The 1,072,861-nt window shown below is 57.2% G+C and overlaps 81 protein-coding genes, 4 long non-coding RNA genes and 4 other non-coding genes across 173 annotated transcripts in view; 37 read left to right on the top strand and 52 right to left on the bottom strand.

The window, feature by feature from the left end:
• Positions 1-4,647, top strand: part of JAK3 (Janus kinase 3) — a 16,999-nt gene extending 12,352 nt beyond the window's left edge. The window contains exons 17-25 of the mRNA XM_032092422.1: positions 5-156; positions 755-905; positions 976-1,115; positions 1,316-1,505; positions 2,079-2,203; positions 3,695-3,867; positions 3,944-4,061; positions 4,160-4,270; positions 4,362-4,647. Coding sequence (XP_031948313.1) covers positions 5-156; positions 755-905; positions 976-1,115; positions 1,316-1,505; positions 2,079-2,203; positions 3,695-3,867; positions 3,944-4,061; positions 4,160-4,270; positions 4,362-4,478 — 1,277 coding nt within the window. The 3' untranslated portion in view covers positions 4,479-4,647. The remainder of the gene's footprint in view (positions 1-4; positions 157-754; positions 906-975; positions 1,116-1,315; positions 1,506-2,078; positions 2,204-3,694; positions 3,868-3,943; positions 4,062-4,159; positions 4,271-4,361) is intronic.
• A 1,508-nt stretch (positions 4,648-6,155) lies between these two features.
• On the bottom strand, positions 6,156-25,753 carry FCHO1 (FCH and mu domain containing endocytic adaptor 1). The gene is given in 29 exon segments (XM_032092440.1): positions 6,156-6,425; positions 7,687-7,851; positions 7,947-8,011; positions 8,910-9,109; positions 9,194-9,326; positions 10,127-10,282; positions 10,388-10,499; positions 10,578-10,683; positions 11,954-12,072; positions 13,676-14,087; positions 14,089-14,273; positions 14,359-14,450; positions 14,551-14,593; positions 14,690-14,752; positions 19,465-19,489; positions 19,562-19,740; positions 19,831-19,885; positions 19,969-19,990; positions 21,083-21,155; positions 21,232-21,276; positions 21,370-21,466; positions 21,551-21,649; positions 22,617-22,721; positions 23,587-23,739; positions 23,819-23,960; positions 24,051-24,125; positions 24,222-24,313; positions 24,962-25,036; positions 25,697-25,753. Coding segments are annotated over 28 exon segments (3,063 nt in total). The 5' UTR covers positions 24,989-25,036; positions 25,697-25,753; the 3' UTR covers positions 6,156-6,402.
• A 3,473-nt stretch (positions 25,754-29,226) lies between these two features.
• On the bottom strand, positions 29,227-38,849 carry MAP1S (microtubule associated protein 1S). Its single transcript, XM_032092423.1, has 7 exons — positions 38,689-38,849; positions 37,042-37,143; positions 36,371-36,453; positions 36,125-36,265; positions 31,284-34,467; positions 30,985-31,202; positions 29,227-30,362 (listed from the first exon to the last, which is right to left on the bottom strand). The coding sequence occupies exons 1-7, from the start codon at positions 38,834-38,836 to the stop codon at positions 30,207-30,209; spliced, it is 4,032 nt and encodes a 1,343-aa protein (XP_031948314.1). The 5' UTR covers positions 38,837-38,849; the 3' UTR covers positions 29,227-30,206.
• Positions 38,850-40,142: 1,293 nt separating this feature from the next.
• Positions 40,143-41,336, bottom strand: LOC116435892 (cocaine- and amphetamine-regulated transcript protein-like). Its single transcript, XM_032092551.1, has 3 exons — positions 41,186-41,336; positions 40,570-40,653; positions 40,143-40,462 (listed from the first exon to the last, which is right to left on the bottom strand). Exons 1-3 carry the CDS (start codon positions 41,309-41,311, stop codon positions 40,355-40,357), a joined length of 318 nt encoding a protein of 105 aa, XP_031948442.1. The 5' UTR covers positions 41,312-41,336; the 3' UTR covers positions 40,143-40,354.
• Positions 41,337-43,978: 2,642 nt separating this feature from the next.
• On the top strand, positions 43,979-45,734 carry GADD45B (growth arrest and DNA damage inducible beta). Its single transcript, XM_032093033.1, has 4 exons — positions 43,979-44,174; positions 44,271-44,372; positions 44,666-44,879; positions 45,018-45,734. The coding sequence occupies exons 1-4, from the start codon at positions 44,137-44,139 to the stop codon at positions 45,129-45,131; spliced, it is 468 nt and encodes a 155-aa protein (XP_031948924.1). The 5' UTR covers positions 43,979-44,136; the 3' UTR covers positions 45,132-45,734.
• Positions 45,735-53,505: 7,771 nt separating this feature from the next.
• Positions 53,506-104,882, bottom strand: GNG7 (G protein subunit gamma 7). Its single transcript, XM_032092626.1, has 5 exons — positions 104,777-104,882; positions 91,435-91,496; positions 82,277-82,337; positions 54,529-54,647; positions 53,506-53,739 (listed from the first exon to the last, which is right to left on the bottom strand). Exons 4-5 carry the CDS (start codon positions 54,607-54,609, stop codon positions 53,614-53,616), a joined length of 207 nt encoding a protein of 68 aa, XP_031948517.1. The 5' UTR covers positions 54,610-54,647; positions 82,277-82,337; positions 91,435-91,496; positions 104,777-104,882; the 3' UTR covers positions 53,506-53,613.
• A 4,547-nt stretch (positions 104,883-109,429) lies between these two features.
• DIRAS1 (DIRAS family GTPase 1) lies at positions 109,430-112,836 on the bottom strand. Its single transcript, XM_032093059.1, has 2 exons — positions 112,755-112,836; positions 109,430-110,587 (listed from the first exon to the last, which is right to left on the bottom strand). Exon 2 carries the CDS (start codon positions 110,564-110,566, stop codon positions 109,970-109,972), a length of 597 nt encoding a protein of 198 aa, XP_031948950.1. The 5' UTR covers positions 110,567-110,587; positions 112,755-112,836; the 3' UTR covers positions 109,430-109,969.
• A 1,875-nt stretch (positions 112,837-114,711) lies between these two features.
• SLC39A3 (solute carrier family 39 member 3) lies at positions 114,712-119,458 on the bottom strand. Its single transcript, XM_032092397.1, has 4 exons — positions 119,375-119,458; positions 118,647-118,795; positions 117,714-118,021; positions 114,712-117,319 (listed from the first exon to the last, which is right to left on the bottom strand). Exons 3-4 carry the CDS (start codon positions 117,918-117,920, stop codon positions 116,585-116,587), a joined length of 942 nt encoding a protein of 313 aa, XP_031948288.1. The 5' UTR covers positions 117,921-118,021; positions 118,647-118,795; positions 119,375-119,458; the 3' UTR covers positions 114,712-116,584.
• A 951-nt stretch (positions 119,459-120,409) lies between these two features.
• On the bottom strand, positions 120,410-135,874 carry SGTA (small glutamine rich tetratricopeptide repeat containing alpha). The gene is given in 13 exon segments (XM_032092395.1): positions 120,410-121,735; positions 125,201-125,319; positions 127,761-127,850; positions 128,730-128,767; positions 129,788-129,850; positions 131,023-131,161; positions 131,386-131,490; positions 132,558-132,657; positions 133,144-133,189; positions 133,191-133,229; positions 133,413-133,516; positions 134,495-134,652; positions 135,802-135,874. Coding segments are annotated over 12 exon segments (1,038 nt in total). The 5' UTR covers positions 135,843-135,874; the 3' UTR covers positions 120,410-121,735; positions 125,201-125,204.
• A 220-nt stretch (positions 135,875-136,094) lies between these two features.
• On the top strand, positions 136,095-145,027 carry THOP1 (thimet oligopeptidase 1). The gene is made up of 13 exons (XM_032092394.1): positions 136,095-136,285; positions 136,793-136,996; positions 138,631-138,779; positions 139,269-139,376; positions 140,244-140,346; positions 140,455-140,615; positions 140,725-140,860; positions 140,945-141,311; positions 141,571-141,772; positions 141,858-142,044; positions 142,329-142,457; positions 142,701-142,837; positions 142,924-145,027. The coding sequence occupies exons 1-13, from the start codon at positions 136,270-136,272 to the stop codon at positions 143,077-143,079; spliced, it is 2,055 nt and encodes a 684-aa protein (XP_031948285.1). The 5' UTR covers positions 136,095-136,269; the 3' UTR covers positions 143,080-145,027.
• Positions 144,912-148,920, bottom strand: LOC116435816 (inactive serine/threonine-protein kinase PLK5-like). The gene is made up of 8 exons (XM_032092396.1): positions 148,738-148,920; positions 148,315-148,422; positions 148,010-148,126; positions 147,010-147,139; positions 146,843-146,930; positions 146,663-146,758; positions 145,279-145,477; positions 144,912-145,201 (listed from the first exon to the last, which is right to left on the bottom strand). The coding sequence occupies exons 1-8, from the start codon at positions 148,834-148,836 to the stop codon at positions 145,037-145,039; spliced, it is 1,002 nt and encodes a 333-aa protein (XP_031948287.1). The 5' UTR covers positions 148,837-148,920; the 3' UTR covers positions 144,912-145,036.
• A 428-nt stretch (positions 148,921-149,348) lies between these two features.
• On the top strand, positions 149,349-154,420 carry ADAMTSL5 (ADAMTS like 5). Of its 2 annotated transcripts, none has more exons than XM_032093063.1 (12): positions 149,349-149,531; positions 150,481-150,541; positions 150,634-150,779; positions 151,111-151,171; positions 151,257-151,365; positions 151,452-151,579; positions 151,669-151,792; positions 152,245-152,328; positions 152,925-153,088; positions 153,175-153,418; positions 153,664-153,735; positions 154,022-154,420. In XM_032093063.1, the coding sequence occupies exons 1-12, from the start codon at positions 149,473-149,475 to the stop codon at positions 154,333-154,335; spliced, it is 1,566 nt and encodes a 521-aa protein (XP_031948954.1). In that variant the 5' UTR covers positions 149,349-149,472; the 3' UTR covers positions 154,336-154,420. The 2 variants fall into 2 exon arrangements, with proteins under 2 accessions (XP_031948954.1, XP_031948955.1); XM_032093064.1 differs by having other exon boundaries at positions 153,650-153,735; positions 154,022-154,182.
• Positions 154,421-155,381: 961 nt separating this feature from the next.
• LOC116435787 (CTD small phosphatase-like protein 2) lies at positions 155,382-157,456 on the top strand. The gene is made up of 9 exons (XM_032092352.1): positions 155,382-155,613; positions 155,697-155,799; positions 155,911-155,995; positions 156,068-156,160; positions 156,423-156,485; positions 156,581-156,660; positions 156,740-156,866; positions 156,952-157,047; positions 157,127-157,456. The coding sequence occupies exons 1-9, from the start codon at positions 155,382-155,384 to the stop codon at positions 157,187-157,189; spliced, it is 942 nt and encodes a 313-aa protein (XP_031948243.1). The 3' UTR covers positions 157,190-157,456.
• A 614-nt stretch (positions 157,457-158,070) lies between these two features.
• On the bottom strand, positions 158,071-164,454 carry PCSK4 (proprotein convertase subtilisin/kexin type 4). Its single transcript, XM_032093069.1, has 15 exons — positions 164,234-164,454; positions 163,698-163,802; positions 163,522-163,617; positions 162,789-162,917; positions 161,704-161,780; positions 161,509-161,597; positions 160,837-161,009; positions 160,549-160,761; positions 160,227-160,327; positions 159,827-159,930; positions 159,604-159,721; positions 159,283-159,453; positions 158,985-159,109; positions 158,615-158,734; positions 158,071-158,542 (listed from the first exon to the last, which is right to left on the bottom strand). The coding sequence occupies exons 1-15, from the start codon at positions 164,429-164,431 to the stop codon at positions 158,154-158,156; spliced, it is 2,208 nt and encodes a 735-aa protein (XP_031948960.1). The 5' UTR covers positions 164,432-164,454; the 3' UTR covers positions 158,071-158,153.
• A 151-nt stretch (positions 164,455-164,605) lies between these two features.
• On the top strand, positions 164,606-168,952 carry REEP6 (receptor accessory protein 6). Of its 3 annotated transcripts, none has more exons than XM_032092761.1 (6): positions 164,606-164,825; positions 166,957-167,050; positions 167,294-167,432; positions 167,624-167,792; positions 167,982-168,049; positions 168,527-168,952. In XM_032092761.1, the coding sequence occupies exons 1-6, from the start codon at positions 164,711-164,713 to the stop codon at positions 168,542-168,544; spliced, it is 603 nt and encodes a 200-aa protein (XP_031948652.1). In that variant the 5' UTR covers positions 164,606-164,710; the 3' UTR covers positions 168,545-168,952. The 3 variants fall into 3 exon arrangements, with proteins under 3 accessions (XP_031948652.1, XP_031948653.1, XP_031948654.1); XM_032092763.1 differs by lacking the exon at positions 164,606-164,825 and adding an exon at positions 166,172-166,648; XM_032092762.1 differs by lacking the exon at positions 167,982-168,049.
• Positions 168,953-169,030: 78 nt separating this feature from the next.
• On the top strand, positions 169,031-170,799 carry C28H19orf25 (chromosome 28 C19orf25 homolog). Of its 5 annotated transcripts, none has more exons than XM_032092766.1 (3): positions 169,031-169,109; positions 169,601-169,774; positions 169,850-170,799. In XM_032092766.1, exons 2-3 carry the CDS (start codon positions 169,627-169,629, stop codon positions 170,029-170,031), a joined length of 330 nt encoding a protein of 109 aa, XP_031948657.1. In that variant the 5' UTR covers positions 169,031-169,109; positions 169,601-169,626; the 3' UTR covers positions 170,032-170,799. The 5 variants fall into 5 exon arrangements, with proteins under 5 accessions (XP_031948657.1, XP_031948661.1, XP_031948658.1 ...); XM_032092770.1 differs by having other exon boundaries at positions 169,036-169,097; XM_032092767.1 differs by having other exon boundaries at positions 169,045-169,120.
• Positions 170,800-170,940: 141 nt separating this feature from the next.
• On the top strand, positions 170,941-173,796 carry LOC116435985 (granzyme M-like). Of its 3 annotated transcripts, XM_032092757.1 has the most exons (5): positions 170,944-171,364; positions 171,465-171,609; positions 172,019-172,279; positions 172,456-172,653; positions 173,535-173,796. In XM_032092757.1, exons 1-4 carry the CDS (start codon positions 171,057-171,059, stop codon positions 172,624-172,626), a joined length of 885 nt encoding a protein of 294 aa, XP_031948648.1. In that variant the 5' UTR covers positions 170,944-171,056; the 3' UTR covers positions 172,627-172,653; positions 173,535-173,796. The 3 variants fall into 3 exon arrangements, with proteins under 3 accessions (XP_031948649.1, XP_031948647.1, XP_031948648.1); XM_032092758.1 differs by having other exon boundaries at positions 170,941-171,364; positions 172,160-172,279; positions 172,456-173,796; XM_032092756.1 differs by having other exon boundaries at positions 170,942-171,364; positions 172,456-173,796.
• On the bottom strand, positions 172,639-188,504 carry APC2 (APC regulator of WNT signaling pathway 2). 3 transcript variants are annotated; one of them, XM_032092751.1, is made up of 15 exons: positions 188,403-188,504; positions 184,468-184,626; positions 184,278-184,368; positions 184,033-184,201; positions 183,850-183,958; positions 183,644-183,757; positions 183,311-183,388; positions 182,194-182,274; positions 181,727-182,108; positions 181,552-181,647; positions 181,317-181,456; positions 181,159-181,236; positions 180,959-181,075; positions 179,985-180,199; positions 172,639-179,604 (listed from the first exon to the last, which is right to left on the bottom strand). In XM_032092751.1, exons 2-15 carry the CDS (start codon positions 184,606-184,608, stop codon positions 174,216-174,218), a joined length of 7,200 nt encoding a protein of 2,399 aa, XP_031948642.1. In that variant the 5' UTR covers positions 184,609-184,626; positions 188,403-188,504; the 3' UTR covers positions 172,639-174,215. The 3 variants fall into 3 exon arrangements, with proteins under 3 accessions (XP_031948642.1, XP_031948641.1, XP_031948640.1); XM_032092750.1 differs by lacking the exon at positions 188,403-188,504 and adding an exon at positions 186,472-187,442; XM_032092749.1 differs by lacking the exon at positions 188,403-188,504 and adding an exon at positions 185,110-185,560.
• A 1,483-nt stretch (positions 188,505-189,987) lies between these two features.
• On the bottom strand, positions 189,988-192,881 carry RPS15 (ribosomal protein S15). The gene is made up of 4 exons (XM_032092765.1): positions 192,781-192,881; positions 192,386-192,471; positions 190,980-191,214; positions 189,988-190,149 (listed from the first exon to the last, which is right to left on the bottom strand). Exons 1-4 carry the CDS (start codon positions 192,781-192,783, stop codon positions 190,036-190,038), a joined length of 438 nt encoding a protein of 145 aa, XP_031948656.1. The 5' UTR covers positions 192,784-192,881; the 3' UTR covers positions 189,988-190,035.
• A 1,710-nt stretch (positions 192,882-194,591) lies between these two features.
• DAZAP1 (DAZ associated protein 1) lies at positions 194,592-219,328 on the bottom strand. Of its 3 annotated transcripts, none has more exons than XM_032092752.1 (12): positions 219,118-219,261; positions 213,364-213,404; positions 212,771-212,937; positions 212,451-212,516; positions 211,790-211,900; positions 209,493-209,541; positions 205,150-205,232; positions 201,705-201,858; positions 200,272-200,301; positions 199,699-199,839; positions 198,773-198,955; positions 194,592-195,592 (listed from the first exon to the last, which is right to left on the bottom strand). In XM_032092752.1, the coding sequence occupies exons 1-12, from the start codon at positions 219,147-219,149 to the stop codon at positions 195,420-195,422; spliced, it is 1,230 nt and encodes a 409-aa protein (XP_031948643.1). In that variant the 5' UTR covers positions 219,150-219,261; the 3' UTR covers positions 194,592-195,419. The 3 variants fall into 3 exon arrangements, with proteins under 3 accessions (XP_031948643.1, XP_031948644.1, XP_031948645.1); XM_032092753.1 differs by having other exon boundaries at positions 211,790-211,897; XM_032092754.1 differs by lacking the exon at positions 205,150-205,232 and having other exon boundaries at positions 219,118-219,328.
• GAMT (guanidinoacetate N-methyltransferase) lies at positions 218,901-223,106 on the top strand. The gene is made up of 7 exons (XM_032092759.1): positions 218,901-219,060; positions 220,508-220,693; positions 221,128-221,273; positions 221,356-221,419; positions 221,818-221,885; positions 222,045-222,155; positions 222,381-223,106. The coding sequence occupies exons 1-7, from the start codon at positions 218,907-218,909 to the stop codon at positions 222,519-222,521; spliced, it is 870 nt and encodes a 289-aa protein (XP_031948650.1). The 5' UTR covers positions 218,901-218,906; the 3' UTR covers positions 222,522-223,106.
• Positions 223,107-223,626: 520 nt separating this feature from the next.
• NDUFS7 (NADH:ubiquinone oxidoreductase core subunit S7) lies at positions 223,627-227,187 on the bottom strand. The gene is made up of 8 exons (XM_032092760.1): positions 227,115-227,187; positions 226,853-226,889; positions 226,535-226,603; positions 226,064-226,178; positions 225,117-225,296; positions 224,997-225,043; positions 224,240-224,328; positions 223,627-223,827 (listed from the first exon to the last, which is right to left on the bottom strand). The coding sequence occupies exons 1-8, from the start codon at positions 227,128-227,130 to the stop codon at positions 223,730-223,732; spliced, it is 651 nt and encodes a 216-aa protein (XP_031948651.1). The 5' UTR covers positions 227,131-227,187; the 3' UTR covers positions 223,627-223,729.
• A 192-nt stretch (positions 227,188-227,379) lies between these two features.
• On the bottom strand, positions 227,380-227,453 carry TRNAN-GUU. The gene has a single exon. It is a non-coding gene; the product is annotated as a tRNA-Asn (tRNA).
• A 547-nt stretch (positions 227,454-228,000) lies between these two features.
• TRNAF-GAA lies at positions 228,001-228,073 on the top strand. Its single transcript has one exon. It is a non-coding gene; the product is annotated as a tRNA-Phe (tRNA).
• A 375-nt stretch (positions 228,074-228,448) lies between these two features.
• PWWP3A (PWWP domain containing 3A, DNA repair factor) lies at positions 228,449-238,691 on the bottom strand. The gene is made up of 15 exons (XM_032092855.1): positions 238,631-238,691; positions 237,991-238,033; positions 237,236-237,331; positions 236,600-236,691; positions 236,272-236,342; positions 234,917-235,882; positions 234,218-234,331; positions 233,798-233,868; positions 233,291-233,367; positions 232,775-232,835; positions 232,452-232,527; positions 232,124-232,174; positions 231,267-231,697; positions 230,489-230,577; positions 228,449-230,252 (listed from the first exon to the last, which is right to left on the bottom strand). Exons 3-15 carry the CDS (start codon positions 237,290-237,292, stop codon positions 230,177-230,179), a joined length of 2,232 nt encoding a protein of 743 aa, XP_031948746.1. The 5' UTR covers positions 237,293-237,331; positions 237,991-238,033; positions 238,631-238,691; the 3' UTR covers positions 228,449-230,176.
• A 590-nt stretch (positions 238,692-239,281) lies between these two features.
• LOC116436080 (calcium/calmodulin-dependent protein kinase type IV-like) lies at positions 239,282-251,764 on the bottom strand. Of its 6 annotated transcripts, none has more exons than XM_032092983.1 (12): positions 251,303-251,764; positions 250,750-250,880; positions 247,631-247,709; positions 247,279-247,341; positions 244,871-244,953; positions 244,710-244,782; positions 243,960-244,050; positions 243,790-243,864; positions 243,455-243,530; positions 243,206-243,332; positions 241,988-242,140; positions 239,282-241,628 (listed from the first exon to the last, which is right to left on the bottom strand). In XM_032092983.1, the coding sequence occupies exons 2-12, from the start codon at positions 250,845-250,847 to the stop codon at positions 241,401-241,403; spliced, it is 1,146 nt and encodes a 381-aa protein (XP_031948874.1). In that variant the 5' UTR covers positions 250,848-250,880; positions 251,303-251,764; the 3' UTR covers positions 239,282-241,400. The 6 variants fall into 6 exon arrangements, with proteins under 6 accessions (XP_031948874.1, XP_031948873.1, XP_031948875.1 ...); XM_032092982.1 differs by having other exon boundaries at positions 250,750-250,877; XM_032092984.1 differs by having other exon boundaries at positions 251,309-251,764.
• A 7,227-nt stretch (positions 251,765-258,991) lies between these two features.
• Positions 258,992-261,394, bottom strand: LOC116436035. The gene is made up of 2 exons (XR_004236909.1): positions 261,283-261,394; positions 258,992-259,416 (listed from the first exon to the last, which is right to left on the bottom strand). It is a non-coding gene; the product is annotated as an uncharacterized LOC116436035 (long non-coding RNA).
• Positions 261,395-267,249: 5,855 nt separating this feature from the next.
• Positions 267,250-308,044, bottom strand: EFNA2 (ephrin A2). Of its 2 annotated transcripts, XM_032092920.1 has the most exons (4): positions 307,880-308,044; positions 273,598-273,887; positions 270,932-270,997; positions 267,250-269,703 (listed from the first exon to the last, which is right to left on the bottom strand). In XM_032092920.1, exons 1-4 carry the CDS (start codon positions 307,999-308,001, stop codon positions 269,582-269,584), a joined length of 600 nt encoding a protein of 199 aa, XP_031948811.1. In that variant the 5' UTR covers positions 308,002-308,044; the 3' UTR covers positions 267,250-269,581. The 2 variants fall into 2 exon arrangements, with proteins under 2 accessions (XP_031948811.1, XP_031948812.1); XM_032092921.1 differs by lacking the exons at positions 267,250-269,703; positions 270,932-270,997 and adding an exon at positions 272,156-272,420 and having other exon boundaries at positions 307,880-308,030.
• Positions 308,045-327,262: 19,218 nt separating this feature from the next.
• On the bottom strand, positions 327,263-332,347 carry FAM174C (family with sequence similarity 174 member C). The gene is made up of 3 exons (XM_032092565.1): positions 331,847-332,347; positions 331,057-331,218; positions 327,263-330,393 (listed from the first exon to the last, which is right to left on the bottom strand). The coding sequence occupies exons 1-3, from the start codon at positions 332,110-332,112 to the stop codon at positions 330,390-330,392; spliced, it is 432 nt and encodes a 143-aa protein (XP_031948456.1). The 5' UTR covers positions 332,113-332,347; the 3' UTR covers positions 327,263-330,389.
• A 1,488-nt stretch (positions 332,348-333,835) lies between these two features.
• Positions 333,836-338,565, bottom strand: CIRBP (cold inducible RNA binding protein). 3 transcript variants are annotated; one of them, XM_032092563.1, is made up of 8 exons: positions 338,323-338,565; positions 337,565-337,673; positions 337,362-337,468; positions 336,826-336,964; positions 336,635-336,719; positions 336,465-336,529; positions 334,128-334,220; positions 333,836-333,992 (listed from the first exon to the last, which is right to left on the bottom strand). In XM_032092563.1, exons 2-7 carry the CDS (start codon positions 337,665-337,667, stop codon positions 334,216-334,218), a joined length of 504 nt encoding a protein of 167 aa, XP_031948454.1. In that variant the 5' UTR covers positions 337,668-337,673; positions 338,323-338,565; the 3' UTR covers positions 333,836-333,992; positions 334,128-334,215. The 3 variants fall into 3 exon arrangements, with proteins under 3 accessions (XP_031948454.1, XP_031948453.1, XP_031948452.1); XM_032092562.1 differs by lacking the exons at positions 333,836-333,992; positions 334,128-334,220 and adding an exon at positions 335,359-336,122; XM_032092561.1 differs by lacking the exons at positions 333,836-333,992; positions 334,128-334,220 and having other exon boundaries at positions 335,359-336,529.
• A 17,994-nt stretch (positions 338,566-356,559) lies between these two features.
• Positions 356,560-368,186, bottom strand: MIDN (midnolin). Its single transcript, XM_032092697.1, has 8 exons — positions 368,106-368,186; positions 365,953-366,178; positions 364,864-364,951; positions 364,504-364,566; positions 359,520-359,906; positions 358,911-359,043; positions 358,496-358,801; positions 356,560-357,349 (listed from the first exon to the last, which is right to left on the bottom strand). Exons 2-8 carry the CDS (start codon positions 366,168-366,170, stop codon positions 357,087-357,089), a joined length of 1,458 nt encoding a protein of 485 aa, XP_031948588.1. The 5' UTR covers positions 366,171-366,178; positions 368,106-368,186; the 3' UTR covers positions 356,560-357,086.
• A 12,113-nt stretch (positions 368,187-380,299) lies between these two features.
• Positions 380,300-383,441, bottom strand: ATP5F1D (ATP synthase F1 subunit delta). Its single transcript, XM_032092710.1, has 5 exons — positions 383,274-383,441; positions 382,332-382,485; positions 381,888-381,976; positions 381,302-381,430; positions 380,300-380,427 (listed from the first exon to the last, which is right to left on the bottom strand). The coding sequence occupies exons 1-4, from the start codon at positions 383,406-383,408 to the stop codon at positions 381,308-381,310; spliced, it is 501 nt and encodes a 166-aa protein (XP_031948601.1). The 5' UTR covers positions 383,409-383,441; the 3' UTR covers positions 380,300-380,427; positions 381,302-381,307.
• Positions 383,442-384,011: 570 nt separating this feature from the next.
• Positions 384,012-391,775, top strand: CBARP (CACN subunit beta associated regulatory protein). Its single transcript, XM_032092680.1, has 10 exons — positions 384,012-384,164; positions 386,293-386,364; positions 386,920-387,065; positions 387,164-387,225; positions 387,539-387,704; positions 387,774-387,948; positions 388,144-388,296; positions 388,617-388,824; positions 388,938-389,121; positions 389,445-391,775. The coding sequence occupies exons 2-10, from the start codon at positions 386,317-386,319 to the stop codon at positions 390,634-390,636; spliced, it is 2,334 nt and encodes a 777-aa protein (XP_031948571.1). The 5' UTR covers positions 384,012-384,164; positions 386,293-386,316; the 3' UTR covers positions 390,637-391,775.
• A 488-nt stretch (positions 391,776-392,263) lies between these two features.
• STK11 (serine/threonine kinase 11) lies at positions 392,264-426,129 on the bottom strand. Of its 3 annotated transcripts, none has more exons than XM_032092702.1 (11): positions 425,133-426,129; positions 424,645-425,023; positions 419,460-419,543; positions 416,142-416,231; positions 415,250-415,382; positions 414,644-414,780; positions 414,023-414,150; positions 406,636-406,693; positions 399,322-399,515; positions 394,089-394,308; positions 392,264-392,813 (listed from the first exon to the last, which is right to left on the bottom strand). In XM_032092702.1, exons 2-10 carry the CDS (start codon positions 424,932-424,934, stop codon positions 394,100-394,102), a joined length of 1,323 nt encoding a protein of 440 aa, XP_031948593.1. In that variant the 5' UTR covers positions 424,935-425,023; positions 425,133-426,129; the 3' UTR covers positions 392,264-392,813; positions 394,089-394,099. The 3 variants fall into 3 exon arrangements, with proteins under 3 accessions (XP_031948593.1, XP_031948592.1, XP_031948590.1); XM_032092701.1 differs by having other exon boundaries at positions 424,645-425,020; XM_032092699.1 differs by having other exon boundaries at positions 424,645-426,129.
• Positions 426,130-426,751: 622 nt separating this feature from the next.
• SBNO2 (strawberry notch homolog 2) lies at positions 426,752-477,386 on the top strand. Of its 5 annotated transcripts, none has more exons than XM_032092670.1 (32): positions 426,752-426,909; positions 436,790-437,016; positions 438,321-438,400; positions 443,111-443,234; positions 454,361-454,525; positions 458,208-458,300; positions 458,849-458,945; positions 459,139-459,299; positions 459,704-459,837; positions 460,430-460,520; positions 461,665-461,808; positions 462,306-462,423; positions 462,808-462,913; positions 463,161-463,314; positions 463,680-463,856; positions 464,578-464,675; positions 466,791-466,873; positions 467,766-467,966; positions 468,333-468,505; positions 468,885-469,016; positions 469,275-469,410; positions 469,727-469,839; positions 470,349-470,420; positions 471,137-471,245; positions 471,489-471,563; positions 471,858-472,001; positions 472,156-472,250; positions 472,367-472,459; positions 472,637-472,768; positions 472,973-473,049; positions 473,468-473,658; positions 474,581-477,386. In XM_032092670.1, exons 2-32 carry the CDS (start codon positions 436,897-436,899, stop codon positions 475,216-475,218), a joined length of 4,326 nt encoding a protein of 1,441 aa, XP_031948561.1. In that variant the 5' UTR covers positions 426,752-426,909; positions 436,790-436,896; the 3' UTR covers positions 475,219-477,386. The 5 variants fall into 5 exon arrangements, with proteins under 5 accessions (XP_031948561.1, XP_031948558.1, XP_031948559.1 ...); XM_032092667.1 differs by lacking the exon at positions 426,752-426,909 and adding an exon at positions 430,168-430,223; XM_032092668.1 differs by lacking the exon at positions 426,752-426,909 and adding an exon at positions 434,059-434,297.
• LOC116435969 lies at positions 470,092-471,137 on the bottom strand. The gene is made up of 2 exons (XR_004236906.1): positions 471,037-471,137; positions 470,092-470,843 (listed from the first exon to the last, which is right to left on the bottom strand). It is a non-coding gene; the product is annotated as an uncharacterized LOC116435969 (long non-coding RNA).
• A 1,121-nt stretch (positions 477,387-478,507) lies between the features above and the next one.
• Positions 478,508-480,303, bottom strand: GPX4 (glutathione peroxidase 4). The gene is made up of 7 exons (XM_032092709.1): positions 480,190-480,303; positions 479,829-479,923; positions 479,554-479,698; positions 479,322-479,473; positions 479,158-479,182; positions 478,839-478,898; positions 478,508-478,764 (listed from the first exon to the last, which is right to left on the bottom strand). The coding sequence occupies exons 1-7, from the start codon at positions 480,286-480,288 to the stop codon at positions 478,732-478,734; spliced, it is 609 nt and encodes a 202-aa protein (XP_031948600.1). The 5' UTR covers positions 480,289-480,303; the 3' UTR covers positions 478,508-478,731.
• Positions 480,304-480,673: 370 nt separating this feature from the next.
• Positions 480,674-483,129, top strand: POLR2E (RNA polymerase II subunit E). Of its 2 annotated transcripts, none has more exons than XM_032092706.1 (8): positions 480,674-480,782; positions 480,940-481,114; positions 481,307-481,422; positions 481,827-481,907; positions 482,073-482,131; positions 482,300-482,378; positions 482,511-482,584; positions 482,853-483,129. In XM_032092706.1, the coding sequence occupies exons 1-7, from the start codon at positions 480,726-480,728 to the stop codon at positions 482,574-482,576; spliced, it is 633 nt and encodes a 210-aa protein (XP_031948597.1). In that variant the 5' UTR covers positions 480,674-480,725; the 3' UTR covers positions 482,577-482,584; positions 482,853-483,129. The 2 variants fall into 2 exon arrangements, with proteins under 2 accessions (XP_031948597.1, XP_031948598.1); XM_032092707.1 differs by lacking the exon at positions 482,853-483,129 and adding an exon at positions 482,670-482,718.
• A 393-nt stretch (positions 483,130-483,522) lies between these two features.
• On the bottom strand, positions 483,523-499,308 carry ARHGAP45 (Rho GTPase activating protein 45). 2 transcript variants are annotated; one of them, XM_032092674.1, is made up of 23 exons: positions 498,092-499,308; positions 496,056-496,383; positions 494,810-494,953; positions 493,731-493,815; positions 493,573-493,645; positions 493,241-493,319; positions 492,913-493,050; positions 492,667-492,731; positions 492,293-492,403; positions 491,947-492,027; positions 491,582-491,761; positions 491,276-491,413; positions 490,830-491,020; positions 490,397-490,536; positions 489,964-490,041; positions 489,627-489,728; positions 489,249-489,412; positions 488,850-489,038; positions 488,377-488,514; positions 486,470-486,708; positions 485,982-486,243; positions 485,757-485,859; positions 483,523-485,602 (listed from the first exon to the last, which is right to left on the bottom strand). In XM_032092674.1, the coding sequence occupies exons 1-23, from the start codon at positions 498,179-498,181 to the stop codon at positions 485,274-485,276; spliced, it is 3,447 nt and encodes a 1,148-aa protein (XP_031948565.1). In that variant the 5' UTR covers positions 498,182-499,308; the 3' UTR covers positions 483,523-485,273. The 2 variants fall into 2 exon arrangements, with proteins under 2 accessions (XP_031948565.1, XP_031948564.1); XM_032092673.1 differs by lacking the exon at positions 498,092-499,308 and adding an exon at positions 497,350-497,608.
• A 109-nt stretch (positions 499,309-499,417) lies between these two features.
• CNN2 (calponin 2) lies at positions 499,418-503,570 on the top strand. The gene is made up of 7 exons (XM_032092698.1): positions 499,418-499,557; positions 501,666-501,787; positions 502,092-502,158; positions 502,238-502,375; positions 502,530-502,646; positions 502,922-503,068; positions 503,146-503,570. Exons 1-7 carry the CDS (start codon positions 499,495-499,497, stop codon positions 503,410-503,412), a joined length of 921 nt encoding a protein of 306 aa, XP_031948589.1. The 5' UTR covers positions 499,418-499,494; the 3' UTR covers positions 503,413-503,570.
• Positions 503,571-504,714: 1,144 nt separating this feature from the next.
• Positions 504,715-520,508, top strand: ABCA7 (ATP binding cassette subfamily A member 7). 7 transcript variants are annotated; one of them, XM_032092664.1, is made up of 51 exons: positions 504,715-504,812; positions 506,210-506,479; positions 506,596-506,689; positions 506,892-507,033; positions 507,116-507,243; positions 507,308-507,429; positions 507,504-507,698; positions 507,796-507,885; positions 507,985-508,219; positions 508,314-508,453; positions 508,530-508,646; positions 508,795-508,974; positions 509,051-509,259; positions 509,358-509,534; positions 509,734-509,956; positions 510,060-510,281; positions 511,027-511,231; positions 511,300-511,416; positions 511,590-511,761; positions 511,912-512,043; positions 512,138-512,277; positions 512,354-512,491; positions 512,634-512,845; positions 512,971-513,043; positions 513,298-513,500; positions 513,611-513,659; positions 513,875-513,937; positions 514,358-514,369; positions 514,523-514,677; positions 514,771-514,895; positions 514,971-515,069; positions 515,263-515,458; positions 515,580-515,674; positions 515,852-515,884; positions 516,220-516,325; positions 516,408-516,482; positions 516,704-516,873; positions 516,941-517,118; positions 517,210-517,325; positions 517,481-517,625; positions 517,713-517,836; positions 517,925-518,057; positions 518,140-518,260; positions 518,369-518,431; positions 518,508-518,614; positions 518,853-518,994; positions 519,064-519,198; positions 519,275-519,378; positions 519,531-519,623; positions 519,705-519,942; positions 520,018-520,158. In XM_032092664.1, the coding sequence occupies exons 2-51, from the start codon at positions 506,414-506,416 to the stop codon at positions 520,156-520,158; spliced, it is 6,750 nt and encodes a 2,249-aa protein (XP_031948555.1). In that variant the 5' UTR covers positions 504,715-504,812; positions 506,210-506,413. The 7 variants fall into 7 exon arrangements, with proteins under 7 accessions (XP_031948555.1, XP_031948551.1, XP_031948556.1 ...); XM_032092660.1 differs by having other exon boundaries at positions 514,352-514,369; XM_032092662.1 differs by having other exon boundaries at positions 504,732-504,812; positions 506,404-506,479; positions 514,352-514,369.
• A 213-nt stretch (positions 520,509-520,721) lies between these two features.
• Positions 520,722-520,828, bottom strand: LOC116436148. Its single transcript, XR_004236964.1, has one exon. It is a non-coding gene; the product is annotated as a U6 spliceosomal RNA (small nuclear RNA).
• A 315-nt stretch (positions 520,829-521,143) lies between these two features.
• Positions 521,144-533,533, top strand: TMEM259 (transmembrane protein 259). 2 transcript variants are annotated; one of them, XM_032092682.1, is made up of 11 exons: positions 521,144-521,771; positions 523,626-523,892; positions 524,186-524,297; positions 526,469-526,579; positions 527,475-527,597; positions 527,918-528,018; positions 528,891-528,948; positions 529,284-529,367; positions 529,862-529,994; positions 530,355-530,454; positions 531,114-533,533. In XM_032092682.1, exons 1-11 carry the CDS (start codon positions 521,547-521,549, stop codon positions 531,903-531,905), a joined length of 2,106 nt encoding a protein of 701 aa, XP_031948573.1. In that variant the 5' UTR covers positions 521,144-521,546; the 3' UTR covers positions 531,906-533,533. The 2 variants fall into 2 exon arrangements, with proteins under 2 accessions (XP_031948573.1, XP_031948572.1); XM_032092681.1 differs by having other exon boundaries at positions 521,547-521,771; positions 524,186-524,351.
• GRIN3B (glutamate ionotropic receptor NMDA type subunit 3B) lies at positions 533,467-539,996 on the bottom strand. Of its 2 annotated transcripts, none has more exons than XM_032092676.1 (10): positions 539,541-539,996; positions 538,158-538,756; positions 536,672-537,716; positions 536,115-536,260; positions 535,798-535,913; positions 535,477-535,628; positions 535,232-535,396; positions 534,937-535,004; positions 534,470-534,807; positions 533,467-534,069 (listed from the first exon to the last, which is right to left on the bottom strand). In XM_032092676.1, exons 1-9 carry the CDS (start codon positions 539,994-539,996, stop codon positions 534,471-534,473), a joined length of 3,084 nt encoding a protein of 1,027 aa, XP_031948567.1. In that variant the 3' UTR covers positions 533,467-534,069; position 534,470. The 2 variants fall into 2 exon arrangements, with proteins under 2 accessions (XP_031948567.1, XP_031948566.1); XM_032092675.1 differs by having other exon boundaries at positions 534,475-534,807.
• Positions 539,997-541,654: 1,658 nt separating this feature from the next.
• Positions 541,655-550,540, bottom strand: WDR18 (WD repeat domain 18). The gene is made up of 10 exons (XM_032092703.1): positions 550,291-550,540; positions 549,707-549,817; positions 548,187-548,320; positions 547,665-547,806; positions 546,975-547,118; positions 546,703-546,767; positions 546,477-546,601; positions 543,512-543,678; positions 542,933-543,001; positions 541,655-542,663 (listed from the first exon to the last, which is right to left on the bottom strand). The coding sequence occupies exons 1-10, from the start codon at positions 550,498-550,500 to the stop codon at positions 542,532-542,534; spliced, it is 1,299 nt and encodes a 432-aa protein (XP_031948594.1). The 5' UTR covers positions 550,501-550,540; the 3' UTR covers positions 541,655-542,531.
• Positions 550,541-552,979: 2,439 nt separating this feature from the next.
• On the bottom strand, positions 552,980-572,037 carry ARID3A (AT-rich interaction domain 3A). 3 transcript variants are annotated; one of them, XM_032092694.1, is made up of 9 exons: positions 571,954-572,037; positions 568,559-569,503; positions 567,703-568,018; positions 556,387-556,459; positions 555,078-555,261; positions 554,644-554,891; positions 554,033-554,329; positions 553,868-553,954; positions 552,980-553,739 (listed from the first exon to the last, which is right to left on the bottom strand). In XM_032092694.1, exons 2-9 carry the CDS (start codon positions 568,981-568,983, stop codon positions 553,534-553,536), a joined length of 1,836 nt encoding a protein of 611 aa, XP_031948585.1. In that variant the 5' UTR covers positions 568,984-569,503; positions 571,954-572,037; the 3' UTR covers positions 552,980-553,533. The 3 variants fall into 3 exon arrangements, with proteins under 3 accessions (XP_031948585.1, XP_031948583.1, XP_031948584.1); XM_032092692.1 differs by having other exon boundaries at positions 553,868-554,329; XM_032092693.1 differs by lacking the exon at positions 571,954-572,037 and adding an exon at positions 570,743-570,962 and having other exon boundaries at positions 553,868-554,329.
• A 546-nt stretch (positions 572,038-572,583) lies between these two features.
• Positions 572,584-579,604, top strand: R3HDM4 (R3H domain containing 4). Its single transcript, XM_032092705.1, has 8 exons — positions 572,584-572,765; positions 575,009-575,163; positions 575,301-575,419; positions 575,921-576,044; positions 576,469-576,554; positions 577,485-577,570; positions 577,869-577,924; positions 578,606-579,604. The coding sequence occupies exons 1-8, from the start codon at positions 572,722-572,724 to the stop codon at positions 578,707-578,709; spliced, it is 774 nt and encodes a 257-aa protein (XP_031948596.1). The 5' UTR covers positions 572,584-572,721; the 3' UTR covers positions 578,710-579,604.
• Positions 579,605-579,720: 116 nt separating this feature from the next.
• On the bottom strand, positions 579,721-579,825 carry LOC116436150. The gene has a single exon (XR_004236965.1). It is a non-coding gene; the product is annotated as a U6 spliceosomal RNA (small nuclear RNA).
• A 331-nt stretch (positions 579,826-580,156) lies between these two features.
• Positions 580,157-588,444, top strand: MED16 (mediator complex subunit 16). 2 transcript variants are annotated; one of them, XM_032092677.1, is made up of 15 exons: positions 580,157-580,342; positions 580,520-580,702; positions 581,075-581,182; positions 581,311-581,480; positions 582,020-582,451; positions 582,721-582,826; positions 583,489-583,644; positions 583,944-584,155; positions 584,398-584,604; positions 585,025-585,235; positions 585,420-585,553; positions 585,924-586,116; positions 586,336-586,552; positions 586,907-586,990; positions 587,747-588,444. In XM_032092677.1, the coding sequence occupies exons 2-15, from the start codon at positions 580,567-580,569 to the stop codon at positions 587,871-587,873; spliced, it is 2,493 nt and encodes an 830-aa protein (XP_031948568.1). In that variant the 5' UTR covers positions 580,157-580,342; positions 580,520-580,566; the 3' UTR covers positions 587,874-588,444. The 2 variants fall into 2 exon arrangements, with proteins under 2 accessions (XP_031948568.1, XP_031948570.1); XM_032092679.1 differs by having other exon boundaries at positions 580,162-580,180; positions 587,747-587,873.
• A 1,374-nt stretch (positions 588,445-589,818) lies between these two features.
• On the bottom strand, positions 589,819-592,104 carry LOC116435964 (complement factor D-like). Its single transcript, XM_032092704.1, has 5 exons — positions 591,932-592,104; positions 591,592-591,745; positions 591,199-591,343; positions 590,563-590,820; positions 589,819-590,309 (listed from the first exon to the last, which is right to left on the bottom strand). Exons 1-5 carry the CDS (start codon positions 591,996-591,998, stop codon positions 590,136-590,138), a joined length of 798 nt encoding a protein of 265 aa, XP_031948595.1. The 5' UTR covers positions 591,999-592,104; the 3' UTR covers positions 589,819-590,135.
• A 2,086-nt stretch (positions 592,105-594,190) lies between these two features.
• Positions 594,191-598,878, top strand: PLPPR3 (phospholipid phosphatase related 3). Of its 2 annotated transcripts, none has more exons than XM_032092683.1 (8): positions 594,191-594,325; positions 594,974-595,092; positions 595,237-595,422; positions 595,561-595,690; positions 595,893-596,088; positions 596,164-596,221; positions 596,419-596,592; positions 596,848-598,878. In XM_032092683.1, exons 2-8 carry the CDS (start codon positions 595,018-595,020, stop codon positions 598,108-598,110), a joined length of 2,082 nt encoding a protein of 693 aa, XP_031948574.1. In that variant the 5' UTR covers positions 594,191-594,325; positions 594,974-595,017; the 3' UTR covers positions 598,111-598,878. The 2 variants fall into 2 exon arrangements, with proteins under 2 accessions (XP_031948574.1, XP_031948575.1); XM_032092684.1 differs by lacking the exon at positions 594,191-594,325 and adding an exon at positions 594,516-594,788.
• Positions 598,879-601,381: 2,503 nt separating this feature from the next.
• On the bottom strand, positions 601,382-629,090 carry PTBP1 (polypyrimidine tract binding protein 1). 2 transcript variants are annotated; one of them, XM_032092695.1, is made up of 15 exons: positions 628,925-629,090; positions 625,084-625,114; positions 615,338-615,416; positions 614,668-614,840; positions 613,576-613,722; positions 612,471-612,641; positions 611,646-611,756; positions 611,179-611,353; positions 609,864-609,938; positions 608,433-608,578; positions 605,889-605,922; positions 605,297-605,389; positions 604,778-604,994; positions 604,454-604,531; positions 601,382-604,125 (listed from the first exon to the last, which is right to left on the bottom strand). In XM_032092695.1, exons 1-15 carry the CDS (start codon positions 628,930-628,932, stop codon positions 603,993-603,995), a joined length of 1,671 nt encoding a protein of 556 aa, XP_031948586.1. In that variant the 5' UTR covers positions 628,933-629,090; the 3' UTR covers positions 601,382-603,992. The 2 variants fall into 2 exon arrangements, with proteins under 2 accessions (XP_031948586.1, XP_031948587.1); XM_032092696.1 differs by lacking the exon at positions 625,084-625,114 and having other exon boundaries at positions 628,925-629,048.
• Positions 629,091-629,396: 306 nt separating this feature from the next.
• Positions 629,397-648,340, top strand: LOC116435955 (uncharacterized protein KIAA1958 homolog). 7 transcript variants are annotated; one of them, XM_032092690.1, is made up of 6 exons: positions 629,397-629,581; positions 637,984-638,064; positions 643,806-643,890; positions 644,082-644,975; positions 645,090-645,240; positions 646,747-648,340. In XM_032092690.1, exons 3-6 carry the CDS (start codon positions 643,888-643,890, stop codon positions 647,610-647,612), a joined length of 1,914 nt encoding a protein of 637 aa, XP_031948581.1. In that variant the 5' UTR covers positions 629,397-629,581; positions 637,984-638,064; positions 643,806-643,887; the 3' UTR covers positions 647,613-648,340. The 7 variants fall into 7 exon arrangements, with proteins under 7 accessions (XP_031948581.1, XP_031948579.1, XP_031948576.1 ...); XM_032092688.1 differs by having other exon boundaries at positions 645,078-645,240; XM_032092689.1 differs by having other exon boundaries at positions 629,398-629,581; positions 645,081-645,240.
• Positions 648,341-650,009: 1,669 nt separating this feature from the next.
• Positions 650,010-656,279, bottom strand: MISP (mitotic spindle positioning). 2 transcript variants are annotated; one of them, XM_032093029.1, is made up of 5 exons: positions 656,179-656,279; positions 651,950-654,078; positions 651,342-651,553; positions 650,898-650,936; positions 650,010-650,643 (listed from the first exon to the last, which is right to left on the bottom strand). In XM_032093029.1, the coding sequence occupies exons 2-5, from the start codon at positions 653,958-653,960 to the stop codon at positions 650,557-650,559; spliced, it is 2,349 nt and encodes a 782-aa protein (XP_031948920.1). In that variant the 5' UTR covers positions 653,961-654,078; positions 656,179-656,279; the 3' UTR covers positions 650,010-650,556. The 2 variants fall into 2 exon arrangements, with proteins under 2 accessions (XP_031948920.1, XP_031948921.1); XM_032093030.1 differs by lacking the exon at positions 656,179-656,279 and adding an exon at positions 655,538-655,682.
• Positions 656,280-657,771: 1,492 nt separating this feature from the next.
• PALM (paralemmin) lies at positions 657,772-673,587 on the bottom strand. 5 transcript variants are annotated; one of them, XM_032092834.1, is made up of 9 exons: positions 673,169-673,587; positions 666,244-666,292; positions 665,156-665,236; positions 664,935-665,065; positions 663,648-663,765; positions 663,478-663,499; positions 663,152-663,241; positions 661,980-662,111; positions 657,772-660,638 (listed from the first exon to the last, which is right to left on the bottom strand). In XM_032092834.1, the coding sequence occupies exons 1-9, from the start codon at positions 673,171-673,173 to the stop codon at positions 660,073-660,075; spliced, it is 1,194 nt and encodes a 397-aa protein (XP_031948725.1). In that variant the 5' UTR covers positions 673,174-673,587; the 3' UTR covers positions 657,772-660,072. The 5 variants fall into 5 exon arrangements, with proteins under 5 accessions (XP_031948725.1, XP_031948722.1, XP_031948723.1 ...); XM_032092831.1 differs by having other exon boundaries at positions 663,152-663,214; positions 673,169-673,272; XM_032092832.1 differs by lacking the exon at positions 661,980-662,111 and having other exon boundaries at positions 673,169-673,272.
• PRSS57 (serine protease 57) lies at positions 673,287-676,259 on the top strand. Its single transcript, XM_032092351.1, has 6 exons — positions 673,287-673,535; positions 673,858-674,386; positions 674,493-674,646; positions 674,827-674,971; positions 675,475-675,735; positions 675,819-676,259. Exons 1-6 carry the CDS (start codon positions 673,287-673,289, stop codon positions 675,996-675,998), a joined length of 1,518 nt encoding a protein of 505 aa, XP_031948242.1. The 3' UTR covers positions 675,999-676,259.
• A 1,686-nt stretch (positions 676,260-677,945) lies between these two features.
• On the bottom strand, positions 677,946-685,683 carry FSTL3 (follistatin like 3). Its single transcript, XM_032093031.1, has 5 exons — positions 685,568-685,683; positions 683,452-683,637; positions 680,441-680,656; positions 679,200-679,427; positions 677,946-679,109 (listed from the first exon to the last, which is right to left on the bottom strand). Exons 1-5 carry the CDS (start codon positions 685,623-685,625, stop codon positions 679,057-679,059), a joined length of 741 nt encoding a protein of 246 aa, XP_031948922.1. The 5' UTR covers positions 685,626-685,683; the 3' UTR covers positions 677,946-679,056.
• An 8,261-nt stretch (positions 685,684-693,944) lies between these two features.
• Positions 693,945-702,049, top strand: RNF126 (ring finger protein 126). Its single transcript, XM_032092942.1, has 9 exons — positions 693,945-694,060; positions 696,818-696,876; positions 698,169-698,232; positions 698,733-698,974; positions 699,515-699,583; positions 699,667-699,736; positions 699,952-700,045; positions 700,472-700,587; positions 700,812-702,049. The coding sequence occupies exons 1-9, from the start codon at positions 693,986-693,988 to the stop codon at positions 700,962-700,964; spliced, it is 942 nt and encodes a 313-aa protein (XP_031948833.1). The 5' UTR covers positions 693,945-693,985; the 3' UTR covers positions 700,965-702,049.
• A 1,877-nt stretch (positions 702,050-703,926) lies between these two features.
• Positions 703,927-707,633, bottom strand: FGF22 (fibroblast growth factor 22). The gene is made up of 3 exons (XM_032092350.1): positions 707,339-707,633; positions 704,442-704,545; positions 703,927-704,201 (listed from the first exon to the last, which is right to left on the bottom strand). The coding sequence occupies exons 1-3, from the start codon at positions 707,631-707,633 to the stop codon at positions 704,007-704,009; spliced, it is 594 nt and encodes a 197-aa protein (XP_031948241.1). The 3' UTR covers positions 703,927-704,006.
• Positions 707,634-708,201: 568 nt separating this feature from the next.
• Positions 708,202-722,162, top strand: POLRMT (RNA polymerase mitochondrial). 3 transcript variants are annotated; one of them, XM_032092940.1, is made up of 21 exons: positions 708,202-708,289; positions 708,907-709,002; positions 709,823-709,933; positions 710,235-710,365; positions 711,410-711,596; positions 712,024-712,173; positions 712,298-712,465; positions 712,798-712,968; positions 713,419-713,658; positions 713,893-714,672; positions 714,963-715,085; positions 716,757-716,879; positions 717,769-717,948; positions 718,051-718,137; positions 718,415-718,528; positions 719,103-719,152; positions 719,420-719,518; positions 719,848-719,920; positions 720,380-720,462; positions 720,808-720,887; positions 721,453-722,162. In XM_032092940.1, exons 2-21 carry the CDS (start codon positions 708,970-708,972, stop codon positions 721,500-721,502), a joined length of 3,033 nt encoding a protein of 1,010 aa, XP_031948831.1. In that variant the 5' UTR covers positions 708,202-708,289; positions 708,907-708,969; the 3' UTR covers positions 721,503-722,162. The 3 variants fall into 3 exon arrangements, with proteins under 3 accessions (XP_031948831.1, XP_031948830.1, XP_031948832.1); XM_032092939.1 differs by having other exon boundaries at positions 708,208-708,289; positions 709,302-709,933; XM_032092941.1 differs by lacking the exon at positions 708,202-708,289 and adding an exon at positions 708,412-708,533.
• A 1,478-nt stretch (positions 722,163-723,640) lies between these two features.
• On the bottom strand, positions 723,641-733,843 carry HCN2 (hyperpolarization activated cyclic nucleotide gated potassium and sodium channel 2). The gene is made up of 8 exons (XM_032093018.1): positions 733,380-733,843; positions 727,671-728,094; positions 726,791-726,952; positions 725,964-726,182; positions 725,650-725,796; positions 725,131-725,371; positions 724,817-724,981; positions 723,641-724,681 (listed from the first exon to the last, which is right to left on the bottom strand). The coding sequence occupies exons 1-8, from the start codon at positions 733,826-733,828 to the stop codon at positions 723,729-723,731; spliced, it is 2,760 nt and encodes a 919-aa protein (XP_031948909.1). The 5' UTR covers positions 733,829-733,843; the 3' UTR covers positions 723,641-723,728.
• Positions 733,844-736,118: 2,275 nt separating this feature from the next.
• Positions 736,119-747,936, bottom strand: BSG (basigin (Ok blood group)). Of its 3 annotated transcripts, none has more exons than XM_032092801.1 (9): positions 747,811-747,911; positions 743,479-743,826; positions 741,776-741,932; positions 740,422-740,510; positions 739,843-739,970; positions 739,409-739,682; positions 737,495-737,507; positions 737,098-737,167; positions 736,119-736,927 (listed from the first exon to the last, which is right to left on the bottom strand). In XM_032092801.1, exons 1-8 carry the CDS (start codon positions 747,890-747,892, stop codon positions 737,110-737,112), a joined length of 1,149 nt encoding a protein of 382 aa, XP_031948692.1. In that variant the 5' UTR covers positions 747,893-747,911; the 3' UTR covers positions 736,119-736,927; positions 737,098-737,109. The 3 variants fall into 3 exon arrangements, with proteins under 3 accessions (XP_031948692.1, XP_031948691.1, XP_031948693.1); XM_032092800.1 differs by having other exon boundaries at positions 737,495-737,519; positions 747,811-747,910; XM_032092802.1 differs by lacking the exon at positions 743,479-743,826 and having other exon boundaries at positions 737,495-737,519; positions 747,811-747,936.
• Positions 747,937-750,235: 2,299 nt separating this feature from the next.
• Positions 750,236-754,876, bottom strand: CDC34 (cell division cycle 34). The gene is made up of 5 exons (XM_032092990.1): positions 754,660-754,876; positions 752,331-752,417; positions 751,734-751,831; positions 751,251-751,385; positions 750,236-751,135 (listed from the first exon to the last, which is right to left on the bottom strand). The coding sequence occupies exons 1-5, from the start codon at positions 754,834-754,836 to the stop codon at positions 750,925-750,927; spliced, it is 708 nt and encodes a 235-aa protein (XP_031948881.1). The 5' UTR covers positions 754,837-754,876; the 3' UTR covers positions 750,236-750,924.
• A 648-nt stretch (positions 754,877-755,524) lies between these two features.
• On the bottom strand, positions 755,525-757,008 carry TPGS1 (tubulin polyglutamylase complex subunit 1). 2 transcript variants are annotated; one of them, XM_032092989.1, is made up of 3 exons: positions 756,668-757,007; positions 756,077-756,587; positions 755,525-755,813 (listed from the first exon to the last, which is right to left on the bottom strand). In XM_032092989.1, exons 1-3 carry the CDS (start codon positions 756,991-756,993, stop codon positions 755,691-755,693), a joined length of 960 nt encoding a protein of 319 aa, XP_031948880.1. In that variant the 5' UTR covers positions 756,994-757,007; the 3' UTR covers positions 755,525-755,690. The 2 variants fall into 2 exon arrangements, with proteins under 2 accessions (XP_031948880.1, XP_031948879.1); XM_032092988.1 differs by having other exon boundaries at positions 755,721-756,587; positions 756,668-757,008.
• Positions 757,009-757,391: 383 nt separating this feature from the next.
• Positions 757,392-761,787, bottom strand: MADCAM1 (mucosal vascular addressin cell adhesion molecule 1). The gene is made up of 5 exons (XM_032092643.1): positions 759,713-761,787; positions 759,208-759,474; positions 758,770-759,081; positions 757,946-758,527; positions 757,392-757,780 (listed from the first exon to the last, which is right to left on the bottom strand). Exons 1-5 carry the CDS (start codon positions 759,762-759,764, stop codon positions 757,668-757,670), a joined length of 1,326 nt encoding a protein of 441 aa, XP_031948534.1. The 5' UTR covers positions 759,765-761,787; the 3' UTR covers positions 757,392-757,667.
• Positions 761,788-762,448: 661 nt separating this feature from the next.
• On the bottom strand, positions 762,449-772,188 carry LOC116435936 (hippocampus abundant transcript 1 protein-like). Its single transcript, XM_032092642.1, is given in 14 exon segments — positions 762,449-766,098; positions 766,181-766,347; positions 766,896-766,993; positions 767,102-767,214; positions 767,451-767,522; positions 767,992-768,105; positions 768,284-768,502; positions 768,989-769,103; positions 769,513-769,640; positions 770,677-770,739; positions 771,227-771,322; positions 771,829-771,999; positions 772,001-772,126; positions 772,129-772,188. Coding segments are annotated over 14 exon segments (1,752 nt in total). The 3' UTR covers positions 762,449-765,888.
• Positions 772,189-774,649: 2,461 nt separating this feature from the next.
• SHC2 (SHC adaptor protein 2) lies at positions 774,650-780,115 on the top strand. Its single transcript, XM_032093015.1, has 12 exons — positions 774,650-775,179; positions 775,634-775,704; positions 776,090-776,150; positions 776,322-776,441; positions 776,536-776,589; positions 776,787-776,838; positions 777,009-777,135; positions 777,279-777,459; positions 777,543-777,609; positions 777,699-777,863; positions 778,093-778,394; positions 778,574-780,115. Exons 1-12 carry the CDS (start codon positions 774,709-774,711, stop codon positions 778,700-778,702), a joined length of 1,800 nt encoding a protein of 599 aa, XP_031948906.1. The 5' UTR covers positions 774,650-774,708; the 3' UTR covers positions 778,703-780,115.
• Positions 780,116-782,051: 1,936 nt separating this feature from the next.
• Positions 782,052-786,083, top strand: C2CD4C (C2 calcium dependent domain containing 4C). The gene is made up of 2 exons (XM_032093051.1): positions 782,052-782,086; positions 782,418-786,083. The coding sequence occupies exon 2, from the start codon at positions 782,437-782,439 to the stop codon at positions 783,697-783,699; it is 1,263 nt and encodes a 420-aa protein (XP_031948942.1). The 5' UTR covers positions 782,052-782,086; positions 782,418-782,436; the 3' UTR covers positions 783,700-786,083.
• A 14,447-nt stretch (positions 786,084-800,530) lies between these two features.
• Positions 800,531-815,602, top strand: MIER2 (MIER family member 2). Of its 9 annotated transcripts, none has more exons than XR_004236907.1 (13): positions 800,531-800,575; positions 804,689-804,776; positions 805,310-805,458; positions 806,150-806,275; positions 806,927-807,050; positions 807,703-807,812; positions 808,401-808,470; positions 809,254-809,420; positions 809,855-810,124; positions 810,906-811,033; positions 812,060-812,196; positions 812,851-814,209; positions 814,431-815,602. XR_004236907.1 is itself a non-coding variant. In XM_032092848.1 (13 exons), the coding sequence occupies exons 1-13, from the start codon at positions 800,567-800,569 to the stop codon at positions 813,324-813,326; spliced, it is 1,746 nt and encodes a 581-aa protein (XP_031948739.1). In that variant the 5' UTR covers positions 800,531-800,566; the 3' UTR covers positions 813,327-815,602. The 9 variants fall into 9 exon arrangements, 8 of the variants coding, with proteins under 8 accessions (XP_031948739.1, XP_031948740.1, XP_031948738.1 ...); XM_032092848.1 differs by having other exon boundaries at positions 809,269-809,420; positions 809,855-809,936; positions 810,030-810,124; positions 812,851-815,602; XM_032092849.1 differs by having other exon boundaries at positions 809,855-809,936; positions 810,030-810,124; positions 810,906-811,009; positions 812,851-815,602.
• Positions 815,603-817,879: 2,277 nt separating this feature from the next.
• On the top strand, positions 817,880-822,222 carry PLPP2 (phospholipid phosphatase 2). The gene is made up of 6 exons (XM_032093000.1): positions 817,880-818,027; positions 819,780-819,931; positions 820,266-820,543; positions 820,728-820,785; positions 820,897-821,073; positions 821,169-822,222. Exons 1-6 carry the CDS (start codon positions 817,976-817,978, stop codon positions 821,304-821,306), a joined length of 855 nt encoding a protein of 284 aa, XP_031948891.1. The 5' UTR covers positions 817,880-817,975; the 3' UTR covers positions 821,307-822,222.
• Positions 822,223-825,507: 3,285 nt separating this feature from the next.
• LOC116436058 lies at positions 825,508-828,013 on the top strand. Its single transcript, XR_004236914.1, has 2 exons — positions 825,508-825,671; positions 827,251-828,013. It is a non-coding gene; the product is annotated as an uncharacterized LOC116436058 (long non-coding RNA).
• Positions 828,014-828,665: 652 nt separating this feature from the next.
• On the top strand, positions 828,666-840,334 carry LOC116436057 (transducin-like enhancer protein 1). Of its 3 annotated transcripts, none has more exons than XR_004236913.1 (21): positions 828,666-828,745; positions 829,113-829,233; positions 829,750-829,898; positions 830,561-830,624; positions 831,091-831,135; positions 834,391-834,453; positions 834,555-834,629; positions 835,184-835,379; positions 835,821-835,843; positions 836,023-836,127; positions 836,272-836,316; positions 836,585-836,740; positions 837,006-837,132; positions 837,219-837,403; positions 837,476-837,552; positions 837,845-838,094; positions 838,301-838,548; positions 838,779-838,922; positions 839,005-839,155; positions 839,491-839,567; positions 839,760-839,845. XR_004236913.1 is itself a non-coding variant. In XM_032092944.1 (21 exons), the coding sequence occupies exons 2-21, from the start codon at positions 829,210-829,212 to the stop codon at positions 839,865-839,867; spliced, it is 2,316 nt and encodes a 771-aa protein (XP_031948835.1). In that variant the 5' UTR covers positions 828,666-828,745; positions 829,113-829,209; the 3' UTR covers positions 839,868-840,334. The 3 variants fall into 3 exon arrangements, 2 of the variants coding, with proteins under 2 accessions (XP_031948835.1, XP_031948836.1); XM_032092944.1 differs by having other exon boundaries at positions 838,775-838,922; positions 839,760-840,334; XM_032092945.1 differs by having other exon boundaries at positions 834,555-834,596; positions 838,775-838,922; positions 839,760-839,867.
• Positions 840,335-840,946: 612 nt separating this feature from the next.
• TLE2 (TLE family member 2, transcriptional corepressor) lies at positions 840,947-855,342 on the bottom strand. 6 transcript variants are annotated; one of them, XR_004236901.1, is made up of 20 exons: positions 855,227-855,340; positions 855,045-855,142; positions 854,477-854,540; positions 853,249-853,293; positions 851,365-851,427; positions 851,066-851,140; positions 850,360-850,552; positions 848,283-848,299; positions 847,160-847,252; positions 846,845-846,889; positions 845,586-845,726; positions 844,436-844,577; positions 843,870-844,030; positions 843,417-843,493; positions 842,716-842,965; positions 842,262-842,509; positions 842,002-842,145; positions 841,769-841,919; positions 841,563-841,639; positions 840,947-841,479 (listed from the first exon to the last, which is right to left on the bottom strand). XR_004236901.1 is itself a non-coding variant. In XM_032092598.1 (20 exons), exons 1-20 carry the CDS (start codon positions 855,248-855,250, stop codon positions 841,372-841,374), a joined length of 2,220 nt encoding a protein of 739 aa, XP_031948489.1. In that variant the 5' UTR covers positions 855,251-855,342; the 3' UTR covers positions 840,947-841,371. The 6 variants fall into 6 exon arrangements, 5 of the variants coding, with proteins under 5 accessions (XP_031948489.1, XP_031948491.1, XP_031948488.1 ...); XM_032092598.1 differs by having other exon boundaries at positions 841,765-841,919; positions 855,227-855,342; XM_032092600.1 differs by having other exon boundaries at positions 841,765-841,919; positions 842,002-842,149.
• A 6,164-nt stretch (positions 855,343-861,506) lies between these two features.
• TLE5 (TLE family member 5, transcriptional modulator) lies at positions 861,507-870,312 on the bottom strand. 2 transcript variants are annotated; one of them, XM_032092604.1, is made up of 7 exons: positions 870,193-870,312; positions 869,757-869,854; positions 868,259-868,322; positions 866,014-866,058; positions 864,708-864,770; positions 863,358-863,432; positions 861,507-862,725 (listed from the first exon to the last, which is right to left on the bottom strand). In XM_032092604.1, exons 1-7 carry the CDS (start codon positions 870,217-870,219, stop codon positions 862,507-862,509), a joined length of 591 nt encoding a protein of 196 aa, XP_031948495.1. In that variant the 5' UTR covers positions 870,220-870,312; the 3' UTR covers positions 861,507-862,506. The 2 variants fall into 2 exon arrangements, with proteins under 2 accessions (XP_031948495.1, XP_031948494.1); XM_032092603.1 differs by having other exon boundaries at positions 861,507-862,728; positions 870,193-870,310.
• An 8,012-nt stretch (positions 870,313-878,324) lies between these two features.
• On the top strand, positions 878,325-893,125 carry LOC116435939 (guanine nucleotide-binding protein subunit alpha-11). The gene is made up of 7 exons (XM_032092645.1): positions 878,325-878,514; positions 882,692-882,876; positions 883,917-884,071; positions 884,812-884,940; positions 886,181-886,310; positions 887,083-887,236; positions 888,826-893,125. The coding sequence occupies exons 1-7, from the start codon at positions 878,379-878,381 to the stop codon at positions 889,014-889,016; spliced, it is 1,080 nt and encodes a 359-aa protein (XP_031948536.1). The 5' UTR covers positions 878,325-878,378; the 3' UTR covers positions 889,017-893,125.
• A 3,785-nt stretch (positions 893,126-896,910) lies between these two features.
• LOC116436147 (granzyme E-like) lies at positions 896,911-899,925 on the bottom strand. Its single transcript, XM_032093082.1, has 5 exons — positions 899,739-899,925; positions 899,476-899,635; positions 898,322-898,463; positions 897,969-898,202; positions 896,911-897,571 (listed from the first exon to the last, which is right to left on the bottom strand). The coding sequence occupies exons 1-5, from the start codon at positions 899,923-899,925 to the stop codon at positions 897,434-897,436; spliced, it is 861 nt and encodes a 286-aa protein (XP_031948973.1). The 3' UTR covers positions 896,911-897,433.
• A 2,323-nt stretch (positions 899,926-902,248) lies between these two features.
• On the bottom strand, positions 902,249-904,286 carry LOC116435979 (mast cell protease 1A-like). Its single transcript, XM_032092742.1, has 5 exons — positions 904,118-904,286; positions 903,880-904,027; positions 903,561-903,696; positions 903,042-903,293; positions 902,249-902,735 (listed from the first exon to the last, which is right to left on the bottom strand). Exons 1-5 carry the CDS (start codon positions 904,179-904,181, stop codon positions 902,601-902,603), a joined length of 735 nt encoding a protein of 244 aa, XP_031948633.1. The 5' UTR covers positions 904,182-904,286; the 3' UTR covers positions 902,249-902,600.
• A 2,685-nt stretch (positions 904,287-906,971) lies between these two features.
• On the top strand, positions 906,972-910,410 carry S1PR4 (sphingosine-1-phosphate receptor 4). The gene is made up of 2 exons (XM_032093080.1): positions 906,972-907,079; positions 907,992-910,410. The coding sequence occupies exon 2, from the start codon at positions 908,164-908,166 to the stop codon at positions 909,388-909,390; it is 1,227 nt and encodes a 408-aa protein (XP_031948971.1). The 5' UTR covers positions 906,972-907,079; positions 907,992-908,163; the 3' UTR covers positions 909,391-910,410.
• Positions 910,411-911,409: 999 nt separating this feature from the next.
• NCLN (nicalin) lies at positions 911,410-934,320 on the top strand. 2 transcript variants are annotated; one of them, XM_032092373.1, is made up of 16 exons: positions 911,410-911,644; positions 914,470-914,660; positions 914,865-915,009; positions 915,629-915,723; positions 915,952-916,032; positions 916,222-916,325; positions 916,602-916,690; positions 916,838-916,977; positions 917,340-917,518; positions 917,739-917,826; positions 917,926-917,964; positions 918,076-918,239; positions 918,840-918,893; positions 918,985-919,063; positions 920,283-920,382; positions 934,238-934,320. In XM_032092373.1, exons 1-15 carry the CDS (start codon positions 911,464-911,466, stop codon positions 920,340-920,342), a joined length of 1,689 nt encoding a protein of 562 aa, XP_031948264.1. In that variant the 5' UTR covers positions 911,410-911,463; the 3' UTR covers positions 920,343-920,382; positions 934,238-934,320. The 2 variants fall into 2 exon arrangements, with proteins under 2 accessions (XP_031948264.1, XP_031948263.1); XM_032092372.1 differs by lacking the exon at positions 934,238-934,320 and adding an exon at positions 921,715-924,208.
• CELF5 (CUGBP Elav-like family member 5) lies at positions 927,416-964,785 on the top strand. 2 transcript variants are annotated; one of them, XM_032092375.1, is made up of 13 exons: positions 927,416-927,717; positions 934,238-934,320; positions 945,725-945,773; positions 952,308-952,436; positions 953,001-953,080; positions 954,055-954,201; positions 958,893-959,037; positions 959,658-959,804; positions 960,037-960,099; positions 960,187-960,270; positions 961,324-961,467; positions 961,567-961,731; positions 962,647-964,785. In XM_032092375.1, exons 1-12 carry the CDS (start codon positions 927,435-927,437, stop codon positions 961,692-961,694), a joined length of 1,482 nt encoding a protein of 493 aa, XP_031948266.1. In that variant the 5' UTR covers positions 927,416-927,434; the 3' UTR covers positions 961,695-961,731; positions 962,647-964,785. The 2 variants fall into 2 exon arrangements, with proteins under 2 accessions (XP_031948266.1, XP_031948265.1); XM_032092374.1 differs by having other exon boundaries at positions 945,725-945,776.
• Positions 964,416-971,093, bottom strand: HSD11B1L (hydroxysteroid 11-beta dehydrogenase 1 like). Of its 3 annotated transcripts, none has more exons than XM_032092376.1 (8): positions 970,627-971,093; positions 969,734-970,069; positions 969,185-969,315; positions 967,899-968,010; positions 967,432-967,523; positions 966,341-966,434; positions 965,851-966,016; positions 964,416-965,582 (listed from the first exon to the last, which is right to left on the bottom strand). In XM_032092376.1, exons 2-8 carry the CDS (start codon positions 969,816-969,818, stop codon positions 965,396-965,398), a joined length of 867 nt encoding a protein of 288 aa, XP_031948267.1. In that variant the 5' UTR covers positions 969,819-970,069; positions 970,627-971,093; the 3' UTR covers positions 964,416-965,395. The 3 variants fall into 3 exon arrangements, with proteins under 3 accessions (XP_031948267.1, XP_031948268.1, XP_031948269.1); XM_032092377.1 differs by having other exon boundaries at positions 969,734-969,912; XM_032092378.1 differs by lacking the exons at positions 967,899-968,010; positions 969,185-969,315; positions 969,734-970,069; positions 970,627-971,093 and adding an exon at positions 966,921-967,006 and having other exon boundaries at positions 967,432-967,514.
• Positions 970,406-973,321, top strand: MICOS13 (mitochondrial contact site and cristae organizing system subunit 13). Its single transcript, XM_032092379.1, has 4 exons — positions 970,406-970,460; positions 971,655-971,811; positions 972,585-972,636; positions 973,130-973,321. The coding sequence occupies exons 1-4, from the start codon at positions 970,432-970,434 to the stop codon at positions 973,225-973,227; spliced, it is 336 nt and encodes a 111-aa protein (XP_031948270.1). The 5' UTR covers positions 970,406-970,431; the 3' UTR covers positions 973,228-973,321.
• A 2,009-nt stretch (positions 973,322-975,330) lies between these two features.
• LOC116435801 (scaffold attachment factor B1-like) lies at positions 975,331-994,705 on the bottom strand. Its single transcript, XM_032092370.1, has 21 exons — positions 994,381-994,705; positions 992,672-992,759; positions 991,659-991,723; positions 991,367-991,573; positions 989,249-989,311; positions 988,633-988,660; positions 987,232-987,733; positions 986,754-986,803; positions 983,682-983,782; positions 981,814-981,963; positions 981,642-981,718; positions 980,596-980,735; positions 980,187-980,278; positions 979,709-979,815; positions 978,614-978,907; positions 978,231-978,368; positions 977,695-977,737; positions 976,693-976,814; positions 976,125-976,237; positions 975,956-976,007; positions 975,331-975,694 (listed from the first exon to the last, which is right to left on the bottom strand). The coding sequence occupies exons 1-21, from the start codon at positions 994,567-994,569 to the stop codon at positions 975,565-975,567; spliced, it is 2,751 nt and encodes a 916-aa protein (XP_031948261.1). The 5' UTR covers positions 994,570-994,705; the 3' UTR covers positions 975,331-975,564.
• Positions 994,706-994,899: 194 nt separating this feature from the next.
• Positions 994,900-1,010,516, top strand: LOC116435799 (scaffold attachment factor B1-like). 5 transcript variants are annotated; one of them, XM_032092368.1, is made up of 21 exons: positions 994,900-995,253; positions 996,047-996,131; positions 997,533-997,597; positions 997,686-997,964; positions 999,106-999,168; positions 999,959-999,986; positions 1,000,946-1,001,447; positions 1,001,878-1,001,924; positions 1,002,413-1,002,513; positions 1,003,331-1,003,480; positions 1,003,579-1,003,679; positions 1,004,145-1,004,281; positions 1,004,811-1,004,899; positions 1,005,433-1,005,569; positions 1,006,172-1,006,465; positions 1,006,932-1,007,069; positions 1,007,815-1,007,854; positions 1,008,613-1,008,725; positions 1,009,511-1,009,623; positions 1,009,819-1,009,885; positions 1,010,112-1,010,516. In XM_032092368.1, exons 1-21 carry the CDS (start codon positions 995,059-995,061, stop codon positions 1,010,236-1,010,238), a joined length of 2,871 nt encoding a protein of 956 aa, XP_031948259.1. In that variant the 5' UTR covers positions 994,900-995,058; the 3' UTR covers positions 1,010,239-1,010,516. The 5 variants fall into 5 exon arrangements, 2 of the variants coding, with proteins under 2 accessions (XP_031948259.1, XP_031948260.1); XM_032092369.1 differs by lacking the exon at positions 997,686-997,964; XR_004236861.1 differs by lacking the exon at positions 1,009,511-1,009,623 and having other exon boundaries at positions 994,902-995,253.
• A 4,189-nt stretch (positions 1,010,517-1,014,705) lies between these two features.
• On the bottom strand, positions 1,014,706-1,021,480 carry SLC35E1 (solute carrier family 35 member E1). The gene is made up of 6 exons (XM_032092923.1): positions 1,021,063-1,021,480; positions 1,020,526-1,020,596; positions 1,020,017-1,020,154; positions 1,019,291-1,019,416; positions 1,018,573-1,018,818; positions 1,014,706-1,017,951 (listed from the first exon to the last, which is right to left on the bottom strand). The coding sequence occupies exons 1-6, from the start codon at positions 1,021,454-1,021,456 to the stop codon at positions 1,017,715-1,017,717; spliced, it is 1,212 nt and encodes a 403-aa protein (XP_031948814.1). The 5' UTR covers positions 1,021,457-1,021,480; the 3' UTR covers positions 1,014,706-1,017,714.
• A 665-nt stretch (positions 1,021,481-1,022,145) lies between these two features.
• MED26 (mediator complex subunit 26) lies at positions 1,022,146-1,044,894 on the bottom strand. Of its 2 annotated transcripts, none has more exons than XM_032092807.1 (3): positions 1,044,760-1,044,894; positions 1,027,685-1,027,759; positions 1,022,146-1,026,401 (listed from the first exon to the last, which is right to left on the bottom strand). In XM_032092807.1, the coding sequence occupies exons 1-3, from the start codon at positions 1,044,832-1,044,834 to the stop codon at positions 1,024,713-1,024,715; spliced, it is 1,839 nt and encodes a 612-aa protein (XP_031948698.1). In that variant the 5' UTR covers positions 1,044,835-1,044,894; the 3' UTR covers positions 1,022,146-1,024,712. The 2 variants fall into 2 exon arrangements, with proteins under 2 accessions (XP_031948698.1, XP_031948699.1); XM_032092808.1 differs by lacking the exon at positions 1,044,760-1,044,894 and adding an exon at positions 1,037,929-1,039,829.
• Positions 1,044,895-1,046,610: 1,716 nt separating this feature from the next.
• SMIM7 (small integral membrane protein 7) lies at positions 1,046,611-1,049,028 on the bottom strand. The gene is made up of 5 exons (XM_032093028.1): positions 1,048,960-1,049,028; positions 1,048,545-1,048,586; positions 1,048,408-1,048,460; positions 1,047,708-1,047,798; positions 1,046,611-1,047,292 (listed from the first exon to the last, which is right to left on the bottom strand). The coding sequence occupies exons 1-5, from the start codon at positions 1,048,983-1,048,985 to the stop codon at positions 1,047,277-1,047,279; spliced, it is 228 nt and encodes a 75-aa protein (XP_031948919.1). The 5' UTR covers positions 1,048,986-1,049,028; the 3' UTR covers positions 1,046,611-1,047,276.
• Positions 1,049,029-1,049,121: 93 nt separating this feature from the next.
• Positions 1,049,122-1,055,802, top strand: TMEM38A (transmembrane protein 38A). The gene is made up of 6 exons (XM_032092922.1): positions 1,049,122-1,049,372; positions 1,051,369-1,051,525; positions 1,052,481-1,052,665; positions 1,053,150-1,053,237; positions 1,053,344-1,053,461; positions 1,053,717-1,055,802. The coding sequence occupies exons 1-6, from the start codon at positions 1,049,249-1,049,251 to the stop codon at positions 1,053,942-1,053,944; spliced, it is 900 nt and encodes a 299-aa protein (XP_031948813.1). The 5' UTR covers positions 1,049,122-1,049,248; the 3' UTR covers positions 1,053,945-1,055,802.
• Positions 1,055,803-1,061,453: 5,651 nt separating this feature from the next.
• Positions 1,061,454-1,069,467, top strand: LOC116436132. Of its 2 annotated transcripts, XR_004236960.1 has the most exons (4): positions 1,061,454-1,061,679; positions 1,064,020-1,064,100; positions 1,068,270-1,068,355; positions 1,069,381-1,069,467. It is a non-coding gene; the product is annotated as an uncharacterized LOC116436132 (long non-coding RNA). The 2 variants fall into 2 exon arrangements; XR_004236962.1 differs by lacking the exons at positions 1,068,270-1,068,355; positions 1,069,381-1,069,467 and adding an exon at positions 1,068,163-1,068,246 and having other exon boundaries at positions 1,061,462-1,061,679.
• Positions 1,069,468-1,072,861: the final 3,394 nt, after the last annotated feature.

The raw sequence follows: 1,072,861 nt of genomic DNA, 5'->3' as shown, positions 1-1,072,861 counted from the left end.
CCAGTGCTGGTGGAGCGGATCCCGTGGGTGGCCCCCGAGTGCGTCAGCGATCCCGGGAGCCTGGCGCTGCCGGCCGACAAGTGGGGCTTCGGAGCCACCCTCTGGGAGATCTTCAGCGGGGGGAACATGCCCCTGAGCCTGCTGGAGCCCCAGAGGGTGAGGCTGCCCCATCCCACTGGATCCCGATCCTCCTGTTCCATCCTGCTGGATCCCAATCCTCCTCCATCCCACTGTATCCCAACCCTCCGGGATACATACCCTTCCCGCTGTATCCTAGCCCTTCGTCCCTGCCCGATTCCATCCTGATCCTCCTATCCCAGCCCTCCTGCCCTGTTCTGCTGCATCCTGACCCTCCAGCCCCATCCTGACCCTCTTGTCCCATCCCACTGTATCCCAACCCTCCTGTCCCTTCCCGCTGTATCCCAGCCCTTCTTCCCTTCCCATACTCCATCCCGATCCTCCCATCCCATCCCAACCCTCCTGCTCCATCCCGCTGCATCTTGATCCTGCTGCCCCATCCCACTGCATCCCATCCCTCTTGTCCCTTCCCACTGTATCCCAGCCCTTCTTCCCTGCCCAGTCCCATCCCATCCCATCCCATCCCGTCCCATCCCATCCCATCCCATCCCATCCCATCCCATCCCATCCCTCCTGCCCTACCCTGCTGCTCCCAGACCCCGCTCTTTTCCCCAGCCTGGAGCCATTCAGGGGCTCTTTGGGGGTCCCACATCCCACGATTCCCCCTCTCCCGCAGAAGCTGGAATTCTACCAGAGCCACCAGCAGCTCCCAGCTCCCAAGTGGCCGGAGCTGGCCACGCTCGTGGCCCAGTGCATGGAATACGAGCCCCAGCGCCGGCCCTGCTTCCGCGCCCTCATCCGTGACCTCAACAGCCTCATCACCTCCGGTGGGCACCGGGACGGGCTGGGGGGACACAGGGGGGACCCCACAGTGGCCTCACCGCCCTCCTGCCCCAGACTACGAGCTGCTCTCCGACCTGTCCCCCACGGATGTGACGCTCCGGGATGGCTTCTGGGGCCACGATTCCCTCGCCATGAGCCAGGATCCCGAGCTCTTCCAGGAGCGGCACCTCAAGTACATCTCGCTGCTGGGCAAGGTGGGGGCACAGGAAGGACCCCAAACCCCAAAATTCAGCTCAGCCGCTCTTCCCTTCCCTGATTTGGGGTGCAGGACACCCTGGCTGTGCTGAGAAACAAATCCTGAGATTCCTCCACCATGCGTGGGATTTTGGGAGGGATGAGGCACTGGGAATGTTGAGGGGCACCCCAATATCCAGCCCCGGTTCCCCACATCCAGGGGAATTTTGGGAGCGTGGAGCTGTGCCGCTATGACCCCCTGGGCGACAGCACGGGCGAGCTGGTGGCGGTGAAGAAGCTGCAGCAGGATTCAGCCAAGGAAATTCGGGATTTCGAGCGGGAGATCCAAATCCTGCACTCGCTGCAGCACGACTTCATCGTCCAGTACCGGGGGGTTTGCTACAGCCGGGGTGAGCCGGGAACGGGCCAGGGAATGGGGCAGGGGATGGACAGGGAATGGGGCACAGAATGGGGCAGGGAGAGGGGCAGGGAGAGAGGCAGGGAATGGGGCAGGGAATGGGGCAGGGAATGGGGCAGGGAGAGGGGCAGGGAGAGGGGCAGGGAGAGGGGCAGGGAATGGGGCAGGGAATGGGGCAGGGAGAGGGGCAGGGAGAGGGGCAGGGAATGGGGCCGGGAATGGGCAGGGGATGGGGCAGGGAATGGGGCACGGAATGGGCAGGGAATGGGGCAGGGGATGGGGCAGGGAATGGGCACGGAATGGGCAGGGGATGGGCAGGGAATGGGGTAGGGAATGGGGCAGGGAATGGGCAGGGAATGAGCAGGGAATGGGCAGGGAATGGGGCAGGGGATGGGGCACGGAATGGGGCAGGGGAATGGGGTACGGAATGAGCAGGGAATGGGCAGGGAATGGGGCAGGGAATGGGGCAGGGAACGGGGCAGGGAACGGGGCACGGAACGGGGCAGGGAGCGCGCAGGGATCGCCGATCCTATCCCGGCCATGGCGGTGATGGATTTGGCCCCAGGAATGCGCGGGCTGCGGCTGGTGATGGAATTCCTGCCCAACGGCTGCCTGCGGGATTACCTGCAGAAGAACCAGCCCCGCCTGGAGCACTGCACGCTGCTCCTCTACGCCTGGCAGATCTGCAAGGTGGGACCAGGGCGGGCACGGGCAGAACGGGCACCCTGCGGTCCCGGGATGGGGCTGGAACGGTGCCAGGGGTCAGCCAAGGGTCCTGGTGCAGCCCCTGGGGACGCTGCTGGGTCCTGGCCCTGCCAGCAGCTGCATCCTGGCTGGAGCAATGCCACGGCACACCCAAGGGTCATTTGTCCAGCCGGGATGAGCCCCCAGGGGTGCTCAGCCAAGGGTCATTTGTCCAGCCGGGACGAGCCCCCAGGGGTGCTCAGCCACGGGTCATTTGTCCAGCCAGGATCATCCAGCCCCTGGGGACGCTGCTGGCTCCTGGCCCTGCCGGCTGGAGCAATGCCATGGCTCAGCCAAGGGTCATTTGTCCAGCCGGGATCCGGTCCCACCCCTGGGGACGCTGCTGGATCCTGCCCCTGCCAGCAGCTGCATCCCAGCTGGAATAATGCCATGGCCCACCCAAGGGTCATTTGTCCAGCCGGGATGAACCCCCAGGGGCGCTCACCCAGGAGGTTGTGGTCCAGCCAGGATCATCCAGCCCCTGGGGATGCTGCTGGGTCCTGGCCCTGCCAGCAGCTGCATCCTGGCTGGAGCAACGGCACGGCTCACCCAAGGGTCATTTGTCCAGCCGGGATGAGCCCCCAGGGGTGCTCAGCCAAGGGTCATTTGTCCAGCCGGGACGAGCCCCCAGGGGTGCTCAGCCAAGGGTCATTTGTCCAGCCAGGATCATCCAGCCCCTGGGGACGCTGCTGGCTCCTGGCCCTGCCGGCTGGAGCAATGCCATGGCTCACCCAAGGGTCATTTGTCCAGCCGGGACGAGCCCCCAGGGGTGCTCAGCCAAGGGTCATTTGTCCAGCCGGGACGAGCCCCCAGGGGTGCTCAGCCACGGGTCATTTGTCCAGCCGGGATCCGGTCCCACCCCTGGGGACGCTGCTGGATCCTGGCCCTGCCGGCTGGAGCCATGCCATGGCTCAGCCAAGGGTCATTTGTCCAGCCGGGATCCGGTCCCACCCCTGGGGACGCTGCTGGATCCTGCCCCTGCCAGCAGCTGCATCCCAGCTGGAATAATGCCATGGCTCAGCCAAGGGTCATTTGTCCAGCCGGGATGAACCCCCAGGGGCGCTCACCCAGGAGGTTGTGGTCCAGCCAGGATCATCCAGCCCCTGGGGATGCTGCTGGGTCCTGGCCCTGCCAGCAGCTGCATCCTGGCTGGAGCAACGGCACGGCTCACCCAAGGGTCATTTGTCCAGCCGGGATGAGCCCCCAGGGGTGCTCACCCACGGGTCATTTGTCCAGCCGGGATCCGGTCCCACCCCTGGGGATGCTCCTGGATCCTGCCCCTGCCAGCAGCTGCATCCCGGCCGGGGCAATCCCACCCTCACCCGGCGGGCCGCGATCCAGCCGGGCTGAGCCGCCAGGGCCGCTCCTCCCGGGGGTTCTCCAGCCCCGGGGACGCTGCCGTGTCCCCGCTGCCCTCGAGCAGCCGCCTCCCGGCAGGGCATGGAGTACCTGGGGGCGCAGCGCTGCGTGCACCGGGACCTGGCGAGCAGGAACATCCTGGTGGAGAGCGACAGCCACGTCAAGATCGGCGACTTCGGGCTGGCCAAGCTGCTGCCGCAGGACAAGGATTACTACGTGGTGCGGGAGCCCGGACAGAGCCCCGTTTTTTGGTGAGGGGAGGACACACGGGGGGAGCGCTGGAATTCCAGCGGGATCCGGAGCTCAGTATCCCGCTTTTCCCGGCAGGTACGCGCCGGAATCCCTGGCTGACAACATTTTCTCCTGCGCCTCCGACACCTGGAGCTTCGGGGTGCTGCTCTACGAGCTCTTCACCTACAGCTCCAAGAGCAAGAGCCCCTCGGAGGTGGGATTTCCCCTGGATGCGGGGATCATTCCCTTTGGGACCACCTCCCCCCCCCCCTCCACCCCCTTGACGCTCACGGATGTGCCCCGTGCCCGCAGGAATTCCTGCGGATGATGGGCACCGGGAAGCCGGCGCAGATCATCTGTCACCTGCTGGAGCTCCTCAAGGACAACCGGCGACTCCCGGCCCCCGCCGGCTGCCCCGCGGAGGTGACACCGCTGCCCCGGGGCTGGTGGCAGGGGGGTCCCCGGGGTCGCCCCGCTCCTCCCCTGATGGCCTCGCTGTGTCCCTTGTCGCCAGGTGTACGCGCTGATGATGAGCTGCTGGGCCTTCGCCCCCAGCGCCAGGCCCACTTTCGGGCAGCTGGCCCCCAAAATCGAGGCGCTGCGGGATGGGAGGAGCAAAACGCGGGGGTAGCGGCCCCCCCCCGAATCCCGCCGGGATCCCCAATCCAGGATGACGCTTCCCTGGGCTTTGAGGGGCGCAGCGTGGGGGGGACACGGCCCACGCCCCCTTTTCCCACAGCACAAACCCCCCCTCCCCCAAATCCCTTCGGCTTTCCCCCCCTTTTTTCCCTCCTTTCCCCCCCTTTTTTCCCTCCTTCCCCCCCCCCCCCCCCCCCCCCATCCCCCATGGCAGAATTCAGCCTTATTTTATTAAAGTTTGGTACATTTTCCTGCTGGGATGAGGCGAGGGGGGACACGTGGGGACGGGAGGGGAGCGGGATTGAGCACCTGGAATTCCCAGACCCTCGGAATCCACACCCAGAGCAGGGAACGGCCTCATTCCCTGGGGAACCAGACCCTGCAGCTGCCGGCACGGGGAAGGGAGCGGGATTGGGATTTGCAACCGGTTATCCCCAAACCATCCCGGACCCCTCTGCTCTGCCAAGAGCCAGAAATCCCCCCCTGGAAAGCCCCCCAACCACAGAGTCTAGTGGGACAGGGATGGATCCACGGATCTTGGGTCCCCATCCGAGGTGGTGGCACCATCCCAGAGCCAAGAATTCCCCTGGAGAGCCTCCCTGGACTCCTCGCTGCAGAGCCCGGGGGGACAGCGACAGATCCAGGTGGTGGCACCATCCCAGACCCCTCGATGTCACCAAGAGCCACCAAACCTCCCCGGAGACACCCCCTTGGTGCAGAGCCAGTGCCACCCTCACAGCCGGGGACATCCCAGGGACCCCAGGATCCCACGGGAATCCTCCCAGTGGGACAGGGACACATCCAGGCGGTCCCTACCCGAGGTGGTGGCACCATCCCAGATCCCTCGATGCCACCAAGAGCCACCAACCTCCCTGAAGACACCTCCAAGGTGCCCAGAATCCCCAATCCCTTGGTGCCAATCTCACACCGGAGCCAGGGACACCCCGGTGACACCCAGGATCCCGTGGGAATCTCCCCCCTGGAGGTGCCACCCGCCCCCCACCCCTTTGCCCACCCGCCCAGGGCACCTCGGCACAGCCCTGCCAGCCCTCCCTGCCTCAGTTTCCCCGCGGGGAGGAGCCGCCGGCGCCGTTTCCAAGGAGCTCCAGGAGGGCTGGAGATGGGATGGGATTGGATGGGATCCATGGGATGGGATGGGATCCATGGGATGGATGGGATGGGATCAATGGGATCCATGGGATGGGATGGGATGGGATTGATGGGATGGGATGGGATCCATGGGATGGGATGGGATTGATGGGATGGGATCGATGGGGTGGGATCGATGGGGTGGGATGGGATTGATGGGATGGGATTGATGGGATGGGATCGATGGGGTGGGATCGATGGGGTGGGATCGATGGGGTGGGATGGGATGGGATGGGATGGGATGCGATCCATGGGATGGGGTGGGATGGGATTGATGGGATTGATGGGATTGATGGGATAGGATAGGATGGGATGGGATCCATGGGATGGGAAGGGATCCATACGATGGGATGGATGGGATTGGATGGGATGGGATGGGATAGGATCCATGGGATGGATGGGATGGGATGTGATTTATGGGATGGGATCCATGGGATGGGATTGACGGGACGGGATTGACGGGACGGGATTGACGGGATGGGCTCCGTGGCAGGAGGGAGGCGGGAGCCGGCGGGGGCAGTTTATTAGAAAATAAAATGTTTAATAAAAGAGCAGCTCCTGCTCCCTTCACAGCACAGGGGAAGGCGGCGGGGGGGAGCAGGAGACAACGTGGGGACAGCGACAGAGCGGGGACGGGGACAGGAGGAGGAGGAGGAGGAGGAGAAGGAGGAAGAGCCCCCTCCCCAGCCTCCCTCCATCCAGTGTTTTCCAGTTCACACAACCACAGGAGAAGCCCGGGGGGGCTCGGGGGGGCGCTGGGAGGCGGCTCAGGACCCCGCCAGGTAAATCCCTGCGGAGGAAAGGTGGGCAGGGAGGAGGGAACGGCCCCACCAAAGGACGGGCACTGCCCAGCGGCCGGAGCACGGTGCCAGCACCGAACTGGGTGACCTCAGGCGTTGGCCGGTGAGGGGGGGAAAGGAGTTTGGGGGGGGGGGTGGGGAGGGGACCCACGCCCCCTCAGGATCGTGGAGAGCATGGAAGGGACCCTCTGGAAAGGGATCTCAGCACCCCGGGGTCATGGGGAGCAGGGAGAGAGCCCTGGGGATGGGACCCCCGAGCAGCCCAAGGGGAAGGAAAGGGACCCCTGTGTGCTCCTGGGAAGGGACCCCGAGCAGGAAAGCGACCCCCGAGCACCCCAAAGAGCAGGGGAAGGACCCTCAGTACCCCAGAGAAGGGAATATGAGCACCCCAAGGGGCAGGGAAAGGACCCTCAGTACCCCAGAGAAGGGACTCCAAGCACCCCAAGGGGCAGGGAAGGGACCCCCGACCAGGAAAGGGACCCCTGAGCATCCCAAGGGGCAGGGAAGGGACCCCTGAGCACCTCAAGGGGCAGGGAAAGGACCCTCAGTACCCCAGGGAAGGGAATCCGAGCACCCCAAGGGGCAGAAAAGGGACCCCAGAGCACCCCAAAGAGCACGGAAAGGACCCTCAGTACCCCAGAGAAGGGAATCTAAGCACCCCAAGGAGCAGGGAAGGGACTCCCGAGCAGAAAAGGGACCCCAGAGCACCCCAAAGAGCAGGGAAAGGACCCTCAGTACCCCAGGGAAGGGACCCCGAGCACCCCAAGGGGCAGAAAAGGGACCCCAGAGCACCCCAAAGAGCAGGGAAAGGACCCTCAGTACCCCAGGGAAGGGACTCCGAGCACCCCAAGGGGCAGGGAAAGGACCCTCAGTACCCCAGAGAAGGGAATCTGAGCACCCCAAGGGGCAGGGAAGGGACCCCCGAGCACCCCAAGGGGCAGGGAAAGGACTCTGAGTACCCCAGAGAAGGGAATCTGAGCACCCCAAAGGGCAGAAAAGGGACCCCCGAGCACCCCAAAGAGCACGGAAAGGACCCTCAGTACCCCAGAGAAGGGACTCCGAGCACTCCAAAGAGCACGGAAAGGACCCTCAGTACCCCAGGGAAGGGACTCCGAGCACCCCAAAGAGCACGGAAAGGACCCTCAGAACCCCAGGGAAGGGACCCTCTGTTCCCCCAGGACCCAGGCGATGGGGAGAGGACCCCGCACCCCCCAAGGCCGTGGGGACGGGACCCCCCTTCCCGGGCCGTACCTGTCGCAAACCTCTTCTTGACCAGCGACATGCGGTACCCGGCGCCCGCCAGCTCCACCTCCACCCCCGACAAGGTGCTGCCCTCGCTGCTGAACTGGGCGGCCACGGGACTGGGCTTACTGGGCCCCCCCAGGGGCTCCCAGCTGGCCGACAGCCGGCCACAGCCTGGGGGGACAGCGCAGGGGTCGGGGGGCGGGGGTCGGTCGGGACTCGGAGCCCCCCGACCCCGTGTCCGCCGAGCAGGGCGGGCCCGGCCTCACCTCCCTGCCCCGGGGCACCGGGCACGTCCAGCAGCTTCCAGAGGAGCCGCTTCTCCTCCAGGTTCCTGCCGGGATAAGGGGGTGTCCTCAAGCCCCCCACGCCCCCAAAATCCACCCCTTTCCAGCCAGCCGCACCTCTCTGCCTTCCTTACCCCAGCAGCGTCCCCGGTTCCCGGCTCAAGGTTCCCTTTTCCAAGCTCAGCATTCCCATTTCCCACCCCAGGGTCCCCTTCTCCCACCCTGGGGGGATTTAGGACCCCCCTCCTGTGTTTCCCATGCTAGGGAAAGTTTGGGATCCCCCTGGGGGTGTCCAGGATCCCAGATCCTGCGTTTCCCACCCTGGGCAGGTTTGGGATGCGTTTCCCATCCTGGGAGGGCTCAGGACCCCCAGCCCTGTGTCCCCTCCCTCTGGGGGATTTTGGGACCCCAGATCCTGTGGCCCCCCCACCCTGCGAAGGTTCAGGACCCCAGACGCTCCATCTCCCACCCTGTCCAGGTTCAGGATCCCAGATCCTGCATCTCCCACCCTGGAAGTGCTGGGGACCCCCAGCCCCGTGTCCCCTCACTCTGGGGAGGGAGTCTGGGACCCCCAGCCCCGTGGCACGCACCCTGCGAAGGTTCTGGACCCCAGACCCTGCATCTCCCACCCTTGGGGGGTGTTCAGGACCCCAGACCCTGCATCTCCCACCCTTGGGGGGTGTTCAGGACCCCAGACCCTGCATCTCCCACCCTTGGGGGGTGTTCAGGACCCCAGACCCTCCATCTCCCACCCTTGGGGGGTGTTCAGGACCCCAGACCCTCCATCTCCCACCCTTGGGGGGTGTTCAGGACCCCAGACTCTCCATCTCCCACCCTTGGGGGGTGTTCAGGACCCCAGACCCTGCATCTCCCACCCCATTCAGGCTCAGACCCTCCCACCCCGATGCGGTTCAAGCCCCCCACTCTTCCTCCCTTCCCCGTTACCAGCTGGCCGCGGGCTGCAGCCGCAGGTTGGTCAGGGGCTCCTCCACGGGCAGCAGCACGTGGACGTTGGCGAGGGGCACGGGCAGTGCCAGGGCGGCCGCGTTGTAGCCGTACTCCACGCTGACCCGCGTGGCACCGGGCGCGCAGTCCCAGCGCACGCAGAGCCGCAGCGGCGCCGAGCCGGGGCCCAGCCGCGAGAACTGGGGCACATCGGGGGCCAAGAGGGGGTTTAGGGGGGCACTGAGACCCTCCCGTGCCCAGGAGGGGTCCCCCGAAGGGCTCACCTGGTACTTGAGCAGAGCCACGTTGTAGTAGGAGGCGGCCGGGCTCTGCTCCGCCTGTTTCTGCAGGTGCCCGGTCAGCGCTGCCATGTTCAGCCAGAAGTCCTTGGTGCTGGGGTCACTCTGGGAGGGGTCGCTGGGGGCACGGGGGAAGAGGGGCAGCAGGGTCTGGGTACCCCCAAAACTCAGCAGCCCGGTACCCAGCTCCAAAGCAGCTCCACAGGATGCCCAGACCGCTGGGATCCCAAAAACTCAGCTCCCCATCTCTGCACCCCCCAGCTCCCAGGATGCCCAAAAACCCCAAGAACCCCAAAAACTCAGCTCCCCATTGCTGCATCCCCCGGCTCCCAGGATGCCCAGAACCCCAAGAACCCCAAAAACTCAGCTCCCCATTGCTGCATCCCCCTGGCTCCCAGGATGCCCAAAAACCCCAAGAACCCCAAAAACTCAGCTCCCCATTGCTGCATCCCCCGGCTCCCAGGATGCCCAGAACCCCAAGAACCCCAAAAACTCAGCTCCCCATCTCTGCACCCCCCCGGCTCCCAGGATGCCCAAAAACCCCAAGAACCCCAAAACTCAGCTCCCCATCTCTGCATCCCTCAGCTCCTGGGGGCATCCCCAGGAAAACAGGGACACTCTGGACCCCAAAACCCAAAACCCATCACTTCACCCACCCCTTCCCAAAGTCCCTGCATCCCCCAGACACCCCAAAACCCAAAACCCATCACTGCACCCACCACTTCCCAAGGTCCCTGCATCCCCCAGACACCCCAAAACCCACCCTGTGTCTCTCCTGTACCCCAAAACCCATCTCCATCACTTCACCCACCACTTCCCAAGGTCCCTGCATCCCCCAGACACCCCAACACCGCGCCCCCCCCAGGTTCCCCACCCTCTCCCGGGCTGTCCCCGCGGGCTGTGGCCGTGTCCCCGCACCTGTAGAGCAGCTCGGCGTTGGGCAGGAACTGCTCGATGGCGCCGGCGTTGAGGAGGCGGAAGCTGAGCACGGGAGGGGCCGCGGTGCCGCTGAAGACGCGCACGATGCCGGCGGGGAAGGACATGGTCAGCTCCCCCGTCACCTTCACCAGGCAGCTGCCGGGGACACGCCGGCGGTCAGCGGATGACCCAGGCAGGACACGGCAGCCGGGGGGACCCCCGGGATCCCTCCTCGCCCCTCCCGGTCCCCCCCCCCCGTACCTGTCGGCGTCGCGCCCCTTGAAATAGGCGTGCACGTACTCGGTGAAGGCGGTGGCCACGGGCAGCGCGTCCTGCGAGCCCAGCACCACGGGGCTGGGACCGCGCGATAGCCCTGGGGAGGGGGCAGGGGGGTCAAAGAGCGGCTGGGGCTCCCCCATCCCAACCCCTCCAACATCCCCCCGGCACCCACCGAGCGCCGGCGGGGCCACGGCGAAGAAGCCGCGCTCGCCCAGGCTGGCGGGCGCCGAGTGCGAGGGGCCGCAGCTCCAGGAGGGCGAGGGGCTCAGCGAGCGCGACTGCGGAGGGAAGGCGGGGGGCGCGTGGGTGCGTGTGCACCCCCGGATTCCCAAATCCCGCATCCCTGAATTCCCAAATCCCGCATCCTCTGCACCCCCGGATTCCCAAATTCTGCATCCCCAAATTCCCAAATCCCGCACCCCTGAATTCCCAAATCCCGCACCCCTGAATTCCCAAATCCCGCATCCCCTGCACCCCTGGATTCCCAAATCCTGCACCCCCAGATTCCCAAATCCTGCATCCCTGAATTCCCAAATCCTGCATCCCCGAATTCCCAAATCCTGCATCCCCTGCACCCCCGGATTCCCAAATTCTGCATCCCCAAATTCCCAAATCCTGCATCCTCTGCACCCCTGGATTCCCAAATCCTGCACCCCTGGACTCCTAAATTCTGCATCCCCAAATTCCCAAATCCTGCATCCCCGAATTCCTAAATCCTGCACCCCTGGACTCCCAAATCCTGCATCCCCAGATTCCCAAATCCTGCATCCCCAGATTCCACATACGAGCATCCCTGCATCCCCGGATTCCCAAATCCTGCATCCCCAAATTCCCAAATCCTGTGTCCCCAAATTCCACATACGAGCATCCCTGCATCCCCCGAATTCCACATATGAGCATCCCTGCATCCCCAAATTCCCAAATCCTGCATCCCCGGAATCCCAAATCCGGCATCCCCGAATTCCCAAATCCTGCACCCCCGAATTCCACATACGAGCATCCCTGCACCCCTGAATTCCCAAATCCTACATCCCCAAATTCCCAAATCCTGCGTCCCTGCACCCCCGAATTCCCAAATTCCTGCGTCCCTGGCTACCCCTGCATTCCCAAATCCTGCGTCCCCGAATTCCCAAATCCTGCGTCCCCGCATCTCCGAATTCCACATCCCTCCGTCCCTGGCTACCCCTGCATTCCCAAATCCTGCATTCCCAAAATCCCTGAATTCCACATCCCGGCACCCCTGCATTCCCAAATCCTGCACCCCTCACCCCTGAATTCCCACACCCTATATCCCTGCATTCCCAAATCCCGCATCCCCAAACTCTATATCCCTGCCCCCGCCATTCCCGAAGTCCCGAATCCCTGAATTCCCACACCATCACCCCCCCTCTCCCCTTGCCATTCCCCAGGGAATCTTCCTCCCACTGCCCCCTCCCCGGCGCTGCCATTCCCATACTGGGAGCACTGGGAAGCCGGAGCCTGTCTGACCGCCCCTCCCGGGGGTCCCCCAGCCCGGGGGTCCCCGCGCCCCCCGGCCCAGCCCCGCACCAGGTCGCTGTTGCTGCCCGCGGCCGGCCCGGCCGGCGGCCGCTTCGTGCGGGAGCGGCGCGGGGGGGCCACGAGAGGAACGTCCCGAGGGGCTGCGCTGGGCCAGGGGGGGGCAGAATCTGGGGGGCACAAAGGGGAGGGGGTGAGGAGAGAGCCCCGACACGGCAGGACCGCCGCCCCCCCCCAGGGATGCGGGACCCCCGCCCCGCCCGGGATCCGGGACCCCCGCCCCGCCCGGGATCCGGCAGGGTCAGAGGTGCCGTGAGTTGGGCAGGGCTCAGCGCGGCTCGGGTGGGGCGGAGTTGGGGGTGATGGGGGGCAGAGTTTGGGGAAATTGGGGGGCAGAGTTTGGGGAAATTGGGGGCAGAGTTGGGGGTCACTGGGGGCAGAGTTGGGGGTCATTCGGGGCAGAATTCGGGGTCATTGGGGGGCAGAGTTTGGGGTAATAGAAGGGCAGAGTTTGGGGTCATGGGGGGCAGAGTTGGGGGGTAATGGGGGGCAGAGTTGGGGGTTATTGGGGGGCAGAGTTGGGGGTCATTGGGGGAAGAGTTTGGGGGTAATTGGGGGCAGAGTTGGGGGGTAATGGGGGGCAGAGTTGGGGGGTAATGGGGGGCAGAATTCGGGGTCATTCGGGGGACAGAGTTGGGGGTCATTGGGGGGCAGAGTTTGGGGTTATTGGGGGGCAGAGTTTGGGGTAATAGAGGGGCAGAGTTTGGGGTCATTGGGGGCAGAGTTTGGGGAAATTGCGGGGCAGAGTTGGGGGTCATTCGGGGGGCAGAGTTGGGGGGTAATGGGGGGCAGGGTTAGGGGTTATGGGGGGGCAGAGTTTGGGGTCATTGGGGGAAGAGTTTGGGGGTAATTGGGGGCAGACTTGGGGGTTATTGGGGGGCAGAGTTGGGGGTCATTGGGGGAAGAGTTTGGGGGTAATTGGGGGCAGAGTTGGGGGGTAATGGGGGGCAGAATTGGGGGGTAATGGGGGGCAGAATTCGGGGTCATTCGGGGGACAGAGTTGGGGGTCATTGGGGGCAGAGTTTGGGGTTATTGGGGGGCAGAGTTTGGGGTAATAGAGGGGCAGAGTTTGGGGTCATTGGGGGCAGAGTTTGGGGAAATTGGGGGGCAGAGTTGGGGGTCATTCGGGGGGCAGAGTTTGGGGTCATTGGGGGCAGGGTTAAGGGTTATGGGGGGCAGAGTTTGGGGTAATGGGGGGAAGAGTTGGGGGGTAATTGGGGGCAGAGTTGGGGGTCATTGGGGGGCAGAGTTTGGTGAAATTGGGGGGCAGAGTTTGGGGTCATGAGGGGCAGAGTTGGGGGTAATTGGGGCAGAGTTTGGGGTCATGAGGGGCAGAGTTGGGGGTAATTAGGGGCAGAGTTTGGGAGTAATTGGGGGCAGAATTGGGGGTCATGGGGGGGCAGAGTTACGGGTTATGGGGGGCAGAGTTTGGGGTCATTGGGGGGCAGAGTTTGGGGTAACTGGGGGAAGAGTCTGGGGTCATTGGGGGCAAAATTCGGGGTAATGGGGGGCAGAGTTCGGGGGTCATTGGGGGGCAGAGTTTGGGGTCACTGGGGGGCAGAATTCGGGGCAATGCAGCGCAGGGTTAGGGGTTATGTGGGGCACATTTAGGGATAATAGGGGGCAGATTTAGGGGCAATGGGGGGGCAGATTTAGGGGTCATGGGGGGGCAGATTTAGGGGCAATGGGGGGGCAGCTCCCCCTGCCACTCACCCAGCTCCGACAGCAACGGGGGTGTCCTCGCCGTGCCCCCCTCGCTCAGCCTCACCCCCGGCCCTTGGCAGGTCCAGGGAGAGGGGCTGGAGGACTCCCCCCCGCTCGGGGGGGCCGGCGACGAGGACGAGGAGGAGGCCGAGTTGGAGGAAGGACGCGTCGGGGGGGGCTGCTCCCCCCCGGGGCTGCGGGGTCTGCCCCAGGCCGGGGGCTCCCCAAAAGGGTCTGGCGAGGGGGCTTCTCGCGGGATGGGGCCGCTGAGGCAGCGGCTGCGGCCCCGGGGCGCGGCCCCCCCGTCCCCCCAGAGCCCCTCGGTGCCGGGGCCGCTGAAGACGGCGAAGTTGGGGGGCTCGGGGAGGCGGCCGGAGGGGCTGCGGGGCCGGGGGGCCCAGGCGCTGCTGGCGGGGGGGGGGCAGCGGCGGGTCCGGTTTGGGGAGGGGGCTCTGCGGCGTCCCCGGCTGCGGGGTCCAGGGCCGGGAGTCCGGGGAGGGTCCGGGCGCGGGGTGTGAGGGCGAGTCCAGCCCCGAGTCCTCCACGTTCTCCGGGGACGAGGACGAGAAGGGCGACGAGGACGAGGTGAGGACGTAGGCGCGGGGGGCTGCGGGACAGCCCCGGTCAGAGCGTGGCCCCCCACCCCACCCCACCCCAAAGGGGGGTCCCCGTCCCGCACCCCAAATCCTCACCCGGGAATTCCTCCGCTTCGAACGCCGACTCCAAGGGGGGCCCGAAGAGAGCGGCCGAGGGCAGCGTGTCCTGGGGGGGCTTCCCGGGGCCGCTGGCACAGGGGCAGAGGGGGTGGCTCAGAGCCTGCCCGGGATCCCCCAGGGATGGGGGGTGACCACCCCATGGCACCCCAAACCCCCCCTGCCCCGTACCTGTTCACCGGCGCTGCCGGGAGACCCCTCCCCACGCTGTCACCTGCGGGGAGAGGGGACACCGCGCTGCATCCTTGGGGACAATGCCAGCACCCCTCGTGTTCCCCCCACATCCCCAGGACCCCCGGCCCAGCCTCACCCGCCGGCAGTGTCCCCTCGGGGTCCGTGTCACCCGAGGCCGGGGTCAGGGATGCCGCGTGTCCTGCGGAGGGATGTCACCATGAGGGAGCCACGGGGAAGCTCTGGGGTGGCTCGGGAAGGGTGGGGTGTCCCCAGGGGTCGGCAAGTGGACAGGGAATGGGGCTTAGGAAGGGTGGGATGTCCCGAAGGATTGGGTTTAAGGAAGGGCGGGACTGTCCTCAAGGAAGGGGGGGTCAGGAAGGATCGGACGTCCCCAAGGAACGGGTGTTGGGAAAGGGTGGGATGTCCCCAAGGAGTGGGTTTAAGGAAGGGTGGGATGTCCCCAAAAATGGGGTTCAGCAAGGATGGGATATCGCCAAGGAATGGGTGGCAGGAAGGGTGGCATTGTCCCCAAGGAAAGGGAGTCAGGAAGGATTAAAGGTCCCCAAGGAATGGGGCTCAGGAAGGACGGGATATCCCCGGGGAGAGGGGCTCAGGAAGGACGGGATATCCCCAAGGAATGGGGCTCAGGAAGGACGGGATATCCCCAAGGATTTGGGCTCAGGAAGGACGGGATATCCCCAGGGATTGGGGCTCAGGAAGGACGGGATGTCCCCAAGGAATGGGGCTCAGGAAGGACGGGATATCCCCAGGGAATGGGGCTCAGGAAGGACGGGATGTCCCCAAGGAATGGGGCTCAGGAAGGATGGGATATCCCCAGGGAGAGGGGCTCAGGAAGGACGGGATATCCCCAAGGATTTGGGCTCAGGAAGGACGGGATATCCCCAAGGAATGGGGCTCAGGAAGGACGGGATATCCCCAGGGATTGGGGCTCAGGAAGGATGGGAGATCCCCAGGGATTTGGGCTCAGGAAGGACGGGATATCCCCAAGGAATGGGGCTCAGGAAGGACGGGATATCCCCAGGGAATGGGGCTCAGGAAGGACGGGATATCCCCAAGGAACGGGGCTCAGGAAGGACGGGATATCCCCAGGGAGAGGGGCTCAGGAAGGACGGGATATCCCCGAGGAATGGGGCTCAGGAAGGACGGGATATCCCCAGGGAGAGGGGCTCAGGAAGGACGGGATATCCCCAAGGAATGGGGCTCAGGAAGGACGGGATATCCCCAGGGAATGGGGCTCAGGAAGGACGGGATGTCCCCAAGGAATGGGGCTCAGGAAGGACGGGATATCCCCGGGGAGAGGGGCTCAGGAAGGACGGGATATCCCCAGGGATTGGGGCTCAGGAAGGACGGGATATCCCCAGGGAATGGGGCTAAGGAAGGACGGCATTGTCCCCAAGGATTGGGGCTCAGGAAGGACGGGATATCCCCGAGGAATGGGGCTCAGGAAGGACGGGATATCCCCAGGGAATGGGGCTCAGGAAGGACGGGATATCCCCAGGGAGAGGGGCTCAGGAAGGACGGGATATCCCCAGGGATTGGGGCTCAGGAAGGACGGGATATCCCCAGGGAATGGGGCTCAGGAAGGACGGGATGTCCCCAAGGAATGGGGCTCAGGAAGGACGGGATATCCCCAGGGATTGGGGCTCAGGAAGGACGGGATATCCCCGAGGAATGGGGCTCAGGAAGGACGGGATATCCCCAGGGAATGGGGCTAAGGAAGGACGGCATTGTCCCCAAGGATTGGGGCTCAGGAAGGACGGGATATCCCCAGGGAATGGGGCTCAGGAAGGACGGGATATCCCCAAGGATTTGGGCTCAGGAAGGACGGGATATCCCCGGGGAGAGGGGCTAAGGAAGGACGGGATATCCCAGGGATTGGGGCTCAGGAAGGACGGGATATCCCCAGGGATTGGGGCTCAGGAAGGACGGGATATCCCCAGGGATTGGGGCTCAGGAAGGATGGGAGATCCCCAGGGAATGGGGCTCAGGAAGGACGGGATATCCCCAGGGATTGGGGCTCAGGAAGGATGGGAGATCCCCAGGGAATGGGGCTCAGGAAGGACGGGATATCCCCAGGGATTGGGGCTCAGGAAGGATGGGATATCCCCAGGGATTGGGGCTCAGGAAGGACGGGATATCCCCGAGGAATGGGGCTCAGGAAGGACGGGATATCCCCAGGGATTGGGGCTCAGGAAGGATGGGATATCCCCAAGGATTGGGGCTCAGGAAGGACGGGATATCCCCAGGGATTGGGGCTCAGGAAGGACGGGATATCCCCAAGGAATGGGGCTCAGGAAGGACGGGATATCCCCAGGGATTGGGGCTCAGGAAGGACGGGATATCCCCAAGGAATGGGGCTAAGGAAGGACAGGATGTCCCCAGGGATTGGGGCTCAGGAAGGATGGGAGATCCCCAGGGATTTGGGCTCAGGAAGGACGGGATATCCCCAATGATTTGGGCTCAGGAAGGACGGGATATCCCCGAGGAATGGGGCTCAGGAAGGACGGGATATCCCCAAGGAACGGGGCTCAGGAAGGATGGGATGTCCCCAGGGACTGGGGCTCAGGAAGGACGGGATATCCCCAAGGATTGGGGCTCAGGAAGGACGGGATATCCCCAGGGAGAGGGGCTCAGGAAGGACGGGATATCCCCGAGGAATGGGGCTCAGGAAGGACGGGATATCCCCAGGGAGAGGGGCTCAGGAAGGACGGGATATCCCCAAGGAATGGGGCTCAGGAAGGACGGGATATCCCCAGGGAATGGGGCTCAGGAAGGACGGGATGTCCCCAAGGAATGGGGCTCAGGAAGGACGGGATATCCCCGGGGAGAGGGGCTCAGGAAGGACGGGATATCCCCAGGGATTGGGGCTCAGGAAGGACGGGAGATCCCCAGGGATTGGGGCTCAGGAAGGACGGGATATCCCCAGGGAATGGGGCTCAGGAAGGACGGGATGTCCCCAAGGAATGGGGCTCAGGAAGGACGGGATATCCCCAGGGATTGGGGCTCAGGAAGGACGGGATATCCCCGAGGAATGGGGCTCAGGAAGGACGGGATATCCCCAGGGAATGGGGCTAAGGAAGGACGGCATTGTCCCCAAGGATTGGGGCTCAGGAAGGACGGGATATCCCCAGGGAATGGGGCTCAGGAAGGACGGGATATCCCCAAGGATTTGGGCTCAGGAAGGACGGGATATCCCCGGGGAGAGGGGCTCAGGAAGGACGGGATATCCCAGGGATTGGGGCTCAGGAAGGACGGGATATCCCCAGGGATTGGGGCTCAGGAAGGATGGGAGATCCCCAGGGAATGGGGCTCAGGAAGGACGGGATATCCCCAGGGATTGGGGCTCAGGAAGGATGGGAGATCCCCAGGGAATGGGGCTCAGGAAGGACGGGATATCCCCAGGGATTGGGGCTCAGGAAGGATGGGATATCCCCAGGGATTGGGGCTCAGGAAGGACGGGATATCCCCGAGGAATGGGGCTCAGGAAGGACGGGATATCCCCAGGGATTGGGGCTCAGGAAGGATGGGATATCCCCAAGGATTGGGGCTCAGGAAGGACGGGATATCCCCAGGGATTGGGGCTCAGGAAGGACGGGATATCCCCAAGGAATGGGGCTCAGGAAGGACGGGATATCCCCAGGGATTGGGGCTCAGGAAGGACGGGATATCCCCAAGGATTTGGGCTCAGGAAGGACGGGAGATCCCCAGGGAGAGGGGCTCAGGAAGGACGGGATATCCCCAAGGAGAGGGGCTCAGGAAGGACGGGATATCCCCAAGGATTTGGGCTCAGGAAGGACGGGAGATCCCCAGGGAGAGGGGCTCAGGAAGGACGGGATATCCCCAGGGAATGGGGCTCAGGAAGGACGGGATATCCCCAGGGATTGGGGCTAAGGAAGGACAGGATGTCCCCAAGGAATGGGGCTCAGGAAGGACGGGATATCCCCAGGGAATGGGGCTCAGGAAGGACGGGATATCCCCAAGGATTGGGGCTCAGGAAGGACGGGATATCCCCAAGGATTTGGGCTCAGGAAGGACGGGATATCCCCAGGGATTTGGGCTCAGGAAGGACGGGATATCCCCAGGGAATGGGGCTCAGGAAGGACGGGATATCCCCAGGGATTTGGGCTCAGGAAGGACGGGATATCCCCAGGGATTGGGGCTCAGGAAGGACGGGATGTCCCCAAGGAATGGGGCTCAGGAAGGACGGGATATCCCCAGGGAATGGGGCTCAGGAAGGACGGGATATCCCCAAGGAATGGGGCTCAGGAAGGACGGGATGTCCCCAAGGAATGGGGCTCAGGAAGGACGGGATATCCCCGGGGAGAGGGGCTCAGGAAGGACGGGATATCCCCAGGGACTGGGGCTCAGGAAGGACGGGATATCCCCAGGGAATGGGGCTAAGGAAGGACGGGATATCCCCAGGGAGAGGGGCTCAGGAAGGACGGGATATCCCCAAGGAATGGGGCTCAGGAAGGACGGGATATCCCCAATGATTTGGGCTCAGGAAGGACGGGATATCCCCAGGGATTTGGGCTCAGGAAGGACGGGATATCCCCAGGGAATGGGGCTAAGGAAGGACGGGATATCCCCAGGGAATGGGGCTCAGGAAGGACGGGAGATCCCCAGGGATTGGGGCTCAGGAAGGACGGGATATCCCCAGGGAATGGGGCTCAGGAAGGACGGGATATCCCCAGGGATTGGGGCTCAGGAAGGACGGGATATCCCCGAGGAATGGGGCTCAGGAAGGACGGGATATCCCAAGGATTTGGGCTCAGGAAGGACGGGATATCCCCAGGGAATGGGGCTCAGGAAGGACGGGATATCCCCAGGGATTGGCTCTCAGCCTCGATGCCACCCCCCAGGCTGCCACGCGCCCGCGGTGCCGCTTACGGGACGCCTGCCTCCTGACGGTGCCCTGCAAGGGAAGGCGACAGGGCTGAGGTGATCCCGGGAATCCCGGGAATCCCCGCGGCCCCGCCAGGCTCACCCCGACGCCGGGGGCCAGGATGAGATTTCCCACGGTGGCCTTGAGCTGCTCCACGGTGGCCTCGGCGCTGCCGGACGCTTCCCGCGGCTGCACCGGTTTGATGTGGACGTAAAACTTGCGGGGCTCGTCCTCATCGTAGTCGGAATCGCTGGAGGAACAGCCGGGATTCTCCGCCTCGCCTGAGCCCCCCCGTCAAGGCAATTCCCGGTTGGAATTTCCCCTTGGATCCCCCAAAAAGCCCCACTTTTCCCACGGCATCCCAAGGATACTGCGGGCGATGTCCGGGCGCACGGTGAATCCGTCCTCGTCCACCTCCGGGCAGCCCTGCGGGGACACGCTCGGACATTCCCAGTGCTCCCAGTTTGGGAATGGTGGCGCTGGGGTAGGGGGGGCACTGGGACACTCACGAGGTCGTTATCCGGAGATTCCCTGGGGAATGACGGGGGAGAGTCAGGTGCTGGAGCGGGGGAGGGGTGTGGGATGTGGGGATGCGGGAATTGGGGGATGTGGGAATTGGGGGATGCGGGGATGCGGGAATTGGGGGATGTGGGAATTTGGGGATGCGGGGATTCAGGGATGCAGGGATGTGGGAATTCGGGAATGCGGGGATTCGGGGATGCGGGAATTTGGGGATGCGGGAATTCGGGGATGCGGGGATGCGGGAATTGGGGGATGTGGGAATTGGCGGATGCGGGAATTCGGGGATGCCAGATGCAGGGATATAGGATTCAGGGATGTAGGATGCAGGACTTAGGAGTGCAGGGATGCCTGGATCCGAGGACAAAGGGATGCAGGAATTCTGGATGCAGGAATGTTGGATTGAAGGAATGCCAGGATGCAGGAATGCAGGGATGCCGGCATGCCGGGATGCAGGGATCTAAGGATGCTGGGATGCAGGATATGGGATGCAGGGATGCAGGGATCTAAGGATGCCAGGATGCAGGATATGGGATTCCGGGATGCCAGGATGCCCCGATGCAGGAATGCCAGGATGCAGGGATCTAAGGATGCTGGGATGCAGGGATGCCGGAATGCAGCAATGCCGGGATGCAGGATATGGGATGCTGGGATGCAGGAATGCCGGGATCCAGGGATGCAGAGATGCAGAGACGTAGGGATGCAGGGATGCCAGGGATGCAGGGATGCCAGGGATGCAGGAATGCAGGATATGGGATGCTGGGATGCCGGGATGCAGGGATGCAGGGATGCAGGGATTCAGGATATGGGATGCTGGGATGCAGGGATGCCGGGATGCAGGGATGCCAGGGATGCAGGGATGCCAGGGATCCAGGGATGCCAGGGATCCAGGGATGCTGGGATGCAGGAATGCTGGGATGCAGGAATGCTGGGATGCAGAGACGCAGAGACGTAGGGATGCAGGGATGCCAGGGATGCAGGAATGCAGGATATGGGATGCTGGGATGCCGGGATGCAGGGATGCAGGGATGCAGGGATTCAGGATATGGGATGCTGGGATGCAGGAATGCCGGGATGCAGGGATGCTGGGATGCAGGCTCTTACACAGCATCACGCTCCCGCTCCTTACGGCTCAAGCCCGGGATCCGGAACGCTTTGCTCCGGCTCCTCTTGGGTCCTGGGAAAAGCGGGAACAGGGTGAGGAAGAGCCCCCCCAGCCCCCGGAATTCCCAGCTGGATGCGGACGTACTTGCCTTCCTGCGCTGGAGCCAGCCGGTACTCGTCGAAATCCAACGCTCCTGCCATGGAGAGCGGCATGATCCGGGATCATCCGGGATCATCCGGGATCATTTGGGATCCATCCCTGCCCAGGTGCGACCCCCCAGCCTCACCTGGCCGCTCTCTCCCCGTCCCCTTGCTCTCGGCAAACCTCCGGAGCAGCATCTCCGTGCCGATGTTCTCCACGTTCTGCTTGAATTCCTCGTGGACCTGGGGTGGGGGAAATAGGGAAGGGGACATGAAATAAAGAGGGAAAACGGGAATAGGGAGGGGGTCACCCAGCTGGAGACTCACCTGGCCGATCTGGACGTGGGTGTCCTCCACGGAGTGGGAGTAGGAGCCGATGAGCCCCTTCATGTGCCGCAGGTGGGCTTCTTCCACCTCCTGGAAGTGCTGGAGTGGGGAAAAACGGGGGGTCAGGAAGTGGGGGATGGCCCCAGGGATCGGGAGGTAGGCAGGGAAGGGGGTTTGGGATGGGTGGGATGTCCCCAGGTGGAGAGGGAAGGGGGTTTGGGATGGGTGGGATGTTCCCAGGTGGGCAGGGAAGGGGTTTGGGATGGGTGGGATGGCCCCAGGTGGGCAGGGAAGGGGGTTTAGGATGGGTGGGAGGGCCCCAGGTGGGCAGGGAAGGGGTTTGGGGTGGGTGGGATGGCCCCAGGTGGGCAGGGAAGGGGTTTGGGATGGGTGGGATGGCCCCAGGTGGGCAGGGAAGGGGGTTTGGGATGGGTGGGATGGCCCCAGGTGGGCAGGGAAGGGGTTTGGGATGGGTGGGATGGCCCCAGGTGGGCAGGGAAGGGGGTTTGGGATGGGTGGGATGGCCCCAGGTGGGCAGGGAAGGGGTTTGGGATGGGTGGGATGGCCCCAGGTGGGCAGGGAAGGGGTTTGGGATGGGTGGGATGGCCCCAGATGGACAGGGAAGGGGGTTTGGGATGGGTGGGATGGCCCCAGATGGACAGGGAAGGGGGTTTGGGATGGGTGGGATGGCCCCAGGGATCACCATGCGGACAGGGAAGGGGTTCAGGAAGAGTGGCAGTGTCCCCAAGGCTTGGCACAGCCAGGGTGGCACATTCCCAAGGGACAGCATCCCCAAGGAATGGCGCTCAGCCAGGCTGGCATGTCCCCAAGGAGGGTGGCACGTCCCCAAGTGCCCACCCCTTCCCAAATCCCCTCAGTGCCCACCCCTTCCCAAATCCCCTCAGTGCCCACTCCCTTCCCAAATCCCCTCAGTGCCCATCCCCGCCCCGCCCAGCGGTGCCCAAATCCCAGCGGTGCCCATCCCTGCCCTGCCCAGCGGTGCCCAAATCCCCTCAGTGCCCATCCCTGCCCCGCCCAGCGGTGCCCAAATCCCAGCGGTGCCCACCATGGCCGAGTCCAGCATGCGCTGCTCGAAGTCGGCGCGGGCAGCGTTGTATTTGTCCACCGCCCTCCGCAGCGCCTCGCCCGCCTTCCGGGACTTCAGCTCCGCCTGTGCCACCGGCCGGGGACAGGGCACAGCCAGGAGAATGACAGGGATCGTCAGGGAGGGGACAGGGAGCACCCAGAGGGGACAGGGAGCACCCAGAGGGGACATGGAGCACCCAAGGAGGGGACAGGGAGCACGCAGAGGGGACAGAGACCATCCAGAGGGGACATGGAGCACCCAGAGGGGACAGGGGCCATCCAGAGAGGGGACAGGGGCCATCCAGAGGGGACAGGGAGCACCCAAGGAGGGGACAGGGAGCATCCAGAGGGGACAGGGACCACCCAGAGAGGGGACAGGGACCACCCAGAGAGGGGACAGGGGCCATCTGTGAGGAAGACAGGAGCCATCAGGGAGGGGACAGGGATCATCAGGGAGGGGACAGGGACCATTCAGAGGGGACAGGGATCACCAGGGAGGGGACAGGGACCATCAAGGAAGGGATTAGGGACCACCCAGGGGGACAGGGACCACAGGGAGGGGACAGGGATCATCCACAAGAATGATAAGGACCATCCAGAGGGGACAGGGATCACCAGGGACAGGACACGGACCATTCAGAGGGGACAGGGATCACCAGGGAGGGGACAGGGACCTCCTGGGGGGGACAAGGATCACCAGGGAGGGGACAGGGATCACTGTGGGACAACAGGACCATCAAGGGAGGCTCAAGACTCACCAGGGAAGGGACAAGGACCACTAAGGGGAGGGGGGGTGGTGAGAGGGACCACAGGGAGGAAGAACAAGAACCAGTGCGAGGGGACAGGGACCGCTGAAGGGGACTCGGGAACGGAAGGGACAGGAAGACAGACACCACCTGAGGGGACACAGGGACCACCTGAGGGGACACAGGGACACTCGGGGCTGTCACCTTGTCGATCTCCTTCTGGCTGGTGCCCTCCTTGCGCAGCCGCTCGTACTCCTGGCACTTGCTGTGGTAGCTCTCCTTGGACTTGGGCAGCAGCTGGGCCACCCCGTGCAGCAGCTGCACGGCTTCCAGCGTCCCCGACACCTCCTCCTTGGACTGGGAGGGGACAGCGGGCTGGGCTGGCGTGTCCCGGGACATCGGGGAGGGGACAGGATGGAGGAGGGGACCGCGGTACCTTCTTGTGCACCCGGCCTTGCTCCTCGCCGTAGCGCGAGATCTCCTTGATGAGGTCGTGCAGCTTCTTCATCAGCTCCAGGTGGCACAGGGCCAGCTTGTCCGAGGAGATGCGGAAAACCTCCCAGAGCGGCGCAAAAGTCCTGCATGGAGGCCACGGCAAGGGTCACCGGGGTCCCCAAAGCCACCTCGAGGTGCCCCGGACCCCTCCCTGATGAGACCCCGCCCCGTACCCCAGCTGGGTCCCGTTCGTGGCCATCTTCGACAGCTTCACCATGGCCTTGGCGTAGTTCTCCTCGATGGCAGCCCTGGGGGGGGTGCGGAGGGGGCTTTGGGATGGAGCCGGGGTTCTGGGGACACCCGCAGGGGTTCTGGGGACCCAGGTTGTCCCCAAGCCCGGGTACCTCTCCCGGACGAAGTCGGCGAGCTCCTTGGTGGAGATCTGCCCGTGCTTCATGTTGTGGTAGAGGACGTCGAAGCCGTGGTTCTTCTCGCCCTGCCGGGGGTCGTCCCCACCCTCAGATCCCAAATCCCAAGGGACCCACACCCCCTTTTCCCTGGGACCACCGGGAGCACCACGAGCAGCGTTTGGAGTGACCCAACCCCCCCCCCCCCCCCAAATTGGGGCGCTCAGCCCCCCCCAACCCCACCCAGAACCAGCCCCGGGGGCTCCCTGGGGTGCAGGGGGCAGGAAGGGCTGGGCTGAACCCCAAACGCCCCCGGGGTTATTTTGGGTGCTGTCCCCCCCCACCCACAAAGAGGTTTCCCCTCAGCCCCACCCCCCCTCCCGCACCCGCCGGGCTGGGGGTGCAGGTGAAGCCGCAGGGGAAACTGAGGCAGGAGGAAGAGGAAGGTGGTGGCAGCTGCCAGACGAACCGGGAAGCCCCGACCACGCGACTTCCGTCCCCCCCCTCCCCAACCTGGGGACCCCCATGGAGGGGGGGGGGAGGGGGACAGCGATGTCACCGCAGCTGGGAGACCCCCGGACACCCCCCAATTAATTAATGAACAACATTAATGAAGATGCCAGGCCTTGAAAATTCACCTCCCCCAAGGGTGGGGGGGGGGGAGGGAGGGGAGGAGGGGTCTCTGCGGTGAGCCCAGAGGGGTGGGGGGCACCCAAGGGTGGGGGGTCCGGGCTTACCCAGAAGTGCTCGGTGAAATAGGACATCTTGGATGGGGAGGGGGGTGAGGACCCCGCAGCTCAACTCCCGCCGCCCTGGGGGGACACCGGGACCTTACCGGGGGGTGGGGGGGGGCTCAGCGGGGTCCCCACCCCCACCGGCACCCACCCGTCTTTATCAATTTTCCCGGGAAAACGCAGGCCCGTGACTATGGAAACCGCGGGACATCCCCCCCCCCCACCCACCACAGACCCCTCCCCAAGGTGAGTGCGGCACCCCGGGGTGCCGGTGGGAGATGGGGGGGCCACCAGGGGGGCCCCCGGGGCGGCGCTGGGCCCGACACCAGATACGCAGATAAATAATAAATGAGCGGCTGCTGCGTGCGGCGGCTGCTCCCACACCCGGCCGTGCCCGTGCCCCCCCCAGGCCCCCCCAAAAAAATCCCCCCAAAACACCCCCGCACCACCCGGGGAACCCCCGCCCTACACAAGAAAGGATCCCAGTGTCCCGACCACCCCAAATGTGCCGTGCTGGGTGGGGGTCCCCAAGCAGAGCAGCCCCCCCCCCCCACCCACCCCAGCACTCAGTGGGGTGACCCCCAGATGTGCCCCCCACCCCGGGTTGTGCCCCCCAGCCCTGGCTGTGCCCTCCCCCGGCCCCGCTGCCCATCATGCACCGGAGAAAAACAGGAAACCCCAAAAATTCGCGCCCGGTTGGCGCCACCGGGGGAGGCCCCCCCCGGCTCCCCGACTCACCCTGGGCTGTTGCGGGGCTCGCGGGGCCCCCCCGAGCATCCTCGGCGTGCCGGGGGTCTGGGGGGGATTAAAGGGGGGGTCAGAGCCCGCTGCAGCCCCCCTAAAACCCGCTCCGAGCCCCCCCCCGGGCTCCCCGGTCCCTCCGCACGGGCTCAGCCACCTGTGTCACGAGCGGGGCGGGCTCAGCGCGGCCCCCCCATTTCCCTCCTGTCGAAGTTGGGGGAGGGGGTGGGGGAAGCTGGGAGGGGTCGGGGGGTGCTCAGGGCCCGCAGGACCCCCCCCACCCCACCCCCGCCGGTGCCGAGCGGCCGCAAACGCCACGAACGCGCCGCCGGCCAAAGTCCCCGCTGGTGGCCGCGGCCACCGAGTCCCCGAGCGGGACGGGGGGTGCGGGGTGGGGGGGGCTGCGGCAGGGTCACCCCAAGGACCCCTCCCCCCCCCCGCGCCCCGAAACCCGGCGGCTCTGGCCACACGCAGCCGTGACCTTCAGCGGGGCGCGGGGGGCGCGGGGACCCCCCCGGAGGATGCGGGGGCAACGGGGAGGGGGCCCGGTTCGGGAAGCGGGGGGGGGCTGCGCTCCCCCAAACCCCCGGGGAACGGGAGGCACCGCGGGGGGGTCGGGGTGTGCACCCCTAAAATTAAAAAGGAGGGAAAGCGCCAAACCGAGCCCTGCACCTGCAGCGGGGGGAGGTGGCGGGGGGGCCGCCCGCAGCACCGGGAGCGGGATCGTGGCCAGCGGGGGCTGCACCGGAGCACCGGGGCTTTATTAACGGGGGGCGCCGGGGCGCGGTGCGGTGCAGCGGAGCGCGGTGCACAGCAAGGAGGGGATCTCCGGTACGGCGGGGTAGGGGGCGGGGGGGAAGGCACGGGGCTGCACCCCCGCCCCGGTGAGGGCGATGCTGCGGGGGCGGCGGGGGGGGACCCGCGCGGGAACGGCGGGGCCGGGGGGCTGCGCGGCGGGGCGGGGGCTTAGGGGACTCGGAGGCGGGACCCCTGTGCGGGGCGCGGGGCCGGGGGTCGGTGCCCGCTCCGGGGAGGACGCGGGACTCACCTGCGGGGCCGCCGCCGCCCCCGCCCCGCTCCGCTGCCGCCGCCGCCGCCCCGGGACCGCGCCGGGACCGCGCCGGGACCGCGCCGGGGGCGGTGCTGGCCACGCCCCCTCCCGCCGAGCCGCGTCGCTATTGGTCAGCGCGCCCGGCAGCGGTGACCGCAGCCAGCGGCCGCCGCTTCCCATTGGCCGAGGCGCCGCCGTGCCGCGCGCGGGGAGGGGGCTGATTTGCATTTTTAAAGAGGCCGCCGCCCCGAAAGCGCGGCGGGAGCGGCGCGGGGGGGAGATGCGGGAGCGGAGCCGCTTGTACCGGAGAGCTGGCGCTGGAGCTGTCGCGGTCTCCCGGCTGTCACCGATCCCAAGCTGTCACGCCCTTCCCAGGACTGCCACCGCCGCGCACGCCGCCATCCTCCCGAGCTCGCAGTGCTGATCCCGGTGCAGCGGCTCCCACCCGACCCCGCCGGTTGTCACCGCACCCGCGGTCCCGGGCTGTCCCCCCCACACCCCCACCACCGCCGCCGGTACCAGCCGGTGCCTCGCACCCCGCTGAGCTCATGCCCCGGCTCCAGCTGTCACCGGCGCAGCTGCGGGAGCGGGCACGGAGGGCAGGGACCCGAGGCGGGGGGGGGGGGGGGGTGGGGGGACATTCCCGTCGGGAATTAACCAAACATCCCGCCGGGATGGGGAACGCGCCAGCCCGCGGTGCCACCGGAGCTGGGACGGCGGGGACGTCACGCGACAGCTTCGGTTACGCTGCCTTTTGTCCCGGTGACACCTGGCAGGTGTCACCGCGCCGGGGTGGCAGTGCCAGGCCCAGCCGGTGGCACCGCCGGTGGGCTCGGGGGGGCGGGGGGTTGCAGACCCCTCCCCAGCTCCACGCGGGGCTCAGCCAGGATCAGGCTCTGCTGGCGCTGCCGCCACGGGCATTGTCACCTCCGTGACCCCGCGGTGTCCCCGCCCGTGTTGGCAGCCCCCAGTCGGGTGGCAGTGGCGGAGAAGCCCCCGCTGGGACCCCTCCCCACGGCCATGAGGCTCCCAAAGCCACTGGGACCAGTCACAGCACTGGGAAATCACCGGAGCGGGGGGGCTCAGACCGGCCTGGGGGGGACAGGGACAGCCCCGGCGACAGCCCCGACCCCGGGGGTCACCCCTGGGCTCCAAGGGACCGAACCCCCCCAGGAGCGCCCGAGGAGCCCCTTCCCCAAAACACCCCCGATGGAGCAAGGGTCTGGGAACGAGGAGATTTTGGGGAAGGGGAGGTTTGGGATTGGCGGGGGGGGGGTGGAAAGGGGAATTTGGGGGGAGGGGTCGGGGGGGATTTCAAGCGTTTTTGTCCCCTGGTCGTGCCAGGCTCGCGCACCGAGCAGCACCCCCACCCCCCCGCAGCACCGAGGAGGCTCCAAACCCCCCCCAAAATCCCACCCTCCCCCCCAAAAGCTGCGGGGGCCGAAGGCAGCGGCTGCAGCCCCCTCCTCCTCCTCCTCCTCCTCGGGGGGCCGGGGGCGGCGGGGCTGGGGCTGCCAGGGATGGGGATGGGGATGGGGATGCAGTTGTCATGGCAACCCCGCATCCAGCCTCAGCCTCGGCGCTGCCGCGCCGCAGCGCATCCACACCCCCCCGACCCCTCTCCAACCCCCCCCCGCCGCGTGACACCCTGGACCCCCCCCTAAAACCCCCCAACCCCTCTCCCACCACCACCAGCAACCCCAGAACTCCCTCCCACCCCCTCAAAAAAAAAAAAAACCAAAACCCCTTTCCCACCTCAAGCTACAACCCCAAACTCCCCCTTCCTTCCCTGCCCAACCCATCCTTTTCCCACCCCCTCCCCAAATCCATCGGGGACTCCCCCCCCCCCCAAAAAAAAAAAAAAACCACCCCAGGAGACACAATTCCACTGGGAATGATCCTCTTTAATGCTCGTTTTCCACACATTTGCCAAACGGGAACGTGGCGTGCAAGACGGGGAGCGTGTGCCGCTGGCCACGGGCAGGGGCTGGGTTTTTGGGGTGGGGGGAGAGGTCACAGTCACCCCACCCACCCACCAAAAAAACGCCCCCCCAACTTTCAAACCTTCCAGCTGAGGAGAAAAAAAAGATTCAAAGCACTAAAGGTGAAACATTCAGTGCCCCCCTCCCCGAACACGTAGGACGATACAATCGAAGGTAAAAGCCCCCACGGGCATTTATGGGAGGGGGGGGGGAAGGGTGTAAAGATAAATAAATTCCCTCTCCCCCCTCCCCCCCCCCCAAAAAAAAGGTTTGGTTTCTTCAGTTTTCACGATTTTTGTCGGTTTTTCTTTTTTTTTTTTCTTTTTTTTTTTTTTTGTTGGCTTTTTTTTTATCTTAAAAAGTCATTACAAAAAAAGAGCCATTGAGGAGCCTCCTACAAAACGGGTTAGTGTTTGTCCCGAGGGGGAGAATTTGGGGAGGGGGGATTTTGGGGGGGGAGGGCCGGGAGGGTCACATCCTGTGTCCCCCCCCCTCCCCCACCAGCCCCACCCTGACCCCCCCCCTTTTTCGAGCTCTCCGCTCCTAAAAACCCCTTAAAAATTGCACGTGACGTTTGGTTTTGAACAGCTTCCAGCAACTCACGGGGGTGGGGGTGGATGGGGAGGGGGCTGCTTTCCACTCCCTCCTCCCCACCCCCCCCCCAAAAAAATGAGGGGCTGCAGGGGGGGGGTGGTGCCTTCCTTCAGCCCCCTCACCCCAAAATTTAGGGAGAGGGAGGGGCCATCAGTGCAGCGAGCTGGGCAGGTCTCAGCCTGGGGGGGGAGGATGCTGCACGTGAGGGGGGGAGGGGGGTACAATCAATTGGGGGGGGGGGGCTACAACCGTTTTGGGGGGGCTTTTTGGGGAGGGAGGGGTCAAAACACCAAGGACAACCCCAGAGCAGCAGCAGCCCCCCCCAATCCCACCCCCCTCAGGGATGGGACCCCCGAGGTTGTCCAAGCTTTGTTTCCCCCCCCCCCTCTAAAAAGAGACCCAGCCCCTCCCCCCCCCCCCCCAACTTTGAGCACTGTGGTTATTTGGGGTGGAGGGGAAAAATTTGGGCTCGTCCAGGGAATGGTGGGGAGAGGGGAGAAAAAAAAAAAAACAACCACAAAACACCAAAATTTACCCTGTTCCATCGAGCTGCCCGTGGGGGGACGGCTCAGCACCGCCGCTGGCTGGGGTGGGGGCCACATTCTGCCACCCCCTCCCATGCCCAGCTGGTCCCTCGTCCCCCTCCCCGGGCTGGCAGCGGGTGCAGAGCGTGGCTGGCGTGGGCATGCAGGGGGGTGGCGGTGGAGGTGGCGTGGAGTGGGCAGCGGGACACGACCCCACCTTCCCCCCGCTGCCGTCCCCCCGTCCCTCCCCTCCGAGCTCCGTGGGGAGGGGGCTCAGAGAGGGGTGGTGAGTGGTGGTGGGGGGCTCGGGGAGGAGGGTGGGGGTGGCAACCACGCCGTGTGCCCCCCGTGCCAGCTCAGAACTCCACCTTGCAGGCGGGGAAGGTCTCGTCCTGCATGGCCACGGTGCTGTTGCTGCCCAGCACGGTGATGCCCAGCTCCTGCTGCCGCTCGTGCGTCTCCTGGTACCACTCGTGCATCACCAGCGAGTCGAAAGTCGGGATCAAAGTCACCTGAGGGGACGGCAGGGACATTCTGTCACCACCCCTGGGCGCTGGGAGAGGGCACCCAGGACACTTTGTCACCCCCCCAGCACCAGGAAGGGACACCCAGGACACTTTGTCACCCCCCCAGCACCAGGAAGGGACACCCAGGACACTTTGTCACCCCTCCAGGACAAGGAAGGGACACCCAGGACACTTTGTCACCCCTCCAGGACAAGGAAGGGACACCCAGGACACTTTGTCACCCCCCCAGCACCAGGAAGGGACACCCAGGACACTTTGTCACCCCTCCAGGACAAGGAAGGGACACCCAGGACACTTTGTCACCCCCTAGCACCAGGAAGGGACACCCAGGATACTTTGCCACCCCCCAGCACCAGGGAGGGACACCCAGGACACTTTGTCACCCCCCAGGACAAGGAAGGGACACCCAGGACACTTTGTCACCCCCCAGCACCAGGGAGGGACACCCAGGACATCCTATCACCCCCAGGACCAAGAAGGGACACCCAGGACACTTTGTCACCCCCCCCAGGTCTGGGAAGTGACACCCAGGACATCCTATCACCCCCCCCCAGCATCGTGAGGGTGCCAATCCCACCCCTTCACAGCCCCAGGAGTGGGGCCTCACCTGGATGTCAATGCCCCACTGGTGCTTGCCCGTGAGGAGGGCGTCGAGCAGCGGCCGCAGGACCCCCTCCTTCAGGTGGTCATCGCCGCTGACCACGTAGCAGAGGGAGCGGATCCGCCGGAAGAACTCCTCGTCCACCGTGCGGGCGCTCCAGGAGCCGGGCAGATACGCCAGGTCCACGTAGACAGGGGGTCCCTGGGGGGCTGCAGCCCTTGTGCCTGCCAGGACAGGGTGACCACGGTCACAGCAGCCCCCACAGCCCCCACAGTGCCACCCCCCCGCTGGCCCCCCGCCCGTACCTGCCGGTGATGCCCGGCCCGCTCCGGCCACCGGCCGGGCTCCAGCGCCGCGGGCGCTGCCGGGGGCACGGGGGTCCCCGCTGGACGGGCCCTTCTTGTCCCCAAGGGGCAGCCTGGCCTTGTCCTTGTCCCCGGCGGCGCTGGCGGGAGGCCTGGCCTTGGTGGCCGAGGCGGGGGCGCGCGGGGGCTCGGCCTTGGGGGCGGCGGGCGCCGAGCCCACGCGGGATGGGGTCCTCTTCACCCTGGCACCGGGGGGCTCCTTCCGGCCGGGGGGCAGCGCCTCGGGGTCCACCATGCAGATTCCGGGCTGGGCGGGGAGGGGACAGGGGTCCTTCCGGGGGGCTGGCAGCGGGTCACACGCTCTGGCCACGCCGCGGGGCGGCCGCTCCGAGTCCTCGTCCGACTCCAGCCCGTCGGCCAGGATGGACGGGCAGTCCTCGGTGGCCGGAGGGACGTCAGAGTCGGAGAGGGTGGGCAGCGACTCGCTGACCGACGTGGGGGGGGTCTCGCCCGGCCGGCCCCGGGGTGGCACCAGCTCCTGTGATGGGTCGCTGTCCGACAGCTCCCGCGGGCTGGCGGCGGCCGAGGGCGACCGCTCGGACTTGGGGTGCTCGAACTCGCAGGGGGACACCAGGCACAGGTCCACGTCGTGGGGTGAGTCCGAGCGGCGGCCAGGCCGCGGCGCGGCGTCCCCGTCGGCCCAGGGCGGGTGGTGGCACGGCCGCAGCGGCAGCGACAGCCCCCCTTTGGTGGCCTCGGGCTCGGGCGCGTCCCCGGAGCCGCGGGAGCGCCGGCCCTCGTCCGGCGGGGACTCGCTGACCGGCGGCAGCACCTGCTCGAAGGACACCGAGAGCGACTCGTCCACCTCGGTGGAGTGCGGGGAGCCCACCTCGGCCGGCAGCGAGGGCGTGGTGATGGTGGGGGACACGTCGGGGACGTCATCCTTGAAGGGGCTGAGGGACAGGCACCCCGCCTGCTTGTCCGGCACGGAGCCGTCCTGCGCGGCCTTGCCCCCTCCGGCCGCTGGCCACGCGTTCTGCTGCCGGCCAGCGCCGCTGCCCGGCTCCTCTGCGCCGTCCTCCACCGGCGACTGGTGGAAAGGTGTGTGGCCAGCACTGGCCGGCCCCGAGCTGGCCGGAGACATCATCTCCAGGGTCTTCTCCTCGGAGCTGCCGCAGGGATCCTCGGCGCCCTCGGGGCCGTGGTTGAGCAGCCCGGTGGGCGTCAGGTCGAAGTTGACGCTGCGGTCGCTCTTGGGGGTCTTGGCCATGGGCGACGGGGGGCACACGGCTCGCAGGGGGCTGCTCTCCACGTAGCGCAGCCGCTGGGGGCTGTCGGGCTCTTCCAGGCCGTTCTCCAGGCAGGACGGATCCCCCGGGACCCCCGGACGCCGGTTCCCCCCGTTCTCCAGGGATAAAGGCTCCAGCTCGCTGTCGGCCGTGGCGATGCCTTCATCCGTGGATTCTTCCTTCCTCCTCGTCCCGCCCTCCCGCTCGGCCTCCGGCAGCATCTCCTCGGGGGAGGAGGATTTGGAGCCGTCCGACGTCCCCGCTTCCTTCCGGGGGGTTTTAGCCTTGGTTTTCTCCGGCTCCTTCTTGAGCGGGGTCTTCTTGATGCTGCCGGCCTTGGCCGGGGCTTTGCGGCTCTCCGGAACCGGCGTTTTCCGGGCCGGAGCCTTGGCCGGAGCCTTGGCCTCGGCCTTGCTGTCCTTTGAGTCCTTCCGCAGCGTCTCGGCCTTCGCCTCCTTCTTCACCACCTTCACCTCCTTCTTGGGCTCCGCCTTCGCCTCGGCCCCCTCGTCCTTCTTCGGTGGCTTCTTCTCCTCCTTCCTGGCAGTCGGCTCCTTCTTGGGCGCCGCCTTCTCCTTGCTCAGCTTCAGCTTCACGTCCCCCTTCGCCTTCTCGGCCGCCGAGTCCGGCTTCGCTCGGCCATCCTTGGCTTTCTCCTCTTCCGACCCCGTTCTGGCCACATCCCCCAGGGATTTCGGCTTCTCCTTGGTCCCACCAGGCTTCACCTCCTTCTTCTCCACCTTCAGAGCCTTCTCCTTCGGCGCCGGCGCCCCGGCCTCCACCAAGCTGAGCTTAGAGCCCGACTTGAGGCTCTCCTTGCTCTCCGCCCTCCTCTGCTTCAGCAGCTTCTCCACCTGCGCCGTCCCCTTCAGGTCATTCTTGGTGACCACGGGGTACTTGAGGAACTCCAGGTGCTTCACCTTCTCCAACCCTTCCAGGATCCGAGCCTGGGGCGTGCAGCCGGGGAACAGCACCCGGATGATCTTCTCGGAGCGGCTCACGGGGTGCCACACGAGCAGGACGCACACCGAGGTCAGGCACTGCAGGGGCAGCTCCTGCTCCTTGGGGAAGCCGTTCCCCGACCACTGCTGCAGGAGGAACTCCAGCTCCTTGGTGCCCTTCACGGGGTTGAGCACGTACATGTCCAGCCGGCCCACGCCCATCTTCTGGAAGAGCACGGTGGGCTCGGCGCGGGGGCCGCTATCCCGGGCCAGCAGGTTGGGCCGGATGCCCAACTTCTCCAGGTAGTGCAGGGTCAGCGCGGCCTCGTCGCAGCTCTTCAGCACCCGCGAGTCGCCCTCGATGTCCTTCAGCTTCTCGGAGGCGTTGAGGAAGACGACGCCCAGCTCCGGCGAGATGAGGTTCTTGGCCCAGTCGCCGTTGCCCTGGGAGCTCTGGGAAGGGTCCTCCTCCAGCTCGGCCAGCTTCCTCTGGAGCAGGCTGTTGATGCCAGGCAGGCTGTCCGTGCCCACGTGCGTCACCAGGATGGAGTCGATGCGGTCCAGGTGCCGCACCAGCTTCCAGAAAGAGGATTTGGGGTTGGAGCCGCCGTTGACCAAAACGTTGAAGCCGTTGACGGCGAAGAAAGCCGAGTCCCCTCTCCCGCCCGGGAAGATGTAGCAGCAAGGCTTGGAGAGCTTCAGGAATCCCACCATGGTGGGGGGCTCCAGGAGGTCGAAGGGGGACTGGGGTTCCAGAGACTCCGACAGGTACTCCATGAACTCCTCCAGCCCCTCCATCTCCGGCAGGACGCAGCCGGGGTTGTAGCGCAGCTCGATGAAGTCCTGCAGGTTGTGGTGCTCCAAGCCCGAGTCCCGCCACTCCCCGAAATCCGGGCAGCTGATGGTCAGCCTGGCCTTGGCCGAGGGGTCCGCAGAGCTCAGGATGTCCCCCACCTGCACAGAGGGGGAGCTTCGGGTGGGAGGGGGCACCGGGGACAGCGGCCGGACCTCAGCCCCCATCCCACACTGGGATGGGCATGGATGACCCGTGGGGGGTGGGAGGTGTCCAGGGACACATTAAACCATTGGATCCATGCCCGCTGCCTGCTTTTTGGGGGATTTTGGGGTGCCAGCCCCCCCTGCCACTGAGCTTTCCTTGATTCCCCCCAGCCCGGTTGAGGCAGTGCCCCGCCAGCCTGGCAGTAGAGGATCTGCACCCCTAAATCCCCGGGATCTGCTCCCCTGAATTCCCAGGATCCACTCCTCTAAATCCCCGGGATCTGCCCTCCTAAACTCCCAGTATCTGCAACCCTAAATCTCCAGGATCTGCTGCCCTAAACTTCCAGGATGCACCCCCCTAAATCCCCAGGATCCACCCCCCTAAACTCCCAGTATCTGCACCCCTAAATCCCTGGGATCTGCCCATTTTCCTGCCCCTCAACCCCCTAGGATCTTCCCCCCATTGCCCCCAGGATATGCTCCCCAAACTCCCAGCATCTGTCCCCGAGCATTCCCAGGATTTCCTCTCCCCGATCCCCAGCATCTACCCCCTAAATCCCTGGGATCTGCACCCCTAAACTCCCAGGATCTGCCCCCCTAAATCCCTGGGATCTGCACCCCTAAACTCCCAGGATCTGCACCCCTAAATCCCCAGGATTCGCACCCCTAAATCCCCGGGATCTGCCCCCCTAAACTCCCAGGATCTGTCCCCCTAAATCCCCAGGATCTTTCCCCCTAAATCCCTGGGATCTGCACCCCTAAACTCCCAGGATCTGCCCCCCTAAACTCCCAGGATCTGCCTCCCAAAATCCCTGGGATCTGCCCCCCTAAACCCCCAGGATCTTTCCCCCTAAATCCCCAGGATCTGCATCCCTAAACTCCCATGATCTGCTCCCCTAAATCCCCATGATCTGCTCCCCTAAATCCCTGGGATCTGCACCCCTAAACTCCCAGGATCTGCACCCCTAAACTCCCAGGATCTGTCCCCCTAAATCCCTGGGATCTGTCCTCCTAAATCCCCAGGATCTTTCCCCCTAAATCCCCAGGATCCGCCCCCCTAAATCCCCAGGATCTGCCCCCCTAAACTCCCAGGATCTGCCCCCCTAAACTCCCAGGATCTGCACCCCTAAATCCCTGGGATCTGCACCCCTAAATCCCCAGGATCTGCACCCCTAAACTCCCAGGATCTGCCCCCCTAAACTCCCAGGATCTGCCCCCCTAAACTCCCAGGATCTGCACCCCTAAATCCCTGGGATCTGCACCCCTAAATCCCCAGGATCTGCACCCCTAAATCCCCAGGATCTGCTCCCCTAAACTCCCAGGATCTGTCCCCCTAAATCCCCAGGATCCGCCCCCCTAAATCCCCAGGATCTGCCCCCCTAAACTCCCATGATCTGCATCCCTAAACTCCCAGGATCCGCCCCTTTCCCAGCCGCAGACCCCCAGGATTTTCCCCACACGTTGCAAGGACGCCGCTGAGAGGAGAGGGACGATGTGGCAGCATTCCCACAGATCCACCGGCCCCTCCAGGCTCCCGCTGCCATCCTCACACAGCAACTCCCACTCCAAAAACCCCATCCCCTTTACCCAGCTCCTTCCCGCAGCTCCGCACCTCCTTATCCGTGAAGATCTGGATGAAATCCCGCAGGGAGAAGCAGCCGGTCTGCAGCATCAGCTCCCCGGTGTCCTCCACGCAGGGCCCCGCGAACACCAGCAGCTTGTGCTGCGACACGTCCGTGATCAGGTTCCGCAGCTGGGGACGGAGGGGGACGTCAGGACACAGGAGGGGACGTCAGGACACGGGGGGGGACACGGGGATGGCACCCGGATTCATCCCGTGGGAGCATTCCCAGCTCACCTCGTCGCACAGGGATTTGTCGGAAGGGTTGAGCAGCACCAGGGTCTCCAGCACATCCCCGCGGTGGTGGAGGGTCCGCTGACCTGTGGGCACCGACGGGGTGACCACCACCCTCCCCCGTGGGGGGGTTTGGCCCCGTGGGGGTGGCACGGCCGGGTCCTGCCCGGTTTTCCGGCGGAAGAGGGACGGGCACCGTCGCGGCTGCCGGACACCGCGGGGGTCAAGGGACACATTTCCCGTGTCCTTCCTGCCACAGGAGGGGAGGGGGGACAGGTGGGGACCCCCCCTAAACGCTCGGGGTGCTCCTAGGGTGGGGTTTTGGGGGTTCACCCTCTCTTTCAAAGCAGGGAAAGACACAACCGGGGGTGGGATGTGGGAAGGGGTGGGGGGAAAAAGGCACCGGAGCGGCCCCAGCTCCATCTTCCCCGTTCCATTCCTCCATGGAAAATCTCATCCCGCCCCGGGGTGGGAGAAGGAAGCGGCTCCTCACGTGGAGGGATCACGGGGTTTGGATGTGGGGGGGTGGGCACAAAGCCAGGCCTGTTCCCACAAAAGCCAGGAATGGGGGGGGGGGAGTCCCTTATCACCAACCCCCCCCTCCTTTCCCACCATTTCCCAGCTCCTGGGAGGGGTTTCCCTCCCTATTTTCCCTGGTTTATCCCATATTTTACCTTTCACGATGCTGGAAAACGTGGCAGAATGCCGGGACACGAAGAGCTTCAGCTGCTCGTCCAGGTTGCAGGAGGTGAGGTCGATGTCCCACGAGCGGATCCCTGCGGAGAAAAACACGGAATAAAAATTTGGGAAAGGGGGCTCAGCACCCACCGGCACCCTCCCCAAAACCCACACGGTGCCGGGGGGGACTGACCCCATAAAACCCACCCTAAAATCCACCCCCCCTAACCCCACCCTGAGGTGTTTTTGGGGTATCCCTGAGCCCACCTGTGCCAACACCTGCCCGGCAGGTGAGCTCCTCGTGCCGTGACTCAGGGCAGCTCCGGCTCTGCCAATCCCAACAATCCCAAATCCCGAGCCCTCGGGGCACGGAACAGCTCTGCCAGCACCTCCTCCGAGGTGGTAATTAAGGAATTAAAAAGATTTGGCGCACGCCAGGGCTACCTGTCAGCACCGGGACAGGTGCTGCACCTTCAGCATTTCCCAGGAGGGATTTTGGGAGCCTGTTCCCAAAAAATTTGGGTGGCTCTGAGTGCTCCCGGTAACGGCCAGAGAATCGGTGGGGGATGGCGTAACTGCCCGCGGGTTGCACAAGGGTTTGGGGCCGTTTTGGGGTGGTTTTGGTGAGGTTTGGGACAGTCCCGCCGTGAGGGGAAAATGGGTCAGGCCTGGAAATGTCCCTCCCATCGTGATTTTGGGATCTGGTCCCGGCTCAGGGAGGGGCAGGAATGGGGTGTGAGGGCTGGAGGGGGATCCCTGCAATATGGGGGGTAAATCCTGGGGGTCTGCAGCAGGAAAAGGGGCAAATCCTGGGAATTTAGGGCAGCAGATCCTGGAGATCTGGGAGGACGAATCCTGAGAATCCTGAGGGGCAGATGCTGGGATTGGGGAGCAGATCCTGGGGGGACGGGGGGAAGATCCTGGGGGGTTGAGGGGCAGGGAAAGGGGCAGATCCTGGGAGTTTAGGAGGAAAGATCCTGGGGATTTAGGGGGGAAGGATCCTGGGGATTTAGGGGTGCAGATCCTGGGGATTTAGGAGGAAAGATCCTGGGGATTTAGGGATGCAGATCCTGGGGATTTAGGGGTGCAGATCCTGGGGATTTAGGGGTGCAGATCCCGGGGATTTAGGGGGGAAAGATCCTGGGGATTTAGGGGAGCAGATCCTGGAGATTTAGGAGGAAAGATCCTGGGATTTTAGGGGTGCAGATCCTGGGGATTTAGGGGGCAGGGAAAGGGGCAGATCCTGGCGGGGCAGATCCAGGGGGAGCAAATCCTGGGGGCCTGGGAAGGAAGCAGAGCTTGAGGACCCAGACCCTTGAGGATTTTGGGGCAGGAAAAAGGAGCAGATCGTGGGATTTTAGAAGGGCAAACGCAGAGGTTGAGGGGCAGGAGAGGCCGCAAATCCAGGCGGGCGGAGGCAGGAAATGGGGCAAATCCTGGGAATTTCGAGGCGCAAATCCTGGGAACCCAAAGGGGCAGGAGAGAGGCAGATCCCGGGGGGCTGGGGCAGGAAGGGGCAGCCCGATGGGGGCGATCCCAGCCCGGCGCTGCGCGGCCGAACGGGGCATCCTCAGGGGGGGCTCCTCCGGTGGAGGCGGGCGGGCGGGTCCGGGAGGATCCCCCGGAGCATCACGCGGTCTCACCTCGCTCCAGCTGCTGCAGGGCGGCGGCCCTGAGGCCGGGCCGGTGGCAGCCGCCGCCCACGATGGCGAGCAGCGAGAAGCGGCGCGGCCCCGCGGCCGGAGCGGCCGGAGCGGCCGGAGGGGCCGGAGCCACCGGAGCCGCCGCCATCTTCGGCGCCCCCCGCCCGCCGCCGCTGGCCACGCCCCCTGCGTCACTGCCGGGCGGGCCACGCCCACTGATGTCACCGCCAGCCAATGGGATGCGCCGGAGGGGAAGCGGGTGGGCGGAGCGGAGGTGGGAGAGAGGGCTCTTAAAGGGGCAACGCGCGGGGTGGGGCCGCGGGTGGGGCCCGCTCGGGCGATGAGGGGTCATGGGTGGGGGATGCGGGATGGGGATGCGGGATTCGGGATGGGGATGCGGGATTCGGGATGGGAGATCCGGGATTCTGGATGGGAGATCCGGGATTCGGGATGGGGATGCGGGATTCGGGATAGGAGATCCGGGATTCGGGATGGGGATCCGGGATTCGGGATGGGGGATGCGGGATTCTGGAGGGGGATGCGGGATTCGGGATGGGAGATCCGGGATTCGGGATGGGGATGCGGGATTCTGGATGGGAGATCCGGGATTCGGGATGGGGATCCGGGATTCTGGATGGGGGACCTGGGATTCTGGATGGGAGATTCGGGATGGGGGATCCGGGATTCTGGATGGGAGATGCGGGATTCGGGATGGGGATGCGGGATTCGGGATGAGGCATCCGGGATTCTGGATGGGAGATCCGGGATTCGGGATGGGGGATGCGGGATTCTGGATGGGGGATCCGGGATTCGGGATGGGGGATCCAGAATTCTGGATGGGGGATCCGGGATTCGGGATGGGAGATCCGGGATTCGGGATGGGGATGCGGGAGTCGTGATGGGAATCCGAGATTCGTGATGGGGGACCCGGGATTCTGGATGGGGGACCTGGGATTCTGGATGGGGATCCGGGATTCTGGATGAGGACCCGGGAGTCGTGATGGGAATCCGGGATTCTGGATGGGGGGACCCGGGATTCTGGATGGGGGACCCGGGATTCTGGATGGAGGACCCGGGATTCTGGATGGGGGATCCGGGATTCTGGATGCGGGATGCGGCCGAGCCGGGCCGTATGAGCCCTCCGCATCCCGCTGCCTCCGGATGGATCCTCCATCCTCCTCCAGCGGCTCGGGAATCACCGGTGCCGTGACCACGGAAGGATTCCGGACTCAGCTCTCTGCCCGTCCCGCAACGTTCCCATTCCTGCTGCCCCTCTCCCGCACCCCAGCCCAGCCGCAGCTGGACCCACAGCGGGCTGAGATTCCCATTCCCTGCCCCTCATCCCTGCCCCAGCCTCAGATCCCCGACTTGGACCCACAACAGAATGGAGCCCTCCCCTCCCAGGACCCTGCCCAGCGGCAGAGGGTGCTGGCACCCCAAAAAAGCAGGCGGCAGGCGTGGACCCAACGGTTTAATGTGCCCCTGGATCCCGCCAGCCCCACGGGCCAGGCCACCGAGGGTGCTGTGCGGCTCCCTCCCGGTGCGGGGAGGGGGCTGGGGGTCCGCGGCTCGCCCTCCCTCCCCTGCCCGGGGCGCAGGCGGGGGGCAGCTGGTGTCCCCCGTTGTCCGCCGGTGTCCCCCGTTGTCCGCCGGTGTCCCCGGTCCCTCAGGAGCACTTGAGGATGAAGAGGTTGCAGGAGGTGCCGCGGGGGCAGCTGCAGAGCTTCCCGATGCGCGCCCCGCGCCGCACCGCGCACGGCTCCCCGGGCTCGCACTGCGGGACGGCACCGTCAGCACCGGGGCTGCACCCCCACCACGGGGGGTTTGGGGTCCCCCTGAGCCCCCAGGGCGAGCGCCCACCGCCCCCCAGCCCCGCCCTACCCAGGGCACCCAGCTCAGCCTCTTCTCCAGCGCCGGCGGCTCCCGGGTCTCCAACTTGTCCAGTACCTCCTGGAGCACCTCCACCTGCCACGGAGAGCAGCGGGACACCCCGAATTCCCGGGACATCCAGGAGCTCTGGATCCGTGTCACCCCGAGTGTTCCAAGCTCCTGTCCCATCCCCACCCCGTGTCTGGCTCATCCCGGCCCGGAATCGGGGCTGGGGCAGCATCGGGGGGCTCAGGATCTGTCCTTAGGGTGCATCCCACCCTCACATCCCTCCCTCCAGTACCCACCACCCTCCCTGCAGCTGAGCCAGAGCACGTTGGGATGCAACAGGGAAGGCAAACCCAACCGAAATTCCCCAAAGCAGCAATTCCCGCGTGCTGCGGGATGTCCCCGGTGTCGCTGCTGCGAGGAGCCCCCCGAGGACCCCACAGCGGCAGCACAAAAACAGCGGAGGGGTCTCGGCCTCCCCCTCCCCAATTCCACAAGGACCTCCCCGGCACGGCCAGAACCGGCTCCAAACCGGGGTGGGGGGAACAGGAACATCCCGAAATGCCCCAAAACCGCACGGAGGATGCTGGGGACTCCCTTCCCCGCTCCCCCAGCCCCTTACCAGCTCTGTCTCCTCCCGGCTCTGCCCGGGCAGGCTCAGGGTGGGCGCCGGTACCGGCTCCGGTGTGCCGAGCAGGATGAAGCCGGAGCCCACCAGGCAGAGCAGGCAGAGCCGAGCGTTTTCCATGTTCGCGGCTGCGTCGCTGGATGCTCAGGGATGTGCCAGGCTCAGCTTTATACCCCCTGAGCCGCCCCCGGCCTGGGCAAACACGCGGTGACGCAGACGGGCCGCCTGTGTCCCCCCGAACCCCGACGCCGTCACCGAGCTGGAGGGGGGACACATCCCCGGGAAACGCATCCCTGGGGACACGGGTGCCACCGGCCAGCGGCCGGCAGCGGGCGGGATGGACGTCAGCAGCGAGGCCACGGAGGGACCCCCAGGGTGACCCCCCCGGCCCGCAGGCGGGCGGAGGCCGCCGCCAATTCCCTGAGCAAACACGGGGCTCGTCCCGCCAGCCGCATCCCGGCGCGTCCCGGCGGACTCGGCACAGACGGGGAGGGGCACGAGGGGCTCACGAACGGATTTATTGCACAGCTGGCGGCAGCCGGGGGGACAGACAGGACGGACGGACAGACAGGGGGACACGGGGGAGCTGCAGCTCTGCTGTCCCACAGCCCTGCCAGGCTCTCCAGTGTCCCCAGAGCGGTTCTCCGGTCCCGTTACATCCCGGTCTGGTCCCTCTGTGTCCCACAACCCTTCGGGGGGTCCCCAAACCCCACAGGCAGCCCCCGACCCCCTCTGTGCCCAGAGGGTCCTCCAGTCCCTCATCATTCCTGTGGGGTCCCCCTGTCCCGCCGTCCTGTCCCAGCCATCAGCACCACAGCCGAGCATCCTCCTCCTGCCCCCCTCCTCCTCCTCCTCGCTGGGGGTTTGGGGGTCCCCGCCCGGAGAGTCCAGGGGGAGCGGGAGCCCCCCCTCGGAAACCGGGATGGGGTGGGGGCACCGCCGAACACCGGCAGGACCGAACCGTGGAGATAGATCCCCGAGTCCGGTCTCCCCGATCCGGACCAGTCCCAGCCTTCCATCCCGGTCCGGTCGCCCCCAGACCAGTCCGGTTCCGTCGCTCCCAAACCCGGTCCAGCTCAGTCCCCGCTACTCCTGCCCGGTCCCAGCCCAGTCCGGTCCCGGTTTGGTGGCTCCCAGACCCGGTACGGTGGCCTCCAATCCTGTCCCCATTCGGCCCGGTCCCAGTTCGGTTGCCCCCAGCCCAGTTCGGTGACCCCCAGCCCGGCCCCAGTCGGGTCCCAGCCCGGTCGCCGTGGCCTCCGGCCCCATTCCAGCTCAGCCCCAGCTCCCCGGTCCCGGTCCCGGTCCCGAGGCCCCGCCCACACACAGAAGCTCCGCCCATCGAGGAACGCGAAGCCTTGTGGGTAATGTAGTCCCCGTTTCATGGCGCTGGAAGGGCGGGACGCGGAGAGACTACACTTCCCAGCAGGCTCTGCGGCGGGGGCAGCGAGAGGGCGGACACAGCGCCGCCTGTTGGGCCGGAGGACTCAGAGCGGAAGCGCGGCCATCGGTGTGATGAGTTGCGGCGGTGCTCGGTGACGAGGCGGGGGGACACGGGGGAGCTCAGCGGGGACAGCGAGAGGGGACAGGGGACAGCGGGGACAGAGCGCCAGCACCGCCGCGGGCAGGTGGCAGCGTGGGAAATACGGCTCAGGCGGGCGCGGCCGAGGGAAACTGAGGCAGAGCGTGGGGCACCTCCCGCCACCCCACGGCCCCGGGGGTGCACGCACCGGTCCGGCCCCGCCGCAGCGGGACCCGGGGGCCAAGACGAGGCGACTACGGTGTGCAAAGCCCCGGCACAAGCGCGGGCGGGCGGGAGCGCGTCCCCGGGAGCGCGTCCCCGGCGGGCCCGGGCCGTGTTCCCGGCAGGTGGCGGCCGCCGCCCGCCCGCAGCACCGAGGGCCCCGCGTGTCCCCGTTTCCCCCCGCTCTGAGCGCACCGACCCCTCCCGCTGCCGGTGCGTGAATTGCCGCCCCCCGGCGCAGCCTCCGCTCCATCGGCACAGCCCCGGTGCAGCCCCCGGTGTACGGACCGTCCCTCGGTCCACGAACCGACCCCCGCTGCCGTCCCCGATCCACGGACCGACCCCTCTGCGCGGCCGCCGGTGCACGGACTGACCCCCGGTGCACCGACCGACTCCTGCAGGCGGACCCCGACCCACGAACCCAGCCCCGGAGCAGCTCCCGGTGCACGGACCGACCCCCCTGTGCAGACCCCCCTGTGCAGACCCCGGTGCCCAGGACGACCCTCAGTACAGCCCCCACTCCACGCACAAAACCCCCGCTGCAGCCCGTGACCCCCGGTGCAGCTCCGGTCCCAGGGACCGACCCCCCTGCGCAGCTCCCGGTGCACGGACCGACCCCTGGTGCAGACCCCTGTCCCACGCACCGACCTCCAGGTTCACCGACCGACCCCCGGTGCGACCGCCGGTGCACGGAGCGGCCCCCGGAGCGGACCCCGATACCCCGGTGCACGGAGCGACCCCCGACCCACGGACCGACCCCTCCCGTGCAGACCCCGGCCCCACAGACCGACCCCGACCCCCGGCCCGCCCCCGGTGCCGCCGCCCCCCCCCGGTCCCGCTCAAGTCCCGGCGCGGGGGGGGCGCAGTTTCAGGGCGGGGGTTTCCCCCGCGCTCCCCCCCGCGTTTCACCCCCACGTGGGCCCCGCCGGCGGCGCCCAATCAGCGCCGCGTCCGCGGGCGGCTCCGCGCGGCGGCAGCCAATGGACGGGGCGGGGGCGCCGAGCGAGGCCACGCCCCCCGGTGGGAGCCTATAAAAGGCAGCGCAGTGCTCGACCGAGCCTCAGAGCGATCGCGCTGGAGCTGCGGTAGGAGCGGAGCGGGAGCGGTGATCGCGATAGCGCCGCGATATCTGCGCGATAGCCGCTGTCAGGATTATTGCTCTTGGAATTTGCCTTCTTTTCTTTGGGATTACAATTGCACCATGACCCTGGAGGAGCTGGTGCCTTGCGATAGCAGCAAGTAAGTCGCGGGCAGCTCGGCGTGTTGCGGCGGGGGGCGGGGTGTCCGTGGTTGTCGCCGTCGCTGCTCACCGGCTCTGTCGTTCCTCCGTGACAGGATGCAGGCGGTGAGCGAGGCGGTGGAGCGGGTGCTGGTGGCGGCGCAGCGGCAGGATCGGCTCACGGTGGGGGTCTACGAGTCGGCCAAGCTCATGAATGTGTGAGTATCGCGATAGGGCTGTGTCGCGGGGTCTGTCGGGGAGGGGGGGGGTCCGGGCAGCACCAGCGCGGCTCGCTTGGCCGGCGTCTATTTCGGAGCCGTTAACGCAGAGCTGGCTCTTGGCAGGAGCGTTTTACCGGGGGGGGCGGGGGGGGGGGAGAGGGTGACCAGGCAGCATTTGGGGGGGGGTCTGTCCCCCGTTCCGAGTGCGACAGGGGGGTGACAGCTCCGCGGGAGGGGGTTCCACCATCCAGAGCTGTCCCAGGCGCCCCTAACCCGCCGTGCCCCCGCAGGGACCCCGACAGCGTGGTGCTGTGCGTGCTGGCCACCGACGAGGAGGACGAAGGTGACATCGCCCTGCAGATCCACTTCACCCTCATCCAGGCGTTCTGCTGCGACAACGACATCCACATCCTGCGCGTGTCGGGGATGCAGCGCCTGGCTGCCATCCTGGGCGAGCCCGAGCCGGGCTCCGAGCCCCGCGACCTGCACTGTCTCCTGGTCACGGTGAGCGGGGCGGTGACGCGCTGGTGGCCCCGTGATTCCGCCGGGCGCCGCGCCAGGGGTCGGGGAGGGTGACGGCGTGGCTCGGGGACACGTGTCGGGGCGCTGGTGGCACTAAACCTCGTGCTCTTGCTCCTCCAGAACCCGCACACGGACGCCTGGAAGAGCCAAGGGCTGGCGGAGGTGGCGAGTTACTGCGCCGAGAGTCGCGACAGGAACCAGTGGGTGCCTTACGTGTGTCTGCAGGAGCGCTGAGCCCTTCCTGGCCCCTTCCCGGCCTGGACTTGAAGGATTAAAAACCTAAAAAAAAAAAAATCACCAACGTAAAACAGCAGGAAAAAAAAAGAAGGAGAAACAGCCAGTTCCAACCCACAATCCCCAAAACCCACCGATTTTATTTTTCTTTTTAACCGGAGAGGAGGAAGGGGGAGCGCGGCCGCTGCGGTGGGAATGGAGGGAGCCGTGCCAAGCCCGGAGGGACGCTGGCCGGAGCCCGGATGGACACTGGCCGGAGCTGCCGGCCGAGGAGTCGTGCTGGACCGTGGGCCGGAGCTGGGGAGCCCCGGGCGGGCGCTGCGGAGCGCGGGGGGGTGACCCCGGAGCTGGACACTGTCGCGATTTTTGGCAGCTGGGACCCGATGGAGGCGAGGACTGCAGAGGGCTGGATTTTTTTTTTTTTGTTTTGTTTTTCGTTGCAAAAGCTGCTTTTTCCAAGGAATTATCGACGTCTGCACGGGTGGACCTGTGCCCCCCGGGTGCTGCTTTTGCACTTGGAGACCCTGAGCTGAACCTTTTCCAGAGTTTATTCTTATACCGAGCGAGGAGCTAAATTTATTTGCAATAAAATGTCTGACGTGACTCGTGTTTGCTCTTCCCTCGGCTCTGCTGGAGCCGTTCCCAAGGGAGAGGGATCGCCTCCTCCTGGGTGGATTTTGGGGTGGGCTCCACCTCCCCTGGGGCCTCTGTTGGGGGGGGTTTTGGTAGGGCCGGGGGTTCCCAGCCGCGTGTGGCCCCGCTGCTGCTGGAGGAGGAGAAATTTCCGCCGCACCCTTCTCTGAAAAAGGCTCTTTCCAAGAAAAACACCCACGAGGTGCCCTGAGCTCCGTGGGAAACTGAGGCAGGGCCCCCTCGGGGGGGTGGGGGCTGGCCCGGGTTATGGGATGGAGCTTCCCCCACCCCCCACAGCCCCCGCGGCTTCCGCGGTCGTAGGAACCGGGCCGGGGGCTGCCCGCGGGTGGGGGGAGCCCGGGCAGCCCCCACGCCCCCATCCCCTCCCCCGGCCGCGGGCTGGGAATTCCCTCCCTCCTCCGCAGGGCACCTGGGGCGCCCCTCAGCATCCCCCGGGGGTGGCCGGAGTTGGGGACAAGGAGAGAGAGAAGCCCGAGGGCTCCGGGGAAAGTGAGGCGGGGATTGCGGGTGGGGTTCCCCCCTCTGTGGGCAACGGGGACCCCCGGGGGTTCCCCAGGACCTGTCCTGGAGGTGGCGTGGGCTCGGGGGAGCGTGTCCGGTGCATCTCGGGCACCGGAGCGGGAGCTCAGCGCTGTCCTCCTCCACACGGGCGGTGTCACCCCGGGGTGGCCCCGGGACCCCGGGAGCGCTGCCAGCCCCGGCACGGAGCCAGGACGCTCCTGCTCGCCTGGGACACGGTGTCCGCCTGGGCAGGGACACAGTGACCATCCAGCCCCGGCTGGGGACGCGGTGGCCATCCCAGAGTGTCCCGTGGCTTTGGGGACGTGCCCTGGGCCCTCCCTTGGGGTTTTGATTGTGGGGGGGGGGGGGAACTGAGGCACGGAGGGACCGCGGTGAGTGACAGCCCCGGCTGAGGCCACCGCAGCCCTCACGCCGTGTCCTGGGGACAAAGTGGTGGCAGCACCCCCTGGGTGGCCCAACTGCGACCCCCGCCCTGCAAAGGACCCCCGGCCTGGTCCCCGCCCCGGCTCTGCCCGGCCACACCTGACACGAGCTGTGGGGTCTCAGCTCGGGGTGGGGGGCGATAAGGCCTCGCTGCTCCCTGCGATCCCCCTGGGAAAATCCCAAGGGAAAGGGCCCGAGGGCGGCTGAGGCTGCCGAAACTCGTTTCACTGATGAGGCAGCGGGGTCACGAGGCCATTCCTGTCGCCGCTGTCACCGCGGCGGCCGCTCGTGTGACCGGTGTGTCAGGCCGCGGCTCTGTCACGGGGGCGGCAGGGGTGACAGCCCCCCCAGACCCTCCATCGCCCCCTCCCACCCGCAGGACACCCACGGAGCAGCCCCGAGCGCCGCCCACCCCGGAGCTCGAGGGGAGCCGCCCCCCCGGGACCGGGTCACGCACATCCCACCCAGCCCCGGTGTCCCCGTGTCCCGCCCAGGGACCCCTCAAACAGCAGCTGGGGCACCCCAGGAACCCCCGAAGAACCCCCAGCAGGAGGGGGGACAATGGGACCCCCCCCCCCGGAGCCACCTCTCGCCCCTCCCAGCACCCAGACAGGGTTTCCTTTGCCCCCTCCCGGCCCCAGCCGGGTGTGGGGGCGGTGGAACCCCGGCCGGACACTGACCCACACTGACCCACACTGACCCACACTGACCCACACTTTCCACCCCTCCAGAGCCGCCCAGACACCGCGGGGGGGGGGAGGGGCGGCTGCGGGGTTTGGGGGTTTGGGGAGGGGTCCCTGATTCACCCCCACACCCTTCACCCCCCCCCCCCGCCCGGCACCCGAAAGGAAAGGAAATCCGAAAAGGAATCCCAGGGCTGGGAATGGGGGTCGTGGGGAGACCCCCCCAACACCACCGTGACTCCCCGGGGGAGAACAAAACACGGAGCGATAATTAGGAAATGAATCAATAATTAGGAGGTCGCAGGCAGCCCTGGGGGGGCAGGGTGGGTGTTGGGCACCCCCCCAAACCCGACACGCAGGGGGGGAGGGGTTTCGGGGCGTGCAGCCGCCCCCCCGAGCGGGCCCGCGGGGGTGACCCCGCACCCGCCGTGTCCCCGGGGCGGTGAAAACGGGGCCGGTTCGGTTCGGGGGGGGGCCCCGAGCCCCTTCCTGGCTGTGGGGCGGCTGCAGCCAGACAGGGCAGGGCCGGCTCCCGCTGATTTATGAGTCTGGCCTGGGTGGCTCCGGTGGCTCCAGCGGCTCCTGGCCCCGGCCCCGCGCTCCGTCTCCACCCTGGCAGCGACACCGGCGACAAAAACCGGAGGGGCACCGCCCGCCCCTTCCCCCCTCCCCGGCGGCTCGGCCCATCCCGACATCCCCCAGCTCTGGAAATTGGGGGAAACTGAGGCACGGAGCTGCTCCCCACCCCCGCCGCTGACGGCCGGAGCAGGAAGTCCCTCCGTGATGTCACCGTGGTGGCTCCACTGCGTCACGGGTGTCCCCGTGTCACCCGCGGGGGGACATCGTGGGAGGCTCCACGGAGGGACGCGGAATCCCCGCGGTCAGGGGGGTCCCCGGGAACGGGGCGGGGGTGGGCGGGGGTGGCTCCGCTGCTGTCGCCGCCCCGGCGGCACCGGGGGGACCCGCGGCCGTGGCAGGGCCAGCCGGTGCCATCCCGGCAGCGCCGGTGCCCGCGGTTCCGAGGGGCAAGGAGTTAATTACGGCGGCAGGGAGTTAATTAGAGCGGCAGGCAGGCTAAAAATAGCCCGGCGGAGGACGGAGGGTTATTTTTAGCCGCTCCCAGCCCGGTGCCACCCGGCCGGTGTCGCTTGGCGCTGGCACCGCCACCCGCTGCCACCTCCGGCGCTCGGGAGCGAATTCCAGGGAGAGGAGCCGCTCCCGGTGTCGCGGAGTTTTTAAGGGAATTCGGGGCGGTTTTGGGATCCTGTGCCGGGGACCTGCTGCCACCCCATTGTTGTCCCCCTGTCCCTGTGCCCATCCCGCCCTTCCCAGCGGCGTTTTGGGGCCGACACTGAAAAATCCCAACAATTCCCGGCTCCAGCGGGAGCAGCGCGTTCCTGCCGGACTCCTGCAGGATTCCGGCGTGGATCCCCGCGGCCTTTCCAGGAAAGCGGCTCCGGAGCTGCCGGGAAGCTGGGGCGGGCCGGGATCCCTTTTCTCCGAACAGGGAAGGACGCAGCGCTGGGTTTCGTTTTCCGGCGGCCCCGTGGGATAGGAGGGCTCCGATGATTCCCGGGAAAAAGGAGATTCCCGAGGGATCCGGTGGAGGAGCCACCAGGGATGGGGTGGGAAAAGAGGATCCCTGAGATTGAGAGGATTCCCAAGAGTGGGATAAGCGGATTTCTGAGGGTCTGTGATCCCTGAGGGGCTGCAATTCCTGGGGATCAGCATTCCCGATCCCACTGGATCATCCAGGGATGGGGACGGGAGATCCCTGAGGGGCTGCAATTCCTGGGGATCGGCATTCCTGATCCCATCCGAGCATCCAGGGATAGGGAGGGGAGATCCAGGGGGGTCAGAGCGGCTCCCAAGGGTGGCAGAAGGTGATCCCGGAGAGCGGGGGGATTCCCAAGGGTGGGATAAGGGTATTTCGGAGGCACTGGGATCCCTGAGGGATCCACATAAGGAATCGGCATTCCCGATCCCACCCGAGCATCCAGGGAAGGGGAGGGGAGCTCCAGAGGGGCGGGAGCAGCTCCAAAGGGTGGGAGAAAGGGGACAGGGGATTCCCAAGGGGTTTCGATCCTTGAGGGGCCGCGATCCCAGAGAATCCTCAATCCCAGAGGGATCGCGGAGGATCCGGAATTCCCGATCCCCTGAGAGCAGGAGAGGCAGGCGAGGGAACCTTGGCAAAATGCAAAGTGAGCCTTTTTATTGTGTTATCCATTCACTTGGGAACAACAATTCCACGAAATACTCAACACGGTGCGAGGAGGGATCGGGGCTATGGCACACGAGAAAGGAAAAAACCGAACCGAACCGAACCAAAAAACCGGGAATTCGGGAATTGCAGACGGATGAGGAGCCTACGGCACAGACACCGACCACTTCCTAAGGACAGTCCGGAAAAACCTGGATTGGCGTTCGGCAACGAGCTCAGAGTTTGGCAAATAAGAAGAATCATCCTAATTAATGAGGATTTGAATGTTAGACCAGAGAGAAGAAGGAAACGAGGAGCGCCGAGGATCCCACGTGGGCTCGGAGTAAATGAATTCTTGGGATTTTGTTAAATAAATTGGATTTTTAAGTACTTTGGGAAGGGGGGGGGGGGAAATAAAGAGGGATTTGGGAAGATCCAGAGGCTCCGGGGTGTCCGGGCAGCTCCCGGCTCCGTCCCCCGGGACAGGGAGGGGAGGGCGAGGCAAAGGGAGGAAAACTGGAATGGGAGCGATGTTTCCCTGTCCCTTTTCTTTCCCAGTTTTCTATTTTTGGCACTGGCTTCACCACACGCCAGAAAGAAAAGCCGGACAGATCTGGGCATGTGGTTATTCCCAAAAAAAAAGGGCTTTTGTGGAGCTGGGCTCCGGCTCCTCCCGCTCCCCCTTCCCCCTTCCAGCACTTAAAAAAGTCCTGAAAAGTCTTTTTTTTTTTTTTTTTTGTGGATTTTTTCCCTCATTTTTCCTTTTTTTTTTAATTTTTTCCTCCTTTTTCCCTTTTTTTTGGTGGATTTTTTTCCTCCTTTTTCCCTTTTTTTGGTGGATTTTTTCCCTCCTTTTTCCCTTTTTTTGTGTTTTTTTTTTTGTTTGTTTTTTTTTAAAATAAATTTATTTGGCAAATGCACTAAACAAAGTACAAGCAGCTACTGGGAATCTGCACTTCTATTTCTGCCATACAAAAACACCTACGGGATGAGCACGGATTTTACTCGGACGAGGAAAAAATTCCGAGGGGGAAAAAAAACAAAAAAAAAAACAAAAAAAAAAACCAAACAAAAAAAAGGAAAAAAAACCAAACAAAAAAAAGGAAAAAAAAAAAAGAAAATTAAGGATTTTTTTCCCCCCACCAAAAACGAGTCACCCATGGAGACACCAGCACCTGCCAGCAGCTCCCACCCCCCGCTCCCGGCAGGACCCTGGGCCGCCGGCATTCCGGGATCCCTGGGAGATGCTCCATGGCCTTTCTCCCGGCTTCCTGCCCCTTTTCCCGGCTCCTTTTCCCTCCTCCCAACCCCTTTTCCCAGCTCTTTTTCCCTTCTCCCTGCCCCTTTTCCTGGCTCCTTTTCCCAGCTCTTTTTTCCTTTTCCCAACCCCTTTTCCGGGCTCTTTTTCCCTTTTTTTTAACCCCTTTTCCTGGCTCCTTTTCCCGGCTCTTTTCCCCTTTTTTCAACCCCTTTTCCTGGCTCCTTTTCCCTTCTCCTTGCCCGTTTTCCCCCCAGCTCCTCGCTCCTTCTCCCAACCCCTTTTCCCTTCTCCCAGCCCCTTTTCCCGGCTCCCTGCCCCTTTTCTCCCGGCTCGGGGCGGAAGGACGAGGATGGGGGAAGCAGAGCGACCCCAAAACGCTGCACCCCAAAATCGTCTGAGCGGATTCGCCGGCCGAGCATCCCTTGGGATTCACATCCCACGGGATTCTCCCGCCGAGCGGGGCTGGAAAGGGCGGGATCCCTGCCCGGGATGGGGATTTGGAGCCCCTGAGGAGGAGGAGGAGGAGGAAGAGGAAGAATTCCCGGCTCCAGCCCCCGCTCCGGGATAGCACCAAGCTCTGGTCTCGAACACAGAGGAAGAATCAGATCTGGAGTAGAAAAATAAGGCTGGAACTGGACGAGAGATTAAGGACGGAGGGAATTCCCTCCTGGAGAAGGAATCCCAGGCTGGACTCGGGAGTGTCCACGCAATTCCCGGCGGGCGGGAGCTTGGAGCGGGCTGGGATGAAGGATTTGGGATAAAACTCTCCAGAAAAGGCTTTGCTGGGCCGGGGCTGGGGGGGGGGACAGGGAGGGGAATGATCCCGTTTTCCCTGCTCTGACATTCCCGAGCCTTGGAATTCCGGGACACAGCGAGGGAGGTTTCCCAGGGAAAGCCGCATGGGTTTTAGTGTTAAAAAACGTGGGATTTTCCCCGATTTTGTTGAAAAGGCAAATGACGGCGGACTGAAAACAAGGAATAGCGACATTCCTGCAACCGAGGAGGGGACATGGAGCGGCTCTGCCCATCCCGGCCCCCCTGGGAATTCCATCGGCCTCTGGAAAGCGGCCGGAGCAGCTCCCAGTGTCCAGCCCGCACCAGTGACCCCGACCAGCAGCACCAGTTTGGGCCGCAGGGATTCTCCCTCCCGCTGGAGCGGGACGGGCAGGGCGGGATCAGGCGAATCCAGGGAATTGCAAATCCTTTCCCATGGGAATTGCTCCCTGTCTCGTGACAGGACCCCTGGCATTCCAACGCAATTTTCTGGGGAATAGGGGGAATCCCAGGATTTCACTTCAGATGTGGCCGGATTGTTTTTATCCCTTCTCTTCCCAAAAAAACCTGCGCTCGGGATAACCGGGAATGGCCTCTCCTTACTGCGAGTTCGGGAAGGCTTTTCCAACCTCGTGGATTCTGGGAATGTCACCCAGGAGGCTGCTGAGCCCCGGGATGGGCCCTGGGGACATGGATTGGGCTCGGACGCTGCACCCAAATCCCGGGATCTGTCCCCTTCCCGACAGATCCGGTGGCCAAAAGGTGCCCATGGGAATTCCCGGAGCTCTCCCGAGCATCCAACCACCCCCAGCACATTCCAAGGGCTCCATGGAAGTGTCTCCTGCTCCCCCCTTTTCCTGGATCCCCCTTTTCCTGCTCCCCCAGGTTCCTCCCTCCGTGCCGGGTTATCCCCAAGTGCTCCCGGGTAAATCCCAGTCCCGGATTCCCAAGGGATGGGAACAGAGCTGGTCCTTCCCCTCCCCACCTGCCCTAAACTTCCCTGGACATCTCCCAGGCCCTGGGTTTAGCGGGAAGAATTCCACCCGCTGCTCCCAGTGCAGAAAACCGAGATGGGAAACGCCGGGAATTTGCCGATTTGGGCTGAAGTTCCCATTTTTTCCAAGATTTTGGATGCACCTGGAAGCCCCTTCCCTCCCCAAAATTGGGGACAGCACAGAGAGCCCACCCCAGAGTGACCGGGGGGGGGGGGGCTGGATCCCGGCTTCCCCCATCCCTGGAGCTCCCTAAAATTCCTCCTGGGATCTCTCCCGGCTGAGAGTTCCCCCGCAGGGCCATCCCCTGATCCCAGCGGAGCCGTGGGATTCAGGGAAAAGCCCCCCCCAGCCTCCCTTTGCCCATTCCCAACAGGGATTTTTTGGGGGATTTTTTTGTTGGGTTTTTGATTTTTTTGGGGGGGGGGGGGAGGGTTTTTTTGGTGCTGATTTTCTACAAAATCGCTCCCACCTCGTCCCTTCTCCAGAGGAAATTCCTGCTGGTCGGAGATTGAGTGGATCAGAGCACTCGGAGCTGGGTCCAGCTCTCACATCCCACTGGGAATGACCCCCTCCCCCACCTCCACCCCTTTTCCAAATCCAAATATCCCGGTGAAAACCCCCCCCTCCTCCCCACCCCCCTTTTCCTCCCTCAACCCTGATAACTCCGAAAATCCTGCTCCCAATTTTTAACCCCTCTCCCACCTTCCTTCCCGGCAAAGCAGCCGCCCCTTCCCTAAAACCCCCGCTCCCCAATTTTTTATTTATTTAATTTTTTTCCCCCTCTGGATTGTTTTTGGGGTTGGTTTTTGGGGTTTTTTTTTGTTTGTTTGTTTGTTTTTCTCGGGAATTTTTGTTAAGTTCCTTTTGAAGCCAGCGTTGAGGTTTTTTTTACCCCCTGGGTGCAGGTGGAGCTATGGAGGAGCCTGGATCCAGAGGCTGGAGGAGGATTCCCTTCCGGAGGGATCCGGAGCTATAGGATGATACAGGGCTTTTTGTCCTTAAAGGGATTCTCGGAAGCGGGAACTCCCACCAGGAGCGGATCATTCCGGGCATGCTGCTCACAGTAATTCATCAGCTCCGAGGATGCTTTCGAGACCTGGATATTGGGGGAGGAAAAAAAGCAGAGATTTGGGGGATATTCCCAGCTCGGCACTTCCAGGATCTGTGGGGATTCACATCCAGCTTTTCCCAATGGGAATTTTGTGGAGATGAGGAGGGAAAACCCCTTTTTTTCCTGATTGGATGTGGAAAATCCGTGTTTTTATGGGAATAAACAGGGAGGAGTGCAGGGAAATAACCCCACAGAGAGATTTGAAAGGAACGTTGTTGTATCCGTGTTTTTCAGGGATTTGGGATAAGCTCCAAAGATGCTTTTGAGACCTGGATATTGGGGGAGGAAAAAAGCAGGGATTTGGGGGATATTCCCAGCTTGGCACTTCCAGGATCTGTGGGGATTCACATCCAGCTTTTCCCAACAGGAATTTTGTGGAGATGAGAAGGAAAAATGGGAACTGGACATGGAAAATCTGAGTTTTTATGGGAATAAATAGCGAGGAGTGTGGGGAAATAACCCAGCAGGGAGATTTGAGAGGAACGTTGTTGTATCCATGTTTTTCAGGGATTTGGGATGGAAAAGCTTCCCTGAGTGCAGCCTCTTGTTCAGGTTTGGAAACCTTTAGGATCCACGACTTAAGGCTCTGCTTGGTTTATCCCAAAGCTGTTTTTTGGGAAGGGCAAACCTGGGGGGATACGAGGAGGCTCCAAATCCAGAGGGATCCTTGGAGGCCGCTCCAGATCCTGGAGGGAACGCTGGAATGCTGCCATTCCGAGCTGGGAACATCCCACTGGGGGAAAACCCGGGATCTTTTCCCGCTCCAATGCTCACCTTGATCCTCTCGATCCCGGCCTCGATGCGGAGCTGCTCCACGAGCTTCCGGGCCTGTGCTATGTTGTTAGTCGTGGACATTCTCTGCCATCGGCTCCGGGCCCCAGCACAGGAGAATCCTGCAGAAAAACCATGGAAAAAGCGGGGTTGGTGTCGCGTGTGAAGCTGCTCCGGCCGCGTGCTCTGGGTGGGATCACGGAACGGGTCGGAAGGGACCCCAAAGCTCGTCCTGTTCCACCTCGGGAAGGTGTCCCCACGGCCACGTGCAGAGGAGGAGCTCTGCTGGCCCCACTGGCGCTTCCTGAGGTGGTTTCGAGTTCCCCTTTCCCCGAAGGAGCGCTCGGGATCCCCGTTCTGGGAGTTCCGGTAAAAACTCTGCTGAGCAGAGCGGAAAAAGGAGCCTGGTTGTGGGGAAGGGAAGCTCTGCCCGAGCTCCACCCTGGGCTGGGCACCGAGGGGGGGCTCTGAGGGGCTCCTGCACCCATCCCTGGTGGCTTTGGTGTCCCTGGCACCTGGGCAGGTGACACCTCCAGGTGGGTCATGTCCACCTGCCCATGGGATTTGTGTCGGACCTTCCTATGGGACCATATCCAACCTCCCCATGGGATCACGTCCATCCTGCCCATGGGACCATGTCCAACCTCCCCATGGGATCATGTCCAACCTCCCCATGGGACCATATCCAACCTCCCCATGGGATCATGTCCAAACTCCCCATGGGACCATATCCAAACTCCCCATGGGATCATGTCCAACCTCCCCATGGGATCATGTCCAAACTCCCCATGGGATCATGTCCAACCTCCCCATGGGACCATATCCAACCTCCCCATGGGATCATGTCCAAACTCCCCATGGGACCATGTCCAACCTCCCCATGGGATCATGTCCAAACTCCCCATGGGACCATGTCCAAACTCCCCATGGGATCATGTCCAACCTCCCCATGGGACCATATCCAAACTCCCCATGGGATCATGTCCAAACTCCCCATGGGACCATATCCAACCTCCCCATGGGACCATGTCCAACCTCCCCATGGGATCATGTCCAAACTCCCCATGGGATTATGTCCAACCTCTCCATGGGGCCGTGTCCAAACTCCCCATGGGATTATGTCCAACCTCTCCATGGGGCCGTGTCCAAACTCCCCATGGGATCACGTCCAACCTTCCCATGGGGCCATGTCCATCCTGCCCATGAGGTCCTATCTCTGTGGGGTCATGTCCAACCTCTCCATGGGCCATGTCCAACCTTCCCATGGGGCCGTGTCCATCCTGCCCATGGGACCATGTCCATCCTGCCCATGGGATCATGTCCATCCTGCCCATGGGATCATGTCCAACCTTCCCATGGGGCCATGTCCATCCTGCCCATGGGATCACGTCCAACCTCTCCATGGGATCATGTCCAACCTCTCCATGGGGCCGTGTCCCTGCACCCCCGCAAAGCCCCGACAGGGCTTGAACCGCCTTCCTCAGAGTTTCACAGCAGGAACTGAAGGATTTTGTCCACGAGACCGAAATAATCCCCCCTGTCCCGGGGCTGGGCGCTCCGGGGGCAGCTCCGGCCGCGCCAAATCCCTTGGCCAGACGCCGTTCCCAGGCCGTTCCCTTTGTGCCACCCCCGTGGAGGTGTCACGGCTGTCACCTCCCGCCTGTGACTCAGCCGCTGACCGCTCACTCCCAGGGGCGCAGGGGGCAGCTCCCACCCCCCCACCAGACCTGGAGATGATTCCAGGAGGAGAAGGAGCCAAAGCAAACACGGAGTCGGATCCCGCCGGCGCTCCCAGCCCCGCCAGCCGCCCACTGCAGCCCTTCCATGCCTTAATTAGAGGCTCCTCCAACCTTCTCCCCAGGCCTGGCAGCTTCAAAGCCGAGCATTCCCGGCGGGAACGCCTGTCCCATCCCAAATCCTCGCCGTCTCGCCTATGTTTAGACATTTAGGGAGTTTATTCCAGACCACGACGGCACTCTCAGGGATTATTTTGCTTGGCAGCCGCATCCAGCGTGCTCTCAGCTCCTCAATCCCTGAGCAGCACTTGGCTGAGTTCGGAGCAGGGAATGCTGCGGGGGAAAACAAGCAGCGCTTCAGCGCCGGCGTTCCCGACTCCGGTGCGGGATGATTCCCTGAATTAGCCGGGTTTTTGGACATCTCCGCCTCTCCCGTCCTGGAAGTTAAGTCAAGCCAACACGGGAAGCTGCCAGGGTGAAATGAGGTCTGGTTCTGTGGCAAATGGGAGGAGGAAGGCGGCTGTTCCCGGTGGGAAGAGCCTCCTGCTCCGGTTTGAGGCGCTCCAAAGCAGTGCGGGTGGGATTAGGAGCAGGGAAAAGCTCCGTGTCAAAGTCGAGCTCCTTCTGAATCTGTGCCATGAACTCCAGAGCCCTTCCTGCCCCAGACACTGCCAAACAGTGTTCACCTGGATAAGGAGTTACCCAGCTGGGCTGAAAAAATCCAAGGAATTTGTGTTTCCAAGCGGTTTGCAGCAGCACAGGATCACCTGCCTGCACTTTCCCGGCTTCCTGTTTATGGAGCGAGGCTGATGAATCAGAGAACTTCTGGGAGTCGTTCCCACCCCCATCCCTGTCCCTGCAGCATCCTGGGAAGCCCAGCCTGGCTGAAGGAAGGACGGTGCAGAGAGGGCACGGCAGGAATTGTTAAATGAGCATCCTAAAAATCTTTGGCAAGGGGGAGAAGTTTTACTCCCTGGTTTCTGGTTTCATGGAGTTTCAGCTGCTCTGCAGCTCCCCAGTGAATCCCTGTTTCCCTTTTCCCAGAGGTGCCTTTTCCCTCTCCCAGGAGTAAAAGAGAAGCAGCAGTTGATGCTGAGTCCCACAGTGGGATCTGCAACGCTCCCAATCCCAAATTCCATTCGTCCCACAGTGGGATCTGCAACGCTCCCAATCCCAAATTCCATTAGTCCCACAGTGGGATCTGCAACACTCACAATCCCAAATTTCATTTGTCCCACAGTGGGATCTGCAACGCTCCCAATCCCAAATTCCACAGCAGGACCCGCACCAGTCCCAGATTCCACAGTGGGATCTGAATCCCTCCCAATCCCAGGTCCTGCAGCAGAACCTGCATCGCTCCCAGTCCCAAATTCCACTGGTCCCACAGTGGGATCTGAATCTCTCCCAGTCCCAAATTCCACTGGTCCCACAGTGGGATCTGAATCCCTCCCAATCCCAGGTCCTGCAGCAGAACCTGCATTGCTCCCAGTCCCAAATTCCACTGGTCCCACAGTGGGATCTGAATCTCTCCCAGTCCCAGTTCCCACTGGTTCCACATCGGGGCCTGCATCGCTCCCAGTCCCAGATCCTGCAGCAGGACCTGAATCCCTCCCACTCCCAGTTCCCACTGGTTCCACAGCAGGCCCTGCACTGGGTCAGGTTCCCCGGCCACGCTCCGGGGCTGCTCCCACCCCTGGGTGACCAATTAAGAACCGCGGCCATCGATCCCCGGAGCCATCCCGGCACAATCGGAGCCGATCCCCATGGCTCCATCCTCGGGAGCTGGAAAAGCCAAAACAAACTCTGGAGATGTCCCTCGGCACTCGGAGGGTGTGGAAAGAGCCCGTGAGGTAACGGGATTTGGGAAAGAGCCACAGGAGAGGAGCGAGGTGTGTGTGATTCAGATCGGGTTACACCAGCACTGCCCTGGTTTTGGATTCAGCTCCATCGTCCCTTTGCCCATTTTTTTAAGGAAAACACTTGTTTGGGAAAGGACCGGGATGTGATGTCTGCAGCAGGGCAGTGGGGACACCCAGGTCTCCTGCACATCCTCTGACCCCCACCACAGAGCCAGAACTCCTTCCTGCCAGGGGGGCAGAGCTCCGGGGTTTGGCCTGGAGCCACCTCCCGCTGCTGCTGGAGCCGGGCCAGCGCTGACTTCTCCCTTCCCGGGATCTGCTCCGTGACTCAGCACGAGGCTGAGCCACCCCCGGCCCTCACTCAGCAGAAAGAAACCTTCCCCGATTTCTGCCGCAGCACCTCCTGCCTTCCCGGCTGAGCCACCGATCCCGGCAGCCAGCAGCAGCATTCCCGGGCTGCCCTGAGGGACAGCGAGATTTTCGGGAATGGCTCTGGTGGCGTCGCTGCTCACGCTGTGTCAGGGAGCGATTCCAGCAGGGATGAAGTCACCCGGCCTTGCAGCTCTCCGGGCTGTTCTCCCTGTTCCTCCAGCAGCACCGTGATCCGGCACATCCCAGGCCAGGGAACATTTACGGTGCTTGGGGCTGGAGGAAGATTTCCCAGCAGATGGAAAACGCTGCAGCGCTAAAAAACACGGGAAATCGATAAAAATTCGGGGAACGCAAGAGCAGGGGCAGGGAGGGATCATCCAGGGGTGTCCCGAGGTCACGGCCGGCACAAAGAGCTGGGAGGGAGGTTGTGAAATCCGGAGTGCAGGTGAGGGGTTTGGGAATGACGCAAACACATCCCAGGGAAGGTCTGGCTGCGGCACAACCCCCCCGGGAGCACTCCTGCCTGTTTTAGGGAAAGCAGTTAAGCCAGGATAAAGCCTGGGATGATCAAGATTTGCTGTTTTAAACCGGCTTGGGTATTCTGGACTTTTAGGATGCTCAGAGCCCCGTCCTGCACCAGCTCTGTCTGACTCAGGAACGGCCCCAAATCTCCTCTCCTGGGTTCCACCCCTAAATTTCCAGGCTTCCACTGTCACAAAATCAGATGTTTCATGCTCGCATCCTTCATGCACATTCCCAAAAATGCTGCTCGGCGTTTCCCGGCGGGTGGGACCGCGGGGAGCCGCGGCTGTGCCACCCTCCCGGTGTCCTGCACAGCCCCGACGTCACGGCAGCACCGAGTGACGGCCGGAGCGGCCCCTCCGCGTCCCCACGGGAGCCGCTTTGTTCCCGAGCGAGCTCTTTGTGTACCCGGCAGCCTGCGAAAGTCCCGATTTGGGCTGTTTTCTTGGGAAAAAAGCAGAGCAAACCCGCGCAGCTCCTGAGTCAGCCGCGGGCAGCGGCGGTGACAGAGCGGTGACAGAGCGGTGACAGCAGCGCTGGCTCTGCCGAGCCGTGACTCAGCAGCGGCTCCGTGCCGGAGGAGCCGCCTCCTCCTCCTCTCCCATCACGGATCTCCGAGCAGCCTCTGCCCTTTCATCCATTTATTTATTTATTCGTTTATTTCGCTATTCATTTATTTCGCTATTCATTTATTTCGCTATTCATTTATTTCGCTATTCATTTGTTACTCATCCCCGGTGCTTCCCGGCTCTGCTGGATCCCCGGCGGGATCAGCCAGATCTTTTCCCTGCCTCTACCCTCGGCTTTTCCAACCGAAACGTGGCCTCGGGATGCCGGTCACGAGGGTGAAACCGGCACCGCGGCGTGCCGGGAAGCCGGGCCTGTCCCAGCCTGACGGCCGAGCCGGGAATCAGCCTTGGCACAAATCCCTCTCGCTCTTTTTATCCCACGGGTGCCACCACCTGCCCGCCGCAGGAAGAGGTGACGGCAGGGCAGAAATATGCGCTGATCCCTCGCTCGTTTGGGAATTCTTCCCATTCTTCTCATAGCTGGGAGCTGCCACTCCTCGCCAGGGTGAATAAACACCGAAATTCTCAGTAACTGCTCGAGTTATGCCGCTTTTGCCTTCCTTTCCTCCCCCCCCCCCCACCCTGCCCCGCCCCGAAAAATGTGGGATCGGTGCTCATGGATGTGTCTGTGCCCGGTGGGAAGCACTGGGAGAGCTGCATCCTCCTTCTCCCTGTGGGATTTGGGATTCCCTCTGCGCTGGGGATGGGATTTGGGGGGGATGGTTCAGGATGGAGGACGCACTCCTGGATCTCTGCCTTAATCAAATCGTGCTTTGAATCAATTAATTCATTAATTAACCGAAGAGCAACCTCCCATCCCAAAATGGAGCTGCAAAAAGCCACCTCCACCTCCTCCAGCAACCCGAGAGTTCTCCAAAGCCCGCGCGTTTGAGGATTCAGGGATGGAGCAGCTCCTCCCAGGAGCCAGCAGCGATCGCGGAGCCAGGAAAAGCAGCACGGGGAGGGGAGGGGAGGGAGGGAGGGGAGCAGCAGCGGGATCGGTATCCCAGTGTCGGTTCCTGCTTTTCGGGATGACCTCATGCTTTTCGGGAACAGAGCGCGGCTGTCGGGGCCGCGGCATTTGCTCCTTGTCTGGGCAGAACAAAGCCGGCTCCATTTTCCCTTCACGCTTCCTGCAGCAGCAGCTCGGCGCCTCAAAGAGCCATTGAATTTTTCCCTGACTGCAGCAATTTTTTATTCCCTTTTTCCTATTTTTTTTTTTTTTTCCTTTCCTCACCTCCTTTAAGACCTCCAGGTTTCTGTGGCGTGGGACAATCTTCGGGAGAATTCAGCCCAGGAGGCATCCAAGGGTGGGAAAAGTCCCTAAAAAAGTCCTAAAAAAAGGACTGGGCTCTGCTCAGCCATTCCACGTCTCATGGATGGACCCTTTGGAGCTGCTCCATCCCACTTCAATCCATTAAAACCTTAAAATCCCATCATTATTAGCCCAAGAGAAATCTCTTCAATCCCAGCTCCACAATCTATTCTTGGGGGTTGGTTTTTCCCCAGCTCCAACTTCTTGGGATTGCCCTTTCCAGGAAAAAAAACTCAATCCCACAGCTCAGCTTTGGGGCTTTTTCTTTTGTGAGGGACGGAATAAATTTGCTTTTTGCACAGCCTGGGTGGGAAAACAGAGTTTGTGTTGCTCCGAGTGGAGTTTTCCTGAGGGAAGGCAGAATTCCAGCAGGAACATGGAGCAACGGGATCCAGGGCATGGATTTGGTGCCCCAAAAAGCTCCTGCCTGAATTCCACAGGAGAGTTTGCAAGCAGGAGGTGGCGAGATCCAGGAGATCCCATAATTGCTGGAATATTTTATCCCTCGAGCTGCTCCACTTTCCAAGCAGCCAAGGATTCCGGAAGGAGAGAGCATCCCTAGGGATGTGCAGCTCCGTTTCCTTCTCGTTCAAGGCCGGGCTTAACCTGGCTGGGAGAGCCTGGAATCCTGCTTGGATCCAGGTCACACCTGCCAGGGGTGCTGTGGGATATTCCAGAGCCTTTGTTTTCTGGGAACTCCTCTCCAGGAACTCACCCCTTGATCCAGGGTAGCCTGAAACCCCCCAGGGAATTCATCCCTTGATCCAGGGAAAATGGAAGCATTCCCAAGGAATTCACCCCTTTTTTCCAGGGAAGATTGAAGCCCACCAGGAATTCATCCCTTGTTTTCCTGGGAAGCCTGAAGCTTTCCCAAGGAACTCATTCCTGGTTTTCTGGGAAGCTTGAAGGCTCCAGGAGTTCATCCCTTTTTTCCAGGGAAGCCTGAAGCCCCCATGAACTCATTCCTGGTTTTCTGGGAAGCCTGAAGCCCCCAGGGAATTCTCCACCTTTTTCCAGGGAAGCCTGAAGTCCCCCAGGGAATTCACCCCTTTTTTTATGGGAAGCCTGAAGCTTCCCCCCCTTCCCCCCCCAGGAACTCATTCCTGGTTTTCTGGGAAGCCTGAAGCCCCCAGGGAATTCTCCACCTTTTTCCAGAGAAGCCTGAAGCCCCCATGAACTCATTCCTGGTTTTCTGGGAAGCCTGAAGGCCTCCAGGAGTTCATCCCTTTTTTCCTGTGAAGCCTGAAGCATTCCCAAGGAATTCACCCCTTTTCCCTCTCCTCCCACTCCAGGGCTGGCACTTCCCTTCTCCCCGATTTCCCTGGAGCAGGTGTGGTGCCAGCTGGGTGGAGATCCCTGGCAGCGCTGCCAGGGCGATTCCACTCCCTTCCCCATGCCCTGAGTCACCGGAGCACATTCCAGACTTTATTTTTAGATCTCCTATTAAAAACAAATAAAGTTTTTTAAAACCCCAAAAAACCCAACCAGACAACAACAACAACAAAAAAAAACAACCCAGCGCAAGGGCAGAACATTTGCCAGCCCCCCAAAATCCCAAAATCCCCCAAATCCCCAAATCCCACGGTGTGATGAGAGCCTGTGGGATGGTGCTGGTATCCCAGCATCCTTCATTTCCTTCCCTGCAGCCCAATCCCAAATTTTCCAGCTCGGTTTTGCACAATCCTTCACTTTTTGGGAGCCCCAAAGCCAGGAGAGGTTGGGAACGGTTTAAGGGAAAAGGACAAAATGAGTGGAGAGAGCAGCAGGGAATTCCCACTTTTTTAGGATGAAATCCATGACACAGCAGCACCTCCCAAGTTTCCCAAATTCCCAGCTCAAATCCCATCCTTTAGAAGTGATCTCATCCCAGGAATAAATGTCTTTTCCTTGCCAACATCCAACACCCTCCCGTGGCACGTGGGGATCCAGGGGAATTCCCAGCCCCCTGCACGAAACTTTGGGAGTTTTTATCATCCCAAATTTCTTCTGCCTCTCCCCAAACCGGGATCCCGTGCTCGGAGCAACGTGAGTCACCGGAAATTTCAGGGAGATGATGAGAAAACCCTAAAATAAGAACTCAAAGGCCCAACCTGTGCGGAGCAGCCTTTAGGAGGAGCTTTGTGCCACTTCCAGACCCCCCAGACTCCGAAATCCCGGGATTTTGGGGGGATTCCAGAGGGTTTATGGAGCTTCTCGGGCTTGGGGAGGGAAGGGATGTGGAGTTTGGGGATTTCGTTGTGGGAAGGGATTTTTGGTGCCATCGGAAGCACAGGGCACAATCCGGGCACTGCGCGGCTCGCTGGGGGCAGCCGGGGAACTGGGAGTTACTGGGATGGAACTGGGAGGGACCTTGAGGGAGTTATGGGAAAAGAGAGGGGGGGATCGGCCTCGGACCCGCAGCAATCCCAGCTCAACCAGCTCCAGCTGCTGAGCCCCGCACCAGTTACACCATTAACCCGCACCAGTTACCCCATTAACCCCACACCAGTTCCCCCAGTAACCAGCACCTCCAGCACAAAGCGTCCCTGCAGGACCCGGCCTCTGCTCCAGCATCGCTCAGGGCCCTCTGGAGCAGAATTCCAGGTTTTGGTCTGGAATCCACGGATTTTGGGGGGAATTCTCCCCCTCCACCCCACCTTCCCCAGGCTCCGGAATCCGAGTGCCAACCACCACGTGCACCCTGGAAAACTTTGGGAATTCCATCCCCCCTCCCCTTCCCTACCATGGGATGAATCCTCCCTGTGGATCATTTCCTGCCCGGATCCGGTTTCATCCCCGTGCCTGCACGAGGCTTTGGAAAACAACAACATCCATGGGAAAAAAAACCCCAAAAACCACCAAAAACCCATCCCAAAAAGCTGGAGGTTGTGACAAAAATATTGACTTCAAATGAAATCCCTCCCGTGGAAAACAGGGAGATAAGGAATTCTCTCCCGGGAAGCAGCTGACGCTGAGCAAACAGCAGAAGTGCTGACTGGCTCTCCGTGATGATCCATGGAGAAACCTCCCGGGAATGGGAGCCAGGAGCATTTCCAGCCTCTTTCCTGAGGCAGCTCCAAGGAAAACATCCATCTCCAATCCCTGGGGGTTTTTTTTTTTGGTTGGAAAATCATGTTTTCCAAGCTGGAATTCCCAATGCCTGCCTCCTGCGGGGTGTGTTTGACCACGGCTGAGTCAGGTAAAATCCAGTTCAAATTAAATTGCAAATTTCTGTGCTGAATTCTTTGTCCAAGCATCTCCCAGTGACCCCTCAGAGGCTTTTAAATCCCGTTTTTTAGTGGGATTTTTATCCCATTTCGACTCCCAGAGCTCGGAACATCGACTGGCACTTGCTCTCACAAAAATCCCATCTTCCAGCTCCGTGGGGGAGATTTTCCAAGGGGAGCTGCTCATTAGGATTTTTCCCCGTGCTTTAAATCCCATTTTCCACCCAGGAATCTCTTCCCTGGGTCGCACCTGCTTGGCTTCACCACCAGAACCGGCTTTGGAAAAGCTTTTCCAAAGGGATGAGTGGGAGCGAGGCCGCCCACAGCCACCACTCTTTGGGGTGAATTCAGGATTCAAAAATCCCGAATTTAGCCGGAATCAGGGAAGGAATGAGCTCTTCCAGCTTTTCCAACCCCCTGGAAGCTCAGGTGTGCGACGCCCACCTGCCACTTTCCCAACAGAGCCATCCAGGAGATGCCAAGAGAGCTTGGAGCGGCTCCAAGGGGAAGAGGAAAAGCAGGAAAAAAAAAACAACCTCTCCAGACATTGTGGTGCCAGCCCTGACTCGACGCCCCAAAATGCCAGCGCCCAGACGGGCTCTTCCCAAAGAAAATTCCACGTTGCAACAGGGCCGGAGTGCGGGATCGGCTCCGGAGGCGCCCGGACACGGGCAGGGATTGGGAGCGGCTCCAGCTCTGGATGGGACCTTGGAGAGGCACAAACGCTGTCCCTGTCCCGGCTCACGGGAGGGAGGGATCCAGGTGGGAATGGAGCAATGCTGGGATTGTGTAAGTGCCGGGATTTGGAGCAGGCTGGGATGGAGGAACGGGTTCCACGGCGTCAGCCCGGTGTGGAATGAAACAGAATTCTAGAATTGTTTCGGTTGGAAAAGCCCTCCAGGATCATCAAATCCAAGCTGCTTCTGATTCCCACCCAGTGCCACGTCCAGTTCCTTGGACACCTCCGGGGATGGCGACTCCAAACCTCCCCAGGCAGCTCCTTCCAATGCTTGACCCCCCCTTTCCATGAGGAAATTCCTCCTGGAACATCCCAACATCTGCCCAGCACCAGGCCACAGCTGGACACAACCCCACGGACACTCCAAGCTCAGAGCTGCTCCTGGCAGGGAATGGGCTGCGCTGAATTCAGGGATTTTTGCCAACACAAACCCCAAATGCTCTGATCCCACACATTCCTCATCCCTGGAAGTGCTCAAGGCCAGGCTGGATGGGGCTCGGAGCAACCTGGGATAGGGGAAGGTGTCCCTGGCCACGGGAAGGGGTGGAACGGGATGGGCTTTGAGGTCCTTCCAGCCCAAACCATTCCAGGATACTGTAATTACCATCCCTTTGCCAACCAAACCTCAGGAATTCACCTGGAGCGGGAGAGTTCAGCCCTGCTGGGAAGCAAAACCCCAAAATCTGAACCCCACACTTTGGGATGAACACCCAGCTCCAATCCCGGGTTGGGATGGGGACACTGAGCTGCACTTTGGGATGAACACCCAGCTCCAATCCCTGAGCTGCACTTTGGGATGAACACCCAGCTCCAATCCCGGGTTGGGATGGGGACACTGAGCTGCACTTTGGGATGAACACCCAGCTCCAATCCCGGGTTGGGATGGGGACACTGAGCTGCACTTTGGGATGAACACCCAGCTCCAATCCCGGGTTGGGATGGGGACACTGAGCTGCTCTGGAATGCTCATTCCCTACAAAAGGGACCTGCTGGCACTGGCGCCCGGCTCATTCCCGTTGCCCCGGCCACGTGAGTGACCTTCGGCAGCGCGGACATCACATGAGTGAAACGCTGCTGCTTCTCCTCCTCCGCCCATCCCCACAGTCCTGTGACTTTCCCTCTTTCCCTCCCCAGCTCTGTTTTTATCCCTGCTGGAGCTCCAGAGGGTGACAATGATGACACAGCCAACCCCCCCCCCCCAATCCAAAATCATCCCCAAAACCCCAGAGGCCTCATCCACAGCAGGACCCATGGATTCAGGAGCCTGATGACTCCTCTGCACTTGTTTCATCACCCAAACAACCCCAGCCGAGGCCGCTCTCGCCGCGTGACCGCGGCCGTTTTCCCGCAAAACCGCGGCTTTTTGGGAAAAGCCGATGACTGCAGCATCATGTGAGGGTTTGCAACTCCCAGCTCGGGGCTGGATGTGTGGGGAGGGAGGAAGCTGAAGGTCCTTTTCTTTTGTGCCTCTTGCAGGAAGCGCGGTCACGCTGGGCTGGCGGCGCTCCAGGGCTGAGCTCAGGGCTGGAGCTGCTGCCAGAGGGGCCGGCGAGGCTAAAAAAGGAATTTTCCCCTCTGTGTGAAAGGGTTGGGGAGGGAGGCACGTGAGGGAGCTGCTCTGGGGTCACGGGCAAGCTTTGGGGGTTTATATTTAGAAAATGATCTGGGAAAAAAACCAGAAATTGGCAAAGCTGAACTTGCCCCGGAGGAGAAGAGGGTTTGGAGAGATCGAATTATGGCCTGGCAGGAGCTGAAGGAGCTGGCAGGGAGGGGGAGAGGGGTTGTTTACAGGGCCAGCGTAAAGGGAGTGGCTTCCAAACTGGCAGAGGGAAGGCTTAGGTGGGATTTGGGAAGGAATTCCTCCCTGTCAGGGTTGGGATGGGATGGAATTCCCAGAGAAGCCGTGGTTGCCCCATCCCTGGAAGTGTCCAAAGTCAGGCTGGAGCAACCTGGGATAGTGGGAGGTGTCCCTGTCCGTGGCAGAATGATCTTTAAGGTCCTTCCAATCCAGGGAATTCCACGATTCCATAAATCCATGCAGTTCCCGATGGTGCCACGATGATTTTTTGCCTTCTCTTTTTATATCCCTTTATATATTCCCAGCATCCTTAACACACATCGTTACAATCCTTTAAACCCGCTATCTTAACATAATCCTAAACCAAAAAACCCCAAACACCCTAAAAGCCTCACAAGGAAAACCCGAAAACCCTGAAATTATCTTGGAAAACCAAGATTCTCCCTAGAAAAAGAGAGGGAAAATCCTTGGTGCTGCACAGGATTCCTGCTTTGCCTCGAGTCCCTCGTTCTGAGATTCAGCAGTGCTGCTCCTACCTGGAGTCTCCCAGGCTAAAAATAAAGGGAAGACAGGCAGGATTTAGCATCCTGTGAAAAATTCCAGTTTGGGAATGCCAGGAAAAGCTGCCGGGAGCTCGGTGCTACTATGGCTAAAAAAAAAAAGGCTGCAGCAGGAGGAGTGAAATCCTTGGCACCGTGCGGTTCCTCCTCCTCCTTTTCTACCTTCTCCTCCTCCTCTTCCCAAGCTTTCCCTGGCACATGAGTCACGGTCCCACCTCCCCGAGCCCTGAGGAACCCACTCATCCCACTTTTCCTCTTTCGGTGTGCAAAGGGCAGGAAAAATATCCTTGAATTCCGAGGAAGGGCGAGCTGAACCCGCCCGAGCCGCATCCCAAGCAGCGCACGATCCCACGGCGCTTCCCGCTTTTCCAAAGCGCCGCTCCGCCCATCTCAGAGCCGCCTCTGAAGGCGTTTTGTCCCCCACGTGTGAGCAGCACATCCCTGCAGACAAACACGGCCCCGTTCCCGGTGATTCAGCCCCGCGGCTGGGACACATTCCCAACTTTCCCAAATGTCACAGCGGGAGCGTGCGCTCGGCAGGGATGAGGGGATGCAGGGTGGGAACGTGCCTGGAGGAATGCAATAAGGACAGTCCTGAATTTAGGGATGGATGGATGGATGGATGGATGGGTGGGTGGGTGGGAAGCGCCTTAAATAAAGGGGTTGGAAAGCGTTAAAAATAACGGGATTGTTTGGATCCGGCTGCGGGCACGTGGGATGGGCTGGACCAGGCAGAGCTCTGCTGCCATGTGAGGAGCCTCTGGAATGACTTGGATGAGTTTTCCAGAGGCAGGAGCAATGGAAAAGCAGGGGGATTGGCACTCTGGGAATGGGCGTTCCCAAGGAGCCGGCAGTGCTGGGAAGGGACAGGCTGGGACCGGAATTCTGGGTCCCACCAGGGGTTCTGGATTCCCGATGTTTGATCATTTATCTGCCAGTCCTGACTCCTGGGACCGGAAAGGAGATTCCCAGCCTGGAATCCTGCAAAACTCCCGTCACTCCATCAACTCCAGCCCAAACCACTCCTCCACATCCCTGGAAGAGTCCAAATCCAGGAATATGGAGCAACCTGGGATAGGGGAAGGTGTCCCTGGTGGAAGTGGATGAGTTTTAGGGTCTTTCCCTATCCTGGGATTTCCCATCCTGGGATTCTGTGGGATCAGGATGGATGTGAACAACACCTGAAAAGCCACCCTGGGCTGACATTCCCAGGGTAATGCCAGTCCCTCCCTGCTCCGAGGCCATCCCGGCTCCTCCTCACTCCCACCAGGATCACGTTTGGATCTGGCTGCCGACCCCAAATCCTCGGCAGGAAGAAGAGGATGAAACGAGTCCCGGAATGCCGGAGCTGGATGGACCCTGAGCGGTGCCACGGGGCCGGGATGAGGAGTGGGAATCTGCGGTCCAGGCTGTGCCAAAGGCAGCAGATTCCAGGGAATATCTCCCTGAGGGAATCAATCAATCGATCAATCAATCAATCAATCAATCCGGGTCAGCAGATGGATGGGAATGGAGGGAGTGGATCTGAATAGAATTATGGAATCCCAGAGGTTGGAAAAGATCTGGATCATCGAGTCCAAGCCGCGCCTGGATCTCGTCACCCAGCCCGGAGCACGGAGTGCCATGTCCAGGAATTCCTTGGACACCTCCAGGGATGGGAATTCCAAAGCTCCCTGGAGATCATCCCATTCCAGCATCCAGGAATTCCTTGGACACCTCCAGGGATGGGAATTCCAAAGCTCCCTGGAGATCATCCCATTCCACAGGCAGAGACACCTCCCGCTATCCCAGGGTGCTCCAGCCTGGCCTTGGACACTTCCATGGATCCAGGGGCAGCCACAGCTGCTCTGGGAATTCCATCCCATTCCCTCACCACTCTCACAGGGAGGAATTCCTTCCCAATATCCCACCCAAATCTCTCCTTTTCCAGTTCAAAGCCATTCCCTGTGTCCTGTCCCTCCAGCCCTTGTCCCAAATCCCTCTCCAGCTCTCCTGGAGCCCCTTTAGGCCCTGCAAGGGGCTCTGAGCTCTCCCTGGATCCTTCCCTTCTCCAGGTGAACATTCCCAGCTCTCCCAGCTCGGCTCCAGACGGAAGAGCTCCACTCCTTTATCTGCTCCAGCAGATCCTCCCTGGGCAGAATTCCCCCTCCTCCCGCTGCCCACAATTCCCTGGATGCAGCCCAGGACTCGGGGGTGGTTCCAGGTGCCAGCACACGTGGCTGGGACACTTTGGGAAGCAGCGGGAACTGAGGGCAGAATTCCAACCCCTGGCGTTCCTTGGGCGCTGTCATTTCAATCTCGGGATTCAGATATCCCGTTCCAAAGGTTCCAAAGGTTCCAAAGGTTCCAAAGGTTCCTCGGGACAGCAGCTGGCCCCGTTTGTTGTTTGTAAACAAATCCTCCTGCTCCAGACAAACCCCGGGGCAATCCAATTCCCAGATAAACTCCAACTTTCTCCTGAGGTTCTGCAGAACCGCCCTGGACTCCCGGAAAAGCAGCAGGAACGGGAAGCAGGGTGTGCTCCTCGATCCGGCCGCCAGCACATCACGGAATTCTGGAATGGTTTGGCTTGGGAAGCAACTTAAGGAGGATCTTGCTCCCAACCCTCCTCCTCCAGGAGGAATTTGGGAATCTGAAGCACAAACTGCTCTCTGCGCTCATCCCGCAATCCCCTCCCTTGGATGTGCTGCTGGAATTCTCCTCCAGGATGGGAATTAAGGGAAGGGTGATCCCAGAATTCCAGCTTGAATTGAAGCCCTGGTGCAGCTCGGTGCTGTTCAACAGCACCTGGGCAGCGGGAGCTGATCCTTCCCAGAGCAGGCGACTCCTGGGATTTTTGGGATCAGTGGATCCCATCCAGCTCCCTCCAGGTGCTCCAGGAGACCTGAATCCAACCCAAAGCCCCAAAGGAGGAATCCCAGAACTTTGGGATAGCTCAAAACCAGAGGGAACCTGGAGCCCTGCTATGTCTACAGCTAAAATCCCACTGTCTGTAAAAAAAACCACAGGAAAAGATTTGGGATGGTTCCACGTGCCTGGAATCTTTCCTGGCCCCGAACCCTCGGATTCCCACAGGGAATGAGCACGGAGCCCATCAAAGCCCAGAGATTTCACCCCCCCCCCTTTAATTCCTGTTCAAGCCACGAACGCTCCCAAATATTTATCTCCAAGAATCCCAGCTCTGATCCCATCGAGCTTTTCAAGTTTAGGGATCAAAGTTATCCGGGGTTTTTGAAGGCTCCGCTCCAGTTCCTACGGAGTTGTTTCTTTTAGGGAAAAAAAAAATCCATTTTTCATGGGGGAAATGGAGAGAAAACAGCTCCGTTTTGGCGCAAAAAAGGAACATCAAAGGCAGCTGAATCCCTAAAAAGGACGGCTGGAGGCAATTCCCTCTCAACAGCTGCCGGAATTAAGGCTCCTCTTTCCCAGAAAAGCTTTGGAAGCGCTGTCTGTGTCCCACCCACCCTGGCAGCCACCAGAGCTGTGGGGACACTGCCCCACGTGTCCCAAACATCCCGAAAACCACCTCGGGATCCACCAGGGAATGCCAGATCCTTCCAGCTCATCCCATCCCACCCCATCCACGGGCACGGACAGCTCCCACCATCCCAGGCTGCTCCGAGCTGCCCGGGGACACTTCCAGGGATCCAGGGGCAGCCACGGCTTCTCTGGGAATCTGTGACATCCAAAGTCCAGGATCTCCAAAATCCTTAAATTGGGGCTGGGAACTCCAAGCTGGAGCCGTTCCCACCCGGTGATGCCTTTCCCAGATGGAATGGCACCCGGATCAAAACATTCCAAGGCCTTTTCCCAGGGGCTGGATTCCCCCCTCTGTGGGAAAGCCGAGCTCATTTGCCCCAAAACCTGGGAAAACAAAGAGGTGTCAGCTCGTCTGAGGAAGGAAAATCAACATCCAAGAGGGAGAGAGCCGAGAAGGATCAGGTGTGGGAACGGTGGGAAGAGATTCCAGCGGCACAAATGAATTCCCACCGCAGTGAGGCCCCTCAGCCACATCCAGGGCACGGATTTGGGGTCATTCCAAGGGAAAACGGAGCAGATTTCGGGTCTCCGAAGCCCTGCAGCAGCTCCTCCCTCTCCTATCCCCAAATCCAAGGTCTTGGAATGTGGGAAAACGGGAGCAGAATATTCCAGAGCGCCTCCATCCCTCCTCCCCATCTCCCTCCAAGGGCTGCGGCCTCGGGAGAAGGGAAAAGGTTCCTCAGAGACCCCCCAAAATTCCCATTTTTCGGGGTTTTATCCACTTTCCCCACAGAGCTCCGGAGGAAGGAAGAGCAGCAGGACAGGTTTGGGAAGCAGAGGTTTGGAAAAGCAGCTCAGGTGACTCAGGGAATTTTCTTCCCACCTTGAAACCCGGGAGAAGGGGCAGCCGAGGGAATTTTTTCCCCTCTACTCTGTGGGATTCACACCAGGGCCGGGCAGGAATTCCAGGCGTGAATTCCATGTGTTTGGCAACCCCCAGGGAAGGCCAGGAATTCCCAGGAATTCCCAGCAGCAGGGCTTTACTCAGAAGGGAATTTCTGGGATCAATCTGCCTGTCCTCACCTTCCTGACGGTTTTGGGGGGGGGTTTTATCCCGTTGTGGGTGCTCCACAATTCCGGGTATCCCAAAAGCTGGGAATATCTGCAGGAACGCCCAGAGCCAGGCTGGAGATCTGCTCTGGGAATAAAATCCCCAAATGGGATGGAAATAGGGTGAAAAGGATCTTAAAGCTCACCCACTTCCAGCTCCCCAAGCTCCACCCCAAAACCCAGCATTCCTTACTCTGTGAGCTGCTGAACAATTTGGGAAGAGGAAAGAATTCCCAAGGGATTCAGGCCTGGGAAGCACCAGCAGAGATGATGTGGCACAATTAAATCAGCAAAAACGGGTGTATAGGGTCAGAGATTTTCTGGGATTCATCCAGAATTCATCTGGGATTCATCCGGCTGCCCCAAATCCATCCCATTCCGTCACCGAGGGATGGGAATTTTCAACCAGGAGATTCCAGGGAGATTTCAAGTCCTTGGTTGGTTTGTGCTGGGGGTGCCTGGTCCTTCCCATCCAGCATTTCCTGCTCCTGGCAGCTGCTGGCCCCGAGGCCACCGGCATTCCTCAAAATTCCCTGGAATTGGGAAGGTTTCAAAAGAGAAAGAATTGAAAAAGAAAACCAATTCCAGCCGTGTCCGAGTCCAGCTCAGGCTCAGAGGTTGGATAGGATGGATTGGGCTATTTTTGGAGGTTTTTTCCCCCAAAATCCCCCCAAAAAAGAGGGATGTGGATTGTCCCTTTCCACCAAATAATTCCTGGTGAGCGATCCAGCTTCGGGATGGGGCAGAGCAGCACCACACCCAAATCGATCCGGGCCTGATTTGCCTCTTCCTCTTTTATTTGGCTCCTTTTCCCTGCAGATCTGGAGCTGGCCTGGCAGGAAAAGCTGAATTCCAAGGAAAAAGCAGCTCAGGGATGAGCCCAGAGCACAGGAGAATCCCAAAGCAGAGATTTCTCCGCTCCAGACTTTCCAAAAAAAACCCCAAAAAACCCCCAATTTTCCTGTCGGGTTTTCCAGTGAAAAGCGAGCGGAATCAGCAACTGCGACGCTTTTGCTCCATCCCGTGGAATTTGGGGATTCCTGAGGAATTCCAGCGAGCTCCAGCAAGAACCAGCTCCAAAATCCAGCTGGTTTTAGCCAAGGTTGGAATCTGCAGAGGGTGAGGCTGGAGCTGGGATCCCAAATGGAACCAAATCCCAGGGAAAGGAGCGGGGCAGCTGAGGGATGCTGGGCTCGGGAATGTGGGAGAGCAGGGAAGGGGGAAAAGCGACGGTTCAGGGAGTTGGATGGGAATTTATAGGAGTTTTCTATCAATATAGAGAGGTTTTCTATAAATTTATAGGAATTTTAGATAAATTTAAAGGGGTTTTATATAAATTTATAGGAGTTTTCTATGGATTTTAAGGGGTTTTGTATAAATTTATAGGAATTTTAGATAAATTTAAAGGAGTTTTCTATACGTTAAAAGGAGTTTTATATAAATTTTAGGAAGTTGTCTATGAATTTAAAGGAGTTTTCTATAAATTTTAATGAGTTGATAGGAATTTAAAGCTCAGTTTTTAGATTTCAGGTTTCAGGTTTAAGTTTAAAAAAGCAGGAATTTAAAGCTCGGTTTTTGAATTTCAGGTCTCAGTTTTAGGCTTAGAAAAGCAGGAATTTAAAGCTCAGTTTTTGAATTTCAGGTCTCAGTTTTAGGCTTAGAAAAGCAGGAATTTAAAGCTCCATTTTTAAGCTCCAGGTCTCAGTTTTAGGCTTAGAAAAGCAGGAATTTAAAGCCCCATTTTTAAACTCCAGGTTTCAGGTTTAGGCTTAGAAAAGCTGGGATTTAAAGCTCAGTTTTTAAACTCCAGGTTTCAGGTTTAAGTTTTAAAAAGCAGGAATTTAAAGCTCAGTTTTTAAATTTCAAATTTCAAGTTTAGGCTTAGAAAAGCAGGAATTTAAAGCTCAGTTTTTAAATCTCAGGTCTCAGTTTTAGGCCTGGAAAAGCAGGAATTTAAAGCTCCATTTTTGAATTTCAGGTCTCAGTTTTAGGCCTGGAAAAGCAGGAATTTAAAGCTCAGTTTTTGAATTTCAGGTTTCAGTTTTAGGCTTAGAAAAGCAGGAATTTAAAGCTCCGTTTTTAAATCTCAGGTCTCAGTTTTAGGCTTAGAAAAGCAGGAATTTAAAGCTTCGTTTTTAAGCTCCAGGTTTCAGTTTTAGGCTTAGAAAAGCAGGAATTTAAAGCTCCATTTTTAAGCTCCAGGTCTCAGTTTTAGGCTTAGAAAAGCAGGAATTTAAAGCCCCATTTTTAAACTCCAGGTTTCAGGTTTAGGCTTAGAAAAGCTGGAATTTAAAGCTCAGTTTTTAAACTCCAGGTTTCTGGTTTAAGTTTAATAAAGCAGGAATTTAAAGCTCAGTTTTTAAATTTCAGGACTCAGTTTTAGGCCTAGAAAAGCAGGAATTTAAAGCTCAGTTTTTAAATCTCAGGTTTCAGTTTTAGGCTTAGAAAAGCAGGAATTTAAAGCTCAGTTTTTAAATTTCAGGTCTCAGTTTTAGGCTTAGAAAAGCAGGAATTTAAAGCTCCGTTTTTAAGCTCCAGGTCTCAGTTTTAGGCTTAGAAAAGCAGGGATTTAAAGCTCCATTTTAAGCTCCAGGTCTCAGTTTTAGGCTTAGAAAAGCAGGAATTTAAAGCTCCATTTTTAAACTCCAGGTTTCAGGTTTAGGCTTAGAAAAGCTGGGATTTAAAGCTCAGTTTTTAAACTCCAGGTTTCAGGTTTAAGTTTTAAAAAGCAGGAATTTAAAGCTCAGTTTTTAAATCTCAGGTCTCAGTTTTAGGCCTGGAAAAGCAGGAATTTAAAGCTCCATTTTTGAATTTCAGGTTTCAGTTTTAGACCTGTAAAAGCAGGAATTTAAAGCTCAGTTTTTGAATTTCAGGTTTCAGTTTTAGGCTTAGAAAAGCAGGAATTTAAAGCTCAGTTTTTAAATTTCAGGTCTCAGTTTTAGGCTTAGAAAAGCAGGAATTTAAAGCTTCATTTTTAAGCTCCAGGTTTCAGTTTTAGGCTTAGAAAAGCAGGAATTTAAAGCTCCGTTTTTAAATCTCAGGTCTCAGTTTTAGGCTTAGAAAAGCAGGAATTTAAAGCTCCATTTTTAAGCTCCAGGTCTCAGTTTTAGGCTTAGAAAAGCAGGAATTTAAAGCCCCATTTTTAAACTCCAGGTTTCAGGTTTAGGCTTAGAAAAGCTGGGATTTAAAGCTCAGTTTTTAAACTCCAGGTTTCTGGTTTAAGTTTAATAAAGCAGGAATTTAAAGCTCAGTTTTTAAATTTCAGGACTCAGTTTTAGGCCTAGAAAAGCAGGAATTTAAAGCTCAGTTTTTAAACTCCAGGTTTCAGGTTTAGGCCTAGAAAAGCAGGAATTTAAAGCTCAGTTTTTAAATTTCAAATTTCAAGTTTAGGCTTAGAAAAGCAGGAATTTAAAGCTCCATTTTTAAGCTCCAGGTTTCAGATTTAAGCCTAGAAAAGCAGGAATTTAAAGCTCAGTTTTTAAATCTCAGGTTTCAGTTTTAGGCTTAGAAAAGCAGGAATTTAAAGCTCAGTTTTTAAATTTCAGGTTTCAGTTTTAGGCTTAGAAAAGCAGGAATTTAAAGCTCAGTTTTTAAATTTCAGGTCTCAGTTTTAGGCTTAGAAAAGCAGGAATTTAAAGCTCCGTTTTTAAGCTCCAGGTTTCAGTTTTAGGCTTAGAAAAGCAGGAATTTAAAGCTCCATTTTTAAACTCCAGATTTCAGGTTTAGGCTTAGAAAAGCAGGGATTTAAAGCTCCGTTTTTAAACTCCAGGTTTCAGGTTTAAGTTTTAAAAAGCAGGAATTTAAAGCTCAGTTTTTAAATTTCAAATTTCAAGTTTAGGCTTAGAAAAGCAGGAATTTAAAGCTCAGTTTTAAAGCTCCAGTTCTCAGTTTTAGGCCTAGAAAAGCAGGAATTTAAAGCTCAGTTTTTAAATCTCAGGTCTCAGTTTTAGGCCTGGAAAAGCAGGAATTTAAAGCTCCATTTTTGAATTTCAGGTCTCAGTTTTAGGCCTGGAAAAGCAGGAATTTAAAGCTCAGTTTTTAAATTTCAGGTTTCAGTTTTAGGCTTAGAAAAGCAGGAATTTAAAGCTTCGTTTTTAAGCTCCAGGTTTCAGTTTTAGGCTTAGAAAAGCAGGAATTTAAAGCTCCATTTTTAAGCTCCAGGTCTCAGTTTTAGGCTTAGAAAAGCAGGAATTTAAAGCCCCATTTTTAAACTCCAGGTTTCAGGTTTAGGCTTAGAAAAGCTGGGATTTAAAGCTCAGTTTTTAAACTCCAGGTTTCTGGTTTAAGTTTAATAAAGCAGGAATTTAAAGCTCAGTTTTTAAATTTCAGGACTCAGTTTTAGGCCTAGAAAAGCAGGAATTTAAAGCTCCATTTTTAAGCTCCAGGTTTCAGATTTAAGCCTAGAAAAGCAGGAATTTAAAGCTCAGTTTTTAAATCTCAGGTTTCAGGTTTAGGCTTAGAAAAGCAGGAATTTAAAGCTCAGTTTTTAAATTTCAGGTCTCAGTTTTAGGCTTAGAAAAGCAGGAATTTAAAGCTCCGTTTTTAAATTTCAGGTCTCAGTTTTAGGCTTAGAAAAGCAGGAATTTAAAGCTCCATTTTTAAGCTCCAGGTTTCAGTTTTAAATTTAATAAAGCAGGAATTTAAAGCTCAGTTTTTAAATTTCAGGTCTCAGTTTTAGGCTTAGAAAAGCAGGAATTTAGAGCTCCATTTTTAAACTCCAGGTTTCAGGTTTAGGCTTAGAAAAGCAGGGATTTAAAGCTCAGTTTTTAAATTTCCAATTTCAGGTTTAAGTTTAGAAAAGCAGGGATTTAAAGCTCCGCTTTCCGCCGGCGAGCTCAGGAAGGAAAGGCAAACTCTCCTTACAAACCAGGGCTGCTTTTGCTGCTGCCCCAAACCCCCTCTGGCTTTGCTGGGTTTTTGAACCCCTTTCCCTGGAAACATTTGGGATTTTCACCCTCCCCACAGAAATCCTTCACCCCACAGTTCACTCCCAACCAGACGGAATCTCCCGGGAGCACGGAGCCTTTCCCAGATTTCCCACAGCTTCACCCGGCTCTTCACCTGAAAAACCTCGGCTGAGCAATCCCACAAAAACACCAAAATCCCAAAAAACCTCTGCAACAGCTCCAAATTCACGGAATTTCTCACCAAACAGCCCCACGTGACCCCGCCAGCACCGCGGCTTTGCTGGAAAACAACCCCAATTCCAGGATTGGGGTGTTTTTTTTTTTTTAGGGCTGGCTCCCCCAGCAGAGGTGGGGAATGTTTTGTGTGGATTTGGGAGGATTTGGGGAGGATTTGGGAGGATTTGCTCCTCGGTTCTGGGGTGCTGGAATGGGATATGTGGGTGTTTCTAGGGATAATCCCGGTGTTTCTCCAGGGAACGGTTGGATGATCCGGGCTGGGCTGGCAAAGGCAGCACCCAGCAAACCCCAGCAGAGGTGACCCGTTCCCTCAGCTGTCCCAACAAACTCCAGGGGGGTTTTGGAGCAGCGGGGAAGGGAATTTTGGGGAGGAAAAGCACCGGGGGTGGGGGCTGGGGGCTGTGGGGGGGAAGGTTTTGGGGTGTGGGAGGGCGGGAAGGGCAAAGCCCCGAGCAGAAGCGAACCCGCAGCGCTCGGCTGCTCCCTTCCCACGGATCTCGGAGCAGAATGAATCCCCCGCGGGTTTTGGGGTTTGGAATGAATCCCTCAGCAGGTTTGGGGGGCTGGAATGAATCCCCCGCGGGTTTGGGGGGCTGGAATGAATCCCCAGCAGGTTTTGGGGGTTTGGAATGAATCCCCCGCGGGTTTTAGGGTTTGGAATGAATCCCCAGCAGGTTTTGGGGGGCTGGAATGAATCCCCAGCGGGTTTGGGGGGCTGGAATGAATCCCCAGCAGGTTTTGGGGTCTGGAATGAATCCCCAGCGGGTTTAGGGGTCTGGAATGAATCCCCAGCGGGTTTGGGGGGCTGGAATGAATCCCCAGCAGGTTTTGGGGTCTGGAATGAATCCCCAGCGGGTTTAGGGGTCTGGAATGAATCCCCAGCGGGTTTAGGGGTCTGGAATGAGTTCCCAGCAGGTTTTGGGGTTTGGAATGAGTTCCCAGCAGGTTTTGGGGTCTGGAATGAATCCCCAGCAGGTTTTGGGGGGCTGAAATGAATCCCCAGCAGGTTTTGGGGTCTGGAATCATCTCCCAGCAGATTTGGGATGGTTGGAATGAATCCCCAGCAGGTTTTTGGGGTCTGGAATGAGTTCCTAGCAGGTTTTGGGGTCTGGAACAAATCCCCAGCAGGTTTTGGGGGTCTGGAATGAATCCCCAGCAGGTTTGGGGGGCTGGAATGAATCCCCAGCGGGTTTTGGGGTCTGGAATGAATCCCCAGCGGGTTTGGGGGGCTGAAATGAATCCCCAGCAGATTTTGGGGTCTGGATCGAGTCCCCAGCAGATTTGGGATGGTTGGAATGAATCCCCAGCAGGTTTTTGGGGTCTGGAATGAGTTCCCAGCAGGTTTTGGGGCCTGGAATCATCTCCCAGCAGATTTTGGGGTCTGGAATGAATCCCCAGCAGGTTTTGGGGGCTGGAATGAATCCCCAGCAGGTTTTGGGGTCTGGAATGAGTCCCCAGCAGATTTGGGATGGTTGGAATGAGTCCCCAGCAGGTTTTTGGGGTCTGGAATGAGTTCCCAGCAGGTTTTGGGGCCTGGAATGAATCCCCAGCAGGTTTTGGGGTCTGGAATGAATCCCCAGCAGGTTTTGGGGTCTGAATGAATCCCCAGCAGGTTTTGGGGTCTGGAATGAGTCCCCAGCAGATTTGGGATGGTTGGAATGAATCCCCAGCAGGTTTTTGGGGTCTGGAATGAGTTCCCAGCAGGTTTTGGGGCCTGGAATAATCTCCCAGCAGATTTTGGGGTCTGGAATGAATCCCCAGCAGGTTTTGCAGGGCCATCCGTCCCCGTGGATGGTAACGGGGGCTGCAGCTCACCCCAAAGTGCAGGAGACACCCAAGGACAGAATTCCCAGCTAGGAAAACACGGACTCACAGCCCCCACGGCAGGAAGGGAAGGTCCCACCCAGCTCCAAATCTCCCTCGAGGCTGTCGAAGGCAGGGTGAACATCCCACCCTTTCCCCTGCTGGGCTGCAAGAATCCCTTGAAAATCCCTGCCAGCAGCCCTTAAAGGATTAACCGTGCCCCAAAACAAAAAAAAAGCTCAGGAAAACAGCAGGGATGTCGCAATTTTTGTATAAAAAACCCGGATTTTTTTCTGTCCTTTCTTAGGCAGGGAGCAGAGGAGCAGAGCTGGCAGCGCCAGGCTCAGAGGCCACCACGAAGAAAGGGCTCATCCCAGCTTTTCCCTGAGCCAACACCACCCCATGCAGGGATTTCTGAACCACCCCGAAGCGCTTTCAAAACGAATTCCCAGAAAATCACGTGCCTGGGCAATGGATTCGGGATTGGGAAGCTTTCCAATGTTTTCCTGAGCGGGGCTAAGTTGGGAAGCGGCCAATTCCCAACTCCTGGAGCAGCTCAGGAGCTGCCACTGCACTCCTGGCCAGCTCTTTGTGTGCTCTGAGGAGCCTCCAAGAGCTCCAGGCTGGGGCTGGGAACAGATTTTTAGGGATAGAAGCACGTCGGAGCGGTCAGAAATGTGGGATTCATGGAAAGGATCCATGAGAGGGCTGCACAAACAACTCTGCAGTCACGGGGGTTTTGAAAGGCTCTTTGAATTTCTGCGTGCAAAAAGGACAGAGTGCAAATGCCACAGACGTCTCCGAGGCCTTTGGATCATCGGTGATGATCCATTCCCACCTCCTCCAGCCTCGGGAATGAGTCAGGCAGGCTCTGAGCAGGGCAACACCTCCGTGCAAAGCTGGGTCACTGCACCCTCCAAACTTTCCCTTCGCCGCTAAAATGTGATTTTTGCAGCTCACAGAGCAAAAAAAACCGCCGTGGGTTCTGTGCAATCCTAATAAAATACAGCTCCAAACCAGACAGAACAGCACCCACAAGCAGCAGCGACAGGCACAGGAGCCTGGAAGTTTTTTATCTGCCCCATTTTCTCTCCTTGCTGCACATCTGGGCAGCTGTGGAGGCCGAAAGCTGAGTGGGAAGGGGAATAAAAAAAAAAAAATATCCCACCTCCAGCTGGAAGGCACCCAAAATCCTGGCTCCAGTTGGGGCTGAAACAGCACCTTATTTAGACAATCCCAGGAATGTTTCAGAGGCCACGCCGGCTGGGGATTTGCATAATGGGTGTCTGTATCTTGCTTACCTAACAGCGCAAGAATCCCGTCTGTCAGTAAGTCTAGACTGTGGTGTTGAATCCAGGGAATCTCCCAGCCAGGAATAACACACAGGCAGCAGGGCAGGGTGCTGCCATCTGCTGATCTGCGCCCCTGGCAGGGATTGGGATTTTTTGGGGTCATTCCGGGGGTGCGGAGTTTGGCTCGGGGTTAAGAGTGAGGGGGAACATCCATCCTCATCCTCACCCTCCTCCTCATCCTCCTGGGAAAGCCAGCTGGCAATTCCCAGTGCTCCCAGTGGCCCTGCAGAGCCTCACCCCGCTGTGCTGGCTGGCTCCGGTTGTAATGAAAGCGCTGGGAGCCCTTTGATGAAGGAATCTCGATAATAATAATAATAATTAATACTAAATCCGAATAATTAATAATATTCAAATCAAAGCCCAACAACGGCGGCCCGAGCGCGCCCTCTGCCGCCCGCAGCGCGGAACTGCAGGTAAAGAAATCCAGGGATTTCCCCGCCGCCAACAAAAATGGGATTTTAAGGGATTTGACACCCGAAATGCACAAAATCTGCCACAATTTCCACCTCCGAAAGCCTGGACGCGACACGCAGGGAAACACGGAGCTCTGGAGCCACGCGGATCTCAGCTCTTTGGGGCGACTCAGGAGCAGCACCCGTTCCTCCCCATCATCCTCATCATCCTCATCACCCGAATTTCCTCCTGTCCCAAAGCAGCACCAGCCTCGAACACCTCCCAAATCCAGGGAACGCGGGCTCAGCCTCCTCTTTCATTCCCGAGGGTGTTCCCAAGGATCCAGCACCGCTGGAAACCCAGCCCTGGGATAACACCACCTCAATTCCCAGCTCTGGCTCCGTCACCTCAGCAATCCCGAGCTCCTGGACCTCCACCCAGGGCAGGAAATGTGGGATCCCACAAAAGAGGCTCCACGGAAGGTGCTGGAGGTGGAAAGGAGAGGCCAACCCCCAAATTCCTGCTGTGGAATTCCCAGCTCTTGAGCATTCCCAGCAGCAATAAATCGGATTTCTGTAAAGCCTGACAAAGGATTTTGAAGCGTTTCATTCCGAATCCATCTCACAGTGAGGTCAGAGAACAACCCCTACAGGCAGCATCCCACTTAAATCCAACTGAAATAGGGAATTTGGGGGTGCAAAATAAGGGAAATATCTGGAAAATGGGAAAAGGAGCAGAAGGTTTCAGAGCAGAGCAGTTTATTCCGCCCTCTGAGACCACCCAAAGCTCCGGAGTAATTTTTGGTGTTTCTGATGGAAAAGTCAGGAGGTTTGGTCGCTGTGTTGGTTCGTTAGCTGGACATCACTAATTACAGCATGTCAGGCAATATTCCAGTGGGATTGTTGGTGTAGGGAAGGCTGGAAGGGAGGATTTAACGATTTTAATGGGATACAAGGCAGTGGGGAAGAGCTGAGCTCAGCAGGATGGACACGGAGCCACACAATTCCAGAAGGGAGCAGGGTCAGGGATCGGGAAGCCAAGGATGAGACGGGGACAGGAGGCACCTCCACGAGGGGACATGGGCAGCATTTCATGTTCCAGCACGGAGCAAAACCAGGATCGTGGAATTTGAGGTTGGAAAAGAGCTCTGGGATCAGCGAGTCCCAGCTGTGCCCGATGCCCACCTTGTGCCCAGCCCAGAGTGCCACATCCAGGGATTCCTTGGGCACCTCCAGGGGTGGGGATTCCAAACCTCCCTGGGCAGTTCCAACCCCTGAGCACCTTTTCCAGGAGGAAATTCCCGCTGATGGGAACAGCTTGGGGCCGTTCCCTCCTGTCCTGGTGTCCCCTGGGATCCCCCCCCGGCTGTGCCCTCCTGGCAGGGACTGGTGGAGATTGGGAATGTCCCCCCCGATCCCGCTTTTCTCCAGGCTGAGCCCCTTCCCAGCTCCCTCAGGAATTCTCCAGCCCCTTTCCCAGCTCCCTCAGGAATTCTCCAGCCCCTTCCCAGCTCCAGCCCCTCCACATCCTCGTTGTGAGCACCCAGACATGGACACAGCAGTGTCCAGCACCGCTGACCCTTCCCACGGGATAAAATCCCACCCCCAGCAGCCTCAGCTGCTCCACACATCCAGAGGCTCCGGCAAAACCCGAAGACGACGGAAACAACCCCAAACAACACAGTGAGCACCTCCAAATCCACCTCCAAACCCATTCCAGACCCTTCATCCCGACCATATTCCAGGTAAAACGAACCCAATCCATGGGAGATTAATCACGAGGTCTTTGCTCACCTTCCTACTGCAGAGCAGTCTCGGCCACCGTCCTGGATCCGGGGGGATTCCTCGATTCCTCCTGCCAAGAAAAATGGGAATTCAGCAGCTCCATCACGGACACCCCAAGCAGACAGCGCTGCCTTATCAATGGAGTTAAAATTCGGGATCTCTCCTCCACTGATTGCAATAATCCGTGATTATTGCTGAGGCACATCCCTGCTTTGCCCGATATCCAATTATTTACTGGAAAATCAGGGCTGACATTCATTTATCCCGAAGAATACCAGGGAAGCCGTGGGAGCAGGGTTTCCTCTGGTTTTTTATAAATTCCAGCCACGACCTGCAGGTTACTTGCCCCATTTTTGAGGGGGGATATGAAGAAGAGAAGGAGTTTCCCCCATTTTTGGGGGGAAATGTGAAGAATAGGAGATGTTTGTCCCATTTTTGGGGGGAAATGTGAAGAATAGGAGGAGTTTGTCCCATTTTTGGGGGAGAAATGTGAAGAATAGGAGGAGTTTGTCCCGTTTTTGGGGGGAAATGTGAAGAATAGGAGATGTTTGCCCCATTTTTGGGGGGGAATATGAAGAATAGGAGGAGTTTCCCCCGTTTTTGGGGGGAAATGTGAAGAATAGGAGATGTTTGTCCCATTTTTGGGGGAGAAATGTGAAGAATAGGAGGAGTTTGTCCCATTTTGGGGGAGAAATGTGAAGAATAGAAGGAGTTTGTCCCATTTTTGGGGGGAAATGTGAAGAATAGGAGATGTTTGCCCCATTTTTGGGGGGAAATGTGAAGAATAGAAGGAGTTTGTCCCGTTTTTGGGGGAGAAATGTGAAGAATAGAAGGAGTTTGTCCCATTTTTGGGGGAGAAATGTGAAGAACAGGAGGAGTTTCTCCCGTTTTTGGGGGGAAATGTGAAGAACAGGAGATGTTTGCATCATTTTTGGGGGGGAATGCAAAGGAGAGGAAGTGTTTGCCCCATTTTTGGGGGGGATCAGACAGCGAGAAGCGTTTGCCCCATTTTTGGGGGGAATCAGACAGCGAGAAGCGTTTGCCCCGTTTTTGGGGGGAAATATGAAGAAGAGGAAGAGTTTGCATCATTTTTGGGGGAGCAATGTGAAGAACAGGAGGGATTTCCCCCATTTTTGGGGGAGAAATGTGAAGAATAGAAGGAGTTTGTCCCGTTTTTGGGGGGAAATGTGAAGGAGATGTTTGCCCCATTTTTGAGGGGGAATATGAAGAATAGGAGGAGTTTCCCCCATTTTTGGGGAGAAATGCGAAGAACAGGGGGAGTTTCTCCCGTTTTTGGGGGGAAATGTGAAGAATAGGAGATGTTTGCATCATTTTTGGGGGGGAATGTAAAGGAGAGGAAGTGTTTGCCCCATTTTTGGGGGGGAATCAGACAGCGAGAAGCGTTTGCCCCATTTTTGGGGGGAAATATGAAGAAGAGGAAGAGTTTGCATCATTTTTGGGGGAGCAATGTGAAGAACAGGAGGAATTTCCCCCGTTTTTGGGAGGGAATCAGGAGAGGAAGAGGTGCTTATCCCATTTTGGGGGAGAAACGTGAAGAATAGGAGCCGTTTGCCCCATTTTAGGAGGGAATGAGGAGAAGGAGAAGCATTTCCCCCATTTTTGGGGGAGGAAATACGAAGAACAGGAGCAGTTTGCATCACTCCAGAGGGGATTACAGAGCATTTCCCCACACACACTCCCCTGGCTGAACACATCCTGGCAGGTTTCAATTCCAAGAAAACCCCGAGTGCTGGGCTGGAGGAACGAGGTGACCTTTGGAGAGTTCCCAACCCTGCTGAGAACCCCTCGTGCCACACGTTGGAGCTGCCCTGGCCCCTTCCTGCTTCCCATTGCTCAACCCCTGCTGAAGTCAGAGCCGGGAGGCAGCGAGGGATGAATTCCAAGAATCCATCGGAGCTGAAATCCAAGCCCGCTTGTTTTCCCCGCTCGCTGGCTGAACACAAACAAGGTTTGGGTTTGGGTTTTTTTTTTTTTTTCCTGCCTTGCTTTTCTAAAGGAGTCAAACCCACGTCAGTGATTCCAGCCTGGGGTTCAGGCCAGGGCTCGCCTGGCTTCTTTCACCTCCTTTTCCTGCAGATTGCAGGGAATTCAGGGATGAGGAACAGCCAAAACAAGCTTTTTTTTTTTTAAAAAAAAAAACCCAGGGTTTTTTTACAAATGCCACATTGCAGGGCCAGAAATGGGAAGGTGAGGGCAGGAAAAAAGCTGGAATTGGGGCAGGTCAGGAGAGGAAAAAGGAGTGGGGGGTAAAGGCACAAACACTTCAGACAGCTCCAGGTTTGGGATTGGCCTTGGAATGGCTGCCAGGGGATCCCTGAGGATCACAGAATCATGGAATGCTTAAAGCCCACCCAGTTCCACACCTTTCACCATCCCAGGTTGCTCCAAACCTCTGGAATTGGATGTTTCCAGCCATTCCCTCTGCTCCAGGGAGGTTTTCCACAGCTCCATCCAGGAGTCCCTGGAGCCTGGGGAGGCTTTAGCTGGATTTGGGAAGGGGAGATGGAAAAGAGCTCCTCATTCCTACTGGAGCAGCCCTGATTCCCTGCAGAATCCTGTGATTTACCCAAAATGACCGAAATTCCTGGGAATTCATCACCAAAATCCAGCTGATCGAGGAACAGGGGGCATGAGCAGGAGTGTGGGGCTGACAGAAGTGCAGCAGCACCCGGAAGGTCCCGAGGGCAGGAAAGGCCCCCAGGAATTTTTGGGAAAAGAGCCAACCTTCAGCTGTAATCCCACCCCGACCTTGGAGGGCTTTTCCAACCCAAACCATTCCCTGGATGTGGAGCTGCTGCAGGAATGAGCCACCAGCTCCACACTGCAGGAGGGCTCGACACAAAGCACCCCAAACCCAGCACACCCTCGGACTAAGGGAAATCTTGGAGCTGGAGCTGAGCTGGAAACCTGCAGTGACAACACAGCGCATTCCTTATTTCCCTCGGTTTTCCTTGGAATTTGTCAGTGCTGGTTTGGATTGCTCCTCCTTTGCCTTCCTTTCAAAGCAATGCACTAAAAAATGGGATAAGCACCTCTCCCTCTCCTGATTCCCTCCCAAAAACGGGGGAAATTCCTCCTCTTCTTCACAAATCTCTCCCAAAAATGATGCAAACTCTTCCTTTTCTTCAGATTTCCCCCCAAAAATGGGGCAAACGCTTCTCCCTGTCTGATTCCCCCCCAAAAATGGAGCAAACGCTTCCTCTTCTTTACATTCCCCCCCAAAATGATGCAAGCATCTCCTATTCTTCCCATTTTAGGTTTAGAGCTGCACTCCGGGCCCTGCAGAGCCCCCTCAATCCTGCCCCATTCCCACCACTCCCATTCCCAGCATTCCCTCAGATCTGGCAGCGCCTACAGCAGAACCAAAGGGGAAAAACAACCCCGCAGCTTCCCAGAGGGACAAATCCCATGTTTGGCTTTCCGCAGGAACCGGCCCCTTGTTTACAGCCCGGCAGGATCCCGCTGCAGGATCTGCTCCAAGAGGGAAAACAAGGCTGACCTCAGGCTGCTGGAATCAACTCAGCCCCCTCCCTCCTTCCTTCCTTCCTTCCAGCTGTGTCCCGGTGCAGAGGCGAGGAACGCGATATCCCACAGGCTCCTGAGCCACACAGCTCCTGCTGCCATCCTGAGCGAGGACACCGAGCTGGGGACATCCCAGGGACACAGAGGCTGTGATTCCCTCCAGGAAACATCCTCTGGATGTTGTGGAGCAGCAGCAGCAGCAGCTCCAGGTCTGGAAGTGGCCATGGAGGGCCTGGAGAGGCTCTGCCTTCTCGCCACAAACAGCAATTCCTCCTGGGAATGTGGCACACTTGACAAATTGGGCAAAAAATTTGGCTGCATGCAGGTTTTCCTGGCCTTCCTTCCTTCTGTGCCAAGCCAGAATTATTCCTTTTCAGGGATGCCTTGGAGCGGGTGTGGGCAGCAGGAAGGGGAATTCCTTTGCCAGTTCCCTGGGAGCACCAACAGTTGGGCATGCAGAGCATCCTGGAGGGCCGGAGCCGGGAAGGAAAGCGGATCCTCCAGCCCAGCCCACCAGAATTCCCCACCCTGGAGCCAGGAATCCCGGGGGAAGGAGCAGGAGCCTTTCCATGAGAAGCTCCCAGCTCAGCAGCAGGAATTCTGTGCTGCTGGGATCCCTGTGCTTCCCTCAGCCTCCCCAGGATCCAGCAGGATCCACTGTTCCAACTGAGATGAATGAAAAGCTGTAGGAAAAGGTCAGTGAGCGCTCAGGAATACGAAAGCCAGGCTCATCCTGGATGAGGCAGCAGGTCCAGCTCTTCAGATTGTCAAAGAATGGGTTAATACATGAAAAAACCACAAAAATCAAAGGTTCTGTGCTCCTAAAAGAGTCCAGCATTCCCACCTGGACAAGGCAGGGATGATATCCACTGTTCCTGGAAAACCAACCTGGGGGGTTTAAAGTGAGAACTACAAAAAAAATCTGCATTTGCAGAGGATCTAAAAAGCGAGTCCTGCCTGCAGTGCTCAGTTTGCTGTCGGAGTTCAAAGATCCATCAGCAAAGATCCAAGGATTTCAGCAGAGCCAGCTTGTGCAGGACAGCCTGGGCATTCCCATTCCTGGCTCCCCTGGCTGGAGCGGAGCTCTGCCCTCCCTGTCCCAGGGATGACCTCCAGAATGGCTGGTGGCACCTGGAGCTGTCCCAGAGCCACAGGCTCCTCCTGGGATGGCTGCTGGATCCCTGATCCCAAAACCACAGGATGTGGAGGGTTTGCTGAGCCACGGGAAATGATCCCATGGGATGTGGCAGTGCCAGGCCACGGCTCAGAGCAGCTGCGATCCCGAGGGAAGGAGCTGCCAGGAGCTCACCTGGAGCCCAGGTTCCCAAGGGGACAGAGGAGTTAAATGGCTGAAGGCGAATTTATCCCAGAATCATGGAGTCCCTGAGGTTGGAAAAGACCTCCAGGATCACCCCAGGATGCTCTGCATGCCCAACTCTTGGTGCTTCCAGGGAATCGGCAAAGGAATTCCCCTTCCTGCTGCCCACGCCCTGCGCCCGATGCCCACCCTGTCACCCACGCCACATCCAGGGATTCCTTGGGCACCTCCAGGGATGGGGATTCCAAACCTCCCTGGGCAGTTCCAAGGCCTTTCCAGGAGGAAATTCCCGCTGATGTCCCACCTGGCACAGCTTGGGGCCGTTCCCTCCTGTCCTGGGGTCCCCTGGGATCCCCCCCCGGCTGTGCCCTCCTGGCAGGGACTGGTGGAGATTGGGAATGTCCCCCCTGATCCCGCTTTGCTCCAGGCTGAGCCCCTTCCCAGCTCCCTCAGGGATTCTCCAGCCCCTTCCCAGCTGGGAATTCTCCAGCCCCTTCCCAGCTCCCTCAGGAATTCTCCAGCCCCTTCCCAGCTCCCTCAGCTTTTCCTGGTGCTCCAGACCTTTCTCTGGACGCGCTCCAATCCCTCAATGTCCCTCCTGATGCTCAGCTCCCCCCTCAGAATTAAATCAACGAGCACCACGGGTTTCATTCTGTCACTTCATGCTCCATGAATAGCACCAGATCCAGGTCCAGAGCCGGACTTGTCACATCCCTAAAAATATCCTAAAAATATCCCCCTATAAATAGCAAATTATCCAACAATTGCACCGGAGCAACCACCACAAAACATCCACGGCAGAGCTTTACATTTGAACTCTTCCCCATGAGCAGATCCTTTTTTCCCCTGTGTCCTTTTCCAGCCCACAGCTCCAGGTTTTTGGGGGTTTTTTTGGGGGAACATTTGCTGTTGGAAGCTCATTGGGAAGTTGCTGTGGAAGTCTGCGTTGGCAACTGGCTCTGGAATATTTTTTAAGTCCTAAAAAAGGAAGGATTGGAGGAGAGGGGAAGCAAAAAGGGTCTGCAGGGATTCCCATCCTCAGGGATCTGAGCTTCAGGCTCAGGAAATTCTTTGACAGGACCTAAGTGACCACACTTGACATTTTCAAATCCTTCCAAAGGCAAATGCTGTCCCTGGAAAGGCTCAGGAATTTTGGGATGCAAGGGGAAGGACTGCTGGCAGCCAGGGAACAGCCCAGCACCCCAATTTCACACATCTGGTGGATTCACGTGGGGGAAAAAGTGACATTCCAGACCACGGGAAATAAACCAGAGTAACTCAGAAGCGGAATTTAAGCATGGAATGCCTCGTGGATCCAAGGATGCAACAACACATTTCCCCCACCTGGGATATTCCAAGGGATTTTTCCAACCCACTCATGCATTCCTGCCCAGGATTTGCTTTTCCTCGAAGCAAAAGAGGGAAGAAAGTTTAAAATAAACCCTGCAGACAGCAGCATTCCACCAGCAGGAGCTCATTCCTTCCAGGAACCCATTCCCCAGGAAAGATTTGGGGCTCCAGCTCTGCTCAGCAGCAGCTCCTTCACCACTTCCCGAGTTTCCTCGGGACGAGGGGCTGTGGAAACAACAGGACTCGTTTCAGTGGGAACAGAGCTATTTTTAAAAGGATTTTTGCTTCTGGGATGCCAATTTCCAGGAGTTGTTTGGAAAATGAGATTTTCAAAATGTACCAAGGCTAAAGGAACAAAGTGTGCAGCAGCAGCAGCTCCCTCTGCTCGGGATACACCAGGGATGGGTTTGACTTTCCAGCTTCCTTTGATCCAAAAATAAAAAAAAAAAATCACCTTTTCCTCTTTTTAGAGGGCAAAATAGCAACCAAAAAGAAAAAAAAAGGAAAGAAAAAAGTTTATTCTTCAAATCCTCCAGTTTTAGCAAATGCCTGCAGCTGTTCCAAGCAGATCAAACCAGGAATAAACAATCCTGGACAATCCTTCCCTACTCCTGAGGTTTAATGGAATTATTCCAGCCCAAAGCCTCTGCCAGGCACACACACGAGGGGATCTTTTATATCACTGACAGCATCCCAAAAATGGCAGGAATTTTAAAATTCACAGCAACTGCTTGGAAGAGGAAGAGGAGGTGAAAGAGGATCCAGCTGAGGGAGAATTCCTGACACTGTAAATACCAGAGGGGATGCTGAGGTTTGGGATTCCTGCAGTGCCACTGGGCAAGCGAGCAGGAATTGGCTTTGCAGTGCTCTCCAAAGGGTTATTCCATAGGTTGCTCCAACAATTTGGGAATTTCTCCAGTAAAACCACTAAAAACACCACACAAAAATAACCCTGATAAACCATCCCCACTCCCAAATCAATCAAACGCTTCCTGGGGAAGGGATCTTCCCCCTTTTCCTTCCAGCTGGGAAAAGATCACCACAGCAAACAGGGATAGGAGGAAAAGGATTTGGAAGCAAGGTTAATAACTTGGGTTTAATTGTGGCTGCTTCTCCCAGGAGAGGTTTTCACCTCAGAGCAGCTCCTGAGGTTGTTTCAATGTGGTTCACGTTACACAAGTGCCCTCAATCTTCCAGGGAGGATCAGCAACGTTAGACAGGCAATTAATTCAATAATTAAATGCCTTAATGACCCCTGGAGGGTCTTGATCTAGCTGTGATTCCTGGGTCGGGGCGGCACCGTTACTGCAGGATATAAATCCCCCCCCCAAAAAAGGGGATTTGTGTCACTTTAGGAATGGGGGGAGAATTGACAGCATGAAAAGCTGCTCCTAAAAAATCAGAGAAGAGCATGAGAGTCCTGACTGGCACCACAAAGAGATTAAAAAGGGGGAAAAAAAATCAGGATCATGGGATCACTGAGGATGGAAAAGAGCTCTGGGATCACCGAGTCCCAGCTGTGCCCGATGCCCACCTTGTGCCCAGCCCGGAGTGCCACATCCAGGGATTCCTTGGGCACCTCCAGGGGTGGGGATTCCAAACCTCCCTGGGCAGTTCCAACCCCTGAGCACCTTTTCCAGGAGGAAATTCCCGCTGATGGCCCACCTGGCACAGCTTGGGGCCGTTCCCTCCTGTCCTGGTGTTCCCTGGCTGTCCCCTCCTGCTCCATTCTCCTGTCAGGTCCCTCCTTGAGCACCCAGAGCTGGAAAAATCCCCCTTTCCACACTTCCACAAAAACTCAGTGAACAAAGATTTGCTGGGAGCTGGAGCACAAACATTTCCCACTCGGTGCCCTCAGGCCAAACATTCCAACAAGAACAACCTCCCGGAGTTTTTCCCTTTCTTTCTTTGATTTTTTCCCCTTTTTCCTCCTGCTTTGCATTAAACCTCTGACTCACAGCGAGGCTCCCAAGGATCCCACATCCATCCTGTCTCCGAGGACACCCCAAGTGCACAAATTAGGGCAAAGCAACACAAGTGGGACAGAGAAGGGCCTGATTTTTTTTTTTTTTTTTTTTTGAGGAAAAACAAGGCAAGAGGAAGTGCTGCCGAATCCCTGGGATTTAGGGAAAGGACCAATGGTCACATGATGATGTCCAGCCCCAAATGCAGCTGCTAATGAGTTGCCCAGTTTATTACTCAGCTCCCGGGGATGAGGAGCTCGGGGCTGGTGCTGCTGCTCTCAGCTGACAGGGCTGGCAGCTCATCCACGGCTCCGGCTGCCAGGGACACAGTGCCCTCTCTTGGAGACTCCAAATCCAGCCCCACGCCAGGATTGAGGACAAATCACCGCTGGAATATCCTAAAAAAAATGATTCCTGCCCAAGAAGCCACTCTGCCCTGGCTGGTTATTCCTTGGAGGAACAGGGGAACACCTTTGGAGCTGCTCCCGAGGCAGGTCAGTGACCTTGAATAACCTCTGCATCCTCTGATCAGAACTTGAATCTTGTTGCAGATTAAGAATTTTGAAGCCTGAGAATATTTAAACTCCCAAAGAGTTGGTGATATTGTGGTGTCCCAGAGGGGTTTGGGATGGAAGGCACCTTAAAGATCAGCCAGTTCCAGGAGAAATGATGGAATTCAGCAGAAGAACCATTCCAGTTTCGAGGCAGCTTTCTCTGTGACCTCAGGGCAGTTTGAGGCACTCGTCACCTTGCCTTGGCCACCATCTCTCAGGGGAGGGCCAGTCCCCACTGCCCACCTGGCACAGGTGACCACGGCAAGCGTGGCTGCCCCATCCCGAGGCCAGGCTGGATGGGGCTGGGAGCACCCTGGGATGGTGGAAGGTGGGACTGGCTGGGCTTTAGGGTCCTTCCAACCCAAATTCTGGGTGGGGAATACTCTGATTTGGGGCTCAGGAGGTGTTGGGGTGTCTGTGGGTGCTGCTGTCACATACCTGGGCAGGTGTCCCCACCTCCTGTGGCACACAGGCACTCGCTGCTGGGGGAAAAGGATCTCCTTAAAAAAAAAAAAAGGAAATGGAGAAAGTTTTCAGCAATTGAAAGGTTCGTGCAGGGAATTCCAACTCCCTTTTCCCCCATTCCCACCAGCCCCTTTTTTCCCTGTTTTTTTTTTTTCCCTGCTGGAATCCAGACCAGGCCATTCCAGAACTATTTAAAGCCACCCAGCAGCACGAGGGGACCCATCCACGAGGAGCCTGGCAGCTCCCAGGCTGCCACCTGTGCAATTCCATATCCGAGTCTGAAGATGGCTCCATTGGAACGAGGGATGCCATCCATCCCCCACCTCCAAAAACCACCAGGAATGGAGAAATAATTCCCTCCATCAATCACAGGTGATTTGTCACAGGCTAAAGGAAGCAGCCCCATCCATGATATTCCTGAGGCTGGGAGAGGGGAGCTACAACAAAAGAAAGCAGGGGAAAAATAACCTGAGCGACTCATGGAAGCGAGAGACAAGAAGAGTGACAAAGATTTGAGGAAAGAAAGGGAAGAGGAAGGCAGAGCTGCAGCATTTCATCTTCTGTTCCTCCCCACAACGAGCCAATTAAAAAGCCCACACACTAAATTAATTCCAGTTCCAGGGGAGCTGGAAATACAGAGCCACTATTTAGGTTAGGAAAATTGCTGCATTCTGTTCTTTTGTCAGGTGGCAGAGAATGACATCTGCAAAAAGGGGGGGAAAAAAAGAGCAGAGTTTGAGCCCCCAGCACAGCAGAACCAAAAGAAACTGAGGGAATTCAGGGAAGGCTTGGCCAGGCTGGATCTGAGGATCCCCCTCATCCCCCCAAGGGCACAGGGACAGGACACAGGCGGCTCTGCAAAGATCCCGACGTTTTCCCCACATCCCAACTTTTACACCTCATCAGCTCCTTCTTTTGTTTTAAACCAGGGGCTCGGATGTGGTTACAGAGCTCTGCTTCCCTAAAAAAAAACCCCTTCCTTCAGGAACCTGCCCGATGTTTGATTTATCCCTTGGAAAACACCTCTGATAAAACCCAGCCCCAGCGACGTCATCGACTCGAGGGTAAATATCCCAGCCAGGTTTGTGCTCCCATCGTGTCCCAGGCTCCAGATGGGACTCTGGGATTTAATTCCTCAGCACTTCCAGCAGCAAAACCCTGGAGAAGCCCCCTCGTTCTTGGCAGAGAAACCCCCGATTCACGCCGGAATTTTAAGGGAATGAATCCCACGGGGAGCAGAGAATAGGAATTATTATCCCAGCTTTTTTTTAAGGATAACAAAAACCAACCAGGTTAAGCAGGGCTGGTGCTACACGAGGCCACAGGGCAGTGCCAGGGCAGTGCCAGCCTGTTTTCATGGCAACAGCACCAAACCAGCTGCTGCCAGCTCAGCCAGGAGCTGCAGAGCCTCTTTCCAGAGGGAACTGCTCCCTGGGTAACCATTAACAGCAAATCCCAGCCCTGATAAAAGCCTGGAGCAGGGATGGAGCCAGCAGAGATGCTCCAGTCACCAGGAAGCTGGGGATGTTTGCTTGTTCCTGTGGTTCCCCTGCCGAGGGGACAGCAGGAAGCAGCAGCGATGGGAATTGGGAACGCTCATCCATTTGTTCCTCCTGCAGCTCACACATCGGGGCTTTCAGCTGCTGCGTGGCCGTTCCACTTCCCAGTTTTGCAATTCCCAACTGGAAATGCGGTCCCTCCTCTGTTCCCTGCAAGGTCAGGCTGTGAGGGCACCTGGAGGGGCCTTTGCTGTGACAAAGCCACACAGCTGGGAGCCCTGGGATGGACCAGAGGTGACACATCTGCCTTGGGAAGGGATTCTGGGTGTCCTGGGATGCACCTGGATGGGGGTGACAGGCTGCAGGCACAGGGATGGCACGGCTGGGAGACAGCAGCAGTCCTGGGGGACGGGGAAGGGTCTGGAGGGGCCACACGAGGAGCGGCTGAGGACATTTGTCCAGCTGGAGCCTGAGGGGAGATCCCTTGGGATCTGCAGCTCCGATCTCTGCACTCTGGGAGCAGGGACAGGACCCAGGAATGGCTGGAGCTGTGCCAGGGGGGTTTGGGATGGATCTCAGGGAAAGGTTCTTCCCCAGAGGGTGGTGGGCACTGAACAGGGAATGGTCCCGGCCCCAAGGCTGCCAGAGCAGAGCAGAGTTTGGACACCACTCCCAGGGACAGGACGGGATTTTGGGGTGTCCAGGGCTTGGATCAATGATCCTGTGGATCCCTTCCAGCTCAGGAGATTCCAAGACTCCATGATTCTATTCCATGGTTGTACCTGCAGCTCCTGAGCATCCTCAGCTGCTCCCACCCCAAACACGGACACCACCAGGACAACGTGGAACACCTCCAGTCCTCTCACCCTTCCCAAGGAACCTGCATTAGGACACCCCCTAAACTCCCTCATTCCCAAAGCCTCAATGCCCCCCAGTCCTGGAACAGTTCCCCTTCCTCCCAACCCTCTGTCCAGGTTGGAATCCAGGGATAACTGCCGAGAGCAAAACCCCTCAGCTGCCAGCAGGACCGAGATTCCCAGAGCCTCCTCCTAGGAGCGGTGTCCACCTCCACCCTTTCCCTGGAATCTCTGCAGCTGCAACGGGCACAGGGGAGCTGCTGCAGCTGAGGAAAATGAAACACAACCAAGCCAGACTGCTCTAAGTTGATAGAAATTGGGATTTTTGATCCCAGAATCCATGGGTGAGCACGGAGAAAGCCTCCTCGAGTGCCACCTGCCTCATCCTCACTAAACTTCTCCTTTGAGTACTTTTAGGATTCACCCCCCCCGCCAAAAAAAAAAAAAATAAAAAAAAATCTCTGTGGTCAAAGGCAGGTCCTGAACAGAGTGAAGTGTAAATCAACAACCCCAAAGGCTGTGACAGCCCTGGCTGCAGCATCCCAGCCCCAGGCCCTGGACCCAGCTGGGAGCGGGAGCTCTGTGCCAGGAGAGGCCTCTGCAGAGCCCAGCGGTGCCCACAGGACTCGCTGAGCACAAGGACAAAACCCCCCAGGACGTGGCACAGCTGAGCTGTGGCAGAGGGCAGGGAAGGGCAGAGCTGCCCCCACACAGCTCCATGTGGGGATAATTCAGGAAAATGAGCTGGGATCGAGGACGGCACCACAAAACCCACTGCGAGCTCACTGGTGTCTAACGGAGCCTCCTTCTGGCTGGTCTGAATTCCCACACCCCAGGATTTACACCAAAAGCCCAGGATTTACACCAAACCCCCTCACACGACACGATGCTGCGCTTGAGAGAATCCCAGATGTGGGACTTTTAGAAAAATCGTGTTTAGGATCATGGAATCTCTGGATGGTTTGGGTGGGAAGGGGCCTTAAATCCCATTCCAACCCCCCTCCAGGGGCAGGGACACCTTCCACTATCCCAGGGTGCTCCAGCCTGGCTTTAGACACTTGCAGGGATCCAGGGACAGCCACAGCTGCTCTGGGAATTCCATCCCATTCCCTCCTCACCCTCACAGGGAGGAGGAATTCCTTCCCAATATCCCATCCTTCCCAATATCCCATCTAACCCTGCCCTCCCTGGAGCTGGCAAAGCAGCAAAATCTGCATCCCTCAGGATGGACCAACTCAGGAGCTCAGAGTGAAGCTCCTTCCACCCCTGGAACACCGAGCGTGGTTCCCATCCCACAGAGCAGGAAATATCCCAAGATCCTGGCAGGAATGAGATTCCAGCTCTCCTCGTGTCATCCTCACTCCGAGCTCCTGATGAAGGCTCAGAGGCACCAACAAACCTTCAAAAGAGCACAGCAGCAACCACTGCAAAGCCTTAGAATTCCACAAAAACCCGCTCCTAACGAGATCCCTGTCGGAGCCACGTCAGCCAGGAAAGCAAACTGGGAGTATTTATAGCCCTGGATTAGAGCAGGATCTGCTGGGAATCTGCTCATGCGGAGAATGGAGCAAATTCCCGTTCCCGGAGAGGCGTGAGGGTGACAGAGGTGAAAGATTTATGGCCTCTCACTTCCCAATCCATCTCTTTTTCCAGCACATTTATCCAGCTCACAGAGTTTATGCAGCTTTATCCAGCTGTGCTCCTGGAATTCTTTGTCATTCCCACTTCCTCCGGGCTAATGGGAATGCACACACAGGCATTAGGGACAGGAATTAATTAAATCCTGCAACGGCTTCACCTGCTCCTCCACTTCCTACTCCAACCAGCAGCTCCACAACAACCCTTTAAATCGGGATAACGGCGTTATCCTGGAAGGAATGGATAAGGAGCACTTGCCAGCCCTCAGCATCCCCTCTTTTATTCAGACAAATCCAACCACTGCTGGCAAAAATGGCTTTTCCCTCGGATAATCCCACGGAAATTCGGTTACGCAGCGATCCGGGCAAAACTCAAACCCAACCAATTCTGCGAAGTTCTGGAATTTACAAACACCCAGGAGGAGAAAAATATCCCTGCTTGGATGAAACCCGGGAGAACATTCAGGAAAATAGGGATGTGGACAAAAGCCTTTCAGACTCTGTTCTGGGCTAAAATGGAACGTGGCCAAGCCCACCCCTCTCCCCACCCAGCTGTTATATTTTATTTTCATCACCAGCTCCCAACCCGATCCATGGGCACCAGCACTTGGATCAGCTCGATACAATCAGTCCCAGCAGGAATCCAAACCCGTAATTACAGCAGCCTGCACATGGGAAATAGGAAGGAGGGAGGGTTTATTTATGCAGGGGACAGGAGTTTCGAGGATGAGACGAATAAATCAGGGGGAAAACGGTTAAAAGCGTGAAGGGAACGGATTGGGGAAGTTCGAGGAAGAAAAACAGCTGCACCAGAGGCTCTGTAGCTTCTGGAATGGAAGGAAAAAGGCCTGGGCATGGAGAAGTTTGTACCTGGAATGCCTCGGGAGCGCTGGAATTCAGGGAAGCAGCGCAGCCCCCCTGCCTTGGCTGTGAATCCATTTCCTACCCGGCTTTGTTCGGCCTCCCATAAAAACTTCCTGCCCCTCCAGCGACCTTCCCCGAGTGCTTTTGCTGACCCTGGAGACATTCCCACCTTCCCCGGGCTGGCAAAGCTTCCCTCTGACAATTGCTTTGGAATCACAGGGAGGTGTTTTCCTGGATTTAACCTCCAAACCATCACATTTTAGCCAAAAAGGCAGCAGGAAGTCGGGACTCTCCCAAGCTTTCTGAACCACTGGAAATCGTGGATTTGATGATTTTTATTTTAATTTTTTTTTTCTTTTTTTTTTTTCCCACCAGGGATGCACACAATGCATCTCCTCTGGTGGTTGACAACCCCTCTTCTATTTCGGGAATGCTCATCCGCAGGTGGAATTGGATTTCTGTTCCCATGACTGACAACACAACTCCATCCCGGCCTATGGCAGCTGCTGCTATTTTCAGCACTCTGCCTCTCTCCAGTATTATTCCAAAGGTGAGAACTATTTCCAGAGAACACCAGAACAGCGTTTTTCACACCTTAACAGGGAAAAAAAAAAATTTAAAACTTAAAAAAAAAAAAAATCACGGAATTTTGAAAGTTTTGCCACAGGGCGAAGAACTCTCTGCAGCAAAGGCAGGGTCTGCCTGCATTAATGAGCTCATGGAGTGGCTGGGAGAGTTAAATTGGAATTAAAGTCTCTTTTGGAATGGGAAAAATAGTCTTAAACTGGGCTGCTATGAAGATATTCCTCACCAGCAAGCAGGGAAGCGCTGATTCCCTGGGAACCGTCCTAAATCCAAAGAAACAGCAAAATGGGATGGAACACGGAGTTGGTGTCAGAGGTGTCCCTAAAAAGGGGTGAATGTGGAGGGTGGAATTTGGGTTTCACACACAAATGGTGCTCCCAAACAGGCGCTTCTGAAGTCAGTGCAAGAGTTAATGCTCCTCTGGAGCCTCTGGAAGTGTCAGCCCAGCTCCAAGGAAGAAAAGCCGAGGGTGGGATAATAAGGCAGGGAATGTTAACCAGCTAATTAGCAATCAGAGAGAGAGAGACAGAGACAGAGAGAGAGAGGAGTGCTGGGATCAGGGAGAGGCACCGACTCCTCCCGCTCCACACTGACCCTCTCCAGGCAGCTCATCCCAACTCATCCCGACATTCCCAAGGCTCCGCTGCCGCCCTGCCCACCCCTCTGCAATCCCCCAAAAAGCTGTTCCTGGCTCAGCCACCGTGTCCTCCCCGCTGCCTGGGCCTGACAATGCCGGGATAAATTCAATTCCGGTCAAGTCGTGGCCAGCTGTGGCTCACCCGCAATTCCCAACAACATTCCGGAGCGAGCCCTTCCTTGTCCTCCACCAGCTCGTGCCCCACAGGGCAGGAGGGAAAGAATTATTCCTCTAAACCCACGGGCCACTCTCCCAAAGTAGGTGTTGCCCCGTGACTAATCCCTGGCAGCCAACCAGTGCCGTCGGCTGCCGCTTCCAGCGGCTCCTGTTGGATCCTAAAAAAAACGCGGAATCCTTTCTTAAAAGGCTGTGGATGATCCCGGCCGTGTCCCCACAAAGTGACAGGTCAGAGTTAAAGCTCTGGATAGTGCTGGTAAAGGGACTTGGATTGCACCTCTGCGGTGTAAATCCCCCAAATCCCGGGATTTTTGCTGCCTTTCCCAGGAATGTATTTGCAGCAAGCCCCTGTGGAGCAGTAACAGGCAAGGAATGGGCTGCGGACTCACCAAACTGGGATCCAAAGGAATTTGGTTGGAAAAGAGCTCTGGGATCACCGAGTCCCAGCTGTGCCCGATGCCCACCTTGTTCTGAGTGCCGCCTCCAGGAATTCCTTGGGCACCTCCAGGGATGGGGATTCCAAACCTCCCTGGGCAGCCCCTTTGCAACCCCTGAGCACCCTTTCCATGAGGAAATTCCCACTGATGTCCCACCTGGCACAGCTTGGGGCTGTTCCCTCTAATCCTGTTGTTCCCTGGGAGCAGAGCCCGACCTCCCTCTGCTCCAACCTCCTGGCAGGGACTGGTGGAGATTGGGAATGTCCCCCCTGATCCCGCTTTGCTCCAGGCTGAGCCCCTTCCCATCTCCCTCAGGAATTCTCCAGCCCTTTCCCAGCTCTCTCAGGAATTCTCCGGCACCTTCCCAGCTCCCTCAGGAATTCAGCCCTTTCCCAACTGGGAATTCTCCAGCCCCTTCCCAGCTCCCTCAGGAATTCTCCAGCCCCTTCTCATCTCCCTCAGGGATTCTCCAGCCCTTTCCCAGCTCTCTCAGGAATTCAGCCCTTTCCCAACTGGGAATTCTCCAGCCCCTTCCCAGCTCCCTCAGGAATTCTCCAGCCCCTTCCCATCTCCCTCAGGGATTCTCCAGCCCTTTCCCAGCTCTCTCAGGAATTCTCCAGCCCTTTCCCAACCTGGAATTCTCCAGCCCCTTCCCATCTCCCTCAGGAATTCTCCAGCCCTTTCCCAACCTGGAATTCTCCAGCCCCTTCCCCAGCTCCCTCAGGAATTCTCCAGCCCCTTCCCAGCTCCCTCAGGAATTCTCCAGCCCCTTCCCAGCTCCTTTTCCTCTTTTTTAAGCAAAACCAGGGAACAGGGATTCACTCAGGCGAGCAGGGAACGCTCAGCACGGGGATGCCGGAGCACGAGGAGCCAACTCATCTCAGTAAAACAGGATAAACTTCGGAGAGATAAAGACATATCCGTGATCACGCTGCTGCCTGTGCCAGAATGTCTGCTGAGAATGTCTGGATCGCGGATTTGTTTCCCAAAAAAACCCCAGCGCGCCGCAAAGTTCCAACCTGATCCGAGCAGATCCCCACGGTCTGGAAAACCATGGAATGGTTTGAGTTGGAAAAGTCCATCCAGTGCCACCACCTGCCATGGCAGGGACTGCTTTCTCTATCCCAGGGTGCTGCAACCTGGCCTGGGAAACTTCCAGGGAACACCTGGCTTTTGTAGGGAAAGCAGCACTGGGATTTAAATGGGAAGGAAAGGCACAGAGAGAGGCCAGATCATCCTAAAGAAGCCAAGGGATCAGGATTCCAGGATAACCCAAACGATGGGAATGTCAACGTTTCATTGGGATTGGCACAATGAAACCTGCGGAATTCCATCGGATGCTCTCCCAACGCTCATGGATTACAGGAAAAATGGTTCCCAAGACTTCATCCCAAGAGCGTGAAGCTCCTTGGAAATGCTGCCAGCTCCTGTGGATCCCTGGAAATGCAGCACCTGGAGCTTCCTGCACCATCCAGAACTGCTGAGATCCCACTCAGGGATAGAATTCCCAAGTTGGAAGCACAACCAGCAATTCTCAGCCTCAACAAAAGGTGTTGCTTTAATAAAAAAAGGAAATAAAGAGCCCCTCAGGCCTTGCTTTCCTTCCTAATAAGAAAGTTTTCTGAAATTCCCGACATTTGTTTGGGAATTGCATCACGGCGAGCGCTCGGAGGAGCAGCTGGGACACGTCAGGATTTATGGAGCATAAACACTGAGCCCCTGCCAGCAACAAAAAAAGAGAAATCACTCTTGGAGTGGAGGAAATGAACAAAAAACCACAAAAAACCTCCCAAAAGCAGCTCCTGCAGGACATCCAGAGAAATCCTCCTGCAGCTCCCAAGCTCGGGATGGGATCTGGAGGGGTTAAACCACGCCAGGAACGTTTAAATCTTGTGCATTTTTCTAACAGCAGATGAGGCAGAAATGGACAAAATGCCTGCAGGGCTCAAAAAAAAAAACCCCTCCAAACTATTCTATAGATCTAAAAATAGATTTCTGTTTTATTTCCAGAGGGGACAAGTTGGAAATAAAACAGAAAAGCTTTTTTTTGGGGGGGAATGGTAGAAAATGTCCATCCCTGGTTGTCACCTCTTCCCTGCTGCCACTTGAGCAGGAATTGGGAAGTGTCAAGAGGGGGAATCTCCTTCCCTCTGGAATCAGGGCCCATTTTCCAGCTCCTCTGTTCCCATTAGGAGTGAGATTATTTTTTAAAGAACTCCCTTTTCCAGTTTTCTTCCTGAAATATGAAAATACAGCAGGAGCTGCTGAGGTTTCTCAGCTTTTACAGCTTCTGAAAAGCCCATTAAAAATCCATCTCGAAGTGGGAATTTGGGAGTGTTTTCAGTCGTACAGACCCAACCCAGGCTGAAGTACTTTAAAACTCCTTCTCCTCTGTCAGAAGGGGGAAAAAACACACGATAAATTACGAAAAAGCACAACCCTTAACTAAATTTCCTGTTTTGTGTCTCGGTATTTAACAGCGTGCCCGAATTTCCTCTTTTCTTTTTTTTTTCCTTGTCTTTAACGTTACAGCCAATCCCTACCCACCCATTCCACAAAAACCTAACCCTGAACTACTGCAGATTCCGAGCCCGTCGGAATCGGAACGAGCAGCTGAATCCAGAGCTCATTCCCGGGAAAAATCCAGCTCCCTGCACCCCTTAGAACCTTAAAACAAAGATTAAACCTCCCTCAGAGCCGCTCCCCTCACACCCACCGGCGAGAACTCCCTGAATTAAACAAATTTATCACCGGGACCGCTTTTGGTTGGGGATTTTTTTGTTGTTTTTTTTAAATGAATTGGTGGTTGTTCAGGTATTTTGGAGGAGGGAAACACCAGGATTGTGCAAGACACAACATTTCAGAAGTGGTTTTGGTGGGGGTGGGAAGATTTAAACTCGAGAGAGAGCAGTTGTGAGCGAGTTTCACTTTCAGAAACTCAGAATGCCACCGTGGTTTGGGGCACAATGGCTCGTTTGTCCCAGGGTTTTCATCAAGGGCCTTTTTGGCACAACCCAGCAGCAGCAGATGATAACAGGGGGGACCAAAAGCAAGGCCTGGGCTCTGCCAGTTCTCTGAATCCCAGCAATTCATTGTCAAGTACAAATTAAGTGGGTAAATCTCAGACTAATTAATATTTAAGACAAAGCTCTCTCCCAGCTTTGCTTTTGTTCTTGTTTTTGTCTCAATATGACAATGGGCAGGCAGGGAACTGGATTTTTATGTGTTGGTTTTAGTTCTGTTCCCTTCCCAGCTTCTCTCCTTCTGCTGGGAAAGCCAGAGGAGAGGAGGATAAAGCAAAAAAAAAGAAATCACCTGGCAACAGGTGAGGAAGACTGAGAGAAACACCCTGAGCAGAGACCTCGGAGATGCTGCGGCTGGGGAATCTGGAATCCGGCTCTACACAGATTTCTGTGGCTAAACCACTTCAGGAATTTCAGGATATTGAAGCAATTAGAGGTTTCCACCTCAAAGTGCAACTGTGAGATCTTTACATCAAGGCCAGGTTGGAATTGTGGGGCTTGGAGCAACGTGGATGAGCAGGAGGTGTCCCTGCCCATGGCAGGGGGTGGCACTGGATGGGCTTTAAGGTCCCTCCAACCCAAACCATTCCAAGATTTTTGATGATCTCATTTCCTCTGATTTCTCATAAAAATGAGGAAAACAGCACTGGATCTACCACCTCAAGCAGGTCCCTCACTTCTTCTCACATCAGCAGAGACACCATGTTTCACAAACCCCTTTTTCCCCCTCATTTTCCCCTTCCAAGCACAAGAATCCCCAAGGAATCACAAACTTCCCCCCTGCTTTTCCAGGTTTTTGGGTCACCCACCCTTTTATTCCACCCCTCTCCCAGCTCTGCTGCTCCCCACAGCCTCTGGAAACTCTTCCAGAGCTGCACTGGGGGCTACAAATCCAAACTGACCAAACCACCCCGAGCTCATTTTCAGGGCTGAAAAGGCGAGGAAACGATTTTTTTGAAGCGCCAGCTCCAGCTCTGTGCTCGCCACCTCCTCCTGAGGGTGTCCAAACAGCTTCCCCCATCCACTGGCCACTGCACAAGTGGCTACTTGGAGCCCTCCACAAGCCAGAGCGTTCCCAGGGCGATTATTCCGGAGCTGGAGCTCATCCAGCCCTGGCTCTAACGGGGCAGGGACTGCCACGAGTCCCCGACACCGACAGCAAGGAAACCGCCATGAAATCGGCGTTTTCCAAAGGCCGGAGCGTCCGGTTCCTCCGGAGCCAAGCCCAGGGATAGGCAGCGGGTCCGGGAGCCTGGCACTGCCCTCGTTAGGCTAACGAGCTCCAGGGCGCGATGACAACCCCGGCAGGGCACGAGGCAGGGCCGTTATCTCGGCGGGCAGATAAGGAAACCGGGCAGGAAGGCGCAGGGAAGGGTGATGAGCAGGGGACAAAGCTCCGTGTCCCCTGTCACCCGCTCCTCTGCCGGCCACGGAACGCTTCCCGCGGGGCTCGGATCCCTGCCGTGCCCGCCGCTCTTCTTCCCCTCCTTCAAAGCGCCATCAACCTCCCCAGGGCAACTCTGGCGTCAAAACACCACACCCAAGGATAAGATGGAAACAGCAGGAAAACGGGAATGGGCACCAAAACTGTGTCAAACAGCGCAACCCCCTCCCCGCCCCCAGCAGCCACACAAAAGAGACATTTCCATCGTGTCACAGCCACAGATGGCAGGAGAAAACCTCTGGGACAAGCAACTCTGGTTAACCGTATTGATCCAGGGGGTTTTTTTGAGGGAAGGGGAGTTTTTCCCCATTTTCCCCCCACAAAAGAATGGGATAAACGGTGGCTACAGAGTCGCAAATTTCCCTGAGTTTGTTTTAGGGTCATGGAGCTGAACCCTCAGGGATCTGCTCACCTGCCTGTGGCTATCCCACACAGCAGGGAGACAAAGACCTGCGGAACCTCCCGAGGATGGAGGGCTGAGCTCAGCTCCGAGAAGCAGCAGCACCTGAAGAAAACCAAGCAACCCCCTAAAAGGCCTCGAGTTTACTTGGATTAAATACCGAGTTGCTGACTCCTGTGGTCTGTCGCACGCCAGGTTTTCTCCTGGTAGGAATCACCACCATTGGGTGTCCAGAGCAGCATCACAAGAAGCTCACAAAGCTGGAAGGTGCCAGTTTTCCCAAAAAAAACCCCCTTAAATACCACAATAACTTCCTACAAGCAGCAGCAGAGGTGTCTCAGAGCAGACACGGCTCCAGCCCAGCCCGTTTGGCTTTGGTTTAAGGCCACACCTGATGGCCACGGCCCAGGACGGAAGGCAAATCCCACATCAGATACCCACAGCTCCAATTCCTGCTTCCCTCCACTTCCCCAACTCCTAAAGGACGCCCAGCTTCCCATTCCACACCTCTAATTGGAAGTGAGGAGCAGGAGACAGCTTTCTCTCTCTCTCTCTTTGTCTGCGGCACCCACTTACCTCCTCTACACCTCAATAACACAAAATCCCGATACTGCAGCCACCCCTCCTTTATGTAACCCACACCATTCCCTGATGCCTCCCAAATCCTGCCTGGATCAGGCGGGATCCCCCACCGCTGTCCTTCGCCAGCCACCGGCTCCTCTCTACTCCAACCCACCCTCAACTCGCACGCAGGAAACAAACAAGTAAATTATGTGCTGTTGGACCTTCTGCCGAGCTCCCAGCCTCCTTTTTCACCCCAAAACAGGGGCTGGACTGCTCACCATGAAGTCCCCCAACTTCCCAAGCAGCTGGCACTGAACCATGCCCCTCATCAATTCCAGAGAGCAAAAACCTGTCCCTTGTCACCTCATCCACCCAAAAGATGTCCCTCACCATCCCACCCCACCCTCAGCGCCAGCCACCCCCCTCTGCCCCCCACTTCCAGCCCCATCCACTCAATTCCTTCATCCGAAGCCCTGGCGACACCCCAAAAATCCACCACAGCCCCTCTCTGTGCCCCTCCCCCCCCCCCCAAACATCCTCACGTCAGCTCCTTGCCCTGAGCCTTGTGCCACAATCACCCCCCAGTGCTGTAACCCCCATGGGGACCCTCTGAGCGGCCCATCCCAATCCTCCACCCTGTGCCAGCCTCCAGCACCCCCAGGACCGCCCTTTCTCCCCCCAGCACCCCCAAACCCCCACCCCAGCCTCCCCCCAGACCTGCCCAGGGGTTCCCTTTCCCCCAGCACCCCAACACGTCTCACCCCCCCCTCCTGCTCAGCTCCCCCCTCGCCACCCAGGTACCCCCAGCCCCCCCCTCCACCTGCCCAAGCCCCCCCCGCACCCCCAGCCCTCCCTGAGCCCCCCCGACCCCAGCCCCCTTTCAGCCCTGCCCGGGGCCCCCCGCGCCCCCCTCTCCTTCCCAGACCCCCCCTGCCCCTCACCTCCATCCCTCCCGCCTTCCTCGGGCCCCCCGCCTCTCTCCCCTTGCCCAGACCCCCCTCACTGCCCTCCGGAGCCCCCTCGAGCCTCCCCGGGAGCCCCCGGCCCAGCCCCGCCGCTCCCCCCAGGGAGAGAGGGGCCCCGGGCAGGGCCGCGCCGAGGCGGGGGCTCTGCCAAGCCGCGGCCTGAAGCAGCCGGGCGTCCCCCCCCGCTGTCCCCGGCCGTCCCGCCCCGTTCCCGGCGGCTCCTCACCGGTACCGGCGGGAGAGGGCGCGGCGGGCGCGGAGCGGAGCCGCCGCCTCAGACACCGCGCGGCGCAACGCACCCTGCTGCCCCGCGGGCGGTGCCGGCCCCGCCCCCCGCGCCTGATGGACAGCGCCAACAGCCAATGGGAACCCGCGGAGGCAGGCGCGCGGGGGGCGGTCCGGCCAGGGGGCGGGTCCGGGAGCGGCCGCCAAGTTCGGTTGCGGCGGCGGCGCGGAGGGAGGGCGGGAAGGGGGCGGGGCCGGCGGAGGAGCGGCGGGAGGAGCGGCCAATCAGCGCGGGGGGCGGGAAATGGGGCGGGGCTAAATAAGTGTCTCATTAATATTAATAAGGTGGGAGGGGGCACGTGGCGGCCGAGGCGCGAGGCACCGAGAGGGGACACCCCGGGACCCCCGGGGATCCCCCGGTGTGTGGCGTCCCCTGGGACCCCCTGGTGCCCCCCAGGCCTCCCCGGGCTGCCCCAGTCTGTGCCCCTCCGCAGCCCTCGGTGCAGCCGGACCGGAGCCCTGTGAGCCCCCCGGCACTGCCCTGTGAGACCCCCAAAATATGGGGGTGCTGTGCTGCCCCCCGTCCCCTCTTGCCCTTCCCAGTCCCGGGGGGACAAGCGGCGGGGGAGGTGCTCCCGGGACACCCCCTGTGTGTCGTGCCCGTGCCCCACAGCAGTGGACAGGTGAGGGGTGCAGGATGTGGGGGGATGCGGGACCCCATCTCCTGGAGGGACCCCGTGTGCGAGTCCGCCCCGTGCCCACCCGGGACCCCCGAGGGCTGCGTGGCTGCTGCCCCCACGGGAAAGGCCACGGGTCCCACAGACCCCCTCTGTGACCCCGTTACAGGACTTGGAGCACCCCAACCCCCCCAAACCATCCCCGGGCGCAGCCCTTCCCAGCCGGGCGCTGCCGAGCCCTGCGTGCCGCGGGTCGCAGCCTCGGTCTCCCCCCACCTTGGGGAGCTGCTGCCCCCGAGAACCGAGGGGAAAATCCATGGGGATGAATCAGCAGCGGGCGGGAGTCACGCTGGCGGCGCGGGGGGAGCGGGAAATCACGCCCTGAATCGAGGCTTTGATTCCCCCCCCAGCTGCCACCGGCACCGGGAGAGAGCGGCCGGCGGGTCCCGGTGGTGCCTGGTCCCGGCGGGGCGAAGGGGGCCCGGTGTCCCCTCGGGAGTCACCGTGGGGGGACACAGCCACGTCCCCCGGGAAGGAGCCAGCGCTCCCCGGCAGCTTCCCAGCGCATCCCAGTCTGCGCTGGCCCGCGGCAGGGCCACACCAGCACGCACCAGTTGCAGCTGCGATCCCAGCGGGAATTGAGGTGGAGAAATGCCAAGCCCGGGCTGTCCCCACCTCGGGGGGGGACGTGGCCCCGCTGCCGGGCACACACGGCACAGCCCTCGCCGGCGGCTGCGCTGGAATTGGGCTGAAAACTCCATAATCCTGTTAGTGCGAAGAAGGCTGATTTTTCCCTTAATCCAGTTTGCTCCCATATGTCCCAGCCCGCCGTGCCCTAATCCGCTTTTCCTGCAGATGGGCAGCACCGGGCGTGGGGGAACCCCCCGAGGGGTGCCAGGGTCCCCGCGGGGAGGCACACGAGTGACAATACTCCACGCAGCACCGATGCCAATGAGAGACACGGTGCCAGGAGCTGGTTTGGGTCCCAAAAACTGAATTTGTGTGAAATTTATGGCCGCGGGATGCAGCCACGGCTCCTGATGGCGAGAGGAGCGACGGGGACGGGCTGCAGCACGGCTCATCCCACTGCTCATCCCATGGCTCATCCCGCTAATTAACGCTCCGGAGCAGCTCGTTTAAAGCCTGGACCCGGGGGAGGTTCCGGGCGCCCTGCGAGGATCCTCCCCCCCGCTCCTGCGCTGATTTTCGGGGGCTCCGGATGGGGTTCTGGGGGGCTGCAGGGACCCAGCGCTTCCCAGGAACCTCCGATGAGAGCGAGAGCGTCCCGAGGGCCATCCCTGGCAGCATCCCGAGGGACACCCGGGGCTGCCGCAGGACCGGGGTGTCCCCTGGCATGGCGGGCACAGGTCCCCATCAAGTGGGGAGCAGTGGGGGGGGAACAGAGGGGGCAGAGATGGGGAGCAGGAGACCCGGGAATGGGGGGAAGCAGAGATTTTCTGCCCCCAAGGTGTTGTGGAGCCACTGGAAGAGCTCTGAGTTTTGGTGTGATGGTGCCCAGGGAGCTGCCACCCCAAATACCTGAGCCCTCCAAAGAGTCCCGAGGGGTCCCAGCAGGTGGGGACTGGCACCAAGTGTCCCCACGCCCGCGTGTGCCTGTCCCGCTGCCCTGCTCTGGCACCCACAGAGGGCCCCGAATCCCCCCAGGCCGCAGAAGGGACAAAGGGACAGGCAGGAGTGGTTCCCATGGGCAGTGCCAGGGAGCTGTGACATCCCTGCAGAGCTGCGACTGTCCCCATGGAGCTCAGAGCATCCCCACGGATCCGTGACCATCCCACAGAGCTGTGGCTGTCCCCATGGAGCTCAGAGCATCCCCACGGATCCGTGACCATCCCACAGAGCTGTGGCTGTCCCTACGGACCTGTCTGTGGCTGTCCACACCGAGCCCTGCCATTCCCGTGGAGCTGTGACTGTTCCCCCAGATCCACAATATCCCCAGGGATCCACGCCATCCCCACAGATCCATGGCCATCCCCCCATCCCCATGGATCCATCACCATCCCCACAGATCTGTGCCATCCCCGTGGATCCACGACCATCCCCATGGATCCATCACCGTCCCCACTGATCTGTGCCATCCCCATGGATCCACGACCATCCCCATGGATCCACGACCATCCCCACTGATCTGTGCCATCCCCATGGATCCACAACCCTCCCTACGGATCCATCACCATCCACATGGATCTCTGCCATCCCCATGGATCCACAACCCTCCCTATGGATCCACAACCATCCCCATGGCTCCACGACCATCCCCATGGATCCATCACCATCCCCACTGATCTGTGCCATCCCTGTGGATCCACAACCATCCCCATGGATCCACAACCATCCCCATGGATCTCTGCCATCCCCATGGATCCACAACCATCCCTATGGATCCATCACCATCCCCACAGATCTCTGCCATCCCCGTGGATCCACACCCGTCCCCACAGATCCATAACAATCCCCACGGATCCACACCATCCCCACGCATCCACGACAATCCCCTGGGATCTATGACCGTATCCATGGATCCCTGCCATCCCCACAGATCCATGACCATCCCCACGGGGCCGTGCCCTCCGCCAGGCCCTCGGTGCCCGCGGCAGCCCCACCCCCGCCCCCCCCCGCCCCCCCTTCCCCCGCCGGCTCCCGGAGCCCACGCGGCTCCCGCGCCCGGGGAGCAGCGATGGTTTCCATGGCAACGGGCGTGATGACGCACACGCCGCTCTCCCGCCCCCTCCCCACGGGCACGGGCGGGGGGCGCCCGGCGGGGACGGCGGCGCGCGGGAACGGGCGTCCCACGCGTGTCACACACGTCACACGCATGCACACACACGCACACACACGCGCACACACGCACCGCGCGTGCACGCGGCCCCGCACACACGCGCGCGTGCACACGCGTCACGGCTGTCCCGCACGCGCGTCACACGCACACGTCACACGTGTCACACACCTTTGCGCACACGTCACACGTGTCACACACCTTTGTGCACACGCGTGTCTGCGGCCAGCCCGCAGAGCCGTGAGTGTGCCCACGGCCCCGTGTGCGCGCACAACACACGCACCGCACGCGCACCGCATCGCGCTCACACCACACCCGTGCACCCCACCCCTCCTCGCCCCCCTTCCCGTGCCCCTCGCGACCCCCGCCCCCCGTGGCCTCCCGCCCCGGCCGGGGGCGGCTCCGGGGGACGCGGGAGCGTTTCTCGTCTCTTTATTGAAGGAAGACTATTTCTAGAATAAAGGCTACATCGTCACGTCACCTTGTCCCCTGGGCGCTCGGGTCCTCGTGTAAAAAGCCGGGGGGGGGTGCGGGGAGCTGGGGGGGCTCGGCCTGCCCGGGGACACCCCCTCGGGGACACCCCGGTGGCGGCGGGGGAAGGAGCGGGGCCGGAGCGAGGGGACAAACCTCGAGGGGACGAGGGGCTGGTGACAGCGCGGGGACCCCGCTCCGGCCAGGGGGGAACAAGCGGGGCTGCGCCAGAGCTGGAGGGTGTCGGGGGGGTCCCGAGGGTGTGGGGCCAGGCCACCCGGCGGGGGGGACTCTGAGGACGGGGTGGCACCGGCCGCCAGCGGGGCACCGCGGCAGCGCCCGGCACGGCGGCATCGGACGCGTCCTGCGTGGGGAGGGGGCAGCGGGGGGGCGCGGGGGCCCGGCTGGCTGTGGGGCCGGGGGTCTCCCGCCGGAGCTCACCAGGATTGTGCTGGGTCAGGACCTCCCGCGGACCCGATGCTTTGTGCTTGGGCTGGCGGCTCCGGCTGCGGCACCGGGACGGGGCTGGGGGGGTCACGGGGGGGCCCGCGGCGCCAGGGTGGGGTTGGGGACTTTGGGGGTGGGTGAAGGGGGTCATGGCACCACGATGGGGCCGGGGGTCAAGGGGGCCGCGGTGCCGGGATGGGGGCTCGGGGGGGCTGCAGTGGCAGGCGGGGCTGGGGGGGGCCGTGGCACCAGGACGGGGCTGGGGGCTCGGGGGGGGGGGGGGGGGTCATGGCACCACGATGAGGCTGTGGGGCGCGGGGGTCAGGGGGGCACGGGCACCGCGCAGGGGCTGCCCCCGCCCCGGGTCTCTGCCCGCAGGAGCAGAGCACTATGGCGTGGGGACGGGGGCGCGGGGGAGTGCCCGGGACGCGTGTGACTGTCCCCAAGGGTGACACCGCCACCCCTACGTGGCACCGTCCTTCCCTCGCGCGAGGACCGACGGGGGCCGGGCCCGATGCCACCGGTTGTGCTGTGAGTGCGGGGAGTGTGGTGCGGGCGTCCCGGCGGCGCGTCCCCGGTCCTGCCCCGGTCCTGCCGTGCCCAGCGGGGGTGGCCGCGTGTCCCTCGGCTCGGCCCCGTCTTCACCCCCGGCCCCGGGGCGAGCGCAGGCGTCCCCGCACAGTCACAGTGATGGCACACGGAGGACGAGGGGACGGTCCCGCTGCGATGCCACTGCCACGTCCAGCCGTGGGGGGAAGGAGGGAGGGGGGTATCCGGGAGGGGGGGCGCGGGCCAGTCCGGGGCTCTACATGATGCTGCACTTCCCCTTGATTTTGTCTGTCCTCTTCTGCTTGCTGGAGCGCTTCCCGTCGATGGTGAGGCTGACGTTCCTCCTCTTCTCCAGGTTCAGCAGCTCCTGGAAGAGCTCCTTGACGTTGTAGTTCATCTTGGCCGAGGTCTCCATGAAGGCGCATTTCCACTCCTTGGCCATGGCCTCCCCCTCCCTGCTCTCCACCTCGCGCTGCGTCTCGTCGCACTTGTTGCCCACCAGCATGATGGGGATGCTCTCCACGCTGCCCTTGATCTGCACGATCTGCTGGTAGATGGGCTTCAGCTCCTCCAGCGACTGCTTGCTGGTGACGGAGAAGACCAGGATGAAGGCATGGCCCTTGGAGATGGACAGGCGCTGCATGGCCGGGAACTGGTGGCTGCCGGTGGTGTCGGTGATCTGCAGGGTGCACACGCTCTTGTCGCAGCTGATCACCTGCCGGTACGTGTCCTCGATGGTGGGGATGTAGGTGTCGCGGAAGGTCCCCTTGACGAAGCGCAGCACCAGCGAGCTCTTGCCCACGCCGCCGGCGCCGAACACCACCACCCGGTAGTCATTGCTCTGCTCCGGCATCTTGCCCTGCAGTCGCCGCCGCTGCGGGGGGACAGGGAGGCGGCGTCACCCCCCGAACCCAGCGGATGGCCCCCCTGAGATGCAGCTCCTGCCAGGAGCTGGGGTCGCTGCCCTTGGGATGCCCTTGCCAGCTGGCCCGGGGTGCAGCCGCCTTGGCTATTTTTACCAGCCGCCCGCTGTGGCCATATGGCTGAGCGCGGCCACCGGCGCCACAGCTGCTACCGAGGCTGCCGGGGGGGGGGGGCACGCTGGGCAGGGACCCCCTGGGCCCAGCTGGGCAGCAGGAGCAGCTCTGCGGGGCAGTCGCTGGCCTGGTGAGGATGTGGTGGCACCTGGAGTGCCCAGCTGGGTGCCCTGGCCAGGGACAGAGGTGGCCTTACACACGCAGGCCATGCTGCTGGTGTCCTGTCACCCGTGTGACTCCCTGCCACCCTGCCCTGCCCTGTGCCATCCCTCTGCTCTGCTCCCACCCCAGGAATGCGTAGGGGAGTGGGGGGAAGGAGCGTGGCATGGCCGTGGGTGGTGGGCAGTGGGTCAGAGACCCCTCCCGGCCACTCTTATGCTGCCACACCTCGGTGCCCACCCACAGGGGACACCGGGGACCTGGGCAGGGTCCCCAGTGCCCCCTGAGCGATGCAGAAGGGGTGTGAAATGAGGGGGCACAGAGTCACCGATGCTGAGCCCCGGGCTGGGCCCTGCTCCGGTTCCCCGAGTGCAGCACAGGGGTGGCAGCACCAGCTCTGCCCCAGGAGGGCCCCCAGAGTGTGCAGGACCCTCACGGAGCCTTGGGGACATTAAACCCACCATGGCACAGGGTTTCCAAAGGTGTCCAGTCCCAGGAGGAGTGGAAAGAAGGGGAGGGAAGGGGGTCTGGGCACTGCTTTAGGACTGTCCCCAGTCGGCTCCACTCCTGCCACCCCAATTCAGGGAAGGGGGACAGCAAAGTGCCCCAGACACCCCCGTGCCAGTGGCTGCCTTGGGCATGGCAGCTCCTGCATCCCTGAGCATCTCCAGAGGAGCCAACCCCTTCCCGCAGCATCCCCATCCCACAGCACCGGGGGGTCCAGACCCTGCAAAGCAGCCCCAAAACCCCAGCGTGTCCCCAAACACCAGAGTCAGGTGAGGCTGGGAGCTGGAGGAGCCCCTCACTGCGGCCTTGGGCAGCCAAGGAGCTCATCCCACCGTGGGCTCCTTGGATCCCACCACGCTGGAAGCGTCACCAGCACACGGGGGCTGGGGCTGGAGCGGGGGCCGGGGCTGAGTTGGCGCGTGGGAACGTCCAACCTTGGGTGGGGCTGGCAACGGTCCTGCCCTGTCCCACCTGTGCCATCCCACCTGTGCCACCTGCCTGTCCCGCCTGTCCCATCCCCCCCGTCCCATTCCACTTGTTCCACCTGTCCGTCCCACCTGTCCATGGCACAGCTGAAGGTGCTCCCGGCCTCACAGCCCCGCCATGGGGCACTGGGGTGAGGGGCTGGGCTGGACAGACCCTCACGGACCCTGGGGGGGCTCTTTGGGGTGACCCCATGGCCTGTGCCCAGAAGCGCCCCGATCCCAACAGTCCCCGGTGCCTGAGGGTCCGGAGCACGGCCCCCCCTCAGCTTGTGGGCAGGGACCACCGGCCAGCCGGGGCCTGATCCTGCCGGGGGGCTCTGCACCCCCCGGGACCCCCCAGCACCCTTCCACTCGGGTCCCCAGCACTGGGGGTGACAAACGGCTGGTGGGGGGGCCTGGGGGTCAGGATGGAGGGCAGGGACAGGGCAGGGGTGGGATGGAGGAGCAGGGGAAGGGCAGGGTGAAGATGGAGGGGCAGGGAAGGGCAGGATGCAGGGATGAAGGGGCAGGAGAAGGGGCTGGATGGAGGTCGGAGCGGCAGAGGAAGAGCAGGATGGGCGAGCATCCCGCTCGGGATGGAGATGGAGAGGCAGGGGAAGAGCAGGATCCAGATGGAGAGGCAGGAGAAGGGGCTGGATGGAGGGGCAGGATGGAGATGGAGAAAAGGGAGAAGGGGCGGGACGGGCGAGCATCCCGCTCAGGATGGAGATGGAGAAGCAGGAGAAGGGCACGGAGAGATGGCGGGGCAGGGTCGCGGGTCCCCGCCCTTGCCGGGAGCACCCCCGGTCCCCGCGCCGGCCGCGCTCCCCCGGCCCCCGCCGCGCCGGTCGCATTGCGGTGCCCGCCGCCTCACCGTGTCCTGCCCGGGATCCGCCCTTGGCTGCGGGCGGCGCGGCGGCCTCAGCGCATGGCCCGGCCCGGGGCGGCCCCGGCGCGGCGGCTCCGCTCCGCCCGGCGCGGCTCGGCTCGGTACGGCGGGGCTCGGCGGGGCTCGGCGGGGCTGCGGCCGGTGCGGCGGGGCCGGCTCGGCTCGGCGGGCTTGGCTCGGCTCGGCTCGGTGCGGTGCGGCCGCCGCAGAGTCGATCCCGCCCCGCCGCCGGCCCCGCCCGCCGCGCCCGCCCCGCCCGGGGCCCCGGACCCCCGGCCCTGGCCCCGAGCGGCTCCGGGACGCGGCGGGACGGGGATGGGGACAGACGGACAGGGATGCACACGGACAGGGATGGGGACAGATGGACAGGGATGCACACGGACAGGGACACACGGACAGGGATGGGGACAGACGGACAGGGATGCACACGGACAGGGGCACACGGACAGGGATGGGGACAGACGGACTGGGATGCACACGGACAGGGACACACGGACAGGGATGGGGACAGACGGACAGGGATGCACACGGACAGGGGCACACGGACAGGGATGGGGACAGACGGACAGGGATGCACACGGACAGGGACACACGGACAGGGATGGGGACAGACGGACAGGAACGGGATGGGGACACACGGAGAAGAGACACAAACAGGGTCACACGAACAGGGACATGCGGGGATGGGGACAGGGACACATGGATGGGAACACATGGAGAGAGATGGGGACACATGGGGGTGAGGATGGACAGTCAGACAGGGAGACACAGGGTGGGGACACACGGACAGGGACACACGGACAGGGACACTTGGGGGTGAGGACACACAGACAGGGACCCCACATGGACACGGGCACAGGTGGGGACACGGAGCCACCTGAAGAGGGACAGCCCAGGGACTTGTGGATGGGGACAGAGCCCCACAGGTGGTGACAGGGGACACACGGACAGGACAGACAGATGCCAACATCCCAACCAGGCAGGGCATGGGTGGCAGAGGGTGCCCTGAGCCCCTGTGGCAGTTGGGGTGGCCTGAGCAGTGATGCCAGGCTTTGGGGACGCAGTGGCCACGGTGCCACGCCAGCGCAGGACCAGGAGCTTGTGCTCACACCACAGGGCCTTTGTCACCAGCTGGTGTCACCTGCTCATGGCAGAGCCCCAAAACCCCTGAGGGGCCCTTGAGGGGACACACCGGGGGTCCTTGTGGGGCCGTGGGACACTCAAGTGCTGGCTGAGCCCCTCCCAGCGCCTGAGTGGGACCAGAACAGCTCCAGGGTGACCGTCCCCAGCTCTGTGCCCCACCACAGGCACTGGGCACTGGAGGTGACCGGTGCCCCCGGGGGATCCGACGGTCTCTGTCACAGCCGGGGTCTGCTCCTGCCTCCCCCCCACCCCACTCGCGAGTGGCAGCAATTAAAATCCGCAGCCTCTATTAATAGCAGCCGGCGGGCACCGGGCCACGGTGGCACCCACGCGCTGGCACCGCGTCCCAGCGAGGGCGGGGGGCACGGGGACCTCGGGCCGCCCCGTGAGGTTACAAGAGCCGGGGGGTGGCAACCTCAGCCCCCCCCGTGGCGCGCTCGGAGCCGGCCGGATACTCCTCGATAGAGGGAATGAATGAGTTTTCCTTGATCCTTTTCCTGCGGCTCCTCCTCGTTCCATTGAGCCGCAGCTCCCCGCCGGGCCTGACGCAACGGGGCGGCCGCTCACGCAGGGCTGAATCACGGCGCTGCCGAGCGGGGCGTGCTGGGGGGGTCCTGTCCCCCCTCCCCCCCCGAGCTCAGCAGGGCTCTGGGGAGGGGTCCGGCCGGAGGGGTTTGGCTGCCCAGGAGGGGCTCAGCCCACGCCGGGGCCGGGCACGTGCGGCCGCCGCGTGAGCCGGACGTGGAGCAGCCATGGTGGACACGGGGGAAAAAAAAAAAAAAAAGCGAGTGACAGCGAGGGGAGAAGGGCAGGGAATTTATTGGGAGCAGCAGGGCCTCCTCCTCCTCCATCCTGGAGCACGGGATGATCCTGTGGATGAACCCCTCCAGGGCGGCGGGATGAGGATGGGGGAGCTCAGCACCCCCCGGCACTTCACAGCCCCCCCTTCCCCCGATCCCAAACTCCAGCAGGAGGAGGGTGTGAAACGCAGGCGACAGCCCAGCAAGGGACACTCAGCACGGTGTCACCTCTCCCTCCTCGTCCCCCGCAGCACAGAGAACCCCCCCAGGCGCGAGGTCACCCCCCAGGAGAGGTGAAAGAGCCCCGCAGCTTTACCACGCCGAGGCAAATCACGCTCTCCTCATCCTGCTGGTTTGTGTCATGCCAGGCCCAAAATAACCTCCCTCCACACCCCCCCCTCCACTCCAGGTTTTCAAAGGAAGATTAATTGACTCGGGGATGTTGCAGCAATTAAACTAACGAGCCCCAGGATCTGTCAGATGATGCTCAGCTGCCTCCATATGCTGCAGCTGGGCCACCGCGGAGGCTCCGAGCCTCCTTCCCGCTGCCGGCACTGCGCCATCCTTATGATTCCATCAGCGCTTCCAGGAGCCCGGCGGAAGCTGCTGCAGGAGCGAAGGCTCCGGGTAATTAAAATGCAGCCCCTGCCTGAGCCAGGCTGTGTCACACGGCTGGGGGGGGAGCACATTCCCAGCTCCAGCCTCTGATCCCGGCTCCTCGTTCCGAAGGGCAAATCCAACGGGATCAGCAGCACACGGAGCTTCCCGGGGGCCCCGCTCTGCAGCCACTGCGATCTGCGTGTGGCTCTCAGCAGCCTTTCCACCACCTCCACTCTCCTCAAGGGAGGTGATTTCATTCCTTTGGAAACCTGGAAAAGCCTTGGAGCAGCCCCTGATGGGAACTACTCAACCCCTCTGACTGCAGAGCACTGAAAACGCAAGGGTTTGCCCCAAAATATCCGTGCTGGAAATGGTTACTGCCCGTTTCCTGCAAGCTCATGGATCCCAGGCTCTGGATAATGTGAGGATCTGCTCCCTCCATCCCTGGAAGTGTCCAAGGCCAGGCTGGACACGGCTTGGAGCACCCTGGGCTAGTGGAAGGTGTCCCTGCCCATGGCAGGGGGTGCCACTGGATGGGCTTTAAGGTCCCTCCCAACCCCAACCATCCTGGGCTTCATCCTCTGATTCCCAAACCACGCTGCTGGAGGTTTTCCTTAGGGAGTGCTCAGCCTATGGATCCAATGCTGAGGAGGAAGCAGGGTAGAGGGGCCCGGCCTCATTTCTTCCATGAATCCCTGGGAAAGCCGAGCTCCCCGAGCCCCAGATGGAGCACTGGAAGCTGTGCCGGAGGGAGTGGGGCCCCGGAAGGCCGGAGTCCCACAGGGATGTTATTTTTGGCAGCTCTTACAACCAGGTTTTGCTCCCAACTAAGCCAGCGAAAGCAGCTTAGTGCAGCCCAGCAATCCCTGCTCCCACCTGCTCTGCCTCCTTTCCTGTTTGTTTCTCACCTCCTCGGAGCCTCCGGAGCAGGCTCCCGGCCCGTTCCGGAGCGTGCGAGGGGAAGGAGGGAGAGTGGGCTGTGGGCAGTGCAGGAAGCCACTCACACTCAAAAAGCAGCGTTTACCCAGATCCTTAATGTTTGTTTCCGCTAATCCCTGCAGCCCCTCAGGCAGGGACAATCCCTCGGGATATTCCTCACTCATCTCCCTCTGAGCACAGGGGAGGAGATTCTCCTCTTTCAGGTAATCGTGGAAACACCTCCCGGGCAGGGCTGCTCCAGCTGCCCGCGGCGGTGGAAGGGGCGGCTCCTCCCGGTGCCGGTGGGAGGGGAGAGGTGAGGTTTTGCTCCCTTGGCTTCCCGAGGCTCCCGGCTCACCACGGGATGAGCACCAGCCCGGCCAGCGCGGCGTAGCCCAGCACCAGGCACAGCACCTTGAGCAGCCGGTGGCTCTTGTCCTCCAGCTCCTTGGCCAGGATCTCGAAGAAGGTGATGAAGAGGAAGGTGCCGCCGGCGATGCCCTGCAGCAGCAGCGACGCGATGCTGCCGGCGGCGTTCTGGCTGCTCTCGATGCCCATCCCGATGCCAATTCCCAGCGGGATCATCAGGCACACGGCCACCGCCAGCTTGGCCGCGTCCCTCAGCGGCAGCGAGGCCTTGGCCATGCTGATGCCCAAGGCTACGGCCACCAGCGTCTCGTGCACGGCCACTCCCAGGAACAAGCTGACCACTCTGCTGCCGTCCTCCTGCAAGCCCAGGGCCAGGCCCTCGAAGATGGAGTGAGTGCACAGGGCAAACACCAGCCCCAGCAGGCGCCGGGGGCCACAGCGGGACAGTTCTGGGATGTTGAGGCTGTGGGAATGGGCTCCGTGCTCCCCGTACAGGGCGCGCCCGCGGGACGAGGCGATGAAGGGACTCTCGTACTCCGAGTCGCTGCCCACGTCCGAGCCGGCGTTGAAGGTCTCCAGGTCGATGAAGGAGGGTTTTTCCTTCTGGAAGGTCAGGAAGAGCTGGTCCACGAAGACCGTCAGGAAGAAGCCGACCATCATGATGGTCTCGGCCACCGGGTAGTCCGTGGTCACGTTGCCTTGCCTGAGGACCTCATCGAGCTGGAAGGGAGCAAGAGATGCACAGGGAAGCCATCCCCTTTATCCCTCTGAAGGGAGACATTCCCACATGGACACTGAGTCCATGATGCTGCCACACCCTCGGATACCGGCCTTGGCAGGGGGCAGGGAACCTCTCTGCCTTGCTGTTCCAAACACGGCGAGTTTGGATCCTCCCACCCCACAGCCTCCTCTGTACCCCAAAAACCCCCCCTTGTTCCACAGAGAGCAACAGGAGCCGGGCACAGCTCCCCCTCATGAGGCACCGGCCACAGCAGAGATGTTCCAGGGAGCTCCAGAGGCCACTCCAGCAGGACACACCCCATTCCCACAAGGAATGAGGGCTGGGATCCTGCAGGCTCAGGCGTCCCTCACACAGGAATTAATCAGCACTCACCTTCCCTCTCACGGCGGGCAGGAGGGCGTTGAAGCAGGTGGCCAGGAAGACGCCTCCTCCGAAGGAATTCCAGAGGGCCAGGACTTTCCGGGAACGCTGAGCCTTCTCGTAGTCGGCCTCGATGACCCTGACGGGGAGCAGGGCCCCGGCCAGCACCAGGACACAGATTCCCAGCAGACACAGCACCTTGGCCACCACAATCCTCATCCTGCCGAGGATTCCAGGCCCTGGAGGGGCCCCTCTGGATGTGCTCAGAGCCGGGACATCAGTGGGTGACAGCCTGGACAGGCCTCAGGGAAAGGAGCTCCCTGGAGATGGGAAGAACACCGAGATTTTTCTAGGGAAAAGCTGAACTGTATTCAAAAGGGATTTTAAAGCCCTGGGATTGTTGTGGTCACTGCAAACCACCCTTCCCTGAAGGTCCTTGGACACTTCCAGGGATGAGGCAGCCACTGGGAAATCCTTGCCAGGGCCTCCCCAAGGTCACAGGGAGGAATTCCTTCCCAGTATCCCACCTATCCCTGCCCTCTGGCACCGGGAAGCCATTCCCCCTCGTCCTGTCACCCCAGGCCCTGTGACAAGTCCCTCTCCAAGGGACAAAGAAAGGAATTCAGAACCCATCAGGTGACATTGATTCACTCCAGGTCTGGACACGTCCAAAATCTTTGACCAGGCACCTGTGCCAGGGCAGAGGGAAAGGATAAAATCCTCCTTTTCCAGACCTCACACCTCTGGAACACCTTTGGCTCCCCCCCAGAAACCCTTTAACCACAGTTTTTTCCCTTTCTTTCCCGTTTTTAACCCAAACCAGCCCCCACTAAAGCCTCAGCCTCCCGAGTTCAGGTGGGACAGCCACATCCAGCGTCCCTGAGCGGGGCTGGGAGCAGCTCGGAGGGAAAGGAAGCGCCAGGAATTCCTGGTGGTTCTCCTCACCTGCTCCTCCTGCAGCAGCACCGACACCTGGGCTGTGTCCCCAGCCTGCAAACTGCTGGAACAAAGGATTAACTCCGGTCCTGCTCGGCTTAGTGGCTCATAATGAAGCATCCAAGCGATGAAAAATATTATATAAACCAGGCAGGGCTCTGTGTGAGGAAAAACAAAGGAGTTCCTGATCCGTTAAAAACCGGCACTTCTAAGCCCTGAAACCGCTTGAGATGGTCCCAGCCACTTTTAAAAGGGGGTGACGAGGAGGGGGCTCCTCCCAGGCCACCAGCACCCCTGAGCACCCCAAAAAGGAGCAGAGATGAGGGGAAGGGTTTCAGAGTTACTGGGAGCGGGGTGAGCAGCTCAAGTGCGGAGTGTTCAGCTGGGGAGACCCTCACAGGGGGTCGGGGTCCACCCTGAGCCCTCCAAGGTGGGGAGGGGGCCCAGCTCCAGCCCCTCACAAACAGAGGGGCCTCACAGGAGGTTGGGGTCCGCCCTGAGCCCCTCACAGCGAGAGGCGCCCCAGCCCCAACCCCTCAAGATGAGCTTGGGGTCCCTCACACAGGGAGGGGGCCCAGCCCCGCTCTCCTGCCCCTGTCCCCCCGCACCCCCGGCTCCCCCAGCCCCGCTGTGACCCCCGGGCCCCCTCCTCGGCCCCGCCATCCCCTCACGACCCCCGGCCCCCCCCTTCGCCCCCCGTTACCCCGGTAACCGCCCCCCCCCCCCCGTCCACTCACGGCCGGCCCCGCTCGCTCCCGGCCAGGCCGCCCCACACGCGCCCGCCCACGGCGCCCTCCTATTGGCTGGGGCGGGAGCGCCTATTTCTGATTGGCTGCGGCAGCTGTCAATCAATCCGCTCACGCCCAGCACGGGGGAAGCGGCGATTGAGGTCCGCGGGAAACGCGTCCCGCAGCGCTGCGTTCCGGGGCAGCGCCGGCCGCGCTGCGCTGTCCGGTGCTGACCGGGATCACCGGGAACCGGGAGCACCGGGAATGGGAAAAACGGCCCTGGAACAGCGTCCCCCGCACCGACAGCCCCTGCTCCTGCCGCTTCGCAGCTCCTTGTGGTTCAACTGCAGAAATGGCAGCTGCGGGAGGCTCCAGGGAGAGATGAGGCGAACCTGAAAATTCCACAAAATTCCATAAAATTCCCCAAAATTCCATAAAATTCCCTTTTTTTTGTGCTATCAGGTCCCAGAGGAGTCGGGAATTGCAGGGAGAGTGAAAAAGGAGGCTGTCAGCGCTGTTTGGAGTTCAGGGGCAGCCAAATCCAGGGGCTGCTCGTTCCTTTGGCAGCGAGGAGCAGCTCCAGGCAGGCAGGGCAGGAGAAATTCCCGCTTGGAAAAGCGCACCGGGAGCTCAGGGATGGGAAAACACAGCCGGGAGAGGTGGAGAAATCCAGAAGAACGACTCAGAAGAGAACGAGGAGGGTGAGAGGGAAGGAAAAAGCACAAACCGAGTTGAAAACAGAGGGAAATGCATCCATGGGTTTGGTCCTTTTGGATAATTCCCGAATATTTTCTTCCCGTGCTGTGCTCCAGCTCCAAATTCCTTTTGTGAGGCTCCATAAAAACAGCTGGAGAGAACTTAAAGGGAATATAGGGAAGCAGAAATGGTGGGGAAAAGGAAAAGTTTTCCTCTTTCTGCGCTGGAGGAAGGCACAGGAGGAGAATTCCCGCAGGGAAAGCCGAAAAAAAACCGGGAAAAAGGGGGATAAAAAGTGCCCTGAGCCCACGGAAACCTCTGGAAAATCACCCGAGCACGAAGGGATACCAACGAAAGTGTCCAAATGTTTTATTCCTCACGAGTGACATGAACCACGTTTATTCCATGGAGCGTTTACAAAAAAAGAAATTTTAGAAAAAAAAAAAAAATCACTTTTGTTCTCTCTTTTTCCATGATTTTTTTTTTTTTTCCTTTTTTTTTCTCCAATCTCCCAAAAGTTCCTGCTCACTCCAGTGGGGCTCCTCCTCCTCCCCTCCCCCCCCCAGCCAAAAATCAGCTTTAAAATCAGGTTGGAGGCACCCCAAAAAACCAAAAAGAAACCAAAAAAAAGCCTCTGGTCTCACGCAGGAGCTGAGCTGGGATTTGAGGCGGCTCCAGGAGTTTTTCCCTCCCCGAATCCGCCGGATCCAAAGGGGAATTTTGCATTCCCTCTGCTCCATCCTGGCATCCTCCACCCCCTCCCCCAGCCAGGCTGAGCACTGACATGCACGGAAGATTTAAAAAAAAAAAAAAAATTAATAATTAATAATAATAATAATTAATAATAATACCAAGGAAAAAACTCCTTTTAAACACACTAAAAACACCTTCGCTCCCTCCTCGCTGCTCGCCTTCCATGGGAAAAAAATTCCCACTTTTCCAGAGCTCAGGGGGTTTGTCCCGGGATTTTCTGGGAAGGAAAAACCCCAAAAACGCCTCGGGGTGCGTGGGGAGGGTGCAGTCCCAGCTCCTCCCCACCCCTGTGCTGACCTCGGAGAAGGGAAGCACCGAAATTCCCGGGAATCCCAGAGCTGGATGGCAGCTGAAGGACCAAAAATCCCCATTCCCAGAGGGTAGAAAATCCCGGGATTTCCAGAGAGGTTGGGCAGGGTAAGGGAATGAGGGGGGGGGGGGGACTCCAACACTTCTTGGAAGTGGCCCTTCCCCAGGGGGGAATATTGAGGAAAAAAGAAAAAAAAACCCCAGAAGGATTCCTGTGAAATCCTCCAAAAAAAACCCCAAAAAATCTGGGAATAAAAAATTCCCCGGGGGAAAAATCCCGTGGGAATTTCAGAGCAGAGTCCTGGCAGAGCTGGGGGAAAGTTCTGTGCTCGGCTCTGCTGGGGCTTCCAGGAGAAAACCACAAAAATCCCAACAAAAAAACCTGGGAAAGGTGGAAAAAACGGGAGGAGCAGGGCTGGAAAATCGGGAATCTGTCGGTGACATGCAGGGCACGGAAAGGATTTGGGAATTGTTTTGGGTTTTGGGTTTTTTTTTGTGTTTTTTTTCCATTCTGTTTCTTTTTTTCCCCCCTTCTTGGACACTTCCAACTCAAGAAATGGCAACACGCACGAGGCTTCCCGTTGGAAAAGCAACCAGCGGAATTCCCGGGGGCTGCGGAGACAGGGAGAGAGGAAAAACAGGGAATTCAGCTGGGAAAACAAGGGAGTTTCATCGTTTGATTGAAATTTAAAATCTTTTCATTTGAATTTTTTTTTAAAAAAGAGTTTCGCCATTTTGAGTTAAATTTAAAATATTTTAATTTAATTTTTTTAAATAAAGTGTTTCATCATTTGATTTAAATTTAAAATATTTTAAATTTTTTTAAAAGAGTTTCGTCATTTTGAGTTAAATTTAAAATATTTTAATTTAAATTTTTTTAATAAAGCGTTTCATCATTTGATTTAAATTTAAAATATTTTAATTTAAATTTTTTTTAAATAAAGTTTTGTCATTTTGATTTAAATTTAAAATATTTTAATTTAATTTTTTTTAATAAAGCGTTTCATCATTTGATTTAAATTTAAAATATTTTAATTTGAATTTTTTTAAATAGTTTCGTCATTTTGATTTGAATTTAAAATATTTTAAACTTTTTTTTTAAATAGTTTCGTCATTTTGAGTTAAATTTAAAATATTTTAATTAAATTTTTTTAAAATAAAGCATTTCATCATTTGATTTAAATTTAAAATATTTTAATTTAAATTTTTTTTAAATAAATAGTGCCGTCAATTTAAAATATTTTAATTTAAACAAAAAAGTTTCACCATTTTAATTTAAATTTAAAATATTTTAATTTGAATTTTTTTAAAAAAATAGTTTTGCCATTTTGATTTAAATTTAAAATATTTTAATTTAATTTTTTAAAATAAAGTGTTTCATCATTTGATTTAAATTTAAAATATTTTAATTTAAATTTTTTTAAAATAAAGAGTTTTGTCATTTTGATTTAAATTCAAAATATTTTAATTGGAATTTTTTTAAATAAAGAGTTTCGTCATTTTGATTTAAATTTAAAATATTTTAATTTAAATTTTTTTAAAAGAAATAGTTTCGTCAATTTAAAATATTTTAATTTAAACAAGAAAGTTTCATCATTTTAATTTAAATTCAAAATCTTTTAATTTGGTTTTTTTTAAAAAGTTTCGTCATTTTGATTTAAATTTAAAATCTTTTAATTTGAATTTTTTAAAAAAAGTTTTGCCATTTTGATTTAAATTTAAAATATTTTAATTTAATTTTTTTAAATAGTCTCATCATTTTGATTTAAATTAAAATATTTTAATTTATTTTTTTTAAATAAAGAGTTTCATCATTTGATTTAAATTTAAAATATTTTAGTTTAAATTTTTTTAAAAGAAATAGTTCCGTCAATTCAAAATATTTTAATTTAAACAAAAAAGTTTCATCATTTTAATTTAAATCTAAAATCTTTTAATTTGATTTTTTTTAATAGTTTTGTCATTTTGATTTAAATTTAAAATATTTTAATTTAAATTTTTTTAAAAATAGTTTTGTCATTTTGATTTAAATTTGAAATATTTTAATTTAAATTAAAAAGTTTCATCATTTAAAATTAAATTAAAAATATTTTAACTTAAATAAAAAAGTTTCATCATTTTACATTAAATTTAAGAAATTTTAATCTAAATTTTTAAAAAGTTTTCATCATTTTGATTTTAATTTAAAATATTTTAATTTAAATTTTTAAAAGTTTCATCATTTTGTTTTAAGATTTGAGTTTTAAAAAGGAGTTTTGTCAATTTAAATTTAAAATATTTTAATTTAAAATTTTTTAAAAGTTTCATTTTAATTTAAAATACTTAAATTTAAAAAGTTTCATCATTTTAAATTAAATTTAAAATATTTTCATTTTAATTTTAAAAAAGTTTCACTTTATTTTAAAATATTTGAGTTTTTAAAAAAGAGTTTTGTCATTTTAATTTAAACATAAAAATTTAAATTAATTTTTTTTTAAGCATCATCATTTTAATTTAAAATATTTACATTTAAATCATTTCATCATTGACATTTCAATTTAAACCACTTCAATTTAACTTTAAAAATTGAAAAAAATTTAAATTCAAAACCTCATTTGAATGAAGTTTTGGTACAAAAGAATGGCCAAAAATCGCTTTCATGATTTTTTTTTTAATTTGTAATAAATTGAGGATTTTTAATAATTTCAATAAAGTTGAATTTAAAGATTTTAATGACGTTTGACCGTTCAGCATTTGGAATCATTTTTGAAATTTTTGAGTATTTTGAATCCTTTTTCAATTTTTTCCCATTTTTCATCCTTTAACCCTTTGGAATTTGAAAGATTTTTTAATTTTCAATCACCTTTACCCATTGAGCATCGTTAACATCATTTAATTGGGAATCAAACGGAAGCATTTCGAATGTGAATCCTTTTTTTTATTTTTAATGGTCTGAGCATTCAGCATTTTTAAGCCATTTAAAAATAATTTATTCAAAGTTGAACCATTTTGCATCTTTAATGCATTTAAAAAATCCCTTCATGCCTTGACCACCTCGCATTTTGAAGGAATATTTTCTTTTCATTCAGAATAAAGCTGCACCATTTCGCACTTTTATTCCTTTTTAAACTTTTTCAACTCCACCATTTCTCATTTTTAATATTTTTTTTCAAGATTTTGAATAAATTCTCTTCAAATTTTTTCTCTTTAAATTTTTAATAATGTTTGACCCTTTGGCATTTTTTTATCACTCCAAGATATTTTGAATTAACGTTGAATTTAACATTTGCAACCACGACATTAAATAACGTTTTTAATTGGATGTTTGAAATAATATTTTAAAAATTTAACAATTCCACCGTTTCATATTTTTAAAAATTTAACAATTCGACAAATGAATAAAAATTTAACAATTCATATTTTTAAGAATTTTGGGATGAAATTTCCGCGTTTTCAATGAAATTTAATTTTAAAAATTTTTGGGTTTAATTTAAAAATTAAAAAAAATTTAAAAATTAAAAAAATTAAAATTAAAAAAATTAAAATTAAAAAAATTTAAATTAAAAAAATTTAAATTAAAAAAATAAAATTAAAAAATTTAAAAATTAAAAAATTTAAAAATTAAAAAAATAAAAAATAAAAAATTTAAAATTAAAAAGATTTAAGAACTAAAAAATTTAAAATTAAAAAAATTAAAATAAAATGTTAAAATTTAAAAAATTTAAAATTTTAAAAATTAAAAAATTAAAATTAAAAATTAAAAAAATTAAAATAATTTAAAATTTAAATTTAAAATTAAAAAACATTTAAATTAATAAAAATTTAAAATTAAAAAATAAAATTTAAAAAAATTAAATAAAAAAATTTTAAATAAAAAAATTTTTAAAAAATGAAATTAAAAAAATTAATAAAAAAATTGAAATTAAAAAAATTTTAAATTAAAAAAATTTAAATTAAAAAAAAATTAAATAAATAAAAAGTAAAATTTAAAAAAAAAAAATTAAAAAAAAATTCCCGAAGGAATTTCTGTAATAAATCCGTTTATTTCCAATCTCCAATCCCCCGCGGGCGCTCCCGGCCGCAACCCCGGCCTCTCACCGGCTCATTCCTGCTGCTCCTCGTTGCTGGCGCTCGGGGTCCGGCTCCGGATTTGGCTGCGGAGCTGCTCGATGAGCTCGGGGTTCTGCTGCTGCATCTGCTGCGCAAACTGCTGGCCCCTGGGGACACACGGGGACACCGCTGACACCGGGGACACCGGGGACACCGGGGGGACAGCGGGGACACACGGGGACAGCGGGGACACAGGGGGACACCGCTGACACCAGGGACAGCGGGGACACAGGGGGACACCGCTGACACCGGGGGACACCGGGGACACCGGGGGGACAGCGGGGACACAGGGGGACACCGCTGACACCGGGGACACCGGGGGGACAGCGGGGACACAGGGGGACAGCGGGGGGACACCAGGGACACAGGGGACACTGGGGGGACAGCGGGGACACAGGGGGACACCGCTGACACCGGGGACAGTGGGGACACAGGGGGACAGCAGGGACACAGCGGGGACAGCGGGGACACACGGGGACAGCAGGGACACACGGGGACACTGGGGGGACACCAGGGACACACGGGGACACCGCTGACACCGGGGACAGCAGGGATACACGGGGACACCGGGGACAGCGGGGACACATGGGGACAACAGGGACACATGGAGACATGGGGGACAGCGGGGACACATGGGGACATGGGGGACACAGGGGACAGGGGGACATGGAGGACAGCAGGGACAGTGGGGACACAGGGGACACACGGGGACAGCGGGGAAACGGAGGACATAGGGGACACCGGGACACACGGGACAGCAGGGACACATGGGGACACGGGGGACAGCAGGGACACACGGGGACAGCGGGGACATGGGGGACAGCAGGGACACACAGCACAGTGGGGACACATGGGGACACACAGGGACACAGGGGACAGTGGGGACACCAAGGACACATGGGGACACCGCTGAGACCGGGAACACCAGGGACAGCAGGGACACAGGGGACACACAGAGACACAGGGGGACACCACTAAGACCGGGGACAGCAGGGACAGCAGGGACAGTGGGGACACACGGGGGACACAGGGACATGGGGGACACTGGGGACAGCAGGGACACAGGGGACACACAGGGACAGTGGGGACACAGGGGGACACCGGGGACATACGGGGACATGGAGGACAGCAGGGACACAGGGGACAATGGGGACACACAGGGACAGCAGGGACACATGGGGACACATAGGGACATGGAGAACAGCAGGGACACAGGGGACAGTGGGGACACACGGGACAGGACACAGGGACACATGGGGAGACATGGGGACACCGCTGAGACTGGGGACACCAGGGACAGTAGGGAGATATGGGACAGTGGGGACAGTGGGGACACTGGGGACAGTGGGGACACGGAGATATAGGGACACCAGGGACACGGGGGACACCGGGGATACAGGGACAGGGGGCACTGAACACAGGCTAGAGGACACAGGGGACATCAGGGACACAGGACGGGGGACACCGAGGATACAGGGACACCAGGGATGGGGACACAGGTGACACAGGGACACCAGGAGACAGCAGGGACACAGGGAACATTGGTGACACAGAGACACAGGACCAGACACACTGGTGACACAGGACTGGGGACACTGGGGACACTGGATACCGGGGACACAGGAGACACTGGGGACACTGGACAGGGGACACTGGTGACACAGGGACATGGGGCACTGGTGACACAGGGACACCAGCTGTCAGGTGACACTGGTGACACAGGGGACACGGTGACACAGAGACAGGAGACACAGGGGACAAGGGACATTGGTGACAAGACAGGGAACACAGGACAGGTGACACTGGTGACACGGGAGAGGGGACACAGGCAACACCCTGGGACATTCCCAGCTCCAGGATTGTCCCCCATTCCCACTCTGGGACATTCCCAGCTCCACATCCAGGACTGTCCCCCAGGATTGTCCCTCTGGTGCCACCCTGGGTCATTCCCAGCCCTGGATCCAGGACTGTCCCCCGGGACATTCCCAGCTCTGGGATTGTCCTCCATTCCCACCCTGGGACATTCCCAGCCCTGGATCCCAGATTTTCCCCCAGGATTGTCTCTCCTGGCCTCACCCTGGGCATTTCCCAGCCCTGGATCCCGGATTTTCCCTCGGGATTGTCTCTCTGGTGCCACCCTGGGCATTTCCCAGCCTTGGATCCCAAATTATGCCTCTGGCCCCACTCAGGGACATTCCCAGGCCCAGGATTGTCCTCCATTCCCACCTTGGGGCATTCCCAGCCCTGGATCCCAGATTTTCCCCAGGATTGTCTCTCCTGGCCTCACTCCAGGCATTTCCCAGCCCTGGATCCCAGATTTTCCCCAGGATTGTCTCTCCTAGCCACACCCCGGGCATTTCCCAGCCCTGGATCCCGGATTTTCCCCCAGGATTGTCTCTCTGGTGCCACCCCGGGCATTTCCCAGCCCTGGATCCCAGATTTTCCCCCGGGATTGTCTCTCCTGTCCTCACCCCGGGCATTTCCCAGCCCTGGATCCCGGATTTTCCCCGGGATTGTCCCCCAGGATCGTCCCTGTCCCCGCACTCACGCCTGGATCAGGCTGGCCAGGTCGTTGGTGGAGGGGCTGCTCCCGGCTGCTCCCATGGCGTTGTGGCCTCCCGAAATCATCCCGGACATTCTGTGAGGGGGAGGAAAAAAGTGTCAGAACTGGGGGGAAAAGAATAATAATAAAAAAAAATCCCTAAAAACCCCAGTGTTTTCCACTTGGGAATGGGAGCACCTTCCCATCCCAGGGATTATGGAATTCCCTGCACCAGCTTTCTCTTGGTCAGCTGCAAATAAGGAATTCGGCTGAACAAGAAATAAAAATAACGATAAAAACATCACAATTCCCAGATTCCCGGATTTATGGATTAAAACCCTGCCCTTCCTCACACCAGCTTGTTCCCTGCTCTGCATCCAAGACTGGATTCCCTGGATTCCCTCATGGGGAACAGCCCAGGGCTCCCAGCCCCATCCTCGGGCTGTATCCAGGTGGGAATTCCAGCTGGCACCAGGCACAGGAGCAGGGAGAAGCCAATGGGAGCCGAGTGGTCTCATCCCAAAATCCTTGGATTTTGGGGCTCCCGAGGGTCTCTCCATCCTCCCGTGCTTCAAAGGGATGAGTGGGAATGGGCTGGGCCTCGCTGGGTTTATGAATTTATCCATTTTCCCCCAAATATTGCGAACTGATCCTCAGAACCATCCAGGAATGGGAATATTCCCGTTCCAAGCAAGCTGGGAAATGCTGAAATCCCATAAAACCGCAGCAAAGCCAATTCCAGGGCTATGATCCATCCCATCCCACTTCCCTCTGGAATCATTTTATTAAAATCCCACCCAAAACTCAGCCCAGAGCACCCAAACCCCACCCCCAGCTCAGGGAACTGGGCTGGTTCTGAGCCCCCCTCCACATTCCTGGCCCAAATTCCTGCCTGCTCCCACCAGGAAAGGCCAAACACAGAGAGAGACTGGAATGAGCAATTCCAAGAGGGAATAAAAGCAGGATCCGACTCACAGCTGTTGCACTTGGGGGTTGTTCATGAGGTTTGATGCCTGTGGGGAATAAAAACAACACCTGAGTGAGGCAGCGAGGATGGGGGTGGGATCAACCCCAAAGGGAAGGCAGGGGAAGCTTGGAAAGCCAGGAAAAGAGGGAAAAATAAGGGGGGGAAAGGGGGGAAAAGAAAAGGGGGGGGAAAAGAAAGGGGGGGGGAAAGAAAAGGGGGGGGAAAAGAAAAGGGGGGGAAAAGAAAAGGGGGGGAAAAGAAAAGGGGGGGAAAAGAAAAGGGGGGGAAAAGAAAAGGGGGGGAAAAGAAAAGGGGGGGAAAAGAAAAGGGGGGGAAAGAAAAGGGGGGGAAAAGAAAAGGGGGGGGAAAGAAAAGGGGGGGGAAAGAAAAGGGGGGGGAAAGAAAAGGGGGGGGAAAGAAAAGGGGGGGAAAAGAAAAGGGGGGAAAAGAAAAGGGGGGGAAAGAAAAGGGGGAAAAAAAAAGGGGGGAAAAAAAAAGGGGGGAAAAAAAAGGGGGGAAAAAAAAGGGGGGAAAAAAAGGGGGGAAAAAAAGGGGGGAAAAAAAAGGGGGGAAAGAAAAGGGGGGAAAGAAAAGGGGGGAAAGAAAAGGGGGGAAAGAAAAGGGGGGAAAGAAAAGGGGGGAAAGAAAAGGGGGGAAAGAAAAGGGGGGAAAGAAAAGGGGGGAAAAGGGGAGGGAAAAAAAAGGGGAGGGAAAAAAAAGGGGAGGGAAAAAAAGGGGAGGGAAAAAAAGGGGAGGGGAAAAAAAGGGGGGCAAGAAAGAAGAGCAAAGCCCAACCCAAAAGGGGGAGGAAAGGAGGGGGAAAGGGGGGGAGAAAAGAGGGAAAAAGGGGGGGAAAAAGGGAGGCAAAGAAGAGCAAAGCCCAAGCCCAGAGCAGAACAGGCCCTTCCACAGCCTCGGCAAAGCCTGTGGAGGAAATCCCTGGATTTCCTTGGAGCTGAAGGGAACAACTGCAACTCCCAGAGAGCTCCAGGGATTGGGAAAACCCATTTGGGGAGACACTGGAGAGGCTCCATGCCAAGGAATCCCGGCTGGGATTGGGAATTACCATGCTCATGAAGCCGGGGTTGTTCAGCAATCCGGCCAAGTCGAAGCCTCCGGGGCCGCCGGTCTGCAGGAGAAACCAGAGCTCACTCACTGCCAGCCCTCATTCCCAGAGTTACCAGAGCCAGGGAATCCCATCAGGAATGGTTTGGGATGAAGGGATCCAGTGCCACCCCCTCGAACCCCCACACCTCCCACGAAGCCGGGGTGCTCCGAGCTGGCCTTGGACACTTCCAGGGATCCAGGGGCAGCCATGGCTTCTCTGGGAATTCCATCCCACTCCCTCAATTCCTTCCCAATATCCCATCCAATCCTCTGCCCTCTGGCAGTGGGAAGCCATTCCTTGTGTCCTGTCCCTCCATCCTTTATCCCAAATCCCTCTGCAGCTCTCCTGGAGTCCCTTTAGACTCTCGAAGTGCCTCCCTGGAGCTTCCCTTCTCCAGCCTTTCCTTGCACACTTCCAGCTTCTCTGAGAATTCCATCCCAACCCCTCACATCCAAGGATTCCTTCCCATTATCCCACCTAACCCTTCCCAAGAACCCCTTTGTCCTATCTCTCCAGGCTCTTGGAAAAACCCTTTCCCCATTCTTTGCAGGCTCCCTTCCTTCCTCCCAGAAGGATCCCAAATCCCTTAAACCCTGACAATGGGAAGAGGTTCTGTCCCAACCCTCTGGAAAACCCCGGCCTGGCGGGGATTGGGCTCACAGAGACTCCTTGTGCTCACTCCCCCTGGAATCCCAATCTGGAAACCCAAATTCAACCCCTCCCTCCCTCACCTCTGCCCTGGAAAAGCCCTTGGAAAATTAAAATCCCCTTCAAAATGATGCCCAAGGACATTCCTGCCTGGAGCAGTGCAGCCAGCAGCTCCCTGCCTGGAAAACCTCCAGGTTTCTCTGCGAGAAAACAACTTTTTGTATTAAAAAAAAAAACCTAAAAACACCTTTGGTGTCGCTAAAAGGGCACGGGGAAAATAAAAAAAGGTCGATTTTGGAGAGATTTAATCCCCAAAGTGCAAATTGCTGTCGTAAAACCCTCATCAGGCTCCTTCTCCAGCTGCTTCCAACCTTCCCAAAGTGACCGTGAGGAGGAATTTTGCCCTCTGGATTTCAGTGGGATGCTCACAGCACAATCCTCCACCACCTCCAGCCCAAATTTCACATTTTTAACACCCCCCAGGCAGCACCTGTTGGATTTTCACCTCCTCTAACCTTAACAAACTCCTAAATCCCACGACTCACCGGACTGGGAGTCTCCTTCATTTTCTGTTCAGCTATTTTGAGGTTGGATTTGTAGGTCTCGTTGTCTGGATCGAGCTCCAGAGCTTTTTTGTAGTAAACAACAGCTTCTGTGTGTTTGTTTAAGCTGGACAGGGCCAAGCTGGGGAAAGAAAACCAAAATCCAAGTCACAGAGGGGATTTTTCGGGTCGCTTTTTAAAATCCAACTGTTAACTTTCAAGCGCTCCTTGAAGTTGAGAAATCGGGAATTTGGTTTTTTTCTCCACCCTAAATAACCTGAAACAGCAGGAGTTTTTTCACGGTGGAACACACGGATAAAAGCCCTGTTCCAAGGTGTCCAGGCATCCAAAATTCCAGCTGCTCACCCCATCCTGCCGTAGGCTTTGCTGTAGTTGGGGTCGATGCCGATGGCTCGCTCGCAGTCCCGCACTGCTCCCGCGTAATTCCCCAGTTTGCTGTAGGCAGCAGCTCTGGAAGAAAGGGGGGAAAAAATAGGAAGCAGGGAATGCTGAGCAGCTGGAATATCCTGAGGGATGTCATCCCTGTCCCCTCCAGCAGAGCCAAGTGTGGGTTTGAGCTAAATTTGAGCTGAATTTGAGCTAAATCTGTATCCAGGTGAGCGATTCCAAGCCTGGCTCCGTGCAGATCCCGGCTCTCATTTCTCCCGGTGACATTCCAGGATCGCTTCCTAGCTCAGAAAATTCCTTTGGTTTCCCCTCATCTCTCAATTTCTCAACGTTTCCCCACATTCCAAAGAGGGAAAGCTTTCTTTTAAAGCCTGGACACTTCCATGGATCCAGGGGCAGCCATGGCTTCTCTGGGAATTCCATCCCATTCCCTCCCAGGGAACAATTCCTTCCCAATATCCCATCCAATCCACCCCTCTGGCAGTGGGAAGCCATTCCCTGTGTCCTGTCCCTCCAGCCCTTGTCCCAAATCCCTCTCCAGCTCTCCTGGAGCCCCTTTAGCACTGGAAGTGGCTCAACTTCCCTAACTCTGAGACGCACCAGTCCCAAACCCTCCCACAGAGCTCAAAGCACCAATTTCCAGCCCCAAAATCCCCCTTCCCACCATGTCCAGGTGGATTTGAGCTCCCACCACAACCAGGTGATTAAATGAAATTAAGGTTCCAACTCTGCTTTATCCAACATTTGCCTTCCAAACACTTCTCAGAACCGAGAAACACAAAAATCCCCCTTCCACAGCCGATTTCGCACAGAGCTCCCCGAATTCTCAGTGAGGAGCCTCCAGCTCCTCGTTTCATCCCTTAATTCCTCTCCATCCCACTCTGCATGGAAGCAGACACCATTTCCTGGCATTCCTTATCCCCTCCAGTGCCTAATAAAGGTCATTTCCACACCCACACCCCATCCCGAGATGCCAGGAGGCACCAACAGATCGGCTCCAACCACACAAGCGAGGAGCTGATCCAAGAGTCCCCAAAAAAATCCTTTAAAAGAAAAAAAAAAAGGGATTTTTTGGAGCATTCAGGGATCTTGGATCCGAATGAGGAGGAGCTGGGGAAGCTGCCCAGTACCTGTTGCAGAAATAAACGGCGTTGGCTGGGTTTAACTCGATGGCTTTTCCATAAAAAGACACGGCAGCCTCGAAATTTTCTGCCTTCATTTGGTCGTTTCCTAAAAGGAGGGTGGGAAAGGCTCGTGAGGGAAGGGGGAAAAAAGCAGGGATAAATCCGAGCACCAGGCCCAGATCCATGGAAATAGCACAGAGCTCTGCCAGCGGGAGGCTGGAGAGCTGTCCTGGGAATTGCAGCATTCCTGATCCTCAGCACAGCACCCCAAAAATCGCCCCAGGTGCTGGCTCAGGTGGGAGGGAGTTGTTCACACTCATCCCACTTTTTCCCAGGAAAAGATCATGCACGGAGCAGGAAGGATGGGTGCTCTGCTGCACACCTCACGGGTTTTTTGGGATAAAAAATCCCACTGATCCAGCATTCCTGGTGGCAAAATCTCCCCAAGCAGAGCAAGAGGAAGAAATGGAAAAACTTCCCTTTCCCCGCCTCCCCCTGCCCCATTCCAAGCATTCCCCAGGTGCCTGGGAATTAAAATTCCCTCCCAATTCCCACCAAACCCTCCTTATCCAGCAGCTCCAGGGGTTGGTACCTTCAGTCTTGAGTCTTTCAGCTTCAGCCACGTCATCTTCCGAGGGGGGTGACGGGCTCGGAATTCGTTCTGGAGTGTTCCAGCTCCTTCCAAGGAGAGGGAGAAGCTGAGATAAGGATTCCTACTGAGCTGTCCCACACTTCCCACTTTTCCAGCCCAAAACATTCCCCTCCCACAGGGCTCTGAGGGGAGCAGCAGCCTCCTGGAAATCCAGCAGAACTCAGGGAAACAACAAAAAAAAAAGGGAACATTTCAGGGCACTCTCTCACCTTCCCTGCCACAGCTTCAAATATTTCGGGAAGGGTCTGGGACACAGCCAGGCTTTGGTCTTCCATGGAGACTCCAAACGCTGTCTCCAGGCACTGGATGGCCACTGGAAAGGGAGAGTCAGGTCATTAATTGATAAATATTCATCCCTCTCCCTTATCTCTTGAAAAAACTGGGGAAAAACCACCCCAAACCACCCATTTTCCCCACACCAGAGTGGATTTTTGGGCCGTAGCCTCAGACTTTGGCAAAGCTCTTCCCTCTGGATATCCTGGATGGAGCCAATCCCAATTCTCACCCCCTTAAGGGATTCCTGGGGTTTAGGAGTGAATGAGGCTGGGGCTGCAGCAGCTGGGAAGGTGGGAATGCCCCGGCATTCCAAGGACAGATCCACACATTCCCCTTGCTCCGGGAAGTGTGGGGACTCCGAGCCGCCTCCTTCCCTGCTTGGGAAGCTGCTCCCGGGGAAAAGAGAGCTTCACAGAGCTCTCCTGCCACACTGTACATCCCAAAATATCCCATTCCTGGCACTCATCCCTCAGGAATGTTCCCCCCCCCCCCACCCCCCACCCCACAGTCGTGCTCCTTTCACCAGGACAAGCCAAGGACTAAACCCTGAGCTCCTTCAGGAGACCTTTTAAGATCCGTGTGCTCTCCTTGCCCTCTGGAAGAGCCTGGAAAAACCACTGTGGGACAGCGTTTTGGGGAGCAGAAGAGGAAAAACAACTCCAGGAGCACAGAGCGCTTCCCTGGAGCCAGGGAATTCCCACCTTGTGCCCCACAGAACCCTCCCGACTCTGCCTCGTCCTGGATAAACCCTCTAAGTCTCCAAGCTGGGATCAGGGAGGTTTTTGACCCCAGGTACATCCCTGCCTCGAGTTAATCTGCTCTTGGAAGAGATCAGAAGCCACACAAGTCGCCAGCACTCCTGGATACCTCCCAGAAGGAAAAATTAACTCCAAAATTCCAGCCAGGTTCGGCGCCGCTGAACAGCCCAGCCAAGGCAGGGGCAGAAAACAGAGAAAAAAACACCCAAATTCTCCCGAATTTTGGCCTGGGACAAGACCCAGATGCACCCACTCACCTTCCAAACTCTCCTGAGCATCTGGAGACATGCTCCCGTTCTGGAGCTGGGTGTGGAGGAACTGGATGATGGAGTAGGCGAGACGCTTCTGGTCTGCCATGCTGGGAGAGAGGCTGCGAGGGGCCGGGCTCCACCGCTCCTGGCTTCCAGAAAAAAACCTGGAGAGACAGAGAAGTTGTGGATTGAGAGAGTAGAAGGCAAAGGGTTTTGCTGCTGCTGTCCCTCGGGAGGAGTTCTGGGGGATAAGGGAGGTGTTGAGGAGCTCAGGATGGATTTGGGGGCATGAGGGAGTTGTTCAAAGCTCCAAAACCTTCTTTACATTCTGCTTTAGGAATTCTTCAGGCCTGGATTCACCAGTCCTGCCAAGGGAAGCACACCAGAGGTGCTGCAGGTATTTAGGGTACGGAACACTTGGAGCACTGAGGAGCTCAGCACAACAAAATTCCCACTTTTCTGTTCTCAAAGCACAGCTTGGTCCTGAAACCAACGCCAAGAGCAGAAGGAACGTGCCCCAGAGCTGCCAAACCTCCTCCCAGCCTGTCCTGACAGGGAAAGGGGAGGGAGATCCCAAAGCAAAGAGAGATCCCAAAAAGCACATCCCGGGGCTGGGAATTCCCAGCGATCCCACGGCAGCTCCTGCGGGAAGCGGATCCAGCTCCGCTGCTCCCGAGCATTAACTGGGTTTGTAGCACATCCAGGCTCATTTAATTGAGAAACGAGACCGATTTAATAAGAGGTCCACAGAGCTGAGCCCAGAGGCACCGGAACAGCACCGGGCCCGGTTGCGGCTCCCGTTCCCCGGCCCCGAGAGCCCCCAGACCCCGCCGGGCCCCGGGGCGGGCGGACAGGGCAAGGCACCGCTCCCCCGGTGCCCCCTCCCCGCTTCCCCAAGCGCCGGGAGCACCGCCCGGACCTTCCCTGGGAGGAGGCAACCGGGGAGCCCCGGCCCGGCCCCGGCCGGGGAAACCGCCGGGTCCCGCCGCCACCCCCGGTGCCCTCACCGGGACTGGGGCGGGCGATTCCCAGCGGGCAGCAGAGCCCGGCAGCAGCAGGACCGGAGACAGAGCAGTCCCGGCGGGGGGGCACAGCCTGCTCCCGTCCCGTCCCGTCCCGTCCCGTCCCGTCCCGCCCCCTCAGGCCCCGGTGCACCCGGTACTCCCCGGTGCCGCTGCCTCCACCCGGACCGGAGCCGCGGCTGCCGGCGGGCAGCACGGCCCGGCACCGGTCGGCCCGGAGGCGGAGGGGTCCCCGGCGTGAGCCCGGTCCCGGTCCCCGGTGCCGGTGTTCCCCGGTCCCCCCGCGCTCACCGGACACTCGCCTGGGCCGGGCGCGCTCCCGCACTGCGCATGCGCCGCGCCCACCGCGCGCCTGCGCCGCTCTGGCCCCGCCCCTCCCTTATAGGCCCAAAGGGGCGGGGCCTACGGCGGAAGCCCCGCCCCGCCGGTACCATAGAGATGCGGCGTTGTCACGGCAACGCGCGGGGGCGTTGCCATGGGAACGGGCGGGCGGGACGGACCCCGGGGATGCTCCGCGCCCGCCCCGGGGCCGCTCCCGGCCGGCTCTGAGGGTCGCGGCGGGGATGCGCCGCCCCCCTTCCCCGGCCCCGGTGCGGTGCGGCCGAGGCGGGAGCGGCCCGGTCCTCCACGCTCCCAGCATGCCCCGCTCTCCCGCCCGCCTCTACGGTCGGGGCACATGCTCGGTGCGTGGGGCCGGCCCGGTCTTCTCCCGGCCTCGTCAGCAGCGCGGGGCCTCCCGGCACCCCCGGCACCCCCGACATGGCCCCTCCGACAGGTACGGGCGGGCGGCGGCGGGATGGGGGCACACGGAGAGCGGGGGGAGACGGGGCGAGGGGCTGGCGCGGCGTGGGGAGAGGGGGTGAGGGGAGAGGGAAGGGGCGGCAGGACGGGGCCGGGGGCGGCAGGACGAGGCCGGGGGCGGCAGGACGAGGCCGGGGGCGGCCCTTCAGGGCGATCGCGGTCTCCTCTGTCCCCCAAGTCACCTCTGTGCCCCGCGGGGCAGCGCACGGCCGTGTCCTCGAGCAGGGCACAGCCCTCTGCCCGTCCCCTTGGCAGAGGCACCTGCCGGGGCACGGCCGGCCGGAGTCGGGTTTCCGTGAAGGATTTATCGTGACCGGGAGGGTGAACAGCGCCCGGGAGATGATCCGCCCGCAAATTCCCAACGGCCGGGCTCCTCCGGAGCGCGGCTCCCATCGCCTCGCTGGCTGCAGGGCCCTCGCTGGAATGCTTTCCCCGAGCTTTTCCCGTCGCAAGGCGCCGTCTCACCGGGCCTTTCCCGCAGGGAATGTCGTGGACAGCCAGGCCCCGCGGCTCGTGGCCAACCAGCTGCGCTGGGACCTGACGGCCGAGCAGATCGAGGCCATGGCCGCCGAGCTCACCGAGAGCACCAAGCTCGTGTACGACCGCGTGGGAGCTCAGGAACGGGGAGAGGTGTCCTACGAGAACACCCTCAAGGCGCTGGCGGACGTGGAGGTGGAATACACAGGTGGGAACGGCCACGGCGAGTCGGGGCTTTGCGGGAATCGGGCACACGGGAATGCGCTCCTGCTGGCGGAGGATGGGATATTGGGGAGGAATTCTCCTCTGGGAAGGTGGGGAGGCCCTGGGCTTGCCCAGAGAAGCTGTGGCTGCTCCATCGCTGGAAGTGTCCTGTGTCCTGTCCCTCCAGCCCTTGTCCCAAATCCCTCTCCAGCTCTCCTGGAGCCCCTTTAACCACTGGAAGTGGCTCAACCTCCCTAACTCTGAGACGCACCAGCCCCAAACCCTCCCACAGAGCTTGGAGATGGGGCTTGGAGCCACCTGGGATAGTGGAAGATGTCCCTGCCCATGGCAGGGGCTGGCGCTGGCTGAGCTTCGAGGTCACTTCCAACCCATTCCACGACTTTTAAATTTTTTTTATTATTATTTTTGGTGCTTTTTTTTAGCTCTGTGCTGTCACCTGCTTTTCTCTCCCCTCGGCTGCCAGCTGAGTGTTGGTTTTTTTCCCAGTTCATGTTTATACAGCCAGGAACCAGCACAAAGAACAGATTTGGAAGAGCAAATTAACCCAAGGACAACCCTTTGGCAGCAGCAGCAGCAGCAGCCGCGTTCCCAAGGCTGTCCCGGCTTTCATGTGTCACCAATGGGAACAAACAGCAGAAAAGATCCAAGAAACTCTCACCTCCTTCCTAATTTTTCCCTGGGGCAGTGGACAAATGTCTCTCCATGGGCCTTGTTTCCTGCTGGGATTTTTTTGGGGAGAGTAAATCCTGCTGGGATTTTTTTGAGGAGAGTGAATCCTGCTGGGATTTTTTTTTTTTTTGGGAGAGTAACACGACGTGATGGCTCCAAAACGATGCATTTTTGGCGTCTTTCTGGATAATTATTTGCAGCAGAGTGGCAATTTAGGCAGCCCCTCCTCATGACTGGTGTCCCACCTGTCTGGGGCAGGGCCCAGCCTCATCTTCCTTCTCCCCCTGTTCTTTTCCCTAAAATAACAGGGAAAAAACCTCTTGCTCAGCAGGAGGAATGTTTGCTTCAGCACAACTGTCAGCACTTCCCTGGCTAAGCTGCCTGTTCACCTTCTCCTGGGGGGAGAATCCAGGTGCCTGGAGAGCACCTGGAGCTCTGTTCTCGGAGCTTTTGCAGGGATAGCAGCAGGGAATGTTTGTTCTCCCTGTTTTCCCAGCTGGGATTGCATCAGGACAGGGCACACCTGGGGTGTGGTGGCTTTTGGGAAAGGATCGTCCCACTTTTAGCTTTAAAGGAGACACAGGGAATGCTGCTGCCAGCGTGGAATCTATGGAATACCTTGGGTTGGAAGGGACCCGCACAGAGCATCGAGTCCAACTCCGGGCCCTGCACAGGACACCCCAAAACTCCTGTGGTGCCACAGCTGGGGCAGAAGTGCTGAGAGCTCACAGGCACGGAATTCCTGTGGGTTTTGGGACAAGGATTGTGGTGGGAATCCGGCGCATGGATGTGCTGGGCAGCGGGGAAGGGACAAAAAGGAGCCAGAGCCGCTTCTCACCTCTCCCTTCCCGTGTGTGCGCAGTGGGAAGGGCGCTGGGGCTGCCAGATGGGCTCTGGGTGTGCACTGGGACGTGGATCCATCGTCTCTGTTCCCTTTTGTCCTCCCAGTCCGTAGGAACATGCTGGACTTCCCCCAGCACGTGTCCCCCTGCAAGGCCATCCGCGCCGCCAGCACCGAGGCCGACAAGAAGCTCTCGGAGTTCGACGTGGAGATGAGCATGAGGCAGGACGTGTACCAGAGGATTGTGTGGCTCCAGGTGCGTCCCCTGCCACCTGGGCAGGGCACTGAAACCCCCTGGAATTGCAGCAAATCCTTTTCCCCTCATGCCAGAGCTGGGAAGGGAAGGATGGCGGGGCAGGGGTGGAGCGGGAGCGCGGTGTGGTCACGGCAGAGCGATCCAGCTGTCAGTGAGGGGTGGGAAATGGGGGTTTGAGGGCTCTGCCACCACTCAGGGCCTTGCTCACCGCTTTGCTGAGGGGCTGTTGGTAAATCCAACCCACCTCAGTGGTGATGGCCCTGAAAATGCCCCCCCAAAAATGCTGGTACGGCACAAAGGTGACGCGTTTAAAGCAGGCTGGGAGGAACCCGTGCCCCGAGGTGGCACAGGAACCAATGCACCAAACCAGAGCCTGCCCGGGGCGGGTTCCCATCTGCTGCTGGTGTTCCCCGAACTCCCACTGAAGGGAAGCAGCTTCCTGCAGCACCTGATCCTGCAGCTCCCTGAGCTCCCACTGTGGTTTTCCAGGAGAAAGCGGAGAGCGCTTCCCTGAAGCCTGAGGCCAAGAGGTACCTGGAGAGGCTGATCAAGCTGGGAAAGAGGAATGGGCTCCATCTCCCTGAGGAGACACAGGAGGTGAGAGCACAGAATCCCAAGATGGTTTGGGTTGAAGGGAACTTAAAGCTCATCCCATTCCACCCCTACCAAGGGCAGGGACACCTTCCACTATCCCAAGGTGCTCCAGCCTGGCCTTGGACACTTCCAGGGATGGGGCAGCCACAGATTTTCTGGGAAACCTATGCCAGGGCCTCCCTACCCTCCCAGGGAGGGATTTTTTCCTAATATCCCATCTAATCCTACTTCCTGTCAGTTTGAATCCATTCCCCCTTGTCCTGTCTCTGAGTGAATTAAACACAGGGAGAGGAACCCTGGCAGGGCTCAGGGCAGGGTCTGAGGCTCAGGGTTGGGTTTTGCCCCTGATTCCAGTGATTTTGGGTGATATTTCCAGCCCCTCTTTTTCCTTTCTATTAAAAGGGTGACATTAACAAAGTGGGGTCAATGCTGGGAGTCAGAGAATTCCTGGGAAGCTGAAATTGGGGAACCAGCACCAGATCCCCCCCCCCATGCCAAGGGCTGGAGTTGAGGTGAGGGGGCTGAGCTGCTCAGGGGCCTCCCTCTCTTACCATGCACCAGCAAAGGAGCTCAAAACTGGGTTTAAAAATAGAAGAAAAGGTAAAACGAGGAGAGAGGATGTTGTTACTGCAACACCTGCAGCTCCTGAGCCGGCAGGGGATGGGCAGGACCTTGCTGAGGTGGCTGATTCCCTGCCAGGTGTGATCCCAGGGAGTCTGTTCCGGGCTCAGGGCTCGCTGCTTGCTCACAATCATTGATTCTGCACCGTTGGGCTGGCTCAGAGCCAAGTGCAGCCTCAGTGCTGGGCAGGTCACAGCCTGAGTGTCCCCCCTGGCTCTGATTTCACTCTGATTTCTCTGCATTTTGAAGAAAATCAAAGCTATCAAGAAGAAGCTGAGCGTGCTGTGCATAGACTTCAACAAGAACCTCAACGAAGACACCACCTTCCTGCCCTTCTCCAGGGAGGAATTAGGTACGGAGTGCTCTGCTGGGGTGGCCCTGAGCACCTGCATTGGATGATCCCAGAGCATTCCTGGAGAATCCTGGGCTCTCCTTCAACCCCTGCCTGCTCTTTTCCCAGGGGGGCTCCCTGAGGATTTCCTGAACTCCCTGGAGAAGACAGAGGGTGGGAAGCTGAAAGTCACCCTCAAGTACCCCCACTACTTCCCGCTGCTGAAGAAGTGCTACGTGCCCGAGACCAGGAGGAAGGTGGAGGAGATGTTCAACTCCAGGTGCAAAGAGGTCGGTGGGACTGAGCAGAGCACCGAGGGGATCTCCCCTGGGATTTGTGTTTCTTTCCACAGCGCTTCCCTTCTCCCCTGCCTACCCCACTTCACTCCCTGCCTTGCAGGAGAACTGCCTGATCCTGAAGGAGCTGGTGGACCTGAGGGCTCAGAAGGCCAATCTGCTGGGCTTCAGCACCCACGCCGACTTCGTGCTGGAGATGAACATGGCCAAAAGCAGCCGGACAGTGGCCACGTTCCTGGGTACGTCCTGGGGCCAAGCAGGGACATCCCAGGCCGGGTGTGCTGCTCTGATCCCACATCCCAACCCTGCCTGGCTTTCTCCAGATGAGCTGGCCCAGAAGCTGAAGCCACTGGGGGAGAAGGAGCGGGCTGTGATCCTGGACCTGAAGAAGAAGGAGTGCGAGAAGCGCGGGCTGGAGTTCGACAACCGCATCAACGCCTGGGACATGCGCTACTACATGAACCAGGTGGAGGAGACCAAGTACAGCGTGGACCAGAACCTGCTCAAGGAGTATTTCCCCATGCAGGTGGTCACCACGGGCCTCCTGGCCATCTACCAGGAGCTGCTGGGCCTCACCTTCCACCTGGAGGAGAAGGCTCAGGTGTGGCACGAGGACGTGCAGCTCTACACGGTGAAGGACACGTCCTCCGGGGAGACCATCGGGAAGTTCTACCTGGACCTGTACCCACGGTGAGGCCTGGGGTGAGGGGAAATCTGGGAGCTGGGCTGGGACAGGGGGAGCAGGGCCTGAGGAAGAGGAGATTCCTGCTTCCAGGCGGGAGCGTGGAGGGAGCGCTGTGTGCTCGGTCAGGGATGTCACCGAGGGGGTCACTGAGGGGGTCACCGAGGGGGTCACCGAGGGCTCCTGCTCTGAGGACCACAATGGGGGAGGCTGTGGCCGTGTCTGGCTGTTGGAAGGATCCCTGTGAGCCTCCTCTTGCTGTCCCAGGGAAGGGAAGTACGGACACGCTGCCTGCTTCGGCCTCCAGCCCGGCTGCCTCTTGCCGGACTCCAGCCGGCAAATCTCGGTGGCCGCCATGGTGGCCAATTTCACCAAGCCCACACCGGACGCCCCTTCCCTGCTGCAGCACGACGAGGTGGAGACCTATTTCCACGAATTTGGGCACGTCATGCACCAGCTGTGCTCTCAGGTGAGGCCTCCCTGCGCTGGCACAGGTCGGTGTTTTCCCCCCATCCCGCTTTCCCGTGGAATTCCGAGCCGGCCGTGTCTCCCAGGCGGAGTTTGCCATGTTCAGCGGGACACACGTGGAGCGGGACTTCGTGGAGGCCCCGTCCCAGATGTTGGAGAACTGGGTGTGGGAGAAGGAGCCGCTGCTGCGCATGTCCAGGCACTACAAAACTGGGAGCCCCATCCCGGATGAGCTCCTGGAGAAGCTCATTAAATCCCGGCAGGCAAACACAGGTGGGTCCCTGCAGAGGGAATCGGAGTTCCCTGGCTGTAGGGATGGGAAGGGGACACTCAGTGACCTGGCTGGGGACAGGAAAGGCTTTTCCTTGCTCCCCGTGGTGCTGGGAATTATAAAGGGATGCAGGGAAGGCACCCACACATCTGGGAAGAGAAAAGGTGATGTGGCACGGTGACAGAGAGGTGCCAGCCAGCCTGCCCTGTTGCCACCAGCCTCGGTGACACTCCTGCAGGCAACATTCCAGTCTCAGTCTGGCTTCTCCTCCTCCTTTTGGGAACAGGGCTCTTCAACCTGCGCCAGATCGTCCTGGCCAAGGTGGACCAGGCGCTGCACACCCAGACCAAGGCTGACCCCGTGGAGGTGTTTGCCCGGCTCTGTGAAGAGGTGCTGGGTGTCCCTGCCACCCCAGGTATGGGTGCCACCCTCCTGTCCCTCTAGGCCTGCCCTGCACACGTGGCTGTGCAGGTTCCTCTCGGCTGGGGACACTTTCTGCTGGCTCCGGGAAAAGCAGGGCTGAAAAAGCCTGGAAAGTTCTTCCCTTTGTCCCCCCGGGGTTGTGAACAGCTGAGCCAGCGCCCGCTGGGAATCACTGCCAGCACTGGGCGAGGTTTTTCCATACTGGGAGTCCCCCATGACCCCTCTGTCCCCTCAGGTACAAACATGCCGGCCACCTTCGGCCACCTGGCCGGGGGCTACGACGCCCAGTACTACGGCTACCTCTGGAGCGAGGTGTATTCCATGGATATGTTCCACACCCGCTTCAAGCAGGAGGGAATCATGAACTGCAAGGTAGGGAGAGGGTCTGGGGAGAGAGGGACAGCCGGGATGTGGGATCGAGGGCGGCGTCCCACCCCTGCCCCGGTCTGTGCCCGCAGGTGGGCATGGATTACAGGAATTGCATCCTGCATCCCGGTGGCTCCGTGGACGCTTCTGACATGCTGAGGAAGTTCCTGGGCCGGGAGCCCAAGCAGGACGCCTTCCTGGCCAGCAAGGGACTGAAGGTGGAGAGCAACTCGGTGCCTTCGGCCTGAGGCGCTGCTCCCGCCCACGCCCCTGCCCTCGCCTGGTTCCTGTCACCAAACACCCCCCGGGCCACCCCTGCCTGGAGCTGCCCTTCCAGGGTCCCGCTCCGAGCCACTCCTGGGCTTTGGGAGCCGGGCTCAGCCCCGAGCCGGGGCTCTGCGGTGACACGGAGGTGACCTGCCCTTGTCACCCCCGCCGGGGCCGGGGCTGCGGGTCACCCACCCCAATTGGCTGAACTTTGAACCTGATTTCTGCACCAGGGTGAGTTTCGGCCTCATTCGGAGCCGGGGAGGAGGGCGAGAGGAGTTCCCAAACTTGAATCTTTGTTTTTAAATCCCTTCTCTTAAAGAAACGTTGTTGTTGTTCCCACCTTGGCTTGGTGCCCCGGGTCAGCCACAACTGTCCCGAGCCCCAAACGAGGGCAGGCCCAATCCCGCTCTCCCCATCTTTGAGCAGCTCTTGGCTGTGCAATAAAGATGGGGAGATCCCAGAGCTTAAAACCCACAGGGAATGAACTGGAACAGCCTGCCCTGAGCTCCTCAGGGACCTTCCTGCCTGGGAGGGGGGACAGAGGTGGCCGGTGCAGGCGTTCCCAGAACAGCGGGTTTGGGGACGTGGCCTCTGTGTGCTGCCAGATGTCCCAGGGCCAGCTTGGGGTCATCCCGGGGCCACCCCAGCGCCATCCCAGGGCAGCCAGGGGCTCAGGCTGTGACAGCTGAGGGTGTTGCTGTCGCTGTCAGCTCTGAGCCAGGGTGGGGCAGGGGAGGGTTGTGTTTATGAGCAAAAACACGGAGCCGACAGCTTCAAACAACACAAATGCCAGGATAAAAATATCCCGTGGGCTCCGTGCCAGGCCTTGAGCTGCCGGCCAGGCTGTGGCTGCCGTGCCACGGGGAGGGCCAGCAACCAGCTTGGGCTGTGCCACCTGCCCCGGGCTGTCCCCAGTGTGCCCCAGTGGCACAGGGGGTTGTGGCACCAGGTTCCTGTCGAGAGCGCTGGGTTTGCTCCCGGGAGAAAGGTTTGGAGCCGCTTGGAGCTGCGGAGCTCCAAGGGGGTTGAGGAGCTTCGGGGCAGCTGGGATTTGTGTCCCACCCCGTTTCCAGCTTCGGGTGCATTTTGTGAGGCAGCTTGAGGGCTGTGGGATCCATCCCTGCCACTCTGCTGTGGTTTGGGGACACGAGTGACAGCCCGGGTGACCCCCGCCATCCCAGCCACTGCAGGCTGTTCCCTGGTCCCTCTCCTTTGTCACCAGCACGGCTCTGGCGCTGGGAGAAGCCCCTGCCCAGTGCAGACAAAGTCGTTGCTGTCACCTCGCTCCCCCAGACCCCGCTGGTGACACGGGAGGGTTGGTGACAACCCCTGGCCCATCCCCTCTGGCGCTGACACGCGGAGGGCTCCGGAAGCGGCTCCTTGGTGCTTGCTGGGGCCACCTCGAGCGTTTTGTCCTTGTCCCGTCCTCCCCTCCGTGTTTTAGGCATGGCCGGGAGGTGCCGGCCCGCGCTGCCCCGTGGGTGTTTTTAGTGTCCTGTTTTACTGAGCTTTCATCGTTTTTTCCGAGACTCTTCTCTCCAGAGAGAGAGAGAAGTGAAGCTGAACAGGGAAACCACGCACTTTCCTCCCTCCTTCCCAGCCTACAGCTCCCTCTGTCCCCCCCTCCAGTGTCCCCACTGCCCAGTGGGGGTGACCTGACACCTCTCCGGTCCCAGGAGCAGCACCGGGATGCGGCTCCTCGGAGCTGCACCTCCCCGTTCCCATCCCATCCCAGGCTGGCAGGGAAGAGAGCTCCTTTTATTTGGGGTTTGGACTTTGGGGTTGGTTGGGGGTTTTTTTCTGTCTACGGTTTTAAGGGCAAACTGGTGTGTGTGTGCCGTTCGTACTGGTCACGTCCCACCCTGCTTGTTTCCATGCCTGGATTTTAGACGGTTCCCAACACTAATAAAGGTTTTCCTCCGCGGATCTTTGGGCTCAGGTCCTTTGGGGAGGGGCACGGCCACCCCCCGGGGTGACAGGGACACAGCCACAGCCCTGCCAGCACCGCAGCCCCCGCAGGATCCGGCACAGGGGGTCCTGTCCCACGAAGATGGGCACGGAGTGGCAGGCGCGGGGCGGCAGCTTGTGGGGTGTGAAACCCTGGGGAGCGACAGGCAGTGACACCTCCGGGTGTCCCCCGTGTCCCCTCGTGCCCCCCGTGTCCCCCAGCCCCGCACCTGGGTGAGGAAGGGGTGGCCCAGCACCCCTGCCAGGCTGGGCCGTGCTGCGGGGTCGGGGTCCAGCATGTGGGCGATGAGGGCGCGGGCACGGGGGGAGAGCTGGGGGGGCAGCGGGTACCGAGCCCCCCGGATGCTCCGGTACAGCTCCGGCCGGTGACGCGCCTCGAACGGGGCGTGGCCGGTCAGCGCCGTGTACCTGGGGGGGAGCGGATGGGAGGCAGGGCCGGGAGCGTCCCTGTCCCCCCTCCAGCACCCCTGTCCCCCTTTCAGCGTCCCTGTCCCACCTCCAGCATCCCTGTCCCCCCTCCAGCGTCCCTGTCCCCCCTCCAGCGTCCCTGTCCTCCCTCCAGCATCCCTGTCACCCCTCCAGCGTCCCTGTCCCACCTCCAGCGTCCCTGTCCCACCTCCAGCGTCCCTGTCTCCCCTCCAGCATCCCTGTCCCACCTTCAGCGTCCCTGTCCCCCCTCCAGCGTCCCTGTCCCACCTCCAGCGTCCCTGTCCTCCCTCCAGCATCCCTGTCACCCCTCCAGCGTCCCTGTCCCACCTCCAGCGTCCCTGTCCCACCTCCAGCGTCCCTGTCCTCCCTCCAGCATCCCTGTCACCCCTCCAGCATCCCTGTCACCCCTCCAGCGTCCCTGTCTCCCCTCCAGCGTCCCTGTCCTCCCTCCAGCATCCCTGTCACCCCTCCAGCGTCCCTGTCCTCCCTCCAGCGTCCCTGTCCCACCTCCAGCGTCCCTGTCCTCCCTCCAGCATCCCTGTCACCCCTCCAGCGTCCCTGTCCCACCTCCAGCATCCCTGTCCCCCCTCCAGCGTCCCTGTCCCCCCTCCAGCGTCCCTGTCCCACCTCCAGCGTCCCTGTCCTCCCTCCAGCATCCCTGTCACCCCTCCAGCGTCCCTGTCCCCCCTCCAGCATCCCTGTCCTCCCTCCAGCGTCCCTGTCCTCCCTCCAGCGTCCCTGTCCCACCTCCAGCATCCCTGTCCCCCCTCCAGCGTCCCTGTCCCCCCTCCAGCACCCCGTCCTCCCTCCAGCACCCCTGTCCTCCCTCCAGCACCCCTGTCCTCCCTTCAGCGTCCCTGTCCTCCTTTCAGTGTCCCTGTCCCCCCTCCAGCACCCCTGTCCCCCTTCCAGTGTCCCTGTCGCCCCTCCAGCATCCCTATCTTATCCCTGTCCTCCCTCTAGCATCCCTGTCCTGCCTCCAACCCATTTGTCCTCCCTCCAGTCCTATTCTCCCTCCAGCCTCTCCATCCTCCTTCCACCCCTCCGTCCTCCCTCCAGCTGCCCCCACTCTCCTTCCATCTCCCCTCATCCTCCCTCCATCTCCCTTCGCCCTCTGTCCAGCCCCCTCATCCTCCCTGCAGCCCCCCCGCCGCCCCCGCTCACACCGCACAGCCCAGGGCCCAGATGTCCGAGGGCACCGCGTGTCCCCTGCGGTCCAGCACCTCCGGGGCCAGGTAATTGGGTGTCCCACAGAGTGCCCTGAGGCGGGGACAGGAGAGGTGACCCCCGGGGACACGGGCAGAGTGAAACCCCCTCTCTGCAGCCACCCCTATCCCCGCTCACCCCCAGCGCCGCCCGGCCGGTGCCGCCCGCTGTGCCAGCCCCAGGTCCCCGATCTTCACCCGCATCCGCTCCGTCACCAAGAAGTTGCCTGTGGAGGGAGGGACACGAATCGTGTCACCCTCAGCCACCCTCGGGTCACCCCCGGGTCACCTCCGAGCCCCACGCACTCAGTTTGAGGTCCCGGTGCACGAGGCCGTGTCCGTGCAGGTACCGCAGCCCCGAGAGGAGCTGCCGCAGGTAGTACCGGACCTCCGGCTCCGTGAGGCGGCCCCGCGCCCGCAGGATGTCGGCGAGGGACTGGGGACAGAGCGACAGCGGCTGGGGACAGAGTGACAGGGACTGGGGACAGTGAGGAGAGGCTGGGGACAGAGTGACAGGGACTGGGACAGAGCGACAGGGCCTGGGAATGGAGTGACAGGGACTGGGACAGAGCGAGGTGGGACTGGGGACAATGAAGAACGACTCGAAACGATGACAATGAAGGGGGGCTGTGGACAGAGCGAGGGGGGCCTGGGACCCCAGCCTGGAGGTGCTCGGTTTCGGGGTGTAGGGGCTCAGTTTCGGGGTGTTGGGGCTCGGTTTCGGGGTGTAGGGGCTCAGTTTCGGGGTTCAGTGGCTCAGTTTTGGGGTGCGGGATTTTCAGGGTTTAGGAGTTCAGTTTCGGGGTTCAAGGGCTCATTTTAGGGTTGCAGAGGCTCAGTTTCGGGGTTCGGGAGCTCGGTTTCGGGGTGTAGGGGCTCAGTTTCGGGGTTCAGTGGCTCAGTTTTGGGGTGCGGGATTTTCAGGGTTTAGGAGTTCAGTTTCGGGGTTCAAGGGCTCATTTTAGGGTTGCAGAGGCTCAGTTTCGGGGTTCGGGAGCTCGGTTTCGGGGTGTAGGGGCTCAGTTTCGGGGTTCAGTGGCTCAGTTTTGGGGTGCGGGATTTTCAGGGTTTAGGAGTTCAGTTTCGGGGTTCAAGGGCTCATTTTAGGGTTGCAGAGGCTCAGTTTCGGGGTTCGGGAGCTCGGTTTCGGGGTGTAGGGGCTCAGTTTCGGGGTTCAGTGGCTCAGTTTTGGGGTGCGGGATTTTCAGGGTTTAGGAGTTCAGTTTCGGGGTTCAAGGGCTCATTTTAGGGTTGCAGAGGCTCAGTTTCGGGGTTCGGGAGCTCGGTTTCGGGGTGCAGCTCTCACCCCCCGGCTGCAGAGCTCCAGCAGCAGGTAGAGGTGGCCGCGGTCGGTGAAGTGCCCGTGCAGGCGCACGATGTGCCGGTGGCGCAGGTGACACTGCAGCTCCCGCTCCCGCTCCACCTGCACCGACAGGAGCCCGCCAGCCCCCGGGGGACCCTCGGGATCCGGGGACCACCGAGCACGCACCCCACGGGGATGGGAACCCACCCAGAGACCCGGGGAGAGGCACGGGCAGGGTTGTGGGGCTCCGCGGTGACCCCATGGGTGTTGTCCCCCCCGTCCCTGGGGGGTGTCCCCCGCGGACTCACCCTGTCCCCGATGCCCAGAGTGGCGAGCCGGGCTCGCGGGATGACCTTGGCCGCGTAGACCCGGCCACTGGTCACCTCTGTCACCTGGTAGCAGCGCCCGAAGGTGCCCTGCGACGATGACCCCGTGGGAATGGGCAGCCCGGCACAGCCAGGGGAGACAGGAGAGGGTCCCAGGGCTGGGGTGCTCACCCAGGTGCCCGCACCCCCGTGGGGCGAGGAGTCCCAGGGACCGCATCTGCTGGGGCTCAGTCCTCTGCCTCAGTTTCCCCTTCCCCTGAGGGGATGGGGTGGGTCCCCCTTGGAGCGGGACACCTCGGGGACCCCCCTGGGGGGTGCGGGGTGTGACCCCCCCGGGGTGCCCCGCGGCGAGGGGGTGCTGGCTGGGGCGAGGGGCAGTTCAGGGGGGCAGGGAGGGGGATTTACCTGTCCTAGGAGCCGTCCCCTCTTGTAGAGCATCCCGCTGCCCTCGTCCCGGATGTACCAGCCGGGGGGCGGCTCGGCCCCTGCGCGCCCCGGGACCATCCTGCCCGCTCTGCTCCTCACCAGGGACACCCCAAGGGACACCCGCACCCCCACACTGTAACCCCTTCAGCTCCGGGCTGGGGGTGCCCGTGGGGCCCAAGAGTGCTGGGTGCCCCCCCCTCCCCGCAGCCAGCACCCACCGCTCCGGCCCCCGAAGCCCCCCCAGAAGACGTCGATCACGAAGCCGGGACCCCCTCGGTGCTCCCCACGCTCGGGGATGCCCAGCACCGGGGGGTCCCGGATCGGGATACGGCCGTGCGGGGGGGTCCTGGTGCCTCTTCCCTTCCGCAGCTGGGGCTGGGGGGTCCCGGGGGGGGCGCTGATGTTGCTTTGCAGCACCTGCACCCCCCCCGAAACGCCACCATTCCCCCCCCCCCCCCTCCCCCGACCGCCGGAGCTCCGGGCCCCCAAGGGTTAACGGGCGGCCGGGGAGGGCTGGGCGCACCTTTGGGGCTGGATATTAATAACGCGGCGGGGAGGGACGGGAGGCGAACGGGGAGGGTGGGGGGGGAAGCCTCGCCCGGCCCCCCCGGAGCTGCGCAGGCGATGCCCGCTCGTCCCGGGTCCCCCCCGCTCCCCGCCGCCGGGACGCCGAGCCGGGACTGAGCCGCCGGGACGCCGCGGACGAGGGGCGGCATGGCCGGGGGGGGCCGCGGGGGCGGCTCGGACCCCCGCGGGGGACCCCACGGTGCTGGGTAAGCTCCTGATTTCTGCTTTAACCCTCGCGGACCCCCCCCGTCCCGCAGCCCCGCGCACGCCCGGAGCTCCTGCGGGGAAACTGAGGCACGCGGTGCCCCCCGCGCTGCCGGCGGGGTCTGGGCATCACCCAGCCGGCATCACCCGAGCCTCGGCGGGGTTCGGATGCTCCCAACACCCCCCCGGAGCGGCGGCACCGCGACCCCCCGGCCCTTCCCCTGTTCTACTGGGGGGTCCCAGTGTCGGGGGCTGCCGGTGGCCACCCGCGACCCCCCGGTCCCCGCGGGAGCTGCGTGGCGGGACGGAACCGCCTCTGCCGGGGGATTCCCCGACACGGGGATGGGACCCCGGCACCTCCCCCGCACCACCCGCACCCCCCCGCGCCCCGCGGACCCCCCCCGGCACCTCCCACATCCCCGAGATGGGCGCTTTGGGGTGCTCCAGGATGGGGCGCTTTGGGCCGTGGGGGGCCCCCCGCTGCCCCCCGCCCTGCTCGCCCCACGGCGGGGCCGGATCCGGATCGGGGAGAGACGCGGAGCCCCAGCGTGCAGGTCTGGTCCTGCCCCGGCAGGCAGCGATCCCGGCCCGGCGCCCGCCGCGGGGCCCTGGGGGCGGCGGGGCCGTCGCCCGTCCCGGGGCAGCGTGGGCACGTGTGGGGGACACGGCGTCACCCACCCGGGGTCGCCCACCCGGGGTCGCCCACCCAGCATCACCCATTCGGTGTCCCCCACCCGCGTGCCCCCGCCGGTGGCACCAGGCCCCGCATCCCCTCCCTGGGGACCCTCGCGCTGGCTCTGGGCTGCCCCCACCTCACCCCCTTCCCCCTCGCTGGGGTCCCCGGGGGGCTCGGCGGTGGCCCCACCTCGGCGGGGGTGCTGGGCCGGGGGACACCCCAGTGCCACCCCCCTGTCTCTGGGGACAGTGGGCTCAGGGCTCTCTGCTCCGCAGGTGCCGGCGGCTGTGGTGGCTGCTGCTGCTGGCCTGGCTCAGCCTGGTGGGCACGGCACAGGTGAGGGGGTTGGGGGGCACAGGTGAGGGGTTGCTTCACCCCCGGGCTGCTTCACCCCGCCCCCATTGCTGACCGTCACCTTTCTCGCGCAGGACCCAGCCCTGGGGACACCAGCGAGAGTCCCTGAGCCCCCAGCCCCTGCTCGGCCCCGGGGGACCTGGGGGTCCTGGGGACCCTGGAGCTCCTGCTCCAGCTCGTGTGGGGACGGCGTCGCCCTGCGCAGCCGGAGGTGCCTGCGGTGAGTGGGGCACGGGGCAGTACAGACCCCCCCGGGATGTCCCCGGGCCCACGGCAGCTCCCAAACCCCGCGTGGCTCCCAAATCCCACGGCACCGCTCTGCCACCACCTCGCACGCGTCCCCCTGGGCCCTCGGCACCACCCAGAGCCTGGCGACCCCACCCTGGGCTGCAGAGGGACCCTGTGGGACATGGAGGTCCCCACTCCTCTTCTGCTGCCCTGTGGGGACGTGTCCCTCCCAGCCCTGGGCTGGCTCGGTGGCATCGTGGCCCTGGGGTGGGGGGTCCCTGTGGGGGACACGGGGGGGACACGTGCTGTCACTGTGACCCCAGGACCAGCGAGGAGCAGCCGTGCTCGGGGGACCCGCGGCAGTACCGGCTCTGCCAGCTCCAGGTGAGCGCCGGGAGCGCCACGGCACCGACGTGGCTGTCCCCGGTCCCCGTGCTGGCCCCTGGGCTCCATCCTGGTGCTCCCGCAGGGCTGCCCCAGCGGCTCCGTGCCCTTCCGGGCCATGCAGTGCTCCCTCTACGACAACCGGCCCGTCCTGGGCACGTCTGCCCGCTACCGCTGGGTGCCCTTCCACGGAGGTGAGTCCCGGGGTGGTGACGGCGTCACCGGGGCTCCGCGGTTGTCCCCGGCATCACCCCAATCCCCTCCCACCCTGCTCTGGCAGCCCCCAACCTCTGCGACCTCAACTGCCTGGCCGAGGGGCACAACTTCTACTACAGCTTCGGCCGGGTGCTGGACGGCACCCGCTGCAGCCCCGGCTCCCCGGACCTGTGCGTCGGCGGGCGCTGCCTGGTGGGTGCACACGGGGCCGGGACCCCCGGGACCCTCGGGACCCCCAGCCTCGAGCCCCAGCGCTGAGGGGGTGTCTGGGCTCCCCGCAGAGCGTGGGCTGTGATGGGATCCTGGGCTCGGGCGTTCGCCCTGACACCTGCGGCCACTGCGGCAGCGGCCACGGCTCGTGCGTCCTCGTGCACCGGCTGTTCCAGGGCACGGACCCCTCCTCCGGTGAATGAACCATTGCCCCGGCCCCCTCCATGGGTGAATGCTTTGGCTCTTGGCTCCCCTGTCCTCCTGTCCGTGTCCCCAAGGCATCATCTGGGCCCCTCATCGTCCCATCCCTTCTCCGACTCCCGCATCCAGAGAGTCATTGTCCCCAGTCTCTCCCCGTCCCCAACACGCAGGGACAGCCCCATCACTTGGGGGGATTTACCTCATTGCAGAGGGTGTCACTCCTGGGGTGGGTGGGGCGGTCTCTTGTGTCCCCACGGGTGTTCAGGGACACTGGGGGCACTCAGAGTCCCTGTGCCCACATGTCCCTGATGTCCCAGCACGTGGGGCCCAGCTGGGTTAATGCCCAGACCCAGATCCCCTCTGTGCCCGTCCCCTCCCGCCCCGTCCCCCGTGGTGTCCCCTCAGACCCTGCCCAGGCTCTGCCCTGACTCTGCCCCACCCCCCAGGATATTTGGGATACGTGAATGTGACCAAGATCCCGGCCGGGGCCACCCACATCAAGGTGACGGACAAGAGCCGCAACTACCTGGGTAGGACATGAACTGCCCCCCTCCCAGTCAGTCCCAGTCCGTCCCAGTCTATCCCAGCTGGCCCAGGCTGGTGCCAGCTGTGTGTGAGGGCAGGGCAGGGCAGGGCAGGGCAGGGGTGGCCGTGTCATGCCGTGTTGTCCCATGTCTGTCCCATGTCGTGCCGTGCCGCTCCTCCCTCGGATGCTGTTTTGAGCATCGCGGGGTCAGTGAACTCGCAAGCGCTCGGGGCAATTTTCCAGAGGCCGCGGCCGCGCGTTTTGGGAAGGGCTGAGCTGGATCGGGGCCAGACCGGCCACTGCAGCACCAGGACAGGGATCTCCGTCCCCATCCCCCCGTCCCCTTCCTGACGCAGCTGGAGCCGCTTCCCCCATCCCAGCCAGCATTTGGGGGCTCGGGGGTGGGTTTGCACACCAGGGTTTGGCTGCGGCTCGGGCCCGAAGCCAAGATCCTGCAGGAACACAGATTCCCGGAGCCCCGTGCGCGGCTCCCCGGCCCACGCTGCCCTCCCACGCTGGGAGAGGCCTCCGGTGGGGACCCGGGCGGGGGTCCCGGGGGCCATGTGGGGCTGGGTTTGCCAGAGCCGCTCCCTCCCGCAGCGCTGATGGCGAGTGATGGGCGCTACGTCCTCAACGGGGACTGGGCCATCACCTGGCCGGGGCCCTACGAGGCCGCGGGCACCCTCCTGACCTACAGCCGGGCCCCCGACGGCACCGAGAGCCTGGAGGCGCCCGGACCCACCCACGAGGACCTGCACGTGATGGTGAGGGCAGGGGGGACACGGGGGTCGGGACAGCCACCCCCGGCCCCCATCACTCCCCTCAGCCCTGCCCCGTGTCCCCCTCCCAGGTGCTGCTGCAGGAGCCCAACCCTGGCATCGAGTACCAGTTCTGGCTGCCCCGCGGGCACCCGCAGCTCGGCCGCAGTGACACGAGCCCCCTGCGGCAGCCCCAGCCCCGAGGGGCCGGCAGCCCCCCGCCCCCGGAGCCCCCGCTCACCCCGGCCCCCGCGCCGCCCCCACAGCCCGGGGCTTTTGCCACGGAGCCACCACTGAGAAGCCCCCCTGGCTGGAGCCAGGACGGGGCTGCCACAGGTACCTTCTCGGGGGTCCCCACAGCCCCCCAAACCCCTGCTGGGATGATCCTGGGCTGCCCAGAGGGAGGAATGAGATGGGGACCCTAAAAAGGGCCCTAAAAGCCCTCGCCAGGACTCTCCGGAGCTGCTGTGACCCTCTCTGGGGTCTGGACCCGCAATCCCCCCTCCCAAAGTTGCATGAGGGGGTTTGGGGGGTCAGGAGTCTCCTGTGCGCCCTAAATTGCTGCAGCTTTATCCCCGCAGGGCGCTGCGGGAGGTGCCGCCCGCCCAAGGGACGCTCCCAGCGCATCCGGCACTTCTGCCAGAGCGACTTCGGTGAGCGCCGGGGCGGGAGGGGCTCAAGAGGATGCCGGGGCTTGGACAGGGCTGAGGACACAGCCAGGGACAATGGCAGGAGCGGGAAGGGGCTCAGGGTGATGCCAGGGGCGGTGCTGGGGACGGGAACGTGCTCACGATGATGCCAGAGGCAATGGAAAGGGGCGCAGAATGATGCCAGGGGTGATGTCAGGGATGGGAAGGGGCTTAGGGTGATCTTGGTGATGAGAAGCGCCTCAGGGAGCTGCCGGAGGGGCTCAGGGTGCCCGATCTTCACCCTCCGCAGTATTCCACGGCCGGATCCTGGCGCGGCGCGTGGTGGGGCAGGAGACGCGCTACGAGGTGGAGGTGAAGGAGCCGTACCGGCGCCGCTTCCCGCTGGTGTCCCGGGAGTACCTGTGGGTGCCCAACACCTGCGGGTGCCCCCCGCTGCGGGAGGGCGGCGAGTACCTGCTGATGGCGCGTCGCCACGTGAACCGCGAGCACACCCTGAACCGCATCCTGCTGCAGGACGACGGCTACGCCCGGCCCTGGACGCCCCGCGAGGCCCGGCTGGTGCGGGAGGCAGCCCGGCACTGCCCCCATCCCCGGCCACCCTGAGCCCTCCCCGGTGCCACCGCCCCCAGGACGGGACCCCGAGGGCGAACCGGGTGCTGCTGCCGGGCACCGAACCCTTCCCGTGGCCCCCCCCCGCCATGGACCCCCATCCATCTCTCCGTCCTTGGGGTCCACGCGGCAGCGGGGGGTGGAGGGGGGTGGTAATTTATTATTTTTGCAGAAAATAAATTGTTTATCCCCTCGCTGGCCGCGTGTCCCTTCCTGGCTGGCGACGGCCCAGGGGGTCCTCCCACCTCGGGAGGGGAGGACATGGGCAGGGGGGTCTCCTCCTTGTCCCTCCGCTTCAGGGGGTCCCCTCTGTGTCCCCATGGCCAGGGGGGTCTCCTCCGTGTCCCTCCGCTTCAGGGGGTCCCCTCTGTGTCCCCATGGCCAGGGGGTCTCCTCCGTGTCCCCGCGCTGAGCCCCAGGAGCAGCTCCCATCCGGTGGCGTGTCCCCGTCCCCGATGGCCGCGTGCCAGGCTCTGCCTGCCGGGGTCGGGGACCTCCCGCTTATCTCCCTTCCGGCGGAGCCGAGCGTGTCCCCCGCCTCTGACAGAGCCCCTCCGCCCGTAACCCAACCCTGGGGCTGCTGGGGGCCACCGCGGGGCCCCTGTGGGGACAGGATGTGGCCGGGGGGCACTGGGGCACCCTGGGGGGCTTCGCCCGCTCGGGGCTCCCTTGGGGTGGGTTTGGAGCTGGTGCCAGAGGAGGCTGAGACCTCTCAGCTCGTGTGGCTGGGGACTGTCCCCAAACTGGGGTCCCGATGGAGGTTCAGGGGTGGGTGCCCTGGGGTGCCCCGAGTGGCAGCTGCCAGCCCAGGAGGGTCCTTGTCACATCGGGTGACACCGCCAGGGGCCAGAGCTGAGCCCTGGGACCAGCTGGGGAGCCCAGAACTGAGCCCCAGCTGGTCCCAGTAAAGTCTAAGTGATTCCCAGTGCTCCGGCGTGATTGGGGCTGGAAAGGTGCCTCCACCCTATAAAAGCGCTCCCTCCCATCCCACGGTTAATTTGGGGTTGCTGGGGGGGGGCAGGGTAGACGGGATCCCAGCCATGGCGGGTTTGGGGGCCACCCCACGCACGAAGAAACCCTCCAGGGAGGACCAGGGGCTCTCGACCCCCGGGGCTGGGGCTCGCGGCCGGGCCAAGAGCCGGCAGAGAGAGGGGGAGCAGGGGGAGAACGTCCCGCAGGGGTGGGCGCGGGTCCCCTGCTCCCCCACCACCCCCGGGAAGGGGCGGCTGGTCCGGCGGGGACCCGAGGAGTGTCACAGCCCCGGGGGAAGGGGTGAGCGCGTCCCTACCCGGGAAATCCCAGCTTGGGGCAGGGCTCTGCCCTGGCTGTGCTGACAGGACCCCTCTGCCCCACAGAACCTGCGAGCCCCACATCCCTGCCCTGCCCCGGGGGCTCCTATTTCTCGGGGCTCCCCGAAGTTGAGCATCAGGACCCTGCTGTGCCCTCAGCCCCCAGCCTGTGAGTGTGAGGGGGGGTCTCCAGAGCCCCCCAGTATGTCTGGGGGGGGGGGGGGGGGGTGGTCCAAACAGCCTCCCAGCAGTGCTGACCCTCTGCCTTCCCCCCTGCCAGGCCAATCCCTGGGACCGTGACCCCTGGCAGGGGTGGTTCCCGGAAGATCCGGAGCAAGCTGGAGCACACCCTGGTCCTGGAGCTGGTGAGCTGGGGGGGGGTCTGGGGGGGCTCTGCAGCCCCTGGGGCTGGGGGCTGACCCTGTCCCTGTCCACAGGATGGGACCCTGCTCTACTCCTCTCTACTCGCCCGTGGGCAGCGTGACGCCACGGCCACCTTCACCACGGACTTCCAGGCAGGTTCCTACAAGGTGGGTGCCTTGGGGTGGGGACAGTGGGGCTGGGGGGTGCTGGTGAACTGTGGTTTGGGGCCGTGGATGATGTGGCTCTTCACTGCCATCCCATGGGGCCTCTGTGCCAATGTCCCTTGTAGCTGAAGGGGAAGGGGCCCTAAAATCCCGGTGGTGAGGGTGGCTGAGGGATCCTGCTGAGGGCACTGAACCCCCCTTGGGGCTCACCTTGGTGCCAGGATGAGGGTTACTGGTGGTTTTCCAAGAGGCTGTTTCCTCCCAGGTCCACGTGAAGCTGCGTCCACACGTGCAGGAGTTCTTGGAGAGCCTTTCCAAGACCTACGAGGTACCCGGAGCCCCTGGGGTCTGGGGGGTGACACTGCCTGGGGGTTGGGGGGGACCTGGGCAGCCATGCAGAGACCTTCACCCTCTCTCTGCCAGATCTTCATCTACACCACTGCGAAGCAGGACTACGCCAAGAAGCTCGTGGAGGTGCTGGACCCCAAGAAGAAGCTGATCAGGTGATGGTGCTGGTGGTGCCCTGCTGGGGACCCCCTGTGTGACAGGGCGGGGTTCCCATGGCTCTGTCTCTCCCCCCAGGCACTGCCTCTCCCAGTCAGACTGTGTCTGCTCCCAGGGCTGCTACTGGAAAGACCTGACCTGCCTGGGCAGGGACCTGGCAAAGACGGTGGCCCTGGACCACACCATGCAGGGTTTCCCTGCCCAGGTATGGCTCCAGGGGGGGAATTTGTGTCCCAATCCCTGGGAGCTCCGTGGCTGTGCGGGATCCAACCTTCTCCCTGTCCCCCCAGGCTGCCAACTGGATCTCGGTGCCACGGTGGTCTGGGGACCCTCAGGACGAGGAGTTGCTGCGCCTCATCCCAGTGCTGGCACAGCTGGGCCAGGCGGTAGGATGTGGGCATGGGGACAGGGAGGGGACAGCAGCTCTGGGCACAGCCATCCCCTACCCCATCTCTCCCTGTGCAGGAGGACGTGCGCCCCGAGATCCAGCGGCACTTCCAGCCCTGCCAGCTGCCCACTGATGATTAGGCCAGCCTGGAGGAGCAGGATGGGGAAAACCACCCAGAGAGGCCGTGGGGAAGCTGAGCTCAGGTGCATCCAGCATCTCATCCCATGGAACTGGGCTGGATGGTTGTCCCAGGACTCTCCTGTGGTGTTTGCAGGGATCCCAGCTCATCCTTGGGGGCTGGGGGTCCCTCTAAGGAGAGCCCCTGCCTTTGGAGACGAGGCTCCATCCTGGCTCCCTCCTGTCCCTGCTCTGTAAGGTCCAGCCAAGGTTTTTCACGGGTCATTATAAGCTTGGAGAAAGCTCTGGCTCTCTGCCTTAATTCCCAAAACCCTTCAGCTGAGCAAACACACTGTGCTGGGGATGGCATATCCGGGGCGGGGGGGACACAAACCACCTCCCCCGTGTCCCAGGGCAGTCCAGTGTCCTGGCACGGGGCCGGTGCCCCCGGGAGGGCCCCAGCTGGCAGCTCTCCCTGTCCCATCCCTGCCCGGTGCCACGGGTGCCACGTGCCGGGGTGCAGCTGCCACTGTGCCTCTGCCAGTGCTCGTGGGACACAGAGTGGCCGGGGGTGCAGCCACCTTGGGACCCTTTTTTTTAAGGCCTGAAGCTGCTGGTGAACAGGAACTGGGGACTTTGGAGGGGGTCTGGGTTGGCCTCTGCTGCTCCCGCTCTGCTGGAAGCCACACGGGCTTGTGGCCGAGCTCCTGTTGTGGCCACACGGGTGCAGCTTTTTGGGGACACGTCACATCCCGTCCCTCTGCGCCTGGGAAAGGGCACAGGGCTCCCGGCCCCTCTGGGAATGTCTCTGTGCCCAGGGGCTGTGGGAGGGCCACAGCTGGACACGGGGTGGGACCATCCCAGGCACCGCTGGAAAGGGGAATCACCCTTCGGAGAGAGCGGCTGGAAAGGCAACAACCGGTTTATTTGGGAAGCCAGGCACGATCCCCGCTCAGTGCCGGGCTGTCCGTGCAGCCCAGGCTGGTGTCACTCTGCCCTCCTGGCCTGGGGACAGCACAAAGCTCCCTTGCCAGTGCGAAGGACCATGCGGTACGTGGGGTACAGCACCCCTGCCAGCACCAGGCTGCTGCAGGCCAGGACAGTGACAACCACGAGGTCCCTGCGCATCCCCACCGGCTTGGGGGAGCCCTGAGCGGGGTGGGGGCAGGTGTGTGTGGTGTCCTGGAAGGTGCGGCCGGAGGGACAGGATGTGCAGTTGTTCGCCGAGGCGCCCTGGCAGGTGTAGCAGGAGGGGTGGCAGCGGGCACAGACACGGGTGGTGTCCCTGGGGGTGGCACTCCGGGCCCGGCCGTAGTAGCGTGGGGGGCAGTAGGACAGGCAGGAGCCCTGGTGGGTGTACAGGGAGCTGCCACAGTCTGTGGAGAGAGGCTGGGGTGAGACCCTGGGGACCAGAGCGGTGTCACTGTCCCCCCCAAAGCCTCGCTCACCCTCACAGTCTCCCAGCTCGTCCCTCCTGAGGCACTCGTCCGTGGCAGTGGCTGCGGAGCGCCGGGCTGGCATGTCCTCATCCGTGCCATGCAGGTGCAGGATGAAGCTGCTCAGCTGGCCTGGGGACAGGAAGGGACAGGGGGCTGCCAGGTGAGGGATATGGGGCTGGAAGCTTTGGGGTTGTGTCCTGCTCCCGGCCCTGTGCTGGCCAGGGACACCCTCAGAGCCAACACAGGGTCCTGTGGAAAAGGAGGGCTCACAGCCAGGAGGGAGAAGCCAACAAATTGCTCATCCAAGTGGGGGAAGGAAGAATGACCAGGCACAGGGTGACCCCAGTAAAAATGGGGTTCACCCCCATGGGGCACCCACCTGTGTTACGGTCATCACCCCTGTTCTCCAGCCGGAGCGTCCAGATCCCCTTGGGATTCTCGTCCCAGAAGTGTGTGGACATGAAGGTCCAGTCCTTGTAGCCCTCCTGGCTGGTGTCGTAGGGGCTGGAGGAGGAGAGCAGAGCTGGGAGTGCCAGCCCAGGGGGCTGGAGGGGCAGGATGTGACCTGAAGGGTCACCCTGTTCTTGCTCTGAGCGGGCACTCCCACGTGGCAGAGGTCCAGAGGAGTTTTGGGTACAGTGAGCCCCTTTTTGGGAATCTCCTGGCCCCGTCCTTACCGCACGGTCACCAGAGTGGACGTGGTCCCCATGGGGCTGCTCAGAGCCACCACCAGGTCCCCCCTGCGGCTGTAGCTCAGGGACAGCTGGACCTGGACGTGCTCCAGGGAGTGGATGCTCTGGGAGCAGGAGGAGGCATCCGTGGAGATGGTGAGCCTGGAGCCGATGTCCCTGTCGGGGACAAGCTGGAGGTGAGGCCATGCCATGGGCATCCTGCCCTCCTCTGTGGCCTCCAAGACGCTGTGCAGCACAGATCACTTTTTGGTTCCCTGTGCCTGTAGTGGGCACAGCAAGTCCTGACCTGGGGTCCCTGTCCCTTACCTGGGGACCTGAACGGCCTGGACTGAACACTTCTCCTGAGGCCGAGTCCCTGCCCACGTCGTGGCCACCTGCACCAGCAGCCCCGCATCCAGCAGCCCGTAGCCGTAGTAGTGGCTCACTGGGACACAGGTGCCACCCAAGAGAGGGACCCGTGAGCCCCTCAGTGCCACCAGGGCATGGAGGGCTGCTGCAAGGTGTTTGAGGGGCTGAGCCCTGCACTCACCCCTGCGCCCGACGCCGTTCTCAGCCCAGTCCTCTGCCTGCAGGTGAGCGGGTTTGGAGGCCCTGATGATGAGGTGCTGCAGGTCACGCCAGGTCAGGGCTGGGCTGCAAGCAAGGAGGAGGTGGGGACAGAGGTCTGGCATGGTTTTTAAGGGTGAGATTTGGCTTCTCTGGGGTGGGTAGAGCAACTGTCTGAGTCCAAGCTGGTCCCCCCATGACCTTCAGAGCCAAAATAGGAGCAAAAAGGCCTCCAGAGGACAACCCTCCTCCTGCTCTCCCCTGGCCCTGGGGGAAGACCACAGCTCTGCACCCCCAACCTCCCTGCTGTCCCCCCCCTTCCTCATCCCTGGTGGGGCACCAGCTCTCCCTGGGGACGGTCCCTGTGTCTCAGTGTCACCTACTTGGCCTCCAGTGCCAGGGCCACCATCCCCGCGGCCAGCGGGGCTGAGGCAGAGGTGCCGGTGTGTTTGTCCGTGCAGCGGTGGTGCAGGTCAGTGGTCACCTGGGGGGACAGAGGGGTCTCAGCACTGTTCCCAAGAAAGCTGCCAGGAGCTGGGTACCTTCAGGAAATGCTCCTTTCAGGTTCCTTTGGGCTTCTTGGGCTCTACACAGACACTTTATTACTTACTTTATTATATTAAGGAGAGCTGGGACGAGCCCAGCCCGTGCTGGGATGTGTCTGCCCCGGAGCTGCTGCTCTGGCAGGGCTGTTGGGACACTCACAATCTGCACCTTGCTGGTGGTCCTGCTGCTGTAGGTGGTGGTGAGGATGGCGGGGCAGCTCTCGCTGTAGCGGGGCCGGTGCCCGTCCCCCAGGACGCTGCCCACCGACACCGTGTAGATGCTGTTGGTGTACCCATCGCAGTTGCAGTTGTCATAGTTGGTGCCACCGTTGCCCGAGGCCCAGATGAAGATGGAGCCAAGCCCACCCCGTCCCTGTTGAAGAGCAGAGGGGGGGTGAGCAGGGTGTCCTGGTGTCCCTGTGGTCCCCGAGGCCAGGGCTGGGCTTACTTGGCTGACCCCTCTCTGGAAAGCGGCCGCAGCCAGGACGCCCGGCCCGTCCACTGTCCGGCCATCGTCCTCGGGGCCCCAGCTGGCGCTGTAGATGTGGATGTACTGGGGCTGCAGGCTCAGGGCCTGAGCCTCCACTATGTCCATGATGGAACCGTCCAGCATCCGCACGCCTGAGGGCCGGCACCGGGAGCAGCCGTGGCCGAGAGGCGGCAGCACCCGGGAGAGGCCGCGGTGGCTCCGAGGGGACGAGAGCCACCCACGTGCCACACCAAGGGAAGGGCCTGGGGGCACCTTGCCAGGCCCCCCTGGCCCCCCACAGCCTCGAGCAGTTTTCACATGACCCTGCCCTAAGGAGATCAGGCCCCCGTGGGCCTGTGCTGCTGCCATGAGCTGGTTCCCAAAGCTCCTCGTTAAGCCTTTTGTAATTAAGCCCAGGGAGTGCTCCCAGCTTTTAAGCGCCTTTGCCACCCTCACTTCCACAGCGGAGCCTGAACTGGCCCTGCTGGGTGTTGGGGTGAGCATTAAACCCCTGGGGAGCACCAAGACTGATGTGGGATAACACTGCAGCACCCTGAACCCCCCCAGAGCAGCCCCAGCTGGGCTCCTGTGTTTCCCCCAGGGGTGCTGGAGCTGATTTCCAGCTTCCCTCCCACGGGAGCAAAGTCTCACCTCCGATTTTGGCGTTGTAGGCGACGCCTGCGCCACAGATTCTGTTGTTGGCCACAGCTGCCACTTCCCCTGCGCAGCGTGTCCCGTGCCTGGTGGGGGGACAGAGTGACCCTGTGAGGGGTGTGGGGGCCTGGGACAGCCTTGGCTCCCCCAGGAGATGAACCCCCCCAGCGCGGGGAGCTGGGCAGAACCCACCAGTTCTTGTCCCCGTCTCCATATCGGGGCTGGGGATCGGGGTCGTTGCTGTTGAAGTCGTAACTTGCCAGCGGGTCCTGTTACAGAGTGAGGCACCGGCGTGAGCCAAAGGGCCTGGGCAGGGCTGTGACAGCTTGGCACAGGCGCCTGGCACTGAGCCCGGCGCTGGCACCACCGAGGGCCCCGCCTGCCAGCCCCAGGGGGGACAGCGGGGCCCCTTCGTGCCCAACTGCACTGGGAGCTGGAGCTAAATCGAGTCCTGAGAGGGAAAGGAGCAGCAGGAGCGGCTGGGGGAGCTGGGGAAGGGGCTCAGCCTGGAGAAAAGGAGGCTCAGGGGGGACAGTCCCAATATCCACAAATCCCTGACAGGAGGGGACAGCGGGGGGGGGTTGGGCTCTGCTCCCAGGGAACAACAGGATTAGAGGGAACAGCCCCAAGCTGTGCCAGGTGGGACATCAGTGGGAATTTCCTCATGGAAAGGGTGCTCAGGGGTTGCAAAGGGGCTGCCCAGGGAGGTCTGGAGTCCCCATCCCTGGAGGTGCCCAAGGAATTCCTGGAGGTGGCACTCAGAACAAGGTGGGCATCGGGCACAGCTGGGACTCGGTGATCCCAGAGCTCTTTTCCAACCTCAGTGACTCTGAGCTTCTGCAAAAAGGGCTGAAAGCAGCACAACTTTGCTGTTTCCCCTGACACAGCCCAGCGTGGCGAGTCACCTGAGGGTGACCCTCGCTGGCCACGCAGCCAGGAGAGAGGAACCACAACCCACAGAAACGGTGGTGTCATAAACACCCAGGATTTGCCTTTCCTTCCCCGTGGAGCACAGGAAGGGTTTACCAGCTTTACTGGCTTTGCAGCTTGCTGTAATTACACCTATTCGGGGGGCTCCAGCACGTGCACAAGTTCTAACATTTCCTCAGGGTGAGATTTCACTGCGGGAGACTCCAAACCTTGGGTCCAGCCCTGGAGAGGCTGAGCTCCCACCACACAGTCCCGGGGCTGGGGTGAAGGCGTTGATTCCCACCCTCCCTCGGACCCTGCCCACCCACCCTGAAGGAGCTGGTTCCTGGACACCCCCCTATAGTTACGTAGTTGGCAGCCAGGTCGGGATGATCCTTCTCCAGCCCATCATCCAGGACAGTCAGCACCACCCCCAGCCCTGTGTAGCCTCTGCTCCAAGCCGTCAGGATGTTCAGGTCGGGATGGATGTCGTTGTTCTGGAAAACAGATTAAATTCGATCGGCAGCCCGAGGTGACCTTCGAGGACTTCTGCTGCCTCATCACTGCCAGCATTAGCCTGGTTTATCCATTGGGGAGGCACTGGGAAGAGCATTGCCAGCGGGTCAGGGAGGGATCCTGCCCCTCTGCTCAGCCCTGGGAGGCACATCTGGGCTGCTGTGCCCGGCTCTGGGCTCCTCAGGATGTGGAGAGTGACAAAGTTGAGGAAGGGATTGGAGCATCCCCCTGACAAGGAGAGGCTGAGGGAGCTGGGGCTGTTCAGCCTCGAGAGGGGCCCTCAGCCCTGGGTGTCCCTGTGTGCAGGGACGGCTCTGAGGAACAGGCAGGGACTGATCCCAGGGAAATCCACCTGGACAGGAGGAAGAACTTCTCTGCTCTGCAGTGCCCGAGCCCTGAACAGAGAGCAGAGAGGCTGTGCAGTCTCCCTCCTGGGGATATCCCAGAACTATCCAGACACAATCCTGTGCCACGTACTCTGGGCTAGCCCTGCTAGAGCAGGGAGGTGGCACCAGATGGCCCACTGTGGTCCCTTCCATCCCGTGATTTGGGTGAGGATTAGAAGGGGAAGCAGCCCGGTCTCACCATGTACCACTGCTTGGGGAACCAGGGGTCCGTGGGCACCACGCTGATGCCTCTCTTCGAGCGCCTCTTCACCGTCTGCTGCTCAAACCACAGGACCTGGGCGAGGAGCAGCTCTGTGGGTGCCAGGCAGCGCCTGCCCACAGCTGTCCCACAGCTCCCTGTGCCCTCCTGCCTACCTGGGGGTCCCTGGTGAGCCGCATGTGCCACCCCCAGTGCCTGCTCAGGGCTCTCTGCCTGGTGCCGCGGTGTCTGAAGTGATAATAGGGCTCTCCCTCCATCACCTGCGGGCACAAAGAGCTGCTGTGAGTCTTTCTAGGGGACACCAGTGCCAGCCCCACGCGGGCTGTGGAGGTCGGAAGGGTGAATTTGATGTGAGCTGTAGTGCAGGACAAGCAGAAAGTGTCACTTGGAGACAGAATGGAGCCCTGACATGGGGGTGTGTTCCCTTGGGGGTCCCTTGCTCACCCCTGCATGTTCAGAAGCAGAGTGCTGTGAGGGTGGGGGAACACTGGCACAGATTCCCAGATTCCCAGGAAATGTTCGAGGCCGGGTTGGCCGGGGCTTGGAGCAACCTGGTCTAGTGGAAGGTGTCCCTGCCCACTGGACAAGTGAAGGGGACAAACAATGGCGACACAGGGCAGGTACGAGCAAAAAGGTCGGACCCGGGGCACACGAGGTGGGCTGGGCCCGCCTTCCCCCGCCCAGGCCGCACCTGGCCTAGATAGAGCAGCCCGTGCCGGCGGGCCAGGGCCCGGGCGTCCCGCAGCCCCGCCGCCACCCGCACGGCCCAGCTGCTCAGGTAGACGCGGGGCTTGGCGGGGCTCGAGGAAGCGGTGGCAGCCACCACGAGCAGCGCGAACAGCACCGGGAACAGCGACGGCACCGGGCGGGGCCTGGGCCAAGCCGCCATGAGGCCGCGCCGCCGCTGCGCGCGTTGCCATGGCAACGGCGTCGGCCCCGCCCCTCCGCACGGCCTCGCCTGATTGGCCTGCCTTGATCCCCCCGCCTTCTCATTGGCCACGCCCCAGCGTTAACCCCGCCCCTCCGCCCTGCCGGCCCCGCCCCCGCCTGGCCCCGCCCCGCCCTCTCGTTGGCCACGCCCCCACCGGCCGCCTCTGACCGGGGCGCGGGGTCGGTCCGGGGCCGCTCCGGGGCCACCGCTGCCGCCTTCATCATCGCCACCGCCGCCATGGGCTCGATGCAGCAGCGCCTGCAGCGCTTCCTCCACAGCCCCGGCCCGATCGGCGACCTGCTGGGTCAATTAGAAGCCCGTACCGGCGTTCAACGGCTCTACCTGGCCACAGGTGCGACCGGTACCGCGGGGCCTCCCCGGTCCTCCCGTTCTGTCCCCTTCTCTCCTGTATCCTGAGGCGCCTTGGCAGCCCCTCACCGTGGCTCTGGGCTCAGCACGGGGGCACGGGGAGGGCAGGCAGGGCAGGGGAGGTTGGGGGTGCGGAGCGGGGCCGTGCTGGGAGGGGGCTGGGGGTGCCGGGGGTGACACCGCTGTCACCGCACCGTCCTCACCTTCGGCAGGTGCGAAATCCCGAAACCCCAAAACCTGCAGGATTCGAGGGTCAGAGGTGTTAGACAGACCCTCGAGACCCCTGGCCCCTGACAGAGGGGGGTGCCCGTTCTGGGTGAGCCCCCAGGTCGTGGTGTGTCAGACCCGCACTGGGGATGGGAGCTCGCCCCTGTGTTCCACAGGTGGGACTGTGGGGATCCGGCCTTTAACCGGATCCCAGTTGTTCATTAATGAGGAACCAGCCGGATTCTTCCCAGGGATCCTCCTCCTGGCACGCCGTGCCCCCTCTCCTCTGACCCTCAGCCTTGTGCCCTCTCTGCCAACTTAAACGGGCCTTGTCTGCATGTTCCAATTTGAGATTTCGTATCGAACCTCCCAGGAGGGGCTTCCCTGTTTCCTGTGTCCCTCCAGGCCTTTGGCCTCCACGTGTGGTTTCCTGGCCCTTCACCTGCCAGCAGGGCTGGTTTTCCCACTCTGAGGGGGAAAAGTGTCGGTGAAGGAGCACGTGCTGCTGTGCAGGATGTGGTGCCACTCAGGTGTCTTCCAAGCAAAATAATCCTGGGGATTTGGTCAGGCTTGGCCGTGATGGACTTTCGGAGTAGGACAGGAGTGGATGCACCAAAAAGTGATGGTTCCACCTTCTGGATCTCTGTCCTGGAAAGGAGAAGCTGCTGCTAACTAAAAATTCCCAATTGCTCCCTCCCAAGGCTCTGGAGCAATCCTTAATTTGTGTTTGAACCCATGGGCTGGGGTTTGGAGCAACCTCTGTGGCCTCTGGGCAGCACCACGCTCCCTCAGCGGAGCCTTTCCCTCGGTTTTTGCTGTTACATAAATTTCTCTGGGGTTAAAATCCTGTGAAATCCCTTCTAAGGCTCTTGGGGAATGAAACCCAGCACTGCCTGGGCCCGCCTGCCCTCCTTGGAGGGACGTTTGGGATTGCTCCAAAGCCACGTTGCTCCTGCCCGTCTCCCGGGAAAGACCCGGAGCTGTGGGTGCCCCGGATCGGGGCCGGAGCTCAGCCCAGGAATGCTGCAGTGAGCAGAGCAGGGATAATCCCCAGCAAGGACTTTCCTCTAATTCATCAGCACAGACAGGTTAATTCCCAGCTTTCCTGCTGCTGATGGAGGAGTTGTTCCAGGGCTGGGGAGAAGCTGCTGGGCTGGACAAATTGCTCCATGCTGTGTATCCCTGAGGTTTTCCTGCCCTCTGAGCCCCGCTGCGAGCGAGGCTCTGCCGTGGTTTCCACCCCAAGATCTCCCTGTGCCACCTTCCCCATCCGGGCTCTCTCCCAGCTCTGCTGCTCCAACCTCCCGCGAGTGTCCGAGCGCTGGGCAGGCTCCAGGCCACCAAACCCTCTGGCTCACATTTAATTTAACGATCCAATTGAGTAGCAGGGAAACTGGATTGGATTGCCGCTCCCAGGGGAGCCAACCCTTCCTCCGCCGGCGGCTGCTCAGCCACGGGGAGCGCCCGCGGGAGGAGCCGCGATCCCGGGCGGCTGATCCGGGAGCAGGGCTCGTCCTTGAGCGGGAGATCTGGGAATGCCGAGAGGCTCCGGGCCCCGCGCGCGGGGGAGACGAGCGGGGCCTTGACTTTGGACCATGGGTGCGTTGTCAGCGTCTCCCGTTCCTGCCGCCCTGGCCCCGCTCCAGGGGCAAAAGTGCTGCGAGATTGGGGTGGTAAAGTCCCATCCGGGGCCAGGGGAGGGGACGAACGGTGGCAGGAGCAGGTCACGGGTCCCTCGGGAGAGCGGGACTCTGCCACGTGCCTCGTTACACCGAGCGGTGTCGGTGTCGTGGAATTAATTGGGGGGTGGTTGTTATCTCCTGGCAACGTGCCCGTGGCCACTCTGGGATGAGAATCCCGCTCTCCCAGGTGACAGCAGGTACGAGCCCGTCCTCTGTCCCCCGCAGGTTCCGTGGCTTTCCTGGGGCTGTACCTCATGTTCGGCTATGGCGCTTCCCTGATCTGCAACATCATCGGCTTCGTCTACCCCGCCTACGTCTCGTAAGTACCTGTCCCGGCACCAGGAGAGCGTTCCCTGCCCTTAGCTGAGGGTCTCCCTGCTCCGTGAAGAGGCAATCATGGCTGGGAAGCTCTTGAGACTTTTCCTGGAAAGGCTGGGATTGTGCCAGCTCGGGGGCAGGAGTGCCCAGCGGGCAGGTTCCCTCCAGGGTTTTGGAGGATTTGGGAAGGTGGAGCCCATCCCAGGGACTGCAGCAGCCATGTCCTTCCCCTCTCCTGCCGCAGCATCAAAGCCATCGAGAGCAGCAGCAAGGAGGATGACACCCTGTGGCTTACGTACTGGGTGGTCTACGGCGTCTTCAGCGTCGCGGAGTTCTTCTCCGACCTTTTCCTCTACTGGTTCCCCTTCTACTACGTCGGGAAGGTAACGGCTGTGCCGGGCTCCTCTCACCCCATGGCTGAACAGGGAGGAGCTGATTGTGGTGGGCTCTGACCCGTTAGCAGGGCGCTGATGGGGCTGCAACCGGCTCAGATCCTGTGAGCTCCAGCACTGGGCGCTGCTGTTGGACCAGGCTGGGGGGCACTGGAGCAGCTGAGCCCCTCCTGTCCCCGCAGTGCCTGTTCCTGGTGTGGTGCATGGCCCCCGTGCCCTGGAACGGCTCCCTCATCATCTACCACAGCTTCATCCGGCCCTGCTTCCTCAAGCACCACCAGACCGTGGACTACATGATGGGTGACATCGGCGCCAAGGCCCTGGACGCGGCCTCCGTTGTCACCCGAGAAGGTAACTCAGGTCCCCCTGTTGTCCGGGTTTTCCCAGCGCAGGGGCGTGAGCAGCTCGGTTTCATTACCAGCAAGTGATTATTTCTCCGTGCCCATGGGCCGTGCTGCCGCAGCCCCGTGCCAGGAGCCCCGGGGGAGGGTCACAGTCCCCTCTCTAACCTCTCTCTCCTCTCTGCGCCGCACGGTCCAGTCCTGCAGTCTTTGGCCAACAGCAGAGCCCGGCTGGCAGCCGGGGTGGCCCCGCAGCCCAGCCTGTCCGTATGTAACGAGCCGCGGCTCCCGGTGCCGCCTCGGGGGGACGGGGCCGGGCCGTGCCAGGCGCCCGCCGCGTCTTTCGTGTCCGCCGTGGCACCGCTCCCGCAGCCACCGGCGCGGCTCCCGCACAACCGGCCCTTTCTCCCGTGGCGTGGGTAGAGCAGGCGCTTCCCTCCCGCTTCTCCGTAGCCAGACCCCATCCGTGTGTCTATCCATTGTCCATCCATTGTCCATCCGTGTGTCCATCCATTGTCCATCCCTGTGTCCATCCCTGGGTCCACGTGCTCCTCAGCGCTGCTGCAGACCTGGGGCTCCCCTCCGGAGCCCCCCACGTGCGGGGAGGGCAGGGCCGGCTGTCACCCCCGTGCTCAGCGGGACAGGGAGGGAACGGGACGCTGACGCGGGGCCGGGCCGGGCAGTGCCCCAGGACACCGGTCACTGCCCCGGGGACGGGCACTAACGCCATCCGTGTCTCCGCAGGCGCCAGAGCAACCCTGACCCTGGCAGAGTTAGTGGAGAAGGCGAAGTAAGAGGCGCATCGGTGCCTCTGGCTGATACCGGCACTACAGCCCCGGTACTGGGACCGGTACCGGTACCCGCGGCCCCAGTACCGGCACTACGCTCCCAATACTGGTACCGGCAACCCTCGTTCTGGCACCGAATTCCCCCATACCGGCACTACAGACGCCAGTACCGGCACCATGGCCCGGTACTGGTACCGGCATCCCCCGTTCTGGCACCGTTTCCCCATACAGACGCCGGTACCGGCACCGTGCTCCCAGTACCGGCACCGTGGCCCTGTTACCGGTACCGGCCACCCCGGGCTGTACCCGTCCGGGATCCCGAGTTTCTCCAGCCCCAGTCTGTTGTTCCCCCGTTCCCGCAATAAACCCCGGTGCCCACGAAGCGCCGCTCCCGCGTGTTCCGTGACACCGCGCGGCGCCTTTAAGAGCGGCGTGGGGGCGGAGCTTCGGGGAATGGGTGGGGCTCCCGCCGATGACGTAAATGGGCGTGGCGGAAGTGCGGCCGGACGGTGGCCGGAACGGGGAGGGTCGGTCCGTCGGTCCGTCTGCGGTACCGGGGGGTCGGTCTGTCCGGTGGGAGGGATCGGGGGCTCCGTCTGTGTGTCCGGGGGGCGGAGGGAGCCGGTTGGTCTGTGCGGGGGTGGGGCTGTGTCTGTCTGTCCAGCGGCGGGAGGGGGGGAAAGGAGAGGTCTGTCCGTCTATCTGTCTGTCCAAAGGGCGGGAGGAGGGTGTCTGTTAGTCTGGGGGAAGGGAGTCGGTCTGTCTGGGGGGGGAATCTGTGTGTCTGTTTGGGGGGAGGGCAGGTGTCTGTCTGTCTGTCTGTCTGTCCGGCGGGGAAGGTGGCGGGGGGGGGGCTTTGTTTGTTTGTCCATCCGGGGGGACAGTGAGAGGACTCTGCTTGCTGCGGGAGGTCCGTCTGTCTGTCCAAATGGCAGCACAGAGGGTCTGAGAGAGCAAAAGGGGGGAGTGTCCGTCTGTCTGTCCGGGGTGGGGGCAGCGCAGCGCCTTCACACCCCGCCCCCATCCTCAGCCCCTCCCGCATGAGCCTCCCCCGTGATGAGCTCCAAGGCCAAGCGGGTGCTGCCCACCCGCCCTGAGCCCCCCAGCGTGGAGCAGATCCTGGCCGACGTGCAGGGCGCTCCCCCGACCGACCCCGTCTTCGTCCTCCCCCCCGAGCCCCCCCAGGACCACGGCCCCGCTCCAGGTGAGCCCGCGGTGGGGAGAGAGGGGGGGCGTGGGGACACCCCCAGCCCCGCTGAGCCCCCGCTCTGCCCGCCAGGCTGCCCCGAGCCCGCGGCCGAGGAGCGGGAGCGGCTGTACCAGCAGGTCCGCTCCTACGTGGGCATGAACCAGCGGCTGCAGGAAGCCCGGGAGCAGCTGCGGGAGCGGCGCCGGGAGCTGGAGAGGGTCGGAGAGGCGCTGGATCGTCGGATCACGGAAATGAAGCAGAAGGTGTTCTGAGGGACTGCGGTGGGCGCCTCGGGACACCTCACGCTGTGGTTTCACCTTCCCAGAACCGTTTGCACTGGGAGGATCCGGATTTGCCAGGACAGCCCCGGCTGTGCCACCCCAGTGACCTTCTCCCAAGGAACGCTGGGATCCGCCAGTCCAGCACAGCGGCACCTTCCCGGTGCTGGAACAAAGGCTTGCCCCCCTGAACTGGCTGCCATGTCCCCCGCGGGTGGCACGTCCTCTGTCCCCTACGACTTTTCCCTCTGGTACTTCCCTGAGGATGACCACGTCGCCGCCCGCATCGCGGAGCGCCTGAGGGAAGAGGGATTTCGGGGCTTCACCGAGCACCAGGACCAAGTGGCCGGGACGTCCGTCATCTCAACGGCCGTGGAGGCCATTGAGGCTAGCCGGGTGGCCATCCTGCTCCTCTCAGCCAAGTCCGTGGGCGACCGGTGGTGCCAGCGCGTGTCCCAGTGGAGCCTGTTCCGCAATATCCACCAGCGCGGCACCAAGGTGGTCCCCGTGTGCGTGGGGGTGACCAGAGCCGAGGTGCCCCCGTTCCTGCAGCACCTCATCCCGCTGGAATACCAGAATGAGTTCTTCTTCCAGCGGCTCCTGGCCAGCCTGAGGTCCCACCCAGGGAGCAGGGCCAGGCGGGTCCCACCCAAGGGGACGAACTGAGGGACCACTGAGGGGGCTGGGTTGGGGGCCAGCATGGCCCCATGGTGTGACAACTGCCCTGTTTTGCTAATAAAGGTGGTGGGAATGGGTCACCCAGCACTGTGGGTTGTCATAAATCTCATAAACCCCCGTTTTCTGGCGAGCTGAAAGTGCCGCTTTCTGTCTGCAAAGAAGGGGCCGTGGGTGTTTCCCACCCCCACAGGTGTTACCTTGTGGGTGCTGCTTCCCCTTCCTGCCCCCCTGAGCGCGATCTGTGCCCCGCTGCTGCCCTGCTCCGCTGTCACACGTGACCTGGGGCTCCTCCAGCACCGCTCCAGCTCGGGACCAGCACCAGGAGACGCGGAGCAGGCAGGATGGGGGCGAGGGGCTGCCTGGGGCCACTGCTGCTGCTGCTGCTGCTGCTGCCGCCCCTCCCTTGGGGTGAGCACCGGGGCCATGGGTCCAGCGTGGCCAGCGGGGGCTCGGAGTCACTTGCCGGGGCGGTGGCAGGTGCTGGTGGGGACGGGACCTGGCTCCAGTCGTCCATCATCGGGGGACGCGAGGCCAAACCCCACTCCCGGCCCTATATGGCATCCCTCCAGTTCAGGAGGGTTCACATCTGCGGGGCAGCGCTGCTGCACCGGCGCTGGGCGCTGACGGCCGCGCACTGCCTGCGTCGGGGGTGAGTCCGGCATGGGTGTCCTGCCCGGGGAAGAGACCGGGCTCTGGGTGGGGCTCCGAGTGACCGGCACCGGGCTGACACCACTACCGGTGCGGAGCAGGTCGTGGGATAAGCTGGAGCTGGTGGTGGGGCTGCACAAATTGCGGGATAGCGGGGAGGACGTGCAGAGATTCCCCATCCGGGCTGCCTGTCCCCACCCCGGCTACGACGGAGATACGATGGAGAACGACCTGCTCCTGCTCCAGGTGGGGCTCGGGCCGGCCGCGGGGAAGGCTCCGAGGCGGGGCTGGAGCGGCGGCGGTGCCGGGAAGCGCTGCGGGGAAGGGGCGGGGGGTTCGCACGGTGTCGGCGCAGCTGCGCTCGCAGCCAGGGCGGCTCGGTGACATTTCCGCTTCTCACCCCCAAGAACTTTCACACCTGGGTGTCATCTCCCCGCTCCCACAGGCGCTGCACCGCCTCGGTGCTCCGCCTTCGATCCGCGGCCTTGGGGGGCTCGTCCTCCGCCCCCTCACCTGCGGCATGGGGATGCTCCCTCTCGACCCCTCCCCTGCGCGATTGGGGGCTCCCCTTTAGCCCGCCACCCACGGCATTGGGGTGCTCCCCGCCAACCCCTCCGCCTGTGGGGGGAGATCTGACACGGCCCCCCGTCCGCAGCTGGAGGGGACGGTGACACTGAGCAGGACACGGGGTCTCATCTCGCTGCCGAGCCGGGAGCCAGCGCTGGGAGCGCGGTGCAGCCTGGCGGGCTGGGGGGTCCTGGACAGCGAGCGCCAGAAGCTGTCGCCCACCCTGCAGGAGCTGGAGGTGAAGGTGATGGACGCGCAGATGTGCAACAACAGCCGCTTCTGGAACGGCCACATCGCCCGCACCATGATCTGCTTCCAGGGAGAGCACCGCGGCTCGGCACCCTCCAAGGTGAGGGTTTGGGGGTCCAAGGGCTATAAAGCTCTGCCCACCCCGAGCCCCGGTGCGGGTTGCGGGGGGCTGCGGGGAGGGCGTTCACCCTGAGCAGGTGAGATGTCCCCCTGGCCATGGTGGGGGTCCCTGTCCCCTGCTCGGGGTTCACTTTCCGGTGTCCCCCCCGCCCTCAGGGTGACTCGGGGGGCCCGTTGGTGTGCGGGAAGCGGCCGGCAGTGGCCGGCGTCATGTCCTTCAGCAGCCGGGACGCCACTAACCTTTTCAAGCCGCCAGTGGCCACCTCGACCGTGAAGTACAAGAAATGGATCCAGAAAACTCTGCGGAGGGGCTGCCCCCAGGGATAGACAGAACACCCCTTCCTATTTACACAGGTTGGCTTTTAATTGGGAATACTGTCCAGAGTCTGGTAAAATAACATCCTTAGTACATAGATACAGTGACGGGGAGCGGAGCTCGGCAGGATTGTCCATGGAGGAGGGGGAGGGCAGTGGCTCGGACCCCGGGAGGTGATGCTGGCCCTCCTGCCACCCCTGTGCTCCCTTACAGCACTTGGGAGTGCTGCTCCTGGGATTTTCCACCTTTTCCTTCAGTGCCGGCCACTGCCAGGGCAGGGGGGCTCCAGTGGGCACTGGGGTGTGCCCGTCCCCACAACCCCAGTGAACATCCTTGGGGACACCCTGCATTTCCCCACGGTCCTGGTGTCTCCCTGTCCCCACTGTATGTCCCCAGTGCAACAACCCAGAGCCCCTCACTGTGTCCCCACAGCCGCCCAGGTGTGTCCCCTGCACATGTCCCCATAGCCCTGTGTCTGTCCCTGCACCCCCCAGCACTGGGATGGGGGGGCACAAAGGTGGCCCCACCCGAAGCAGGTAGTGATGGCGGGAGGACGGGGAGGTATCCATGGGGTCTGGGACCACCCGGATTGGGGGTCCCTCTGAAGCCCATCCCGCTCCCAGGGGCCGAGGCACTTCCCACACACCCCAGTCTCAGCACCTGGGCCCGGCTGGCAGCAGAAGTGGGGGTGTCCCCGGGGTTTTGCGGCCGGGAGGCCCCGTGCTCGTGGGCGTAATCCAGTCCTGGATGGATTCGTGTCCACATCCACAAGGACACACCGGCATCCTGGCTGTGAGCCGAGGCTCTTCTGCCCCAGGGGTGGGAGGCTGGGGGGTTGCGGATGAAGGTGAAGGACCCCAGACCCTTTCCTGGGGGTTGGGGCATCCCGGTGCTGGCTTAGCACCCTGTCCCCTCCCAGGGCAGCCCCCCAGCCTGGTGACAGCACCCTGTGAGCAGCCCCCGGGATGAGCCCATCGGGACCCCGGCCACCCCTGTGAGCCCCTGCCCAGCTCCTCCTGCACCATTTCCACCTGCCACCACCTCGGACCGGCACAGGTCACCCAGCAGCAATCAGGAGCCTCCAGCAGCACAAACGGGGGTCCTGGCCCCCATCTCCCCCTCCAAAGCTTCTCCCCTGAGTCCCTTCCGCTGTTAATAAATGAGCTGTGATCGCTGGCAGAGCCAGAGTTGGTGCCAGACAAGCTGGAGAGTGTGGGGTTTTCCCGGTACCAGGGTGGGCTGTGTCAGCTTCCCGGCATGTGGGATCAGGCTCTGGTTCAACCCCTGGGTGAGCGGGATGGGAGCACGCGGGGACACGGCCCCACCTCAGCTTGTCCCTGGATGTCCATCAGCACCAGGAGATGGTCCATGAGAATCGCCCCAGCTTGGGGTGTCAGACCCGGCACGTTCCCAGTTCTGTCCAGTCCTTGCCACTGGCAATCGTGATGCTTCAGCACAGCAAGACCCCAGCCGGGGCCAGCAGCGGGTTGGGGTGACTCATTGGTCCCCAGCTGTCCCAAATCCCCATGTGTGCCCCCAGCACAGTCCTGGCCAGCTCCCGTGGGGCTGGAGGTGTCGCAGGACCCTCACTGGGGCATCATCAAGCTTGGATTTTCTCCACCGCCTTGTCGGCCACCGCCGTCACCGCCATGGGGCTGGGGACGTAGTTGAAGGGGGTGACACGGGCGGCTTTGCTGGGGGAGCCGTGCCGGCTGGCGGGGAAGGTCCCGGCGGGCGCATCGTGGCCGAAGGAGATGGGCAGGGCGGCCTTGGCGGGCGCGGGGGCTTCGCCATCACCGGTGACGCGGGGGTGCGGGGGTCCGTCGCGGGTCTCCAGCGTGGGAGAGGTGCTGGAGTTGGTCTTGGAGGTGGCGAAGTCCTCGGTCTGCACCACGGCGTCGCTGGTCTTCCTGGGCGTGCCGGGGGTACCGGGGGTGCCGGGGGACTCCTCGTCACCGGAGCCCGCCAGCGGCAGCGCGGAGGAGGGCAGCGTGCTCTTGAGGATGTGCGGGATGTCCTCGTCCCGGATCCTCCGCCACGTGCCCTTCATCATCGCCACCGGCGGCTTCCCCGGCGGCCCCCCGGGAGCCGGCTCGTTCTGCCGCCGCCGCGCCGCCGCCTCGGAGCGCACGGAGGACGGGCTGGCCGCCCGCCGCGCCACGCTGATGTTGGGCGAGGACGAGTAGCGCTTGAAGGGCTCGGCCGCGGGCGCGCTGGTCTTCACCGGCAGCCGGGACGGGCTCTCGGAGCTGGTCCGGCGCGGCGGCTTGACCCCGGCCGTGGCTTTGCCGCCGGGCTGGGCTCTGGGGATGAGCGGCCGCTGGCCTGGGCTCGCCGGTTTGGCCGCCTTGAGCTCGTCGCAGCGGGAGGAGCAGAGGAACACGGCCGGGAGCGCGGCTCCGTGGCTGCGCTGGGGGGAGCCCCGGCGGGGCAGCGAGGTGGCCGGTGGCGCCGGGGACAGGTCGGAGCGGTGCCGCAGCAGCAGGCTCGAGGATTCCTTGATGAAGGTGAGCTGGCGCAGGAAGCCGGAGCGGTCCGAGTCGCTCCCGCTGGAACGGGCAGATGACATCCGCACCAGGTTGAGCCGGCTGCCCCCCGGCCCCCCGGGCCGAGCCTTGGAGCCATCGACCTGCTCCTCCAGCACCGGCATGGCCCCCCGGCCCGGCAGCACCTTCCTGCTGGGCTTCTGCATGAAGGGAATGCGCACGGGCGATTTCTGCGTCTTGGACTGCCTGGGAGCCGGGGATTTGGGGGCCGGGGCTCTGGCCGGGGGTCCCGGCGGGGAGGAGGAGCCGCCCGCCTTGCCCGCGGCCGGGCCGCCCATTTTGTTGACCTGGGAGGGCGACGGCAGCTTCTTGGGGGCGTGCTGGGAGGGCGTGGAGGTGCGGGACGAGCCCGAGGAGGGGGGGCCTTTTCCGATGCGGGCGGGCGGGGTCGTGCTCCTCTTGGGCAGCGCCAGGTCCCCGGTCTCGGGGGGTTTGCCCAGCCGGTGTAGGCTCCGCGAGCGCTGCTGGCTCAGAGAGAGGTTCTTGGCCGGCCGTGCCTCGGGCTTGGCCGCGGGGGTCTTCTTCGGGGTGGCCCGTGGGCTGGGGGCATCTTTGGCCAGGCTGGGCATGTAGATGACGGTCCTGCCGCGGAACACCACGGGCAGGTTGGGCACCGGCTTGGCGGGCGCCGGGCTCCGCTCCGGCCTGGCGCTGGCACGGCCGGCGGGACGGGCACCGGCCGCCTCCTTCCGCTCCGGCCGGCCCTTGCTGTGCTCCCTCCTCGCCGTGTCCCGGCCGGAAGCGCTGCCGGGCCGCTGCTTCTCCTGCCTGCCCAGGGAGAGCTGCAGCGTGGAGCCCACCGAGAGCCCCGACATGAAGGACAGGATGGAGTCGGACTCGGAGGAAGGCTCCCGTGACAGGGAGGCGGCAGCCTGGTGCAGCCAGGTGACGATGGAGTTGGCTCCCTCCTGGATGGCTTGCCACTCCACGCTGTCCAGGTCGGAGCCGCGGTCGGAGCCGGCCTCCTCCTCGGGGTGATGCCTGGCCTCGGCTTTCCGCTCCCTCCCGCCAGGGCCCGGCGGCTTCTGCTTTCTCTCCACTAGCCTGCGGCGAGCCGTGGGCCGCCGGCGTTTGGGCATGGCCGAGCCGATGCATTTCTGCAGCAGATCATCCTCCGAATTGAGGCTGGGGGAGCTGGGCGAGCCCCCCTGCGCCTGCCCCACCGCGGCCGACCGCGGCCAGGTGGCTTTGCCGCAGGGCTGGCCCCGCTCCTCGCCCTCGGAGAGGTTGGCGTCGCTCAGGGAGCTCATGGAGGAGCTCAGGGAGTAGCACGGTGGCGTCTCGTCGGCGATGAGGTTGTTTTGAGGCTTCGTCTTTGCCGGACGGGGACCGGGCTCGGGGTCCTTGTGGGGGACGGAGCCTCCCCAGCGCTCCCTGCGCGGCGCCCGGCCGGGCTGGGCTTTGCTGCTGGAACCATCCCTGCCTGCCTCGGGCAGCTCGTCCAAATCCGGATCGTAGAAGCAGTAGACGGCTTCCTCCGTCGGCGTGGTGTGGCACAGCGACTGGAACACCACCCCGTCCTCCAGGGCGTCATCCTTCCTCCCGGGGGCACCGCTGGCCCTGCCCACCCCCAGCTCCAGGCTGGCTGTGCCCTTCGGGAGGGTCTGGCCCCGCTTCCCCTCGCTGCGGCCCGGCCCCGCTTTGCCCTTTCCGGCAGAGCTGAGCCGGGCGGGCGCCGAGCTGCCGGAGGCGGCCCTGCGGGCCGGGATGGTGCCAGGCTCGCGGCGCCGCTCGGGCAGGGGGTGTTCGGCCTCCTCGCCCGCCGGGTACCGCAGGGTCTCGTCGCTCAGCGAGGCGGCGCTGGAGAAGTTCACGGGGGTCCCGTCGGCCGAGTCGGTGAAGGAGTCGTCGTCCTTGAAGAGGTCGCGAGCGGTGGCTCGCAGGTGCTTGGGCACACCGGGGTGGGCGTGGGCCGGCACCAGCATGTACACGGGGACGTGCACCGGCTTCTTGGTCTGCGGGTGCAGCACCTGGCCGGACAGCAGCGAGGTCTTGACCTTGCGGAAGCGGGAGGGCATGGCCGAGCTGATGCACTCCTTGAGGATCTCGATGTCGTCGTCGTCGGGGGGCTCGGGGCACTCGGCCCTTCGCCGGCCGTCCAGGTACCGCTCCTCCCGCCGCTCCTCCCGCTTCTCGTGGGCTGCGAAGTTCAGGCTGTTCTTCTCTGGGAAGGTGGGGATCAGCTTGAGCTCCACGTCCTTCTGGACGTAGTGCTCGTGGAGGGGCAGGGCGCTCAGGCTGGAGGCGCACGAGAAGTTCTCGTTGGGTTTCTCCACCGTGAAGTAGACCATGGAGTCCAGGTCCTGGGGCAGCTGGAAGCGTTCCTTGAAGTCGGTGATCTCCATGAACTTCTTGACGTTGTTCTCCCACTGGATGTTGAACTGGCTGGTCTCCTTCTCTGGCTGGCAGCCCAGCTCGAAGAGGGGAGTCTTGCTGCGGCTGGGGGGCATGGTCTGCCCAGGGCTGTCGGGCAGCTCGCTGGGGCTGATGGTGCCGCTGATCATTTCACTGCACGGGTCGCTCTGGATGGAGCTGGCGATGGAGGGGCTCTCGAAGCTGCCCAGGGAGCTGACGGAGCTGCAGCGGCTCATCACCAGCGGCGTCTCCTGGATGTAGTTCTCCGAGGAGCTGGAGGGTGTCAGGTCCTCCTGGCGCGAGGGCGAGGCCTCCCGCAGGAAAACCTTGTCACGCTTCGGGAAGGGGATGGAGATGGGCTGGGAGATCCCCACCGGCGTGGTGGGACCAGGATCCACCACCTTCTCCTTCTCCTGCCTCCCGCCCTTCCCTTCTGCGTCCCCTTCCTCCATCTCCAGGATCTCCAGGGAGGAGTCACTATCCAGGTCATTCTCGCTGTGGCTCTGCCCATCCAGCACGTTGTCTGCTGAGGAGAGGGAGGACAGGGAGCTGCACCGGGAGAAGCAGATCGGGGTGTCCTCCACTGAGTACTTCTGCACCGACTCCTGCTCCGCTGAGGCTGGTGGCTGGGCCGGCAGCTTCTCTGGGATCTTGCTCAGGGGCTCGGCCGCCTGCAGCAGCGCCGGGGAAAGCCAGGCTTGCTTCCTGCCCAGGAGGGAGGGCTGGTGGCCGGCGGCCGCGCTGCTCTTGGCCAGGGTCTCGAGCATGGGGACGTGCTGGTAGGACGGAGAGAGCTTGATGGTGCGAACATGGGGGTCGGTGGGTGGCTTGGTGCCCACCTCCTTCTTCCACTCCGTCTCCTTCTCTGGCATCTTGGGGCTGGGGAAAGTCACAGTCTTCTTGGCCCGTTCGGGCAGGTCCCGCTGCTCCGGTTTGTCTGGCTCGGCCGGATCCCGCGCGGGGGGCTCGACCCGCTCCGGTTTGCCCAGGATGCTCTTGAGGTCGAGCCGGCTGGGCCGCTTCTGGTAACGCTGCAGCTCGTCACGATAGTCCAGGAAGGCGGCCCTGGGGCAGGGCTTCATGTGCTCCTTGGTGCAGTAGCCGTCGCTGGTGCTGCCGCTGTTGAGGCTGTCGGTGGACAGGCTGGTGTAGGCCGTCTTCAGCCGCAGCAGGGTGTGTGCCCGGCTCAGGCTCTCCCGCTTGGCGAAGCCACCGGCATCCGACAGCCGGCACGGTGAGCAGGACTGGGCGCGCGCCTCGTGCCCCTCCTCGGGGCCATACTGCCAGTCCAGGCAGTGGTCCTCGGAGCTGAGGCTGAAGCTGTCGTCCGAGGAGTTGTGCATGGTGGAGATGTCCTCCACCAGCTTGTCAATCTTGGCCACCGTGCTGGAGATCTTGTTGGCCAACTTCTCGGCGGCCAGCGAGACGTCGTCCTCCGGCAGCGGTGGCTTCTTGGGCTCGGCCGTCTTCCCGCTGCCGTCCTTCTCCGGCTCCGGGCAGTGCCGCTGCGCCAGCGCCCGCGGCAGCGCCTGGCCCTGCAGGAAGGAGGAGTTGAGGAACATGGAGAGGACGGAGGCGCTGGCCGTCTCCACGCCGGTGGAGACGTTGGGCACCTCATCGTCGTCGAAGCAGCCGGAGTCGGAGGCGTAGTCCTTCACCAGGCTCTCCATGTGCCGCATCGGCTTCTTGGCGCTCTGGCCCTTCAGGCTCTGCTTCTCCATGGTGTCAAAGGTCTCCGCCAGGTGTTTGGCGTCCAGCTCGGCCTCCAGTGCCTTCTGCTTGCGCATGTAGAGCGAGGGCATGCAGGAGCCTGGCGACACCACGGCCGCATCCTTGTACTTGGGAGGCCGGTTGGTGAGGAGGTTGCGCAGTGCGGCTGCGCTGCCCATGGCGATCATCTTGTGCTTGGAGTGGATGAGGTTGCGGAGCATGCTGACCGCCCCCAGGTCCCACAGCAGCTCCTGGTCGCGGGGGCTGCGGGCGGACAGGTTCCAGAGGGTGCCGCAGGCGTTGCTGACGATGGTCAGGCTGTGCGAGCGCAGGTGCTGCAGCAGCGTCTGCAGGCAGTTGTGGTCCCGGAGCACCTGCCTGCGGGACAGAGGGGATCCCACAGCCATCAGGATGGTCCTGGACACCTCCCCAACCCCTTTGTGGGGTCTGCAGTGCCCCCACAGCTGCCCAGCTGTGACATTGCCCCAGTGCTCCCTTGGGGTCAGCAGTGCCCCCTGATCCTGCAGCACCCCCAGCCATGGTATCCCCCCAACACCATCCATGGTGCCCAGGGTCCCCCATCTCCATCCCCATCCTACCCACAGCCATGGCATCCCATAACACTATCCCTGGGGTCCGTGGAGCCTAGGGTCCCCCCTTTCCATCCTACCCCCAGCCCTGGCATCCCCCAATGCCATCCTGGGGTCCATGAAGCCCTGGGTCCCCCAGGTGCATCCCCACCCCACCATGCTCCTCACCTGTAATCCTCTCGTGTGGCAACAAGGCTGGAGACGTTCCTGAGGATGCCGCCGCCGCTCTCGATGATGGCCAGGGAGTTGCTCTGGCACTTGTATGTGAGGGTGCTGACCAGGAAGCCCAGGGCCCCCTCCACCCCGCAGATGGCCGCCTTGTTCTCCGTGCTGTGCGCTGAGAGGTTCCACAGCGCGCTCAGGACGCTCTTCAGCGTCGACTCCTGTGCCAGGAGGGGACACACAGCCCCGTCAGCCCTGTCCAGCCACCCTGTGCCCACTGTCACCCACCCCAGGGTGGACACACAGCCCCGTCAGCCCTGTCCGGTCACACTGTGCCCACTGCCACCCACCCCAGGGTGGACACACAGCCCCGTCAGCCCTGTCCGGTCACACTGTGCCCACTGCCACCCACCCCAGGGTGGACACACAGCCCCGTCAGCCCTGTCCAGCCACCCTGTGCCCACTGTCACCCACCCCAGGGTGGACACACAGCCCTATCAGCCCTGTCCAGCCACCCTGTGCCCACTGTCACCCACCCCAGGGTGGACACACAGCCCCGTCAGCCCTGTCCAGCCACCCTGTGCCCACTGTCACCCACCCCAGGGTGGACACACAGCCCTATCAGCCCTGTCCAGCCACCCTGTGCCCACTGCCACCCACCCCAGGGTGGACACACAGCCCTGTCAGCCCTGTCCGGTCACCCTGTGCCTGCTGTCACCCACCCCAGGGTGGACACACAGCCCCGTCAGCCCTGTCCGGTCACCCTGTGCCCACTGTCACCCACCCCAGGGTGGACACACAGCTCTGTCAGCCCTGTCCGGCCACCCTGTGCCCACTGCCACCCACCCCAGGGTGGACACACAGCTCTGTCAGCCCTGTCCAGCCACCCTGTGCCCACTGTCACCCACCCCAGGGTGGACACACAGCCCCGTCAGCCCTGTCCGGTCACCCTGTGCCTGCTGTCACCCATCCGGGCTCACCTTGCCGGCGTGCAGGGCACAGCGTGTCAGCCCAGTGACGCTGCCCACCTCCCTCAGCACCTTCTTGCTGTTGATGTCAGCGCGCCAGGAGAGGTTCCTCAGAATGCTGGAGACCACCTGGAGGGGCAGAGCGGGGTGAGTGACCACTGGGGCTGTCCCCCTGCCTGTCCCCCACCCCAGGGAGCCCCACCAGCACCCACCTGGTGCAGCTCCTCGCTGTCGGAGCCCAGCTGAGCCACGATGGCCTCCATGCAGCCCCGGCGGGAGCACAGCGTGGCCTGCAGGGAGGACAAGGGTGGTGAGGGTGACGCCGTGACCCCCAGACCCGGCTGACCCCCCCCAAACCTCTGCCCCCCACCTTGTTGACGACGTCGCCGAAGGTGAGGTTGGTGAGGGCCATCCCCGCGTAGCGTCGCAGCGCCAGGTTCAGGGGGTCGTTGGTCATCTTGTGCATCTCATAGTCCACCTGCAGCAGCTCGGCCACAGCCTGCAGCCCACCTGTGGGACGGGACAGCGGTCATTTGGGGTTCCCCCACCTCCAGCACGCCGTGTGGCTGCGGTGCAGAGGGAAGGAGCCCCCTCCCCGCGCTCACCCAGCTCGTTCATGGCCCGCCGGTACTCCTCGTCGAAGGACAGCTTCATGATGGCACAGGTGGCCTGGCAGATCTGGGGCTCGATGGGCACTGGCACTGCGGGGGGATGAGGGTCAGTCCCCTTTGTCACACTCCCAGCCCCTCCCAGCCCCGCCCAGCCCCGGCCCGGCCGTACCCGCGCCCTCGGGGCCCCGTCCCCCGTCCCGGCTCTGCATCTGCAGCCAGTCCCAGCAGGTCTCCGAGTAGGAGCGGATCTGCTCCAGCACGTGCAGCACCCGCATCTCCTTCTTGGCCTGGCCCTCGTCGGGCTGGGAGAAGACGATGTTGTGCAGGGCGGCGTTGGCTCGCATCCGGGCGTCCTTGGCGCCCGTGGGGCTCTCGGGGGGCCCCGGCTCCCCGTCGGAGTCGTGCAAGATTTGGATGAGCAGGGGCAGGCAGCCCGACTTGCGCATGGCCTGGCAGCTCTCCTGCGAGCTGGACATGGCCAGCAGCGTGCGGGACATGTCCTCCTTGTCCCGTGTGGCCAGCATGGACAGCAGCCAGAACACCACCTCCACCTGCGGGGGGACACGCGGGGGGGTCACACTCAGCCCTACCGCGGGCTCAGCCCGCCCCAGCCGGGCTCCGGCTGCTGCCCCTCACCTTGGTGTTGCCCCCCTCCTCGGGGTGGGTCGGGGGGTCCAGGCTGCCGTCCCCCTCCATGCCCGGGACCTTCCCGCAGAGCTGCAGAGGAGGGGGCAGGTGGGGGGGGGCTGCACTGCAGCGCCCTCGCCCCCATGCCCAGCCCCTCCCCACTTTCCTGCCACCCCCCGCGACTCCCAGGCGTTGCTTCCGTCAGTGCCAGGGGTGTATTTTAAGCTAAAATCAGGGATGGGGGGGCTGCTACAGTCGCGGGCTCAGGGAAGGGAGAGCGTGGGCGAGCGAGCAGGTGGGCAGCGCGGAGGGGGCTGAGCCTGCGGAGCTGATGGAAGGGTTGGAAATGGGGGGGCTGTGCGGATCTGGGGGTGTCTGGGGGTGTTGGAGGGGCTGGGGGTGATGGGGGGCTGTCGGTGTTGCCACGTGAGGCTGTGGGTGATGGTGGGAGGGGGGTGGTGATGGGACCGTGTCGATGGAAGGGCTGTGGGTGACGGTGGGGCTGTGGTGATGGCAGCCTGGGACAGTGGCGGTGGCAGGGCTGTGGGTGACAGTGACGATGGCCATGGTGTCAGGGGAGGAGCTGTGGGTGACAGTGGGGCCATGACGAACGTGGGGCTGTGGGTGACAGTGACGATGGTGATGGCAGCCCACGATGATGATGGTGATGGGGCTGTGGGTGACAGTGGCGATGGCCATGGCAGCCTGTGATGGTGACAATGGCAGGGCTGTGGGTGACAGTGGGTCCGTGGCCATGGTGGGGCTGTGAGTGACAGTGACGATGATGATGGCAGCCCACGACGATGATGGTGGTGGGGCTGTGGGTGACACTGGGACCATGGCGATGCCAGCCTGTGACGATGACGATGATGATGGCAGGCTGCCCACCCTGGCGTCTCGGTCGGCGGCAGATGCCGCGGGAGCCCCCGCGCCTGCCCGCCCGCCATGGCCTACTTCTGGTCTCCATGGCAACTGCCCATTTCACGGTGCCCGAGCCACACAAAGCCCGGGCTGTGCCGATGGGGACAGCGCGGGGACAATGGCGGGGGGGGCCGTGCTGGCCCCCTCCTCCACCCTCCCTGGCTCCATCGCCCCGCGGGGACCAGGGACACCCCGGCCCCGCTACCTGCGGCTCCGGCTGCTGCGCCTTGTCCTGCACCTCCATCAGCTCCTTGTCGATCTGCTCCAGCCGGGATGCCCGGATCTGGGGGAGGGGGGGCAGAGAGGGAGTTGGAGAGGTCTGGGACACCCCCAGAACCACAAAAAGATGGGAGGGAGGAGTTTCAGTGTGCAAGGAACGGGGTGTGAGGAGCTGGTGTAGGGTGTGAGCAGCTGGTGTAGGATGCAAAGAGCTGGTGTAGGGTGCCTGGAGCTGCTTGGAGGGTGCCCAGAGTTGAGCCCATCAGTCTGGGGCCCCCCAGGGGAGGGACAGGGGGAGTTTGGGGGTGCAGAACCCGACCTGTGCCCGCTGCACCATCTCATCGGCCGTCCCGAAGCGCTCCTCCATCAGCGAGCGGATGTGCTGCGCCTCGAACTGCAGCTGCTGCCGGATCAGATCCATCTGCATGGAGAACTGGAGGGGCACAGGGGGTGGCATGAGCGGGGCAGGGTCCGGGCGGTGCCCCGTGGCCTGGGAGGGGGGGACAGGGGCTGTCCCCCACTCACCGTCTCCACGTGGGGCAGCTCGTCCAGGCGAGTGGCCAGGCTCTGCAGCTGCGCGTAGTACCAGACCTTCTCCTTCTCCTCCTTCTCGATCTCCCCCAGCAGAAAGCACCTGGGGAGAGGGGAGGACCCCATCAGCACAGCCCCCGGCCGCCCGCCAGCCCCCGTTATCCCCCAGCCCCTCACCTCTCTCGGTCCAGCTCCTCCAGCATGCGGAAGGTGGCCCTGCCCAGCTCCCCGGGGCCGTCCCGGTGGGAGGCGGGGGCCGGCGGGCTCTCCTCGGCGCCGCGCCCGGCGCTCGTCACCTCCGGGGCGAACTTGAGGTTGTAGAGGCTGGTGATGTCCATCTGCAAGGCTGGGGACGGGGATGGTGGTGTCAGGGTGGGCTTGGCAGGGTCCCTCCCCCCCCCCCCACCCTGCCCAGTACCCACCTTTGAGCTGGTCCAGCACCTCCGTCTGCCCCGAGGACACCATGACTCGGGCCTCCTGCTCCAGCTTGCCCTGGAGGTGCTTCAGGACCTCCTAAAACAGGGATGGAGCCGTTGAGAAGGGGGAGATGTGGATGGAAACCCCCCCTAGCTGGAGGTCTGTGCCCCCCCCACCCACCGGGCCTGTCCCCACCTTCATGTCCGAGGTCTCATTTTCCAGCTTGGAGAGGTGGTTGGAGTTGTCCTCCAGCTCCCGCCGGAGGTGGCTGTTCTCCTTCTTCAGCGCCTCCACCTGCCGCACCAGCTGGTCGTACGAGGCGATGGAGCCGGACATCTTCACCTCCTCCAGCGCCTGCGGGGGGGCGTGGGGGTGGGCAGCACCCCGGGGGGCTCCCCAGCACCCTCGCAGCCCCCCAGCACCCACCACCCGCCCAGGACCACGGCACAGCGCCGGGCACCCCACCGCCCGCACCCCCCGAGCCCTGGAAGAGCCGGTGCCCCCCCAATCCCCCCAGAGGGGCGTCCCCGGCTCGGGGGGGGGGGGTCCAGCGCCGCCCCCGCCAGTCAGGGCCCCCCCAGCCCCCGCCAGCCCCCGCCTGGTTCCCACCCTCCGCACAGCTCCGCTCTGCGCTCCCTTTGTCTCGCTTTTGTCTTCTCTCGCTCCCGACCTTCTCCCGCTCCTCTCCCTCCAGCACCGGGGGCAGCCCCGGCCCCTCCGCGGCCCCCCGCCCCTCTCTGTCCCCCGCCAGACCCTCTCAGGCCCCCTGTGCCCCCCAGCCAACCCCAGCCCCCCCAAACCTCCTCTTGCCGCAACGCCCGCGGCCGCCCCTCGCACCTGCCCGGGTGGGGGGGACACACACGACGCTGTCACACGCGGGGAGGGGGGGCCGGGGCCGGGGACCCCTCGCCACCCCCCCAGAGGGTCGGGCCGACAGCGGGAGCGCGACGGCCCCACGGTGCCTTCGTCAGCACCACGTGTGAGCGGGGGGAGCCGGCAATGGGGGGGCTGGGGGGTCCCCTCCTCCCCTCTGCTGCTCCCACCCCACACCCCCCCCACCACAGCGGGCTCAGGGGCGGCAGCGATCGAACCACCCCCCCCCCCCCAAGGTTCTGACACCCCCAAAACTGCCCCACGGCGGCTCCCTGGGGCCCCTCTGCTTCTGCAAATCCTTTTGGGGGTGCCAGCACCCCCTGCTAAGCACAGAGGCCCCACCAGGCAGTGGTGGGACCCAGCAACCCCCCAAGGCCCCATCGATGTCCTTTGCACCCCCAGGAGCCATCCTGGCCCCCCCAAGCTGCTCCTTCACCTCTGCACCCCACAGCGGTGGGGGATCCCCCCTCCTGCCCTATGGGTCCTGCTGTGGGGTCCCCCCTTGAAGCACCTAGATCTGCCCGTGATTCCCAAGGGACACAAAGCCCCCGGTGCCAACCCCCCCAGCTGCTAAAAATTCCCCCCGGGAGAGAAAAAACCCCGGGAGGATGGGACAGGAGAGGGTGGGGAGTAGAGGAAGGGTGAAGGTGTGGGATGAGGGATGAGGGATGCAGGATTGGGGATTCAGGGTGGACAGTGAGGGATGCGGGAGGATGGGTGAGGGATGAGGGAAGGTGGAATGCAGGATGATGGATGCGGGATGACGGAGGCAGGGTGAGGGATGATCAGGATCCGGAATGTGGGATGCAGGGTGAGGGATGCAGAATGGGGGATATGGAACGCAGGGTGCCAGGTGAGGCAGATGCGATGATGGATGCGGGATATAGGATGCAGGATAATGGATGCCGGATGCGGGATATGGGATGCGGGATGAGCACGGCCTGTTGTTGCCATGGCGACAGTGATGGGGGAGCACAGGCGGTTCCCGGCCCTTCCTGAGGACTCAGACGTGGAGGGTGGGGGTGTTCAGCCCTATAGGGGAAAATGGGAGCCAGGAGCTTCCACTGCTCCAGGGGAACATGTTCCCCCCTCCCCAGCACCCCAAACCTGTGGGTACCCACCCAACAGCTCAGTCAGGGGGCCCCACCCTGTAAGACTCTGGGGTGCTCCAGCTCTCTCCTGGTGGGGTCAGGGCTGGGATATTCGGGGGGTTGATGGAGGTGGGGGCTGAGCTCTCGCCCTCCAAATTCCTGGCAGGGCCGGCTGAGCGCAGCGGCCGCAGCAGCGCCGGGATCTGCAGCCTGCGGGGAGGGGCTGGGGCTTCACCTGCATCCACGAAGCGGCGAGACACAACGGGAAAGGGGGGCCGGGGCTGCGGGAAAGGGGGGCAGAGCTGTGGGCCAGGGCTGCAGCTACGCTCCAGCATCCTGATGGTCAACGTCCCACAGGACCCAGTGTCCCCCCATGGGCTGGATCCCAGGCAGAGTCGTGGGCTGACCATGGGGGGATGTGATGCCTCGGGGTCCTGGGTGTGTCTCTTCTGATCCCCAAAAGCTGCCCCTCTCTGCTGGGGGCACCCCAGGACTAGCTGAGGCCACTGGTGGGGCCTGGATGCATCCAGCAATTTCCTGGCAGGGCAGATGCTGCAGCAGAGGAAGCAGCAGCTGCGCTGCCCAGCACACCCCACTGTGAACCATGCTGCCCATTCCACAATGCCCGCAGCGCCCACTGCCAACCCTCACTGCCCACTGCACTGCCCACAGTGCCCACTGCCCACCACCCCACCGTCCTCTGCATTGTCCATCACTGCATTGTCCTGCCCACAGCACCCACTGGCCACTGCTCACCATAGCTGATGCCACCTTGGCCTGGGCAGAGCAGGGCAGGGCCTGGGGGGGCCTTGGGGATACCCCAAGCTCCCCGCACCCCTCGGCTCACTGCAGCCTGGCAGCAGCTCTGGGGACAGGGACCGCTGCCATCAGCCGAGCGCAGCCACGTCCAAAGCCACAGCTGAGCCCCCGGCCGGCTGCGGCTCCCGGAGCCCCCGGGGACATTAAACAAACAGCGTGTTGTCACCAGCTCGGGCTGATCGACCCGGCCCCGGGGACCCCCGGCCACAGCAAACCCCCCCCTGGGGAGCACAGGCCCCCCACCTCGACCCTGCACGCGTGTGGGGGCACACGCAGGGACACCGGGACTTGGGATCCATCGCCGTCCCCTTGCACAGCACCGACCCCCCTCCCGCAGCCCCCTACACACACACACACACATCACGGCCTGGGGATGGATGTGGGACCCTGGTGGGGCGAGCATTGGGGTCCCCAACACCCCCAGCACAGCCCCCTCCACAATGCAGGGCCCCCCCACGCCCCAGGGCGCCCATGGGAGCCAGCAGGGTGGAACGTGCTCAGGCCAGCAGCCACCTCCCCACCCCCATCCAGGGGTGACTGGGGACACCCCTGCCCGGGGACACGGCGCTGGGACCCTTGGGGTGCCCCCTGGGTGGGGCTGACGTGCTGGTTTAGAGGTCGAGGTTTTTCAGGGACCGGTTTGGGAGGTGGATTTAGGGTGCGGGTTTGTGGGGAAGGTTCGGGGTGCGGTTTTGGGTGAGGTTTTGGGGCTCCAAGTCTGGGGCTCAGCCCCAATCCCCGACCCAGCCGCGCTGGGAGAGCATCGGGAGGGGGGGTCTGCGGGGAGCCGAGCTCGCATCGAGGTGGGGGGAGCTGCTGTCACCCCAGGGAGGACCCCCCCGCCTCGCCCGCAGGATGGGAATGAGATGAGGATGGGATGGGGATGAAGGTGAGGATGGGGACGGGGGGTTCTGCTCCGTCTTCCCCCCCCGCCCGGCGACTCCTCGCCGAGCCCCGGCATTGTCCGGCTTTTGTCCCTGCAGGATGCGGGGGATAAACGCTGCCCGACCCTCTCGATTCGCCCTGAACCCCCTGATCCGCCCTGAACCCTCCTGTCCCCCAATATCCCCCCGATGCCCCTGATCCCCCGGGATGGAGCCGCGCCCGCCGCAGGATCCAGCGCAGCCAGGGCCGGGGGCACCTCCGCCGCGGGGAGGGGGCGCAGATCGGGGCCCCCCCGGTGCATCCAACCCCCCGCAAGCCGAGACCGCACCCCGATCCCCGCCGGCCCCACCGCGCAGCCCCCCCGCTTCCCCCCATCCCTGGCGGCTTCAGCGGCCGGAGCCGCCGCGACCCCCGGGGGGCTCGGGGGGTGCGCGGGGGTGCGGGGGGCAGGTGCGGCCGTACCTCATCCCCGGCGGTGCGGAGCGGTGCGGGGCGGTGCAGAGCGGTGCGGAGCTGGGCGAGGCTCCGGCGCGGCCCCGAGCAGCCGCATCCCGCCCCCGCCCCCCCGCTCCCGGTCGGGATTTTCCAGCGGCGCCGCCGCCGTTAGAGGGCGGCACCGGGGGCTCCCCGCGCTCCCCCCGCGCCCCCCCGGGCTGTGCCGGGCGTGGGGAGACGAGACCCCCAAGGAGGGCTCCGTTCGCCTTCATCCGCCTCTTTTCCAGCCTCCGCAAAAACGCCGGGATCTGCCCGGTCCCCGTGTCCCGGAACGCACCTGCCGCTCCCGACCGGACCGGTCCCTCCAGACCGAACCGGTCTCTACAGACCGAACCTGCTTCCTCAGACCGAACCGGTCTCTACAGACCGAACCTGTCCCCCCGGAGCCGCCCGGTGCCGTCGCCGTGTCCTTGGGGAGCCGCCCAGGGTGCGGCAGCACCGGCTGAGCCCCGGTGTCCCCCCGGGATGAGCGGGACCCTCACGACGACCCCTCCGCAGCCGATGCCGACCGTGACCGTGGCTTCTGCCGTGTGCCCAGGCCACTGTCACCCACCGAGGCCACTGTCACCCACCGAGGCCACTGTCACCCACCTCCCGGCTAGGGCATCCTGGCCCTCCGGGCATCGACCCCCGGGGCTGAGGGTCCCCACACGGCCCCAGTGACCCCAGCCCGGTCCCCCCAGAGGCCACCAGCGAGGGTGGGACGAGGACTCTCAAGGTCACGTTGCTTTAACAAAAAGGGACCCAGTGCCAGGGGACCTCCCCCAGAGGACAAACGGCCCTGGCACCACCGGGAATGGGATGCAGGGGGTGTGAGACTCAAAGGGCTGGAGCTGGGCCCCGAGGGACCCCCGAGGGATCCCCAAGGGACCCCGGCCAGCAGCAGGGACAAGCCAAGACCACCCTGGGGACAAATGGTCCGGCTTCACCGCAGGACTTGGCTCTGGTGATGAGCATCGGGTTTCTTGCACTCAGTCCAGGATCATCCACCTGGGATCAACCCCTCTTGGATCACCTCCCTTCCCATCACCCCCTCATCCCTGAGAGCAGTTTCTCCCCTAAAACACCTCCCTCCCTCCCAGCCTGAGCTGCAAACCCCCAGTTCACCCCCCACCTGCTGCCACTCTGTGATCCCAGTCACCAAAATCCTTGGGGATCCCAAATTAGGGACGAGAAAATGGTTTGGGGTTTCGACATCCCCTGATGGGCCTTGGCAGCTCCTCCTGAGACCAAGGCTGGTTCTGAGCCCTGGGAATCTCCCTACCTCCCAATTCCACATTTCTGCATTCCCAGTGTTTATATTAACAAATAAAGTTAAATAGATGGAAATACTGTAAATATAAAAGTGCCATTCCCCACTTCCCAGCAAAGAGCAAGGAATTTCACTCATTCACTAAACCACACGAAGATGAGCTGTTTGCCGCAGGTGCCGATGGAAAGCAGTGCCAAAAAACCTGGGAATACTCAGGAAAACACCCAATCACGGTGGAGTGATGAGTTTAGCACACCCCAGCCCCCTGCCCTGGGAAGGGAGAGGCAGGAGACAGATGGATCCAGGCGGAATTTCTTTATTTACACTGGCCGAGGCTCCCTCCTGGTGTTACTTGAGCGGGATGAAGCGGGAGGAGTGGGTGGCACCGATGCCGGGCCGGCCGTGCTTCACTGGCTTGTACGTGATGGAAAACTCGCCCAGGTAGTGGCCGATCATCTCGGGCTGCAAGAGGAGAGACCCATGCTAGGGACAGCGCTGGGGGCACAGGGACATCCCCTCCCATCCCCATCCCAGCGCTGGCACAGCTGGTTATTCCAGCTGGGATCCTCCCACAGTGCTTTGATGTGGAGCCAGAGGGGCTCCCCCAGTTCAGCCCCTCCCGGGAGAGGTGACACAGAAACCACAGGGGCATTTGTGCCCTTCCAGGTGGGATTTAATGCCAGGTAGGAGCAGGAAATGGCATTTAATCCCACTGCTGGTATCAAGTGACACAACCCTGGGGGTTATTCCACTCTGGGGAAAGCTCAGGGATCTGTTTCATCCAGAAGTGCTGCCGGCAGGCTGGGAGCCAGGGCTGAGCACATGGATCACTCCACAGCTATTTCAGTGCTTCAGAGCCACACTGAGACCCCTGTGGGAGCTGCCCCTGCCTGGGATGTCACCTCCAGGTATCCCTCTGAGCCAGCCCTGCTCCAAGGAGCATCCTGGAGCCCCAGGATGTCACCTCCAGGTGTCCCTCTGAGCCAGCCCTGCTCCAAGGAGCATCCTGGAGCCCCAGGATGTCACCTCCAGGTGTCCCTCTGAGCCAGCCCTGCTCCAAGGAGCATCCTGGAGCCCCAGGATGTCACCTCCAGGTGTCCCTCTGAGCCAGCCCTGCTCCAAGGAGCATCCTGGAGCCCCAGGATGTCACCTCCAGGTGTCCCTCTGAGCCAACCCCACTCCAAGGAGGAGCCTGGACCCCTCCCAGGCACAGGGAACGAGTAAGATTTTACGAAGAGAGTTGGAAGTGAACACCCCGAACGCCGAGCACGGATGGCCAGGCCCCAGCTCACCTTGATCTCCACCTGGTTGAAGGTCTTGCCATTGTAGACGCCCACCATGCTGCCCACCATCTCGGGCAGGATGATCATGTCCCTCAGGTGGGTCTTCACCACCTCGGGCTTCTCCATGGGCGGCGCCTCCTTCTTGGCCTTGCGCAGGCGCTTGAGCAGCGAGTGCTGCTTGCGGCGCAGGCCCCGGTTCAGGCGCCGCCGCTGCCGCGCGCTGTACAGCTGCATCAGCTGCTCGCTGCCAAAAGGGGACAGGGATGGCTCAGGGGGACACCCCAGAGATCCCAAACCCAGCTTGGGGAGAGCTCGGAGACCCCCCAGGCACAGAGTTACCCAGACAGAGCCGGGGGTACAGCCCCAGGACACAGTCAGGGATCGCAAACTGAGTGTGGGGGACCCCAGTGCAAGGACTTCCCCCCCACCAGGGACCCCAAAATGAACCTGGGGGCATTCCCAGGGACCCCCAACTGAGCCTGGGGAATGGCCTGGGGCGACCCCTCAGGGCCCCACAGCCACGGTGTTACCCTGATGCAGGCTGGGGTACAGCCCCAAGAGACCCCCAGGCATCCCGAACTGAGCCTGGGGAGCAGCCCAGGGACACCCCCAGAGACCCCACATTCACAGAGTTACCCACACTGAGCCTGGGGTATAGCCTCGGGAGACCCCCAGGCACCCCAAACTGAGCCTGGGGAACTCTCAAAGACCCCACAGCCAGAGAGTTACCCAGACAGAGCCTGGGGTACAGCCCCAGGACACAGTCAGGGATCCCAAACTGAGCCTGGGGAACTCCCAGAGACCCCACAGCCAGAGAGTTACCCAGACAGAGCCTGGGGTACAGCCCCAGGACACAGTCAGGGATCCCAAACTGAGCCTGGGGAACTCCCAGAGACCCCACAGAGTTACCCAGACAGAGCCTGGGGTACAGTCCCCAGAGACCCCCCCAGGGCCCCACACCCAGTGTTAGCCAGACTGAGCCTGGGGTACGGCCTGGGGACACCCCCAGGGACCCTAAACTGAGCTTGGGGTATGTCCCGGAAAGACCCCCAAGGGTCAAGTTAAGCCAGGGGAGTGGTCTGGGGTGACCTCGGAGATCCCAAATTCAGCCTGGGGTACAGTCCCGGAGAGACCCCAAACTAACAGCGGTACCCGAACTGAGCCCGGAGCGCGGCCTCGAGGAGCTCCAGGGACCCTACACCCACAGCATCACCCGAACTGAGTCTGGAGCAGGGCCCCGGGACCCCACACTGACGCTGTCACCCACTGCGGGACTTTAAACAGCGCAAAGAGCAGGTGCTGAACACCTAAACCCCCCGTTATTGCCGGTATTTGAACACAACCTGAGTATGGGGCAGGAACAGCCCCCCGAGCCCCAAACCCCAGCCCGGGGGGCTCCCGGTGCCAGCCCTTACTAGGACATGTCGAGCAGCTGGTCCAGGTCCACCCCGCGGTAGGTGAATTTCCGGAAGGTTCGCTTCTTCTTCTGCTCTACCTCCGCCTGCAGCGGGAGAGGGGGGTCAGGGGATTCAAGGCCGCCCGGCCCCGCGTTCCCCACCCCGCACACGGGAAGGCCGCGGCCCCACCGAGCTCCGCGGGGCGCCCAGGCCGCTCCCTCCCCTCAGCCCCGTTCCCGCCGCGCTGGGCCCGGTCCGGCCGAGGTACCCACGGTCCCCGCAGCGCCCCGGGGAAGCCCATTCCCCGCCCCCCAGGGAAGCCCCGAGCCCCGGGCGGCGCCGCGGCGGCGGGTGGGACTCGGATGGCGGCGGATGGGGCCCGATGGCGCCGGCGGGGCCTCCCCCGCACCCACCATCTTGGCCGGGGCTGCTCGGAAAGGCCGCGCTCGCGCCGGAAGCGGCGGATCTCGCGAGAGCGGCGGGGGCGGGACGGGCGGGGAAGCAGCGCTTCCGCCCTCACTCCCTTAAAGGGGCCGCGCCCGGGGACAGCCCGGGGACTCCGCAGGGACCTGTGCGAGGACGGAGCCTCCTCTTCCCCCCTGAACCTGCTCCTCGCCATCCGGGGAAATCTCAGGTTCCAATGTAAACCGCTCCTTCCCGCTGGCCCAAGGTGGGACCCGGCAGTGACGGGTCAGAGTCCCCTGGATGGCACAGCCACGCGGACAGCCTGGACCTCGCAGCCGCTCCGGGCCAGCTCTGAGCATCCCTCATCCTCTTGGAAGCCACCTTCGTCTTTCACTCGTGGACCTTCAACTTCTCACGGGAGCCAGCGGCTCTTGCGGCTCGGGCTGCGGGTTGAAGTGAGGACACAGAGCAGAACCGGCTCGTTCGGCACCGGCCGATCCGGTCTGGCCCCCGCGGCAGGAGGTTCCAGCACATCGAACGGCCCACACGGACCTTGAAGAGCTGGTTCTGTGCAGAAGGGATCCAAATCCAAACGCTTTTATCCCAGAAGAAGGGTAAAGATGTTGGGTGTCCTCCATTGCACGCATCCCTGAGGCTCCAGGGTGGTGCTGTACCATTGCCACGGGGTTTCACACACGCTGAGAGAGGCGAGGCGGTCTCAGAAGTGACACCTGCACAAACATCGCTGGAGCAGCGCCTGTTCCAGCAGGAATTTTGAGCTCATGGATGTAACAGAGCAAGGAGCAGAACCACAAGGATTCGAGCACAGAGGATTCACAGCAAGCAGAGCCACACAAAACACAAAATACCCTCTGAACTGATCCAAGTCCTGCCAGGAGCGACTCAGTGACTTCCACATCACAGACACATCCCAACCTCCCCAGTTCCACCTTCATTAACAGTGATTAATTACACCAGAGAGGGCTAACGAGCACAGACACAATCCCCGGGGAAGGATCTGTGGGCAGGATTGGGGGATGCCCTTGAGCCAAGGGACACTTCCACCTCAGACAGTTCCTTTCTCACGGCTCAACCCCCACATTTCAGAGCCAAACCCTGGGGTGATTGTCCAGAAGACCCAAGGCAAAGTTACAGACACTGATATCCACTGAAGATGCTGATAAATCCATAAATTACCCGGTTTTCTGCAGTGCCTTGAGGGGAAGGGTGAAGAGCAGCATTTGTGTCACTGCCACCATCATGTGTGACCCAACACGGGGACAGGCCAAGGCCTTTAGGGGCCCTTCATCAGGTCAGATGTGATGGAGGCTGGAGCCCTTCACGAGGACACCTCCTCCACCTCAGGTTGGAACCCCTCACAGCTCAGATGTGATCCAGATCAGAGCCCTTCATCAGGTCAGATCTGATCCAAGTCAGAGCTCCCTCACCCACATCAGATCAGATCCAAGCCAGAGCAAAGCCCCTTCACCAGGACAGCTCCAATCCAGGCTGGAAGATCCTTCACCTGGTTGGATCCACTCCAAGTCTGAGCCCTTCACTGGGATGGATCTAATTCAGGTTGGAGCCCTTCACCAGGCTGGATCCATTCCAGGTTGGAGGATCCTTCCCAGGTGAGATCCCATTCCAGGCAGGAGTGGCTCCCTGGCTGTGCCACCCGCTGGGGTGGGACACACACAGTGGCACCACAGAGACACAGCAAAGCTGCCCCTGAGGGAAGGGGACTCCCAGGACTGCCAAGGGACTTCTCTGGAAAACCCACACTCACAAAAGCAAAAAAAACAGAAAAATGGAGACAGGCTGGTGTTTCTAATCCAAAGGTTCTTGTCTTTATTCAAACCAGGGCTCAGCACTGCTCAGTGCCAAACGCACCAAAACCTTTTTGCCTGAGGGAAATCTACATCTCGACAAGGCCTCCGGAGCCCCGCGGCATTCCGAGGGGTGGGAAGCACGGAGCCCAGAGCCAGCGCTCCCCAAGTGCCTCTGTGCGTCCGCAGCTCCTGCGCCTGCCCTGGCCCAGCTCTGCCCCCCCAGAACAAACAGCAAAATACACTCAGTAGGTTTCTGTCAACTCCCAGAGTTTCGGAACCCTCCGCCCCAGCGCTGCCGTGGGGAGGGAGGGAGGGAGGGGCTGCAGCTCTTCCCCCACCTCCGACAGCGCTCACGGAAACCCTGTTTTAAATTAAAAAATAAGCCAGCATACATAGTAGAAAATTTCTCTTAAAAATTTCACAATCTGTAAATGTATATATTTTTTTTTTCTTTTAAACATAAAAGTTTACAATATACGGTAAAACAAAGGCTCAGGAAAAATAATTTCAAAAAAAAGAAACCTGAAGTTTTGAATTAAAGCTGAAGACATTTTTAAAACCCTGTAATTTGAACCAGTGACATTTTCTTTATTTGTGCTGATGGGTTAGAGAAAGGAAAATCTTTAAAAACTGCAGTCCAAACACCCACAGCTCTGCCTTCAGAAGCCATCTGCCCCCACCCCCCCCCGAAAAAAATTGTTGTTAGGTTTTTCTTCCATCAAGTAATGTGATTGTCACAAGTTCAGAAGTCTGGGATCCCGGGGTTCAGCTGGTCCCAGAAATCCCTGTGGACAGCACTCCCTGATTGCCAGCCCAGGCTAGCGCCGGTAGGGATGGAATCCTTGCACGTTGTGGTTCTGTCCCCGGCCGAAGCCGCTGCCTCCGGCCGGGGGGCCGCTGGATGGCTGCACCGAGGGGCCTCCGTAGGGAGGGGGCTGCTGGCTGGGATCAGAGAAACCTTGTCCAAACCCACTCAAGTCTTGTCCATACCCTGGGGAGAAGGGAAAGGCACAGGATGAGCTTCCAGGAGCAGCCACAGGCGTGAATCCCATGCCCGGACGCCGCTCCCTGGCGGGAACACACCCCAGAACAACATCCGGCAGAAGCGGCAGCTCTGGGTTCCCGCAGGGATTCACCTTCCTCGCAGAGGAAAGGGGCAAAAGGCAGAAGGGAACCGGTGTGCAGGAAGGGGAGGCTGTGTTTGGGGTAGTTCAACCATCTGCTCACAGCTTTGGGGTGGCTCACAGGGGGTGCTTGGGAGCAGTTTCATTTTGGGTTGGGTTTTTTATTGGCTAAAAGCTGTCAGATTCAGCACAGGTAAGAGATGTAGGTAGGAAGTTTTCTCTGAAATATCCCAGTGCCTCGGACTGAGGGTGCAGTTGTAAGATTTTGGCTTTGCCCACTCAGCTCCATCACCTGGACACTCAAAAACCTTCCTGCACTGAACAGACAACCCTAAAATTCCCTTTCAAATCGCACATAAATATTGGGACCCGCACCACAGACCACTCTGGAGTGAGCAGAATTTAGGGATGGGGGAAAAAAAAACGGTTTTCTTTCCAAGAGAAAATACTGGCTGGAATTCCTGCTACCAACACAAAATTTACAACTTGATGTAAATTAAGACAACTGAGGAATTGAGAAATTTAATTCAAATTCCCGTAATTAAATATGACTCTTAATCCTGGCATCAGTGCCAGCCTCTGCTCTGAAAGATGCTATTAAGGCTCCTAATTACCAAGAGCATTTCTGCAGTGCTGCCTCTCTCTGTGCAGGCTTAGAGCAGGTTTAACTCTCTTAATCCCAAACAAAGTCTCTTAGCACATCTTCAGCAGTTCAATTTCAAGCTCTGCCTGTCCCTCAGGACTTGCTGGCACTAATGAGCACTAAAACACAGCAAGCTCAGGCTCTGGGAGCTCCAAATGCTCCTCCTGGCATTTGTTCAGACACAGATAAGCAGGCGCCCAAAACTACAATGGAATTGTTTGCCAAGGAGTGAGGCAGGGAGTGGAAAAACACAAACCTCGAGTTGCTCTCCCTGCACACGGTGCTGCAAACCACAGCTCATCACAGGGCTCGAGTTGTTTGTGACAAAGGGAACCCACAGCTCACACCTGCACAGCCACTCAGGACTCTCTGCCTTCCCTGCTTGCCACCCCTGGGTTGGCTCCAGCCCCTCTGCTCCCCCTGGGGCTGTGCCAGTTGTACGGTTTGAGTGTCTGGCTCCAGAATCTGAGCCCGCATCCGTTACCGGGATAAAGCCTGGCCAGGCTTTGGGGTGAACGGTGGCAGGCACAGCTCAGCTGTGGGGTTTCACCCAGCTAGCTGGCACAGCTGAAGAGCTGCACTGCCCTGACACAAAACCCCAACATCTGAGCCCCATTCCTGCCTCTCACCCTCCCCAACAGCCTCAGAACACCGGTGAATTTTCCCAGGAGCTGCCTGAGGCTCCTCCTCCCTGCTCAACCTGACCTCAGGAGTGGAGGCAAAGCTTTGGGGTGTGGCCTGAAGGGTCTGGAGCAGAGAAACCCAGTCTAGAGAGCCGAGGGGACTGCAAGGACAAGCCTCAAGAGCGCCCTGCAGGGAGATAATTAATTTTTAATTATTTTAAATTAATGTAATTAATTAATTTAATTTTGCAGGGTGAGTGCTAGTGCTGACACTCATCCCAGGTGCACACACAGCAGCATTGGGTAAACCTTACAGTGCCTTACACTGACCAGGGAACTCCATGGCTCTTTAAAGCCCACAAAACTTTACATATTTACATAAATATATGCAAATCAGGGACACTTCCAGGGATGAGGCAGCCACAGGTTCTCTGTAAAACCTGTGCCAGGGCATCACCAGTCTCACAGTGAAGAATTTTTTCCTAATATCCAATCTAAACCTGCTCTTTTCCAGTTTGAAGCCATTCCCCTTGTCCTGCCACTACAGCTCCACATGAAGAGTCCTTCTCCACAAAATTCTTCTCCATCAGATTCTTCCTAAACTTCCAACACATCACAAACCCTAGCTCCCCACTGCCTGTGCAGGATTTGTACTTTATTTAGTAGGGTTCAACCCCCTTCAAAAAGAATCTGCAAAGAGCCAAGTTCTGGCAGAACAAGAAAAACTTCCTCGAGTCACAAGGGCAAAAACTATCCATGAAATCAACTGTGTTTGTAAGAAACAAATGAAAAAACATTTCAAACTCATCAACATCAGAACCTGCTGCTTTACAAATATATCTCAAAAGCTCATCTTTCTTCAGAGGCTGCTTTACATTGCTGGAACTATGAATATTATCTATTTAAATAAATTTTGTGTTCATCTCACAGCAGTTTCTGCAGGAACTTGAGGCAGCACTACCACATGGAGAACGTGTTCCAGCAGTAAACAGCCTGCATCCATGGGGCTGCTGCATGAAAAATCCCCTTCAGAAGTAAAAACTGACCAATCACAATCCCTAAAAAAAAACCCCAGTAGTCCAGAGCTCTTTGGAGAGATCTCTGCAGAGATCTTCAGAGAGCAGTGCTCAGAAACAGGGCTGAGAAGAGCAAGATGAGAATGAGAATTCCCTCTGAGCTCCCACAGGGAGCAGCAGCAGCAATTTTACTCTGGAGCACAGGCACTTGTTTAGCAATTTGAAGAAGAATTTATTTTTTGTAGTATTGTCTACCTGGTTTAAAACTTGTTACCTCAGTGCCTTCTACCTCAAAGTTACCTACAGAACACAACAAAGCTTTGCACAGAACTACACCTCCAGAGAGACGGGGAAGGAATGGGAAAAGGGAGGAAAAGGCACCACTTTGGATCCTTACACGTGCACTGCCTGTCTCCATGCTGCTCTTCCTCTTAAAGTCTGTTCTCCAAAGTCTGGAGACACAAAAAAAGTTCACTACAAGCTCAGTGAAGCTCTTGGAGTGGGAAGTTTTAGATAGAGGTTCAGGGAGAGTGGAAACCAGGAATTCATCCTGGCAGCGCAGAAGCCCCTGAAGGTTATTTTACAGCACAAAAGCAACACTTTGGAGCTAAGAAAATTCCCTCTGGCTAGAATATTGCACGATTTAAGGATGGCTTGAGCTGGTGGGAGCATTCCCATCCTGGAGAAGTGCCTGTAGCAAACTGTGTCCAACACTCTGTACCCAAGAATGAAGGGAAAGGGGATAAAGTTCTAGCAGTTACTCACCAAACTGACTGTAAGGGAATTCTGGCTGAGCAGTCGGGGGTTTGCTCATGTCCTGAGTTGCCTGAGATGGTGGTGGTGGTGGAGGAAAAGCGAGTGGTGCTGCCCCTGGAGTGGCAGGTGGAGGGGGGACTCCAGGGGGGGCAAACTGGTCAGGTGGAGGAGGCGGAGCACCATAACCAAAACCTGAAAGGACAGAACAGGTGAACACCAACGTCCTGCTTGGTTTAAATGTTTAAAAATATTTCTAAGTCTATTAAACCCCAGGTGTTTGTGCACGTTTACACATTGGTCACCCCTACAGCTCAAAAACCTCAGCAACTCACCTTGCACAGGTAGGAGGAATGTCCCCCAAAGGCAGCAGCAGCCAGCACAGGGAAAGGGATAAAGCAGAACTGGGGACCAAACTCTGTGCTCACACTAATGTGAGAAATAAGGAAGCTGTATTATCCAAGATTTTAGGAGGAAAAAGTATCTCGAGATAACTGGGTGCTATTTTCCACCTTCTTCTTTAAACCAGGCTTGTTACAGACTTTTGAAAAGTGGCCTGAGAGGCAGGTGCTAAAATCCAATTTATATTTCCAGTCCCAGTTATGACCTTAATTCCTTAAGCTCCTCCAAAAAACCCTGCCTGTGTTTGGCCCAGGTCTCCAGCACTGAGCTCTAAGTTTTCTCTCAGATGCCCTAACAAGGGTGCACAATGTATCTGAATTTATTTAGCAATACAGATTTGAACTAGAGAATAGAAATGATTACTGCATCCAAGAAAAGAATACTACTGTCGTTAATTATAGCTCAGAATATATCATCAGGGAAAAATAATTAAGGATAGGTGAAACACGGGGAAAATCCAAGTTCAGCAAATGATGAGGAAAAGGTGAAAGCTGAATTTGGAACTGGATGTGCTCCAGCTCCTGGGGGTCACTTACTAAATGGTGGAGGGGTGCCATAGCCCTGTGGAAATCCTTGTGGAGGCGGGAATCCGCCGGGAGGTGTGGAGACAATGTATGAGGTAAATGGTGGTGGTGGGGGAGGAGCTCCTCTGCCCGGAGGAGGGGGTCCATATCCACCTGGAAAAGGAAGAGAAACCGAAAAACTGAAGCAGATGAATACCAAGGAGCTGCTGCTGGAGTCAGCTTCCTCTAGGACGGGGTAAGGCTTTTGGGTGGATTTCAAACGCAGGCTCAGCCTTCTCTGAATCCTCACTTTGGGAACTATTTGTCCTCCAAGTATCCCCACTGTAAATAATTGCAGTTCAGCATGTAATCCCTTGATAACAAATTAATGTGGCTGGAACAGCAGGATGTGTGTCAGCTCCCATTACTGAGCTGCTAAGAATCCACTGTCTTCCCCTTCATTCTTCCAGGACAAATTCAATCAAGCTTTTAAATGTAGGCTAAATCCTACAGAAATCCAGAAATCACTGTGAATGCTTAAAGAAGCTGTGCCTGTGCTCGGGAGGATTTTTTCCTTGCAGAATTGGTCCCATATAATGTACTTACCAATTGCCTGTCCAGCTGGCACCCACATCCCTACAACAGAACAAAAAAAGAGCCTTAGACATCACTGAAAGCTGCGCACTCCGGAGCAGGGATGATGCAAGAGGAAGGATTTGGCTCTGGGATAGACTGGGTATCCTCCCCGTGTCCCTTACAGAGCTATTTTTATGGCCCAAGCAACATTGTGGGACTATTTCTGAATGTGCAATTCTGGAAAGACTCTGAATCATTCAGCAAATGACACTCAGAAGAGACAGCAGTTCCCAAACCCAAATCAGATGGAGCATTTGAGAGCTGCCACATCCCAAGTACAAGAAACTATAGTAGTAGAGCGAACAAAACCCTGGAGAATCCCAGCAGACTACACATCCAAGAGATTCTTAATTTACTACCAAGTTTATCTGAGTTATTTTTGCAGTTTTTGAAGCATAAAAAAGCCTTTCCCACCCGTTGTGCAGCGCTGAGATTGAAGGATAAATGTGCTCGTGTCTGACATTAATCTTTCCAGGAGATCAGGTATCATTTTCCCTACTAATCACTGCATGGAAAATAATGGGAGTTTCTCCGTTTGCAGATTAGCACATCTGTGCACAATGTCAACCCTCAGCTGCAGCTTTCAAGTTAATCAGCACCGTGGGGAAATGAGCAATCCCTGTGCTGCACTTCCATCCATCCAAGCAGGGATGGAGCAGCCACGCTCTCTCCAGCCCCCCAGGTGAACATTTCTCATCTCTCAGTCACAGCAACTCAATTATCCCGCTGTATTTCTCCAGAAGTTATCAAAATTGTCTTTGGATGAACTCAGTGTATTTATCCTGCCTTTGGACTCTCGGGGGGGTTGCAGCCATCAAACCCAGGCACGTGGCTGCTCCCGAGCCCCGCAGGGCTCCTGGTGTGCACTGCACCAGAGCTGCCTGGTGCTTTCCCAAGCTACATTAAGCAGTAAAATCCAAAGGCAAGGCCATCCATTTTCCCCCTCATCCCTTTCAGATTTTCCTGATAACTTCCTTTGAAACTGTCTCATCCTTGAAAAGTCATATTTCAACCAAATTTATCATCGGGGCCTCGCTCCATAGCTGGAGTCACACCTGGAGTGTTCCCAACACCTTCTCTGAGTTCCCCCAGCCCATGGAGATTCCATGTGGGGAGAGGCAGATCCAAAGGGAACAGGTGAAACACAGCTGGGACATGTGCCAGACCCAGCACAACCCGTTGCCTTCTGCCACTGAAACGGATTTTTGGGAAAAACAGTGAAAAAACCTTAGGAAGGACTGAGCAGGGGGTGGAAATTTCCTCCTGCTGACAGTATCCAGCAGGGAGATAAACCTGGGAATACCATCTAGGCCAGAAAACCAAAGTGCAGCGAGCTGAAGAGGCCGGAGAGGTGACAGCAGAGGCTGGAGAGGTGGCAGCACCCTGGGCAGGGTGGGCAGTACCTTGGGGGCCGTATCCCTGCTGCCAGGTCGGAGGGGGCTGCCCTGCCCAGCCGTTGGCAGCGCTTGGCATGATCCTGCTTCCCCACTGGCTGGCCCCCGGCGGCCCCGGAGTTTGGCTCTTGCTATCCCGAGGCTCGGCGCGTTTCACCTCCACCTAAACAAACAGAGGCAGCGCTCAGGGGGGCTGGGGGGGCCCCTGCACCTCCCGTCCCCTCACACACACCCGCAGTTACACTTAAGACTACACTTAGCATCTTATGACTTATGTCTAAGTACTTAATTATTAAAACTTAAGGCCAGTAATTTACAATGTTTCTCAGGTACAGTGTAGGTGATGGTAAGACATTACAAGTCCTACTGTCGAGGGATTCCGAGAAAAGCATCCTACAAATCACTTCAGTCTCGTTGGCTTTAATCTTAAAACAGCAGTACCCTCTTACAGCAGCTCTGCACTTAAAACAGCTGAATTTGTACATTAATGACAGACTGATTTCATGTTCAAGGCAGGAGATACAAAGATGATGTTTTCAGTTAAAAAAAACCAGAATTTTGAGTGAAGAGGCTGCTCTGAAAAAGGGTACTAATGCTTTAACCAAATGTTTGGGGTCCATTTGGAAGTGACAGTTTAACCCACCCCAACTAACTGCAATTTCAGCTCTGCTCATACCTGAGAAACACACATTTTTTGATATTTTTTTTGGTATTGTTTTCTTTTTTTTTTTTTTTTTTAAACTTAAGATTTTATTTAAATGTCTAATGGAAGATAAAGACTTACCTTCCCCAGGCTAACGCTTAAAGAATCTCAATTAACTCAAACAATGTCAGAGGGAATGGATGTGATAAGAGAATCTTACATTACATCTAACAAAAAAGTAAACAAACATGCAAGTAATAAAAATGGACAGTTGAGTCAATAAGAAGCAAATCTTCATACTGTGTTAAGTCAGTGACAAAACCCCTCCTGTTTTAAAAATTAGTAAGCCACAGTGCTTAACTTATTTCATTCCAAGATAAAACGTCCTAGTGTTCCCAGCCATGGAATAAGTGCATTTGACCTACTTAAAATAAGCTGCACATTCAACATAAACCTCGCAAAAAAAAAAAAAAAAAAAAAAAAAATCCAGTACTGATTTAATGAAACCCTCTCAGCACTTGCTGAATTCGAGGCTTTTTTTTTTTTTCCATGATTAATTTTAATGGGTGCCAGAGTACAAAGAAAATAAATCTCAATCATCAATGGGCCTGAGTAGTATGGAAAATAAAGTATTCAGAATTCTTCCTGCCATGTCTTAAAAGCCATTCATGTCAGAGAACAAACAGGAAACAGGCACAAGGCAAGGACAAAGCCCCCCATGCCCCCCCCGCCGATGCCCCAAGGACATGAGACATGACAGTAACCAAATCTCTGTCAGCTCAAGGCCCTTCCAGAGAGGAACCAAGGGAATTTTTCAAAGGACTCAAATTAATGAGTCTTAACACATTTGCCTTGAGGGAATTTGGTTATTGCTTACAAAAGCAGAGGCCTTCTTGTAATTTTAATTCCCCCCCCCCCCCAACAACATATGGATTCATTTCAGCAATACCTTTTTAATTACCAAAAAGACAGATACCATTTTTAAAGCAGGCATGATTAGGCAGTGAAGGAGAGAGCAGGGGATCTGGAGCTCATTAATCCTTGTGGAAGAATCCCATTAATTTTTCAGTGCACACTTGGAAGCGGGGAACTGCCAAACTGAGGACTGAAAATTCCCTGTGCAATAGGGAGGTTCAAATTCCACACCTGCCTAAAGTCCAGCTTACCCCAAGAACTGAGGGTAGCTCTATTACTCTAAGCTAAAAATCCCTGAATCCTGGTTTGTTTTTTCTTTTTGTCACTGAAACTGGGGAGAAAAAAAGGGCAAAAATAGATGATTTCAGTTTCGAATTGGGTTTGTTTGGGGAATGCTGAGAACTCCGAGTCTCAGTGCTGTGTTCCAAAGCCAGCAGCAATGAGGTGACATCTGGAGGCTCACACTGGGCTCTCCACCCTCTCCCAGCACCTCTTGGATGTTTATCCTTTGTTCCCATTTAGATCTGCTGCTCTGTGGGATCAGCTCCCACTTCAGTGGCTTGCTGAAGGCAATTCCAAGGGCAGATCAGGGAATACTGGTGGGATACAGGTGATCCATACACACCCCCATGTGATTTACTGCATCTGCTCACACCTGGCAGCGTCACCAGGAACCAAGCACTGATGTTCTGGATCCCCACAAGCACCTTCCTTTGTTTCCATGATCAGGAAATCACCCAGCCCTCCACCCCAAAACAAGTTCACAGGAATTAAAGGCATTCTATAGCGTAAAATGAACCAGAACTCCACTGATATGCAGAACGTGTCCCCTGCTAGCTAAGGGAAGGCTTATGAACTATCAGCACATAAAAGACTTTAAAGACAATTAAAAACTCATACAATGCAATAATTAAAGGAATGTGAGAATCTTCTGTGTCTCCCTGAACCCCCTCACTCCAGGTTCAGCAGTTTTAACAATTTCCTTTAAAAACTGGATATACCATAAAGCTGCAAGGACTTAAATTTACCACAATTTCCTGTGGTTCATGTTTCTTTAAATTATTCTTTTCTCTCTACATAAAACTTGGGTCTCCTGCAACAATTTATTTTGCTTTTAGGTTGTTTGGTTTTTTTGGGTTTTTTTTTTCCCCCCCCCACAGGTAGAAGCATGTTCCTTGCTGAGTAACATCAAAAGGAGCCTAAAAACTTCCTCCCTATCCAACACCCGTTTGCTGACAACACAGTATGAAGATGAAACAACCAGAGGTCACTTAACTGCATTGTGGTTAAATACTATATAGAGTATGTGGGTTGGTATCAAAGTTTCACAGTAAGTGACCCAATTTTTTAAAAAACCAATCCTTCAGGATGTTTTTTTTTTCCCTTTTTCTTTTAAAGTTTAAGAATATATAAAGCAGATTGTCTCACACCACCTTGAGATTTGAGTATCGAGTACACATCTGAAGGAGTGGTATCTTAAACCAAGCCTTGAACAACTCGGATTTCACTGGGATTCTGCTTTTCCAACAGCTGGAAATCACTGGTTTCTCTCCTTGCATCACAGCAGTGCTCAAAGCAGACACAGTGAGCACCAGTTCATCCCAGTGCGAGCTCTGCTCAGCCAGAGCAGCCCCCAGGTCTGTAAACACAAGGCCTCACCCCAAGCAGAGCCCACAGCCTGAATCCTCAGGCTTCCAAGCCCTCCCTTCCTCAGGCTGCCTCCATCCTACCTGCCCTCCTCCAGCAAACTCAGACTTTCCCCACCTTCATGGATAAAGCCTTGAATTTGGACTGCTGTGCTCTCCCATCAACGATTAAGTTGGATTCCCCAGTGAAATCGCTCGTTGCCCAAGACTTGGTTCTTTCTTAAGGTAAAATAAAACTACAACTACACACTTTTTTGCCCATGATGTCGTGAAAATGCATGTTGACAGCCTGGTCCACTGATTGTTCGTCCTCGAAAGTAATAAATCCAAAACCTAGCCAACGACGAAGAGTGAATCAAGGTAGCAGGGTGTTGTGACACAAAACAGGATGATGAACAGTATTAGGGGCAGACCAAGGGTTCAAGCAGGGGTTTCAGATAACGACACTTGTGTTCAATTGGCAAAAACTCTGAGGAAATTGCAATGGATACTTCCTGTGGTGAGGCTTTAGTGCCTCGTCTCGATTGCGCACATGCAGCTTCAAACTGAGCTCGTTAACCGGCTTTTAATTTGATTTTATTCCTCATCCACCTACCAGGAAATGGAAAAAAACTGCTAAAATCAAAATACTTGTGGGACAGCAGATTAAAGTCAAGCAACTTTGCTGCTCCTCCCTTTGATTCAGCCTAATTTCCCAAGGAAAACCTATCATATATCCCTGTTCCCCAAAGCTGCAAAGCAACTTCCTCCCAATCCCTTAGCCCAGCTTCAGGTTAGGGAATATTTTCCGTGGAAAATAAGAAAGTTGGTTTTGAAATGTAGCTGTTAAAGCATGAGAAATTTTACCACTCCATGGATGAATGAGAAGCTTCAGAAACTAACAACCTACATCAGAGGTTCTCAAGTTTTCCACACCTTGGAGAAAAATCGTGGAACAGGTGTTACTCCTTCCCAACACAGCAACCCCTGTGAGGTGTTGCTCACACAGACCGTGGTATTGCTGCCACGTTCTCAATCTCATTTATTTCTTGTATTTCCTGCTGGTTTTCTTTTGAAAATCTACACGACTTCCCAGCCCTTTTTGTCCCCAACTGCTCCAGCTCACCACGGGTGGCTCATTCCCTTCCACCTGACCACAGCCCTGGCTGGTGGCAGCTCAGCTGGATCCAGCAGCTTTTGATGCTTGCAGAAAACTCTGGAAAAGGAGGCAAAGCTTCCCTTTTGGAGGTCACTCTGAGAACCACTGCACATAGGTTGTAGCTGCTGATACAGCCGAGAGAGTGGCAAAATAGTGGTTAATCCCCCAGGACACGGCGGCTGCTTCATGCCATCACCCACTGGCTGCTGGTGGGGACAACCCAGGGCAGGGAGGGACACATGCAGTACAGGAATTGTGCCATTCTTTGGATTAGCTACGGGGGGGAAGGGGGGAGAGCAATAAAAATTAGAAAAGAAACCCGAGGTGCGGCGTGGGAAGCGTTTATGGAACATGGATGCGGTTCTGCTTTTCTGAAACCCAAGATTTCCCCCTTGGTTTGCGTTTTGCTTTGCAGCTAGTGCTGACAGCAGCCAAATCTTGCTCTAAAGCGTTACAGAATACAGGATCTAGCACAGGAATGTCTCTCCACGCTTATCCAACTGCGTTGGGTAAGCCCAAAGAGGCCTAGTGTAGAGAAAGTTTATATATATATATATATAAAAATACACAAAGATACAGGCCAAAATAGATTCCAGCAGGTCAAATTCTGCTGTCAGCAACAAGAGCAAAAGACATCACTAAAATAAACTGAAAATAAAAAGGAAAAAACTTGGCATTTCCCACACACAAGAGACTGGCAGTATAAACGAAGTTTTGTGGAGCTGTGATGAAAGCAGCCTCGAAGCTGAGAGCAGCATTTCATCACAATATATTTGTCTGAGTTAACCAGAAATCCAAGTGTTGGAGCCAAAGGAAAAGTGTTTGTATTTAAATCACGTTTAGTGTTCCAGCCTTTGTCTAAAAAGAGATGGGAAAGAAAAACAATGGATTCCATCTGTATGTGAAGGTTGTTGTTCAATTCAATTCCAAAGCCAAAGGAGGGGAATAGATTGTGGGATGGGGTTGAGGGGTGGAAGAAGGAGAGCAAGAGGTCACTGAGGAAAGCAGCAAATAAATTTTAAAAAGGGGATTTAAAAGGGCCAGACATCACAAGATAAGGAAGAGTGAAGAAATCAGAGTAACACAGCAAAACTCCAAGGTGAAGTTTTGAGCAGAAGTGATGAAACCCACCACCCACAGCTTTAGTTTTTGAAGGGCAGGACTCTTTTCAAGACTGGAGAAAGGAACTGCATCCAGCAGGAATCCAAGAGAACCAGACCAGAGTGATGGGGCTGGTCTGCAGCCAAGGGAGGAGGAGAACAGACACAGCAAGAAGCTGGAAATCCCTTCCCAGATGTTGGCTTGGCCAAGAACAGGAATTAGGAGAAGCCGAGACTGCATCAAAGCCACTTTGTTCCTTCAGAGATGTAACACGGCTGCTGCTTGGGGCTGTGGCAAGAGTTGGGATGAGGCAGAGCTGGCAGGAACAGGCAGGACTGGGAGGAAGCAAAGATCACGTGGATACCTGACACCAAGCAGCTCCTCAAGGACATCACCTGAGAATCTGGTGCCCAGGGCTCTCCTGAGGAGCTGGAGGTAAATGGATACTACAGGGATTAGGAATAGGGCTCATTTTCACTTTTCCTACCAATAAATTGATGTGCACCTCCAAAGAAAGGGTGGTAAAGAGAGAAGGCAAAATTCAGAAGGGTCAGAGGAGAGATGGCACAGAAGTGGCCTCTGGAATTTTATCAAAAGTCATTAAAAGGATAAGAGGACAGAGCAGCAAGAGAACACAGAGAGAGAAGGCAAGAGAAAATGTGTTCTGGGATGCACAACCAGGAGTACCCAATACAAACTCGAGCAATTTTTCCTAGCACCCCCCAGGGACTGCCAAGGCCATTCTGGGAGATGGCTGTTAGTCACCACACTAAAAAAAGACTGGAACAGCACAGAAACAAAAGGCAGAGAGACAGAATTCAAGAAGTGCTTAACAAGTCTGATGAATTAGGGGAGAAGTTTTCTGTGGATGGAGACAAGACCTTTCCCCCACCTGGCACTTGTGCTTTTCACCCCAAGCCCTCCCTTCCCTGTTTTGTTTTTAGTAGAGCTTGAAGCAGAGAAGCCATTAATTAAGACAGGATTAATCCAGACCAGGCATGATGTTTTAGTACCTTTTGCTCAGAGGCTGCAAGGCTGGGATTAAATATTACAAAGATAGAGATGATACAATAATTACTGAAATACTTCAGAACTTCAGCCCCAAATCACATTCGGGTGCCAGTGCCTTTGTCTCCTCTATCCAAAACCAGCTGCTCTAGGAGCATTGAAACAGATGAATTTATGTGCTGCTTAAATCAAAGGTATCTGTTGGAAGAAGATTAGGATAGCTAAAGCAAGAAAACAAAAAAAAACAAAAAAACAAATATATTGAAACTTCGTTTACACTCCAATAAAAGACAAAGCCCGTCCCTCCTCTGACTGCGGAACTGGCCTGTACCTCTGTGATAAATTATCACCTAGAGAGAAGAAATCTAAAGAGATATCGTTAATCACAGTCAAACAATTCACAGAGAGAAAAGAAACAAAAAGAGAACTTACTTAACATTACCATACTTTACTATGAAACACTTAAATATGTCACTAAGGATGTATGTCTAAATTAAAAATAAAACTAAGACTTAACAGCTTAATAAATATGAAGTGAAGGATATATTTCTTAATAATGAGGCAGAAGAGAAATGAAAGTTCAGATGGCAAACTATTCTCTAGCATGTCCAACATGCTACAGGGTGGGAGCACAGCTAAGCTTCACGTGCTAAAATATTGCCTCTTCCTTGGCAAACAGATGGTGGATGCAAAGGGACGTGGGTGACATGGAACTTGCTTTATATTTTGACCAAAGGTTCCCAGTTTGGTTCAATATCTAGTAAATCTTCCAGGTTTTTGGGTTTTTTTCCCCCCCTCTTAAAAAGCAGGTATACAGGGATTGTATATCCCAAGTAAAAATATACAGATATATATTTCAGAATTATTTTGTGCTGTTTAAGAAGAGTTTTTCCTTAATTTGAGGTGAAGCCATTTAACCAAAACAAAAAGCAGGTGATGGATGGATTCTGCCCTGTCTCGTGCTCCGGCTGGAGCACCCCCCATGCACTTACAGACCCAACGTACCTTTCATGTAAAACAGGAGGAAAATCTGCTGATTTTTTCCCCCCTCAAAAGTACCTTAAGCCACAGGAGTGGCTTGAGAATCAAATTTCATTCAACTATAAAAAAAACCCAACCCATAAACGAGCATGAAACATCTGAGTCGAAATGCACAGACCCAAGTGAAGCTGGAGATGAAGAGTCTAGACTTGAAGTGATGTTTGCCCAGTGAGTTATTCTTTTTCCTGAGGCAACGTAGGGAAAAAAAAAAATAAATCTACCTTTTCTGATGGTGTGAAATAGTTTGCCATCTGACTATAGGAGAGTATGAAGAAATTTCAAGGACAAACTAGATCAGCCTTTACCTCGGGGCCTCTGTTTCTCTGCATCATAGATCATTACAACTTCAGTGACCTGGAAGAGAGAAGGGAAATTCTACTCACTGTGCTACCAGGGGAGGGCTGGAACAGTCACCACCGGCTGGTTCCTGCTCTCTACCCACAAAGCACAATTCAACTGCAGCCATCATCCCAGCAACAGCACAAAACCAGGGAATATTGCTCTTCCTGGGAGCTTAGAAAGCCTGAGTTCATCTCTGTTGTCTCATTACACTTCACATTTTAATTTAACATTGAGGTTTTGCACTGTTTGTACCCACACTGTGGCCTATTACACACCCCGAAGGTTTGTCTTCCAACAACTCATCAGTGTAGCTTTTTAAAAGATGAACTTCCCCATTTTTAACCATTTTCACTTGCACCATGAAAAGCAGCTTGAGCTGCAGGCACCTTTACAAACGTGCAGGGCTCCTCTGATTGAATTACTGGAGCACCAGAGTGAGGCCCAGAGCACCAGTTAAACCAATCCTTTAAACAGCTTTACAAAACCCCTCTAAGTTCTGGATGGGCAGTATCAGTGTGATTTTAACTTAAAAAAAGAAAAAATGGAAATTGCAAGCTGTTCAAAGGCTTCAAGATTATTCTTCTAAGAAAAAACACCACTGTGAGCTACAATTCAAACAAAACCTGAGGTGTAATGTTTATGTCAACATTAAAACGGCTGAAAGCAACTGCTCTGAATTCTCTTAGATGAAGAAAAGTGGTCACAAAATGGGTGTGATTTTGTGGAATCACATTTTCAAGACAATCTTAGGATACTTTTTACTCGTGAGTAAAAATGATAAAATTGTGTCAGATTTTAAACTCTTTACTTACAGCTGGAAAACAATTGGGTTTGAGTTACTGCACTCACTTGAGCACATCCTACTGGATGCTACCAGCTGGGGCTTGGGGATCAATGTGGGGATTATGCCATGGGACAGTGCCAGCTCTGTCCCTCCACTGGTCCATTTGGATCCCCTTCTTCACCCTGGCCTTAACGACCCAGCAATTACCAGGGCTAAAAATCAGTGCCTGCCTTGGTCTCCTCACTCTCGTAGCCACAAAACATTTGTGAGACTCCACTGCTCCAAAGGACTCATTACAACTCCAAGAAGACTTTCTGATTTCTATACTATGAGTAAAGTGCTACTACTTACTTTTAAGGGCACTTACAGTTGTGGCTGGTGCCTTCTACACTTGCAGGACATACCCTGTATCTCCCCAGCATCCAGGGCACAGCTGGAAAGCCAAGTCTGTGAGGAAGAGCCTTTAGAAACTACATTCCACAGCTGTGGAACGTGCTCCCTGTTTTTATTATTAGTCTACTGCAGCCTTTCAAGCTAAAGAAACAGTTGTTAGCTGTTGCTTTTTGCGTTTTAAATAAATTATCTTAATGGAATTTTAAACACTGATTTAACTGTTGATAAACTTAAGAATTTGTTTCTCTATAAATCCTTCGCTGCCACTAAGAAATGTTAGGGAAAGGTTATTGAAAGAAGTATCAGAAACCACACTAAATGCCAATCAAGTTTATTTTTACCAGCACAGTCCTGAAATTAATTCAGGCAATTTTTAAGTTCCTCAAACTTATTCACAGCTGAGTTACTTAATTCAGTAGTTTACCATTGTAAAGGGGCAGTGAGAGCTGGGATAAATGGGAATTAAAAGTAAATAAAAAAAAAAAAATCAGAAGATACAGTCATTTCAGTCCAAGGTTATAAAGTGAATTTAAAAAGGTGCATGAGGAGCAGTTTGTCTCAGAATGGAGGTTCTAGGGACACCAGAACTGAGATTCCAGATGGTTTGAAGGCAGGTACTGCTCCCAAAATAATGGCAGGAGACACAAATTTAACCTATCTGTACACATAGACAAAGACCAGGATCTTAAAATTCAGCCCATTGAGGGACTTGCTGTTCCCAAAAAATAATCAGCAGACATTTTTAATTGCCCAGCTGTAAGGTATCAAGAGAAGTGGGGGAGAGGGAAATAATAATAATAAAAAGAATCATTCTTAAGCCACCTCAAGAGTTTTTGGAAGAAGGGACAGAATAATGCACCAAGTGGACTTAAACATGAGGAGACAGAAGGAGCAAAGTAAATTCCACACGAGCAGTAGGCTCTGCCAAGAGACATTTCCAGATGATGAATGTTCATCAGTTTCTCACAAAATGCTTCATGTGCCCCTCCAGCAGTTTGTCCAAATTACCCCCAAATGTGACAGCTTGAGGAAATATGAGAGGAGGCAGCAGGGAGGGGAGGCACCTTCCCCCCCAGGACTCACCACTCCGAACTTCTTGAAGTATTCCCTGAGCTCTGTCTCGCCACAGTTATGAGGAATCCCACCAACAAAAATTTTATTGGATTTATTGTTATCGCTCCTGGATCCTTTCTGCTAAATCAAGGAGGAGAAAATTCAGTCAGAAGGACAGTAAGGTTGGCTGCTTCTATCACTTTACACTGAACCATGAACAGCAGGCTCTGGCAGGCTCAGGGGGAGAGCTCTAGCCTTGAAGTCTCCCAGCCATGAAAGGGAACCACATTCCAAGCTCAGAGGTTCAGTGTTCCCTGTTCTTCAGAGGGCCAGGCATGCAGGGCCTGTGTTCTGAGGCCCTTGACTCATTTTACACTGAAATCTGATGAAGCTGCAGGGTGTGGAGTAGGGCTGGAACAGCATCAGCCCTGCCAGTGCCCGTCCAGACACCGCTCTCAAATCTGAAGAACTCCACTAAAAGCACCACTAAGAGCTTAAGAAACACCACACCCAAACTGACGCTGCTCTGCACAGAGCCTGCCCATGGAAATCTAAGTAAAAGACAATTTTTAGAAATACAATTTACACTCGAGGTCTGCATACTGACTTCTGCCCTTAAAACATGGATATAATCCAAAGGAATTCAAGAGAACTCGGACAACAGGCAGGATACACAGGGATCTTTCCTTACCCATCCTTCCTTCGGTCGTGTCCGCTCTGGCTGCATCCCCCGAGGTGTACATGGCTTTGGATCAATCTGGAAGAAGTTCCAGTTTGGTCAGACCTCAGCATGCAGAATTCTGCTCTAAAAGTTACATTTGTGGCAGCTGAACCCACATGCAGCTCCTCAGAGCAAAGCAACACAAGCCACGGAGTCAGAGCTGCCTTACAATAAATCTTTTAAACCAACAACCAGGTTAACTCTGACACTCTGCAAATAAGGAGCCAGAATTTAAAGCAGATCTTTGAATCTGGTGCAGGAAAAAAAATAACAACACAAAAGCAACTTACATTTCGGCCATCTAACGTATGAGGTCTGCTGGCCAGCACTGTTCCCACACAGTTGGGATCTTTAAATTTGACAAATCCAAATCCTCGAGATTGATTTGTTGTTTTGTCTTTCATTATTACACAGTCTACAACTTCTCCATACTGGGAGAAGTAGCTACGAAGAGTTTCTGTCAGAGAAAAAAAAGCAAGTATTAAACAGAACCAGATATTAACAACACCAGACTGTGTTTGCAATTATGAGACAACAGATCAGCAAACATGGAAAACAACTTCAAACTCATCTTTTAAAAATGATCACATTTTACTTCCTGTAAACAAATGGTAGACAACAGTTTATTTCCACTCATACAAATGGAAAATAGCAGGAAAGTCATTATAAAAAGGGTTGTCTGTTGAGCTGACAAAAACTTCAGCACCAAACAGTATAAACCTAAAAATATTAACATATATCTGAGCTGTCTCTACAGGAAGTTTTATTAATTAGCAGAGGAGCAGGAGACTCTCAGCCCAATCTCCCCACCACAGCAGTGCCTGTTAGGAGCTCCTGGCTGGGTTTTCACAATGACCCAGTGCCTGCAGCACACGTTGCTCACCTTGTGTCGTGCTCCAGTCCAGGCCACCCACGAACAGCTTTCTGCAAATGAAGCACAGGGCAGATTTAGGGGCTACAGCAGATGCTTCATCTTATTTAAGGCACGACTCAGCTCTTCTGGACAGGTTTGGGGGTCTGTGGCCTCCAACACACTCTACAAAGCTGGCACCGCACTCAAAGCTGCTGATTAAACCAAACCCTTCCTCCATCTCTGCTCTCTGCTCCTCCCTCACTCACCACGAAACACTCACTTGGCTGCCAACACCTTCTCGTGGGGTGAAAGCAAAAGTAGAACTGCCGAGTTCAGGCCTGAGACAGAAGTCAAACCTGTGCAGCAGGTACTAAATAACAGAGCAGCACTAATCCAGCATCAGTTGTGAAACCATTGTACAGCCCGGTTTCGAGATAGCGCCGAGCAGATGAGAAAGTCATGGCTAAGCCCCAAACTAAACTGCCTAAAACTGATTCAACTCTTCCTTTGCAAAGAGCACCCAAATCTGCAGGGTTTCGTGTCCCAGCATGCCCAAGGACCTGGGTTGGTCTAGAGGAGCTCCGTTCCAGGCCGCCGGCTCTGCAGCTCTTTATCAACTCTTGGGTGTGACAAAACTTCTAGCAGTCATTTACTCAGTAATTAAAGGTTGGTTATAGCCACCTCAACACCTGGCCCTTGTCAGTACCAAGAATCAACCCAAAAAAACCCCTCATAGCTGTCTCCTGAGGAGCAGCATCAAGCTCTGCTCTCTGGGACCAGGAGGAGGACTCAGGGAAGGGCTGGAGCTGCACCTGGGGAGAGTCAGGCTGGGTATCAGGAAAAGGTTCTTCCCCCCGAGGGTGCTGGGGCAATGCCCAGGCTCCCCAGAGCTCCAGGAGCATTTGGCCAACGCTCTCAGGGACAGGGTGGGATTGTTGGGCTGTCCTGTACAGGGGCTTTGATGATCCTTGGGGATCCCTTCCAGCTCAGGAGATTGTGTGATTCTGTGAAAAACTCTGCTGTTAATGGCTCTGCACTGGCAAATAAACTGGGATAGTTTATTTTTGGGGGATGCCCTCTAGTTCTCCATCAGACCTCAGAGAGAAAAAACATCTTCTACTTTGTCTTCTACTCGCCTTCACCTATACCAGGGTACAGCTGAGGGTGATGGGAATTCCTGCATCCTCACTTACATGGGCAAAGTTGAGTTTCTCCTGAAAAAAAAATATTGAACTTCCTCTCACGTGCATTTTTCAGGAGCAGATAACGGCAGGGAGAGCCCGGTCAGCCCCAGTAAGAGCTGCAGGTGCAATGGGAGCATCAGGGAAGTGAAAGCCTTGCAACTGGAAGTTCCTGTGGAGCAGGGCAGCTCACTGACAAAACCAGCTTGTCCCTTTCCACTTTGATTCACTTCTCTGTGATATGACATCATGTCACGACCCTTCTGCACCAGCCAAAGTGACAAAATTCAGTACTACACAGCACCTACAGGCCTTGTTCCATTGAGGCAAACTCCGTTCCTAAGTTACAAGCTGAGACGTGACACGAGTCTTGTTTTTCACAAAAACAGACCAACTGTTAAGCGTTGATCAAAGCGTCTCCTTGAGCAGCCAGAAAACAACTGAGCTGGTGACATGCAAGGCAAAGACAGCCTCAGTGTCACAGCAGACAGCGGCCGCATCTGCTGCTGCATTATCGTAATGCAAAAAGACGTGCCACCCCTCCTCCGCCCTCCCCGAGAGCGGGGACAGGACATGGCACCCCTGCCCTGCCCGCTCTCAAAGCAGGCCTGTTTTCTGTGGGCATGTTCGGGATGACGAAGTTTTCCTCAAGGACTGGAAAAGTGCCCCCAGCTCCCTCTGGCAGCGTGCTGGCTCCTGGCACAGGCTCAGGGCCTTGCTCGACAGCAGCCAGTTCGCAGCAACAGGTCGTGTTCTGGGACCAGCCAGACTTCGCCCAGGTGGCCCTGCCATCCTGGTGGCTACCACAACTGTCCCTTCACCACCTTCCCTCTCCACACACAGGGCACAAATCCCTCTGCTCCCTGTGCCATTGTTTTTGGGGAAAAAAAGTACTTCTATTTCCTAACAGCAAAGTAAAACCAGCTGATCTACTGCTATATTCACAATAAAGTTTTGACATGTGTTAATGACATTTTCTTGACCAACCACATTTGGGCTTACGGTTTGTTTTGGGGTATTTTTAACTAAATTTGATAGCTTGGTATACAAGATTAATCTACTTTACATCCTTGTAAAAGTACCAGCTGTGTTCTGAAAGAACACCAAGCTGTTTGCAGGGAGGGAGGTCACTGAAACCTTCCAATTCCACCATTAATTATTTGTAGTCACCCTACATGGACTGAAACAGCAAAGCTGAGTTGCTCAAGGCCAGCTCCAGCAGCTGTATGGAAATACACAGCCCTGGTTCATACACACGCTATGGAATACCAAAAGCCAGGAATCCTCTGCCTTGGGATCCTCCGTGGTTTGAAGACACTGAGCAGGGCCAGAGTTTATAAAAATCCAGATGTGGTATCGTACAGGACAGCAGCGAGGCAGGGTGGTTGTGTGAGTGCTCCTGCCTCCACGCTCAGCTGCATCTTTCCAAAGGTATTACCCAAGCTCCATCCCAGAAAACTTTTGGTCCTAACAGTTTATGGGCTGGCACTTATTAAATTCATAGAAACATTAAAAGTTCATAGAATATCCAGAGTTGGAAGGGACCCACAAACATACGAGTCCACCTCCCAGCCCTGCACAGACACCCCAACAATCCCACCCTGTCCATCCCTGAGAGCGTTGGCCAAACGCTCCTGCAGCTCTGGCAGCCTCGGGGCTGGGCCCATTCCCTGGGGAGCCTGGGCAGTGCCCAGCACCCTCGGGGGGAAGAACCTTTTCCCTTTTCGTGGTATCCAGCCTAAACCTCCCCAGGCACAGCTCCAGCTGTTCCCTCAGGTTCTGCCCCAGGTCCCAGAGAGCAGAGCTTGGTGCTGCCTCTTGGGAAGAAGCTGCAGACCGTGGTGAGTCTCCCCTCAGGCACCTCTATGTTTTTAGTTCACACACCCCCATAAAGCTCCAAATTTATAGACTGGAGGACACTACAGTCCATCCCCACTGGAATGCAAAGCCACTCCCAGCACAGCCAGGTGACAACACAAACCACCAGCCTGTTTTTTGGGCAGGTGCGTCTGTCCACCATGAGCAGTGAGATCCCAACAGGTGCAGCACCCCTGAAGCAGCACAATTCCCACAGGGATCACTTCAGGAGCAGAAAGTGGGATAATGACTCCTCAGAAGCTGCAGCTGTATAATAAGTTTTAACCAAGTGTTCCACCTCACTGCTTCCTGTGAGAATTTTAATTGCTAATTTATTCTTTGTTGCTATAAACGTACTTGCTGCTGGAGCAAATCATCCCAGAATTAGTAAAAAAAGCATGCACAGGTATTTGAAAACCACCAAAACTCAACAGAAGCACAAACTCTTTGCCTACATAAATAATACGGGGTTTGATTAACATCTCAGCACAGCCCCCATCAGCTGCAGGACAGAAGGACCAGGATCAGCACTTTTCTTCATCCAAACCAGCCCCAAGTACTAATTAATTACAACAAATAACACCCAAAAGGCCCCTCCCTACCCATGCCAACACACCTGCAAGGCTTACAGCCTCCCTAAGTGTTTTTTCTTAAAACCTCTGCCTAGAAAAGCAGTTGAATTCATAACTTCCCATCCAGACTTGCCTCTCACAGCAGCTTTAAACCAGAGCTTCCTTCCCAGGGCTGGAGCAGCTGCCGTTTGTTCTACACTCTCACCTTTCCCTCTGAGCACTCTTGGGGGAGAAGAATAAATAAAATTTCCCTCTCTGATTAACCCCCAATCCTTCCCAATCTAATTACAGCTCCAAAGGATCACAGCCTGTGACTGGGAACAAACTCTGGGACAGCCGAGCCTGCTCAGGAGGGGAGTTGATGATATTCCACAGAATAACCTGGAGCCTGGCGCTCACCTACAGCTGGAGAAGTGAGACCTGATCAGGTCTCTCATAAGGCATCAGACAGTGATTAAGGCCCAGGAGCAAATAAAAACACTTTCAGAGCAAAACCTACATATTTAAACAGGCCTCATGCAGTAGGTGTTAGAACTAGATGATCTCTAAGGTTCTTTCCAACCCAAACCATTCCAACATGATATTCCAATCACTTATCCTGCCTCCTGTATTTTTAGGATTTACAAATTAAGAACATGCAGTAAATAAGCAGCTTACAAAGCAGCACGGGACAAGTGGTTTATGTTTCCAGTTTCAAGCAAGGTGACCAGTTCTGATGGGCAAATTTTGTGCCAAAACTTGCAGCGGAAGAACCAGTCAAGGATTTTTTAATTTGGTTTTTGCTACTTCGAGTTCTACCCTGCCCAAGTCTGCAGTCTGATAATTTCAATGTCACCAGGGTACAGCTCTCAAACAGAGTAACACTGCGTGGAACTGGATGATCTCTAAGGTCCCTTCCAACCCAAGCCTTTCTATGACTCTAAAAGCACTTCAGAAGAACCAGACTTGTGTCAGGTTTCCGGTTTGAAGCCACAAAAAGCCCCGGGAACGATTAAAACCGGGATTCTCCTGCCTGGAACGCATCCCGAGCAGAGGACAGCAGAGGGGAGCTCCGGAGGGCAGCCCCGCGGGGGGACACGGAGGGTGAGGGGAGGCTGCCTTTGTCCCACCGTCTTTCCCCTCCTCCACCCCAGGCCCCTCGGGGCGGCCCTGATGAGTCACCAGAACAAAGTCTCCAGCGGGTTCACAGAATCACAGAACGGACCCTCAAGCACCACCGAATCCAACTCCTGGCCCGGCACAGAACTCTTCAACAATCCCGCCCTGTGCCTGAGAGCGTTGTCCAAACGCTCCTGGAGCTCGGGCAACCTTGGGGCCGGGACCATTCCCTGGGGAGCCTGGGCAGTGCCCAGCACCCTCTGGGAAAAAAACCCTTTCCCTGATATCCAGCCTAAACCTCCCCGGACACAGCTCCAGCCTTTCCCTCGGGTTCTGCCCCAGGTCCCAGAGAGCAGAGATCAGAGCTGCCCCTCTGCTTCCCCTCACGAGTAAGTTTCAGACTGCGATAAGGTCTCTTCTCAGTCTCCTCCAGGCTGAACACACCAAGTAACCTCAGCCACTCCTCCTAAGGCTTCCCCTCAAGGCCCTTCACCATGTCCGCTGCCCTCCTTTGGACGCTCTCTAACACCTCAGTATCCTCCTTACATCGTGGCGCCTAAAACTGCACGCAGGACTCAAGGTGAGGCCGTACCAGCAGAGCGGGACAATCCCCTCCCTCGACCGGCGTGTTGTCCCCCCGCCCCGCGTCTCCGCGTTAGTTGACAGGGGAGGCGGACACGAGGGGACACGAAGGGACACGAAGGGACACGAAGGGACACGAAGTCGGACGCGGGTGGGATCCGGTGCGGGCGGGCGCGGGAAGCGCCGCGGGCGGGTGACCTTGGGCGCGCGCACCTGCCGCAGCCCCGCGCGCGCGCCGGTCACGTGACGGGAGGGGGGGTGTGTGCGCCCTCACGGCCCCAACATGGCGGGACCGGCCCCCCCCTCAGCACTCCCGGCCCGGGACCGGCCCCCCCCCCCCCCCCCTCAGCCCCCCCAGCCCGGTACCAGTCCCCCCCCTCAGCCCTCCCGGCTCGGGGGAGCCCCGGCGGGACCCTCTCCTGAGGTTGCGGGAAAAGGTGACCGAACCGCTCCCCCCGCCCCGTCCCAGCGCGTCGCCCTCCTCTTCCCCTCACCCGATCTCATCGGCGCCTCCCACGCTGTTCATGGCGGCGGCTCCTCCGGGGCCGCGCCCGGCTCTTCCCTCCGGTGGCGGCGGTGCCAGCGGCGGGTCGCGGGGCCGCGGGCGGGCGCTCCCGGCCGTGTCCCGGTTCCCGTGTCCCGGTTCCCCCCCCGCCGCCCCCGGCCCGGCCCGGCCCCCCCCGCCGCGCGCTCGCGCTCCCTCAGCGCCGCCGCTGCGCGCGCACCCGCCCCTCGCTACGGGGTCTCCGGGGCCGCGCCCTGGGAGGGGCGGGAGGGGCGTGGCCGCGCGCGCGCGGGGGCCGGCGGGAAGGGCAGTCCGCGCGCGGGGGGGGGGGCGGGGCGTGTGTGGGGTCCGCGGGGTCCCACTGCCCATCCCCGGGGTCCCACTGCCCGTCCCCGGGATCAGCGGGGTCCCACAGCCCATCCCCGGGGTCCCACTGCCCGTCCCCGGGGTCCGCGGGGTCCCACTGCCCATCCCCGGGCTCCGTGGGGTCCACACCGCTCACCCGCAGGGTCCTATCGTCCACCCCCGGGATCCCACTGCCCATCCCCGGGGGTCCCATTGCTCATCCCCGGGGTCCCACTGCCCGTCCCCGGGGTCCGCGGGGTCCCACTGCCCATCCCCGGGCTCCGTGGGGTCCACACCGCTCACCCGCAGGGTCCTATCGTCCACCCCCGGGATCCCACTGCCCATCCCCGGGGGTCCCATTGCTCATCCCCGGGGTCCCACCGCTCGCTCGCGGGGTCCCGTTGCCCACCTGGAGGATCCCCCCCCACCCCTCGCTGGGCTCAGCACCGCCTGCAGCCCCCCGGGACCCTCCCTCCGGCCCTTACGGTCCAGCCCGGCTCTGTGCGGGTCATCCCTGTCACCCTGCCCGGGTGTGGTGTGAAGCGGGGCTGGCAGCATGCGTGGTCCTGCTGCGTGGGGTAGTGCGGGGACACCGCGGCACAGCCCCGGAGTGTGGCACAGCATGGGGCACAGCGTGGGACACAGCACCATGCACAGGGAAAACCCCTTCCTCCATGTCCGCCCTGATCCAGCCCGGCTCCGCCACGGAGTGCTGGTCATTCCCCCTCCGGCCATGCACAGCACGGTGCCACCGGGAGCAGGGACATCCTCTGCACCCCCCAGATCACCCCAGTGACCCCCAGGCCATGTGTGACCACTCCGGCCTGGCAGTCTCAGCCTGCCCCGTGGTGCCCCGTTCCTGATAAGGGCTCCCATTCCCGATAAGGGCTCCCGATCCCTGGAGGGGCCCCAGCCGGTTGTGCACACTCAGCACTTTCCAGCAGGGCTATTTAAAGCCGGCCAAGAGCCCAGTGGCCCTTTCTTTCCCTCCCCTGGCACGTCTCGGCCCATCCAGCTGGACTTTCCTCCTGCAGCCATGAGCTCCGGAGCAGCAGCGGGGCCGATCTTCGCTGAGGGCGAGGACTGCAGGGCAGCCTGGAGGGAAGCCACGGCGGGCTACGATGAGCCCGATGCCCACCTGGAGATCCTGGGCAAGCCGGTGATGGAGCGCTGGGAGACTCCCTACATGCACTCGCTGGCCACCGTGGCCGCCTCGAAGGGTAACGGAGCAGCAGGGCCATGGGGGCACTTGTGTGCTTGTCTCAGGGTGACGTATTTTTGAAAGGGGATGGGGACGTGCGGAGGGGATGCAGCCACCTCCCATCCAGGCCCTGCTGTTTTTGGGGCTGTTCCCCCTCCCAGGACCTGTCGCTTTTGGGGCTGTTTCCCCGACACAGGGAGGGTTGGACATTGTTTGTTTCCACTGGGATCAACTGGGGGGGTTTGGTGGGGGTAAAGGGTCACTGTGTGGGGGGCAGCAGGTGACAGGGACACGGGGCTGCTCTTGACTTCTCCCTTCAGTGCTGGCAGCACCACGTGCTCCCAACCCGCATAGAAAAAGCCTTTCTTTGGGGAAGAATGGGTCAGAATTCAGGGCTGGGGGGTTTTGAGGCAGAGAAAACCCAGAGCTGTGAGTGCCGGGTTCCATCTGCAGGCGGCCGCGTGCTCGAGGTGGGGTTCGGGATGGCCATCGCAGCCTCCAAGGTGCAGGAATTCAACATCGAGGAGCACTGGATCATCGAGTGCAACGAGGGCGTTTTCCGGCGCCTGGAGCAGTGGGCCAAGGCACAGCCACACAAGGTCAGGGGCAGGGTGGGCTGTGCCAGGGTTGGGGGGTGCCTGTGACCCCCTCAGCTCATCCCCCTGCCCCCCCCGCCCGCAGGTGGTGCCCCTGAAGGGGCTGTGGGAGGACGTGGTGCCAACGCTGCCGGACGGGCACTTCAGTGGTGAGACATCAACAGCGGGACGGGGAGGGCTTGGGGTGGGGTCCCCACGGCAGAGTGGGGGTGCAGCAAAGCCCAGGGCATCCCAGGACATCCCTGAACCATGGAAAGGGGGAGCAATTTCACCAGGGTGGGGGTGGAGCCCGCATCCTCCCATGGGCATGGGGACAGGGCACAGCTGTGTCCCTGGGGTCCTTGTCCTGGGGAGCACATCCTTGTCCTGGGGGTGGATCCTTATCTTGGGGACCATCAAATCGCTGCCTTCCAGGGGTCAGAGACAAGGGGGGGCAAATTGAAATAGGAAAATAACAATACCAGGCCATGAAGGGGGATTTTCCCGGGACACACGAGCCACTCAGGGTCTCTCCCAGCTAACGGGTGGCCCCGGTGTTCCCGGGCAGGGATCCTGTACGACACCTACCCGCTGTCGGAGGACACCTGGCACACGCATCAGTTCAACTTCATCAAGGTAACACCGCGGGGAGCAGCAGCTCTGCGAGGAGGAGCTGGGGCTCGGAGGGGGAATTGGGGCCGGGTGCTGAGCGGCAGGAGCTGGGGCTCGGAGGGGGAACTGGGGCCGGGTGCTGAGCGGGAGGAGCTGACCCGGCTCCCGGGATTGCCGGGGCAGGGCCACGCTTTCCGCCTGCTGCGGCCCGGAGGGGTCCTCACCTACTGCAACCTGACCTCGTGGGGGGAGCTGCTCAAGACCAGCTACAGCGACATCGAGAAGATGTTTGAGGTGAGTTGTTCCCCTCCCCAAAGCTGTGCCCGGGATGAGCCAGAGCACTCGATGGCTGTGGAACTCCTCCGTGGTGCTGCGGAGGGGCAGGGAACGTCGGAGGGGAGCTCGGAGGGTTTTTCCCTCGGCTGCCGGCGCTGTCTCGTGTCCCTGCAGCGTCTCCTCTCGCATCCAGACACCCCAACCCACGGCTGCTCCTCCCACTCCTCCTCTCCTCTCCCGCAGGAGACGCAGGTGGGGCCGCTGGTGCAGGCGGGGTTCAAGCGGGAGAACATCAGCACGAGGGTGATGGAGCTGCAGCCGCCCCGCGAGTGCCGCTACTACTCCCACCCCAGGATGATCACCCCCACCGTCCTCAAACACTGAGGGGCCAGCGCCGGGGAGCAGGGGTTGGGCATGTGCTGATGAGGAGGAGAAAAGCTCTGATCTCCTTTGATGCCCCTGAGAGATCCGAGCGGATTCATCTGGAGGTGGGGGGAGATTTGGGATGGAAGTGCTGGATTCCAGGGGACAAAAGGACAGGAAACTCCCTGCCCCAGGAGCCCCGTGCCCTGGAGGGGTCTTGTGGGCTCTGTGGAAGAAGATCCCACCCTGCTCTGTCCCCTCAAGACTTGAAATTCTCAATTAAGCTGGAATTTCAGAGTGGGGTTCGGAGCCTTTGGCCAAAGGGGTTCCAGAACCAGCCATTTCCTCTAAAAATGGGATCATTTTGAGAAATCACAGGTTGGCTTCCCACAAGAGCCAAATAATCCAAACCAGGTGGGAGAAATAGGGCATTTTGAGGCATTTCAGCTCCTCCTGAAGCAACTCCCCAGGGAAGCTTCCCAACATCTTTGGCCAAAGCCCACGGCAGCAAATCCCGGCCCCAGCACTCCCCCACAGCTCCATTAATGTTTCCTCTCTTCCTGGAAGGGATAACGTCCATTAAAAGGAATTAAATACCCAAACTGCTGTTCCTGAGCGATTTATTTGTCTTTCCAAAGTGTGTTCGTCCCTCAGGCACGGCCATTCCTCATCCCAGGCTCCTGGGGTGCATCCAGGACAAGCTGCTTTATCCCTACCCTGCTAAGGAGCTCTACATTCAGTTTTATTCATCACCTTTTGATTTTAAGCATTGGTATTTTACTTGTTCTGGAAACTGAATTAATTTCTGGCCCCTGTGCACACAAATATTATGGATTTATTCGATCCTGTGTAGGAATTACCAACAAGGAGCAGGTGGTGAGTAAGGGATGCGCTCAGGGAGGGCTCAGGGATCAGCTGGACATGTGTTGGTCTCAAAACTTCCCAACAAAGCTAAAAAACAAGGTCTGGCAAGGCCATTATGTCACGATATGACACCATTCACCTTTCCTGCCAGGTTGTTCAGACCAGAAACCAACTCAGCAGTGTTCTCAAATTCAGCTCCTGCTTTTTTAGCCCAGTTTTTCAACACCTCAGGTCAGAGGGATTTATTAAAGACAGGAAAGCACCTGGACCAGGTAGAGTTTTATTGGAAGGCGCGTGAGGAGCCGGATTTGTGCGTAAAAGTGAGCGGTGCCCGGGGGGGCAGTGAGTGGGGACATAAATAAAGGCTATTTCCTGTACCAGATCTGCATCCTCCTCTCCCTCTTGATTTTCCTCTGCAGCTGCAGGATCCCGTACAGCAAAGCCTCAGCTGTGGGTGGGCAACCTGAGAGAGAGAAAAAGGAAAGAGGGGAGGAAGGGAGGAAGGTCACAGGGCTGGGACCTGCACGGAGCTGGAGCCAGCAGATGAGGTGACAGCCCCGGGACTTATCCCAAAGCTGACTTCCCTCTGGCTTCGTGGCTGGCACAGGCAGGAGTGTAAAGAAACTAAATTGATGGTGTTTATCAAGATCTTTTATCAAACATAACAATTCTTTGATTTCAGCCCAGGTCTATCCAAACCCACCTCCCACCCCACTGCTGGGGCCACCACTGGCACAAGCCTCCCCTCCCCACAACCCCTGCAGCTGCTGCAGCTTCCCCACTGCTCTGAGACAGGAAAACCTTTCAAACCTACACCCAAACGCAGAGAATTCCCCTCTCCCTGCCCTGCTCCCAGGCAGAGCTGCCCCTTGTACCTGGCACGTAGATGTCCACGGGCACGATGCGGTCGCAGCCCCTCACCACGGAGTAGGAGTAGTGGTAGTAGCCCCCGCCGTTGGCACAGCTGCAGGACAGGGACAGTGTCAGCCCAGGAAGGTGAGCAGGAGGCCAAGGGAAGGTGGCCCCGGGCAGGTGGGCACTGCCAGGCTCAGAGCCACCAGCTGAGAGCTCACAGGGAGGGGCTCGCAGGTGACACCATCCCACCACGAGCCCTGCCTGGTGTGTTTTCAGCTGAATCCAACCCAACGGAACTGTTCCCATCACCCTCACAAAGCAGATTTCACTGTCCTTCCTCTCTGCTGCAAAACCTTCTGTTTTGCCTCAGAGCTTTCCCAGAATTTGTCCTGTTCCAGACTGGACCGGCCACCCTCAGCCCCAGTGTGGGGGACAAAAGAGCTGTGAGAATCGTGGAATTACTCAGGTTGGAAAAGACCTCTGAGACCATGGAGTCAACTGAGTCCCCTATGGAGCAGATTCCAGCTGAGTCCCTTCATGAAGCAGATTCCACACTGCACAGCAGAAGCATTTTGAAAGCCAAAAGCAAACTCTGGGATTCCGGATATACACAAGTCTGGCAGCTGCAAACCCCCCGGATCTATCCCTGGGAGGATTCACACACATCATTCCCAGAAGGAGCCTTTCTGCTCTGCTCTACAAGACCTCTTCAAGAACTTGAAAACACAAACAAGCAAAGAATTCCCCCCACAGCACCAGGAATATCCCAGCACTCACCTCCCCATGGACACCACGTAGCGAGGCTCCGGCATCTGGTCATAGACCTGCGGAACAGGGATATTTGGGATGATTCCCACCTCCCCCCGCCGTGCCCGAGGTCCCTGTGGTCCCTGGTACCTTGCGCAGAGCCGGGGCCATTTTGTTGGTCAGGGTCCCTGCCACGATCATGACGTCGGCCTGGCGGGGGCTGGCCCGGAACACGACCCCGAAGCGATCCATGTCGTAGCGAGGGGCTGCCATGTGCATCATCTCCACGGCACAGCAGGCCAGCCCGAAGGTCATCGGCCACAGGGAGCTCTGTGGGGACACAGGGGACAGGCAGGAGCTCAGGGACACTGTGGGTGACACACGGGAAGTTCAAGGTGTGGCGAGCAAAACCCACGGAGGAATAGATTCAGGGAGAGCTGGGTGTGCAGCCTGAACGGGTCCAGAGCTGCTCCCCTGAGCCTCTGACACTGCTAAAACCACCTCAGAGTCACACAGGGACAGAGGAGAAGGGACAGATCGGGGCCTGGAGAAGGGACAGTGAAGGAGGAACAGCTCAGGAGCCCACAGGGACAGTGGTGGCCAGAGAAGGGACAGCTCAGAGCCCTGGAGAAGGGACAGTGGAGAAGGGACACCTCAGGGCCCCACAGGGACAGTGGTGGCCAGAGAAGGGACAGCTCAGAGCCCTGGAGAAGGGACAGTGGAGAAGGAACAGCTCAGGAGCCCACAGGGACAGTGGTGGCCAGAGAAGGACCAGCCCAGCAGAGAAGGCAGAGCACAGCAGACCCAGGGCAGTGTCACTCGTGTCACCTTCCCCACAGGCAGAGCAGCTGCTTGGGGCAGGGACAACTCCAGCAAGTGCCTTTTGCTGGTGACCAAAGGGCAGTTCCAGACCCCACACATGCCCTCAGCGCCTTCAGCCTCTCTCCCGCTCTGTCACTGGACCCCAAATGTCACCCTCTGGCCACAGAACTCGGCCACGGGAGCTCTGAGCCTATTTTTATCCTTAGCAGGAGGTGCCTCCCATCTGTCACCCTCTGTCCCTCGATCCCAGGGGAGCACAGTGGCTCTGCACTCACCCGCCGTGCCCAGTTGACCAGGTCATCGAGCTTGGCAATGACGTACTCGCCACGGCTGCTGGGGACGTAGGATTTCCTCTGGACGACAGCAGAGCTCTTCTGGACCTGGACAGAGCTGAAAGGACCAGCCCAGAACCATCACTCTCCAGTTACTTCCCTGCACAATCAGTCTTTATCCCACGGGGCTGTGATTCCCTGAGGAATGACAATCCCACCCCCTCTGTTTGTAGCAGAGGATTCTCCCCCAGTGTGGGATCTGTGGGTTTGGTGCTCAGGCAGAGCCCCTTGGCCATACCCCGGCTACAGAGAGCCCCCAGCTGCTCATCCCCAGGGCTCGCAGAGCTGCCGGTTCTCCCTGGATTTTAGCAAGGAACTGAGGAGACGCCTGACAGGAGGTGCCGCTGGGACGCCCTGCCCGCGGGAGCGGGGACACCGCCTGCTGTTCCCTGTCCCCAGGGCAGGAGCTGTTACCTGTCAGCGTGATCGGCCACCGGCGTCTGATGGAGCAGCTGAGCGTGAACGGGACCCACAGCACCGGGCCTGGAGGACAGAAAGGCCCCGCACAAGGTGCCAGGGTGACACTAAAGCCCTCCCGGGAGCCCGTGCTTCACAAACCCCAGTGGGGAAGGAGACCCCCACTGACGCCCCAGCCCACCCCCAGCTCGGGGAGCCCTTCAGCCGCGGCTCTCTGGTCCCCTCACCCCCAGCCCCGGGGTCAGCGCTGTCACTGCCCCGGCCTCCCCAGCCCCCGGGTCCCACCGCCCCGCTCTTCCCAGCCCCAGCGCTCACCGCCAGCCCAGCACACCGTGCGCGGGGAGCCGGAGACCTGCAACAGAGGACGGGAGAGCTCAGCCCGGCCGGGGGCCACGGCCGAGGGCCGGGAACGGCCCGGTGTCCCCTCAGGGCTCCCTCCCGGTCAGTCACTCCGCGGAGGGCAGAGGGCTTATCCCGGTCCCCGAACTGGTCCCTGTCCCCGAACCGGTCCCTGTCCCGTGCCTCTCCCCACCCCGTCCCTATCCCCGCTCCCGGCCCCGCTCCCGGCCCCGCTCACGGCCCAGCGCCGCCATCTCTCCGCAGCCCTTCACGCAACCTCTGGGCGCGGTGCACCCGCTAAAGGGCCCGGCACAGCACCGCCTCAGCGCTCCGGCGGGAAACGCGGCCCGCGCGGGGGGTTCCGGAGGCACCCGCCGGCCCCGCCCCGACCCGCGGCAAAAACGATTCCGGGCGAGCGGGGTCGCGCCGGGGCCATCCCGGCGGGAAGGGCGCGTCCCGGAGCTGCGGTGGAGCCGCCGTCGCGCAGGAAAATGAGGAGCGACCGTCCCTGGATGGGCTCGAACCACCAACCTTTCGGTTAACAGCCGAATGCGCTAACCGATTGCGCCACAGAGACCGCGGTGCCCAACGCCCCGCCTGTCCCCATCTCGGGCCTGTCCCGTGGTGCGCCTGTCCCTGTGGCCCGCCTGTCCGCTGTCCTGTGCCCCGTGTCCCATATCCCGTCCCCGTGGCCCGCCTGTCCGCTGTCCTGTGCCCGTGTCCCATATCCCGTCCCCGTGGCCCGCCTGTCCGCTGTCCTGTGCCCGTGTCCCATATCCCGTCCCCGTGGCCCGCCTGTCCGCTGTCCTGTGCCCCGTGTCCCATATCCCGTCCCCGTGGCCCGCCTGTCCGCTGTCCTGTGCCCGTGTCCCATATCCCGTCCCCGTGGCCCGCCTGTCCGCTGTCCTGTGCCCGTGTCCCATATCCCGTCCCCGTGGCCCGCCTGTCCGCTGTCCTGTGCCCCGTGTCCCATATCCCGCCCCCGTGGCCCGCCTGTTCGCTGTCCTGTGCCCGTGTCCCATATCCTACCCCCCCCAGTGTCCCGTGTCCCCCCCGTGTCCCCCCGCCCGGCGCGGCGCTACCGACGGTGACGGGCGGGGGGGGGGGGGGAGCGCGGTCGTGCAGCCGAAATAGCTCAGTTGGGAGAGCGTTAGACTGAAGATCTAAAGGTCCCTGGTTCGATCCCGGGTTTCGGCAAGAGCTTCTTTTCCTGCCGGGACTCCGTTTGCAAAAGCGCTGTTTTCACCCCAAAACACCCCCCCTCTGCGGCTTCAGGAATCGTCATTCCCTCCCCCACCTCTGCACCTGGTCGTTTTAATATCCTGGAAACACACGCACACAGGCAGGGAGGGGTGGAGCACTGTGGGATGTAACGCTGGATTAATGATAAATATTATTAAAGAGATTAAATAAATATAAATTATGAATTAATAATAAATATGAGTTCATGATCTAACACCGAGCATTGAGGAGGCAGCTGAGGGAATGTGGATTAATTAACACTGAAAAATCACAAGCAGAGTGTGTGCACCAGGCCCTTTTAAATAAAGCACAACAACAGAAACCAGCGAGTTCATTTTCCAATGATTATTAATGTGAAACCGAGACAGAGACAGGATATTACAGCTTTATCTGATGTATAAAACCAATCTTCACCTGCTGTAAAACCGGGGTGGAAGCACCAGCCTGAGCACCACCCACCACAGATTAAAATAATTAAACAAAAGCAGCAAATCTTTGATGATTCACATCATCCCACTTTATTAGGTCCACGTGATTTGTACATGGTGAGGCTGAGCCTGGTGTCCAGTACCAGTGAGTGACTGGTTGGGCAGCACTGGATGGGGGTGGTACAAGGTCAGGGTTACCCCTGGAAGTGTCCAATGCCAGGCTGGATGGGGCTTGGAGCAACCTGGGATAGGGGAAGGTGTCCCTGCCCATGGATGGGCTTTAAGGTCCCTTCCAACCCAAACCATTCTAGCATTCCACAGCTGCAGTGAAGACGAGGTGAGGTGGTTCTGCTTCTGTGCACTGGTGTGGAGCAGGATCTTAACAGCAGTTGAGGAATTTTGATTGAGAAGGGAACACAGGGTTAATGTAAAGAGGGGGAAGTCGATCCCCCATCTCCAAATTACCTCACAGCACCAGGATGAGGGGCAGGAAATCCCTCCCCAGCCTCTCAGCTCTAAAGGGAAAGTGCCACTCACAGCTCTGAGTTAAGCCTGTCGGTAATTTTTTATACTATCCCATAAAACTCATTATCCCTCCTCACAAGTTTTAATAAAACCCTCACTTCCTGGCCTGTCCCTAGCATTGAGGTACTTGAGATAATGGGAATAAGGATTCCGTGGTGAAACTCATTAGAGAGCACAGAGCAATTAGAAGTGTAATTAAAATGTATTCAGATAATTGCTACAGCCAGGATAGACATCTGGATCCCAATTTGAAACTTCTTCATTTCAAATCATCCTGGGTTTTACTGGACAAGCAAGGAGATCGCATTTCATTATCACAGAGAAACCCTAATCAAGGGGGTTTATGTATCATTTATCATTATTCATCATTAATTAGTTCTTGGTGACACTGCTTCCATGTGCCACGGCTCCAGCAAACGTGGGCAGGGAGCTGGGCAGGATTAAATTGGGAATTTAGATGAGAAAAAGACAATTAAAGCCTCCCTAAATTCACAGCCTCAAAAGAGGCAATAAACCAGCATCCAGTGGTTCACTGTGCTAGGAAAAGGGAATGTTTTTGTTTAAGCAAACCTGGATTCCCTCCCCATGGAATTTTACTTGTCATAACAACAAAAGCCCAACGCTTTGTGATGCAGGTATGGATCCAGGCACCAGTCTGACTTCCCACACTTGGAGACACTTGCAGCAGGAAGGGTGAACCCCCCCCGGGAGTGTTTCCTGCAGGAACCCCCTGGTTTTATATCGAGAGCAGCGAGGCCACCAGGCACCACTGGCCACAAACCAGGACAAGAGCCCTTCCCATGCCGGGTATTTGGCTAAAAGAATCCCGATGGAAGTTGGTGTAGCAGCAGGCAGCTCTGCACAGCACTGGGGAGCTCTGCCAGCCCCCCAGGAGGGCACTGATGGATGAGGATCCAGGTGGATCCAACAGATCACAGGCAGCTGAACACGGCGAGGCCACGGGAAGCAGCAAGGGCTGAGAGCCAGCTGGGTCTGGGAGCAGAATATTTGGGAATATACACACAGACTTTACAAAGAATGCCACGTTTTATACAAATCACCACTGGTTATTTACACCTGGCCCCGGGGCAGCCCCGGCCACTCCTCAGCTCTCCGCAGGCTCCAGCTCTGTCTTGAGCTTTTTGCTTCCCAGGATCTGCTCATCAAACAACTCTCTCTCTCTGGGAAGAAAAATACAGATGCTTTAAAATAAATTTGACAAAAGATATCATTGTCCAGATTAAATAATCTGGACTCATTAAAGTTTGCAGTTTGGAGTAGCTCAGCTGGGACATTTTCCACGTTTTGTCCCTCACAGGAGGAGGAGCCTGAGCTCTCCTGCCCTCACCTCAAACCTTTTCTGTATCCAACAAAAAAGGAGCAAAAAACCTTGGAAAAGTACTGCAAACAAATCTACCTTTTGCTCACAGGTGGTCCTTTAATGTACTTCTCTTCTGCCTTCTCATAATCGATGTCATCCACAGCAGCAATGGCACAGATGATGGCCTAGAAAAGCATTGAATAATTAATAATAATAATAATCAATAAACAAACCTAAATTACAGCAAGGGATTTGAAACTGCCTCAGCTGAGCATATTTTGAGAAAAGGGTTCCTCAATCACTTGGAAAATTTGGATGAAACCACTCGTTGTGTGCCTGAAATTCTTAAATAAATAATATGAACTTGTTCTGTGCCATCCCCAGGGGAGTGTTTTTATCCTCAGATTAATATATTCTTCACAGTAATTTTGTTTCTACAGGAGTTGATGTTCTCCTGGGAAAATTCCTGGGAAGAATACAAGGTATCTCCAACAACTGCAAAAGCAGCCAACACACCACCCCCCACCTCGACACACACAAAGGACCAAGAAAACCCTAAGAAGTTGCCAAATTAAAACAAAAACCCCCAAACAAAGCTATGAAGCATTTCAGAAGTAATTAAAATCCATCAGAAAACGATCAGTCTGCCTTTAAAAACAACAAACTGCCTAAAGCTTCTCCCTTCTGTGCTTAAAAATCAGCATTTGAGTGACTCAGGCTGTGGGCAGGGGTGAGTATTTCTGCCTGGCTCAGTTCTGGGAACTTTCCCCACGTCATTCCACAGGAACCACGTCACACCAAAGGAATAAAGAATGATAATTCGTGTTATTTCTCTCTTCACACTTAATTTCCCCTCCTTTTCATGCTCCCTCACCTCAGGTAAAAGCACATCTGAGATGAACCTGATGCCATCCCCCAGGATCTGGTGCAGGTTCTTGGTGTCCATCTCCCTGTACACCTCCTTCAGGTACCCAACCACCAGGTCCAGCTGCTCCTCATCCTCCAAATACGTCTCCACACAGGTCATGTAGCGGCTGGAATTCAGGAATTTCTTCAGCCAGCGGGATTGTTTCCCACTTTTCAAGATCCCTAAGAGATGTTCTTCAGCCCCTTTTGTCTTTACTATGAACTCCACCAGCTTCTTGTTCTCCCTGTCCCTGGCAGCTCTGGTCCTGTCAGGGAGGAGCTTCCTCGGGGGTTTCTGAGGGGAAGTGTCTGAGGAAGACCCTCCAGCCCCTTCCTCCTCTGTGTTTGGGAATGCCATCTGCACCACACTCTGGTACCCCTCTTTCCTGACTGGGTAGCCTGAAAGAGACACCACAAGAATTTATATTTAGGTGTGCAAAGAGTTTTCATATCCCTATCAATAGAAAATAAGGAATTTTATCGGTGAGAGAAGTTTTTCTTCCTTCCCTACCAAAGAGGTAAAAAACCCATCACCGAAACATTTATTTGCCTTAAAAATAAATAAATAAATATTAGGGAGTTGACATGGACTCTGCAACATAAGGAACCAGTCACAGCTCCAACTGTTCTCTGATTCCATGACCTGATTGCCTTGAACCCTTGGTATTTACTTAATTTATTAAACCCTTAATTGCAATAATGGGGTGTTGTGAATTTATCAGCAGCCCCTCTCTGGGTCTGGTGCCAAAGTCACTTGTGCGTAAATGTTGGATCTACATTTACCCAGCCAAGAGAAAAAATCCAAAAGGGAACGGATTCACTTACTGATATCAGCAGCAAAATACTCCAGGAAGGACCCGGTGAAAGAATGACAACCTAAAAACCCAAAACAGGTTCAGTGATCAGTTCCATTCAGCCCAGGAATCAAAGCTTGAGGTTCCCTTTTCCTGATGGATCTCAGGATGAGATCCCAGAGAAGCTGCCCCATCCCTGGAAGTGCCCAAGGCCAGGCTGGATGGGACTTGGAGCACCCTGGGGCATTGGAAGGTGTCCCTGCCCATGGCAGGGGGTGGCACTGGATGGGCTTTAAGGTCCCTTCCAACCCAAACCATCCTGGGATTTGGTGATTCCACGGTCAGCTGCTCCTCCTTACCCACTCGGATCCGATAGTCCAGGATCAGCTGGAGGCACCACTCGATCTCCCGGGAATAGTTCTCCTTAGCTCGTTCCTACAAAACAAGGAGGATATTCCAGTCCCAAATCCAGCAGCTCTGGAAGAGCTCCAGCCCAAGACACCAAGCAGGGGACAGAAAATTCAAGTTTCCTCAGAGTAAAACAACTCCTGCTGTGGCTGCCACAGGAATGAGAGTGGCTTTGAGGGGGTCAAGGCCCACATTCCTCCCCTGGCCATTTATATCCTGGATTTCCCACTGTGTTTTCCCAACCCCTGCAGTTCCATGTCTCTGGGATACTCACTATGAGCTCCTGCTTCTCCTCACAGTCAAAGTGCTTCAGGCTCTTCAGAGACACTGAGAAACTTTGAAAGAAACACAGTCAGAGGTGCCCTATTTCCCTGGTTATTTACTGCAGCTCTGCTTCTCCCTGAAAATCCCATTTCCCAAGGAATTCAGGAGCACAAATTTTACCTGGTTTTGCTTCCAGAGTAAATTCAAAGTATGGAATCTTCAAACAAATGAGAAATACCTGGTTTGGAGCAAAGCTAAAGGCAGCCCAGTGCTTCCAGAAAGTTTGGGCAGCACAAGTAAAACGTTGGCTGCATTCCAGGGCTTTTTTTTTTTGGTTTTGTTTTCGATTCCTCAGGAGCTGCCTCAACCTGCAGCATGACAAAGCACCTGCAACCCTCACCTGACCCAGCCCCTCCCTCCCAGATCAACCTGGAGGGGACTGTCCTCACCCTGCGCCAGGAAATGGGTGCAGAACATGGAATAACAGAGACTGGAAGTTCAGGAAGGGATGAAAATCCACATTTACCCTTTTTTCTTCTCATTCGTGGTGCCATCTATGAAGAGCACACAGGCCCTCCGGTGCTTCCTCTTCACTGCCTTCACCTGGAGAGAGGATAAAAGCTCAAAAATCCTAATCCTGATAAAGCAGGGAGTTTTTTTCCGTGGATACAACCCACCCACTTAAATTTTTCCTATTGTTGCAACTTTATTACACAAATATGAAAAATTCAAGTGGAAGGAACAACCAGGTACCTCAAAGGGGGCATTTTTAGTGCACAAAGAGCCTCCCCTTTCTTTTACAAACTGGGAACAAAGTCCTGCTCCATGACAAAAGAATTGGGATAACCCTGTGCTCCGGTACAAACAGCTGTGAATAGCACATTTTATGTGCTTTTGTCCCAAATTTACTTCTATCAGTTTTGAAATGCTTCTACTGGAAGGTCTTTAACATTTCCAGGGAGGGCAAAAGTCACTCCAGAACTGGGAATTGCTCCTTATCAGCAGGATATGAGAAGTCAGGAGCTGCTCTTACCACAGCTGGCCAGTACGGATAGCGTCGCAGCTTGCACCACACCAACATCCCTTCCTCAAAGAATTTGGGTTCTGGCATGAAAAAGAAGGGAAATTTTCCTTAAAAACAATAAAACAAGACAGATGCTGCCCCTCTCTTCTCCTCCTCCAGGAGAAACTCCAGGAGTTTCTCTTCAGTGCTTTTACAGCGATCCCAAAATGCAGCACAGGCAGTTCTGAACTGAAACCCAGCAATTTCAACCCCAGGCCCTTGCCCAGTTTCAGGGATTTGCATTTCGTTCTGCAGCAAAAAGCCTGATGGATCCAGGAACTGCATTTTATCCCGAGCCTGGACACAGCTGGGTTCTGGAATGCCCATGGATTGCAGGCAAACTGAAGCTCATGGAGGGGGAAGAGCCTCAGCCATGTGCTGATGTCTCACCTCGATGGGACAGAACACTGGGGAAATTCTCCTCCTCTTCATCCACCAGAGGTGAGAGTGGAGGGAGGCTCTCCGAGGAAACCCTCCTTGAAGACATCCCAGAAGGTTCCAGCCCTGCCAACAGCAGCAAGATCCAGGGATTAGGACAGGATCAGCTTCAGGGCAGGTGAGACACACCCGAGTGGGACCCCAGAGGGGACACGGGGTCTGACACACCCGAGTGTGACCCCAGAGGGGACACGGGGTCTGGCACACCCGAGTGTGACCCCAGAGGGTCTGTCCCACCTGCACACTCCTAATTAGGGAATCCTAATTCTTAATTGATCATGTGGATAAAAGAGAAAAAAGGGGAAGGAATGGGGCTGGCTGGTTTAAAGATCCTGCACCTGCTCATTTAAAAACATTTAATCTCAACTTATCAGAGAGGAGCAAGGGAAAACAACTGTGAGCTCAAAGGGCAGGAATATAGCTTTCCATGGAAAACCCTAAGGAATTCCAGACAGCCCAGGCACCACCCAAACCTTTCCCCAGCACTGAAGGGATCAGCATTTCTGCTTCTCCACAGAATAGAAACCAAAAGGAATTAAATCAGCAACCCAAGAGCCACTTCCCCAAAAGCAAAGCAGCATTCCGAGATGAGTGACAGTGCTCAACACCCACATGGGATGAAGCTTTCCTTTCCCCATGGGATTTGCCCACCTTCATCCTCCTCAGAGTCAGGGGCTTTATTCCCAGGCAGGTGTGAGGGATCCTGGTTTTCCTCCTCCTGAGGCTGAGGGGAGGCACCAGAAGGCCCAGGTGAGGATCCAGAGTGGTTCCTGCATTTCCTGTCTGTGCCTGAGGCCACACCTGCCCCATCCAGGTGTTTTCCACCCTCTGCCTCTCTCCTTCCATCCAGCTGCTTTGCCAGGCTTTCACTCTCACTGCTGATGCTTTTCTCCAGCTCATCTGAGGCACTTTGACAGGAGAAATCCAGGGAAGTTCTCCCAGGCTGAGTTCCTGTCTTTCTGGGAGGTTCCACGGTGACAGATTTAGAGGGGACAGGTAGAGACCCCTCCTCAGGCGCCAGCTGTGCTTGATCCCGGGGGGAATCATCCCTACATCCTCTTTTCCTTCCTTGCTGACTTCTTCCAACCTTCAGCTTACAGGAGACTCCACTCCTCGTTTTGGGCTGGATTTTCCTCTGTCTGGGTAATGGCTCTGGCTTTTTGCAGTTGTGACTGTCAGGGGCTGGTGCCACACACGAGTCCCTGGCACCACACCTGGAAGGGTTTGTTCCACCCCCACGTGCTCTGGCTCCACTTCCATGTGCTTTGGAAGGGTTTGCCCCCTTTCCACGTGCTTTTCCACTCCCCTCTGGAGCCACAGAACCTCCCTGGCTCTGTGCTTTGGGATCATCCTTCAGCCCACAGTTATTTTGGGGTTTTCTTTCCCTCTTGGCAGCCTCAGGTTCCAACTTTTTAGAGCGAGAGCGCAACAAGGAGCTGCGGGAGGGGGTGGGTGGGGCAGATCCCACGCCGTTCTCCCGGGAAAATTCGGGATCTGGTCCTTCTGCAGGTGGCACTTGAGCATCTGAGTCAGTTTGATGCAGAATATCCAGGGCAATTTTAAGGGAACAGCGATATTGCAGCTCCTCCACGGCCTCCCTCATGTTTTTCTTTTGCTCTGATGAAGAAGAACATTCAATAAATGAAATGATCCTCGTTATCCTACCACACACAAAATGTATTATTAAAGAAATAATAGATGTTACTTGTAGTGTTTCTTTTAACACTTAAATTATCTATGACTCCCAAGGCAAAGGGTAGAGACACGCAGAGACCAAGCTGGAAGTGCCTCATTTTGAGGGAAACACACATTCCTTCAGCATCCCTCCAACAAACCACCCCAGGGAAGAGGAAAATGATCCTTTTTAACCAATTTTCCAACTTGACGGAAAACGGGAAAAGAAAATAAGTGAAATACAGAAGTTGTATCCCCCAGGCTGAGTTTCTGCAGGGATTTTACCCCCAGAAAAGACCCAAAGCAGCACATTTGGGCCCCTCCCTCCTCACCCAGGGTGGAGGCGATGGCCTTGATCCGCTCCTCTGTCAGGGGAAAGGCATTTGCAGAGCTCACACTGACCCTGGAACACAACAAAGGGGACTAGAATGAGCACCCAAAACACTCCCAGCACCACAACTCTGCTCTCAGCCAGCAAAAAACCCCAAATATTCCCTCCCCCAAGCTGTCCTTGTTAGGGTTAAACACCTAAACCTTCTGCAAGTCCAGGATCCTGTCTCACAGGCACCTTCAGATAAAAGGATTCCTTTCTTTCCCTTTTTTTTTTTTTTTTTAAACCTCTAAGAATGCAAACAAGTGACAGGAACAAGGATACTTAACTGCTTCTGCAAGCCAAGGATTTCAGCTTTAAATCCCATCCTTTTCGTGGCAGCAACAGGACCACTCCCAGCAACTCCAGGCTTGCACAGAACCTATGTTAAACGTGAAAAATCTTCATTTAAAATCCTTGACCAACAGCAAAATGATTTTGTAAGAAGAGCTTAACAGTGCCTGGGGGCAGCCTGAGGATCACAGAATGATAAAATCCCAGGATGGACTGGGTGGGAAGGGACCTTAATGCCCATCTCATCCCACCCCCTGCCACGGGCAGGAACACCTTCCACTGTCCCAGGCTGCTCCAAGCCCTGTCCAGCCTGGCCTTGGACACTTCCAGGGATGGGGCAGCCACAGCTTCTCTGGGAAATCCATTCCAGGGCATCCCCACCCTCACAGGGAACAATTCCTCCCCCAGTATCCCATCCAACCCCACCCTCTGGCAGTGGGGAGTTATTCCCCCCTTGTCCCATCACTCCAGGCCCTCTCCATTTTTCCTGCTGGCTCCTCCAGCATTGGAGGCATCTCCACAGATCAGCTCAGACAAGTTCAGACACGTTTGCTGGGACCTCTCCCTTCCCTCTTGCTCCGTTTCAGCCCTTTCCAAGCAACAGCCACAAACATTTCCTCATTCCTCGTTACCTTGGCTGGCCACAAACGCCTCTTCCACTTGCAGAGAACAAACTCTTGGTCGGTCATGGCTGAGCTTCACGTGGAAAAGGGCAATTCCAGGGTGTTCTGAGGAAAAAAGAAAAGGGAATAAAGGTGTCACCCACCGTGGTCCATTTTGGTCTTCATTTTTTGAAGGAAATACAAGATTTAATCAAACTTGTTATTATTATTTAGCTTTGGGATCACTGCACTTATATCACCCTACAGCATTCTCCAAAATTATACCTTAAATTCCATTTTTCTGTAGAAGCTGTGGCTGCCCCATCCCTGGAAGTGCCCAAGGCCAGGTTGGACAAGGCTTGGAGCAACCTGGGATAGGGGAAGGTGTCCCTGGGGATGGGACTGGATGGGCTTTAAGGTCCTTTCAACCCAAACCATCCCAGGATTCAAGAATTCCATAATTCCAGGAGCATAAGTGGGTCTCACTGAGTGTGTTGGGTGAGGAAAATACTATCAGGAATTTAACAATGCAGCCATGGGCCTGCCCCATCCGCAGCTTCCTGTGACCAAACCCTGAAAATAGGGAACTACGCCCTAAAGATAGCGCAACGAGATAGATAACGAGCTGGATACTTTTTACACGCAATTTGATCCCAATTTTTACACATGATTTGCAACAGAAACCTGAGCGGCCTCAGAGCCCTCAGGGGTTCCTCAAGCGCTTGGGGGGAAAAAGAAACAAAAAAACCAACAACATATTAAAGACAAGATCTTCCTGTACTTACAAGGTCCGGGTGCTGGGATCGCCGGGGCTCCAGGATCGCGGCCCTGCGGCGGCGGACGGAGGGACGAGGGGCCGTTAGTGCCGCCCGGAACGGCGGGGCCGGGGCGGGACCCCCGTGAGGCGGTGCGGGGACAGCGGGAACCGCCCAAACACCCACCTGAGGGGAGGGACGGGACGCCCAAACCCCCCCACAGCGAGGGGAGGGACGGGACCCTCCCCCAAACCTCCTCCGGTGAGGGGAGTGACCTCCCCCCCCCCCCCCCAGTCCCACACTCGGTGAGGGACGGGACGGGAGGGGACGGGACGGGGCCCCCAAACCCGAGCCGGTGATCCCCCCCCAGATCCCCCTCCATGAGGGATGGGACTCCCAAGCCCCCCTCTGTGAGGGATGGACCCCTCCAAGCGCCTCGGTTAGGGGAGGAACGAACGGGACCCCTGCAAACCCTCCCCTCACGGGGGACGCCACCCCAAACCCTCCCCGGTGAGGGGAGGGAAGGAACCTTCGCTTCGCCCGGTCAGAGGACGGACGGGACTCCCAAACCCAACCCCGGTCCCAGTGATGGCCCCCAGACCCTCGTGTGCCCCCCAGACCCCGCTCTGAGGGGGGGGGAAGGGGGGGACGGGGGAGGGGGCACCATTACCGTGCGCGCTCCCGACAACGCCGCCCCCCGCGCGCGCCGCCGCCCTCCACGTGAGGGTCTGCGCATGCGCCGCGCGCCGCCCGGCACCGCCCCCTCGGGCCAATCAGCGAGCGCCGCCTGGCGCCCCGCCCTCCCCGCCGCGGCCAAAACACCCGGCTCAGCCAATCGGAGAGCCCGCTGCGACCGTAGCCACGCCTACCTCGTCTTCTATTGGAGGGTTGGGCGGAAGTCGTTCCCACTCTGGGTAGGGCGGCATGGCAACGGGGTGAGTGACGTCATCGCCGCGAAGAGTGACGTCATTTAACAATTTGGGGTGGACGGAGCTTGAAGCCCATCCAGTGGGCAGGGATCTCTTCCATGGGCCGGGTGGCTCCAAGCACCCGTGGGGCAGGGCCCGGCCGCACCCCCTGCAGGCTCAATCCAAGGCGGTTCTAATCCAAACTCTTGGAATGCGATTCCCAGAGAAACTACGGCTGCCCCACCCTGGAAATGTCCAAGGCCAGGTTGGATGCAGCTTGGAGCAACCTGGGACAGTGGAATGTGTCCCTGCCCGTGGCAGGAGGTGGGACGAGCTGATCCTTCAATTCCCTTCCAACCCAAACCGTTCCACGCCGATCTGAGGAAAACGGAGAAAACGCAGCCCACACTCACTCTCGAGATTTGATGCTTTATTCTGTCTCTACTTGGTTATAAACACCTGGCTATCAGAACTGTCACCGCTACACTGAAGTCGTTACTCAAAACACACGCTGCAAACAGCAACAGACCGGAATGCGCCTCCGCGGGCTTCCCTCCCAGGAGTGCATTTTTCCAATCTTTCAGTACGGATACCTTTGGAATGATACTGTTAACATAAGACACAAACTCCTCTTCTGGCTTTGCTCGCAGCCCCCTCCCTCCTCCCAGTGCCTTCTGCCACTGGAGATACTTTGTGTAATTGATTTGCCAACTGTAATTCCTGTTCTCCTGCAGGATTGGGAATGCGGCTGTTAACTCAGCCTTTCCCAGCACCAGTCCCTGCTTCGCGGGCTCTGGGGGTGCCCAGGCTGGTCCTGGAAGGGGCTTTAATCAGCATTTCATGTCGAAGGATAGAAAATAGTCTTTAAAACCTGGGTTAGGGAGCAACGAGGTGGAGTTCAGGTCCCGCCGGAGACACGACACGGAGTTGGGAGGACACACTGAGGATAGGATGGACGCCGGAGCTGAGCACCCTGCAAGGTTCAGCCCTCAGGGTTAAAAAAAAGGAGAGGGAAAAACTGCCCCTCCTGCCAGAAATGCAAAGAAAAAGGGATAATTTCCCTGTGCTGCAGCATCCCGTGGGATCAGCGGCTTCATTTCCCCCCTGGGACACCTCCCTGGGCAGCTGCTTCCCCATAAAAGAGCAACTCAGTTGAAAACATTGCAGCTCTGGTCAAGCCCTGATATTTTGCCAATTAAAACCCCTCTTGAACACCCAATTTCTCTGCTGTCTTCAACTCCCCCAACCCCACCGAGCTCCAGGGTGGATTAGGACACGGAGCTGTTTTCATTTCTGCTCGTGCTGGAGATAAACCCAAAATCCTCGTGTCACATTTTCCTTCCCCTGCTCCGGCCTCAACCTCCTGACCCTGCTCTGTCACCCTCAGGTCCGGCACCGCTGTGTCACCTTCAGCAAAACATCCGATTTTGGGGGGTTTTTTTTTGCCCTTCCTGTCCCAGCTGCTCAATTCTGCGCCCCCATCCTGGGGGGAATGAACTTCCTGGACATATTTATTCTCCTCCAGGTGGGATTTTTACCCAGAACACACCATTCTAAGCCCAAAATGTAGGGGTGCAGGTCATGGTTGCTGCCTTGGGTGTCAAACCTGGCAGGATCCCACCAACTCTCCCTAATTCCCACATGGAATATGGCTTTTCCTGTCTGGTCACTTGCTCTGTATTAAATTCTGTAAGTGCTTGTCCTGTTTCCTGCCTTTAAAAAAGAAAAAAAATTCCTTTCAAGAAGTTTGTCTGGTGATTCCATTAAAAAATAAGAATAAAAACGGTATAAACTCATTGTCCTCTGTCAGGGAACAGCAGTTACGTGGTAGAGGCTCACAAAGTACAAACAATTGTGTTGTTCTTACTCAAGAATTGTGTAAATTCCTGTGTTAAAATGGTGTCAATCCTGACCTGGAATGCCAAGGGGAGGCCGGACCGGCATTCCCAGTCCGTGACCACCCTACCACCACCAGCAGCAGGGATCCACAGCAGGCTGAAGGTGGGGAACACACCCAAAAAAACACAACCCAGGGCTCGGCTACTGCCTGGGAGTGACAAGGGAACCACTGGCATGGGCTGTTGTCCGGAGAGGATCGAACATGTGGGGTCAGAGGCTCCTAAAACCCCGCCTAACACAGCAGAGACCCCACAGCTGGGCTGGTGACAGCGCTGGAGGTGTCACAGCTACGGCAGCACAATTCGAAGAAATGAAACCTCCAGAACTGTCTAGAGGAACCCCTTAAAGACAACTCTCTGCCTTTGCAGGGGAAAGTGGGAGAAATCCTTAGTTCTGCTGTTTGCTCCTCGTTTTTCGGGATCTTTCCAAGCCACAGCGGCCCAGACTGCTGGAGAGTGGGAAGACAAAGTCACCTCCTCGTCCCCTCAGCCGGGCGGGCACAGACACAGGGACAGCAACCAGGGGGTGACAGGACATGACACGAGGATGTTCCAGAGCCCAGACCACGGGCTCGGGGCTCTCCAGGCCCCCCGGCAGCGGCCAAGGCTGGGTGGTGTCGCTGCTCCGGGCCCGTTAACTGTCACAGCCGGCGCCTGGCACGGCCACCGGGGCCACGGCCACCGGGGCCACGGCGGGGTGGTCACTCTGGAACACAGCGAGCTCCGTGGTGGCCTCGGGGCTGCCGGTCCCCGCGGGCTGGGGCAGGCCCCGGGGTCCCCGCTGGCCGCGGCCGCTGCGGGAGCAGTCGTGGTGGCCGTGGTTGCCCAAGCGGCTGGAGGCCACCACGGCTTTCATGGCGGCCTGGAGCAAAGGCAGAGAATTAGGGAATTGTGCAATGTTCCCACCTCCAGGCCCAGCCCAGGACACCCCAACAATCCCACCCTGTCCACCCCTGGGAGCATTGTCCAAACCCTCCTGGAGCTCTGGCAGCCTCGGGGCCGGGCCCATTCCCTGGGGGAACTCAGCACCCTCTGGGGGAGGAACCTTTCCCTAAAATCCAAAATCCATCCCAAGCCCCCTGGCACAGCTCCACACCTTCCCTTGGCACCCCAAGAGGGTGTTTGGCAGAATTCTGCCCTTGGAAGCCACTCTCTGGGCCCTGTAGGCCGTGGCCGGGGATGTGGCAGTGTCCCCCAAGGTGCCAGATGTCCCCTCCTCACCTTCAGTTTCCTCCTGGCGTTGAATTCCTGCAGTTTCTTCTGCGTGCTGTCCATGTGAGCGAATTTCGCCGCTTTCCCGGTGACCCAGGGGTGCTCCAGGGCCTGATAAACCGTCAGCCTCTTCTGCGGGTCCAAAACGATCAATTTTCTGACCTGAAAGCACCGAAACCATGCCGAGTTTTTGTTATTTTGAAATAACTCACGGTAAAGTAAGAAGGAATTATCGTGGATGCGTAGTATATATGGTAATGAATCAGAAAATCAGTCAGAAAAAGAAGGAATAAATAAAAGAAGTTAGAGGAAGCAAGAGTGTGTACTAAATAAATAAATAATAAATTCGCATGAGAAATGAAATAATTCCTAGAAATGTGTGATAAATAAATAAATGTAATGAAATAAATATAGGCAGTAAATAAATAAATAAATAAATAAAAATGAAATAATGAAAGACATGAAATCAAGAATAAAAATATGTGATTAATAAATAAATGAATAAATGTAATAAATAAAAATAAAATCACAAAATAAATGGAATCAATAATGAAAAGAGTGATAAATAAATAAATGGAAATTTGTCATAAATAAATAAAACAAAAAATGTAATAAACACATAAAAATAAAACCATGAATCAATCAATCAATAATAAAAATGTGTGAGAAATAAATGAAATTAAAGAAATTAGTAAATAGATACAAATGAAATAATCAAATAAGCAATCAAAATGTTATAAATTAATAAAGTAATTAATAAATAAAGGGATAAAAATGAAATCTTAAAAGAAATAATAACAATACACAACAAATAAATAAAACGGAAAAAATAAATAAAATCGAATCAATAAATAAAAATAATGTAAAATAAAATAAAATAATAAAATAAAATGAAGTAAAACGAAGTAAAATGAAATAAAATGAAATAAAATAAAGTAAAATGAAGTAAAATGAAATAAAACGAAGTCAAATAAAGTAAAATAAAATAAAATAAAATAAAGTAAAATAAAATAATAAAAAAATAAAAATAAAATAAAATAAAATGAAGTAAAATGAATTAAAATAAAGTCAAATAAAGTCAAAGGAAGTAAAATAAAGTAAAGTAAAGTAAAATAAAATAAAATAAAGTAAAATAAAATAAAATAAAATAAAATTAAATTAAATTAAATTAAATTTTAAAATAAAAATAATTTTTAGTTTCACAAGCCCCAGCACTGCCTCGCTCACCAAATCCTTGGCGTTGGGGGACACTTCATCCCACCAGGGGGACACGAACTCGTAGTCGCAGGTGAGGATGCGGCTGTACATGTACTGATCCCCCCGCGGGTCGAAGAAGGGCTCGAAGCCACAGAGCCTGGAGAGGGGACAGGAGCCGTGGGACACGGTGGGACAAACCCAGCCCCCCCCGTGGCACCGGTGCTGTGGGACAGAGGGGACAAACCCATCCCCGCCGTGTCCCACGGCTGTGGCACTCACAGGATGTAGGTGATGACGCCCACGCTCCACATGTCCACCTCCGGCCCGTAGGGACACCCGTGCAGGATTTCGGGGGCTGGAAGCAAAGTTTGGGGGTCAAACACGCTCACAGGCAGAGAAAACCCCGCTGGGCACCGGCAGCATCTCCCAGGTGTGGAGAAAAAAGGGATAAATGTGGCTCTGTGCCAGCCAGATGTGGCACAGCGCCAGCCATCCCTGCACCGAGCTGTGCCCGGCCTCAGGCAGGGAAACCTGCTCGGAATGTCCCTCCTGTCCCCAGCTTTCCTCTCCCCCAGATTGTCCCTCCCACCCCCGGTTCCCCCCTCCCCGCTCACCGCAGTACCCCGGCGTCCCACACACGGTTTTCATGGTGTCCTGTTCGTCCACGATCTTGGAGAGCCCGAAGTCACCTTGCGGGGACACGAGGGAGTGGCATTGCCATCAGGGAGGGGCACCGGGATCCCCTCTCGTGCCACAGCCCCCCCAGCCAGGGCCCCCAACCCACCGATTTTGAGGGGCGCGTCAGGGGACAGGTCTGCGTAGAGCAGATTCTCCGGCTTCAGGTCCCGGTGGACGACTCCGTTCTCGTGCAAATACTGCAAAAAGAGGAACAGTGGGATGTGAGAAGGAAGGGACGGAATTTGGGAGGTGGCAGCAGCACCTGGGGACCTGTCACAAACTCAGGACCAGCTCGGGAACAGCCACCGCTGTGGCAGTGCTGTTTCCAGTTAGGAGTTCCCGTTTTTAAAGCCTCCCGTTGCCATGGAAACTATGGGATGCAGAGCAGCCTTGACCTTCCTCCTTCCTCTCCTTCAGCCCCCCTAAAAGCTGACCCATCTTCTCCCAGCAGTGCCTTTGGAAGGCCAAAGGAGAGAGGATAAAGGAGGTATTTGGAATGGGGACAGCTCTGCCTCGCCCCAGGGATATTTGGGATCAGTGCAACTCTGGATGCCTCTTCCCCCCCCAGGGGTATTTGGGATGGGGCAACTCCAGGCACTTCTCCTCAGGGATATTTGGGCTGGGGGCAGTTCTGAGTCCCTCTCCTCAGGGATATTTGGGATCAGTGCAGCTCCGGGTGCCTCCCCCCAGGGATATTTGTGATGGCTGCAGCTCCAGGCCCTTGTCTGTCAGGATATTTGGGATGGGGGCAGCTCTGGGTGCCTTTCCCCAGGGATATTTGGGTGCAGCCCCCCCAGTGCCACCCCCAAACCACCCCCGGGACCCCCTCACTGGGCCATCCCCAGGGTCACCTTACCGAAACGGCCTCCAGGATCTGCTTGACCACGTGAGCCGCATCCCGCTCGCTGTAGAACCCCCTCTCCACAATCCTGTGGGCACACAGAGCCTTCAGCCCCCTCCATCCTCATCCTCCTCCCACATCCCACTGGGATCCATCCCCCGGAGCGGAATCCGTACCTGTCGAAGAGCTCTCCTCCCGTCACCAGCTCCAGCACCAGCGCGATCTCCGAGGGCGTCTCGAAAATCTCCTTCAGCTTGATCTGGAAAGAGCAACAGGAGGGATTTCGGGATGTGGGATGTGGGAACACATCCTGGCTGTGCCGGGAGGAGGCTCTGATTGCCAGGGAGGGGCAAAGGGTTGGTTCAGGGCAAACCAGCGCATTTCCCTCCTCGAGGGTTTTTCCCCACTCTTGATTTGTTTCCACCTGAATTTTTTTAACAGTTCGCAGCAGCCCCGCTCACTTAACACAGAATAAGGATGGATCTGGGAATGGGAAGAGCTGGTGCCTTTATCCTCTTCTCATCTCTGAGCTCGTTTGTCAGAGGAGCTCCTTGAGCGCATTTTAATTTCGCAGCTCCGTCGGCACCTCGGAGCCTCTGTTGCTCCTGCAGTGTGAGAGTGACCCCGGCTGCATCCCCCGGGATGGATCCTGCACTCCTGCCCTGGCTGGGATGAGGGAGAGCCGGACACAGCCCTGCGAGGTCATGGCCACTCTGGGATCAAGGCTCTGGGAATGTCCCTTGGACTGTTCTGCAGCAGAGGAGGCACCAAACCTGTGTTTTCCTCCCGATTTTTGCAGTTTAGCTCCCACAGGAGCCCTTTGTGCCTGCACAGCCCATCTGGAATTAACAATTCTCTCTTAAAGCCACGTCCAAACGCAATTCTTCCTTTTTTTTTTTTTTTTTTTTGGAAAAAATGGAAACCCAAGAATTTCACGCTTCTTAAGACTTTTGTGACACCGCGAATTTCATGGGGCTTTAATCATTCCCCTTCCCAGGCTGGGTGACAAGCCGTGATCCCCCGCGGGGTGAGAGACACTATGTGGCAGCTTATTGCATTATAATAATACACGGAGCCCTATAATTTTCCTATTAACTTCAAAAGTTTACAATCCTATTATCAGCCGCCACCGAGGTCGGTGCTGCACGATAGCGGCGCCGGCGTCAATAATGGAGCAGAGCAGCTCCTCTTCAAACATCACTTGAAACTTGGGATGAGCAGAACCCCACGGAAACCTTGGGGATTTAAATATTCAAACGGGCTGGATCCTCCTCCACGGGCTCCGGGGAGCCGCTGGCTGGAGAGGAGAGGGAGGAAATTGGATTTTCTGTGGTGTTCCTGATAACACATCAGAGAGGAGCCTCTTGCCACCCACGGCTGGTATCACCTGGGCTGCTCCGAGTGCGTGATTCCCATCCTGGTTGTTATCCTGCGTCTGCCCAAGTGTCCTGGGTTGGGGGAAATGTCTCCTTGGAAAAGGCTGAAGCACCAAATTGCCCCAAAACATTGAAACACCCCAAGATGGGCCCAAGCCAAGCTGGCTGAGAGGTTTAGGGACACCCCGTCCCCAGTGCTTTGCCCCTGTTATCCCTGGTTTTGGGGTGGTTTGGATTTTTCGTGGCTTCATCTCTTTGTGTGAAGGTTTTGGGGCTTCTCCAGAGGGCAAAGTTCCGAGGATGTTTGATGTGGCTGGGCTGGAAGCAGCTGTGCCTGGGGTTTGAGGGATGCTGCAGCTTGGGCAGCAGCAGCCAGGGGCAAGACGATGTCCCAGCGATGTCCCAGCGATGTCCCAGCGATGTCCCAGCGGTGTCCCAGCAATGTCCTGATCACAATCCCAACAGCAGCAGGGCCTGTCCCGGCCCCACAGCAGCTCCCAGGTGCCTTTTTTGTGTCATTTCCTTAACCCAGCTGTTCTCCAAGGTGCTTTTGCAATTTCCCAGTGCAACCACACAGTCGGGATTGAGCCTTTTTTGGGAGGTAGGGGGCACGGAGCCCCCCAGCCCCTGCCATTCCAGAGGGGCTCTGCTGGCCCAGGCCGGATTAGATCCACTCTGGGCATTGTGAATCGCTCCAGCCGAGCTCCCGTTATCCCCGGAGCACTGAGCAAGGGAATGGCGATGGGCAGGACACGGCCCCAGCCCCCATGGCCTCGGCCTCCCCTTTTATCTCCCCTGGCAGGATTCATTACAGATGGGCAATTTTCTGTGGGATTCGTTTGATCTCCTCGATGGAAATTGCTTACCCGGTGGAAATCTCAAGCCAGGGCATGGGGAGGGGGAGGACGGGGGGTCGTTGGCCTTGCATATCAGAGCTGGGAGCTCAAAGGAGCTGCAACGAGCAGGAATTTCATGTGGCAGCAAGTGAGGAGTCACCTGGACTCTGTCTGTGAGGCAGGGAGGGGACACGGGGTGCAGGGAGGGTTTTCCATGGGGTGCTGGGTTCATCCTGCACCGAGATGGGATGAGCACGAGGACATTCCAGCCCTTCCCTCGGCACTGGGCTGAGTTAAGGGCAAACCCACCCCCAGAAGCCGTGGGCCCGACCCAAGGGGAGGTGGCAGCTGTGTCACGAGGGTCCTACTCACGATGTTGGGATGCGAGAGCCGCAGCAGGACCCCGATCTCTGTCCTCACGATCTTTTTGTCGATCTGGGAAGCAGAGCCCACACAGAGGTTGTGTCACTTGCACTACCTGGCTCCGGCTCCCCACCACACAGAGACCCCCCCATCACTCCCAGCACGTTTCCATGTCTGCCCCAGGGCCCACCCCCATCCCAAATCCCAGCGCTTGTGTCCGTCTGGGACCCCCAGATCGTGGGAACGATGCCCAGTGCCAGGCCTGTGCCCATCCTGGTGCTGAGAGTCAGGGGAGGAGAGACACCACCACCCCTCCCAAGCACCCCCTGCCCCTCCCCAGCCCCTTTCCTGCCTCACTCACCGTTTTCTTCAGGATCTTGGCAGCGTAGGGAGCTCCCGTGCCCTTCTCCTGGCAGCTGAACACCACCGAGGTGGCTCCCCTGGGAGGGCATGGGGGACATGAGGCTGGCACAGAGCTGGGGGTCCCGCTCCCCCTGTGCCCCCCACCAGCACCTTTGGCGGTGCCAGGCCCTGGGAGCTCAGCGTGGATCCCACTCTTCATGGATCCCACTTTTCATGGATCCTCCTCCTCCTACATCCCCCTCCTCTTGGATCTCACTCTTCATGGATCCCCCCACTCCTGCATCCCCTTCCTGTACCCCTCTCTTTCATCCCCACCCCGCATCCCCTTCCTGCACGCCCCTCCTGACGCGTACCTCTCCTGCATCCCCCTGCTCCCGCATCCCCTCCCGCATCCTTCCCGGCTCAGGCTACTTTAATTAAACCCGACTTCTACAGGGGATTTAAATCCTTAAGCGGCTTTCACGACAGGACGGAGCCGTCGTGTCCCCACTCGCAGCCCCTCGGCGACAGCGGCGACACTGCCGGGGCCCCATCCCAGCCGCGTCCCCCGGGGCCACGGCACACGGGACGGTCCCTGTCCCCAGACACCTCCCTGCCGGGTGAAACCGCTCCGGGTGACACGGGGCCCGTCGCCATCGCCTCCCCGCCGCGCCCCTCAGCCGATGGCGATCTCAGCTCGAGTTAATCGCGTTTCCTGAGCGCTGGACGGTGAAATCAGCGCATCGCTCCGGGCCATGCCGGGGCTCATTTGCAATTTCATCTCCTTGCCTGGCTCCTGGAGCAGATTAATTCCTGCCCCCGAGTCATCGGCCGCGTTTTACCGCACTTTGGCTTCGCCGCCTTCTGGGACGGAGCTCAGGCTCTGCCTGGAGGCGCCCGGCAAGAGCAGACCCCCAAAACCACCGACTTTCACACCAAAACAATCCCCTGAGCCCACCAACCTCCCCCCCGCTGCAGCTCCCGGGTGCTCTCCTGAAAGGAGGGATTTGTCTTCAAACCCAGAGCAGATTTTGCAACTCATCCAGCTGAATTTGGGAACGGCGTTCCCATGGCAACGGCAGCCCCGGGTACCGGCTTCCACCGGGATGCTGCGGGATCCACCTGGGATCGGCGAACCCCAACCTGGCCCAGCTCCAAAACATTTCCTCCCTTTGGCCAAACATTCCCCATGAAACTTTAGTTTACAAATAAAAACCGACTTGGGAACGAATTGTTCCAGCTGAGAGGGGAGAGGCGGCCACCAGCTTAGCAAAATGGGCAAAAGCTGCAATTTGACCCCAAAATGACATCGCTGCTGCTGCTGCGAGCACCACAACAACGCTGTTCCAGCGGGAGAAGCCACGAGGTTATTCTTGGAAGCTCCCAGCTGGGCTGGACACGGGGGCAGGACCCTCCACCCCCTCTCCACAGCTGAATCCCAGCCAGGATCTGTCGCCTCTCGCCCTCCCTCTGCATTTTTCCGCACGGACAATTCCCAGCCTGATTCCCTTCGCTAACAAGATCATTTAGGAGCGCTCGGCTCGGCGTTTAGGAGGACTCGGGGTGGCTCCTGTGCCCGCTGTGCCCGTGGCGCTGCCCCTCACGCGTCCCCAATTAGGGCAGCGCTTGGATCCGCGCCGGAATTCGCCACACCTCGGCCCCCGGCCCCGCCGGCCCCCGCAGCCGCCGCTCAAGGCCTCAAATAAATATCCCCAATCAGCCTTGCCTGCGACGGGAGATAATTGCATTTGCTTTCCAGATGAACTGGAAAATGCCGAACAATGGGATTTGCCAAGAGCCCGGAACGTGCGGCCGCCGCGAGGGCCGGAAGCAGCCCCGGGCTGGGTCCTCCTCGCTGCCCCCACATCCCTGCCCTGCTCCCTCCATCCCTGCCCGGCTCCCTGGGGCTTCCTGGCCAGAGCTGGATCCAGCCTTGCCAGGAGAAGCTCTAAGGGAGAGCTGTGCATGGCGTGTGAGCTCCCACCAGCCCAAATCCCACCCAGATCCCAACATGCTGTGAGTGGGTGGCTCCAGGACTGAGACCAGTTTGATTTAAACCTGGGTGCTGAAACTGGATGGGTGGATGGATGGATTCCAGGGGCTCCAGGCCTGTCCCTCTGTCCTACATCCTTCTGTGCAGGGCTGGGTGCTGCCAAGCCCTGGGCTGACATGGCCACACCTCGATACAAACACTTAAATTCCTGCTTTTACCAAAATTGCTGTTTTTCAGGATTCTCTGAGGATGGAAACCCAGTGGCAGCTGGGTCTGGCCCAGCCTGAACCACCAAATCCACCTGTTCCAGACCCAGGGCTCTGAGGCAGCACTGCCTCCCCCGCTCTGGCACAGCCCAGAGACCCCACAAGTGGGACCATCAACCTTCCCACCACGGGCTCCCGGCACCCCCTGGCACCCCCCTGCCTGGGGGGCACTGGGACACCTCACCCAGGATCACAGCCCCCAGATGGGCTCTCCAAGCCAAATCCAGACCCTTTGTGGAGCTGGCACTGCCTGGCCTTTGCAGGGGGCTGCTGCAGGCAGGACCCTCATCGCCCACCCCCAAAGCCTTGGGGTGCTCGGAGGGGAGATGAGTCTCCCCATGATCCCACTCCCTGCCATGGACATGAGGAGTATCCAGCTCCACATGCCCAGGGACTTCTGGCCCATCCTGCAAACCCCCAGTGAGCGCTCCCAGACCGTGGCGGCAGTCCAAGTGCCAGGTTACACGAGAGGGGAGGGTCTGTCACCATCCATCCCCTTTATCCATCCCCCCATCCCTCCTTCCATGGCCCTTCCACATCCATCCGTCTTCCCTGCATGTCCATCCCCTCCTGTACCCCTCCATTCTTCCACCCCTCCTCATCCATTCCTCCCACACCCGTCCATCCCCTTCGTATCTGTCCCTCCCTTCCTGCATCCTTTCCTGCATCCCTTCATCCCTCCATTCCCCTTCATCCATCCCCCCCATCCATCCCCTCCGTATTCCTCCACCCCTCCCCACATCCCTGCATCCCCTCTGCTCCCCTTCATCCCTCCCTGCCTCCCTCCAGCCCTCTCCCCACCCCAACCAGGACCCGCTCCCACCCCGGGGGTCTCCTGCCCCTCCCAGGCCCTCCCAGTTCGCTCTCCCCGTCCGGTACCGTCCCAGCTCGGAGCCCACGACGTAGAAATCTTCCAGTGCCGCCTCTCGGTGGGATCCATCGATCCAGAACTCGCTCCCGCTCTTGGACGACGGCATGGTGGGCTGGGGGCTGCGAGCTCCCGCCAGCTGCTGGGAAGGGGAGACCCCGGCATCGATAGCCGCGGCCCCCTCCTCACCCCCACCCAATCCCCCCGCGCTTCCGCGAGTGCCCAGATGGCTCGGGAAAAACCAGCGCTCGGGATTATTGAGCGCCATGGAATCACGGCCACAAATCCCCTTCCCACCCCGCACGTACGCTGCCTTTTCCGAGATAATTCCCCCCGCTGTGGGATCTGTCCCCCCTCCAGCTTTATCCGCCACCCTCATCCCCCTTTTCCCACCCCATTCCCACCTTTCTGTGGATCACCCCCCGGCTTTGCAGAGCCCGGCAGGCCGGGCTCCCACGGACTGGTTTGCACCCCGATTCCCGCAGCCTCCCCCAACCCCCCCGGCCCTCCGCACGCCCCCGCGGGCCCGGTAATTTTGGGGTGGGGTCGGGGCCCGGCACGTACCGTTACCTGCGGCGCCGCTCGTGTCCGCCCCGGCTCTGCCTCATCCCCGGCGCGGGGTGGCCGTGCCGAGGGTGGGCACGGGGGGTCCTGAGCCCCCGGGGCCGGTGCTGAGCCTGACCGCGGCCCCCCGGGCCCGGGCGGGCCCCCCCCGCTGCTCCCCAAACCGGCGCGTCACGGCTCAGCTCCTCGGCGGGGCTTCACGGGGCGCTGAGCGGCGCTGGGATGGGAGGACGCAGGGATGGGAAGATGGAGGGATGCAGGGATACAGGGATGGGAGGATTCAGGAATGGAGGGATGCAGGGATGGGAGGATGCCGGGATGCGGGAGCGCTGGGATGCCGGGATACCGGGCAGCACCGGGAGGCAGGGATGGGAGGCTGCCGGGCTGCGGGAGCGCAGCGCTGCAGGGAGAGAGGAAGGTGGGGATGCGGGGCCGGGGCTGCGGAGCACCGGGACCCTCCCAGGCAGCATCACCGGCTCCGCCGCGCTCCCGCCCGGCTCGGCCGTGCCACCCCCCGGCCCGACGCCGCCACTGCACCGCCCCCGCCGCCCCCCGCCCTCCCGGGGCTGCGGGACCGGCCCGGTGCTTGGGGGGGGTCCGGGCGGCCCCGACCCCACTCCCCGCAGCGGCAGGACCCGGCCCCGCAGCGGCACCAGGGCGGGGGCACCGCGGCCGCTCCCCGGGACGACCCGGAATCCCCCCGGTGCCGCGCCGCCCCATCCCGCCCCGCAGCCTGGGGAGCACCCGCGGCCCCGCACCCACCGGGGCCGGGCCGTGCCCCCCCGAGCAGCCAGAACCGGGAACCCCCCGGTGCCGGGGGTCTCGTCCCGGGGGGGGCGCGGGCGCTGCCCGGAGCGGCCGCACGGTGACGCCGTCGCCCACCGGATGGGAACGGGGGGGGCGGGGGGGAAATGGGGAGGTGGGAGGGGACGGGGCGGGGCTGGAGTGGGATTGGGGAGGGTTTGGGTTACGGGGCTGGAGTGGGAATGGGCTGGGAAGGGTGGGAATGGGACTGGGAATGGTGGCGCCCGGCTGGAGCAGGGGGATGGGCAGGGGAGGTGGGACCAGGGATGGGTGGGGTTGGGGTGGGATTGGGGATGGGGTGGGGCCAGGAACGGGGCGGGAATGGAGATGGGATTGGAGATGGGATGAGATAGGGCAGGGCTGGGACTGAGGATGGGATGAGGGTGGGGGTTGGGTTGGGATAGGGTCAGGGATGAGATGGGAATGGGGATGGGATGGGAGGGGAATAGGGCCGGGGTGAGACTTGGATTGGGAATGGGGTGATCTGGGCCTGGCAGGAACAGAATCAGAGTGGACATGGAATTAGAGAAGGAGATGGGACGGGGCCAGGGATAGGATTGGGCTGGGACTGTGGATGGTGTTTGGATGGGGCCAGGGTTGGGATGGGAGTGGGGATGAGATGGGAATGAGGATGGAATAGGTCCAGGAATGGGGTGGGAGTGAAGATAGGGCTGTGATTTGTCTGGGAAAAGGATAGGAATGAGGCTGGAATGGGGCCAGGAACAGGGTGGGAGTGGGGATAGGGCTGGGGTGCCGTTGTCCCCGTGTCTGGGGCCACCCACGCTGTCGGGGAGCCCCACGGGGTGTGGTGTTCCCCACAGCAAAGGGAGGAGAAAATCCCTCCTGAACATCCAAGGTGAGGAAACAGCAGATTTTTATGTTTTTCTATTAAAAATTCGAAATCCTGAGGGCATCCAGCGGGACCGAAGGGTAGACGGGCCCTGAGGATGCTGCAGAACCCCCCAAATCCCTCAACACAAACAGAAGACCCCCACAAAAGGCCCCACCACGAGGATCTCGCCAGCCTGAAACGTTCTCCTTGTCACGGGCTTCCAGAGTATTTATTAGAATATTTTATCATATCTGAGGGAGGCAAACTCAGCCCTGCTTGATCTCCTCCAGTTGCAACTCCCTTTTGAAAGGGATGTTCGTACAGGGAGTGACCTGCTCCATGAATAAATTGACTCTGCCTCCGTCTCTCCCCCGTCCTGGAATGTTGTGGAGACAAGGGTGGGCTGGAGAGGCTGCTTTGCATAATTAATATTGATCACTCGATCCCGAACAAGCACAATCCCCCCGTTCATCCCCAAAGAGTGGAGGGCTGTGTTGGCAGCGGGGAGGCAGCTCCTTCCCTTTGGAAATCCCATAATTGGGCTCCTGGCGAGGGCTGCAACCCCCCCACGGCACCCACAGACACCCGCGGGTGGGCACGGGATGGGGCACGGTGCTGGGCAGCGGGAAATGGGGATTTTGGGATGGGGCAGCTCCGGTCCCCTGCACGCTGCAGCACCCCAAAATCCCCAAGAGGCGCGGGGTCCCCTTTGCAGCACCGGGACACATTCCCAAGGTGCAGATCCAGCCGCTGGCAGCAGGAATTGTCTCATCCCCCGCCGGTTTGGTGGGACGGTGGGGCTGGATCGGAGCCTCCGGCCTTTTGTCTGCGGGAGAGGAATTAATTATTTTGTTCTCTCATTACCCTGGACTAAAATCCATTTCAGAGCAGCATAAATTTAGGTGCCTGAAGTGGCTATTTTAACATCCCGGGAAACATTTCTCTCCCTCTCTCGCCCTTTCCCCAATCATTTCTGTCTCATTGGCAGCCATCGACGTTCCGGATGAAGCACAAGATGGAGGGACATTATCCAAACACAGTGAAAGGGCCCCTCCAGGATGGAAAATGGGATGGTGAGGACGAAGTGGGACCCCCCCAAACCCCCCAAGCCCCCAACACTGGGCTGGGGGTCTCGGACAAATCCCAGAGCGGAGTCTGGGAACGGCCCCGCGAGGCACCGGCTGCCGCCGTGTGCTGCTCAATTGTTTGGAACATAAAATGGAAATTAATACATGGGGTGACCCCCCCACGGCATCCCCCCCTCCCCCCAGCGCCGCTCGCCTCGTTAATTGAACGGCGCGAAGCAAATGAGGTCAGAGCTCACTTGAGCCAGACAAGGACACGGGAACACGCGCGGCTGCCGGCGAGGCAGGGCTGTACCTGCCCGTGTTTAGCATTCCTGCCGGGATCCGCTCATTAAAAACCTAAAAGGCGGCTTAAGCATCCCATTAGAGCCTCTCCCGGCTCTGGATCCTTCCCTCGCCGACGTGGTTGCGGGGGAGAGCGAGATTGCAGCCGGGCTCTGGGAGGGGGTTTGCAGTTCCTGCCCCATCGCCGGCTCTTCGGGGGGCTTTGGGGCTCTTCTGAGGGTGCCTCGAGATGCCAGAAGCAGGGGGTGAGAGAGAGGTGGGAGGGATGCTGAGGGTGAGAGGGGCAGGAGAGGTGCTGGAGGCCGGGATGCTGCTGGAGCATCCCAAACCCCATGCCTGGGACAGGGTCCAGTGGCTGAGGAAGCCCAGGATGCCCCCTGCCCCAGAATCGCCTCTCTTTCCAAGGAGATCCCCCCTCAGCCGGGCTTTGGGAACAGTTCCCACACCGTGCCTCAGTTTCCCCAGCTCTGGCAGGGCCTTGGGTGTGGTCGCTGACTCTTCCCATTTTCCAGACGTCCCCAGGGATGTTCCCAGCTCTGGCAGCGATTCCTGCTCTGAGGTCAGACCCTGCTGCTGTGGGAGCTCCACAGGTGCTGCTCCAACCCTGCCTGGCCATGGATCACCAGGACTTAGGGAAGAGCTGGCACACGAGGACCCCTGTGGGACCCCTCCCAGTCTTCCCTCACCCAGAGGAACCCAAGGGTCTCCGTGCCGGGGCTGCGGGCATCCATCCCATGGAATACACCGCTCCTGTGGCACTGGATGCTGGCACTGCTCGAGGGACCGGTTGGGGACCCCACTCCTCGTGTCCCACCCCAAACAAGACCCCAGCAAGTGGGGGGCACTCAGAGCCATCCCAGGGCTGCTCAGCTCCCCAGCCAGGAGCACCCACACTTGGAGGCCTCGCTCCGGTGGCACCTGAGAGCCACCTTGTGCCACCTCCTTGGGGCTTCATCTTCCTCGGCCGCTCCATCCTCATCCCAGCGACCTTAAGGAGCCATCCCAGAGCCCACCCAGCATCTCCCCTCTCCAGAGGAGGCTCAGGCATCCAGCATTCCCTCTTTCCCAGCGTCTGCCTGCGTCCTCCTCCACTTCCTCCCTCTTCCCTTTCTCTCTCTCTTCCTTCTTCTTTTTTTTTTTTAGACAAGAAATGAGTTGTCTTCCTGCAGATGTGACTAAAAGCACTCTGGAAATGTCAGCCACTGCTGGAAAGGGACCCAGATAACATTTAGCTTTAGGTAAGAGAGTAGATTTTCTCTGCACTAATTCATATTTATAAGCTCTCGTGTTCCCGGGGAGAGTGCGGCGCTGATGGCACTCGCTGATTGCCAGCGCGCGGAGCAGGGAATTGTTTTCATATCCGAGATTAAAGAGTGGTTTCTGCTCCCAGTGGCACCTGTGTATTTACACTGGTCATTCTCAATTCATTCTTATAAGATTAAGACTGGAAATGGGAAATGGTTATACAGTGCCGAGCCCGGAGGGGTCGGGGGACGGGGCGGGGATGGGGCAGAGCCCGGATCCTGCGCTGGGAACAGCCTGGTCCGAGGAGGGGTCGGGGGCTCTGATCCCTTTGGGTGGGAAAGCTTCGTCCAGAGGGAAACTCCTCATCCAGATCCTATGGGATGGTCACTCTGCATGACCCCTGCGGGGATGGATGGAGAGGGATGAGGGTGGATGGACGGGGATGGACAGGGATGGATGGGGATGGATGGGGATGGATGGGGATGGATGGCCGGAGCGGCGCGGGCAGCGGGATGGACACAAGCTCGCCACAGATTAGCTGAGAGCTTTATTTCTACTAAGATTAGGTAAAAGATTTATTTCTATTAAGATTAGGTGAAAGATTTATTTCTATTACGACTCGGCGAAAGATTTATTTCTACTATTATTATTTTTCAACACATCCCGGGGTTTGTGTCAGCTGATTAAAAGCAAACAAGTAAAGCTCCTCTTCTCCGTGGTGGATCAAGGATTTGGGAACTTTTAGAGCTTTATTTAGTTTTTCTCTGGGTTTTTTTTTTTTGGTTGTTGGTTTTTTTTTTTTTAAATCGTGTTTGCAAAGTGGCTGAGCAGCTCCGGGGAGAGTCGGAGCGTAAACATGGGGGGAAAGGGGAAAAAAACCCTGGGTTATGTCAGGGATTGAGGGGTTGGAATTAGGGGGAGGAAGGGGCAAAAAAAAGGGGGAGGAGGCGGTGGGGGATGCAGGAGGGGATCGGGGTGGAAAGGGAAAAAGGCGAAAGGAGAAACAAGACAATGGCAGAAGGCACCCCGGGGACTTCCTGAGAGGTTTTAGAAATTCAAAATACGCCTTAGAGCCTCAAAGCTGTGTCAGTCACAGCCCCGGCGCAGGGATCACTAAGGCTGCGGCCAAACAATACCAGATTGTGTGAGGAAGGTGGGAAAATCGGGGGTCTCAGCGGCTCCCGCTCACACCAGCGGTTCCGCCCGTCAAGCACGCGTTCCACATGAATCAATTCTGGACAGAGCCGCGGCATAATCCCCGCCAGCCTCGCTATGACAACTTGAAGGAGAATTCGGCGGCTGAGTGACAGCAGACGGAGAACTGACAAGGCAAAAGGCCGCAGGACTTTCCTGCCCTTTTTCCCCGTTTTTTTCTTTTTTTTTTCCCCCCCTCTTTCATTCTCTCTTCCCCCCCCCGCCCCCGCTCCCCATCCCAGTAACTTTTCCCGGGCGGCTCCTCGGGCCGCACACGCGTCCCTGTGCTGCTGCTGGGGGCAGAGGGGCTTTGCTCGCTCCCTGCAGCCCCTCTGCCCTTTCCCCACTCCCAGGGACCCTTCCCACAGCGGGATGCTCGGGGCTCCGGCTGCCTCTGCCACCCAGACGGTCACAGGGGGGACACGGCTGGCCCAGCTCAGGGGCTGTGACCTCCAGCCGGGGTGTTGGTGACAGAGGACACGTGGCGCTGGCACCTCGCTGCAGCTTCAACCCAGCGGTTCTGGCTTTTTTCTTGCCCCCGAAACCGGGGGCTCACAGGGGATGGAGGGGCAAGGGGAGCGTGGCAGAGCAGAGGGGCTCCCCCAGCCCAGCCAGTGATGCTTTAATTACTCCAGGCTCGTTATCAGAGGGGTGTAAAGAGCCCTGTGGGTTTTCCAGTTAATTCTGGGCTGGGGTCACCCACGTGGGAGTGTTGGGGGTCACCTTCAAGGGGCTCCTGACAAATTCCCCCCTCAACCCAGGGGACACTGGCAGCACCTGCCACGTCATGCTGGCAAAGCCACCAGCGGAGCCAGGGCTGGGCTGGGGACCCGGGGGTGTTTGTGGGGAGGGGACCAGCAGCCCTGAGCTGCTCCAAGCCAATATTTAAAGATCCCAGTGGTTAAAGCTGCTCCTCCATCCACGCAGCTGAAAGAAGCACTCATCACCTCCCTGCTCCCCCCACCCTGCGCGCTCCCGCCTCATTAGGTAAACGAGTGTATTATTAATAATCATATCAAGGATAAAAAGTGCTTTTGTCACCTCTGGATCCTGCTCCTTTCCGGGCTGCCCTGTTCCGGTTCCACATGCCTGCTCGGAGAGGCAGGAGGGAGAAAGGAAACTAATTAAAAATTGCCAGTGTCTTATGTCGGAGCGTTTGGGTGCGTAGGGTGGTGAAAGACGAGCGGCTTGTTGCAAGAAAATCAATTTTACAGTTACAGGAGCAGAATAAATAGAGGTGGTGCGTTAAGGCAGGAGGATGAGCAGCCTCTGAGGGCTCCAGCTCCGCAGGGATACGGGATGAGCCATCCCGGGATGCTCCGGGTATCCCCGTGTCCCCACCCCATCCCAGCTCCATCACCCAGCAGAAGGCTTTGCTCAGAACTTGGTCAAAAACCACCCAAAAGAGCTCCTCAATTCAGGCTGAGGGCCGCAGCCGGGATAGAAACGAGGGGTTTTATTTCCAGGAAACGCAGAATTGGGCCCCAAAAGCCACCCAGAGCGTGGCTGTGAGGTGCACGTGGAACTGGGGGGGTCACCTCATCCCGACCCCGGGCAGCGCCGGCACGTCCCAGCTCCCGCTCGGAATCCATTCCCATCCCCGCCGCACGAGGCTCCATCTGTATTTTATTCCTCTCGCCTCTCCGCAGGCCTGTGGCTAAAATCTATTGGTTTCGTGCACGATTTCATTGTCTTTTTGGGGTCAGGGAAACGGTGAAGCAGCCAATTCCCCTTGGCGGGGGGGTTAAACGCTGCTCGCCCCGCGCAGCGATCCCGCGGGGGCCCCGATGCCTGGGAATGAGGGAGCAGCAGCCGGGGGTCCCCGACAAAAATGACTTTTATGCTAAACGGGATGCAGGGAGGCGGGAGCCAGTGGGAGAGCGGCGGGAGCGGCGCAGGAGGTCCCGCTTTGGGATCTCGCTGCTGCTTCCGGAGCCGTCGGCCGGGACCCCTCCTGCTCCGCTGGATGCAGCATCCCCTCCCCGGCTCTAGAGTCCTCTTCCCAGCCCTCTATCCCCTTTTTCCTCTTCCTGGCCTGGCTGGACTCGGTGTCCCTTCCCCAGCCTGATCCCAACCCCATCAGGATTGTCTTTTCTTTGCCCATCGCACCAGGACACGCCGGTCCTTAATCCTCAAATCGTCCCTCGCCAGTTTTACATCCATCTCTAAGCTTGTCATAATACATTAATTAAAAAAAAAAAAAAATTAAAAAGAGGAAGGAAATAAAAAGCCCTCTGTGGGTTATTAGGGGATATTTTGGTTTTAATTGAAAGCTACCCCGAGCAGAGGGGCCAGACCCGGATCCTCCCCAGTGGGAGGGATGGGACCAGTTTACCCCAGATGTCAGGAACATCCCATTCCTGGGAAACAGAGGAGGGAGGGACCCTGTGAGGGACTCCCTGGTGGGGTCAGGGAGTCCCCAGGTGGGGACAGGGTGTGCAGGGGCCACAGCCCGCTCCGTGCCGTGGGTCCCTGGATCCCAGGGATGGTGTTTGCCGGAGCCGGAGCAGCTGCTCGGCTCCCAAGATATTCCTGGAGTTTGCTGGGCTGGGATTTTCTGACCAGGAGCTGCCTCGAGCAGGCTCTGGCCTGAGAAAAGGGAGGTCTCTGGGTGAATCAGCATTTCCGAGCTGTGCCAGGCATCCCAAATCCCCGCTCTCCATTAGCACCTAATAAAAACGGAGCTAATTATGAATTAGCACGGGATGGAAATGTTTTGGTTTCTGTTCCGCGGGAGCTGCTCAAACCCCTCGGCCAATTTGGAGCGAAGGATGAACGGGGACCCTCGGCCCCAGGGCCAGCGAGGGGCTGCTGGGCCACCTGGGGGGACAGAGCTGGGGACACCCAGAGCTGGGAGAATGCAGAGCCGGGGGCACCCAGAACCCAGGGCAGAGCCGGGGGCGGGCAGAGCCGGGGACACCCAGAATTTGGGGAGCCACGAGGGCTCAACTGCACGAGGGATCCTTGCAGGAGGGATCCCTGCACGAGGCGTGTTGGGATCTGCAGCATCCCCAGGACGAGCAGCTGCTGCCCACGCATCCCTGGTCGGCCGTGAGGGGCACAGCGGCTGCCCCGGCGCCCAGAGCCCCTGCCCAGCGTGGCCCTTTTGGGGTCCAGAAGTCCCCTGGGCCACCAGGAGCAGTCAGGGCTGGCCGCGGGCAGCACCGTGCGGGCAGCCCCAGGCTGGCACCCGGCTCAGCTCGGCCGGGCGAGGAGCTCGTTGTGGATTCACGGCACTCCCCGGCACAAATGGGTTTAAACTACCTTAAGTGTTTCAGCAGGGAATTGGCGCTGGCGGTGTAACACTGTATTACCACAGCATTAGGAGTGAAGTATTGATCCTAATCCCCTGGTTCAAAAATAGGATTATCAGAAGGGGAGGGGAGGGAGGGAGGGAGGGGGTGCGGGAGGATGCCCCGTCCCTGTCCCCAGCCCCGTCCCCAGCCCCCAGAAATCCGGGCCCTGCGGTGGAGGGAGAGGTCGGGGCACCCACGGTGGCACCTGGGCGGTCACAGCGGTATCCAGGTGTCCCTCGCCCCTGGAACGGCTCTGTCCCTCCGGATCCAGCACCAGCCCCGCAGGAATTTGCCCACCCCGAGTTCTTCGGGAAGGGGCACCGGGTGAGGGGGAGCTGCCACCGCAGGGATTCTCCTGCTGCAAACCGCCTCGGGTGGCAGTGACCGTGGCAAGAGCGGGTCCGTCTGACTGTCTCCAGACGCACATTCCCAGTCCCATGAAAAGCCATCTCCCCGACTGATCGATTCCCACGCCGCTGCTCCTTATGGATTGATTGATTAATTGATTGATTGATAGACCGATGGAGCGAACCCAGCCCGGGGGCTTCAAGAATTCCCCTTGCTACTCCTTCTTTTGCTCCTTTGCCCTCTGGAGCTCGGCAAGGGGAGAGCAGCTGCTGCCTTGGGGCACAGAGGGGTGGGGAGGGGTGCTGCGAGAAGTGGGGTTACAACAGGGTTACACCGAGGATTAGGGAGGCACAAGGAGCAGGTGACACCGAGGAGCCGCCACCGTGCCCCAACCCCCCCCGTGCCCCCAGACCCCCGAAGCCCCAGGGCTGATGGCGCTGGTCAGTCAGGGATGGAGGGGGGCTGGATTCCCTGGATTCCCTGGGGTGTGTCCCGCTTCCCGGGGCACCCAGCTGGATCGGTCTCGTTACTACAGACGAATGTATGCGGCAGAGGCTGGGCAGGGATTTGGGGCTCTTCTGTGCAGGAGAAAAGGGAGGGTCTGTGCAGCCCCCACCCCATCCTGCCTCGTCTCTCCCAGCCCCGCTTCTTTCTTGAGCCTCCCGGCACCGGAGCCGGTCCAAGGGTGACCCCCCCGTCCCTCCCGGCCGTCCCCTCCCCGGCCATCGCCTCTCCCCGCCTGGCTGACTCTCCATACAGTTCCCATTTTACTCCTAATCTCCTCTCTTAGTTTTTAATCCCCTCTCTCCTCCCAGGCTGCCTTTCCCTGTCCTCCCTCGCCTCCTCTCCTTCCCTCTCCCTTCGCCTCCCCCTCCCCGCAAGACAAATTACCCTTAATGATATGCTGAAGGCCATGACACCCATGTTGTCTCTTTGTCATCCTTCGCGGTGCAGCGTGAAAAGATAATACAAACCGCGGCACTTATCTACAATTGAGCGCCAAGACAACCTGCTAATCCCTTAATAACGCGGCGCCGGCCCCACGGCTGCGCTCCCGCCGCTGAATGCCAAATCGGCCAAATCGCCGCCGCTGCCAGCGCCCGCGGCCCGGCTCGGGGTCCTCCGGATCCCGGAGGGGACGTGGTGCCATGGAATGGGGGGGGGGGAAACTCGGTACCTGGAGCCAAAGGATGGGGGGAGAGGGTGGGCGGTGGGCGCGTCGGGTGGCAGAGGGTGTGGGGACAATCGTGGATCAGTGGGTGCAAAAGGGTGGGGAGATAGGATCACTGAGTGGCAGAATCTGGGGGAGAATCCTCAATAAATGGGTGCAAAAAGGTGGGGAGATGGGATCATTGAGTAGCAGAATCTGGGGGAAATCCTCAATAAATGGGTGCAAAAAGGTGGGGAGATGGGGAAAAATCCTTAATAAATGGACCCAAAAGGATGCAGTGATTGGATCATCGAGTGGCAGAGGATGGGAGGAAAATCATCGATCAGTGGGTGCAAAAGGTTGGGGAGATGGGGGGAAAAGCCTCGATAAATGGGTGAAAAAGGATGTGGAGATTACATCATCAAGTGGCAGAGGATGGGGGGATAATCATCAATAAAGGGGTGCAAAAGGTTTAGGAGATGGAGGAAAATCCTTAATAAATGGACCCAAAAGGATGCGGTGAGTGGATCATCGAGCGGCAGAGGATGGGGGAAAACTCCCCATAAATGGCCCTAAAAGGCTGGAGAGATGGGGGGAAAAATCTCAATTAATGGACCCGAAAGGATGAACTGATGGGGTCATGAAGTGGTGGAGGATGGGGAGGAAATCCTTAATAAATGAATCCAAAGGATGCAGTGATGGGAGAACCGAGTGGGAGCACGGGGTGGGTACCAGCTCCGAGGGGGAAGAGGCCGGATCTCTGTGGGCCGCATCCTGATTCTGCTGGTGCCCGTGAAAATCCCCACCCCAGATGGCTGACCCCTATCCAGCTGCAACCTGCAGGACATCTGGGCACGTCTGGGCATCCCAGAGCGGTTTGTGCCCGGTGTCCACCCCCCAGGATCCCAAGTGTCGAGTGGAAACGTGGGCGCAACGACAGCCCCGAGGGGAAAGTGGTGACATCCCTGCAGGTCCCACCCTGCCTCCGCTGGGGTCCCACCGCAGAGGGCTGATCCCAGCACCGAGCACGACACAGACTCGACCTGCGCCAACATCTGGGCACATCTGGGCATCGCAGCGGGGTTACACTCAATGCCCACCCCAGAAATCCCACCGGAGAACGAGCGTCGCTGCACCCAGCAGGTGACAGCCACCGTGGGGACACCGGGTGACACCGGGATGCTCCGTGTCCGGCATCCCCCAGCCCACAGTGCCCTGACGGACAGGAATTGCTGCTTAATTTCCGGCTCCCTTTCCCCTTCCCACCCCCGCCGTGATTTACGTCTCCCCAGAGGAGCCCAAAAGCTGTAAACACACTTTTATTTGTCAGTCGTGTCCCCGCAGCCGCGCGGCTGTTGGGAAGGTAATAAATGATTCCGGTCCTCTTGGCTTGATGATGTCGGGATTAGGAGCCCTACATATTTTATGGAAACCTCTACATGATCTTCCTTGATAAATCATTTAAATAGGAGTGTCTTTTCTTGGTGTGGGATATAAAATATTTACTGGAGCGGGTGAAGGCTGTTCATCCGTGTTTACCCTCCCACTTCCCAGCCCGACGCTGGTGACAAACAGCTCAGCCCTTCACCGGCTCAATGGCACCTCGGCTGTGACACCGGGACGGGCTCCTTGGGGTTGAAAGCTGGGAATTTTGGGGATTTATGTGTTCCTCCAGCTGCGTTTTGTTGCGAAAAGAAGTGATTTTGGTACAGGGTCAGAGCATCCTCCCCGTAGCCCCCGCCAGCCCCGTGCCAGGGCGTGTTTGCCACTGCGTGACCAGCTCCAGTCATCAAAACTGGGGTCCCCACCGGGATGGGAGATCCCTCAAGGGGAATTTTGGGGATCGCTGTGTTCCCTCAGCTGCTTTTCGTTGCAAAAAGAAGTGATTTTGGTGCAGCATCAGAGCATCCTCCCCATAGCACCCACCAGCCCCATGCCAGGGTGTGTTTGCCATGCCATGACCAGCTCCAGCCAGCAAAACCGGGATCACCACAAGGGTAGAAGCTCACCGAGGCGAATTTTTGGGACCAACGCATTCCCTCGGCTTCATTTTGTTGCAAAATGAAGTGATTTTGGTCCAGCACCCCAGAGCATCCTCCCTGCAGCACCCACCAGCCCCCTGCCAGGGAACGCTTCCCACCAGCTCCAACCTGCAAACCGGGCATTCCCCAGCAGCTCCCACATTCCCGGGGCTGGATCGCCCCATCCCTGCCCACCTCATCCCCACCTCCAGCCCCGGCAGCCTCCGCAGCGTCCTGCTCCCCTCTCCATTAGCATTCATCGCAATTCTTTTCATTTGTTACCTGGCAGGGGAATGAAAACACGTTGTTCCCCGCAGCGGGGGGTTTCCTACGGCGAGCCCCAACTTTTCAATCATTCCTTGGCAGCGCCGTGGCGGAGCGCGGCCCCTCCGCCCCCCGGGCAGGAGCCGGCGCTATTAAAAGGCTCACCCAGGGGCATGTATTTTCCATAAGACGCCGTGTACATGCTGTGCAACATTCAGGAGGATCATGCTGGAGCAATTGGTCCGGATATAATGCCGGTTACCTTGCGAGAGAGGAGCTCCGAGGGGAATGGATGCTCGCTCCGTGCCTGGGGGAGAAATCGCTCCCCGGCAAAGCTCGGGGGCTGCGAGGCGGATGCTCGGCACCGGGTCCGCGTCTGCCGCCAGCCAGACCGGGCTTGGGATGGCGGCAAAGGCGCAGGGGAGGTGGCCTGGGGGTGGGTGGGATGCAGTGACCTCCCGAGGTGCGCTCACCCATCGCATCCATGGGATATTGGGAAGAAATCCTTCCCTGTGAGGGAAGGGCGAGGCACTGGAATGGATTTCCCAAAGAAGCTGTGGCTGCCCCATCCCTGGAAGTGACCAAAGCCAGGTTGGACAGGGCTTGGAGCAACCTGGGACAGTGGAAGGTGTCCCTGCCCATGGCGGGGCATGGAATGAGATGGGCTTTAAGGTCCCTTCCCACCCAAACCATTCTGGCATTAGCTGATTCGATGATTCCCAGGAATCCTCCACGGACGGGGGGGCTGCAGCAGCCCCCTCCCATCCCTCCACCACCCTCCCTCCGCCCCCCGCGCCCCCTCCTCTCCCCGGGGTGCGGGGGGAATTAACAGCTGAACAAAACTAAATGTCCAGTGGCCTGAAAAGTTCCATTTCCTGCGCGCGGGGCCCCGCGGACGGCGCGGAGCGAGCGGCCAGGGCTGAGCACAATTACACACCCGGCTGGGCCGGCTCCTGCAAATCGATGGCCACAAAGGGCTGGGGGTCTGTCACCTGCCTCCCCTGGCACCCCCACCCGCCTGCCAGGGCCAGGCACTGCCCCGCATCCCGGTCCGCCGCGAGGGAGCGGCCCCGCATCCCGATCCGCCGGGAGGGAGCGGCGGTGCCGGCTGGGAGCCGCTGTTGTCTCCTCGCCTCCCCGCTCTCCTCTCCCGCGCTGTTTCCATAAATCATCCCCCGCTCTGGGATTCTCCAGGTGCTCCGCAGCTGGCAGCTTGTTACAGGAGCGTTCCCGCTTGTATCGCTTGTACCTATCAGGAGATAAGGATGGGAGGAGAGGCACGGCCGGGGCAGGCGGGGAGGGGGCGGCGGTGACAGCTGGAGCGGACACAGCGGCAGGAGGGACATCCTGCATCCCCCTGCGAGCTGGACCCGGGGCAGGAGCCCCCGCCGGAGTTGCTGCAGGGACGTGACGGAGCCCGGGAGGTGCCGGTGAGCCCGCGGTGAGCACAGAGGGCTGCGGGGTGTCGTGGTGGTCCCTGCGTGGGACGGGACAGGGGGACACGGGGGTGAAACCTCCCAGCCCTGCTGCAGCTGAGTCTGAGCTCGAAGGGGACCGGTGGCCACTGTGCCAGCCTCGGTGGCCACTGTGCCAATCTCAGCGGCCTCTTTGCCAGCTCCATCCGGGAGCCCGAGCCTTGCAGCACCCCACAACGCCACGAGGGACCCAGGGTGGCCAGGGGACAGGCTGGCCACTGGGAATTTGTTTCAATGGAGCAAACTGAAGCTGGATGCAGGGAAAAAGGGTCATTTTTAGCCCAGGATGCTCCCTGATCTGCCTGGAGCAGCCACGGGGAGGGCTCGGCCTCCTGGTGAACAGTTCCCTTGGCACGTGGTGGCCATGGTTGCCCCACGCCACACTAGCATCCCTGCTGGAACAGGCACCTTCGAGGCACAAACTGGAAAAATCCCTCTGGAAAGCCCGGCAGGGATGGGAGCTGTGTGGCTGAACGTTCCTGGAGCGAGGACCAGGGGAGGAAGGGAACTGGGGATCATCCTGAGACTCCCCACGGTGCAAACCTGGACCACAACACCGGGACTGGGGGGGCTGCACACCCTGCGCTCTCCACAGCCGGAATCTCGCAGCAGGTGGGATATTCCACGGGCCAGTGGAGCACGGAGCACCCGCTGCCTCCAGGGGATTAAATGAAAAAAAAAACGATTAATGCCGAAATGCTGAAAGGGAGCGAGGAGCAGCGGGAGCGGAGATCTCGGAACGGTGAACTCCGGGATCCCCACCGGAGGATCAGGATCCCTGGGAGTCCTGGAGCAGGTGGGGAGCAGGCTGGCACCTCCCAGCCTTGCTCCATGGAATCAGCCCCAATTATCAGCTGGAACGACCCAGCTCTGCTCATATCCCGATATTGGTGGGATGGGGATCCCGCAGGCCAACAGGATCCAGCACACGGAGCATCCAGGCCCGGCCCAGCTCTCCATCACCACCACTCCCCACATCAAACCTCGATGCCTCTGCACGAGCGACGGGCTCTAAATGATCCCATTCAGGCCCTAAAGCCCCACGACTCCATTAATTAATTACTAACGATGATCCGTCTCAGCCTCGCGCCTGCCCGTTCGCTATTTTTACCTATTTCCAACCCCCAGCGTTAAAAAAATCATGAGCCCGGTCTCAGAAAACCTCCTGAGCCGGTCTAAAAATTCCCTCTTTGGTCAATCCCTGCCGGGCTCTTTCACTGGTGGTTCCCAGTGCCGGCGGTGACGGCGGAGCTGGAGGTGGCACCCACGTCCCCGGCGGTGGGTGGCATCGCTCCCGCTCCTGGCACACATATGGCCCTTATTAAAAAGCAAAATTAGTCTCTCACCCTCTGGTGGCAAAACTTCAGAGCTCGGATCAGCTGTGGGAGCCTCTATTAATTACCAGCGGGTTGTTCCTATTGCTGCTAATTACGCTGGAATAGGCATAAAACGCAGGGAAGGAGCGTGGGCCGCTCTGAAAAAGTTTAGGATTTAAGGAAAAAAAGAGCAGAGGATGCTCGTGATGCCACCTCAGAGCAGCCTGTCCTGGCTTTGGTGGCCTGCCAGGATGTCACCTGTAGGGGTCTCGTTCCTGGGGAAACTGAGGCAGCAGCAGGTGAGGAGCCAGGGCTGCGGGAGTTGCCAGCCCGGAGCGCCCACCCGCCAGGCAGCCTCGCCTCCTATAATTAAGTACTATCAACAACCGCATATTAATTAATTTAATATCCATTATTATTAATTAACAGGGTAATTAAATCCTTCCCGTAATTAACACACCACCCAGCAGAGAGGTCTGGCTGCAGAGCCCTGGTGTACCGAGGGAAAGGGGCTGCACGGGGAGCGAGGATGGACTCCCTGGAGCCAGAGCCCTCCGGGGGGACAATCCCAGACCCTCCCCCCCTTCAGGGGGACACGGAGCCGCACAGAGAGGGAGAAGTGATTCCTCAAAGCAAGGGCCTCACACGACATTTATTTGTATTTTATTATAAAAAAATACAGAATCCAAATGGGGGGGGGGGGGTGAGAGATCCGGTTACCATCAGCACGACGTCGAGGACGAAAGCGGAAATGTCGAAGGACGGAGCGAGGCGCGACGGGGACCAGCACGGGGCGGGGTGGGGACAGCACCGAGGGCAGGGGGGGCTGCTCTAGGGAACCCCCAGCCCTCCCCCACCGCTGGCCCCGCCGCCGCCTCCGTCCTTCCACTCTCCCACAGTCGCTGTACACAATATAGATATTTATATATATAATCTATATATATATAAAACACAGACCGAAGGCCAGGCGGGTGCTGCCGGCTCCGCGTCGGAGCCCGGTGGGTGCCCCCCGCGTCCCCCCCTCCCCCCATAAACACAATGCTTTTGTCACCTTCGGGAACCACGACCTGGTCTGGACACACGGGACAGGGACAGGGACGGCAGGGAATGCGATTTTTTTTTTTTTTAATTACGGGGTTTTTTTCTTTTTTTTGTCATTTTCCTTTTTTTTGTAATTTTTTCCCCCCTTTTTTTTTTTTTTTTGGATGGTCGAGATGAGCTTATTGCGAGATTCCAGCTTCCTAGTCTAAAAAATAAAAATAAAATAAAAATAAGATAAACCCTTCCATAAAATCCATTCTCAACAATACATAAAAAAAACCGCTCACAGTATAGCGCTGTATGTACAGGGATGGAGCCCCCCGGTCGGGGGAAGGACCGGGATCCACTTGGAATTAGGGGGCTCCAGCCGGGTCTGAGCCCATCTCCGGCATCCCCCAGGACCACCGAACCCCCTGGGAATAGGGGGGTTCTGCGGGATGGGCACAGGACCCCCCCAAGGTGGGACAGCCCCAGATTTAAGGCGAGGAGGGGTCAGACCCCGGGGCTGTGGGGTGACCCCTCCCTGGGGACCTGCCACCCCTGGGGTCAGGGCCAACCTCGGCGAGGGGGAATTGGGGGGGAGGGGGGCTTCACTTATTAATGCAAAGGAAAAGGGAAAAATCCCCAAGCCCAGCCCTGGAATGTCGGGGGACAACGGGGTGACCATGAGGGAGCACCAGGATGGTCCCGCACGCGGCCGCCGGCCCCCCCATGGGGTGTCCTGTACCCCCAAGGCATCGGGGGGACACAGAGCAGGGCAGAGGAGGAAAATCCATGGCACACACTCCTCCTGCCCCGGCGCCGGCCAAACGCCCTCGGAGCGATGCCCACGGCTGGGCGAGCCCGGCCCGCCGGCTCCCAGCGCCCGGCGGTGCTCCCCGTGCCCGCCGGCCATTCCCGGCGTTCCCAGTGCCGGCCATTGGCAGTGCCAGCCCTTCCCGATGCTCCCAGTGCCAGTCTTCAGTGCCAGCTGTCCCCAGTGCTCTCCATGCCGCTGGTCACTCTCGGTGCTCCCGGCGCTGGCCATTCCTGCTGCTCTCCATGTCAGCCGTCCCTGGTGCTCTCTACTCCGGCCATTCCCGGCTCTCCATGCCGGCCATCCCAGTGCTCCCTGTCTCAGCTGACCATTCCCGCTGCTCTCCACACCGGCCATCCCGGTGTCCCCATGCCACCTGTCCCCAGTGCTCTCCTTGGCTGCATCCAGTTTCCTTTGCTGCTCACGGAGCCGCCCCGGTGTCCCATGGGGACAGCGGTGACATCCTTGGCACAAGTGGAGGGGACAGGGTGACCCTCTGGGCACTCAGAGGGGGCTGTGTCCATCCAGGCTCCCCGTGCCTGGGGCAGGGGGTGGCCGGGAGTGGCGGGTCCGGCTCCGTGACGTCCTGTGGCCGGGCTGGGAAGGAGTCCGTGCCCATGGAGCCGGCGGCACCATCGCTGTGTCCGGTGGTCCCGGTGCTGCCACTGGCTCTGCCCGCAGTGGGGACAAAAGAGGCTCAGCGTGGGGGCTGAGCCCAGCCCGTGCAGGTCAGTCTGGCAGCGGGGGGACCCGACGGGAACAACCCAACAAATAAAAATAAAAATCTTTTTTCTTTTAAAAAAAAACCAAAACCAAAACCAAAACTCAAAGAAAAAACCCAAACGGACGAGGACTCTGTATTTGGTCTAGAAATGTAAAAAGCGACGCCCCGCCGGGACAGCCGGAGCTGCAGGGCAGGGATGGAAGTCGGGATCCATCCCCCGGGACAGCCCGGCACCGCTCCCGGCGGGACGGCCGTGCCACGGCGGGGACTTGAGGCGGCGGCAGGATCCTCGCCGGCAGCACCGACCCTCCCTGGGCACCATCCAGGCGATTCGGGGCGGGCGGGATCCGTCCCCGGGCCGCTCCCGCCCCGCGGAGCCGCTCCCGGCGCGTCGGTGTCGGTGCTACGAGACCAGGAGCGTCCAGACGACCGGAACCACCGCCAGCGCCGCCGGCGGCACCCTGAGGCTGCAGCAGGAGTTGTTGCTGGTGAAAATGGGCTCCGGGGATTCGTAGAGGGAATCGTCTGTGGAAAAGGAAGGAAGAGAGGGAGGGGTGAGCCGGGGGGATGGCAGCGATCCGGGCTGGATCCAGAGGCGCGGTGATGCTCGGCACCCCGGGATTGGGATCTGGCAGCATTCCCGCGGCCATGAGCCGGGCACTGACCCCTCCCCAAATCCCAGCTTCCCCAAAAGTGCTGCTGCCACCGCCGGGACCTGACACGGGGACACCCAAGTGTGGCTCCGGCCACGGGGACGCGGCGTGGGAACGCCGAGGGTGCTCCGCAGGGTGGGCGAGGGCACAGAGAGCTCCCTTTTAACGGGATTAGGGAGCGTTGTACCCCGTCCCCGTGTGCCAGGGGCAGGTGGCACTGTCCCGGGGAACTAGCCGAGGATGGACCCGCTTGGGGCAGGGACACCCCTTGCCCACAGCCCGGGGGTCCCAGGAGCAGCCAGGAGCACACGGGGGGCACAGGGGACCCCATGTGAACACTCTGCAGGCTCAGCTCGCTCCAATTTGTCACTGGATTATGGATTTTTATGGACCTGGAGGCAGGAGAAGCAGAGCCTGGTCCTGCCTGGGGATGCTCCATCGCTCCACCCACCCCATCCCCCTGTCCCCCCCAATTCCAGAGGGTCCCCCATGCCGGGATGAGGCTTCCAGACTCATCCCAGGGCCAAACCCAGTCAAGGGCTGCCCCCTCAGGGACCTCCCACCATCCCCCAGGCCCAGCCCCTCTCCCCCTTCCCTTCCCCTCGGCAAAACGGAACAAAATCCCAATATTATTAAAATACTAAAAAATAATATCGGGAGAGATTTCTTTCCCTCCCCTTGCCCTGAACGGAACATGATGAGTTTTTACAGATGGTTCCGTTATGCTGGGTTTTATTTTAAAGCCACCAAAGGAAGGGAGGCGAGAGCCATCGGTTACCCAGTGACATTCCGCTGTCCCCGGGGAGAGCCGCTGCCATTTGCTAATTACACGTTAACAGGAGAAGAAAATTATTAATTTGTTTTTTTTAAATGGCTGATTTATGCGAGTCGGAAAAGTAGCCACTGAGCAGGGATGATTATTGTTATTCTTCTTTTTTTTTTCCCCCTCTGTCTCTCTGTCTGGACAGCGCTGAGGTGGCTCCAACAGGGCTGTGGGGCCCTGTCCCCACCCCTGTCACCATCAGGGGCCACCACTCACCCTCAACCCATGGGGAAGGACCTGGGGACCCCCCCAAGGGCCCCCCAAACCTCTCACTTACTTGTTGGCCGAACATAAACCTTCAGCTTCAGGCAGGGCCTGTCCACCGTGTTCGGGGGGGACGCGGCTGCGGGAGGAAAAGGGGACAAAGGGGGTGGGTTGTGGGGACAGCGGCAAAACGAGGGTCAAGGCACTGAATAAAAATAATAAACATTGGGAGAAAGGGAGGAATCGCAGCAATTATCGAGGTGATAGTTCCTCTCAGGATGAGAAAATGGGATTTTTTTATATATATAAAGAGATTTAATTTTCTCTCTTTTTTTTTTTAATAAAGCAGAGGGTTTTTTTTACCCTTCCTTTTTCTTTTCCATTTTGGCTCTGCGCCCCATGGGGGGAAGGAGAAGGTGCTGAGGTGAGCAGGACCATGAGCATCTAACCTCCATCCCAGCTCCATCCCAGCTCCATCCTAACTCCATCCCAGCTCCATCCCATCCCCATCCCAGCCCCATCCCAGCTCCATCCCAACTCCATCCCAACTCCATCCCAGCTCCATCCCATCCCCATCCCAGCTCCATCCCAGCTCCATCCCAGCTCCATCCCAACTCCATCCCAGCTCCATCCCAGCTCCATCCCAACTCCATCCCAGCTCCATCCCAGCCCCACCCCAGCTCCATCCCAGCTCCATCCCAACTCCATCCCAGCTCCATCCCAACTCTATCCTAACTCCAACCCCAGCTGCTCCAGGACTGCTGCCAACCCTCCATGGGGGTGTTTTTTTTACCCTCCCATTTTCTTTTCCTTTTTGGTGCCGCACCCCGTGGAGGGGGAAGGAGAAAGCGCTGAACTGAGCAGCACCACGGGCATCCCATCCCATCCCGTCCCATCCCATCCCATCCCATCCCATCCCACAGCATCCCATCCCACAGCATCCCATCCCATCCCATCCCATCCCATCCCATCCCATCCCATCCCACAGCATCCCATCCCATCCCATCCCATCCCATCCCATCCCATCCCATCCCATCCCATCCCATCCCATCCCATCCCATCCCATCCCATCCCATCCCATCCCACAGCATCCCATCCCACAGCATCCCATCCCATCCATCCCATCCCATCCCATCCCATCCCATCCCATCCCATCCCATCCCATCCCATCCCATCCCATCCATCCCATCCCATCCCATCCCATCCCATCCCATCCCACCCCATCCCATCCCATCCATCCCATCCCATCCCATCCCATCCCATCCCATCCCATCCATCCCATCCCATCCCATCCCATCCCATCCCATCCCATCCTGCTGCATCCCAGCTCCATCCCCAGGGCCAGCGCGTGCCCTTGACCCGCTCCAGAGGCACGAGCGTGTCCCAGTGCCGGCAGGTTAATGGATTCCAACCCGTGGGCTCGAGGAGGAGGTAATTTCTTTTCTTTCATGTCTGCTAAATACGGTTCCTCAAAGAGGCATAATTTCTAATGTTCCACATGACGGGAATTCTAACCGGGTTAGCAATGATCAGCTTCCCATTTACTCCTGTGTAATCTCTCCCTAACGACATTAAAAAATAAAAAAAAAATAAAAGAAAAGAAAAAAAAATAAAATAAAATAGAAGCAGGGGGGGCAGAGTTGGTGGGGGGAAAGAGAGAGAGAGAGTTGTGGCCGCAGTTATTGCGCCGGTGACATTTTACAGGGGGGAAGAGAGAGGGGGGAAATGGTAATTTAATATAGATAAAAGGAACAAATTAAGTGGGCTGAAAACAGCTGCTTTAGGAAAAAGAGGAGGAATGATAAGGTGGAGGAGCGTGGCCGTGGCTCCGGCGAGGACGGCGGGGTTGGGGTCGCGCTGCCTCGTTTGGGTTTGGGTTTTATTCCAGCACCTGCTCCCAGCACCGCTGGATTATTTTTCCAGTGGGCTCCTCTTCCCCTCCTGCCCCTGCAGACGCTCTGGAGGTGGAAATTCCCTCCCAGGGGCCCTCGTCCTGCAGCCAGAGCTGGAGCTTCCTCCAGAGCAGGTGGGGCAGTTCAGGAGTCAGGTATGGGTGAGAAAGGGAGCACGGATTTGGGAGAGCAGAGGGATACATGGGAATGCATGGGAGAGAGCATGGGAATTACATGGGAGGGCATGGAATAAATGGGAGAGCACCAGTGTACACAGGAGAGCACAGGAATTACACGAGAGCACAGAAATGCACAGAGAGCATGGGAATAGATGGGAGAGCATGGGAATTACATGGGAGAGCATGGAACATATGGGAGAGCACATGAATTTCGTGTGAGAGCATGGGAATACACAGGAGAGAATGGGAATACACATGAAAACACGGGAATTCATGTGAGAGCATAGGAATTGCATGTAAGAGCATGGAATACGTGGGAGAGCTCAGGAATTACACACGAGAGCACGGGAATTACATGGGAGAGCACAGGAATTACATGGGAGACCATGGGAATATTTGTGAGAGCACAAGAATACACAGGAGATCACTGCCTGGGGCCGTTCCCAGTGCCATTCCCACTGGGATGAGACCAGTGCCCCTGGACAATCCTGGTCACTCTCATGCCCAGGGCTGTGACCCAGCCCCAGCGCAGGTTTCCATGGGATATTTACCCTGAGCCGGATGCGCTGCAGTTTTGGGGGGATTCTGCAGCATTTTGGATCACCAACGCAAACCGAGCCAGCGGGACACCCCTGCGATACTCCCACCCCATCCCCACCCCAACTCACAGATGTAGTAGTACTCGTGGCCGGGTCGGAACTCGAAGCCCAGCGAGAATGGGGTGAAGAGCTGGAACTTCTCGGAGAACTTGAGGGGCCCGTTGGGGGAGTCGGGGCGGTTGCACTCCCAGCGCTTGAAGCCGCGCTGCCGGTGGTCGCAGGACGCGTGGCCCTCGTAGTTGACCATGTAGAGGATGTACCTCTCCATCCGCTCCGGCAGCGGCTCCTCGTAGTGCGGGCAGTAGATGTCCAGGTAGTCGTTGATGCTCACCTCCACCGTGTAGTCCCCGCGGTGGAACCTGTGTGGAAGTGGGGTCACTGCGTCACAAACTCGTTCTCGCTCATTTGGAGACCCCCCCCCCCATCCCCGCCCCCGGCACGCTGGAATCACGGGATCGCGCCATGGTTTGGTTTGGAAGGGACCTTAAAGCTCATCCAGTCCTCAAGGGTGTTCTGTTCCTGTGCCCTGCTTGGTGTCCTGGGCTGGAACTCTGCCAAAGCTGCTCTTTTTGGGACTGAAAGGGCTCTTGTTTTGCAGGAATGAGCCAAGGAGAACCATTCCTGGGAGATCGAGTGGTGCCTCCAGCTGATCCTGGACTATTGGATCTGAGTGGGAGGAGCAGGTGACCACAGGATCGTGGAATCCCAGGATGGTTTGGGTGGGAAGGGACCTTAAAGCTCATCCAGTCCCAGCCTGCCATGGGCAGGGACACCTTCCACTGTCCCAGGGTGCTCCAAGTCCCATCCAACCTGGCCTTGGGCATTTCCAGGGGTCCAGGGACAGCCAGGGCCTCTCCATGCCGTGATCCAAGGCCTGATCCCACCCCAACACCCCCATTAACCTCCGGATTAACCCAGATCCTCTTTGTTTCACGCCAACAGACCGCCTACCTACCCACTTGGTAGGAAATCACACAAAAACGATTATTCCCGGCAGTGCTGGCATCGCCGCGGCCCAGCGCCACAATCCCGGTGTCATTGGCATTCTTGGCACCGATTATCCAAGAGATTAAGGGATTAGCAGCGCTGGAGAACTCTGTGGCACACGCCAGCAATCTCCCTCCAGCTCCTTGGGGCGGCCCCTGTGACCCCCTCCCCAAATTCCAGACCCCCGGCACTGCAGCTGGTGGAGCTCGAGGCCAAATTCACCGTTCCCCCCCGGCAGCTTGGCTCTCCCTCCTCGTCGAGTGAGGTTTTTTCCTAACCAATTGAAGGCTCCCCCCAGCAGGAAACCCCCCAAAACCTCGGCACCCCACAGCTCCAGGGCTTGGCCAGCGACTGGAGGGGTCAGCGCGGCCCTGATGGGTTGGGGACAGTGACCACAACCCCCTCAACCTCCCAAAGCAACAACTTGGGGTTCCCAAACACCTCCTGAGGCTGTGGCAGCTGCTGAGACGGCCTCAACTCATCCGGAGACACCCCAAAAGTGCATCGCCATCCCCAGGGTGGGACGGTGGCGGAGAGTGACCCCAAAAAGGGAAGGGGGGGAAGAAGGGAGGCGGTGTGGGGACGGGGGGGGGTCCTGCAGCCCCCTTCCAGCTCATTACCTGCCTCATAAGCTCTCTGATCACACAGGGAACGCGCTAATTAAGGAGCAGGGTTTCTCCCTCTCCTTCCCTCTCCTTTCCCGAGCCAGTTGTGCCAACCCTGCCCCTGGCAAGGTAACATTGGAAAATGTAAAATTAATACAAAGGGCTGGAATTTACTGGGAAACAATTTTCAAACGCAGGGAGAACAATAAAAAATATTTAAAGGGAAAAAACCAACAAAAAATCCTTCTTCTCGCTGCCTTTTATTTTAAAAAATTATTTATTTTAATGATCGTTACTAAAGCCCAAGCAAAGGCGGGAGGGGCCCCCACGTATCAGGGGAATAATAATAATAATTATTATTATATTTTTGGGAAAAACTCACTTCGAGGGCCTTCGTCTGCCTGAAAAATTGCTGAATTAAAGCTGATTAAAGCTAAATAATGGCCCAGACAGAGACGTGTGCGAGGGGGATGCGGGGAGGGGGTCACACTCCTTTGGGGGGATGTGGGGAGGGGGTGACACTCCTTCGGGTGTGGGGGGTCTGTGGGGACCCCCAGCACAGTGCACCCCACTCTGCATGGGGTCCTGGGCTCCCCCAGTACACCCCAGTTTGATGCTGTGGGATGGCGATGATCCCAGCACCAGGGCCGGTGCCATGGGATTGGGATGATCCCATCACCCACGATAACACCATAGATGGGGATGATCCCATCACCAGGGCTGGTGCCATGGCCCAGGGATGATGCCATGGGATGGGGATGATCCTGTCACCAGGGGCGACACCATGGGATGAGGACAATTCCATCACCAGGGATGATGCAGCGGGATGGGGATGACTCCATAGGATGGGAGTGACGCCATGGGATAGGAATGATCCTGTCACCATGGCTGATATCACAGGATGGGGATGATGCCACAGGATGGGGATGATCTCATGGGATGATCCCATCACCAGGGACGACACCATGGGATGAGGACAATGCCATCACCAGGGATGATGTCACCGGATGAGGATGATCCCACCACCAGGGATGACACCATGGGATTGGGGATGACACCATGAGACGATCTCATCCCCAGGGATGACGCCATGGGATGAGGACAATGCCATCACCAGGGATGATGCCACAGGATGGGGATGACACCATGGGATGGGGATGATCCCACCACCAGGGATGTACACCGGGACAACCCACGGCCTGGCAGCACACGCTCCATGGATATCCCGGCTCTGGATCTCCGTGCTCCCACCCTCCGGCACCGCGGGGCCCCAGCACAGGACATGTCACCCACCAATCCCGGCTCCATCAGGTTTGGGTTTAATCGACAGCTTTGCATCACTGTGACATCCCTGCCCCTTCCACGACAGGAGCACAAATCCACCGGAGGGAAATTGTCCGGAATTCAAATCTCGGAGCTGGTGAAGGCCCTTTGGCAGTACCAACCCCTTGTGTCCACGTGCCATGCCGGGCAGGGTGGCATCTCCATGCTGGAAGCACATTGGCTTCCCAAGTTTTTACCTCTTGGATATTCACCGTGGAGGGGAAAATCCCTTCCGAGAGGCACCTGCAGATGGAAACCCCTGGTCCCTGCAGGGCAAAGCCAACCAGGAGAGCAAATCCCACACCCAGACCTTAGTCCTGGTCCCCCAACCACAGCCAGTGCCTCAGTTTCCCCTCGGAGCAGCAGCAGCATCCTCCCAGAATTCCCAAATTCAGGCAGCGACCCAGAGCGGGAACAAAGCGGATTTGTCTCTCTACACCCTGCGAGACCAGCCAGTGTCCCAAGGGTTAAAGAATTCAGATTTTTCTTTCCTGAACAGCTTGAAAAGAGATATGATTGCGCCCGCTGGAATACGGGGTGGGGGGGGATATTATGGATGGAAAAGAGCTATTTAAGCTGAGGAACGGTGTTGGCACATAAACAAATGGGTATAAACCGGCCATGAATAAATTGAGGCTGGAAATTAGGAGGTTTGGAACCATTGGGGGCCAGTCAGGGCCCACAGGGGCAGAGGGGCGAGGGGGGGAACTGGGGCAGGGGGGCCAGGTATAGGGTCCCCCCCGCTCCAAGGGCACCCGTCCTTGCGAGGCCAGGCGCTGAGAGACTTTAAAATCTCCCTTCCTCTTTCATCTCCCGAAATCTCCTTCATTCAAATAGTCACAGCGTGATCAGGAGTAATAAGCCTATTACAGAGCAAAATAAAACACAGCAGCTCCCCCCCCCCCGCCCGCCCCCCCAAACCAACCCCCCCCAGCCCTCCCACCCTCTCCGGGGCTATTAAACACAACCTGATGGAAATTCAGCTGCGGAGCAGCCAATGTCAACCCTCCCCAGCTCCCCCAGCCCTGCCAAGGTGTCCCCCACCTCAGGAAATGGGGACAAAGTGGCTCCCGGAGCCGGGGGGGTGGCAGGGAAGTGCCCCTGGGGCGCAGGCGCCCACCGGCCCCTTCCAGCAGCTCCTTTCTCCATTAATCCCGTTGCTCGGCTGGTTCCTGGCATGTCCGTGGCTGGGAATGGACTTCACGCCAGGAACGTTTAAGCCGGTTTTCCATCTGTTTCTCCTTCTCCTTGGGCAGCCCGAGCCCAGTGTCATCCCGCGGGGTGACAACGGCAGCGCCGGGCAGGAGCCGGACGGGGCCATCGGGGAGAACTGGGGCCATGTACTGGTCCTGGTGTCCCGGAGGCCGATCCATATTCCCTGCTCAGGAGGCAAAAGCCACTTACGGAGCTGGGAGGGGATGGAGCTGGATGCACCTGGACACCTGTGTCCACTCAGTTTTGGTCCAGAGGGCTCCGCCACCCCACACACCCCATCGCACTGCCCCATCCCACCACCCCACCAGAGCCAAGGTGGATTTTAACCGTGTTTCCAAATACTTTCCACGGCAGAGAGCAAGCGTCCCCCGCACCGGCACCTCCCAAACTCCCTCCAGGCTGTGCCGGAGGATCCCAGCATCCCACCACGGCCAAGCCCTGGCGCTGGCAGGGATGAGACGACATTCAGGGGATGCCCTGTCCCCATCCATCCCAACCCCCGGGATGGTGGCAGTGACGAGTCCCGGTCCCCAGCGGCTCTGGCGCTGTCCCCGGTGCCGCGGTGGGACAGAGCGGGGACGGCGTCGCGGCTCACGGAGCGCCAGTAATGCGGTCCGGAGGGACCCCGCCATACACACAGCACCTAAATTATTTAATTTCTCCAAACTGCTGCACCTTTATAAATCATTAAAAGCTCCTTTTGATCTGTGCTAATGAGGTTTCCTGAGCGCGGGGCTGGGAAACGCTTCGGCGCCAGAAAGCGACGCCGCTGATTAAAAAAATAAAGAAGGGGCGAGCAGGAGTGTGGGGGGCGGGACGGGCACGGGCAGGGGGTGGGGGGCACGGAGAGGTGGGCATGGGGTGGGGGGCACAGGGGCTCCCCAGGGCCCAGCCAGGCTGTGGAGGGGATTTAGGGATGCCCGTCATGTTTATCTTCTTTCCCTTCTCTTTCTCTTCCCCTCTCTTCCCTTTCTCTTTCAGTTTCCCTTTCCTTTCCAGTTTCCCTTCCCCTCTCTCTTTCCTTTCTCCTTTCCCGGAGCTTTCCAGCCAGGGAATCCTGGGAACACGCTGGTCCCAGCTACCACCACATCCCTGGGAAATGCCAATGCCAACCAAACCACGGGCAGGGCTGGGGCTCTTCCTGGAGCTCTGGGAAACAATTTCCTCTTTGGAGAGCAGTGGGATGGGGTGAAGCCCCCCAGGGCTGTCACTGGGAGCCGTGGCCAGCGGGAGTGCCCGGTTCCAGCAGTGCCACCATCGGTGACCCCGCTGGTGACACCGTGGGAGCGGTGGCAGCGCCGCGGCGCCGACCCTGACAGCTTTAATGCCGATATTTATCTCGGCTCCAAACCTCCGAGCCCGGCTCCATATTCAGGAGCTCAATCACCGGGATCGGGAATGACGGTGACGGCTCCCGCCCATGGCAGCTGGGGTTGGGCTTAAGGTCGGCTGGCAGCCCTGGAGCTGCTCCGGTCGGGGACAGGGGTGGGGACGGGGATGGGAATGGGGATAGACACAAGGACAGGGATAGGGATAGAGATGGAGACAGGGATAGGGGTGGGAGTGGGGATAGAGACAGGGATGGGGATGGGGATGGGGATGGAGATGGAGACAGGGATGGGGATGGGAATGTGGATAGAGACAGGGATGGGGACAGGGATAGGGATGGAGATGGGGACAGGGATGGGGATGTGAATATGGATAGAGACAGGGATGGGGACAGGGATGAGGATAAGAACAGGGATGGGGATGGGAACAGGGAGAGGGATGAGGAGGAGAACCTCGATAGAGACAGGGATGGGGATGGGGACTGGGGCAGGCATTGTGGGAAATGAATACAAATTCCACGCAGAACCAGGGGGCACTTCCCCAGCCTTGGCATCCCTGGAGCTGGTCAGGGACCGGCACTGGAACAGGGCAGCAGCATCCCCAGCCCGGCTCAGCCCGACGCTTCCGCAGCTCACACCTCCATTGACGGATATTTCCCTTTCCCTCCTTTTAAGGTAAATGACAGAAAATCCCAGGACAGCCATCAGCCTCCGAGGTAACCTCGTCCCGCCTCGGCCGCGTTCCCACAGGATTCAGCGGCTCCTGTTACCTGGGGCAACGGCGGGGAAATGACGGCTGGCATCTAAATTGCCATCATTATGCTCCGGAGCCAACACTCCCCATTTACACTTTATTGTCATCTTTTGCTTTAGGGAGATGCTGAGATATTACAGGATGGGGTGACAGAGCGGGATGAGATGGGATGCACAAGGAGAGAGGCGCGGAGATAAATGGGGACCCCCGGAGCTGTCATTTCAGCCTGTTTGCGGATCCGGAAGCGGAGCCGAGCCCGATCCCGCGGGCTGTGGGGAGGCTTTAGCATGCAGAAGAAAATAAAATTTGTTTAAATGCAAGCGCCAGCCTGGCGAGGCCTGGGCACGTGGTACCCGGGAGAGGATTCCCACCAAAGCGGTGCCGAAAACGCTGCGGAAGCAGCTCAGCCTCCTCCGGCTGCGGGGATGCTCGTGGGATAACGGGAACTGATCCTCACTGAGAGCTGGCACTGGGCTGTGACGGGTACCACATGTGGGGCTGGTACCCCATTGCCCCCCTGGTACCCCTTTGTGGGGCTGGTACCCCAATATTGGATTGGTATCCCATTGTGGGGCTGGCACCCCATGACATCTGCACCCCACTGCCCCACTGGTACCCCGTTCCAGGGCAGGTACCCCATTATTAGGTTGGTATCCCATTGTGACGCTGGCAACCCATTATTGAGCTGCCAGCCTATTGTGGAGATGGCACCCCATTACATCTCCTGCACCCCATTGCACCCCATTCCAGGGCTGGCACCCCATTGCGGGGCCACCCCAAGGATACTCCTGGGCACCCCAAAGCAAAACTTGCTCTTGGTTCTCCAAATTCCGAGTTCATTCTCCCTCCCCATCCCACTTTGTGCCAAATTGCACAAAGGAAATGCAAAGCCAAACTCGGGGTGCCACCCCCCACCATCTCCATCCCCACATGGGGACCGTGGTGAGACGGGGCCGGGGGAGCTGCTGGGGGCAGCGGGGGGAGGAACGAGGCCTTTCAAGTGTCTGCAGTGAAAAAAGAAAGAGAGAAAAAAGCAAAGAGTTCAAAAACTGTGCAGCTTTCCAAGGAAGAGCCGGGGCGGCTTCGCCCTCGGCCCCACTGCGCCGTGCACGGGATTGGGATTGGGAGATTCCTTCCCACACAACGCCTCCCTGAGTGGGACCCCGGAGTCGTGCTGGGGATAAACCCAAATCCGTGACCCCACGGATGCACCGGGTGCTGGGTTTTCCACATGACCCAGCACGGCACGGACACGCTGGACAGATGGATCCTGCCATGATGCCAGCATGGATCAGACAGGCTTTTCCCTCAGACTCATGACATCACCCTCTTGTCCAGAAAAAACACAGGTGTCAGTCGGAAATTGTGGGTTTGGCACACACAAATATTCCATTTTCCACATGCCACAGCCTATCCAGAGGGATGAACCCACTCCCCAGGCAGGCGGGGCCTCTTTTCGGGGAGCTCTACCCTCGCCCCGCAACCAAAGCTCCCTGGAACTGCTCCAGCTGCTGCAATTCCCACCACTCACCCCTCATTAGCATGGATGCTCGTTAGCCCAGCGCTGAGACTAATCAATACTGCCATTAACCGACTCTCCGGAATTAATGCGCTTGAACCTGGCAGGCCGCAGGATATTGGTCATTTTTCCACTTAACCTGGCAGGAGGAGTTTTTCCCTTTGCTGGTGGCAGTGGGTCATGGAAGGAAGCTGGGAAAGTTCATCCCAACAGCTCCTGGTTCACCACCAGCTTTGGGTTCACCACCAGCTTTGGGTTCACCACCAGCTTTGGGTTCACCACCAGCTTTTTGGTCATCCCAAGGTTGCCGGATGCTCCCAAACCTCATGGAGCACCATCAGCACAGGGAAAAGGGCAAACCCCTGTCTCAATCCATGGAGTTGGGGACCTTGGAGAGGGATCTGGGGTCTCCATCCCAGCATGAACGTGACCCTCTGGTGCCACCCCATTCCTGCAGCTGCTCCATCCCTTCTGCCCCAGGTTCCCAGCCCCGGAGCCCCAGGCAGGCACAGCCGAGCTGCTCTCCCGGGCACCCCAGAGCCACCCTCCCTGCTGCCCCCGCCGCCTCGCAGCGCCTCTGGCTAAACAGAGATCAGAAATGTTAGATCTTTCTTAACATCTCCTGCCAGCACTGTCAGTGGCCCTCTCCAGAGTACCAGGGCCCTCTGTTATGTAAACACAGCACATTCTCTGTCAAAGATTAAAAAAAAAAAAGCCTCATTTGCACATAAAAGCAGCCTCTGCACTAGTTACGGGCACTGTGGCATGTAAGGAAGACTGTAGGTTAAATTCAATAATAAACTGGGGCGGCGCAGAGGTCCCGCTCCAGCTCCTTCTCCCGCAGCCCAGCCCCGGCTGCTCCGGCCGGACCTGCGGCCACCAAGCGGTGCCGGCCATGAGCCCCCCGGATGGGGACTGAGGTGGCACCGTGATCCCCGGTCTGGGCTGTGGGTGAATGACCCCCAGGCCCCTCACTGCACTGTGCCTGGTTGCCCTGAAGCCCCACCCTGGTGCCCCTCGGGGCCCCCTTGGTCACCCTAAGGTTGCCAGATGCTCCCAAACCTTAGGGAGCACCATCAGCACAGGGGAAGGACAGCCCTGTCCCAAGCCATGGGGTTGGGGACACTGGAGAGGCCTCTGGGGTCTCCATCCCAGCATGGGGATGCCCACACTGTGACCCTCTGGTGCCGGCCCATCCTGCTCGTGGCAGCACCACCAGACCCCGCCATCCTCGTCTCCTCCCCTTGGCACCGCATCCAGAGCAGGGCCTGCTGCCCCACATCCCTCCCCACAAGCTTTTGAGAGCTGGCATCGCCCTCACGCCCCAGCGTGGCTCTGGCATTGCCACGGAGCAGCTCCCGGCTACCGAGGCACCGGGAGCCCCTCGGATCATCAATGTGACACCGTGGATGTGACATCCCTCACTGCCAGCCCTCGGTGACGCGATGCCCGCTGCGGTGGGATGGCACTGGTGGGGGTCTCCGGCCGCAGCTGCCCCTCCCAGGGAGCGCCAGCGGCCGGCCGGCTCCGGGGATGGCGGCAGCCAGCCGGGCCCACGGCCGGATCCACGCAAATCGAATCAGAGCAGAAACTCAACTGTCAGAGAGACGAGGGCTGGGAAGTGTCACGGTAATTGTGTTAGCGCCGGCAGCGCCGCGGCTGCGCCGGGAGCCAGGGGGACACGGCAGGGTGGGCACGGTGTGATGGGCACGGCAGGGTGGGCATGGCAGGATGGACACAGCAGGACGGTGCAGAGCAGTGGGCACACAAGGGTAGCCAAAACAGGATGGCTGTGATGGGATGGGCCTGGCAACGCCAGCACAGGGGCTCGCTGGACCAAAATCCCCCAGACCCAGCACGGTGAGGGTCCAGGAGGGAGCAGGGCAAGGGCCCGTGGAGGGCACACGGAGCCAGGTGAGGAACAGGCAGAGCCAGGTGGCAGGAGGGGTCACAGTGGCGGCTGACAGAGAAGGTGACAGGGGCACCGGGCTCTGGAGGGAGGCGATTCATTCCCAAATCACTCTGTGTCACCATCCAGCACACGCGTCCCCACGGACGCCAGGCTGGCACTCGTGTCTCCACACACGCCCAGCCCTGTGCACAATATCCCTGCTCACGTCCCCGCCGCTGTCGGGCGCCGCACGTCTCTCGCAGCCGGACGCCGGGCATGTGCCAGCCGCGCACGGGACCACGCGTGCTCATCCGTGCTCCGGCGGCTCACGCTGAGCGCCCTAATTACCGCGTCTGGCCAGGCGGGCGGGCGCTGATAACGGGCACGGGACGGAGCCGCTGGGGGTTATCAGCCAGTGACAGCCAGGCCCCCCACCGCCCGCGCCGGCTCCGCGCCGCAGCCCGCTGGGACAGCGGATCGAGGCGCCCTTTGGGGGTCTCCAGCGGGGGATGGGGTAAACAGCCCCCCAGGGGTGACCTCGTTAGCACGGCCGAGCCCCAACATCGTTGTGGTTGGGCCTGGCACGCTGCGGGCAGAGCCTCAGGATGTGGGGCCACCAGTGGCACAGTGCCAGTGCCAGCCTCTTGTCCCATCTGCCGTCACCTCCTCGCTGTCCTGGGGGTGAGGGACAGCCCTTTCTGGGGCGCCCACGCTGCCAGGGCCACCGTCACCAGGCTGGAGGGAGATTTTGGGTGTCCCTGGTGCTGTGAGGGGACAGGCAGCAGCAGGAAAGGGCACTGAGGAGATCAGCGTCACCCTCCGGTCTCTGAGCCAAGCCAGTCGCTCTCCTGGTGCTCCCCAGAACTGTTCCATTGGTCTCATCCCAGAGCCACAAGCGGGACATGGCACAGTCCTGCTGTGACACCAGCGCGGCATCCGCTGCCTCCGTGCCTCAGCCTCCCTGTCCCAGGGCTGGACCTTCCTGCACAGCACGGGTCCGGCAGCAGGAGTGACTAACAAGGAGCACATTCCCCATCCCAGCTGGCTAAAGACACACAAATTGACATGGATAAACACAGACTGGTGCATTACTTCACTCGTTGGCCTCTCTATTTTCGGCTGGCAGCTGAATTCCAGGCAGTGGCGGGATGGGGGACAGCAGGGCAGGGGTTGGCAGGAGCATCGGTGACTCTTTAACCTTGGAACACTTGGACTGGCAGGGAATAGGGAGCGAGTGGCAGCGGGAATTTGATCGGCGGGAGCCGGGCGAGCGCTGGCCCTGCAATCACCGGGAAAACGCCGACGCGGTGGAAATCGGCCGCCACTGCCCAGCGGGACGTCACGGCGGGGCCAGGCGGGCACAGGGACACGGCTCAGAAGGACGGACACAGCGGGCACAGCGCGGCACGGGGCAGGCATCTGCCTGTCACCCCGCAGCCCCCTGCTCTGGTCAGTGCCACCCTGGCGTTCCTGGGGGACACCGGGCGGACTCCAGACCCGTGGTGACCCCCAGCCAAAGGACGCCGCTGTCCCCCCATCCCGGCAGTCCCGGGCTGCGGAGCTGTGGAGCCGTAATTTATCACGCCTGCTCCTGACAGCTCCCTTTGACGGGGTCTCCGGGGGGGCCGAGCGATGCCTTTTGTCTGCCCAACAATTAATTATTTCCTGGCTAATGATGAACTCCGACTTGCCAAGCAGGGAGTGGCTGCGTGTGGGAAGGAGCCGGCCCTCCCTCACCCCGCTGTGCCCCCTCCCCACCACCTCCCCCATGGCAGGGTGGGACGTTGGGGTACCCAGGGATAAGAATCTGTGGGACTCCCTGATCCCACCATCCTTCTCACGGGCACACTGCCCCCCAAAAAGGGTGCCCCAAAAGCAGAAGGAGGGTGCTGGGCTGGCAGGATGGGTCCCGCTCTGGCAGTGCCGGCAGGTGGGTGCCAGGTTGTGCTGTGGCAGCAGGTGCTGGCAGCGCTCTAAGTGCCAGTGGCGGCAGCCCCGGAGCGCTCCAGGAGTGGATAACCGGCTGATGGGGCTGAGTTAATGGAGAAAATCCATTTAGGATCACTCGATACTCTCCCATGGGCTTTCATTACACCTCGGGGCTCCGCGGGGCACCGGGCCCTGAGCTGGCCTCTGCCAGCCCAGATCCCATCGTTGCTGGCTGGATGTCTCAGCAGAGGTGCTGGCGGGATGTGGGGAGGGATGAGGGGAAGAGTAGTGGGGAGGGATGTGCATGGGGAGGGATGAGGGAAGGGATGTAGGAAGGGATGCGGGAAGGGATGGAAGAAGGGATGTGCATGGGGACGCACGGGCATGGGGATGCAGGACGGGATGCAGGAAGGGATGAGGGAAGGGATGGAGGAAGGGATGGGCACGGGGAGTGATGCAGGAAAGGATGCAGGAAGGGACACAGGGAGGGATGTGCACAAAGCCTGCAGCCCTGAGCTTGTAGCTGCAGGTGACAAGAGCAACGCCAGCAATCCCTGCGAGGGACAGCAACAAACTGGGGCACAGTGGGGCCCTGCCCTGGAGCAGCTCCCAAGGAGCCCTCCCTGGCTCAGTGCCACAGGCAAGCACAGGGACCCCCGGGGCTGCAGGCGCTCGGGCTGGGCCCCCCACGGCAGGAAAGGCGACAGAGCCATGAAAAGAAGTAAAATAACTATCGGGCGCTGGCGGCTCGGGCTCCTGCCCGGCGCGTTCTGTTTAAGGCTAGTTAATAGCCAGTGTTCTCTGGTTAGGCCTGAATGACATTTCCAGAGTTATAATAACTGAGCTATTACTCGCCGTATTGATGCATTCCCCCCGCCGGCAGCGGCTCATCCCGCGCCGTGCCGCCCGGCCGCCGAAAGCTCCTTTAGTCAATAGCACTTCTATTTTTCATTACTCCCTGGAAATGTGGCTCTTGGAAGCTCATCCGTCATTCAATTACGCCCTGGTTCAGTCCTATCATACACGTGTCATAAAGTTCCTCAGATCTGAACTGCTGTTAATTTTCTGCGCCATCCCAAGGGGATGCCCGGGACGTGCCTGGAAAGCAACCAGGCAGCCGAGGGCATGCCGGGTACGGGCGCTCCCGGGAGCGGGGGCTGCGGCAGTGCGGGGGTGCCCGGGCGTGGGGAGGTCCAGCACCGGAGGGGTCACCCTGGAGCTCGGACACTGTCCCTTCCCCACGGCAGTGGCAGCGGGCCCCGGAGTCGCACGACCTTGGCAGCGCTGGGAATTTATTCCTCGGGCTGGTTTATTCTTTTATCAGGTGTTGGTTTAACAGGGCGAGCTCCCCCCCTTCCCCTTTAATCCTATCGGCATCTGTGTTCGGCACGTCCGTACCCAGAATAATCACCTGCCTGGCAGATTTGTCACTTCACCAGATGTAATCGGGGAACTTTTCCCTTTTTTTTTTTTTTTTTTCCTTTTTGAAACTCTCCTTATTTTCTGTTTCTTAGAAGCTGCAGCTCGCGGGCACAGGCGGCTGCTGCAGGCGGTACCTGCTCCAGGTCACCCTCCCCGAACACAAGGGTTTGCTCTGCTCAGCTCCGCTCTGCAGCTGGGTTTTGGCTGGGGGAAGGATGGGAGGATGACAGGGCAGTGGCACAGAGGGTGGATGTCATACGCTGTGCCATGGTGGCTGCTCCTGCCATCCTCTGCTGCCAGGAGTGCACCTGGACGGGCACAAACCCTGAGCCAGGGAGGGAAAATGGGCACAGGATGAGGCTGGGGGATGCTGGGGATGGGCGATGCCAGAGATGGGCAATGCCAGAAGATGCCAGGTTAGGAGGATGCCAGGTCAGAGAGATCCAGAGGTTGCTCACAACATGTCCCTGCACAGATGCCAAGGACCTGCAGGTCCTTCACAGCCTTAAAATCTCAAGGCTGAGAGGTGACGTTGGTCCTGCTGCCCTCCACACCCCTCCAGGCACCATTCCTGCTTCCCCACCATGCAGTGCCTGTGGCTCTCTCCCAGCCGGGGCTGCCCTGGCAATCCCTGCCCGTGCTCTCCTGTCCTGGGTGTCCTGTCCAGTCCTCTCAGCAGTGCCTGGGTGGTCTCAGCCACTCCACTTGGCCTCCCAGCAGGACAACGACCTGGTCACTGCCGTGCTCCTCCGCGCTCCATCCCACGGGGCCTCCCACACGCTGCTTTCCCTAAGCCAGGACGGACACATGCCCGGGTGCGACGGACACACGCCCTGTGTTTGTGAACACCCTGTCACTCGTCAGCCCCTGGGACAGCCACGCTCCTGCCCGGCCCTTTCCTGCTCCTTGGACGGCTCCGAAGGGATTGATAAACAAACATTCCCATCAGGAGGATGCTGCAGCAGAGCCAGGAACAGCCCAGCCACGAGGCTGCCACGAGGCTCTCACAGCCCCAGGACCACCACCAGACTCTGGGTCATGCTGGAACACCCCCTAGCCCAGCTCTGATCTGGCAAACTGAGGCAGGGAAGGGCCTGGGGGATGTGCAGGGTGGGACGTGTGAGCTGGGCAGCGCCCGAGCATCCTGTGCCTGCGGGCACCCTCTGCCAGCCTGGCATTTCCCCGCTCCCCTCGCAGCCCAGGCCCCCGCTGCGCTCTGGGCACGGCTAATGACCGGCCTAATTGATCTCTGACGAGCCACCAGAGATCGATGCTGGATCCCGCTCCAGGCTCTGCGAAAAGCCATTTCTCCTGCCCGGCCGGGCAGCACCGCCCCTCGCCCGCAGGGAAGCGCCCATCGATCGGGGCAAGGATCGATGGGGTGCAGAACGGGATGGAAGGGAGGGCGGCCACCCCCGCCGAGGGGACCGCAGGGAGCACCCCCCGGTAGCCCTTTGCTCCAGCCCCGGGGCCCCGCAGGCTCCAGGAGCTCCCCCTGAACCCAGCAGGTCCGGGTGGGGCCCCGGGGAAGCTCCTTGTCCCCACCCCAGGTGACAGCCAGCAGCGAGGGGGGCTCCTGCCCGGCACCTCCGCCACAGGGCCAGGCTGGAGGGTCCCGGGAAGGGAGGGGACACACAGGCACAGAGCCCTGCGGTCCCGGGGAGGTCACAGGGCCAGCAGATCCACGCTGATTTCCTCGCCTGACTCTTCCCCCCTTATTCCTTCCCCTTGTGTCCCACTGGCCAAATTTGACCTAATTTGGCGCGACCGGCCGGGGTCTTCAGTTCTCAGTGCCCCCCTCCTCCCCTCTCCTTTCACTGAGGTTTAAGCCTTTTCACTTCGTCCATTCACTCCAAGACTAATCAGATTAAAGCCTTGCCCGGGGTGCTGCCTCCCCTCGAACAGATTCACCCCCTGACCCCTCCTCCCCTTGCTTCATCCCCTTTTTTCCCCTCTCCCATCAGGTTTTGGCAGCCAACTCCAAGGTCCGGGCATGGCCATGCCAGGGGTCAGTGGTGGCACCAGCTGCCCCTGTGTCCCCAGGGAAGGGCATAGAGCAGGGGGTTCTGGAGGTAGACGGTGGGGAACATGCTTCTGGAATGATGGGGATGAAGGGAGTGGCAGGACAGGGATGAAGGCAGCAGCAGCCACAGGTCTCCCTGCCAAAGCCATCCAACTCTTTGAAAAATCCCTCCTCCTCCTCAGCCCGGCTTCACACCCCAGGTCGAGCTAAAGGAGCATTTAACTTAGGAGAAATTTAGGAAAAAAGGGTATTTTTTTTTACTTTTTCCTCTCTTTTCACCCACAGCCATGAGTGGGTGAGGGATGAAGCCAGGACCGCGGTGCCCACCCTGGAGCCCCCCAGATGCACACAAGACCCGGACCCAACACCCAGACACTGGGGTCACCCACCAGCCCCCACAGCCCGGGACCCTCCACTCCGTGGCAGCTTTGGAAAAGGAACAATTCCCCGCTAGAAACTTCCTGGCCTCGTCCCACGTGCTCCAACCCCAAAAATCACCCAGTGCCCCCACCTAAACCTCAAACACCGATTTCCATTCCCCTTGGCCCAGCCCTGCACACAAACGCATTCGCCACGGCCCCCTCCCCGGCAGGGATTTTATGCAAAGGCGGAGAGGGGGAATGAATAATTCATCCCCGCTGTCTTTCAGAATTACACTGTGGAAAAATAAATCTGAGACTACCATATTTAAAAAAAAAAAAAAAAAAATTAAATAAATAAAATAAAGGAGAAAGGAGCCGGGGGCGCGGGGAGGCAGCGCTCGGTTCGCAGCCCCCGCAGCCGGAGCGGGATGCGGGGATGAAAAGCGCCGGCGCGTCGTGGCTCCTCTTCCATTGAGCGACTCCACATTCAGGTCCGTGCGGAAACCACCGGAATCCCTTCCTGTGCTTTGTTCTGCGGCCTTTTCAGCGGGGGCTTACGGGGCTGGGCAGGGGGTGGCGGGGAGGGCAGGGGGGGACAGGGCTTGGGGGGGGCCCTTTGAAGAAACCCACTCATGCGTTCGGCTGGTTGAGTTCAAGGGATGGCGGGCGGGGGGTGGCGGGGGGGCTGTGATGGGTGAGGGAGGGCTCTGCTGGGTGAGAGGGGGCTGCCCTGGCCGTGGGGCTGCACTGGGGTGAGCAGGGGTGGTGCTGGGGTGAGTGGGGGGCTGCACTGAGTGACTGGGGGGGCTGCACTGAGGTGAGGAGGGGGCTGCCCTGGTCAGGGGTCCAGCGTGCCCCTGCCCTGGCTCAGCCAGAACAACCTCAATGCTACCCTGCCAGCGCCTCTGCAACCCCAGCAGGAAGCAGGGATGCTCTGCCCCATCCCACAGGGGTCCCAGCTGGCTTTTGGGCAACGCCCTGACCCCTCTTGGTGACCAGAACACCCCGAACAGGACCAGCCGTGCCCGCATCCCCCCTCGCAGCTGGCAGGGGCCACGTGCTGCCGCGCAAACGGGGAGGGGAGGAAGCGGGAGGCACTTTAATTTGGCTATTTAAAAATAAAGAAATAACGCAGGCTTTGAAAGCCCGGAGGGGTCCCAGCGGAGGGACCTCATCCCCCCTTCAAAGGCCGCCTCTGCTTTCTTCCCCCCGCTCGCAGCACACAAAGGTGCACGAGCACTTTCGTCTCTGTGGAAAGACCTTTTTAATTGGTTCCAGGCAGAAGGTTAAAATCTCTCCCCTTCCCTGTGCGCTTGGCTAAGAGGGGAAAGGGGGGAAAAGGGGGGAGGCAGGGAGGAAGGGTTGTAGGGAGGCAAAACAACTCTGCCCAGCGTGAAGGGGCTGAGCCAGAGGACACCCAGGGCCAGTGTCCCCAGCATGGGGTCCAGGGTGGCTGAGGGTGACGGGGATCCAGGTGGGAGCAGGAGAGACCAAGGGGGCTGTGGTGGAGGCACTAAGGGGGCACTGCCAGGCTCTGGGGCAGGAGGTGCTCCCAGGAGAAGGGAGATGCTCGGTGTGAGGTTGCTCGGTGCTTCCGTGGGAATTCAGGGTTTGAGGGTTTCTGCAGAGATTCCCGAAAAAAGCAAGTGGAAATGCAGTGCTTGGGGTCTTCCCATGGGGAGGAAGCTGGGCAGAGCAGGAGGGCACCCAAGGGGCTGCTCCCACCTCCGCGTGTCTCCTCGTGACCGCAGAGTACCCTCGGCACGTCCCCATCCACAGCGGGGTGACCCCAGGATGGCATCCCAGAGCATCCACGTGGCACCCAGCCCCTCACCATTCCCATCCCCATTCCCATCCCATGTCACTGCCATCATCCTGGCCCTGCCATCCTCCTATCCCTGCCATGCTTCCAGCATTGCCACCCTCCCGGTCCTGCCATCCTCCCAGTCCTGCCATTCTCCTACCCCTGCCATCCTCCAGGCCCTGCCATCCACCCAGCAATGCCATCCTCCTAGTCCTGCCATCCTCCTGGCCCCTGCCATCATCCCAGCAATGCCATCCTCCTAGTCCTGCCATCCTCCTGGCCCCTGCCATCCACCCAGCACTTGGGTTTCCTTTCACGGAAGGGGGAGCTGAGAAAAACGCATCAATTATTGAGCCGGGGCGGCGAGCCCGCCGCGTCCCCCTTGCTGATGCCGCTCAGGTAGAGCCGCGCGAGCCGCAGTCAGACACCTCTAACACGATTAAGCTGCAGGGCTCTGCCAGCGCGCTTCAAGGTCAACTTCTCCGAGGCTGACAAAAGGCACGGCGGGCAGCGGCTCCCCCCGCCCCCGCCCCGGGCGGCAGCACACCGGGAATGGGCACCGGCAGTCCCCAGAGATGGCACCGGGACAAGGGGAGCTCCAGGGCAGGACGGCAGGGGTCCCACGGAGATGGGGATGCAGTGGCAGAGCTCCCAGTAGGACGGGGATGCTGTGCTGGGACTCCCCACGGGATGGGGGTGCAGTGCAGGGACTCCCACCAGGATAAGGATGCAGTGCTGGGGCTCCTGCTGGGATGGGGATGCAGTGGTGAGGTTCCCACTGGATCAGGATGCAGTGCTGGAGCTCCCAGTGGGATGGGAATGTAGCAGGAGGGCTCCCAGTGGGACGGGGACTTGGCATGGGGCTCCCAACCCCAGGACAGGGTCCCTGTGTGTCCCTCTGCAGCAAAGCCGCTCCCGTCACGCCGTGCGGCAGGAGCGGGTCCGGCCCGGCCAGCTGCACGTGGAGCAGGAATTGGATCCAGATGTTTCCCCCCAGCAGCCGGAAACCGCATCCCCCCATCCAGAAAGTGCTCAGCAGCCCCTTCCACCACCCCACAAGGCCTTGGTGGGGACCAGCCCTGCCAGGATCTGGCATCGCACAGGCAGCAGAGGGACAAGGCAGCTCAGGAGGGCACGGGAGTGGCAATGCCAGCTCTGCCATGGTGCTCCTGTGCTCTGGGTTTGGGGACTCACAGTGACAGGAACCCCCGGGCTGGCACAGCCACGCTCCACCCCCTGCTCATCCTCATCCTGCTCAGCCCCTTCCAAAACCACCCTGCTCTCATATACCAACCCCTCCCACGCTCCACGAGCATTCCTGCAGCAGAGCAGGGATGGGTGCCCACCAGGATGGGTGTCCTCCGGGTTGGGCACGCACCGTGTCAGGCAGAAGGCAACAAAGCCATGAAAAACCCCAAACCTCAGCCTGGGAGGACCCAGCTCCGATATCCAGGCACACACGGGTTGGGGAAGGGCTGGCAGGCGGCTCCAACAATGGGGTGCACAGCACAGGTCATCCCCAGCACCATTCCCGAGAGGTTTCCCAAAGGACACCACACCCACAGGTCCCTGTCACCCTCACAAGTCACCTCCTGCTTTGGGGAAGGTTCCTAGGGCAGTGGGATAGAGACACAGCTTTCCAGCCCCTCCAACCTCCACGAGATTCAGGAAAACCACCTAAAAACCTCAAAAAACCCGTTTGAGGAGCCAGAACCTGAATTCCCCCCCTCTCCCATTATTTAAAGCCCATCCAGCTCCCAAGTCCTGCAATGATGCAAGAATCTCAATTACCATTAAAAGAATGCGTTCCTGCTCCTCCATTACGGAGAAAAGCCTGAAAACCAACCCCTGGGAATTCCACAACTCTAGAAAGAAGAAAAATAAAATATTCATGTAATTTAGATTATTTAAAACACAGCAGTTGGTAAACCAGTCTCTGCACTGGAGGGAACTGGCGGTGTTCGCACCTTGCAGAAAGCCAGGAACGGGTCAGGGCTGGAAAACCCGGTTGTGGCCACGCAGATCCCGGTGCCACCCTGGGGCACCCCACGCCCAGGATCTGGCGTTAAATGGGTTTTTAAACACCTCTGAGCTTGTGGGATGCGGCGCTGCAGAAGGACAGCGGGTTATTTTTATCGTTGCATTAGTTCCAGTTTAATTGCCGGGATGTCATTAATGGCACGGAGCAGGGTCCAGGCATGGGGATGCTGACGTCGGTGTGTCCTGTCCCAAACCCCGTGGAGGAGCTGGGATTGAGACCCTGCACGTGCCTCTCCTCCCACCACCAGGGCTTGGTGACAACCAGGGACAGGAGCCATTGACCAGGGACAGGCACCATCAACCAGGGCTGGACCCTCCTGGCTCATCCTCTCCTGCCCCAGATGCTCCTTCTCCTCCGGCTCCACCCAGCAGCTCCAGGGAAGAGGATGGTGGCTCCCTCCAGACCTCCCTCCTCCTCTTCCTCTCTCCATGGCGGGTCCCAGTTCCCTCCAGTGCGCTGCGACTGGGAATTCTCCTGCCGTCCCTGATTCTCCAGCCCCAGGGCTCCATCATGTCCCACCAGCCCGTCCCACCTGGGACCGTCCCCCCGCCCGCTCCCTCCCCCAGCCCCTCTCAGAGTTCCCACAACTCCAAGAGGGCCAAACACCCCCGGTCTGTGCCAGAGCCAGAGGCTGGGATCTCTCAGGTCACCCAGAGCTGGGACACACACTCAGCTCTTTCCTGGGCTGCTCCCAGCAGGAAACCTCCCACCAGTGCTGGCCCAAGACCCTCCCAGCACTGGAGCTGAGCTAATCCCGGGTTTCGCACCCCAAGGGGCTGGGGGATGGCGCTGCCATCGCGGGCACCCTCTGCTGTCCCCGTCCCCTCCGTGCTCACACAGGAGAGTGTGACAGGAGCAGAGCCACTGCTGAGAAATCACCGTGGAGGAAACCACAGCTGCCCGTCAGCGACCCCACTGATGGCACACGGGAACGGAGACATCGGAACGCGCCCTGCCGCGCCTGCCGGCCGTGTCCCAGCCAGGTGCGATCCCAACGGATTCTTTCCACTGGGAAAGCTGGGATTGTGCCACCAAAGGCTGCCCAGAGCTTTGGATCATGCCCAGCACAGCGTCCCCAACCCGCCAGCCAGGTCCCACAGCCCCCTCCCAGCCCAGCAGCCCCCAAAATGCCGGATGGGATCGGACACAGAATGTGGAATTCGCCGAGGGAGGTTTCCCACAGAAGCCTCCGAGCAGGTGGAGCCCTCGGGGGTTGCCAGAGGTGCCCGAGCAGGCTGGGCAGGGACGGGCAGTGTCACAGGGAGGTGACAATGGCTTCATCCCAACATAGGAATGGCTCCCAGCACGGAAAGCCTGGCCAAGGAGGGTCAGGCTCAGGTGGACACTCTGGGAAGCCGGGATGCAGAGCTGCACCCCACGCTCTGGGACACCCCCGTACCAGTGCCCCTGCACCAGTGCCTCCCAGTTCAGCACTGGGGAGGTGACACCTGGCAGGGACAGGGCCACACGGCTCCTGCAGAGACCAGTGACGTTCCCGGGTGGATTTGCTTTATAGGGTCAGGGAGGAAGGAACCAGCGCGGAGATATTTAAGTGGCGTTTCACCATCGGAAAAAATTAGAGTCACAATATTAATTAATCCTCAAAGCACTTTACGAACATTAACTAATTAAGCCTCCCAACCCCTCTGCGAGGTGGGAAAGGTATCACTGTCCTCGTTTCACAGCTACGGAAAACCCAGTGTGCGGAGGTGATGTGACTCACCCAAGGTCGCTGCGAGCCAGGCAAAGGTGGGAACAGGATCCCAAAATCTGCCCCTCGCTCCTCAGCAGGGCAGGACCCAGCAGTGCTGGGCAGCCCGGAGCCCAGGAACGCAGAATTCCCGAGCCAGGTCCCAGCATCCTGATCCCCACCCAGGGCAGGGTGGAGAGGGACAAACCTGCACCCACAGAGGGATGTCCCGGGGGAAAACGCACCAGAGCCAGGGGTTTTCTGTTAAAACAGAAACCACCGAGGGGTTTTATGGAAAGCCCCACCAACCCTGTGCAGTTTAAAAGCGATTAGAGCCCTGCCTGGGTTATCAACCGGCGTCTCAATCCCGCGGCATCGATCCGGATAATAGCCGGCAATTGTTCAGATACAATATCATAAAGTCACTTTAACTACAGCCATAAAGCTTCCCCCGCCTGCAGCACCGCTGGGCTCCCCGCACCACGCCGGGGCCCCGGCACCGCCAGCACGTGCTTGGGGGCTGAGGATGGCGGGGGGACCCCTCTGGGATCCCCTGAACAGGGACAGGATCCTCAGGGATCACCCCTCGCTTCCACTGCTGGGAGCAGAGGGAATGCAGAGTCCCCCGGGGCTCCCCTCGGCGCCGCTCCCGGGAATCGGCAGTGCCAGAGTTGGGGAGCTCCAAGGCAGCTGCTGAGAGCTGATGTGTCAAGTTTTAATCCGTGGGATTTACGGGAATTGGGAGAAATGGGGGGTGACCCCCGCTGCCCCCCTACAGTGGCCGGGATCCCCCTGCTGCCCTGGTTTGTCCTTGTCCCCAACACACGGAGCTCCCGACTGTGCGGTGCTGGGATCTGGCTCCTCCATCTCCTTCCCACCACCAGCCCCCCATCCCGGGGTGCTCCCACTCCGTGCTCCCTGCCCTGGGTCACCGGGACTGCCGCTGGAGAACACGGCTCTGGAGAACCCCGCCGGAGAACCCGGATTCCCCACCCGCCGCTTCCTCACCCGCCGCTTCCCACTGCTTAATGAGCACAAAATATTTCCATGTTGCCAATTACTTGGTTCGTTTGTGCTGCTGTGGGTAGCGCTGGTGCAGGGAAAATCCCCCCGGAGCTGGCCTGGCCCCCCGGGAGCAGGGAGAGCCTCGGCTGGGTGTCCCCAGGGCTGAGCATCCCCACACATCCTGACACCCCCCGGCCCCCTCGCCCTGGGGTCGCCATCATCAGCAGCCTCCTAACGACATTCCCGTGTCCCCAGTGACATTCCCATGGCCCCAGCGTGACACTGACGGCTACAGGGGGAAAGCAGACCCTTCCCAGGATTTAAACTGGCCTTTGAGGGACTTGGAAAAGGCTTTGGAACCCCCTTTCCTGGTGGTCCTCCAGCAGACGATGGTTTGGGGTCCAACCTGTCGGTGCCACTTTCCAGCACGGAGAAAACCCCGAGCAGCACCACAGATGTGCTGACCTCAGGCCATCCCAGCCGGGTCCATCCCTGCTCCCATCACATCTCCAGGCAGGATTCCCAGCCCGAGCCCTCTCCCCTGGCTGGAATGGCTGCTGTGGCCACCGCCTCAAAACCATTCCAGCAGGTCGGTCCCGGGAGCCGCGTTCCTCCCACCTGTGCCCATAAATCCTCCCTCCACCCAGAGCAAGGAAGTGATTTATACAGTGGAACAAATATTACAACGTTTGAGGAAAAATATAAAAAAAGTCACAAAAATCCATGCAGCTGGATTCCCCTCCCACGGGAACGGGGACTCGGTGACACCGGGATTTTGGGGCAGCGAGGGACACGCCAGGAAGAAGCCAGAAAGAATTGGGCTCTGGCGCTGCCAAACCACCTGGATGCGGGATGCACGCCGGAATCAGCCAGGGATCTGATCACCGTGTCCCCACACAGATCCCAAACCAGCATGGAATGAGCTGGGGGGCTCCGGTCCCTCCTCGTGGAGCCCTGGGCTCTGTGGACACGAAGAAGGGGCTTCACTGCGGACGTCCCCATCCCTGCTCCCGGCCGAAATTCCCACCCGCGGCCCCGGAGCGGGCAGACGCGCTGTGTAGCGGGACATGGCGCTGTGAGAGCCACGTCCTTCTCCATCTCTCAATCACTCCACCAGCATTAATTCCCTAATTTAGCCCCTGGCAGCGATCCTCACCTTACCCACAGAGAAACTGAGGCTGGGGGAGGGAGAAGCCATTTGTCTCCGGGTAATGAGCTGGAAGCCAGATCCAGGATCACCCCCAGCTCGCAGGATAAGAGTCCCTGCTCCCGATCCAAAGCTTTCTATCTTAAGAGACAACATTATGATTTATGATTATCATTAATCAGCTTTGAAATGGAGTCCAGATTTTCCCAGAGTCCAGACCCTGGCTGTGACACTGGGCCCCGGACATCCCCCACTGCCGGCGCTCCGCATCCCAGCACCGGAGGGAGCGCCGGGAAGAGCCAAGGAACAATGGAAAACTGCAGATGGCAGCGGGATGAGCTGGGAGAGGCAGCGGTTGGGTGGCTGGAACTGAGGGCAACTGACCCCAGGAACCACCACGGAGAGGGGAAAGCTGGGAATGCCAGGAAGAGCAGGCAGGGAAAGTCGGGAGCTGGCCCGAGGTGAAGGTCACTTGCGGCAGTGGGCGTTAGGAAGGCCAGCACTGGTTGGGCTGGGTGCTGCCTCCAGAGCACAGATCCTGCTCCCAAATCTGCTCCCAACTCTTCCAGTTTAGCCTTAAATCCCACCTCAAAGGGTCAGGAGCAATGCCAGGGCAGTGGCGGAGCACACGATCCTGGTGTTCCACAGCGCTCGGCACCCGCGCGGCTCCGGCCAAACCAATCCCCACGGTGATCCAATGGAGACATGGATGGAGCCTGGAGCCAGAAGCCATTTCTGCTCCTGACAGGCTTGGATTCTCTGTTGGAAACCACACGGGAGCACCATTTTGACCAGCATTTGCAGCCGGAGCCGGTGCCAGAATTCCCATGAGCCAGTGCCGTATCCGATGGCGGTTCCACAACAATGGGACGGGCACTGGGACAGTCACAGGCACAGCCTGGCAGGGCCACGGCTCCATCCTGAGCCCCTCAGCCAGAGCCAGAGGGCAGCAGGTTCTCCCAACCACCCGGCACGAAGCATCTTGAAAAAGCCAAGGAGGGAGCCTGGAGCGTTCCCAAGATGGACACCAAGCCCTGGAGCACGAGGCTGCTCCCGAGGGAAGATCCTTGCAGGGTTCAGGATAACGGTAACTTCCCAAATAAAGGACTTTGGAGCCAACCCAGTCCTCACCCAAATCCCTCAGCAGCAACGTGGGGAGGGGACGGGGGAGAGCCCCCACCCTAAAACAGGGATCCCAGGGGCGGGAGAGCAGCCGGACACAAAAAAAGAGGGAATTCCAGTTAAAGGGTTTGTACAGGTGTTTTTAAAATGCAGAAAAAATGGTGGAAAGGCAGGAAAAAGCAGAGCAGAGCAACAGGAAAACTGAAACATCCAAATACCAAGAGGGAGAGAAGCCCTGCGGGAGAGCATCTTTTCCCAGGGGCATCTATCCCACCTCCCGCCCTACTCTCCTGGATGTCCTGCTGGATCGGTGCTGAGATCTGGGTGAAATTTGGGAAAAGCCCCTTTGGAAGGGTCGGCACATCGGCCCTGGCTCGGGCAGCTCCGGCGCCGTGTCGGGTAAAAACAAAACCCAGTTTGTGGGTACAATGTGAGAAGAAGGGTCGGTGAGCAAACCAGGAAGGTTTGTGGGATGGGAAGCAGGGAGCTCCAGCGGAAAGGCCTGGATATGGAAAAAGCTGATATTCCTGGTGCGAAAGGGGAGAGGGGCTGACAAAAGGTCCTTTAGATTCCAGGGAGAAGGGAAAATAACCACGGCTGTATGGCACAAAAGCATCGACCATTCCAAAATAACCTTGGAATAAAAACGCCCATCCCAGAGCAGGGCTGCTCCGCCAGCACAGGGTGGGGACAGAGGGATGGAAAAGGACACACGGACACGGCCCGGGCGGCTCCACCAACCCACCCCGGCACCGCTGGGGCTGTGCCGGCATCTCCCGGCCCTTTGGAAGCCGGGTACCCCCAGCCCCCCCTGCGCCGTCCCGGGGGGCTCTGCCCCGCATTTTTCCACTCAATTTCCTTCCCGCGTCGGCAGGAGATAAATCCCTCTGCCGAGGCAGGCGGCCGGAACGGCAAAGCCAGCGGTGCCAAGTTTAATAAGCAACCCTGATCGAGAATCCAGATAATAATTGGGATTATCGAGCTGGCTGGGAAAGAGCTTCCTCAGCTCCTGACAGCACCAGCGCCCAGCACCAGGGTGACAGTGACACCCGTGGGGTCCCCAGCGGGGCTGGGACACTGACGGGAGACTGGGATACAGCCGGGATGCTCCCGAGGAGCAGCGGGAGCTGATCCATCGTTTAATACTGAAATCAAATCAGAATCATAAACCCCTTTTTGGGTGCTCAAGGCACAAGGGAGCCTGCGCCCCCAAAATCCCATGGGAAGACCCCAGGGGTCCCAGCTCCATCCCCACCTCTGCAGGAGCTTCCCTGCATCCCGATTTTGGGGGGGTGGGACACACAGAGCCGGCGCCGTCCCAGCGCCTGCGGAGAAGCTCAGCCGCCGGAATAATCCCGTCGCGGTTGGATTTTGTGCAGGGCACGAGGTCCAGGGGCTTTTTTTCCTCAGTGGAAACAGGATTGGAAAAGGAAAGAATTGGGATTTTTTCAAGTTCTCTACAGGGTCAGGTTGATTTTATTTTACTGCAAATATAAATAGGGTTTTTGATAAATAATAAAAAAAAAAAAAAAAAAAAAAAGGCAGTCTAAATAAAACCCCCCTGGAAGACACGGCACGGAATCCAGAATCCTGGCAGGAATCGCTGTAGCCAGGCTGAGTGCTCTGGAATATTTGTATTTGCTGTCTAAACACTTTATCTCTTTCCCAGCACATGGGTGAGTTTTGCTCCCGTGTAATGTTCAAGGAAAAATAAACCGAGACGGATAATTCCTCCTCTCCTGCAGGGGGAAAAAAACAGAAATCGGACCAAACTTGGTTGTATTGGGGGGAAACAGCAAAATATTTCCAGGGAAATTCAGCCGAACGCCAAGGAAACAGATGGAGGAGGCGATTGGGATGCAGCAGGAGGAGGAAGCTGGGGATGGAATGGGGTTTCCCCATTCCCAGCCATTAAAAACCCCCATTGCCATTTATTCCCCTTTTTTCCCCAAGTTGGCCGCGCTGGGAATCGAAGCCAGGAGAGGTTCGGGTTTGGCACAAAAGATCCAAAATAATCCAAAGTTGGATTCCTGGGGGATTTCAGGGCTGGTGGGGAAGAAGTTGAAACAAAAAGTCCATTCCTGGAGTCAAACAAAACCAAAAAAGATATTGAGTGATGGTGTAAAACTCTGCGGATCCTGGGAACGCCTCGGCAGCGCGGTGGGAATGCCGGGGTGGAAATGCCGGTGGTGGGAATACCGGTGCCAGCATCCACAGGGAGCGGCGGCTCCAGGTCCAGCACCAGGCTGGTGTTTGGTGGGACCGACCTGGCACGGGCAGCTCCAGTGCTTGCACGGACACCCGCATGTGCCTGGAGGTCACGGCTGCAGGGAAAACGGGAAAATCCAACAAAACAAGGCCAGAGCGGCTGGAAACGTCAAGGAAAGTGGAAAACTGGGAGGTCAGGAAGAGCTGATGTGCTGAGGGAGCGTAGGGATGCATCCCACAGGATCCCACCACGGCACAGGTGTATCCCGCGGGATCCCACCACGGCACAGCCCCACCAGGACGTGGCTCGGCCCCGCGGCCGTTCCTCTCCCAGCAGCGGCATCACTTGCTGCTCCTCTGCCTCACCGGCGCCTTGGGAAGCAAACACGGGAAGAGGGGAAAGATTTAAAAGGAGAGGAATCAAAAAAACCAAGAGTCTAAATCCCTGTTTCCACATCCCTCTCCCTTCATTAACGACCCAAAGGAAATCGTCGAATGGATCTGAGGAGGGCTCGGAATGGGAGCGTGGATCTCCCTGCCCCGGCGCTGATTTGGCTTCACCAGAGCCCAGCGCCACGGATCCCGGGCTTTGTCGCGCAGCTGGAGATGGATCCATGGGCAAGCTGGGCCGGATGGGGTGATCCCAAAACTGCCAGCACCTCCAACCCCTTGGAGAGGCTCACTCTGGACCCCTCAGTGCCCCGGGCACCCGCCAAGGGCACAGGGAAGGGGAACTCATTCCCCCGTCTTCATTATTATTCCAGGGAGTAAATTTTCCTCCTTTGGAATGATTTCCCCCACTGTTGTTGCTTTGAGCGCCTCGTCCCCCTCTGAAGTTCGGGACCCCCCACCCTGTGCGGGGGCACAAAAGCACGGCTTCAATCGGAGCAGGGCGGAGGTGGGGGCTTTCCCAATCCCTTTGGAGAAGGATCCTTTTTTCCCCCCATCACGTCTGCGGCACATGGAGGAGCCACAGGAGCCGCCGCAACCCCGAGGGACACGCGGGATGTTCCAGGGGCAGAGCAGGATCCAGGATGCAGAGCCCAAAGTTCTGCTCCGCATCCCAGCGGGGACAAGGACACTCCTGGACACTGCTTGGCTCCCTCCAGCCAAAGTGGCGAATCCCATCAGGATCAGGGCTCATGCCAGTCTCTCACTGAGGGATGGAATAAAAGGTCAGGATGGGATAAGGTCAAGAGGGAAGCAGCAAAGTGGAGCAGGATTTGTCCAGCACACGGATGGGATAAGCTCCGAAGACCCCTGGTTTAAGCACCACCTCCAAAATGAAGGATGTGCCCTAAAAGTGACACCTGGCCCAGATGGGGCACCGGGAATGCTCCCAGGCTCCGAGCACCAGCACAGCCCCACCTCACCAAAATCCACGGGGCTTTGATTTCTCCCCGGGTTTGGGGCTCAACAAGAAAATTTTGGCAAAACCACTTCCCAGCTGCCCTTTGGGATGAAGCTCCAGGCCGGCAGCTCCATGGCCGTGGATCTCTCCACTGCCAGCCCCAATTCACACCGTGGGGGCGGCACAGCCGAAGCCATCAGTTGACCCCAGCGGTGACCCCGGTGGTGACCCCAGCCCTGCCCTCACCCCCCTCCCAGCACAGCCCCTTCACATCCCCCCACAGCCTCTGCTCCACTCGGCTTTTGAGCTGGGAGCCTCATTAGGAGGTAATTAGCTCCGGAACAATGGGAAGCTCTTTAGCAGCCCAGGCACAGCAGCAGCAACAAGCCAAGGGGGATCGAGGGAGGAGAAATAAATAAATAACAACACTGTGACCACCCGGGAACAAGCCAGGACAGAGCAGGGACACGGTCCGGGCTCCATCCCACTGCCCTGCTCTCAGCCTCATCCCTTCCCGCTTTTCCTGCCGGGATCAAAGCAGCACTGGTGCATCCCACGCCCTAACGGCCCCATGGGCGCCGTGCCCCTGACACAGCTCCCAGCCAGCCAGGGGGAACAGCCACGGGGTCCCCCAAAACGGAAGAGTTGAGCTGGTGGCAAAGAGTCTGGACCCACAGACAGCCCTAAACACAGCCCTGGCTTTGGAGGGGGTTCAGAGACGCCTCCGGAGTTCAACTGGCAAAGGCCGAAGTGGCCACCGGCTCACCCCGACACTTCTCCGGTTCTGGAGAATCGTGGAATCGTTTGGGTTGGGAAAGAGCTCCAAGATCATTGATTCCAGGCAATAATCTGGCCTGGATCCTTGGAGAATGGCGCTTCCCCCTGCACTTGCAGAGGCCAAACAGGGCCTGGTCCTGTTTTTGGGATGGATCTCCAAGCGGAGGGAAGCGGCCGGACATTGGGATGAGCACCGGGTCACGGCAAAGGGGGAAAAGGAATTTAAATTCCTCTTAGGGGCTGAAGCTAACAGCGCTCCGAGCTGCTCGCCTTCCTTAAATCCCATAAAATCCAACGAAGCAGGGCAGGATCTCTGCCCCGAGTGGGGAAAACCAGCTCGGATCAAAACGGAGCCTCAGAAATCATGATTAATATCTAACACAAAAGAACCGAAATTGTCACCATCAGGAACAAGGAGCTATTTAAGGAACAATTGCTGCAATTTTCCAGCCAACCCAGCAGCTGAACCTTGTCAGGCACAGGCAGGTACGGCTCCAGCCAGCTCCTGATGCGGCACTGGGATGGACACAGCTGGACAGACGGACGGACCTGTGCCTGGAGCCAGGTAAACCCACAGCCAGGGACATGCCGGAGCCCCCAGGTAGGAATTCCAGGGGAATGTCACACAGGGGTGGCACAGCATTGCCACACAGGGGGGGTTCTGGCACTGGGTTATTTGTGTGTGTAAAGTGTATTTGGGGGGTGGGGGGTGAATAAACACCCACATAAATAAATAAATATATAATTTATATCATACCTATAAATACATTTGTATATAAATATCTATAAATCTGTATGTTTCCAAGGTACCTGAGGGCATCTCTCACCCCCTGCACCGTTCCCACTGCCCACCCTCTGCGTGTCCCACCCCCACCAGGACACCCCGGGATCTGGGGGTGGTCCTGGGGACCGTCTGACCCTCCAGCAGCTCCACATGCCCCCAGCCCATCCTCGCATTAGGATGCGGCGCATGGCCGGCATTTGGATACCAAATGTGCAACCAGCAGGGAATGTAATTGCGGTCCCTGGAAAGGGACAGGCGGAGACGGAGACGGGCACGGAGAGAGAATCCTGTCAGCGACGCCGGCCCGGTGGTGTCTGCTCTCCATTAACCACTCGCCGCAGCCCTGGGCTGGTGAGGAATTGCTAACACGGCTTAACGGGCTGGAAAAGAGGGGTGGGAAGGGCTGGGAGTGATCTCGGCACAAAGGGAGAACAGAAGGAGGAAAACTAAAAGAGCAGAGATTGCACAGGATGAGGCCGAGCGCTGGCACACCCAAACACCCGGCACCGCTCTGGCACCCCGAGAGGGGACTCAGCCCGATGGTGACACAGGAACAACCCGAGTGCCAGGGCTAAATTCACATTAAAATCACTCCAAGGGGGGAGCGGGGCATGATTCTTTCAGAGGCTGATGTGGGCCCCAGTACGATGCCCGTGGGAGCAGAGAGGGAGGACACAGAGAACTGGGGACATGTCGCAATGGGGGTGACCCCAAAAGTCCCAGCCAGAGCCAGGACACAGAGGTTTGGGGATCCAGCCCCACTCCAACACGGAGACATGGGTGGGATCCCCCCAAGCTGAGCCCTCTTGCTCAGCCACCCCTCTGCAGCACCAAATTGCCCTGGAAAAATCAGACGTGACATCGTCTTTGCTCCCTTGATGGAGAGGTGGCACACACAACCACCAGCGGCCTGGCCACAGCCCCTCGTGACACACAGGTGGGCAAGTTGGCCCTGGCTTGGGTGGTCAGTGGGTCACGGTCACGGCCATGGCTTTCCTGGCCACGGGCACCAAGCTCTGGGCTCTCGGACAAAGCACCAGCAACCGGCAGGCGCCGGGGCTGCAGCTCCAGGAGATAGGAATGCAGGAAAAAAGGGGAACAAAATCCAATGGAATTGGGAACACAATCCAAATCCCCTCCAAGATGTGCCCCCTTCACCCCAACCCCACCACCCCTGTGGCACGGGCACCTTGCCTCTCAAAGGACCCCCCAAAGTCCTGCCCTGCCGTCAACCGCTGGCCCCGAGCATCACCCAGCTCTGCAAATCCCCCTGCTAGGAACCATTTCTCCGGTTCCCGATCCCAGGATTGGGGAGTGCAGAGGAGCAGAACAGAAATCCCAGCTGTGCTCACAAACCACACCGAAAAATAATACAGAAATCAGCAAAAGAACCGTTCGGAGGCAGCGCCGTGACCTCAGCATTAAACCAGGCCACGGGCACGATCCCGCCCGGTCCCAGGGATCTGTGCCGTGAACGGAGGGAGGAAAACCCCTGGCACTTTGCACATTCCCGCTGTGGATCCAGCACACGGCAGTGACAGCGGGATTGCTGCAGGAACACCGACCAGCATTCGGGAATGACGATTCCCTGCCTGTCACCCGGCTGTCAGCAGAGCGGGGGACGGGAACAAATCCCAAACCCTCTGCCCTTCCTCGGCCTTCCAGCATGGCCATGAGGCCACAGGTCAGGATCACAGGACTGGAGACCTTCTGAGGACAGGTCACTCCTTCCCACAGACCTTTTCACCCGTAGCACAGAGGTTTTCCCAAATCTCTGATTTTTTGCCGCGTGTTGCGGTGCCGCGCGCAGAGACATCCACCCTAAACCTGCTGTGCTGTGGGGGGCAATGGGGGCCAAAACTGGACACCCCAACCCTCTGGTGATGCTGCACACTCCAGGACACCCGGATCGACCCGCTTGGCTCCCAAGGCAGATCCACCCTGGAAACCTATGGGTGAGCGGCTCCCGCACCACCAGCTGGAAAACACGGAGTGACGGCGGGGAGAGCCCTGCGTGTGCTGCCGGACCCCTGCCCACCGTGCTGGACCCCTGCCCGTGGTGCCAGACCTGGGAAGAGCCCCAAGATCCCATCCATGGATGGCATCCACGACCAATGGATCCACCCGCACCCGGCCCGGCCACAGCCAACGGATCCACACCCGGAGAGCGACCATCGGCAGCGCCTGTACGTGCCACGGAGCAAAAATCCACACTTCCACACGGTACCGAAACTGCCCGTTATTATATAATTCCACGTTCATCATCCTTCGTTTTTTTCCCGGATAACCCAGGAGTTCCATCCAGCCAAACGGTTTCCCAGCGCATCCTCACGAAACCATTTAAAAATAAAAATAAACCTTGTAAATCCACAGCGAGTGGTTAAATCTCTCCCCAGAACAGGGAAATTGCAGCATCCCGAGGTACCACTTATTTTTAATTTAGCCCCAATTACGAAATATAGAATTATTCTAATCTGGGCAAATCATATCGACCATGAGATTTATTCCTGTCCTTTATAAAATACAGATTGCTGTATAAACCTGAGGAAAAATATTTAGCGGCAGAGAAGGTCTGTGGGTTCAAACAGGGCATTTTAACCTTGGGTCTTTTCTCCTTTTTTTTTTTAACCCCTTTTTATTTCCCCCTCACTAAATGAGGTGTTGGCGAGGGGGGAAAAAAAAGAATGAAAACGAGAGACCAGAAAAAGCATAAATACGTTTTTTCGTTCATTTTTAAGAATGAGACGGTCTTCTAGTAACTCCAGAGACAAAATAAACCCACCGCTGGGTTCAAAAAGGGAATAAGCAGGAAACTCAATGGCAATTTCAATCTTTGCAACCCCTAATAAATTGCCTCGAATTCCGAGAGCCGAAGGCGCAGGCGGGGAGCGCTGGCGACACGGGGCGCTCCCACATTGGGGAAATTTGGGTCACATCCCGGAGCCAGGCGCTGCGGACGTGCCTGCTGAACCCACCAGCCATTGTCTGCTCTTCCCTCCCAGCCCCTCATGCTTCCCTCTGCTCCATTTTATTTCCCCCCCCCACCCCGCTCCTCGAAAATATTTTCCCTGCCAACAGCAGATTTAGAAATATATAAATATATAAACGTATATGGAATAACGATCCACCGTGGGTTTTTCGAGGAGAAATTCTCGGCGGCGTCTACGAGGGGGCGAAGGGGATGGAGCCGACGCCATCACCGGTGTCGGGTCCCGGGACGCTCATCACCAACGGCCAAGGGGCTACTTTTGGCTGTTGGCACCACCATTGGAACCCTTGGGTGCCAAATCCCATCCCCAGGAACCCTTGGGTGCCAAATCCCAAACGTCAGAACCTTTGGGCGCCAAATCCCAGCCACAGGAACCCTTGGGTGCCAAATCCCAGCCACCGCCCCAACCGCCCTCATCTCCGGGATGCCGGAGTTGGACCGGGGGGGGCCCCTCACACATGTTTGGCATTTGGGAGAACAAAAGCAAAGAGCCCAAAGTGTGGCAGCTGGGGGGGGGGGGAGCACCAGGAGCCGAAACCAAAAACTTCGCAATGGGCAAAAAAAAACAAAAAAAAAAATTAAAAAAAATATATAATTCCCTGGCTCTTACAATCCCCCACAAAAATGTGAGGGAGATAATAAAATCCATATGCACCGCGGGCGGCCCGCGGCGCAGGCACCGCCGCCAAGGCACCGCCACCAAGGCACAAAGGGACGGGCTCGCCCCAATTTCGGGGCGGCGAGAGGGGCACGGGTGGGTCCCCCCAAAGGCACGTGTGGAGGTTGGACGGGCACCGGGTGCTGCTGAGGGTCCTCGGCCCCACGCGTGTCCCAGCGTCGAAACACCGCCGGGAACTTTGCCCAAGTGCGCCGGTGTCATCGAGGGAGAGAAGGTGCCACCGAGGGTCCCCTCATGGATGGCAGCAGGGGATGAGGCACCCGGTGCTGGAGGAGCCGCCTCACGTCGCTGGCAGCCCAGGGGACGAGGACCAGGCCACGCCGTGCCCTACGAGGCCACTCATCACGCAGGGACCGAGGGGGACAAAGAACCCCCCGTTTGACCCAGAAAACAGGGCAGCCCAAAGCCGGGGGCCACAGGGGCAGCAGCACCCACAGAGCTCATCCCTCGCCGCTCACAGACAGTGCCAGGCTCGGGAGAACTTTGCGGAATTTTGGGGTTTGATGGCTGGTTTTTTGTTTTTACAGGAATCCCCACAAACGGGCCCGTTCAGAGCCCAAGGGGTGTCCCCACGGGGTGGGTGGGGGGTCCCGAGGGTCCCAACCACCTGAACATTCTCAGAGCAGAATTCCTCCTGCTCCCAACTCACCAACAGTTTTTGGTTCTTCAAAATCATGAACAAAGAAATACGAGAGAAACGAAACTCTTGTCCCCCGCAAAAAAAACCACTTGGTGGGGAAAAACCAGACAGAAAAATCGAAATTCCAACTGGAGTCAGGAAACGAAGCCAACTGTGGGTATTGTGCTTCCAGGATGGGAATGACCCGGGAGCAGCAGGGCCGGGCATCCCCAGCTCCGCACTCCCCCTGCCCCCCTCAGGCCCGTTTTGCCTTTTTCCCCCCAAATCGCTCTTTCCGACCCCCCCGCCCCTCCGCAGCCGCCGCTTTGGGCGGATTTAGGGGTTTTTTTCGCAGAACCTTCATCCCGGGAGAGGGACCGGGGGGGGACGGGGTGGCGGGGGGAGGAACTTGAACTTCCCCGAAGTTGGGCGCGGAGGGGCCGAGCCGCAGCCCCCGCCGCCCGCTCCCCCCCGCCGCCCCCGGGAACGCGCCCCGCGCCCGGCGCTGCTCCCGGCGCTGCCGCAGCCCCCGGGGACGGTCCGCCGGGGGCTCCGCGGGAACTTTCGGGGGAGGGACCCCCGGGGACCACCCCCCTCCCCGGGGCCGCCCAGCCCGTTCACCGGAGCCCACCGGGGCCTCGAGGGGGACCCGACCCTCCACGGGCGGCGGCGGCCGCTGTCACCGGGCGGCGGCAGGCGCTCACCGGGTGTGCGTGCGGAGGGAAACACCGACTGGAACTCGGGCGCCAAGGCCGCCCCCGCCGCCCCCCGCCTCACCTGGGATTGCTCCGGTTCCAGTAGACGGCGAACCGGTCCGAGATAACTTTCCCGGTCTCGTCGGTCCAGACGCAGACGCCGAGGAGCGCGGCGAGCAGCGCGGCCGCCCCGCAGCGCACCATCGTCCCGGCGGGCGGCGGGCGCGGCTCCGGCCGCTTCACGGGGCGGCGGGGCCCTGGGGCCGGCCGGGGACGGCGGGCGGGCGGCGGGCGGCGGCGGCGGCGGGCGGGCGCCCAGCCCTCACCATCGCCCGCGGCCCCGGGCGCCGTCAGCGGGGGGACTCGGGGACGGCCGCGGTGCGGCGGCGCCGGGGCAGCCGCATCCCGCGCTCGGGCGGCGGGGACCGGCCCGGTTGCCGCGGCGCCCCGGGCTCGCCCCGGTACCGGGAACCTTCCCCCCCCCACCACCACCTCCCGCGCCCGCCCCCCCCCCCGCGCCCAACTTCGGCCAAGTTCCTCCGAGCCCCGCGGCGCCGCCGCCGCCGCCCGGTACCGAGCCCCCGGTGCTGCCGCCGCACCTGCGGGCTCAGCCCCGGGCCCCGCCGCGGGCTGCTCCGCCCCGGGGACACCGGAGAGACAAAGGCCGGGCCGGGAGGCCGCCGCTCGCTCAGTGCCGCCGCGCCATGCTGCGCCCGCCGCCCGCGCCCCCCGCCCGGGACCGCCCCCGCGCCGGGACCGCCCCCGGGCCCGGCCCCGCCCCGGGCCCCGCCCCCGCCGCGCGCCGGCCCCGCCCCCGCCCCGCCTCTGACACATTGTTGCCACCGGCGGCCGCGCGCGCGCCCGGCGCGATCCCAGGGCGGGGCCCCCGCGCGCTCCCGCGGCCACGCCCCGGCGGGGAGGGGGGGGGTCTGCGAAGAGGGGGGGGTCACACCCAGGGGGGGGGGGACGAACCGGAACCCCCGGGGAAGGGGAGCTGCATGGGGGGGTTACAGCGATCGGCTTGGGGGGGGTCTTTGGAAAGGGAGGGGTCGCACCGGGTGGGCTGAGGGGCTTTGGAAAGGGGGGGGGTCACACCGGCGGGGGGGTCTTTGGAAGGGGAGGGGTCACGCTGGCAAAGCGGGGGGGCTTTGGGAAGGGAAGCGGTTCACTGGCAGGGGATTGGGATTTTGGAAGGGGGGGGTCACATGGGTGGGTGGGGGGAGTTTGGAAGCAGGAGGGAGGTTGGGGGTCCTTTACCTTGAGGAAGGGATGGGTTGATGGGGGGGGTTGGGGTGCCCGGGGGGTGATGGGGGGGGATATGTGACGGAGGGGCAGTCAGGGGCTTGCGCTGGAGGGGACGGGGATGGGGACATGTCCTGTGACCCGCAGGTGCCAAGGAAAGACAGACAGATGGACAGTGACACAGAGAGTCCCCCCCTCAGCAGGGACATTTTTTCACCTCTGATCCAAGGATAAATTAATGTGTTAAGGGATCACTCTGCTTTGTCGAAATCTTGGAAAACAGTGATGGGAACAACACAAAGCCCTGGAGCTGCTGTGGGGCCATGTCTGGCTCCGGGAAGGACAGAGCTTGGGGAGAACAGGGAAAATCCAGTGGGATTTTTGGTCGCAGCTGTGCCTCCCAGCCACATCCCTGAACAAGGACACCCCACAGCCCTGGAGTCACATCCCCAAGCAAGGACACTCCTCTTGGGCTGTCCGGGGGGGCTGGTCCTCGCTGGACAGGACCTGCTCTGCTCCCAGACCCCCCCAGGTCCCCCCAAATTTCAAAAACTGTTTCAGAGGGATGAGCGGACACAGGTGGATCCCAGATCCTCCTCCCTGATCCTGGAATGTCTCCCTGGGTGTCCTGGATTGTCCTCCCAGGTGCTTAGGTCCCCCCTGAGCTCCTCGGAGCCAGAGCTGGCTCGCACCAGAATTCCTCAGGTGCCTCCAGATGCAAAGACACTTCCAGTTGGATTCACAAAGCACCAAGGTGCCCATTAAGTCCATCAGGAGGAGCAGTTCCAGCACATCCCGCTGCCCGTCCTTCTGCTCAGCATCCAAATATCCCTGTAAATCCATCTCCATCTCATGAGCTCTTTGGAGTTTGTCCGTGCTAAAAGGGAGGGAGCGGCCCGGTGTAAAACACCTTCAGCGCCACACAGAGAGGTGGGATATAAATAAAATATGGATCCTCCTCATTATTTATTTAGCAAATCTATTTAGGAAAAACTCCACGGACTGCGGGGCTCCACATCCCTCCCCCCGCCCCAAAGGAAAACAAATAAAAACCAAATTATTTTGGAATAATGCCACCGGAGCATCTTCCCGCGCCGCAGCTCCATCAAGGTTATCCATCTCCTCATCCCACTCCCATCAGGATCCGTCTCCATCAAGCCCCCGACAGCCAATCTCCCTCCTGTCAGCGGACGCTGCCATAAACCCGGACACTTGTCTGTCAACTTCATTTGTTTCCATTTCTCCAGCCAAGCCACTAAAAGCCTTTCCGGGCTCTCCGGGAGGCCCGGCCGTGGTTTCTCCCAGCTCGGGGACAGAGACAGGAGCCCCAGCAGAGCCAGATTCCAGGGGCAGCTCCAGGGGCACGGCAAAATCCAGAGCTGCCACCTCACAGAGCGATCCCATCAGTGTTTGTGGATTGGGGAATGGGAACGATCCAAAGGGCGCCGTGCTGGCCAAGGGGTTGAGGTGACGGGTCACCAATGGGTACTCGCTGGCAGGAGATTCCCAGTGCATCCCAGTTCAACCCAGTATATCCCAGCTCAGCCCAGTGCATCCCAGCTCGGCCCAGTCCAACCCAGTACATCCCAGCTCGGCCCAGTGCATCCCAACTCATTCCAGTCCAACCCAGTACATCCCAGCTCAGTTCTACTGGAGCTGCAGGGGATCACAGATTAAATCCCCTGGGAATGGGGTGATCCCATGCTGGGATCAGGCAGGAGCAGCCCCACACCCGCTCCGGCGCGTTCCCTCCCAGCCAGGATCGGTCCCAACCTGTCCCTGCCCCAGGCGAGGTGGGGGCCCAGCCCTGCTTTGCATGGAACGACTTCTCCTTCCCCACTCCTGGTAACGGGAAGGAAAACGTTTTCCAGGATTTTTCTGGCTTCTCCAAACAGCACCGGGTTGTTTTTCTTACCAAACAAAACCAACTATTTGCCTTAATTACTGCAAATCCTGTGATTTCCAGCCCCCAGCTCCATGCAGGGGGCAAGGCTGGATGCAGGGAGGGATAATTCACACCCGCCTTCCTCTGCATTAATTGGATCGGCCAGGAAATTATGGAAAATATTTGCTACCGACAGAAAAAACCCTTCCCACTAAAAAGGCGAGGAGTCACAGGGAAAGGGCTGGGAAGCGCCAGAGCAGAGCAGAGCCAGGCTGCTGGGAATGGAGCTGCAACAGGGAAAAAAAGGGGACCCGGGTGGGTCCCTTGGAGCTTCCCAAACTGGAAGGGATTGGTGTGACGGGAAATCCCAGCTGGCAGCAGGATCCAGATGCCCGGCATGGAGGCAAGAGAGTGGTGCTGATGCCCCCAGCCGAGGGATCCTTGGCATTATGCGGCATCCACAGGCACCAGCCCCCATCCCCAGGCTCTGACCCCATCCACAGGCACCGACCCCCAAATGCCAGGGATGGGCCCATCCCTCGGGATCCCCAGGCTCACAGGGCTGGGGGACAGCGCTGGGGACATCCATCAATGTGGCTGGACTGTGGCACAGCTCCAGCTCCCAGGTTTTGCTCCCTGGAGCCGCCCAGGTTCCCTGAGCTCCCAGGTTATTCAGGAAACCAACCAAGCTGCCACCGAGGTGCAGAACTGCAAAACCTCACAAATATACCCCAAATGCGGGTGCGCCCGGAGCTCCTGTGTGGCCCCCCAGGATCCTGGGCAGTGTCGGGGGGGACTCCAGCAGGATGCGAGAGAGCCACAACCTGCGGCTCAGGGTGGGAACCCGGGAACACCCAAACCCCTCCCGCAGCCTGGGCATGAAACACGCCTCGCCCGGGGCCGTTCACACCTTCCCGCAGCAGCACTGGGCACGTTCTGCCGCCTCATCCGATGCTCGTTAAAAACACCCAGCCCTAAAATCCAGCTGCGGATAAATCCTTCCCACGCCGGAGCCGTGCTGCCCACGAGAGAGCGCGGCCCCCCCCGACTCGGTGGCATTTGGTGGCCACTGTCCCTCGGCCACCGGGGACGGTGGTACCGGAGCGCTCGCTTGCAGCAGCGTCCTCAAAGCAATTTCCAAACATGAATTAACCCACAGCCCCTTCGCGAAGGGGGCGGGAGCGGCGCAGGAACGGCACCTGGATACCAGCGCAGCCGACACCTGGAAAACCAGCCGGGAAGCCGCCAAGGGCCGAAATCCTGCCAAAATCCTGCGGTTTCGCCCCAAAGCTGAGGCGGCGGCGGCGGAGAAGCAGCACCGCATTGCTTAGGCAATACCCCCCTCTAGTGCCGGTGCCCCTCGCGGCCCCCCGGGGCTGTCACCGTGCACTCGGGTCGCCGCTAACGCGACACAGCCCCGACCCCTGGTTGGATTGGGGGAATTGATCACCCGGGAAAACAAAGGACCCCCCCCCAGACCACAGCTCCGCAGCCCACCCAGCCCCACAACCCTGCAGCCCCCAGTCCCCCCAATCTTGCATCCCCTCAGTCCTGTAGCCCCCGACCCCATAACCTTGTAGCCCCCAGCACCGCAGCCCCCAGCCCCCCCAATCCGGCATCCCCCCAAATCTGCAGCCCCCCAGTCCTGTACCCTACAGTCCCGCAACCCCCAGCCCCCCAAACCCTGCAGCTCCCCAGCCCCGCAGCCCTCTGGGGACAAGCAGCTGAACAGCCGAGAGCTTTGGGGAGGGTCTGCAGCCCCTCATCCCTCTGGGGAACCCCCATCCCTGCACAGACCATTCCCAAAGCCCCATTAAGGGCGCTACAGGGACACAGCGCGGTGCCACGGCCACCGTGTCCCTCTCCCACGGCCACCGTGTCCCTCTCCCACGGCCACCGGCCCCGCAGGCCGGCCTGAAGCCCCCGGCCCCGAGGCCCCCGCTGCCATCCGGCTGCGCTCCGGGAGCTTTTGAATATGGAAAGCGCAGGGGAAAAGCGTTTTCTGTTCGGCCAAAACCCACCCAAGTGGAATGGGGAGGGGCGGGGGGAGGGAGGGCAGCCCGAGGAGTTAATCCACTTTGAATTGCAGCGGCTCCAGCCAGCGCTCCGGGCTGACAGCTTGACAGAGACGGATTGGCAGCTCCCGAGGTGAGACATCCCGGCTGAGGCACGGAGCCGCAGGAAAACCCGGCTTGGAGGGGGCAGGTTCCACCGTGTGGTTTTCCATGAGGGGGGAAAAAAAAAATTAATTAAATAAATAAAGGTGAGAAGAGAGGGAGAGCAGGGAGCTGGAACAGGCCCTGGCAGAGGGAATGGTTCCTTGGAGCCTCCCTGTCACAGGGTGGCTCCTCAAACACCCCCAAACCTGACCCTGAGGTCTGCAGGCACAATCCCCCTGCAACCACCACGGCATCGTCCCCTGGCTTCCATCCAGTGGCTGAGGCATCTCCCAGCTCCCACAGGACTCGGGGCAGGGTTTTCCCACCAGGATCCCCGAGGAGCCGCTGGAATACAGATCAAAACCAAACCGGGGTGAAGGGGAATGGGCACCGTGGGGCGATGTCCCACAGGGCCACACACCTGCTCGGGTGGGTGACGGGCGAGCACAGCCGCAGGCAGGGCGTTAAAACCCTTCTTTTGGCAGAAAAAGGCGTTTTCCAGGCAGGAAAGAGCCGGGAAGGCGAGGCCCGGCTCTGCCTCCCAGGGCCGCTGCCTGTCAGCAGCCGGGAATCACTGAACTACGACGGATGTCTCGGAGGGATGATAGGGCAGCGACCCTCATATTTTCTGCAGCGAGCGCTCCTGTAAGCTCCCTTTGTGCTGGAATGATGGGAATTCATTACAGACCACCCCCCGCTGCGCGCGGGCTCCCAGGGGAGGGATCTGCCGGCTCTCTCCAAGGCTAAATGGGATTAGGTTATCTCCCGGCACGGATACCCAGACAACAGCACACCAGGAACAGTCCCGGAGCATCCAGCCCAGCACTGGTGGGACTCAGCAGACATGGTGGAAGTATCACCACCAGCTCCTCCACTGAGGATCTGCTCCCAAATGGACACAGCAGAGATTTACTGGTGATGCTGATCCTGGACATGTTTGGCCTCCCTGTATGTTTTGGGGGAAAAGCCACTCCATTGTCTGGCCACCACCAAAGGACCCTCACCCTAATCCTGATCCTCACCTTGTGATCAGCCTCTGATCTACTGCTCAGCAAAGTGTGGCACAGGCTCTGCCAGCCCCATTCCTCCCAGTTTTGGTGCCAGGAGCCCTGATGCCACTCTCAGTTCTGGATCATGGCACAGGGAGTGGGGTTGAGCTGGGCTTCACCCTGGGAGAGGTGGGAGAAGCCAGAGGGAGCATCGCTGTGCCCAGCCTGGCACCACTGGCACCGCTGGTGCTGCTCCCAGAGAGCTCACTCTGAGCTGCTGCAGGAACAAGAATCCCCAGGTTGGGCCAAAACAGCTTAGAGCACCAAAAACTCCATCTCGGGGGCTGGCAAAAGCAGAGGTTGAGTTGAGGCAGGAGCACCCTCACTCTCCCCTTCCACTGCCCCTGCCTGCTGCAGGGCTTGGCTGTTCTGCTCAGAAGGCATCAACTGACCCCAAAGACCACCACAACCTCCTTCTGAAGACCACTATGACTTCCTGAAGACCACCACAACCTCCCAAAGACCACCCCGATCTCCTGAAGCCCCCACCATTGTGACCCCATCTGTGCAGATCCCAGCACAGCCCACCTGGGCCCCCTAAACTCTCCCGGTGCCCCCCCTCGGCACAAGCACCGGCTGCGGGGTTGGTGTGAGCACGGCTGCACTTGCTCCATTCCCTCTCCCTGTGGCTGCTGGATTCCCTCAATCATGTCAAACAAACCCAGAGAAAAACACGTTTGACTGCATCAAAGTTCAAACCTCCACCTGGCCGCGTCCCCGAGCAGGGACCCTTTAAAGCTGCGAAGATGTAAACTCCCCCAGGTCTTCATTATGTCTTACAGGCCCGATATTATATCAGATTATGGAATCATTAAACAAAAAATTGTACTCGGCGCTGTCCGGAGAGGCCTCCAGTTACCTTGTCTAAATATAACAGCATCATTTTTAACTGAGGAGCTGGTACAGTCCCTCGGGCCTTCATTATATTTCATGGGTCTGGGCTGGAATATCATCTCCCTCATCGGAGAGCTCATCCTGCACTTGTGCCAACGCCAAGGCCAGCAGTGCCGAATGCCCCTCTCCATGGGACACCTCCCACTCCACGGGGCACCCCCTCACCCCGCACTGGCAGAGAATGGGCATGGAGAGGAGCGGGATGGGCTGACGGGATAGAACAAAGGATGGAGAGAAGGAGATGAAGGGAGAACAGCGCCGGGGAGGGGGGAATCAGAGCCAGGTACGCGCCCAATTATTTTAATTGCGTGTAGGTGCCCTTCCGGCTCGCTGATGCGACACATCAGTGTTTACTGTGCTGAGCAGAACCAATTATGTTTGAACATCGAGGGGCTGAGAGACAGCAAATAAACACAGCAGCGTGCGGGGGGCTCCGCCAGCCTCCGTTTGCACCCGTCCGTCAGCGCCCAGCCAGGCATGGACCGGGAAAGGGGGGCTCTGGGCATGGGTCTGGGCAGGGAGCCCCACGGCGCAGCACGGCCGCCAGCAGGAGCGCGGCACCCGGAGGGGAGAGGGAATAGATCTGTTTAGGAAAAAAGGGGCAATAAATAAAGCTGTAAAGTGATAGTTTCTGGCGGGGCTTTGACACGAGTTGTCAGAGGCGGTGGTGCGTGTGCTCCTGTCTTTACAGTAAATAACTGTCAGCAATTAGGAAGTGGAGGTGGTTCGGGGGAGTCGGGCGGCTCCACACATCACTCACCGGGGATGGGGAGTGGGGACCACCGGCAGCGGCCCCGGGGCTGTGTCCCCTCAGGGAAGAGCTGCCTGTGCTCCCGGCTTACCCACAGCCAAGGCTCAAACCCCCAGGGCTGCTTGAATTCCCAAACATCTGGGACAGCAGCTGGGTGGGCAGGGGCTCAGATCCTAAGGGTCCTTTCCAACCTAAATGATTCCATGAGTCATGAAATCCCAGGATGGTTTGGGATGGAAGGACCTTAAAGACCACCAGTCCCACCCCCCTGCTATGGGCAGGGACACCTTCCACTATCCCAGGTTGCTCCAAGCCCCATCCAACTTGGCCGTGGGCACTTCCAGGGATGGGGCAGCCACAGCTTCTCTAGGCACCCTGTGCCAGAGCCTTCCCACCTTAACAGGGACAGATTTCTTCCTTATACTTCATCTAAATCCACCCCATTTTAGTTTAAAACCATCACCCTTGTCCTATCACAACAGGTCCTACAACACATCCCCAGGAACTCGGCTCCGTGATCCCTGTGGATCCCTTCCCCCACCCAGGATATTCAATGATTGCACGATCAGTGATGAACCGAGCCCCGAGCCCCGAGCCTCATCCTTCCCCCTACCCTCCCCACCGCTGACATCTCCATCACCTTCCTCCTCTTCCTCCCACCCCGCCCGGCAATAATTGGCTCCAGCTCCCAGCTCTCCCCTTCCCTCCTCCCGGTTTTCACTCCCCTCCGCTAAGAGCAGCTGTAGCCGCGGCTCAGCCTCTGGAGCTGCGAGTTCTTTGACACCAATAACCTCTGTCTTTGTGCTCCGGGGCTCGGCGGCCGCCGCCGCTCCCTCCCAGGCTGGCACAGCCCGCTCCCCCCGGCCTTGAGCAGCCCAACTTCAGAGGCTCCTTGGAGCTCAGCCCCCGGAGCTGGGCCCCGGGGGAGCGGGCGCGGGGGACTCCCAGCTGCCGTTCCTATGGCGACCGAGGATGCCGATGTTGCAGCCCGAGGCGGTACCTTTGGTACTTACGGATCAAACTGCAGGCCAAGCGGTGCCGGGGAGGGGACACGGAGTGCAGGGAATGCAATGACTTGAATTAAGAGCAGGAGAGCCGGCGGCTCCCCTCAGAGCAGGGCGGGAGGAGGCCAAACTTGTCCTGGGTGGGTTAAAACTCGAAATCTTTCTCTTTTTTTCCCCCCTGTCCTTGGCCTCTCCCCAGCTTTTGGAAGCACACACCCGGCGAGGGCAGCGGGCTGGGATCACCAGCGTGGGCTGCAGGGCACCAATCCGGTTGATGTTGGCCCCATCGTGCTCACCAGGGACTGAGCCAGAGGTCAGGAGAATCCTGACAGGCTCCAAGTATCTGCCCCTCAGTGTCCCCTCCAGTGGCCCAGGGATCACCTTCATCCCCCCCCAGGTGCCCACTGGTGCGGGACAGAGCCCAGGAAGGGCAGGGAGAGGGCGGGCAAAGCCCAGCTCTTGCCTGGAGGAGCAGCAGGAGCTGGGGGGACCCTCAGCATCCAGCTGCCTTCCCAACGGCAAAAACCAGGAAAGTGAAAGGGAAAAGGTGACTTCTCCCTGGTTTTGTCTCTCCTTGCAGCCTCTTTTCTTCTCTTTTCCATCACCCTCCTTCCTCGCTGCTCTTTCCGCTCGGGAGCGTTCCATGCTTTGCTGGGGCATTAAGAGGCGGCAGCTCAAACTGTTTAGTGAAGCATTAAAGGGGCAGGAAAACACTCACATCACGGGAGCTGAGAGCCCTGGAGCATCCTCGGCAAAAAAAGCACCTCCCAGTTCTGGGAAATAAGACATATTTCTGTGCTCGCAGCACCAGACAAAACCCATCTCCCGGCTCTTGCCAGCCCCGTCGTCAGCCTGGCCATCCGACATTCCACTGCTCCTGAAGTCAATCCTTCCCCATTCCCATTCCAGGTCACTTGGGAGCAGCTGGGCCACCGCCCCCACAAGCCACCATCTGCCACCATCCAGTCACTCACCAGCCCCCCAGGATACCTCAGACATGCCCAAACCCCGGGATTCACATGGTTTGGACACATTAAAACTGTCACAGCTCGAGCACATGAAAAGGAACCAATTCCTCACTCCCTCCTTCCCAAATCCAGCAGAAACCCGCAAACATCACGGGGCTAAAAAGGAATTTTCCCCCTTTTAAGGGGTTCAGAACCCAATGGGTACAGACAAAGCTCAGGTATCCTCTGCGCCCCACCCCAAGCTCTGAATGCAGAGCCAGAGCTGGGAAAATCAGGAAAAATCTGGAAATCAGAAACCTGTCTGTTCCATGGAGGGGAAGGGCTGCTCCACACTCTCAGCTGGCTGAGAGTTTTTCCCTCTTCCTTTAACCTCCCAGCCACGGGGAAACTGGATTCCCTGGGAGGGGATTCTGTCCTTGTCCCAACACCTGGATCTGGGAGCGGTGCCTGTGCCCCATCACCCAGCCCTGCTCCCTCTGGGAAGGGTGAGGAACATCGTGAAGCATCACAGCAGGAACAAGAGGATTTGGGGCTCCCTCTGAGAGACCCCCGTCCCTTCCCAAGATCAGAAATCAATCCCAGAGCTCCTACCCCCACTACTGTGCTGTCCCAAGCATCCCCAAACGGGGCATCCCCCAGCTCCAAGGATTCCAGACAAGAAAGGAGATAAGCTGGAGACCTGCCCCAGGCAAGCACCATTCCCTGTGAACACATGGAGTGGGAGGAACCGAGAGTGTGCCCTGGCCAAGGCACAGGACCTGGGTGTGCTGGTTGGTGCCTGGAGAAGGTTCGGCACAGGCTCTGCTCCAGCCACGGCTCCAAGAGAGCTGGAGCAGCTCTCCCATTTCAGCAGGACGAGGCACGACTGGTGCCGCTCCCAGATCCATCTCCCCCTTCCTTTCTTGTCACGAATTTGCATCTCTCCTTTGGGCAGCTAGTTTCCAGCACTGAAAGGGCTCTGTTGGGGTCTCCTCCCTCCAAGGGCTCTGTTCAGGTCCCCCCCCTCCAAGGGCTCCGTGCAGGGTCCCCCCCTCCTTCCCCAGCAATTGTTACGTTAAAATCCCCAGGACATGTTTCTGCAAAGAATTAAAGGAGGGTGAGGAGGGGATTGTTTTCGTCAGTGTCTCACCGAGTCTCTGACCTTGAGCGTGAATAAAAACAAGAAAAAAGGAACTTTATGCAAATCTCCCGCACTCGGCACAAGGGGGAAAATAATAACGGCAAATGGAGATTAGGAATGCAAATCGACTTAATGAAGAGGCAGGGGCTGGGCAGGAGCTTGTTTTGCTCTTGTACAGACGACTCACCCCGCCTGGTCCTGCTGCACCCCAGGTCTGATCATTACAAATTGTATTGGGGTGGGGAAAGAGAAGCACAGGAAAGGTTTAATTCCCTAATTATGGCATTGTTCGTCTCCCCTGCCCGTGGCTGCTCCTTCCAAGAGACCTCTCACACCTCCCTTGAGTCAACTCCCAGCCATTCACGACCCAAAACTGGCCCACTATCCTGCAGATCCCACCGTGCCAGAGCCAGATCCCAGGGTCCCCAGTCCCACATTACGGGGGTGCAGCTGCTTCCAGGGGCCCGAGGGGATGTTGTGTCCCTGCTCCCTGGGTCACCCCAGATGGGTCTGGCACTGTGGGACCTCCGTGCTCTCCACCAGCCCCTTCACAAGGCTCGGCCTCACCACTTGGGTTATTTTCCTCTCCTTTTCCATTCCCTCCCCAGCCTTCTTGGCTGAGGCTGCTGCACTGGGGCGTGGGAGTGGCTCCCACATCCCCATGGAGTGGAACAAAGCCCTGGGCCTGGCAGGAATCTCCAAGACACCCCCACAGTGAGGTGTGGCCAGCCACAGCCCGGACAGAGGACACGGGATCACGAGGAGCAGCAGGAGGCCACTGGCACCTTTTGAGGGGCAATTTGTTCACACACAGGGAAGTTGGGATGGAAATAGCTGAGTGTGGCCCTCAGCACCACATTTCCAAGGCTGTGGGATGTAATTGCCTCTTCCCACTCAAAATGTACCTTAGAATCTCAGGATCATGGAATATCCTGAGTTGGAAGGGATCCACAAGAATCATCAAGTCCAGCTTCAGGCTCTGCATAGGACAATCCCAAAATCCCACCTTGGCAGGGCACGATGCTCCTGGGCCGGGCTCTGCTTTATAAAACCCTGAGCTCAGAGCCACATCCACCAGGAGCAGTCACCGCTGTGCTGGAAGGTGCTGAACACCCAGATCCACCTGGGAAGGTGATCCCAAAGCTGCCGCCAGGTCTGTCGCTGCTGGATCACACACCCCTGGAAGTTTGGAATGGTTTTCTTTTCTTCTACAAAAGAACAATCAAGGTCAGTTCTATTTAAATGAGCCTTTCACTGGCCTGAAGATGAAATCAGGCCCCAAACTCATTCCAAATTATGCTGGGCTCACAAGGAATTGCCTGGGCTGGCTGAAACCCAGGCAGGATTAATTCCTGAGGTGTCACAGCCTCCAGCATCCCACTCCCCTTGGCCCCACTCCTCTCAGTGGCAAGAACAGATCCCACAGACCCGGGGCTGCCCTCAGGACATGCTTAAACCTCGGCCTGAAGGTGCTGAAAAATTCCTGGAGTGTTTAAAACCGAGTGAGGCCCCGGGGGCAGCGACCTCGCCAAGGCCTGGAAACCATCCCTGGGCTCCGGGTCGCGCTTCTCCGCCAACGCCAGGGCTGGTGATGCTTCCACCCCACAAACATCCCCCTTCCCTCCCTCCCAAACAACATCCACGGGAGAGTTTGGCTGGGAATGCGGCGCTTTAATCTCCTGGAAGCCTTTGACAACCTGTCTCGTCCTGGCTTTTAGCTGCGTGAGAGCTGCTCGTTAATGGAGCATTAACCTTGGAGAGCTGCTGCAATTACTCCAACACTAATTCTGACAGTTTTTGGTGTATCTGTTTGTTCTTTTGACAGGCAAAAGGAATTTCTTTTTAAAAGCTGTTTGATACATTTGAGACCTTCTGTCCACATTTCCCTTTTTTTTTTAATCTGCTGCAGATGGGAAGGTGGGGGGGACGCGCGGAGGGGGAGACGCCGCCTTCCCGCGACACCTTGTTCAGGCACCAGTCGGGATATTTCCCCCCTCTCAACCCCTTCCCACCCCTGCTTTAAGTCACAGAAGCGTTTGGTCTCTCCTGACCTCATTAGGGTAATTAGGAAACCTTTTGAAGCTGGGAGAATGGCTCTGAGCGGTGGGAAAGGAGGAGAGCAAAGAGGCTCTGAAGGAGCACGAGGATGGAGAAAGGGGGAGAAAAACATCTTCAGCTGCGAGGAGGTGACCTGCAGCTCTGCTCCCCTGGAAAGCTCCTTAAATTGCCTCTTTTAAGAGGATGGAAATCCAAGTCCTGGTTATCCCACAAGACTTGGGCAGCCAGGGAGCAGGAAAGGAAAAGGGTGGTGGGGCAGGCGCGGGCTGAGCTGAGGATTCCACTTCCATCTCTCATCCATCACCGCTTCCCCGGGTGCCCTTTGGCAAATCAGCTCTTGCTGTGCCTTAATCCTTCCTTCATTTGAAAAAACCATTCCCTACATGTTATTTTCTAGGTGGGAAACACAGGCTTTGGAGGGAAAGGGCTCCCTCTGACTGTGCAGCTCCCAGGAAACCAGGCTGCTCCTGGGGACTTCTCCTCCTGGCAATCATCCACTCTGGCAGTGGTGCCAACCAACACCTTGATGTGAAGTCTGATAAAGCCACATCCCACTTCAGATGGAGGGAGAAGGTGATTTTGGTTTGAACTCAGCTGCTTTCCAAACCCACCTGAGCCACCAGGTAACTCCTGGGTGACGGGAGTGGGAACCTTCCTAAGAACGCCCAGCCCTCTCTTCCTCTAATAAATGTGGGAAGCATTTTTCCTGCACTCATCCGAGCCAGTCGAGAAGCCCAAATGATGACTGTGGCGAAGCTAAAGTTATCACAGGGATAAAACCTCCAGTTCTAAAGCAAAAACGCGCTACCGCAGCCCTTTGCTACCAATCACAAAGGGCACAAACCCGATGCCTCTCTGTGTTCTGCAGAAAGAGGAGTTTGATGTGAGAGAAAAGCAGATTAAAATAACACTGGCAAGAAAAAGGATCAAAATACACCAATATACCCCGGCACGAGTGAGTCTGAGCCACCGCGCCCAAGGTCCCGCTGTGCCTCCGGCGCACACAGAGATGGAAGCACTGCCATGATCCTGCTCGGCTGCTTTGAGGGTCCCCTTTGTAAGATGAGGCTCCCCAGCCATCCCTCCAGGAGAACATCCCTTCAGGAGCTGCTCCTCCAGGGTGGCCTTGGAAGCAGAGCCGGACCAGCCCTGCGCTGCCAGCCTGGGTTTCAGCAATGTCACGGAACACTGGAATGGTTTGAGTGGGAAGGGACCTTAAAAATCATCCAGTTCCACCCCCCTGCCATGGGCAGGGACACCTTCCACTATCCCAGGGTGCTCCAAGCCCCATCCAACCTGGCCTTGGACACTTCCAGGGATGGGGCAGCCACAGCTTCTCTGGGCAACCCGTGCCAGGGCCTCACCACCTCCCAAGGAGGAATTTCTTCCTTTTATCCAGTCTAAATCAGCCTTTTTTGGTTTAAAACCATCACTCCTTGTCCTACTGCAACAGGCCGTGCCACACATCACTCGGATTTGGACTTGGTGATCCGTGGGATGTCCTGGAGAAGCACCTGGGGGCTGCAGGTGGAGCAACCCCCCCAGAGCCTCAATCCTCTCAGCTGTTGCTCATGGCGTTAATGCCCATCAGTTTTTCCCTGTCAGGAACAGCCTTTCTGCAGGAGCGGGGGTGGCTGGGCTCAGCTCAGGCTGAACAATGAAATAATTGGGATTATTTAAAGTACATGAGGTTTTATTATTTTAAAGAGCGAGAGTAATTAACCACCAGAACGTAACAGCAGCATAGCGGGGCGGAGTGAACACTCCATGGAGGGGCTGGAGCCTCTCCAGGGAAACCTTCTGCCTTCACCTTACACGGAGCAGGACAAACCTCCTGATGCTCTGCTTGAGAGTGACCCCAGAACGGGCTCTTCTGGCTGCAAACCTGCAAATCTCCACACCCCCACTTCCAGGCTTCAGTTACCTGGTGGATGGAAGCATTTTGAGGATGCCCAGGTGCTGCCAACAGCAATCCCTGGAGATTCCAGCATGGCAGGAGGGAATCATCAGCACTGGGAGACGCTTCCAGTGGGAGGGGGGGTGAGAGGGTTGCCCACACATCAGTTCAGGGCCGTTTCAGTTCCATATCCCAGCACTGGATGTGACATCAGAAACCTCTTCACACCCAGGAACCACAACGACTGGGAACAGGGTGACCACAGAATCCCAGGATGGTCTGGATGGGAAGGGAACTCCCAATCATCTTGTTCCATCCCTGGTGAGCTGCTCTAACACATCACCCCCCATTCCCCACATGCCACTTTAATTAACACAGGTGGTAATTGCCTGCAAACGCCTCTCCATGGGCAGGGGCTCTCCAAGGCCTGCTGAAGCAGGATCTGTTCAGATCCACAGCGATCCCACAGCCCATGGAAGTGCTTCCAGCAAATCAGACCTAAAATCCCCCTTCGCTGGCGATTCCAGCCCACAGGTGCATGGAAGTTCCATCCCCCCAAGAGGTATCCCTGGACATGAGCTTCAGCTCGTGACTTTGATCCAGCACCGTGAGAAGCAAATGTGAGATTGTAACATCCAAGACATTGTCTCCAATTTAATTTTTGGGCTCTTTCCCCCCCCGCTGCATTTGCGCATTCAGGAGCACAGAGCCCCTTTCATGTTTACTCATCCTTAGATTGCAAAAATTGTCGTGTGAATTCCTTCTCCAATTAGCTCTGGTACTCAAAAATAAAATATTGTTCCGTTGCCAGCACAGTTCTGATCATTCCTGTCCTTTATACTTTTATTCCCCAGAGTCACTTGAAAAGCAGACGCTCCTTCCTCCTCCCCTGCAAAGCCCCCTTGGAAAATTTTTAAAACAAGAAAACAACCAGCGATTCTAAAGGAAAGGCTTTGGTGGCTGAAGTGCCAGTTCCATTCACCTTTCCAGGATGGAAGGGAAAAAAAAATAAAGATCAGAAGGAGGATTTAGACAAAAAGCCAACTAAGTAAAGGTAATTTCTGATACAGGAGAATCTGCTCGTCGTGTGGAGGCGCTTTGTTGAGTGGAACAGAAGAGACATCACACACTCTGCAGCGGGTGTTCAAACATTCCCAGCTTCCTTCCCCATGTGCCACCCGATTCCACACCAACCCAGAGACACATTTTGGAGTGCCAGTGTCCATGGAATGAAGGTGAGGAAGACCACCCAGCCCCTGCCTGTGACGAGCCCCAGAGGGACACGGGCACAGGAGAATTGTGAGTGCAGCTGAAAACGTTTATGGGGAAATTCCAAGAGCCACCCACAGTCACCCCAAAGCACCCAGAGTAACCCAGTGAGTGTATGAGCAATAAATGGGACAAAACCCATGGCATTTTTTTCCTGACCATGCTCATCTCCTCACCCATCCAATGGGACCAAGAGCCCGGTGCGTTCACAGGGACAATCCCCGGCTTAGTGACCCATGGAGATAATCCCAGGATAGTTTGGATTGGAAGGACCTTAAAGCTCATTCAGTTCCACCCCCTGCCATGGGCAGGGACACCTTCCACTATCCCAGGTTGTTCCAAACCCCATTCAAGCCGGTCTTGGTTAATGCCACCTATTAAAACCAAGGTTCATTTGATACTGGAGGAATCCAGTGACAAAGAACTCTGAAATCCATGAATGGAGCATCCTTTACCCATTCTATTTTTTTCTCTTTTCCCTGCTTGGCGGGGCTGGAGGGACTTGGACCATCTCTTCTCCTATAGAGTGACCAGAAAAATCACACACAGACTGCTATCACACACAAAAACACTAAAAAAACCCCTAAAAAACCTCAACTTTAGACACCAAGCTTCATTAAAACCAGGGGACAGAGAGCAGGAGAAGAGCTCTCTGTGTCGGCAGCGCTCCCTCCCCGGGCTGTGCCGCAGAGGTGATTTTGCACTCCACGGAGCACAGCGCGAGGAGCCGCAGCAGCAAACAGGCTCTGGAATCAAAAGAGCTCCCCGGCACTCCACCAGCCCCGCAGCTCCCATTTCAGGCAAGGAAATTTGCATCCAAAGCATCAAGAGCACTTTACCTCGAGTTTAAAATAAATTCCGAGCAGATCCATGCCGCCAGCTTGTGTTTGTGACTGGAATCCCAGCCAGCACCAGCCGGAGCCTGTCCCCAGTGAGAGCTCGGGAAGAGGGGATGGCACAGAGCAGGGAACAGGGATGGGGGAAGGACAGCACAGCTGCAGCTGGTCCAGCACCACAGGCCACGGCAATTAGTGCTAATTGGGGTAACAGCCCCCTGAGCCTGAAAAGGAACAAGCACTTGGTTCGCATCCTGTGGTAGCTCCCAGCACTGCACACAGACAGAGCGTGAAAGCACAGAATCATGGAATTGTTTTAGGTTGGAAAAGACCCCCATGGTCACAAAGTCCAACCATTCCCCCAGCCCTGCCAAGGCCATCATCAAACCATGTCCCCAGGTGCCACATCCAGGGGTTTTTTTTGAACGCTTCCGGGGATGGTGACTCCATCGCTGCCCTGGGCAGCCTGTGCCAGGCTGGATCCCTTCCTTTTGGGGAAGGAATTTTCCCTCATATCTGATCTAACCAGACAGGGTGATGCTGTCCTGCCCGTGCTGCTGCACGGGGAGTGCTCTCTGTTAGTTCATTAGCACTGCAGTTAATTTGGCTCAGGAAAGCCAGGGTGCCCCCAGGGTGATGCTTTGCCAGGGCTGGGTGTTCACTCTGTGCCGGAGCCGGTAGCTTCACTCCATCAAACCAGGGCATCCCGAAACCTCGTCAGGCCCAGAATCATAAAAATCCTTCCCAAACAAGTACTGACAGGACCAGGTGAAATCCAGCTGAGGTGGAGCCGGGGCAAGACCTGAGAGAGACACTCCCTGAGAGAGACCCTCCCCAGCCCAACAGCTCCCCAGGAGCCGCCCCAAAACCTGCTGCTCCCCCACCCCGACTCCAAGAGAGACACAGCCCCCAAAGGGCACTTCCAGCTCATCCCAGACAGCTGCTGGAGGAAGGAGATTTGCGCCAGGATTTATTTGCAGCTTCCCCAGGTGCCGGCAGTGCCCCGGCAGCCGCAAGTCTGGTCTGTGAGTGCCACCTACAGGGATCCCCTGCGCCCCAGCTCCTGGTGTGCCCCGACCCCGCTGCCCCCCCAGAACTCCAACAACAACGAGGGTAAATCGTGGAGTAAACAAAACTCTCTCCCCTCCTCGGCTGCTCCAGGACGGGAGCAGCCAGGACAAGGGGACACAGACAGGGTGGCAGAGGGGGACAGGGGGAACGCGGCTTCTGTTTTCTCAGTGCCACTGATCCACGCAACCGGAATGAGAAGGATGAGAAGCAGATGTGAGAGTCAGGGAACACCCTTGGTTTTGTTCTGGAACAAATTCCTTGTAGGGAGGAGCCGGGACATTCCCATTTCAGCCTGGAGGAGACTCAGGGGAGACTCCAGAGGCGCAGCTCAGATCTCTGCTCTCTGGGACCTGGGACAGGACCTGAGGGAAAGGCTGGAGCTGTGTCAGGGGAGGTTTAGGTTGGAGATCAGGAAAAGCTTCTTCTCCCAGAGGGTGCTGGGCACTGCCCAGGCTCCCCAGGGAATGGTCCCGGCCCCGAGGCTGCCAGAGCTCCAGGAGCATTTGGACAACACTCCACAGGGATGTGACTGTTGGGGTGTCTGTGCAGGGCCAGGGGTTGGATTCGATGATCCTTGTGGGTTCCTTCCAGCTCAGGAGATTCCATGATCCAATGATCCAGGGAACAGCCTCTCCTTCCTCGCTCCCAAATAAGCCAAATGGAATTTGGCTCTGCTGCTGTGGAGAGGCTGGAACTGTCCTCACAGGGACCTTATTTGGTCTTCTGTACAAGAAAAGGGATTAATGTGGGACCAGGGAGAAAGGAGACTTCAGAAAACTGAAACCAACCCAGAGATGATTGGAGAATCATGGAGTCATGGAATGGTTTGGGTCGAAAGGGACCTTAAAGCTCACCTCATTCCACCCCCTGCCATGGGCAGGGACACCTTCCATAGACCAGGCTGCTCCAAGCTCTGTCCAACCTGGCCTTGGACACTTCCAGATGTGACACAAGGTGACCAGCAGCCCTGGGAGCACACGGAGGGACAGTGCCACTGTCCTGGGAGCGGGAGCAGGGGGAAAACCCAAAGGACTCCATAAATCCATGAACCCACCACAGCAGCCTCATCCCACAGGCTCAGCAGCCCCTGCACGCAGCAGGGAGGGATGGGTGGGCTGGAATGCTTCATTCCAGCAGTTCCCAGGTACAAGGGAGGGGATGCTGCAACAACAGGAGAACCATGGATCAATACAGGGCCGGTGGCTTTTTAAAGATAAATCAGCATTTCCAGGAGGGTGAAACACGAGCTGCTCCCTGAGGAGTTCAGACAACAATGCGCCCAAGTGCTGTTTATTGACTCCAGGGCTTCCACCACAGGCCCCTCTCCCAGCACTCCCAGTGCTGCAGATCCCATGCCAGGCACAGAACACAATGGCAGAGCTGATCTCACCCCGCTCCCATGGATCCCATTAACCCTGCAGATGGCCCAGGCGGTTTGGGCAGGTCGGTATCAGCAGCAGAGCATCCCATAAAATCTCCAAAATGACAGAGGGATTAAGTAAACTTTGGAATTTGGCTTTGGCTTAATTCAGAGCAGACTGTTGTAGTCACTCGTGACGCTCACAGGTGGTGGTGACTGTCACAGGTCGTGGTCCATCGGCTCCTTTTGGCTGGGATGAGCAGGAATCCTGCAGACCAACGGGCACACGGAGCCTGCCACCAGCACCCTGATTCATCCCGGAGAAAGAAAAGTGCAGCAGTGGCTGGTGAGGCCTCAGCCTGCCCAGGGCCAGGCACAGGCAGGTCTGGTTGCATCCCCATGTTTAGCCTGAAAAACTAAAACTGGAAAGGTACTGGAAGATCCAACTGGTGCAAAGAGACCTAAAATGAGGGTATCAAACACACGTGGAGGAACTGAAAGAGTAATGGAATGAACACCTGAACTGCTCCTTTGTGGAAATGTCACGTGAGGTGTTCAAAGCTGCTGTTATTTTTAGGATCCACCCCAAAAAAACCTGCCCTGGCCTGGCACTGATCACACTGCAGATGTGACAGCTCCAGTTGGTTCCTCCTGGAGAAATGGGATCGTACTGAGCACCCCAAGGAGTCTCAGGTCTGTGACTTGGTTTTCTCCTCTTAGAAAACGACTCAGAGCAGAGCAGGGATGGAATGTCACGGCCCACAAAGGGCAAATCCAGATGCCAACTGCTGCCAAGGGGCAGAATGGAAGTGGAAGCAGCTTTCACAGGGTCCCTGATTACAGCTCCAAGCTGTCCCCAGCCCAAACAGGACCAGAACAGGTGACAGCCCCACAAGAACCTTTGTACCCTGCACTCTTCAAAGGGGGCTGGCAGGACTCTGAAAACATGGAAGTGGCGCAGAAATTCCAGGCTGGCACTTCAATTTCCTTCCCTGGTACCTGCAGAGCACAGCACAGGCACCTCATTACCTGCTCCACACCTTTCCCTGCTCAAACACAAACACCTGTTCCAGCAAAACCAAATTCCAGCAGAATTATTTTCAAGGCAGGACATCAGGCTTGAGGTTCCCTCTGATCCAAATCATTTAACAATAAACAAAACCTCCACTCCTGCGAGGTGAGGAAATTTGAGAATTCCAAAGCTCACCTGTCCAACAAGAGGGGAGCCTAAGGAATGCTCAGGTTCATCACTCCAGGTAAAGGAAGGTCAAGGAATGTGTTGGTCCAACACTGAGCATGGCAGTGGATTGGGACAGTCGGGCTCATCTGGCTTCAACAGCACAAGGAACGACTCTCCAGAGGGAATCGAAGAGCCAGGGAATTACCAGCACGTGCAGCCCTGCAGGATCAAGAGATCCCTGATCATGGATCACAGAGCTCGGATCATCCCCAGGGAAGCTGCAGCCGGGTGAAGCCATCCCAGCAATTCCCACATGGAACCTCTGCCTGCTCCCAACTGCAGCAGCCACACAAGCAGAGAACACCCCAAAACAGGTGTGAAAGGGTCCAAACGACAGGAAAACAGGGCACATCCAAGCACTGTGTGCACACGGCAGCGTTATTAAAAATATATCTATATATGTAAAATCCTTCGTGCACGTGCAGACGGAGCTGCCGCGGGGGTGGGATTTCTCCAGGAAACCTCACCTGGTCCCGAACAGACAAACGTGGCCAGGATCACACCAGGATCACAGCACTCCCTCTGCTGCCTCAGGGATCCCGGAGCAGCTGCCAGCCCCCCCCCCCCCCCGGTCCCTCCCTGATCGGCACATCCCTGTCCCTTCTCCAAGTGTCACCTGTGCCCCCTGATCCACAGGGGATTTGCAAGCCAAAGGAAAGGAGCCAAAGACATTCCAAGGACATTCCAAATATTCACCCTAAAGGTGCCACAGGGACCTCCCTGCCCGCAGGGCAAATCACTCGGGTTCTCCAAACAAAGGCACTACCAGCTTGGGGGGAAGTAGGATTTAAGGATGTGCTGCCAGTTTCTAAGGAAAGGAGCACTTGGCGAGCAGTTTTCACTGTTTTAGCAGCAGATCCACGCAGCAACAACCTCCTGACACATTCACCTTTGGTCCTACACAATCAGATCCCAAATACCCACTTAACAAAGGGATTGAAACTCCAGGGTCCTTGAGTGGAGATAACTCACAGCCAGGGCTGCCCTGAATCACAGTCAAGAGGGGTTGGAGTCCCCCTTTTCCAGTCATCAGCTGCTCCAAGACACTCCCTGGCTCACACCTGGCTCTTCCTCAGGTATCTCAAAATCCAGAGCTTGGCAGATGTCACACAGTGTCCCTGGTGTCACAGGGGTGGGGCTGGGCAGAGTCCGGGCACTCCCATCCCCTTTTGGTGGCTCTTCTGGAGAAATATTCCTTTGGGTTGTGGCCCCTTTCATTTGTAAACACATCAGTAAACCCATGAATGACCAGGATTATCTCAGTAACTGCTAATCCTGCAAAATTTAACTCGTTTAACTCATTCCCAAAGCTGTTCTGTCTGAACTATCACCCTCCCACCCCTGTTTGTGTAACAGACACCAAGAGCTCTCCCAGCTCCTCCCAGGAGCTGATTACAGAGACACTTCCCAAAGAAGCAACCTGATCTTGCATGAAGGAAAGAGGATCAGCATGGAAAAGGAATCTGATGCTTCCAGGGCAAGGAGAGAGGGATATGAGGCACAGGGGCAGCTCTGGAGCTCAGAGCTCGGATTTCAGGTGCTGAAAATCATCCAGGAGCATCTCCCTTACCTCAGCCTCTCCCCATGTAGTGAACAGCTCCCATCTTTCCCCAGAAATGTCCCCAAGAATGCACGTGAAGAAAACAAGTTTGGTCCCCTTTCCCCTGCCCCAGCCATGGAAGGGCTCGAACTGTTAATTAAGAGTCACTGTAAGCAGATATGAAACTTGAGCACTGGAGATTCCACTGGGATTGGACCCTCCATCAGCCCGGGCAGCCGGTGCCACTGGTCATCTGGAAAAAAAAAGGAGACACCCAAAATCAGGGGGAGCCCAGGTGGGAGAAGCTGAGGTGACATTCACTGAGGTGACATTCCTCCTCAGCTTAAAACAACCTCCCCAGAAATCGAACTTGTGGGATGTAAACATGACACTGGGAAAGCAGGAATGGATGTCCCGGTGAGACTGGGAGTTTGAACTGCGATATGACTTGGAAGCAATTCCCAAACTGAAAAAAAAAAAAAAACAAACCAAAACAGGAGTTTTGCTGGGAAAGCAGGAATGGATGTCCTGATGGGACTGCGAGTTTGAACTGTGATATGAGTTGGAAGCAATTCCTGAACTGAAGGGAAAAAAAAAAAAAAAAAAAAAAGCAGGAATTTTTGTTTTCCTGTCTAACATAGGGAGGCCCAGACTGGGCACAAGGGCTGCCTCTCCCAACAGCCCTGTGACCTCACAGCAGCATCCACATAACCCTGTCAGTGAGACTTTCCCGGGCAAAAAAATGAGGAAAAGCGAGACAAATCCGTGTGCCAACACAGAGACCACACACAGGCGTTTTAATTTATGCAGATCTGGTTGGAGGAGCTGTGCCAGAGCTCCCACGGCTTTGGGAAAGGAGCCTCAGCCTCTTGTGAGGAAAAGAGCAACACAGAAAACACACAAAATGCTCCCTCACCGCCTCAGGTTCCGTGTTTCAAACAGGGTGTCCTCATCACTGTCCAGGGACCCCAGCTCGATGTTCTCATCGTGGCTCGAGAGCAGCCCGTACTTCTTCCTCTGGGGCTTCTTCAACCTGAAATGAGTTTTGGGCTCGTTTCTTGGGCCCTCGGACCTGGGGCTAAGGGACAGGGAGAGCACAGTGAGTGAGCCGCTGTCCCCCCGCAGCGGGACCGGAGATGGTTTAGCGCTAATTACCTCGGGTAATTAACAGTGCTGGGGATTTACAGCAACGTTTTGCACTCGCTGCCAAGAGGATGAGCGGGGAAGCAGAGCCCCGGCTGGCAGAAGGAGAGAGGAGGGGAGGGGAGGGGAGGGGGATTCAGGGAAAATGGGCACAAACCCAGGGATTAGGAGCGGGACTGGAGCAGACAAGGGACAGGGGACACCGTGACCAGCTTCGGGGGGACCCAGACACGGACCGGGACTGGCAGGGGCACGGCCATGGGGGGCAGGGACCGGAACAAGCAGGGACGCTGCCCCAAGCAAGGGGGACTGGGTCCAGGACCAAGACAATCGGGGTGACATCCCAGACCAGGGGGAACCAGGACAAGAGGGGTAGATCCCCCTCTGGAACCGAGACAAGCTAGGACACAGCCCAGGACAAAGGGAACAGGGACTGGGACCAGCAGGGACACAACCCCGGGTCAGAGGACATCAGGATTGGGACAAAACCAGGAGCGGGACCAGCAGGAACGCGGACACAGCCCCGGTCGGGCACCCATCCCCCCCCCCCCCCCCGCACTCACCGCACCGCCCGCAGCACGAAGTAGAGCCCAGCCAGCGCCGAGAGAGCGCTCAGCACATAAACTGCCCGCCTCAGCACCGGCAGCCCCAACCCCACCGACAGCCTCGGCCCGGACTCGTGCTCCGGCCCGGACTCGTGCTCCGACCCCGACTGCGTCTCGTTCCCTGCGGCCGCCCGCGGCGGCTCCGTGCTGTTCCCCGGGCTGGGGGCGGCGGCGCGGCCGAGGTGCGGGACGAGGAGGAAGAGGAGGAGGAGAAGGCGCCGCATGGCCGGGCCGGGGCAGCGGAGCGGGAGCGGCGGCCGCAGGAAGGCGCCGGGACGGTGCGCGCGGCGCAGGCACCGCCCGGGCCCCGCGGAGCCGCTCGCGGGTTCCGGGGCTGCGCCGTTCCGGGCTGGCCGTGAGCCGCTCACGGAGCCGCCGCGGGGCTCCCGACATTTTGCCCTCAGGGTCGCCGTTCTCCCCTCGCGGTCTGCGGCCACCTCGGCGGGGCCGCCGTTTCTCCGTCACTGCAACGCCCCGTTCGTCACCGACGCCATTTTCCGCTGAGGGTCATCCTTCCTCCCTCAGGGCCGCCATTGCCCTTTGAGGACTCTCATTTCTCCCTCAGAGCCGCCATTTCCCCCTCAGGGCTGTTCTTCCTCACCTAAGGCCACCATTTTCCCCCGAGGGTCATCATTTTTCCCTTAGCGTCACCGCTTAGCTCTCATAGGAGGACCTTCTCCCCCAGAGCCGCCATTTCCCCCTCAGGGTTATCCTTCCCCCCTCACGGCGGCCATTCCCGCCCCAGGGTGAACACAGCTGGAAACAGGAGCATTTTGAGCATTTCTAGAATTTCTAGCCCCCACCTTTTTCCTCTGCAGACACTTGCGGCTGACCAGGGCTCAGTCACCGCCCTTCAGCCCTGCCCCACTCGCCCATTTTTCCTCAGGGAACGGCTCAAGCTGCCTGGGCACCCAGGGCTTACTTTAAAAAAAGGGGCTAAAACTGGGTCACCCGAGCTCCCGTCAGACCCACGGCACCCAAACACCTTCCTGATGACGCCACTGGGTTCCACATCCAGCCCCTGGATCCAGCGATTCCCTCACCCATGCCAGCAAGACATCATTAACTCAGTGCCATAATTAGCAATGCCAAAAACAACAGCACCTCCAACCAGGCTCTATTTTTACACCTGTTCATTATTTCTGCCAGCGTCTAAGCATCCTATTTAGGGAGGTCTTACAAAGCATTATTTGTAAGTATTTTCAGCCTGAATTCATTTAAGCCTCACCTGACTGCATTTTTATCAGCTAAGACTTCACAACTCCTCAGCCTTCATTGTATTTAATACCCTCCCGCATTAACAAGCAAAAATCCTCACTGGTGAATTGCTCAGTACAACCCCCAGAAGTGTGTCACGGCTGATTGCCTTTTTTAAATCCTGTTCACTTAGATAATTTGAAAAAGGTTAAAGGAGGAAAAGTAGGTTTCGCGTAAGTGAGCTAAATAATCCCCTCCCGCAGGCAGGCATGTCTGGAGACTCTTTTTATCAGTCGGAAATTGGGAACTGATGACTCTTGGGCAACAAGTCCTTGGGGCTTCTGAGTGAGCCCATCATCACATTCTGAGTTTATCAGTTTAAACAAAAGGGAGAAAAGGGCAGGATGAAGCAATCAACCCTCTTTAACACAAAAAAAAAAAAAAAAAAAGCAGGAGCAGCTGAGATCATCGAAAACTCTCATAGCTCTCACCCTGCAATCTCCTGCCAAAGACACATTCAGAGTTGTCAGCCTCTCCTCCAAGACTAATCCTCATTACTGAGCTGCCACCATTCCTGGGATTTAACCAGCAACAAGACCTCATTTTCCATGAGGATCAGGCATCAATCGGCTCGGAGCTGAGTGCATCCACCTCCTCCAAGCACCACCAGCGGTGGTTTGTTCTGGTGCTCTGAACTGGGCTGTGCACCAGATAAATACTTTTGCCAAAAATATTCTGTTTCCCACAAGAAGTACCACAGAGATTTTTTTTTTTTTTTCCGCATTTCAGTGTTTTATTCTGGCTTGGTTGACTTGGTTCATGTAAAAATGAGCAACACCACTGCTCCGAGCTCTTCATCTCCCCACTCCAGTGTCTGTCCTTCTGTCTTCTCTGATGTGTCTCAGTGCTGAAATGAAATGGAGACAGAATTTCAAGGTGGATGAAGATACAGAAACAGAACAGGGTTACTGGACCACTTAGAGCTCAGGGCCATGGAACAAGGACACAGCCAAAGATAAAAAGCTCAGGAAGGGGATGTTACCTGGTTGGCAAACTTGCTCCTGCATCCCTGGAACGCAGCTCTGGTCCCTCAGGATCTGCTGGGCCTCCGAGGCGTGTGCCGGGTCCCTTCAGCCTGCCAAAGCAGAGAGGCATTAACAGGAGCCCTGGGCAGAGGCTGCTCTCGCCCCCAACCTCCCCACACAGCTCACAGCGCACGAGGGTCTCACAAGCCATCGCTGAACCCATCACACCACAAAGCACAGTCTGGGAAAACTGTTCCGGGCCGGCTGCTGCCCGTGCTCAGCCAGCCCATGGATTGGATCCCCTAAGCAGAGAGTTAACACTTGGACATGGCTGCTTAGGAAGTGTGGGCCATGGGAAAAAGTTAATGGCAACAAGTAGGATGGCAAAGAAAGCTACAATTAAAGTGAGCAACTTAATGAAGTCTAGGAAGAGTCTCAATAGATGAACACATATCGAGTCAGGGAGTTCGTTCCCATCTTGCTTCCGTACCTACAGCAAGACACGGCTGCATGCCCAACTCTGATCTGTGGAACTCAAGGTGTGCCACAAGCCAAAGGTTGCATACGGCATGGGTTAACGTTTTTCCAGCAGCTGACCAAAATTGTCAAAAGGAATATTTCACAGGTACATTAGACTTTCAAATGAGCTCTCAACAAGAGGAAGGATGCGGACATGAGCAAAAGGAGTTACCTCGAATTACAGGACTATTTCCACATATGAACTAGCCAAGAGAGCAGCTCTCGTCTCAGAGGTTTCTGTTGGAGGCACAACACTTCTTTTCTCCAAGGACACTGCAGTTTCCATTTGCTAGCAAAGAATTCTTAGAACTTGTAAGCAATGACACAGCTAAGCTAAGCCCGGCATTCCCCTACATCGCACACGCGCTCGGCACGCAGGGAACAGCCCAGGGACTACAGCACTTGGCTCTTCTCTACAGCTTCCCAGTGTAGGCTACAGCAGCTTTTGAGGAAACATCCATCATCCTTCCTAACATTCCGACTGCACTTCGCTCCTAGCGCACCCTCAGGTTTGTACTTTCAGCCTCTACAGACAAGTTTTGACTGTTTTATGTGAAATTTGTTGGCCAATTCAGATGTCAAGACCGATTTTAGCACTTAAATTCCAGCGCCCGGGCAATCGTCCGGCTGGCTCTGCCACTGTCCCTAATCTCCTCCTCTCGCTCCCAAGACTTTTCTTCGTCTCCAAGGGTTGTGTTGTGCAATGAAATGTAAATGTCAGGAGCAGAGTTCATTTCAGACGGTCTTTTAATAGGCTTCGTAAAGCCAAAGAAAACTGTATACAGGAATCCTTTACCACTTCAAATACAACAGCAATGGAATATGCATATTTCTTCCAGTAAAAAAGGACAATATAAATAAACATTTTCAAGAACCTCTTTATGGTAAGTTTGCAAGTCTAGTTCTGGGTCATTTACATCGTTACAACAGTAAAAATACCGTTATGCGGGTTGAACATACAAGCACGTTTCTCTTTAGATATATCAAGGTGGTTTGCCTTCCAACGGAACCCAGGCTGCATTCCTACCTTGCTACACTAAAGGAATGTTACAAAAGACGAAGGTAATGCACTTGGAAAAAAAAAAAAAAGAAAAAAAAAGTCCACAGCTTGTTCAGCTTCCAGTGAACATCGGTACAAGGTCCTTTCTAGCTTAAAAGAAAACGGAATTGGGGCCCCAACTTTAAAAAAAAAAACCAAAAACCGAACACCTTGGCTCATTCATAGAGGATAAAATAAAATCTGAAGTGCTTTCAAAAAAGATTAAAACCACTTGAAAGCAGAGCTTTCTCCAAGACAGTCTAATCAGACCGCCTCGTCTCAGAAGCTGCCAGGCTGTGTATGACAAGATCAGAACTGATAATATTATAAAAGTGAAAATACAAGTAGATGTACTACACAATAACCATTTCAGCGAAGCTCCAAAAATCTTTATAAATACAGCCATTGGAAGGACGATCTTGAGTCAGGAAGGATTTTTACTCGTTGTGTGTAGCTGAGGACAAGAAGCAGGCACAATTGTAAAGGCACTGAAGCAAAGACAAGTTCCAGCATTTTACTCCCTTTGCATTATTCCGAGGCTACGGCTACTTGGCTACTGAGATCCCCCACCCGCGGGTCAGTGCGTTAGGGCAGCCGAGTTTGGGCTCCAGGAACACCTTTTTTTAACACTTGCTTTGCCTTAGATCCGAGCAACTCCTGCACATGCATTAAATTAGAATCTCCCGGCACCACCACGTCCACAGCCTGAGCCTGCCCCAGCTCCAGGCTCAGGCTCAGCAGGTTCAGAGTTCCTACAGCACACGGACTCAGCGCTCCCGGTCGAAGCGGGACTTACCGTAACTGTCGTAGCTGTCTCTGTAGGAGCCTCCTGAGTTCCTGTCTCCATAGCCACCTTGACTCCTGCGGGACAAACAGCACCCACTTTACAGCTGCTCAACTGCTTCTCTGCTGGTTTGACCTCCACCACAGCTTCCCCACGAGCCCCGGCGCTGGCAGAGCCCTTACCTGCTATTATAGTAGTCTCTGGAACCATTATAGCCTCCGCTTCTGGAATCAAATCTGCTGCCGCCATAGCCTCTGTCTCCACCTCCTCGGAAATACGTGCAAATGAGGGGTTTTTTTAAGCATTCTGGTAAGTGACACACCCCACCCCCCCCCATCCAGGCATTACGACTGACCTCCCACACAACACTCACCTCTGGAGAAGCCACGGCCCCGGCCTCGGCCCCCGCGGAAGAAACCCCGGCCCCCCGAGGACCCCCCTCTGTAGCCACGGGATCTGTTCTCGGAGGATTTCCCAGCCTGGTCAACCCGGATCTGACGCCCGTCTACAGACTAAAACAGAACCACAATTAGCCAAACCAAAATATTTAAATAGCTAAGCACATGCAGAACGAGCTGTACGATTTACTGCTGCTCACAAATTAAACATGTATTTCATGCCCCAATTAACTCAAGTAGGCAAGGAACTGACATATTAATTGTATTTACAGGGATTCCTATGAAGCCACTATCTCAGTCATCCAGATTCCATCATGGAACTTTATCAATCTATACTCCTAATATATATTTATACACAAATTCACGCAGCCCGACTTTTTACATCTCTATCGTTTCGTGTCCGTAAGACACTGGCATTTATCTGTTTTTCCACACAGCCTGAACAGCAGCACACATCTGATTCCCTTCCTACATTACCGGAAATAAAGAATCAGCTCCAGAGCTTCCTCACCTTTCCATTCATGGCCATCATCGCATCTTTTGCATCATCGATATTTTCAAAAGTAACAAAGCCAAAACCTCTGGATCTCTGAGTCTCTCTGTCTTTCACCACCACGACTGTGAAAAGGAGAGGCAGGAAATAAATAAACTCATCGCACGAGGGAAATTTAACAGATTAAGGGAAACTATCCCAGCTTGGCTCTGCAGTCTCACCTTCAGAAATCTGTCCGTATTTAGAGAAGACTTGCTCCAATGACTGCTCATTGGTGTCGAAACTGAGCCCGCCGACAAAGAGCTTTCCCTCATCTGATGCCATTCTGACCTGCCAAACCAACGGAACCGAGTCAGCGACTCAAAAAAACCCCATATCCCCCGCGAGGTCTGAAAGATTAAATCCTTCTACCGCCACCTATAACAACACCGATGTGAGCTCACACTCCCGGACGCCTTATGCACCTCTGAGCCCACGCCTTATGTGGCAGAGGAGTCTCCCTCAGGGTGGCGAGGAGCCAAGGCCCACAAGAGGCTCCGCGGGGCTCAGCACCGCGGCCGGGCCCCGGCAAAACCCACGGACGGCTTCGGTCCCGCCAGCCCCCGGTGCGACCCCCGGCCCCCGCCCCTTCGGGCCCAACGCGCATGCGCGCCCCGCCGCGCCCCCTACCCACCTTCCCCGCGCAACGCCGCCGCCGCCTCCTCCTCCCTCCCGCCCGCCGCCATTTTGCACGGCCGAGGCCCGTCGCCATTTTGTTTCTGCGCGCGCCTTTCCCCCCGTCGCGGCCCCTTCCCCCACACGGCCCAGCCGGGCCCGCTCCGTCGCGCCCCCCGTGCCCGCAGACGGCACCGATCGGCGGGTCGGGAGCCGCGGCCCAGCCTCCCGCGAGACCCGGCCCTCCGGCCCTACGACAAGGCTCCGCTCACCGCGGCCCACCCAGCCCGGCCCGGCCGCGTCCGCCCCGCGCGACTGCGCTCACCGGTGCCCGGGCGGTGCGGGATCCACACAACACTTCAAAGCCTCAGCGCAATGTACAGCGAGCCTGGCGGGGCGGCGCCTTATAAATGCCCGCGACTCGGCCCGCCTATCTCATGAATATGCAGATGAGCCTCGCTGCAAGGCGGGGTGATACGTCACCAAAGCGCTGCCGCCGCTGCACCACCCGATTGGGCGGGACTTCGTCAATATTAATGAGCCGCGGCGGGGGGCGAAGGGAGGGGGCGCGCACACAAAACCGCAGCGTAGCCCCGCCCCCTCCACCCACGTGGGGGCGGGGCGCGACGGACGGCATCGATTGGCTGCGCGCGCGGAGGCGGGCGGGAGCGCCCCTGTGAGAGGAAAGGAAGTGGAGGCCGCTGATTGGTCAGGGGCCGCCGTCGCCACGCCCCCCTGGCAAAGGGGGCGTGCCCACACTGCCCCAGTTTCGCGCCCTTCTCGCACTGCGGCGGCGGCCGCAGACAAAGGGCCGCCTCAGGGGCTGCCGCCATCTTGGGCACTGAGCGCTGCCCCCGGCCCGGCCCCGGCGGCTCCTCCCGCTGCGGCCCATCCGGTCACCGCCCCGCTCAGGGGGCTCGTCCTGTCCCCGCCAACTAGCCCCCGGGGCGGCCGCCCTCCTCCGTGTCCCATGGGGAATGATCCTTTCCGCCGTCTCCTTGCACTGTTGTCCTACACGCACTCGTGAGAAGTAGCCAAAGCAACAAAGTTTTCTTCAAAAACAAAAGGTCTTTGCTCAGCCCGTTTTCACAAAGATTGAAGTCTTTAAAAGCCCATCCTGAGGTTTGACAAAGGTGAGAATGCCTTCAGCAGTAAAAACTTCCGTATTGAAAGAGGAAACTGGCAAAGCCAAAGACGTGTCTCAGCGAGAAGCTACACAGCTTTGAAAGGCCTAAAAATAAAAATTTTTAGTGTTTCATACAATAATTACAACTTCGTGTAGAAAAGTGTTTGGAAACATTGGAGAGGAGGAAATGCACGTGAAGAAACAGATTGGAAAGGAGGAGATGCATGGGGAGGGAATAGCAGCGTGAAGGAAACAAGGGAAGGAAACACAGCAAGGACAGGGCTGTGGTGTCACCGTGTGTGTCCTATGTCTGAGGACAGGACTGGACACATCAGGGGTCACTCTGTGTGTCCCCTGTCCCAGACAGGACCAGCCACGTTGGCTCTACCTCCAGAAACTCTTTGTAATTCGCGTTGCAGTTCGCAGCAGGAGTTTGCAGCCACCGGCCACCCTCCTTCCTTCCTTCCGCCCTTCCCTCCCAGCATTCCCAGTCAGATCCAGGCTGCACAGAAGAAAATCACTGAAGTATGGAAATCACCACTCTTTGGTGACCGATTTCCAAGCCAGGTGCTGAGACAGAGGAAAAACAAACCACGGGGAGATGCAAAGAAAGAAACCTGCCTGTGATTGCTCTGTCCGAGCAGTGATCACCCATTCCCTGCCTCCCAGAGCGTAGAAATCAGGCTTTTCCTCCCTGATTTGTTGTGTTCCCTTGGGGATCTGCAGGAAAAGGGCAGTTTGTACATAGCTTAGACAGTAATTACGAAACCGAGAGGCACCACATCAGTGGTTTTTCCGAGTTCACAGGGTCATAGGGACAGAATGCTGCCACCAAAGCGCTCAAAAACATATAAAAAACCCCAACATTGATGTCAGACCAAGCCAATATTATTATTTTCCTACCATAAAAAAATTTACTCACTTTCCTAGGCCTGGAGGAGCAAGGAGACACATCTGCTGTTACTGCAAATTGATTTTTGCCCTTCAAGAGAGGAAAAGATCCCGGCCCTGCACTCACAGGCACAGCATTTTGATTAAATTAGAGACCCATTAACGTGAGCCTTTCTGGTCCATGATGAGGGCAGATAAAGTGACCTTGATGCACAGAGTCATTTTCCAGCCTGGGATGCTGCAAGAGGAGCAGCACCAGCCCAACACCAAACCTGTTGCAAACCTCGAGGGACAAACACCAGGATTCACTGGGATTTGACTCCACACAAAGCCAGACAGGTCGGGTGTTGTGCAAATAACACCAAGAGCCTTTGCTGCGTCACGGGAATTTGAGTCCGAGCAGGATGAAGGGCTGCTGGGAGCAGAGGCGCTCCTGTGACAGGGAATGGCGAGCACAGCCCTGCTTGGATGTGTCCCAGAAGTGTGATTTCTGTCTCCCTGGGGTGTGTTGATGCTTTTGCTTTGACAGTGAGAGTCACCCAGTGATACATGGCGAGAGCTGAACTGAATGCGTATTCTGGCCCCAGCGCTGCTGCTGCCAGGAGGTTTCAGTGCTCCAGATCATTCCTGACCCAGGGCATCAGGCGTGGACTTGATGATCCTCATGGATATTCCATGATCAGGCTGCACACAGGGGCCACAGCAGCCCAGTGTCACCGGCCCAAGGGGCTCAGGGACATCTCCGCATGTACCACGGGTTGAGCTCTGGCAGGTTGCACTAGTCCTTGGGGCAGTTAACTAAGCACTGAAACAGCCCAGGATTCACGTCCTTAGAGCAAACCTCCTGCAGCAGAAGGGCCCTGGCCAGGGGTCCCAAACAGGCAACACCACATAGGAGACTCAGAGTTCACTCCTGTGTGAGTTCCAGACCTGAGCACCCACGGGTGTTTTCCCTGGCTGAGCGCCAATTTCGGTGACCGGGAGCTGGTGGTGATCAGGGCTGTGGCTGCAGTGACCCAATATGACAAAAGTGCCGGCACTTCCTTAGGGAGTGCAAATATCCGCTCTGGAGCAGAGCTGTGTGTGTGTACAGGTGCAGCCATGGGAAATCGTGAATCACCAGAGGCTGGAGGGACCTCAGGGATCACCTGGATCTGATTCAAGCAATCCCCCCCCCCACATGACTGATGTTTTTATCACCCATTTTTTAAAGCTTCCAAGGGCAGACAGAGGTTGTAGGACCAAACATCCTGTTAATGCAAATCCAATTTCCTGGAAGTGTTGCCTGTCCAGCAGCACAGCAGGGATAGTGCCACATGGAAATGCCATGGGGGAGGAGTGATGTGAGGAGTGGTGCTGCCCTCCTTCCTTCACCCCGTGCCATTTCCACATACACATGAACCTCTCTCCTGCCTCCGGCACATCCCGCAGCCAGACAGCTCCTTCCACGGCGCCAGGGGCTTCTCTGGGGATCCCCACTTTGCTGTGGTGTTTGTCGGGACCTTTCCCAGTCCCTGCACTCATGGCCCGTTTCCAGGGCACACGGAATTGCCCAGAGCCGTGCAGCAGCCGAGCCCAAACCTGCTCAGCAGCCCCAGCACCTGCTGAGGAGCCAAGGGCAGGCAGCCCCCGCCCCGGGCACTGCTTTGATGAGGTTCCCAAATCCCGGAGCAGCTCCTCCGGTGTTACCGCTGCGGGCCAGGGCTGGGGAGGGGAGTCCCCGGGGGGAGGACAGGGCAGTGGGTGCCACGTCTCGTGTTCTGGGGCTGTGTTTTACCCTGGACTGGGAGGGAACAGAACCCTCCAGGCAGCGCCCCCGCCCGCTCCGGGCTCCAGCACCGCGTTCCTGCCCCCAAGCCTCGGCGAAGCCCCTGGGACCACCCTCCCTGCTCCCAGGCACAGCGGTGGGAGAGCTCTGCACGCCCCAGCACATCCTGCACGGCGCAAGAGCCGCCTCCTCTGCCTTTGTTTTTGCTGGGATTGCAGGAAAGGAGGGAATGTGAGGCTGGACTGAAGCAGGGCTCATCCCTGCGCCTCCACCCCATCCATCACCAAACCTCTGGCTCCTTCCTGGTTTCCCTGCAAGATCAGCTTATACCACGAGCAGGGAGGTGCCACAGGGAAGGCACACGGAGTCTTCCCAGCACGGGAGCCCTCACTGCCCCCAGCACAGGAACCCTCGGTGTCCCTGGCATGGAAGCCCTCGCTGTTCCCAACGTGTCTGGCCCATCGCAGCCTTGGTCCAGCCTTGGACCCAGGAGCAAGGAGCAAAACACCAAACCATGGCTGGATTAGGGAACTGGCAGTCCCAAAGCGCCCCAGGGAAAAGAATATTCCCTTCTCCCTTACTACAGTCCCCGAGGGAGTTGCTCATCCAGCTTTGCAGTTGGAAAGAAAAGCCCTGACGCAATCCCGCCGTTGCCATGGCGAGGAGCGCGGCCGCTGCGCTTCCCTGTGACCGGGATTTACCGGGTTGTAGGACAAAGCCACAGGGAACGGGGGGGACAGGATCCGCGGGGATCAGATCCGTAGCAAGTGGGGGAAACCGATCCACAGAGAGCAGGAGGATCGGATCCACAGGGAGTGGGGGGATCGGATCCACAGGGAGCAACGGGATCGGATCCACAACAAAAAGGTGCACGAGATCAGGGCTGGGACACGTTGCCCGGAGGTGACGGGGGGTGGTGGTCACAGCAGCGTCGGGATACCCAAACTGGAGTATTAGGAAATGAGCTGAGGTCAGCGGGGATTCGGGATCAGGGATACCGGTGCACCCAGCTGGAGTCAGGGCAGGATTCAGAGCTGGGAATGCCGGTGCACCCCCAGTTGAGGTCAGGGGGAACTCAGGGTTGGGAATGCCGGTGCACCCCGGCTGAGGTGAGGAAGATGGTGAAAATAAGCATGTGGTAACCATGGCAACCATGTAACTGCCTTGGCACTGAGCAGCAGCTTTATCAGGGCTGGTGCTTCCCAAACAGATTATGGGAAACCAAATCCTGTGTGTCAGACCGTCCCTACCTGCCCAGAAACAACTGCACCCAGCGGCTCCAGCAGCAGCCTCATCACTCCTCACGGGCCACACTAAGGTGTCACTGTGACATTTTTGCCCTTTTCCACCAGCACTCCCAGCTCACCAGCACAACATTCCAGCCACTGTCACACATCACTGCTTTTCCAGCACAAACCCTTAACCTCCCAGCCCTGCTACACCGTAGAGCCTGGCCATGCCATGGGCAGCATGGTCCAGGGCAGCAGCACTGGCTGCTCGCTCCCACGAGACCCAAAACTTCTGGGAAAACACGGGTAGGGGCTGCTCCAACTACTTCCCTGTGGGTGGGCTCTCCCCTACATCTGCCAGGGTCCCCCTGCATGGAACGCAGCTGCTCCGGTGTGGGAAAAGCAGCAGCGCCAGCGACGTGCACTTTCTCGCTCCCACCTTCCCTCCTGTCACCCTCCCGGCTGCATTAAGGACTCAGCTCGGTTATATAAGCACTCATTAATCATCGTCTAAGAGTATTTGCAGCATCGAGTTCTTAAGGGCAGGAGATGCTATCCCAAGGACAGGACAAACAGCCTCTGACCGCCTGACACCGGGTGACCTTGCAGGACAGAGGGCTGCGGACGCAGGAAGAGTTTATCACAGTCTGCAGGGGAAAAGCTGCCAGGAATCAGGAACATCGTATCCCTCCCCAGCAAGGGGTAAAGTACACACCGAGGGGGGCCAGCCCAGGTGTTGAGGGAAACTGGAGCTTTTCCAAACCCTTCGGGCTCCTCCACACATTCCCTCAGGCACTGCCTCACATTGGGGTTTGCTGCCACGATATGCAGGGTAGCCTTTGGTCCAGCTCCTTCCACAAGGGTGCTGGGGCTCCCCAGAATCCCGGTGTCCCCCCCCTCGCTCCCTCTGCTCCTCAGCAATTCACTGCGTGCTGCTGTTTCCCTGCAAGGACACGTGAATCACCTTGAGCCCTCCCCGAGTGATTTTATTGCCATCGGCACGAGGGGCGGCCCGGCGGAGCGAGCCGGGATCTGCGGGAACAGCCGCGGTTGCAGAAATCCCTGAACTGCAGCATCAACGTTTTTTCCTGCCCAGAAGGTTCCCGCGCCCTCGCATGAGCTCATCCTGCACCGTCCCCTTTCTGCGCCTCCCGTAACCCAACCTCTCCCAGCCCCGCGCCGCAGAGCAGGAATGAGACACGACAGCGGAGCAGATTCTTGGCTCCCTGGGTCACTCTCCCCGCGCTGCCTCTCGGGAAGCTCCAAGTCATGCGACTCCTTCTCTTTTTTTCCCCTTAAGGTGGGGAAACGAGTCGGGAAAGTTCCCCCGCTCTCCCCCCTCGCGCTGATCCGAATGGAGGCAGGTAGAGACAGCGTCTCTGCCTCCAGCAGCACCACACCTGCCCTGGGAGCCGGGCGTTCCACAGGGAAAGGCCGGATCCTGGCACTGCACAGGATGGTGCCACCCAGCACAGCTGCCCTGAGACAGGGGAGCGACTCCTGGAGCAATGAGCTTTTTGGGGGAGCTTGGCAACGCTCCTGCCAGAGCAGCCAAGACCCCCAGCGCCCATCGGGGTGAGCTGAAGGGAAGCGAGGGCTGATCTCCCCACTGCCACCTCCTCGGGATGGCAGCGCCACGTAGCCCCGCACCGCTGGAAATCCTCCTCCCACAATCCCCAAAAGCGCTGGAAGAGGCAGCTGGCTGCTCCCAGCAGCCCGGAGCTGCCCCAGAAAGCTGAGCTCCCCCGGCATCGCTGCCGTGCCGGGAGCTGGACGTGACCTGCTTCCCAACGCAGCGGGATGGAGGATGGGATGGAGCTGCGGGATTCATGCCAGCCCCACGTCCGCGAGAGCAGCGGGGGCCACCAAGAACTGACACCAGCCCCCCCGCAGGCTGAGCCCCTTCCCCATGGCTCTAAAAGCCCAGAAAATGCTTCATTCCCTCCCGGCTGCTGCGTGACCCCATCGCAGCTGGAGGGGCACAGGGTGGAGGGGGATTTCATCTTTAGCAGCGTCTCAGAGCCCCCGCCCCTGCTGCCTCACACTGGCAGTCCCTCACCCCAGCCCGGAGGGTTCTGGTGTGGGCCGGGGGCTGGCAGAGAGAGCTGCCATTGTTCGGCACCCAGGGGGTCCCTGCCGCGGCCCCCCGGCAGCGTCCCACGGGTGCCGGGGTGCTGAGCGCTGCCGTGGCCGTGGCAGCAGAGGGCAGCCACGCTACACGCACCGATCCTGCCCACGCGGCACCGCACGCGTGTGCCCACACAGCCCACGCGTGTGCCGCGGCTGCGCTGCACTCACCGGCAACCCCGTGTCACCCCCTGCCCTGGGGTCCTGCCCGCGTTCCCCTCCAGCTCCCGGCTGCAAACCAGGCTGATCCTGGCACCCAGCACCCCCTCCGCACCCCACAATCCCACCACAGGGCTGTGGGCACCAGCAGCATCAGGCTCTGCCCACGTGCACAGGGTTGAACACGTGTGGCCGCGGCAGACGTGGGCTCCCCACGTGGACCCCCAAGTGCAGTGGTCGTGGGTGGCCTGGCAGAGGGTGCAGGGCACAGCAGGAGCTGCCTGGGGACAGGCACTGCCTGCCCGAGCCCTCCAGCCTCATGCAGAGCTGGTCACAGGGCTCATCCCGGGGTCTGCAGCCACCCAGCTGTTCTGGAGGCAGTGGGTGGTCCCGGGGCTTCCCTGGCACACGGCCCAGTTCTGGCCCCCACCCCATACTCCACTCATGCACCAGAGCCCCACACACACACCAGACCTCCCGCAGCCCCCCCAGTGGGGTCCCACTGCCTGTGCGGTGCAGTCACCAAAAAATGCTGGGTCCCCCAGCCCCCCTGCACAGAACATACGTGTGCAGGAACTCACACACCAGGTACCTGCACCCCCATCCCAGCGCAGAGGCTGCTGCCGGGTGTGTGTGGGGTCACCTGCCTGCAGAGCCCCACACGTGTGTGACCACAACCAGGGTGTGACGGTGCTGGCTGGACCCAGCACCATGCGGGAAGGGGCAGAGGTGGTGGCAGTGTGAGATACCCCCCATCCCCAAGCTGCCCCTGTCCCCAGGTGACCGTCTGTGGAAAGGTGAATCCCATGCCGCCACTGCCTCGGTTTCCCTCCCGGCACTGCTGCAGGAAGAACCAGACAGTGTCGAGGGCCCTGTCTGCCAGCAGTGCCCCAGGGTGGGGTCCCTGAGCCCCCACAGCCCTGCTCATGCAGAGCACATGTCAGTTCTTGCATGTGTGCACACCCAGACACGCGTGCACATTCTGTGCCGGCACCGTGCACGCACATGTGCAACCGCACACCGGGAAATCCCACACCTGTGCCACCACACACCTGGAAAGTCACATGTGTACAATCCCACGCGTGGATCCAGCCGGCCCCCCCCTGCCCTGCCGTGGGCCTGGGCCCCTCGGCAGCCCCGCACCCGCTGCGCCCCATTGCAGCGTCGCCGTGGCAACGCTCCAGATTTATCAATGGAGACACTGCGGAAACGCTCTGGGGGAGGCGGGAGGGAGGGGTGTTCTGTGGGAGCTGGCAGGGGACAGACGGACAGACGGATGGCTGGGGGGGCTGGGGTGCAGGACAGGCTGTCGCACTTGCAGAGTGATGCACACGCGTGTGCGTGGGTGCACTGTGCACACACACGTGTGCGAGGGGAGCTGCAAACGAGGGCGGCTGAGTACTCTGGCTCTTCCCTGCACACCTTCCCCAAGGTTTCCCCAGCCCCTGGGCACAGCCCTGGGGGCTGGTGGGGGGGCTCTGTGCCCTGTGTGGGTGCAGGGAGAGGGTCCTGAGGTGAGGCAGCCACTCCCTACCTGCATCCCTGCCTGATCTCCTGTCCTTGTGGCTGCTGAACAGCAGCAAGGGACAGAGCCAGCAGCTCCCAGCTCTGAAGGGGGCCAGGGCCGATCCAGGAGGGGGGAACCCTGATCACAGGGAAATGGCCAACAGGTACCAGGGGTTATCAGGGCTGCGGGGCTCCCCCTTCCTGCGGAAGTGCTGCTGGTTTCACACATGGGTCGTGACTCAGGCACCCGACTCTATTCCTGTCCAGTCCCTGACTCAGCGTGTGGCTCCAGGCAGGACACACTCACGCCAGCCCCAGACAGCCGGCACGGGGAAGAGGAAGCAGCTCAGGGACTCCCAGAGCAGCAGTGTCCCCACCCAGTGTGGGCTCCTTGCCCTGTCCCCCCACAGCAAGGCAGGAGCACCCAGGGCACCTGCGCTGACCCCCAGCCCTGCAGCCTTTGGCCTCAAAGGCTCTCCCTCCTGTATGAGGCACCCGGATGCCGTGGGGATGGGCACAGCTGCCCACACCCTGCACCCAGCAGGGACCTTCCCGGCAGCTGTTCCAGGAAGGGCTGGAGAGGAGGAGACGGGGATGGGATGGCGGGTTCACACCAGCTCAGCACTTTCACAGCTCTCGCCAGCCCTGGCACACCCGGCTCATCACATGCCTGCTCACACCCACCCCCCGCGCCTGCCCCGGGCCCCCAGCCAAACCCACAGCAGAAAGGGTGGAAAAAAAATCCAGTAAGCGACTGACCGTTTTCCAGCTTCACCACAAAACGTTCCTGACGTTCTGGGTGCGTGCGTGCACGAGGTCCCAGGTCACAAGGTGCTGGCAGTGGTGGCACAGCCCCACTGAGGATTGAGGACATGATGGACCCTGTGCTGGGGCACAGCATCACTCACAGTCCCGCAGCACCGGCCACACACTGGCTCTGCCCTGACTGCAGCAGGGCTTGGGGAAGCACTTTTGGGCTGAGAACAGACAGAACTGGCTCAGTAATGAGACCTCCAGGTCAGGGGTTGCAGGAGCAGGACAAGCCAGAGCCAGGCAGTCAGCTGCCACTCCAGAGCTCGCTCCCAGCCCAGTGGGCACGTAGCCGAGCCGCAGGGTGCCCGGGCAGGCCGGTCATGCCGTGAACCGGGCAGTTGCCTGCAGTTGGGTTTTACGCCTGCCGGCCCAGGGAGAGGCCGCACAGCCCCAGCCCAGGTGAGCCTGGACCATGGAAATCCCCAGCTGCCAGAGCCAGGTGCCTGGCCCTGGCCACTGCAGCTCCTGCAGCGAGGGCAAAAGGCAGGTGTTCGGAGATCCCCGGAATTTCCAGTGCCCATCAGCCCCTGCCCCGCATTCAGGACCCTCGGGTCTGTCCTGCTGGCTGCAGGGCAGGGGTGCCCCGTGCACCTGTGTGTGACACCGCACGTGGCAGCAGCTCCGTGACTGCTCCCGATGCCGTGATCACTGTGGGAGATCAATGACCAGGGTGCACCAGCAGCTCCCTGGTGCCGGGACGCGGAGGAAGCTGCCACCGCAGCTTCACACGGACTCGCCTGTTTGTTTGTTTAACACATGAGTCATTCCCCGATCACGGTGTCCCCGATCAAGGCGTCCCCGTCCCCATGTCCCCATCCACACTCCACACCTGCCTGTGCTGACTCACCAGTGGGCATGACCCCCCCACTGCCACCCACTGGCCCCCAGCCCCACCGAGGGGGCTACAGCCCCACAGAAACACATGGGATCCGCTCAGGAAGGCAAACGCCGCCGTGCTCAGCAGCCCCTGGGAGCTGGCGAGGGCCAGGGTTAAGAGGGTTTGGCTGAGGGCAGCAGCAGCAGCAGCACCGTGCCAGGTCACGGGCAGTGACATGGGGGCAGGAGGCCACAAGGTAGCGTGGGCAGAGTGGGTCAGGGTGAGCTCGGCAGAGCCGGGGTGGCTGCATCAGTCATTGTGAAAGTGAATCTGGTGAGCAGGGCCTGGGAACCGGTGAGCGGGAAGGGGACAGCTGCTGCACCTTGCTCTGACTCACAGAGGCTGCCCGTGCCGTGGCACCACGTCTTGGGCACTGCGTGGCACCACCAGCACAGCACCCTGGGCACTGTACAGTGCCACTGACCCCCAGCACAGTGCATGGCCCTGCTGGCTCCTGGCACAGCACTCTGGGCATCACATGGCACCACTGATTACCTTCCTCTGCAGCCACTTGACCCTGCCCAGGTCCACAGTGCTTCCTGCATGATACTACAACACCCCAAACCCTTGCCCAGCACTGGGCTGAGAGCCAGAGCAGCTGCGGAGCCCGGTGCTAGCGGTGGCTGAGCGCCAGGGGCAGGTGGAGCTGCAGCCACAGCCCAAATCCACGGCAAACCCTGGGCAGGTGGAGCAGCCCTGGCCCCCCACGCAGAGAGGACGCTCCCGCCCCCCGGCTGGAGCTCGGGGTAGCGCCTGGCACCGCTGCCCGGGGGTGGCAGAGCCGGAGCCGCCCGAGACACCCAGGAAACGTGCCCGATCCGGAACCCCACGCCCAGCTGGGGCGGGAGCTGGGGCGTGCGCGGTGCCACCCCGAGCCCGGGGCATCTTCCTCCTGCACGCCCGAAGGCACCGGTTCCCAGGGACCCCGCCGTCCCCACGGCCCAGGGAAGGGACCCGTGCCGCCAGCACGGCTCCGAGCAGCCCCACGGGGACCCCCAGCACCCCCACTCGCGTCCCGCCGGGCCGGCCGCAGGTCCCGCGGGCTCCACGTGGCCGCGATGGCCGGAGCGGCCGGGGGGTGGGGAGCGGCAGGAATCCAGGACTGAGTCACGGCTTCCTCTTCGAGCCCGTGAGTCATCCCGGCAGCGCCAGGCGCCCGGGCCCGGCGTGCGGAGCCCGCGACGCGCACACGTCTGCATGTGAGGGCAACCCCCGCGTGTAGGGGGGCTCTGCACACCCGCCCCGGCGGTGGGCTAGGTGCAAACACTCACACGGATGTGCCCGAGGGCACAAGCACCAACACACGTGTGCACACGTGTGCTCTTGACTGCCCATGTCCTCCACATGCACAGATTCGGTCGGGAGAGCCCGTCTGTGCAAGGCACACGCGAGTGCAGCCGTGTGAGGATCCATGCTCAGCCCCACGCTGATCTGGGGCACTGCCCTGTCACGCTTGTACATCGGCCTGTGGGGCTGGGGCTCACCTGTGGGGCTGCAGCGGCAGCTTCTCCTGCACCTGTGGTTGTGGCTTCTCACTCCCGATGCCCTGGAGAGGAAGAAGAGGCCGTGGGGAGAAGCTGTGTCCAGCTGCAGCTCCCCGCTGTGCCCCTGCTGCATGCCAGAGCTTTCTGCCACCACCTGCACAGCCCCCTGTGCAATAGGTGTCCACAGCACCACATCTGTCCTCCCCACACAGTTGGACCTGAGGTGCACAAAAGGATGGCTGCAGGGTCTACACAACCCCCCACACATGCAGCCGTGGGTGCACACGTGTGACCTGCACACACCCTCACATGCAGGCCTGGGACAGCCCCTCTGCCACCCGGCAGTTCGCACCCACAGCTCCCCGCTGGCACTCAATGCACTCCACAGGAGGTTTCGGGGTGGTCGCCCCCACTCTGGGGGAAAAAACTGCACTCTGCAGAGCCGGAGCTCAGTGCCACGACCACAGAGACAGGGGGTGGGCTGGGAGCGGGGGGTGGGGAGGGAAGGTCAAGGTTATGCTGCGCCAAGCCCGGCCCACGATGGAAACCGCCGGGGCCGGGCTCCTACCCCAGCCCCGGGGAGCGAAGGGGGGCCCTCCCCGCCGACGTGGCAGCCGCTGCCCGAACCTCGGCGGGACTGAGCCGGCGGGAGCCCCCCCTGCCTGCAGCCGTGCGAACGAAGGGACCCCCGGGCGGAGCCCCCCGGGCTCTTGTCGCCAGGAATCCCCCCCCATACACACACAGAGGCTCACGGACCCCGGGGCGGTCCCCGGCCCCCCCAGCGCTCCGGCTGTGCAGTGGGAGCGGGGGGGGGGGCGGTTGCTACGGTAACGGGGCTCCCCGCGCACCGGGATGAATGGGCCGGGAGCGCGCGCGATCTATGAATGAACGAGCGAGGCCGGCAGCACGGAAAGCCCGGAAGGGAATACGGAGCGGAGCCTGAGGCCCAGTCCCGCCTCCCGGCCGGGACCGCCGGTCCGCGGGAAGTTCCCGCCCGCCCCGAACCCCCCCCGAGCTGCGACCTCAGCTGTGCCGGGAACCGGGGTTGGGACTCGTGGGGTGCCTGGTGCCGTCCCGCTCCCTGCCCGCTGATCCAGGCCGGGCTTTGCCGCCGCGGCGGGCAGGGGTCCGGCGGGCCAGGGGGAACACCCGGCCCGGATCCGGCGGGCGGAGGGGAACGGGGCAGGACCTGACTGTGCCCCCGGCCCGGGACAGCCCCAGACCTCGGCGCTCCTGTGGCCAAGGGGCTCCAAAGCTGGACCTCACCTCGTTCACCCCTGGTACCCCCAGGGCTGATCCCGGTCATGGCTGGGTGCTGCTGCTGGGACTCCCGACGGGACCCCGGCCGCGGGCTGCCCTTCCGGGCTCTGGGGTACCCAGGGCAGAGCGAGGGGGTCCCTGGGGGAGCCTTGGCTCCTTCGGGCCCCGTCCCTGCCAGCCGCTGGGCCCCTCACCTCCGCCCCTGTAAGCGGTTCCCAGAAAGCAGGATGGGAGGGGGGGCAGGATGGAGGCGGGGGGGGCAGGATGGGGGGAGCAGGGCGGGGGGGCACCGCCTCATCTTCCCAGCAGGGCCTGGGTCAGCCCTGGGTGTCACCGTCCCCCAGGACAACCCGTTCCCAGCACAGGCCAGGGGCGGGGAGTGGGGAGGGGGCATTCCTGGGCTGCCTGGGGGCTGAGTCACCCCCGGCCAGCGCGGCCACTCGCACACGCGGAGACACGCCACGGCCACACACACACAGCGTGTGCACGGCGCAGAGCACACAGGGACACACGCATGAGGCCGGGTACAGCGACATGAGCGTGCCACCGCCGTGCACCTGGGGACACACGAGCGGGCACACGCGGTGACATGCGTGGGAACACGCGGTGACACACGCAGCTTTGGACACACAGAGACACAGCATCCGTTCTCAGGGAGCGTGTGCACACACAAGCACACACACGCACGCACACATGGATTTGGGGGCGGTGCAGGCACGTGCCCCTCGCAAACCCCCTCCCCGCATCTCCTGAGCATCCTCCAGCTGTGACCAGCACATGTGGGAACCTCGCCCAGCACCCCGTTCCTGGGCGATGGAGGCCGGGGGCTCGGAGGGGGGGCCCCGGGAGCCGGTTGCGGGGGCGTGCGGCCGAGCGTCGCCGGGGCTGCGTCACCGCGCTGACGCACCGTCGCTACCTGTGGGTCCCGCTGCTATAAATAGCCCCGCGCACGCCCCATCTGCCGCTCGCACGGTGCTTTGTGGCGGGGGGGACACCCCGCTCCGTGCTCCCCGAGCCACCGGGGCCCAAGGTCCAGGTGGCCCCATGCCAGCCCCTAAAATCTGAGCGGTGGCCGCGGGGGTAGCGCGGCGGTGGTGGCACTGTGCCACCTGGCAGGGCCTGGGCTGGCAGGGCCAGCACGGACGTCACGAGAGCTCCTCGAGGTCTTCATAAACACGGTGACGCACCGGTGCTGCCCTCTGGCCCCGTGTCCCCACCAGCCCCGTGTTTGCCCTGGCCCCACTGCCCGGGGCCGTGGTATGGGGACGAGACCCCCAGGGCACAGGCTGTGGGTTTGGGGTCACACAGGGGTCACCCCTCAACCGTGCCAGTGTCACCGGGGCCACTGAAGTGCCATCTCCTGTGGATGCCAGCTGTGAGGGGCTGAGCCGGTGCCCCCTCCCACAACACCTCAGCTGATAGATGCCTTTGGGGGGTTCTCCAAAAGGAGGGGAGAAGAGGGATTTGGGGTCTTTTTTGCTGGCAAGGGCGGGCAGCCAGGCTGGGATGCCCAGGGCGACCAGTATCGGTTCCCAGCGCAGCTTCTGCTGCTGCTCTGTCCCCGCTGCGACCTCGGCCGCGGCGGGTGGGGGTCCGCGGGGATGGGCTGGCGCCGCGCCCCCGGCCCCACCGCCCCCGTGATGTCACCGCCCAGGCACGCCGGGCTCCACTGGCCGAGGCTGCCGGCCAGGCTGGGGGAGCCGGGGAGGCCCCGGGCTTGGCCAGGACAACGAGGGGACCCTCTGCCCCACGATGGGCTGGGAGGGAGCCGGGGCCGGGGTTGGGGGGGCTGTTGTGCACGCGTGTCTGGCTGTGTTCCACGTGTGTACGCGTGCACTGCACACCGGCTGTGTGTGCACCCCCACAGCCCAGCCCAGGGGGGCTGCAGCCCCTCGCAGCAGCCGGGGTGCTCAGCCCTCCTCCGGCGACCCCCAGTCCCCCACAGCAGCCTGGGCACGCCGGGGCTGCCCCCGCAGCGGGGCTGTGCTGCACACGCGTGCACAGTGGCTGCGAGCTCCGCCTGCACACGCGTGTGCAAGGGCCCGCGTGGGACAGTGGGAGGCTGTGGGGAGCGCCGGGAGGCCGCGGCCGGCGGGCGGGGTGAGACATTCCTCACGGCGCTTGTTATTTTATCTGGTTCAAAGTCAGTTCCTGGAATGTTTTTAATTCCAGGATCCATCCCTGCGCCGGCAGCTCCCGGCCACCCCCCGCGGCCACCTCTGCACCCCACACCGGGACTGCCTGCCCACAGCCCGGCCCCACGGCAGCACCAGGGCCCGGTGTGGGGACTCAGCCTTTTGGGGGCCTCTGCACCCTCCGGGACACCCAGAGGGCACCCATGGGTGCCCCAGCCTCGGTGGGTGCCCCAGAGCTGGGTGGTGGGGGAACCGTCTGCAGCCCCACGCAGGGGCCTGGGCTCGCCCCCACCTGGGACCCCACTGCAGCAGACGCCGTGTTCCCAACTCGTGCCAGGGACACGCAGCAGCGCGTCGCCCACCCGGCGTCTGGCACCGCCGCGCCAGCCCCGTCTCTCGCCCGCAGCCAGCACCGGGTGCAGCCGGAGGAATTCCAGGGGGCTGTGGAGCTGCGGCTCCGTGATGCACCCCACGCCATGAGGGAGCTTGAGGCGGCCGCGGGGGTCCCATGACCATGGGGACGCGGGGTGGGCACACAAGGCACAGCCACCATCCTCGGCCGTGGGGTTCACGGGCACACACGGGGTTCACACGCGTGTTTGCAGGCGGGGGGGTGCAGGCAGGCACTGCGGGGAGGCCGGGTGTGTTTGTGGGGTGCAGGGTGCAGTGGGTGGGCGTGCAAGGGCTGGGTGTGCAAGGATTGACGTGCAACCCCACGCATGCCTGCGCCGGGGTGTGCCCGGCACCGCGGGGCCGCGGCGTGGCCGGCGCCGTGGGCGTGCGCGGGGCCCACGGGTGTGCCGGCAGCCCTGGGAGCCGCGGCAGCTGTGGGTGTTTCCTGGCGCACCCTCTGCGGCAAGGGCTGGGCAGAGGGACAAGGGGGGGCACCCGGTCCAGCTGTCCCCACCCACCGGCCGTGGGTGCATGGACACACAGTCCTGCGCACGGACACACCTGCCAGGTGACACCCACGCTGCCCCCACTGCGGGCACCGCACCGCAGGCACAACGATGGTGCTGTGGATTGCTCCATACTGGGAGCACTGGGATGAGCACAGGCTGGCAGGAGGGCCGGGTGATGGCAGGGCTGGGGGCAGTGGGGAGAGGAGCCAGGATGGGGTGCAGGGCGTGTGAACCACCCCCGGCACCTGGGCTGGGCAGTGAGGGGGGTTCTGCCCAGCCTCGCCCACCACCAGCGATCCCTGTGTTATCAGCAGCATCTGGGGGCCCTGGGCGCGGTGATGTCACCCTGTGGTGTGGCACGATGCGGTGCCCCATGTCCTGGCTTGTCTCCTGCCGTGCCACAGACACCTCCTGCGGGCGCCTGGTCCGTCTTGTGCCATGAAGCTCTGCCATGGCTCAGGGCCAGGCCTGTCCCAGCTCACACCCTGCAGCACCCCCTGCTCCCCCGGGACCCCCAAACCCTGAGCTGAGCCCATGGGGAGGCAGCAGCTGTTGGAACCCCCCAAAGATGGACTGGGTGCTTGTCCCTGCGTGCACACGCGTGTGCGTGTCCCCCGCGTGCCCTCCCGGCAGCGATTGCCTTACAAGGCCGCCGTGTTGCTCCTGCCGCGGTCGGCGGCTCTTCCCGTTGCCAAATTTGGCACGGGCCGGGGGTGTGGGGGGGGCCCGGGGGCTGCCGGGGGGGGGCCCCGAGCTCTGCTCTACCCGAAATGACGTCAAAGCGGGGCGCGGGGTGCCCGGTGTGGCACAAGTCACCGCAGGAACCTGAGCTGCTTCCGCTCCCGCCCGGCTTCCTCCGGCGCTCGGCTGCTCCTGGGGGTTCAGGGTCCGGCCAGGCCCCCCCAGCCCCACACTGGGCCCCCCGGGTGTTCCCCATAGGAAGAGCCCCTGGCCTCCCATCCTGTGTGTGAGATGCCGAGTGCCCCTTGGAGCTCTGGATTGTTCTCCGTCCCCAGTCCCCCCGGGGTGTAGGGACAAGGCTGGGACATGGCAGAGGGGATATGGGCAGCCACTCCTGCCCCCTCCCCAAATAACAGCTCCATAGCCCAGCTCAGCGCCCAATCAGGATTCACCCCGCCCCAGGTGTGCCTGGAGGTGACAGTGTCACCGCCTCCGTGTCACAGCACAGCTCCGGGGGTGTCCCAGCCCACAGTGTCCCCCCCCCTGCCATCGACACCCCGAGCCCCCCTCCTCCCGGGTTCCTCCCTGGGGGCTGCAGGAAGTGGCTGCATGGGTGGGATGGTGTTGACACACGGCCCCAGGGCCACCCCCACACCATCACCTTCCTCGGGACAAGTGCAGGTGGGGAAACTGAGGCACGGCCGCATTCACGGCCACCAACCCCCCCGCCCCGGCCCGCGGCCACCCCGCCGTGACGCAGGAGGGAGGGAAGGAGCTGGCAGGGAGCTGGCACTCACGGCCAGCCCGGCTGGTGCAACCGGCCCAGCTCCTCCGGGCAGTGGCCGGTGGGACGAGACTGGGAGCACCCAGTTGGATGAGCACCCACAGGCTGGGGGGTCTGGCACCCAGAGAGGGTTGGAAACAGCCCAAGGAGACCCCAGACCTGTTCCCCTTCTAGGCAGCTCCATCACCCCCCTCCTCTGAGGTGCACAGGTACGGGGTCACTTGTGGCTGTGCTGTGTCCCCCTGACACTGATGGGGTGCTCAACTGTGCCCTGTCTCCCCACACCAACACCAGACATGGTTGCATCCAGACTGCCCAAATTTATTTCAAAAATAAAAAATAAAATATTAAAGACCGAAAAAAGCCTCGCTCTCCCCCCCGCCCCCCCCCCCCCCAAAACCCACCCAAAAAAAAAAAAAAAAAAAAAAAAAGACTTTTACAGACAAAAAACACATCACGTGGGGGCTCTATTTGCACAGATCCTGACAGAAAAAAATCCAAGTCGGACGAGAAAAAGGATCCTACGGCCTATGAAGACTATGTCAGTATTGGCTCAGTCGGGTCATTAATGTCTATAAATACCGGCCCCGTGGCCAGGACCGAGTTTGGGGTTATTTATTCAGGGATTTTTTTCTTTTTTTTTTTCTTCTCCTTTTTTTTTTTAAGTTAAAAAAGAAAAAATCCAACCACCCAAGCGGCGGGCGGGAAGGAGTCCAGCGACTCGGAAGTTGGGCTCGGCCGCGGAGGGAAGGCGCCTTGGCTTCTCCCTCCCCAAACAAAATTAACACCCCCCTCCCCCCACAAAACAAAGCCCCCCCCCCCCCCGCCCCCCCTCCCCGGGCTGCGGCAGTGGGGCCCAGGCACACGTGTCCCCCCGGCCACCCGGGGGGGCCCAGCCCCGCAGCCGAGCAATGCTACATATAGAAGGGAAGGAAAACAAACGGCCCCCAAATCGGGGGGGCTCCAGCACCTCCGAGAGAGACTTCATCTCCTCCTGCCTGCACCGGGGGGGGGTGGCACAAGGTGGGGCCAGAGCCCACCCCGCTGTGCCCCTCTTCACAGCAAAGCAGCAGCTTCGATACGCCCCAGGGTGCCCCCCTGGTGCTGGGACCCCCCGGCTGGGGAGGCTGCAGGGAGGGGGCGGCTCCTGCTGCTCCCCCCCACATCGCCCCAAACCCCACCGAGCAGGGGGAGGGGGGCTCCCCCCGACACGCGGGTCGGCCCACGGCGTCTGGTCGCAGGAGACAGCAAAACTCGAGGAGCCCGGCCCGTGACACCGGCACTGCCCCCCCGCAGCGGGGGCGGCGAGCGGGACCCCCCGGCACAGTCCCCCGGGGCCCCGGCTCTCTATGCTACGACAAACTCGGATTTCATCTCGGCCTTGACCTCTGGCTTCCAGACCGAGTCCTCGAAGTCCAGGTCCAGGCTGCCCTCGCTGGAGACGCTGCTGTTGCTGTTGGTGCGCCCGGCCTTGCGGTTGGGCACCCAGTGGTACGGAGCCCTCGCATCCCTCCGTGCCTTCCGCCGCAGCCGCTTCTGCTGCAGCAGCAGCTGCAGCCGCTCCACCTTGCAGCGCGTCGCCCGGTTCTCCGTCTGCCGCAGCCGGTCCCCTGCAAGGGAAAAGGGGAAAAGGGGTCACGAGGGGCTGCCGTGCAATGCCATGGGGGGGACACGCCAGCCCCCAGGCAGCCCCGCGTGGCACGGACATGTGGACATCCCTGTAACAGGCAGGGTTGTCCCCTGCAATGGAGAAGGAGGGGTCATGGTTCCCTGATCCGTGGCTGGGGGGACACAGCCCACCAGGTAGCCCCCCATGGCACAGGCACATGGACACCCCTGTAGCAGGTGCCCTGCCATAGGAAAAGGGTGAGGGGGTTACGGGAGGGTGGCCTGACTCATATCCTGGGGGGGGTCACAGAGTCCCCCATGGCACAGTCCCTTGGACATCCCAAAAACAGAGTGTCCACCACAGCACCTAGCTGGTCCCCAGTGGCCTACAGCCCTTTTTTGAGGTTCTGGGTCCCCACCACAACACCTCCTCCATCTCCCTGGATAGAGAGGGAGAGGTCCCAGGACAGAGCAGAGCTGGGGACAGACCTGGAAGACCCAGCCATGTCACCAGGGGCTGGAGCCAGCACAGAGCCACCCCCTGTGGGGACCTGGACCACTCCTGGCCAGGAGAGAAGGAAGAGTGAACCTTGAGGGGGACGGGCCAGCACTGGTGGTTTCACTTCTTTCCTCTAAGCAAATCACAGGGGATCCAGGGCAGGCGCCTGCGGCACCTTCCGGCCCCGGGGCTCACAGGTGTGCACCCAAAAACGCCAGGGGAGCCACCACCATGCCCCAGACAGGCCCCCCAGCCAGGCCCACCCTCACCCCCAGTCTGGGGAGACGGGTTTGGAAAGGGGGAGCCCAGGTCTGGGTGACCCCAAAACCTCTGCCCACACAGCGGGGACAGGCCCTGAGCCCCCGAGGGAGCACGGACACCGCAGCCACCTGCCACTCCCCCGCACCCCCACCCACACCGGGACACTTGGTCCCTACAGGGTTGGGCAGAGATGGCAATGCAAGGTGAGAGGGGGACCTCCCCAGGTCCCCAAGGGTGCTGGTTGTCCCCAAACGTGCCGCCCCCTTGACTAACACCTGTCAATCATCCAGTACCCAGCCCCTCTCTGCTCATCTTGGCCATGAATCAGGGACCCCCAAGAGGCGCCGAGCCCAAACCCCAACTCTGCCTCGGGGGCAGCCAGACTCACCACTGGGCTTGCACATCCGGATCTGGCTTTGGCACTGGACTACGGGGTGCAGGGTGGGGGCGGCGGCCGCCGGCAGCGGCTCTGAGGTAGTTTTGGTGGCGAGGTCCGGGGAGGCAGGCGGCGAGGAGGAGGAGGAGGAGGAGGAAGAGGAGGAGAACTGCGTCTGGCAGCGGAGCTGCGTCAGGGACTGGGGCATGCCCTGGTAGTGTCGCGTGGCGCTGAGGAGGTCGTTGAGGATCTGCAGGATGGTGCCGATGTCCCGCCGCGGCCGCCCGCTGCTGTCCTGGCAGTTGGGGTGCAAAGTGCCTGGGGGGGGAAGGGGAGAGGTGGGTGTGAGATGAGCAGCCCCCCAAGATCCCATCGCCCCCAACATCCTCCCAGCCCCAGAGCCCCCGGGGAGCTCAGCAGCACGTACCGGAGAAGGTCCCTGAGAAGACCCCAGGCGCGTGGTTGACGAAGCTCTCGATGACCGCCCCGGGCTTGCGGGATCGGGCTGAGGGGGCCGGACTGCTGCCTGGGGAGCTGCTGCTGCGGGAGCCACAGTCCACCTGGGATGGGGAAAACATGGGATCAGCCTCGGGGTAGGGGTCTGGTGGGGCACACAGCCCTGCTCCTGCCTCCCCATGAAGAACCAGGTCAGGAGAGCCCAGACAGAGCAGGTGCAGCAGGCACCAGTCCCAGTTATTCTGGCATGCAAGGAACCACCCTGGGGGTCCCAACAGCCCCCCTGCCCTGCTGTGCCGTGTGAGGGGAAAAGAGAAGCAACAGCAGCAGCTCCTGCCCACCCATGGGGACAGACAGGGTGTGAGGACAGGCAGGGTAAGAGCCTGGGTTACACCCCGTCCTTGAGCCCCTCCCTGGGACCTGGGGACATTCTGGAGACCAGACTGGGGACAACCCATTTCCACACACGAGAGAACTGAGGCAAGGCCGGGCATCGCCACAGCCAGGCTGAGAAGTGCATGGCTTCACTCCCCTTTCCCAAAGCAAGGGTCCCAGTGTCCCAGGACACCCCCAGACTCACCTCTGAGCAGGAGGAGACCACGCTGCTGTTCACCGTCTGCGTGCTGGCCCCGTGCGACCGGAACATCCCAGCGGTGACGGGAGCGGCGTGAGGGGCATTACAGTACATGGGGGGGGCCGGCGCGGCGGGCGCGGGGCTGGGGGCCGGGCTCTGCTGGCACGTGGGCACCACGGGGATGCGGGCGAAGCCTGAGCCGCTGGCACCGTGCAGCGTCCGGCAGTGGGGGCTGGCGCTGGCCCCCGCCTCGCCGCGGCTGGCGATGAGGTGCCGGTGCTGGAGCTGCCCGGTGCTCTGCTGAGCCGCCAGCTGCAGCTGCACGAACATCATGTGGTCACCCACACGCAGGGCCAGGGTCAGCGGGGACCGGCCTGACAAGAAGTCGTTGACCTGGGGAGAGAAAGAAGGGACCCTCATCAGCCATGGCACAAGCAGGGGGGCGGTGGTTGTCCCCCTGGTGCCAAGCTGGGGACAGTGGTTACCCCCACAGGTTTGCCATGGGCACAGGGATGGGTCACTGGGGCAGAGAAGGGGTGACCCCACTCCCACAGCCCTTCCCAGGCCCTCGCCCATGCCAGGCTGGCAGGCGAGCCTGGCTGCTGTCCCCGCGCGACCCCAGCCCGGTGCCAGCTCTGTCAGCTGACGGTGCCAGGGGGTATTTTTCTTCCTTCTGCCCTTCCTGCCCTTTATTCCCCACCACTGAGTGGCCTGGCCCCTCCCCAGGGCTGATCCCGGTGGACAAGGACAGGCAGGGGCCGCAGCTGGGACTGCCCAGAGCCAGCGCTGCTGCTCCGGCCAGCCCAGGGCCAGCGGGAGGGGTGTCCCCCCTCCGAGCATGAGGGGGTGCCCCTGCTGGCACAGGGGGAAGAGGAGGGGGCAGGTGAGGACATGCCGGGTCCCTTCATGCCCACCACTGTGACTCAGGCAGTGCAGCCCACCTGCCCTCCTCCCCCCCCTCAGGGCAGCTGGGGGTGGGGGACAGGCCCTGCCCAGCCCGGAGGCTCCAGCTCCGGCAGGTGATGGAGCAGCTGCAGCGCGGAGACAAGAGCCAGGGCCTGACCCTGCCCAGGCTGCAGCTGTGGGGGGCCCCCAATGCCCAACACCTGCCACCCCCCAGCTCACACCCCTCAGCCCTCCTGCTCAGACGCATAAATCACTTGGCAGCTGTGCCAGGGAACACGGGAGCCCCCCAAGCACCGCCCCATGTTCTAGGGGGGGCTGGGGCAGCCATGAGCCCCCTGAGCCCCCCTTGCCCTCGTGTGTGCTGCAGGGGGACTGTACCCCTCACCCCTGCCAGCCCAGATGGGTTAATGGGGATGATCCCCCCCTTCCACCCCCCTCACTATTCCAGGGCATGAGGGGCCCAGCTTTCCCAGCCTGTCACGTGCAGCTCCTGATACCAACCACCCACACCCCACAGCACGTTTGGGGTGCAGCCATCGAGGGGTCCCCCAGGAGACCCAGCACCCCCCCATCCCCAGCACCGCAGAGCGGGGTTCCCCCCGGGCCCCCCCAGCCCTGGCCCCGCTCCCCCACGCCCCGCTGCCGCGGAGGCCGGTTCTGAGAAGCCGTGGGAAAAGCAGCTTTAAAAATACCAGCAGCAAAGCCCCGAGCGTGTCAGGCGGAGGCTGCAGAGGAAGGGGTGGGCAGGAAGGAGACGCTGCAGCTCTGGACACGGAGGTTACGGGGCGAGGGGGCGGGAGAGGATGGCGGGCGTGCACATGGGCACGCGTGTGCACACGCGTGTGCGTGCACAGAGTGCCTGGCCGCGGGAAAGCGTCACCCCAGCCCCCGGCTTTGCCTCAGTTTCCCTTCCCATAGCAGCCTGGATGGCTTCAAGCCAGGCTGGCACAGCCCCATTCCCACTGCTTGGCCCCATCCCAGTTCTGGCCACCTCTGGTCCCTGCATGGAGCCCCCCCACGGCTGCTGGGCCACCCCAGCCCTGCTGCTGCTCTCTGAGCCACTCCAGGGGATACATTTCACACCAGGACACCACGGACCCCAACACCAGGTCCACACACCGTTCACCAATGCATGACCCAGCTGGGTCCTGCTCCCACTGGGCTCCTGAGCGGGGTCTTTCACAGCCCCACAGCCGCATCCCAGCCCTGGCTCTGCACCCAGGTGTGCCTGGGGGAGCCCCGAGCACCTCCCGGGGCCCCCTGACGTCAGCCGGGCCCGCGGCCGCCTCCCGCTCCCTCTGACTCACCCCTGCCCTGCCTGACCCCTCGCCAGCGCTGGGAGAAACCAGAGCACCCCAACCCAGCCAGGCCCGTGCTGCCGGCGCTGCCCAGCAGCACCAAAACCCCTCCCTCCATCCCCAGGCGCGGGGGTCCCACGGCCTCCGGCGGCACCCCCGGGGTAGGGCCGTGGCACAGAGCCGGCCCGGTCCCCGCGGCGCCCCAGCTCCGGGGCTCCCAGCACCCGCCCCCACGCCGCTGCCAACCTTCCCCCCCCGGCGAAACCAGCCCGCTCCAATGCAAACACGTCCCACCCAGCCGCCCGCTCGGCCGCCCACGCCGGGAGGACCCCGTCCCTCCCAGCCGGCTCCGCCGCGGGGGCTGGGACAGCCTCGCCGAGGGGGCTGGGGCCATTGAGCCCCCCAAAGTCCCCGCATTCACGGGTCCCCTGGGACCTTGCCAAGCCCTGGGGGGCTCGGCTGCACTGTACCGGCCTCGGGGCCCGCAGGGATGGGGCAAGTGTCTCCCAGCTGCTTCTCAGAAACGCCGATGACTCAGAGAACGCCGCATTCCCGCCTCGCTCCGACGCCTGGCCCCGCGTCACCCCGGCCCCCAGCCCCAGACACCCCCGGGCCCCCAGCTCCGGGCTGGCAGAGAGCAGGAGCTGCCCCGGTGAGCCCCTGCCCCGCATGGGGAAGGCAGCACCCCCAAACAGGCACGAGGAAACCATCCTGGCAGATCCAGATGGCAAAGGCAAAGCCAGGCCAAGGATGAGGAGGGGGAGCAGGAAATGTCCCCCTCCCCAGACCCTGCAGGGTCTCCAGCTGGGCCCCCCATCCAGCCACCTGTGTCGGTGCCTAGGGGTTTGTCTGTGCCAACGGGAGCAGAGGGCCAGAGCCCCCCAGCCACATTCCCGCAGCCCTGGAAGAGCAGGATGTGTCATCCCCCTCCTCTGCTCCCCCCCCTCACCACTGCTGGGCAGAGGGACTGGGGGAAGGAAGAGCCGAGCCAGTGGGACCGAACGCCTGCCATCCCTGGAAAGCGGGGGCAGCCATGCGGGGAGGAAGGAAGTGCAGGAGCATTTCCAGGAAGCCCCCGTGCCCGGCAGCCACTTCCCCAAAGGCTGGGGAGGGGGTGGCAGCGCCCCGGCCCCCCCCCCGCCGCCCCCAGAGGAAGCGGCTCAGCTCTCCCTGTGCTCCGGAGGCTGCGTGACGCAGGCAGAGCCCAGCAAAGCATGAATGGGAGGAGTGGTTTCCTGCCCCCCCCGCCGCCCCCCAGGTGCTGGCGGTTCCTCCTGCTCAGCCTTGGCTTCCTGAATCACCAACCGGAGGAACCTGCGGTGGGCAGGGAGGTGCGGAGCCGCTTCCCGCAGCCAGCGCCAGACCGTAGCCCACCCACCCTCCTCCGTCCGCTGTGCTCGGTGTGGGGGAGCCACAGCCCTGTGCAGGGGGGTACCCTGAGCTGCACGGGCTCCTGGCTCCCCAGTCCATCCCACACCAGAGCAGAGCTGCGCAGCCCCATCAGAAATATCTGCAGCCCTGAGGCCAGGACGTGCACGGTGACCCCCGGGCCAGGCTGCCCCCTCTCACAGCTCTGCACCCCAGCTGGGATGGGCAGCACCCTGCAAGCCCTCCATGGCACCCCAGCAGCCTCCGGCACAGGGCTCCAGTCCAAGCTCACCCTGCTGGCCCCCATGGGGTTAAACCAGCTCCCAAAAGTCAAGGTCACCCCGGGCAGCCAAGGGCACTGCGGGTCAGTCCCTGCGGGCAGGGCAGCCTGGCCACATCCCCACAGGAGGCACAGCTGTGCCCCCACCAGCCCCCTCTCTGAGCCCTGGCACCGCATGGGGCTCAGCCCCTTCCCAGAATTCAGCAAAGCACGTTATAAAAACCCCCAAAAACCCAACCCTTAAAAACCCGACGCTGCAGCACCGGCCAGAAAAAGGAAGGAAAGAGTTTCACAGCAGTAACAGAGACGGAAAACAAAGGAGCGGGGCCTGCACGGCTGGGGGTAAATTCCACCTTCGCGGCAGGAGCTGGCGGCTGCGTGCGCACCCACGGCTCACCCACGGCTCTCCCACCCTGGGAACGCTTCCGCCCTGCAGCTGAGACCCCCCAGCAGTGAGGACCCCCCACCCGCCCACCTCCCACCCTGCCAACAACTCCACAGCGATTCAACCACAGCCCCACCAACGCCGCCCACTTGGCCCCCTCCGCGCCCCTTCCTTGGCGCATGGCCCTCCAGCACAAGGCCACCGAGCAAGGGACAACGAGAGGGCCAGAACACCCCACCACGGGCAATCTGCACCCCCCAAGGACGGCTCCAAGGAAAGGGGGAAGAGCTCTTTGGGTGCTGGGGGGAAGCCGGGCTCTGCAGCCCCACGAGCCCCCAGTTCCCTCAACACCCATCACGGCTGTGGGGCAGATGGGCAGCCCTGTCCCTGCACCCGGGGGTAGGAAGCTGGGGGGGGGCTGCAGCCCCACACCCCCGGGCAGGGCCCTGAGCCGCCCTGCTCTGCCACCGACCTGCGGCGTGACCTTGAGTGAGTCACTTCACCTCCCCGGCTCCCGGCTTGTTTGGGCTGTGAGGCTGCGGCGTGGGACCTCCCTGAGCCCAGAGCTGCACAGGGTGACGGTGCCCGCCCCGGGCACCACCCTCAGCGCTCCCAGCCCTGCTGAAGGTGAAACCTCAGCGAGGCACCAACGCCAAAGCTTTTGGGAGGAGAAGCAAAGTGAGGCCGCAGCTGTCCTTCCCCCACCCGCCCCCCGCCTTTGTCTCCATCCTGCCCCGGCATCCAGCCCCTCACCTGAGTTTCAGTTAAGCTTTCCAGAGCTTGCATCACCGACTGTTCTGGTCTGGACGCCTGGGACTGGAAAAAAAAGGAGGAGGGGGGGGATTAACGTTACAAATGCAGCGAAGGAGGGGGCGTCCGCAGCAGGAGGGAGGGATGACATGTCACTTCCACTATTTCTACACAAGCCCTGAGAAAGGAGTGAAATACTAAACCTGCTGCCGTGCCCAACCCAGCGCTGAGGAGGCAGCGAGAGCAGGGGCAGCAGAGCCGCGGGGCTGCCAGCACATCACATCCTCATCCTTGCCCGGGGCTTTAATAATAGACAGGGACGAGTGGGAGGGATGGAGGGAGCAGCAGGAAAAGGCCACTCACCATCAAGCCGGCCTCCACGGTGGGCACCAGTGTCAGCTTGCTACCTTCCACGACCCCCAGGTCCTGCAGTTTGCCAGAGCTGAGGCGGCTGCGGGGGGAGATGCCAAAAGCGGGGTCAGTGCGGGTCGGGCAGCCCCCCCAAAGGGTACACACGAGGGGGGGACGACGACACCAGCTGCAAGTCAGGCTGCTCCCAGGGGACCAACATCCCCCCCCCAAGCATCCCTACCCCAAGAAATTCCAAGCCTTGACAGGCAGGAGGGGACCCTGGCACCTCAGCTGCTCCCCGGGGGAACTCACGGTGTGGGGCACCCCTGCCCTGGGCACGGGGCAGGGCTGAGGGGGCCAGAGAGGAGCTGAGCTTGGCGGGGGGTGGGTTGGGAGCACGGAGTTCGTGGCACAGGAAACCTGCCCACTGGGGGGGCGGTTAGAGAGAAGTTGGGACCAGCGTAGGTGGGGGAGGCAGCACTGGGAACGTGCTCCCCCAACCCCGTGGGTGCCGGCAGATGGATGTGGTGTCCCCATGTGTCCCCCACCTTCCTCCCTGAGCCGGGAAAGACTCTCCAAGTTACTCCCAGCCCGGCCCCACGCGGGCCCCGCTCCACGCGGGGGGTGCGCAGCCCCTCGGCTCGGGCCCCCGGCAGACAAAGGCCCCCCCCGCCGCCCCCGGCGCTGGGGGCTCAGGGGGGGCCGGGCCGCGCCGCCGCCAGGGCTGAGCCCAGAACAAAGGGCCGGGGCACGGCCGGGCCCCGCCGCCCACAAAGGAGCCCCGGCAGGGCCGGGCGAGGGGGCGGCGGCCGCGCTCTCGGCCCGGCCCGGCACCCCCCTCCCTCCCTCCGCCCCGGAGCCCCCCCTCCCTCCTTCCCTCCCTCCGGCCCGGCCCCCGCTCGCCCCCGCCGCGGCCCCCCGGGCTGCCCCCCCCCGCCCCGCACAGGAATGGGGCCGAGAAGGGGGAGGGGGCGGGAGCCTTTGTGCAGTGCCGAGCCCGGTGCGAGGGGGCCGCCCCCGCGCCCAGCCCCGCTGTCGCGGGCTGGGGACCCCCGGCCTCCCGAGCCGCGCCGACCCCCCCCGTACCGAGCTGTGCCGTACCTCTCTTTGTGCAGCAGCGCCAGCCGCTCCTTGGGCACCTTGAGGCGCTGGGACAGCCGCCGCTTCAGCCCCTCCACCGTCTCCTCGGCGGGCACCGAGAGCTCATAGCGGGTGCCGGTGGTGGTGTGGATGTAGAGGTTCATGGGGGGCTCGGGCGGCCCCACCTCGCAGGCGGGAGCCCCGCGGCTGCAGCTCCTGGCGCCGGGCTGCGGGTCCATCCGCCGACCTGCGGGGGCAGCGGCGGTCGGTGTCGGGGGGCGACGGCGGGACGCGGCGGGGGGGGCGGCGGGAGCGGACAAAGGAGGGAGCGGGGCCCGCTCCGCCACACGCCCGGCGGGACCCACGGGAGCTCCGGCTGCGCGGCGAGGCCTCGGGCGGGGGCCGGGAGGAGGCGGGGGGCGGCTAGGAGGGGGGTCCCCAAGCAGGGCTGCACCGGCCGTGCCCTCCGCGGCCCGGGCAGAGAAAAATAAAATATATATATATAAAAATAAAAAATATAAAATCTCCCGTTCTCGCCCCGCTCCGGTGGCTGCCGCGGGAAAGGGGGGCGGTGGAAGCGGCGCTGCCTGCCCCTGCCTGCCGCCTCCTTTCTTTCTCCTCGCCGCCGCTCTGTGCTCTCGGTGCGGGGTGTCTGGGGGCGGGGTGAGGCCCGAGGCCGCGGCGAGGGGCGGGGAGGCCGCTCGCTCCCCCTTCTCTGGGGCCGGACCCGCCGAACCGGCCGCCGCTCGCGCTGCCGTGGGAGCACCGGGGGGGGGAGGGAAGTTACAATGTAGCAACGTCCCGCGGGCGGGGCCTCGCCCTCATTCACTCCGGCTCCTCCGGCGGCCGCGGCCAATGGGAGGGCGCCGAGCGCCCAGACATCCGCGGTGCCGGCCAATGGGAGGCGGGCGCAGGCTCCCCACGTGGCCCGGTGGGCGGGGCGGTCCGGCCGGATTCCTCCCGCCCACGCTGCCGGGTGGCCCCGCCCCCGGCCCCGCCCCCCGCGCGCCCTCGCGCCGCGCCTGGAGCCATTCATAATCCCGGCGCACAACAAAGGGGCGCGGGGGGTTCGGGGGTCCGGCCGGGCTCCGGCGCTGCTGGGCACCCGCCGGGCCGTCCCTCACCGGGGAGCCGATGGGGTTGGCGTGCGAGGTCCGGGCGCCGCGGAGGGGTGAACGCGGGACACGGGCAGGCGGCCGCCCGGAGCGCCGCGGCGGGGGCGGTGAGCGGCCCCCGCACCGGAGGAGGCCGCGGCGGGAGGTGACTGCCCGCGGGGCCGGGCGGGAGTCGGAGCCCCTGGAGCCGAGTGACGCCGGGACACAGAGGCGGAAAGGGCGGGGGGTACACGCACAGTCACCCGCGGCCGGTCACACCCGCCCGGTCACACGCACCCGCCCGGTCACCCTCCCGGTGACGCCGTTACAGCTACGGGGAACTGTCCCGATCAGGGGTTGAACCCCCTGCTCCCCCCAGAACGCTGTTGCCCCCCCCCCCAGTTTCGCAGCTGGAACCTCCGCCCTAGCGGCCCCAGCCCCGCCTGCCGCCGCCCGGGGGGTGGAACGGACACCCCGCAGCCCCGGGGCCCCGTCCCGGCACCCGCACCGGGGGGGGCTATGAGTCAGCAAAGCGCGGGCGCCCTCTGCCGGCCCCGCCGCGCCTCCTGCGCCCGGGGGGGCCGCGGGGGCCGCACCGGCGGCGCGCCGGGGAGCCCTTACCGAGACACCGGGTGGCCCTTACCGAGCGACCGGGCGGCCCAGCCGCGCTGCGCCCCGGGGCCGCTGCTCTCCCACCGGGACGGAGAGACCCTGCCCGAGCAGTCCCCCCCCCGGAATGCCGGGTCTCGGGGGTTAGAAGCCGCTCCCCGGGAGGAGGCGGGAGCCGAGCGGGCGCACCGGGGTCCCGACAGCTGGAGCGAGGAGAACCGACCCAGCTCCCGTTCCCCGGAGGCAGGCAAGGCTCCAAGTGACCGAGGACACGGAGGCTCTCTGAGGATAAGCAGAGCTCCCGAACAACCGAAGAGGGGCTCTGCCGTGCGTCTCCCCGGGAGCCCCGGGAAAGCGAGGCCACCCCTCCCGCTCCGGGGAAAGCAACCGAGAGAGCGCGGCCCCGGTCTGCGGATCCCCCCCCCCGCAGCCCGACCCGGACCTCCACCGGCCCCGCGCGGCTCTACTCACCGAACACGGCCCCGCGGACCCCGGCGCGGCGGGAGCTCAGCTGCCTCCGGTGGCAGGAAGAGGGAGAGAGACCCCAGAAACGTCCCGGGGGAGGTGGTGGTCGGTGCGGTGTCACCTCCTGAGCGCTGCAGCCGGTCCGAGCGCAGCCCTGACGCGGAACTGCCGGGGAGGTGCCCCAAGTTTTATCCCGCACCGCCCGGGGTGGAGCCTGGCGGGGGCAGGGACCGGTCTGGCCCCGGCAACGGCCCCGGCAACGGCCACGGCCCCGGCCCCGGCGGTACCCGCACCTGCTCCCGCGGGGGGTCCCGGTTCTTGCCCCCGGGTCTCAGTCCTGCCCCCGGAGTCCCAGCCCCTACTCCCTCGTTTCGGATCCTGCTCCCGGGATCCCGACTCGCCGTCCCCTAATCTCGGTATCAGCCCACCGGGGGTGTCTCAGCCCCTAACAGGGTCCCAGCTCTGCCGCCGCACCAGGCAGGGCAGGGGCGACCAGCCCCCCACGGGCTGTGGAGAGGGGACAGACCGGACACCTCGCCCCCTCCGGGTGCCCCGTCACCGGGGTCAAAGTCAGTCCGTGGGCAGGGAACGGATGGGCTGAGCTCTCCTTGGGAGCCGAGCGTCAAAGCTGCTGCTACTGCCCGTGGAGACTCAGTGATGTCTAATATCGAGACTCTCTGATGTCTAATAACAAGGTTGGGCCATTCCTCCCCCAGGGATTCCCTCTGCCCAACCACCACCCACTTCCCATCAAGGACACAGACTTAGCCCCACAGGGTTTCTTAGAGCAAGGGAGAAACGGGCTGGTGGGCACCAGGTCTGGGGGGCAATGCCCCGGGGGCCATGGCGCAGAAGCTGCTTCCTCCCGGGCCAGCGGGTGCCCCGTGCACGCAGGGAGGGTGCTGGGAAGATGCTCGTGACCTCGGGCTGCCTCTCCGGGTCTCGCCCTCACAGACAATGCCCTGGCACACCGAGACACAAAGCAGCTGGAGGGGGGATCTGGCAGCCGGTCTGCAGTGGGGAGACCCGACCCATAAGGCAGCAGCACCGGGAGCCAAGGGGGGGCTCTCTGAATCCCCAAAATGCTGCCGCTGTGTCCCTCCCGCCCAGCCTCCCCTGGGGTGGGTGCAGATGGCTGGGTGGGAGCGAGGCCACTCGTGCAAGGCACCGAGCTGGGCTGGGAGGGAGCCTTTGTGGTGCAGCCCGCGGCCCCCCACCCGCCCCAGCCCCCTCCAGGCTCTCGGGGGGAGATGAGCTCAGGCGGCTCCGACTCCGGCTCCTGCCATTGTTGTCCCTGGGAGAGGGGCCGGGGCAGGGATGCGCCATTGTTCTCCCCGAGAGCTGCGGAGCCCCGGGCCTGCGAAGCCACCCCTTGGGGGGCCACATCCCCAGCTGGCTGTGCGGGGTGAGGCCCTGGAGCAGCGAGGAGAGGGGACAGCCAGGGCGGCAGGTTTGGCCCCGCCACAGCTCAGGTTTGTGCACCAGGAGGGGCCATGGTGGGGATAAGGTGTCACACCAGAGCTACTCCCGCAGGGAGCGGGGTCTGGCCGCCAGCTCCCAGCTCCCAGCCCCGATCTGTGGGGAGGGACAAGGGGACATTGTGCCCGTGGCTGGGAGTGTGGCCCGCTTGGGTTCTTTGGCAGAGCAGCCATGCCCCAAGGGCAGGGCATCTCCCCACATCCTGGCAGCCTTGAAGAGCCCCTTTCCCAGTCGCCACCCTCCTCACACGGCTCCATCTCCTTCCTGGGAGGAAGCTCATCTCCTCCGGCGATCCCATGACTCCAGGAGTTGGTGCTTCAGGAAGTGTGTGCAGATTTCAGTATGGTTGAAGGTATCTGGAGCCTCCAGAGACACAAGCTGTGAGATCCCAGGATTCCCAGCAGCCTGGATTTTGTGTGTTTAGTTTATTGTGTTGCCCTGGGAATAAATCGTTAAAGATTACAGGCAGACTTGGGCATAATTGCTGCGCGGCATCCGAGGCTCCTGCGTCTCCAGAGGGAGCGTTCTCCAAACCCCGCACAGCTGAGCAGCTCAGGGAGAGACAATCCGACGAGCAAATACCTACACAAATCCCACTGCAGGCCACACGCAGCTCCCGCAATCCGCTTAGCTAACCTGGGCCCTGGGATTAGCCCCCGCGGAGGCTCACGCACCCGGGAGGGCAGCGCGGGGCAGAGGAGAGGGGCTTACCCGGGTCCCACCGGGACACTTCCCACGGGGCCTGGCCTCCGGGCATGTCCCGGTGTCACGGCAGAGCCAGGGCAGGACCGTGGTGTTGGCTCCTCTGTGTCCCACGGTCCTGCCGGCCCCAGCTCCAGCTGGGAGCCCCGAATCTTTTGGAGGCTGGTTCTTGGAAGTCCTCTCCCTCGAAGGAAGGGAATTCCCAGCCCTCCTTCTTCGGGGAAATCCCCCACCAGCCCCGGGCAGCAGCAGCTTTTCTCTTTTCTCTCTCTTCCCCCCCCCCGCCCCCCTTTTGGACTGAATTCTTGGCTGATTCCACAACTTTGGCAAACGGGGGATTTTATCGCAAGTCTCTGCATTCCCCTCGCAGGCGCGGGGTCATGGGATTAGGGCAGAGCTGACGCCGGCTCCGGAGCGGAGAGAGCAGGGGAGAGGAGGGGAGAGGGGGCGTTTCTCGCTCTTGCGGCTGCAGAAGACGCCGGGCTGCAGCCTGGGGGGGACCCAGGTGGGACGGGAGTCCTTTTCCTCCCTCAGCCTGAGGAGGGGAGCGATCCCGTGGCTTCCAAGGGGCTCCCAGGCCCGCGGTGCCCAGCTGGGGCCTCGCATGGAGCTGCCGCAGCGAGTGGGAGCGTTCCCACGGGCGCGGGGCCAGCGGCCGGGATCATGCGGGGCACACCCCGGCAGGAGGGTGCAGCCGAACCACTGCACCTCCACCCTCCCGCCCGGCCCGGCCCGGCCCGGCCCACCAGGCACCGCCGCGGTGGGAGCGGTGCTGGGCCGGGGGTCTCGGCGCCCCCTCCCCGTCCCCCGAGCCCCGCGGGGCCGAGCGGCTCAGCCTTAGTCACGCTGGCAGCGGTGACTCAGTCGCCCGGCGCGCTCAGGTGAGCCACGGCTGCTGCCGTGAGTAAGGAGCTGCTGATCCCACCCTCCCGACACCACGCTGGGCACGGACCCCCGCCGGAACCCCCCCCCCAGAACCCCCCACCCTGCCGGGCTCGGGGTGGCCTCGTGGCGGGCGCGGATGTCCTTGGGCAAGACGGCGGTGCCTGTGCCGGTGACGCTGGCGGGGCTGTAAACACCCAGGCGTGTCCTTAGAAACACACAACCGGCTCTGTGTGTTCCCAGCTCTCGGGGACGTGTCCTGGTGGCCTTTGGCAGAGTGTCCGGGCGTCACAGCCTGGGGACACTCCAGCTGCCAGCCCGATGCAGCCGGAGCCAGTGGCCCTGCCTGGCCTCACTCGCCATGCCCTGGCTCTGAGGCACCCCACACTCCCAGGGGCTCTGCCCACCACTCTGGCCTCGGCCCTGGGGAGTCCCAGGGATGAAGTCACCCCTGGAGTGACTCAGGCAGCCCGTCTTGGGGGGCTGGGCACACGGTGAGCAGGGGGACCCCAGCACAGGCTGGATGGCTCAGGCCAGACCCCAGGGTGAGTCGGCTCTTGCGGGAGGCTGGGGCTGGGGGGAGTCACCAGAGGCTGTCACCCACCTGGCCCTGGCCCCGGGAAGGATGGCGAATCCCTCTGGATTTAGCAGCGCCCAGGTGTGAAACCATACTTGGCTGTGCTGGGCCGTGGCCCTGCTGCCACGGTGAGGCCAGGGCTATTCTGGGCTCCCTGAGCTCACGGGCCCCTTCAGGACGCTGAACTCCAGTCCCTGCTCCCATCCCAGTGGCTCCCAGCCCCTGGCCTCGCCGCCTCCCTGCCCATGGCCCCCTCAGCTGGGGGCAAGCAGAGCTTCAGGCCCCAGCCCTGATTCATCCTGGAGTCGTGATGGGATGAGCAAGGGGAACTGTGCACCCCATCCCTGGCCACCTCCTGTCCTGCTCCATGTCCTCTGTCCCTCTGCCCCCACAGCCCTGGTGCCCCCTGAACCCCATCCTGCCCCCAGCCGTGTGCTGGTGCTGGTGTGGCAATTTTGGCAGTCACAGAATTCCAGTCAGGAGAGGTCCTGGTGGTTCCATCAGTACCATGGGCACACGCTGCCAGCTTGTGCCCACCAATGGGACACTCCCCTGGGCACAGGCCAGGGGCCGAGGCCCCCCAAATAGGGCAGGACTTGGCTCCTGTGCCTGGGGAGCCCTGGAAACACAGGGGGGGAAACTGTCAGGGTGAGAAGACCCAGGGCACAGACACCCTGCCTGCTGCGACCAAGAGGCACCAGAGCCCTGATCCCCCACACCTCCCATGCCCCCTGTGCCCCCTGGCCCCCCACAGCCCTCCCTCAGCGCCAGCGGCTGTTTCCCAGACGCTGCCACATTTCTTGGTTTGCTTTAAATCCCGGCTCCAGGAGTCAGCTGACAGCTCAGCTGTTGTTGACGGTGTTATTATTGTTGTTATTATCATTATTATTATTATAAATGCTTAAAGCAAGTTGCCAGCCTTGGGGAGGGGAAGGACTCAGGATTTTGGGAGCCTCTTTGGATACACACTGAACCTTGTTCCTGGAGTGACCCAGGCTTGTAAACACGAGGGAAAGTAACTCCCTATTCCACCGTATCCAATCCCACCCTATCCCATCCCATCCTATCCCACCCTATCCCAACCCATCCCATCACCCTCCAGCCCTCTGATCTCACCGTGGGCTCGCCCTGTGAGGCGTCATCCCCAGTCCTGGGAATGCCCGCACACAGGGTGGCAGAACCATATGGGATGGATCCCGAGCCCGTGCCCAGAGCCGGGGGTGATGCCAGCAGGGATCCTGGTGCCCGGTGGGGGAGCGAGGGGGCCGTGGGGCGGGTGTCCCGCCGGGCTGCCCCACGCGCTGACACTCGGGCGCACACTCAGCGCCGCGGCATTCCCGCCCCGCGCCTGCCCCTGGCTCCCCTCGGAGCCGCCTCAGGAATGCGGGAACCTCGCCTGGGCGGGGACTGCGGTGCCAGCGCGGGGCCGCGGGCACCTCTCCACCCTCCATCGCCTTGGGGGGTCGGTGGGGGGCTGGCAGCTCCCCCAGCCCAGCACGGGATGGGGCAGACACAGCCCCGGTGTGGGCCCAGTGCTGTCCCTGCCCTTCTGCAGGGCTGGCACCCCCTGACCCCCAAAACCGGGAAGGAGGAACAGGATCCATGCAGGCAGGATGTGCCCCATGAAACCTCGACTCGGGCGGGATGGGGATGGGAGGAGGCACTTCCTCCTGGCCTTGTCCCTTCACACCCAAGTGCAACGCCTTCACCCCGAACGGGCACACGCGTGGGCACAGCCACACACGCTCACCCCGCACACCGGCACACGAGCTCCGTGTGTGTGCACACACTCCCGCGGGCTCGCTCGGCCCCGGTGGGTGTTGCACCCCCGCCCACGCTCCCACACCCACGTTCCCACACCCCGGCCATGGGCGCAGGCTCCCCCTCCCTTCCCGGCCCCCCGCGCTCCCCCGCGGCCGCAGTTCCTGTTTACGGTGATGAAGCCGCCTGCCCGGCCCTCCCAGCACCGGGGGGGCTACCGGGGCATCGCTGGTGCTGCTGCCTCTCCCGTGCCTGGCACCGGTGCTGATGGGTTCCCGGCTGACGGCTGTGCGGGATCACCCCACGGATGCAAGGCCACGGCCCATTCTGGGAACAGCAGCAGGAAATCCTGACAGGGAAAAGAGCTGGACCCTGTGTGGCGCTGGCATGGGCCGGGTGCCACCAAGCTGCTGTGTGTGGAGTGTGGGTGCCCCCGCCCAGCACTTCCAGACACGCCGGTGTCGGGATGTCCCAGCACTCCGGACTCTCCGGCTGGAGGGGGCCCCCTGCCCAGGTTGGGGGGCTCAAGGGAGTTTCCATGCCCGGGGTCCAGGTGTGTCACAAGGAGCCAAGGGAGGAATCCAGCCCTGGGCCGGACCCACTGTGCCGCATTCCCCAGCGCCGAGCCACGCTGTGAGGAGCCGGGCTCAGCTCATCCCAGCGCCGGACCTGTGGGGAAACTGAGGCACCGGCTGGGGAAGTGACTCACCTGCACTGTGGCCTTTAAATGCACTGCTCCGATTAGATAATGGGCGGAAGGATCAGAGAGAGTCCGACAGCTCCTCATTAAACCTTGGGCTCCCCAAAGAGCCTTCAGCTCCATCGGAGCCCGTGGCCACCTGGGCCGGTGCTGGCCCGCGGGAGGCAGCCCTGCCCAGAACCCACCCACTCACATCCGCAGGCGGCTGCAGCACTTCACATCTGTCCCTGTCGATGGGTTCCTACCCACAGGAGATGCTGCCCCTCCCACGCCCCCCCAGGAGCCTGCAGGAACTGGGGGGAGGCATTTTGCAGCCCCCTGGCAGGACCCTGCAACTTTGGGGTGCCCTACCTGGCACACGAGACACAGGGGCTGCAGCCGGCCGGGGTCGGGGCCGCGGCGCATCTGCCAAGACAGGATGTGGAGCCGGACGGGGGACACAATGTGGGGAAACGAGGAGGGGACAGCAGGGACGGGGACATCCCACCGGGCACAACTGGGCTCACAGCCCCTCCAGTCCCCAGAGCTCCCGGGCACCCGGAGCTCCGGCTCCTGCAGGCCCCCAGCGTGCCCCCAGCGCTCCGGGTGTTCCTGCCTCCTGCACCTGCCTGGCCCGGGGGGCCCTGCCTGCAGCGGCCTGTCCGCGGGCGGCCGGGACGCGAAGGAGCTGGTTGGGCCGGGCAGGTGCCGGGTGGGAGCGGGGTCCGCTCAGCCCACACAGGTGTGGCCGCGCCGGCTGCGGCAGCAAAGCTCCGCGCCCGGCTGGCCCCGTCTTGCTGGGTGGCAGGAGCCTCCCGCGCCGCTCGGAGCCCGGGGCGGGCGGGCACACCCCGTCATTAGCCCACAGCAGCTGCCGGCGCTGCCCGGGCAGGGAGGGGACAGCAGGGCCGGCACGGCCAGGTGGGGACGGGGAAGACGAGAAGCCATCGCCCACCCGCGCCTGGCCCTCGCCTGCTGAGGGGAGGGCGAGCGGAGGGTTTGTGCCCCCACCCTGCGTGGGACCCCGCGGGGGCACCCCCGAGCCCCACCGGTGCCACCCCCGAGCCCCACCGGTGCCCCCCGACGCGTGGGGGAGGCAGGCGGGGTCAGGCCCAGCAGCTGCTCAGGACGTGCCCTGCGGGACCGCGGCGCACAATGACCCCATTGAGGTCCGGCGGGGCGGGGGGGGAGGGGGACACCCAAGGTGGTGGTGGCAGAAGTGACTCCAGTGTCACGCCAGGCCTCAATCCTGCTATTTATACCCGGCGGAGGGGTGGCCTTTGAGGGAATGGGGATGGAAGCGCTGCCGTCCCCTCCCTGCCGCATGCCGGGGCATCCTGGAGGGCAGCGGCCCCGGGCCCCCCGGCTTTCCCTCTCCACCCCAAGCCCCACCCCGGCGCCAGCCCCTCCAGGAAGAGCCCCAGCACCGGGACCAGCTGCAGCCGCTTCCTCCCGGCCCCGCCAGGAACTGGGCAGCCCGCGGGGGCTCCAAGCCCCCGGCTGCAGCGGGGCAAAGGGAAACGAGCGGCGGATGGAGCCCCATGGCTCACGGGGGGCTTGCACCGGGCACCTGGGTGCTGGATGCCAGGATCCAGCTGGGAACTCCTTGGGAACCTCCCAGCTTTACCAAGGGCGAAGTCCCGGCACATCAAAGGCGGGCGGGGGCAGCGGGAGCCGGGGCAGGAGCCTTTGGTCCCTGCCAGCGCCCGGCTCCACCACCCCACGGAGCTCCCACCGCCCTGCACCGGGGTCCCGTGCCGGCACACCTGGGTCCGGGGTCATGCCCCCCTCCACGGCATGGCACCCAGCCCATCGCTGTGGCAACCGCCACCAGCTCCGGGTGTATTTTCTGCACCAGGGCCACCGTGGGAACCTGGACGAGTGCCACCTCATTCCGCTGGGCTCTCTGGGCCGCCTTTGTAGCCGGCGTGGAGCCCAGCTGGCAGCCGCTTCCTCCCCGGGCTCCCCCTGCCCCGCGTGGGTCATGGCCGTGGCCGGGAGGCAGTTGGGAGGGGGCTTTGCTGGAACCCCCAGCACAGGGCCACGCACCCCCTCCGGCCCCCCACGGCTTTGGGCCACCTCCAGCAGAGCCGAGTGCGAGTGGCCGCCAAGGCCACCCCGAGCGAGAGCCGTGCCCGCGGTCACAGGGCACCGAGCCCCTGCCAAGGCACCTGGGACCCCCAGGGCAACGCGCCGCCCCCGCCGCCCCCTGCCTGACTCCGGCAGCTCCCGAGGGGCTCCCCCACAGGGGTGGAATCGCCAAGCACAGCAGCAGGGTCTGAGATTCCCATGTCCCGTTCCCACTCTCCCCAGCCTGCAAGTGGCTTTCCCCATCTGTGCCTCAGTTTCCCCACGAGAGAACGCGCCCCGGGCCAAGGTTTGCCGCGTGGCTGGCGCGGCGCTCCGGGGCTGCTGGCCCGGGAGCAGCATGACAAGCTCTGTCGTGCTGGCTGCAACACCCGCCCTCCTCAACGCCTGCCGGCGCTCGCTCTTGTGCCCGGATTTTGGGGGTGAGGCCGCCGGGGTGACGCTCCCCACGGCTCCGCCACCATCTGCAGGAAAAGCGCCCCCAGAACCGGGACCGAGGGGCCCCACCAGGACAGATCCCGGTGCCAGACCCCGAGCCAGGTCCTGCTCCTGCCCACAGGGTTTTCCCTGAGCTGTGCCAAGCTCCCTCCGCGGGGCCACGTGCGTGGGAGGGCGTCGGAAAAGGAGCATTTTCCAGAGCTGGAAACCCAGAGGAAAAAGGCTGCCGGCCGGAACGATTAACGCGGGCGGGTTAATCATTACAGCAGCTCCCCCCCCCCTCCCCCCCCTCCCCATTCTAAGGAAGCTGTGAGGATTTGGCCTTCGAGCCGCCCAAGGGCAGCGTGGCCCAAGGACACTCCGGGCTGTGCTGGCAGCGTGTGGAGCCTCCACTGACCTTCCCACGCCGGGGCCAGCGGCAGCACCCACAGGCCTGGGGGTGGGAGAGGGCCAGGTCTGCACCCAGGTGCTGCAGAGCCTTGGGGACAGGCAGGGAGCTGCCCGGCACCCCGGGGGTCCCCAGACTTCGGGGAGTTGCTGCCACATCCTGCAGCCCCTGGTAGTGTGAGGGATGGGGGGCAGCCTCTGTACCCCCAGCCTGATGCTGCAGGGTGGGCACCGATGGTGCGGGCAGCAGCTGGGACAGGCAGGATCCCGAGCAGGGCCAGGCAGGATCCCCAACGCGCCAAGGTTTGGGCAGGGAAAGGGGCGGCTCTGCCGGATGAGTCAGCCCGGCGGGAGCGGGGCTTCCTGGGGCTGCGGTGGGGTTTGGGGTTGTTTTTCCTGCAGAGAGAGGAGAGCTGGAACCTTTCGCCTGTATTCGGGACTGGGTGGGACGGGGAAATGCCACGCGGCCAAACGCAGGGAGGGCCGCCAGCACCGGGAGATTTGGCCTGGCAGAGCCCGGCCCGTCTCGGAAATCATCCCCCGGAGAAGCGACGCCGCCGGCAGAATCCGTGATGCTTCACTTTCCGAGCGCTCCCGGCCCCGCTCCCCACCCTCCATCTGGCAGCAGAGGATGCGAGTCATGGGCGAGAGCCCTGGGTGGAAGGGGAGGAGGGGGGACAACACCAGCCCTGCCCCCGCTCCCACCACGTTCCGGGCAGCCCTTCCCCTCTCATACCCACCACGCCCCAGCCCAAAGCCGGAGGCAAACAGGTCCCAGGCTCCCGGGAATAACTCCACCACATTGTACTGATGCTCCCGGTCCTGGATGGCCCCAGCAGAGGCAGGGACCCAAAGGCAGGGGCACCTCGGCACCCACCACCCCAAAAAGAGGCAGAAACCACGGATAGAGGCTGCCGTGGCCCAAGGCAGGTGCCAGCACTCCAGGGACAGGAAAGTGCCACACTGGTGTCACACTGTGACACCAGGCTGGTGTAGGGAGGAGGGAGAGTCACCTGCTGATTCACATCATGATCCACACCTCCCTGCCTTCCCCCAAGCTGGGCTCATCCCTGCAGCACCTGCACAGAGAACCGGGAGCAGGAAAGGGCTCTGCCTCTGGAGCAGCCGCAGCCACACATCTCCTGCACCGAGTCAGACCATTTTCATGGCATCCAGCAGGATGTGACTGATGGTGGCTCCGGCGTGGGCAGCGGGAGCCAGGGGAGGAGGAGAACGTGGCTCTGCAGAGCCAGATAACGAGCAGGGAGGGGAAGGGCCGGAGGCAGAGGTGGGGGGCGTCCCTGCAGGGAGCAGGCTGGGCTGGGAGCGTGGAGGAGCACAGGGAATCATCCACACAGGCCCTGCACCCCCAAAAGTGCAGCTCAGGGTGAGCAGGGCTATGATGCCGCCAGCCAGGCACCCACAGTCCCTGCCCAGTGCTGCTCCCGTCCTGGCTCAGGACAAAGCCTTGTCCTTGCACCCATAAGGCCCCCATCCCCACGGTCTCTGGACGTGGAAGGGCCCCTCACTGCTCCCCCCAAACGCAGCCTACAAGTCCCAGCAGGCGTCAGGCCGTGGAACACCCGGCCAAGGGCACCCTGCGAGGGGGGCAGGACCGGATTCCTCAGCCCCCCCCCGCCCAGCTCCCCCGGCGCTGGCGGGAGGCAGTGGGAAGAGCTGGTGAGAGGACGCTGACGGAGACACTTTTTTCCCATCCTAAAAATAGCAGCTGGCCGTTTCCCCAGCTTCCCGGCCTCGCCAACGCTCTTCCATTAGATGAAAAACCCAAGGCAGCCACCTTCCGTCAGCGCGGCTGCGTGTGCCGGGGGAGGCTCACGCAGCCGAAATAGCAGCTGGGGACAGAGAGGTGCAGCAGCAGAGGGAAGGGAGCCGGCCGGCCCCAGTAATTCCCAAGATGTTTTAATTAGCACAGCTCTGACTCTGAAGCTTTGCTCATGCTCGGTGCAATGTCTGACCTTTCAGGAAAAAAAAAAAAGGGAACGAGAGGGGAAGGGGAAAAGGCACTAGAGCAGCTCAGGAGCTGGAAGTCGGCTGAGCTTCAAATAGGCTCCGCGTCAGGCACTCGGAGGCTTTTAATAAGCCACAGAGTGAGAAATTTAACACCACAGGCTCTATTTTTGATCACTTGTGAAGGGGGGGGAGAGAAAGACAGAGTGAACGAGAGGAGGGGGAGGAGGTGGCGGTGAGAAGAGGAGGCAGCCAAGATTACATCCTGGGTGGCAGCGCCAAAAATAGCTGTGCCCTGCTCCAAGCACGGAGCGGCGGGAGCCACACGGGGCCCGCGGGAGGCCGGAGCGGCGAGCGCTGACCTCACAGGCAGCCAACACGCCTTCCCGGGCTGGAACACTGCGGGCAAAAGGGGATTAGAGCGACGCAGAGGGAGGAACGGAAGCTCTGCACAGCAGTGGAAACCCAAAATCCCTCTGGGAAGGCGTGGGAGGGTGGCACGGAGCGAGGGGCCCGGCAGCAGCTGGTGCAGCAGGGACACACAGGACACACATCCCGGATGCCTGGCACAGGCAGAGCCATCCCCTTGCCCAAACCCGCCCCTTCCCAGCGGCGCCGTGGCCCGGCGAGCCCTTCCTGCTTTCCTGGGCTGTGAGGAGCCCTGAGGAACCCCAGGTGGCCTCCTCAGAGAGGGCTGCACCCAGCTCGCCCCGAGCTCAGCAGAGCGGCTCCAGCCACCCCCAGCATGAACGGAAGCAGGAAAGATTCCCACCATGCATCTGCTTCCCTCTCCACACCAAGCCCGTCTCCAGGAGCAGGGGAAGTGCCACTGGCAGCAGCAGGGGATGGGGCAGAGGCCGGCAGCTGCTGTCCAGCTGTGAGAAGCACCGTGCCGGAACAGCCAGGCTGGCGTGGATTCCTGCAGCGCTGGAGCCGGGAGGCTGAGGCAGAACTGGAGTTGGGACACAACGGCTCTGGACCAGACCTGTGCTCCTCCTGTGCTGCTGAAATCCCACTGTCCAAGTGGTTACTGGAGATGGAGGTGGCTGGAATACAGGGAGGGGGTTATAAACCTGTCTGATGAACCTCCTGGGGGTGAATCTCCCCTGGGGAATGCCCAGCCAAACCCCAGGGCAGTGCTGGGGACCCCTTCCCAGGGTGAATCTGCCTTGGGGCAGGAGCTGGGAGCTGCTCCTGGCTCCGGCTGCAATTGCTGCCTGGAAAGAAGGCGACGTGCCATGAGAGGGGGTCACATTTCCTTTTAATTGATCAGAATCATTTCTCCACTTCCATTTGTCCCGTTCCAACTGTACAACCAGGGAGCAGAACAGGGACAGGCTGGGAGTTCTGCATCCACAATGGGATTCCTACAAAACACAAAGTGGGGTCAGGTTAGCGTGGGGTGAGCTCGGCTGGGCCATGGATCCCAATCCCAGGGCTTGGCCCCACTCCAGCTGCTCAACTGCTGTGAGTAAACACGAGCCACCGGCTCAGAGGGATCAAAGAGCACCCGGACCAGAGAGCAGGAGAGAGCAGGAGCTGGTGCCCTCCTGTGCTCCAGGCTGAGCCCGTTGGAGGCTGTCAGTGACTCACAGCCCCACACGGTGCAGCAGTTCCCAACTGCCAGCACGTGGGAAGGGAAGGGATGAGGCACAGTCTGAGCAGGGCAGAGCAAAAAGAGGCCACAAGGTAAGAGCCTGGCCTCACCTCCCCTGAGACTTAAGCTGTTTGTCTTTAGTGGGAGCATGTGGGGCAGAGGCCACGTACTCTCTCTCTCTGTGGGGCCCAGCATCCCCCCTCTGCCCCCGAGTTGTCCCCAGGCATGGCCAGTCCCAGTGGGGACCCGGGGCACCAGCGAGGCCCCGGGGCACCAGCGAGGCCCCAGCAGTCACTGCAGCTCCCAGTCTGTCCCAGCACTGTCCACCCACCCTTGTCAGGGCTGAACTCCAGTGTGACAGATGGGCTGGACCCTGAGGGCTGGGCTGGACCCCACAGTGTCAGGGTTGGACCCCACGGTGCCACAGCCCAACCCAGCCCAGCCCCAAGCCCCACTGCCATCTTGCAGTCCCAGGTCAGCTCTGGGCCAGAGACCCCCAGGAGCCCCCCCAGAGCTGAGGCCTGACCCTGGCAAGTGACAGCTGTGGTGTCACTGCTCCCCAAAAGTCAGGCAGATCCTCTTGCCCAGCCCGGCAGGCCCTAGAGCAGGTCTGGGTGCTCTGCCAGGCTGCAGGTGAGCCTCACCTGGATTTACTCCAGAGCCTTAACCAGGGCTTCATTAGCTTCTACCTTAATCTGAGCTTCTGCTTTAGCAGCTTCATCGGATGCTGCTGCCATCTCTGACACAGCTTTCTCCAGGTTGGATTTCGCCGTCTGGACATGAGGGCACAAGGAACGTGTGTCATTGGGAGACAGTGCAGGACAGGGGACTGTCCTTCCCTCCCTCCCTTCCTCCCCTGCAGCCACTGGCCCTTCACATGGATGCCAAGGACCCACTGACTTGGGAGCCCCAGAGAGCTACAGACACAGCTGTGCTGGCTCCAGACACCTTATCAGCAGGGAAAAGCTGTTCTGGGGGTGGGGACAAGGTCAGTGTCTGTCCAAGGGGTGGGAAATAGCATGGAGATTTATGACTGCAGAGCTCCCTCTCTCCAGAGAGTTCACCAAGGAGGAGCCCCAAGCCTCTGATCCCAAAAGGTAGTGGGGGTCAGACACAACCCTGGGTTCTGGGCACAGGAAGCTCCCAAGACAAGCACCCCAGAGCAGAGAAGGGGGGCAAATCCCCTCCAGGGAGGGAGCCCAGGGCTGGCCACAATCTCTGAGTACTCACAGCCAGGTCCAGCATGTCCATGGTCACTGCCTCCTCTGCCAGCACCTGCACTGTGGAGTCGGCGTGGACACTGACAGAGCCGCTGCTCACTGCAAGGCACAATGTGGGGTGGGTCAGCCTTGGCATCCTCACCATCCTTTCCCAAAACAAACCCTTGGCCCCCTCCTGTCACATTTCCAGGGACTCCCACATTCAGGAATTCGGCTCCCATCCCATGGGAAGCTGGAGCAGGGGATGCTCCCAGAAAGCCTGAGCAGAACCAAGACCTGACCCCAGCCCACGGTTCCCAGAGCAGCTTCCAGGAGCCCCTGGCAGGCTGGGAAAGCAGAAATCCCTGGAAGTGCACCAGGCCACACCCGGATGGGCAGAGCCTCCCTTGTGAAAGCGCCAAGAACACCATCCCCACGCACACCTTTCCCGCCCAGCTCCTCCTGCCTCGCTCACCAAAGTACTTGGTGGCCGTCCCATCCTCGGCGTGGACTGTGACAACGCCCGGCCGGAGCACCTGGAGCGTGGGGACGTGGGATGCCAGGATGCCAAAGGAGCCGGTCAGCGTGGGCACATCTACCTGCTTCACACTGGCACCGTTGTAGAACACCTGCATGAAGAGGGCAAAGGGGCACGGTCACCAGGGATGGGAGGGATGAAGAGTGGCGGCTCTGCAGAGCCCAGGGAAGAGCCCATCCCGAGGGAGCAGCCCAGCTCCCAGCTCCTGGCAGGTTCGGCACGCCCAGGTGTGCCCAGGGCAGGCTGCACCTGCACGGGGTGGGAGCAGAGCCGGGCTCCGGAGGAGAGGTCCTGGCAAAGGCAGTGGGGAAGCGTTCCCAGCTCCCAGGGGCACGGCGGGGAGGCGGCTCATGGAGACACGGAGTCGGGAGTGGGCGAGAGGCGCCGGCACAGCCGGGAGCAGCCTGGGAAGCGCGTGGGGAGCCCTGAGCTGCCGTCCCCGCTCCGGCCCACGCTGCCGGGCTGTCCCTGTCCCCAGCGCCAGCCCGCGCCCTGCCCCGGGGACAGCCCCGGGCCCGGCGGGGGCGGACCGGCCGGGTACCGCTCCGGGCCGGCGGCGCTGCGGCGGGGCCGGGCCTGGCAGGCACAGCGGGTCCAGCAGCGGGGCTGGAAGGGCTGAACCGGCCTCGGGCAGGCCCCGGGAGCGCTGCGGCGGGGACCGAGCGCCCGGGGCAGGCGGGCAAGGCCCGAGGTCAGGGCCAAGGTCAGCCCGGTGACAGCCCCGTGACAGCCCGGCCGGACTCCGGGGACCGCAGAGCCCCCGGGCACGGACAGCCCCGCGGGGGCGGCAGCACCGGCCGCGCCCCGCCCGCCCCAGGCCCTCAGCGGGCACCGGGAGAGGAGGTGGCGGCGGGGACACCGGCACCGGGGCGGGCCTACCTGTGTGGGCGAGGCGAAGGTGAAGGCCATGGCGGCGGGGCCGCCGGCGGGCTCGGCATAGCCACGGGCGGGGGGCAGCGGCAGCGCGGGGCGGGCGAGGCGGAGGAGGCGGCGGGCGCAGAACATCGCGGCCATGGCGGCGGCGGCGGCGCGAGGCAGGCCGGGACGGCGCCGGACCACAGCTCCCAGCGCACCCCGCGCGCCGCCCGGCGGAGGAAAAGCGTCATGCTGCACCGCATAGCCTTATGGGAGTTGTAGTCTCCCCGCCTGCCGTGTGTCGTGGTGCCGGGCGGGGGGGGCCCCGCTCCGCCCGCACCGAGGGGCCGCAGCACCCCCGGCCCCCGGTCCGGCCGTGCCCCAGCGGCTCGGGGGCTCCGGGGCAGGGAGGGAGACAGGGAGGTGGGACGGGGATGCAGGCAGGGCTATGGGGCAGGCAGGGGTACAGGCAGGAGTGGTACAGGCAGGGATGCAGGCAGGGATACAAGAAGGGCTGGTGCAGGCAGGGATGCAGGTAGGGGTGGTACAGACAGGTGTGCAGGCAGGGGTGTAGGCAGGGCTGGTGTTGGCAGGGCTGGTGCAGGCAGGGATGCAAGCAGGAGTGCGGCCAGGGCTGGAGCAGGCAGGAATAAAAGCAGGGGTACAGGCAGAGGTGCAGGCAGGGGTGCGGGAGGAGGCGCAGGCAGAAGCACAGGCAGGGCTGTGGGGCAGGCAGAGGAGCAGGGGGGTGCAGTGGGGGGACAGGCAGGGCTGGTGCAGGCAGGGCTGGGGCAGCCCCTGTCCCCACGTGACGCCCGCGCCGCGCGGGGGCGGCTCCGGTTCATTCATAAATCCCGGGGCCGCCCCGCCGCACCGAGCGCAGCGGCGGCGATGGAGCCCCGGTCTCGGTTGTAGGTGAGTGTCTGGCTCCGCCGCCTCGCGACAGCCCCTATCGCGACACAGGGAACCGGCCCGGCCGAGGGGAGGCCAACGTTCCCTACCGCGCGTGGAGGTCCCGGGGGCTCCTGCCTCGCTGTCACCAGCCCTGTCGGCAGCCTTCTCAGCAGCTCTGCCTGCATCCCTTATCCCTGTCCCACATCCCTGCCCCACATCCCTGCCCGCATCCCTCATCTTGCATTCCTGTCTCCGTCCCTGCCACACATCCCTGCCTGCATCCCGCATCCCTGCCTGCATCCCGCATCCTTGCCTCCATCCCCGCCCCACATCCCTGACTGCATCCCCGTCACCGGGCTGGGGCGCGGGGCTGCAGTCACAGGGGGCAGAGCGGGTCCCCGCCACACCCCCAGCCCAACCCCGGCCCAGCCGGACCCCGTGGGTCGCACACACGCGTGGGGCACAGCCCCGGCCCGCCCCCCGCGCCCCCTCCCACGTGCGGGGGCGCGGCACCATCGGGGTCCCCGGCCCCCGAGCCTCCGCCCTGGGCACTGGTGGCGACCCCAGGACCCGCCCCGTGTCCCCCCCCCCCCTCCCGGGGGGACAGCCCGGGGACCGGCCCCCTCCTCCAGACAATGGCCGTCCTGTTCCTGCCGGGTCGCCATGGAGACGGGATTCCTCCATGATGGGGAACAGGAGGAACATTCTTCCCGCTCCCCCCGGCGCCCCGCGCCCCCCGCCTCGGGCCTGAGGGTGCCCCGCAAGGATCTCGCCCGTGGGGCGCCCATCCCGCGTGGAGCCGCAGCCCCTCTGCCGGGATCCCCCCATGTGGTCGGAAGCGGGACCTCCCCCCTCCCTGTCTCGGGGGTCGCGGGATGGGTCCCCTCACCTCGTGCTGCATCCCACCAGCTTGGAGATGCCCGAGGGGCAGTGTGGGCAGGGGGTTCTCTGCCTCGGGAGGCCCCCAACACCCCGATAATCCTCCAAGGGGTTCATACCCCGACCCGTGACCATCCCTCACTGCCAGCTGCGACACGGCTACCCCTGCGCTGTCCCCACGAGTGACAGTCCCCACCCCTTCACGGGCTCCATTCACATTTTCAACTGACCTAATTTTGAGCGGCTTCCAAGTGCCCACCCCTGCCCGCTCCGGGGGTCCCCAACAGCATCGCCCACCCAGCTCAGGCTCAGCCCCTTCAGCAGCCTGGGGACACACGGAGGGGACACACGGAGGGGACACACGGAGGGGACACACGGCCTCGCAGCGGGAGCTGGAGCTCGGCAGCCCCCGGGAAGGGTCGGACACGCGGGAGGGTGACGAGGTCCCCGCCGGGTCCCCAAAGGCCGCAGGGCCGATTCCGCGGAGGGATGTGGGACCCCTGTCCCCCGCGGCTCTCGGTCCTCAGGAGCTCGGCCCGGTCCCCCCGGCCCCTCGGTGTCCCCCCCGCGCGGACAGCCCGGTGACGGAGCCGCTCTCGGGATGACTCACGAGCGTCACCCGTCGCGCTCCGGCGACACCCACGCCACGAGCTGTGGGGCGGCCACCTGCCCCCCGTCCCTGCCGGGTGCCCCCAGCGCGGCTCCCCCCGACCTTCCGCGGGCAGGGGGTCCCCCGGCAGCGGGGCTGGGGCTGCGTTTGGGCCCCGGGGACGGCAGCGCGGCGTCACCCCGGATCCGGGGCAGGGACTTCTCCCCCCGGGCCAGCTCTGGCCACCAGCACCAGCCACTGTTTGGCGGCTCCGGCCCCAGCCGGGCGTGGGGACCGCAGCCGTTCTCCGCGGGGCCGGGGGCTGTGCCCACGCGAGTCCGAGGGCTCGGCGCGGGGGGTGGCTGTGCCCGGCGGGGGTGAGGGGCTCCCTGGGGAGGGGCAGCGGTTCTGCCCCCTCCTCCCCATCCCTCCATCCGTCCATCCCTGCTTCCCTCCTGACCACACCCTCCATCCGTTCATCCTTCCCCTGAGCACACCCTCCCTTCATCCCTCCATCCCGGTCCCTCCCTCCATCTCTCCATCCCGGTCCCTCCCTCCCGGTCCCTCCCGGCAGCTCCGCACCGCGGTGCCGGGCAGGGGCCGGGCAGGAGCCGCCGCCGCCGCCCCCGGCCCGGCCCCGCCGTCCCGGCCGGTGCCTCCCTCTGTCTCCCCCCGCCCCAGGACACGCTCGGGCCGGGACAGACCATGAGCGATGACCCAACACCCTGGGACAACGCGACCGAGAGCGCCACGGTGAGACCTGCCTGTCCCTGCCGCGCCTCCCCACGTCGCCAGCCTCGGGGTCCCGCGGGAGGGGGGGATGCATGTTGGGAGCTGTGGGGTTCTCGTGGCTGCCCTGGGGCTGGCGTCTTCGCTCGGATGGGGACAGCAGCAGCCCCTCTGTCACCTCTTGCTCTGCCAGCGCTGGGCGTGGGTGACAGCTCTTCGTGCACCGCTGGGATGCTCTGGGTGCTTGGGGTCCAAGGGCCTGGAGGCTGCTGTCAGATCAGCCCCTCTGCCCCGGGCAGGGGGAGTGAGCACGGACCCCCGCGGCGGGGAACGACTGGGGGCCCTGTCGCCGTCCCCATCCCCGTTCCCACTCCCGCTTGGCGCGGGGGCCGCGGGCGGCTCAGCCCCCCCGGCTGCCGTTGCCTTGGTGCAGGCAGGGCCCGGGGGCGGCGGGGGGGTGGGGGGGGAGGCGCGGCGGCTCTGGGGAGCAGCGCTGGCGTCAGCGCAGTGGGGGCAGATTTGGGGTGGGCTGGGGTCTCCCAGCGCGTCCCCGCGGCTCAGCTCCTCGGGCCCGGGCAGGCGGTGCCCGGCGAGGTGTCCCCCCAGGATGGGTACGTGCTGCTCCTCGCCCTGCTCTCCATCTTCATCGGGGGCACCTTGGTCCTGCTCTCGGGCATCCTGATCATCTGCCGCCGCTGCTGCGAGGCCGACCGCCGGCACTCCAGGTGGGCTAGGGGTGATGCCACTCTCTACGGGGTGTGTGGTACCGCGAGGAGGGTCGGGGAGGCTGGGCCGGACACCTCTGATCCTCCTTCCCTCGCAGAGCCAGCGATGACCCCGAGAAAACCAACACCACTTACCTGGATGACTCGCAGCCAGCGCAGGGTGAGTGACCCGAGTGCAGCGCTGACCCCCCCAGCGGCATCCCAAGTTCTGGGGAGGGCAGTGAGGCAGCTCCTGGGCCCTCCCCTCCCAAGGTGCAGCCGCCAGCCTCGCAGCAATGACCACCACACACCCCTTGTACTCTCCATTATCCATCCCTGGCTGTGGAGTGGGACTGGCAGCCGGGAGCAGGGAATTCCAGGCTGGCATTGAGGCCATGGGTGCAGCCTCAATGCAGCAAGTTTGCCAAGCCTCAGGTGGGGAAGCCGGGGTGCACCACGGTGGGGGAGCTGGTTGCTGACCCCCTTCTCCACAGATATCACCGGCAAAGCAGAGGACCCCGAGTGCCTGTCATCCTCCAGCTACCGGGATGCGGAGAGCGAGCGGTTCCTGTCCTCCAGCTCCTCCACTGCCCGGCGTGTCTCCTTCAACGAGGCCGCGCTCTTTGACCAGGGCAAGAAGACCCAGGAGAAGGGGAGGAGGTGAAGCTCTGGGCTGAGGGGTGGGACAGGAGGGCCAGGGCTGCCCCTCCTGACCTGGCTGTCCCGCAGGTACACACTGACAGAGGGGGACTTCCATCACCTGAAGAACGCCCGCCTGACCCACCTGCACCTCCCACCGCCTGCCCTCAAGATTGTCACCATCCACGAGTGCGAGTCCAGCGAGAACAGCCTGGCCATGACCCCCCGCCTGCCCCCGCCCAAGCCTGGTCTCGCCATCTTCCAGGTGAGCCCCCAGCGCCGGAGGGACAGGTGGGACATGGGGAGCCAGGCATCCTACAGCACCCCAGGGAGGCACCGCTGGGCCCAGGGTGGGAATCTCAGGGCCTTGCTGGAAGTGGAGACAGGAGGCCCTGGGGTGCAGGGGCCCCTCCTGGTCCCCACCCTCATGCAGACCCCCTGAGCGTGCTCTGCCTTGCAGCCCCCCGCGGGGGCCCTGCCTCGGCCAGTGCTCCCCAGCCATGCCGTGGGCCCCAGCTCTGCCCTGCCCGGGGACACCTACAACTCCACCGTGGACACCAGCTTCACGGAGGCCAGCCCGTCCACCTCCTCCAACTCCGGGGAGGGCCCCTCGGTGAGTGCTGGAGCAGGGGGCCGGGACTTGGCAGGGGAAGGGGCTCCCAGCCTGCGCAGCCCCAAGGGTCCTGTCCCGCTCCCTCCCTGTTCCCCCAGATCCCATCCCTTCCCCCCCCACTCCGTGCCAGGGAGAGATGTGGGCATCCAGCTAGAAACAGGCTCTGCCCCCCCCTGCCTTGTCCCTGCCCCGGGGGACATTTGTGCATCTGCTGCGGCCCAGCTCTGCGGAGCAGACAAAGGAGCCGAGTGGGATGCGGCGGGGCTGGGGGGGCATGCGTGGGACCGAGCGGGCACTCACGGCCCCCCCCACACCCCCAGTTCACAGCAGCACCCAGGAGCGGGAAGGCGGCTGGGGTGGGCAGTGCCGGCCCCGGGGAGATCCCCCCGACCCCCCCCCAGGGCACCGTCCTGCAGTTCTTCACTCGCCTGCGTCGCCACGCCAGCCTGGATGGGGCCAGCCCCTACTTCAGGATCAAGAAGTGGAAGCTGGAGAGCACCCAGAGGGCGTCCAGCCTGGACACCAGAGGTGGGGGGCAGTGGGGGCCCCACGGGGCTGTGCAGGGTGGGTGGACATGTGTGGGTGGGGGTCTGGCGGTGCTGGTTGGGTTTGTCCCCCCAGCCCTGCCCTGCGCCCCCCAGGGTCCCCCAAGCGTCGGCAGTTCCAGAGGCAGCGGGCGGCCAGCGAGAGCATGGACCAGGAGGACCGGGACCCCCATCAGACCGACATCATCCAGTACATTGCCCACACGGACGACGTGGCCTTCCACCCCGCGGGGGGCCCCTTCCTGCCCTCCCCCGCCAGCCCCCCACCCTCTCTCGGCAGGTATTTTTCAGTAGATAAGAGGGGACGGGGATGGGTGAGCCGGGCACCGGGAAGTCACCGAGGGACCCCACGCTGCCCTGGGCATGGGGAGCTCCCACCTCTGCGGCTCTGGTGGGGCAACCGGGTCTGGGGTGAGGGGTCTGCGGGAGGCTGGTGATGGGGAGGTTGGGTTGGGGCGCGGGCACGGTGGTGGGGACAGCATGGGGGACCGGGTGGCACCATGGAACCGCTGTGGAGCCTGCAGGGGCCGGGCGGGCACATCCCTGCCCGCTGCCTGCGGGGTCTGTCCGGTCCCTGACGTGACACCGGGGTGGTGCTCGCAGGCTAGAGCCGGGCGAGGGGGGCGCGGGCAGCCCCGGCGAGTCCGGCGTCCCCGAGCAGCCCAGCGCCTACCACGACATCTGGAGCCTGCGCGCCTCGCTGGAGCTGTACGCGGCCTCCGAGCGCAGCAACGACCAGGACTCGGTGCGCAGCGACGGCGGGGACAGCGTCTCCTCCGCCAGCGGCTTGCCCCCCTGCCCCTCCCCTTCCCTGGATGAGGCTGAAGGCCCCGAGGAGAAGTTCTGGGGTCGGCCCAAGTCGGAGGAGTCGGAGCCCGGCACGCGCAAGCTGCTGCAGATGGACAGTGGCTACGCCTCCATCGAGGCGCCCAGCCGGGGGGGCGAGGAGGGTCCCCCCAAGGACCAGACGGCCTCCGAGAAGCGCATTTGCTTCACCAGCGCCGGGCGGAAAGGAACGATCTTCGAGAGCTTCGAGGGCCGGGAGCCGGAGGAGGAGGAGGAGGAGGAGGAAGAAGAGGAGGAAGAGGAGGAGGGGGGGAGCACGACCCTGGGCGCAGCGGGTGGGAGCCACCTCCGTCCCCACAGCCCCCTGGCCTGGTCCCCGTACGGGCAGATGTTCCCGGGGCGGGAGGGGCTGCCCCGGCGGGACTACAGCATCGACGAGAAGACGGACGCGCTGTTCAACGCCTTCGTGCGCCACGACCCCCAGTTCGACGAGTCGCCGCTGCGGGGGAAGCACCGCTCCCGCACCCACCTGCGCAAGCAGTGGCAGCACACGAAGCAATTCAGCGACCCCGGCGTGCGGTACCCGGCGCTGGAGCGGCACCGGACGCCCCTGCGCCGCGGCGACAGCGCCAATTACCCCCTGGACGCCCGGTTCCACAGCCCCCTGCCCCGCATCGTCAGCGCCGGCGATGAGGAGGCGGCCGAGGCGGCCGATGGGGTCCCTCCTGCCCCGGCGCTGCCTGACCCCGAGATCCAGGTGATCGTGGAGGAGCCCGGAGAGGCAGCCCCCGAGCCCAAGGCTGGCTCCGAGCCCCCTGAGGACGATGACTGCCCCGGCCCCGGGAGATGCTTGGGGCTGGGCTCCAGCTCGGAGCTGATGGACAAGATCGCCGGCGGCCTGGAGGAGCGGCTGTATGGGCACCTTAGGAAAGCGGGAGAGAGAGAGACCCCCGAGCGCACGGTGGCCGTGGCGGCCAGTGATGCCCCCCCCGACCACAGCCCGGTCTAGGCCCAGCGTGAGGGGGAGAGACCCCGGCACAGGGGGGCTCAGCCCCCACCAAGGGTTCGGGGGCTCCATCCCCTCCTGCTGCCGGCACGGGGTGCCCGGTGCGGGAAGGATGTCCCGGCCCGGGAAGGCCAGGAGAGCACGTGGGGGCCCCTGGCTGTACCCCCACCGCGGGGGTCCGGTAGCGCGGGGTGGCCGAGCCCCCCGGCCCGGGAGCGAGGGCCCGGACTGAGAGAGCCCCGGGGGTCGGGGCGCGGAGGAGAAGCCGAGCGTTGGCCGGGGGTCAGCGCTAAGGGACTTTGCTGAACCCCCCAACCCCGCTGAGCCCCCGTGGCACCTCCGCTCTCCCCTCTCTCCGTGGTTTTACAAGCAATAAGCCTCTCGTCCGGCCGGGAATGTCCCCGCCAGGAAGGGGCCGGAGCTGGGTGTTCCCGCTCCGGGGGATGCTGCGGTGCCGCCCCGGCCAGGGGGCAGTTTGGGGAGGGGGGAGTCACCTCCTCAATCCCAAACCCCCTCCACGATCTGCAGGGAGCCTGGGATCTAAACTGGAAGCAGGAGGCCTGGGCCAGGGGGATTCTTGAGGGGCTCAAGCACCTCCTGCGGGGGGGCCCCACAGTGGCAGCCTAAGGGCTGGGGGGGGTCAGGATCAGCCCTGGGGACCCCAAAAATACCCCCCGGAGGGGTGGGGGCTGCCTGGTGCCTGCCCCTGGTGCTCCCCCCTCGGCCCAGGGTACAGGGTGAGAGCAGAGCAGGGGGTCCCCAGTGTTTGCTGTGGGTGACCCCCAGTGCCCCCCACCACCCCAGGAGCTCAGTGGGGGCTCGAGGATATTTATTGATTTTTACAGAGGCGGCGGCTGCTCCGGGGGGAGGGGTGTGTTTGCTTTTTATTGGGTTTTTATTTGTGTTTCAAAGGATGGGTGAAAAAGAGAAAAAAAAAGAAACTGCCCCAGCCCAGCCCCAGCTGCGTCACCTGGGACTCGGCAGCGGGGGGGGGACAGGCAGGGCCCCCCCAAACCCCCATTGCATGCGAGTAGAGGCCGGGTTGCCCCTTCCCTCTGCACAGGCTCTGCCCAAAGCCCTCCCTCCATCATCTCCGCGTTTTTAAGTCTATAAACAAAGGAGAAATACCAAAACCAACCAACTGTGACGTCTCTGAGCTCTTTTCTTACATTCTTCCCCCCCCCGGGATGGTGCCTCTTGGGGGAGCGGGGGGGCTCCGGACCTGGCATTGCCCCACAAGTGTAGGGTTTGCCTGGGGGGGCCGTGCCCTTCCAAAAGGAAAAGGAGGAAGAGGGGCTGGTCGTGCCCCTGACCCCGCCTGCTGCAGGAGGAAGGACATGAAACCCACCTGCTGTTTTCACTTTATTTTTCTTTAAAAAAGAAAAAAAAAGAGAAAAAAAAAAAAAGAAGGGGAAAAAAAAAGGGGGGAAAAAAAAGCAAAAAAAAAAAAAAAAAAGGCAGAAAAAAAGCCAAGTGGCTGCCAGTGCCCCGATCCCTTCCGAGCCCAGATTCCTCCCAAGCTCTGAGCCCTTCCTGGGCCCTGTTCCCTTCCGAGCCCCTCCGAGCCCCCGTGCAGCATGCAGGTGTAATAGAGTTCTGCTTTGTCTTAATACCTGTTGGTTTTGTTTGGTTTTTTTTGTTTTTTTTCCTCATCTGGTTTATTTTAACACATCACGATGTGTAGGAATCTCTAAATATACCGCAAATATAAACAAAACAAAACAAAAAAAGAAAAAAAAAAAGAGGAAAATATATAATATATAACAGTAGTCTAAAACATAAAGTGCACGGCAATGGCTTTGCACGACTCTACATGGCCGGGGGGGGGGCCCGGCAGGGGGGAGGGGGAGGGTCCCACCCCCCCGACCCCTCATCCCTCCCTTCCCATCGCAAAATTAAAAACAGAATCAGTGTCTTGATTGGCAAAGAGTGATTGGGGGGGAGGGGGGCAGCGTCCTGGCAGCTGCAGAGTTCAACTTCCAGGTGTCCAGAGGGGAAGGTCCGGCCACTGCAGCTTCGTGTCCTGGCGCTGGCCGGAGCAGGGGGCGCGGGGAGGGAAGGGGGGCTCCTTGGTTGGTTTCCTCTGGTTTCCTTTTGGATCGCAAGCACAGTCCAGTCCCAGGAGAGAGGCAGAGCTGGGGCGAGGAGGGGGACGCAGGCTGGCCCGGGGCCTGGGGACGCTGTGGGGAGAACAGAGAGAAGGGCATTAGGGAGGGCAGGGGGTGCCCAGTTTGGGGTGCTGGCTCTGCTCCTGCCCTGCCCCGGGGCTCCCTCTGGCACCCCGGGATGGGAGCAAGGGGCCTGGGGTCCCTGCAGAGGCAGAGGGGCCTGGGGTCCCTGAGCTGCCCCTGGAAGGTTTTGGGTGCTCCCACAGCTCGTGATCCCTCAGCCAGGTGAGCCCAGACCTGCCCAAAGCAAAACCCCGAGGAGAAAACGCTGCCAAGGAATGTCATGGATGCCAAGGAGGGGAACATTCCCTTCCTTCCAAAGGTTTCTGGGCTAAGGAGGGCAGTGACCCAGCCAGGATTGGGCAGCCCACACGGAGCTTCCCCTTCCAGCAGCAGCGGAGCGGGGAAGGGGCAGGAGGAGCAGCAGGTCCGGAGAGCCCCATCCCAAGCTCCGGCTGCGCCGACTCCCCGCAGGTGACTCACTGCCCCCATGAATTAAAGATGGAGCTGCCACGGGCCTCTGACAGCTGCAGGGGGAGGATCCGGCTTTTATTTCGGGCTTTTTTCACACCACAAAGCTGGTCGTGATCCAGGAGATAACAGAGCTCAGCCCCAGCAGCGCCGTGACGAGCATGAGGCCGGGGGCGGATGAGGCTGAACATGAGTCACTGCTGGCTCCGTTATGAATGAGGGGTGGGAAGGAGGGGACAGGGCTTGGAGATGGGGAGGAAGGAGCCGGAAGGAGGGGGGGAAGCAGGGAGTGGGCTCAGCTTCCCCTGGAAGGGGCTTGGGCACGGCAGTGGCCTGGCCATGGGTGACTGGGCCACCTCCTGGACTGGGGGCAGGTCCCATGGGGGCCTCTCTGGGGACACCCTGGAGCTCAGCATCCCTCTGCAGCCCAGCTCCTCTGTGCTCCCCAAATCCGGGTGGGTGGTGAGGCCGGGAGCAGGGCAGGGGGAGCCTGGCGCCAGGGAAAGGGGGTGTCATGACGCAGCCTGGCCACAGCCCAGGAGGGGAGAGAGACCATGACAGCACCTCTCACACAACAGGCCAGAATAGAGCAGAGCCAGGCAGGCAGAGCAGGGCATGGGGAGTCCCCCCTGGGCTCTGCACCCCCAGCACCACAGGGAGTCCAGACCTTGGGTACCAGGGACTCTGCAGAGGGATGCTCAGGACCCAGACTACGAAACAGCCCTCCACTCCCTCCTGCTGCCCGTGGCTGGGGCAGGCTCGGATGTCCCCCTCCCCATCCCTCAGGCAGAGACCCCTGGGGTGCCCCTGCAGTACCTGGGCAGAGCTCACTGCTGCTTGCAGGTGGAGAGCTTGCGGATCTTGCTGCTGGCGGAGCAGGCCTTGCGGGAGGGGTTGGAGGAGGCGCTGGCCCGGCGCTCGCCCTTGGCCCTGGTGCTCAGCTGCCCCGGCTCCGTCCCGTTCATGCACACGGCCTTGGGCAGCCCCTTGCCGCGGCTCTGCCCGTTCTGCCCGGCCTCCTCCTCAGGCACCTGTCCTGCAAGGGAACGGCCACGGTGAGATGTGGCAGCAGCCCCTCAAGGAGCATCCCCTTCCCAGCGCCCACGATGGATCCTGCTCCTGCGGGAAACCTGAACCTGCTCCTCCTTCGAGGAGCACAGGGGAGAGATCCTGAACCTGGCATGTGCAAGGTTGGGAGCCTGAGACTGCACCTCCCTCCCTGCTCCCCTCGAGGACGGGTTTGGCCCCTGTTCCCCCAGCACACAGCAGATGCTGGTCCCCAGCACACAGACACGGTGTCCCCTCCTCCCTGGACTGTCTGTGTGCCCTTCCCCAGACCCCAGGCAGCAGCCTGGCTCCTCCGGGGAGGAGAGGGGCAGCAGTGGATGAGGTCACTCCTCTTCCTCCTGCCTTCTCTGCAGGTCCCAGCCCCAGGCACCAACTTTGGGGTACCCAGGGGCTGGGTGTGTTTCCAGAACGGGGCAGCACAGCCCCTTCCCGGCAGGGCCGGGGCTCAGGTGTGTCACCGTCCCGAGGGAACACCCTGATGGGTGTCATCAGCCCCTCTCCCTCCTCAGCTCCCTGTGACTCAGCAGAGCGGGTGAAGAGCCATTTCCAGAGGCATCTCCTGCTGCCACAGCCGGGACTTGGGTCACGTCCCTTCAGCCGGGGAGTGACAGAGGGATGTGGCTGCAGAGCATCCCTGGGGGCTCCCAGCGGGCACACGGCGCAGCCCCCAGCCCAACGCAGGGCTGAGGAGAGGCTTTATCAGGCTCCTGGCTCCCCCCCACCGGATCCAGCCGAGGCAATTTCCTTCCAGCAGGAACGTCACGCTCCAGGGCCCTTCAGTTATGACTCAGAGGTTTGAGTGGAAGCAAAGGCTGTAAGACGATTATGTATAATTTTCTTTAAAGGATGCTCAATCCTTTCTCCGCCAAGGCCGGGCGGGACGTCAGCTCCGCTTGCGCCAACGATCACTCCACTGCTGGGAGCTGGGGGGGACACGCAGGACTGGTGGGAGAGCTGCTTCTCCTCTGAAGGAGCACAGTGGGGGTCCCACCTCGGACCCCTGTGCCTTGCCACATCATCCCTGGCCACTGCCAGAGATGGGAAGGGATGGGGGGATGCATCTTGGGTTACATGTGAGATCGATTCCCTCCGGATCTGCCCCCCGGATCCCTCCCAATGGCTCCCAGAGCTGCCACAGCTCCCAATCACTGCCTTGTGGCTGCTTACCTGAGCGCTCCTGCCACGGGAACAGACATGGGCTGACGGGCCAGGGACAGCTCCTGGCTCTGGGCACCCAACCCTGGCACTGCCGGAGCTGGTAGCACCTGCAGTGCCCAGCCTGGCACCCCAGAGTAGCACAGTCCTGGCACAGCTCACCACAGGGGATTGTGGTGATGGGGATGCTCCCCCCTGCCACTGCCTCTGGCACTCTGGCAGTGACTGGCACAGCGGGAGGCTCGGGAGCACAAAGCTCATGGCCCTGCTATCGATCCCTGACTCCTCTGGAGGGGCGATGGCTAGAAAGGGATCAGGGATCCAAGTTCCAGAAGAGGGGGGGACACACCGGCCCCAGAGCCCCCAGGGATGGGGCTCCCTCGGGGGCTCACATGGGTCAGGCTGCAGCCCCAGGGCAGCACAGCCCAGCTGCAGCCCCAAAGAGCTCCAGGTTTTTCCTCCCATCCCTCCATCCCACCGGCACCACTGCAGAGCCTCAAACAACCCCATTCAGAGCAAAGCTGAGTGCTTCTCCTTCCCCTCCCTCAGCTGAGCTCGGGCCAAGTCAATTAACATTTCTGACTGGGGAGGGAAAAAAGAATCCATCCAAACAGCTCATTTGTCTTTTGTGTGACTCTTCCCTCCTCCCCTCCCTTCCCTGCTTCAAAAGCACAGTCCTGGGAGTCTATTATGGATACCAAGGAGGGAGGTGAATCGTGAGCTAATTTTACCTCCTTCACCAATGACAGTTGCTGACGTTCAAATTAATGAAAATAAAAATTCAGCATGGGCTGAAGTCTTGGCAACTGCTGCCCCCGCGGAACCGCTGACCCAGCGCTGCGTCTGCCCAAGCAGCTCCTGCCCACCTCACCCTCACCACGAGCAGGGCTAAAAATAAAATAAATAAAGGGAGGGCTGAGAGAGGAACCAGGAACGTGGCTGCTCATCCCTGCTCGTCTCTGCCACCCCTCACATTCTTAATGGCTCCGCATCCAGCTCATTCAGGCACCAAAAAAGGTTTCAAAATAACACCGCAAAGAGGTTTTGAATCGCTGTTTGTCAGACTGAGCACACAGACACCATGAGAAGTCAGGAATGCACCTTCCTGAGCACCAGGCTTGGCTCAGAAGCTCCAGTCCTGGCTGTATTTTCCAGCCTCAGACTGAAAAACCCAGGAGCAGGTGCTGCAGGATGGGGCTGCAGCAGAGGAAGGGTTAATGTAGGACAGGAAAGAGAAGAGCTCGGCCGAGCAGGACGCTCACATCCCTTCACTGCACGAAGAGTGGGGAGAGGATTCTGCCTCCAGGCCACAGCCATCCTCTCCTCCATCCTCTCCTCAGCACTTCCCTGGATGGGATGTTTAACACCGATTGAACCAGGGGCTTGAAACATTTACATCTCCCCACAGAGATGCATAAATCTTTAAATAACCCTTTAAAAATGAAAGAACTTCCTCAAAGCCCCTTCTTCCTCTGAAGAACACAGGATTTAATGAGGTTTCCTCTTTCCCCCCCACCTCAAAACCCAACACCCACCCCCACCCATGAGCCACTCACACTCCTGCTCTGGCTGCCCAGCAGAGCCACAGCTGAACTGATCCACCATGTATAAGGGGGCTTTTAATTTATATTTTAATATGGGATCAGTTCTAGAAATGTAGTACTGAGCAGGTTCAAAGGGATGCTGCAGGAAGCCTTGGGCAGAAAAATTCACATTTATTCCTCTCTGCAGCTGCCCCCACCTCTGCAATGCCTCACAAACCCACCGAGGGCCTGTGCTGGGACCCTCCTCACCCTGCTCCTCCCACGAGTGTGCTCCCAGTGCTGAGGGGATTCCTGCCCACCACAAACGCTGCACATCCCACCTCACCAGCCCCTCTCATCCTTTAGGTATCTAATCCCTCTGAAACAGCACGAGTTACATAGAGAACATGGAAGATCTTCCAGTAATCTGTCTGTCATCTGCCATGACAGCTCTGATTTGGGTTTAAACGCTGCTGTTTGTATGAGGAGAGTGAAATTCCTGGTGACACTGCTCCAGAGGGGATCCCCAGCCTCAGCCACCTGCCTGCATGGGGCTCATCCTTCTCAGATGGGATGGACATAGAGCTAGGGAGCATTGGCAAGGGCCAAGCTGGGATGGACATGGAGGTGGGGAGCACTGGCAAGGGCCAGGCTGGGATAGACATGGAGTTGGGAAGCATTGGCACTGGGCCAGGCTGGGATGGACATGGAGTTGGGAAGCACTGGCACTGGGCCAGGCTGGGATGGACATGGAGTTGGGGAGCACTGGCAAGGGCCAGGCTGGGATGGACATGGAGGTGGGGAACACTGGCAAGGGCCAGGCTGGGATGGACATGGAGCTGAGGAGCACTGGCAAGGGCCAGGCTGGGATGGACATGGAGGTGGGGAACACTGGCAAGGGCCAGGCTGGGATGGACATGGAGGTGGGGAACACTGGCAAGGGCCAGGCTGGGATGGACATGGAGCTGAGGAGCACTGGCATTGGGCCAGGCTGGGATGGACATGGAGGTGGGAAGCACTGGCAAGGGCCAGGCTGGGATGGACATGGAGGTGGGGAGCACTGGCATTGGGCCAGGCTGGGATGGACATGGAGCTGAGGAGCACTGGCATTGGGCCAGGCTGGGATGGACATGGAGCTGGGGAGCACTGGCAAGGGCCAAGCTGGGATGGACATGGAGTTGGGGAGCACTGGCATTGGGCCAGGCTGGGATGGACATGGAGTTGGGAAGCACTGGCAAGGGCCAGGCTGGGATGGACATGGAGTTGGGGAGCACTGGCATTGGGCCAGGCTGGGATGGACATGGAGTTGGGGAGCACTGGCATTGGGCCAGGCTGGGATGGACATGGAGCTGGGGAGCACTGGCATTGGGCCAGGCTGGGATGGACATGGAGTTGGGGAGCACTGGCATTGGGCCAGGCTGGGATGGACACGGAGTTGGGGAGCACTGGCAAGGGCCAAGCTGGGATGGACGTGGAGTTGGGGAGCACTGGCATTGGGCCAGGCTGGGATGGACATGGAGTTGGGGAGCACTGGCAAGGGCCAGGCTGGGATGGACATGGAGCTGAGGAGCACTGGCAAGGGCCAGGCTGGGATGGACATGGAGTTGGGGAGCACTGGCATTAGGCCAGGCTGGGATGGACATGGAGATGGGGAGCACTGGCATTAGGCCAGGCTGGGATGGACATGGAGATGGGGAGCATTGGCACTGGGCCAGGCTGGGATGGACATGGAGTTGGGGAGCATTGGCACTGGGCCAGGCTGGGATGGACATGGAGTTGGGGAACACTGGCAAGGGCCAGGCTGGGATGGACATGGAGCTGAGGAGCACTGGCAAGGGCCAGGCTGGGATGGACATGGAGTTGGGGAGCACTGGCATTAGGCCAGGCTGGGATGGACATGGAGTTGGGGAGCACTGGCATTAGGCCAGGCTGGGACCAGTCTCCCAGCGTGCAGGGGATCCCCCAGGTGTGCCATGTAACCTGAAGACAGAATCATTTCAGGGCTCTCCTCCCAAATAACTCATTCTAGCAAAACTGGTCCAAAGAATGAACTGTGCTGAACAGCAGAGTCCAGCAGCAGCTGTTCCTGGGAGAAAGGAAGAAGCTGGCACAGGGGTAACACTGGGAAGGGCATCCTGGTCGATGGAATCAAGGACTGAGGAATCTGGATCATCATGGCTCACTCACACCGTTCCACAACCAACAGTCTCCTCCTCTGCTGAAAGGACTATTCAGACCTTGAGGCCTTTCCTAATAAAGCTTTAAACATGAAAAGAAAAAAAACCCAACCACTTCTCCCCTACCTGGTACTGTGAAGTCCTGAGTGTAGATGATATCATCTTCAATGTCATACAAGTCATCATCCTCTTCCTCATTGTAGCCATGCAGATCTTCCAGGTAAGGCACCGCCGTCATGCTCCTCCACCTGTCCTTCGTCTCGGGGCTGGGAGGGATGGGCACCAGCGCCTCTGCCTGAGCGTGTTTCTTCCTAAACCAGCTGCAGAGAGCCCCAGGACAGAGCTGGGTCAGTGCACAAGGCATGCAGGAATCCTCCACTGAGGATGGCCCCAGCCCACCCCAGTATTCTGAGCTGGGAGCTCCACCCACGGCAGGTCAGGAGGAACCAAAAGGTCTGGCCAGGTGTCAGAGTCTGCTGCAGCGCACACTGGGAATGGGACAGGAACAGAGGGACAGGCACAGAGGGCAGCTCAGGGCCTGGACATGCAGCTCAGGACCATTCTCCTCATCACCCAAACTACCTGTAAGTCAAAACACATCAGCAGAGCTGCCAGAGCTCCTGAGTTTTATTATCCAAGCAAGCAGGACAGAAGGAACTTCTCCTATCCTGAAGCTGAGGCTGATCCAGCCCAACAGACACAAGTTTGCGGGATCCCAGCCCGAGGAGAGGGGCAGTTACTGCAGCAGTTTCCTCTAAAAGCCAGTTTGCACCAAGGCCACAGCAGAAACGTTCCTACTTTATCTTTTTATCCCCCCTCTGTCTCAAGGGACTCCTATCACCACCAAACCCCGTGCTGCCATCTGGCCAGGAAAGGATATCAGCTCCGAAAGCTGTTGTTAATCAGATCAGGAATCCAGCAGGCTGCCTCCCAGCAGCATCCCAGAGCCAGATGGGATAAACCTCTTAGGTTTTCATCGTACTCCCATAGCAGAGCTCTGACTCCAGACTGTCTGGGACATTTCCCAGGGCTGCATGTGGGCACCCAAAGTTTCCTGGAAGTGCTGTTGGAGCCTCCACACTCTCAGTGACCCCCTAAATGTGGGTGGGAACAGAAGTTCCTCCAGACCCAGGTACCTCTAACACACCTTTCCAGCCCACACAAGCCTGATGGGACACAAGTGCTTCCCACCCTGCAGTTGGCACCCAGTAACTCCTGGCCTACAACCACGGAGGAGGGCCTGAGCCAGCCCAAGAGCTCTCACCAACCTGAGCCATCTGGTTTTTATCACCCCAGTTCCAAATTCCTTTCAGGAAGGAAGGCTGAAGGCACCTCCTGCACAGAGCTGTAATTATCATTTTGTTCTAGTCTTACACTGCTTTGACACTCGGCCTAAAAAAAAGTGGGATTCTAACAAAACTAGGAAAAGCGAGGAGATAAACAAATGGAAATGCAGCTACTGGGACAAATTAGGCAGGAATCAAGGGAGGGGTGAACTCTCATCCAGAAACTGCTTCACCATCAGCATCTTTAAACTGTTTTCTCTGCAGCAATCGAGTTTTAGAGTCAGGCAGCCCCTTGCCTGCAGGAAGGAAGGTGTTGTTTGGGGAGAGGGACAGGAACTGCTGCAGCTCTCAGCTGGCAAGTGTCACCCCTGGGCCCTGAAGTGGCATTACAGGAGCTGAGCAAAGCCCATCCCAGCTGCTGGACCGGCAGGAAGGGAGCGGGACCAGCGTAACTCGATTGTGGCCAAGGGCTCTTCACAGACCCCACGGATGGCTTCCTCGGTGACGTGCATGGCACACCGCTCTCCTAATCGGATCAGCCCATTTCCCTTCCCTGGAGACTGCGTTCATCGAGGAAGCGACTGCCAAGACAGCAAATCCAGCCAGGGCTGATCTGGCCTGGCAGGATCAGCAGCACAGAGGCAGAGGAGCCACCAGCCACCAGCTGGTTTTGCCAGGGGAACTGAGGCTTGAGGGATCCAAGCTCAACACCAGAGACCTCGGGAGAAGGGAATATCCAGGACAAATGAGATCAGAGTGACTGCTGTTAAAAGGAGAATTTTAAAGGGAAAAAGCCTGGAAGTCCACAGCAACTGGTGTTTTTATTTTGCTGTATTTCAGCTCTGCCTCACTCTTCCCTCCTGTCCTACTTACCAGGAGAGTAAAAATAGGTTTTTATTAGCAGCAGAAACCTGAATCACTGTACTCCAGTCATTATGCTTCCATCCTCCGGGAGGTGATTTCAAACACTTGCATATGCATATATGGTAATGAGGATAGAGAGTGAGAAGAGAAATCCATTGAAGTTCTAAGAAAAAATCAAAGACCTCTTGGAAGGAGCCTCGAGCAGTTCTGTATGGAGTAGTGGAGTATTTCCTGGCAAGGATTTTCCAGCAGGGACAGTCATTCCGCTTTCTGTGCTGGTGCTGGAGGTTGTCAGTGAAGATTTACTCTTCAGCTGAGAACCACTGGCTCCAGGAACACCCTCATCTGCCTCAGGAAGCCACTGCCTGAGCCAGAAGGCAGCACCTCTTGGTCAGCGATGGGCATGAGATAAAGCCCCTCCTCACCCTGCCCTCACCACTACCCAAAACACAGGCTGGGTGCTGATGAGCACCTTGCTCCACCAGTTATTCCCAGCTTTAGGGATGTTCTCTGAGCCAACTGCACTGGCACACACACAATTACCTGGTGCTTGTGGCAGCTGCTTTAACCCTGAGGGCGAAGAAAAGATTTTGGGTATCTCAAAAGCACCCCTTGTGCAGAACATCCCTCTGCAAGAGGCAGATTCCTCCCTGGTCTCTGTTTCAAAGGGCTGGGAGTGGCTTAGAAATGCTTCAGAGTGAAGGCAGCAGTAGGAAGGGATTATTTCTTCCTATTCCACAAGCTCATTGAGGCGCCTGCAAAGCTCAGAACTGCTGGGCAGCAGCAGCACAAGCGTTAATTGTGATCCTGCCAGGCAGAAGTGGTGCCCAGACGGCTGCTGTCAGCCACAGGGAGATAAGACAGCAAGGGTCAAGGACTGAAGGAGAAGAGGAATCTGGGTTGTCCAGTGCTTAATGAGCCCGTTTGGTTTGCAGCTCCCAAGCTCAGATCTCCCATCACAAGTCCTCCCTCTGCTCTTTTCAAGTCCTGGTATAAGCAAGGTTAAAATAAGAATCTTGTAAGCACAGCTGCAGCTTTCCAACACTCCCAGCTATTCACTTCCCATTTGGGTCACAAACATTGCAGTTGGCTTGGTTTGCACATGGATGGTTTTCTCTGGGAGCAGATGCCAAGCTGCAGATCCCTGCCCTGCCAGCCAGGGTCGGGAGGAGCAATTCTCCACCTCCTGTGATGCCATGTAAGGGCCTCGAGCTCCCTGGAAGGTCACTGTCACCACAAGCAGCAGCTAACAGGCTTCCAGTTTAGCTCAGCTCCCTCACAGGCAATCGTGGAAGGCACACAATGTCCCAGGGAAAGGCAACACACGCCAGCAGTGTCCCTGCAATCACTGCTCCAGCTCTTGTTGCATCAAGAGATGTCCAAGCTCTTCAGTCAGGTTCAGAAAAAACCAAGGTATGAAAACAGCAGTTTCTCCCAGCTGGTGGTAGGACCAAAGGTGGCAGGGATGGCTCAGACTCCTACAAGGAGTTCTGGAGATTCAGTCCTTTAACACACCACATTACAAAGCTGATTTGCAGAATGTGGGTAAATGAAGGAAAGATCCCTCCCATGTGCTGCCAGAGGGCAGGAAGACTGAGCCAGGTGCCTCAGGAAGGAAGAGGAAAAGCTTCTTCATGTCCTGCTGAGGGGAGATCACTGCTTGGCACAATGGAAAAGGGATGGGGAAAGCCCACAAGTGCACAGGCAGCAGTAGAGGCTCAGAGAAACCCCTCTTCCTCCCTCAAGTGCAGCTCAGGAGCATTGTCAGCCCTGGAGGTAGCAAAGGAGCCCTCAGCAGCACTGCACAGATTTCCAAGGGGTTTGGTACCCAGGTTTGAACAGCACAGCATCCCAGAGCATCTTAGAGCCATGCTCCAAACCCCACAGATGCTGGGAAAGGCAGCACAGCAGCTCCAGGAGGGCAGGAGGAGACCCCAGCCCTGCAGGTTAATTTGCACCTCCACTAATAAAAGGTGGAAGTGCCTCCCCTCTCGTGCTATGAACTCCTGCAATCGGATCTGCGCCTGAACAAATTAAGTGTGACACTTGTGGAGAGGGAAGGGAAGATGGTTGCCTTGGAAACAAGGGACAGAGGTAGAATTCTGCATCCACTTCATCACTTTAAGTGCTGCAGCAGGTCAGTGAATTAGTAACAAAATGCAGTGTGTGAGCAGGAAGCCCTTCAGCAAAAGCACGGGGCAGAGGGGAGGTGGTGGATAATCCATAGGGAGCAGGTTGGAACTCCCTGGCTCTTGGCAGCTTTTCCTCCCTGCCCTACAATCCCCATCCCAGGAGCACCAAATATTCACAGAGTTGAGCTATGAGCACTGGTTTTCCACTGAACATCATCCCACTCGGCTCCTTCCAGGGAAAGCAGGTTTCCAGGCTCTTCCACTGCTATTCAGGGGTCGGCTTCTGGCAGTTCCTAAGCTCTGAGATGACAGGCTGGGAGAAGTTTAACTCATTTCCACTTCCAACTCCAGGTCTGCTCTGCACGGACTGGCTTGAGCAGAGCAGCATTTTGCTTTGTCCCGCTCCAGTAAAAGTGCGGAGACAAGAGTTTGATGCAGTTCAGCTGCAGGAGTGAGGAGGGGGGAAGGCAGATGGCAGGGATGAAACTCAGCAGACTCTTCCTCCAGCATTCCTCTGCTGCTGCAGGGGGAAAAGCATTTGGAATAGCTGACAGGAATAATGGGAGGAATGGCTGGATTATCATTGCTGGGCTGCCCGGATGCCTTCCCTGCCTCCTGCAGCTCTGCTCCCTATGGAGCAGCACTCTGTGCACCCTCAGTGCTTTCTCAGTGCCCCTGGGCCACTGATTTTATCCCTGATCCCACTGCAAGGGCCTTCACACTTTATGGAAGGTGAAGTGGGGAAGGATGGATCCTGAGCCCGAGCTCTGTGGCTGCAGGACACCCGATTCCCTTGGGATCACCCTTCCCACAGGGCAGAGGAACACAGCCCCTTCCCACCATCCTGACACGAGCCTGGCCCAGCAGCTCCAGTACAAAACCCCTGCCCGGGGCCCAGGGGCTGCTCCTGCTGATTTCAGAGCACTTTGATGATCCTGACTGTCCATATGAGTGAGTCCCTGGGAGTAGCAGCTCAAAGACATAAAAGGAGACTTCCAGCAGCACGGAAAGGCACGGGGTGATTCTGGTTTGAGCCGGGATCCATCCCAGCAGGGCAGCCTGGGGAAGTTGCTTGATGTTTCTCTGGTTTAGTTCCTGTCCTTAGCACATGCTTTTAAGGGGAGGAGTGTAGAGAAACCCACAGTCATTAATGATTTACTCCTGCCAACACATGAAATCTAAGGATTCTAGAAATCCAACCTCTTCTTACCAAAATGCTTTCCCAAACCCCTCTGCCAATACCCGAATGGCTGCCTGCTGTCCTGACTGCTGTGCTCCATTTACGAAAAAAAAAAACCAAAACAGGGTCAGGTTAAGCATCAGGGCTAAGCTTCTATTTAAAGAAAAAGCAGGAGAAGCAAGCTCTGGATTCTTTAGCACAAAAAGAAGCTGGACAGACACATCCGAGGCCCAGGCCGCAAGCTCTGCTGTGCTTGATGTAATTACTAGATGCCACAGCAGGAGGAAGGAGGCAATTACTAATAGGGGAGAAAAGCCTGTTAAGAAGCACTGGCTAAGCTCACACAAAACTAATAAGAGCCTAAGCCTTGGAAATGCTTCTGGGTTTGCAGGTAGAGCCTTTCCTCAGCCCCTCTCGGTGCTGTGGGATGAAAAGCCTCAGCACAGCAGCCGAGGAGTTCCATGGCTGCCCCATGCCGGAGGCGTGCTCCAGTTTCTCCAGCTTTCTAACTACAGGCAGGGTCTCTGGAGACCCCTCTGTGCTTCCAGCTGGGCAACGCTGACACAAAAACTCACTGCCACGTGGGAGGAGGGCAAAATGGAGTATCTGGAGTTGGGGAACCAGCTCAATCACCTGGCAGTGACCCAGGAGGGCCCAGGGCAGTGCCTGAGCTCAGGGGCAGCCGCTGCAGCCACAGGAAGGGAAGTGCTTTTAGTGCTTTTCTCAACACCTACTGATGACTCCATAGACAATTCCTGCTTCTTTCCAGTGCTTCCTGACAAAGCATGGCAAGCTGATCCCCTCTGGTCATGGCCACTGGTACTGGGAGGCACCTGCAGGGAAAGGCAGCCTCGAATGGAAGATGCCTGCTCCCGGAGCCCCTGAAACAATCCAGGCATGGGGCTTGGCTGCTACAAAAGAGTTGTCCTGACAATTAATTAATTGCCTGGGCAGCTCCAGAAACCCTGCCCCCTCAGCCCTGCTTGCACCCTGGTTCCTCCAATCTCTGTTGGAGCTGGTCCCAGTCACTCCCTGCAGAGCCCCACTGCACCTCAGGCCTCTCAGGTTCCGGCTGTGGCTCTTTGGGCACCTCCCAGGGACCATCACCTGCCAGCACATGGCTTTTCCAAAGACACAAGAAGAAAGCAGCGCTGTTCCTGCAGCATGGAGTGGGCTCGGCACCACCCTGGATCACATCCTTGCTTTTACAAGGCTCCCAAAAGGATCTGGGCAGGCTCACAGGCCGAGCAGCTGCAGTCCAGAGCAGCTCTGCCTGTCCTCAGAAGCACTTCCCATTCCAAGAGGAGATAAGCTAATGCAGCCTCCGCAGTGAAGCAGCCTCATGATGCTTTTTGTTCCTGTACTTTTATCCGCCCAGGAAATCTCTGCTCAGAGCCAGCATGTTCAAACAGATCCTTAAAAAAACCCCTCAGTGATAACGGGGCATTTCCCCCCCTGACTATGGCATGGAAAATGGGGGAGGATACGGGGGAGGGAGGACTGTGATATAAAAGAGAAAGAAAAAAAAAAATTTTCCTATTGTCCTGGAATGCTTTTCCACATACTGACTCCATATGGAGCAAATAGCAGGGGATATTTCTGTCCCCAGACTGGCCAGAACTAATACACGTTACTGAACAGTCCTACTTCAACAACACAGCCTTCAGGACCTCCTGTTCTGCTTCATTAGTACTTGCTGGCCTCTGGAAAAAATTATCCAGAACCCTTAATTATCCAGAAGCAGGCACGCCACGAACAGACTTCCAACATATTCCTTATTTACTGGTTAGCAATTCCAGTGCTTTACCGGATGCTCTAATAGGAGGAAAAAAGCCAAGTGGAGCTTGCCAGAGCCCCAGCAGAGCTGGAGGAAGGAGATCTAGTGACTTCCATGTGTCTGCTGTCAAAAGGAAACAGGAGGTGAGAGCAGGAGCACAGGTACAGGAGGAGCAGGAAGAGAAGGACTGGTAACACTCACTTGTGCTGCCTTATCTGCTGTATTGAGAACCTCTTGGCTGGGTCGTATTCAAGCATCCCTGAAAAGAAGGAAAAAAGTCCAGGTGTGATCACAGACACTCTCAGCTGAGTCAAAGCCAGGAAGCACAGAGCTCTGCCCTTCCCTCCCTCTCCCTCCCCAGCAGCCATGCTGTGTCCAGTCCTGGCAGCTCCAGGCAGGATTTGCTCCATTGGCCACAGGAAATTCAGCATAAAATCCCAATCCCACTGCTGACCCGACCCAGTCTGTTCCTCAGCTTCCCACCTGCAAAGCAGGTACAGCCCTGCCCTCCCTCCCAGAGCAGGGACTGAGGCTTGTCCAGCCCTCGATCACAGCTCCAAGAAAGTCTCCAGGCAAAGAACATCAAGACTTTGCATTTTAGAGATAATTCCATTGAACCTCCTCCATGGAAGAGCCAAAGCCTCAGGCACAGCATATGTCCAGTTGCTCAGTGTCCCAGATACTCTGGTCTAGTGGAATTCTATTGTGAGGTGCAGCCAGGGAGAGCCAACAAAAAAATCGTCCTGCTGCCCATCCCTGTGCCCTGGCCAGGACTCGGATTTCTGGGATCATCTGCTGAAGTAGCTGGGGTGGGTGGTGAGCAGAGTGGGCAGAGGAAAAGCAGCTCATCCCTATTCTCTCTGGGAGAGAGGGAGGTGGATTCCTTAAACAGCCTCCTGGGATGCCCACTCTGCTCCACTGCCTTTCAGAAGCTTCACAGCTCAAGAGAAGGGAAGGAGCAAATTTTGCCTTATTCCTCAGAAATGAGCCCATGGAACCCTGGGAGTCTCATCCAGCAGCATCCAAGATATTCTCCAATGAAGGTTCCAGGAATATATTCACCTAATGAACATTAACAAAGCCTCATGGCTGAACACTACAAGGAGTTTTGCTTTTACTGGATGATCCCCTGTTACTCCTGAAGTGCCTGCACTGTCAAGTCTTGCATAGGTTGCATGAAGAGTGAGGGTTTGGAGATGGGTGGGAACAGGAGGAGCCCATCTCCAGCAACCAGAAAAGTCTGGGAAGCAGCACTCACTGTCAAACAGGAATTCAGAAAGTCAGGGCAGGAGTAAATGGTGCAGAGTGCTGGGGAGAGCCAGGACAAGGACACACTGAGAACACGGGGGTGGGACATACATCTGGGTGGACACTTGGGAAGGGAGGGCTGGAAAGACACATCCTAGCTCAAGCAGGAAGCTGCAAGGGCCTTGCAGGTGAGATCCTGCAATCCAAAGGTCACAGAAGAGATAAATCAGCACACCACATGTGATAACAAAAGCTGCTCCAGAACATCTTCGTGTCAGTCCGTTCGTATCACATCAGATCAGGATATGGGCAAAGAGCAGGGATAGGACAGTACAGCAGGGAAGGACTGAAGTTATTTTCCCCCCAGAACCCAAAATACACTTTGCCCTGGCAATTTGGGAAGGTTTATCCATGCTGGTGACAGCATTAAGAGCTTTATGGCAGATGGGATCACTACTGACCTATATGACATCACAGGAATTAGGTTAAAGCAATCCAGGAAGAGCTCTCTGGGTCACAGGTCAGGTGCATCCCAGGCCCCTGGCTCAGGAACTCAGGGCACTGGAGTCCTCAGAGCCCAATTCCTCAGAGTTTTGGATTGTTTGGACTGGGTTTTGAAGGTCTCTGAGGATGGAAACTCTACAACCCTCCTCATTGCAACCTGTTCTGAGCATAACCCTGGCAGCAAAGGAGTTTTCTCACATTCAGATGGAATTTCTCCTCACCTTACAGAAAAAGAAATAAGTTCAGAGGGGAAAAAAAAAAATCCCACACCTAATTAAAGAACCTATTAATAAGATGATCAGACAGTTTCACAGCTGAGCTGCCCAAATTGAGTTGGCTGTTTTTTTTTTTTTTTTAAGAAATAGGGCTGCAAAGAGCTATCACATGAAGTTTAGGGGACAAGAACAAGTTGGGTTCTCTTATTAATGTCGTCAGAAACAGGAAAGTCAGGACACCACCCACTCCCCCCAGTGATTTATTTAAAGACCACACTTCAAGGTGTTTTTGAAATTTAAGGCATTTACCAGATGAAACCGGTACAAGCAGGAGAGGAAGTTTAAGGTAAATGATTAAAAGAGGCCCAAGAGCAGTAGTCACAAACAGCCACGGCACAGGGAACTGTTGCTCTCAAGCCATTAAAAAGGCAGAAGGAAAATAATCGAGCGAAAGGAATTTTTAGTTCAATGAAAAATGACCACATTTGGGGCAACGTTTGAAAGAAAACGGAAAGTGTCCTCACTGAAAATGTACATTCATACATTCAGCTCTGAGTCACTCGTGGCAGCTCCGTGGCTCAAGTCGTGCACTGAAGAGAGTCTTCAGCAAGACAAAACATCATGTTCTATTCACCAGGCAAGTCATCCCGGAGCGTCTGCCCGCAGGAGCTGCCGCTCGCGGCCATTTAGGGTAAAGACTTCCCTGGAGTTTATCTGCGAGCAGGGATGGGACAGGCCGTGCCAGGGAATGCTTTGGGAGGCCCAACTCCAACCTCTGCTCCCCAGTATTCCCGGAGGATTCACTGTGCCCATACAGGGGTGTCACAGAATCACCGAGTCCGACCTGTGGCTGATCCCCAACTCAGAGCAGAGCACTGAGTGTCACATCCGGGTGTTCCTTGGAGACCTCCAGGGATGGGGTCTCCAAACCTCCCTGGGCAGCCCCTTCCAGTGCCTGACAACCCTTTCCATGAGGAAATTATTCCTAAAATACAAAGACCTCTCATCGAGGATGTATCAGATATTAAATTGATAAGAACAGACACCACACGGTTGTGCCCAGACAGGGGTATCCTGTCCTCTGCAGCACATCAACAGTTTCAAAACCCTTTCAAATCACATCAAGTGATGACCCAGAAACTGGAGATCATGGATCTGCCCTGAGCTTCTGACAGCCCTGAGCCCACACACTCAGTGATCCTGGACAGGCACAGAGCCGTGTCCCAGGGCAGAACTCCTGGAGTTCAGAACACAGGACAGTCACAAGTGTGGGACTGGAGAGGCAGGAAGAAATCCAACAGCAAGGTTAATGAACTCAACCTGGATTCCACTTCAGTCTCCAACTTGGATTAACATTTAACAACCACTGTAAAAGCAGTGTGAGGCCAATCTGCAAACGAGGCAGGACCTTCTCCCTCTCCCTGCACTCAGCCGGGTGTTCTGGCCACAAACTCCCTCTGCAGGCAAATCCTGAGCCTGTGATCCAGGACAGGCCTCTGGATGGGCACAGACAGCCCTGGGGACGCCCTGCCACAGCAGAATTAAAGCATGCCCCTGTCACCAAGACACATCCTCTCACTGTCCCAAGGAAAGGTCATGGAAGTGAGAAAACAAACTGCTGAGGATCCAACTACCAAGTCCCAGGTCCCAGGGCCTGGAAATCAATTCAGATGCTGATTAATGCAGAGCTGCAGCCTCAGAGCTTCCTCTTCCAGTAAAAGTCTATTAGACCAGGAGGAGGAAAGCTGACCTTGTGCATTTTTCTGGTCCAGAAGCAAAGTGCACAGGAGTTGATAAGCCACAGGCAGATGCTGCCAGAAGAACCTTAAGGCTATTTATAAACTCTTCCACTCTGACACATCTCTCCTGACTGCACACACAAAACAGCACCAGCCCTTCTTCTTTCCATCCCTGAAGAATATAAATAAAGCTTCATCCCTGATTAGGGAGACAAAAAGAGGAGCAGCATCCCAACTAATCTGGAGGATATACTGTCATGCCAAATACCACTGAAGCTGTAAGTCCTCTAAACTCTGCTCTTCTGGAAAAGGGGAACAAAGATAAAAACAAGCTTAAGGGGAAGAAAAAGTAAAGACGCACTACGAAAGTAGTCAACAGAAGAAAAAAAAACCTTACAAAGTGTTTGTGTTTGCTTCACAGCCCGGCTGCGGGGCCTGTGGTCAGCACAGCCCTGGCAGACAGAGGAAATGAGCACTTTGCTGCATGAATTCTGCCTCACTCAAACCCAGACCAGGCTCTCACAGCCCTGTGAGGGCTTTTAGAGCCTTTCAAAGCAACACAAAGATGAGACAAAACCGCCAGAGCGACAGAGCTGAGCTGGGGGTGTCTGTGCCGCTCACACAGACACAGCTATTGACAGTATCTGATCCACAGGCGATGGATTCAGCTCCAGCCCGCTGCAGGGGGAGCGGGCACTGACCAGGAAATGCAGATGTTCTGGAGGAAAAGCAGGAACTAAATAAAGCATCCAGGTTTGTCACCATAGCTACGTGGTACCACCGCTGCACAGCTCAGCCTTGGGCCTCAGCAGATGCTGGGGAGCTGCTCAGGCCTCCAGAGTAGGCAGAGCCCACCCCAAAATTCATCCACCTTGGGGCCACGGGGCAGTCTGACCACTGGAAAACGTGTGTCACACCAAGCAAGGGGACTATCAGAAGGTTTTGCCAGATTTTACAAGGTAGCAGCTTGTACACAGCAAGATGAGGGGTGGGAGACTGTGCTCAGGTGGGAGAGAGGACAGGAAGAAGGATACTTAGGGCTTCCCACTGCCCTGAAAGAAAGGGGTACAGCCACCTCCTCCCAGACAAGCTCCTCTCCCCACCAAACCCACTCGACTCCCACCTCTGTGGTGCACAAGCACAGAAGGGATGCAGACAGACTGACAACAGTGAGGATGCAAGAGGAGACTCAGGCTGTAAGAGATGGACAAAGGGCACCAGAGTCAAGGCTCATCCATGTCAAATCAGGCAGAGGGAAGAGCAGGAAATTCTGGCTCCAGATCTCACACAGGGGTGGGAAGAGAACTAGGAGGGCAGTTATTGTGCTAATGAAGCACAAGATTTTAAGCTGTCAATATCCTCAGCACAGCAAAAGAGGAAACTGCCACGCTCCTTTTCTCTGGGGGAAGCACTAAGTGCAGCTGCGAGGCTGATCACAAACCTCCAAGGAGTTCTGCTGGATGCTTTAGGAGAGCTGCTGCCGGACCACCAGGATTGCGGGATTTGCTCCATTTGGGCAATTCCCAGCTCATTAAAAGGCCACGTTTGGAGTCAGCAGTCACAAGCCAAACGCCACACAGAGCTCAGGCCATTGTTTCCTGGGGCTGGCAGGTACAACGTGAAGCACATCAGGCCACGAGCAGCCGCCGTGTCGGGCTCAGCTGAGCAGCCGGATCCCGGCTGTGCCGAGCGCCATTGGAAGCGCTGCCTTATGTAACGCCTTCGGAAAGCTGCTAAAGCTGGCTAATGCTTTTGGAAACACATGGAAATAACTGATTTCATCATTGGCATGGGGCCAGGGAAGCTAAAATAGCCTCCAAGGGGGGCTGTGGGGGTCTGGCAGCTCCTTGATGCTGAGGGGCCGGGGGAGCCCCGGCGGCGGCAGCGGAAGAGCTCGGACTGACAGCACCACCTGCCGCCGGCACGGCCGGCACCGAGCCAGGAGCTGTGTCCCTGCACCGAGCCCAGAGCTGGGGCCCTGCACCGAGCCCGTGTCCCTGCACCGAGCCCGGAGCTGTGTCCCTGCACCGAGCCCGTGTCCCTGCACCGAGCCCGGAGCTGTGTCCCTGCACCGAGCCCGGAGCTGTGTCCCTGCACCGAGCCCGGAGCTGTGTCCCTGCACCGAGCCCGGAGCTGTGTCCCTGCACCGAGCCCGGAGCTGGGGCCCTGCACCGAGCCCGGAGCTGGGGCCCTGCACCGAGCCCGGAGCTGGGGCCCTGCACCGAGCCCGGAGCTGGGGCCCTGCACCGAGCCTGGAGCTGGGGCCCTGCACCGAGCCTGGAGCTGTGTCCCTGCACCGAGCCTGGAGCTGGGGCCCTGCACCGAGCCCGTGTCCCTGCACCGAGCCCGGAGCTGTGTCCCTGCACCGAGCCCGGAGCTGGGGCCCTGCACCGAGCCCGTGTCCCTGCACCGAGCCCGGAGCTGTGTCCCTGCACCGAGCCCGGAGCTGGGGCCCTGCACCGAGCCCGTGTCCCTGCACCGAGCCCGGAGCTGTGTCCCTGCACCGAGCCCGGAGCTGTGTCCCTGCACCGAGCCTGGAGCTGTGTCCCTGCACCGAGCCCGGAGCTGTGTCCCTGCACCGAGCCCGGAGCTGTGTCCCTGCACCGAGCCTGGAGCTGGGGCCCTGCACCGAGCCCGGAGCTGGGGCCCTGCACCGAGCCCGGAGCTGGGGCCCTGCACCGAGCCCGGAGCTGGGGCCCTGCACCGAGCCCGGAGCTGTGTCCCTGCACCGAGCCCGGAGCTGGGGCCCTGCACCGAGCCCATGTCCCTGCACCGAGCCCGGAGCCAGAGCCCTGCACCAAGCCCAGAGCTGTGTCCCCACACCAGAAATCCTGTGATTCCGCGTCCCAACACTGAGCCAGGAAGCCCTGTCCCCACATCGAGCCCGTGTTCCTGCACCAAGCCAGGAGCTGTGTCCTGCACCAGGAGCCTGGATCCTGCAGAGGTGACACACTGCCAGCAGGGAGGCACTCAGTGCCCCCCAGCCCCATACCAACCCCACAAAGCACAAGGACCAGGAAAACCAATGTGAAACAAGACAAACATCCCACATTTGGGGGCTGATTCCTCACAAAGAGCTGAAGAGAAAGAAGAGGATAAGCCTGTGCTGAGGGCTGGGGAGCATGGCTGCACCCAGCTGTTCTGCTGCCAAGGAGGCACTGGGAATGCTGGTGAGGCTCTCCCAAGGGCTGGAATCACATCCCAGCTCCTGCCAAAGGGGCTCACCAGGCACAGCACAGCTGCTGCCCTGCCTGGCCACTCAGCTTCCATAGGTAGAGACTGTTCAGCACTAAACCTCAAACTGCTGCAATAAGTGATGGGAATTAAAAAAAAACAAAAATCCCCATAACTTTCTCTCCAGGAAGTGCCACTCATGGTCCTATCCCAGCTTTGCTCCAATATCCTGCAGGTATGGATCTGGGGGGAAGGAGACAAATGGGACTGAGACAAGTAAGTCCAGAGCAGAGGTTGATGAGGAGGGACAGGAGACCCCGAGGATTCAGTGTGTCACATTAGGGAAAGCCTGGACACAGCATCTGAGTGCTCTCACTGTTCAAACCTGCATCAATGCTACAATGCCATTTTAAATTTAACCTCTTCTGGGCTTTGTCTTTAGATGTAAGCTTCTCAGAGCACAAGAAACAATGCAAGGACCAACTCTATAAAGTAATGGCTGTGAGCTGTGCAGGGGTTAGTGGATCTCAGGAAAATACCAGTGCTGAAGATCTGCCAGAGTCTTGTAAGGCTGAAAGTATAACCTCCCTGTCTAACAGGATCCCATATCCCCACAGGACACTTAGAAGGAAGCTCTGGCACTGTGCAAGCTGAGCAGTTGTTTCAACTATAAATGTTACCCTTTTAGAACCAGGTGGGAAGACTCACCTCTCAGTAAGTCTGAGAGTGGAGGACCACAATCCTCTGGAATTGTGTAGTCGCCTTTCCCAATGTTTTCAAATAATTTATAGATATTATCCCCTTCAAAAGGGTACAGACCCGTTGTGATGTTGTATCTGTGGAGGCAGAAGGAGAAGTGGGATGAGAGGCAGCACACAGGTACTCAGTTCTTACCTGACTACATAAGCCAAAAGCAGCCAAGAAGAAACCAAAAGAGGAATATTTGGCAGTATGTGGAAAGCCTCTTTAAGCTTAGCCTGCCTTCATCACAGCTTTTCATTCACAGGGGTCAAAAACCACCAGGACATCTCCCTGACAGTCTGGGACAGCACAAACTTAAATACTGGAGATACTTGTGGTTTCTGTTACTGCCCTGGCTGTGCCTCTGGGTGCTAAGCAACAGCTGCAGAGTCACTCATGGAGAGCAAAGATCCCCTTGGGCAGAATTACAGGTACTTTGGGGAGCATAAACCCACCCACAGGAGCGAGCAGCATCCCCCTCTCTGCTCCCCCCACCACACAAGAGCAGTGATGGCAGAGCTGGGCCAGGTCTGAGCTATGTGGGGGCATCATTAGTTACTAAGTTTCTGGGGGCTCCTGGGCACTCACAGCGTCACCCCCGCGGACCAGATGTCAACTTTAAAGCCTGAAAAGGTGTCAAGGCCATTGGCAATTTCTGGGGGCTGGAATGCTGGCGACCCTTGGCTCGTCCTGCACGTGTCGTCCTCCGCAAATGGATGCAATGCCTGCAGCAGGAGAGACCAAACAGTGTCAGGCTTCCAAGGAAAACAAACTGTGCCTGTTGGAAAAGTTCCACCTGGGAAACAAAAGAGGAAAACTCCTCTACTGAACATGTACAGCTGATGAGATCCTGTCACCACAGCAGCCACACGCCGCAGCGACAAGTCTTGCACCTCCCCTACCTAAGACAGTCTCCACATAAAAAGAAGGATAAGGTTATGTAGCTTTATCCCCATTTCCCCCCACTTCTGGGCTTGTCCAAGATTGACATCTTCCTTCTCTGTCCTTCCTGAGTGGAGGTTTCATGCTGTTATCAAAAGAAGTGCTTTGCCAATTGCAATAAATATTCAGTCACTCAGAGCTCTCTGCAAGTGCAACAGAACAAAAGCCTAAATGCACAATAAATCAATGACACCACAGAGGTGACCTCAATCTAGAATGCCCCATTCTGACTTTGCTGTGCTTCTCACATACCTCTGCTACGCCTAAATCGGATATTTTTAGTGTCCCATTGGTTGTTAGCAGGAGGTTCCCCGGTTTTATATCCTTGTGGACAATCCCTTGGCTGTGCAAGTATTCTAAGCCATCTATAAGCTGACAAAAGTACCTGCAGAGAGAGGCAGAGGGGAAAAAAATCAAACACTTTTAGCCAGCAGAAAGGAGCATTTTGCTGTGGTCAGAGACTCTGGGCCATCACCGTAACCCAGACGCAGCCTGGCAGTTATGCAGGCAAGTGTTTCATCTCATAATACCCAGAAGTAATACTAATGTATTGGGCTGTCTGTAATCTCAGAGACCCCTTAAAATAAAATGAAAATATGACCATAAAATTACGTAGTTGCCACAGATTTTCTGCTCTGCCCCAATTTGATCCTTTTGATCCATTTGACAATGTTTCTGTATCTATTCCCAGAACTCTCAGGTTTCTTTCCTTGCAGAGGGAAAGGGGCTCCAGCTTATCCCAGCTAACTACCCCAGCTACCAGATCATGCTGCATATTGCCCATCCCTAATCCATCCCAAGGCCTTTAAAGTCTTTTCTGATGCTGAACTGTGGCTTGACCTCCATTTAGGCAGGAGATTCCCCCCTCACACCCTTTGGCACAGCAGGAGCACAGGGACTGGGGGGGCTGTTGGGCATCTCAGGAAGTAAAACAAAAGTAACAGAAAAATCAATAGAAAGATGGTTTTCCTCCCAGAATCTAAGGGCAATCCCTGCTGCCACTTAGAAAGCTTTTCACTTTTTTGCACGGGTGTAAAATATGAAATTATTGCACAAAGCCAGGTTTGCTTTCAAACGCAGCCTGAGCAGAGCAGAATGTGCTCTCCACTCGAGAGAACACAGTGGGGACAGGAACAGAACTTACCCGTGAGCCTGAAACACTGGAAACCTCTTCTCTGGGACACTGTCCAGCATTTCCTGCATCCCACACACACAGTACTCCATCACCATATACGTGAAGGCAGAGTTAAGGAAGCTCCAGGGTTAACACTCCTCAGTGTTAAACACTCCTCAGATGGGCAGCAGCCCCATCCCAGAGGGAATGGCTGCACTCCCCAGGTACTGAGGGACGTTCCTCCAGCTCCCACAGGACAGGAAAGCACCTACAGGGAAATCCTTCTGCTAAATGAGCAGCTGCAGCTCTGTGACCAGACCTGGAACAGGATGGGAATTCCACAGAAAACAAGCTGGGGATCTCACAGGCATGACAGAGAACAGGGAAACACCCTGAAGTGGGCACAGAAAGTTGGGAACTCCCTGGCAGAAGAGCTGTAGCACATTCCCCCAGTGCCCCGGGTGTTCCGCACCTGATGTGACAGCGAGCTCCCACCACCTTCCCCAAAGCTGGTTATTCCTCATTCCTTGTCCCAAACAACCCAGTTGTGTGCTCAATGGAACAGCTGCTGCTTAACCCCAGCCCCACAGGAGTGTTCCAGTAGCAGGAGACAGGATCCCTGGAGAGCTGGGAAGCTTTTTTGAAAACCACATGGATAAAAACAGTTACAACAGAATGCCAAGAGCTGGTGGCACTTTGCAGCATTTGTTCCCTTGCAGCACATTCCAGTTTTTATCTCTGTAAGCTTTAATGTTGAGGCCAAAAAAATGGGAACCAGACTGCCTGATGCTGTAATTGCCTGTTTCCTCCTCTCCCTGGGCTTTTGAAGACAAAGCATGGCTTGGAGTGCCCTGGGAGAACAGACCCTGGGACATCCAGGAGTGTCCTGACAGAGCAGAGGCTGCCAGGGCTCCCCAGAAACCCTGAACACTCCTTTGGTTACTAATTATTCCTGGCAGGTGCCTTCTTAACCTAAGCCCAAAATAAGTTACTTTTGCTCCAGGAAGCCACCTGAGGCAGGAGGGAGACTCCTGCCCTGTGTGGGATCTGGGTTGAAGACTGTCCTTCCCCTTTCCAGCGTGTTCCATCTAGCAGCTCCAAACACTGAAAACTCATTAAATTCCTGCTCCACTCCCCATGAGCTGCTCTTCAGAGAGACCCTAAAATACTCTAAATATACCCGAAACAAGATTTTTTGATGGGCACAAAGACACTCAGTAAATCAATAAAAGCAAGAACAGAAGAAAGAGCTCCCAAAATTAATTTCTACCCTTTCTTACTCTGGAAGAAATCTGTGAACTACTCGTATCACAGTGATGTGGAGACATCAACTCTCCCACTGTCAGGAGAATAACAGTGACAGCAGATAATCCAGACCAGCTCCCGGGGAGCAAACAGGCTCAAGGACAGCCTGGCTGGGTGTCATTAATGGCCAGGCTGCTCCTCAGCCCTCCCTGGTCACTGATCCACTTCAGGTTGATCAATCAGATTAGAGAACAGACTGCCAGGCTGGAGCAGATCTATTACAGGTGCCCCAAGCTCTCAGTTCTCCCCCTCAAGGGGTTCTGCTCCCACACTCAGCTGTACACACTGGTAACGGGATCCCTGGGATGCTGCTCAAGGAACTGGGCTCACTTTCTGCCTGGATGAGCTCTCCATTCACCACCAGCTCTGCACTCCCAGCCACAGCAGGCCAGCAAAGAGCCCTTAAATACTAAAAGTCGTTGATCTTTTTAATCCAGTCACCATAGCTTTTCCTTTCCCACAGAAAATCACTGAAGGCTTTGATTAGGTGAGTTGCTCAAACACTGTCTTAACCTGAAGGGAGCCTACAAGAAAGATGGAGAGGGATTTTTTACAAGAGCATGGAGTGACAGGACAAGGGGGAATTGCTTCACACTGACAGAGAGGGGCGTTAGATGGGATATTAGGAAGAAAATCTTCCCTGTGAGGGTGGGGAGGCCCTGGCACAGGGTGCCCAGAAAAGCTGTGGCTGCCCCATCCCTGGAAGTGCCCAAGGTCAGGCTGGACAGGGCTTGGAACACCCTGGGATAGTGGAAGGTGTCCGTGCCCATGGCAGGAGGTGGAATGGGATGGGCTTTGATGTCTTTCCAAAGCCATTCTGTGACTCTGTGACAAACAGCTCAAGCCTGCAGTGCACTTCCACCAGCAACAGAACACTCAGGTGGGAACAGAATCCCTCCTTCCACAGCCCAAATTTCCAATCCCACAATGCTTGGTCTGGAAATGAGGATTTCTTTTTATCACCAAGAAGGAAGTTGACATCCCTCCCCTAAACCTCAACTCTGCTTTCACCTGGCAATCCTTCCTGCAAGGAACAAACACAGCCCTGGGCACGACTAAGGGCTCTGCCCCCAGGGCAGCCTCAGGGAGACAGTCCCTTTTCTGCTGGATCAGTTCCCAAACCTCTTCCCCATGTGGCTGCTCAAGGTCTGCTCTGTCACAGCCCAGGACATACAGCACAGGAGCTGGGGAAGGGTTTGAACAAGATCAGGGATGAATTCCTGCTCCCACTTCCAGCAAAATTCTCCCAGTTATTGCCAGAATCAGCACAAGAAGGAACAAACTTCGTGAGAGTGCAGGAGCAGATAAAGATAAAAATAACAAAATCAACTCATCCTTGCAAGGGAAAAGCACTGAAAACCAACTCTGTGGACCAGCACTGCTCAGAAAGTCCAGCAAGGAGCATCCTTGGAGAGATCTCATCTCCCAGTGATGGTTTTGGGTTGTCATCACCTGGTACCGACACACGATGTCTCTGTTGGGCTCCTTTTCCCCACACTGCCTCCTCCCTTCTCCCTAATTAAACGGGATCTCTCTATCAGTAATTGACTCGCAGTCCCCCCCCTCTGTCGAGGCCACTGCACAAGCAGAAGTTGTCACACTGCTTTATCCTAATGATCTGGTGGCAGAGTGTTTGATCTAATTAACGCACACAATTAAATTACTCCTTTTCTGGAGTACTGTAATAAGAAGACAGTAGTTAGAAAACACTGTCAAAAATAAAAGCACCCATTTATAACACTGTGCTACAAGGGACCAGCTCCAGCAACTTCCACCCTGGTTGAAGGCAAAGTGCTCTCAGTGTGGCAGAGTCACAGAAAATCCAGCAAAGGGAGGATAAAATTGCCTTGATCAGTGTCTGTGTGAATTTGTGTTTGTGTGGAAAGTCTCCCAGGCGGGCAGGATGGTTAACAGCAGTGAAAGCAATTTAGTTGCAAAAATTTAAGCTTAAGAAACATCCAAAAGGGCCTTCCCAAAAGGCAGAACTACAGCAGGGAACAGTGGGAATTCAAACCTGATCAACAGCCCTGTGCAAAAGGATATATTTTCTGCTTCTCCTCATTGTACAACACATCTACCAGCTGGATGACGTTTTTGTGCCGTAATCGCCGCAGGAGCTGGATTTCCCTGCAGGAAGAGACAAGGAAAAAGTTATGTTTAAAAAGCTTATTCCCAACTCCATTTCTTCCAAAATTTCACCCAAACTTAACTCGACTGAACAGCTCAGAGACCTGAACTGAATCCTGTGTTTGTGGGGAATAAATAACGTAAAACAGTGAGGAGCCACCTTCCCTTGGCTCGGGGAACAGCCCCTTGAATGTCACTTTCTGTCAGCTGTTCTGACCTTTGTCTCCAGGGATTTTGTACCTGCCCCAAATCACGGTTTAGTCTCTTTTGCATTAAACTCAGCCTGCAAAATCCCACTGGATGCCAGCTGTAGAGAAACAGGCAGAGCAGGACAGTCAGGTCAGGGTGGTTGTGTTGGTGCCTGGCAGTGCAGGTCCTGCTTTTCACTTTGTTCTGCTGCTGCTCCATCCTGGGCTGTGCTGAGCTCCCAAATTCTCCTTCCCAACTCCCTTCCCGAGCCATTTGGCAAGTGCTTTAGGCAGCGTGGTCACACTTCATCAGCTCAGCCTCTGGGAAGCAGCACTACAAGGAATTCTGAGCACAGCTTGGGAAGTGAGAGCCCCTGCCCAAAGCCAGCTCAGAGCCCCTCATGGGCACAATTAGCAGCTCCAGTAAGGAGCTGGGGCCAGCACAAAGGCTGAACAACAACCAGGAGCTGCTCCTTAGAAAGGCTTCTCTGATGCAGGAGTGCAAGGAGAATCCCTACTGATCTTTTAAGGATGCCTGAGCAGCGTGAATTATTTCACTACCAAAGTTTAGGCCGGAGACTCCTCCTTTCTCAGCTCTGGATTTAGAAGTAGCCATCAAGAGCTGAGCAGAGACCCAGGATACCACGGCAAAGCTCCCAAGTGTTCTGCGGACATGGCAGACAGGTCTAATTATAGGAATGACCAAAGGGCTGAAGTGGATTAAATTAGCACGGGAACTGCAGCCAGTGTCAGTGTGGGGCTGAGGAGATCCTGCAGCATGGAGGGAGAGGGCCAAGGGCTCCAACCAGGGCTGCCAGAGGGGAGCAAAGACACTCACACACAACTGCTTTTAACGTTGGGAACACATTTAAAATCCTGATCCCAACAGCTCACTCCCTGTAATACAGCTCGGAAGCACAAACACTAATTCCTCCCACCTTCAACGGACCAAGAAATATCTCATATTTCTGTAACAATTTCCCCCCCCCAGGAGGACTTTGCGAACCAATCCAAAATGCCGGGGCAGTGCCCCCACCCCTGGGGCAGAGGCCAAGCAGCCCTTTTCCCAGAGGAAAGATTACTTCTATTTTTAGCCCCTCTTTTGCTCTGGAATGCCTGAGGAGCAGGGACAGCCAGCCCAGTCACCTCTGATCCCGTTTCACTTTGCAAACCCCTCGAGTAGGGGAACACAGGTCTCACCTCCTTAGAACGGGCCTAAATTTGTTTTTTTTCTTCCAAAATTAACACCAAAACCCCACCCCAGCCCACTGCAAATGTGTGACCAGACAGAGTGCCCGAGGGCAGGGCCTGCTTCCAAGTACAACCCCCTTGGAGGAAGACAAGGAGTGAAAAGACCTTCTAACTCGAGCTGTCAGCTCCATTAAGCTCATCCTGGCAGATTAAGACTTATCCCCTGCAAGGTACCTGCTCTGGCAAATAACAGGGGGTGTTGTTGCTCAGAACTGTAAATAGCAAAGCTGCCTCCTTGTTCCATGTGCCACACCATTTTGGAAGATGCCAAAGGCAGCCTGGAAAGCAGACGTTCCTTCCTGAACATCTCCACCGTGAGATCCAGTGTTCTTCCTACAGCTTGTTCCCAGTCATTCCTGCCTAAACAAAACCCAGCAACACAGCCAAAGGATTCGATCCCTTCCTTCGGTTCACAAGGCTCTTCCCACAACATCCTGAAAGCTTAGGAAGTGCAGTTCCAGCTCCGGGACCGTGTGAGCCCAAGGGCTGCAAGTGCCAGGAAGATCTCGGTGTTGCTTTTTCTCTTTCCTAGTCCCAAGGGTCCATCCACATTCTGCTCCTGCAGGGATGTCTGGCATTGCAAGCTCTAGATCCATCACAACCTGTGATTACAGCTCCCAGCATTTCACCTCTCAACCCAGGCATACATCCAGCTCAGCAGAGGAAGTCCTTGAGCCACGCGGCTCCATAGGGAATGCGTGTCTGGGGAGGAGGGATCAGCCTTTTCCCACCTGAGTCCACACCTCTGGGGCTTCCAGCAAGTCCTTCCCCAGCAGAGATGTCCCTGTTTGGAAGTTCCAGTTTGGGACATGCAGATCCCAGGAACAAACTGTCACGGCACAGCCCCATGACCCAAGTTAACCCTCCGAGGAATTCCAAGGAGCACAAATTCCAACCTGAGCAATTGCCGAGGTGGTAAGTACAGCACAGGGCACTTGGGATCCCACAGAGCCCCAAACACTTAATTAACGTGTGAGGCTATTAGCATACGGCTTTATTAAACCTCTGCTGCTGCAGCCACAGGCTGCCAGGTTTTCCTGCCTCTTTTTGGCAATCCCACTAAACTCCTTTTTTTTGCAGGGATGAGTTCCAGCAGCATCTGCCTGACTGAGCCACCTCCACCTGCTCTACAGAGAAATGAAGATTCTCCCAATGGATTTAAGGAAACTCTGTCTTACAAGTTTAAGGCCTCAACATCTTCTCCAGGACTCAAGAGAGCCCTTCAGGGCTCATTTTCCTGGGCCAGAAGTGGAGTATTTTGGGGTAGAGAAAAATCATTCAATTTGATCGAAGTCCCAAACACATTTTAGTTGTAATTTCTGGGTCTCCAGAACACCAGGACACAGGGCTGGGGCAGGGGTGAGGCTGTAGCCTGGGATATCAGCAACAAGTGACCCAAGGATGGCATTAACATCCTATTTCCAGCCCCACATGTCCAGGTGCCCAAGGCCCAGCTCAGATTGTATGATCCTCCACAGCTCATTACTGCACTCTCATTACTCCCCTGTGTGTTAAGTGCTCATGGAATCACCCGAGGGCCACAGTCTAGGAACTATTTTCCAGGGAATTCCTTGGATGACATGCTATCAGCACAGCTGAAGCAGCACTGAGGTGCCCTGTGAGGGGGCAGAGGCACGAGCCCACCACAGTAACTCGATCACCTCTGCCCAACAACCCAAGCCTCACGTGCAGCTTTTCCCTGGGTGGTAGGAAACACTGGAAACCACTTCAGTGATCAGATTCCAAGAGAGAAAGCAGAACCTGACAGTGTGATCCAGCCCACAACCTGATTTCCTGCAGTTCTGTGACACAGGAGCAGTTTCTGGATATAAACTCCTCGAAGCTGCTCCGACACAGCTGCCCAAAGTGAGATTCCAGGGCAGTCTGGCCATGTTGACGTTAAAACACTGATGTCAGTGTCCTGTCCAGCACCACCTGGAGACCCCATAGAACTTTGTTCCTCCCACACTGACCACTCGAACATCTGGGTTTGGTCACATATCTCCACACTCAGAGCAGACACAGCTTTCACTCCCTGTCGCAGCAGTGCTGAAGAGTTCTGATAAGCTCAGAGTGCCACGGGCCCAGGGGACCACAAAATACAACAGTTTGCCTTAAAATTCCCCAGTGAAGCAGCAGATAAAGCACATGGATAGGTGGGCAGAGAGGAAAGGACGAGGGGACAGAAATAGGAACTTGAACTAAAGTAAACCCTGGGTACAAGACAAGACCTAAAATCTGTCTCAGTGTTTTGGAGCAGGAGGGGCTGAGCCAGGAAACGTCCACAGAAAACCTATCTTAGCAACTCCCTTAATGACCCATCTGATACTCTCAGCCCCACTCTGGGCACGAATAAAACTTCCACAGAGTTCACCCCAGGACACAGGAGCATTCCCATGGCTCTGAGAGCAGGGAACTCTCCTGATGTGGGCAAGCTCTTTTTATCTAATTTACATTAAAGGTTTCCCTAAGGAGGAAACTATCTCCACGTTCCCCAGTGGCAGCTCTGGATGTGCCCGTGGAGGGACCCAGGGACGGGGCACCCAGCCTCTACCAGAAAAACAAGAAACATTTTATTACACATTAACCAAGTTTGCTGGATCCTGAACCTGAGCCAGGAAGGGAAGGGAGAGACAGGGAGGTCCCAGCCTTGGGATGTGACTGTTCCACCGCCAAGGCTGTCAAGAAAGGTTGGAAGGCAAAGTGAGAAAGCTCCCTGACAGCAGTGCTGGGACAGGATGTGAAATATCCCACAGCTAAACTGGGAAATCAAACTGAGGGACAGACACGGGACCCTGCAGGTCAGGGCTCACCACAAGAGTCTCCTCGACCTCTCAGAGTTCTCCCTCCCAGCCCAGATAAACCCTCATGGGTTGTTTGGGCTGCAGAGGCTCCTGCATGGCTGATAAGCAGCTCCTGGCAGGGCTGGGACGCAGCTGCTGCGAGGTCCCGGGAAGGGAAAGTTCCCACACCAGCCCCACAGATCCAGCCCCACATCTGGCTTCTCCTAGGGTTCACTTCCATGAGGTCCTTGTGCCCTGAGTAACCAGGTGTGTCAGAGGCACAGACAGACGACAACCCTTGGCCCCATTTTACAGCCACAGAAATCAGCTGGGGAGAGCCTTGAGTTACCTCCCAAGCACCTCAGAAATGAAACCAAGGAAAAAACCCGAAAACTTCCTGTGCCCATTGAGTGCCTCCTGTACATTGGATCCCATCCCAGGCACCTTCCACACGGGTGGGAGCAGGAATTGCCACCCCAGAGAGCTCCAGGGCCTTTGGAACACACCTGGGCAGGTACAGGAATAACCCTGACTGTGACGACCTGGGTGCATTTGTGTCCCCCCACCTTTCCCAGCCAGCAGCACCTGGGGAAGGTGAGACCTTACAGAGGGATTGCTTTAGGAAACACCATTTTATCCATTAAACAACACCAAAGTGGTGTATTCCAGACTGTCCTGGCCCTCGGGAACCTGTCCCTTCCCTGTGCCCAGCCTCACCCGGAGCACTGGCGGCTGTTCAGAGGTAAGAGATTCCTAAATGCCTGTGGATTAGGAAGAACTTCCACAGCAGAGCCACGCTGTCAGCTAAAACAACACAGGAGCTCAGCTGGAAAACAAGGACCAAGTTCACCCCCTCAGCTCCCAGAACTCTTTACTCACTTTTTCACATTGGCCTCCCCGTTGGGGATCCGGCGCAGTTTCTTCTTTTTCAGGATCTTCACAGCTCTCCTGCACAGGGTCTCTGAGTCCAGCATCTCCTTGACTTTGCCGTAGGAGCCCTCTCCCAGCAGGTCTCCCATGAGGTACTTGCCGATGAGCTTGGCCCGTTTGCGCCGGGGCTGGTAAATGACCTCGGTGGAGTCGATGCGGTGGATGAACGTGTCCATCCCCACCGACATCAGCTCGCTCTCCGCAAACATTCCCAGCTGCTGGGGCTCCTGCAGATCCATCCTGGATTAAGTTCCTTAACCTGTTTTTTCCTTAAGCGCTCAGGGCTTTAATCCTGTTCGTTAGTTTCCAACGCTCCCTTTTACTCCTTCTTGGAAAAAAAATATCCAGAAGATTGTACAAACATGAATAATAATAAAAAAAAAAAAAAAACAACAACCAAAAAAAGAAGGAAAAAAAAAAAAAAAAGAAAACCAAACCTAAGAGCTGCTTCCAGGTCAGTTGGATGCCAAAAGATCCCGGCCTGGCTCCAGAATGTCTTTGAAAAAGAACATAAATCTGTGACGGGACACACTCAGTTTGGGACTCGCTTTGCCTCCGACCCGGTCCCGGCTGCCGGGGGCTCTTCCCAGTCAACCGGCCTTGACTGGGCCCAGTTTGATCCTGCAGTGTTAGGTCATCTCCGGGCCGTCAGGCCACCCCGTGGAACCAGAGCAGCTCCCAGTCCCTCTCGTGACTTTCCATCCCTAGGAGCTCATGATTCCCAGCCGGGGTGGGAAGGTGTGCTCCCGCCGCCCTCCCGGGAGCACGGGGCGGAGGGGAGGGGTTCAGCCGTTGGGGAGCTGGAACCAAGTTTCCTTGAAGGAGTTTTCCGAAACAATTCTCGCGTCTTCGCTTTCGCCTACAAAAGTTTGAGGCCTTCGGTGCCTACCGAGAGCTCCCGGGGGCATCCTTCATCCACCGGGATTCCGCCTGGCACATGATGTGTCACCACCTCTGCTCCGGGTGTCAGCGGTGCAGGACAACACAACCCACCCCGGCCCCGCCGACCCCGGGGGGGGTCAGGGGGACTCTCTCTGCCCGGTGCCCCAACACCCGGGTCCTCCCGGGGGGGTCGGGGGGACCTTCTGCCCGGTGCCCGGCCCCTCACCGAGTGGGGTCAGGGATGCCCACCTGGCCCGGGCGGTCCCTCCCGCACCTCCCACAGGTGTCACCGGGGCAGTGAGGACACAGCGGGGGAGCAGGGAGGGCTGACAGGGGACAGGACACTTTTAGTGCGACAAAATCAGCGCCGGAGCCGGAATGGGACGGACTCCCAGCGGGGGGGTTCGGTGACCTCCGGGCCCTTCCCGGCCCGGGCCGGGTCCTTCCCCGCAGGCAGCTCCGGCCGCTCCCACCGGCCCGAACGGTGAACTAGGGGAGGGGGGGGTGGGCGGCCGAGTCCCCCCTCCCCGCCGCCGAGCGGGGGAACCGGGCCGGGCCCCGGCGCCGCGCTCCGCCCCTCCGCACCGCCGCCTCCCGCGTACCCCCGAGCTCAAGGGCCGCCCCTCGGCCGCTGCCCCCCGGCGTTGTCCCGGCCCCGGTCCCGCTCCCTGTCCCGGTCGCACCGCCCCGTTACCGCCCGCCCCGCCGCGCGCGCGCCGCCGCCGCCGCTGCCGCCATCTTGTCCCCGCCCGCCCCCGCCGTTCCGTCCCCCCCCCACTCCGCGCCTCGCGCCGCCCCGGCGCGCTCTCCCATTGGCCGCGCTGCCGGCCCCGGCCCCGAGCGCTCGAGCGCTGATTGGCTGCGGCGGTACCACGTCGGGTTCCGGTTGGTTCGTTACTAGCAACCCGCCCACCCACTCCGGCCGGGGGCAGTGCAATATGATAGGTTAAGGGAGCTGTCAGTTGTCTTCAGAGGCGGGGTTTGAGGTGAAATGCAGGTGTGATAGGTCGTAGGGTATGTCCGTCGCCAGGAAGGGCGGGGCTTGCGGCGGTAACGCGCTTTCGATAGGCTGCGAGAGCTGTCCGTCACCGCTCGGAGGCGGGGCGGTGGAGGTGAAGGGCGGAGGGCAAAGGGCACGCGGGTGTCATGGAGACGAGGCCCGGCCCGGAGCCGGCCCTGCCCCGCCGCCCTCGCGGTCCGTCCGCCGTGCTTGGGCCGCGCTGCAGCAGCTTCGGGGTTGGGGCGAACCCGCTCCCCCCGCGGTGTCCTCCAGCCCGCGCGGTTCCCCTCGGCTCCGGCTGCGCCTCATCCCCTCCTGCCCAGCGTGGCCGTGTAAGTCCAGCCAAGCAGCTGCGAGGGCATCGCCAAAATAACGGGGGCATCCCCAACATAACGGCGCCCGGCTCCTGCACCCCGGGCAGACCCCGGTGCAGCCCGAGGGAACGGGCTCCTCTCGGTGCCGCCTGCCCCTCACGGAGACCTGCGGGGATCCTCCGCTGGCTCGTACGGGCTGGGCTGCACAACGCTGCTCCCCCCGCAGCAGGGGCGCTACGAGGCTCTCCTCCCGGTTTCACTGGGCACCGGAGCCCCCTGCCCAGCCCGGGAGGCTGCGGTACGACAGCTCCAGCCTGTGCCGTGCCTGCTCCCGCCGGGAACACCGGGAACCGGTGCCGGCACATCGGGTTTGTGCAGTGCCAGCTCAGGGGAACCACGATGTCCCTGCAGCCGCCTCCAGCCCCGCTGTGCCAGAGGGTCGAAGCCTTGGGCAAAGGGACGGAGCCAGACTCGGCTGGGATTGCAACGTGGAGCACCAGCTCCAAGAGCTGAGCAGTTATTTTGAGACAAGGCAGGACAAATCCACAAGTTCTGCCTTTCCAGGAGAGCTGCTGGCACTGCACGGATCCCAAAGCACAGGTGGGAGAGCCCTGAGCCCGTTTTTGGGGGCCTGAGCAGGGTCAGAGCTCTCTGGGTCCCCAAAGCATCAGAGCACAGCGATGCTCCAGGGCTGGTTTGTTCAAGGAATTTGAGCCTGTGAAGGGTCGGGAGGAGGTTCCAAGGGCTCTGAAGAGGGGGTGTAGAGGAAGGGGCTGCCCTGCCGAGCCCTCCACTCCTGCTAGCACCGCCTTTCCCTCCCTCAATGGCTTCTGTCATGACAGCGCCTGGCTGGTGATTTACTCCAGTCTTGGCACCGAGTCCAAAGTGCTGGAACGCATCCCCCAAATTCTGGTAAGTGCTGTGCATCCCCTTCCCGAGGTGTTCCCAGCAGTGGGAGGGCAGGATCGGCTGGAGGAGCTCCTAGCACTCCACACTCTGCTGCCTGTCCTGTTCCCTCTCCCACCAGGGTGGCAGGACAACAATCCCCCCCAAAGGTAAAATCCTGCTCGACCGTCCAGGAATGGGCCACTGGAGCGGGGCAAGCCAAGGACTCACATGGGGTGTCCCCAGGAACCCCCGAACACCCCAGCCCTGTCCTCCATGGGGGCTGTGGGTGCATCAGGCAAAGCCAGAGGCTCTTGGGCTTTCCTGAGCGTGTGCACCAGCATCATCCCCCCCAGTGGGGAGAGCACAAGCTGGGGGGAACCAGCTGAGACCTGCCAAGCTCGTAGCACATGGGGCACTGCAGAAGCACAGCCCCCGCTGTTCCCTCACGCTCCACAGCCCCTCAACCTGGCTGAGGGAGCACAGAAGGGTCTATCTGGACATGGGATGGTTCTGTGGGGCCCTGGCGCCCCAGCCAGGTCCCAGCCTTGGTCCCAGCCCCAGCCCAGCACTGCCAGGACCCTGCACGGAGCAGGGTCTGTCCCCTGGCTGCCTCTTCCCGCAGCTCTGGGGGCAGAGGGCCAGCTGGCGGCAGGGCTCTGCACCTCTCACCCCACGGAAAGTCAGGGGATTTCCAGGCTCTGGGAAAAAAAACAGGAACTGGCAGTGGGCGACAGCGGCCAGGCGCACCCCGATGTGGAGCTGCTCTGCAGCAGAGTCCACGGGACCAGGGCCCCAAAACTCCCATCTTTGTCCCCATTTCCTGAGGCTGTCTCACAGGGACCAGCTGCCTGGGAAGGACTATTCCTGGAGAAGCCAGGCTGTTTTCCAGGGACACTGCTCCTGTATGGGGACAAACAGACAAGGACACAACTCAGCCACATCCCCACGCCTCCCACCAGTGCAGGCACAGGGCAGCCCCAGTGCTCCCAGAGCAGCATCAGTTCTGCTTCATCCCTGCCTTGGGGTTTCCTGTGTGAGTTGGGATCTGGGCTGGGATGGGAAGGAGATCCTGGTAAGGGAAATCCAGGTTTGGTGGTTCTGGGAGGAGGCTGGTTCAGCGCTGGATGGATCCCTGTGTGTTCTCCCACTTTATTTATTTATTTGTATTTGTGTAACACCAAATAAAGAGCTGGGGGGGAGAATTTAGAAGAAGGATCCATGTAAGAAGGATATGTTGCAAAGTGTGACAGGATTGCCTTGATTAATTACTGTGTGCAAATGAATGAAGCCTGGGAGCAGCAGGATTAGGAGGGAAAGAAAGGGACTGAGCCCCACACAGCTGTCTCAAACCTTCCTGGTTCCCCCTTTGCCTCTGGCACGAACCCAGTATTCCCAAGGACCCATTGTTAACGTGGTTCCCATTTGCCAGCACTTCCCTTCTTGGGAATAAATCAGTTCCCTCCTGCTGCTGCTGTCCTGGGGTAAAACCAGACCCATCTGGGAGGCTTTTGTGTGACCCCTGGGGATTTTGTTCCTACCCTGGGACTGCAAAGATTCATGAATCCAGTGCAAGCAAGGGGAAATTAAAAATATTAAAAGGCCCGGTGTGGGAAGAACGGGTGAGGAGCCCGGGGTGGTCATTCTTCAGCCCTGTGATCATTTAATTCCTACAGCAGGACTCGCGGCATGGCAGTGGGTAGAATCCTTGGAAGCTGCTCAGGGTTTGAGTGTTTCCAGCTCTCCTGGGTCCTCTGTGGGTTGAGCTGCTGCCCTGGTCCTGCAGGGAGGCAAAGTGAGGAATTTCCTATCCTTTTGTGAGGAAAAGGACTGGACAGACTCCGCTCGGCCTGCGGCTGTACGCAGCCAAGGCTGCTGCAGGACTTTGTTTTCCCTCCCATTTCCACCCCATCCCGGGACGGATGGATCCATGTGGGACACGAGGCGAGTGCTCCGGATCCGCACTGGTCCAAAGGCTGCGGGAAGGGGCCGTGCCGGCACCCACGCGAGCCCCCGGGCCCGGTGTGGGCCAGGACCCGCCGCTCTGGGGGCGAAGGGCCGGGCGGGGAAGCCGCGGCCCCGGGCTCCCTCTGCGCCGGGGGTTCCTTCGGCCGCGGGCCTCTGCCGCTCTCCGGGGCCACTTCCCGGCGCCGCGGGGCTCGCTGCCCGTTCACCACCCGGGGCCGCCACGGAGACCGGGTTCCGAGCCCTGCCTCTCCTGCTGCCCGGTTCCCCTGGGGCCCGTTCTCGCGCTGCCCCCGCTGCCCCCGTTCCCCGCTGCCCACTCCCGGTTTTCTCCCGCTCGCCACCGCCCCTTTCCCCGGAAGTTCTGCGGCTTTCCCAACATGGCGGACCCGGAAGCGGCGCCAGGCGGCGGCGGCCGGGCGGGAGCCTGAGCCCCGGAGCCCCCGGGACCCCCCGGCGCCCCCCGCGAGCCCCGGACACAGGTAAGGGCCACCCGCTCGCTCCCCCCCCCCCGGGGCCCGCGGGTTCCTTTTCCCCCCAGCCCGGTCCCTCTGTGGGCGGGGGCCGCAGGCCCGCTCGAGACGGGCTGGGGGCTTCGGTGGGGACGCGGCCCCTGGCCGGGCCTGTCCCGGGAGCGGTCGGTCGGTGCCGCGGGGAGTCCGGGGGCTGCGGGGCGCGGGCCGGGCCCGGAGCAGCCTGTGGAGGCGGCAGCGCCGGCCCCGCTCCCCCCGCGCTTTGGCCGCCCGTGTCCCCCACGCGTGTCCGTCCCGTGAGTGGAGCGGGGCCGGGGGCGCTCGACGGAGACCGCTCGGGGCTGTGCCGGCACCGGCAGCGCGTGTCTGCATCGGAGAGAGCCGGAGATGCTGCGGAGCCTCTGTGACCCCGATCCCAGCAAAGCCCAGACCCCTCCAACCCTGTCCGAGCCGGGTCCGGAGAGGGAATTGCCCCGGCACGGCCGGGGTGGCCACAGCCAGCGAACCTTCGTGTTTCTGGTTCTCTCTTCAGCTGCTTTTCCACGGAGCGCTGTAAAAACTGCACAGCAATCACAGAATCGTGGAATGGTTTGGGTTGGAAGGACCTCAAAGCTCATTCAGTTCCACCCCCTGCCATGGGCACGGACACTTTCCACTATCCCAGGTTGCTCCAAGCCCCGTCTAACCTGGCCTTGGGCACTTCCAGGGATGGGGCAGCCACAGCTTCTCTGGGCACCCTGTGCCAGAGCCTCACCACCACTCTCACAGGGAAGGATTTCCTAATATCTAATCCAAACTTCCTCTTTGTCAGTGTGGAGCCATGAATCCATCATGCACCGAGCTCCTGCTGTGGTGCAGCCCGTACTGGCCCAATTCAGAGCCTCTGCAATAGGGAACCAGCGCTGTCAGACCATTAACTGGGCTGGTACCAGAGGCTTCACCTTATTAAATACTAGTGCCAGGTCTAAAACTCCTCAGACTAACCCTAAATGCCAGTGTGAGAACTGTGGCTCCCCTTTAGCAGGCTCGATTTACAGTGAAAATGAGATGGGCTGGGTAGGGCAGGTCGTGCAGGTTCAGCACTGGCATCCCAAAGCTGGGATCCAAACCCCCAGAGGGTTTTCTGGTCCTTGTACTGGCCCTGGGGTGAGTCCGGAGGGCAGGAGGGTGTCGGCTGTGCCTCCTGAGGCTGTTCCTGCTGCACATCACGGAGTGTTGAGCTCGTCCTGAGCTATTGCAGGAACGGCTGAACCAAGAGCAGCTGGTGGTGGGAGCGTTTAAGTGAAAAATGATGTGCTGATACTGTTGCTGTGGGGTTGGGAGTGCTGCATGTCCCGTTCAGCACTGCCAGGTTTTGCAGAGCTCCATAAGCTGCCAGCTGGAGCCTTTGGAAGCCTGAGCTCTGTTATCTCTGCCACTGGCTCTTTACTTGATGGGGGTCTGTTTGTTGGATGTTTAAACCCTCATTTTCCTAAAATAAGCCTGTACCTGTCTCATTCAAATGTTGCCGGGAGGTCTCTGCACAGGAGAAAACCGCGCTGTGACCTGTCACCGTGAGATTCTGGATCCTTCAGGAAAGCCTTCCAGGCCTAATTGGGAGGTTTATACTCTCCTGAGACATTTTCCTGTTTAAAACTTAAAACTCCAAAGTCTTTTTTGGTTACACGATCGAGGTCTGCACAAGTGTGGGTGTGATCAAGGTGAACACATGCCTCTCACGGAGCAGGTGCACACTGAGCCTGCCTTAAGGCTGCCCTGATCCGTAGGGAAGTTGGCTTTGATGTCCTGGAGTGGTTTTTCCACCACGACTGGCTGCGTGTGAAACAGAACATCGGGACCTGCTCAGGTCCAAAGGGTTTCTCCCAAGTGTCTCCTGGGAGAGAAGCTGGGGGAAAAAGGGTGAAGAATTTGGGACCTGAATTTTCCTGGCTCCTGACCTCGCTTAGCCAAGTTCTTTGTGGAAGGGGAGCAGCCTCAGTGCTCCCAGTGCCTTGCTCAGGCTCTGCCCCATACTGGGGAGCGTCCAAACCCCTGTTTTTGGGAACATTCCATGCACCCAATGTCTGAGCCACTGCCTCAGCCCTAGCTCTGCCTTGCAGGGATGCATTTGTAGTTTGGGAATGTTGGTGCTGGATGTGTGAGGGTGATCCCGGCAGGGCTGTGTGTCCTTTGGGAATGTCAGTGCCACGTGTGTGAGGGTGGGTGATTCCTGCAGGACTGTGTGTCCTTTGGGAATGTCGGTGCTGGATGTGTGAGGGTGATCCTGGGTGGATTTACACAGGAACGTGCCGAGCTCCTTATCAGAGCGTGGGTGATTTTTGGGGAAGCATTTTTGCCCTGTCCAGAAATAGTCCTGTGTGTTCTCCCAGGTGGAAAAGCAGGGACAAGTGGAATCTACCTGTGGGGGACAGTTAATATTTTCTTGTAAAGGGGACTTTTCCCTCCGAAAAGCTGTATTTGATTGGTTTTATCCTGTATGGTCTGAGTATCAGACGAGGAGCAGCGAGCACTGCTCTTCCTTTTCTCCCTTGAAACTTTGCTGTCCTTGGAGGGCAGGTTTGTTCTTTTGTCTGCACCACCACAGCTCTTGCAAGAACCTCTGGAATGATCCAGATTTGTCTTCCCTTTCCTTACAGACTAATTCTCACAGCTAATCGGTCTCATGGATTGTTCCACGCTGCAGCTCTGCATTGGCTTGTGGTGCCCAGGTGGTGCCAGGGTTTGCCCTGGTGCCTGGCAGTGCCGTGCCCAGCTCCAGAGCTGCAATGTCTGTGTCGCAGGAGCCTTTTCCATGCTCAAAGCATTCAGGAGATCAGGGTGGCTCAAAGTGCTGACTTAGGATCCCCTGAAGCGATTCTGTTTTCATCACCCATAATATGTGTTTTCTGCTCTGGTGTTCTCCTTTGCGCTGGTGACGGGACTGAGTCCTATTCCCATCTGCTTGTTTGGTCTAAACTTCCCAAAAATACGTCAAGGAGAAGCATGAAAGAGGAACTTGAAGGTGCCTGGGTGCTTGAGATGTATAACTGGCTGTTCAGAGTTCCGTAGTGCTGAGTTCCCATTCCTTTGGGGCCGTTGCATCCTGACTGCATCCCGCAGTCATTGTATCCCACAGAATTCCCTCCAGCTCTGGTGGGTGCCCCAGCTGGGGGCTCATGAGTGGATGGAGCAGGGTGGGGACACTTTGGGGCTCCCCTTCTTCTCAGTGGGGGTGAGGAGGGTGAGCGGAACTGATCCCTGAGCAGGAGGAGGAGCAGGATCACATTCCCAAGGTGTTTTTGTTGTTCCCAGTGCGTGGTAATTCACGATCGGCAGGTTTAGCTCCGGCTGCTCCTGGCATGTCTATAGGTTCCTGGCTGTCTTCCTTTAACGGAGGCAGTTTAAAACACACCAACAAAGGCTGGAACACAACAGGAGGAAGTGCCGGTTGCCTTTACTGGGTTGTTTTCACCTCTCCTGATCGTAGTTATCAGTGATCCAAGCCCTCACTCCCGGCTCTGTCCATCCTGGTTACTGCACAGCAGTTCTTTGTGTGTTCCCAATTGGAATTTTCCTGTTGGAGCACTGGTCTGAGAAATGCCTGAAAAGCTCAAGCTGTTAAAAGCTGAAATTTGTGCTCCGTAACCTCCAGACATGATGAATTCCAGAAGAATTCCAGGCTGGAGCTGCCCTTTAGTGCCTGTGCTGACAGCAAACCTTTAAGCAAAGGGTTTGGAATATTGAAACTGTCCTGGAGCTCAGTGATAGGATGAAATCACTCAGGGGCTTCGTCATCCTGTGCAGGGAGCTGCTTTCACTTTCAAACCTGGGCTGCCTGGCCAGGAAGGAACACGTCTGGTCCAGTGGGATTTTTAGTGCCCTCCCTCTGGATCTGGGGGATCGCTGCTCTTCCATAGCGCTGCTGCAAGAAAACGTGGTTGAAGCTGGGAACGGTCTCTGTGCTGTTGCTGCTGCTGTGGGCTGGGCTTTCCTCTCTCAGCCCTCTCCCAACACGAATGCTGGGACCGAGTGCTGGGACTGGGAGCCTCGTCTCTGGGGATTTGCCATAACAGCGGAAGCTGCTGCGTGGTCGGAGTATGTTTGGTAAGAGAAGTGGTGGAAAAACACTTAAAAAGTTTGCTGTAGCGGTTCCCTGGCGTGTGGGCCTTTGTGTTATCAGTGTTTACTGTCACAGCAGCAGGATGGGATGTGGAAGTGGAAGCACTTCGGAACTTGCTGATTTTTATGGTTTTCTATGATGTGGCTGCCTGGAGGAATGGCAGGACAGGCACACTGAGGGCTGCTCCCACTTCTCTGTTCTGGTGCTGGGTGTTATGCTGCTGTCCTCGGGCTCACGCAAGTCTCTGGATTTAGTGAGTTTTTGTTTCGTTTTTTCTTGGAACTTGGGTGTGTAAGCTGGACAGCAGCCCCTGGCACTGGAATGTGAGCTCGGAGTAAGAGCTGGGCCAGCCTCCACGTTCATCACCTGGAGCCCATTTTGCAGCACAAAGCTTTGGCAGGTGCAGGTTGGATTTTGGGGTGTCCAGCAAGTGCTGGTGCTGTTCTCCTGGGATAAGGAGTACCCTCAGCATCCTCCAGGACTGGGACATGGCTGGAATGGTGCCAGCTGTAGAGTGAGCTCTTGGTGCCTCTTTTTCCCCCCTGTTCTCAATGCTTGGATGTATTTTGCAGTTGCACTGCAACTCCCCACAAACCAAGGCCCAGAGCATTCCAGCTTTTTTGCAAAGCAGTTTTCCTTTGTTTTGCCAGTGGGCTGTGATCTGTTGTGCAGGAGTTTTCTTAGGGAGCTGGTGCTGCTTTAGAGGCAGGCTCTGCTCTGCAGGGTCCACCAGTGAGATCTGGTGGTGTGAGACACGAGCTAATGCAGAGCAGGCACGGAGGGATTCTGATATTGATTTTACCCTTCCTAAGTTCCTTTGGATGTGTAAGTAAAGCTGTATATTTGCTACAGCTCTTACGGGAATCACTGCTGTTGATTTCCTCTCAAAAGCTGTTGCAAATAGGGGAAAGAAAAAAAAGTAAAGCAGCAAAACCCCTGAAGTCTGGTGTAAGAAAGAGTCACAGGGTTTTACAGACACCAGAGCAGTCAGTGGCATTGACCCTGAGATCAGCAAACCTCAGCCCTGCTTGGGTACAGCTGAGCAGGAGATGAAAGGAATCTTTTCAAAATAGGAAAGGGAGACCTTCTCCCCACAAACCCCTCCCCCCCCAAACAATCACTCTGGGAGCTCTACACATCATTCCATAGGTGGGATGTGAATATTGAACTCTGCTCTTCACCCAGAAGTTCCTCAGAACACGAGAGCTTCTCCTGTGACTCCACCACGGGATCGGTGTCTGGGCTCAGGGGTCCTGGCTGGTCCCTGTGGGCCCTGCAGCCCCCACATGAGCCCTGCCCAGAGGGCACTGCTGGCACAGCTGCAGCACCACAGGAAGGCAGAAAGAGTCACTAATTTCACTTTCCATTGCAAATGCCACAGTCATTTTGTCCACCGCAAGGTCACTTATTTTTAAAGGGCCTCGGAGTCAGAAATGGCTTTTCAAAAATATTCCTTGTAGCACACAGTGTCTCCTGAATGATCACAGGTGGCTCTTTTAAATTACAGCTTTGGTCTGTGCTCTGTAGGTGTTGTGTGTGGCTTGATTGCTCCATCCAAAGGTTTTGGCCACTTTGATTTACTCAGCTTCTGGGGAGGGTCAGGGAGGGCAGAAAGGGGCAAAGAAAGATTCGGTGGAAGTAAAGACATCGTGGATGCTTTTCTCTGCTCCTCTGGTTGTATAGGTTGCTTTCACCATCTCTTTTTTATTTTAATCCATTAAATCCTGTTGGAAATTGGTTTCCTTTGGGATTATGGAGAATTTAGAAGAAAATTAATCAGTTTGGAGGTTTTGACTGAGAAGCTGCACTGGAGGCAGCGTGTTACTGTGGGGTTAATCCTGCCAGGACAATGTTTCTGTGTTGGATCCGCTTTTGCTGGCAAAAGGGAAAGTGCCAGAATCTGATAAATTCAGGAATTTCTAGCATTAATACTGTTAATTTCAAATGAGTAACAGGGTCTGGTTTGACTGGTGTGGGAAAGATCTTGGTGCACAGAAACATCTGCCTTGGAACTGGGGAGATCTCAGTGTGCCATGGGATGGGAGACGAGGGTTCACTGCTGGCTCAGCGGTGTCCCACCTCCAGAGCATATTTTCGGGAAAAGAGGCAATTTGGGGGAATTGATTGCCATGAGTTTGCACACGAGTGCAGAGTCTTCTCACACATTAGATAAGAAAATTCCTCAGGCTGAGCCCAGCTGTGTGTGCAGCGACCCAGGTGATCTTAGGGACCTGCGGGGCTCCTGCGGTGTGAAAGGCAGGAGAGGTGTGTTCCGGTTCCAGCCTGGGTGAATTCCAGGTGTGGTGGTAATGGAGAGCTCTGTTTCCCATAAAACCCTCTCTTTTCTGAAGAGGCAGCAGCATTTCACAGGCTGGTGGCTGTTTGCTCATCTCTCAGCTATGTTTAAGCTTACAAGTGGGTTTTTTTTTTCCCCACCTCCCCTTTCACAAAACCTAAACGTGCCTTTCTTTCCCAGCCCCAGGACATGGTGCAGGGTGAAGAGCACAGATAAAGACGCTCCCACCACTCACTCCACAGCCTGTCCCACCATCCCGAGGACTCCATGCGGCAGGACACAGGCTGATGCCCTCAGCTCACCCCGCCATGGATGGGGGGAACAGCTTCCCACAGCACCAGCAGCCGGGCGATGCCGTCTGCAGCATCCCCGGCCTCCACTCCCAGCTCGCCGTGCCGGACGTGGAGGTGAGGCCCTGCAGATCCTGGGGAGGAGGAGGCTGTGCCCAGGAGGGGTCTGGGCAGAGCAATCCGGCCTGGTAGATCCTGGGAGTTCTGGTCTGTGTTTACAGCAGCGATTTCCAGACTTCCAGGCAGCTGTGCAGGGGTGTGCGGGATCGATCGGAGGGGTTGAGGTTGAAGTGGGGAGGGAAAAGCAGAGCTGTGATTAAAACAAGGCCTCTCTGAAAGCTGCCGGGTGGCAGCTCCTTGGGGAAGGACTGAAGAGTGGGCCCAGGGTTGCAGACCTTGTTCCTACCCCATCACATCTCTCCCAGACGTGTGAATCTGTGCCCGGGTCCAGCTGTCCCTGTTTCCAGAGCAGCAGAGATAAATAAGTTGTATTTGTCCTGATATAGCTGCTAAAACCAGACCAGGTCCCTGATGCATTTGTCCAACAGGGCAAAAAGCAAACCCTGTCCCAAAATAGCTGACGTGTTCCTGGAGTTTTCTCCTTCCGTTTCAAATTCTGGAATGTGTCACATGCAGGGACACAGAGGTTCAAGCGAGGCCCAAGTGCCTGTGGCTTCAAGTACAAGGTTTCATTGCTTTGGGCACACAAAGAGCAGATTAAAGGCTGCTGTGGAGCTGAGTAAGGAGATACTGTGTTCTCTCCCTGGTTTTATTGGTATGAGCTGAGCTAAGAGCTTCCCGTTAATTGGAGACTGTTCAAGGAAGCGTGAAGACAAAAGGCACAGAAGGACATTTTTGGGTGTGACCTCTGCCAGCCGATTTCAGGTTATTTGGTTGGTGCTGGCATCCCACAGAGACTGAATTATAGAATCATGGAATCACTGAGGTTGGAAAAGACCTTCAAGGTCATCAAGTCCAATCTGTGACTGATCCCCACCTTGTCACCAGATCAGAGCGTTGAGTGCCACATCCAGTCCTTCCTTGGTCACCTCCAGGGATGGGGACTCCACCACCTCCCTGGGCAGCCTCTTCCAGTGCCTGATCACCCTTTCCATGAAGAAATTCTTCCTGCTGTCCAACCCAAACATCTTTTGGCACAGCTTGATGCCATTTCCTCTTGTCCTTTCAGAGTGTCCAGTGAAAGGGCTGGGGAAGGGGACTGACCCTGGTGACCATCTGGGGACAGTGGTAGGGGAGTGGCTTCCAAAGCTGAAACTGGAGTTCTACTGGGGAGATGAGGAGCCACCTCTGCCTCTGGGAAGCACTGAGGGAGGGAAGCCATGGGCCTGCCCTCGGACCTGCAGCCCCAGGTAACAGTTCCAGGCCTCTGCTGCCCTAACTGTTGTGCCTTCTCCTTGCAGAATTCCATGCTGGCCGCCGACTCATGGAGTAGCTGCTACCCAGTCTCTTTCCCAACCTCGTCTTTCCCAAGTGAAAACCAGTGAGTGCTGTTCTCCTTTGTCTAATCCCCTCTGCTCATGCACACCCCGTGATTCAACTGTTTCTTTACTGCTTTCCATGTTTACTTTATTTCACGATCTGATGGGGAAATAATTGCATCACTCACTGATCTTGTGGCATTTCAGACACTGCTGCAGCTTGGAAACAGCAGCAAACAGCTTTTTGTTTTGAAAAAGGAGAGAAAACCTTTGTTTTCTGGTAAACCTGGAGGCTGCAGTAAGGGAGGAACAGCCTTGGTTTAGCCTGGATTTGTAACACTAATGGAATTTTTAACAGATCCTGCTGAGCAAACACAATAGGCAGTCTCTAGCTTTGCACAGATGTGGAGGAAGGTGTTACCTGTACCAGGTGTCAGGTTTCTGGTGAAGTTAAAATCCTTTGCCATGTCACTGGAAGCGACTGACTCTAACAGCCATGTCATGTCTACACTGAAAAATGTTGTTTTCCATTTTCCCTATTTACAATGAACCTGAATCCTGGATCACAAGGTGGGATATGACAAATGTTTGGACAACATAAAGTGGCCTTGTGCCATCACTGTGACTTGGCTAAGGACTCTGGTGGGGCTGGAGGTTTGGAGGCTGATCCATGGCTGCCTCGGTCTCCGTGAATCCAGGGAGTGGCACGGATACACAGGATGTGTTCTTTATCTAGGTCAGAGGTGGGAGGAAGGAGAACTGAAAGAAGCAGAACTTGACATCCTGAGCTAGCAACTGTGTCCCAGGTGCCTGGAATTAAACTGGGGATTTAGTGTAACCTCCCTCCTAAAGGGATTTTGGCATCTTCGTGGTGGGATCCCTCCCTGTGAGGGTGTGAGTTCCAGGAGCAGTGAGGATCAGCCCAGCCCCTCTGTCAGGTGGATGAGGGGACTTGTGTCCCTCTGTTGGTTCTGCTGCCCCAGTGGCCCTGGTCCCCTCTGGCCACAGCAGGAGCTGCCCAGCAGCACGGGGTGAATGGACAGGGCAGTTCCCCGTGAGGGGGTACCAGAAGCTGCCCCACAGGTGCTGAGGGAGCTGGGCTGTGCCAGCTCCTCCCCACAGGAGACTTCTCAGATCCATTCAGGCCCTTTGCTCTCGGCCAGCCTGGCTGATTGGAAGGGGCTGTGCTTTTTGAGCAGGATTCCTGTAAATTACACGTTGTGAATCCTCCGGAGAGCTATAACAGAATTTCTGTTTTGCTGCATTGAACCACAAGATTAGATTGTGTTTATCTATTGAGTTGGGCTTTTGTTTTTTTTTTCCTTGACCATTTGTTCTGGTTCTGCCCCTCACTCTCTTCCTGTTTGGTGCTGCTCATATCAGCGCTGCCGGGAACGTTACAGCCTGATCCTGCAAGGACATGCCTGTGTCTGACACAAACCTGGACTTGCTGCCTTTGCTGGAGTTACTTCTGGAAATGAGGCCCATTGTAGTAATGATTTGATAGGGAATGATTTAGCCAAGGCTGCACCTTTAGCTTCCTGTTCTTCATACCCTGGGAGCTGTAAAAATCACCTTTCAGGTGAGATTTTCCGTATCTGCATTTCGCATTAAAGAAGTCTGTGCTTTTTGTATTTGAAAATGGCACTGACTCTGTTTTAGGTGGATTCAGAGTGAGGGGGTTACAGGTAGGAATCCTGAAAGGAGTGGAAACACTGAAAAGTGGGATTTTAAAGGCAGTTGTAATTGTAGCCCATGCTGTAACACAGAAAAATGCAGCTAGCATTAGAGGTGGTGCACGCTTCTCTTCACAGTCATTACAGAGAAATCTCATTTGCAAGTGGCTGTGTTTGGACAGGGCTTATTCTCATAGCAACATCTTTATCCTGAAGCAGGTTTTTCCTGTTTCCTTTCAGGAGTTCACTTTCATGCTAGGGAATTTCTTTAGAAGACCCCAAACGTGGCCTCTTTGGTTCAGATTTTCTTAACCTGACAAATGTCAACAGTGTATTAAACCTCTCTGAAAGAACCAGGGAGGTTCAGGGCTCTGAAGAGCAGTAGCTCAGTTCTTTTTTGAGGAAATTATCCCTGCAGAGCTCAGCTTCCCTTGCTGCTGGAGGCTCAGCACATTCCTGGCCGGGGGGTCTGGGACAGCCCTGTTGTGCTCTGGGACGAGGTGTCACACAGCTACAGCAAAGCTTTGTCCCCAGTTTCCAAAACACACGACCCCTTTTCTTGCTGTTTTCGTGCCCCATTCCACCTCTGCATGGAGCATTGCTTGCTGGAATAGTAAAGCAAGCTCTGAAAAACGTGGATTGGTGTCTGATGGGGAAGGAAAGTGCCGGGCTGGTGCTGAGGCAGCCCGTGGCCTCTCAGCTCTCCACTGGCCTGAGATGTGAAGTTTGTGTGTCTGAGTGGAGGACAGAGGATGGAACCTGGCCAAAACACACATGAGAGGTCTCAGAGAAGTGGTATTGTGGGCCCAGAAGGGCTTTGGATGCATTGGGTCACAGATGAGCAGCTGGAATGCAGCGGAATTGGGACGGAGCATTCCTCTCTGGGCAGCTGGTGTGATTAAACCAGCATAAATTTCCTTCCTGGTTTTTGGTTGTCCAGTGAACCCCCTCGGCCTCTGAGGGAAGCTGATGACCCACAGTAGCTTCCATGGAGCAGTTTGCCAGGAGCTAAGCCCTGGAGAGGCTGAGCAGGTGAGGACAGGGCAGTTTGCTGTGGGCTGTGTTCACACCTTGGCTGTGACAGGGTCACTGACCTGATTCTTACAGTTAAAGTGTTTTTGTCTCAGTTTAATTCAAGCGAGCTTGTCAATGGCTCTGTGCCAGCCCTGCAAATGAGGGGGAACAGCTTTGAGTTCTGACTCAAGGGAAGGTAAAGCCCAGCTCCAAAGGTACTGATAGGATTTGGGGGCTATCCAAGGAGGATCTCAGAGCAGTGCTCAGAGCTGCTGTGGGCTCTCCCTGCAAACTTCAGGAACCAAGTGCATCTCACACAGACAGATTGAAAGACCCAAGATTAAAGGAAACAAAATACCAACCAGAGCTGGTCATTCCACAGCAGGCCAGGGAGGTTGGGGCTCTCTTGGTCTCCTTCCCGTTACCTTGACTGACCCTTGTCCAGGCCACAAAGTGCCAGGGAAACAGGAGGGGGTGTTCACTTTTCCAGTAAAAATAGTTTTCCTATTCCTTGGTTTGTTCATTGGCGCTGGCCAAGCTCTGTCCTCGTGTGAGAGACAGCAAGACCACAGTGGCCTCGACTTGAAAGCTTTTTAAACCAGCCTTTTCCTGTGTGGAAATACATTCATTCCCAGAATTTATGCCCAGATTTTAATTTCCTTGGATGGATTAGGAGGAGCCGACAGTCAGGGCTGGACTGTGGGAGCTGGGACGTGCAGGTGTGTTCACACAGGGTCTCAGGTGTCTCTGCAGCAGGTAAAGCCATAGTAACACTGAAAAGAAGGAAGGAAGAAAAGGAGGAAGGAGCTGTTCATTTTTGAGGATATTATCTTTAGTGATGGGAAACGAGCAGGAAAAATGTATTTATCAGAAGAGATAACTGTGTTTGCACATAAATCCGCAGGTAAATGTTCACCGAGTGTGTTAACGAGCTGCTGGTGCCACACATGGCACCTTAATTGCTTAATAATCCTTTGGCAGCTCGGCATTCCCCGCTCCTGGGCAGGAGTTCTGTTCAAACTCTGTTTCTCCCTCCCCTAGCGCCCCGTTCAAGGTTTTGGCCGTGGGTTCTGTGACTCTGGCATCGGGGAGAACGTACAGCTCCCCACAGGAGGAAACCATCCAGCCGGGGTGGACGTCCCGTGGCTCCAGCGCCCAGGATGTCGGTGGCGATTGCCCAAGAAGGAGCACGGCCTCTTACGGGAAGGATTACAAAGCACATTCCTCGCTCCTGCAGGAGAGGGAAAGGGCTTGTGCCTGTAATAGCAAACCAGGAGGTGGCGTGGAGCAGAGGCCAGCGGCTTCTCCTGGGCAGGAGGAAGGAAATTGGCTGCTCTTGTGCAGTTCTTGCCCCTGGCTGCCCGGAGGAAGCAGATGCTGGGCGCAGGGAGCGGGAGGAAGCTGGCATGGCCCTGCCCAGGAGAAGCAGGCAGCATCTTTGCTTGTTCCCTTCCTAGCTGGGCAGAGATCTTGCCTTTGAACTCACACCAGTCACATCCCTAGTTCCTCTCTTGTGTGGCACTTCTGTCTGTGTTTCCCTGTCGCCAGTCCTTCTGTTCTGACCTGCCTTTGGGGTCTGTGAGCCGTGAACCCCCTGTCCGGGTGGGCTAACAGGGATGTTTCCCTGTCAGAGCTGGTTTGTGGGGCTGTTTTGGGGGTTTTGTGGCCCAAACTGGCATTCAGGTATGATGTTTCCCTGCACCTCATGTCCTTATGTGGTGACTGGCAGGTCCACCACACCCATCACGCTGGGACGTCCCAGGGCTTAATTCTGCTTTGTCATCAGGGCTGAAATACTGGGTACTGCAGACCATTGTTATCCATTAAATCCTTCCTGGTTTATGCAAATTTCCAGGAGTTATAATCTTAATTCAGCTTTCTTACACTGCTGAGTTTGGGAAGTGGGATGGAATTGGGAGAGGTATTATTTTGCCATCTCTCTTCTGGATAATATTCAATAATATCCCTCTCCTGTCCTCTGTGACATCCCAGAGTTGCAGCTTCACAGCTGCTAGAGGCTGAAGTGACCTGAGAAATGCTGGGGACTGACAGGGAGTAACTGCTTCTCCCATTTCCTTACAGGCAATATTTTAACCCCCCTCAGGATTTTTATATGGATTCCATCAGCAGACCACATTTCTTGGATACAAACTATGCAACTGTGGACCCCACTGACTTCTTACCAAAAAATGGGGATTTTCCTCAGGTAAGTGCAGAGTTCCTGATGTCTTTGGGGGAAAAGGGTGCTTTGGAGTGCTGGGAGTTATTTTTCAGTGTTGCCTTACTGAAGGGAAAATGAAGAGATGGGCAATAAATTTGTCTAGCCCCAGACAGGAATTGTGTGCAATTGGGATCAATCCTCTGACACCAGAAATTTGAAAGGTGTCTGCGGTTTGGTAGGAGCTTCTCTGTGGTAAAACTGCTTCTGTCTTTTAAAGGGAGGTTTGGCATAAGCACTGGTGGCACTGGGGGTCTTGAACATGCTTCAGACACTTCAGTTATTTCCCTCCCAAAATGTTCTTGTGCTGCATGTGCTTCCTCACTGGTTAAAAGTGGTGGATTCCTGAATAGTGAATATTTAGGGATTACATCAACTCAGTGCCCAGCATTCCGAGAGTGGAGCCAGGTCAGTTTTTGCAGAACTGGAGTGTGGGAGGAATGAACAGTGACCCCGAGTCACTCTGAGGACCCAGAGCTGCCTCACCTCGGGGATCTCTCTGGGTGGGAAGGAGCTCTTTCCATGGAGGGTTGGGAATGTTGCACTGGTTTTGGCAATATCTTATGGTAAGATTAGTCAGTAAAAACTGCAAGTAGTTGATATGACAGGGCTGACTTTGGAATACAGAAGGGACTGGCTATATCCTTCCTAGGAATTAATAGAGACATTGGTGTCTGCCTGGGTATGTGTTAATTCCCCCCTCGTTGTGTTTTTGGTTTCTTGGCGTGGCTAAAGAGAGGTTTTGACACTCCTCAGGGCTCTGATTTCTGCAGGTTTGGATGAGCAGGTGCTGGGGATTTGTGCTTTTTGAGGTGGCCACTGGTGTGGTCCCCCCATCCAGCTCCACATGCCTCACATCAGGGACCCACCTGGGCAGCCACTGGGCAGCTTCTGGTCAGGGTTTTCTGGCTGGATTAATAATTGAATCACAGGAGTATTGATCTCTGCCTCTTGCAGAATTAATTGTGGGAGGAATGAGGCAGAAAGGTGATCTCATCAACTTGTGAGACCATTTACCAGGCTGCAATGGGCAGGGGAGAGGGGTCCCCGCCATAGGTCTCACCTCCAGGTCTGGTGGAGTTTGGCTGATGGGTTTAACGGGAAAAGGGCTTAATTATTTCTCTAACTTATGTATTTTCTAGTATCTCAGTGGTCAGTCAGCTTCATTCCCTGCTGCATCACAGAAATTGATCTCAGCCAGCTTGGAGGAGCAGATTTCTGGAGATTCTTTGTGAAAGGACATGCTTTGTGTTGGCTGGGTGAGAAAATAGCAGGAGGCTCTGAGACAAACCAGGTGTGAATGACCTCAAGTGATTCCCAGAGCAATAAATAATTCTTGTGCTGCTCTCGTCCTTTGGGAGAGGAAGCCATGGATGGGAGTGAGGAGATTTTAGGCAAATGGGGTTTTGTTTGGACTCTTCTTTCTGTAGTGAGGCTGCACCTATTGTGAGGTGCCTGCAGGTGCTGTGTCCCCACAGCAAAGTGTCCTCTGAACCTAACACAGCCAGACCAGTTCCTTCACTGGGGTATTGCACCACCAGGTAGTGCCATGTGCATTCCCACCACGAGCAGAGCAGCTTTAGGGTGCTCTCCTGTCCTGTTCTATGGTTTGTCTGTGAGCCTGTGCTCTGGTCCCTGGAGATCCCACAAGTCACAGTGCACTGATGTGTCACCCTACGTGTGCTGAGAATCACTGAAAGAGGCTTTGTTAGAGCTCTGTTTGCCAAGCTGAAGTTCTCTGCTGGAGTTGGTACCTCCGAGGGCTGGGGTGTGTCTGGAGCTCTCTGGGACTGAGGGAGTGCTCTGTTATTTCACCTCTTGGGGTGGAATAGCACTGGTGGGGCTGTCTCTGGAAGAGGAATTTCAGGTGCCAGTCATCCTCTAACAGCTCATTCTGCAGTGTGGAGCCACATCAGCCTTACTGAATGCTCAGATTTGGACTTCCAAGCCCACTGCATGGTCTCTCCTGGTGCACTGTGGGATGAGGATGCACTGAGCACTGATATGGAAGTAATGGATAAACCCAGGGCTGTCTGAGCCACCGGGCATTGCTCATCCAGAGAAAAGCTGCAGATCTGCTCACAGGAGCCAGAGTTGGAGCCTGGCTCTGGTGGAGCAGCAGGCCCTGAACTGGAGACAGTGGCATCAGTCTGGAGCCATCCAGGAGCATCCTGAAGCTTTTCCAGCTCTTTCTTCAGCAATGTTTTCCACTTTACTGATTTCTCATTGTCCCAGATGCCAAATGGTTAAATATTAACATTTCGTTGGGGAAGCTGAGACATGCCATCCAGGAGGGGTGGGAGCAGCTGGGTGGTTCCATCTTTCCAGGTGGCTGTACAGGAAAGTACCTGTCTTTTCCAAACTTTCCTGCTGCCATGGTAGGAGTGGCAAGGGCTGCTCTGACCGTGCCAGACAGAGCAGTGGAGCCCAAGGGAGAACATGAGGAGTCTGCTGCAGGTGCTGGTAAGAGATTCCTGATCCAATCTGGGGTCCTTGGGCAGGTAAAATGGATCAGGTGCTTGTGTGAGGACTTGTGCTGCCTCCACACATGGATACAGGTTGTTCTCTTGGCTTTGCTCTGGTAGCAGAACTCAGAATTTTGAGGAATAATGGAGAAGGATTTAAAAGGTCTAAAGAGCAAATGACTGACTGAGGCATTCGTGTAGCAAACCCTTTTTGTTGGTGGCAGTGATTGTCCATGTGCCGTAGGGTTTGGAGAGTGGGAGTTCTGGTGCTTTTTCCTCTGGCCCTGACATTTCCTCCCCTCATCCTTCCATGTTTTCTTTTGGGGATCCTCAGCTGGACCTGCAGGGTGCTGACCTGGGGACACTGAGAGTGGGAATTGCCACATTTTCTAATGGCTCTGGGAGTTTCTCTGTAGTTGAACCATTCACCTCGCTGAGCAGGGAAGGTGCTTTGCTGCACGGCCAGAACAGCCTGATGTGAACTTGAACTTGTTTCCTCCACAATATTTTTGGGTTCTGGCTTGCTCCTGGGTGATTCATCCTTGCCGATCTGTTGGCATTTTTTATATAAACAAGCGGCTTGAGCGGAGGTTCAGAAAATAGTTCTGGGAGGCCACGTTGGGTCTGACAGCGTTTCTGGTCTTGGGAACTGTTGTCTTCAGCCACAGTCTCATCCCAACCACATGGTGCCATCTCCTTATGGAAAAGTCTACAGGCTGCCCACGTGTCCTTAGAAATCACAGTCCTGAGAGAAGCAGGGCTTGGTTTCTGTTGCTTCCCTCCCTTCCTGCTGGTTATTCCTGCAGTCCCAGGTGCTGCTGAGCTGGGATCTGGCACTCGTGGGCAGTAGTTCTGCAAAGGCACTGTGGCCATGGCGGTGCTGTCTTGTGACACTGAGGGTGAGAGCTGTTAATTGCCACACTAAAGCACTGAATTCAGTGGGGTTTAACTTGTCCTCTGGCCTGTGTTGTCCCTGTGAGCTGTATCTGTCCTCAGAGCCTTACAGAGTCAGAGAATCCTGCTCTAGGAGAGCATTCCTGCCATGTAATACCTGCTGCTCTTGGCTACCACAGATTTTTCTTTAACTTCACTGCCCTGGTCAGTTTAGAATCAGTTGAAATACAGACTCTGCCTAATTCCTCTGAGTTCTCTGTTATCTCTGATGGCCTTTGCTGGCAGTTTGTGTTCCCTTTGCCTGATTTTGTGTGACTTGTGGCTCCAGAACAGGACTTTGCTGAACACACAGAAACCTCCTCTGCTGACTTCATGTGCCCTGAGGTCCACTGAGAAATAAACCCATGATGGGGAGCAACTCCAGGGAAGGGGGAGCAGCTGCAGGGGAAGGTGGAGCTGGGGACATGGTGGGTGTGCAGGGGACTCTGCTGATCCTCCTCCCCTCAGTGAAGCAGCTCTGGGTGTAAACGCTTTGGGAGGAACTCTGGTGCCCTTCTTAAAACGTGGGTTGTGCTTGGGCTGGAGGGAGGAGGTGAGGCCAGATGGATTTATCCTGTGGGCCAGGAGGAATTGGCTGCTCCCGGGCAGAAGTCACCTTCAGTAACACTTTAAGATGCAGTTACAACCTTGTTTGATCTGCTGTGCTGGATGGGGGCTCCTGACCACACATGTTAATCATAAACCAGCCCTCTCCTCACCACCAGCCCCTTGCAGTCTCCTGTTAATCTTCATTGTTAAAGCAGGAGGAGAAATTAACCTGCTCTTAAATAAAGTATTAATTTTTAGAAGTGCTTCAGTGCACAGAGCTCTGGTGATTTAGGAGAAATCAATGCAACAGTTATTAAATTACATGGAACACTTGGTTGTGGCTGAAACGAAGAGTTTCCTGGAATAAGAAACATCCTGGAACTTGTGTTACTGTCCTGGAGTTATATCTACAGGGAACACAGACATTAAAATCCATTTGCGGGCAGTTACCTGGCTCTGAGGTCTTGGGAGAACAAGTGGTTTTGCGTGCTCGTGTCTTTGTTTCTGCACTGCAGGTTTGGGGTTTGGGCTGATGCAATAACACTTTATAACCCCTCTGGGTGAGATACCTGACACTTCCTGCACGCCTAGGGTAGGGAAAGTGAAGGCTGTGGTTATAACAACTCACTGTGCGCTGACCAAAGGCTCAGGGTGCTCCAATTTAGGCACCCCGAGCTGGTTCCTAGGAGGAGGGGAGGTATAATTCAGCTATTGAGGTATAATTTGTTGTCAGCAGATTGCAGGAGCCCCCTGGGGTGCCTGTGGCCCTGGGGAAGGGGTAAAAGAGCCCGGAGGGCTCAGATATCCCCCCCATTCCAGTCTTGACAGTTTTCATCTGTGTTGCTGCCTCCAAGCAGCGCTGTTCACTCTGGGCAGGAGGGGATGGAGATCTGCCTTCTGAGGCTCTTGGCAGGCGCCATTCCCTGCCTCCTCCCTTCCCAAAGCCAACAAAAGCGGGAAAAGCCGGTCTGAAACGCTCAGTGCTCTTAAAAGTGCTGGTAATAGAATCCAATAGCAGACCATGGGGACATGGTTTAAAATAGATGCTGTAATTCAAAGCAGAGTTGGTCTGAGTCAGGGGTGCAGAAGGTTCCCCAGCACAGCTGGGAGGGGATAAGTCAGATGTGAGTGCTGGAACAATCCTGCTTTCCTTGTCCCTCTCTGTCAGCACACGTGTTCTTGGATGAACTGTGGGGAGCAGGATTGCCTCTCCCCTCGGACAGGCTGGGAACATTCCAGGTGGTGATTCCGCGGCGGTTTATCTTCCCCGTGGTGATTACACTGCTGTGGTCTTGCAAAATCAATGCAGCAGCCCTGGGTGTCTGTGCCGTGTTCCTGCTTCCTTCGGCAGCACGGGTCTCTTGTGTCTGCATTTTGCCCCACTGACAGGAAAGGAAGAGGAAATGATCCACCTGCTCTTCCAAAGGTTGCACAAATTGCGAGACCTCGATTGGCTCTGGCAGGACGTAGTGGTTCAGTCAAGGTCACGCAGCAAGTTGCTAATTAAGACATTTCAGAAATTAATTTGGCCTCTTCACTCTACACATGTCATTAAAGCACCTGCCCCACGGGCCAGCACAGCCTGCCCTTAAATACAGCAAATTCAGAGAAAAGCAGCCTTGAGAACCCTCAGCCTTTCTCCACCCTGAGCCTGCTGCCCACAGAAACCAAATTCTGTTGTCGCTGTAGTCCCTGCAGGATGTTCTGCTGGCTCTCAGGGAAGTGCTGCTTGCAGCCTCCACTGTGAGGTGAGATGGGTCCTGGGAACAGGGAGAACCCAGCAGATGCTCCAGCTCCTCCTGGGAGCTCCGTCTGTGACCACAGACCCTGCCACAGCTGCAGTTGTGCAGGAAAAAGGTGTTTTTCTTTCCCATTTGCTTATTGAATAAACCTCCTGGACTAGGTGTGTTGAGGGTGGAATGTGGATCCTCACTGTTGATGTCTCAGTCCCTGTGGAGCCGCGGTGCTGAGAGGGTTCTGCCCTTGGAAATGAGCCTTGCTGCAGATTTTTGCCCTGTGGGTGGTTTTCCAGCCTCAATACCTGGCGTGTTTTCCTTGGAGGGGCCCATCCTCCCTCCTTATCCGATGGCATAAAGCAGAATTCCCTCTCTCAACTCTCCCTGGAGGGCTTTGTCTGCTCTCCTCTCTGGCGGGCCTGCTGGGACTTTGTGCCTTCTTTCACTCCAGAGCTCTCTTTTTTTGAGAAGTGCCTCGTAAACATGGGATTTTCCAGCTGTTCCCGGCACAAGGCCCCGAGAGGAGTTGCCTCAGCAGTAACAGCCACAGCAGCAGGCACCAAATGCTGGCTCAAACGTGGGACAGCCACGAGCTGCGCTCCCTTGAAGCCGTGCCGTGGGTGCCTGGAAGGACTGGGAGCAGGGATGGAGAGACTTGGGGCAGTCAGGGCTCCTCTCCCTCCCCGTTGCCAGCACGTGCACTGCTGGGTCCGTGCGCTGCTGGGTTTGCTGGGCAAACTGGAACTGACCCCGCGGGCAGAGCCCAGCTCTGGGGCTGCCACCACCCCTGCCAGGGAAGAGCAAACAGGAGCCTCTTGCACCCAAAGCAAACACAACAGTTCCCAGGGATTTTCCAGAGGGTGGGGGGTTCTCTGGATGATTCCCTTCACCTCCAGTGGCATTGGAGGAGACCTTCCTTAAGCTTACGTCCCTTTTTAGATGTTCCCTTTTGTGCCTTTCTCTCTCCCCCGCCAGAAATTTGGCTTATTTCTGTTACCGAAACTGTTAAAGTTAAAAGGGACAGCCTTGGAAAGAGAAGGCAAGGAACGGTCCGTGGGAAATAACAGTGATCCAGGGAGGAAAGGGAAGAGAAAGGGCCACTCCTTTGGATTTCTAAAGGCACGGTTTGGGGTGGGGCAGACACCAAAGACAAAGAGAGCACATGGCTTTTGGGGGGACACCAGCGTGGGAATACTCCTCATGAGCTTTGTCACTTCGACCACGTCATCCGAGCCCTGAAATCGGGAGGGGGGGGGGTGGGGAGGAGGGCAGGACCCCCAGCCCAAAGCAGGGGCTGCCAGGGGGACAAAGTCTGGCATTGGGTGGCCAGGGAGGGGAGCTTGGAGCCCTCTGGCTCTGCGGAGCCCGGCGCTGTTTACTGTGCTCTGTGGTTGGATTACACCACGTACAGTAATTCTCCTCGCACTGCCAGTAATTTCACTGACTTACCAAGCAGGCATCATTTCCTGAAAGTCAGCCCTGGACTTAGAGGAAGTAAGAGCCCTCTCGTCGTGACTAAACAGTCTATGCAAATCTCCGGGTGCAGGACGGCTCTGCTGGGCCCTGAGTCTCCATTTTCACTTCTCTGGCTGCTGCATGTTGGCTTTTAAAGCCCCCCGATGAGCCCCGGCCGTGAATGGACCTTTCTCCACTTTCCACTGAGCATCCTCCCCCTGCTGCTGCCTCCTGCGCCGACAGCCCCCCGAATGCTGCTCTAAAATGTCCCAAATGCAGTTCTGGCTAAAGTTCCCGTCTCTCTACAAGGTAAAACCTCATTTTTCCTGGGTTTTTTCCTCCTCCTCCGTGGAATTCCTCGTGCGTTTGGTCGCCAGGGCAGCTGCTCCCCAGGAGTTCTGCAGCGGCTGCAGAGTTTTGGGAGTGACACCTCTCCACGTTGGGTACCGGGAATAGATTTTTGCGTCCCAAAGACGTGATTTCTGTTTTGCTGGAAGCTGCGTTCCTGGTCGCTGAGTGTGGAATTTGGAGGGAAGGAGTTGTGTGAGGATCAATCCGTGTGTTTGTGTAGGTGTGATGGCTTTGAGTTGTTTTATTTCCAAAGTTGATGCAGGGTGCAGGAAGCAAGGGGAGCACCGTCCAGCCAGAGCTAAACCATCCACACTGCCAGTTTATTGCCCCAAATTTAGAAAGATTTTGGGGTTTGGCAGCTAAAAGATTTCATGGGGATCGTCTGCAGCTGCTGATTCGGTCACTCCTGAATAATAATTTAATCTGTGACTTTTGAGGTGCAAAATCTCTCCTGGCTGGCAGTGTGGCTGTGGTTGTGGGTGTGTATTTGGGTATATAGATAGGGTTTTGGGTTTTTAATAAAACCCTCTCTTCACTCGGGTGCTCTGCAGTGCAGTCATCCAGAGCTGCTCTGCAGACACTGTTTCCTCAGTGTCTGGATTGTGAGAAAATAAACCATTTCTATTGATGGCTTGATGGGAAAAAAAAATATTTTTAGGATGCTTGTTCTGTCTGTATTTAGACTTCACCTGTTCTTTCATTATTTTTAACGCTTTGTTTTGACCGAGGGAGCTGAGCTGTTCCCAGGGGCTTGGAGAAAGATCAAGTGTCTGGGCTGGGGTACCCTGATTTTTTTCCTGATTTTTTCTAGGAAGATAATTGTTTGATAATCTTAGTTTTGGGATAATGACAGGAGTACTGTGTGCCACAGCAACATCAGGTTCTCCTCTGCTCCGAGACCCACCTGCAGCTCTTCCTCCAGCTCTGGGTCCTTGGCCCAGGAGAGGTCTGGACCTGCTGGGGCCAGTCCAGAGGACACCACAGAGGTGCTGAATGCCAGGAATAAGATTTATGTAAAGAACAGTTGCAGAAAAGTATCTGAAATAAAGATTCTGTGTGTCAGGACAACTTCCATCTGCTGCAGAAATTCAACTTCCACTGAAACAGAAGTGCTGTTACTGCAGAACCTCATGTTTCTAATGAGAAGAACTTCAAATTCTGGTTACTCTGTCTGAAACAGGGACAGAATTACATGTTTCAAACCCCAGTGCCTGAGCTGATCCTGACCATGAGCTCTTGGTTGAAGTGATGGTCCTTCCTTTTCCCTGAGGTCACTGGAGCAGCTGCTCCCGTTTGCAGCAGATAAACCAGCGGTGTGATTGGTCCGGGCATGGTTTGTGCTGGTTGTGGTTGTCCATGGCCTTGTGTTAAATGATTACCCTGGATTTGATAAATTTACAGAGGTGGTGGTGGTGGAAGTTCTTGGGGCAGGGAATCTGGCAGGTGATTAACTTTAGTGCTCTTTAGATAATGCAATTAGTTAAGACAAATGGGAGGCTCTGGAAGTTTGTGACTAATGCCTTGTAATTCTGGCAGAGGATGGGATCACTGAATCGCTTCCAGGAGGAGTATTGTCCTCCCTCTGCCTTGGAGGCTGGTTTCCTCTCCCCAGTTCAGCCCAGTGGTGGGACTGGAGTGTTCCCTGCGGATGGAAGGGGCTGGGTGACCTTTGCTGGGATGTCTCAGGTTGTGTCATGAGGCTTTCCCGTATCCTGGTATCCCGTTGCTATTCCAGCCCAGCCCTTGCCTATTGTTGGGACCCCAGTGGCCACTCTGTGCTGCCCCACAGCCTCCCCTGCCCTGACACAGGTGTGCAGATGTTTTCTCCTGCCCCAGCCTCTGTCAGTACCCTTTGCAGGTGAACAAACCCTGCTTGGAGGTGTCTCAGCAATGGGATTGGGACCATCCAGCTCCTGCACAGGCCACTCGGTCTGGCCACGGCCAGACCCACTCAAGTGTTTTTCTGCTTTCTTAAGTGTGAAGGGGAGCCCAGAGATCCCTTAATTCCAAGGTGATAAAGCCGGGTGCCTGTTCAGTCTCTGGATGCCTTAATTTCTGGGTAACCTAGAACAGACATAGAAATATCAGGAGCAAGAGCTGCCTAGAAAGTGCTGCCCTCACTCCCTGAGTCTTTGGGTCCATCAGCTGGTAATTGAGGAATCCAAACTCCCCACATCACACCTGCCATTGCTGGAGTGCTTCCAGCATCTGCACTGATGGCTTCAAGGTTTAAACACTACAAGCCCATAACTTTTGATAGCAGTCGGGGGGGTCTGACCCAGCTCTTGGCCTGAAGCCCTTGGGAACAGCACAGCCAGGCTCAGCTGCTCGTGGGTTTATGTCAGGCAGGGCTAAGTGACTTTTAAGAGTGTTTGGCTGCCTTTCTGCCTGTAGTGGGAAATTGGCCCTTTACTGGAAGTGAGCAGCGACTCCTCCTGTACCAGCCCCTGGCTCTGCTGGCAGCAGCTTGGTGGGTTACCCTGGTGCTCTGGCTGGGCTGTGAGGAACCACAGACCCACCTCTGTTGGCAGAGTCTGTGGGGCACCAAGACAGACCAAGTTTGTCTGTCTGCCCTTCCCTTGGGGACAGAGGTCTCTGGCCAGACCCGAGTGCTGGAGTTTGGTGCTGGGAGTATGTTACTTTAAATTAACAGCAAAGTTTTTCTGCTTCAACAGAGTTTGAAAATGCTCTTTGGTGTGGGAGGAGGGCTGAAGTGATGGGATGGAGCTGGGGAAGGGGCAGGGATCTCACAGCGAAGGATGAAGAGCAAGAAGTGCTTATCGGCTCTCGGTTCTTGCCACCTGAAATAGGGAAACCAGACCAGGGCTTGATGTTAGGGAGAGGATTGATGGCTCTTTCTGAGCCAAAGTCTGTGTGACTCAAACCAACAGCATCACTGGGCTGGCACCAAATAAAACAGTTGCAAACCATCCAGCCCAGTCACCAGAAAAAGAGCAAGGGCAGAGCCTGGTCGCTGTTGCTGAAGCACGTTCCTTGTCCAGGCTGGGGCTGGCCCTTGGAAAGAGGATTGGTGGATCTGCCTGGATTTACCTAGATTCAAATCCAGGTGACACCAGCACTCCTTCCCCTGCTCCTGGCAGCCTCATGTGTGCAGAACCTGCCGGGGGGAGAGGAATGTTTCCCGCAGGCTCCAGGTAGTGTTGCATTGGAAATTGCAGTGAAACAGCCACGCTGTGATCTGGAGTAGCTGGGTCTCTGGGGGCCCCTGCACATGAATGAAATCCTCGAGTCCTTTGGAGCTGGGCTGAAGCGTTTGCACCCCCTCAGCAGCCTTTTTTTAATCAAGCACAAAGTGGAGTTGAGTTATGCCTTGTTGGATGCTCCTCTCTCCCACTCCGTGTGTGGGGATGTGCACAGCCCGAGTCGGCCTTGACCGTGTACCCACACTCCTGGCCGGGGCTTTCCCTGCTTTTTCAAAAAACAGATTTTCAAACAGCCCCTCAGAGCATGTCCTCAGTTCCAGGTTAATTTCTGAGATCTGTGGAGCGCGAAGTAGTGGAGCCGCTCATTGAACAGCACGAAATTAGAACTTGCTGGCTGAGTGAGGAAGGAGCTCTCTGGTCTCATCCTGACTCCTCCAACCATGGCCGTGTCTCTGTTCCAGGATTCTTCATACCTCGATGAGCTCTCCAACAACAACTCCCTCTTCTCATCCCCCGCGGATTCCCTCTCGGACATCGCAGATCCCAAGGACTTCCTGCCCGCCGACAGCCTGAACCACGTGCCAACACTATGGGATGTGAACACGCCGCAGCAGAACCAGATCGAGGTAGGGGCTGCTCCTTTCCCATCCTCCCAGCAGACAGGAGGTACCTCAGGCTTCATCCCATGGGGGTTTCACCAAGGAATTCAGAAACCAACCCCGTTCCTTCAGGTGAAGTTTGAAATGTCATGATGTTGCTGTTACCAACTTCACTGCAGGAGGGAAGGGGTGAAGTGGTGGCAGTGTTTAGTTTCCTGAAGCAGGAGGGAATCCAGACACCCTCAGAGGGATTCATGCACTCTTCCAGAGTGCAGTGCAGGCAGGAGGAGCTCTTTCTCCTGGCAGCTGTGGCAGGTAGGTGCATCCCTAAAACATTCAGCAGGTCCAGGGTGCTTGGGATTGCTGAGGGGATGGACACCAGGAAAACCACCCTGACGTGGATCATTAACTTTCCCCACCAGCAGCACCTTTTGTTTGCCTTCTCCAGGGTAAATATTTCAGTAACAATGACTAAATAACTGTCTCAACTTAAGACTCACCATTTGTGTTTACTTTGTGAGTCCAAGTCCCTGCAAGCTTCTACATCCCAGAGTTTTCTGGGGCGTGGGATCTCCTGGCAGTCCTTCAGCATCAACTGATTGTGGGCATTTTTGGGCATTTTCACCAGCCCTCTGCTCTCTGCTGTGCCTCAGCTGGGGGACTGACATGGGCACCACAGGCACCAACTGGCTCTGGGAGTTGTTGGAGCCACATCATCCTCATCCACTGGATTTGGGTCTTGGCTCTCACAGTACCTGCCCGGCTGTGCCTCAGGTTTCCATTGCAGGTCACTCTCTTAGGAAGAATGAGGGAAAAACACCTAAAGTAGCTACCCCAGGAGGCAACTGGGGTAGCCACTGCTGCATTTCGAGCCTCTGCTGTGCTCAGTGTCTCTGACTCTGCTTCCTTGAGCAGTCTGCAAGCCTCAGACCAGTTGGAACTTGCAGTTTGAGGCAGCAGGAAGAGAGCTGAGCTATTGGAACGCAAGAAATGGCTGCAGACATCCCAGGCTTGCAAATTGGATGGTTAAAATTGCTGGAGAGCAGAGGCATCCCCCAGGACAGAGAAGCCACGTGCCACATTGCTCCTGTTCTCGTATTATTGTTGGGTTTTTATGTAGTAGCCCAAATCCCTGCAGAAATGGCTCTGTGGTGGCCTGTGTCCAAACACGTGAACTCTGCTTGAGACACTCAATGCCTAGAAAAGCCTGGAGTTCAGTGTCTGTGGAGTGCACAACAAAAACTTACTGGGAAAAGCTGTTCTAAATCCAGCACGAAGAAAACGAGGGAGAAATAAACGTTGTGTGAGACTGACTCGTGTGAGCACAGCAGGATCTCCAGCAGAGTCCCTGCCCCTGTGCTGTTCCTTGTCCCTGTCCCTTGTGTCCCATGCTGTTCCTCACATCCTGTCCTCGCCTCTTGTGTCCTGCTGAGCTCTTGGGCTCAGATAAGGCCAATTAACTCCTTGGAATTCCATTTATAAACGACTTCCTTTGGAAAGGAATCTCCAGCTAATTTTAAATGTTGTCTTATCTGTGTTTGCTGAGGCGGTTGGGGCGGGGTTGCTGCTTTTTGGGCTGTCTTTTAACTGAGTAACATTTCCTGAGGTGGTGTCAGTGAGGTGCATCGTGGACAGGAGATTTTGGTTTAATTTTTGCATGGAAGTGGCACCATGTTCGGGGACACTGGGTTAAAGAACTGTCAAACTGACTCACCACTGGCCTCTGCACATTGGTGTGGGATATCAGCAGCTTAGATAATCTTGTCCCTCACCACATCAGCACACCAATTCTGTAGAATTGCAGGAATTTTGGCTTTTGAGCAGCCAGAGCAGTCACTAAGCTACAGTGATGGAACATCAGTCACGTTACATCCTGATTTCTGTGATCCAGGACATTCCTCAGCTGTGGCTGTGCAGCCAGCTCTGACCCACAGCCTGCCGCTGGGTTATCAGGAGTGTAGTTTTTCCAGAACTTCTGTCTCAGAGACCCAGGCAGAGCAGGAACATTGGTTTCTCACAGTTTTGATGCATGGGACATCCCAGGAGCCAAGCTGGCTGCATCCTGGGGGAGACCCCACTGTGAACTGTTCCACCCCCAGGAACAGGAACAGCCTTGTGCTTTGTCCTCTTTAAAAATAAACATTCCCAGCTCCTTGAAAATCCCTGGATTGAGGTGCTGAAGCTGGAGGTGGCTCAGGATCAAAGTGGAAATGGCTGGACACAGAACTGCCTCCATGTGCCTGTGGGGAGAGCTGTTATGCCAGGGAAAGGAGCTGTATCCGATATGTTGGCTCTGTTTATCACTCAGGAATGGGCAGAGAGGGAAGAGCTGCCACCCTGTGAAATATTTGCAGGAGCAGCAGGCAAAACAGCTTCGATTGTCATGGAGTTGTGAAATAACCTTTTAAAAATAGTCCCTGTCATACATTGTGTTTTCTGTCATCCATCTCACACATTCCCAGTTTTTAAGTCTGGGAAGTGCAGCCCAGCCTTGGAAGCCTCTGACTGGGATTTGTGAGCTGCTGATGCAGTTTTTTCGTAGCTCATTCACAGCATGTTCGAGATGTGAGCACCTTTTTCCCAGCTCAGAGCCCAGGGAAGGGATTTGCACAGAGAGAGGTTGGCTTGGCAGCCACGTGGGACTGATTCCCTTCCCAGGGAAGTCATGGCAAGGTGGGACAAAATGGAGAATAGTGCAGAAAGGAAAAAAGTGAAGTAAGACCGAGGCCGTGATTGTGCAATTGTCAGAATCTCTCCTGCTTCCAGCCCCCTGTTCTCACGGATCTGTGTTCCTCTTCTCTGAATGTCCTTAGCAGAGAGGGAGGAGAAAATCAAACCAGGAGGTGAGGGAGGGTAGGGAAATGCAGGAATTGTACAGGTGGATGATCCATCTCCCACTGCAGCTCCTGCTTTGGCCCTCACAGCCCATTCTCACCTGTGTGGGTGGTTTGCAAATGCTCCAAGCAGCCAAGGTTCCTGTTGCTTCCTCTGCAATTCCCGAGGTGGAATGCTGAGTGCCAAAGCTGGGTCAGGATAGCAGAGGTTTGTACTTTGGGGATTTTGTGACGAAAACCCAGCCTTGCATTTGTTTCCTGCTGCTGGAGCTGCGAGAACACGTCCTGCCCTTCCAGCAGCTCCTGGCCTTTCTCCTGTCCGAGACCAAACTGAACTTGGATTTGTAGGTGGGGATGTTTCACCTGCTCTCCAGATTTGCTGGCACTGGAAACAGTTCTTCAGTCCAGCTTCCTTCTGGTAATTCTGACTCAGGCTTCCAGGAATGGAGGGTGGGTTTTTTCTTTCTTCTTCTTTTTAATTTTTTTAAATTTTATTTAAAAATAGGAGTGTTTATGCCTAAGAACTTCCCATCTTTCTCTGCTGCTGGTGCAGCATGGGTCTGTCATTGAGCTTGGCGCTCTGCACAGGCTGTAAACTTGGAGTAGTGCTGCTCCTGGAGTTGCTGATTGCTTTGGATGCCACAAGCTGCTGGCCTGACCTTGCTCCCCGTTGAGAAATTCCAGGGTGAATTTGTTTGTGTGGGAGCAGACAAAGGATCTCCTCAGCCCGGAGTATCTTGGGAGCTCTTTCTCCTCGCGGAGTGTCGTGGGAGCTCTCTCCTGGCAAGCTGCATGGTCCAGGGAGCAGTGTCCAAGGATCTTTGTTGGTGCATTTCCATGTTTGCCCTTCCTCACCCACACCCTTTGTGTTCCAGCTGTTCTCACCCAGCACACCGTTCCCAGGCCTGAACAGCTCCAGTGACCACGTTCCTGCTGTCCCCAACACCCCGCTCCTCATCAGCTACCAGGTGAGATCCATGGTTGGCCTCAGTGGGATGCTCCTGGTGATATCCCAGTGCTGGGGGGAGCAGTTCTGACCTTTTTCCCTTCAGAGGGAGTGAGACAAGAAACTCGGACAGGCACAAGTCCCTGCCCTTTCCAAGAAGTGTGTTACATTTCCCAGAGGGAAACCTCGCTGTGTTAAGGGGCACTTTGGGCTCTCAGGACATTGCTCTCGGCTGTGGGCACAGTGCTGAGTGGAAAGCTGGGCCAGGTGCCTGCTCAGGGCAGGTCAGGGCATGGCTAGGCAGGGTTCACACAGCCCCACAGCCCATCCCAAGAGTGGTGCAAACATCTTTCCCCGGTTTGGTGAGGAGCAGGCATTGGGCAGCTCTTACAGCCCCTGGGGTGGGCTCCCACTGGTGGCTTTCCTTACTCTGGGAATGAATGGATTGTGTTTAGGGGGGTTGTGGCTTTGGGGGATGGTTTCAGTGTCAGTTTGAGGCAGGGCACAACACCACGTGTGTCCATAGCTCAGCAAGAACATTAACATTTAGTCAATGCTGGTTTTCTTCAGTCTCAGGCTCCTGCAGAGGAGGAAGATGAAGCTGAGGAGGAAGAAACAGAAGAGTTGGGGCAGACGGAGACCTATGCAGAATATATCCCTTCAAAGTGTGAGTGTTGCCTTGGGAAGTTCTGTTGACTCCATTGAACAACCTAATTTAATTGTGTGTTTGCTGCGGCACCTCCCAGGCTTGTGGTTTTCTAGGAAAACTCTACACTGCCCTGGGCTGCAGCTGCTTGATGAGCTCTGTGGTGCCCCTGGGAGTGAAGACCTCGACTAACCAGTGTTCTATTGTCATTCAGCCAAGATTGGGAAGCACCACCCTGACCTGGTGGTTGAGACGAGCACCCTGTCCAGTGTCCCCCCACCTGACATCACCTACAGCCTTTCCCTGCCCTGCTCTGTGGCTGACAAAGGCTCCCTGTCTGCACTACAGCTGGAAGCCATCATCTACGCCTGCCAGGTACTTGCTGCACCTCGGGTGTCTCATACCTGAAGGAAGCTGCCTCTTGCAGGGACAGGTGTTCACCTGTGTTTTAAAACAACTGTAATTCGGGTGATGAAACTCCTTTGGCATTTTAAATGCCTTTTGAAGGATTGTTTGAAGCCAGGGGCTTCTATGTGATCTGTTCTGCAAAGAGGCAAGAATCCTGGACTTTTCTTGCAGAGGGCTCTACATTTTGGGGCCCTTTCCCATGAACTGCCACTTGTGAGCTTGGCCATGACCCCTGATCTTTCCTGCTGTCGTTTGGCTGATCGGTGCACGTGCATCTGTGGAATGTGTGAAAGGGTTAAGTGGTGTTCATGTCAAAGCTCCTAGCAAAGGCAAATCTCGTTTAATTTTCAGTTCTGTTCTTGGTTTTGCAGCAACATGAAGTTTTATTGCCCAATGGGCAGCGAGCTGGGTTCCTCATCGGGGACGGTGCCGGAGTCGGAAAGGGCAGGACCGTTGCGGGCATCATCTTTGAAAATTATCTTAAAGGGAGGAAAAAAGCTCTGTGGTGAGTTGTTGGGGTTTTTTTTCCCTCTTTTCCCGTAAGACCTTGGAGTTAGTTTGGATCTAGAAGTAAGGAATTCCTTAGTGCTGATGTTGGCTTTAGAGTTGAGTCATGCTGTGGCCTTGGGTAAGTCATTTCCACCTCTTAGTGCCTGACTGCTGCCTGTGAAGTGGGAATATTCCCCCTGCAGCAGGGATGGAGAATGAGTCACTGTGAAATAGCAGGTTTCGTGCTCCTTGGGGCGAGATGTCGAGCCTGGCCCCTGCTCTCTCTGGAGTCGTGGAGGGTTGTTCCTGGGCTTCCCGAGTGCAGACCCAGGAATATGGGGCTTTGCTGCAGATCACAGCCTGTGCCGAGGGGCAGACGGGCTGTCGGATCTCACACTGGGGTCCGTGGGCAGTGGGAGATGTGACAGCTCTGCACAGCTCCTCCTGCTTTAGTCAGAGCTGTTAATCACCAGAGCTGTTAATCACCGTGTGCCCTGACTCCCCGGGGACATACCCAGCCCAGACTCCCCGGGGACATACCTAGCCCCAGCTGCTGGGGGAGATAACCAGCCCCAGGAGGAGATAACCACCCCATACCTCCTTTGCAGGTTCAGCGTCTCCAACGATCTCAAGTACGATGCTGAGAGAGACCTGAAGGACATCGAGGCCTCCCACATTCCTGTGCATGCTCTGAACAAGGTAGGAGAGGAGCTGCACTGCTGCTCTGCGAAATCAGCCCCTGGGAGCAGTTGGAGGCTCTGGCTGAGCACGTGGAGCAGCCTCTGCCTGTGCAGGATGAGGCTCAGGCAGCAGCAGAGCCTCTGTTCCCTCCTCCCAGCCAGCTCTTCCCACTCAGCCTGTGTTCCCTCCTCCCAGCCAGCTCTTCCCACTCGGGGTTCCAGCTATTTTTATCATGGAGCTGCACAGGGAGCACAGAGCTGTTCCCTGCTGGGAGTGGGAAGTGTCTGCAGACAAGTGCAAGTACAGCAGAGCTGGAACCTTCCTCACCATTCCTGAGGAATCCTGTGGAGAGAACAGCTCTGTGAGATGTGCTCTGCTCTCCTGAGCCAGCCTTTCCCAGTGCTGGTTCATGGAATCACTTCTCAGAGCTGCAGTGAGCACAGAAATGCACAGACTGGTGTCTGTCGTGGCCTGTGGTTGAGTCTCTGTCCAGTGTCTCCCAGTTCACTTAAATCCTCTCCTCTGGTTTTAATAGTATTAAATAACCAGCTCTTACAAACTCCATAGAAACCACAGGTGTTTGACACCTCTGAGTGTGCTCCACTAAGAGATTGAAAGGGATTTTGTTTTCAGCCCCAAAAGACTTTGAATGGAACTTTCTTCATCTCGGGACCAGGGTTTTCCCCCTACCTTCTATTTCGTTACATGTAGGATCCATTGCAGTGAGACAGACAACAATCTCACTTAGTCACAGAGAAAATGATTTTCTAGAAGGAATTAAAACAGACAGGAAGGGTCAAAGCAATGAAAGACTCTAAACTGTTGCTTAAAAAAAAGGAAGCACTCTTTATTGCCAGAAAATCGATGTCCCCGCGCGGTCCACGCAGTTCACTGCATGCATCCAGATGTGCTGACACATTGGCTGTGGCACTTCTCCAGGCATTTACAGTCCCTGTCATCACTGTGTCTCTGTGCCAAACACAAATGCTGAAGACATCAGCTACCAACAGCTTTTTGCCTGTTCTGAGCTCAGACTGGGATTTGTTCTCAGAGCGGGAATGTGTGTCCGGCACTCGGCGGCACGGAATGTGGGCAGGGGTGGGTGTGACATGCTGGGGATAGCAATCACAGTGTGTGTGTGCTCCTGCTCTTCGGCCTGCAGATTAAATATGGTGACACAGCTACCTCAGAAGGAGTCCTCTTTGCCACCTACTCGGCGCTGATCGGCGAAAGCCAGGCGGGGGGACAGCACAGGACGCGCTTGAAACAGATTTTGGAGTGGTGCAGGGAAAACTTTGAGGGAGTTGTATCCTTAAAAAAAAAAACCAACAGCCAAAAACTGGAGAGAGAGAGGAACTGCTGCTTGTGATTGTGCTTCAGCAGGGAACAAAGAGCTTGGGGCCATGTGAAGTCATGGGGAGCAGCTGTGGGAGCAGCCCAGTGCCTTCAGGAGACACGAATCCCCCACACTCTGATCTCCTCCTCCTCCTCCTCCCAGGATGCAGTTAAGGGGAGGAGGGGAAGAAGCAGCTGGGATTAACCTTTTCAGCATTCCTCTCCCGAAGTATCACAAGACAAGACACACCTTGGAGGTGAAGGGAGAGGGAGGGGTGGATGGCTTTGGGTCTGAAGAGCACAGGGCTGGGCAAACCCAGCAGATTCCATGTGTGGGCCATGAGTCAGTCCTGTTGATACTGGGATAGGTTGTTCAGTTGGTTGGAGGAGACTGGGCTGTATTTTCTGTCTGCTCCCATCCTCAGGGTGAAACTAGATCCTTTCTCCTTAACTGACACTGCCCTCCAGATTGTGTTTGACGAATGCCACAAAGCCAAAAACGCCAGCTCTACCAAAATGGGCAAAGCAGTGCTGGACCTGCAGAACAAGCTGCCTCGAGCAAGGGTTGTCTATGCCAGTGCCACAGGTGAGCTGTTCTGCCCACGGGGTGGGCGTGAGAGCGGCAGAGGTCCCCTCTGACCTGAAGGGGCACCCTGAGGTGTGAGTGTGTGTGAGATCCTGTAAGGAGAGGCCAGTGGTGCTGCAGGGCTAGAGAGGAGCTCAGTGTGCCCCATCACTGATGTTACTTGCAACTTTTTGGCAAGGTCAGATTAATTTCTCTCCTGTTTATGTTGTTCCTGGCTGTTCCAGCTGCTTGGTGATGTTTACCCGCTGTATGTAGGGAGGGCAATGTTTGGAAAGGTTTCTAAAGGCACAATGCAAATTACAACCGCTTCAGAGTTCTCTTCACTTGAGTCACAACTATTCCCAGCTGCTGTGGGTTTGCTGACAGTATCTTCTGTCCCAACAGGTGCCTCAGAGCCAAAAAACATGATTTACATGAGCCGCCTGGGGATCTGGGGGGAGGGAACCCCGTTCCGAGCCTTTGACGAGTTCCTGCACGCGATTGAGAAGAGGTGAGTCCTGTCCAGCCCTGGGCAGGTGGGGGCCTTGTGTGGGAAATGGTGCAGTGCCCGAGGATGGTGTGGGCAGCGTGAGCCAGGGGAGGGGCTGGTTCTGGAAAGGCACCTGCCTGATGCTGCCCCGGGGCAGAGGGAGGGTCCCATAGCTGGGGTTCATAGCTGGGGTTCAAAGCTGGGGTTCCTGACTGGGTTTCACAGCTGCGACTCCAAGCTGGGTCCCACAACTGTTGTCCTCTCCCAGGGGAGTCGGCGCGATGGAGATTGTGGCCATGGACATGAAGGTCAGTGGGATGTACATTGCTCGGCAGCTCAGCTTCACTGGAGTGACCTTCAGGATCGAGGAGATCCCTCTGGACGAGCAGTACAAGGCTGTCTACGACAAGGCAGCCAAGCTGGTGAGCTGGGCCTCTTGTAGTGAGAGGCTGAGGTCTGACCATGCTTTGGGCACTGCTGCTGGTATGTGGGAGGGTGTGGGGCCCCAAAATGTGGCCATGACCTCAAACGTAAGAAGGAAAAGAGGTACACAATGCTCAGCTGATGTAGTAAAAAAACTTAGACGTTTTTGCTTCTTTTTGAAAGTTCTACATTTGCAAACCAGAGCTGCGTCGTGCTGATGGAGAGGATGACCAGTGTTCATCCAGCTCAGTGCACACTGATTCTAAATCAGATTATCAACCCTCAGACTGTTCTGATCACCTCCTGCATGGCAGGAATGACAATGGAAATTCTATTAACTCATTCTTCTTGGTATTATCTGCAGTGGGCAGAGGCCTTGATGGTGTTCCAGCAGGCAGCCGACTGGATCGGGCTGGAGTCTCGGAAATCGCTGTGGGGTCAGTTCTGGTCGGCTCACCAGCGCTTCTTCAAGTACCTCTGCATCGCCGCCAAGGTGCGGCGGCTCGTGGAGCTGGCCCAGGAGGAGCTGGCCAGGGACAAGGTACGGGAGCAGCACCCACCAGCCTGACCTGGGGTTTTGTGTAGTCTGCAACCAAAGGGAGTTAATTATTGCTCGGCTTGGCAGCCAGTCCAAACCACTTTAAGACTGAATTTCTCTCCAGAGTGAAGTGCAGTGTCTGGGTTTCTGAGAATATTCCTGGTGAATGATGCTGGGGAGTTCAGGTGGTCTCATCTCCTCAGGTGTTGTCTGCTGTTTGTGTGGGCAGGCTGGGCTGGGAGGGGGTTCTGGGTCATGTTCAAGCTGGAAGTGTTCAAGGCCATGTTGGATGGGGCTTGGAGCAACCTGGTCTAGTGGAAAGTGTCCCTGCCTGTTGCAGGGATTTGAAACAAGATGAACTTTAAGGTCCTCCCAACCCAAACTGGTCTGTGACTGTACGGTTCTAGAAGAGGTACCAAACCCTCCACCTCAAGTACAGCTCTGTCCTTTCTTCCATCTGGGTGCACCTTGGAAATTTTAGGAAGAAACTTCCTAGCACAGTCAGTGAGGTTCTGTGCTCAGAGTGCCCCTCTGTGGGGTCAGCACAGGGGGGTGTTGGATGCTGAAAGATTTGAGAGATGGTTCTTCCTCAGGAGCCCTGCTACGGGCCTGGCACGGATTTACCTGGGACAGGGGCCAAGGGGAGGTACCTGGGCCTGGGAAATGCCTCGAGCCTGTGGCAGTGCCCTGACACCTCACTGTGCCATCCCTCGTGTCCCTGCAGTGCATCGTCATCGGCCTGCAGTCCACGGGGGAGGCTCGCACCAGGGAGGTCCTGGACGAGAACGATGGGCACCTCAACTGCTTTGTCTCTGCTGCAGAGTGAGTTAAAAATCCTTGTTTTCCTTTGTGGGGTGTGTGGGAGGCCGGAGGGGCAGGAGGAAAGCTCTGCCCTGGGACACGGAGCACTGGCCAGGTGTAAAAATTAGTTTGATGTCACCTCCCCCTGTACCATGGAGGGGATGCTCAGGTGGGTTCCTGAGGCACTGTATCCTCAGGGGGACTGCATGAGCTACATCCTGGATTTTGAAGTCTCCCGTGGACTTACAGGAAGAGCCTGATCCTACTGTCTACACGCATAAAAGAATTGGCAGAAGGAGAGCCAGAACTGTAGCTCAGAGGTAGTTTGTGTGATCTGGCTCTGGAAAACAGGCTTTTGACATAGAAGAAATGAGCACGATAATTTCCTGTGGTGGCAGAGGCTGGGATGATGCTGTGGGGTGGCATCAGTGCAGCAGGGGGAGGGAGGAGTGTTCTGAGGAGTTTAGATCCACCAGAGTTGGCTTTTAAGTCATGTACGAGGCAGGATCAGTGTCCTGGCTGTGTGGCTGCTGTTCCCAGCTAACAGGAGAGCTGCCTGTGTCAGGAGTGAGCCAGCAGCAGGACTTGTGCTGCCTGTTCAGCAGAGAGTGAGGCTCTGCTCCCTCTCCTTCCTGCAGCTTCCAAAACCCCAGCCTGTCCCTGAATGTGGCTGTTCCTGCATGACAGGGGACAGAAACGTGGGACGTGGGTTGGGTTTCCTCTGTTTTGCAGAGCTGTTTTCTTCTAAGTGACTTTTGCTGCAGGTGGGAGCAGTGAGAGATGCCCGAGGCAGCAGGAGGCCAGGTTAGGCCAAGCTTTCCTCCCGCTTTGGTGGGGGTTTGGGTTGATCTGTGTCACTCCTCTGCCTCCAGCCCATTCCTGAAAACCAAATGCAGTTTGGTGACAGCTCACAGGGCGGGTCTGGCAGCTCCTTGGGTGATTTGGCCCTGTGGATTGGTTTCCTTGTCACAGAACTCAAGTCCAGGGGACAGCGTGGTCCCTGGCTGAGCAGTGCAGGAGGAGAGGTCTGTCAGGGGTCCCACTCTGTGTGACTGTCCCTGCTCCCAGGGGCAGGAGCTCTGTGTTCCCTGTCTCCTGGCATCTGCTCAGCCTCCAAATGTGTGTCCTGGTGTTCCAGCACTTCAGGGGATTTCTGGAGGGGAGTGTGCTGGGAAGGAGCAGTTTAAAGATGCCAAGAAATGGGGTTAAAAATAAACATGGTCCTGTGAGTGAATTCCAGCCCAGGGCTCTGTTTTCAGGGAGATGGGGAGGGCAAGTACGGGAAATGAGTGGAATTTCACAGCCGGGAGGCTCTGGAGTGAGTGGTCATTGGGTCACTCCCAATGGGGGGGGACAGAGGACAAGGGGTCATTCCTGGTGTCACATAACTGCGGTCACAGAGCTCCGTCCTTCTGGGGAGCAGTGTGGTCGCTGTCCCCTTCAGCCCCTCACACCAAGGGTCCTGGAGCTCCCTCCCCAGTTCCCAAGTCTCCCTTTTCTCTCCCGGAGGAGTCATCATGTCCATCCTCTCACCTGTTGCTTGCAACATTTGGTTTTGGGGTTTTTTCTTGGTTTTTTTTTTTAAGCAGAGCTCAGTCAGCACCACCCCATTGCCCTGGGGGTTCATCCACACAGTCAGCATTTAAACATTTGCTCTTTGATTTGCAGAACAGCGCACGGAAACCTTTGGTTTTCACCTTTTCTGACTTTTTTTTCCTTCCATTCACTTGGAACCACTACAGATCCGTGTTCTGTCCCCTGGTTTTGTGGGAAGCAGGCCCACGGCCAGGGAGTTGGAGGACTTTGGTGGAGCATGTTTGTTGGATGGCCTGACAGTGGTCTGTGCTCTCAGGGCATGGAGAGGGGCTGGGACACTGGGACTTACTGGATTTTTGGTGTAACAGCTTCCCAATGCAGTGTTTCCCATTCAAAACTCCCTCTTGGTTGCGATATAAAGGTCCTGCAGCTCCAGGAGCCACCTTGTACCAAGGGCTGGCTGAGCCCAAGCTGGTGGCCACGGATGGGGTGGATTGACCTCTCTTCCATGCACGGTGGGGCTATCCCAAACACACCTTGGTACGTGATAACCAGCACGTGTTGCTGGTAGCTGGAATAAATTTTGCATCTTACTTTCAGAGGCGTCTTTCTATCACTAATTCAGAAGCACTTTCCTTCAACCAAAAGAAAGAGAGAAAAAGGAACTGGCATTAAAAGAAAACGTAAGAGCTCCCTCACTCCCAGCCCAGCCCAGCCCCTGCCTCCTGCCCTGCTGCTCCCCCCACAGCCACTCAGCTTCTCTGCCTTTTGCCCTTCTCCCCACTTCATGCTTTTTGCTGCTCTCCCCGGTTTTGGTTTGCCCTCCTGCACATCTCCCATTGCTCCCTCATCCAGAGGACAGCAGCTCTGGGTCATCCCCCCTTTTCCTCCCTCTGCCCCACTGCCCTTGCCCTGCACCCCCCTTCCCCTCGACCCACACTGGGGGCAGATGGCACAAGGCCTGGCTGGTGTCTCCAGCAACCTCCACAACCCCTTACTCAGAGCATGGCAGGTGCCCTGAGGAAAAAAAAATAACTTCCCTGCCAAATTATTTGTTGTGGCTGCGGGTAAGAAGAGTTTGGGGATTTCTCCTCCAGTGGGATGTGGAAGCAGCACTGGCAGGTTGTGGTGCAGCCTGTGTGAGCTGATCCGTGAACCCTCTCATGCAGCGGGGGCACGTCGTGGTGTGCCTGCGAGCAGTGTCCCAAAACACCGGTACCTTCCTGTGTCCTGCACACTCCTCTGGAGGCAATCCCATGGGATTCCTTCCCGGAGGAGCTGGCACTGCTTAGAGCCAGCCATGCGCCCATCCTGACGTGTGCAACCAACTTCAGCCCTGCTCAGGAGTGCCTTGTTCTTCCTTTCTCTCTCTTCCTTTCTCTTTCCCGCTCTCCCTCCCTCCCTAACTGCCACCCCCACCCTAGAGGCTCTGTCTTTCTGAGGTCAGACTGTCGTTTGGGGCAGGCTCAGCTCTTTTGGGATTCCTTCTCCTCCTCTCTCTGAGCTGGCCCTCTCTGTCCTGCACTGGTATCCCGCCGGAGCCGGTGCCGTGACCCCGCTCGCTCTCTGGTGCAGGACGGCCGAGGGGCCGCTGCCCCAAGGCTCTGCGGGGCCCGTGTGACCAAGGGGTGGTCATCAAGATCAGCGATGACAGCAGCACCGACTCCGACATGGGGCTGGACAGCGACCTCACCTCCTCCCCGGAGTCCCTGTTAGAGACAGACGACGTCATCTTCGTGGATCACACGTTCGGCGGCTGCACTGGCGAGGACAGGGGTGAGTGGGGCAGTGACACGGGGACAGCTGGGGAGGGGGGACTGGGTCCTGCAGGGACCACTTCAGGCTTGGGACAGCCCTGTGATCTTGGCTGGATTTTGTCCTGGTGGTCACACTCTGGCTTGTGAGGTGGATCCACATTCACCCACTGTGATCGGCGAGCAGGAGGGATCTGCCCTGTGTGTGCTCCTTCCCCCAGCAGAAAGGGAAAGCCCAGAGGGAATTCACTCCATGCTCAGCGTTTACTGCAGGTCATAGTGCTTTTGTCCAGCAACAGTGCCCCCAAAAACCCTCTGGGACAACTTTTTCCCCCTCTCTGATGTCCAGTGTCCAGGTTACTCTAAACCTTTGCCTTTTACATCGCAGGTAGTTTCCATATGCTGCCTTCCCAGAAAGAGCTGCACGGCCTGAGGGAGCTAAAGGTCGAAAAGATGAAGCAGGACCTCCTAGCAAAAGTGAAAGCACTGGGCAAAGAGCTACCTCTCAACACCTTGGATGAACTGATTGATTACTTTGGGGGCCCGGAGAACGTGGCCGAGGTACTTCCCACAGTCGGTGTATCTTGGTGGCACTGGGTGAAAGGGAAAGGGGCCAGTGAAAAATCACAGAATCATGGAGTGGTTTGGGTGGGAAGGGACCTTAAAGATTATCTTGTTCCACCCCTCTGCCCTGGGCAGGGACACCTTCCACTCTCCCAGGTTGCTCCAAGCCCCGTCCAACCTGGCCTTGGACACTTCCAGGGATGGGGCAACCTGGGCCCACACAGGGAAAAATTTCTTCTAGTAAAAAAAAAGCAGGTTCCTGCTGGCAGAGGGTTTCCTCTCCCTGGCAATGTGAAAAAACTGTTGAGAATTGACTGGATAGCCTTGCTGGGCCATGTGGGTCCCCAGCCTGTAGCAGCCCCTCTCCTGTGTGCAGATGACGGGCCGGAAGGGACGGGTGGTTCGCAGGCCCGACGGCTCCGTCGTGTTCGAGTCCCGCGCCGAGCAAGGGCTCTCCATAGACCACGTCAACCTGAAGGAGAAGGAGCGTTTCATGCAGGGGGAAAAGGTGAGCTGGGGTCGAGCTCCAAAAACCTGCATGGGACTGAGTGTGCTGAGAGGGGGAGGGAAGGGAGGGTGTCTGTGCTGCCCTGTGCCCTGCCAGCCTCAGGCCAGCAGCTCTCTGTGGGTTTGACCTGCTGGAAGGTGACAAAGCTTCCCAGGTCCCTTTGTGGGCTGGGGCTGCTGCAGTGTCTGGGGCTGTTTCTTGAAGCTGTTTAACACATGTCCAGGAACCTCACTCTCTTCTCACTCGGCTCTCCCGTAGCTTGTAGCGATAATCTCGGAGGCTTCCAGCTCAGGGATCTCCCTCCAAGCTGACAGACGGGTGAAGAACCAGAAGCGCCGGGTGCACATGACCCTGGAGCTGCCCTGGAGCGCAGACCGGGCCATCCAGCAGTTCGGTGAGGGCTGGGTATCCCTGGGCACTGTCACCTCCCCTGAGCATGGGCCAGGCTGTGGGATGGGCCCTGGGAGGGTCTGGTGTGGTGGCAACCCAAGGTGCCTTTAGGAGATGACTTTGTGGGGAAGAGAGCAGAGACACAGTCGCTGGTGCTGCTGAGACTTGGCAGAGCTGGGTTTATAGCCCTGAGCTCTGGGGCAGAGGATGGACTCCCCAGGGTGAGCAAGATGGGCATTATGTGGCTTTTCTGGTTACATTCCCATTCCAGACAGGCCATCCCAACCTCCTGTTCCATCCCTGTTCCCGTGTTCCCGTAGGCCGAACGCACCGATCCAACCAGGTCTCTGCTCCCGAGTACGTGTTCCTCATCTCAGAGCTGGCGGGGGAGAGGAGGTTTGCATCCATCGTGGCAAAACGCCTGGAGAGCCTGGTGAGTGCCCACAGCAAAGATCAGCTGTGATCCCAACAGGGCTCTGATTCCCTCTGAGGAGATTCTGGGTCAGAGCTCCCACCAGCATGGCCACTGTAACTGGGAGGGTTGTGTCACCCCTGGCTGAGGCACTGCAGTTGTGGAATGCAGAAGGCTTTCAGCATCCTGGGATTTGGGAAAGGAAATGAGGAAGAATACGTAACCAAGGCGTTGGGAGGAATTTCAGGGAAGCAAGAACCCACTTCAAGATGCTGGAATTCCCCACTATTACTGGAGCATACACCCATATTATTCCCAAAAAGCTGATGAAATAATTAATGGAATAATTAGTTTGCCTCTGTTTCATTTTCTTCGCTTCTGATAAATCCCCAAATCCTGTGGTGAAGTTTCAGTATTCCAGAGGAACACTGCCTCCCCATGGCACATTCCCGGACATGCTTTTGGCCATCCTTCCCTGGTGTTTTGCAACAGCTCAGAGTAAGAACCTTTTGCTTCATCTGCCTTCCCAGGGTGCCTTAACTCACGGGGACCGACGGGCCACCGAGTCCCGGGACCTCAGCAAGTACAACTTCGAGAACAAGGTGACAGGACTGGGCCGGTGCAGCGCAGCGCAGCTGAGAGGGGGTTGGAGGAACTGGGAGAAGGAGCTGGAGCCAGAGGCAGAGGCAGAGCCAGGAGGATCATTGCTGGCATCTGCAGGCAGGGCCCAGCCTAGCACCCAGCTCCTGCCTCCCAGCTTTAGCTCCCAGCTCCTGCGAGCTCGGAGTCATGGTCAGACTGAGGACTCTGCTCCCACCGGGAGCTGGGAAGGGGAAGCTGGGAAGGGCATTCGGTCCCCTGCCCCCAGGGAGGGGCCTGTACTCCGTTCCCCTGGGGACATGGGGGGCACCCATGCAGCTTCCCTCTTGCCTTGTCTGTGTTCCTGGGCTGACAGCGTTCTCTGTAGTGCTCAGCAGTGTGCGACACCCTCAGCTGTGTGTGTGACACCCTCAGCAGCATGTCACCTTCATCAGTGTCACCCTCAGCAGTGTGTGACACCCTCAGCAGCATGTCACCTTCATCACTGTCACCCTCAGCAGTGTGTGACACCTTCAGCTGTGTGTGACACACTCAGCAGCATGTCACCTTCATCACTGTCACCCTCAGCAGTGTGTGACACCTTCAGCTGTGTGTGTGACACCCTCAGCAGCATGTCACCTTCATCACTGTCACCCTCAGCAGTGTGTGACACCCTCAGCCCCCAGCTCAGCTGTCCGTGTCAGTTCCTCCCGTGTGTGACTCTGGTCTCCTCCCGCAGTACGGGGCCAAAGCCCTGGACAGGGTCCTGTCCACGATCCTCAGCCACACGGAGAACAGGGTTCCTGTGCCCAGGAGCTATGAGAGAGGGGAGGATGCCTTTTTCCGTGGTAAGAACATTACCAGCTCCAGGGTTTCTGCTGGGTGGGTTGGTCTCAGGTTTGGGATGCTGGAAGAACCGAGCAGGAGGTCAGAGGGAGAAAACAGAGAGGGGAAAGTGCCACTGGCTTACGCTGCCAGGTCACCCTGCCAGGCATGGGGAGGAGCTGAGTTCTTGGAGGGGAAGCAGTCCTGCAGTAATGCTGATGGGATGCTTAGCCCCAAAATGCAAAAGATGTCTTCTGCCATTCCAGAAATGAAGCAAGGGCTCATCTCGGTGGGGATCTGCTGCAGCCAGATGAAGTACGGCACAGTCTCTGTGGAGAAGGGTACGTGTGGAGCTGCTCCTGCCCCAGGCAGGGGACAGATGGAAGAGACAGGGGTGTCCTGGCTCACCCAACCTCACGGAGTTTGCTGGGTGCCTGGGCAGGATGTTTGCCTTGAGGGGAAGGTGCTGTGGGAACAGCCTGTGCTGCAGATCCCGTGGCCCCACAGGAACAGCCCTTGGACTGGGCTGCTGTCAGAAGGGACATGGTGGGGCTGCTTGTGGGGCTCTTTGGGAGGGGGCTGGTGGGTTCCATGTCCAGCTGTGCCATGTTCCCTGACCCACTGTGCTCTTGCAGACTGCTCCATCACCAAATTCCTGAACCGCATCCTGGGCCTGGAGGTGGACAAGCAGAACATGCTCTTCCAGTATTTTTCCGACACTTTTGACTACCTGATTGAGAAGGACAAGAAGGAGGGCAAATACGACATGGGCATCCTTGGTATGGAGAAGGAGGGGTGGCCACAGCTCTGCCTCCTGCACCCCTGGGGTTCCTGTTCCTCCCAGTGCAGTGTCCCCACCCAGCACAGATCCTGAGACCCAAGGAGGTGTTTTTGGGAGGATGTTCCTTACAACAGACTTTTCTCCTTCCACAGATTTAGCCCCAGGAGTGGATGAGATCTACGAGGAGAGCAAGGAGGTTTTCCTGACCCCAGGGCACCCGCAGGACGGGCAGGTCGTGTTCTACAAGGTGGGCACCTGTCTCTGCCTGGTTCTAGGCTGTGCTGAGGGGGAATTTGTGAGGCAGACACCGAGGCACTCATCCTGCCCCTGGAGTTACAAATCCCTCTGTGTGTCCCTGTTCAGATCAGCGTTGACAGAGGCTTAAAGTGGGAGGAAGCCTATGAGAAGTCGCTCAAACTGACAGGAGCCTTTGATGGATTCTACCTCTCCTACAAGGTACGTCTCTGGGCTCTGCCAGGGTAGCACCTCAGCTCAGGGGTGATTCCAGCAGGAAATCTGCCATGGTTGTACGAGTGAAATGCCTCCAAGGACCTCCATCCTTGAAGGAAGGGGTTAGTTTAGAGAAATCTGGGGAGGGAGGCTGTGCCTGTGACCATCAGCTGTACCCCTCAGGTGCGAGGCAGCAAATACACCTGTCTGCTGGCAGAGCAGAGCCGTGGGAAGAACTTCATCCTCTACAAGCCAAATATTGGGAAGCAAAGCCAGCCTGAGAGCCTGGACAGTCTGCAGAAGAAATACCGGCAGGTAGGTGGGACCTGCACCCCCCAGTATGGGGGCTGGGGGAGGTTGGAAGGGCATTCACTGTCACCCTGTCACAGCTCCTCATGGCTCTGCTGTAGATGGGCAGGGATGGTGGTAGCACCAGGTGTCCTGACTCCCACCCCTGGATTTCACATTTTCTGCATCCTGGACAGTGGAAAATTCCTAATGTTGAGTGTTGTGCTGCAGGTGCTGCCCGAGGAAGCCAAGGAGCACTGGGAGAGCAGCTACCACTTCTCCTTGAAGAACTGTAACCACGCCGTGTGGTAAGGCAGCTGCAGCCCCAGCCTGCCACACAATCCCGGGATGGTTTGGGTTGGAAGGGACCCTAGATGAAGCCCATCCAGCTCCGTGGCAGGGATGTGCAGGGACACCTTCCATTAGGCCAGGTTGCTCCATTCAGCCTGGTGTTGAACACTTCCAGGGATGAGGCAGTCACAGCTTCTCTGGACAACCTGTGCCAGGCCCTCCCCACCTTCACAGGGAGGAATTCCTTCCCAATATCCAATTTAAATCTCCCCTCTTTCAGCTTAAAGCCATTAAGCCACATCCTCCCTCCCCAGGCACAGCCCAGACCCCAGGGATCCCTGCCTGTGACAGTGGGGGAGGCTGTGGGGAAGTGGATCCTACACAGCTCCAGGAACCTGTGCTAATTGCCAAGGTTTTCTCCCATGGTCCCCACAGGAACAAGAGCTGCAAGCTGATCCAGGAGGGGAAGGAATGCTTCCAGGGCATGCGCCTGAGGCACTATTACATGCTGTGCGGGGCCCTGCTGCGCGTGTGGAGCAGGATCGCCGGCGTCATGGCAGACATCACCAGCAGCAGCTACCTGCAGATTGTCCGCCTTAAAACCAAGGAGAAGAAGAAACAAGTCGGTGGGTGAAGTGCTGGGAAGGGAAAGGGGGGCAGGAGAAAGGGGTCCAGCTGCCCAGCATCAAGATTCCCTTCCTGAAAGGGATGTGTTCCAGCCTGGAAGCACCCACTGCTGAGGTGACCCCGTGGGAAGGAGGAGAGCTTGTGGTGGGGCAGAGGGGGTGAGCCAGGCCCATCATCCTCCTGAACACCCCCAGTGCTGCTGCCCTTCCCTCTGTCCCCACAGTGCCCCCCCTCCAGAGTGCTGTGGGGATGTTATGAATGGAGAGGGGAGAGCTTAGACAAGTCCCTGCCTTTGACAGGCTTCTGGCAGTAGCCAGCAGCTTTATTGAGGCGGCCAGCACCCCAAAACCCGCTCTCACTCACACGTTCTTAATAATGACCAATCAGGCCATTAATTATTTATTTGAATAGGCCAAGGAGAACAGACATAAGACTTAAACAGATTTACTTACTACACAGGATAAGCAGAGGAAACACTACTAGTAAAGATAAAGGTACCTATGTTACAGCTAGCGAAGAAATAGTGTAAATTAGGAGTCAGTGTCACTTACCAATGAATGATAGCAGTGTGCAGAGAATCTCCTTAATTTCTCTCAATCCTCTGGGGAAGTAACTCGATGCCAATGTCTTGGTCATTGAGGAGAACTCTTCACACACTCAGTGTATAAGAGATTTCTGATTTCATGAAAATCATAGTGGTCTTTTATAGTTGTAAAAATGCTTGTGTTCTGCAGTCACTAATTTTCCTTTCTCACACCAAGATAAAAGGCTTATTGCTGGCTAAGGGGGTTTTCAACTGAGATAATTCATCACATGACAAATCATTCCAGTCTGACTTAGCCACATGTGACAGGGAGATAGTTTTGCTGTATCGCGGTGAAAGGTCCTGCTACAGGGAACTGATGTGTGTTCCTCCCCCAGGGATAAAGATCCCCGAGAGCTGCGTCCACAGGGTGCGGGAGGAGCTGAAGCAGATGGACGAAAATGTGAAGAGGAAGCACAGCCGGCTGCTCCAGGCCCAGGAGCAGAGCTCACCCTTCTCCCTGCCACTGCACATCCTGCCAGGGCCTGGGCTGCCCCTGCCCCGGCACTCCCTGTGCCAGAACGAGATCTTGGACTTGACCTACAGCCCTCCCAGCAACAGCATTCCTGATGTGATGTTGAACCCGGAGACCAGAGCACTCTGCTTCTCCTCGGATCCCACCCTGCAGCCCCAGCAGCAGCAGCACAGATTGTCCTTTGGCTTTGGCCACGCTCCTGGCCTGGAGGGCAGCGCAGCCCCCGGCCCCTCGCTGCCCGAGCCCCCTGCCCTGCCTCCCCCAGCCCCCCTGCAGCAGCCACAGGAGGATTTTCTCCAGCAAGACGGGAATATCAATTTTAGAGAGATCCTGGAGGACATGCTGAGGACGTTCAACGGGCCCTCCCAGGAGAACCTGCTCCCCCCGGAGCGCCAGAGCGTGATCCAGTTCAGTGGGCCCTTCCCGGACTTGAGTGCCAGCTGGGAATGCTGCCGTGGATCTGTGTCCTCTGGTGCAGAGGTGAGAGCTGAGGAGCCCTGACTTTTCTACTGGTTTGGACTGACCCTGCTCTGGTTTTGAGGGAAGAAAAAGCCTGTAGTTCCTTAAAGTGAATTTTATTTATATATAATATTCAGTCAGGCATGTACAGGTTTGTGTGGAACGTGCCCCGAGGGGAGCTGAGTGGGTCCCGCTGGGCCAAGGGGCTCTGCTGGGTCAAGTCCTGCTCACAGGTCAGTGCCCAAGTGGGATTGAGGGGAGACCCCTCCTCTGCCCACCCCCTGCAGACTACTGAGTGTCCGAACCTTCTCCAGCCCTCCAGCCCAGCAGGGCCACGGCCAGGCTCCAGAATGACCTGCTGACCACATGCTGGTCAGTTAGGGAAGGGTGAGAGCCCAGCCCCCAGCTTGGGCTGCCCCAGCCCTGCTGTGGACCCTGAGGCTGTGCTGGCAGGCTGGGATGAAGGGAAAGGGAATGTCCCAGAGGAGCTGGGAGATGCTGAGCTCAGGAGTTCTCTGGCAGGGCTGAGCAGGTGCAGTGAGAGAGACAAAACTGCCTGTGCTGCCCTTCCCGGGAAGCAACCTTGGGCTGCCTGAGCTCCGTGGGAGTGGCCAGAGCTGGCTGCACCCTCACGGTGACAGAGCTGGAGTCTGTCAGAGCTCAGCCACGCCAGGACCAGCAGGATTCCCCAGAGCAGAAGGGACACGTGTCCCCTGTCCTGCACTTTAACCTCACTGGGTCGCTGTGACCAGACGTGCTTTGGCCAGTTTCCTGCTGTCACATGTTGTCCCTTCACCTGGACATCCCACTGGTCCTGCCACTGTCCTTGGCTGGGCCATGGACCCCGGTCCAGGGGTCTGGCTTTGGGTCAGGGCAGCCCAGCGTGGGTGTGCAGTGTCATTGTCACTGCTCAGGGTATGCAGTGTCACTGTCACCACCCGGGATTTGCAGTTTGGCTGCTCCTGCTGTACCCTTGGATACCAAAGAACAAAGGCTGCTTTGCAAAGCACTGCCCCACCCCCTGCTGCCTCCTCCCTAGGACAGAGGGCATCCAGGCCTTTCCTAAAAGTGGCACCGGGATCATTTCAGGGAAAGGCCTGGGACCAACCCTGCCTGACCTGGCCCTTCCTCGGAGAGCCCCTGGGGAAGGAGGTCCCCTGTGCCCTGACAGGTCAGTCTTGAGGGGGCCAGAGCTTCACAGTGCCTGGTGCTGTCACCTCCTCCGGGCAGACACTGTCTCCACCATGTCCCCCCAGGGCTCAGGAACTGGCCCAGTGCCCTGTTTAGTGGGCAGGAGCTGACCCCTGACACACCGAGGTCACAGACCTGCCCTGGTGCCACACAAGTGGGCTCAGTTTGAGGCTACTCTGGTCCCTGAATTTCGTTTTGGGGGCCTGTCCTTACCCCCTCTCCCCAGCTGGCACCGGCCTCTGAGCACCAGGCCCGGCTCAATCCCTGTGGTCGGGGGGCACATTTCAACTCTTTACCTCAAAGTGATCACCAAAGATGGGGGAGCTCCCTGTGCCTCCTCCCAAAGCCTTGCTGCTGCCCCGGGGGCTCCTGCTCTCCTCCAGCTCTGCTCCTCTCGACCCCAGCAGCCTCCCTCGGGCTCAGGCAGAGCCAGGCTCCCCCCTCTCCACACCCTCCCCTATTTAAAGCACTGCTCGCTTGGGGCTGAATTCTCAGCAATGAGGGTAAAGGACGCCGGGAAAACCCAGCTCAAAGAGGTTTAAACTCAGGAATAGCGAGGGGGAATTCCCTGCTGGGCACCCTCTGCTGTCACCGGAGCCTTACCTGGTGGCTTTGACCTTAACTTTAAAATATATGCAATCCTTCCTCCCTGGCCTCTGGAAAGACAGAGAGCACCTTCAAGGAATCCCTTCCCTGCCCCAATCCCATGTTTTGTCAGGGTTAATAATATGTAATGTTAACTTTTAACTAAATTATTCTGCAGTTGTCCTACTGATTGTATTTTTAATGAGTCCCTGTTTTCTTCCCTGACACCTTTGTGTTGGCACTTTTTAATCCGCTTGTCGTTTGCCTTTTGTTTCTATGTATATTTATAATTAAGTTGTACATATGTAAAGAGATTTTTTTTAGACTATGTGCCTTGGACTAATAATTCCTGAATTTTCTACTTGCCTCAGAAGGATAATTTTTCATTCTGCTCAGTAAAAATGGAACAGAAGCCACATGTGAGATTTCTGTAACTCCCAGCTCTGTCTCTCTCTGTTGGTCTGTCCAGCCTGCCCCAGGAGCCCAGCTAGGACTTGGACCAGGAATCCCTGGGCCAGCATCCTGCTGGCAGCTGGACTTTGTATCTCCTGTGTCACCAACTCAGTGGCATTGAGGGCTGTTGTCCCAAGCCTCCCCCTCTCCCTGGGAGAAGCCATGGCTCGTGCAGAGGAGGATCCCGGCTGGATCCAGCCTGGGCACCGACCTTGGATGAGGCAGCTCCCTCGTGGCTTGGCTGGAAAAACACAGATAAAAGAGCCTCTGTTCCAGCATGTTCCCCCAGCAGGAGCTGCCACAGCTCCGGGACATCTCATCCAGGCACTGCTGGCCTTGTTACCCCATGGGAGGTGGGATGGGGTGACACCCACTGAGGGATCCCTAAACGAGAGCGGGATCCTCCCGGCATCCCTGATGTGCCAGGCTGGAGGCTCAGCAGGGGTGTCAGACTTGGGGGACCCCAGCAAAGATCCCGGGATTCTTCCTGAGGACAGACTCCCTGAGGGGGCTGCAGATGTGAAGGGGAGACCCAGCACTTCCCAGGCCCTGGGAAGAGGTGCAGCAGCATTCCTGCATGGCAGAACCTGAGCTGTCCCTGCCCAGGATGGGACATCAGCCCCCAGGGGCTTGGCTGGGCACGGCTCTGCCTTCACAATCACCAGGACGCTGCCCCGAGGAGGAGGAGGGTGATCCTGCTCGCTGTGGTCAGACACATCCCTGGCTGCAGGGGATATTTTGCCGTGTCCCAACATGCCTGGGTTCTGTTTTGCAGGAATTTTTCCTGGCCAGGGCTTGCACCACTGCTGGACCCATCCCCTCTGCTGCCCTGCCCGGAGCATTCCTGGGGACAGGAGGGATCCCAGAAGGGGAAGGAGGGATCCCAGAAGGGTACAAACACCCTCCCCTGCCTTTTCCCAGGGAGCCCCTTGGGAGCACGGATCATGCTGGATTTGCACTTCCTCCTCAGCACTGAGGATTATCCCTGCTTGGCTCAAGGGTTGCGTAAGGTCTTGACTTCCGAGCAAACTCCAGGTTCTCAGCAGGAGCAGCGCAGCAGCCCCCACCCCTCCCTGCTCCATCCCAAAAGCGACACAGCAGCTCCTTCCTATCGTCTTTATTGCAAGGGGACTCCTTGTTACTGTGAGGGGGCTCCAGCTGCTCCTGCCCGCAGCAGCCGCGGCCTCCAGAGCCTCCGTCCAGCAGATGCACGCTGTGGGTCAGGGCTGCCCCACCAGGAGCTGGATTGGAGGCAGCCCGTCATGGGGCTGGAGGAGGCTCCACAGGCAGTGGCGTCAGGACGGGCAGGGGTACAGCGGAGCAGAGCTACAGGTAGTTAGGCAGGTCCTTCTCGATCACCTGCGGGCAAGAGGGGAGCGTTGTACCCCGAGAACATCCCCGGCCTGCCCCTCCTCCCCAGCAGCAGCACTTACGTAGGGATCTTCCATCGGGCTGTACCTCTTCACCACTTGGCCTTCCCGGTTAATGAGGAACTGTGGGAATGAAGCAACCCCTGGTGAGCGAGTCCAGGGCTGCCAGGGAGCTGTTGGGGGTGTGGCAGCTGTAGCCCCCACAGACTCGCTTTCCCCTCAGCTGTGCTCTGGGGCAGGGCAAGGGTTCCCAAGGGTCTCTAGGCACAGGAACCCCTCGGGATGCTCCTGCCCTGACATAGAGCAGAGCCCAGTGTGAGGCTCCCTCCTCCCCCAGCTCCCCAGAGGGAGGTGCAGCCCAGAGGAGGCAACTGTGTCCTACCTTGGTGAAGTTCCATTTTATTGCACTAGGAGAGAAAAAACAGGAGTGAGTTTCGGGCAGAAAAGCCCACCCTCAGGCTACTCACGCCCAGCCAGGCCCTGAGCCAAGCCCTCCCTGCCGGCTGCAGGGCTGGGGGTCCCCGGGGCTCCCCCTCCCACACTTACTTGCCCAGGGTGCCTCTCCCTTTGGGCTGCTCCTTCATCCACTTCCAGAGGGGGTGAGCATCCTCCCCGTTGACATCGATCTTGCTGTACATGTCGAACTTCACCCCGTAGTTCTCAGCAAATGCCTTGATCTGAGCGTTGTCCCCGGGCTCCTGAGGGGCCACACCGGGACCGTGAGGGTCCCCGGGCTATCCTGACGTTGCCGGGGAGCCCTCGCCACCACCCCACGTACCTGCTTCCCAAACTGGTTGCAGGGAAAGCCCAGGATGCGTAAACCCCTCTCAGCGTATCGGGCGTGCATGTCGACAAGCTGAGTGTAGTTTACCGCGGTTTTCCCTCATTTGGAGGCTACGTTGGTGATGATACAGACGTCGCCCCTGCAGAGGGGATGAATGAGTTGCCCTTCTCCCTCACCCACCGGGGCGAGGCCGGCGGGTTACGCAAGAACCACTGCGGCTCAACCTCGCCCGGCGCCGCGTTCCGCCACCCCCGGCCCCTCCGTCCTACCGGTACTTCTCCAGGGACACGTCGTTGCCATCGATGTCGAGGGCGTGAAAGTCGTAGATGGCCCTGGCCGAGCGCCAGTCGTCCGCCTGGGCACACTGCGAGGCGGGCACATCAGCGGCGAGCCCCGCGCCGGCCCCGCACCGGCCCCGCCACCTCCGGCCCCGGTGGGGCCCTGGGGAGCCTCTCCGCGCCCCCGCCCCGCCCCGCCCGGCCGGGCCAGGCCAGGCCCGAGCCCCCGCCACCCACCCTGGGCGCCCCGCGGGAGAGACCCGGGGCCAGCCGCAGGCCGAGCCCCCGCTGTGCGGAGCGGTCCCGGAGCGGAGCGGGCCGGGTCGCGGTCCCCGAGCGGCCCCGCACTCACCATGCTCCGCACCGCGCTCCGCCTTGGTCCCGGTCGCGCTGCCCGCGCCGCCGCCCGCCCGCACCGCAGCGCGCCCCGCACCCCGCTGGCCCAGCCCATGGCGTGAAAACCCCGCCCCTTTCCGCCTGATCGACCAATCAGCGCGCAGAGAGGCGGCCTCGGCGGGATGATGGATGGAAAGCTGACCAATAGAAAAGCAGGACGGGCGGGGTGGCCGCGGGGATGTTTATCGGGAGAAACCACGAGGGCGGGGAGCAAGGACGGACCAAAGGGCGGGATGTGGAATCAGGTGCTGCGGGCAGGAGTTTCCAGGCGGCGATTCCCTCCCGGCTGGCCGCAGCAACCCAGACACCCACTCCGGCGGCAGCAGAGAGACGTCCGTTCCCTCCGCAGCCAGCGGCGGCGGCAGCTCGCAGCGGACTACACCTCCCAGGAGGCGCCGCGGCTGAGGCCCCCGTGTGCGCGGTGGCGCCGCCTGTGTGTGCGCGTGGGGCAGGCGGCAGCGCGGGCAGCCCGCGGGGGCCTCAGCGGGAAGCATGGACGACGAGGAGGAGACGTACCGGCTGTGGAAGATCCGCAAGACCATCATGCAGGTCCGGGGGAACCGAGGCACCGGGAGGGCCGAGCCTGGCGCGGGGGGAGCCCCGGAGGCGGTGCGGGGCCGCGGGGCGGGGGTGGGGGCCGCCCAGGCCGGTGCGCCCGCCCGTGCCCGGTGAGGACGCGTTCCTGAGCCCGGTGCTGCTCCCGCAGCTCTGCCACGACCGCGGGTACCTGGTGACCCAGGACGAGCTGGACCAGACGCTGGAGGAGTTCAAGGCGCAGTTCGGGGACAAGCCCAGCGAGGGCCGCCCCCGTCGCACCGACCTGACCGTGCTGGTGGCTCACAACGATGATCCCACCGATCAGATGTTCGTGTTCTTCCCCGGTGAGCAGCGCCGGCCCGGGCGGGGTTCACAGCGTGCGGAGGCTCTGGGGACCCCCGGGTCTGGCTGAGCCCTCAAGGAGGGGTTCAGAGCACAGGGGGATTTTTCGGGACCCTCGGGTCTGGCTGAGCCCTCGGGGAGGGGGGGTAGAGCGCGGGGGGCTCTCGGTGACCCCGGGTCTGGCTCTTTCCCAGAGGAGCCCAAAGTGGGCATCAAAACGATCAAGATGTACTGCCAGCGCATGCAGGAGGAGAACATCACCCGGGCCCTGATCGTGGTGCAGCAGGGAATGACCCCCTCGGCCAAGCAGGTGTGTGGGGACAGGGTCGCGTCCCACTCCGGGGCTCCTGAGGGGCCATGAAAGTTTTTCCTCTCTGTTTCTCAGCGTTGCTGTGGGTAAATAAAAGCTCTGAATTCCCCTCCAGGTAAAAGCTTTTGCTGGAGAATGCTGTTCCTTAGCACAGGCTCTTGTATAGCACCCAGGTGTGTTTAACCAGAGCAGCTGGTCCTGGTGGCAGTGGCACAGCTGAGGGCCCATGAACAGATGGGAGGTGGAGGAGGGAAAAAGGGATGTTTCCCTGTTCCAGAAGATCCCTGTGCTCCTTCCCAGCCTGGCTGTGTCCGTGTGAGCACATGGTGTCCCCAGGTCCTCACTGAGGAGCAGCTCTGAGCCAGGGCTGTCCCAGCCACCTCTGACGGGCCTTTCCCTTCCAGTCCCTGGTTGACATGGCTCCCAAGTACATCCTGGAGCAGTTCCTGCAGCAGGAGCTTCTCATCAACATCACGGAGCATGAGGTGAGCAGGGGCAGGATGGACCCTCCCTTGTGCTGGCTGCGTTCCTGCTGCTCCCAGAGTCCTTCTCCTGGATCTGTGGCTGGGCTGAGGGACACAGTTGTCCTTTCCCCCTCCCAAACGTTGTCTGCAGTTGCTGCCTCATTTCAGCCTCTCCTCTGTTTACAGCTGGTGCCAGAGCACGTGGTCATGACAAAGGAGGAAGTGACAGAGCTGCTGGCTCGATAGTATCCTTTGAGTGTCCCTTTGGTTGCCTTTGTCTGTCCCTTCTTCCTGCTTGGGTGTGATGAAATTTGGGCTGAAAACACCCCCTCCTGCCAGGGTTCATTTCTCTGTTTCGTGAGCTGCCAACAGCCCATGGCATGTCCAGAGCTTCTCCTTGACTCCCAGCACAGCAAACTCAGGGAGAACCAGCTCCCCAGGATCCAGGCCGGGGACCCCGTGGCCCGGTACTTTGGGATAAAGCGTGGCCAGGTGAGAGGAGCTGGCTGATGCAGCAGCTCCCTGTGGCAGGGCAGGGAGGGGATGATCCTTGAGGGCATTTTGGAGCTCTTGGAGCAGGAAAAGTGTCTCCTCCTCCTCCTGAGCTCTGTGTCTGCCTTGCAGGTAGTGAAGATCATCAGGCCCAGTGAGACGGCGGGCAGGTACATCACCTACAGGCTGGTGCAGTGACACAGTGGGTAAGGATGAGGGGATCCCCCTGCCTGGGGGGGCTCTGGGCAGTGCCAGGGAATGTTCCGAGGTCACTGAAGCAGCTGCTTCCAGGGAAATGTCTCAGAGTTTGAAATGGCTCGCGGAGGGAGCTATTGGAGAGAGCAGGCTGAGGCTCCCCTGTCACCTGTCCCTCTGCTCAGGCCGTGCCCTTTGGGATTTGGGGTGTTCAGAGAGACCTGCAGCGGGGTCAGCTCAGGGGGCAGGAGGTGATTCCCATTCCTCCTTCTCTTCCAGGTGTGAGGAGCTGGGAGACTCCCACCAGCAGTTCACAGGCACTCAGAGATTCCTGCCCTTCGGAGATGGCCAAGGAAATCCTCTTCCCACGTTGCCTCTCTGCAGCCCCGTTGCTGGGCTCATTCCCTGTCTTCCAGCTTGGACTTTGTGGTAACCCCTCAGTCCCATCCAGGACTCAGTCACAGAGAGCTGAAGTGATGGCAGGAAATGAGTGGGAAAGGCCTTTGCTTCCCTGTTCTATGGGCTCTGGTTTGAAATAAAGGTTTGTCCCCTCAGTGCTGTGGCGTTGCTCAGCCTCTCCCTGTGGCAAAGCTTCGAGACTCTCCAAGTTCCCATATTTTTCATTAGGCTGGGAATCTCTTCCTGCCGGGGCTCTGCATCGTGGCTGAGCCCTGCAGAGCCTTCACCAGCTGCCCTGGGCAGTTTGGATGCTGCAGCTCAGACTTAACCTCATTCCTTCCCTGATCTCCTGCCCTCTGTGCCCTGGTTTGGGACCCTGGTGTTCGGACACTGCGACAGAGTTGCTCATCACCCCCAGTCACGCTCATTTTAATTTATCCGAGGACTCTGGGGGGGCTTTTAAACTTCACTTTTCCTGCCAGAAACACTTGGACTTGGATGTTTCCTGCAGCTGGGGGAGCCTGGAAGCCCCAGATCCCCAGGACAAATGTGGGTCAGAACACACTGGTTTTATTGGTTTTTCGGAAGTTTGTCAATGTGAACACAGCAAGACACAAGGCAGCGCCGTGCAGCAGCTCAGGCCTGTCAGGACAAACACGGAATCGACACAACCACGATGGAGCTGCTGCCGAAGGAAGCTCAAGCACAGCTTTAGCCCCTTCTCTCGCTCGCACTCGCCCTCATCATCCTCACCCACCCTCACACGCACGCGGTACCGCCGTGGCAGCAGCAGTGCCACATCCTCCTGCTACCCTGGAAAAATCCAGTTATCCTGTGGAAGAGCTGGCTGGGGCAGAACAGCTCCTGGGGGTCTCCAGCTCTTCCCTGGCTCAGTTCCAAACTCATGAGTTAACCTGGGTTCATGTACCTTTGCTGAGACGGGTTCTCCATCGACTTCAGAGGGCTCAAACCTCCCGTCCATTGCCTGCTTCTGCAGTACCAAGGTGTCGGAGACCCCCCAACACCACCTGGTCTGTCTCCCACAAGCAGGAGAACGAAGGAGAAGGCTCTCAGCTCATTCCAAGCTAAAACTCCACTTGTTTCTCTGTGCCTCAGTGCAGGAAAGTCTCACAGCTTTAAAAAAAACGAAACCACTTTGGCTTTAGTCTCTTAGCCAGCAGAGGTAGTGGAGTCTTGTTGAAGGGTTGATTCATGTCTTTACAGAAAAGGAAGCTCAAGGTTATACTGGCTGGGGCTGGATCCAGGCTGTGGTGGCCCTGAGGAGGAGGAAGAGGCACTTCCTCATGGGGCCCTGCTCCTTGCCCAGCTCCAAGAGCAGAGGGGTTAGTCCTGGACTTGCAGCGCAGCTTTTTGGAGATTAAATGACTGTACAACCAAACCCTGAGAGCTCAGCAGGGCTCAAGACTCTGGAGCCAGGCAAATCTGCCCTGAGGCTGCCCACAGCCTGTGGCTGCTCCTTGCATGGCTCTTGCCAAGGAGGGAAATGCCCATCCATCAATGTCTGTCAATTCAAATGCCCATCAATCCAAGCAGCAATGCAGATACCATCAGCTGGGCCAGGACCACGCAGTGCTGAGGTTTTGGGGCAGGAAAGTTTAGTTCAGTCAGGTGTCAGTGAGGCACATCCCCTGAGAGCCTGGCAGACGGCACAGCACCAAAGCCAAGCCTGGCTCGGGGTGAGATGGTGCAGGGGCTCCATCCCAACCCCAGCGCTGCTCCGGCCGTGTCCCTGTCCCAGGGGGCTGCCTCCAGGTCCGTCTGTCCCCGTGGTGCCATTCTCCTGCCCATCTTGAGTCATTGTCCCTATATCACCCTGGCAGCCTTGGCTCCCTTCCAGCCTCAGCCATCGAGGATGACCAGGTCCTTCGACTCATCCAACCTCGATCTCACAGCACAGGTGTGGGATTCAGGGATTCAGGAGCTCAGAAAAAATAAAACACCTGGCACAGGCACAGCACAGCCCTGGGTTCCCTCTAAGTCCTGAACAAGAGGAGGGTCTGCCTAGCCGCAGCTGCCTCCCAGGGAAGGTCCTTGATGGCCCCAGCTGAGCCAGGGGTCCTGGCAGGCTGTGACCCCATTTCCCAGCCGGGCACTGAGGGAGTCAGGGGTTTTGTGTGAAAGCTCCAGCCAGGAATCAGCCAGGACTCGCCTGCAGCTGACACACCAAACCCCCCTGGGCTCCCACATCCCTCCTACCCCTCCACATTCCAGTGTCCTGGGCAGCCTCTGGGATTTACCCCTTTGTCCATCCCAGTGTCCGTGGTGGTCCTGTCCAGTGGCTTAGATGAACCGGGGTTGCAGCTCATGGCTGCCGTGGCCCCGAGGGGTGCCAGGCTGGTTTGTGGCATCCTTGGGGGTGGCAGGGCTGCGGCTCTCAGGGGCTTCCTCTGTGTCACTCTGCTCGTTCCCAGGGCTGCAGCAGCGGGGAGCGGAGCCCTCCGTGTCCGACTGGCCCACGCTGCAGCTCCGGCTCCACGGCCCCTCGCTCCCCTCGTCGCAGAAATGAACCTCCTCCGTGCTGATCTCACTCCCCTGCTTGGTCAGGTGTGTCTGTGGCTCCCCACTGTCCTCCAGCTCCGAGTCGGAGTCCACGGAGCGGTCGCCGGACTCTGTGGGACAGAGGAGTTCTGTGCCACCCTCCAGCCCAGCACTGCAGTGTCAGCAGCAAACCTGTGGCCCCCGGGGCAGGGGAAGGGTCTGCGTGCCCCCCATGCCTCCCATGGGACCTGCGCCCGCCAGGAACCCCCAGTGCCTCTCACTGACCTGCGAGTGAGTCAGCACTGAAAGCCAAATTCCCCTTCTCCGAAGGCAGCTCCAGGTAGGGGCTGGTGCCAAAAGGAGCCGCGGGCTGGGAGCCTGCGTGGGCCTGGGAGGGAACAGGGACGATGGTGAGGGCACGGAGGAGAGTTCTCATTCCCTGGGAGCTGACTCCACAGAAGGTTCATGGAGCATCCCCTGAGAGTCCCCCCCCTCCCTGGAGACTCCTACCTGCTCAGCACCACTGGCCACCTCCTCCGTGGCACCTGAGCCGCGTCTGCCCGGCTCGGCTGGTGCTGCCACATCCTTGTGCTCGAAGATGGTGGGGTAGAAGATGATGAGTGCCTCGATGATGCGAGCTTGGTGGGGATAATCCACCAGCGAGGACAAGGAAATCGTGGCATCCGTGGGCCTGGGGCGCATCAGCGTTGGCCCAAAGACGATGCCCAGGTTGCCAGAGGTCATCTTGTTGTCCTGTTCCACTTCCATGATCCTGGGTGGGAGGTGGAGGAACCGCTCGTGAGAGCAAGGAGGGAGAGGGGTGGATGGGCAGGGCTGGGGGAGATGCTGGGCTGGAGCACCTGAGCCTCAGGAGGGGGAGAGAAGCAGCTGCAACCATGGGCCTGACTCCAGTGAAGAGGCTGCGCTCACCTCCCCACTCCAGGGGAGAAAGGGAAGGTGCCCAGCAGCCACACAAGCTCTGGCTATGCCCCTCTCACCTCCTCAGGTGCTGCAGGAGGTACTGGAGTGTGGCCATGTTCTCGCTGGGGAGCTCCTTCAGCAGCTCCCTCAGCTTCAACACCAGGGTCAGCACCACCTGGTCAGTGTCGGCTCCTCTGTCCACCAGCTCGGGGCCGCCCTTCCCGCTCCGGCCCTTGACCTCGCCACCCTGCAGGCTCTCCTTGGCCAGCCCCATCAGCTCATTGTACAGCCGGAAGGGCATGAGGGGCTCTGGCAGCTGCAGGGAGAGAAGAAGAGAAGAGGAGAGAAGAGAGAAGAGAAGAGAAGAGAAGAGAAGAGAAGAGAGAAGAGAAGAGAAGAGAAGAGAAGAGAAGAGAAGAGAAGAGAAGAGAAGAGAAGAGAAGAGAAGAGAAGAGAAGAGGAGAAAGAGAAGAGAAATGATCCCAGTCCTGCAAGCAGCTCCCACCTCCATCAGACCTGGACCTGTGCTGAGCTGCTGAGCTGGGGATATCTGGGGCATTTCTACAGTGAGGAAACATCCCTGGAAGTGCTCCAGGCCAGCTTGGAGAGGGCTTGGAGCACTTTTAACATCCCTTCCACTTCAGGATTCCATGAGTCTGTGACCTGCAGTGCCACAAACCTCTCCCCAGAGGTGATACTTATTTATCCATCTCCTGGAGCATGTCAATCCAGCCTCATTAGGCCTGGCCAAGGAGCACTTGTGAAGCTCAAGCCTCAAGCGGCGTTTGATCCACCCACGGGTGCTCCCTGCTGGGTTGAGGTGCAGGGATTCCCTTTTTTTCCTGGAAAATCCCTGGCTGGGGTGGGCCCAGCTGCAGGCTCCCCAGCGGACAGGGGCTGGCTGGGAAGATGACAGGGATGGGTAGTTCTGGGTGGGGGAGGCAGGATGTGAAGGGCACAGGATGTGCAGAGGTGGGGCTGCGGCGGGGGAAACTGCTTTGAAGTTTGTGTGAAGCAGACGGGGTTGGTATTAACTGCTGGGTGTTCCACATGGCTGGGGATGTTTTCAGAGTGGCTTAAATGGAGGTTTTGGGGACAGGCTGCCTCACAGCAGAGCAGGTTCACTCCATCTACCCCTTTAGGGAAGGACTTTAACCCATTTCTCTGCAGCGAGGGGTCAGGTCGGGGCTCAGCACTGATTTCCCCCTCTCATTCCATTCTGCTTTTCTTTGGAGAAACCCCGGAGGCAACTCAGAGTCCTTGACTCCTGATGTGCAGGAGCCCAAGGACACGGCTTCCCCTGTGAGGTAACACAGAGCTGCCCTTCGGAGGAGTTACAGAGAAAGGCAGCACAAAGAGTTAATCCACGGCTGCCTGCAAGAGAGAAGCAGCTTCCTCTTCGCTCCTGCCTTGCGGTGGAGGCTGTTGGAGGATGTGGGTGACACTGTCTGCAACGGCAGTTTGGGTACGGGGTGGGGGGTGCTGGGGCTGAGCCAACCTTGGGGTGGCCCGAGGGGCAGAGATCCCTCTGAGCCCCCCTCAGAGTGACCTGAGGGGCAGAGATCCCACTGAGCCCCACTCCAAGGTGCCCAAGGGGCAGAGACCTCACTAAAACCCACCCCAGTTTGACTCCAGGGGCAGAGCCCACCCCATGGGGACGTGACTCAGCCTGTTCAGGGTGACCTTTGCTGGCCCCTTCCCTTTTTGGGTAGCCAGTTCCCCAGTTGGAAGGGGCGGAGTGTTCCTTGTTCGGAGCTCGGGCAGGTCGCTGTTGTGCGGCTGTGACCACAGTGACGCTGTGTGGGATGAGCTGGGGGGGGTCACTGTGGCCCCATCTCCAAGGCCAACCCACTCCCCCCTGGGAAGGACCCCTCCCCTCCCACCCAGTCACTGAGCCCAATTTGTGCAGAATTCCTCCGGCCAGGTTGGTTCCTCTGGCCACCTCCCCTCCTTCCCCTGCCACGAGGCACCACCAGCACCTCACCTGTCTCAGGTAGAGCTTCAGGACGTTGCTGATGTCATGGGGGGAGGCCTGGGACAGCTCCACCAGCTCCTTCCCATTCTCAAAGGCCTGGCAAAGCTTCTCCACGCGGGTCTTGACGCCGTTAACTCGGTAGATGCCCTGTGAAAGAAAGAAAAGCGGAGCTGAAGTGAGAGGAGAGGTTCCTCTTCGTGTTCGCTGTGTGCTCCCACCCTCTCCTCTTGGGGTGGGAAATCCCTCAGGGAAGTCATTTTGGGAGATCTCCTTCCAGCTCAGTCGTTCCTGCTTCATAGGAAAGCAGGAGGCAGGAGAGGTGAGTTTCCAAAGGCAGAGTTTGGGTTATCTGGGCCAAGCTCATCCCTGGCTCCCTGCCCCATGGAAATCTGAAATGGAGCCTGCTGGTTTTCCAGAGGACCCTTCCAAGATCCTGTGGCTCAGCCAGCTGAGGAGGAGGAGGAGAGGGGAGTGTGACTCACCTTGGTTTTCAGGGCCCGCTTCTCGATCTCCGAAATGCATTTCTTGACGATGAAGGGGATCCCATCCGGGCTGCCCTGAGATGCCTTCATGAAGTCCTGCCCGAAGAGCTGCAGCTTCCCTTGGAGCTTCTTGTGCCCACACTGGATGGCCAAGGTCTCCAGGCACTTCTTGTGGCAGGCCAGGTAGCACTGGAAGAGAGAGGGGAACACGTGGAGGTGGGGGGCAGCCACAGAGACACCAGGCACCGCTCGGAGCATGGTGGGAGACAGGAAAAATGCGTTGAGGATGCTGCAGGACCCAGGGAAAGCCACATTTTCCACCTGGAACCCTCCCCACGGGAGAAATGTCCTCCTGACCATGATCAGAGCTGGGTTCCACCCCCAGTTCTCCCAGCTCACCTCCTCGCACTCGGCTCCCTGGAAGTACACATAGCTGTTGCACTCCCGACATTTGGAAGGGGCACGGAGCTTCCTCAGCCGATGGGTCTGGGCAGCCTTGGACAAGCCAACATTCCGGAAGGGCCCCGTGGGAGTCGCCAGCTCCGGGGTGATCCCGTTGATGCCTACGGAAAAGGAAATGCGAGGTCAGGCACGGCAGGACTGTCACTGTCACCGGTCTGAGCAGGGCTCATCCCTCGGGGAAGGCAGCGCTGCTTGGGGACACCATCAGGAATCTCCAGCAATTGTTGGATTTGCCTCCAGAACTACTGGATTTGGGAGCTCTGCTGTGGTGGGGCGTGTGGCAGCAGCACTGTCACCTCCCACCCTGTCACCTACTCTGCTCAAAGGGGGTGGTGGTCCCGTCCTTCTCCTCCAGCTCCTCACTGGAGGATGCGGTGCCGTTGGATGACAGCCGCTGGAGCTTGTGGCCAAATTCACCTGTCCAAGGAAAACCCACAGAGCAGTGAATCACCTGCAAAGCTGCTTCTCTTCTGAGAGCTCACCCCGTCCCATCAAATCCCACCCTATCCCACTGGAGACTGGGATCAGCACAGTCGGTGAGAACAGTGTTCTCACAGGGCAGGTAAAACAGGGGACAGTCCTGCCTAACTGGGAAGCTCTGGGTTTAGATTGGCTGTGCTGGGAGGGGCTCCTGGGCTGTTCCCATATCTACCTGTGTTGGAATCCAGGTTGCTGTCAGCATCAGCGACAGAGGTTGGCCAGGATTTATGGACCTGGTGTCCCCTCCCACCTGCAGAGAGAACACACAGTCCGTTGGGATTGCTGTCTGTGTTCGGGAGGGAATAGCTGGAGAACAGCCTGGATGCTGGGAGAAACTGGGATGACTGGGGGAAGCTGCTGGTGGGGTTCGGTGCATCCAGTGACACCCAGCAAGGGGAGATTGGAATGGTTTGTCAGGGCAATGGTTTGTCAGGGAGCAAAATGGCACAGATCTGATTTAGTGTCCTTCAGGAAATCCAGGCTGGGAGGCTCCCAGCCCCTCCTGCTGCTGCCAGCAAAGCTCCCAGTACCCTGGGGGTCCCACTCTGCTCTTGCCTGGGGGGATGTGGGGCATGTGATGGAGAACTTTGGGGCTCCAGGCTCACCTCTCCGCTCGGCCGCCCCGGCCCCGCTCGGTGACTCCTTGGCTCCTGCTGCTCCCTCTGAGCCAGCCCCAGCCCCCTCGGCACTTGTGGAGAACTCGCTGGCATTGAAGCTGCCCTTCCGTGCCCGAGTAAAGGGAGACCTGAGGGGGGAAATGGGAAGGTGGACGGGAAGGAAGGACACTTGGGAACCTTATCCATGGCTGCCATCCACCAGCCTCGGGAATCCCAGTCTCTTAAATACTCAACAGCCTGTCTCATTCATTGAAGGAGGGCAATTCCCAGCTGGTCCAGCCCTAGCATTCCCAGCAGGAGCTGCCTTCAGGAATGCTGAAAGCATCCTGGCTCCTGCAGGAGAGCGTGGGCAGCAGGAGATAACGAAGGGAACGTGGCTGAGCTGGAGCATTACCCAGGAACGAACCCTCTCCTCCCTTACCAGGCATTGTGGGACACGTAGGGCTCGAAGTCATACTGGACGTCGGGCTCGTCGCCGCGCTGCAGCTGCCGGACGTGGGACGCGTACTGCTGGCCCGGGTCGTACAGCTTGCTGCTCTCGCACAGCGTCTGGAAGTTCACGGGCAGCGGCGCCGTCTGCATGTGCATGAGCTGGTAGAAGGAGATGGTGGCCTAAAAGCGACGTGGAGAGGGACAGGTGTGAGCCTGGTGGGCTGGCACGGGAGGAGCTCCAGGTTAGGTAGGAAATCAGGAGCGTGGAGCAGCGCTTTTCTGGGCACGAGGGAGAGGGGAGCTCTGCATCTGCACCCAAACCCCTGCTGGAATAGAGGCAGCTCAGCCAGCTCTGCTGGGAGGCAGCTCTGAGCCCTCCAGAGCAGGGCACAGCCACCTCCTGCCCTGGGGACACCCCAACCCAGCCCCACTCACCGACTTGACAACCTGGTCAGTCTGTTTGATCACTTCGTGGATCTGCCGCAGGGAGTTCACCTTGGTGTCCTCCAGCTCCTGCTTCTGCGTGTTTGCATCGGCCACACAGGTGCGGTACGTGGCCATGGCCTCTTCTGCCTGGGAGTTGGGAGAGCAAGGCATGGGAACAGCTCAGAGGTGAGGAGAGTAAGAACAGCCCCTTGGACCCGCTTTATCCGGGCATTCCTGAGGATCGTGGGGAGGGCTCAGTTCATCCACACGGCTCAGGGAACAGCAGGAGTGAGGAGGCCCCTCCAGAGCTGTCACCTTGTTCTTGGCTTCCTCTTCCAGCCGCCTCTTCTTGTCCAGGGCTTTGGTGGTGATGCTGCTGGTCGTGTTTTGCTGCTCCTCCTCTGCTTTCACCGCCATGTACTTGGCCTTGTCGTGCTCCTCGCTGCGCTGCATGTACGTCTGCTTGGCCTTGCGCAGGTTCCCCTCCGCCTCTTGCTGCCAGGGAGAGCCAGGGTGAGGATGGAGCCCAGCAAGGGGGTCACCAGCTCCTGCCAGGGTCCTCCAGCACAGCAGAGGCACCCGACGCCTCTGGAGAGGGGCAGGGTGCCCAGCGTGCTCAGAGGAGGACGTGTCATGGGTTGCTCCAGGCTGGGATTGGGAACACAAACCCAGTCACTCACCAGTTTCCTCTGCGCTCGGTGCCACTGCTCCTTGATCTCCTTCCTGCGCTTCTCGTGTTCCAGGCGTCTCACCGTCAGCGGCTGCATGGCAAGAGAGGGAGGAACAGCCCCGTGATGCCCTGAGCTGAGCACTCCTGCCCTGCCCTCGCCATGACTTTGCAAGGAGAAGTGCCCTGTGGTGGTCACTGTCACTCCCAGGACAGGTCACAGGCGCTGGTTTGTGCCAGGGATGAAAATCCACAGCCTGGGAAGTGCTGGATGCAGGTTCCCTCTGGACTGAGCTAAGGAAGAGCCACCTCTGCAATGCCAGGACCTCCAGCCCCGGAAGGACCTTTTGTCCCCTCACCTGGAGGAAGGTTTGGTGCTGCAGGGTGTTGGCTGCCTGCAGAACTGAGGTCCCATGCTCCATGTCCTGCTCCAGGGCCAGCAGGTAGATGGACAGGAAAGGCATGTTGGTCTGGGGAGAGGGAAAACACATCTCCCTGAGCCCCAGCACCCCGCACGAGCCCAAGGAGATGCATCCTTCAGGGAGAAAGAGCCAGAGGCAAGGTGGGGCTGGTGACTGCTGCTGGTAAAAGCCCCATCCTGAATTTCTCCAGGCAGAGCTCTGGAGAGCTGCCCCCATGTTCTCCTGAGCTGGGGCACATGGAAAGGGCTCTCCAGGGTGGCTGGCTCCCGATCCAGCCTGGCACTGGGGGCTTCAGGGACTTGGGGACTTACCTCCTGGCTGATGGTTTGCTTGCAGCTGTTTGCCATCTTCTGGAGCCCTTTGGCAAACTCCATCTCTGGAAGGAAAAGGTTGGAAGTGAAAAGACACAAGACACCGGGATTTCCCTGATGGAACCCAATCTCCTTTTGAAAAATAAATCAGGAACTTGAGGAGTGAGGCCCCCCAGGAGGGACCTCAATCTGTCCCGTGGCTCAGCCCTGCTCCAGAAGGGACCCACTTGCTGTCCCCCCACTCACCCAGTGTGGTCCTTTTCTCCAGGTATCCAATCAGGTCCTTCATGTACTTGGAGATGGTTTTGGCGTACTGGAGGGCAGCGTCCACGCCCCCCTCACAGCGCTGCAGCATCACGTCCACCTCCTCAGCCGGAGGACAGGCTGCAGTGGGACGGACACTCCGTGAGCTTCCAGCGCAAACCCCCCCAGCTCCATGCCAGCCCTGGTGCCACCAGCTCTGCTGCCTTTTCGCAGCTGAGGAGCCGCGTGTGGCTCAGGATGGCAGCGATGATGGGGAAGGTGCTGCTTCCTGCACAGACCCCAAACCCTCACCCAGACTCATCCTGCTTACCTGTGTCGTAGCTGTCCATGCCCGAGGGCACACCGTCTCCTCCAGGCCCAGGAATCCCCCCATAGAGGCTCTCCATAGTCTTTGGGAATTGGGAAAGAAAAGGGAGTGGTCAGCCAAGAGGATGGGGAGCAGCTGGAGGGGCTGGCGGAAGGATGGAAGCCGGAGCTGCTGGAGTCTTTTGGCCACTGCTGGAACTCAGCTGTGCCCGGGAGCTGACAGGACTGTCACCAGAGCAACAGCCTGCTCTGGGCCCACACCAGAGCTGAGGGGAGCAGCCAGAGCCCTGAGTGATCCTGAGCCCCACGTGGTGGGAGCATCTGGGCATCACTCACCTGGTTCTGGTCGCTGGGTGGGATGGAGAGGATGGTGCTGCTGTCCACCTCCCCCATGAGGAACTCGGACACCCTGTGGGGAGAGGAGCATGGCCGGGCTCAGCACAGGGACAGTGACACGGGCTGCCCCTGGGGGATGGCTGCCCAAACTCCCTTACGTGCTGCTGAAGGACACAGCGATGGTCTCGATGGCCTTCTCGAACTCCCGCTTGTCCGCCTCATTGTTGGATTCGTAGTGGAAACCTGGAGATGAGGAAATGTGGGAGCCCTGTTGGCACAAGCACCTGTCCCTGTCTCAGCAGGAAAAACCTGCCAGCTCATGCTGGTATCAAGGGGGCTTTGGGGCTGGGGTGAGTCAAGGGAGCAGTGGGAAAGATCATCCCTATAGATGATGGATTTTTCCAGTGCAGCAGTTTCCCCCTCCTCCTTCCCAGGACTGACTTCCCTGACAGCATCCCTTGGCTCGTGTTTCTGTTTATTCCCGTTACTCAGGGCTGCTGGAAAAGTGCTGCTGGACCTGTTCCACTGCCTGCCTTGCCTCATGGCTCCTCCAGCCCCCTCTCCAAGCAGGATGAACTCCTCCAGGAGGGCTCTTGCCCGCAGCCAAAAGAGGAACCATCACCAGCAGCAGGAACCGGGGCCAACAGCCCTTGGCAGGCTCCCACACCACGGGACACCAGTGGCCAGGGCTCCTGGGCAGACCCCAGGTCAGCTCCTTGGGGTGGGCCTGGGTCCTGCTCCAAGCCCACTCCCCCCCATTCCTGTGTGGGACCAGCCCCATGGCAGCCCTCCTGCCACCCGTCATGAGCTTCCTGTCCCCTGCAGTTCCTGGTTGGTGTCCAGGAAGCCACGGGTGACTCAGAAGGTTGTGCTGTGCCTCTGGTAGGTGCAGCCGCCCCCTTCCCGTGGGTGACAGTGGTGGGAGGTGGTGCCCAGCTGGGATCTAACCTCCCAGATCCCGCTCCATAAACATGAGAGGCTGCCAGGAGCAGGGTCTGATTATTTCCGTGTTTTTCCTGTGGCTGTGCCTGGAAACCCCCGGGCAGGATCTGTCATTTCTGACACTACAGCATCCTTAAAGCTGAACCACAGCAAGAGGCAGACGACACTTTCACCCTCTCTGCCGGTCCATGGGGCAGCCCCACTGCCGGCAGCCCCTCCATGAGTTCCCCAATCCCCCCATCCCACCGTGGGGCAGGAGGGGAGTGGGACAGAGCTCCCAGCCCCACTGTCTCACCCTTGACTTTGGAGATGAGGGTCCCAGCGGCTGTCAGGGTCTCCAGGGTGTTGAGCAGCGGGTACTTGTTGATGACCTGGCGCAGGATGCGCAGGGTTTCACCCAGGCACTCGTGGGCCAGCGGCCGCTGGGGCTCCTTGGAGTCTGCAAGAGAGGGGGGCTGAGGTGCTGCACCCCTGTCCCACGTCCCTGCCCTGTGTCCCTGTCCCGTGTCCCTGCCCCGTGTCTCTGCTCTGCATCCCTGTCCCTGCCCTGTTTACCTCCCAGCCACCCCCTGCCAGCCACATCCCAGGCAGGGACAGGCCATCTCCCAGACCATGCAGCAAATCCCCCTGCCCTCGGGGCTTCCAGGCCTGGCATGGCCACATCCTGCTTGTCCAGCACCTCCCCACACCCATGACCGTGTGTCTCCTGCCCAGCCTGGTGTTGGCTGAGGGGCAGCCTGACCTTTGAGGCATTTTTTCCTCCGTAGTAGCTTTTTCCCTTGAAAGCAGTTTGGGAATTTCCTCCATTTCCTTCCCTCCCTCCTGCCAGATGGACGCTCCCAGTTGGGAGGGATGTGCCTGGTCCAGCCAGGCTTGCTGCATCCCACAGGTCCCCCCCCAGACCCTCCCCTCTGTGGGCTCCAGTTGCCAGCCCAGGGGTCTGGTCAGCACCCCCCAGTGTAGGGTGAGGGCTGGGGACTGACAGCCTGGTTAGGAAATGGGGAACCTCCCTCAGGCAAGCGCTGGGATGGGGGATCAGCACCTACTGCCCAGCCAGGCAAAGCCCCCTCCCCATCCCAGCCCCCAGCTCGGGGTCAGGAAGGGGTTTCTGCACAACCAGGACTGACTACATGCTGTCACATGCCCCCAGACCACAGGTTCAAGGCATTCCCTGTGTCCTCTCGGTCAAGGAGAGCTGCTCATGAGCCTGCAGACCACCCAGCCCCATCCTGCTGGCCACCCTGGCGGGCTGGGGGGCCGTGCCCAGCACCCTGCGGGGCTCGGGGGGCCCTGGCAGGCGGCTGGCAGCGCCGCGCTGTAAACAGGAAAACGGGCGGATGAAAATAGCTCGTGGCAGGAAGCCACGTTATCCCGGCTCCGAGCTCCAGCAGCCACCCACCGCTCACCCACCACCTCTGACTGCTGCTGCACGTCCCTTGGGGGTCCTGGTGCCCTCTGATCCAGGCAGAGACTCCCACCCACGGGTGGGGTGTGTCCCGGGGTGCTGTGATGCAGGTGCTTGGCACGGGGTGGGCACTCACCATCGCGCAGCACCACATCCCGCAGCTTCTCCAGCGCATCGGCAAAGCGGGCGACATCTGCCAGCATCTGGGAGATGTCCTCGGAGTCGATGAAGGGACCCTCCCCGCCCTCCATCGGGCTGTAGCAAAGGGGAGTCTTGTGGCCCTTGGGCACGGCGCGGGGGGCTGCGTGCAGGGGGAAGCCGGCGGCGCTGGCATGGCGGCTCAGGCTGGTGGGGCGCTTCAGGGTGCCCACGGCGCTGGGGCTGCTGCTGAGCTTGGCGCTGGCCGGGGGCTGCTCCCCCACGCTGGAGCCCGGCGCCTCCAGGCAATCTTTGCGGGAGAGGTCCTGGGGAGCAAGGATGAGTTTGAGGGCACAGCCAGTATGGCGGGGACCCCAGAGAGGGAAGCACCCCAGGACCCATCATACCACCAGCCTGGGGAGCTGTTGCCTTGGGGGGCTGGTGCCAGGCCCCGCAGCTGTGTTGTGCCTCAGTTTCCCCAGGTAGGGATCACCTTTGGGGACCGTCTTGGGAGACTGGGCAGGGTCTGGGCACTTGCCTGGCTGCCCCCACCAGTCCTTGCCAGCCCCTCTGGATCTGTGTTTGTCATGAGGGGCACACAGTGACCGTGTGGGTGACGTTGCTTGTCCACTCCAGCACCCACTGTGATGAGGCTGCCCATCCCAGGGGGCTGGGGACCCCAGCACAGCCAAATGGTGCAGGATCCAGCCCGCACATCACTTCCTCTTTTCCAGCTGCTCTCTTGCTGGGGGAGGAGGCAGAGACAGGGACACCTCCCAGGCTGCTGTTGGGGGCTTTGAAGGTATTTTACAGATGGAGGAAGCCCCAAATTTCTAGGGGTAAAATCGCACTGAGGGAGGGGCTGGTACCGGCTCTGTCCAGGGCTGTGCATGTCTTGAGGGCCACACATCCAGCAAAGAGTCCTCGGGTGTGGGGAGGGGACCCTGTAGCCCCTCAGCCCCCCCAGCAGCTCCCACCAGTGACTCCTTGGCACCCGGTGTGACACGAACGCGCAGGGTCTGAGCATCCCTGGCCGGGCGCTGCCGGAAGCGTTTTTGGCTCCGGCGGAGCAGAAGCGGAGCGCCGAGAGCACGAGGCTTCCGCGGGCGAGGGCGAACGGGGGAGCCCAGCCCCACAGAGGGCCAGACCACCACGGGGCTGCAAGGGGGCACAAAGGCCCCCACCCCAAAATGCCTGGGGGCACCCCAGCCCTGTCTCGGTCCTCCCGGGATGAAGCGGCCCCGGCGACCCCCGTCCCTCCCTCCGGTGCCCCGGGGTGCCCCCGGCCGTACCGTCAGCCTCACGGCGGGCGTGCGGGGCAGCGAGTCCAGGGAGCGCTGGGGCGGGTGGGCTCTGCCCGCCGCCGCCGAGGGGCTGTAGCTTTTCCTGCCCGCAGCCCGGCCGAGCATCCCGCTGGCCGCCACCCATAGGCCCCTCTGCCGGGGAGTCGGGACGGGGATGGGGACGGGTGTCCCCTGCTAAGGAGCCGCGGGTGGGCTCCGGGTCGCCGTCGGCCGCATCGTGCCAGCCTGGTCTCGCCCCAATCACCGGGACTGGGGCGCAGGCGCGGGGCGGGCAGTGCGGGGTGCGCCGGGGAGCCCCGGCCGGTGGCGTTTCCTCCTGGCTCCTCCGGCACGGGGGGGGTCCACAAGTCAATAAATAAATACCTGGCAGAGCCGAGGCACCGGGGCTGGCCGAGCCTGCCGTCGCCCCGCTCCCGCCTCAGTCGCCAGAGAGGTTTGGGAGTCTCTCTGCCCTCCCCAAACCCTCGGCTACAGCCCCCCCGTTTCCTCCCTGTCCCTTCCTGCCCTCCCGCCTCCCTCGGCGGCTGCTCCGTCCCCTTCATCTGGGGCAAAATTCCCCCCCACCAGCCCAGTGAGTAGGGTTCTTTCTCGTTTCCCTCCTTTTCGCAGACCTCCTGGAGGTATCCAGGTCCCCATTGCCACCCTGTGGCTCTTCCCCAGCAGTTCCGTGGGTGCTGTTGCCCCTACAACCCCCACCGTGCCGGGGGTGCCGGGGGGGGGGGAAACTCACCGGCAGGGTCTGTGGGACGGGGCTTCCCGCCCGGCTCTTCTTGGAGATGGAGGGGGTTTTTATCAGCTCCCGCTTCTTCCGGGAGAACATCGTTCCCGGGGGGCCGAGCCGCTGCCCTCAGCCCCTCGCTCGGCCCGGCCGCCGTGCCGGCTCCTCACGGCGCCGGTCACATTCGCGGGGCGCAGTGTCAGGAGGGCGCGTGTGACGCCGCCTCGTTTCCTCATCGGCTTCGCAGCCCGACCTGAAACAGGAAAAGCCAAACGCGCACCCAGGAGCGAGGCCGGGGCCAGGGGCACCCTGGCTGCTCTGCTGGGTCACGGGGGGGCAGCGGGACCCCGGCACTCCTGGGGATATTTGAAGGGGTTTCAGTGCTTCAGCCCAGGGCTTACAGAGGGGTGGGGCGGCTGTACCCCACTCTGGGACCGGTGCTGGTCCCCGTGGGACCCCCACCCTCTGGGGAGTTCACCCTGTTTGGGGGTGTCCATCCGTCCCGGGATGTGGGGGTGAGTGGGATGGGGGGCTCTGGGCTCCCACCCGTGGGGTGCTCCCCGCTCTGCCCTTCTGTGGGCTCGGTGGCGGTGCCTGCTGGGGTCACTGCCCTGCCCCCTGTCCCCACCAGCCTTTGCACACGCACAGTCCCACCCAGCCACGGGTGCTGCGTGGGGACCCCCGGCCTCTGCTCATGGGGCCGGCTGCCGGCCCCGCGGGCGGTCGGGGGGTGGTGGTGTCCCCTCCGCTTCATCCCGGAACCTCTCCGCGGGACCGGTCCGGGCTGTCTCGCGTGGACCATCTGCCGGCCCCGTGGAGAGCACGGGTACGGCGGGGGTCGGGGCAAGAGGAGCGGGACAGGGTCGGGGACCGGTGGAGATCCGTGAGGTGCGGGGACGAGGGAACGCGTACGCGTGTCCTGCGTGTGTGCGTGACCGTGGGTGCGGGCAGGCAGGTGCGTGTGAGTGTCTGAGTGCATGAGTGAGCGAGTGAGTGTGCGAGTGGCTGTGCGTGTGCAGGGCAGCGCCCGTGGGTCGGGGGTGCGTGTGTGTGTGTTTGTGCACAACGCGTGCCCGTGGGCCAGGGTGCCCACACCTGTGTACGGGGACTCACACGCGTGTCCCCGTCTGTCGGTGTGTGCGTCTGCCCGCGGGCGAGTGCGTGTGTGTGCCCTGTGCCCGTGTGCCCGGGACGGATCCAGCCCTGGCCCCGGACTCCCGGTGCCCTCCAGGTCCCAATGTCGGGGTTCAGGACCCTCCGCTCGATCCGGCCGCTCCTGCCCTTATTTGGACATTTCTCCCCGTCCAATCAACGCGGGGGGGCCGGGCCCGACCCCGCCCCCGCCCCGCCCGACCCCGCTCCGGTACCGGCCCCGCTGCCCTCTCCCCGCTCCGGTACCGGCTCCGTTGCCCGCCATGAGCAGCTCCCAGTTCAACAAGGGCCCGTCCTACGGCCTCTCCGCCGAAGTCAAGAACCGGGTGAGCCGCGGCGGGGGCCGGGCGGTACCGGGACCACCGGACGGGGGCGAAGCGGGGGCTGGGGGATATCGGGGCCACCGGGCGCTGTGGCTGCCGGTGCTCCTGGACGCCCGGGAGAGCCGGGCATCCCGGTGCTGCTGCGGCGTCCCGGTTGCATCCCGGGTTCTGGAGAGCCGGGGGGGTTTCCGGTGTGCCCCAGGCATGCAGAGCCGGCCGAGAGTGGAGAAGTTGGGGGATTCCGGGAGGATGGAAATCCGGGGCTTCCCGGGGCGATGCGGAACCGAAGGACCTAGTGTACCGAGGTCTCTGAGGGCTGGGGATGTCGAAGCTGAGCTCCCAGTCTCGGGTCGCCCTGAGTCTGCCTAGAGGGTCCCAGGGAGGTGTCATGGGGGACCGGGGCTGGGTGTCTCCCGTGCGGTGGCCGCTATGGCTCCGCTGCCCCTGGAAAACCGCGGGACACCGTTCCCGTCACACCCGGGGCTGGGGGCGATAGCCTCGGTCCTCCGCGGCTCCGGACCAGCTCCACGAAACTTCTCCACTTTCTGCTTCCCCGCAGCTCCACATCGCTCTGCGGGATGCTCCAGCCCGGCAGCGTCCCCGCGGCCCCGGTGACTCTCCCGCCGGAGTGCCGCGGGGCCGGAAGGGGGAACAGGAATAGGAGCCTCCGGCTGAACTGTTTGCATCCCTAGGAGGCACCCGGGTGCCGCGGGGTTCAGGCAGCTGCCAGCACCCTCCTGCGCCCTCGACAGCGCACGGGGGTCCTGCCGGGCCGGGGGGCACAGGGGGACACAGCAGCCTGGGTGGTCGGTGGCTGTGCCCGGCCCCAGGCAGGTGGCCGGTGGTCCCGTTTGTGTGTGTTCTGCCCGGGGACACCTGGACAGGGCCAGGGCAGGCAGGAGAAAGGACAAGTGGTGACGGGCACGTGGCTGCCACGGCCGTGGCGGCGGGATGTGGTGGCCGTGGCCGAGAGCTCCTTACCTGGCCTCGCAGGGGATTTGCATTTCGTAACGGAGCGGGCGGGCCCTGGCCTGCCCGGGGCTGGGCTGCCCCGGCAGAGCGGGTGACACGCGCCGGGGCCTCGCCGCTGCGTGCTCTCGGTGCTTCGTGTTGATTCAGCAAGAGATGAGCCAGTCCGACTGCCCCGGTGTGTCTGATGGAGGTGACATCACCGACTGGGAACCAGTTAGACCAGTGGCGCGCTCCCAGTCTGTGCAAGCCCTTGCAGACTGGGCTGTGGTGGGATCCCTCTAGGGCTGGTCCGCTATGCACCCCCCATGCCCTAGGAAACCCTCAGGCTGGCCGTGGGGAGGGAAGAGGCTTCAGCTGCTCACGCTCCAGAAAATCAGCTGGTGGGACTGTAAAATCCCCCAGCCAGGACACACGTGGCGTCATGAGCGTGATCTGGTGTCCTGCATTGGTCAAGCTCCCCACTGGGGCCGGAGCATTTCCCTACTACATAGCTGGGCTGGACTGTGCCCATCCCACTGTGTGGCTGGAATCCCTGAGGACTCATGGCCCCAGCACATAATGGGGCCAGGAAGGGACAGGATGGGCGAGAGGTTGGTGGCTGCTCTGCGGCCACCCCCAGGTGCCAGCTGAGCATAGGAGGGGCTCGGCTGGGGCAGCACTCGGGGTTTCCAGGCCCTTCTCCACCCCAGGCCAGGAGGCCTTTCCTTTCCCTTGCGGGCCGGGGCCGAGACGACGCTGCTGGAGATGCTGCCGGCCCTGGCAGCTGGTCTCCATTTGGGAGGAGGCGTCCACATTCCTGGCATAGCCGTGGTGACCGAGGAATCTGTGGCGGAGGTTGGGCCTCGCCGGAAGGGAAAGGGAGAGCATCTCGTGGCCACGACCCCCAGGGCTCGGAGCTGGGCTCCCACGGGCTCCACGGGAGAGGGAGGGACAGATCCGGGGGGGCACTTCCCCCTAATCCCATGGGCAGTTCCTTCTCATACTTTTGGAATGGTTCAGAGGCTGCTGCGTCTGTTGGCAGCATCATCCTCGTGCTCCTGTCCCCGTTCCCATCCCAGGGAGGGGGGAACTGTCCCCATGAGGGGTTTGGGGTGCATGTTGCACCCTGCCTGAGCTGTCCCCCCCACTGCCCCCCCCAGCTTGCCCAGAAATATGACCCACAGAAGGAGGCTGAGCTGCGGACGTGGATTGAGAGCGTCACAGGAAAACAGATCGGACCTGACTTCCAGAAGGGGCTGAAGGACGGGGTGATCCTCTGCGAGTGAGTCCTGGGACGATGCTGAGCACGGCCCCCACTCCAGCTGGGTGGGGATGGGGGATGCCAACCCTCCAGGGGACCTTCACCACCTTGTGGGAAAGGTGGGCTGGATCTGTACCAGAGGGACCTGTTGGAGTCACCCCCAAAGCTTCTGTGTCTGGGGAGAGCCCTGAGGACAAAGAGGGACCTGGAGGGAGGAATTTGCCTCACATGGGGGAGGCCTGGGCTGGACCTTCCCAAAAGGGGCCCATGCCCTGTGGCCCCTTGGGATCTCTTCCTGCCCCATGTCCCCCCTGCCTCCCTCCAGGCTCATGAACAAGCTGCAGCCCAACTCGGTGAGGAAGATCAACTGCTCGGCTCAGAACTGGCACCAGGTAGGTGCAGCCCTGCTGCCACCCACCCGCTGTCCCTCTGCTGTCACCCTCCGGGGCTCACCCCTCTACCTCTCCGCAGCTTGAGAACCTCTCCAACTTCATCAAGGCCATGGCCAGCTATGGCATGAACCCCGTGGACCTCTTCGAGGCCAACGACCTTTTTGAGAGCGGGAACCTGACGCAGGTGCAGGTGTCACTGCTGGCGCTGGCGGGAATGGTGAGCACGGGGGGATGAGCAGCTTGGGAGCGGCTGCAGCCATGTGGGGACCTCCAGCTCGGTCTGGTGCCTGTGGGACCCCACGGTTCCCCCTGCCCAGGGAGAGGGTGGGGGGTCTGGGACCCCTGTCCTTCCTCACGACCACTCCCGGCAGGCCAAGACAAAGGGGCTGCAGAGCGGGGTGGACATCGGTGTGAAGTACTCGGAGAAGCAGCAGAGGAATTTCGACGAGGCCAAGATGAAAGCTGGGCAGTGCGTGATCGGGCTGCAGGTGGGCTGCCCCACAGGGTTCCAGGGTGGGGGGGCTGGACAAGGGGTGCCCAATTCTATCAAATTCTCAGTGGTGTCACAGCTCCAAGCACAGCTGGAGGTACCTGAGGCTTGAGATGCCTCAAGTGTCCTTGGGATCTGGGACCGTCTTGGCTCTGTGTCCAGCACTCGATGGCTGTGAGCCTGGGATGGGTCAGGGAGCACTAGGGGACAGGGACGAGGCGAGAAGGGGCACATGTGGGGCAGCACACACTCCTCACCAGACCCCTTTGTCAGATGGGCACAAACAAGTGTGCCAGCCAGTCCGGCATGACGGCCTATGGCACCCGGAGGCACCTCTACGACCCCAAAAATCAGATCCTGCCACCCATGGACCACTCCACCATCAGCCTCCAGATGGGCACCAACAAGTGTGCCAGCCAGGTGAGCCCCCACACCGGGCTGGGGAGGGATGGGGGGGACCATAGCTGAGCCCTGCTCCATCCTGTCCTTCCTTCCAGGTGGGCATGACAGCTCCCGGCACCAGGAGACACATCTATGATGCCAAGATGGGGACAGAGAAGTGTGACAATTCCTCCATGTCGCTGCAGATGGGCTCCAACCAGGGCGCCAACCAGAGCGGGCAGGTCTTTGGCCTCGGCCGCCAGATCTACGACCCCAAGTACTGCCCACAGGGCAGCCAGGGCGAGGTGGCCAACGCCGCCGGTGACCAGAGCGGGGACCCTCCCGGGTACCACTACTACCATGAGGAGGAGGAGAGCTACTGAGCAGGACGGCTCAACCCCGTCTGCACCATCTCATGTACAGCCCCACTGCCAGCCACATTCCAGCCTCCACTTCCATCATTCCCTGTTTTTAAACTCTTTTTAAACTTTGGAAATGAATCTATTTTTCTGAGCAAGGAAATAAAGACCCTGTTTCTAGAGAGGAGCCCAGCCGGTTCCCCCAGGAGCCCCAAGACCCTGGGGCAGCAGGAAGGTGGCAGATGCTCCAGTACCTGGGAGTGGACAGTGTCACCTCTCACACACCCAGCGTCCACCACGCACCCCTGTGATGCCCCCAGATCCCTCAGCAAGGAGCAGGAGTGGCCGCCCATGGTGCCCCTGGTGCTGCTGCTCATCCCTGTGCTGGCAGGACCCTCCTCATCCCTGTGGAGGAGAGGGACTGGGGTCCGTGGGACATGGGGGAAGCACATCTGGGAGAGACTGCACGGTCTCAGGATTGTGTGTGTTTGTGAGTGAATGTTTGTGCACAGGTTTGCACTCTGGTGGGATCTCTAGATGCTGGAAATGCCCTTTTTGCAGAACTCATAGGGACCAAGGTTTTGATGCCACGGTGATGGCCGCAGGGCTGGGCTGGGAGCTGTCACACCTGGCACAGCCGGCACACCTGGCACACCCAGCACCGAAGCAATCTGATCGCCCAGGCTGGAGCCAGGGCTGACTGACGGCCGCATCCTGCACCAGGGTGGTGTCCAAGTGCAGCCGGTGCCCATCAGCGTCTCCCCTCCCGTGCGGTTTTTAATGCAGATGCTCTCAGACTGAAACCTTTTATGTAAAAAAACCCCAACCTTTCAACATAAACAGGAGCTGGTCTCTGCTGCAGGCACCTTGTCAGGGCTCAGGCGGGTCCCTCTGTGCCTGGGGGGCTGCGAGCTGCTGCAGACCTGGGTGAGACCCCTGGAGTGCCGGGGTGGTGGGGCGGGATGCTGCGTGTCCCAGGGGGAAGAGCGGGAGCCGGGAACGGGCTGCGGGGTTAATGGATGTGCGGTTGATCGATGAGTGATTAACAGTGCCAACGGGACAGGACGGAACGGGCCCGTCCGGGAAGGGATCCACTTTTTTGGGCGAAATGCTGCTTTTCGGAGAGCCGCGCTGCCCCGTGGGGCTCCCAAGGGTGGGATGGGAAGGGATGGGGTGGGGTGGGATGGGATGGGATGGAGTGGGGTGCGCTGGGGTGGGATGGGGTGGGGTGGGGTGGGATGGGGCGGGGCGGGGCGGGGCGGGAGCGGTACTCCTGTTCCTCGTCCCTCCGCCGTACCGGCCCCTTTAAGAGCCGGTTCCCGTGACGTCACGCCCGCGGATACTTTGTAGCGCGGGGAGGGCGGGGCCTGCGCGCGCCCGGCGGGGACGCGGGGTCTCTTAAAGAGGCCGCGCAGCAGCATCAGGTAACGGGGGTCCCGGGCCGGGGGCTGCGAGGGCGGAGAGAGGGGGCTGTGTCCCGGCTGCTGGTCTCGGCCGGATTCGGTCGTCCAGCATCCCCCCGAGGCTGTTAGTGCCTCCCCGCCCCCCCCCGGGGCTATCCTCGTGTCCCCGTCGTACCCCCGAGATGTACCCATGTCCCCTCTGGCCTGTCCTCATCGTCCCTTCGAGCTGTCTCCATGGCCCCCCTGGGCTGTCCCTGTCTCCCCCGGGCTGTCCCCACGTCTTCCCGGCCCGTCCGCCTCCCGGTGACTCCGCAGCCCGCACAGAGCGGGGCTCCGTGCGGCCGAACCGGGTTGGGGGGGGACGAGAGGTTGGAGGGTGCCGGGGCCGGGAGCTGCCGGTCCGGGGGTTGCCGGGGTCGCGGGATCCACCGAGCTCCCGCTTGCAGCGATGCGGCGTGTTTGTGCTCGTGAGATGAGTGAGCAGATTCCCACGCGAGTCGCCCGGGAAGATCCAGGGATTCTGTGATTGTTTTGTCCCGAAAAGAGCCGCCGCCCCCGCGGGGCTGGGACTCCCCCGGTCCGGCAGTTCCGCAGCACCCTCCGGTCCCAGCGGATGTGGACACTCAGACACCTCTGTCTCCCCGTGTCACCCCCACCCCGGCAGCTGCTTCCTTCTCTTCGTGTCACCCCATCTGACCCCGGTGCATCCCTGGAGGAATCCTGCCCCCGGACCCACTCGTGTCCGGCCCCGCAGGCCGATTAGGCGGATTTCCCAGCCGGGATCCTAATCCCGCTGCCCCGTGCCTGTTTATCCCGGCTCCGCCCGGGACCCGGCTTAGCCCCGGGCGCGGGCGGGTGGCGGCGAGCGCGGGGCGGCGGGTGAGTGCGCGGCTCCCCCGGCCCCGGGGAAAAACGAGGGGCGAGTGGGGGGTGGTGGTGGTGTCCCAGGCTCGCGGTGACCGGGGAGCCGCCCCGGAGCTCGGTTCTCCCGGGGCGCGGGTGGGTGCACCGAGGCGGAACGCTGCGGGTTGAGTCGTGCCGGCGCCGCCACCGGGCTCGTCACTGAGCTGCCTTGGCAGAGCTTTGCCGCCGGGCCCCGGAGCTGCTGGCCCCGGTGAATTCCCAGAAACTGGCCGAAACGCGGCTGCTACCCGCGGGATCCGGGTGTCGGAGCTCGCTCCTCGAGCCCGCGGCACCGGAGCAATTCCGCTCCTGGGCTGATGAGAGCCCCACCCACATTCTTCTCACGGGGAAACTGAGGCACGGGCAGGTCTCAGACTTCCCCTGGCTGCCCAGCTCGCCGGGGCTTGGAGCTACTCCTGGGGTGCCCGGCTGCTCCCTGTGCCCGGCGTGGGCTTTGAATCGTGCTCCTGGCTCCTGGACAGAGCTCGTGCCCGATTCTGGTGCTTTCGATTTAGGAAAGAATGTGATTTGAGCCTTTAGCTCCGGAAAGGAGCTTTGCTGCAGGAATGCCGTCCGGCTCCTGCCGGCCCCGGAGCTCAGCCCTGTGCCCGGCACTGTGCCCGGGGTGTGATAAGCCCCGAACCAGGAGGAAGTGAGAGTCCAACCGTCGCCCTCGGCTTGGGGCTGCCCCCCCTGCTCTCACCCGCAGGACCCCCGCGATGGCCGTGGGTACCCAGCTGGGGCTGCTGCTCTGGAAGAACTTCACCTACCGCCGGCGGCAGCGGGTGAGTGGGCGATTGGGATGGGGCTACCCAGAGCCGCTGGTGCCTGGCACAGGGGCAGGCAGAGCCCTGGACACTGATGGGCACCGAGACCCCCACCAACCTTGCATCTCCCCCAGATCCAGCTGGCTATCGAGATCCTGTGGCCCCTCTTCCTCTTCCTTATCTTGATCTCAGTGCGGCGATCCCACCCGCCCTTCAAGCAGCACGAGTGTGAGTGTCCCCCGCAGGACCCCCTGAGCCAGCTGAGACCCCTCTGCATGCCCCTGTACGGGAGCCCTTTGGGGTGACACCGGCGGGACAAACACGGGAGGTGGTCACAGGCTGGGGGCTCGCTGGCATCGCCCTACTCGGGTGTGTGTGGGGTCCCGGGGGTCCTGCACTGCCCTCCTGAACCTGCCTCCCTCTCCCTTAGGCCACTTCCCCAACAAGGCGCTGCCCTCGGCAGGGACCCTGCCCTGGCTGCAGGGCATCATCTGCAACATGAACAACCCCTGCTTCCGGCATCCCACGGCGGGAGAGGCCCCTGGCGTGGTGGGCAACTTCGATGGCTCCATGTGAGCGGCGGGGCCGCGGAGCTGCGGGGCAGAGCGGGGCTGGGCCGGGGTCTCATTGCCCACCCCATGTCCCATGTCACAGCCTCTCCCGCCTCCTGACCGAAGCCCGGCAGGTCCTACTCCACGGCCACGGGCAGCGGCTCCTGCGCAGCTTCGCCCGGCTCCTGCCCGCCTTGCGCCGGCTCCGGGACAGTGGGAATCAGCGGAGGGGTGAGCACCGGGGGCGGGGGGTGCCGGGGGAGCGAGACCCCTTGTCTGACCCCTGCTCCCCCAGCTCTGCCGGTGAGGGAATACTTGAGAGAGAACGAGACCTTCTCCCGGTTCCTGCGGACCAACACATCTCTGCCCCCGGTGCTGGTGGATGAGCTGATGGGGGCTCGGCTCAGCCCCCGCATCGTGAGTGTCGGCGCGGTGCCCACTCCCGGTGCCCACTGCCGGTGACCGCATCATGACCCCCCCTCTCCCTCCAGTTCTCCCTGGAGAGCATTCGCCTCCCGCTAAAAGCCCTGGTCTGCAACGCCTCGGTCCTGGGGAGCTTCCTGGTGGAGGGCGACGCCGACTCCACCCAGAGCCTGCAGCAAGGACTGTGCGCACTGCCCAGCTCCCAGCTCCGTGCCATGGAGGGCTCCTTCCTCTCCCAGATGGACTTCCCGCGGCTCCTGGCGGTGAGCCCCCGGCGCGGTCGGGTGCTGGAAGGCACCGAGACAGAGACCCCTGGCCTCCCCGGCAGGGCTGTGACCCCCTTCCCATGTCCCCTTGTAGGAACAGCTGAGCTCAGAGTTGGGCGGAATCGCTGTCACCGTGGAAGCTTTGGGCAGCTTCCTGCGGGATGCAACATCCCTGATGGAGGAGGTACACCCCTCACTCCCCTGACCCCTACCCACTCACACTGTGTCCCTGAGTGTCCCTGTCCCCCAGTGCCCTGCTCCACTCTCGTCCCACTCTCCCCAGGTCTCCTCCATGACCAGCCTGGCCGAGCTGCGGCAGGAGTTAGAGGGGCTCAGGGCCCCCAACACCAGCACCACCAGCACGGGCGCCTTCACAGCCCTATCACGCATCGCCTGTGGACACCCCGAGGGTGGGGGGCTCAGGATCCCCTCCCTCAACTGGTATGAGGACAATGACGTCAAAGCATTCCTGGACCGTAACAGCTCGGAGAAGAGACCCGTGGCCTCAGGCAGCAGCAGTAAGTGGGGGGCTGTGGGGGGTTCGGCCAGGTGCTGTGTGGGGCAGTGGAGGCTGGTGGTGTGGGGCTGGTGGTGAGGGCTCTGCACCCCCAGGTCCCTTCTGCCGGGAGCTGCTCCGCAGCCTGGAGTCCAACCCCCTCTCACAGATCTTCTGGCGGGGGATCAAGCCCCTCTTTGTGGGGAAGATCCTGTACACGCCACCCGGGCCCGGCCCCGACAGTGTGATGGCTGAGGTGAGTGGGGGCTGCAGGGGGCTCTGGGGGTTTTGGGGGGGTCTCATCCTGGACCTGTCTCACCTCCCTCTCACAGGTGAATCGGACCTTCCGGGAGCTGGCGGTGCTGGGGGAGTTGGGGGGTGCCTGGCAGGAGCTGGGACCCCGAATCTACACCCTCCTCAACAGCAGCCTGGAGATGCAGGTGCTCCAGGTGTGTGACCCCAGGCTCCTCCCATCGGGAATGGGGCTGCTGTGGGGTGCAAGGTGGGGTGTGGTAGGGGACAGCTGGCCAGGAGCAGGGTGGGGTGCAGGTGGAGCAGAGGGGGCTGCATGGCCTCCCATACCCTGGTGCTTTGCAGGACCTGCTGCTGGCCCCGAGCACAGCCCAGATCCTGGATGGGTTCCTCAACGGCACCTCCTGGAAGCTGCCAGAGCTGGCCACGTTCCTGGCGGGGCCGGCGGGGGGGCCGGGCCTCACCTGGCACCAGGTGTACGCTGATGTGGACGCGGTCCTGAGCATGCTGTCACAGTTCATGGAGGTGCGTGTCACCCTGCTGTGGGCGGGTTGGCCCCCTGTGCCCTCGTGCCCGCTGACCCCTACCTGCCTTCCCACAGTGTGTCTGCCTGGACAAGATCGAGGCAGTGGCCACAGAGGAGCAGCTGGTAGCCCGGGCCCTGGAGCTGCTGGAGGAGCAGCAGTTTTGGGCAGCAGTGGTCTTCCAGCCCCCCATCAATGCCACAGCCCCCGGACTGCCACCCCATGTCCGCTACAAGATCCGCATGGACATCGATGATGTCACGAGGACCAACAAGATCAAGGACAGGTTGGAGGATGCCTACCCTGTGTGTCTCCACAGCCGGCCAAGCAGCCTGTGCTCGTTTCCAGGGGATCCCTGCTCCCAGCACTGTGCTCTGCCCCCAGGTTTTGGGACCCAGGCCCTGCAGCTGACCCCTTCAGTGACTTGCGCTATGTCTGGGGAGGCTTCGTCTACATTCAGGACCTGGTGGAGCAGGCAGTGGTGCGGGTGCAGACTGGGGCTGCCCCACGGACAGGGGTCTACGTCCAGCAGATGCCCTACCCCTGCTATGTGGACGATGTGTAAGTGGGCACGGGGCAGCTCCGAACTGCTGGGACTGTTGAGTGACCCCCCTGCTGCCATGGGGGACACGTCCGAGCATCCTGCAGCATCGCTGCCCCGGGGAGATGGCACAGGGCTGGTCGTGCCCTTGTGTCCCTGGTCCAACAGTGGCCCAGGGGTGTTGAGCTAGGGGCAGAATGTCTGGTGGTATCTCCCCAGGTTCCTGAGAGTCCTGAACCGCTCACTGCCTCTCTTTATGACGCTGGCCTGGATCTACTCAGTGGCCATGATCATCAAGGGGGTGGTGCATGAGAAGGAGACGCGTCTCAAGGAGACCATGAAGACCATGGGGCTGAGCAGTGGGATCCTCTGGCTCAGCTGGTTCCTCAGCAGCTTCATCCCCTTCCTCCTCAGCTCTGCCCTCCTTGTCCTCATCCTCAAGGCAGGTTGCAGGTCTCGGGGGACAGGGCAGGTGACACAGGGAACATCAGGGCTGGGAGCCAGCATGGGGGGCTCCACAGGCTCCAACCTGCCTCCATCCGCAGCTGGGAAACATCCTGCCCTACAGCGACCCAGCAGTCATCTTCCTCTTCCTCGGCACCTTCTCGGTGGCCACCATCAGCCAGTGCTTCCTCATCAGCACCTTCTTCCCCCGTGCCAACCTGGCCTCGGCGTGCGGTGGCATCATCTACTTCTCGCTGTACCTGCCCTACGTGCTGTGCGTCGCCTGGCGCGACTACATCACCTTCCCAATCCGCGTCCTCGTGGTGAGCGCCCGGAGCTGCCCCTCTGCAGTGCCCCTGGTGCTCTGGGTGGGGGGTGTAGGGATACAGGGGATGGGTGAAGGCCAATGGGTTACAAAGGATCTGCATAGGGTCTCCGAAAGGATTGTGGGTCTGTCTTTTCTCGCCATGACCCAAAGAAGTGGTTGCCTTTCCAGGGAGTCCTGCTGGGCGATTGCGAAATCTCTTATCTCAGCAGAGATCCCTCCAGGGCAGGGGCTGGGCATACCCCACAACTCCCCCTTCTGTATTTATTAAAAAGGCATTCCTGGCAGCCTTTCTACAGCAACGTAGGAGGCAAGAGAACATAAGTAACACAATAATAATTACAATGAATACCCACAAAGCTCCCTTAATCAAAGATGCAATCCATCCCATTATTCCTCATCGTCCAAAAAGGTCATTGACCCAGTCTAGGCTCTTATCTACTTTTAGGTCATTGAGGCAGCAGTGAGGACAGCATCAACGTAGATACATTTCATCTTTGGGCAGGGATGGGGCTTCTGAGAGGGAATATAAGCGAGATTTGTTAGCTTTGTGGTGAGAGGGGAAGTTTTGGGGTTTAGGGAGGTTTGACAAGGGTTGAGGGAAGGGGATATTTTGGGGTAAAAGGGGTGATAACATATAAACTAAGGATCAGTTTTTCAGGCTGCGTCTGGCCTACGGCTTGCCTTTGGGCCGCATCCCCCAGGCCAATCTTTGCCCACGCTGCCATTCTCGCCATCCCCAGAGCCTGCTGTCCCCTGTGGCCTTCGGCTTCGGCTGCGATTACTTCTCCCTCTACGAGGAGCAGGGGGTGGGCATCCAGTGGCACAACCTGGGTGCCAGCCCCGTGCCAGGAGACCCGTACAGCTTTGCTGCGGCCATGGGGCTGCTGCTGCTGGATGCTATCCTCTATGGCCTGGCGACCTGGTACCTCGAAGGTGTCTTCCCAGGTGTGTGCAGCCCCTCTGATCCCCAGCTGCCCCTCAGCCCCGGCCCCACTCAGCCCCGTTTGCTGCAGGTCAGTACGGGATCCCCAAGCCCTGGAATTTCCCCTTCCTGAAGAGTTACTGGTTTGGAGAGTCATCCTCAGCTGGGCACTCCCTGTACCACATCAGCCCCCACACTGCACCCCAAGGTGAGTCGCTGCCCACCCTGGAGTTGTGTGGCCGAGGGCAGTGACCATGGAGCAGGGCTGGAGCCCTCCAGCCCAGGCCTTGCTCCCCAGAGGAGGGTCCTGCACCCCATGGTGAGCGGTCCTGCCCCCAGCAAGGGGTCCTGCCTGGGATGTGACCCCTTGATCGCTTCCAGTGCTGGTGGAGGAGCCGCCTGCCGAGCTCCAGCCCGGCGTCTCCATCCGCAACCTGGTGAAGGTCTATGGCAGCACTGGCCGTGCGGCCGTCAATGGACTGAGCCTGGACTTCTATGAGGGGCAGATCACATCCTTCCTGGGCCATAACGGTGCTGGAAAGACCACCACCATGTGAGCCACAGAGGGGCCGCATGGCCACCGCTGGGGACAGGAGCTGAGCCTGACCCTTGTCCCCACCTGGTCCCCACGCAGGACAGGGCACCCTGACCCCAAGCCCTGCTGTTCCTGCACTCCATGACCCACTTTCCTCACCACATCCAGGTCCATCTTGACTGGCCTCCTGCCCCCCACTTCGGGCACTGCCTATATCCTGGGCTGGGACATCCGCTCCGATATCGACAGCATCCGCAAATCCATGGGGATGTGTCCCCAGCACAACGTGCTCTTCGACATGTAGGCAGGGGTGGGGAGGTGTGGGGAGTGATGCAGGGCTGTCCCCCTCAATCCCTGTGCCCCTCACCCTGCCCTGCTCCCCCTCTCCCCGCAGCCTGACGGTGGAGGAGCACGTCTGGTTCTACGGGCGGCTGAAGGGGCTCTCGGAGCAGCAGGTGCAGGAGGAGATGGAGCAGCTGCTTCAGGACACGGGGTTGGCCCACAAGCGCCGGGAACAGACCAGGAACCTCTCGGGTGCGTGCAGGGGTCAGGCTGGGTGCCTGAGCGGGGGTCGGTGGCTCTGAGCCCCCCCAACGCTGTTCCTCTGCAGGCGGGATGCAGCGGAAGCTCTCGGTGGCCATCGCCTTCGTGGGCGGCTCCCGGGTGGTCATCCTGGACGAGCCCACGGCCGGCGTCGACCCCTTCTCCCGCCGCAGCATCTGGGAGCTGCTGCTCAAGTACCGCAAAGGTCAGGGCTGGGGGTCCCCCCCTTCACCCTCTGAGCCCCCCAGCCTGGGGCGAGCAGGGAGATGTGCTGGTGGGGAGAACCTGCAATGGGGGGGGGGGGTCTGGCAAGGGGATCTGGGGTCAAGTCCATTCCTGGTCCCCAGGCCGCACCATCATCCTGTCCACCCACTACATGGACGAGGCGGAGCTGTTGGGGGACCGCACCGCCATCATCTCGCAGGGCCGGCTCTGCTGCTGTGGGTCCCCCCTCTTCCTCAAGGCCAGGCTGGGCACCGGCTACCACCTCACCCTGGTGAAGCGGGAGCGGAGCGGGACAGGCGGCAACACCAGCACTGTCCCCAGTGTCACCAAAAAGGTGGGTCCCTCTGCCCTGGTGATCATCCCCCAAAGGGCAGCCAGTGCCTCTGTCCTGGGTATTGGGGGGCACTGGGGGCCAGGTCCTGCTGTGGGATGCCAGGGTCCAGCCACCCTTTCCTGCAGGATGGCAGCGACTCGGAGCACAGCAGTGACACAGGCCTGGGCAGCGAGCGGGGCAGTGACGCCAGCGCCGTGGGTGAGGGTCTTGTCCCCTCACAGTGTCACCCTCAGCTGCTCCCCGTAAATCCCCCGTCAGCCAGGGGAGCTGGGGGTGCGCAGCCCTGCATCCGCCTCCTCACCTCTCTTCACTGGAGGGGCAGAAGGGGATCCCCATCCTCTCCCACCTTCCCCGCGGACCCTCAGGCTGGGATGCTGGGCACATGGAGCTGTAGCCAGCTGCACTAGCCAGCGGCTCCTGCCCCAGGTTTCCAGCCCTCCCCATCCCCCCAGATGTGGCCCAGCTGTCAGCACTGATCCAGAAGCTGGTGCCCGGCTCCCGGCTGGTGGAGGACATTGGGCACGAGGTGCTCTTTGTCCTGCCCTACAGCGGGGCCAGGGATGGGACCTTCGGGAAGCTGTTCCGCGAGCTGGACACACGCCTGGGGGAACTGGGGGTCTCCAGCTACGGCATCTCCGACACCACTCTGGAAGAGGTACCCCGAGGGGCTGTGGTCAAGGGGCTCCCAGGGTGCCCTCAGGGGGTTTCTCTCACCGGGCTGTGGGTGTTGGTGTGCGTTTAACACCAGCCCTCCCACACCCCCAGATCTTCCTGAAGGTGGCTGAGGACACAGGGCTGGACACTGACACCACAGGTAAAACCCCTCAGTCCTGGCTGCAGCTGAGCTCTGGGGTACCGAGGGTGCTGGGGAGGTGATAAGCAGCCTGGAGCAGAGGTGTGAGGGTGTCCCCAGCACCCTGTGTGTCCCTGCCAGGGCTGGGGTCCCCTCTGGGTGTACCTGTGGCTGCAGAGATGTGTCACAGCCTGTGGCCTTGGCCCTGCCCTGGCATCTTGTCCTCATTTTGTCAGGGACCGCGAGAGGAGCAGCCCCATGCGAGACGGGGGACGTGGATGTGGCCGATGGAGAGCTGGGTAAGGATGGGGAGGTGGGACCCCTGAGCTGCCACTGAGTGCTCCCCACCTCCAGCCCCTGGGGGCACATGTCCATCTGGGCAGGTGTCCATCCAAGCAGGCATCCCTTCAGACACATGTCCCTTCAAGCAGGGGGATACTCAGGGACCCTCGTGCAGCATTTCTACCTCCCAGTTTTGGGGTGTCCCCAGAGCAAAGAGCCAGGATGAGGGTGGGTTTGGGGGAGTCCAGCTCTGTGCAGGGGCTGGGATGGGACATGAAATCCCAGCCCCCTTATCCTGGATGGAGAACTGGCATGGGAGCAGCAGCCACGGGAGTCTGGTGGGCTGTGATGGTTTGGGGCACCAGCTCTGTCCTGGGTGGGTGCTGACCCCCGCCCAGCTGTAATCCCTCTCTCCTCTCCTTTACATTGAGCCAAAGGAGCCCGGCGAGGTAGGAGCTGGGAGCTGTTTGGGGAGGGCTGGGGTCTCCTGCATGCAGCATCCTGTCCCTGCTGGGGTGGGGGGGGATACCCCTGCCAGCACCCTGTCCCCCCACGCCCCGCCTGGCACGAGCCCCTTGCCAGACCCGTCTCTGCCCTGGCAGCGGAGGAGCCCCGGGAGACGGACCTGCTGCGGGGGGCGGCGGGGCAGGCCTGCGGCAGGGTGAGGGGCTGGGCGCTCACCTGCCGCCAGCTCCGCGCTCTCTTCACCAAGAGGATGCTCCACGCCCGGCGCAGCACCCGCGGCTTCTTCGCGCAGGTGGGGCCGCGGGGAGGGGATGGGGCAGGGCACGGGGCAGGGTGGGGCAGAGCCAACCCTGACCCCCCCATCCCCACCCCTCGACCTCCTCAGATCGTCCTCCCCGCCGTCTTCGTCTGCATCGCGCTGCTCTTCAGCCTCATCGTGCCGCCCTTCGGGAAGTACCCGCCGCTGCAGCTCCAGCCCTGGATGTACGGGCAGCAGTTCACCTTTTTCAGGTGTGTCCCCAGCCCTCTGCCCGCCGTGTCCCTTGTCCCCCACTGCCACCAGCTCACTCCTGTGTCTCCTGGCAGCAACGATGCCCCGGGAGACCCCGACATGGCCCGGCTGCTGGACGCGCTCCTGGCCGAGCCCGGCTTTGGCACCAAGTGCATGAAGGAAGAGGAGAAGGCGTGAGTGCCCGCAGGACGGGGCTGGAGGAGGCAGCCAGGGCTTAGCCCTCACCTCAGTGCCCACCTGCCCACGGAGCCACCTGGTGTGATGCCATGGCACTCCCAACCATCCCCGTGGTTGGTCCCGGTGCCTCTGGCTCACACCGGACTGGTAATGGGGGTCTCTCTCTCTCTCTCTCTCCCGGGTGCCCAGGACGGGGCTGTGCCCACCAGCTTCCCACCCCGATGGCTTCTCGGCCCCCTCAGCCCCCCCATCCCTGCTGGAAGCACTGTGGCGTGGGAACTGGACACAGGCTGAGCCGTCCCCCCCGTGTCAGTGCAGCGGGCCAGGGGCACACAGGATGCTCCCTGAGTGTCCCGAGGGGGCCGGGGGGCTCCCACCACCCCAGGTAACCCCCAGCTCAGCGGGGGTAGCTCCAGGGCTCCGTCACTGCCGGCTGTGGGGGCAGGTGATGCTCCGGGGAGGCCATGGGGCTGGGTGTCCATCCAGCCCATCTGTCCATCCTGAAGGTACAGAGGGGGACAGGGGACATCCTTCAGAACCTGACAGGCAGGAACATCTCCGACTACCTAGTGAAGACCTACCCCCAGGTCATCCGGCAGGAGTGAGTGCTGCGACTCGGAACATCAGGGACACTGTGGGGACACCAAGGGAACACCCCAGGGACACCTGGGGGAAGGGGACACTGCTGGGGACATGTGGCTGGGTAGGCAGGTGCTGCCCTAATGTCCCCTTGGGGGGTTTCTCTCTCCTCTGTCTCCCCCCACCTCATTTCTTTCAGGCTGAGGAACAAGAAATGGGTGAATGAGCAGAGGTGAGCTGGGCAGGGACTGGGCCCTGGCACAGCCAGGGATGGGAAGAGGCAGGAGATCCCTGGTGGGTTTGGGGAGAGCCTGAGGGGTCCCTGGGCAGAGCCATCATCCAGGTGCCTTCAGCCCTCTGCTATGTGCCCCTCCTGCTGTCTGGGTGGGTGGAGAGTTGAGTTTGCACAAGGGTGGGGGTGGCAAATGGGTGGCAGGTTTCGTAGCATCGTGGAATTGTAGAATCTTGTGGGGTGGAAGGGACCCACGTGGATCCTCAAGCCCAGTTCCTGCCACGCTGGCAGAGGGAGTCTCTCTGGCAGGTTTGGGAGCCCCGTTTCTCCTGCAGGTACGGCGGCTTCTCCCTGGGCGCCGGCAGCTCCCAGGCCCTGCCGTCAGCAGCAGAGGTGGATCAGGCAGTGCTGGAGCTCCGGGTGCTGCTCAGCATCACCCCGGTACGGCTGCACTCAGACCCTGGCTCAGCTCTGGCGTCCCAGTGCTGGGAGAGCCCTCCTCACCCTGTGTTCCTGCACCCAGGGCAGCCCTTCAGATCGGTTCCTGGCCAACCTCAGCCGCTTCATCGAGGGTTTGGACGCCCGCAGGAATATCAAGGTGTGCCCAGGGCTGGGGGTCCCTCAGGGGTGAGAGCTGGGGGGCAGCAGGGATGTGACAGCTGTGTCCCCTCCGGGGGTGGAGCAGCCCAAGAAGGACTGAGAGTGGCTGGGGCTGGAGGGGAGCAGGACTCCTGGTGGGAATGGGTGCTGCAGGCACAGCCAGGGGCAGTGCCAGGGTATGTGGGGGCTCTGAGCTGCCCGGCCCTCTCCGTGCTGCAGGTCTGGTTCAACAACAAGGGCTGGCATGCCATGGTCTCCTTCCTCAACGTGGCCAGCAATGGGCTGCTGCGAGCCTGGCTGCCCCCCGGCACCGACCCCACGCGCTTCGGCATCACGGCCACCAACCATCCCCTCAACCTCACCAAGGAGCAGCTCTCTGAGGCCGCCCTGTGAGTGCTGGGGATGGGGGTCCCGCAGCCCCCTCTGGCCCCTGCTGAGCTCTCCCCTCCTCGGCAGGATGGCCACCTCTGTTGACGTGCTGGTCTCCATCTGCGTGATCTTCGCCATGTCCTTCGTCCCGGCCAGCTTCGTTGTCTTCCTCATTGAGGAGAGGGTCAGCAAGGCCAAGCACCTTCAGTTTGTCAGCGGGATGAAGCCCATCACCTACTGGCTGGGCAACTTCGCCTGGGACATGGTGGGGATGGGGATGGGGATGGGGACAGGGACCAGTTCCAAGGGGTCTGGTCCCACCCCTGACCCCTTTCCCGGCTTTTCCATTCCCACAGTGCAACTACCTGGTCCCTGCACTGCTGGTCATCCTCATCTTCCTCTGCTTCCAGCAGGAATCCTACGTGTCCTCGGCCAACCTGCCCTCCCTGGTGCTGCTGCTGCTGCTCTACGGGTGATGGGGCAGCAGAGCCCAGCAGGGGCGAGGGGGTTATGGGGCTGGGGGCAGCCAGGGTGAGGGGGTTGTGGTGCTTGGGAGGGTGGCTGCTGTCTCAATCCCCCCAGGCTGCGGGGTGCACCTCGGCCAGCCCCTGCCTCTCCCCCCTGCAGATGGTCCATCACCCCTCTGATGTATCCAGCCTCCTTCCTCTTCAGCATCCCCAGCACCGCCTACGTGGCCCTGACCTGCATCAACCTCTTCATCGGCATCAACGGCAGCGTGGCCACCTTTGTGCTGGAGCTCTTTGTGGACCAGGTGAGCCTTGGGATGCCCCGGACCCCCCATCCCTTCCCTGCAGGGCCAGTGCCAGCTCCCCTACCCCTCTCCTCACTGCCCCGACAGAACCTCAATGACATCAACCGCGTCCTGAAGAAGGTTTTCCTCATCTTCCCCCACTTCTGCTTGGGCCGAGGCCTCATTGACATGGTGAAGAATCAGGCAATGGCTGATGCCTTTGAGAGGTTTGGTGAGTCCGGTGCTGTCAGGGCTGCTCACCCTCCCCAAAGCCCAGCATGGGGCTCCCCCATGCCTACAGCCCTTCTCGCTGCTTGCAGGGGACAAGCGCTTTGTGTCCCCCCTCTCCTGGGACCTGGCAGGGAAGAACATGTTTGCCATGGCCATCGAGGGCATCATCTTCTTCCTCTTCACCCTCCTGCTGCAGTACCACCGCTTCTTCCTGCGCCTGGCGTGAGCACTGGCCGGGGGGGTACCCTGGGGGTGCTCAAGGGGGTGGACAGCCCTGGATGTGCCCCTACCACTGTTCCCACAGGCCACGGGCTCTGGAGCTGCCCTCACTGGGGGACGAGGACCAGGATGTGGCCAGGGAGCGGGCGAGGGTGGGCAGCATCCCCCTGCACAGCCACCTCCTGCTGCTGAAGGACCTGACCAAGGTGGGTGCGTGGGGCTGGACCCTGCTGTGACCTCCAGCCCCCCCGCAGTCCCCGGCCATGCCGGCGGTGACAGGAGGGAGCACTCGGTGCCACCTCTCCTCCATGCAGGTGTACCGGCGCAGGAAGGCTCCGGCCGTGGACCGGCTCTGCGTGGCCATCCCCCCCGGGGAGGTGAGGGACAGATGGACAGACAGACAGCACTGTGGGCAGGGCCAGGGCTGCTGGTGACCCTGCTCTGCCCCCACAGTGCTTTGGCCTCCTGGGGGTGAACGGGGCCGGGAAAACATCCACCTTCAAGATGCTGACAGGGGACACAGAGGTGACGCTGGGAGAGGCCTGGTTGAAGGGGCACAGGTGGGTGAATGCAGGGACCCCACGGCTCGGACCCCTCTCCATGTCCCCACAGCACCCATGCCATCATCTCTGTCCCCAGCCCGTGCTCCGCGTGGCCCTTTGCCCTGTAGCCTGCTTTATCCTCATCCTCATCCCTGCAGCTGCTTGTCCCTATTGCCACAGTATCCCTGGCACAATTCCCCATCCCACAGTGTGCTCACCTCTCCCTGCCCCGTGCTCACCTGTCCCCAACCCACAGCGTGCTCACCGACCTCCAGTCCGTCCACCAGCACATGGGTTACTGTCCCCAGTTTGATGCCATCACGGACCTGCTGACAGGGCGGGAGCACCTGGAGTTCTACAGCCGCCTGCGCGGGGTCCCGGAGGAGGAGACCCCCAGGGTAGGGCCTGCACCCTGGCCCCCCTAGCCCATGGGGAGCCCCCACCCTCACCTCCTCTGTCTCTCGCAGGTGGCTCAGTGGGGCATCGCCGCGCTGGGGCTGGGCCCGCACGCGGACCGGCCGGCGGGCAAGTACAGCGGGGGCAACAAGCGCAAGCTCTCCACGGCCATCGCCCTCCTCGGCTGCCCCCCCGTCGTCTTCCTGGTGAGGGGGGCAGTGGGAGGCCCCACGGCAGCACTGGGGTCCTGCCCAGGCTGACCCTGGGCTGGGACCGTTGCAGGATGAGCCCACAACGGGGATGGATCCGCAAGCCCGGAGGTTCCTGTGGGAGCGCATCCTTGGCGTTATCCGGGACGGCCGGTCCGTGGTGCTCACATCCCACAGGTGAGTCCCCACCAAAGGGCCTGCAGCCCCACCAAAGGGAGCATCCCTCTGCCCCCATCACCCCCCTACAGGGGAGCACCCCTATTCTTGTGGGACCCCCCCCGGAGGGGAGTGTCCCTATGCCCCGGGGGAGCTCACACGTGCTCCCCCAGCATGGAGGAGTGTGAGGCGCTCTGCACCAGGATGGCCATCATGGTCAACGGCCGGTTCCGCTGCCTGGGCAGCGTGCAGCACCTCAAGAACAGGTACCGGCTCAGGGGGCTCAGGGGTCTCCTGAGGGTGGTGGCCATGGCCAGTCCTTGCAGCAGTGTCCCCTCTCCCCGCAGGTTTGGGGACGGGTACACGGTGGTGGTGCGGGCGGGGGGCCCTGGCCCGGCAGCGGTGCAGGCCCTGCTGCAGCAGCACTTTCCCGGCATCGTGCTGCGGGAGCGGCACGGGGGACTGCTGCAGTACCACCTGCCTGCCCGTGTCGCCTCCCTGGCCACTGTCTTCAGCCTTCTGGCTGCACATCGTGGCCCCTGCCACATCGAGGACTACTCTGTGTCCCAGACCACACTGGACCAGGTGACAGGGGAGGCAGGTGTGAGGCTGAGGTGGCCTTGTCCCATGGTGCTGTCTCTCATCATGCCATCCCCGCAGGTCTTTGTGCACTTTGCCCAGGAGCAGAGCGATGGGGATGTCGGGGAGGTCACAGCCCCAGAGCAAGATGCGGCCCCCAGTCCCGGGAGGAGGCTGACCACGTTCCTGGAGGACGACAGCTACCAGGAGAGCGCTGTCTGAGTGGGGCATGGTGTCCCATGGACCCCTACAGACCCCTCCCCAGCTGTCATCGCAGCGCGACCCGGGGTCACAGGGCTTTGGGGTACTGCGGACCACCGGAGCTGCACAGTGGAGGCCTGGGTACATCCTGCCCACTAACATGGTGTTACCATCCCATGGGACAGTGGGTGCTGGGGAGGGTCAGAGTGCCAGGACAGGGCTCGCCCTGGCTCCCTGCGGTGGTGTGATGCCCTGCAGGGTCTGAGCTGGATGGGGGTTCTGGGGCTGGCCTTGGGATCCCGCTACTCCCCACCGGAGCCGAGCTTGCTGTAACAGAGCAATTCAATAAAGACTCGCGGTACTGCCGGGGGGCTCGATTGCCCCAATGTGATCCCAAAGAGGGACAGGGTGGGGGGCACAGCAGGACAGGGGCAGCAGAGTGGGCCTGGCACAGGCGAACATCGACCCACAGCGTCGCGCCTGGGGCTCCCCCGACTTTGCGAGGGGGGCTGGAAGACCCCGTGCCACATCTCAGGGGCCAAAAGGTTCCTCGCGGGGAGGGGGCTCTGAGACCGTCCCGAGAAAAAAATATGGAACGCTTCACGAATTTGCGTGTCATCCTTGCGCAGGGGCCATGCTAATCTTCTCTGTATCGTTCCAATTTTAGTATATGTGCTGCCGAAGCGAGCACGAATTTCTGTATGCCCTCAGCTCTATTTAAACCACCTTCAATTGCTAATTTTTACGTCACTGCGAGTATATTTCTTCAGGCTCCCGCGCCTTTCTTCACACGGTTATTCTCTCAGGCGATGTGTGCTGTTTTTTTATTCTGGATCTTTCTGCTTTGCCGAATTTTTTTGCCTTTTCCAGGCCGAGGTGCCTCCCGGAGGTGCCGGCCGCGCGCGCTGCATGGCGGGAGATCTTTCATTTGCATGAAGGCGGGGCAGGTCCGGAGCGTGTCCTCCACCGTCCCGTCGTGCCCTGGGCGCGCGTGCGCGCGCACGCGCGGAGCCGCCGTGGCCGGCGGAGGAAGATGGCGGCGGAGTGCTGAGGGACGGGACGGGACCGCGCCGGGACAGCTGAGCCGCCCTCTGCGCCCGGGCTCCGCCGCGCCGCTCCGCCCCGCCGAGGGACCCCCATGGCCGCGGGAACAGCCCGGCAGCCGCGTCCCTGCTGTGTCTGCTCCGACCGCCCAGCTGCCGGGCCCCGCTGAGCGCTCAGGCCTGACCCGCTGGGCCTGACCCGCCGCCGCCCCGAAGCGTCTGCGCCGGGCAGGGGCCGGGGAGGGGGACGGAGTCAGCGCCGGCCCCGCGCCCGCGGCCCCTTCGCAGAACCCGCCCGGTCCCAGCCAGCCCTGCGGAGGAGCAGCAGCCTTTTCGGGCCCAGCCCTCACCAGCCCCGCCGTCAGGATGTCCGAGAACCAGCCGAACGCCAACAACCACCACCCGGCCAACAACGCCGGGGCCGCCGGCGGCAACAACCGGGGTGTCCGCAACCCCAACCTCAACCAGAACCCCCTGATCAACGTGCGCGACCGCCTCTTCCACGCGCTGTTCTTCAAGATGGCAGTGACCTACGCGCGCCTCTTCCCTCCCTCCTTCCGCCGCGTCTTCGAGTTCTTCGTTCTCCTCAAGGTGAGGGGCAGCTCCTCCTGCCAGCCCGCGGCCGGGCTGAGGGCAGGAATTTCCTTAGAAACACAAAAAGTCGTGCCTTCGCCAGAGGTAGCAGGCTGTGTTTGGACCACACACTCCGAGCTGTCCCTGGGGCTCCCGTGGGCCCCTCCTGTGAGGAAGACATTAGTCTCCATGGTGGTCCTGGTGTTCCTTGCACTCTGGAACTCTCCCAGATCTGTAAATCAAAAGGAAATTGGTGAGCCAGCTTGCTGGGCAGCCAGGCTGGCTCGAGGCAGGAGAGGTTTCAATTTCTGTTTCCGAGCAATCGCACTTTTTGGGTACATTTCCCACATGACATACTGGATTGTTGGAGTTCTGCTGGAGTCTTGTCTTTTCTGGAAGCAGTTAGAGCCCAGCCCTGTTCTAACCCTGTTTCTTTCAGCAGTGCCAGGGATGTGTCACTGTGCTCTGAGGTGACCCCACCTGTCTGCTGGGTGATGGGGACCTCCCAGAGGGGCCTGTCAGTGTCCAGGGGTGACTGCCTGTAGGTAAAATCCTGCTCTGTGACTTCCAGGATGGGAAATTAGAGTAAGGAGAAGGGGAGAGCAGCTTGCCAGGCGACAGCAGCACACTCCTCTGGGTTGCTGCAATTCAGCAAGAAAACATTCAGCACAGCTTGTCTCATACTGCACGGAAACATTTGGGTTTTTCACATCCCTGTTCCCTCTCCCAGTTGTACAGCTGGATCCCAGCAGGCAGGCTAGGATAGGGATGGTGCTAAAGGTGCAGTGGTCAGGCAGAGTGGCTGGGAGCAGTTTGTCTTCCTTCTGCCTCTGATCACAGCTCTCCCATAGAAGGACAAACTTCCTCAGGGCTCTATGGAGAGCAGCATGCAGGGTCAGAGGTCAGCAGCCTGCTCCCAGCTCTCCAGCTGCTAGCAGGAGGGAAGTGGGAGCCCACATTCCCATCTGGAGCTGTGGGATTGCCTCTGGTTCTGCTGTGGCTCCTGCAACCAGGGAGGTGGCCCTGCTCTACCTCCCCTCATGTCTCCCTGTGCAGCTCCTCTGCAGAGTGATGTTTACCAGGCTGTTTGTTCATCACAAATAGGTCAGGACAGCAGGGCTGATGAGGACAGAGCAGCGCAGGGCGGCTGGGAAGGGAGGTGTGAGCTCAGCAGTGCCGCTCGCTGTGCCAGCCATGCTCGGAGCTCTGAAATTTGGACATCTCTGCACTCCAGGGAACAAGTTTTTTTAGTCCGCTCTGCTTTGCTGTGGTTTATGGCCATTCCTGGGCTTGAGGCAAGGCAAGGAGCTGTGGTGCTCTGTGCACTCAGCCTCAGAGGCCAGCTCAACCATCCCGAGGCAGGACCTGTTCTTTGGGACAACGGATCGGGCACGGGTTTGGGTCTTCCTGCCCAGGAGTAGGTTGGCTTTGCTTAAGGTTTGCTTTATTCTACCTTTACAAAGCTGGGCAAGCTTCTCTACGTTTCAGCAGGAAACTTTGTGCTGAGAAGGGAAGGGTTGGAAGGCACGGACATGTTTCCATTTCCTTCAGTGTGCCTTGTGGCCTCATCCCACACCAGTGCTGTGTGTGGTCGGTTTTGGGGATGCTGGTGGTTGCAGGACCTGTGCTTTCAGAAGGCTGTCACTGTCAGCTCTGGGCTCGTGAAAGGAGCAGTTGGTTCCTGCTGCCTTTGGCGCGTTCCCTGCCGGAACTGCCGAGGTCTAGCTGCTGCGTTGTTGATGCAGGGAAGCACTGAAGCTCTTGTCCGCTTGCCAGTCTACTTGTCCAAATTCTCCTTGTGTTTCCCAGGCAGAGACGAGCTGGTGATAACTAGGGGGTCTGACAGTCTCTGCCTTGTTTCCTGCCCTTTAGGCTCTCTTCGTGCTCTTCATCCTGGCCTACATCCACATCGCCTTCTCCCGCTCGCCCATCAACTGCCTGGAGCACGTGCGGGATAAGTGGCCCCGCGACGGCATCTTGCGGGTGGAAATCCAGCGCAACTCCAGCCGGGCCCCCATCTTCCTGCAGTTCTGTGGGGTCGAGAAGTTCCCAGGAATGGTGGTGGAGTCCACGACTGAGGAAGAGGAGGAGGAAGAGGAAGAAATGACTGTGGATATGTTTGAAAACAGCTCCATCAAGGTAAGGACGCGCTCCCTGTGTATGGTGGAGAGGGAAGCCTGGGCGTTGGGTTGGAGAGAAGTGCAGGTTGGAAGTGAAGTCCCTGTGTGATCCCTCGGTCTCCTGGAAACACAGCATGTTCCTTGGCTGCTCCTGGGTCCCCACGTTGGCCTCTGATGGTTTGACACAGAAAGGAAAGCTGGAGAAAGTGTCCTTTTATGCATGGGGAGGCCTTCATGTGGATCGAGAGAGCATGGCAGGTGAGAGGTGAAGAGGCTGCTGACGTGGCTTTCCCTGCTCTGGTTTTCCAACAGTTTGAGCTGGATATTGAGCCCAAGGTGTTCCTCAAGCCATCCCGAGTGAGCAGCACTGAGCTGCCACACAACGACAGCCAGGAGTTCTCGTTTAGTGACGCAGCCACTAAAGGTATGCAGCCTCTGCGGGAGACTGTGTCCGAGTTTGAGATGCTAGCCCGAGCAGGTAATCACACCTTCACTGCTACCTGTGCTCCTCCTTCCTCCCCTCATCATCCTCCCCACACGTCCCTTTCCTGGCTCCTTGGGGCACCTGCACAGTAACCTTAAATGTCTTCCTGATGTGTTTACCTGTGGTTAATCGTGTCAGTACTAACAGCAGACCCTCAGTGAGCTCTGCTCTGAAGCTGGGGGGATGCTGGGGATTGGGGGAAGGCTGGGTTAGAAAATTTGCCAGGCCAAGAGGCTTCAGATCGACCACGGGTGAACGAAGGCTCTTGGCCTGGCAGGTTCCTGCGATGATCGGTGTTGGGTATCTCAGCCTGAACCCCCTGTTCTGAGCCATTCACTGTCCCCTGCAATCCACAGGCATCCCCTGACAGCAACATTCCTTCAAGCATGAACAGGGTTTGGGCTGTGTTCTGGGTGCTGAGCCAACACCAGCACTTGGAGCCGCCGATTTGCTACAGTTAATTAATCCCGAAAGCCACCAAGCGGGTTTTGGTGGATTGCGATACAGTGCTGCTGTTCCACTCAGATGTTCCCTGGCCTTATCCCACCCATTTCCTGCCTGACCTAAGCTGCTCAGGCCCTGTAAACTCCAGAGGGAGATTTAGTAGCTTTGTATTATTTAAAATGGAATTCCAGTGGGGAAAGTGGTTTAGGTGCAAAATCTACTAAAGAATATTTATCTTAAAATAGAACTTGGGACCTGGATTCTTTGTCTTTTTCCACAAAATTTGCCAAAAATTTGCCTCTTTCTCCACACTGTTGTCTCTGTGAAGGCTGGAATTCTTTGCTCTGCAGATACACTGGGGTTGTGGCTATGGAGCAGGATGAGACTGGACAATGTCCTGTTCCTTGGTCTTGCAGTGGATTTGCTTGGTGCTCCTCCAGAGCTCATTAATCCTGAATTAAAGGTCATTAAGACCAGAGAGCAGTAAATGTTTTTGGTGCAGGACCTTTATTGCTGGTGCCCGGGTTCTGAGGAGAGTCACGTTGTGCTGGGCTGGGGCACTGGTGGGAAGTCCCTTGTTTTGCTGAATGCCTGGTTGGAAACGTTCCAGAAAAGGAGAGGGAGAGAACAGGCTGTTTTCCAGATTAGTTACAAAATTCACATCTTTAAGTCAGTCCCAAATACCTATTTTATTGTTTTTTCTAGGTTTTCTGTCTTCTCAGTGCACCAAATTTGATGTTTAGTCAGAATATTTTACCATGAAAAAATATTTTATTCTACAAAGGAAGTAATTGTTTGTTGATATTTAAACCCTTGATTTCCTTTTGAGCTTAAAGCTGTTTATAATGGAAACAAAAGACAAACCCAACAGCCCAGCTTGTGTTTGCTGCCCAGTAAGGGGATCAGGGGATCTCTGTCAGTGCTGGGTCAGGTGTGGCTCTGTTCAGGTCTTGTGTCCCTTTAACTGTCGCTGTGGTGCCGGGAGCTGCCTGACAGCTGCCTCCCCCCTCCTGGAGATAGACCCTGGCAGTCTGAAAGAGCAGGGATTAAATTGCTTGGCTCTGGCTTAGTGGGAGGTTTTTTCCTTTCAGAGATGATGTAGCAAAAAAACCATCTCTTTGGATCCTTCCTTGGAGAAAAAAAAAAAAAATGGGGAAACTTCAGGCACCACCAGTTTTTGGGAAAGCTGTAATTGCTGCTGCCTTCAGTTCTGACATGTAATTGCAGCACTGACCTCAGTCCCCTGGGAAGTGCAGGGTTCTTGCCTCTGGAGCACTTACTTGCTGTCCAGCAGGTGTAAAGTGGATTTTCCTGCTGGTTCCCAAACAACGTGGGAAGCAGAAATTGAACAGAGCAAGAACAAGTGGCTCTGGGCTTGCCAGGCAAAGATGTGGGCAGGTTCTGGGCAGAGCTTGGAACTGCTGCCCTGAAGCTTTCCTAGAAGTCTCACATAAAGGACTAATGTCAAGGGAATGGGCTGCAATTCCAGAGAGTTTGCATTGATTTATGTTTAATTGGCTGAGGGAAGCCTGGAGCCCGCGTTTGCAACCAGTTCCCTTTTCAAGAACATGATGGGAGGGAGGGAACCCAGAGGGGCTGTTTCTTCGTGGTGGCTGTTTGCAGATGTGGGTGTTGAGTCTCCCTGTCTCCCCATGTCTCTCTCCCAGTGTGGCCACAGGAAGAGTACATTGTGGAATACTCTCTGGAATACGGCTTCCTGCGCCTGTCCCAGAGCACGCGGCAGCGCCTCAGCATCCCCGTCATGGTGGTGACCCTTGGTGAGTGGGAGGCAGCCCAGGCAGGGCAGGAGGCTCAGGGGTGGGTGCAGGGGTGGGTACCTGCAGTGCAGAGACCTCCACACCATCTCTGGGAACTCTTGCTGAAGTCGATGGCACTCGCTTCCCACGCGGGAGAGCTGCTGTGCGCAGCCTGTCTGCCTTTAGTAGGTCACAGCTTTCCAGGAGGAGCCTTCTGAAATGGTGGAGCCTGGTTCAGTGAGCCCTGATGTCATGCCCAGCACAGTTTTCCCACATGGACCAGGGAAGAGCTCTCTCCCTGGCTGAAGGCACTGAAGCTCTGGGCTCAGTGTGGAGCAGCAGGGTTTGAGCCTGGTGGCCAGAGCAGCTGTGCAGGTGTTGGGGACAGTGCTCAGAGATCTGTCACACCGTGTGTGCTGCTGTGCCCCTGTGAGCACCAGCGGGTCATTTCCCTGAACAGTGTTCTCTTCTCGTGATGTTTGCTCCATTAAAACTTGTCCAAGTCAGGAACACAGCCTCAGACCTTCTCGTGCCTGTGAATCTCTGTATCAATCAGAGTGGAGCTCGTTACTTCCTCCCACTCAAGCTGAAGCAGAGCTGGATGGGGGTTAAGCAGTTTTCCTGTGCAGTCAGGGTGAGCCCAGGAGATAGGCTGAGCCTAGAGGGTAAATTCCCTTTTTGTCTGTGCCAGCACAGTGTGATGGCCCTGACAATCCTTAAGGCCCGACTGCCATTAGCACTTTAATGTGGCTGGATCTGTCAGGGGGTGACACTTTCCCTCCCAGTCCTGCCAAATTTGGTTTTACTGCCTCAGATCCACATGCAGGTGCAGCTCTGCTGGCACAGGTATCCTTCACCTCGTGCCTTTGTGGCTCCAGGTGTGAACAGTGTGAAAGGGTTTTTGTGTTCTCTCTAGATCCTACCAGGGATCAGTGCTTTGGGGACAGGTTCAGCCGCCTGCTGCTGGATGAGTTCCTGGGCTATGATGATATCCTGATGTCGAGTGTCAAAGCTTTAGCTGAAAACGAGGAAAACAAAGGTAAGGCCTGGAAGAGTTGCAGCAGCGGCTGCTAGGAGCAGTGGGTGTTTGCTCTGTGGATGCCTGACTATCATCTTCTGACTATTGATTAATCTGTAATGCAAGGAGCAGCTCCCTGTGTTATTGTCAAGGACAAAATGAGAGAGGCAGGAGGGGAGAGGTGTCTGGAAATGTGATTTCCTCCCGCCTCACCGCCCTGCATGACAATGAATGCTGCCCTGAGGATTTGCTCCAAATCCTGTTTCTTTAGCAGGCACTGGAGCTTGGTTCTTAGTCTGCACATTAATCACACTGAGCTCGTGTTCGTGCTTTTTCTCCAGGTTTCCTTCGCAATGTGGTGTCCGGGGAGCACTATCGCTTTGTCAGCATGTGGATGGCCAGGACGTCCTACCTGGCAGCCTTTGTCATCATGGTCATCTTTGTAAGTCACCGTGAGCCAGGCAGTGCCCAGCCTGGTGCTGGGCAGCGAGTGGTTGGTGCTACAGCAGAGCTCTCATCTGATTTCAAAGTGTAGTTGGTGGAGGATGAGGCTCTACTCTGGGGCATTTTTTTATTTGGTTGGTTTGGTTTTTTTTTTAGTTTCTAAAGTCCACCAGTGAAATGAGCGGGAGAGCTGACCTAGAATGCAGTGCTGTTTCCATTGTCAAAAGGGAGCTGCTGTTAATTTCTGAGTGTCCTTAGTACACTCCAGCTGTCAGCACAGGGTGCAGACATTTGTCCTCTGAGACTTTTAAGAACAGCCCAGACTGATTTGCCAGGAGTGATCAAGATAAACCAAGTGATGATGTGTGAGATGAGGTGTTCTCAGATACACATCAGACAAGATCCCAGGCGATAACTACCCTGTGTTTGTTGTCTTGGGTGGCTGTGGGTGACTGTCTCTTTGTGTGTGGCTGTCCCACCCACTGGGGCAGGTCTGTCCACAATCACACTGTGGGCACTGAGGAGGAGCCGAGTGCAGGGAGCTGCTGGGAGCTGCGGGAGGAGCAGGATAGAGGACGGGAGAATCCCTGCTCCCAGCTCTGTGGGTTGGCGTGGCCACAGCGCAAACATTCAGGATTGGTCCCTTTACAAACAAATCCCTTACTGTCTGTTCCCCTGCAGCAGCACAGAGATTAATTGCTGTTTGTGAAGCTCTAATTACTCTTTGGGAAATGGCTCTGCACAGCTCCAGCTAATGAACGTGGGATGTGCAAGCCCTGGCTCGCCCGGGCCTCTGCCGCAGTGCGATTCCGTGTGATTCCCTGCATCCGTGGGGCTCTAATCTGCCTCCCCTTCTCTCTCCTGTTCCAGACTCTCTCTGTCTCGATGCTGCTGCGCTACTCACACCATCAGATCTTTGTCTTCATTGGTAAGGACTGGCTGAGGGGTTTGGGTTGTGCTGGGCACTGTGCCTGCTCCAGCATGGGGTGTTGTAGAGTCACAGCAGGTTTGGGTTGGAAGGACCTTGAGGATCATTAGTTCCAGTTTAGAAGGGTAGCTTCTAAATTGTACCTGCCTGTATCTGCACAGGGAATACATCCTCCTGCTCCCAGTCACTGCACTTGCCAGAGCTTTTCTCTGTCCTGAGAAGTATTGGCTGGGGACAGAGGATGTGGCTGCACTGAGCGGGCAGTACCGTGGGGTGGAAGGTTCTGTGACCCCCCCCGATCCTCTCTGTGCCACAGCTTGTTTTCCTTCTTGCAGTTGACCTGTTACAGATGCTGGAGATGAACATGACCATTGCGTTCCCTGCTGCTCCACTCCTCACTGTCATCCTGGCTCTGGTCGGTAAGGACTTGCCTCACTGCTTGTGTCTGCAGCACATCCCTCTGAGATCTGTGGGAAGTCTAATTCCCTGTTCCGAGCTGGCCGCGGCAGGTGGTTACTGTGGCTGCTCATCACAAGGCAGAAGGCTCTGGAATTTGATGGCACAGTGAGCTCCATTGTCCTTCTGGGTCCCCTGGAAAAGCAGCAGTTTGTTGGGAAATCCCAGAATCCAAAGCTTTGTCTGTCCCTGGAGCTCTGTTGCAGATTCACACTCTGTGGCCACGTTGCATTTGTACAATTTAAATTTAAAAAGCAGCAAAACCCCCCCTGAAATCTGCACGGCGGGAGGCAGCTGATCCCTGGGACATTGCAGGTGGAATGTTCTTGGCCGTAGCTGCTGCCATAAGCAGAGCCCAGTTACCTGCCCTGGGCAGGTGCAGTCACAGCCCTGCTCCGAGGTGACAGAGAACCCCTTCCCATGCCCTGCCATGTGCTGATGTCCCCTCTGTCCCCAGGTATGGAGGCCATAATGTCCGAGTTCTTCAATGACACCACGACCGCGTTCTACATCATCCTCATCGTGTGGCTGGCGGACCAGTACGACGCGATCTGCTGCCACACCAACACCAGCAAGAGGCACTGGCTCAGGTAAGGGCTGGCTGTGGCCACATCCCCTCTGCCTGTCCTCCTCCAGCTGCTCTGAGTCCTTCCCAGCACCCTCAGGCACAGCAGCCTCCACTCCTAAGGCTGTTATCTGTGTGGCTCCTTGGGAGCTGCCCCACACGTCACAGGGTCCAAAGTGCAATTTCTCTGCTTTGGGTTTGGGCCTGGATCTTGGAATCACCTTGATCTTCCCCAGCCCCTTGTTTTTTACTGCTGATAGACAGGCAACTCTAATTACCTGTTAATGAGTCTGTGTCATCCTGGGCAAAGTGCCCCAGCTCAGGCTGATGTTGGGAGGAGAAGGGAGCTCACATTTTTCCTGATCTTTCCTGCCTTCTTGTCCAGATTCTTCTACTTGTACCACTTTGCCTTCTATGCCTACCACTACCGCTTCAACGGGCAGTACAGCAGCCTGGCACTTGTCACCTCCTGGCTCTTCATCCAGGTGAGTCCCTGCAGGGCTGCTGCACCTTGGGGGCGTTTGTCAAACTTCCTCTCAAGCTGGGTTGGAGGAGAGATCCTTATTTCTGCAAGAGATAGAATTAAGTGTGGTTTGGAAATGGGGCAGCAGAATGAGGCTGTGGAAGAGGGGATTACTGAATTGCTGCCTCCAGTCTAGCTGTGGGCCTGACAATAACTTGGTGCCACGGGGGTGTTGGGAAGGATTTCTGTCCTGTCCTTCTGGAATAAATCCCGGGGAGGGTCTGCCTTGCAGAGGAGCTGTTCGGGTCTGTGCAGTGAGGATGCTGGCAGAACCAGCTCCAAGCTGATGTCTCCAATATCCTGGATCAAGCATACTTGTTGGGTGTCTCTGGTTGTTGACCTGCTGCAGGGTGGGAACAGGGAATAGAGGATGGGCCAGAGGAATGCTGTCATCCTTCTTTTCCCAGCCTTTGAAAGGGAAGAGGGGTTGTTCTCTCTTGCCCGTCTTCAGAGGGAAACTATAAAGCAGCTTGCAGTAGTCATAGTGGAAGGGATAGATCTTTCCAAACTTGCTGCTGACCTTCTGGCTGTCAAAGCAGCTGGATTCTCCAGGAGAAGTTTGGTTTTCTTGGGATGTGGTGGCCCAGACCCAGGGTGACGCCTTTCCCTTTCATCCACCAGCACTCGATGATTTACTTCTTCCACCACTATGAGCTGCCAGCCATCCTGCAGCAGATCCGGATCCAGGAGATGCTGCTGCAGAACCAGCAGGTCGGGCAGGGCACCCAGACCACGCTGCAGGACAACCTCAACAACAACACCACAGCTGCCCCAGTCGAGGCCGGGGGCCGCCGAGCCCTGCTGGCCGCCGGGCCCCCTGGGGAGGGCAGCAGTCCGGCCGCCCTGACCCCCGGCGAGGCCTCCAGCGTCATCGCCGCCGCCGCCTCTGTGGGCAGCGACCTGAACTGGGTGGCCGAGACAGCCGCGATCGTGACAGAGGCCTCGTTTCTGTCTGACCTGAGCACAACCCTCCTGGAGCCCACCATGGTGCACGAAGCCGTGGCCAACGGGACCCCTCAGGAGGTGGCCACGGCCTCCGGGTTGGTTGCCCGCATCAGGGTCAGCAGCGACCACCCGGAGACAGCCGTGGGCTCCATCACCATTGAGGTCACCTCAAAGTCCGTGGTGGCCGCAGCAGATGCTCCCCCAGCTGCTGGGGCTGCGCTGCAGGAGGGGGCGGGCCCCAGCCCCTCCCTTCCCAAGCAGACTGAGGCTCTGGAGGGCTCAGACAGCCGAGCAAAACCCAGTGGCAAGAACTGCATGGGCAGCAGCAGCGTGGCAGAGCCCCTGCCAGCCTCGGGGGGGGACAGCGACCAGGACAGAGGTTTTGAGGATCGAGGGGAGAGCAGCCCCTGCCCAGCACCAGCAGAGAGAACACCCAGCTCAGAGCCAAGCTCCAGGAACCTGTCCTGAGCCCCGTTGCTGTTGCTGTTGCCCTGGACTGCCGGGAAGGCATTTGGATTTTGTTTGTTACTATTTCTCACTTCACCATCATCCTTAACCCATGGATCCCTCTGAGCAGAGCCAGAGCAGCTGGGACAGAGCAGGGCTGCGGTGACCTCCCTTCCCTGGGGAAGGCATGGGGGGCTGTGGGAAGGATGGGAGGGTTTGGTCCCTTGGCCCACACAAGTCTGGGGCACCTCTGAGGCCACAGGTGAGCCAGCTGCCTGTTCCCACCCTGCCCCGCTCGTGCCCTGGCTTTTCCTTGTCCCCAGTCCCCAGCTTTGCCCCTGCAGCTGCGTTTGCAGTCCGGGTGCTGATCCCAGGTGAGAGCTGACCTGGGACAGGCCACGCATGTGGCAGCTTTGTGGTTAGAGTAGGAGTGGATAGAGCAGGCAGAGAGTGTCCAGCCCCCGTGGGAGAGCCACAGAAGCGATTCCTGGTCACCTTTCCTGCTCCTGAGGGGAGGAGGAACTTTGACCTCCCCCAGGCACAAGGTCTGCCCAGGCCAGGGCACAACCAAAGCAGAAGCTGCAGTTCAGCCCCCTTTTTTCTGTCCTTGAACTTCCCGTGGTGGGTGGGTTGGGAGTGGAAGGTGCTGTGTCCGGGTGGGAGCTGCCATCCCAGGAGCCATGGGTGGTGCTTGGTGGGTGCAGCCGTGCTGCAGTGGGTGTCTGGAGAGGTGTAGGGCAAGGGCAGCAGCTCTGTCCCGCACAGCTCTGCTCTGGATGAGGCAGCTGCTTTCCAGTGCCTTGTCCCTCCTGTGGGACACGTTTGTGTTTAGGATCAGCCCCATCCCAGAGGAGAGAGTGGCTCCTCATGCTTAGAGTGTTGCATGAGCTGGTTTAGCAAAGAACCAAAACACTAAAGCCAAGACATTTCAGCTGGTTTTCCCCCATTTCCCTGGCAGTGGAGGTGAGGCTGGCAGAGCCTGACCCCTCTGCCAAGAGGCTGAGCTGTGGGGGTGCTGCCTGTGGACCCCTGCAGAGGGGCCAGATCCATGCCCCGATGTGCTGGAAGGGGTGTTTGTGCAGGGAGGTGGAGCAGAGTGAGGCGGGATGAAGCTCTGGGAGAACCATGGTGGGACAGGGCAGGGACAGGAGGTGACACATGGGCACTTAGCTCTTGGGGACAGCTGGGTCCCTGCACAGATGTCCCCGAGTTCAGTGTTGTCCCCCTATGGCTGAGCAGTGTCTGGAGTCCATCTCCCTTGGAGGGCTCCGTGCGTTTCAGTGTTTCCTTGTCAATAGGAGGGGGCTCAGAGCCCCCTCTTCACCCCTCTGCCTTTCCCACCTGGGTGCCCCATTTTTGGTTTTCCCTTTTGCCTGGGGCAGCTGTGGTGCTGCTCCAGGGCAGGGGAGACCCTGCTGTGACCAGCAGGTCAAATCTTGCTGCTGCCAGCACTCCTGAGAAGGGGACTTGTGGCCAACTGGCTCCCAGCCTCTGGAGTGCCAGGAATGACCGTAGGCTTTTCAGAGGAGTGGGTGGGAGGGGAAGAGGGGACACCAAACCAAATGATTTGATGAATGAAGAGTAGAGTTCATTCTATTTAATTAATGTACAAAATGTGTTTGTATATAATAATAAATATTATCTCTTAACAGCTCCTGCAGCGCTGCCCCATGTCGTGCCCATGGCTGTGCTGGGCTGACGTGTGGGAGTCCTGGGGGCACGGAGGTGCAGCGAGGTGAATGCTCAGTCCTGGGGGTGCCTCCTCCTGCCGTCCTGGGGTGTCACCATCTGTCCCCTTGCAGTGTGCAGAGGGCCGAGCACCAACCCTGTCCCGGCCATAGCTCAGTGATGCTGGGCTGCCTTCGCACCAGGGGAGGGGCTGCAGGGCTCCGAGTCCTTCCACAGCCGCCTGTGGTGGGATATGGGGAGCTATTCCTTGTCCTCAGCGGGGAGCAGAGCCCTGAGCCGCAGCCTGTCCCGCTCCCTGTGCAGCGTCTCCATCTGCACCCTCCGCCTGAGGAAGGCTCCGGTTCTGCTTTGCGGTGGCTCTTTGCGGCTTTGCCGCCCTGGAGCTGCCTCTCCAGAGGGAGGTTCCGGTCTCGGCTTGTCCTCCTGCCCCATCCATGTGGGAGCCTCCTCTGCCTCTTCCTAATCGCTGCCGTCCTGCGGCGGGGCTGAGCTGGGCCTGCGGAGGAGGGAAGGGAAAGGGAAGGGTTATGCTTAGCCCAGGCTTAGCCGAGTTTGGGATGCTGCTGAAAGAGGAAAAGCAGACTTTGTCTTCCTTCGTCATCTTTATTTACGTGGTGTAAAACCAGAACCGGGGCACGGGGCTCGGCGTTGTCCGGGCACTGCGGGGACCTCTCATCCCAATTCAACCCCCCAAAAAGAACCTTCCGGCCCTTCAAACCCCCACTGCCGGCAGGAGGGACGGGAGGAACAGACAAAGGCCCCAGAGTTGGGGCAGCCCCGGGACATCCCCCCTCCCTTTTTCCTTCCACTCTCTCTGAGCCGGAGGAGCGGGTGGCCTGCCCCACCCCGGCAGAGCAGCCTGTCCTGGGGTGCTTCGAGGGGTCCCTGCCTCTCACCTCACCTCTCCTCCCGGGCTTCCTCGGTGGCCAGCGGAGCGGGCAGTGCCCGGCCGCCCTTGGTGGTGCCCAGCACGGACACCAGCTCGCTCTTCCTCAGCAGCGCCGCGCGCAGCTGCTCCCGCATCTCCTGGATCTTCTCCTCCAGCTCCCGGAGCTCGTTCTCACCGGCCGCCCTGTCCAGGGGCTGCAGCGGCCGCCCGTTCCCGGGGTGCCACGGGGACCCCTCAGCCTCGGGAGGGGCTTTGTCCAGCTGGAAGCGCACCCGCCGTGCCTCCTTCCGCAGGGCGCTCCAGGGCTGTGCTGCCGCCGGGGCCGACCTCGGCTGGGGCTCGCACCTGTGTGGGGAGGGTGGAAGGGCTGAACTGGGATCTGGCTGTTGTGGGGTCCCTCTGCAGCCCCCCAGAACTCTGGGTGTCCACAGGGGGGAGGAGGAGAGCGGGGCAGGCTCCCAATCCCAGCTCTACCTCTGCTCCAGCTTCAGCTGCTGGCTCTTCCGCTCCTCCGTGCCCATGTTCAGAGCCCGATGGATTTTCTGTGGGGAGCAAGGGAAGAGTGAGCTGGGGGGTGATGGTCTGGGGTTAACAGGCCAGGGATTAATTAATTGGAGGGTGATGGTCTGGAGGTGACGGTTCAGGAGTTAAACGGGGCTTGGTGGTCCGGGGCTGGAGGAGGGCAGAGGTGGTGCAATTTAAGAGGGAGCAGCAACATGGGGTCAGGGGTCTTTGAGGTGCTGTGTGAGCCCCTTCCCCCTGACCCCACCTGGCTCGTGTGCAGCCAGTAGTTGAATTTCTTCTTGCGCCGGATGCGGGGCAGGACGAGGCGGTAGAAGACGTGCTCGCCCAGCGAGGTGAGCAGGGAGCCGCTCAGCCCGATGCACAGCAGCACGAACAGCCCCGAGAAGTGGTAGATGCCCATCTGCAGGGTCTGTGGGCAGCAGGGGGTGTGGGCCGGGCTGCGGGGGGTGTCAGACCCCAGATCCCCTCCCGGCCGAGGAGCCGCCGCACCTCAGTGACAGCGAAGACGCGTTTGCCGCAGGGCACCATCTTGTACCACTTGTCGTGCAGGAGGTCGATGAACCCCGAGGACTTGTAGCGGCTGATGAACTCGGAGACGTTGGAGGTCAGCGGCGAGTTCTGGGGGAGGCCGATGCCGTAGCCTGGCCCCGGTGAAGGGGGGAGAGAGGGACAGTGCTGGGATGGGGGGGTGCAGCTCCCAGTGCCCACTACGGAGGGGGCACCTCCCCACCCTGGTTGTGGCAGGGCATGACCCCAGCCCGAGCGCACACACACAGTGAAACCCCCTTCCCACCACAGCCCTCCCCAAACCTTCGATGGCGAAGGGTTTGCCCACAGTGAGCAGTTTGCAGTCGGAGTCGATGGAGACCTCGTAGTCCAGCAGTGATTTGTCCATGATGAAGGCGTTGAGCTTGGCGGGCTCTGTCCTGCAGCAGCGTGGGGGGACACTCAGGGAGGGGCTGTTCCCCCCTTGCCCAGTGTCCCCCCGGCCTCACACCCCTCCCAGAGGTGGGGGCTCGTGTGTGTGGAGTGGGGGGTGCACAGGCTCCAGGGCTGGGGCAAAAGCTGCCCTGGGAGGGGTAAAAGGTGGCAGGGACCCACTCCCCCATGCTCTCCCTGCCCCTCACTTGAGCATGGTGACGCCGTCGGGAGTGGTGGGGGCATTGTAGCGCCGCATGTACTCGTGCATCTCGGGGAAGCTCTTCTTGATGTACTCCTCAGCACTGCTCTCCCACACCGTGCCGAAGCGGAAGCCCTGTGAGGGGTGATGGAGCTGGAAGGAGGCACCAGAGCATCAGCACCCCTGGCCCCAGGAATGTGTCCCCACTCCCTGGGCATGTGTCCCCAGCCTTGAGCCCCAGGCAGGGTGTCTGGGCAGCCCCAGAGGTGCAGCAACTCTTGGGGGTGTTTGGAAAAGAGTTTCCGCAAGAGCAGCCTCAGCGTGAAATCAGCCCACCTTCCCCTGCCCTGGAGCTGAGGCTGGGATTAAACACCAGTGGGATACACACACAAAGCTTTCTGGGGGTCTCAAAGACCCCCCCCACTCTTAGGAGGGGCCAAGATGCAGGACTGGGACTGGAGAGAAGGAGGAAGGTGCAGAAGAAAGGAACAGGACCCCCCTCACCCCCTTTCCTGGACTTCAGGCCTGTCTCAGCCCATCTGAAGCAGCAGGACACTCGCTCACCTTTGGGTCATGGATGCCCGAGAGCTCCTCAAAGGTCTTGTCCCCCACCATGACGGCCGCCAGGTTGGCCGTGTAGCTGGAGAGCACCAGGAGGCAGAAGATGGCCCAGAGGTTCATGAGGAAGCGGCCAGTGCAGCACTTGGGCGTCTTGCTGGAGACGGTGCGCCCAAAGAGGATGGCGTAGCAGAGGTTGAGGGCTGAGGAGTAGGAGAAGATCTTCATGCGGTTGCGGCCGTGGGGGGTCATTCCATAGGGGCTCTTCCACTCGTACAGGGTGAGGAAGAGTGCGGTCATGTGCAGCGCCACGAAGATGCCCACCCACATGGTCCAGTGCAGGGGCCACATGAAGGCCCCGATGGGCGACGCCGTGTCCTTGGTCCTCACCAGGATGCCCAGGCTGGTGGAGAAGAAGGGGCTGGTGAAGTCGATGACTTTGCTCCGTGCCGAGTTGATGCTGAAGGAGGTGACGGCCATGTGGGCCATGCCACTGAGCAGGTCCCCCACCAGTCCCGTCCAGCGCCCGTTCTTCCAGGCCCCGTATTTCCCATCGCCCACGATGTAGAGCTCGAAATCAAAGGCCATGTCCTCAGCCAGCTTCTCCAGCAGGTCGATGCAGTACCCATAGCAGCATTTCTTGTACTCCCGTGGCACTGAGCCGTTGCCAATCTTCTCAAAGAGGGCATCCAGCACGGCCGAGTCATTTGTGCCAGGGTCCAGGCAGAGCTGCCCGGCCGGGCAGTTCCCTTCCTCATCCACCTGCCTGGTGAAGACGAAAGGATGCTCCACCAGTGTCACCACCCGCAGCCGTGTGTGGGCCCCCTCAGCCGCCTCGCTGGGGCTCTTGTGCTGCCGCTGGCTCTGCCACACGCCCTCCTCCAGCTCCAGCTTGCCGCGGCTCCAGGTGCCCACTGTCACCCAGGTGGGGACCCCCTGCGAGTCTCTGCGCAGACTCCAGACGCGGAACTGCTGCTCCGGCCTCACCAGTGCCGTGTTCTCCACGCGCACCAGCCCCGTCTGGCCGTGGAAAGATGTGTTAGCCAGGAACCTGCCAAGGAAAGGGATTCACAACTCTGGTGTTCCGGGTCAGCTGGGACCAAGGGATGAAGCTGGGAGCTGGGAGCGGGATGTGCCCAACTCAGGCAGGGACAAGGTCAAGGAGGAGCAGCGGGATCCAGCCCTGCTGCGCTGCCCCGCAGCTCGCTGTGCTGCCAGGGCCAAGTGTTATTAATATTTATAGAGTGACCGTGCTCGGGCAGCGTTAAGGAGATCTGAAGTGACACATCCCCCCCTGTGCAGCACTAACCGTGTCCTGGGGGGCTGAGCCCCGTGGTGGTGGCTGCACACACTGGGGACGGCTCTGCACTGAGCCCAGGGGTCCCGTGGCTCTGCCCTTACCTCATCCCAGGTCTGGGGCAGAACTCCCCCTTGCACCCCCATACCACAGAGCTGGGATGAAGGAAAAGAGGCATTCCCAGCATCCCCTTACCCGGCAAGGAAGAGCCCTGGGGACTCGCCAACTGCCCGGTGCCTCTCATTGCAGTTGCCCGTGGTCTGCAGCAGTGCAGGGTTGGGGCGGCCGCGGGCAGCGTGGGCAATGGCCTGGGACACCAGTCCCACCATGTCCTGCACGAAGAGCTCCAGCGGTGGCCGGCTGACCTCCCCGAAGGCCAGCAGCCCTGGGGGCAGCCCCTCGGTCTGCAGCTCACTAGCGCTGAGCGGGAAGCCCAGCATCCAGTGGAATTCCTGCGGTGGCAGCCCCAACTCCTCGGCCACCTGGAAGACGAGCCGAGCACGGTGCAGGTCACAGCCCAGCACCAGCACCGGGCTGGACAGGGTCCTGACACGCTCCCTGTGCTGCCGCAGGTAGCGGGTAGCCCTGGGCTCATCCAGGTAGCCCAGGTCCAGGACAGTGCGGAGGAAGAGCTGGGAACGTTGGGCCCAGAGGTCGAGGAAGCCGTCGGTGTCCCAGGGGTGGCAGAGCACCAGGCTGGTCTCCTGCCAGTCGTTGGCCTGCAGGACGCTCCCCAGCACATCCACCAGTGTCTCCAGTGAGCTCTGCCGGTCCATGTGGAAGTGGAAGGGGCTCTGCCAACACACAGGGGTCGTGGCTGTGCCTCTTCCAGCAGGAAGAGCCCAGAGGCAGCACCAGACTGGACCCACCTGCCCCGAGGTCATCCCATATTCCCTGCCCATCCCCTGCCCAGTTCCTGTCTGGGATCCACTGCCAGAACACATCCCAGAACCCTTCTGAAGACAGAATGGAGTGGGGACTGGGGCTGAGGGCTGCAGGGCTCCCAGAGGAACCAGGGAACTTACCTTGGAGTGGGAGCTGGAATTGGGTCTGGGATAGAGCCGGGCAAGGGGCCAGGAGAGAGCTGAGATGGGAGCTGGGATAGAGCCAGGATAGGGCTGGAATGAGGGCCAAGAGGGGGCTGGAATAGAGCTGTGATGTGAGACAGAGAGAGCCAGGACGGGGCCCGGGATGAGGCTGGGGTAGAGGCAGGATGGAGGTGGGAATGAGGATGGGATTGGGCCGGGGTGGGAGAGAAGACAGAGGGAAAACAGAGCCGGGATGGACCCCGCAGGTAGTCAAGATGCAGCAAGGATGCGTGGTTGGGACGGATTCGGAATTGGAGCTGGAATCGGAGCGGAAATCGGGATCGGGATCGGAGGCAGGACTAAACCGGCAGAAGGACCCGCGGAACAGAGCCGGTATGGAGTCGAGACCGGGATCGGCATAGAGTTGGTATGGATCCGGGACGGGGATCAGGACAGGAGCACGGACGGAGCCGGGACGGGAGCGAGGACGGAGCCGGCGAGCAGGGACGGGAGCTGCGCCCCCGTGCAGTGCCGGCGCTGCGGGTCTCACCTGCGCTCGGAAAGGCAGCGGCCAGCGGGTGTCCAGGATGCTGACGAAGGGGACCTGGAGGGCGGCGGCGAGGAAGTCGAGCTGGAGCAGTTCCCGGCGGGAGCGGGGCAGAGCCAGGACGGCGGCCACGCCGCGCCCCGCCAGCGCCCCGCACAGCCACTGCGCCAGCGAGCCGGGGTCCCGCGCCGCCGGGCCGCCCCCCACCACCTCCAGGCTGAGGTTGTGGGGCAGCGTCACCTCCCCGGGGCTCCCCCCGGGGCCGGTACCGGCGGCTCGGGCCAGCGCGGCGCGGAGCCGGGCGCGGGCGGGCGCGGGTGGCAGCAGCGCCCCGAGGCGCACGGTGGGACCGGAGCCGAGGCCGGGGCCGGGGGGGGCCGGGACGAGGCAGGGATGCGGGTGTCCCCCCGCCGCCCCCAGCGCCGCCGCCAGCAGCCAGAGCGCCCGCAGCCCCGCCATGCGCCCCGCACCGGCCCCGCCGCTCTGCGCTCCGCCGGCGGCGGCTCCGGCTGCGGGCAGGGACCGGCCGGGTCCCGCCGGAGCCCCCTCCCCTGAGGGTAGCGCCGAGGCCCCGCAGCCCCCGGTGCGCGGTGGGTCACGCCGGACCCGGCCCACGCAGCGCCGGACCCGCCCGCAGCCGCCCCGTCCACGCCCACGCACGACGCGGGTCCCCCCCTCCCTGCACCCCGCAGCAAAGGGGGCCCCCACCCGCGCAGTGCTGCCGTCCGAGGGCTGCGACCGTGGGGTCCCCCGGCACAGAGGCGCCCGCCGATCCCAGGGTGGTCCCGGCCGCCTCTGGACCACTGGGATCTTCCTCCTCTTCCTCCTCCTCATCCGCCTCCTCCAGCCCCCGACGAAAACCCCCTCGGGTCGATGCCTGAGCCGGACTCCGAGCCGTGAACTGCCGCTTCCATCCCGGTAAAGGCCCCCACCCCGATCCCTCTATCTCTCTGCAATCTGAGGCGCAGCTTCAGTATCGGGGGGTCCCGAGGCGGGGCGGTTCCAGGGCCGAGAGACTCCTGCTGCGTGGGGAAGGAATGAAGGGCAGCAGCGGCGCAGCCTTCCTCTGCTGTTGGGGAGGGGACGCGGGGTCACCCTCCTCATCCTCACCAGGGAAACTGAGGCTCGACCCAGCCCAAGGGTCCTCGCCACCGGCACACAAACAGCAGCAACTGGGGCCAGAGCCACGCTAAATTAATAAGGAAAAGTGAAGGATGGAGCCAAAATCCATCTGGCAAAAAGTATCGATTCATGTAATATCAATAAATGTAATGAGTCACAGCTGCTGAATTCCCCTGCGGAGCCGGACCCGCCGGGAGGGCAGCACAAAATCCTGCCAGAGCACGGAGGGTCAGGGGGTGCTGGTCTCCCCCTGAGCAGGACCCTGACCACGGGACCCCTGGCAGCTCCTTCTCACAGGGATAAACAGGACAGCACCCACGGTCCAGGCAGGAGGGGCAACAGGATCTTGGAATGAAAAAGCCCCCCTAACACCAGGCACAGCACAGGGGGGGCTCACTGGGCTCCCTTCTGCTCTACCCAAGTGCAGCACCCCAACAGGAACTGCACTGGGAAGACTGGGAGAGTGTGGGATGACTGGGAGGGAGTGCTGGGCTTGGGGCTTGGCTGGGGGCTGCATCCCCAGGGGTCTCAGAGGGCTCCCTGCAACAGGGACTTGCTCCCACCTCTTCCCCCACCACAGCCCCTGGCTCTGGGCTCCGGTCCCTGCTGCAGCTGAAGAATGTTGATCCAAAGCGCTGGGAGGAAAAGGAGGAGCAGGAGAGGAAGGGAAAGGAACGGACTCCAGTGATTAAGCTAAAAGCATCTTCTCAGGAACTGGAGGGAGCCGAGGATGCTCAGACGCTCTGGTTTTAAAATGCACTTTAAATCATCTGCGCCTGGTGTATTGAACAGGGTGGGGGGACACAGAGGGATGGCCAGGGGACATCTCAAGACCCTGTAGGGACAGGGAGGGACCCCCAGGGCAAAGGCAACTGGGCAGTTTGGGGATAAAGAAGCGCTTTCCCAACTCCTAGTAGGTGGCCCCAGGGATGCAGTGATGGGTGGTCAAGGTCTGTGGCCACGCAGAGGGTGTTAAAGAAACCAACGTGGGCATCTTTCACTATAAAAAACAAATCTTTTATGTAAAAAATAAACCTAAACAAAACCCACAACCCCCGCTGCCATGCTGTGACAATACAAAAGGCCGAGTCCCCAAACACCGTGAAAACAGAGTTGCTGGATCCAAATATATATAAATTGTTGACTGACGAGATTGGAAATAGCACCTTGCTGGCCCCCCCCGCCCCTCCCCAGTGTGACCCTGCGCCCCAAAACCACCACCTGTGCTCCAAGCCCAGCGACACCCTGGGCCCTGCCCGCCAGATGGAGCAGGAGCCCCATTCTCAGCCCTGGTAGCCAGGGACCCCCCACCTGTCGCAGCAGCCCCCCCCCCCCCCACCACTGCACCCCCGGAGCAGGAGCTGCTCAGCCCCTGCTGTCCCAAGCACGGGGTCCGGTGGCACTGAGCAGCAATCCGCAGAGCAGGGTGGGCGGAAGGGGGTCTCCAAAATCCAATCTCAAAGCGGTATTGAGAGAAAAACACTTTTCTGTCTGCACTGCAGGGTCAAGTAACGAAAAGAAACAAAAAAGGGGCAGGGGAAGAGACGGGGAATGAGCAGGAGCTGCATCCTGAGCCCTCCCAGGAGCTGGCAACGCTCCTCCTGCAGCGGCCGCCCGAGTGCCCCCCGGCCCCGAGGCGGGGTGAACACGGTCCCTGTGCTGTCCCCTCGCCGGTCTCAGTCCCGTGTCACGGTCTCAGTCCCGTGTCACGGAGCGGGTGAAGGCGGCAGCGTGTGCCGGGTCAGGGGGAGGTGAGCCGGGTGCTCGCAGCCGGCTGGGCGGTGCCCGAGGGCGGTGCCCGAGGGCGGGCAGGTTCTTCCCCAGGAGCCAGACAGGGAGAGGCGGAGGGGTGCGAGGGCGGGGGGAGCCTCTTCACTTGGCTGGTTTGGTGATGATGCGAGTGGAGAAGTCAAAGAGGTCCTTGTTGATTTTCCGGAGGTTGCTCACCTCCTCCTCCAGCTCGCTCACCTGGATCGTCAGGTGCTCCTGGTCTCCCACCAGGTTCTGTGACATGAAAACACAACAGACAAGTGTCAGGGCCTCAGCTCTGGCAGGCACAGGCTGCTGCTCCCCCCTCAGCAGTAAACCGCAAACCCTTCGGTCCCCTCCCTTCTCCTCCTCGAACTGCAGCCCCTCCTGCCCATGTCATCAGCAGATTCCAGGGCTCTTTTCCCGTTCCCAGCTCGCTCGGGGCCTCGTGAGTCAGATCAGCTGACAAGGATCCCCTCCCCAAGGGGTCTGTACCCGACTCCCAGCCTGGGAGCAGCTCTCACCTTTTCCCTCGTCGAGTACATCTGTGAGTACATCCTCTCTGCCTTCTCCAGGTAGCTCTGCCCAGGCTCCTGCAGGGATCAGAATGGAGGGGTTGGCAGAGCAGACAGATCCTCTCCCCCATGCCCCTAGACTGGGTTCCCCATGGCAGGAACCCTGGGTGATCCTGCTGTCCCCTCCGCCAGGCAAACAGCCCCTTGGCCTGCTGCCACCAACCCAACAGGGAGCTTATCCATCAGCTCTGGCAGGACTGTCACTGTCACTCGCCCAGAGACAGATGCTGGCAGAGGGGAGCAGCTCTGGGGCCACTGGCAGAGAGGCTGCGATGGGCAGGACACCGATGGTGTGTGACCCTCCCTGCCTGGGGACAGCCACACCGGGACCGAGGAAGTGGTGGGACAGCAGAGCCAGCCCATGCTGCAGCACGGGGCTGAGAGGACAAATGACTGCAGCAGCCAGGATGGGGAGGAAACAGGAGGGAGCAGGAACAGGTCTCACCAGCTGGAGGAGAAGCTTTGCTCCAGCACAACCCCTCCTGGCTGTCTGTGCCCCCTCCCCAGCTGCCCACTGGCCCCCAGTACCTGCTGGTGCAGCCCCAGGCGCAGCGTCACCCCCTCGGTGCCCGGCTCGTCGCTGCTCTCGGTGCCATGCAGGTGTCTGCTGAACTTGGGCAGGGGCACGCTGGGCTTCCCATCGGGGTTGACCATGTTGGAGGGGGCCAGCACGATGAAGGCGTTCGTCACTGGACCTGTGATGGGACAGAGGGGACGGGTCAGGCTGGACCCTGGTGGATTTGAGAGGCAGAGGCCCCGGGTAGCCCCGAGAACAGCGAGTACGACCCTGGCACAGGCAGTGGTCAGGACTCTCCTCCCTCCCCAGCAGCTCTCCCTGCCCGGGGCTGTGGCTCTCACGGCCAGTTGGCACTCCCGGGGGAGCAGGGCCCGGCCTCCCCCCACCCTGAGCCGCCATCCATCAGCAGCTCCGTGCTGCCACCATCCATCACAGCTCTCAATGGCAGAGCTGATGAGCGCGTTAATTACCGCAGTTACCCACGGCTGCCGCCCCCTCCCAGCTCCTGCTCCTCCCAGCTCCTGCTCGCTGGGAGCCCCCCACGCCCTGTCAGACACAGCAGCCCCCAGCCCCCCTCCAGCAGGCACAGCAGCTCGGCCACTGCTACCACAGCCCGACTATCCATCTCTCCTGGCCAAAGGGAAAGGTGAAGAGGGTCCAGATGCACCTGAGAGGGGGGTGCCAGCGCTGTGGAGGAGGGTGTGGGGTGAAGGAGGGGTCCTGGGGAGGCCTAAGGCCGCTCAGAGCTGCTGGAGGATTTTGGTCTCTGCAGAGCAGATGGACACAAGCAGCTCTGACATGGATGAGGGCTCTGTCACCACCATCTACCCCTCCAGAGCCTGCTCCGAAATCTGATCCTCCCAGGATCCAAGGTTGGGTCTCACCAGCAGAGCAGAGGCTCTGCTGGGCCCCAAAGCTGTTCCTGGCCAACTCTGATGGCTTCACTCCCTCCTTAGAGACCAGACATTTGTGCTCCTGAGGCATGTGCCCATCAGTGAGATTCCCACTGCACTGGCAGCTCATGGAGCAGTTTGAGAGGAAGGAACAGCAAAGATGGTCAGGAGAAAATCTTGGGAATGAACCCAGAGTTTCCCAAACCTGGTCACCACCCAGACATAGCCCCACAGCTTCTCTGGGGCCCCTGTGCAGATGCAAGTCCGGTACCAGATCACCTTGCCCCAAGGCCTGGGGCACCAGGCAGTGGGTGACCCTAGGCCAGCCTGGGCACGGGGACTGGGCTTGGCTGGGGGGACACAAATAACCCAGCTTCCAAGACAGAGCTGCCAGCAGCACAGATTGGCCAGAGCATCCCGGGATGGCCTTGCAGGACCGAGCCCTCGGGGATGGTCTGTGCCATGCTGTGTTTGCAGAGACAAGGATGGAGCTTGTGTGACAGGATAGGAATTGAGGCCTGGAGGGATTTGGGGGCAGCACTGGCTCCCAGCCTCATCCCACAGGTCTCCTGCTTCCCCCTGGAGTGGTGCCATCCACACCGAGTGACCAGGAGCAGCCCTGCCTCGCCAGCACTGCCACAGCTCATTACCCGGGAGCAGCAGCCTGACTTCTCCAAGTCCACCCGCTCTGCCCCCACCAAGGACAAGCCACCCTTGGTGACACAGCCCCCCATGCCTGGCCTGCCTGCCTGGCCCTCAGCCACACTCCAGCTCCTTGGATTTATTTGCAGTAGTGCTGAGGGGAGGGCAGTGGGTCCTGTGTGCCCGGCAAGCGGAGGGACCGCGCTGTCCCGAGGACACCGGGCCAGAGGCTGCTGTCACGTCATCATGTCAGACCCCTGTCACCTCTGCCCTGGGGAGGGAGTGGGACACACTGGAGAGGCAGCAGACAGACCTTGCTGGGGGGCTCACGCTCACTGCTCAGAGAGGTCAAGGGGGGACAGGGATCCATGGAAAGGGGGCTGGGTTGGGGCAGCAGATTCCCCCAAGCTGGGAGGCTGCAGGGCCCCGTGGGGACAGCTCAGGGGTGCTGGGCTCCCAGCCCATTCCCGAGCATACGCAGCACAGCACGGTCATGCAGGTGCCAGGGCTGCTGGGGAAACCAAATCCCTGCCCACAGGCAGCAGAGGCTGCAGAGCTCGGGGTCAGCCCAGTCCTACCCCTCCTGGGAAGAGCCTGGTCTGTCCACTCTCCCCTGCAGCCTCGGGAGGACTCCAAGGCCCCGGCTCACAGCCAAAGCCCGGCCCCCCCTGCTCGGATGACTCACAGCTCCATTCTGTCTGTTTTCACCCTCTAGTGCCCGCGGTGCCAGGCTGGATGGGCGCTGCAGTGGGTCCCAATTAGGGATGGTCCTTGGCAGCCAGAGGGGAGAGCAAAAGGGTCTGCAGGCAGCCTGGCTTCCAGAGACTGCCCTGAGGCAGCAGCTCAACCCTCACAGAAGAACAGGGTCTGGCTTTCCCCACCATCACCTTTGGGGGGGGTTTGGGCCATGCCACAGTCACTGTGGCACCAGGGGCCAGAAACCACCACAACTGGGGGAGGAACCCAGTTAACAACAGGAGGGGTAAATCCCTCTGAGGTAGCTGAGGCACCCAACTGCTGCTCCTGCAGTTTACTGGAGCCATCAGACTGAAATCCCAGACGGCTGCTCATCTGGGATTCACTTCAGGCCCCGTGAGCTCACGGGCACTCACTGCCGGGGTCACAGAGCTGTCTCCCCTCCAGACACAGCTGGGGTGTATGTGGGGTGACTGCTCCCTTGGGAAAACAAGGAGGAGGATCCTGAGTGGCCTCAGCGACAGGGTGAAATCCGTGACTCACTCCCGACAGTGCACAGGGGGTTGTTAACACACGGGGCAAGGTCATGGCACCGCTCCAGACAGCCTCGGCTCCCTCAAACGCCTCCGCCCTTCCCAGGGTGTGAGGCAAGGGGCAGAAACACACCTGGAGTGCCCAGGGCAGCACAGGTGAGACAAGCAGTGGCCTCTGGCAGCGAGGATCCTGGAGATAAGGACATTCCTACCTTTGTGATTCATCGTCTTCAGGCACTGCTTGCTCTGGATGTCCCACAGCCGGACGGTTTCGTCGTGAGAGCCCGAGAGCAGGAGGCTGCCGTCTGTGGAGACTGACAGACACGTCACCTGGTTCCTGGAATGGGGAAGAGGATGTTTAAACTCAGGATGACCCCAGGACTGCCAGAAGCTGGTGAGGTGGGCAGATGGGGGCAGATGGTATGTCTGGTTCCTCACCTGTGCCCTTTGAAGACCTTCCCGTTCTCCCGCTCTGTCTGGAAGGTCCGGTCTCTCTGGACCGGCTGCAGAAATGAAGGAAGGAAGAAAGGAAGGAGAGGGGTTAAAATTCAGGAAGGCTGAATCCAGCAGGTTCATCACCATGTCTGGAGGGGGCAGAGGAGACACAGGGGAACCAGGCCCTCCCATGCCCTGGCAGGTCACACCAGTCCCAGTGGGGAGGTGACCGTGGCTCAGGGTGACAGGGCACACCTGCAGCCCCACACACTCACCCAGGTGCAGAGGTCGACCTGGAAGATGGACCCGTCCATGCCCCCGCAGAACATGTGGTACTCAGAGAGGTCCAGAGTCACAGCCATGATCCCCACGTCGAAGAGCACGGAAAGCAGGAGCTCCCCAGAGGAGATTTCCCAGAGCTGGAGTGAGAGGGGACAGGAGAATCAGGGGTGAGAATGTTAGTGGCTGCACTGGAGGAACACTGACACCCTGGCATCCCACCCCAGCGTCCCTTCCTGGCTGTGGCTGGGAAACTGAGTCCAAAAGCAGAACCAAGGAGCAGCCTCTCTGTGACCAGGAAAGAAGTTTCCCAGGCAGCTTCAAAACAGCTCTGAACCCTCTCTGTGGCCATCCTGCCCCCAGAACATCCCCTGCCCCACAGGCTCCAGTCTGCTCCACTCCCTGTGGACATCAGCAATGGAAAACAGAGGAGCTGACCCCGAAATTCCCAGGACAACAGGGACTGCAGCAGTCCAGCCTGGGGGCAGGTGCAGAGAAACTGCTGTTGTTGGAGAGGCAGAGCCCAGGTCTGGCAGCTCTGAGTCATTGCAGAGACAGCCAAGAAATTCAGCCACTGCAACCCGGGAAAGCTTCGGGACAGCTTGGGGACAGGGACATCTTCCTGCTACCTGGCAGGAGCCCGGCTTTGATCCCGCAGGGTCTGGCACCTCTGAAATGAGCCTCACCTTGGCTGTCTGGTCGAGGGAGGCGGTGGCAGCCCGTGCCAGGGGCCCTCCGAAGCCGCAGCACAGGTCGGTGATGGGGAGGCTGTGCCGGGACCAGATGTGCCGGGGGTCAGGGATCTGGGAGGGCTCTGCCTGCAACACACTGTGGGGAGAGCAGAGACGGGTGGGTCAGCCAGGGCAGAGCCCCACAGGGAGCTGGGCCAGCCTCTGCTCCCACTGGGAATGCCTCTCCTGGCTGTGGGGACCAAATGGGACATGGGAGCTGCTGGCAGCCCCGGCACACAGATACCGAGGCTGAGGGGCTGAGCTCCCTAACCCAGGGGGACAAAGATCCTCGGTAAAAAGCACAATTTGTCTGTGTCACCCAGGGAAAGAAGTCAGAGCCATATGCCCATTCCCAAGAAACCCAGGTGAGTCCCCAAGGAAAGGCTCCCTGCCTGCAAGGAGGGCACACATCCAGCTGTGGGCTCAGCCAGAGCTAACCCTGCCTCCAAAATCCCTGTGCCCCCCAGCCCCCCTTACTTGTAGAGGTTCCACACCAGGGCCAGGCAGTCCTTGGCCCCCGAGAGGAAGTGGCTGCTGTCGTCGGTGAAGCAGAGGCACGTGAGGTCCTGGTAGTGTCGGTTCAGGATGGCGAGGAGGTTCCCATTGGACACCTGGAGCGAAGGGAAGGGCAGAAAGGTGTCAAGGATGTCCTGGGATAATGTGGCACCCTGCCCTTGATGCAGTGAAGGGAGAAGAGTGGGTTCTGTTGCCCACACGAGCCCGTTTGCACCTTAGGGACAGTGACTGACATCACTGAGGTACAGCTGGAACAACAGCAGGCACTCAGGGCCGCAGGGGAACTCGGCACACGGCAGTGGAGGAGGTCCAGGCACACCAACTCTGGAAGCCAGAGATGCCAGAGCTGTTTCTCTGGTCAAGTCATGAGTGTGCAGCAAAGATTTCTTGCTCACTCTTAATATTCATATTACTTTGGCAACTTCTTCCCTCTTCCCACAGGTCCTCAGGAGGTAGAAGTGGGGTTATAAGAGCTGCAGGACACCCCAGGGGTGGCTCATGGTCCTGGGCCAGCAGGGGCTTTAGGGTGGACAAGGAATTCCCCAAACCTGGAGCATTCCTTGTTAAAAGGCACCACTGCAGATGGGGAGGGAACCAAGAAGCAAAGGAGTCTCAAATAAAATAAGAGTCTACTTCTTCCCATGGTCTGAATTACACCCAAAAATCAAACCCAACCTCAGTTCAAGGGGTTTCACAGACCACACAAATCCAGGGCTCTAAGGGCTGGTTCCAGCTCCATGATGGTTTCCATGGAGCCTCTCCAACATGCCAGAGGGACAGTGCCATACTCTGGACACATCTGTGGGTGATGGGAGCTGGAGCAGGGCCCAGCTTGGAGCATCACAGGCAGCAGCTCCCACTGCAGGCTGAGCCCCCTGCTCCCTCATCAGGGATTTCATTCCAGTGCTGCCACAAGCACATTGGTACAAGCAAAGCCCGATGAGTTCAGGCAGAGCCACCCACACCATGAGGCTCAAACCTCCCCTGGCACGGGGAGCTCTCCAGGTGAGGCATCCTGGGGTTTAATCCCGGGCTCAGGACAAGCTACTGCTTTTATTTGCTCACTGGTGTGCTGGGAACCCAGCGTAATCCCGAGTAATCCAGCGGTAATTAACCAGCAGGACAATGACCAGAGCACAGCAGGGTCTGCTGGCACCCTGGGCACACATAAATACGCAGCTGAAATGTGAGAGAAGCACTGAAGGAAAACCAGGTCCTGTGCTGCTGCCTGGTGGGGGCAACACCCGACCCCTGAGGCATCGCAGATGCTTGGAAAGAGGAGAAGGAGGCAGAGTGAAGCCTCTCCCTGGATTTCTCCCACTCCTACTTTGACGAGCTGCCTCACGGGCTGCGGGCAGTACAGCCTTTGCCGGCTGTGGCACCCCAGGATCAGGATTTACAGACATCTGAGGGATGGGGACACTCCCTGACTGGCCAGGGTGTGAGTCTGTGTGGCCCCGAGCATCCCAGCACCTCCGTACCTCCCACAGGTAGATGCTCTCAGCGACCCCCGCCAGGACGTAGAGCCCGTTGGGAGAGGCGGTCAGGCAGGTCACAGGCCCGGGGCAGATGATCTTCTGCTGCAGCTGGTCCTGGGACAGAGACAGCACAGAAAGGCTCAGAGAGGGGAAGGGGCTGCAGGCAGGGCCCCCCGACATGGGGGCTCAGGGGGATCACTGTGAGGGTCTCTGCAAAGAGAGGGATGGGGGGCACCTGCCCGTGGTGATGGGGGTCGGAATGGAGGGAGAGAGGGCCTGAGGGTCTAACCAGGGACTGGGGGGGTCTCTGTGGAGAGAGGGGCCATGGGGGTCTCTGAGCACAGAGGGGAGTCTCCATGAAGAAAGGGGCCATGGGGGGTCTTTGTGGCGAAGAGGGGCCATGGGGGGGGGGGGGTCTGACCATGGATTTGGGGGTCTCTGTGGACGGAGGAGCTCCTCATCACAGGGCCGCGGGGTCCGCACGGAGGGTGGCCCCGTCACATCCCCACGGGGCCCGGAGTCCCCCCGCGAGGCCCGGGGGCGTCCCCCGAGCCGAGGCCGCCCGGGCCCGCCCGCCGCGCCGGTACCTTCCTCTGGAGCTCCCAGACGTTGATGTAGCTCTTGCCGAGCTGGGCCCCCAGCAGGTGCTCGCCGCCCAGCAGAGCGAGTCCGCGCGGGCCGCTGTTGCCGCCGCGGTACCCGGGCAGGGCCGAGCCCGAGTGCAGCTCCCAGACCGAGCAGTTGCAGAGCGGCCCCGCCGCGTCCGACACCAGCGCCACCTCCATGGGCGCCGCCATCTTCGCGGTCCGCCAGGGCCACAGAGAGCGCGGCCGCGGCCCAGAGCGCCGCCTCCCCCGTCCGGCGCCGACCAATCAGCAGCGGCGCCGCCGCGGGCGCGCGGGGCCGCAGCTGCGCACGCGGCAGGAAGCTCAGCAGGGCCCGCCCCGGTCGGCGCTGGATGGGTGACCCGGGACACCGCGTGGGCACATGGAGACCCCAGGGACACCCTACAGCCTTATAGGCACCCTGTGGATACCCCATAACCCTGTGGACACCCCACAGCCCTATAGGGACTCCGTGGACACCCCAGAGTTTCGTGTGGACACGCAGAGCTTCGTGGGAAGCTCATGAGCACCCCACAACCCTAAGGGTACCCCGGCTGCTCCGAATCCTATGGACACCCCACAGCCCTATAGGGACTCCATGGACACCCCACAGCCCTATGGGCACCCCATAGCTTCGTGGGAACCCCATGAGCACTCTACAACCCTAAGGGGTACCCCTGGATACTCCCCAATCCTACGGACACCCCACAGCCCTACAGGGACTCCATGGACAGCCCACAATCCTATGGGCACCCCATAGCTTCGTGGGAACCCCATGGACACCCCACAGCCCTATAGGGACTCCATGGACAGCCCACAATCCTATGGGCACCCCATAGCTTCGTGGGAACCCCATGAGCACCCCACAGCTGTGAGGGGGCCCTTGGACACCCCACAGCCCTATGGGGACTCCATGGACACCCCATAAACCTATTGACACCCCACAGTCCCACAGGTATACTCCAATAAGGAAATCCTATGGACAACCTGTGAGCACCCCTGGGCACGCCCCCCCCCCCCCCCCCCCCCCCCCAAGCCAGAAACCCCAAAAACCACAACCTTTTTTTTTTTTTTTTTTTAATATTTCTTCACTTTACAGGGTTACAATTGTCTTAAATATTCTGACGTTTAAATACAATCTGTATAATAATGTTATTATAAAATGTAAACTTTCAGTGTTTTTTTTTAAGTTTATTTTCTCTTTTTTTTTTTAAATTTTTAATTTTTTTTTTTTTTTTAATAATAATCAAAAAGTCTCAATACCTGAATGTTTTGCAAAACTGAAATCTTTCACCGGGGCCCCGGGTGCGCCCGAGGCCGCCGCGCTCAGAGGTAGAATGTGGTTTATTTTTTTATTCCTTTTTTTTCTTTTTTTTTGTCTTTTGTGGTTTTTTTTCTTTTCTCATTTTCCTTTTTTACCTGAGTTAAGATACGCAACGCTGGGGGGAGGGCGGCGGCTGCAGCTGGGGCCGCTCCTTTAGTTTAATTTTCTCTCCAAAACCCTCCCCCGAAAAAACTGATTTAGGCTCTTTTTTTATTATTTTTAAATCGATATGCAAAAAAGAAAAATAAAGTGGAAAGTCACCCGCTCTCAAAAACAAAAATAAAGGGGGAGGAGGAGGGGCACGGAAAGGAGGGGAGGGAAAATAATTAAAACAACCCAAAACAACCCAAAATAGTGACTGTACAATGCAAAAAAAATCACTAAGAAAATCTAAGCCCGCCCTGGGCACAAAAATTCCCCCTTGGAATTTCTCCTTACGAGGAGCTGGGTTGGACCCCAACAGCAGCAGGAGCTGGACGGACCCTCCCAGGCCCTCCCCACCCCCTCCCCGAGGGTCCATGAAGCCACCAAGACCCCCCCACCCCACGGAGCCACCAAGGGGATTCCAGCAGGGAAAAAAAAAAGGCAGAAAACAACAAAAACCAGCTGGAAAAACCCCAAATCCCCTGAGATCGCCACTTCCCCGAGTGAAATTAAAAATAAAAAGGGGGTTGGGGGGGGGGGGGGAGGTCCCACCAGCCTGGACCCCCCCCCCCCAGGGCACCTGGGGAAGGGGGAAAAACCCTGTGCTCCAGGTGGGAACCTGAGAATGGAGATACCGATTGGGGTGAGGGGGTTTCGGTATCGGGTTGGATTGTGTCTCACGCAGATGTGGGTGAATTTTTTTTTTGGGGGGGGGTGGGGGAAGGGGTGGGGAACGGTAAAAAAAAGAAAACGGAGATTGTGAGGCTTCAAATAAATCCTCAGGTCCTTCGGGTTCTCCGCGAGCTCCGGAGCGTCCTGCAGCCCCGAGCATCCCCATCCTCTGGATCCTGCTTATTTTTGGAGGAAATAAGCCCAAAGTGGCTTTAAACAGTAGTTTTATGCAGGGGGAGGAATAAAAATTAGGATTTGCCGGTGGGGGAAGGAGCAGAGCTGGACCCAACCACCGATAAGGAGAGGAGAAAGGAGATTCCAACTTTTTTCCAAGCTCCCATTTTCCCTGATGAAGACTAATATATATCATTTGCATGTTAAAAGTTTGATTCCTTTTTTTTTTTTTCTTTTTAGAGAATAAAATAGAAGCTATTTACAACAAAACAATCAAAACCAACCTCTTAAAATCCTGCAGAGAGTGGAGTTCCCAAAACAAAGGAGGGAAAAGGATGGAAATGAATAAAATATCTCCCTATTTCCAATTTTTTTTTTTAGCATTTTTGGGTTTTTTTTTTTTCCTTTAGAATTCCGGGGGGGTTTCGCTAGAGCTCGCGTCGGCAGGCGTCCGTGCGTCTGTCTGGAGGTAACACGAGTTAAAAAATAATAATAATTATAATAATAATAATAATAAATGTACAGTGCAAAGTGTGATGTGAGTGAGGTAAACGGTCCCGGAGCGGCGCAGCCGGACAGCCGGCGGCTCCGGCAAAACCCCCCGGGGCTAAAGCTTTTCTGCCTGGAAAAGGAAAATCCAACAACACGAGAACAAGGGCAGAGTCCAGCGAGACCCTGATGAGACCCCGGAGAAACCCTGGCAAGACCTCGGGCGAGACCCTTGGTGAGACTCCAGTGAGACCCTGGCGAGATCTCAGTGAAACCCTGGTGAGATCCCGGTGAAATCCTGTTGAGACCCAGAGAGACCCTGGCAAGACCTCGGGCAAGACCCTGGTGAGACCCCAGAAGGCCCCGGTGGCCCCGTCCCCCCACGGCCGCCGGTGCTGTGAGGGCTGCGAGGCTCTGGGGCGTTAAGGCGAAGCGCTGTTGGAGGTAGAGCTGGGGGGCACGGCCAGGCCGGCCGGGGCGGGGGCCGCGTTCCCACCGCCGCCACCGCCGCTCCCCACCCCGCTGCCGCCGCTGCTTCGGCTGCTGCCGCCGTTGCCTTTGCTGTAGGCAGAGGAGGAGGAGGAGGAAGAGGAGGAGGAAGGGCCGGGTGTCTGAGCGAACAGCACACCTGGGGAGAGAGCGAGGGGCTGAGCCGCGGGGTGCCGTGGCCATGCCATGGAAGGGGGTGAAGGGAGGTGGGAGTGTGACCCGGAGCAGCCCCCACCCAGGGCAGTGGGGCCCGGGGGAGCCCCTCACCTGTGTAGACGATGCCGTTGATCTCCACGGACATGCTGATGCTGTTGGTGCCGTTGCTGCTGGTGGCAGCGGCGTCCGGGCGGTTCTCTGCCGGGGAGAGCCGCGTTACGGAGCCTGCCGGGGCCAGGGGCTCGGCCGGGGCGGGTGGCCGGGGCCGGCACTGACCTGGCGAGCGCGTGCCCTGGCTGTTGATGCGGATGCTCATGGGCAGCTGGGCCGTCATGGCCAGGAGGTTCTGCTGCAGCGCCCGCTGCATCAGCCGCTGCTGCTCGTCCGTCACCAGCGCCAACTTCTTCTCCGGGGGCTCCCCCGACTCCAGCTTCTCCCGCAGCTGCTCCAGCGCAGCGGCCTGGGCGGCCGCCGCCACCTGCACTGCGGCCGCCTGCGCGGCCACCACCGGGTGCCCGGCCAGCGAGACCGGGAGCCGGCTGGGCATGGAGATGGGGATGGGAGAGTCCTCCTCTGCCGGGGGAGCAGGTGTCAGGGATGGGGGCACAGGGGTAGGTTGGTACCACCACCCCAGGGTGTCCCCAGCCCTGGCACAACAGTTTGGTGCCCTGCTGTGCCTCCAAAGGTCAGAGATTGGAATCAGGGTCCCCGGGCCGAGCCCTGGAGCCCAAGCAGGGGAGAGGAGCATCACCCCTCCGCCCACTTCCCCCAGCTCTGCCCCTTATTCCCAGTGCCAGGAGAGGGCTCAGCTTGTGGCCAGACCCTGTGGCAGCTGGACCCCGCAGCAGCCAAACCCTGGAGCACCCAGACCCCACAGCATCTTTTACCTTTCTTGATCTTCTGGCCCGGTGCGATGGCCCCGCCGTTGGTGGCAGATGCCAGCCCCAGCGCCGGCACTGGCAGCTTGGGCGAGGAGAGGAGGCCGTGGGTGCCGCCGGGCGAGTAGGCAAAGAGGGAGCCGCCGAAGCCCTGCCGCCGGCCCTCCCGCCGGTTGCTGTCGATGGCTGCCTGCAGCTCATTGGGGTTGCTCAGCCCGCGCTTCTCACACTCGTAGGGGTACAGGTACTTCATGTACCTGCGGCCGGACGGGACACGGGCGGGGATGGTGAGGGTGACGCAGTGGCTGGGCACCCCTTCCCGTGTGCCACCTCATCGCTCCCCCCATCCCCACCGCTCCCACACAGAGCCCCCGTCCCCTGCACAGGGCAGAGGGACCCCCGAGGGCTCGCCCCTCTCCCCTCCCCTCCGAGCCCCCGCTCACTGGGTGCGCAGGGTGAAGGCCGCGCTGGTGATGGAGGTGGGCAGGCTCAGCCCCTTGGTGATCTCCCGCCACAGCTTCTTGTTGATGACCTCCACCAGACCCCCCTTCTCGGTCACCAGCGTGTACAGCATGTACAGGTCCAGCACCTGCTTGGCCATGATGGGGATCCGGTTCACGGGGGTCCCTGGGGAGCGGCGGGAGGAGAGAGCGGGTCTGGGGTGCTGCTTTCTTACCCGAAGTGGGGGCGCAGCTGCCGAGACCCCTGTGGGGCAGTAGAGGGGCTGGGGGACTCCTGCTCCTCCCTCCCCTTCCACTGTCCCCTTCTTTCCGCCCCCCCCCGGGCCCTCCCGCTGAGATCAGCCCCGAACAAAGGAAACAGAAACTCGCAGTTTCCAGCCACAGCCCTGTCGTGGCCAAGCCGGTTCCTCGGGCTGAGCCGGCACTGGGCAACGCAAGTTATTTATAACGGGGGCGGCACAACCCGGCTGTGGCGGCCTCCCATGAGCCAGGAGGCTCATCCCTCCAGCATGGGGAGGGGGCTGGCAGCACCTGCTCCCTCATGGGGGTCCCTCCCCTCCCAACCCTGTGGTGAGGGGGTGCTCTGGGGGACCCCAAGGGATGAAGGTGGGGTGACCCCAGGGGATGCAGGTGAGGGGACTGCATGGGACACAGGCAGGGGGATGCCAGGGGACACAGGCAGGGGATGGGACACAGCCAGGGGAACCCTGGGGGACCCAGCCAGCAGCCCCAGCCCCCCCCCGCAGGCACACGTGCCTTCCCAGTGCCGTCTGACAAAGGGCCGGAGCCAGCCCTGTGTCAGCACTTCCAGCGCTGTTTTCCACGCGGGAATCAGACCCTCGAGCAGGAGCACGCTTGGCTTTCAGCCCTTCCCACCCCCGGCCCCCCACCGTGGCCTCTCCCCAGGCAGAGAGAGGGTGCAGAGAGGGGCTTTGAACTCTGCAATAACCCAGGGCATGGGCAGAGGGGGTGCACAGCCAGGGGTGTTTCGTTGGTAGTGGGACCCTGTGGGGAGGGGCTGCAGGTCTGGGTGTGGTGGGTGCAGGCAGGGGGGTGAGGGGGGGCCGCAGGCGCTGGATCCAGCCCAGCAGGTTTGACCCTGCTGTGCTGAGGGGTTAAAGATTAACCAGCAGCTCAGCCGGAGCCGTGACCTCGGGGCAGTAATGAGGGGCGAGGAAATGAGCCCCCGGCCCTGGGGGGGATGTGGGGGGTGCAAGGTGGGTGTGGTGGAGCAGGGTGGGACACAGAGTGGACGAGGGGGCACAAGGCGGACACACAGCTGGGGACTCACCTCGCTTCTGCATGAAACTGAAGAGGTCATCCAGGAACTCCTTCCTCCTGGGGTCACCATCCAGCTCGTACAGCTGCAGAAGAGAGAGATGCTCAGAAACCCCCTTAATCCGTGTGTCCCCCCACCTGAGACCCCCGGCTTCCACTGCAGCAGCCCTGTGGCTCACAGAACACCAAATGGCTCGGGGGGCCCCTACATGGGATCAGGGGGTTCCTGTGGCTTGGGCTGACCTACGCCTGAGCTCTGCTGTACCATTCCCTGCCTGCCCTGCTCGGAGCTCAGCTCCGGAATGCCGGTGCTGGGATCACAGCTGGAGTGGCTCCCAGGCTGCCAACACCGTGCTCGGCCCCGGCTCCTCCCGGGAACGCTGATCCCGGTTATTTTTAGCATCCACTGCCTGCTCAGCACAGCAGCGCTTCAGCATGGTCCCTCCTCCACACTCAGGGTGCCACAGAGAGCCACAGCCGGGAGCCGGTGGTGGGAGCCAGTGCCTTGTGTGCCTTGGCATGAGCTCGTGGTGCCTTGGCATGAGCTTGTGTGCCATGGCACTGCAAGGACGTGTCCTGCACCGGGACAGGCAGAGCTGGGCCAGGCTCCGACATGCTGCACCTCAAGCACCACCTCTGCTGGGGCATCTTCAGCCGGGACCCCCCACCCCGGCACATTCCTGCCTGATTTATGGCGCAGGATCTGCCGGTTGGAGCGCCCGGCACGCTGGAGGCACGCACCACACCATGCCGTGCGGCCTCTCCTGAAGCCCAGCACCGTTTCTGCCTGGAGGCTGGTGGATAATCCCCCCCCATCCCGGGAAGGGTGATGGAGCAGGGGCTGTGGGGGCAGGCGTTGCCCAGGGGTGGCCGCCACAGCTCCGCTTCTCTCAATGACAACTCTGAACAACTGCCAGTGGGGCCGGGGGGCTGGGAGGGGCCTATAAATACCCCCCCATAATATGCCAGGCACGCACTGCAGGGCCACTGCTGCCGGTCACTGGGTCACCCATGTGCCCACTCCCTCCATGGCTACGCCCTGCGGCACCAGGACCGTGGGCAGGTGGATGGGTGGGCATCGTCCTGGCTGTACTCGAGGGGCTTGAGCCCCCTCCTCCTGCCACCCCGCAGGGAGGATCCGGATCCCGCAGGGCCGGACTCGCCCGCCGGCACCGATCAAAGGGATCAATGGGGCCGCATGATAAGCAGGGCCATAAACCCCCCCAGTTCCCCTGGGAAACTCAGCAGGCTCGACGAGCCCCTTGCACACCCCCAGGGGAAGGGCAGGAACCACCGGCACCACCAGCACCACCGGCAGAGACCCTCAAAGCCCCCCTCCCACCCCAGCGCCCACAGTGGGACTGTGGTGTGGGGGGAGTGAGCCATGGCACAGAAGCACCACCATAGTTTTTGGGGCTGAGCTGCACCAGCTGCTCGTGCTGGCTGAGGGATGTTGGGCCAGCGCCAATCCAGCCTCCCCCGTTTCCTTGAGTGGCTCTGCACACAGAGAAAGGGCTTCCCCGGCGCCCAATCCTGCGGGGTGCAGAACCATCCTGGGGAAGCGCCAAACATGCTGGTTCATCCACTGCCGAGACCCTCGGGGCTGTGATCCCCGCCCTGGGCTCAGTCCCGAGGGGAATGGACACGTTTAAGAGGATGAAAGAAAATTAACCGTCAGCTGAGGAGAGCGTGGCCGGTCAGGACAGGGGATTAGTGGCCGCAGCAGGCGGCTGCCCCGTGTACCGTCCTTCCACCAGCCCCGGTGGTCCCATGCCAAGCTCAGCTGGCTGTGGCCACTCTCACCCCTGCCCAACTGGGATGAAGCCACGGGGGTCCCCAGGGACGGCAGGCAGAGGGATCCCCGCTCTTGCCCAGTGACCTCACAGCCCTGCCAGCACCCCTGCCACGGCTGCCGGGCAAAGGATGTTGCACAAGCTGCTGCTGGAAGTTACTGGTGAGACTTCGACAGCTTCGCTGCACTTGGCAGCTGCTCACTGACCACTGCAGTGCCAAACTGAGAAAGACGCTCCCCATGGGACCCCCCAAACCCTGGTTTAGCTCTGCCACTGCCAGCAGAACCAACTGCCAGTGACGGGCACCTGCCCAGGGTGCTCATCCGGCAGCACTGTGAGGTGAGGACATGCCCAGCCATAGCCGGGACATGCCTGGTGTGCACTGTGGTGTGTGACAGAGTGGCATTTGCCGAGCTGCCCCAATCCTCCCTTACCACCCCTGTTCCCCCTCGCCCCCGAGCACAGGCAGGACGCGGAAGGGGACAGAGACGAGTGACTCCTCGCAGGATTTCCTTGCATTGACGCCATCGGCAGCCAACGGCAAAGCAGCCGGCGCCCCATGAGCCCCAACGGCAGCGCAGGACAGCTGGGACAGCGGGGCTCAAAATGCAAATTGAGGAACAGAAACGTTCTGGTTTCGGCAGCATGCGAAACCCAGCACGCAGCTGAGCTTGGCACAGGCTGGCGGCTGCTGGCACTGCTGCACTGAAATCAGCAGGTGCTGAGTCTTGTGCCTGCTTGGTGCTGATCCCTGCCCTGCCCGTGCCTGTGCCCTGCCTCCTGCTCTCAGCCCTGGTTTCTGCTCAGCTCAAAGCCGGTTCCTCGCGGCGTCTCGGTGCTCGGTGCAAAGGTACCGGTGAGCAGGAGCTGCAGGCAAGGCCGCCCTGCGCCACTGAGTCAATACATTTATGTTTCGTAATTAGGGAGGTGGAAACAACTTAATCCATAATGCAGCTGCCCCAGGAATATCCTCTTACTGTGGGGTCCCCATGGCAGGGTGCGGTGCCGGGGACGCTGCAGCACAGCCACCCCAGCCTGGCTGGGGAGGGGGCAGGAGATGGCCCCCACCTCCCCGAGAGTTCCCTGGGCTGGGGGGGGGGGATGTGACTCCATGCACCCAGTGCTCCCAGTGCTGACCTACCCCAGGGTGAATGCTCGATGCCAGCAGCACGGCTGGCTCTGGCCACAGTGTCCGGCCCACCTGGCTGCAGCGCAGCCCCCTCGGCCCCGGCCCCCGGCCGGCTGAGGACACGGAGCCAGATGGCCGTTGCCAGCAGATCTATAATTAAGTGGAGGAGGAATTAGGCAGGCGGTGGGCGGGTGGCCCTGACCCCGGCCCAGCGCCCCGGCAGGATGCCGGCCCGGCGTTTGGTGTGGATGACCGGATTAATGTTTCAAACCAGATTACAGGAAAATCCCAACCCGCTGGCTTTCAAAGGGCGGGCGGGAGGCGGCCCCTTGGCAATGCCAGGAATGCGGGAGAGCCCTCGGCACGGGCGCGGTGCGTGCCGGGGGTCCGACCTCCTCCCGAGCTGGGGCAAGAGGGGCAATTACAAGCAGGAGGAGAAGCGCCATTTCACAAGGCTCCGGGAATGCCGGGGGTCATGCTGGTGCCAGGCAAATCTCCCCTTCGGCAGCAGTCCCTTCTCCCTTGTCTGCCCCATGAGGCATCTGTGTCCCTGCATCCCACGTCCGAGTTAAAAACACCTCCCCTTCCCCCCCGCTCGGTTCCGGGTTTTCAGGCCTCGGGGATTAATTTTCAAGTTTCTTTTCCATCGCCAGGAAGTGGCAACACTCTCGGTTTTCCTCCTTCTCTCCGAAACCGGTTTGGGACGTGCACACCGTGACGTGAGCCGGGACTGGGGACAGACCCAAGGGCCACTGCAGCAGGGAGGGGGGCTGGTGGCAGCCTCCACCTTCCAGGAGCTAAACTCCCCCAAATTCCTGTATTTAAGGAAAAAACACAACGCAAGCAGCGGCGGGGAGAGCCCACCCTGTCTCAGCAGGTAGCAGGGCCAGGGGTGACAGGCTGAGGGGCTACTTCTCTCCTTTTCTTTCCTTCCTTCCTCTGGCAGCCCCCGGGGATGCATCCCTTTGTCCCGCGGACAGCCGAGGGGCCACGCCGGGCGGGGGAAGAGCCCGCGCACACTAACGAGTTCTTTAACGAAGAATAAACACATTTATGGCGCGTTTCCCGTCCCACTCCCAGCCCATACACAGCCCCCGGCCTCTGGCATGCCAGGACCCGCAGTGGGGTCGGAGAGGGCACTTATTCAGAAAAAGAAAGTCATTTGTAAAAACCAGAGCGAAGGATTTGGCGAGGGCCCCGGGCTGCGGCGTTTCGGAGGCACTGGGGACGTGGTTTCCCGTAAGGCGATGGCTGACTCAGGGCTGGGGGTGCCCGAGGCAGCAGCCCCTCTCCAAGCACGGCCTCCCCGGCGTGGGGTGCAGGGTTTGCTGGGGCAAATCCCTCCCAGTGAAGGGCAAAGGGAGCGTCCAGCCCCGGAGCAGATTCCTACGCAGATAAAGCACTCGGCTTAGGTACGGGTCACCCCCGGCTGTCCCCATCCCTAATCCCCTGCGAGCCCCCCAGGGCACAGCCCCCCGTGGGAAGGGGCTGCTGGGGACAGGGACGTGTGTGCCCCCTGCCCAAAATCCTCCAACACCTTGCTCGTGGGGGATGTGCTGGCGGGAGCCTCGCCCACATACGGCCAGGGCCGGCGGTGACTCCACTGACCGGCCCGGCGGGATTCCTGCCTGGGCTGGGGGGCCGCTTCCGCGGCGGCAGCTGGGGAGGGGGCCCGGGAGCTTCCCGTCGGCACCATTGTTCACACCAGTTCCCAGCATTGTCCCCTCCGTGGGGGACACGGCCCGACCGCAGGTGCCTCTTTGCACCAGCGCCTCCTGCTCGGGCTGGGGGACCCGGTGGGCAAAGGAGCCATCGGTGCTCTCGTGGTTCAGTGACAAACCCAGTCCCGATCCCCCGCCATCGGCCCGGAAATCTGGGGGCCCCTGAGACCAGCCGGGCTTCCCCCGGTGCCCACCTCCTCCCCACACAGGCTGGGGGAAGGAGTCATGCGGGTGACCCCGGGGGTACGCGGGCGGCGTCACGGCACGGCGGGTGTCCCGGCGGGTGTCCCGGCACGGCGGGTGTCCCCGAGCTGCGGAGGGGACGCTGAAAGGGCGAATTAGTCACCGTTTAACCTCCCTGACCCCCCATTGTCCGTGTGCTGTCGGCCGCCCTCCCCACCGCGGCACGGGCCGCTGTGCCCAGCCAGCCGGCAGCTCCCAGGATCCGTGTCCCTGCCGCGGGCCCGACTGACACCAGCTCCCGGGACGGCTGTGCCGCTGCTGTTTGCTCCCTTCCCGCAGAGGAGGAAGCGATTCCTGCTGCCGTGGCGTTTCCAATGGCAGTTCACTGCTGGGCGGCAGCGTGCCAGGCTCTCGCTGGAATCAAAACTGGTTCCGTGTCTGAACGCGGACGTGTGGCACAGGCTGATGAGGGGTCACGGGACAGGGAGCTGGGGTGCTGGGGCTGCTCCCCTGGCTGGGCCAAGCCGCTGGCTAGATGGGAGCCGGGCCGGCAGCGGTGGCTCTCCCGGCCCTTGCCGTGTGCGTGCTGGTGCATGCCCTTGACACATGCTTGCTATCACACCGGACCTTGTACAAATATTAATCCAGCGGAGTCAGGCGCTGTTGAGAAAGCTCGTCCAAGGAAGGACACCAGGCCAGCACAGCTCCCGCCACCGGGCAGAGCCTGGGGAGGCAGCTGAGTCGGAGCCACGCAGCACGGAGCTGGGAAAACGTGGCCAGCCAACTCAAAACTCTTGGGGCACCTGGTGAGCCCCCAGTTTGGGTCATTCCTCCTGCGTGACTCCCAAGCCTGCTGGGGTGAAGCCCCCGAGGGCTGGAGGGCCAAGACCCTCATTCGGGACCTGACCTGGGTGCGGTGTCAGCAGCGGCAGCAGCGAGGCCGGGAAGCCAAGACGGGGGTTTAAATTCCACCATATGTAAATGATCGTCTTAGAAGGGGATCGCGGTAAGCCCCGGCAGATGAGTCACCGGGGCTTCCACCGCCTGCTGGGATTTGGCTAATTGCAAATCTGTTCCTGAAATGCGAGGTCCTGCACCTCTGCCCTCCGTCCGCACCCAGGGGTCCTGCGGGTGGGGCCAGGGTGCATGGAACCCCTGGGAACACCACTGCGGAGCTGCTGGAGGAGCTGGAAGGGGTCCAGCAGCCGCAGATGGGGTTGACAGGAGCCAGCTGTGGGCTGTCAGCCCCGGGAACCATCACCGCTGAGCTGCTTCAGCACCGCTGAAACCTCATGGCTTCCTCGCACTGAGGGGAGGGGGGTGGTGGTGGTCACTGTGGTGGCACCAGAGTGACAGACCCCATCCCACTGTGGCACCCGAGCAGGTGGCAGTGTGGGACAGCATGTCCCAGGTGCTGGAATCTCCAAAATCAAGCGCTGGTGCCCAAGTTGGAGGCTCCACAGTGGATGTGGGCAGGTGGGGAAACGGAGGCAGGAGGTGAAGCCCTTTGCTGAAGGAGTTTAAGGCTTGTACCTGCCTGGGTGCTCCCACTGCCGCCTGTACCAGGGTGAGACCCTGAGCCAGCTGCTGTGGGGGGACAGGGAAGCCCTTTGCCAAAGGACTGTTGCCACAGAACTGACACGGCCACACCCTCCTCAGGGGTGAGCCCTGGCCTCCAGCAGCCCCAGCCACAGGGTGGATTATCCCGAGCTCCAGCCAGAGCGGGAACCCAGGCCCAGGCAGATTAAGTGACCGATGGGAAGGGTCAGGGAGCAGGTCAGGAGCTGGTCCAGGAGCTCCACCCTGAGCCCCCAGTCTGGCTGCCCCAGGGGCTCGGAGCAGGGGGCCCCCCTGGCCCCAAACCACCCCCAGCCCTGGCCCCGGATTGCAGCACGTCCGGCTGGGCCCTGGGACCAGCTACCATTTCTCCTGTGGTTTGGGCCAGAAATAGGGCGATGGAGCAATGCTGCCCTTGCCCAACGCCGTGGTGGGGGCGGGGGGCTCTGCTGACAAAGGCCCCGCTCCCTGCGCCACTCTTTTCTTTTTTTTTTTTTGCCTTTTAAATAAACCCTGTTAGTTCAGCTGTGCCGAGAGGGGAGGCGGCCGCCACCTCCGCAGCCCTTGAGTCAGCCCGGGGGGCTGGGGCGTGGAGGGAGTGGGACTCTGGGAGGGCCAGGGGTGGGGGGAAATGAGGCTCTGGGGGGGTCAAAGCATGGGGGGAAATGGGGCTTTAGGGGGACACAAGCAGGCTGTGGGGAGCCAGCCCAGCTCCCAAGACAATGGGTGTCAGGAGCACGGTCCAGCTGGGCACCTGGAGCAGGAAGGATGTGTCACCCTGTCCCTCGACCTCGTTAATCATCCTGGGTCTTGCTGGGAGAAATGGCTTCATGGGTGCCGAAATGCCGGGACCAGCACCTGTGAGCACCCAGGCGTCTGGCTGGGGGAGGCACTTGGCGGCTAAGCCGCTCTCGCCGAGAAGTCCCTGACCTCTGGCCAGGGATCTGGTGGGATTACAGCCCCGGGAATGCTCCCTGAGCACTATGAGCCAATTACTGTGCTGGATCCCTGGCTGGGAGCACCCCTTGGCAGGCTGGGCAGTGGTGTGGGGTGAGAGAGGCGATGGCTGAGCATGGGCTGAGGGGAAAGGACGCAGCCCTGTTCCTGGGAGGGGTCCACCGGTGACTCCCCCACTGCTCTCAAAGTCCTGTCCTGCTCAGGTCCCCTCTTGTCTGCGTTATCTGCTGCTGGCCTGGCCAGGCACCACAATCACCTCCCCGGCAGAGCAGCGCCCAACCGGGGGCCCCAGGGCACTCCCCATTATCTGGGAGTCAAACTGCCTCCGGGTGGGGGACGGTGGCCCCCGGCCGTGTGATGACACTCGGGTCCCCCTTCCCTGCGCAGGGGGCCCCTCGCCCTCCCCGGGGGCGGCTCATCCGCTCGGCTGGCTAATGCAATAAAGCTCTAATCAATATTTTAAAGAAAGTAAATGGACCCTCCCGCCCTCGTTAAGAGGCCACGGGGCCCCCGCGCTGGCCCCACGCGCCCAGCTGGCTTTGGGCTTTGAAAAGGAGAATAATCCACAGGAGAAAGGGGTTCAGAGGGGATCCCCCCATGCCTTAATCAGCTCCTGGGGATTCAGAGGAGGTATGGGCTCTCTGCTCCTCCAGACCCTCCTGGAAAATCCCAGCTCCACCAGCCATGTGCGTGGGGCCAGTCTGGGAGGAGGGGGGTCCAGTTTCACCCACCCCCGCAGCCCTTCCGAGGTTGCCGAGTTGCTTTCGGTTTATTTTTCCCCCACCGCTGCACTTTGAAACGCCGTATCTCGGGGTGTGCTGCACCGCACAAGATAAGGGCTGAGGTTTCTGCGCCCATGTGCCACTGGCACGGCTCAGATGTCCCCAAGACAAGAAAACTCTTGCCCTACTAAAGCACCAGCACCCCTCGAAACCCCCCAGCTGGCACAGCCTCCCACCAGCACTGTGGTGACTTCTTAAATCCTTCCTGAAGCAGAAATGGGGGGGTTAAACATCAACCTGAGGCAGCCACAGTGGGACACCCCAAAAGGGAGCACCCAAAATGGAGAACCCCAGAGGGAGCCCGGTGGCTGCTGCAGCCGGGTGAACGCAGGGAGATGGATTCCTCGAGCTCCCGTGACGTGGGACGGGGTACCGGCGTGCAGGGTGCCCATGCCTGAGGGAGCACCGGCAGCACAGGAAACTCCAAAAGGGGCAGAAGCCGGAAACTCCAGCTCCAGGGGCTGCCACCGCACCAGGGGCTCCCACTCCTGGTATTAGTGGGACACAGTAATAGCAATAATGAAACAGAAAGATCAGAGGAGGGATCTTGGGGGGCAGCAGCAGCAGAGCCTCCACAGTACTGGGGTACAGAGCTCAGCAGTTTTACCGCCAGCAGCTCCTTGCTAATGGCAGGAAGCTTGCTGGAATTTTAGCCATTTCCCGTGGGGAGCCTCTTCCCACCCAGAAAATGCCCCCTTTTCCCCCCCTGAGGAGCCACGGTGCCCTCGGCAGCCGCTGCCCCCGAGTCCTGTGTTGTGCTGGGGGCTCCTTTGTTCTGCTGCCCGCGCCGGCAGCGCCCGGGTCAGGCGGAGCTGACCTCTGCCTGTGCAGTAGCCGTCCCTGGGGATGGGGAGGTGCCACGCGCCGGCTCCCTAACCTCCCTCACCTCCATAACTCTTCCTCACGCCCTCCCCTTCCTCCTCCCTTGAACTGGGCCCCCTCCTCCTCTCTCTGGCCCCCCACGGCTCAGCCGAGCACCAGTTCACAGGAATCTGTCCCAGATGGGTCAATAAAACCTGGCAGTGGAGGATGGGGACAGCTCCCGGCTGTGGGGGTTTGGGTGTGGAGACAGGCACAGGGGCTTGGATGACAGCACTGCCCGGTGAGGACGGTGTCCTCGAGAGACCCATGGGCCAAGGATGCTGGCAGCACCACCACAACCGGAGCTGAATCCAAATGGTAGCTGCAGGGACAGCTGGACAGCCAGGGGAAGCATCAGGGGTGGTGGGGGAGCTGGAGTGCTGCCAGTGCTGAGGAGCTCCTTGGCAAAAATAGAAAGGAACCCCAAAAGAGCCTGTCCCTCACAGAGCAGGCACTGGCACAGCCACGCGCAGCACCGCGTCTCTGCTGGCTCACTCACGCAGGGATCCTGCTGTGCTCCAGCACCCTGGAGCTGCCGGGGTTCCCCCTAAGGCGCCTCCGCCCCAGCGAGGAGCGGGGATGGGGTACGGCATCCTCTGCCCCGCGCTGCCCTCGCTGTTTACATTCCTGCTGCTCCTTCCCAGGCCGCGCCAGCTGGGCTGGGATGGAGCCCGGCGGCACGCGCTGGAGGCCGGCCAGGAGGAGCTCCCGGCCAGCACCGGCTGTGCCAGCAACCCCCTGGCCCCAGTCCAGCGGCCGCGATCCAAGCGCGGTCGTGCGGGCTGACGTGCCGGGGAAAGCCTCTCTGGGCCCGGCGCGTTGCCTCCGCTCCTCCGCCCACGGAGGCTTTCCAACCCCCTCTGGCTGCTTCCATGATTCACCACCGTGCCAGGCTCTTCCCGGCGACCCCGGGAAGCGACATGGAGGGAGAGGGGGTGCTCAACCCATTTTGCCAGCACAGCTTGGGGGGCAGGGGAAATGCTGGGACCTGGCAGAGGCTACAGCCTGGACTAGGGCACTGACACACTGACAAACAGGAAGATCAGAGCTGCGGTATTGAAAAGCCTTTTCACAGCTACAAGCTCAGGGCCCTGGCCCCTCGCTCCCCGGCAGCAGGAAGCATGAGAGAGAGAGAAACCACAAGAAGAGAAGGCGTCATGGGTGCAGCGGCACAAGGGATGCGCGGGGCAGGAGCATCCCTCTATCGCGCAGCCAGGTGGAAGCATCCTACTATCCCCACAGCTGGGCAGGAGCACAACACCATCCCCACAGCTGGACAGAAGCATAACACCATCTCCACAGCTGGGCAGGAGCATCCCTCCATCCCCACAGCTGGAGAGGAGCACCACATTGTCCCCACGGCTGGGCAGGAGCATCCCTCCATCCCCGCAGCCAGGCAGTGCCAGGAGGACAGCCACACATTCCATGCTTGCTGGTGCTCCCTCTGCCAGCCCTGTTCTGAGCCTGCCCACATCCAGATGTGCTGGCAGATCCCAGCAGCCCCTTCCCCCATTTCGGAAGGGATGTGACAGCCTCCTGAAGGCGAAGGGGCAGAGGTGGTCGCATCCCTCCTGAAAGGCCACCATGCCCCGGCTGCTCCATCTGGGTCCCATCTGCTGCTGCCGGTCCTGCCCCTTCCCCCAGCCCCAAACTCCGATGTATTTAAGCACACATCAAAGGTGCCGGGCGGTCCCTGGGGAGCCCCGGCTCCAGCACGTTTTCTTCTGTTAGTGAGAGCGGAGCGCAGCCAGCTCTGGCGCCGGGAGAGTGGGAACGTGCTGGCCTTGTTGCCTGGGGAAGGCAATGAAGGGGGCAGCCAGGTGCTTTCACTCTTCAATGGCATTTTGGCAGTGGGCAGGGGGGCAGCTCTGCCCCCCACCAAGCATTTACGGGGCCAGAATTATCCTGCCAGGCATCACCTCTGCAGTGACGGTGACGGGACACAGACAGGTCCCTGCGGAAAATGGCTTGGGGAGGTGGAGAAGAGGAAAACCAAGAATCCTGTCAGATTTTCAAGTTGGGGGCGATTTTTTCATAATTTTCAGCAAGAATCCTCCCAGCTCCCTGCAGCAAACCCCATTGCACTGTCTGCATGTGCTGGAACAACCCGGACACAGGATCCACTCAGAGCCACCCAACCAGGGAGGGGGCAAGACTGAGCCCAGCACTAAAACCCCAGAGAAATCCCACGCATTCCTAATGACAACAGCAGCCGGATCTGAGGAGAACACTGCCGGAGGCGGCACTGCCAGAGGCACCTCCCCACACTCGCGAGGACACACGGAGGCACAGGAGCAGGGAGAGGGATGATACGGCAGGGATACGCATGTCTCAGTGGGCACATACCTGCTTGAACTGCTCCTCGTAGGTCCAGTCGCCGTGGTCAGGTGCCGGTGGCGGGGGCTGCGCGTGGCCCAGGCCTGGGGGCAGCCGCTCCTGTCCCCCTGGCAGCCGTGGTGGCTCCCCCCGGTAGTGCTGGGGCGCTGGGGGCTTGCGGAGCAGCAGGGATCCCACGCCCGCCCGCACCGCCTCTGCTGAGCTGAGCCCTTCCTCTCCCATGTCTTCTTCTTCCTCATAGTCTTCCTCTTCCTCCTCCTCTTCTTCTTCCTCTTCCTCCTCACCCAGGTCCTCTTCGAAGTCATCTTCATCCCATTTGCCCTTTCTGGAACCAGGGGGAGAGGAGAGGTTTGGTTCCATGCTGGTTCCCAAGGTCCATCCCTCTCCCCTCCCCAGCTGTGGGGCTGGGACCACACACCCAGCACACAGCGGAGCCCCGGTACAGCCCATTGGCAGGGGCAGCTCTGCGGGGCCTGGCGGCCCCTGGCATCCCAGGAGCAGCTCTGCCACGGAGCTCTGCCAGATGGCTCCTGGCCGGGCCCTGCCCTGGGAGGATGCATGCTGGAGGCAGCTGAGGGTCCTGCATAATTTAACGCCAGCCCGGCGTCCTCTGTCACAGCCCCACGCAGCTCCTGGGCAGAGATGGGATGTCGTGCCAGCCCAGCACGAGAAATCACGGCCACAGAGCCGAGCCGCTGCTCTCAGCACCTCCTGCTCTGGAATATCCCGGTGGCTCTAACCCACAACCTGCCCCAAGCTGCAGGATCCCCGCAGCCTCCCCAGCACGCTGTGCCCAAACCCACCAGTGCTGTGCCACTTCCCTGCCCTTTCCCCAAACCCATGAGAGCTGCCTGAGTACACTCACAGGTCCTCCTCCTCCTCCTCAGAGCCCATCTCCTGCTGGTACCCGCCATCTTCCTCCTCCTCGCCGCGCTCCTCCTCTTCCTCCTCCTCAGAGGCCTGGCTCTCGTCCGACAGCCCCGGGCTGGGCGAGTGGCTGAGGCCAGCGGCGGCCGCCCGCATGGCAGCCAGGGCGGCCATCTGTGCCCGCTGGATGTGCGCGCTCTCAGGCTCCGCTCCCTCCTCTGCAGGCGCCGGGGCCGGATCCTGCCCACGGCCCCGTGCTGAGGTGCTGACAGGGGGCTGCCCTGGAGGCTGCGAGGGCTGCGCTGGGGGGGACGTGGAGCGCAGCGGCTGCTGCTGCTGCTCCTGCTGCCGCGCTTCCAGTGCCTGCTGCAGCCGCGCACGCTGCTGCCGCTGCAGGTTCTCCATCACCGCCTGCAGCTTCATGGCTCTGCCGGCAGGTGGGGGATCCCCGGGGGGGCGGGGGGCGATGCACCCAGGGGGCAGTGCCCGGGGGGCAGCGCCCGGCAGGCTGCCGCGCTCCAGCGGGGCTGGGGGCCAAAGCTGGGCAGTGCCGGGGGGGGCAGCCCTAGAGGGGGCTGCCAGGGGGGTGGGGGCAGCGCCGTCGGGGTGTTAGGGCAGGATTTGACACTGGGCCAGGAAACGAGGACGCGCCCCTTGACCCCTCTCAGGCTTGGCCCGATGTCTCCTTTGCTTGAGGGCTGCGGCGTGTTGCAGGCTCGGTGCTGCCCGTTGGGATTGGGGTGCTGCCGTTGTTGGGGGGAGTGTCCCAGGCAGGCTCCAAAACTCCTCCTCAGGCTCAGCAGGCAGCAACTGCAGCACGGCACATCACCCCTTCCCTTGCAGACCTGGCACTTTCTGGGGGCGACAGCCTCAGGGTCTCCTGCTCACGGCTGGTGTCCCTAATCCTCAGCCGGGTCGGTGTCCGGCAGGTGTTGGCGCAAACCTGTGGGACAAGTAGAGCAGAGGGTCAGCGGAGCTGTGGGCAGGAGCCGGTGAGCAAGAAGGAGTTAAAGACAGTGCAGGAGCCTCATTAATCTCGAGCTAATGAGATAGGACGGCCGGGCCTGCTGCTGGAGGGGGAAGGGGCCTGCCGGACCCGATAGCCTTGCCCGGCCCTGCAGGCAGCGGATACCGGTGGACCCGCGCCCGCAGATAACAGGCTTTGGAGAGAGACGCCCACCGGGTCCCCCGCAGGGGACAAGGCCATCCCCACCAGGGACACACCACGTGGGGAGCACTGGGCTCATCGTGAAGGCACTGGGGCGTGGGCACCACTGGGGTCTGCACTGCACAGTGGAGGGGCCCCAAAGTGCCCCGGGGCAGATCCCAGGGGATGGGCAGGCAGAGCCTTGAAACCCTGGCAAACAGGCTCTGCCAACCGCCCGCAAAAGCCCCCCTGCTCCCCTTCCCTGGGGGCCGGGGGCCCTCTGAGGCAACGTGAGGCTGTGAGCAGCTCTGCTTTGCCCCACTGGAAAACACCGGAGAGATCAGCACATTACAGCTGGGCCCTACGGAACCCCCACGCCCCAGCACCCTGGTCTGGACCCCCTTAGCACTGAGCTCCCCAAGCCCCGGTGTGGCCAGCAGCCCCTGTGGCCAGCCAGTTCTCAGTTGTGACCTCTCCTGCGCTGAGAGCAGGGAGGGAGCTCACCGCAGCACCGCGGCCGTGCCGTATACGGGCAAACCCCGTTTCAGCTGCCCGGGGGCCCGTGCAGCGCGCACACCGCCAGACCCTCCCGGGGACTGACCCGGGGGCCGGACCCAGGGGCTGCGGGGCCAGGACAGCCGGTGGCGCGCAGGGGCCGGCAGCTACGCCACGATCCCGCGCATTCTGGAAAGAGGAACCTGCTACCAGTGTGGGCCGGGGCCGCGGACGATCGGGCGGGAGCCGCTTCCCCCACGCCTTGCCGCGGCTGCATCCGGCTCCCAGCCCGGCCGCGCTGGGCTCACGCTACGGACGGACACGTCGCCACCGCCACGGCACCTCAGTAGCCACCGCCTCCACCGGAGAGCCAGCAGAGGCGCGGCACAAGTGGGCCAGCACTGCCCGTGCCTCAGTTTCCTCTCCTCTACTCTGATCATCTCCGTCTCGCCCGCACGGAGGGGAGGTCGGAGCAGGGACACTCCCCGCCCCGGAGCAGCCGCTCACCAGCCGTGGCCGCGCTCCTGCCCCGCACCGCACCTGAATCCCGTCCCCTGCGCCATCCACGAGCGAACCGGAGCGAGACCGACCCGGGCACGTGCTCCTCGTTGCCGCTGTGGCTCTGCCTGGCCACGACTCCCCGAGTGACTCGGTGCCAGCACCAGGTGTGGAGCTGCCTCCTCGAGCACCGCGGGCCGTGGCCGCGCCGGAGCCACGCTGCCACTTCTCCGCAGGGAAGCCGGAGTGGTGAGGCCACAGCCAGGGCCCCTTGGCACCCCGGCCCGGCGGCCACGGTGACCTTGAGCCGTGCCCCTTTGTCCCTCCGGCCGCTCGGGGCCACGGGGCCCGGTGCGTCCCTGCCGTGGGGCGGTGACGGGGGTCCCGCGAGGGATTCGGGGCGGCGTCACCCGCGTCCCCGGGGCAGGTGCTCGGGAGCGACAGCGGCTAAAAATAGGCAGCCGGGGGTGTGACGGACGGGCCTTTGTGCCACCGACACCGGGGATGGGCTGGCCGCTGCCGGACACCCCCAGGCGGGCTCCCGACACTGCCGGGAAGGGCTCCGGGGCTGTCGTGGAGGCTGAGTGAGGAAAAGGAGGAGGAGGACAGGGAGGCCGGGCCCAGTGGGTGCCGTTCCCGGGGACGGACGGAGCTGGGGACGCCGCGGGAGGGAGCCCCGGGCGGACAAGAGTCCCGTCCCCGAAACTGAGCCCGGCCCCGCTCCCGGCGGCACGTGGCACCGGCGGCCCTCAGAAGGACCGGGCACGGAGGCGGCGGGGCCCGGATGGGCCCTGGCCCCGCGAACGGGGGGAAACGGGCGCCCCCGACACGGAGAGGCGAGCCCGGATCGGCCCGGCCCGGCTCCTCCGCCGTCCGGACCCCGGGAGACCGCGGGCCTGGGGCGGGGGGGGGGGCACAGGGCGGGGCCACGGGGTTCTGCCCGGCCCGGACAGCAGCGCCCGGGGAGAACGGAGAGTCCAGGCCGGGAACGGCCGCGGAGGAGGAACCCCAGCCCCGCGTGGGGGAGGCGGCCGATAACCGGCCCCGCGGGGGGAGGGGGCGCCGCGCTCCCGCCCAGCACCGGCAGTGGAGGGCCCAGCCCACCTCGGAGAGGCGGCCGGTCCTGGGCTCTGGTCCCCGGTCCCGGCCCCGGTCCCGCCCAGTCCCCGACTCCCGGTCCCGGCCGCGGCCGGGGTCCCGGTCTCGGTGCCGATCCCATCCGCGGGAGCGGTGCGGCGGCGCGTTCCCCTTACCCGGTGCAGGCCGTGCGCCGCGAAGCCGCATAGCAGCCGCGGCCGCCCGGGGTCGGGCTCGGCGGGGCCGGTGCGCGCGGGGCCCGCGGCGCTGCTCTCCCCGCGGGCGGGCGGGCGGCGGGCGGGCGGCGGGACCCGGCCCCGCCCCGCGCGGCCCCGCCCCGCCCCGCCATTGGCCCGCCGCGCCCGGAGCGCCCCGCCCCTCCCCGCCCCGGGCCGCCATTGGCCCGTCGCTCCCGGAGCGCCCCGCCCCTCGCCGCCATTGGGCGGCATGCAAATGTTGCGCGCGGCGGGGCCGCGGGGCCTGGCGGGGGCGCGGCCGCAGCGCCGCCTCGCGGACGGGCGGCGGAACGGCGCCGTGCAGGGCGCGGGCCCCGGTAGTGCCGCGAAGGGGGGGGCGGTTAACCGGGGAGCTTAACGGGGGTTAATGGAGGCTAAAGGGGCTTTAACCGGGGTTACGTGGAGGTTCACGGGGATTAGCGGGGGAGGTAACGGGGGACAACGGGGATTCACGCGGCGTTAATGGGGTCCGGCGGCCGTCGAGTCCCCGTTCCAGGGACTCCGCGGAGCACCCCCCCGTGCCCCACCTCCCGCGAAGCCCGGGGCGGAGCTCCCGTGCCCCCGCCCCTGTGACGTCACTTCCCGCGGGCGGTGCCGGGCCCGATGCCGCCGGTGCGGGCCGGGGGAGGAGGAGGAGGCGGAGGGGAGTCCCGGTCCTGGTTCTGGTCCCCGTCCCGGTCCCGATCCCCATCCCAGTCCTAGCGGGCCATGGTGGTGCTGCGGGGCGGCGCGGGCCCCGAGGAGCCGTTCCCGTGAGTGCGGGCCCGGGGCCGGGCGGGCCGTGGGGCGGTCGGGCCGGGCAGGAGCCCCCCGGGCTGTCAGCGCGGGCGGGGAGCGGCGGCGGCGCCTCCCGGGACAGCCCGTCCCCAGCGCCCCGGCCCCGGGGGCGGTGTCAGAGCGGAGCCCGGGGCCGGGATAATGAGCTTTATAATTAGTGTTTATCCCGTCGAGGTCACGGTGCTCCCGGTCACCGGGGCTGGTGACCCGGACCGGGGTCCCTCGGGGTGCCGGGGGTGGGTTGGAGACCCCCGCTGCTGTACCGGGGACCCGGGACCCTGCGGGACGGAGCTGTCCCTGGCAGCCCCGGCTGTCCCGCGGCGACTTTGCCCTGCAGGTCCCTGCTGCGTTCTGCTGCCAAAGGGTAAATGACAGGAATAGGTCAGAAATCCCCCGGTAGAGAACAAGTTCCTCTTCCAGGCGCGTTCCCTGCCTGGAAATGGGACGTGGAGGAGCAGCATGGATCTGTCTGTGCTCCGGTGTCCCCGGAGCTGCCGGACCCATTGCCCTGGGGTTGCGGTTTGCTGTGGTCGCCCAGGAATGACCTGTCCTGGGGTCCCTTCTCAGCCCGGCCCAGCTGCCTGGGACGGGACCCTGACTCAGAGGGCACGGATGCTTGTCTGACACCGGTCACTCGCTCTGTGGACGTTGGCCCGAGGTCACTGTCCCCTGTGAACCTCCAGGTTGGCACTGGGCGGAGGTGGCAGTGCCAGGGCAGACGTGGCAGTGCCGGGTGCTGGGGCAGCCATAAACAGCTCTGAAGGCTTCAGGGAGAGAGTCGAGTGTGGCTCAGCCTGTTCCCCTCCGAGCCACGGGGGTCAGGGGGCTCCTGGTTGCCCAGGGGTGCTCCCACCCTGCTGGCCCTCGTTTCTGACATCTCTTTCCGGGGCCGTGCTGGTGAGCCATGACGGCTCCAGGGAGTGCCAGGCTCGCAGCTGTGTACTCAAACCCCCGAGCTGGGGCAGTGTAAGGTGACTCCCTCTGTTTATTGAGGTTTTTGTAACCATCTTTGTATCACAACTTGATCCGCCAGCCCTGGCCGCTCGCTCTGGCAGGTTGGGTTACTGCTCCCCACCTGTCCTCTGGGCATTGCCTTGATACCTGAGTCTCTTTTATTCTTTCCAAGCCCACCTTTGCCATGGTTTTCTCTCCAGCTTGGAAGGGGTTGGTTGTTTTTTTACCCCCACCAGCAGCCAAGACTGTATCACTGTCCCCATGCAGGGAAACGGGGAAAAAAAATCAAGGTTTTGGCGAGGGCAAGCAGCTGGCTGTTGGCCCGGGCTGCAATCGGACAGCACAACCTGCTCTGCCCTGTGCCCAGATCAGCTCTGCTGGGGCCTGATTGCGGGACTGGAGCTCCCGTGAGCCCCAGAATGCAGGGAAGAAGGGGACACGTTAGGGACATGGCCCTGTGGATGGGGCAAAGCTGTGGTGCTGCCATGGCAGTGGAAACAGCGGTCACTCTGGGCAGCTCAGCTCCTCATCCTGGATGGACAGTCCTGGGCGTTGTTTTGGGGGTGTTGGTTTTCTCCCCCGCCTTTTGCTGCGCTAAAGGAAACCCACACAACCCTGAGGGGAAACTCCTTTGCAAGTGAAGGCAGTGAAACTTCCTGTCTTTGGTGTTTAGTAAACTTTGAAACCCAAGCTGTTGCGTCGATCACCCAGCAAGCTGCTTGCTCCTTGTGTGCCTTCATTTTCCCGTAAAGTGCCTCAGTTTTATGGTCATTCCTAAGTTGTGCCTGTGACTAAGCAACACCCTGACCGTGGAATTGTTGTGAACAGAAACCAAGTGCCTTTGGGTGCCCTCAGGAGCTGGCAGTGCCGTGGCTGGGGCGGTGTTCCCGCTGCCCTCAATAGGCAGTGGCAGGGCCGCTACCGATCCGATCAGGACGATGGTGAGCGTGAAGTGCAGCAGGGGCCCAGCAGGAACGGATCCATTGGTTTGCTTTGCGTGTGGCGTGGTTAATTACTCAGATTAATTACCCAGGTTAATTACCTGGCCTGTCCAGTGCTGACACACAGCTGCTTTGAGCAGAGCCAGCCCTTGGAGCTGGCGGTGACCCGAGGGGGACAGGCCCCGTGGGAGGATGCGGTGCCGGTTGCAGTAACAGCGGGGCCGATGCTCTGATGCCCGATCTCCCCCCGTCCTCACGCTGCTGCAGCTGCCCCAGGCCCAGGGGTCTCGGGTGGGCTCATCCCTCCTGCCATGTCCCCCCAGGAGGATCGAGGACTGCCTGCCCCCGCTGGAGGACTCCCCGTCCAAGCGGTTCTCGCCGTCCAAAAGGAAGCAGTATTACATCAACAAGGCCATCCGCAACTCCGACCTCATCCCTAGGGCCAAGGGCCGCAAGAGCCTCCAGAGGCTGGAGAACAGTAAGGACCGGGGCAGGGTCTCTTCCCCAGGGCAGGGACAACCTCCCCTGAACTGTGTGGCAAGGGGGGGTGTGCTGGGGGCATGGGGCCTCTCTGGAGGTGTTGCCTCCCCTCTCAGGCTTTGCTTTTCCCCCCAGCTCGCTACCTGATGACACTCCTGGAGCAGGATGACTGTGGGAGCGATGAGGGAGAGCTCACCCACTCAGCCACCCCCAGCATCTTCACCGAGGCCTGTAACAACGAGACCTACATGGAGGTGGGTACAGCCACTCAGTGGGGGGGCCCTGGCACGGCATGGGGTGTTTGTACCTCACTCCTCCATCCCTCTGCCTCCCTGGCCTGAGCTGCTGTGCCCCAGCTTCTGCCTGGTCTGGTGTCAGGCTGGGATCTGTGGGATCTGCTGCTGCCATGTGTGCCGGGGGGTAATGGAGTCCTGGGGTCCCCAGTCCATGAGGTGAGGGAATCTCCAGGCAGATCTTCTCATGGAGAGTTGTGCCCGCAGAGCAGTGGGTTCCTGGTGAGCTGCAGCACTTCCTCTAGCACAAGCCCCTTGCCAAACCCCCATTGCCTCACGCTGGCCCTGTAACCGAGTGTTTTGAAATGTGGCCTCTCCCTGGTGTGGTGCTCGGGGCCATCCCTGGGGACAGGTGGGTGAGGAGAGGGCTCATGGGGTGTGGGGAGGAGCTCTGGGTGGCCGTGCACTGCCAGGTGCTCCCCACAGACCTCTGTAGTGGGGTCTGGTGGCTTCTGTTGTCAGATCTGGAACGACTTCATGAACCGGTCGGGAGAAGAGCAGGAGCGGGTCCTGCTCTACCTGGAGGAGGAGGCCAGGAAGAAGCACAGGAGGAAGCTGCCTGTCAAGAATGAAGACAAGTGGAAAGGTGCTGGGAGGGGACGCTGGGTGGGGACAGCCTCTCCCTTTGCTTCCTTGTGTACATTCTGCGAAGGGTGACCCCGCTGCACCCACTCCCTGCTTGTGGCAGGGCCAGGGGATGCCTGAGCCCACCCTCTGTGTGTGGCAGTGGGGGCATTATGCCTGCAGACCTCCACCATGGACCAGGGAGGGTTTGTGAGAGCCAAACTGGCTGGGGCGATGGGCACAGCAGCCATCCCCCAATGTCCCAGCCCCAAATCTCCGCACCCCCAAACCTCCTGTGCTGGGAAGGGCGTTGCTGTCCTGGCGGTGACTGCGAAGGGGGTGTGGCCAGGGGGGCCTCATGGGGCAGCTGGGGGGACACTGGGTCCTCCTGAAAGGTGGCACTGCGAGCTGTGGAGCTGTGTCTAAATCCCTTCTCCCTTCTCCAGAGCTCCCAGCCTACACACCCCAGGAGTGCTTCCAGCGCATCAGCCGCCGCCTCCGCGCCACCCTGAAGCGGGGCCGGATCCCCATGGTGAGCGGGGGGCCTGGGACAGCAGAGCTGGGGCTGGCAGGGGTCCCTCCACAACCGTGTCCCCAGAGCTGTGCCCTGACCTTGTGCAGGGCAGTGCCAGATTTCAGAGGACCTCCTGGGAACGTGCTCCAGTGCTCGTGGGACCCCATAGTGGTGGCTGGTTTGCAGGCAGACATCCTGCTGCCAGCAGATGGGTTTTCCTGGCTCAGTTCAGATTTTTCTGGCAGTTACAGGGCTTTTTTAGTGGTTGTTTCCCAGTCTCTGTGCAATGAGCAGCAGGTGACAGGTGAATCTGGGCATGTTTGTGCATGGGGACAGCAGTGGAGCCTTTGGGGTCTTCACAGTGGCCCACACAAGGTTATTTGGGGAAACTCCAATGCATTTTGAAAGGGGGTAAAAGTGCACAAACTGCCGAGCAGGAAGGAGAGAGGTGAGTGCAGCCCTGCAGTGCCTGCCCAGACACTTGCTCTCCCAGCCCTGGGGGTGCTGGCTCCCTGCTCCCTCTGCTCTGTGAGGCTCTGTTTGTTTTCCTGGTGCTAATTAGAGCCTCTAAATGCAGCCTGGGCTCCTCCTGCCCACTGGCTTGTTTGTCCTCAAACGAGACGCGTGTGCTGCTCGTCTCTGGGGTCACAGTGCTCTGGAGACCAGCAGAGAACTGAGCTTTGACTGTCGGGAGGCACAAGGCTCCCCTGGCTGCTGTGAACACAAGGGACGGTGCCAGCCCTTGGCACAAACAGTGTGGAGTTGGCAGGAGCTGGATCCTTCCCCGCCTCGGGGGCTGGAGATGGGAGATGAGGTCTCCTCTCCCTGCTGTCTCCCATCCGGATGACTTGCCCAGGGGCTGCTGGCAGTAACTGCTGGGGAATCACTTGTGCCAGGGCTGTGCCCACCACTGCCCCTTCCTCGCTGAGCCTCTGCCTCTCCTCACAGGGGACGCTGGAGGGGCTGGAGGAGGAGCTGCTGGCCTTCTTCTCTGTCACCCCCCACTCCGTTTACACGGCACTGATGGACAACAGGTATGTCTCCATCTCAGGGTCCTGGGCTCTGGGGTTCCCTGTGCCCCAGGCTGCAGAGGGGCTTTGGGAGAAGAAGAGGCCTCTCGGCCTCCCCTCAGCCATGCTTGGACACCGACCTGGCCTGGTCCCCGTGGAGCCCCCGGGGGAGGGATGCACCTGGGGATCCCTGTGCAGGGGCTCGTGGCACTTTGTGCTCCCCATCTGCTCCGTGGGTCCCCGGGAGGACGGAGGGCAGAGCAGCCTGTGGGACACACTGCTCAGAGACACGTTGGCTCTAACCCTGTCCCCTCTCCCTCAGCTTCGAGCGGCTCCTGCTCCACGCGCTCTGCCAGTACATGGATCTCGTCTCTGCCAGTAAGAGCCGTGTGTCAGCTTGTTTTCAGTTTTGATTTTGATTTTGTTTTTGTTTTTCCCCTTCCGTCCATCACTATCTCTCCTCTCCAGCTCAGCCTTTTCCTCCCTTCCTCCTCCCGGTCCCACCTCGCCCTGGAGCTCACAGATAACCCCGCGGTCCCCACCCCCGCCTGCTTCCTCCCCACCGCTGCCAGGAGCTCCCTCAGCAGTCCCGGCCGTGGTTACCAGCGCTGGCTGCAGCCCCACGCCCGGGGATCGGCCGGACCCAGCTCTGATGGGGGATTTGGGTGGTCCAGAGCAAGAATCTGCTCGCGGGGTTCCCTCTCCCGCAGCTGCTTCCTCCTCCCACGGAGCAGCCGTGCTCTCGTAGTTCCCTGGGCATCCTCAGAAGGTTTTGTTGCCAAGACAGGCGAGGCTCCATCCCTCCGGAGGAGGCTCTGCTGCCGAGCGTTTCATTAGGAGCCGCGTGTGGCAAACAGTCTGGGAGCACTAATGATGGGGAGCGAGCCCGTGGTGCCGGCAGGGACTCGGCTGGGGACGGAGGGGACAGAGCACGGGGAAGCCTGCACTCACCGCGAGCCCCAGGGAGGACGGGAGGGCGGTGGCTGGGCTGGGAGCGCCGTGTTGGTGACCTCCGAGGCAGGGAACAGGGGTATGCTGACCGCTCCATCCCACCCACAGGTTCGGACATCGAAGGGAAACGTCAGATGAAAGTGAGCAACAAACACCGCGTGTTCCTGCCCCCCGAGCTGCTGCTCTCAGACTACCTGGGGCAGATGAGCTGATGCCCCGACAGCTGCCCTGCCCCTCCTGTGTCCGCTGCAGCCTCTCCCGGCCCTGCAGCCCTCAGACCCTCGGCCTTTCCCCTGCTCCAGCAGCCGGTGCCCAGCGGGGCAGAGCCAGGGGCTTGTGGCTGTGGCCCCTCGGGATGCTGGGACCGGCTGTGCCCTGCCCAACATTGCTGCGGTTGTGGAGCAGGTGCCTCTCGCCCGCCCCGCTCCCTGTGCAGCCCTCCTGGAACTGTTTGTGTGTCTATTTATAACCCAGGTGTTTTTAAAAATAATCAGGCGGGGCCAGCCCCACTCTGGCGCTGACGCTCGTGGGGTGATCTCGGTCCAGATTTTTCTGCGGTGAAACAGCTCCTGGCGGCTGCTGAGCAATCGCTGAGCTGGCGGAAGAGCCTGGGGGCTGCCGCGTTCTGGCACCCGCAGCCCCGCACCCACGGGGTGTCCAGGGGGGCTCGGCCCCCTTGGGCAGGGCGGGGTGTGGGGAGCTCTGGATGCTCTTGCTGCACACCCTGTGCCCTGCCCGCATGACGGGGCTGTTTTTATTGTAATATAGCTTGTGTTTTTTATCACGTGTGTGTATATTTACATGTGTGTGTGTGCGTGGTGGAGGGGTGCAGCCCCCCTCAGGGCTCTCCCTGCTTGTCCACAGCTGCCATGGGGGCAGATGGGGCACTTCGAGGGTCCCTCTGTGTCCCCCCATGTCCCTGGCATGTGCCAAGGGTTGTTCGTAGGGTGTGCCCTGGGGGGTCTTCACTGGTTGCTCTGTCCCGTGACGACACTGACTGCCATTAACCGTGGGGACCCCCAGACCCAGGGGAGCCCCTCGCGCCTCCTTTGCTGGTGTGACTCGAGTACGGGCATGTTCAGGAACAATAAAGACGGTGCTCCCGTGCTCCGGCTCTGTCTCTCTGTGGGGACGGGGATGGTGGGAAGGGGGAGGGGGTTTGGGGGTGTCGCGGAGGAGCCGGTTTGGTGCGGGCCGCAAAAAGGAGGGTGCGAGGAGGTGCGAAAAATATGGAACGCTTCACGAATTTGCGTGTCATCCTTGCGCAGGGGCCATGCTAATCTTCTCTGTATCGTTCCAATTTTAGTATATGTGCCGCCGAAGCGAACACGAGCTTTTCTTCACCCTCAGTGTTATTTAAAGGTCCGGAAAGACAATATAATCACCATAGGGTGACTGCAGCGTGGCTCGATGCTGACTGCATATCGAGCCTCCCCAAGTTTTCCCCAGTCTTTCATACCCTCAATTCCCTTGTATTTCCCCCAAATATCCGAAAAACACAAGTTATATTTGCTATCTGTGCCCGGTGGGTTCTGGGTAGTTTGCTATGCAAATTAGAGCCACTGCAGGGCTCTCTAAGGGCCCCCGCCCGGGGTGTCCGTGGCCGTGCCTGAGCGCGCGGCGCAGGCGCGGGACGGGCAGCCCACGGGGGCGCGGCGGGGTCCTGGGGAGCGGCGGGCGCCGGTGAGTGCGGCCGGACCGGAACCGCCGGGGACCCTCCTGTGGCAGCCCCGGGACCCTCCTCTGACCTTCCCGCGAGCCCCGGGAACTCCCGGCACCTCCCCGTGTCTACCCCGAGTTTCCGCCCCCGGAACCATCCCACCCGCACTCCCCGCCCGCCGTAGGGTCGGTACCCGCGGATCGCTCCCTCCGCCTCCCCCCGGGGCCGCCGGGGCCTCTCCCGGTGTGGGGCTGTCCCCGCCTGTGTCGCGGGGGCCGTGCGCTCCCCATGGCCTCTGGGGTTGGGGTCCCCGCGGGCCGTGCGTTCCGGTCCCGGTGTGACCGGCCTTGTGTCGCCCCCAGGCAGGACCGAGCCTGTCCCGTGTCCCCTCCGGGGCCGGGCCGGCGGGATGGACCTGGCGTACGTGTGCGAGTGGGAGAAGAAGCCCAAGAGCAACCACTGCCCCTCCATCCCCCTCGTGTGCGCCTGGTCCTGCCGCAACCTCATCGCCTTCACCACCGACCTCCGCAATGAGGAGGAGAAAGGTACCGCGTGCCCCTTGGGAAATCCCTCCTGGAAGCTCCAGGTGCATTTGGGAAAGTCCAGGATCCGCTGGGCCGGAGCTCTGCCCTGCCCCTGACAGGCTCCCAGCTGCTACTCCTCCTTTTCTTTCCATCCCTCAACCTCTGGCAGTGTCTAACACACGCTTGTTCCCTGGGAGTGGGTTTGGTTCTCCTAAACCAGGAGCAGCTCCACGTCAGTGTCTGGCCCCTCACTGAGTTCCCAGCACAGTTGTTACCCTACCCCAAATCATTTCTATAGAATATTTTATGTTTTCCCTGCATCAGCTGTGGCTCTGAGGCTCAGAAACGGTGGCTGGTGACAAAGCACAGGGAGTCACTTCTGTGTTCATGCAGATCTCACCCACATGGTCCATATCATCGACACCGAGCACCCCTGGGACGTCTACTCCGTGAACTCGGGCCACACTGAAGTCATCACGTGTTTGGAGTGGGATCAGTCAGGTGTGCTGGGATCCCTCCTCGTTGTCCCTGTGTCCCCCCCGTGCTGTGCCTGTCCCAAAGCAGTGGGGTGCGGTTCCTCAGAGGGTTTTGGCTGTTCCCCCTGTTCCCATGCAGTGTCATTGTCACAGGCTCCAGGCTGCTCTCGGCAGACGCTGATGGCCACATCAAGTGCTGGAGCATGACGGATCACCTGGCCAACAGCTGGGAGAACACAGTGGGCAGCGTGGTGGAGGGGGACCCGGTGGTGGCCCTGTCCTGGCTGCACAACGGTGTCAAGCTGGCACTGCACGTGGAAAAGGTTTGTCCTGGCTCCAGGGGGGATGTGGGCTGCCATGCTGGCTCAGGTCTTTGCAAAGGACTCAGGATCCTGCCTGTGTTCCGTGCTCTGGGCTCCCTCCTGGCCTCGGGCAAGTCCATCAGAGGAGTTTTTCCTGTCAAAGAGAAGGCAGATTCCTGGTTCCTGCTGAATTCTGAGGGGGTTGGATCCTTGTTTCTCTTGGTGTTTTGAATGTGTCTCCCTCAGTCTGGTACCTCAGTTCCACGCTGGAGCATGGCAATAGAGCAGTTCTTTCCTTACCAGTGGTAATTCAGAGGAAATGCCTTCTGGGTGCTGAGGTTTGATCTGGGGATTTGGACACGGAGATGAGCTCCTTGTTTGGAAACGTGTTTGCTTCTGCAGACTCTTGAGAGCCCAAAGCTGCCAAGCACAAGTTCCCTGCTTGTGTTTTTTTAACTCCTGGGATGTCCCACAGAAATCCTGCCCCTCTCCCACGAGAAGAGCTCCGCAGGCACAAATTTTGGGGGCAAACACCTACGTTCTGTTGACCTCTGTTACAGTCTGGAGCCTCGAACTTCGGCGAGAAGTTTTCCAGGGTGAAATTCTCTCCGTCGCTGACGCTGTTCGGTGGGAAGCCCATGGAGGGCTGGATCGCCGTGACCATCAGCGGGCTGGTCACCGTGTCCCTCCTCAAGCCCAACGGGCAGGTGCTGACGGCCACCGAGAGCCTGTGCCGCCTCCGCTGCCGCGTGGCCTTGGCCGACGTCGCCTTCACGGGCGGGGGCAACATCGTGGTGGCCACGTCCGATGGCAGCAGCACGTCCCCCGTGCAGTTCTACAAGGTCTGTGTGAGCGTGGTGAACGAGAAGTGCAAGATCGACACTGAGATCCTGCCGTCCCTCTTCATGCGCTGCACCACGGACCCCGCGCGCAAGGACAAGTACCCGGCCATCACCCACCTGAAATTCCTGGCTCGGGACATGTCAGAGCAGGTGGGAAGCTGCTCTTTGCTCCACCTGGCCGTCCTCAGGGGTGACCAGCATGTCCTGCAATACCCTTGGCATTCCTAGTTGCCCTTCTGGGAAGTGCTGCTGGTGCAGCTGGAGTTAGGGACCTGACCATCACCTCCCATTGATTCCAACCTCTGCTTTTTGCTGGTGGAGCATGACCTGACTGGGAGCAGGACCCTGGAAATGGAGGGTGGGAATGACCAGGGCTGTGCCCTCTGCGTTGTAACGCTCATGTGGGCTCTGTTCCGCAGGTGCTGCTTTGTGCTTCCAACCAAAACAACAGCATCGTGGAGTGCTGGTCCCTTAGGAAGGAGGGCCTGCCCGTCAACAACATCTTCCAGCAAATCTCTCCCGTGGGTGAGTGTCTTCACTGGGGACTCTTAAGAACAGGAGCTTGGTCTGAGGAAAAAAGCAGCACAGTTTCTCACATCCGTTATCCCATATATGGGATTATTCAGAATCCCATGTTTATTTTCAGGTATTCTCAGTCCATTCTGTCTGTTTGCATCATAGGCAGCAACTTGCTGTTTCCAGGAAGGGCTTTGGTTGTTGCTTTCACTTCATAAAAGACATTTTGTGTGTTTTGCTGCGCAGCCGCCCTTCCTGCTGCCAGTGGAGCAAAGCCTCCCAAAGGACCAGGATCGAGCAGCAGAGCTGGATTAATCCCCTGCCCAGGCTGCCTGGGCTCCACCTGATCTCAGATAGAACAGAATTAATTGGCACAGTTTGTTTGGTGAAATAGAAAGGATTATTGTATATAACGATCTTAATCACCCTCAGCAGAGCTTTCCATCAAGAGAGATTTAGCAAAACATGTTGTTTGTATAATTCAGTGAAAAAAATAGGGGAATACGAGGGAAATGTCCCGGAAATAGATGGGAAATACACCAGTGAGGTGGAATGAAGAGTCAGTGCCTGAGCTGTGATCCTGCTTGGTTGGGGAGCGTGGGCAGAAATGGGGGGAGGATTTTCTGATCTCGCTGGGACAAAAGTCTCACTCATCTGCTCATTTTCCCAAGTGGGAGACAAGCAGCCCATGATCCTGAAGTGGCGAATCCTGTCTGCCACCAACGACCTGGACCGGGTGTCGGCCGTGGCGCTGCCAAAGCTGCCAATCTCCCTGACCAACACTGATCTGAAGGTGGCAAACGACACCAAGTTCTTCCCTGGATTGGGTAAGGAGTTCCTGTTGTCTTCCTCCTAAACATGTGGCTTTTGCCTGAAATTTCACCTTCTGAGCTGTAGCTGAAGTAAGAATGGGAGCAAAGCATATGGAATGCTGAAAGAAAACTTTCAAACGGGGCATCTTCCCTGCCATCCCGTTGTGTTTCCATGGGGAGAGGCTGTGAAATGCTGATGGCGGGGCTGTGAGTCCCCAGCCTTATGGCTTCTCCACGGGCTTCAGTGGTGGCCACTGCTTCAGGCTGTGCCGGGAGGAGCTGCTTGCTTAGCCTTGCTTGTCTCCTGTCCCCAGGCCTGGCCTTGGCTTTCCATGATGGCAGCGTCCACATCGTGCACCGGCTGTCCCTGCAGATGATGGCCGTGTTCTACGGCTCCTCCTCGCAGCGCCCCGTGGATGAGCCGACCCTCAAGCGCCCGCGCACTGCGGGGCCCCTGGTGCACTTCAAGGCCATGCAGCTCTCCTGGACATCGCTGGCCCTGGCTGGTGTGGACAGTCACGGGAAGGTTGGTGCTCTTTTATGGTGGGGTTATTTCTCACCCAGGCTCTCTGAGGGATGATGGGTTGCTCGGAAAACAGTGGGAATTCCAGCTGCGAGATCCATATTGGGAAGGGATGTACTCTGTCACCGCAGGAATTGTTACTAGGCCAGGAGTCAGCTGCATTAGGCCCCTTGCTGTGTTGTAGTTTTGTGGGATGATTTTAAGGCCGTTCCTGATGCCGGCTTTCTTTTGGTTCCTCCCTTCAGCTGAGCATGCTCCGCATCTCCCCCTCCATGGGCCACGTGCTGGACATGAACATGTCCCTGCGGCACTTGCTGTTCCTGTTGGAGTACTGCATGGTGACCGGCTACGACTGGTGGGATATCCTGCTCCACGTCCAGCCCAGCATGGTGCAGAACCTGGTGGAGAAGCTGCACGAGGAGTACATGCGCCAGAACGCGGCCCTGCAGCAGGTCAGTGGGTGGGAGCTCTGGGTTCACTCCCAGGGTGGGCACGGGGGGGCTCAGGGACTTGGAGGGGGGAGCAGCCAGTGCCAGTCCTCAGGACATGGGTGGCTCTGCCTGGCTGTGCTCTCTGAGTGCCCAGCTCGGGCAGTGATGGAGCTGGGAAGAGCCTCCATGTCACCAGCGTTCAGTTTCACTGACATCATCTACCTGTTGGAAACTCAGGGTGAGACGGTGAAGTCTATTTTTGGCAGATTCTGGGAGCAGCAGCACGTGCCCAGTGCAGCGCTCACGTGTGCAGCGTGCACCGTTCCTGTCGCTCCTGTGGCAGAAAGGGAGAGCAGAGAATAAAGCAGAGCAGCAGCTTTAATGAGCTTATGCTAATTCTGCCTTTCCTTGTGCCTTTTGCTGCGTTTCCCCGTCGCTCAGGTGCTCTCCACGCGCATCGTTGCCATGAAGGCGTCGCTGTGCAAGCTCTCCTCCAGCACCATCGCCCGTGTGTGTGACTACCACGCCAAGCTCTTCCTCATCGCCATCAGCTGCACCCTGAAGTCGCTGCTGCGCCCGCACTTCCTCAACACCCCTGACAAGAGCCCCGGGGACCGGCTCACCGAGATCTGCTCCAAGATCACGGATGTAGGTACTGACTGCTCACAGCATCCCTCGCTGCCTTCCCAAGGTCTGGGATTGGATCGTTCCCTACGGTGTCACAGTCTCATAGTAACTCCTGGGTTTGAGGAGGAGGAGAAGGGTGACCTCCGCAGGGAGGGTGTGAGGTTTGGATCCATCTTCCTGAGGCAGGCAGTGTCTTGCTTCTCTTCCAGACATTGACAAGGTGATGATTAACCTAAAGACGGAAGAGTTTGTCCTGGAGATGACGACACTGCAGTCCCTGCAGCAGCTCATCCAGTGGGTGGGGGATTTTGTGCTCTACTTGCTGGCCAGCCTTCCCAACCAGGTGAGACCTGGAGTGCCGGGAACACGCCGAGAGGACACAAACACCCATGGGCAGTGCTGGGGAGCTTTAGCCAGGGCACACAGGGCCACATGTCCCTGTCAGCATGAGCACTGGGGACGAGTAATGAACAGCAGAATTAGAGAATGGCCCTTCCCATGCCTGTGTGGGGCTGGTGACACTTGGGGACACTCCTGTTGGAGCTCTGCAGAGGCGTCACCTTCAGGTCACCCTCTGCCATCCCCAGCAGCAGGTTCCGTAGGGTGTGTGCTGCTGGAAGCAGGAGCTGTCTGGATGCAGTGGGGTGTCTGGGGCCGGTGTGAGCCCCACCTGAGCCAGTGTGAGCCCCACCCATGCCACTGTCCCCCCGCAGGGCTCCCCGGTGCGCCCCGGGCACAGCTTCCTGCGCGACGGCGCGTCCCTCGGCATGTTCCGGGAGCTCATGGTGGTGATCCGCATCTGGGGGCTGCTGAAGCCCAGCTGCCTCCCTGTCTACACGGCAACCTCCGACACCCAGGACAGCATGTCCCTGCTCTTCCGGCTCCTGACCAAGCTCTGGCTGTGCTGTGAGTGTGGTCGGTTCCCTGAACTGTAATTCCTGCAATAGCGGGGTGGGACGTGACTCCGAGGGGGTCTGGCACATTCAGAAAGGGCAAGTGCAGCTGCCAAGGTTATTGTTTTCCAGGCTGAGTTGGCAGTGGAGGAGGAGGCTGCACGCAGCTCTCTGGAGCTCTGAAGGAGAAATGGAAAGGTCACACGGGTTCTTTCCTTCGTTTCCCACGCAGGTCGTGAGGAAAATCACATCACGGAGCCTGACGATGCCCTGATCGACGAGTGCTGCCTCCTGCCCAGCCAGCTGCTCATTCCCAACATTGACTGGCTGCCCATCAACGACGGCATCATCAGCAAGCTGCAGAACAAGCAGCTGGTCCGGCTGCAGTTTGGGAAGGCTCCCGGGCTCGTTGGCCACACTGTCTCTTCCCAGTTCGATGCCTTTGTCAGGTACAAGCCCCTGGAACAAGTCAGTGCCGTGGTGAGAAGGGGGCTTGGCAGCTCTGAGGTTTGGCTTATCTGTGTGCTGCTGGGACCCAAGAGCAGTTTGTCCTCTCTGCTGGAATCCGTTTCTCGGCTTGTGATGGGCTGGGAATTTTAAGTACTGAAAAGTGATAGCAAATGGGGGGAAAAAGCCCGTTAATTAATGTGATTAATTGTGTCATTGTGACCACGAATCTCGTGGCACTGGGTGGGCAAGTGGGCCAGAGCGTCTGCCATGTTGGCCAGTGGGATGCAGCTCCCTGTCCTGGGAGCAGCTTGTGGAAAGTGACACTCTAGGAAGGTCCTGTTCTCCCTCCCCAGGGCCCCTGGACAGCCCAAAATTGACCACCTGAGGCGGCTGCACCTGGGTGCGTACCCAACAGAGGAATGCAAGTCCTGTACCAGGTAAGCGACACTTGGCAGTGGAGCTTGGGCAGGACTTGGACTCTCCTGTGCCCTTGAGGAGTTCTCCAAGGCTGGTTGTGGCTGTGGTTAAGGTGTCCTCAATCTGGGACACCCAGATCTTTGTCAGAGTGTGGTGTTGTTGCAGCCTAGCCCTGGGTTAAAAATCAAACAGGTCAGATCAGGCTCTTAAATTAATCTGACCTGGAGGAGACCCTACAGCAACTCCTGTATGTGATGCCCGGTTCTGTGGGTCTGGTCATTAAAGCACCTGTGTGGTCATAGCAGAGCTGGAGGGAGGAACCACCCCACTGTCCCTGCTCCCATTTTGGGGTCATCATTCCACCAGCCTCGCATTTCACGCTGTCCTACTCATCCACCCTCACCGAGAGCCTGGATTTCAGGATAATGGCTCAGGGAACAAACATCCATCTAAGTCATGTGATTGAATTAGCTTTAATTACTGGTTTTAATAGAAAGCCTCTGTAGCAGATCATTTTTGTGAGATGACTGTCAGTTGTTTCATGGATAAACAGCAGCTGGGGCTGTTCCTTGCCAGGCTCCAGCTCCAGCAGAGCCCTCAGCGGGATCGTTGCTCGCTGGTTTCAGCTGGTTTTGGTGCTCACAAGTGGCACCTGCAGATGACAGGAGCTGGTTTCCCCCACGGATACCCAGATCCCTGTGTGATCCATGCAGCACCCCAGCAGTGCTGGCTCTCCACTGCCCCCCGGGCTGGCTGCACCCTTCATGTCCCCCCAGGTGTGGCTGTGTCACCATGCTGAAGTCGCCCAACAAGGTGACAGCAGTGAAGCAGTGGGAGCAGCGCTGGATCAAGAACTGCCTGTGTGGGGGGCTGTGGAGGAAGATGCCCCTCAGCTACTCCTGAGCCCTTCCCGGGGTGCAGTGGGGGCCATGAGCTGCACGGGGCTCCCTTCACAGAGGTTTTGGGACAAGGGAGTGGCAGCTCCTCTCCCTCATGCTGGGAAAGCTGCTGCTGCTCGTCCTTGGTTCAGCTGTGCTGAAAAAGAGAGCTGAGGGAGCTCTGCCTCTTTTAGCAGGGAAGAGCTGGAAAGGAATGCCTGAGGTTTCCCCATCGTTTGGGGCCCAGGAGGGGAGAGCCTGGCTGTGTTTTGGGGCTGTGCCAGCGGAGCAGCCACGTCCTGGTAGCTGCCCTGGCTTGGGCAGAGTGGTGATGGGGTGGCTGGTGAGGAACAAAGTCCCAGCTGAGGGGAGCACACCTGGTACCTCCCATCCATCCTGTGCCTCCGGCTGCTTGGGAAGTGCCACATGGGCTGGGCACTCCTGATCCCTCAGCAAACTTGCCCCTCTGACAGGAGTTGGCTCCTGAGTGCCCATCAGTGTTGGATGGGAGCAGGAATGTGAGTGCTGCTGCCTGGAGTGAACTCTCCCTTTGCCTCTTGCTGTTGTAAATAAAAGTCCTCTGAATTTTGTACAGAGCCGTGTGGTTTATGTCTGTGGTGTGACGTGGCCACCCAGCGTGGGGCCAGGGCAGCAGAGCCACGGGAGGGCTGCCAGAGCATCTGTCAGGAAAGGAACCACCATCGTTGGAAAAAGGGGAAGGGGAAATGGATGTTTTCAAGGTTCGCCTTATGGACACTCGAGGAAAAAACATCAAATCCTTGGGGTTGTGTAAACCTCCAGCTTCAGGCAGAGCTGGACACTTGAGCGTGCCAGAGGAGGAGCGTTTCTGGTGCAGCCAGAAGTCCTTTTGGGCTTTTGCTTTCTCTTGGGCCCCTCAGCTGCTGCTGGCCCGGCAGGAAAGCACAACCTCCTGGAGCCAGCGTGGCTGTGCCTGTGGAGCCCCAGCCCTCTGGGGGTGATCTGGGCCTGCTCCTCTCCCACGGCTCCTTCAGCTCTTAGGAAGGAGAGCCTGGAGCCTTGTGCTGCTGCATCCCAGCCAGCAATTCCAGGTCCCCACAGACCGTTTAAGAGAGGGAGTGAGCCAGTCTTAGTACATTCCTTTCCCTCTGGAACCGTGATTTCATTATTCTTGAGAGCTGGAGCTGGTGACAGAGAGTTCATCCCTTGACTCCAGCGAATGTTTCGCTGCACAGAGCTGTAAGAGCTGTACAGACCTCTCCCCCTCGCTACTCTGCTGGTAATTAGGGACAATCGAATGGCTAATTAGGAAACTGCACCTTATTAAGGCTCTTTTCCCCTGTAAGTAAAACTCAAACCGGGCTCTCTGTGAGCTCTTTAGAGAACAGGTTTGGGGTTATTTAATGTTTGATTTGGAACAGGGAACAGCAGCATAGCAGGGAGATGGAGACAAATTCGCGTCCCCCTTGTCCCCCTGCTGACCATGGAGCTCCTGGGATGGGACTGGAAAGGTCTGGCAGTGCCCCGGGCCGTGCTGCTGCCCTGATCTCATCACTTGTGCCTTGGCCCTGCTCCCTCCAGGATAGGGCAGTGGAAGAGCAGGGGCCTGGGGGTGACCAGGGTTGTGGTGGGAAGGTGGGGGCTCTGCCCTGCCCTGCCCCTCAGCTCCTGGGACAAGAGGGTCCCAGTGAGAATCCTGCTGGGTTCCAGCACCGATCCCACCGTGAGAGCTGGAGCTGCCACTGCCATATCAGCAACAGGCAGATCCTGCTTTCCCAAATATTCACACAATGACCCTGCGGGAGGTCCCGGATCTGGATCCTATCGCGGCCACACTGCAGGATGCGTCCCCTGCTCCCACCCGAGGCCACACCTTCCCCAAGGGCTCAACCTCACCATGTCCCCCCCCATGTCCAGGTGCCTCCGGGCAGGGGTTCCCACGCAGACCCGCCCAGCTCCCCCCATGCACCCCACTCCCCCAGCCCAGCAGCTCTGCAGGAATCATCATCACTTTATTGCAGCAGTCGCAGGCAGCATTTTGGGCACTTTCAGCAAAGCCTGTTGAGGGCTGTGACCCCCAATTCTCCCCCACCTGGGCCCTGCGCTTTGTGAGTGGGGGGCCAGGGACCCCCTTCCTTAGTTCTTCGCCAGTCCCCTGGCCCAGCCCTCCCTCCTGGCGTGGGGGGACGCTCCGGCAGCGGGGTGGGCAGCGGTGGGAGCCCCTGGCACGCAGCGGGGCGGCACTGTGGGTGCTCTGGCCGTGCTGGCAGCCGCAAGCCGTGGCATGGAGCAGGTCCCTGCGGTCCCCTCAGCGAGTGTCCCCCTCCTCGTCCGCAGAGGCCATGACGCTGTCGATCCAGGCCGCGTACGGGGCGATGCGGGTGTAGATGGCCGGTTTCTTGTAGTTGCCGCAGACCCGGGAGCCGGCCGTGACCACCCCCTCGGCCACCCCGTTGCAGACCAGAGGGCCACCGGAGTCTCCCTGCAGGACCAAAGCTCATCAGTATGGCCAAGGGTTTGCTGGACACCCCAGCCCATCTCCCACCCCTCATTCCTGCCTCCAGGCTTCTGTGCTCTGCTCTGCAGTGGCCAGCACAGGGCCTCCTCACCCCAGTGATGTTGTCCCCTCCTGCTCCGCAGCCCCTCCCCTCTCCCAGGCTCTGGGCATTGTCCCCTCTTGCTCCCTCCCAGCTCTCCAGGGGTCCGGCGGTGCTTCCGTGGTGGGTGTGTGGTACCTTGCAGGTGTCCATCCTGCGGGAGTCGGTGCACATCATGTTCTTGGTGATGGTGCCGTCGTGCCGCGTGCGGTGGTTGCAGACGTCGCGGCTGATCACCGGCCGCTCCACCTGGTGCAGCTTGTCCGGCCGGCGGCCACTGTGGTCGATGGTGCCCCATCCGGCCACCTCGCACACCGTTTCGGCCGCCACATCCCTGTCCTCCCGCTGGAAGGGCAGCACCCGCACGTCCGCGTTCAGCTCTGCTTTCTCCTCCAGCTGCCACAGATCCAGCGGGGACCCAGGTCACAGGGGCAGCAGGGCACAGTGAGCCCAGCCCTGACACCGGTACCACCCCAGCCTCAGCCACACTCAGGGCTTCGCCTCCCGAATGAAGCCCCAGGATGCAGCCAGAGACCAGAGCTGGAGCTATGAGGAAGATGGAGGCATTTGGACACAGCTCAAAGGTCTTTGGTGGGGGAAGCAGGGAGGGTCCCATGGGACAAGGGAGGGATGGACAAGGCAACCAGGCCCAGCCTGACCATGAGGATTTCCTCTGGCCAGTCAGTGACCCTGCAGGGTCCCAAGGGGCAGTGGGATTTGCAGGAACGGGGCTGTGCCTGGTGGGGAGGAGGGTCCCATCAGCCGCCAGCCCACCTGGAGGAGAAGAAGGTCATCCTTGTTGTTGTGGATGTTGCTGCCAGGGTGGGGGAACTGGGCGCGCACTTGGTACAGGCGTTTGTGGGGCTCCGGTTCCGTCAGTGAGTGGGCACCCAGCAGCACCTGGAAGAGTTTGCCATCCCTAGAAGAGAGTCAGAGTGTGGGACAAACAGCTGGGGGTATCACTGCACCCAGCCATGGAAATGGGGTGCTGTGGGGGATTGGAGAGCCCCCCAGGGAGCTCCAAGAGGTCCTGCAGCCCCTGCCCAGTCCTCCCTGCAGGTGGGAGCTCAGTCCCGTGCTTTGACACCGGGGTTGAGGCTATGGAGTGGGATTTGGCCTGAGTCCAGCAGCCCCCCCAGCCATGCACTGACCCCCACACACACTCACGTCTCCTCGGTGCAGTGGGCAGCGCTCAGCACCCACTGCTCAGCGATGAGGAAGCCCCCACAGACGTGCTGCCCGTCCATCTGCAGCGAGGCCATGTACGGCTTCAGGTGGGGCTTGGCTACGGAGCCCCTCAGGATCCGTCCCCTGGGCTGCCCTGCAGGAGAGAGGCTGGGTCAGCTGAGGGGCACGGGGTGTCCTTTGGTCCCTTCCCAGGATCCCTGGACCCCTCCTTGTGGGCTGCACCAGCACCTGGCTGCAGGTGGAGGCAGGAACTGGGGAGCTGGGCAGGAACCCCCGCGCTGGGGACGCCGCTGCCCTGGGGTGCAGGGGGTACACTCACCATGCACTGGGGCCCAGAGCAGCAGCAGCAGCCCGAGGACGAGGACGGGAGCAGGACTCGGCCCCATGGCTGCAGAGCCCGGCGATGCCTCTGCCCGGCTGCGGGGTGTGCAGGAGTTTTGGGGAGCGCGCAGGGGCTGCGGGGTGGACGCTGCTCACCCGGGGCTGCGGCTGGGACTCGCTTTTATGTCCAGTTTGGGGCAGGAAAGGGGCGGGGGGGGGAAGCGCGGAGGGAGCGGGGGGGTTTCCGCAGCGTGGGCTGAATGTTTTGAAATATTCAGCTTATAAAAGGGGTCAAGAGTTCCCGGCACAAACAGCGCGGGAGGAGGAAACAGCCCGGCCCAGCTGCCGGCCCTGGCACCCACCGCCGGGGATTTCTGCGCCGGGGTTTTTAATGCCGAAAAAGTTCAGGCTCTTGGCAAATGAAGGCTCCGGCAAATTCTATCCCGGCCCCGCAGGAGAAGGGGGCCCCGCCCGGCCCCGCTGGGTGCTGGGTGTCAGCTCGGTGGGTGCCCAGGGATACAAACCCGTCCCCTGGGTTAGCCCTCGGGCTGACGAGGACAGCGGGGTCATCCCTGCCCCGAGGGGGGTCCTGCAGGGCTGGGGGCGGCGGTGATGGGAGGGGTGATGGCAGCGACAGGGGCGGTGTCCGGGATGCCGGTGGCGGTGGTAGCCCCGGTCGCCTCTGCCTTTCTCCCCGGTGCCACTAAGCGGAGCCACCGCCTCGGCTCCCGCGCGTCCCTGAGCTCCGGAGCCGCCCGGAGCCCCCGCCCGGAGCTCCCGCCCGGGCTCGTTCCCGGGGCCTCACATCGCGCCTCGTGGTCTCTTGTCGAGATGGCCACCGTGGCCACCGTGGTCACCGTGGCCACCCACAGCCCAGCCGGGACCGAGCAGGGCTCCTGGGGACACCCCACAAGGGGCTGGAGCCCACCCTCTCCTTCTCCTGCTGCTCCACGAGCCTTTACAGCTCCGAGCTGCCGCATTCCCTTTGTCCGGCTGCGTAGACGCCCCATCGCCCCGACCTCTGACCCTCCGACCCCCCCAAGCCAATGGACCCATGGTCAGCAGCTGGCCGGACTCATCGGCGAGGAGGGGGCCGGGCACTGGGGGTCCCCGGAGGCTCAGGAGTCCCTCTGCAGTGGTCGCTTCGCCTCCCCGCTGTCCCCACGTGCTGGTGGCACATGGTGGGCAGGGGTCAGTGGTGTTGTGGGAGGCGGCCGAGTCTGGCTCAAAACAGGGATTTTCCGCAGGGAGAGCAGCTTAATCGCAGCTTCCAGGGATTCGGGATTTAGATGTTAAATACGCCGGGAGATTTCTGCCCACTTAGGGCCAAAAATGGAATAAGGGCACCGTGTGGAACCAGGGCTGCTCAGATCCCGGACAGCACCGTGACAGGGTGGGCAGTGGGCGGTTGGGGGGAACAAGTGAGTGTAGGGTGCAGGAAATGGGGTACAGGGTGGGGTACTGGGTAGGGCACAGCCGGGATCCTCTGCAGAGCGGGGGGACAGGGGCAGATGGGGCTGGGGTGCTGCTGCCTCTGCCAGGAGGTGCCAGGAGGCTCTAGAAAGCAAAGGGAGCTGCACCCACCTCCCCAGGCCCAAGTGTGGGACACACAAGGCTCCTGCTGAGGGTGGCTCCCGGCACTGTCCCTGGGGCTACTCATGAGTGTGGGTCCAGGACTCGCCCCGAGTCCCCCGGGAAGCCCCCAGGTGCCACGGGCAGGGCAGGTACCCCCCGGCCGACAGAGCCCAGGTGAGGGCTGGCAGAGCTCTGGGGCACTGGGTTTAGGAGTCACGCACCCCCGTGATGCGGGACCCCCGCTTGGGCACCCCTCGGGTCCCCACAGGCCCAGGGCAAGGGAGGGGGCTCTGCAGGGCAAGAGGGGCCTCGGGGCGGGGGACAACCCCCCGCAGCACACGGGGGCAGGGGAGCTGATCGGGGGGCCGGCGGTGGAGGCAGCCCGGGTTGGGGGCGGCCCCGGGACCCCCCGAGCCCCTCGGTGCCTGGGCATGGTCCGGGGTGCGGAGCGGTGCGGAGGGAGGTCGGTCCCACGGCTGTCCTCGGCCCCGCCCGGCCCTTTGTCTCGCCTCGATCCCCCCCCGACCTCCCGACCCCCCCCCAGACCCTCCCAGACCCCCATCCCTGGACCGACGGGGGCTCGATGGGGGCTCGGCGGGGGCTCGGCGCCCCGGGAGGGGCCGGGGGCGGCGGGGCGGAGCGGGGGGCGGCGGGCGAGGGAGGAGGAGAAGGAGGAGGAGGAGGCGGCGGGGGCGGAGGAAGCCGCCGCTCCCCGCGCTCCGCCGAGGCAGGAGCATCCCGGATCCCGGGGACATCCCCCCCACAGCCGCCGCTACCGCCGCCCCCCGCCCCGCTGCGCCCCGGGGCCGCCGCTGAGGTAAGTGGGGGACACGGACCGGCACAAAGGGCCGCTCCTCCCTCCCCCGACACCCTCTCCCATCTCTCGGCCCCGACCCCCGCCCGCGGCTGCGGCACGGTCCCTGCGAAGGGGAGGTTCCCCGCTGAGCCCCCCGCCCTCCCGCTCATACCCCCGGTTAATGCTCCGTTCTTGCCCCCCCTTCACTGCCCCTCGCCGTTGCCCCTCGTGGCTCCATCCCCGTTGTCCTCCCCCCTCGTTTCGCAGCCCGGGCTCGGTGCAATCTCGTAGGGCTGGGGCCGGGAGGGCTCGGGGAACCCCATCCCCGGCCCGGCTCTGCGGGCAGCACAACCCCTCTGCACGCCCTCCGCAGCAGCCTCGCCGCCTGTCGCGGTAGTGACCGCCTGTCGCGACAGACGAGCCTCCGCCGCACCTGTTGTCACAGCCCCTGGGGCTGGCACCCCCAGTTCCGGCTGCGTCTCTGGTGAGCGGGGGCAGTGGGGTGACCTGGGGCTGACCAGGGGTGACATGGGGTGCCCGTACCCCTGCAGAGCCGGGTGGTGGCACAGGGGTGCTCGTCCCCCTCGGGGGTCAGGAACTGGAGGGGTGGTCAGGGGTCACCGGGGCTGCCCATCCCCCTGCCACGCAGTGACACTCGTGCCCCCACAGGGTGGAGGCACAGCCCAGTGGGACCCCTGTGCCTGCCCAGGACCATGATCCCCCCCAAGGAGAAAGCCCACGCTCCCAAGGACAGCATGACACTCCTGCCCTGCTTCTACTTCGTGGAGGTGGGTGTGGGGTGGGTGGGCACGGGGTGGGGGCTGTGCAGGGGGTTCTGTCCTGGGCCCTGGCACGGCAGGTGGGGGTCTGTGTCCCGTTCTGGCAGTGCCATCGCTCCGGGGGCACGTTGGTCCCCACTCTCTCCCCCACAGCTGCCCATCGTGGCCTCCTCCGTCGTGACGCTCTATTTCCTGGAGCTGACGGACCTCTTCAAGCCGGCCAAGGTGGGCTTCCAGTGCCATGACCGGGCACTCTCCATGCCCTACGTGGAGACCAACGAGGAGCTCATCCCGCTGCTGATGCTGCTCAGCCTGGCCTTCGCCGCGCCTGCTGCCTCGGTGCGTCCGGGCTTGTCCCGCTGTGGGGGTCGGGGCAGAGCTGGGGATTGATGTCTGGCAGTGTCCAGCATCTGTTGGGCAGCTCTGCCAACATCCCAGACCCGCCCAGTCCCTCCTGAGCCAGCGGTTCCTTCCCAGATCATGGTCGGGGAGGGCATGGTGTACTGCCTGCAGTCCCGGCTGAAGGGCCGCGCCGGTGCCGAGGGCAGCATCAATGCCGGTGGCTGCAACTTCAACTCCTTCCTGCGCCGCACCGTCAGGTTTGTGGGTACGTTGTGCCACAGCCTGAACAGGACCTGGGGGCTGGGGGGGACCTGGGGCCACCCTGGCTGTGATAGCAGGAGCACGGCCCCACCCAGACCCTGGACACTGCACCAGACCCTTTCCAGCAGGTGCCCCAGGGCTGGGTGAATCCTGGCTGCCCCACATGGGATGGGGGTGACCCACTGTCCCACTCCTGCCATCCCCAGGCGTCCACGTGTTCGGACTCTGTGCCACAGCCCTGGTGACGGACGTCATCCAGCTGGCCACTGGCTACCACGCTCCCTTCTTCCTGACCGTCTGCAAACCCAACTACACCCTGCTGGGCACCCCCTGCGACGCCAACCCCTACATCACCCAGGACATCTGCTCGGGCACTGACAAGCACGCCATCCTCTCTGCCAGGTACGTGCCAGGGGAGCCCTGTGCCGCCCTGCCAGCCCTCCTGCCCCATCCCAACCGTGTCCCTTCTCCCTGCAGGAAGACCTTCCCATCCCAGCACGCGACGCTCTCGGCTTTCGCTGCCGTCTATGTGTCGGTGAGTTCCCAGCACTGCCTGGCACATGCCAGTCCTGTGCCATGGGCAGCTGTGTCCCTCTCCTGTTGGCACAGACAAGCTCTGCCTGATATTCCTGTGCCCGTGCTGGGTGTGGGTGCAGGCACCTGCAGTCCCACATGCACCCAAGAGCTGTGTGCATGGCCGGGGTTGTGACTAACACCCTGTTCCTGCCCCAGATGTATTTCAACTCCATCATCTCAGACAGCACCAAACTCCTCAAGCCCATCCTGGTCTTCGCCTTTGCCATCGCCGCCGGCATCTGTGGCCTGACCCAGATCACCCAGTACCGCAGCCACCCCGCTGACGTCTACGTGGGCTTCCTGATCGGCTCTGGCATTGCCGCGTACCTGGTGGGTGCTGGTCCTGCCCGTGGCCCAGGGAGGGGGGTGGGGGAGGCTGGGGGGGCCATGTTGACTCCCCACTCTCCAGAGCAGCTGTGGCCGCCCCATCCCTGGAAGTGTTCAAGGCCAGGCTGGACAGGGCTCAGAGCAACCTGGTCTAGTGGAAATTGTCCCTGTCTGTAGCAGGGGCATTGGACCAGATGACCTTTAAAAGTCCTTTCCAACACAAACCATTCTAGGATTCTATGGTTGCCCTTCCCACAGGCTTTCCATGCTGTTGGCAACTTCCGTGCCCCGACGGAGCGCGTTCCGACGCAGGCGCCGGCCAAGGATGCGCTGCGGGCACTGACACAGCGGGGCCATGACTCCGTCTACCACCAGAACAAGTCGGTGAGCACCGACGAGCTGAACCCACAGGCGCGGCTGGAGGAGGCGGCACGGCCGGTGCCGCGTGAGAAGAATTCGCTGGGCAGCCTGAAGCGGGCCAGTGTGGACGTGGACCTGCTGGCCCCCCGCAGCCCCATGGGCAAGGAGAACATGGTGACCTTCAGCAACACCCTGCCCCGCGTCAACACCCCCTCCATGGACGACCCCGCGCGGCGGCACATGACCATCCACGTCCCCGTGGACGCCTCCCGCTCCAAGCAGCTCATCACAGAGTGGAAGCAGAAGTCGCTGGAGGGCCGGAGCATGACGCTGGCGGAGGAGGCGACACAAGGCCGGGGTGTGGGGGAGCCCGGCGAGGAGGTGCCCCCCTCCCTGTACCCCACGGTGCAGGCGCGCTCGGCCGAGCGGGCGGCCATGGGGCCCCGTGTGCTCATCCAGCCCCGGCCGGGTGCCTCGCAGCTGGTGCACATCCCCGAGGAGAGCCAGGCAGGCGCCGGGGCCGCGGCCGGCAGCGGGGCGGCCGTGAGGGCCAAGTGGGTGATGGTGGCGGAGAAGGGGGGAGCGCAGCGGGTGGCCAACCCCCCGCGCCTAATGCAGGTCATCGCCATGTCCAAGCAGCAGAGCCTTGTCTCTGTCACCCCCAAGCACTCGGAGACGTCCTCGTCCTCCACCAGCTCTGACTCCTCGCAGTACCGCTCGCCCTCCGAGCGGGACAGCTCCAGCATCATCACCATTGACGCCCACGCCCCTCACCACCCTGTTGTCCACCTCTCTGCAGGCAATGGGCCCTGGGAGTGGAAGTCTGGGTCGAAGGGGTCAGAGGGGCCAGACACCTACGAGCTGGGTGAGGTGGGGAAGGATTTCCATGGCTTCCGCCCAGCCAAGAGTGCCGGTGTCTCCCCTGGCTCCTCTGTCAGCGACATGGAGCAGGACGAGCCACGCTATGGCAGCCTGGCTGCCATCCCGGGGGCAGCAGGAGGTGGTGGGGAGCGGGTGGAGGCCCCCCCTGAGGGGCTACTGGCCACAGCCAGCCGCGACTCCACGCTGCGGAGGAAGCCGGCCGAGCGGGACGGGACGGCGGATGGCGAGGTGGACCTGTACTACAAGAAGATGCAGGCAGGCCGCAGGTTTAAGGACTGAGCCCCGGTGCCTTGCCGGGGGCCCCATGCCCCTGCCCTGATTTGGGGGGGCTCTGTGATTCTGGGGCCCCTCTGCAGGGGATGGCAGGACAGGGCTGGATTTACTCTCGAGCAGCACAGCCACGCTGGTCCTGAGCCAGTTGAGACGTCTGTGGGACCCCTGGCATGGGACCCTGCTCCCACCTGAGCAGCTGGAGGGGCTTTGCCCCCACAGGCTGTGGGGCTGGGCAGCTCCAAGCACTTTTGACTTTCTTTTTCTCTCTAACACTGGTGCTGACATTTCCGAGGGGTTCTTTTATTCCGGCTCTGGAAGTGGATGTCTGTAGGGGGGAGCGGGGAGGGACGAATGGTGCCGAAGGGCTTTGGGGGGCACTAGATCAAGGGGTTTAACAGGGGGAAGAGGCTGCTGTGGGGCAGCAGGCCCTAGCTCATGGGGGGATTCATGGGTGATAGGGGTCCTGTGACACCCCACCATCCTGCACCACTGGTCTGTGTGAGCGAGCCTGAGGGTGGACAGACTGGGAGGGGGGGTCTGCCCAGGGCTGTGGCTCTGGGCGTGCAGAGGCTGTAAATACTGCAGGGACTGGAGGAGAGGGGGGTGTTGGGGTAGGGGTGCAGTGGGGACCGAGCTCCACCCCAGGAGGCGCAGCCCTGGGCTGCAGCCGAGGTTTGGGGGGAGCAGGGAGGGGATCTCCAGACTGCGAATATGTCGGGCAACAGCTGGAGCTGCTGTGGTTTGAAACGCAAATAAACACGTGGATGTTCTCTGGCTGGGTTCCTTCGGCAGGGTGGGGGGCAGCTGGGTCCCACAGCTGGCGGGGGGAGGGGTTGGGACCAGGGCTCTGGCACCTGCGGGAGTTCCCAACCATGGGGAGCGGTGGCTGGGGCAGCGGCGTCCCCCCGCCCCCCAACGGGACACTGTGCCGATGGCACCAAACTGCCACTGCCAATTGGATTAACAGTGGATATACCAAAGCCTTCGCCTTGCAAACATATGGATTATCCACATAACCCTGACTCGATGCTGGAAAAGCCACCCGGGATTAGCGGGAGGATTGTGGCAACAGCTCGTGGTGTGGGGGGTTGTGGGGGGCCCTGGGGGCAGGGGGTCGAGGGGGTCCAACGCCAGCCGGCACCAGGGCCGCGGGGCTGCTCCATCCAGCCGCGGTGCGGGTGACCCGGGGAGGTGACCCGGAGCTGCTGGCGAAGGTCACCGGGACTGACGCCGCGTTCCGGCGGTCCTTGGTGGGGGCCGGGGCGATGCGGGGGCTCCCAGCCCACCAGCCCCACGTCGCCCCCGCGCTCACGGCTCATTGCGGTGCCGATGGCGTCACGCGCCGCTTCCCGCCGCCTCTGACCCAGCGGTTTCCATGGCAACTGACAGCCCCACATCGCTCTCGCAGTCTCGGGCAACCCCCCAGCCCCGCACCCGCTCCCGCAGCCCCCGACCCCCTTCGGGCAGCCCCCCAGCAGCCGCTGCTGCATCGCTTGGGGATCCGCGGGGTCGGGAGGGAGCGGGAGCATCCTCATCCTCATCCTCATCCTCGCCCCGGCCCCGCACAGGGTTGCAGCAAGAGGGGCTGCCAGCCCCCATTATCAGCTCCGGCCTGGACTCTGCTTCGGCACCGCACATGTCCGGTGTCCCGATCTTTTCCGTTGGGGACACCCCGGCACATCCCCGTGTTCCCCGGGTGAGCCCCAGGGGCAGGGCCCGGCTTTGTGACACACAAAAGGCTCAGCCCCGCTCCCGACCCCGCCCCGGTGCTCGCTTTGCCCCCAGCCAAGAGTGGGTCCCCGATTTGGGGTTCCTGCTTTGGGGTTCCCGCTGGCAGCTATTCCCTTTTGGCACTCAGCGGTGCTGAGGGCGTGCGGAAGGCCGGGGTTTAGGGTGCTCTCTCCGCAGGGAGCATCGTCCCCCGGCTCCGGGCAGGAGCTGGAAGAGCCCTTTGGTGCGGACACGGCGCGCTCCCGCTGCCACAGCCCCCGCTTTCCCCGCGTCAGCGCTTTCCCGTTAAAGGCAGCTTCAGGGAAGTCCCCTCCTCTGCCGGACACGACGCCCGGGCAGAGCCGGCCCGGGGTGCGGGAGGACGCAGGGGCAACCCCCGACACGGGCTCTGCTGTATCTGGGGCACGGCCCGGCCCGGGGCCAGGCTGGGGGGGTTCTGCTGTGGGAAGGGGTGGGAGGGGAGCCGGGGCAGGACGCGGCCCCCCCCGGAGCCGCCACTGTTCCCATGGGTACCCCGTCCATCGCTGCCACCCCGGTCGATCTTTCGCCCGTGCCAGCAGCCGATCAGCGTCCGCGGGGCCAGGGAAGGGCAGGGGGATGCCCGGGATGGATGCAAAGCCTGGGCTGGGCCCCAGAGAACTCAGGGAACCAACCCCGGAGCGATGATCCTGCTCACTCCTGCGGGGCAGCAAGGCATCCCCATCGGCCGAGCTCTCACAGGCACAGGCAGAGAGGCAGCTGTTACAAATCGCATTAGCCTTTCACGGAACAACAGTGGTTCCTTTCAGCAGCCCCCGGCTCCGGCAGGACCCCCTCGGTAACCCTGGAGGCACAGGGCTGTGCAAACGCCTGCGGAATACGCTGGAGCCTAATGCCAGCACAGCCCACAGGGATGGGGCCAGCAGAGCCACAACAGCAGCTCCAGGTGGGGATTGTGTCGCCCCTCAGGCCCCGGTGACTTTTGGACAGGAGTTTGAGCAGAGCTGAGCATACAGGTAAGAACCAGATCCCTAAGGAAGCACTGTGCTCCTCAGGGAGCTCACGGAGAGATGGGAATTGCACCTCCTCCCACGGGATGCAGAATGCCACATCCAGCCCCACAGCTACAGCACAGGACTACAGAGAGGAGGGTTTGATTCAAAGTGGGTTATTTTTCATGGGTATTAGCCAGAACATATGGAAAGTTTAGGAACATGAAGTAACAAAGTGCTGGAGTGTGACACAGGCAGAGCATCAGCGAGGGCCCGACAGCCTCAGGCCTTGGGGCTCCAGCCTGGCACCGAGGGGCCGGACCCCATCCCATGGCTCCACGGAGACAGGGACACGCACTGCCAGCCCAGAGGGTGCGAAAAGTCAAAGTTATATAAAATGAGGCAGCTGGAATTACATGAGAAGGAAAAATCAGAAGCAAAACAGGCACAATAAAGAGGAGGAAGATCAGGAGTGAAGGATACAGAAGAATTTATTGAAAGCACAAGTACAGACTGGGCACCAACTGCTTCTACAATCTCAACAGGAAATAATGGAGCTACAGAAAGGTACAAAGGTTGTTATAAAATAGTTTTAATTTCATTTCTTTTTGCATTACAAACATTCTTTGAAAGAGGCAATGGAATTCTGATGGTGTGTACGCTTCCCCTCCCCACCCACCTTCCACAATACTGAACCTGGAATTGCTGTTATCAAAATATACAATACATCTGGTCACCATAAAAAACTGGGTTTTGCTGCCCCTCATGTCTTACAACAGGTATAAAAAAATTATAAATATGTACACCCTTAGTTACTCACATTCTTTACATGCAAACACAGGATCCGAAGGGAGCGCCCGCCGTGCCGGGGGCCTGGTTACCCCAATCCATCTGTGATTTGCACAGGACACCCACAGTGTCCTGGCCGGGGCCCGGCCCCGGGAGCCTCCCCAGAGCTGGGGAGGGTGATGGGGAGCACTGACCAGTTACCCCAGTGCTGCTGTGCTGGGCGGGCTGGGTCCCCTGTGGGAGGAGCGGGTGTTTCACTGGGGAGGGGACGAGCCCAGAGCCATCGAGACCCCCGGCTGTGCCCTCCTGCAGGACGCTGGCAGGGCCCGGGGGAGCTTTGCAGGGGCAGAGCCCTGGCTCCAGCACAGCTCACCCAGATTTAGAGGTACCCAAAAGCAGCTGGGGTGATGCTGTCACTGGGGGTCTTGCCCTCCCCTCAGGGGTACCCAGCACGCCACAGCCCCAGCCGGACCCTCACTCGGACCTCACACATAATTCGTATCCTTGAGAGTCCAGGGAGGAACTACGGAAAGTTAAGACTTCTCCAAACACTCAGTGCTAGGCAAGTCAAGAGCTCCCATACCAAGCAAGGAAATCAGAACTTGCAACACTAAGACAATTAAAAAACAAACTTTGGTCCACAATTTGCAGAAAAACCCTGAAAAAAAGTACAAGATTCTTGTTATTTTGCATCCGAACAGGTTGCAGGTTAGAGGGAAATGTAAGGCAACATCGGATCACACGGAATAGAAGGCAGAATGGCCCGGGAAAGAGTTGTAAGCCAGAAAAAAACAAAACAACAAAAACAAAGGTTGTATCATTGGGAAAAACCGATCTGCTGCATTCTACTTTTAATAAATTCCCTTCCTAGAACAACATCTGGGCTTATAGGTTCAAAAGATAAAAAAATCTTTAGCCTGGGTCCTATTCCTTCCATTCCCGAGCTGTTCGTGCTCATTCTCTCACACCCTTGTCTCTGCTCATCCTCAGCCACGACCTCAGCCTGGAAACTACTCCTGCCCTACAGCTTCAATTACAAAACAAAGAAAATAAAGTACAGTATACACGGGTAATACCACAAAGGAGTAAATTTAGATTACGTTTATACCATCTTATCATTCTATAAAAGGTACTTAAACTATTTCTTTTGCATATAAAGAGATTAGAATATTTGGTCAACTGGAAATATTGCTAGGCACAGAGGACAGCAACGGCATCAAAGTATAATACAAGGATTCAAACAAAAGCTCAAATGCTGAAGACATGCTCTAAGAACGATGGCGGAGCTACAGCAGCCTCGTTAATCTCCAATTAGGGGCACAAAGGTACCTCTTGCAGGCACCTTTCTAATTGTGGGGTATCCAAGGATTCTCCAAATCCTAGCCAAGCATTTAGGTATATACACAGACAATTTCGACAAACTCTGATTCATCTTCACAAGTGTCCCACAGCGGCTCTTTTGTCCCTCACCGATGCTCTGTGAGGGCAGAGCCTGCGGGCTCGCTCCTGACACTGGAATGTGATTTGGCCTTGGGAATGCTCCCCCACCCACACTTTTGCTCAGCCACAAAGGCTCTCAGGTAACTCCCACCTGAGTTTGCAGGTGGCAATGACCCACGAGCAGACTGGGAAGTGGCACAGGGCAGACGTGGAGATGGAGACACGTGCAGGGCAGCGGGGAATGACTGCCCCGAGTCACAGCCCAAAATTTCCTTTATCCACTTTGCCAGTTCCCCCAGCTGATCGTCAGCCAGAACCACTCCCCCCCCTCAGCTCTGCCCATCCCCTCCCTGCAGCTCAGATGTTTTCCCCAAAGAAGTAGAAGGTTTAAGGCACAGGACAGCAGGTGCACAGGTAAGGTGGGATCAATGCAACCGAGTGTTGTGCTGGGCGGGTTGGGAGCTCCTGGTCACCACAATCCTGACTCCAAGGCGCTACAGTGAATTCACACAGTGGTTTTAGGTCTTTCAAGGCATGGATGGGTAAGGAAATTAAAAAAAGGCATCAATGTGAAACCTGATAAACTTGTTGGGATCTGCTTTTTGGGGGAAGAGGAGCAGGAGGGGAGGGGAATTTCCCAGAGCAGGTTCCATAGTGTAAACTTGAACTTGTGATTTTTATTGGAACAGTCAAGATTGTTACCCATCACCGCAAGGTTAGCAAGAGGAATTAAAATTAATTTTCTTTTTTTTTTTTTAAAAACCGGTAAACTGATTTCTCTTTAAAAAAATAAAATCTCTGGTCTTTTAAGGTCACTTCAGCTGCATTTTTAAAGTGGCTTTTTTTTTTTTTTCTGGAATGATGGAAGTTGAAACCCTGGTGTTCAGCCTTTTAAGGTCAAGGCTGAACCCCAGAGGTTTTAAGTCAAGTCCATTTTTACTCAGGCCTTCCCAAGCTCTAAATGGTGGACTTGGAGAAGGACACGCGCAGGTGATGGTTCTCCCCCAGGTCATGATTGTGGAGGTCAATGAGGGACTGAATGGCTTCTTCCACAGAGCCCATCTGGATCAGAGCCATTTTACGGTCCTTCCTGACAAGACACAAGTTTCAGGCACGTTCAGTTCCATTGCAGGAGTTTCCCCAGCTTGATCCAAGTTCTCCCATCCAGCAGAGAATTAACCCCCTGGGTACCCGCACCACACTCACTCTTTAGAGGGGTGTCTCTGTGGCAAGCACACACAGTCCCTACTGCTCACTCAGTGCTCAACCCAAGGGTACTCAGGAATTCTTTATTCCAGAGTCAAACACTGTTAGTAAGGATTCTGCTCACCTTTGAGCCTTTTACTGGAACCAAGTACTTCCACCCTTCCCATATGAAAACCCCAGAGTAAGGAGAGGACATAACACAAAACACTTACTGGAAGAATTTGAATCCTTTGACCATCCCACCATTGCTTGAAAATAACATTTTAAGGTCTTCTTCAGTTACTGAAGGTCTGAAACAAACAGTTTTCCCAGTCAAATGGACATTGACAGAACAAATTTATCTCAAAAAACTAATTCTCATCAGAGACTTCTCTAAATTCCCTACCAGCAGCCTCTTGGTGTGGCAAGGCAATGGAACAGGGAGCTGGGTGAGCTCTCCTGGCAGCAGCACAGAGCTGCCTGTGCCCACCCTCACAACCGAGGCTGCAAACACCTCAATACTCAGCCAAACAGGAACTCTCCCTGCAGATACTTACGGAATATTGGACAGATGAAGAGTGGCAGAAGGGGGAAAGATGTTTTGGAAATTTTTGGAGCCTGGTTTCTTGAAACGATGTAGAGGAGAAGTCCCATAGTCCTTGGTCAGGCCGTGGTCCTCCTGGTTCTCACGGGGCAGCTGCACTGTCTGGTGCTTGGACAGCGTGATACGGATTGGCTTCCCGTGGAGCTTCTGCCCATTCAAGTGGCTCATGGCTGCAAGGGGGAGGACACACCTGACTGCAGGGTACTTCAGTTTTGTTCAGACATGAATCCAAGGCCAGAATTTCTCTGCCCTCGCAGACACCGCACCCTGCAGGGTCCCTCTGCCTCACTGCATTGCCTACTTCCCCCTCGCACCCACGAGCCACCCCTGTCCCAGAGCAGCCCCACAGCCACACCCCCCGAGGCATGGATACATTTGGGTCTTCTGTTGGAAGAGAAGAAAGTGCCAATATCAAAGCTTTAAGTACCCCTTTTGTCCCTAACTGCTCAGAGTCTGACCCTGCCAAGCTTACCAAGCTGGGCCTGATTCCCATCAGCCATCTGAACCAGGGCATTATCTTTCTTATTAAATAAAATCTTCACCCTCTGCACATCACCATAGACTCCTTCAAAGAGGGAGGAAACAAGAACAGTCTTAGGTAGGGAAACAAAAAGTCTCATTCAACTTAACATCAGCTAATCAATCCAACAGCAAAAACATCCATTCCCAACCAGAACTGATCTCATTCCAACCATGGCTACGTATTCTGCTCTAATTAAGGGAATTCTTATATAGCAGAATAATAATGGAACAATACATTAAAGAAAAGACATTGGGTTTCAGCAAAAAGCCAAAATCTTACTGCCAGAAGACTGGACAATTTCACATGCTCTCACCATTTAAAACTCTTATCAAAGACATGCAAAGCAATAACCCATGCAGAACTGAACCAAAACCAAAGGCAAACTAAATTAAACAGCAAACTAAGTAAACAATGTAAAACCGAAATTATGCATTCAAAAAATAAAAAAAAGCAAACTGCAAACTGTACATTTCTGAAGTATCAAAAAGTAATCTCAAATAAATGAAAAACAAGGTAATAAAAAGTGTGAATAATAACATACCGAAAAGAATAAAGAGGCATTGGGGTGTAACTCTCTTTAGAGAACAGCAGAGCAAGGCAGCGGAGGGACAGGGAAGAGGTAAGGAATCGAAGGGGAGAGCGAGGTTGCACAAATCGTCCACAACGAGGAAGGGCAGAGTCCCCGCAGGAAATGGCGAAATTGGTTGATGGATGATGAAGTTTTCAAGATGGTTAATATTGAAGGGCAGGTTGGTTTCCGAAGAGCAGGGTTTGTTTTATATTTTTTTTTTTTTTTTGGAAGGGGAATGTTTTTATTTTTTTGTTTCAAGCAACAACAGGAAGCAGAAGTACCGTGCAGTCAGTTGGCAAAGAAATTCCGGATCGGGGGAAGAAAAAAAATTCAGGGATGGGGAGAAAAGAAAAAAGTAGCAAAAAACACAGGTCAGTAAATACATAAGGAATATGTAGTGTTCCATCAGTCAGATTTATAGAATTCTACATACAATAACTTGCTTACAGAAACAGTTAATAGGTTTTACCTAGTGGAACACAATGATAAAGAAAAGGCATTTTTACTTCAGATATACAAAGGAGTAAGAGACAGTATCCCCCCAGAGTGACTTCCACAGGCTGCAATATCCAATTCAATTGCAATGGCATTCCCTAAAATTTGACTAAAAGTATTTCCCCTGTTTACAGTTAATGACTTCATGGACCAAGTCACAAACAGCTTCATTTGCTGCTTTGGGGTCAGGGACTGCAGGAAGCAATCCATACCACAATACTTGGCTGGAAAGAAACAAGGAATGTCCACCTTGGGTACCAGCCACTGCTTTAAACAAACAGATCATGCAGATGAGCAGCTATACTGCCACAAATCCCACTCCAAGGTCTGCTGGAAGCACTCAGATAAAGGAGCTGGTACCTTGTTTGCAGAGGACTGTTCCCTTCCCGCTCCGTGGCCTGACCTCACCGTACAGAAACCGAAAGTACTGGGTCACCACAAGCTGAGATGTGTGAACTGCTCCCACTCTTGTGGAAGAAAAAATGGAGCCATTTCAGCTCCCATGATTCCCACTCAGGAAAACCCCACGGCAGAGGAGTCACTCCAGGCAATACTGTCTCTTTACTAACTGGTTGTGGCACAGGTAAGTTTCTACAACACTGATTATACAGGCAGTGGAAAAAGTTTCATGTCTGTTAGTTCACAGCTTCAGTCCAAGTCCCAAAGTCTCTCTAGCCCAAAGACAAGCTGGATGGAGAGTGAAGAGCTCCTCAAAAAAACCACAGGGCATGAAATAACTGCTTGCTCCTGCCTAAACAGAGCTGTGAGAAATCTGAGAGGTGCAGCACAGTCCCTTGTCCTGCCACTGCCATCCAGGCACCCAAGAGCATCCCCAGAGCAGTGTCACACTGAACAGGAATAATGATGCCAGCAATTATCAGGACTTATGGTGGAACAAGCCACAGATGAGAGTCCCTGGAATGGCAGAGCAGTTTCCAGGCAGCATGAGCAGCAAATCCCAAAGCTGTTCCACAGCCCCTGCTATTATTTCATGCCCTGGAGAGAACAGCAATGACAGGTAAGAGCAGTCTGAAACATGATCCAATTGGTTCACCTCATTAAGAGTTAAATGTTTTGATCATTCATCACATCCAGGCTTCCCCTTTGATCCAAAGAGGTTTTGTGGTGACTCTGCCATCACTGGTAAGGTTTACAGCTTTGCAAAGTGCTATTAACGTGTGTGCACAGTCCCACCAGTTACAGCTCCTCAGCAGAGCCCCATCACTCTGCTGAACACCAGAGGTTCTACACTTTCAATCCAACCAGATCCAGGGGCTGACTGAAGGAAAATCCAAGCCCCCCGTATCCAATTCCCTTACGGTGCTGTCTTTCATTAAACAAGGTTTTTGTTCAAATATTACTTGCTTTATTTTTAGAGAAACCCCAATATTTCAACTCACTCAGTTAAGTAGAATTGAAAATGTAAACTGTGAGCTGTTAAAGGGTTTAGCTAAGGAAAAACTTCCAGGAATCCTGGAAGGGGGAAATGTGCAAGCACATGGCAGAGGAAATACTGCACAGGTACAAGGTCAAGCTAGCAGGGATCCAGACACTACACAGAAAGAGCAAAGGTCAGCATGAAGCCTCTCTGTAGTTCTGAATTAATGTATTAAAAACTACAGCATGCCAAGGAAAAGGAATGGACATGGCTATTCTGTGACCCAAATGACACTATTCCATGGGAATGGTGGGGAGACTCCACACAGAAGAGGGAGGAAGGGACAGGCATTGTAGTCTCTGGGGGACAAGAGCAGGCAGGCAGCATCCTTGGCTTAGAACCAAGGAAGAGCAATTTCAATCTGAGATGGACTTTCCCATTTCCCTTCAGCAACTAGAGTACTGCTCTGCCCTGCACCTGGGGCTGTCAGAGCATGGCAGCGGCTGCTCTAGCGGTGCCGCTTCCTTTGGATACAGCGGGATTTCACTTTCAATGAATTTCAGCCCAATCTGTGTTCAGAAAGTGAAAGCAGAGGTAACAGGAAGGAGAAAAAAAAAGAGTAAAGTTAGGACTGCACTAACCTCTGGGATCAGATTGCTAACCAGCAGCACGGAGTGCCCTGTCCCAGACAGGCCGGGAATGGCAATCCGCCCTGCTGCAGCCGCCGCAGCTGCTGCTGGAATAGCCAAAGGAGCTAGTGCTCCAGGAACACTTGGAACTGTCAGGCCTGGAAATTAAAGAATATTAACCAGTAAAGAATTAACAGCATGTACTCTAGTGTATTCGCTGCACCAGAAGGGAGAACAGCACGCCCTCTGAACCATGCAAGTCATCATTCCCAACAATGCCCATGTCATCCTAAGGGCAACAGGAGCCTCTGCTTCTGGTGCTGCAGGAAATGTTCTGGTTTCTAACAGGATTTGCTCTTGCAGTGCCTGGTGCTGAGCAGGTGCCTCAGCAATCTCGTGCGTGTTTCACAAGCAGCGGACAAGCACAAAGCCTCAGCTCTGCTGTGCAGGGCAGGTGTCACACATGGGGCATGGGGAGGGTCCGTCCAACCAGGGCATGCACAATGTGCTCTCACCACGCATGCAACCACCAGGTACCCTGTGCCACCATCACCCAGCTCTCCTGAGTGGGAACCACTGCAGCTGGATTTACAGGCATTCCTAGGCAGCTCCCAGTACCAGCTGGCACCTCCTACACCGGCCCTCCAAGGCCAAGAGGAGCTTTAGAGCTCAAGGAATAACTGCTAGTGGTCAATTCCATGGAGTACTCCTCCCAAAGCAGCCCTGCCTATTTCCTCAGCAGGGCTGGATGTTACCAAAACAACAACCCCTCAACAGCCCACTCTGTGCTTGTTTGTCATAAGCAAGGAAATTCCATCGTGTTCCCAGAAAGTCAACATGGCTTGGAACGCTGAGGACCCCAGCAAGGCTTGTTTAGGCTGGCACTCCAGTGAGCGTGTTCAGCACCTCCAGTTTTCAGACTCTTGGCTACTTCTGGAAGCAGCAATGATCTGTTACCTACAGCATGAGCTGTGAACTTCGAAGTGCAACTGTCCTAGCACATGTAATCAGTGTCATGATTAAATACCAGCTTTCTCAAAATATTGAAGAAAAAAATGGACAGATTCCTTGCTTCTGACTACATTTACAGCTGTCAAATACAGTTCCCAACCTTTGTAATCACATGAGGAAATTCAAAGCACAAGAACTTCTATCTCCTCACCATCTCCCCAATTATTTCAAAGCCTGCCTTTACTGTTTCTCCCATCCTGCTTCACGTGTTTTCCTCCCATCACCAGGACATTGCCCAGAGGTGCTGCAGCTGCACACGGCATTCCTAGCTGAGGTGATGTACTGAATCACCAGGCCCTTCCATGTCCAAGTGCCAGCATTTAGAATTTACATGGTTAACCTCAACAAAAACATCACTATTTTGCTTTAAAACATGAAGATGCTTCAGCAACAGAAAACCTATATAAAATGACAACTTACGAAATACAGTACCTGTAGCCTGAGGAATGGCAAAAGTAGGAGGAAAGCCAGCTCCTGCATATGGAGGAGAGATTATTCCTGGGGCACCTGGGAAAGACATACACATTATACAGAGATGCCTTAACAGCAGGAAAACTCTAAACTTCCCAGAACTACAGAACATTCGGAGTTGAAAGAGACCCACAAGGATCATCTAGTCCAACTCCTGGCCCTACACGTGACAGACCAAACAATCCCACCACGTGCCTTGGAGCGCTGTCCAAACGCTTCTACAACTCTGTCAGGCTTGGTGTTGTGACCACTGCCCTGGGGAGCCTGTTCAGTGCTCAGCCACCCTCTGGGTGAAGAACCTTTTCCTAATATCTAACCTAAACCTCCCTAAACTTAGCCAGAATGGCTTCTGGCCTTCAACAGAACCATTTAGTTGAAAGCTAAACCCTAAAATCCAGCCAGCAATTCAAAAATGCCTCTCACATAACAATGAACTTCCAGAGATTACCAAAACAATTCCTGGGCAAACACCAGGTGGCACCAGAGGCAGCGACTGCTGGCACTGCCACGGGATTTGGCACTAATCTGATCCTCAGTGATCATCCCCAAATGTTCCTCCTTACACTCTATTCCAAAATTTTGACCAAATACACCAGGATGACATCCTCCTTCCCTTCTCCTGACACACTGTCCTGAACAAGTGTGCTTGAGATTGCCCAAAAAATCACCAACGAGGGTACAAACAAAAGATGATTTAATATTAAACTACAAAGCACAACTGATTCATTGGCAAGATTCACTCCCTTTACAAAAGGCAACTAAAGCACAACAAGGGAAAGCAAGCAACAAGAAACTAAACAAAATCCAGGCAACCAAAACAGAAATGAACTGAAAACTACCTAGGGGTGTGTGTGTGTAAAGAAAGTGTAAACAAAGATGAAAAGGAATGTGGCCTAAAGCTTAACAACACCTAAACTTAACACTTAACTTACACCTAAATTTATAGCTTAACCTTAACAATCTTAACAGAGCAGTAACACTTAACAGCATTTAGCCTAAATGGTAACTATAACTTAACCTAACTTCCAGATTTGCTATAGCATATGCACAAAGGGTATGCACATAGGGTATGAAACAGCCAGTGCAAGCTAAGGCACCTGTGGAAAAATTTCCCTCTGAAAGAGCTGAGGCCAGGCAGTATTTTTGAGGACGAGGCCTAACAAGCATTTCTCAGAGCACACTGCAGTCTGAAAAGTAGCAGGGGGTGGAGGATGCACCACCACCCACCCACCCACACCAGCTGGATTTGTCCTGTTCCCACCTCCTGAACTCTCACCGAAAGCAGCTGCCATGGTCTGGTCCAGAGTGGGCTGGCTGTCCCCAGAGGGCAGGTCTGGGCGGGTGTAGTCTCTGCTCTTGTCGTTATTGTACTTTACATTGAGACTCGTGAGCTTGGAGAAGTCGATGCGCAGCGTGCAGCAGGCGTTGTAAATGTTCTGTCCATCCAGAGACTGCAAGGAAACAAACCAGTCCTCACCCAAATGCATTCACACCAAGCTCACAGCAATTGCTCTCTGCAGAGTGAAGGTGTTAGCCACCCCATGGCTCCACCTGAGAACAGGTATCTCATGTGGAGACAGCTGTGCTTCATTCAGCCCCTCTGGCAGCCTCCAAGTCGCATATGGGAGCAATTCCCTCCCACTCATGCCCTGTTCTTGGGGTAACAGTGGTGTCAAGCCCACCCTGAGCTTGGATTAAACAAGGCAAACCCAATGGAGAGTAATCCAGGTATGCAGCACTCACCAGTTTGGCATGCTGAGCACTCATGGGGTCAGCATATTGCAACAGGGCCTGAAACTGGTGGTTCTTCGTGAATGTGATGATTTTCAAGACTGTACCAAATTTGGAAAAGATCTGTAAAGATATTTGCATATCCTGTTATCACATTTCCAGTAAGATAATTTCATATTGATCTCTTATTACAAGCAGAAACAAAAGTCATCCCTTCAGCCCGTCAGCTTTTCAACTGCAGCACTGAAGGTTTTAAACCACACTGTAGGCATTGCTTGGCTGGCATCATGGCATCAGCCTAGAACACATCAGAGTGACTGAACTGCACCCTAAGCAGAGTTTGTTTATTCTGGTTTATTAAACAGGAATATTCACAAACACCTTCACGAACTCAACCTCTTCCAGGAATTTCAGGAATTCTTAAATGCAGTCAAGCTTGCATTTTAAACATTAAGATAACGTTAAGCAATCACAGCAGACAGAGGGAACTTTCCAAACTGGCCACTGCCTAAATAGCTCCTGGACACAATTTGTTTCCCAGGCCCTGGCAAAAGGATGAGGAGCAGGTACTGTTGCTAAAACCTAAAGATAACCTGAAGAACTGTAATCAATCCAATAAAGTGGACCAGGACTCCAATCTCTGGAAATTAAAATCAGGCAAGAGTGGGAGACCAAAACTAGCAGCATCTCCTGTAGGTGTTTGGTCTCCGGAGAAGTCTGTTCAGAAATTGCATTGTACAAACGCAAACCACAAAATTTGCAACTACAGCAATACACCAGTTGCTGCTGCCCCTTTCTCCAGGACAATCTTCAAGCAGTTGTGGTGACATGTTTTACCTGGTGCAGAACATCTAGAGTGACAGGGTAGAAGAGATTCTCCACAATGATCCTGAGGACAGGGCTCTGGCCAGCCATTGCCATCCCTGCATCGACGGCCGCAGCCGTGGCGGCCAGCGCCAGGGTCCCGGCCTGCACCTGGGTCACGGCTTGCAGAGCTGCTTGGGCACGCTGCAGGACCAAAAAAGCTGTTAGACCCACACTTCTGCTTCCAAAAAACACACTGTCAGCTCTCCTTGAGCTCCCGCTCTGCAAACAGCCTGCTGGACTCAGCAGTGAGTGGAACAGCCACATGCGGCTCCCAGGGCTGGGGCACTTTTGAGATAGGGCCAATAAAGACCACCCCAGCCAGTAAGGGCAGAGCAAAAATACAAACTAAATCAACCATGCAGTACCTATGCTATGGCAAAATCTTGCTCAGCATAAACCGATGCAGCAAAATTATCCCATTGTTTAGAAAAAGGGAAAAATGGGGGTCTTCTGGAGTGAAACACTATTTCCAGAATCCTACACAAGCTGACAAGACTGAAAGATTGATGCATATTTGCCACATGGATCCACGAGTGACAAGTGCCTGAGGGTTCTGCTGAGCCCCCTCACATACAGAACACTCGTGCTCCAGCTCCAACAGCAGCATTCCATCTGCACAGCACCGGATGCTCTGATCCTGATTGGAGTCAGCTCAAGAAGTGAGAGGAGACAAAGCGGATGGTACTGGCAGCCACATCTGACAAAGAGGCACAACACTTGAACTTCTTTCCAGTGTTTCTGTCCTAAAAGGTTGCCAGGAGGGGCGGAGCTGAAACTAGGAACTTTTTCCCATCTGCAGAGCCTGTGGTGCAGAGACCCTTGAGGGCTCAGAGCCTTGAGACCTGCTGGGTTCAGGCACTGCCACCCCAAAGCTGCACCTACCAGCACCAGGCCGTGCTCTACCACAGGCGAGTTCTGCCCCATCAGGGCTGCACTTCACAGAAATCTTTCAAACATTAGAAACAAACACCCTAAAGCACCAGATGTTACTCAAGCCCGTGGATCTCAAGCCAGCAGCAGAGATCTGGCTGTGTGTCCGCCCTCCCTGGGATTACAATGCAGAGAACAAACTGACTGCTTGGTTTGGAGAGTTGTCTGTCTTCAGCTCCTTGTGGTTGGAGAACTGGATGTAGATGGGCTGACTCCGGAGCACCGGAGTGACTGTGGTGTAGTAGTTCACCATGGTGTTGGCTGTCTCCTCTGTGTTCATCTCTATGAAAGCCTGGGAAGTGAAACCCAACACGGACACATCACACCAGGACAGCACCAGGTCACCCCGAATCTCTGGCGCAGCCGTAACAGCTTTTCAACAACTGCATTTACACATGTTTTTGTACATAGAACTGTTTAAAAATCAACTGTAGGTAAAACAAATGAGAATCTTCCCTCTCCAGACTGACTTAATGCAATGCTTCAGTCTCACCCTAAGATCTCCACGCTATGTGTACTTAGACATAAGTGTCTGCAAGAACACAAAAATACAGCAACAATCCAGACTCTTCACTTCTCTCCAGGGTAAGAAGCCCCCTCACTGCTCCACACCCTTAGGGGCTTCTCTCTCTCAAAAGAGAAACATAAGGGATTGTAGCAAGTCACTGCAGTAAGCACTTGCATATAATCACACCACGCAATTTATCAGAGGCACCTTTCCATAATTAAGATTAAAGACATTATTTTAAGCAATGATTAAAGTTGGCTTGCTTTTTTTTACTCCTTAATTTGCAAGACAATTTTAGTTACCAAATTAGTGCACACCTCCTGCATTACTCAAGAGTACTTCAGCCTTACCCAGCTCATTTACTACATCTGGAAAGGTGTCCTCAATATGCCACGTTACACGGTGGTAACTCGGCTGTCAAGCAAGCCTGAGTGAAAAAGGCCAACTCATGGCACTGCTGTCCAAATAATCCCTGGCCTGCAATTTCCAAACCAGGCCTAACGCTAATTATAAGTGACAACCTGTAATTATGGACTGAGCTCCTTCTGCAGCCTGAAAATGGTATTTTCTACAGCCCATGGGATAATCACAGAAAAGTAAAATAAGAGTATGCAGAAGTTATTGACTCGTAACACACAGCAGTTGTTTAAACAACTTGGAGCTGGTTTCCTGATGACAAACTCATCGAGTCTTTGACACAATCCATGCTTTCAATTATGGAGACAATACCTGGTTTTTTCCTTTCAACATCAGAAGATTGGTGACCTTGCCAAAGGGTAAGCCCAAAGAAATGACCTCTGCCTCCGTGACGTCACTGGGGAGCTTGCGGACGTGGATTACTCGGGATGGGATCCCGGCACTTCTGTTATCACCTTTGAACTTCTTGCTGTCGTTTCCATTAGCTGTAAGAGGCAAGAGTTACTGCTGATGAGAAGGGTCTGGAAGAAGAATCACACATTTCCCACTGCTGACACACAGACTCTGCTCCCAGCCAGTCACTGCACTATTACAGAGAAATTCCATAGTCTAAGTTAACTTGAGTCTGAAGACACGTGGTTTTATTCTTTTTTTCCCCCAAATTACATGATGGGAGGGACATAGCCAAATGCCAGTGCAATGGAATCAATTCTCCAGTGGCCATTTCCTAGTTTGTGTAAAGCACACACCTACCCATCCACATTTTTAGTGGGGGGTCTGAGCCACTAACCCCAGATTGATGCTTTATTCCTTTCCACCTGGCCTAGTGTTGTTGAAGTTTATTATTATTATTCAGCACCATCCCACAGAAGGCCTAGTAAGTACTAAAAATGAAGAGACCTTTAAATTATGACTAAGAAGGAAAATCCAGACCTCCTCACAGCACTTATAAATTGCTGTGCTTGTTTCCATGCAATATTACCTGCAGAAGGAGAGTTGCTGCTCATGATAAAGGGTCCGTTAGTAGTAACACAAGGAGAGAAAAGCTCCTCAGCTGCCCGCTGGAAGAGAACAGAAGACAGGTAAACAGACAGCATTTTACTCAATTCTGTCCAGGCACTCCTAAAGCAGAACAATTGAGAGAAAGCTGGAGAGGAGCTGAACACAAGTGTAAGTGAAAACATACTGACAGTGGGCAGTGAAGCTCACCTCCATGAATTAAATATCAGTCAGATCCAGTTTGGTAATGGAGCAGCACTGTTCAGTATCTCTTTTCAGCTCAGCATTAGAGATCTCAGGGCTGGAGTGTTGCTGAGTTGTGTGAAGCCACTACACGCAGTGCTGTGCACCAACAGACACCTTCTCCTGTCATACCTGGCAAAACAGGTTTCTGACTACTCCCATCCCACAGGATTTTCACTCTGAAGCTGCCAAAACTGTTTGGGAATGACTTGGCAGTTATGAACCAAAGCTGTGCATTTTGTGTCCCGTTCCTGGAAGTGTTCACACCCAGGCTGGACAGGGCTTGGAGCACCCTGATCTGGTAGAAGGTATTTTCTGATACAGCATTCCCTGTAAAGTCATCTAAATCACCTCAACTGACCAGGACTAGTCTAGCTCAAGTAGTATGTACAAAAAACACTACTAAGACAAAAGTAAACGTGCCTGTGAATGACTTCTTAGCACAATCTATACTTGCATACACAATGCACCTTACAATCAGCACAGCTTAATTTCAAGTAAATTACATGGAAGACTTCAAGTCCCATTGTAAACTGTGAGCAGACACAATACTACAGATCTAACACACAAGAGCACTTTCTCATCATTTACACCACTCTTCCACAAAAGTGCTGCACTAAAAAAGCTTTCATCAACAGAAAAAAGCACAGAGCTCATCCCTGCCTCAGCAGCTCCCACCCACCTCGATGGAAACGTACCCCACTCCACACCATGGCACCAGAAACCCTTATCTTCCACACGCCCTGTATCTGGTGGCACCTGCAGAAACGGGAGCCATGTAACAACAAAAGCTCTGTGCACTCCCCCAGCAGACAGGCTGGGAAAGTAGGTCACTGAGAGCCTCAGAACACCCAGCTACAGACACACCGTTTGGCTTTTTTTCTTTCCCCCTCAAATCTCGAATTTCTCGTTTGACTACTCACTGCCAGTTCTTCAAAGAGGCTTCAAGGACTTTGATGTCCCGAAGATGAGAATTAGGCCAGGTTCCAAACCGCGGTTCATGAGCTGCTGCTGGTCACCTGCAAGCACTGACCAGCTCCCACCAAGGCTCTGGCCTCGGCTTCCTCCTCCTCACATGGCGCAGTCATTAAGAATGGGCCTTTTAACAGCTGTTCTAATTAGCACTTCGATTCCTGAGTACACCAAGAGGCAAGCTGGGCTGGGAGGCTATTAGACTGTGATCCCATCCTTTGATGACTCAAATTAAGGCATAATTCCAAGGGTACAAAAAAAATCCTCTGGTTTGCTGTCAGAACACTCTTGTGCCTGCACTGCTGCTGCCACTCCAGGTATGGCTTTCTGTGCCACAGCCTGGGATACACCTGACAGCTACTGACAAGAACCACCCATCAAAGCACAGCCCTATCCACACAGTCGGGTGTTTCTGGCTTCATGAAAGCCTTCGCATCAGGCCTTAATGGGACTTCAGTGTTTAAAAACATCATCTTAAGTATTAACTTCCAGTACAAATTGATGTGTCTGTGCAAACATAGTGGGCAGCTCCTGAAACCCATCATGGAAATGCTGGGAGAACAAGCCACATATTTGGCTCTCATGGAGGCAACACTAGGAAACTATAAACTGGAAAAACAAGCATTTATACCATTATGGAAAGAATTTAGCTTTCCTAATGGCTTGTTTAAAATAAACATTTTCTTGCATATTTGAGAATTTCCTCACAGGCAGGGATGACAAGGATGTCACTGCAGCCAGGCTCCATGAATCTATGTCTCTTTAAAGAGAGCAATTTCCAATCCACTCCCCTCTTATCTTGGAGACAGCCTGTACTGCCCACTGCGATCAGACCAGAGCCGGGAGGCAGAGGGGGGATGATTGTTCAACATCAAAAGCAGCAGCAGTCAATTTGTAAGCTTCCCAGCTGGAAGTACATGCAAACGAGGAGGGAATACTGCCATGGTTGGAAAACAGCAGTTATTCCAAGGTCTTTTCTCTGCACAAGGAAGTTTATGGACAGTAGTCACACCGAAGTTATTCCCCACATCTCCCTGTGCAGGATTGGCTGCTGAAGTGTGAGGGGAGCAGAGCCCTAAGGAGCCTCAGTGGTCACCCCGTGCTGCCATCCCCATGCTGCACAGGCCAGTCCCCAGCACAAGGAGGCTGCATGAACCATGACTTTTCATCGGCGGGTTGGAGCTGATATCAGATAACCACAGGAAATAGTTGCTTTTTTGGAACGACCAAACTCAAGGCAAACTGAAACCCAGTTCTCTATGACCATGCCCACAGTAATGAGCAACTCAGCAGCCTCCATCAGCTCTCTGCCCTTACACTGCAGGGATCACCAGTCTCTTTCCAGACTCTTTTCTATCTTTTCTTTCTGTACATGTTAGAAACACTAATGAGTTTCTTTAAAACCATGGTATAAATTCAAATGTTTCATACCAAGTACCCAATTCAGCAGAGGCAGAGGAACCAAAGCAAGACTGGTTGGTTGAACAGGTTTAGAAGAGTTTCTCACCAACAACGCCCCCATTGGGTATTTTGAATTATTCTGGTAAAGACAGTAGAAAAGTTACTGATTCTGAAGTTTTATATAATTTAATCTGGGTTTAAAACAGAACAAACCCAGCCAAGGGCTGTGGGGGTGTTTGGTGATCACCCACATCCACTCACAGCACTGCTTCTCTCCTTGTTACATTCTCTGAGTCTTTTGGGGAGGCCCAGCTGCTCTTCAAGACATGATTCTCCAACTCCCAGTTCCCATCCCTGCTCACAGAGGCATTAATTACACTGACATTTCTGCTCAGCCATTCTTTCACAGCTGGTATTTTTATGACGAGATTAACAGAAGCCACAGTGCACTCACAGCACATCAAATTCCTCGTTTGAACTAACAAATCTCCTCTTCCTGTTGACTGAAAACAACCACCACTTCTGGAGTCACACAGCCAGATCCTACCTAGAGCAGGGTAGGGCTGTTTCCACCATCCAAATCCCCAGTCAGCAGCACACTGGCACCAGGGAAACCCCGCTGGGATGGGTTTCCATGCCAGCAGCCTCCTCTGGCCTGATGCTCCTGACTACAGAAGGCCCCTTGCCCAAGCTGCACTAATTTAATCACACACCATGCTCCAGGCAGCCCTGCTGCCAACAACTCCCTCGTTCCCTTTTCAGACTCAGGGAGAGGCAGGTACAGCTTAACATTTCATATCTCCCCCAGCTGTATTTTTGACCATGCCCCAAACTCTAAGCCTTGCCTTGTTTTAAAGTTTTAACAAGTAAATTCTAAGAGTTTTTAGTCTGTCCAGGCTTTCACAGCTTAAAAAGCAACAGCTCATTTACATACACTACACACTGCCTCACTGCCAGTAGGATTTTACCTGGCTTACAATACTTTGGAATGAGGCCAGAGATTGTCTCAGCTTCTAGCAGCACACCTAGAAATGCTACAGAAATTCCCAGCTGCCCTATATAATCCTTTATCTACTTAAGATACAGCACTTATTTTAAATGGATTACAGTAAGTCAACTGCATCCTGCCTGTGCAAAAGGCTAGAAACAAACACAAACTGAATCACCATAAAAATATTCATTTCAAGTCAAACACATTATATTAATCAACTTTCAGGCAGAAAGCAAAATTAAAGCAATGGCAAAAAGACAGAGCACATGGGAAGGAAGGGGACAATGACCAAAAAGGCCAGAAGCCACAGGCTGGTCAAGCTCAAGATCTACAAAAAGCTTTTTGTCTCCATGGCTCACTGAGGAAACCCTACATAGCAGCAGGATTGCCTCTGGATGCGGAGCACCTTACACTGCTCTGACAGACTAGGGATAGCAGTACCTTTAGAGGGAAAAGGTGGATTTTGGAGGCAAGCAGGCCATCAGCTAACAGGCACTTACAGAAAGCAAAGCAAGGAACAGCAGCACTTGGAAACCCCCCTCTGAAAAGAAATCAAAGGAAACCTGTGCTGCAAGAAGTCAGAGCACGTGGGCACTGTTGTTCTTCACTTTCCTACGTTTTGAAAAATATTGTAGAGCCAATAAAAGACCACTGTAATATTTTCCAAAAAATGACACAGACCACTGAGCTCACAAAAACCCTCTGCTCTGATCAAAGAGGCAAGAAAATGCCTCTGAGCACAGAAGGAACAAGCGGCTCTCATCAGGGGCTGTCCGAGGTCAGTCCCAGAGGGACGCAGGAATGCTCTGATCCTTCAGTTCACAGCTCAAATCTCTGTGAAGAAACTATTAAGAGAAATCCAGTCTGATGACATCATCACACTCATGTTACATTCCAACATTTTTTGCTGAGAGATTCGAGATTCAAGAATGGAACTAAATTTAAACTACTAGGAAGGATGCCAGCTTTCCTTGCCTTCCACCAAAGACTCACGTCCAGCACAGTTCACTTATGTTTCCCCTCTACTCCCCTCTCCTGCCTCCAGCACTCTTTAGTCAGTTAAAGTAGTGTGAAAAACATTCCAATTTGGGTCACAAACAAACCATGAGTCAACTTTTTTTGTGAAACACTTCTGAAGAACACGCACACCTGCATCCCCAACAGTCTCCAGGAAGCTGGGAAGTTAAGGCCAACAAAAAGCAACTCGAAGATTCCACAGCCCGGCACAATGTGACACTGCTCCCATCTCTGTGTCACTCACACACTGGACACACAATTTATCATCTGATCAGAACCAAAGGAGTTTGGATCAATTAAATTCACCAAATTGCTCATGGCTGATGTACCAATTCAAACACAAGAACACATATACCATTAATCAAATTAAGTCCAACCCAGCAGTCAGCATATTCCATGGACACAGTGGATCTGTGGCAGAGGCATCAGCCTATCTGGCAGGCACAGGGGATGCTTATTTTCAACCCATGCTCTGCTCAGCCAACATCAGTCACCTGCCACTTGAGGCTTTTAAAACTGTTACAACCTCCCTCTTGCCCGGACAAGACTGAGGCTGATATCCCTACAAAGCAGCCAATGGCAAGCTCCCCACTGGGATCCCCCAATGGCACACTGGACACACACACCCTCCTGGCCCCTTTGAAGCTGGGTGAGATGGTCAGAGCATGGCAGTTTCCTCCCACTGTACTGCTGGAAGTGCCAGTACCGTTTCTAGAGGCTACAGACAGGCCCCGGAGTTCCTAAAAGCCACCAGACCCTCTAGTGCTGCACCTGCTCACCCTGTGTGCTTTGGCAACGAGCTGTGTTAGAGCTCGAGCACACACCAGCCTCACAGCAAAGCCGGATCCTCAACCCACTCATCCATCAGCCCCTCCTAACTTTTCTTTCTCAGCTTTGCTGCTATGGAGACACCTCGAGAAACAAACCTGCCCTTTGAGCAAATAAAAGGTGTGGCCAGTTTAAATAGCCCAAAATTCCTAAACTCCAAGTGCTGCAGCAATGCAGTCATGCTGGCTCTGTAGGGCAGCACACACCCAGGCTTTATGATCCACCGCTCCCAAGCTGAAACTTAACTACTCGTCAACCTTGAGTTTTCAAGTCATTGCCATGGAGCAGAGGGGCCTTGGCAAAGCTCAACAGAAATCCTATCAGGGAGAAATAACCCTGGATGAGTCACTCCAGGAACACAGAACCCACGGAAGGACATTTCTGCCCCATCCGTCAGGGGGTCAGTGGAACATACATGTTCAGCAGGAACTCTCTAAGCAGCACAGTTGCACCTGAACTGCGGCTGTGCAGAGGCAGCACCATGAATGGGATGGCTCAAACACCGGCCCAGCTGAGCACAGCGTTCGGTGTGCTCTCATAGGAAGCTTGAAAGAGTTGTACCAGAGCCATGGGGAACGTGAAATTAAGTAATGCTTCCTCTTCTTGCTGGTGTGAGAAGAAAACAAATGCGGCACCAAGACACCTTCGTTTTCAAGTCTGACAATACCTGAAGCAGATGTCAGAGACCAGACTCCATCCCTACAACTTACAGGTTTTAAAAGGTGCAGTTGAGTAAGTTCACGTGTATTAAATATTTTCGTTTTTTTCTAAATCATCACAGATTGAGGTCAAAGTAGGCCTGAGGTTTAGATCCAGTATTTCCTAAAACCATTTTATTAACAGATATATGACCTGAAGACCCAGGTGGCATAAAGCAGCATGCAGCACTCCCAGGCGAGATGGAGCTGTTTGGCACACTCAGGTGACCCGATGCCGCCCAACAGCCACTGCCATCCGTGTCCCCTGCCACCGACATGTGGTTCCCATGTGTGCTCATGCCTGACAGGGAGGCCACAAGAGCCAGCTTGTTGCAGCCTCTAACTAAAGCCATAGGAGGGGACTGGAATTTCCTCACAACATTCTTGGCCCACTGCCTGAAGCCATAATTACTGTTCCCATGGCAAAGATCCTGGCTTCACCACAAATCACTTCTATGCAGTCAGCCTGTATCACACTCCAGCAAAGCCTGTTTTAAAAATTAACTTCTCAAACGCCACAGAACTGCACTTTTGGTTTCTGGAAGGGCAATCTTTTGAGCAGAGCTTCACTTAGCCAAGAAACTATGGGATTATTCAGCACCTAAACTATTCTCAGACTTTTCCAATCACCAAAACGCAATTTCACTTAAAGAACAGCGACGTGTCACAGTTCATCCTCTCTCTAGTCCTGCTCAGACTTCAGAGTGTGAAGAACAGTGATATCCAGGGAAATTAAACAAAGGGCAAGAAGACACAACAGAGAGAGACCTTGATCAGACTACTTGCAAGAGGCAACTGCAGGGTGAAACAGCACCTCAGAGCTCAAATACAGTGCCTCCATCTTAGGGCCAGACTTTCTTGCTTTTCAGACAGCAGTGAAATTATGGGAAGGAGTAAGTCTTAGATCATGTGTTTCTAATCTGCAGGACATTCCAGAAGGCTGTGCATCAGGAAGCCCCACACCAGAATGGCAATGAGCTTCCTAAACAAATTCACACACTTTAAACTGAGGAGCTTGGAATGGCTACTACAATTACACCTGATTAAAAACAAGACCATTTAGGCAGTACAGTGCTCAGAGGAGTAAGCCACTAGGACAACCTGGGGGCTTCTTAAGTTAAAGAAACTAAATTTAATTAAGACCTCGAAAAAATTAATAGGTGGGTGTAAATACTCTTAACATGTAAATTAAGGATGTGAGAATAAAAAAAAAAATATGCCAGCAGCCTGCCTTTTAAAGCAATAATGCGGAGCAAACTGAAAAAAAAGGACTTTATGAAAGTCCTCAATTTCCAAGTTAAGCACGGCACTCACAGCACAAAGATGCCGAGAGGCCACTGGGAGTTTGCTGTGACACGTTGCTCAGCAGTGGTTTGAGTCACAGGCACTTTTCCTACTTGTCTGAGCCAGCTTTGGGACATTCCAGTCACAATATCTGATCATGGACAAGGTTACTGGGGGCTCAGTAGCATGTCTCTGAGCATGGCTGACAGATTTTGGGGACTGTCATCTTCCAACAACCTAACAAATCCCTACCTTCTGTGAACCATTGCTATCTTCTGTGCACATAGACATCAGGAATGAGTGCATTTACACCTCAGATTAAAAACAGTTTTCCAGCTGCGATCTCTGTGTGTGATTAGATAGCTTAGCCAGGAAGCTCTCCTGAGCACGGGTGACAGAATGGACACCCCAGTCCGTGCTGGATCCCAGAAGCTGTCTGACATGGCTGACACAGGCAGAGGATGGGAGCACAGAAGTTTCACTTTGCTCTCAGATGCACACAGACTCCAATTTACCTACAGAAACCCACGACATGTTACACCCAAGCACTAACGAAGGGACTTCTATAACAAGAACTACATCTGCATACTCAATGACTTACTTAAACCCAATCAGATAATGTGGCTACAGCAAAAATCAGTTGAAAACTTACCTTTACCAAGACGATTCAGCTTTCGTGCTTGCTTCTGCCACTCTTCAAATTTTGATTCAACTTTCTTTAAACCTGCCTCGTCTGACTTTACAAGAAACCTCATGTTCCATGCACAATTCAGTCTCACCACTCCCTCCCTGTTTGACTGGCACAGCCGCGGGTACGATGCTGTCCCACGTCAGGGGTGAAGGCACTCAGATGGGATTGCTCCCAGTCCTCATCTGAGCCATCTGACCGGAACTAGGGACTGGAATCCCTCCAGATGGGAGTGATGAGGCAGGCAATCCCACACCCCAAAACTCCAAGATTCACTGAGGACTACAACTACAGTTTCAGAAGCTTCCTGGTCAAGTTTAGTTATGTAAAACCACTTTTAAAAGTTACAAATTACACATTGTTAAAAACCAGGGGACCTTAACCGACATTAATCAGTTTACCAGCAGACCTTGTATCAAACTGCTCTGGGGATGCCTTAGTCCACCTTTCATAATGGCTATGAACTATTAACCAACCTTATTTGTCCAGGCTCAAGCCTCTCCTCCTCGCATCCGAAGGCAAACTGAGCTCCTTGCAGCAGGCAGCATATCCACCCGAACCAGACACTATCATTAATTCAAATTTGAGATTCCCGTAGGGGAAGAAGTAGAACTGACCTTTTCCCCCCAGCTGCTAGAGCCCCTTCAGACCCCAACACACTACCAGGCTGTCTGTGCTTAACACAGTTCATTCTGTATTTCCAACACAAAAACTTTGCTGGCCAGCAGCACTTTCTGTGTGATGCTCCTACCCCATTCTGTAGGGCTGCCGGTGCTTTCAGCGCACCAGCTCCGCTCCACATCAGTCCCATCCCACAGCATCGCTTCCCTGGCCCTTCCAAGCAGCCACTCGTGGCTCTCAGTCACTGGCAGCCCTCGGTCACTGGCTCCCCATGTGCCGCTCGGCCGCATTGCCGATGGCCAACACATACACACAGGGCCGAGTTCACTGCAGTCCTGACCCCAGAGCTACAACATTCACCAAATCAAACCCGAACCCTTCAGCCCACTCTGTCCTGCCCATTCCGGTTCGGCATTTCACGGGACCAGTGCTGATCCTGTGAATGCGACGCCTGTTGCCACCCGCGGCTGATAAGGAGCCTCCTGTCAGCACTTTGAGTTTAGGGCTAAGGCTGCACTTTGCAAACCTGAGACTAGAAGGGCAAAGGTCATATTTACTGTACTCACAGGAGATAAAAATCAACTGCTAAACCCTCCCTTTTTGTGGCAGAAGGATTTTTGACATATAACTGAGCAGGAATTCACACAAACAAAGGAAATGGAGTTCTCCAAAGGAAAAGGACCAGTTTCTTCATGGAGAAGTATTGTCTAGCACACAAGTAACAAGCATCGCTTGACATTTTAGCAGGGGAGAGGGCTGTTTCTAAGTGCAATCAAGTTGATAATCAATGCCCAAATGCCAACAGCTAAATGCTAAGCCATATTATAACTTTTAAATGCACATGAAACTGAATTACCTTCTGGTTAAAACCAATTTACATGGTACCAGAAATAACCCTTTACAGCTGAAGATCTACATTTGGTGAGGCTAAAACTAGGTCAGATGCTGAGCAGTGTAAAAAGAGAGAAAAAGTGAGAAGTGCCTACCTTTGTACCAACTGTTATATCTTGGACAATGCTGTAGAAAAAAGAAAGAAAAGGATTAAAAAAGTTAGATAGGTTTGCCACAAAAATCCAGCATAGTTTACAGTAGTAAGAAAAAAGCAAGTCAAAGTGCACAGTTGTCTTTGCAGGTGAGCCAAGGACAGTTTATACAAAGAAAAAATATTAGATGGTGATGGTGGAGACCCAAGACCCAGCAGTGCCAGAAAACTGCAGCTCTCCCACTTCCTACGGCAGCACCTGCTCCTCCTGCGAGGGCACGGGGTGGGAGTGAACCCCCCCAAGCCCAGCGATGTGACCTCGACTCTGACCACATCAAGACGAAAAGCATCATGAGTCAGCTCCGTCACCAACATCCCCCTCTGAGGTTCCTGTCCCCGACACACAGAGAGCCCCTGCCAGGCTCTAGCGTGGCTGAAGAGACCAACACCAGAGCTCCAGTGGTCCCAGGGGCAGAGCCCAGCTGTGTCCCAGCAGAGCAGGAGCCCTCAGGCCACACCAGCACTGCCAGAGCAGGGCCAGACCAGCAGCATGCCCAGAGGTCCAGGCAATCCCAAGCTGGGGTAAACCCTCCATAGAATTCCTCTATCAACTCCACAAAAAAAGTTATTAAACTCTACCTTAGACACTTAAGCCTCCTGAAATGAAGATTTTCTGATTAACTAAGATGAAAAATAACACCAGCTGTACCTCAAGCAACCCACACCAGCTCCTGTCAGCACTGAACTCTCTACACCACAACACACCCCTCCTTTGCAGCAATGTCTTCCACCAATGCAGTCAGAATGGCTTGCATATGGCCTGGCATGTTGGACCCAGGTGATCTTCCAGAGCCTTAGAGCACCTCCACGTTACTGTTTTGTGGGAGCACTTCAGACAGCCTAAGATTTCAGTTATACCCTTGCACTGGTGATTGCATTTTTTTTGTACTTAATTCCAACCCCCTGTAAAGCAGCAACACAAAACAGAGAGCAGAAATGACCCCTTTGGACTGCCATGGACAAAGCCCTGCCTGGTTCAACTCCTCTCAAAGAGCTGCCTGTAATTCCAGAGCACAGGATGCAGCAATGGCCGCCTGACTGACCTGCAGCAGCTCCACAGAGCAGGGGGACACACAGTAGGCAGGGCAGTCCTTCTTGAACCAGCAATATGAAACCTGAAGTTCTCAACTCTACACAGTGATTTAATGTGAAAAAAACTTGCATTTACTAGTTCTTGCTTGCCCCCCCTCCTGCAACAATTCCTAACTTGCATCAAAGTCCTGCCTGATCTCATTAGGCCGCTCGAATGTCCCCAGCTCCACAAATGAACCACAGCCCCAGGACGAGCCAGCTCAGCTCCTCACACTTCCTCTTCCCCCCAACCTGCCATGTCATCATAACCCAGCGCTCTGCAGCTGGAGCCACAGCCCGGTCCAACGGCTGCTGCGGGAAGCCACGCGATAGTTCCGTATTTTCCAGGGGAAGTCCTCGGAGAAGGCCGTATCCGACACCGCTCCGTGAGCCCGGCGCTGGTCACCCACCAGGCAGATGGGTTGGCTGCACTCGAGGGTCAGCTCTAATGAACTAATGAAACCCATCTGCATGGAGCAGTTCAAGAAACCAGCATCCCTAAACACAGCACACATTCCTCAGCTAACACACAAACACTAATCCAGGCATTTCCAGAACCTTAAAAAAACTACTGCCAACAAAGCACAATAAGAACAGGGAATGCCCCACATTTCCCAAACTCTCAAACTTACCCCAGAGCAGTTTCTCCCACTTCCTGTTCCTCCTGTGGGCCTCTCACACAGGAAATGTTTTACATAAAGTGCCTTACCAGGGGATGGCATTTAGAAGTATCCAACAGGAAGAGACATTTTATTTGCCAAGAACTATTGATTCCTGGAATATTGTTGTAGCCCACTTGATAATGCATACCACAGGAAACAAGCTCCAACGGTATTTCAGAATTTTTATTCAAGAAACATGCAATGTATTTCCAGTTCATACACCCCCTCAGTAAATTATCCCAAGCTTCCTTCTCCTGTCCTGCACATCAGCTCTCAGGAGGGGATTAAAACTTCTCCCAGTTCCAAAAGAATAGGCAAAAAAGCCCTTCATAAAAATTATTTCTTCCCATGGAATAATGGGATAATTCCTACGCAATAAGAGGAAAAATTAAGCACCACCAGTAAAACCTCCAGGTCATTTTCCAAAGTAACACTGCCCATATGGATTCCTCACATGTTTTAACAAAGCAACTTATTCAAAGGGGATCATTTGGGCACAGCTCAGGATCATTTTCAGGAGAAGGAGATGGGAGCAGCCTTGAGCTAGGGGCCACTCGCTGCCAACTCGGCAAAAACCTAAAACCATTTTCCGAAGCAGCTTTTGAAGTTCCAGCAGGACACAGGAGACACTTTCACGGGGCAAACGGATCCTGCACCAGGATCTCCAAGAGACGAGGGGGAACCGAGACTCGCATGTTACACTACAGCGTCTACATTCAAATAGCAACTAGTTTAACATGCACAGAACATCCGCCTTCCCTGGAACTACAGCTGATAACAAACCGATTTTTGCCACTAGAATGTGTGATCTCATGTGCTGAGAATTTGTTGAGTTTTTTTTTTTATAATATCATTCAACAGTATGAGCAACTGGTTAAAAGCAGCAGAGCGATCCTAGACTGCCAAAATTGTAAGATACAGGATTTTTATGGATTTTAAGATGAAAACAACACTGAGACGCCACCTTTTCAGCGTGTAAAAAAGCCCAGACATGTGACTACGCCCAGACCAGTGTTCTGAGGCAGAAAGCGAGAAGGGACTAATTTGGGCTTCCCGTACTTACGGCTCTGGGAAAACAAACTGCTTACTCGGAGGCCTTTAGAAATATTTTAACTACTGCGCGCTAGAAGAAACAAAAAACCACATCACTGAAAAAAAACACGCCATTCAGGAGAAGAGAAACACGGAGAGCTCGTTTTCGAGAGAGATCCCCTGATAAAACACCCGCTTTAGAGCGAACTCTGCCGCAGAGAGGCCCCGCCGGGCGGTGGTTAAAGAGGAATCGACGCTGCCCACGATAAAAGTTGCGCTCTGGAAACTCCCCGAGTCCCGACGTGCGGAGGGAAGTTTTCTCTCCCGGAGTTGCACGGGACAACGGGAGCGGGGCCGGGGCCGTACCTGCGGCGCTCAGGTGAGGCGGCGATGGAGCCCTGCCCGCCCTCCTCCCGCCTACGAAACTTGGGCGAGCGAAAACCGGTCACAAAAGGAACCCAGCGAGAGCCCCCCCACCCCCGCCCGCGGAAGAGCCAGACAATGGGAGGGAGCGCGGCCGTGAATCACCGCCCGCTGCCCCGCCAGGTGCGCCCGCCCCGCCCGCTCCGCCCCCGCGGGGCCGCGCCCGGGCCCCCCGCCTGCCCCCGCGGCGCTCCCGGCCCACCGCCCCCCCTCCTGACCCCGACGAGACCCCGTGAGCCCCCCCCGGCCGGCAGCTCCGGAGCTCCCCTCGGCCGGGACTCTCGGAGCCCCTCCGGGTGGGACCCCCGAGCTCTCCCCGGCCGGGACCCGGGGTGCGGCGGGAGCGCACGCGGGGACGGCCCGCACGAGGCGGCGCGCCGGGGCCGCCTCCGCTTCCTCCGCCGCCCGCGGGGAGAGGTCCAGGGACAGGGGGGGCTCCCACACGAGACTCCCCCGCCTGCCCCGGCCGCACCCGTGGGCCCCCCACAGGTACCGCCCCAGCCCCCGGCGCGGGTCGTCGACCCGGGCGCCCCCGCACCACGGGAGGGGCTCAGCAGCGCCGCTCGTGGCCCCGGCGCGGCGCCGGGCGGGACTCACCCGTCCATTGCACACGGAGACGACCCGTCGGGAGCGGAGTGGAGGCGCCGCAATAGCGGGACGAACGAGACCGCTCCGTGTTATAGACTCACAAAATGGCGGCGCCGCCCGGCCCGCCTCGCCCGCGCCGGCGCCCCATTGGCCGGCGGAGCTGTCACCCTGACGGGAGGGCGGGACCGCCCGCCTCCCGGGGTTGGTGCCCTGGCTCCTCACGAGAAGCCGATTGGCTGCGCTCGGGGTAGGGGGCGGGGCGACTCGCCGGTGCGCGGCGCCATTCGGTAGGCGGAGGGAGGCGGCTGGGAGGAGCCATCTTCAGAGCGGGAAGGGGGCCGGAATGACGCCCGGAGCCGCCATCTTGATTGGGGGCAGGGCATCCGAATCAGGGCGTTGGGCGCCATCTTGGATATGGGCAAGGGGGTCCCCCCGCGTGCACATGGTGCAGCCGGGGGCCGCGGGGGCGGCTCGGCCCCGCCGCCATGTTGGGGGCGGGCAGGGAAGCCGCGCGCCGCCGCCATCCCGGGTGAGGCGCGTCCGCCTGTGCTGCCTCTCAGGGGTCGCGTAGGGCGCAGGGGCTTGTTTAAGGTAGAGGACGGAGTTAATGTCTTCAGGATAAAGATTACCAGAGGTTGAGAGAGAGAGAGAGATAGATCCTGTGAGGTAAGACGGTAAACGTACCTGCCGAGCCTCAGGTACCGTTGTGACACTGTGCTGCCCAGCCCTATGGCCCATTAGGGGCACTTCAGTGCGGAATTAGATCGGCTTGTCTCACTCTTAATGTCGGTCATTGCCTGTAGGCCCCACTTTTGCAGGGATTCATGTATATTCCAGTGATTCGGCGCTTGTTAAACCTCTGGAGGACTTGCTTTGCCAGTGCTGGGCCACCTCTGGTTAATTTCAACCGACTGCGGTGGCTTTGTGTGAGATCTCTCCGTGGCTCCCGCAGGGTGACCGGGACAAGTGTGGGGGTCTGTCCCCAACCCCGACCCTCGGGCACAGCTGGATCCTCCCCACCACTGCTCCATGGAGCCACTGCTGCCATGGATGAAACACTCTGTTTAAATACAGGCAGTTTTTGCTCGCTGGGGATTCCGGTGTCAAGTGCCCGTTTTCTGAGCCTCACTTGCCCTACCCCACGGGGATTAACTGGACAGTTTCTAGCTAATTTATAGCTCTGCCCTCAGCCAGGCTCCTCTGCCCTGCCAACCCTCCCACCCAGGGCTTTTCTGTGAGAGTGTTTGGCAGTTCTGCCAGAGCACCTCTGCTTTGGCAGCACTTGTAAAACACCTGGGCTGTGACACAGCTGTGTATGGGAGGGCTCAGAAAATTATTTTTAAAATAAGAGTGCAAAGGAAATTTGGAGTGTTATCCCTGGACAGTGTTTCTGCTTTGTGTCAGGTAACTCTGGCAGGTACAGACACGCATTTTGAATTCTCGTGTCTCTCTCAAGCGCACACTTGACATGTGAGTAGGGAAGAGAAAAAGTTAGAAGTGAAATGGTCTGTTTTCTCCAAAAACCGTGTTCCTGTGCCAGGTCCTCTGGCCAGAGCCCTCATTTCTCACTGAGGCAGTGCTCAGGGGTTTCAGTGGCTAGGATCAAACATCACCTGCCTGCCTCACTCTTCTCACCCTCTGTGAAATGCAGGAGCTTCCCTTTGCCTTGGATCTTTCCAGAAGCTGGGAGCTCTGATTCCCCAAATCTTTGGCTTACTGGGTTTCCAGTTTGGCCCCTCTGGAGTTTAAAACCAAGGAAAAGTGTGTTCTGACCTATTGCTGACGGGAACTAGACCTATCTGAAACCAGGTTATTTACTGTGTCCTGCATATGAAAGGCTCAGCTGCTGCCTCAGATAAGAGATTTACAACTTCAATGAGGCAAAGAATGGGAAAATGATGGGATTATGGGTCCACTGTAGCTGAGAGCCAGAGAGATAAAGTGATGTGATCAAAGAGAGCAGGAATTTAACTGCCAGCACAAGCTCCCTGCACTCCCTTGAACTGTGGCTGGTTTAAGGTGTATTTCCCGTGGAGGTGTTTCTTCCCAAAGCAAGGAATCCCTTGATGGTAGAGGATGCTGTGGAGACAGAATCTCTCTTTTTTTTTTTTTTTTTTTTTAATACGGGGTATTTCTGTACCCTAAAGAAGAGTACTCTGAACACCCCACAAAGACTGAAAACATTCATTAACACTCGGCACAGATCACAGGCCAGGACGGGGTCTGATTGTCTAGTGGTTGCTGACATGAGTATACGGCATGTGCAGGTATCCCAGGTGCTTTTCAGGTATCTTTGGCAGAGCAAACAAAGGTGAATGCCACCACAGGATTCCCAATTTCCAAAGGCCTTTCCTTTGCAGGTGTGGTCTGACTTAAAAGGCTCTTCAAGGTTTGTGCAAGCTCACCCTGATTTTCCACAGTTCTTGCAGTAACGATGATTGTGCAACATTTTATCAGCCATTTTCCTGCAATAGGAACAGAATTTTTTAGATGGCATCTGCTCAGGTATTATGGGACTACAAGTGACCAGTGACACTGTTGTGGTTTTCTCTGGGCCAAAGGGGAAAATGCTTTTAAGAACAAGATTACACTTGAAATGAAAACCCAGCAGGGAGCAGGACCAGCCCCTATGTGTCCTTGTGTTTGTTTTGAAAAACAAACCCAGATGAAAATAACGATATGAAAAAAAAAAAGAGGAGGGCAAAGGGAAAAAAATGAATCAGCTTCTTTTGTATGATCCTACAGCAAGCAACGTCCCACGTCCCACCCTGGTTCTGGCACTGGTTCCTCTGGCCGGGAAGGGCTCTGGGGCACACCCAGCTTGTTCCCTTTTTGAGCCCTTCCTGCATGTGTTATCTCTTGGCATTTAATTCACCAGCAGGGAAGAAAAACTCTCTGAAACAAAACGGGCCCTTTCCTGCCTTTTCCCTTTGTATTGTTACACAGCTCCACAGCCCGTGTGGGGTCACGGACACTTCTCTTTGCAACCGTGTCCTTCACAAACTGGCAAAACTCTTCCCCTTCTCCTTCCTCTTCCACCCAACGTTTCTGTCAGCGGTTTGAAAACCAGAACCCTCCTAAACAGGGCATAATTCAGGAGCCCAAACCCCTGAGTAGACCGGTGCATCCTGGATACTGCTGTCAGTGACAATTGTTTTCCTGGAAGTTCCTCTCCTGCCCCATTATTCCCAGCAAGGCCCTAAACCAGGGAACTCGCACAGATAACTGTGCTACCACTGAATCCCAAAAAAAACAGGGAGCAGGGGGTGTCTACAATCCTTCTGCTTCTCTCTGTGGCTTTTATTTATTTTCAGCCCCTCTCAGCGAACACGGCGTTTTTATTTCAAAGTGTATTGGCAGCTTCAGCAGCATCTCATGGTGCCAGAACATTCTTCTGTGCATCGTTCACGATGCCACATCACCGCTCTGGGAATGGTTAGTGAGGGGCGGGCAGAGCAGGAGCGGAATCCGAGCAGGAGCAGAATCCCTGCAGGGTTTGTCAGTCCAGCAGACACGTCCAGCTCTGACCCACGGCCTCCCCTCCTCATACCTGAGGGAAGGAACCAGGAGAGGGACCCAAAGTGCCTCTGCAGCTGGGGTGGCTGGAGGAGGAGGAGTGGGAGAGCTGGCTGTGTTTGTTCCAGCATCTGGAAGGGGTGCAGCTCATACCTGCCCAGACGTGGCTTTCCAAGCAGGACATGAGTGAGGGGAGTGTTTCTTCCATTGATCCACGAGAGTTTGGCAGCATGCAGTACTATCAAAGAATGTTCTGGTTGGTAGCTGATAAATAAATGGGTTTGGAATTGGGCTTAATGTGCTGTCAATAATAAAAAGAAATGTTTTTGGAGACTGATTTTTTACAAGGGTCTGGACAAGGGGGAATAACTCCATGATTCTGTGATTCCTAACCTGTGTATGGGCTCCCCGACTGGAGCTCTGCCACCACAGTGACGTGAGGCTTCCTGTGCAGGGCCAGAGCTGAGCAGGTGAGGGACACTCTGCAAGGCAGGAGAGCTGCACGTGGGCATGGTTTGTGTTGCCATCGCACACTCCGAGTTCCCCTTCTACGGGTATTTCATGCTGCAAGCACCTACATGAACTTCAAATTTGAAGTAGAATCACAAGAGCTCACGTTTTACATCTTTCCTTCTTTTTAATCCACGACGCAAGAGACTTCTGTATTTCTGCTATTCCCCGTCCATGTTATTTCAGCACTTCCCTGTCCCCACAGCTCCTCCCGATGCTCTGGGGTGACTCATTTCCTGTGCGGGACGAACCAGCCATTTCCTGGCTGTTCAACACAGGACTTTTCTCCCTCCTAGTCGCGGCTGGAATGGTGAAGATTAGGCTATAGTTTGAGTAATCTGTGGTTTGATTAATCTGTGGTCTGATTATACCCCCTGCAACTCATCCCAGAGCTGCTGCTCTTCCCCAGAAATCACCTGGCAGCAGCTGGGGCTTGTGGCTGCCCCTGCTCTCCTGGGCCCCAGGCTCAGTGATTTGGGCTCTGACATTAAAATCATCACTCTAACAGTGATCACTCTAACCAGCTTTAACAGTCCCATCCTTCCAGTCACTGCAAACCAGGTCTTCATTCAACCCATTTCAGCTCATAATAAACAGGGTTTTAAAAAAGGCACTAGCCTTTTTTAAGGCAAAGCCACTGATCTCACAGCACAGCTCAAAGCCAGAAATTTTGATTGATCCCCCAAGTGCTACCAAAATTGCTTATTGGCATTTGAGAAATCCAGATAATACCTGTGTTTGTGTTAGACAGAGGTTATCAGAAGGCTGCATTGGTTCCTGTATTGATTCTATGCCCATCATTCCAGTTCTCCAACCTGTGCTCCCAGTTTCCTGAGCCACTTCTTATTCCCATCCCATGCTGTGACTAACTTGGGGACAGCTTATGGAGCTCAGACATTGCCTGACCATTGGAATGTCAGCCTGAGGTGTCACAGCACTTTCAAGAAGCTTTTTACTGATAGATTTTAAATTATTTTAATCTTATTTGAATACTTGGACTCGTCAGCCTACCATAGACCTGGAGTGTTGGGGAAGAAACCCCGCACAGTAGAGATGCTGCTGGCACATGTGGAGGGCTGAGCCCTGAATAATTCATACCTGTAATGATTTATTCATGCCCAAAGCTGGATACCTCCCTGTGACTTTCCATTATCTCAAAGAGAAGGTGGGTTCCAATTCCATTCCGCTGTCCCCAGCCCGGTGCCAGCTCATGCACTGGACTCTGAGCAGGGGGCTGACATCTCTGCTCAACACAGGCAATTCCTGCCCTTCCAGTGCCACAGCCGTGGCCCCTGACACCCAAACTGAAATGTAGGGACAGGTCCTTGCACATTCTTCAGAAAGGACGGTGGGTGAGCAGGCAGGTAAAGTTCTTTTCCACAAATACACAGGGAAAGTGAGACCCTGAGGTCACAATGCAACACTTTCTGAGCATGGAAAACAGACAGGCCCTGACTCTGTGATGTGACACCACCGAGCTGAGCTCACTCTCCACGAGAAATTGCAGTGTTTCCCACTGTAAAGTTACAGATTCTGACACAGTCGATGCCACATTGCAGGATGGTTTCCTGCCCTTCCAGAAACCTTGCAGGAAAGCCTGGACAAAGAGCAGTGGCTCAGGCTCATCTTTCCTGCCTGCCATGTGATTGCAGAAAATACCATCAGGAGAGGTTTACAGGGCCACGCTCTTGAGTTCCTGACCTGGGTGAGGATTCTGCAAGACATTCAAATTCCGTCTGTCTAGAAAGGCTGAAAGATGATCCCGTGTTTCAGAGAGTCTCCAGACCCCCAGGCAACACTGCTCCTCACTGTCTGGTGTGAAATTTCCTAATTGTTTAACCTGCAATCCTGACTTTTTTTGTCCTTGAAATGGGCTCTGCATCAGCATAATTAAAAATGTCAAGCAGGCTTGAGAAACTCTCCAAGTTGCTAAAAATGAATGTGAATTTCCTCTCTGCAGCCTCACTCCGTCTCTCCCTTGCTCTGGCCTCAGCTTTCCCGAGTGCCTGGTTCCAGCCCCTCAGCATAGTTTGCATTCCACTGCCAAGAATGAACATTTATTTATACAAACAACCCTCCTTCCAAGCACATCTCCCGCCATCCCAGGGCAGGGAAGTAAACACCATTTCTGTTCTGTCCATAGCTCCAGCTCTGCATTTCCTTCTTGCTTTAGTCAGGGGTTGGTTTGCAGGGAGAGCTGACTGCCATTCTCTTGCTTTCCTGTGCCCAGCAATGGCCTGGAAAGCTCCTTCACTTCCTTACAATGATTTGGTTTTGTGACTCCCTGAGTATAGTGCCTTATCAGCCCCTCGAGGGGGCTTGCTGGCTCAGCAGCAATGTCCAGAGCTGGAACCTGGGGGGGCTCTGCAGGACTCTGAGAGTACTCAGGCCCCCGGATCTGCTTCTCTCCCAGCCCACCATCACCTGGCGTTCCCAGTCCGTTACTGGGCCGCTGTGCTGTACTGGTTCTCCCAGCAGTGCGGGTGGCACTGTGGTGGAGCTCAGAGGGAACTGGAACAGCAGCTCCCAGACGAGCAGTGCCGCAGGGCCGAGGGCAGGCAGGCGCAGCTCATGCATTATTGCTGCACCATCTCCATCGCTCACCTGCCAGGCTCTGGGATTGTTCCTGAAACCTTAGCTCTGCCCCTCTGTCCTCAGGTGTCTCCTGTTGCATCTACCATTCTAATGGATATGGCACAGATGCCAGATGACTCCAGACAGGGGAATGTCACAGTCTGAGCACAGGTTATTTAAATGAAAAAGGGCCCTGACAGAGAGACAGGCACCTGCAGAGCGCCTAGGGATGCTCCCTCCGGTGTGGAGCCTGCCTGCTGCTCGATCCCTGCTCTGAGCACAGGATTTTACTGCTAAAAATTGCAGCAACATTTGAAGAGGTGTCCACGGTATAAAGGGGGGGGGGGTGTCCCCAAGGCACCCAGATCACACAGGTGTGTGTGGCCCCCAAAGCACATGGAAGCACACAGGTGTGTGCCCCCTGGGCACACAGATCACACAGGTGTGTGTGGCCCCCAAAGCACATGGAAGCACACAGGTGTGTGCCCCCTGGGCACACAGATCACACAGGTGTATGTGCCCCCACCTCGGGCACATGGATCACACAGGTGCATACAGCCCAGTACTGCCCACGTGTTCTTCCATGATTGTGTCTGCAGCCCCCTAATCCATACTGTGGGTCCCCTGGAGCTGAGGGGGACATGAGAGACTCCAAAGGCAGAAGGAGCAAGAGGACAGGGGGGATTGCCCAAATCCTGCTCCCCCCCTCCCCAAATCCTGTGTTTTGGTGCCACACATGGCAGCTCAGGAGCCTTGGCCCCCGTGCAGCTTGTTTCCACACTGAGTCAAGAACAAAGGTGTCCAAACACAGCTGGCTCGGAGAGGATGGGGACAGCCATGCTCTGTGCCTGCCCTGAGCCCCATTGTCATCCCAGCCAAGAATGGCATCATTTCCCCAGGGCTGCAGCTCTATTAAACACAAAGCTCCAAATTATTTCCTGCTTGGATCAAAGATGTGTTTGTTCAGTGGCACTTAAGTTTAAAAGGCAGTGCTGGGGATGAATAAAACCTCCCCAGCGGCAGCTGCTGAGGCTCAATTGGTTTGTCAGTGCTGCAGTTATGCTGTGGACATCTCGTGGTTGCCGGCCCGTATGTTCCTGAAGGATGTTGTGCAGTGGAACAGTTCAGGGAATCCTTGCTCTATGACTGAGGGGCTTTTGCTTTCGTGGTGTGAAGGTTTGCTTGTGCTTCAGATGGTGAAAGCATTCAGGAATCTCACATTCTGATTCCAGACTCAAAGCCAAAGCACTCTGCATCAACTGGGTGGAAGTGTATGAGGACACACTACGGCCTGTGCACAGAACGCTGGAATTGGTGGTTTGACTGTAGACTGGGATCTGGGTGAGGAATCTGCTCCCTAAATGCCATCTCCTGGTCTGGATTGTACAGCAGGTGCTCCCTGTGACAGACAGGAGGGAAAGGAAGTATGAAATTAAGCACTAAAAGAACATGAAGGCAGGAACATGCAGCATCTGAAGTCAGGGAGAACTGAGAACATTGGTGATGCCAAAGGAACAAAAGAAACCCAATATCCTTTAGAAGTTTTTAATATTTAATTGGTGAGCTCTCCGATACCAGGGCAGTGAATGTGGTGGGCGATGACCCGAGCCCGTGCAAGGGGTGCCTCATGGGGCCCCAGCATCCCCAAAACACAGGCACAGGGGCTCCTTGTGTGCAGAACTACAGAGCTCCCTGCTCTGCACCACAGCACTGCATTCCTGGTTTTAGGTAAAACCAGCATCACCACAGCCCAAAAGAGACTCCCACTGCCTGGCAGCAGGTTTGGAAGTTGGGGATGCATCACTCCTGGTTCCCTCCTGTGCAAGTACTGTCTGCACCTTCAGCCAGAGGAGCATTTGCATGAGCTCACACACTCTCCCTGTGGAGCTAAGTTCCCTCCAAGGGGCAGTTCAGATACATTTTCAGGGCTCAAAAAATACATGACAATACTTTATTTATTGAGAAATACTTCATTCCATCCTGCAAGATGACAAGTTCCTTCTGCAGCAGGTGTAAGTCAGTTCTCAGAATCCTTCCCTCAGGGGCAGTTTCAGCTGAGGACTCCAGATCCAAACCACCCATTGGCTCTGGTTTCTCTGGAATCTGTAGAGCGGAGTTGCCTGGTTTGCTCCTCCTCCCACTCTGGGCAGGGTGTTACGGCTGCAGCTCTCCCAGATCCAAGGCCAGAGTGTGAGTTTCTTGCCCAAAGAATCATCCAGCTGTGGGGTTTTCATCCCTAGGGCTCTCAGCTCTGCTCTCAAGGAGTGGCAGACAGCAATGGGGAGCCACTCTCCAGATCCTGCTGGTCCTGGCTGCTGCCCCAGGCAGCCACTCAGAGCCCAGCAAAGCTGAGGGCTCTCAGTTCTCAGGGCAGAGAGCTTTGCTTATTGCTTCCATCCCACGCAAGGGATTGGCAGGTTGCTTGGAGTTCTCTTTCCTAACTAACACCTCTCTTCCCTCTCTCCTAGGCTGCCCTGTGCCTTGGATGAGATCCTGTCCTTGGGCAGTGCTGTGCTCTGTGGGAGGCTGCCTGCCTGACCTTGGAGCAGGTAAGGGACACAGTGGCACGTCAAAACAAGGACAGAGTAGAAAACTGAGCAGGAGCCAAGGCTCCAAAGGTGGGAGCCTGCAAGTCTTACAGGTGTCCCATGGCATCACTAGGGAGCATAAAGCAATGCATTTGCCTGTGGCCAAAATCCTGGGGTGCTGCTCAGGGGGATGTTTTGTGAGGGACAAGAACTTGGGGTTCCTTCTGTGCTCCCCATGCCAGAGAGCCAGCAGGGACTGGAAACAAGCCATCCCACAGCCCAGGAGCTTCCCCTCCCCTGCAAGGTACGTGGTTACCAACAAAATGTTTTTTCCTGTCTCCAGGAGCCATTTCCCATCACATCCCAGCAAATCTCCGTAAACACCTGGGGTGCAGCAGTGCAGTGTTAGCTAGTGCTGGTGAGACTGAGTCCTGCATCCCCAGGCTGAATCACCTCGATTTCAGGGCCTTTAGACAGGGGTAGGAAGGAGCTGAGGTGTCAGTTGCTAAAGATGGTCTGTATTGTAAAAGAACTAGGTTACGATGTCCCATTTTGAACAATTACATTTAATTACAAGTCACAGATTCACCACAATCACTATTTAATAACAAATTGCTGCCACACTCCAGCCAGAGCGTGCTGGGGAAACACGTGAGCTCTGGTCTGCGGGCAGGTGGGACAACAGGGGACAGGGTCTAGCTCAGCTCAGAGAGGGGTGGGTGCCAGGCCCCAAAACAGAGGTGAAACACAGCTGGGTGCTGTGTCCTGCTCCCAGCACTGATGGGTGGGGTTGGGTTGGGTTGGGTTGGGTTAGATTGGTTCGGTTCAGTTTAGCAGATGGTTGAAGAAACACCTTGTAGCACACGATGATTTTAGTCAAACTTCAAAAGGCTGCTCAGAAATGTAAAAAAACGGCGATAAACGCCCTGACAAATCAAACAGGATTTGCGCCCTTCCCTCGCCAAGCGGCAGCTGTTCGCTTTGGCTGTTTGGTACTGGCAGAGCAGCACCGACCGAGCCCGGCCCGGGGACTCCCTTCTCCCCGCCCTGCCGCACCGGTGCGGGCCTGGCTGCGGTGCTGCGGTTCCCGGAGGGACCGGGACCGGCGCGGCCGGGGCGAGCACCGGGGGCCGAGCGCCCCCTGCCGGTACCGGGACCGAGCGCCCTCCGCCGGTACCGGAGCCGAGCTCCCCCTGCCGGTACCGGGCGGCTCCGGGCGCGGGGGAGCACGAACAAAAGGGTGCCCGTCCCACGTCGTTCCCGGGTGATTCGGGAGCCCGGCGCGCTCAAACGCGGCAGAACCGGGCGGACCAAAGGTGCTGGTGCAGCGGGAGGTACCGGAGCCACCCCGTGCCCGGCACTTGGGGACGAACCCCGAGAACAGCGAGTGAAGCAGCGATGCTCCTGCACTGGCCTTGTGGACCCCGGTAGCTCGTGCCCAGGGTGAGGGGACAGACCACTGTCACACAAACAGCGGTGGGGGACACGGTCAATCCCCGCGGCTGGGCTGTGCCGGTAACGTCTCCGTGCTTATCTGTCACAGCTTGCACATGGACTCGTGGGGACAGTCCAGCCAGATGTCCCTGGGGCACTGGCACAGGTGTGAGGTGCCCCCGGACTGCACCTTGACACTGTGTTAGTGACGTTGCAGCATTTCCTGCCCAGGTCACAGATTTGCCCATCGCTGATTTCAGCTTTCCAGCTTCCTCCTGGGAAATACAACATGAGCTCCTATTTATAGAACTTCATGGTTTCCGATGAATTTTTTCCTTTACTCAGGCTGGTTTGGTGGCTGATCCTTGTTTGGTGGCCCTGGCAGTGCCAGCTGCCCATGGCTTTTATTAGCACTTTTCAGAGGCCTTGATTTAGTGCTCACAGTCACATCCCAGGCCAGCGGCTCTGGAACGCAGCCCCTCAGGAGCAGAGATAATTAGAACTCGGGGAAAAAGTGGTGTCTGAGTCTTGGAACAAAACAGCTCTTGTTTAAGGAATGTGGTGCAGGAGGCCAGTGTTTTCCAGCAGGGTCTGTCTCCCACTCGGAGCCAGTGCCTGCAGACAGATCCTGCCCTCCGCAGACACGCCGGGTGGGATTTTCTGGGAGCATCTCTCAAAATGGAGGCATGGTGCCCTGTAGCAAGTACAGGATGTATCCTGGGAATTGTATTTCTGCAAGCAGGTCAGGAGAGGTTGGTGGAAGGATGTGGGGAAGCAGGAAGAGAGCTGAAGAGGTGGCTCAGAAGATTTTTGTACAGGGCAGATGAGGAGAGAAACAAACATTGCAGAGAGCAGGAAAACCGATGTGCTAGGAAATGATGGATCCACCCCCCAGGCTCCTGCTAAGGAGGGTGGGACAAGCTCCATGATTTCTGGCAGCCATGAGCTGCAGCTGCTCCACTCAGCTCCCATCCTGCAGCCAGATGTGTTTGAGTGCAGCTTCAGCCTTTCCTGCCCTGATACGGCCCCGGCAATGCCCCCATGCTCTGGCAATGCCCCACGTGTGTGTTTGGGGACTGTCCCAGGTCCCCTCACCTCCAGGGAGGGTTTCCCAAGGGAGCTGGGAAGGGGGCAGGAGTCAAGTTTAAGCACAGCTGTTCTGTATCCTGTTGTTTTCCTACCAGGATTGTTGCAGTTTCCTGCACTGTCTTATCTGGAGCAGGGAAGCCAGTGCTCTCCAATTCTCTGGCTCCGTGCGTGTCCCAGGTTCTAATCTGCAAAACAAGCGTTGGAGCCCGTGAGAGGAACCAGCCAGGGCTGTCACAGGGCAATGGGACAAGGACAGAGGGGGCAAAGAGCTTTTAGTGCCTCGAAATTAGTGTCTTTATGTAGTGCTACTGTTTGCACAAGGCTGTGTCTGTTTTATGGGTTCAGGCCTTCAGCACACCTGGGAGGGGGAGAGAGGAACATCCCAGTGGTGATACTCTCAGGTGGCTGTCTGACAGACCTTACAGGAGGATAAATCTCAGAAAGTGCTGAGTTGGCTTCCCTCCCCTCCCCCCAAGGACTCAAAGGACGCACATAAAGTCTTAAAACAGAAAAAGCATTTCCGTGTTTCAGTCAGCCCAAAGTTCAGTCTCCCCTGAAGTGCTGGGGACTCCTGTGAAATTACTTGGCCACATTTTCTGGAATACAGAGGTGAAATCAGTGCCCACAACAATGAGGCCTGGAAAGCTATGTGGAGTGGGCCCTGAGAAAGCCAAACTTTGTAGATTAAAAAAAAAAAAACAACCACTTTTTTTTTTTTTCCCCATAAGTGAGCCTGAATTCACCTAACTATAGGTTTTAGCAGTAGACTGAATTCCCTATGGGTTAAAAAAAATTTAAATCCTTTACTGTACAGCTCTGGAATGTCCTGTTTTCCTGCAGAAAGGTGTGGGTCCTGTACACAGTGTCCATTATCAGATGGGAGCTTCTCCTGGAAAGAGGATTAACCCACAACATCACTCCCAGCCACACAGACACTTGAATCAGGCACAAGGCTCCAAAATAAACCTCAGCCCCAAACTCCAAGCCCAGAATTCTCCCCACAGGGATCCCAGGGTGGTTGAAAGCAGGTAAAAACTGTGGAAACGATCAAGATGGATTTTTATTATTCAAAGGGAAGACACATGTGCCAGTTCAGCCTTTGGGGGAAGGACAGTGGTCATTTTTCTCATTCAGCTGTGACTGTGAATCCAGGCTGATTCCATTTGCCATTTCTTTAGCAAAATCTCAGCTGCTGGAAGTCTGAGGGCCACAGCAGGCTGAAGGGTCTGTAGCTGAACACCAGAGCCTGTGCTGGGAACTAAATAGCAAGAGAAAAAAAAGGCTTTTTTTTTCCAAGAGATCAGGAAGAGGAAGACATGTGCCTGGAGATAAGGAGAGATAAAAGCATTCCATTTGCAGAGGCCTGTGATAGGGATCAAGATGTTCATCTGCCAAGTCAGTAATTTTGTGGCCTTACGACCATGTGGAGCTTCCGTTCCTGTTACCTTTTCCCACACTGACTGAAGGCACCAGATTGTTGGCATGGAAGTTCCTTTGAGTCTGTCTGAGTGGCTCAGCCCTTTCGGGGAATTGCATGGACTGAACTCGAAGATAAAACTCTCTTTTACTTCAGGAGGGAAAATGGTTCTCCCCCAAGTTTATGTTCGTCTTGTAGGGGCTTAGCAGGAGCAGGCTGTGAGCTGCCTGGCCTGGGGAGGTGGGAACAGGTCAAACATCTCTGGGGAGAAGCTTGGGCAGAGCCTGTTTCTGTGAGGGGTCAGGGCAGCTGAAATGGCCACTGGAGGTGATTCCCCACCCTGTTTGCTGGGATTCATCAGGAGTGAGCTCACGGGAACAGTAGATCCCATACAAGGCCTTGATTAACATCAGGAGCTCAGATTGCATTTGCTGCTTCCAAAAAGGCTTTTATTGTCTGACTTTTTGTTAAAGCAGCAGCGGATTTCGGTAAAAAATTCTCAGTAAACCCTGCCTTTGCACATTCCACGCGCTGGCACATGCAACAGCCAAGCACTCAGGCTAAAATTATCTGTGCTATCATTAGGAAGGAACATATGGATTGATGGAGCCTAAGTGCAGAAGGGAGCTGTGCTGCTGTGCTGCAGGCTCACCCCAAAGGGAGCAGTTCTTGTGCTTCCCTGTCATTCCCTGTCGGCTGGCACCTGCGAGAGGTGTGACCTGTTCTCTTTGGACAGGAGAGCCGGTGTGTTGGGCTGGTGCTGGGTGGGCACTGAGCTCACTGGACACCAAGGGCACCGGGCACAGCTTCTGCCTGGGGCCAGCACTTCTGCGGCACAGCCGTTCCTGCCCCTGTGCTGCTGGCTTAACCCTCAGTCTAACTACCACACTCCTGAGATAAATCCCTGCGGACAAGCACCGTGTTCAGGGGTTACAGAGCAGCCCTACAGCTGTCAGCTGGGATGGGCTTCTCCCGTGTTCCCCATCTCGCTGGGAGAGCAGGAGCCCTGGGGCTGGAGCTCCCGTACCTGCGCAGCGTGTGCTCACTGACAGCCAGCCAGGGCCTGTTCTCCCCGAGAGCTGTGTCCCGTTTAGGCCAGAAATGCTCAAAAGAACTGCTCAAAGAACCACTTTAGACAAGGTCCCCGTGTCCAGCGTTTTCAGCCTTGCTTCTTTTACCACCACTAATTGCAAAGCTTTTAATTAATCATGGACCGAGATGCGAACGCACGGTGTTGGCAATGGCTACACAGGGCTGCCATGGTGCTGAGGGCACATTACATGTTCCCTGTGACACAGAAACAGGGTTGACTTCCAGGCTGCTGCATGGAGCCTTCCAAACAGATGGGAGAATTTCAGATTTAGTCTCTAATACAAATACGAGTTGCATGTGCAAGTTCTTCAGTTGGGAAACTGCCTCTTGCTACTGTTTGCAAAGTCAGAGAATGTCAGGCTGAACCAGCCTCACTATTTCTGGTTCTCTCTCTGCAGATCAGCACTTGGAGACACAGAGCTTGCCAACCACGGAGTGCTGAAGGAATAGCTTGCAGAGTTCAGTTTGTAAAATTCTATTTTCAGTGTTTATATTTAGTTTCCGTTTCGTTGGTGTTGCAGAGGCTGATCCTGCAAATATTTACCCCAGTCAGGTTTTGTGTGTAGAGTTCCTGGGAGCACAGTGGGAGCTCAGCCCAGGGAGGGCACAGACCTGCAGTGGGCTGAGCATGGAGAAATTCAGTTGCATCTTCTGGTCAGGGTTTTATATACATATATATCCATATACACACATCCATGTATATAGCACACACATGTGATGATCATTTCAGGTTCTGAGAGAGAAAGGCCATTCAAAGAGTCACTTACTGATCTCCACCTGAGAGAAGGCTCAGTGAGACAGAAAGCAGCAGCATGGTGAGTGTCTGTTATGGCATAAATGATAGCACAGACAGAAAGAATGAACAAATTGATTTTTAAAAAGAATCCTGAGATGAAATTGCTGGTCTACAATTATTGCACTGTTGGGGAGGGACAGAAACAGCCCCAGGACTGCTCTTGTCTGCACATCCTCTCTCACTCATGTTCTCTCCAACACACCTTTACAGAGCAAGAGCGCCAGTGATGGAGGGTGCAGCAGTGCCAGTTCCCTTCAAGCAGATCTCTCCAAACTTGTGATCTGGGCACACAGTCACGGGACCATATGCAACCAGATCCCAGCCCTGGAATTTGTGCATAACACGGGTCCCCTGAGCAATGACAACGCTCTGCTTTGGATGTGCAGAGTCGGACACGCCTATCACTGGCACTATGGAAAGTTATGTGACAGAGGTGAAGAAGAGACTGAGGCTGTAGGAAAGATAAAGAGGTTCCTGTCTTCTGAGTCTTTGACAAGGGAAGGTAGCTTTGAGGAAAAGAGGCTCAAGCTGACCCCATTATCTTTTGAGATAGGTCAAGCAGATTCTGGGAGCACGGGGTCATGTGGCAGATCCCAAGGGTTCAGTGAGCAGACAGCTGACAGCACCTACACAAGGAATAATGAGCCCAGGGGGAGTCAAAATACCAGGAAACCCATAACATTGTACTCTGCAGCAGAGCGGAACTTCACGGTGTCTGGTGGTATAGTCCAAACTGGTGAACAGGACCTGAAGTCAGAAAGTGATGAAGACTTACAGATCATCGCTGATGAAGAGCAGCATGAGGCAGATGAAGACAACCAGGGAGACAGAATCAGCCAGGATAATGTGTCAGAGCCGTCTGCTGAGAAGTTGCAGATGCTCCACTGCCAGAATACGGCATCGCACCAGCCAACAGACCCCCAAAAAGCTGCCTCTGCCCCCACAGCAAGGCCACCCCTAACCCGTGCCTACATTCTGCAGGCTCCTGTCAGCGACCCAGAAGACCCGAGCAGGAACGTCCTGAGGCTGGGTCCTTTCACTGCTACAGGGCCCACAGCTGAAACTTCCAGAGCAAGGAGCCTCCCAGCGTCAGCAGCACCAAAGGTATGTTTCAAATCCCTTCCAGTCCGCAGCACCAAAGCCAGGGCCCAGCTTGAGGCACAGCCCTCAGTGATATTTGAGTTCCAAGCCATTGCTGATGTTCAGCAGCATCTCCAGCTGAGCTCTCCAGAGTGTGGCACACCAAGCTCCAGCTGGGATGGTGCTGAGAACGTGAATGAGGACAGTGAGACATCAGGATCCGGGCAGATACCTTGTTCTTCAGCCTTCCAGAGTCCAGACAGCAATCCACCTGGAGCCTCAAACAGAGGTAAGACAGCCTGGAGTTCTGTGTCTGCAGGGGTGTGGGGGTGTTCTATTAATCACTTTCCCAAAATATCCAAGGAGGGTGAGTTCACATCACTGCCAAGATCTGTACTGCAGCATCTTAGTAAATCTCTTGGATTTAGGGCACTGCTGTTTCTGCTCAAGGGGACTACAAAGCTCCCTGCCTAAAGGAATTGGTACTTCTGTAGGGAATGCCCTTATCTGTGGTGCCCAAAGGTGTTCTTGGCTATGCCCCAGCCCAAACAAGTTTGAATACTTTGGTCTTCCATTTTACCCAGTATCCCCACACAGTATGTTGGCTGTACTTGAGAGAGTCCCTGTGGGAAACTGGAGCCAGAGAGGTGAACTCAGGTCTCAAGAGAAAGAAACAAGAAGTAATGCAGAGAAATTTGGCTGCACCAAAGTCAGTGGTAAAACCTCCTAGTGCTGGCAGTGGCAGCAGAGCGTCAGTCCTGCATGGAAAATGCAGAACTCCACACACTGCTTTAGTCCTTACAAGAATGAAGGTTTTCCTATGTGCTGTCCTGAAGCACAGGGGCCTGGGCACATCCTTGGAAAGGGCAGAGGTTGCAGAGGGAGCGTTTGGGGTCTGCCTGGAATGTGCTTACAGCACCAGTGCTGGTCCTGGAAAGGCTATGGGGTTGTTGTTCCTTGTGGAGCCATAACCACACAAACTGCCACAGTTGGCGTTTGGGAGCAGTATTTTACTATTTTCATGACTGACATCATGTGTCCTCTGAAGGGACTGGGAATTCTTCTGGGAATATCTGTGTAGTAGCTGTTACTGCCAAGGTAACTGGCTCATGGCTCAGAGGAGGCCTCAACATTACGGATTAATGAGCTGTTCCTCTCTGCACCTGGAGCAGTCAGTACAAAACAGGCCAAAACCCCAAACCAGTGGGACAGGGATCAATCTTTCAGGATGACAACTAAGCCTGTACAAAAGAACCTGGGTGCAAAAAGGGGAATCTCTAGGTGTTGGCTTGTGAGCCCTTTTCCATCTCCCTCTCCTCAGCCCTGGACAAGTCACAGGCAAGCAGATGGAGCTTTCCAGCAATCCAAAGAATTCATTTCTCATGCTACATCGAACTAGGTAGATGTGGTATTGCCATGACAACTTGAGAGAGAGCCCAACTGGAATCCTGGCAATCCTTTAAACAAAATCATAGTACACTTCTACTCACCTGTTTGTTCTCCCTCACCGTCCACCCCAAACTTTGGTTCATGCTGTTATTTCACATTAAGAGGGAAATTTCCCTGTGGCAGTGAGCAGGGCCAGCTGCCAAGGAAGAGGGAGCAGGAAGGAGCCTGACTTTCCCTGGAGAGTTGGGCACGGTTGGGTGGTGCTGGCTTGTGGAGAACACAGATATGACCAACAATTCTAGGGGAGGGGATTAGGGAGAATCCTGTCCTTTCTGAATGGTTTCCCAAAGGCAGGTGCATCTTCTCATGTTTTACTGATCTTTGTGGGCTCCTGCTGTCCACAAAGCCGTGTCTTGTCTTTTAGATGTGCTGAAGAATCAGGAGAAAAAGAGAAACTATACCCTGGGGGACATAAAAGTGTTTGAAGAGTGGCTGAAGTTGCACCACCCCTCTGAGACGCGCAAGATCCACACGCTGCCTCCTGCAGACCTCGACCGCTACCTGGTCTCATTCTTCAGCTCCACCAAGAGACAGAATGGCATGGATTTTTCTTCCAATTCCCTAAGCTTCTTCCAGCGCAGCATCGACCGGTACCTCAAGGACCACAATTACAAGTACAACATGTTGAAAGGGGTAGAGTTCAAGGCCTCTCAGGAAGCCTGGAAATTAAAGCATTGGTACCTGTTCCAAAAGGAGAAGGAGGAAATGTGGAGTGTTGTGGAGAACATGACAGATGAAGATGTGAAAAACCTTTTTAAGAAGGGAATTTTAAGCAAGACACACCCTCAGGGCTTGTTGCACCTCATGTTCACCAACCTCATTAGGGGGTTTGGGGCAAGTACCCACCATTGGACCTACCAGCTGTGCTGGGGACAGGTGGTGCTGAGGAAGACCAAAGGAGAGGTGGAATACTTGGAGTGGAAGGATGATCTGAGCCCAGAGGGAAATGAAGGGGAGCCAAGCCCACGGCTCTTTGCCAAGCCTGAGGATCCAGAGAACTGTCCAGTTGCCAGTTACAAGGAGTATGCCAGGAGGAGGCCGCCGGACATGATGAATGATAACCACCCTCTTTACCTGTCTCCCAAGTCACTGTGCTCCATCTGGGACAAAGTGTGGTACAGCAGGAAGGCACTGACAAAAACCAAACTGGATAAGATCTTGAAAGTTGTTAACCAGGGAGTCAAAGAAGTTGTAAGGAAGACCAGGAAATAGAAGTGTCCCTTCAGCTTTGCCCCTTAAACTGCTCCAAGGCTGCTCTGAAACAGAATCCTATTGCAATATTTGGTGTAGGTTGAGAACAAACATCCTTCTGCTGGGCTTCACCTTGGCACTGAAGGAACCTACAGATCTGCAGCGCCTTGGCTTCCAGGGAAGTTCCTTTTTGTTGTTTCTGTTACTGGAATTGGTAATTCAGTGAGTTAGTAAGAATCTCCAGTTTCACATTGGCTAAACAAGTTAATGTTCTACTGTGGGGTCAGTGCTGTTACAAACAACCAGTGCTGATATGGAGAGGGCTTGGGGGTGGCAGAGCCTGGCCAGAAGCATCAGCTGCACCCACATTTTGGGGCTGAAACCCCCCACAGCTCAGCCTGGGGCACAGACCTGCGGGGAAGGATGAGTGACAACAAGGAGAGCGATGATGCTGCCGACCCAACTTTGCAGGAATGCTTCTGACAAGGTTCAGGTCATTTCCCTTAAGGAAAGATTCGTAGAATGAAGAAGCTGTGGCTGTTTTAAGAAGTTGTTTAAAGTGTCTGACAATGTTGAAAGGTTTTATGGTAAGTGGTTTCCCTGGAGTGCAAAACACAGCTCCACGAAGGCACTGGAAGGTGTGCTCAGCTCTGCTCAGCTACCCCAGCACTGTTTAGTGCCTGTTAACAGCTCAGTCAGGTTTTTGGTTGCATTGTTGACAGAGCCAAATAAAAGAACCTTTAATTCAGTCCTGTCTGTCTGTGTCTGAATGGCAGGTGATGTTTTCCTGGAACACTGGTTTGTTCCCTGCTGTGCTCAGTCTCCCCTGCTCACAGCCTGGTGGCACAGAGCTTTGGGCCCTTTGAAGCCCTATGAGCCATCTCCGTGGTATCAAACGAGGCCTTGGAGGTCAAGCTCTTTGCCAGAATTGGTCCCATTCAACCAATTTAACATCAAGAAGTAACTTAAGGACGTTTGAAGAGACATTAAAAAAGACAACTCCTCAAGTGCTGGAGGGTGTCTGCCGGCTCCCCTCGTGCTGCGGAGCACCGGTGGCATCGCCACGACAGCACGGCTGAGCAGCTCTCCCAAGGGTCCCGCCGGTCCCGGGGGACCCGGCCGCGGGCACAGCTCTGCTCCCCGCGGGGCCGGGCTTCCCTCAGCCCCGACACCACCCCGGGTCGGGCTCTTCCCTCCCCCTCGCTGGTCGCAAGGCTCGGGAACGAGCGGCTGCTGACGGGAGAAAGAGGTTGCACTATCTACCCCCTGTGACAGCACCTGGGCACCTCCCAGCTCCCTGGGGCTCCACCGGGGAAACGCCCGGTCAGCATCTGCTGAGCGGGGCCCGGGTCCGCACCGGGACCCCGCCAGCACCGGCGGAGCAGGCTCCGGATCTCAGGGGGGTCAGTACCTGGACCCCCATCAGCGCTTGCGGAGCGGACTGAGGTCCCAGCGGGTCGGTACCGGGCCCCCCATCAGCGCTCGCGGAGCAGGGTCGGTACCGGGGTCCCGGCGGGTCGGTACCGGGCCCCCATCAGCGCTCGCGGAGCAGGGTCGGTACCGGGGTCCCGGCGGGTCGGTGCCGGGCCCCCCATCAGCGCTCGCGGAGCAGGGTCGGTACCGGGGTCCCGGCGGGTCGGTACCGGGCCCCCATCAGCGCTCGCGGAGCAGGGTCGGTACCGGGGTCCCGGCGGGTCGGTACCGGGCCCCCATCAGCGCTCACGGAGCAGGGTCGGTACCGGGCCCCCATCAGCGCTCACGGAGCAGGGTCGGTACCGGGGTCCCAGCGGGTCGGTACCGGGGTCCCGGCGGGTCGGTACCGGGCCCCCATCAGCGCTCACGGAGCAGGGTCGGTACCGGGGTCCCGGCGGGTCGGTACCGGGCCCCCCATCAGCGCTCGCGGAGCAGGGTCGGTACCGGGGTCCCGGCGGGTCGGTACCGGGCCCCCATCAGCGCTCACGGAGCAGGGTCGGTACCGGGGTCCCAGCGGGTCGGTACCGGGGTCCCGGCGGGTCGGTACCGGGCCCCCATCAGCGCTCACGGAGCAGGGTCGGTACCGGGGTCCCGGCGGGTCGGTACCGGGCCCCGCGGGCGCTGCCCGGGAGCCCCCTAGCGGGGGCGGGCGGACGGGCACGGACCGCGGCGCGGTTGGGGTCGAACGGGACTTTAAAGCCCACCCGGTGCCATCCCCCGGTGCCACCCCCGCCCCGGACAGGGACTGCTCCCACCGGCCCAGGGTGCTCCCAGACCCGTCCGGTGGGATCCCGGCGCTCCCCCAGCCCAGCAGCCTTGGAGACCCCCCACTGCAGCCCCCGGAAGGCTCCGGCTTCAGCCCCGCATCCCAACCACGGGGGCTCCTCTGAAACACTGGAGCAAAACCAGTGAAGCAGGCAGACAGAACAGGCCTGGAAGACCGAGAGAGAGCAACAACTCTTTAATAAATTAGCAAAATAAACAGCATTTATGTATATATTTATATTCCATTGCTGCATTTCCATGGATCACAGGGGTTAAACCAATGTTGATTCCCAAGTCCCACGGCAGCACTGATCTTGTGGCCTCAGTCCAGGTACCCCCAAGGCAATGATCAGCCTTGTGGTACTTAAAAACCTAAAACCACTGAGAAATAAAACAGCTTTTTCATAAGCCTGAGACACAGCTCCCAAGGGGCAAAGTGAATTACTGGGTGATTTCACCTGGCTGGCTCCAGGCAGAAGTGATTAAAAAAGATACTGATCCAATTTTTCCCCCTCTTAAAAAAAAAAAAGTGTTCCTCCACCCCAGAGGGAGGAGGAGGAAGGAGCAGATCTATTGCATGGAAGGATTATCAGTTTAACAATAAACCAGATTGATTTGCAGGGTACACATCTCTGATTGTTGCAATGGCCAAGGGTGGAACTGATCGAGTATTTAGGTCATGCATCAGCTGATCCTGAACGGGGCGAGCCCCCGACCTGGGGGTTCCTCAGTCCTCATCCCGGACGTACTGCCCGGCCTCCCAGCGCTGGGCCATGATGCTCTTGTGGCGAAACACTCGGGTGCTTTCCACCACCTGCAGAGACCAGAACGTGCAGGATTTTAAAAAGAAGAGACTTTTATAATGATCTGGTTTGCAGAGCTGCCCCTCCACCAGCTCCCCAACCCGCTCTGCCTGACATAGTGTCCACCCAGGTGGTGCCTGTGGGAGCCAAGACCATCCTGTCCACCCCTGTCCACCCACAAGCCTCCAGGAGTGAGGGGAGCTGGGGAATGTGGGAGGTGTCAGGGCAGGGTGAGCAGAGCCCCTGCGTTCGTGAAGGGCTTTACCTCTGTGTTGACCTTGTCAACGGGTTCAATGCCTGCGTACTGTGGAAAGAGGAAAACACGATTAGATAATGGCAGCCTGGCAGGGGAATATCCAGGGGCAGCCGGATCCAGCCCCCAGTGGGGGCACAGGAGAGTCAAGGGAAGGCAGCAGATGCAGTCATGCCCTCCCTGGGGTTGGGGGAACAGTTCAGGCCAGGATCCCCCACAGGAGGAAGCTGCGGCTCCTCTCCAGTCCCACCCAGTGCTGGCAGCCCTGGACAGCAGGTGTTGCCTGGGGGGCCCCTTGATGGTGCCACCGCTGCCGCGTCTCCCACCGAGCTGAGCAGCTGGATCTCAAACTCCAGGTGGGAGTCAGGAACAGACACCACCAGCCCCAGAGCCACCAGTCTTCCCCCAGGCTCAAGCCTCCCAGCCACTTGGCACAAACAGGGTGGGCATGTTCACCTTTCCATCCTCCTTCACCCTCCTCCTCCGCTCCTCGAAGGGGCTGGAACGTGACGAGTCAGGGGTGAGGGTCTCTGCGCTGCGCTGGGAGGAACTGGTCACTCTCAGCGGGGTGAAGGATGAGATCAGCCCCAGGACCCCCGTGTGGTGTGAGGCAGGAGAGGAGGCAGGAGACCCGGACACCGAGTAGCTGCCACTGGCACCTGAGGCAGCTGTGAGAGAGAGAGCATCGGGGGATGAGGGACCTCAGTTCCACTCCCAGGGGGTGGAGACCTGCAGGAGTGTCAGGCCCCTGCCCCAAACCTGCCTCTGTGGCAGGTCCAGCAGGTTTGGTCACAGCCGGGACCCCGCGCTTGGGCAAAATGCATTACCTGGGCCCTTCCAGGCCCTTCCAGCCCTGTTTGCTGCCATAACATGACACAAACTCATCGAGACTTGAGCGGCTCTGGAATCCTGCAGAGCCTATCCCTCCTCAGCAGCAGTTCTCCTGCTGACTCCAGTATGCTGGTATCAAGCTCTCCCGGGACAACTTGCTACCAGCACACAGGAGTCCTTACAGGCATCCCACAAAATCATTTCTCTGCCACTCTGTCTGTCTGCTCCCTTACCAGAGCTGTGCCGAGAGCGGGAGCCCTCCTGGGGAACACCGTCACTGTAGGTGTCCATCAGCCACTGCCGCTGCCGCCGCCGCTGCTCCTGGAGCTCCTCTTCCCTCTGCAAGTCACTCCGGATCTCCTCCTCGATCAGCACCGACGTCTGGGGCTTCCATGTCCGCAGGCGGTACTGCTCCTCCTGGCCATCCTCCCTCCGCAGCGGGCTCTGCGTCCCCATGTCCTCCACGAAGGACACCTTGGGCTTCCAGAAGGGGAGGGAGAAGTACTCTCTGGACAGGACAGCAGTGCTGGCGGGGCTCGGGGTGGAGCCGGGAAGCTTTCCTCCCCAGGAATCCTCGCTCCCCCATTTGCTGGTGCTGGCGGAAGCGTGCTGGGACAACAAGGGCTGCTCCCGGCTCCTGTTGCTGGCGGCGAAGCGCGGCTGGGACAGCTGGAAGTGCGCGATGCTCGCTGTGTAGCTGGGAATGCTTTTCCCACCCCTGGTGTCTTCTGCAGGGCTGGGGCTCGAGGGCTGCTCCACCACAAACTCTTTAAACCAGCTCCTCCTCTCCTCTGCCCGCTTCAGGGGAGTGGGCTTCTGCGGGGGGGCTTCCTCCTGCTCAAACACTTTCTTGCGCTCCTCCAGCTCCTGCTGCGTCCCCCTGTCATATGCCCCCAGCAGCCTCCCCTGCCTCTTCAGATCTTCCTCACGCTTGGCTTCCTGTTCAATTTCCCTCTGGACATAAAGGGAAGCGCGGCCTCTGTCCTTCCCTTTCCTGCCTGGGCCAGGAGATGAGTGAATGTTGAGGACAGGCTTGGTCTGGATCTCCACCAGCTCGCTGCTGGAGGTCAGCCGCTGGATCCCCCTTTCCTTCCAGAGGTTCTCCTCCCTCTCCATCGCCATGCGGATCTCCCGCTCGATGGGCGTCTCATTGCTGACCCTCGTCTCCTTGTCCAGCTCGTTGCTGCTGGCCCTCAGATCCACATTGAGGGTCTCGTTGGAGGTGCTTCCATCGCTGGTGTAGCCTGCAGTGGCTTCATTATACATCTCACCCAAGCCAGAGTCCAGGTCTTCTCTGGACCATGCTTTGGTCAGGATGGACATCTTCCCAATGGGATATGACCTTTCCGTGTGAGGCTTTCTGGGAGCATAAACCTCATCTTTCTTGGGTGTCTTGTATGAGGACACACCATAAACCTGATAAACACTCTGGTCTGTCCTGCGCTGGCTTGATGCCTCGGCACTGCCATAGCCTTCTGTAGCCTTTGTGGCCATCTCAGGGCTGTACCATTCTTCCCTGGAGACTTTTGTCACTGACTCTGGCCTTGGGGACATGGCCTGCTGCCCTGGGCTGAAAAATGAGCCTGGGTTGGTCTTCTCCAGCATCAGGAACTGCTGCCGAGCCGCAGAGAAGTTGATCTGCTCTGTGTCGATATTCTCAGGGTCAACGGGCGTCACAGCCCTGCCTGGGGAAGGTTTGTCAAAGCAGATGGCAAAGCTGGTGGGGACACTGCCGGTGTACCTGCCTTCACCTTGGCTGCCCACGCCGGTGCTGATGGAGCTCAGCTCATCCATGGAGCTCCATCTCTCTGCGATGGTGGAGCTCTTCCTCATCACCTGCCTCCGGATGACTTCTTTCCTCTCATCTTCGAGTTCCCTGGCTTTCTCAGGTGAGATGCTGGGTGGAGGGACCCTGTACAGGTCTTGCTCCTCGTCATCGTAGAGCTTCGAGGGTTTCCTCTCACCCTTGTAAGCCCGGAGGTCATACAGGCTTCCCGATCTCACTACCTCTAGCTTAGACTCCCTGTCCGGGGATGGGGTCCAGACATCTCTTCCACTCTCCAGGAAATACGAGGGTGACTGCGACCTCCTCTTCCAGCTGTAGCCATTTTCCACCCTCTGGGTGCTGTGCTGAGCAGAACCAAACACATCATCGTCGCTGTTGGCCCTCAGGTCTGCCAGCGAGTCGTGCCTGTGCGAGGCCTGTGGGAGCTGGAACACCAGATGCCTGGTGACTCTGTCCATCTCCTGGGAAGAGTCACCCCTCTGCCAACCTCGTCTCCAACAGGGGCCACTGCTCAGCTTCGAGGGCACCCTCAGAGTCCCAGTTCAGTGGAGGCCAAGGGTCTGGACCTGGCTGGCCCTGCAAGCAGGAGGGGAGAGCAGCCATTAAGAGCAGCAGAAGGAGCAGAGGTTGGGGTGCAGCCCCTCTCCCAGCCTGGTACCATCGTCCTCGGCATGGGACAGACACTGTCACACCAACCTGCCCTGTGTGGGGCAGGAGCAGCCACAGCACAAAGCGCTATTCCCAGTAGGGACTGCCACAGAGCCCAGAAGCCTGTCCCACCTCTGTCCCCCAGCCTGGCTGGGTTCTGAGGGAACACAGCCAAACCTGCCACAGGCAGTCAGTGCTGCCTGCACCACCAAAGGCAGCAAGACCTCAGCCACAAGCTCCTGGTGACGCCACGTCCAGCTTGGCACTGCTCTGGGCATGGACAGCCTCGGGCCTCTCCACGTGCACAGGGCAGGGAGGGACAGGGAGTGCTGGCAGGGAGAGGCGGTGCTGGTGCCTGGGCCACCCCTGCCTGGAACATCTCCTCACACATTCACAGAAAGGTGCCTCCAAATAGCCCAGCTCTAGAAACAGCAGGGTCATAAAAATGGTTTCATGGCTCATAAAACGAGGGGACTTTAACCCCCCTGGCACACAGGGCAGGAGTGAACGGCCCCAACCTCAGGGTCAATCCTCCAGTGCTGGCTGGGCCACAGCTGGCTGGGACAGCGGGTGCCAGACAGGGAGGGGCAGCACAGGTGGGTCCCCCATGAGACAGCGGCTGCCACATCACAGGTGCCATTCCTGGCTCCAGAACTGGTGACACAGATGTCACCCGTGGACAAGCCAGCTGTGCCTGGAGCTGGCACCACATCCTGTGCCACTATTTGCTGAGGTTTAGCCACGGCTTTGCTGTCACCTGTCACCGCTCCTGGCTGGGCTCCTGTGAGCCCTAGCAGGTCAGGGTGTGTCACCACTGGGCACCGCTCCCAGGCACTCACGGCCTCCTGGGACTATGCAGCAAAATGGGAGCAAGGCCACGGTGATGGCAGGGGCAGCCCAGAGCCTGGGAGCCACGGTACTGTCAAGCACAGCTCAGGGTGAGGCTCGCCCAGATGGAAGCAGGTGCCCGGTGTTCCCTGCATCCGGAGCATTCCGGCCCATCCCCAGGATGAGAGCACTCCGTGCGTGCCTCCTTCCTGCAGCGGCACCGGTGACCGAGCTTCCCCTGCTCACCTCCAGCCCTCCCGGGATTCACCACCCTCCCACAGAGCAAGCGGGGCTGGGCTCCAGCCAGGAGCTTTTTAAATCTTTCCTGGGGCAGGAGCACGTGGGTCTCATTAGCTGGGACATCCTGGCCAGCCCCAGGCGATGCCTCACCGCTGGAGCTGCTGCCCAGCCCCGTGCCCAGCCCCGGTGCCTCAGCCTCTCTGCCTGAAGCCATGCCCAGCTGAATTTCCCTGTTAATTCCCCAAGCTGTGATTCACTCTTGCTCTTTTATTTCCCCCAATGACCTGGATAATGAAAACCATCTGCCCACGCCTCTTACCATGTTTGGAGGGGGACAAAGTCCCGGCTCGAAGGGGATCCCCTCACTGGGGAGCGCTGGTGGCTGGCACAGGAGGGGAGCAGGGACAGGGAAACCAGCCGGGCTGTTATCAGGGCTCCCGGCCGGCTCCACGCAAGCTGAACGGCCCCTCCCAGAGCTGCACCCAAAACATTCTACCTCCCTCAGCTCTGTCTGGTGCTGTGGCACTGCAGGGCCTTGGGGGTCCTGGGCTTTTCCCCCCGAGCTGGGCTGCCCCCGGCATAGCCAAGCACCATGGCAGGGTCTGGGCAGAGCAGATGACATTGCCACCAGTCTGGCCTGGGACCCCCACCATGAGGAGACATCTGGGGTGCTTTCCAGGGTCCCCTCATCTCGGGGGTTCTGCACAGGCCTACAGAGCTGCAGTGCACCCACCCTGTGCCCACCCTGAGCCAAGGGCTGCCCGCGGACCGGCTGATGCACACAAACATCCCAGCACATGTCCAGTGTCCCTCTGCTGCCCATGCCAGAGAGCGCCAGCCCTCACTGCACACCCTCGCTCCCAGCATCCCTGTGTGGGCACCGGTCCCTCCAAGGCCAGGGGGACACAGCATCCCCCCACTGCCCGGTGCTGCCCTTGCCCCCGACCACGCCGCACTTACTGTCCAGGGAGCCGTCGGGGCAGGGGTCCCCATGCTCCGGGGAGGCCACACGGGGCACCCAGCTGATCCGCGTCTGCCGGGGCGTGGCCGGGGTGGCAGCGGTGGGGTGTGGGGGGTGCGGGAGGGTGGCTGCGAGGCCCTGATAAGCTCAGCACCAGGGAGCCGTGGGCAATTCCAAGAACCACGTTGGGCTCAGTGCCCTGTCCCCAAATTCCTGTGCTGCCGTCACCCAGAGGGCTGCCCTTGGCCCCGATCTGTGGCACACGCTGATGCCCCGACGCGCCAACGTGCCCGTGTGCCCCAACGTGCCCGTGCCTCAATACACCGGCGCGGTGCTGTGGCCATGCAGCCACAAACCTTCCTCCAGGCGCTTTCTGCCCTTCCATGAACGCAGCAGCTACGGCACTGAGGAGCCCTGAAGCTACAGCGAGAGCTGGATGTCAGCTCTCCCCCACACCCTGTGCCCCAGGGTAGCTGTTAGCCCCGGGGGTAGGGGCATGGCAGAGGAGCCCTGAGCAACGTGCCAGGAGCAGCCCGGGCTCTCCTGTCACACCGCCGATAACCCCGTGTTTGCACAGGCAGGTGCCCTCGCTGCCACAGCAGCCCTGGCACTGCCAGTCCCAGCTCCTCGCAGCTGGGCAGCTCTCTCCTTCCCTGGGGACATGCGACCCTGAGCCTGGTCTGGATACCTCTGGCACCTGCCAGGACAAGGGCAGGACCGTGGCACAGTGTCCTTGGTGCTCTCAGTGCTTGGATCTGGCTGGATCCCAGTGGAGTGGGCGACATTGCCAGTGCCCAGAACTGCCCTCCCTCCTGGCACAGGGTGTCACAGCCGAGCGGGCGATGCTGTGCCAGGACGCTCAGCCCCGCGCTGTGCCGGTGGCTGGGGCAGGACATCCCTGTCCTTGTCCTCTCTGCCCCCCACTGGAAGCCCCTCCCGGCCCCCCTGCTGCCTGAGCACAGCCCTGGTGTCAGGCAGACCCCGGCTCACCCCAGCTGAGGGTGCTGGGGGTCCCACTTACCCCTGCCCAGCCCCTCGGTGCCCCCGTTCCCGCTCAGGTCTGGTGCTGGCCGGCCTGGGCACGCTGGTGCGCTGCGGCTGCCAGGCTGTTCTGCGTTTCTGGGCAGGTGAGCGGAGCCTGTTTTACTGTGGGGCTGAGCCAAAGTCCACAGGTGATGCCAAGGAGCCAGGAGCACTCCACGCCCACTGCAGGGCGTGTGCTAGCACCCCGGCTGGCACCGGGCAGGGTTGAGGCCCCACCGCCCCAGGAAAGAGCCCTGGAATCCTGGCCCTGGGCAGAAGCAGGACCTGCACCAGCCTGGGGATGGACAGAGACCCATGGCCATGTGGTGATGGGACCTGGGGGCATCCAGGAAACTGGGCTGCCATGTCCCCTTTAGCTGGGCAGCATCACTCGTCATCCCTTTCCTCCCAGCATCCTGGGTCCCACATACCCCTTCCTCCCCACATCCTCTGCCCATGCAATGAAGGGGCAGCAGAGCCCATCCCTAACATCCCCATCCCAAACCTTCCATCCCCATCCTCCCAGGATCCCCAGCCCAGCCTCCTCCCACCCATCGGTGGCTCCAGGCTGGTTGTTCACACAGTTTATTTGCTCGGTTTGGGTGTTTTACAAACAACGGGGTGAGGGGGGGTGGGATGGGGAAGGGAAGGGAATTCAAACGGCTTCGGCACAAGTGAAAAGCTCGGGGGCACGGGAAGTGCACTTCAGCAGAGCCGGGCAGGGGACACGGGGGCTGTGGGACGGGGCAGGGACGATGCCAGGCCCACCGCCCGCTCCTCTCACACCCCAGCCCCGGCCCGGGGGCCTGGTCCTGCTCCCCGCCGCCCCAGGGGCCGGATTGGGCTGGGGGTCAAAGTCAACCGCGGGGCAGGGGGTGCCAAGGGTGGGAGGGAGCCCCAGCTTGGGGCTGGGGAGATTGCAGGGCCCAGGGTGGGATGGGGTGGGTGGTGTTGGCCCCTGACATGGGATGGCAAGAGATGACATTCCCCCCAGGACTATGGGGGCAGATGCCCTGTGGCACCCAGCCCGTGCCCTGCTCTGCAGCAGTGGGGCTCCAGCAATGCCCAGCAGTGGACGGGGCAGGAGAGGCCCCCCCTTCGCTGGCAGTGCCCTCCCAAAGCCCCCCTTCCCCAGCTCTGCCTCTCCCAGAGGCTGTGGTTGCCCGGCTGGGGTTTGGGACGAGAGTGGCACCACGAGCCCCCTCACTCCCCCAGCCCTGCAATGACTCTACTGGGGGGGAAAACTGCAGCCTGGGCGGTAACTGGGGGGCAACTGGGATGTCATGGGGATGGGGGGGGTGTCACTGCTCACACAAGGGGAATGTGGGGGAAGGAAGGCCTTGGGGGAGCTGAGCCCCATCCCTGGCTGCTCGACCAGCCGTGTCCTGGTGGGCTGGGCAGCATTGATGCTGCTCCACTCATGTTTTGGGGGATCCCTGGGGACTTGCCCAGCCTCACAGCAACAGGTACCCTCTCACACTCGAACAAGGATCTCTACCCTGGCTGGTGGCTCCTGGACAAGTGTCTGGGCGCTGCCAGCCCGGCTGCTGCAGCTCAGGGGCAGCTGATGTGGGCACTGGGTGCCAAAAACAACGCCCCCCCCCCACCCCCGCCTGCCCCAGTTGGTCTCAGTGAGGAGGAAACGCTGGTGCTGGTGGTGAAATCCCCACTGAAGGGCTGGGGTGTGCGGTGGGGCAGCAGGGAGGCTGCCCTCTGTGGGACACCGGACCCCTGGCAGCTCCCAGTGCCAGTACTGGGGTGAACTGGGCTGCCCCACTTCCCTGGGGGACCCAATGCTGCAGCCCAGGACCCCAGAACGCGGCTCTGCGAAGCTGCTGCTGCTGAGCGGCAGAGGCAGGAAGGGGATGGGATGCTGGGCCACACTCCTGCTGCCACCAGGAAACATGGGAACCCCCACCCCATTCCTGTCCCACAGGGCTGGGCCCCGCCACATTCCCCTTCCTTCTCTCGCTGCTGTTGCCCCAGGAGGACACGAGCAGTGGCCACAGCACAGTTCAGCCCCCTCGGCTGGCAGAACCCAGCGGCACCGGCCAGCAGCTGAGACAGAGGAACGGCTGTCACTGCCAGCACCAGAGTGACGGGCTCCAACATGTGAAGCTGAGCCCGGGAGGAGCAGAGCAGGCCTGGGGACAGACTGGGTTGACCCTGCAGGAGCCCCACGTGGCCCCAGCCGTTACCACAGCTGAGTATCAGGGAGCTGCCCTCGAGGCCCTTCCCTTGCCTGGACGCGCTCCGTCCTTGAGGGTGTGAGGAGCCCGGGACCACAGGGATGAGGACGTGAGATGGAGCAGAGTTGTCCATAGGCAGCCAGGGGGGAACAGACCCAGGCCTTTCCCCGCTGGAGAAGCGGATGATGGAGGCACAGAGGGAGGGGTTGGCACGGGGCTGGGTCCGATGCCCACCATGGGCTGGGCTAAGAGTGGGTCCCGCTGGTGGCAGCTCCCGGGGAGTCATCTACGGACACAGTGTCGTCCTCCGACCCCCTGCCCGGCGGCTCCATCCTCCGACGGCGAGTGGGACAAGGTTGGTGACACAGGGAAAGGCCCCGGTGCCGGCAGCAGGTGGGGATGAAGCCGGGCCGTGGTGGGGTGGGCGCACTGTGGGGCGGGGGGGGGGGTCACTAATAAATTACCACAGGCAGCGCTGGTGGGGGACAGCGCGGGGCTGGCATCGAGCAGATGGAGCGAGCGTTGCCACGGCCGTCACTCGCCGCTGCCCGCTGCGGCCCCATTGGCACCATGTTGGATCTCCCCGGTTCTGCAGAAAGAGGGTCTGTGTCCGGTGGGGGGGAAGCCCGGTGTGCCGGGCCTGGCGAGCAGGGGCCGGGGCGGAGGGGGCTCGGCGGGGGCTCACATCACTGTGCAGCACTTGCAGCGCTGCTTCTTCACGTCTGTCTCCTGCTCGGCCTCCTTGGCATCTGTGGCGTTGGCACCCGGCTTCTGCCCGCCCGCACCCTCCTCGCCCAGCGGCTGCGCAGCCGCTGGCTCCAGCGCGGTGCCGTTGGGCGGTGTGTGGTCCTTGTGTGCCGGCTCTGGCTTGCTCTCGGCGTCCTCAATCACCACCAGCTCTGCCTTGATGGTGCCCTCCAGCCCCAGCACCTTCTTGGTCTCGTTCTCATCCTCCACGTTCTGGTAGCCCATGAAGATCATGGTGACGGGCTGCTCCTGGCTGGGCTCCGTCCCCTCGCCTGGTGGCACCTTCGCTTGCAGCCCCGTGATCTCCCGCCGCGGCGTTGGCTTCTGGCTGCCCGGGGCGCTGCCACCCCCCATGCCAGCCTTGGCTGGGGTCTGGCGCCCGGCAGCTTCGCTCAGGGTGGCCTCGTCCGCCTTGTGCAGGAGCTCGTCGACCTCGGAGGAGCTGAGGGGGTGGGCCCCGTTCTGCAGGGCCCCGTCCTCGGCGGTCACCGCATGCACCACTGCGGGGACAAGAGAAGGGAGGGTGAGGGGGGCTCAGGATGGGGGCACAAGATGACCTGGCAAAGCTCCTGCTGGCATGACCCACTCAGCCCCGGCTCTTGTGTGGTCAGGGAGCAGCCCCTTCCCCTCTCCAAAGGTCCTGCCATTGAGGCTGGGACTCCCCACAGCATCCCAACCCTCCCCTCAGCGGACCTGCTGCCAGACCCTCTCTCATCACCTGGCTCCTGCCTGACAGCAGCCAGAGAGACCAAAATAAAAGCCCAATGCAAGGAGCTGTTCCTGAAGCCTCAGGCTCAGTGAGCCCTGCGGGAGCCGCGGCCATTTGCCAGGCCACTGACAGCCGGCCAAGCTGCCCATGGCGGGACGGCATCTGCTGGCGCTCGGCTTGGCCAGAGCTGACGTGACACTGTGTACCAGGTCACCCCTGCCCCTTCTGAGACCTCAGTGATGCTCGGCAGTTGCTGCCCCACCATGCTCCCACCACCTCCTGCCACATCCACCAGGACCACTGCATCCGGTGGCCCTGTGCCTGGAGGAGCTGGGGCTCTCCCACCCCGGCGCGCTGTGCCGGCTGCTTGTGGCACCGGAGGGGGAGATGTGCGTCACGGCCAGAGCGGCCAAGGGCTTGTTGCATTTTCCACTCGACCTGGGGCATGACGTGATGGTCAGTGCAACTGCCTCAGTGGGCAGCCAGCGAGTGAGGGACAGTGGCCAGCCTGGCAGGGCCAGCACGGCCATGGCCACAGGGAGGGGGTTGAACAGGAGCGCTGCGCTGAGTTTTCCTTGAAGAGGTGGTTGGTCCACTCAACCACCACAGTTCCCAGTAAGAAGCCCCTCTTCCATGGTTGGTCCTTGCCACCACGATGGTCCCTTGGGTTTCACCAGGCCCTTTGGAGCAGGTTCCCAGATATTCCCAAAAGCAGGAGCTGCAGAGACCAGTCCCTGCTGCTGCACTTCCACCACACCCGTCAGCCACGCTCCCCGCTGCCAGCCTGTGGGACAGGCCAGAGCGGTGCTAGTGCACCTTCCCTGCCCACAGGACAGGTTCCTGAGTCTTGGACACAACAGATCCTCTTCTCTGCTCTCCAGCAGTGCAGGGTCACGATGTGCAAACCAGGGCTGGCCCACCTGGACCATCCACACTATGCTGCCACGACGATCCTGCGATCCACTGGACTGCAGTCGGTGAGGGATTGCCCTCACAGAGCTGGTAAAGCTGTCAGGAGCAGCCCCCACACTTCCTCACCCTGCTGGGTGCCCGCTGGGATGTTCAGGTGGCCGCTCCCTCGTCCCCTGCCCTTGACTCCTGCCAGCGGCCAGCGGTGTGGGCTGGCCCGTACCTTTCAGCTCATCCTCGTACACTTTGACCCCCTGCAGACAGTGGTTCTGGGGGAGCATGGTGGTGCTGGACAGGACCTTGGTCTCCCCAGTTACTCTGTCCTTCTCCACTGTGATCTCCACCGAGTACATGGCTGGGACACAAAGAGGACAGCGCGCGTTACAGCGGCCCCGGCCCTCCCCGGCCCTTGCTCTGCGGCTGGCGGCGGGACGGCGCGTGGCGGTAGCGCTGTGGTGCTCAGCAGGGCTCAGCAGGGCTCAGCAGGACTCAGTGGTGCTCAGCAGGGCTCAGTGGTGCTCAGCAGGGCTCAGCGGTGTTAGCAAGGCGGCAGCGAGGAGCGGTGAATGGCAGAGGCGGGTGCGACATCCCCGGCACATCCCTCCTCCCGGGACCCGCGGGACCGTTGCCATCCTGGTGCTGCTGGCATCACCTTACCTCCACGGCTGCTGTGGTTCTCGGGCTGAGCCATGTCCATCTGTCCAGCCAGTGAGCAGTGCTGGCCATGGGGCCCAGGCTGGGAGCCAGGTTCGTGCTCACAGAGGTGCAACCCCCACCAAGGGTGCTGGCGCTGGGACAGCCCCTCTGCCCCCATATGGGATGGGTGATTCTTGGCATCTCTCCTTCCTGCCAGTCCCTGCCAGCAGCGGGGTCCCCTCAGCCCTGTGCATGGTGCTTAGCTCCAAGGATCCCAAAACAGGCTCTGCTCCATGCTGGTGCTGTGGTCTGGTCTGAGCCACTGCCCCAAACCAGAGCAAACCCCTCCAGCAGCAGAGGCGGCTGCAGCCCCCCCAGCTCAGGCAGCCTGGCCCCGTGTGCCCTGTAGCTCCCTGTGGCAGCAGCCCCAGGGCCTTGCACAGGGTCAGCCGTGCTGGCAGCCAACACTGCTGCCTCACCCCTGCACAGAGAAGCTGCAAACAGAGCAGGAAGGATGAAACTGGAGCAGGGACATGGAATGGGGCTGAGGTGGAGAGGCCCCGAGCCACGAACCAACCGTGGGGTGGAAGCAAAACCAAACCCTGTGATTGCAATGACGGATGTTCTCTGCCCTGGGCTTGGAAAGGCATCGAGCGGCACGGCAGGGAGCGGCTGCGGTGGCAGCGAGCCGAGGGCGGTGCGGAGGGGAGGGGGAAGCAGCCTGGAAGGAGCGCTCCTCCCAGGGCAGTGGGCACCTACCCGCCTTCATCATGTCACTGCCTTCCACTGCCTTCATGGGGCTGCTGGAGACCCTCTTGTCAGCTGGAGATGGAGAGGAGAGACGACCCCCTGAGCCAAAACGATCGCCTGGTGTGCCCATGGGTCAGGCCCCAGGGAGGGCAGCGTGTACCCCTATGGCTGGTGCCTGGGATGGGCTCCCCCGCCGCAGGACACCACTGCCCGGGAGGGGACTTGGGGACAGGGCTCTTGTCTGTCTCTCCCCACCCATCTGGCCCCAGCCTTAGGGCAGCAGGAGGGGATGGTTGGCGCTGAACCATGGCTGAAGGGAATCAGGATTCACCTACCCTTAACTGTGCCCAGGGGACTCTGCAAAACAGAAGGGAGAGGTTATAGAGTTGCTGAGACCCGCCACAGACCCGCTGCCTGCACACCCACCACCCATCCATCCCCACCAGGGCCAGGGACCCCGAGCCCACTGCTGGCAGCCCTGCCCATGGGCAGCAGCCGTGCCCACCTTCTGCGCGTTGGGGACAGCCTCAGCCTTCTCCTCCTTGGCTGCTGCCTCTGCCAGGTTCTCCTTGGTCGAAGCCACTGAGCTGCTGTTCTCCAGCGTCTCCAGCTCCTTCTCCAGCCTGCAGGGAGAGTCAGGGCTGAGAGGCCGAGGGGAGCGTGGGACAGGTAGCTGTGGCGCAGGCAGCCACAGCAGACCTGTGAACACAGGCCAGTGACACAGTGCGGGGGAGAGGAGAAACACAAATTGTCCCCGGGCTCACGGGGTGCAGGGAGAGACAGGCTCTGGCATGGCTGTCACTGTCTCTTTGCAGGAGAAAACCCAACGGGCTCAGCACCAAGTGGATGGCAGAGACCCTGCCGTGGGCACTGGGCAGGGGGACTGACCCCTGCACACTTGTGGTCCCTCACTTGGTGGCCAGAGCGAGGCTGCTCCATCATCGTTCTGCTCCCGCACGTGTCACCCAAAACCTGGTTGAGCTTTCCATGAGGGCAACCTCCTGTTTCCAGCCACAGCCTGGCAGCACAGCCCCACTGGGATGCAGCAGAAGTCCGGGGAGTCCCCATGCATTGGCGCGGCAGCAGCTGCCCCCGGCAGAGCTCCCCCGGGCTCCTCACACGGCGCCGGCGGAGGAATGCACCGCGCCATTAGCCGGACACAAAGGCCCCTTCGTGCCTGACCCTTCTCTGCACCGATGCTCGGTAATTAGCGGCACCACCGTGACTGATTGCATTCCTGCTGCGCTGCCGGGACACCTCCGAGCCGGGGTTCCGGGCCCCCGCCTGCGGCTGCCCAGGGACAAGGGGGCTGGGCAGGGGCTGAGGCATCTCCCTCTCAGGCTCCCAAGGGCTGAGCCACCACGATGGGGACGGAAGGCTGTGGGAGGCAGCACCCTGCCATCACGGGGGCTGGGCACCACGCAGCCCCCCGGGGATCCCAGCCCGAGTCCCCCCACCCTGTGGCTCCCACTGATACCTGACGCAGAGGCGGAGCACAGCTGGGGATGTCCATGCTCAGAGGGGCCGCAGGGCTGGACAGGCTCTGAGTCTGGCTGCAGCCCCTGGACAAAAGCTGGCAAGAACCCAGCCAGGGTTCAGGGTCCAGGATGAGCCCTGGTAGCATCGTGGGGGCACCTCTTCTCTCAGCAGCTCCAAGCTCAGCGTACCCTGCCTTGTGCCCAGCACATGGGATCCACCTGAATCTCAGCACCCGCCTGCCCAGGGGTCTCTGAAGGGACGCAGGTTCTCTCTAACTGCACCCCAACATCTGGCTCCACACCTGCCCCATTACCTCTGGATGGTTTCCTCCAGCTCCTTGGTCTTCACCTCATCCTCCTGCATCTGTTTCTTCATGGCCTCTTCCTCCTCGGAGGCAGAGGCTGGGGCCCCCTCCAGGAGCCATCTCTCCCGCAGAGCCTTGGACTGGGGAGCAGAAGGGGGTCACGGTCCTGCCCTCCCCAGCCGGGGGCTCCCCGGCGCAGAGGCAGCCTGGGGGTCCCGGGGGAACCTCACCTTGAGATGCTGCAGCTGCCGCCTGTCATCCTCGAGCTGCCGCCTTTTGTTCTCGATCTCCGTCTGACGCTTCCGCTTCTCCTGGAGGGACGGGAGCGGCGGAGCCGGGGTCGGCGAGGGGAGGGGATGGGCACCGGGCATGGCCGGGCAGGGAGGAGCGGGGCCAAGGGGCTGCCCTTGGGGACAGGGATTTGCGAGACCAGCCTTGGGAACACCCCACGGTATCTCGTCCCTGCCCTCTCCGGGACAAACTGAGGCACTGAGGGCATAGGGAAATTGAGGCAGAGCCTGGGCTCTGTTCACCATCTCAAAATGTCACCTTCCCCTCGGCCGGCCCCACTGAGCGAGCTGCCAGCGCGGGGGGAAAGAGCCCCCGCGGCCTCTACTTCGTCCGCCCCCCCTCCGCCACCCGTCCTGGGGCTGCTCCAGATCATTTCAGCAGAGTCAGACCCAGCCCGGACGCGTCACCCGGCGCTTTCTCCTCTGGTCCAGAACAATTTGCCCTTTGTGCGGCCGAGATCGGCCGGTTGCCGGCTGGGCTGGGCTGGGCTGGGCAGTGGGGCTGCCGTGGGGCAGGGGTGGGCAGGGGAGCTGCCATGGGACAGCAGTGGCTTCAACCAACCCTGTGCCCTGCTCTGTGCTGGGAGGGGTTGCTCAGCGCGGCCCCCGACTGCTCGCTAATTAATGTAATTACTAGTGCCCATGACGGGCATGGCTGGATAGCACCATCCTCAGCCCTTCCTGGGGAAGGGGAGGGGGGGAGAATCATCACTCATTTCCCTCACTTGGGGCTCGTCAAGGCGCTGCTTCGTTAATTAAACCTCCCAGCTGCCTGTTGCTTGCTCTGTCCCTGTTTCAACCGTGCAGCCAAGCTGTGCCGGCTCTGACACCCCAGGAAGAGCCCCCACAGGGACACACTGGCACAGGCCATTCTGAGTCCTCATTCAGCTGCTGGGGACCCCCGGTCTGGGGCTGAGCACCTGCACCAGCTCGCCTGCACCTGCACCCTCCTCCCCGCTGGTGTCTGCCCCATGTGCTGCAGGCAATGGCTTGGGGATGTGGGGACGCTGGCCTGAGCAGGGACTCACCGCGATGGCCTGCAGCCTCTCCTGCTGAAGGGTGCTGGCCTCCACGACCCTGCAGAGAGCAGAGAGTAGCAGTGAGGGGTGACACCAGCAGCAGGTGACTGGGACAGCATGCAACCAGCAAACCAGACTCTGTGGCACACAGACAAAGGTTGAGCCCTTCCCTTCCACCGGCCGTTTCCTCCATGCTACCCTTGAGCCAAGTACCGGTACCTCACCTGCATGGCTCCTCCAGGCACCCCTTGGCCCCTGTCCTTCCCGAATCCCCCGGGACAGGCGCCTTGCCCAGCACCTGGAGGACTCATCTCATCTGGACCCACTCCTGCCGTGGCGCAGATGGAAACCGTGACCACGGAGGGGCTGGAGCGGGACGCTTCTGGCCGCCCCTGCGTTCCAATCTGGCTCACGCTTTCCATTCCAAGCCCGTTCTTGGCTGCTGACACCTTTCCCGGACAGTGACCTTTGCGGGCTGCACACACAGGCACACGCACGCACATGTGCACAGACACACTCAGACACACACATGACAACAGGCTCTGCTCCTGATGGCATCCGTGTTCCAGGCCCAGCACCTGCCTCTGCAGCACGGGCTGCCACAGCCGTGCCAGGGATGCTGCCGGTGGCAGCCGCCTCTCTGGCCCCGTACAGCTCTGCCAGGTGCACCCAGCCCTGGAGTGCTGCAAGGAGGGGTCGTCCCCCATCCCCGCAGCCACCTGCCCATGTACCCGCCTTCCTGTGTCCCCGTGGTGTGGTGACCCAGGCCAGTCCAACCAGCAGCACAGCCCCCGGGGCCTGGCAAGAGCCCCCGCGCCACGGAGCACCAGGTGCAGGTTCAGTGCCGGGAGCCGCAGCGGGGCTGGGGTGGCTGGTGGGGCCGGCTGGGACCAGGATGCTCCAGCGCCACAGGAGCCGCTGGCTGCTCGCCAGACGGTGCTAACGAAGTGCTTAAGCTGTGGCAGTAATTAGGGTGGGAGGCACTGAGGTACTGTCAGGCGATGGATCATCTCCACTTGCTTCCTAGCAAGGGACAGAGAGGTGGACTCCGCGCTCCCAGGAAGGGAGTTTGCCGAAGATGGTTTTACACACAGGGTGGGCTTGGAGTGGTGAGCTCCACGCATGACACCCTGGGCTCTGATCTCACATGCCAGCCACATGTGTGTGCCCTCACACGGGCTTTGCCACAACTCAAACGGACTCTGCAGGGTGAGAGGAGCCCCTGTCCCCGCCCGCTCCCTCCTCGAAGCCAGCAATTAACTGGGAGCTGCTCAGAGCTGCCGTCCTCCCCTCACCCCACACCCTGGGGATCCCTGCGATGCGCAAAATCCAGGCCAGGAAAACAAACCGGGAAGGTGTCGCTTTTGTGGTGGTTATTTTCGTGCTGTTTGCAGCGACACTGTGACTGTTCCACCGGCGCAGGCGCACGGCACCACTCGCACACCCGCGTGTCCTGTGTGTCCCTCACCAGCCCCACAGATCCAGGGCTGCCTTTCATCGTGGGCTCCCTCCTGGCGTGGGGCCACAGGTCCCCTCAGTCCAGCCCTTGGCACCCCACACTCGCAGGGCGTTGAACTGGGCCCTGTTTCTCTCTCGGATCTTGCCCTGTTCCATGGATCCAAACTTTTACAGCATTCCTGAAACATTCTGTTCTGCTTTTCCTCCCTCCTCCATCCTCTTTATTTTCCATTATTTGCTACAGTCTCCACATTCCCAGGTCAGACGCCAGGAATCTTCCTGGCCCAGGGAGAGACGCAAAACAGGCTGGATGCCCCTTGCTGCAGTCTCCCAGCCTGCTCAGCCCCTGCCCTGGGGGCTCTGATCCATCGAGGGGGCCTGAGCGGGGATCACCCCAGCACCTCCAGTCCCTGCCTCCTGGGACCAGGCACTGAGGTAGAGGCAGAGGGTCCCACGCTCCCCAACAGCCCCAGCCTGCCTGCCATGACCTGTCTCTGGGGGTCGGTGTGATGGGGCCCCGCTGCTGCCGGCCCCGGTGACTGATGGAGGCGGTTCCCTGGCAATGGTTCCCTGGCAACAGCGCCATGGCAACGGCGCTATGGCAACGGGCGAGTGCCGAGGGGATGTGGGGGGATACTTGTGGTGGCAGAGGGACTAAGGGGCCCCCCGGGGCTGGGACGCCACTCCTCAGGCCTGGCACCCCGGCAGCACTGGCGGGCCAAAGCCATGGCATCACTGGGGCCTCCTTAGGGGGTTCTGGTGCTCCCAAACCATCCTGGGTGCCAGGAAGGGTGGGAAGGTGATCCTGGGGCTGCTGAGCTCCTCAGGAACCACCAGCCCAGACAAGGAGCAGGGAGAAGGAGCAGGGACATGGGGGATGATGCCCTGGGAGCTCCCAGCAGCAGTCCCCAGCGCCGAGGCTGGACCCACACACACACGTGAGCGCACACGCGCCCGTGCACGCGCCCACGCTCTCCCTTGGCTCTCCAGCTCTTTCCAGCCCTGCTGATGCTGCCGTTTCCCACCATCACAAGGGAAGCCCGTGACCTTTTGTCTCCTCCCGCCTGACATGAAACAATAATGTTTATTTGCCTTCCTCTGTTTTTTCCCATTAGCTCATCCAAATGTGCGAAGAGCCGTTTCAAGCTGCTCCTCTGCCCTCCTGACCTCCGCTCCCTCCCCACCCGCTCAGCTCCAAGCTGGGGGAATGCAGGAGAGCGCCCTGCATGGGCACCACCCCTGCACAGGCCCCGGGTCTGTGGTAAAGGCGGCAGTGGAGGGATCAGCACTGATTTACAGCACCGTTCCCATGCCAGGAGCCGGGCCCCTCGGCCGGGCCCGGAGAGACGCGGCCGTGGGGAGGCTGCAAAGCTCTGTCACAAAGCCACGAACAGCGGGGCCGGGATCGAACGCCCCCGATGGCAGGCGCGGGAGGGAAGGGAGGGGAGGGGAAGGGAGGGGAGGGGGCTGCTGCAGCCGCCCGGGGGCCGCCATGCATCGACCATGAAGGCAAATGCATCAGCGGCAGCGGCGACGGCGAGGACGGCCAGAAATCGAGCAGCGTGCCCAGCACAGGGTCGGGACCCTGCTCAGGTCCTGGGACGGGGCGGGGGGCTGCTCCTGCCCTGCCCCACAGTGTGGCTGCCTCCCCCTGCGGCTGCTGCATCACCCCAGCGCCCATCCCACTCCTTCCCACTCCTTCCCGTGCTCCCACTGCCTGCGCAGCCCGAGCCATCGCCGCTGTCCGGGGAGGGGACAGGGACGGAGGGAGGCGGGGGGAGGAGATGGCAGCCCCAGGCTACCGAAAACGCAGATGCATTAGAGCAAGCGGAGCTGCCTGATTGATTCTTCGGGCTGAGACGTGGGCTGGGAGTGCCAGGAGAAAATGGATCCCATGAATATTTGATGAACGGAGGCTTGGGGAGGGAGTTTGATTGGAAAATTACAGATCTTTCAAACAATGGTTCAAGTGCCCTCCAAACACTTGGGTTTCCAGCTCCCTTCCAGTTAGAGGAGCAAGGCTTCACCAGGAAACTCCCCCCACGATTCATGAATGAGAGTGGAGCTGGCCGCTCCCCACACCCGGCAGCACCAGCTGGCCAGGATGGGCAGTCCTAGCGCTGGCCAGGATGCGGCACCTGTCTCCTGTCACCAGCCATCGCTGGGTTCCTGTTCTTGCGTGGCAGCGTGGTTTTCCACAGCAATGCCATGAACACAGGCACACATGATGTTCCAAGGAGCCAGCAGGAACATGGATCCTGGCACAGGCACCCCTGTGAGCCCTGACACCCACAGGGAGCTCAGTCCTCGGCACCAAGCCCAAGGGCTGGGCCCAACCCACATCCAGCCACGCTCCACCAGGAAACACCTGTCTGGAGCAGGATCCACCCGGCTCCTCTCCCTCCTCCAGGCTCATCCTTGCCCCTGACGGTGGCTCCTGTCTGGGACCTGGGGGCTGCTTGTCTCCGGACGGAGTGAAGAGACTCAGGAATCTGGGCTGTGCCTCCAGCCCTAGTCCTGGCGCCTCCACTCAACCCTGTCCCAGGGCACAGCACCTCCTCAGCTTTCCTCTGGCACCTCCACTGCTGGAGCCCCGGCACGGCTCCCAGCACAGCTCCCGGCACAGCGACAGCCACATGAACCCCCACCCCCCCAGGGAAAGGGGCTGTTTCTGGCCAGGAAGCAGGAACACTGACACCGGCGGCTTCCCAGGAAACCTGCCCCAGTTCCTGCCAGCAAGGCAGGTCCAGCTGAGAGGCCCCGTCTTGCAGCTGAACTCTGAACCCCCATGATCTGCCAGCCCCAAGCAGGGCTGGGTGCTGTTGTGGGGCCATCTCTGGTGGAGATTTATGGCCTCCTCTAGGACAGCTGGGAAGGGTGACAGTGCCGTTCCTCTGGCTGCACACAGGGACAGGACAGACCTGACCCCTTCTGGCTCCCTGCACGTGTCCAGGAGGCAGCGGGGTCTGGCCTGGGTTCCACTTCTCCCTGGATGCCAGCAGAGAGCAGGGTCTTGAGTCCTTTCCCAAAGGACGCACGGGTTATTTCTCAGGTAGAAATCTCCCTCCTTCCCCTGGGTGCAAATGTCAGCTTCGGATCAGGGTTGGGAAGGCAGGACCAGGAGACCCCTCTCTCCAAGGAGACCCTCAAAGCCAAGGGGAGAGCAGCAACTGAGACAAACCACCAGAGCAGCCAGATGTGAGATGCAGGATCTCCAGCTGCTCATGAACACTTGACAGCAGTGGGAGCAGAGGGCACACGAGCAGCTCCAGTGGGACCAGCCCAGCCTTTACCAGAGTTGGAAAGTTTCTGCCAAACCCCCCTGGGCACCAGTGGATTGTGGTAGCCAGGACCCTCCTCCAACTACAGCTGGTGCCAAGGAAAAACGGGAGCCAAGGCAAAGGCAGCAGTGCCCGCCCCAACACCCGTTGGCTGCCGGGCCAACAGCAGGGCAGCACCTCGCCATGTCCCCAGCTGTCCTGGGACCCTCCTAATCCTCCAGCCCCACGGCCAGGCTCTGGAGCTGAGTGGCTGGGGGGGTTGTGTTGTTTTGCTTTGTGGCTGTGCCCCTCACCCGGGGTCACTCGCGGAGTTTCACTCAAAAGAAAGAGACATTGGCAGGTCCAGTGTATGGAGCGGGCAGGGGAAAGCCTTTGCACCACTCCACGGGTGCAAATGAGGTGCTGGGAGGGTCGGTTCAGAGCGAGGTGAAGGGCAGCGTGTGGAGCACAAGGGCAGGAGCCACCATCCTGTCTGGCACCATCCCCCACCTCCACCCCAGCCCTGGATTCCTCAGGAGAGCCCGAGTCCAGCCCGGCAGCTCCTCACCCCCTCCCCAGGGCACGTCACACCCCTCGGCTCTGCCCTTCCCCTGGCTGCTGCCTTTTGGCAAATCACGCACGTTTTCCTCCCCAAAGAGGCTCTTTCCTGCAGGGACTGAGAAGCCGTGGAGCTGCCCGAAGTCGTGGCCCTGCCTTGGCCAGCTCTCCGGCCCCTCCAGCAGCACAGGGAGCACTCTGCCTCCTCAGTCCCGCAGCTGCTGCACCCCAATCTCCAAAACATCCCCACATCCCCACTGGTGCCCCCAGCTCAGTTCCAGCCCCAAATCAGCCAGAGCCCACCCTGGCCCCAGGACACCCCCACCCCTTGCCAGTGCCCCATGGCTTCTTGGGGCTCCCAGGTGGGAGACAGGCAGTGGCGAGAGGGACCTGTTGAGCACGCGTTGTCTCGGTAGCCAGTGGTAAGTGGATCAGTGCAAGGTGAGGAGCAGAGGGTGGCTGACCCCGAGCTGGCTGGGTGCCCTAGGAACCCCCAGTGCCAAACCCAGGCGGTGCTGGGGTGTTCGCCACGGTGGGGATCAGAGCCACGGGAGGGAAGAAGAGGCCTGAGTGAGACAGGGCCAGCACTGGCTTGAGTACCTCGAGCAGCCACCCAGCCCTATGCCCTCCTGGCACCAGCTGCTGGTGTCCCTGAGGGGCAAAACCAGCACACGGGTAGGACAGTCTCTGACCACAAGCCCCTAGTGGCCTCTGCCTGCTCCGTCCTTCCCCCACCCGCCCGGCTCCAAGCTCCCAGCGACCGGGCAGGGCCCCACCGCAACACACAAAGGATGAGGCCGGGGTCGGAGAGTGTCCATCTGTCCAGACTTCTCCGGTGGGACCCGGCTCATGAGGATCCCCTGGCCACAGCCGGGTCCCTGGGCAGGGGCTGGGGGTGCAGTGCAGGGAGGGGTCCGCAGCTCTTGCCACCCACTCACCCCACCACACGCAGCAGCAACAACAGGTTCAAAACACAAAAATAAACGCCCTCCCCACCCCCCGCTTCCTGCACCGCTGCCAGCCCCGACACCCCCCGCACCCTCTGCACCCCTCGCACCCTCACCGGGGCCTCTGCTGCTGCCCCCCGAGCCGGCGCTCCAGCACCCCACGGCGGGGCAGGGACCAGGGAGGGGCCGCACCTGCTGAGCGGCACTAGGGGGAAGGAGGCCCCGGAATCGGGGTCCCGAGCCCCAGAACCGAAGGGATGGGAGCCCCCGGTATTGGGGTCCTGAGCTTCAGTATCTGGCGGGATATGAGCCCCCAGTTTTGGGGTCACAAGCCCAGGCATTGGGGGGATGCGAACCTCACCCCCGGTTTTGGGGTCCCAAGCCTCAGCATAGGGGGGACACAAACCTCTAGTATTGGGGGCCTAAATCCCCAGAATCAGGAGGATGCGAGCCTCCGGTTTTGGGGTGCTGAGTCCCCAGGAGCTGGGGGATATGAGACCCCAGCTTCGGATTGCCCAGCCCCGGCATCGGGGGTGTACGAGCCCCCGGTACGAGCTCCGTGAGTCGGCGGAGCGAGCTTCCCGCAGCCCCAGCGCGGGGGTCCCGAGCCCCGGCCCCCGCTCCCCCCTCCCCGGTACTGCGGTCTCGGCCGGCGGGGCCCGAGCGGACCGCGGCCCGGTGACGGGGTCCCGGCGCGGCTCCGGTACTCACTCCATGGTCCCGGCGGCGGCTCCGGCGGGAGTGGGGGGTGGCGGAGCGGAGCCGGCGGCCGCCGGCGTCCCGGCGCTCAGGGCCCGGCGGGCGGCGGCATCCCCGGCGGGGCTGCGGGATGCGCAGGGATGTCGGGACCGCGCCGGTGCTCCCGCCTCCCTCCCGCACAGCTCCGTCTGCCGGGCGCGCCCCGCCACTGCCGCCGCCCATCTCCGGCCTCGGGGCGCGCCGGGGTTTCGTCTGCTCCTGGGGGTCCCAGGCGGGTCCCGGCCCGCCACTGCCGCCACCCATCGCCCGGCCTCGGGGACCCCCGGAGCTGTGGCTGCTGCTGGGGATCCCGAAGCGGGTCCTGGCTGTGCAGTGCCCGGTGCGGGGCGGGTTGGAGGGGCTGCATTCACAGCCGCTCCGTGTGTAACCTGTCAGTGTGTAACCCCCTCTTGTGAATGCAGCCGCTCCACGCTGCCCCACTCCAGGAACCACCGACTCTTTGCTCCCCCATTTCCCAACCCAACGGCCACAATGGGCAAACTGCCACAGGAAGCCCTAAACCACCCTCCGTTGGGAAATCTGCCTGCTGCCTGGCAAGAGCTCTGCACTTGGCTCCAGAGCAAGCCTGGCCCTGCCGTGGGGGTCAGCATGTTCCCCCACTCCCATGCTCCTCACCCCCTGCACCCCTTTTTGCGCTCCAGGTTGGTGCAGAACAGAGGGAGGAAACTGCCCCTCTGCCCACAGCACCATCCCAGAGCCAGTGGGGCTCTGGAGGGGCTGAAAGAGGCCTTGGATGGGAGCACAGCACAGTCCCTGCGTTATCCACGGCAGTCCCGGGGACACTGTCATGTCTGGGAGATGTCCTGGGGCCCCGCTGCTGCCACCTCCCTGCGGAGAGGGGTTTCATCCCACTTAGCTCAAGGCACAAGAGGAGTCAGGGCCGAGAAGCTGCTCCGCTCCCCATCTCCCACTCCGGGGGAAGCCGCACGGAGCTGCCAGGGCCCCCCATCCCCCGAATTGCACAAAGCAGCAACATCCTGAGAGGAGGAAGCAGGAGGGAATTACCCGCCCACATCCCAAGGCTCAGCCCCTGGAGGGATTTAAGCACCCCCACCCCGAGCAGCCCCAGCAGCGGTGGCAGTGGCCCGCTCTGTGCCACCATGGTCACAGCTGGGCTCTTCATCCTCAGCCTGGGAGGCTCCATCCTGCTCCCAGCTCTGGCCCCGGCAGGTAATGGGACAGCTGGGGTGCTAGGGCAGGCTCCCAAAAGTGGGAGATAGGAACCCTGGACTCCCCCATGGTACAGGGGAGGCCAACGATCACCTGCACCCCCCAGGCACCCAGGGGAGCCAGATCATCGGGGGAAAGGCGGCAGTGCCCCATTCCCGCCCCTTCATCGCCTCCATCCAGATGGACGGGCAGCACGTCTGCGGGGGCTTCCTGGTGTGGCCCAAGTGGGTGATGACAGCTGCTCACTGCCTCATTCCCAGGTGAGCATTGTCCCCACGGGGGCATGTGCCCCCCTGGACATGGTGCGGCCCCTTAGCACCAATAACCCCATCCCAAGGGGTTAAGCTGCCCCCTCCCACCTGTGCCCCCGTGAGTCCCCCAGCCATCCCGCCCTCCCCGATGGCCACAGCAGCGCCCTCTCAGCACCCCCCTGGCTGCAGGCGCAGCCCCTCGGTGCGTGTGGTGTTGGGAGCCCACCGGCTGCAGGAGCCCGAGGCATCCCAGCAGGTCTTCAGCGTGGCCGAGTCCATCGCCCACCCACTCTACAACCTCCGTGCCGTGGACAACGACATCCGCCTTCTCCGGGTGAGTCTGCACCGGGCACCCAGCAGCCGGGCAGAGGGATATCCCACAGCCCTGGGGTGCGAGAGGGAGGTGGGGTGTCCCACAACCCTGGGGCACCGGGAGGGAGGTGGGGCGTCCACGGCCCCGGAGCACCGAGAGGGAGGTTGGGTGCCCCACGGCCCCAGGGCACCGGGAGGAGGTGGGGTGCCCCACGAGGGGCCGAGCCGACACTAGATGTCAGTGCTTCTCCGGAGAAGCAGGACCGCGCCATGGGGTGTGATAGAGGCACTGAGGACACACCGACTCTGTCCGGATCGGCAGCTCTCGGGCAGCCAGTCTCTGCAGCAGACTGGGACCAGTGCAGAGGGGCTGACGGGGAGGGACCCAGCCTCTGAAGAGGGAAGAGCAGGGCTGGGGGGTGTCAGCAGGAGCAGTGAGCTGGGATGCGAGGGAGAACCAGGCAGGAGCAGCTGGGGGGCTCTGCCCCAGCAGCAAAGGTACCCCCACCCTCGCTGCCCACCCAGCTGAACAGGTCGGCCACGCTGAACGAGTTCGTGAAGCGGATCCGCCTGCCCTCGCCACACATCGACCTGAAGCCCGGCACTGTCTGCTACGTGATGGGCTGGGGGGACACCTCCAACTTTGGAGACCAGCCCACCGAGCTGATGGAGACCAACACCACCATTGTCAAGCGGAGCCTCTGCCGGACGCTGTGGAGGGGCAAAGTCTCGGCCAACATGCTGTGCGGGGCCAGCCGCAACACCACGCTGCAGGGCGTCTGCGCCGTGAGTGCACCCCTGGCCCCGTGCCCCACGCTGGCCCCCACTGGGAGACCCTCAGTTCTCCCTCCCACCCCCTCATTTTGCAGGGTGACTCCGGGGGACCCCTGGTCTTCAAGAAAAAGGTTTATGGCATCGTCTCATTCTCTGGGGAGAGATGTGGGGACCGCCGCTTCCCTGACATCTACACCAAGATCTCCAACTACATTGACTGGGTGCATCACATTGTGCGAGGGTCCCGCCATCGGAAGGGGTGGCTGAAGCCCTAGCGTGGCTGGGAGGGAGTCCGGGGGGCAGGCAGGCTGTGGGAAGAGGGGCCGAGATGTCTCATGGGAGGGGAGAAGAGGGCTAGAACTTCCACGTCCTCCAGCTCTGGCAGGGCTGGGAGCTGATACTCCGGGTTCCTTGACCCAGATCAGGGCAGGAGCCCCCCTCTGCCCATTGTCCCCCCTAAGCTGCACCAGAAGCCCCTCGTTCATCCTCTCACAGTGGCGACGTTTACCTTCCTCAATAAACCCTCAGTCCCCATCCCACTGCTCCCCCTCTGTGTTTTGGTCCCCCTGACTTGTCCTGGGCACGGGTGGGTGGAGCAGGGAGTACAGGAGGAAGGAAGGGAGTGCAGCCTCCACCCAGGACCAGGCCCTGCCCCAGAGGAGCCAGGATCTGCATCCAGGTGCTGCCACCCCAGCAGCATCCCCAGCTGCCTTCCCGCCGGGGTGTGGCTCCCCATCCCGTCCCACCCCGTCTCATCCCATCCCGCCTCATCCTGTTCCATCCCGTCCCACACCGCACCCTCCCCACCGCGCGACGTGACCCCCCAAAGAGGGGAACCACAGACTCCCCCCGGGGGCAGGCGGGCTCCCAGCTGCGCTGGCGGAGCCCACAGGGATCCCGTCGGGAGCCTCACCCGCCTCCCCCGCGTGCAGACGGGGAGCTGGGTGCCCGCAGTGGCCGGCAGACGTGTGCCGAGCTGCTGCTGGGTCTCGGCTGAGACACGCGTGGCTCTGCCCGGTGTCTCCGGGGACAGACCCAGACGTTCCCTGCTCCTGGATGTTTGTTTTATCTGCAAATTGCTGGCACGCCGTGGCTGCTGCAGGGCCTTGCGCAGGGTCAGGAGATGCAAGCCGCAGGCATCGGTGGCCCTGGGGACATCCAGCAGAGAACAGACCCCTGCCAGGCTGCCAGCCTCCAAAGAAGTCCCAAATCCCTGTGGGGTGCTGGCAGTGACAGCGTGGGGCAGAGACCCCCTGGAATGCCGGGACAGGACTGCCAGCCCGAGGGCATCCGCGCTGGCAGGGAGCCTGGAGAGCCGGCGCCTGTCCCGGCTTGTCCCAGACCACCCAAAAACCGGTGGGAAGGCGGCGCCTGACTCACAGCCGTGTTTTGGAAGCCGAAATCTCCCGCTCATCACAGGAGCTGCCGTTGCTGCCGCAGCCCGTGCCCGCGGGCTCGGCACGCAGCCACCCGCCAGCCGCTCCGGGGGCCAAACCCTGCGGCGGGGCGGGCAGGACCGGGAGCTGCCGTGGGTAGGAAGCACTGCGGGCGGCCGTGGAGGAACCCCAGGCCACACACCACCGCGTGTGGTGGCACCTAGAAAGGCATGGGCAGTGTTTTGAGAACTCCCCTACACCCAAAAGCAGGGGGACACTGCTGAGCTGGGCGAGCAGAGAGGGGCTGTAGGAGAACCCCCCCCCCCCCATGCCCCGGGTTATCTGAGATGTCTTTTCCAACCTAAATGGTTCCACGATTCTGTGTGATGCGCTCCCGGGCTGGTCATGGCTCTGAAGGGATTGGGCAGGGGTCAGGGGCTGTGCCATGCCGGCCCCCGGCACAGGGGATGTGGCCGAGGGGGATCCGGCAGCAGTTCCCGTGGAGCTCAGCGTGCCAAGCCGCAGGCGGCCGCCCGGGAAACATCCCACATCGGGACCCAATTACCGGCAGGAATTGTTTTGTGAAATACCAAACCCTCATGGCACGGCCCGAGATTGGGAACAGATTTATCTGCGTCGCGGGTTGCTCTTCCCCGCTCTCCCCTTCCCTCCCACCGCACAGAGCAGCCTCGGAAAACCCCAGCATGCAGCTGGAGCAGATGGGATGCGGCTCCTCGTGGCTGCGGGGGGCTCCCCACATCCCCAGACCCTGGTGTGGATGCACAGCCCCAAGGAGGAAAATTTTCCTGCGACCCCAGAACCTGCCCAACAAAACCGGACATGCACCACTGTTTATTCTGGTTTTTAATTATAATCCAAATCATAACACAGCCGTAAAATGCCCCAACAATATGGAAGAGGGAATGTGGATGTTCCCAAAGTGTCTGCCTTGGGGGTCAGAACCCAATCATACAAAAATAGAAAATAAGGTATTTTTACATATAATATATATATGATATTTATATAAAGTCAAGAGCTTTTTGGTGTCAGAGCTGAGCTGGTATTTACACAGGTGACAACAGAAGAAATGAGAGAAGGAGTAGAAATAAATACAGGTGTGGGCAGAGCAGGGGGTGTGGGGCCGCGCAGCCGCGGTGAGGGGTCCTCGGGGGGGATGGACAGGGCCAGCTCCCCCCGCAGCCTGGGCTGTGCCCAAAGCTGTTCTGGCAGGCAGGGATTAGGAGGGCTGGGGGCAGCTGCCCCAGGTGATGGGCTCTGGGTAGGGGGACGGTTGTGCCCCCCAGCCAGGGCTGCCACTGCAGCCCTCTGAGCACTGGCGTCGCCTCTGAAGATGGTGGGAGCTTGGTCTGAGTGGGCCTAGGAAAACCTAAACTGAAATCCATTTGAACACACACATGCTGAAACTTTAGGAGACAATAACATACATATATTTTTTTAATATATATAAAAATATATATCTATCTCTCTCCAATCTGATGCAGCGTGCGCTGCCTTTCCTGACGCTGGCAGCTGGGGCCGAGCCCCTCAGGGAAGGCGAAAGCGCAGATTCCCTCTAGACCTCGAGGTCCTGGCCAGAAACGTCAGCAGAGTACCGAGAATTAATCCAAAAATAAATAGGCCCAGGGCTGCCGGCCAAGGACACGTGGGGGGGGCCCACGGACACCCCTCCGCTCCGCGCCAGCAGCAAGGAAGGGCACCGGCCAGCGGAGAGCTCTGCCGGGCACCGGAGCATCCCAGGGCAGCACGGCCTTGCTGCGGCCACGAGCCCCCTCCCCTGCTCCCTGGCCAGCAGGATGGGAATGGAACCCCCTGCGACTGCTTAACATACACAGGGATAAATAAGGATCTTTTTATCTTAATAAATATCAGGTATATGGTTTGTACAATATACACATAATGCCCCTGTCTCCCGGCTCCGGCTCGGCCGAGGGACGATTCACACATAGTTCTCCTCCACGCTGTCCGTCTCTGCGGAGAATTTGGCCGCAGCTGGAAACAGAGAGAAGTGGTGAGGGGGGTGTGAGGGCCAAGCAGGCACTGGGGGTCGGTGCCCACTGCCCCCTGCCCTGCCCTGCTCACCTGAGCAGCTCCCATAGTGGCGCACGCCGATGGAGCGGCCGCGGTGGCAGGTGGCTCGCCGCAGGTGGCACGCCGAGGGGTAGGTGACGTTGTTGTTGCCGCACAGGGCATGGTCCAGGCTGGTGGGCTCGGGGCAGGGGGCCGTCCGGCACATCACGCAGTGGGCGCTGCCCGTCTGGTCCACCACGCAGGTGTGGGTGCCAGGACACACCACGCTGGAGCAGGACTCTGCAGGGAAGCACAGCGTTGGAGTGACCCCAGGAACAGCCATCCCCTTCCCACGGCTCCTTCAGAACCCCAGGGAGGCTTCGGGCATCGTCCCAGGGAAACCCAGTCCCTTCCCACCTTTTCCTACCAGGGGACAGAGCAGAGCTAGGGACCGGAGGGTCCTGATGTCCCCCATGGGGGCTGTTCCCAAGGTCAGGGGCTGGCAGGGGTCGGCATCCTGAGCACAAAGGAGCTCATGACCTTGAGCCCTTGGGCTCGGCCCTGGCCCGAGCTTTGCCGCGCGGGAGGAGCCGAGGTCCAGCTGCAGCAGCGGAGCGCGGGGCTGAGCCCGCTCGGCGCAGCGGGACCCGGCTGGGCCAGCGGCCGCACGCAGGTGCCTTGGCAGGAAAACAGCAGCCACTGCGGCCAGGCTGGCAGCCGCCGCGCTGGCCTCGGCGAGAGGGAAGGGCAGGGTCACCCTGGACCCGACCCAGCGCTGGAGCGAGGGTGCACGGGGGTGGAGGGAGCCTGCGCAGCAGGATCAGGCCCTGCCCGGGGCTCTGCTGGAGCGGGTGGAGGCTCATGCACCCCCATCGTCCCTCCACCCTCCTCTCTTTCCCTGATGGATTGGAAGACTTGGCATCTGCAGCTCCCAACTCCCATTTCTTGCCCCATGTTTTCCTGCGCAGTCCAGAGCAAAGCCTTCCAGAAAGGAGGGCTGGAAAAATAACCATAATCCTTCTGACAGCTCTTGGCAGGGCTGGGAGGATCGCTGCACTCTTTACAAAAGAGGAAAAAAAGGGGCTTGACGTTTGTAAATGACATTTTAGGGACTGTTACTGCTCAGCCCGCAGCAAGACCAAACCCCATTGCACCAACAAGCTGCAGCGTCCCCTCAAAGGGCACTGAGACCCATGTCCTGCAAGGCCCTGCACCAGGACAGAGCTTCCCTCCTTGTCCCACAGGGAATGGGGACAGGACAGGGACAGGATGGGGGTGGGACGCAGTGGGGTAGGGGCACGACTGCACCTTACTTTTGCATTTGCCCTGGTACATCACTTCGAGGTCGGGGTGGTCTCTGCACTTGGCCGTCAGCAGGTCACACTCGTCCCGGTAGGTGTAGCCATCGGAGCCACAGACCTGCAGCTTGCGGGGCAGGCTGGAGCAGTCGGGGGCACAGGCACACTGGGGACGCCCGTGCTTCATCTTGCAGACCTTGTCGGGGCCGCACACCACCCCCTCGCAGCTCTCTGGGGACAGAGGGCAGCAGCACATAAGGACGTGGCACTGGCTGCCCCCCACCAGGGAAGGGTCCGTCCTGCCCAGCCCCACAGTGTGACACCAAGTGGGACAGCACTGCCCTTGTGGTCCCAAGCACCCCCCGGGTCACGGCACGTGTGCTGACGCCGAGCTGGCCCAGCAGCATCTGGATCTGCTCAGCTCCTCCAAGGAGCAGGTCGTTGGCTGCGACTCCACGCAATCCTTCAGTGCTCACCCCAGCCGGAGCCCCGGCTCTGCTCAGCACCAGCTCGCTCACTCCTTCCCATCTATTTATTCTTTGGAAGGAGACATTTCTTTTTCTTGTGCAATGGAAAAATCTATCTCTACAAGGCCTCAGTTCCACCAGAAGTAGCCGGGAACTTCGCGAGTTGTCCGGGCGATCGGGAATGCCGCTCCCAGCAGACAATGCCCGGCCCTGTCTCGCTCCGTGACTGGAACACAAGAGCGGGAGGCAGCAGCCAGCGCCGGTCCCCAGACAGGCAGATGCTTTGTCCCCCCGGGTCACCTCCCGGCCAGCGCGGGGGCCAGGTTCAGGGGGTCCTGCCAGTGCCCCAGGACCGTGCCCACGCCGGCGGGGATGGAGAGGGGCTGCCAGCTCCAAGCAGGGGCCCATCCTGGTGTCCAGGGACCCAGACACTGGTGCCTCTGCAGGGAGAGGCAAAGGGGTCAGCAGCAGGGATGGGGGGCTCTGGCTGGGGCAGCTGGACTCCCCTTTGCCTCCCAAAGCACACACATCCCTCATCCCAAAAGGACCCAATGCCCCCACAGCTCCCAGGACAGAGGCACTGCCGGGACCCGTCAGCAGCCACGAAAAGAAGTGCAGGGCAGGACCAAAAGGCTTCCCAAGATGGGGATTCACCCCCAGCAGGAAGGATCCCAGCAGACAGGGTGTGTGCTGGGAGCTCTGGGAGGCACGGAGGGGGATTTCCCTGTGGGAGGTGGGCCACCTTAGGAGACATGGAGGAGGGGGAAGGGGAGAAAGAGAAAGAGGAGGAGGATGAGGAGAAGAAGGAGAAGGAGGAAGGGGAAATTCCCTGTCTGCTTGGCTCAGCTGTCCCTGGGGGAAATTCCCGGCTGGGAAACACTTTCCCATTTTGCTCCCTGATTTCCATAGCTGGGGCCTGTCTCAGGGAAGAGAAGACTGAGACTGGGGGACCCCAGGACAGAGGGGGACAGCTCCATGTCCCAGAGCTGCCAGAGCAAACGAGACCCTCATCACCCTCCACTCTGAGATGTTGCCAGCAGAGCAGAGTCCGATCATCCAGACTATCCCAGCAAGGGATAGTTGGAGCAGTTGGAGAATCCGCCCGTGACCCCAACCCTGCAGCCTGGCTTCCCCCTGCACTGGGTCCTTGGGGGGGACACCGTGTCCCCAGCAGCTGCAGCCAGGAATTCCACCTCCCCCCGGAGACCCATTTGCAGAGCCCCCAGGGTCCGGCCAGCACCATCCCTGGCTGCCCCGGCTGCAGCCCACTTTATCCTGGAGTAACCTCTCCCAGCCTCACAGGCCCAGGGAGTGGGAGCACAGCTCCTCTTATCCGCCCTCTTCCAAGGCCTCTGGAGCCTGGTGAGGAGCAGCACCAGCTGAATCTGGATGGGACAGGCAGGGGCTGGCTGCGGGTGGGGGGTTGTGGTGCACGTGCTGGCCAGGCTCTCTAGCGGTTTCCTCAAAGATCCTGCTGCCAGACACCAAAAAACCCCAGGAAACGCAGCCCCCACCATGGTCTGTGGCCAATAGCAGCCCCCACTGTGTCCCCCAGCCTCCCGACAGAGATAAGTGAGGTGGGTGCAGACTCCTGGTTGAGGGCTGCCCGTCCCCACTGCACTTTGCCTCCAGCACAGGGGAGCCCCTGGAGAGGGTCCCAGTGCTCCCAGCTCCTTCCAAGCAGTGATGGGGCCAGGGCCAGGATCTCGCTCAGCTTTTGGCTGGTGCAGAGTGCAACCCCAAGCTGCAGCAGGACGGGCCTGAGGAGCTGCCATTGTGGCAGTGCTGAGGGGTGCAGGGCACTGGGGGAAATGGTTTTGTTAAAAACCTTTTCCCCTTTAAGCAAATAACAACATGACCTTCCAAAGCCCTGCTCCTGCCTCCTGCGGGCAGCAGGTCCTTGAGTGTGGTCTCACACAGCCACGCAAGTGCTGGAGGATCCGCAGCTCTGGCACACGCCAAAACATCTGGCGGGGCTGGAACTCACAGCTGGAGAGTTTCCACTTCTGGAACTGCCCGTTACATAAAGCCATTTCACACACGCGCTGGGAGGAGCGAGGGGCAACGGAGGGGAAGAAATAGATCTTTTTTTCCTTAGAAAAACCTGATGAAGTTTCCTTCTGAGCAGCCGTGGTGAGGGCAGGGGAGGGAGGCCCCAGCGCAGAGGGGTTAACTTGGGAACAGCCAGCCCCAGATCCTCTCCCTGCACTTGGCTGCCCAGCCAAGACCTGGGTCATGCATCCCACTCCCCTGGGAGAGCAACTAAAATACACTCAAAACGAGAGCAGCCGGGGGACACAGGCTGTCCCGCCAGCCCTGATCCACAGCAGCATCCGTCCAGGAGCTGCAGCAGCAGGAGCATGGGGTCAGCAGTCCCCAGGGTCCCTGTGCTGTCCCAGACCAACAAGGAGAGCCCCGTCTGGTGAGGGGCAGCCCAGCTCTGTGCTGCTGCATCAGCCGGAGCTGCAGACTCTTAAGTATTGCCCCTAGGGCTCCACACATTTTCCCTGGGCAGAGCTCGGCCCTACAACAGCCCCTCACCTCCCCCAGCCCGCTCACCTTTGCAGGGGTGGCAGGTCACCAGCCCCAGGAAGCCCAGCAGGCTGATCTTGTTGCCTGGGTAGGTGTAGTTAGACCAGGCCACGTCCACGTTGCCGTTGGCACAACATTCCTCCCACGTCACGCCTGTCTTCAGGATCATGGTGCACTTGGCCTCCTTCCCCTGTTGCAGCCAGCAGATTCCACCTGCGGAGAGGGCAGAGGGTGAGGGATCCCTGCTGTGCCAGAGCCCCTGTGAAGGGCAGTGAGATCCTGGCCATGGCTGGACCACCTTGGGGCAGAGGCACAGGGATCACTCCAGTGCCTGGGATGAGTTGAGGAACCTAGAGATGCTCTGTGCTGGCTTCTGTGGCACAAGAGCTGTCCCAGAGCAGGCACCCCCAAGGGTCCCTGGCATGGCAACTCAGTGCCCCCATGGCCACCCCAATGCCTGCGACCTGCTGCCAGCCCTCTTCTGCCAACAGGCTCCAAATCCAGCACTTGGACCACAGGGAGGGACCAGCTATCCCAGCACTCCCCGTGATGCTCTGGGAGATGCCCAGCCTGCCAACCAGGATCTGGGCTTGCAGCTTGCCTCCCCCTTGCCCTGCTCTGCCTGCATCTCTGCCCAAATTCTGCCTGGCCCCACAGAGAGGGGGTCCCAGCCCAGGGCAGCAGACAGAGTGAGGCTAGTGGGTGGCTGCCGTGAGGGCTGGATCTCCTGGCATGTGCCAGTGGCCCCACGGAGGGATGGAATTTTTCCCTGACACGGGAGCCCGACACCCACGGCCTCTGCAAGGAGCATCTGAGCCAGCAGCTGGAGCACAGGGCACTTGCCCCAGCCCTTGGGTCTGGGCCAGACCCGCGGCACCGGATCCCTCTGACTCAAAAGCCTGTTTGTTCCGTGACCCACCAGCAAATCAGTTAGATGATTTTTTTTTTTTTTGTGAGTGATTTCTTTGCAATTTCCGCCTCTGCAAACCAGCCTCTTGTGACGCTTATTTGGGTTCGAGCTCTCATTAGCTGTGCTTGAGGTTTGCTAAACGGCGAAAGATGGAAGGGAGGGATGGGGGCAGGGACGGGTCTTGCGCTGCCAGGCGGGAGTCGTTCCCCTCCTAAGCAGGATTCACCCTGCTCCAAAGCGGAGCCCGCCCCCGCCCTAGACCCCCTGTGCCCCCCTCTTTCCCCACGCACAGGATTTTGGTTCGGTCACAAGCACACGGGGCTCCCAGCCCGTGGATGGAGCAAACCCTCGGGCTGCGGGAAGCAGCGCCTGGACACTCCGGGCAGCACCAGCCGCTCCAGCACGCGGCTGGCATCGGGGTTTTATCCTGCACGGATTTGTCCAATTGCTCTTCCAAGCCCAATTTCCCGTTACAACACCGCGCGGCCCCCGCTCCCCACGGAACACTCAGCATCGTGCGAAGGGAAGGTGGAAACTCCCGCGCCGCTGCGGGAGAGGCGACACCGGCAGCACCGCACGGCTTCGAGGCGCTGGGAAGGACTGATAGAGCCCCGGTCCGGGGTCTTGGGACGGCGTCTCCCACTGTCCCGACGCCGCCCAGGCACGGCGAAAGCCGCTAGCACCGGCAGCGGAACCGGGAGGGTCCAAGCTCCGTACTCCACACCCCGGTCATGGACCGGCCCCGCTCCCGGCCCGTCCCACTGGGGAAACGCAGTCCCGAGCCGACTCTGCCGCCCGCAGCCCGGGAACGGGGATCCCCCGGGACACACGAGGGTGCGGGATGCCGGGGTCGGGCAGCGGCACCGCCGCGATCCGGGACGCGGCAGCGGAGCCGGGCGGGACCCGGGCGGTCGCTCCCGCCGCGCAGCCACGGGACCCGCCCGACGGAGGGACGGCGGGGACCGGGACACCCGAGCGTCACCGCCGGGAACCCGGCGGCCGCCGCTCCTCCCGGTAAAGCGGGTTTGCGCCGCCGAGAGCCCGGCATCCGCCCCGCGGGACGGGACAGCGGTGTCCCGGGGTGCCGCCCGATAACGGCGCCGCGACCCCGGGCCGGGCCGCCCCCGCCCCGAACACCTGCCGGCGGGAGCGGCGTTACCGGCGGCCGGGGCGGAGCGGGCGGGCGGACTGCGCCGGGACCGCCGCAGGGATCGGGACCCCCGTGGCTCTTACCGTGCGCGGCGGCGGGGCTGCAGAGCGCCAGCAGGCAGAGCGCCAGCCGCAGCGGCATGGCCGGGCCGGGCGGGGACGGGCCGGGACGGGCCGGGGCGCTCCGGTGACCTGTTGCTGTGAGGCGGCGGCGAGGCCGGCTGAGCTATAAAGCGGCGGGGCGGCGTGAATCACCGGGCGGGGCGGCGCGGGGGGGCCGGGGCGGGGGCAGCGGCGGTGGAGTCGGGGGGCAGCGAGGGGGATGAGCGCGGGGGGGCGGGGGGAGGCAATGAGGGTCTGATCGTCACCGAGTGGGCGGGGGGGGGTCGTGTCCGTGCGTCCCCCGGAGAGGGCGGGGACCGGCATCCCGGGATTGAGATGGGTCGGGGAAGGTTTGGGGTGCTCCCCGTGATCGGGGTGCAGCCGAGAAGAGCAGTGCCTGGGCAGAGCCCGCGGCGTGGGGGACCCCAGAGCACTCCCCTGCACGACCCTGTGCTGCCCGCGCGGCTGTCCCTTCCCCACCCATCCTCGCATGAACCCGAATCTGCCTCCTCCTGCCCTCCTCCTCCTCCTCCCAAAGCAGCCCCGGCTGGCAGCAGGGGTACGGTGTGGGCTGTCTCACATGTGGCTCCTTTCATCTCTGCTCCCCAAACGCTCCCACAGCTCGGCCGGTACCCAACATCACCGCCAAGGTTCAGAGGAAACTGAGGCACCACCTTGAGCCCTGCCAGGCAAGGAGGGGAAGAAGAACTGTGGGGCCGTACCCCCATGGCACGTGCTGCCCCTGTCCTCCACAGATGTCCCCATCACCACGAGGACTGCTTCATCTGGCTCCTGAACAGTTCCCCTGGGCTGGGGAACTGCAGCTGGGCCAGCACTGCCAGGCTTTGCAGCTCTCCCAGGCTTTGTGGGGCTCCCAGCAGGACAGGGGAGGGCAGCAGAGAACCCAGGGCAAGGCAGGTCAGGTTTGGCCTTGCTCCTTGCTTGGTGTCCCCACAAAGAGATCACCCACCTGTCTGAAGGGGAGTCAGGATGCACCAGGGACCGTCACCCCGCTCCCCAGGCACAGCGCTGGGGGCACAGGGCTTTCTGCCACAGCCCAGGGTCCTCTCCAGCCCCAAGTGCCTTGTCCAGCTCCCGGCCACGCAGCTGAGCAATGTTTCACCCCGTGCACTGGCCCCAGCTGAGGTCATGTTTTCGGCAGGGCTGAGCCGGGCTCTTTCAGAGAGGGGCCCCGGCCGCAAGGCCCACGGGACCCTGCACCACCCCTCTGGCCCAGCAGCAGCCTCCTGGCTCTGAGTGGTGCCAGCACAGCACGAGCAGCTTGGTTTGGCGTGGGATGGGGCTGGACACAGCTCTGGTCCAGTGGGACATGGAGCAGCCTGGGTCCCACGACAGGGGGAGTGGGTGCAATGCCATGTGCCAGCATGGACAGAGAACTGTGTCACTGGCACTGCCACATCTCCATCCCTCCCTCCATCCCTCCAGCCAGCAGGCTGGCTCTCACCAAGGCATATCTTCCCTCCCTTCTCCCTTTACAGCCCTTTGCACCCTAGGGACAGGTCGGGAATGGGGACGGCCGGGTTTACCCCAGACGGCATTGGTGCCATCCACAGGTACAGGAGCCCTGCAGTCCCCAGCACCTCCAGAGAGCGTTTGGTGGGGACAGGAGCACCCAGCGTGGGACAGTGAAGGGTCCTGGGGGAAAGGACAGAGCCAGCAGCCCCTGGCCACCAGGCTCCCAGTGTGCTGCTGGCCCTGGCCCTGGCGCTGCTCCCGGCCCTGTCCTGGCTGGCGTGACCCAGGCTCACTCGGCCGCCTCGGAGCAGTTGCCCATGTAAGGGCAGAGGGCTGGGGAGCCAAACTTCCAACGGGATGTCCGTGAGCGAGCGGGTGGTGATGCACTCACGCACATGCTCCAGGATGCAAGAGGAGCTCGCAGAGGCCAGGAAGGGATTTTCCTTGGCTGCGAGTGGGGTTGCACAACCGCCGTCTCTGGCGGGGAAGGGGTCAGACCTTGCTCAGAGCAGCAGGCGCTGCTGCATCTGTAAGGGAGCAGCCAGGCTCCTGATGTGAGGCAGGAGGAGGCTGGAGGCCAGGAGGGAAGTGGGTCCCTGAGGCAAAGGGGGCTCAGAATCCTGATGAGGCTGCCCTGCTTCCAGGAAAACCATGCTGGGGGCTTTGCTTGCCACTACCCTGGCTGTGGCTAAAGCAACTTGCCTGTGGTGATGCCACAGGCAAGGGCCAAGGCTGGTTCTCAAGCAAAACTGGGGGCAAAATTCCACTGACCAGCCCCACGCACAGGGTGACACTGCCTCCCTGAACCCCACAGACACCCCATGGGGTGACTGAGCCCCAGCAGCACTCACGGAGCAAGTGGGGTGAGGAGCTGTCCCGGGATCTGCAGGAAAGCAGCCTGCAGCACCCGAAGGAGACAGAGGAGGCCCTGGGCCGGGGCTGGGGGCAGCAGGAGGCACTGGAGCAGGGACAAAGGAGCCTTTTGGAGCACAGTGAATGGTGGCCTCACATCTAACCTTTCCTCTGGGCACTGGTGCTACGCTGGATCAGGGCTGCAGCAGGATTTTGGGACAAGGTTCAGACCCAACCATTTTCCCCCCAAACTCCAGCTGCTGCATGCTGCTGCTGGGCTCCTTTAAGGAGGGAATCTCGCCTCTCTCATCAGTTCAGGCTAATTAAACTCTGCTAAACCAATTAGAGCTGCAATTTGCAACAAGACGTTCTATTGAGAAGAAGAGTCCAGGGTCAGGGCAGAGGTTTCATACCGCCGGCGTGGATCTGTGGGCAGGTGTTGGCCAGGGCCCTGGATGTTGCCATTTCCCTGTCGGAGCGAGGTGATCCTGGCCCCATTCCTCTCCTCACCGCAGTGGAATGCCCCAGTTTCTCTCATGCAAGCGGAGATGCTGCCAAACACCGCAGTGGGGAGAGGGGCTGCTGGTGGGAGCTCCACAGACCCAGCTCGGGCTTATCCATGAGCCCATGGGACCCCAGGAACCCTCGGGGACAGGCTCAGCTCAGCAGGGCCAGCACTAGAGCTCAGTGTGCACCCAGTGAAAGGGGACGGGATCGAGCCTCGGTCACATCCCTCGGAGCACGTGGCGAGTGGCCAGAGCAAGGCGTGAGCCGAGGGCACGGCCCCGGGGCTGCTGCCGGCAGCCTTGACCCTGGGGCGGGATTTTCTCCTGTGTCCTCGCGGCTCCAGCCCAGTGAATTGAGTCAGTGCTTGTTTGGGGAGAGAGTGTCGGGACTGCACCTTGATGGCCGCGCTCCACCCCCAGCGCTGACACGGAGCTTCGCCCCGCGCCCCGGGGCGGCAGCGTCACCGCTCCGTGCCTCAGTTTCCCCATCTGCTGAGGCGAGATAATGCTCCTCTGCTTGATCCTGCGCTATCTCCCAGGAAGGTTGCAGGGATTAGTTTGCTAATGCTTGCAAGGAGCTTTGAAGATGAAAAGCCGTGAACAAATGCCAAGAAGTGCTGAGCTGGATTCTCCTCGCCAAGTAATCGTTTCATGTTCCTGGGACACTTCCACTTCTGTGGATGAAGGAAGGCAGGGCGGGAGCGCCAGCATGCAGGGCGGGCTGGGAGGCTGACATACATTCCCAAGACCTGCCCCTCCAAATCTGATCACCCATTCTGTTTGATTCCTGATCAAACTCTGATCCCTCCTGCTGATGCTCAGACCCAGACCCCCTCCCATCGCTAGCACCCTGCAGGCCACAGGAAGCATCACCCTGGGGGGATTCACCCCTCAGAAATGTCCTCCCCCTCTCCAGTGCTTTGGGTGCCCTCAGCAAGAGCTGCACTTGCCCAACATCTCTTCTTTTCAAATCTTTGGTCTCAGTGCTGCCAGCTCTGCCCTGAACTGATGGGAGATGCTCTGGGCTCTGTCCATGCTGGGGAAATGCCAGTGCTTGGAGCCAGGAGGTGCAAGCAACATGGAGCGGGGACTGGGAAGGCTGGGATGCAGGAAAGCGGTGGCCAGAGCCAGCAGAGTCATCCTGTCCCATCCCACCCCGCAGGACCTTGCAGCCCAGCCTGGAGAAGCCACCTCTGACACCTCGTGTCCCTCTCAGCAAGGAGCAGCTGTCTCATGGCTCCAGCTCCACCTCTCCTGTCCACGCGTGCGGATTTCCAGCCGCCTTAGCGAGCTCCTTACGGACCCATCCCGTTGTCCACACGGCTGAGCCCGGTGGGGTCGGCCTGGCTGGGCTCGGCCACGCGTGACACAGGTTTTGTGTGTGTGTTTATGTGTGTGTGTGTGTGTAAACAAGCCGTGAGTCAGCGCTGGCGGCCGTGCGGGCTCCCAGCGCTAACGCTGCCTCCGCCGCGGTGAAGGGCAGGAGCAAAGCGAGCCTCGAGGGAAGAGCTGGCAGTGCCGTGGAACGTCGGGAAACCGTGTGGGGCTGAACTGGGTCCAGCAGAGCCGGGAGTCGGGAAAACCTCCCCGGTCATTAAAGTCTCCTGGCTCCTCGGCGAGGCTGGGGAGAGGCGCTGCCGGAGGAGGCAGAGCTGCACCGGGAAGGGCAGTGGCTGCTCCGCTGGTCTTTGCCCCCAGAGCAAGGTGCTGGTTATTGGGATGGGACAGACGGGCTGGTGGCTGCCCTGCTCCCCTACCAGCCAAGGGAGGACATGGACCGCGTTGGCACTACAATCCCAGCATCCCGGCCTCTCCAGCCTGGTGGCCCTGCAGACTCCCTGTTCTGTGGGCCACTAAAGAGCAGAGAGGCACCAGAGGTCACATCCTCCCTGGAGCCCCCATCTGCAACACAGCCCTGTCAGCCAAAGAGCCTCATTGCTTGGCCCAGGCTGGCAGTTGTTAGAAAAGCATGTTTTTCACATTAAAATTTCCCTTGAAGAACAATGGTTTAAACGAAGCATAAAAAAAAGAGCAAAGAATCCAAACAGAAAAAAAGAAAAAGGACAATTTTTGGTGGAGCCCAAGAGCAGCCCCTTGGGACCATGAACTTCCCCTGTGCCCATGAACTTCCCCTGTGCCCTGGCTGCTCCCAGGGGAAGGAGGGCCACTGGGACAACACAGCTGGGCCAGGGAAGGACCACCAAGATCCAGGGATCAGAGCCATGTAGGGCTGGGGACCACCCCCCACCAGCGTCCCACAGCCTGGTGGTGGTGAGGATGGGGCTCAGCCTGCACCGCTGCTCCCGGGTCACTGTGAGCTGCCAGATCACTGCCAGATGGGATCTGGACCCACAGCCTGGAGGTGTGAGGCTCCAGGAGATGAGGTGGGGGATGTAAATCTTCCGATCTGTCTGAGCAAATTCAAAGGAGACCGATTCAAATCCGCCGTGACACGACTGGCTCGGGGCGGGTAGACAATCCCTGCAGTGTCTGTAAGGAATCTCGCCGCTTTCCTTTGAGTGGCCTCCAATTTATTAATTAAAATAGGCAATTATATATGATGTGGGGTGGAGGGGAGCAGGGAGACCAGCTGCACCAGTTATTCTCACTTGGCAGGAATTGCTCTGGAAGCTGCTCTGGCTCCAGGAGGTGCTTGTGCTTCCCAGAGCTCAAGGCAGAGCCTGGGATGAGCCCATGCCTGGAGCTGCCCCTGTGCCTCCAACACCTGGGCAGTGTGGGGGCTTCAGCTCCAGTCACCACTTTGTTTAGGAACACAGGGTCCAGAGGCCAGGAGAAATCCCTGTGAGCCCCTGTCTGGAGTCCCAGAGAGGCACATGTCCCCTCCACTTCTCAGCCCTGGTGGGATGGTGACTCTGAGCTGCTGGAGGTGATGCCTTAAGAGGCCTCCTAGAAACAGAGACTAGACAGGAGTAAAGGAATAAAGGTAAGTATTTATTTGAAAGGCCTTCAAAGGTATCCCTGGGGAGCCAGAGGCTACTGCCAACACTGACCCCAAGACTGACGGCAGGTCACGAGTTCTTCACACTTTTACAGGTTTGGTTCATTTGCATATCAGGGTTAATTCTCCAATTAAAGCTTCAGTTTAATGATGTAATTTCCCCTCCACTTGCCCCTCTTAGAGGCTCTTTGGTTTATACTTTTTTGGCCTAGGATGGTCTGGGTGTCCTTGGAGAGCAGGCCTGGAGAGGCTTTGTTGTGTCTACCAAGCACGAGAGAGCAGAAATTAACAGACTACAAGAAACTTCAGAGTCATACACCAGGCAGTACAGGATTTGAAAAATATAAAAGTTAAAACCTAAGCCATCAGAGGAGCCTCCCACCATGTGCCATCCCCTCAGACAAGGGGAGCCCTGGGATATTTTCTGCTGCCTTTCCCAAGCAGGGTGGCCGATTTGGGAGCGGGCTCTGTCTAAGGATGACTCGATCCCACCTGGGGAGGTGTCACCTCCTCGTCAGCCCTCTTGGGTGAGGGTGCAGTTTGCCTTTCTGCAGCACCGTGGGAAAATCCTTCCCTGGGTGACTCAAATTTGCTCCTGACCAGACGCAGCTTCCTTGGAGGCAGCAGAAGGCAGAAGGGGGACAGCCAGACACAGAACCCCCAATCCTGGGGTGCCTGAGCAGCATCAGAAACAGGGTCCACCTGCCATGGGATACTCATGCCCTCTGTGGGGAGGAATCGTGGCTGGGGCTGAAGTCAGGGCTGGGGCTGTCTGGGAGCCTCAAGCCCCGGAGAAGGGCGATCCCCTCTCCACGGTCAGCACCAGCAATGAGGGACGGGCAGAGGACTTTGGCTGTAGTTCATGGGCAGAGGCTGCAGTCCTGGCATGGAGCTTTCTCCCCATGGAAGCAGGCCCCAACAGCCGAGGGGGCTCTTGGAGAACCCTTCCCACTGCTGTGTGCCAGCAGCGCTGGGGCCGCTCTGCTGCCCTTATCTCCATGTGCATCCATATCTGCTGCCATTTGCATCCCAACGAATGTTGCCACGTTCAGCTTCCACAGCTCCTGCGTCAGGGAATTCCAGAGGGACAAAGTCAGTGGAGCCGGATCCTTCCCCCCCCTTCAACCCACAGGCACCCGGCACTCATTTGATCAAGTGGCAACTTGTCCTCCGACCGTGAAACAGGGCACTGGAAGAATCGCGGGGAAGGAGCTTCCCTTGGGGTGTGAAATGCTCCATCCGGAGCCGCGGGCTCTGCGCTGGGGCTCCGGGCTCTGTCTGGCTCCCGGCTGGGCCACGACGCACTGTCTGGACCCACCTCTTGAATAAAAGGGTTACGGGAGCAGCAGTTTCCTCATCACCTGTAAATAAATGCCAACGTGCCTTATCAGCGGCCGGGATCATCGATCAGCCACTGAACTCTGCCAATCTATCCCGCAGCTGCAGTTCCCACAGCACGACCGAGCCCTCTCCCAGCCCCTGACCGGTGACCCAGCCCTCAAGCGCTGTGTCCCACCAGTGTCCAGCTTACGGCACCTCACTCCATCCCTGTCCCTGTCCCCCCGCAGCGCGGGGAGCAGAGAGAGACCTGCCGAGCTTTCCACGGCTCCTGAGCTGCTCCACAAATCCCTCCCCGGCTCCATCACCCGGCGAAGCTGGAGCAGCAAATCCTGGGCTGAAGATGCCACCTGCTGGGAGCGGGGCTGGTGGCGCGGGCTCGAACCCCAAAACCCCACAGCCCCACCATGCAGAACCCTTAAAATCCCACAGTCCTGCCACCCCAACCCCGCCGCGCATCCTCACCACCCCCCTTCCCCAAAACCTCACAACCGCACTGCGTGGATACCTCAAAAACCTCCCCGGCCACACCACCCCAAAATCCTGGCTCGGCAGTGCCACACAATGAGGCTTGGAGTCCCGGTGAGGGCCAGGCAGAGCCTCTGCTCTCTCAAAAGCTGCAGCCCGGGGAAAACGCTGGCCCTGAACGGAGCCTCAGGTGGGATTCCCAGGGCCTAAAAATCGAGATTCCACCTCTCACCCCCAAAAATCTCCCCAGCACCCTCCAGCATCCAAGGGGCAAGGTCTGGGAGAAACACCGACCCTGAAAGGGTTCTGCCAAAACAGAACATTCCAGTTCCTTTGTGGCTACTGAAATCTGAAGCACCTCCTGGGATTTGCACTGGGAATACCCATTTTTCCTCGTTTCGGGGGACTCAACCTCTCCCCAGCTCATTTTTTCCTCCTCTTTTAATAAATAAATAAATAAATAAGTCAGCTTTTGGGCTGATATTTTAAAGCTCGGGGGCTGAGAGGAGGGATCAGGAGCCCGGGGGCGGAGGGGAGAAGGAGGGATTGGGGGGGGGGGGGGGGGCTTCCCGGAATCTGGGGATCCCGGAATGGGACGGGGGTCCCAGGACCGGGGGATCCAGTCCCGCTCTTCCCGGCCACGCCCCCTCGCCTTATATGGCAAAGGCCCGCCCCCTACCGAGCCCCGCCCCTAAGCCCTCCTCGCCTTCCGCGTTTGCGCCGCGCGCTGTTTCCTGTCCCCCCTCGGCCGCCGTCGGCGCCGCGGCGCGCGCGGGGGGGCGGGGCCGGCGGGTAGGGAAGATGGCGGAGGCGTCGCCGCAGCCGGGCCGGTTCTTCTGCCACTGCTGCTCGGCCGAGATCGCCCCGCGCCTGCCCGTGAGCGGGGGACCAGGGAGGGTCGCCGGGGGGGGAAGCCGGGAGCGCGGGCAAGGTCTGGCAGGGGCCCCGAGGGGGCGGGCACGTGGGGGCGAGGCCTGAGGGGCCCAGGGGGCCTGAGCGGCGGGGAGGCGGGGGGTGCCCTGTGGGGCTCCACCTATGGCACCGGGGCTCGGGGGCGTTGAGAGGGGCTGGGTGGGGTCCGTAGCGAGGGAACGGGACTGCGGCGACGAGGGGACAGGGTCTGCGGAGGGAATGGGCCAGCCTGGCCGAGGGGCAGCAGCTGGGCGAGCGGCGGCGGGGGCGGCGCGGCAGGAGGGGCCCTCGGCCCGGGTGGGGGGGGTCCCGCAGCGGTTCGAGCGCTCCGGCCGCCCCGCGGAGAACGGCTGGGCCCCGCCGGAGAGCCGGTCTGGGGCGGGAGTCCGTCCGGCAGCAGCCCCGGGGTCCAGCTCTGACACCCGCAGCCCGGGCAGCCGGACCCCATCCGGTGCCGAGGGAAGCGCCGCGGGGTGGTGGGGGGTTTCTCGGTCGTGTCTCAGGAGGGTTTAATGAACGCGAGAAAAGCCGCGCGGTGGTGGTGGCTGGGTGCACGGGTAACACGTAGGCAGAAATGCTGTGTAGGCATCTGGGCAGGTGCTTTAATCACACCCCAAAATCCGGCGTGTGCGATGCTTGTCCTGGTGTGGATGGCAAAGGAGTGTGGGCTGTTGGGGAGGATCTGGTGGATCACTTACTCCCCTGCAAGGCTTGCTGAGATGTTAAATGTGGTTTGGAGAGCTCTGCTGGTCTTTTTGTCTTGACAATTTTCACAGCATGTTGTCCCAAAAGTCATTGCTGGTCGCTGGCACTCAACTTGAAAAGCCTCCAAGGGCGAAGCAGAGCTGTCCCTGCCGGGGGTGGTTGGTTTGTGACGTGTGATTTGTCCTTTTGCCCTCTTGTTCGGGCCAGGGTGGGCCGTGCTGGGGGCTCCCAGCTCGTGTATAAAAGTGAGGACAAACCCCTGACCGTGCTCCTGCTGAGCACACGTGGGTTGTTGGGCAGGAGCCAGGAGGTAACCTAGAATATCTGTTGCTTATTTCTGTTCAAACACCCCGTGCTGGGCCGTGCTCACATCTGGTTTTGTGCACTTGGCTGGGCACACCTGGCTGTGCCAGCTGGGCACCCTTGGCCAGACTGGGCCAGGCAGGGAGCGGGTCCTGTGTTTGGGGGCTCAGGGCTGGGTAGCTGTGAGTTCATGAACTTGTTTTGGGGATCCAGGTTCACTCGGGTTTCACTCAGGTTTCACTCACCATCTGCAGACGCAGTGAGCAGAGCTGCCAAAGGAGGGACTCAAACAGCCCGAGAAACAACAAACTTTGACATTTGTGCTGTTCCAGCTGCAGAGGAATGTGCTGATCCCCGTGCTGAGAGCTGGCTGTGAGCGCACAGACACACACACAAAACACACAGCAGCTCCCTGGAGCGGGCAGCTGAGAGGAGCAGGGTGCTCAGGCCACGGTCATTCACCCCCATGCCACGTGTGTCCCCACCAGTTTGTGCTGGTGGGAAGCAAAGCAAAAAAGCATGGGTTTTGTGGGCTGTGGTTCCCTGTGCTCACAGAGGAGACCCTGAGCTCAAACCTGCTGTCAGTGGTGCAGAGACAGTTGTTTCACAGTGGCAGATGGGGAGTCCTGTGTGGGAGAGGGAGCAGCCACCTCTCCCAGTCTGTTCCTGGGCCTCAGAGCTCCCCTATCTCCCTTGGCAGACAGGGCATATGCAGTGGCTCCAGGCTGTGCTCCTTCCCTCGGGCCTTATCGGGGTCAGCTGCAGGGGCCAGAGGAGCGACCCCAAGGGCCTTATCAGCGGCCTCAACTCCTTGGGGGAATCCCTCAGTCTGGCTAAGGGCTGTGCCAATCCCAACGCAGCAGCAAAAGGAAGTGGCATTATTTTTAGAAGCTCTTAAATGCCTTCTGTGCTGAGCCCAGCTCTGCCAGCACAGGGATTTGGGGTGGCGTGTGCCCGCTCTGGGGCAGGGGATGGGGTTGGCTCAGCGGTGCTGCTGCTTCTCAAGGACTGAGAAGTGAAGCAGTTCCCTTTCAGGGTCTCCAGCATTCTGGGCTACTCTGCCCAGGACAGGGTGGTTGTAGAGGGTAAATTCCTCACTAAGCCCAGGAATCATGAGGAAGGGGCTGTCAGAGGCGCTGCACACTCAGCCTGTCTGTCCTGACACGCTCTGTAGTCAGTGCTCAGGGGACTGGGGTGGCCGCAGGTCTCTGTGGTGAGCTCTGGGTGTGGGAGTGTGAGGTCCTGGCTGCAGAATGACCCCCTGTGTGCTGTGAACTCCAGGCTGTGTTAGTCACAGGGACTGTTCAGCCTCCCTGAGCACCACGACCTTGCTGAGTCCCTGCTGCCATTCCCCCCTTGTTTTCTGCTCCCCAAAACACACAGCTGTGCCAAAGTTTGAGCACTGCTGCGCAGGGAGAGTTGGGGGTTTCACTTTCACTTCACTGGAACTGCATCAGCTGCTACCTAATGCTGTGTCTGTACTGGGGATTAATCAGCATCACCCTCATCATTCTTAAGCAGAGCTCTCACAGGCTCAGGCCGGGCTCTGGCCTCACTGGCTCAGGAAGGCAGATGTTGGGGTTTGGGGTCTCTCTGGCTCTGGGACCGTGGCATGTGCTGGGGATGGCAGACTGTAGGACCCTTCCACCCCATCACACCCTGCAGCTCTGAGGTACCACTTCCTTCTCTCACCCGGTGTGTCTTCTCCTACAGGACTACATCTGCCCACGGTGTGAGTCTGGTTTTATTGAAGAGCTTCCCGAGGAGCCGAGGTAATGTGCTGCCCCAGGGGCTGCTGCTCAAGTGAGCCCAGGTTGCTTTGCTCTCTTCCTAGTTCAAAGGCAATGTTTGATATAAAATGCACTGTTTCTATTGCTTCTGCCCAAGCTTTGGCTCATCTTTCCTCACTTTTGGAATGCAGTGCTTTGTTGGCAGAGTTAGCATCTGCAGGCCAATCTGCCATGGGAATGCTGAGTGTCCTCCTGAGCGTTCGACATCTCTGCTGAGGGGTGGGGTGGGAATGGTTTGATTTAAAACAAACATAAAGAAGTGGTAGGGAGGCTTTTTGCATGGTATGTGGTAGCTCTGACCTGATCTGAGTCATCAGGGCAGAGATAACCCCAGAGAGAAGGATCTGGGAATGGGGAGTGCACGAACACCTCAGTGTGAGTAGTGACTGTGTTGGGAATGAACAGCAAAATGTTGTGGCTGAGACTTTGGACTCTGCCCTGGAGCAGCGAGGTCTGCGTTTCTGTGCTGCACTGCTGCTGGTGGCAGAAGCAGCAGGAATGTCTTAAAATGTTTCAGTCGTGTTTGTGGGGGTCCCAGCTGTGACCAGCTCCAGGACGGGCCGTGGGCAGTGCAGGGGCCGAGGGGCACTGGGTGCTGCTGCCTGCTGATTGTGGTGGTCTGTGTGGCCTGGGGCTTATGCACTGACCAGGTGACGTTTGGTTTGACCACACCAACCCTGGAGCCTGAAAATCTGTCCTGGCTGATCCTGACTGTTTTGGTGATTCCCTGTAGCCTTGGGAGAGTCACGTAGTTGCCAAATCTCAGCGGTTTCGGTACTGTGAATGCAAAGCTTGGTTCTGAGCAGGAAATGTTCCTGCAGCTCTGAAAGCAGAAGTCTGACAACATTTAGAGTTTTCTCAATATCCTGAGCTGTTGGGTCATGTGCCTCTGCAGTAGAGAAGTTTCTTTGATTCAAGATTAGACTTCTGTGTCTTGGGGTCACAGCGATCAGCGTTTGTGCCTTAAGTCTTCCTGATGCTCCAGAGGATTAGCTGGTGTGTTTGACATGGATTGTGGGGGAAATCCTCGCTTGACATCATGGTTCAGGCACTTCTCTGCAGTCTCATGAGATCTAACAGAGGGAGAAATGGGTGAGGATGTGGGAAAATGAAAGGTTTGGGAGGGAAAATTGATGCGGGCAATCAGAAAATCAGCAGCTGAGGGAGGACCAGCTTCTGTTGAGCTGCCTCTGCCCTGGGGTGGGAGGGGAGTGGGACAGAAAAGCCTTGGAAGCTGCTATGAGAAGATTACCAGTGCTCTTCATTCCCCACAGGAACGCTGACAATGAGACCAGCTCCTCTACATCAGCCACTGATCAGAGCAGGCATCCTTTTGAGGTGAGCAAGTCCTTTCTCTCTTCCAACACCTTCTGCTTTGCTGTTGGATTGAGTATTTTTCCAATAGTGCATTGTTTAAACATTCCTCAGATCATGACAGAATTTGGAAAGGAGGAATTAATATCCTCCATATGCTGCTCCTGAAATCTCCGCATACCATATTTTTGCTGCGTGTGTTACGTAGGACCATCACTCGTAGCTGATTCCCGTCGTGAGGGGGCTCAGCAGGATTTGGAGAGCAGGATTTGGATGTGTTGCTATGCAGTAGCCTCAGCTCGGAAGCAGCAGTGACACACCAAAGAGAAACTAGGGACCTGTGATTATTTCTGCCTTCTTGTGCAGTTCCCGTGTCTGTTCCTCACTGAGCTGCTGCCGAGGGCACTGGTCCCAGTGTCACTCCAGGCCTGTGGGTCACTGTGGGTGGCTTCTGGGACCCCGTGGGAGCTGAGGGCTGTTCATCCTCTTGTCACAGTCTGTTCTCTGCATTCCCTCCCTCCCAGAATGTGGATCAGCACTTGTTCACCTTGCCGCAGGGCTACGGCCAGTTTGCTTTCGGGTTCTTTGACGACAGCTTTGAGTTTCCCTTCGGGTCCAACGTGCAGCCGGAAGACAACCGGGACTCGGAGAACCGGCGGGAGCGCGAGCACCAGTCCCGGCACCGCTACGGCGCCAGGCAGCCCCGTGCCCGCCTGGCCACGCGCCGAGCCTCGGGCAGGCACGAGGGTGTCCCCACGTTGGAAGGGTGAGAACCACTCTGGGGCCTGGGGAAGGAATCCTATTGTTCCTCACCTTTTCTCTTGGCTTTAGGGAGCAGCATCCCAGAGCTCCGCAGCGCTGCTGTGGATGCCGTCTGTGTCCCGCCTGAGCCTGTTGGCAGCTGCTGCTTGGGGTCTGTTGGGGCTGTGTCACCTGAGCAGGGATGTGGACTGTGGCTGGGAGTTTGTCCTGTAGTGGGAAAATATTCCCGGGTCGTTGCCAGCTGTTGACAAAATGTTGTACTTGCTATGAGGGGAAGCAGAAGAAAACACTGGACAGTGTTTGTGTAAGTGGATCCTGGGAGCCACTTGCCATCATGTCAGGAATTGTCCCCTTACAAACCAAATACTGAAACTTTATCACTGGCTGATCACTCCATAAGCTTCAATTGCTGTTGGGTATTTTTAATGTCTCCCAACAATGTGACAGTATTCAGCTTATTCAGCCTCTCCCTCCATGTTGGGGTGCTGGGCTGGGAGCCAGCAAACTTTAATTCTTACACGATCCTGGTTTTCTTGTCTTTCAGAATTATCCAACAGCTGGTCAATGGAATTATTGCACCGACCACAATTCCAAACCTAGGCCTGGGCCCTTGGTGAGTTGGAGGATGTGCTGCTCTCTCTGACAGTGTCTCATTGATGCTTCAGGATGAACTCACTTGCTGTCCTTGCTCTTCAGGGGAGTCCTGCACTCAAATCCGATGGACTATGCCTGGGGTGCTAACGGCCTGGATGCAATTATCACACAGGTAAAACTGGGGTTTACCAAAGTCTCCATCCTCCTGTGTGGTGCTGCAGGAGGGGCAGCACCTGTGGTGGTGCAGGGAACAAGGGGCTGTAGGGGCAGGAGTGGCAAAGGGTCCGTATTGTGGGGTCCAAGTGCCCTGGCTCAGGAAACGAGTGCATTCTGTGTGCTGCTGAGCTCACCTCTCTCTTCTGCCTGCCTGGCCGGTTGTTTTTCCAGTTACTGAATCAGTTTGAAAACACTGGACCGCCGCCAGCGGACAAAGAGAAGATCCAGGCCCTCCCCACCATACAGATCACACAGGAGCACGTAGGTACGTGTCTGCTCCAGGGAGTTGTGCACAGAGTGCTCCCTGGAAGCTCTGTGTAATGTTTTTCTTGGGACTTGAATTTTGTCTGCTTGTACCTTTGAGGCATAAAACATTTCAAAGTGGGCAGAGAGCTGAAGGGGCTCTGTTACACTCACACACAAAAAAAGAGCAGTGTAGGCTGGATGGATTTGCCCCGGGGAGGTTGTGGGAAGTTCAGTGTGGATAGAGATGGAAAAGCAGAAGGGAAGGGAAGGATGAGGCATACCCGGGGCAGGGGGAGGTGGGATGATGGTGTGGGGACTGCAGAGCACCGAGCTTTCCTCCTGACAAGGATGGAGTAGTGGTGGGGATGGGTCCTAAGTCGGGGGCTTTGCGCGTTGTTCTCTCCCCCTTTGCTCAGCTGGGCTTGGCTTTCCCTGTGCGATGCAGATTCCGGGTTGGAGTGCCCTGTGTGTAAGGAAGACTACACAGTCGGGGAGAACGTGCGGCAGTTACCGTGCAATCACCTGTTCCACGACGGCTGCATCGTCCCATGGCTGGAGCAGGTGAGTGCGGGGCAGTGCCTGGGGCGTGCAGCACTGGGGGCTTTGTCTGATCCTGCTCCCCTCTGTAAATATTTTCCTACCTCCATGATAAGGCCTGAGCACGAGCAGCCTTTTGTCAGAGGATGGAGTGTCATCCCAGCCCATTCCTCGAGTGCTGCTCCCCTATTGTGTTTCTAATCCCGTTTCCCATATTTCTTGTTTTGTTTTTTGTCTGCTCCCCAAAGCATGACACGTGTCCCGTCTGCCGGAAAAGTTTAAGTGGACAAAACACTGCCACAAACCCCCCAGGACTCACAGGGATGAACTTCTCGTCATCCTCCTCCTCCTCCTCTTCCTCCAGCTCACCAAGTAATGAAAACTCATCGAACAACTCATGAATCTTAACGTACCCTCTGTCCCCGGGGCCCTTCCACTGTTCCCCCTCCCTCCCTGGCCACCGCGAGCAGCCAAAGGGGCTTCCAGAGCAGAGCAAGGGGAGGGGACGAGGCAGGAGCAGTGCCCCCAGAATTTCCTTTTGATTTCTGAAGACACGGAGACTCTGGGTCCTTCAGAGATGAGAAGCCTCAAGTTCTGTGATGAAAAAGGGGGGAAAGAGCTCTGTCTGTCAATAAAAACATCCTCTTTGCGTGGACTTTACCCATTGCAGTGCGAGGCTGCTGCGCTCCCCGGCTGGGAACCCCGAGGTGCTGAGCGAGTGGTTGAATCCCGAATGGAAAGGTTGTTTGTATGGGTTTGAATCTGAGATCCCTTTCTTTTATTTCTTTTGCTCCTCTTCCCCTTGGATACTATCTTTTCTGCTTTGGAGATTGAAGTCTAAAATGGAAACATAAGGATACTGCCTCCCCCCCCAGGATCGCCGTCTGGGGAGGACCAATAGCTGTCACTGAAACAGGAACTCTCAAGTAGACCCTGGGATCCTTCCCTGTCCCATCTCGAGTCCCATTTATTTCTCTTTATAACCTCGCCCGCTGATACTCAACACTGAAAGGGGTTTTTATAATCTTAAATTATTACTGTTGTCAATAAATGGACATTTCAGCTCTGCGAGCCTTTATGCATGATTTGAGGAAAGCTACAGGGTAAGCTCTGAGGCCACCAAGCTATCCTGCCTCCCCTGGGCAGGCTGGGCCTCTCTGAGCCTTCCTGCGTGCTGGGAGCTCCAGTGAGAGCCACTGCCAACCTGTGGATCACTTCACAGGTAGCCAAGGATCGCAGCTGGAAGCATCCTCGCCTGGTCTTTTCTATTTTTTACACCTTCTTCCCCTTACAGTCCTGCCCCCCTCGCAGCCGGGGCAGGCTGTTCTGCTGGGCCAACACGGGACTGGGTGTGCAGCAGAATGAGGACCAGCAAATCTCATCGTGACCGAGTAATTACCAGGAAAACAACGTTTTGGAGAAAAAAAAATGTATTGCAAAGCTACTTAAAATAGAGCTGATTAAAACGAGGAGAGAGAGACAAATATCCAGGTATGTTTGTGACTCAGTTTCTGTGACCGAGCTGGAGCTCAGAGAATGACAAGAATGTCACCAGAGCAGGCACTAATTCCCTGCCATGTCCCTGCTTCCCAGGCCCCAAGGCACAAGAGGAGGAGCTCTCACCATCCATCACTGGCACCCCCCTTCCCCTCACAGGGACTTGGGGTGGTGAGGAGGTCTCCTAAAGGCCCCGGCGGTCCCTGGTGGTGCCACATGTTGCAACTGTGCTGTGGCAGAGGCCAGAGCAGACAAGGGAGAAGCTGCCCCCATGGGAGCTCCCAGGGAAGTGGGCAGAGGGTTTGGCAGTTTGGGGGGGTTCCCTGCCTCTCTCTCGGCTTTTGGGGCCCTGGGAGTGGGCTGGGGCTGCTGGGGAAGGCACTGCCTCAGCAGAGTTTGGGCGTCTCTTCTAAAGCAGCATCACCCCAGGACCTGGCCCTTCCATGAGCTTCCTGAGAAGAGATGAGCCTTCCATAGGAGGGGGAAGGATGGTTTGGCCTTTCTTGAGCCATTTCAGAATGCAAGAAGTTGGTTTGTTGGAGAAAGTGTCACCAGCTGTGCCGTGGCCAGGGGCTGGCAGGGAGCGACTTGCCCGGACTGTTTTTCCTCCTTGGCTTGGCCGGGCAGCGTGGCGGCGCCTTTCATCTCACAGGAGGGTTTATCTCGGGACTGGTGTGTCGGGGTTAATGGCTCATCCTCTGCCAGGGGTTGAGCCAGAAGCCTGGGCTGGTGAGGTGGGTGGCAGCAAGAAGGTCCTGGCTGAACCTGCGTCTGTCCATCAGCTGACCTGACACTGAGGGAAGGCTTTGCTGTTTAGTCACCAAAATGAGAGACCTGGAAAAACCTTCCCTCTCCCGCTGTGTTTCAGCTGTGACAGGGGGTTCCTGGCTCCCCTGGGTGCTCAGGGATGATGTCTCATGTGTGAGCAGTGCTCAGATGGGTTTCAAGTGGGCTGAGCAAAGTCCCGGGTGGGTGCATGGCAGCTGTTGCCCACCTGGCAGGGGCTCACCACAGTCGCCATATGGTTAATACAGTGACTGTTCCCTCTCAGACTCGTTTGGAGCTGGTTGGGTCAGAAATGGAACGAGTTTGGTGGTTTTTGCTGGGGCCATTGCTGTGTCTGACGTGACAGTGACCGGGCTGCTGGGCCTGGCCACAGCGGGCGTGAGGTGGCACAGGGATGTACCCTGACCAGGAGCCTGAGGTGCAGGTGCTATTCCTGGCCATGCTGCCCTCCAGGTGAGGGGCTGGTACTCACCACTGGCTTCTGTCTCGGCCCCAGTTTTGTTGGGGATGATGGCACGGAGCTGGGCTGCAGAACTGACTGGCACTGGCTGTGGCCAGGGGCAGCCCCAGATCTGTGTCTGCCCGAGGATCCAGGCTGGCTCCTGCTCCTCCTGGTCCCTCCTTTGTACTACTGAACCACCATTGCTGTTTTCCTGCAGGGTGGGTGGGGGTCGATGAAAAGCTGGATGTGGCAAAGGACCAGCTGGGCTCCCTGCCAATGGCAGCAAGGATGACACTGGTGGCTGCAGCCACAACCACAGAGGAGCCAAACCCTCCCATCCCGAGCCAAGTTCACCATCAAAGCTCCAAGACCTGCTCCTGTTCCATACCATGAACACAGCTTTAATTGCCACAGGTGCTCGGACACAGACAACCTGCTGGTACATCCCAGCCCTGCAGAGATGCCAGCAGCAGCTCCTGGCCCCTGCTGTGGCCGCACTCCCCGGCTGCACTGCACTGGCTCCGTGCTGGGGGAACAGTGGGAGAGCCACAGCCCCGCACGGCTGAGTCTGGAGCATCTGCCTTCCACATCCTCTGCTGTGCATTAAAAATAAAGCAATAAATAGCAAAAAATAGATATGTACATAAATAAAAGAACCCTTTTTGTTTGTTTGTTTGTTTGTTTTTCCTACAGGACCGTCTGGAGCTGCCCGCGGCGTTCAGCTGACGAGCATGGGGAGGAAGTGTGTGGAGAGGTGCTGCCGGCGTGTCTTGCCCCCTTGCCGTGGCCTGCCCTTGCTATTGAGCGAGAGGAACATGGGGCGGCCGCGGTGCCGCCAGTGCAGCGACGCGTAGGTGTTGTAGCCGTTCTCTTCGATGCGCTCCGTGAACTTGCAGTTGGGGCTGAACTCCTTCTGGCAGGAGAGGGAAGGGGGTGAGGGGTGGCTATGCTCAGCTGCGGCCAGTTGGACCCCAAGAGTGGGGCAGGGCAGGACCCTGGCTCCTCCCTGGTCCCCGGGGTGCAGAGGGACTTGGTGGGTGCAATCCCCTGCTGGGGAGCAGGTCAGGGCATGGGAAACCAGGACCCTGTTCCAACTCTGCCCTGAGCCTCTGACCCTGGTGCAGTCCCTCCCAGGAGGCAGCGTCCGACCTACCGACCCGTAGAGCCTCCCCCGCTTGTTCATGGCCAGGTAGAAGCCGGTGTGCACTGCCCGGATGGCCACGACGCCGACACGCACTGACCGGATCTCGACGATGCCTGCGGGATGGAAGCATGGCATGAGCCAGGGAGGGACGGGCCACCTCCCTGAGGGGCCCTGCCGCAATGCTGCGTCTGTGGCCTCAGTGTCCCTCCAGAGGGACGGAGTTGCTGATCCTCACCCAGAGCCAGAGCAGCCAGAGGAACAAGGGCTGCAGCCCAAGCTGGGGGTGGGAGGGGGAACCTCTGATCCAAGGAAGGTTTGATCTTTACTCCTCTCCTCCCCAGGGTCCAGCCACTTCGCAGGAGCCAGGCCGTGTGGGAGCGATGCCAAGCACAGCCTCATGTGTGTCCTCCCCTCACTGGCAGCGCTGCCCGTGCATCCATCCCCAACGCACCCGCAGTGCCCCGGGCACCTGACCCACCTCCCGCGGCGCCCGGCCCCGGCACACACAGGGCACTGAGGCTGGCGTGGCTCTTGGAGGGGCAAAGTGTGCGTGGGGATGGCAGCGACAGCAGATATCATGTTTTGGTGGGCGAGGGCTGCGGGGGCAGGAATGGGCCAAGACAGTGCCATCCGTGAATGCCCGATTGCCTGGTGGCACAAGCGAGGACAAGCAGCACTGCGGGCTGGCGGGTGGAGGAGCGCTGCAGGATCTGAGGATGAGCCCGGGGGGCGGCTGCAGCCGGGCTGTGAAGCCACAGCTGGGCTGGCGTGTGTGTGCCCCGACCGCCGAGCTCCGGCTCGGCCGCTAATGGGAAAGGCATGTGGTCAGACCAGCGGCTCTGGCACGGGAAACACCCAGAGCATCATCACAGCCTTTGGATTCCTGCACTGCTTCACGCCGGCCAGCCCGGAGTGCCGCTGCCCGCCCTGCCGCCCGCCAGGCACACGACGCAGTGGGAGGGGAAGGAATGTCCAGTGAGAGCAGTGTGGGCAGGGCAGCAGGAAGGGCTGGAGCCACAGCGGGATCTGCCCATGGGCACCACTGCAGGGGCTGCCCCGGCTGGACAGGGTGGGAGGACACGCAGAGGCTCCGGCTAGTGGTGGCACACAGATCGCGGAGGGCTGCAGCCCCTGGTCAGGGGCTTTCATCAATCCCCCGGCGTTGCTGGCATTCCCCGGGCATCACCTGCCTGCGGGAGGCTGGGTGCGGACGGCGTGGATACAGCACTGGGGCGGCGTGAGGGCTCCCGAGCGTTCGGCTCCTCGGGGATTTTCAGCCCAGTTGCTTCGGTGCTGCCACCGGTCCCGGCAGCTGCCGCAGGGCCCGGCCCAGGGAAGCCACTGACGAGCAGCAGTGGAGGGGAAGGGCTGGGCGAATGCCTGTGAATCCGTCCCACTTGATCACTGTCTGGAGCTGCTGCTATTTATAAGGACTTGTGCTTTTCTAAAAATAACCCCCTTCTGTTCCTAGCGCCCTGGCCGGCTCTGCCGCCCTTTGTTTGCAGGTGCCTGGCCAGTATCTGGCCAGTGCCAGCTCCCAGTGCTCCCAGTCTCACACTCAGCCCCAGAGGGGTCTCGGAGAGGCTGGGGCAGGCGCAGGGCTTGAGGTGGGGGAGTCCCTGGAAGATCCCCCTCCACCCTAGAGCTGCCAGTGGGGCTGGTCCAGCAGCTTCTGCAAGGGCTGTGGAGCAGAGCCCGCGCCCAGCCCAGGTGCACACAGATAAGCAGAGTGAGCCCCATGTACAGCCCGGAGCTGCTCCGCCTGCCAGGCCCCGTGGCCACACCGTCGAGGGAACGTGTTGGGGTGCTTTGTGCTGGCAACGTGCCTGGTCGGGACTTCCGACAGCCTCCGACACTACAGGAGGGTTCCCTGGGCTGGGCTTGGCTCCCATGTCCTGTGGCTGCTGGGAGATGTCATGTGCTGGCCGGGAGATAGGGCAGCCCCTGCTAGGGCTGGGGCTGGGGGTGCTGCAACCCTCCTGCCCCAAACCCCAACACCCTGTCAGGGCACCTGGGAGATGTTCATGCATCCCCCTTTCCCGAGGCCCCCAGTATCCCCCTCCTGGTCCAGTTACTGTCCTGCCAGCCTGGTGCCCCCATCCCTGTCCCAGGGTCTTGGACCCTGCACCCCAATGGGCAGCTGATACTCGTGCACTTGCAGCCCTGACTCTCGCTGAAGTCATACAGTGACTGCCACGTCCTTGGGGACTCTGTCCCCCTGCCCACCCAGCTGTTTCTGTGCCGAGTCCCAACCTGCTCTGCAGGCAGCAGCTGCTCCGTGGTCCCCTCTGACGGGGATGTTCCGCTTTCCCACATCTGACAGATGCCCCATTCTGGAACCAGCATCACCGCAAAACTTCCTACATCCCTCCTCCTGAGCCTTTTTTCCGCAGTGTGCTTGTGGAGGAACGATCAGAGATTCCTCCCAGTCCAAGGAAGAGCAGGGGGGCATCGTGCACTGGCAGGACGAGATGGGACAAAGGACCCCGGAGAGACCCCCTAGGACACCCCAGCAAGCAACGCCGGGTCCCCGGGCAGTGGCCGCCAGTGTCCGCGCCCCTCTCATGGCTCCCACAGTGCGACGACGGGGGCGAGGGCAGCCGGAGCCGGTTGTGCCCAAAGAACGGCTTGCTCCGGCCGGCGGGGACGGAGGGCACAGCGGAGGACTTCGGCTGAGATTTCCCCAGAGGGAAGAGCTGCGGGCTCTCTCTGGGCCGGGCATGGAGGGGTCCCGTCGCCGATCCGAGGCGCCTCCGTCCAGCCTCCTCCCCGGTCCAGCCCCGGCAGCGCCCGCCTCTACCGCAGCCCCGGCAGCCGGCGGGATCGGGCTCTCGCCCGCCGTGGGCGGTGGACGGCCCCAGATCCTGACTCTTCCCCGTCCCGGTCCCGCTCTCGTCCCCACTCACTGCCCGGCCGCTCCCTCCAGCGCGTTCCCTCCACGCCGCCGCCGCCGTCGATGCGCAGGAAGAAGCGGGTGGCGGAGAAGAGCCGCCGCCAGCGCACGTCGCCCTCCAGATGCCCGTAGCTGCGGGGGGGCCGCCGGCCGGTCCCGGTGGCACTGCCCGGCCCCGGCCCCGGCCCCGGCCCCGGCCCCGCCAGCACGGCGAGTGCCCCGGCGAGGCAGGCGGCGATGGCGGCGGGGCCCCCGCGCCTCATGGCGGCGGGCGGCGGGCGGGCGGCGGGCGACGGGCGATGGGCCATGGCCACGGCGGCGACCGGCGACCGGCCCCGACGGCGCGAGCGGCCAGGGATGGGCGGCCCGGGGCGGGGCGGTGAATGGGCGGGGCGGGGGTTGGGGCGGTGCCTCCCATTCATAAATCGGCACCCCGACGGCTGTCCCGGGTCACCGGCCGCGGTCACTCGCCTACGCCCGCGCGTCGTCCGGTTGGGGACTGCACACTCCGGTATCCGCCGTCGGCCGCGACGGGCGGGCAAGGGACGAGCGCCGCGGGCACAGAGTGTGGGGAGAGGTGGAGGGCGCGGCGTTGCTGTGACTCAGGACACGGGGATGCTGGTCCCGACCTGAGACGCGCCGATCTCGGGCCGGAGAGGCACGGGTCAGCCGGGCTCCGCCGTGTTCCCTGGGCTCCGCCACCTCCCGGGATCCCCGGACACCGCCGTGTCCCGGGATCCGCGCTCGTCCCGACCCACCCCGTCGGGGCCGCCACGGCCGCCAGGGGGCGCGGGGGCGCTGCCGCGCTGCACCATGGGAGCTGTAGTCCGGCGCGGCGAGACTCGCGCTCCCGGCGTGCCGCGCGCTGGCGCGTGCGCGGTGCCGCGCGGCGCGCGTGGGCCGGGGATGTCGCTGCTGCGGCTGCGGGCGGTGCTGAGGGGCCCGGGCGGGCTGAGGGGGCCCGGTGAGCGGGAACGGGGACCGGGGCGGACGCGGAGGCACCGGCGGGACACGCAGGGGCCGTGGCGCCACGGAGGCACCAGGGGGGACATGGAGGGACGGGCGGGGATACGAGGAGACCAGGACACGCCCCGAGTGTGGGGACGGAGCTGGCCCGGGACGTCCCACGATTCTGAGCATTCTCTGGGACACACCTGGAGGCTGGAAGGGTCTTTTTTTGCGTCGTGAGCACCCCACGGATGGAGTCGGTACTGTGGAAGTGCTGGGATATTGTTACTCCCCAGAGGGCTGACAGGGGCGCTCCGGGTCCCGTGCCGGCCCTGGGATAGTGCCCGCCTGCTCTGGGGGTTCTGGGGTGCTGCCACCCCCTTCACAGCGCTGGGGTTTGTGGTGTCCCTGGGGTCATGGTGCTTCTGAGTCTATGGATCCAGGGGGTGAGGCGTGTCCCTGTTCCTCCTGCCCTCCCGTGCTGCTGCTGGAGCAGCTGAGCTGAGAAGCGTCCCTCGCTCGATCTGTCCCCACTGTGTCCAGCTGAGGCTGTGGGGCAGAGTGGGGGTCAGGAAGTGCTCGAGGGAGCGAAGCTTTCTCTGATCCCCATATCTTTGCGTTCTTCCGTGGCAGTGATCCCGTGGAGAATCACCAGGAGCTACTCCTCTGCCAGTACCAAGGAGAAGGCAAACAGAAATGGCACTTGTGAGAGGACAGAGCTGCTGGAAGGTGAGTGTTGGGAGAGCTGCAGTGAGAAGACAGCAGTCAGACCAGCCTGAGCTGTTGCTTTTTCTCTGGCAGTGACACTGCTGGGTTCCTGAGATGCTGGGGTGGGCCCCAGCTTGCAGGTAGATCTCAGAGAGACAGTGGTTGGCATCTCTGTCTGGGAGCGGGGCTGGGCAAGGAGGGATGAAGTTCTTGTGTGAACCCTTTTTTTCTGACCATGATCCTGGTACTTCCAGAGTGAGGACAGGACAGAGCCTTCTGCTGTGCCTTGTCTCCCATCACCTTTTTCTGTTTCCCACTAGTGCTCAAAGCTCGAGCAAAGCAGCTCCAAGGCAGTAGCGTCCCGGAGGTGGTGGTCAACAAAGTGGAACTGGCCCCACTGGACAATGACAAGTACCAGGAGGCTGTGGCTCCTAGCCGCAAGGAGAAGCCCCCCATTCCCAGGGCACGGGATGATGGCCTGGCCCAGTCCAGCACCTGGGCCAAAAAGTTGCAGAAGGAGATGTACATCCGACAGCTGAAGGTGGAGCAAGAATTGCCCAGTGCTGCCTCCCAGCTGGCTCTGGAGGGCCAGGTCAAGCTAGAGGTCGAGGCAGAGGCCAGAGCCAAAGCAAAAATCATGAACAGCCCAAAGATCCCAATGACGAAAGCAGCCGCTGCCTGGAGCCAGAGCTCTGGTGGCCCCCACAGCAAGCCCAGGGTAGTGGAAGCGAAGGAAGGTGCACAGCTGAAGAGGCCTCAGAGGATGCCAAGGGACAACAGTAACCAACAGGTCCTGCAGCAGACCATCCAGTCCAACCTGGAGTGCTTCCTGTTCCTGCAGCAGCCGGAGCAGGCCGAGCAGTACCTCCTGCTGTGCCACAGCTCTCCCGTGAAGAGGAAGGTGCTGGACGTTGGTGCCTACAACACTGTGATGCGCATCTGGGCCAGGAAGGTACCGAGCCGTGGGTGCTCCGGGTGGGAGAGGGGCTGGCTCGTGAGGAAGAGCCTCCAGCTGGTTTTACCTGTGGGTGTCACACCTGCCTTCAGCACGTGTTCAAGCTGTGTTTCAGCCGGGGGGGACGGAGCTGGCATGAGGCCACAGATCTGTGTGAGGTGGCTTTGAGGGGAAGAAGGGAATGGGGAAAGGGCGGGGTAGACATGCCTAAATCTGAACAGGAGCAGAGGGGTGTGGAGCTGTGATTTTGGGGCTGCTGGTGGCAGTGTGCACAGCCTCCTTCCCTTCTCACCTGCAGGGCTGCTTGAATCGCATTGACCGATTGTTTTCCATGCTGGAGCCCGCCGGCCTCCGGCCCAACTTGGACTCTTACGCGGTGGCCCTGGAGTGCATGGGCCGGAACCAGTCGCCTCCCAAAGCCATCTGGAGGTAACGCCTGCCTCAGGTGCTGCTGAGCCTTGGGAGCAGCAGCTCCACATCCTGTGCTTGGAGAACTGGGAGATGCAGCAGGTCGAGGTCAGGAAGAGCTGCCCCTGCTGTGTGCCCACTTGGATGCTCTGACCCACTTCTCATGGCCAGATTTTGGGGTGGGCACAGCTCCCACAGCACCCTCCCTGCCACTCCCAGCTACTGGGGAGTTTGTCTGAGATCGTGCAGGGAGAGGAGATGTGGGAAGTGAGAACAGGCACTGCTCTCCCCATAGCTGAGCTGGGAGAGCCCCTCTCCAGTCAGGGACTCCTTGGTTCTTCACCTGTCACAGGCATCTCGCTCCTCTGGCTTCTCCATTGCTGCCTGCTGGGAATGGCTTGGCTCCTCTGTTTGTTTTTATGGCACTTCTGTGGAGTTTGCCCTTTTTGGCGGGCTCAGTCACATAGCTGATTCCTGCAGGGCTCTTCAGAGGAGTGTGGTCAGGAGGTTCAGGTGGATTTCATGGAGCGTAAAGGACTGGAAAGTGTCAGTGCAGGGACTGAAGCGGGGAGCTGAAGGAGCCCTGTAAGTTCCCACAGGCTGGGCCTAGGGGCAGTGCCTGGGGCTGGAGGCACATCCTCCTCTCCAGAGCATGGAGAAAGCTTCTGAAGCACTGCTGCTGAATCTTAGGGATTTATCACTGGCCTCTCCATCCTTTGGCTGCCAACAAGTTCTAGATGCCTTCAAGGGAATTCAGTCTTCAGTCAGCTGACTCCGAGTGGGCTGGCAATGACTGTCCTGGATGGTGTGGGAGCTGTGTCAGTGCAGCACAGGCTGTGGGGCTGCCTGTGGGCAGCTTGGTCCCGCAGTGGCCAGAGCTTGGCCTCTCTGCCCAGGCAGCTCCGCAGCCGTGTGGGCAGAGGGATGGACACCTGATCCCTGTAACCTGAGGCGGGTGACCTTGTGGGACAGGCTGTGCTGAGGCAGCTCCTGCTCCAGCAGCTTCTGTACAACATGCTCAGGCCCTTGGGGAAGATCGAGCCTGTTCTGTCTGCCCCTCCTCAGATACCTGCAGCATCTGAACAGCAATGGCTTCCACGTGGATGAGCTCTTCCAAAAGTGCCTGTTTGAGGCAGATGAGAAGGAGATGGTGCTGTGGGCCATTAGGACTGTGCAGCCCAGCTACCAGCTGCCTCCTCCACCCAGCCCCCAGATCTGCAAGTCTTCTCTGCTCCAGGACTTCTATTCCAGAGTAAGCCACAGCACTCAGGGAGGTGTTGAAGCTGACCAGGTGGTCTTCACAGGTGTTCTCAGCTACAGCCCAGGGGAGGGCTGAAGGGGAAGAACCTTTTAGCCTGATCTCTGCTCAATATCCCACACAAATCATCAAATGAATGATGTTACCAACAGCCTTACAGAGGAACATCAAAGCAGAGGGCTGCAGGGGGCTGGAGATGGCCTCCATGCACTGGAGGGAGTGCTTGGGGAGGTGCTTGGCCACAACACAGGAGCAGAGCAGCCTCTGGGGTTTGCCTGCCAGAGAGCTCTGGACCCAGAAGTCCCAGCAAGATGCTTTCAGCCCAGACTTGTACCACAAGCCTCTTGCAGGGAAGCTGGGAGATTGAGCACGGCTTCTCTTCCTCCCACTTTGGGCACTGACTGCCTCTCTCTCATTGCAGGAGACGATGGTGTCGTACCCCAAGCTGGATTTCTCTGTGAAGGAGTTGCAGGAGTGCTTCCAGCAGCAGCTGGAGATGGAGCTGAAGAACACCATAACCATTGAGTCAGTGGAGGCAGCCAAGCCCCTGACCCCGCAGGCTGTCAAAGCGGTAAAGCTCTGGGGGCAGGGGGGCCATTGCAGCCCTCAGGACCTGTGGGTGAGAGCTGGGGCTCCGTGAGCTAAAGAGGGGGCAGCTCATGCTGACCAGCTCTCTTCCTTCCTTTTCCATGCAGCGTGAGCTGCTGGCCACCCTCCGCTCCCAGTGGCACAATGCCATCCTCCAGGCCCTGCAGAATTCCAAGCGCAGCATGGCCAGGCCCAAGAAGCTGTCCAAGTACAGCGTCCTCTACCCCTACCTGTGCCTGCTGCCAGATGAGGAGTATGTGGACATCATGCTGCAGGTAAGAGCCTGCCCTGCCCTCACAGGAGTGGGGCTGGACCATCAACCATGGGGCAGTCACAGAGCACTAATGTCCCACTTGAGCCAGCAGGGTTGGAGCTTCCTGAGAGTTTTACCAGGTTATTAGGTGCAGGCTGTGTGCTCCCTGTGCAGAGCAGCCAGAGAAATCCTGCTCTGTCCTGGTTGTGTTTCCTTTCTCACCATCTGTTCAGCATCATGGAAATCAGCATCTTCCTGTGCTCCCTGCACAGCAGTTTTAACTCCCGCTTTGTCTCTCTGCTGTGTCTCTCTATTCCTCCTTCTTAAGACCCTCTTTGCCTTCCCCTTTCCCAGGTCCTCAATGATCTGTCTCCACAAGGTGAGTCCCTGGCAATCCTGGCCAGAGAACTGGGCTCCAAGGTCTATGACAGGTACATCATCCAGAGGAAGCTGCGCAGCTGCCAGCTGGAGAAGGTGCAGGAGATCTATGAGAAGTACATCCAGCTGCTGGCAAAGGACAGCCAGGTAGGAGCCCTTGGAGCCAGGTGTCCCATGCAGGAAAGCTCTGGGCTTTGCAGGGCAGGAGGGGAGAAAGGGGCCCAGGCCACTGCCCTGGGCACGTCAAGGACCGTGTGAGTAGGTTGTTCCCAGAGCTGAGTGCACATGGGGGCAAGCAGGTCTGCAATCTGGGCAGGAGGGGCAGGATGCTGTGGGAACAGGGTGTCAGCACTGGGATGTGGCAAGAGGAAGGACTTCGCAGTGCCACTGTTCCCATTCTCATTGTTGGGCTCACCCCAGCCTCCCCAGCCCTCCCTCCCCGAACACTCCTGTCAGGGAGGACCTCATGGGGACACAAAGATAGGAGAGTCCTTCTCAGAGCCACATCTCAGGCAGATAGATCCCATCCAGCAAACCCCCTGGGAGCAGCATGGCTGGCCTCTCCAGCTGACCCTATTTTCTCCTTCCACCTCCCAGCCTAAACAGTACTTGCCACGGGAATACTGGGAGAAGCTGGTGGCAGAAGCAGGCTTTGGGCCCTCCCTTAACTTGAAGAACTGCAGCTGGCCCTGCGTGCTCCTCATGCGCCTGGGCATGCACATGCTGGAGCTCCTGGTGAAGTCAGTCAAGGTGCCCAGGAACATCCTCAATCGTCGCCTGGAGTCCAGGCCTATTCCTGTCCTCTACCACGTCTACTCCTTCTACAGCAACTGGCAGGTGAGCCTCATCCTGGGGCCTCTGGGGCTGTGCAGGATACCCCTTCCTCAAAATCAGACCCTTGCAAGGCCCTTTTCTGTTCTTGCTGCTGTTCCTGCTGAGGGATGCTTTGAGGAGCCCTTGGTTCTGTGTGGGTGCTCTCCTTACTTGGCATGATGCTTATGGAATGGCTGACTGACTGCAGGTTCTTCCACACTCCAGCCCTAATCCTCTACTGCTGATTCTCCTCTCCAGGTCGGGCTGGTAAAGCCCCATCCCATCTTCTCCCAGCTTGTGGCGAACGCTGCAGAGACCACGCTGACCTTCAACTCCTCTGCCATGCCCATGCTGTGCCCCCCGCTGCCCTGGACCTCCCCCCGTTTTGGCGCCTTTGTCCTCAACGACACCAAGCTGATGCGCTTCATGGATGAGACCATCCACCACCAGCTGCTCCTGGAGCAGCGTCCCCTCGTGAACCTCCACCCCGTGCTGGATGCCCTGAACCAACTGGGCAACTGCGCCTGGAAGATCAACCAGCCGGTGCTGGATATTATCATCTCCATCTTCAACGACAAAGGGGATGAGAAGCTGGACATTCCACCTCCCCTCTCTGAGGCTCCCAAGCCTCCCACTGCTCCCGGCCATTCCTCAACCTGGAGCAAGTCCCTCAAGCACGAGCTGTTCCTGTGCAAGAAGAAGACTGCAGAGATGCACAGCCTGCGGATGGATGCGCTCTACAAGCTCTCCATCGCCAACTACGTCAGGGACAAGGTGTTCTGGTTCCCTCACAACATGGACTTCCGTGGCAGGACTTACCCATGCCCGCCCTATTTCAACCACCTGGGGAACGATGTCACCCGGGCCATCCTGCTGTTCGCAGAGGGAAGGCCACTGGGGCCCAGGGGACTTGACTGGCTGAAGATCCACCTCATCAACCTGACGGGTCTGAAGAAGAAGAACGCCTTGCAGGAGCGGCTGGAGTATGCCAATGAAATCATGGAGGACATCCTGGACTCAGCTGACCACCCACTCACGGTACGTGGGAGCTTCTAGGAAGTGAAATAAAATGGAAATCACAATCGATTTTGAAACAAAAACATTTTGAAAGATACACTTTTGAGAGGTAAAAAGGGAACAAAGCAATGCAGAAATTCCTAAGTGACACATTCCTGTCTGAAAATATGGTGAAGTACTAGGGAAGTGGAGGCATGGTGGGAGGAGGTGCTGTGCCCAGCGTATCCCAGGTGCTCAGGGGCTCCTGCCTGTGATTTGAGGGGCACAAGAGCACTGCCTGCTCCTACCAGCCTGTGCTTTCTCATTCCCAGGGCAGGAAGTGGTGGATGGACACCGATGAGCCCTGGCAAACCTTGGCATGCTGTATGGAAATCGCCAAAGCCTCGAGGTCCCCAGATCCAGCAGCCTACATCTCTCACTTCCCGGTTCACCAGGTGGGAACGTGGCGGATCCGCACAGCCTGTGTGAGGCTCAGCGGGGCAGGAAAGGAGCATCCAGGTCTCCAACGCTGCAATCTCTGCTCCACGTGGCTGGGTTTTCTTAGGAATGGGAATGCAGTGTTGGGCATCTTGGCATGAGAACTCCGGTGATTTGCTGCTGCCTGCAGCCATCCATGAGCCGGTACAGCCAAGGGCTGCCTTGCTTCCCTTGGCTCGAGCAGAGCCCAGCTGGGAGATTGCTGGCAGCTACCGCAGGGTGAAAGCCAGGCCAGTCTCACCTTCTGCAGCCACAGGATCAGGACTGGAAGCCGGCCCAGCATGACAACACCTGGCTGTCTGGAGTGCTCAGAGCTGTGCTTTGGGGGCCTTTGCTCCACTCCTTCTCCAAGGCTGAAGCCAAGCAGCTCTGCAGGAGCCAATATGGGAGGTCTGGACCTCTGAGGAAGGGCACAGGGACAGAGGTGGCTTCCCCCCATGTTCAGTGCCCTGTCACCTTGTGCCCTGTCCCTGCTCAGGTGCTGCTCAGCTTCCTGAAGGCACCTGTCCTCCCTGGCTGTATGGGGACGTGGCTGATAGTGGCTGTGGGTGAGGGGTGGCTGCTCCTTTCTCTTATGAGATCAAGCGGCCGTGACTGAGTGGGGAGGGCAGCAGTTGTTCTGCCAGTAGCGATGGTCTGGAATATGCATGAGACAGTCAGGACTGATATTTTGATGACAACAAAAGGTCAAGAGAGCAGCTGGGGGTGTGTGGAGGGTGCAGCTAATGAAATATCAGCAAGGACTTCTTCTGGAGGGTACCCGAGTCTTGTTCTGCCTGAGTCATCAGCGCTCAATTAACGGAGCCATCAGGTCCTGGCGCTGCCTTTCCGCACTGCAGGGATTGGGGAGAGGGTGCAGGAGAAAGGGGGCCCTGTCTGAGGGGACCTGACAGTCCTGGGGTATCTGTGGCTCCCTGTGAGCAGGGAGAGCCTGAGCACAGGGGGCCAGGAAAGGCAGCACATCTGGGACAAACATTGCTGCCAGTGCGGTCTGGGGAGCACCAAGATCTTCATGCACCCTCAGTCAGGTCCTGCCTGTCTCACCCCAGCTGCTCTTGGTTCCAGGAGGGCTGCAAGGGCAGCTGCTGTGGCAGATGCTCACTGTGCCTCTGATGCAGCTTTGGGAAGTCTGAGTGGAAGCTGGTTTCTCTCAGAGGGATGTTTTCATCCGCTGGCAGTGCAGCTGGCTGGAGCTGCAGAGCCAGCTGGGGCTTCCTGAGGGATCTTTGGCTTGGCCTGTCTTTTCCTGCCTCTGATCCCACTGCTGAGGTTGTTCTAACTGCTGGCTCTTGGGGCTGCTTTTAGCATCCCAGACATATTCAATGTTTTCCCAATTTTCTGGTTTTCAGTGTTTTCACAGAGCTCTGATGTCTTTGGAAACCCACAGAGGTGATGATGTGAGGTTTCTGATTTTAAACCTCACAGGTTGCAGTAGTTAGGGATGGATGCAGGCAGGAAACCTGGCCAGAAGGAAAATGGTCACTGCTGGGAGATGGTCACTGCTCTGAAGGGCGGGGGGGGGGAATAATGACCAACTGAGCCCAGAGTACCTGTGCATGGGGAGGGGGTGGATGAGCAGGGCTGTGTCCACACCCTAACTCCTTGCTTCCCCCGTGCTCTTTCTGCAGGATGGCTCCTGCAATGGGCTGCAGCACTATGCAGCGCTTGGCCGGGACCTCAGCGGCGCTGCCTCCGTCAACCTGGTACCCTGTGGGCTCCCTCAGGATGTCTACAGTGCAGTGGCCCAGCAGGTGAGTCACACTGGGGACACACGGGGTCCTTTTGGACCTGCCTCTTCCTCTTGGTGTGCACAAGGTGACTGCCACTCCCAAGGAGAAAGGTGGGGATGAGTGTGCAGACAGCTGTGGAGGGATGAGCTGGTCAGAGACAGGGACCCTCTGTCCCTGAGTGGGATCTGACTGGAAATCTGTCCTTATGGAGGTGGCTGTGAGAAATCCCCTGGCATTTCTGCTGTCCTCACTTCTCCTGAAGCCTGGGAGAACTAGGCTGGAGAAGTGGAAGAGAGCAGAGTGTGCTCCTCCTCCCTTGGTCACAGCTGGCTGGCCCATGGGTTATGAGATTTTTTTTGAGCTGAGTAGGAGGGAGCGGGGAGAGATTCAACCTTGGTCCTGCTACAAATTCTTTGGTTTCTTTGGCGAGACGTGATGTGAAATTTGCCACTGGGAGAGTGCTGAGCCCTGCCAGACTCACTCAGCTGCCATTGGACCGTGGCTCTCCGGTCTGGGTCTCAGCAGGTTTTCTCCAGGCAGCACCACACCAGAGAGCAGGAAGAGTTCATGGGGATGCAGGGCTTGCTCAGGTATCACTGGGGGGCAGAGGCAGGAGAGCCCAAGTTCTGAGCTACAGTCAGGCTGTGTCCTTGTCCCAGCTGGCACCACCCAGCTGCCAAAGGGACAGTGCCAAGGCAGCAGGGAAGGCTCTGCAGGCGCAGTTATCCATGCTGGATCCCTTCAGCAGGTGCCTTCTGTTATCCAGGGTGGTGAAAATGGGCTGCAGGGATTCTGATGGGAGCTCAGGCCAGGCAGTGCACGGCTGGGACAGTCCCACAGGCCACCAGCCACAGAGGTGCTCAAGCCAGCGTGGCTCATGCTGAGACTGACTCAGGGGCGCTCTCCTCAGGTGGAGGAGTTTCGGAAGAAGGATGCTGAGCGAGGGCTGAAGGTCGCCCAGGTGCTGCAGGGCTTCATCAGCCGCAAGGTGGTGAAGCAGACGGTGATGACGGTGGTGTATGGGGTCACTCGCTACGGCGGCCGCCTGCAGATAGAGAAACGCCTCAAGGAGATCGAGGAGTTCCCCGAGGTAGCATTCCTGTGTGTCCCCCTCCCTGGATCCTGTCACTTTCCTCTATGTCTTTGGCTGTCCCTTTGCCTGACCCATCACTCTGCCTCTGGTCTGTGCCAGGAGTACTTGTGGGAAGCATCTCATTACCTGGTGAAGCAGGTGTTCAACAGCATCAAGGAGATGTTCTCAGCAACTCGAAATATCCAGGTAAGGAGCCTGTTGCCCCTTACTTCCACGTGAGTTTCTTTCCCTGGTCCACTCATGCATAGACAAGGGGGTGCTCCATGGGGAGAGTTGGTTCTCCTGGCTCCTGGCCCAGAGAGGATCCTTCTGCCTCAGCCCAGAGGTGTGGGATTGTGCCAAACTCCCCAGTAAGCGCTGGACTGTCACAGTCTGTGGCAAGAGTGAGGGTGGCCTGTGCTGGGAGGGGATGGGGTCTCCCAGCTGCACACTAACTCCAGCTGCTTCCTCCCCTCTTCTGAAGAACTGGCTGACAGAGAGCGCCAAGCTCATCGCCCAGTCGGGCCGGACGGTGGAGTGGGTCACACCGCTGGGGCTCCCCATCATACAGCCCTACTATCGCTCCAGGTCCACTGTGGTGAGTGTCCAGTATGAGGTCTCCTGACCCACTCTCCCTGTGCCACGGTGGGAGCAGGGAAAAGATAGCTGGGCTAGAGCCCGGCAGGTTGGCATCACTGGTGGGTGAGCCTGCAGAGCAGGTAGGATTCCTGTGCACAGGCACATCCTCCAGCCTCATGGCTCCCTGCAGAGCCTGGAGTGTGTGGGTGGGCTGGTGAGGAAGCTCTGCGGCTCCGTCCCACTCAGGCAGCTGGGGCATGGGCCGTTCCTTGCTCTGAGAGCCTCCTCAGGGCTCCTGTGACTCAGTCTCGCTGCTGTTGCCTCCCACTTGCTGCTGTGCTGACTCACAGCCCCCCAGCCTGGCTCCAGCAGCCCTTCTCAGGCCAATTCACCCTTCGAGGGCGAAGGGGTTCAGATGCCTGCCTGCACCCTCAGGAGGGGAGCTGGGCAAGGTGTCACTGGGCAGTGGCAGCTGCCATGGTGCTGGGACACCCTGGAAAGGCACAGGCCCCTCTCCGGAAGAGTGGGGCAGTGCCCAGCCCCCGTGCTGCCTGGCAGTGCAGGGTGACAGCTGCTCCCCTCTCTCCCCGCAGCTGAATTGTGGCATGCAGCGCTTGAGTGTGAAAAACTCCAACAGCAGCCAGTAAGTACAAAACCATGGCCTGCACTGCACCCTTGCTGACCCCAGCCTATGCTCTGGGGACAAGGCCTTCCCATCAGGGAAGCTGTCAAGGAGTTCCAGAGCTCCCATTATCTCTCTGAGCTGCAGAAAGCTGGACAGAGCAGCAGGGCCTTGGGGCCCTCCAGGGCAGACCCCTCACCCCCAGGCTGGGGTGGCACTGCCTCTGTGCCAGTGCTGTCATCTTTGGCCCTGAAATGCCCCAGCTCCGTGCCCTGCTTCGTCCTGCAGGAAACCTGACACTGTGAAGCAGAAGAACGCCTTTCCCCCCAACTTCATCCACTCTCTGGACTCCACACACATGATGCTCACAGCACTGCACTGCCTCAGGTAGGGAGTGGGCAGCTGGGCTCTCACCTGGCTCTTCCCTGGCTCAGGACTCTTCTGGGAGAACATTGCTGGGGCAAGGCATCACATGGGACTGAGGAGTCCCTGGTGGGTGGGCATTTGGGGTTCCTGGCAGAGAAGGAAGAGGAGGCGGCAGGGCAGGGACAGGGAGATCCTGGGACTGGCCACCTCCCTCTGAAGACCTGCCATGCAGGGAGTCCCCCTCCTTATGTGGTCTCTGCTCCTGTCCCAGCCAGAGGTTCTACGTGGGGTGGGTCCATTGCTCAGAGAGGGTCTCAGCACTGCTTCATGGCACCTTTGCCTCCTCCCAGGAAGGGCCTGACCTTCGTCTCAGTCCACGATTGCTACTGGACTCACGCGCTCACCGTGGATGTCATGAACCAGGTAAAAGTGTCCTCCTGGCTTCCTTGTGAGCAAGATCTTGCTGATCTGTGCTCTGGGCCCATGCCAGGCCTCTCCTCCCCTGGGCTTTTCTCCATAGGCTGATTGATTCACCCGGGTGAAGTGAACCTGGGATGTTTGCTGGCGGTTGCAGCTGATTTCCTGGTGCCCCATCTCCTCCCACTCTGCAGGGAGCATGTGGGGGAGAATCTGTGGAAATGGGCACTAAACACAGCCCTGGTAGAGCTGGTGCCCCTGCCCTGCCCTGCCCTGGGTCGTCCTTGTGCTAATGAGGGTCGACCTCTGCTTCACACCTCCCCAGGCTGATTACCTTCACCCTTGTCTGGCAGCCCCCCTTCCCACTCCTGCTGCTTCCCCTGCCCCCCCACCTCTGACCTGTCACTGGGGGAAGGAGGGAAAACACCTGCTAAGCTGCAGCTCGCTGTTGTCTCCCTGGGTCAGGTCTGTCGGCAGCAGTTCGTGGCTCTGCACAGCGAGAAGATTCTGCAGGATCTGTCTCAGTTCATGCTGGAGAAGTACTGCAGGTATTCCTGACCTGTTGGTTCCCCCCCCCACCTCCCAGAGGTCATGTCCAGGTGCTCACAGGTTGTGTCACCTGCCTGGGGGTTGCTCTGGGGGGAAGCTGTCCTTCCTTCTTGCCTGACACCCAAGTCACCTTCAACAGCTGTGTAAAAACCAAGGGCTCTGCCCCCCCTTGCTGCAGAACCGAGGAGGGTTTGGCCTGGGCTGCTGAGGCTGGGCTCCTGCTCTTGCTCTGGGGTGCATGGTCTGTTTTGGAAGAGCTGAATCCTGTTGTCAGGGGCTGCACTGGGGAGCAGAGGAGGGTGTGCCTGGTTCCAGATGCCCTGTGTTCATTTGCTTCCTTCTAGTTCATCCAGCTCCAGCACAGAGCCCATAGCCCATTGGCAGAAGAGACTGATGGAGCAGCTGTCAAATGTCCCCAGGACAGGTAGGAGCACGGGACAGGAACATGCAGAGCTCAGGAGCATTTTGGAGACAAGGGGAATGAGATGGAGTGGCCACCAAAACCACCAAAAGACACAAAGCCAGAGCTGTCTGCTAGGATCAGGTTTCCCCTCCTGTGCTGGGCAGAGCAGTCCAGCACGTCCACATTCCCCTGTAGCATCCCTGTGAGTGGTCCCTGCCATCCTCACTGCGTCCCTGGGATTTCCCCAGGCTGACCCAGCTCTTCCCATCCTGCTCTTGTTCCGCTCCCATCTGTTTCCAACCATGAGCATTTGCTTGGAGATGGGAGTGAGGGACTCGGCATGGTAATTGCCAGGATCTAGATGATATACATGCAATGGGATTAAGGCAATTAGTTTAACTCCTCCTAATCCCTCAGCCCTGTGTCTGCCAGGCCATCTGGCTCTGCCTGACCTCTGTGTGGAGTGGCTCAGTGCTCCATGGGCAGCACACTCCAGGGGCAGGGATCCTTTGTACCCTGAGGCCACTTCTCTCCCCTTGTCCATCCCCACCCTCCTCTCCTCTGACCTCTCCTTCACTCCCCTCAGGTGAATTCAACCTGAAACAGGTTATGGATTCCACCTATTTCTTCAGCTGAGCCCCAGCAGCCCACAGGGTCCTGGGATACCTCTGGACCTCCAGCTGTGGTGGGCACTGGCCCACAATGCTCTTCTGTCCCACATCTCATGGAGAAGGAGGTGCAGCTTCCAGCCCGGCAAGAGCCCTGCTCCACTCTGAGGTGCTGGGGCAAACGGACACTCTGCTGGAGCAGCTGGTGGGGGACAGGGGCTCTGCACTGCTGCTGTCACTGTCTGTCCAGCATAGGGAGAGGGCACCAAGCCCCGGGGAGGGCTGCATCTCTGGGCTGGGGGCGAAGGGCTGTGACAGTAGACAGGATGGCTCCCCTCAGCCCTCAGCCCTCACCCCAGTGCCGTGAGCACTATCCTTTGCCTGTCCTGGGATGCTGTCCCTCTCCTTCCCTCTCCACCAGCAGGGCTTGGACGTGGAGGGGCAGGCAACTGACCTGGACACAGCAGGAGCCCCGGCCCTGCTCTCGGCCACAGGGCAGGTGCTGCTCTGTGCCCTGCTCCAGCTCTGGGCACTGTCCCCACTCTCCATAGTGCAGCCTCTGCAGCTCTTGACTCTCATTTCCAGGGAGGGGTTTTGCTGCTGCTCACTGGGGCTCAGGCAGGGAGAACCACTAACTTGAGGGTCAACATGTAAATACTGTAAATAAAATGGTTTTTGAAATACTAGATGGGACCTGTGTCCTCCTTGAAGTCTTTGCCCAAAGCCTGTGGGGTGCCTGGGCTCTTTTCTCACCTTGCCAGGGGAACAGGGAGGTGAGACTGCTGCCTCCCAGCCTGGCCCTGTTCTGCTGACTGGTCGGGCTTTGGTTACTCACAGGGGTGTCACATTCTGAAAATGCTTTTGTAGCAGAAACATGGAATTGTGCCAGTGCAGCCACAGCAGGAACTGGACTCTTACAGGGGCCAGCTGCAGCTTTTCCAGCCAGGAGTCTCCCATTTTCACTGGACTGTGGCTTCCCAGCCCTCCTCTCCACAGGGCTGGCGCTGGAGATGGTTGGCACCTTGTGACTGGAGCTGTGGTTGGCCCAGTTCTTGGCTGTGCCCTATAACCACAGGCTCACAGCCTGCAGCCAGCTTCTGCCTGGCTGCTGCTGGAGCGAGTGAAAAGCTGCTGGCAGAGGCTTTTCACCTTGTGGCTTTCCTGGCAAGGGAGGCAGCTCTTCAAAGGACAAAGCTGCATCCCACAGCCCGAGCTGGGGCTGTGCCCAGTGTTCCGGCTCCCGGGGCTGGGCACAAGGAGCGGGAGGCAGGGTGGGGAGGGACGGTGGTGAAGAAGCAGAGCCGGAGTCGTGCGTAGCTCTGTCAGCTGCTGACGTTTATTGCACAGGATGGGCTGAATGGGAAGGTGGACGCTTGGAGTGGGGCCCTGTCCCTCCGGCTGCTCGGCCGCAGGGTGCCGGGGCTGGCACGGGCCCCGCGCTCGCGGTACATTCAATGTGGAAGGCTCCAGAGTGCGAGGCAGCGAGGCACACGTGCACACACACACACCTGCACACGCACCCACACACGCATGCACACGCAACACACACACAGGCACCTGGTACACTCGGTGGGTGCCTTCCCCAGCCCCAGGGCTCGGGCTCCAGCGCCTGCCTCCGTCCTAGCGCTGCCTACGGGGACACGGGGCCGTGCTCACCCCCAGCCCCGGAGTGGGGGAACAGTGTGTTCGTGGGTGCTTACAAGCCTCAGGGCGACCATCCCTCAGACCCCTCCCAACTTACCTCCAGTCCTGGACCGTCACCCCTCGCCTTGGGTCTGTGGGAGGGGCGCAGGGACACGCGCGGCGCCGGGGCTGCGCCGACAGCCCCGGGGAGGTGTCCTGCGGGTCACACACAGGGATGTGTTCAGGTCATAGATTATCATACACAGAGTTGGTCATGGCGAGGATGCAGCTGTGGCTTCTATGGGCAGCCGGGGAGGCCAGGGGGGCAGCGGGGCTTCGCCGCGGGGAGTGGGCGACAGGGTCAGACTTTGGTCGGAGACGACACACCCGGGGGCTCAGCCCAGTGACCCCGCGGTGGCGGGGGGAAAGGGGGACACAGCAGCCCCAGGCCCACCCTCGCAGCTGCCCCGCTCTGCAGCGGGTGGCAGGAGGGACCGGGAAGCGGGGCTGGCGCCGTGGCGGGGAGCGGCAGCCGTGGCCCTCACCCGGCGGCGCAGGGCGGACGCGAGGTGAGCTGGGCCTCCCCGCCGCCGCCCCTCCGGCGCGCGTGTCCCCGTGCCTGGCGCGGAGGTCACAAGTTGGAAGACAGCCTGGACTTGGCCGGGTCCGTGTCGGGCGTGCTGGACGCCGAATCCTTGCGGGCCGCCGCCGAGTCCTGCGGCAGGGTGGGCGGCGGTGTCAGCCCCGAGCCCGTGGGCGCCGGGTGGGCCGTGGCCCCCCGTGAGGGTGCCTGGCCGCGCAGCCCGGCCGGAGGGCCAGGGCCCGGCGAGGCGGCGGCCGGGCCCCCACCGATGGAGGTGCTGGACTCGCGGGCAGAGGCCGGGGGGCTCTGGGTGCTGCCGGCCGCCAGCCCGTGGGGCAGCGAGGGCTGCGAGGCCGAGAGGGGCCGCGAATCCTGGCTGAGGCTGCTGGTGTGCAGCGCCTGTGTGCTCTTGTGGGCGGCCAGGCGCTGGGGCGAGCTGGGCGCTGGCTGCTGGCTGAGGGACAGCTGGGAGCCCAGCGGCCCTGGGGCACCTCCGTAGGCGAACGTCCGGCTGGCCAGCGGGCTTTGGGATGGCGGGCTGGCCGCGGCCGCGGCGAAGGCGCTGGTGGAGGCGGGCAGGGCCGTGGGCTGCGCCGGGTCCTGCGAGGGCGAGGGGTTGGCGTGGGGCACGGGGGGCTGCGGCTGCGGCGGGGGGCTCTGCTGCAGCAGGACGGGGGACACGGCGAAGGGGCTGGGCACGGCCTGGGCGTACTGCAAGCGGCGCATCATGCGGGGCGAGCCCAGCGCCATGGAGCCCACCAGCGGGCTGGCCATCTGCGGGCAGAAGCTCATGGCGACGGCTTGCTGGAGGGTGGCAATGGCAGAGGTGACCTGGGGCTGGACGGGGCTGTACATGGCCGTGTGCTGCTGTAGTTCCGCCTGCTGCACCATCTCCCGGTCGTACTTGACGATCTCCTGGATGATCTCGTTCTCCTGATTGTTGAAGACACCTGAGTTGAGGTCGTGCTGCACTTTGTGGAGCAGGATCGAGTTCTTCTTCCCTATAGAGAGAAGGCCGGGAGAGGAAGCACTGTGAGACCCTGTACTGGGGCTATGCTGGGCTCCCATGCCAACCACAGCTGCCTCCTTCGCCAAGACACCCCCTCTCCCCCTCCAGGCCCCACTCTGTGTCCTACCGATGCGGTCGAGACGGTCGATGGCCACAGTCTCAAAGGCCCGTCTCATCATGGGGTACTCCTCCAGCACCTCGTTGAAGTTGTCCACTGAGAGTGAGTAGAGGCGGCAGTAGGTATCCGCACGGACACTGGCCGTGCGCCGGCCACGGGTCAGCAAGCAGATCTCTGGGGGAAAAACGCCAGGGCCAAGGTGAGAACACCACCATCATGGACAGAACAGGGCAGGCCGAGAGCAGGGTGTGAGAATCACAGGTCTCCCAGTGCCTCTCACAGACCCCGGGAGGGGACCCAGGTTCAGTCCTGCCAGTGCTCACCCCCAAAGTAGGAACCATCAGAGAGTTTCATCTCCTTGTTGCCCTTGGTGAGGATGCTGACCACCCCATGCTGGATGAAGTACATCTTCTTGCCGATGGTGCCCTCCCGGATTATATAGTCGCCCGGCTGGAACACCTCAAACTTCAGCTTGGTGAGCATTGCCGTGACGAAGTTGGGGTCAGCGTTGGCAAACAGCGGCATCGAGGCCACCAGCTTGCGGCAGTTGAAGTTCACGATTTCCTGTGGGGAAGTGGGTGAGCCCAGGAAGCCGGGACATGCTTCCCCAGGGACATGCTCCCCAGCCCGGACGGTCTTAGGGACACTCTGGCACACAGATTGTGCCTGGACACGCTCCCATGCAGAGCTGCAAAGCTGCAGCAAGACGTGTTCGACCCCAAGCATGTGCATGGCAAGAGCTGGTGGTACCCACAGCAGGGAGCAGGGGATCCCTTCTCTTGTCAAGGGGGGCAATTCCCATCCTCACAGCAGCATCCTCCTCCCAGCTCTCCAGCCCTCACCTCACGCAGGGGCTCGTTGAGCTCCCCCAGGATGCTGTCCTCATCAAACATCTTGCCCTGGTAGCGATGCTCGTAGTAGTCGTGGATCTTCTGGCGGAAGTCAGCGGGCAGCTTGTGGAAGGACATGTACTGCTCCACCTGCTTGTACTGTGGGGAGACGTGGTGTCAGCTGGGACCCTCCACCCACATCCCCATTCCATGGGGCTGGTCCCACTCCATCGCCCCACCCCTGCTCCTGACCAGGAACCCCCACCCCACCTGGCTGCAGCTCCAGGAGGGGACAAAGCTGTGGGCCCTATCCTGCCCAGTCCTACCTTCTCCTGGTACTGACGCCGGGAGGAGTCCAGTGACTGGATGAGGGCGGTGGCGTGGCCAATGAACATGGCGTAGCAGGTGGCCCCCACGATCATGCTCAGCATGGTCAGCCAGATGTCCGTCATGCTCTCGGGCGCCTGCTTCCCGTAGCCGATGCAGAGCATGTGGCTCATGGACTTGAAGAGGGCGAAGGAGTACAGCTCACTCCAGGAGTCGTTCTGCAGTGACAGGGACAACAGCTCATGCACACGTGTGTGAGTTTGTGTGAGCATCACTCGAGGGCCCAGCGCCCTGGCTCACACCTGGCCACAGTCCCAGTTCTCTCCCAGCAATAGGAATTTGTTGAAAAGCAAACTTTTCAAACTCCCCTGGCAAAGTAGGCAGGGAAGGAGAAGGGTGGGACAGGCAGGGGAGGAAGAGGAGGAAGCCAGGAGGAACAGAGCACAGATGGAAATTTGATGGAAGAGGATGAGACAGACAGGGGAAAAGGGCCATTTGCAGGAGGCTGCAGGGCTGAGAGGGAGCAATTAGAAACAGGGGCCATTATTTATTAATAGCAGCTTTGTGGCTAATGAGCAGGAGAAGGCGGCAGGGGATGGGGCCAAGAGCCTCATGTCAGCATATTCCTCCCACCCAGATCAATCCACTGCTCCAGGTCCTGTGAGACCTCACCAGGGCTGTGGCAGCATCCGGTGCCTGGTGCTCTGTGCACCGTGGGGCATCACAGCCCTGGCCCACGGAGGATGGCATCTCCTGGGGCTGGAGGATGGAGGACGAATGCCCCGGGCAGCAGGCAGGAGCACGGTGTGGGGCAGAGGGAACTCACCACCATCCCGTTGATGGAGACCCAGCAGTTCTGGGGGAAATCCTGCAGCATGGGCACCAGGAACTGGAGGCAGCCATCCCAGTGGCAGAGAAGCAGCATCATCCCGATGAGGTTGATGATCCTCATCACCGCGCTGGCCAGGTCGTAGGTCATGTGGAAGATCTGCGGGTGGGTGGGATGGCAGGAGGTGAGCGTGGGGACTGTCCCCCACTGCCCAGCCCTGCTCAGGGCACCGACCTGAATGGCCTTAGCTGGAAGAGGCTCCCGTGGCTGGCCTGGCTCCGGCCCCGAGGTGGCTGTGCTCCACCTGCCTATTTATAGCCGGTGGGTGCCGCCGCGCTGCCGCCCGGGAAGCACTAATGGCTGCGAGCCTTGATGAGGATCAAGGAGAGACAAATACTGTGGGCACGGAGGAGGGAGCAGGGCAGCTCCCAGGGCACTGGGTGCAGGGTACTGATCAGAGCCACACAGCAAAGCTGAGCGTGTCCCCTCCAAGCAGGGTGGACTCTGTCTCCTGCACTGGGGGGTAGGGGTCCTGCTGTCCTCCCTGGTGCCCCCCGAGCTCCTGGTAGGGCAGGGAGCCAGAGGGGAGCAAGGCAGGAAGCGCTGAGCTGAGCAGGAGGACAGGGTCCTGCTGCACTGGATTGTTGCCAGCATGTTCCAGGCATGCTGGCACCCATGTGGGTGCTGTTTCACAGTTCAGGGATTCTCCAAACCCTCCAGGGAGGGTCACAGCCACCCACCGGACCCACACACAGCCCCACAGATCCTCTCCACCCTGCTGTTTTTTCAGGGAACCACTGTGCTCACAGGGCCCCTCCAGCTCCCCTTCTCTCCAGCCATCCAGCTGCTGCCAGAGGGTCCCAGAGCAGGTCCTCACCTCCTCCCACTGGTGGATGTAGCGGATGAGCCGGGAGAGGCGGAGGAGCCGCAGGAGGCTGAGGATTTTGGTGAATCGGACGATGCGGAGGGCGCGGGCTGTTTTATAGACCTCCGAGTCTATGCCCTTCTCCACAATGAGGAAAACATAGTCCACAGGGATGGAGGAAACAAAGTCTACCACAAACCAGGTCTTGAGGTACTTCTTCTTGATCTTCTCAGGGTCCAGGATGATTTCTGTGTTGTCCTCAATGACAATCCCTGTCCGGAAGTTCAGCACCAGGTCCATCAGGAAGAAGGTGTCAGAGACCACATTGAACACGATCCAGGGGGCCGTGGTCTCCTCCTTGAAGAAGGTGATGCCCACGGGAATGATGATCAGGTTGCCCACCATGAAGAGCAGCATCGTGAAGTCCCAGTAAAATCTGGGGAGTGAGAAGATGGAGGGGGGTGTCACCAGCGCCCCAGAGTCCCCCCCAAGCCTAGGGGACCCGGCCACCACGCCCTGCCCTAAGGGACCTGCACTGCTGGTGTCAGTGAGGTGTCAGTGTAATGCCACCTCAGCCACAGGAACCCCTTCCTTTCCCCAGAGAATACATCCTGCTCCCTGCTCTCCAAACTGCCCCCAGGGTGATCCTGCAGCCAGCAGAGCCCCTGACTGGGGCAGAGAATGAGGCTGAGGGCTTCTGCTCGTCTGATTTGGCCCATGGCAGCAGGTCCTGGGGGAGGGGAGAACGATGGCACCAAGCACCGGAGGGGGACACACTCCAGCCGAGCTGCCCAGGAACATCCCGTGGCCTGGGGACCCCCAAACGACCGGCAGCGCTCAAGGTCGTGGGTGGAGTCAGTAGCCGAGAGCCTTGAGAGAAGCCCCCCTCTTTCTGCGCTCCCAGAGTTGGGGACATAAGGGCAGGGGACAGTCCCCGGAGATAGCCAGGGCCACGTCGCCCCGGCGCTTCCCTGGGCCAGGCTGGGGTCGCGGTTTGGGGGGTGCCAGGGCGGGGTCTGCCCGTCGGCCCCGCAGCGCGGGCGCGGTGGAAGGAGCCGCCGCGGCTCCGGTGCAGCGGAGCACGTACGGCTGCAGCTGGCGGCGGCAGCGCCCGCAACCCCGGCCAGACGCGCGGGCGGTGGGGGGGGTGGGCGACCGCCTCCGCCCCTGGCCCTGCCTGGGCTGCGCTGCTCCTCCGCCCCTCCTGCCTCACGCCATCCTTCTCCCCTTTCTCCTCGTCCCCCTCTCGCGGGCCAGCGATGACCTTTCTGAGCATCTGCAAGGTCGCAGCAGCTCTGTCACGGCAGGATGGCGCGGAGGCCACCTCGGCCCTGCCTCCCCTGGCCGGGGGCGGGAGTGGGGGGGAATCCTCCTCAGTGCCACGTGCACAGACACGCAGGACCCTCGCCCACGCATTTCCGCTCAGCCCACCCTGGGAGCTGCAGGGTGATGGGCGGGGTGTGCCATGGCCACGCTGTGGCCCGGGCACGCTGTGCCCTGGGGTGGGGGGGACGAGGAGGAGACCCCCACGCACACAGGAAGGGGTGATGGGCCAGGTCCCCCCCCCCACTGCGCAGAATAGCGCAGGACCAGAAGGAGCTGAACATCCCAGCTCCTGACCTTTCTCCAATGACACCTTCCTCATGTGAGACATTGCCATGGCAACCGTGAGTGATGTCACTGCTGCAAAACGATGACTTCACGCCAGGGCGGTCCCCAGGGTACCCTCGGCAGAGGAACTGTGGTCCCCCTGCACCCCTACACCGAGCTCCAGCTGCTGGCACCAAACAGGCCCAGCTGGACCCCCGGGCTCCCATGCACGGCAACCCCTCCCAGGGATGCCGAAATCAGCACAGCCACTGTGGGGCTGGATGTGTCCCTAAACCCCCTGGCAGCTCCTGCTCAGACTGACCCCGCTGCGCTGCGTGGGTCCCACAGGGGCATTAGCCGTGCAAAGCTGTGAAGAGCAAAGATTAAATAACCATGCCAGCTGGGCAAAACTCCCCTCTGGCTCCAATCCCTCTGCAGTCGGGCTGAGCCAGGGCAGAATTTGGCCTGTGGAGAAAGATAAACTGCTCCTGATCCCCCACTGCACACAACTGACCCTGTGCAATGGCCCCAGGGAGCAGCGTGCAATGCCAATGCTTTCTCCCTTGGAAGGTTCATGTGCATAGAAAAAAGACCCAATCCAGGCTACTAAAAATATCTGAAAACAAATTAATCAGGATCCTCGACACCCCTCCCTCGCTTCTGACCCAATTGTACGACAGCAATGATGACAGGAGATGCCCAAACCCCTGCGAGCGGCAGCTGCCACCTTCCCGCTCCATCACCCGCCCAATGCCTGGCACAGCGGTGCTGGTCTGAGGGCCTGGGCAAGATAAGAGTAGGGTCCAAGCCCTAGTGGGGGGCATGGCCCCCCAGTATGCCACGGTGGTCCCTGCTTGACTCCACTGGCAGCACTCAGGGTTCCAGGGGTTGCCAGGGATGATCCAGCCACTCCCGGCTGTGCTGATCCCATCAGACAGGCAGCCGGCTGGACAGAGCTCCTTGAGACCCCCCCTCTGCCCCTGAGGTCTGAGCCCTTTGGCCCTGATGGGGCCCAGATGCAAACCAGGCTGCCTGGTGGGCAGGAACAGCACAGGATGAGTGAAAGATCGGTGTGGGATTGGTGCAGGATTGGGGCAGGATCGGCACTTTGCAAACTCGCACTAAATACTCATATCCTAAAAGCGAGGTTGCTGTGAGAAGTGGGTTGTGGAGCCAATGGCAGAAGTTTGGCCAAGCTGCTGAGCAGTGGCGGCCAATGCACCCCAGATCCCAGCACAGCCAGTTGTGATGAATGACTGGTGCCCTCTCCCCTGGAAAAGCCTTTTACCCCAGGGGTCCCTGGGGAAGGGGGAATAAAGGCTTTGCAAACTGCTCAAGGACCTGAACTTGCACAGTCCCCCAAGTCGGTCACAGCCTTTCCTCCCCATGAGCAGCGGCTTTCAGCACCTGACGCTGCAGAGGGAGGGGCCCAGCTCCCCAACACCCTCACCACAGGGAATGGGAACGCCGGGACCAGCGGCAATGCTGCCTCACACGTCGGGAGCAACAGCAGCTGGCGAGCCCAGTGCCTCTGCTCAGGAGCCCCTGTGGTGGCAGCATCCAGGCAGAGGGAAAGCCCCCAAAAGCATTTAACCCTGGATGAGGAAGGCTCTGGCCAAGCAACACTAGGGCCATGTGCTCTGGATGCATCTTTGCCCCTGATTCATGTGCAGGAATGGCTCTCACAACAGAAAATCAGCAGCAGCCAGAACCTCCCGCTCAGCTCCGACCCCGGTCCCAGCCCAGCCTTGTGGAAGGCCAGAGTAACCCTTGGGCAGCCCCTTGGTGGTCACAGGGTGATGGGCACTGCCACCACCTCCAAACCACCAGCTGCAGCTCCTGCAGCCCCCAAAGTGATGCCCCAGGGCTGGTGCAGAAACCCCAAAAGAAGCAATGAAGGAGTTGGCGCTGGCTTGGCTGTTCCTCCAGAGACCAGAAGGGGCAAAGCCAGTGACAACCATTGCCCAGCACCCAAAAGGAGGTGGCCCTGCTCCAGCACACACTTACAAGGTCTCTTTGATCAGATTCACAGCTCAGGATCTCACCAGCTGCCCTGATTGCTTCCTCGTCATTCAATATTTATGTAAATAGCAACTTTGGTTCCTGGAGCAAATCTGCCCTAAATTGCATGTGAACGATGGCAGCACCATGGCTGTGAGGAGCCAGGATTGCTAAATGATGCCGATTATGAAATGATGTCACAGATGCAGATGGGTAATGATTCCCTCTTAAGATGGGAAATGGGTTTTGCAGGGCAAACACGACCAGGTCACGCTCCATTATCATTACTGGATAAATGCTTTCTCGATTATTTTAAGGCAGGACAATATGGGACGGATGCACTCATGTCCCCAGCGCACACAGGCAGAGCGGGTTCCTCACGCCCGGCCTCGCGTGGGCCGATCCTGTTCCTGTGCACAGTTGTGGAGCTGGAGGATGCCATGGCTCTGCCTGCAGCTCCTCCCCACTGGGCAGGGAACTCTCCTACGCCACTTCCAGCATCAAAACACAGGCAGCCACTCTGCCCCAATGGGTTTCAAGTCTCGATAGCAGTTCCAGGAGGATGAAGCCTGTGCAGGGCAGGACAGCCAGGGTGACTCCCCAAGGTCACCCCAGCGCCCGCCTGCCCGCTGCAAGCACAGTCCAGGGAGTGATGCTGCTGCACTCTGGGGAATCCTCCAAGGCCTCAAGCCCACTGCAGGCTCACTGGAGGGAGAACCCCGCTCTTGGCAGCACTGTGGGCTCTGCCAGTGGCGCCACGGCTCTGAGGAGGAGCACAAGCAGTGAGGAGGGGCCAAGTCCCCCAGCTCAGCAGCCCCCAGGGTCCACCTGGCACCACCACCTCTGCTCTGTCACGGCAGGGACAGCGGAGCCCCCTCCGCTATGGGACCGGTGGTGGCCGGGTGGTGTGGTCACTTCTCAGCCCAGCTCTGCAGCAGAACCCAGTGTCCAGCCAGCGAGATGACGAGGGGACTCCACTGGGTTCCTACAGCAGGTTCCCAGGGTGGAAGGGCTCAGAACCCTGTGCGGGAAGTCAGCCCTGAGGGGAGGCCGAGGGCCTCCAACTGCTCCTCTGGAAGATGCCAGAGCAGCCCAGCAGCAGCACACGAGGGTGAAAGCAGGAGGGGAAGGTGCTGGTCCCTGCCCTGAGCCCATGGCCACCTCCACCTGCCTCAGGGAGCCCCAGGCCATGGGGACCCGTCAGTGTCAGCAGTGAACAGAACCTGAGATCCATCTCAGGGGCATCCCCCACTCAGGCACCCAGCAAACCCTCGCTTGAGCCGCCCCAAAACTCTCACCAGTACAGCAGCACAACGACTTGGGGCTGAGCCCCTCGGCCCCCCAGCCCCTGGTCAAAGGCTCCTCCAGCCCCTTTGAGGTCCCTGGACCAGGGTCCTGCCAGTCCTGGCTCACCAGCAACGCCAGCAGGGTCTCAGCTTCCCCATCCCTGCAAGATGCCGCGCTGCCTGCTCCAGAGAGCGCAGCCATCCCTCCCGGTAGCTTTCACACGACTCGGGAAGCATTTGCCACTCTGGAGCTCGCCAGGGCTCAGGGGGTGGGAAGGAGATGGAGCTGCAGAGCGTTTCTCCCGGGTTTGTCATTCCTTGCCTGGCAGACACACAGGCTGGATCTTGGGAACTCCGGTCCTCTCAGGAGTGAGAAGAATCCCCCTCAAATCGGCTGAACCCCGGGGACAGAATTAGGCCTCCTTTGGGGGGGGGGGGAGGGGGAGCCCTCACAACGCTCTGCCAGGCAGCGGCAAAGCACGTCCCCCTGCCCAGCCCCAGCTCTGCCCAGGGAGGAGGACACCGAACCCCAGGGAGCTCCGGAGACAGAGCCAAGGCCCCGTGGGGCTTGGGAGCGCCAAGCCGGGCCGAACCTGCCGAGGGCCCGGGAAGGACAAGGGGACGAGGGGATGCCCTTGCCCAGGCACCGCGAGGGCTTCCGGCATCCCCGGAGCGGCGGCTGCTGCGCTGGGGAAGGGGATGCCTGGCTCGTCCCCTCCCGCGCCCGGCGGCGGCTCAAGGTGCCCTCGGCCCGGCCGCACCGGCGGCCCCGCTCCCCGGCCCGGCCCGATGCCCGGCCCCGCGGGATGCGGGATGCGGCCGAACCCCGCGGGTACCCCCGCACCTGAAGTCGCTGTAGGGGTGGATGATCCAGGCCCCCGCCGACTTGACGCGCTCCTGCTCCCGCTCCACCGCCTTCTGCGAGCCGAACATCCGCAGCGAGAACTTGTTGACGCCGGGCTGGAGCATCGCCCCGAACTGCCGTTGCATGAAGCTGGCCTGGCTCCCGCGGACCTCCTCGGCCGCATCTTCGCTCGCCCCCTCCTCGGCCGCCTTGGCCCCGCCGGGGGATGCGCCGCCACCGCCGCAGGAGAAGGAGACCTTGGGCTCGCGGGGCGGCTCCGGGCCGGGGCTGCGCGGCGGTTCCCCGCGACGGCACTCGCCGTTCGGGGACCCCTTCCCGCCGCGGCCCCGCGCCCGCCCCGTCGCCGTCGCCCCGCCGCGCTTGGCCGCATCGGCCACCTCCTCCTCGGCCGCTGCCTCCCCGCCCGCCGCGCCGCGGCCCGCCCGCATCCTGCCGCCGCTGCCGCCGCCGAGGCCACCGGCGGCCGAGTGGCGCCCGCCGCCGCGGCGGGGGCGGGCCGGGGCGGGCTGGGGGCGGGCGGCGGGGCTGGGCCGGGGGCCGGGCGGCTCCGCAGCTCCCCCCGCCGGCGCAGCCCTCGCCGGTGGGACCGGCTACCGGGACCGGCCACCGGGATGGGCCATCCACCTTCCGCCCCGACGGCCGCGGACTCCGGCTGCGCAGTCCCCGCTGTGGTGTGGTGCGGGGCCGGCCGCTCTCCCCGCGGGGCTCTGCCGCCGCCAGCCCATCCGCCTCGCCGCGGAGGGAGCACTGCCTACCCCCGGGCCGGGGATGGACCCCATCGCCTCGCCAGATGCGGGAGCTTTGCCCTCCCACCTCCCCAGGGACCCATCCCTCCAGCCCCCTCTGAACCGAGCTGGCGGCAGGAGGAACCCCCCGAGGTATACCCGGGGATGGAGATCCCGGACCGGCGCCCCAGGACAGGGCCAGCACCCGAAGTTGGATACCGGACACCCGCCAGTGGGGCCGATGCTCTGGGAACAGGGCATCGGGACCGGCACCTTCTGCCCTCTGTCCCGGGAACGGCATCGTCCGGCTGCGGCTCCCCCGGACTGCGAGGGCTCGGGGATCGCCGGAGTGAGCAGCCCGGGTGAGCCCCGAGCACCCCTGGGCAGCCGCGCACGGAGCCGGAGCCGCCCCAGCCCGAGCCCGCGGCTCTGGGCGAGACCCGTCGGGTCACGGAGCCGCGTGGGCAGCGCGGCCGCGGCGGTGGCACCATCTGGTGCCACGGGACAGAAGCGCACCCGGAGCGCGGCCGCGGCCGAGCCAGCGCCGTGACCGGGGCGGGGACCAAGAGCCGCGGACCCTGCACTGAGCCCCGCTGCAGGAGACACCCCAAAAGTCGCGCTGCGGACCACAGCGGCCGCGTTCTGCAGTGTCACGCCCCGGGCTTGGCACGGCTGCCTCCAGGAGCAGCCCAGTTCTCCAAACCAGCCCCTCAGCTGCCCCCAGCCCATGGAGACACTGACTCAGGTTAACCTGAAGGCGAGGCTGGAGATGCTGGAGCCAAGAAGTAAGGCAGCAGCTCAGGGCTCACCCCGAGGCGTCGGGAAGCAGGGGCTGAGCAGGGTCCCCGTGGCACCCTCTCTCTCTCTCTGGAACAGAATGGGGCACCACACCAGGGGTGTTTGTGCCATCCCTGCCCAAGGCTCGATGTGGCAGCCCCCGGGCCTGTGGAAGAGCTGTGGCACAGCTCACCAGGGCAGCTGCAACCCAGCCGAGAGCAGCACGATGCCACTCCATCCCCTGCCCAGCTCCTAGGGCTGTTGTCCTCCTGTCCCTCCCCAGCCAAACAAAAGGCACAAGTGCTGCTTTGTGCTCTGGCCCAGCGCAGGGTCAGACAGGACCCACAATCCTCATCAAGGAAATTAAGACACGCATTGATTTTTCACTAGGATGGCGCAAGGCCGGGGCTGTGAGAGCCTTGTGTAACCCATTTACATGGCACAGCAAGGCAGAGGCACGGGCAGGACAGACCCAGGCACCACGGCACCAGGCTACCAGCACTGCCACCAGACCTGCCACCGTCTCTCTGGGCACAGGGTGGCCACCACAGCCACGCTCCCCCCTTGTCCCATTCCAGGCAGGGACAAGTGTCTGGCTACAGAGCAAGGCCATGGTTCAGTCACTTGGCAAGGAGCAGAGCAGGCAGGGGCACCTTAGGCCAGCTGGGAGCACAGGGTAGCCCATGGCCTCTGCTGCCTGTCCAGGGGCAGGAATGTTGGCAGAAGGCCCCTGAGCTCAGGGCTGGCAGCAGAGAAGGGACTCGCCACCAGATCCTGTCCTGGCCCCAGGGCCCTGCTCTGGGCACAAAAATCTCACACCTTTGCTCTCTCCTGCTGCAAAGGGCAGGAAAAAAACCAAACAAACCTAGAAAGCCTGCTTGGAGAAGCATGAGACACACAAACAGCAGGGCCTCTGAGGGCTCCTCAAGGCTGGAGCTGATCCTTGAGCCCACAGGCACAAGACCTGAGGAACTGTGGAGGGGAGTAAGGTGAGACTGTCCCACACAGGCATGTGCCCCAGGGCCCCACACTCCTCCAGGCTCTGCAGAGCAGGGAACACCCCTCCCTCCCCTCCATGAAGGCTTTTACACCCGTCCAGCTGCATCTCCTCAGCAATTAAGAGGGCAGCCAGAGCTGGCACCAAACCGAGACACAGCATCATGTTCTGCAGCCAGAGGATCAGGGGGCCTGGAGGGAAGAGACCAGAGTCCAGAGGTGGAAAAAAGAGAGAGGAATCATCTTTATTTGTGAAGTGTTAACAGATGGAACAGTTCAATGCTACCCAGCAGTAAAGGTGTTAAGACTCCCCCCTGAGCACTTGTCTGTTCACAGGCCCCTCACGTCACGCACACACCGCAATGGCTCAAGCACAAGCACGCGCTGTTAAAACCTTAAAACCACCCCCAGCCCCGGCTCAGCCTGCCCCTCCCCACTGCAGAGACATGAACAACCCATGGAATAAGTTACAGCAATCATTTATCCAGCGTCCAGCTCCTGGGCTGCCTGCTTTGGAGTAACCAAGAACAGCTCGGCAGGAGCTGATTGGGAATCTCTCTGACAGGGACATGCCAGGAACGTGCCCTTTGCCAGGGAAAGGTGCAGCCTTGCTCCTGGTGACGCACTGGGAAAGACATAGAACCCTCTTCCTGAACCCTCTGGTCAGATCAGGTCGTCTCCCAACAGCCACCAAAGCAGCTCCTCCCTCACCCCACAAGCAGGTGGGACACAGCTGCACTCCCACCCCCCCCTCCCCACTCTGTACCAACATGAAATAACCTAGGACAGAGACAGCCAGAGATCTAGACTACCAGGAACAAAGGATTTACATTTACAGGTAGAAAAACCCTCCCACGACTCTTTAAAAAAAAAAAAAAAAAAGTGTATTTTATACTCTACAACTTAAGTTTCTTTAGAAAGTGAAGTAACTGAATCGCAAGGACGCACTAGAATACTCCATGGTGCTATTTTACCAAAAAATTAGAAGAAAACAAAATTGTCCAGACGAGTTCTTCATCTACACATCACCTGGCAGGAGAGAAAGAAAAAACAGTTAGATAAACCCTGTTGCACCAGTACTGGGCTAGAAGGGGCTGATGGAGCCCATGGTGGGCCAGAAGAGCCCCTGGTTTCTCCCAGAGACCCTCAGCAGACTCAGACACTGCAGCTCTTGCTCCAGGCTCTGCCCTGGCACTCACCCGGCCCCGCTCTTAGTTCGCGTTTCTCTGGCGGACGTTCTTGTCCTTGTGGTTTGTGGCATTGCTCTTCCTGGGAAGGGAGAAGGGGTCTGAGGGAAGGGAGAGCAGAAAGTTCCCCCACCACCACCCCTCACCCATTAATGTCATTCAGGTCCAAGCAGAGGGTGCAGATCAGATCCCAGAGCAGTGTCAGGCACCGGTGCCACCCCAGGTGCCACCCCCAGGTATGTGTGGTTCACACATGGGGACATTAAATGAACCATGGGGGGACATCTCCCTGCCCAGCACACTGAGTATTATCCCACACCAGCCAGCTTTTATCTTCGGAGCAGATTCCCTGGCTGGATGGGATCTGCCAGTACAAATCTGGCAAAAAAGGAAGAGGCAAGGTACTCACAGTGGTGCAGAGCCTCCATCATCATCTTCACATCAGGAGAGCACAGAAAGAAAAAACAAAATACAGTCAGGGAAGAGGACATGCACAGTGACCTCTGCCTCCCCTTAAAGCAGTGGGAACTGCATTCCAGGCAGCCATTCCACCACCACTTAAAAAGTGGGGAGGGTAGAGCTCCTCTGGTGAGATCGGCTGCCCTGATCCATCCCCTGTGCTCGTCCCCACAGCACCAGGACTTGGGATGGTTCCCAGATCCCAGCATACTCACAGCAGGAAAAGGGGAAGCCAAACCGGATGTTTCAGGAATGGGGCTTTAAGCAGCAGCAGCAGGAAGCCCTTCTCCCTCCCCACATGTTGTGATATCAAAACAAACACTGCACACCACGCTCTGAGCAGCACAGCTAAGGAAACACCTCTGCCAACACGTGCCAAGCCCTGCGGCCTTTCACCAGCTCCCTGAGATCTCCCACCTCCCAGCAGGAGGCTCCCAGTTGTCTCCTTGGCTCCCCATCACCTCTTCTCCAGCCCTGGATCCCCTGGAGTCCCACGCTCCGGGCACTGGGGCTGCCCTGGGCACCAGGATCTGCTCACAGCTGGTGAGAGGACGGAGGCAGACACATGGCTGGAACTACCTTCTACTTACCATGTGAGGTGGCACCCAGCAGCAGAGAAAGGAAGAGTGGATAGGTAACACCAGCAAGGATATCACCCCAAAGACAGGCCAGACTGTCCCCACCCCATGTCAGGTGACAGGAGTGTCCAGTTCACAGAAAGTACTGGGGGGAACTGGGTCAGACAGGCCTCACTGTCACCTTTCAGGAGGGGCAAAGCTACAGAGACTTTGGGGCAGAGAGAACCACTTTATCCCAAGGAAGTGTAAAGCCGTGTGTGTTTACCAAAGGGGTGTGTGATGCTGTATCCTCATCCAGGAGCACTTGGGAACTTGAGCTCCTCTGACCAAGGAGCATCAGGACATTTCAGCACATTCACCTGTCTGTCAAAGCATCTGCTACAGCTCTGGCAGGTCAGCACTCCACAGACCTGGACTGGACTGATGCCATCACAAACCAGATCACACCACAGTGTTTTTGCTGGAAGACACAGCTACAACATCCTTAAGACAGCACCTGCCTTCCAGCCAGGTGTGTCAGAGGGCAAAACATCTGCCTGTGAAACTGCCTGGAGTGGAATTCAGAGCCCTGAAGTCAGGGGAGGGATCTGATCTTTAGCCCCTCTGCTGCACCTCTCCTGAGCCTGCTCCCTCGCAGGGGGCCAGGGGCCCTGCAGGATCCTGGGCAGGAAGGATACAGAGCATTCACACTGCATTGTTAACGGGATCAGATAAAGGAGGCCGTGAGCTGACACAATGCAGATCCTCACTGATAAGGAAAGGGAGGAGCTGGTGCTTCCAGAACAGATTAAACATAGTACCGGGTCTTTGAGATCCAGGATATGTGGATCTGATGACCCAAAACATCCTGAACTGAACATAAGTTAAGCTAAGCCTGGTCTTACAGAGCCATTGACACAGTCCCTCCCAGTTCTGCAGCACCACAAAAGCTCTGGCACTTATTTACAAACCACCTTGTCCAGTGTGGGAGCTGCCAAAGCAAATCCAGCCCCACAGACACTCATGGGCAGCACTTGAGCAAAGAGCAGAGGAACTGGTGAGGCAAAGGGTCAGGCTGACCTGCACAGAATCCTCTCTTGCTCCAGATCTCACTGCAGGACTGTGAAACAGCGCAATTACAGGCAGCTTCACGGCTGAAGTGGCATGGTACAGACTGGCTTCTCAAGTACCCTCAAACCACCCCTCCTCTGAGAAAGGGACCTCAGAACTCCCTACAAGCCCATCCTGCCTGCACCCTGCAAGTTACTTGATCTCCTCAGAAAGATTCAAACCCAGGTGCCTCTTACCATCAGGAACCTCATCTGGCTTCCTCCTCTTCTCATAGATGAAGATGATGGTGACAAGAACGAGGACTTCTGCCACAATGCCCAGGAAGGGCCAGAGCGCTGCCAGGCGGCTGCGGACGCGCAGGTTCACCGTGGCATCCCCAGTGCCGAACGAGTTGGTGCCATTGCAGAAATAGTCGCCTGTGTCCTGCTCAATATCCAGTTTAAGGATGCGTAGCTCTGTCTTGTTGCCACTGGATTTGATGATGTATCGCCCAGAGGCGTTCTCGAGGAGCTGGAGGGAGGAGGAAGAAGAGGGGTCTCAGGGTAGTGCTGACTGACCACCACAGAAATCCTCCGTGCTGGGAGAGCTGAGCTTTGCAACAATTCCGGTGGCACAGGAGCTGGGCAGTGAGGTAGGCAGGAGGGCAGAAGGAGCAAACCACAGCACTCACCCCGTGGCCACTTTTGTGCCAGGACCAAGTGGTGACAGCAGGGAAAGAGGGATTCTTGCAGACCAGCACACCCGTGTCCCCCTCATTCCCATGCTCGGACTTCTTGTAGGCCACCACCTGAGGGGCAACTAGGCAAGAGGAAAAAAAAAAATTCGGACATCTCGTTAGAGAAATCACATAGATTTGTGGTTCCTGCAGCCCACCTCACCAAAATCAGCTACCCCAAAACCTCAGTCAGGCTGCTCCTCTCACTAGTTTGGCATTTTCAGAGAGGAAAGTGCATCAAGCTGCTTCAGGAAAGGCTCTAACAGATTTGTCCAGTGGGTATTATCTCTGTCCATTATTCCTGTGGGAACATGCCCACAGAAGGCTGGTTTAATGCAGGATCTCAGGGCTGACCCTGCAGACGCTGGAATGGCCTGATAAGGGCACTGCCTCTCAGAGAGCAGAGCCCTGCAGCCAGATGAGGGCTGGGAGCAGCTTTTTGAGCAGCTGAAAAGACACCCCAGCAAAGTGGTCAGGAGATCATCGCTTCCCCACGCCCCTCCTCAGACCCCAGGAGCAAACAGATGAAATTACCCGAAATATTCACTTGTCCTCTTATCTGCGGGTTTGCTTCATAGACACACTCGTAGATGCCGGAGTGCTCCTCCCTCTTCCCATTGATTCTACAAAAACGGGATTCAGGTAAGCATCCAGCACAACTTATCCACAGACACAGACCTCCAGACCCACGGAATCACACACCCACAAGCATCAGCAACCTCCTGCATAGTAAATGTCCCCCATTCCAGCAGAGTATTTGTGCGGCACCGTGCACCTACAGCAACCCAGCTTTCCTCTCCTCACACACTGAGGGTGGCAGAAGAGGGTTCCATGCGCACCACACGTGACACGGGTCTGTCAAGCCAGTGATCACTGTTCCAGCCCAGTGAAACACAGGGCAAAGCAGTGCCAAAGATCACCCAGGCCGGGCTGCTCTGGATTGATCCTCACATCGGGAAAAACTCTCACATTCTCCTTCCTGTAAAGCTGCTGCAATGAGATTTAGTGGATTATGCAGCCCTGCAACAAACATCCCATTCTGCTGCTCAGTAATACCCACTCGAGGGAAGGGGCCCACAGAGTTTGTCCCATGGCTGCACTGGGACAAGGGGCTGTTTGTTAGTTCTGCCGTGCACGGCGCTTCCCACTTCCAAAAACCACTCAGCTGAGGAATTGAGGTCACGCGAGGGAGGCTGGGTTATAAATACTTTAATCCTTGTTCAGCTCCCTGTTGCTATGGGGAGACAGGCACGTCGGCACTGCCATACAAAGGGACACGATGCCTCCACAGCTGCTGGGTCAGTGCCAGCCAGGCCTGACTGTAATCAGAAAGGAAAGCTCACTGCACTGCCACAATAAGGCCGGTATTCCCGCACCCAGCACGGACCACGGCCCGCCACAGCTCCCCAGCTCCTTCTGGGAGAACGGCCGGACTCTGGGAAAGGACATAAAGCCCCAAGGAGAGACAACATGCACTGGAGCCTCTCACTCCATGCACAGGGAGTGGGGAGCTGGTGGCCTGCCCAGAGCAGGGTTCCTTCAAAGCTCTGGGGGAACAGCTCTGGAACACTGAATAACCAGAGTCCAGCTGAAGACCTCCTTAAAATCAGGAAATCTCTTTCTAAGATGATATTTGTGGTACAAAACTGCCCCTTCCTCCCCTTTTTTGCTCCCCTCCTCCCCATAAAGGAGAGTGTTGGGCCTTATCAAAACTCTGTTTAACTCATTTTATGCTCCACAGTCCCAAAGCCCCATCCCATCAGCAGGGCTGTGAGAACTCAGCCCTGGCTCCAGCTGACAGCAAACACCAGCTGCTTTCTGGGAAAAAACCCTGCCCGTGCTCAGGTTCTGACATTGCCCTGCCCGTTGCTCAGGTTCTGACACTCACGTGTAGCTGGTGAAAGCACTCGTGCCCTCATCCTGCAGCAGGACCTTCTCCCCGTGCATCCACTTGTGGCCCGTGATGGCGAGCTGTGGTGTAGACACATTACAGCTGAGGGTCAGCTTGCCAGAACTCTCAGAGACTTGAGTAGCAATTTCTGGACCTGCATTCATAAAGAATTTGATTTAAGTTAACCCGGGGTACGGCAGAGCCGACGTGGTGCCCAAGAACCTGCAATGCAAACCCCACGGCTCCTTGTCTCTATTCCCAGCTTCCACTTACCTTCACAGAGCTCCCTACCAGACCTGACTGTGCCAGCACCAGAGTCCCCAGCGCCAGGTGACCAGGCCTGAGTGGACCTGGGATGGCCACGCTGGCCCTGCAGCTGCTCCCCCCACGAGCAGGATCGCTGCCGTGTCCTGCATCACTCGGAGCCTCCGCTGTCCCTACCCCGGGTGCAGCCCCAGCAGAGCCCAGTGCTCAATAAGCAATGGAAAAGGTCACTCTGAAGGGCAGAGCACGGCTCTCTGCTGCTGTGAGCCGCCACAGAGCTCCTGTGTCAACACCTCCCAGCACCTGAGCGACTTCAGACACCTCCAGGTAGCACAGAGGGCAGCCAGGACCCTCTGTTGTGAGGGGGAGCAGACAAGATCATGTGGCAGCAATACGTGCGTCACCTGAGGCAGCTCAAAGGGTTTAGTTAGAATGACTCCAGGGAGAACACAGAGCCGTGACTCCAAGAGGTCCTGGGCCTCGATGTGCCAGGCAGCAGTAAATTATGCAGCCTAAGATGACTCAGGCATTTCTACTTGTAGGAGGCTGTCTGAGAAGGCAGCTGCACCATTACACAGCCCCAAGTGCCACTACAGTCCCTACCCTTCCACCCCATCTCCATCCCTCGGAAGGAACAGTTTTTGCCAGGGCTGACAGGCATTTTCCTTTTCCTCCTATCCAAATTCCACTGGAAGAAGGGTTCTGCTGGAGTCCCGTACTCCCTAGCACATTCCTGCTGAAAAGGCAGCTCTCCTAACTCCAGGATTCATGGGAAGACCTCAGCAGGACTTTAATCTCCCTCCCAGGTTTCTATCACCAAAAGCAGCCGGGGCGCTCCGGCGTTCGCCCGCTCGCTCTGCGAGAGGGAACCCGGCCACGTCCACGGGACAAGCAACAACATCACACTCAAGTGTCACGCAGACACGGCCATTTCAAAAATGGTTGCAATCTCAGACCTCAAAGCAAGATTTGTTTCCCCAACAGTCTGGGTTCACCAGCACGGAAGCGAGCTCAAAGCAGGGCTGCTGGAAGGAGCGGGAGCTGTACGAGCCGCAGGGAGGGGCCGCTGGTCAGTGGTGGTTAGGGCAGAGTCGACCACAGAATCGAGGCTCAATTCTGCAGCCAGCACCAGGGCTCGGAGGCGCTCGGGAATAAGCGGCAGGTTCCAGGTTCTTTGGCTCCGGAAAAAGGCGCGGGATTGCCGGAGGGCGAATTGGTTGGGAAGCCACAACCCTTTTTGAGCAGGGCCATTTCGGGTCAAGTCACAGGTGGTGGGGAGATTGACAGAGGGTGGGAGTCTCTCAGTTCTACAGCTGGGGTGGGAAGGTGGGGGGAGCTTTCGGGAGCCACAGGACACAGGTGCAGGGGTGAGCATGGCGGGAGACTCAAGACACCAGTGTCCGAGCAAGTGCCAAGGCCTCGGCGTGGCCACTCACGTTCGATGACAAAAACGTTCGCCTGGGAACGGATCCACTTGACTTTGGGGCTCTTCGACAAGTGGTTGCGGTCGGGGTCGTTGCTAGCCCGGCACTCATACATGCCCGAGTCGTCGCTCGTGAGGTTTGCGATGGAGATGGTGCTGGTAGAGTGCAGGTTGTAGGTGGCGTTGATTTTGACACGGTCCTGCCGTGCGCCATCCCAGAGCTGAGCATAGGTCTCATTGGGGTCGTTCCCCTCAAACCACCACTGGATCTCAGGGATGGGATTGCCAATCGCCTCGCAGTACAACTCCACGCTGTCCTGAGTCAGTCTCTTTTGAGACAGCGGTGACTTTATAAAACCAGCTATGAGTTGAAGAGGTATTAGTGCAAAGTGTTAGTGCAAAGCAAGAATTCACCTTCCACAAGCAAAAATAACCCTTGGTGACTGAGAAGAGGCTGCACACTGTCTCCAAATCAGTGCACTCTTTCCTTCCTCCCTCCCCTCCACACTCTGAACTCTGCCTGGCTCAGACAGGGCTGCTCACTTGCATTTCCTGTGGCTCCGCTGCAAAACCAGCGCAGACAAAACCAGCACTTGGTGTGCGCCACTATCCAAACTGGACACCCCTGGCATCGCCCACCTGCTCTGAGGGACAGCCCAAGGGCTGCAACGCTCCCTGACCCCTGTCCAGCCCCCAGTGCTTGCAGTTCAGGATGGAAAGACCAGATCTGTGTTTCGAGGGCTTACACAGCCTGCATATTCCCCAGCCTGTGCTCTGGCAAGGTGCTGCACAGATCACCTCACCATGGAAGGCTGGGGACAGCGAGGCAGCAGGACCCTGACCGAGCCCCCTCCCAGCCAGTTTGATTAAGACAACCCCAATGGGAAAAGGGCTTCACTGTGCCCCTGTGGCCCCAGGAGGAACGTGTCCATTCCCCCTCGCTGCACAGCCCCGGGCTGCCTGACTGTAATTCAGAGCTGGCTGGGGCCCAGGCCCCCCCTCGCTGCGCTGTGGCACAGCCACACGTACCGGCCCCTCGCCTGCTCACACCCTTGTTCCATCCCTCAGCTCCCCAAGGTGCCCAGCAGGAACTTCTGAGCACAACCCCAATGGTAAGAACTTTTCTAGGGGAAGAGGAAAGTCATGCAGTCTGCAAGATGTCACGAGCCAGGCGAGGAAATGTGTAAATTTGTTGTCATACAAACAGTGAAATCTGACTTTTCATCTTGGGCAAGACCAGCCTGCAGAGCTGAACTGGCAACAAACAGACCAGAGGCGCAGGCAGCAGCTGCAGGCTGGAATTTGGGTATTTTTCACTCTGCCTTGCAGCCAGAGGCCGGAGGGTTCAGTGCTGGAATCAGCCAGTCCAAAGGTCAGTCCGTGAGCTGCAGGGAGTGAAGCTGCCAAATGCCTTCGGGCTCCAGGGCAGGCATGGGGCAGTGGCCACAGCTCCAGGAGCCCTTCCCGGGGCAGGCAGGAAGGGAGGCTCAGCAGCTCCACTTTGGGAAAAGCCATCAGGCACAGGTTGAGGTCACTACGTGACTCACCCCCAGCCACATTTCAGAAGAAGGAGTTCAGCTTGAGACATATCCTTCCTGTGCTAACAGGCAGCTCACACCCTAAGAATCTTCCAGGAATTAATTTGCTCAGTTAAAAGCACTTTGTGATTATACGCAACCCTCCACGGATGCACCGTGATGTACAGGCACAGAGGAGGTGGGCTTAGGAGAGTTTTTTGGGGGGTTTTGAATGCCTGAAGACGTTTTAACAAGAAATCCTAAGGCTGCTTTTTGTGAGAGTAGGAACAAATCAGTGCCACAAACCCAAGTTTGCTCAAACACAAGGAAGACACAAGTTAGCCTGTAAGCTAAGCTTGACTCCTAAAGAAGTCAATTCCACATTTTTCAAAGGAAAAACTAGCTTTACCTACTAAGGCTTTGAAAGTCTTGAAGAATAAGCGTGCCTGAAAGAAAAAGGACCCTCATCTGTGACCAAGGCACTCTCAGGAGAAGGCAGACACTAATTTTAACCAAGTGGGAGGTTCAGGGGTACCCAGAGATGTTATGGGATGGGGGTATCAGCTGGCTTCCACTCCTAGAACCACTGACCTGCGTGCCAGAAGGTGTTTTTCACACCACAGGCCTGTGATCAAACACTCCCAACCCTGACAAGCCCTGGAACAGCCCACAGCACTTGTACGAGCCCGTCCGCTCCAGCTGCGGCCCGAGTTAAAGCGGGAGCTGCTAAAGATCAAGGGTTTTACAGCTACAAGGTGATTACTGTACGCTGACAAAATAAGCTGTGCAAGGTTATTTGCTCCGAGTTAGAGGGTACCTCGTGTAGTTCAGACAGGTTAAAAGGCTCCAGCGAGCAGCAGCAACAGTGAGTACCATTCGCATTCCCATGGGATTAATGTCCTCCCTGTCCCCACCAGAAAGCCAGGAGCAGGCAATCCCAGTCGTGGGCTCTCTGGGCTGGGGAAGGCGCCTGTCGAGCCCAAGGCACAGGAGCGTGGCGAGCACCAACCCACTGGGATCGATCAGGGCTGCTGCCACATTTTCCAAAGGGTGACGGGCAAGTGGGACTCGGTTCCCAAAGCCCAGACGCTCCTCAGAGAGCTGAGCCGGATGCTTCCCCAGGCACAGCGCGGTATCTGAGCCAGCGGGACAGCAGGGAAGGCAGAGAGACCAGATAACATTCTCCAGAGTCACCTTCAAACTAAAAACAACCTCTCTCCCCCGCAGAGGGAGGAGTCCTCGGGGTGTTAACAGCAGTGGGACGTGCTTGGGGTGGCCGAGCTCGGCCAGAGCCCCACTGTCCCATAGAGTACCTGTTCCTGCCTGGCCTTTGTTTCTCAGCTTGGGAAGGGGATAGTTGAAGATTTAACACTTTTTACCATTTAAAATAGCTGCAAAATCTGCCCTTAAGCTTCACACAGCCAGGTCAAAGTCAGAGTCCCTCCCCCTGAGGGCACAGAGTCCAGGCACATAGCGACCTATGCTCCAACCCACTGGTCCTTGGAGTGAGCTGCTACCCCAGTCTGCTCCATAAAGCCAAACCTAAACAGTGCTGAGAGGCCAAGCCCCACTTTTCAGCCCCCACTCTGTTCCCTCGAGGCACCAGCACAGCTCCACATCAAGCTCAGGCATGGCCAGGCAGGACATGGGCATTACACAACTGATGGGCCAGCTCGTCCTTCCAGGGCTTTTCAGATCCAGGATAGGAACTGCCTCCTCCATGTCCCACTGGTGCCAGTCCCCATGCAGGAGGGTGCTGGGAGGAAACCCTCAGAGCCACAGAACGAGCGGAATGCAGCCAAACTGGGCAGCTCCAAGTGGTAAGTGCGAGGTTTAGGAGGAGGCTCTGCCCCGCAGAATTAAAATGTAATTCTGTAGCAAGAAACTATCAGAGCAGACACTTCCAGGATCCTCCCACTCTTTCACCTTCATTCTTAGAGTTTGGTTCTACTATGCTGAATTAAGCACAAACAGGCTACAAATTGTTTAGTACCCAACATGCTGAACAGCCAGGACCAGCTGCTTGCCACTGGCGACCAAACCGAGCCTCTTCCATTTGCACCTCGTGCACGAGGGGCTGATCCAGAGGCTGCGGAGTCCTGCGGGGACAACACGGCCGGGTTTGCCATAAGCTCCTCCGAAACCGGAGAAGGGGAAACGCGGAGCCCCAGCACAGAGCAGACCCCGCTCACCCCTGCGGGAAGCGCTTTAAGCGCCCACCCGGGGGCTTCCGGAGCCGCCGCCCCGCGCCGGACCCGCTCCCGCCCCGGGGATCATCGTCAACATCTTTAGGGTTTAAAGCCCGGGGACCCGGTGCTGCTCCTCAGCCGTGGAAACCGGAGAAGCGGCTGCGGGGGAATAAACTCCTCGGTTTTCCTAAGGAGAAAACAACCCAGCGCGGCTCAAAGCACCGGCGAACCCCGTCCCCCCTCCGGTTAAAGAGATCGGTGAGCACGCGGTGCGCCGGGGCATCATCCGTCCGAGCCCCGGGACTGCCCGGCAGCAGCGCCGAGCCTGGCCCGGCCCGGCCATCCCCCGATAGCCCCGGGGCGCCTCCGTTCCCCCGGCCCCGGCCCCGCCCGCCGCGGACGTGCCCCGCCGCAGGCGCCCGCGCCGCCGCTCCTCCCCCCACGCTTGCCGCTCCCGGACCCGGCCCGGAGCCCACCCACGGGGCCGGGATCCTGCCAAGGCCACTCGGAGCCCCCGCAGGACACCCCTCCGTCCCACCCTCCCCGAAGCCCCCCAGTGGACCCCCACGAACCCCCCGCCGTCCCGGGCCGCCTGAACGGAGCCCCCCCAGCCCGGAGCCCCCCCAGCCCCGTCCGTACTTGTCCCCACGGCGCCGGCGGCCATCGAGCACAAGACGAGCAGCGCCAGGACCGCGCGCGTTCCCGCCGCGCCCGCCGCCATCTCCGCACGCGCCCCCGCCGCGCCGCGCGCGCGCTATAACCGCGACCGGGGCACCGGGGGAGGCGGGGCCAGATCGGGCCCCGCCCCCTCGCCCCTCCGGTCAGCCAATCGCACGGCGCAGCGCCCATCAGACCACGCCCATTGGGCCCGGCGCGGCCAATCAGAGAGAAGATCACACGGAGCGCTTTCGCCTCTCTCCGGGCCCCGCGGGCAGAGCCGGTTCGGGCCGGTCCCGCCGTAGCCACGCCCACCAGCCGGGGCAGCCAATGGGGACGCGCGTTGGGGGCGGGGCTGGGGGTCCCGGGGCTGGCTCCGGTCCTGCCGCTGCCCCGGGCGGGTCCGAGACTGCGGAGGGGGAGTGGAGCGGGCCTGCACGTGTCCGGCCCTGGCGAGCCGGGGCACACACGCACCGGGGGGGAGCACCGGAACCCACGCGCCCCCCAGGCCATGTGGCCGCTCGGGGCGCAGCGTGGGCACAGTCACGGGGGAGCCAGTGGGCGCTCGGGCAGGCGGGTCCCCAGGCAGGGCCAGGAGCCGGCACGGCTGTGCCAGAGGCACGCGGAGGTTCCCGGAGGCTCCCGGGGGCACACGGGGTGAGTCAGAGCCACCTACGGGTCCCCCGCACAGCGGGATGTGTGGGAAGGAAACCGGGCAGCGCTTCCTCAGCGCAGGGAGTCCGGCAGAGACAATGGTTCCTGCGGACACCGCGGGGCCGGTGCCAGGACAAACCTGCCGACCCACGCACCGGGACCTGGCCGGCTGCACTGTCCAGCAGCCCCCTCCGGCCCTCGGCACAGCGCCTACAGCCCGTGGTCAGGGCTGCCCCGAGGTGCAGGGAACGCACCTGGCCCCGGGCTCTCAGCTGGACCGTGGAGTCCGTGGGGCCAGGGGGTGCTGGGCCTCAAGTCCCAGCTCCAGCCCATCTGGAACTGCCTGATAACCCCAAGGGGCCGGGCAGGCAATAACCAACAAGGCGGCTGGGGCAAAGAGGCCTCTGCAGGACAGCAGCTCTGTGTCCGACTCTTCTGCATCCCAGCAGCGAGCTCTTGACTGAGTCAGCCATGGGAGCACAGAGGAGCACTCACGGCCGGGGGTGCTGGGCAGGGGGGCAGGAAAAGCCAAAACAATGGGGCCATAGGCGCCAGTCCCCACCAAGCTCTCCACGGGGATTTGCCAGCTCCTCCCAGAGCATTTCTTCCCCATGCCCCGCCCACCCCATCCACTGGCCCTGTTTCCCCTGCCCTGGGGGGGATTTGCAATGTGGCTCCTGTGGTGTGGAAATTCGGCGGAGTATGGTGCCCATGGCACCCGCAGGCTGAGGAACTGGTCCTGATCTGGGCGGCCTCCAGCATCCAGCACTGGGGAGGAAACTGCCCACAAAGAGCCAGCAAAGGCAGAGGGCACATGAGCACGGCGATTCGTGCCCATAGGGGTGGGGGAGGCTGCTGGGGGTGCACAGAGCCCCACAGGAAAGGAGAGAGGGGTCGGCTGTGAGCAAGCAGCGGGGGCTGCTGCTGCTGCTGTATGCCGGCCAGGTGACCTTGGAAGCCGTTTGCCAGGCCTGAATAAAGCGACAATAATCCTATTCACCTTTTAGCCTCATTTCCTAAGGCAACAAAGCACATGCCCTCGCCACGTGCAGTCGCAGGTGTCACTCAAGCCCTGATCCCATTTGCACGACAGCAGCCGAGGGAAGTTTTGCTCATTACTCCTCTGACGAGCTTTGTGCAGCGGGGGCAGGAGCCCCAGGGAGGCGCTTTGCCAGGGCCTCGTCCCTGCCCTGGCCCCGAGGTGCTGGCAGCGGGGCTTGCTCACCCCATCCCAGCCAGAGAAGGCGCCGGCAGCGCCCCGGGCTGGGAGCTCACCACAGTCTGGGGAGCTCTCCACAGCCTCCGGAGCTCACATGCCCCAGCCAGTCCCGGTGTGTGGGCTCAGGGCACATCCAAGTGGGATCAGAGCAGCTGCAAGGGCCCTGGGCGCCCATGGGGCGCCCGTGAGCCACCACTGAGCACAGCCAGGCACTGCCCAGGCAGGTGAAGGCAAACACCTTTCCTGTGCAGCATTGGAGGGTTTGGCCCAGGCAGAAACGGAGTGTTGGCCACAGCTCCAGGGCAGAGGCACTGAATGTTGCTTGGGAAGGGCAGAGATGCTCTCCAGGCCAGAGGCAACCTTGCCCAGACCATCCTGCCCACTCTGCAAGGTAGAAAGAGGGTTGCTGTGAGACCCACATCTGCCCTGCAGCCCCAGGAGAGCAGCCAGCCCATTCACCCACTGCTCCTTGCTGGTCCACATCTGACACAAAAACCTTGTAGCCTGGGCACAGACCGGGCAGAACCTCACCTGTGCATCACAATCCTTCCCTGGAAGAACTTTATTAAATAGTGTCCAAAGAAAACCAGAAGCAGAAATACTCAGCATGACCCCATCCCTCCCAGCTAGTTAAAAACCACAAACAGACCATCCCCACATGCCCAGTGCTGGTGGCTGCCAGGCACATCATCCCTGATGCTCTTCTCCCTGTGAACACAGCGCCAGCATCATGAGCAGGGGAGGCAGAAGGGTCCTGTAGGGACAGCCTAGAGGGCTGCAGGGTGAACCTCAAAAGGTGTTGAGAGACAACACAGCACTCACAAGCTGCCCCCCACCAAAGCAACCACTCACGACCCCCAAAAGCCCCCCAAAACTGCCCCTACCCCATGGGGCTGAAGAGGAGATAAACATACCCAAACAAAGGGCAGCCAACACCAGGCCTGGTTGCCACTCCTCAGCCACAGCATCCCAGTTTCTGCAGCTTTGTGAATGCCCCAACACAGCTTCCCCCTCTCCACCCACCCTCCCCAGGAAGTTTGTAAAATAGGGGGTTATCTTTTCCTACAAAGAGAGCGATGGGATTTCCTTTGCAACAGCAGAACAATCTCCCTGCGAGGTAGAGAGTTAATTTCAGGGCTGACAGATCCTAAATTCAAACCAGTTTGTTCTAGCTGAGGTAAAATTCAGCAGTTTATAGTAAGTTTTGCAATGCCAGAGGGCCATCAAGATTCCTCATTGCCAGAGTCATCCTCATCACCATAACAGCTCTCTGCTTCCTCCTCCATCTCATCATCCTCGTAATAGTCATCATAAAAGAGGTCTGAGCCCTCATCTGGGGCTGGAGTCTTGGTCTTCACACAGTACTCAGCCAGCGTGGTGGGGACCTTCACTCCATCCCGCTCAGCATCCACCTTGGTGCCCAGCACTTGCTTCCTGGAGGGTGAGGAGTGGGGGATGAGAACAGAGCTCTGCACCACAGCCCTCCAGACCCCATGTCCCACAGGATCCCAGCACAGCCAGTGCTGCCAGGCCCAGGCTCAGCACGCACCTGATGATGTCTGTGTACTCCCGGTCCTTCCCTTTGCTCTCCTTCCATTTGCGGTACATCACGGAGGCGTCCACGTTGGCTGGGGAAAACGTGTTGGGCTCATTCAGCAGCGAGATCACGCTCAGCAGAATGGTTCTGGCATTGATAAACGTGAGCAAGTCAGAGCCAAGGAGGGTCAGCAGCACCTCAGCAGTGCCAGCAGTCCCTTTCTGTCCGTGGGAGAGCCTTGTGCTGTCCACAGCAAGAGAGATCCCAGCAAAGGGGAACAGGCCAGGCAGGGGACAGCAGCACATGGGCTGTCAGGCTTACACTCATCCCCACGCAAGCTCTGGCTATTCTTCGGCAAAGCCCACAGCCTGAGCGCCTTCAACAGCCCCCTGGCACCTCCTGCAGACTTTGGGAGCAGGAGGCTGTCCCCGTCCTCCCACCTTCCCATCCCTGCCCTTGGATGAGCCTCCTGCCCGCAGCCCCCCCAGCCCTCACCGCACGTTCTGGGTGGGATTCCAGCGCTCCGATGGCAGCTCCCCGCTCTGCGGGTCATCCACGGGCGGGTGGAGGATGGAGATGCAGACATCACCCGTCTGAAAGCACAAGAGAAGTGTAGGATCCTCAGGAGCTGCTGCCCCAGGATCTCCTCGCTCGCTCTTCCCTTTGGCTGAAGCCAGGTGATGCAATCCCAGCTCTCCCGTCAGTCCCATAGGAGGGACACAAAAGTGGACAAGCACCCCACAACTGCCAGCACCATACAGGTCAGGCTGCTCAATACCCAGCAGCATTGCCCCTGGCGTGGGCCCCAGGGCCAGGCACGTCGCTCGCCCCACAGCCACTCTTGGCATAGGCACAATGTCCCCAAGCGTGGGAGCCATCAGGCCTGGAAAGCCTGGCTGACCTGGAACCTGTGCTGGGACAGCAAAGGGCTGTCATGAGCTCGTTAGCAGCATTCCCTGTGCCAGGCAGTCATCACCAAAGGCACCGAGTGTCCAGTGCCAAAGGCTGGCATTTGCATCCAGTGCCATCGCAATAGAGGCACACGTGTCCACTGCCTGTCCAAGAGCCTCCTCGCTGTCCCAGGGGACCCACCTCGTAGATATTGGGGTGCCACATTTTGGTTAGGAACCTGAAGGCAGGAGGAGAGTAGGGGTAGTCGATGGGAAACCGGAGACGAGCCTGCAAGGGAACAATAAGGAGATGAGAACACCAGCTTGTGAGAAGGAAGGGATGGAAACCACAGAGCTTCTGACAGCTCCGGGAAAAAGGAACCTCTGCCAAGCCCAGATGGGCTCCTGCTGGGACAGAGCCTCTGCTCCAGCCAGTTCTGTGGGCAGGACACAAGCCCTGCAGGCAGGACGGACGCTGGCCCCAGCGGCAGGACGGACACCGGCCCCATGGGAACTCTCTCACCACACAGAGTGGGGTGAGCAAAAGGGCTGTGACCAGCGGCACCTCCTTGCCCACCATCCTGCCCATACCCTCCTGTCCTGCAGGGCCCACTGGTGCTAACCCAGTGCTCTCCAATGTGGAGGAACCAGTGGGAGCTCTGGTGCCAACCCAGCACAAACCTCATAGCACCACGCAGAGCCAGGCAAGAGAGTCTGGGTCAACCCCAGAGCTGCTGTCAGGGACAGGCCATGGCTGTGCCACTGGAGAAAAGGCTGTTTACCCTTCAGAGCTCACGGGAAGGAAGCATCAGGTGTTTGGTGCTCTGATTAACACATCAAATCTAAAAATAGCCTGTCACTGCTAAGAAGAGACCCAGTCCAAACTGGCCGCAGTGCACAGCTTGGGGGCTAAAAATAAAATCACATGAAGCTCAGGCTGCAGCCCAGGGCTCCAGCAGGGACACTCAGGCACCATCGGCTCCTCCCACGGCCGCCAAACCCGAGGGGCTCAGATTGGGCAAAGAGGGGCTCACTGTCCATCTCTGAGTGAAGCCTGAGGTGGCACAGAGATCTACAGCAACATCCCACAGTCCCCAGAGCTGCTGCCCCGACCCACCAGCACCAAGAATCCAAGAGGACGGGGGCAGCTTCTCCCTGCACGACCTCCCAGTGACTGATTCAGCTTTCAACTGTTTCCAGGCCCTGGGAGCAAACTTCCAGATCAAGACTCAACACGACAACTCCCGGAACGTTTCTTGCTCCCTCAGTTCATGTACAAGAGAATCCAGACACTGGATCCGTGGCACAGGACAGGGGGTGGGAGGAGGGAAAAGTGCAGCAGGGGCCGTGTTGTGTGTGTGGAGTGCAGGGCAGTGACACTCAGCCCCATGCTGGGCTCCAGCCAAACAGCTGAACATTGCAGAATAATCCCCTTTGTTGTGTCAGAGGGGATCGGAACAAAACCGGCTGAGGCAAAGCGATGCCAAAGGGGGCTTGGACAGCAACAACCCCACCCTGCTGTGTACAAACAGGTTGGTGTCCCCACAGGCTGGACAAGACTCGGCCCCTCTGCTCTCCTCTTACGCACAGTCTCACCAGCACCCTCAGTGCCGAGTTTGGAAACTCTCGAGCACACAACAGGAGCATGAGGGGCTGAAAGGGTGTGAGTTCAGAGGGTCTCATGCCAAGATGCTACAGGGAATTAAAACTCCACTTCAGTGAAGAGATGAAACCTGGCTCTGAAGCATCAGCTTTGCCAGCCCGGGAAAACAAACACAGCTAACCCTGGGTGACTCACCCAGTGCATCCCCACCCTGACAGCAACAGGATGAAAACACAAGAGCTCAGTGGAGAAGGGAGGATGAGAAACAGGAAGAAAACAGCTACCCCGGCTTGCACAACACCTGGGAAGAGCACACACACATCCTGCCGAGGAGGGGACTGTGCAGTCAGGCCGCCAAACACCTTCGTCCATCTCAAACCCCAAACCAAGCCACGACACTCACTCCCCACCCAGCTCCCTGCTCCCACCCTGGGCTATCTCTGCACTTGTCTCTTCCCTCTGGTCTGGTGGCGATGCCCCGGATCCCCTCCAGGAGAGGGAACATCAGCAACCTGGAGCCCGCTGTCCTGCACGCACAGATCAGGGGGTGGTTGAGGCAGAGCCCCCGAGGGGGCCGAATGTTCCTCACAACGAAGGGGACCCTCGGTAGTTTGGTAGCAGCCACCTACGCACCATCTCCCGTCCTCCTCCCAGGACCACCCTGAAACCCCAGGGACCCCCAGGTGTCCAGAGAAAGACCCAGCTCTCCCTGGCCCTCAACACGCCCCCCAAGCCCGGGAGCAGCTCTGTCACGACCTCCACTCGGGATACCCTCCCTCGCCCACAGCCACTTCACAGGGTCTCACCCCTTCCGAAACTCCTTCCCAAAACACTCAGCACATCCCCCGACACCACCTGCTCTGACTTCACCCCCCCAGCCTCATCTCCCCCCACACCCCGAGGCTTCCCCGCTCCCTCCGCCGCTCACCTTGAAGTACCCACCCTCGTAGTGGGTGTCCGGGGGGCCGAAGATGGCCACGTCCCAGGTGTACAGGTCCCCTTCGTCCACCAGCCTCACCCGGAACCCCTCCACGGGCTCCTCCTGCAGCCCCTTCAGCTCCAGCAGCAGCGCCTTCTGCGAGCTGGGCACGGGGGGCCGCGCCATGCCGGGGTACCGGGGCTCTCGGGGGGCGCAGCGGCCGCTCCGGGGCGCGGGGGGGCGGCGGGACCGGGGCCGCGCGGGGCACGGCGGGGGCTGTAGTCCCGTGAGGGGCGTGGGCACCGCGGGCACCGCCCCCACAGCGCCTCTGACCAATCAGAGCGCGGGGCGGGGCAGGCGGTGGGCGGGGCGGCCCCGCCGGTGCTCCCGGCGCTCCCGGTCGCACCGAGAGAATGCAGCGAGCGGCAGCCGCCCCGGGGCTCTCCAGCACACAGAATCCCGGCCCGGACAGCAGCCCCAGGTGAGCCTGCAGGTGCCACACGTGTGTGACACAGCACCTGGAACAGGAGCAGAAGCTGCTCCTGGCACGGCCGCAGAGGAACGATGCCTCCGGCATCCCCGGCTCGCACCTCCCTTTTTGTCACATCCCGTCAGCTGTGTCTGCGTCAGGAGCCACCACCCGCAGCCTCACCCAGCCCAGCAGCACGTCCTGCCTGCAGGGAGCAGAACATCCGCCCAACACCACATCCCGAGCCCGCGGGGATCCTCCCACCGGCTCTTCCACTCAGGTGCTCCATAGTCCTGCACCTGCTGCCAACACCGACCCCTGAGCACGGAGCTTGCCTCAGGGATCTGGGCACTGCCGCAGCTCATCCTGGCACTCCGTGCTGCCAGGAGGTAAGAAACTAGCCACTAAAAAATAATAAAAAGCTTTAATGTCTTACAGCAAACCAAGAATTGAACAGTATAAATAATGATCAGACAAGTTTAAATAAATAACCCCCGGCCCGACACGCAGCTGGTCCCGGGAGAAGGGGATGTCTCTCATCCAGACCCTGCACTCCACATCCCAAACCACCTCAGCCCTTCCCAGCTGTCCATGTGCAGCCGCAGCCCAGCCCCACACTTTGTTCCTTCTGGGTCATTTCATTGCCCAAAGCAGCTCCGCAGGTCATAGCTTCCATGCCGGTCCTGGATACCACCTAAAAGGGACGTCCCAATGCAGCTGGGCCACAGGAGCCATGTCTGGGAAAGGCTGCATGCAGGGACACAGAGCTGCTGGGCACCATCAGAACGGGGCAGGGAGCGTGGAAACTGGGAATCTCTTGTTGGGCAGACCCGGGCTCTCCAGCCAGCGCCCAGCCAATGCCCCGTGCTCACCGTCCAGCTTGGATGGGAGCCCCGCAGGGCCGGCAGTGGCCGCAGCCAGCACTGCTCCCACCCGGCATCACTCCACGGGCTTCACCTTCGCTATGAACAGGGCGGTGGCTTTCTTCAGGAACTCCTCCCTGCTCATGGAGGAGCCGAGCTTCCTCTCCTGCAGTGCCTGGTCCATGGCCAGTGCCAGCCTGTCGGGGCCCAGCCTGGAGCCGGCCTCCAGGTAGCGGCCGGGCCGCGAGCCGTGCCCGGCGCCCAGCGCGTCCTCCAGCGCCCGCAGCACAGCCTGGCACAGCCGCGTGTCCGCCGAGTCCCCAGCGCCCAGCACGGCGAACAGCGCGTCGGCCTTGGCCGCGAACTCCAGCAGCACGCAGCAGGTGAGGACGCCGTAGCGGAACACGTCGAACGGGACGGCCTCGTGGTCGCGGCAGCGGACGCGGCGCAGCAGCTCGGCCGCCGCCTCGGCCGGGGCCGCCCCGCGCTGGCAGATGCGCCGCAGCAGCTCGCTGTAGAGCCGCCCGTCCACGCCAGCCGCCCGCCGCCGCCCGCCGCACCCCAGCACCTCGTAGGCCGCGCCGGCGTTGCTGTCGAAGGCCGTCCTGTCGCGACAGGGCACAGACACAGAGAGGCGGCCTCGCCCCCCGCCCCCGCCGCCCCCCGCCGCCGCCGCCCGCCGCACCTGTGCGAGTGATGAGCCAGGCACACGTACCACAGCGCCCGGGCCAGGCGCTGCGGCGGCCCCGGGGGCTCCGCCGCCGCCTCCGCCGGCACCAGCCGCTCGAAGTACTCGGCCAGGAAGGACACGGGCTCGGCGGGCCGCGCCTCCAGCACCTTGAGCAGCGCCTCCCGCACCATGGCCGTGACGCCGGCTCGCAGCAGAAACTCCGCAGCACTGCTCTCCGCCAGCCCGCCGTCCCCCGGTGCTGCCCGCCCCGGCTCCGCCAGCCCGCTGCCCCCCGCCGGCACCGGGGCGGCGGCCGCTCGCCGCTTCTCGTACGCCGCCATCTTGGAGCGCACTTCCGCCCGGGCCGGAAGTTTCCGTGCCGCCATCTTGCACGCTGGCAGCCAATCGGTGGGCAGGAAGGCAACGCGAGAACGCCGCCATTGGGCGAGGCCGCGGCCGCCATCTTGAGTGTGGGCAAAGCTGAGGCGTTGTCAGCGGCAGCGCGGCGGGCGCCGCGTCCGCCATGTTTACTGCGGGCAAATGCCCCACCCTTGGCAACCGTGCGCTGTCCTGAGGCCGGTGAGGGCCCGCAAGACCGGGGCCCCCCAGGCCCAAAGGACTCTTGCTCAGGGCTCGAACAGAAACAGCTCTTTATTGGAGCACCGGTCCCACCCGCCCGCCGAGCCCACGCTGCCCCCGGGGCTGCCTCAGAACCTTCTGGTGTGACGGACAAGCTGGTGCCGGGAGCCCCAAGCACCGGGCCCAGCCCAGTGTTCGGTGCCAGCCCGCGGGGATCCAGTCCCGGAAGCGTCCCTGGCCCCGTCCCTGTGTCGCCTCTGCTCGTTGCCCTTCCAGCCTTTGTGTTCCGCGGTGGCCGCAGGCAGCTGCTCCCGCTCCCGCTCCCACTCCTTGCTGGCCAGGGGCTGGGCGAAGCCAGCGACAGACAGGGGGACAGCAGGGACACGGCTGGAGGGCTGGGGCCATCAGTCGGTTGGTCCCACTCCTAGGACAGCTGCTACCGGGATCTGAATCGTTTCCACAGGCGTCGAGACACGGCAGCGGCCACGATGAGCCCCAAGAGGGATCCCGCTGTCCCCATAGCAATGGCAGGGCTCAAGCTGAAGGAATCTGCAGACACAAGGAGCTGTAATTGCAGCCGATGCTGCCCAGGGCAGCAAATGCTGAGGGGTGAGCAAATCCCCCCAGCACCAACTGTGGCACCGACACGAGGGGCTGCAGCCCCACCCAAGCAGTGAGGGCAGAGCAGGGCAGGGGCCTCAGGCCACCACTCACCTTCCACGACCATCACCTCCAGGCCGACCATCTGGGCGCGTTGGCCGAGCAGGACGCACTGGTAGCGGCCCTGGTGCCAGGGCTCAGCGTGGTCTAGCCGCAGCGTGGAGCTGCTGCCCGTGGACTCCTCCTGGTACTTTGAGAGGGCTGCGGGGGTGCGGAGCCAGCGCACCGTGGCGTTCCCGGCACACTGCGCGTGGCACTCGATGCGCAGGGCCCTGCCCCGCATCCCGGTGGGAGGCAGCGACCAGATCTGCAGGCTGCAGGCAGGCACTGTCCCCACAGATGACCCTGTCCCCACAGATGACCCTGTCCCCATCGTGCCAGAGTGCCGGAGCGTGGTGGTGGCCACAGGTGCCATGGGGCTGCCTGCAATGAGGTCCTGGGGCACAGCGGGCTCTGTGGAGGGGGGGTTGGTGACAGCAGCCAGATTCAGGGTGGTCCCAGTGTTGGGCTCCTGTGCTGTGGTGGGATCACTTGTAGGGATGCTCAGCCCTGGGGGAAGTGTTGAGGTGGCCACGGGCCTGGCTGTGCTGGGGCTCCCTGTGGAGGTGACCATAGCCACCGGCTGCTCCGTCACAGCTGTGAACACACAGCAGCCTGGGTCACAGGTGACCTCACTTGCAGCCCCTTTGCTCCTCCATCCCTTGAGCACAGTGAGCCTGAGCAAAGGGGCACCACAGGCAGGGATGGGTGCAGGGATGGGGATGGGAGATTCAGGAGTGGTGCAGAAATGGGGGCTGCTCCTGCTTGGCAGAGCTATTCCGAGGAGCACAGGGCAGGGTACACACGGGTTGGGGTCCCCAGTCCCTCCTGGTACTCACCCTTGGTGCTTGCCACCAGAGATGCCACCTGGGTGAAGGTCTCCTGCCCGACATGCAGCGTCACCTCACACCTGAACTCCACCCCTTCTGCCACCTCTGTCCCATTCACAGACAGGATGGAAACGATGTTATACAGCTCCTCATCGGTCTCCTCAAAATCAAAGTCTGTCTTCACCACCTGGTGCCCCCGGTACCAGGTGAGGGCCACCCCAGTGATGGGATACAGGTGCACGGCCGAGCAGTTCAGGTTGGCGGGGTGTCCTGGGCGCAGGATTTGGGGAGCTGCCTCCAGCCTCAGCGTGTCTGGGAGGGCTGGAGAGGAGTGGCAGTATCAAGGGTGATTTTTGGCAGCACAGCACAGCTCAGGAGGGAAGGGGCTGCCTCGGGGATCCAGGGCTGTGCTGGGAGGCGGTGAGAGACGGGCTGGGAGTTGCTTACCGTAGACCTTCAGGGTGACAGTTTTCTGGTAGTGCTGCCCTTGGCAGCTGCCCTGGCAGATCTTCATGCCCTCCGTGGCCACGGTGGCGTGCCTGATGTGCAGGATGCTGTGGGTGGGGAAGGAGGAGATGGTCCCCAGGGCGGTGTCCAGCCCCCTCCACTCCACCTTGCCCCTTGGGCAGGCCAAGGAGCAGTTCAGCTCTGTCGAGCCCCCAAACGGCACCACCGGCTCCCGCGGTGTCACCACCAGCCTGTCAGTGGGGTGCCCTGGGCAGGAGGAAAGTGCAGGGTCAGGAGAGGGGACAATCACCAGCACCCCGCAGCTCCGAGCGCTGGGACAGGGAGCTGCAGCAGCGACGGGGGGACAGCGTGGCTGTCACGGCTCAGTGACAGGGAAGCCCCGGGGCCACAGTGCCATGGGCGAAGTGTGGAGAGCAGCAGCAGCAGGGCCGGGCAGCACAGTGGGTCGGGCGATTAGGGTGGCTCTTGGCCCCGTGGCACTCACCGCTGCAGCCCCACAGCGAGCCGAGGAGGAGAAGGACAGGAGCTGGCTCCATCACCCACAGGGCAGCAGCAGGGCTGGTTTTCCCTTCTTTCTTTCCTTCCTTCCCCCCTTCCAGAGAGCGGGTGCCGCTGGCCGGGGCTGTCTCCTTCTGGCTGCCGGCTCCAACCTCAGCCCTTCTTAAGCCCTGTAGGAACCGCCCCCACGAGCACCGGCCTCAGGACTGCCACAACTTCCAGCCCAAGGGGTATTTCCAGAGGGAGGTTTCTGATTTTCTTCCAAGTTTGGCTCTCACACAACACCCAGACGACGGCCAGGCCGGCAGCCCTCCCAAACCTGGGAAAGTCCCTGTCCTGAAGGGTACCCCATCACCCCACCCCACCCCTGCACAGGCACCTACACCCAGGGATGTGGCTCAGATTCAGCTCCATCCCTGTTTTTTGTGGGCTACATCACTCCCCCAGAGCCCCCGGCAAGCCAGCCTTTCCACGACCCCAACAGCTGCTGGGGGCACAGAGCTGTGGAAAGGGCTCTGTCAGCTCCTGCCCCAAAAGCGGGGCCAGGGCCCGTGGTCGGCCCTGTCGGTGAGTGCATGGATTACCTAGAACAGGGTGTTTTCAGGGATGTAAGCAGATATTCCTGTGAGGGTTGGTCTTGTGGTACTGATGGAGAAAGTGTTACCACAGAGAAGGTGTTGAACACCCTGCATTATCCAACTCCAAGACCCTCAGCATCGGTCCAGGGTCTCACACCGGGTCTGGCATCACACCCTCGCTCCAGCCCAGCTCCCCGTGGAGAGATGAGTCGGATTCTGCCCCATCCCATCCTGCCAGGCTGAGGGAAGGTCCCAGTGGGCTGAGAGAGGGACAGGCTCAGCTCTGCACCCTGTGTCATCACAGGACCTGGACATTTCCCATCTGGGAACTCTTCAGAGAGGCTACTCTGGGCACTGGGTGTGCCATGCATCCTTTTAGGAGGTCATGCCATTAATTCTCTGAGGGTTCAGGAGGCCTCTGAGCAAGGGAAGTGCTCTGTAAACACTCCCCACCAAATGTGCGCACTCAGCCGAAGCAGGTGATTAATGGCGCTGGGGTTTTTGTTCCTTCCATCCTGTGTTAACAGAGCCGCTTCCCGGATTTTCCAGCAGCCGCCAGAGCCCCCCTGCCCAACCCTGGGACAAACCATGGCCAGGGCTGCTCCCACACTGCCAGGCTCTTCCCAGCAGTGAGTCTGGGAACTTCGAGGACACACATGTGGTGCCAGGGTTTCACTTCCCGCTCCCATCACAACCCTGATTGCGGCATCGCTGTGATGAGAAAACCGCTGGATCAGTGTCCGAATGAGAGCTGAGCATTTATGGAACCACCTTATCTTAAAAAGAAGCTTCCCCGAACCTTCCTGGACATCAAGAAATTAGCAGTTACCAGAAAGCCCAGCACCTTGTGCTGTACTTCTTCTGTTTTGGGGCTTGGAAGTGCCTGGAGCTGCCCCAGCCTCCCGCAGAGGGGGGCAACACAGAGGAAACCGAAGTCAAGGACACCTGATAACCGCCCAGCTGCACAAGGGCCAGTTCCAATGGCTTGGCCACAGAGCCAGGGGCAGGTCAGGGGACTTGGCCCAGCTCAGAGTGATGTGGCAGAGCCCCCAGGGCAGCTCTCGCTCACCAAGCTCCTGAGCAGTGACCCACCACAACCCGTTCCACCACCTGCTTGGGACCTCTCCTCCATGGATTCAGATCTTCCCCCCATCCCAGAGGAGCACAGGAGCTCCCGCTGCCCTGGACTCAGCAGAGGGACATCACCAGGTTGCGTGCACAGAGTGGAAGGAGCAAGCTTACACACCAGGACTGTTTTCCACCCCACAGGAAGCCTTTGAAGGAACGAAGGGAATGATGGTTTTCCAGACTCAGAGGCCTGAACACCTTTCCTGGAAGCCAACTGTGCTTCCTCCCGCAGGGCAGGCGCGGGGACTCGTGCCGGGCAACACTTTGTCCAGAGATGTTGCTCAGGAAACAGAACAGTTCAGTGTGGAGACACAAACCACCAAGGGACGAGTGCTGGCTCCAGCACAGGATACCCCCCGAGCCCCTCAGGTCGGGGTCTAGCCCCAGGCTGTCACCACCGACACCAGCAGGGACAAGGCTCTGCCACCCCCCCAGGAACCACTGCATCAGGGGGAAGGGTGGTCAACAACATCCTGCACTGCAACACCTACCCTTTGTTCTCCAGTGATGTCACATGAAAAAGCTTGTGGGTTTTCTCTCAGTTAAAGATGGAAACAATAAAACAAAAGCTAGCTCCAGTCCAGAGGAAATACATACAGAAGCAACAGGCTGTGTAATGGCTCGTATTTCCAGGATACCATCCATCAAGTGTCAGTTCCCATCCCAGAGCTGACCTGGATGTGTTTATATTTTTTGGGATTCTATTATTCACTTAGGACCGTCCTCAGCCACCACAAAGAGTGTTTAAATGAGTCAGATAAGATCTAAATTAGGCCTGTCTGAAAATTAAGACAACAGAGTCGGGGCTGCTAAAAACCAGTCCAGGAGGAGGCTCCAGTGGGGCAGGCAGGAGCCAGGGCCCTGCTACCCATCCTGGGCTGGTGCAGGGACTGAAAGCCCTGACCCAGCTCTCCCAAATCTGTCTCACATCTTCACACAATTCTCAAGGGGAATTTCAATTCTGGGCAGAAGCTGCCTGGTACCACCGGTGAGGGAGAGAAACAAGGACAGAGACCTTCGACACAACAGGAAAGCAGCAGTTTAATAAATAATCCATCAGAGGGAGAGATTAGCCAGTTCCAAACACAACCTGAACCGAAATAAATACATTTTATCGTTAGCTTAAAAAAGAGACACACGAACGCACATGATGGTGAACTGTGAAAGAGCAGAGGTGGGGCCGTTCCCAGGGAACGGCGGGGACTCATCCCATGCCCACGCTTTAAAGATACCACAGCTGTCAACAGCCTTTGGAGTGCAGAGAAAGAATAAAAACAGGGAAGTAAAAAGTTACTACTTTGCAAAATTAATGGCAGAAGAGAAAGCAGTGGTGCAACTCAGGTTTTTAATGCAACAAGATCAGTTGAAACTCACTTGACCTGTGGCTGTTAATGCCAGGACTGCAGACAGGTAGTTGAGAGGATTTTTACCTTGTGTTTGGGCGTTGCTGTTACCATCCTGAATTGTAAGTCCCTGCAGACAAATCCTGGGAATCCCGATGTTAAACAGCCAGGCTCAGGCACTGCACAGCAGATCAAGGGGATTTTAAGAAAAGACTCCTTTTTAAAAAGTTGCATTTTCATATAAAGTAACAAAAATTGGCAAAACTAGCTGAATGCTCCACACAGCCTTTCCAGCCTCCACGTGGGATGCTGCGGAAGCACCGGCCCTTCAGAACAAGTCGTTCTTCATTCAGCTCCGGTAACTTCAACTCCAGCACCGCTTGGCCCAGCTCCCGCTCTGTCACGTCAAGGCAGAACAGTGCAGGGGTCACAGCCCTGTGCCGAGGGAAGGGGAGGCACCAGGCCAAGGCCCCACTGAACCAGGTGAGAGGAATCCCAATGGGGTGGGAAGGAATCCCTGCTTGCTCCCAGCAGCCCTGCACCTCAGAGAGCCCCTGGTCCCAGGTCTGCACACCAGCAGAAGCCACCTTGCTGTTGGTAATGGCACCTGTAGAGTTCCTGGTGCTGTACCCCGCCTCCATCCACTCGCTGCCGTATCCCCACGTCGGCTGCCCAGTGCCATAACCCCACTGGTGCCCAGTGACAGCTGGTCACCAACCAGGCCACAGCCCCTGACCTGGTAGTCACCTGCTGGCAGCACCTGGCCCCGAGTTTGGGGGCCGACAAAGGGACCAAAACACTCCAGGCCCACGACGCACAAGTCGGCATCACCAGAAGCTCAGGGGTCACATCATGAGGGACGGGACTGGGGAGGGAAAATTGCTGGAAAGTTCTGGGGTCTGAGGGGAAGGAGGGGCTGAGAGGCAGCAGCAGTGGTGAGAGGGAATGGGACCAGAAATACATTGGTTTCAACAAACTATGCAATAAGGGAGAAGACTTTTAAAAATATATCTCTATATACTTTATATCATATAAATTATGCTTGTCTTTTTGTAACGTGTCGCTATATTGTACCCGTGAAGCTCCGAGTGCCTCCGTGTGAGCGAGGTAACGATTCTGTGTTTTATTTCATCTGCGTGTGAGGGAAAAACCTACTTCAGCTCGCTTTAATCCATTGTAAATCAACGGATTGCCAGGACTTGGTGAAAGTCCCATCTAAAAAAAGGCATTTTTGTGAGGAATACAGAGGTGGGGGAACTGCTGCCTGGAAGTGCAAGTGACGGGATTTCCTTCAGGATAAAAGCTTGCCATGCACACACAGTTACTGACCATCCCAGTAATGTTTGGGAATTGGGAGTGTCACCACAAGGAGCTTAGGAAAAACGGAGTCATGGCAGGTCAAGGAAGTTCCTGCTGGCTCTGCTCCCCAGACCTGCAGCCAGACCCACCTCAGCATCCCTCCGTGTCCCAGCTGCTCCTAGTTCTGAGCACAGGAGCTGCCACCAGGCCAGATCAATGCAAAGCAAACTGTCAACTCTTTCACTTAAATACCCACCTCCAATAACCAAATGGCATTTGCAGTCGCTGCTGTGTATGTCTGCAAAGATCCACGATGTAAAGGGCCAGCACTCCCTCCCTTTTGGCTGCTCTCCCCTGGGTAACCTTCCCCAAACCCACAGAGAGGGGACCCCAGCCAGAGAACAGCCAAGGCAAGACTGGTTTGGCTGCTGCACACTCAACTTCCTTAACAAAGGATTCCTGAAGTGTCCTCAGTTTGGTCCTTACTTCCCAGAACTGCTCCATTCTCAATTCACCACTTATTTACTCAAACGAGAACAATTGTTTCCTGCCCTCTGCCACATTTCTATAAACAACCACACATTCCCTGTTTGCCTCAGCTCCTTTCACAACACTCCATGCACCTCCTGCTCTTTCTGAGCAGAGCTGAGCCTGCAGCAGAGGTTGCAATTCCACCATTCCATAAACAAAAGCCTCCACAGCAGGCTCAGAAATGCCACATGGAATCCAAACCCCTAAGTTCAACTCAACACAGCCTTCACCATCAGGACCTATTGGGTTGAGAACAAACCAGCTCTGGACACTCTTTGGCTTTAGCATCAGACGGCAGGAGCCCAGGGACAAACCAACATGCTTTATACAAGTGCTCAAGGTAAAGAGTCATTTCTCTGACCTTTCTCCCAGGAAACCACACGTCTTCAAAGAGCTCAGCACAGTCTAGTTGTTTCTCCAACCTCCCAGAGAACTGTACCTCCTAAACAACCCTCACAACTCCAGAAAAAGGTATCTGAAAAAATCCTTCTACCTACTGACCCTGGAGGCAGCAACAGGCAAATGTCACCTCAAAGTGACAAGAAGAAGAAAACCAAGCAGAAATGCAGCCGTTGTGGCCATCCAAGCATTTGTAATTCACGTAGTTGCCCTTCTCTCACCTGCCCATTCTCCCTTGTGTCAGCTGCGACTTCTTCATTTTTATCCTCTTCATCAGAACATTAAGTCAGTAGATCTATATATTTTTTGGTCTAAGTTTCACTTGGGGCAGAACGGGCAAATTCCTCAGGCCCTCCAGCAGAGAGGAAGCTCACAGCTCCGCTCCCTGTGCTTCACACACGCACCCTGTCCCCTCAGCGTGTCACCACAGCACACAGCGTGCAGGGGGTGCCAGGGGCCAGCAGCAGGAACCAGCTGTATCAGGGATGGGGCATGGAGCAAATGCCATATTTTATTCCAGGGGCAGCTCAGTGAGCTCCCACCAAACACAGACCACGCTGGCTCCATCTCCCGTGACCGGCGAGCGGAGGGTTTGGCAGGGCACACCACGGGGCGCAGGGGTCATGTACAAGGGCAGGTTTGCTTTCCAGAACTATCCCTCCAGTGGAGCAGTTCCGTATCTCCCCTTTCCATCAGCACCAGGTGATACAATTCCATTTTTGCACCAGCTGGGTGTATTTGGCTCGAAGGGAAACCTCGTCCCTCCTCAGTAGCTGTTAGTGGCACAGTCTATTACCTCAGATCCCTCTCTCCCCCTCCCCGAACTCCTGCTGAGTCCGTCCTTGATGTGGAGTCGAGCCACGAGGCAGATCCCCTGTCCCACCTCACACACTGCTGTCCTCCAGCAGGGGCTCCTTGCCATCAGACCCCCCAGCTGGTGGGCTGTGGGGGTGGGCCTGGGCTCCCGTACTGTGCTTCTTGTGGCTGCCTGACCTCAGCGCCAGGTTGTGTTCCGGAATGAACAGGGCCACCAGCAGTGACAGCAGCACGGAGCACGCCCCGAACAGGAAGGGTGGCCCAGGGATGATGCTGCTCTGTAGAGAGAGATACACAGGAATGATTCAAGCACGAGGGCAAACACAGCCCGGCAAACAGAGTGAGAAGCTGAACAGGTACCTCATCCGTAGGGTTAGCCATGTTGGGTTTGGAGGCCTTGCCCAAAGTTTCCACCTCGGCCATTTCGTTCAGCTCCACGTGGAAGAGATAGAAGACAAAGCCATAGAGCGCTGGCCCCAGGCCGTTACACAGACCCCGAATTCCAGTGATCATCCCCTGCACCACACCTGGGGACAGAGTGAGGAATGCCTCCAGCTTTCCAAAGAAACTTGTTTGATTTGAGGATACATATTTAGAGATATTTAGAGACAGGATCAAGCACTTGGATCTGGACTGACATGCACCCCCCACAGGGGAAGGGGTTTGCAGATGAGCAGTTTCACTCAGTGCCAGGTTCTACAAAAATCAGTAATGCTGGGCTTGCTGCTTTGCAGACTGAAATAAGCATGGGCACATCAAGCAACAATTTCTAATGAACTGGAATTTAACTGAGGACTCGGAGATGTACTGTGAGGCAGGCAAACTGCAGCAGCCTCCTCTGCCTCAGAGAGACAACACCAAACACCCACATGCATGATTTGGGAGTTCCTTTGCAAAGCACCAGCCGTGGTCAAAGATAAGAGTGTCAATACTGCTGTGAGTACAGTGACACCCCACAGCTGGCACAGATGTTCCTGCCCACCCCTCCACTACCATGGCCAAGAACCTGCCCTTGTGCCAGCTCAGCACCTGCTGGGATGAACCCCCCCCATCAAATGGGTCCCCAAGCACTCACCCTGCTGGTCAGGGTCTGTGTTCCTTGACACCATGGCACTGATGGCTGGGAAGGTGATGCTGGACATGGCAGCCACAGCTCCTGCTGCCCACATCATCCTGGGGAGGAAGGAGGCAGCTCTGAGGAACAGCCACAGCCTCGCCCTGTGCTGCAGGGCAGGAGCGGCCACAGAGGGAGAGAAACGTGGGCAGGAGAGAAACCCTCACCAAGGCTGTGATCCAAAGCCGTACCAGGCAAGCTGCAGGATCTGGAAGCCTAGTCCCAGCAGGATGGTGTTTTTATTTCCTATCGAACGCATGAGAATGCCCAACACGACTGTCTGGAAAGAAAAACAGGTGTTTTCAAGGCAGGGGCAAAGAAAGAGGGCAACACCAGGAGACAAGAGGACAGAAACCTGAGGGACCTTGATGATCCTTGTGGGTCCCTCCCAGTTCCAGATCTTCTGTTTCCAAAGTCTGTGTGGCCACAGTTCTGACAACTCAGAGGCCCCAAAACCAGAAATTTTGGACATTCTTACAGCAGACTGCTCAAGCCAAGACAGAAATTGCTTCTTACCTGAGCCAGTATAGAGAGAATTCCAACTACACCGATAAAGGCTGCTACAGTCTCTGAGGAAAAGCCAATGACCTGTGAAAACACCAAAGAGGGACTTTTCAGGCAGATTTGTACCAGATGACAAGAGCCCCTCCATCAATGTCACTCATGTTTACTGAATTTGCTTCTCAGGGACCTGCATGTTAACAGCCATTGCCTCTGGGCTGCCACAGGAATCAAACAGAACATTTTCCTCTAGCTGAAGAAACAGTTTTAAATCACTGGGCTCTCCTGTCAGTGCCTGAAGGTGGCACAGCCAGGATGGCCAGGCAGACACCAGCAAGGAGCCAAGCCAGGCCTTGCCCTTGGCAATGCCTACGGAGCAGTCACCAGGCTCACACATTTTTCAGGAGAGCTGGAACAAGTCATTATTTCTTACAGCTTCAGCTTTACTGAGTTATTGGCCAAGAAAAGCCACCTTGGGACAGGTGACACAAGTCCGATCGTATTTATAGACCAGGATTTCCTGCACCCAGAGCTTTACCTTCCTTGCCAGACTGACCTGTCGCAGGTACAGGAAGAAGCTGGAGTACTGGCCGGCCTCGGGAAGGTAGGAGAGAAAGACGGTGATACAGATGAGCAGCACTGTGGAGTCCTGACCCACCTTCCGCAAGGACTGCAGGGAAAGGGGTGAGGAATGAGAAAAAATGTTTTTAAATTTGACTTAATATCACTGAATAATCTCCAGGTACAAAGACAGCCAAACCAAGGGCTTAACATCTTAAAAATCAGCAGGACTAAAGCAAACATTAAGCATTACCAGCACACAGGAAAACAGCAGCAGGCTCACTCACAGCGAATGGATCAGCTTGTTCCCAGGAGATTGGGGCTCCCCAGGAGACCGGGCGCATCTCTTCAGGCAGTGACTCAGGCACAGCCAGCAGGATGAAGCCAATATCCAGCAAAGCAACCCCCGAAGCCAGCACAACCACCAAGGTGTCACCGTAGGCTTGGGAAAGGTACGCGCCGATGGCCGGGCTGGTGACCAGACTGGCAGCAAACGTGGCTGACACCTGGAAGCATAAAACATCCCTACAGCCTCTATTTCCTAGAGCTCATTTCCTCCACCCCAGTGACGCAGGGCAACTCCTTCTGGCATCTTTGATGGAGAGGTAAACAAGAATTCACTCCTGTGCAGAGACATGACACGTTCTCTTGGTGCACCTGGGCTAAGTTCTAGCAAATGGAAATCAAAGATGTCCTAGCAATTCCCATATGGTCCTGTCCAGTAAAGCTACAAGAAGGACAGGATCACGCCAAGCATCACAGGCCCCCCTCTCCTGGTGTGGAGAAGCTCAAGGGCCAGGATGGTTTATACAACACAGCCAGCACTCAGAGTGAGCAGAGATCAGCCTCCCCCTCAGAGCTAAATCCCAAACAAAAGGACAGGGAGACTGTATGATTAGTCAATAAATCTTCCACCCAAATTTTATACCTCTCCTATCTGCAAAGCCTCAAATATTTCTTTCAAGAGCCAGGACAGTGACTCAGCTCCTTACCAGGCCGTACGCCGTGCTGCGCTCATGCTCCTGTGTGATATCGGCAACATAGGCAAAAATCACGGAAAAGGTGACAGCAAACACTCCAGACATGGAAATGACAGCAAAGTACCACCTGGAAGAGCCGAAGGCAGACTTAGAGAGCAACCACACCACAGTCCACAGCTGCTGAAGCAGAGCCTCTCCCTTGTTTTCCCCTCAGTTCCTCCAACGCACCAGAAGAGGCTCGGGAACATGGAGTTTAGGTCTGGAGACCCCTGAAGTTTTATCACTTATTTTCCCTAATAGATACAATGCAGTGAGCAGGGGAACAAGCAGAGAGAACAGACCAATCCTTTATTCCCAACTGAACCCTCCAGCAGAACCAGGTGAGTCAGTCTCTAGGCTGAGCATCCTCCTCCATTCTTGAGATGGATGAGACTCTTCCATCTCATCCTGAAACGAGCACCTGCAAACCCTCCTTCTTCAGCCTTGTGCTCCTTCCCCTCCTCAGAACCCCGGGGCTGTACTGAGGGTGAACTCACCATGGGCTGATCTTCATCAGGGGAATTGGTGCACACGTGAAGAAGACGGTGAGAAGGAGGAAGGATTTCCTGCCCCAGACATCAGAGAGAGCACCAATCAGCGGGGCACTTAGGAAAGAGAGCAGACCCTGGGATGGACGGACAGACCAGAGGACAGAGAAACCCCTCAGTGAGAGCTGTCAACCACATCAGGAGGACACAACCCATTCCTGATTGCTACAAGCAGCAATCCTGTTACAAAAGAGCAGTTTACTAAACTCCCCATATCCTTTTTGGGAGGGAAAAACCAATCCTTGACTAGCAAGGCCCCACTGAGCACTGCTGCTCCCTCCTGCTCCCTGCAGCCTTTGCCTGTGGTGTGGGCACCCAGGCAGCCCCGCCAGGACCTGGAAAGCTGCTGGCACAGCTCCACCATGGCAACAGCTGCTGCAGTTCTGGGGAAAGCTTTCCCTTGTAGGTGGAGACAGGACAGACACAATGAGAAGCCAGGGCCATTAAGGACAAATAAAATTATTCAAGGCCTTTCCATGTTTCCCAAGCCCGAGGCAGGCAGGGCAGAGCCTTTCAGTGCTGATGGCAAGTGCCCAGCAAACCCATCTGGGTCTGCTTTCCAAGATCCTCTTGCCAGAGACAGCCAAGAACGGTCTGTTTTGCCTGATTCCCCAGCCAGAACACAGGATTATTGCCTGTTCACTATTGTTGTCTGCAATTCTGCTCTGGGAATGCTGGTCTAGTGCAAGAAGCTCCCCATTCCCACTCCCTGTGCCACAGCACAATCCCACCTCCTGCCTGGAGGTCACTGAGGCCGCTTGGTTTCAGTTTCTATTACTAATAAGTTCAGATGTCACTGATTTTTCACTCTGTTATGCTCCAGAGGATGGGCACAGGGCTGATCTCATGCTGATGAGAATATTTCCAGCTGAAACACACAGTTGGTGTTACTGAAGCCCCACGCTGACAAGCAGCACCTTGTCACTCCCGCTCAGTGGAATCAGCTGCACAAGCTGCCCCATGTCTGTGTCCTTCCTTTTGCACCAGGTTTGCCAGAGCCCCCCAAACTGGCCAAATATTGTTTGACATCAGCAAATTACATGGATAATAATGGCTTGTCCCTTCTTGCACTGATGGCAGATTTAAAGGAAATCTTGAAGGAATATTCCTTACCTTGACTCCGTGAATCAGGCCATTCATCAGGAACGTGTGCTGAGGAAAAGTCTGATGTAAGACCTGGAGGGAAGACAAACCAAAACCAAATGAAAAAGTCAGAGCTAGCAACTTTTGCAGAATTTCCATAAGCATTTGGCAGCCAGAGGCCTGGAAGGGCACAATCCAGGGAAAAGGCGAAATATCCTGCCAACAATGCCTCTACCTGAGGAGCTCTGCCTGCCCTTCCCAGTACAGGAAACCACCATCTTCAACACTTTCCAGGTCTATAAATCGTTCCAGCAAACTTGGGTGAGGCTCAGAGAGCCTCAAACATGCTTTCCACATCACCTGAATCCCCTCTGGTTTTACTTTATGTCACCACATCACTTCCCTGTGGGTCCCTTCGTGCTGTCTGTATGTTTGGATTTGCATTTTATATTGCCAAGTTAATATGTCTAAATGTTTTTTCATAACCAAATACTCCTTTTCCACAGTTCCCCGTGGAAAGGTTGTGCTAAGACCTTCATTCTCAGGAGCCCCAGGAGAGTTCCCATGGAGACACACTCACTGTCAGCATCGGCGTGGTCAGCAGCCCCCAGGCAAAGAACTCCAGGAAAATCACCACCACAGCGTGGTACACGCTGGGCTCCCCGAGCCCCTGTCGCTGCAAAACAGAGCAAAGTAAAAAACCTTTCAGCAGCCTCATCCTGCATTTCAGAGAGCTCACGCAGCTGAGCGGGATCGGAAACGCGAGAGAAAGCAGAGAGAGATACTGTTCTGAAACGTTGTTTCTGCTCACAGACTACAGACAGCCTAGGGTGCCTAAAGCCAGCCCCAGCAGGCCGGCGGGGCATTCCCTGCCCGGGCCCGCGGCGGTTTTGCTGCCCAGGAACGAGAGCGCACCGGGCAAGCGGCACAAAGCCGGCAGGTGCAGCGCTCACCCGTGGGATCCTGCAGGCTGCAACATCGGGTCCGCACGCCAGGGCGGCAGGTGCAGCAGCGGTGCCGAGAGGGGCGGCTGGAGGAGTGCGGCCCACCGGGGACAGCCCTCACCTCGCACCGGACACCGGCACCGCCCGGGCCCCGCGCGGCCGCGCTCCCGTCAGTCCCGGCCGCCGCCGTCCCCCCGGCGCCACCCCGCCCGCCGACAGCCCCCGGCCCCGCGCTCACGCCGGCCCCGTCCCGGATCACGATCTTCTTGGCCAGCAGGACGCTGCGGTTGAGCCGCTTCTTCTTCTTCTTCTCGCCGGTCATGGCGCCGCCGGGCCGCTGCCGATCGCCGGCCGCCGCGGCTGCCCCATCCTCCCCGTGGCGGGCCGGGCCGAACCGGACCGGACCGGGCCGCGCTGCGCCGAGGCCGAGCCCGAGCCCGGGCCCGGACCCGGCACCGGACCCGGACCGGCACCGGGCGGGGAGCGCCGGGCCCGGGGCTGAGGGCGGGGGTGGGGAGCGGAGGGGGCGACCCCGCCCGCTGGCCCCGCCCCCGGACCGGGAACCGGCACTTCCGGCGCGCCGCTCCTCGCGTCTCATTGGCCGCTCCACCTCTTCCTCATCGGCCGCGCTTGTCTGCGATTGGCTGAGAGGGGCAGGGGGGCGGGTATTTCCCGCTGGCTGGGGCGGCCCCGTGACGTCACGGACCGGCGGCGGCACCGGGAACGGGCGGTGGCAACGGCAGCGACCCCGGGCCCCGGGGCGCCTTTGGGAGCGGCTGCTGTTCCGTCCCGGACACCGCTCCTGGCCGAGGCAGGCGGGTTGAACAAGGACACGCGGCCGCCCCGGGACTGGCGGCACCGGAGGCTCAGGAAGGGCCGTGTCTGCCCCGTCGCGGCTCCGCTCGGTGCCGAGCTGGCGGCTCCGTCCTCAGCACCGACATGCCGGGTGGTGACAGCCCAGCGCCTCCCGAGGACGATCCCGTCCGTTCCCCCGAGCCCGGTGGCGCGGGTGGTGGGGAGGGGCAGCGGGGCCCGGGGCTGCGGGTGGGGAGCAGCTCCTGCCCCGGTACCGCCAGGGCTTGAGACGCGCGTCCTAGTTAATCCTGTACGGGCCAGAGAGCGCATGGTGCTCATTACCTTGGTGCGGGGTCAGAGGAGATTAATTGGTCACAGTTTAGGCAAGTTTTATGCACGCCGGGGTCCCTCTGCTCGAGGGGCCGCCTCGGCCAGCGGGTGCACACGGCGGTGACCGGGAGGCGACCTGAGGAGCCCGGAGGGGTCTCACCGTGGGGCAGCGAGAGGCTGTCAGGGCTCCTGCCCATCCGCAGAGCGCTAGAGGCTGCGATCCAGCCTTTGTCCACGGAGGTTTTCCCTTAAGTAACGATTAAACCCGAAGGAAATCCCCTCAGGCAACTCCACCTGAAAGATGAAAGTAATCCCCCGACTTCCCGGGACTTGTGTGGGAGTGGAGAGCAGCTCCACCTCCCCAGGGCTGCTGCACCGTGCCCGGCTGTGCTGTCCCCAGGCCACGGCGTGCCCGCGGTCCCCAGAGTGCTCAGCACGCTGCATGCCGTTGAGCAAAACGCCCGTAACCTCCGCAGGGACACGGTGCCTTCTCTCGGCTGACCCTCAGCCACCCAGGCTGGGCAGGCACCTGAATCTCCCCTGAGCCCTCCTGGAGCCGCTTATAAGAGCATGGAGAAGCCTGATTTGTTCCAGTGCTCTGCAGCAGCTTAAAAACAAAACCAAGGAGAGATATGAGAGAGCAGAGAAGCGGTTCTCAGCATGGCAACAGCGGATGTAATTCTATTACCTTGATTTATTGATCGCACTTAGAGCAATTACTGGCTGTCACCCCATCACCTGCCAGGGAGCAGGAGACAGTGAGGAGGAAAGACAAAGGCAGCTGCATCGTCCAGGGCATGGCCGGCCCCCGGGGAGGCTCCGGTTTTGTTTGTGCCGGTCGCTGCGAGGGTGGGGGATGTTGGACCGAAGAGCGACCCAAGGAAGCTCCTCGGGAAGCTGAAGCCAAGCGCTAAAAGGAGCCTGTGATGCTGCGGGGATGGAGCCCCAATATTAAGACCACTTTGGGGATGCAGGGCTGGGGAGAGGTGAGGGTCCCCGGGGCTCCAGCACAGCAGAGCTGCTGTGGGTACGCTCTGGGCTTCCTTGCCCTTCTGGGCCCAGCCAGTCTGGGGTCGTCTGAACCGCTCGAAAAACGCCGCAGCCCCGGGGCAGGAGCAAGGGCGAATAGCTCGATTGAGGTCAGGAAGTCCCTTTAAGGGTTTTGTGGGGTTTTTTTTCCCCCCTGCTTGCTGCAGTTACAGGCAGAAAAACAAGAAAATGTTTGTGTTTTTTACTGCCTAAGCCCTCCAGGCAGATATAAAAAAGCGGGAGTCCGATCTGGCTTTGGAGGCAGATCAAATCAGAGCGAAAGAGACCAGTGGGCTGGGAGGCACAGAAGTAGGGCAGCCCGCTTGTGCAGCGAAGCCTGGCCAAGCCCTCCCCCGCCTCCCCGGCCAGCCCTGGGCTTCTGCAGCGCTTCCCCGGAATGCAGAGGTGGAAAGAGCAGAAAATGTCCCTGTTGTGGGCGAGGGCAGCGCCGGGGGCTGCTGGCCGCTTTCGTTCCAGCTAATGCAGACCTCGAGCGGGCGACAGCCCGTACCTCGGCCCTGTGGCTCTGGGAGGGGCCGTCGCCCTCCCCTGCCTGCTACCCCCAGCCCCTCACTCCCAACGCTTGCGGCAAAACTGGAAACTCGCAGGGCCGGCGCCAGCCCCGCGGGCTTTGGCGCGGTCGCAGGCCGTGGCCAGGGGGTTTGAAGCAGGACGGAGGGCAGAGCGTGGGTGGCTCCGGCCCCATAGGCCGTGTTCGCGAAGGCAGCCCAGGCGTGGGGTGGATGCTGCTGTGCGCGGGGATGCTCAGGTGGGCGGGGATGCTGGGCGGGACGGGGATGCTCTGGCGGCCGCGGGTCCGGCACGGCGGGGGGGCCGGGGGCGGGGGATGCGGGGGCGGGCGGCGGAGCGCTCGCACCATGACATCAGCGCGGCGCGGCCCCGGGGGAGCGGGCGGGGGGTGGGAGCCGGCGCGGCGGCAGCGGAGCGGAGCGCGGCCCCGGGCATGCTCCCGGAGCCCAAGTATGACCGCTTCCGCGACGAGCCGCTGACCGCCCCCATGCCGTCGCCGGCCCCCGCGCCGTGCCCCGCTGCGGGCGAGGAGCCCGAGCACGGCACCACCTTCTGCGCGCTGCTGCCGCGGATGCCGCAGTGGAAGTTCCCCGGCTCCAGCGGCTTCCTCGGCCGCGGCCCCGCCGGCGCCGCCCGGGACGCCCCCGCCGCGGCGGAGTCTCCCTCGGGGCTGGCCGCGGTCCTGGGCGCCTGCGAGCCTCTCTGCGCCGCGCCCTGCGCGCTGCCGGGTGGCGGGCGGGCGCGGGGGGCGGCGGGGCGGGCGCGGGGGGCGGCGGCGCCGGCGGGGGCCCGGCCCGGCGGGGACGAGTGGAGCCGCAAGGGCAGCTTCATCCGCAAACCGGCGCAGGGCTGGCTGCACCCCGATGAGCGGGTGCTGGGGCCGGGCGTCTCCTACATTGTCCGGGTAAGTCCCGCCGGAGTCCGGCGACGCGGGAGGGCGCGGACACCCCGGCCCCAGGCGTGTGCGGGGCTCGGCGGGTCCGGCCGCTCCTCCCGACGGCTGCGGGCAGAGCCCTCGCTCGAATCCTCACCACCCCCACCCCCCCCCACGGCTGGCCCGGAGCAGCCGCCCCTGGCACATGAAGCTTCCGTGATGGGGTTGGGGGCCAGGGGCTTGCTGGGCCGGGGAGCCCACCTCGGGACTCCAGCGTAGTCGGCCCCTACGAGGCATCACAAGCTGTAGCACACAAATGAGTTTGTGGGGTCTGGGCATGTGATGGGGCGTTTTGGCGTGGGGGGCGAAAGCTGCTGTGTGATCTCTGGAGCTGGTGTGAAAGGCCCTTCTCCCTGACACCCGGCCTCCCCTCTCCATTGCCTGCCCTGTTCTGCCGCCTGCTCTGACCACCTTCCCCCCGCAGTACATGGGGTGCATTGAGGTGCTGCGCTCCATGAGGTCCCTTGACTTCAACACCCGGACACAGGTCACCAGGTACGGCCTTGCAGTCCCACTCTGTCACATCCCATTACCACCAGAAGCCCCCGGTGGTCCTGGGTGCTCCCCCTTCCCAGGGCCCTGTGGAGAGAGGGGAACACGGGTCAGGGGGAGCCGTGCCCTACAGGACCCACCCTGCACGCAGGGACATGGACGAAGGGCACTGCTGCAGATCAATGGGTGGAAAGAGGAGAAGGGAGGTGGCCCCAGCTGGGATTACGTACCACGGGCCGTGACGTGGGGCAGTGCTGCGGGGAGGCTGCGGCTCCCAGGGCTGTGGGGGCTCGTGCCTCCAGACCCCACAGAGCAATGCTGGGGGGAAGGCAGCTGGGAAAGGAGGGGGTTCTGGAGCAGCGACCAGGCCAGGGTCTGTCCATTGCAGGGAAGCCATCAACAGACTGTACGAGGCAGTGCCAGGTGTGAAGGGCGTCTGGAAGAAGAAGGTGAGTTTCCGCTCAGCTTGTCTGTCCCTGAGGCTGTGGGACAGGGCACTAGGGGTGCCTGTCGAGTTTGTGGGCCTAGGGCTGCTTGGGGCACCCACCCCTTTCCTCGTTCACCCCAGGAAGCCTGGTCCTGGTGATCTTCGTCACCCCCACTGTCTTTTCCCCTGTCAGGCTCCCAACAAAGCCCTATTCTCCATCCTGGGCAAGAGCAACCTGCACTTCGCTGGCATGAGCATCGCTGTCAACATCTCCGTTGATGGGCTGAACCTCATGATCCCCACTACACGCCAGGTGAGAGTGCTTCTGGGCACGCAGTCCTGCCCCTGCCAGCCTGCAAGCCGGTGGCTCCTTTGCTAATGCCCCCCCGGCCACATTCTCCACACAGATCATTGCCAACCACCACATGCAGTCTATCTCCTTCGCCTCCGGTGGGGACATGGTGAGTCACACACGCCCTGGTCCTGCAGGGTGGTGGGGACAGGGATTGCCTGTCCTATGGCTGAGCCGAGCACTGGGTGGCCTGGCCTGGGTCAGGACGTGGGGCTGGGGCCGAGCTGTCCCCTCACCCTGGCACCTCCAGCCCTGCGCCCGACACAGCAGCAGGACGTGGGTGCTGATGTCCCCCTCTGTCTGCAGGATACCACGGACTATGTCGCCTATGTGGCCAAGGACCCCATCAACCAGAGAGGTGACACCGTCCTCCACGCCTGGGAGCTCGGTGGAGGGGGATGCACTGGCGGGGTGAAGGCTGGAGGATGAGACCCCTCGTGGGGTGCACGAGGGGTGGCTCAGGGTGGTCCTGGTGCGGTGATGGGAGTGTGAGAGGAACACTCAAACCGTCCGTCTGTCTGTCCACAGCCTGCCACATCCTGGAGTGCTGCGAGGGGCTGGCGCAGAGCGTCATCAGCACGGTGGGACAGGCCTTTGAGCTGCGCTTCAAGCAGTACCTACACAGCCCCCCCAAGGTGGTGGTACCCCCGGAGAGGTAGGGGGGCGGGGGGCCCTGCTGCACCCCCTGTCCCGGGCATATCCCCTGGCTGGGGATGGCTTTGGGAGCCCCTGTCACTGCCGGTGTGGGGACAGTCTGAGCCAGGCAGCGTGTCCCCAGCTCACCCATCCCTGCTGCAGGGCGCTGGGTGCAGAGGAGTCGGCCTGGGGGGAGGATGAGGAGGCAGCAGAGCACGACTACTACAACAGCATCCCAGGGAAGGAGCCTCCCCCAGGGGGGCTGATTGACTCCCGGCTCCGCCACAGCACAGCCCTCGGCCATGTCCGCACTCAGCCCTCCACCTCTGTCCCCCCCCGCCAGGTGAGCCCCTCAGAGCCACTGCTGGCCTTGCTGTGGTGGTCCCAGGCAGGGCCCCCCAAAGCTCTTACTGTCTCCTTTCCCAGGGCGGGTTAGCAGCCAGACGAGACCCGAGCAGCCAGCTGGGGCCACCCTGGGACCTGGAGAGCCAGGGTGGGTACTGCTGTGGGGGTAGCCATGAGCTGGGGGGGGTCCCTGTGACTCTGCCCAGTCCTGGCCAGCGGTGATGGCCGTCCTCGCAGGCCAGCCCTGCGACGGGTACCTGCAGGCGGATGGCCACACCCTGGGGCCACGGGACTACGAGGAGCACATGTACGTGAACACGCAGAGCCTGGACACCTGGGAGCCGGAGCTGGTGGCTCATGGGGTGGCAGAGGAGAGTCCCAAAAAGGACCTCTTTGACATGAGTAAGCCACTGCACTGGGGGAGCTGGTGCAGATCCTGCTGTGGAGCGGTCAAGCTGTGCCAGCAGCTGTCTGTGGTCACCTGCCACAGCTCCAGAGGTGCTGGCACTGGCCGAGCCCACAGCAGTGCCCTGCAGTGTGCTGGGGACCATGAGCTGGGGTCTGTCCTCACCACAGCCCAGCCCTGCCTTGTGCCCTGGGGGTAACACCCCGCACCCCCTGGATCCCACAGGGCCATTCGAGGATGCCCTGAAGCTCCACGAGTGCATTGCAGGGGGTGGCACCAGTGCCCCCATCGAGGACCAGTGGCCGAGCCCCCCCACGCGGAAGGCCCCCATTGCCCCCACGGAGGAGCAGCTCCGGCGGGAGCCCTGGTACCACGGGAAGATGAGCCGGCGGGATGCCGAGAGGCTCCTGCAGATGGACGGGGACTTCCTGGTGCGGGACAGCCTCACCAACCCGGGGCAGTACGTGCTGACCGGCATGCACAGCGGGCAGCCCAAGCACCTGCTGCTGGTGGATCCCGAGGGAGTGGTGAGGGCAGGGCACAGGGCCGAGGGCAGGGCCTGGGGTGGGCGATGGGGACTGGGGTAGGGGTAGGGTGCGGGGTGGGCGATGGGGGACACAGGTGTGGGCAGGCACAGGGTGTTGCAACTGGGTGCTGTGTGAGAGGCAGCTCTCCTGAGTTGGGGACCGCTGTGCCCCGGCCCCAGGTGAGGACCAAGGACGTGCTGTTTGAGAGCATCAGCCACCTCATCAGCCACCACCGGCAGAATGAGCAGCCCATTGTGGCGGCAGAGAGCGAGCTGCACCTACGCCAGGTCGTACAGAGGAAGCAGTGATGCCAGGGGGTACGTGAGTCCCCGACCTGCTTCCCTGGCTCTGGACTCACCCTAGGGCAAAACTGGGGTCCCTTTGTGCTCCCCTTCTCCAGTTGTGCCTGGCCTCTGAGGTCTGGGGTCAGGCTCCCCATTTTCTTCCCCAGCAAGGTCTTGCGGTCCCTGGCCCTGTAAGTCCTCCCTGGCTGCTGCCTACCTCCATCATCTGCACAGGGCCCCTTGCCCAGCTGGACACAAAGATGTTTAATTCCACACGTGCAGGTGAAATGCTGTTGGGGTGGGAACTGCTCGGTGGCCTCAGCAGGAGGGATGGAGCCTGAAGCCGTCTCAGGCAGGGCTGCCCCTGCTTGCCCCAGCACTGGAATGGGGGCTGGTGGACATCGCTGTAGCCCCAGGCTTGGCTCTGCCTGTGGGGCCAGACACAACCATCTCTTGGAGGCTGGTGCTGTTGGACATTCCTGTCGGGGACATCCCTTTTCAGCTGGATTCTCCCCAGGCATGGCTGCCACATGATGTTCCCTGTGGCCCCAAGCCCCTGCAGCCCTCCCCAGGCCAGGGCCAGGACGGAGCTGTGGGAAGGTGCAGGACAGGGCTGAGCTGCTGGCACTGCCTCATGAGGTGTCCCATAGCCCGTGGGGACTCCCTGGCCGGCTCGGGACATTGGCAGGTTTTTATGGCACACACAGCCCCTTTTCCCTGCCCCGTGTCTGGTGCTGGGCATGGGTTTGTGGTTTGGAATACATTTCTAATTAAACCTGGAAATGAGCGAGGAACACAGGTGGTTCATGCCACCCCTGGGCATGGTGCTGGGACAGGTCTCCATCACCACCAGTTCCTGCCTGGTCACACCTTGGCTGACCCATCCTGCCCAGTCACATTTGTCTCTGCCCCTCTGGGTCACCCTGTCCTCCATGGATCACCCAGTGTTCCCCTGGCTTCAGAATGGCCTTTGGCACCCAGGGCTGGTCCTGCACGGCCTCTTGTCTAACCTGGCAGCTCCCTGCCCTGCTGGCTCCTGCTGCTGGCTCTCCTCCTGCCTCCACCTGGAACAGCACATGGCCACCCACCCCTGGGCCTCCTGGGGTGGCTCTGAGTGGCACAAGCCAAGCTGTGACCCTCTAGTGAATGTGGCAGCCAGCAGAGCCAGAGCCCTGGGTGGGCCTGGCTGTGGCTCCTTTGTTACAGGTGAGCAGCAGCCAGTTGTGGGGGGTCCAGCACCAGTCCTGGCCTGTCCTGGCCCTGCTCTGTGTGCCCAGTGCTGCTGCCAGCACCCACGTCGGGGAGTGAGGTCACCCCAGCACCCTCAGCCACTCATTGGGGATGGCCTCTGCCAGACAAGGCGTCCAGGCCGGCCAGTGCTGGCTGAGCCAATGAATAAAATAAAGCCCTAAATAAAGCCCAGTAATGAATGCGTAATTTTCCATTGATAGCTGGATTCCGCGGGGACATGGTGCTTCCATCTCAGCTGCTATTTTTTGTCATGGAGTGATGCGTCTGCAAAGATAATTTCACTGTTCCCTCAATAGAGAGGCAGGAAAAGGCAGTGAGGGCCCTGACTTTGTTCTTTTGCTGCTGGAGAACCAAGCCCGTGTGGTACACCCGCTGGTGGTGCCTGGCGCTGCAGCCGCGGGGATGCTGCCCTGAAGGGATGAAGGGCTGGCAGGGGGGATGTTTTAGGGGTTTAACCACTTTGGTTGAAGCTAGTGTGTGGTGCCAGTGGGTGCAGGGGGCTCTGTGTCCCAACCCAGGCCCGGGTTGAGGGGGCACTGCTGCTTCTTCAGCCCCCGATGGGAAGGCTGAGGTGTTTTGGAAAGGTTTGGAAGCCACAGAAGAGCAACTGCAGAGGACGTGGCCTCCTTGCTCTCCCAAGGCCTTGGGGATCTCGCTGACCACCCATCCCTCCACCTCTCTCAAACGTGCTGGCAACAGACACTCCCGGTTTGGTTGCACAAACCCTTTCCCATAGCAGGTCTCTCTCCTTCCCAGCTTCCAGCAGGTGGTAGCACACTGTCTGCTCCACCGGCTGTGTCCCTAGCTTTGCCAGCCCCTGCCAGCGTCCCCAGCCCTGCCAGTCCGTAGCCAGGCAGCTCCCAGCACCCTTCTCCCCTCCGTGCCCTGCAGGCACCGGCCTCGAGCCGCGCAGACAGAGCTGGCCCGGCCCCAGCGCTCTTTGTTATCTCAAGGGAACTCAACCATTTCTGCACCTTGTTTACCCGCAGTTTCGCAGGGTGGAGGAAAAGCAAACATCGGCCTTTTGTTCACCAGCTTCCCCTTCCGTGAGCCTCGTACTCCTCCCCCGGGCTCCATCTGCGCTCTTCTCCCTGCGGGACCCGGCTCAGCACCCTGCAGTGCAGAGCCCACGGTCCAGACAGGACACCCCCGTCCCCCTCCCCACTGCTGTCCCTGAGACATCCTAGCCCTCGGTCTGCTTCGGCACGGCCGGACGCCTCTTTTTACCAGCTCCAAGTGCGAATGCAGAGGGGGCCGAGGCGTCCCGCAGCAGCCCCCGCAGAAGGCGCTCACCACCCCAGGCTCTTCTTCCTGGCCATCATTCCCAGCCCTGCACTGCTGAGGAATGATGGTGCTTCCCGGCAGCCTGACGGCATCCACAGGGCAGCAGCCAGGAAGGAACAGCCTCTTGACCCTTTTGTGCCACTGTCCCTCTCGATGCATCCCTGTCCCCAAGGCCGTAGGTCCCCGCGGGACCGGGGCTGGGCCCGATCACTCGGTTGAGTCTCCCGACCCCCTGTACCACCGGGGCTTACACTGATGCTCCGTGAACCCTCCTGACGTTTCGCCCCGGTGTCCCCAGCCACCACCGCATCCCTCCAGGGACTGGACGGTTGTGTGACATGGGGGTGTGTGACACGTGGCACTGCCCCCTCCAGCTCCTCCAGTGCGATATTAAACCACTCAATGAGGCAACCCCTCAGCCCCGAGCCGCTGCTGGCTTCATTCAGTGCTTTGAGATCAAGAGCTGGGAGTGGAGAGCGGCTGCTCCCAGCGGGGAACGATCGAGCTGCGGACTGGGGGCACCGGGGGCGGGGAGTTGCAACGGGGCTGCCGCCATCCCGATTCCATTCCCGGCCCCAACATAGACCCGATGCTTCCGTGGGCAGACGGCCGGGTGTCCCGGGGTCGAGTTCCCGCACCTCCCGAGCATCAGCACCCCGGGGCCTCACGGTCTCAGTCCCGGTCCTGGTCCCGCTCGGTCCGGGTCCCTGTCCCGGTTCCGGTTCAGCCAAGCGGGCGCGCAGAATGTGGGGGCGCCTCACTCGGAGGATTACGGCGGCGGCGCGGATGAGGAGCGGAGCCTCCGCTGCCGTATAAAAGCGCGTCCGCGCCCGCCCCGCCCGGGCTGCGGTGGCGGCGGCGGCTCCGCTCCAGGTGCGGCGGCTCCGGGCAACGTCCCGCTCGCGGCGGCGCCGGTCGGTCGGTCCGTCGGTCCAGGCGTCGCGTCGCGTCGCGTCGCGTCTGCCCCGTCCCCTGGGTCCCCGACCCCCGCTCCGCGCGGCCGGTTCCTTCGCGCTCCTCCCCGGGCTGGCGGGTCCCCGTGTTCCTCGGCGCGGCCACTTCCCTCCCGTCCTTGTCCTGTCCCCCCGGCCTGCCGGGTCCGGGTCTCTCGGTGCCGCTGGTCGCTCCCGGGGCTTCCGGCTTCGTCCTGCCTCTGCAGGTGCCCGGCCCCCGGTGATAGCGTTGCCCCTCGGGTCTCTTCCAGCCCCGCACCCGGCATCAACATGTGGCTCCTGGAGCGGCTGCGCGGGGTGGCGGAGAACGGCGGGTCCCGGGGCGCGGGGACAGAGGAGTCCTCGCGGGGGTCCCGCTACAGCAACGTCCTCACCCCCGACAAGATCCCCGACTTTTTCATCCCGCCCAAGCTGAGCGCGGCACCCGCCGAGGCTGAGGGCTCCGAGGTCCCCGCAGCGGCTGCTCTGGGAGCCTCAGTGTCAGAACAGGACCTGGCCGGACGCAAGCCCCCGCGCAGCCCCCGCCCGTCCAGCCGGTCCCGGACTCGGACCCGGACCACCGGGCGGCACATCATCCAGATCGAGACCGCTGAGGACTGGACCGAGGGGAGCTGCGGCACCAACGTGGACCCGCAGGCACAGACGGCCATGTCGCTGCCCTACGTGCCCAAGGCGCAGACCTCCTATGGCTTCGCCACGCTGATGGAGAGCCCCCACACGCGGCGCAAAGAGTCACTCTTCCACAGCGAGCACAGCAGCCTCTGCCCCTCGCCCGTCACCTCGCCCAGCGCCCAGCGCAAAGCCAAGCTCAACGGCGAGAGCGGCCGCCGGACACCCGCTGACCTCGGCGCAGCCCTGATGCACCCCGGCCGCTACTTCAGCGGCGGTGAGAGCGACACGTGCTCCTCAGCCGAGTCCTCACCCTTCGGCTCCCCGCTGCTTTCCCGCTCCGTCTCCCTGCTGAAGCTCTTCAGCCAGGAGAGCCAGTCCAAGGTCATCAAGCTGAAGCACTCGGTGGCCCGCAACAGCTCGCTGTCCACCGACGACAGCTCGGCTGACACCAGCCCCAGTGCCCAGCGCCGCGCCAGGAGCGCCCCGGCCGGGACGCAGCCTCCCACCGCCCTGCTGCCCCTGGACCTGCCCCCGGGCCGTGACCGGGAGCACAGCCTGCGGCTGAGCCGGGGCGGGAGCCTGCGCCTGGCTGCCGAGTACGACCCCTCCAACGCCCGGCTGCGTGTGCGCCTTGTCTCCGCCGAGGACCTCTACGATGCCCTCGTCGACCTGCGCAGCATCAACTGCTGCGTCTCGCTGTGCCTCAACCCTGGGAAGCTGCAGAAGCAGCGCAGCACCATTGTCAAGAACAGCCGCAACCCCGTCTTCAACGAGGACTTCTTCTTCGATGGGCTGGGCCCCGGCCACGCCAGGAAGATGTCCCTGAAGCTCAAGGTGGTCAACAAGGGCAGCAGCCTTAAGCGGGACACGCTGCTGGGCGAGAAGGAGCTGCCACTCACCGCCCTCCTGTCCTGCCTGTAGGTACCTGCTACCAGCCCCGGAGGGAGCCCTCCCACCTGTGGGGCCGGGGCGAGGCAGGGAGGCCGGCTCTGTCCCCCAGCCCCGCTGGAGGAGGGTTTGGAAGGGCCCCCTGAGGAGGGCCGGGGTCGTGGCAGAGCATGGGGGTCCCCAGGAATGGCGCTGCTGTGGGGCTCTGCCAGCACCAGCTGGCAGCCACAGCCCCTCTGCCCCTGCTCCCTCCCTGCTCCTGCCCCGGGGCTGCATCTCCTGGAGCCCAGCAGAAAGTGGGGAGCCTCCAGCCCATTCCTCACCAGGAAGGATGGAAGCACCTGTTGGATTCTTCCCTCCCTGTGCCTGTGGTCTCCAGCTGCCACCAAGCAGGCTGGAGGTGGGTAAATCTCTGTAGCACACTCACGGCCACCTCTCAAAGCTGAAGCTCCTGCAGTCAGGTGAGAGCTTTAATTTAAAAGACAAGTTTCTAGTCTTGGAAACTGCAAAGAAAATACTGCAGAGGTGACCTGCGAGTGGGCCAAGGGCGGTCACCCTGGGGGATGAGTCAGGTTTGTGGCTTTTGAGCCTTTCCTGGACTCCTCCCAGCCCTGCAGGGCTGCACAAGTGCACGAGTTGGCTTGGTCTGACACCTGCAGCCTCCTGGGGTGCCCTCCCTGCCCACCCCAGCACTGTCCCCCACTGCTGACCCCCAGTGGGAAACTGCTCACAAAGCGTCGGGGGCTTTGGTTTGCCCCAATCCGGGAGGCTGCCTGTGCCTTTCCCCTGCCCACGGGAGGGAGATGCCCTGGGCACATGGATGGTCCCAGGCAGTGTCCCAGCAGATGTGTTTCCTGACAAAAGCTGAGGTGACAGGAGTGGCCCTCCCTGAGTGCTGGGGCCATCCCAGGTGAGGATGGGCAGGGGGGCAGGCTGAGGCTCCACAACCCTCCACCCTCCCTTGCCTGAGGGCTCAGGATCTTTCAAGCAGCTGCACCCACTGGGCAGGAGAGATGTGTCCTGTGGGGCCACCAAGCTCCTGTGCCCAGCGGGATCTGGCTACCCGAAGTGACTGGCCTGGCTCTCAGTTTCCCCTTGGGGAAGGAGCGAGGTGCTCCCAACCCTTCCCATCCCACCCTGTCATCCCGGCTGACTGGCTGGGGACAGCGGGAGTGGGGAGGATGCCGGCCGGGGCATTTCTGCGGGTGGATAAAACACGCTGCGTTGTTGTTTGGTGTGGTGTCACCCATTGTGTCGGGCTCTGCATGTTTCTGTGCAGGGAGCAGGATTTGCAGCGCTCCCGTCCCCGCCTGCTGCAGCACGCGTGGACACACATGCACACATGTGTCCCCTCTGTGTTAACCTCTGTGGTGGCAGTCGATGTTCCTTCCTTGTCCTTTTGCAGCAGATGGCAGATCTCAGTGTTGGCTATTTATATCCGAGGCTGATCTTTCGCAGCGTTTTACTTCTGTCTGTAAATACGTTTCAGGTACGCAAGGCACCGTTCTGATCGCGCCGTGTTTGCATGTCGGGGGGATTCGGGGTGATTGTGGCTGTTTGTCGAGCTTGTGGTTGAAATCAAATCACGCAGGACATAAGGAGCTGACGTGTCCATCCTTCGCAGGGAGTTTCCCACCTGAGGCTTCCCTGCGCTCCCCCAGGAGCCAACACGAGGGATGGTCCCCAGCCCCCAAGTGCCCAGGCCCATCCTGGGGGCAGATGGGGGCTCTGGGGAGTGGGGGATAGGGAGAGGTGCCACATCCCTGGTGTGGGGTGAACATCCTGCTCCTGAGGAGGGCTGGGGCAGGAAGAGGACCCTTCTCAGCTGGCTGCTGCCTGACAGCCCCTGCACACCCCACCGGCACCCTGTGCTCCCTGGGGTGCTGCGCCTGCCAGGGGCTGGGGTGGGCGGGACAGGCTGCAAGAAGAGAGGGAATGGGAGCTGGGACAAAGACTTTGGTGCTCTGAGAGGTTTGAGAGGTGACACATCCCCCGCAGCAGAGCCGTGTGCCTTCGGGTTTGGGGGAGGATGATGCTGAGAGCAGAACCCCGGGCTCCTCCTTGGGTTGAGGCTGACCCCAGAGGGAGAGCCAGCGGCCTGGGGGCTCTTGTCCTGCCCCACCCCAGCCCATCCCAGGTCTGTCTCGCTGGAGTCGGGTGTGTGGCCATGCAGTGAGCCCCAGGATGAGCTGCTATGAGCCCTGCTCTGCTCTGGGCCAGTGGTGTGGGAGCCGGGGCTGTAGCTTGGATGGGTCTCTCCGCTGCTGGAGCTATTTTTTATTGTTCCTGCTTTGATATTTCTGTGGCTGGATTTACTGATGTGTTTTTTGAGTGAAAAATATATTAATACCTGAATGGAATGTTTGTTTACAGATCATTTCCTCTTTCTAGTGCAATAAAGTCATTTCTAAAACAGATGCAGGTGTGGCCCTGGCTCCTGATTTCCCCAAGATATTTCCCAGCATTATTCTTGACAGCTCCCTGTGTGGGGGAGCAAAGCTGGAACCTCAGCACTGGCCAGACACAGGGCAGCACTGCTCTTCTGGGTGCTGCTCCGCTTTCCAAACAGCCTCCCAGGAGCACAAGGTACTTCTGAAGCTCTTTCCCTGGTGCTGCCTACCAGCCGTGGGGTGAGGTGGGAGAGAATCTCCTGGGGAGAGGTGGGTACACGGGGAAAGGGGCTGCTCCTGCTTCAGAGGGGACCCAGGGCTGTGCTGAGCCAGGGCATTGCCTGCTCACAGCCAGGGCTGAGGTGAGGGAGAGCCGCTCCCACACTCTGTGGGTCTTCTTCCTCCTCCTCACCTGCTCCCCCAGCCTGACCCCTGCAGTTCTTCTCAGCACTGCTGGTGATGAAGAGAACGGTGATGAGTTTGCTCTCCCCACTCCCAGCCCCCCCTGCCCAGCTGTCAGCACTCAGGTTGCTTTCTTCTCTCCCCACCTGCCACTTCCAAATCTATTTCTAGCCAGATGCTGCTGAAGAAAAGAGGAGTGTTTGCCTGTTACCTAAATGCCATTTTTCTAATTTCCACAATTCTGGTAATTTGTCATTTTTGGTAGCTATAGAGGCTGGGTGGGAACAGATCTGTTCTCTCACCTCTGGCCCCCACAGGGGTGGTGAAAGCAGCTTGGTAGGTGCTAATAATTTAAGTCGTGCTTTTTCTAGAGGTCCAAAGCTGCAGCAGTTAGTAACAAAATGAGGCTGATTAAGTTAGTCTGAACCAGAGTGGATGGGGTCAGCCCAAGCACACAAAAATCCCTGGAAAGTGTTCAGCATTCAAAGCGCAGGAAGCAGGCAGAGGGGTGGAGAAGGGCATCTTGTGGGGGAAGATTTAACTCTGAATTTGTAATTGAGTCACCGTGGGAAGGAAATGCGTCTGCCTCACTGGACCTGGGAGGGCTTGGTCATGCTGAGAGGAGCACCTGAAGTGGGAGCTGCCGGTGGGGAGGAGGGTGATACATCCCCACTCCACAACGCAGACCCTCGGGTCAGGGGATGCCCAGTTAAAACGCAGCCAGGTGAGATCCTGAGCCCAAGGGCGGCTCTGCCCATCGCTGTGCACACCAAGTGGTGTCTGAGCCCTGAGAGATTTCCCCTGCACTGGGATTCCTCTCTCCAGGGGTCCCGAGGCTGCCGCAGCTCTGGTGCACACTTGGGCGGCTCGATCTGTGCAGGAAACTGAGGGCAGAGCAGGGGAGGTGGCTGGATGTGGAGGAGCCCTGATCTCCGGAGTGAGGGAGTGAGGCTCACCTGGGCGAGAGGCACACACAGGCCTCGGCTATTTTTAGCCCTGTGTTCCCGCAGCGCAAGGACTCAACTTCTGAGAAAATTGCCTGGAGCTCATTTAGCCGTGGCGTGATGGCTGGCGAGGGAGGGAAAGGGCAAATTAGGGGTTCAATCTCATCCAGAGAGCGTTCGGCAGGGCCAAGGCTCCCGGGAGGGTTCCACAGTGAGGTCAGAGGGGCTGCCCCTGCTGGGGGACACCCTGTCCCTGCCCCACCCTCCAGCCAGGCTGGGGGTCCCGGTGCCGGCTTCTGTCCTTGGCACCACTCAGGGGTCCTTGGCAGTTTTGGCTGAGCAGGGCTGCAATGGCTGCTTCTCCTCTCTGGATTTCTGGGTGCTGTTGGGGCTGGGGGAGCCTCTCGTGCTCCCGCGGGCAGCCCCAGCCCAGCCATTTCCCTCCCCCCACCCCCAGCTCCGGCTGCCGATTTACCGTTTCGGTCAGAAAAGCATCTTCCCGTTGCCTGGCAACGCTCGGCCGGTGGCGGGGGGGCTCCACGCGGGGAAGGGGGTGGCCCTGGGGGTCCTGCGCCGGAGCCAGCCGGGTGCCCGTGGCGACTCGGCCACCCGGTTCTGGGCACCTGAGCCGGGCCGGCGGGTACGGACCGGGAGTGCAGAGGTGCGGGGAGGGCGCTGGGAAGCGGCGGCCGCGATCCGGGCAGTGCCGGCTGCAGGGAGCGTCGGCCTCCCTCGGCACCGCGCTCCAGCGCTTTATTGCAAGCATTTGTCTTCCATGGCAGCGTGTCTGCCTTAAAGGGGAGAGGAGAGACTCCCACTGTTACCGGGAGGAAAACAGAACTTAATTGAATCCCACAGACGCATCAGGCGAGAAAGTCACACCAGTGGAGAGTGACACCCCGGCGTTCCTCCCCCGGCACTCAGCAGTCTGTGCTCCTCCAGGGGACACGGAAACCCCCGGGCTGGGGTCCCAGGAGCCCTCCAGGAGCAGAGATGAGCTCCAGCTCCTTGTCGGCTCGATGGCACTCGGCTGAAATGCAGCACCGTGGCAGCAGCTGCCAGGGTGTACCTGGCGCCGGTGGTGCTGCCCAGCGCTGTCAGCCCCAGCACACGCTCCCTCTGTTCTGCTTTTCCATTTGCACTTTGCTCTCCTGCTTTGAGGCTGGCAATCCAACAGGGAGCTGGGCCCAGGTCTTGCCTCCATAGCCAGGAAAAGGCAACCAGCAAATGGGAAGCACTGCTTTGGACTCCCACTTCCCATTAATTCAAGCCCCTGGATCCAGCCTTGACTCGGGGCTGGGGCCAGGGTGGGCGTACAGAACACGAGGAGCTGCAGTGGGAGAGTGCAGGGAACATGCAAGGGTGGGTGAGGGTGAGAGCAGCAGCTGCCTTGCAAGGTGGAGGATCTTTCCTGCCTCTCCTCACCCTTTCCAGTGACCTGCTCCTCGCTAGGTGCCTGGTGGACTTTGAAATGCTGCCTTTAAAATGTTTGCAAAATTCCCGATGCATCAAGAAGGCCCAGGTGGGAGGGGGAAAATGGCATAAATAAGCAGACAGGAGGATTTGTTAAACACCAGCAGCTGCTGGCAAACACTTTAATATCACTGCAGCCGGGTGCTGGTTGATACGGCCTTTGGGGCCATGGGCTGGTACCAGCACAGGGGAGCTGTGGCTGAGCCCAGGGTGGCTGTGGGGCACAGGTGTCCTGCTGTGGTGGAGGGCACCTGGCTGTACCCGCTGCAGGGCAGGCCTGGGAGATATTCCAGGTGCAGACCTCTCCTTCTCCCCCTGCTTCCCACCCAGACCTCACCTCTTGGGTAAGGGGACGTGTCCATCTCCATCCCCACAGAGTTTTGGGGTTGTGTTAACCCCCCTGCCCGTGCTGTGGCCATTCTTCTGCGTGGGCAGTGGCGGGAGCGGGGCTCCAGCCCGGCGTGGGACCGCGTCTGCCTGGCAGAGGCACAGGCGGACACGCCGTGGGAGCCGGGCTGGCATTGCCATGGCAATGGAGATAACAACGGCAGCTGCCAGGCGGAGAGCAGGAAGGGCAAGGAGCTCCAGCAATGCCGCGGCCACACTTGTGACATCCCCTGTCCGAGCCCTGTGATGGCCTGGACAGCAGTGAGCACGTCTTTGCTGCGGTGAAACCCTTGGCACCCTTCACACCTGTGGCAGAGCCAGAAATTGCACTGAGAAATACATAAAAACATAAAATCAAACCCTCCAACCTGTCCACTGCAAGGTTATAATCAATTCCCATTTTCACTTCCATCCAATTTCCCTCCTGATACGGCTCCTGACCCAGACCAATTGTCGTATGTGTCTGTAATTGCTAATCTTATCAAGCAGTCGGTGTGAAGTGAGAACACTGCAATTAGCAGGGGCAAGAGCCACAGGTGAGCCGCTGCTTGGCGAGTGTTTGTTTCACCTGTGCCAGGGGAGGATGTGTACTGGCTCCAGTGCTCGCCGGGTCTGTCCCTTGGCCAGTCTGGACAGGATGGGATCCTCAAGGTGACCAAGGCCACAGCTGTGCCCAAGCCACTGAGCGCCAGGAGCTCCATAGTCCTGCTGGCAGCCTCTGCCGGGGTGGAGATCACCTTTCCCAGCCCCGCATCACCATGGCGCTGCAAGGACTCTGGCAAAGAGTCCTTAAACAGCCCCAAACCCTCCCAGAGGGCTCAGACAAACAAGGCATAAACCCGCTGGAGATCCTGCTCTGAGCTGCCGGGTGGGAACTGACGCGCTTTTTTGCGGACAATCTGTTCCCTCCCACTGCCGCTGGCTACCTGCCCACCCCACCTCCCGGCAGAGGCGTCGGGTGGCGAGAGCGGGTCTGGCCACCGGGACAATTCCGTGGAAGCCCCCAGGTGCCACAGGGCCAGGCTGGGCTGAGTGGGCAGTGCTGGCAGACCCCGGGACCAGCCATGGCTGCAGAAGAGCAGCAAGCCGGGAGCAGAGAGCAGCCATCCACCCTCGCAGACCTTCCTGCAGATCAAGCAGGTGACCTTCAGCTGGCACAGATGGGGCTCACAGGCTTGTCTGGAAGCGGCCAAACGCGTCGTGGTTTTTCCCAGTGCGGGGAGTTTAGGGGTGCCTCGGGCACCGCTGGCACCAAACATCCCTGAGGTGCAGGGAGGGCGCTCAGACAGCCCCGAGCTGCGCTCCGGGGCGCCGGGAGAGCATCGCAGCGCCGGGCACCCCGGCGATGGCACACGGCAGGGGGTGGCAGGGTCCCCACCCTCGCCGCAGCTGTGGCGTCCGTGGCGTGGTGTTGCACGGGCGCCTACCAAAATCTCTCGCTTCGCCACCCCCAGCCGTCTGTCGCTGCTGACACTCACCGACAGGAATAAACTCCAACACCTACCATATGCTTTGCTACTTCTGCTGCCCGCGTTCACTTGTTACTATCTATTTTCAAAGCTGGGGGTGCTTCTGCGTGGGGCGGCTGTTGGGCCAGGCCCCAGCAGTGGGGAGACGAGCTACGATGGGGTGCTGGTGTTTCTGGCACAGATCATCAGTGCAGGGGATCTCGCTCTGGTGGGCTCAGCCCTGCTCCGTGGGCAACTCCTGCTCCCCAGCACTTCCCACATGGGCACCAGCTCTGGTGCTCGGCTGTGCCGGCTGCTGTGGCAGTGGCTTGCGTGCTGGTGGAGCCGGCTGTTCCTGCCCTGCCTAGGGGCTCAGCACGCTGGGGGTGTGACCTTTCCACAGCAGCACCCAGCCCTGCCGTGCTGTGCCCAGGCACTGCCCGCTGGCTCACCGGCCACTGTCACGGCTCGCCGGGCACAGACAATGCTCCCGCTTAGGTGGTGCCCTGAGCCCGTGTCCCGGGCTCCATCCAGCCCCAAGCGGGATGGGGGCCCCAGCACCACTCGCGCCTGGCCAGGAGCGGGTCGCCGATGGCCAGACTGTTCCCTGAGTTGTTCCCTGGCACAGGGACGTGAGCCAGCAGGATGGCTCCAGGTTCCAGGCGTGGGAGCCGCATCCTCAGGACTGTGGGGTGCAGTGAGCAGCGGTCAGCGTGTCCCTCTGGCCGTGGGGACTGGAGGATCCTGTGCAGGGATGGGCACAGCCTTCCCCTGGCAGGAAGGAGATTAATCTCAGTGTAGAGGCACCGTGAGCTGTGTCTCTTCCCCCCTCCGAGCTGCTCTGTGGGTTTATGATTCTCACAGCCAGGAAAATTCATCTTCCTTCAAGAGTGGATGCATCTCGGCTCATCCTCCAGGTGCCAGAGCTGGTGATGCTGTCAGTAAACGACAGGAAGATCTTTACAGCAGAGCTCGGCTGGGCTCAGCCTGCGCCTGTCCTGCCTCCTCGCACTGTCACCACTCCCCGGGGCCGCGCAGGGGACAGGCGGCTGTGCGTGAGCAAAGCTCAGCGACGGCTGCCGGCTTCCCCGGGGCATCCCGCGTCCCGCCCCGAGTTTTAATTGCACCATGCCGCTTTGATTCCTGGCTTTAATTGCAGCCTAACGAGGCCCGGGCAGCAGGAAAGGAAAACATCAAGCTTAAAGGGAAACAAATCGGGAGAGAAAAGAACATTTACTGGTGACTAATAGGTCCGTGGCTCGGCGTGTGTGTTTGCCTGCCACGGTGCGGGACGTTGCCAGGAGGAGGAGAGGGGATTTCTTCCTACTTGGCAAGCTCAGCCGCACAGTGCAGTGCAAGGAGAGAGGATTTTTTCCTGGGCCTGTGCCGTTTCTGTGTTATTTTTAACGCCCGTTGCACAAAAGCTGAAACCCACCCTGAGCTCCGGGTAAACAGAGAAGATTTTGCCTGCTTTCACAGGCGGGATCCGGGCTAAATAATCCGGCGGTGACAGATAGGCACGTTCACACACTGCACTGGTCGCAACAGAGAAGATTGAGAGTGATTTGGTGAGAGGAAAGGATGAGAGTTTCTGATGCTGGCACCCAGAGCCCCGCAGCAGCCGCCACTCTCACCAAGTGCCACCAGGCCGGGTGAGGATGGGGCCGGGTGGAGAGATTGTGGTGCTGGGAGTCCCTGAACACGAGCCCAGGGGACGGGGACAGGGATGAGGACATGTCAGCATAGCTCAGTGATGTCCCTGATGCTCACCCTGCTCAGCACCATCCTGCTCCTCTCCCTCAGCCTCTGGGGTGGCCCCACAGGCATTTGTGTGGCTCCAGCACGGCTGCCTGGCCTGTTCCCCCCACGCCAGCCAGAGCTGGGATCTCATTAGTGAGCTCTTGGACTTTGAGCATCTTGGAAAACAGCGCTTGCTAATAAGAGAAAAAGAATGACAGCAAACAAGCCCAGCCACGGGAACATGGCCTTTTCATCCAGCATTTTTTATTCCCCCACATTCTCCCCCCTTCCCTTCTTCGTCAATGGATTGAAGTCACTGTAATAAAATTATTAAATATAAAAAAAAAGCTGTAGCCCCCACCTCGATGCGGCAACCATGGAAACTGGATCAAGGGGACACCTGTACATTTCCATTCCGGGCTCCTGCTTGCTGAATATACAGAGGAGCACTAATTAAAACGGCAGTGGGAATGGCAGGCGGAGGGAAGCAGCTGGCCCTGGGAGGGGGCTGTGTGGTTGGGAGGCACTGCTGGTGCAGGGGTGGGCCCTGCCAGGTGTCCAGTGAGCCTTAAAAACCACCTGATGCTTCCAGCTCCCTCCAGGCCCTGGATGTGGAGCGGGTGCTCGCTGGACTCCAAACACTGTGCTAACAAGGTGACCCCAGCCCTCATGCAGCCCTGAGTAGCGAGGGGCCCTGGGGACCCCATCCCAGCCCCAGGGACAATGCTCAGCAGGGCAGGGCAGAGCAGGGCCTCGGTGATTTTATGCTTTTAACCGTTTCAGCGGGAGGAAGCTCCTTGATCTGGCACGTGAGCACCCAGGAGGAAAAGGCTGTGTTTAACCTGCAGGTTTATTTTTACTGACAGCAAATGGCAGCGCCTGGAACATTCCCCTCTTTGGAGTTAATTTTTACTGAAGCTCAGTTTTAGTCATTGTTGACTAAATCTGACTCCTCCACGTTTATCCCATGGAAAAGCTCCTGCAGCTCAACCCTCAGGATTTCAGGATTTCAGTGGCCCCAGGGCTGGTGCCATATGCCCTCTCCTGCCAGCCCACAGGACTGACGGATGGGGGGAAAGCTTTTCCTTTCATCAGAGCAGGCGTCAGGCCGTCCTCTTCCCGCCAGAGGTGAGCAGAGCGCTGAAACCCTCTGATTGCCGACGGACGGTCTCAAATCACTCCCCGAGTGTCCTTCCCAGCCAGAGCCCAAAGCGGGGCTGGCTCCCGCTGCGTGGCCATCAGTCCCAGGGGCTCACACCACAGGATGGCTGGGGCTGGGGCGAGGGCTCTCTGGTTGCTTTGCTGGGCTATTTTCCCAGCAGGCTGCTCATTTTCTCTGGCTGAGCTGTGGAGGTGACAGGGTGTGCTGAGCAGGTGACGATCCTCTTCCTCGGCCCCTCTCCACCCATCAGGACATCCTGGTCTGGCACAGGAACACTCCGTGCAGGGAGTCTGCGCTGCCCCAGCGCCACAGCCGGGCTCTGGCTCTGCAGGCACAGCCGAAGGTACCGCGCCAGCCGAACCAGCAGCTCCTACCAAACCATTGTCCCGTGGGGCTCTGGCAAAGGGGCTCGACTTGGGCAGAGAGCGCAGGCAAGCAGCTCAACTTTGGGGAGAAGAAAATTCCTCGTTTCCATGGGAACCGGAGGAGGAAAGTTTCTGGGGCTGCGGTTGGGATTCTGCCAGCCAGGCGAGGCAGCGGGACCCCGAGCCAGCCGCCTCCCCACTCTGCTCTCGGGGGAAGGCTGGCATCCAGCTGCCAGCCCCACTGCCTGTGCCTCCATAGGTGCCCCCGAGATGAGGGGTGCGTCGGGACTCCTCGTCCTCCCCTTCGGAGCTGTGTCAGATGTGATCTGACATTTAGCTCTCAGCTCTGCGAGGAGATGCAGCGATAACTCTAATCTGCTTTTCTCCTCCTCATGCTCTCCCTGGAGGCAAAAGCTGCGGCTGGGAGAGCAGGGGGGCTCTGGCAGCTCGGCACAACAGCACCACAGCTCTGTACAGGGGGTCTGGCGGGTCCCGAGGATCCGGAGGTGTCCCGGCAGCACCACGCCCTCCTCACCCATGTCCTCCCATCAGGCAGCAGCAGCTGGCAGGACCTGAATGCCAGGGGCTGGAGCTCCTTGGGGACGTCCCAAAGGCTGCAAGGACAGAGGCACGGCAGCATCCTGGGCATGGCCAACAGCCCCCCAACCCAGGTGGCTGTGGCCCCTGCCGCTCTGCCCACTGGGCCCTGCCACACCGCCACACCTGTCACCCGTCTGAAGCCGGGCGTCAGAGCCACCCTGGCCCGTGTCTCTCTTTCCTGGCGTCTCAGCTCCAATCAGAGAGGCCCCTATTAATTTTTTCCACTTAGCAGCTCATGTCAGTGTCAAGTCGGCAGCGTGAGCAGCAGGAGGGAGCCGGAGCGGAGGGGAGACAGAGTGTTGGGATCAAACCAGTAATGAGACACACAGGGGGCTGAGCCTGACTCCACAGCTGCCCCGGGGTGGGAAGGAGTCCCTGAAAAGCAAAACCATCTCAGCATCCCTCCCTGGGCTGTCAGGTCCTGTGGTCCAAGTCACAGACCAGGTTTGGTGGGGACTCGAGGCACCTTTGGGAGCTCCTGCAGCTGCAGGCAGAGGCCGATCCCCAGAACCCACAGCAAGGGCCAACCCTCACCACTTGGCCTCTACCCGGGGCAGCACCACCCTCCCCCTGCTGCGGGGTGAATCCAGCACAACCGAGACCCCTGAGACACCCGCCCCAGCCCTTGGAGATTGCCCGGAGCAGGGGGTTAATGATGCATCCAGATGCAGCTGACCTTTCCACCTTCCCACCTTTCAGCTTCACCTGCAACTCCCTTTTCCCTGCCATTATCCGCATGGATGCCTGTGGATTTCATTTCCATATTCATGGTGTTTTAATGACCCCGTAATATCTTTATGTTCTGCAATTAAATGTGGAATCTTTTTTTTTTTTCCTTCTGCAGATTAGCATCTGCAAAGGATCATTTGTGGCATTTGAGCAGAGGAAGGGAAGCCTGTTCTGGAGGGAGACGGGGTTAATTATACTTCAGAGCACAGCAGGCTCCACCGTCAAATATCCTTCTTCCAGTGGGACAAGCGAGGGTGAGGAGGGAGCAGCTCTGGGCTGCTTTACAGTCAGATGGCTGGGCCACCCCTGGGGCAGCTCCTGTGGGTGTTGGAGTGGCTTTAAGTCGTGCAAGCACACACAAGGCACACGTGCACACGTGTGGACGCACATGGCTCCAAATCTGCGTCGGGATCCCTGTCACGGGCTGCAAACCAGCACTGAACTGCTCTGGTGTCACCCCAGTGCAGGCAGGGGCTGGTGCAGCTGGGGCAGCCAGGCTGTCATCAGAGTCCTGGTGAGGCCATTAGAGCTCCTATCGCTCCATCTCCATCCCCGAGGCTAATGGACATCTCTGCCGCTGCACCACCCCCTCCCTGGCACTGTAATTGGGTTTCAGTCCTGCAAGATGGATGGGGCTGGGCTGAGAGTGGAGCAGGGAAGAACAGGAGGGGTCAGAGGCAGCTCTGAGTAGGACAGAACACCCTTGCCCTCCATCCACCTCCTGCCCCTCTCCTCGGCCACCAGCCCCAGACCTTGTCCGAGGCATCTCTCATGGCCTTGCAGGGTGGCTGGGGACAGCCAGGTCCTAACAGCCCGCAGGAGCCCGGGGGAGCAGAGCTGGAGTGGTGTCCAGGGGGTCTCAGCTCCTCCCTGATGGGTCATGGTGACCACAGGCAGCCCCAGCATGCTCCGTGCCTCCCACACAATCTCCCCCCTCCTTCTCCCCTGGTCCTTTTGAAGCTGCAGCTGTGAACAACATGTTTGTGAGTGTCAGGCCCAGGAGTGGCGTGTTTGGCACATTGAATAAAGATGGGGACAAAAAATGCCTCCTCCTGTGGCTGTTTGATGTGAAGGGCAGCACTGAATTCATTAGGAATGCTGCCAGGCACCACCAGAGCCTCTCTCAGTGTCCAGGCAGAGCAGCACAGGCTGGTGCCCTGTGAAGGTGCCACCCTGTGCAGTGGCACACGCAAGCACACGGTCACGCTCTGGCCATGCCAAAGCACCTGTGTGTGCACAGGGCTGGAAGGGAGGGCATCATCCCCATTTCAGGTGCCGTCCTAGCCCACACAACCCTCCAAACTCTGCTGCCACAGGGTTGCAGCTGTGGTGGACACGGTGCCTGCACAATCCCACCTTTATCCAGCCCACAACGCTCCCCTCTCCCCCTGGGTGATCCAGGGGAAGAGGGGGACTGGATGCAAGCTCCATGTCAGGACACGGGGCTGCAAGGAGGGGTGTGGGATGGCCAGGCTGCTCCCTCCCAGTCCTGCCGCTGCCTCCCGCTGCTCCAGAAGGATGCAGAGTTTTATCATCATCCTGTGAGGCTGACAGGCACCAGAATTAATGAGTTCCTCATCATCGCTCTCTCATTTAGCTCCCTCCCTCGGGGTTACACACCCGCAGCCCCCAGGCAGGGAGGGAGGCGGGGTTGTTTGCAGGGGTGAGTGTGCAGGACACGTGCACAGGTAAACAAACACACCTGTGTGCCCGGCCAAGGGCTGCTGGGGACAGGCCCAAGGCTGGAGGGGGTCAAGCTGCCCAGTCAGGTGAATGAGGGGCTCCTGGGATGCCCTGAGCCATGAGGACATGGGGATCCTTCCCCAGCACAGGGGCATGGGGACCCAAGTCCAGGCACAGCTGGCCTCCACACATCCCTCATCAAGCATCTGCTATTAATTACTGACGCCAGCAAGAAACACTTGCCCTCAGCATATATTTCAAATGCAGGAGCTTCACCAGCTGCAGGATGGATCCCATGGAAGCCAAGGAGCTATGGGGAAGCAGCAGGTCAGGGGGACACTGCACCACCTGACAGCGAGCAGCCGTTGCGTCCCTCGGCAGCAGAGGCTTTGTGTGGCTTTGCTGTCCCCTGGGCTGTACCTCTGGCTGTCACCACTCAGCAGAGCAGGCGAGGAAAAAGACGTTCCTGTCCTCTCGGCGCTGGCCTTTTTGGAACGTTGACATCCTGAAAGGATTTGCCATCCCAGGAGTGGTTTATTTGGGCAGCTGTGCTGGAGCAAAGGCTGTGAAACTGCAAACCCTCGGCGTGCCTACTTGAACTGCTGTCAAACCACATCTTCCTGCCTGTATCCTATAGTGCCAGCTGGGATTTCAGCACATGGGATGGCAGCCTGGCCGTTATCTGACTTGCAGGACTCATCCCGAGTGTGCAAGCCCAAGCCTGGACTGAATTTACATCTGTAGATACTGCACCCATTTTTGTGAGCCCCGCAGAGACCGTGATATGGTAAGTATTTTGATTGTAAATAAATTAGATTTGTGGGTTGTGACGACTTGAAGTGGAAGGAGGAAGCGAAGGAGGCAGGTTGGGAGAACAGGAGAAGGGAACTACATAGCCATGATGCTCACCTTGACCCAGCCATGCTATCACCTGTCCTTACTGCCTCAGAAAACCTGGAAAAGGCCACTGGAAGCTGTGTTGGGCAGCTGACAGCCACGGCAGATCCTTAGACCAGCAGAGTTCAGAAGTATAAACACTCGTCTGAAAGCCTACACGGGTGCGGTGTTTGCGAGTAGCAGAGCTCCATCTAGCCCTGGTGAGAACTGATGCTTCTCTAAAGCCTTATTCACAGCTGTTTTGTTAAGCCTTGGAGCTGTTCTGTCTCTCAGCAGCCTCAGACGACCGGAAACCCTGAGTTTTTTATAGTCCGAGCTTGTCTGTGCCCTCCTTGGCATCGAGCTCACCCTGCACCCACGGCAGGACACAGCCCCACACAAACCTCCCAGGCAGGGGTCAGTCCTTTACCAATACTGATGCAATTTTTTTCCTATCAGCACTGCTTTTTTAACCCACGTGAACTTTTTTCCTATCTACAATCTCTTGTGGCTAAACACCCCAGGGCTGAGCTGCACCAAACAAAAAGAATTTGTCATTTGTCTCAGGGCTGCAAAGTTTTCCCAAGAAGCAGAACTGTTTACCAGGCACAGGTGGAGGAGAGAAAGGAGGGCGGGATGTAAGGACACCCTGGTTTTGCAGGCAGATCAACCCCAGATCCAGCCAAAGCCACTTCACCCATCTGGGATTTGTTGTCTCTGTCCACAGAGCAGCAATTGTACCAGAGCTGCTGTGGGAGTGTCCTGACTAATCACTCGCAAACACCTGGAGAGCCTGAACCACTCAGTATTCCACTGCCCTTCGGGCTTTTTTAATTGCCTTTGAAAATCTCAGAATACTGGATGCAGGCACTAAAATCTCTGATTTAGGATGATGGCTTCAGTGCCAGGGATGGGCGATGTGCTGCCTTCAGAGCCTGGTGGGGTTGCAGGATGTGTGTCTGGTCATTCTGAGGACAGAAATCAGTGTCCTGGGCAATGGAGGTGTCTCCTGACAGGTGTTTCACTGCTCCCTCGGGGAAGTGCAGCTGCTCAAAGAGACTCAGCCTGGCAGTTGTCACTGCGAGCATTAAATGGAGCAGCAGAAGCCAGCAGGGACAGGGCTCCAAGACAGACCCTCAATAACAAGTGGAGCTCTCCCCAGACCTTAACCCAAAGCCCCAGGCCTTGAGCCAAACCTCAGGCCTTGACTCAAACCCCCCACCTTTCTGTTTTTGTGGCGACAGAACACCCGGATGCACTGCTGGGAGCAAGGCAGAAAGCAGCAGATTTTGCAGTTTTTCTGAAGCTGGAGATGAGGTTACTCTTTTTTATTGAACAAACAGCATCTGCAAACTGTTAGTCCTTTGAGAAGAGCCAAACAGCTCCCAGCAAGGGAACAAAGGGCTGGTCAAGTGCTCTGGTTCTCAGCTCGAGGGCCACTACCACTTCAGAAGCACTTGATAACACTTTGCTTCCTGAGCTCAGAAGTGTGAGCAAAACCCAGCATGGAACCAACTACCAGGGTGGAGAGGCTGCTCACAGAGACTGAGCACGAGGCCTCTGTGGGCACATCCAGAGGTAGAGCTGGGCACAGGAACTGGCATGAGCTGGATGATGACCCACGGGACCTGTCAAATGGTGAAATCTGGTGGCAAATGTCCCTGTGCACCCTGTCACTGCACACCCCAAGGGAAGGGCTGCCCTGGTGGCTCAGCCAGGAGTCCTTGAGGGACTGGGGGGTCCCCGAGAAGACGGAGGGGAGCCTGGCAGGGCCATTTGCTGCAGGAATCCCTGGAGATGGGGTCCTTCGTTGCGCTGGAGGATTGTTCTCTGGAAGCATGTGGTCATCATCAGTTAAATAGAGTTGAAAAGACCCATCAGGCAGCTTCCACAAGTACATCTCTGGGGTTCCTGAAGCACGGCCACAGCAAGGAACAATGAGATAGTGTCTACACCCCAGTCCTTGCGAGGCACAGGCCACCCCTGGGCTCCAACCCTTCTTTCCCTCTTCTGTGAACTCTAAATGAGATGCGGTGACTTTTTATCAAGGGAGTGCTCATTGAGGTCCCCTGAAATTTTTTTTTCCTGAAGATTCAAGCTTTGTGATCCATGAAGAAGGCTGGGGTTGCGAGCACGGTTTTTCCTGTGACCTGTGTGGTCCCCGGTGCGTCCCTGTGGTCTGGAGGAGCTGGGGACCGTCCTTGGGCCTTTACACCCGCCTGTCCCGGCCGGTGGCCCGAGGGACCCGGCACACGGGTGCGGGACCGGCCCCGCGCTGCCCGGGCCGCCGCGCTCGGGGGATTTATTTCCTTGAGGGGCTCTGCGGGGCCGGAGCCGCGCGGCCTCACAGCTGCGGTTCCGAGGCGGCTCCGGCAGCGACCGAACGGCCCGGCCGGTACTCGGAGAATGCTGCTGCGGGCACCGGCAGCCCCCACTCCCCTCCCTCCGTGCCGCTCCCCGGGACCGTTTCCGGGCGGTACTGGCGGAGCACGACAACACCCCCGAACCCGAACCCGGGACCGGGACACGAACACGAACACGAACCCGAACCCAGGACCGGGACCGGGACCGGGAGCCGAACCCGGGACCCGAACCGCGGCCCCTCAGGCAGCCCGGCCCAGGCCCCGCCCCCGCACGCCGCAGCCAATCAGCGGCCGCTGCCGCATCCGGGGCCCGCGCCCCCTGCCGCTCGCGCTCGGCCATGGCGGAGGTGAGCGCGGAGCCGCCGCCGGGGTCGCGCCGGGCCTGGAGCCGCTCCCGGCCGGGCGGGGACACCGGGACCCCCGAGCCGCGGCTGCCCCGGGCCGCCCGGGGCCGGCGTCCTGCGGCAGCCGGGTGATGGGGCGGCGCGGGCCGCCGGGGCGGGGGCCCTCGGGCTGAGGGACGCCGAGGCCCTGGGCGGCAGCGGGCCGAGGGGCGGGGGCGGGCCGGGGCCGGGGGGTGCCGGGGCCGGGCAGGGGCCGCCGTCGGGGGCGGGCGGGGGAAGGGGCGCCTGGGCGGGAGCCGGCGGGAGAGCCGGGCGGGCAGCGCCGGCGAGGGGACCCCGCGGCCTGGAGCAGCGGCAGAGGGGCCCGGAGAGGCGCGAGAAGGGGCTTCGGGCCGGGGGCTGCGGGACCGCGGGGTGCAGAGGGCGGGTGCAAAGGCGCGGGGTGGAGCGGACTGGGAGCCCCGGGGCTATGGCCCGGCAGAGCCCGACAGCGGTGTGGGGTCGCTGGAGCCGGGGTCAGGGGTGTGGAACTGTTGGAAGGGGCTCGCAGAGGCTCTCAGGTGAGAGACGGCCTGAGCAGTGGGAGAGCACGGAGGTCAGGATCCTGGGAATGGCAGAGGGCTGGGGAAGGTGGTGGGAACGGTTGGTTAGGGTGGCCAGGATGGTTCTCAGCACCTTGCCTAGGGGCCAGAAGGTAAAGAGGGCTGGGTGGGGACTCCTCACTGCCTCTCCAATTGCCAAGTCTTGTTTGCCTTGGTGTCTTGTGCTGAAACATTTCTGCTGTCGCTCCATCACACTTTGAGTTGGTGATGCCTTTGCCCATCAAGTCTTGCCATGTCCCTCAAATATCCTTGACCTGTTGTAATGGTTGTTGTGACACATGCACGCTTCATTTCTATGGCATGATCCTCATGGTGACCACAACATGGAACGAGGGTGCTGGGAAGACTTTGAGGTACTCTGTGGCAAGATCTTGGATCCCTGTTGGCTGTGACAGCATCTGTCCAAGGGCAGGGCTTCGCTTCCAGGGTATTTCAGTGTTCTGCATGAGGAAGGCACTGCCTGGCCTGTTGGCCCATCCACCACGGTTCAGCCTTTGGTGGAGCACCAAAGCTGGATTCATTTGTGCCAAAGTGTTGTTTGGGCACATTGTTGGGCCAGAGTGCTGCCTTGGCACCCTGCACTGCTGTGGCTCAGAGAGGTCTGTCCAGGGGACATCCAGGAACTGTCATTGTCTCTTGGGTGAGGTTTGGCTGTGGAGCACCTCTGCTGTGACACTGCACGGGTGTGATGGGGCCCTGATCTTCCTGAGCAGTGCAGAAGGTGGTCTTTGTGTTGTGTCATCTGCTCATTCTTCGATCTTTCAGAGGCATAACTTGCAGGACAAATCTGTTTCCATCTGTGCTGCTTCCCTCTCGCTACAGCTGGAGTTTGTGGAAAATGGCCTCATGGCCAAGGAGTGTGGACAAGGCAGAGGAAGCAGGAATGCTTCTCGCTGAATCTGAAATATGTGTTAGACTGGCTCAGGAATCGATGTTAGTTAATGAAGAGTAACACTGGAAAGGGAAATTTCTCTTTTTTTCCCCTCACTTTTTTGCAAGAGTGGTTTCAGTCTGGAGGGTTTTCTCAGGGGAGACACAACTGGCCTCACAGTGAGAAACGCCTTTGTCAGGGCAGAAAGCTCAGACTCTGCCTTTGCCCTTGTTTCCTAAATGATGGCTGAGCTTCATTCCATTTGCTCAAATCCTTGAGTCCACACCTAAGGAGGGAGTGCAGGAGTCATCCAGAAATACAAACATGAGAGTGCGTAGTTGACCAACCTCTGTGTAACTTCTGAGAGGAAAGTTACCCTTAAGCCTGAGCAGCAGAAACTAGCAGGAGGAAAGTGTCACTGGGGATGGTAAAGTGAGATCAAAGGAATTTAATCTCCCTTTTTGCCCCCCAAGATTAAATGCCTCATGGGCATAGGAGCCAGTTTCCAACATCACAGTGCACTGTGAGAGTAACTGGAGTTCCCCACTGCTACCTTTGATGGTGATGGAATCCCTCAGCAGCAGGAAGAGCAGTGACACCCTGGCCCACAGCTGTTCTCTGTGTTGCTGGTGCGTGCCATGCTCTTGCATTTCTGCCTCCTGTGTGGTGTTTGGATTTGAAGTGTCAGGCTGCACCTACCTCACCTTCAGACCAAGTAGCTCCACATCCTGTGGCTCTGGCAATCAGTGCAGTCAGCAATATTCTGTCATCAGTTACGTTTCCAAGCCAGACTTGCCTTTCTCTCCTGTTCCTTTGACTCTTGTTTCTGTGGTCTTCTGGATTTGTAAATAATCTGAGGGATTGCTCCGTTACACCTGTGTTTAAATTTATGCAGGGAGTGGGCCATTTGCTTTGTCTATCACCTGTTTCTTGTTTCCTCAGCCCTAGCACAGAGTGCTGGTTATTCCATGGTGACTCCAGCATTCCCACTTGCTCTGGTGCTCCGTTACTGCTTCGGATAATTAAACTCCTGATTAGTTATGGAATTGTCACCCTGTTGTAGTGGCCAATCCTCTTACTTTCGGCACCTGGTTATTAATAGGAGATCTCATGGCTCCTGAAGTATTCTTGACACCTTTTCAAGCCAGCCCGTCCATGTCAACAGCTTCAGCCTTTGTTTTCAGAGGCCTTACTGATCCCCAGGCAAGGAGGAGCCATTGATCTACACATCATTGTCTGAGCCAAGTGAGTTCTGCAGATTGTCCAGGACCCGGAGGGAGTATGGGTAGACCACACCCTTTCCATGAAACCACGGTTGTTTGCTTGGAAGGATTTATCCAAGAGGGTTTTGTACTTGGTCACATTCCAGCAAAACCCAACAGAGGCGCATTGACACTTTCCCGACTTACAGAGCCATTTCCCGGTATGACCATCCTCAAAATGGACTCTGTCCCCTTCTCCTTTCATCATCCTGTCACTTCTCCCTTCTCTTTTTGTGTGCACAGTTGTAGGGCTCTGTCTGGAGCCAGAGTGGTCTCAGTGGGGGTTATCTTGGGGGATGGTGGACTGGAGGCATCTTCTTCATTGTTCTGGAATTTCCAGTCTCTGTGTTGATAGTTGAAGGCGCTAACTCAGAACCCACACTCTGTGGTGGCCTTTTTTTGGTGAATACTTTGCTTTGTTGTTAGAGGATAGATTTTGATGTGAAGCTATACTGTGTTTTCTTAAATAAGTTGTAAGAGGCCCATACTGGAAACACTGTAAATGTTCCAACTCCCACTGAATAAGTGAGGAGTGATGGTGCACAGCTGAGATTGTTGCTGGCTGAGGATCCTACAGAGATGTCACTGGGGACTGGGGGACTGACACTGGGATTTTCTTCTGCAGTCAGGTGCTCTCAGTCACCCAAAAGCTTTGATTGTTTACCTGTTTGCTCCCTGCCTAGGCTAAACTTGATGAACAGAATTTCCATGCACAGCAGCCGGAGGAGCAGCAGATGTTCTGTCTGGGTTGTTTTCTTCAGCCCATGCTGCTGCCTGAACTTGTGACCGAGCACCAAATGCCACCCTGCAGGTGCCTGTTCTCAGGCTCTGCCTGGCTCAGCCTCTCTCACCTTGCCTGTGCCATTTGTGGTCCTGCCAGACTCCTTCTCTGCCTGCTCAGCTGTTTCTCTGCTCATGCCCCTGAGCTCCTGAGTGCAGTGGGGCATCAGGGAGAAGCCAGGGTGTTGTGGCTGGCTGCTCCCTGAAGGGTCAACCCCTAAAAATGCTGCGCTTGGATGTGATATGTGTGTTTAGAATAACAGCTGAAGGTCCAGGTCCTTCTTTTAAGTGAACATGTAAATCATGAAGGTCTGAGGTCTTAAACTGGTGGGGGGATAAGTAGTGAGTGGAGTGCTGGAGGTAAAATAGATGGAATGGAAACACATGGGCTGAGGGGAAGGCGAGGAGGCCAGGAAAAACTGCTCAATACACCCGATGAACTCTTCTGAACAGCACGGTTCCTAACACTGCCCTGTGGGCATTTGGGTAACTTTTGCTTTGAACTTAAATGAGTTGCATTTGGTGGTGGGGTGAAGTGGGTGGAGGGATGTCCTGTTTTTAAGGAGAGCTGTCTCAGCCATGTTCTTCTCTTTTCCTGAAGGCCTCTGTTGGCCGGCAGAGCCCGAGGGTGGTCGCATACCCAGCCCGTGGCCTATGTCCTGGAGAGCCCGCCCTTCAAAGCGCAGCAGGTACCTCAAGGCTCAGATCCCTCTGTTTCTTGGTCTAGTTCGCAGAGGACACAAAGTTACTGTGATCACTTCCCTTCTCGTTGCAACATCTCCTGAGCCTGTTGGTTGATTGCCATGCTGTTTGACAGAGGAGGAAAGGCTTAAAGATGCCAAAGCTCCTACAGGTGTCCATTTGCACATTCTTGAGTAAGGGGTGATTACCCTAAAAATGCCCCCAGGTGAAGGAAAGGCTGCAGTGTGTTCACACAGTTGTGACATCAGCGGATCCAGTGAGGAGAGACACACAAATACTCAGACAACCTTCAGATTCAGCTTCCAGTCAGTTATGGGACTTGAATGTGGATAGAACTGGGGTTTGTGCTGATGAAGTGACTGCTGCCAGTTGTGTTCCCTGTCCCTCTCTGTTCTGCCTAATCTCTTCCTCTGGCTTATCATGTCTGCACACACACAAGAAGGGATCATCCCTGGCTTTGTTGCATCTCAGGATTTGATCCGTGGTGGTGCTAGTATCCAACTTCTTCTGATCCCTGCAGTTGTGTCAATGGGCTCAGCTGATCATCGACTGAACCTGGCAGAGATCCTTTCCCAGAACTACGGTGTGAGGGAAGAAAGGGAGGAAGATGATACTCAGGAGAAGCAGAAATCTTTAGAAGAGCTGGAGAAGAGTTTCAGTGCCTCTCAGGTAAAGGCAGCAGGGGAGGGGAAGTGAAATTACCTGCTGGAGTTGCTTGTGTGCTGTGTGAAGCCCTGACTTGAGCTGGGTTCAGGTCACCCAACGATGAGTCAAGTTTGCATTTGGATTGGAAGGAATGGTTTTGAGAACAGATGACAGCAGTGAATTTTGGAGCCTTCCTCTGCCAAGTAGCCCCTCTGGCAGATGATCTTGGCTCTCCTTGCTGAAGAATCACCAGCTTTTGGGGGTGATGGCCAGTGTTTCACAAAGATGAGCCAACGTGGTGCTGCTGTGGGTGGTCCCACAGAGACCTCAGTGGAACACAAACTGCTCTTGGTGACAGAGAGTGTCTCTTCAGGCCAGGCACTAGACTGATACAGGGATTTGTTCCTCCCCTTCCTCTACTTAAATACAGTAGTGCTTTCTGGCATTTTTCACCTCTTTGAAATCTAGAACAAAAGATAAATGTATTTTAATAATGCCCTAGACTATATTGCTTTGGGCTGAAAGTTCCTGGCTTTTCCATACCTTTGAGAGGGACAGGATACAGTGGGTCCCAACAGTGTCACCTGAGGCTGCTCAGAGCCCCCAGAGGAGCAGAGCTGCCCTGACTGCCTCTGCCTATCCATGTTCCTGCAGCTGGTGTGGTGCTCTTGTGGTTGTTCTCTTCCTGATGCAGCTTTGTCCTCCTCTTGCTCAGAGCAGTGAAATGCCATTTGAGGAGCTGCTCGCACTGTATGGCTATGAGGCATCTGATCCCATCTCGGAGCAGGACAGTGAGAGCAATGACATCAGTCCCAACCTCCCTGATATGACTCTGGATAAGGTGAGAGCAGCTCTCTGCCTGGGTGTCTGCACAGGCTGTCGAGGTTACCCCCGTTTCAGAGGGGTTTGATCGATGCCAAGGGAAGGTACCTGCCTAGCTCTGGTGTCCCAGTGAGGAACACCAGGTGCAGAAACATGAGTGTGAAGTGTTCAGAGGAGAAGGGAGAAAGGATATCTGTTTCAAAATGTAAAAACTCTGCATGGAACATTGGTTACAAGTATTTGCACATCGATGGGGGGTGTGTGAAGAGCCAGGGAAAGTTTGTATCTTCCCAGCTGAAGCCGGGGCTCCTCCTGTTCTAGCAAAATTCTGTAGAAAGTGGGGGGTTTTGGAGGGTTGGGGTTTTCCTCTTTCAGGATCTTTGAGTTACTTGCTGTGAGTGGAGCTCTACAGAAAGGGCCTCTTGCTCATACTCTCTGGCTTCCATAGGAAGCCACTCATGACACTTGTTAAAGTGCTTCTAGGGAAAATAGTCTGGGTGTGGTGGGAGTGTGAGAGAGAGAATCTGTCTTTGGACAAGCTGTGGGAGGGTGAAGAGATCTGTGGATGCGGCCGCTGTTGACCAGAAATGCTTTTACTCTAGGCCTCACTCCCCCTCATATATTTTTTTTAATTTAAAAATATTTTTCACTTTCTTGTTGTTGTTAAAAGGAACAAATAGCGAAGGATTTGCTTTCAGGGGAAGAAGAGGAGGAGACACAATCTTCAGCTGACGATCTGACTCCATCCGTCACGTCCCACGATGCATCGGACTTATTCCCAAACCAGCCTGGCTGTATGTGTCACTAGTTCCTAAGTAGTTGCTGTTCACTTTTACATATGATGTGCAGGGGAGGGTGAGAATGGCTTTCTTAATTTTGTCAGTCTCCTGACATCAAATTTTCCACTTTTCCTCCTGGGGACTGTCTGCGTGGCAGAGGCATTACCGGGCTTTGGGTAGGACAGGACAGAGCGTTGATGAGCAGTGGGATGAGGGAAGAATTGTCTTGAGCTGTAGCTCAGAATACTGAGAAAGTGGGAATTGTTTTGCTGCCTGCTGTAATTGCAAGTCTGAAAGATAAGTACCTCATCTGACATCGCTGCAAGTGAATAAATCCAGTAGTAGTAGTGGAGAGATGTATTGTGGCAGTTCCTAAATACTGAAATATGTGGGAAGCTGAAGCACGTGACAGGGACTCTGCATGAAGTGATGTTATTGCTCCTGCTGCCTTGTAAAATTAAGGAGGCTGAGCTCCCCAGGTTGGCCATCCATGTGGCAAGTGTGCAAATTCTGTTATTTCAAGTGAGAAAATTAAAATACAGGTAAGCTGTCCCTTGTAGACCATGCTGTAAGGGACCTTAGGACAGAAAATGAAGGGAAGAAGAGGAAGCATAAAGGAATAATAAAAAAAAATTCATAACTACAGATCTTTTCCTTTCCCACAAAGCAAACAACTTCCTTGCTGATGAAGACAAAGAGCCATGTTCATCTCCATGTGCTTCCTCCATGGCAGGGGATTCAGAGGTGGATTCCATCCCATCCAATGAGTGTAAGAAGGTAAATGACCTGACTGCACTGGGAAGGGGGACTCCTGAGTTGAAAGCATGACACCAAAGCACTATGATATCTCCCCAGCTGGCTTCTTGATGCCTTGCATTTTGTGGGTGGCAGTGGCAGATGTGGGTTACAAGAGGTGTTTTTAATACAATCTCGAAATTATCTTCTGCTTCAGATACGGGAAGTCTGTTGTGCCTTGGTAAATTAAATCTTCAACCCTACAAAGGTGAAATGCAGCAGGATTTACTGAGGGGAAACCATCTTTCTAAAGAGAGGAGCAGGCTTCCAAATTCATCCTGGCTGTGAAGGCTGCAGGAGAAACCTCTGCATTGTTTTATCTCCAGCCTTAGCTTTTTGCCATAGATCTTTTACATTAAAACTGTATAAATGCTGAGGGTCCCCACAGTATCATCTGGTTCGTAGTAAACCTTCTTCAAATAGTCAGGGTTCACTAGAAATAGTAGTGACAGAGGGGGCTACCAGTAAATAAATCAGCCTTGTAGTGGTGTAGTCCCTAAATCATGAAGTACAGCCTGCGTGGAGCATTTCCCATTTCAATCTTCTCACCTCTCTGTCGTGGGATTTCAGGAGATCATGGTTGGACCTCAGTACCAGGCCACTGTTCCCATCCTCCGCTTAAACAGGCACAGGCAAAAAGGTAAGGCAGCCTCTTCTTTGTGCCTAGTTTGGGTGTAGGGCTGCTGGCAGGGGGATTTGATGAGCTCTGGATCACCAGTCCTGCTCTGTGTCTCCAGGAGGCTTGGCAGCTTTCAGTGACATCCAGATGTACTGACTTAGATGAGCCTGATTTAATCGGGCTGGGAACACAGGTACAGAACTGGTGAAGCTCAGGGAGAACTGGGTTGGTGTGACAGGTTTGCAGGAGGGGGTCTCAGCTGTAGCCAAAGAGAAGAAATACCCATCTGGGGATGCTCTGATTTATTCTCTCTGACATCTTCCTTAAGTAGTGAGTTAGTGGCATTCAGTGCTCCCTGGAGATTATCTGTTTCTGATTTTGGGATGTCTGCAGAGTAGACAGAGGTGCCTTGATTTGCAGATTGTGTCCAATAATGAGTGCAGTATGAGTGCCAGCTTGTTGAGCTTCTGGACAAGAAAGCTAAAAGGGTCTTTAGTTGCCAGGATTAATTAATCAAAGCGGTAATCTTTGAGAATGTGATGACAAAAACTTTGTCAGCCAACCTTTCTGAAACAATGGAAACAAGCTGAGCCTGTGCCAAGGGCCCTAAAAGAGATATAAAGAGCTTATCTGCCTCCAAAATCAGGAGGGAAAATGCAGTGCCTTGAGAGATGGTTGTCATCTCTACTGCCGGGTTGGAGTACCAAGCAAAGATTTCCTCCTTCCTCTGTCTTCCCCATGCATGTCCATGCAGACCACTTCTCAAAAAGCAGCAGAATTCTCTGTTTGATTATCTTATTTCAGTGCTTTTTCTGTTAGCCTATGAGAATGAAGATCAGCTGCTTTGGGACCCGAACATCCTCCCTGAGAGGGAGGTGGAAGAGTTCCTGTACCGCGCTGTGAAGCGGCAGTGGGACGAGCTGTCCGGCAGCAGCCTGCCAGAGGGAGAGGTGGTCAAGGACAATGAGCAGGTGAGCTTAGGGACTCCTGCAGCCCACACAGACCCAGGTGGTGCTGGCCCAACAGTGCCACGTTCCTTGCAGAGGTCAGAATGAGGTCAAACTCCAGTGATCCCCATGGATAAGTGAGGGTGTGTGCCCAGCTGCGGTCACCCTCTCTGTTGGGAAGACTGGAAAAGTCAGCAGATCAACCATTTCAGAGCAGCTGTGTATTCCTCCGATCTAGCCAGGTTAGATTCTGGTGGAACTACATTTGTCCAGTCCCAGGGTTTGTAATCCAGTCCCTTAGAAAGGGGGATAATCTCTGCTGGTGGTCAAGCTGGGATTAGCAGCAAGTTGGCTCCTGGGAAATAGAAGTTTTACGAGACAAACGTGAGTCACGAGCAGGCTGGTTTGTGGTGTGTTGCTCAGGTACGTGCTGTGAGTGATTTCCTTCTGTTTCCCAGGCTTTGTATGAGCTGGTGAAATGCAACTTCAATGCAGAAGAGGCACTGCGGAGGTTACGGTTCAACGTGAAGGTTATCAGAGGTGAGGACTCCCCTTATTTCGGTTCATCAGGGCACATGGAACTCTTTCAAGATTCTGCACATCTCCTCCAACTCCTCTTTCTTTCTGCTACAGATGAGCTTTGTGCCTGGAGCGAGGAAGAATGTAGAAATTTTGAACATGGCTTTAGAGTCCATGGGAAAAACTTTCACCTTATCCAAGCAAACAAGGTAAGGCTGCTCCCCCCAGGTCAGGAGCAGGGGAAGGAGGCAGTGACTGAGCACCAGAGATGTGCTTTGGGCCTCGGCTGACGCAGGGAGTTCAGGATGGCCGAGTTCCAATCCCAGGCTTTGTGTTGACTCATGCCAGCAGGTGATGGGCTGTTCACTGCCCTGCTCTGCCTTATTTTCCAGGTGGGAGAAGTCACAAACACCACTGACCTGCATGAGTGATGTCAGTTAATTACTGATTAGCCCTTTCTGGAGTCTCAAAAGTTCTTTCCAAACTCTCAGCCCTTGCAGTACTTCTGTGAATGAGTGAGTTGAGCATGTGGATGTTTCGTAAAGTCCCCTGGGGTCCTCTAGAATGGCAGGTGCTGTTGTAGGGAGAGCTGGGCCCCGGGACATGCTGCTGTGCTGGGAGTTGGCAGAACCAGAGAGTCCAGTTCTACCACTGGTTAATTGTAGGCATGTTGACGCTGGCCAGTGACAATGGATGCAGGTTTGCTCTCTCTGCTAAGTGTGCTGCTGCTGGAAGCGCAGGAAAGTCCTGCACGAGTGTGTGTGACCCACACGGGTCTGTGACAACAGCTGTGTGCTGTGGGGAGTTCTTTCTCTGGCCACCTCGGAAACCTCAGTACGTGCTTCTGTTCTGCAGCAATGTGTCCATAGCCATGTAAATCACTGTAATGCACTTTAATTTTCTGTGCTGGTTAAATGGGAAAATAGCTCCTTGCTCCAGGAGATGCACCTGGATGGGGGTGGCTGTCCTGACTGGGGTGTTTCTCCTCAGGTCCGCACCCGGTCGGTGGGCGAGTGCGTGGAGTATTACTACATGTGGAAAAAATCAGAGCGCTATGACTACTTCACTCAGCAGACTCGTCTAGGAAGGAAGAAGTACGTCCTCCACCCTGGAGCCACGTGCGTGGAATATTCTCACACTAAAATTAGTAATATTAACCTCCCAGTGAAGATTCCTGCTGCAAAGCACCTCCGCTTAACAGACTGCGCTTTCTTCTCCAGAAGGTTTCTCGAGTGGGAGGATGGAGGGATGCACGGGGTGTTCTCAGAGCACAAACACAAAGTTGGCGTGGGGAGGGAAGATAAAAGAACTGTTTGCTTGGATGTGGGCTTTCTTGTCCTTTTCTGTGTGTTGAAAATAGTTTTTGTTTCAGACAAACGCATCCACAAAACACTGGGGACAGAGATTCAGAGCTGATTTTGGTGAAAGAACTCAGTTTGATGAGGTTTTGGGAAGGGAGCTTTTTAAATTCAAAAATGCACTTATTTTTGGTGGTTTGGAACCTGAATTAATTTCCTTATGAGGCAAATTCTTCCCTTTGAAATGTATGCTAATTACAGAAGGTACTTTTCAAAATACACCCTTTCAAAAAGGTTGAAACAGAAATCTCTTAATAGGTCAGAATGAAATATTGAAACTGAATCAATTAAAAACATCAGATGAAGGCTTAGATTTTGATTTTTTTTTTTTAACTTCTGATGCAAGACAGGAAAATACCTGAAATCTTAAATCTTCCCAGGGTGGGAAAATGTGTTCTGTCACTTGCTCTTTGCTGGCACACTAAGGACCCACCACAGTCATTCCATGAAGCTGGGTGTTCCCTGGGCATTTGACCATGTATTTATTTCCCTTTGGAATGGGTTGGGGCTCACAGAACTGGGGGCAGAGCTCTTTAGGAAGCTGGAGAGCCCATTTGGGTTTATCATGGGCTGGTCTCGGCCACACTGTATTACCTGAGGTCACCTCCTCAGGGCAGAGTCTAAACCAGGCTCTGCAGAGCAAGGAGGGGTGGACATTCATTCTGGTGATGTCTCTACAGTCCCATTGCTTTATTTGTTGATGGGTTTTAATCCCAGTCACCTTTTCTCCTGCCTGCATCTCTCTGCTTAGCAGGTAGTGGCAATGCTCTTTATCTCTCTCCACAGGGATTTCACCGACAATGACCTGGATGGGGTTGAAGTGGAAAACACGAATCGTTCTCGGAGCTCCCCACCAATTCCCTCTGCAGCTGGCTGCCTGGATGCTCACTTTGGTCAAGATCAGATAGCAATTGAGAGCACAGGTAATTCCTTTTTGTCCGTCTGCTGTGGGGCTTTGGTGTGAGCAGAAGAGTCTTGTCTGTCTCTGCATTGATCAGGGGTGACTATAAAAGGGTTGTTCCTGTGTTGGGCTTGGAGGGGTGGCCTAAGTCATTCCCAAAACAAAAGGATTATGCGCTGGGCACCTGAGTGAGCTGCTTCCAAAGCACTGACATAGGCAGCTCCTCCAGAGGCTGGGTTAAGGCCCCAGAAATCAGGTGCAAGCTGCTTTCACACAGAGCTGGCTGTGAGAAGATTCGCAGGGAGCCCAGCACGGGTCCATTCCCTCACTGTCCTACTGCAGATGAAGGCTTTGTGCGGGCAGCTCCCAGGAGTTGTTGGCACAAGGGGAGAGGATTTAGGGTTTGGCTTATCTTGCAGTGTGCCTGGGAGGTTTCCTTTAATTTCCATAGAAACACTGATGGCCTCCCATCTGCTGTCGGCATCTTGCCTTTCCTCGGTACGCGCTGGCGGGGATCTTGGTTGCTGTAATAAAGAAACACTTGTGCCGTCAAACAAACGCTGTTGGGACTAGGTGGGACTGACCTGGGTGTTTGGGCATTGTGGACTCACTGTGGCTTTCTGTCCCTTGCTGTGTCCCCCTCTCTCTTCCCCCCTGGCTGTGCCCACCTGAGCAGAGCCCCTGAGTGTGGAGAGCACGGCCTGCAGCCTGGGCAGCATCAGCGAGTCGGGGCAGGGCTACGAGTGCAGCACTCCCTCAGAGACAAACTGCTCCTTTGACCCCACGGAGGAGACGTCCTCGGGCGCTGTCCCTGCGCCCTGCCCACGCCACGCTGTCACCCCCTCTGAGCCGGAGCTCTTCGCTTTGCCGCCCGCGGGACCAGGACTGGCAGAGAAGCAGGAGTCGTTGCAGAACTCTGGTGAGACAATAACCATGGACTTCACTCTCCCTGCAGACATTAACGAGGGGTTGCCTTTAATTGCTGGCCCTGTGGATTCGGACAGAGACCGTGAGGCAGTGGTGGCCCCTGCGCAAGTGTCCTTATCGGTCACAGATTTCGGTCTCATTGGCATCGGAGATGTAAATACTTTCCTGACTGCTCATCAGGCTTGCCCAGCACCTGTGGCTCGGTCAGAGCCTCTGTCACAGTGAGAGTCTCCAGTCACAAATTTGTCACAGACCCAGCAAGGACTTGGACCTGACTGAGTGAAATTCTGGAACTTCCGCTGTCCTGTAGGGACAGTTTGGAGCTGTTGGTCGGAATCTGTCTTTCCATCCTCCTTGATCCAAGGCTACAGTGAAACCAAACACCTTTCTGCTCCAGTGTATCCTGACACAATCGTGCAAAGTGGTGGCTGGCTTTCCTGAGTGGGGAGGTCCATCACCCCCCTCCTACGCTGACCATGTGTCACCCCAGGTGATGCCAGTCTGCTCAGAGAGTCCCTGCCTCGGGACAGGGGACGTGTCCCTTGGCCCCAGCGGGACAGTCTGAGGGCAGAGGTGCTTTGAGAAGAGGGATGTATCACCGTCATGGTGAGGGTGCAGTCTGGGGGTCCGAGAGCTTGGGAGGGCTGCAGGGCAGTTTCCTGCAGAGACGGGCACGGCGATGCCAAGGGAGGCTGACGAGTCTTGGCCCTTCTCCCATGGGCAGCGTGTTGCAGTAGGAGCCGCTCACCCCGTCCTTCTCCCATCAGCCATGGGTCATAACAGGCGGGCACACAGCTGCTGCCACCTCCAGCAGCCACGTGTTCCCGACTCTCCACCAGCTGCAGGTGGGACGTGGCCTGGCCCAGCCCTTGGGCAGAAGCGTCGGGTCTTGGAAAGGAATGCTGCGTGGTGCAGCAGCGTCGTGTGCACTCGAGTCCTTCTCACCTTCCCATGCAGTGCTGGGCCAGGGAGAACTTCTGTGGGGAGTAACAGGAGTTTCTAGACCCACAGAGTGATGCTGGCCCAGAGCTGTGGCGCTGCTGCTTCTGCTGCTGGCAGAGGATGACCTGATCTTCACTGAGCCGCTATGCGAGTGGATAAAATGCAGGTGAAAACATCTCTTAACTTCCCAGTTTGTTCCAACAATTTGTCAGCAGAGGGAGGAGGTTGCTTAGCTCCTAGGATGCCTGGGATAGCACAGTCCCAGGCAGGGGAGCACAGTATCCCTGGGCATTCCTGCTCCACACCATCCCTGGGCATCCCTGCCCCTCCCTGTGTCACAAAACAGGCTGTTTTGAGAGGGAGGTGTGTCTTTTCTGCCCTGTCCAGGGAGGTGCCAGGTGCTGTGCAGAGCCACGGGGGCCTGTCCTTGGGTGTGCTGGAGTCCAAAGCTGCTTCACTTCCCAGGTGTGTTCCAGGTCTGGGATTGGCCACTGGCTCAACGTGTTCTCATTCCCCTTTTTCCATGCAGGTAATGCTCTCCATTCCCCTGCTGGGCAAGGTTCTGGTACAGACAGTCCTTTCCTACAGCTGTGTTCTGCAGTTGGGAAGGGGCTTGGGTTGAGGGTTTTTGCTTGTTTTGGTAGGGGCCTTGGGGCTGTCGTTGTGCACTTGGCTCTGCTGCCAGTGGATCTGGCAGGTACCTAAACCAAAGAGCCTGCATCCTCCTTTTACCTGGCCCTGGGAAGTTGTGCTCAGCCCTGCAGCAGGAGCACGGAGACAGCATCAAACAGCCCCATGGGATGTCAGGATTAGACCTTGTCTCATCTCCTAAGCCCCAGAGCTGGTTTGTGTGCTTTAACAGGGGTTTGCTTCAGTCCCCAGCACTCTGCTGGGAGATGCTGAGCCGCAGGCACCTGCAGCTGCCTTCACCTGGTGTGGCTTTGTCAGCCAGATGTGGTGGGCAGAGGCCTCCCCCTGCAGCTGCTCCCAGCTGCTGGGAACAGAAAGCGAACACGAGTGCCCACTCCGTAGTGGAACTGCCCAGGCTGTGATTCCCAGGAAGCTCCTTGGCTGAAGGGAGGAGGCAGGGTGAGAGCACAGGCAGCCCTCCCAGGGAGGGCCAGGCCTTGGCATCTCCTCCATCGGCTGAGAACATTCTTAGTTTTCCTGAAACCATTTTTTCTTTTGGTTTACTTCAAGCCCTAGTGAAAGGAGAGGGGAGCTGGCTGAGGCAGAAATCTCTTTATGTCCTTCAGTGTTGTTTACAGATTTGCATGGGGTCTTTCAACATGAGTGCGGCGCTTTTTCAACATAACTTTGAGGGAGAGGGGTGAAAAAGGCTGGGACAGGGAGGGGAAGTCACTGGGGGAGGAGGTTTGGTTCTTTGTTTTTTTTTTGTTGGGGTTTTCTTTTTCCTTCTTACAAAGCACATTCACTTTGAGCCGCTCCCGATGCTGGACTCTTTTCTCCCTTGCCCCCCAGCCCTACACTGTGAAGTGACACTGCCTTGAAGACCCCTCGCCGTTATTTATTTAATTAAAAACCTAATTTGAAAGTGAGCCAGAAGTCTGTCTTCTTTTTGGAGGCCAAGATACAACAGTCCAGTGTATAATGATGGCAGAAGCAAGAATAGGGGTTCCTGCCTCTGCTGTCTAATCCTCTCCTGCTCTCCACGAGTGCTCTCCTCCAAACGGGGTGGGATTCCCTGTGCCAGGGAGGCCATCCCAGCCTAGGAGGAGGCCCAGAGTTCTCTCTTCCAGTGCTGCAGGTGGAGGGAGCCGTTTATTCCTCTTACAGCTGCCCCAAGTCCTCTAAAACTCTGGTAGCCTGTGGCAGGTCTGGGGCGGTGGAAGGCAGGGGTGCATCCAATCTTCAACCAGAAGAAGCTCCTGGGGGCAAGAGGAATGTTCCTGCTGCAACTGCTTTGTGTTTCCCTACCACAAAGCCTCTCTGTTCCATCACAAACTCCTTAAATTCTCGTCTCCTGCTTGTCCCCAGCTCTGGCTGCCTGCCCGGGCCCTTGGGGGCTCCAGCTGTGCAGCCCCCCAGCTCTGCCCCGCAGAGGTGGGTACGAGGGTGGGCACAGCCCGGGGAAGGAGGGACACAAGCGCGTTCCCCACTTCCTTCGAGGCCCCGAGGAGCAGCGGGAAGCGCGGATCTACTTGAAGCCTTCGGGTGGGACGGCGCTCCCTCCCTCGTCGCATCCTTTGACATGAAACGATGGTTTCGGCCCTGTGTGACCCTAGCGCTGTTTCCGAGGCGGTGAGAGCAGCAGAACCGAATCCCCCGGGCTCTGCAGCACCCCGGGGGAGGGTCCAGGACGGACGCCGCAGCCCCCCGGGCTCCGGGGGTGGGTCCGGGTCGGGCTCCGCCGCCCCCCAGTCCCGGCTGCAGCTGCGGCGCTCGGACGGCAGAGGGCGACACAGCGCCGCGCCCGGGACCCGCCCGCGCCCCCCGGGACCCGCGCCCGGACCCGCCGGACCCAGCCCGGGCTCGCCGCGTTCCGCCCGCGACACCTCCGGGCTGGGCCGGGCCCGGACGGCACCGCCCGGCATCCTCGGGCCCGCGCGGGGCAAAGTCCTGCGGCGGCCGCGCTGCTGCCGTGAGGCGCTTCCCCCTGCGCGCTCCAGCGGAGCCCCACGCTGCCACATCTGTGTCCCCACGGTGGCCCACACCCAGGACTGCTGGGGGCTGTGATGAGGAGGGGGGATTTATCAGCGGTGAGAGAGATCGTGTTAATCTTCACATCCCCTCCGGGACACAGTCTGGGCATCCCCCCAGCTCTCCTGCCTCGAGCGTCTCATCTGTTTGGTTGGGGTCTCTGCAGGCGGCATGTGTGGGGCAAATCCTGCCCCAGCGGTGTGCCAGGGCCGCCATGGCACTGGAGGGCAGGAGGAAGCTGCACTGGGGCGCATCAGGGCAGGGGAAAGCTGGCCCGTGGTCCTGTCCCTCTCCTGAAAATCCAGGGCAGCCCGAGAGCGTTTCCAGCTCTCTTGGCTTCCCACAAGCAGCCTTGACATTCTCCGCAGGCCACTCGCGCTGCACTTCAGCCACCCGCAGTTACCAGCCATGGGTGGTTTCTCTGTTATTTGTTTCCTTCCCCAGACATCCGGCATGGCGCAAACAGCCGGGATGCGACTGTCCCTGCTCCCACCAGGGAATTGCTGTGGGACCCGTGCTCCAACCTTTGCTCCTGTCCCCATTCTGGGTTTCAGCATGTCCCCAAACCCAGCAGGAAGCACCGTGAGCCTGTTCTGCTCCCAGGACGTCTGAGGCTCAGGAAATACAGCCCAGTGTCTCAGCGGGTAAATCAGCTCCTGTCTCACCCTGTGTGTTCACACCGGTGTCTGCTGCATCCACAGGATCCTGGGCGTCCCTCCTTCCCCTCAGAAACACATCTCACCGCAGAGACAGCCCCACCACTGCTCTGCACGAGCCCCCAGCAGAGCAGCAAGCACGTTTCAGAGACTGAATTTTCCTTTTTTCCCTTTTTTTTTTTTCTCGGGACATAGTCCCGAGGCGCGTGGGACTCAGGCGGCTCCCAAAGTGGCCTCGCTCCCTTTCTTCTCCCCCTTCCCCTTGGCGCAGCGACTGGAGGGAGCCGAGCCGAGGCGGGGAGAGCGGCCAGGCGGGGTGGGCATCGGGAGGCTCGGGAGGGCCGGAGACGAGGACGCCGGAGCTGGGCCCGAGGAAGCGGCGGGGGGCGAGTGGGGTCTGGGTCCAGAGAGGTTCGTGCCCCGCCGCGCCCCACACCTGCCCCGGCCCTGCCACCCCCGCCCCGCCCCGCTCCGGCCCGGCCCGGCCCTGGGCGGGGGCACCGGCTGCCGCTCCGCCCCGCCCCGCCCGCCCGGACTTTACCTCCCGGCCGGGCCCGCGCCGTTCCGGGCCATGTGAGCCGCGGGGCCGGGCCGCGGGGCCGCACCGGCTGCGGGATGGAGCGCAGGAAGGTCTTCGTGGCGCTCGACGTGCTCTGCCTGGCGGTCGGTGAGGGCTCGGTACCGGCGCCCCCGCCGCGGGCGGCTCCGGAGCGTCTCCGCGTCCCTCCGGTGCCCTCGGTGGGGCCGCGCCCTGGGCTGGGGCCAGGTCCGCGGGAGGTACCGTGGGCCCGCGATCCCGCCGCGCGTCTGCCCGCTCTGGCCCGTGGCCGGTGCCGCCGGGCCGGGGGCAGCGTGGGAGGCACCTGCCCGGCCGCCGTCCCGGGGCTCCGGGCCTCCGCCGAGAGCCACCGGCGGTGGGGGCAGGCGGGTGCAGGCTCCTGCCCCAGCCCTACGGGGCTCCGTCGGGTGTCCCGGTTCCCGGGGCCGTTCCCTGTTCCGGGAACAGTCCCGTGGAGGGGCGGGGGCCCGGTCCGTCGGCGGGAGGGTCCCTCGGCTCGGGCGGCACCGGGACGCTTCCTCCGCCGCCGCACTGGCCGCCTGCCCGCCGCCGAGCCCAGCGCTCCGCGGGCGGACAGAGCGGGGCCGGGGGCTCCGCAGCTCCGAGCGAGTGGGTTCGGGGCACCCCTTCTAGGACCCCCTCGCCCCCACCCCCCCGGTGCGGGTAAATGTTTCTAAAACTGCCGCAAGGAAGTAACGAATTAAGACGGACTAAAAATAAAGGCCCCGATCGGGATCGCGGCTGGAGCTTCCCTGGCTGCGGGGCGGGGGGGGCCGGGTCCCGGTGCAGCTCGGACCGCGTTTCCCTCCTGTGGGCCGGTGCTTTATATTTTTAGGGGAGCTTTTTTTGGAGGATGAAATTATCCAGAAAGAAAATTGGTGTCTAATTTGAGCTGAAAATGGACGTCTGAGGTGTGCGGGGAGGAGGCGGAGGGACTGGGACCGGTTCCCTGCCCCCGGCAGCGCGGCGGGGGTGGCGGGGCAGCCCCCGGTGCTTCATCGCCGCACTCCCTCCCGCTCGCTCGGTGAGCGCAGGAGGCGGCGGGACCCCCGGGGCGGGGAGGCGGGGACGGGCGGGGACAAAGGTGCGGGCTCCCGGGAGACGGAGGAACAAGGGGAGGCGGAAACCGCCGGGAAAGGCGGAACTGGGAGAGGAGCCCAAGCGAAGGTGGCCTCCGGGGAGGGGGGGCCGCTTCCCTGGGGAGCGTCCTGGGACTCGTTCGTGGCTGTTCCTGAGCAGGGATGGAGCAGGGGCAGGGGGCCTCATGCCAGCGGCGGGCTGGCACGGCTGCTGTGCGGCGCAGAGACCCCCAAACCCCTCTGGATCTCGGGGCCGGTTCTGTCCCGGGGGAGCTCGCAGCATCTCCCGGCGCTGGCTCTCCTGGAGCTGCTGTGAGGGCTCTGCTGGCACCATCTGGGGGCCCTTCCCTGCCCTACAACAGGTTTGCAAGATGCCTGTGCTCATTAAGTTTATGAGCTCTGTCTTCCTAGGCCGAAAGACTGGGCAGTGTGAGGAGAGGGCACAAGATTTGGCCCTGCCACTGTTGTGCCTGGGGAGGAGTGGGGCAGCCATAGGGGCTCTGTGGGTGCCCGTTTGTGGCTGTCTCGTGTGGTATCTGGGTGCTGCAGGCATCTGTGAGCTCTGATAGGGCCCTATCGCTGTCAGGGCAGTGCACTGGTGGGTTCAAGTCCTCCTGCCCTGGGTACAGGTGGCTCAGGACTTCATCGCTGGAGGGGATCCCTCCCTGGCATCGGGGAGCAGAGACTTAGGGACGAGAGATGGGGACACGGTGTGATGCTGTGTGCAGGTGTGGAGCCTGCTGGCTGCTGTCTCCAGTCCTCACCTCTCTCTGCCTTGCAGCATCTCTGCCCTTCATCATCCTGACTCTGGTGAACTCCCCATACAAGCGAGGCTTCTACTGCAACGATGACTCCATCCGCTACCCCTACAAGGCAGACACCATCACCCACGGCCTCATGGCTGGGGTCACCATCAGCTGCACTGTTATCATTGTAAGGAACTGCCACCTCCTTTCCTTCAGGGCAGAGTCATGCTGACATGTTGTATCTGGAAGCTGGGGCCCAGCACAGCCACCTCCAGAGCCCTGGAAGGGCAACAACATCCTCAGCTTGAGCCCCACTCTGCTTGGGGTCAGGAGCTCTCACCAGAGTAGTGAGACCCACGCCCCATGGGGCTGGTTCCCTGCAGGGAGGGGGAGAGGGCCTGTGAGCTCCTGTGGCAGGTGGATGCCAGGGGCTCCTCTGCCACAGAGCCAGAGCATCCTGCACCCCTGGGGAGCTGCTCAGTAGCCCCTGACCCTCAGCTTTTCCCCCCTGGTCTCTGCAGATCTCATCGGGGGAGGCATACCTGGTCTACACCGAACGCCTCTACTCCAAGTCAGAGTTCAACAATTACCTGGCTGCCCTCTACAAGGTGGTTGGGACCTTTCTCTTTGGAGGCGCCATCAGCCAGTCCTTGACTGACCTGGCCAAATATATGATCGGCCGTCTCCGGCCAAACTTCCTGGCTGTCTGCAATCCTGACTGGTCCAAGGTGAACTGCTCCATCTATGTGCAGCTGGAGAATGTCTGCCAGGGAGAGAGCAGGAACATCACCGAGTCCAGGTGAGCCATGGTGCCACAGGTTGTGCCTCTCCCACCTGCCCAGCAGTGCTGGGCTCACAGTGGCAGCCCCAGATGGGTATTGAGGCTCTCCTGTTGCAGGGCAGAGCCTGTGGTGTGGTTAGGGGTCTTGTGGGGACCAGCTGGGAGCTCGCTCATGGCTTGACCCATCCCTTTTGCCACACAGACTGTCCTTCTACTCGGGACACTCTTCCTTTGGGATGTACTGCATGATGTTCCTGGCGGTAAGTGCCGTGCCACAGGAAGCCCCTGTAGGTCCCATGCCCCAAGCACCCCGTCACTGGGCTGGCTGGTGAGCCCTTCCCTGAGTGATTTCTCCCTTCCTTGCTGCCCAGCTCTACGTGCAGGCCCGGCTGGTGGGGAAGTGGGCCCGGTTGCTGCGTCCCACCATCCAGTTCTTCCTCATCGCCTTCGCCATCTACGTGGGCTACACCAGGGTGTCCGACTACAAGCACCACTGGAGTGACGTGCTGGTGGGGCTGCTGCAGGGGGCTCTCATTGCTGTCCTCATTGTGAGTGTCCCCTGTGCAGCCTGGTGCTCGGCTGGGCTCCTGCTTGGCCTTGACAGAAGGGTCCCCAAATCCTCTTTCCCATTGCTCTTTTCCAGGTCCACTACGTCTCTGACTTCTTCAAGCACCGTCCCCCGCGGCAGTGTGAGGAGAAGGACCCAGAGCGCAAGCCCAGCCTGCCCCTCACCCTGAGCGACCCCGACCACAATCACTACAGCTACCGGGGTGCCCCGTGAACCCGGATTGCAGGCCTGCCCCTTGCCGTGCTCCTGGCTCCGGGGACTGGGACGCTGGCTCTGTATTAACTGTTGGCTCCACGACTCTGGTGCCTCTGGCTGTCACAAGTGGGACAGCCCTGCCTGTTCCCACTCCCACAGTGCCACGGCACCTGGCTCCCCGTGCCTGTGGTGCTGCCGTGCTTGCCAGTACCTGGTGATGCCAGCACCCTGCCCGTGGGAAGGGGATGTCCTCACCCCCGTGCATCTGTGTCACACCCCAAGGCTGCTGTCCCAGCCCTCTGTGTGGAGGAAGGGAGGGAGGGGAGGGTGGCTTATGGGGGTGGATTTATTGGGCTGGCAAAGCACACTGAGTGAAGAGCAAACTCCTTGGGAAGTCTGAGATTGCCTGGGCAGAGTGTGTGTTGTCCCTGTCAAATTATCCAGCCTTACAAGTACAAATCCTCACAGGCGCAGAGGGAGGGGGACAGCTGCTGGGCTAGCTATACTTTTTTGGAAAGGATTAAAGCAATCTAGAGCTCTTCTCTGCTCCATTGATTACCTTTAAGAGCAGTCCTGCCTGCCAGCAGCTGCTGTGAGCAAAGGGTGCCTGGGCAGGCTTTTCTCTGGCAGTGCCCGATTCCGCAGTGCTGGGAGCCACAGCTGTTTGCCCCCCGCCTGCTTCACGCCTGGCTTGGGCAAGGGGATGCTCCAGTGTTTGTCCCTCCTGCATCTTCAGCTGATGCTTTAGGGTGTGTGGGGGGGGTAGGGAGACATTTACTGTGGTAAAGGAAAATAAATGGGGATGTGGAGCTGTCCAAATGTCCTGGGAAGGTGGGGGGAATCGGTACAGAGCAGTCCCATCACTGACATGCAGCTGCTTCCAGCACTGGAGTGCTGTGGGTCTCTTTTTAAAATACATGCATTTTCATTATGATGTTGTTTTTAAATTAGATCATCCTTAAAGAATGTTTGTGTCAGGGCTGTTCTCTTATTTCATGGATGCTCCTGGCCTTGGAGTGGATGGGCTTAAGTGTTTGGGGTTTCCTTTTCCTGGGGAAAGGTGTCTGAAGCCCCTCGTCAGCTGTAGGCAGGTGCTGTCAGGGCTGCTAAGCCATTCTCCCAGTTGCACTGGGAAAGCTGGGCATGCCCAGGGCTGCTGGGAGCAGCAGCATCCTCGAGCCAGGTGCTCCTTGCCTGTGATTCCTGTGAGGTGTCACATTCACAGGGGTTGTGCTTTGGCCGGGCAGCCCTTTGAGCTGAAGAAGAGACGTGACCGGCATGGGGCTCCAAGACCCATCCCAGCCAGGTCCATCCTGGTACTGCCTTTGCCCTGATCCAGGAGCCTCCTGCACTCCCCAGCATCACAGCCCTGCTCTGTGAGGGAGGAGGGAAGGCAGGGAGAGGCTCTTGGAAAAAGTGACGCTTTGTGCCTGCAGCTCCCTTGGCTGCTCCAGCAGCTGGAGCAGAGGGAAGGCAGGGAGCTGAGAGCCTTGGAACAGCTGACCCGCGTCTCTCTGCTGCCCACGGGCTGTGGTGGGGACAGGTGACAGGGTCAGGCTGGGCCGCCTGGGGGCACAGGGCCTTCTGACTGCTGGGAAGAAATGAGGGACACCGGGAGGCAGCACCCTGGAAACCTGAGGGTCTCCCCAGTCTCTTTGGGGGTGGGATGGCCAGTCCTGGGGTCAGCTCTTGGCCATGCTCAGTGAGTGCATCTCCTCTGTCCTGCTGGGAACAGCAGGAAGCCCCGGGCTGGCTGTATGGTGTTGATGTGCTTGTGCAGTGTGGGTGACTCCAGTCTAGACAAGCCCTGATCAAAAACAACCTCCCTGTGTGGAGGGAACTCCCTTGCCCTGACACTACTTTTCTGTTTTCCTCCAAGAGCCTTCTTCCCACAAGTGCTTCCCCGCTCCCTCAGCAGGGTCCTTCCCCCATCCCAGCCCTCCAGGCTGGTTGTTTAATATCTGTTGGTGTAAAACAAAGCTGGAGGAAGTGCCAGGGCAGGGCAGCTCTGCCGCAGGGTTTGCAAACAGAGCTCTGCAAAGGCTCAGCTGCTCCTGGAGTTGGGCAGTGAGACACAGCCCAGGTTTGGGAGCTGCCTGCTTGATTTTCCTTTGGCCTGCTGCAGTGCCCAGCAACTGCCCCAGTTCCTGGCACTGCCTCGACAGCTCCTCTGCGTAGCCAGGAACGTGCCTGCTCCCTTCCCTTGAGATCTGATTTCTCCCCTTGGATGGATCTCTGGAAAAACCAGCTGGGCCACAATGCTGCAGTGTGCGGCTCCGAAGGGCAGGGCCGGCTGCTGCGTGTTGGGAGCTTGGCTGCTCCATCCCCCGGCTCACAGATGTGTCCTGCTGCAGGATGGGCTGAGACCTGACCAAACTCGCGGCATGCCAAGGCACATGTAAGCTGCAGGAGCTCCTGAGCCATGTCCAGGCACAGCAGCCTGCTCCAGGTGTGCTCCCTGGCCCATCTCTGGAGGGACAGGGACACTGGCAGCAAGCTGCCTCTGCTAGCTCCTCAGCCCCCATCGGTGCCAGCAGGGCACCTGGGGAAGGCAAAGCAGGTCCCTTGTCTGCTGTGAAGTTTGGGATCCGTCCTAGGCCTGCTCATGGCTTAATGCCACAGCACCCTGACAGTGCTGCTCTGGGCTGGACCCCATTGCCTTGAGGTTGGAGAAGCTGGGCCGTGCTCCTGAGAGGCTGGTACTGCTCCTGGGAGCTGAGGGGAGGGGAAGCAGGGTCCGGGGCTGGGGTGAAGCCTGTGTGCCTCTTTCTCTGTTTAAGGCTTGAGCTTGTACCTGGCCGCATGGGTCAGAGCTGGTAAGAGCTCTGTCCATCCTGTTTGGTGAGTCCCAGGAAGCCCCTCCGGTGTTAGGGGTGAGTTATGGCTCCGGGCAGTGTGACGACTTGTGACTGGAGTGTCCACCCCTTTAAGTGCGTGACTCAGGAGCTGGGGATCCAGTCCTGGTTGTGCTGGGGCAGATTGAGCTGCGGGTTGAAGCCAAGCAGCGTTTGCCTGCGAGGCATGGCTGGGACCTGATGAGAGCCGTCCTGTTCCCCGGCGTCAGCAGCTCCACGCACCAAGCCCTCTGCCAACACGCCTCCTTTCCAAAATAAGTTGCTTCTGGCAGCACACAGCCAGGATCTGGCTTCCAGCCCTGCTCTAGAGGGGGCCCGGAGCTGCCTCCCCCAGCCTGAGCCTCCTGGCTGCTTCCCACCGTGCCACGCAGCATCCTCCCTCCCTTCTCCCTGGCACCTGGGACTCGTGCCGGTTCCACGGGCTTCGATTGCCCTGGCCCCATCCCCGAGTTTCTCCCCGCTCTTGGCTTCTCTCCCCAGCTGCGCGGGGCAAGAGGCGGACGAAGGGGCTGAGCTCCTCTGTGCCTGCAGCAGCTTCCAGGAGCGGGCAGCGGCCCTGCCAGGAAGGATGTTACTCATCCCCTAAACATCCCCTTCCCTGGCCGGCAGCCACGGGAGATGCTGCGGCCAGATGCGCCCGCTGCTCAGGAGCCTGAGGTGGCCCCGGCTCGGGGATGTTCTGGGGGACACCGATGCCATCGCACCCTCGGGTGGGATGTTGGCAGCCCCTGCCCGACCGCAACCCACGCCGCGTGGGGCTCTCCCCCTCAGCGTGGCGTGCTCGGGGAAGCGGTGGGTGCCGGACCAGGACCCGCGGAGGTGGCTGCGCTGGCCCCTGGGGGTTAAGGGAGCCCGGCGCGGTGGGGACCGCGGGGACGGTGCCCGGGCTGGGGTCTCCGAGCGGCATCGGCCCCGGAGGCACCGGCTGGGAGCGGGCACTGTCCCGTCCCGCCGGGGCGGCAGGGGGCAGCAGGAGCCCTGCGGAGCCGCCGAGCGGAGCCCCGGAGCCCCGGCCGGAGAGCCCCCGGTGCCGGCACCGCCCAAGCTCCGGTGTCGCCCGCGATGCCCGGCCCGGCCCGTCCTGCCGGAACACTGCGTGGAGCCAGATGCTCCCTCCAGCCTCTCTTCTCCTGCTCCTCCTCTGATCCCACGAGCGCTGCCTCCCCCACTCCCTTTAATCGACGTTTCCGCTGAAATGTGCTCGGTTCCGCGGATTTCTTTGATCTCGCCAAGGGAAGAAGGAGGCTGTAGAAGAAATTAAATCGGCGCAGAAAGAGGAAAGGCGAAGGGGAAAGCACTCTCGAGGGAGGTTGTTAAATGTCGCCTCTTTCTCATCAGAGCACCAGGCAACCAGGCAAGAACGTCTTCTCGCCGGTGCCTGTCCCGGGTCACCTGCGCTTGGCGCTGGCCGGGGATACCCCTGGGCAGAGCAGGCGCTGGGGTGGCACCGCTGGAGCCGCCCCAGCCCCGCTGGAGCCGCGCTGGCATGCGGGGAGCTGGCAGCCGAGCCCGGGGAAGCAGCCAGAGGGTACGAGCAGCAGTTTGTTTTCTGCCGCTTGCCAGGGTCCGCGCAGAGCTGCAGCGCTGCCAGGGACGTGCTCTCGGGAAGCACTTGGCTGCTGAGCCCCGGCCCTGAGGGGTGGCTGGCTCTTCCCCACCAGCCCTGGCTCCTGCTCAGGGGCAGGTGTGACCCGTGGCTGCGGGTGAGGAAGGTGTTCCTGGGTTCTTTCCTGCCGCTCTCCTGCCATGGCATTTCTACCGAACCAGAGCTGCTCTGCCAGGCCTCCCGTGGCTGCAGGTCCCTCCCGGTCACGGCAGGGATCACCCTGCTGCCGGCCTGTCCCTGCCGCTGGGAGCTGCTGTCTGAGCACTGGCTGCTGGACACTCAACGCCGTGTGAGCCGGGTCATGCCCTGCCAAACCTGCGCCTCTCCCCGGCCCACTCTGCCCGTGCCGGGATGCGCAGTGAGAGCAGCCGTGGTGCTGGATGGTGCTGCCAGAGCTCCGGTACCAGGGATGGGCTAGAGGGACTGCCAGCAAGGACAGGAGAGATGGCAGTGACAGGACTTTCCTTATCAGTGCTGGAATGGGGTTTGCCTACTCCTGCCAACATCGTGGTGATCCTGCAGCCAGGGGTGACAGCCCAGCCTGTTCCTAGTCCCATATCCCGAATGCCTGAGGCCTCCCCGAGCACAGCACAGCGTGCGGGGGCTGCTGCAGGGGGGCTGTCCCCGGGGCAGAAAGGATGAGCAGGATCCTGCCAGGGCCCTTCCTGGGGTCCTTGTTCTCTTCTGCTCCCTCGGTCTCTCCACTCAGCCAGGATCTCATGTGTGTCTTGGCCCCCTCAGCCCCATGGTGTAATGCTGGGAAGCAGAAGGGCAGGGGGGACGGGGTTCCCAGGCTGGGGAGGGAGGTTTAGGAGCAGAGATGGTGCCTCAGTCCAGCTTTAAACTGCTTTTTTTTTTTTTTTTTTGCTATTTTAATATTTTGCCTTAACATGACCTTGGCCAAATTATTTCCCCTCTGTTTGAGATTTATGGGCCTCTTCCAGAAATGATCTGTTCTGTCTACGAAAATAGACATCGTGCTGTTATTACATTTTAAAATATAATAAGGGTTGGGAGACCGCTCTTCTGCTGTTCTCCCCACCAGCCCCCCTCTCTCTACAGAGCACAAACCCCACTGGTTGCTGGTGTGGGGCCAAGAATGGTGCAGTGAGAACAGGGGCATCCCCAGCTCCAGAGAGGGGGAGTCTCTGTCCCTCTCTGCCCTCAGCAGAGCTGGAGTAACTCCATCAGAGCTGGAGATCTCCCATCTGAGATCGCAGCTGCTCTCAGAAAATGCCGGGACTGCCAGGGAACAGACTGGGCAAAATGGGGCTAAAGGAGCTGGGCTTCCCCCAGGGAGATTAAGGGCTGTCCCTGGCTCAGTAAAGGTAGCAGAACCTGGCTCGAAGCTGGAAAATCCTGCTCCCAGCCCGAGGGGCCAGCACAGCCCATCACCCCTCGGGAATGCTGAGTCCTTTGGGCAGGCTCAGGGTGGCCCTTACACAGTCCTGCTCTGTTTCAGTGGGTTTGTTGAGGTTATGATATTGTTCTTCTCTTCCAGGGGCTGGAGGCAAGTTGCTGTCGCTGAGGAGGGGTTCTGGTTCTCCCAATCCATACCCTGCCAGCTCTGCTGGCAACCGGCGTCAGTGGCCAGCCACGGTCTGTCCCGTGAGCCGACCCATCGCTGCCTTTGGACGGCGACAGGACCACGAGGATGGAGCTGTGGTGAGGAGGAAAGGGCTGCTGGCCTGTTCGTGGATTAAGGTTAAAGAGGGGGAGAGGCAGACATACTCCTCACAGCTGCTGCTCCTCAAATGTTTTATTTCCTGCTCAGTGTAAGCCTGGATTGACCTGTAGCAGCAGAAAATGTCGAGCAACCACCGATCTCCCTGAAAGGAGTAAAACCACCAGAAAATCCACGAGAAAACCCAAGTGGGTTGTGTGCACCTTGGCCTTCCGGCTGGAAACACGGGGAGCTCTGTGGCAGCCCTGGTGGGGATGCTGTTGTAGGGCTGCTGGGACGGGGACATGGGGGTCCCTTTCCCAGTCCAAGTATCTGCCCATCCCAAGGGACGTGGGGTGACAGCAGGGACCTGGGGGCCTGCCCCCTCTTTCCTGGCGCTGAAAACCAGGGCTGGCCCAGGAGACTTTCCCAGGAGCTGTTCCCAGGCCACGGCCAGAGCTGTCGGGCAGACGGTTGCTGCGGCTCCCCGCCATCACACGGTGCAGGGAATTCCCGGTGAGGCGGGACCTGCAGCCCGGGGAGGGATGTGTGGGCGGTGTCGGGTTCGCTTATTTTCTTAATTAAAAAAAAAAAAACAAAACCAAAAACAAAGCGGGGGGCGGAGGGACACGGAACGGGACACGACGACTTCTTGTGTTTACCAGCAAAAAGCCCCGAAGCCGAGCCGCTGCTACCCGGGGCGGCGGGAGCAGCGGCTCCGGTGCAACCTCCCCGGTTCCGTTTTGCGGACAAAGCTGCGGTGCCGGAGGCGGCGGTCCTCTCCGCGGGGCTGGGAGGGGCCGTGCCGTGCCCCGAGATCCCGCGTGGGGCGGCGGGGGCGGCCTGTCCCCGGTTCCCTCTCGGTCCCCTCCGGTCCCCCGGCCCCGCACGGGTTAAACCCCGGCGCCGCCCCCTCGTTCGCCGCTCGGCCTCCCTTGATTGACATCCCACGCTCCGGCAGGGCCCGGGCTGGCCAATGGGGAGGCAGCTCCGCGCGCCCCACGTGGGGGCGGCCGCCCGCGCCGCGCTCCCATTGGCTGGCGGCAGGGGCGATTGCCCGCACGGGCCAGGCCCCACGTGGAGCTGGCGCTCGCGCTCGTTCATTGATCGCGCTCCGCAGAGCGGCGGCCGCGCGGGCGGGGCGGGGCGGGGGCTCGGCCCGGCTCGGCTGCACTCGGCTGGACTCGGCTCGGCTCGGCTCGGCCCGGCCCAGCCCGGCTCGGCTCGGCCCGGCTCGGCTCTACCGGGCTCAGCTCGGCTCGGCCCGGCCCGGCCCGCCCCGCCGCAGGGGCGCGCGCCTGGGGCCGGGGCCGGGTCTGGGACCAGCAGCGCGGTGAGTCCCGTCCTGTTCCGTCCCGTCCCGTCCCGGCGGTCCGGTCCGGTTCGGTTCGGCTCGGTCTCCGCCAGCCGGGATCCAGCCCCGCTCGGCGCTGGGTCGGCGGCGAGGCCGGTCCCGCCCCGCGGCCGTACCTGCGGCGGGCGGCGGCGGGGCCATTGTCTGCGCGGCGCGGGGGGCCGGGGCTGGGCGGGTCCGCGGAGCCCGGAGGGAGCCCCGGGGCCCTCGGTCCCCGCGGGCACGGGGGGCGCGGGGGGGCTGCGGGCGGGGCCGGGGCTCCGCGGCTCCGCGGCTCCGCTACGGCTCCCGAAGGGCCCCGCGCCCCCGGGCAGCGCCGGGCGGTGACCCCCGGGTTCTTCTCCAGGGCCTGATCCGGAGCTCGGAGCTGTTTCCAGGCCCCGTCCCGAGCCTGCGGCGGGGCCCGCGCGGCCGGAGGGTTCCGGGCCTGTCCGGTGCCGAGGATGTTCCCGCAGAACAGGCCCCCGGTGAGCCCCGCGTGGCCCCGTCCCCTCGCAGCGGTGCCACCTCGGCCCTCGCAGGGCCTGCGCCCCCAGACCCCAGCTCCCCGCTCGGTGCTGACAGTGTTTGATGCTCGGGAGCGATGCTGTGCTTCTTCCCAAAGCGGTGCTGAGCCCCAGCGCTGCGGGGCTGGGCTGTGTGAGGTGCTGGGAGCAGGATCCACTGGGGCACGATGGTGGGACGGTGATGGGCAGGCAGGGAGCTCAGCAGCTGGGCGAGGACAGGCCACCAGGTCTGTGCCATGCCCAGTGCCAGCCATGGTCATTAATCCTCTCTGGCTCAGTGGCCAAACTGATGCTGACAAGGCCCTTGGTGCCTGGTTGTGACCAGAGTTCTCTCCAGTAACTCCTCCTGCAACCTCCTGCATGTGCTGCTCTCCCAAATGTGCCCGTAGCCTCTTTCCCGGGTGCAGGACACCCCTGGGGGATGTGCCAGCCTTGCTGGGCAGCAGCAGTGACCCCGGAGGTCCCATCTCTGCCCAGGCCCATCTCCAGGCACCCTCCGCTGCCTCGGGAGCCGCTGTTGCTGCCAGTGCCATCCCCAGCACCCCCCAGTCCCTCAAGCTGACTTACCCAGAGACTTTGGATCGCATCAAGGAGGAATTCCAGTTCCTGCAGAACCAATACCACAGGTGAGAAGCTGCCAGAGTTCCCATGCCAACGCGTGAACTGGGCACTTCACTGGTGCTGGCCAGCAACAGGCTCCTGCTGGCACTGGGCAGCACCGTCCGGTGTGGCTGGTGGACCGGTCCCTCCAGAGGATGGCTGTGCCAAGCACCACCGTGGTAGCTTGAAATGACACTGTTTGAAGGGGAAGCTCAGCCTCTGCCTGCCAAAAGCCCCAGGAGGAGGTGCTGGCTTCTAGCACCCAGCTCCTGGGATGAGCCAGAGTCATCACTTAGACCTGGAGTCCCTCTGATCCGTGAGGCTGCTGTCCAGGATCACCTCCCCTTCCCCACACTGTGCGGGGCAGAGCAAGGTCTGAAATGCAGCTAAGCTTTGCAGCTCACTCCATTTGGGAAGCAGATGCTGGGGAGGGGGTTAAGAGTCCATGCAAATTGCTCCCTGATGCCCAGATCCCTTTGCCGTCCATCTCTTCTTTATCAGCCTCTTCCCGCCCTCTTTCAGGTGGTTTTCTTGGCTTGTGCTGGGAGATGGGATTGAAGCTGAGAGGAGGCTGAAGTGTGTGGTACACTGGGAGGGCTTGTCCTCTGTCCAGCCAGGGACATCCTCTCACTGGGAGGACCAAGGGGTGGTCGCTCCTTCTCCTTCTCTCTCCTCTTTATTTTTACAGCTTGAAGTTAGAATGTGAAAAGCTGGCAACAGAAAAAACAGAAATCCAGCGTCATTATGTCATGGTTAGTGAGCTCCACCTGAAAGGAGAAGGGTGGTGTGGGATCTCCTCTGAACCATCAAAGGACATGCAGGGATGCTTTGCCTTCCCCTTGCTTTTGGGTTATGTGACCTGGCCCTGAGATCTGGTTCCTGTGGCTGTTACTGCCTGGTTTTCCCCCAAAAAGAGCCGTGGTGTTGGAGCAGGACTTGCTGCCGCAGCTTGTGGTGGCAAAGCTGCTCCTGTGGGATTGTCCCCATTCCTGCAGGAGCCCTGGGAGGACTGTGTCCATCCTGTGGGCTGCAGCCACGTGCCAGAGGAACCTCTGCTCCTGGAAGAGGAGCTGGGGACCGTGTTGTCCCCGTGGTCTGGCCACATCATGACTGTTTGTGGCCAGGCTGACGTGGTGTGCCAGCACCGGAGAGGACTTTCTGCTTGTGAATTCCCCTGGTCTCCAGAGCCATGCTGATGCTGCCTTCTCTCCCTCACAGTACTACGAGATGTCCTATGGCCTGAACATCGAGATGCACAAACAGGTGAGTCTGGGTGGGTTGGGAGCTCTGTCTACCTCCTTGGTCCCAGCTCCCTGGCCCCACCTTGCCATCTGGGCTCTTCAGGGCTGTCCCCACAGACGACATGGGATGTTGCTCCCTGCTGTAGCCCAGGGAAGGCTGTGCTTGTGGGGGATGTGTCCCCTTCCCTGTACTTTGGAAGCTTTGTGGTGCTCTGTGTCATGGCCTTGCCTGTCTCCTTAGCTCTCCAAACACATATCTGTGCTCTGGTTGCTGGGTTCAAGGTGCCCTGCCTGGACTGTGATGTGCTTGTTGTGTCAAGCAGAGAGCAGTGGTGGAGGACTTGTGCTTGCATGGCTGCTCACACCAGTTGTGAGTGGTCATGGGGGGACTGTTGTGAAGGAGACTGGCTCCTTCCTCAGGGCAAGGGGGGCTACAGAGTCACAGCAGGGTGGTGGGCTGTGGCTTGACACCTTTGCAAGTGTCTGCTGCCCACTGGCCAGGGAGCAGCTCATCTGAGGACCAGGGCTGAGGAGCATTCTGAGGACAAAAATGGGTTTTGGGGTGTGGGTGCAGAGTGGGCTCTCCGGGGGCTCAGGGCTGCGCATCTTCCCTCGCTGCTTCCCCATCCGTCCCTCCCTTCCTCAACTCCCTCCCTCCCTTCCTCCCTTCCTCCCCTGTGCCGAGCTCCGGGTCACCAGCTGCTCTGAGACAGAAGGTTTCTTCTCATCTATTTTTAAAGAGGCTGCGGAGGAGCCTGGCGAGGCGCGCTGCCGCCGCCTTCCTGCCCGCCCCGCGCCCGCCGACGCCAACTGTTGCGCGGGAGCTGCTCGGGTGGGCACCGTGGCCGTGCTGGCCTCTGTCCCCACCACAGGGCAGGTTGTCAGCCACACCTGCCAGCTTTGTGCCCGCTGGGAGGGTATTCCTGCCAGTCTGGGATGCCCTCCTTGTCCTGGCATCCCTGCTGAGGCTGAGGTGTGAAGCTGCCCTTCTGACAGATGATGCCAAGGGTCCACCCTGCCCGGAGCCTCTCCCTGGAGGGCTGTGAGCTCCTCTCCTCTGGCTGCTGGTTCTCTCCCAACCCTCTCAGGCTCGTGTTTTCTGCCAGCCCCAGGTGCCGCTGGCTGCCGGCCAGTGAGCTGTCGGCACTTTTAACAAGGGCCCGTAAGTCTGCTCTGACAGCCAGCGGCCATTGTGTGAGGAACGGGAACTGCCGGCGCAGGAGCCGCGGGTTATCGCTGCCCTGGAGGGATTGGGTTGCTGTTTCCCCTCCTCTTCCCCCAAATCCTGCTCTGCTCATGGGCACAGGCAGGTCCTGAGCCCCCGAGGCAGCAATCGCCCGATGGCCATGGATGGAGGCTGGGTAGTGCCGTGGTGTGGCCTCTGTCCTTGATGTGCCCAGTGTCCTCAGGGGCTCCCCAGGTGCCCAGCAGTGCTGGCATCAGCGTGGGCCAAGGCGTGGGGTTTTGCTCTGGGTTTGTTCAGAGGGAAATGGGGCTGGGGGCTGACTGTGGTGGTGCAGCTCTCCAGGCAGCCACAGGCTTGGCAGGAGAAGATCAAGATGGAACGAGCAGGAGACGTTAATATTTTATTGTTGCTTTGTTTTTGGCATGGAAGGGGCCTGTAGCTTTCTGTAAAACCACCTCCCCGAATCTGCCTGGCCTTGGACTTGCTCACCGCGAGCCAGAGGGGAGGTGACCGTGCTGGTGGCTGGGGGGGCTGCAAACAGCGTGATCATTTTTCATGCTGAGAGCGTTAAAGTGCCAGTAAATTGCACATTAACGAGTGCGAGTGAATTGGAGGCAGCTCTCCCCAAGGAGCTGCTGCCCATCAGTGCATTAGGGAAGAGAATCCATCACTGCCGGCCCCGAGAGACAGCTAAATCCTTCCCAGAACTGCTGGCTGCCAAATCTCCTTGCTCCCCCCTCTCCCTTTCTTTTCTTTCTCTTTTTTTCCTCCCTCAGAAGGGGAAGTGAGGCAGGTGCCAGATTGTTTCTGTGCTCTGGGGCTGGCAAGAGCAGGTCGGCAGCTGCTCTGGAGGGCAGCATAGAATGTCCCTGGGTCTCTGTCCCCACACCAGCCAGGCAGTGCTGTGGCCCCTCACCCTGGCACTTCAGCACCTGCACCAGCTGGGCGTGGGAGATGTGCCCAAGGTCCTGGAGGGGACATCCAGGGGTCAGCTCTGTCCCTGGGACCCTTCAGCCTCCTCTGGGGGCTGATAAGGGGGTCTGGGTTCCAACCCCTCCTCTCAGCCCTGTGCTGGCTCCACAGTGTTTTTATCCTCCCCACCAGGGTGGCCTGGGAGCTCCTTGGGGCTTGAGACAGCATCTTACCTGGACTCCCATGCCCGGGACTTCCCCTGCCCGGGATATCCCCTGCCCATCCAAGAGCAGAGGGATCCCTCCCCCGGCTGGGTTTAGGGAGAGCTGCTGATCTTTGTCCCCTCTCTGGTGCTGGGGACGAGTCCCCAGCTCTGCGTGTTGCCTCGAGCAGTGTCTGCTCTCTTGGCCCTCAGCAGGGGCAGGGGCCTGTCCCCACAGCCTCTGGGACTTCTGGCCAGGGATGTGTCTGTGAGGCGGGCGATGGTTGAATGTCTGTGCTCTCCTCTCACCCGAGCTGTGCAGGGTGGGGCCAGCGGGGGCCCTGGAAGCTGGCAGGGGGGTGCCATAGGAACATAGGGCCCTGGAAGCTGGCAGGGGGGTGCCATAGGAACATGGGGCCCTGGAAGCTGGCAGGGGGGTGCCATAGGAACATGGCATGGCACAGCACGATGCTGCTCTCCCTCCCTGCGCTCCACACTCTTGATTGCCAGTGGCACTTGAGTGTTGCAGAAAAACAGCAGCTGGAAGGAGAGCACCTCTCCAGGGCTTCCTGAGGGCTGTGAGGGCGGCAGGTAGCAGGCGTGGTGCCGGCAGGAGGCTGCGTGGAGGGCAGGGTGGGGGGAGCCTGCAGGGGCCATGGCTGCAGGGCTGGGGGCTTGCTTGGGGATGGCCTCGGTGGCACGGGCCGTGAGGCTTCATGTTCCTGGCAGGGAGGAGCTGGAAGGCGTCCCAGGGCTCTCAGGGTGGGGATGGAGGATGCTGGTTTTTGAAAGGGGTGTTGTTAGGAACAGGAATGGTCGTGCTGAGCAGCAGCCCTTGGGGCTGAGTGCCAGTACCCTGAGGCTGCCTGGGCCAAGCACCCGTGGTGAGGGGGCTCTCCTGGAAGCATCAGGGCCCCTCAGCGTGGGGTCTGCTCTGCCTCTTGCCCTGATGGGCTCTGTCTCTCTTCCCCTGCCAGACAGAGATCGCCAAGCGGCTCAACGTGATCTGCGCCCAGCTCATCCCGTTCCTGTCTCAGGAGGTGGGTGAGCCCTCGGGCCCCAGCCAGGTGTGCTCCAGAGCTCCTTTGGGGCCCAGGGAAAGAAACCAGCCTGCCCCAGCCCCGCTCTTCTCTCCCCACAGCACCAGCAGCAAGTGGTCCAGGCTGTGGAGCGAGCGAAGCAGGTGACTATGACCGACCTGAACGCGGCCATCGGGGTACGTCAACCCTCTGCCCAGCACTTCCCGCCACTCCTGGGCCAGGGCTGAGGGGCTCTGTCATGATGGCACCTCCCGGGCTCCTGCCGTCCCTGGGCTGGAGACGCCTCCTGCCCCTCATGCCTTCTCCCACCCGAGGCTGAGTCAAGGGGAGGAGAGGGGCAAACCAGGCTGGTTTGGGGGCTGCCAGCAGGACTCAGGATGCAGGAGGTGCACCTGGGGGCGGGGGTGGTGGCTGGTGCATGTCACTGTGTCCTGACGCCTTGTGGCCCGGGTGGAGGGGGGATCACCACCATTCCCACTCAGTTATTCCCTCGAGACTGCAGCAGCACAGTGCTCTGGGTACAGGCAGGGTCCCCCATCCAGCCCAGGGTGGGAGGGGTCGGTGGGAGGGATGTGGTGGCCCCCAGAACATTCCTGGGGGCACCCCGGGTGCATGCCCTGCCCCTCCACACCCAGGCCCCGTTGCTGACTGACCCAGGGCTGCCTCTTGCCCCTCACTTGCCCAGCAGCTGTCCTGGCACAGCCCTTCGACTCTGCTCTCTCCTCTCCAGCACCAGCTCCAGACCCAGCACCTCTCGCACCACGCTCCCCCCATCCCGCTGACCCCGCACCCCTCTGGAATGCAGCCCACTGGCCTCGCTGGCATCAGCAGTGCCTCAGGGCTGCTGGCACTCTCAGGGGCACTGGGGGCCCAGGCGCAGCTCCTGGCCAAGGATGACCGAGGAGTCCATGACACGGAGCCCAGGGGTGAGTGTGGGGAGAGCCAGGGCTGGAGGTGGTTGGATCTGAGTGAACCTGGGAGCAGGTGGTGCGGGGCCCTGGGGCTCCCTCTGCTCCCCATACCCTTCTTACCTGGGCACTTCCCTGGGGTGTGGGCCACTTGTCCATGCTTCAGGGCTGCTGACTGGGCTGGAGGGGCAGGGGGCTTACAGCTGCAAGGGGTTTGGGTGAAGGACATCCTCCACTGATCAGCACCCTTGTTGGAGGGTGGTGAGGTGGGTTGGTTGGGGGGTAATCCTTGGAGGGGGCCCAGGACCACCCTGCTGCTGTGGTGCTGGTCTGGCCCTGCTGGGAACGCCCCAGCACCCACGGGTGAGGCAGGTGGCTTTCCTGGGGGACTCTTGGCGGTGACACAGCGTGTCTCCCTTTCCCTCCTCCTCCTCGTGCTGCGCCTCTGCGTTGCCACAGCGACAGACCGAGACCCCGGCCCCGTAAGTGCCTTTTTCTTCTCTTGCACCATTCTGTGGCGGCACCGGCTGCAGTCAGGACAGAGAGCTGGGCTGGGGCTCTCCACGCTCCAGGAGTCAGCTGCAGCCCTGTCTTGGTGCTGCCTGTCTCAGGAGCTGGGCACAGTGTCCCCAGCGACTGACACTGTGTCCCCTCACCCCAGAGCTCCCTGGCGCTGTCAAACGGGGAGCGGGCACGAGCCATCGCCGAGTACCTGAGCAGCAGCAAGAAGAGGAAGGTGGAGGAGAAGGACTTTGTTACAGACTATGTGAGCCCAGAGCTGGGGGGCTCGGGGTGGCCCCATCCTCTCCTGTGGGGCAATGAATGGAGCTGCCTGTGCCTCTGGCACAGCTCCAGGCAGGAGTGAAGCCGGCTGCAGCCCCTTTGGCTCCAACCGTGCTCTGTGTTTCAGGGCAGCGATGCAGACAAAAGTGAAGACAACTTGGTGGTGGATGAGGTCAGTGTGCTGGGACACTGGGAAGGGGCTGGGGTCAGTGTGTGCTGTCTATTCCTGAGGGTGGGGCTAACAGGCTGCTCCAGGCAGAGGTGGGCATCACAGGGAGCTGCCAGTGGGAGTTGTGCTCCTTGACCCTTGCCAGCAGCAGCAATGAGTCCCAGGATCCAGGCTGGCAGCCTGGCCCTTGCTTGAGCCACCAGCTCCCCAAACCTGGGACGTCTCTGCTCTCCTGCCTGCTCTGCTGCCTGCTGATTTTCCTTCCCCCCAGGACCCCTCTTCCCCGCACAGCGTCCACTCCTACTCATCCCGGGAGAATGGGGTGGAGAAGGTCCCACTGGGCAGGAAGGAGGCCATGCCCCTCAGTCCAACCTCCATGGCCTCCTCCAGCAGCACATCCCCGTCTCGGAGCAAGGATGCACCCACGGTACGTGTGATTCGCTTGGGGCTTGTGCTGGCATAGAGGGCTCAGCTGACACAGTGGCCAGACATGGGTCCCTCTGCCTCCAAACCCATGGGGCAAAGTGCTGGACGGACAGGGAGGGGCTCCTGCTCCCTTGGATCTCAGCTCAAATCCCCTCCCACAGACCCTGCATCATTGTCTGGGCTGGGCTGTCATTGAGGGGGAGCTAACAGAGACCCTCTGGCACGGGAGTGGTGCAGTTGCCACATCCCCATTCTGTTCCTGGCAGGTGGAGAAGGCAGGGACGCCCAGCCTGAAGTCCAGCACCCCCACCTCCCAGGGTGACACCATCCCGGGCTCCAGCAGTGCCCAGCAGTTTCGTGCCACCACTGCCAAGGTCCCCGTGGACCCCCTGGGTGAGCTTGGCCTCGCCGGGGCCTGGGTGGGTCTCCAAGCTCTGTCTCCAGGGCCCCATCCCTTCACTCTGCCTCTCCCCCACCAGCCCTGGGCCTGAGGAATCCGCTGGGAGTGCAGAGCCCTTACTCGGCCGCCTTCGGCTTGGCCCACCCTGCGGTCAACGGGGACGTGGCCGGGACTGGTGCCTACGCCAGTCTCCACCTCATGTCCCCGCAGCTCAACGGGGCTGCGGCCGCCGTGGGAGCCGGCGGCTACGGGCGCTCGCCCCTGGTGCGTGACCTCGTCCGTGTGGGGCTGTGGGGCCACGGGGTGTGAGCTGCTCTCACCTGCTGTCCCCTGCAGGTGGGCTACGACCCGCACCCCCACATGCGCGTCCCAGGGCTGGTGGCCGGCATGCAAGTGGGGACCTCGGGGAAGCCGTAAGTGGGGCCGAGCTGGGCAGGGGCTGCGCTGGGGCAGGGGGTGGGGTGGCTTGTGGGGCTGAAGCTGGGAGGTGTGGACAAGCTGGGGTTAGCAGGGATGGGGAGCACAGCCTGGGGGGAAACCTGGGTGGTGATTCTTGTGTGCCCGACTGGCATCATCGGGTGTGTTCTGCTCACAGCTCTGACTCCAAACCGCGCTGCCTGTGTCAGACCCGCTGGGACCCGCGTGGCACCGGCCACTGTCCACACAGGATTCTGGGCTGGTTCTCACTGCTCTGCTCCCTTCCAGTGCCTACTCCTTCCACGTCAGCGCCGATGGGCAGATGCAGCCGGTGCCTTTCCCCCCCGACGCCCTCATCGGCTCCGGCATCCCCCGGCACGCGCGGCAGCTGCACACCCTGACCCACGGCGAGGTGGTCTGTGCTGTCACCATCAGCAACTCCACGCGACACGTCTACACCGGGGGCAAGGGCTGTGTCAAGGTGTGGGACGTGGGGCAGCCGGGCACCAAGACGGCCGTGGCTCAGCTGGACTGCCTGGTGAGGAGGAAGAGGAGGAGGAGGAGGAGGAGCAGAAAGGCCTCAGGGGTGGGGCTGGGAAGGGGAAGGTGCCCCTGTTCCAGTGGAGGGGACAGAGGGGCCTTTCATGTGTGCAGTGAGAGAAAGAGATGCATCTCCTGCGAGCCCCTGTGTGCTCATGCTCACCTCCTTCTTGCCTTGCCCTGTGCCCTGCCACCCCCGTTCAGAACCGTGATAACTACATCCGTTCCTGCAAGCTGCTCCCCGACGGCCGCAGCCTGATCGTGGGGGGGGAGGCCAGCACCCTCTCCATCTGGGACCTGGCAGCGCCCACGCCCCGCATCAAGGCTGAGCTCACCTCCTCTGCCCCCGCCTGCTACGCCCTGGCCATCAGCCCTGATGCCAAAGTCTGCTTCTCCTGCTGCAGCGACGGCAACATCGTGGTGTGGGACCTGCAGAACCAGACACTGGTCAGGTGAGTCTGGGGCAGGGGGGAGCATGGACAGGACTGCTGGGGACTCCTCGGGCCAGGGACCACTCAGTCCCCTGCAGCCCCTCCCTGTGTCTAACCTGGGCCGTGGGACAGTGCCTGTGCTTGCAGCCCCTGTCTGCTGGGTGCTGCCCTGCCCCACACTCCATGCTGCAGGCACTGGCTGCCCTGACAGCTGTGCCCTCGCCCTCTCCATCCCCCTCTTTCCCAGGCAGTTTCAAGGCCACACAGATGGTGCCAGCTGCATCGACATCTCCAATGATGGCACCAAGCTGTGGACAGGGGGGCTGGACAACACCGTGCGCTGCTGGGACCTGCGGGAGGGGCGGCAGCTGCAGCAGCACGACTTCAGCTCCCAGGTAAGGGCTGGGGCCCTCTGGCAGCACCATGGGGCCAGGTGGGACCTGCTGAGCCACAGTGTGACCCTGTCTGTCCCCTCAGATCTTCTCCCTGGGGTACTGCCCGATGGGAGAGTGGCTGGCAGTGGGGATGGAGAGCAGCAACGTGGAGATCCTGCACGTCACCAAACCTGACAAGTACCAGCTGCACCTCCATGAGAGCTGTGTCCTCTCTCTCAAATTCGCCTCCTGTGGTAGGCACGCCTCTTCTGGCCCCCCTTGCTCTGGAACCTCATGGATGCCACCTCTACTTCTGGCCGTGTGTCGCAGGGCTCGTTGCACTGGGGCAAGCATTTGTTCTGGTAGCCAGCCCTGTCCCCGGTGAATGACAGCCTGAAAAGGGGTATCCATCCCTCCTGGAGCAGTGCTGGCTGCTGGAGCCAAACTCCCCTTTGTGTTCCCTTGGCTCATGGGTGGCAGAGTTGTGGTTGCCTCATCCCCACCGTGTGTTTCACAGCCTGGGCAGGCTGTGGGATCCAGCTGCTGGGCCTGGTTTGGTAACAGGAGGCTGCTTTTTGTCCCTCCACAGGGAAGTGGTTCGTGAGCACTGGGAAGGACAACCTGCTCAATGCCTGGCGGACGCCCTACGGAGCCAGCATCTTCCAGGTGAGCAGCCAGCAGGGTTGGGGGTTGCTCGGAGTGAGGCTGCCAAGAGCTGCCCAGTACAGCCCATCCATAAATGTGTGTTAGCAACAACGAGCCCCTAAACTGATCCCTGCAGCCACCCCAGCTCCCCAGGGAGTGGGGGTGGGACCTTGCCCTGGGGCTGCTCCTTGTGCTTACTCCTGTTCTCTCCAGTCGAAGGAAACCTCCTCCGTCCTCAGCTGCGACATCTCCACGGACGACCAGTTCATCGTGACTGGCTCAGGGGACAAGAAAGCGACAGTTTACGAGATCATTTACTGAGCCCAAGAGGTGCCAACTGCAGGACAGGCAGGTGTCCACGTGGATGGACAGGTGGACTCTACCTGCCCTGCTGCTGACTTCCCAAAGAACGTGCAGCCAGTGGCTGTGGCATCCCAGCTGGAGGAGAGCGGAGAGGGGTGGAGGTGGCCCTGGGACCGTGGCCAGGCATCGTGCAGGCTGCTGCTCGGGGTGGATTTCCTGGGGACTTTCTCCTTGTTTTGTTCTTTGTGGGTTTCTTTCTAAATCTAGACTGTGGGAGTTGGAGATGGGGGGGGAGGTCTGGCATTGTTAGGGGTTTTATTTGGGTGCTTTTTTATTTTTAACTTTTTGTTGTGGGGGTTTTTATTTGTTTAAGGCTCTGGGCCTGCCAGGGTGGATGGGCTCTGGCCTCACTTCCCTCTGTGCCTCCCAGGGTGTATTTAATAATAAAAACAAACCAAAAAAAGGCAGCTGTGCCTTGTCCTGGGCAGTAGCCTCAATGCTTTGTGGCAGCGGGATGGAGCCAGGTGAGAAGGGGTGAGACCATGGCAGGAGCCTTGTCCCCTTTGGTCACAACTTGCTCCTCCTTTTCTGTGCTGAGGGGGGGTCTGAGGCAGCTCCGCTGTGGGCAGAGCCCGTCCCTGGCCCTGGCTGTGGTGGGGAGCAGGAGCCAGGCCTGGCGGTGTGGGCAGGGAGTGGAGCGTGGCGGAGGCTCTGCGGTGCCGCTGGTGGAGCAGCCTCGGGCTCCGTGGGGTGTGGGGGGAGAGGCCGGCACCGGAGGAAGTGGTTTTTGAAGGAAATGAGATGTGAGCACTCAGCGCTGCCGTATCGGTCTGGCCGCCCGCCAGCACTGCCGTGGGCAAGCAGGGCTGCTCCCAGGAGCCCCGGGGCTGGCAGGGGAGCAGCAGCGGCACGGTGGTGGCTGCGGTGTGGCAGCGGCTCTGGGCTCCTGGCCCCAGCCCAGCCTCCAGCCACAGCTCACCACAGGCACCACGGAGCAGTTCTGGAGCTGGGGCTGCCACGGCAGGCGAGCTGGGAGCATCCTCCCCTGTGCTGCTGGCCAAAAGCAGCCCCCCAACACACCCTTCAGAGCCCAGCCCTTCTTTTGTTCCTTTTTATTAGTAAGGGATTGAAAACACAGTTAAATACATTTCTTTACTGATAATTTACAGCTGTTTCTGCAGCAGAAAATGGGTGCCATTAAATCAGTAGCAGTAATTCAGGAGACACACGCTCTCAGGCTTGTCCAGCTCCCCATGCAGGCGCCTGAGGGACAGACAGGGCCCAGGATGCCTAGCCCAGCCTTGGGGGATGCCAGGCTATACCCAGCCCTCACCTCCAGCCTCGTGCAGGAACTGGGGCAGGACAACGGTGCTGGAGCCTTGGTGCGGTGTCTGAAAGCAGAGGAGGAGGAAGGAAAGTAGAGCTGCAGGAGGGCAGTTCCAGAACTGGAGGCCTATGTGAGTGTGGTGGCTTCGGGCAAGGTGTGTCCCCTTTCCTGATGGCGCAGGGATGGTGACAGGAATCAGTAAACCACCTCGTACACCGTGGCCTTCTTGTCGCCAGAGCCCGTAACGATGAATTTGTCGTTGACAGAGATGTCACAGCTCAGGACTGACGAGGACTCCTTGGACTGCGAGCAAGAGAGGCAGGAGGTGAGAGCAGGGCTGGTGCCTGGAGCCACCATCATCCCACTGCACAAATGCCTCACCACACCTGGAAGATGCTGGCTCCGTAGGGCGCGCGCCAGGCGTTGAGCAGGTTGTCCTTCCCCGTGCTCACGAACCACTTCCCTGGGACAGGAGACAAAGTGGGTCAAGATCTGGGATTCCTTTCAGGGGAGCTGAGCACAGGGGGAGTAAACCAAAAGGATCAATCTGAGCCCATCCACAGCCCAGGCAGAAAAACCGGCCCTTGCCTACCACAGGAGGCGAATTTGAGAGAGAGGACACAGCTCTCATGGAGGTGCAGCTGGTACTTGTCAGGTTTGGTGACGTGCAGGATCTCCACGTTGCTGCTCTCCATCCCCACTGCCAGCCACTCTCCCATCGGGCAGTACCCCAGGGAGAAGATCTGAGGGGACAGACAGGGTCACACTGTGGCTCAGCAGGTCCCACCTGGCCCCATGGTGCTGCCAGAGGGCCCCAGCCCTTACCTGGGAGCTGAAGTCGTGCTGCTGCAGCTGCCGCCCCTCCCGCAGGTCCCAGCAGCGCACGGTGTTGTCCAGCCCCCCTGTCCACAGCTTGGTGCCATAGTTAGAGATGTCGATGCAGCTGGCACCATCCGTGTGGCCTTGAAACTGCCTGGGAAAGAGGGAGATGGAGAGGGCGAGGGCACAGCTGTCAGGGCAGCCAGCTCCCCCAAGAGCCAGCATCTCCCCCTGTCCCTGCCCTATGGCCCCTACCCCAGGCTCACCTCACCATCGTCTGGTTCTGCAGGTCCCACACCACGATGTTGCCGTCGCTGCAGCAGGAGAAGCAGACTTTGGCATCAGGGCTGATGGCCAGGGCGTAGCAGGCGGGGGCAGAGGAGGTGAGCTCAGCCTTGATGCGGGGCGTGGGCGCTGCCAGGTCCCAGATGGAGAGGGTGCTGGCCTCCCCCCCCACGATCAGGCTGCGGCCGTCGGGGAGCAGCTTGCAGGAACGGATGTAGTTATCACGGTTCTGAACGGGGGTGGCAGGGCACAGGGCAAGGCAAGAAGGAGGTGAGCATGAGCACACAGGGGCTCACAGGAGACGCATCTCTTTCTCTCACTGCACACGTGAAAGGCCCCTCTGTCCCCTCCACTGGAACAGGGGCACCTTCCCCTTCCCAGCCCCACCCCTGAGGCCTTTCTGCTCCTCCTCCTCCTCCTCCTCCTCCTCCTCACCAGGCAGTCCAGCTGAGCCACGGCCGTCTTGGTGCCCGGCTGCCCCACGTCCCACACCTTGACACAGCCCTTGCCCCCGGTGTAGACGTGTCGCGTGGAGTTGCTGATGGTGACAGCACAGACCACCTCGCCGTGGGTCAGGGTGTGCAGCTGCCGCGCATGCCGGGGGATGCCGGAGCCGATGAGGGCGTCGGGGGGGAAAGGCACCGGCTGCATCTGCCCATCGGCGCTGACGTGGAAGGAGTAGGCACTGGAAGGGAGCAGAGCAGTGAGAACCAGCCCAGAATCCTGTGTGGACAGTGGCCGGTGCCACGCGGGTCCCAGCGGGTCTGACACAGGCAGCGCGGTTTGGAGTCAGAGGACATGGAAGGAGTAGGAACTGGAAAGGAGCAGAAGAGAGGCCTGAACAACCCCTGTGTGATGCCCGAGGGCAGGAGGTGACCTCTCCCTGAGCCACGCTCCCTTAGCCAAGGTGGAAGGTGCCCGTTGTGCTCTGGCTAATGAGGGGTTTAATTACCCAGCTCCTTGTTACTGCAAGCTGCCAGGAATGAAATGGCAGTGCTGGACGCTGGAGTGGAGAGCAGCTCCCCCTCAGCCCTGCCCTGCCCTGGGTGAGCCCTTGGGAGGGAGATGCTCTCAGCACCTGGCTCAGCCCCTTGCTGCCCACCCTCCTCACAGCCCCAGCGCGTGCAGCCACTTACGGCTTCCCTCCAGGGACGGTGGAGAGTGAAGAGGAGAGGGTGGAAGCCCTCAGATGAGGGTGCGACTCAAACGCCACCTGCACAAAGCAAAGGCCACATGAGGAGCAGAGCAGAGGACACCAAAGCTGGGCTCAGGCCTTTCCCTGCACGTGCTGGGACCAGGCCAGCCTGGCTCTATGCTCCCTGCTTGCCGTGTGCTCACATGCAAGTGACAAAGGCCCAAATGGGTTCCCACAGACACAGTTACACACCAGTGGAACCAGCAGAGGCTTCTCTGAGCGCACTGAAGCCTCCACCAGCCTCACGACCCATCCACCTCTGGAAGGGAGCCCTTCCTATGGCTGCACCCCCCAGCTCAAGCCCCAGATGTTGCACAGGGACAGCGCAGGCCCAGGGGACAGGGAGCAGAGCCAGCACACGGCAGCAGACCCAGCCTCTCCCTCGGTCACTTACCATGGGGGAGCGGCCATAGAGCACCGCGCTGCTGACCTGGGGCGAGAGGTGGATGCCCATGTAGAGGCTGGGGGATGGGAGCTCCCCGCTGAGGGCGGCGTGGGGCACCATCCCCAAGGAGGACGTGTAGGGGCTGGAGGAGCTCAGAGGGCTGCGGAGAGCTGCACGAGGAGAGACCCGCGTCTTGGCCCTGGCCCACGGGCGCAAGCGAGCGTCACCCGGGGGAGAGGGGCACCTGGTGACTGCACAGCCACCCCCTCCGGCCCCCACAGCCAAGCTCTGAAGCTGCCAGCTTCATGCAGCCCCACCAAAATGACAACTCATCAGAGAAAAACAGATAAAACCCCTGCCCCCACCCTGACCACCACCCTCGGCAGGTCTGAGCCCACCAGGCAGTCTGGTATGTGGCAATGCTCCTGTTGGCCATGGTTGATAGGGCTGATTTTGTGGAGCAAAATGGCCCCGCCAGCTCTGTTGGTGGCAGACTGTGTCCTGCCTCCCTCCATCCCAGCCCCACGGCACTGTCACCGCGGAGCAGGACCTCGGCGCTGTCCTCGGACACTCACTGACGGTGTCGGTGGTGGGGGCCTTGGCCGGGGGTGGCCGGAGCGGGATGGCCGAGCTGGGCCCGGGGCCAGGAGTGAGGGAGTCACGGGGTGGTGAGGAAGAGGAGGGCTTGGAGGTGGGAGCGCTGGCCACGGAGTCGGTCTGTGCAGAGAGGAAAAAAGCAGCTTCAGCAATGGGACCAGGGCCTGGGACAGCCCTCCCAGCACCAGGTGGGTCAGCAGCCTCCACACTCTGCAGGGTGGAAGGAGCTCCTGGATGGAGCTGGACAGGGTCTGGCCATCCAGGACCCCTCGCCTTTGCCCCTCACACAGCCCCACTCTCCCCACAGGTGCAAATACCCCATGCAAGCTCCAAGTCACCCCAAAGTGCCCCAACCCTGCAGTGCCCACCAGCACGAGACCCCACAAACACATCTGCTGCTCCCTCGAGCATGTAGGGGCACCCCCATCCCCAGCCTGGGACCAGGAGGACGCCTGGCATGAATTAGCCTCTCCAATCCCCACAGCTACTTCATTCCTTGCTTTTTTCCTTGCCTCTCCTATTTCTTCTGCTTTTTCTGTCTGGGGATTTTGTCGACACCAGCAAAGGAAAGAAAAAAAAAAAAAATTAATAACAGAGAAAAGCTACGTGCTGTGCTGGCAGATTGCTCAGGGCGCTTTGTCTGCTCTAATCCGATTGTGCCGGGGAGCTGCTGCTCGCTGCTGCCCGCAGCCCCCAGCTGGCTCCTGACCCCAGATGGGGGAACGTATCGCTTGGTCCCTGCGGTGGCTGGGAGGCCAAGGAGTGGCAGAAACATCCCTCCCCCTTCCCACATGCTGATGTTTCAATCTGAGCGCTGGACTGGTGCTTGGCAAGGAAGGAGAGGAAAAAAAAAAACCACTGAGAAGGAAAATAAAAAAAAAAAAAAGAAGAAGGAAAAATCAATTGCTACGAGCAGCTCTGGGGAATCCTGCAGGCAGGCGGGCGGAGAGCACTGCAGAGCCTGTCCCACCCCGAGGGCACGGCCCTCTGTCCCCAGGGTGGGCGGTGGCAGCGCACACAAACCACCGGCTTTTCTTCGCCCGCTTTGCGCTGCGGCGGGCTGGCCACAGAGAGAAATTCGGGGCCACACATGCCACCCCCAGCCCAGGCTGCCCAGGGATTTCCTACCGGGCTCTGGTCCTTGGGCTGCAGGGGCGCGGTGCTGCCGCTGGAGCCGATGGACGCCGGGCTCTCGGGCAGCTCCCGGCGGGACGGAGCCAGGCGGCGGCTGGGCGAGCGGCCAGGGCTGCCGGGCTCCGAGGGCGGGTCCTGGGGGGAGAACAGCGCTGTGGGAAGCAGGAACCCCTCTGTGCATGATAGGGGTCCTGGGGAGCCACCCAGGACCACCATCGGTCCCCTCGGCCTCAATGAGGAGCATCTGCTCAGAGGACTCCGTTCTGCCCTCCTGGATAAGAAACGGCCTCGATTTTTCTCTTTGGACAAAATGAGAGGTGACAGCAGGTTCAGAGGACGCTGGTGGCCATGGATGCCTTCACAAGGAGGGATGGGGATCAGCCCACAGGAGGAGCTGAGACAGGGCTGCCATTTCAGAGGCCACCGCTCGGCTCTTGCACTCCCTATTAACCATTCAGCCAGGTCTGTGATTTTTTATCACCATAATGACACCAACAAGTGGCTTTCATAAGTGTCATTTTCTGCAGAAATTTCTGCTGATCTTCCTTTCAGGGCTTGTATTTTCTTAGGAAGTGGCACGAGTAAAAAAGACCTCATGTCTTGCTCTCCCCTCTGTCTTCTAGGAAGGGAACAAGTATGTCCCCGAAAACATCATCTCCACCAGGAACAGTGGTGGCTGGGATGAAGTCCTGTCATGTGTGCCTCAGCCAGCAGAGGTTGCACCAGAAGCACGTGGCAGTTCCATTGCAAAAGACTGGAATTCAGTGAATCCCCTGCACTGAGACACAGCCACAGGTGTTGAAGTCGAGGCTGCTCGAGGGCCAGGCCAGGCAGGACGGGGCTCGAGGCCTTGGGCTGGCAGGGCCCTGCAGGGTGTGCTGCGAGGCTCCTGCCACCTCCAGCCACGGGAGCTGCCAGCAGCAAGCCCAGCTCCGCGGAGCTCTCATCCAGCTTATCAGCCTCCCCATATGGGATGCTACAGCAGCGGGGCTGAAAGGGGATTGTGAAGCAGAGCCAAGCCTGTGGCTGGCAAAGCTGAGCCCCGGCTGGCACAGCCTTCCCAGAGCAGTGGGAATGGAATCAGTCTTGGCTGGCACAACACACTGGAGCAGGGCTGGCACGTGTCCTGGCTGGCCACTGCTGCCCAACAGCAGTGAGCTGAAGCCTAAAGAACCCCAAAGCTGAGGAACCAAAGTCCTAAACCTAATGACTGCAGCTTGAGCAGGATCCCTTGCCAGGCTCCAAGGGCTTACCTCATCCACCACCAGGTTGTAGTCACTCTTGTCCCCATCGCTGTCCTGCAAGGAGGGAGAAATCCAGAAGGGCTCAGTCAGGACAGGGCAAGGCTGGACCAGGCTCTGTGCTCTGCCCCAGGACCTCAGACAGCAGAGAGACCCATTTTCTCCTGTGCATCACTCCATGGACCAACATCAGCCATGTCCTGCTGGCAGCAACCCAACCTCAGGCTGAGGGGCCTCCATGGGGCTCTTAATTCGGTTTGTCCTTGCTCACAAGACACCAGCCCTCTGCAGCAGGAGCTCCCCAGCCACACCCCTTGGTGCACTCACAGAATGCCCAGGCAGGTCCTTCTCCTCCCGCTTCCGCTTCAGCCCCGTCCGCTCCTCGTCCCGCAGGCTCTCGGGAGGGGAAGCAGAAATGCTCTGAGGCAGAGAGGGAGAAGAAGGTGTGTGAGCCACTGTAAGGGCAGACAGCTACCCCTCACCTCTCAGTGGGGCCAGGCCCTGCTCCATGACCACCTCCATCCTAGCAAAGCATCTCCACGCCTGGCGGGAAGGACCCCAAAACCCCAACGTGGGGATCTGAGCAAGGCACATCCCCAGCACTACCAGAGAGATCCACCCCTGCAGAGACAACGAGCCAGGGTGGAGCAGAAAATCCTCACAGGTGTTTACTTCACCTTAACCCTGCCACGAGGGTTGGGAAGCAGAATGGGGCCAAGCAGGAAGAACACCCCTCCCCCAGAGGCTGCCGGCAGCTGCAAGGGTGTCACACATCCCCTGGCAACCCCACACTCATCACAGGGCAGCCAGAAAGTGATGGAGATGCCCCATCCCAGGGCTCCCTGCACCTGATTGCTCCCAGCACAGTCAGATCCACAGTTCTGGCACAGAACCAGGCAGCAGAAAGGTGATCCCTGCCCCCCAGGATCTCTGGAGGAGGTGCCTGGGTAGTCATGGGATCACAGACACCTTCTCTACTTCCTCCTCTCCCACCTTGCAAGCCCAAGATCAATGCCTACAGTTCCCCAGCTGAGAGGCTCATTAACCCTTCTTTCTCCTGCCTGTACTCTGATACTGCAGAGCTACTGCGGAGCCTGGGAAGAGAGTCACAGCTCTGGGACTGGGGGGATCCTAAAAGGGAGGGGGAAGCCAAGGACTGCAGAGGGGCTGAGAGCTCTGAGACCTGTTCAGAATGATTCTTAAACTGGAAACTCCTTGAAAAGGACAGAGCTGGTTATTTTGGGAGCAGCCCTTGATCTTTAGCTCCTTGCATCAGCAAAGACTGAATTGAGGTGGCCCAGAACCTTCAGTTACAAAACCCTGATGCAAACACAGCCCACCCAGGCCAGGAAAGCTCACCCAGCACCCCCATCCCTTCCCAGGAGCCAGCTTGGAGCACGCTGGAGATGCCATCAGGGCCAGCTGAGGCCACATGCCTGCCACAGCTTACCCGGCTTGGGGTGTGTTCTGGAGCCAGGCAGCAGCAGGGAGAGCATCCCAGGTCCGTGTCAGAGCAGAGGGGAGGAGAGGAAGAGGTAGTTAATGCCAAGGCTCTGCCCCACGTACCCAGGCAGGAAGGAGAGAGGGGCACAGCAGGGCAAGGCAGGAAACAGCGGGACACAGGCTTAGAAAACAAACAAACAAAAAATCACACCTGATTTCCCACTTTGCCCACCTGAAGTGCAGATTCTCTGGTGTCTAACGAGAGGTCAGCACTTTGGTGCTCCTCAGGGAAGCAGGGGAATCTCTATCCACCCACCTCCTTCCAAGAAATTATCCCAGCTTTGGAATCTCTTCCCTAGACATGACAACAGGTCCAAAGCCACCGGGGGAGGGGACGAGCTGGCAAGCCAGCTGAGTTCCCCTGGATCACACCCATCCTATTTCCTTAGGAAGCCATGCCTAAAAGCCCTGCTTGGAAACCCTCTGAGGCTTTGGTGCATGCACAGCAAAGCAGGTCCACTTCCCTGAGCCCAGGGAAGAAGTGCCAGGCATTTATTGCAAATCCAAGCACAGGGTTGTGGGCTGGGGTTTAGCAACCCTTCCTGGTTGATTTTTGCTCCTAAAGATCCACCAGCATTTGGAGAGAATGAGTCCAGGTCCCTGCTGGCAAAAAGAGGCAGGCAGGGATGGGAAGCTGAGGGATTCTCGCAGGCACTGCTCCAAGGCTGTGGTCTGGAGGGGGACCAGATGCTTGCCATCAGCCCTGCACCCCTGGCTCAGTTTGACTCACACCAGCTCTGGCTAACTATGGCAGAGCACCAAGCATTAACCCCAGACAGATGGAGCATTTCGCCTTTCTTTTGTTTTTTTTTTTTCCCTTTTTTAATAAGGAATGGCCCTCACCACAGCCAGACACCCGGACTGAGAAAAGTTCTGGCTGGAGGCACAGGTTGACCGGGCTCTGAGGGTAAAGCAGGCTCAGCACAGCACAGCCTGCTTTTATTCTCTCTCTGGACTTTGTTTTCCTCCTTTGTGGAAGCCATCCTTAAAGAAACACGGACAGGATTTGAACTGCAGACAGCTGTGTGCAGGGGGGCAGAGCTGCCACCGACGCTTTCCTGCTGCTCTTTTCACCACTTTGGAATCTTAAAGCCAAACCAGACCATGAGAGCCTGCAGCAAACCCCACCCAGTGCCCGGCTTTGCTGCTGCTCTTGGGTCCTGACCCAACAGCACTTCAGTCAGCACCTTCCCCAGGGGAGTCTGCAGAGAAGCATCTCTCCTGCTAAATTTGGCTGCCTGTTTCTAGCCCATCGAGCTGCCCAGAGCCTCTCTCCTTGTTCCAGCCTCCTCTCAGCACAACCACTCGGTGCCTGTGCTCTGAAAAGGTGACTTGAGCTCAGAGCAGCTTCTCCTTTGTGCAGCCCTTCAGCAGCAACAGGCCACAGGCAAAGCTGGGCAGCGTTACTAATTTGGCCCAGGCCTGCCAGTAGCATTCAGAGCACTGATTTAACAATGATTAAATATTGATGATGTTTTTAAGGCACTCTGTGATCCTGACAGGAGGAGGCACCCATATGGACTAGGAATTAGTGTAATTTACACGGCACAACACACACGAGGCTCTGCTTTCTAAACCCCTTGCCCCAGGCCTGTGGCTGTCACAGTTTCTATCAGGGGCTTGCAACAGTATTTTCCCTAAAAGTCTCGGCTTGAGGTATCAGATCTTTACTTGGTGTAAACCCTGGTGTAAAAAGAGAGGGTTTCTTTGTGGTGCCTCACAAAGGAGGGGACCCTCACGCACTGGAGCGGAGAGACCTGTGTGTGCACCAACGCTTGCCCAGAGCCAGGGCTGCACACACAGCCACACACCATCACTGCAGAGCAGCAGTTCCCGGGTCAGAAACAGAGCCAGCCTCCTGAGGCTGCAGGCGCTTCATGAGCTGGATTTGCCATCCCCAGGGATGCAGCAGCCAGTAGCCTCAGGAAAGAGGCAGAGCAGGCAGCAGGATCCCTGCACATGCTGCTCAGCACTGACTCAGCCAGCCTTTAAAGGGTTAACCCAGCTGTGCTTCTTCCCCTTACCTCTGTTCTCCCCATCCTGGGCCACTCTGTCCTCCTTGGTGGCCAGCTGAGCCTGTGCCATCAGTGCCCCTGAGAGGGCCAGGAGCCCCGAGGTGCCGCTGGCCCCACTCAGGCTAGAGGGCTGCATGCTGGAGGGGTGAGGTGTCAGCGGGAGGGGGGATGCGTGGTGCGAGAGGTGCTGAAGCTGCTGCTGCTGAAAGAGAAGGAGCAAATGGTCCTGGATGTGGAGGAGGCGGCTGCAGCCATGCCCGGGCCCTCCCCTCGCGCACGGGCTGCGATGCGAAGCGCGATGGGATGAGACAGGGACGAGGAGGGGGGAGAGGTGCTGTCGGGGCTGCACAGCCTGGGTCACATCCCTGCCCCTTCCACCCAAGGGCTGTCTGGGCTCTGAGGGTCAAGCAGGCTCAGCACAGCACAGCCTGCTTTTATTCTCTCTCTGGACTTTGTTTTTCTCCTTTGCCCCTTCCACCTGCGAGTCCCTCGCTGCTGCAGACAGGACCCCAACACATGGCAGAGCCATGGCTCTGTCCCACTCTGCTCAAGGGGTATCCCACAGGGCATCCAACACCTTCAGGACACCGTGGCAAATCCCTTCACCACAATGGGCTTATCACATTAGTAGAAACCCTGACTTCCCTCATCACTGCAGGGCCCGAACCCTCAGGCAGGAAAGAGTCTTTGCCAAGAGCCAGGCAGTGCAACTCACCCCGACAATGCTGTTGAGCTCCCCCATGGTCACCTGCTTGGCCCGTTCCACCGCCTGCAGGACCTGCTGCTGGTGCTGGGGAGGAAGAGCATGGGGGTGGTCACACCGTGCTCCTGGCTGGAAGGAGCACTTGGCTCCACATTGCCCCACCCACCCCTGCACAGCCCCTTCTCCCACCCCTCCAGCCCAGGCATGGAGGTTTTCTTCCCCAAAACCTCCCACTGCTCAGGCTGGACTTTGATTCGCCTCTTCCCAAGAAGCCAGAGCAATCTGATGCACATCCCCTGCCTCCTCCTTACCTCCTGCGTCAGGAGGGGGATAATCTGGGCACAAATGGCACTCAGTCTCTTGACAATCTCTGCCTGAAAGAGGAAGCAGGTATCATCAGGGATGGAGGGCTCTGAGCCCCATCCTGTCCCCCTCCAGCAGCCAAGCATCCTGCAAACACACAGCCTCGGCAGAGGATTTAAACTCTCCCCACCCACGCCCTCTTGGCTGAAATTCTCCTGCTGCCTCTGCATCCCTGCTGGGATTTCCCGAGCTGCTGCCAAGGGAGGGCTCTGCCCAGGGCTGCTGGACCCCCTTAGGCCGCCGGGCACATGGGAGGGAACCCACGCCTAAATCCCTCCGTGGATCCGGGCCAAGGCAAGCTCCAAGCTGTCAGTCCTTTCGCAGCCCAGCTGGCTTTGCTCAGCCCAAACCCATCCTGGCTTTGCGGGCTGCCGTGGCCAGCGGGCAGGGACGGAGGGGAGCCGAGCCACAGGCGCTGGCAGTGGGCCCTGCCTGTGCCTTCCCTTCCCAAACATCCAACTCAAAGCCAGGACAGAGCAAGCAGGATGCAGAACTCCCACAGATCCAGCCCTCTTGGCATCGCACCAGCAAATCCTGCAAGGTGGTACCTGCCCTGACTCGGAACAGGGACTCCCCTCCCATCCCCATCAAGCCTTGGGACAGCTCCCCCTGCTCCTTCAGAGGCACAAAGCACCCCCGGACCTGCCCCTGCCCACAAGGGAATGCAGAAAACCCGGTGCATCCTCTGAGGAGAGGCTCTGTGGTTGCAGACAAACCCACAGCCCGGCCGCGTTCCCACCAGGGCAAGCAGCACTTCTGAGGAAAGGGACTGCGACTCCCAGCCCAGCCTCTCCAAGAGAAAACCAACATCTCCTGGGGAAAACTGGATTCCCCCCCTGCTGCAAATCCACCCTGGGACTGGCTGCTCTGAAGGGTTTTATCATCTCAGGTTTCTGACAATCCCTGCCGGTGTTGCAGAGGTCAAACCAGGCTCGGAGCCAAGGGAGAACAAAGGGAACATTTACCTGCTGTGCTCGGAGGCTGCTGTGCCCCACACCCACCAGCACCCTGGGCTCACCTGCAGGTCCCAGCTGCTCCCTCAGCCACTGCCACCATGCCCACAGAGCCAGAGACCCCCCTCCTCCAGCCCTCTCCTGCCCAGGCTCCCACTGCTCAACCACTTGGCCATCACCTCTATCACCTCGTGGGCACAGTCTCTGGCCCCACGTGGCTCAGGCCACCCCTGGGTCCCAGTCCCACTGGATCTTGGAGCACATAAGGGTGGCAGGAATGTGCTCGTGGTCTCCACCACACTCCCTGCTAACAAAAGGAGCAAACTCGGAGGGGCTGAGCCAGCTGGAGGGATATGGCAGTTGACTTGCCACTTTGTCAGGCATTGGTCCAAACTAATTTCCCTGGCAGAGAGCCCATGATGACTAGATTGATAAATCTGAAGAGGGAAAGCAAATTAACGCTGGAACAAAAGGGGAACCAGGGAAGGGTGAAAACACTCCTCTGGCTTTGGGAAAGGAAAAGGAGATTAAGAAAAAAAGAAAAGAAAGACAATCCATTTGCCTCTGCTCTCTAGCTCCTGCTGTTTCCTCCACATCCCTCCTTCAGCTGGGGCCCCAGGGAAGCACTGCAGGGAGGCACCAGGCCTCACAGCAGGGCTCTGAGTGGTTCATCTTTGGGATGGCAGGGATGAGGAACGCAATAACACATCCTGACAACTGCTGGATCCCTTTGCAAGCCAGTCCCTCGTACAGAGCTGTCACACCTCCCATGCCAGTAGAGCTGCATGGGCTCCAGGGAGATAGTTTTCCAACAAAGTCTCCAACCTCAGCCTCTTCCCCACCCTCCCCCGCTGCTGGCCCGGCCCCCACTGCACTTACCTGCTTGTGCATTTCAATGTTCAGGCCGTAGGACATCTCGTAGTACTGAGAGGAAAACCACAACACAGCCTGGTTAGGAGCTGTCCAGAGCAACCGGCCCAGGACCAGCCTGGGACTTGGCTCACTCCAGCCCACGAGGAATGGCTGAGCCCCCATGCCAGGAGCCCAGGACAAGGTAGGGAGCAGCCACAGGATGTTAACACCTGCAATTTCTGCACTGGGTTAAGCCAGGGGAAAGCCAGTCCTGCTGCCCCCCAGAACCCATCCTGGCTTAGCCTAGCCTGTCCCACCCTACTTGGAACCTGTTTTCATGCCCTGGCACAGCTGCCCACCCACTCAGCCTGTGCAGAGCAAAGATGACAACAGGTTACACCCTTCCCCAGCCACCAGTGACTCTGCCAGGGGTGCTGACCCCAACCCCTCACACCTGGGGAGAAAAGGGGACCAGAGGACCTGCTTTCCCCCAGCAAAGCCTATTCCAAAGGTAGCAATCCACTTCTGGGGAGGGATCCCAACTGATGGGTGAGAGGAAATGCTCCACAACAGCAACACCCCGGCCTCACAGACAGGGCTGCCTTCACCCTCAGGATGGGGGTTGCCCAAGTTCACATTTTTTGCCTCTTAGATGGCATCATTTGGGTTCCCCCTTTCCCCAGAGGAGGCAGTAAGGTCAGATGCTAAAGGAGAGGGAACTGCTCTGCTGTCCCCAAACTCTTTCCTTGCTCCCAGCAACTCCCCTCCTCCTGGCAGGCTCTGGCTGGTGCCCAGGTCAGTCTGTCTTGGGGGCTGTTAACCCCTCACTGGCAACTGTGGAGGGCTCCTACCCTGCTTCTTCCCCTTCCACCCAAACCAGGAGCCTTGAAGCACCAGCTCGTAAGTACCCACCCCTTGAGAGAGAGACAGGGAGGAGTGGGGAACTCCTTTATATGGCCAAATAGAAAAAGGGTAAAAAAAAAAAAAAACCAACCCAAAATAAAAGAGACAAAACCTATGGCAGGATTCCCAGGCTCAGGCAGCACTGAGCACTGAGACAGCAGCAAAAGAGCCAGCGTTGCTAGGAATGGTGATTAACTCCTTCCTCCCTCACATCTCCCCGGCCCCAAGGTCAGCAGTGGGCAGGGCAGTGGCCCCTTCGGGCGAGTGGCTGAGAGGAGCCCCAGCACCCGGATCTCTCCGAGGGCAGCAGCCCAGCGGGGCCGCACCTTGGGGGAGGCAGGGGGCAGCTCACCATGACATAATGTCTCTGCATCTCTGTCTTCTCGCTCACCAGCTTCTCGCATTCCAGCTTCAGGCTGCAAAGGGGAGCCAGGGCTTTCATTCACGGACCTGCATCTCCTGCCCCATCCCGCCAGTCCCCATCCCTGGAACCTCGGCAAGCTCAGCACATCTCCCGCCTGCCCCTGCGGGCTTACGGGGCTGCAGGGGTGTCACACACCCTCTCTGGGGCACCTGCACCCCACGGCTGTGCTGTGCACACACCTGTGGCACCCACCCAGAGCTCTGTCCCCTCCCTGCCCCTACACCCCGCTCAGCCAAAGGAAACGCGCTGATCTTCCCCTTGGAACTCCCGCTCAAGACCTGGCGCCCCAACTGACGGTTTCACGCTGCCCCTCAGCCCAAACCCCTTTCCCCTTCCTCCGCAGGCACTCCCCTCACCAGGCACCTTTTCTCCACCTCCTCCTTCCCCGCTTTCCCCGCTGCTCGAGCGCTCCTGCCTCCCATGTCCCATCACACCTCTGCCCCGGGCGCTCCCTCTGCCCGCAGCCCAGCCCGACCCCCATCACCCCCCGCCCCACCTGTGGTACTGCGCCTGCAGGAACTGAAATTCCTCCTTGATGCGGTCGCAGATTTCCAGCACCGAGAACTTGAAGGGCTGCCCGGGCTGGAGCGGGGGCTGCGGAGAGACAGCCCGGCTGGAGGCTGCGGCTCGGCCCCCCGGCCCGGCCCGGCCCGGCCCCGCCGCCCCCGCGGCACTTACCGGGTGCCGTCCCTGCGGGAACATCCTGAGCGCCCGGGCGCCCGGCCCGGCCCCCCCCGCTCCCGGGGCGCTGCTCCCCGCCCCTCCCGCGGGGGCTGCCCCCGCCAGGGCACGGGGGTCCCTCGCCTCGGCGGCCGGGCCGCGGATCCGGGCTCTCGCCGAGCGGCTCCGCCGGGGCGCGGGCGGCGGTCCCGGGGTCTCCGCTCGCCCCCGGCGGGGCCGGGGCGGGGCTGGGGCGGCCCCGGTGGGGGGGGGGGGGAGCGGCCGCCCGGCCCCGCGCGCCCCGGCCGCCCGCTTAAGGAGGCGCGTTCCCGCGGGGCTCGGGACAGCGCGGGCGCAGCACCGGAGCTCCCGCGGCGGCCCCGCGCTCGCACGGCGGTGCCGGAGACCAAGGGGAACCCCGGGGAAGGCGCCGGCCCTGGAGCCGCTGCTCCTGGCCCGAACGGAGCCGCTCGGGAGGCGTCCGCCCGCACGGCTGCTCCGGCCCGGGGCTCACCGGGCGCTTCCCCCGCCCCGGGCCCAGCCACGCGCGCGTCCCCCAGCGCGGTCCCACTCGCGCGCGCGGCCCCGAGCACCCCGGGGCACCCCGGTCCCTGGGGAGCGACGCCGGGCGCTGCCACCGCCTCCGACGCTGCGGGCGGACGCGGCACCGGCCGCCGGCGGGGCAGCACGCGGGGGCGGACATCACAAACGGGTGCAGCCGGACAGCGCCCGCCGGGCTAGGAACCCCAGGGGCAACGGGCTCCGGTGCGCGGCACAGCCGGGCCTGGGCGCGGGGCGGGCCGGGGTCCCTCGGGACCAGCCCTTGGTGTGCCCGGGGCAGCCCCACCAGGAGGGGCGGAGCGCGGCGAGGCTTTCCCGTCCCGTGCCCTCCGCCCGCTCCACCTTAACCGGCCCCACAGCCCGCAGCGGCGGCGCTCGCACCGGCCATTGGCTGCCGCTGCGGGAGCGCCAGCCAATCGCCCTGCGCGGTTCCCACATGGGCTCGTGACGCCAGGGAGCGGGACGACCAATGAGAAGTGAACGGGTCGCTGGAGCCTCCGGGGAGGCGCCGCGGGGCACGCTGGGAGTTGTAGTCAGCACTTGGCTACGCCCTCACGGCGGCGGCGCCCGGGGCCGGTCCGTCCCGTCCCTGCCGCCGCCGCGGGCCCGGGGAGCCGCCCGGCCCGGTTCTGCCGCGGGGCCCGACCCAGCGCTGCAGGCGGGCGGGGCTCCCGCCGCGGGCGGCCCGGGCAGGCAGACTGCGCGGCCCACGAGGCCTTGCGGCTGCTGCCGGCTGCCACTCAAAGTAACGTGGGGCGGCGGAGCGGCGGCGGCTGAGGCGGGAGGGCCGCGGGCTCGGCGGACCCGGAGCTGCCGCAGCCGCCGGGCTCGGGCTCCGTGGGGCTGCTCCGGCCGGGGAGCGCTCGGCTCTGCCACAGAGGGTCCCGGTGGTCCCGGAGGGGAACCCACGGAGGGTCTCTGCCCGGCCCCCTGCGACCCCTCCAGCTGCGACTGCTGTGAAGTCACCGCACTCGGGGGTGGTAAAAGCGAGCGAGGAGCAACCTTTAAATATTGCAGGACTCAGCTGTACCTGGGCACTGCACAGGCAGGCACAAGGTTAAATATTTAATGCCTCACATTTCATCCTAATCTTTTATTCATTGTGTTACTTACGTGCTGCATGCTGGCAGCGGCCAGGGCAGGGACAAGGTGCTGGGCACTGGAGGCTCTTCCTCCTCTTGCCCCCGCGGCATCCATCCCCTGGTGTCCCTGCCTCTCCTCCCCAGCCAGGACTGGGGGCTGTCGCCCGGCAGTGGCCAAGCTGGCCCCAGACCCTCTCAGTCCCAAGCAAGGAGCCAAGCCAGCCCCAGCGCTTGCCCCTTTACCTTTGCCTGGCTGCACGTGTTCGCTGGGCAGATCCACTGATGCAGGCAGTGATGGATACCAGCTTCAAACCCTCCAAAAGCCTCCCTTCTACGCAGGCACATTGGTGTTCTCTGTGTGTACATCACATATCTGCACATATATCTGCATATTTTAATCCAAATGTAAAGTTTAAAGGGTTGTTTTTTGTATGTATGTGTGTTGCCTTACTGGGAGAGTTGAGGGGTTTTTTTTTAAGGAAAGTTTATTTTCAAAGGCTGGAAACATTTCAGATCATGTTTCAAGGAAAGGTTAGACTGAGGAGATGTTTTGCAGCATTTTTCAAAACTCCTTTCCGAAAATTGCCAGTTTTCCTTAAGCAGTCTCTCTGCTCCAGTGTCTCGGGAGAGTGACACAGGTAAACCTGGCACAGGCATCTCTGGAGTGGTGGGTGTCACACGTGTCTTGATCACCCTCCATTAGTGATTAGCATGAGCCCTGGAGCAGCACAACCTGTAACCCAGAGATTAAATTGTGTTTGGATGGGAGAAAACAACGGCAGTTAACCCTTGGCACCCACAGCAGCGAGAGGAGATGGTCCCTCTGCTGCCCTGGGCATGGGACAGTGCAGGGCAGTAGCCACGGCCCAGACCTGGTTGTCACCACTGCAGGATGCTCAGCCACCCCCTGCAGCAGCCACACGCTCGTGCCTGGTAGTGGCCCAAAGGATGAGGGTGTTTGAAATCCACGCCAGGATCAAGGGGAAAATGCTCTGAACAGCTCTTTGTTTATGAGCTGCAGAGAAATCAAACCAACCCAGGCTTTGGGACACACAGGAGCTCCATTTGAAACTGGATCCGAGCAAAAGAGGTTGCTGCTGCTGGAATTACCCCCGTGATTTTACCTTTCAGCTCCCTCCCCGAATGCCAGCGGGGGACACGGGAACACAGAGCGTCCTCCAGCCCTGGGCAGGAAGGGCAGCCCCAGCTCTGTCCCACTCCATGCCACGGGTCCAGTTGTTCCTCTCCCCACACGCCGCCTCCTGTGTCCAGCACATCTCCAGAGTGGGTGGCCAAGGGCAGAGCCCACCACGTTTCACAAAGACACCGAGCATGGCTGTGGCTCACCAAACCATCCTATTTCCAGCTGCTCACTTGCCTACTTGAATGAGGAGGCATGAACTCAGCAGAGAGGAGTTCCTGGCACCCTTCAACAATGTGAATTTCCCAGGGCAGCTGGCACAAACAGGGACCTTATCCTGGCTGGAGTCTGTCCTAGAATGAACATGAGATGGGAAGGGGAACTGAGGAAAGGACCTGGCAGCAAACCAGCGAGATCTAAGCCAAAGCTGTACTGGAAATCAAGGTTCCCCAGTGCCCTGAGCTACACTTCTGGGACCATACTGCAAGTCCCCATCCCCAAACCCCCGGTGCTGGTGTCCACTCTCCAAAGCCACATGTCCCCAGAGCCCTCGGGGACAGGCGTCCCCTCCAGGTGTCCCTGATGCCAGGGACTCCTCACCACCGTGGGACTGTAAAAGAGGAGTGGGAGCCCTCAGAGTAACCCAGCAGCTGACAGACTCTGGTCTCTGGCTCTGCCTTCGATCCGTGTGTTGGCTCCTGTTTGCACTCACCAGCTCTGAGTGGTTTTTAATTATTGATGCCTCTTTTAGCTTTTATCTGGTGCTCGCTGCAGCCAGGAAGAGCTCAGCGTTCCTGCATTAGCGGTGAATTGGGAAGGAAGCCCTGCTCCGCCACCATTCCTGGCGTGCAGGCTGGGCCATTGTTTCAGGCAGAGCTGTGCTGCAAAGTGAGGAGGGTGGGAGCCAGAGGGGGACGTGGCAGAGGCGACTCCGACTCCCACGGGCAATGAGAGCCTGGGGGTTCTGTCCTACGGGAAGGATCCGAAGGGGATGGACCCAAACAGGTAAAAAACTGCCACCTGCTCACTGCATGGAGGAGGAAGGAGGCTGATTTATGACCCTCCAGTGACAGGCAGGTGGAAGGGAGGAGATGGGTGACAGCAGAGTTTTGTCAAACCCCTGGGAGCTGTGAGCAGGAATCCATGTCAAACCTGGGTTAGTGCTGTGCTGCTTGGTGGTCAGGGCATGGGGCACTGCCAGATGGGGTCCTGCCCCTGCCCCCTGCCCTCTGTGTCCATCACAGCCTCTGTGGGCAGCAGGACAGTGGCTGTCACTGGATTGCTCTTTACCCACCCTTCATGAGTCAGGGCTCTGCTGAGTTTTCCCAAGGATCCTGATGCAGCAGAGCTGGTTCTCAGACCATCAACCTGTATCCCTGTCCCACCCCAGCACCACGACCTCTGGAACACGAGGAGAAAGGGTTTCTCTGCCAGGAACCAGTCTCAAATCATCCCTGAGCAGCTTTGGGGGCCCCTTGTCAGCTGTGTCCCTGCAAGTGCTGAGCTGTTCTGCAGGGCAGGAGAGGGGCTCCTGGCTGCAGGGAGGTTACAAGGCCTGTTTGGAAGGAGAGAAGCTGTTTTCTCAAGTCTGCAGCTACTGGGAAAGTCACAAGGGAGGTATTTTTAAGCCTTTTCTTTGCTGTTGGTGTGGGTTAGATTTTCAGATCTTGTTATGCAGTTCAGATTTGAGCCCAAATCTGGGAAGGTGCCCTATGAAATGACTCCCTCCCTTTGGGGATCCAGGGGTGGTGGCAAACAGAGCCAGGCTGGAAGCATGGGGAACAACAACAACACTGCTCCGCAGTAGGATGGGATATCAGGGTGCCCTCCATCAGGCAGAGAAACGCTTTGGTAATGGAACATCATGGGAAGCAGGAGTGGAGCACAAGGTTCAGCTCAGCACCTGCTGGAAGGTGCAGGGGATTTGGAGAGCTCAGAAGTTCTCTCTTTATACTTTTACAGAGGGTTAGTGTCCCACAGGGAGCAAGAAGATACCCACAGCCCAGTGCAGAGCAGCTCCCCAGCCCCAGTGGCCTCGTGGTTTGTCCAACCCTCTTGCCCACTGAACCGAGGCCGCTGATTAGCTCCAACAAGAGGGACCTCTGTTCCTGAAAGCAGCCCTGAACAGTTTCTCCTAAATCCTCCTCCCTTGCATATCCATCAGGAGTAACATCCCCTGACGGTGGTGCTCCCTGCCCCGAGGCTGAACTGGAGGTGAAAGCGCTGGGAATGCTCCCCGCGGGTTCTGCGGCACTGACAGGGCAGGGATGGCTTTAGCAGCTGCCCCTTGCAGAGCCCCGGCCCGCAGCCGTGCTGGCCTTTCACACCAGGGACCTGCTGGGTGTCAGCAGAGACCCCAGAGCAGCTGCAGGACAGCGGGGGCACATCGGCAGCGTTCCAGCAGCGGCAGCCCCCGCGCAGTGCCGGGCGCTGGCTGGGTCTGCTCGGTGCTGAGCCCCCCGAGGGCACTGGGGCCAGGCCAGCCCCTGCCACAGGGCTTCTGCACTCCGGATCTGCCCCTGTCCCTTGCAAGCCTGCACTGGGCACGCTGCCCAACCCATGCCCAGCCCGGATTAGGCTGACCGGGCAGATAACGGGAGCATTGTCAAGCGCTGGTGCTGCCCGCAGGCTCCGTAACCCACCAGCCCCTCCATACCTCAGTGCTGGGTGCATCAGGACACCCCCCCTCGCCCCCCCCAGCACGGCTTCCTTCCCAGAGGAAGGAAATTTTCCCACTCCAACTGGCCTAAGAGATACCGAGGGGACGATGTTATCAGGGTGGAGCAGGCTCTAAAGCCAGAGGACAGCTCTAATTATCGAGAGCCAATTCCATTACAGCAATCTCAGCCCCAGGGCAACGCAGGCCGGATTTTCCAGAGGGGCCTGAGAGCCACAGAAGCAGCTTATCCTCTGTGCCCACAGGAAAAATGAATTATGCACACACAGAGCAGACCTGTGGCAGCCCAAAGGGACCTCCACATGTGTTACCAAGCCACACTGCTCCGACACAGAGCTGATAGACCTCAGGGCTGCTTCGCTCCTTGCTTTTCTTCTGGAGAGGCCCCCGCTCCCTTTTCACCACCCAGCACTTTCACCTTGAGCTCCAGTTTGTTCTGGCTTTGCCCGGGCATCCTCTTGGCCCTGGCTCCGGCAGATTTCAGCTGTGGCACAGCTGCCACCACTGCAGGGGTGTCCCAGAGCCACAAAGGCCACAGAGACGGCCCCGTTCCACCAGCCCCTACAAGAGTGGGAGAGAAGCCAGAGCCAGAGGTGTCAGTGTTAACCTCACTCGTCCTGGCTCCTAGAGAAACCTCCAGAGAGGGAGATCCAACAAGGGAATAATCTGGGATACACTACCACCTGAAGGTAGGAGGGCTACTCCTCCAGACACCTCCCACAGCACAGGTGAGCCAGGAAACCTCCCTCTTCTCCCCGATTCCCCCATCTGAAGGGACAGGAGACAAAGGGAAGTATTATAAAGGCATCCCAAATGCAGCAAGAAAGCAGCAGCAAGTCCTGGTTTTAACCAACCTTCTTATTTCTTTATTTGAAAGGCACAGCTTGTACGTCCTTGATACAGCATTTTCAGTTCCTCTTATTATAGGTCAAGTGATTAAACACAAAAAGCAAAACAAGATCTTTCTAAAGAACTATATACAAACACCAGATTATTATTTATTATTTTTTTTCCATTTTTGTTTTTTAAGAAGACACGCTAGCGCACGGAGATAAGAACAGAGAAAGCTGCTGTATCCTCTACACAGGGCAGGGGCACAGGGAGGGGGAGGCCGGGGAAGGCTCTCGGTCTGCCTGCCCCCTCTGCCCAGCCACCTGGGCCCCCGGAGCCGGGTGCTGTGCTGAGAGGGAGCAGGTGGCACAGGCTCCCCCTCCAGCCCAGGGTGAACCCCCTGGCAGCCAGAGCTGGTTGAGAACAGGTACATGCAGAACAGCAAGGCGCCGGCCTGGTATCAGTGCAGGAGGGGCATGGGGGACACGGGGCCAGGGCGATGCGACGAGACCAAGAGCGCCTGGGGAAGGGAGGAGATTGTTCTGGGCCAGGGATCCCAGCAGGGAGTTGTGCAGAACCGTTAGGATCAAGGGGCAATCTTTAAATACCGAGGGGGAGCAGCAGGTGGAGGGAGGGGCCACATGGCACCGAGGAGCTGGGACAGCCAAGGGGCAAAGTGGCCCCAGAGCGGCCCAAGCCAGGCTCCGGCTCAGCTCTGTGACGGAGCGGGAGGAGGGACAGGGAAGGCAGGCTGGGCACAGGGAGAGCACGATTGGCCACACGGGTAATGCTATGGCGCTTGCATTGCTGTGCAGCAGCCGGGGACGGCGCTGGGGACACCCCCCAGGCCCTGCCACCCGCCTCTGGGGACAGGCCTGGCGAGCTGCCACCGAGCACAGGTCTCCACGGCCCTGCTGCACAGCAACTAGAGAGAGATACTGCATTTTGCACTAACCCGCCCCCTCCCTCCCCCAGACAGCCCCCTTCCCCCGGCCCCCCGGTCGCTCTAATCCGATTTCTCCCCATCATCATCTTGGTGGGCATCCCCGTCATGGCCGTTCTTGTCCTCCTTGGAGAGGTGAGCCTGCGAGCCCAGGGCCGACAGCGACAGGAGCCCGGTGCCGGCGCTGACGGCGGGGAGGGACGGGGGCTGGAGCCCCACGGGGAGCGGAGTCAGAGGCAGAGCGAGGGCTTGGAGCTGCGACAGCTGGTGAGCTTGAAGCTGCTGCTGTAGGGAACGATGGACAGACACAGAAACACAACGGGGGTATTGTCATTTTGGGTGCACTTGGACCCCAAACCAAGAGCCTGGACTGGCCAGACTGTGCCAGCAATCAACCTTAAACCAGGGACCTCAGGGTGCTGGAGAGCATTGCAGCCTCAGGGTTGGGTAGGAAAAGATTTCTCGAGTCCTGCTGCTGTGACAGCCTCAAGAGAAGCCTCAGCAGTGTCCCCAGCAGGACACACAGCCCGTACCCCACAGGACATCTGGCTTCAGGCTCTGGCATGTCCCAAGGCTGCAATTAAAGCCCTCACTCACAACCTTAACCAAGAGCAGATGGTGTTTTCATGCCAAGTACTTACTGTGGTTCCTGTTCAAAACCAAAGCTCCTCTCCCTGCACCCTGCTGAGGCAGAGCAGGGATCCCTGCTCCCCTGCAAACAGCACAGCAAGCTGTGGAACCAACCCTGTGCCAGCATGGCCAGCCCAGCCTTGCAGCCTTGTCCCTGCAGCTGCAGCACCATAGCAGGGGTCCCCTGATGTCCCCAGGTCAAGAATCCACAGCCCAGCTCTGTGTCCAGGCCAGAGGCCTGGATCCCCACCCCTCCCAACCCAAACTAAACATGCATCACGTACACGGATGATGGAGTTCAGTTCTGGCGCCGTGACCTGCTTGGCCCGTTCAATGGCTCCCAAGACTTGCTGCTGATGCTGGCGTGGAGAAAACAGAGGAATTTGGGGTCACTGCTAGTGCCACAGGGAAGCAGAACAGGGACCCAGTCCACACAGGCTGGTTACCCCACAGCTGGAGACACCTGCACACACTTCACCCGTGACAAGGGCCTCACACGCAGCCAGGAGCGGGGAAGGAAACACATTTGTCTCATCCATTTCCTCACCACAGCATTAAGCAGCTCCCCTCTTACTCCCACCCTCCTCCTGCTCTGCACACATCCAGAGAGATCCTTGGCCAGAGGTGGGCAATGTCTCTCATCCTGCCACCCTTCAACTACACAGACTGTCTAACAAACAAAACAAGCCTTGAAATCAGAAGCTTTTGGGAAGCTCCACAGTCCTTGGGACACACGCTGGATGCCAACTGCAGCAGCAGCTGGGTGCTCCAAACAGAGGCAGAAAAAACGGCTGTATCACATACTTTAAAAGAAAATAAAGGACAACACTGTACTTGCTCCTTGCAGAGCACAAGGTCTCTGAACACCAGGCCTCTCCACTGCACTCCAGCAAGGGGATTTTTCTTTTCATTTTGGCAGCAGGACAGGGTAAGGATTGCATTAAGATGCAAAAGATTTAGCTGGGGCTTAGTTATTAGGCAGCTCTGATCTGATCAGAGACTTTGTCCATCCTAAGAACAGGTGGGTGGGAGAAACAGAACCTGTGCCCTAAACCCAGTGCTGACCCCAAGCAAGAAGCCTCCAACCCCCAAAGAGCCAGGAGAACTGCTCAGAGCTCAGCCTCCATGGGGAGACAGAAGATACGGCTCTAGAGGTGCTTAATCTTCCCCCCGCCTCAGACAGCAACTCCCAAGCACCCCCTCCACCAATTAATTTCTCTGGGGAGTGGGAGGAGCCCATCAGCTGCATTAATTAATGAGGCAGAGGAACCAGATCTCAAAGAGGAGCCATATGGAGGTATTTTTTTAAGGGTCCTTCTCCCCTGATTAGCACCCAAAGCTCCCACTGCCCCTGCAGACATGGCTGATGGCTCACGAGCCACGGGCAGGAGAGAGCAGGACCAGCTTTGTCCCCAGCTGCCACCAAAGGGATGGAGGGCACACTACCCACCACACAGCGCTCGGGGAGCCAACACTGCCTTGAAGGGCTGGTCCCCATGCAGGGGGTGAGAGCAAGCAAGGAGGTTTCCCAGCCCAGGGTGGGGAGCTGCCTGTGCTGGAGGGCTGTAACATCTCGCTGGCTGCAGAGGGACAGTGGCCTCCATGCCAACAAACCCCCAGGCTGGGGGACTCACCTCTTGTGAAAGGTAGGGCAGAACCTGTGCACAAATCCCGTTTAGCCTCTTGACGATTTCAGCCTAAAAAGGTGGGGGGGGACAGAGAGGAAAGGTCAGGCAGCTCGGGACCGAGCACCCACAGCACCAGCTGCCCCACATTCCCCCTCCCTTGGGAATGGCCCTAGAAAACCCACTCTCCTTGGAAAGATGCTGGCAGCACGCTGGTGCCGTGGGGATCACCTTGCCCCCCGAGGCTCCTCCCTGCACAGTTAAATGAAAGGATGCTGCTGACTGCCAAGAGCAGATTTTCAATATTCCCCTTCCTCTCCTCTGACGTTCACTTAACAAATTGGGAGCAACTAGAGAGGAAAGTTACTGCAGAGCCAGGTGGGGACGTGCTGAATTACATTTGCCATGTGGACACAGACACACACACAGCTGCTTGGCCCTCTCAGGCTTCCCCCCCCTAGCTGAGCTGCTGGACTGGGGCTACTGGGGGAGACCAGAGGGGCTGGGCAGCTTCCTCACTACCCTCAAACCAGCAGTGGCAAATTCTGGGGTGTTAAATGCTTTTCTCCTGGCAAATAGTGAAGCTACCAGTCCTTTGTAAGTTACTTTCCAAAGGAGTCGAAATACAGAGCCAAAGGGTACAGGCACACACTAAAACCAGCTGAGGGGACCCTACCAGCACCACAGGGAAGCAGATGAGGCTGGGAGACATTCGTGGGACAGCAGTGAGGATTCGTGGCTCAGATTCTTCGACAAGATTCAGGTTTTCCCAGGGAAGCCAGTCTCATGGGCTTAGCAACAAGGGCAATGGGATCAGAAGCACCAAGTGCCTTTGTGGGGAACAGAACTGTGCTAAGAGGCTTAAAACTGAGCCACGACACACAGCTGACTTTGTGACTGGAGCTGGAGCCAGATAGAGACAGGCTCAGAGGAAGCTCATGTTGTTAACACCACAGGTAATTAGTCACTGGGGATAATTAACAACTTAACCACCAGTGAGGGTAATGAGCAAACTTATCCAGGCTGCCACAGAGTCTCCAAGCCGCACCTCCAGACCCTGCCTGCACTGCCCTGTCTGGTGCTCATATATCTGTTCAGGCCCTGGGGAGAACCACAGCATGCCCAGAGCCCAGGATGGGAGCTCCCAGGTCAGCACTGTGATCCTGAGAAGTGGGGGGGCCTGCATTTTAAAGGCAGCTCTGACATTTTACAGGCTGACAGCATTTCTAGTTCCTGAAATGCAACTGAAGTGACAGAGGGCAACACAGAGCAGCAACGCACCTTCCCCAGCACTTGGAGGTGCTCTCCCCCCTACCTGTTTGTGCATTTCAATATTCAGCCCGTAGGACATCTCATAGTACTGTAGAGCAGGAGAGAAGAGAACAAAACAAATTGTAAGTCAAGTCTCTGCCAGGTCAGTGCTGGGAGCCACCACTGCATTCCTGGCAGAGTTTTCTACAAAGGCTGGGCAAGGAAGGAGAGCAGAGGCCAGCCCTAGAAACAGAGACAGCAGGAGGCAAGCACAGAGACCCCCTCCAGGTGCTCCCTGCCCACCCTGCTCCAGACCTGGAGATTTGCCCCACACAGCTCCCCTCATAGACACCTTCCCACAGTTTGCACCAAGGTGAGAGTGAGTCAAACCTGGAAAAAGGCTCAGGGCTCCAGACTTCCCTAAGCACAGCCAGGAGAGAGGCAGCCTGGCTCTGTGAGCTTTGCCTGGCCAGTATCCTAAAGCCGACATGACTGCTTCAGCAGAAAATGGGAGAGACCACAACTGGACTTCATCTAGCAAGTAACACATCCAGCTGCGCACAGCTCCAGCTGTTTAGGAAGGAGTTATGTGGAAACCTCCCCCCTCCACACACAAGAACAATCCACCCAGAAAACCCCTGCACAGCAGCAACAGGGAGCTACAGACAATCTATTGGCAGAAGCAGCTAATTCCTGACCCCTGGAAGAAGCTGTTATAAGGCTGATGTTTTGAGAGTTTAGAAACCTCCTCCTGCAGCCTGCAATCCTGATTCTTCCAAAGGGAAAAGAACAATCCACATCTGTGCTCATTTAACTGAAGATCACTGGCATCCTGGTACCGACGCCACAAGGCTACGAAGCGCCCGGCTTGGTATCAGAATGATCTCAGCCTGCTGCGGGCTCTCGAGGCTTCTTTGCATTCTGAAGACCGAGCAGGAAGCAGGAGCCCGTCCCCCAAGCTGCCAATTGTGACTTATTCAAAAATCAGAGCAGCTGTAGCAGCTTTGCACATTCACAGGAACCCTCCTCTTGGCTCCCCGTGACGGGGAGCGGCAGCAGCTCCGGCTCAGCCACGCAGAGAAGGCAGGAGCTGCTGCGCCTGCAGAGCCTCCAGCGCTGCGCCACGAGTAACAGCCCTTCCCCTCTGCTGCTGACAGCAACCTGAATCAATTCTGGTGACTGCCAGCATTAAGGAGGGGAAAAAAAATGTATCTTGGCCACTGCTGGAGATGAGGGTTTCTGTGCAGACTGAGAGGCACAGGAAGCAATTGTTTACCAGTGAGAACTTGAGGGCTTCCCCATTAACACACCAGGAAAGCTGTGACCTCTTCTCCTTGTCCCTCGCCCCAAACACACCTTGCTTCCCACAGCCTCAGAGTCTGAGCACAAGGGCAGTAGAGAAAGATGGAGGGGCCAGCTCCCTTATTTCTGGTTTTAAAGTCTTAACTCTGCTCTGAAGAGCTGCTCTATTAATTTCTGCATCTTATCTCTTCCTTCCAGGGCAGGTGCAGCAGCTGGCAAGCAGGAACAGCAGCTGGCAAGCAGGAACCAGCTCATCTTCATGGACAGTATTGCAGCCTCCTGTTAACTCCATGATAGGAAAGGAAGAGACCACAGCCCTGCCTGGCATCCCTCCCCTCTGCTACAAGGGCTCTTCCTCACCCTGCTCACCAGAACATGGCTGTTTCCTGGCAGATTTCTACTTGGAAAGCCACAGCTAAGCCTGCTGCCCACATGTGGCACCATTTCTCATGCCTTTACCAGGCACTGCCCTGGGACTTGCACACCCTGTGCTGGGACACACGTGCCAGCACTCAGCACCACGGCTCAGCAAGGCTGCAGGGTCACCAGAAGGTGCACAGGGTTTAGCCCTTGCACAGAAGCTGGGTTCTGCTTCTAACTCCCGCTTGGGCTTGTGGGTTTCCCAGTTTCCTGACTTCTCAGAGCACTGCTTTGTCTCTCACTGGCCATGACCCTCCCAGAGTCCCCGAACACCTGCACACCAGCACCTTCTCAGGTGTGTAGGAGCTGTCACTTCCCCTGGGCACGGGGAGCCAGGCCAAGGACCCATCAAGCAATCACCCACCGGGCCCCATTTTCTACATCAAAAAACTCCCTGCCACCCCGCATTTCAACAACCCACTGCATGCAGCCAACACAAAACAGCCCCGTTTTCAGAAAAAGCCAGTTCCAGCCGTGCTGAGAGCCCTGGAGCTCTGCGGGGCATGGGCTCCTTGCCAGGCAGAGCCCAGGCACAGGCACCTGCTGGTGTTGCCACCCACACACTCTGCTCTCGGGCTGGTCCTTACCATGACGTAGTGACGCTGCATCTCCGATTTCTCGCTGGCTAGTTTGTCACATTCCAACTTCAAGCTGAAAAGCCAGAAAACAGTAAGAAAACCACAAACAGGAGGTGAGAGAGTTGATTGCCACAGAGCAGCTGCTTCCTGCACGGCCTCGTCCCAGCCAGGCTGGATTCTTGGACATCACTATCTGGACTTCAAGGGATGGCCAGAGCCCGGCCAGGCTCTGCTGGCACAGTAGTGACCACACAGAGCCTGCCCTCACTATCTCAGCTGGAGCCCCACCAGCACACATTCAGAAGGACACAAGGCTATCCACCAGCTGAACACTGACCTCCCTCAGGCAAATCCATTCCACAGGAAGCAGAATGCTGGGTAGAAGCAGAGTTGGCTGCCCAGGGAGGGGTTTGCCTTTCCTCAACAGATCGCTGGCAGCTGGGGACAGATTCTGGCACAGAACCTGTCTGCAGCACTCGAGAGATGTTCCAATACAACATCAAAACCAAAGCCAGACCCATTTCTGGATGGGGGCAGGGGGGAGGCCCAAATGCAGCACATCCCCCCAGAAGCAAGAATTTTTCCTCTCTCCTAGATTCTTCACACCCTTCAGAGAAAGTGCCGCAGCTCCCAGTGTTTTATGAGACTCCAACTCACCAGCCGAGCAACTGCAGCCAGCATGTGCTGTGGTTTTATGTTTCAAACAAGAAACAGCTTCACCTACACAAAACCTGCTCCTTCTTGAGCAGATTAAGTCCAAGGGGGTGGAGCGGCGTGGGGGGAAAGCTTCCCTTTCAGCAGGAACGTTCCTTCGGCTGCCCTACTCCCCCGCTGGCACTGCCAAGGCACGGAGATGCCAGGAAAGGCCACTTCCCAGCAGTTTTTTCTGCCAGAATGACACCACCACAAACTTGTGACCTGCCCGCAGGCAGAGCCCGGGCTAGGGGACATTACAGCCACATGGCACCAATGCACACACCACAACCAGCGCCAGGCTGTGGCAGAGGGCATCACTCATTCAATTTAACCCAAAGGGCTTCATGTTTATGTCAGACACGCACACATGCAAAGCAACAGATTGTCTCAAGCCAGCTTTTGGGTCAGCAACACTATTTCCACACACACACAGGAAAGCAGAAGCTTTTGGATTTAAGTGCTCCCTGCAGCATTTGCAGTCCAGGAATGGCAGCCAGCGAGAAGAACTGAGGAAAACTCCCAGCAAGAGACAGGAGGCCTGGCAAGTGTCTGTGCAGTCCTGGCTGAGCAGCACTTGGAGGAAAGACCTTGGCTGGAGAAAGGAATGGGCGTTCTCCTCGCGGGGCTCCCATGTGGACACGACCAACGCCGTGCCCGAGGTCCTCCTCCAGCCAAAGGTGTCCCAAGCTACGCGACGGGGTCCCCTTCCCCATGTTCTCATCGGGTCCCGGGAGCGAAGCGACGAGCAGCAGAATCGGAGCGATTCCCGTGCATCGGCCGGGACAGCCCCGGGCCCGGGGGGAGCACGTACCTGTGGTACTGGGCCTGCAGCAGCTGGAACTCGTCCTTGATGCGGTCGCAGGAGTCGGAGGTCGTGAACTTCAACTGCTGAGGCAGGTGAGAGGAGCCCTTGAACAACAGGAGACAGCGCTGGAACCGGAGCCGGCGGCCGCCGGGCCCCCCCGCCCCGAGCCCGCCCTGGGGGCCGAGCCCCCGCCGGGGGCACCCCCGGGGCCCAGCGCCCGCGCCCGGGACGCGCCCAAGGTCACCCGTGGGGCCCCTTCCCCCGGTGCCGCCGGCGGCCCCGCCGCCCCTCAGCACCGGCCGCGGCCGCCGGCGGCGGGAGGCGCTCGATCCCCTCGACCCCGCGGGGGCCGAGGGAGGCCGGGCAGCCCCCGCGCCGTCCCGCGGCCCCGCCGGCGCCCGGCCCCGCCCCGCGGCCGCTCCGGCCCCGGGCCGCGCCGTACCGAGTGCCGGCTTTGTGGAAACATCATGTCAGGTTGCGGCTCGGTCCCCGCACGGAGCGGCCCGGTGCCGCCTCCCGCTCCTGCTCCCGCCCCCGCCGCGGCTCCCCGCGCCGCCTTTGTCCGCGCCGGGTCCGGCCGCCCCGGCCCCGCGGCCGCCCCGCCCCGGCCGCGCCGCTCGCCCCGCGCCGCTCCCGCCGCCGGCGCCTATTGTCTAATGGCGGCTGCGGCTCCGGCTCCGTCCTGCGGCTGCTCGGCACCACCTGCCGCCGCCGCCGCCTCCCCGGCCCGGGCGGGCCCACGGCCGCGCCCGCCCCCGCCGGTCCCCGCCCCCGCCGCGCGGCGCCGCCGGCCGCGGACACCGGGCCCGGCTGCGCTCCGTGCCCTGCCTGCGGCGGGGCCCGGGGGCGCGGGGGATGCGGCCCCGCGGTCGGGACGGGCGTTGCCCCGCCGGCCTCTCCTCCCCGCGCCCCGGCCGGGGCTGCCCGGCCCTCCCCGCACCCTCCCGGTGCCCCGGGCCCCCCTCCGAGCTCAGAGCCCCGAGCCCATCCCGGCGGAGGCCGCGGTGTTTGCCCGGGCCGCTGGCAGAGCCCGGGGGGCAGGCCCAGGGTCCGGCTGGCCTGAGGTAGGTCCAGAGCCCCCGACCGGCCCTCGCCGGGCAATGGGGCTCCTCGCCCTTCCCCAAGCAGAACAGGCATTTCTTAACCCGGGGTTTCGTTTTGCTTTATTTCAGCGTTGCCCTTGGCTGAGCGTGAGGGAAGGCAAAGGAAAAAGGTAATTCACCTACAACTGGCCCCCAGACAAACCTCTGATCTCTAAACAATGGATTATTCTGCCCTGGATGCAAAGTTTGGTCCTAAACCTGCTGCCTGAGGAGCAGACCCTGCAGTTCGTGTCCTAGGGGATCGATTGCATCCCCCCAGAGAGCAGTGGGGTGGGGAATTCAGCCACAGACTTTATTTCTGGAAGGACTTTGTTGCCATGGGGCCTCTTGCAAAGCCACACACACACACAAATGTGCCCGTGCTGAGGCAGGATCAGGTCCTTGGAAGCCATTCGGAGAATAACAGGCAGGAACACGGTTGGTACGTGTGAGCACACAGGGAGCTTTCATAAATTTCAGATGTTGCTCTGTCTCTATCTTTAAAAATCAGTACATTTTCTGATTAAAAATAAAACCCTACACGTCATGACTCCAGCAATGTGGGCTGGCCTGTTGTGGTATTTATTTTTAAAAAGAACAATATAGCAGCTGAGTTATTGTGACACCTCCTGCATATTGTGCAGTAGCTTTTTCACTTCAACATCTCCATATTAGTGGAAACTGTGACAGCTTCATGCCAAGGATTATTAATAGTGCAGCCAGGCTTCGTGTCCCTGCAGAATAAGGGTTGGAAAACAGGGCAGACAGTCTTCCCCCAGTGGGGTTGGCATCCTGGTCCCCCTTTTTACATGGAGAGAAACTGAGTCACCCCAGCTTAGGCTCTGCTCAAGGGCAGAGGGATGCAGTTTATAGTCAGTGTGTGCATGAAGCCAGACCAGGTCCCTGTTGTCCTCTTCCCCTGGTCCTGGAGCAGCACAGGCACCCTGCCCTACCCTTGCAGCAACTTGCAGTCACTCCCTTCCAAGTGGGAAATGAAACGCTCCTTTATTGGCATTTCTGTCGGCTACAAAATGTTCCATTTTATCTTTTTTTTTTTCTCCTCTCTCCTTACATTCTTCCAGGAAACACTCTAATTTATGGTATAATCTTGGCAAATCCCAATCCAGGGGAACACAAACTCTCTTGTGCCTGGTAAATGACTTTTTAATGGGCCCGTTTCCAGCCGGGCAATGCACCTGCATCTGAAGAAGGGGGGATTTTAGCCTTGCCCAGTCTGTGTGAGTCAGTGGGGCTGAATATGGCCTGGGCACAGAGGAGCTGGCCTCAAACACAGCCTGGTGAACAGTGGGGGTTCCCACAGCCCACCTCAGGCCTGGCTTGAGAAATGAAGGTTTTTCCAGCACAGGAAAGGGAGTTCTGTGTAGGAGCTCTCCAAGTGAACCAACATTTGTCTGCTGCAAAGCTGTTTGAAGGCAATGTGGGGAAGCCTCCCACTCCCTCAACACCTTGGCCAGGAATAAAGTCATGCTGGACTCTTGCTACAGCCAGACCTGGGTCGGGGTTGGACATGAAGGTGGGTTTCCATAAAGCCACAGGTGGCACAGAGGGCAGAAACATTTGCATTTCTAATGGAGCGATAAGCTGTCCCAGTCCCTGGCCCCACTGGAACAATTCATACAGGGATGTCCTAATGAAACCAGAGAAACTTCCTATTAGTTCCTAAAAGGAGCAGTCTAACAAAGCTGCCAAAAATAAATCTGTGTAATGAAGAGCCTTTGTAAATTATTCAGATATTATATCCCACTCCAGCACTGGTTCAAGGAGAGAGATTGTACAGACATTTTCTGCTCTGAAGCTCTGGACACAAGGTGAAAGCCATGCTGTCATCATTATGAAAATGTAGGCTCTGAGATCCTGCTTTTACCCTGAGAATACTCTCTTTTACCTGGAATTAAAGAGGAAGAAATAAAAAAGGCACAGCAGCAATTCAGGCCCTTAGACAAGGAAGGTTTTTTTCCTTTCTCCACAGCCTCAGGATCTCTCTTGAGGCCCATCACCTCAAGCTGACCACATACACACAGGTGCTTTGCAGGATCGAGTCTGAGGAACCTGGGGCACTGCACAGCTCAGAGTGGCACGGACAGGACCCCACTGGGTGTGGGGTGGCTCAGCCAGCGACTCCTTTGCTTCTCAGTTGTGGTTTGAATGCTGTGGCCTCCTTCCAGTAGAAACAGGGCTGAGACCCATCACACTCATTCAACTTCAGCTGTCCTCGATACCCCCCACCTGCCAAGAAACCCCAATCCCTCCCCGGGCTGCAGTCCCCCACTGCCACCCCGTATTCAGACATCTGTGAGGTAGTTTATAAGGGGCAGTGGTGGCAGCCTGTGGGCTATTAGCCACAGCTGGCCCCATGCCACACTGCTGGGGCTCACTGAGTTCTCCCTTCCTTCCTCCCTTCTTCCCCAGTCCCTCTTTGCCAGCAGCAGGGCTGGTTCCTGGTTTTTTGTTGTTGTTGTTGTTGTTTTTCCCAGCCCTGCTTCCCCTGCCCACCAGCAGCCCTGCCACATCTGTGCCACCTGGCTGGGATGGGGAGGCCAGGACTGGTGGGGGAGGCTGGGCACTGGACTTCGGCCCCCTGCCACATCCAGGCCACACTGGCCCTTATCACCCCTCTAATCACAGGGATTATTGGCTTTTTATATGAAACGTTCTCTGGATAGCATAACACAATCAGCCAGACACGAGGCACGGGCTGGGCAGGCCTGGGAGTGATTTACAAGAGATCTGCTTCTGAAGTCCCTCTTCCACATAAGGGGCTGTTTTCCTTCTCTCCCTCACCACCTCCCAACTCTCCTGCTGCTGTTATGAGCTGTGCAGGTCTCCCTGCTGCAGCAAAAGGCTGGGATGAGCAGTGGAGCTGCACAGGCTCCCAGGGAGGTGAGGGAGGCAGAAGTGCAGCACTCTTCTCCCCACAAACACGGCATTGGCAGGGCACAGATGCCATCTGGCAGCGCTGTCCCTCACCCCCATCACCACCCAGCCCCAACTGCTCCATTCCCTGGGTCACCCAGGTGATCCTGATGGGACACAGCAGAGTACCAGCACCTCAGTGCCCACGTGGGCAGCACACAAAGCACTCGTTCTGCACCATATGCCCACGGTTCCACGCTCATTTCCTGCTGAAACTGTCTTGCTGCTTGCCCTCAGAGGCAGAAATGAACACCAGCCCAAATTCCTCACCTACACCAAGAAGGAAAAGGAGAAACTGTCCCTGGATGTGCACAGGTCCCAGCCAGAAATGGCCTGTAGGCAGAAAGGGCCTTTCTCCAAGAACAGCCTTGGTCCAGGCAGGCCTTTTACAGCTGGTAAAACGTTCCTACCTTCTTTGATCCCGTTTTATCAGTGACTTGGAATAATTGGGTTCCACTCCTCCTGGTGGCTGCCCCCCACCCCTCCCTTCTGCTATGGCCTGTGTTTTTGCTGCAGACTGATTAGGGGTAATTATCATCCTTTTTACCAGCCAAAGTGCAAGGAACAGTTCACACTCCTTGCAGGAAGCAGGAAAGGGATTTTGCAGCTGAGCCGTGATTAGGAAGCACATGGTAAGGATGCCTGAACCTGCTTGCTCCCTGGGTGGTGTCCCTGAGGCATTTGGTGGGAGATAAGCAGGAAATTTGGAGCTGTAAGACGGTCAGGAGGTCCAGGGGAATCCACTGACCCTTTGGTCGTGAGAAGGTTCCTGGAACAATCAGTTTGCAGAAGCAGCGTGTGAATCCCTCTGCATATGAAACCCAGACTGAGCCTGATTGTGGGAGTGACCCACAGGGGCTGGAATGGGCAAAAGAGCAGCTTCTTGACCAGCCCCACTTGTGCTGTGGGCACGGCCAGGATTCAGGATTCTCCCCTCTCTCCTCTGGCTCCCTTGCTGGACAAAGGGAGGAGTGAGATACGGATTTTAAGGTCAAAAGGATCAGCCAGGCTTTCTTCCTGCCTCGTGTGAGGCAGATTCCTCCTGCCCCATGCAGGATCAGTGTTCATCTACTGCACTGGATCGTCACCAAATGCATATTTGCAGCAATTTCTGAGATTGCACAGGGAAGACAGATTACTACACCCTTAAGAGTCTTTCTGTACTCGGCTAGTTCAGCAGCACTCCTCCAGGTAGGGAGAACATTTCTTCCTGACCTCAATTTATGACAAACACTGAAGCATGAGGCTGGATTGATTGCACAAGGAGATTGTGTCTTAGTAACTTGTGTGAATGCTGCAGCAGCTATGCTAATTCGTCATTCCTTTATTTATGAAATCTGTGTGCAGGTTGAGTGCAATTAAATGATGTGCTTTGGGATCGTAGGGGATGAAAGGATCACGGAAAATGTAGGTTTGTTATCCTAGTTTACTGTGCACTGAGCCCACCTAGAACACCATGACAAACCAGATGTGAAACATAAGGTTTAAAAAAACCCAGCAATTGCTGTCACAGGCTGCATTTGTCAGCATTGTTTGATCTCAGTGCCTTTCCCCCTCTTTTCAGAGAACTCAAATCTCCTCGTGGCATCTTCCTGTGACAGGCAATTGAAGAGCTTGTAAAATTAATTTTGGGGGAGGCTGAAACATTTGACACATGCTCTGCAGCTGAGTTCCTGGTCCCCATCAGCACCCAGAGAGAGTCCAGACACATTCCTCCTTTGAATATCACAAAAGAAGGAGACTCTGCAACCCCTCTGGGCAACCTGTGCTCTGTCACCTGCACAGGAAAGTTTTTCCTCATGTTCCAGGTGGAACTTCCTGTGCATCAGTTTCTGCCCATTCTCCTGTTGCCCAGCACCACTGAGCAGAGCCTGGCTCCATCCTCTGACACTCTTCCTTCAGATACTTACGGATATTGGTAAAATCCCCTCTTGGTCTTCTCCAGGCTGAACACACTCAGCTCCCTCAGCTGGCAGGATCACCTCTCTGACCTGCTGGCAATGCCTGCTCCCCTCTGCTCTCAAACATCTGGAACTCACAAGCAGCTAAGAAATGGGGCCAGAATGGAGAAAAGGGATGGTACTTTCAAATGTCTGCAGTGCTGCCCAGCACGATGTGTCTGCATCCTGATGGGCCTTGGGATCTTCCTCTCTGTAAACAAATGGGGGTCATCTTTGGGCTCAGCATTAACTGCTGCAAATGTGGGCCATGGGAACAGTTGCTCTGGAAGTGGCCTGACATGTTCAGGATCAGCTTTCCGCAGGAACAGGGACATGGAGCCTGGGGAATTGCACAGCACACTGGTGACAGAGCTGAGGGAAATCCCAGGTCTCCTGGGAACCGTCTGAGCACCAAAACTTTTCCATTAGGGCCGAAAGGGAGGGAGTGGATGGGCTATTGTTGCTTGGAGACTGGCAGTTCTGTCATTCTTAAATCAACGCTTTGATCAGGATTCATCAAAACTCAACATCTGTAGTCCCAAGCTTTCCATCAGCAAGCGGTCCAGAGGTTGGATGCAAATTTTATTGCTCCATTTCTTTTGGCAAGCTGTGGAAATTTCTTCAGGATCATCTGGCCTTTAGATTTTGATCCTACCCAGGAGAAGACAACCACAACAACACCTTCCAGCATACAGCACCTTGTGGCTCAAAGCAGCCCAGCAATCCCAACTAGATAACTCTTTAGCAGCCCCAGACGTTATCTGTGTTATCCTCACAGCCTGAGGACATGCAAAGAGGTCACGGGACTTGCTCAGTCAGGGCAGTGCTGCAGGGGTTATAGGAACCTCAGCCTCTTTAAGGACTGTCCAGAGATGGAAGTTCCAAAGGGCAACAGGTCACAGGGAGCAGCCCCTGTGGCTTTGATCCTGGGTGTACTGAGCACTTCTGTCTGCTCAATAATTTTCAGCTGGCAAAGCAAAATGACCACATGTCCTTTGCCAGAGGTCTGTGATGAGGGAGGAACAGTCCTCTTGGCTATGGGGCACCTGGGAGGGAAAGTAAGAGAGTGTAACAAAGGGAGGTGAGTATTGATGCTGTAAAAGGCCAAACTAGGGAGATACCACTGAAACAAAAAAAATTAGAGTCTTCTTTTAACTGAGGCAAAGAACTCTTGGGAGTAGCACGGGTGTGTAAGAAAGAATTTAAATGGAAAACAGAACTCACAAACAAACAGTTTGTGAGTATCTTGTGTTTCTGTCTCAAACTGCCAAGAGGTAGGGACTGGCAAACCATGGTATGAGCCAGGCTGTAACAAGGAAGACAGGTAGGTAACAGCTCTATCATGCTTTTTTGAACCGTCAGAAAGACTGTTTAGATACAGACCCCAGGCAAGGCAGGGCAAGGGGTATGCAACCACAGGTGCTTGCAAGAGGGGAGTGCACGTGTGGAGCGTCCAGATGGCAGGTATTCTGCTTAGGGCAGGTTCCCACAGAGCACGGTGGGGCTGCTCTGACAGATAAAGGTGCACTGGCAAGAAAAGAAGGAACACAAGGCTGTGGCATGGAGGGGATGCAATCAGGCTGCTGGCTGGAGGATCTGCTACAGGTCAACAGGCACCTGGTAGGGAGTAATGAGGAAACCTGGGGTAAAGCCAGCTCTGAGACCCCCTGTGCGGAGAGACGCGGAGCGAGGGAGGGTTCAGAAGTGGCACCCAGAGAGCTCAGCTGGATCTGTGTGGCTCTGGTGGGACACAGCAGCAGCCGGAGCCTGGAGCACGCGGCTGGAACGGCGAGGCCTCAGCCTCTTCCTCCTCGGCACCGAGGGCTGCCGCAGCCGTGGGCGGTCGGGCTAGCGGGGTCTGCGGGCTGAGCTGGGCCCGTCCCACGCAGGGTAGGGCCTGGCCCCCTCAGGCACCCGCTGGGGGCTCCGAGCGGTCGGGGACGAGCCGCAACGTCCGGGGCCCGGGCCCGCCCTGTGCCGCCATCCCAGCGGCCGCCAAGGCCCTACCCGCCCGGCGGGGCCCAACCGCGGGCCAGCAGAGGGCGAGGGGAGGCGGCAGCTCCGCGCTCGGCCCGGCCGGGCCCCATCACGGGAGAGTCCGGTCCAGTCCAGTCCGGTCCCGTCCCGTCCCGTCCCGCCCCGCCATGGGCGCCCGGTCCGCCACCTTCCCACAATGCTCGGCGGCCCCGCCCCGCTCCAGGAACGCGCGTCCGTGCGCCCTCCCCCCCCGCGACCGGCCAACCAAACCCTGCGCTCCGATTGGCCGCGGCGCCCCGTCCCGCCCGTCCGCGCCCGCCCCGCCGCGCGCCGCGCTCTCCCATTGGCCCCGGCCGCTGTCAATCAGCGCTTGTTTTCGGCGGCAGCGGGTTGGGTTGCGCCGGCTCGTCGGTGTCTCGGCGGAGCCGTGCGGAGGGAGCGGCGGCGCAGCCGGGCGAGAGCGGCGCGGGGGCGGCGGCGGCGGCGGCGGCGGCGCTGGCGCTGGGCCCGGCCGCAGCACTCGGGGCCGGGGCGAGGCCGGGCCGGGCCGGCGCCGCGCAGGGCGGGAGGGTGGGGAGGGAAGGGGGTGCGGGACGCGGGACCGGGCCGGGCCGGGCTCCCGGCCGTGCGGAGGACGGTGGTCGGTGCCGGGGGGGTGGGGGGGTGGGCGGGGGCGTCCCGGCCGCGACGCGACCATGACTCTGGAGTCCATGATGGCCTGTTGCCTGAGCGACGAGGTGAAGGAGTCGAAGCGCATCAACGCCGAGATCGAGAAGCAGCTGCGGAGGGACAAGCGCGACGCGCGCCGCGAGCTGAAGCTGCTGCTGCTGGGTGAGGAGCGCGGCGCCAGTCCGGCCCCGAGGGCCGCCGCGGGGCCCGGCCCGGGGCTCGGCAGGTCCGGGTGGCCGGGCCGGGCGGGGAGCGGGTGTGGCGGGGAAGCGGCGGGAGCCATCCCCGCCTCAGCCCGGCGCTCGGGGCCGCTCCCGAGCCGTGCGGGGCGGCCGCCTCATTGGCTGCCCTTTGTTTGATTTTGTGATGCGTTCGCTGTCAAAATGGGTTTTGACACAACCAGGAACTAAGTAGCTGAAATTCCTGGTTGTGAAGGCGGGCACGCACACAGGCGCGTGAAATTTGTCTCGAGGAAACGATTCTCAGGAGTGTGCTGGCCTTGGTTAGCATGTGGAAATCCGCTGGTGGAGTTGGTGCTTTTCAGGATTGTCGGTGAACTCCTGGGCCTTGGGTGAACATCTGTGGAAAAACTGGCCTCCAGCTCCTAAACCACAGAGTTTCCCCTGGGGCAAGACCTGGGAGAGGCAGCAGGGCTGGGAGCGCTGATTCTGGAGGGGGACGAGGCAGTAGGAATGCACGAGTTGTGTGTTGGATGAGGAGATGCCTGTGGTGTTCAGCGTTGAGTTCAGAGGTAGAGATCACCTGTGCAGCCATAAGAATCTAGGTCTTCGGATGGAAACACAGTGGTGTTCTCTGTGCAGATGGATAACTGTACTGTGTTTAGATGAGTTTAGAGGGTTGGGTAATCAGTTGCAAACTAAGGCTGGCAGGCACGTACATCCTTCTTCAGCAGTGAGTTTGATGTTTGTGCCTCGGTAGCCCCCACATTTAAACTTAAGTTACAGTTTTCATGCGTACTGTTATTTAGCATTGCTTGTGTCTCACATATATCCTGCTTTGTGTCTTGAATACTGTATCATCTTGAGATGAAATCTGAAGCAGATCTGATGGATCTGTTGACAAGCCATTAAGGTCCAGCTGAAGAAGGAGGCTGACCCTTGTGAAAACAAATATTTTGCAGAAGTGAGGGGAGGCTGTGTGTGCCCAGCCCCTTGGAGGGCTCCAGTACCAACACTGGTGCCTGGTGATAACTGCTAAGCAAAGACCAGGGTTTTCCTTCTCGCCCTGGATGCTTCACAATTAATGTATTACTGTTCTTTGTGTGAAAGGTAAAATCGAGGGCTTCACATTTCTGCTCTTTGGAGATGCTGTGGCAGTTTCTGTAAGGCTTCTTGGAGAGGAGGGAAGGTGTCCCTCACTCTCATGCTTCCCTAAAAGCAGTCCCACAGAAGCAGCTGTGTCAAAATAGGTTGTCGCTATAGGATAGATCTGGGTTAAGAAGATCCCACTGGATCTAAAGATTTCACTTCAGAAATAATTCAAATTGCTCGAGAATCCTTTGTGCTTTTCTAAAAGATACAGATTCAGCATCAGATTAAAAAAACCATATAGAATGTGGTTATTATTGGATAAGCAACACTCCTAGTTGTAGACAGTGTTTGCAGGATGCTTTTCACTGGACACAGCACACTGCCCACCTTCAGCTGGGACAGGTAACCTGTGTTCTCTCTCCTTGGTGTAACTTCTGCTAGCAGGGATTTCTTCTGTGTTGCTCCTGTTCTATGGAGTTCTTACATTCGCAAGTATTAATGACTGACTTAGTGAGAGGGCTTTCCCAAAATCTCCAAAATTTTGAGTGTGTGGAGGGAGTTTCCACCTTGTAGAAACTGTTAAATTTTTCTTGTCACTACATCTGTGACAGTTACTTTGTTGAAGCCTAAAACAGAAAATTGAGGTGGAGAATAACAGCTCTAATCAATGATGAACCTGTTAATAAGAAATTCAAGGTATTGGACGTTGCCATCTGGTACAAGGTAGTCATTTATCTTTTACTGGGTGGGGAGGATATTTTGTACAAAAATTACTTGTGATTAAGCATGGGATGGATACTGTTGACTGAGCAATGTATTTACAAGAGCCTGTGAGGTACTGGGGAGGGTCATTAGGAAGTTACTGTAAGCTCTGCTGCTTTCACGTGTTGGCAGAAGAAATGGTGAATTCAGATTATCTCCTGTCATATTAAAAAAGGGTTTTGTGCCCTTAGAGTTGTAGGAGGCCTTGCCCACCAGAGCTTATAAGCTGCTGGTGTAGTGCTGTGCTATGTTGTCAATGTCTCAGGGAAAGTAAAAGGCACCTTTAAAAACAACACAAACCAAAAACCCACCACCAATGACCAAAACCAACCCCCAAACCAAAAAGAGATGCTGATGGAGTGACAGGAAGAATCTGTGTTTGAACTCTTAAGTTCTGAAGCAAGCAAAGGTCTGGTGTTGAGGTTTCTTTTATATTTTCATTGTTGAAATGCTTTGAAGCACTACCTTTTTTTTTTTTTCCTCCTCAGTTTTGGTTACTGTGGTAAAAGGCAAGGAAGTATTTCTCACCACACTGACAGAAACCACAGAAGATTTCAGTTTCCAGTTTTTCCCCTACTTAGGGTGCACCTTTGTGTTCGAGATGGAGATAGTTTGCTGCGAGTTGATAGTGTCTACAGTGTTAATCTCTGGCTGTGCTGACGTTATTTCTGTCAGTTCTTGCTGTTCATTTCAAACATTCTGCTTCTAGTTAGGTGCTTGTTGCTTTTATCTGAGCATTTTTATTTGTTTGCCTTTTAGTCTAGCGAGATAAAATGAGTAACCGAGTATCTACATGCGAGTAGTAATTGTCTGTTAGGATGAATGAGATCCTGTCTGAACCCATTTCTCCCCTGGTGTGAGGAGGGTCTGGTGGTGCCTGTGAGGAGAGCCAGGGCTCTGCCAGTATTTTAAACTACAGGTCAAAAGGATTTGTATCACTGATGTGATACATTTTGAGTTTTTGATCTCGGTAGTCAAGTGAGCTGGGCCACTGTGTGAGAGAGGTGTGGGGTTTTTATCAATATCCTGCATAATGACAGCAAATTTTAGAAGATTGTACAAAAGATTGTACTCCGCAGAAATGCCAGTGGTGTCCATTTAGGCTGATGAAGTGTGGAAGTCAGCTCATCCCAAGCGAGACCTGGCCTGTGTGTCCCCTCCACGAAGGACTGTGTGCACAGGGCGGATGTCACTGGGGACGTCCCAGTTGAACTGTGAATTTAGCAAGGCTCTGTAACTGCATGGATGCCGTCTGATGGCGTTCCTGTCTCCTACTCACTCTGTTAGAAAGTTCCCACTGTCCTTTCGTATCATCTGGTGGCCTTCACATGCTAAATGACACTCCTGTGGGGCCATAAATGTAGGAGTGGAAGGACCTGCCCAAGTGACGGTGCAGGAAGCCGGCGCTGAAAGGGCTGCCCTGTGTCATGCACGCACCGTGTCCTGCCCTCCCATCTGCTCCCGGGCCCGGCAGTAAAACCTGGGAGAGAAGGAAGAGAAGGAAGCAGTGGCCTTGCTGAGCAGGCTGCAGCCCGTGGGGACCCAGGCACGGCACCGACAGCTGGGAGCAGTGGCCTACTCTGCTCTCCCTGCCAGACGCCATTTTTAACTCCCTCCTATCCAGAGCGGGATTTGAGGAATCCTGCCACAATCAGGGCTGTGGGTTCAGCCCTGAGGAGCAAACCTTTGCACACTAGTTTGGGATACAAGGCAGGTGTGCTGCCTGGGTTGTTCATGTCAGATGGATAAGCAAGGAGTTTCTTGAGCTCCATTCTCCTTTAGAGTTGATTTTTTTTCCCCCTGTTGTGTTTGGTTCTTTTCTATGAAAAGACATATCGTCTGTAAGGCAAAGAACATTTTGTGCCAAATTAGAGCAAAAGAAAATTCGCTGCTTATTGGTCTTCTCCTGGCCACTCACTGTTGTCTGGGTCTGTAGAATTTTACTGGCTTGAGAGTGTGTCCAGGCCTTTCCTGGCTGGTTGTAGCATCTTGCTGGAGTATCTGGGAATAGGTCAGGTGTGACGGGCAAGGGCCTCTTGACGCAGGACGTGTGGGAGTGGCTGTAATGTGAGATTTGGAATAAGTACCAGAGCTCCTTTTGAAGGCTGCTGTAAAGGACAAGGTGTCTTCCTTCCACGCTGCTGGGTTCGTAGTGGGGATGAACAATCCAGGCTGTCTTTTACCAGCCTGGGAAGTGACAAAAAGGGGGTTGGGAGTAAGGTGTGCTTGGGTGTAGTGATAGGAACTTTCATGTGTCGTGGGCTTTGCTCCTGGTGGCTTCTAACTCACTCTCTTGCATCCTGTAGGCACTGGGGAGAGTGGGAAAAGCACGTTCATTAAGCAAATGCGTATAATTCATGGCTCAGGCTACTCTGAAGAGGACAAAAAAGGCTTCACCAAGCTGGTGTACCAAAACATCTTCACTGCCATGCAGTCTATGATAAGAGCCATGGAAACCCTGAAGATTCTGTACAAATATGAACAGAACAAGGTAAGTTTCTCAGTTTTTGCACATGTCTTTAGGCAGTGAGGATTTTGAGTTCCTGTTTATGTCTTTCTGCACTGCAACCTCAACCTCCCTGAACTCTTTCCCGTAAAATTTTTATGACATTTTCTTGATACCCAACTCCTTTTACTTGGTTGTGTGAAGGGATAGAGCAACTTTGCATGGTTGGTGCACTGGTCTGCTTAGTGAGTGGTGGGAGCAAGGGATTGGGATATGATGGAAGGGATAGGAGGGGTGTTATTTTTACTAATTTCAAGGATTCAGGGTTGTTAAGTGTGTTGGCATTTTCTTTGCATGAGTTGCTGTTCTTATTGGAACTTGAAGCTGGCAAAATACGTGCTGGACCCAAAAGACACAGATCTGTGCTGATGGTTATGCCTCTTTCTGCAATCCATCTGTTTCTCTATTAGCTACTGACCACGGATACAAACCTTTCTTAAAGAATTTTGGTCTCAACCACAGAAACATACTGATTTTGGGACCAGGAATTAATTTTAGACAGATCTGATCTAAATTATTTTATCTTTTTGAGGGGGAGGACAGTGAGAGTGAGGGCATGCCAGGAAAATAGATTTGTTTTTAGCATATTTTGCTTTTATTTAATGCTTAGTATCCTTAATATTTTGAAGTTGTATTTTATCTGTCCTGTCACACAGTATCTTGGAGCTGGTTTTGAATAGCTGTAGGGGACTGGATGATGCCCCTTTCCTGTCTGTGATGAGAATAGGCAGGGTGTGAGAAAGCTTTGCCTGTGCTTTATGTGGGGCATGGTGGAGGAGTTCTGATAAATAAAATCTGCCAACTTCACTTACTATGACTTGTGCAGAATTTCACTTTGGTTTTTATTTATTGGGGGTATTGGCAAAACCCCTTGTTGTGGATAATCACCTCACAGACACCGCAGGCTGTGGTAGTTACTGTAGTCCTTCCTTTGCTTAGCCACTGGAGGGTGGGTGTTTTTATGCCTCCCAGTTTTGCGGGTTTTTTTACTTTTTCTCTCTTTTCTTCTTCTTTTCAATCTCCAGGCCAATGCAGTGCTGATCCGAGAAGTGGATGTAGAAAAGGTCATGACATTTGAGCAGCCATATGTAAGTGCAATTAAAACATTGTGGAACGACCCTGGCATACAAGAGTGTTATGACAGGAGAAGAGAATATCAGCTTTCTGACTCAGCTAAATAGTAAGTATACAATCATGGGCATGCTTGTGGTGGGAGTGATGTTCTAACAAATTGTACCTGTCCAAATGTTTTTATTCAAGCCTAGAGTTTGCTTCCTTACCATTTGCTGCTTTTCCTGAGAGTATGAGGTGTTCTGGTGTGTGTTAAAGGGTGTTCACACATCTGCTTCAGGATATACCTGAGGCCAGAATCTCCACATTATTCCATGTATATTGATCTGGCTCTTGGGCAGCAGGAGTGCTGCTCTTTCTCTTCAGGTTTGTCTTTGGCCTACAGGTGTACATGGATGTGTAACTTGGATTTTATTAATTGTAAATCCATTAAGTTTGGCAACGTACAGAGGATGTTTTACATTCATTAAGTACATAAGTGTATTTTTCTACATTTATAAGTAGAAAATCTCAGATGAGACTTGATCCTGAGACATAAAGAATTTACTGTGGTTAAACTTTCTCTGTCGTAAAGACTGTCTTCCCCACTTCTATGGAGAGTTGATAAAGTCATTTTTAGTGTATCTGTTTATCCTCCAAAGGTGCTGGCTGGTGAATTACTGTTCCCCAAAGATGATTTCTGTTAGTTTTCCACAGCATATTTAAAATAATTCAGATGACTTCTGCCTTCCTCGTTACGCTACAGAAAGACTTCATGTAGCAGTTTTTACATCTGTATACTTATGTGCTGCAACCTAAGGTAGTTTTTTCTTTTTCTTTGTTTTTTTTTTTCCACTGTCCTGCTTGCAGCTATCTCAGCGATGTGGATCGTATCGCTACCCCAGGATATCTACCAACTCAGCAAGATGTGCTACGGGTTAGAGTCCCTACAACCGGGATCATAGAGTACCCCTTTGACCTAGAGAATATTATCTTCAGGTACTGGAGGTGTCTTCATGTTACAGCTGAGCTGAGATAGCAGGGAGATGGTTTCAGGAAGGATAAGTTCTGTGTTGCTTTAGAGTGTCCAGAAGCTTTGACTGGATGTGTGTGCTGTGGAATTATCTGCTGGTGGGTGCTCCTCTCATTGGGGTGGTCTGATGTTTTGGTTGTCAGAAAACTGAACCTACTGTTGAATCAGTGACACTTCAAACCCAGGGAACTATCTTGGTGTCCTTCCTGGGAAGGATTGCACCGCTGGCATCTCAGGCTGAAGTTGTGGCTTGTGAGGCAGCTGAGGGAAGTGTTGAGAGCTGAAGCCACCAAGGGCTGACACTTTCTGTGCAGAAATACTTCCCTGTACCCAGCACCTGCCTTGAGAGATGGTTTTCTGTGCCTGCCTTGTGGTCTCAGGGTGGCACCAAAACTTGCTGCCTGTGCTGCTGCAGCAACAGATGGACTTAGCTGGCTTCAGCCAGCAACTGAGCCTGGCATGACCAGGCTGAACACAGCAATCAGTATTCCTGTGTTTCTCTGTGGTGCTTGGGTCCTTCCTGCCCTTCCCCACCACAGTGTGGCATTGCCAGAGAGGAATAAAGGAACCTGCATCCTCTCTCTTAAACTGTTTGGTTACAGAAATGCAGAATTCTCCTCTCCCTGTTTTGTTTTGCTGACCTCGGGAATAGGTGTAGGATTTTATCAAAGGTGAACCACGTGTGTGGCACTTCAGGTGAGTGCCAGAATAATTTTAGTGTATTGTACAGGTGGGACTTGAAACTGAGAGGCTGAAGTGTGTGATTGTTAAACAGCACATTCCAACAAAAATGTAACAACTGAAGAAAGATTTGGGTGGGGGAGAAACTTTGAGGCAAGCAGGTGCTTTAATTAAAAATAAAAATAGTTTGCTCATGTGACAGAGCACAGTTTTGAAGGACTTGTCTTTTCAGACTCAGGGCTGCTGCTGAGCCAGCCAGAGCAGAATGCAACAAAAATGGCAGTGCTGATATGTGGGGGGTGAATTTGGCATCACTCACCTGTGGCCATTCTTTCAGTTTGTGTATTTCTGTACCAGGATATTTTGTAAACTTGCTGGTTTTGTTAGCAGGCAGATACTGTCACATCCCCATGCCAGATTAACGGGAATGGTAAAGAACCAAATGAATTCTCGTTGTTTGCTGGTCCTTTGCATTCAGAGAACTGCAGCTCCCTCTGTGATACTGTATGTACTTCTCTTCCTTAGAATGGTGGATGTTGGAGGTCAAAGATCAGAACGAAGGAAGTGGATCCATTGCTTTGAAAATGTGACTTCCATCATGTTTTTAGTAGCACTTAGTGAATATGACCAAGTTCTGGTGGAATCAGATAATGAGGTAAGCCAAAGAATGGGAACTCTGCAGGAGGGAGGGAGGAGAGGAGGAAGAAAGGAGAGGAGGGAGAGATGTCTTTCTAGTTTCTTGAAGGCTGGTACCCAGGTGCTTGGTGCCAAGTTGGATTAGCAACTATTATTGGTTTTGGCCTTCAGTTCTTGTTGCAAAGGGAACATGAGCCTCTATGGGTCATGATGTCCCTGAGGACGGAAAAGGCAGAGGGCATTCAAATCATCTGGACTTCTCAAGTGAAAAATGAAATTATCTGATGTCGCAGAGTCCCTTGTGCTGTGGAAGGCACTGTGCAAGTGCTCCCAAATCACCCCTTTCTCTTCCTGCACTGGGTTATTTCAGGCTTTGCCGTCTTATGAGGTGGTGACTGCACTCTTTGAAGGTGCAAATCTGAATTTTGGCGCTTGCTAATAGATTAAAAACATGCTATTAGATGACAATAGTTGCTCTTTTTCTAGTAGATAAAATATACTCACAAAGTATCATTGGCCAGTCCTCTCACACGACTGTCAAAGCATAAAATTACTTTTAAGTCTTTTGATGTGAAAGGCTTGGCAAATAAATGAAGCTTCAGTCCCTCAGATTTTGCATTTCCTTTCCATTTACTGATCCAGCTTGAACCAGCATCTACCTGGGCCCAAAGTATTTTGTGTATAATGTTTGAGATGCTGAATTACTACAGATCTGAGTGCATGTGCAGGCAGCAGAAAGGCATTTTAGTGCTCCTTTGTGAAAACACAAAGCTTTCTTTTTCTGATTTCAGAACCGGATGGAAGAGAGTAAAGCTCTCTTTCGAACCATTATAACTTACCCATGGTTCCAAAACTCTTCTGTTATCCTCTTTCTCAACAAGAAAGATTTGTTGGAAGATAAGATCCTGTATTCCCACCTTGTTGACTATTTCCCAGAGTTTGATGGTGAGTAGCTTTTAAGGGGGAACACTATGGGATGGAGGTGATTTGGTTAAAACTTACTTGTTTCTTAAAGAAAACTCAGATCTAGAAGTGGAGAAAACATTCATTTGAGAAAGAATACCTACAGCAATAAGAAAACATCACAAAAATATCTTAATCATGCATGGACAACTGGAATCTGATAGGATGATCAAATATTGAGCCTCTCCTAGATGAAGAACTACCCCCTCCAATATGCACTGCCAAGTATTAAATAATGGAAGTCTAACTCGCACATATAACCATTTTCATAAACATGGCAACTTACTGGTATTGTGGACCTTTTAACCCTCTAGTCAAGAGATGACTTGGGTTTTTGCTTTGAGAAACTGACTGGTCAAATACCCAAGTTGTTCAAATGATGGTGCTAAAAAATCTTCCTGCAGCTTGAAATTCTTATTAGCGTTCCATCTGCTGTTGTGGGAAAATAATATCTATGTGAAACAGAGAATTTCTCATCTGAAACAAAACTCCTTAGCCAAAATATTTTTTCAGGCTCTTCAGTTGAGTGCATTTTAAAGCTGGTGCGTAACACATCTTGTACAGGGCTGAAAATAAAATAAAAGTAGTGGAGAATGAGATCAGACAACACGCTTCATGCCTTGCTCTCCTGTATTAATTCTGTAATTATATGCTTAAAAATACGAGGTAAAGGAAGAATTACCATTTTGCAAACAGCTTTCATCTTTTAAAGGACTGATGAAATTGCTCTTGGTTAGTTGTCCTCCCCCATCTGGAGTTCCTGCTTGGGGCACTGGTGGGAATATCACGTTTTTCCAGCAGGCTGGGAATGGCTGAAGAGCTGCTGCCCAAACAGTGCCTACTTCAAATGGAGCTTAACAGCTGGGGACAGATCCCAGTTTCAGGGGGTGTCATGTACTTCCATATTTTTCCTACAAGTAGCTTTTTCAGGGATGCTGCATGGCCTGTAAGTGGGAGGTTGTCCATCAGATTTCCTCTCAAGAGAAGGTATTTGCCATGGAGAATGCAATAACAGCAGTCCCTTGAAAGAAATAGCAGTAGGTGACTGTTTTCTGGAGACCTATCAGCAACGTGAATTAAAAACTGGCCAAAATTCCAGTTTTTAGCTCCTGTGAGGTGACTAGTTGGATCAAACAGACTGTACTTCTAACTGGCAATAACCCATGTTTCCAAAGTACACACTTGTGTCCTTCAGCCTATGAGATCCACCTGTATATTAGGAAGAAATTTACACGCCATTTCCATGGGAGAGCCTTTTATGGTGTCTGTCCAGCATCTGCCACTGTTACCCAGTGGATGTTCCCATCCAGGGTTGTTCCAAGGTCTGGATTCCGAAGCAGGGTCTGAACTGACCCATGGGTGTCTGCAAAGTGCCCACTGCCCTTGTAGGATTTGGTTAGATGGCTGAAAAGCATAAGACACTTCAGCTCCTGGGACTTTTATCCCATAAATGATCTTAATTTCTTCTTTAAAGCTCTGTAACCCATAGGAAAAAGTGCTGATGGATCAGTTGATGGATCTGGGGGATGCATGGGAGTGAATCCATTCACTGGTGTCTCTGTTTGCTGCAGGCCCACAGAGGGATGCACAGGCAGCCCGCGAGTTCATCCTCAAGATGTTTGTGGATTTAAATCCCGACAGTGATAAAATCATCTATTCCCATTTCACATGTGCCACAGACACAGAAAACATCCGTTTCGTCTTTGCAGCTGTCAAGGACACCATCCTACAGCTCAACCTGAAGGAGTACAACCTGGTTTGACCTGCTCTGCTCTTGCCCCTTGAGAGGCTTCTTTGTGAAGAAAAGACAAAAATGAAATTTTAAATATGACAGGAAAAAAAAAAAAGTTTTAATTTTTGATGATGTAATGATTGCAAATTGTCTGATCTGTGGAGTGGCAAGTGCTCAGTGTTATCCTGGAGTCTCATGTCTCTGTCCACAGAGTAGTTGATTTCATATTTTTAACAAATTGCTTTTATGTCACAGTTAACGGGGATATGCCTCATTTCTTCAGCACCTTGCTTACTTTTTAATTTTTGCCAAGCAGCTAAGGCAGCCTCATCTTGATCTTTCCTTTGTTGGTAAGCCACTTTTGTTTTTTTTTTTCCCCCTTTAATTCCCATGGTATATGTAGAAAAAAACTAAAATCCCCAACACTTTCCAGCTGAGATTATGAATTCACTGGACTGTGGGAGTGCAGAATGCTACTGGTCCCTTTGCCTTGTGCTATAGGGTGCCTCTGGTGTAATTTGCTAATCCTGCTTCCTTCCCCTCCTTCTTTCCCTTCCCTTCCCCAGGACACGCTCCATGGTTCACTGTGATGAAATGTTGGGGAGGAGCAATTGCTCTCCAACTATTGTGCAAAAAAAAAAAAAAGAAAAAGGCAAGACAAACAAACAAAAAAAGCCATCACTTTTCCATTCTTTATATGTTCTGAGTAATTTTTTGTTATCGGTTATAAAAGGTATGGAGACTGTGATTTTTTTTTTTTAAATTATTGATGTTCTATACTTAGTTTGCTACGTGTTGCTGTATTTTGTTCATGGACTACAAATGATGGAAGCTCTTGGAGCAATAGCTGCTGAGCCTGGGGAAGTGCCTGACTGTAATTGTTCTTTTATTTTATTTTATTTCATTTTTCTTTCTTTTTTTTCTTTTTTCACACACATAAACACATCCCACCCGCACCACAAGCGCGTGGCCGTGTGCGCACAAAGCTCAGTTTGCAGAGAGGAACTGTTTTGTTGGGTAGAGTGTTTGACATCAATGAGCAACTTCTCTATGCAGCAGTTACCAAAAGCACACTGAGTAATTGTGGCATTCGAACATCAGACTTTGCCTGGGTTGAAAAGCTTAGTCTTGTGCCATCCTCTAGGTCTTTTCTTGCTGCCTAGTAGCAATCAAGCCTTGTTTTATTGCATTTTGTGCCAGTGTGTGAATGACTTTGTAAGAATTCCTCAGCCTTGTCCAGCTTGCAGAGTTTTAGAGAGGACCAGAGCTGGTGGGTGACAGACTCTGGTAGGATTCTTACTTGGGAAGATTGAGGATAGCTCTTGGAGGGAGCAGCAGTTCTGTCTCTCCTGTTTATGCATTCCCTGAGGCCCATGCTGCCGTGTCCCTCTTTGGAGGAGTATGGGATCCTCTTTGGAAGACTTGCACACATCCTTGCTCCAGGGTGCCTGTGATAATTGTGTTAGCAGTGGCTGATTGTTCGCAGTGGCTGCTGCAGAATCCAGAGAGCCCTGCCCTGGCTGCGCTTGGCGCAGCAGGAGAGGAGTGGAGAGGTAGCAGCACTTGCTGGAAGGCAGAGTGGATGTGGTTCTGGATTCTAAATGCCACCTGAATCTCTGCTGAGCTGGAGGAGATGAAGCCTTTGCACATTAGAGAGCTTTATTTTCCAGGAGCTGAGGCAAGTCAGGGTGCTGAAGGCTGCTGCCAGCCTGGGAGAGAAGTGCATTGGCAAGGCAGGGAGAGAGAGAGTGGGAAGCAGGAGATGTGACCCACGTCTGGACGTGTGTCAGTCAGCCATCACTGATGCTTCTGTTTCAATTCCAACAACTAGCATTGGGTCCAAATTCTCTGGATCAACCAGATTGCCCCCTTGAAGGCTGCCAGTAGAAAAAAAAACTATAAACGAGCTGCACTGTTGAAGGGGGCTGTTGATATTTTGTCTCTTTTGTAGACAGAGCACTACATCAGTGTTTTGCACAACCTTGTAAGAGTAAATCTAACTGTCTGAGATGCTTAAGATGCTTTGGTCTAGAACACTAAACTGTGGAGGGACATAATTTTGAATAATTCTGTTGATAGGTCCCTCTTGTTTTCCAGAGTAGCCGAGTGAAGCCTCTGTATGCTCAAAGCACTACAGAGGAAGGCAAGCTCTGCTCCAAGTGATTAGAGAGCTCAAGTTGGAACAGTAGCCATGGGACCAACAGTTGAAGAGCCAGTCTGAGTGGTGATGCTGAGGGAAACATAGCATCTCTTTAGACTAGCCATGCTCTGGACTGCATTTAACCCTTGGGAGGAATGAGAGGGATTCCCATGAGTCAGACAGCTTTGCATCAATTTTACTGCTTTTTTTTTTTCATCTTTATGCCAAAATGATCCAGTTTGTAGAAACTGTCTTATAAAGAGGAATTTATAATCATCTTCATGTATTCTAAGTGCTGTTCCTCTGAAGCAGACGGCAGCACCAGCCTCTTCCGCTTCTGTGATCCTTTTGTAAATGGTTCACACTACAGCTGTTGCCAGCAATGAGCCTGGCACTGAGATACACAGGTTCTTGGAAAATAACTTCCCAGAAGTTTCTCTTTTCCAAGGTGAATGATGGTGGTACTTCCACTTGAATCAGAAACTTTTTTCGTCTTGTTTTGTACCTTCCTCTTTCTTTAAGAGCTGCTGCCCTGGCACAGGAGGAGGGATCTTGGCATCTGTCTCTTGCAGAGTGACTCTGCATCGTGGCAGGCAACTGTGGGAGGCTGTGGGCACAAGGATTTAGGGAATGTGCTGTACCTTATTGGGCACCTGCTTGGGGTAGCTGTTGGCCTGAGAACTGGCTCGGGGCGGGGAGGGAGGGGCCGAGCGTTGCGCAATGGCTCTCGTTGAGTTCCTGAAACCTCCTCCTGGATTGGGGTAGGAATGGGTCAGACCTGTACATGTCACCTGGAGTTGTCTGTGACTGTATCATGTGTGAGAAGATACCAGTGTTAGCACGTGCTTTCCTTAGTAAGCAACTGCTTGTGTGCCTCCAGCTTGGCCAGTGAAGTGTTCCTGCAGAACTGGCTCCTGTCTCTGTTGGCTGGCAAATGCCTGCCCTAGCAAAAGTGCCAAACCTTAAAACCAAATTTGCCTGTATCAACCTTTCTGAAAGTGATGCCTGTCAGAATTCTCTGCAGGTTGAGAGTGACTTTCAGAAGCGAGGTAAAATTGGGTTGTTGTAGGGAATCTAGAGTCTGAGGAGTTGGTCTCCTTGCTAACCTCTGCTCCTTGTGCACTTTTAATCTGTTCTGTTGAAGAAACCAACATATTTTGAACTAGTTTGAAACTTGAAGTCAGTGAGCAGAGGACCATCCCTTTTCCTTGCACCATTCCATGTGGATTGGCTACCTGGTGAGCAAAAGCCCCTTCCAGCTGCAGCGTGTCAGCTCCTGCCCTTCCTGCCTCCCCCTTCTCCTCGAGTTGGATTCTTTGGTCTCTTGTTGTTGCTTCCTAGCAATGTTGGCCTTGCGTTCAACTATGGTTTTTCTTCATGTGTTTTATTGGTTAAAAAAAAAAAAAAAAAGACAAAAAATTTTAAAAAAAAGACCAAAAAAAAAAAAGTATTTCCGGAGTGTGCTGACCATTGTATTGTCCTGTACAGAGCCCAGGTCGTTAGAGTCCAGCAGAGATAAAGTGTGTTATGCAGCACCCAGTTTTTTAAGAGTATGGTTTGTGCCAATGCCCCTTCTTTAGTAGTGCCAGAGACTCTTTACAAGTGCCAATGTGGTGGAAATTATTTGGTTATACTTGTATATTATAGGATCCTGATTTAAGACAATTTAAACATTATCCTATTTAAAAAGAATACTATATAAAATGCTGTTTTTAAACCTTGTCATTTGCAATGCATGTATTGTTGTGCGTGTTGGGGGGCGGGGAGGGAAGAGGGTAGGGTAAAGGAGTTTCTGAATAAGATGCCCAGTGTCAGGATCTATTCAGACTCCAAACTGTCTCATTCCAGTCCAGGAGTGGGATTGTTTCTTGGAATGATCCCACTCTGACTGCTGGGCAACACGCTTATTACAGAAATATCTGATGGAAATTGATTTTCATATCTTTCTCCTGAAATAAACTCTCTGTTTGAAATTGGAATAAATTTTGTTCCTAAAAGCCGTGGTGGTTGTGTGTGTGTTTCTTCACTCCTGTCCCCCCCTCTCCTCCTCCTCCTCCCTGGTTGGCTCAGCAGGTTCTGTACCCTGTGGGACTTGCAGCTCTGCCATCCTGTCAGAAAATCAGGACCCTGAGGCATAGACGCAAAGCATATTTTGGTAAATAGAAGGTATAATATGCCATAATTATATATATAATGCACTGTACCAATAATTCTGAAGTGCGAGCGGTGTCTGACTGGGCATTTAAGGAGCAGGGATGCAATGGTGGCATTTTGATTTGAAGTTTTCCAGGATTTTGGAGGAGGATTTCTAAGGGAAGTTGTTGGTGTTTGCCGCTGCCTTTTGCTGTAATGTCAGCCCATTGCAGGCACAATTCCAAGCAGGATATCTGTTGCCAATAGCAGGAATGTTGGTGGGACCAGAATTGCTTCCAGTCTTGTGTGTTAGAAACGTGGACTGAAATCTGAAACATGGCTTAAAATTATCCCTTAAGGAGTCCAGGGATGGATGACTCTGAAAACTTCCACAAAGCGATTTCCTGAGATGGAGTTCATAGAACTTAATTCCTTTTCTCTGGGCTCATTCTCCAGGAATGTTGCATTAAATCAGCTGGGAGTGGGTAGAGATGGCCAACTTCCTCTATGTAAAGGTTTCCTGTGTTTTCAGGAAGCTGCAGCTGAGGATGTTCTGCTCCCTTCAAGGTCACTTAGCACAGGTGAAGCTGCAGCTCCCGGGCAGCCTGAAATACTGTGTTTGCTCCCACCAGGAAGGGAACAGTGGTCTGGTGGCTGGAGCACTGGCAAGAACTTAAATTGTGGCTGTTTTCTAGTTATGGGTGAGTTTTTGTTGCTTTTCTCAGTGGCTCTGTCCCCTCACCAGCTGGGGAGCAATGTCAGTGCTCCCTGTTCGTGTCCTCAGCTCTGAGTCACGTGTTGTGCTGTTCTTTGCAAAGAGCCAAATATGCTCTGTTTAAATAAAGCAAAGCAACAAGTTTAGGTTCTTCAAGGAAGAAGGTGAAGCCTTTAACGCCCAGTATTTCCAGCTGGCTGTGAGGGTCTCCTGTTCTGGCCTTTTGCAGCCTCCAGGTGTGTGTGGGGCTGTCCCTGGAGTGTGGCAGTGGAGGAGCAGGAGGTTGGGTCCCTGCTGGAGCAGCCCAGGGAAGGAGGCAGCTGGCAGCAGCTGAGGGAACAGCCCATGCTCACAGTTGCTGCTTTCCCAAGGATAAAGTGTTCCCAGCAGGACTGAGAGCTCCTCCTCACCTCCAGCCCTGCAGCTGGGGCAAGAGGCCCTCGGCTCCTCTGATCCTCCCGTGCCCATCCTGCAAGGAGCAGTCTTTGGAACACGGGAGGCTGTGTCCTGAAGCCACCTGCCACTGCCTGGATAATTCCTTTGGCCTGCAGCCTGCTCCAGAGGGAGGGACTCGGCAAAAGAGGGCTGCCAGAGCCGGGCTGTGGGCCAGGGGAGTGTCCTGATAAGGTGAGCTGGCCCAGGGACTGGGGTTGTGGCAGTGCTGCAAATCACTTTAAACCTGGTCACTGGACGTCCCTGCTGATACCAAAGCAGGTCCCTGGGATTGTGCACATGGGTGGACCAGACATGAAGGAAATCAATTTTCATATTTTTCATGTTAAAAAAATCCCATGTGGAAGAAAAGGGCAGAGAAGAGAGAGTTTGGGATTTGCCTTGTCCTTGGCCAACCATCATCCTCCTAGCAGGAGGAAGCTCTTTCCTTTGAGCATTCCCTTTGCCCTCTTGGGAAAGAGAGGGAAGTATCTGTGCAGTGTAGGAGTAAAATCTCATGTGGAATTTATAAAGCAGGAATATAAAGCCTCCCTCCTCTCACTTCAGGATTCTCCCCCGTGTTATCCTGACCCCACACAGGACTCTGAGGTTGATGTGCAGCTCAGGAGCACAGGAGCAGCTTGGTCTTTGGAATGGCAGCTGCTGTTGCTGGAATGTTTCTGTCAAGAGCTTCTTGAGCCCTGGGCTCAGCGAGGGCTTGTTCTAACCCGAGCTGTTTCCTGTGTGCTCTCCCAGTGATACCAGTTTGGTATAATTGTCCTCGAGCTGCTTTATCTCCTGCCATGCAGCCTGATCAGGAAGTTAAGCCTCCACAAGCAATTTTTGTAACATCTCCACCATCGTGGGTGGACAACTCATGGCTTTTGAAGAGTTTTTGTGGCTCCCATGCTGGACTGTGTGACAAAGACTCCACACTTGGGCTGTGTGAAGCTTCTGGGTAAGCCCAGCGGCTGAGCTGGGTGAGGATGTGGCTCCTCAGGGACCTCAGCTGCTGCCCAGGGCTGTTCTACACTCCTGGCCAAGTGCTGTTATTTGTCCCTGGCCACTCCTGTGCGCTGCTCCTAGAGCTGCTCCTCCCTTCATCTCAGGTGAGTATCTGTAGCTCCTGGCCATGGAAATAAATGGTGGTTTTATGGAACTCCCCAAAGACAGGTCTCTCCTGCTCTGCCAGTTCCCATCCTTCCTCCCAGTGACTCAGGCCTTCAGCCTCCAGCTCTCCAAAAGGTGACAGGCTCTTTGCACAGAAGATGCAGGATGAGAACTGGGAAATTCTTCTGGGAAGGATTTGGCAGCCTCGATAGAAAAGAAGTCTCTGCTCAATGTCAGCTTTGCAACCCCTAATTCAGAACAGGTTAAATGATGTAAAGAACCCTGGGGGAAAGAGGTGCCTTTCCTGAGCTCAGCCACGAATTTGCTTCCAAACTGCAAGAGGGAAGTTTTTTTGGATTAGTTCAGAAGTTGTTTAGAGACAGAACCTCGAAGAACACACCCTGTTGCCAACCCAAAGAGGGCACTCTGGGCATGGAAAATTCAGCAGAAATGTGCTAGAGGTGCTTTGCTCCTGCAACATCACCCACAGCGAAAACCACTGGTAACTCTGCTCAGCTGCAGCTTTTCTAAGTCAGGTGAGTGACCTGGGGACTTTTAGAGATTTTGAATTATAAGGTTTGGAAAATATTTGGAGTCTTCACATCTTTGGCCTTGTGTTTCGTGTCCAGTGCTGCCACAGATGTTGGAATGGCCTCTGACAAGTCACCTTTGGGCAGAGGTGAGCGCAAGGAAAGGCAAACACTCCCCAGGAGTGTGTTTTTGTCAACGAAATCCTAAACATCTGACGGAAGTGTTTGTGCTCCTCTTGCTGGGTCTCTTGCCAAATCTCCAGATTAATTTCCTCAGGTTGCAATATTTTTAAGCTCTATTGTAGAAGAGGCAGGGATTTATTTTCTTGTCCTAAACCGTGAGATGTAGGAATAAAAGATTTGCTGGATATCAGGCCGTGGTGGGACTGTGTGGTTTTTCTCTTTGCTGCCAGCTTCACTAAAAAGATTACTCCGTGTGCCTCGATGAACACCTGTGTGTGACAGAGGTGCACTGGGGAGAAGATGCTGGTTTTGTGTGGAATGGCAGCCAGAGGTGGGATGGGGTAAAACTGAGAGGGGCCCATGGGGGAGAGGATGTGATGGAAGGAGGAAATCCCCCAAGGTACCAGCTTAGAGGGCCCTGGAGGGAGGGAGGAGAGCTTCTGCCCTGAAATCCAGACTGGATATCTATTCTGGAGGTTTAGATGGGACAGAAAATGGAGTCCATTGGTTGGGGTAGAAACCTCCAGCTTGGGATTCAGCTGTTTGAGCTGTAACTTTCTCCTGAGCTGTTCAGGACTGGAGCCAGAGAAATCAAAATTGCAGCAGGAAAAAACCTTTCAAATGCAGATGAGATTTATTGTTTTTATGTGTTCTTAGAACACTGGAGCTACAGAAGAGGGGAGAAAGGAGGCAGCAGGTTTCAGAGGTAGGGGACAGCAGTAGTGGAGCAGGAACTGGAAGTGTCCTCCTTGGAGCTTGGGCAGCCCTGTAGCCCAGGGCTTGGGCAAAAGACACCCAGACATCTGGTGTCCCAAATGACAGGGAGGAGGCTGCTCTTTGGATCCCTCTGATCTCGTTGTGCAGCCTTCCCCTGAGGGTTACAGACATCCTCACAGCTACTGGCACCTCTGTCGGGGCTGTCCTGCCGCTTCCTCTCTGGAGCTGTAGCCACAAAGGGCTAAATCAGGGCAGCAGTGAAGGAGTGCAGGCACTCCCCAGTTTGCACAGGGGATAAATGCAGTCAAGGAACAATCTCTGTGCCAGCCCCACCATGGACAGAGTTCGGCTTGGCCACAGAGAGGTTCTTGCCACATCCACAAGGACCAGTGGAAGGTGTTTCCCAGGGAGAAAGGAAAAGAAAGTTGGTGAGGACGGGGCTCTGGAGGGTGAGTTCTCCAGGGCAGCAGCTGCAGGGGGAGCAGGGTCATGCTGACTTCATGACACTGTTGACCCAGGAAAGGTAAGGAGTGATGTGAGTGTAGAACCCAGGCCAGTTGTTGTGCCTGTAGGAGAAGATGCCGTAGGCTTTGTTGTTGCAGACCAGCGGATCCCCGGCATCACCCTGTGAAAAGGAGAAGAGGGATCAGTGCTGGGTTATGCTGAGGACCCCAGGGAAGGAGAGCCTTTGCAAAGAACAGGGAGGCTGCAAACATCAGGACAGAGTTTCCCCAGCAGAAGCCTGGGCTCGCAGTGGATGGGGATAACTCTGGCTCCACAAGGGACTGGTGACAGCTTTGTTTGGGACCCAGCTTCATTTCTGCCCTTCTGCTGGCTTCAGATCCAAAGCACGCTCAGACCAACAATGAGATTCAGGGTGAACCCCTCTGGCCAAGCTGTTGTCCCCTTGTGCTGCTGCAGACTCCCAGGTCCTCTGCCATGGGAAAGCAAGGATCCTCTTGTCCCTTGTGCTTTGCCCCCTGGCCAAAAGCTACCCTCCTCCTCCCTAATCACAGACTGACCTTCTCAGGTACCCCAGCGGATTTGCTGCGGCCACAAATCAAGTTGTCAGCAAGTCCTGGGTAGTGGCTGAGGCAGTCCCTTTGTTTGATGATGGTGACAGTGGCCTCACGTAAGGTGACAGCGGGTGTCCTGTAGCCCCAGCCGGCCACGCTGCACTCGGTCCCACCACGAACTTTGGATTTCTCAAAGGAAATGGGCCTGACGTGGCTGTTGCTGGTGGCATTGCCATTCAGCTGGGCAAGGGGACAGAAAACACAGAGATGAGTGCCTGGCCTGTACAGGCACCTTCCCCTTCCGCTCCAGGGTTGTGGCTTGGCTCATCAGGGCCATGCAGGTGCTCCAGGCAGGTTACCTTCAGCAAGAGGATGTCATTTCCCTTCTTAGGACTTGTAAAATCTGGGTGGCAGTGATACTCCTTGACCTCGAAGGTTTGCCAGCTTTCCTCTCTCCTTTGGAGTGTGTGGGCTCCCAGGATGACAGTCAGAGGTTTGTGGCTGGTGAAATCAAGCACAGTGGGTGTCACCAGCTTGTCCCTGTCTTGCCTGGGAACACTGAGGCTCATCTCCCAGGGGCATGGCCAGGAGAGTCCAGTCACACAGATAAAGTGTGATTCCCTAGACACAAACTATATTATATATATGCACTTTTTAAGAAGAATGATGGGAGCAAGGAGCTCTGCCAGTGAATCTGCCAAGCCAAGAGGCAGAGCAAGCTCCCATCTGACGGACCAAAGCTCTGCAAGGGCTCCTTTATCTCCAGATCTCGAGCTGGGCACATTTGGTCCAATGTTGCTGCTCTGTTGTTCTGGGCTTCACAGGCCCATGGAAGTCCAGGGATTTCTAAATCAGGACCCTTCTCTGCCCTCCACATCACCTGCAGAAGGTGCTGCCTCAGGAAAATTGGAAAGGACCTTGGGTACATGCAGGAGTCCCTCCCAAGCTCCCAGGTGAGTCTTGGGCATCCAAGCTCCTGAGTTCTGCTGGTCCTCCCTTTTGCTACCCAGGTGTGGGGACTGGCCCTGAGCCTGTCACTGGCACCAGGGCAGAGCTGTCAGCCCTGAGGTGTGTGGGAGCTACACCCAGAGCTGTGGACATCTGGAAAAGTCCACCTGCCCATCTATACCCCAGCTGGAGGGATGGAAAAGGGCTGGGCAAGCAGCTGGCTCGTAGGAAGTAATTCTGCTAGCAAACAAGTTGGTGGTAGAAAGGGCGAAGCCTGACAGCAGGACAGTGCCAACAAGGACAGAAGCCACTCTGACCTCTCACTGTTGACATCTGGGAAAAGAAAATGAGTCACGGAGGGGAGAAAAAAACCCAGGGTAAATATCTGAGGGTGGGCTGGGGAGGGAGATGGGGCTCAGTGCTGTCCCCCAGTCGTGCCCGGGAAAGAGCCTGGTGATGGCTGAGGGGACTCCAGCTGTGAGACCTCCATGCAGGAGACGTTTCCCAAGCCGTGGTGGAGCAGACACCTCTCTGCAGGTGCTGTGTGGGCCCAGCAAAGACTTACACAAGGCACTGAGCCGCCGTCATCACCCAGCCGGGGGCCACGAGGAAGCCTCCGCAGAAGTGGCTGTCCTTCCCCTGCACATAGGCCATGTAGGGTGTGGGGTGTGTCCTGGAGGGTGGCTTGGCTTCTCCTCCTCTCTCCCTCCAGCTCCAGGGATAACCTGCAATGGATGGGGCAGAGGATGAGGGGTTTGGATCAGAGGGAGCAGGGCTGAGGTTCATCCTTCCTCAACCCTCTCCTCGCCTCCAGCGCGCTCTACTTACTGGTGCTGACTGGGGGGCACATCACCAGCAGGAGGGGGAGCAGGAGTGTCTGCAGGTGCTCCATCATGGCCTTCTGGGCTTCAGTGGATCCCTTAGAGGTGGGGCTGCATCTGGGGTCTCTTCCTGCTCCCAGCAAGGTTTTATAGCCTGACACCAGACTCCAGGAAACCACAGAAGTCAGACTCATCTGAAGAATCTCTCTACAAGTTGCATGTCTCAGCAATGTGAGAGGGGAATTCAGTCAGTCTTGGCCTTGGGCATCAACCCACCTTCATCATGGGTCTGATCTGAGGGATCTGACGTCGTTCTAAACCCAGAGCCAATTTTAGAACACTGCCTTTGTTCTGGAAGCTGTGGGAAATGCACCCACCCTCATCTCTTTGACTTCCAGTGAGGTCTTCCCGTGCAGCTTCTCCTCTTTGTCGAGCATGTGCAAACCCTCTTGATTCTTATCACGAGCCCTACATGAACAAGGTTTCTTGCACCTGATGCATCAGTTCCAAAGATCCTGCAGTGGCAGGTGAGGGCCCTCCTGCTCTCCCTCAGCAGCTGCAGTCTTGGCTAATGGAGCAAAATGGCTGTGAATGTGTTCATAACATGGCGCTGATGATATTGGGAAGAAATCCTTCCCTGGGAGGGTGGGGAGGCCCTGGCACAGGGTGCCCAGAGCAGCTGTGGCTGCCCCTGGATCCATGGAAGTGTCCAAGGCCAGGCTGGACGGGTCTTGGAGCAGCCTGGGACAGTGGAAGGTGTCCCTGCCCATGGCAGGGGGTGGAATGGGATGATCTAAGGGCCCTTCCAACCCAAACCATTCCGGGATTTTATGGTAAGAGCAAACTTTGAACATTCACGGTTTAGCTGTGACGAAATGGGGCTGACACCTCCTTGCTGCCCTCGCTGCCAGTAAATCTGCTTTCCTCTCTGCCTCCAGGGCCACTGGGTAAACCCCATTTTTAAGCGACAAGTTGCCATTCTCGTGCAAAGCCTGCAGCAGCTGGAGCTTCTAGGAAAACCCTGACGTGACAAAGATTCATAATGCACAGATAAGCAGCTGCAGCCTGTTCACTTGCAGATTTCCGAGCTGATAGCAGCTGTGAGCAGAAGCCCAAACATGGACCCTTCTCAGTTTCCCCAGGGCAGCCTGGGTGCTGAAGGAAGAGGTGACGCATTTTCCCTTCATCCCAGGCAAGTCCCCGTGGAGGATTTACGAGCAGAAATCCAGGCTGGACTGTGGAAACCTCCTCCCTCTGATGGAGGTGACCAGTGGAAAAGGCCATGACAGCAGGGCAAGCACCCCCTTCCCTTGAACTGCAGACAGTTTTTGTACGTTTAGAATCCCCCACAGGTTTTTCCCACCGCAAACCGACTCCTTCTGACATCACAGACATCCGTCATCCCCTGCTGGGGAGCTCCGCACTCCTTTGCCAGCGCATCATCTGTTCCTCCAAGGAACTCTGTCTCTCTCCATACACAAGAGATGCCACCAGAAACAAGTTGGGATGAAGATGAGGGCTCAGAGGGCAGCCTGGCCATGGAAGGAGGCTCAGACTCCAATGCAGGAGCTGTCTGAAAACAGCACTCGAGCATCCTTTGTGGGGAGAATTTGTCCTTGGGCATCATCCAGCTGAGGGGAGAGGTTTGGGCTACCACTGGATCTGGGGGACAAGGATGTGCCAAGCAGCTTCCAGCCAGCCCCCAGCTAGGACTTGTCCTTGCCTTCTCCAGGGACCCCGCTGGGTTCTCCCCCTGTAGTTATCATGGGAGGAAAGGAGGAAATGGCTTGGGGTCAGGAACTTTCGTGAACCCAGGTCCTTTATCAACCCTTTCAGTTCAATCCTTTCAGTGTCTCTGCCCAGGACACGGTGCAGAAACGGAGGATGAAGGACTGTGGCTGCTGGCAAATGGCAAAGCCTGGAAGCAGCGGTTGTGTAACAGCTGGGACTTTGGGTGTGCCCCCTCTCTGGGAATCTAAAGCCCTGTCCCTGGCATCTTAACAGCCACCTGCCTACGCCCAAGGGCACAGTCCACAAAAAGTCCAGCTCCCTCCACCCAGTGAAGCCTCTTGCAGCTAAGACAGCTGGGAAGATAAGCCTGGTGTGCCCTGTGACCATGCACTGCATCCTAGGGTGCAACACCTGCCAGGCACGAGCCCTGTGCAGAGGAAACAGCCTTTACTCTGCACAGAACGACAGCTTTGGAGCCCCGGTCACTGCTGATGCACCACATCCTTGCTGCCTGGGCTCCCAGGAAGGTGCCAGTGTGAAGTTGGTGAATGGAGTGTGTGCCCATTGCTTTTCCCAGAACGTTTCTAGCTGGGCAGTTTTTCTCCTCCCAGCACACTGATCATCCCCGTGACTCGAGGAAGGGCAACCATGGCTCTTGTTTCAGAGCCTGCCAGTGATTCAGGATGCAGAGCTGTGATTGCTGCTGTCCCAACAGCCTCTCACGTGCAGCAGCCAGACCCTCCCTCCTGTGCTCTGAGGCAAGGCCCCAAGAAAGATGACACATGCTGGGAGATGCAGCTTTGAGTTTACTGAGGGTGCTTTAAGTGCAGCAAGGTTCAAGCAGGAACAGGGTTATCTCTGAAGGAAGTGAGGTCTGTTGTGGCACAGCCTCTTTTTAGGCCTGCCATCTGGGCCTATCCCTGCTTCTGCCAGGGTGATTTAACACAGTCCTGAGACAGGCAGGGAATGGGACAGGCAGCAGCCTCAGAACGGAGTGAAGGGGACTCTCAAGTGCACTGATCAAGTCACTCGGGTTCCCAAGGAGAGAGGAGGCAGTTGAGCCTTCAGCAGGGACAGGAAGGAAGCTATTGCATTCTCCAGGGCCACACCAGAGCTGGAGCAAGTGCTGCCACTGCTGCTACTTCTTCATGACTTTTTTGATCCAGGGAAGGTAGTTGGAGATGCGGGTGTAGACCCCAGGTGGGGAGTCATAGCCAAAGGAAACAATGCCTTGCGCCACTTTATTGCATACCAGGGGCCCACCGGAATCTCCCTGGGGAGAGATGAGACTGATTTTAGAGGCCTCTTCCCTGTGGGAATAGGTTTCTCCCTGATCCCTCCCTGCCCTGTGGCTCCATTCTTGCCCCACATCCCACCCAGCTGAAGGGGCTGCCCCGAGCTGCTGAGCTGGGGCTCTACCCTTGCTGCTGTGCAGGGACTGTGGGTGCTGTTGGGGCATCCAGAGAGCCAGTCCATGTGGCAACTGTGGTCAGATGCCTGTCACCTGCCCTGGGACCCGGCTGTGCCTGCACCAGCAGCAGCTCCTGCTCCCAGAGAGCTCCGTGAGCCCTCCCTGTACCTGGCTGGAATCCTTCAGCTCGTGGAAGCTGCCAGCACAGACCATGCCAGAGTCGAGGTGTGGGTAGAAGAGGATGCATTTCCTGCGGCTGTAGATGGAGACTCTGGTCTCAAAGAGCTTGTTGGTGGCCCTGTCCTCATCGATCCGACCCCAGCCGGCGATCATGCACTTGGTGCCCGTGGGGAGGTCGCTACCGGTCTTGGGCAGTGGGACCGTCTGGACGTAGTCATTGAGAGTGGCCTTTGAGGTTAGCTGGGGGAAAGGAGGGGGTTTGGAGAAGGCTGTGAGCAGGACATTTTCTGTGCAGAGGTAGAGGGGGTCTAGCAGGCGCTGCAACCTCTGGGGAGCTGCTGTGAAAGCCACATGAGGCTCCAAACCCTGCCCGTGGCTCTTTCCCAAGTCCCTCCCAGTCCTGCCAGCCTCTTTGGGCAGAAGGAGCTAATGGCCAGGATGAGCCCTGCCCAGTCCCTGCCAGCCCCACGGCCCCAGCCCACCCTCTGCCCCGGCAGAACTCCTTGCCTGGAGCAGCATGATGTCGTTGTACATCGTGCTGGGGTTGTATTCAGGGTGCTCGTGGTACTTGAGGACTCCCCGAACCTGCTGGGTTTTTTCAGGTTTGTGGATGTTGTGAGCCCCCAGGATGACTGTGATATTCCTGGCCGTGGCAGTAGAGGGGAGAAAGGGGAATTAGGCTTGGTGTCACCCACTTCCCTCATTTTGGCAGACAGGTGGGGTGAGCTGCCCAGCACAGGAGGAACCTGCTCCAAAATTGCTCCAGGGAAGGAACTCACAGGCTAGGGGAGAAAGAAAGGGATAAACCCCTGTACCAAGTACTCACCCCATGCAGTGTGCAGCTGACATCACCCAGTCAGGGGCCACCAGGAAGCCCCCACAGATCCCTTCCCCTTGTATCTTCAGGTACGCCATGTACGGGTGGGAGTGGGGCTGCGCCTCGTGGCCGCCCACAATCTGACCCCGCAGAGCACCTGCAAGACACCCCAGCACAGGATGAGCCAGGGGCTGCTGAGATGGGAGCCCAAAAGAGCCACCTCACTCCCAACAATGCCCTGACTTACTGGCACTGGCCCATGGGCAGCAGAGCAGGAGCAGCAGGGCTGGCAGCGGCCGTGGCTGGCACATCTCTGCCACAGCTGGACGCTCCTCCTCAGATGTGTGGAAGTCCTGAGTTTCCCTGTGGCCAGGAGCTGGTTTTATAACCTGGAGGCAGCTGTGCCCAGCAGCCAGGAAACCATGTGCAGGGGCTGATTGTGCTAATCAGGGCATCGCTGGCCTGGCCTGCTCAGTGCCCACGCGCCTGTGGCTGTGATTGATGGGCGATAGCACAGGACAGAAAGGCCAGGGCAGAGAGAGCCTGGTACACCACAGCCACAGAGCCTCGGGGGGGCTGACAGCAAGAGAGAGGTGTCCTGTGGTAGTTTTGAGGTGTGATTTAACGTTTCTACCACAGTTTCTGTTTAATGTTTTTGCCTGGAGGAAATGCGAGTTTCTAAAAAAAAAAAAAAGCCACTAAAAAAAAAAGCCATAAAAAAAAAAAAGCCAAAAAAGCTTTGCCATTTAAGGTCATGAATGTGGTCTGGAGGAGACAATCCTGAAACTTTCTCTTTCACGTTCTTGTTTTCCTTCAAAAGATGCACTGTGGAGACTCTTTTCCTACAGACATCCACCATCACCACCACCCAGTTTCAGTGAATGGGCACCCAGGCACAACAACTGTGCCTGGGACAGTTTTTGAGCACTGTGAAGAGTCAGATCTGCAGGGTTTGGTGTCAGCCCAGATCAGAGGGGCCTTGCTGGTTCTTCTTGGCTCCTCTGGGGCCAGAAGCATTCTGCCAGCTCGGGGACTGGGATGTGCAAAGCGCCACTCTGCAGCAGAAGAAACCAAAGCAGGGAAGTGCAACCACCCAACTGCTGGGAGTGATCAGTCATTTTTAAACCAGCCCTGCTCCACCCTTCCTGGAGCAGAAAAACACCTGCGGGCAAGTGGATGCCTTGGGCTGTGCTGGGGTCACGAAGAGGGGGCAGGATGGGTGGGTGGGGAGGGAGGGATGTGGGACAGAGGTGGGGATGCCTGATGTCCATGAGCCAGCCTGGGGGCTGCCTGGCATAGAGCTCTCCATAGAGCTTCACCCGTGTTTTTTAATCATAATGTCTGAAAATACGAGCTTTTATCAGGACTGTGCAGCAGCGCAGCAGGAAAACCTCAACAGGAATCATTGATATTTTATCTTGTGTTTGTGACTTGCTGTCTTTCCCCTGCAGCTGCTTGTGGCCCCCAACAATCTGTGGCTGGACACCCTCCTGGGAGCAGCAGCCCCAGGGTAGGAGGGACTGGGCAGGCCACTGGCCATGGGCACAGGGAGCTAAGCTCCAGGATGCTGCTGCACTCCTGCTCCTCTCTGGTGTCCCTTTGGCTGCAGACAAACTCCTCACTCTGGGGACGAGGTATTTTGGCCTTCCTGTTGACCTCTGGAGGGTTCCAGGGCTTCTCTGCTGAAGTGCCTCATCTCAGCATCCATCAATACCAGCTTTAGCCATGGAACTGGAGCAGGTCCACGGTGCTTCAGTTGCCCCCCATGCCTCCCCTGGCCCTTCCAAGCCCAGCACTCAGAGCCACCAGGCAGTTTCAGGCAGATTGTGGCTCTGATCTGAAGGGAAGAGATGAGAGACGTTGCAGGAGGGGGTGTCCCCCCCCGCCTCACTTCGCTTCAAGGAAAGAACATCTGAACTGAGACGGCAGCAAAGGAGAAGTGCCAGGATACAGCTCAGCCTGTGGCTGTGCAGAGAGCAATGGGGACGAGACAGAGCAGGAACTCTCCCTCGTGTGGGGGCTCAGGCAAGGAGACCCCCATTTGCCCCCAGTCATGAGCTGGGGACTCATGCCTTGGGTATGTTTGTGCACGGGGCACTAGGAAGACCCTTCGGTGTTTTGCTGGTCCAGAGGACCTGCGCACCAGGGGTGAGTGGGTCAAGCTGTCCCAGCAGCTCATCTGCCTCGAGCCCTCCTTCCATCAAAAGGGTTTGCCTGCTACCAGTCCCATCCTCTCCACAGATCTCACGCCTGCCAGGAACCTCTGAGACTCCTCACACATTGCCAGCTCTTTGAGAAGCTACTTAGGGCCCCTGACAAGGCAAGTTTCTCCATGCCCTGAACTTTCAGGAACACTCCACCAGTTCTGTCCCGAGCAGGCACATTAACTGGAGGCTCATCCTGAAGCAAGAGCAAAGCAGGAGTGATGTGCCAGGATCACACCGACCCTTTGGATTCCGGTGATTTGTGGGCATCAGCCCAGAGCACTTGGGAGTGAGTTCTTCATGCTGAACGTGTAGCCCTGCTCCCCTCTGAGCACTCACAGCCCAGCCTTCCTGCTGATTTCCGCTCCTTCAATCTCAGGGACATCTGCTGACTTTATCAGTGTGAGTTTCTTTCCACACTGCTGATAGAAAAGGCCAAAACCCCATCTGAAAGTGTGAAGGTGGAGCATGGAGCCCTCAGCTTTTGGTGAGAACCACTCTTGCTTGTACGTGACTTCCTGCAGCAGGAGCCTCCTTTGCATTTTCCACTTGTCTGTGCTGCCATCCAGGATCAATCAGGCTGGGATCAGGCTGGGATCAATCCACTCATCCAGCAGTGGATGGGCTCCCTGGACAGCTCCCTGCTGATGGAAGAACTCATTGCTCTTTGCTCTCAGCCTGGGGACATCTTCATGACTTCCTGCCCGTAGGGAGTGAGAACACAGGTACAGCAGGGCGCAGCTTCTGCTGCGATCCTGAGTTAAAAGGTGCTCTGCCTTTCTTTTATCTCTGCCACTTTGCAGCTGATTTGGGTGGGGTCCACCCTGCCCAGAAATGTGGTTGATGTTGTAACTTCCCTTTTTTCACTTTGGTAGGTAGGAGCCTCACTTATTTTGCACAAGGAGCTGTCCCCTCTACCTGCTCTGTGCTGGGCCTCAGGCAAAGAGCTGGAGAGCCCTGCTGAACCTCCCTCGGGCAGCAAGAGCCTCCCACCAGCCATGACAGGTGAGTCCTAAGGCAAATTCCCAACCACAGCTGGGAACAGCACCTTACAAGGCTCTCCAGTCGAGTTCTGCAGATGTAGGGAATTAAGCCAGTGATGGAAATTAACATTGCAGCCGTGTTCTCATTCCTTGGTTCTGGTCTCAGTGCAGCACCTTGTGCCTCCTGCAAAGGTGAGAAGCAGCAGCTTTTTGCCTCCTTCCCTGCCTGTGGGAAGACAGACAATGGGAAGATCGTGACCCATCTCTAGCAGATGCTTGGTGAGTTGAAGGTGTAGGTGCAGTGTCAGGGCACAGGCTTAGCTTAGACCAGCTGGTTTCCCTCGAAGTGGATAGGGCTGAGGCTCAGCTGCAGCCACACAGGTGCCTGGACTGCTGCACAGACAGTGCAGGATGTGGATGAATGTGTCTGGATGTGTTCTAAGAGGGTGGCTCTGAGGAGCTGGGCCCTGAGGAGTGACAGCGTGGACCTTCCTCCCGAAGAAGGAAGAGGGATGTATCTGAGCGTGGGTGGTGCATGGGGCAGTTGAGGAAGAGGCAGGGGCACTCTGCCAGGCTCAGGGGTGAACTGAGCACCATAGTAGGCAAAGCACTTTGTGTCTCAGGCCGTCTGGGTGTTCTTACCAGCACTTGGATCTGTTTAGCCCTGCAGACTCCACCCATCAAGGTGTTGCCCCATTTGGCACAGCCTGCTGCAACCCAAAGAGAGCTCTGGCACGTTTCTTCATTCATGCCACACCTTTACAACCACAGCAAAGCTCAGAATAACCAGACCCTTACCAAGAAATGATGACAGCTGTTAGAAGAGATGTCAATACTCTCAGTCACAACAGGAAACTTTATTAAACAACAGGAAGCCCATGCTCATGGGTGGACTTACAAAACACCTCACCCTCCTCTCCCCTTGCTCTTTCAGTGCTGCAGGGCTGGCAGACCGGGCTCTAACTCTCACCTCCACGCTGAGCAGGGCTGCTGGGTTCAGTCTCACAGCTACTCCAGCCCTCAAACAGAGGGTCTGCTCTGCCCCAAGCCCTACCTGACCCCTTCCTCCATCGAGCATCCCTTGACTGCTGACCCGGGCTCAGAAGATGAATGCTCCAGTGCTGAGCAGGCTGGTGAATCGCTCCCTCCTCCTTCCACTGGACTCTGCTCAACATGCCGAGCTCAGACTCGACCTGCTCGGCACGAAAGCCTCCTGCCTGCAGCTGGCTGCCATGAGGAACGTGAACATCATCCTGCAGCACTACAACTTCTCAGGCAAGCTCACCAACCGGCAGTCTGGGGACGAGCGCATGGGGCTGGTCCGCACCACCTTTGCCATCATCAGCAGCATCATCATCCTGGAGAACCTGCTGGTGCTGCTGGCCGTGCTGCGCCGCCTGCGGGCCCGGCGCTGGGTCTACTCCTGCATCGCCAGCATCACCGTCAGCGACCTGCTGGCAGGGATCGCCTACCTCTCCAACCTCTGCCTCTCGGGCAGGAAGACCTTCCAGCTCTCTCCTCAGCTCTGGTTCCTGCGGGAGGGCATCCTCTTCATCACCTTGGCTGCCTCCACCTTCAGCCTGCTGGTGACGGCCATCGAGCGCTACAGTACCATGGTGAGGCCGATTGCCGAGAACGAAGCCAGCAAGACCCTGCGCCTGCGTGGCCTCATCGTGTCCTGCTGGCTGCTGGCCTTCGTCATCGGGCTGCTCCCGCTGCTGGGCTGGAACTGCCTCTGTGACTTCCAGGCCTGCTCGGTGCTCCTGCCTCTCTACTCCAAGAACTACATCCTTTTCTCCGTGGTCATGTTCAGCATCATCCTCCTGGGTATCATCGGCCTCTACATCTCCATCTTCCATCTGGTGCAGGCCAGTTCCAAGCAAACCAGCTCTCGGCACAGCCGCAGACGCTCCTTGCGCTTGCTGAAGACTGTGCTGATGATCCTGGGGGCCTTCATCCTCTGCTGGAGTCCCCTCTTTGTCCTGCTGCTCTTTGATGTCTTCTGTGAGCCCGGGGCCTGCACCCACCTGCACAGCCTGGACTGGACCCTGGCTCTGGCCTTGCTGAACTCGGGGGTCAATCCCATCATTTATTCCCTGCGGAGTGTGGAGATTCGCCGTGCCGTGGGGAGCCTGCTGTGCTGCTGCTGTGTCAGGGTTGGGCTCTGCAAGCCTGGGAGCTGCCTGGTCATCTCAGACATCAATTCTGGCTCGTCCACGGAGAGCTCCCTGCGCTACCGGGAGAGCTTCCGCAGCTCCGTGGCGTGGAACGCTCGGCCCAGGGCACCTCTCTCCAGCAACTCCAGCATGATGAGCAACCTCCCCAGTCTGTGAGGGGCCACGGGGAGAGCAAGAGATGCCAGACAGCCCCTGGGACCTCATGCTGCTGGTCCTGGCCTGGCAGAACTGTAGCAGCTCGGGCTGAGCTGTTGTGAACTCGGGTCAGGCCTTCCAGTCCCATCAGACTGGGATGTTGCCTCAGTGTGGGTGCAGCACAGCCACAGGAATTGCTCCTAGGCTGGGAGTGACAGACAGAGGCACATTTTAGGGTTGATGCTCTCTCTGCTGAGACAGCTGCAGTGCTCGGGTTATGTGTGTGTGCTCTGGGTGTGCAGAGGTGCTGTACCTGCTCACCTGAGGGTGTTTCACCCCAGGGCACAGTGGCAAATAGGGTGGGTATCCCCAGCAAGGTGGCCCTCCCAACCCCTCGGGATCAGGCTGGGTTGGCAGTGCTGCCACTGCTTGTCATTCAGGGCTGGAGGTGGCACTTGAGCCTTCTGCAGCTTCCCAGCCTTCTGGAACTCTGGGATGGACACAGCTGCTGCGAAGCAAGGCAGGCTTGATGTCTGGCCAGGGAGTCAAGAAAAACGAGGTTTGCAAGTGCAACTGTGCAGCTCTGGGGCAGTGCCCAGGTCCCTGGGCAGGAATCAAGAGCCCACCTGGGGAGCAGCATAGCCCAGCCCAAGGATGCGGCTGCAGCCACAGCCCTGGCCCTCCCCCAGGGCAGAGAGGCTGGGCACTGAGCCAGGGCAAATGCTGTGACAGTGCTCAGAGCTGCAGTGACAGGGCTGGCAGTAGCACGGGCAGAAGGAGGTGCCCAGAGAAACTGGGGAGCCTGGTGTCATCCTGAGCCTGAAGACACGGCCAGCTTGTGCCTCAAATCCCTGCTCCTCTGTTCCCTAATGTAGGGAATAATCAGAGCAGCACCCAAGTGCACCCTCTCACCATGCCAGAAGGCCACCGAAGCACTGGAGACTCACATAAAACCTGCTGGCCCAGCCCCCTGCAGGACCTGAGTGTGCAGCCCATTTGTTTTGCAATAAATAGAGGTGATCAGAAAGCCCCGGGTTGATTTACTTGGATTTTTTTTTTTCTCCAGAGGCCAGGTAGTGCCTGGGAGATGTTCTTGTAGTCCCAGGACAGCTGGAGCTGCCCTTCTGTTCTCAGGAGAGGGAGATCACCCCGCTCAGGGGCAGCGGGAGCCTCCTGCCCTGTCCTGTCCCGTCCCATCCCATCTTGTCCTGTTCATCCCTTCTTGTCCTGTCCATCCCACCCCATCCCATCCCACCCCGTCCCATCCCGTCCCATCCCGTCCCACCCTATCCCGTCCCACCCTATCCCATCCCACCCCGTCCATCCCGTCCCGTCCATCCCACCCCATCCCATCCCATCCCACCCTATCCCGTCCCATCCCGTCCCGTCCCGTCCCATCCCGTCCCGTCCCGTCCCATCCATCCCACCCCGTCAATCCCGTCCCACCCCGTCCCGTCCATCCCACCCCATCCCACCCCATCCCACCCCATCCCATCCCATCCCGTCCCACCCCGTCCCGTCCATCCCACCCCGTCCCACCCCATCCCGTCCCGTCCCATCCCGTCCCGTCCCGTCCCATCCCATCCATCCCGTCCCACCCCGTCCATCCCATCCCGTCCCATCCCGTCCCATCCCGTCCCATCCCGTCCCATCCCGTCCATCCCGTCCCACCCCGTCCATCCCGTCCCACCCCATCCATCCCGTCCCACCCCGTCCATCCCATCCCGTCCCGTCCCATCCCGTCCCGTCCCATCCCATCCCGTCCCGTCCCATCCCATCCCGTCCCATCCCATCCCATCCCGTCCCATCCCATCCCATCCCATCCCATCCCATCCCATCCCATCCCATCCCATCCCATCCCATCCCATCCCATCCCATCCCATCCCAGCCGCGGGGGGGCGCTCGGGAGCGCCAGGCCGCGGGGAGGGCGCCCCCTGCAGGCCAAGGCGGGGCGGTACCGCGGCCTGAACGGGCTGCCGCGACTACAACTCCCAGCGCCCCTCGCGGCGGCGCGCGAACTACAGCTCCCGGCATGCCGAGCGGGGGCGCGCCGTGCGTGCCGAGCAGGCCGCAGTGCGGGCCGGGGCCGCGGCGATGCTGGAGGAGGCGAGCGAGGTGCTGGAGTCGGTGCTCAAGGCCTCGTGCCTCCCGCTCAGCGTCCTGCTCTTCGTGCCCGCCGTGCTCCTGCTCCTGGGGCCGCCGCCCGCCGCCGAGGCGGCGCACGAGTTCACGGTCTACCGCATGCAGCAGTACGAGCTGGGCGGACAGCCCTATGGTGAGGAACTGCACGGCCCGGCCGGGCTCGGTCCTGCCGGCAGCGGCCCCTTCAGGGGTGGTGGGGCCGTGGGAAGAGAGCCCTGACCCCGGGGAGGAGCCCAGGGTAGGCCGTGAAGCCGCGGGCGGCCCGTGGAGGGCGGCCCGGCCTAGGGGAGGCCGCGGGAGGGCTCGGGGGGCTCTGGGGGGCGGCAGCGGCCGGGCCCGGGGCCAGGTCCAGGCGAGGGGAGCCCGCAGTAGGGCCCCATCTGGCTGAGTTTCACTGCCCAGGCTCAGTACGGGCGGGAGAGTGCTGGGAGCTCCATCGTGGTGACCTAGAGCTGGCCAAGGACCCCGGGCTTTGGGCTGAGGTCTGTGTGTTTTCAGGGGTCCAGCTGCATCCCTCCTATGTTCTGGAAAATCTGGTTGTGTGCTCAGTTTTGTCTTTTTGCCTTTGACTCGTTTATTGACTGGTTGATTCTTCTTCGCTCTTCTTCAGCCTCTTCATCCTTAGTTGCATGTGTTGCTCCAGTGGCTCCATTTCAGAGCCCGTCCTTCTGCTGTGTTACAACTGACCTTTACTTCCTCTGCTCTCTTACTTCCAGCCTGCTGATTGTGCAACACCTTTCTTTGGGTCAGAGACACACCCTGTTCTGCGAGTCCTTGAGGTGCTGCAGCCCTCAGCCTCCTCCCCTGTGTGCCCACGCTCAGAATCAAGGGTTGTTTCTGGGTCTTCTGTAGAGATTTTATTCCAGGCCAGGGCACGTGCTCTGTCTGTGAGTGACTCTTTCAAAGTTTCAGAGTTAACAATGAACAGCCTCACGTTTAGTCTGTGCTGTCCATGAGACACCATATCTCTTAATCTTTCAGATTTTAATAAGTTCAAATATGTAAGTTATAAAATACAGATGTGCCTGTGTACTCCTTAAGCACTTCACATTTCTGGTGGCTTCTAAATATCTGAAATTATTTCTGGATTCTTCCATCACAGTTTCTCAGAACATGTCCACATCTTGAGGGCTCTGTTGCTGATGAGCTCAGTAGCTCCAAGGCAGGCTCTTGCATGGGGTAGGACTCTCTGTTCTCAGGTGATGGGAACTGTTTGTTGACAGGCTTAGCAGGGGCAGCAGGGATGTGATTCAGCTGGCTTTGACTTTGCTTGCCTCAGTGTCCCCTCTAGAACTCTTGAAAAGCCAGGTGTTATTTTTTTAAGATGCTTCCAATAAATTTTTTTATGCTGCTTCTTTTCCTGGAGCTGTTTAGCTCAGTGGGTTGTGTGTTTCCTTTGTTCCTTCCTACTCCCTTTGGGTAGCTGCTGTTCCTGTTCCTTGTGTGTTCTGAGATGTCCTTCAGGATAAAAATTGTATTTCACAGAGCAGTCTTGAGTTGGAAGGGACCCACAAGAATCATTGAGTTCAACTTTCAAAGTGAATGACCCATAGAGGGATCAAACCATTATTAGCACCATGCTCTGACCAGCTGAGCTGATTTGTTGTTCCAGATTCTCATATTCTTTTCCAAAGATACCAAATACAGGTTGCTGCTCAGCCTGTTCTTGCAGGGGGAAGAGTTTTTTGTCAGCATCACTCATAGAGCAATTTAAGAACAAGCTTGGGCTTCCTCTAATACTGATAGAATGAGAGCTCTTTAGTTTGTAAATGAGATTATTAACCGGGTCTCTGTAGAGAAACTACAGAAAATCAACCTGTCAGAAAAATACTGTTGTGTCTGCTCTGCTGAGATGTCAGAGAGAGCAGAACTTTGGGTCCACACATTGCTGTGTTTACACATCACTCCTTTGGGAATGGTGGAGGGATTATCCTCATTTTGACTTGCTTTTCTCTGGCTGGAGTGGGGGTGCTGTTGATGTTTGTTATTTAGTGTCAGGGCTCTGTGGGGAGAATTTACGTTGTGCCTGGGCTCTGTTTCTGGGTGTGTGGCCCTCATTGATACTGTGCAGGGGAAGTGTAGATTTTTCTGGTTTAGGTGTTTCTATGACCTTTGATGAGACCAAACTAATGTTAGAGTTAAGCTAAGCCAGGTTTAAATCTAATTCTAAGCAATGCTCCTGTTTGACAGAGACTGGAGCACCTTGTCTGTCCCTGTGTGGGGACCTAGAGTGATGAGCTCTCCAGTGGAGGTGCCAGAGTTATGGAAGAAGAAATCGAGTTACAGATTGTAAGGTGGATTTGACCCTCTCTGTTTGCACAAGATGTCCTTTTGGCCCTACCTTGGAGAACGCAGGAGCAATTCTCTGGCAAGCCTGCAGACTGCTCCCAAGGGATTGCATTTCCATGTGGGGGATCTGATCTGCTGGAACTGAGAGTAGGAGAGGGCGAGTCCTCAGGAGCAGCCTGCTCATCTGTAACTCTCCCAGCTACAGAACCTTCCTTGTGGCTGAGTGAGAGCAGCCCTTGGGGTGACATGGGGCTGTCTGGTGTCCTTTCATCAGGTGGTTGTGCACAGCTTCCATCCACAGCTTGATCCTACAGCTGGGGGAGGCTCTGGAGAGGCCAGGCTGTCTCTGGGTGTGTCGCTGTCTGCAGGTATTAGGTGCAGGTGAGCAGACTTGTAGCCTGTGTGGTTGTGTTGAGGAGGAAGACAGGAAGATGAGGCTGTGTAGTGTGGAGTAAGGGGAGTCTGGCAGGATGTGGCTGCACAGGAAAAACCCACAGACCTCTGCTCCTTCTCGGACAAGTGCGAAGAGGCAAACTCAGCTTTCGGCAGCTCCTGGCTGCTCTGCAGCCCATCAGACTGTCCCCAGGACTACTCTGAGCAGGAGGCAGGCTGGAGCAGAGGGGATGGGATGAAATGCTTTTCAAGCCCTCTTGCTTTCCCTGCTGGCAGGCACCAGGAGCGCGGTGCTGAACACGGAGGCGCGCACCGTGGAAGCAGATGTGCTGAGCCGCCGCTGCGTCATGATGCGGCTGGTGGACTTCTCCTACGAGCAGTACCAGAAGGCTCTCCGCCAGTCAGCCGGGGCTGTGGTGATCATCTTGCCACGATCCATCTCCTCTGTCCCCCAGGATGTTGTGCGGGTAAACAAAAAAGTTTTCTTTCTCTTCCCATGGGAGGTGCATTGGAGAAAAGCTTGGTTGCTGCAGGGCTGGAAGGTTCTGTTGTAATGCACAACAAATCGTATTCTAATGTTAAAACTTCTCTCTCTGCTTTGGTTGTTAATTTTTTCCTGCCATCTTTTGTGTTTAGCAGATGCTAAGTTTGTGTCTTGCTTAAATCCTCAGCAATTCATGGAGATAGAGCCTGAAATGCTTGCTATGGAAACCATTGTGCCAGTCTACTTTGCAGTGGAAGATGAGGAGCTGCTGTCTATCTATGAACAAACACGGGCTGCTTCTGCATCACAGGGCTCTGCCTCAGCTGCAGAAGGTGAGTTCCAACAAGGAGGAAAAAGTTTTGAGGAAGACAGGCCTGTTTCCACCTCTGGGAGAAGTTTGCTGTGTCATCTGCATCATGAACAAGTGTTCTGTCGCATTTGTGTTTATTCTGTCTTTGTCAAAGTGTTTCGAGATTCACTGAAAGAAAGAACACAGTATAAGAAAATTATTTGACTATATTTGGAGATATAGTTGCAGGAAGTTCTCAGCTTCACACTGTTGCAAGTAAGGTAGAAATCAAAACTAGGTTAAAAACAACATTAGAAATGTTAAGTGACAATGGTGTGTCGATAGAAGCTGAAGCTTTTTATCTGACCACAACTCAATCTGATGCTTCCATGTAAATAATTTGAATGTCTTACTGACCTGCTGCTTATGACTAACTTTAGTACTGCCGGGGAAAAGTTTTTGATCAGCTTAAAATACTGGGATTTTAGGACAGAATGAAAAAGCATAGTCACCAAGATCCCGTGTCATTGCGTAAACACCAGTCACAAGTGAGAGGGCTTAAATGGTTTAATGGTCTCTCCAAAGCTCAGTTAGCAGGGGAAATAAAGGGATGAAACTTCCCCAGGTGTACATTGTGGGGGTTTTTGGTGTTTTTTTTCTAGTTCTGCTGCACACGGCAACTGCCAATGGCTTCCAGATGGTGACCAGCGGGGCTCAAAGCAAAGCTATCAATGACTGGCTCATCCCCAGTGTGGAGGTGAGTTGTGTATGGATTCAAACTGGCAACACTGATGAGGTGACTTCTTTTATTGGGACTTTATCAGACATTTGGTCCGACAGGGCAAGTCAGGAGAGTCTCAGCCAGGTATCTGAAGTCCTCACAACTGAGGCCATGGCAGACTCAGCAGGCAGGTAGAAGTCAGGCTGTCTTTGTACCAGCACACAAGAGGTGATGGGGTGTGACACTGCTCTCTTTCCTCTGCAGGGAAGGCTGACAGGGTTGGGTGGAGAAGACTTGCCCACTGTTGTGATAGTTGCCCACTATGATTCCTTTGGAGTGGCTCCAGTGAGTATTCTATCTTCCTGCAGCTCTCTGTTCCTATCATTTTTCCCATGTGGCCTCTGCCCATTGTTGGCCTTAAGGCTGTGGGGCAGTTACAAGTGGAGCACAGTGGTGTGCTGTCTTGCAGCTGTTCTGGTACCTGAGAATGAGTGTAGGTTTGTCACCTTGTGTCTGTCCCACCTCATCCTGCAGTGGCTGTCCCATGGGGCTGACTCCAATGGCAGCGGAATCTCAGTGCTGCTGGAACTGGCCAGGCTGTTCTCTCGGCTCTACACCTACAGAAGGACCCATGCTGGGTAAGGAACTGCCCTGTTTGAGGTTAAATATCTATAACTGACGAGTGGAGGGGATGATGTGGGAAATAGACTCCGTCCCCAAGCCCTGGGAACTCCCCACTTTTAATCTGTCCTGCCATTACCCGAGTATGTGGCATGTGGGAAGTGTTTGTTAATGGATAGTTTGCCTTGGATGTCAGGTGCAAGGGGTTGTGATTTCACCACACCTGCAAGGCTGAGTGAAGGAATTCTTGGAGTGCAGAGTGCTAACCCTTTTCTGGCTTCTTTGATGGGCAGGTATAACTTGCTGTTCTTTGCATCTGGAGGTGGCAAGTTTAATTATCAAGGAACTAAGCGGTGGCTGGAGGACAATTTGGACCACACTGGTGAGTAAGGGGCTAGTTGTGTTAAATCTTTATAATTAATTGCCAGCTCTCCTGTGAGGATGTCCTTGTGTGAGCCTTGCTTTTTTTGGGGGGGTGGAATTCCCAGCACAAGATGTAGCAATAAAGGTTTGGATTTTTCTGTTCCAGATTCCAGCCTGCTGCAGGACAATGTAGCATTTGTTCTCTGCCTTGACACTCTGGGCAGAGGCAATAGCCTTCATCTTCATGTCTCAAAGCCTCCCAAGGAGGGGACCTTGCAGCATGCATTTCTGAGAGAACTGGAGATGGTAAGGAAAAGCATTTTAGGTGTATGAGAATTTGGGACTTACTGTGCAGCTCTCCATGAGAGGGAGGAAGATGTGAAGAAAGGGTGTGCCATTGAAATAATTCATGTATTGTTTAGGGTCACTTGATTTGAAGTGCAGACAAATCCTCATGCCAGAGTACCAACTGAAGCAGGCTAGATTTGCAAATGCTACCCTGTAGTGATAATGAAAACACCTCTTTTTGACCTGAAACCAGCTGTAATATTGTCAATAACTGCACCTTATTTTCTGGAACACACAAAAGTGGGTGTAGGCAGACAGGGCAGTGCAGGGTGGGACTATGCAGTGGGCAGCACTCCTGAATGGCTTGCCCTTGTCCTCAGGTTATTGCCAGCCAGTTCCCAGAGGTGAAGTTTTCCATGGTGCACAAGAAGATCAACCTGGCTGAGGACATGCTGGCGTGGGAGCACGAGCGGTTCGCAATCCGGCGCTTGCCGGCGTTCACCATCTCCCACCTGGAGAGCCACCGGGACAGCCTGCGCAACAGCATCATGGACAGGAGGTGAGGGACCCTGGGGAAGGACGGCTGGGGTTTAAATCCAGCCCAGGAACCTAAACTGGCCTCACAACTGCTTGTGTTGTTCTGATTATCACGGCACAGGTGACAGAAACATTGGGAGTTGGGCTCTGGATTCAGGCTCATGCCTGATGCAGTGAAAAAGGGTTGTTTCTAGAGGAAGCTGATGCCATTGGCAAGTCCATAATGCTCTCTTTTGCTTTAGGGCACGAATAGACACTAAAGCACTGACCAGGAATACTCAGATCATTGCTGAGGCTTTGACAAGGGTCATCTACAATCTAACAGAAAAGGTAAGAGGTGCCCACCAGGTAGCCTGCAGTGCTGGCCAGTCTTGTCCTGGCAACCAAGCTCAACAGTAACCTGGGGGTTTTTTTTATCTTCCCTTGCAGGGAGCACCTGCAGATATGCAGATTTTCACAGATCAGATGGTAAGCACAGTGCATTATTTTTGTAACCTATGGAATTTAGGGTCTGGGAGAGAGCTCTGGTCTCAGCACGTGTGTGGTTGACTCCCTTTCTTGGGTGGTATTTTTCTGCAGCAGATCCAGCAGGAGCAACTGGAGTCAGTGATGGACTGGCTGAGCAGTCAGCCCAGGGCTGCCCAGCTGATTGATAAAGACAGCACCTTCCTTAACACCTTAGAATATTATATGGGACGCTACCTGAAGGATGTCAAGCAGCATCATGTGAAGGCAGACAAACGGTAAGAAAAGAAATGAAAGAACCAGCCAGGGCATGCAAACTGGCTTCCCCCTGGACAGAATTTTGCCTCTGAGCTGCAACTTTCCTGGTTTCTTGACATGCAGCTTTGCTCTTTTCTGCTCTCCTGTTAGTTTTGGTTCATGCTCGGTGTTCTCCCAGAGAAAGCTCTTCGTGATTCCTCACAGCACAAGAGCAAGGCCCAGGAGCTCCCTCTGCCTGAAAAGCTTGTTTTTAAACTGTTTTGGTTCCACTGTTCCCACTCTGAGAGCAGGAGAAGACTAAGTTTTGGTTAATTACAAAAAGGCAGTTTCCATCCTGTCCGAACTGCTTGGGCTGAAGCCATTCTAGTGAACGCAGGGAGGAATCTTTATGTGCCTTTTTGGAGACAGCTGAACAACAGCATGAGTTCTGCATTGTGTCCTTGGGCTTCTGACTGTAGGAAAAGAAAGTCCTGATGACTAAAATCAGCTCAAAACCAGTATGGGAAGTGGTCATGCTTACCTGTGTCTGGTTGGGAGAACTCCTTGGGAACAGCTCTGGGCTGTCCTGACTGCAGGGTCAAGAAGTGCAATGGAATCTGAAACATTTCTTCTTTGCACAGGGACCCTGAGTTTGTTTTCTATGACCAGCTGAAGCAGGTGATGAATGCATACAGGTATGGAACTCCTGTGGGCGTGCTGGGCTGTTGTCTCACCTGCTGGCAGTAACTGCTGTAGCAATTTCATGTGTACTTTTCCTTATTCCAGGGTCAAGCCAGCAATCTTTGACCTGCTTCTGGCTGTCTGTATTGCAGCCTACCTTGGCGTTGCCTATGTTGCAGTGCAGGTAAGAGACACGGATGTATCATTTTCCTTATAAAACAAGTTAGCTACAGTAATTCACACAGTGCCAGCACTAAAGCTGGAACAATAATGCCAGTTGGCTGTGCTGAAGGCAGTCTCTTGCCATTCTAGTGCTAAACTGCTTTTTAGAGGTGTTTCTTGTAGTCAAGGACATGCATAACTCACTTGCTAAACTATTTGGCTCCAAACTGAAACTTTACAACAAATTTTAGTTACCTTGGTAATTTTAAGGTTTGTAGCTTGTAGTGTTAGGAAATATCTGAACTTGGGATGCAGCTTAGAAATGCATCTTTAGAGTTCTGCTTTCTTTTTCCATGAAACCATAAAAATCTGTGTCCATACCTCTGGAAATGTTGTACTCCATGCTTTGGCCAGCCAGATTAAATGTGGTGTTTTTGTCAGTGTTAACCAAGCCACTGTGAGCGAGGCTTCTGCTCCTGCCTGGGTTCACGAAGGACATGAATGAAAGGGAAGCCTTTTAGCTCACTCTCAGTTTTGATCACTTCATGTTATTTGTGTCTATTATTTGTTTAGGGAAACCACAAGCATTTAAAAACTTAGTGTGACAATATAAAGAAGAGGAAAAGCATATACTTTGATTTCTATTAGCAATCTTCAGTACTTCTGTCATTTGAATTTGAAATTATTTGAAGCCTGGATCTTGTTACATCTGTCAAATATCAAATCAAAATACAATCAACCCCAGCAAAATCAAAAGAGAAATTAAGTGAATTTCTAAGTCACTGGGGAAATGGTGAAAGAGAAGATCCAGGTAAAGGACTGTGAATTACTGGGAATTTCTGTATTTGCCTGGTTCATTTTAACCTTCCTGAAACTGCTGGCAGCAGTGTTTCTATAGAGACCAGGAACCTGCATGTGTTGAAATCTGAAGCTTTCTCCTCCCCTTCAGAAGGAACAGAATTGCATCCAAAAATAAAAAATTAAAAAATCTTTAACACATCTTCACAATGAGGTGATACAGACCTGCACGAACACTTCTGTAAGCCATCATTTTCTGTGTAACTTGGCTTCCTTGTCATAATTCCTCCTCATCCATCAAGTCCCACTCCATCTTCAGGATGAGTGGTTGATGCAAACAAGGCACCGCATTTGCACACTGGTATTGTTTCAAGCCTTCTGCTAAGCTTTCTGTCTTTCTGTCTAGAACTGTCATGGTTACTTTTTTTTCCTTCCGTTTCCAGCACTTTGGTCTCCTTTACAAGATGATACAGAGATTATCCCTTAAAACCAAGCAGCAGTGAAGCACCAAGTCCCCCCCCACCCAGCAGCACTGAGCCATCGGTGAGCCCATCGGGAACCTTCTGCCTTCCACTGAACCCTGCTATTTCTCTTCCTTTGTCTCCTCTTTGCTACTGTATAGAAGGGAGGAAGGCATAAAGAAAACGAAATTTTAACTCTCGTGCACCTTTTAAGTGCTTTTCTTCACCTTCTTCCCCTGATTTGCACCATGTCTGGTTTTCCTTTGCATTTTGGTGAGGAAGAGGCTGAGAGACTTCAGCAATTCCTGCAGTCTGATTCTGAGCAGCTTCTCTGAGAGTAAAACTAAGTCCAGCACCTTCATGGACACATGTCACACAGCCAGCCTGGAAACTGAAACTACGGCCTGAAGTGTTATCTCTGCCCAGCAAACAAGGACTTGGAGCAGTTGTTTAAAAGCAAAAACAGAAAGTGCACATGCAAATTAAAGAGAATGCAATTAGCATGTTTCCTTATGGCACCTCTTCCTTGAGTTCACTGCCTGGCTTTAGGGAGTTGTGCTGAGCAAGCAGTGTCTGCAGCAAGCACCGTCTTGCATTTTGTTTCAACTCAGCCCCTTTTAGGAGGTGCACTGTGAATGATCTTGGCTGTCGTTGCCAGGATGAGGAAAGATTGTTAAGATGGGTTTCTGGCATGAGGGTTTTTGCCAGGGACAGGTTCTCTCCTGTCTCTATTGGAGGATGCATTTTGCTGTGTACTTGATTTCTCTGGAGGTTTGAACAGTTCACAGCTGCCACCATTCTGTGCTAAAATCTTGCTTGAATTTGGAGGGGTGTTCCATAGTCCCAGCTGCTGCAGGATCATGTTCTGTGCTGTTCCATGTACTTGCACAAGCTGGTTACACTGATAACAAGAGCAAAAGCAGCTCAGACCTGGAAAATATATTGAGATACTACAAGCCCTAGGCTAGTTGCAGTTCTAGAAGATAACCCTGAACGCTGTCCTGCCACCCAGCAAGTTTTGAGTCCTTTCTATAATCTCTTCTATGTACATGAGGTCTCTTCACAAGCCACAGTGATGCTTTATTTTAATTTAATTTACTATTTCTAATTAAAGTAGCATATCTTACAGAGCCTGGAAAACTATTTTTGAATTGAGGTGGACCCTTTTTTTTGTGCATGCAAGGAAAATTCCACCTGTGCATTCCTGTTTGCACACACCTGCTGTGCACGTGCTTGTTAGAAAAGGGGTTGTTGTGGCCAGCACTGTCCTTTGGATGGGTACCAAAGCACTGATTTCCATCCTTCTTTTTTTAACCATAGTCTCCTTCTTGGAGTACCCTTGCCCCATGATGTGTCCTTTCTGCTACTTCATATGTGTAGCAACTTGTTCTTTATAGGGTCTTGTCTTTTCCAGGAAAGCATGCTGGTGTCAGTGGCTCACCATGGTGTCAGCAGGTGGCATGGTGCCAAGCACTCCAGAAATACCAGCCACACAGGGAAACCTGCGTTTACCTGATCTTTTGAGTGCTCATTGGAAATATGTCTCTCTGCATGTGTGAAGTGCTCATGACACTCCTCTGCCAAATGAATTTATAGTGGCTTCAGAAGTTGCTGGAGTGGCTGGAAGGCAAGCCTTGATTGTTTTCCACTGGTTTTTATGCTCCGCCCATAGAGACTGCATCTGCTGTGCCCTGGGAAGCTGCATGCTCTGGGCTGGGTAGGTTTAGAATATGCATGGTACAGCGGCTCTCTGAAGAACTCTGTAGGCTCTGAATACCTGGGAGCAGTTTGAGTCCTCCAGCTGCATTATCCATTTCTGCTGTGTTACACTTAGGGAGGTTGTGTTCCCTCCAGTCCAGCAGATTCCTTCACCAGTCTTAATGATTTACTCTGTTACTTTGCTGAGAAAAATAGAAAAAAATTGTTACCAATGCTGCTGCAGCTTGAGTTGATGTGTGTAAAATTTGCCAGTAGTGGACAAGAGCAAAGAGAACAGACCTGGAGCTTGTTCCTTGCAGTGGAAACTGTCAGCCTTCAGTCTTCCAGATGAGAAGCTCAAAGCTCAGAGGCAAAAACTTCCAGAGGCTGTAGCACAAAGAAAACACTTTAGCTCTTTGTGGTGTCAGCAATGAACTGTTAACACTCCTGATGCAGTGCCAGAAGCCAGTGGAAACAACCTAAAAAAAAGATGGATAAGATTAATGAGGAGAGATCATTAACCTTAGGGGCAGTTGGGATGTTACACTGCTCTCTCCCACACAAGGTTAGTTTGTCCCGTAATCCTTTTGTGTCTCTCTCCCTGGCTGCCATAAAAAGTAGTTTTTACTACAGATAAAGAGTTTTTGCTTTTGGTCAAAGTGCACATGCACTGAAACATATGTGTTCAAATCTGAGATTGTCAAATCCCAACTTCCTCATAGCTGGAGCAGAGTGCCCATCCTGGGACTGAACTTAGTTCCCACATTGTTGTTTCCTTGGGTGAGTCAACAGAGAAGCTTGCAGAGAGACCCTGGAGCTGATCTGCACCATTACCTGATCAAGTCAGTCACCAACACAAAGGCAGAAATCCAACAGGTGTTGTGATAAAATAAAAGTTCTCCACAACATTGCAGAAGAGCTCTGTGTAGCTGATTCTTGTTGATCTTTTTTTTACCTACTCTCTTTTTTTGAGGAGTTTGCCTGGCCTGTAGGGAAGAGTATGGAAAGCATTATATCTGCATACTCACAAGTGGCTAGCAGTTGATGCTTCTAGCCAGAAAACCATTTTCTTTGCAATTTGTCTAACTTTACCTGTTGTCCTGGTGCTGTCAGAGTCTGCAGCTCACAAAAAACTGGTTTTTCACCAGGGTTTAACTGAAGCTAATAATTCTTCTGTCCACTTCCACCTGCATGGGCACTATTGGGGATTGCATGGGAGTAGTTTGGATTATTGTAGTTCATCTCCCAAATAAGAGGGGTTGGTTTATTGTTGGGAGAGAAGTAATGCTGTGCAATATGAACTCCACTCCTGTACTCAGTGCAGAGAAGACCCTGAAGCCAAAATCAACTTAGGTCTCCCACTGTTTTTGGCTGAAAGTCACCACAATCTATTTAGACATTCAAAACCACAGGTAAAATTGCTGTGGGGCTTGGTTTTGAGGGTGTCCTGTTTGTTTTAAATCTTATGTTCTTACACTGTTCATGGCCAAGCCCAAATCCTAGGCTGCTCCTGCACCCCGTGTTTAAGCTGGGGTTTTACATTTCAGAGGTTTTACGTTTCATTTGGTCTTGACTCACCAATCTGAAATGCTGAGGCTGCTCCTGATGTCTCACAAAATTGGGCCTCTGGGTACTTGAGTGTGGACTCCTGCTTGCTCACTTTGATCTGTTTCGTTTCCATTTGTAGTTACTGCATAGCAACTTCAAGATTATAATCTGGAATATTTGCAGCTCAGGAAAAAATTTGATTTATCTAGCAATGGTAACTCAATTATTTATCTCTTGTGTGCCCTGAAGAACAAATGTATATTGAGGTGAATATTTAAAAGCTAATAGAAAATTCAATGCAGTTGATTTACATACTTTAGGACTATAAATGTAATAATATTTAAGTATTTTAACTTTTTTTAAATTTGTTTGTCCCTTTTTCCCCTGGAAAAATAAACCAAGTGAATAGGTTTGTCAGAGAACTATTTGCTCCAAAGAATGGAATCTCCTTGCATTATTTGGAGGAATAGACACCTCTACAGAAAGGGAGAAAATCTGTGTATTTAAAAGCTTTATCCTTTCTGTCTAGTCAAAAGTAAAATCATATGACAGAAAACATTTACACACTCCTAGCATGATTCCAGCACCTTGAGGTGAGCAAATTCCTGTTTATTCAAAAGGTTTGTGCTCATGTGAAGCAATTAAAGTTTCTATGCAAAACAGCTTTGGTACTGTGAAAAACTGGTTACCTCAGCAGCCAACACTGTGTGCTCATGGAGATTGTCGTGCCTCTATCCTTACCCAATGCCTATTTGACCACTAAACTATTTATTCAAATTATGAGCATTGCAAGAGATCTGTTCCCTGAGCATGAGTTTGTCAAAGTCGTGGTCAGAGGTGTAGAGTGGCAAAGTGCCCTAAACGAGATAGAAGGGGAAAGCTGGATGTACGCTCATCCTGAGGCCGAGTGTCCTCCTTGTTGAGACCCTTCAAGGACCAGCCGCGTGTGGGGCTGTGCGGTGACACAGAGCGGTGACACGGGGCGGTGACACGGGGCGGTGACACGGGGCAGCCCCGCCCGCTGCCCGCGGGTTCCGAGGCGAGGGGAGCATCTCCCGGTTCCATCTCCGGCCCGGCCCGGCTCGGCTCAGCTGCTGTCCTGCCCTGGGGACCGCTCCCGGCCCGGTGCAGCGCGGGGCACGGCCGGAACGGCGGCCCCGGGATGCCGAGCGGGGCGGGGTGAGCGGGGCTCGGCCCTCTCACGGCTGCACAGGTACAGGCGGGGCAGGTGTGGCCTCGGCACCCCCGTTCCATCCGTTGCAGGGTTCCGCTTCCTTCTCCAGGGCTCGGCTTCCCTGCCGGCAGCGGGGACACGTGTCTGCCTGTCCGAGGGTCCGTGAGGCTGGTGCTGGGGATGTCGAGGTGCCAGGAGGATGCCGAGGTCCTGGCTCCTCTGACCAGGCTCTTCAAAGTGGTGATGTGTCTTTCTAGAAAAGAAAGAAACGTCTTCCAAGACAGAGAAAAGGTTGAAAACAAAGGCCAAACCTTGGAAGGTGACAGAAAAATGGCTGGGACAAGGCAGTGAAGAGGAGGGCATCTTCCAGCAATGGAGGGCAAAGAGCTGCTCTAGAAATGTGTCATCATTGCTCTCTCGATACAGGTCTCCCCTGTACCTCCTCTGCTTGTAACAGAGCATTTTTGTAGCTGGAGTGCTCACTGTCCCATCACAGCCCTCTGGCACATGGAGCAAAATCCTACAAGCTGAGGGGCAGCTCGTTGCAGGGCTGGGTTTAACACTGGCTCTATCATGTCATAATCACAGAATCACAGAATTAACTCGGCTGGAAAAGACCTTTGAGATCACCGAGTCCAACCTATAATTATGTCAGTGCCCTGCTTTGAAGGGAAGGTCCTTGTGGACATCAGGGAGTTCTTCACTGACAAGGAGGGTGGTGTGAAGCCAGAGAGGAAAAAGGTCCAGCTGCCTTCCCTGGATGGAGACTGGGGCTGTACCAGCCACTCCGCTCTGGCTTAGGCTGGCTCTCGGTGCAGGGAGACCTGTGCATGCCATGCTGAAGGACTGGGAGCTGAGCAAACCACACTGGAGGGCTCAGTGCTTTCTCAGCCTGGGTGGCAGCAGCTGCAAAGAAGCACAAAGGATGGGTGTAAGCCTCCAGTGAGATCTTGGGCTTGGCAGGACAGCTCAGAGCAGTGTGGGAAGCTGGTGTGCAGGACTGATCACCAGTCCTTTCTCTGGCTTTTGGTAGGGGTAGAACTGCGTGGTGGAGGAGGGGAGGCTGAAAACACTGGCCCTGATGTTTCCTTGTGTCTCCCCACTAGCTGACAAACTTGTGTTTTGGTACTGGTCATGCCTCTGTCAAAAAGGGGACATTTTGTGTGTTTGTCCCTAATCTGTAATGCTGGAGCCGTGCTTGGCAGGGCGACCATCCCAGAAGTAAATCTATCTCTCCTTCCCTGTGCAGCTGGGGACAGAAAGGTTAAGAACCTTCTGAATCCTTACCAAGACATTCCAATGCTGCTGTTAGGTGTTCCCTTATTCTTTTGGCAAGTGTCTGATGATGTGATGTCCTGACACTTCTGCAACTTGAATGTCCCATCAGAACAGCGCTACCTGAGCGTGCGGTGCAAGAAAGGCAGGTGGAAAAGGGAAGACACATCTTTGTCTAGAACTTTTCAGCTGATGAGCCACACTTAGGCCTTTTGCTTCAGGACTTTGACGGTGACTTGCTGGCTTGCCTGGAATTTCACAGGCCCTGGGCTCTTTTCACCTGTTCTGTGGGTTGTGCCTAGCAAAAATTGAGTCAATGTGAGGTTTCTTGAGGAACCCTTTGGTCCTTGCTATAGATTTTTGTGTGAGGGCAGATGAATTTGTTTCAGCTTCACAGAATCAATTAGGTTGGAAAAGACCTCTGAGATCATCGAGCCCAACCTATTGCATGACTAAGCATGGTTTTCATTCCAGAAATTAATTTATTTCAGAGAAGTTACAAGTATAAATTACTCTCTTACAGGGAACTATGTACCCTGTAATGGAAATGGGAAGCAAAGTCCTCAAGCTTTTCTGTGCCTCCTAAAATTGCGAACGGTGCAGGATTTCTCCCAGACCAAAGCTGCCAGCAGCTAGGACTCTGGCTGCCCTTGGAGTGCCAAACACCATGTCCGAACTGACATCAAGAAACTGGGTGGTTGAATTTTTGTTTCCCATGGAAAAGGACCTGCGCCGTTGGCAATTTTAGGAGGCGGCACCCCACTCCTGGCCACGGGCGCATGGAAGTGGACAGAGCTGAGCTGCTCGGAAGAAAGGGGACTTGCCCTTGAAAGGCAGGGGCAGAGAGACCTGCAGACCTGGGGCCATGCATGACTCCCCGTTCCAGCTAAGCCCCCTCCAGCCCTGGCGCTCGTGGTTGTGCTCGCTGCTGGGTCACGGCTCCGTTACAAAATTTTCTGCTTTAAATAATCTCTTCGCCTCCAGATCCTGGTGCTGAGGCACCGAGAAAATGGAGCGAATGCTAATTTCTGACACGAGCGTGGCGCGGCTCTGCCTTCCTGGGTGCTCACAGCTCTCCTCTGCTCCCAGGGCCTTCCACGCTCCTGGGCCGTAAAAACACAGCTCTTCCCTCGCCCGCGGGGATGGGCGTCGCGGCAGTCACACCCGCCCTTCCTCCTCACCCACGCCGCCTTCACCACCCTCCCGGCCCAGCCGGCCGGTCCCGAGTGACCCTCCCGGGCCGCTCCGGGGCTCTCCCGGTGCCTTCCCCGCTGCCCCCCGCTCCTGAGGGGCCGCGGCGGTGCCGGGGCCCGGCAGGGGGCGCTGTGGCGCGGCTCTTTGTGGCGCCGCGGCGGCGGCGCTGGCGGCGGGGCCGTTCCCGCCGCGCTGCCTCCCCCGCCCGCCCGCCCGCCCGCCCGCAGCCGCGCCGGGCGCGGGGCATGGCCAGACTCACCGAGGGCGAGGCGAGGAGGCAGCCGCCGCCGCTCCCGCCAGCGCCGCAGCCGCCGCCGCCGCCGCGCCGAGCCTCCCCCATGAGCAGCAGCGGCGGCGCGGAGCCCCCGGCGCAGCCCGACAGCATGAAGGACCTGGATGCCATCAAGCTCTTCGTGGGGCAGATCCCGCGCAACCTGGAGGAGAAGGACCTCAAGCCGCTCTTCGAGCAGTTCGGCAAGATCTACGAGCTCACCGTGCTCAAGGACCGCTACACCGGCATGCACAAGGGTGAGCCCGGCGCGGCGCGCACAAAGGGGCGGCGGGCCCCGGGTCGGTCCACGCGTGACCCACCGCGATGTGCTGCTCTCCCACACTCCCCCCCCCCCCCCCCCGCATCCCTCAGCGGGGGCTGGCGGCCCCCGATCCGCTATCCGGGAAGGCGTCCGCATCCCCAGAGCCCGCGGGTGGGGTCCGGCATCCCCGCGGCGGAGCCCCGCGGAGCCCCCCGGCCGCGGCCCGCGCCCCGCCGGCAGCCCGGGGCCTGTCGCCCGCGCGTGGGGTGCGGTGACAAAGGCGCCGATGGGCAGCGTGGGCCGGGCCGAGGCTGCTGCGGGGCGCGGGGGCCGCAGCGGGACCCTCTCTGGGCTGCTGACCACCCCCTCAGGGGGCTCGGACCGATCCCGGGCAGGGGTTCGGCGCTGCGGTTTTAAAACCCGCGCAACAAAGAATATTGGCCGCGAACGTGCTGCTGCTGTCAGTGGCATTTGGAGTAGGTGGGGGGCCTTCGTGATGAAGAGATGAGGGGTCTTCCTTCGCTGAAGGGCCTTTAGTGGGTGCTGAAAAGTTTGAGGAGGCTCCTTTAGCCTCGTTTATTGTTGTGTTTTTATATTGAAGAGCTGTCGCGTTCGGCGTGGCAGCTCCCTTCGGTGGAGCGGCTCTACCCCACCCCAGCAGGTGTTTGGGATCTTGTGACCAGCACGGCTCCAGCCAGGAAGGGAACTCACGGAGTTTGCTGTAACAAACCGAGGGGGTGATGGCAACCTCGCTCCCTGGCACAGGTAGAACGACCTGCAGGGAACCTACAGTGAGTACCCTGAAAGCTGTGGGTGCTCAGGCTGGGCTGCTGTGCCCTAAAATGATCCGTGATGGGGCCATGTGTTGGTGCATGCTGGAGGGAGTGTGCCACGCTCAGTCTGATGCCTCAGATTTAGGAGGAAGGGTAGGAAAAATCCAGTGCCTTGGCAACGAGAACCATTCTAGACTGAACAGAGAAGGAAGAGGACAAGAGAAAAACAAGTGTATTTTCAAACAAAAGGCCAAATCTAACTCCAGCACAAAGGGAAAACACTTTCTCATTGAAGCCTGTGGGGGCTGGGCTGGCATGAATTTAGCTGAAGAAGTGTGTCTGGTTGTGACTGAAGAATGAGGATGCCATGTGCTTGTGTGTCTCTGTGTGCAAGGAACTGCATCCAAACCTGCTGCCAGGGGACGGTGAGTTGCAAGGTTTCAAACCCAGCGAGGAGGAGAATGGGCCCAAGGCAAGAGGCAATTTCACATTTCATTCCAGTTGACGTCTTAAATATAGACTGTGTGGTCTGAGGTCAGCTTCCAGGCAGGAGACAAATTCTAGGGATCTGCTTAGGTATGGAAATTAGAGGGGGCAGCAGTGGCATTAGCCAGATGTGTGTGATATTAACAGAGCTGCTGTTAAATGCAGCATTTCTGCAGCAAAATAAATACATCCTTTTGGTGCTAACATTTTTTGAGCGGATGCTGGTGTTGTTGGTCATGGGTTGTTCTGTCCAGAAGACGCTGTTGAGGTGTGTAGGTTCTCCGGTGGTTGTCGTAGGGTTGTTTCCACACACCTTCAGTTCCCTCTGCCCCTCCCTGTCCTGTTTTGTACAAAGTGAGAGGCTGGGATTCCTTCCCTGGTGGCATGAGTTTGCATGTAGATCCTCAGCCTGTTTTGGGAACAGCCTCTCCAAAGAAGTCATCCCTTCACAGGGAAGGGGGGGGGGTTTAGCGTGCAGTGAGGGAATTAGATCCACGGTCCAGCCCACTGTGATGCCTGATCATTCCCATTTACCAGGTTTGGCTGCATTGGCTTGTGCTCCATGCAGGAAGGCCATCCAGGTGAGGAGCCGCTGCTGGCATCAGCAGGCCTGGAGGGTGCCAGGCCTGACCCAGGAGCTGCAGTGGCCTAGAGCACTGTCGCAGCCCCTGATCAGGGGACACTTTGGCTGTGAGCTCGTTCCTGCACTGTACAGGAGCCACAACCTTTTTGGGGCAGTTGTAGCAGCAGACTCAGTTTTCTCTCCCCATGTTCCTGATCTGCAGTGAGATCCAATTGACAGCTCACATGCAGCTTCCATCTGCTTTTTTCCCTTTCTCTCCCCAAAGGGGAGGATGCAGCTCTGTGAGAAGCCAGCACTGCTGGTGAAGCCCAGCATGTCCTCTTGTGTTCCCTTGCAGCTTGACATGGAGCTGAGCAGCCACCTCTGCCTCCAGGGAAGAAGAAAGGGTGGAAAAGGCCTGCCAGGGGCTGGAGGATGTGAGTTGGGCTGCAGTGTCCAAGAGCTGGTCCTGTATGGGTGCTGAGAATGGATGAATTCGGTGGAGGCAGAGGAGAATCTTAGAGATCTAGAAATGTGAACTTTGCTATGAAATGGTTTTGTTAGTACCTGACTTGTCATGTCTCAGCAACCTGGCTACTGGTAGCTGATACTGTTCCAGCCTAATATTATTCATGAGGCAGTTTTTCTATTTATGTTAATCACAGATACATTTGCATTTTAATGGCAGTGTTTGTCTCAAAGCTAATATTTTCATGGGGAGAGCGGGGAGGTGTTTGAACAGGCTTTTGGAATGGGTCAGGGCAGGCTGAGTGGGGAGAATCAAGTGGAAATTTTTGGCCTTGTGTTCCAGGATTAGGTAGAAGGCAGTTCCTTCACAAGTGTCAGCTGGATGGGTTTCCTAGGAGTGCTCATGGTAGGGAAAGTGGAGAGATTAAGGAGTGTGAGATGCTAAACTGAACTGCAGGGAAATATTCAGCAGGGGCAGGAGCAGCCGTCTCACAGGCATGTGGACAGATGGGTGGCTTTTTCAGAGGGCAAGGATACAACAACACCCTCAGCCCAACTTGCCTCCCTGGCAGCCCAGTTTTGACTCAGCTTCTGCAGGCTTGTAGATTAGCTCCCCACTGACTCCATGCTTCCCCTGCTGAAGTATTTGATGTGATTTCTGATGCTAAGCAGAATCTAGAGATCCTTCTCTCCTGCAAACTGGCAGCCTTTCCTTGCTCAAGGCTTTAGACTGCTGATGTGTGGAGTAATGTTTAGGATCTGAAGGGACTGTAAATTCCAAAGTCAATGTGTAATTTGTAGGGAGGATCAGGCATAGAATATATATGTTTTTTTTTTTTTTAATGCAGTCTCTTGCAAGTGGAACTAGGCTAGGTTCTGCTTTCAGGGAGCTGGAAACCCTCCTGGTGCCTGTGGAAGTAGGGTGGTATCACCAACACTGATGGGACATAGAGGTTGTTTTAGTGGTCTTTGGCAGAATGATGGTGGCCTGGCTTTGGCTTTACAGACAGTGCTCTGGGTGCTGCTCTGCATCCCTGTGCTGGGAATGGGCCATTGGCACTGCCCGGGTGCCAGGCACCTTCCAGGCTGATGCTACTCAACACCCCGAGCACTTTCTAACATCATGTCCTGTGTCTCAGCAGGCACAGCTGACTTGGTGTGAGAAGTGCCCAAAGGGGCATCAGCCTGTCTGTCTGAGCTTGCTGTTAAGTAAAGCAGGAAATGTGGAAGTGAGAAAGCCTAGCGAGAGTGACAGGCCCCTCTGCACCTCTGTGGACATCACTCTTAAGCAGATCCTTGAGTGGCTCTGTTAAGCTCAAAGTTTTAGGAGCCTGAAGAACCCATGAAGGACATGGTGAGCAGAATCCTGTCACAGCATCCCAGGGAGTAGCTGAAGAGTTAGTGTGCAAGAGATAATGGCTCTTCAGGAAGGCAGTTTCTTTTCCCCAAATATTTGTTTACACAATTAGGCTTAGAGCACAGTGTTTCTGCCAGACCTTTTCCTGTATTTCTGACCAGGACTTTGCAAAGAGAATGGAGTTGCCTCCTGCATCCTACCTCCAAAACACCTGGCTGTGGAAGGCAGTAATCATGTTTTCCAAAAGACATAGCTGACATCTTTAGCTCCCTCCTTTCCACAACCAGTGCAGCTTCCCAGGTTCCTGCTGTTGGGGAAGTAAGAACGAGATGAGATGAATGATAGGAATGTCCTCAAACCTCAAAGCTTAGAGACATGAAGAGCTCAGGGATGGAGCAGTGGACCAGGCTGTCCTGTGCCTGTAGCCCCAGTCCAGGCAGGACGTTAGAGGCTGCCTGAGTGCTGCTTCATGCTTGAGTGAAGGGAAGGAGCACAGGTGGCTTCTGCTGAGCAAATACCCACATCCTTGTAAAGCAGGGCAGCAGTGAGGATTGCCCTTGGGTCGGAGTGAGGCATCTTCAGGCACCATAGTTACAGGATGTTTCTGTCTCTAGAAGCTGCTGCCTCTTGGTACTTGAGCTCCTAAAAGATGAACAGTGGTACAGGCTGTCTTTGCTGTAGGGATGAGAAGGACCGGGGGGGCTCTAGGGAGGGGGATTCATGGCAGTTTTTCACATTGGTGCTGGTGGATGTAGGTGTTGCTGGGCTTTACAAATCATTGATCTGGCATGATGACAGTACCTCCTTGTGTGAGGAGTGTCTCTCCTTTATCCCCACTAAATGGTGTGTCTTTGTCCAATCCTCATTTTTAGCTTGTCCTCCTGTGGACTGAGGTTTTTGAGCCTGACAGTGTGCTTTGCCTCAGTTTTGACATTCCTGAGCTCTGGAATATGGGACTCGAGGATGGGGTTTGCATGCTTCATGTAGACATAACTCTGCTCCTATCCTAAGTTTTCTTAGATTTGATGGCTGATGCTCCTGAGGCAAGGATGGTGCCTTCATTGCACGTGGGCATAGTACCAGTGCATTGAAGCTCTTAGTGGAATAAATTGCTTATTCCCAACTGCTGACTTCAGAGTTTTGTGAGCTAAACCTGACCCAAATTATCTTAGAATGAGTCTTGTATGACTTGCAAAGTAGCAGACTTGAGCAGCAGGTGGAATTGGGTAAACATCTGTGTTTGAGGCTTTTGTGACCAGGCTTTCAAATCTGTTAGAAATAGATTATAGGGGTTATAGAGTCTGGTCTCTCTGGTTATAGAGGTGCTTTTGAGGCTTGATGTCAGAGCCATGGGGGAGAGTGAAAGCAGAGGGGAGCTTCCCCACCACAACAGAGCCAGCTGCCTTTGCCAGGGGAAGTAGAGTTTACCTGCATTCTTCCTGGCCTCACTGCATTTGTTAAATTATGTTTTGGCTCCACATTTGACTTTGGTGCAGCATTCTTGGTTCAAAACCTGGCAATAAGAAGCTTTAATTACCTCTTAGACATATCTGGTGCTTGTGTGCTGTTTATGGAAGGTTTTTTTTCCCTACCGAGAGGTGTGAGGACAAATGCAATTTGCTTACCTGCAGCAACTTCTTGGAGTTGGGATGGAAGAACAGGATAATCGTGTTGCTGTGAGTTGGGATTGTCCTGAGGAGCTGGCTTCTTCCTGGCCTAAGGGTGTTGTGTACCGTGGAGTCACACTGGGGTGGAGGGGAGAGGTCCAGACAGCCCCTGCACCTACCTTTGGATCCATGGAGAGCTGAAGCAGCTCTGGAGTACCCCAAGCCAGGAAAAAGAATGTGGAGGCAGAAAATTGGGTCTCTCTGGCCATAACAATGCATCTGCAGCCCCAGCACAGCAGTGTAAACAGGGATGTTCATCAGCAAGCCAGAGGGACTCTTCCTGCCTTTGCTTGGGATGTGAAATGCCGCTGTGGATGGGAGGGGGTGAGTGAGGGGGTCAGATGCATTCTGAGTCTATTCTCCAGTGCTTTGCCTACCCTCATCTGAAACAACTCAAGTGACGGAGCTTCAGGCACTTCCCTGGGGAGATCATTCCACAGTCTAAATCTCTTTCTGCTAGGAAATGTTTCTTGATAACCAGCCAGATTTTTCCTTTGCTTATTCTTAGCATCAGAGCACCCAAAGATGATCCCTCTTCTTCCTGGAGGGGCTACAACTCCTCCCCTCCTCCCTTGGCTCCAGCATTCGTCTGAGATGTTGAGTCATATCTTGACTAAGAATGTCAGGATCTGGCCTTTTCTGTGTGCTTTTCATCTGCCTTCTCAAGTTGGCCCTTGCAGAATGCATGGTGCTCTGCTGGGCTCTGTATTTCCCTTTTTCCTTGCATATGTACGTTGGTGTGTGTTTGTGTGCATCATATGGCGTAGAAGGCCAGGCCTCTCCTCCTGTAGCTTTCCCTGATTTGTGAATCTGGATCATGGAGCTTTTGTACAAGCCTAAAATCCCAGATACTTTTCTTCTTTCCTTGCTTTTTTTCTTTATTTTAATCAGTGATCATGCTGGTCCTTGCCTCTCTCCTGATCCTTGTGTTTGGGACTGTTTCTGCCACAAACAAGATTAGCTTCCCTTTTGCTCTCCCATTGTGTCTCACCTTGTTCAACACCTGTGTCAAGCCCAGTTGATTCACTGGGACCCTTCTCCAGCTCTTAACAGACCTTGGATGTGGTCTGCAAGTCCTTTAACATTGTTTCTTTGTCTTTTTTTTCCCCTGGAGCCTTAGACACATCCATATTACGTAACATTTGTGTTGATGTTCATCTGCAAGTGCCTGTCTAACTTGACGCTCGCTGTATCTGCTGCAGGTTGTGCATTCCTCACATACTGTGCCAGAGACTCTGCCATCAAAGCCCAGACAGCACTGCATGAACAGAAGACTTTGCCAGGGGTAAGTCCTAGTGAACTGTCTGGAGTTGTTGCCGTGGGCAGGAGAATGGGGAATTGTCAGGGGAGGGAGCGAGGGCGAGAAGTGGCTTAGATCAATTTTCCTGCTTGTGGAAGAGAAGGGTGTTTCAGGGGTTAGAACAGGGATATGGGAGTGGAAACACAGCGCTGTTCTTCACAGAGCTGATGCTTTTTTTCTCTGGCCAGGCCTCTTTCTGTGCTGCTCTTTGCTCTCTGTGGTGTGACAGGACGCCTTCAGCTTTCTGTCCATGTCACTAGGGAGCTGTGGGCTTTGGGGTGAGGTGTGTGGGTGCAGCCTGCACAGTGGGCATTGCTGGAAAACTCACATGAGATAAGATACCAGAGCCTTTTTCCAGGTGTGCAGAACCTCCTGGTGCATCCACTCCTACTCTGCCATTGCCCTGCAGGGTGCCTGGACAGAGCTCTGATGCAGTGGCTGAGTTGAATCAGGCTCTCAAAAAAAAAAAAATACACTTGCCATGTCCCATTGTTTGGAAGAGAAATGGGTTATTTAGGTGAGAGCAGGACTGCTGGTCTGTTCCTGAGTCTTGCTCACTCCACAGCTGGTCTTGGGAGCAAAGTTCAGTGGGATTTGAGGGAGGCTGGGCACTGTGGAACAGGTCCCTCCTTGCCTGGCAGTCCTCTGCCTCCCTGGGACCTGCTGGAGAGCTAAAAGGAGTTCTGGATTGTTTCCTTTCCCATTTTGGTATGATTTAAGAGCTTTGACTGGGCAGTTCCCTTGCTGTACTGAGGGGGTTGATCAAGCACATTGAAAGGATTCATTTGGAGGTGAGTAGGAGGAGGAGTTGGGTACTTATAGATAGAAGCTCACAGGAGGCCCTGAGTGCTCAAGGCAACAGAATAATTAATGTAAACCAGGGGTCTCTGGAGGATGGTTAGGAATTCTTAACCATAACATTTCCTCTTTAACCCATACAGGTCCAAAGAACTCCCAGCTCTCATCTCTCCCAGCTGCCCTCAAGACCTCCACACACAAACACAAACCTCCTTTTCTGTATTTGCTTACCTGTGCTTTTTTTGCATGGGCCTGTGCTGGCATTTGAGTGCTGGAAAATGCATGTAACTTAATTACCACTTAACAGGATCCTTATCTCCGGACAGCCAGGGGGAAGAGTACAGATAACCAGCACAAATCTGCCTGAGTTATTTTTGTGTGATGGGAAATGGTCAGCTTTTTGAACTAAAGCAGTGTGACCTCGTGTGTTGATCCAGGGCAGAGCTGACAGTGTCTGTAAGAACAAGTCAAAGGATGTAGGAGCAGCTGAGAGGAGTCATGGTACAGTGCTGTTAATGCAGTGGGGAAGTCAGACATGTCTCTGAAAAATTATTCATGTGAGGCTTGGTGGATTCAAGGCAATCTCAGTTTTGCTACAGTTCTACACCAGGAATTTGCTGCATGTTTCACTGTATTCTCTACTGCCTGTGCTCTCAGGGGTCTCAGAGAGCTGCATGGAGCAGTGTTTAAAGCAGCAATTTATCTATGATGTGGTGATCTAAAGGCTTTTTATGTTAAGGGAGATGTAAGACACTGCCTGGGAACAGTAAGAAGTCTGTGGTAGGTGAGTACTTTTGAACATACTTGTCTGGAGACAGTTAATGAGCAGTGTGGTGTAATTATGTTTCAGGATTAGGATGAAGATGAGCTGTGCTGCATTTGGAGCTGTCTATTTTCAGGCTGCCAAAATACCATTTCATCACATTTAGTTTCTCTTTTGTTCAGTCCCTCAGTGACCAAGGAGGCACAATTTTCTCTCTCTTTGGTCATTTAGAGATGGTTACTTGGCATGGATGTGGGCTGGGTGAGCTGGGGTAGCTTTCAGCCGTGGTGTGCTGGTGTCTGTGTAGCATCACCAGCCCTTCTGGCCCAGCTGATCACGGGGAACAGTTTGGAAATGAATCCCAGACAGGAATGCCAGGCAATTGCTTCCCTGTTTGGGGAGCAAGGCCGTACAATCTCATCTCTGTACATTCACATCTGGATCATCTTCTGATGAACTCTGGGGTAAAGCCTATCCCCAGGAATTTAGTCAGGGCCCCAGCATAGGGCAGAGCACAGAGTGTACTGACCACACCTCCGAGGTTTCAGTCAATGGGCCACAGTCTGGTAAACAACTGATTTCTTGTGCATTTTACCCATATGCTCTCTCTGTGTTGCACATAGCAGTAGAAGAAAGAAAGCTGAAGGGTTATGAAGTGTAGGGTGACACAAAGTGTCACCTGAATGCATGACCAAGCATCAGCAGGTTTAGAGACAGCAAGGGATCAAACTGGCAGAGAAAGGGTCTTGTGTTGATCCTACACTTGCTGTTGTACCACCAAGCAATAGTAGATGCCACAAGAACCAAAGTACCTTCCTTTGTTGGTGTCAGTGCAGAGAACTGTGGTTGAACTCAACAGTTCATGAACCTGAATAGAGACAAATTACTTTCTTGGTCTAGACTGAGGATTTGGTAAGGACAGATTTGTGGGAGTGCTTTGATATGGTTTCTGAGAGGTCCTTAGGTTGTGATCAGGCAGCTGGAGCAGGAATTCTGGGTTCTTCTCCAGGTTGTCACTGGGTAGGTCTGGGCCTGCAGAGGTGTTGCTGAGGTCCTCCAGGTCTGATGCCAGCAATGTCAGCCCACCTGCAGGGCCATGAGTGCAGTGTAGCTTTCCTAAGCTTTTATATATATAGTTATATTTATATTTTAGGTTTTCCATGTAAGTCAGTAGGAATCACTGTGGTCTGTATTTATTCTTGTGGCATTTGGGGCAAGTTCTCTTTGTGTGAGATCAAAATTCTCTTTTGTTTCTGAATTGAGTGCTGTTGGATGCATGGTAACTGAATGGAATTTAAACTCTAAAAAGCTTATTTTTTGACAGTAAGGCTCAGCATCTTTTTCTGAGGTAGACAGAATTTTGGCTTTTATATTCTTTTTTATGGACCACTGTGCTCAGGGTGTAAAGACTGTCATAGATTCATCAGGCTGGGAAAGACCTCTGAGATCATTGAATCCAACCATTAACCCAGCACTGCCAAGTGCAATAAACCATGTCCCTAAGTGCCACATCCACACGTCTGATGGTGACTCAACCAGTCTCACCTGTACAGCTGTATATTGTATTATCTAGAACACCTGTGCTGCCCTCAGAGCTGGTGAATTGTTGAAATCAGGCCTTTTTCCTAAATCCAGTCTCCTCTTCAGCTGCCAGCCAGCCCAGCAGTGCAGTGTTTCACCTTCTCCCCACTCCCTGGCACACTCCTCCCTGCCTCAGTGAAATGATATTGTATCTCAATAACCCATGCCTTTGATTCGTGATTGTGCCTTCACTTTGCTGAGTTCTGAAAGGAATTGGAGAGGTTATTAATGACACACAGTGATCACACAGCAAGTTAAAGCCTCTTGCTAAGTGAAATTTGAGGGAAAAGCATCCAGCTTTTCAATATTTCGCAGAAACGCTTTATGTCTCTTTTCATTTGCAGCCAGACAGTTGCAAATTACATAAAATTGCTCCTGAAGAAGAAGAGGAAGAAGAATAGAGGGAGGAAGTGGAGGGGGGGAGGTTTAAAAAAGTAATTCTTTTGGCAAAGTACAGTTACAGTTTTATTTCTATGCAGAACAAAGAAAGGCCTGCTGAAAGGTAGGCAAGTAAGTGGCAGAAATTGGTATTGATCCAAGCTGGGAATACGGGCAGTTTAAGAGCAGTGATGAGGGTACTGAAATGTGGCTACATCATAGGGAGGAGAACTCATGGATGCAGGGACACAGGAATGGAAAATTACAGAGAGCAGCAGCATGAGAGCAGAGAGAGACTCTGGGAATGCACCAGGGGTTGAGATGCTGCAGCACTAATTCAGGTGGTTGGGCACCAGGATTAGTGCAGAGACCCAGCAGAGCTCGAGCAGAGGGCATCCCTGTGGGTAGGCTGTGTCCTGTGCTGCCAGGAGCAAGGGCTCACCTGGGCCATCTGTCAGGATCCTCAGCCCGTGGTGGTAGGAGGGAGCACAGGTGTCTGGAGGGACTTTGCTGGAGAGGGCAAAGCATCTCATTCTTCCCTCCCCTCTTGTTTGTGCAATGCTGGTGTGAAGCCAGCCTGGATCACTATTTCTCAAAGTTTCATGTGGTCTAAATGTTTGAAGCTGGGCCCCACTTGTTAATCTTTGCAGCTGCATCCCTTGAACAGGGCAGGCTGGAGAAGTTTTTCCCATGTCCATCTTACAGGTTTGATAGACAGTACCAGCAAGTTCCTGAGAGCCATGCAACATCAGTTAGCAATACAGAGAGCATGCCAAGGCTACCTCATGGACAGGAAGGTGCTGGGCTAAAGCAGCCCCTGGGCAAGAAGCAGCAGAAGTGCCTGTTCAGTGCAGAGGGAATTGCAAACGCTTGTGCTGTTGAGGGTTTGGCTTGAGGGGCTGAGAACTCTCTGTAAGGCAAGGCAGCTGCCCAGTGAAGTGCCAACACTGAAGAGCAAGCTGCCAATGCAGCCATTGCCTCCTGTTCCCTATGGAATTGGAAGAACAGTGAAACTAAAGATCAGCACTCGTTCCCACATGCTGACCGAGTGGACTCGTGCAGGCTCTGTCCTGTGCACAAGGGGTCTTCCTTTCTCCAGAGAAACTGCTGCCCTTTGCACAGCCAGGCCCTGGCATCTCCTTGCAGCACAGAGCTTTGGCTTTTGCCTCCCAGAGCTGGGTCTTCCCTGGTGATCTCCCTTAGCTGTGCTTGTGAACACACCTGTACCTGCACACCAGCCCACACAGACCTTTGTCTTTGCAAAGGCACCACCCTCCTGCGCAAGGCTCCACGTTCCCACCTCCGTGGGGTCATTTGGGGTGTGTGCCTGCACAAAAGTGTTCATGAACATGGATGTAGATAGAATCATAGGATAATTTATGGTGGAAGAGACCTCTGGGGTCTCTGCTCAAACCCCACTCAAAGCAGGGCTGACTACACCAGATCACTGAGGGCTTTCTCCAAATGAGATTTGACTGTCTCCAGGGGCATCCTGCAGTCACCTGGGGCCTCTTTTCTAGTCTGCCAGCACCCCTGAAGGGAAACAGCTTATCTCAAATCAGCCCAGAACTGCCTCATTTGGTGGTGCTGGGTCTTGGGCCCGTTTTGGGTGGATTTTCCCGTGGGTGCGTCATTATCGCCGGAGGTTTTGCTCCGCTTGGATTGTCGGTGTTAGTGGTTGCCAAGGGAACTGGCACAGCCGCTCTGTGTGCAGGCAGAGGGTCCCTGTGCCTGGCCCCCTCTGTTACATCAGCAGAGATGTCTTTTCCTGGCCACTGTCATTACTCTGCTGTGGGGCAGGAGAAGGGCACGGCTGCAGCAGCCCGATGGCAGCCTGTGAACCTTCCAGCACAGCCAGGAGAAGCTTGTGCAGGCTCTGCAGAGCTGCTGTGTCCATCAGCTCAGACACCTGCTGCCTCAGGCTCTGCCCTTCCCTGGTTCCCTGGGGTCCTTGGAGGCTGCAGCTTGTGCACAGAGAATCACCTGAATGTGCTCACTGGACCAATGGTGCACCAGTGGGCACAGGGAGAGGCATGGGGTGCTGGGTGTCTTTTCCAGTGGAAAGATCAAAGCCAGCTGAGTGTGGCACTGCTCCCAGCTTTTCCCCATGCAGCTTTCTTGCTCAGAGTAACTTGGTGACCCATCTCACAGCATCTTACTCCTGCTTTTTGCAGGCCTTAAGCCTTAAGCATTCCCTAGGCCTGCTGAGCACTTTCTACCTTGGTGGGAGTGACAAACGTGACAAATCTTGGGCAAGTCTCTGTCTCTGCTGAAGCAAGATCCTGCAGCTGGCACAGGACTGTGGGTCTGAGTACCCAGCTGTGCCTGGCTTCTCAGGCCCACGGCTTTCTGGAGGCCAGAACGATCTCTTGTGGTCTTGATGAGCTTTCTAGAGGAGTTTTTGGGTTTTCAGTTTCATCAGTCCTTCACCAATCTTCTTTGCTCATGCAATAAGTCATAGCTGAGCCATTCAGGCAGGAGCTGTGTGCTTTGTACTCTGGGATTCATATCCTGCTTCTGCCATAGACTTTCTGCATGATCTTCATCGCCACATGCCTCAATTCCTCCACCTGGAACACACTGCTCATAATTATCGTTGTCTCCTCCACAGTGGGATTGAATGAGGTGAATTCATAAGCAGCCTTTAGAGCTGTGCCAGAACTTGGTACTAATGTTGCTCATGTCAGAGAAGTGTGAGACACCTCCCCTTTCTCGGGGAAGGATGGTTCTCCTGGACAGGACTAAGGCACATTGAGATGTCAGAGGGAAGATGCAAGTAGGATGCTTGAGCACTGAGACTGGCACCAATCCATCCCTGCTTGAATTCCTGATCAGAAACGGAATCCAAATGAACAAATTAGCATTTAGATTTATGTGCTCTGCCCAGGTAGAAGTGATTATGATCATTCAGGCAGGGCATTTTTAACTGGCCAGAGGAGGACAAGCCCACAATTTGTAAAGCTGAAAAGCCCAGGACCTAATTCTGCCAATGGCCTTGGATGCCTTTTGGTTCCTGACAGCCCAGAGGAGCCAGCCTGCGTTGTGTGTTTCGTACACTGTGCTTCTGACCCTCTTAACACTGTGAGGTTCCCCTGCATTGCACCTAAGGGGCTATTTTACATCACTTACTCGTAATTAATAGAGAGGCTTGCCCTCCTGTCCCAGGGGGCTTTTTCCTTCTATCCAGCTTTTGCAGTTTGAAAGCTGAATAAGCGGGATGTGGGAGTCACTTCTTCTCCTTGAAGAACAGGGCTACCAGGCTGCTGAGCGGACTGACTAAACTGATTAAACACGGGGAGCCAATTCACTTCCAGAATGCTTTTTTTGGGGTGTGATGAGAGAAGTGGTGCATTTTGGCCTTGGTGAAACCAATAGCAAAGCTTCCTCTGACTTTAGGAGTGCCAGGAATTTTCCTTAGATCATTAATCCCAAGAGTGCTGCAAAGGTGGGGAGCATTTCCTCAAAAGCAGGGGGGAAGCCCAAACAGAGCGGGGTTCCCTGCTTCTCTGTGCTGCCCAGATCCTGGGGATGGGGTGGGATGTAATCCAGACACTTGTCAGCAAGGCCTCTCAGCCTTGCCTCTTCCCTGGAAATCCCTGGGCTCCTCTGGGCTGCAGTGATTCTCCCTGTGGGTATCTCCTCACGGCTCCCAGGGGGCTGCACGGGACATGTGGCTGCTGTGCTTTGTGTAACGCTCCCGAGGTCGGGATGGCCTTGTCCCCATCTGGCTGCCCCCCCCACCAGTAACCCCCCAGAAAGCCAACAAAGGCTGCAGGCTTGTGAGAGGGAGAGTGATGCAGGCAGGGAGATGCTGTCTGTGAGAGCTCTGAGCAGGGTAGGGACAGCTGTGTTTGGGAAGCTGTGTATCCAGCCAGGAGGGAAATGTGAGAGAGAAGCTGGAGCAGGGCAGTAGGAGCTTTGCTGCCCATCTGGTGCCCACTGCTGCTCCAGAGGATTTCTTGAGTGCAGTGGGTCATGGAGCTGACAGCCCTTAGAGTGTCAGCAGCAGCAGGTAAGAGGGACCCTGAAGTGTGAGGGTGAGGGACTGGGGCAGAGGACATTTTGCCCACGGTGTCCTGACAGCCTGTGCTAAATGTTAATGTGATATTCTTAAGAAACGAAGACTAATAATGCTCAGCTGAATAATTTAACAGGGAAGATGAAGCTCAGCTTGTGAGGCAGGTGCAGGCTCGTGAATCATTTGCTCGAGTTCTCCATCCTACACGTGTGCTCACCTATGTGCTCCTGTGTGGTAAAAGGCAACCATGTCTGTGCATGTGCATTTTCTTCACTCTGGAAATTTAAGGCAGGCACATCCTACCTGCTGGATTCTGGGCCCAGCTGAGTATATACAAATAGAGTTTTCTTATCCCTGTGTGCTCTCTGATTACTGCGCAGCCTCAGGTGATGACTGGAGGCCAGGAGAATTTGTACTTCCAGAGTTTGCTGTGTAAGCCAGAAGCAGGTCCTCCCTGCTGTCCTGTTCCTCTTTTTCTCCCTCAAATGGGAGAGTGAAAGCTTGACCATTCTTACTGTGTGTTCCTGTAGGGGACAGAGCTCTTTGTCTGAGACCTGTATACAAAGTTTAGGATGCCCCAGGGACAGTTCTCAAGGCCTTGAGACACATGGAGTTGAGTTAAAGCTGTTGTGGACTCCCTCTGCACAAGAGGCCTTCGATAATTTGTTCGTCTTTGGTGGCAACATGAGACTTGGAAGGATTAAAGTGGCGGTGTCCTTCTTCATGGAAGCCTCTGGGTGTCTGCTTCTATGCAAGGAGGGCCATGGCTGCCTCTGCCTCAGCTGGGAGACCTCCCAATTCAGGAAGAAGCAGGCAGACAATCCTGCTGCTCTTCTCCAAGCCTCAGCATCTGGACAAATTGTATCTTGTTTTCTTCTCTTTACCTATATCTTCCAGAGCAGATGACGACGAGCCCAGGGACCTGACCTCAGATTGGTGGGTGTCTCTCAAAGTCACTGGAGCTGGCAAGGCCTCTGGAAATGGGCAGCCTTTTACTGAGGGCTTGGTCTGATATGGGCAGAGGGAAAGTCTTCCTGTGCCCACCCCAGGTGCTGTTTCAGGTGGGAAGAGAGGAGCTGTGGTCGCAGCTGAGAGGTGCAGGGCAGCCTTGCTCTCTCTTGTAGCCCCAGCCAGGAGCTGCATCCAGATTTGCACCGGTACTGACCCACATCACTGTACTGGCACTGCCACCTCTCCTGCCAGGGCGTTGTGCTGTGGCCCAGTTGTGGGCGCATCACTTCACTTGGTCAGTGGCCCTGTGGGATGCACTCGCCCACGGTGGCAGGTTCCGTGGGGTCACCACCCCTGGGGTCAGGTCCCTGGGATGGGCAAAAGGATAGAGATGGACAGATGGGTAGAGGGGGCCCCTTCCCCAGAGATCATATCAAAATGTCTCTTTTGTGCAAAGCAGAGGGAATGCCCCCAAGAGCTGGTTTCCATGGCAACTGCAAATGTCAGGTTCCATGTGGTGAATAACCGTTTCCATGACAACACCTCCTTTATCCTAGGTGCTGGGAGCTGGAGTGACAGCCCTGTTGGGGGAGGGGACAGGGAGATGGCCTCAGGTACTTAACCTCCCCCTCCTCTCCCCCTATCCTTTCCGACTCCTCGCCCTCAGCCCCTGCATCCCTGGGAGGGTGGTGCTGGCTGTGTGTGCACTGCATTTCCACAGCATCCCTTCCGCCCCTCCTACACCTAAATGGCTTTGGGGCTTTGGCTTCCTCACAGAAGCTGAGATCCGAGTCTTTCCCTCCATCTCCCTCCCCATCAGTTCAGTTAGTTCAGCCCTGGTTTTGCATCCTGGCTAGAAACAAAACTATTCCTCGGTGCTGGGGGAGCAGTGGGATGTGACGTGGCCAGCTGCCTCTCCTGGCTCTGCACGGAGCCCTCTCTTCTGAGCACACATCTGGGCTGCCTGCCCTCTCCCACTCAGCCTGCTCCCACAGCTCTGCCAGCCTCAGCTCACACAGGCAGGCTGCCAGGGACTGTGAGCAGTGACAGAAGCCTCTCAGCAAGGAAACTGGAGACTTTGTGGAACAATCTCTGACCGCAGACTCCTGAACCCCTGCCCCACATCCCACTCAGCTCAGGAAAGAGGTGCCAGGCCCTTGGCAGCTCTCTGGGGGAGCAGCAGCCCAGAAGCTGGCGAGCTCCAGTGCTGGGGCCACATGGCAGCAAGAGCAGGATGTCAGGAGCTCTGCACATCCATGCGGCTGATCAAGAGTGGGAAAAGGACCTGCAGCCTGTCCTTCCCTAAATGATTCAGCAGGTCTTGGGGGATGGAGGTTGTTGTCTGTCAAGGTGCAGCACGGCAGCAGCTTGGCCTTCCTTTGGGGAGCTGCCAGCCCGTCTCTGGGGCCATTATCAGCAGCCCCATGATCAGTCCTTGAGGCAGGAATTGCGTGGGCCTGCTCCCAGCCTCTGCTCATCCTGCCTGAGGTCCATCAGTCAGGGGAAGCCAGCTCACAGCCCCCAGCTGCCAGGCTGTGTGCCATGCCATGCCAGCCTGTCACCTCCTGGTTGGCATCTCTGTCCTGCGAACTGCAAAGCTACCTCACGGATTTCCTCCAGCTGTTGGGAATGTGGGCTCTGCCTCTGGTTTCTGGCCAGTCTGGCTCAGCCACCACTTGGAGACTGACAGCCCTCCACATACTGCTTGCTGGCTTCTAAACACATTTCAGTTGGTGACTTTTATGGCTTGATTTAGTTTTCTGTTTTGTTGCTGGTTTTCCTCAGGGGTTTCCTGAGAGAAGGGGCAGACTATGCCTGGACCTGCAGCTCGTGTGCAGGCCTTCCCTGCGATATTCTGATTGTTTTTTATTATGAATGTCACTGATTCAGGTCACTGTCAGCCTCTGTGAATGATGCTGAGAGACATGGAGTGAGATGTGCTGTGAATGTGGAAATCTGCCCTGTGCACCATTCCTCGGAGGTTATTCTGGTGCAGTTGGATCCTGCTAGCTGGGAAAGGAGGCTACAGCTTGTCAGCTGCCTCTCTGGGCAGCACAGGACACACAGACCTGCCAGCAGATGAGTTTTGCCCTGCTTTTCAAATCAGACAGTTAAAGCTGTGGGTTCCTTAATGCAGCTACTTCTGTCTTACCTGGAGAATCCCCATACCATGTGAGCTAAGCTACCCTTCAGGCTTATTTGTGGTTGGATTATTGCTGATGACACTAATGGCTGCAAGAGAAGGAAAAAGCTCTTCTCCACGCCCGAGCGAGAGGAGTTTTGCCACTTTCAACCTCAGCACTGCCCCTGAGGGCCAGAGATGAGAGATGTTGCTGGAGAGCAGCACTGCCCTTCTCAAGAGCTACTCTAGTGCACAGAGCTGTCTGCATGAGGGCTGGGGAAGGGGAAACACGACATGCCTGCTTGCTGTGCAGCTTCTAGCCAAGTTCAGAGGCAGTGTCTCTTCCCTGCTGCAAGGACAGTAAGTGGCTCAATTAGGTGACGTGGCCATGCCTGCACTGAGTCAGGGCAGACACAGGAAGAGCTTCCAGGCACGGTCTCACCTCAGGCCACCCTGACCACTGTTCAGGCTCCAGTCACATGGTGATGAGCTGCTTCCTCAGAGTCCTTTCTGTGCCACTTGCAGCACCCGAGGAGGCACAGGTTTATGCATGGTGGGCATTTCCAGGAGAGCTGTTCTCTGGGGTGAGCAGCTGAGCAGGGAAAAGCGCCAGGCTTCTTTTGGAAAGAATGGTCCCTTCTTCAAAGGGTACTGGTTGCCATCACAATGTCTTGGTTTCCCTTCTGCCACTCTCCTGGTGCCCTGTTGACAGTGCCTTTAGCAGCGTGTGCTGGGCAGTGGGCCAAGCAATAACCTCTGCATTTCTCTTCCCTTGCAGATGGCGCGCCCGATCCAGGTGAAGCCTGCGGACAGCGAGAGCCGTGGAGGTAGTTGTCATCTCTCCTTGTTTCTCCTTTGGTGGCCCTGTACTTGTGAGGGGGACCAGGAAATGAGACACAGGGTCCTGGCCCTGCCTTCCTCTGTATGAGGAGGAGTCTGTGTGTGGCAGAGATCTGGGGGGCAGGAGGGCAGTGTAGGGTCATAGCTGGACACAGCAGGCAGCTGACAGCACACCAGGTCCTAAGGGTGATGATGTGGCTGCCCTCTCCATCCTCTTTCCCAGCTATTTGAGGGTGCCATCAGCCTGGCAGTACCTGTCCCAGGACATTACTGAAGCAGACCTGTACGGCACTGGGGCTCCTGAAGCCTTTAGGAAGAGGTTCCTTCATTCCTGCACCTGATCAGCCCAATAAGAGCCAGATCCCTGCAGCAGTACTGGCTTTTTAACGTGTTCAGCTCATTGCTCTGCAGCTGATTCTCCTGTCTGCAGCTCCCTCCACTGCCTCCCCCATCACTGCTGAGCTGTCTCAGTCCCGCCACTCTCAGTCCTGCAGCAGCCCCCAGCACACTGTCAAGGCCAAAATGCTATTGCAGAAAAGATCACATGATGGGGAAATAATGTCTGAAGGGAAAGGATCCTGAGATGGAGGTGCTGTCAGCCTGCAGGGGACCAGCTTGGTCAGAGCAGCATATACTGAGAAGTTCAGAGCTGGAAGGTTGGGAACAAGAGAATCTGGTAATTTAATGGGGAGCTATCAGCAGCTCAAATGCCTCCTCCAGGTGGAGAAGGTTTGCAACTTCAGCCCTTTCCAAATCCATTTACTCATTTTGCTTCTTCTCCTTGCCTTACTGATCTATTTCTTTTCTTTTTCTCTTCATTCCTACATCTGCCTCTCCAGGCCCTGTGCTGTTGGTGCTGCCCCTGCAAGCAGTTTAGTAGAGGCCAGGGGAGGGCTCGTGTGCTCTTGTTTGTGCTGTGGGACAGCATGTCCTGCATGCTTTATTTAGATTTGGAAGGCTTTTGTTTTAAATTTCCAAACAGTTTGTAGTGACTGAGAGTTATTGCACTATCAAGAACATGAGATGTATTTCATAATATTTTATATGAGTGTATTTATGGTTGTGTGATCCTCCTTTAAAAAAAAAGTGTTTAAGTCAGAATGTGTAACTTTTGGTTGTTAAGTGACTTTTACTGAACTCTGGGCATTTTACTTCAATCCCTTGGTTTAGGGTAGAGTTTAAGGTCCTTATTTAAGCTATACACAATAAAAAGAGACCAGAGTCTTCAGGGTGTTTCACTCTCACTGTTGAAAATGATGTTACGAATGGATGAGAGGTCCTTTAGATGTGCCTGCAGGGGGTGTAGAGGGGGCTGGCTTCTCACTGGTACCTCATATTGTCTCTGGATTCAACCTTAAGGTGGTCAATCCTTCCCCTACCACACTGATTAAAAAAAAAAAAGGTTTGTATGTCTGATGAGTGCAGCTCTGGAGTCTCTGGTGTCTAACCAGGGTTGAGGCCATCTCTGCATCTCTCTTTTGTTGGTGGGGCACTACTGGGGACTATTCTATACACACCCACCTGGTATTAGGTGTTGGGATGTGACATCTCTGATGCCTCTGTAAAATTGAGCTGAAACAGGGTGCTAAAAAAAGCAGGGTGCTGATTTAGAAACAAGCTTTTGGGCAAGGCACTGGACTCTGAAATCTCTAAGCTTATGAAAAGTGCCACATTCCCTAATGGTTGCAAATGTCAGAACATCAACTCTGCTTCCCATGGATAAGAGCAGTAATCTTTGGAGTCTGAACACCTGTCTCCTGCAGCCTGTGCACCTCCCTTCAGGCTCATTGCAGAGCTCAAAAACAAGTGGCTCCCACAGGATCCATGACAAACACTGGATTTTTTCCTGAGGCAGGAGCAGCATCAAGACAGCACCCTGTGTTTGTCTGAGTCAGGTTGCTCTTCTGAAACGTTTCTGCCGTGATGCTCCACTTGTCAGAGAAGTGGCTGAACAACTTTGCAGATATGGGAAGAGCAATATCCCTATAGCAATAGCCCCCCCTGGCAGGAGGTAAAAGAAGGATTTGGGGCAGGGCAGAACTGTATGGATAAGGAATTTATCAAGGGAGTAGGTGCATGCATCAGTGAGGCACTGTTCTGCATTATCCTTGAAGGGAACCTCTTTTATACTCACCAGGGACTGACATTTCCCAAGTGGAGCACCCTGAATTAAGTACGTGAAGTTAGAGCACCAGAATTTGTCTCTTGGTCTGAGAGATGCTAAGTTTTCTGCCAAAGGGGCAGTTTTGGCCAATCCCTGCAGGGGCTGTGTGGGGATATCTGGATGCTTAGTGTTCCTGCACCCTGCAGAACAAATTCACCACGAAAAAGTTGCTGCCTGCATTAGTTCAGGGTGGGACTTGTGGTTCTGGGGCATGCATTGTCAGCTTTTCCCTGCTCTCTGCTGGGAGCCTGGGAGTGCCAGGAGGAGGTGGAGCAGAGAGGGCAGAGGAGTTGATGTGCTTGTCTGGAGCACTGGGCTGCAGTGATGGGCCATGACAGGTAACCCAAGCTGTTTAGCACTGCCCAGGAACGAGGAAGCTTCCCAAGGAGATTTGCTGCATCCCATCCACAGCCAGGAGCAGGCTTCCCTCTCTCCCTGATCCTGGCTGCTGCCTGCTGTTGGCCAGATGACCTGAATTCACTGGCTTTGTAGGAGCTGTGTTCCGTGCTTGTGTGCTCTCTCTTGGCCATAGCATTTGTCCTCAACCCCTGGCTTGTTCCCGTGGTACCTTCATCAACAACGTGCTCTGTGCTGGCCCCCACTCCTGCTGCCTGCATGGCTGACGGTGCCCAGAGCATGTTTCCATGGGAACTCGACAGTCAGAGATCAGAGTGAATTTCCCTGCTTGCTGGACAGCACGGGAAATTGCCAATCAGAGGGTGAAAAGCAGGAGCTGTAGAGAAAGTGAAGGGGAAAACAGCAGGAGGGGAGGGTGTGCTGTGCCGAGGAGGGGAGAGATCTTCCAGTGCTGCAGGAATCCCTGCTGGGGAGCTGAAGAATGATGGAGCTGATGACCTGAGAATGCCAGCAGGTTTAGTATCAGCCCTGAGAATGCCAGAGGGTTTGGGATCGATGGCTTTAGGATCACAGATCAGGTGAAAGGGTTTGATAGTAGATTAGGTGAAAGGGTTTGCAGCGTTCCAGCCCAGCTGGGGAGGGATGAGTCAGCCTGGATATTGTGGGAGAACAGCCCTGTTTGGGAGCTGACGGAATCGAGAGGATCCCGGATCATGGGTTGGGCTCCAAGATACAGAGAGGGAGAGGTCAGCAGCAGAAGAGCCCTTTCAGAGGTCCCCAGCTGCCACAGAGGCATCCAAAGGGAACAGGCTGGATCCTTTTCCTTTGTGCAGTCTTCAGAACTGGGCTGTATGTAGCAGGATTCACTGTGAAAAAATCTTACGTTGTCAGTGATTCCATTCCCTTTTACTATTGCTGTTCTGGGCATTCAGAAAAGATTCCAAACCCATAGGTGTGTGTATTTATATTTGCCTTTATAGCTTGAGTCCCTAAGGTGTCACAGTTTTAACCTGTGCTGCACAGCCAGGAAGACTGGCTTTTATTTTTTCTTCCGAATTCCAAAAAGGAAAGCTGAAATTCCCACATGAAGGCAGGACTTCCAAAAGGTTGTGTTAGTGAGCCCTGTCAGACAACAGAAGATCTGTAAAACTGCAAGGATGGAGTGTTCACTGTTTCAATGGACTTTTCCCAAAAGGCAGGGTAAAGAAAAATGCTTTTGATTCAACAGAAATGGTGTGAGGAAGAAACCACAGGAATTACCCAGGAAATGTGAGGGCTCTCTGAAGAAGAAAATAATGAGTAACTTGTAATTTGATGTTGATTTGATTGCAAGCTGTAGGATAACTGACTTTCCCAGATGTCTCAACGCCCTCTGCCCAGCCAGCCAGGGGTCCCTGAAGAGAAAGGCAAGACCATCAGATGCATTTCTGGCTGTCAAATCTCAGCCCACGGTTATTTGCTTGCCAGTTCAAACAACAGAGGATTATTTCACGGCACTAGAGTCAGTGCAAGTGTTTCCCAGTGTATTTCTCCCCTTTGTTGGTGATTTTTTAAGGAGCTCCTTGTGTCTGCCACCCAAAGGCTGCAGCGTGGTGCACCTGTCTGAAATAAGGCCTGGTCGCAGCTGCAATGGAGATTCAGGGTAGAGGAAGGAGGAACCCTACCGAGCTCCAGTGTCCCCTGCCATGGCCAAACTGGGCTCACATCTGGCACCAGGTGATGTCAGTCAGAGCACAGAGCTGCTGCTCCTTTAGTTTTCATGCTCCTCTTCACTGCCCAGTAAATCTGTTCCTGTCCAGTCCCTTTTCTTTCACCCCCCCTCTTCCAGTCAGATTTTTCACCTTCTCTATGTGCTGTTTTTTGGTTGGTTTGACCACCAGCACTTCAGAGCTGGCCCTTGTGGGAGCAGGTGCTGTCTCCCTGCTCAGCAGGCAGCTGTACAGCACCTGCTTTATCAACTCCTGTGCCTTGGCTGGGGATTATTGGGCATCACCGATTTGAATGGATTCAATCAGCTGAAATAATGTCTCCAAAGGCAGCCATTGCCATGCAGGGGCAGGGAGAAATGTAGAAAGAATCACAAGGAAAACAGAAGGGGATGAAATTCTCATGGGCTTAGTTACCCAGGGAATCATGAAAACAGGAAAGCTGGGGAATTTGGCCTTTAAAAAAATACACAAAGCCATATATTTCAGCCACTTCTAGTTATATAAATCAGGAGTATCTGTTTGGGACTGAGTTAAGAGCCTGGGCTGTAGCACTTCTAACACTTGATGTGTGTGGTGGACGCAAGTGGCACACGTCTGCCTGGGGCTACAGGAGAGCTGTGCCTGGCTGAGCCTGTGCTGGGGCCTTAGGGCAGGGTGAGGTGACTCCCTGTGGTGTCTGCATGCTGGCTGAGTTCGTCTGTCTGCACATTCCTCTTGCTCACTAAGGAATTTCATTCTGGAAGGCATCCCCGGGGGCTGGGGATGTACAAGTGTGTTCCTGGGCGTGTGTGGGCCTTTGTGCTCATCCATTAGTGCTGCGTGTGTGCATCTGCTTTTCTGTGAGGGACACATGGCACGTGTAGGTCCTGCCTGTGTGTGCTGCTGAGCGTTTGTGTACCTGGCTGAGCAGTGGGGAAGGTGGGGAACCATCTCCTGAGCCAAGGGGAGCAGGGATGGGGCTGGGGCGAGCCTTGGTGACAGTGTGAATGTGTCATGTGCCATCCTTGCCTGCCATCCGTACACAGCACCCCCCCGGAGCTGCTCTGCTGCTGTAGCTCCAAGACCTGTTGTTTTTCAGGTCACTGCACTCTCAAACAGAGAGCAGCTCCCTTGCTATTGCCCCTGACGTGCGTCACATTGCATTGGTTTGTTTGGAGCCAGCCCCTCTGATCCTGTCGCTAACAATAAGGAATCCTCTGGCACGGCTGCTCCGGAGCCACATCCTGACACGTTCCCTCCTGTGGGTCATGTCTCCCCACGCAGATCTGGGGCAGTGGGGGAGGGTGAGCTCTGGAGCTGGCACAACTCTTTCCTGGCAAAACCAGAGACTGGGCTGGTGTTTAGGCTGGGATTTCCATGTTGTGCTGTTTCACTGCTGTTCCCATCAGTCTGGGGAGGATGCTGCCCCAAACACCGCTGTGTTTGTGCTTGACTGGCCAGCATCAGGCATGGGATGGGCTCCTGTGGGTGCTGATGGGGGGAGAGAGTGGGAGAAGGCACTCTGCACCTTCCTTGCCTCCACACTTACCCATCCCAACAAAACCATAATCCTCACTTCTCTCTTCTGAGTCGGAACCCAGAAGGACTCTGAGCTCAAAGTCCTGGACGTGTTGGCCACTCTTCCAGCTCCCTGCCAGTGTGACACGGGTACACAATGCCACTGGAGAGGGGGGAGCTGATGATTGGCCTTCACCCAGCTGTCTGGTATTTGGGTGATCCTACAGTGAGGCAGATCAGGACCCAGGATGCCAGGGTTTATCCCAGGCCTGAGGAGATAGCTGGTTAGACTGGAGAGGGGAGGGGCAAATGGAAATCAAGATGCTTGGTTACACGGCAGCTAAGGAGATGGGGGTCTTCGAGAGAAGGAAAAGGAAGCAGAAGTCAAAGGTCCTGGAATATATCACCCTGCCTGAGTTGGTCTGCTGTGTTTCCTAAGGTACCTGTTGGACTTCACATGCTGATCAACAGAAATGGAATTGCCCAGACATTTTTTCTTACTATCATTTCTTTTGGATTATTCGAAAGAAAAGGCTAATGAATGAAAGGAAATTATAATTCCTTTGTTTTCCATTGGGGAGGGTAGGACAGGGGAAGCCACAGAAACCCTTGAAGGTATGAGGATCTTGGGCAGATCCTGCATTCTCACCCCTGGAAGAATTTCAGCCAACAGCAAATCATTTCCATGCCAGGCATGTTTTTAACACTAGGCTGTTTTGTGCTTAAGTGTTCCTCTCCTCCTGCTCTGGACTGCAAGCCTCATAGAAGGTTGATGTTTCTGTGTTTGCCCCTAGGGGACAGGAAGCTCTTTGTGGGCATGTTAAATAAGCAGCAGTCTGAGGATGACGTGCTCCGGCTCTTTGAACCATTTGGGGTCATTGATGAATGCACGGTGCTCCGTGGACCTGATGGGAACAGCAAAGGTGGGAACCCTCTGTGTGTCCTGCCCTTTGTCCCTGCTCTTTGAGTGCTCACCAGCCTCACCTTCCTACTGGGGCTCTTGTTCCCCTCTCTGTATTTATGGGAACCCATAAACAGCCAGCAATAGGGAGCAGGAAGAGTCATCTGCTGCCAGGAAGGATTGGGGAAGGTGGGCAGAGAGTGAGGGAACAGGAGGGGAAGCAGAGCACGATGATTAGCTGAGCTATCAGGGTCACTCGTGAGCCTGTTCTGTCAGTCTGGGGCTGCAGGTTGAAGTGTTTGCACCCACAATGAGCAGTCCACAGAGAATTTGGGGAAGAGGTGATCGGGGCAGGGGTGGAGATGGTGTCATCATCTGTAGAGTATATCATTGAAGTAATAATTTGAGACCCTTCCTCTTTTTTCCAGGATAGAGGACTTGGGATGAGTCATCCTTTTTGTTCCCTGCTTCCTTGGGGTGGCTTTCCTTTGCCTTACCTGAGATACAGACACTGTCTCTTGCGTGATGGCACTTTCACAGCAGTCCTGTCACTGCAATCTCCTGTGCTCTTTCTGTCCCTTTCCAGGCTGTGCTTTTGTAAAGTTCTCATCTCACACAGAGGCTCAGGCAGCAATCCACGCACTCCATGGCAGCCAGACAATGCCCGTGAGTATAAGGCCAGGGGACCTACCCTCTTCCTAATCCTTGTCCCATTTTCCTGTTGCAGGGACCTCCCCACACTCTCCAAAAACCCATGACAGGTTCGACTGCAGTGTCCAGCTGGTGTGGTTGGGAGGTGTGTGGGTGTGTGTGTGCACATCTGTGCTCCACTCGTAGTGACCATCCTGTCCCCTGGGCTGCTGTTTGTGGCTGTGTTCGTCCAGACTGGGAGTGACAGCACTCACAGCTATAAAAACTAAATAAAAGCCAAAAATCAGGCCTTGATTTTGTCTTGGAAACAACTACCTGGAGTAGTTCAAAACTGAGCAGGGTGAAAGCTGACAATTCAGCCACATGGGTTCAGCATCTGAGCACACTCCTTGGCTTCTTATTTAGGCAGTAGAGGAGGTCTCTGGGGCGGGCTGGGTGTGGGTGGGAGCCCTTTGTGCCTTGTGTGGGGTTGTGTAGCCATAGCCAGGCTATGTGCAAGTGGAGCTGCAGCTGTGGCCTCATCTCTGGCAATCTCCAACCTGAAATTGGGGCACTTCATGGACAGGACAGTGCACTGCTGCAGCAGGGGTATTCCCAGCTGCCAGGAGCTGCTGCCTGTCCAGCCAAGCTCATGATAGTGGAAAGATGGTGCTTGTGACCATTGATGCCCTGGCTGTTCCTGGCTGCACCAGCACCTGGTGAATGCAGCCAGGGATGTGTGCATCCATGCAGGCAGCTGTGCGAGGCTCAGGTGTGAGGGGAAGGGTATGAGAGGGAAGGGTTGGATGGACAGACGGATGGGGAAGGGCACAGCCCAGGTTCCAGGCAGCTCCCCAGCACTTCCATGCCAATATTTGCTCTTCTGCTCCTCTTCCCACTCCTCTCTGCCACCTGTCCTGCCCCGTCCTCCCTTGCCTGACCGCTGACTCTCTGGCTGTCCCATGCCTCTTCTCTCCTGCCTCCTCTCTGTCTCCTCTCTCTGTGCCTAGGGTGCCTCCTCCAGTCTAGTGGTGAAGTTTGCTGACACAGATAAGGAGAGGACCCTCCGCCGTATGCAGCAAATGGTGGGGCAGCTGGGGATTTTCACTCCATCTCTCTCCCTGCCGTTCAGCCCATACAGCGCCTATGCGCAGGCTGTGAGTATCCCGCGGGGGTGGGTGGGGAACGCTGCCCTGCTGGCCCCGGGCAGCACCTGGGAGACCACAAACTGATCTCTTGGCAACTGTGGGAGAGCTTCCCAGCACCTGAGAATGCTCCTGGCTCGTTTCTCCAGTCAGCTGCCTTGTCTTGCACAGGTTTTGTGCGCTTTTCTCCTGGGATGGGGGGGCAGGGGAGAGCTGGGGCCTCCTCAAAGTGAGCCTGGGATTTCTCTGATGTGGAGATGTTGGGAACAGGTCAGTCATGACCCAGTATCTTTCTGTCTTGTTTTGAGGACAGCTCGGAGCCATGGTTCCTGGGCGATGTCTGCCAGATATGTGATACCAACTTGTGAACCCTTCCTCTGGGTCTGTGGCACAAATATGTGCTTCTCTGGTTCTGGAGCACTAGGAGAGCTCTGGGACCCAGCTTCATGAGTTTATTTCTCTGCTGAAATACCCTTTTCCCCCCAGCTGTCCTTGGCTCCCAGGTTTTCTCACTTGGCCAGTGGGACTGTGGGGTTTGCAAGATGCTGGACAGGGAGCAGTGGGTAGCAGAGAGCCAGAGGTGTTCCAGCAGCCTGGCTGTGCTTTGGGTTTTAGTGAGAGAACCTCCTTGCCTTGGAGCCATGGTGGTAACTGCCACTGATGTTCGAGGTAGGTCCCAAACTCAACAAGTCCCACATCAGCTGTGGTGGAGCATCGTTTGAGCCTCCTTGGTGACTATCATTTTCAGGTCTCCATGCATAAAGTGTAAAGCCCATGGAAAGAGGCTCAAAAATTGCTCAAGGCACAAGAGGTTCTTGTCTCAACAAAGAACTCAAAAGTAGATACTGTTACTGAAAGTAATTTTCCAGGGGGGAGTGCAAATAAACCTGTTCTTCTTGTATATGTGGACACCTCTTTCTCCTCTGGCTTCAGCAGCTCCTTTCTTTCATTTGTGTGACAGAGAAGGAACTCTTTCTCATTTATTGGCTGTTTCCTCTCAAACATTCCCCAGAAACTGCCAAATGCCTTTTAAGTGTGTGGATGAGAAAAAAGGAAATACACATGAGGCTCCATAACTTGGGGGAATTTTGCAAGCCAAACATAGAATTGGTCCAATACAGATTATTCGACGAACCCTTTCTGACCAGGCACCATCTTTCACCAGGAATCTTCTTTTCTGTCCAGCCCAGGAGCCAGCTGCACCTGAGGTTGTAGCTTATCTGTAGCTAATCTCTGTGGGTCACCCATGAGATGATCATCCTGGTGTGTCTCCTGCTGTCCTAGAGATGGCCCTGACTTGGGCATGGTGTGGTGGTGAAGAAGGCAGGAATGGACCACACAGTGAGGTTATGATGGCAGGAGGTGCTTTATCAGCTTGAGCTCCAGGCTGTGTAAGGAGGACGAGCAGCGAGATCTTCCAGACTCAGTCTTTTAATCTTCAGGAACTCCTGCTGATGACAAGAAGGCAGTCAGGTCTAAGCTGTGCCTCCTTGCTTATCTGCATCTTCTTTCTCCTCAGTTGTCTGTTGCTGTGCTGCTCTGTCTCTGATTCTTCACTGGCCTTCCTGCTCTGTGACTTTATTTTTGCTTTCCCCGTGACTCGAGACTCAGCCTGTCTCACTTTTTCAGGATTTTTTCCTTCCTTTCCTTTTAATTTCCACTGGGTTTGGTTCTCTTTTTTTTTTCCCCGAGGCACTGACCTCACACCTGGCTTTCCTCTCTTGTGCCATCCTCATCTTTGGTCTCCCTTCTGGGAGGAGAGATCCCAGCCAGTCCTCATACAGTGTCACCATCAGAGGGAGAGGGAATCAGCCCTTTGAAATGCCATCTAACACCTCTGAAAGTGGAGGCAAAAGAGAGGGACTTCTATGCTGAATCTCATTAGGGTTCCTCAAACTGCTCTGCCATGGGCAGCCCTTGGGAGCTGGGACCTCTGGTAAGCCAGGGCTCAGGGGAAGCCCCAAACCCCTTGTGCCTTCCTGATTCTGGGCTTGGAGGAGTAGATGCTGCGCCCAAGGTTCCCCCCAGGGCTGGGAGATGCAGCTGACCATTATGGATGTGGCTGAATCAGACTGACAGGAGCGAGTGCTGCTGGGGTGAACTGGTGCATCAGAGGCACCACAGGTTCTTAGAGTCATAATTTATTACACACCAACTTTCTCTCCCTGTCCCCATGGGGTTTGCTGTGTTACCGAGCCAAAGTGGTCCCCAGGAATTTAGGAAGAAGTCTGGAGCCTGGGTTGTTTTGTTTTTGTTTTCAGTTGCCTGTTTTAAATTTATATTAATAGCCTTTTTCTTCAAAAACAATCTCAAATTAAACATGAAATAATCATACACTAAGTTCAGTCTAAAGTTACTCAGATCTATGCAAATATGCAAAATAAGATACTTAAAATAGTCAAACAGTGCATGTTAGTTGAAACTGTAAGAAAAAGTCTCATCTGGGAAGTACAACTGGCTAAGCATCTGAAAGCAGTTTATTTCAGTGCTTAAATCAGGCTTTGATCCCAGGTGCCTCTGCAAATGAGTTCATTTTATTGAACAAGTTAGTTCAGGTGGACTCAGGGAAATGTTTGGGCGCTGAAAAAAAAATAATTATCAATACAAAAGAGACCTAAAGTCTTTAAAAAGCGGCTAGGGCAATTTACTAAGTGCTTATAATGGTCGAATATTTCTTGTATATCATAAATCAATTAGTTCCAAACACAAAACATAATTTATGCACACCTCCCCCCCTTTTATTTCTGCTCTTATGGTTCATTATGGTAATTTTATGCAAGTGATGAGAACAATTCCAGAGTGCCAGTTTGGTGCTCATGCAGCTGGGTGGAGGCCTTGGTCCGGCCAGAGCCCGGCACAGAACAGGCGTTAGTGAGGAAAGAGAAGATCAGTGTTCACAGTGAGTAGGAAACGCGTTGGTTCCTGCACCCTTGAGTGGGGACAGTGTGGGGACAGGAGCAGGAACACGTGGGGGCTCTTGCACAGAGGCTCAGCAGGGCCCTGTGACCCCAGGGAGGCCACCTTTCGCTGCAGTTCTGGCTCGGGGTGGGTGGCTCCTGATGACAGGAGTGAATCCAGCTTCAGGGGAGCCAAGGATGATGTGGTGGTGAACAGGGAGGTGATACCAGGGTTTTTCCTGGTCACAGGAGTGACCCTCTGTGCTGTCAGTCCCCGTGCCCGCAGAGCCCCTGCCTTGGGACAGGCCTGGGAGCACTCACCCATCCCCAAAAAGGGCTCGAGCCAATTTCACCCCATGGCTTTGCTTGTGCCAGCTTACAGGGGCAGCCATGCTATGAGATTCCTCTTCTTTTTATGCAAAAGCAATGATCAGCTTCTGTGTGGAGGAAACTGGGAGGTTTAGCTTGCCATGAACTTTTCACAGTTACCAGATCCTTCAGCGGAGCCGTGGGCCAAACTGCCTTGCAGGCTTCACCCCTTTGTGAAGAGGTAGGCTCCTGGAGAGCTGTGTGTTTGTGGTGCAGAGCAGACAGTGGGATGTGGCAATGTAAGGAAGATTTTTGTTGTTTTCTTGGGTTTTGCTTTGTGTCACCCCTCAGCACCTCCTGAGAATCTCTGGTTTCCTAAGAGCCGTGCCTGTACCTCCCCTGCTCTTCTCGCTTGATGTGAAGACAAAGCTGATAAAGGGGCTGGATAATTTTGTATCCAGAACTGAGTCTTTGTTGCCACTGCACTCTGAGGGGATCTTATGCTTCCGCTGATGGTCAAATAGGACCAGAAGGACTTTTTCATCTCTTAGCCCTCGTCCCAACCTTCCCACCCTTCCTTTTGTACTGTGCATCTCTGCCTTGGCAGGTGTGTCATGGCACCACGAGGAGCTGATGTCCCCTGGCCCCAGGGTGCAGGCCAGTGCCAGAGGACAGGCTGAGCTCAGTGGATCACGGGGCAGACCTCTGAGGGCAAAGCAGGCCACAAGAACTGGGCCTGGGCACACACCTGGTTGCACAGCAGGGTGCCCGTGCCAGAGTGAGCCCTGTGTGTCTCCCAGCACCTTCTGCTCGTTGAGGCTGGGCAAAAGCAGAGGGATTTGGACCCCGTTCCTCGAGGCAAAGCTGTGCTATTTAATGTCTGGCACTGTCCCAGGAGAAGTGACCAGGGAGAGCGGCCTGTGCCTGACAGTGCAGAAGGGCCTGTGGGCAGACGGTGCTGCTGGCTGCCAGGAGCACAGCCCTGCCCTGCTCCCTTCCACTGCAGGAGCTCTCTGAGCCGAAGGGGCCTGTCCCGATGCCCTGGTGCCCAGCTGAGTGAGCTGAGACCCCTTGAGGCTGCTGGCCCACGGAGCGGGTGAGGCATGGAGGGTGCCCAGCCGCGGCCCTGGCTTTGTGGACTGGGATGCCCCCTGAACTGTGTCCCCTGCCTGCAGGACGGGGAGCTGTGCCCAGCTCTCGGGGGCTCTTGTGGGTGGCCAGGCCACTGTCCCACCTTGGCAGGGGCAGAAGCTGTTTGAGTACGTGGCTGCAGGGACCTCGTGGGCCCCGGGTATGGGGACAGGGCCTGGGGAGGACAGCCCTCACTGCCCACCCCAGTAGGTCTGGCAGTATCGGGGGAAGCTCCAGGGCAGGTGGCAGGACCTGGTGGAGGTGAGAGCCAGGCTGGTCTGTGCAGCCTCCCCCAGCTCTGCAGGGCCCTGGCAGCAGGAGGCCCCAGGCAGTGCCAGGCCCTGACTGCACGGTCCTGCTTTGCAGCTGATGCAGCAGCAGACCACGGTTCTCTCCACCTCCCACGGCAGCTACCTGAGCCCGGGCGTCGCCTTCTCCCCGTGCCACATCCAGCAGATCGGTGCCGTCACTCTCAATGGGCTGCCAGCCGCTCCCATCGCACCAGCGTCAGGTGAGTGCCTCCCCGGCCGGGCAACCTCCTGCCCCAGCACTCCCAGGTGAAGCAGTTCCTGCCCCTCCAGGCTCAGCAGCTGCATTAGCTCTCTCCTTTCTAACAGCACAGCCTCTGAGCACAGCAGTCTCTGCTCTGCACAAACGCCTGCAACCGCCCCTCACGTGCTCAACACACATCCTCTTGCCCTACGGCCATGCATTTTTGCTGCAGTTTTTCCCTTTTGTACAGTGAAGAAGGACAGGGTTCCCAGGATTGCACTTGACTCTGAGGTCAGCAGTGCTATTGTTCATGATCATCCCACAGCAATAATGCATACTGGGTTCAAACCCCTGTCAGAACAGGCATGTGTCATGCCAGGTGCTGTGCAAACCCAGATCAAAGATGTTCCACCCCAAAGCTCTGACAGCACTCAGGGCTGGCAGTTCTGCACACACTCTTCCCACTAGTGCTGCTTCTTAATTTTGTGAAGGTTTCAGCACCAGTCTGTCATCTCCATGTGCCAAATAGAAGAGATAATGGTTTCATACACAGCAGTCTTGCCAAGCAGGTGGAAAGGGGGAGCAGGGGCTTTGTGGAACTTTGACTTTGATGGGGTGTCCTCTCTTCTTGTTCTTCAGGGCTACATTCACCACCTCTCCTGGGAACAGCGGCCATGCCGGGACTGGTGGCACCCATTTCCAATGGATTCACTGGCGTGGTACCATTCCCAAATGGGCATCCAACCTTGGAAACAGTTTACACCAATGGCCTTGTGCCATATTCAGGTATTGAGAGCAGTAAAAAAACCCCACCATGCAGAGACCTAAGGAACTGCATTTAGTTCCTCTTTTCTGGATTCCCCACACAAAACACTTTTGTAGCTCCCTCTCAGCCAGGCACTGAGACTCACTTGGGGGCGAGGGTGGGAAACACCACTACACACACACACACACACACACACACAGAATGCATGAATGATTCCCTTTGCTGTGCTTCTGATTGTGTTTTTCCCTGCAGCCCAGAGCCCTTCAGTAGCAGAGACTTTGCACCCAGCCTTCACAGGAGTTCAGCAGTATGCAGGTACCAGCTTCCCTTGTCTCCCTCAGGCCCTTGTGTGGCTGACCAGATCCTCAGGTAAATGGTTTGTTCTGTCTCCTTGGGCTACAGCTGTGTATCCAACCACCACCATCACCCCCATTGCACAGAGCATCCCTCAGCAACCTCCCATCCTGCAGCAGCAGCAGCGAGAAGGTGAGAATCAGAGTGGGAATGGGTGTCCAGTGGTGTGGGTGGAATTTGTGGAGCTCACCTTCTGCACCACAGAGCCAATGGAGAGGAGGCAGCACTAATTTTTGTCCACTGGTCTTTAATGCTGGAGCTGGGTTATAGAAACAACCTCATGTCTGCAGTGAGTGGACTGGCAAGGATCACAGGATGCTTGCTGTGCAAATTTCCTGACCTCACATCTGGCCAGATGCTGCCAGGTGCAAAGGGACAGTAGGCCCTGGAACACCTTTCACACCAAAGGGGATGAGAGTCAGCACTTTCCCTATGCAGTCAGGGGCAAAGAGCCGTCATCCCCCTCTTTGCTGATGCCAGAACCACAGTGGAACCAGTCAAGCCAGCCCCTCCAACATACTCTCCTCTCTTTTCAGCCTTCATAGCCTACTGAATTTATTTTCAGCTTATTTCAAAACTGGCCTGAATAGAATTCGGAGGCAAAGGCATTTTCTCTTTGCTCCTGATTGGTACAGCAAGTGTCAGCAAGGGAGCAATTTCTTGTGCTCATAAGGAGCAAGTGAAGGAGTGGACAGGATCAGGTCAGCCCATAAATTGGATGTGTGGCAATCCAGGAGGTTTCCAGTTAAGGGTGTGGTTTATGGACTGAAGGCAACACTGCAGGGAGTGCTACAGCAGCAGGTTTCACACAGCAGCGTCTGCTGCTCTCCTAGGACTGGGACAGCTGTGAGCTCTCACCTCAGCTGATTTCCTTCCAGCAAAACAGCACCCAGACACTCACAGTGCTGGTTGTGTCCAGCACCCTGTGTAGGAGCTAGGCAAGCTTTGAAAGAGAATCTGCTCTCCAGAAACTCCAGCTTTGTATGGAGCCTCCCAGTTGCTCTTAAAGAGCCGTGAGAACCCTTCATGGACCAGTGACTGAGAGACAAGCAAGGGGAAGTCAGAGCAGAAGGAGGCAGTGCTAGGGCTCTCCTCCAGTGCTGTGCTGTGAGTTGAGCCTATTTCTCTTCCCCTGCCCTTTGGGGCTTTCTGTTTTGTCCTTCCCCATTGCCCCTGTACCTGCAGGTCCTGAAGGCTGCAATCTCTTCATCTACCATCTCCCCCAGGAGTTTGGAGACAATGAGTTGATGCAGATGTTCCTGCCCTTTGGCAATATCATCTCCTCAAAGGTATTCATGGATCGTGCCACCAACCAGAGCAAGTGTTTTGGTAAGTGCAGGCAAGGGAAGCATGATCAATAACAATGACACTCATATTGGGCATGGTGCCAACAGTGCCACTGTCACCCATCCTGTGTCCTTCCTTCAGGTTTTGTAAGCTTTGACAACCCATCCAGTGCACAGACTGCTATCCAGGCCATGAATGGCTTCCAGATTGGCATGAAACGCTTGAAGGTCCAGTTGAAACGGCCCAAGGATGCCAACCATCCCTACTGACAGCAGTGAGCAAGCAGGAGTCACTTCTGCAGCACAGGTAAACTGCCTGTACCATCAGGGCACAGCTCTAGTCAGGGGTCCAGCTGCTCCCTGCAGAGTGGAAGGCCAGGAATGGAGGCAATAAACACAGCTGGTGGGGCAGAGGTTTCACCTGAGCAGAGTGACCAGAGCAGGCCTGGAGATAATGGCCAGGTTCAACAATCATCAGGCAAATTTGTGGCAATGGGGCAAGCCCAAAGCCAAGCCAGAGAGTCAAGATCAGGCTCAGGTCTGGTGGAGGTGAACAGGGTCAGACATAGTCCAGTGATTGCCAGGCAGGTCTATAATGATAATAATAAACATCGAGGTGGGAAGACAGGAGCTGGAGCCCAGGTAATGACATCCATGGAGAGGACAGGTCCATGGACAGATGGAGACTGGCACTTCCATGCTGTAGATCAGACAGAGGCTGATGGCACAGGGCTGTAGTGAGACTCTTGGAGCTGTGGGCAGAGTGTGGACAGACATTGCAGGTGAGGCTGGTCAAGTTCATCAAGGCCTGTGAGTGCCCTGGGGGCCCTGACAGGCAGATGGTTCCAGTGGCCTGTTTGTGGTCTAAGCAAGGTTTTACTCTGCTGTCCAACTGCTCCCAAAAAGCTTTTGACTGCCTGAAAAGGTTTTAAACGCCGGTAGTTTTCAATTGTTACATGGCCCCAGAAGTTAGTCTGCAAAGAATGCTTTCTGGGTTAAGAAGAGACAATCCCATGATTCACAGGGATCACAGAAAAGCAGAGAACAGGTGGGACCCTGAAGGGCTGCTGTCCAAGAGCCTACAGATGGGGAGCAAGGGAGGGCTGATCTGGTTTGGGTCAGTCGTCGACATTCAAGCAGCAGCAGCAGCAGCTCAAAGCCTGAGGTTTGCATAGATGTGCTCCTAATCTCCCAATTCCCTCCCTCCTCCCTTTCTGTTCAGGTGAAAGGAAAGTCCAGAGGAAGAATTTCTGCTTCAGGTTGATTTTCAGAGAGGCCAGTAAATTTATCGACTCTTTTGACACCACCCCTTTCCTTCCTCGGCTTCCCACCTTACCCACCCCATCTTCCTCCTCCCCTCCTTTCCAAGACATGCAATTAAAGAGAAGGCTCAATATCTGCCCAGGAGGAAGATTCTTGCCACGCCTGGACTCGCATATTTGCTGCTAACGTGGTGCAAAGCAAAGGGACCAGCAAACCAGCAGCCCCTGGGGACACGGAGCTCTTCCTCTCGGGGTGTGGCTGGAGTACATGGACCAAGCAAACCCACTGGTGTGTCTCTAGGTTACTGCAGTGATGTGTGGAAATTTACTTCCGTCCCTCCCTCCCTCCTGCTCTGTTTCTGGCCCTTTCATAGATAACTATAAATATATACAGTCTCTATTTTTTTTTTAAACTAGCTCACAGGACCAAACTTTTCCATTCAGAGACTGACTGCTTGCAAGAGGTATTGGAAATGAGGGGTTTACCTTTTCAACAGTGTCCTCTCAGCACGCACTGCAGATAGGCCTGAACGTTTTGGAGGGCGGGGGGCTGGGGGTGGGTTGGGGAGAGAGAGAGAGAGAGAGAGAGCACATCTCTACTCAACACGAGCAAGAAGAAGGAGAAATACATTCCTCCAGGATTAGGGCACAGTCAGCTGCTCAGCTTGAGTCACTCCTCCACCTTAGCACCAGCCTGGTTAAGGATCTGGAGAGCTCTCAGTCTTACCTTTCCAAGGGCTTCTGCAGACAAAGCTCCTGGAATGTGGTGCCAGCCCCTACCCTGAGCACTCCCTGATTAGGCTGAAAGCACAGGAAACCAGTCCCTTTACTTAGAGGAACTGCACTGCCTCCCCACACATGGAACAGATCCATGTTTCACAGCTCTCCATGGCAACAGCATTTTCTTGATGAAGGCAGGAGAAGATGAGAGAGTGTGAGCAGATGCAATCTCCAGAACAGCTAGAGAAGCCTCCCAGGGGCTGCACACTGCCTCCCTGTGTCGGATACCCAGCACTGGGGAGTGGGCAGTTCTCATTCCAGATGAAACAGGACCTTTTCTCCCTCTGAATTCACACACCCGCTGCAAAGCCTTCCCCAGCAGATGCAAGGAAAATAGGATGAAAGAGGGTTCCATTCTGGGATTTTTTTTTTCCCCAGCACCCCCTCCAAGAGAGAGATTATACATTATGCAGCATATACATATATATATACACATATATATATGTAGGGACAGCTCTATACACTATGTACACATACTCTAAAGCACAGAATGTAGTTCAGAACTGGATTTAAAAAAGATCCCCTGGGAGTGGGGGGTGTGTCATCCTGACAAGGCACATCCCTTGAACAGTTTGGAACAGTCTCTTCAAGTTTCTACAAAAATAAGGGAAGGAAAGCAAGGGAGAACAGACCAACAAACCCCAGAGTGATTAAGGAATGAATGATTTCAATATTCCAGAGTTTGATAAGGTACCACAAACATTGGTGTGTGTGTGAGGGTGTGTGAGCACATTGAAATAGGAACAGAGAGTTGGTGGGGTAAAGTTGGTGCAATTGATACTGAAGTGAGCTATGGGGATTTTGGAGAATCTCGGCCAACTCTCATTCTCCTCCAGTTGCCCTTTGTTCAGGTGTTTGTGGCACAGTACCTTCACATCTCCTCAACCACCCTTCTGTGTCTGACGCTGAGAGTTTATGAGAGGTGAATGAAGCTGTGAGAGTCTGTGTGTTTCTATAGTCCATGTTTACTTATTGTAAATACCATTTTTATACTTAACATCTATTATGTATGTGATTTGTATAATGTACTTTATTTCTGCTACAAGTAATTTCATGAAGTTTAAACTTAGTCTAATTTTGAACAAAACAAAAAAAAAAAAGAAAAAAGATGAACAAATGCAAAATGGGAAAAAAAGGACTTTGGGAATCCTAGGTCAAGCTGGTTTAAAACAAGCATTTACAGTTTCTTCCATCACAGTTACTGATGTGACTGTACAATGTTACAGGTGCGATACAAGCTTTGTCAATGTCAAATTCCTCACTCTGGTCAAAAAAAAAAATCCTAAATTTATTTAATAAAAGTTTTACTTGCTAAGTAACTGGGGCTCTAGTTCATGTTGTTAGTTGCACCTGCTTTTAGGTAATGCTTACACTTGAAGACATTGCCAAAGCTCTGGGCCAATTTAACAGGTCCCATGAGGTCAGCAAACAGGCCTTGGCCCACAGAATCCAGGGGACCAATATTTCTTCACAGAGGAAGCATCAACACATAATACCAACACATTAAAAATAATTTAATTAAAATAAGAGATTAAAATTCTACTTCATGGAATCAAAAAAACCCAGTGAAGTCATGGAGCAGGATGTCCCTGGAATGTACAGACATTCTAGGACATCCTGTACAGACAGACAGGGGTTAAAGCTGGGGCTGAGAGAAGGCTGGATGCAGTAAAAGCAGGTGAGGCTGAAGGAGGAGGGGAGATGGGAGCAGGGCTAAGACAGAGTGAAGAGGGGGAAAGATCTCTGAAGGGTAGCAGCAACAGAACCATGGCTGAAGCAGGATGAGAGACCACGAGTCATGTTAGGAAAAGGGCACCTTGCCACCACTGCTGCCCTGCTCCTGCTCGACACCAGTGGTTGGGTGGGATGTTTAGTGGGATGGCAGGAATGTGATTAGAAGGGATAGAGGATGGGAGAGGGGACTGGGCATTAAGGACTGCTGTAGTTGTAGAAAGTCCGTAGCACCTGGTTGCTGCTGCTGGGGAACAAAGCCCAGAGGCAGCAGAGCTGCTGCAGCCACCCCGGGTAGAAAACCTCGTGCGCCCGAGCGGCTCCTCCCCGGACAATGGCGAGCGCGGCCTCGGGAGCAGGAGAGGCACTGAGGTGCACTTTGCCCCTGCAAGGGAATGGTCAGAGGGTCACTCAAAGCCACACGGTCCCTGGTGGGGTTTGAACTGGGCAGACTGACCCCACAGGGCTCTGCCTGCTCCTGTTCCATAATGAACAACCCTGTGATGTGCCCAGGCAGGTGCACTCTCCCCAGACAGATGCACACACCCTCTCAAACAGAGCTGCTGTGCATTTTTTTGCACGCTTTCAAGAAGAGACACATTCCCGCAGACAAACTCTCTCCCAGACTCCTACATCCTCTTCCAAATACCTACCTGATATTCTCCAGTGCTGAATCAGTAGCAATCAGGCCCAGGATGCACAATGTGACAGAGACATTTCTCTTCTGCATGATGAGCTCATGGCGCAGTGAGCCAAAGAATCCATCCAGTGCAAACTTGGTGGCAGAGTAAGAAGTGGTGAAGGGAGTGGGCATTTTCCCTGGAAAGGGAAAAGAGAATGGAAAACACCAGGAAATTGGGTGTAAGGAGGATCCTTGGAGAGGGAATCTGGGCAAAGATGTAGGCTTTGTCATACTGCATCAACTCATGCTCTGTTCAGGTGAGTGTCCCTTTATATAATATTAGAATAAGTATTGTTATATTATACTTATTATATATTTATTGTTATTATATACTGTGAAAAGCACAGTTTGAAAATGCTTTTAGGGGTGGAACAACAGAGAAAGAGGAACAGTGTATATGAACAGTATTGGGAACCATTGTTTCCACAAGGCCAGCACTTACTCCAGGTAAAGCCACCAACCTGTGAGGGAAGAAACAACCACCAGAGCGCCTCTGTTCTTCTCCAGGGTGGGAAGAGCTGCTGTTGCAAGTGCCACATAACTCAAAAAATTCACCTGGAATAATAAATGTAGACATGAAAGAAGCAAGAGGGTTTGAAAGCATGAGCCAAGAAAGTCAATAGAGTGGTCAGAAATGGAAAGAAGCACGGTCTGGATTTGGCTTTTCAAACATCAAGTGAGAAAAATCATCTCTCTGAAGATGGGGACAAACATTGCATCTATGAGTCTTTCAGATTCCAGAAAAAGCAATGGAGAAGATTCAGAGCAAAATTATTCCTGGGCTTTAAGATACAATTGGCTATCCCAGCTTTCTCTCTATGCTGTTCTTTAGTCTGCAATCCCTATCAAAGACATCAGTCTCAGTTTGCTCCCCTTTTAAGCTTCTCTTCACTGAGCTCAGACTACAATGAAGCACAAAATTCAGCATCTCTTCAGAGCTTCACTGCTCTCTTAAATTTTAATTTCTTACCATGTCCCTAAGTTCCCACTCTCCAGCAAACAGCCTCCCTCCAAAATGAAATAGAAACTACTATGACCCACCTGAATGAAGAAGACTGAACCAAGAAAACAGCTCTTCATTTTCATGGTCCCAAAACCTGGCACCAGGGTGATTCTACAGGAAAACTCTAAATTTGTGAACAGAGACTCAGACAGCAGACACCATTTCAAACAACCTTAATTGTGTTCTGCAATTGTGCACATGCCATAGATCAGCAGGAAATGCTGGCTGCTCACTTATAGACCTTCCTGACCTAAACACAACTGCCTGTAACTGCCCATCAATTCTAAACTCCTGGGCTAGAAGGAGATAAGAAGGACAGAAGGAAGAAGTCTGAAGTTCTTCCCAAACATTTCTCTTCACAAATGTACAACATCCGAGCAAAACACCTCTCTAGCAACAAAGCCTCCAAAGTGTTTGATTTGAAATGTGAATGAAGTAAAGGGATTGTTCTCAGCCATTGCCACAGGCTTGGCTTTGCCTTGGAGCTTCCCAAAGCTGTCCCAGGAGAAGCCAGACTCACCCAGTTCCTGGTGAGCTGGGAAGCCTCACCTGCATGAGCCAGCGGGTGTATTCCACATCTCCAGTCCACTTCTGGAAACGGTTTGTGCCAATGTGGTTCAACACCAGGTAATCCAGGCCCCCTTGGACAGCAGAAAAAGCAGTCAAACAAGGGGCCCATCCCCTGACCACCAACCAGGGAGCTCAGAAATGCCAGGAGGGCTGAACCACTCCCTCAGAAGGCTGTGAAGTGCTTTACCATGAAGATAGATTAAATATGCCCATCTGGGAGCAGCTTTGACTGCTCTTCAAGAGTAGAATTGAAAGGAAAACTGTTTGACTTTGACAACAACTTTCTGACATGATGTTTCAGTGTGATTCAGACTCAGAACTTAGTTCTGGTGGTACATCTACGTCCTTAACACCCCTCTCAGTTCAGGGAACTGAAGCAGGAAGCTCCTACTAGAATGAGAACTGTCCACACACCTGAAAACCAAAGAGATGCCCAGGATGCTTACCCAGCTTTTGGACAGCAAACTGAATCACCTTTTCAGGCTCTGAAGGGGAAGACATATCTGCAGGGATATAAAATATTTTCTTTGCTCCGAGTGTCAGGCATTTCTCCATCACCTTGAAAAAGAACACCAGAGATTAAACAATATGGAAAAAGAATAAGAAAAAAGGGCACCTTAAAGCATGTACTACAGTCAGTGAGAGTCAATTCTGGACAGAGACACATTTACTTTAAAATCTACTGCTGTTTGGGCCATGGAGAGCTCATTCTGCATCCAGACTTTGAATCTGCATCCTGCAAAGAGTTACCTCAACTGTCTGCTAAAACAATCTGCTTTAGAAAAGGATCAAGATTCACTGTAAAAACCCCAATCTTCAGCAGAAATCTTCTGGAACAAGGGTTATGCTTTACATTAAGTTATTCTCTTTTTTCCAAAATAACTGGAAAAGAATTCATCTTTCATAATTCCTTTGCTGTGTTGAGTATGTGAATGTACCTGGCAATGATATGCAGTTTTAGCTATTTGCTGAAATAATGCCTGCCAATCATTAGGAACTATTATTATGCTCACTGTCCCCAACTCACCTTTTGCACCATTTCACAGTGAAGAACTTTCCTTGGAAGTCACATATCCCCACAGTTAAAGAGTTGTTACCCTTTCTAAATATTGTCCCACTTCATAAAGTACAGATGAAGAAGCCTCGTCTATTTGAGTTGGTCAAAAAGTTGGTTAAAAATGCATTTAACCTACAAAAAGTCCTGGGTTTTCAACAAAACAGCTACAAATAGAACAATTTGGACTCTGAAAAGCTGCACAACATCATGCAGGAATTGTAGTTCATGAAGTATCTCAAACTGAAAAGGACCCATAAGGATCATCAAATCCAAATCCCTGCTCCTCACAGGACTCCCTCAAACCAAACCATATCATTGAGGATGTGGCCCAGATGTTCCTTGAACTCTGACAGGCTTGGTGCTATGACCACTTCTCCCTGGGGAACTTGCTCCAGCGACTGATCACCCTCTCAGTGGAGAACGTTTTCCTAATGTCCAATCTGAACCTTCCCTGATGCAGCTTCACACCATTCCCTCAAATAAATAAATGTTCAGGCAGTTAAAAGCTCAGGCACCATATATGCATCTTCTTGTACAGGCCACCTTCTCTTCCGGATTTATGCTTAACAACAGTTCTGAAGGAAAATTTATCATGCTGACAACTAATTTTTTTTGTTGTTTTGGTAAAAGCCTGAATTTCTCATGTCTTCCCCCATACAAGGAAGAGATTCTTACCTTCTGCAGCACAGCTTCCCTCCTGGCAGTCAACACAATTTCAGCACCAAATCTGGCATAGTGATATGCTATCTGCTCTCCAATCCCAGCACTGGCTCCAGTCACGACAACACGGGCACCAGACAAGCTCTCTTTTTTATGGGAAAGAGAATAAAAGATATAGAACTGAGTGAAAAAAAAAAGCCTTCTGCATATCATTTATTCTTTGCCATCACTTTGGAGACACATCAGCCCTCTTGTGCCAGGCACTGCACACCTATAGAGATGATTCTTGACACCAAGGAATTTACAACCAAAACATAAAAGGAGCAAGGCAGTAGCAAAGTGCCATTTTTTTCCCCAGAGACAGCAGGATCCCTGCTCTTAGACCATTGTGTTCCTATTTGTTTCAAGTTTCTCTTTTTTTCTGGGAGTGAAACATTGCTTTGGGGCCACCAACTCTGGTAAGACTACGGGCAGGAACGAGACCATCAGTCAAAGTCTGGAAATTCAACCTTTTCTCTTGTGTGACTTATATTTCAGCTTGAAACCACCCCCTGACGAGCCTACCTGGATTAAAATCGTCTTTCCAGAAGAAAGCTATGAGCCCAGCTACGACCCCTGTGGCACAAAGCACTTTTCCAATTGGCTTCATATCCCTCCAAGTTGTGAGGAACAAAGGGAAGTCTTGAAGTTGAGCCCTTCAGCCAAAATACTGTGTTCTCCTTCCTCTGATGCCGGCAGCCGACCTGCGAGAGGCACGTAAAGGCTTTTCTAGAACCGAGACCCCACCGGAGGGGTCTCTCCCCTGGCAGCCACAGCCACTTTGGTCAGAACAAACAGGATCTTTCACCGGCAATTCCCACAGCCCTCTGCACTCCGAGCCAGCCTTCACACACCGCGAGCCTACAGGAGAAAAAAACCCCCTCGTGTCTAATCTTAGAGGACGCTTAATTCATTAAAGACTGATGACATTTGGCAGCAGCGACCCCAAAGCAGCCGAACGCCGGGAAGGAGGCGGCGGCAGAGCCCACAGGACGGAGCCTCGTCCGGAGGAGAAGAAGAGCAGCGGGATAAGCTGCTCTGCCGCCGCGCTGCGACACAGCGCGACACAAAACGGGCGGCGGGGACATGGCCACAAAGGCGGAGGAGCCGCGCCCGGCCCCCGCCCCGCGCCCGCGGCCCTGCCCGGCCCCTCACGGCCCTCACGGCGGCGGCGCGGGCGGGGCCGCGCGCGGGCACGTGACGGTCCCGGCCCCGCCGCCGCCATGGCCGCCCGCCTGCTCCCCGCCGCCAAGTGAGTCCCCGGGCCCTGCTCGCCCGGCCCGCCCCGGCCCGCACCCGGCCCCCGCCCTCCCGCACCCTCTGCCCGGCTTTTGCCCTCCCGCACTCCCCTCCCGGCCCGCCCTTCACGCCGCCCCCCCCGCGCCTCAGCGCTCCCCGGCTGTCCCCAGGCCCTGTACCTCGGCTCCGCTCGCCCGGCTCCGTCGCTCCGCGCCCTTGGCCTCGCCTGTCCCAGCGCCTGGGAGCTCCCCGTGTGTGTCTGCACACGCCGGGCAGGGCTCTGGCGCTGTCTGGGGACAAGCATGGACGCGTAACATAAGGCCGAGAACAGCGCGACGCTCGGATCTGGACGTACACCCGTAGCGAGGAAGTGCAGAAGGGTGTCCTTGGGAGCGAACAATGCATTTTAGCAGAGAAATCCCTTTTCCCCAAAATGCGTGTGAATGCACGACTTAAAAAAATGGCTCTCTCTTGTCAGCTGTATCTATCGTATGTCCTACTACTGCAGTACCGCTGTCTGCCAAGGTTTGGGTTGTCCCTTTGCACAATAGCTTTTGCTGGTTTTTTTAAAGGGAAAACCTCTCTGTCCTGTGAGTTTGGGAAAGTCGGTCTCCTCAGATCTCTTATTTAAAATGAAAATGCCAAGAAAGGCCAAATATTCTCTTCCCTTCTTCCCTTTTGTGGGTTGCCATTGCAGCTGTAAAACTGGTGACTGTGCATCATGTAGGGAAATATTAAAAGCCTTGGCAATGCAAACACCATAGCCAGGTGTTCACTGGACTGTAAGGAGTTTCACAAGATACTGGTGTCTATCAGATTTATCAGATAAATACAGATTTATCAGGAAGAGCCACATCATTAACATGGATGGCTTGCCCACTGCAAAATCCTTTAGTTGCTTTTAGAAGAGGTATACGCCAGTGATTCTCAGACTTTAAAAAGTGGCACATGCTCTTGAGGTGCTTGGCACTTTCTCAATTTTTCTTGAAAACCATCACTGATAAAATGTGAATTTGGTGCAGTTTCAAGGGGCTGACAGGGAATAGTTGTCCTAGGAAGGCAGGTAGGTATTTTTCTGCTGATTTTTGCCTGCAGTAAGACATGAGATTTCGTTATTGATACCATCTCGTTGGCAGTCACAACCACTGAGAAAGATGCACTGATGGTCATAACGTGAACTGAACTGTTCTGATTTCAACTCTTTCAGGTTTCTCATCAAAGGAGGCCTGGCTGGAGCTGCTGTGTACGTGGCATATGACCAGGGGCTGCTGGGCAGTGGCACACAAGGTGCTGAAGCACTCAAAAAAGCTCAAGAAACGCTGCCTCCAGCTATCCAAGAGTGGACAAATTACCTGGGCTGGGAGGTAAGGGCTGCTCAGGTGATCCCTGCAACACAGACACCTCCTCTGAATGAGGAAGAGAAAATACGGGGGTGATACTCTGATTCCAGTGAGGCTGGCAGGAGTTTTACTGTTGAAACTGGATTTCACATGGCAAATATTTTAAAGAGGATTGAAATGGAAGGCAAATAAAATTCTGAATTTGGGGCAGAGACATTGCTCACAGATGTTATTTCAGTGGAGAAGGGGCGACCAGCCCTGTGCAGGGTCAAGGAGGGGATTGCACACATGCTCTGGGAGATATTTCCCTATGTAGTGGTATTCCCAAACTTCTTTTGAAGGATCCTACATGTTTAAAAAGAACCAGTGAATATATTATCCTCCCAATTTCTTACATTGCCAGCAGTTCATCAAGTTGAATTTAAACTGCTTGAAGAGACCCCTCCTCTATGAGTAGTTCTTAGTTTTTAAAATCCTCAGAAAACAGGAGGCCTTTGCTTGAAGTTTGAAAAGGTTTTTCATAATTACAGACAGTTACAAACTAACAGTCTGCTGCAAGGAGACAACCACAGAGATGTTTTTTTTTCAGTAGCACCTAAATAATATTTTCTACCTTTTGCACCTACTTTATATTGCAGGAAAGAGCAAAGCCCAGACTTAAAGCATCATTTGAGGCTTACAGAGAGTAGGCACCTAAGTATTTTTGACATCTGAGGTCAAGAGGCTTTGCCAAGGTGATGTGAATTCCCAGTGAAACCCCTCAAGTGCTGATATTTTGTTTCTCTCTCTCTTTCTAGCTCCCCGCCACTCCAAAATTTGACTTTTCCTTCTCTGATTCCTGGAATAAAGGTAAAATAACTGCTCACTAACTGAGTCTGAACAGCTTTTCAGAAGGGATGAGCATTCCCACTGTTATTAGAATTTTAGATATTTTTGTTTGAAGGCCAAAGCATGTTAGAAGTATCCAGTAATATATAGTTTCTATGGTGCAGCAAAGAGTCTTCATATAATTGTGGGGAAACACAGTCCACAAATACTGTGACATGTCCAGCATCACCCATGGAGTCTGTGGCAAGGCCAGAAATAAAACAGGACTTAAACAAAGAACCCAGCTCAGTCTTGTAATTGTCTTAACTCATGTACAGGTGCTGAAGTTGGAATTTCTGTGTCACAAATGCTGTTGAGACAATAAAGCTGTACTGGAAGCACGAATCATTCAGGCCACAGTGTGTTTAAAAGCTGAGTTAGAGCTCAGGGTTTAAAGAGATCTACTATGATGGAGTTGGAAATTGGGCTCGAATGATGGTGATCTTGGGGTAATTCTTCTCTGCTTTCCTTGCAGGAGTACACACAGTCATGTCTGCCTTGTCTGTAGCTCCCACCAGGGCCTGTGAATACACAATGGAAGGCTGGAAATACGTGAAGGATCTTGTGAAATGAACACGTTCTCCAGGGTTCAGGATTCTCTCAGTCCATCCCTCTGGAGGGCAGCTCGGCCATGTAAGGGCTACAATAAAAGACTTTGGAACTTCCATTTGTATTTGGGTTGGTTTTAGCCTACAGAGTGGAACAGTTGCTTTGTCTTAGCAGTGATCAAAGGCTCCAGGGATCACAGATAAGTTGGAATGAAGTGATGGCCATGTGCTGAGGAACAGCCTCTGTTCTAAAGCTTGGAAACTAAACAGATTATTCTGAAGCTGAATTAATCTTGATGGTGAATGCCATCTAATTCAAACCAAGCCAACAAGAGTTAAAAAAAAAATTTAAAAAACCAAGGTAACAGTAAAATATGCTGTAAAAGATGGCCTAGGATGATCAGACAAGCACAGGGGAGAGTAAGTGAGCAGTTTATCTGCATGAAACATTCTGTTAGCATCCACTGTGCCCCAGTTGGCAGACTGTGCATATTTTCATTTTAACATAGATGAAAACTTTCATGAGGTCACTTTTCAGTCACAGCCAAGACAAATGTAAGGGGCACCAATAGCCTGGAAGGCATCAGTATTGTAAAATAAAGTTACAGATTGATTCTGTGTTTTTAACCCTTTTTGATGGGATTGTTATAATTACAGAATGAGCCAAAACACAACTGTGGAACAGGAAACAGCAGTGGGAGGGGAGAGAAGGTTGAGTCCTTACTCAAATTAGGAAGCAAATTTAAAACAGGAGGATAAAGAAGGATTTGCAATTTTGTTTCCGTTTTTAACAAATAGATACACGATGAAGCCAACTGCCCAGAGATTTCAGAGGATTTGCTTAAGATGCAAATGGCTTTAAAAAGTGCTTAAGTTAATTCCTGAAGGATGGGTCCATCAGCAGCTCTTAAAGCTGATGGTCCAGATGGAAGCTGCAAGCTCAGTAAACCTTGGGAGTTGTGTCCTGCAGGTGCCAGATGCTTCACCTCACTCCAGAACCCAGATAACCTCTCTCAATGCCCCATTTCTTCCCTAACTTTCCAATGTCCACTGATCTTGAAGCAGCACAACTTCGGTTCCAGGTCTACTCCCCATCTCACTGTGCCAAACCTCCCACTAAGGAAATTCTGACACTCATCTACAGAGTTATCCTCTCTCTGGCTTTTGCTACAAACCAAATATAACCACTCTGAACAAAGCACACTGTGTACAAACAGAATACTGCAGCTCTGGTATGCTTAGAACTCGAGTTCTCTGCGCTTTTCAGGACCTTCTCTACCACTTTTTTGCCCTTTGATGATTGCTCTCCTAAGCTTCATTGTTGTAATATGCTTTCTCCATTGATGAATGAAAAAATATCTTCAGGCAACTCATAAAAACCCCTTCTCTAAAGATGGAAAAAACCCCAGTGACCCTACAAATGAAAGTAACAGGATTTTTTTTCCTCTTGGCATCATAAAAACCATTTCAGGGTAAGGCTAAGGTCATGTTGCTCCAGAGGTATCTGCACAAAGATAAATTATAATTTGGATTTGACAAAGCAACAGATCATTTGCACCAATCTCAATCATGTTAGGTCCTCAACACATTCTTAAAATGAATCTAAAGTACAGCCAGTGGCTGCTTCTAAGGAAATTATGGATTACTTCTAAGGCAGTTATAGATTGCTAGGTAAAATTACTGGGCTAAAACTGGTGGAGTTTTGGGCTACCCTGATCCATTAGAAGCTAAATAAAGTGATTGTGGGTTCACAAGCACCTCTGCACTGTCTCTTACAGAAGCTGTGCTGCTATCACAGAATGTAACTCCTTTTTCAGACATTATCTTGCACATGAGACCAGATGAAAAGAATTCTTCACTGCTTGCCCTACAAGCTCCTATGGCAATTTTGCAGTGGCAGGGTGTTCAAATTTTGACCACTCTGATCCACCAACGTTCACTCATGGTGGCACATGGGCTGGTTGTTAACTTTGACAGCTCTGAGGTAAACCACAGTATTTCATTATTTCTGGGAGTGCGAAGGGACACCTGTAAGGCATTTTGACACTTCCATCTTTGACACAGATTTAAATGGTTTAACATACAGCTGAAGAAATCAGTTTGACAGGGACTGCTGAAACAAAGCAAGTAACTGTAAACTGGCATTTATTTATGGAAAATGGAATGCTTCATTAACAAACATTTTTAAATGGGATATGAACAACACCTTACAAAACAAATGAGTTCACATTGGATTGAGTGACATAATATGGCAGCAGCTTAAAAAAAATTACACTTACAGTAGCCCATAAGTTACAATTAATGGTAACCCTGGGTAACAGATCTGTTTCACTTGCCACCTTGCATGAAAAACCAAACACAATCAGTAGCGACGGTTGAAACGAGGATCGTTCGGTCTGTTTGCTCTTTCCTGGCCAGCAAATCCTTCTCCTTGCATTCCTCCTCCGTGCATGATCTGACTCTGATTGCCACCCTGCATGAAACTGCCACGCCTGGAAAGGGATTTAGACATTTTAATGTTCTCTCATGCTGGTACAGTCAGATTGCTAGAACGGGTGTTCTTTTTGCATGATTTTTCACTCTTCCATAAGATGCACTACATAAAAGCCATGGGGATTATTTTATTATTCCTTGACACTTAAGTAACAAATTAGATAACTGATACTCCCATAAAATGTTTCTCTGGCTAATTTAAATAGAAGAAATGCCCCTTAAAAGGAAGAAAACTACTTTGCTGCTTTTAAAGTTCTTACCCTGACATGCCTCCACGATGCATCACATGGCCCGGTCTGCCTCTACCGCCACCTAAAGAAGTTCAAATGCTCCCTTTATATCCACAGCAAGTTTTACTTCATCTCCAAGAATAATGTCTGTATTTTCTTCTTTACATGGCACAGCTAAGGAGCTGTGCAAGAACCATACCTTGCCATCGCTCATGATCCCGTCCTATCATCCCTCCATCCACGCTGCTCTGCCAGGAACGATCTTGGTGCCCTTCAAACTTTCGACTGTGATCTCCCCAGTCACGTCCATCCCTGTAAAAACATGAAGTTCCCATCTTCTCATATGAGCCAGAGCACAAGAAATAGTTTTTATATTTGAATCCAAGTCACAAACGTACTCAAATGCTTTACCAAGGCTCATGTGAATCTTGTATTTATAGTGCTGCTAAGTCAAATCTCAGAAGAATCTTTCTGCTCAAACCAAGATGACAACTAAATAAGATACCGAGGAAGAACCACTATTCTGAAAATAGCAAGCTTTCATAGGAATATTAGTTAAAATTAATGGAAAGCATGATGACTTTAAGATGTGGAGGTATTAAAAAAAAATCATTCCAAGTGCACGTTTTGATGCACACGGCATCGAAACATTTGCAGTCCATCCAACGCTGTGGTGAAAGCTGGAAAAAAAAGAACTGTACTTCCAAAAACTTTGACATATGGAAATACTCCTTAGGTGCACAAGAAGAGGTGCTTTTAGTACTCACCGTGACTGTGGGGGTATCCCTCTGCTCTCACTCATCCTTCTGTCAGAGCCGTAGCTGCCCCAGCTCTCCCGGGAGTCCCGCGAGTGCCGGTCGGGGCCTCCGTGGCGCTCGTCTGGGTAATGCTGGAAGGCACAGAGAGCTCTTACAGGGCTGCACACGCAGACCTGCTCACTGTTTAAACCTGCTCAGCTGTAATTCCTCCGTCTCAGAATCAGCTGGGAGGGAAGGGACCTCCTGACATCTCCTCAGGGTCAGCCAGGACAGGCTGTCCAGGAGAGTCTCCCAGTGGGTTTTGAGGATCTTCCCAGGTTCTCCAGGCAACCTGTTCTAGCATTGCCAGTTAAAGGGGATTTGAATTGTCTTCAGGTGGAATTGTGTTTCAGTTTGTGCTCACTGACTCTTGTCAGTGGGCACCACTGTGGCACCTGGCTGCACCTTATCCATATCCTCCCTCCCATCAGGAGCTAAAGCACATTGGTAAAATAAGCCCAGGACTTTGCATTTCCTGCTCTTGAACTTCATGACATTCCCCTCAGCCCAACTCTCCAGCCTACCCATGTCCCTCCAAACCTCATAGTAAAGGCCACTGAGGATTCTATGACTCCCTAAAATTAATCTCTCACTGCTTGAATGAGCCCTGAAGGTCCTTCCCCCAGCCCTCAAACACAAACATCTCGACAGTTCAGCTCTTACTTCCATGTAACCTCATAGAGTGAATATGTATTTTTGTACTTTTGCCTCTTCTATGCAATCTTTCGGAATACTCTCTTTTGACACAACTCACTTGCTTTGATTTCTATCAGAATAATTATATCTAACTTCTATAGTAAGTCTTTGAACTGAATTTCATCCTACTGAAGAAAACAAGACAATCTGATTACTCGAACATATTTTGGTGGATATAATGTAATTCTCAACTACTGAAATTTAATCTCACACACACTACAGAAAATCAGGTTATAAGATGTTAAGATATTTCTGTAGCTCTATAAAGCAACTCACTTGTCCATCCCGATCTCCCATAATTGTCCTGGAGCCATCTCTCCTAGAAACAGATGATTAGAATCAGACTGTGGTAGTAAAACACACAGCAGTCTGTAAAAATCCATCTATGTAAAACACAGATGAAAAATCCTGCACATCGTGTCACATCAACAAAAGGCATAAACAGCTGGAACATATGGAAACCACGACACATTTTGGATTCCTGGAAAATCCAGTTAGTCCTAAAGGTATAAACCAAAATATTCTTGTTAGAATTCTAGGTGCCTAAAATATTATTGAGAAGTTTTCCAGAATCCTATAAATATGTAGAATTGTAAAAATACTTTGCCCAAGCCTGCCAGAAGCTTTAACTCATGTCACAGTACAAATCTTTTCATGGTTTTGGAAGAGAAAGACCACAGCCACTAAACAGCACTTGAAAAATAAAATGCAAACCAAGCACACACCTACTTTAAGTAAAGGCAGCAAAATGTGACATTAAAAATGTATTTTTGTCTTTTGTTTTCAGGCACGAGTGGAGGTAAGACACCAACCTGTCTATTGAATGCTCCTGGTAACGCCCACGATCCCTGTGATCGAAGTCATGGAAGCGATCCTGGCGACTGAAATCTGAGTGGTACCTGTCATTCATGGCCATTCGTTTTGCCTCTGGCCAGTAGGGATCATCCCTCCTGAAAGACAGAACAGACTCATTTTAGCCCAGATAATGCCTTTTGATATTGGTCCTCCTTCCAAACCAAAAGAAGGGTAATTAAGTTCAAAAGGGCGTTGAAAAGCCTGAGCTATTAAATATGATCATCTCAATGCAACCAACAACTGCTGAGAGCACATGTACGGCTTTTTCCAGCCCAGGCTGATGAGACAGAACCCAGCAGTGATGTTTTCCAGTGGCATCACTTGGATTTGGTGGCTTTACCTGCCATCTATGTCATAAGGTCTCCTCATGGCAGAGCGCCGCTCCTGCTCGTAGCGCAGCTGCTCGTGCTGGCGCCGCAGCTCCTCCCTCTCGCGCTGGATCCGATCCTGCTCCCTCCTCCTCTCATGCTCGATGTGCATCCGTTCCCTTTCCAGCCTCTCCCTCTCCATCCGTTCCCGTTCCAGACGCTGCCGTTCGATTTCCAGTCTCTCCCGAGCAATCTCGAGCCTCTCCCTCTCTTCCCGTTCGCGGATGGTCTGGAGGTGCTGCTGCCTCTCCCGGCGCTCGCGTGTGCTGTTTCAACAGGCAAAAGTTACACGTGGAATGCTCCAAAGAATAAAGCAAGGTAAAATAAAAGGCAAAGTGTTAAAAATTAAAACCACAATGGCTGCAAACTTGCATGATCTCCTTGAAATTACACCTGGGAAGGGCATGGAGGGAAAGATATTCAGTGTACACATGAATTTATTTAGAAACTGATCAAATGACTCCCACAAAACCCACCCTGGGGGTGAATACTTCTATATGGTCAGGAGAATGTGAATCCAATTGCCCACATATACTTCCATATGGTCAGGAGAATCTGAATCCAATTGCCCACAGTTCATTTCTTATACTGAAACAAAATATCCGTGAAGAATATTTTATTTCTGTGAAGAGAGCTGGGATGGTATGGTGGATAATGACTCCACTAAAGCTCAGGAATTTAACTATGAGGGAGAAACTTTTTCCTCTCCAATAAAAATAACAAAAGCATTTTCCCCCTGTTCAATTCAACTACTGTCAGGTGAGAAATAAAGTTTTGTAATGTGCAGAAAACATGGAATTCAGGTCACAGTTCTAGCAAGGAATCTGAAGGGTGGCAATTATCACCTTTAAACATGAATCTATTAAACATATGAAACAAAGAAAAAGCCCCACCAAAAAGAATTAAATACCTAAATTAAGTTCAACAGATACCCATAAAAATAAACAAAGTTACAAGAGGGGAAAAAAAATTGAAGGCCTTTTTCTCTCTCAGTCTTATTTTAATAAAAATAAAAGATATATATATTTTAGGCAAAAAAACCCAAACAATGTCAGTGCTGCTCTTACCGGCGCTGCTCTGCCTCCCTCATTTTTCGCTGTGCTTTGATTTTGTCAAAGGGGACAATCCCTTGTCTCTCTCTGCTCTCTGATTTGCGGTCCTGGCTCTTAACACTCTGTATTTAAAAGAGAAACTTTAATTTATTAAACGACAACCATCACAAACAATACTCTTAAGCTCTGTTTCCATTTGTACAGTTCATATCTCCAAGGTTGGGCCCTGCTTTTTTCCAAAAGCTGTTCTTTTTCTAACGTTACAGACACCATATATTAAGACAGTAATACCTTGCCTCATTTGTTTGGCAGGATTTGAGTGCTGAATATGGTGTTGGCCAAATGAGAGGTATTTTACTAATTAAGATCTAAATCCCTGCTACAGAAACTCTAATTTGACAAACTGGCAAGAGAAGTGTGGGTTGCATGTAGTCTGGCAGGATTCAGGATTTGTTTCTAAGGAAGATGTTTTCCATGCAGAAGCATTACTTACTCTGTCTTTTGATGTAGTGGATGTTTTCACACTAATAACAGGTTCTCCTTTGGATTTATCCATGACTACTGTTCTCTCTGTTCCTTTACTTCCTAAATAAATCAGAAGTGGGAAAAACCAATCAAACTACATGATGTACACCACTCATTGCTACGCCAGAAGTTCTGTTCTCTAAAATGTGAGAATGGGCATTTAACTCTCTCTTCAAAACCAATTCTTTCACTCCACCTAACCCAGGTACTTCTTTTAAGGATTGCACAACGTCAAACATCTCCCCTTCCCCTTATACATTCTGAATTTCCAATCAGAAACAATCCTAGAACATTTCTTTGGAAAGAACTACCTACAATTAAATATTCCTATATCAACATATCTTTTACTCTATTAAAAAAAACAACAGTCAAATTACCTGATTTAACAGTTTTAGGTTGATCTGATGAACCAGACTTCTGCTCATCTTTATCTTTTTTTTCCTTTTCATCTTTGTCTTCTGTCTTTTTAGGATCATCTCTTTGGTCAGATTTCTCATCCCTTTTAGCACCGCCAGGTCTGTGGATAGATATTGATACAGATTAGACTAATACAGACTAAGAGAAAAGAAAATTCAAGGAAAATGCCAACAACACACCAACGAAGTAGAATTCTGATGTGTAACAACCATAATTAGATTTCCAAACTTTTCCTTCCACAACTTCCTGCTCCATAAAACAAGATATTCAGACCATCCCGTGCAGGTGTCAGAACTTGGCCAGGATTCAGGTATCTCAACTGGAAGCATGAGGACAAATTCACACCATTAAGCACACCATGTGCTTAATGTCCACAAAGTTCCTCACACAACGTGACAATGAACTGTTTTTGTCAGGCAACTTGGTGAAATAAAAGCAAGAAGTTCTCAGCAAGTTGCATTTAAGAGAAGTTATGCCCCGAGAAGATAATTAAGGCAAAGTGCTTAGTGTTTAATTCACTCTCTTAGTGCCTTAATCAGCTACTTTCAGTAATGCTAGAGAGGAAGAGCACAGTGCTCAGGAGGAACACAATCTGGGAACAGATCTTGGACAATTTTCTTTTAACTGTCTGGGACCTGGAGGAAACTCTATTCCAGTGAGAGACACAAGGTAAGGAGAAAGTGAAATTCTCAAATGGTCTTTCCTACAGACTTAAGACATGAAAGCTCCACAATTATTACTAAACCCCAAATAAGGCTAAATTTAAAGCGTGTGCTTGAAAATGCAACTTTCCAGTGCCTACTTTAAAGCATGCAGTAGAAACATTTTAAATTAGGCACTGAACATCAAGTGACGTTTATCTTGTAGTAAAAGCTGAAAAAATCCATGTACTCCTGTTTTTGAATGTTTGGCACAGAAATTCTTATTGTAACTTTAGTTTTTCCTGACATCAACACAGACTGAAGAACAGAAAACACCTTTGGTAGGAGAATTTTCAACACAGTACCTCTCACTGACTGTTTCTCTCTTTGCTTCACTCTCTTTTTTTTCACTTGTCTTCTTCCCAGCAGGTTCATTTTTTGCCTGAAATTTATTTTGCACATCATCAGCTGAGAATGTGGCCTCGATCATTTGCACAATCTGGTGGGAACTCGGTATCTTTGAGGACAAGTACTCACTTTTTCCACAGAAATGATCTTGCCATGCAGCTCTGTCTTGTGCAGGTGAGTGATGCACTTTGTGGCCTCCTCGGCCGTGGACATCGTGACAAAGCCGTAGCAGCGAGCGCCAGGACTGCGAGCGTTGGTCACCACCTTGGCACCCACAACCTTCCCAAAAAAACCAGGAATTACTCTCCCTGTGACAAATCCCTCACGTTTAACAGCAAGAACTACAAGCTCCTTTTCTGCTCTTTTTAATTCCTGGCCATTGCCACGCAGGAAACTTCTGGTTTTGAGAGATTAACAAATACAAAAGGAGCATTGCTTGGAGCTGACTATGTTTCTGTTACCAATGGAATGCTACAAAAGCTGAATCAAGAGGTGGGAGCCAAAGACTGAATTCTCTTCTGGAGAAAGACCACAAGCGAACAATATCAAAAAAAAAGGGCATCTAACTCTACATCAACAAAATCACTTTGCTCAAGTATAAAATAGTAAAAACCAATACAAATTTTTAAGGCAATTTCCACATACACGCTAATGCTCAACTGCTAAGTGCCAGCTTCCCTCCAAAAAATGTTTGCATGTCACTGCTGAGGCACATCAGCAATGTTATCTGCAATCTTCTTTACAAAACAGGAAGTTTCCCCAAAAACTAGAGCTTGAAAAAGGCACACAAATGGTGTTTATTTATGCTCAGATATTCAATGCAGCTCACTTTGTAATAGAGAAATCAATCATATTTCAGGTGTGATGTTTCAAAGTACAGCTGAATGAAGAACCTACTTCTGAGCATTTAATTTATTGCACACGTACATCTACTTCCAGGAAGCTCTGCCTCTGCTAATACCCTGAAGAAAATAACAATATTTTATTTAAATGACTAAATGGCACCATGACATCTATCTAGAACCAAATACTAAGTTGTTTGTTGTTTACTTTTTAATCACACTAAAAATTTAGTGGCACATCTCTATAATCAACATTTTTCGTTACCAGATGGAATTCTAAGCAAATCAATGGAAGTATTGTGTCACAAGGAGCATTAAAAAGGTTTTACCAGTCCCATGACTTTCAAACTCCAAGCTGTGCTACAATTAATCCATTTTTGTACCTATCTGTAAAGGCGTATTTAAGTTTCAGAGTATTTTCATCAGTAAAACATTCAATGGCAGGTTGTCAGCACATACCATTTACTTTTACTACAATCAGCTGACAGTAATCTGTAAATAGGCCTCAGAGGTCTGACAAAAATCCTTACTGGTGGCTCTGCTATCAGCTTTTTACTGAGCTCTTTCCATTTTCCAGCTGACAGGGAGATTTGACATTTTGTCTTTCCTTAACAGCAACTGCAGGACCTCTCCTGCCAGCAAAACCAAACAACACCTCCCCATATCCCAAACTACCCAAACAAGTGTTTTTTAAAGGAACAGCCAACTCTTGACAAAAATGAAACTTTAGGTACTAAGGCAATTCCTAAGATATTCCCCAGCAATTTTGTCTCAACATTTACTGCATATTTTACTTAGTCCTAAAGAAGTCTTTAATAAACATTAAATTCACAGCTGACTGTGAATTTTCAGCAGGTGAAGATACCATACTGCAGCACAGGAGACAGAAAAATGTGTAAAGTTATTGACTATTTCAAATAAAGGATCACAAAGGGAATTTTGTATTTGTTTGGAAGTGAGCAACAGAATAAAAAAACCCCAGTCATTCAGTGTTATTTTTTCCTTGATATTCCACAATATTCTTGATAATTGGATTCCTTCGTTGGTACTTCAGTGATGGGAGCTTAAAAAGTCTTATTAACACAGTTTCTAGCCAAAAACCCCAAACAAAACAAACACTGGAACAAAAAGAAACCAACAAAAATAACCCCTTACCTTTCCATATTTGCTAAACAGATTCTTCAGATCTGTAGCTCTGGTGGTGGAAGCCAATCCACTCACCCAAAAGTTTCTACCAGAACTGCCAGCACTGCGACCTAGTTGGGAAAACAAACAGACAAAACCAAAACATACCCCAAATCCTAATTATGTGAATTAATTACTTGAATTATTATGCGAATTAAAATGGAGCAGGATCACAGATTTTTAACTTTTTAAAATCACAGAGCAAGTGAAATGCATTGTGTGACACTCTCCTCCCATGATTTGCTTTGCTGAAGGTAAGGAGCATTACAAGTTCAAAAATTTGGGTGGAACTACGAGTTTTGATACAGAAATATTTCATATCATTCTTCAAGAAAGCAACTGGACAAGGGCATCTCTGAATTAAGTGAGGCTCTTGAAAGCATGTCAGAATAGATCCCAGTAACTTACAGGAAAGGAGAGCAGCCCTGTAAGAGTTGTGGGGAACTGTGTCTGCACCCCAGGTGTGCTCATGTCTTGCCTCCTTATCTCAACTCCAAGGGAATGCTGATGGGATGCAGAATTCCTCCCAAGGAAAGCCATTCACCATCAAGAAACCAAGGAAATGTCTCTGTTTCTGCCCACAAAGATCCACAGTTGGGATACAGAGTCTGACTTCAGTTGCAGGCGTTAGGAAAGACCTGGCCTGCTTTAGCTATGCAAGAACTACAGAACACCTGGCCAATTTTCCATCTCAGCTACAAAGGTAATTTAATAAATGCTAATGAACTTGCCAAGTCTGAACACCCAACATCAGGTGACTAAAGACTGACCTGAACTCCAAGGTTTAGTGTTTGCATGAAGCATTTACACAAGGATACTGTTTCCAGTCTCCTTTGAAATGTCTTTACTGTCCTTCTGTCAGTCTGGGCAGTTTCAAGGCCTCAATGAATGGGTTTCACTCCAGCTCCCTGTTTTCCATACTTCTGTTTCGGTGGTTTTTTGGTGATATATGGAATTTTACAGAACCTCTTTCATCGAGGGAAGGAATTTTTCCCAGAACCTTTCCAAAATGCTATTTGGGTGTCTTTCCATCTTCTACTTCCTGATAATTTCAGTCATTGGCACGAGTAACTGAGAACACAGATATCAATATTTACACAAGTTTCCTAGGAAAGGATGCAGTAATTTGTATCAATCTCTTACAAAAACACCCAAAGCAAAGAGAGGTTTTTTGTGTAAAGGTGAGTATACACCTGCCACCATCTATCTCAAAAGTGCACGGACAAAGGTATGTCATGCACACAAATACATGGGGGATGCATTGTCTTGGTGTTTTAAAAAGCTGAGCCAAAGGCTTTGATGCTTTTACTCCACACATTTCTACAATTTAGAAATTACTACCTGCAGTTACTCTGGCAACAGAATCCTGGAGAAAGAAGAAAGTGCCCATTTTTCTATTTTCTGCTATTTTACCAATGAGTTTCTTAAGATTTTTAAGACTATGTTAATGTCCTTTTTGATTAAGGATTGCTCAGTCTTAACATCTCCAGGTTCTTCCCTCCCATAAGACTTTAAAAAGTGCTCCTGCAATGGTACTGCACTTTTGAGACAAAGAAATACTGGGACTTGAAAATATTTAACTTAGAAACAAGAACAGTGCAGATGTTGGGAGCCAACCACCAACATTGGAGACATCTTTCAGATGAGCATCCATTGACTGCCAAATCCACCAGGGTGAGCTCATGAATTTCTTTTTCTGCACTCTTGTTGACACAGTTTTCAGAACGAATGCACGGAACATAGAAAATTCTTCATCCCAAATAAAATCCTTTCATACAGGTGGGCACATAGCAATGTATGAGTCAGAACTGACTTGTATATAGTTTTTTAGCTTCCTACTGGCTCAGTCACTTTGCTCTGCATGCAGAGAATGTTACAGAGCCAAGCAGCTCCTTCTCACCACTGCTGCTCACTAAGCCAGAAAAGGAATAAAACAAATGCTATGGACCACAGCATGTCCTTTGGAGAGTGGGATGCAGGAGCAAGGTGGTTATCAGACACCCAAGCTCCTGAAGGCTGCTTTGAAAGCAAACCCAGCTAAGAGTTTTCTCAGTCTCACAAAAACAACACACTCGAGTCCTTAGGTAAATGACAGCATGCACAGAACATTCCCTGAGATATTCTGAAGTAAGAGAACACAAGATTACAGACTGAACCCAAATTGACTCTAACAAGGCTGAAAGGGAGGTCCAGCAGCTTGTGCAAACAGGTATAACCCAGGACCTCTGAAAAAGCAGCTGACAGGGAGGTGAGTCTGGGTTGCAAACCCCAATTAAAACCAAACCAATTCCTCCTGTCCAGTTGGCAGGCAGACCTCATAATGAGTTTCTTGCTTTTTATAGGAATTGCTGGTGTTTCCACACTTAAAAGTGCTGAACTACCTGCCAGCAGCATGTAAGAAGAATGTTAACAGTCAGATCTAAATTTTCAGCCCTGGGCAGGCAGAAGAGAACAGAGAGGTGGGGTGAGCTGCAAAGACTCAGCTGCCTGGTGTATTAAAAGCAAGAAGGCATCTGACACTGATAGAAATATTTTCTTCTTGCTTATGATGCATACTTGCACCATGAATAGGATCTGCAGGACAAAGATTTAATAAAATCAATGTAATTTGAAGACAACATTAAACTGTAAGATTTGTGGCATGTAAATATGTGAACTCTAGATCCTAAATCACTTCAGCAAAACAGAAGATGGGAAGGAGAATTCTAAGTGTATAGTAGAGCAAACACGATTGCAAAAGGTTCCTGACTCACTAACAGCTGTTAGTGAGCATCTCCAGTGCCAAAAAAGACGTATTTACCATGTATTAACATCTACCTTTAAAAATCAAGATACAAACAAAACAGTGCAATGCACATGTTCTGAAAAAATGCATATAAGGAAAATACTTATTTTAACGTGAATAAAGAAAATCCAGACAGAAGTGAGTTTATGCTATTTAACAACTGCTTGGAGTGCAATCAATTTCTGCTGAAATAACCCACCCAAAACAAACAGCTATCCAAGCAATCATTGAAGTTTTATATTTGAAAACAAACATACCTTTCTCATCTTTTGAGATTATCTTTGTATCTCTGTCCTCCTCAACAGGGCTAAAGAAAAAACACCACATTATTCAAGTCAGAAAGAAAAGTGACTAAATATAAATTATGAAAAAAGCTAAAATTAAATACCTACCAGAAAATATGTTGCAAACGAAAACACACCTTTGTATACTTGATTTAAGAAATCTGACAAGAAATAACGAAGTCAGATTCTTAAACAGACTTACATTAAGAAGATGATTACAAATAAGAGTAATTTGGGAAAACAACCTTTGAAGGTTGATGAAGGAAAGAAATCAAACCCATTGCGTTTAAAAAAATAAAAATATCTGCACATGGAGAAATAAAAGAGACCTTTAGGAATAGGCTACAATTTCATCAGTCTCGGAGGCCAATTGAAGGAAACAGCTTATTCGCATCACTTAAGGACCAATGATAAAAGATAGCATCTGGTCTATAACGGAGAAAAAACAAACCTCTTTTTCTGATCACCGCCCTCACTGGCTGAGGACTCTTTAGTGGCAGGGGAAGATTCCTCTGAATTAGCTTTGTCTTCTGTTCTCTTGCCATCTTCTTTGCTATCTCTGGCTTCGGCACCTGCGCCTTTCTCCGCTGTCTCCCCACTAGAGGCTTCCAGGCCTTGGGAGCGTTTGCTACTCTGATCGCTTAGGGTCTCTACCACTACACCTTCAGAGTCCGGGGCCTCTTCCTCGGGGCTCTGTTCACTTGTCTCCCCTTTTGCTACCACTAAACGCTTTGCTTCCTTCCTTGCCAAAGCTTGGGCCGATTTGCTGTCCAAAGCTAAAGCATCTTCCTCCAACTGAGCGGCAGCGAGAGCGTCCTCTTCCTCAGCCAGCCTCTTGCCTGGCCCCGCGTTACTGGCTTCCTGCGCACGCGGCCGCTCCGCTTCGGGAGGTTCTTCGTTAAGTAGCTCAGATTTACAAGTTTCCCCCAAAATGTCGAGTATTTTCTCATTTTCTACGGATTTAACAGGAATAGAATGGCACAAGATTTAATCACCAGGGAAATACAGCAATCACAAATGTGGAACTGGCATGGCTGCCACACTAACACCAAGAGAACTGCTAAGCTACACAGAGATTGGAAAACCCTAGTGTACACAGTGTTACAGCTACCACGCTAACTGCTCTCTCACACACTGCCAAATCAGCCCTAGCACCTCAACAGGGAAGAAAAATGCCCCCACAGATTTAACAAAAAACTTCGGGCTCAGCCTTCATATTCTTCAGCAAATCGTTCAGCTCTGTTTCTTCTCTAGTTAGCTTCCAGAGTCCGAGATGCTTAACTGAACGTATCAAGGCACTGAGAGTTCAATTTTTAAATTTCTGTGAAATTCTTTTAGCAGAGACAGTCCAACATGAGAACTGGGCATCTTCTGATGGTGCATGAGTGTGTTTGCAGTCCAGAAAGGGAATAGTATCTGTATGAAATTTCCATGAAGAAACTCTCTTCTTTCTTCTGTATCCAGTAACTAATCTTTACACTTTAATGCCCTACAATATCTTTTTACTGCTTTCACTGCTCTCTACTTAGTAACAGAGTTAAGGTGTGTGCAATATCACAAGATCTGTTTACAAGTAGAATATTTAGCTTTTAAAACTGTGATTAAACTTCTCTAAATCCATTTATGTAGTTTAACAGGTTTTTAAACCATTTCATTTCACTGGAAGTATTTCAAGCATCACTTCACAGATCTGGGGATATGATTGGGTTTCCAATCTCTATGACCCTGCATGATCTGGATTGTCCATTATAAAAATAATGCAAATTATGTTTGTTTGCTTGGGTTTTTTAATAGTTAATGGTTTAAAAAGTATTAGTTGAAAAGACAGGAATATGTTTTTCTTTAACAGTACCTGGCTCCAAGTGTAGCTTCTCCATTTTCTGTTTGGGAAAAAAAGACCACAGAATAAGGACTTTATAGAATGTATCATCTAACACAGAAAAATAGCACCTGCCCAATCCCAAAATTGAAACTACACAAATTCATCTACTACATTTAGCACTTTTTTTCACTGTCCACTGGAAATAAGTATTTTATATAGGTGACTTTTCTGGCCCATTAAAGCCAAGTCAAAATATCAGCCACAACTACATTCTCTCAAATAACTCCGAATTTTAAAGAGACCAATAAAGTATCTTTGTGTACCACCACACCAATTACAGAGTAAAAAACAAATCCAGCTACTACTTTATATAATCAGTGGGAGAGAGAAGAAATCAACAAGTCCCTTTTTATCTGCCATGAAAATGAAGGAAGTCTTGAGAGCTGACTGAAAAGTAGGGAGAAAACCACACGGCACCGTCATTTCACAGACCGTGCTGAGCAAGGTTACCAATGTCTTGGATTCTGTTACAATTTCATATTATAGTCACATTTTCTTTCTTGTAGTATGAGAACTGAGTAAATATTAATAATATGACATATTGATTAACATGAGAATCTGAAATACAGCTACATTTTCAGTTTACCTTCATTTCAATTAAATCAGAAGAGGAGGCTTCTAAATTGTTTTCAATTTCATCATAATCTTCCTAAAAGAGTAAAAAAGGAATGAAAGCATTTCTTACCAAAAGCAGCTTAAGGAGAATACACCTGTATTTAATTTTCCCTTTCAAGAAAACATGAAATATTTTCAAGTGCTTGACAGATCTCAATTACTACTTCAGAGTGTGACCCAAAAATGAACAACATGTAAACATACCTCATATTTAAACATCTTTCTCCAATTACTTTTCATTTTAATTTTAACAGGGCATTGTCTATTTGTAAGTTATTCTTAGTCTTATTTCACATTTCTGTGGTTACTGAACATGTTTTTTCATTTTCCCACTTTTTAACTTTAGTTCCTAAATGAAAAAAACACGTTAGAAATGAAGCTGACTCAGCTTTACACTTCTCCAAAGCAAAAACATATCCCAAAAATCTTACTTCCTTAAAGAGCTGAGGGTAAGATGCAACCAAAATTCATTGGTTACATGAGATTAATTTACAGAACAGCACAAAATTGCCTTTCAGGTGAAGTGGATGCTGTTGCAATGACTCTGTGTTCAGTCCCATGAAAGGGGAGATTTTCTCCCAAGCCTTTGTGTTTGAATGCTCTGTTGGAGTGCAGACACCACAGCCAGGCTCTGTTGAAATCCCTGCAAGAGGGGGGAACTCAGAGGTACCTTGTAGCTGGTAAGCCACAGGGTAGCTGTCAACCAAAGGAAAACAAAGAAGATTTCTTGTTGTTGAGCCAGGGAAACGCACAGCTCTGTGCCAAGGGTTACCTCAGATGTAATACTGATGTCACCCACCTCCAAGGTATGACCACCCCCCAGTGAACAGGACGTACAACTAGAGTCACTCAAGCTCCACCTAAATGTAAAAACAGTACAAAAGTAAGCTAAAAGTGTGGAGAAGTTAGGGGAGGCTCCACTGTAACAGTCTGAACCTGTCTTCTCCCCTTTAGGGATGTCTGTTGAGTAAGCATACTCTTAAGCATGATGAACTCCAGCCAGCTTTTGTTAGGAATTAAAGCTGGTTAGTATAGTGGGGGAGTTTTTTTTCAGACAGATACTACCACCAGCAATCCTTAAGCCTTAAGCTGTCACAATTTTCCATGACATTAATGATGTTATTCCATAAAAGGTTGGGTGCGAGCCCTTCAAAGGCACCAACAGCTGCCTGCAGTAACACACTCAGCTGAGGAGACCTGGGGCAGGGGGCTCTGTTACGCTCTGATTGTGTGTGATCTCTCTGATCCAGGGGTCTGCCCAGTGAAGGGTCCACAGAACAGGATGCTGACACTTTTTGAGCCCAAGGGTCTTGGCTTTCCCATGGCACTGACAGACCAGTCAAACAAAAAGGCTTTGAGAAAATCTCCCTTTTCAGTTAAAAGAAGGTAAACGATAAAAAGTTGAAGCAGATATGCAGAAGGCAAAGAAGAATATGTTCTGTTTTGTGAGTGAACAGCCTAAAAGAAATAAAAAACCCAAACCCACAAGGATCCAAGAAGGATAATATTTGGGGAGTGAATATGACATATGGATAACCCTGTGCTGTCTGCAAAAGACATTGCAAGCTGCTCTCAAAACCAAGCCAAAAGCCTGGCAATGTCAGAACAGGGCAACACAGGAAGTTCTTCTTTTATTAATCTCCATAAGAAAACAGAACAACACAACTTCCTTAAACCAGAGCATTTTGTCTGAAAAAAAGATATCCAAATTACCTAAGTTGAAAATGTATTTTTCTCTCTCCCCATAAACACCTACACGGCTGGGTGTATGCATATATACACTTTGACATATAGAACACATAAACAGGAAGAGGGAATACAGACACTAACACAGCATTTTCAATTCCAGACTCCTTTCACAGCAAGCAGAGGTGATACTGAAAGGTAGGGAAGATGGCAACTCATCTACTGAGAACATTTCAAACCTCAAGAATATTTACCACTTAAAACACTAGGACATGAGAGCTGTGAATGGGAAATAGAATCCAGATCACATTCAGATCCGATATTCTACTGGATTGAAATACCTTATGTACCCATATCCCTATTAAATATCTTCTGAAAATTACAGAGACCTCTACTCACTCACCTCATTTTCTGTTAGCTGATCAGGAAGTTCCTTCATTTCTGCTTCGACATTATCTTTATTATCAGACAGAGAATCAAGAATATTGTCAGGACTATAATCTTCTCCGCAGTCTACAGCACTGCTGTTATCTATTTCAGCTTCATCTAAAACACTAATATCCATCATGTCAATATCCTGCAAGGTATCCAGATTTGCTTCAATATCCTCCTACAGAGAGAAAGAGGGTAAATGTGTAGTTATTGCAGGTTACCTGATGCACTTTCTTAGTAACTGCAATCATGATTTCACTTACTTGCCCATCTCTGGAGTTTTCTTCTAGACCATTGTCTTCCACACCTTCTTCTTCTGGTTTCCTTCCTACAAACAATATCACCGCAGTGAGATGCAGCACTACATTTTGTAACATGTTTAAGCTTTGGTGAATTATCTCTTGAACACTCAGTTTGTTTCAGCAAGTAATCATTACGAGGCGGATTCAGAAGTCTGGGTCAGTATGGATATAACTGAGGTCACCTTGCCACTCCATAAAAGCAAGAAGCAGGAGCATGAACTACAAGTAGCACAGTATTTTTCTAAAGCTACAGTCTCATTCCACAACACTTCAAAACCTAAAAAGACACAACACCCTCTGGGTAATCCATTTAAAAGTAACACCTTAAGATTGTTACAAAAACACCTCCCTTAATTAAATGTATTCAGAATGAGTATTTACTTTCAAGATCTTGGACACGAATCACATTTATGCACATCTGTCACTCCCAAACTCCTACTGCTATTCAAAGACAACAGCTCTTTCTCTATTTTTAGCCAGTCTGACTTAGAAGAAGCAGCTTAATAATCTGTTTCTTTTCAGAAAATATTCTTTAAGAACTGGCCATGAGCAATTCAAATAAGCCACAAGTAACATGGCACGCAGAATATTTAATATTTTGAAGCAACATATGGTTAAATATAGCTACAGTTTAAATATAGTTTAAATATAATTATAGGGGCTTTCCATGGAGCTTATGCTGCAGCTGCTTGCTCTGTACCTGACACAATTCTACACGTGGTAACAAATACAGAAACATCTGCAATTTGTGGTTTCATCTTCACTTTTCAAGACTTGCTAATAAAATACAGTCAGGTGTCATATTATCACTTAAAATTGTTATTGCTCATTAATGCAAGAGAGTTTTACCATTTTCCATAAGGTAAAAAGCAATTTTAAAAAAAATTAAACTAATGTAACAGGAGAAATCAAGTCTGCATGCCAAATTCTAGCTACGTGCAAACAGTGGAACTGCAAGTGTCCAGACACCATACCTTTGCTAGTTCTTTTTGGCATTCTTTTTGTGGTCAGCTCTGAGGCCACGGGAATTTCGTCAGGATCTCCTCCTTCCTCCTCAATGGCCTGTTGGAGACAGCAGGATGATATCCACTGTATTATTTGCTTGTGTGCATTTGTAGTGGATTGGGATGGGCAGTTAATTCTCTCCACAGCAGCTGATAGGGGGCTGTGGTTTGAGTTTTGTGCTGAGAACAGTGCTGATAACACAGGGATGTTTTAGATACTGCTGAGCAGAGCTTACACAGAGCCAAGGGCTCTTCTGCTCCCCTGCCCCAGCAAGCAGGATAGGGGCCACAAGGAATTGGGAAGGGACACAGCGAGACAACTGCCCAAAGGGTCTTGTGCTCAGTAATAAAACTGGTGGAAGCTGGTGGGGCTGCCATTACTTGGGGGCTGGCTCAGCATCAGTTGAGCTGGTTGACACTATGGAATTATTTTCTTTCATGTCACTTGTTTGTCTTACGTGCTTTATTAATTTCTTTCATCCGTGTCTTTTTTTTTGACCCTTACATTTCTTAAGATTATAAAACTATCTTTGTCACAATCCCACAAGTTTACTATCCCTTTCACCCTTCCACTTCTAGCCCTCATCCTGAGTGAGTGGCCATGTGGTGCTTGGCTGCCTGCTAGGATTTAACCACAACTGCATTTTTAAGGATTTATGACATGGAAACATTGGCGTCTCTCCCCAGTTCAGGTGATACAGCCAGGCAGCTGTATCACCTGTCAGAAATACTAAATAATAAGGTGCAACACACACACAATCCCCACAGCCAAATCAAGCTACTACTCTGCAAATAAGCACATTAATGGTATAACACTGGGAGAGACTCTTACAGGAGCTCAGGTGCATGAGTTTTTTCTCAATGTGCAGGCCTGTTAGAACCCATAAAAGGGCCAAGGCTGACCGTGGCGTTCTGGCCTCATGGAAGTCTGTGAGAACACATTCCAGAGAGGTCGGAGAGATGGAGTCGGGTGAAGTGTAGTGGTGCCAAGCAATAGGGCAGAAACTGATGCACAGAAAGTTGCACCTGAATAGGAGGATAATATTCTTTACTGTGCGAGTGACCGCGCACTGGAACAGATTGCCCAGGGAGCGTGTGAAGTCTCTCTCACTGGACATACTCAAGAACTGTCTGGCGAAATCCTGTACCATGGGCTCTAGGACAAAACCCTACCGGAGCAGATCACCCACTGTGATCCCTTCCAACTTCACCCATTCTGTGAACGGTATAGAGAGAAAGGACGAGGAGAGATGTGAGAAAGGTGCATATGCGTGTATGTCGGGGGAACGGGAGAGTAAATCGGGGAAGGACGCGCGGACGTCGGGGTCAGACAACAACGGAAAGGTCGGGGCCATATCAAATTTCACCCAGCGCAATCTGAGCCGCGCTCCAGAGCGGCGACGGAGCGCGGGCGGCGCAATGGGCGCCCACACCACAGAGCGGCGTAATGAAGCCCTGCAAAGGCAATGGCTCTGCAGCGGCCGGAGCAAAGGGGACACGCTGGAGCCCAACAACACCCCGCGGGGGCCCGGCAGCAGCACCGGAGCCCCGCTCCCCTCAGGGCCGCCCCGCTCCAGGCCCGGCCCCGAGCGCGCACGCGCCGAGAGCGCCACAGACAAAGGACCCGGATGGCCTCACGCCACTGCCCCCTCGCCTCCCCCCGCCGCGCTCTGCCTCACCTTCCTCAGCCGCTCCATGAGGACGCTCTTGTTCCCGCCGCTGTCCAAGTTACGCCGCTTGAGCTCGGCCCGCAGGTCGATGACTCGTAGCTCGCTCAGCCGCCGAGTTTCAGGTTCCGAACCAAAAGTTGCGGCCCCGCCAAGGGATGTGAAATCCCCCAGTCCGGCCGCTGATTGACTCTCCGCCATCAAGGCCCCTTCAGTATTTCGCCTCGAGCCCAAATGCGCAGGAGAACACGGCACAACCCAACAGCGAACCTTGCGATCACGGCACAAAATGGTGGGGAGCGAGACGCGCCGAGGGGAGGGGGAACAAAGCGCGCTGTGCGCAGGCGCGGGCGGGAGGCAGCGGGCGGGGCCTGGCGGGAGAATCGCTGCGCGCAGGCGCAAGCGGCGTCGCTCGCGTCCAAGGACGGCTCGCGAGCTCTTGCGCATGCGCCGAGGGGCCCGGGGGCAGGCTGGCCGCGTGACGCCACCGCCGCTCCGGAGTTGGCGGCGCCGCGGCGCGCGCAGCCCCCCCCGGACCCCGGGGCGCATGCGCGCTGGGCACCCTCCTCCTTCCCGCCCCCTCGCTCTCCCCCGCGTCTCGGTGTTCCTCCATTTTGTGCTGCGGCTGCGGCTCTCCCCCGTTGTTTTTGTCCCGCCTTGCCCCGCGCGCGCGACTCGAAACCGCGGCCCATGGCGGAGAGTCACTCAGTGGCCGGGCTGGGGGAGTCTGCGTCCCTGGGTGGGCCTGGGGTCCCCGGTTCGGAGTCTGAAAGCCGGCGGCGGCCGCTGAGCGAGCTGCGCGTGATAGACCTGCGGGCCGAGCTCAGGCACCGCAACTTGGACAGCGGCGGGAACAAGAGCGTCCTCATGGAGCGGCTGAGGAAGGTGAGAGCGGGTGGACACGCCGGGGCTGCCTCAGGGGTGGGTGTAGCGGGTGCGACCCCGGCCCGGCGGGCACCGCTGGGGAAAATGGCGCCAAAGAGCGGCGGGGCCGCGGCGGAGCCGGGGCTGGTTCCGCAGAGCCCGCCAGGGTCAGTGCGGGCGTTCGGTGCCCGGTGGGGCTGGGCCTGCTCTGGGCCGGCCTAGGCTCGCCCTGTGACCTCTGCTGTCGCGGAGTGTCACCTAGTCCCCCTCCGATTCCCTAGACCTGTCCAGCACTCGGTGTCTGCCGTGGCCCGACTGTTTCTAGCCTCGTTCATCACAATCTTCCGCTATCTGAGTTCCTGGGTTTGCAGTTCTGTACGCTGTCTGTCGGGCTTTTTACTGCGTACTGGTGTTTTTCTGGCTTTCTAGCTGGTAGCCTGTTCGCTGTATCCTCAGCACAACGTTTCGTGTGTTAATAGCGTGGGGAACCGCTTCGCTGAACCGCTGCTTGCTGTATCCCAGAGCCGAGGTTTTTACTCTGTCACAACAACCCGTGTGTCCGTGCACAGTCACAAAGGCTGTCGGATTGGCTTTTTTTGCTGACTGCTTTCCAGAAGACTTAGACCAACATGTTACAGCCTTCTGTGTGCTTGTTGCTCCGGTCTGGTGGTTTTTCATTTGAGAATCCAAGTTGCTGATTCATGGTTTGGGACTTTTCAGCATCTGGTGTCCAGCTTCTAAACGCAACAAAAATGCACGAATGAAATTTTTTATGTGTGTCTTTATATCTATCTCTATCTTTTCTCCCTGTTAGGCTATTGAGGAGGAAGGAGGGAATCCTGATGAAATTCCACTGATTTCAGAAAATATGAAGAAAACTCCAAAAAGAAGCAGCAAAGGTACAGGGCAGTTAAAAGAGACTTTCCACACTACCATCCTTGAGTTTTCAAGCAACTGTACTCATCAAATAGAACCTTGCTAATCTTTTTTTCTGTTAGTGGTACTCTTCCTCACATTTGTGCTCAGGTTTCTAGGCACGGGCGATATAATATTAAACTTAGCAGTAATATAGTCACAGAATTTAATGTGATTTAATAAGGCAGGAAATGTTGAAGGATCTGTTGATTTGTTCTCCGAGTTGCCTGAAATTTGTATTAAGAATTACTGATTAACGCTGAAGCAGTCTCAGTGTTTTTAATAGATACTTTTTTAATGTAGAAATGCAGTTTCTAGCAAGTGCAAAATAAGCTCTGTAGTGTTATGCTTCATAGCTAATAGCAGTTGCAATTTTCTTCCCAGAAGACAAGTTTTGAATCAATTTCTGAAGTCATATGTTTTCAAGGCCTTATGCTTGATTTTTCTAGTGATGAGACAGTCTTACATAATCCTTATTTTCAGAAAATAATCTACTGGTTTTCTAAAATTAGTTAATTTGCATAATTTGATCTTATTTTGTAAGCAAATCGTGTTTAAAACTTTGCCTTGGAGCTGAGCAGAATAACTAGTTTAGATTATGTATTTTCATTACTAAATTTGATTTATACAAAATGTAAATTTGTTAGATGAAATTCGACTGTGGTGCCAGCTAATTTGTTTGATTTTTGTCATTGCATCTGATCTGGAGTGATGGTGCAGTTGCTTGCAGACTGAAATGTGAAATCTTGACCAGATAGAGGGCAAATGTCATAACTCTGGTTAAAAGAGATATTTTTAATCATACTCATTTTCAAGTCTCAGGAAAACACCTATTGTCTATTGCAGCACTTTTAGTGTTGGGATGGAAATAGATGAAACGTTCCTCTTGGCTCCAAACCCCTCTCACTTTTCAGTCGTAATGTGCTTGTTGTTTTTGAGGAAAATAAAATTCATAAGATATCAAACAGCTGCTTGGCTCTGAGTTTGAGAAGTTGCTCTTTGGTGCTGAAGCTGGTATAGTGTTTTCAGTAATGCCAGTTGGGATAATTCATGTCCAGCTGGTGGACAGAGCACTGCAGTAAAACTCACAGGTAGAGTGGGTTTTTTTCATGGTTTTGTGCTGTGGTTGCTTTTTTCCCCTTTCTAGTAAATGTCTGTAAAGAAATGAAAGGTAATAAATTGCTGCAATCTGAGCTGAGCCAAATGTTCTGGGGCGGTCACAGAGCTTGAGCTCTTGCCAGGTGTTGGACTGTGGCATGTTTGTCACTTACTGGGGTGGTAACAGGGAAAAAAAATGAAGGGAATACCAACTCTGATGAAAAAGTAAAGCTTGGAGGCTACGTCTGTAATTACTGCTTACATTCTAATGATGATAATCTTGTTAGGACGTAGACCAGATGAAGAGGGAGTAGAAGACAATGGCCTGGAGGAGGATTCTGGAGATGGACAGGTACACGAGGCTGGGTTTGGAGGGGAGTGATGGCAGCATGGCTCTCAAGTCACCAGGACTATGACATGTGCTTTTTTTCTTTTCACAGGACGATATTGAAGCAAGTTTGGATAACTTGCAGGATATTGACATGATGGATATTAGTGTGTTAGATGAAGCTGAAATAGATAATGGCAATGCAGTAGATTGTGGAGATGATTACAGTGCCCATAATATTCTTGACTCGCTGTCTGATAGTAAAGAAAATGCTGATGCAGAAGTGAAAGAACTTCCAGATCAGCCTACAGAGTATGCTGTAGGTAACTTGGAGGCATCCCCACAATTTTCAGAAATTAAAGAAGAATCAAGAGAAATACCAATAGTGATGGTATGCATCTCTTATGTGTGTGAAATCAGGGTTTTCTTTCTAATTAATTTATTTCTGAATGAAATAGCAAAATGGTGGCTAAAGAGTTCTTGGAACAATTTGGGACTGTACTGATTCTTATGGTCATTGCTTTTCTTTTTACGTATTTGTGGAAATACGAGTCTCAGTTTTAAAATACTTAGATGTTGTTTGCATACATGTAACAATTCATAGAAGTTTACAAAGCATTTGTTTTTCATCATGCTTTGAATTCTGCTTCACGTTACGTTTACATTACTATTTTCACGTCTTTATTTTAGAGAACATGTGAGGCATACAAATAGTGTAGCTTACTTTCTTCTCAACTGAGCAGCACCATTCAAGGAATTATATTCTAGGTTATTTTTCTGCTAAGATGGGATCTTGCAGTTATTCAGTTGCTGAAAGTATTTTTACGTTGGTTTTCTGTGTTAGTCTGGCTGTTGCACTGTTCATATGACACTGGGCTAGAGGATAATCCCTTCCCCCAAAATGAAGTGTTTTATCTCCTGAAATGTACAACAAAGTATTTGAAAAAAGTTATTTCTGTCCCATCTAATGGGGGAGTATTGCTCTTTGTTGTGTGGGCACATTGACTATGAGGTCCTAAAGTTGTGTGGTTCTTTTCTAAAATTGCAGAAATAAGCTTGGCCCCCTATCCCCAAGCATATCCCTGTCCTACACAAATCAAATGGAAATACTCAGAAAAAGGGTTTTGTTGAGTGACTAAATGTCTTGAGGCCAGGTCAGCTCCCATGATCTGCTTTTATCAGTGAAGGAAATAATTATCAACTCCCATAGGCTTTTGGCTCTGTGTTTTTGCTATAAATAACAGTGATACAAATCAGAGAAGTTTTGCTGTTGGAATCCCCATGCTTAAAAGATTTTTGTGAGCTGTCTGTCATAGTTAAGAAATAATGAGAGAGTTTATTCAGTCAGTGGGGATCAGGAAGAGTCCTGGGGGTTATCACTCAGTTTTTACCATTATTGGTTGCTTTGGGTGCTGGATGTATCTGCTGAATACCAGCTGTCAGTGGAAATAAAAATCTTCAGTTTCTCATTCAGGTTTCACTCACAGTATTCCTTTATAGATAACAAAATGTCTCCCGTTTATGTTTTAAAGGTAGAGTTTGAAGATGTTGGGAACAGTTTAGATGCTTCTTCATCAGATTTAACCGTAATAAAGGTAAATGGTAGCCAGTTTTTCTTTACAAACAAAAAAAGCATAAAATGCACTATATGAGACTGTATGTTGAAACAGTTTGTGTACAGTGTGCATTCTTAGTCTGCAAAGAATAGGAACTAATGCCTTTCTAATCTACTCATAAAGACAAAGATTTCTTTTTCTATCAGGTCATACACGTATATAGTTATGATGTATGTATCTTACTGAGTTTGGTAGTAGATGGGATTCCTTTTACCTGGTGTAAATACCAGCTCAGTGCCTTACATTGTGTTTAACTTTCATTAAAAATGTACCTAATCCTGTGTTGAGAAGAAAGCTGGAACTGTCTGTTCCTGAAATGCTGGCCTTGTTTCCAGACCTCTCCTGGTAGGTTAAGAACACCAGCTCCGGGTGAAGCTGGTGTTTCTGTTGGTCCTGTTTGCAGAAAGGAGACTTCACAAAATACAGGGTAGAGAAGGGTAACATGAAGATAAACTTTCCTCTGTGCTACTTGCATTTATTGATTTATTTACCCATGGGAATGTGTACCATGTGTTCAACAGGTGGCTGAATGTGAGAGGTGTTAAGTTTTCGCAGACTTCATAAAACTTTGAGACGTTAAAAACTCATTTTAAACCTTCTTCTGAGAAATTTATTTGAAGTTCAGTGTTTTCAAGGCTGAAACGGACTAAATTATAGTAATGCTTTCACTAAATTCTCTCCTATACTGGGTGGTTAAGAGATCATTCAGCATAGCATCTTGCTTATGAAATAGTGATATTTCTCCTTTTTAAAATCTTTTTCGCTGCAGGAACTTGAAGAGTTACCTTTGGAGCCAGGTACTGTTTGTTTTTGTTTGGTTAGTTTGATTTTTTTTTTTTTTTCATTTAATTAATGAAAAAAAATCCTGGGCATTTAAACAGTTTCATTCTTCATTTAGGCTTTTTGCGTCCCAGTTTGGTTTTTTGGTTGGCTTTTTTTTTTAAATGCATTACTGTAGTGTACGTTATGGTGGAAAATCCAGGTCATGCAGGGTCATAGAGATTGGAAACCCAGTCATATCACCAGATCTGTGAATAACCACCTTTGGAATATGTGTTTAATGCCATGAAATGGTTCCCTAGAACTGTTACTGCAGAGTGGACTTAAGGAATGAGCCTTAAAGATGTAAAGGTTCTGAAAACAGATCTTGTGATATCACACTGTACAGTGGTTCTGTGAATAAATATAAATACAGGAGTGCAGGCAGTGCAAAGCTCTGGTGCAGAACAGAAATTAAAGAGCGACTGGACTTCAGAAGAAGGAACACGCTGCCATCACAGGAATTTGCTACAGATCCCGCTCATTTTCTGGACTGCAAACACACTCAGAACCCTCAGAAGATGCCCAGTTCTCATGTTGGACTGTCTCTGCTAAAACAACTTCACAGAAATTTGGAAAATTGAACTCTCAGTGCCTTGATACGTTCAGTTAAGCATCTCGGACTCTGGAAGCTAACTAGAGAAGAAACAGAGCTGAACGATTTGCTGAAGAATATGAAGGCTGAGCCCGAAGTTTTTTGTTAAATCTGTGGGGGCATTTTTCTTCCCTGTTGAGGTGCTAGGGCTGATTTGGCAGTGTGTGAGAGAGCAGTTAGCGTGGTAGCTGTAACACTGTGTACACTAGGGTTTTCCAATCTCTGTGTAGCTTAGCAGTTCTCTTGGTGTTAGTGTGGCAGCCATGCCAGTTCCACATTTGTGATTGCTGTATTTCCCTGGTGATTAAATCTTGTGCCATTCTATTCCTGTTAAATCCGTAGAAAATGAGAAAATACTCGACATTTTGGGGGAAACTTGTAAATCTGAGCTACTTAACGAAGAACCTCCCGAAGCGGAGCGGCCGCGTGCGCAGGAAGCCAGTAACGCGGGGCCAGGCAAGAGGCTGGCTGAGGAAGAGGACGCTCTCGCTGCCGCTCAGTTGGAGGAAGATGCTTTAGCTTTGGACAGCAAATCGGCCCAAGCTTTGGCAAGGAAGGAAGCAAAGCGTTTAGTGGTAGCAAAAGGGGAGACAAGTGAACAGAGCCCCGAGGAAGAGGCCCCGGACTCTGAAGGTGTAGTGGTAGAGACCCTAAGCGATCAGAGTAGCAAACGCTCCCAAGGCCTGGAAGCCTCTAGTGGGGAGACAGCGGAGAAAGGCGCAGGTGCCGAAGCCAGAGATAGCAAAGAAGATGGCAAGAGAACAGAAGACAAAGCTAATTCAGAGGAATCTTCCCCTGCCACTAAAGAGTCCTCAGCCAGTGAGGGCGGTGATCAGAAAAAGAGGTTTGTTTTTTCTCCGTTATAGACCAGATGCTATCTTTTATCATTGGTCCTTAAGTGATGCGAATAAGCTGTTTCCTTCAATTGGCCTCCGAGACTGATGAAATTGTAGCCTATTCCTAAAGGTCTCTTTTATTTCTCCATGTGTAGATATTTATTTTTTTTTCTTAAGAGCAGTGGGTTTGATTTCTTTCCTTCCTCAACCTTCAAAGGTTGTTTTCCCCAAATTACTCTTATTTCTGTCATCTGCAAAACAGAATTGTCCGTTTAGGGGTACAAATCCCTATTTCCTGTCACTCTTCTAGAAATTTGCCAATAATAGTGTTTATTTTGGAACTAATTTACTGGTAGGTATCCAATTTTAGTTGTGCTGTCTAGAATTAATGTCCTTTTTGCATATGATCTGTTGAATAATGTGGTGTTTTATCTTTAGCCCTGTTGAGGACAGAGATACAAAGACAATCGCAAAAGATGAGAAAGGTAGGTGCATGTCTGGGGTTTTTTATGTACAAAGGATCAGGAGTAAAAGGAGGACTGTTAATTCAGTGACCTCGCAAAGCATTTGTAACACATCCCTTGAAAATCTAACTTTAAAATTTCAGTTCCTTGTAACTTCTATAATGTTATTAACCAACAAAGTTGGAGGTTTTTTTTAAATAGGAATCTTTTTTGTGAATTAATATTTGATACTTTGTAATTCTCCTCAAAGTGTTTGAGGTACAGAAAGAAAATAGGTAGCTGCAAACTCATTGGGACTGTTCAATTGCACATTAACTGTGGATTGCAGCAGCTCATTTTTGCAGGCTGCAGTGTGTATTGATTTTAAGAATGAAGAGAAGAGGTAGAAGTAAAATTGCAGTGGAAGAGTTTTACGAAGGGAAAATGTGAGGGGTTTAGGACTCTTTAATTTTGCACTGCTGGATGTGTGTTTTACGTGGTCTTTTATGTTTGTATTTTTTGTACCCTAGGCCGTGTGGGGAGTGGTTCTGGCAGAAATTTGTGGGTTAGTGGACTTTCCTCCTCTACTAGAGCTACAGATTTGAAGAATCTTTTCAGCAAGTATGGAAAGGTATGTAGTGGATATGTAAATTAACAAACCATTCTACCAGTTTAAATGGCTGACCTTAAATTTAGCTCTTATTTTCCCTAATGAATAACAGGGTAGGCTGAGTTCTTAACTTTGTGTTATTTGGAAACTCTGTATCTGAAAGTAGCACAGTTCAATAAAGAAGACTGAAAAGGAGGGGTGGGAGCAGAGATCCAGTTTGCAGAGAGTATCTGCAGATACCTGTGAAAATGAGGCAATTCTTGACAGGAGAGACTGGTAGATCATCATGTAGTAACCTAATTATGTGTTGAGTATCCTGCAATAGTTAATGCTGTTTTAAACTGGTGCATTTCAAGGGGCATTGCTTGGAGAAATCCAGTCTTGGAGGGCAGTGCCTGCTAGGATACAAGAGCAGAAGCTGTGGAAGGGAACTGTTTGTGTGACCATCTCCCCTTCTGCCAAATACATTTCTGAATGTAATATTAAATGTTTATGTCACTAAGTTCCTCTGGCTGGCAGAGGTTGTCATATGTGGATACAGATGTCCTGTAAGGAAAGAGAAAGTGGTGGTAGTTTCGTTTATTCAATTTTATTTTGGTTTTTACAATCCCACTCTCCCTTCTCTGTATATATGTTCCTCAAGCTGCTGACCTGCTCAGCAACTTGAATTTTCTGAGCTGCATTACTGAAGATGTCCCTGCCTGTGATAGGGGATTGATTGAATTAAATGGCTTTTAAAGGTCCCTTCCCATCCAAACTGTTTTAAGAAATAGTGATTAAGTTAGAATTTATTTAGTGACAGAGCTGAAAACACAGAATATTTTTTTTTTCCCCAAAGGTGGTTGGTGCAAAAGTGGTGACAAATGCTCGCAGTCCTGGTGCTCGCTGCTATGGCTTTGTGACAATGTCAACATCTGAGGAGGCCACCAAGTGTATTAATCACCTCCACAGAACAGAGCTGCATGGTAAAATGATTTCTGTGGAAAAGGTAAGGGGCAGCTCTTTCATGGCAGTGTAATGAAAATAAAAGCGTGCAGTTTTAATCTCTGTCCCTGACTATGTAATTATTTCTGTCTGAATTTCTAGGCAAAAAATGAACCAGCAGGAAAAAAGCCTTCAGACAAAAAGGAAAGTGAAACAAGGAAGGAGAAAGACAGGCACCATTCTGCAGAGTCCAAATCTGAGAAGTAAAGTGTCGTTCTGTATTTTTTTGATGTTTAAAGATCACTCATTTGAAATACAGCCAGGTGACCAAGTTGAACAGTAACTGTGATAAATCTTGATTTAATGTTTCATCCTGCATTTGAAATAGGAGTAATTCTTGAAAAGTTGATGTTTTACAGTAGGAAGGGCATCTTAACTGGGCTTCTGTTCAGAAATACAAAGCTCATTAGTGTTAGTTAAAAACCTGTTAGTTACATCAGGAGATACTAAATCAGATTGTTTCTAGATAAACCATTATTTTTAGCAGTCATTTGTCCTCTGATCTGACTCTGTCTTGGACTCTTCTTTTAACTGACAAATGTTTCTAGGATTTAGTCTGTCTTTTTTATAGACTTGTCTGTGTGGTTAGTGAGTGACACATCCAACATTTGTTTTTCCAGTGGTTTGTTGCTTTTGAAAGAGGCATTTTGCTTTGCTGCTTTTTGTAGGTCTGTTGGTATTAAGAAGGAGGAGAAGATCGACAAAAAAGATGATGCTAAGAAATCTGAAAAAGATGAAAAAGAAGGAAAAGAAAAGGATGAACAGAAGACTGGGTCTTCTGATAGATCCAGGGCAAGCAAATCGGGTAATGCTGGCTGTCTTTCACAAATGATTTCAAGGATACTTCTATTATATTAGATATGATTGATAATTCAGTAAAAAGAACCTTACTTAGTAAAACTGACACATCAGAAAATACCTTGAAAATTTTGACTTAGATTCCTAATAACTTACAACAAAGTTTCCACAATTTTTATGGAACTGTCACTGAGTTTAGACCTGACAAAGTGTGTGGTTGTTTGTCCTTTTTTGGGCTTTTTTTTTTAAACTGTGGCAAAGGATGTATTTTTGTGGAGAATTAAATTAAATTTGTGTTCTTTTAGCTGTCATCCCTGCCAGAGAATACTGCTGTAATTTTGTGATAAATTTACTGCCCCCATCCTCAACTTGGCCAAATCTCGGCAAGCTGCTTAAATCATAAATAAGTTCCATAGGTTATTAAAAACCTCATTAAAATAACTTCTTACTATTTAGTATCTTCACAGTATTAAATCTTGCAGGAATTGTTGAATGTCTTCTGTACAATTTATTTTTGGCTCTATTTTGTCTCCTAGTGAGTCGAGGAACTGAAAGGACAGTGGTGATGGATAAATCTAAAGGAGAGCCAGTTATTAGTGTGAAAACCTCTACATCAAAAGAGAGGGTAAGTCCAACTTCCAGAGAAGCTTGTGTGTAAAAAATAGGTGTCAAATAGATTGATGTGCTCAGAGTGAAGGGTTTTTCATATTGGTACAATTATCCTTTTATCACTTTCTGGAAAGCATCAGGGTGTTAATGATGTGGCAGAGGGGAAATGCTTCTGTTTCACCTTCTAATAGTTTTTCACTGCTGATCTAGTGGAAGAAGTAGAGTTTCAATATGAAAGTGGAATTAGGATGATGTGTTTTCCTGAGCTTGGAATGTTACTGGTGGTGCAAAAGCAGTGTGTTGTTTGAAATCAGTGCAAGTCAGGTTGTGTTCCCCTAGTATTTATATGTATTTATACTATTGAGAAGTTCTAGCCAAATTTGGGGTACTTTTCCATGACCTACTTTCGCTGGAATTCCATCATTGCTTACCTCTGGGGAAGGTATGGTAGCCTGCTTTGTTCAGGTTGACATAAAATAGGCAATTGCTTGGGAATTTTTGCTGGAAATGCACCGTGTTCAGCTCATGCATTGTTCTGATTCACCTCAGAGCACAAAAAGCCAGGACCGCAAGTCGGAGAGCAAGGAAAAGCAGGATATTTTGTCATTTGATAAAATCAAGGAGCAGCGAGAACGGGAACGACAGAGGCAGAGGGAGAGAGAAATCAGGGAGACGGAGAGGCGCCGGTGAGTTCCCAGTTGCCTCTGCCCTTTAAATGGCATTTTTTACTCCCTTACCTGTTTTGTGTTTTGAACAGGCTGCAAAGAAGTTCTGTGCTGACCCTCCAATAGTGGTATCTCAGATTGATTTCATAGTAATTATTGCTAGAACAGACATAATGCCAAATGAGGGAGGCTTTTACTGCTGAAATCAGTGTTCTCGTGAGACTGCTGTAGGTGCTTTCAGGCTTTGTGTTCCACTTGATTGGATTTAAATTTCCTTGTGTTTTCCCCAGAAGCTTGTAAATACTTTTTGTTTGTCAGATTTCTGTCTTAGGACGTGCTATGCTCTCTGAATGCTTTTTCAGACCTGACTTGACAGTAGATACTGTGTTACTTATGCAGAATTCTCACCTTTGCTTTGTTCATTTGTATGGCGTTTTTTATTTTCTCCTAAGCTGTTACTTAATTGGGAAGAAATCATTAACATTTAAGCAGCTGGTGGGAAGAACATAGAAACTTTTTTTTTTTAAAAAAGGCAGAACCAAACAAGAAACCCCACCCAAAACAAGCAGTAAAGCTTGGACTGAATCTTCTCAACTAAAAACAAAGTATCTCTTGTAAATTAGAGAGAGAGAGAGACGAGATCGGGAGCAGCGTCTTGCAGCCATTCACGAGCGGGATGAGAGACAGAGGCTCCAGAGGGAGCGGGAACGGCTGGAATTCCAAAGGCACCGCCTGGACAGAGAGCGCTTGGAGAGAGAGAGGTTGGAGAGGGAAAGGATGCACATAGAGCAGGAAAGGAGACGGGAACAGGAGCGAATCCAGAGAGAGAGGGAAGAGCTGCGACGCCAGCAGGAGCAGCTGCGCTACGAACAGGAGCGGAGATCTGCCATGAGGAGGCCTTATGATCCTGACAGCAGGTGAGCAACATGGCAGTGGGGCTCCAAACTCCTCAGCCACATCCCCTGTGGAAGCCTGTGTCAGTGGGAGCACTCTTGATAAGGCAGTCACGGGAGCTCACAACTGAAAGGCTCTTTACGTGCTGTTTTTAACACTAACAGCAATTTGAGGAACAGCAAATGCTGTGCTTGTACGCTTGTAAGCACTGTTCTGGTACAGCAGGTCTACTCTAACTTCCCAAAGAGGAGTGACCAAGAGTAGTAACTCTGTGTATCAACTCTAGATGGTAGAAAGTTACTCATTCTCTTCTCACGCCAGCAAGTGCTGAAATTAAACTGGTTTTGGTAAACCAAATTTCCTCTGAGACTGAAATGCAACTCCTGCTTAGCACGCTTAGATTTTTAATTATTGGGTTGAATGAGGTTTGAGAGAGCAGGAAAGCAGAGATGGTTCTGGGGTTGCTGCTGATGGTGACCGTGTGTGCAGGCGAGATGACCCGTACTGGCCCGAGGCGAAGCGGCTGGCGCTGGAGGACCGCTACCACTCGGACTTCAGCCGGCAGGATCGCTTCCACGACTTCGACCACAGGGACCGGGGCCGCTACCAGGACCACTGCTTGGACAGGTTGGCAAGGCACTGGCTCTTCTTTGTCTTCCTATGCCTTTAGGGAAATTTGGTGTCTTTTTGTGGCTTGAAGGGTGTCAGAAGAGTAAAAGAAATCACTCTTGTGCATTTCTCATGTGTAATTTCACGTGTGCTTGCAATCCTTTGTTTCTGTGGGTTATGGACGTACCAGAAAGAGGCTGCATAAAGATTATAAGCCAAGTCCTGCTGTAGTCTGCCATGATGCTGATAGAGATACAACAGCTTTTCTGAAGGTGTATGGAAGTCTGCTTTATGAACCCCTAAGATTTAGCCATTTCCTTTTGATTTAAAACTTTCCCTATTTTCGTCTTTGCAGCCTGGCTAACGCAGGTTTTTAGCGCCACAGAATGGAAAAATATTTTCTGCGTGGTGCCATTGAGACTTCTGTTTGCTCTCAAAGGAACTCTGATGAAAACTGTACCGTTTGTTTTTGCTTGTTACTCATTTCTGACAATGGTAGGTTCACTCAGTATTCTCCCTTGGTATCACTGTGTACCTGGCCATCCTCAGTGGTGCCTTTTTTACCCATATCACAGCGATAGATGTTACTTTGATCTCTTTTTATGCTTTGAAACAAGAACTCTTTTCAGTTATCTTGCCACTGAACATTAGCATCCAGATTTACAGCCTAATGAAGATTAACTTCTCATGTGTTATTTCATGCAGACATTGGAATTATGATTACTGTGTTGATTCAACTGAAACTTTTCCTTTTTTGTTCCAGGAGAGACTGTACAAGGGGAATTCCAGATCGAGATGGGCAGGTGCGTTACAGCCAAATTACTGCTTTAGTTAGAAAGCCAAACAAGCTGATCCCAAAGCAGAAAGGACACAGTGTGCACATAGCCTGGTTCTTGAACACAGTCACCTCTGGGTTTCAGCTGAGATGTTCTAGCAGAACTAATTTTGTGTGCTAATGAGCATAAAGTGAATTAATGTGTTATCTGCTTGCTGGGGTGGTAGCCACAGATACAGGCAAGGGGAAACCTCTGAGGGATGGGAGCATCTTTTCAGGCTGGTGTGTGGCAGTAAAAGCTTTCTGGTTGACCATCTTAGATGTTAAGAGAGAGCTGCTGTACTTAGCTGGCAAAAGATGCCTTCTCTCACATTTATCTAAATAAAACAACTGGTGCCATAATGAAACAAGGCTGCAAAAGGACAGGTGTGAAAATCAATGCCACAGTGGGATTCAAAACCTTTCATTTCTGAAGAGAGGTAGGAGGTAGGCAGATAATCTATATAAAAACTAAAAATCTGAAGCCAAGAATGTAAGCCTTTAAAAAACCTTACCAGACAAAAAAGATTTCTCCCACCGGTGGACAGTGTGGAATCTGTGCCAATAAACAAAATAAATGCCTGGAGGGAGCCATGCACAACAGTGGAACCTGTAGAAGATGAGACAGCTACAGTTTTATTTCCTGACAGCTTATAGAAAGACAGCATCCAAAAAGCCAAATTTTTGCAATCCTAGAAGAAAACTTGTGTTGGTTCTTAGCATAACTGGGTCCTGTTTGCCTTTCAGCACTACCCAGATGAGCGGCATGGAGGGCCTGACCGTCACTCCCGGGACAGCTGGGCTGGCTACGGCTCTGACAGAAGGATGAGTGAGGGAAGAGGGATACCCCCACAAACCCGGTTAGTGCCTGGCAAATTGGGAAGTGATCGGGGCTTCTTAAAATTTCCTCAGTGAGCCTTTGAAGGATGACAGCAGAAGCAGCTTGACAAGTGTGAATCCTCTCTCCAGATCTTTGAGCATCTGGAGGAGCAGGGAATCTCCACATGTAGCTCCCACGTGCCTCGGGAGAGGGAAGCTCTGTAGTGAGTAAAGAAGAGCTGCTCAGTTAGCTCAGCTCCTAACTGTGGTTCTCTCGTACGTAACTTTCATTTCTACAGATGAGATTCAGTCTGTTTCTACAGATGAGATTTACAGATGCCCCAGTAAGGCCTACACAAGTCTCATTCATGGCTGGTGGTCAGGTTTTAAGGGAATGGAGTGGAAGTCTCTGCAGTGGTGGGGGTAGAGAACTTAGACTCATCTAGAGTAGTAGTGGTTTCTCTTTCAACCAGTTAATCAAGCTGGGCATATTCCAGCTGCATAATGTTCAGTTCTGCCTAAATACACCAGACAGAGGAGTGGCAGCCAATGAATTGATCCATCCCTGAGTATTTCAGTCCATTGCAATATCCATGTCATCTCTGGATCAAAAAAGACAAGTTTTGTTGTGTGAAGGATGCTGTTCAGCAAGTGTCTCTCTCATTGTTTCCCTTTGACCAGTTTTGATTGCAATGATTGGGTGGCTACAGCTACAGCTTGATTAACCATTTAACACACTTTGGCATGGGGTATGGTGTTTGGCTTTACCCTGTGCTGCTAAGTGGGTAGGGGACATACCTAGAAGATGTTCTTTTATTTTTTTAAGAGATGGACGTGACTGGGGAGATCATGGTCGAAAGTTAGAGGGGCATCAAGATCGTACATGGCAGGGAAATGTGGATGGAGGAGTGATGGGACGGGATCATGAGAGATGGCAAGGTACACTTGCTGCTTACCAGTGTGATCGTGGTTTTTTTTTGTGAATTACTGCTGCTGAACCTTCTAGTGGTAGTTAAATTACTGAGAAAGCAAATGAAATTCTGGGAACAAGGTGACATTTTTACTAGGGAAACACAAAAGCCTGTATTTTTGTTTTGTTTTTTTTTTTTTCCTTTTTTTCTCTTTTTGAATTAGGTGGTGATAGAAGCATGCCTGGTCAGTCAGGACCAGGCCATGGGATGACTCGAGGAGGGACATCAGGGTAAGAAGCTCTGTCAGAGTGCTTCTAATGTTTTCCTAATAGTTGATTAATCAGTATAAAAGAAGAAATGGCTGTGTCAATTCTGAAAAATACCTTCAGCTTCTACTTAAGCCTGGATTGGCACGGAAGGGGAAAGAAACCCCAACAAATTAAGGAAACATCTCTCAGAGTCACAGCAGGATTAGCTTCCCTGGGCCGTGTCCAACTTGTGTGGCGTTGTTTTCAGGCGCGGAGGCTTCACCCCAGCTGGGAGCCAGAGCCAGATGCTGCAGGGCAGTGGGATCCCAGATGTGTTTGCGGGCCAGGAGCGGACAAACAGACTGAGTGAGCCCCGTTTCAGCCGCCGCTACTGACGGCACTCGCTGTACATAGATGTATTTTTTTTAATGCCAGATGACAGTGGTCGTGAGTTTTATTAACCAGGGTCACCTTGAGTTTGTGATTCTAAAAAAAAAAAAAAAAAAGGCAAGACTGCTGCTGCACTGTAGCCAAATACTGTGTCAACTTGGTTTGGGGTTTGTTGGTTTTTTGTTTGTTTGTAATGAACATGGTGTTGGTCAAACATCACTTTAAGTTTCTTAAGTGAAACATTCCATTTTTCAAAAATAATAAAATCGGTTTATGGCTACTATTTTGTTGTTTCTAGAGTCTTTGGCAACCTCATGAGAGGTTTAAAAGTCAATAAAGAGACAGTCTGCTTTTAGCACTGTGAGATTTGAAGAGAAGTGATACAGATCTGTGACATTGTGGATGTGGAGGGGCCTGGCAGGCTCTACCTGTCTTTATTTATTTCCTTTGTGCCGTTAAGTTTAAATACTCTTTCTACATTTCCATTTTAGTTTTCTGTCATTATGGGAGTAGAAGGAGGAGGAAGAAGGAAAGCTGGGAGAAAGGGGGAAGGAGAGAGGAGGAAGAAGGAAGGAGGCCTGAAAAGTAGGATCTAGTTCAGTCTAGGGATCAGTGCTCACCTTGTTCACCTCCCTCTGATCCTGATAGCCTGCTCTGCTCACTGCTTTGCATCTTCAACATAAAAACCTAAAAGCCAAACAGTAAAATACTCCCCTAGTCAGAAGTCATGTGTTGTCCCCCCTCAGCAGCACCACAGACAGCTGGGGGCACAGGTAGGGCAGAAAGTGCCCCACATCGCCCTGGGCACTGTGGGGCAGAGAGGGGATGCTGAGGGGAAGGAGGATGCAGGTGGGACCAAGAACAGGTGTCCCCTGGGGCCATGCTCACAGGTTTGGGGTGATGTCACAGTGGTGGAGCCCCTTGATCAGAAATTTTAATTCCTCCCTCTCTTCCCTATGGTCCAATTTTCTTTCTCCTGCCCACCTCTGGCTTCTGTCCCCATGTTTTAATTTCTCCCTTTAAAACTCCTCATTCTTACACATATTGAAAAATAATACTAATTTATATAAAACTTGATTTCCAAATAACCCTCTTCATTTACTATGTTACAGACAGGGTTTTAGAAGGTAAGGAATTCTGAATACAGATACACAGGGCTTGAAAATACAAATATAACTTTTGTGTATATATATATATATATAAATTAAACATAAAGGGCTTGAAAATGTAAGGAAATATGATTGGCAAGAAGGAAATAGAGGCAGCTCTGTGTATTTAGAGGTTTTTTCCTGTCTCTTCACAAAATTGAGATTTTGGATCGATTCAAGGGCGAGGAGGGTGAGGAACTGCGCGGCTCTGAGGCCTCGCTGCTGCCGCCTGCTGGGTAAAGGTGGTACTGCAGGCCAGGCACGGGACAGCGGGGCCTCGCTGGTGTCCCCCGGCACGGGGACAGCGGGGCCTCGCTGGTGTCCCCCGGCACGGGGCAGCGGGAACTCGCTGGTGTCCCCCGGCACGGGACAGCGGGGCCTCGCTGGTGTCCCCCGGCACGGGGACAGCGGGAACTCGCTGGTGTCCCCCGGCACGGGGACAGCGGGGCCTCGCTGGTGTCCCCCGGCACGGGGCAGCGGGGACTCGCTGGTGTCCCCCGGCACGGGACAGCGGGGCCTCGCTGGTGTCCCCCGGCACGGGGACAGCGGGGACTCGCTGGTGTCCCCCGGCACGGGGCAGCGGGGACTCGCTGGTGTCCCCCGGCACGGGACAGCGGGGACTCGCTGGTGTCCCCCGGCACGGGGCAGCGGGGACTCGCTGGTGTCCCCCGGCACGGGGACAGCGGGGACTCGCTGGTGTCCCCCGGCACGGGGACAGCGAGAACTCGCTGGTGTCCCCCGGCACGGGGACAGCGGGGCCTTGCTGGTGTCCCCCGGCACGGGGCAGCGGGGCCTCGCTGGTGTCCCCCGGCACGGGGACAGCGGGGCCTCGCTGGTGTCCCCCGGCAAATAAAAACTGAGCTAGAAACAGCAAACGAGCACGTGCGCAGTTCCTTGCCAAACCTGGGATGGTTGTAGTTACACAGGTGAAGATCCCAAACTAGGAGTGGTGACAACAAGGGACAGAGGTGCACGGGGCTGTTGTTTGAACAGAAAGGGGTGGCCCTGCAGTGCTGAGTGCAGGCGGGGTGGGGCAGTGAGGCCTGGGATTCACACAAAAAGTGTGGGGTCTGCAATGGGTGGAGGTGTGGGCTGGATGGTGGAAGAGGCCACTATCAAGATTGGAGGCTCTGGATGGACCTCAGAGTGTGCCACAGCCTGGATGGTGGCCATGGCCAGAGCTTGGGGTGTGCTACACCAAAGGTGGTGGGCTTGACCAGAAGTCAATTTTGGTCACACGCAAGAAGGCGTTGCAGGCTGGAAGTCAAAGTTGGCCACCTCCAAGATAGCGGGGCAGGCCGGAAGGCATGGTGCCACGCTCAAGATGAAGGACAGAGCCAAGTGTCACAGTGTCACACTCAAGATGGTGGAGAGAGACAAATCTCACAGTGCCACACTCAAGATGGCAACGGGAGACGGTGGCTGTGTCGTCCCAAACTCAAAAGAGCGGCCGTAGCCAGGAACCCACGTGCCATCAAACACCCACATGTCTCAGGGGCAGTTGAGAGGTGGCCCCTGGGAGTCCAAGGCCAGCCAGAGCCATCAGTCCTGGCAGCTTTTGTCTGAGAGAAATCCTCCAATGTTTGCAGTTTTAGGAGGTGGAATCCCCCTCTGGCCCCAGGCCTCTCAACTGGGCCTGGATCAGGATTCTGCCTCATAAAATTTCATTTGCCCAAGGACTGCTCCCAGCCAAGATCTGCGAGGACTGAGGGCCTGTTGTTATTTTCAGGTATTACCTTCACTTTATAGGGTTTGCCATCACACAGAGGACGCTCAGACATCCTCACAAAAAGGTGGAACTGTTTATTATCATCAAGATGTTCTGTGAAGACCCCACTGTGTCATCTACAGATACAAAACCTCAGAAAGGTGGATATTCTCATGTGTCCAAATAACTGATGAAAAAAAGAATCCTAATTCAGACTCTGACTGTGATTTAGAGTCACTCTCCTGTCCTGGAGATTCACAGATCCCAGAAGACCAGCTGAACTTCAAATTTTGGCCAATATAAAAGTTTTCCTGCTGCCACCTTCCATCCCAACATCAACATTCCTGCCTTGCTGTCGGAGTCCACATGGTCACTCTTCCTCACGTTCCTCAGCAGAACACAGCAATGGTTTATCCACAAAATGCCCCAAAAGCTACTGAGGTATCCCCCAAAAACCATCTGAACTCCTGGTGTAAGGCAGGAATGAGTCCCACGACCTGGAAGTCACCAGTGGGGTTATTCCATAAGGGATCCCAGCAGGATCCACAGGGAACCAAATGACATCCAGAACTTCACAGCACAACAGAGTTGGAGAACAGGAAAACAACACAAAAGTTCCTTTGCTGAAGGGCAGGATTCCATACAGGAAGGAGTGTGGGGGCAGTTTGGGGTATTTTTTGGGAAATTCACCCATATTCCCATCAATTTATAGAGTTCTAACATAAAAAAAAGCAACAAAAAAAAAGCTTCCTCAGAGTGTGTAGATATTCTCCTTGTCTATCTACACACTCTATCACCTGTCACTTCAGGGTTAACAAATTTGTTTCACTGGCCTGGAACATCACCACAAAGAGATTTCAGAATTATTTTTAACAGCTCACAACATGGCCCAGAAATTTAAGCCTTGGAAAAACAAATTTTTCCCTTTATTTATATTGCACCTGTTTCACAAAGAGCTACATGGCAGAAGTTCCTTCTGCTGCAAAATGCTACATCAGAAAAAAATGGGTTTGAACACAGATTAGAAAGGAAAATTGAGCTTCAGGAATCATCATGAGTTGACCCCGAAATACCAACACTATTTTTACAAATCACTGTGCATTTACAAAGCCTAAGTCTTGCCTCAATTTTATTTAGCATTCAGTTATTTAAAAACCACAAGCATTTTACCAGATGATAAAGATGCTCTTACCACTAATGGGTACTAAAATTGAACCTGCAAGGGGAATATTTTTAAGGTCTTTTGAAAGAGCACCAAATACTCTTTGGAACTACCAACAGAGCACCCGCATGGAGTGGGGAGAGATTGGGTTTTCTATTTCTACAACTACCCAAGGCTGTTTGGGGGAGATTTTTTTCAATGTTGTGATGTATTTATGAGTTAAAAATGCGCTGTGGAAATCAAAATATCTCAAAGGAGCCCAGTGCCTGTGTTCTAACCCTGCTTACAGCATTCCAGCCCCTGTAGTTTCAGACTGTGTGAGGCATCACCCACAGCAAAACATCCACCCAACTCCTCAGCCATGGCCATTATGACACTCCCAAAGCTTCCTGCAAGGAATAAACCCAAGCCAACCCCCTTGGCTTTGATTTAATAACAGGGTCATTGTACACAATTGTCTAGATTTTGCCCTTTTTATTCCAGTGTTTCCATACTTTCTACAGACCTGTGTACAGAGTCAAACACGCCATTCACTTACAAACCAGCTTAAAACAAACGTCTCACTTGGCCAAACAAAAATCTCGCAGAGGTCCAAGATTAAAATGCATATTACAGCAGTGCCAGGAACTTCCTTTCCCTGAATGTGGGCAGTATTGCTTAAGGACTGGGATTCGGGATCCAACAAAACCACCTCGTGTAACCGACTCACCCGACCGTTGTAATTACACCTTGTACCACACCCAGCCATCCCTGCTGGCCACAGACCTGGGCTAGAGCAGCAGCAACTCTGCCCCGAGTCTCCAGGGAAGAGATTCACTCCCTGGGCCCTAAATGGACCCATTATCCTCATGGGATATCCTCATTTTGGGCCAGTCCCTTTTTTGCTCTGCAAGCACAGGAGTTTTGTTTCACAGACAACAGTGAGGCCCCCAGGCCCAGACTGGAATTTGGGACAGCTTTGAACAGGAAGCCCTCACCTGCTGCCAAGACTCTACAGAAACAGCTGAGCTAAAGACCTGCCATGGTCAGTGTGCAGTGCAAGCTTACTCTGAAAACAATTGCCAGAAAAGGTCTGGTTATGTTCTTTAAAAGGAAACTATTGGAACATATTTAATAAAGCCTCTGCTCTGGTTTTTATTTACTCCATGTAGCAGCTGAGGCTGCAGGAAGATGGCACAGCAGCAGACACAGCAGAGGATGGACAGATGAACTCACAGTATGCCTGGACACCCCTGGAGCCCCCACTGCCACTTTTTCCTGGTATTTTACCCCCTGTGATGTAAAGAAGAATCATCTCCATTTTCCAAAAGGGAAACTGAGGCACAAAGACCACAATTCAGCGTTGGCAGGAGTCTTAACAGGTCACAGCCAGCTCCCTTTGAAAGCAGCTGGAGAACTTCAGCCCCTCTTGAAAATCTCAGCTTGAATCTCTCATTCTCAAATCATTCTCTTGCAGAGTCAGCACCTAATCCAAATCCAGAGTCCACAAAATCCTTGTTACTTGTAGGTAAAAGCATTGAAATGTTGGGAAGTGAGCCTTAGAAATGCACACTTGGCACTTTCCCGTATTAAAAAGAAAGAATTATACATACATGAATACTGGAACAGGCAAAAGAAATTTCATCTGAAGGAAAGCTTTCTTCATGACCTTGTTCACCTGGGTTAGGGACAGACTTATTTAGATTTCCTACCTAAAAGCCCAAGCTCTCAGCTTGCATGAACAGACTGAGCTCCAGTCCAGGCAAGGAAGTTCTGTTCACACACAGTAGCAGCATTTTTAACCCATCTCTGAAGTTTCAGAAGGACCATTTCCTCTTTTGGACTCTCTGGTGGAAGGTTGTTCATGTAACTACCACCCCAGCAGCCAAAAGAATAAGATCAGCTTGATTTTGCACTTAAAAATAAATTCTTTATTATCCAGAAAGGAGCTAAATCATCATCTCACATCATGGAAATGGTCATTTGTAAAGCAATAAATAAGAGGAGTGTTCTGTGCCACGCCCTGAATTTTGTCACTGGTGTCTGGTACCTCTCCAGTTAAAAGCATAAAACTTATTGTATCAAAGTCTCACTGTACAACAGTCTGGGAAGGAAAGAAGGTCCCTAAAATCTTTTGCTAAAGCAACAACAGAAAAATCTGATTCAGTGAAACCCAAGTTCCATGTTGGGTTTCACTTCACTCAAAGGAATTTCATTCAAAGGAATGAAAGCCAAGTTTCATCCCTTCCATGCACAAATGCAGTACCTGACACACACAATCACCTTGTCTAGAATTTATACTGGATCAGTTCTTAACCATAAATTATCTATTTACTGCTGATTCAAACAATTTTTCTTTAATTTCCTATTTGAGCCAGGGGAGTTGCAGGAACAGCACAGGAAACAAAATTTAACTTCTTTCAGCAGGAAGTGGAAGTCAGGCGAAATCCTCACAGCTACTCCAACACCAGTAATAAAGGAATTTTTAAAAACCAAACAATTAGGGGCTAAAAAGATTTAAGAAACAATTAATAATGATTGTTCAAATCAATGCATTCAAAAGATATGAATCATATGAGAGCATAATTTATGCAGAAAACTGAGAACAAAACACCTTTCACCTTTCAATTTCTAAAGCAACGAAACAGTTTTGAAAGAACAGGTGTGAAGCAAGTAAAAAAATAAAATCATATTATTCCAAACACTTTTATTTGTGAAGGAGTTTCCTGCATGGCCAAGGGACAGCAATGTCTGAAGTTACAGGACTACATGATTCAGAAAACAATGATGATTTTAAGTTTGGCTTGGTTGTTCTCTACCATGACCAGTGATTTGGAGAACTGTGTTTTTCCATGCCTGAAGCAGTTCTGGGAGAGATCAATCCTTCCACTGCCTGCTCCTCCAGAAACATTTCTGGTTTGTCACCCAGAAGGCAGAGTTGTGAATACCCACAAGAAGTTCCACAGGTGCTGGAGATGAACTCAAGTTTACCTGTCTGAGGCTGATCCACCTCAGTCAATCCTCCTCAGACAAATCCTGGTAAGCACAAGTACCTCTCACTTTCACTTCTTTCTGAAAGCTTCATTAAGAGTTATCATTAAACTATTATTAGAGAACAAGTTAAAGGTGACATTACCAGCGTGGAAGGAAGATACTGGCCAGAATTCAGCTGCCAAGAGAATAATAACCAGCTGGCAGACTCTGAAAGGAGCAGTGACAGATGTTCCACTCTGCAGTGACACGTGCACCTCACCAGAATCTCTGCTCTGCGGGTTTGGTTCCAGTGTCAGGTCTGGCTGTTCCAGGTTTAAAGCTCTGCCCAGCAGCAGCTGCAGGTCCTGCACCACTCCCTCTCCACATGCACCTGCCCTGCTGCCAAACTTGCACAGTTAAATGGCTTTGTGACATTCATGGATGTACTAAAAGTTTTCTGATAATGCTGGGGACACTTTGATATCACAGTCTGTACCTGTCTGCCAGGATCCTAAATATCAAAACGGTTCAGGTTGTAGGATGTTGGATAGTTCTGCCTGTTGTACTGGAAGTGGTCTGTGAGGACATTGGTGCGGCCGTACTGAAAGTCTCCGTGCTGGGCAAAGGCTGTGAGTCCATTTTGGGACTTTTCAGGAGGGTTTCGGTGCCTTTCCAAGTTCACCAGGTCTCCAGTGGTGACTGGGAGCAGCTGCTGCTTCTTTGCCTCTTGGTTTGCATCGTATTTTGTCTGGGAAAGGAAGAAAGAATGTTTTTCACAGAATCCTTTAGGCTGGGAAAATCTGAGATCATCAAATCCAACCTGTGCCCCCTCCCCACCCTGTCCCCAGCCCAGAGCACTGAGTGCCACATCCAGGCCTTCCTCGGACACCTCCAGGGATGGGGACTCCAAACCTCCCTGGGCAGCCCCTTCCAAAGCCTGACAACCCCTCCAAGTGAAGGTAGATTTTCGTAGATATCACCTGACATACTCATATATCCAGAAAAAACCAAACAGCTCTACAGTCACATCACTTTTTTTGGTAGAGTCTTAAAAGTATCAGTGGCTTCTAATAAAAACCTCACTCCTCTCGCATGCCAAACGTTTTGCTCAAGAGATTTTGAGTTACTTCCCGATCTTCCCTTTTCAAGAAAAGCTTAAGATCAAAATTTAGTTTTGTGAGAGGCCCAGCAGCTGGTGTGACCCAAGTCCTTCACTTGGGCCATGCTCATCCCTCCTCTGCAATGGAGCTTTGTGCCCCTCGTTCTCTATTTTAGCTCCACAAGCTCTCATCTTGTACAAAAAATAATTCAAAGCTACTGGACTGCTTCAGCCATGTTTCCTGAATAAATAAACAAAGAACTGGAGTACCTTGTTGTACAAGAAGACCCCGAGGATGGCTGTCATCATGCCCAGGACGTTGGTGCTGGTGACAGGGTTGCGCAGCATGATCAGGGACACCATGATCACCATGATTCTCTTGGTGGCGTTGGCCACGGAGTAGCTGAGGGGACTGATCAGGTTAAGGATACTGAAGGCAATGACATTCTGGGCAAAATTACAGAATCCACTGATTATAAGCAGCATCAAGGTCCAGGACCAATGAGACATTGTGCTCTGTGGCAAAGCAAACAGCAGGAGAAAAAAATTATCTCAGGTTTCGGGTAACAACACAAACATAACTTGAGGCACTTCTTACCTGCCCTGGAGGGAGGAATATCTGCACTGAGCTCTAAAGAGGCCCCAAAGCATGTTGCTTTATGCAACTCCCAACTCAGAGAAACCAGAGGAGGACGTTCCCCACACACTCTGGGAGTGCTTGTTCCTGTCTCCAGCTCCCAACTCCCGAAATTTATGCTGTCCCATAAACTGCCTCTCCTAACCCTGATGGGAATTCTCACAATAAACACTTTGTTAACTTGTGTGAAACAATTTGCAGGTGTTTCACAACACTTCCTTCCACACTGACAGGAACTACACTGAAACACTTCAGTGCATTTTTCTGGTTGGGTGGGGCAGTTTGTTTGTTATTTATTTTTGTTCTCTTTTCTTTCTTAATAGCGAGCAGTTCTCCAAATACAGCACTCACCAAGTCATTCTCTACCAAGAAGGAAGAAAGATCCACCAAAACCCACGTTGGGATCATGAAGAACACAGCGTGGCACCCGAGGATGTTCAGCAACCGAAGATGATGAATTCGGGAATCTCTCAACACCTGACAAGAGCCATCATTGAACAGCAGTCAGGAAACAGAAACAGCTCTAGGGGACAGGTAAGTTAGGAAAGTAAAAATACTCTGGGGGTATGAATTTCCTACGAGGGTGACCAGTGAAAAACTGATGCCTCTTTGAAAAACAATGTTTTTTGAGTGGTGACACTTAGTATCAACAAGATATTAAAATTAAAAGCTCTACAAACCAGAAATCATAACTAAATACAGTCACACACTTTAATTTTGTTTCTATGATTTCAGGGAGTGCCCAGTGTTGACAGTGACTTGTTCAGCACAGAGGATTTGATATAACAAGATACATTAAAAGCTTTCAAATGAACTGTTGAATTTAAGCCCTGTTGAACTGCCACCAGAAAAAAAAAATCCATGTTGAGGAATAAAGAAAGGGCTCAGGATAAACTCAGTGTAAGAGCTTCAACAGGTAGGAAGAGCTGCAGGGAACACACACACAAAATAACAACCAACCCTCTGGGCTCCTTTGACTGCAAAGTCCACTAAAAACATACATTTATGGAAATGAAATTACACCCTGTCCTGCTGAAGGGTGACACCAGTGACCAATGCTGTGAACAGAACTGGTACCTTCTTCGAGAAGATGTTCTGAAGTGAAAAGCACAGAGTAGCAGCAAGTGCACTGATGAGACCCCACATGTCAAAGGAAAGCTCTGTGACCGTGGCCAACAGGACACCAGTGATGATGGGGATCAGAGACAGGTACACCTGAAACAGGGACAGAGGGGTAGCTTGCATCTGCTAAGAATTTTCAACTGAGTTTATAAATCCTGCTGATTTAGGGAGGAAAGGAGAGGGAAGAGCAAAGCAACAAAACCACGGATCAACTCTTTTACTATTGTAGTTCAAAGAAATGAAGTGACTGCAGTAGACACTGACAACTCCAGTGCATCAGAGAGCACCACCCTGGTCAGTGTTTAGATGTGTTTTACATTCACAATAAAAGGAAAAGGGACTTTTAAAATCTGCATAATCTAATTCCAGTCACAAAACCCAAAGCCTGAGCTCTGCTGCCCCCAGCCAGCACAGCACCCCCCAAGCACCACCAAGAAAAGAAACCTCAGCAAACCTGTCCGCACCTTCGTCGTCTGCTTTTCCTTCATGATGATCCGTGACAGCAGAACCACCCAGATCGGCATCGTGGCTTTCACTGGGGACGGGAAGAAAACATCGGTGGGGACCCGAAGCTTGGGAGAACTCCACCAACCACCATCAGCACAGGGATGGAGCAGGGGCTCAGCCCCGGCCCAGCACAGCCCATGATGGGTCCTCCCTCCCTGTCACCGTCCTGGACACTTGTACAAACCGGATCCCGGTGCTCTGGGACACCGTGCTGGGCACCCACAGAGCACACACCAGCACCCTGCCCCTGGATCTGGTGCCAGCACACACTGGGGATGGGGACGCTGCTCTGGGAACCTACAGAACACACAGTGGGTACTGGGACAGCACACTGGACACCTGTATGAGCACAAGGTGGGTACTGGGACACTGCACCAGGTGCCCATATGAGCACACACCGGGCTTCAGGTCGCCGCCACTGGGCACGAGTCCAAGCCGGCCCCCCGCGCACAGCCGGCGCTGGAACACCCCACCGGACACCCCTCGGCCCTCACCTGTGTGCGCGTAGGACACGGGGACCCGCCAGAGCGAGACGTGCGCGGACACGGAGGCGAAGTACTTGCCGAAGGCGAGCGGGAGGATGTAGCGGGGGTAGGCGCGGGGCGGCAGCTGCGCGGGGCCGGCGGGCGGGACGCGCCAGGCGCGGAGCAGCGGCGGCAGGAGCCCGCACAGCCCCAGGATGTGGAACAGCGAGACGGTGACGGGCCGCGGGAAGCCCCCGAGCAGCAGCTTGTTGACCACGTTGCCGCCGGCGCTCAGCCCGTACCAGGCGAGGCACAGCGCCGACACCCGCGCCCCCTCCCGCAGCGCCGGCCCGCGCCCGCCCCGCGCCGCCCCGGCCCCGGGCCCGGCCCCGGCGCCGCCCGGAGCCGCCAGCGGCGCCGCCATCGCTCCGCAGCCGCCGCCGAGACGTCAGCGCGGCCGCCAGCGCGTCGCTTCCTGGGGCGGGCGCGGGTCCCGGCGGGCCCGGAGCGTCACTTCCTCCGCCCCCGCCCCGCCCCGGCACCGCCGCACCCCCGCGTCCCTCGGTGCCAGCCCCGCGCGGCCCCCGGAGCGAGGCGATGGAGCCCGAGGGGTTCCCGTGACCGGGGACGGCGTCTGGGGGAGCGGAGACGCCTCCAGGGCTCGGCGGTGCTGCGGTTCGGCAGCACCGGCCCCTGGACACCGAAGCACAGGGCAGCGACAGGGCAGGGACGGAGCGAAGGTCACGGGCTCGGAGACACCGAGCCGATCGCTCCCGACCTTTAAAACTAACGCGAGCAACGCGTAGCGCCGGCTAGGGTAAAGGATGGGTGAGTACCTGGCAGGCAGGAGGGGTTCTAGAGCCCGGTTCATCCATGCACCCTGTCAAGAGACATTTCTACAGGATTAATTTGCCCATAAAAACCACGCACTGTAGGTAATGGCGACTCCCCAAAGATTTGCTGATGAGCCATTTCATGTCATCCATTGACAAGGTAGAAATGGCAGTGTTTTAACTTCAGGTTTTAGGATTAGAAGGAGAATTTTTGCGAGAGAGGTAGGAGAAAGCAGTAGCAGAGAAACTGAGTCATGCACAAATGAGAGTACACAGCAGGTACGCACATGGTAAACTTCATTTGAACTTGTTTACAAAATTGACAAAAAAATATCACCTTGTAAACTTATTCACATTTGTTGGAGCTCACAGAACTGGTTATACTGGCATGCTGAAATAAAGATTGTCAAGCCTCATCTCACCCTGGAGGACACACAAGTGAGTTGACCCCTTACAGCAGCAACAAACTCAGCAAGGAACAAGATTTAAAGCTTGCATTGGGAGGGAATTTCTCCAGCAGTTTTTGTACCACCAGGGAAAGGGCTGGGTCTGGTTCCTGATGCTCCCTCAAACAGATGAGCATCAGCACAGGCAATTTTTGGGTGTAATCTGAAAGCTGTGATGAGCTTCGGGCATCACCATACCCAGTGCAGTCAAGGGCCATCAATTGCATCAGAAATGGAAGCAGTGGAGAAAAAGATGGAATTTATCAAGTAGTACTTCGTCATTTCCTGAAATTTGGGAATATTCAAAGGCCTCCAAAGAGCACGGACCCTGTTCCTAAATGGGACCATTCAGGGAAGGAGGGAGGAAGGGCAGGGGGAGATAAGATGCACAGTACTTTTTTACATAAACAAAACTCAAGCATTTCCAAAATGACCAGCAGCTTAGCCCTCTACCATCAAATCTGAACTGCAAGACAGGAGCTTTCCCCAGCTCTAAACCACACTGCTCAACCTCAGCAACTGCAGAAGGACAGAATGGAAGTAAACTGAAAATATACTTGGATGCATTTTTTGGTAACCACTTCTTCTGGTTTCACTCTCAGACCTCAGATTTCAGAAATGGAAGCACACAGACATTGTATTTCTGAAATACCCACACATTTCAGTAACAGTCAGATCATAAATGAACAAGAATGACTTAAAAAGAAACCAAACTTCATCAGTTGTATTCCAGGGAATGAACCAACACAATGCAGACCTGGCCAGGAGCACCCTCCTCTGAAAACCAAGGAAGAGTGCCCTCAAAGACAGGACAACTCTTGCCAAGGCTCATCTCCAGCATACATGGGTTAACAGAGTTAATAAGCCCAGGAATATTTTTGGTATAGTGTCCCCTCCCCTGAACAGAAGCCCAGCACTGGGGACTGCATAAAACAACATAGTCCCAAATATTAAAGCAATTACAGTTAATAGAAATCCTTCACTTTCTACACCCCAGGCTGCTTTAGAAAGCACTGTAACAATTAGGAATAAAACATTACAAAGTTACCGAGACGAAAAGATGAAGTCTGGTCTCTTTAGGCTTTGAGGTACATTATCAGCAGTTGGGTTATCAGTCTCCAGAGTTAAAAACAAATCCAACCTGTGTGACTGAACACCACACCAAGGTACTTGGAAGACATCCCGTTATCCCTACCGGCAGTGTCCGTGGGATTCGGCTCCACCTCCCTGCTCCGACGGGTGCCCAGTGCCAGGGCTCCCTTAGCTGGGCTGAACTGAGCAGACTTGGGGGGGAAAAAACGAGTAGAGTATATATAAATAATTCACAAACTGGTTTGTGCAAATTTTTTTTATTTCCACATTTATATCACAACGTGTCCACTTAAAGGACCAAATAGCAAAGTTGCTCCCTTCTGCATCCCAGGAACACAGAAGTCTAGTTACTGTACATTCACTAAGGCTCTTTGTTTTTGCAAATTGCGTTTATGATGGATATCCATAAGGCAAACAATATCTAAAGGAATGGTAACAAGTATATTTCCAGCATACAAACAGGCTTCCTTTTTCCCTCTCACAGTACAGTTACAAACTTGTAGCACCCTCATTACATTTAGATTCTAGAAAAGGTGATTTTTCTTTTTTTTTTTTTTTTTGTCTTTTTGTTTTTTTTGTCTTTTTGTTTTTTACCTATAAGTTTGCAGGAAGGGAAAAGGAGGAAAAATATTTGGCTGGTGGTGGTGGGATCAAAAAATATCGTTAAACATCTAGTTTTTGCAGCATTTCTCAGAGACTGGATTTAAACTGAAACCAGACTAAAATACGTGGATGCCTATGGAATGTTGAGCTGAAGCTGGTGGCCCAGCCTGCAGTGCAACACCTGCTGTTTAAAACCCAATCTCCGTACCACATGACTCTTAAATAATGCAATCATGTTCAGAGATGTGATAGAAATAAAACTACAGTTTTTGCACATTGTCTCTCGAATATCTCACTGCCAAATAAAAACCCAAATCAAGTCAAATAAATAGATGCATATTTTGTTAAGGTAACTTCCACAATTTTTCTCTGTACCTGCCTGTAGTAAGATTCCGGCATTCAGAAAGTGCTGGAAATCCTCTTCACTTCTTGGGGACTAACACTTTTTAGAGCTGGCTCGCTATAGAGTTTTGAACTCAACTGATCAACCTTCGTATGCCTTCCTTTGCAATTGTTAGTAAACTGGTAGCAGCATTTCACAAAAGGAGAATTTAAAGGAATGAGCTGGAAAAGCCCAGCTCCCTCCCCCCCTCTGCTCGTGGGGCCTGTTTGTCCAGGACAGGAGGCTCTCTCCAGCTGGAAGTGGCATCGTGTCTGCCAGTTCTGCTAACTGCAGGTGTAAAAAGCGTGGTTAGCAGAACTGCTCTCAGTCTAGACAGACGTAAGGCAGGATGTTCAATCTCCCATCATCCCCGTGTGGATCTAAGGATATGCACTGTGTCCAATCATACCAGTTACCCTGTGTGTCATAACAACCGTTCACGCCTGGCCAGTTGTGGTCACGTATTCTGTCAAGGTCATCGCCCGTGACCTCTCTGGTGACCCCAGGCAAGTCTGTAGGTTTGCTGTTAGGAGCTAGAACGTGAGTCTTTCTAGCCTCTTTTCTAGTGCTTTCCTCCTGCTTTAAATACTCAGACATGAAGTAGTGAGCTCCTGGAGTCTGTACTCCTGATGAAGACAGCAAGCTACTCTGTCTGTTTAAATATGACTGAATGATTTCGTTTCTGGACAACTCTTTCCAGTTCGTTTGTTCAAAGGGGCTTTGCAGGTTGGGTTTTTGCTCCTGCTTTTCTGTTTCTGTCCTGTGCTGTTCAGTAAGTGCAGGGATTTCTACCTGCAAAGGATCTTTCGGTGTTAAAGGTTTTATCTGTCCTGTCATGGGATCAAAAGTGAGTTTTCTCTCTTTTAACCTCACAGGTTTCACACCCCCTTCTGTCACGTGCCCATCCAAGTTGACTGTATAGTCTCTGGGTCGGTACCTTTTCTTCTTTTTGCTATCGGACCCTGAAGCAGCATCGTCACTGTCCATTTTGGAAGTGTCCTGTGGGAAGCCCATGTGTGGTGGGAGCGATTCCCCAGGGTGACCTTTGCAGCCGGGAGCCGTGTGCTGCTGAAGTGTCCCTGCTGTGTGCCTGTGCTGGCCCTCGGCGGCTCCCTGCTGCTCCTGCCAGTGCTGTGCCGCCTCGGGGGCCGCCTGAGGAGGGAACTCCAGTCTCTTGGCTGGCATGGGAGGTGTGGATGGTTGCATCAGGGACGGTGGCGGCGATGGCACCTGTGCAGCATCTAAGAACTGAGACCTTTGAGATGGACTGGGCATCGAATCCTTTGGTGAGTATGTGGTGTGCTGCCGAGCAAAAGTATCATGCCTAACATTCCTGGGGCTAAAGGAGGAGCAGCGCGGGCTCTTGGGCTGGTGGGGGCCCGTGGCTTCTTCCGATTTATCATGCTGCTGAAGCACTGCAGTCTTTAGTAACGAGGAAGTGCTTGAAGGTTTTACAAGTCCTGGAGAACTGGTGTGAGGTTTTACAGCGTTTACTGGGATCTTACTGTGTTTATCATTTTCACTGAGATCTGTCCTGCTGCTTTCGGGCCCTGCATGTAGGTTTATGTCTACAGGACTAGGAAAATTTTCAGGACTACCTCCAATTCCATTGGTTGGAGGGGGTGAAGAGTTTTGTAATACTTCATGACTAGCTTTGGAGACCTTTGGGGGAGGAGGGCCCTGATGCCCATCCCTGTGATCACCTTTCCTTTTCCGATTTCCCAGTTTCTCTGTTTTTGGAGAATTTAGTTTCTGGATATCATTCCTGCTTTTCAGTTCGCTGATGGGCTTGGAGCCAGCCACAGCAGGAAGTTGTGTGTCTGGTTTGCAGTTGTGAGCACCTCCATTCGCTGATCCCGGTGGGTTGGGCAGCCCCCTTGGCACTGGCTCATTCTGGGTTACGGGTTCTATCAACTTCTGCCAATTCCGCAACAATTTCTTGGCACGTTTGGCAAGTTCCTCATTGGAGGTCTTCTTCCTCACCTCATTGATAAGCCTCCCGAGTCTTGTTTCCTACAAAGACAGACAAGGTGTTTTACAAACATGTATCATTCCAAGCAAAATTCTTAAGGAATATTTCTGCTTTGTAATGCTCACCCCTGAAAACACCTGGTTAAAAACACTAAAGATTTAAGTGTTGCATTAATCTTTTTGGAAAGGATTAGTCCAGTGCTCTGCCACGCAACGTGAAACCGACTGTAGGTTTCAAGTCTTTGTTCCCTGGTAAAAGCAGGAGAGCTGGGAAAAACATCAGAAAGGAATTCTTTAATGAGAAAGAACCTTAAGAATAAGGGTGCAGGTTCAGATTTGAGGGGAAATGAAGCACCCAAAGGTGTGTGTTTATCACAAGGGAAGTATAAAAGCTGCAGAAAGAGCCAAGAAAAGAATTCCAGGATCTTTGCCTGTTACAGTAAGTCGTTAACAATAAAAATCTCCATTTAACAAACCTGACTACCAGGTGTGAGTTATGTCCTACCTTTTTCCTCCACCTCTCTCCTTTCCCTTCACTCCCCAGCCTCGTGGAAACGTACGAAAAAGCCATTTAAACAAGCATTCCCAGGGTGTCCCAAGGTGGTTTCATGAGCGGAAGGAAGTGTCTGATTGTTCCCAAAGCACATTTGGAAACAAAGAACTGTTCCACAAGTCAGATTTCTTAAGAAAAGTACTTCAAAGGAGAACATAGACCAGACTGTGAGAGAAATATGCAACCTGTTGTGATAGATATGTTGAAATACAGGTGGAGTTGTAATTAAGCAACAGTTAAAAGCAAGAACATTGCTAATTTCAATACAAAGGGTGAAAAAGAAATATATAATTCAGCCATAAAACTGTTTCTGCAAGTGGTCAGTGAGAGTTCAGCTCTCCCTACACCAAATCCCACCACAAATATCAGACCTTGAAAGCTGCTAAACTGAATTTAAGATTAATTTTATAGACACATGGCAACTCTACTCCTATTTCAGATTTTAGGTGTGTGGTCACCAAACCTCTATAAAGGTGACCGGAACTGCAGAGTGATATTGCTGAATGCAACAGAATTAATCAGTGGCAAGTGATGATTAATGTAGTGCCCTGCACAAACAGGAACTGTGCTGCCCAGAATACTGATCTGGGCCCAGAAAGGATCCCTGTGTTCAGCGAGATGTTGGAAGCAGCATGAGAGGGACAAAATAATATCTTAATTGTGAATCCTTTGCAATCCATCTATTGTTTCCAGAAAAGCTGCGATGGAAATTAGAAAGGCAGGAAAAAGTCCTTTTATACACATAAAAAATCATGTTCAGAGGGTGACATACCTCAAGTGCCTCTTTGGTAATGGGATATTTCTCCAGGCTGGAGATCACTTCCAGCACTGCCACCATGTTATGGATCTGCAACAAGGAAGACAAAGTCACTTCATGTTTCAGGTACTGGTCTTAGTTAACAAATGTAATTTAAGACCTTCCACTTTATAATTGCTGGAAGCATTAATCACAAACTGCTATCAGACTGTCTGGCTTTAGGGAGCTGATCGTTCAAGGAATAGGGACAAGGACACTTTTACTGACCTAGTTGGAAACTGCAGGAGCTGTAACAAACACACTCTTATGTAAAACTCAAGGAAACAGTCGCAATAAAACCGCTGTGACTGAGTAACAAAGTTCTGAGACCCCTTTGCAAAGCATCAATTAATTGCCCACAGCCTAACAGGAAACAAGTGCCAAGTGGAACAGGAGCAGCAGCCGGTGCAATTGGAAAATCTGGAGTTTAATCCTTCAGGCCCCACTGCAGATTTACCCAGGCCACTGCTCTATGGCTTTATTCCACTGTAACTTCCTGTACTGCACACAGGAGCCTCAGCCTGCAGGTCCCTCCTCGGCCGGGGCTGTGCCCAGCAGGTGTCCCCAGACCATCAGCACCAGCCTCAGCTCCTCCAGCCACCCCATCACCCCTTGCTGAGGCCGTACAGGGGGAGGAGGAACTGCACAAATCCACATCCATTCAAGAAGTGAGGAGCAGGTTCTCTGATGGGCTGCACTGCACCCCCAGCACAGCTGCACATCCTGTACATCCTGGGCACACATGGGACTTTAATGGTTTTCATGAGAAACCACACACTGCACATTTTAGGGACTTGGTTTAGGGTTGGACTTGTTAATCTTGGAGAGCTTTTCCAACCCAAACGAGTTTATGATCCTACACAGAGATCTCTGTTTCCATTACCTGATGTTAAGAGCGCTGAAACCTGGAATTTCTAATTCACCTTTGGAGATAGATTTAAAAGATAAGCAAAGGAAAGCTTGAATCACAGTCTCATTTAGTGCTTAATTGCATTTATGACTCAACTGGACGTGAAGTGCATGTGAGAAAAATCTCTCAGCAAGAACCTCTGCAGGGATCCCACATCATCCTGAAACCTAATCAGGAGCATCATCATCACCAGGCAGCTCTGCCCTCCCAGCTACACACTCCCCTGCATGACCCCTCATCTTAAAAACACTGACTTTTGTAAGAATTGGCTTTTCCAAGTCAGTTTTACCCCTCCACTAAGATACAACAGGAGCACCAGGAGCTGAGGTCTCTCTCTTTCACAAAACCTTGGGCACAGACCATGCTTTGTCCATCCCTGCAGGACTGTTTAGTGCTGGAGACACCTCGGTGAAGCTGTCAGTGATGAAACACCTGTCCTGACTTTTTTATTTACTTTTATCAAACTTACATTTAAAGTCTATGCAGGCTTTGAATGATTCTAACTCCTATAGGCTGTAAAACCAACTCCAGGTCAAAGATGAATTAATTTGTCCTGGTTCTTTCTTCACTCTGCAGATATTTAAAGCCCTGCCATGAGGTCAGGCCTGGTAAAACTCTGCTTAACCTTTAGAGCAGCAAGAGCACCTATTCTGACATATTTTGGTTCTTATTTCATTTCAGTGCACTGACTTTCTTCCATGTTTTGACCTTTGCCCTGCCCTCAGTGCCCAGGAAGGACAGTTTAGCACCACAGTTTAAGCAGTACACAACACTGGGGTTGATTTTTTCAGTTTTTAGAACCAGAGCCCTTAGAATAGTTAAAGCTCAATTCTGGGAGTTTCCAGACAAATATTTTTAAACTTGCAAAACACGATACTCTCCTTCCCAACACATATTTTAGACTATGAATTACCAGGGTGAAAAAAGCTCTGTTGCACACACCAATAACTGGTACAATTATTTTTGCAGTTACTGGTAATCCCCAAATATTCGTTATCTAAATGACAAACTGATGGCAAAAAAAGGGTCATTAGCCTATCAGAAGGTCAAGATGGGGAAAGTGATATGTTCATGTGTACACACACCTAGAGAAAGATGAAACTGGTCAGGGAATTTCCACTCACAGCTTTGTCTTTGCTCAATACCCCCAAATACACACCAGTGGATGCCCCACATGCTGAATCACCTCTCAGGTCTACGCCAGGACTGACAGGCTGTGACTTCCCTCCCTCCTCTGGGGGACACGTGGTGCCAATTAAGGACAGTGAAAGTGGCCTTGCACCCTCAGCTCCTGCTGGAACACAAACCACCCACTTCGGATTCCTCACACATTTGTAACCAATTGAGAACGCGCTGTCACAGAGCAACTGCTGAGCGGAGCACGAACATCTCACACTCCAGACAACTGCAAGCAGCTCCTCTCATTTTCCTTTTTTTTTTTTTGACCTGTAGGGAAGCTTGATTCTTTGAAAATAAATACATAAAATGTTCAAGCACGTTCAACAACTTCTCCCCCCTTCCCCTTGTGTAGTTTTCTCAGAATGTTTCATCCAAAGTGCCATAAAGAGATGCTTAAAATAAAAATCACATTTGCCTATTTTAAAATAACACGGAGTATGAAATTCCTTGTGGCATAGTTAAACACAGTGATGGAAACAAGAGAACCTCCCAAAACACCTCAAGTATCACCTCTTCCATGAGAAGACACCATAGGGATAACAGCAGCACCCCAATCTTGCACACCAGTATCTTCACCTTAAACCAACTGTTACAATAAAATTCAAACATTGCCACATAACCAATGTGGCAGTAATGTTACAAAACACCACCCCACTTCGAGCAGCACCAGAAAAGGCAATCTATTAACATGAAGGGCTACTGAAGATGCTTATTGGGAACAGAACAGACAGGTGAAGTACCATGGAGCAGAGCAGGACAGGGAATTTGGCTCCCTCTGGACACTGGGCAGGGCTGTAATGCCCAGGTCAGTGTCTCAGGAATTTGCATTTTAGTTTCTATGTGCCTTTGCCTGCTCACACTGTAACCCCTTAGTACCCCCAAAAACAACAACTTCCAGGACCCACATTTAGGAGCTTGCAGCAAACAGCTCATAATAATTGATACATAATTGATACAGCATTCCAAATTCTCCCATGCTGCTCCCATGTTGAGAGGACTGACTGGCACACAGACTAATTCACTCGAAAGTTTACTGGAGAACATCTGCTTTGAGTCATCCACGATAATCCTTTCCAGCCAACCCTAATGACAGCCACAGAAAACAAATCTTATTTATTCCATGCAAGGCTCCTTAAGTCATCCAGCCATTCAGCCATACTCTGGAGCTTACTACTGCTATCCGAGATCTTTTCCGAGTTAAGCACCAAACGTTTTTACTCCAGCCTCAGACAAAAGCAGGGGTTTCTGAACTCTCAGGAAAAGACCAAGAAGCTTAATTTTCTTTCCTCAACTGCCATCTTAATCTTATTTCAGCCTTATTTTAAACCAGGACCAAGCCAGTGACTAATTTCAGGGTGCTACACAGCAGTTTAAAGGGCTTTTTGGGAAGGTTGAGGTACAGCTGTTCTCTCCCACCTCCACTTCCACCCCTGCCTTCCCAGGAAATCTGAAAGCAGCAGCAAGCTCTGCATCCATACAAGCTCTACCACCATTTCCAGGTGCTGGGATGCGTTTTCTGTTGGACCAGCACATTCCATGTGATGCTTTGATTCTCTTTCTTTGCTTACACACCAGCCCAGACCCCAAACACAACATGAGCACCCCCAGAACACCTTCCTGTCCTCCTCAGGACTGCCCAGACACACAGCACAACCTGCACTCCCTCACTGCAGCCTGAAAAACAAATGTTACATTAACTTTCTATTGCAGACACTCATATAAAGCAATGATTTTTTTTTTTTTTTAATATTTCACAAGGATGTTTCTAAAGATCTTTGCATGTATGACTAGACCGTGATAGATGACAAACCACACCAGAGTTACCTGGAGTAGAAGGAGCAGCTCTTTCTGTGTAACATGAAAAACTCAATGCACAATTCCAAAAAAACCTTGCAGTGAAACCACTCCTGCAGATTTCTGCTTTTCTGATAGAAAGGCTCTTCTCAATCACAAAGTTCAGGTAACAGTGCTAAAAGGCACCTTTTGATACAGTATCATCATCCTTCTGGGCCACATTAGTACCTTCACAAGTTTCTAAAGGATACTTAAACTTGGCCTGGAGTCCCCCACCACTGACACTCCTCTAAAACCAAAGTGTAACACCATCACCCTCCTGAAATCACAGCTTACAACAATCACAGCCTGACCCCACCGTGGGCATGGTGGAACAGAGCACACAGGTATCACAAAACGCTGGTTTGGAGAGAATTGATTTGCCATCATACTTAACTACTTCTTCAGAATATCTATAAATACTCAAATTTCAATGGTTTCACAGAAAGTACTTCTGTAACATTGTCCCACCTGTAGCACCAAAGCAGTCTGACAGAAGTAAGCAGAGAAGTGGAGACACCATGGGAGACTGAACAGGTCTTTTATCTTCCTACAGACAGATCCAGGTGTCTATTTCCAAGGCGGAGGTTTCTGGTGGCAGTCAATACCAGCAGCAGGGTCCAGACAGAAGTTCACAGGAGCATTTTTTGTCTTCCTCCTGCTCCTGGGACCAGCAGCACCTCGATGGGGAGTTACCAAACTGTCCTAGAGCACAGGGCTGTGTATCTCCTCAGGGAGTGCAGGATAATGTTCAAGAAGATGCCAGGTTCAAGGTCAATATTGCTGGAGAAGCCAGGGAGGCAGAGCTGATTCCCAAGAGGAGCAGTGCCTGCTCCAGGAGCGATGGCATCGCTGGTGTTCCTTCTCTTGGAGCTCTCAGTGTCACCTGGAGCCCAACACCAGCTCCTGCCCCAAATCGGGGTCCCCCCTCAGTGTCACATCGTGCCCCAACACTGCTTTTGTATAAAAGCTACTTTGCTGCACAGTAATCTAAAATATGGAATAAGAAGGAAGGAGAGAAAAGTTGCTATTCACAGGAGGCTTTATTTAACTGTGACAACAGAAATACAGCGGTGCAGAGTTTATTTAGCACTTTGTGTAGGAACTATGAGACACTAGACACTGACAATACACACCACCAACAGAAAATTGTAATGTCATTTTTTCAAAGGTACAGACTAAACACACCAAGTTAGAATTCAGGTTACAACCTGCTGGTATTTAGTTCAGTTCCCTTGCAGCTGATCTATTAACAGTTCCCCCTAGCCCCAATGTGACATGATGTTGTCTAAAGATAGGAAACACGAGATACTATTCAGAGACACAACATACCAAAAAGATGACCATGCACTACTTTGCTCACATTCTTGGAAATGTCTGAAAGTCAGTTTGCCAAACAAAGGTCCAATGTTAACGAGTACACAAAAGATATTCTTAAAGGTGGAGGCCAGTTTTCTAATAGTATTTAGTAAAGCAGATCTTTAAACATTAAGGAATCAATGATTTGGGTTAAAAGTCATTCACTGGGAGAATCTTCTATGACAGAGAAATTCACATGGAGTTCAGGCTTTGAAAACTTATCAGAAATTTGTGGTGCAAAACGAGGGATAGAAGAAATGTTCCTTGAGTACCAAGAACAGTCCAAAGAATGGCCAGGCACAGGAAGCATTATCTGCACCTCCAGACTTAAAACTCCCAGGTCTAATTTAAAGAGTCGAACCAATCTGCATGTATTTTATTTGTACTTAGGCTTTATTTAATGGCAAAGTAACATCATCCAGATACCTTCCTGTATACACTTTACAAAGCCAGGATCATCAAACAAGACTAAGGTCAGATTCCAATAAAATTCCGCAGTGCGAAGAAACCGGTGGACCTGAAATATTTCCCCCACTCCCTCCCGGCAGTGCCCACGCACATCCCTGAGCTGTGCAGGCACCACAGCAGCCAAGAGAATGAGAGGAGTTTGCCAGCACAAAACACAGTTTGCCCTGGCACTTACAAAGGGCCTCCAGACACAAATCCACAGCAGCTGGGAAGTGCCATGAACGCTCCAGCTCTTCTCTGCATGGGCCCATTCCCAGGGAGGCATCCAAGACCCCTGGCACAGCAGGAACAGACTCCAGGCTGGGGCAAGGCAGGGAAACCACCCAACAAAAGGAGTATCCACTGGAGGAGGCACTCAGAAGATACAAGAGGTAGTAAAACACAGACTATGAAGACAAGACACACTCCCAGTTCCCAGGCCAGTTCCCTGCACAACGCAAAAAGGTCTTTAAGGCAAACAGAAAACAGCAACAGTGAAACACTTTTCTCCATTTATATTTATTAGCCAATAACTGGAAGACATTTTTGTTACTACAGAGAGAAATACCTGTCTGTCAACTTCTACAGTTACTGAACATTTTGTATAACACCATAAGAATCGTGCCTGTAAGCACCAACCCTGAGCTGTAGACATACAGAGAAGATTCACTGCAACATGGCCCCCTCCACTTCTTTTTCCACACCCCACAACAAACCCACCCCACCAGACTGTGACCCTGAACAAATAAAAATTCATTAGCCTGATTTTAAAAAGCCCAGCAGCTGAAGAGGCTACATGAAATACCATTCAATTGGAAAGACATGTGGCACAAATTCCTGCTGAAGGAATGGAGCAAGAACCACGGAGCACAACCCCAGGCAGCCACTGCCACTCTCGGTGGCATTTACCACAGCACACTGCAAGCAAGATAATTTAGTGGTGTTCTCCACTCAATCCCAAGATGTAAGGAATGGTAGAGGAATCAAATTCAGCTGGAATTACATCTTTGTCTCAAGGTGTAACAGTGCAAAAAGAACACACACAAAGAGGAGGTCAGAGGACAGCAGCGATAAGAGGTTTTGAAAACATGGTTAATAACAAAAAGTTGAAGCTTTCATTTAACACAGTATTGAAAAAATACAGAAGAGACACATGAAGCTTGAAATAAGCCTTCCAATGCATTATTAGTCGTAATAAAGAAAATGTTAATCAACTGTTTTCAAGCTCACTGGCCTGATTTGCAACAAGACAAATACTGATTGCATATAGAAATAACTAGCGAGCTACCAGTGCACTCAAATAATCTCTCCATAGTCTCCAGAGCCACTACAGAGGTTTAAGAACAGATCAGATAAGTCCAGAAGGAGCTGTTTTATGAAGGTGATGGACCACTGAATTACAAGGAGCACAAACACATTAAAACACCCATCTCCACCTACTCCAAACTAGACTCAGAGCAGCAATTCAGAATTGTCCTCTCAAAAAGATCCATACAGGTAACTCTTGTAACAGCTTGTATTGTAAAGGACCTAAAAATTCAACACTTCCAACCTCATTGCCCTAGCGCAGTGCTCCATGTGAATGTGATCCCAAAAAACCCAAAAGAAATGCCCAAAGTTCCTCTCCCCACTCAGGCTCTGAGGTGCTCCCTGTCACTATTTTCAGCCACCTCACAACCCCTCAATCACTGCACTGGTGCTAAGCACACCCCAACCATGATACAGTTTCCTTGTCTACAGGATAATCATTTCTCCTCCTCTTCCCTCCGTACAGAAACTTCAACCAGATGAATCCTGGTAGTTAATATTTATTATAAGCCATGAACTGAAGTCCAAAATTATTGCTTCAAAATTTAGAGAGCCATAAAATGAGGTTGCTGTGCAAGCAAAGTCACGGGGACAACTGGTCCTACTTCAATGAGACAAATGCAGTTGGATGATTATTCAGGCAGAATAACACAGAATACACAGAAAATCCAGCCTTAAAATGTGCCCCTGCTGATTCATCATGATCTTGGTGCTTTCTGCTGTAAGGAACTCACCTGGACTCACTGGTGGTACCTCCCTGGGTTAGGGTAAGAGCACAGTAAGGTACCATGGGACCCCTAAAGGCATCACTTGGACAGAATAATTCTGTGACCACCTGCTTCATCTTCATCCACTCCACAGAACTGGTGAACATTTAAAACCATGCAACGTGCATTTAAGGACTTGATGAGAAGGGGTCCAGAGCTTTGTGAAGTTCTTAAATATTATTTTATCCATCCCATAGAGTGTCTACGCAGAGCTGTTAACACAGAGCAGTTTATATCTGAGTGCAATTCAGAAAGGCCCTACTAATGTCCCCATAATACAGATTTTTCACTCTTTTCTTAAAAAATAAAAACATTTATCACCATATCAGTGTACTTTAAATGCAACAGGCCAGCTTTTCCTTAAATTTCTAGGGAAGCTTCTCAGCTGATTCCTTAAATGAGGAGGCTGAGGTAGGAGCCTGGTGAATACAATGTTGAATTCTTTGTGGAATGTATTAATTAATCACACTGAAGTGCAATATGCTCATGAGAATTTAAGCATGGTATGTTTGCTCACAAAACCTGAGAAAAATGGTGTTACAAACTGGGAAAGTTTGTGGAGAGAAGTCACTGTATCCTTTCAACAACTGTTACCAATAGTGAATTCTTGTCAGCACATACCATAAACAAGTTTTATGGATATGGAAAAAAAATTGAAAACAATTTACCCATCTTCTAGAATTACTGCTCTCCAAATTCTAGATTAAATACTGCTCCTAGTCACCCATTTCCAAATACCTCCATTCTCTGAAGGCTGTGTCACCTCAGGACAATGTCACCTGTCAGGAAAGCAAAGCCCGGCAATAATCCCTGGAGAATGCTTGGCCATTCCAGCCAGTGGAACAATCCTTAGCATCTCCCTGGAAACAAAATGCCTTCTCTACCTTTGGCTGGGAAAAAAAGTCCTCCCTGGAGGAAGGTGAGCATGGAGCCTTCTCAGCTCAGGGTTTGTAAGAGCAGCTCCACTCCAGAACCAACTGCTCAGCGTGGTCACGGCAGAACAAAGGAACACAGTACCCATCTGCACTTTTTTTCTATTTAAACACAGAACATGGCATAGTGGAATCCCAGACTGGTTTGGGTTGGAAAGGACCTTAAAGCCCACCTCATTCCACACCCTGCCATGGGCAGGGACACCTTCCACTATCCCAGGCTGCTCCAACATAGCCTTGAATGCTTCCAGTGATGGGGCAGAACATTCATGAAGCTCCAACCTGGCCTGGTTATTTCTAACCTAGTGCCAAAAAACCTCACAACTTCCACTTAAGAAAGTCCCAGTGAGGCTTAAGCCCCTTGGCAGCCTGTCTTGAAAAGTCCAGTGAAGAGAATACAAAGTCAAAACTCAAAAGCTCGTATTTTGACAGACAAACTCTTCCTCACAAGACAATGGACACTTGAGTTTTCCAGGATGCAGCCAGGCTCCTAAGCAGTGTGCTCAGCCCATGAGATGCAGGCACTCACCTCCACAAATAAATCTGAAACATCACCTCTTGCATTGTCTCCTCCATCTCACTGTGCTCAATTCTGTTCAAAAATCAACTGTAGTTTCTCCAAGAATTAACTACAATATTGAATTGTTATTTTTTTCCTGGAACTTTCAGGATGATAAGTTATATACAGACATTAAAACTCTCTGTCCTCTCCTGCTGCAGTTAATTTACAGAGCACGAGGAGTGTTGTGTACTGACCTGCTCAGAAAATCCTGCTCAAGTGATGGCTTGAGTTACAGACACTTGTAGATGTGCTGGAAGTTTGTTCACCAAAGACAATTTATGACTGTGCATCACTGCCCTGAGAAAACACCGTGTTCCTCTACCTTCCACAGTTCTACGCTCCTTAAAAAAATCAAACCCTCCAGACCTGTATTATGACTGTGATACTGTGCAAGCTGATCCTTCATGGAAACTATGTGAGAAAGCAGCTCCACAGAAGTGCTAGCTGTCACTCTGAGACAAGACTTCCACCTTTGCACAGTCGTCTTCACAGCACAAAGTTTGAAAACACGCTCAGCTGAGCATGTCGCTGAATCCCTTCAACGCAGGATCCCTCCTCCCCAGCTGCTGGGTTAGAAACCACGCTGTTCACTAAAACAGAACTAATTATGTTTTACTTCCAGTGACTCCTCAGCAGAAATTGCTACCACTGACTGTTTGGACATGCTGAAAATTGTACACTTTGATATTAACAATCACACTCAGGCACGCACTGCTGCCCCATGAAAGCCGTGCCCCTGAAAACACCAATTCGCTGCCGAGTTTTAGCAGATTGCACCTCAAATTAAAGCAATTTGCTGGCACTTAAATATTATTCCAAACACCAAAAGCATGAATTACCCACAGAAAGAGTAATTTAGCTGTTAGAACACTGAATAAACAAACCTATATTTACATTAAACTGAATGTGAGGTACTTACTTACCTTTACCTTAAATTATTTCTTTAAAGACCAAGTGTAAAAATGGGGCCACATCCTACCACATTACACAGACCGAAGAAAGTATATCTGGAGTTATCACCAAGCACGTAACAGGCGAGAAGAGATAGCAGCAAAGTGTTATCAGCCAAAACAGACACGTTTTTTATGTAAAAAAACTACACTGACATTAATTTTAACTCCAAGCCTAAAGTACTGGAGTAACTATGCCTTAAAAGCAGTGCTTCCTGACTAACATCAAACTTCTGCAGCAGGCAGAATCGATTCCTCCTTCCCCTCTCCTGAAACTTTTGTGGTTCTTGAAAAAAAAAGAAACTCTAATTGTCGCCTGCAGCAGCTCCTTGAAGAAACTGGGAAAGGATCTCACAGGGAGAAAAAGCTTCAGCTGCAGTGGAGCTACTTTGATCGGGAGCCAAAGGTGCCAGAATGACAGAGCTGTTGTGTCATGTGGCCACAACAAAACCCTGAAGAGAGGCAACCACGCAGATCTCACCACCCCTAAACTGGGCTCACCCTCAACTTACCAGACAAAACCCCCCCAAAATGACAAATTGGAATTTCCAGCCCAGGCCCAGACTTCTGAAATACACCCTAAGCTAAAAGTCTTCCTAAGGCATAGGTTGGGTCCCTCTCCATGTGGGAGTTTTTGACAGTGTTTTCCCTCCTGCCTGTGCTGGTGTCAGGCTGCAGTGCCTGGGATCCTATGCCTACCCCATCCCAGCTCCAGCCCTGCCAGATGCCATGCTCAGCTCCCTGCTCTCTTGGCTTTAAGGTGTGCCAAGGTGCACTCAAATGGCCTCACACACGATCCAGGAACATCCCCAGTTGGAGCAACTCAGGAAGCACCAGCCACAGATCCTCCGCTGCCTTGGAAGTTAGCTCCAGCACATCTCTCCTGGAAGGACCCACACTTTGCACAGCAGCTGTCTGTTCCAAGCTGTGGCTCATGGTGACTGCCAGAGGTTATTCCCCATATTAATACTACCTACAAAAAGTTGGTTCTTCCATTGAGGAGCTGTTCCATGGCTACACCAATAAAAAAGTGTTAATGAGTTATTTCCCTGCAGCCTCTGAGCATTCAGAGTGTTTGTTTCCCACCAAGGGCCCAAGTACAGCATGTGCAGACAGGTGCTTGCTGCAAAGTCATTATTATTTGGATTTAAAAAGCTCTTTAATGATCCCCTATAATGACCCATTCTGACAGTGTGAGGGGGGTCAAGCTACTCTACAACAGCCCGAGCTGCCACCAACCCCCCCGTCACCTCTCCTTCCCACATGCTCCCCCAACTCCATGCCAGAACTGCCACCTCTCTCAGCCCAGGAGGGGCTGGGGCAGGGAAAGAGGTCCCTGAGGAGCCCCTGTTCAGGTAGGGTTTGGCCAGGTGAGTTCCTTGGCTGGGTCAGCACAACGGAGAGAACAAGAACGACTGGAGGTGGGGACATGGACGGGTATCCCAGCAGCTCTCCCAGCTCCACTGGCAGCTTCAGCTGGTGTAAGCACAGGGGTTCAAGCCAAATCAATCCAATTTTTGATCATTTGGAGCATTAGCCACACAGCCTTTAGTGGAAGGTGGTGGTTTGCTCGAGTTGCAGAGCTCACTCATGAGTTACAACTCAGGAACATCCTCTGGGCTAGCTGTAAAGATGTTTCCCAGCAGTTATTCCAGGACACATTCAGAGCCTCTGTTTTGGTGCATCCACACAAACACAGGATAATTCCAGACATCTGTGAACCACACACAAGTGACAGCGACAAAAAAGGCTCTGCAAGTGAAACTTGACCATAAGGCAGCCACTGTCACCTCAAAAAACCCAGACAGGCGTGGCTAACTTTTCCAGGTAACAACACACCTCCCTGCCAGGTCCCAAGGCAGCAGGGAAGCACCAGGAAGCAGCAGCATTCCACTCCTCATAGAATCACAGACTGGGCTGGGTTGGAAGGGCCCTTAAAGCCCATCCCATTCCACTCCCCTGACATGGGCAGGGACACGTTCCACTGTCCCAGGCTGCTCCAAGCCCTGTCCAACCTGCCCTTGGACACTGCCAGGGATCCAGGGGCAGCCACAGCTGCTCTGGGCACCCTGTGCCAGGGCCTGCCCACCCTCACAGGAAGTTGATCTTTTCTGCTTCGGCACTCATTTAAACACTTTAAGACCCAATTCTGCTGTCAGAACTATTTGTGATGCGCCAGAAGTTTTACCAAATAATTGAGCTACATCAAAAGCTACCTGGGAAAAGATAAATATATTGCCTTTTTCTTCTTTAAACCCTGATCAATTCCTCGGTTCAGTTCACCACATGGTCCTGCACACATAAAATGGGTGTGTGTAGCAGGAATAAGAAGTGGGTGTTATTTAAATTGTCACTGCTGCCGAAACAAACACTCAAATTAGAGCTTCAGAGCAAATGACTACTGCCATCATCACTGGGGAGTTTCAAGGAATTAACAGTGGAAAAGCAGTTTGGCATTCCCCTTGCTTTGACCCCGCAATTCAAACTCTCTGATATTTCTGTTTATGCAGATTTTGTCTTAGCAGCCTCAAAGTTCAGAATGGTCTCACTGCTGCAAGGGGCACTGTACAGATGAAAAGTTTTAAGCCTCCAGCCCCTCAAACCCTCTCAAGAAATGACAGCCTGCACGACCAGCAAGCCAAATAAGCTTTTTCAGAAAGAAGTGGACAAACAAAATTCAAAGCAAGGCCAGAAACCCAACTGCACCATCACCCTCACACAGGTTTCAAGTGAATCCAAGTGTTTGTAATAAAGAGCACTAAGAAACACAGTCCTCATTTCAAGTTATTATGAAGAACCTGAACACAAAGGGACTCTACATCAGGCCCAAATCCTTATTTGGAACTCAAGACTGACATGATAACAACACTCCAGACCTTGCACATTAGGAAATGCTCCCCAAGCCCCTGCACATTTTGTCACACACCTGGAACAACCTGCTGCCTTCACACAGAAAATGTGAGACTGCTCAAAACAAGATGAGCTGCAAGTGAGGAAAGGGCCCAAGAGGGCAAGAGGTACAACAGGTTCTCTGCACCTCCCTCAAAACTGCTAAGCTCATTAAGTCCTCACAGAAGAGGATAAAGCTCAAGCAAGAGCCATTCCTAGTCTACTTTCGCCCACACATAACACTTCCTGCATCCAAAGAAACCACTGAGACCCTCAGGAAGTGAACCACCGGCTTCCCCTGCTTTCTATATTTATATCATTACAGCAGTGTCCTGCACCTTCTTAAAACACTACTGGAAAGCACCTTTACCCCTAATGAGGGAGGTTTTGTCTCTGGTACCTTGGTAAAACAACCAACAGAGAAAACAGCCATGGAAGCATCTTTAACCATGCAACTTGTGCCAGCTGGGAGATCAGCCCATGCCAATGCACCACCCAACATATTCCAACACAGACCAATTAATTATTAATCATTCAGAGCATGGATCACTCCTGAATGTCTGTGCAGCAAGTCCAGCTGAGATACTGCATGAACCACAGCCAGAGTTACAGCCAAGCCCAACCTCACAGAGAGCACATAATACAGGCTGTTACTCAAACCAAAGCTGGGTTTGTGTCACAGAGGGGTACTAATGGCAAATAATGAAGTTATTATCTAATATATTAAAACAGGAACAGATTGCTACATATTCAGCATGAGGAACCATTTAATTGCGAGCACAATTCTAGCAGCTGGTTGGAAACGACAGGCTTGTCCACAGAGCAAAAACCAACAGGTCTCATTACTCCTGATATCAGGGGATAAACTCCCCCAGGAGCACAGAGCATGAGTTACCAGGGCAAAGGTGTTCTGCTGGGTGGAAGGGGTGGCTTCTCAGCACACAGAGTCCGAAGGCAGAAGCCTTGTTCCCACCAGAACCAAGGAATATCTCCCCTGTCAGATCTCACAGAACAGAACTCCTGCTCTCCTCCACCTCCTGCTATGTTCTCACAGAAGCTTTGGAAGGAAAGTGATGCTGGTACTCAGTGCTTAGGTCATGGAGCAGAAGTGGTTTGCCCATATGTTTCCTTGAGGAGAGAAGGCTGAATAAATGAAGACACAATACCAGGCATCCCGGGTGGCTTCTAGGATGATGTAAGTTCTTTTAAAAATAGCTTATTTCTTATAGGTCCCCTTTGAAATAGTTCAGAATTTACACGGGTAACCTCTAAGTGTGGGAAACTAAGTTATAAATATATTCTGCAGCAATTACTAGAGGAGGTTCAAGTGCTAAACATGTGTGTAAATTCAATATTGCTCCCGAGTCAGCAGGGCTTTACGGAGCAGCTGGAGATGAACAATCAGCACAGGAGATGATTTCCTGAGGCCAGCAGGTTCTGCAAGCTTAGGGGAATGATTATTTTGACCAGTTCAACCCAACAGAGGTAGAGACACTTACATCCTATTTTTTTTTAATCTAAGGCATGACCTGCGAGTTGACCAAGATCCAACTAACCACTCAGGAATGAATATCCACAATGGCAGCTCATGTTAGGGGATGTGTTAGGGAATTTAAGTGAAGCTTAAATTTACAAACCCTACAGTAAGGCACCATAAAGAACCAACCATCTCCTCCTCTTCAGCCCCACAGAACTGGACTGGTTTTGCCCACCTGGCACTACTGATGCAGCTTTCACCCTCTGCAGAAACACACATACACACGCCAAATGTACTGAAAAGCTTGAATGAAATCCAGGCCTCAAAGCTTGACTTTCTTGGTAAATGAGGAAGTCAGTGACAACAATGAATACTGTAGGTTTGAACACAACTAATTCTGTCAGGAGAAGATTCTAAGAGCCAGCAGAAAGTAGCTGGAGTTTTCCACGAGTCCCTGCAGGCACAGCACCTCATGGCTGCACTGACTCTCCCAGCAGGAGAACAGCAGAACAGCTTCTTGTACTTTCACGCTGGTGCCCAAGTGTGATTAAACTCAGAATCTGCTTTTTAAGTGTGTCCAAAATTAAAGTTTTTCTTCCCTCTGTGCCAGTGACATGCCAGGTAGTGAACAATCAACAACACCACGTATTCCATGTGCTTTGGAGCCAAGAGTCTGAGCTCTCAGCCTGCACAATGAACCTCAGCTGCACCACCTCTGCTCTCCTTCAAGAAAAGGTTAAAGTAGAAAACAGACCCTGCCTACAGGCACTTCGGAACAATGGGCTGATTTTTCTGCCACCAATTATTGCCCTGGATAAGTATCAAGTATGTAGAAATATAATTTAACATACATCACTCCTAAACTTAAGGAGCTACTGACCTGTTGGGAGCTCTGGCCTCCCCTTGCCTTGTTATTTTGGGTCCTCTCACAACAGCATCATCAGTGTAACATCAGTGTGTGGAGAAAGGGTAAAGTATCCGTCACAAAATCGACTTCCTGGCTGCATAGCTCTGCACAGCCACAGTGTCTGACAAAGTAACACTAGAATTAGGGTAACCACCGCAGCTGACAGTTCTGAAGTCAAAAAACACCACAGATCTGCTAGAATTTTATTAAAGTAGGTTGGCACTCAGTCTCACGTAGAGTGAAAAATCTGCAGCCACGGAAAGAGAGTTCAGAGCAAACAGGATTCATGAAGTGCACTAACTGACATTTCAGCAAGATCCACGCTGAAGTACTGCAAACTCAGACAACGCCGACATTTAACAGCCCACAATTACCACCACGATTTGTTACTGTTACTCCAATGTGTAACACTGCAGCTCACGATAAATGCCCAGCCCAGGAGGTTCTACAGAACCTACAATGTCAGGGTGATTTTTCTTCAGTCCCCTTGTCACACGCAGGCCACTCCGGGGGGGTTCCAAACGACAATAACTTTATTAACTCCTTTAGGACTTTGATACAGGTCTATCACAAAAAGCATTTGTTCAGACAAGAGCAGGGATGACTTTAATAGAACCAAAGCACCATTTCGCACACCCCAGCCCCTGAAATAACACGTACACATTCAGCCTGATGCACCAGAGGCTGCCCCCACAAACTGCAGACGGCCAAGACAGACCCACCTTTGCATCCTGCAGTGGTGACTGTTGATCTAAGACTCAAAAATTGGACAGATTGAGGGCCCTGCAGTCCTCTCACAGAAATAAACACCAAAGCGGAGAACTGCTTGGATGAGCCAAAAAACCCTTTAAAGGAGCAAATGATCCTTTGGATAACCGCCACTTAAGGCCACTTACAGGTAAAATACACGCTGACTTCTGTGCTTACACCACATCCCAGAAGGAGCAGATAAGCTCATTACGGCGCTGCAGGAAGGGATAGAAGCGAAGACCGAGGCTGCTCTGTGCTGGAGCAGCTCCAGAGCCCCGCAGCCCGGGGTGCCCCCGGCCGCGGCCGGTGCGGCCGCAGGGCCCGAGGAACAGGTGGGCGCCCCGGAAGGTCCCGGCGAGCGGCGGCGGGGCCGGCCCAGAGCCCCCTGCAGGCCGCACCCGAGCCGCGGCCTGGCGTGGGGAGGCGGCCGGGCCGCCCGCCGCATGGCCGGGCAGTACCGGCCGGGCCCGAGGCGCCGAGCGGCGGCGGGGTGGGGGCGGCCGCGGCCCTGGGCGGGCGGGGAGCGGCCTCCGGAGCCCCTGGCGGGGCGGCCCTGCGGTCCCGGCCCGGGGGGCGCGGGCGGGAGGCGCCGCCGGCTGTGGGACCCCGGGCGGGCGGCGCACCGGGAGCTCCGAGCTCCCGTCCGCAGCGGAGGCTCCCGTGCCCCAGGGGCGGCCCCGGCGGGAGCCCCGGACGCCCCGGGAGGGAGAAAGGCGTCGCGGCGGGAGCGCCGGGCGGGGGTCGGCCCGGAGCGGCGGGGGCCCGCGGGGCCCGTACTCACGTTGCTCTGCGGGTCGATGGCCTGCAGCAGCCGGTCCCTGATCTGCTGCGGGGACGGGGCCGGAGCCGCTGTCATTGCCTGGGCGAAGCGGGGCGGCTGCGGCCGGGGCGGGCGGGCGGCGGGGCCGGGCCGGGCCGGGGCGGCGGCGGCGGCGGCTCCTCACTCGCCGGCGGCGGCAGCCTCGGGGAGCCGGAGGAGCATGTTCGCTCCCCGCGGGGCGGGGGCGGCGCGGGGGGCCGGGGGGAGCGGGCGGGCCCAGCGCTCCGCTCCGCTCCGCTCGGGCCGAACGCGGGGCGCGCTGGGGGCAGGGCCGGCGCCGCGCGCGGCTCCCTGGGACGCGCCCGACGCCGTGACGTGCGCGCGCCGCGCCCCGGCCCCCGCCCGCACGCACCGCCGGGGGCGCGCACCGCGCGTGCGCGGGGGAGGGCGGGCGGCGGCGGGAACGCGCGTGCGCGGTGGGGGAGCGGGGCGGGGCTGGAAGGGGGGGGGTTCGCCGTGAGGGGGAAAAGGGGGACGCGGGGAGAGGAGAGAACGGGGGGAGCAGGAAAGAGCGGGAGAAGGTGGCTGAGAGGGGGCACAGGGGGAAACCGGGGCGGTGCTGGCGGAGAAGGGGCAGAGGAGGAGCTGGAGCCGGGCAGCGCCCCCGGAGCCGCCCCGCCCCTGTGGGGACCCCCCGGCGACCCCCGCCCGGCCCCGGCAGGCCCGAGCGCCGTGCGGAGAGCAGCGATGAAGGGGAATGAACCCCCTGCGGGCGCCACTCGGACCGTGGGGTGTGAGGGGTGTTCTGGTCCCCTCAGCAAAGCATCAGCGTGGCACTTAAGCTCCTGACAGCATTTAAGAGCGGCTCAAACTTGACTCCCGACTTCGTTATTTGAAAGCAGCTGCTTAGAAGCTGAATCACAGCTTTTGCACAACTCGAGTCTCGTGGGGACAGCAGGCTCTGGAGCCGCACGCTCTGTGGAGGGTGATAAAACTGCTTGAATTCCTTTACCAGTGGAGCTCCCCCCTCCTCTGTTCCCTGTGTTCAGAAAGCACTGTCAGCTCTGCACAGGGTCATCATTTTTCCGAGGAAGAATAAAACCCCCAAAGTCCAAAGCTCGGGGCTGAGCCCAGGGGCCTCAGAGTCAGAGTGATGCCACGTCCACCCTTCCCTTCACGCTTGGTTTAATGAAGATTAGGGACTAAATGTTTTACAAGAATTATATTAGTTTAATCCCTGTGTTGTGTTTGGATGTCCTGAGAAGGGAGCACACCATATATATATTTTTTTTTTTCTCATTCTAAAGAATAAGAGTCAAAATATACCGAAATTAAGGACAAGGAATATGTTTAAATTTAGCCAAAGGTTGTATGTATTTCTGGACAGGTTAAACCACATTTGAAGGAGCCTTGTCTGTACATTTTTCCAGGTTCATTACAGCCAGGCATCCTCCCTCAAATGACCCTTCCTCTGTCATGTTTCATTTATGTGAAAACTTCAGTTCAACCAAGAGGGTGACTCAAATAAAAATGCCCAACACTTGCATCTCACTACCAGATAAAATTCAAAATACTCCCTAAAACCTGTGCCTCTGAATCATTGAATTCAGGCCTCTTTCTCCTGAACAGCCAAAGAAACTGAAGCTGTGGAAGCCCCACTAATAGTTTACAGTTTGATTTAAAGAATACTCAGCACTGCACTCTCTTAAATTATCTTTGTGATGATCCTGGGGAAAAGCTGGTGGTCAGAGAGGCCAACTTAATGTAAATAACACAAGAATCAAGACAGATTACAAGACTAGCTACTATTTCCCAAAATACACCAATACAGAATCAATTTCTCCCATAACAGAATGAACACAGCATCAAATACACATTTTACCATTAAACAGAACAACTTTATTCAACCAAATCCAAGATTATTCCAAAATTATCCCTTAACATAGGCTTAGAGAATTATTTTTGCCATTTTCCCCCATTCAAAATCCCTTACATATTGCTTAGGGGAAAAAAAAAAAACCTCTTTGAAATATCAATTTTAAAAGTGCTTTTTTTTCTGGAAAAACAGGGAGAAGGTGAGAATGACTTTTTTTTTTTTTTCTTTTCTTGAATATTCCTTTTCTACTCCTTCAACAAAATTAATGGAATAGTGAGAAGTTACAAGACCACTCTGCCCAACTTTTACACAAAACTGAGAACTAAGGAGTGTGACTTGCAGGGGGGCTGGACAGGGGTGACATGAGCTGGCACAGCCCGAGCTGGGACTGGCAATGCAGAGGTTTAAACTGGGGACTGCAGCTCCAATTCTCCCTTGCTCCCCACTCTGGGCTTAGAAAACAAAGTTTCTCTTTCCGTGAAGCTGAGATAATTTGTGTGAAGGTTGTGACTCAAAGCCCCAGCAGAAGGGACCTGGAGGGGATGAGCATGTCCCAGCTCCCCACGAGCCTGGGGCTGCAGTTGGAGAGCATCAGAATCCTTTAATTCTAGAAAAGTTTGTTCCCAGCCAAAACTCTCTTCCAATGTGTTCATGGGTGGCTTTCAAGATCCAAATAACCTGAGGGATGCAACAGGAAAAAATGTAGATGAGAAACAGTCACACCAGTGCAAGGCTGATTTCATCTGACTAACTTGGTGGGTTTCCACCCCACCCCAAAATGAAAAATATCCTCAAATTTAAATCCAGGTGATGTTTGATTTAAGCAACCCCCAACAAGCAACACTCTGCCCGAGGCTGAATGACTCAGGTGCTGGCACGGGTGGTTTTCAGGCACTACAGGTGCCCACATTAGCAAAACAAAAAGTGAGATCAACCCATATTTAAAAATTGAAATAAAGAAGTGAAGTGCAAAAGAATTATGGAGTAATCGAGTGGGAGAGAAAGAGATGAGAAGAGAGATACATGTGCAAGAAAAATGCCAATATATGACTTTCTATAACCAAGTGATGAGACGCTGCACAGGGTAACTTACACAATCATGCAGAACATCATGAAGATATTCCACAAGGCAATGAAGATTCGAAAATACCTGAGACTCAGCAAGAACTCTCTGATATTGTCACCTAGAAATCAAGAGCAGAAGCCTTTGATATGAAAAACACACCTGACAAGCCACATTTTCAGTGCTGCCTGAAAATCACAAGCAGCTCTGAGAGGAAAAAAAATATTAAAAAAAAAAAGAGAAAAAGAGTTCAGACTGAAATTTGAGGTTGTAGGTGAATTATGGATGCTCTGTTCAGTGCAACTCTGTAAGGACACGTGGCAAAATACCCAATAAATCATAAATAAGGGGTTACACTGCAAAAAAGGGAAGACCAGTTGTAGTTCAAAGGCTTCCTGGGATTTTTAACCAGCAAACAGAGCTACAAGGGAGCACCACAGGTGTATCCACATGGAAATGGCAATCAGGGAGTGAGCAGTGTTACCTCTATAGCACAGGTACCTACAGTCAAAAATAATTAAAGAAATGTGCTTTTTGTGTGTGTGTTTCTTCTCATTTCAGCTTGCAAATTAACAAACCAGTTATTCCACCCCCAGAGCAATTCACATCCAACAAAAAGGGGTGGAAAACTGCGGTTTGGCCAAGGATTTCCTCCAGAAAAGCCCGTTCCTGTGCGTGTGCAGGCGGCCCAGGGCAGGGCTGTGCCCGGCTCCCGTGTCCCCTCCGTTACCGGTCGTGGGTTCCCTCGGTTCCTCTCCGAATCCCTCCGTGTCCCTCCTCCTCCTGCGGGGCAGAGGAACCGTGTCAGGCAGGTGAGCCCCAAAAAAACCCTCCCCGTTTCTCCGCCCGCCCTCCCCGTTCGCTTACAGCCTGAAGTTGAGCACGGCACCGGCGTTCACCAGCAGCGTCCTGCGGGAGAGACGGGGAAGGAGAGGGGAGTGAAGACGGGGAAAGAGACAGGGGGACGGGGAAAGAGAGTCGGGGAAGGGAAGTGAGTACGGAGGAGGAGGGTTGGGGATGGTGAAAACGGGAGGAGGAAAGGGGGAAGGGAAGAAGGAGACGAGGACGGGAAAAGAGGGACAGGGAAGGGGAGTGGGGCCGGAGAAGCGGGTCGGGGAGGGGGAACGGGGATGGAGAGGGGGAACGGGACGAGAATGGGGACGGGAACAGGGTCGGGTCGGGTCGGGTCAGGCTGGGCTGGGCTGGGCTGGGCTGGGCGGGGCGGGGCGGGGCCGAGCCGGGCTAACCCGACCGAACCGCTCCCGGTTCCCGACCCCGGTACCCGCAGAGCAGCAGGTCCCCGATCATGGCTCCGGCGGCGGCTCCGGGGGCCGAGGGGAAGCGGAAGGGGCGGGCGCTGCCCGGGCCGGCGGCGCCTGCGCTCCCCGCGGCGGCTCCGGCACCGGCGGCGGCGGCTCCGCGCCCGGACACCCGCGGGGAGCGAGGGGCCCGGCCCGGGCAGCGCCGGCCGCAGCTCCCGCAGCCCCCGCAGCGCCGGGACGGGCCTGCGGAGCCGGGTCGGGAGCCGGGAATCGAGAACCGGGAGCTGAGAGCCGGGATCCGGCGCCGCGATGGATCTGGCGGAGGCGCTGCCCCTCGGGGAGCTGGCGGCCGCCTTCGCCGCGCTGCCCGTGTTCCCGCTGTTCGACACCGCCTATTTCATCATCTCCGTCCTCTACCTCAAGTACGAGCCCGGTGAGTGCGGCCCTTGGCCCGGGGAGGGGGTCCGGGGGTGGCTGCGGTGCCGCTGCGCCGGCACAGAGCCCGCACTGCCCCGCACCAACAGGTCCTGCCAGCTGCCCGTCCCTGTCCTCTGCCGCCTGTCACAGGCGATGCCACAGCCCCGACACCTGTGTCTAAATGTAAAGCAGAACCCCCACCCACGAACCCGTGACTCTGATTTTGAAAAATAATCGTGGATTTTGTTTAAGACCGGATTCCGGCCGCACTGAGGTATTTGAGTTCGGTCACTTGGCTGCCACCCCAGGACTGAAAGTTGCGTTTCTGGCCGGTCCCTTGGCTTGAAGATTTTTGTGGCAGTACCTTCCTCCTATTTAAATACAAAAGGGCTGGATGTAAAACCTTGGTTTTTCCCACCCTCTGGACCATGCCCTGAGCTGTTCTCAGGCTCCATAGCTGACCTTGCCTTGTTTGTTCTCTTGGGCTTATCTTGCACAGATCGATAGATCTGCGCCTTGGCTTTCACCTTCTTCTTGTCACAGCCTGGCTGTGCTTCGGTCTTTTCCAAACGCCACTTTCCCTCTGTGTTTTTGACAATGTGTGCACCCTTCGTGCTCTGCTTTGAGCAGTTTCACTGTAACTGCCCAGTGACTGAAGGGAAAACCAACCCCGAGCTCGGCAATGATTTTCAAACCCGGTGTTTTGCCACCTCGGAGCCGTACAAGCCACACGCTGTTCCAGTTAAACTCCCTATAAACAAGTGCTGGGTTTTCCAAGCCTGATCACTCCCAGCTGCTTTCCAGCATGGAGTCCTGAACCGAACAGTTAACAGGCAACCCTCACAAAAATAGTTTTTAAATATATGCCAGCCCAGGAATCCACTTGGGACTGGATGAGGCTGGGGTGTACTTTTCCCCAGATTCCTACAGTGCTCCCATCCCACATCTCCTGGGCTGAGGATCAGTGTCAGGACAGAACCGTCCTGTTTCCTCCTTGGAGACAGCATGGCTTCGTGGAGCCAAGGAAAAACAAGCGTTACTAAATTTAAGCCTCAAGCTAAACCTCAGGTTCCTATAGAACCAGTTTCATGTCTCGGCTGTTACAGCTGTCCCGCTGCCGCTGGGTTTTCAGCTGGTTCAAATGTCCCCGAGGATGGAAGACCCTGGGCACTCAGAGCTTTGGCTCATGTTATTCCACTTACTGCTGTTTAAGGTGGACCAGGTAATCCTGTTGACATAACATTTTTAGCATTTTCTCTCTTTGTCTGCTCACTGAACAGAGTTTTGTGTCTGAAATGCCGCACGAAGGATTCTGGAGCAATTTAAGTTGATGAAACAACCTCACAGAATTTATGTTATCGGGAGGTTTCCCTGGAAAAGTACAAAAGTGGATGAAAATTGCTACAGGAATTTAAAAAAAGTCCATAGCAGGTTGTGGGAGGAGACCACAAAGTATTTCCAGACTAGTACAGGAGTAGGGAAGAACCCTCAAATCCTCTTCTCTCAAATAAAGATTAAGATTTCCTGTTCTATTTTTGCAGGTTATCTTATGAATGAAAGAGATGAACAGATTGTTCATGAATTGTAGAGGGCACCTAGGTTTAAGCAGTGGAGAGAATGGTACTAGTATGCATTTTATTTTTAGACTGTAAAAAGACATTGATTTCAAGGGAAAAAAATATTCTTTCTGGTAGCAGCAAATAAAGGAGAGAAACTCTCAGCCAGTTCATAAACTTCTAATGACTCTGTTCACGTGAAACCTTTGGGGGTCCACAGGCTGTGATCATTTATTGACCATCGCTGGTACTTGTTTGGGCTTCACACTTTTGTATTTTGTTTTACTTTTCTTTGAGTTACTTTGTGGGAGAACACGCGCCTCGAGCCTCTCTCTTAGTGGGTCTTGAAGTTCCTGCTTAATTGCTAGATCCATCTTCTCATTGAGGCTGGACTCGATGGCCTTGAGGGTCCCTTCCAACACTGGTGACTCCGTGATTCCCAATATTTTTTCACAGGAGCCGTGGAGATGTCCCGGAAGAGTCCTTTTGCCTCCTGGCTCTGTGCTATGCTCCACTGCTTTGGGAGCTACATCCTCGCTGATCTGCTGCTGGGGGAGGCACCCATTGGCTACTTCAGCCACAACTCCAGTGTCATCCTGGCCACAGGAGTGTGGTGAGTCCCCTCCACCCTTCCTGATGTGGCACGAGACGCCCTGGCTGTGCCCAGAGCTCCGGTGAGGAGGGAGACGTGGAGGGAGATGTTCTTCCTGTGCGACCCAGCTCTGATCTCGCTGGGATTAACTGGGGAGAGCAGAGGTGGGGTAAGGAAGTCTGTGAGGCTCTTGCATTCCTGGCTCTAGTTCCCAGTTTCCCTGACCAGTTGCCTAATGCTGTGATTATCTGGGCTGGGGCACTTCTATTCATAGCAGCCACTGCTGAGCCAGGGCCAAACCGCAGGAGCAGCAGCACCCACTGATCCCACACAGAGTGAGGAGTGGCACATCCTGAAGATTTGAGGGCACTTCATTCGTTGTGTTGGTGAAATGTCCACAAATTAACCTTTAAGTCCCTCGGTGTGTACGGGTTGTAGGTACTTTTGTGTGGCAGAATGAGCACTGTTGGGAAACGTTATGAATGAAATTTTCATAAACAGAAGCCTCAGAGTAAATCCCTCAGCCACCTACTTTTCTCTACTTGAGAAAATAAAGAGAAAGATCATCTTTCAGGGTTGAAAAATATGGGAGTCTTCTGGAAAAAAGAGCATTTGAAATCTGTCCTCTGTCTGTAACGTCATGTCAGTATATGTAGCTTCTTCTTGTATATGAGCCGATGCTTCTGGACCGTACAAGACACAAACTTCTAAAAAATTCTGAATTAAAATTATTGGTTTTTATTCAAGATGGAGTATTAGTAGTGAGGGCTCTCTGAGTTACTGAGGGCTCACTGAGTTGTTGCTATAGAGAAGCTTTGCTGTATGCTGGTTTCCTTTTAGAATTAACTATGAAATTAAGAAATTTTTTTGGTTTTAAATTTTTCTCCTCCTTCACCCCCACCTGCCATAACTCAGTCTGCCACACTACCCCTCTCTGCATATCCCAAATCAGAACAGATCTGTGGTCTTTTTGCAGGTACTTGATGTTCTTCTGTCCCATGAACCTCTTCTACAAGTGTGTCAGCTTCCTGCCCGTGAAGCTCATCTTCGTGGCCATGAAGGAGGTGGTCCGAGTGCGCAAGATCGCAGCCGGGGTGCACCACGCCCACCACCTGTACCACCACGGGTGGTTCGTGATGATGGCCACGGGATGGGTCAAAGGTGACACCTGAGATGCTCCAGAGGCTGCAGGGAGGGCTGGGACAGTCTGGGGGCAGCTCAGGAGAAGCAGCAGGGAGGGGATGTGGGCTGGGTCGCTCAGGTTCCCAGCACACAGGTGTTTGTGCATCCTCGTGGAGTGGTTCAAGATCTGGAGTCAGGAGTTCTTTATTCTTTCCCCCGCGGTCTCTGACCTCACCTGGGTCTTTTCAGGGGGTTCTGCCGGTCAGTTTTCCTTTAGAGTGTGTTTAGAGCAAGCATTTGAGCATCAGTAACTGCAAGAGGCAAATGTCCTTTCCCTGCATCAGGAACCACTTGGTAGAAAGACAAGAAAGTGTTTGCCCTGCTCTATTGGTTTAGGCTAACTTTTAAATTTGGGGAGAATGTTGAGAAGCCTTTGTCCCCCTGTGTTATTCTTCTCCCTTGAGGATCCAGAGCCCTCTGCTGTGGCACTTCCAGCTCTTTGACAGGTTTCTCTGTCTCACAGGTTCTGGTGTGGCCTTGATGTCAAACTTTGAGCAGCTGCTGCGTGGGGTCTGGAAGCCAGAAACAAATGAAATTCTTCATATGTCCTTGTAAGTCCTCAGCCTGGAAATTCCCAGTCAGACCAAGAATAGAATGGAAAGAACCAGTCAAGGCTGGGTGCAAACCTTCCAGGAAACCTCTTTCTTTCTCTTCCAGCCCTACAAAGGCCAGTCTGTACGGCACAGTCCTCTTCACTCTGCAGCAGACTCACTGGCTCCCCATCTCTGAGGCCAACCTCATCTTCTTTTTCACCATGTTCATGATAGTTTGCAAGGTAAGTTTACAGCAGCTTTGCTGCCAGCAAATTACAGAACCTGAATTGGGGATATTTGCCTTCCTGAGCCACTACAGAATTCACTGGCTGTAGGATCTGCTTGGGGAATTCAAGGCTGAATTCTCCATCATAGAAGCAGATCCTTGTGTCTCGAGTCATGCAGCAGCAGGGACTTTCTCTGGGGTCAGTAGAATGCCCACTGGTCAGTATTTGCTTGCTGTGTGTGATCTCTAAGTGTCCCCTGTTGCCTGGCAGGTTTTCATGACGGCCACTCACTCTCACGCCTCACCTTTTGCTCCGCTGGAAAACCTCGTCTGCCCCGTTCTCTTTGGCTCTGTTTCCAGTGGGCACCCAAGCCACCACCACGACCACCATGGGGCCTCCCACGAGGTTTCCCACCCTCCTCCTCCTCCTCCTCCTGCCAAGTCCAAAGAGGAGCTGAACGAAGGCACAAGGAAACGGAAGGCAAAAAAAGCTGAATAAAAAAGCAACGGCACAGAAAATAGGCCAAGAAAATTCTTCCAGAGCGGAGTCTCAAAGCCACCTGTGACCTCCTTTATGCTCCAGTCCTCCTCTGTCAGACTCCAGAGGAGAGGTGGAAGCCAGGACACTGCCAGCCGGGTCCCTGAATTTCATTTTTGCTCTCTGTGCTGCTGCTTGCTTCTTGGTCTCTGCCTCTCAATTCTGATCAGATTTTCAGGGATTCGTAGGTTTGTGCCAGGGTGGTAAGTGGGTGCCAGTTCCCAAGCTGTCAGCAAATCCAATGCAGCATTTTCAATTGTTGTAAAATCTTTCACTGTGTTTATTTATGAATGGGGGGAATGGTTTGTGCTCCTGCAACTCTTTAAGGTCCTTTGAATTTTCATTGACCTTTCTGGAGTCTGCCAAAACAGCAAACTGTTACGACACAATCAACGTGGAAATCAGGTTTCATACTCGAGGAAATTGAATGGCCTGGTATGAGCCTGGTCTGACTTTTCCCAGCTCCCACACCTGCCATATCTCCAAGTAATGTGACATTTTATATGCAATAAGGACATGGCCTTTGGCCGAGCCAAACCCCGTTTCCCTCACCTCGGTTCCCTCTGATTCTAATGGTCAGGACATTGTAATTTGCTTAACCAAGTCTGTGTTTGCAAGAGCTCTGAAGCTGTGAAGTGCTCCCAGTGCCATGCGTTGGCACTGTCAGTATCCTAAACTGTGTGTGGCATTGCTGCACGTTGTTAGTGAGTGTGTCCCACCCCGAACCTGATCCTATTGAAGCAGCGGAGAAGCATGGCTCTGGTTTGTGTGTAATCCTGTGGGATACAAGAAGAGTGTGTGTGAGTGTAAGTATTTATTACTATTTATTTATAATTGCCAGGGCACCTAAGTCATGGACCTGAATCTGGCTTTTTTTTAACATTGCAATTGGAACTTCTAATGATGGCCCTGAGCCCACAGCCGTGTGCTGGTTTGGGCTTGCGGTGATGCTGGTGTGCTACAGGACAGCCTGAACGCTCCCTGGATTCAGGAAGCAACCTTTCCTATATTCTTAAATTAAGATAGAAAGGCTGAAGCAGTGCATTTTACACCAGCTGATAAAAACTACTTTAAAGGACTGATAAAAGCACATCAGCTGAAAATACTGATTACCTTCTGTAGGTCCCCTCGGGCCAAACTGCTGGGCTGTGAGTGCAGCTTGTGCCCAACGAGTGAAGAATGTGAACTGCCTTGCATGGCTCAGGAGGGGTCTGTCAGCTCATTCGTGTTCTGCTTAGTGAACACTGGCTTTTAGAGTAATTCAAAGCTGTTCTTATAACTGATTTTGTTCCTAAAAATGGCATCTTCCAAGGGCTGGGATGACCACAGTGAGAGTGGCAGGCCTGGGGAGGTAGCACTGGGCTCCCTCAGCAGCATTTTCCATCCCTAGCTGTGAGGTTTGCTGCTGTTTCCCTTCCAGCTGGGAATGGCAACAGGATTTAAGAGAAGTGGGGGTTTGTGTGTGTGTGTGTCCCTGTTCAAAATTGCAACTGACGGTTAATGAAAGATAAGAAACCATCCTTGTGTACAAGCAGAGGAAAGCCAGTAGGAAAAGTCAAATGATCTGTGGGCTTGGGGTTTGACAGTGCCTTAATTTTGTGAGTTTCCCTCCCCTTCAGTGGAAAACAGGAATTCTGCCTGACAGAATTCCACTGTCTGGTCCTGCAGATGCTGCTCTACTGGAACCTGATGTGTCACGAGCATGCACGAGACTCTAAATAAGTGTTTTATGAGATGTCTGATCCAAGGGGAGCTTTGTTTTATAGAAGCCGTCAACAAATAAAAATTGTAAAGTGACTGATTGTCCAGTGGCACCTGAGGAAATCTGTGTGTTTGTTTTACCCTCCCCAGTCCCAGCAGCCACCCAGGAGCTCTGTGTCACCAGGACCTGGTGACAAAATTATTCTCGTTGAAGAAGGAGATCAGACTTTATGTCCTACAGCTGTGCCTGAACATGTTATAAATGGAAATAACAGGGTAAAAGCTGTTTGTGGTGGTGTCCTCTGAGCAGCCATCCTCAGATTTCAGGGAAGGAAAGAAGGAAATTGAGTCCTTTGGTGTTTATACCAGTTTTCTCTATTTTTCCTTTTGTCCCCTACAAGGGAACAGGGCATTCACCTGGGAGTGGTAAATGTACACACACTCACAACCACACACACAATTCCAGCATATTTATGTGGAGTATTGGTATTTAAAAATCTGAAAAATAATCCAAATTCCCTGCACGAGTGTGAATATTTAGCGTGGTCCTGTAGCTGCTGCTCTGCTCTCTGAGTGCAGAGGCTTTGCTCTTCAGAGTCTTTGGACTCCGAATCAAATCGAACTGAGTCAAATCACAGCTTCTAACCAAGCACAGAGAGAAGAAATATTCCAAAGGAGGTTAAAATTTAAGCTCTGTACAACTTCAGAGTACCCAACAGGAGTGGGATTAGTTTTGAGAAGACAACGGCCACAGAAGAGTCACAAGTTCCATTTTGTGAAGCCTTTCTCAGTGAGAGAGATGGAACCTGTCTTGAATTTCCATGGCTCAGCACTGACAGTCTGGTACAATTCCAGGCTGGTGTCCTTCATCCCAAGAAGCAAAATGGGCCTTTGAAAAGCAGCACCTTTTAACCGTGGCTGCAGGGAGACAGGGCTGCTCCAGCACCTTTGGGAAGCCCCACCTGACCTGTACAGATACTTCCTTCCTTCAGGTTCTGCTCCAAACAGAAAGAAAATGGGAGTGAGGTGTTTCCTAAAGGGATGGAGTAATTTGTTTCCACAGCTCAGAGCTGGAAGTGATGAGGAAAGCATGACACAGCCAGTCAAACAGGAATCTGCAAAGGCCTGTTTATATTTTGAAGGGTTTCTCTTGTCTCCCCCCAGATTTAACTCTTTTAAAATGTTTATAAACACCCCTTAATGTAAAGTAGATGAGAGTATCAGTTGCATTGGAAAAGGGAATTTCCATTGGTATGATCCACCAATGGAAGAGGTCAGTGTAAGTCTTACACTAAAAAAACAACTCAAAAAATAAGGGATTACAATGTTTCAGGTGGTTTAACCATTCTCCTGCCCCGTGACATCCAGTTCAGGGTTATTTTGCTCAGGACCTGTAAATGAACAGGCTCATGAGAGCAGGTATTTCATGTCCTTTGAAGAATCCCACGATGTCTCTGGAGTGTCTGGCTCCACAGAACATTCCCAGCTCCCAACTCTGCTGCAGCCCAGGGCAGGACAGGAGCCTGCCAGGGCTCAGGGGCTCAGACTTCCACGGGACAGACGTCATTCCCTCCAAAGATGTCCTGATCTGATAACTTCTGATACTGACTCCAGTGAGACCAGGCTAAATTTAGCAGTAGGTTTAATCCTCAAAGAGGCCCTGGGTGCCTGCTGGGAAAAGCAAATGTTTCAGTTGCTGTTTCAGCATTTCATGTGGATTGACAGGTTTCCCTTTCCTGTTGCAGAGCCAGACCCGATGCCTGCAGCTTTTTCATCGTGGCAGATCAGCTCCACAGACAGGGAAAGCTCTACAGGCCTTATGTATTTGTAATTAAAAAAACCCAAAAAACAACAACAAACAAACCCAGAGAATAGTTTTACACAGGGCACTAATAATTCTTCACAGTAAATGAAGTAACAAAAAGAGGAGGGCATAGGAAAGAATTTCTGAAGAGTTTCTGTAAGAAAGGGCAAAGCCAGTACAAGAGCACCAAGCCAGAGCAACCAGGGTTCTTGGTTTCCACTTTTCCTTTTGTTATTGATGCCAGTATTTACATTGTTGCACACTTTGTCCAAAGAATAAACAAATTATATAATCCAGTGAAGCAGAAAGACCCAGAGGATAAAGATGGATGTTCCCTTGGCCATCTCCTGAGCTGTACAGTTGTTCCTTTTAACACTTGCCAGGCGATCAGCTGCCAAATGCCTGCTCCTTCCTGAAGCCTGTTTCGTGGTGATTTAAGGGCACACAAAACCACTAAAAATTAGAGCTTTATGTGTTTCACAGTAGCACAGCTTTACCTGGCCCTTAGCTATGATTCTCTGTTTTATGGTTCTTGTGCTGTTCTTAAGAGGATGTAACTGGCTCCTGCAAGGATGATAAGGAAGGTAAGGCTGGGATAACATGGCATTTCCTATGACCTTGGATACCCAGGATTTTTGCTGCAGCAAAAATTTTTCTCTCAAGATATTTTAATTCTTTGCCCAAATAACGAGAAATCAGAATATACATCCATACAAGACTTTCCAGAAAGCTCCCAAAGATAGTTTGGATTTAGTGTGAGCTGCTTCTATCCAGGAAGACAGGACACAGACAAGGCGAACCACTCACAACAGAGAAATGATACTGTTGATGCCAAATCCTCTGCACAGTGGGTTGATATTTTCCTCCTTAGGATGCTCTTAGTATTGGCCCCAAGGCATCTGCCCATCCACCACAAGGAAATGCCAATTAAAAGGGTTTGAATTTCATCAGACATCAACATGACTTGATAAACACACACAAAATTACCTCCCAGCTAAGAATTTAATCCTGCTCTGAACGCAGCAGTCTGTGAACAAGCTGTTGGGGGCTGATGGCTCAGGGAACGGGCAGAGAGTGAGAAATCGGTTCCCTGTCATGCCAGAGCCCACGCTGCCATCCTGAGTCACAGTTGCTACTCACTTCACCTCTGTGATGACATCTGTGACAAAAAGATGTTGGTAGTGCTCAACAGTCATGAATACCTTAGAGTCTGGTCTCTCTTTCACACTTGTGCATTTGCATCTTTCACACATTACCCTTAGAAAAAGTGCCATTTATATTTCCTTATCTGCTTCCCTTACTTGCCAAAAGCGAATTTGGGGAGGGAATTTTTTAAAGAGCTTGTGAATGTCAGGAAGAATCGGTGTGAGACAGTGATTCCATCTTAGCCTTAGGGTACAGGTAGGCTATAGCCCTGGAATGCAGGCAAACAGGTCTGAGATGTTTAGAGGCTTCAACATTTTTATAGCCTGAGGAAATCCAGAATGTCCCTGGAAAAGATTTCGTTGGTTGACTCTGTTTGGTTTTGATTGGCAAAGTACAGCGAGCTCCCCCGAACCCGTAACACAGACTCCGCATTCCTATAAAAGCAAGCTGCTGCTTCCCCAATTATCCCAGCCCCTGGTGCTCTTCAATGGAGCTGTCAGGTCTTGGCATTCCAAAAAAAGCTCGGCAGGCTGGGGGACTTCTGCTACCACTGCCACCAACTGCCTGAATCAGCGAGTGAGGCTGATTTTCTTTGTGCGTGACAAGAGCTGGTGCGATCAGTGACAAAGGCAGGGAGATGCGGTGGGAGAAGCACGGAACACATCCCAGATTGCAGCGCCTTGAAACGCAGCCTAAAAATCCTAAAATGACTTCAGAATCCTCGTGTTGGCTTAAATTAGATTTAGAATAATGTAGGCTAAACCCTAATGTAGGCTCTGTGCTGTTTGTCTGCCTCTCGAGGTAAGGCTCCCTGCCTTTTTGATTTATGACAGATTAGGATGTCGGTTAATCTCTTCTTATTTGGGTAGATGACTGTGGGGAGTAATCAAGTATTGTCTGCAAAAGGAGCCCATAAATGCAGATTACTAATTTTTCATTAATTATTCCTCTGTATGCCAGAGGGATACAGCCAAGGATAGACACCAGCCTCTTAAACCTCATTTCATGAGAGAACCAGGAAAAGCACAGCAGCTGCTCTGGCTGATACTGGTTTTCTCTGACATGCTCAGTTCAGTTTCCTGGAAAAGACAAAAATCCACAGAAATTGTAGATTATGGTCTCCTGTGAGAAGCAGAAAGTGGCCCTGAGTGGAGGAATCTGCTTGGCTGGTAGAGCACCATCCCTGTGTGCACAGGACATGGAGAAAGCATTTCCTTATGGGAAGAGCTGTCCCAAACACCTACAGGAACACATATTGGAACAAAGTGAAGCAGCAGCGTGCTGGGAATGTTGGAAAACAGAGCAGCCTGGCAGAGTGACACCGGAGGATGCTCTGTGAGCACGACGGGAAGACGCCTGTTCTGTCAGGGCTTCTGCGGAGGGGGTTGCACCTTCTCTCCCTCTGCATTCCAAGGGCATTTGGACAAAGATGGGTTTTTTCCTCCCTGTTCTCTGCTGACAGCTGCAGTTTCCTGCCTTCGAGCTCAGGCACTGACCCTGGGGGTGAGAGCTGCAGCAGCAGCCACGGATCCCCCGGGCCAGGGATGCACGCGTGGGGCATGGATGTTGTCCTGCCCTTCATGACAAAACCAGGAGCAGCAGCCAACCAGCTCCTGCCTCTGGAATTCTGCTGTCAGCTGCAGTATCCCTCCGGAAGCGGATTTTCTTCTCTCCTGATTTCTGTCTTGCTGGGTTTTTTGTAAGTGATTACGTTTTTCTTCTCTGTCTTTCCCCACGTGCTGCTCTTTTGGGGGTTGTTCCCCACCCCAAATGTTGCCATGATTGCGCACAGTGTAAACACCTTTCAGTAAATTCACTCTTGCACAGCTTGCCAGAAGGCAGAGGCAGGACACGGGCATCCTCTGACTGCCTGGGTGTTAAGGAACCTGCTTTAAATGGCTGAGAGGGACTGAACCATCAATGATACTGGTGCTAAAATATGGAAATTATTTCTAAACTATTTCTAAAATAGTCAAAGGTGGTGAACAAAGGGATCGCAGGTGTACAGCACCTGACAGGGAGCACACCCAGTGCCTTAGGAAGAGCCCCTGAGGATTCTGCCCAAGTGACAAACACTGGTTGCTATAGAGATATCTGTCCTCTTCAAATACAGATGGATCCTGCCAGGATGCAGTGAAGTTCCAGTCAACCATTTCCTATCAAAGTTGGAAAATATACCAGTTTAATTTTTTTTTTTTAATATATGACTTCAGCCAGGTTTATTCACCTTTGCCCCAAGGGAAGGCAACTGAAGCTTCTTTCCAGGGCATTGTTTCTCTAGGTGAGGCCTGAGATGGGCTTAGCTTTTGAACAGACTGGGAGTAGCCCCAAAGAGATGCAGGCCATCGACGGAACAGGACAGAACATCGGCGGCCATCTATGAACATCTACCCCAGACTCTGCCTCTGGCAGAGTTGGAGACATCTCCGGAAAAGACTGATAAGAAAATCAAGGAATGAAGATCTAATTAACATCAGAAGCGAAGAAATCCGGATCCAATAGGAGACCAAGTACTAAGGACTACAAAACTTGAGACCAATGAACACTGACCCAATTCGTTTCTATGAGTTTTGACTGTATAAAAGATCTGAAAAATCTAGTAAAGGTCATGTGTTATGGAAAGATTCTCTCTGCACTCCCGAGCTGTGTGTGGATGAGATGATTTCTGTGGTACATCCTGGCCAGAACAACATCCTGGCCAGAGAATAAAGTAATGCCTTGACTCTCTAACATTTAAAATGTTGTTGGAGGGTTTTTGTTTTTCCCGCAGTTTCGGTGACATAAAAGTAGCTGAAATTTTCTCAGGCTTTCCTTAAAACCAGGAGCAGGCAGCATGCTGGGGAGAGGCACCACAGACTGGTGCTCATTGCCAGCACTCATCTCCCCTTTAAGGAGAAATCTGTGCTGAGGGAGCTCGGGGAGCTCAGACAGCACCGCGAGCTTCAGTTCAGACACACGCCGGGATCTCCTCTGTGGGAAAATGGTTCCTCTTCCTTTCCAGCCTTCCAGCCTGGTCCGAATCCTTATCAGCTCAGCTTTTTTCAGGTAAATCAGCTGAAAAGTCCCGGAGCTGCTGAAAGCATCAGGCGCTCCCTGCTCGTGTTGCACTGCGGTGAGGCGGCCGCCCGGCAGAGCAGCTGCCGTTTGGAGCTTCATTTGGGAATGAAGGCGCCTTAGGACGGGGCGGGGATGGCACAATTCTGCATTAGATCAGGAATTAATGGCACTGGCAGCAAAGCCGCCTTCAATCCAGGCACTACTGTGCACTTCCAGCCTCTCCAGGCACAAGGCTTTCCCAAGACCCCGGGCAACACACGCTCCGTTCCCGTCCGCTGCTGGAACAGCAAGAAATGTTTGTGGAGAACTTCTCCTCTTGGACAATGCCCAAATATTTCCCACTTCCTCTGCCCACTGGGACACAGTTGCCAGACGGAGCTCCTAAAGTGGTAACTGGCAGTGGGTAGCAGTGACTCAGATTTTCGGGAATTAAAAACTCAGTTTCCCCCTTCTGCAAATCATTCCCTGAGACTCCATTTTTAAACAAGCGAGCACAGGCTTAGAGGGGCTCTCAATTCCACAAAAAGTGCTTCCCAAGGGAAGGAAACACTGCAGCATCTCCTGCAGCGGGTGCAAGGTGGGGAATGTGTTGTTTGGACAGGGAGGTGTCTCCAGCCCGAGCAGAGATCCGTGTTTGCAGAACAGTTGGAGCTAAGGCTTCTGGAAGGAATCCATGAGAACTGCAGAGAAGCTGAAATTTAAGGTTGAACTCGATGATCGTGGAAGTCTTTTCCAACCTTAATGATTCTATGATCAGTCGGCATGTAAGGACACAGACAGTGTTGGGTTTTACCTACAACACCTGCCCAAGGTGTGTTAGACCTCATGCATTTTTGGGAACAGTTTTGGGTTGAAAAATGTAATGTGATCGGATTTTCACCAAAAGACAAGAAGTTAAACCCACTCTCTCACTGTAAGGTTTGGAATTCCTGTGGGCTGGAGTGTAAAGTGACACAAGAATTTCCTTTAACTCCTGCAGTCTTGGTGAGAGCTAATGAATTATTCCAGGGCTTTGTGCTAAGCCTTGCTCCCTGTGGGACAGCAGTGCAGAGAGGAGAATTCCCACCCCGAGGGAGCTCTTTCCTCATCTGACACTGGCACGGGCTTCATCAGTGATCACTTTTCACTTAGGCCAGCCCCAAGGAAAGCTGCAGATAGAGCCATTCTCCCTCCTAATTTTAGCACTCCTTCTTGTACTACTTTATCACATGATTCGGTAGTGCCATGAATGTTTACATAATTTTGGGGAGAGAAGATGCCAGTTCTGAAGTAATTTTAATCTCATATGATAAAACATACCTTTATCTTTTTAATATGAAAATATCTATTTATTTATATTCCCGATACATTTTAATTTTGCAGGTATGAATAGTATCAATGAATATAAAACTGTGTATCATGAACAGGAGATGCTGGGAGAGAGCTCTCATGCTTGTGGTTGTGTGCCTGTATGTGCTTAATTTTTTTCTATTTGCTTTGTCTTCTTAATTTATCTTAAATTTCCCTAGCTGGCTGTTTGATTTAATTCAGTGAACACATCACTTAAAAGGTGTCACACAGATTTTTCTGGAAAGTGGGAATCTCTCTTGTAAAAGGCACAGCAGGGGAAGCAGTGTAAGAATTTCAGACTCGGCTGTGTATGAAAAGCTTCCCTGGGAGCAGAATTGCCTTTTATTGGGGCTCTTTCTCACTGCCGAGCTGGCCAACAGCACAGTAGGAGGGGGCTTAAAGTGGGATGGAGGATTTGCTGCAGCAAGGTGTAAGAAATGTGTTTTTCTGGATCAATGCTGCTGTACTGTATTCTGTAACTAAGCAATGCAAAATATCTTGCTCCTGAGTTTTCATAGTCGTTTTTTAATCATAGGATCCCTGATTGGTTTGGGTTGGAAGGGACCTTAAAATTCATCCAGTGCCACCCCCTGCCGTGGGCAGGGACACCTCCCACTGTCCCAGGCTGCTCCAAGCCCCATCCAGCCTGGCCTTGGGCACTTCCAGGGATCCAGGGGCAGCCACAGCTGCTCTGGATGACCTGTGTCACCCTCACAGGGAACAATTCTGTCCCAGTATCCTGTCTAAGCCTGCCCTCTGGTAGTGGGAAGCCATTCCCCTTGTCCTGGCACTCCATCCCTTGTCCAAAGGACTGCTTCCATCCAGCACCAGGCTGCTCTCTGTGACTCTCCCACACACAGGGTGTTGTTGTTGGGGTGTCTGTGCAGGGCCAGCAGTTGGACTCCATGATCCCTGTGGGTCCCTTCCCACACAGGACTTTCTTTGATTCTGTTTTATGTTTCTGTGATTCACATTCCTGACTTGAGGTGCTCTGCTCAGATCCTCCCATGCAGACCTGGCTGTGGAGACAGATGCCCTCCTGGAGAAGGCGTATCCAGAGGCACAGGCCTAATGTTTGAGGTAAATCACTTCTCTCCTGTCTGTCCTGTCTAAAGGCCATCAAAATGCGTGTGATGGAGGAAAAAGTACTCCCAAAATACACATAGATTTTCCATCTCCTTGGAAGTCAACTATGGCTGTACCAATTTCCTAGAACTTTTGAATACAGTGTATTTTTTTAATTGAGTTGTCTGGATTTCAAGGCTGAGTTAGGTGGCTCATCACCTTCAAACACTTGGACATGAGGGTTTATATCATCCTTCCATTTCTGTATTCAGTTGGAAAAAAAGTGCCATGTATAAATTCCACTGGATATACTTCAGGGGTAATTTAATCCTAATTAGACTAATTTGCACAGAATTTCTAGCATAAAAGAGGCTATTGAAACATGGGGGATCCTTCTGTGGCAGAATATAGGCTTGAAATGTTGCAGCAAACAACCTACAGGCATGAGGTTCCTGAAAGACCAGGTTGTTTACTGTGTCATCCATGGTCCAAAATCCCCAAGTTTTGCACAGGAGAAATCCTTAGCAAGAGATTCTGAATATCTCAGTGTCTCTTGCAGAGTTCTGGCAATTAGAGTTGCATGTCCTTGCCCATGTCAGGGGGTTGGAATTGGATGATCTTTAAGGTCCCTTCCAACCCAAGACCTTCTGGGATTCTCTACCACGGATGTTCAGACCCGTCTAAAAGTTGAACAACCTAATTTTTCTCATATCACCATTTTTACATTAGTAGTGACCAGTCCTCCCTACTGCCGAGGTTTGCTCAGTAACCAGGGAAAAACCACAAATCCCCCTTGCAAAGAACCAGAAATGAAAATGCCATAGCAACCAGCAGGGACAGAGCAGGGTGTCACACTGCAGGCTGGCACCAGCTCCCTGCTTCTGCCTTAAACCCTCTGCTCACTCCTCCTAAGCCCTGAGAGCTCCCAAGCCCAGCTCAGTGTCCTTGAAGCACTTTGGTGACAGCCCCGAAGAGAAATCCACACCCAGAGCTTTAAGCCTTGCACAGGGGGAGGCTCAGACACCTGCAGAAGTGCCAAGTGGCTTCCTCGGGTTGTTTTAGCTTTAGGAGGGGAGACGGTTTTGCTGAACCAAGAGAATAAACACACGAAGTCTTCGGGAGTATAACCGAAGGCACAAGTAAATAAATAACCCATTAAGTATTTGTGCAAGTTTGTCTGATTTCCCTTGAGTCACTTCCACCCGAGATCAGCAGCAGAGGGACAGAGACATGAGAGCTGAGCCAGCATTGCTGCAGCCTGAGCTCTCCATGGCTGAGCTCTGCCCTCAGGGCCCAGCAGAGCCGTGTCACACGTGCAGGTGACACCCACAGGGGCACTGGGGCAGTGTGCTCCTCACACGGAACCTCAGCGTGTGCCTGCAGCTTTCAGCAGAGCCACCCACCAAGGTTCCACTGCTCCCCGTCCCCTGACAGGCACTGCTCAAAGGTTACGCTCTGGGTTTGCACTTGGAGCTCATTCTGTGCTACTAGGCTGCACGGACAGTGCATGCTGACCCTTCCCAGGATCTCACTCTTCCCCGATCCAGCCTTCAGTCCTAACCAAAGTTCCCAGGCTCAGCCCTGTTCCTGTGGTTCTTCTCCACCCTGCAGCCAATCTCGCAACACCACTGGCAGGAGTCCCCAAACGAATTCTGCTTCCACTGCCTCACCTTCACCACGGGAAATGCGCGTCTCCCTGGGCACAGGGCAGGCTGGGCTCTGTCCCCATCCAACAGGGAAGCCACAAGGATGCTGGAATTACCAGCAAGTTTTCTGAGCCTCCCTGGCAATCCCAGGTGCACAGGCGGTATCCAGCCCCCACCCCAGCTGTGTCTGTGTTACCACAGTCCTTGGGATAAATAAACCCCCCTAACACTGCCTTTTTAGTATCAGTGAGTCAGGAATTAGTTTATTCCTGTCGAGGGTTTGTGTGTGTGGCTGACAAAGCCCCAACCTCCACATGACACTGACACAAAACTTGGTCACTTTTAGCAAACAAAGAAATCAATGTTCATTGGTTCCAAGTTACATAATTCTCTTTGTTAATCAGTATTCTATCCTCTATTGGTTATTGATTTCTCACTCTTGATGTTGATTTGGTCTACATTCTTTAGTCCTTTTATCATCTCTTTCTCACATGGGGAGTCCCCAGCTTTTCAGGCCTTAATCTCCTCTGTACCTTCTGGTTTCTCCAATGTCCTTGAAGGGTCATAAATGTGAGATCCCAGATGTCAAAGCTTCAACATCCTTTGGCTCTGTTTATTGAAGCTGCTCAGGGTTAGTTTTAGCAACTTGAGGTTTCAGTGACTTAGTGATCAAAGTAACTCGAAGAGCCTGTGAAGAAACTTAACTAAGAAAAAAAGCTAAAAGCGGGTGCTGCTTTTGATTAATTAAAACAACTAATTAAAAATGAGTCAGGAAAGTTATATCATTTCCAACAACTGCAGCAGTGCATGAGCACCGGCCCTTGTCTTCCTGTTGCAAGGTCTCCTGGGCAACCACTACGGACACCTGAGGATTCCAAGAGACAGATTGGACAGGGGATAACCAGTGAGCTGCTGGAAAAAGAGGATGGTTCAGAGAGTGAAGCAGAACAGCTGCTCAGCAACCTTAAAGCAAGAATTGCAAGCCACTGTCCCCAGCACCTCACAGTACAAACTGTGACCTGAAGTAAAGACTCTGGCAACCCTCAGCACAAGGACAATAATAAATAGCTGAAACAACTTTGTCAGCAGTCCACTGCTGTCACAAATCACCAGATTTTAGGGACTCTCCAATGCTGAGGACAGATCAGTGAGGAGCCAGGGCAGCTTCTGCAAGAGCTGGGCCACCACACAGCTCTGGGCCTGAGGAACTGCAGGTTTTTCTGCGGCAGACAGAATTTGGATAACACTTTCCAGTGTATTAGGCAGGACAACGATAAACCCCACACAACCCTCATCCTTTATGGGCCACCAGGCTGTGGAATGTGCGAATTACCTGAGCAGGTGCAAACTGCTGTAGGGCAAGACAGTGCTGTGACTATTGCTGAGGACATCCCAGCTCAGTTCTGCCCTTCACAGCCTGCTGAGGGACATTTGTTTCCAAATCCGTTTAGCATTTGATTTGTCACCACCTCCACTCCAGACCAACCAGGCTTGCAGTGACTTAGTCCTGATCCTCAGCAAACTCCTCCTCAGTCTTCCACTGTGGCACACGGACACTGGTGCTGCTCCTGGACTCTGTGGAGAGTTTGCTGCCTGGCCATGGGGCTCACAGATCCCGCTGACTCCCATCAGATTGCCCTCCACAAGTCCACATTGTCATTTCCATTTCCACAGCAGAGCCTGATGCTCCGAACACCCCCCAGCAAGCTGTGCCTGAGGCTGGGGCACACTTTGAAGTAGGACTCTTATCCTGTGAGGAAGGTGGGAGATGCTAGAGGTACTCTTGGCATCAGACAGAAAACAGATAAGCCCAGCTCAATGGGCCTATTTCCATCAGAGCTTCTCTCATGAGAGGCAAGCCCTGCGCTTCCAGCTGGCCTTCCAGGAGGCCAGAAATGGGCATCTTACAGCTCCACTTCAGAGCTGCTGATTGCTGGCACAGCCCAGGATGCCATGCACCGTCTGTGTGGGGACTGGAAAAGTCCCACAGCACCGTCCTCGTGGCTCACGTGCTTGGCTGTTTTGCTCCCTCATGGTGGGTGCTGCTGGATCTGGTGGAACAGCCTGTATTTCCTGCTGTTCATAGGCAATCTGTCTAAACACAGTCAAAGCTCTCAGTTCTTTAAGCCTGTGAAAGTGTTCTTACATATATTTAGCAAGGGTTACATTTCCCTCATGCCTGGCAGCCTATCTACACCAGAGCCTTGAAGGAGATGTTCTGGGATTACTTGAAGAAGGAAATTATCTCTGTGGCTTATCCAGGGTGTAAGCTCTCACCTGGGACTGCTATGCGGCCACATGAGCTAGCAGGATGTTCGGTGACTTGTTCTGGACAGCCAGAAAACCCCTCACCCTCCCTTTGTGGGTGTCAGTGTAAATAGTGAGGAGGGGGATAAATAATTTCCTTTCCTATATCTCACTTTGCTTGCAGAAACGGGCTGTCAGACGCGGAACTTCTTCCCAGGCAATTTGTTGAAGTGCTGCAGCATCGTTACCTATCAAAACAAGACCAAATCAACAGGCATTTTCTTCTGGCAGATTTCTACAAGGGGACCTGGAGCTGGGGAATGAAGAAACCTCTTATGTTGCCACATATTAGCAGGACCTTGAGCGCTGACACAAAGGTGAGGAATATCAGCAGGTATTTCCACATAAGCTCTGGACCAGAGCTCTGTATTCTCCAGGCTGTTGGACAGGGTCTGAAATCAAAAGACAGTGGAAATAATACTAAAGAACACTATTCAGTGCTTCCAATGATCAAGATATATATACACGTTTTTTAAACTGGTATCTACAACCAAGGAGATCTAAAGAAGTTTTACAGACTGTCATTCACTCTTCACACATGTAAAATGCTACTGCAGCAAGGAAGGAAGTCATTTATTATTCCTCTGCAGAAAGGCAGCCTGCCTTAGATTGCAGCAAGAGAAATTTAGTCAGGAAAAACATTTCCTGCTAACAGGAAAACAATGGAAGCCCTGGAAGTGCTGTCTCCATACCAGGAGCTGGGTGTCTGGCACTGAAGTTGTGAAAACAAACAGATCGATCCACACACCACATCTCAAACCCACTGCTCTGGTAGCTCCCAGGTTGCCTCTCAGCCATTCTGGTTCTCTGGCACTGCCCCAAACCTGAGGAAGTTGAGTGAATTGCCACTTCGTTTACTTCATGCTGGAGGAACTGAGGAGCTAAAAAGGGATGTGCTGGGTAAGGAGAAGGGGTGTGCAGAGGTGTGCTTTGCTTCATGCCTACAGCCACGGGTAAGGGTCACACCCTTTCTGCTGTGCCGTGAGAAGGAAACTTGGAGAAAGGAAATAAGCTAACTTTACAAATTGTTATCCCAGAATTACCACCACACTCCTTTAGCAGCTGAAAGAAATCATCTAGATACTCCAAATGCCAGGAAGAAAACATATTAAAAAATCTACCAAATTTAGAAAAAAACCCAAACCATAGAGTGTTTAAAAGGTTACAGAAGGAACTGTGACAATGGGAGCCCTCCACATCCCCAGCAAAGCAGTCCTAGTTCCCCTGCAAGTGGCTGTTCATCCTTCCATCCCTTCCTTCCCCAAACCTCAGTCTTTTCAGAATAACTCAGGTGCATTCTCAGGGCTGATGTTCTTTGCTCTAATAGCATTTCTCCCTGCAGGGAATATAAAGTGGATCAGCTGTAAAATAACTGCCTCTGGAATGGAGAGTGTTGCTGATGGCTTTGCCGTGTGTGCTGAACCTGCAGTCTCCTGTACAGCCCTGAAGGTAACACCCATTTCAGGGACACAGTGGGACACAAGAGTTTGCCGGGGAAAGAACGGGACTTTTCCTTTCCAAGTAAAAGTACTTTTATGAGGAATTAAAACCAGTGACTAATTTATCCATTCTGGGATCCGTAAAAAGATTCATACTCTGTCAGCCATCTGGATTCCCTTGCAGCTTTAAAGCAAACTGGAGGGCAGGGCACAGAGTGCTGCTCCTGTCTTCTCCTTGGAATACCCACTCCTTCCTCAGGGAAGAATCCTGCCACACCGTTACATTTCCCAGGTTTTACACTGGAGCCATCCCTGTATTACCAGATAAGGCCAGCTCAGCTCATTTCACGTTGTACATCACAGAAATCAGCTATGGCTGCTCTCACAGGCTCACCAGAGTCTTGTTCTAAAAGGTTTTTCTGTCTCTGCCCTCTCAGGGAGGAGTATAATCCACTCAGAAATGTTGGCCAGGCTTCTTCCCCTGCTGCCTTCCTGCCCAGAGCTCATGGGGCAGCTGTGCCAGCAGTGTCTGAGCTGCTGCAGGGTCTGTCCCTATCCCATGCTCATCTCACTGTGTGGATTTTTCCACGTGGGGCCCTACACAAAAATCCCCATCAGAATCCTCAAAGGTAGGATCATTCCTGGGGCAGATACAGCCCAACGATATTTCTAATTATCTATCTGCTATGAATGAGATGCAAGAAACACAATAAACAGAGCAAGGAGGAGAAAACCTCTATTTCTGCAGGAACCCAGCTTGGAGACAAAGGCAGGAGGAAGGTCCTGCGCCTTTGTGCTCGGCCATGCCCCAGCCCCATTGGCAACTGCTTCCACAAATGAGGGGAAAGTGGGTCATTTTGTCGTCAGGACAACAAAAGCACACACTGACCTAGATATGTCTGCAGGAACCTAATCTTGCTCCTGGCACAGACCACGGGGTTCAGACAGGACCGGGGGTTCCAGCTGGGGAAACACCGCACATAAACAAGCTCCAAAATATCCCTTTTCTCTCTGTGGCGGCAAGAGCAGCCTCTCCCTCCTCTCTGTGTGTCGTGGCAGGCGTCACAGCGATGGCACTTGGTCCTGATTGCCAGCTGCTGGTGGCAGCTTCCCAGGATGGCTCCATGATTGTCTGGAATATGGAAGTTTTTGAGATGCTGCACATCCTTCCTGGACACTCTGCTGAGCCTTCTCCACTTTTTGAGGCTGGAAAGCTGTTTTGAGGCCTGAAAAGAGCTGTGACAGCTTGGCAGTCAGAGCTTTAGGCACACAGATATGTCCCAGCCATAAGCACTCTCCTAAATTCCAAAAGCACTGAGAATTCCTCATTTTGTGAGCCCCTCTTATTTTATAGCTGAGGTGAGGTGTGTGGAAGTGTTTGAAAAAGGAACCTGTGCTTTTTCTGCTGCCATAGATCACAGTCTGCACATCTGGAATTTGATTTCTGGCAGAGCCAGGTTTATTATCCAGGATATGCATCCCAAAGAACAGCCCTCACATCACCTTCATGTGGATGAGGGGAACAGGATTGTATATTTTTCTTCAGGTACAAAGGTACAGTCAGTCTTTAGCTTAAAGGTGCTGAAAGAACCACAACATTGCAGCCACAGCCTTGAAGGTTGAGGACAGAAAAGCCACCTCAGGCCTCGCTATTCCTGTCTCCTTTGCCACCTCTTTCTTAGGTCAATGCTCGACACCTGGGGACAGCAGAACTCATCTTCCATATTTCTGGAGAGAGGAGAGATGTGTGGATGTTTTCTGCAGTGCTCAGCCCCAGGCTGCTGATTGTGACTGTGTCTGAGGGAGGAACTCTGAGTCTGTGACGCAGCAGCACTGGTGAGTTGAGATCCCAAAAGCATCTCTGAGGGCTGCAGGGAGAAACATCCAACATCCAGTGTTCTGATCCAGAGGCAAGGGAGGATGACAGTGGGATTTAGTGGGAGATCTCTATCCATGGTACACATCTGTTTGTTCAACTTTTTAACTCTATTTCTTGTATTTCTTATAATATCCAAAGGTTTGATGACCCGGACAACAGATCTGGTTGCCTGGCCTTCCTTCTCCATTCCAAACAGAGCATCCTCCTCAGACTTCACAGTTCCCAAATGGAGAAGCAAAACTCCATCCTGCTGCACTTTATAGCTTTGCAAGCGGCCAGAATGAATTTCACTGCTAATGCCTCTTTCTTTCACTCAGCTGTCCTGGCTTCATGTCTCACTCTTGCCTTTTTTGTGCAGATCTCTTCTGATGAGGGCAGTCTGCCCGAGAAGAGTTCTCTCTGTGGTGGTGGCAAAGAGGAATCTGTTCTCACTGCAGGTTTAGTAGCTCCCATTCCTTAGGGAAGTGCTGGCAATAGCTGCTCTCTCAAATGCCAAGGGTCCTTTCAAAGGGGCCAGCATGTGGAATTTCCTGTTGGCCTGGCTTTATTTAACTCTTGTACTTAAGGGGTCACAAATTTTGGGTGACATTCTCTTTGTGAAGAGGCAGAACATGCCTGGGCACCAGGAGCCCTTTCTCTAGGGAATGAGATGTAAGCAGTGAAAGGGACTTGAGATGATTACTTTTCACTGTTTCTAAGCTTGCCTTTGGGCTTCTCTTGAAGGAAATAGAGGAATTAAATCATAAGGACATGTAGTTGAAGGGGATTGGAAACTTCCTTGGCTCAATAAATCAGTAACTAACATTTTATTGTTGTAGGCTTTAAGGAGTATGTGTGAGTGTACCTGGCAGATCCAAAGGGATTCCACAGGTTCCTAGAGACAGATTTGGAACATGAAGGAGTAGTTCCTATGGCTGTTATCTCTGCTGGCAACTGCAGCCTTGTCCCTGGCTCTCAGGCTGCATCTGTGCAGGCAGGGAGGAAGGAAGGGTGGGCAACTTCCCAACCAGGGGCATCTCTTACAAATCCAGCTCACAGAACATGCCCCTCATTCAGGAAAGGGGTTGGGTTGATCCCCAGCAACCGGTGTGGATTTGCAGGCCTGAACATGTTTCTAGTACTGCCACACTTCTAAAAAGATGACCCTTGTTTTTACTGCTTCAAGTCTTTCTGTTCCCCTTTTATTTTTGATCTTGAGTGGAGAGAACTTTATCCATTCATGGGCCCAGCCTCATGTCAGTGTGTGCCTCAGGCCTGAAATACAGTTTCATTTCTGAAATGTTTTAAATGTGAACTCCTAGAAGCAGCCTTGCTACCCAGCTGTGGGCAGGTACCAGATCTGGAGCACACACATCTGGAGCACCATCTCTTGCCAAAGCAACAGGTGAAAAGCCAGCTCAGCCCAAGCTGGGCAGGATCTAATCAGGCACCTTTGAGAGCAGAGGAAGCCCATGGCTGAACAGCTCCAGGTGCTGCAAACAGAGTAAGAAGGCAATGTTTGGCCG

Source organism: Corvus moneduloides, chromosome 28 (genome assembly GCF_009650955.1).
Source record: "Corvus moneduloides isolate bCorMon1 chromosome 28, bCorMon1.pri, whole genome shotgun sequence".
Classification (NCBI taxonomy): domain Eukaryota; kingdom Metazoa; phylum Chordata; class Aves; order Passeriformes; family Corvidae; genus Corvus; species Corvus moneduloides.
The sequence above is the reverse complement of the archived record's forward strand: the minus strand, read 5'-3'. Positions and strand labels throughout refer to the sequence as shown.

Excerpts from the sequence above, each read along its gene's own strand:
- MAP1S (XM_032092423.1), bottom strand. The coding sequence starts at position 38,836 with ATGGCGGCGGCTCCGGTGGCTCCGGCCCCTCCGGCCGCTCCGGCCGCT. Across the intron at positions 36,454-37,041 it reads GTTTTCCAGCATCGTGAAAG|GTCAGCGGACCCTCCACCAC; the intron begins GTAAAATATGGG and ends CGGTGCCCACAG. Across the intron at positions 31,203-31,283 it reads GGGCCGGGCATCACCGGCAG|GCACAAGGGCTGCAGCCCCC; the intron begins GTACGGGCGGGG and ends CTGTCCTGGCAG.
- LOC116435892 (XM_032092551.1), bottom strand. The coding sequence starts at position 41,311 with ATGGAAAACGCTCGGCTCTGCCTGCTCTGCCTGGTGGGCTCCGGCTTC. Across the intron at positions 40,654-41,185 it reads GCCGGGAGGAGACAGAGCTG|GTGGAGGTGCTCCAGGAGGT; the intron begins GTAAGGGGCTGG and ends TCTCCGTGGCAG. Across the intron at positions 40,463-40,569 it reads GGCTGAGCTGGGTGCCCTGG|TGCGAGCCCGGGGAGCCGTG; the intron begins GTAGGGCGGGGC and ends GCCGTCCCGCAG.
- GADD45B (XM_032093033.1), top strand. The coding sequence starts at position 44,137 with ATGACCCTGGAGGAGCTGGTGCCTTGCGATAGCAGCAA. Across the intron at positions 44,373-44,665 it reads TCGGCCAAGCTCATGAATGT|GGACCCCGACAGCGTGGTGC; the intron begins GTGAGTATCGCG and ends GTGCCCCCGCAG. Across the intron at positions 44,880-45,017 it reads TGCACTGTCTCCTGGTCACG|AACCCGCACACGGACGCCTG; the intron begins GTGAGCGGGGCG and ends TTGCTCCTCCAG.
- GNG7 (XM_032092626.1), bottom strand. The coding sequence starts at position 54,609 with ATGTCCACGACTAACAACATAGCACAGGCCCGGAAGCTCGTGGAGCAG. Across the intron at positions 53,740-54,528 it reads CCGGGATCGAGAGGATCAAG|GTCTCGAAAGCATCCTCGGA; the intron begins GTGAGCATTGGA and ends CCCAATATCCAG.
- DIRAS1 (XM_032093059.1), bottom strand. The coding sequence starts at position 110,566 with ATGCCGGAGCAGAGCAATGACTACCGGGTGGTGGTGTTCGGCGCCGGC.
- SLC39A3 (XM_032092397.1), bottom strand. The coding sequence starts at position 117,920 with ATGAGGATTGTGGTGGCCAAGGTGCTGTGTCTGCTGGGAATCTGTGTC. Across the intron at positions 117,320-117,713 it reads TGCCCGCCGTGAGAGGGAAG|CTCGATGAGGTCCTCAGGCA; the intron begins GTGAGTGCTGAT and ends GCTCCCTTCCAG.
- THOP1 (XM_032092394.1), top strand. Across the intron at positions 140,616-140,724 it reads TCAACTCCAGGTGCAAAGAG|GAGAACTGCCTGATCCTGAA; the intron begins GTCGGTGGGACT and ends CCTGCCTTGCAG. Across the intron at positions 142,458-142,700 it reads GGGTGTCCCTGCCACCCCAG|GTACAAACATGCCGGCCACC; the intron begins GTATGGGTGCCA and ends CTGTCCCCTCAG.
- LOC116435816 (XM_032092396.1), bottom strand. The coding sequence starts at position 148,836 with ATGGTCCCGGGGCGCGCAGGGGCCGAGCCGCCCCCCGGCTGGTACATC. Across the intron at positions 148,127-148,314 it reads CTCTGGGCATCGGGGACAGG|GTGGAGCGGGAGCGGGAGCT; the intron begins GTGAGTCCGCGG and ends CTGTCGGTGCAG. Across the intron at positions 146,759-146,842 it reads CCGGCCGGGCGGCGCTGGGG|GGCACTCTGTGGGACACCCA; the intron begins GTGAGCGGGGAT and ends TCCCCGCCTCAG.
- ADAMTSL5 (XM_032093063.1), top strand. The coding sequence starts at position 149,473 with ATGGCCGGGGGGGGCCGCGGGGGCGGCTCGGACCCCCGCGGGGGACCC. Across the intron at positions 149,532-150,480 it reads GGGGGACCCCACGGTGCTGG|GTGCCGGCGGCTGTGGTGGC; the intron begins GTAAGCTCCTGA and ends TCTGCTCCGCAG. Across the intron at positions 153,419-153,663 it reads CCAGGACGGGGCTGCCACAG|GGCGCTGCGGGAGGTGCCGC; the intron begins GTACCTTCTCGG and ends TTATCCCCGCAG.
- LOC116435787 (XM_032092352.1), top strand. The coding sequence starts at position 155,382 with ATGGCGGGTTTGGGGGCCACCCCACGCACGAAGAAACCCTCCAGGGAG. Across the intron at positions 155,800-155,910 it reads GTGCCCTCAGCCCCCAGCCT|GCCAATCCCTGGGACCGTGA; the intron begins GTGAGTGTGAGG and ends CCCCCCTGCCAG. Across the intron at positions 155,996-156,067 it reads ACACCCTGGTCCTGGAGCTG|GATGGGACCCTGCTCTACTC; the intron begins GTGAGCTGGGGG and ends CCCTGTCCACAG.
- PCSK4 (XM_032093069.1), bottom strand. The coding sequence starts at position 164,431 with ATGGCGGCTTGGCCCAGGCCCCGCCCGGTGCCGTCGCTGTTCCCGGTG. Across the intron at positions 162,918-163,521 it reads TCCCCAAGCAGTGGTACATG|AACAACGACATCCATCCCGA; the intron begins GTGAGACCGGGC and ends TCTGTTTTCCAG. Across the intron at positions 158,543-158,614 it reads CGAGCTGGGAGACTGTGAGG|ACTGTGGCAGCTCCCTGTAC; the intron begins GTGAGCGAGGCT and ends CTCTCTCCACAG.
- REEP6 (XM_032092761.1), top strand. The coding sequence starts at position 164,711 with ATGGGCTCGATGCAGCAGCGCCTGCAGCGCTTCCTCCACAGCCCCGGC. Across the intron at positions 167,051-167,293 it reads GTCTACCCCGCCTACGTCTC|CATCAAAGCCATCGAGAGCA; the intron begins GTAAGTACCTGT and ends CTCCTGCCGCAG. Across the intron at positions 167,793-167,981 it reads CTCCGTTGTCACCCGAGAAG|TCCTGCAGTCTTTGGCCAAC; the intron begins GTAACTCAGGTC and ends CGCACGGTCCAG.
- C28H19orf25 (XM_032092766.1), top strand. The coding sequence starts at position 169,627 with ATGAGCTCCAAGGCCAAGCGGGTGCTGCCCACCCGCCCTGAGCCCCCC. Across the intron at positions 169,775-169,849 it reads GGACCACGGCCCCGCTCCAG|GCTGCCCCGAGCCCGCGGCC; the intron begins GTGAGCCCGCGG and ends TCTGCCCGCCAG.
- LOC116435985 (XM_032092756.1), top strand. The coding sequence starts at position 171,057 with ATGGGGGCGAGGGGCTGCCTGGGGCCACTGCTGCTGCTGCTGCTGCTG. Across the intron at positions 171,365-171,464 it reads GCGCACTGCCTGCGTCGGGG|GTCGTGGGATAAGCTGGAGC; the intron begins GTGAGTCCGGCA and ends GGTGCGGAGCAG. Across the intron at positions 172,280-172,455 it reads GCGGCTCGGCACCCTCCAAG|GGTGACTCGGGGGGCCCGTT; the intron begins GTGAGGGTTTGG and ends CCCCGCCCTCAG.
- APC2 (XM_032092749.1), bottom strand. The coding sequence starts at position 185,526 with ATGGGGCCTTGGGGGGTTGCTGGGTCCCACCACTGCCTGGTGGGGCCT. Across the intron at positions 184,202-184,277 it reads GGTGCTGGACCAGCTCAAAG|CCTTGCAGATGGACATCACC; the intron begins GTGGGTACTGGG and ends CCCCGTCCCCAG. Across the intron at positions 181,648-181,726 it reads ACGGGGCCCCGAGGGCGCGG|TGCCAGTGCCCATCGAGCCC; the intron begins GTACGGCCGGGC and ends ATCCCCCCGCAG.
- RPS15 (XM_032092765.1), bottom strand. Across the intron at positions 191,215-192,385 it reads CAGCTGCTCGACATGTCCTA|CGAGCAGCTGATGCAGCTGT; the intron begins GTAAGGGCTGGC and ends CCCTTTTGGCAG. Across the intron at positions 190,150-190,979 it reads TCAACCAGGTGGAGATCAAG|CCCGAGATGATCGGCCACTA; the intron begins GTGAGCTGGGGC and ends CTCCTCTTGCAG.
- GAMT (XM_032092759.1), top strand. The coding sequence starts at position 218,907 with ATGGCGGGACCGGCCCCCCCCTCAGCACTCCCGGCCCGGGACCGGCCC. Across the intron at positions 221,420-221,817 it reads GCCGGACGGGCACTTCAGTG|GGATCCTGTACGACACCTAC; the intron begins GTGAGACATCAA and ends GTTCCCGGGCAG. Across the intron at positions 222,156-222,380 it reads ACATCGAGAAGATGTTTGAG|GAGACGCAGGTGGGGCCGCT; the intron begins GTGAGTTGTTCC and ends CCTCTCCCGCAG.
- DAZAP1 (XM_032092752.1), bottom strand. The coding sequence starts at position 219,149 with ATGAACAGCGTGGGAGGCGCCGATGAGATCGG. Across the intron at positions 213,405-219,117 it reads GGAGGCGCCGATGAGATCGG|AAAGCTGTTCGTGGGTGGCC; the intron begins GTGAGGGGAAGA and ends CTTCATTTGCAG. Across the intron at positions 211,901-212,450 it reads CACGACCGAAGGAAGGATGG|CAGAAAGGATCCAGGAGCGA; the intron begins GTAAGGAAAGAT and ends TCCTTGATTTAG.
- NDUFS7 (XM_032092760.1), bottom strand. Across the intron at positions 225,044-225,116 it reads TGGCCCCGGCTCTGCGCAAG|GTCTATGACCAGATGCCGGA; the intron begins GTACCAGGGACC and ends CCTGTTCCGCAG. Across the intron at positions 223,828-224,239 it reads CGTGGACATCTACGTGCCAG|GTTGCCCACCCACAGCTGAG; the intron begins GTACAAGGGGCA and ends TCTCTCTCTCAG.
- PWWP3A (XM_032092855.1), bottom strand. The coding sequence starts at position 237,292 with ATGACCGACCAAGAGTTTGTTCTCTGCAAGTGGAAGAGGCGTTTGTGG. Across the intron at positions 236,692-237,235 it reads GGCGTTTGTGGCCAGCCAAG|GTTCTGTGCAAGCCTGGAGT; the intron begins GTAACGAGGAAT and ends CGTTTAACATAG. Across the intron at positions 233,869-234,217 it reads CAGTGTTCTGTCCCATCGAG|AACCCAAATTCTTTGAGGAA; the intron begins GTGAGACATCAG and ends TTTTCATGCCAG.
- LOC116436080 (XM_032092981.1), bottom strand. The coding sequence starts at position 247,831 with ATGAAGAGTGGGATCCACGCTGAGCTCCCAGGGCCTGGCACCGCCAAA. Across the intron at positions 244,783-244,870 it reads GGAGGAGAGCTCTTCGACAG|GATTGTGGAGAGGGGGTTCT; the intron begins GTACGGATTCCG and ends GTGTGCCCACAG. Across the intron at positions 242,141-243,205 it reads CCCCCAACGCCAAGGATTTG|GTCAGAAAATTGATCGTTTT; the intron begins GTGAGCGAGGCA and ends CGGTGCTTTCAG.
- EFNA2 (XM_032092920.1), bottom strand. The coding sequence starts at position 308,001 with ATGGTGCGCTGCGGGGCGGCCGCGCTGCTCGCCGCGCTCCTCGGCGTC. Across the intron at positions 273,888-307,879 it reads TGGAACCGGAGCAATCCCAG|GTTCCACCGCGGGGACTACA; the intron begins GTGAGGCGGGGG and ends ACTTCCACACAG. Across the intron at positions 269,704-270,931 it reads GGTTTATGTTCGGCCAACAA|ACGATTCCCTCTACGAATCC; the intron begins GTAAGTGAGAGG and ends CCTTTTCCACAG.
- FAM174C (XM_032092565.1), bottom strand. The coding sequence starts at position 332,112 with ATGCGGCGCCTTCTCCTCCTCCTCTTCCTCCTCGTCCCGCACCTCGGC. Across the intron at positions 331,219-331,846 it reads TTCGTGCTGCGGGCGGTGCG|CCCCAGGTCCGAGGGCCCAA; the intron begins GTGAGTGCGGGG and ends CCTGTCCCTTAG.
- CIRBP (XM_032092561.1), bottom strand. The coding sequence starts at position 337,667 with ATGGCATCAGATGAGGGAAAGCTCTTTGTCGGCGGGCTCAGTTTCGAC. Across the intron at positions 336,965-337,361 it reads TGATGGCCATGAATGGAAAG|TCTGTAGACGGGCGTCAGAT; the intron begins GTGAGGAAGCTC and ends GTTCTGTTTTAG. Across the intron at positions 336,720-336,825 it reads GGGCCGTGGCTTCTCCAGAG|GAGGTGGAGACAGAGGCTAT; the intron begins GTGAGTGTTGTG and ends CGTATTTCCGAG.
- MIDN (XM_032092697.1), bottom strand. The coding sequence starts at position 366,170 with ATGGACCCGCAGCCCGGCGCCAGGAGCTGCAGCCGCGGGGCTCCCGCC. Across the intron at positions 364,952-365,952 it reads GCGCTGCTGCACAAAGAGAG|CCGCCTCAGCTCTGGCAAAC; the intron begins GTACGGCACAGC and ends CTCCCCCCGCAG. Across the intron at positions 359,044-359,519 it reads TGGTCTCCTCCTGCTCAGAG|GTGGACTGTGGCTCCCGCAG; the intron begins GTGAGTCTGGGG and ends TCCCCATCCCAG.
- ATP5F1D (XM_032092710.1), bottom strand. The coding sequence starts at position 383,408 with ATGGCCGCGATGTTCTGCGCCCGCCGCCTCCTCCGCCTCGCCCGCCCC. Across the intron at positions 382,486-383,273 it reads CCTTCGCCTCGCCCACACAG|GTGTTCTACAACGGTGCCAG; the intron begins GTAGGCCCGCCC and ends CTCTTCATGCAG. Across the intron at positions 381,431-381,887 it reads TGGACATGCTGGACCTGGCT|ACGGCGAAATCCAACCTGGA; the intron begins GTGAGTACTCAG and ends CCTCATGTCCAG.
- CBARP (XM_032092680.1), top strand. The coding sequence starts at position 386,317 with ATGAGCGATGACCCAACACCCTGGGACAACGCGACCGAGAGCGCCACG. Across the intron at positions 387,705-387,773 it reads ACCCAGGAGAAGGGGAGGAG|GTACACACTGACAGAGGGGG; the intron begins GTGAAGCTCTGG and ends GCTGTCCCGCAG. Across the intron at positions 389,122-389,444 it reads CCCCCACCCTCTCTCGGCAG|GCTAGAGCCGGGCGAGGGGG; the intron begins GTATTTTTCAGT and ends TGGTGCTCGCAG.
- STK11 (XM_032092699.1), bottom strand. The coding sequence starts at position 424,934 with ATGGATCTGCAGGAGCCCCAGCAGCTGGGAATGTTTGCGGAGAGCGAG. Across the intron at positions 416,232-419,459 it reads AATGAGGAGAAGCAGAAAAT|GTATATGGTGATGGAGTACT; the intron begins ATATCCTTTTGC and ends CTCTGCCTTCAC. Across the intron at positions 414,781-415,249 it reads CCGATTTAGGCGTAGCAGAG|GCATTGCATCCATTTGCGGA; the intron begins GTATGTGAGAAG and ends CTCCTGCTGCAG.
- SBNO2 (XM_032092670.1), top strand. The coding sequence starts at position 436,897 with ATGCCCTCAGCTCACCCCGCCATGGATGGGGGGAACAGCTTCCCACAG. Across the intron at positions 438,401-443,110 it reads TCTTTCCCAAGTGAAAACCA|GCAATATTTTAACCCCCCTC; the intron begins GTGAGTGCTGTT and ends ATTTCCTTACAG. Across the intron at positions 463,857-464,577 it reads AGGAGCTGGCCAGGGACAAG|TGCATCGTCATCGGCCTGCA; the intron begins GTACGGGAGCAG and ends GTGTCCCTGCAG.
- POLR2E (XM_032092706.1), top strand. The coding sequence starts at position 480,726 with ATGGACGACGAGGAGGAGACGTACCGGCTGTGGAAGATCCGCAAGACC. Across the intron at positions 481,115-481,306 it reads GATGTTCGTGTTCTTCCCCG|AGGAGCCCAAAGTGGGCATC; the intron begins GTGAGCAGCGCC and ends GCTCTTTCCCAG. Across the intron at positions 482,132-482,299 it reads ACAGAGCTGCTGGCTCGATA|CAAACTCAGGGAGAACCAGC; the intron begins GTATCCTTTGAG and ends CTCCCAGCACAG.
- ARHGAP45 (XM_032092673.1), bottom strand. The coding sequence starts at position 497,466 with ATGCTCGGCCGGGCTGCGGGCAGGAAAAGCTACAGCCCCTCGGCGGCG. Across the intron at positions 493,051-493,240 it reads CATGGACAGCTACGACACAG|CCTGTCCTCCGGCTGAGGAG; the intron begins GTAAGCAGGATG and ends GTCCCACTGCAG. Across the intron at positions 485,860-485,981 it reads TGGCCAGTGGTGCTGAGCAG|GCCCACGCAGGCTCCCAGCC; the intron begins GTAGGAGTCTCC and ends GTTCCCTCCCAG.
- CNN2 (XM_032092698.1), top strand. The coding sequence starts at position 499,495 with ATGAGCAGCTCCCAGTTCAACAAGGGCCCGTCCTACGGCCTCTCCGCC. Across the intron at positions 502,376-502,529 it reads TGCTGGCGCTGGCGGGAATG|GCCAAGACAAAGGGGCTGCA; the intron begins GTGAGCACGGGG and ends CACTCCCGGCAG. Across the intron at positions 502,647-502,921 it reads AGTGCGTGATCGGGCTGCAG|ATGGGCACAAACAAGTGTGC; the intron begins GTGGGCTGCCCC and ends CCCCTTTGTCAG.
- ABCA7 (XM_032092663.1), top strand. The coding sequence starts at position 506,414 with ATGGCCGTGGGTACCCAGCTGGGGCTGCTGCTCTGGAAGAACTTCACC. Across the intron at positions 517,119-517,209 it reads GCAACTTCGCCTGGGACATG|TGCAACTACCTGGTCCCTGC; the intron begins GTGGGGATGGGG and ends CCATTCCCACAG. Across the intron at positions 519,624-519,704 it reads GTGCAGCACCTCAAGAACAG|GTTTGGGGACGGGTACACGG; the intron begins GTACCGGCTCAG and ends CTCTCCCCGCAG.
- TMEM259 (XM_032092681.1), top strand. The coding sequence starts at position 521,547 with ATGTCCGAGAACCAGCCGAACGCCAACAACCACCACCCGGCCAACAAC. Across the intron at positions 529,995-530,354 it reads AGCAAGAGGCACTGGCTCAG|ATTCTTCTACTTGTACCACT; the intron begins GTAAGGGCTGGC and ends CTTCTTGTCCAG. Across the intron at positions 530,455-531,113 it reads CCTCCTGGCTCTTCATCCAG|CACTCGATGATTTACTTCTT; the intron begins GTGAGTCCCTGC and ends TTCATCCACCAG.
- GRIN3B (XM_032092675.1), bottom strand. The coding sequence starts at position 539,996 with ATGGCGGGGCTGCGGGCGCTCTGGCTGCTGGCGGCGGCGCTGGGGGCG. Across the intron at positions 537,717-538,157 it reads CCAGGGCTCTTCCTTGCCGG|GTTCCTGGCTAACACATCTT; the intron begins GTAAGGGGATGC and ends TTTCCTTGGCAG. Across the intron at positions 535,005-535,231 it reads ACTGGCTGCACACGAGCCAG|AAAATCCATCGGGCTCTGAA; the intron begins GTGGGGTCAGGG and ends TGCTCCCCACAG.
- WDR18 (XM_032092703.1), bottom strand. The coding sequence starts at position 550,500 with ATGGCGGCGCCCATGGAGGTGGCGCTGGTGTCGGACGCGGCGGGGCCG. Across the intron at positions 547,119-547,664 it reads CCCTCGACCAGACAGCCAAG|CTCTGGGAAATCTCCTCTGG; the intron begins GTGAGGCTCATT and ends CTCTCACTCCAG. Across the intron at positions 543,002-543,511 it reads GCCTGGGGCTGCACCAGCAG|GAGCCTGGGCAGAGCTACCT; the intron begins GTACTGGGGGCC and ends TGATCCCTGCAG.
- ARID3A (XM_032092692.1), bottom strand. The coding sequence starts at position 568,983 with ATGAAGCTGCAGGCGGTGATGGAGAACCTGCAGCGGCAGCAGCGTGCG. Across the intron at positions 568,019-568,558 it reads GAGGAGGAGGAGGAGGACCT|AAAGGGCAAATGGGATGAAG; the intron begins GTGAGTGTACTC and ends CCCTGGTTCCAG. Across the intron at positions 554,892-555,077 it reads GCCTTCACCCTGCGCACCCA|GTACATGAAGTACCTGTACC; the intron begins GTGAGCGGGGGC and ends GTCCGGCCGCAG.
- R3HDM4 (XM_032092705.1), top strand. The coding sequence starts at position 572,722 with ATGGTGGTGCTGCGGGGCGGCGCGGGCCCCGAGGAGCCGTTCCC. Across the intron at positions 576,045-576,468 it reads GAATGAAGACAAGTGGAAAG|AGCTCCCAGCCTACACACCC; the intron begins GTGCTGGGAGGG and ends TCCCTTCTCCAG. Across the intron at positions 576,555-577,484 it reads AGCGGGGCCGGATCCCCATG|GGGACGCTGGAGGGGCTGGA; the intron begins GTGAGCGGGGGG and ends CTCTCCTCACAG.
- MED16 (XM_032092677.1), top strand. The coding sequence starts at position 580,567 with ATGGACCTGGCGTACGTGTGCGAGTGGGAGAAGAAGCCCAAGAGCAAC. Across the intron at positions 581,481-582,019 it reads TGGCACTGCACGTGGAAAAG|TCTGGAGCCTCGAACTTCGG; the intron begins GTTTGTCCTGGC and ends CCTCTGTTACAG. Across the intron at positions 584,605-585,024 it reads AGAACGCGGCCCTGCAGCAG|GTGCTCTCCACGCGCATCGT; the intron begins GTCAGTGGGTGG and ends CCCGTCGCTCAG.
- LOC116435964 (XM_032092704.1), bottom strand. The coding sequence starts at position 591,998 with ATGGGGCCGAGTCCTGCTCCCGTCCTCGTCCTCGGGCTGCTGCTGCTG. Across the intron at positions 590,821-591,198 it reads ATGACCTTCTTCTCCTCCAG|CTGGAGGAGAAAGCAGAGCT; the intron begins GTGGGCTGGCGG and ends GATCTGTGGCAG. Across the intron at positions 590,310-590,562 it reads GCAGGATGGACACCTGCAAG|GGAGACTCCGGTGGCCCTCT; the intron begins GTACCACACACC and ends TTGGTCCTGCAG.
- PLPPR3 (XM_032092683.1), top strand. The coding sequence starts at position 595,018 with ATGATCCCCCCCAAGGAGAAAGCCCACGCTCCCAAGGACAGCATGACA. Across the intron at positions 595,093-595,236 it reads CCTGCTTCTACTTCGTGGAG|CTGCCCATCGTGGCCTCCTC; the intron begins GTGGGTGTGGGG and ends TCTCCCCCACAG. Across the intron at positions 596,089-596,163 it reads CACGCCATCCTCTCTGCCAG|GAAGACCTTCCCATCCCAGC; the intron begins GTACGTGCCAGG and ends TTCTCCCTGCAG.
- PTBP1 (XM_032092695.1), bottom strand. Across the intron at positions 608,579-609,863 it reads TGCCATTCCTCAGGCTACAG|GCCTGACAGTTCCAAGTGTT; the intron begins GTACTGTATTTC and ends TTTAATTTCCAG. Across the intron at positions 605,923-608,432 it reads TTAGCAATCTGATCCCAGAG|AGAGTTACACCCCAATGCCT; the intron begins GTTAGTGCAGTC and ends TGTTCTCTAAAG.
- LOC116435955 (XM_032092685.1), top strand. Across the intron at positions 645,241-646,764 it reads ACCTGGAGCCTCAAACAGAG|ATGTGCTGAAGAATCAGGAG; the intron begins GTAAGACAGCCT and ends CTTGTCTTTTAG.
- MISP (XM_032093029.1), bottom strand. The coding sequence starts at position 653,960 with ATGGACAGAGTCACCAGGCATCTGGTGTTCCAGCTCCCACAGGCCTCG. Across the intron at positions 651,554-651,949 it reads CCGCTCTCGGCACAGCTCTG|CTGCCTCAGGTGCCAGTGGC; the intron begins GTAAGGGAGCAG and ends TCTCTCTCACAG. Across the intron at positions 650,644-650,897 it reads TTGACAAGGTCAACACAGAG|GTGGTGGAAAGCACCCGAGT; the intron begins GTAAAGCCCTTC and ends TGGTCTCTGCAG.
- PALM (XM_032092834.1), bottom strand. Across the intron at positions 663,242-663,477 it reads TCCCCTGGGCACAGTTAAGG|GGGGTCGTCTCTCCTCTCCA; the intron begins GTAGGTGAATCC and ends GTTTTGGCTCAG. Across the intron at positions 660,639-661,979 it reads GTACGAGGATGAGCTGAAAG|TGGTGCATGCGGTGACCGCC; the intron begins GTACGGGCCAGC and ends TTGTCCCCGCAG.
- PRSS57 (XM_032092351.1), top strand. The coding sequence starts at position 673,287 with ATGCGCAGGGATGTCGGGACCGCGCCGGTGCTCCCGCCTCCCTCCCGC. Across the intron at positions 674,647-674,826 it reads GCTCACTGCCTCATTCCCAG|GCGCAGCCCCTCGGTGCGTG; the intron begins GTGAGCATTGTC and ends CCCTGGCTGCAG. Across the intron at positions 675,736-675,818 it reads CGCTGCAGGGCGTCTGCGCC|GGTGACTCCGGGGGACCCCT; the intron begins GTGAGTGCACCC and ends CTCATTTTGCAG.
- FSTL3 (XM_032093031.1), bottom strand. The coding sequence starts at position 685,625 with ATGCCGCTGCGGCTGGCGCTCTGCCTGCTGGCGCTCTGCAGCCCCGCC. Across the intron at positions 683,638-685,567 it reads CAGCCCCGCCGCCGCGCACG|GTGGAATCTGCTGGCTGCAA; the intron begins GTAAGAGCCACG and ends CCCTCTCCGCAG. Across the intron at positions 680,657-683,451 it reads GACCTGCCACCCCTGCAAAG|AGAGCTGCGAGGGGGTGGTG; the intron begins GTGAGCGGGCTG and ends CTCTGTCCCCAG.
- RNF126 (XM_032092942.1), top strand. The coding sequence starts at position 693,986 with ATGGCGGAGGCGTCGCCGCAGCCGGGCCGGTTCTTCTGCCACTGCTGC. Across the intron at positions 696,877-698,168 it reads GAGCTTCCCGAGGAGCCGAG|GAACGCTGACAATGAGACCA; the intron begins GTAATGTGCTGC and ends CATTCCCCACAG. Across the intron at positions 700,046-700,471 it reads GATCACACAGGAGCACGTAG|ATTCCGGGTTGGAGTGCCCT; the intron begins GTACGTGTCTGC and ends TGTGCGATGCAG.
- FGF22 (XM_032092350.1), bottom strand. The coding sequence starts at position 707,633 with ATGGCCCATCGCCCGTCGCCCGCCGCCCGCCCGCCGCCCGCCGCCATG. Across the intron at positions 704,546-707,338 it reads CTGGAGGGAGCGGCCGGGCA|GCATCGTCGAGATCCGGTCA; the intron begins GTGAGTGGGGAC and ends TCCATCCCGCAG. Across the intron at positions 704,202-704,441 it reads GGGGGAGGCTCTACGGGTCG|AAGGAGTTCAGCCCCAACTG; the intron begins GTAGGTCGGACG and ends CTCTCCTGCCAG.
- POLRMT (XM_032092939.1), top strand. The coding sequence starts at position 708,232 with ATGTCGCTGCTGCGGCTGCGGGCGGTGCTGAGGGGCCCGGGCGGGCTG. Across the intron at positions 715,086-716,756 it reads CTCACTTCCCGGTTCACCAG|GATGGCTCCTGCAATGGGCT; the intron begins GTGGGAACGTGG and ends CTCTTTCTGCAG. Across the intron at positions 719,519-719,847 it reads ACAGCACTGCACTGCCTCAG|GAAGGGCCTGACCTTCGTCT; the intron begins GTAGGGAGTGGG and ends GCCTCCTCCCAG.
- HCN2 (XM_032093018.1), bottom strand. The coding sequence starts at position 733,828 with ATGCGGGCGGGCCGCGGCGCGGCGGGCGGGGAGGCAGCGGCCGAGGAG. Across the intron at positions 726,953-727,670 it reads ACATCCACCAGTGGGAGGAG|ATCTTCCACATGACCTACGA; the intron begins GTGAGGACCTGC and ends ACCCACCCGCAG. Across the intron at positions 725,797-725,963 it reads GGCGTCAGTACCAGGAGAAG|TACAAGCAGGTGGAGCAGTA; the intron begins GTAGGACTGGGC and ends GTCTCCCCACAG.
- BSG (XM_032092800.1), bottom strand. The coding sequence starts at position 747,892 with ATGGCGGCGGGCGCGGCGGGAACGCGCGCGGTCCTGGCGCTGCTCGTC. Across the intron at positions 743,827-747,810 it reads CGCCGGCGCCGTGGGGACAA|CTGGTTTTATAAAGTCACCG; the intron begins GTACGGACGGGG and ends TTCAACTCATAG. Across the intron at positions 737,168-737,494 it reads GATGGAGGCTCTGCACCACT|GAAGAGCAATGCCACAAACC; the intron begins GTGAGTACCTTG and ends CTCCCTTCCCAG.
- CDC34 (XM_032092990.1), bottom strand. The coding sequence starts at position 754,836 with ATGGCGCGGCCCCCCGTGCCCAGCTCGCAGAAGGCGCTGCTGCTGGAG. Across the intron at positions 752,418-754,659 it reads ACGAGGGTGGGTACTTCAAG|GCTCGTCTCCGGTTTCCCAT; the intron begins GTGAGCGGCGGA and ends GTTCCCTTGCAG. Across the intron at positions 751,832-752,330 it reads GGCACCCCAATATCTACGAG|ACGGGTGATGTCTGCATCTC; the intron begins GTGGGTCCCCTG and ends TTGTGCTTTCAG.
- TPGS1 (XM_032092989.1), bottom strand. The coding sequence starts at position 756,993 with ATGGCGGCGTACGAGAAGCGGCGAGCGGCCGCCGCCCCGGTGCCGGCG. Across the intron at positions 756,588-756,667 it reads CTGGCTCATCACTCGCACAG|GACGGCCTTCGACAGCAACG; the intron begins GTGCGGCGGGCG and ends CTGTCGCGACAG. Across the intron at positions 755,814-756,076 it reads CCGCCCTGTTCATAGCGAAG|GTGGTATCCAGGACCGGCAT; the intron begins GTGAAGCCCGTG and ends CGTCCCTTTTAG.
- MADCAM1 (XM_032092643.1), bottom strand. The coding sequence starts at position 759,764 with ATGGAGCCAGCTCCTGTCCTTCTCCTCCTCGGCTCGCTGTGGGGCTGC. Across the intron at positions 758,528-758,769 it reads TCTGGTGGCAAGCACCAAGG|CTGTGACGGAGCAGCCGGTG; the intron begins GTGAGTACCAGG and ends GTGTGTTCACAG. Across the intron at positions 757,781-757,945 it reads GGAGGTGATGGTCGTGGAAG|ATTCCTTCAGCTTGAGCCCT; the intron begins GTGAGTGGTGGC and ends TTGTGTCTGCAG.
- SHC2 (XM_032093015.1), top strand. The coding sequence starts at position 774,709 with ATGCTCCCGGAGCCCAAGTATGACCGCTTCCGCGACGAGCCGCTGACC. Across the intron at positions 776,442-776,535 it reads TGATCCCCACTACACGCCAG|ATCATTGCCAACCACCACAT; the intron begins GTGAGAGTGCTT and ends TTCTCCACACAG. Across the intron at positions 776,839-777,008 it reads GGACCCCATCAACCAGAGAG|CCTGCCACATCCTGGAGTGC; the intron begins GTGACACCGTCC and ends GTCTGTCCACAG.
- C2CD4C (XM_032093051.1), top strand. The coding sequence starts at position 782,437 with ATGTGGCTCCTGGAGCGGCTGCGCGGGGTGGCGGAGAACGGCGGGTCC.
- MIER2 (XM_032092846.1), top strand. Across the intron at positions 805,459-806,149 it reads AGAGTTTCAGTGCCTCTCAG|AGCAGTGAAATGCCATTTGA; the intron begins GTAAAGGCAGCA and ends CCTCTTGCTCAG. Across the intron at positions 812,197-812,850 it reads GATAGCAATTGAGAGCACAG|AGCCCCTGAGTGTGGAGAGC; the intron begins GTAATTCCTTTT and ends CCACCTGAGCAG.
- PLPP2 (XM_032093000.1), top strand. The coding sequence starts at position 817,976 with ATGGAGCGCAGGAAGGTCTTCGTGGCGCTCGACGTGCTCTGCCTGGCG. Across the intron at positions 820,544-820,727 it reads AGGAACATCACCGAGTCCAG|ACTGTCCTTCTACTCGGGAC; the intron begins GTGAGCCATGGT and ends TTTGCCACACAG. Across the intron at positions 820,786-820,896 it reads ACTGCATGATGTTCCTGGCG|CTCTACGTGCAGGCCCGGCT; the intron begins GTAAGTGCCGTG and ends CTTGCTGCCCAG.
- LOC116436057 (XM_032092944.1), top strand. The coding sequence starts at position 829,210 with ATGTTCCCGCAGAACAGGCCCCCG. Across the intron at positions 829,234-829,749 it reads TCCCGCAGAACAGGCCCCCG|GCCCATCTCCAGGCACCCTC; the intron begins GTGAGCCCCGCG and ends ATCTCTGCCCAG. Across the intron at positions 835,380-835,820 it reads CCATGACACGGAGCCCAGGG|CGACAGACCGAGACCCCGGC; the intron begins GTGAGTGTGGGG and ends GCGTTGCCACAG.
- TLE2 (XM_032092598.1), bottom strand. The coding sequence starts at position 855,250 with ATGTTCCCGCAGGGACGGCACCCG. Across the intron at positions 851,428-853,248 it reads ACATTGAAATGCACAAGCAG|GCAGAGATTGTCAAGAGACT; the intron begins GTAAGTGCAGTG and ends TTCCTCTTTCAG. Across the intron at positions 844,578-845,585 it reads AGCCCAAGGACCAGAGCCCG|ACCGACTCCGTGGCCAGCGC; the intron begins GTAGGAAATCCC and ends CTCTCTGCACAG.
- TLE5 (XM_032092603.1), bottom strand. The coding sequence starts at position 870,219 with ATGATGTTTCCACAAAGCCGGCACTCG. Across the intron at positions 863,433-864,707 it reads TGCCCTACCTTTCACAAGAG|CATCAGCAGCAAGTCTTGGG; the intron begins GTGAGTCCCCCA and ends TCTCCACGCCAG. Across the intron at positions 862,729-863,357 it reads AACTGAACTCCATCATCCGT|CAGCAGCTTCAAGCTCACCA; the intron begins GTACGTGATGCA and ends CGTTCCCTACAG.
- LOC116435939 (XM_032092645.1), top strand. The coding sequence starts at position 878,379 with ATGACTCTGGAGTCCATGATGGCCTGTTGCCTGAGCGACGAGGTGAAG. Across the intron at positions 882,877-883,916 it reads ACAAATATGAACAGAACAAG|GCCAATGCAGTGCTGATCCG; the intron begins GTAAGTTTCTCA and ends TTCAATCTCCAG. Across the intron at positions 884,941-886,180 it reads CTAGAGAATATTATCTTCAG|AATGGTGGATGTTGGAGGTC; the intron begins GTACTGGAGGTG and ends TCTCTTCCTTAG.
- LOC116436147 (XM_032093082.1), bottom strand. The coding sequence starts at position 899,925 with ATGAGTCTGACTTCTGTGGTTTCCTGGAGTCTGGTGTCAGGCTATAAA. Across the intron at positions 898,464-899,475 it reads ACGGCGGCTCAGTGCCTTGT|CCACAAACCTCTGACTGTCA; the intron begins GTAAGTCTTTGC and ends TGATTTCACCAG. Across the intron at positions 897,572-897,968 it reads CCGCTGGGGTACCTGAGAAG|GGTGATGCCGGGGATCCGCT; the intron begins GTCAGTCTGTGA and ends TCCTTTTCACAG.
- LOC116435979 (XM_032092742.1), bottom strand. The coding sequence starts at position 904,181 with ATGTGCCAGCCACGGCCGCTGCCAGCCCTGCTGCTCCTGCTCTGCTGC. Across the intron at positions 903,697-903,879 it reads TCAGCTGCACACTGCATGGG|GAATATCACAGTCATCCTGG; the intron begins GTGAGTACTTGG and ends TGCCACGGCCAG. Across the intron at positions 903,294-903,560 it reads ACGACATCATGCTGCTCCAG|CTAACCTCAAAGGCCACTCT; the intron begins GCAAGGAGTTCT and ends CCTTTCCCCCAG.
- S1PR4 (XM_032093080.1), top strand. The coding sequence starts at position 908,164 with ATGAATGCTCCAGTGCTGAGCAGGCTGGTGAATCGCTCCCTCCTCCTT.
- NCLN (XM_032092373.1), top strand. The coding sequence starts at position 911,464 with ATGCTGGAGGAGGCGAGCGAGGTGCTGGAGTCGGTGCTCAAGGCCTCG. Across the intron at positions 915,724-915,951 it reads GGCTCATCCCCAGTGTGGAG|GGAAGGCTGACAGGGTTGGG; the intron begins GTGAGTTGTGTA and ends TTTCCTCTGCAG. Across the intron at positions 916,691-916,837 it reads GGACAATTTGGACCACACTG|ATTCCAGCCTGCTGCAGGAC; the intron begins GTGAGTAAGGGG and ends TTTCTGTTCCAG.
- CELF5 (XM_032092374.1), top strand. The coding sequence starts at position 927,435 with ATGGCCAGACTCACCGAGGGCGAGGCGAGGAGGCAGCCGCCGCCGCTC. Across the intron at positions 927,718-934,237 it reads CTACACCGGCATGCACAAGG|GTTGTGCATTCCTCACATAC; the intron begins GTGAGCCCGGCG and ends TATCTGCTGCAG. Across the intron at positions 959,038-959,657 it reads TCCCATCGCACCAGCGTCAG|GGCTACATTCACCACCTCTC; the intron begins GTGAGTGCCTCC and ends CTTGTTCTTCAG.
- HSD11B1L (XM_032092376.1), bottom strand. The coding sequence starts at position 969,818 with ATGAAGCCAATTGGAAAAGTGCTTTGTGCCACAGGGGTCGTAGCTGGG. Across the intron at positions 969,316-969,733 it reads GAAAGACGATTTTAATCCAG|AGAGCTTGTCTGGTGCCCGT; the intron begins GTAGGCTCGTCA and ends CCCATAAAAAAG. Across the intron at positions 965,583-965,850 it reads TCAGCACTGGAGAATATCAG|GGGCAAAGTGCACCTCAGTG; the intron begins GTAGGTATTTGG and ends ATTCCCTTGCAG.
- MICOS13 (XM_032092379.1), top strand. The coding sequence starts at position 970,432 with ATGGCCGCCCGCCTGCTCCCCGCCGCCAA. Across the intron at positions 971,812-972,584 it reads CAAATTACCTGGGCTGGGAG|CTCCCCGCCACTCCAAAATT; the intron begins GTAAGGGCTGCT and ends CTCTCTTTCTAG. Across the intron at positions 972,637-973,129 it reads CTCTGATTCCTGGAATAAAG|GAGTACACACAGTCATGTCT; the intron begins GTAAAATAACTG and ends CTTTCCTTGCAG.
- LOC116435801 (XM_032092370.1), bottom strand. The coding sequence starts at position 994,569 with ATGGCGGAGAGTCAATCAGCGGCCGGACTGGGGGATTTCACATCCCTT. Across the intron at positions 988,661-989,248 it reads CTGATTTAATTGAAATGAAG|AAAATGGAGAAGCTACACTT; the intron begins GTAAACTGAAAA and ends TTTCCCAAACAG. Across the intron at positions 976,815-977,694 it reads TGGGAGATCGGGATGGACAA|CATTACCCAGACGAGCGCCA; the intron begins GTGAGTTGCTTT and ends TGTGCCTTCCAG.
- LOC116435799 (XM_032092368.1), top strand. The coding sequence starts at position 995,059 with ATGGCGGAGAGTCACTCAGTGGCCGGGCTGGGGGAGTCTGCGTCCCTG. Across the intron at positions 997,965-999,105 it reads GAGAAATACCAATAGTGATG|GTAGAGTTTGAAGATGTTGG; the intron begins GTATGCATCTCT and ends TATGTTTTAAAG. Across the intron at positions 1,009,624-1,009,818 it reads GGATCATGAGAGATGGCAAG|GTGGTGATAGAAGCATGCCT; the intron begins GTACACTTGCTG and ends TTTTTGAATTAG.
- SLC35E1 (XM_032092923.1), bottom strand. The coding sequence starts at position 1,021,456 with ATGGCGGCGCCGCTGGCGGCTCCGGGCGGCGCCGGGGCCGGGCCCGGG. Across the intron at positions 1,018,819-1,019,290 it reads TCTTGGTAGAGAATGACTTG|AGCACAATGTCTCATTGGTC; the intron begins GTGAGTGCTGTA and ends GCTTTGCCACAG. Across the intron at positions 1,017,952-1,018,572 it reads GGGTCTTCTTGTACAACAAG|ACAAAATACGATGCAAACCA; the intron begins GTACTCCAGTTC and ends TTCCTTTCCCAG.
- MED26 (XM_032092807.1), bottom strand. The coding sequence starts at position 1,044,834 with ATGACAGCGGCTCCGGCCCCGTCCCCGCAGCAGATCAGGGACCGGCTG. Across the intron at positions 1,027,760-1,044,759 it reads CCATCGACCCGCAGAGCAAC|ATCCATAACATGGTGGCAGT; the intron begins GTGAGTACGGGC and ends TCCTTGTTGCAG. Across the intron at positions 1,026,402-1,027,684 it reads TTACCAAAGAGGCACTTGAG|GAAACAAGACTCGGGAGGCT; the intron begins GTATGTCACCCT and ends CTGTCTTTGTAG.
- SMIM7 (XM_032093028.1), bottom strand. The coding sequence starts at position 1,048,985 with ATGATCGGGGACCTGCTGCTCTGCGG. Across the intron at positions 1,048,587-1,048,959 it reads GGGGACCTGCTGCTCTGCGG|GACGCTGCTGGTGAACGCCG; the intron begins GTACCGGGGTCG and ends TCTCTCCCGCAG. Across the intron at positions 1,048,461-1,048,544 it reads GCCGTGCTCAACTTCAGGCT|GAGGAGGAGGGACACGGAGG; the intron begins GTAAGCGAACGG and ends TCTGCCCCGCAG.
- TMEM38A (XM_032092922.1), top strand. The coding sequence starts at position 1,049,249 with ATGGATCTGGCGGAGGCGCTGCCCCTCGGGGAGCTGGCGGCCGCCTTC. Across the intron at positions 1,053,238-1,053,343 it reads GAAATTCTTCATATGTCCTT|CCCTACAAAGGCCAGTCTGT; the intron begins GTAAGTCCTCAG and ends TTTCTCTTCCAG. Across the intron at positions 1,053,462-1,053,716 it reads TGTTCATGATAGTTTGCAAG|GTTTTCATGACGGCCACTCA; the intron begins GTAAGTTTACAG and ends GTTGCCTGGCAG.